The sequence below is a fragment of the Pleurodeles waltl genome, chromosome 2_2, assembly GCF_031143425.1.
Source record: "Pleurodeles waltl isolate 20211129_DDA chromosome 2_2, aPleWal1.hap1.20221129, whole genome shotgun sequence".
Taxonomy (NCBI): Eukaryota; Metazoa; Chordata; class Amphibia; order Caudata; family Salamandridae; genus Pleurodeles; species Pleurodeles waltl.
The window spans coordinates 30,330,021-31,483,453 of record NC_090439.1 but is presented as its reverse complement, the minus strand read 5'-3'; the positions used below and the strand labels follow the sequence as shown (position 1 = coordinate 31,483,453).

At 44.7% G+C, this 1,153,433-nt stretch overlaps 1 protein-coding gene across 2 annotated transcripts; it reads right to left on the bottom strand.

Moving 5' to 3' along the window:
- Positions 1–646,529: 646,529 nt before the first annotated feature.
- BCL2 (BCL2 apoptosis regulator) lies at positions 646,530–1,148,121 on the bottom strand. Of its 2 annotated transcripts, none has more exons than XM_069219442.1 (2): positions 1,146,196–1,148,121; positions 646,530–655,776 (listed from the first exon to the last, which is right to left on the bottom strand). In XM_069219442.1, the coding sequence occupies exons 1-2, from the start codon at positions 1,146,781–1,146,783 to the stop codon at positions 655,642–655,644; spliced, it is 723 nt and encodes a 240-aa protein (XP_069075543.1). In that variant the 5' UTR covers positions 1,146,784–1,148,121; the 3' UTR covers positions 646,530–655,641. The 2 variants fall into 2 exon arrangements, with proteins under 2 accessions (XP_069075543.1, XP_069075544.1); XM_069219443.1 differs by lacking the exon at positions 646,530–655,776 and adding an exon at positions 1,028,671–1,028,741.
- Positions 1,148,122–1,153,433: the final 5,312 nt, after the last annotated feature.

Here is a 1,153,433-nt window from a genome sequence, read left to right as displayed (position 1 = left end):
TTTTTAAACTTTTAAGAACTTTTTGAAAGTTTAGAGGTACTTTTCAGCACTTAGAAAAGAGTGAAAAGAGGAAATGCAAAACTTTTTGGCTATGTGTATATACACTGACCTTGTTTTGTATATTTTTCTCTTATGAAAAGTACAATGACAAGAGTGGTAAGTAGTCTCAAGCACTTATCCCACCACTGCACAACCAATGTAGGAGGCTGGACTGGCTTGTAGTGAGTACCAAGGGGTACTTGCACCTTGCACCAGGCCCAGTTATCCCTTATTAGTGTATAGGGTGTCTAGCAGCTTAGGCTGATAGATAATGGTAGCTTAGCAGAGCAGCTTAGGCTGAACTAGGAGACGTGTGAAGCTACTACAGTACCACCTAGTGTCATATGCACAATATCATAAGAAAACACAATACACAGTTATACTAAAAATAAAGGTACTTTATTTTTATGACAATATGCCAAAGTATCTTAGAGTGTACCCTCAGTGAGAGGATAGGAAATATACACAAGATATATATACACAATAGCAAAAATATGCAGTATAGTCTTAGAAAACAGTGCAAACAATGTATAGTTACAATAGGATGCAATGGGGAAACATAGGGATAGGGGCAACACAAACCATATACTCCAAAAGTGGAATGCGAACCACGAATGGACCCCAAACCTATGTGACCTTGTAGAGGGTCGCTGGGACTATTAGAAAATAGTGAGAGTTAGAAAAATAACCCTCCCCAAGACCCTGAAAAGTGAGTGCAAAGGGCACTAAAGTTCCCCTAAGGACAAAGAAGTCGTGTTAGAGGAATAATGTAGGAAAGACACAAACCAGCAATGCAACAACTGTGGATTTCCAATCTAGGGTACCTGTGGAACAAGGGGACCAAGTCCAAAAGTCACAAGCAAGTCGGAGATGGGCAGATGCCCAGGAAATGCCAGCTGCGGGTGCAAAGAAGCTTCGACTGGACAGAAGAAGCTGAGGTTTCTGCAGGAACTAAAAGGGCTAGAGACTTCCCCTTTGGTGGACGGATCCCTCTCGCCGTGGAGAGTCGTGCAGAAGTATTTTCCCGCCGAAAGGACGCTAACAAGCCTTGCTAGCTGCAAATCATGCGGTTAGCGTTTTTGGATAGTGCTGGGGCCCAAGAGGAACCAGGAGGTCGCAAATTGAAACTGAAGAGAGAGAGGACGTCGAGCAAGACAAAGAGCCCTCACTGAAGCAGGTAGCACCCAGGGAAGTGCCAGAAACAGGCACTACGAGGATGCGTGAAACGGTGCTTGCCGAAGTTGCACAAAGGAGTCCCATGTCGCCGGAGACCAACTTAGAAAGTCGTGCAATGCAGGTTAGAGTGCCGTGGACCCAGGCTTGGCTGTGCACAAAGGATTTCCGCCGGAAGTGCACAGGGGCCGGAGTAGCTGCAAAGTCGCGGTTCCCAGCAATGCAGCCCAGCGAGGTGAGGCAAGGACTTACCTCCACCAAACTTGGACTGAAGAGTCACTGGACTGTGGGGGTCACTTGGACAGAGTTGCTGGATTCGAGGGACCTCGCTCGTCGTGCTGAGAGGAGACCCAAGGGACTGGTAATGCAGCTTTTTGGTGCCTGCGGTTGCAGGGGGAAGATTCCGTCGACCCACGGGAGATTTCTTCGGAGCTTCTGGTGCAGAGAGGAGGCAGACTACCCCCACAGCATGCACAAGCAGGAAAACAGTCGAGAAGGCGGCAGGATCAGCGTTACAGAGTTGCAGTAGTCGTCTTTGCTACTATGTTGCAGGTTTGCAGGCTTCCAGCGCGGTCAGCAGTCGATTCCTTATCAGAAGGTGAAGAGAGAGATGCAGAGGAACTCGGATGAGCTCTTGCATTCGTTATCTAAAGTTTCCCCAGAGACAGAGACCCTAAATAGCCAGAAAAGAGGGTTTGGCTACTTAGGAGAGAGGATAGGCTACTAACACCTGAAGGAGCCTATCAGCAGGAGTCTCTGACGTCACCTGGTGGCACTGGCCACTCAGAGCAGTCCAGTGTGCCAGCAGCACCTCTGTTTCCAAGATGGCAGAGGTCTGGAGCACACTGGAGGAGCTCTGGACACCTCCCAGGGGAGGTGCAGGTCAGGGGAGTGGTCACTCCCCTTTCCTTTGTCCAGTTTCGCGCCAGAGCAGGGGCTAAGGGGTCCCTGAACCGGTGTAGACTGGCTTATGCAGAATTGGGCACATCTGTGCCCAAGAAAGCATTTCCAGAGGCTGGGGGAGGCTACTCCTCCCCTGCCTTCACACCATTTTCCAAAGGGAGAGGGTGTCACACCCTCTCTCAGAGGAAGTTCTTTGTTCTGCCATCCTGGGCCAGGCCTGGCTGGACCCCAGGAGGGCAGATGCCTGTCTGAGGGGTTGGCAGCAGCAGCAGCTGCAGTGAAACCCCAGGAAGGGCAGTTTGGCAGTACCAGGGTCTGTGCTACAGACCACTGGGATCATGGGATTGTGCCAACTATGCCAGGATGGCATAGAGGGGGCAATTCCATGATCATAGACATGTTACATGGCCATATTCGGAGTTACCATTGTGAAGCTACATATAGGTAGTGACCTATATGTAGTGCACGCGTGTAATGGTGTCCCCGCACTCACAAAGTTCAGGGAATTGGCTCTGAACAATGTGGGGGCACCTTGGCTAGTGCCAGGGTGCCCTCACACTAAGTAACTTTGCACCTAACCTTTACCAGGTAAAGGTTAGACATATAGGTGACTTATAAGTTACTTAAGTGCAGTGTAAAATGGCTGTGAAATAACGTGGATGTTATTTCACTCAGGCTGCAGTGGCAGGCCTGTGTAAGAATTGTCAGAGCTCCCTATGGGTGGCAAAAGAAATGCTGCAGCCCATAGGGATCTCCTGGAACCCCAATACCCTGGGTACCTCAGTACCATATACTAGGGAATTATAAGGGTGTTCCAGTAAGCCAATGTAAATTGGTAAAAATGGTCACTAGCCTGTTAGTGACAATTTGGACAGAAATGAGAGAGCATAACCACTGAGGTTCTGATTAGCAGAGCCTCAGTGAGACAGTTAGTCACTACACAGGTAACACATTCAGGCACACTTATGAGCACTGGGGCCCTGGGTTACCAGGGTCCCAGTGACACATACAACTAAAACAACATCTATACAGTGAAAAATGGGGGTAACATGCCAGGCAAGATGGTACTTTCCTACACCTACTCCCTGATGTCCCTCCACCAGATATGGGAAGAAGATATAGGAAGGCCCGTGCATGATTCTGAATGGCTGAGAGCACTGGAATCTTTCCACAGGGTATCGTGGAATGACCACTTCAAGAATATACAATGCACAATCCTTCAGGGCATACCTCACACCAGCCCATCTGACCCGTATATTCCCCACATTGATCCTAACATCCCCAAGATATCAATCCCCACCAGCAGATCTTCAACACATGCTATGAACCTGCCCAAACATAGCCAGTTTCTGGTGGGAAGAACATTCCACTTTAGTTACGATTACTGAGTTTGTGGCCCTCAATACTTGGAAAGCTACAGCACTTCACATCTTTCCACAACACAAAACTCAAAAGGTCAGGGCCCGGTTTGCCACCCTTGTGTCCCTGTTTGCCAAGCGCCTCTTACCTCACACTGGCGCTCCCACCAGCCCCCTGTTCTCTCCCATTGGCAGTCCATGCTTATCAGATGGTCACCGTAGAGAGCTTGGCGCTATATTGGAAGGAGGCGTGATAGATACAAAAACGGCCATTCCACTCAAACACAAGGGAAAGTGTCATGCATGCCTGACGTGAGAATAAACAGACTTACATGTGAATGTGAGAAACATGTGAACGTTAGTAGTGGCATTTTTTTTATCTTTATAAGAATCCAGAGAAAGTATGGATGAGCATACAGTGAAAAATCCTCCTACATGCGTGGTCAAAGACGAATGTGTGGAACTTAATCTAATGGCAGATGTGGGTTCTCCTTGGACCATAATAACGAGGGAGTATTTCTTGAAAAGGTAATTGCAGAGAGTTTTGATGGATCTATCATTGATATGGTTGGCTACATGTGTGTGTGAAGTTAGAATTCAAAAGGAGAAGTGCATTTATTAAACTCCATGTGGCTGTGAAAGGTGATGATGTGCTAGGTTGGAAGGATCAATGGAAGTGAGGAATAATGTTTAATGCCAGGTGTAAGGAACAGGTGTTGCTGTTTGATGATAGCGTCAGAGAACAGCTGCTGTGCACTGATGTAAGTAATAAGGAAAAAAGTTGGTCAAAGAGTGATTTCCAAAAGTATTTACAGAAAAATTGGGTAAATTAAAAGAAATTGTACATATGATCAAAATTATGAGCAGTGCTGTACCAGTTAAACAGAAATTGGGGGGGATGCCCATCAATGTGAGAGATAAATTGAAAGAAGTGTTGAACGAAGACAATATAATTGAAGAAATTGAATATGCAGAATGGGTTTCTCCCATAATTTTAGCCTGGAAGCCTGATAAAAAATTGAGACTATGGACCTCATTATGACATTGGGGGTCTTTTCCGAAGACCGCCGTGGTGACGGCCACCATCAGACCACCATGGAGGCAGTAATCTGCCCACCTGATTATGACACACAAACACAAAACCGACAGAAACCAGCCACAACCACCCATCCACCAGACTCAAAGAAGGCGAAAAACTGTCGGACCGACCACCCTCCCTGCTATGCAAGCAATACACCGCCCTCCAAATAATGACCCACGAATGACCACAGCAGACATTCAACGCAGTCAGCTATTTGTGGTGCACACCACCGTGGTGGAATATGCCACTTGAAGCCAACATTGGCCAGAAAAAATAAACCCACACCTGACACATATAAACACACCCTACACACCCACCAACAGCACTATAAAACCCCCCCCCCACATAACCCACAATTCTTTGCAAGCATGAAAAGACTGCCAGACCTTGCCAGGCCAAACCCTTAGAGAACTGCCCACACACACCACATCTATCTATAGATCTAGCATGCATCACATACCACACACCCAGCTCAACACCAAACACCCTCCGCACAACACACACCACACAATAGGCATGTCCCCACAAATGCACCCCTATTTCAATGATGAGGGTAATGCTGGAAGACATCATCAGGGTAAAGCCACACCTGTTTGGTGCACATGTCCAGCAGATCTCCATTGCCAGGAAGATTAAGCTATGGTGGAGGATCGTGGACAGGGTGAACTCCGTGGGAGAATATCCATGCACAAGGGACGACATTCGAAAGAGGTGGAATGACCTAAGGGGGAAGGTGCGTTCCATTGCATCAAGGCTTCAGGTCACCATCATGAGGACTGAGGGTGGAGCCCTACCTCCTCCCCCACTGTTCACAGCATGGGAGGAGCAAGACTTGGCAATCCTGCATCCTGAGGGCCTCACTGGAGTCAACGGAGGGCTAGACACTGGAAAGCCACCCTTGCTAACCTACCTCCACTAATACCTGCATGGAATGTCACCCCCTCACCCAGACTCCCTACACCCTACTCCATCCCAATCAGTGCACCATCCCAATAACCACCCTCAATTGTGTACGTCTGCATGCCCTACCCACTGCAAGCACACCCCTTCCAGCTCTGCATGCACACACAACAGCAATGCATGGCCAGCATGTAGAATTACCAATCAAACAATCCATCACCATACACTACCAAAGGTGGGAGGACAACTTTAAAGCCATGGTGAAAGCCAGAAATGCAGAATATGTGACAGACAATTAACTTAACTATTCACTTACATCTCCACAGGTACCCTAGCCAATGTCAGCGGCGAGCAGGTGCCACAGCAACCTAGTCCACCACCATAAGATGCCCTCAGTGATGACAGCAACTCTGGATTTTCCGAGCTGGGTGAACTTTCTGACTCATCTGGGACCACAAGTCAATCGGCTTCCACATCCCACAGTCAATCCACCACAGGCACGCCCCCACCAACTCCAACACCACAGTAGTCACCCAACATCCCCAGTCCCCTGTCCCCAGGACACTTTGATCACTAGTGTGCCCACCTGTATAGGGACCCGAGTGGACACCACACAGGCAAGATGGCAAAGGTTCTGGCGTACGTGGGAGTGGGCACACCGTTTAGGGGACACAGGGGGACAGGGAAAGTGGAAGGTCAGCTCTACGCCAGGGGGAGACCAGGCTGAGGGAACCGATTGCCCAGGAGGAACTCACACATGTCCTGGGGGCATATCAAAATCCCAGGACAGGATGGGCCAGGTGATCACCATCATGCAGGAGAACTAGTGACTGCAGGGGGTACACCACCAGGAGGTCATGCAGCAGTTACAGGGCCTGAATGCCAACATGGCATCCATTGTAGGGGTGCTGGGTTACATGGCCAACACGATGCAGGAGAACAGGGCACACCAATGGCCCACTTCTACTAGATACTCCACTCACCAGTCATAAGAATCTGCTGCAGCTAGTGGACAGTAGGACCTGCTACACCACCCACAGGCCAACCGTATCCCTCCCCCTGCAGAAGATGAACCACTCCGCAAACGTTCCCTGTGAACCAGACAGACACCAGAGACTGTTTCCAAGACCAAGACCACTGCCAGGAAATGGGCCCCTCTAGAATGTACCCCTTGTGCCCCACTGAGTCACCTTGTTCACTTTTGACTGCTATTGCTCCTTTTCCTATGGCCCCGGGGACACTGGACCTGTGCTACAAACCAACTGGGCCACTTCACTCAAGTTTCCGTCCACCATCACCCCACTCTATTGTACTATCCCTTCTTTTTTGTCACTTCAATAAACGCCCTTGAACACAACAGGAGTATCCGTGCTTTATCATACAGAAAATTGCAATGTATTGGACTGTATTATCCTGTAAGGTGTGAATCCATTCAACAAATGTGTTCAAGCAGTCTGTAGTCATCACATCAGTACACAGTTGTGACCAACACCTGCAAAAAGGGGAAGGCATAAGTGACAGTCAATAGAAAGGAAAAGCAAGTGATTGGCACAACACAGCTGGCACACGGCACTTAACTGAAATGGTGATATGAACAGAGTTACAGTCTTACATGAGTGTCATTGGAAGTACTACTGTATGATATATGTCCTGTTGTCCTTATCCTCCTCCTCCTCCTTATCACTGTCTTCAGTGTCCTCTGTTGCCACAGGTGCATTGTCTACCCCTTCTCCTGCACGTAGGGCACATGGCGTCTGAGGGCCAAATTGTGCAAAATGCAGCAAGCCACCACTATCTGGCAGACCATCTTAGGGGCGTAGCATAGGGATCCACCTGTGAAATGGCTTTCAGTTGACCAAATATGCTTTCTACAACCCTATTGGTTCAGTCATATCCTTCATTGTACCGATTTTCTGCCCCTGTTCTCGGATTCCTCACAGGGGTCAACAGCCAGGACAGGTTTGGGTATCCGGCGTCACCTGGAAGTAGTGAGGGACACACATTACTCATGTACAATGGCATGGAGTACAACTCCAGTTGGCATACACTGACATACAATGTGATAAGAACCAAGCTCACCTATGAGCCACACTCTGTGCCTCTGTAGTCTTGCCATCACCAGTGGGACGCTGCTATTCCACAATACATAGACATCATGCACAGATCCAGGAAACTTGGCAGTGACATGGGAGATGTATTGATCAGTAAGGCACAACATCTGAACATTTATAGAGTGGAAACTCTTCCTGTTCCTGTAGACCTGCTCATTTGCCCTGGGAGGGACCAATGCAATATGGGTCCCATCAATGTCCCCAATCACATGTAGTATGTGTTCCATTGCATAGAATCAAGCCTTCACAGTGGGCAAATCTTCACTCTGGGCAAATGAGATGTAGCTGCTCATGTGTTTGAGCAAGGCAGCCAAAACCCTTCCAAGCACAATCAACAACATTGGCTGTGACATTCCTGCAGCCAAGCCCATTGTCACCTGGAATGAACCACTTGCCAGGAAGTGGAGCACCAAGAGTACCTGTACTACAGGAAGAATTGCTGTAGTGCTACGGACAGCAGGAATCAGATCAGTCTCCAATTGTTCACAGCTCAGTAATTGTGGCCCTGTCCAGACGATAGATGAGTATGATGTGCTGGTCCTCCATTGTAGCCAAGTCCACAAGGGTCTGTAAACGGGTGCTTGCCTTCTCCTCCTCCTCTGCAGTTATTGGTATCTAAGTGAGTCAAACATGAGATATGTGTGACTACAGGGAGTATGGACACACAATTTCACAGTACACAGTGCATGTATGTATGTAGAAGACTGGAACTGTCTTGGTGTGTGCAATCAATACCTATGACGCACATAAATTTGTCCAACATGAGTACTAGCATAAGGAAATAACAACCGCATGTCCAGTATGCGGAGACAGGTGGAAGTGACTTCACTCTGCCGACATTTGGCGTCATGGCTGTAGGCGGTCTGCACCACCGTGCAACTCCTCATTGGCTAAGATGGGGATCCATGGAATAAAGGAACAAATGATGATCAACGCCGGCGGTGACGGTGTTCACCGCCGCGGTCGTGACTGCCATTTCTCTCTACCACTTCACTTGATTCCTGACTTTTCTCTGGTTCAACATCTCCACTGCATGTGCGGCTGTGTCCTGAGTCTGAAACCTGCGATGGCCCATGCTACAGGGGAAGGGGTCCCAGCCTTAATATCCCAGGAGTTGGAGAAGCTTGTGGATGGAGTTCTACCCCTGTATGGGCAGTTGGATCGGCTTCCAGACTAACAGGTGAGTACATAATGGGTACATTGGCTGCGTCATAGCTGCATGAAGATGTATGTGTTTGCTGGTAGTGAGTCATTGGGGGGTGGTTTGGTTACATGCAATGTGTATGCAGAGGTACAGGCCATGAATGTGCTTAAAGTGGGTCATATGCAGTATGTAAGCCATTTGTGTTACAGAATGGATTGTTGAGTTCATGGTGTCCTTCTGTCTGTGTCTCCTCTGCAGGTCAGTGCCCATCAAAAGAAAGGGTTGTGGCGTGCGGACCCTGGGAGTCCATAGCCGGCGGAGCACTCACTGCAGGAAATGGTGGGAGGACCTGGGTTTGAAGAGGATATCATGAGGAATGATAAAGAACATGTGGAAGGTTTTCTTGTGAACACTGGTGACATTGTACAAAATGGTCACCTTAATGGTGAAAACACAATTTCTGAGTCTTCTGAATCCGTGGCTTCTAAGATTTAAAAAACGGGCAGGATCAGATGACTACCTGGGAGATTTGCTGAATTTGTCAAATAGGTTTTAGAATTTCATTCATTTTGTTGTTTGCTTATTTATTGTTTTCTGTTAATTGTTGTGCTCCTTTAGTTTGTATTGTTTTCCTTTTCTCCTTGAAACCTTACAGCAGAAGTCATCCTCACATGCGGTATTAGGTTTGGTTCCAGGGCTCTTGGAACCAGCAATGGACCTATTCTTGACCCCGTCATCCATCAAGGCTGCGCACTCAAGGCTTCAGAAAAAATATTGACCTCCCAACCAAGATCGGGCCTTCCTATGTTCGGATCCAACTCTAGACTCAGTAGTGGTAGTAGCAGTGAGAAAGCAACATGCCACAACTCCCACTTCTATAGTGCCACCAGATAAAGAGAGCCATGAACTGGACTCAGTAGGGGGTGTAAAGTCTGCAATACTGAAGCAACAACAATGAAAGCAGCAAGCGCCAGAGCCTTGTTAGGCCATTATGACAGAGCACCAATGGGAGTCACTACGGCAATTTATTCAAACAGCTCTCTAGAGATAAAAGAGAGGACTTTAATGAGATTCTCAAAGAAGGCCTAATGGTATCAAATCAAATCATTAGCACAGCTGCAGCAGCAGCACATGAATACTGCCACAGAGTTTCCCTCCGATGACATTCATGGCTTCGCCTCACCTCTTTAATACCAGAGTCTCAACAGAAGGGGAAGCATTCAAAATTACCTGGCAGAGTGGCAAAATATCACCTAAGACACATGGGTTCTGAATATTGTACACAATGGATACTGTCTCAGATTTTCCGCTCCTTCACCATCCATTCCCCTGAAACCTTCTGATTTCCACATTCCACAAGCAGAAGTGGACATCTTATTGCAGAAGCAGGCAGTGGAGCCCTTTTCTTCTCATCAACGATGGACCGGTATTTAACCCAGGTATTTCTAGTCAAGAAAAAAGAGAAGAACAAATTTGTGAACATTTCTCATCCAAGTGTGGGAACGGTGTCCTCCCTCCTCAGCTCAATGGCATCCTGAATATTCCTCACACCAAATGCTCATCTCCATATGAGACCCTTACAGGAATGCCTCGAAGACCAATGGACGGATTGACAGGCAACTGGGACGATAGGATTCAACTGTTCCCAGATGCAAAACAGTCCCTGAAATGGTGCTGCTCTCCAACCACCATTCTACGAGGAACACCATTCCATCAGATGATTCCTCCTCAAACCATTGCCATGGATGCCTATCTTCTGGGAAGGGGAGCCCACATGGACCACCTTCAAATTCAGGGCAAGTGGTCCCAGAGAGTGTTTAGATATCACATCAACCTCCAAGAACTGCGTGCAATTCATCTGGTGTTGATAGCATTCCATCCATCATTCTGCTCCAACTCCCTGCTTGTTCAGATGGACAATACAACAACCATGTACTACCTCAAAAAGCAGAGAGGAACGATGTCCAGACCCTTGTCACACCAGGCTGAGACAATTTGGAGTTGGCTTCTGGCCAGGAATTTATTGATAACCGCTACTCGCCTTACAGCAGTTGCAAAACACTCAAGCCGATTGTCTCAAGCAGACTCCTTCAGGAAAATCACAAGAAGGTTATAAACGACAAAGTTGTTCAAGACCTATTCCAACGGTGGGGCACTCCAGACATCAACTTGTTCGCAACCATAGAAAATGCTAAATGCCTCTGCTTCGCATCAAGGTACTTCCAACCAGGTACTTGGGGGAATGCCCCATGATTCAACTGATCTGGCAGATTTCCCTACACTTTTACAGCAGTTCCCCTAATTCCGGCAGTCCTCATCAAGCTATCTCAATCGAGAGCTGTTAGAAATGGGGTTTTTGGTTGGCAGTCAGGTTGCCCTCTGTCCAAGCAAGAACCCTCACACAATCCAAAATCAGCCTGTGCTCACCCTCCGGTAGCTTGGCACGAGCAGTCAGGCTTAACTTAGAAGGCAACGTGTAAAGCATTTGTGCAATAAATCATACAACACCATAGCATAACACCACAAAACTACACCACACAGTGTTTAGAAAAATATATAATATTTATCTGGGTATCTTCAGGTCAAAACGATCAAAGTTGCAATATGAATTTGTAAAGATATCACTGAAAAGTGATATAAAGTGTCTTAAGTCATTAGAAAGTAAATAGAGTCTCTTTCAAACACAAAGTACCTGGTTTCTGGTGGAAAATCTCCTCAGAGGGCCACAAAGGAAGAGATGCGTGGAAAAAGGGTGTGTGCGTCGATTTCTCCCCAGCACACACGGACTTGCGTCGTTATTTTCCACGCGGGGAAGTCGAGCGTCGTTTTCCGGCGCGCGGACAGTCTCTTTCTGTGGGTCGCGGGGATTACCAGATGTCCCGAGTCTGTGCGTGGATTTTCCTGCTTGTTTTCCGGCTGCGCGTCGTTCTGCGGGGCTGTGCGTCGAAGTTTCGATCTCACAGCAGGCGTTGCGTCGATTTCTCCGGCGGAGTCGGGCGGCGTTATCCTTGCGAGGCCGTGCGTCAAAGTTTTGATCTCACGGCAGGCGTCGCGTCGATTTCTCCTGGAAAGTCGGGCGGCGTTGTCCTTGCGAGGCCGTGCGTCAAAGTTTCGATCTCACGGCAGGCGTCACATCGACTTCTCCTGCGGAGTCGGGCGGCGTTGTCCTTGCGAGGCCGTGCGTCAAAGTTTTGATCTCACGGCAGGCGTTGCGTCGATTTCTCCCGGGAAGTCGGGCGGCGTTGTCCTTGCGAGGCCGTGCGTCAAAGTTTCGGTCGTCCCGAAGACGTCGCGTTGATCAGCGCCGGTGTGCAGCGTTTTTCTTGCCGCGGAACAAGCTGTGCGTCGAAAAGTTCGGCGCACGGAGCGTCCAAGAGGAAGAGAGAAGTCTTTTTGGTCCTGAGACTTCAGGGAACAGGAGGCAAGCTCTATCCAAGCCCTTGGAGAGCACTTTTACAGCCAGACAAGAGTTCAGCAAGGCAGCAGGCCAACAGCAAGGCAGCAGTCCTTTGTAGAAAAGCAGACAGGTGAGTCCTTTGAGCAGCCAGGCAGTTCTTCTTGGCAGGATGTAGTTTCTGGTTCAGGTTTCTTCTCCAGCAAGTGTCTGATGAGGTAGGGCAGAGGCCCTGTTTTATACTAAGTTGTGCCTTTGAAGTGGGGGTGACTTCAAAGAGTCTCTAAGAAATGCACCAAGCCCCCTTTCAGTTCAATCCTGTCTGCCAGAGTCCCAGTAGGGGTTGTGGCAGTCCTTTGTGTGAGGGCAGGCCCTCCACCCTCCCAGCCCAGGAAGACCCATTCAAAATGCAGATGTATGCAAGTGAGGCTGAGTACCCTGTGTTTGGGGTGTGTCTGAGTGAATGCACAAGGAGCTGTCAACTAAACCTAGCCAGACGTGGATTGAAGGGCACAACAAGATTTTAGTGCAAAGAAATGCTCACTTTCTAAAAGTGGCATTTCTAGAATAGTAATATTAAATCCGACTTCACCAGTCAGCAGGATTTTGTATTACCATTCTGGCCATACTAAATATGACCTTCCTGCTCCTTTCAGATCAGCAGCTGCCACTTCAACAGTGTATGAGGGCAGTCCCAATATTAGCCTATGAAGGGAGCAGGCCTCACAGTAGTGTAAAAACGAATTTAGGAGTTTTACACTACTAGGACATATAACTACCCAGGTACATGTCCTCCCTTTTACCTACACAGCACCCTGCTCTAGGGGTTACCTAGGGCCCACATTAGGGGTGACTTACATGTAGTAAAAGGGGAGTTCTAGGCTTGGCAAGTACTTTTAAATGCCAAGTCGAAGTGGCAGTGAAACTGCACACACAGGCCTTGCAATGGCAGGCCTGAGACAGGGTTAAGGGGCTACTGAGGTGGGTGGCACAACCAGTGCTGCAGGCCCACTAGTAGCATTTAATCTACCTGCCCTAGGCACATGTAGTGCACTCTACCAGGGACTTACAAGTAAATTAAATAGTCAATCATGGATAAACCAATCAGTAGTACAATTTACCCAGAGAGCATATGCACTTTAGCACTGGTTAGCAGTGGTAAAGTGCCCAGAGGTCAAAAACCAACAACAACAGGTCAGAAAAAATAGGAGGAAGGAGGCAAAAAGTTTGGGGATGTCCCTGTCAAAAAGCCAGGTCCAACATGACCCCCTACCAGCCTAAAGCCAGGGGAGAACAATCACTATCCTGATGTACTTCCCTGTTTGAGGCGACAGAACAAGGACCCAGGCCCACAACAGCAGGGGCATGCTCCAGTTCTTCGCCTTCCTGACTCCAATTGGATTACTCTGTCCATACTCTCAGGGCCCACTAAGCCAACCCATGGGGAACCTTTCTCCTTACCTGCGGATCCCATCTGTGTAGCACCTAACCTTACTTTGCTCACAGATGTATCCCAGGAGCAGGATAGTACCACCATGACCAACACAGTGGTGTTGCCCACTCTACCCCCGGGGTGTGACACTTGTCCCCTCCCCAGGGATAACTCTGTCCACCCGGACAGCAAGCCACAGTGATTACTGACAGCTGCCAGGTATGAGAGCCAGGCCCCAGGCCTCTCAAAGCTCTCCAACCACTGTGGCTGTGGAGAGTGGGGGGCGGTAGCCCCAGGTGCTGGGCACCCTTTAACCACTCTCCCTTCCACCAGGTCAGGGATGACAGCCTGAACCTGGTCCTCCCCTCTTGGGCTCTGTACCCTCCCTCCTGGAGCGGTACCCCCAGAGTCCAACATGGTCAGGGTGCTTACAGAAGTCGCCCTTTACCATTCCTCCACCAGTGCAGGGCTGTTAACCTGCAACTGGCCCTCCAACCTGGGGCCTGTACCTTCAGGTTGGACTAGGGCCCAGGGTGAGGCTTCCCTCCCCCTGCCCTCCCTTCTGGGGTCCAGCACCCTCCAACTAGGAGTGGCCTCCTCAGAAGACAACATGGTAGGGGCACTGTTATCAGTAGCCCCTCCCTCCAGGTCCGGGGGGACACCCTGAACCTGGTCTTCCAGCCCAGGGTCTGTACCCCCAGACTGGATCACTGCCTGGCAAACCAGGACTTCCTGGGAGGCACACCTACCCCCCACCAGGTCAGAGTTTAACCTCTGCACCTAACCATTCAACTCAGAGTCACCACCCTGAAGTTGAACAATTGCCTGGCACGCCAGGACTTCCTGGAGGGCACACTGACCCTCCACCAGGTCAGAGTTTAACCTCTGAACTTGGCCATTCAACTCAGAGTCACCACCCTGAAGTTGAACAATTGCCTGGCACGCCAGGACTTCCTGGAGGGCACACTGACCCTCCACCAGGTCAGAGTTTAACCTCTGAACTTGGCCATTCAACTCAGAGTCACCACCCTGAAGTTGAACAATTGCCTGGCACGCCAGGACTTCCTGGAGGGCACACTGACCCTCCACCAGGTCAGAGTTTAACCTCTGAACTGGGCCATTCAACTCAGAGTCACCACCCTGAAGTTGAACAATTGCCTGGTGCACCAGGACTTTCTGGGAGGCACACCTACCTCCCACCAGGTCAGAGTTTAACCTCTGAGCCTGTTTCCCCAACCCAGGGTCACCACCCTGAGGTTGGGCAATTGCCTGGCACGCCAGGATTTTCTGGGGGGCACACCTACCCCCCACCAGGTCAGAGTTTAACCTCTGAACCTGGTCATCCAACCCAGAGTCAACACCCTGAGGTTGGACAATTGCCTGGCACAGCAGGACTTCTTGGGAGGCACACCTACCTCCCACCAGGTCAGAGTTTAACCTCTGAGCTTTGTTCCCCAACCCAGGGTCACCACCCTGAGGTTGGGCAATTGCCTGGCACGCCAGGATTTTCTGGGGGGCACACCTACCCCCCACCAGGTCAGAGTTTAACCTCTGAACCTGGTCATCCAACCCAGAGTCAACACCCTGAGGTTGGACAATTGCCTGGCACAGCAGGACTTCTTGGGAGGCACACCTACCTCCCACCAGGTCAGAGTTTAACCTCTGAGCTTTGTTCCCCAACCCAGGGTCACCACCCTGAGGTTGGGCAATTGCCTGGCACGCCAGGACTTTCTGGGGGGCACACCTACCCCCCACCAGGTCAGAGTTTAACCTCTGAACCTAGTCATCCAACCCAGAGTCAACACCCTGAGGGTGGACAATTGCCTGGCACAGCAGGACTTCTTGGGTGGCACATCTACCCCCCACCAGGTCAGAGTTTAACCTCTGAACCTGGGTATCCAACCCAGAGTCCCCACCCTGAGGTTGAATCTTTGCCTGGCATGCCAGGACTTCCTGGGGGGCACTCTCACCCCCCACAAGGGACACACCGTCCCCAAGGGCCACACAAGAGTCTGGTTGGCGCAGGTCTCCCGACCTCTGCCAATCCGGCAGAGTCTGGGTTTCCCCCAAACCAGAAACGGTTTCACCTGGGTCATTCCTGGGGGGCTCTGCTCTCAGAGCTGTCCCCTGACTCTCAAGGTCCTCCACTGGGGTCTGCAACCCCCTCTCAACCCTATGTCTGGACTTCTGCACCCCTTCACTAGGAGGGGTACTGCCAGACACCAGAACTGTTGGGATGCTGGCTACAGTCACACCCCAAGTTCTTCTGACACTGCGGGGCTTCTCTCCAAAGGTGGCCCTACGGTACAGGCTAGGCTTCCCTCCTGGTGTTCCCTCATGGAACCCTCTAGGACCTGGGACCTACCTGGGACACTACAATCCTTTCCCACCACACTCGGTTGGGAACCACCTAGACCACTCCCTTCAGGAGCACCCCCAAATGCCTCTTCAGACTCTCTGGTACTCACCCAGAAGTCTGCCTCCATTGTAAGTTCCCTGGGGTCAGAGAACTCACACTCCACCTGGTGTTGGCGTAGCTCTGGAAAATAAGGACCAGACATATGCTCTCCAGCAATTACATCACTCTGCCCTTCACATGTATTAACCACAGTACCCTTCACCCAACCACCCAGTAACTCAACCTTGGAAAAGCACTCTACTTCACCCTCCTGAGGCTGGTGAGACAGTATCTGTCTGTCCCTGACACTCAACCCATACTCTTCTGGGATGTCTCTACACTCTATATCCAGGACGTCCACCAGGGGGAACCCTTTTCTCTGTCACTCTCTGCTAGAGTCAGTAAAGTGTCCCTCCCCCCAGTAGGAATATGACTCCCTGTGCCAGTCCCCCAATCCTTCTCAGGGACCCTGTGCATAACGGGAATTACCTCATACCCTTGAACCGCCTGGGGTGTGTCAACTCCCTTCTTCAAGTTGGGCACCACATCTCTGGGCTTGTGCCCTCCTTCAGCAGTACTAGATGCAAGATTTTTGCTGCCACCATCTGAACTGGACTCAGCCCTTCCGGCCTCCAGTTTCAGCTCTTCACAGCTCAGCTCTTGAGCTGCAATCTTTTCTTCTTCCAGGGCTAAGAGTCTTTTTGCCTCAACCTCTGCAAGATACTCCTCTAATTGTTGCTTCTGTCGCCTTTGACCTCGGAGCCATTCATCTATTTCTGGGTCACTGTCCAACTCTGAGTAGTCTTCCTCCTCATGTGAGAAGTATTCCTCCTCATGTGCGTAGTCCTCCTCCTCATCTGAGGGGTACTTAGTCATTTGGTTTCTTGCTGCCTCTCTCTCTGCCCATCTTTCCTCCCCCCAGACTATGTAGTGATGGAGCATCTCCGCCTTAGTAGATCTCCTTGCTACAGGAAGTCCCCATTTTCTGCAAAGCTCCCTTAGGTCAGCCTTAGTGAGGTGGTCAGTACGAACAAAGAATGAGTAGGTAAGCAATCCCATTCTGATAAGATCTTATCAGCAAAAACCAAAATCCAAAGTCCAAAATATCAATAGTATATCCAGGAGGACATCAGAGAACCAAAAGCCAAAAAAGATGAAAAATCAAGTTGACCTTCAACTGTGGGTAGGTAGTGAAACACTTAGCTACTGTATGTCACTGCACAAACACAAGTCCCATCCTCACCGCTGATCACCAATGTTAGAAATGGGGTTTTTGGTTGGCAGTCAGGTTGCCCTCTGTCCAAGCAAGAACCCTCACTCTAGTCAGGGTAAGTCACACACAATCCAAAATCAGCCTGTGCTCACCCTCCGGTAGCTTGGCACGAGCAGTCAGGCTTAACTTAGAAGGCAATGTGTAAAGCATTTGTGCAATAAATCATACAACACCATAGCATAACACCACAAAACTACACCACACAGTGTTTAGAAAAATATATAATATTTATCTGGGTATCTTCAGGTCAAAACGATCAAAGTTGCAATATGAATTTGTAAAGATATCACTGAAAAGTGATATAAAGTGTCTTAAGTCATTAGAAAGTAAATAGAGTCTCTTTCAAACACAAAGTACCTGGTTTCTGGTGGAAAATCTCCTGAGAGGGCCACAAAGGAAGAGATGCGTGGAAAAAGGGTGTGTGCGTCGATTTCTCCCCAGCACACACGGACTTGCGTCGTTATTTTCCACACGGGGAAGTCGAGCGTCGTTTTCCGGCGTGCGGACAGTCTCTTTCTGTGGGTCGCGGGGATTACCAGATGTCCCGAGTCTGTGCGTGGATTTTCCTGCTTGTTTTCCGGCTGCGCGTCGTTCTGCGGGGCTGTGCGTCGAAGTTTCGATCTCACGGCAGGCGTCGCGTCGATTTCTCCGGCGGAGTCGGGCGGCGTTGTCCTTGCGAGGCCGTGCGTCAAAGTTTCGATCTCACGGCAGGCGTCGCGTCGACTTCTCCTGCGGAGTCGGGCGGCGTTGTCCTTGCGAGGCCGTGCGTCAAACTTTTGATCTCACGGCAGACGTTGCGTCGATTTCTCCCGGGAAGTCGGGCGGCGTTGTCCTTGCGAGGCCGTGCGTCAAAGTTTCGGTCGTCCCGAAGACGTCGCGTTGATCAGCGTCGGTGTGCGGCGTTTTTCTTGCCACGGAACAAGCTGTGTGTCGAAAAGTTTGGCGCACGGAGCGTCCAAGAGGAAGAGAGAAGTCTTTTTGGTCCTGAGACTTCAGGGAACAGGAGGCAAGCTCTATCCAAGCCCTTGGAGAGCACTTTTACAGCCAGACAAGAGTTCAGCAAGGCAGCAGGCCAACAGCAAGGCAGCAGTCCTTTGTAGAAAAGCAGACAGGTGAGTCATTTGAGCAGCCAGGCAGTTCTTCTTGGCTGGATGTAGTTTCTGGTTCAGGTTTCTTCTCCAGCAAGTGTCTGATGAGGTAGGGCAGAGGCCCTGTTTTATACTAAGTTGTGCCTTTGAAGTGGGGGTGACTTCAAAGAGTCTCTAAGAAATGCACCAAGCCCCCTTTCAGTTCAATCCTGTCTGCCAGAGTCCCAGTAGGGGGTGTGGCAGTCCTTTGTGTGAGGGCAGGCCCTCCACCCTCCCAGCCCAGGAAGACCCATTCAAAATGCAGATGTATGCAAGTGAGGCTGAGTACCCTGTGTTTGGGGTGTGTCTGAGTGAATGCACAAGGAGCTGTCAACTAAACCTAGCCAGACGTGGATTGAAGGGCACAACAAGATTTTAGTGCAAAGAAATGCTCACTTTCTAAAAGTGGCATTTCTAGAATAGTAATATTAAATCCGACTTCACCAGTCAGCAGGATTTTGTATTACCATTCTGGCCATACTAAATATGACCTTCCTGCTCCTTTCAGATCAGCAGCTGCCACTTCAACAGTGTATGAGGGCAGCCCCAATGTTAGCCTATGAAGGGAGCAGGCCTCACAGTAGTGTAAAAACGAATTTAGGAGTTTTACACTACTAGGACATATAACTACCCAGGTACATGTCCTGCCTTTTACCTAGACAGCACCCTGCTCTAGGGGTTACCTAGGGCCCACATTAGGGATGACTTACATGTAGTAAAAGGGGAGTTCTAGGCTTGGCAAGTACTTTTAAATGCCAAGTCGAAGTGGCAGTGAAACTGCACACACAGGCCTTGCAATGGCAGGCCTGAGACAGGGTTAAGGGGCTACTGAGGTGGGTGGCACAACCAGTGCTGCAGGCCCACTAGTAGCATTTAATCTACCTGCCCTAGGCACATGTAGTGCACTCTACCAGGGACTTACAAGCAAATTAAATAGTCAATCATGGATAAACCAATCAGTAGTACAATTTACCCAGAGAGCATATGCACTTTAGCACTGGTTAGCAGTGGTAAAGTGCCCAGAGGTCAAAAACCAACAACAACAGGTCAGAAAAAATAGGAGGAAGGAGGCAAAAAGTTTGGGGATGTCCCTGTCAAAAAGCCAGGTCCAACAAGAGCCAAGATAATATTCATAGCTCCGAAGCAGCCAAGTCAATGGTGGTTCATGGTCCTCCTTCACTGGTCCATGCATCCACATCTCAAGCTGCCATGGAGACTGGATCTATGGTCGAAATTCGGAGGCCAGGTGGAGCATCCCAATCTCTCCTCTTTGAGTGTGGCAGCATGGCTCCTGAGCCAGTCCAGTATCGACACCTGAATCCTTCACAAGACTGCATAGACATTCTTAAAGAAGCAAAGCGGCCTTCCACACGAGCTGCATATGCCTTCAAATGGAAGAGATTTAGCATATGATGTTGATATGAAGACAAAGACCTTACCACCTGCCAAGAAGATGTCATTCTTCCATACCTACTCCATTTGGCACAATTGGACTTGCAGTTCTCTTCCATAAGAGTCCACCTGGCAGCTCTTACTGCATACAGAAAATGCCCTTCATAAACCTCTGTTTTCTAAATCCTGGTCATCAAGTATTTTTTTAGAGTGTTTAAAAAAGGTTTTTACAACCATTAGGTGTCCTTCACCTACATGGGAACTAAATGTATTCCTCTCATGCCTTATGTAAGATCCCTTTGAACACATCCATAAGGCCTCTCTCTGACACTTATCTTCGAAAACTGCTTTCCTGGTGACCACTACATCTTCCCACAGAGTTAGTGAAATCCAGGCACTCTGCACACAAAAACCATACACCGTATTTCATTCTAACAAAGTAGTCATGAGAACTCACCCGAAATTCCTCCTGAAGGTAATTTCGGATTTCCATGTCAACCAAACCATATCCTTGCTCATATTTTTTCAGAACCCCTCCATTCCAGCAAAAAGATTGCTCCATTCCCTGGATGTAAAACAAGTTCTCAAATTCTACATTGACAAAACACGAAGCATTCGCAAATCAGACCATTTGTTTATCAACTATAGTCCTCTTCACACAGGCGTAGCCATCTATAAGCAGTCCATTTCGCAATGGATAATGTTGTATATTTTATTATGATATCAAAACCCTAACAAAACACTCCTTAATAGACCAAAGGCACACTCTACTAGAGGGAAAGCAACCTGGAAGCCAGTTCACACATTCACTAAACACTACTGCCTAGGGATAGGCTTATGACTTATCATGGAAATTCCCCCATGAGAGACCGGGAGTTACAGGTAAGAAACCGTTCCTTCTTTTCTCTGGGAAATTTGAGAGAATGGTTTGGCGTTTTGAACTGATAAGCATTAGTAATTTCGAATGTATTAGAATTCTGTGGGTATGTCATTATGTCAAAAGCATTACTATGCCATTTATGTGTAGTAAAGATTTGCCCTCTTATGTTCATTGTTCTAGTAAGTGTGGAAGAGTAACCATCAGAAACGTATTTAATGCAAGGTTCACCCGGAAACCTCAAAGCATAGATAGGTAAGGAGATAGGCAGAAACAGAGAAGAAAAGTCGGCAGGGTCTGCAGATTAGAGGGCGGAAAGGTTATTGGTCACGATTTGTACTCTGACATCTGGTTCACAGAGGTCTGGAGAAGGCAAGCTGAGAAGGGGTATTTCAGTGGGTGGTGCTATGTTGGTCAGTTGGTTAGTCGATCACGTGGGCCTGTTTGGGAAGCTCTAGGTTCATTTTTTCCTGAGTGTTGGTAGTGCATTAAAGTGGGTTCTTAGGGATACAGTTCTGTGAACTTGTGGTGTGCAGCATGGGTGCCTCTGTTTAACATTTGGGAAAAGTAATCTTCCTTTCTGTGTGTGCTTGATCTGATTACAAGTATCTGTGATGTGCATTTGTTCTGCTTAGTGTTCCAGCCAGCATCACCAATTGTGTGGTGATGATCGAATGGAGCCCACCTGTGGTAAAAGAGGGGTTCTTTGAACTGGGTCCTATGCGTTAACCTTTACATTTCTGCTAGATTTCTTACTTTTGTCCTGCATTGGCTCATTTGTGGCGGGCACGGAGATTGTGCCACGATGCAGTTGCTGACTTTGTTTACTATGGATGTAAGAAGGTCACTTTTTTTAAAGGTATCCTGGCATTCATGGTGCCAAATAAGAAAAGTAGTGGTTCCTCAAAATGTGCTACCTAAGATTGTGTCAGTGTCACTGTGGAGTTGAGTCCTGAAATATCGATTTTTGAGTAAGTCCTGAAAATGTGTCCACACCACCATAAGTGGTAGAAGTTTGTGCTGTGAGTTATGAGGAATGTCGTTTCTGGTCCTCTCCTTGAAGATCTTCTCAAGCCCTATCTGCCACTTGTTTCTAATGGTTTAGAGGGTGCATATATGCATGTTCAGTTGTAGTGTTGCATAGTACCGGGACACTGTGCCTAGTTACATTGCCCTTCTGATTTTAGGAGAGTGATTAGAGCATTCTTCTGATGAGGCTCTCATTCATATCTAAATGCAACAGGTTGCAAATAATACCTTCCTTGAAGTGATGGAAGTGAGACTGCGAGAAGTTATGTTTACCCTTAGGACTATCAAGTTCTTAAATCAGGTGTGCCTGAAGCAAAAGAAAAATTAGTTCACCACCTCTACTTCCACATGGACATGGGCATATGCTCAACCCCTGGAAGAAAATCTGCATTTCCAATGATGGCACATATTTTTGTGTAGCACTATGCAAGTAGTTTATGAATGGTGGCAAACCTTTCATCCATCAGTAGGTGGGTGGGGATTACTGTGTCATTGTATTTGCCTTGTGTGTCTGTTTCCCACACTGTAGGAATATTAAAAAGTAAAGGTGACTTTTTTTTCTCTTTTTTTTAGCCAAGGTGCACCCAGGCTCTGGAAGTATTTTGCTGGAACCACCTCCCCAAATAAAGCAAGCATTGGCAAAGCCATGCATTTTCATTGATAAGCCCGAGATATTGTTTTTGCCTGAGCCACTGGTCTTGCTAAATTTGTGATTTAGCAGTAGTCCAGGAGCAGGTAACGTGCCAAGAGTGCTGAATCTTAGCAGTGGCCACAAGGCTGATTGTGTTCTAGGGGCGCCAAAGTGTTGCTCTATTAAAAGGAACCATTAGCGGAAAGACCCTAGTAGTTCATGTTTTTCTGTAAAGTAAACAAATGTGGCCTGCAATGCAAAATAACCTCAGAAACGGACTGTTTACTGTATACACTGCATTTAATAACTAAAGAAAGGAATGGGCAAGAAATTGTGATGAGTGAATGCACTTATGAGTTTTAAAATAGCCCCTTGTGAAATACAATAGGCCCATTTCCTACGAAACGGAAAGATTCAACAAAAGCCAATAGCTCGATGTGAGAGATGTATACTCATCTCTGCAGATCCAAAATATATTTGATTCTGTCTCGGAGCAATTCCCGATGGGGGCTGACCAAGACATGCGTAGTGCTGAAGGGAGTTGTCCCCACAGCACCCTCTATATATAATATTTTCATTTGAGAACTTTTTATTTCGTTTTTCTCACATCTTATAGTTAATCATTAACATGCACAACAGTGTCAAATATTCATTGTGATGCACCCACATTTGAAAAGCTAGGCAATTATCTATGCAGTGTTCAACATCAAACACTGTACTTTTTCTCATAATCTTTGGGAGTGAGACTTTTCGGTCTGTTTTCCTGTATGCTTGGATGTCTTCCTGGTAACAGACAAGTTCTTTCCATTCTTGATTTAAGCTGTTCACATCTTGATTTCGTCTTGTGGATTAGTAAATTCTTTTTTATTGGTTCCCTATTACTAAAATGTTGACTCTTGGTCGGTGTGTACCAGCAGTTCTCATTCTATGTTCTTCTGCAGTTGACCACTCTAGTATGTCCTTCATCCACAATGTGGATTTTTGCACGCTTGTTTGAATTGAGTGGTTTTCTAGAAATGTTTACTTGAACTTGTTTTAAGGTATAAAAGACAGAGGGGGTCATTCCGACTTTGGCGGGTGGCGGAGGCCGCCTGCCAAAGTAACCCCGTCGGAAGACCGCTCTGCGGGCAAAAGACCGCGGGGTCATTACGACTTTCCCGCTGGGCCGGCGGGCGACCGGTAAAAGGGCGCCCGCCGGCCCAGCGGGAAAGACCCTGCAACAAGGAAGCCGGCTCCGAATGGAGCCGGCGGAGTTGCAGGGGTGCGATGGGTGCAGTGGCACCCGTCGCGATTTTCACTGTCTGCAAAGCAGACAGTGAAAATCTTTATGGGGCCCTGTTAGGGGGCCCCTGCACTGCCCATGCCAGTGGCATGGGCAGTGCAGGGGCCCCCAGGGGCCCCACGACACCCGTTCCCGCCATCCTGTTTCTGGCAGTGAAAACCGTCAGAAACAGGCTGGCGGGCAGGGGGTCGGAATCCCCATGGCGGCGCTGCTTGAGGATTCCCTGGGCCAGGGGAAAACCGGCTGGAAACCGACGGTTCCCCTTTTTTGACCGCGGCGTCAGAATGGCCCTGGAAGCACCGCCAGCCTGTTGGCGGTGCTTCCGTGGTCCCCGGCCCTGGCGGTCCATCGGAATGACCCCCAGAGAGACTTGGAGCTAAGACAAGAACTCATCTGTGGAGCAGAAGCGCTGCCCAGGATCTAATTTGTGATCCCAATTGGGTCTTCTGTATTGGCTGATCAAGGGTTCTCAAGTCTGGCTGGCGAAGATGATGATGAAAACCCCATTGGTGATGCATTTTAAATCTTAATTATTTCGCTTTTATATATATTCACTGTTGATGCATTGCACATTTCCTTCTGTGATTGCTTAAGTGCTGTGATTATTCATGTATATGTTCATGTTTTACTTCATTTGAGTTACATGCTTATTTTCATATGTTTGTGTTCCTTTCTTTTGATATCTGGGAAGTGCCTTAATAAATGTATTACTCAGATTAAGCGTGCTGCATTCTTTGGCAGTGTCTCCTCTTAGTTTGAGCAAAGCAATACAATGTCTTACTCTTAGTTCTTTTTGATACGAGTTTTCTTAAAATATTGTAATCATTGTTAAGGAGATGGAATGACATGAAGATAGCAGAGAGGGATTCTTTCCCACCTTCTGAATCACTGTCACTGTGGTTGCAAGCCATGTCTTGGGAAGGGTGATATCAGTTGTCGATATCTTGTTGAATGCACTTAGTATATCTGAAAGTATAAACACATTTTATAACATCCAGGGGTATAGCTGTCGGGAATTGAGGCTATGGAGGACAGGAGGTCTTGATGATGTCTATCAACTCTTGAAGAGTAAATGCCTTGTTTATACTGCCAGTTCAGTCCCTTTGTAGCACTCTAGATTGGGCCAACTTAAAGTATTCTGTAACCCCTGCATAGTTCTTTCATGTCTCATTTGTAAACGTTAGAGTAAAAAGTTGTAAATGCTTCTGCTATTAGCCAAAATTCTGATGTTGTATCACTCTGATTGCCTCTTTAATGGAAGTGGCAGTTGCTGTTGCTTGTGTTTGTCTAATTTTCATTGCCGGGCAACCTACTCTGTTACCATGTTCACAATACTGCTAGTGTGTGAAGAGCAGGTTTCTTTAGTTGGTCTTTGTCAAGCCCCTGAAGTGCCTCTCTGGCTTGTGTAAGGGTTTGACTCGCAGTACTCCAATGAGCTCCTTTTTGATACTTGTCCATGATTCACTCTCAGGATTGCTTTGTTCAGTTGTTTTGCTTGTGGTTTTTTGGTGGGAGGGATCGGCAGTAATGATGACGCAGAAACGAAGGTTTTACATTTATTAGCGCATAAACGTAGTGCTGCAATAATCAAGTGTGACTTTAACCGAACTAATAAAGATTGTACGGGGACAAATGTGCCCTCAGAGTAGTTCGCCAACATTTATAAGCGTGCTTTATATAACGTGATGTATTAGAATTGTACTAGTCTGACATAACCGTAAACGTGTGCTATGATTTGCTTGTTTGAAATGTTTTAACTTAGCATAACTTTAGTGGAAGCTTTGGCCTAGTTGCCTTGTCTCACGGTTTAGATGCTCGTGTTTTTCCAATGTGCTAATAAACGTGTATTCTTGCTTGAAGCTGTACTTTTCCAGTGAGATCGGTTCACATGCTTATCTTTAAGGTTTCGTGCCAGCCTGGCATCTTCTTCTTTGCTCCAAGGTCAATCTGCAGGTGCAGACAATGGAAGCTCTGAAAGTGAGTTAATTGGTAAAATATGTTGCAACTTACGTTCCCGACTCCAAGGATAATGTATGCCTAGGTAGAAGCTTGTGATCTGTTGTTTTTGATTGGACAATTTGAAGCCAACCTATGAACCCTCCAATGGAAGACCCTACTGGATTTGAACTGTTGTTTATTTAAACATGGTGCACAAGGAGAAAGCAGCCATTTTGCCATTGCCATTTTTGGCCATTACAGACATTACCCATCGGACATTATTGCCTATCGTCTACGAATGCCAATTGATGGTCGACGCCATTTGAATGAGACTTTGATGCTTTCTCTAATCGAGAGAAAGAGACTTTAAGTAATTCTCGCCCTAGAGACTTTAACTTCGATTCGTCCCTTTGCATGAAGTAGTAGTTTTGTCCTTTATCTTGCCGCTGTGAGGCAATTGCCCCGTCCACCCTGCCCCTTTGCCCCCATCCCATGCTGATCGAAACCGGTACCTGTGAGACGAAGACTTCCTTGAATGCTGATTGAATTTGGTAAATATGAAAGGAAATTGTACAATTGCATTGTGTTTCTTTTTAGGTAACCAACTGCTGATTTTTGATAAGAGCCCTAGTTAGGAGTTTTCCAAATCAATGTTGCTAAATTGTTTTTGCATGAAGTCCCACATGCAGATGCTAATTTGAGGATAGATGAGGATTCATTTGTTGCACAATGCAATTTGAGACCTTGTTATGCTGACTAATGTATGCAATTAGCCCATTACAGATTATAGTTTTAGTGGTTTGTGTAGCTATCATCGAAGGCATTGTTATTCAAATAAAATGCTGCATAGATTGCATCTTTTTCGCCGTTATGGACAGCTATTAATGTTCATTTACATATATCATTTGGTGCTGAGGCACATTTATATCGTGCTAGCTTTGTTAATATAGGGAAATAAATTCACTAACTTTGAATAAACTGGTGTGGTTATTCATGACCGAAAGGTCATGGTTCGCCGAAATGTTTTCTGGATTAATTGTGAAGTGTTATGTTGATCAGGGCATTGCTTATGTTCGTTATTGATTATTGACTTGATTAAATTGATTACTCTCGGGTGAAGAGAGCCCCACTTGGTCAAAAGATTAATCGACCTAAGAGCGTCCAGATACAGTTAATTTATTAGGACGGAACGCTCTATCAGTAGATGGTAGCAGAGGACGGTTTCGACTTTTGGCACCCCACTCGAGAGGTATATGGTGTTGAATTAGATTTTTCTTGGGTAAAACAGATTGTGAGAATGATGATGCCCTAAGTCCCCCGCGACTTTCCCGGGATCTCGGAGCTTGCGAATGGAGACAATGGAGGTGTGAAATCGGCGTTGGCGGTACTAGTGACGGTATGAGTGAAGTTAGGATTTTGCGCTTGCACAGCTTATTGCCGCAGATTGTTTGAAAAGGTTGTGAGGATTTTAGAGAATAGCGGAGGTGCGACTCCGAGTGTGAGAGTAGGGAAGTCGTCGAACTTCATGTGCATGTGGCGCTTTGTGCAGAAAAAGGTCCATGTGGTTGTTGTTGTTGAGACGGGCCCTGCAAGGTCAAGAGACTCCGGAGTATGTTGAAAAGTGTATGAGACACTTGTTTTATGTTGTTGTCTGGTCGGTTTAATAGGTTGACCGGGCGTGGTCAACGAGTCGGTACGTGTGTTAAGGGAGTGAAAGAAAACTTCGACTTCGGGCTTTGACAAATTCTAAGTGCACTAGAATAGATCACTGACAAGTTGAGAGCAGAGTCTGCGGGTCAGAATTTGCTTGCGAAAGTGGGGACCGAGAAAGATGGAATAACTGCCGAGGCTAGTGAAAAATCCCTAAGGTCCTGAAGCGATTGTGTTACCCTTCCTGTAGTAAACCGACAGATCTGTTTTATTATTATTTGGTTGCTCGCGATACATGCTAGAAGTTGTTACGAGAGGAGCTCAGTGAAGGAGGACAAGCCGCGAGGCTTTGTCAGCCGCAGTGTGTGTGAGTGTGACGTCACTAGGAGCCGCGCTGTGATAGGTTGGTTGCAGAGAAGGGTCGCGCACGGATTGGACGCAGTCCGTGGGGCTCGATTGGAAGGGGAAAGGCAAGCAAAGAGTATTCCGGGAATTAAAGTCACTTATTGATTACGAATTTTGTGAAATAAAAGACGAGAAAATGAAATTTTTTAAAGCATTAAAGAGTGCGATGAAGGGGGAGTCTTACATTAAAGCGAGCGTAGGAGAGGAGACGCCACCCGAAGGTACACCAGCTTACATTGTAATGGAGGAAAGGGGGGTAGCTCCGTGCCTTTGGCTAAAGCAATGGCACAAGCTGACAGAGAGACATGGGAGCGTAGCGTTCCCGATCCATGGGACATTCAATATAAGGATCCTAGAGAATTTGAGATTCGCGATGTACGACATGAAGGTACCTCCAAGGCCAGCACAGTTTGAGGCTCTAGCGGTTTGGGAACTAATGGCTAGACAGCAACAGCAAAAGAAGTTCGAGACCAGGATAAGAAAGGTAGAAAAGGCACTAGCGGACGCTAGGTGGGATAATGCACAGAAGGTGTGGAGGTCAGATATATTGCAGGGGATAAAATTGTTTCCCGCAATTGCTAAGGAAGAAGAGGCGACAGGCAAGAAAGCTACCTGTAAGACAAACAGGAGGTGTTCCAAAGATAGAGAAGATGAGTCAGAGGATGAGGAGTTCATCATGCAATTGCTGAACGACCGTCCACCACCTTATGCAGAGAGTGAACAAGGACCAAGTACCAGTTCTGCCCCTCCGGCACCGGTACAGAATAATGAAACTCCGAATTCAGAAACGCCATCGGGATCTAAGGACCCGAGTTTACTGTTCACCCCGCAGATACCGCAGGTTAGGAGAATATATCCAGGTGTGCCTATATTGAAAACAGCAGAAAATTATCAGCCGCAGGTCCCAAGGTACTACAGCAGTGACAACAGTACGGGAATGATTCTAGATCCAACCGTAATGGGAGTACAGAATGGTCGCAACCCAACATTGGCACAAGCTGAGTCAACCCAGCTTTTGATGCCTCAAAAGCAGATGCAGGGGGGAACCGCACATGCTCAGATGACGGGGAGTCAGACGGGCATGCCGGCAATGATGACCCATAGTGTGGGAATGAACATGCCTCAGAACCTGGGGAATGGACAGAACCCAGATGCGATATCCCTACCCATTACTGTAGGTCCACCGGTACCTTTGTACATTCAGCCTGACTCAGGTATGAGCGGTCAAGGATCAATGGTGCAGAATGGGACGGAAAGGAGGTGCATAGAAAACACTCCAGAGACAACTCCGATAGCGGCTCAGCCAACTGGATCTGGGTCCTTGATGGAGTTTAGTCCCATATGTGCTCAGTCAACTGTGGTGAGGTCGAGTCCCCCACTGATGATACCGCTATCATCGAACACTGAAAAGTTGCCGCAACCATCAATGGCAGTCGATGTGAATGCTACACTGATGGGGTTGAATGCGCAACAGCTGACACAGTGGTTCAACAGTCTGAATTCCACACAAAGCTCAGCCAGTGGGAAGGGAGAAGACTATCTGAATAGGGTAAGGTTGAACATGGAAGCAGAAGAATTGGTGGAAGGGACTATGGGTTTGAATAGGTTAGAGTCCTACTCGGAAGAAGAGCTGAGGTATCTATGTCCCAGGATTACGAGAGAAGTGAACAAGGTACATAGAAGGTTGCAAGAAATAGCTGACAAAAACGGGGTTGAGATAGACAAGACAAAACACTTGAGCAGGAGCTATAGATTGGATTTCGGGACCACAGACTTTGAACATATGAGGTCAGCAGGCATGAAAACGCACCTTAGAGAATTGCTGCAGAGTGCACAAGTGTGGAGGTGCTTAGACAAATGGGAAAGCAGATGGGCAAAGAAAAAGGAAAAGAGGAAAGACAGTGTCCCAGAGCACAAGGAGAAAAGACCACAGAGTAGTGATGCAATAACCATGTTACCAATGAGGGAGACAGCAGGGGGAAAATTAATACATGTACCGTGGCACAGAAGTGACATTCAGTCTTTTACGGATGATTTTCCCAAACTGAGAGAGAAACCGATTGAATGGTATCAACAGACTGATAGGTTTGTGAAGCTTGCAAAATGTCTTTGGGAAGACCTGAACACCCTCTTTGAGATTGTGGTTCCGGCAGATTTGTGGGAAGACTGTAAAAGGGCTGTAGGTTGGCCGACAAGTGAACCAGAGAGAGACAGGGATACGGGTGCACCATCACCTATGGTAATGAGCTTGTACTATAAGGTGATTGAGCATTTGAAGACGAAGGTTGCCGCGAAAAATGTGGATTGGCAGAAGATTGATCGAACTGCCCAAGAGGCTAAAGAGTCGATTCATGGTTACTATGAGAGGTTGTTGAAGGCGTTCAAGAACTACAGTGGCACGGAAACAATAGAGGCGAAGGACATGCTTCATTTTGTGTTTAGATTTGTGGAAGGGCTGAGACCAGAGATAAGTCAGATGATAAAGACGCATTTGATTTGTTGGCAGTCGAAACCTATTGATGAGGTGTTGAATTATGCGAAATACTGTAGCGACGAAATTGAAGTGAAACAGAAAAGGTTGAAAGAGAAAGTGATGATGATGCAACTTAAAGCAGCTCAGAAAGGTTTGCAAGGGTTGCAAGGGTTCCAACAGCAGATACCGCAGCCGCAGCCGCAGGGAAATATGGTGTTTCAGCCACAGGCGAGAGGCAGAGGTAGAGGAGGCTTTGGGAGTAATGGTCCGGATTTGAACACTGTTGCGATTCCGAATGGTGTGCAGGCAATGAAAAGGGTGATGCCGTGTCACGTGTGCGGAATCGTCGGACATTGGAAACGCGAGTGCCCGATGGTGGTGCAGGAAGGTGCAGGTGTTGGTCAGCAAAACAATGATGTCAATGCATTCCAGACAATGAGGGGACCGAAAATGAGAGGTCCAAACCCAAATTTTCAGACCATAAATCAGCTGCAGGGATTACAGTCCATGCAGCCGCAGCAGATGCAGATGCCCCGTATGCAGATGACGCAAATGCAGCCAATGCAACAGCAGTTTCCCATGGTACCTAATCAGCAAATGCAAATACCTTTGGCACCAGTGAGTCAGCAGCAAGTGATGGTTCCTCCACAGGTCTCGGGTCAGGTGACGAATACAAATGGCACAGTACAACAGTTCCCACTACACAGTGAGAATGGAATAAACAATGTATGGGAGAGTGAAAGTTCAGATGAGGAGGGAAATTGTGTGCTTGCAGCATCCTTGGAAGTTGATCAAAAGGGTCCGTATGTGGAGGGAAGAGTTATGGGTCATCGTGTTTCATTCTTGGTTGACACAGGAGCCACACGTTCAACTGTTAGGAGCATTGAAGTACCAAATTTGCCACTCTCAGGGAGAACAGTTCAAGTAGTGGGAGTAGCAAACAGGCACCTGACGAACCCAATCACAGATCCAGTACAAGTCAGAATTGGTAACTATCAAGGGTCACATAATTTTGTGGTATGTGACTCAAGCCCGATAGCACTGTTAGGGAGAGACCTATTGTGCAAATTGGGATGTTCGATTATGTGTTCGAACGATGGAATCAGAATTCAGACGAGCAGTGACGGGGAAGAAGAGGACAGTGTAGAAGGGGATGAGATGGAAACTGTCGATGAAGAATGCCCTCTGATTAACCTTTTTCCGATGATAACTGAAGAAGATATTCCAGCTGAATTACGGGAAACAGTCGGAAAGGAAGGGTGGGATATGACAGGAAAAGAGGTGGGATTGGTGAAAGGAGTGGAACCAGTGAAAGTGACCGTAAAACCCAATGTAACCTTTCCCCAGACCCCACAATACCACATGGCACAAGACACCCTCATGAAAGTCGCCCAACTCATTGACGAGTTTGTAAAACAGGGAGTACTGAAAGAAGTGTTAAGCAGTCCATGTAATTCACCAATCATGGGACTAATAAAGCCGAGTGGAAAGGTCCGAATTGTGCAGGACCTGAGGAAAATAAATGACATCATAATTAAATGCTGCCCTGTAGTACCGAATCCAGCTGTGATAATGTTTCAAGTCCCTTGCGATGCCGAGTGGTTCTCAGTCATCGACTTGTCACAAGCATTCTTTTCGGTGCCTCTTCATGAGGACAGCCAATTTCTCTTTTGTTTCAAATTCTTGGACAGAGTTTACAGTTGGTGTCGAATTCCTCAAGGGTTTTCTGAGTCACCGTCAATTTTCAATCAGATTCTAAAGAAAGACTTGGAAGCGTTAGAATTGCCATTCGAGTCAACCCTAGTACAGTACATTGATGACTTACTGATTGCATCTAAGACAGAAAGTGGCTGCACAGCCGACACCATTGCTCTACTGAACCATTTGGGAAGGAATGGACACAAGGTGTCTCCTTCAAAGTTGCAGTTCTGTCAGAAGAAAGTGAAATACTTGGGTCTTCAAATAGAGAAAGGGTCACGGAGAATAATGAAGGAAAGAATAACAAGTGTACTTCAAATGAGTCCACCAAAGACAAGGAGGGAGGTGAGGAAGTTTTTGGGGATGGTGAGCTACTGTCGCCAGTGGATTCCCAACTTCTCAACTCTAGCAAAGCCTTTACTGAAACTGACCCAGAAGGATGCCTTGGATGAAATTGAGCTGAAAGGAGATGAGATGGATGCTTTTATTGAATTGAAAGAATGCATGTGCAGGGCTCCAGCTTTAGGTATGCCTGATTACACAAAGCCTTTCACATTGTTTTGTCATGAACGTGATGCATGTTCTTTGTCTGTCTTGACCCAAGCCCATGGTGGCATAAACAGACCAGTAGCGTATTTTTCAGCTACTTTGGATCCGGTCGCAGCAGCACTGCCAGGGTGTTTGCGCGCTGTAGCAGCAGTTGGTATCAGCCTCACTCAGAGTGAAGGAATAGTGATGGGACACCCATTAACAGTCATGGTCCCTCACTCAGTTGAGATACTTTTGACCCGCTCCCGAACGCAACACATGACTGGAGCAAGACTCACAAGGTATGAAACAATAATTCTGGGCTCACCGAATGTGCAGCTGAAAAGGTGCACTACGTTGAATCCAGCAACCTTGCTTCCCGGTGAAAATGCTGAAATTGAGAACGCTGAAGACGTCGAGCACGACTGCCTTCAGGTGACTGAATTTTGCACAAAACCCCGACCTGACATTAAGGATACTAAGCTTGATGAAAATGACCAAATTGTTTTTGTTGATGGGTCATGTTTAAGAGATGCATTGGGAATATTGAAAGCAGGATATGCTGTATGTACTGTAACAGGTGTCTTGGAAGCGTCCTGGCTTCAAGGAGTCTATTCCGCACAAGTAGCAGAGCTTGTAGCCCTTACAAGAGCATGTCAACTGTCTACATTGATGAAGGTTACCATTTACACTGATAGTCAGTACGGGTTTGGAATTGTGCACGACTTTGGGCAATTATGGTCACAGAGAGGTTTCCTGACCTCTTCAGGGTCCCCAGTGAAAAACGGGGAGAGGATAAGGGAATTGTTACACGCCATTCAGAAGCCAGCTGAAATTGCAGTGGTAAAGTGTAGTGCTCATACAAAAGGACAGGACTATGTTTCCCTGGGAAATGCATATGCGGATCAAGTCGCAAGATTTTGTGCCCTGAACTGTACATTGCTCAGGGATGAATGGAATTTGATAAGTGAGCCAGAGCTCGAAAGAGCTGAAGCATTTGCCTTGAAGGTAGTGGATACCATGGATGAACTAAAGGCATTACAGAATAGCGTCAGGGAGGATGAAAAAGCTTCCTGGATTAAGTCGCAATGTACAAAGAGACCAGATGAGTTATGGGTTTCAAATGAAGGAAAATTTGTTTTACCAAATAGTCTCTTATCACAGCTAGCGCGGTTCTATCATGGGCAGGCTCACCTAGGGAGAGATGCCATGATAAGATTGTTCAAAACTGATTGGTTTAACCCCAGATTCCGTCAAGCTGCAGAAGCAGTTTGCCATCGTTGTGTCATTTGTCAGCAGATGAACCCAGGAAAGGGAACGGTTGTGAACACGAGCCACATTGGCAGGGCGAGTGGCCCGTTCAGCAGAATGCAGATGGACTTTATTGAGATGCCTGTGCATGGAGGTCTGAAGTATGTGTTGGTGATTGTGTGCATTTTTTGTCACTGGATTGAAGCATACCCCACACGTAGAAATGACAGCCTTACAGTTGCAAAACTATTGTTGAGGGAGTTGATACCACGTTTCGGATTCCCGATCTCTTTAGAATCAGATAGAGGAAGTCACTTCAATAACGAGGTGATAAAGTTACTCTGCGCAGCGCTGAACATTGAGCAAAAACTGCATTGTAGCTATCGCCCTGAAGCCTCAGGACTGGTGGAACAAATGAATGGTACACTGAAATCAAGAATGGCGAAAATATGTGCATCGACAAATTTGAAATGGCCTGACGCATTGCCTTTGGTGTTAATGTCAATGAGAAACACCCCTGACAGAAAGACTGGATTGTCCCCGCACAAAATTCTCATGGGCAGGGCCATGAGACTTCCTGCAGTTCCCGCAAACGCGCTTTTGAATATTACAGATGATATGGTGTTAGACTACTGCAAAGGTCTGGCTGACGTGGTTCGCTCTTTCTCTCACCAGGTGGAAGCAACCACCTTGCCACCGATCCAAGGTCCAGGACACACACTGAAAGCAGGTGACTGGGTCGTGATTAAGAAGCACGTGAGGAAGTCGTGTCTGGAACCCCGTTGGAAAGGCCCTTTCCAAGTGATCCTGACGACCACTACCGCTGTGAAGTGTGCGGGAGTTCCCAACTGGATTCACGCCAGTCATACAAAGAAAGTGTTGTGTCCCACAGATGAGGAAGTTGAAGCGCTGAAACTGCCAGTACCTGATAACAAAGTGCCGAGCGCTGAGACAGAGCAAAGCAGAACTAGAAGCGAACAGGCAGAAATAGAGGAGAGAGAAATATTCTCTGAGGACGAAACAACCGATTCACTTGGGAAAGACCAAGGAGAAACCTCAGACAGCGACGAAGCAGCTGAAGGTAACAAAGAGCCTGAAGCAGCTGAAAGTGACAAAGAGCCTGAAGAAAGTAACGGTGACAAAGGGCTCGAAAGAGGTGAAGAAGCAGGAGAGCCTGATCAGAGGAGGGCTTTCCCAGAAGCAGACGGTACAGAAAAAGAAAAGGAAAACCTGATTGACTCCCCAGAAGGAGGGGACAAAGCAGAACAGAACGAAACTGTTCAAACTTCTTCAGAAGAGATCGCAGGTCCATCAAGTGGACACAGTGCAAGGAGAAGACCAAGTATATCACCAGTAAAACTAAGAACTAGAGAAAAGTTGAATGACAGTGAAGGGCCAAGAGTGAAAGAGAAAAGAAAGAAAGTGTCTGTCGTGATACCAACATCGAGTGAAGGAAAAGACTTGGCAAAAGAGGAAAGTACCAGTGAGGCAGAATCAAAGAGAGATGCAAAATTGAAAAGGAAAAGGATACCAAACAGGAGATATTCCGGTCCAGAATGGGCATATGTAGTCAATGACGATTGGACCGACGAATTTGTATCTCTTAGCCTCGAGAACGAAGAAGAAGAGATACCAATAGAAAAGAAAAGTTTTATGGACACTATTGACTGAAAAGAAAAAAAAAAAAACTGATAAATGACATTGCTTGCTATAATCTAACGTGATACAACCAGCTGAGACATTGCTAAACCGGATGGGACATTTGCTAACTTGATAAGACTTTGATAACCTGATTGACTCTTAAAACCGATTTGAGACAACGTTGCTAACTGAAAAAAAAGACTGAGTTATTGCCGAATTGAGACAAATGCTGCTAACCGATAAGTGACTGGGCTCCTGAAGAAAACTGTGTGAACATTGCGCTCGTTCAGCTTTGTAACTAATTGCTAAATCGTTTCTTTTATAAGTGCTTCTAGCTCTCTGATTCTATACAGATCATGACTAAGTACGCTACACAAAACAGTAGAGTGAAATATTGTAAATATGCGTGTATAGGCTTGATAACTGCATGTGTAATAATAATAATGGCAATAGTGTTTGCAACGCTTGGAAAGGGTGAGAATGAGAAAATTGATGCTTCTACTTCTGCTCCTGTTACTTTCACTGAACTAACCGCATTGAAAAGACTAGAATTAGATGAGAGACACTTGCATGATAAGAAGGAACTTTCATATAATGTTTTCTATCGCCTACTAACAGAATATGTTGAGACTATGGATGCGAAAGATTGTTATGTGTGTACACAGATACCGACATCGGTAACGGAAGGGGTGACTTATCACCACATGCCTCTTACATATGGGATTACATGTAGTTTAGTAACTTCTAGATTTTATGGTCAAACTAACATACAGTATTTTTACTCAAATTATGATGTTACCTTTGCATATGTTCCTATAATAACGCAACTAAGCCAGATTGCTAAAGATTGGGATGCTAAAATAATGAGGGAATTTTTCGAGCCAATGCAACCTTTTGAAACAGCTCACGCTCATAGGGAAAACCTTACCTGCTCGCTCTCTACAGTAGAAATAAGCTTTTTAGTTCGTACAGATGATAGAAGGGCACAAATGAATGCGAAATTAGAAAAAGAGCTAAGTAAGAGGACTTCAGTAGATAATTATGCTTTTGCCGCAATAAAAACACAAGGGAGAATAGCTTTAGACGCTTGGCATGTAGGGAAATTTTGTATATATCAAGGTGAATCTTATTATGATAACATTTTCGTGGGAGCGAGTGAATGTAAACATACGTTTATCTTTAAGGCCAAATGGACATTCATGCTGAACGGACTTGACCCTGTCATACCTGGTGTATATTACATTTGTGGGCATAATGCCTATTATCGTCTTCCAAAGGGATGGTGGGGGAGATGTTATTTGGGTATAGTGTTCCCAAAGGTTTATCAACTGGATGACCTATCGGAGATTCCAAAGACGTCTGGATCTCATCGTATCCAGAAAAGAGAGACCGCAGCTGCTGTGGTAGGAGATATATTTGGAGCCATGATTCCTTCATTGGGAGTTGTGTTGAATTCCATCAAAATAAGAAAGTTGTCTACTATAGTGGATAACATGTTGACAAAGTTTTCGGGTGCTATAATCCTGATGGATGCTGAACTTGCAGCGGAAAGAGCTATGACTCTTCAAAACAGGCTTGCCCTAGACATTCTTTTAGCAAAGGATGGTGGCGTTTGTAAAATGCTTGGTGCGCGTCACTGTTGCACGTACATACCAGACAACAGTGTGAAAATTAAAACAATGCTTGCAAATCTAACAAAAGAGAGTGCAGACTTGAAGGAATTGAAAGAACCAGGAGTTTGGGAGAAGGTTGGAAAGGGAATTGCTTCAGTGGGAAATTGGCTTGGTGGCATTTGGAATGGAATATTACTAAAAATAATACAGGGAATACTAATAGTACTAATTTGCATTTTTGGGATTTGGGGAATAAAGAGGGGAATAATAATGATCATGGCAAGAATTAAGAGAAGGAAGGAAGAGAAAATGATGAAAAGAATGGCAGAAGAATACAAAGCAAGAACAAGGGGAACTAAAAGGCAAAGAGAACTGACAGAATTTTAATGGAATAAAATTTGTGGGAATAGTTTTGTGTGATGACAAGTAGTCATCAGAGGAGGGATTGATGACGCAGAAACGAAGGTTTTACATTTATTAGCGCATAAACGTACTGCTGCAATAATCAAGTGTGACTTTAACCGAACTAATAAAGATTGTACGGGGACAAATGTGCCCTCAGAGTAGTTCGCCAACATTTATAAGCGTGCTTTATATAACGTGATGTATTAGAATTGTACTAGTCTGACATAACCGTAAACGTGTGCTATGATTTGCTTGTTTGAAATGTTTTAACTTAGCATAACTTTAGTGGAGGCTTTGGCCTAGTTGCCTTGTCTCACGGTTTAGATGCTCGTGTTTTTCCAATGTGCTAATAAACGTGTATTTTTGCTTGAAGCTGTACTTTTCCAGTGAGATCGGTTCACATGCTTATCTTTAAGGTTTCGTGCCAGCCTGGCATCTTCTTCTTTGCTCCAAGGTCAATCTGCAGGTGCAGACAATGGAAGCTCTGAAAGTGAGTTAATTGGTAAAATATGTTGCAACTTACGTTCCCGACTCCAAGGATAATGTATGCCTAGGTAGAAGCTTGTGAACTGTTGTTTTTGATTGGACAATTTGAAGCCAACCTATGAACCCTCCAATGGAAGACCCTACTGGATTTGAACTGTTGTTTATTTAAACCTGGTGCACAAGGAGAAAGCAGCCATTTTGCCATTGCCATTTTTGGCCATTACAGACATTACCCATCGGACATTATTGCCTATCGTCTACGAATGCCAATTGATGGTCAACGCCATTTGAATGAGACTTTGATGCTTTCTCTAATCGAGAGAAAGAGACTTTAAGTAATTCTCGCCCTAGAGACTTTAACTTCGATTCGTCCCTTTGCATGAAGTAGTAGTTTTGTCCTTTATCTTGCCGCTGTGAGGCAATTGCCCCGTCCACCCTGCCCCTTTGCCCCCGTCCCATGCTGATCGAAACCGGTACCTGTGAGACGAAGACTTCCTTGAATGCTGATTGAATTTGGTAAATATGAAAGGAAATTGTACAATTGCATTGTGTTTCTTTTTAGGTAACCAACTGCTGATTTTTGATAAGAGCCCTAGTTAGGAGTTTTCCAAATCAATGTTGCTAAATTGTTTTTGCATGAAGTCCCACATGCAGATGCTAATTTGAGGATAGATGAGGATTCATTTGTTGCACGATGCAATTTGAGACCTTGTTATGCTGACTAATGTATGCAATTAGCCCATTACAGATTATAGTTTTAGTGGTTTGTGTAGCTATCATCGAAGGCATTGTTATTCAAATGCTGCATAGATTGCATCTTTTTCGCCGTTATGGACAGCTATTAATGTTCATTTACATATATCATTTGGTGCTGAGGCACATTTATATCGTGCTAGCTTTGTTAATATAGGGAAATAAATTCACTAACTTTGAATAAACTGGTGTGGTTATTCATGACCGAAAGGTCATGGTTCGCCGAAATGTTTTCTGGATTAATTGTGAAGTGTTATGTTGATCAGGGCATTGCTTATGTTCGTTATTGATTATTGACTTGATTAAATTGATTACTCTCGGGTGAAGAGAGCCCCACTTGGTCAAAAGATTCATCGACCTAAGAGCGTCCAGATACAGGTAATTTATTAGGACGGAACGCTCTATCAGTAACAATATCCCTCAGAAGTTCATTCAGTGTGTCCCATTAGAATTTTTCCCCACGTCACGCGTCATATGCTTGTCCACTGTGGCTGCCTTCATTATTGCTCTTAATATGTAATTGTTTATTACACTATTATTGAAGCACCAAGTGCTGCAGCCTGAGATCCACTGGGGTGTGATCTGACACAGATGATGGCTTATTGTGAGCCTCCCCAGAGAGATATACAAATGACTTCTACATCACAGTCCCTTTATCGTAAGGAATTTAGAAGTATGTATGGTCTCAGTCTTCTGTAGATGAATGCCGTCACGTGTCCACCAACCATTGTTATAGCACAATTAAGTTAAATGTGTGTAAAGACTGCCTGGATTGAAGCACCAAGCTTGCAAACTGTTTCAAACACCCTAAACTCAGTCATATAGCCAGTAGACCCAACTGTGCTTCTGTCTCCTACAGGAGTAGAAAAAGTACTCAAGTCAACCCTTGTACCTTGGACTTTAACTTTTGGCTTCTTGCTCAGTGGTTTGCTGTTTTCATAACAAATGGGACCTCTACTGCTAGGGGCATATTTAAAAGTGATCAGAAAGAGGCTGATTCACAAAAGCAGCACTGCAGGAGTACTCATTTACATACTGTTTGTGAACGGGCTCCGAAATGTCCAACTCACAATTAGTTAATGTGAGCAACGAACACAGTCCTTCCTATATGTACTATCAAATGTGAATATTTCCATGTTGTTCCCATTTTTTATGTTTGGGAGCCGATTCACAAGGGCTTGTAAGAGTACATAAAAGAGATCTACAGGAGTACTACTGTACTTACTCCATAATGCCTAAGTGAATAGGTCCCATGCAGTGGCGTAACAAAACGTAAAGAGGCCCCCCTGCAAAGTACCTGTAGGGTGCCCTCTTCACCCTGGACCCAATCAGGGGCCTGCCATTTGTGCGCAGTGTAACATGCTAAGGAGACCCCCTGGAGCTCGGGGGCCCCCTGAACCGCGGGGTCTGTGGGGTCCTTTGTTACACCCCTGGTCCCATGTATATTTGCTATGTGCGTAAGATAAATTAAATACATCTGCAGTTGTGAACTTTCTTGACGTTATCATCACCGTTATGGATTCGTATCAGTAGCCCTCCGGAGCTATCGCCATGTACATTTTCCCTGATCAGGGGTTAGTAGGGTTGGATGCAATAGGACACTAATGGGCATCGATATCTGGGCATCAATGTGGCCTCTGCATGTCTAACTGTAGTGTAGCTAGTTGAACTGGCAGCCAGGGTGTCTCTCGGACTGTAAGTAGGACCTACATTTCCTACTTGAGATGACAACTACTCCAGCCTTTACACTAAACATCTCTCACACAAACACTACTTACGGAAATGTAACTGACACACCATACAGAGAAAATGAACAAAAAAGGCTTGATTACAACTGGTCCGTTCATTTGCAAAACTGATATATGCTCCAGGGTGTGGAGTGTCAGCAACATGCCGCCTACACTCCTCCCCCCTTTTCCGCTGCCAGTACCTCATCCAGCACTTTCCTCTGTTAGGGTGAAGGACTCTCTTCACTCACTGCCAGAGGCTCCAAGGCGCCTCCTTCAGTAGAGTCCAGAATATTGCAGGTGGTTTCGGCAGTGGTCCTTGGTATTGAGACAGCATCAGCTACGGTAAAACATGATTTGGGTGAAGACACTCTTCTCTTAAGAGCTGGCAATGCTAGATACATGTGCATTGGTTTAGGCATGAATGGCCTTAACAAGTGAGGTTCTCTGAATATCTGCTAACCATCCTACAGAGCATAGACCTGCCCTCCCTCGTCAGCAGTGTTTGGTCTACCCCCAGTGAGCTGGCATAAGGCTTCTAGTATAGAAGTGGCTTTTGCTTCTGACCTTCTTCTGGGGTCCCTTGCACAGGTCCCTTGTCGGTGCAATCCCAGTAGCTGGCTCAGAACCATGAAGATGATAATAGTTTGATGTTGTTGGTCTGATTGCAGTGGATTCTAGTTCTCCTCCGCTTCTCCTTGCAGCTACTGGATGCCATGATATTGGGAGACTCTGTTCCAGTTTCTACCACTCACCACACGGCCTAGGGAGACTCCACTGTAAACCCATGAGGGTAATAGCTGCAGTGATGGGGAATAAGGAACCCAGGTAGATCCTAAAGAAAAACTCTGGTTGTCGTAGAATTCAGTGACAGTGAACAACTGGACCTCAGGCCATTTATGCTTCTCTTCCAATTCACCCATTTGTTTCAGGGACACTGTGTTCCAATGCACTGCTTCTCCTCTACGTACTGGGTGATACGAGTATATGAGCCTTGTGCCATAAATGAGGTTTTGAGCTACACAGTAAAATTATTAAACTTGATCCATAGATAAGTATACTTAGCTATGTTGTGCCAGTTGTGGTGCCAATGTCCTTGCATAATTCAAACATATCCATACTGCTGAGTGAGAAAGGCTTCCCATAAAGGCCAACTCTCAGTGAACTGTGCCGCGGCACTGTTCTAGTGCTTAAACTGGCGTAGATGAACTTCAATCAGTCAATCAATCAATCAGTAGATCTGTAGAGCACGGCTTGTCACCTGAAAGGGAACCCAGCCGCTGGCAGTAGTAACACAGGTTCAAAAAGGCCTGCAGTATCTGACTAACTCAAGGCTGACGACAAGTGGTTATATGGTCTGGAGCTTTCCTTCCATCAGATAGAACTTTTTGTGATAACGTTTAGACTGCGTATAATGTCTTATTTTATAAGGTAAAGGAAGAGGGGCAGGTGCAGTTACTGATTTATTTAGTTAATTGCTTGGGATTGCCTTATTCGATTTCATATTTCCACTGATGAAATGGGGAAATATTGAATTGTTACGTTCTTTTACATTTATTTAAATGCCTTTTGACGTTCGTATTTTTGGTATTCGGATGCTCGTGGAAATTTGCATGTTGGATAAACGTTTTTTTAAGAGGTGCTGTCTTATGGGCTTTCACTCCAGATAAACAATCAAAGATGATGAATTATACTTAACTCCTTTTTAAGCTAATTGGGTCACTTGGGTTCACTTTTAAAGAATTAATGGACCACTCCAGCCTCTCATACTAGCTACATATAAACTGTAATCAGTTTTGCTGTGGCTGCTAATTACCCTGTAGCTGCAGCACTTGCAATTTCAGTGTAGCCCTTTTATTACTTCGGGGATTTGGTAGGATTCCTGATTATAATTGCATCTTCTGTGTGAATGAATTTTGTTGCAGCTTTCCTACAGTGTTCTGGTCCTTTTCTACACTGTTATTAGTAACTGCCATTTTAGCACAGCACCTAAGACTGTTGGTACGCAGTTTAGTGCATGTCCTGTTTCCACCATTTTGATCTGTACCCTTTTTATTGTTTTCATGTGTTTTTGCGTTTTTAATTTCTCACCATGCAGAGGATGCCACATCCATGTGCTTTGCCTCATGTATATTGGCCCAGATTTAAGAGGGCCTAGCGCCACTTTAGTGCCACCTAGTGTAATTTTTTACGCTACAGCGGCGCTAAGGTGGCCTTTTCCCTGCACCAAATGTACAAAGCGGCACAATGCATGCATTGGGCCACTTTGTAACCCTTTCGCTACATTATGCATGCACCATGCATAATGTATGCAATGGAGGCATTCCCCCAATGGGGGGGGGGGCGAACAGAGTTAGAGCCAAAATGTTGGTGCTAACCCTGAACTGTACATTAATAGCATAAAAAATGTTGATGGTATTGCCCCCTACTCTGTGCCATGGTGCACCGTAACTTAGATACAGCGCACACATGGTGGCGGTGGCGGTAAGGGGCGCAAGGAAAGAGGCCCTGCACTGGGTGCAGCACCACTTTCCTTAAATCTGCCATTCCTTGTGTTTTGCATTTGTGTTCATTCACTGCAGATGTAACTATCTTGTCCTTTTTTATTTCCCTTTGTAAATGACATTGTTGTGACCATCTCTGCAACCTTCTAAGCAGTTCTAGCCCAGATCTATTAAGATTTTGTCCTGCCCTTGTGCCACACAAGGGGAGCAGGATGACGCAAAACCTAGATTGAGATTTCCCAAGCTACGCAAGGCCACCTTGCATGGCCCTGGGTGTCTTGGTAAATCTGGAGTGACGCAAGGCAGCACAAGTCGTTGCCTTGTGCTACTCTGCGTTGCGGGGATGTTACATGGGTGTAGTGTGGATGTTCCCGCGCATCCATCCATGTATTTTGAAGCATTCCCAGATTTACCAACACTGGAGACCTGGGAATGCGTCAGAACTGTACTTTATCCCACCAGAGGAGAAACAAGAAGAAATAACTTTATTTCTCCTTGTTATTTCCTCTTTCTAAGTGTGTGCTTCTAAAAATCGTTTTTTGAGTGAGAAGGTGTCCCCTACTGCCCAAAAACAATCTTACCCATAACACGGACACACTTGCGCTTTGGTGCAAAGGTGTCTATGTTGGTGCTAGGCAACTCACGTGGGGGTCATTACGAGTTTGGTGGTTCCAGACAGCCATGTTGGCGGTGACGTTCGTACTGCCAACAGGCTGGCATAGAAGACCTCCAAATTATGACCATGGCAGTATACCCAACAGAATGCAGCCAAAGCCGGCAGAGATCATGTTTCCACCAGACAGACTATGAAGTTGCCACCACCATGGTTTCTGCCGTGGTTGCACCACCATGGAAACCCTGGTGGAAACCAACAGTATAAATGGAGACACTCACCTTCAGGAAGCCATACCTGTCTGGAGCTGCCGTGGAATCTGAACTACATGTCTTCCCGCTACTCCTGCTCACCCAACAACTCCGGATTCAGCGACGACAAAAACAGCAGTTACTGTGAGTACACACATATACCTGTCACAGTCGCATAAAGCCACGGGCGTGACGCACACACAACATATACATCCGGTAGGGTGGCGATGGTGGCACATACACGTACTACTACACTGACACGCACATTGACACACAGCCAAATACACACACACACACACATACTCAGTACACACACCACGGCCAACACACACTACCAAAACATACACTGTTCTGCAGACACACAGCAACGGCACTGTCAAACACAACAACACACAACACCAGCTAAGTACACAACTACAGAACCACTGCAACACCTCATACATACGGTCAACACTCCACAACACACAACCCCACCTGACAATACATACAAAACACAACGTAACAACACCATTTTACCAATACACACTATCACACAGCCATACAACGAGGCATTCATCACACCACGCAACCACACCACACAGCGGTTCAGACATACCAATCACCACACACACACAGTACAACTACACAAGGGCTCACCACACTCCAATTAACAAATACCAACACAATCTATACACACAATATCAACATAAATGAATGTCCCAAACACATACATACCCAACACACCATACCCAGCCATCACTGCAGGCCAAATGCAAAGCACACACCCACCCAAGCAGCCCAGACATAAATGGTTGTACAATCACCACACACACAAAACACACACAAAGGAAAGCAGGAAACACCATAACAGCCATGGGGAATGAAAAGCAGGATAAATACGTAACATTTGAACCAACAACTTGTTGGGCCAGATGTATGAGATGAAATAAATACATAATATGAAGAATAAATAACTATGTACAATACATAAAATCCCTTAGGCCAGTCCAAATAACAAAGTGCAACATGCACCAATGGCATGTCTGTCTTCCCCAACTTGACTCCTGACTGCTAATTTACCTCCACTGGTAGGGACATAAAAGGGGCAGGTAGTCACCTTAGGGATTAGGGGGATGGGGAGGGGGTTTGGGCCCAGGTTTGGGAGTGGGGGTTCTTTGGGCTTGGGCTTGGGAGGAGGGGGGCTTTGCACGTGGCTTAGGGAAGGTCTGGGAACACTTTGGATGGGTCGACTTCTTGGCAGGGAGGGGCATGGGTAGTAGCAGGGGACAGGGGAAGACTTGGAGGTGGTAAGACTGGACTTGGGGAGGGAAACTGACCTTCTCGGGGTCACACGGGGTGGGAGCAGAGTAGGAAAAAGGGACAACTCTGAGAGGAAAAGCTTCTTAGGCACACTGGGCTGGTCATGCAAAAGGGTTGGAAGTGGAGGGAGAGGGAGTTCTTGTAGGAGGTGTCTTGGTGGATGTTCTGGGTGTATGTGTGTGCGAGGGATGCTTGTGTGTGCTGGGCGTCTGTTGGGTGGGTGAGTGTAGGTGTTTATGTGTCTTGGGAGAAGGGGGGATGGAGGAGCTGGAAGTTGTCATGCTGGATGGGTGAGTGTCTATTGGTGTGGTGACTGCAGGTATGGTGGATGTGCTGCATATGGGTGTGTCTGTGGTTGTGTTGTCTGCAGATGTGGTGACTGGGTGGATGTCTGTGGATCTACTATTGTGCTGATTGTGGGTAGGGTAGGAGTTGTGGCTGTATCGGTGAATGTGGGTGTGTTGTCTGCAAGTGTGTCCGGTGTAGTTTCTATGAAGGTGGGGTGGTGGGGGAGTCTGTGCAGGTAGTAGGTGTTAATGTGTCTGCAGGTGAGTGTTTATGTGCATGCCAGTGGTGGGTCTTGTGGTGCTTGTGGTTGTCTGTGTAACCCTTGGTTGTTGAGGTGGATGCATTCTTTTCTGTCTGTGGGCTCTGGCTAGGACGGGAAGGAGAGGTGTGGGATTGGGAAGAGGAAGATGGAGGGGGGATAGAAGACAAAGGGTGACTGGCTGCCGTCAGTGCAGGGGCCAAAGCCTGAAGGGATCTCTGTAGGCCAGCCAGTACATAGTGAATGCATTCCAGGAACGCATTGATTGCTCTGTTGGACTTCAGTTGCAAGTCCCTGGATGGCATTCACAATGGTTGACTGACTCACATAGATCGATCTCAGGAGGCCAATAGCCTCCAGACTGGGGCATCAGCAGATGTGCCTTTGGAGATAGAGTCGCCCACCATCCTGGGTGAGCAGGCGTAGCAATTGGGTGGGGAGCTACAGGGAGGGTGGTGGTAATAAGGGGGTGGCACACAAAGATGGTGCTGGGGTTCGAGATCTGCTGGCTTTGTGTCACGCCTATGCGAGTCTGGATGGCACTTACGCCGCCTACGCCGCTACCCTGAGCTGATCGCTAAGATGCTGGGATGCTGGCCGCTGCGACCACTGCTGACCACCGACCGCTGCCCCCCACCACTGGGCTGTGATCCGGGCCGCAGTTGGGATTGCTGGGGATGTTGGAGACTACTGGGCTGGGCAGTCTGATACGGCGGCCGACCAACTTTGCCGGCAAGCTCTACGTTGCCACGTTGCTGCTCATTACTCTCCTCCACTCCCCGCATCTCCTCTCTTTGGATACCAGAGAAGGGGCATCAGGCCATGTTCAGGAGCTAGGGAGGAGGATGGTACTTGGTATCCTGGTTGCCATTCCACTGGATGGCTGCTTCTGAGGCCCACAGAGGATAAGGACAAGCCCTCAGGCAGCTTAACAGGTGCAGAATCTTGAGGAGGAGAAGCCCACAGGTGCAGCAGACCCAGGTAGGAGCTGCAGCAGTGTGAAGCCCGAGGTGAGGGCAATCTACCCTGCAAGCTCAGTGATCTTAGACATCTGCCACTGAGTGCGCGCCCCTACCCCCTCATGGAAGCATCCCAGCTAGGCCTGGGTGCAACTTGTGGGGAGGCCAGCGAGAACCACTTGCCTCGTAGCCACGCCACGCTAAGCATCAGCAAGTACGACAAACACAACAAATGACGGTCAGAAACTTAAGTGCAACTGCATCCGACAACAGTCATCTGCAATTTTTACTAGAATTCCAAATATTCCAAGTATCAAAGAGTAAGAGCAAGGCTGTGAGGAGTCGATATTAAAGCTCCACATAGTACTATCCCTAGAGCAAACTACCTTAATAAAAACTATCAAAAGGTAAGGGATAGCGGACGAACAAATGAGGGGCAAGTGAGCCGCTTGAGGCAGTAGGAGACTGCCTTTTGGCCACTGTCCTTTTAATCTCTCCTGTGGTCCTATGTTCCATTAGAAGCAGAAGCATTGTGGAAGAGTATGGTCGTGCTGACTCCCCTCTGGGCATTGTGGGCCCTTTTTGGTCCCCGGATTCTCACTGGAGTTACTGAGACATTTTTAAAATCTAAAAATCCTCCGGCCACGTTGATTGCTTAGAATGAGATCAGGCAAAACAAAAGGCAAGGTTCCAACATCAAATAAGAGGAAAAGGAAGGAGGAGTCAGTACTAATAGAAACACAGCCGAAAAGGAGAGCTAATAGCGCAGCTCAAACTGCAGGACTACCAAGGGATGCCAGCACAAGCAGCTTGTTTAACTGAAGCCCACCAAGGCAAAACCTTGGGAACGAACTGGAAAAGACAAAAGTAATGGGTGTAGTAACAACCAACAGTTTCCAGATTGTGAGGGTGGCTTTCAGAGTGGGTAGGATAGACATACTAGCCAACCTCCAGCCCCAATTAAGTGCCACAAAATAACAGATTATTTTGGTGCTATGAGCAAGATAAGTGACAAGAGGATTCTGTCTGGCCCTGAACATCAAATTCTCCCTCCCCACACCTCAGCCCAGGCCTTTAGTCTCAGAGGGGCATCGGTGGGTGAAGGAGCCTCCCCGCCAGTTCCACTCTTCCCCATCATCAACATCCTGGAGAGTAGAGCCATACATGTCAGGCCTGTGGTGGGGGTGGGGGTGGAGGTCGCACTCCCCCAGGAATCTAGTGATCGTGGCCCTGGGGGGATAGAAAGAGGGTCAACCCCTATTCCAAATAGTCAGGGACCAGACATGCATCGGCCTGATGTGTTGAAAAACTGGTCTAATCAGCAATCCATCACTAGTTGGGCCAGTTCTTCTAAACCAACCAGTAAGGGGGATGGTTATCTCGATTATGAGGAAAAAGAGGAGCCCCAGACCCCCAGAAGAAGTCCCAAATCCAGGCTTTGTTACTTCCCGGTCTATAGACCAAGAAATATAGAGTTGGCAGGGGTGCACACAAGCATACCTGAGCAAGGCAGGGGACCATGGACTGCCCCCACCCCAGTCCAAGGAAGGTCCCCTGGAAACCCCAGGAGAAAACCAAAGGAGAGAGACCAGGGAGTCTGCAGTCACTTCAGTTCCTGCAACGGACATATGGGCTGCTATTTTGAACTCAATGCAGACTACAGTAACAGCACTACAGTTCCACTGCAACAAAATGGACACCCAAGTGGACCTGTTAAATACATTGACCGTATTTGTGGTGGGAATTGAGGGCAAGTTATGCAAATTAAATTAATTGATAACAAGGATACAAACAAAACAACTCATTGACTTTACCATTTGCTCCTGCAATGAGGTAGTAGATTGCCTGGTACAATTGCCAGCAACCCTTGAAGGAATCCTGAGGGAGATTCATAATCCGCACATCAAGGAGGGCACATAGACTACCCTGCCCAAGGGTCTGCACACTATTCCCCAAGTATCAGTGACTCCGGAGGTTAATCAGCACAGGCTGTCCGGAACTCCAGTTAGAAGAACAGGTATTAAAGAGGAAAACGCTAATAGACTAACACCTATAAATAGCCAAGAAAGAGCCATGGAACATGCAGATCATAAACCAGACCTTGGGGAATCAGAAGGGCTCCCCACCAGCATTTGACAAAGAGAGAGCGGAAATGTTCAAGGAAGGGCAGGAAGAATACCCAGGTGGCCCTCACAGATATCACAAAGGCAATAACCTGCACAACACAGGATGACGATGTGGGGACAAATACCTCAGGATCTTCACAAAAGGCAATAGGCCCTTGGAGGCCTTCTCCTCCTGCCCCAGCAAGTAAAAGGCCAGAACCAGGAGGCACCGCTAGGTCCATCCAGGATCAGCAAATAATCATCCCAATGTGGGCCTCAGAATCAAACCAGGAAGACATCAGTGGCCTTATGGGAAGGCAAGTTAGGATGGTACCCAGGAGTCCATGGTCGGGAGGGGAAGACACAACATTGTGGAACCCCCTCTCGAGGCCAAGCCGAGCAGGCACCTCTGTACAACAGTCATGTCTTGTAAATAATCCAAATCAGAGCAACCCGGCCCAAGGCCTTCAGTTGCTCTGGATTCCAGAATTTAAACCTAGAGGTCCTCAAGATGTGCTTCACTGCTCTACTGTCCTCACACTAGTAAATGCTCTCCTGGGCCTGGAGCTTGTGTCCTCAGATGACATTTCTGCCATAACATTTATACGAGCCTGAGGAGTCAACAAATGGACCACACTGTAGTGGTATTTGCATCATCGGACCTCCCCACGCAAATCATGGAAAGGAAAAACCTCCTAAAAGCCTGGGGAACTGAGGTCATCTTATACCAAGGAGAAATACCCTGTACTGCTGCTGCAGGATTGTATGCCGAAAAGGAATAAAGTAACTCCCTGGTCCATTTTACGAGGGGCAAACGGGAAGCCCAACACCAGAGAAACTGCTAAAGAAGAGGTAGGAGAAGGGATGGCAGTTCAATCAGATCTGAAGGATGAGGGCCAAAGAAGGATCCTGTCTAAACAATCACTGACAAAAAGTCACCCCCAGGATAAATGGACCTGGCTCCCGACAGTGCTATCCTCCAGAAAACCTTCAAAAAGTTGAACAGTAGTCCATCGGACAGCTCACTCACAATGATCCTTGAGTATCTGCTCTTGGAACATAGGGGGTCTCCAGGCAAAGCTGGAAGATCCAGCTCTTATACAATTCCTGGGCTCCTTTGATATTGTAATGCTGCAGGAAACATGGGCACTAATCGGATATGAGGAATTTAATAATCCAGCAGAGAAACACAATACGTTTGTAAGGGCAAAAAAGAGGTTTAGCAACTTAAATCAGCACTAGACTCAAGACTAAGACGTCAGGACTTCGGAGGGAAGTCATTCCTGCCATTCCTGTTGGTTCATTTGGATGTCTGGGCAAAAAATATACGTGATCCCCTGATTCTAATTAATGCTTATGTTAATCCAAAAAGAAAAGCAACGGAAGCCAATAAACTTTTAGAACATCTGCTCCACATAAAAATCGCATTCAGCCCAGCCCATTGGCTTGTCTCAGGCAATTTGTATCTTAATTTATTTAATTTGCCAAGCGAGGACCACGTGCAAATGGCAGTCCCGATGCCCATCCAAAACCTATTTTCACTGAATGGGCGGTTGCTGGCAGACACCCTACCTGTTTGAAGAAGAGCCTCAGAAAAGTTGGTTTCATATCTAGACTATACCCTGGTAAATGCTCCATTATTTAAGTTTGTGAGCGATTTTAGAATTCAAGACCATCCAGAAAGTGATACAACCCCCAAATACTTACAGTACAGAGTAAAGCATGTATCCAGGAAAAAACAAGACTTCGCAAGGAGGAGCTCCACTCTAAAAACTTAAAGCGACTGAATTGGTGCTCTCACTTGGTCAAAGCCCAAACAGAAGAAGCTGTCACAGTCCTGGAAAACATGGCCAATTAATTTACAAATACTTTTTTGGTATGGGAGTCGTTCTCAAAAAATCTTATCAATCAAGGTTCTGCGAATGAAAGGACTAAGGGAGCATACTTGGGGCACAGCAACAGCATACCTATGCCACCAGCAGTACGGACGAGGAAAACTGTGGTGAATAGGCTCTTGAGACAACTGCGGAAACATCCAGAAGATTAAATACTCCTAAAAACTCTTCGGAAGAAAAGGTAACATCTAGACATCTGGCTCTTTAAAAAATCAAAGCAAGAAATGATATGGGCTAAACTGCACCATGCAATGATATCTGCCAACTCAAGATGCTTTTGGAGATTGTCAACAACATTAAAAAGGGCCAAGGGCTGCCAACAGCGCAAATAACAATGAGGAATCATGGGTGGGAAACCTGAAATCCCAATTTAAGGAATAATCTCTGGCAGATGCTGTCCTGGCTCAATGGGAGAGGGGCACGTGGGCCCAAGGTCCAGGAGTCCATTATGTTTACTTAGCTTCAAATAACCCAGAAACTTGAAAAATCATGCCCAGATTGCGCACCTAGCCCTAATTGGTTACCCCAGGCCCTATTCAAACAACTAACGACAAGGTGGGCTGCCTTTTTTACTGTAATGTTCAATTACATCTTGGCAACAGGTATTGTTCGAGCAGCTGGAAGGGCTAAAAAATTCATCCTATTTACTAGGGAGGGAAGGCCTCCCTACCATCTAACTATCGACTAATTGCCCTTTTGGATGTGGATCTCAAATAATTTTCTATAGGAAATCTGCAGCACTTAGAATTGTGGGCCGTGGATAATGGCAGGCTCCCCATTAACCAGACCGGCTTTACCAAGAAGCAGGGCACTTTAACCAGTCTTATGGCACTGAGTTTGATAATTAATAGAGCAAAGGCCACAGGGACGCCTCTCTACATGTGTTTTGTAGATTTTAATGCTGCCTGTGACTGTGTACCTCGAGATAAACTGTGGGCAAAATTACAGCAATGGGGGTTGCCGTCAAACCTATTGAAGGCCATTATTATGCTCTACTCTAACACATGGATAAAAATTAAACTTGGGGATGGTTCTTATTTATCCAGGCCCGTTAAGACTACAACCGGTCTGAAGCCGGGTTGTGTGCTGGCTCCACTTCTTTTTATCGAATACAAACAAAGAAGGGCTAATATGTTGGGAGTGTTTAGAGAAAAGTTGGTCCTGTGTACGGTACTTGCATCATAATACCAAAAAAACAAAAGTACACAGTTCCAGCCAATAGACTAGTACAAATGTATACAGTAAGTCATGGAGTCTATGAGTCTGCTCTTATTAGAACAAGAGCCCTCACTCACCATATGGTGACATGCTTCATCATCGGGCTTTTGCTCCTCGTCAGGCCGGCACTGCATTGCCTGACGGGCCCCTCGTGGGGGCTCTTTGCCAGAGCTCTTTTGAGTGTAAAGAATGCTGGTAGCTGAGTGCTAGTATGTGGGATTGATATATGGGTATGTGAAAATACAAACGGCTAGAGGTCTGGAAATATCGTATTTAATTAACCCAGACTCCTGTAATGATTAAAAACAGAGTGTGGGTAAGGATTAGAAATAATGTCCAGTCCACCCTCAGAAACAAAAAAACTGTCAGTCCCTGAATTGGGGGAATGTGGAGTGTTAGAGTACAGAACTAACTATACTTCTATCATCGGGGTCAACATGTTTCTCGCACAAAATGTCTGTTAAGATCGGTGCGATTCGTCAGGACCAAAAAACTTACCTAATCCACATGTTATAACCCAATACGGGATTTCTTCGTACCACAAAAACCTACAAAGAGCAAAAAAACACAGACTCAAAATACAAAAATAACCATGTGCCCAGTGAGCTCATTCTGGTGAGAAACCCTAATGTGCAGTGTATCACACGGTGAAATATAAATCAAACAAACTCCTCTCAATTCAGAGGATGAATCCTTACCCTCCTTGTATTAAAGGATGGGCCCCATCGGGATAGCGATAAGCATTAGTGGTCCAGGCTTGTATAGTCAGCTAAGTATAGATATAGATGACATGTCATACATAACAAGTATAAATATCTCAAGGATTATAAATCCATTCAAACTATTCAGGACAAACTTAAATCATGGCTCCAACATGTCCAATAACAGAAAATCTAAGTATGAGGACGCAGGTAATCACCATAACTATGTGGAATATTATTAGTCAATTCAAATAGTCAAAATAATCTTAAATCACGAATCAAACATGTCCAAAAAATGTGTATAGTGTAGACAATTGCCAGTCCAATGATGTACACCAATAGTATTAATAATAAGGACACAGGGTCATAGTAGTGTCCAATGTTTAATGACAGCTCCCACCAAGGATCAAGAAGGGGCAAAGAAAGTGGTCTGCAATATAGATAGTTACTCTTCTGCTCCTTAAAGAAAGGTAACATAGGACTTACCCCGCTCGTGTGGCCACCGGGTGGATAACCTACCCCTGCTCCGCGTCCCAGGAAAAGTGAGACATAGCCGGAGAGGGGTTTATAAATGGTGGTGGGGCATCAAGCTAGAAAGAGGACTGGAGAAAAGCGGCGGCCATCTTGAAGGAATTCCCTAACAGTAAAAGAGTGGTGGCCATTTTGTAATAGGGTTAGGAATAGGAAATAGTGGTGGCCATATTGTAGAGATGTTTTTGTAACACAAAAATGGCAACCATATTGTAGTGCAATACCAATACAAAGGGGGACCTGTGGTCAAACAAGGGTGGCAACCAATAGCTGTACCCCCAAAATGGTAATCCCAAAGGACTGTCTGTAGAAAGATAATAGAAAGTAGAAAATATCCCAATCTTACTGAAATGAAAGTTGCCATCAAGGGGGCATATACAGTGTAGGAGGGTGCACTATGCAGCCATTGACGACAGAGGGAGTCATAATAGAATCAATTGTGGTAACAAAATCATAAAATGATGTCGAACCTCAGAAATAGTTGTATATTTGTAGATCCAAGCATAATGGAGGCTGCCATTAAAAAAACTACGTATTGATTGTGATATCTCCATAGTGAAAATATCGAACCCTGTGACTATTGATTAGTAAATTCCAACCAGGGTATATCATCATTTAATCCAGTCCGATGTGTTCCTAACCTAAACACCCAGCGTTGTTCTCTCTCGAAAAGTTTCTTGGTACAGTCTCTAGTGTTTGTAATGCGTTCCAATACAACCCATCTCAGGTCGTCAGGTGTATGTTGGAATTCAATTAAATCTTTAGTCAATTTTGTTGCAGCTCGTTGACATCGTATAGTGCTCCGATGCTCATTGATACGTGTTTTGACCATTGTAGTGGTCATCCCAGTGTATCGGAAATTGCATGGACAGGTGATCGGTAGATGCAGTTCTTTGTGCGGCAGTTAGTATGTGTCGCTAATTGCCATGGTGTCCTCTCACCCAAGTCCACATCCTGTGAATGCATCGAGAAGGGACATACATTGCAGTTACCACAAGGATAATGTCCTAAACCCCTAGCCATGATCTAGATTGTGTGTTGTCACGATTTCGTTGTGGTAGTGGTCTAGTGTGTAGTACTAAGTCTCGAATGTTTTGTGTGTGTTTGAATGCAAAAAGGGATTGCGCTAAAGCCTCACCTGAAATGTTCAGAATGGACCAGTGTTTTCTAATAATCTTCCTAACCTGGTTACTCAAAGGGGTGAAGGTGGTAACACAAGTCGGTCTTGATTGCCGTTCACGTGAATTTGTGTTAAGAAGGACATCTCTTGGGAAATTTCGAGCTCTTTTTCTGGCCTGACTTATAATCCGTAGTGGATATTTACGGTGTACTAGCTTGTGGCTCAGAATCTCAGCCTGGTTATTATAATCAGAAACCTCTGTGCAGTTATGTCTTAACCTCAGGAATTGACCGAAAGGTAAATTCTGTCGCAGAGATTTGGGGTGGTGGCTGTCAAATAGCAGTAAACTATTCCTATCTGTGGGTTTATGAAAAATGGAAGAGTGTAACAATCCATTAGTTGGGATGATACGTAAATCCAGAAAAGAAACTTCATCTGAGGAAAAATTAGCACTAAAACATAAATTGCTGCCAGGGTGTTAACCCTCTCAATAAATGCTTCTGTTTGGTCACAGTTACCCTCCCAGGCTATTAGTATGTCCTCTATGTATCGACGCCATAGTCGGATATTAGAGGAGAAAGGTTGAGTGGATGGTAGAATATATTTTGATTCAAAAGTCTACATATATAGACAGGCCAGACTCGGAGCAAATGTGCTGCCCATTGAGGTCCATGGAATTTGATGGTCTAGTTGACTTTCGAACTGAAAGAAATGTTCTTTTAGGGCTAGATTTGCACACTGTAAAATAAATGAAACTGGAGTTTTGTAGGGCCAGTCCATTTTGCCAAGGATGTCTTTGACTGCTTCCAGAGTGGCATCTTGCGGTATGTTGGTGTACAATACCTCTACATCATGGCACATTAACATATCCCACTCTTATTGATATCATCTAACAAGATCAAAGTGTCCTTAGTATCCTTCAGAAAAGTAGGTGTATCCTAAACAATTGGTTGTAGATAGAAATCACAGAATTTTGACAGATGTTTTAGTAGAGATCCCATGCCTGATACAATTGGACGTCCCGGTGGTGGGGTCCCTTTGTGTATTTTAGGAAGGCAATAGAAATAGGGGACCCTAGGTTCTTTAGTGTCCAGAAATTTGGCCTCTGCATGGGATATCCAATCTGAATCTTCAGCTTCAGTGATCAATCCTCAAATTGTCTTCTGTAAACGTGGAGTGGGGTGCGAGGATATAGGTTCATAGTATGTAGTGTCGCTTAATAGTCTCAGACATTCCTGTCTATATGAAGTTGTATTCTGGATCACTATCGCACCCCCTTTGTCCGCAGGTTTTGTAGTGATATCTGGATGATGGGACAATGTGCGGATAGCTTCTCTTTCTTTGTTGGACACATTCTGAAAGTGCAAGGTTGGATTCATTGACTCGATCTCTTGTTGCACTGCTTTTTCAAAAGTAAGTACTTTCACTGGTACTAAAGAAGATGGAGGCATGAAAGTGGAAGGGTTTCTCAAATTAGTATCACCTAGAGGAAGTGGCGCAGGTTGGTTCTTAAAAAATAACGTATTTTTAACCTGCATATCGCAGATCTATCTCCAGTATTAGATAATCAGCCAGCCCAGGCCCTAACCCTTGGTGGTCGCCAACTATCTAACCTACATTATGCAGACGATCTGTTGATGTTTAGCAACTCTAGAGTAGGTCTACAGAAACTCCTGAATAGCTTCGGAGGGTATGCGCAGGTCAATGACCGGGAAATAAATGAAAGTAAGACAAAAATAATTGCCTTTAATCACAAACCCACCTTACATTGTAAATGGCATTTGAACAGACAGTGTAACTTACACATACTGGGGGTCAGGATTGACTCAAAAGGTATGTTTGCAGACCATAGGGAGGTGATAAGGGAGAAGGCACAAGCTCTACATCATGCATTTGGAAACTTATCAAAGTCAATACTTGGACACCCTCTCAAGCGAATGGCCATGGTAATACGTTTTTGGCTACCCAGATTCACCTCTCTCACCCAAGTCAGACTAGAGTTTTCCTTGGTAAAGCAATCACTGGCCAGGCCTGCAGCATTTATCAGGGGATTTTATAAATTATGTCTTTCCACTAAAGGGACTCTAGCCAATTTAGTTTGCAGGAAGTCAATCATGAGAGGGGCAAAAGTAGCTTCAAAGAGTATCTGGGAAAAAGTATAGCACAACTGGAGCTGGGAGACCTATGGGGTGACACATTGCCTGACCTAGTCTTTAGGAAAGTACTAAACAAATTAGTTAAACTCCTAAGCTGGTTAGAAGAGATGGAAGAGTTATCTAAATGGTCTCATAGGTGATTGGTTTTAAATTCATATAAACTAGGTAAGGGATCACCCATCTTGTCCGCTTATGCCTCGTGGAAAACCAAGCAGAGCCTTCTAAGGCTAAGACTGGGAGACTTCCCAACCCTTGGTTTTCTACCTAAATGGAAAAAGGATGCTGTGACGGAGACCCAGGAATGCAGGCTATGCCATCAGACTATGGAGACGTTGACCCATATTGCCTGTATATGTCCAGTCCTGGCCAGCAGAGAAAGGAATTACTGAGAAGGGAATTCAATGCCCTAGGGGTTCGGTCTTGCAGATCAGCAGTCATCGCTGCACTTAACCCAAGCAACGAAATGCTAACCATCAGGCTAGTTCAGTATCTGAGAATCTTTGCATTCCTGGTCGCCCCATCTTGCTCCCACTAAGGAAGGAGAAGGGGTTGTTCAGACAGATAATTTTATCTCAGTTTTTAAGGTCAACGGAATAGGAGATGTTTTCAAGCCCGACTAACCATCTATATGTTAAAGGAAGCAAGGGTTGGATGCTTTTTAAGATAAAATTAGATAAAGTTTGGATAGTATCCTATCTAATATCTGTCCCTAGCCCATCAGGCACCATGAAGTAATAAAGTGATGGCTAGGATGCATTATACATAAAAGTATTGTTCCCAGGGCTGTGTTTTTATTATGATTGTGTTTTATTGTCTTAGTATATGGGCATTTGCTTGGCATTGTATTGCTCTTTACTAATGCTAGCACAATAGTCTTGCATGTCAACTGTGAGGATTTAAAGATGGTTATGGGTGGGCTAAGGGGCAAGAATTCTCATGGTATTGTTAAACAGGTCTGCCTCCTCTCGGAATGATGCAATGTGATCAGTTGTTTTTATGGTTTTGATTAACTAATAAAATAAATATTTCCTGGTGTTGGGGTGGTCCTAGATGGGTCCTCCGCCGCCAGGGAGTGTCCACTGGAGGAGGATTTCAAAGATGATGATTCCGGAAGATCCAGTCTACCCCGTGGCACTTCCCTCACCCTCTGGGCCACTGGGTCCCTCGCTGTCGCTGGTCGCAGCACTCTGGGTCCCCTGGCCAGCAGCATCCCCACTCACCTGTGACCTTTCTCCTTTGCCTGCTGATGCACACAAATAGGGAGAGAGAGGTAGGGACAGGAAGAGAGGGAGGGAGAGAAAGGGTTATCATATTCATTACATACAGACATGTAAGTATGCACAACAGTAGATAAACATCTCCAGGCGAGGCTATCTCTGTTGGCATTACACATATCCTACATCATGTCACAACATGTTACAAATACCCACCCATTAGTGTCATCCCTCAAACCCACATTAAATCCCAAGTACGTTAGCATGACTGGAGTAATCCAATTGATTATCTGTACAACCATGTCAGCATGCTACTCGTACACTGTCAGACATTGGTATATCAAGCATATTCCTGATCATGTCTCTCCATACTCCTATCACCAATTGGAAGAGCAGGTGATTGATCAAAACACATCATGCATGTCCTGAAACAACACCTGACCAGTCCATCTCAATTAGCAATGTCCCTTGAGATTGTAGACTGCCCTATTCACAGACCACACAGCAGCTGGCATATATATCACATGGCTGGCTGACCCCCTATTCATATATGGCAACATGGATACCTGAACTGATGAAGCCAGAACAAATGTGATTCCCATACAGGTGACAACTGATGTGTAGAATACTTGTGAGGAATATAGGCATTGCATGGCATTCACACATTCACAGAGAAATATCTGCAGACACAAAACACAGATACACCACATCAGTGCATAAATGCAAGTGCAGCTACAATGGCCTACATAGCACACATGATACATCAATTGGCAATCTCTGAGTGCAGTGTCACAACAACAACTATTCAGGCAGCCACAATTTACATCATAGGCCACCAAGCATTCCACCTGCCACAAAGCTACAGTACCAGGGCTTGACAACATGAGTAAACCTACATCACTCACACCATACCTGATGTGTGATTAACTGTACCTACCTCCAGACTACACAGAATGCAGACAGAAGTGACATGTTCACATGATGTACACATGGAACTACGTGACTGCCACTGCATATACAATTGTCATCACAACAAATACCAGCTTCTGAAATAGTAGAATAACACAACCATGACTTCATGATCACATTAGTGATGCTATACCTATTCCTCACCAGACTAAACACATCAGGTAGGCCAAGGGTAGCAAAGATTGTATCACTTCATCTGTTGTGCCCCCACGTAACCATTGAGACATGATGTAGGCAGCATATTACCAAGGTTGCAAAGGAACTGGTAGGACATTCACAGACATAGCAGTGAGATAACATTTGGGAAAATACTATTTCTGCCAAAAACACTTACCTCCTCTAGAACCAACCCATTGGGACAGAGATGAAATGCCCACATGTTAATCACATGGAAAATCACGATGAGTCTAAATGCACAAATCAGATACCCAAAGAAGAATGTCCTTTCATTGCAAGCTTCACATACCCCATGGAATGGAGATGAAGGGCCAATGGGGGTACAACAACAAACACAGATATGTATTGTCCCACACAGTCCATAACTGTGAGGTAAATTAGATGACAGCCTCACATGGAATCCATCCTGTACCATTACTAGTTATGTTTGGACCCTGTACCAATTACGTGAGTAACCCAGTTGACACAAAAGGTGAGCTGCACAGATGAGCGTGGTCAGACACCTTAGAGCCACTAACGCTCATATGCAGATGGATGGACCAGGTGTGAGCCAAAGGGTATAGTGATACTTCATCTCAAATCCATAGGAATGGCAGGATGGGGCAACACATGTGGCATTCGCATTTAAGCATTCCCACATGCAGTCAGAATGATATCTTGATACAGGATTCCAAAACGTACACATAGCTAACCATGATGCCATATCCACATCACATACACAGACAAGGTGGCACCAACTGATTCGCAATAGTTTACAAACACATCACCTACTACATCGTCACAGAAGCTACAGTGAGACAGCATACACCATACAACTAGAGCCAATTACCAGGAAACAGTCTCAACCTACCCCTTGTGGCTGCTGTGCTGTCCTCAAACACCCATTCACCTCAGGGTAGGCCACTACCAAAATGCGGGCCATTGGGAGGTCAGGGTCAGACGGGCACCTGTCCCTTGTTGTTAGGACACCCCGAGCTGGGCCTCTGTGGTCTTCCGGGCCGAGAATCTCAGGTCCTCCCAAGTCATTTACACATGCCCCATTTCAATAAGAGTTGACACTGGACAACTGTAACAGCAAACGAGCACACATACCCATCCTCTCAGCACACACACCTGTACGGTATGCCACATGCATGCATCTACTCCAAATACAGTTCACAACAATGAATCACCATCACACACAACACCAAGCACACGTGGCTGAGCTATTGGACTCACCTGTTCCTCCGGTGCCCCATACAGCTGACATACAGAGGCTGAAGGTTGGTTGGGCCTCCTCCACCAGCTTCTCCAGCTCTTCCTGTGTGAAGGCAGGGGACTTATCATCTGCAGTACTTAGCATGATGGCTCCCAGAGGTAGTACACAGCAGCTCACGTCTGGGAGGTCTTGCTAGCAATGGTGTTAGGAGTAAAGTGAACAAGACTACAGAAAATGGCAGTCACGACTGCCACATACAAACCGTCACTGCCGGCAGTCATTGCTATTGGCCCCAGTCTGTGGTTGGCAGCAATGTTAACCTATGACAAGTTGCACGGTGGTTGCGACTGCCTACCGCCATGACGACTTCCACCAGCAGACTTAGGCCCTCATTACGACCCTGGCGGTCGGTGATAAAATGGCAGTAGTACCACCAACATGCGGGCGGTAACTACTGCCAAATTATGACCATGGATGAAAGATCTCCGAAAGACAGCCAGTGTACCACACCGACCTCCAGGGCGTAAACAACAAGCACCACTGCGGTAGCACCCTACAGCCGGGCAGAAGTCAATGTACCGCAAAGCATATTATAAGAAAACAATCTACCGCCTTTTCTGGGGCGGTACCAATGACATCAAAAGCCTGACAGAAACTGAGCTCAGAAGTCAAAGGACTCACCATTGGAGGCACAGGGAAGAACCATGCCTCCGTGGAACCAGAACTGCATGTTTTTCCTATGATATTCTACGTTTTGCTCCACCACGAACACCAACACCGGCGAAGATGACGACGGTGAGTACAGCCTCCTAGCACAAAAAGGTGGGGGGAGGAAAAAGAGAGTGACACACACATATGCACAACACCAACCCCACACACACACACCATATACACAACCAGATGCATTACAAAAACAAGTTGACCCCGTAACTCAGCTGAATAATGCAAAGACAAAACGATTTCACAAAAGTATAATAAGATCAACACAGTAGAAATAATAAGTTAGGCAAGATAATAGATATATACATATTTACAGAAAAAGGGACACAGGCCATTCCTCAATTTTCGTGGGCCACATGGCGACAGGCCAAAGTCCAAGGCCACACATGTCACCTGCTTCAACACCTAGAAAACACTGCAGGGGCATCCGTTGGTAAATAGGCAGGCACCTCAGGGGGACGGGGGCAGGGGCGCACCTCAGCTGGGATATGTAACAATACTACTGGTTCTGGAGGGGGCAACGTGCCCTGTGCTTGATCCTGGGGAATGATGGGCCACAGTCTCACAGGTGGGTGTCATACCCACTGGTTCTGGAGGGACCAACCTGCCCTGTGCTTGATCCTGGGAAGTGATGGGCCATAGTCTCACAGGTGGGTGTCATACCCACTAGTTCTGAAGGGGGCAACTTGCCGTGTGCTTGATCCTGGGGAGTGCAAGGTCACAGTCTCTCAGGTGGGTGTCATATCCACTGGTTCTGGAGTGGACAGGCCGCACAGCAGCCCATGGAGGCAGGATTACATACCATCTGCTGGTGGTGACAGCTGCAAAGTGGTGGTGCCGCTGGTGGGGGAGGCTCCTGCCCATCCCCTGCAACCGTAGACGGCTGCACAGCCATGGTTGGTGGTGGGGGCTCCGTTCCAGTTCCTGGTGCAGGCTCCTCGCTCTTACTGCCTGCTGCAGGCTCCTTGCTCTTACTGCCTGCTGGTGCAGGCTCCTTGCTCTTCCTGCCTGCTGGGGCAGACTCCTTGGCCCATCAAATGTGTGGCTGAGGTGATTTCCTGCCTATACGTGCAGGATGAGGGGAGGGGTAGAGAAGAGGTCAATGGTGGATGGGGACATTGGGGCAGGAAAAGGGGGAAGGAATGGGAGTGGAGGATGAGGGAGTGGTTGTTGAAGGTGTCTGTCTGCTCGTTTTGGGTGCAGGTGCATGACCTGTGTGCTGTTGTGAGGTGGATGGCTGTTGGGTGTCTGAGTGCTTGCGTTTGAATACTTTCGGAGGGGGGACGGACACAGTGGGAGAGGACACAGGGGTGTATGCATGGCTGTTGTGGAGGTGTCTGCGTGAATTGTGTGTTCTGCTTGGTGTGGTGATGATGCTGGTAGTGGATGATGGTGTAGTGCATGCAGGTGTGAGTGTACACGTGGCTGTGAGGGATGTGGAGGCAGAGGAGGGGGAGACAGTGGAATATTGTTGTGGTGTCTGCAACTGGATGGTGTTTGTGTGAGGGCCTGTGGGATGAAGTTTGGTGCTTGTGTTTGCCTGTGACACTCTTGGGTGTTGTCTTGTGTGTATGCTCGTCTGTATGTGTGCTTGGGATAGGTTGGGGTTGTGGGGAATGGGACAGGACAGTGGAAGTTGGAGGGGGAACTGTAGAAACAGGGACAATGGCTGCCATCAAAGAGGAGGCCAGAGCCTAAATAGATCTCTGCTGGGCCACCAATCCAGTGTGAATGCCCTACAGGAATGCATTAGATTGTTGCATCTGGGTTGCCAGCCCCTGTATGGCATTCACAATGGTTGACTGCGCTACAGAGATGGATCTCAGGAGGTCAATAGCCTCCTCACTCAGGGCAGCAGGGCTTACTGGGGCAGGGCCTGAGGTGCCTGGGGCGAAGGAGATGCCCACCCTCCTGGGTGAGTGGGCACGGCAACTCGCAAAGGGGCTACTGGGAGGGCGGTGCTGGTACGGGGGTGGCACACAAGTGTCCGCCACCACGAGGGGGCTTCCATCAGAGGAGGTATCTGTGTCAGAAGTGTCCCCTCCAGTCTCCGCCATGGTGCTCCCCTCACCCTCCGTCTCACTGGTGCCCTCAGTGTCTGTGGACTCTGCCTCCTGGGTCCTGTGGGATGGAGCTTCCTCCATCGCCGGTGCCTCTGCTCCTCCGCCAGATGATGCTAATGCACATATGGACAGGATGACAAAACAAAAAGGGGGGGAGACACAAAGGATACACAGGGTCAATGGCTGCACCAACACCACTGTTGGCGTACACAGCACACTCACAAACAGGAAAAAGGCCAACGCACTATGCATTGCACTACCAGAGAAATAGTTAGACACCAAGGCGTGTGGAGGGGCACACACCGCCAAATGCAGAACACACTGCCCTGAATAGTAGTGAATGCCTACGAGCTGGGTAGCAAAGTTTCCCTTCTGAACCCTAGCCAGCAGGGGACCTGCGCTGCAATATCAGGCCTGGCCTAAGGCCACCCTTTGACACACATCCCCCACCGGATACCACCCTACCATGCGTAAGTTGTAATGATGGGCACTGTACTCACCCCCTTGTGGTTGTTGTGATGCCCTCAAGCACCCATCCAGCTCTGGACAGGCCACCACCAGTATGCAGGCCATCAGGGGGGTCAGGGTTCGACGGGTTCCCCTTCCTCGTTGGGAGGCCATCCCCAGCTGGGCCTCCACTGTCTTCCGTGTCTATCATCTCAGGTCCTCCCACCGTTTCTTACAGTGGGTGCTCCGCCTGCCATAGACCCCCAGGCTCCGCACATCATTAGTGAAGGCATGCCATATACCCTTCTTTTGATGGGTGCTGACTCGAAGAGGCAATACAGACAGGAAAATACCATTCGACAAACATGGCCCACCATACCCATTCCCATCACCCTTTACACACAAATGGCCCTGTACACAACCCGTACGCTGCCAAGAGGACATCCACACACCCCCATTACATGAGGCCTTCACACACACAACTCCATGCATTCATGCCACATGCATCATGCTCACAGTGTACTCACCTGTTGGTCTGGAGGACTATACAGCAGTCCGTACTGGGGTAGGACCCCATTCACCAGTCTCTCGAACTCCTCTGAAGTGAAGGCTGGAGCCCTTTCCCTGGTCACACAGGCCATGGTAGGTTCCAGACACAGGTCACAGCAGCACATGCAGTGTAGATCCTCTCCTATGGAAGGTCAGGTAACAAGTGAGGAATCAGATAGAAAATGGCAGTCACGTACGCCGCAGTGCATGCCGTCACTGCCGGCGTAGATCACCATTGGCCACTGTTGTTGTGTAGCCATTTTAGTTATAGCTCCATGCACATTGTTTTACCACACTAGGCCGCTGTGCACTTTAACCTAGATATATTTTATTCAGCTTTGTTTTATCATTAGTACAATAACCATTTTTACGGTCTTGTTTTATTTTCATCTATCTAACTGTTTTTGCCTAGGCCAGCACTCTGTTCTCAAACAAGACATTCTTGATCACTCTGTGCTTCCTTCAAGGCTACAGTTCGGTACATTGCCGGTGAATGTGGTAGAAGTTTAGTCTCCAACATTCATAGAAAATACACATCCTTTCGTAGGGACACTTTCTCAGATTATCAGCTGTGTTATTATAGAAACACGTCCTTGTCCCTTACAGTTAGAGAGAGATTCCAGCCAGGGAACCACGACTGTATGCTGATTGCTGAAAGCTTCGCTGCAGATGCTAAAGCAGACCGCAGGCCTTTGGTCAGGTATGGGGGTTGATGTCTTCCCAGGAGAACCAGGAAGGCAGAATTAGAGCTTAACATGCTGTTCTGAATTGTAACCTAGATAGGAAATAGTCCACTGATCATAGTGACAATATGATAGCGTTGTTTTTATGCTTCACTCTTCTCATCACAATTTTAATACTGTCATGTTGTGTCATCCTGGTTATTGCAGCTCACGCTTTGCTATCTAAGATGCAGTCATTTTATTAAATGAGAGAACCGGATGAGACCTGAGTGACCACGACTTCCCTGAGAAGCCTAATATGTCATGCGCTCGGCTGCCCAATCAGCACTATCCTTTGGTAGGGGTGAGGCACTGCTAGTTAGCCGGAGCGAAACCCGGAATGGAGCGACAGGTGTCACCCACAGTTGGTTGGACTTAGTCTCCCACACCGCGGGCAATTCTGCAGCTCAAAACCCAGTGGTCTCATTAGAATAATGAGAGCCTACACAACATGGCGTCGTCAACGTTTGCTCAGGCTCTGATTTTCGGGTCCGCCGAAGTATCTCTGTCTCATTACATATAATGTCGCCTCAATACCGTATACGGAGACGCCATGGTACTGAGGATTTTCACCCCAGCTGCATAGGCTATCCTATTTGCAGCTGGAGGTTGTTCAAGCTTGAACTTTAAAAAGAAAGCCCTATTTGGTGTACCTTCTCAGAATTTATATTTCTACTACAATGGCGAATCCACAGCAAGTACAAATAGCAGTTAATATAAGACAACCTCTAACTGCACATTTATTAGCAAATGCCCTAACAGTCCAGGAGGGTCCAGTCACATTTGTGGTGGATGCCCATGCAGCTTATAGAACAGAACTTTTTTATTCTTGGGTCACATTTCCAGCAGTTGATGGGAATACAAATACATTTCATCATTATACACTTGCAAATGCACCTGGATAATACATAGCATATGCATATTTAGAAATACCATTATCTTATCAAAATATAATAATTGGCCTGATGGCACCTTACCCCACACAATTTTACTAGTAAGGTTAGGTCCTCTAAGTAACGATGGTCCTACCTGGCTTTTATTGGCCACCTATGCACACATCCTGCAGTTGCAAATTTAGTGGTAGTTGAGGTTCATCGCTTATATACTGAATTAACAGCGATATATAGACGATTAGTACAATCTGTAATGCAAACATTAAATACAAACCCAGCACGTGCTGCTCCGGCACATCCACATGCAGCAACGCCAGGTATAAACCCTACAACTGTACATTCAATCATGGGTAAAGTACCCGCCAAACGAGAGGAAACTCCATTTTGGTTAGCACAAAAGATTAATGCGCTGGAGGCAGTATTAACCCATACTGGATCTCGGGATAAACATAGAATATTAACGATGTGCTTGCCTTTTGGGATGGTACCTACAGTAGATAACTGTAATACCTGGGACATGGTATTTGCCGCGCTCTATACAACCGCACAGGGTACACCGACACTTGCCAATTTACCGGAGGTGTTGAAACAAATTCAAGATAAGTATGGGGCTGCTCCGGCCCTAGATTTGGGGATGCAATTGATGGGCAATTTTGCCACAGTATCCTCAATCATTTTAAGTAACCTTAAAGGGGAAGCAGTCGCGCTTGCAGTGCGCATGCAGCTCCGTGCAGTCCTCAACAGGATCAGGAATGTGAGCTGTCTAAAATTATCGTGGAGACCTATTCTAGTATTGGTCGATATAGTTTAGGGGCCAGACCATCTAAACCCCAATTTCAAGGCAAATCGAGTAAAGATTTCGCCAAGCAAGCACCTGAGGGTAAAAAGAAACACTGAGATAAAAAGCAACAAACTCCTAAGAAAGAGAGGGGAGAATATCCACGTAGGGAGACCCCGCAGAATAGATATAATCTCAGAAATAGAGATAGTATAAAAACGCCTGATAGATATCAATATACTGATACACGCCAATCTCGTTCCTTTCAGGACTCATCAGAAAAAAGAAATGAGAGAAGTGGGTGATCAAAGCGAAGGACAGAGTACGTGAAACCGAGACAGGAATCACAACGCTCGTCGGATGTTTCTGTTAAAAAGGAAGAGAAACCTTCCCAACAAAAACCACAATTCAAAAAGAAAAAAATGGCAGCAGTCACAGTTCGACATGCCACTCAGGAAGAGGGTCCTCTTGATGAACAAGAAATGGGCTCTAGCACTGCTAGACAGTGAGGCAGAGGTCACAATAGTTCGCTGGAATCTTCTAGAGCATCTGGAGGTGAAAGCAACTGATGACTTTATACAAGTAGAGACTGCGGACATGCGTGTCTCCACGCCTGATAGGGTGTATAAAGTAACGCTACAGTTAGAAGGAGACATTGAACGCATAATAGACGCAATCTTTTGGGATCGCGTAGTAAACATATATGATGTTTTGTTGGCCGAACAAGATTGGCCACCTGAATTTGTCCGTACCTGCCCATATGGAGAAGACATTATTAAGCCTTCGTTCTCGCCCCTTGTTCTGGAGGAACTCGCTGAATCCTATTCCATTAAAAGGGCTTTGGCACAAGCACCTGCATTATATATGAAATCACGTAGGATGGGATAAAGATTCCCCTTACCATGTAATTCCAATTAAAAGTGATCCTCAACCCCAACCGCAGTATCCTAGAAAAACTGAAGCAAAAGCACCTCTGAGAGTACCAGGGCATAATTGAACCCTGTGTATCCCCAATGAATAATCCATTATTCCCCGTAGCTAAGCCAGACCATTCATATAGAATAGTCTTAGGCTACAGACACTTAAACATTCACACATGAACTTATGCTATACAAAATTCACATAGCACAGCACTAATGAACAATATAGTGCATAAAAAATACAAAACAACACTGGACATTTCCAAAGGTTTTTTCTGCCAGAATATAGTGCCTGAGAGCAGAGACCTAACAAGCTTCAGCACACTAGGCTCCCAGAAAAAAAAAATTGTTTACCTCAGGGGTATAAGAACAGTCCAGGACTGTTTGCAGCTCGTGTGACAGCAATTCTGCACAAGATTGACCCTGAAGCATTGTCCTATGTAGATGATATCTATCTTACGGATGATGAGCTACTACAACATCTGAGACATAGCCCACTTTGTTGTAGGTTTTGCTGAATTTGGCTACAAATTCAATTTAAAAAAAAAAAGAATTGCCTTCCTCAGCATCCTGTTTTTGGGATGTGAGCTGTCAAATAAGGGAAAGAGCCTAGCGCCACAATTTTTAGAAAAATGCGCACAGTTACAACCACCAAATACGATTAAGAAACTCCAATCTCTATTGGGTTTCCTAAATTTTGGCAGAAGGTACATCCCAGACTGACTTCTCAAGTAAATTCTGGACAATTGAACATACACGCATTCTTGGAGATTTGCAAACAGACATGCTTGCAGCAAAACACTTACACACATTTGGCCATCAGAGTAATAGCTGGTGCCATCGGTTTCACCTATGTGACATTTAATGAAGGTGAGACAGTCCCGATTGCATACAAATCACATTTATATTCAGCGGCAGAACAACGCTTTGCTCCCACTGAGAAAATTCTCACTGCTGTGCAGATGGCTGTCATTAAAGAAAGACCTCTTGCCCAAGGAAAATGCATTATTGTTGTTTCCCCGATGCCAGCCCTAGAGGCTGTCACAAAAGCCAGCATTCCAAACGCAAAAGCATTACATCCAAGTTGGACACAATGGGCCACGTCTTTGACAGTCACTGATGTAGATTACATTTTTGACCCAAAATTACAAACTCAAGAATTTTTACAATACGAAATAGAGTACATTGCCTATTGAACAATATCATAGTCATGTACACCGATGGCTCAGCACAACCTGCAATTGGCACAAAACACCAATATTCTACTGCTTGCGCAGTCGTAAGTGTCTACATGGAGGGCGATAAATTTTGTCCTCTACATACCTTTATGCAAACCCTAGGGGATTGCACAGCACAGTTGCAGAACTAAAGGCTCTGCTGATGGCACTGGAACACACGGATCCTGCACAGCCTACGCTGATTGTTTGTTATTCATATTATTGTGTCCAGTCCTTTAATGAATACCTGCATTATTGCCGCCAGAATGGGTTCAGAGATTCCAAAGGCAACACCATCAAACACAGACTTCTGTGGGGGAAAGTAGCAGATCTGAAGGAGACGCTACCAAATGTCCATGTTGTACATACACTTAGACACCAGCGCGTTGGGATACACGTTGCTGGAAATACATTGGCTGATGAAGCCGCAAAGTCAGCAGTGGCTGTGGCCGCTGTAGCTACAGTGATTCGTTTGAGTTCAAAACCGGACGCAGACATATGGGCTGCAGTGACAGCTATGGCTGATGGTACGCCCTATCCTAAAGGATTTCCTAACAAATATCACTACCGAATGGGAGTTATGCTGAACGCTGAGGTTACAATACCAGGCGTAGGTGTACGAGACATTCCAAATAGACATATAAGATCACAATTGATTAAAGCAGCGCATGAGAGGGTGGCATCTGTCCATGCTGGTGTGGCGGCTACAATTTCGATCTTACAGGCCCATTATTGGTGGCCAGGTCTTTACAAAGAGACCAAGCAGTATGTCCTTTGCTGTGACATCTGTCAACAAATTAGAGTTTCCACTGCCAAACGCCCGCCGCAGACACCCCTCTGGATTTCAAACAAACTGTTACAATGTGTGTACTTGGACCACTGTGGTCCCCTAACACCGGACAGTGCATACAAGTATATTTTAGTCGCTGTTGATTCATGCTCCAGATTTTTGTAGGTAAGGCCACAACGCTCGGCTGACTCTCGGACTGTTATTTGCGAGTCTTTATCAGTACATATGCCCTGCTTTTGCCTCAAGGGCATTCAGGGACGCCACGGCTTCGTTGGTGTCACGACTCACGTGCTGCTTGCGCCTGGAATTTGCAGATCTGGGGGCGTGGATCTTCAATGTTCGACTTTGGCCCAGAAAGGGGCGACTCTTTCTGGTAGCCACGGTGCTGTAGGCAATGGAGACGCCAAGAACAGACCGTGCCCTTCAGAAAATAGCGCCAGAGGAAAAAAAACCCTTAGAAAAAGGGGAAAAAACCTCCAAACAGGAAGATTCCTGGAAAAAACAAGAACAAACAAACAGGAATCCAAAAGGAGCAAAAGTCAGGAAACACAGAATGCTGAAATCCAGAACCAAAAGGCGAGGAAACCAGGAGCGAAGACACTAACTGAGCAGAAAGTGTTGCAGCGCAAAGAAAGAAGAAAACACAGCCCTTATATACTAAAAAACAGGAAGTGACCCACAGGAAGTAAAAGGACACCATCTTAGACAGGGAAACAACACATAGAACAGAATAGAACAGGAACCATAGAGAATAGGGAACAAGGAATGCTGGGAAAGAACAGGAATCTGGGAAGGGGGAAAAGACATAAAGAAAGGCACAACAAAAGACTGCAGGAAAGAAGAAAAAGAAAAAAGAAACGAAAAGACAGGTAAGAGGGGTCATAGACCCCAGCATAGTGGAGAGCAGAAAGTAGAACGAGGCCCCATGCTATGTCTGGGGCCTCGATAAGCGCAGGAGAGGCTGGGGGCGCGCCGCGTCTTCAAGACGCGGTGTGCGGCCCGGGCCGAACGCCCGGCTTGAGTTGAGCTCTCGGCTCGCGCCGCACCGCGCGGCGCGACAGTTGGGGGTACAACTCCAGTACTTGTCTCCATTTCATCCCGAGGGAAATAGTGTTGTGGAGTGATTAAACAGTGATTTAAAGCAATCCTTAACAGCCAGGGTCTTAGGTACGGGTCGTAGTTGGCTTAACCACCTATATGGAGTCCAGAGAGCACTAAAGAATCTGCTTAGAAGGTCCATGGGGGGCTCAAACTTCATATGAGTGCCTGTTCGGAACTCAAATGTATGTTCCGGATCTTGATGGTCCTGGTGTGGAGGCAGCAGAAACACTTTTTGACATAAATGAACTTGTCACTTTCTTACAGGAATTGTAACAGTTCCGTGATGATAATTCTTCTATCAGTGCCGCCTCCACAGGAATCAAGGATATGCCTGTTACACCTACCAGCTGGATTCCCAGAGTTGGGGATCTTGTATGTGAGAAAGTCACTGTAAAAAAGGAATTTGGCCCTTCTTATCAAGCACCAGTCCCAGTACTAGGGATGCACAGTACCAGAACTGTCATTCTACCACCGTTGGCAGATGCCAAAGAAAATCGTTTTGTCTCCATCGACAATGTCAAACTACACCATGTGGCCGATCCTGCGCAGCCAACCAAGAGGAACATCCAGTAGCTCCCAAATCCTTCTCACTACTGGCTAAGAAGTTCCTCTACAGGTCGTTTATACCAACACCGACACCTCTCCGGGTGTGGGAAGGGTAGAAGATGATCTTGCCTTGGTTCCACTAACATCAAACAATTTAGAAACATTTGACCGAGTTGACTCAACTCCAACAGAAATGGATGGTGCTATCTATGGTGTACCACAGCGGGAAACACCAACTCCACCACTGACCACGGCTCCACCATATGCACAAACTGCTACTGGATATTTTGCCGACTTCAATGATGACTTCTCAGACTCATACGCCTCCTCGACAGTTGATTTGTCAAGAGCACGTAAGCTAAGAAACTGGCTTAAAGAAATGTATTTTGTTCTTCCATGGAATTATATATGGCTCTCTTTGACTGTCCTAGCCTTTCTACTTTGGATTGGTTTTGTCATTACTTTTTTCCTATTAATACATGGTCACTTTTTTCCTGAAAAATCAACAGTTCAACTGGTGGAGGAGGTTTTAAAGACACATTTTTCATCACATAAGGTCCAAAGAGACTTGTCATTTGTGAACATTTCTGCAGTACCAATTCATGATGGGATTGTATGGGACAAAGTAATGTTTGATATATATGGTCCCACGGAAGTAATTCAAATACTGTATGTGTTCAAATTATCAATGAATGACATAGTAATACCAGGCATTGTTTCTGATGATTGAGATGTGAAAACAGTTGATTCTATGATGACTGAATTGCAGTGTTATACTGTTTTTGAAAACAAAGATGTTTATCAACTTAAAGAGAATTATGGTGATATGTTTTGCTATAATCATTATGGGCACCATTTCATACATAGAGCAAGCAGCCCCAAAACTGTTTTAATTATACACAATGGGAACATTGTCCGACACCACCATAGGGGAGTTCCAAAACATGTTCTGAAAAGTTTACATATTTTTCTGGGCACAATGAAAAAAATGCTGAGTCATATTATTTTAAGGTACCGCCTACTAAGGATATACATATATTAATGACAAATATGAAGTTTATATATTCGGAATCCTTTGTTTCCCGGTTGTCTATAGAAGGCTGTGAATATTGGCTGAAGTCGATTGATCTGAAAAGTATATGGGGAACAAAAAATTGGCAAATTAGGGGAAAGGAAGCCTTGTTTAGAGCATGCCTTATTCCTGTACAAATGTTTTTTTTAAATGAAACAGTACAACAAACAAGTTGTTTGGGCTTAGCTAAAATGAAGGAATTAAACATGCCCAGTATACCTGCTCCCGCAAAGTTTTATAAATGGCAAAAATATACAAATGCAACTGAAGATCAGCTCGAAGAATTGGTCCAGAATGGTACGTTTAATGCTTCACTGACACGTCCTGGCGGGTGGTTATTGTGGCCAATAGATACCAATGGGTGTCATCAATGTTTTATTAATTCCTCTGGTGGTTTTAGAACTAGTAGGCCAGACCCTCGCTATATATCATCCGAACATGCGGGTATAGTTACGACATATAGGGGGTCATTCTGACCCCGGCCGGCGGCGGAAGCTGCCGGCCTGGCTGGGACCGCCGGAATACCGCTGCGCGGTCAAAAGACCGCCGCGGGTATTCTGGGTTTCCTGCTGGGCTGGCGGGCGACCGCCAGAAGGCCGCCCGCCAGCCCAGCGGGAAACACCCTTCCATGAGGATGCCGGCTCCGAATGGAGCCGGCGGAGTGGAAGGGGTGCGACGGGTGCAGTTGCACCCATCGCGATTTTCAGTGTCTGCATGGCAGACACTGAAAATCTTTGTGGGGCCCTGTTACGGGGGCCCCTGCAGTGCCCATGCTATTGGCATGGGCACTGCAGGGGCCCCCAGGGGCCCCACGACACCCCATACCGCTATTCTGTTCCTGGCGGCCAAAACCGCCCGGAACAGGATGGCGGTATGGGGGTCGGAATCCCCATGGCGGCGCAGCAAGCTGCGCCGCCATGGAGGATTCCCCAGGGCAGCGGGAAACCGGCGGTACACCGCCGGTTTTCTGTTTCTGACCGCGGCTGTACCGCCACGGTCAGAATGCCCATGGGAGCACCGCCAGCCTGTTGGCGGTGCTCCCGCGGTCGTTGGCCCTGGCGGATTTTACCACCAGGGTCAGAATGACCCCCATAGTGTAGGTGAATTGTGCCAGCAATGGTTGAAATCCTCCTCACTAGACGCGGTTAGGGAACACCTCAGTCTCCTGTCTAATACCACTGATTTACAGGATTTCCTGTTAGGCCCCAGAAGACACTGTAGGAAGCATTTCTTATATGAAGAATATAATGAAATTTGGAAGCTTTCCCAACAGGAAAATAGATCAGGAAAATCTAAAAAAAAGCATTAGCTGTTGTGGATAATGGGATTAACACCTTGTCCGACCGGATATATACACTAAATAATATTGTCTCTTCTGCTATAGACATTATACAAACAGATATGTCTACATTACACCATGGGCAGAGTCAGCTAAGGTCCATTATGCAGTTGGGTTGGACGCTTCAAACTTTGAAGGCGGGTTGCATTCCCTGGCAGCATGTCAGTGCAAGGGAGATTTTTTCTCCCTTTAATTTAACGCAACAACAACAACTAATGGCTAAGAAAGAAGCAACTTATGTCATGCTTAACATTGAGAAATTAGAAAAGTTGCCCTTTACTGTGGCCGAAATACCATCTGCTATGTGACTAATACATGGGGTAATTAATCTACCTATTTCAACATTTCCATTCACCTCCTGTTTAAAACACATTCCGGTAGGCAGATATGAGAAGCTGGGAGATAGTTACATTCATGAGGTGTGGGAGCTTCCCTTCTCATACAAATGCTTCAGTGGCATGAAAGAAGTCTTTCTTAGCGGTAGTGAATGCAAGACTTCAGTCAGCCATTCAATGGTTTGTAAACAGCTGTCTTTGCATGGGGCGTGTAACACTTCTCTGCTGCGAACTTGGCTTGTTATCTGAAGGAAGTTCCAGTCCCCTTGATTAGACCTACGTTCCAGGTGCTTTCAAACGCCAGCTACGTCCTCCTCAATGGTGAAGACTGTTGTGGCATGCAGGCCGGAAAAGTTTACGTTGTTTTTGTCTCTAATGTCGGTATATGCTGCGGGAACTTACTTTTCCCCCCACTAAAATTAAGGAGGTAGCTGATATTTGGCCTCACATTGCTACTTCAAATGTGAATTCAGACTCAAGGTTCTACTGTTTCAAAAGCATGTGGCCCTTACATCTGCGTGCAAGACCTTCACACTTCAGGTGGCAAGGTCGTTGGCAGAGATACAGTTCCTATTAAATACAAACTTTCCGAGACACTTTGGTGTGCTCGTGGAACTAATATTTAATGCGTCCAGTACAACTGGAATCGCACATTTTTTCAAAGCTGTTGGTTCTGGTTTCATTCACACCTTCTCCTCCGTATTTGGTTTGATACCATCAGCAATCCACTCAATTTTCTCTAGTATTTTCGGGGGATTTCCAATAACTTTGGCCTTATTAGCTGGCATCATGCGGTTGCTGTTTTTTATGCGCAATGCCTGTCCCACCGCAACGAGGAGAAATTAATGCGCTCCCATCAGCGCAGCTGTGTCATGAAAGCATGATGCAGTATTTTGGAGCAACACTCCTGGAGCAATTGGAGTGTGGCTGGTCTTTATCATTTAGACCTGTTTTGCATTGTGTGCAGCCCGTGTTTCGGTGCCTCTGGTGCTCTTTCGAACATGCACTGGAAGTCTGCCTTTCGAAGCAGCGCTTGCCTACATTGGACGATGATCTGTTGATGTTCTCGCTGAGGGTTCATTACCGGACATGCGCATTAAGGTTGCATTTGCTACGTGAAGCTACTTATGATTTGCCCTTCCAGAAGGAAGTAGTTTCCGACTCATCACTGGGAACACCACGGAATGCCGCCTTGGCTGGGACCGAGGCTATGGAACACATCTGCTCCTTGATCCTTCTTGGCGAGGATTTCTCGATTTTAACATCCGCCGAAGTAGAAGATCTCCTATTTGTCCATGACGCAAGACTAGATGGGAACTTTTTCTAAATTGAATTGCCCTTTGAATTCAGTTTTATGCCACATGCTCATGTTTTAAATTGTCACGTTGGATGCTTATGTGTCTCTTCGACTTGTCATAGTTGACTTTGCTTTTTATGTATATTTTAGGCTGAGGTTTTAGCAATAACATTTTAGCTTTGGCTTTGAACCACTTTCAACCGACAAGAGGAGGGTGTTGTGTAGCCATTTTAGTTATAGCTCCATGCACGTTGTTTTAACACACTAGGCCGCTGTCCACTTTAACCTAGATATATTTTATCCAGCTTTGTTTTATTATTAGTACAATAACCATTTTTATGGTCTTGTTTTATTTTCATCTATATAACGGGTTTTGCCTAGGCCAGCACTCTGTTCTCAAACAAGACATTCTTGATCACTCTGTGCTTCCTTCAGGGCTACAGCTCAGTACATTGCCGGTGAACGTGGTAGAAGTTTAGTCTCCAAAATTCATAGAAAATACACATCCTTACGTAGGGACACTTTCTCAGAATGTCAGCTGTGTTATTATATAAACACTTCCTTGCCCCTCACAAGTTAGAGGGAGATTCCAGCCAGGGAACCACAACTGTCTGCTGATTGCTGAATGCTTCGCTACAGATGCTAAGGCAGACCGCAGGCCTTTGCTCAGGTATGGGGGTTGATGTCTTCCCAGGGGAACCTGAAAGGCAGAATTAGAGCTTAACGTGCTGTGCTCAATTATAACCTAGATAGGAAATAGTCCACTGATCATAGTGACAATATGATAGCGTTGTTTTTATGCTTCACTCTTCTCATCACAATTTTAATACTGTCATGTTGTGTCATCCTGGTTATTGCAGCTCACGCTTTGCTATCTAAGATGCAGTTGTTTTATTAAACTCATTATTGAAACATACTGCTTCTGTTTGTCATTTATATATGAGACTTGAGTGTAAATGAGAGAACTGGATGAGACCTGAGTGACCACAACTTCCTTGAGAAGCCTAATATGTCATGCACTCGTCCGCCCAATCATCACTATTCTTTGGTAGGGGTGAGGCACTGCTAGTTAGCTGGAGCAAAACCCGGATTGGAACGACAGGTGTCACATGCAGTGGGTTGGACTTAGTGTCCAACACCACAGGCGATTCTGCCGCTCAAAATCCAGTAGTCTCATTAGAATAATGAGAGCCTAGGTGACACTGTAACCCTTAGGGCCCAATGTTAACCAATGAGGAGTTGCACAGCGGTTCCCGACCGCCTCCCACAATGGCGCAAAACATCAGCGGAATTACCACACTTTCACCTGTCCCTCCACACAGGACAGGCGGACGTCATTTCAGGGTGGGGGTGGCAGGCCCTGGAATAATGCTGTGTCACAGAAAATATTAGCACATACTGGACAAATCACAATGACCCATTTCATGTTTACAGAATGCAAAGTTCTGTTCTAGTTCCATTGTTCAGTTTGTGACCGGCTTGTCACTCTTTTGTCTCTTAGATTCCTACTGCTGCGGATGAATAGGAGATGGAGACATACCCCTGTGTACAGACCCCTGGTGGACTTCGCTACACTGGCGGACAGGCACATTATCCTCACCTATGGACTTGACAGGGCCACAATCTCAGAGCTGCGTGCCCAATTGGAGCCTGACCTGATATCTGCTATCCGTCACCCCACTGGGACCCCCCTGTTATGCAAGTGCTATCAGTTCTATATTTGCTGGCAACTGGTTCTTTCCAAGTGGCAGTGGGCTTGGCAGCAGGAATGTCACAGCAAATGTTCTCAAGTAGTGCTGACAAGAGTGTTGTCGGCCCTGATAAAACACATGTTCAGCTACATTGTTTTCCCCCAGGTTGAGGATGTGGCCACAGTGAAGGCCAAGTTTATGCAATGGGGAATATTCCCAACATAATTGGGGCAATTGATGGAACACATATTGCATTTGTCCCCCCCACCAGAATGAACAGGTGTTCTGGAATCGTATGAGTTTCCACTCTATGAATGTGTAGATGGTGTGCTTGGCGGACCAGTACATTTCCCTCGTCAATGCTAAGTATTCTGGGTTGGTGCATGATGCCTTTGTCCTGAGGAATAGCAGCATCCCAAATGTGATGGCCCAACTACAGGTTGTGGCTAATAGGGGAGTCCTGGTTCCCACCCAGTATATGTTGGTGTATGGGTATTGTGTGGGCCATTTAGGATAGTGTGTGGCTAAATATTGTCCCTCTATATTTTCAGGTGACTCTGGTTATCCAAACCTATCATGGCTGCTGACCCCTGTGAGAAATGCCAGGACAAGGGCAGAAGAACGTTATAATGAGGCACAAGGGCGAACCAGAAGGATCATAGAAAGGACCTTTGGCCTCCTGAAGGCAAGGTTCCGGTGCCTCCATCTAACAGATGGATCCCTGTGCTAGTCACCAAAGAAGGTCTGCCAGATAGTGGTGGCATGATGCATGTTGCATAGCCTGTCCCTCAGACGCCATGTCCCATTCCTGCAGGAGGAGGAGGCTGGAGATGCCTGTGTGGCAGCAGTAGACCCTGTGGACAGTGAGGATGAGGAGGCAGAGGATGAGGACAACAGAACAAATGTGATCCAACAAATCTTCCAATGACGCCCAGGTAGGACAGTGTTACTTCACATTTCAATGGCATTTGTGTGGCAATGGCATGCTGATATTTTCAACTTCTAGGCCCACTTACTGTTCCCTCTGGCAATTCATTTTGCAGATGTTGGTGACCTGACATATACTCATGGTGTGATCACTACAGCCAGCTACAGGTCATTAATCTATACTCATGCTCTGTACAGTTGATTTGCAATGTTTGTACCTCTTATAATGAATACATATTGGATATACATGACATACTCTAAAACAATGTTTTTTAAAGGGTGTTTATTGAAGTGCTAATATATGTAGGGGCAAGTGCAATGGGATGGGGTGATAATGGAAGAAAGTCCAGGGTATTGTTCCAGTGTGTCTGTAGCACAGGTGCATTGTCCAAGGGGACTTAGGAAGGGGAGAAATGGCAGTTCAAGGTGGACAGGGTGACAGAGTGGGACACAAGGGTGACAATCAGGAGAGTCTAATTTCCTCGCGGGTATTCGGCAAGTGCCTCTGGCTTCTGTCTGGATCGCAGGGAACATTTGCCAGGTGGTTCAACTTCTGTAGGGGGAGTGGTGCTGGTGGCCTGTGAGTCCTGTCTCACAGCTATTTGGAGCACAGGTGCAGCACACCTCCATTGCAAGGAAGATGGAGCTATGGAGAAGAATAGTTGACAGGGTCAACGCAGTGGGACAACACCCAAGAAATCGGGACGACATCAGGAAGAGGTGGAATGACCTACGGGGGAAGGTGTGTTCCGTGGTCTCAAGACACAATCAGGCGGTTCAGCGGACTGGCGGCGGACCCCCACCTCCTCCCCCACAACTAACAACATGGGAGGAGCAGGTCTTGGCGATTCTGCTTCCTGAGGGCCTCGCAGGAGTCGGTGGAGGAATGGACTCTGGTAAGTCAAACCGTTACTAACATATCCCCCACCCTTCCTGCATGCCATCACAAACTCCTACCTCTACCCTCACCCTCAGCACTCCACCAACTCACATATACCCCACTATCACAAACCACCCATTCCAACACCAAGCCCTGCATGCAACCCCAACGCATTGACACCCATCACTAAAGCATGCCCACTGCACATACCCATACAACCCCCTAAACCATCATCACACAAGTCCCCACATAGGAATGCAAGCACTGGGGTACACCGGTCACCCACCCATTGCCCACCATGACACACACAGATACAATAATTAAGCTTTTACACCCCTGCAGGACCACTACCCAACGTCACCAGACAGGAGGGTCCAGACATGTCCACCCCACCCACAGAAGAGGCCCACAGTGATGACAGCAGCTCTGTCCAACTGGATCAAGATGACCAGCCCGGACCATCGCGGGCCTCGGGACAGTCGGTTCCCTCGCACAGGCACAGGCCACCACAGGTCTTCCACCCTCTGGTAACACCAGCACAGCACCCACCCAGCGGGCCCATACCTCCGTCCCCAGGACACGTCAATCAGCTGTGTGTCCACCACTTCAGGGAACCCAGGATAACCCACCACCCCAACAACAACAGGGACCTGGGGGCAGTGGCAGTGGGCACACGGTCCAGGGGACGGAGGCCCAGGAACACAGGGGAACTCGGAGGGCTGCTGTGCGACAGGGGGCGGACAGGCCAAGGGAACCTACTCTCCACGAGGCCCTCTCCTCCATCATGGGAGCATACCACCACTCCCAGGAAACGATGGCAACGGTCCTGGCCAAGTTTCAGGAGACCCAGCGCATGCAGGAGGAACAGTATCTGGGGTTCAGGGAGGAATTCAGAACCATCAGCTCCGCCCTGGGCACCATCGTAGGGGTGCTGAAGGAAATACTAAACACCAGGAGGGACACTGTGGCACTCCATTGGGCCCCTGACACTAGCATGGACGATGAACTGCCCACCACATCCGCCAGCGCTATTGGACAGGAGGCACCGCCACAGGACCACCACACCAGCACCCCACCCCCTGCAGATGAAGAACCACCCCGCAAGCGGTCCCTGAGATCCAGTCACAAGACAGAGCACGATGCCAAGACCCCCGCCAGAAATGAGACCACCCTGATTGTCAACCCACTGTCCCACTTTGTCACCCTGTCCATATTGGAACTGCCCCAGTTCCACTTCCTATGCCCATATGGGCAATGCACCTCTGAGACAAATAGACTGGACTCTGCCATGGACACTCCTCCGCCATCACCCCTCACCATTTAACTTCCCCCTCCAATATTTTGCTTTTAAATAAACACACCTAAAGCACCAAGATCTGGAGTCTGTCTGTGATTTTGAAATAGTGTATTTGCAATTACAGTGACAAAACTTCCAGGAAATAGTAATGTTAATATACCTATGTCACACAGCGCTAGTCCATGAGGAATCTAAGCAGATGACACACGTTCGGACCCATACCTGTGAAACCGTAAGGGAAAGTGACAACTCAGTGACAATACACTGGGTGAAATCGACAGACAGGATAGAGTTAGAAGTGTAAAAGTACTTGTAGTGGGCAGGAATGTATTCTCACCTGTGTTACACTGGAAATATTGCTGGATGACTGAGTCCCTGTTGTCAATGTCTTCTTCTTCTGCTTCCTCCTCATCACTGTCCACAGGCTCCACAGCTGCCACAACACCGCCATCTGGACCATCCTCCTGCAGAAAAGGCACCTGTCATCAAAAAGCCAAATTATGAAGCATACATCAGGCCACGATGATCTAACACACCTTCTTTGGTGAGTAGAATAGGGATCCCCCTGTCATATGGAGGCACCAAAACCTGGCCTTCATGAAGCCGAAGGTGCATACGATCACCCTCCTAGTCCGCCCGTGGGCCTCATTGTAGCGTTCCTCTGCCCTGGGATTCCTCACTGGGGTCAGTAGCCATGACAGGTTGGGGTAACCAGAGTCCCCTAATAGCCACACCCGGTGCCTCTGTAGTTGACCCATCACATTAGGGATGCTGCTATTCCGCAGGATGTAGGCGTCATGCACTGAGCCAGGGAACATGGCATTCACATGGGAGATGTACTGGTCTGCCAAACATACCATCTGTACATTCATGGAATGATAACTGTTCCGGTTCCTGTACACCTGTTTACTCCTGTGGGGGGGGACCAAAGCCACATGGGTCCCATCAATGGCACCTATGATGTTGGGGATATGTCCAAGGGCATAGAAGTCACCTTTCACTGTAGGTAAGTCTTCCACCTGAGGGAAAACGATGTAGCTCCGCATGTGTTTCAGCAGGGCAGACAACACTCTGGACAACACGTTGGAAAACATCGGCTGGGACATCCCTGATGCTATGGCCACAGTTGTTTGAAAGGACCCGCTTGCAAGGAAATGGAGCACTGATAGCACCTGCACTTGAGGGGGGATTCCTGTGGGATGGCGGATTGCTGACATCAGGTCTGGCTCCAACTGGCTACACAATTCCTGGATTGTGGCACGGTCAAACCTGTAGGTGAGGATCAAATATCTTTCCTCCATTGTCGACAGGTCAACCAGCGGTTGGTACACCGGAGGATTCCGCCATCTCCTCACATGACCCAGCGGACGGTGCCTATGAAGGAGAACAGCGAGCAAAGAGTCAAACAACTCAGAGGTATGTACCCACAGTATGCACAGAACACCAATCATACATGGCCTGTATGTGTGTTGAGAGTAGGCCTAGGTATGTGTGACACAGTTGGTAATTAGGCCATGTGGGCCCCTGAAATGGCGGCTACCTGACCTCTAAAGCGGGACAATAGGATGTGAGGTAACTGCGCTGGCGTTGTACACCGTCGCGGTAGGCGAGTGAAGACCGCAGCACAATGCTGCATTGGTTAACATTGGACCCTATAGGTCCCAGGAGCCAATGACGATGTACGTCGGCGGTGATGGTACGCACCGCGTGACCGCCATTTTCTAACTGTTTAATCACTCGATACCTGATCTTTGACAGGAGAGGACCTACACTGCAAGTGCTGCTGTGCCCCGGTCTGGAAGAGACAATGGCTTGTGCGTCTGGGGAAAGGGCCCCTGCCTTCACTGCAGAGGAGTTGGAGAAGCTCGTCGACGGGGTCCTCCCCCAGTACACGCTACTCTACGGTCCTCCAGACCAACAGGTAAGTACACAGGGAGCATGTTGTATGGGCTATGCCTGTGTGGAGAGGGCTGGTTGTAAGAAGGAAGGGGTCAGAGTTCTGAGTGCATGAAAGACGGTGAATGCATGTGCCGCATGGCAAGGGTAGGGATTTGGGCCACTCACTTTGACGGTGCAGTTGGTAATGACTTCTCTTCTTCCCCTGTACATTTCATGTAGGTCAGCGCCCACCAGAAGAAGGACATTTGGCGTGCCATCGCCAAGGACGTCCGGACCCTGGGGGTCCACCACAGACGGAGCACCCACTGCCGGAAGAGATGGGAGGACATTCGCTGCTGGAGCAAGAATACGGCGGAGGCTCAGCTGGGGATGGCCTCCCAATGTGGGAGGGGTGCCCGTCGAACCATGACCCCCCTGATGTTCAGGATCCTGGCGGTGGCCTACCCTGAGTTGGATGGGCGCTTGAGGGCATCACAGCAGACACAAGGGGGTGAGTACACTATCATTCAGCTGACTTTGCGCGCAGTGAAGGTGTCTGGGTGGGGGAGGAGGGCTGTGGGTTCCCCTAGGCAAGGCCGAGTTCCGTAGGCTAGGCCCATTAATAAGGCATGGCCCTGTGTCTCCCCACCCCACCTCTGTAGAGTGGCAAGTACAGCTATTCATGCCCCAGGGTCATCGATGTGTGCAGATGTCGTCCATAGCCTTGTAGGCCATTTCCCAGGAATTGCACTGTAGAGCCCAACAGCGTGACATAGTGCAGGGGGCTGCTGTGTCTGTATTGTTCGCCAATGGTAGCGGTAAGCCATGCACTCAACCTGTCTTTCTTCTGTTCCCCCCCCGTTTTTTTGCGGTCTCCCTGTTCTTGTGTGCATTAGCATCATCATGCGGAGGTACAGTGGCACCAGAGCACGAGGGAGCTGCATCCCACATGGGTATGGAGGCCCACACTACGGACCCAGAATACACCAGTGGGACGGAGGGCGAGGGGAGCACCACAGCGGTCACAGGGTCTGCAACCAGCGACACGGACTCGTCCTCCGATTGGAGCTCCCTTGTGGTGGCGGCAAAATCTGTGCCCTCAACTTCAACAGGTACAGCCGCCACCCCCCCTACCAGCACCGCCCTCCCAGCAGCCCCTCAGCGTGTGCCCTGTGCCCGCTCACCCAGGAGGGTGGGCATCACCTTTGCCCTAGGCACCTCAGCCCCTGCCCCTGTCACCTCAGCTGCCCTCAGTGAGGAGGCCATTGACCTCCTCAGGTCACTCACTGTTGGGCAGTCTACCATTTTGAATGCCATCCAGGGAGTAGAAAGGGAGTTGCAACACACAAATGCATTCCTGGAGGGCATTTATTCTGGTCAAGCTGCCCTTCATCAAACCCTTCAAACTCTGGCCTCAGCACTGATGGCAGCCATTGTCCCTGTGTCTAGCCTCCCCCCACCAACTTCCTCCACCCAGACCCAATCCCCTGTACTTCTGCCTATCCCAAGCACACCATCAGACCAGCCTGCACACACCTCACCACACAAGGGAAGCTCAGGCAAACATAAGCACCACACATCCCACAGGCACTCACGCAAGCATCACACACATGCAGACACACCAACATCCACTGCCTCCACTGTGTCCCCCTCCTCCTCGTCTCCCTCCTCCCTCCCAGTTTCGTCTACACTCACACCTGCATGCACTACCTCTACAGCCACTACGTCCCTCTCCAGCACACCCACCAGCACACCCTGCTCACGTGCAGTCTCACCCCCACTACCATTCACACGTCCCTTGAGTCCTCTCCCAGTGTGTCTGTGACGCCCCCTCTGAAGATACACAAACGCAGGCACGCACCCACCTAACAGCCATCCACCTCACGACAGCCTCCGGCGCATGCACCTGCACCCAAATCCACAAAAGTTACACCTCCGACAACCACCACCTCTTCCTCCACTCCCAAACCCCCTCCAGTTACCCGTCCCAGTGTGTCCAAACATTTTTTCCTGTACCACCTTAACCTATTTCCCACCACCCCACCGCTCCAACTCATAGGTCCCGTACTAGCACCTCAGCCAAAAATCTCCGGGACCAGTGGTGCCTGTTGTTACAGGTATGTGGAGTGCACCAGCCACCAGGCCAGCCAGTCTGTCACGGAGCCACAGCGCAGCCAGTCCCCCCCCTGTGAAGCACCAGAAGTTGGACAGTGCCTGGCGGGAGAGGGGGAAGACTCCAGCCAGCCAAGCCGCTCACAGGGGTCCCGGGGGGAGTGTGGACTCAGCAGTGACTCCTCCCAAGGTGGGCAAGGGGCAGAAGAAACCTACAAAGTCAGTGAGGAGCAGCACGGTGGAGAAGACCGCCATCATCCCCGGTGCCCAGGAGACCACCGCCAGCCCCATCGTCGCTGCCCAGCAGGCCACCACCAGCCCCATCGTCGCTGCCCAGGAGGCCACCGCCAGCCCCATCGTCGCTGCCCAGGAGGCCACCGCCAGCCTCATCGTCGTTGCCCAGGAGGGCCCCACAAGCCACAGCCCAGCTGCCCAGGAGGGCCCCACAAGCCACAGCCCAGCTGCCCAGGAGGGCCCCACAAGCCAGAGCCCAGCTGCCCAGGAGGGCCCCACAAGCCACAGCCCAGCTGACCCATGAAGGACCGCCAGCCACAGCCCAGCTGGGCAATGACGGACCGCCAGGGCAAGGCTCGCTGAACAGGGCAAAGACCGCCATGGCATGCACCGCTGAACAGGGCAAGCACCGCTGAACAGGGCAAAGACCGCTGAACAGGGCAAAGACCGCCATGGCAAGTACCGCTAGCCCATTAGTGGCAGGGGCAGTGACGCAACTGGGACCGTCACGGGGTGAGTGCTGCACTCTGGGCATCAGTCCCCCTCCAGAACCAGTGGAGACATGCATCCACTCATTCTGTCCTGCACAGGATGAAGCACTCTGGGCACCAGTCCCCCTCCAGAACCAGTGGAGACATGCATCCACTACCTCTGTCCTGCACAGGATGAAGCACTATGGGCACCAGTCCCCCTCCAGAACCAGTGGAGACATGTATCCACTCAGTCTGTCCTGCACAGGATGAAGCACTCTGGGCACCAGTCCCCCTCCAGAACCAGTGGAGACATGCTTCTACTACCTCTGTCCTGCACAGGATGAAGCACTCTGGGCACCAGTCCCCCTCCAGAACCAGTGGAGAAAGTTATCCACTTGAGAGACTGTGGCTTTGCACTCCCCAGGATATGTCAGTGGGCAAACCACCCACTGGAGAGACTTGAGAGACTGTGGATTTGCACTTCCCAGGATATGTCAGTGGGCAACCCACCCACTGGAGAGACTTGAGAGACTGTGGCTTTGCACTCCCCAGGATGTCAGTGGGCAACCCACTCACTGTAGAGACTTGAGAGACTGTGGCTTTGCACTCCCCAGGATATGTCAGTGGGCAACCCACCCACTGTAGAGACTTGAGAGACTGTGGCTTTGCACTCCCAAGGATATGTCAGTGGGCAACCCACCCACTGGAGAGACTTGAGAGACTGTGGCTTTGCACTCCCCAGGATTGATCAATGGGCATGGAGCCCCCTCATGGATCTGGCGTCGTGCACTCATCTGGCTGAGGTGCCCCCCCTCCCTTCCCCCTGAGGTGCCTGTTGTATTTCTATCTGATGCCCCTGCAGTGTTCTCTCCGTCATGTTCGGGTATCTTGTGTGGGCCTCGCCCATGCATTTTGGGCCCAGTGGTCCACGGACTATGAATGATGTAAAACCTGCTCTACTAATCGTGGTATACATTTTGTTTATAGTGTATATATATATGTATATTTTTGCTTACTGAATTTTTATATACTACAATAGTTACACTCATTTCCTTTTGTCTTTGCATTCTTCCGGGGGGTTTGGGGGGGTGTTACTGTAATGTATTGATAAGCATTGGTGTGTGTGTGTTGTAGTGGTTGAGGGTCGGGGTGGGGTTTGGGGTGTTGAGTGTGTGTGGCCCTGTTTTTTGCCTCCCCCCTCCCCTATGTCGTAGGTGCAGTACTCACCGTGGTCTTCGCCGCGGCGTTGGTGCTCCTCGTAGAAGAGCAGGAAGACTAGCGCTGGGAGAATATGAAGTTCCGGCTCCATGCTGTCCTCCTTCCTCGTGGAGTGTGTAGAGGTGAGCGTTTTTCATTCAAAATGCCTGTTACCGCCGTGTTTTTATCCGCGTTGTATCCGCCCCGGAAAAGGTGGCAGATTGGCCTATCATAATAGTGTGGGCGGGACATTGTCTCCTGCCTGTCTGTTGGCGGTGACCGCCAAGCTGTTTGTCTGTACCGCCGTGGCGGTCTGAGTGTTAAAGTGGCTGTCTTTGTTGCCGGTTTCCGGCACGGTCGTAATTGCAAAAATGTTATCGCTGGCCTGTTGGCGGTCTTACCGCCACTTTAACACCGTCCACCAGGGTTGTAATGACCCCCAAAGTGTCTTAAGTCTAATAAGAGCCATGAATGTCTCTTTCAAGCACAAAGTACCTTGTTTGCTTGCAAAATCTCTGCAAAGAACCGCAGAGGAGGAGATGCGTGGAAACAAAGGGGTATCCATCGATTTCTCGGGTCGCACATGGCGATGTGTCATTAAGTTTTCACGCAGGGACGGCTGTGCGTTGATTTCCGTCTCTCGGTCGTGGATCCTCTTCGGGTTGCAGGGTTTTCGGATGCCCCTGGGATGATGTGTGGATTTCCTGCACAGGAGCTGTGTCGATTCCTCTCTGGAAGTCGGGCTGCATCGTTCTGGCTCAGCTGTGCGTTGATCCAGTGGGCCGCGCGTCAAATTTCCAGTCGCTACGCTGGCTCTGAGTCGATCTTCTTGGTGGGAACTCAGGCTGCGTTGTTCCGGTTCGGCGTGCAGTGAATTTTTCACCGCAGTGCAGGCTGTGCGTCATTTCAGGCAGGCTGTGCATCAAATTTCGCCGCACAAGGATTCCTTCTTGTTGGTCCTGAGACTTCAGGGAACAGGAGGCAAGCTCTAGCCAAGCCCTTGGCGAGCACTTCTCACCACAGTCAGAGAGCAGCAAGGCAGCAGGGCAACAGCAAGGCAGCATTCCTTCACAGAAAGCAGACAGGTGATTCCTTTGGGCAGCCAGGCAGGTGTTCTTGGCAGGATGCAGGTTCTGGTTCAGGTTCTCTTCTCCAGGAAGTGTCTCTGAGGTAGAGTGTCTACCCCAAGAAGTGTCTGAGTTGGTAGGGGCAGAGGCCTTGTTTATATACCCAAATGTGCCTTTGAAGTGGGGGAGACTTCACAGAGTGGCTTAGAAGTGCATGAGGACCCCTTTCAGTTCAATCCTGTCTGTCAGGATCCAAGTACGGGGTCTGGCAGTCCTTTTGTGATGGCAGGCTACTGTCCTTTGACATGCAAGTGTCAGGCCCTCCACCCTCCTAGCCCAGGAAGACCTATTCAAAATGCAGGTGTATGCAAGTGAGGCTGAGTATCCTGTGTTTGGGGTGTGTCTGAGTGAATGAACAAGGGAGCTGTCAACTAAACCCAGCCAGATGTGGATTGTAAGACACAGAAGGATTGAAGTGCAGATAAATGCTCACTTTCAAAAAGTGGCATTTCAAAAATGGTAATATTAAATCCAACTTCACCAGTCAGCAGGATTTTGGGTTACCATTCTGGCCATATTAAATATGACCTTCCTATTCCTTTCAGATCAGCAGCTACCACTCAAACAATATATGAGGGCAGCCCCAATGTTAGCCAATGAAGGGAGCAGGCCTCACAGCAGTGTAATAACGAATTTAGGAGTTGTACAGTACCAGGACATGTAAACTACACAGGTACATGTCCTGCCTTTTGCCTACATAGCACCCTGCCCTATGGGTTACCTAGGGCATACCTTGGGGGTGCCCTGTATGTAGAAAAAGGGGAGTTTTAGGCTTGGCAAGTACTTTTAAATGCCAAGTCAAATTGGCAGTGAAACGGCACACACAGGCCTTGCAATGGCAGGCCTGAGACAAGGTTAAGGAGCTACTCAAGTGGGTGGCAGAATCAGTGATGCAGGCCCACTAGTAGCATTTAGGGCCTGATTACAACTTTGGAGGAGGTGTTAATCCGTCCCAAATGTGACAGATTAACCACCAGCCGTATTACGAGTTCCATAGGATATAATGGACTCGTAATACGGCTGGTGGTAAATCCGTCACTTTACCATCACTTTTGGGACGGATTAACACCTCCTCCAAAGTTGTAATCAGGCCCTAAATCCTCAGGTCCCGGGCACACATAATGCACTTTACTAGGGATTTATAAGTAAATTAAATAATCCAATTGGGTATGATCCAATGTTACCATGTTTAAAGGGAGAGAGCATATGCACTTTAGCACTGGTTAGCAGTGGTAAAGTGTGCAGAGTCTTAAAACTGGCAAAAACAGTATTTAAAAAGTGGAGGGAGGCAGGCAAAAAGTTAGGGGTGACCACCCTAAGGCTGTCAGGTCTAACAGATGTGTAGTGCCTGAGTGGTGTATAGGTGTGAATAGTGTGTGGCTCTAGTTGTGTCACTGGTCTTGGTGTCAATCTCCTGCCAGTAATTGTTATTTGTAAAGGGTTGTGGGAAATGTGGGTGTGTGTTTTATAGTGGTGGGGGTGGTGTGTGTATGGGGGTCAGGTGTGTGTTGTTTGAATTGTCCAATGTGGTGTTGTTTTGTATGTGTGTGTCCATTGTGAATGTGGCGGTATGTACCGCCAATGGTTTACCGCCATTGAATGTCCGCTGTGGTGATTTGTGAGTCATAATGTGGTGGGCTTAGTTCTGTTGGCGTAACAGTGTGGGTTTTGATACTGCCAGTTTATCACTGACCTTTGGTGTGCCGGATTTGTGTATGTGGCTGAATAATGACGGATTGGTGTGTGTGTGTCATAATATGGTGAACGGATATCCGCCACAGCAGCGGTAAGTTGGCCAGCTTGGCGGTAAGTGGGATTTACCACCAATGTCATAATGAGGGCCTTAGTTCTCTTCCAGCTGTCCAGAACAGTAGGTCAGGCACCTGCCATTTTAGGCACAGGTACTCGATTCATGTGCTTAAAGAAGTGTGTCAGTATCTATTCGTCCAGATATCTGTATCACACAGAGTTGTACCTTAATGGTTGTGCTACATGATGGGCCAATCATGAGAATATGACGTGTTGAGCCAGTATATATGTTGATAGTTCTGTGTAGCTACTCTGAGTTACAGAGACGTCGTATAACTATAGGTTGAATTAATTACATATGTTTGATCAGTGCAGGACTGCACATTCACCCACACAATTTCTTATGCATATGTGTCATATGTCCCATCTGACTTACATGTCTGCCAATGTGCTGCAATGACGGTGTATGATGTGCATTTCTATGGTCTATAATGTTTATGTCAACACTGCTACGCATCCCCTACACATGTTAGGTGTTAGCTAGAATACCATGTGCTGCTGATGTGTGCCGACTGCACGACTTATTGTACATTCTCTCATCTCAACATAGGTATTCTGCAATGAGGGAAATGAGACAACCACCAGTGTACCGTCCACTGGTCGACCTGGCAACCATGGAGGACTGGCATTTTTCCAGATCTATCGTCTGACTCGCCAGACCATCATGGATCTATGTAGACAGTTGGAGCCAGATCTGATGCCAGGCAATCGCAATCCATATTGCATTCCTTCCATCATTCAAGTATTGTCAGTTCTACACTTACTGGCCACAGGGTAATTCCAGAATACTGTTGACTTAACAGCAGGGATGTCTCAGCCCATGTTCAGTCTGGTGTTGAGGGATGTACTGTGTGCTTTCTTGAAACACCTGGACGGCCTATGTGAAGGCTGACTTTTATCAGATGGGAATGATTCCTCATGTGGTAGGGGCCATTGATGGCACCCATTTTCCATTGTCTCTCCCAGTGTCAATGAGCAGGTGTATAGGAACCGGAAGAACTACCACTCCATCAACTTGCAGGTGGTGTGTCTGGCAGACCAGTACATCTCCCAAGTGACAGCCAAGTTTCCTGGATCAGTGCATCAGTCCTACATTATGCAGAACAGCAATGTCCCACACATGATGGCACGACTACACACAGAGAGGGCGTGGCTGGTTGGTGAGTATACATTGTAATGTGTTTGTATGTAATGTGACCAGTCATCACAATCTGCCCACTTGCTGAACCTTCAATTTTAATACTTCACCCATTATGTTCACAGGTGACTCTAGCTATCCAAATCTTCCTTGGCTGTTGAGACCTGTGAGGTACCCAGCCACGCCAGTGAAACTCCATTTCAATGAGGCCCACAAGAGGACAAGGCATGAACTCAAACAAACTTTTGGCCTCCTATGGGCAAGATTCAGGTACATGGACCTATCTGGAGGTGCCCTCCTCTACTCGCCCCACAAGGTTTGCCAAATCATCGTTGCCTGCTGCATGCTTCATAATTTAGCCCTGAGGCATCGGATACCTTTGTTAGCTGATGATGGTGAGGCAACTGTACCTGTTGCTGCACAAGGTGATAAGGAAACTGATGAAGAGACATGGGAAGAAGGAGCAGCTGACTGTGGGGCTGAGCTCATCGGTCAGTACTTCCAGTGACATACAGGTATGTGAGGTGTACCTTTTCAAGTCTTGTCTGTGGGCAATCAGAAATGGATAGCTGACATTACACCCCGTGACCTTTAGCATATGTGATGGAGTAATGATGTCTAATGCCTATGTGTGAGTTGTGGAAGCAGGCAGATAGAATGTAAGGTATATAACATTAGTGGTTGACCTCAAATATATGGTGTAGTAACTGATTCCAACATTCACTTCTCTCATGGACTGACCAGTTTTAATCTCGATTTCCTGCATTATCCTATTGCCATCTCCTTCCACCTGCTGGATGTTGATTTCATGTGTGAGTCTGCTACCTAAAGCTTGAAGTATACATTGTCAGTAGTCAATGGTGATTGAGTACAGTTCTGAAAGGTGTACATGACATCCTGGTAAATGGATCTAGTGAAGGGCCTGAGCCTGGTGCTGTATAGGTCCAATCTGGGTGCCCAGGAATTGGAGTTATTCTACAGTAGCCATGAAGTTGATTACCTGTATATGTGCTTATTGTATCATCATGCCTTCCATCTTGATGTACTCTCTGTCTTGCTCTATTTACAGATGACTCTACAGACTATACCCTGGTGTTACTGTGGATTTCAACCTCACTCTCTGATATTTGTCCAGTGACATTACTGTTGTCATATGTGTCCTGCTGAGGGAGCCTCTGTCTGATGGCCATGACACTGCCAGTTCTAATCAGGGGGGCATTACCAGATCGCAGTTGGGTAGTAGGACAATTGTTGTATCATTTAACACACATATACAGTAACTGGGTCCATGACTGATTTTTTGTGCATTTAAGTTTTGTGACAAGTGAATTAAATGTGAACAACATAACAGGTGATGAGAGGAGTCACAGTAGATGGATTGATCAGAGTAGCTGCTGCAACATTTGGTGACACAGGTCCAGTGTCCTTGTACCATGGGAAAATGGAGTTCTGTCTCAGAGCCGTCACCAGGGCACATCAGTGGCACACAAGGGTGACAAATCAGGAGAGGTTCACTTCCAGGCAATGGGTTTCGTCTTGACTTCTGCTTGAGCTGGATGTCTGGATGGACATCCACGTTTGCAGGGGAGGTTCGTTAGCTACAGAGGGAGGGGTGTCTGAGGCTTGGGGCTCCCCTGGCAGTGCCTTCATTCCACTAGCTACCACAGATATAGAGGGGGCAGAGGTCACATTGCTACTGGAAGCTCCCTGACGGTGGGTTGCTAAAGAACGCAAGGTGCTGGTCATGTCCTTCAGCACCTCTGCTATGGAGGCCATGGTGGCATTGTGTGAGTGCCACTACTGCATGGCCTCCTAGCAGTATTCCCTCTGCAGTCTTTGATTTTCCTCCAACATGGTGATGTTCTGGTCCATTCTGTCCTGGGAAGTTAGGCATGCTCCCAGGACTTGGGAGATGGTTTCGGCAGGAAAGTACCCTCTTTCTTGCATGGTTATCCCCACCTTTTGCCTTTTGCCAATATGTTTTGTCTATCTTCAATGACCAGTGCTAACCAGGACCCCAATGACTATGTTCTCTCTCTGCAAACTTGGTTGCTTGAACCACACACACCCTACATTTGGTATACAGAGATCCCCCACGGCTGCAGTATGTATTGGGAGCCCATGCAAAGTGTATGTGCAGGCCTGCCATTGCAGCCTGCGTGAAAGGGTGCATGCACCCTTTTTACTACAGGTCCCTGCACCAGGTCTCTGTAAGTCACCCCTATGGTACGCCCTCTTAGCCCAGAGGGCAGAGTACAAGTACCTGTGTTTGTGGACAGCCCTGCATGAGCAGAGGTGCCCCCACAAACTCCAGCTCCATTATCATGGGCTTTGTGAGTGCAGGGATAACATTTTAGACGTGTACTGGACAAAGGTCACTACCTATATCCAGCTACTTAATTGTAACTCCGAACCTATGCATGTTTGATATCAAACATGTTGGAATCATACCCCAAGACTGTTGCCAGTATTAGAAGTATGATTCCATGCACTCTGGGGGCTCCTTAAAGGACCCCTAGATTTGCCCGTACCAGCTTTCTGGCATTTCCCTGGCAGCCCAACCTGCTGCCACCCCTCAGACAGGTTTCTGCCTTCCCGATACTTGTTCAGCTCAGCCCAGTAAGGCAGAACAGAGGATTTCCTCTGGGAGATGGAGGTAACACCCTATTCCTTGGGAAACAGGTGTTTCATGGGTTGGGAGGGGTAGCCTTCCAAAGCCACAGTTTGCTTTGAAGGGCACATTTGATGTCCTCCTTGCATAAACCAGTCTGGGGCTATTTAGGGGCTCCCTCTTGGGTGGGTCCTCAGATTCGACTTGCAAGATTCCAGCAGGACTCCTCTGCAACCTCTACTTCAACTTCTAGCCACTGGAACAACGACTGGACCCTCCAGGAACCGACAATGTGCATCCACGACGAAGACTCTGCTTGCAACTTTGTTTCCACAGCTCCTTCCAGCTTCTGCAACATTTCCCCGGCTGTGCATCCTCTGAGGCCGGTAAGACTTCAGTCTGCATGAAAAGGAAGAAGGAATCTCCCTTGGAGTGAAGGAGTCGCCCCCCTGCATCCGCAGGCACGAACAGCAATGACCACCCGCTGCTTGGATCTCCTTTCATCCTGAGCTGCATGGATGCTGCATCACAGGTGGTGGTCTGGAGTGGTCCCCTTGGCCCTCTCTACCAGCTATCCAACTTTGGTGGAGGTAAGCCTTATATTCCCACGCAGGACAGTACCCCTTGCAGCGCGTCTCTTGCATCTGCCAAGGCTAGTTGGCATCTCCTCCAATGAATATTCAGGCTCCATGTAGCCCCTGCCCCCAGCACTCTTCCCTGTTATGCTCAGCCCTCTACGTGCTTTTCCTGCAGCATTGGACCCTTCTTCAGTTGTGCTGCATGGGCTCTTCAGCAACTCTTGGGTCTTCTTCCAGTGGGTCTCCTGTGGGGGCAACCTTTTCTTCTGTGGACACTCTGCATTGCTGAGGATCCCCAGACCCCCCCACGCCCCCTGTGGGCTGAGTCCTCCTGGACCTTGCTGGTCCCCGGCAGCTTTACTTTTCTTCTACTGAGACGCTTGTCTTTGCCAACGCGTGTTGGGGGCTTTTCCACACCACAGACAGACTGCAATCTTCCATCTGGCATGGGACGTCGACTGCATCCTCCAGGAACTCTTCACTGACTCTATTGCTTTTTGTACTGTATTCTACTGCTTTTTATGCCTATTTCTGTTTACTAATGTGCATATCTAGTGTATTACTTACCTCCTATTGGAGGGTTGCCTCTCTAGTACTTTTTGGTAACTGTGTCACTAAAATAAAGTACCTTTAGTTTTGTACAACTGAGTGTTTTCTTTCATGTGTGTAAGTGCTGTGTGACAACAGTGGAAATGCATGAGCTTTGCAACCTTCTAGATAAGCCTTGGCTGCTCATCCACAGATTCCTCTATAGAGCCTGGCTTCTAGACACTGCCTACACTACACTAATAGGAGATACCTGGACCTGGTATAAGGTGTACGTACCTTAGGTACCCACCACACACCATGCCAGCATCCCACAGGTTCCTGGTCAGTGGAGTCCCTTGGGTGCCCCATCCTCTGTCCCACAGCATCCCTCCCATGCCCTCTGCCCCCAGGTGCCTGTGCCCCTGGCACGGTGTTTCCACTCCCAGTGTTAGCAGTACCATCATTATCTGGGGTGTGAAGGTTCGACTAAGGTCCCTGTACTGTAGGGCACACAATTGATTAAACAGTCACTGGGACACAGGTTTGGGGACAGTTGGTTGGCTGTGATGTCGGAGCATCAGGGTTGGGAGGATTGTTGTGGGCAGGGTGAGGCTAGGAGTTGTCAACTGACAAGGTGTCCTGGTTGGGCCAGATAGGTCATCACTGTCCAGTGTTGTCCTCAATGGGGCCTTCATCCTGATGTGGGCTGGCAGTGTTTGGTATCCTCTCCATGGTGGCAATGGCAGGGTTACCTGTGGATGGAGTGAGACACAGAGTACAGTTAAAAAAGTGTGATTGGTTCCCTCTTTGTGAGATGAAGACAGTGGCTTACCATGATTCCCTGCACTGACAATGACAGACGCTGCACAGCATAGCTTGGAAGTACATACAAGTCTGTGACAGGACTACTGTACTCCATGTTGGGTGCCATCATCACTGATTAGTGCATATGGCACTTCTGATGGGTTTTGTTACTATCTGCTACTTGACAACACTATTTGACTCTGCTACCTAGTGAGTGGTGAGGCATGGTAGTTGTCACATAATTTGGGTGCACATTGCACTATGATGTCCTATTGGGAACACAGTAAATAGGTATGCAAGGGTAGTATTCTTGTCTCCAGATGTTGTGCACGTGCATGGAGTTTAGCATCTGACTTTCCATACCCATGGTCAGTGCATTACAGGCTATGGGCTAGGGATCAGTATTTATTTGGATTTGTCACTGAGCTGTAGCTGTGTTTAGCCTTCCTTGCTATTGTGGTGTGCCATTGCATTGCTGTCATAGCCATGTACTGGTCCTCAGTTGTACATTCTAGTTGGTGTAGATGGTACAATAGTCATACATGCATGAAATGTGATGTGATGTGATGTGTAGTATTGATAGGTTAGTGCACTGTGGGAGTCATAGCGATAGTATTAGCCTGTGGTATCCGTGCCCTTGCCAAGGGATTTGTGTGCAGTAAGGCTGTGTAGGGGTGGTGGCATGCAGGAGAGGGGCATTGGGTGATTGGCCGGTAGGTGTACTGGGACTTTCAGTGAATTGGGGGGTATTTGGGTGGTGAGGAAGCATGCAGGACATGACTATTGTGTGACATTGATGTATTGGGTACTTCCCAGACTCCAGTCCCCTAGGTATTCCAGTCATGTCCTCAGGATGCAGTATATCCAAGACCTTCTCCTCCCTAGATGTGAACTGTGGGGGAAGAGGCGGGGCCCACCAACAGTCTTCTGCATGGCTATCTGGTGTCTCAATGCCATGGAACGCGCCTTCCCCCGTAGGTCGTTCCACCTCTTCCTGATGTCGTCCCTTGTGTGTGAATGGCTGCCCACTGAGTTGACCCTGTTGACTATTCTTTGCCATAATTCAATTTTCCTTGCAAGTGATGTTTGCTGGACCTGTGTTCCAAAGAGTTGTGGATCTACCCTGACAATTTCATCCACCATGACTCATCGTCAGTGAATCGTGGGTGCTTTCGTGGGGGCATGGATGTGATTGTGTTGATGGTGTGAGGGGTGTTGTGTATGAAAGGTTGCAGTGTTGGGTGATTGATGAGGTGTAGGTGGTGTGTTGTGAGGGTTGAACCATAGTCAGGGAATTTGTGTGCTGGTTATGTGTGTATTGTGTCCGTTTAGCTGGTGTGTGATGCGTGTGATGTGTGTGTGCCTATAGTGTTAGGGTGCTCTCTCTGTGTATGTGCTTGCTCTCTGTTTTTCAGTATTGCAGTTTTGTTGCAAAGGCTCGTGGGTTGTGTGGGGGGTGTTATATAGTTGTGTGTGTAGGTGTGTTGGTGTGTGGATATGTGTCATGTGTGGTCTTCAAAATGTCCAATGTGGTGTTCTGTTCTGTGAGTGGTAGTTTCTGACTGCAGTGGCTCACAGTCGCGGCTTGCAGGAGTTATGGGGGTGGGGCGGTGCGTGGGGGGAAGGGAGATTAATAAAATGAAAAACATAAATACATTTTTTTAAACTTACCTCCGCGCTGCGCCACAAATCCTCCGTCGTCTCTTCAGCAGGCAGGCACATGCTTCCAGCCTGCCCTGTGGCCAAACCTGATGCTGCTCAAAGCAGCATTAGGATTGGCTGGGAGCACCGAGCTAGGGCGCTCCCTGGCACACTGGGAGCCTGTGCCTGTTCTCTCCAGCCCGGCAACACAGTGAGGGTCCCCTCACTGCTCGTCACCCACAATTCTCCTCCCCTTTCACAACGAAAGGATAATAAACATAGTTGATAATCCTTTCGTTGTGAAAGGTTTGCAGCTTCTGCTGCTAGCAGGAGGGCGACGCTCCTCCGCCATAGCGGAGGAGTTGCCTCTGGCAGCTCGCACCACAAATGTTTTTCTGCCATGGAAGGACATATGTGGTGATTTGTGGATCGTAATCGGTGGATTTATGTTGGGCTGGGGGGTGCTGGTGATGGCACCGCCTCTTTCCTGCCCTCCAGTGTCCTGGTGTTTTCGGAATTTTGCCTGTTTTTGGCGGTCTTCACAGTGTGGGTCATAATACAGCAGTCGGATGACCGCCAATGTGGTGGTCTTTTGGTGGCCACCACCGCAGCGGTCTTGCCAAAATTACGCCAAAGTCGTGATGAGGCCCACAGTGTCTCAGAACAGTGAGAGAAGAAATGCTCCATATCTTTGTAAACATGGAGCATTTCTGCTCTTTCACACAACACAGCACATCAAGTTCCCTGCTGCGCCGCTCTGTGTGAAATAATATTAAATGTGCACCTTAAAGTTTAGTGTAGCAGCTCAGCCAGTTGAGCATTCGCTGTAGAGTTCTTTGTGCGAGATGTACTTCAGAGGTTGGATTATGAGCAAAACTGACTCAGCTGATCAACCTTCTGACATCAGCAAAATGAGTATCAAATTCGAACTTCGCTGGGGTCTCCATGCCCCAGAATCCCGCTTAGTGCAGAAGGGGTGAGGAGGTGGGCTCTCACACTACAATCACTACAATGCGCAATCAGCTGGCCTGCTGTGAGGGATGCACCTGGGCCAGTGCCGGCCCATCTTAACCAGTAATCGGCCAGAAGAGGCTGGGCTGTGCCACCCCTCTTCGTTGCACCGATTGACAAACCCTCTCCTGCCACCGGGTAAAGTTCATCCTTCCTTTTCTTCTTGATATAGTGCATTGGTTTGACTTCCTAAAGTTGACTGGTCTTTCTGTCAATAGACAGGAATTAATCTGCTCCCACAATTTATCTATTGGGTCGCTAAAACGTGCCAGTGTATCTTTACAAATCAGAAAAAGAAAAGCACCCAACAGCCCTCGTGATCCAGGGAAACCAAAAGAAAGGGCTGGACATGCTGCAGCCAATTGCACAAGCAAAGCCATAGATGATTTGATAGAAGAGGTGGAATCAGTTCTAAAGCCTGCCAAACAGGCAGTAACTTCTCAACTTGGCCTTAGGGTTCCAGCCATTTTTGAGAAACCTAGGCATATGGGCCAAAATCACATGGCCCTCATATGGAGGCACAGGAACAGGGAATGAAGGTGATATACCACACTTATCTAACTTTTCTAATTTGGCTTTGGGCAGTGCTCTGATGGTGGGAAAGCCTTTAGGTTCTCTGAAGGAAGCCCCAGCAGGTTCAGCTAAAGCATATCTCCCTATAGTAGAATGCTACAATAGATTGAACTTCTTGAGTAATTGGCGACCCCTACCAGTATTGTTTCCAGCATTAGGCCTGTTAAGGTGGGGAGACATTGTAAATTTGATCAGGGGGGAAATAACGCATTTAAGAGCCCTGGTACAAGATTTATCCTTGAAGGTGGACTCATTACAAATCAGTGGGTGGAGACAACTGACATGGTAATCTCAAATTGGCTGAGAAACCTAAATTATCACCTGTACCTATGGAGGAAACATCTGCTAGGAGGAATCCACGTGGAGAGGTGGAAACTGATCGGTATCTACAGAGTTACTGATGTGTCTGAAGTTGTGTATTGTCCCAACAGTGTAAATGTATTCCCGGTACAGTCTTCTGGCCGAGGGAATGGGAAAAGCAGTGGGAAGTATGCTCAAGGTAACTACCCACGAAGCGCCAAACAACCTGTGCCACCTGGTAACACTGTATCCCTGAATGCATTAGACAATCCCAGCAGACAGATATTGTATATGATAACTGTTCAAAAAATTCCCCCTAACCCAAAAGAAGATAAGGATTCATTGAGGAATAAGGTAATCCATTGGATCAGACACTTGCACCAATGTTTTTTGCAATAAGGTCAGATCTTAATTATGTTGCGCGTGTTTCTTTCAAGAATGGCCCATATAATTACATTCCTATTGTAAATGAGGGAAGTAAGATAGTGGAGGGGCTAATGAGCCTTGCCTTATGAACAAATCCAATCAATGGTTCTTTTATTTGCTTTAAATTGAGGGCCTCTTCTGCCTGGAAAGCTGAATAGAGGCGGAACGACACAACCAGAGTATCCCAGTCGGGGAGCAGGGATGCAGAATCTTTATTATGTGGTTGCCTTTCAGCTCAAAATTAGGAGATACAGATTGGCTTGTTAATTATCAACAGACATCTACAGGCCCCTCACTTCCCAATCCCCTTGAAGATGACTCCCCAGTTATCAGGTGGGTGAGCATGGAATCTGGGCGCTTTAGAGGTAGGATTTCGGCCTCCCAGAACACTAATCCTATTACTGTAAATCTGTCCCAGCAAACATTCAAGGCAATTAGGCCATTTTCCCATAGCATTAGTGAAATCCAAGTTAGGGGATCCAAGCTATGGTAACTTAGCTTCCTTTCACATATGCCTCTTCCAGGCAACATGGCTGGTTTTTCCACTCCATAGATCAGGTTATTTAAACTTCAGTGTGGGGCAGTACCATCTATTTTGGGTCACCGGTCCGGGGAAATAACTATCTAGATTAAGGTGTCACTTTCTATGCAAATCAAACTACTGGATAAAAGATCCTGGGAAATATTAGGGCTCCTTATTTCTTTTTATGGGTTGCTGATTGTGATGATCTTTACTGTATGTGACCACTGTACTAAGCGGATCAATGATTCCAAAATCATCAAGATCTTGGATGATTATTTGGATCAAGATTTTGCCAGCTATCCCTCGCTAATTGGGGGTGACTTTAATATGACCTTTAAACCACAAACAGCTATTTACGACGTAATGAAAGAAAAAGGTAGGATTTGAGACATCCCTAAGTTAACAACCCCTTTACTTAAAGAATACAGAATGAATTACATCCCAATTAGTATTGTTTGTCCATAGAAATGAGCTGAAGGCCTGTATTTGCCACCCTCCCTCTGACTACACTGCTAAACACACTTTCAAGATGGCTAAGACAACATGTAATATCGAATATACTTGTTGGAGTTACATCTTTGGGTAAACACAGGGTGACATGAAGGTTGTAGACAGTGTGTACAGTGATTGTAATACTCTTTCATTAACTCTAATAGACATGCCTTTTCAAGATAACTTGATGAATGCAACTTTATCCACACCAGTATTTCAGTCTAAAAACAGGATTATTAGGTATCATTGATTGCCTAAGAAAATATGCTACTATATAAAGAATTGTAGCTGAAATATTAGAACCCTACTCTAGCACCCCTGCTGACATGATCTCCATGTTGTCCATTTGTGGCATTATGGTATATTGCCTTAAGGATCATTTCTCCAAGCTTGTCTCTTCCAGAAAGTGTTTAGCCACAGAAGACCGATGTTACAACTCTTCGTGCTGGAAGGCAAAGTCAAAGCTATTCAGGGCGCTCAAGGGAGGTAATAAAGATCTAATGTCAGCTGCAAGGAAAGAATGCAAGTTGCACAAATCATTAGCAAGAGGGATTGGGAGGAGGCAAAATGGCAGGATTTAGCCATTACTTTGAAAAACAAAGAGAACAAAAAATGTTGCCATCTACTCGCCCAGGGTGATAGAAAGTCTATTAAGGTAGAGGAGACCCACATACAACCAGAAGTGTGGCTTAAGCACTTCAAGGATTTGTATATGCAAACTATTTCAGATATGGATCCCTTTGATATGGAATAGAGAGGAAACAAATCCAAAAACCTGGTTTTTACCCTTGAAGAAACCCCAGCGGCTATAGATTCCATGAAGATGGGAAAAGCGGTTGAGTAGGATAAAATCCTGGCAGATTCATACCGCTGTGAGCTATTCATCTAGGGACAATATGTTAATTTATTGTCAAATTCAATAGCTGCTAGCTTAGATATTTCACATTTGGAGAGGGGCTGAAATAATCCCAATATTCAAGAAAGGTACCAGTGATAATCTGGTCAATTACAGACGGATTAGTCTTATTGACACTCCTCAGAAGATCTTATGTAGACAGATTCTGGCCAGAGGACAGGTTTGGATGCAGGAAGCAACGGCTTTGTCCCACTTGAGATAGGGTTTAGGAAGAATACTAGCACGATTGACCAAGTCTTGTGTTCTTTTTTTTACTGGTTTGGAAGACTGGTTAAGGCGCAAGCATATGAATGTGGTTTTCATCGATCTGAGGGTTACTTTGACTTGATCTCTAGGCCAAAGCTGCAGTTTGCTCTTAACACAATGGGACTGACAGAACCATTGCTGTTACTAATTATAGGCGTATACAGCAATAATTATCTTTAGATAAGATGGGGCACAAGGGGTGAGCCAGCAGAAAGAATTCCTATCGAAAGAGGGGTTCGCCAATGCTGTGTTCCGGCCATACATTGTTTACTGTTCATACAGATGGGGTCATTGATCAATGTGGAATTGCAATAATGACTCCTTCAAATTAAGGAGCCAGAAAATGCTAGCTCTTCTATTCGAGGATGACATATTTCTATGAATAATACCACGAGGTCTGTTTCAGGTGGACTAGAAATCAAAGTGAAAGAAAATAAATTCCTGGTCTTTAACGTGCATAGGTCTTTCAGAGGCAAGATGTATAGACTGGGTATCCCTCTTGTGGAAATGAAGGGAGGTTGACTATCTAGGGGTTCGGCTGACAAACACGTTGTCATTGTCAGCACAGATTAAGAAAATCAAGGTACTTTTACAGCACAGAGTTGGGGCTGTATTGAGGGCTTTAAAAATTTATTTTTATCGCCAGCCTTGGAGATTTATTGAGCCAAAGCCGTTAATGCAGCACTTTATGGCTCTGAAGTTTGAGGCCTTAGTAATTCATCCCAACTGTTAAAAATAAAAAATAGATATATTTGATTTCTCTCTCAATTTTTCCATAAAATGCCCCTTTCATTCCATTACAATTAGATCTGCCACAAAAAGAAACAGTGTGCATAATGCGAACCTCAGCACTATCTTGTACTGAATACGTTTATGGTTCAAACAAAGAACTAGATCAGTAGAAGAAGGCCTTCTCTGAACTAAAAGACTTAGGCCCATATTTATACTTTTTTTGCGCCCCATTTGCTTCATTTTTTGATGCAGAAATGGCGCAAACTTGCAAAGTACAATTGGCCCATATTTATACTTTTTTAGCACCGCAGTTGCGTCATTTTTTGATGCAAAAGCAGCACAAACTTACAAAATGCAATTGTATTTTGTAAGTTTGCGTGATTTTGTATAAAAAAACGACGCAAATGCGGCGTTATAAAAGTATAAGTATGGGCCAATTGTATTTAGCAAGTTTGCGCCGTTTTTGCCTTAAAAAGCAGCGCAAATGCAGCGCTAAAAACGTATAAATATGGGCCTTAGATGCAGGCTGCAAATAACCCTGGTTCAAACATAGCATGGTCAATAATCTAGAACGGAGCAAGCTGTGGGACAATCCACTTTCAAGCAGCAAGGGGATGTTTGAGCAACTGAAGACCAGGTACTGGACATATATTAGCAACAAGTGTTATAGGGAGTCCCTTGAGGGTAGTTTGACAGAGAAAGTCCTCAATGTAAACTTCTCACTGCTTTTCGAACAGTTTCTAGAAAAGATTGAGCCCACTGAAGCAAAAGCCTTATATATGAAATTCCGATACGGCATTCTTCCTGTCAAAATTTTTTACAGTAGGTGGAGTTTCTTTCCACCAGAATCCTCATCCTGTCCAGTTTGCCATTTAATGTTATTTTGTCCCGCTTATGCCAGAATTTGGATAGCTTAGCTGGCACCTGTGGGTAGGAACCTGGGTGTGAGGAAGTATGAAGTAGCTCTTAGGGTTTTAAAAGCAGAGAGTAATGAACTGTATGTGTGTTCAGTGGTCAAATATTTGCACAAGGCTTGAAGGGTGAGGCATAAGTTATGTAGAGAGAATTGAGGCATAGAAGTAACCAGGCAGAGCAGTTTTTTGATGGTCTGGTAGTAAAGATATTTTAACAACAATCACATTAGGTATACCAAATCAATCATAGGGGTCTAGAAGGTGGATCTAATGTCACCAGTGGACATAGCGGACCCATTCTGGAGGTTTTTGTTTCACTGGTTAGAAGCCATTTGTCCACTTCTTGCTAATAATGCAAATTCATTCTGTATTACAAAACTGTGCCACAAACTTGTATTTTGCTCATCACACTCTGTGCTACTTTGGTATATATGTAATGGATTTGTATTTATCCATTATTTATGTATATTTCTGTGAGATTATATGTGGATACTACCTGAGCTCATTGATGGTAGAATTCAGTTGCATAGTTCATTGGATAACAACCATCATTGTTCCTTCCTCACGTAAACCCTTTGTTTTGTATTATAATATTTGAACTAGAATTGCTGCTTTACCACATTGTATATTGTATTTAATTGTATATTTGTAAACATTTTATCCATGTCTTTATGCAAACTGTAATGGTTGGAACTGGCCCAATAAAGGGACATATTTACAGCACCCTGCACCATCAGTGCATCATTTTTTGTGACGCACTAGTGGCGCATTGTAAGGGTCCATATCTACAAATCCATGCAAAGCCACTTTGTGTAGCTTTTCATGGCCTTACAGATACGGTGTAAGGCAACACAGCGAAAGCCGCTATGTTGCATTACTCTGAGTCAGGGAAGCGTTCCATGGGCATTGCAGTTGGTTTTCCCTCGCAACACCCATGGGTTTTGATACATTCCCAGATTTACAAGGATATGTAAACCTGGGAATGTGTCAAACTCTTATGCTTCCCCAGGGGAGGCACAACAAGGAGAAATATCCTTATTTTTTCTCTTTTTATCCTCTTTCTATGTATGCTGCAGAATGAAGCACACATAGAAAGAGGAATAAGCTTCCATGGATTCTTTTTTGTGCACTAAGGTGTCCCTTCCTGCACAGAAACTATCCTATCTGTGAGGCAGGCATCCTTGCACCTTGGTGCAACAGGGCCTGCGTCTGCACAAGGCAGCCCATTGTGTGCCAGCGCAGGGGGAGAGGACAGAAATGCGCCACATTTTGTTGATACAGTGCATTTCTGCCCTTTCCCTGTGGCACAGGGAAGCACAGCAGCTTAGGTCACTTGCTGCGCTGCCCTGCACCATGGGGCTTGTAATTAGGCTCCAAAGAGTTGTTCAAGAGTATCAAAGTCTTTGCAACAGATATGTGGTCTTATTGCACATATTGTGGGTATCATGTAAACCTCATGTTGGTCACCTTATCAAATGTCAGTTTTGTGCTGGTCATGTTTCTTTGCATGTGCCAGTTATCAAAAGAAATTACCATAAGGTCTTATTTACTATCAATAGTGGAATAATACATTAAGAGGAGATGGAATTTAGACATATTCAACATTGGCTGCTGAGGCTGCTGAGGCCTTTGCAGGCAAACTTGCACCATGGTGCAAGGGTGCCTGCATTGCATGCAGGATTGTTTATGTGCAGGGAGGGACACCTTTCTGCATGAAAACAACCCTGAGAGGCATTTTTCCCTTTGCACACTGCAGCACACATAGAAAGAGTTCACAACAAGGAGAAATGAAAATATTTATTCCTGTTATGCCTGCCCTGGCGAGGCATAAGATTTTGGCACTGCCCCAGGTTTATGTTATTAAGTAAATCTGGGGCAGAGTCAAAATCCATGGATGTTGCATGGGGAAATCCACTGCAATGCACATGGAATGTCTCCCTGGCTCCCTGGAACAAAGTAAGGCAACACAGCAACTTACTTCATAGCTATGAGGCCATGCAAACCCACGCAAAGTGGCTTTGTGTGGCTTCACAGTTATGGTTGAGAGGCTTGTTCTGCTGGAGCATCAAAAAAGTGATTATCTGGCATCCCAAGCCTCTCATAAATATGCCCCTCAGTGACTTGGTCATTCAATTGGAGTGCAATAATATCTAAGGCTCTGGCACACCAGTGGCAAATGACAAATCTGTCCCAATGCCTTAAGAAAAGGCCTCTCACAGACCATGAACCGTCAAGAGGAGAGTCAAAAGATTATTTATCCAACCTCTAACAATCAGCCAGAGTCTTCATCTAGTGTCCATTGACACCCATCAATTATCATTCTCAGAAGAACCCTGGAGGTCAATCTCTCCCCTGACAAAAATAGACAACAAATCCCTGTCAGAGGGATTTCAAATCCCTCACCCAAAGGAAAACAAAAAAGATGCTACATGTACTCTTAGTTGCTATAGGTCACACTGAGCCCATGATCTTTTACCACCATATCCCAACCGGAAAGTAAATAATGTTCCTGTTTGGCTGAAGTAGATGTGAGCATCAAATCTGAAACATGTTAACCAGAACATACTATCACTTTCTCAGGAAACATGAAAGACTGTGTAAAAAAGTTAAGGCTAGCTGGCTTTGGGGGTGGAGGCAGTGGAACTGTCTGTCAGACCCATGCTTAGGAAGTGCATGGGGAGATCCAAGCAATTAGGGGGATCATATGGCAGTGTCGGAGAGGGCAGTTTGTTTACGAGCAGCAGTATGTAATAAGACATACTCCTTACATAAAATGTTGAATGCCATTTGCTTGATCTGTAGACCCTTTTTGCTGCCTTAATAATTCTTTGTTTGCATGGATGATCTGCCAGTGACTCAGTAAAGTCACCTAAATGAGGATCTACTTAGACTGAGGGACCCAGCCACTTGAAACACAAGCAACAAATTGTGCTAAAAGATACCTCTCATCTCTGACGCCACCAATGCTGGGTGGTACACAATCTAACTGAATGAGCGCTGCCAAATAAAATCAATAGCCTAGAACTTTTGGTACACTAGGTGGTCTTCAAGCACCCCTCAACTACATCATGTTGGGCCATTACATCCTAAATTAATTGAGACTGTTTTTCTGTAGTGGTCCAATTACCACTGCATACATTCAGAGCTCTTATCTATACATTGAAGGAAAATGTTTCGTTTTATGCCAAGTATGCCTCTCCTACCCTTTGGTGTAAGCAACTGGGGAAGCAGGAACAGATGAACCAACACCTCTGCGTCTAGACTGCATCTTTGAAAAATAAGAAAAGGCTAGAAACAATGCTGGATGACAGCAAACAGAGGACTGTGGGAGGTAAGGCTTGCCTCAAGATGATTGCCAGCAATTGCTTCTTACATGAATATGTTGAGTATAGGATAGAATAGGAGAGGACAGAAGAGGATAGGTAAGGATAGAAATGGATAGGATATGGCTGGATAAGGTAGGATAGGACTGGATAAGATGGGATAGGATGTAGCAGATTTAGAAAAAGACACAGTAAAACCACAGAGTAAGAAGAACAAAAGTTTCAACCCAGAGTGGCCACGTAGGATGGAAAGGGAAAAAAACCTTTGATTCATGGAGAGCTGAAGAGACAATACATCTCAGTTCTGAAGGAGAAGCCTATTTGCTTATATTCAAATTATAATAATTTATTATTGTTATATATTTAGATATTGTTCTGACATGACATTGAGTTTTTCCATATAAAGTTCCTGTCTACTGCTGACCCTTGCTATCCTTGAAGAGCCACATCTACAAAAGCAGTAATTTGATTTTTCAATTAGACCGCAATATAATTTTTACTCTCTAAATCCCTCAGCCACAAAGATGAGATTTTTAACCTGTGAGATGTGACCTAGGATTGGCCCTCTCAGACGTTTCAAATGGAAAAAACATTCCCATGTGAACACTAAAGCCACTGTCCATGGATGCTGGGGAAAACTTTGACAACCCTCCCTGGAGCGTTGAAAGAAAACCACCAGACACAGCAGTTACCCAGGGGCAGATTAAATGTATTTGCAGGTGTCAAAGTCTGCTAGCTAGCAAGGGAGAAGGCATTGGGGACAACAATGCTCGCAGACCCCTTCCACCCAAATCGGCCAGAGTGTAGCCTTTTTATACTATAAAAATGCAGCAGCATCAGAAACCGGAAGAAGCCCGGTTCCAAAATTGGGCATACATAGAAATGTAGCTGAAGCAAAATGAGCAGAAGGCACAATGCCAAATATAACATATAGAAAATGTCATAGAAGCAAAACGTAAGAAACAGGTGTACAGAGTACCCAGCTAAAGGAAGCTAAGACCTTGCTTGCAGATTGTCCATTTAGAGACAGGAAGGCATGGGGTCTCGGAGTGGTTTGTATGCAAAACTGTTGGAGGTGTCAGAGAGGTCAGGGTGTGAGCTTAAGTTTAGAGCTGGAATAGATATGTGATGGAGGAGGACGCCTCTCAGAGAGCACAGCGGGAGAGCTGAATATGTCTGAGACAGTGTATGTGAGAATTGGAGCTAGTCATGTATTATATATATATATATATATATATATATATATATATATATATATATATATATATATATATATATATATTTTTTTTTTTTTTTTTTCTTCAAAAAACGATGAGAACATCTCATCGAACCAACTGCACCATAACGAAGTATATGATCAATCTGTATCTGCAATTGAAGAGACCAATTCTTTCTCATAGAATCCGCTGCTTTATTGTATGCATTTAAGAAGTGAAAACGCTATCTCCCATAAAAAACGTGTATATATATATATATATATATATATATATATATATATATATATATATATATATATATTCTCCCAACAATGGACTTAATCCATTCTGCTTCCATAAAGTTAGCACATGAACAGCCAAGCTTACATTTTAGTTTTCCTGTCTTTTGTACTCTTCTCTCTTCAAGCAAGAAAGGGAATCCTGTTGTTGTGACTACAGATGAAATGACACCAGCCATGAAGGGATTAGTTCAAGACAAAATAAACACAGCCATAACTAACATCCTCTATGTGGTAAAATGGGAACTTCATGAGGCCCTCATAAATAAGATCCTGGCACAGTGAAGATGAATGTGGTCCAGAGTTGTTCATCTTAAAGGTATGATAGCCCTCACAACTGCGAATTTGGGAACAATCATGAGAATGATCATTACATCAGTGGATATGGGAAGAGCTACTGCACAAAACTCTATGGTCTCACTAGACAGGAAAGGCATTTGGTGACAAAACCACAAACTGCAGATTAATTTGAACCCAAATGTGCACTACGATAAAGCCTATTTTTTATTAAAAAAAGGCAAATTCCAGGAGCTGTTGAATAGTGACCTTCAAGTAAGAAAGGATGGGGTATATATGTGTGTGTGTGGCGGTCATCACTAGGTAGTTATAGTTAGGACCCATTTTTTATTGAAAAAGCATTTTTTTACTTGCCTATATGTTTCACCCTGGTGGACAAATCTTCACAAAATTGTCCCCAAAAATACAATGCTTACGTCAGCTGTTGTCCGGAAAGTTTTGGGGTGATCCATCAGGTGGGAGCCGAGAAAATGGGGAGGTCCTACAATATTTTTCTCTATCTTAATTCCTTTATAGATTTTGAACAGTAATAGTGGGCGAACCACTGGACAGATTTATTCCAAATTTGTCAGAAAGCTAGCTCTTGGTACAGAAAGAGCCTTTAGTGTTATTTGGTGTAAATCCAGTCAGTAGTTTTTGAAATATTAAAGAAAAAACAAATGTGTATCTATAGTGACTTGAAGGCTCTGCGAACCCTCCCGATATTGTGCTGAGATCTGATTGGCTGCCAACACTTTAACAAGGAAGTGTTGTTAGCCATCTTGGGGCTCAGCTTTAGCCGAGTCCCAGAAAAAAAAGGTAAAAAATAAGAAATCAGGCCTGGGTAGGGACATCCTGACCCCTCAGCTCTGGCGCGGGGGTCCCAGAAGGAACACCCCTGGGCAAAAAGTACTTTTTAAATTTTCACTGAGAGTCACAGCAGATCTGGGGATCTAGCGAAAAGTTTTTTTTTTAAAACAAGCGTGGGCTCACATGCTTGTTTTTATTAGGGCTGGGCAGAGTTCACTGAGTTCTGCTACATGGAACTCCGCTAAATGCCAAAAAAACTCTGCCACGCTATACTGAGTTAGACGTGCGGCAGAGTTTGTGTAAGTTGCACTGTTTGTGCTAATTTTCAGCACCAGGAGTTTCTCCTGCACTGTAACAATGCTGAACACCACAAACAGAAGTACACGGAGTGCCAGAGAGGGCTAACTTATTTTTCCACTCGAGTAGATTGTCTACTCGAGCATCAGCTTCTTCAATGCGAGCAGCTACTTTCTCAATACGAGCGGTAGCGACCTTCATGCCTGCCTGCATTCAGAAATCTCGCTTGCCAGCTTAAAGATTTCTCTTGCTTACCAACTTAACATTAGTGAGCTGTGTGAGATAAAAAACTATGCTCTGCGTCACTTTACGGAGTTTTTTGGAACTCCGTATGGAGCACTGAGTGGGCAAAACTCTGCAAACTGCGCTGGTGGAGCAGAATTCTTCACCCACCCCAAGTTTTAATAAAGCTGCCAGGTCACAGGGTCATATCCAAAAGAAGGAGGGGCTTAGGTGAATAGTATGCGGGGGGCTGTGTGGGCCTCCATGCCCCGGGGACCACCACCTCCCCAGGGCAAAACAGGTTAATTATACCGGGGGGATGGGCAGGATCACCCTATCCCCAGGGACAGTGACCTCCCTGGGAATTAAATGAATAGTATGCGGGGGGCACAAAGTCCCCTGTGTCCTGGGACCACCACCTCACTAGGGCAAAATTAGTTAATACGCTTGGGGGGTCTGCAGCCTATGGGGACCGCCACTTCCACAGGGCTACAGTAACTTATATGCAGGGGTGTTTGCCCCCCAACCCACAGCCCCGGGGACTGCCCAGGGACTGCCACCTCCCCGGGGCTGAAAAAAAACATGATGAAGGGGAATCCATTGCAGACCTCTAACTCCAGGGACCGTAAACCCACAGTGCTAACTTTAACATTGTAGGAGGGGGCCACACAGACCCCTCGTGGAGCCAATAATGGCCCTGGGGACCGCCACGACCCAGGAATGGCTCCTGCTACCAACCCGGTACATAGTGGTTTGCTTTTGCTTGGTGAGATCTGACAGATCCTGCAGCTGAGCCACAGCAAACAGGTATGTCCTGGTGGTGGGCACCCTGGAACATAGCAGGAGCCGGCCCTGGGGGGGTGGTGGTCTCGAGGGCCATCAGTGGCTCCAAGAGGGGGGTGAGTGGCCCAGGGGGTGGTGGTCCCTGGGGCTAATGGGGATCCCCAAGGGACCCCTTTCTTATTTTAAATATTTGCCCTGGGGGTGGTGGTCCCCGGGGCAGCAGGGGGCCACATCGCCCCAACATATTATTAAGTGAACACCCGTGGGAGGAGATGGTGCCCAGGGCAGCAGGGCATGCGGCCCCCTCATATAACAAATAAGCTCTTGGGCATTTTGCCCCAGGAGGTGGTGGTTCCGGGGCACGGGTGGGCACAGCCCCCGATCATAATATTACGTGAATGTCCCGGGGAGGTGTTGTTCCCTGGGGCAGTGGGAGGGGGCTGGGTGTCCCTCCACATATTACAACAAAGCCGTGGGGATGTGGCGGTCCCCAGGCCAGCGAGGGGGGCATGCAGCCTCCCTGCATACAACTAATAAGCTCCAGGCAGGTGGTCCCCAGAGCAGCGGGAGGGGGACAGGAGGCCCCCCACTTTTTTTGCACAGAAGCCCCTGAGACTTAGCCCACCCGGGGGCATTATAGTAACAAAGCGTGGCAGACCGCGATTAAATTTTGTTGTATTTTACGGCGAATCCGCTGATCCACTGCGACTCCACTTGTAAAATACAAAAAAATTACTTTATGCCCCTTGGGGGCACTTTTTCTTTTTTTTGGGACTCAGCCCTTTCTGCTGTTGAAGTGTTACTAGCAATCAGATCTCAGCACGAGATCGGAAGGGGTTGCATCCCTATATATACAAATATGGATTTTCTTTAATTTCTTCAATTTCTCTAAATCTACTGAACAGAATTACACTACAGCCCGGACCCACCTTCCTGCAAAATTTAGTGTAATTCCCTCCAGTTGTTTTTGCGCTATCATTGTTGAAACTCCCTATGTAAAAATGACTGGGTAAAACATGTTTTGGGGCCCCCTCCCTTTTTTCTCTCCTCCCCCACCCCCTGGGCGGATAACCCTGACATTTTCCCAGCAGCAGCTGATGTGTCTGGCAATTGTTTTGGGTGCGTTTTGTGAAGATCCATCAAGCGGCGGCAAAGATATAGGCAAGTAAAGAAATACTTTTTGTTCAGAAACTAGGTCCTAACTATAACTACTTAGTGGTGATCCATTAGGTTATATACATATATATATATATATATATATATATATATATATATATATATATATATATATATATATTTCTCTAAAAACACAATATATAAAAATCAAAGTCTGGCACTCCTTACAAAAATATGATGGTCTTCATTTATTCAAAAAAAATTCATGAAGCAGAAACATAGGGCAACGCGTTTCAACCTTTGCGGTCTTCTTCCTTGGCCCTTCTTACAATACATGTCTAACAAAGTATAATAATGACAAATATCATACTAGAGTAAATAGACATCTGTCCACTTAGGACTATGAGAGAGAAAGAAATTCAATAGACAATAGATAAATCATGATATCTCTCTAGGTTATCAATAATTTAGGAATATGTCTCAGCTAGAAGTGTCTGTACGCTAGAGCAATATTATATTTGAATATTTATATATGAGAAAATTGTACAATCGTCATAAGGAAATTTGCGTCATTTATATATAGCTCTCCTGCGCAACACAATATAGCAAAAGAACAGCGGCACACATATGTAAGTAGGATATTATGTTATGAATTAGAAATTGTATGAAATAACACATTAGAGGAGAGAATATGCTATAAGCATTATGTTATATTATGAGGAAGGTTATTCTCCATCAGCATCAATGTATTATGTTTATGTGTATTTTTATATTATTCTTTTTGTATTTTAGTAAATCTATTCAAGATTAGGAAAAGTATACAAAAGCTTTTTTAATTTGAAAACTACACCTTCCAGAATGCATTGCAAATAAGGAAGCACTATGGGGTATAAATGGAAAAAGGGAAAAGGGACTCATTCACTGTGAACAAGACTCCTGGTGGAGTTGAAACGCGTAGGTGGTTGTTATATTGGCATGAATAAATAAGCACTATTGGAACTTCATGGAGTGCAGTGAATACTTTTGTTGAATTATATTCCTCGAGATTGGTCCTCTCCGTCACTGGCACCGGCAGTGGAGTGCACCACCCAGCAACCTTTAGACCATTTTTGTTTTGAATATATATATATATATATATATATATATATAAATATATATATATATATATATATATATATATATATATATATATAAAACCTAGTGGTGGTCGCCACTAGGTAGTTATAATCTGATGAAGACTTCTAGTTGCAGATTCCTTATCTTAGAATTTACCCCAGACGTCAAACTGGATCTTGAGATTTTTCTTCAAGCAGTACCCTTGCGTGCCATGATGATGTTGCGGTCATATATAGGTACCACCCTGGCGTGCTGACGTCATTTCTTTTCTTTCTGCGCTACGCGCAGATCCAGAGAAGAACAACAGGAGAGCCATAACAAGGATAAATATCTTTATTTCTCCTCTTTTTTTCATCTTTCTCTGTATGCTGGATTCTGCAGCCCACATAGAAATAGTAAAACACCTCTTAGATTGGTTTTATGCAGAACGTTGTCCCTTCCTGCACAAAAACAATCCTTCATGCAACGCCATGGTGCAAGGGTACCTGCACTGGCACTAGGCTGCGAAAAGGGCCACAGTGCAGGGGGAAAGGACATGAATGTGCCATAGTGGCTAAATATGGCACATTCCTGCCCTTCCCCCGTGCTGCAGTGCCGCAAGGTGACTCTGCGTTGCCCTGTGCAACAAAACCTATAAATATGGGCCCAAGTGTCTTTCAGTCAAGGAAAGGCACTGGCTGCATGCAGGTGTGCATGTGTTGGCAAATGTGTTGCTTGGCAAAGCACCAGCAGTGAACTATATATACTTCCCAGAGGCCCACAGACTCTTGCATGTCTAGCAAGATGGTGGCCATCTGAAATCTTCAGGTGTAGATTTCCTGATAGTGCTCAGCATTCTTGCTAAGTAATTGTGCCACAATGGTACTGCAATCAGACCTTGCTACATGGATGTTAAGATTGAAGCCTCGAGTCCTCCAGTTCCTAAAGAACTGGATTATGGATATTATGGTTTGCAGAGACATAACCTGAAGTTGTGTGTAATTTGAAAACAAACATATTCCTGGTGCTCTTGTTTTAACCCACAGGACAGGGCTTGTATTCTGCTAAGTGTTTCTGTGATGGAACAGGATTGACTCTAATAGGACACTTTACATGTATGCAAATATTTATGAATGTAGTATACAAGTATTACATTTTCTGTCTGTGTATACAATTGAGATGTGTAGGGTATCACAGGATGCTAATGATGTTCCCTTTTTTTTATTTCTACTGACATCAAGTAGAAAGTATACTCATCTTCCACAAAAGAGTGTGCATGGATGCAACTTGATATAGCTATTAGAAACCTAGGCAGATATGTAATTGTATACGTATTTACCAAGATGTTTTTTTCGTTAGCTTTCAGGAAATTCCAGTTACCTTTCAAAGTATAGAAACGTCCTTGACCTTGTTTTCTATCTTATCCCATTCCCTTTCCCAACTCCTACTTCTGACCCCCAAGTCCCATCTTTCTACTCTCCTCTGTTCTTTTTCTGATTCATTTATTACTTCTTCCCCTCTCCTTACTCATTTTGTCCACTATTTTTTCGCTTGGTCATCCCTGATAGATGTGCTCTCCTTCATATTTACACCCCTCCTCCTATTCTTTCCTTCTTTCAGTGCATTCCCTCTCTTCTTTTTACCTCCTTCTAGTCTGTTTGATCCTCCCGTCTTCTCCCCCTCTCCCCACAATCCCATAATGCTTCACATGGCTTGAGTGGCCATCCCATCATGGATATCAAGCGCCGATTCACACAGGCAGCTTAGTGGAAGCTTCTTCGCGTGTGTATCCAAGTTAGATGACAGTCTTTGAAATTCATATCTGAATCTCTGTGGGTACTTCAGGGACATCACACCAACGTCCCTACGCTTTATACAGGCAGCTTTTCCTGTCAGCCTTCCGACTGGTAGTTATCCTAGATGTTTGTCTGCGCTATGCCTATGGTGGGGGGTGATGAAGCAGAAAAAGAAAGACTAACAAACATTTATATATCATGCAACAAAATCGTATAAGACAATGTGATTTTAGCAAAGAAAAATAATGTATGTAGAAAATGTGCCCATGAAGGAGGTCGCCATTAGTATAAACAAGCTTAATTAATCATGAAAACCGACAAATATATGAATATGTCATAATTGAAGCTATATTCTATGATTTTCTCGTTAAAACTGTTATATGCTTAGCCTAAATTTTGCAGAGGCTTTGGCCTAGTTGCCTGGTCTCAATTTTAACTGTGTAGTGTTCACTTGTATTAACAAAGACGTGTTTTGAATCTTTAAAAGCTGTATTTTTCCAGTAGAATGACTAATACACTTATCTCAAAGTTTCTTGCTAAGCAACTTTCATCCCCTTTGAAGCTCAAGGTCAGTTTCTGCAGGTGCAGACAATGAAGACACTGATGCAGAATTAATTGGCAACTTTGTTGCTACTTGTGTTCCAAAACTCCAAGGACACCTTATGCGTAAATGAGTATTAAGAGAAAAGACACTATTCATTGGTCAAAGAGAAATCACCCCATGGACCCTCCAATGGAAGAACCTGAAGAATTTGGAACTTCTCTTACTTAATCCCATCGGACTAAGAGAAGCTAGCCATTTTCTTTGATGCCATTTTGAAGCCAGATTTTGAGAAGCCATTTTGATGACACTTTGATGCCTTTTCTCTATCCCAGAGAGAGAGACTTTAAAGAATTCTCACCCTAGAGACTTTAACTTTAACTTTACTTTGCCTTGCCCATACAATAACTTTGCCCCCCCCCCATTTTCCTTGCTGCTGCAAGGAAAACTTGACTTAAACTTTGCCCCTTTGAAGTCTGCCCCATGCTGATCGAACCGGTACCTGAAGGACGAAGACTTACCTTGAATGCTGATTGTATTTGGTAATTATGAAAGGATAATGTACTATTCATTGTGTTTTCCTTCTTATGTACCAACTGCTTATTTTGACAGAGCCCAAGCTAGAAGTTTTCTAAATTTATGTTGATTAAATTAATTTTGCATGAAGCCCCACATGCCAATGCTAATCAGAAGTTAGTTGAGGTATTAATTTGATGCACCGTGCTGAATTGAAATCTTGTTATGCTGACCGATGTATGCACTCAGTAAATTCAGTTACTTTTATTAGTGATTTGCATAGCTATATCTGAGTGTATAGTTATTCTATTTTTACGTAAGTTGCGCTTCTTCCGTTGCTATGGACAGCCAGTAATGTTCGTATATGTGTATCATTTGATTTTGAGACTTACTTACATTGTGCTAGCTTTGTTCATATAGGGAAATAAATTCATTAACTTTTAATAAACAGGTGTGGTTATTCATGATTGAAAAGTCATGATGTGTCAAATTATTGATTTCTGTTTAACTAATTTGTTGATTGATTACTAATTGAATATTGATTATTGATTATAAATGAATATTGATCACTGATTTGAGGGATCCGACGATTTCTTTGGATGAGGAGAACTCAACCCGGTCAAAAGGTTCACCGACCTCCGGTGTGTCCAAGTGTAAGTAATTTACAAGGACTGGACGCGCTATCAGGGGTGAGAAGCAACATACCAGCTGCATTTTCTAAGACTAGGGGTGTTGAAAACCAATACCCAGCAGGTTGAAAAGTCCAATGCCACAATTACTGTGACACATAGAGGTCGCACAGCTGGCAGTACCTCACTGCCCTGTGCAGTGCTTAATTTGAAAATGAAAATGTGCCGGTGCCCAAAGACCTCCTCTTAAACACACAGCTGCTGCAATTAAATGTGCGAGCACGGAATAACGAGGCAGCTTAATCCTGAAGCCATCTCGGGCCTCTTTAATCGATTTACAGCCATTCCCTGCCCTTCAGCTCACTCCTGCAGCTTTCTGCTTTCTCCCATTGTGACGCTTTTTCGTTTTTCTCTTCCTTCGTCTTTCCCATACATGTCTTTTGCTCGCAGTAAATGCTTGAGGTAGAACAATAAGTACCGGCCCTCAAAAATAAGTGCTGGTGATCCGCACTGGAACCAACAAGCACAATTAAGCAATGGGCCCCTGTGACTCCTATGAAGCAGATATGTGTGCCAAAGGTCTGGGGGTTATATTCAAGGTAAGGAGTAAACATATCCCTAAGATGTCTTATGCAAGCACTGGGAATTCCTTTTAACTCTTTGCCTCCACTTAAGGATCCTAGATTCCACAATCGAAATCAACAGACCAGCTCTCATGCGCAGTAGCCTGCATTGTGCTGGAAGAGACAGCCAGATAGGTGGAGTGAACATAAGACTGCTGGTACCAACAGGAGCAGGCACTGCAGCCGATTCCTGGGGCTGTGGCGTGGCTAATAACACCAGCATTTAGTGAGCAGGTGCAGGACTAAAGAAGCTCTCTCAAAAGTCTCGGAGGGAGACTGACCCATGAACAGAAAGGCCGTGTTCTTGCCCATCATTTATGTAATTCATGCATTTATTACTGGGTTGTGTAAATTGCTAAAACGCCACCTTTCTGTCAATTCGACCCGTGACACTAGGGTAGGTTGCTTCCCCGCCACCGCAGCTCCACCTGCCCAGGCCCCTGCCACTGGTCTGGTAAGTCCTAGGCTCCTCGTCTGCTCCGCTCCCGCCCGTCTCCTTGCCCGTGCTTTTGCCCTTCTCTGTGCTGTTCTTCGCTCCGTTTTCTTCTCCTGCTGTGCTCTTCTTTGCTACATTTACTTCTCCTATTGTGCTATCTTCGCTCTCCTTTCTCCTCTCCTGTTGTGCCCTCTTCACTCCGTTTTCTTCTCCTGTTGTGCCCTCTTTGCTCTCCTTTCTCCTCTCCTGTTGTGCCCTCTTCGCTCCGTTTTCTTCTCCTGTTGTTCCCTCTTCGCTCCATTCACCTCTCCTGTTGTGCTATCTTCGCTCTCCTTTTTCCTCTCCTGTTGTGCCCTCTTCGCTCCATTTACCTCTCCTGTTGTGCTTTCTTCGCTCCGTTTTCTTCTCCTGCTGTGCTTTTGCCACTCTCCCTTTTCCCTTTTCCCTCTCCTGTTGTACGCTATCTTTTTCTCCTGCTGCACCCTATCTCCTGTTGTGCCTTATCTCATGCTTATCTCCTGTTGTTCTTCAATCTCCTCTTGTCCTTTTTTCCTGTTGTGCTTTCCCCTGTTGTGATCTTACCTTTCCCGCCCGTTTCCGCTCTCCGGACGCTTCCCTGTCCCCCGCTCTCCCCCCCTCCCGCCTTCCCGCCGCTGCCTCCCGTGCGGCCCCGCCCCCCACTTCCATTTGCTACTCCCCCTCCCGCCTCCCAGCTGACCCCTCCTCCCTTTTATGGCGGCCGCGCCACTGGCCCATCCGCGCCTGGACCTCTTGGACTCAACCGCACCAGATGTCGCCTTCATCACTGAGACCTGGATGAACGCCTCTTCGGCCCCCGACATCGCCCTAGCCATCCCTGACAGCTTCAAGATCGCCAGGAAAGACCGCACCAACCAAATCAGAGGAGGAATCGCCATCATCTACAAGAGCTCCATCAATGTCACTACCTCCACCGAAGGCACCCTCCTCGCTGCCGAACACATGCACTTCCAGATCCACACCGACCCCAGGACCACCCTCAGAGGAACTCTTGTCTACAGGCCCCCCGGCCCACGCGCCCTATTCAGCGAATCCATCACAGACTTCATCTCCCTGCACGCCCTAGCCTCGCCAGACTACATCCTTCTAGGAGACCTGAACTTCCACCTGAAGATGAACAACGACACCAACACCACCGCCCTGCTCGACAACCTCACCAACCTCGGACTCAAGCAACTGGTGAACACCCCCACCCACACCGCTGGACACACGCTTGACCCCATCTTCTCCGCCAGCAACCACGTATCCTTCAGCAACTCCTCCGAGATACACTGGACCGACCACAGATGTGTCCACTTCACCTTCAGACGCAACACCCACCGCCTTCGCACACAACTTATCACCCGCAGACCCTGGAACAAAATCTCCACAGAACAGCTACTCTCCACTCTCAACCATAACCAACCTGCCATCACCTCCGACGCCAACAACGCAGTCCTCAGCCTCACACAGTGGATCACCAACTGCGCTGACAACCTCGCCCCCCTTAGAAGCCACCCAAGACAGACTAACATCAGGAAACCTCCTTGGTTCACAGACGCCCTCAAAGAATCCAAGAAAACCTGCTGCACCCTCGAAAAAACCTGGCGCAAAGAACACACCGCAGAAAATATGTCAGCCCTCAAAATCGCCACCCGCGAACACCACCAGCTGATCCGCTCCACCAAAAGAGCATCCTTCAAAGAGAGACTGGACAAGAACACCCACAACAGCAAAGAACTCTTCAACATCGTCAAAGAGCTCTCCAATCCCAACGCCAGCTCCAACTCCATCACGCCCTCACAAGAACTCTGCAACTCCCTCGCTATCTTCTTCCATCGAAAGATCACCGACCTACATGACAGCTTCGGACCACAGATCCCGCCGACCACCACGGAACTCACAGCCCCAACCATCACCCTCAACGCCTGGACACCCATCAGCTCCGAAGAGACTAGAACCACCATAAACACACTCCACTCCGGCGCCCCCTTGGACCCGTGCCCACATCACATCTTCAACAAAGCCAAAGCCATCATCGCCCCCTATCTCCAGAGCATCATCAACACCTCATTTGCATCTGCCACCTTCCCCGAGAGCTGGAAACACGCGGAAGTCAACACTCTCCTGAAAAAACCTACGGCGGACCCCAACGACCTGAAGAACTTCCGCCCCATCTCGCTCCTCTCCTTCCCGGCCAAGGTCATCAAGAAGGCTGTCAACAAGCAACTGACCAACTTCCTCGAAGACAACAACCTGCTCGACCCCTCCCAGTCCAGCTTTCGGGCCAACCACAGCACAGAAACCGCCCTCATCGCAGTCACCGACGACATCCGAACCCTGCTGGACAACGGAGAAACAACCACCCTCATCCTCCTTGACCTCTCGGCTGCCTTCGTCACCGTCTGCCACCGCACCCTAATAACCCGCCTCCGCTCCACCGGTATCCAAGGACAGGCCCTGGATTGGATCATCTCTTTCCTCTCGGACCGATCCCAAAGAGTCTACCTCCCGCCCTTCCGCTCAGAACCCACCGAGATCATCTGCGGCATCCCACAAGGCTCCTCGCTCAGCCCTACTCTCTTCAATGTCTACATGAGCCCCCTCGCCGACATCGCTCGCAAACACAACATCAACATCATCTACTACGCCAACGACACCCAGCTGATACTCTTCCTCACCAAAGACCCAGCCACGCCAAAGCCAACCTGCAGGATGGAATGAAAGACATCGCAGAATGGATGAAGCTCAGCAGTCTGAAGCTGAACTCAAACAAGACGGAAGTCCTCATCCTCGGAAACTCCCCGTCTGCATGGGACGACTCTTGGTGGCCCACGGCCCTGGGCACCACACCGACCCCTTCAGACCACGCACGCAACCTCGGATTCATCCTGGACCCCCTTCTCACCATGATCAAGCAAGTCAACAAGGTCTCGTCCTCTTGTTTCCACACACTTTGCATGCTCTGAAAGATCTTCCGCTGGATCCCCGCCGACACCAGAAAAACTGTGACCCACACCCTCGTCACAAGTCACCTGGACTACGGAAACACCCTATACACAGGAACCACCGCAAAACTTCAGAAACGTCTTCAGCACATACAAAACGCCTCCGCACGCCTCATCCTCGATGTACCCCGCCACAGCCACATCTCCGCCCACCTGAAACACCTGCACTGGCTACCCATCAACAAAAGGATCACCTTCAGGCTCCTCACCCACGCACACAAAGCCCTCCACAACAAAGGCCCCGAATGCCTCAACAGTCACCTCACCTTCTACACGCCCACCCATCAACTTCGCTCTATCAGCCACGCTCTCGCCGCCGTCCCTCGCATCCGCCGAACCAACGCTGGAGGGAAATCCTTCTCCTACCTGGCAGCCAAGACGTGGAATTCCCTCCCTGCCCACCTCAGGACTACCTAGGACCACCTTGCCTTCAGGAAGCACCTTCAGACCTGGCTCTTCGAGCAGCAGTGACCCCCCCCTAGCGCCTTGAGACCCTCACAGGTGAGTAGCGCGCTCTATAAATATCATGATTGATTGATTGATTGATTGATTGAATTCGGATCACTGGAAGAGTATAATTATCTAACAGACTACAACCATAAGGAGTATGATGGTCACGGTAGGTAACTATCCAATATTCTTGTCTATTAATAACATATTTTAAACCACATTGTATGGGCATTAGGTATACGCTTGATGTAGACATTTTAGGGACATTGGTACATAGCGTCCATTCAAGCATTTGCTCAGTTGGTTGATCGCCATTTAACAGAGTAATCCACAAGTGTGATCGAGGTGACACACATTTGCAAACAGCTTATATCACCCACCCTTTATGCACTAGTAAATGGTGCAAGTGAGTCCCATAGTTTCAGGGGTAAGTAGCCATAGGAAAGAATAAACAAAAAAAATAACCAGCAAACTGCAAACTCAACTTGTTGAACCGAAGGGCGCTGTTGCCTGTTAATAAAGTTGTTGGTCCATATTCACCTTTAGCTCTTGGCTTTCTCACAACATTTTTCTGATACCTAAAATCATGTGTTTCTAATGGATACAACTACCTGTGGATTCCTCACCTTATGAATTCTCCCATGCGCCAGCATCCGATGGAAAATCTTCTTCTCAGCTCTCCACGTCGACGAGGACATCACAATTGCACGGCTCCATGCGACTCCGTCTGATGTCACTGTGCCAAGAAGAGGTCCTCGTCGGCGTGCTGACGTCAGCTCCATTTTTTCCATGCCTTCGACGCTAACGGTTTTCTCCTAGCTATCGCTACTGTTAGAGGTGTCCCATCTTGTTACTAGTTACAATTCGGTTTCTAGTTACAATGTCTCCTCCTAGGAAGTAGGGATTTAAGCCATGTCGAGAGTGCGGGGTCGCATGTCGGTTACTGACCCTTATGACGATTGCCTTTGGTGTCTGAGCTCCGAGCATGATGTCAAGGAGTGTGTTTCCTGCCAGAGCATGAATCCTCAGGCTCTGAAAGAGAGGGAGGCCAAACTCTTTTTGGCCAAGGCAAAGAAGGGGCATAAGAGTCATCACAGGTCCTCTTCCCATACTTCGTCGAAGAGACACAAGAAACAACATCATCATGACTCTCTGCGTCATTTGGCTCGGAGCCATTCAAGATCAAGGTCTCCATCTCGGCGGGGAGGTTAGTCCAACTGGGACTCCACAACCTCAGAGCCCTCAGGCTTCTCTGGCGCGATCGGTCTTTGAGGTAGTGGCACCTCCGGAGAGTCCTCGATTTTCACCTGCTGCACTTGATTCGGATGTTCAGCAAGCACAGGTGCAACATGGAGACCAGCGGTATCCTGCCTTCCCGGCTCAGGGAGCGGATCTGGTGGCATTTTTAAATGCCATGTTCTTGATGTTTAATGCTATGGCCCCTGCTGGTACACCGGCTGGTCCAACAGGTCCATTAGCATTTGCGTTGGGCTCCCCGGCTCCTTACAAGGCAGGGCCATTTATGCCCTTCGATCCGGCTGAGGTTGCCGATTCGGCGCCGATGACGTCACCTTGAGTTCCTGTGGTTCCAATGACGTCACCTTCCAGGCCTATGGCGCTGATCTCAACGCCCCGTCAGTCGACGCCAATGATGGAGCCTCAAGTGTCCACTGCACCGCTTGGATCCACTCCGGCACCGGATCCGAATAATGGATTAGACCGAAGCCAACCTTCCTCTCCTGTTCTGCGTCTTGCAGTTTTGAAGCCAGTGTCATTGACGTCAGCCAATTCTTTGTCGACGCCGAGGTTAGAGGCCAGAATGATGTCATGTAGAAAGGCCATGAGGCTTTTGGAAGAGGAAGAGTACCAACAGCAGTTGTTAGAAGAAGGGGAGATTGTGGAGCCCTTGGGGGAATATCAAGGGCTGGATTCAGCCAGTGGGCTTGACACTTCCCCGGAATGGGACCTTTCTTTGCCAGGGGAGTTTACGGAGGAGGCGGCATCCTTCCATGCGGTGATTAGGAAGGCGGCAAATTTTTGGGATCTTACGTTGCCTGCTGCAGAGATCAAAACAAACATTTTGACAGAGGTCCTACACCCTTCTTCAACTTCGGCGGATCCATTGCTTCCGTTTAATGATGCTCTTACGGAGCCCATCTTAGAGCTATGGAGGAAGCCTGTGTCACACCTGCTGTCAATAGGTCTGTAGCAAGGATGTACAGAGTGGCGCTTGGAGATCCGGGGTTCTCATCAAAACATCCTACCCCGGAGAGTCTGGTTGTTCAGGCCTCTTTTCCACACGGTCTGCACCAGGCTCCTTCCCTGTGATTCCATCGGACAGGGAATCCAAAAGGATGGAGCAAACGGCAAAGAAAACTTTTTCTTCTTGCAGTATAGCTCTCAAGGCGAATGCTACCTGTGTTCTTGGTAGATATGTCCACGCCCTGATGGACTCAGTTAGGGCTATGGTTCCTGACCAGCCGCAGGAGCTGCAGGGTCAATTTGGTGAACTCCTATCTGATGCTCAGGCTGCAGCAAAATAGAGAATCCAGTCTGGCCTGGATTCCACAGACTCGGTGGCCAGGGCAATGGGTACCTCTATTGCTACCAGGAGGCACGCTTGGTTGAGGTCCTTTGTTTTTTCTTCTGATGGGCAGACTGCTTTATTGGATTTGCCCTTTGATGGAGAAAATCTTTTTGGTGATAAAGCTGACTCTGCCCTAGAGTGCTTTAAAGATAGTAGGGCCACAGTGAAGACTTTGGGTCTGCAAGCCTCCTTTTCTCATTGCTATCACCTCGGCTAGACGGGTTGGTGAGCTTCAAGCTCTTTCTGTTAAACCCCCCTTTCCCTTGTCCTTTCCAGATAAAGTGGTGCTGAAAACCAGGGCGGCTTTCCTACCAGAAACTGTCACTCCTTTTCATTTAGGGCAGACCATTACCCTTCCCTCTTTCTACCCTCCTCCTCACCCTTCGAAGGAGAAGGAGAGGCTTCACCGTTTGGACCCTAAAAGGGCTCTTAGTTTTTATATTGAGAGGATGAAAGACTTTTGCCTGGAGGACCAGATGTTCGTGGGGTATATTGGAGAGAGGAACGGCAGAGCAGTCCATAAAAGAACAATCTCCAGGTGGATCATTCTTTGTATCAAGATTTGCTACTCGTTGGCAAAGAAAGTTCCCCTTGAGAGTATCAGAGCCCACTCCACCAGGGCTAAGTCTGCTACTTCGGCCCTGGCAAGGGGGGTTCCGGTGGTGGATATTTGCAAGGCAGCAACTTGGGCGTCCCTCCGCACCTTGGCAAAGCATTATTGCTTGGACTCGGAGGTTAGGAAGGACGGCTATTTTGCATGATCTGTATTGCAGGATTTCTTGGTGTAATCAGTCAGGCACCCACCTCCGAGTGTGGTACTGCTTTGGGGCTCTACTCATAAGGTGAGGAATCCACAGGTAGTTGTATCCATCAGAAGAACAAGTTACTTACCTTCGGTAATGATTTTTCTGGTGGATACAACAGCTACCTGTGGATTCCTCACAGTCCCACCCGCCTCCCCGTTGCCTGTCTGGTCACACTAAGATGTGTGGTTTTATAGGTGTATATACATTTTGATGTTTTTCTGTATATATGAATGATGGTTTTGATTATATTGCATCATGGTGGTTTTATGTATATATGTATTTATTGGAGCTATTGTGAGGTCGGTTTTCACCTGTTCGCCTCAAAGGCACGTAAAAAATGGGTGAAACTGACGTCAGCATGCCGGCGAGGACCTCTTATTGGCACGGTGTGTCAGACGGAGTCGCATGGAGCTGTGCAATTGTGGCGTTCTCATCGACATGGAGAGCTGATAAGAATATTTTCCATCGGATGCTGGCGCATGGGAGAATTCATAAGGCAAGGAATCCACAGGTAGCTATTGTATCCACCAGAAAAAGGGTTACCGAAGGTAATTAACTTGTTCTTCACTGAACACCACCATACGTTGATGCTAAAATCCTGTCTATCACCCACATATTTCCGTCACTGTCTAGTGCCTCATGCAGATTTCCCTCTCTGTGGCATGCCGAGACTCGACCAACACTGCATACTCCAGCTACACACTGATGTTATACTACTCAGGCACTGCTCCATTAACAACATCAAAGCTAACCTTCATCTGTCCCTACTCCAGCTTCATCTGCTGTGGCATATCTTCCCTACATCTGGTCAGCTGGAAATGTCCTAGAGGATTTGTCCCTCTTGCACTACACTTAAATTATTCTGCACAGACAAGGCCCAGATTAACATTTGACCAGCACAGCACTGGGCAAAGATCTTCAGCCCTGTGCAAACTGGGGGAAAATAGCGCGTCACCATATTCAGTAAGAGTTCTGCACCAATGACCTCATTGACTGAGCTCAAGTTAAAAAAGCCACCCTAGTGCGAAGCTAAGCGTTGTGCTAAGCTGAGACAACCATACCTTGCATGAGCTGTGTACTCAAGATATCCCCTCCAGTAAAATTTCAGTATGACAACAGTTAAAGAGTAGGTGGCTTAAAATGTGTAACTTTGAGAAAATATGAGTTATGTGTATTATTATCACATGATATTCCACGTGCCCTTTGTTGGCACTTGGTTTCCTTCGGTCGTAGGCTCTCTTACCATGCCAGACTGTTTTTTTAGTACATCTGCCTTCGCCTATAAACATACTGGCGTTTGCACAATTCCCACACCCATTTTTATAGATAATTGTAGCTCTCCAACTTAAAACGATTTTGGAGCAGACCTTTGGTCAACTTTCAGTGCAAAATATTTGAACCATGCAAAGGTTAACAAAGGAGCTGACAGTGGAGTCTCACATGAGAACATATCCCCTGCACAGGAATTAACATTTAGGGGGTTATTACAACTTTGGAGGAGGTGTTAATCTGTCCCAAAAGTGACGGTAAAGTGACGGATATACCACCAGCCGTATTACGAGTCCATTATATCCTATGGAACTCGTAATACGGCTGGTGGTATATCTGTCACTTTACCGTCACTTTTGGGACGGATTAACACCTCCTCCAAAGTTGTAATAACCCCCAAAATCTATGATGGAGTGGGACATCTTGCCTGCAGGAAACGCTCTCATTCTTGCTATCATCAGGAGTGCAGCCATCTGGTGGTGAGAGCTTGTGGCGCTGTTGTCACTGATGGTGTCTTATATGATGGCTTTCATCACCCGCTGAATCCCCGTAGGATGTGTGTTACACAGGTATTGCACAGCACGTTGAAATCCTATGAAATGATATCCTAAAAGTAGATGTATAAATGTTTGTCATTGTTGCTGAGTCTCAGAATCCCAAAAGCAGCGGAGATCATGAAGCAGGTGCCCCGCCTCGAGTGGCTAGACTTGCTGCAGGCTCATGAACTGCTGTGTGAGCACGCCAGTGGGCTTGGCAGTGGTGCATTTTAACTAGGCGTGCTCCACTGAATGGTCTTGTTTGCTTGAACCTGGCTTGTGGTCTGACGTTATTAGCCATGTTTACAACAGAGAGAGATAGCGATAAAGCGAGAGCACGTGCGTCCTTGTTGTGTGTGTGGTGTGTCACTTGTTAGCAATGTTCAACTGTTCCCTGGATTACTTTGATATTTGCTTTATTTGTGGGTCTCATCCTGTAGGAGGCTGGCCTGGCTTGTAGTGGGCACCAAGGGGTACTTACACTCTGTGCCAGGTCCAGTTATCCCTTATTAGTATAGAAGAGGTGTTTCTAGCAGCTTAGGCTGATAGAAGGTAGCTATAGCAGAGCAGCTTAGGCTGAACTAGGAGACATGCAAAGCTCCTACTATACCACTGGTGTCATATGCACAATATCATAAGAAAACACAATACACAGATATACAAAAAATAAAGGTACTTTATTTTTATGACAATATGCCAAAAGTATCTCAGTGAGTACCCTCAGTATGAGGATGCCAAATATACACAAGATATAGGTACACAATACCAAAAATATGCAGTAATAGCAAAAGGAAGTAATGCAAGCAGTGTATAGTTACAATAGATTGCAATAGGAGCACATAGGTATAGGGGCAACACAAACCATATACTCCAAAAGTGGAATGCGAATAACGTATTGACCCCAAACCTATGTGAGCTCGTAGAGGGTCGCTAGGACTGTAAGAAAACAGTGAGGGTTAGAAAAATAGCCCACCCCAAGACCCTGAAAAGTAGGTGTAAAGTGCACCTATATTCCCCAGAGAGCACAGAAGTCGTGAAAGGGGAATTCTGCAAGGAAAACCAACACCAGCAATGCAACCAAAGTAGATTTCCAGACGAGAGTACCTGTGGAACAAGGGAACCAAGTCCAAGAGTTGCGACAAAGTCGAGATTGGGCAGATGCCCAGGAAATGCCAGCTGAGGGTACAAAGGAGCTGCCACTGGATGGTAGAAGCTGTGGATTCTGCAAGAACAAAGAGGGCTAGAAACGTCCCCTTTGGAGGATGGATGTCCCACACCGTGAAGAAGCTTGCAGAGGTGTTCCCACGCAGAAAGAATGCAAACAAGCCTTGCTAGCTGCAAGGGTCATGGTTAGGGTTTTTGGATGCTGCTGTGGTCCAGGAGGGACCAGGATGTCGCCACTTGGATGAGGAGACAGAGGGGGCGCCCAGCAAGTCAGGGAGCCCTCACAGAAGCAGGCAGCACCTGCGGAAGTGCCAGAACAGGCACTACAAAGAGGAGTGAACCAGAGCTCACCCGAAGACACAAAAGGGAGTCCCACGACGCCGAAGGACAACTCAGGAAGTTGCGCACTGCAGGTTAGAGTGTCGGGGACCCAGGCTTGGCTGTGCATGAAGGAAATCCTGGAAGAGCGCACAGGAGCCGGAGCAGCTGCAAATCACGTGGTACCCAGCAATGCAGTCTAGCGTGGGGAGGCAAGGACTTACCTCCACCAAACTTGGACTGAAGAGTCACTGGACTGTGGGAGTCACTTGGACAGAGTTGCTGAGTTCCAGGGACCACGCTCGTCATGCTGAGAGGGGACCCAGAGGACCGGTGATGCAGTCTTTTGTTGCCTGCGGTTGCAGGGGGAAGATTCCGTCGACCCACGGGAGATTTCTTCAGAGCTCCTAGTGCAGAGAGGAGGCAGGCTACCCCCAAAGCATGCACCACCAGGAAACAGTCGAGAAGGCGTCAAGATCAGCGATACAAGTTTGCAGTAGTCGTCTTTGCTACTTTGTTGCGGTTTTGCAGGCGTCCTGAGCAGTCAGCGGTCGATCCTTTGGCAGAAGGTGAAGAGAGAGATGCAGAGGAACTCTGATGAGCTCTTGCATTTGTTATCTAAAGAATTCCCCAAAGCAGAGACCCTAAATAGCCAGAAAAGGAGGTTTGGCTACTTAGGAAGGAGGATAGGCTAGCAACACAGGTAAGAGCCTATCAGAAGGAGTCCCTGGCGTTACCTGCTGGCACTGACCACTCAGAGCAGTCCAGTGTGTCAGCAGCTCCTCTGTTTCCAAGATGACAGAGGTCTGGAGCACACTGGAGGAGCTCTGGGCACCTCCCCTGGGAGGTGCAGGTCAGGGGAGTGGTCACTCCCCTTTCCTTTGTCCAGTTTCACGCCAGAGCAGGGCTGGGGGATCCCTGAACCGGTGTAGACTGGCTTATGCAGAGATGGGCACCATCTGTGCCCATCAAAGCATTTCCAGAGGCTTGGGGAGGCTACTCCTCCCCAGCCCTGACACCTTTTTCCAAAGGGAGAGGGTGTAACACACTCTCTCTGAGGAAGTCCTTTGTTCTGCCTTCCTGGGCCAGGCCTGGCTGGACCCCAGGAGGGCAGAAACCTGTCTGAGGGGTTGACAGCAGCAGCAGCTGCAGTGAAACCCCGGGAAAGGTAGTTTGGCAGTACCCGGGTCTGTGCTAGAGACTCAGGGGATCATGGAATTGTCTGGCATTGGGGTGACAATTCCATGATCTTTGACATGTTACATGGCCATGTTCGGAGTTACCATTGTGACGCTGTACATAGGTAGTGACCTATGTACAGTGCATGCGTGTAATGGTGTCCCCGCACTCACAAAGTCCGGGGAATTCGCCCGGAACGATGTGGGGGCACCTTGGCTAGTGCCAGGGTGCCCACACACTAAGTAACTTAGCACCCAACCTTTACCAGGTAAAGGTTAGACATATAGGTGACTTATAAGTTACTTAAGTGCAGTGGTAAATGGCTGTGAAATAACGTGGACGTTATTTCACTCAGGCTGCAGTGGCAGGCCTGTGTAAGAATTGTCAGAGCTCCCTATGGGTGGCAAAAGAAATGCTGCTGCCCATAGGGATCTCCTGGAACCCCAATACCCTGGGTACCTCAGTACCATATGCTAGGGAATTATAAGGGTGTTCCAGTATGCCAATGTGAATTGGTGAAATTGGTCACTAGCCTGTTAGTGACAAACTAGAAAGCAGAGAGAGCATAACCACTGAGGTTCTGGTTAGCAGAGCCTCAGTGAGACAGTTAGTCATCACACAGGGAACACATACAGGGCACACTTATGAGCACTGGGGCCCTGGCTGGCAGGGTCCCAGTGACACATACACTAAAACAACATATATACAGTGAAATATGGGGGTAACATGCCAGGCAAGATGGTACTTTCCTACACAACCCCCCCCCAAAACGAAGGACAATAAGACTAGCCATGACCTGATGAGTTTTCATTGTCTAAGTGGAAATATCTGGAGAGTCCATCTGCATTGGAGTGGGTACTCCCAGGTCTATGTTCCACTGTATAGTCCATTCCCTGTAGAGACATGGACCACCTCAACAATTTAGGGTTTTCACCTTTCATTTGTTTTAGCCAAAGTAGAGGTTTGTGGTCTGTCTGAACAATGATGTGAGTGCCAAACAGGTATGGCCTCAACTTCTTCAGTGCCCAGACCACAGCAAAGGCCTCCCTCTCTATGGCAGACCAACACTTTTCTCCAGGGGTCAACCTCCTACTGATAAAAGCAACAGGTTGATCCTGGCCCTCAGAATTGAGTTGAGATAAGACTGCCCCTACCCCTAATTCAGATGCATCAGTTTGAACAATGAATTTCTTGGAGTAACATGGGCTTTTTAGGACAGGTGGAGTGCACATGGCCTTTTTCAGCTCTTCCAAAGCTTTCTGACAGCTAGCTGTCCACAATACCTTTTTAGGCATTTTCTTTGAAGTGAGGTCATTAAGAGGGGCTGCTATGGAGCCATAGTTCTTAATGAACCTCCTGTAATACCCAGTGAGGCCTAAGAAGTCTCTCACCCGGGTCTGAGTTGTAGGGGGAACCCAATCTATGATAGTTTGGATTTTCCCCTGAAGTAGTGCAATCTGTTCTCCATCTACCAGATGTCCCAGATAAGCCACTTTTCCCTGCCCTATCTGGCACTTTGAAGCCTTGATAGGGAGGCCTGCCTTTTGCAGGGCCTCCAAAACTTTCCATAGGTGGACCAGGTGATCATCCCAGGTGGAGCTAAAGACAGCTATATCATCTAGATATGCTGCACTAAAAGCCTCCAACCCTTGCAGGACTGTATTCACCAATCTCTGAAAAGTGGCAGGTGCCTTTTTCAAACCAAAGGGCATTACTGTGAATTGGTAGTGGCCTCCAATAGTCGAAAATGCAGTTTTTGCTTTAGCATCCTCTGATAACTTGATCTGCCAATACCCTGCAGTCAAATCAAAGGTGCTTAGATACTTGGCAGATGCCAGTGTATCTATGAGCTCATCTGCCCTGGGTATAGGGTGAGCATCAGTTTTAGTTACCTGGTTGAGACCTCTGTAATCTACACAAAACCTCATTTCTCTTTTCCGATCTTTAGAGTGAGGCTTTGGTACAAGCACCACAGGAGAGGCCCATGGGCTTTCAGAATGTTTAACCACTCCCAGTTCAAGCATTTTCTGAACCTCTTGTTTTATGCAGTCCCTGACGTGGTCAGGCTGCCTATAGATCTTACTTTTGACAGGCATGCTGTCTCCAGTATCTATAGTGTGCTCACACCAAGAAGTGGTGCCTGGCACTGTAGAAAAGAGTTCAGAAAACTGACCCAGGAGATTTATGCAGTGGTCTTTCTGCTCAGCAGTAAGACAGTCTGCCAAAACTACACCTTCCACTAGAGCATCTTGTTCTGTGGAAGAGAAGAGATCAGGGAGAGGGTCACTCTCTTCTTCCTGTCCTTCATCTGTTGCCATGAGCAGGGTGAGATCAGCCCTGTCATAGTAGGGTTTTAGGCGATTGACATTGAGCACCCTAAGGGGACTCCTGGCAGTGCCCAAGTCAACCAAGTAGGTGACTTCTCCCTTTTTTCAACAATGATGTGGGGTCCACTCCATCTGTCTTGGAGTGCTCTTGGGGCCACAGGCTCCAAGACCCACACCTTCTGTCCTGGTTGGTACTGAATCAGAACAGCCTTCTGGTCATTCCATTGCTTTTGGAGCTCTTGGCTGGCCTGAAGGTTTTTACCGGCCTTTTTCATGTACTCAGCCATTCTGGATCTTAGGCCGAGTACATAGACCACTATGTCTTGCTTACGAGCTTTTAAAGGTTGTTCCCAACCATCCTTTACAAGTGTTAGAGGACCTCTTACAGGGTGCCCAAATAGGAGTTCAAAGGGGCTGAAGCCTACTCCTTTCTGGGGTACCTCCCTGTAAGCAAAAAGGAGGCAAGGTAACAGGACATCCCATCTCCTCCTGAGTTTTTCAGGGAGTCCCATTATCATTCCTTTGAGAGTTTTATTAAACCTCTCTACCAGTCCATTTATTTGTGGATGATAAGGAGTGGTGAATTTGTATGTTACACCACATTCCTTCCACATGGCCTTCAAGTATGCAGACATAAAGTTGCTACTCCTGTCTGATACCACCTCTTTTGGGAAACCCACCCTGGAAAAGATTCCCAGGAGGGCCTTTGCCACTGCAGGTGCTGTAGTGGTCCTAAGAGGAATTGCTTCAGGATATCTTGTGGCATGGTCCACTACCACCAAGATAAACCTATTGCCTGAAGCAGTAGGAGGGTCAAGGGGGCCAACTATGTCAACCCCTACCCTTTCAAAGGAAACCCCAACCACAGGCAGCGGAATAAGGGGAGCCTTTGGTGTGCCACCAGTCTTGCCACTGGCTTGGCAGGTCACACAGGACTTACAAAAGTATTTTGTGTCCTCTGACATCCTAGGCCAATGAAACAGGGGGACAAGCCTTTCTCATGTTTTCATTTGACCCAAATGTCCAGCCAAGGGAATGTCGTGTGCCAGAGTTAGGAGGAACTCTCTGTATTGCAGGGGAATGACCAATCTCCTGGCTGCTCCAGGTTTTGGGTCCTTCGCCTCAGTATATAAGAGGTTGTCCTCCCAGTAAACTCTATGTGAGTCACTGACATCCCCATTTTGCTGTTTGACAGCTTGCTGCCTTAGATCCTCTAATGTGGGACAGGTTTGCTGTGCCACACTCAGCTCCTCCCTGGCAGGCCCCCCTCCACCCAAAATCTCAGCAGTGTCTGCTTCCAGCTCCTCTGGTGAAGGTTCTGCACAGGGGGGAAATTCTTCTTCCTCAGAAGTAGAATCATCTGTAGAGGGAGGGATAGTGGGTAGGGATTTACTCTTACTAGCCCTAGCTTTAGGGAGTACTTGGTCCATTGTTCCAGGATCCAAGTCACCCTGTCCTTTTTGCTTTTTGGCCTGAGCCCTTGTCAAAGCAAAAATATGCCCAGGAATGCCCAGCATTGCTGCATGAGCCTCCAACTCCACTTCTGCCCAAGCTGATGTCTCTAAATCATTTCCTAGTAGACAGTCTACAGGTAAATCGGAAGCAACCACAACTTTCTTTGGACCAGTAACCCCCCCACCCCCCCAGTTGAGATTCACAACAGCCATGGGGTAGCTAAAAGTGTTGTTATGAGCGTCTGTCACTTGGTACTGGTGACCAAGTAGGTGTTGTTCAGGGTGTACCAGTTTCTCTATTACCATGGTAGCACTGGCACCTGTGTCCCTGTAGGCCTGAACCTCAACACCATTTATTAGGGGAAGTTGCTTGTACTTATCCATATTAAGGGGACAAGCAACCAAGGTGGCCAAATCAATGGCACCTTCAGAGACTAGCACAGCCTCTGTGGTCTCCCTACCAAGACCAACCCCAACTAAATTACCAAAGGTTAGCCCAGCTACTCCCTTGGATTGGCTATTAGTAGGTTTGCTCCCACCGCCACTGCTATTACTAGGGGCACTAGGTGTAGCAGTAGGGGTTGTGGTAGTGGGAGGCTTGGTGCTTTTCTTTGGACAACTGGCATCAGTTGTCCAATGGCCTTTTACTTTACATAAATAGCACCATGGTTTCTTTACTTGATTAGAAGAGGATTTGGACCCCCCCCCCACACCAGAGTGTTTTTGTGGGCCTGATGAAGACTCATTTTTAGATTTGTCCCCACCCTTGTCTGAAGACTTACCATCCTTCTTCTTGCCATCCTTGTCACCCCCTGTATGAACTGTTCTGTTTACTCTTGTTCTGACCCATTTGTCTGCCTTCTTTCCCAATTCTTGGGGAGAGGTCAGATCTGAGTCTACTAGATATTGGTGTAACAAATCAGACACACAGTTATTCAGAATATGCTCTCTCAGGATCAGATTATACAGGCTTTCATAACCAGAAACTTTACTGCCATGTAACCACCCCTCCAAGGCCTTCACTGAATAGTCAACAAAGTCTACCCAGTCTTGTAAGGACTCTTTTCTGGTTTCTCTGAACTTAATCCTGTATTGTTCAGTGGTTAAGCCAAATCCATCCAAGAGTGCATTCTTCAAAACTGTAAAATTATTGGCATCACTTTCCTTCACAGTAAGGAGCCTATCCCTACCCTTTCTACTGAAAGATAGCCATAGGATAGCAGCCCACTGTCTTTGAGGGACCCCCTGTACAACAAAGGCCCTCTCAAGTGCAGCAAACCACTTGTTAATGTCATCCCCCTCCTTGTAAGGGGGAACTATCTTATGCAGATTCCTAGAATCATGCTCTTTCACAGGATTACTATCTGGAATACTGCTGCTGCCACCATGGGGTCCTAACCCCAACCTCTGTCTTTCTTTTTCTAAGTCTAAAGATTCCCTGTCTAGAGCCAGCTGTTGCTGTTTAAGCTTCAGCCTGGACTCTTCCACTCTCAATCTATTGAGCTCCCTTTCTAACAATCTGTCATCAGGGTGGGTGGGTTGGGCATGCTTTGACACAGAAGAATGATGTGAATGAACAGAGGGAGACCTTTCCCTAACAGTTGGCACCCTAACAACCTGGCCTGCAGGAATAACATCCCTACTGTGATGAGAGCTCACATTAGTACCAGCTATGCTAGGTGGTCTGCTAAGGGGCAGGTTGGGAAGGTCACCATCTAACACTCTTACTGGGGGTGCCCCAGAGTCAGAGTGTGAACCATCTCCTAACTTCTCAATGGATGTGCCAGCTAAGGCCTTATCATTCTCAATAAGCATGTTAGATAACAATTCTCTAGAGGGATTCTTCCCTACCCCTAAACCTCTATCAATGCAGAGGCTCCTTAAACCCTTCCAGTTAAGGTGGCCATAAGCTGAGCTGACCAGATCAAGAGAAGGACCTACATCAGACATGATAGAAAAAGGTTTAGGGACAGATAAAGACAAAGTTTCAGGACTTTTTAAGGAAACAGAAAAAAAACGTTTTCAACTTTTTAGAAACTTTTAGAAAGTTTAGAGGTACTTTTCAGCACCTAGCAAGTAGAGTAAGAGAAGAAAAGCAAAACTTTTTGGTTAGGTGTACATACACTGAACTTGTTTTGTATATTATTCTCTTATGAAAAGTACAAAATGACAAAGTGGTAAGTAGTTGCAATTACTTATCCCACTGCTGCACAACCAATGTAGGAGGCTGGCCTGGCTTGTAGTGGGTACCAAGGGGTACTTACACTCTGTGCCAGGTCCAGTTATCCCTTATTAGTGTAGAAGAGGTGTTTCTTGCAGCTTAGGCTGATAGAAGGTAGCTATAGCAGAGCAGCTTAGGCTGAACTAGGAGACATGCAATGCTGCTACTATACCACTGGTGTCATATGCACAATATCAGAAGAAAACACAATACACAGATATACTAAAAATAAAGGTACTTTATTTTTATGACAATATGCCAAAAGTATCTCAGTGAGTACCCTCAGTATGAGGATGCCAAATATACACAAGATATAGGTACACAATACCAAAAATATGCAGTAATAGCAAAAGGAAGTAATGCAAGCAGTGTATAGTTACAATAGATTGCAATAGGAGCACATAGGTATAGGGGCAACACAAACCATATACTCCAAAAGTGGAATGCGAATAACGTATGGACCCCAAACCTATGTGAGCTCGTAGAGGGTCTCTGGGACTGTAAGAAAACAGTGAGGGTTAGAAAAATAGCCCAACCCAAGACCCTGAACAGTAGGTGTAAAGTGCACCTATATTCCCCAGAGAGCACAGAAGTCGTGATAGGGGAATTCTGCAAGGAAGACCAACACCAGCAATGTAACCAAAGTGGATTTCCGGACGAGAGTACCTGTAGAACAAGGGGACCAAGTCCAAGAGTCGCGACAAAGTCGAGATTGGGCAGATGCCCAGGAAATGCCAGCTGAGGGTACAAAGGAGCTGCCACCGGATGGTAGAAGCTGTGGATTCTGCAAGAACGAAGAGGGATAGAATCTTCCCCTTTGGAGGATGGATGTCCCACGTTGTGAAGAAGCTTTCAGAGGTGTTCCCACACAGAAAGACCGCAAACAAGCCTTGCTAGTTGCAATGGTCACGGTTAGGGTTTTTGGATGCTGCTGTGGTCCAGGAGGGACCAGGATGTCGCCACTTGGATGAGGAGACAGAGGTGGCGCCCAGCAAGTCAGGGAGCCCTCACAGAAGCAGCCTGCACCCGCAGAAGTGCCAGAACAGGCACTACGAAGAGGAGTGAACCGGAGCTCACCCAAAGACACAAAAGGGAGTCCCACGACGTCGGAGAACAACTCAGGAAGTTGTGCACTGCAAGTTAGAGTGTCGGGGACTCCGGCTTGGCTGTGCACAAAGGAAATCCTGGAAGAGTGCACAGGAGCCGGAGCAGCTGCAAATCACGTGGTACCCAGCAATGCAGTCTAGCGTGGGGAGGCAAGGACTTACCTCCACCAAACTTGGACTGAAGAGTCACTGGACTGTGGGAGTCACTTGGACAGAGTTGCTGAGTTCCAGGGACCACGCTCGTCGTGCTGAGAGGGGACCCAGAGGACCGGTGATGCAATCTTTTGTTGCCTGCGGTTGCAGGGGGAAGATTCCGTCGACCCACAGGAGATTTCTTCAGAGCTCCTAGTGCGGAGAGGAGGCAGGCTACCCCCAGAGCATGCACCACCAGGAAACAGTCGAGAAGGTGGTAGGATCAGCGATACAAGGTTGCAGTAGTCGTCTTGCTACTTTGTTGCAGTTTTGCAGGCATCCTGAGCAGCCAGCGGTTGATCCTTTGGCAGAAGGTGAAGAGAGAGATGCAGAGGAACTCTGATGAGCTCTTGCATTCGTTATCTAAAGAATTCCCCAAAGCAGAGACCCTAAATAGCCAGAAAAGGAGGTTTGGCTACTTAGGAAGGAGGATAGGCTAGCAACACAGGTAAGAGCCTATCAGAAGGAGTCTCTGACGTCACCTGCTGGCACTGGCCACTCAGAGCAGTCCAGTGTGCCAGTAGCACCTCTCCCCTGGGAGGTGCAGGTCAGGGGAGTGGTCACTCCCCTTTCCTTTGTCCAGTTTCGCACCAGAGCAGGGCTGGGGGATCCCTGAACCGGTGCAGACTGGCTTATGCAGAGATGGGCACCATCTGTGCCCATCAAAGCTTTTTCAGATGCTGGGGGAGGCTAGTCCTCCCCAGCCCTGACACCTTTTTCCAAAGGGAGAGGGTGTAACACCCTCTCCCTGAGGAAGTCCTTTGTTCTGCCTTCCTGGGCCAGGCCTGGCTGGACCCCAGGAGGGCAGAAACCTGTCTGAGGGGTTGGCAACAGCAGCAGCTGCAGTGAAACCCCAAGAAAGGTAGTTTGGCTGTACCCGGGTCTGAGCTAGAGACTCGGGGGATCATGGAATTGTCTCCCCTGTGACAATTCCATGATCTTAAACATGTTACATGCCCATGATCGGAGTTACCATTGTGACGCTGTACATAGGTAGTGACCTATGTACAGTGTACGTGTGTAATGGTGTCCCCGCACTCACAAAGTCCGGGGAATTTGCCCTGAACGATGTGGGGGCACCTTGGCTAGTGCCAGGGTGCCCACACACTAAGTAACTTAGCACCCAACCTTTACCAGGTAAAGGTTAGACATATAGGTGACTTATGAGTTACTTAGGTGCAGTGGTAAATGGCTGTGAAATAACGTGGACGTTATTTCACTCAGGTTGCAGTGGCAGGCCTGTGTAAGAATTGTCAGAGCTCCCTATGGGTGGCAAAAGAAATGCTGCAGTCCATAGGGATCTCCTGGAACCCCAATACCCTGGGTACCTCAGTACCATATACTAGGGAATTATAAGGGTGTTCCAGTATGCCAATGTGAATTGGTGAAATTGGTCACTAGCCTGTTAGTGACAATTTAGAAAGCAGAGAGAGCATAACCACTGAGGTTCTGGTTAGCAGAGCCTCAGTGAGACAGTTAGTCATCACACAGGGAACACATACAGGGCACACTTATGAGCACTGGGGCCCTGGCTGGCAGGGTCCCAGTGACACATACACTAAAACAACATATGTACAGTGAAATATGGGGGTAACATGCCAGGCAAGATGCTACTTTCCTACACATCCCACAAATTAGTTCATATTCATTAGACTGAGCTTTCCACTGGCTTAGTGATGGCTGTCTAATTAGCACATTCTACCTTCTGTTTTTTTTCAGTACGATGAGCTTTTTCCTTCTGTGATTGCAGAGCATCTTCATACTGGGCCTGCAGAGGCACTTCCGTCTTGAAATTCTGTGGTTGCTACAATGGTTAATTTGTAAATAGAAACATGCCGGCGCCCAAAGCTCTCAAATGAAATAGGCGGCTACGGCAAGTAAATGTACGAGCACCGAATACCTAGGCAGTGCAATCCTAAAGCCGTTTCGGGCCTCTTTAATCCATTTACAGCCACTCCCTGCCCCTTCTGCTCACTCTTGTAGCTTTTTGCTTTCTCCCTTTGTGACGTTTTTCCGTCTTTCTGTTCCTTCGTATTTCCCGTTTTTGTATTTTGCTCGCAGAAATACCTGATGCAAAAAATAAGGGGCATATTTATACTCCGTTTGCGCCGAATTAGCGTCGTTTTTTTCGACGCAAATTCGGCGCAAAACTAACGCCATATTTATACTTTGGCGTTAGACGCGTCTAGCGCCAAAGTATGAGGAAAGAGCGTCATTTTTTTGCGTGAACGCCTTCCTTGCGTTAATGAGATGTAAGGTAGGCGTTCCCGTCTAAAAAAATGACTGCGCCGCAAATGCGTCGTATTTATACTCCTGGGCAAAAATGACGCGCGGGAGTGGGCGGGCCAAAAAACCCTGCATTTGCGCCGGATTTTAGCGCCTGGGTCAGGGCAGGCGTTAAGGGACCTGTGGGCTCAAAATGAGCCCACAGCTGCCCTCCCATGCCCCCAGGGACCCCCCCTGCCACCCTTGCCCACCCCAGGAGGACACCCAAGGATGGAGGGACCCACCCCAGGGACATTCAGGTAAGTTCAGGTAAGTATAATTTTTTTTTTTTTTATATATTTTTTGGGCATAGGGGGGCCTGATTTGTGCCCCCCTACATGCCTCAATGCCCAATGACCATGCCCAGGGGACATAAGTCCCCTGGGCATGGCCATTGGGCAAGGGGGCATGACTCCTGTCTTTACTAAGACAGGAGTCATGTAAATGGCGTCGGGGCGTCGTTAAAAATGGCGCAAATCGGGTGGAGGCGATTTTTTGCGTCAACCTGACTTGCACCATTTTTAAGACGCCCTAGCGCCATTTTTCCCAACGCCGGAGCTGCCTGGTGTACGTGGTTTTTTTCCACGCACACCAGGCAGCGCCGGTCTGCTTGCGCCGGCTAACGCCATTCAATAAATACGGCGCCCGCATGGTGCTTCAGAATGGCGTTAGCCGGCGCAAAATTTTTTGACGCTAAACTGCGTTAGCGCAGTTTAGCGTCAAAAAGTATAAATACGGGCCTAAGTGCCGGCCCACAGGTGCCCCCACCGGCTCAAATTAAGCACTGGGTGGCTACCGCTTTGTTCCAACAGACTTCCTGTGTATTTAGAATAACGAGATTCCTGGAACAGACAACAAGCCTTAGGGTGACTAAAACAATCCCAGAAAATAAAACGATTTAAATGTATCAGTGTGGTAACATATCTTTTCGAAACAACACATGGATGTCATTGTAAGAGACTGAGGCCTATGGGCTACATTTGATTACTGTTTTTAACCACCAAAGACGCTCAGTCCTAATGGGACACTCAGTTCACAATGCCCTCCAGCTGCTGAGTCTTTTGAAATCTCCACTTTAGTCTGGCGCACCCGTGGTAGAAACGTAATATCAACCCAAAGATAAACATCGTGCTCTATTTTTTGTTCCGTTGTTAAAAATAATACTTTGGCAAAGCTGGATTTGCTGCCCCCCTTCAGGATAATACATCAGTTCTGTTGAAAGGCAACACCAATTTCCTGCTGTATCAAGTACAATAACAATGTAGAGAAACATATCTTTACTGAGGGTGCAGCTTGCACAAACAGATAAAGTGGCGGGGACTGCCAAGTCAGGCAACCTTCCCCTGGGCTGACACATCTAGTTTGTTCAAAGGTTCATATGTTGATGAAAGGATAAATTATATAATGTGTGAAGTCGCTCTTAAGATGAACTATGTATGCAAACCTTCAGCCACTGCGCTTTCTGCATTTTTATGGATTGCCCACACTTGTCATGAAATCCACCATCTACTTCGCAATTTTCAGATTTCAAGCTAAAGAATATATCTAGCTCCGGGGTATTCAGACCTTTTTCTCTGAGCCCCCTAAACATAATGTTTTGAAATCAGGCCCCCTTCAAAAATTTAAGGCAGGGTTTGGGGAAGTGGAAGGGGCAGCGCTGAACAAGGGGGCCGGTCTTTTCAGGTCATTTTATGGGTACTTTTCCTGTTGCTCATAATCCACACTAAACATGAGACTTGTAAAAAAGCTAATGCATCACATAAAAACATAAACTGACCAAAAATCACTGCTCCCTATAATTGGGGTTTCATGATCGCCTCACATTCCTGGTCCCCAATGCAACTGCACTTGCGGCACTAATAGTATCTATGACCCCGAGAATCAAGCCGTCTCCTCTGCCTCTTTCGTTCCTTGCTCACTATGCCTGATCATCATTCCAATCCTGATACAGGCACTGTCCACACCGCTAAACTAATGCTTGCAAGGAAAATGAGCACACATGCCCCTTCTGCAAAGCAGAGCATTCAGAATTGTATTGTAGTGGGCTCCTCACACACATGGGCCCCAGTGCCAGTGCACCTGCTTAACTATTAGTAAGACACTGAAGTATTAGCTGAGGTGGGTGAGAACCCACCTAAAATATTAATCGAAAACCTTGTCAGTATGTGCCACTAAAGTCACTAAAATAAACCTGGGCCAAACTCTCTGGTAACTTGGTGTGAAGCATGAGGCATGAAGCATCAGGCAATATGTAAAGCATTTATGCAGTAGTAAACAGTAATAAAGTGAAAACACACAACAAGAAAAATCCCAAACACAATTTGAATAATAAAGTATGTTTTAATAGAGAAAATGTCATCAGAACAACAAACATCCAGTAACTACATCAGGAGTAATGATTTTTTTGAGTCTGAGTTAAAATAGCCCAAAACTAAAAATGCAACATCTCTGGATATCTGTTTGTGCTAGACTGGGTTAAAGTTAACAGCTAAACAGCTAAGGTCAACCGCAATGGATTGCTGGTTGGATGCAAGGACCAGGTATATCACAGTGGAAAGTTTACCTTCAGACTTAGAAATGTTTATGGAGAAAAAGTATCTAGAAAGAGTCATCGGTGGGGGCAAGCAGCAAGCTGGATCCAAAAAGGTATTCGAGGTGGCAGGTTGCTGAAGAGTTGGGTCCCATTGCAGTTGTCAACGAAGATGGGAAAGTTCTGAGTAGGTGAAGTCTGAAGCCTGTGCCAGGAAAACCTCGTCATCAGTGGGTTGCTGCTTGTGTTGGCCCCAATGAAGCACTCTACGTTCAGACTTTGAAACTTTTCTACATGTCAGATCTCCTTCTGCAGAGAAAACTATCAGAGGCTGACCAACAATGCAATGTCGATGTCTGCAGCTTTCACGGTGATCCTAGTCTCTGTCAGTTCTCCAGGCAGAAAGTAGCCAAAACGTTTCTAAGTCCCAGCTTTTGTAGTGTGGATAGGAGGTGTATGCTGTAACACCAGTCAACAGTGCAGGAACTGGGGTGCACCACTTGGTCATTAGGACTCCAATAGAGGCCAGTGGCTGGGTTCAGGGCAAGTCTATTTGAAATTGGTAAGATGGGCAGCTGCATGGAAAGAGGCCTTTAGAATTGTGTTGTGTCCCTGTAGCCTAATTAGGAGGTGAGCCAACTGACCCCTAGAGTTACTTTTGGGTTTCTGGGTTAAAAACAAATGCATTCAGTCTTTCTGTAGGTTCTTCAGACAGCAGGGCAGACAAAGTCTTATTCTCCACAGGTCTAGGAGTGCTCTGGTGAGAGTCCTGTGGGGTCACTTTTTATAACTATCCCAGCCTGTAGGTGGAGGGCAAGCCTTTGTCCACCCTCTAAGCCAGATCTGGGGTTTGTGTCAGTCTAACTAGAGAGACAAAGGAGAGGCAGGCCTAGGTGAGAACTTCAACAGCCAGTGACAATGAAGGCATCATTTGAAGCTCATGAGGGTCTGGGCACAGTCTCCCCAGACCATCCTGTGAGGTAAAGAGTCCCCATCTTCACTTCCAGGACCCTTTGTCCATTGTCCGGGATCAATACACATCTCACCACAGGGCAGCCATCAGGGGTCAGATGACAGCTGGACACTGGCAGGGAAGCCTTTTAGGAAGGGAAATGACAATCTTCTAAAAATATAATTTCCACAACATTAATATACAATCTGACTTGACCATTAAGTTTGCCCTTCAGTTACTATTAAAATGAATCCTTGAACCATTTTGCTAGCTGCTCCCAAACTGAATTTAGCACTTAAAAGTAACCGTGTAAATCAGCGTTAACCTCAGTGGGAGCCAGCCTTGTCACAGTGAAAAATGACCTTGTAGAGGTTTCACTGACAGGACATGTAAAACATAAATTATACATGTCCTAAATTTTAAATACCATACACCATGCACCTTGCCCTTTGGGATCTTTAGGGCCTGCCTTTGAGGTGTCTGTTAGTATTGAACATGAAGGTTTAGGCCTTGCAAAATGGTTGCTTTGCCAGGTCGAAATGAGAGTTTTACAACTACACACCTAGGCTGCAATCTCAGGCATGGAGTCATATTTATATTGCTACTTTAATGGGTGGCTAAATGAGTGCTTCAGCCCACTAGTAGCATTTAATTTACAGGCTCAGGGTAAATGTAGGATCATATTCAAGGGCATCTGTGGATGTGCATAAAGAAAAGTATGTTAACTCTGACCCTGAGTAAAATGGCGGTGAAGCTTGCAAGTGTGGGGTCAGAGGCATTGCTAAAAGAACTAAATATTCTGTAAATATGTTGTTAGCCTTTGACCAACATATAATTGCATATAAAATATAATGCACACACTCAAATAAAAAAAAACTCTTAATCTGTGGGAAATGCATTTTCCTGGTAGGGCAGTTGGGTTGGTTACTGTGATCACTTCAGATATCTGTGGGTGTACCCGGACAGTCACTGATTTGAATCCTGGCCTGTGTCCTGGGGAAATAGTGATATGTATTTATAGTGCTAAGAGGCCCAGACCTCTTGTGGTGATCGTGTGTGCTCTGCTGAGGGCATGGAATATTGTGACATCATGATAATGATGTCATGATATTCCATGTTCCACTGTGACGGTAAGGAGATCAGAGCTCTGTGCCCCTTTTTACTTATACGGACGCACTTTGTGAAACTCTGTATTGGAATAAACCGAAATACGAAAGTTATTTCGTTGTGGAAGAATCATTTCACCTCTGACAGAAAGCAAAGTGAATTAAGTACGTCATTAGTTTAAAACATGTATTACACACAGTATAAAATAGGCTGGACACAGGCTGTTGCACAAAATATTTTGTTAAATGTTTACAATGTTTTCAAAAGGTTATGATTTTAGTAATCCACTTATTGTTCTTAGTGAAAATGTTAGATTTCCTTTAAGAGAACGCATTTCATATTATATTAATCAATTAATACTGTACTAGGTCCCAAGCAGCCTTTAGATTTACCAATTAACCAACTGCACACATTTACATTTCTTTCAGGTAGCAAACACCATAGAGCGAAGGCTTGTTTCTGCTTTAGCTGTCTCTGCTTTCTCTTATTTCAAACTAAAGGGTTCTCTTCTCTCCTTTTAACCTGCGGCATCTCAACTGTTTGGGAACGATTGTGTCTTTTTTAAATAAAAATGTGGAAACTGTTTTGATCAAACTTCTAAACCTTGGAAACATCATTTCCCTGCCCACTTTGACCTCTCGACTAGGAACTTAAAAGTAAATTAGGGCCAGAGTTATCAAGATTTTGTGTCACCCATACACCATGCATAGAGGTGCAAGGACTACGCAAAATCTAAGTGAGATTTATCAAACTATGCAAGGCTACCTTGTGTGGTCCTGCTTGGCTTGATAAATCTAGAGTAATGCAAAGCAGCACAAATCACTGCCTTGCATTACTCTGGGACAGGGAGGCGTTCCATGGGTTCCAACCATAGATTTTGGCGCATTCCAAAAATTTACCTTTAGTGGTAGACCTGGGAATGCATCAAAATGCTATGCTTCCCCTGGAGTCCTGGAACCACTCCATCTACAGCATCTGTGATAGCTGCACAGCAGGCTGTGTCCTCTGCCCACTTCTCTGGGCAATCAGTCCTAGGTCTGAGGCGTATAGCAGTCTGCCTGTCCATCTAAGTAAATTAAAAAAGCCCCATCTCACCTCCCACATGCTTGGGCCCTGATGCCTGTGCAGCTAAGGTTGACCTGAATCCTAATGCTAGCAAGGAAAATGGGCTCCAACACCCATTTGTGGTAGTAAGGCACCCATATTTGGGATGCAGTGTGCCCTCACACCAATGGCTCAGTGCCATTGCACTTGCTGCACCACCAATAGTAGTGATAGCCCCCTTTTAAAAATAAATAAATAGAAAATGGGCCTCCGTCTGTTACCCCCTTCCCTGAGACATCTCTCTGAGGAAGCTGTCTTTGTTCAATTGTAAATAAAAAAAAAGCTTGCCTGCATATAGTACACCCCCATGCTATCTCTTTGGCACTACCCATGGTGCTTGCACCTTTGCTCTTTCTCTTGGCCTGTTACTTCGAGGACCCAGGGGTCCAGACAATCAGGGATCTCCATAGGAATGTAATCCTGCTGGACTCCTCCCTGGTTCCCCCTCTTCTCTCTGTCACTGCCTCTACTCACCTGAAAGGACATCTGCATGTAAACAGGGGCCAAAGTGTGCAGGAGTTTAGGAGAGCAGCTTGTCCATGTTATTTTTTAATTCTGCAAAAACAGTTCCCATAGATTTTTTTTAAACAATAACCATGCCTGACTGGGAAAATTGATCTTAAAGTGCTTCTGGCAAGTGAAAGGACATGGAGCTCCTGGCTGTGAAGGTGAAGGACGGGCTGAGAACTAAAGAAAGGACAGGCCTTCCCACCAAGGGTGCCAGAGTGGTACCTGAAAGAAATATGTGCAGTTGGTTACTCAGCAAATGCAAAGACTGTTTGGGAGCCAGTATAGTTTATAATTGATGGAGTCACTTGAAGCTTCATGGTGACAAAGAATTATTCTTTTTGAGAGGTATTGCAAATGTGCTACTAGATGAGTTCCAGAGTGTGTCCTTTCAATCGACACTCATAATAGATGTTGCACATTACTAAAATATATATTTTGAAGGGACTTGTTTTTATCTTAAACATCACATCATATATATGTTGAAAGTTTTATCTTAATCAATAAATCATTTTGCAGCAGCCTATCTTATACTGAGTTTAATAATATAATGGTAGGATAATGTCTTATATATTCACAGTGTTTTCTGGGAAAGGCTTGGCCATCATAGCCCTATAAATACACAAGACTGTATTCCTCACTGTGCCAACCAAGATTCTATTCTGTGACCCTATGGTCATATACACAGATCTCTACAGTGGTCAGCATTAACAAGCTGAGGTTTCATTAAAAAAAAAGAGTGAATTTCCCACAGATTAGTTTGACTTGTATTAATTTTTCATTCAAGGTGGATGCCTTAACAACAAAAGAGTTACAGAATATTTCAGTCTTTTTAGTCATGTCTTGATCCCATGACCGAATTCCCTGCTGTGCAAGTTCCCATGTCACTCTCAGGATCAGTTCCATTGCCTTTCTTTATGCATTTCAGCCCTGCATGTAAATGAAGACATCTTGGATGCGCACCAAATAGACAAGTTCACGCAAGACATTTGCTCCCCGTTGGGAATACAGCCATGGACCCCAAAGGGGTTTCCCACACAGCTTGAAGACCTCTGATCTATTTCAAGCTGCTCACAAGGTTAAAACTAGCATTGGCAAAGCCAATAGGTCTCGCCTTTGGATCTATTGGCTTCCCCAGTGGGTTTTAGACATGCTGCACAGCATCATTGCTCTGTTAAGAGATTTGATTGTGTCCAAAAACTCTTGGAGAATAATGTCAGCTTCTAAGTCATAAAATCCATGTGAAAGGGAGGGAGGTTTAGGAAGACCGTTAAAAAAGTGTTGTATATCAGGTTCGGAAGGGGTGGAATCCTTTTGATTGTAATGTTTTATAAAAAGGACTGGACGACGTTAGAGATATCAAAGTTGGAGATTGAAGTGGTCTCATCAGATTAATTGCGACCAGGGCCAATACTCTTACATTCTGTTTTTCTTTTTAAATAGGTACCTAACATTTTACCAGCTTTATTCTGGCCTACATGAAAGTTAGATTTAACTTTAAGCAAGATGTTACATGCATCAACAGTTGGAAGTTTGTCAAGATTAGATTTGGCGTTGATCATGTTGTGCAAAATCGATGAAGATTTGGAAGTGAAGTAAACCTGTTCAAACATCTTAGGCCCATATTTCCTGGATGCCAGCCGTGCACTATATTTATGGAATGGTGCTAGCAAGCACTAATGCGCTGTTAGCGTCTTTGAAAAGAACAAGAGCTTGTGCGCCAAATTATGACACTACACTGTTTAGAGGCAAAAAAATGCCTCTAAGCAGTGTAACGCCATTTCCTGGAGCACAATCCCCATGGGCATAGCTCCTGTCTTAGTAAAGACAGGAGCCATGCCCACCACCCCAATGGCCATGCACAGGGGACAAATCTCCCCTGGGCATAGCCATAGGGGCCAGCGCCATGCAGGGGGCCCTAAGTCAGGGCCCCTAGCAGGGGAAAAATACATATATATACTTACCAGGACTTACCTAGGATGGGTCCCCCATCCTGTGTTGTCCCTCTGGTGTGGGTGTGGGTGTCCCTGGGGCCAGGGAAGGGCACCTGTGGGCTCTTTTCATGGTCTCTGACCATGGAAAAAGGCCCAAAGGTCCCCTATCACCTGCCCATACGCAGGCGTTAAATAAGCAAGCTTACAGCCATTATTTAAGGCCACCATCCCCCCATGATAGATTTTAGCATGGAGGATAAACATGGCTTGAAGACCATATTGTCGTTTTCTGCACGGGAACACCTACCTTGCATCTCATTGACGCAAGGTAGGTTTCCACATGCAGAAAATGACGTAAACTCCATAACTTTGGCGCTAGACGTGTCTACCACCAAAGTAGAAATATGGTGTTAGGTTTGCACTGAATTAGCGCAAAAAATTACACTAATTCACCACGAACCGAGTATAAATATGGGCATTAATTTGTTGAGACAAAGTGAGATATTGATTATTCAAACTTTTTTTCCTTCTGGCAGAATAAGCTATGGTGAAAGCTCTAAATGAGGTCTTAAAAGCATCTCAATTATTAGAAATAGGTGTGTCAGTAGATTTTAATTTGAAAAAGGTCTTGAAGAAAAGCAGAGGCTTCAGTTTTAAAATGTGTATCAGATATTAGGGAGTTAATAAATCTCCGTCTGCCAGTTTTTGAGACAGTATGAGAGAAATCAAAGGAGGACAGTACTGGTGCACGATTGGAGATAAAAATAGAGTCTATTTCAGAGGACTGTATAGTAGGGATTTTTGTGACTCAAATATATTCAATTCTGAGCATCGTATGATGTACATTGGAAAAAAAGTAAAATCTAATTTATCGGGATTGCAAGTTTGCCCAACCGTCAAATAATAGTTGGGATGTGACGGTTGATTGGAATGCCTTGTGACATTTGTCTGAACTAAATTTATACTTAGACTTTCTGTCTGTAAAGGGATCCAATCATTGATTAAAGTAACCTGCTATAATGATATTGGGGTTACAAATATTGGACTGGGCCACAAACATTAAAAAGAGAAATATGTTTATTATGAAAAATGGCATTAACCAATATCCATCAACCATCCCTATCACAATCAGAAGATATAACATGTACTTTCAATGTTTTATGACAGAGAATTGCAACACCACCTTTGCGATCAATTGTTTGAGAAAACAAACCTGGCCAACCCATTGTTGCTTCAGTTTAGCCAACTCAGCAGCATTACAATGAATTTCTTGTGAAGAGGCGATTTGAGAATTAAGCTTAGATAAATGAGAAAGTACCTTTTGTCTTTTACCTGGGTGCTCAAGTCTTCAGGTGTTCCAAGAGACAACATTAAACATATTGGATACATGGGGATAAGGGTAGAAGAATATGAGTGACAAGCTGTTAAAAAGGAAAGAGAGACACAATGACACCAGTAGTTAAAAACAGCATAGACAATGAGTGGTGTCGCCCAACAATATTATAGACTTAAAGAAGTATCAATAGCAAAAATCCAGATCTGAAAAGAAATGTTTTGAAAAGTAGTGTTTGACATGTCAATGCCATAACAAGAACAACAATAGAGATGGTAAATGAAGTCATGAATAAAAAGTAATTGTTCAGGAAATAAGAAGGAATAAAGAAAACATGCACAAGAAAAAATTCTTAAGATTTCTGAATAGTAGTATCCATAGCATGAGATGTAATACTCTGAAGAAACAGTTTTAATTTAATAGGAACATCAAAGGATCTTGAAGTGCCCTCATACATAATCTTGCATAAGCAGGGGTGACGTATGCCATAGATATGTTCAGCTGTCTCATATGAGGATGCAAAGCAAGGAACTTCTTTAGTCTGGCCTTTGTTACATTGGAGATGTCTTGCGAAATGAACGTATTGTGGCCAGACCAAATAAGACGCTGTTTTGTCTTGGTGGGTTTTAGGACATGTAGAGGGAGGCCATAAAGTTCTGGAAGAAGTTTATTCATAAAGTAAAGCAAATTAGGACCCTAAAGAGCTTCCGGAAGACCACACAGGTGAAGATTATTATGACAATTCCTATTCTCCAATTCTTCTTCATGGGGTTTGAGTTTTAGGATCTCATATTCAAACAAAGGAATCCTAGTAGCCATATCCTGAAGAGAACTAACACATTGCTCCATTTCAACATTTTTATATGCCATAATGATGCATTAATCCTCAATTTGTTGAAGTTTCATATTCGTCGCACACATAAATGGTTGTAAGCCCCTCACCTCATCAAGGATAGTGTCTTAACTGGATTATGTGAAGACATGATAGGTTGGGGGTCTTTTTTTCACCCTCTTAGATTTTGTGCTAGAAGAAGTGGTGTTAGCGGTTGCAAGAAGTTCGTGGCCATTTTGTCGTGATATGCAGGATGATGAGGAATTTTTAAAAAGATTGTGTCCTGGACATGTAATGAGATAATGACTCAGGCCATGTTTGGGGGGGTAAAGAATGTATGTTGGCAGCCAGTTAGATTGAAAATCAGTAGTGAATTAGTAATGAGTATTGTATCTTGAATTTAGGAGATGTATGGGCTGTAGGCTCACACTTTCAAATGAAAGGAAGGCTCCTTAAACCATTGAAGAAAAATCTCCAGAGTAGTTGACTATGTATGAAAGGCAGTTTGTGAGGTGAAATAGAAGAAAAAAAGCAAAGGAGACTTACACTATGTTAAAGTTGCGGAAAAGTAACATCAGCATAAAACAATAGTCCTTAGAAGTCATTTGTGTACAGTCAGGGCATTTTATGAGGCAAATGAGTGAAGGAACTGAGGAAAAGAAGTGCAAGCGGCGTGCTGACAAAATGGTGGCTGCTTGTGTTGTGCCAGTAATCATCACCACGGCACCAGAATCGGAAGGATGCAGAAAAAAATTGGCAACCATATGATTGCCTTGTCAAGGAGGTCACACCATTCTCGACGGCATGCCCATGACAAGTAAACTCTGGCAAAAAGTGTTTGTGGATGGTAAAAACCTCCGTGATGAACCAGAGCTCAAAACTATGCTGCTATCTTGAACGGCACAGAAGCTACGACCCTCAGATTTTTGTTTTTAAAGCAACAAAACCTGCATAGTACGGCACATACTGTACACATTTTCACTGTTAAATTTCAGCAAGTTTGATGTGCTAAAATGTATCAAAGGTTGAGGTAGTTAATGCATCTGATAATTGTCAAATGCAGTTACTCCCAACTCTTAATTGTGACCGATGTGCAACAGAGTTTGCACACAGGTCGGACTACACAGACACATTTGTAATCAGGCCCTACATGTAGCAAGTGAAATATGGTAAGAATAGCAAGCTGTTTTAAGTTTAAGAAAAGCTTACACAGCTAGAATTGCCTTCATTTGCAAACTGGAGTGATAGTAAAGGGGAAAGAAAGGTCATATAACGGACAGCCGGGCTGTCTCTATGTAGTGCAGAGTGCCTGTTTTTTATGCGTTTTCACTGTTTTAGGTGCATATATGTACTGTACAGTTAGAATATCTCTGAGTTAGATCCTGATTTTAAGACAGCACAAGTTGGAAACAAAAAGAGTTAGCCTCTTTTCTCTGTTTCAAAGCTTTACTGTCTGCAGTGCGTGCATTAAACAATTAAACAGACACTCAGACCAGAGTCAGCACAACTATTCATTGTAGGGCAGATGCCCCAATGGCAGTGAGTTCCAGGTGAGCTAAACATGGCGACTTGATTTTCTGACACTCAGTCATTTCTCTCACAATACCTCATTTGTTCATTGACTATGGGCCTCATTATGAGTTTGGCGGTCAGACCGCCAGACCACCATAGTTGTGGCCGCCAAAAGACCGCCATGTTGGCGGTCTCATATACCGCTGCTTTACGAGTAACACATCCCGGACTGCCAAAACCCAGCCAAAAAACCGACCCACTGGAGGGTGGGAAATAGGCGGTCCAACCACCAGCACCGCCAGCCCGTCAACCAACTACCGAACCTATTACAGGTCAAAAATCGCAATGGTGGTCCTCCAATGGCGGTCCAAACTGCAGCAGTAACCACAGTAATACACTACACCACAAGGGATGCATTCGAAAACATACAGCTGACGCATATTCACACACCCAACACACCTGCAAGCCTCACTATAAAACACACCCCTTCACACACCACAGTCCTTTGCATTTCCCACAGCAAGACCCAACAAGACTGCAGAAAAAATAGATACTCCGAACCATATACTAGGCACCCCTCCAACTATAACAACCACATGTTCTACACACCCATGACATCCAGTCGCACTTCCCCACTCTAACCTCTTCCCGTCACCTGTTTAGCACCCAGTACCCACCCAATTGTTTTTCCATCACCACCATGTCACCCTGAAAAATCCCAGTTTTACAGATGACGAGTTAAGAGTCATGGTGGATGAAATCATTAGAGTACAGCTTTAATTATTTGGAGCCCAAGTCCACCAAACTACTATCACTAGGAAAATGGAAATGTGCCAAAGGATCATCGATAGAGTGAATTCCGTAGGAAGCTCCCCACGCACAAGGCACAACATCAGGAAGAGGTGGAATGACCTCAGGCGCAAGACCCATTCCATGGCGTCCAGGCACAGCTGAAGAACTGGTGGCGGCCCCCCACCCCCTCCCCTACAGCTCAGATCATGGGCAGAGAAGCCCTTGACTATCCTGCATCCTGAGGGCTTGACAGGACTACCTGGGAGTGTTGAGTCGGGTAAGTCACAATAATTAATCATATGTGAAGCACTTGAGTAATACATAAGAAGGTAATGGATGGCGGCAGATGTATCAGGTGTGTCATGCAGAGGATGACTAGCAACACAATGTCACAAGTGTATGGTCACACCAAATGTTTTATTGTACTGTATTGCACATAGGTTGTTAAAAGATTTCTGGACAGTCATAGCCAAGAATGTCTTAGCCATTTTAAGTCAGACCAGACATCTAAAATGTAACGTTCCCTATACCACACAAGAAAGGGATTTGTCAGACCTTTTTCAGTAGGTTAGGCTAACAGAGTGTGAGATTTTGTCACCAGTTTGACCCTTATCACCTACCAAACCAGGTCTGCCAACTTAACATACGCCATGGCACAGACAGAGGGCAGCACAACATGCCCTGAGACCGGGCCCTTACCATTACAATGAACAAGCATCTGTTGGAATGTCACAAACCTGTGGCAGTGGTGTGGCACTTGCACTTTAGCCTGCAATAAGGAAACACATTGTCAGCCACCAACATAGTATACAGGATCAATGTCAACACAATGTGAAGATAGAAGTCATGGATTGCACAAGGGTGAATTGGTCATGCACATGAGGCCGTTGGGCCAACACACAACAGCTAACAAGTCTATTGTGTATGTCAGATTCCTGCCCACCCACTGTCCAGGGAGCTTTGGCATAGGACTCATACACCCAAAATCTGTGACCAACATTACCTGGATCAATCCATGTCCACTTCACATGTCAGACCAGCAACAGCTACCTGCCAATGACATGACTCTGAAATGCCCACATGAGGATGGCATGGTAAAGGCAGTTGGAGTAAAGAATGATATACAAGGAGTTTAGGCAGGTAAGAGCATACATGAGAGGCAAATCTAATTTAAAACTTCTGTTGATCCATTGACAGTGCACTGACCCAAACAAAGATGATCAACAAGAGAGTCAAATTTTCAAGTCTGACTTAGCCAGCAAACCTTGGCAGTATGATGCATAGCATGACATGCCCTGTTTCCTGAAAACAGAGGTACCCTTCTCAATACATCCTGACCCCTACAGTTCCCCATACAGTCACAATAATCACATAACATCACATACTTACACTCAAGCGAAGTAGTGATTGATGAGCCCTGTCCACAGGTCTCCACCTTCATCCTCATCACTGTCATCCTCACTTGGCATTTAGGGAGGCTCACCTGGTGACACTGCTAGCTCCCCATCATCTGGAATAAATGTGATATATTTCACCTCAGGGCAATGTTGTGGAGCATGCAGCAGCCCACAATGATCTTACACACTTTTCAATGTGAGTAGAGGAAGGCTCAACCTGTCTTGTCAATGCTACAAAATATGGCTTTCAGGAGCCCAAAAGCCCGCTCCACGACATGCTATGTCCATCCATAAAATTTGTTCAAGCGGTTTTCCCCTGGCGTAGTTGGGTTCTTCACCGGTGTGAACAACCATGGAGTGTATGGGTATGCAGAGTCCACTGTAAGGGAATGCAACATATGTGCAATTCTTCAGTTCCAATCATCATCTCACTAGCAGCAGATATTGCACACAAACACACATGACATAATCAATCAATCAATCAAGAAATGTATAAAGCGCGCTATGTACCCATTAGGGTTTCAAGGTGCTGGGGGGTAGCTGCTATCGGTCGAAGAGCCATGTCTTGAGGAGTCTCCTGAAGGTGAGGAGATCCTAGGTCTGGCGAAGGGAGGTCGGAAGTGAGTTCCAGGTCTTGGCGGCGAGGTAAGAGAAGGATCTGCCGCCGGAGGTCTTGCGCTGGATTCGGGGGACGATGGCGAGGGAAAGGTTGGCAGAGCGGAGTTGGCGGGAGGGGACGTAGAAGTTGAGTCTGATGTTCAGGTAGGCGGGTCCGGCGTCGTGTAGTGCTTTGTGCGCGTGGGTGAGAAGTTTGAAGGTAATCCTCTTGTCCACGGGGAGCCAGTGGAGGTCCCTCAGGTGGTGGGAGATGTGGCATCGGCGGGGTATGTCGAGGATCAAGCGGGCAGATGCGTTCTGGATGCGTTGGAGTCGTTGGATGTCTTTTGTTGGGATGCCTGTGTAGAGTGAGTTGCCGTAGTCAAGTCTGCTACTGACGAGGGCTTGGGTCACCGTCTTTCTGGTTTCCGTAGGGATCCACTTGAAGATTCTGCGGAGCATGCAGAGGGTGTTGAAACAGGAGGAGGAGACTGCGTTGACCGGTTTGGACATGGTGAGAGCGGAGTCGAGGATGAAGCTGAGGTTGCATGCGTGGTTGGCTGGAGTGGGTAGGGGGCCCAGTGCGGTGGGCCACCAGGAGTCGTCCCAGGCTGAGGGGGAACGACCGAGGATGAGGATTTCTGTCTTGTCGGAGTTTAGTTTCAGGCGGCTGTTTCTCATCCATTCGGCGATGGATTTCAGTCTCTCGTGTAGGTTGGCTTTGGCGGTGTGTGGATCTTTAGTGAGGGAGAGGACGAGCTGGGTGTCGTCGGCGTAGGAGAGTATGCTGAGGTTGTGCTGACGGGCCAGTTGTGCGAGGGGTGCCATGTAGACGTTGAACAGCGTCGGGCTGAGCGAGGAGGCTTGGGGGACGCCGCAGATGAGGTTGGTGGCTTCGGAGCGGAAGGGTGAGAGTCAGACTCTCTGGGTTCTACCGGAGAGAAAAGAGGAGATCCAGTAGAGGGCACTGTCTTGAATTCCGGCTTCGTGGAGTCGGGTTAGTAGGGTGCGGTGGCAGACCGTATCGAAGGTGGCGGATATCTCTAGGAGGATCACGGTTGAGGTTTCGCCGTTGTCCATTTGTTGTCTGATGTCATCTATGGCAGCGAGGAGTGCAGTCTCGGTGCTGTGGTTGCGTCTGAATCCGGATTGGGAGGGGTATAGGATTGAGTTGTCTTCGAGGTAGTGGGAGAGCTGTGCGTTGACGATCTTCTCGATGACCTTTGCTGGGAAGGGGAGGAGGGAGATCGGTCGGAAGTTTTTGAGGTCGTTGAGGTCAGCCTTGGGTTTCTTGAGGAGGGGTTGGATGTCGGCATGCTTCCTGCTGTCCGGGAAGGTTGCGGTGTTGAAGGAAAGGTTGATGATCTTGCGGAGTTGGGGGGCGATGGTGGCATTGGCTTTGTTGAAGACGTGATGTGGGCAGGGGTCAGAGGGAGATCCTGAGTGGATGGAGTTCATGGTCTTTAGGGTTTCGGCGTCATCTACGTGGGTCCAGGTGGTGAGGCGGGCGGCGTGGGAGGGGTTGTTGGGGGAGAGGTCTGGCGGAGGTGTGGTGTTGAAGCTGTCGTGGATGGTGGCGATTTTCTGGTAGAAAAAGGTGGAGAGTGCGTCGCAGAGTTTCTGGGATGGTGGGACGTCGTTGACATTGGCGCTGGGGTTGGAGAGCTCCTTCACGATGCAGAAGAGTTCCTTGCTGTCGTGTGCGTTGTTGTTTAGGCGTTCTGTGAAGTGGGAGCGTTTGGCGAGTCGGATCAGTTGGTGGTGTTTGCGGTTGGCTTCCTTGTGGGTTGCTAGGCTATCGGGTGTGCGCTTGAGGATCCATTTTTTCTTGAGTTTCTGGCAGTTGCGTTTGGAGGTGATCAGTTCGTCTGTGAACCAGGCTGCTTTTTTCTTTTCTTGGTTGACGGTGGGTCTCTTGAGTGGTGCTAGGATGTTGGCGCAGTTGAGGATCCACTGTTGGAGGTTCATGGCGGCAGAGTCTGGGTCGGTGGGGTCAGACGGTGGGTTTTTGGCGAGGGTGCTAGTCAGTTGGTCTTCTGTGACTTTTCCCCAGCGGCGGTGAGGCGGTAGTGGGGTGCGGTGGTGTTCGGTGTTTTTCTTGAAAGTGAAATGGACGCAGTGGTGGTCGGTCCAGTGGAGTTCGGAGGTGTGGCTGAATGAGATGTGGTTGCTTGCAGTGAAGAGTGGGTCAAGGGTGTGACTGGCGATGTGGGTGGGTGTGTTGACCAGTTGTCTGAGTCCGAGGTTGGAGAGGTTGGTGGTCAGAGATGCGGTGTTGGCGTCGTTGTTGTTCTCCAGGTTGGAAGTTGAGGTCTCCCAGGAGGATGTAGTCCGTAGAGGCGAGGGCGTGGGTGCTTGCAAGGTCGGAGATGGTGTCAGTGAAGGGGGCTCTTGGTCCTGGAGGTCGGTATATGAGGGTTCCTCTGAGGGTAGTGTTGGGGTCTGTGTGGATCTGGAAGTGGAGGTGTTCGGCTGTCTTGAGGGTGTCGTCCGTGTGGGTGTGGATCTTGAGGGTGGATTTGTGGGCGATGGCTATCCCTCCACCGATTCCGTTGGTGCGGTCTCTTCTGGTGATCTTGTAACCGTCAGGGATGGCGATGGCGATGTCTGGGGCCAAGGAGTCGTTCCACCAGGTTTCGGTTAGGAAGGCTACGTCTGGGGCGGTGGTGTCGAGCAGGTCCCAGAGCTGGATGGCGTGCTTTCGTGCAGAGCGTGTGTTGAGGAGGATGCCGTGCAGGTGGTTGGTGTTGGTTGTTGTAGGCTTTGTTGTTCTGTTGCAGGTGAACTTGCAGGTGCGGCAGGAGAAGGGTCCTTTGGTGTGCTTCGGGGTGGCCTGGAAGCAGGCTGTGGAGGCGCCAGGGTTGAGGGCGAGGAGTTCGCTGGCCGAGTAGCGAAGGCTGGGGATGCGGGGGCGTGAGGACCAGGGGGGAGTGGCGCTGGGCGCGGTCCAGTCGCGGACGGGCACAGACGGGCTTGCCTCTGGCACGCCAGCGGCGCGCCCGCTGCACCCGGACGCGCAGCGCCAGCCATTAAGAAGGGAGGGGGAGGGGGGAGGGGGGAGGGAGGAGCAGCTGGGAGGCGGGAGGCGGGCGGGAGCGGCGAATGGGGGCGCAAGGGGGGCGGGGCCGCAGGGAGGCAGCGGCAAGGCTAGATCGGCAAGGGGGAGCGCCCAAGGGGCGAAAAAACCAGGGAAAAAGCAAGGCACAAACAGTAAGGAAAAGTTCAAAAACAGTCACAAAATACAAATATGGCACAAATTACAATCGGGGTACAGTAATCAGAAGGGGCACAACGGGGGCAGAAGCGCAAGGAGGCAAGGCGCTGAAAAATAGGAAAAACACTTACAGGACGGCGAAAAGCGGCACACGGGTCAAGTGAAGCTTAAACAGAGCCCACTAGACACCAGGGATGAGGCGCAGGAGGATGCCTGCGGGTGGAGGAGGGCCTCGAACACGCTAGCAGCAGCGTGGGCGGGGGTCAGGGGCACGAGTCAGCTGGGTGGTGCTGCGGACGTGGGGGGCGAGCTCTAGACCTAAAGCAGGTCAGAGGTCGCTCACTCGTGACGTGCAGCGCCAGCCATTAAGAAGGGAGGGGGGAGGGAGGAGCAGCTGGGAGGCGGGAGGCGGGAGGGAGCGGCGAATGGGGGCACGAGGGGGGCGGGGCCGCAGGGAGGCAGCGGCAAGGGTAGATCGGCAAGGGGGAGCGCCCAAGGGGCGAAAAAAACAGGGAAAAAGCAAGGCACAAACAGTAAGGAAAAGTTCAAAAACAGTCACAAAATACAAATATGGCACAAATTACAATCGGGGTACAGTAATCAGAAGGGGCACAACGGGGGCAGAAGCGCAAGGAGGCAAGGTGCTGAAAAATAGGAAAAACACTTACAAGACGGCGAAAAGCGGCACACGGGTCAAGTGAAGCTTAAACAGAGCCCACTAGACACCAGGGATGAGGCGCAGGAGGATGCCTGCGGGTGGAGGAGGGCTTCGAACACGCTAGCAGAAGCGTGGGTGGGGGTCAGGGGCACGAGACAGCTGGGTGGTGCTGCGGACGTGAGGGGCGAGCTCTAGACCTAAAGCAGTCTAGAGCTCACATATGTGACTTACCAACCAGCCAGGCCCTGTCTGGGTACAATCGTGTCATCAGCTGTTCTACATGATGAAGGCATCATGGAGTGAACCCGGATAACGGGCACAAACGTAGAAAATTAAGAGGTCCACTGAACAAAAAATTAGACATTGATGGAATGGTAGCTCTTCCTGATCTGATAGACTTGTTCAATGCCACGCAGTGGAACCAAGGCTACATGTGTACCATCAATGGCTCCCACCCCAAGTAGGATGTGTGCCAAACCATAGAAGTCAGCGTTCACATGGGCAAAATCATCTCGCTGAGGAAGCTGGATGTAGCTGTCCAGGTGTTTCAACATTGCTGAGAGTTCATCCTTAAACACCAGACTGAACGTAGCCTGGACATCCCAGCAGACAGGACCACTGTATTTTGGAAGGACCCTGTGGTCAGGAAATGCAACACTGCCATGACTTAAGTGATGGGTGGTCTGTTATTTGGATTAATGATGGTTGGTATCAGACCTGACTCCAACTGATGACAAAGATCCATGATTGTCTGCCTTTCCAGGCGATAGATCTGAATATGTCTGTCCTCCATGGCGATAGATCTGGATGATATGTCTGTCCTCCATGGCCTAAAGATCTACCAGTGGACGGTACACAGGAGGTTGTCCGATCCTTCTCATCCCAGGGTAATTATGTGGGAGAAATGTAGAGCATAGTTATAAGTGATACGTTTCCCCCTTGCTTTCCCACATATATGTACACATCATCTAGCTGGACAGCAACATTGTGTGCATGCAACTTGCAACTCGGACTGTGATTCAATGCCCCTAATCCTAAATTGCCCGTGGGGAAGGGGGTGGAGGCTGTGTCTCTCATTATGTTGTGGTATATGCTTATTGTTATACCAATATGATTACAAAATCAAATGCCCTACATGACAGGACAAGGCCAGCACTCATGAATCGCCTGAACAATTAGGAACTGTGACACATCAAAAATAGCTATTAATAGCATTGTAAGAATCTAAAATGGCAGGTGCCTGATCTACTCCACTGGACATTAGGAATTGCCCGTGAGTGCCGGCAGAAGTGGTCATGGTGGTACAGCGGCAGACACAGCCATAGGTCAACATTGTTGCCTGTGGCAGTGTGGGGCCAATGGCTGTGTCCGCCGGCAGTGACGGTCGCATACTGAATCCGTCACTTGGCCTCTACTACCTGAGCTGCTGTGTACCACCTCCGGGAGCTATCATGCCACGTCCAACAGGTGCTAGGCCCCTCGCTTGAGTTGGAGAAACATGTGCAGGAGGTCCTACCCCAGGATGAATGGCTCTATGGTGCACCAGAGTAGCAGGTAAGTGCCGCATGTGCACACTTTTCTTAGTACTTCAACATATCTTACCTTTAGATTGCCTAGAGTTTGGCCCAGTTTGTCAGACTGTGGAGTCAAAGCTCTGAAGGAGCTGTCAGTATGCATCAATGGGTGAGTTAATGGGCATGTTTCTGTATCAAGAGACAGGAAGTATGTCCAGAAACAATATGGTGAGTGTGTATTGAATGTTCCCTGACCCAACCTGTGTTGGATGTACATGATTAGGTAAGGTGTCATAACAGCCATCCCCAGGCAACTCTTGCTAGAAGATTTTGTCAACGAGTGGTCACATGTGATTGCATGACAGCAGGAGGGGTGAATGCATGTTGTATGTGTCGGTTGTTTGTAAGCTGAGCTCTATCTATGCTGCCATGGTATTCTCAGGCCAAATCTGGCCTTGTTGGACTGTTGTTTGGAAGCCAGGTAATGACTCACTATGCCCCTGAGCTCCGCACACAGACACCACATGGCAATGGGCTTTAGGGTACATGATGTACTGTTATGCATGGAAGTGCCAGATATGGTGTTTAATTTAGGTCTGTCTGCTCAGCCTGCAGAGACCGGGCCTGTCTACTGTTCTTACATTAGCAGTTGAAATCCAAGCAGTTATGATTCCTTTTTGTTATGTAAGTGTGACACTGTGCCCACGTTCCCTATCCCTTCACATCATGTTATGATGACAATTCATGCCTCAGTGCCAATATGCAGCTTCTAGAGCCTCTGTCCAATGATTAGAATGGAAATTATATTAGGGGCAGGCTGGTGATCTGTGGCTGATGCGCTCTTATGATCTTTGACAATGTGTGGTACACAGCCTTGACAGCTCCCTTGATCCCACAGCCCTGTTCTCTCTTTCATGCAGCTCAAATGTGTCCTGTACAGGATCCTTGCATTTTGGTCATTGCATTAATGAACACAGTGTGTTGTTCACTGATGAACCTTGATATCTGACCCTGTTGTTTGGGCATTGAGTGGGACATGGACATGGACAATCCATGCCATGTTTTTCAGAAGGTACTCTAGGTTTAGGGGACACGTGTTTGGAAGTATGTATTGTGATGTGGATGAGACACACAGACTCCCACCCCCTGAAGTGGTATATGTCTGCATCTATCTCTGCACATGTTCGCACATGGCCAGGCCTGACTCTTTGTCTGCCCAACATGTCACCCCTTCATTGTGTGCCAAGTGTAATGGAGCAGTTTGTAGGCTGGCTGTGGCCTGTAGGGACTGTATGCAGTGAGTGATATTCAGAGTAGTGGAGGTTTGTGTACATTCTTGGCTGAGGGGTTTACCTGTCAGTTGCCACTTTGTGTGATGTGTTCAATAGGGTTTCTGTTCAATGTCAGGTTGCTAACTCATGTCCTACAAAAGTCACAGTTGGCCTACCTAGTCACTGCAGGGTCAGAGCTGGGTGGTGTGTAGGACAGCTATATGGGAGTTTATGCTGTCATGTCCCTCTGCCCAATTACTGCTATGTGCCACAGGTGGGCAGGATGGTCAAGACAGGATGTTCTTAGCTTGGCACACTGACATGTATGTGCCTCAGCCAGGTTGTAAGGGACATGTGGACATAATTTCCTGTCTTGTCCATGCAGGTCAACACCCATCAGAAGGGGATATCGAGAGCCTTCGTCAAGAAGGTGCAGACCCTGGGGGTCCACAGCCAATGAAGCGACCACTGTCGGAAGAGGTGGGAGGACCTGAAACACTGGGCCTGGAAGATCGCGAAGGCCCAGTTGGGGCTATCCTCCCAGGATGGGTGCCTGTCTGACAATGACCGCCCCCCCAATGGCCTGCATTTGGGCAATAGCCAACCCGGACTTGGATGAGTGTTTGAGGGCAGTACAGAAGTCACAAGAGGGTGAATACAAGGCAAATTCCTGCTTGACCCTTTGCTAGTTGATTGAGTGAGGGAATGACCGCTCCCCCTGATAACAAGGAATGTGTCATGTATCACAGATCATTTGGGAGCTAATTTGAGTAAATGGGCCATGTGTTTCCAACTGGTGTGCTCTGCCTTTTATACCTGGGACCTAAAACAAAACTGTGGGGAATCCTCAGTCCATTTGCTCAGCAGGGAGAACATATGGCTGTGTTTACTGCACAGATGTTCTGTGTTACCTCCTCTGGTGGGTGTTAGTTTTCACCAACAGATAATTCCTCCTAACTGTTACAGTCCAAAGGTAAGTAGGATGTTGGTCACTGTACTCTGCCATGTGTCTGGGGATATGTGTAGGTTGATATCTGCCACCCAGGAGCAAGTTTTTTCATGTTTATGATGAGTGCTAGTGCCTCACTACAGTCTGTGATGCCTAGTTGTCCATCATACATGTGACATGACTTACATGGCTAATTGTTGGAAGCTGTAGCAAAGTACTTTCCCTTGGTAAGTGGGGAATGTGCATTGTCACAAGTGATGTGTCATCACTGTAGCTATCATTCCCTGGGCATACATGTCTGCATGTGTTCCATTCCTCTTAGGATACATATCTGTGCACTAGTTTTAGGCATGTGCTAGCCATGTGGATGGGGTTATGCATGGAGTCTCTCACATATAGGTGAATGGGGTTCTGTTGTTGTAATAGTACATCTAAAATGGTTGTCCATTTCTTGTGGTGCCACAGACAGGAGAGTGTCAGTATCATATGTTATCTGACAGGTACTTTCATGCCTCATAGTATGTCATTAGTCATGCAGAACTGCAGTAGCTATGAGGGACATGACAGGTAGGGCCAGAGTGTGGATCCACTTCATGTTCATATGTGCCCTTAATGTGAAATCATGTTTGGAGGTGCACTGCACATTCATTGTGCTCTGACTGTTGGGATACATCATGGATTGTCTTGCAGTGATGTTTGCATCATGTGCTTGGAGCCAGGGATTCATCTATAGACAGATGCCATGCTTGTCATGTTGGAGATGTGGGTAGTGATGTTGCTTCTTTTTGGACAACAAGTTTAGTTCCTTCTGTTCTTTTTTCCAGGGTCTGTGTCTCTCCTTTCTGCATGGTACAGTTATCTACTACTAACACACTCAGATTATGTCATTTTGATGGGAGTCAGACATTGGTGGTGGCTATCCTGGGCCTTACAGATTAATTGTTGTGTGCAGTCTGGAGACATCTCTGTGAGATATAGGACCTTACTTCATTGTTTTTATTTGCAACGCCACATGTGGAACACGTCAGAGTGACCTTGCTACTACCTCATTGACTCATTTTGGGCAGGTGTCACTTGTAGAGCTGTAAATTGTTTTAATGTGTCCATAGTGACATGGATATTTCCATGTGAGCTACGCCTGGTACAGCACATTTGTACCAGGGTTGTCTGAATTTCCTTAGCAACATCTGTTAATGTCAGTACATTTTATCAGTGCAAATTAGATGTGTGCATAGGCTTGTGTTTATGTAATTAGTAGGATACCTTATAATGGGATCCAATTGATGGCTACAGGTTTTTCTGGGGTCTGCTGCACCTGGCACCGGTTTGAGGGCGGAGTGGCCACCTAGTTGTGGTATGGTTAGTGTGTTTGCTAGACTTCATCCATGTTATTGAAGTTGTCTGAGAGCCTGAATTTCTCATTTGTTACTTTTGTAATTCCGTGTGGCATGCATGGTTTCGTATTGGCACATGATTGTGCCACTTAGCTGGCACTTCTTGAGGGGGGCTACTTGGCATAATAGTATGATTTATCTCTCAGAGTTGTGACTGAAGTGTTTTCATGTCCATGTTGTTCCTCTTTGTTTTGGCAGCATCAGCACAGGCAGGTGAAGAAGACTGGGCCGAGCCGAGTAGGGAAGCATCTGGCCACGGGACCTCAGGTCAAGACACCACTGCTACAGAGGGACCTAGTGGCCCCTGAGGACAAAAGGAGTGCCACTGGGAGACCGGACCTGCATCAACATCCTGAGATTCCTCCTCTAGTGGTCACCCCTAGTGGTGACCGACACATCAGGGACCCTTTCAGCACCATCCTGGTCCGCCACCACTTGTTATAACACCGCCCTCACTGTTGTTCCCCACCTAGTTGGCTGTGCCCGCTCACCCAAAAGGGTGGATGTCTCCTTTGCCGCAGGTATCTCTGCCCCAGCACCTGTTACCCCTCCTGCCCTCAGTGAGGAGGCTATTGACCTCCTGAGGTCAATCTCTGTGGGTCAGTCTGCCATAGTGAATGCCATTTAGGGACCGGCATCCCAAGTCGAGCAGACCAACGGTTCCTGGAGGGCATTCACAGTGCAATGTCTGCCCTACAGATGTCTTTTCAGGCTCTGGCCTCCACAGTGATATCAGTCAGTTACCCCTTGTCTTCGGTCTCCTGTTCACTTTCCTCTCCCCAGTCCAAATCCCCCATTTTCTGACCTAGACAAAGCACAGAGACAGACTATCATGCATCCACCTCAACAGACAAAGGTGGCACACACAAACACAAGCACCACAAGACACAGTGGCATGCACACAAACAATATCCACCTGCAGACACAGCAACAATCACTACTTGCCCCAACACCACCCCTCCCCAGCATCACAAACACAGCATCTGGCATACCTACAGTCACCACATCAACAATCACTGATATAGACGCCACCCCAGCAGACCCTCAGACGTCCACCCCAGACACCACACCCACAGACACCACAACTACAGACACACCTACATACACCACATACACCATACTTGCAGTCACCACCCCAACAGCCACCCACCCACCATGGCATCCCCCAGCACCTCCACCACCCCTCAGCCAAGACACATGAATTCCCTCACTCACTCACCCAACAGACACCCACCACACACATGCATACCTTCCACAAGCACACACCCAAGACATCTCAACCTCCAAATCCCAACCCCCTTCTGATTTCCCTCCCGGTGTGTCAAAGAAACTTTTCCTCAGTGACCTTGGCCTTACCCCTGTTCGCCCCCCTATTTCACACCCAAAAGGACCACAACCCCCTCCAATGATATCCCTTCCACCTCAAGGCTTCCTCTGCTCCCCGGCAAACAACCTATGCCCCTCCCCCACCAAGAAGAAGCTTACCCCTCCAAAGAAGCATCCCCCCTCCCAAGCCCAAACCCAAAACTCTCCCTAAAACCCACTGGATAATCCCTGAGGTGCCTGTCTGCCCTTCCTGTGGAGGTTACATGGCAGTCAGGAGTCAAGTAGGGGCCAAACTCTGTGCCATTTGGGCACCAGAATGGACTCGCCTACAGCCTTGGACTTATGGACTGGTCATTTAATAAACCCAAACAGTTATTGGTCTTTTGGGTACACTTTTATCCTGCAATTCCTTTCCTAGCTTTGTGTTGTTCCTGAGTGACTTTGGTTGTGTGCCTGTAGTTGTGTGTTTGTGCCTGCTTGCTGCTCTATGTGGTGTTGTTTGCATTACGTGAGTTTGTGTGCAGTGCTATTATCCCCCAAGAGAAGGACATCTGTTGTGTGGTGGGTATGTGTGTGTAGAAGCAACGTTGGTGTCATGGCATTGTGTTGTGTTTGTCATGGTAAGTATTTATTTTTGTGTTTTGTCATGTGGCCATTGATGGTTTTGGGCTTGTCCCCCTGAAATGACTATTGTATACATGTTATGTGTATCATCTTGTTTTGTTATTGCAGACATGGAGTGTGTTCAGTTGGGCTGGGTTGCTCTACATTTGCATGTGCTTGTGTCCATTTAGGGGTGTGTCCCTTGGGGCTTGTTCATGTAGGGGTGTGTCCCATGGAGTGGAAGTTGTATGTGTGTTGTTGACTTGCCCTTCACCATTGTATAGCAGGGCATGACAACTGTTTTTGGTATTGCTTGTCCCAGAGTTCCATGGATGGCCATTTCCTGGGCGCATGTAGTTTGAGGGGCTATTCAACATGATATGTGTCCCAGTGCACCCTCCTTCCATGTATGGTCCTGATGCTCCCATCCCATCTGTGCAGGTTTTGTTGTTGTGGTGCGGTTTGTCTATTTTGTCCGTTTGTCTCTCTGTGTATTGTGAATGCACTGAGCTTCTTTTGTGGTGCGATGTGTGTGTCCATTTCAGGGTTGTTTCATGGTCGTGTTGTATGTGTTCCATGGTACGTCAATGGATATGTGTGTTATATGTGTGGACAGACCCTGGTTCGTGTTTGGTGTGAGTGTGTGTATGTTATTTGTATATGTGCAGTAGTTGCGTTGTTTTTGCTGTGAGCGAGAATGTTATGTGGCCTTCAGTGTCACTGTGCCACTGAGCTGTGCGGCTGCATGTAATTGTTTAGTGTTCCCGTGCAGTGTTTGTGTGTGCTGGTCGAGTATGCATATTGTGTGTTTATGTGTCCGTGTTGATGTATGTCAGTGAGTGTGTGTTGTTTGAAAAGTGCAGCCTAGGTTATGATTCCCAGCGCAGCGTGCTGTTTTCAAAGGGTTAATGTTGCAGGTAGGTGTGTCTACTTACAGTTGCTGTCGTCCACGGCAGCGTTGATTTCGTTGTCTTTCGGTGAGCAAGAGCAGTGGCATGCCGTTCTCGAAAGACTGCCTGGCAGCTCTGCACATGTGTAGCTGTCTGCAGGTGAGTGCCTCCCTTTATTGTGTCCATTCTCACCAGCTTCTACGTGGTCGTTGGACTCCCACGGTCACATTGGCAGTGTGCAATCTCGCAATGGGTCCGGTGGAGAAATGGGCTCCTCTGGCCTGTTTGTGCTTCTGGGTGTCTGTGGCGGTTTGTGCTGCCTGGCGGTGGCGGCGGACCAATGTAGGTCTTCTGTTTCTATAACTGTCAAACTCATATTACGGCGGTCTGCTCCACCAGGCATTTGGCAGTCAGACTGCCACCACCAACATGGTGGTTCTCAGACCGCCAAACTCGTAATCAGCTCCTATGTCTAGTGACGTGGACATCGTTCATCTGGAATTTCAACTCCAGGCTGTTTGCTTATTATTAAATCAGGTGACGAATGAAGATTTGTGACATTCTTTTCCTATTTTGGGGGCAGGGGTGGAATTTTGAAAATGTTCTACCTTTCTTTTAACTGTGCCCCTTGGGATTTCAGCAAACACTTCGGGCCAGATGTATCAAGCTCCCGGTTTGCATTTCCTAAATAGTGAATTTTAAGAAATCTCTATTTTAGAACTGCAAAATGGGATGTATCAAAATTGCGATTCAGAAATATCGATTTCTCAAAATTGGCTAATGCAATTTGCGAGTAGCAAATACAGAATCGCAAAAAACTAGCAAATTGGTATTTGAAAATCGCAAATTGCGAAAATGGCAAACTGGAACAGCCTGATGACATGACAACCAGGTAGTGAGTCCGCCCATGCTGTTTCCAGGAGCCACACCCATAGTGTTGTAGTTTAGCAGTGATTAGATTAAGCATTAGCAGAAGACATCTTGTATTTAGTAACTATTGTGAACATTTCGCGGAATCCATTTTGTATTCATGGCAGCCATTTTCTTTGCCACATGCTGCCATGTGCTCACCATGTGCTCTGCCCTACCTTTCTGTTAACTACTCTTGAAAATCTGCCTCGTGACAAGTTATATTTAGCATCTCCCACTTTCGCACATGCTCAGTAAGGTCTGCAGCTGTTAGTCCTTGAAAATTGTTAGTTCCTCCTACCTGTCGACTGTGCATTTCCACATGACCTTATATGTATAGAAGTCTTGCTTCTATAATTGTACCACCTCATTTTAGCCCCTGCGTGGGTATAAAAGGACCATGCTCTCTCAGTTCAGTGTGCTACTTCAAACATTACCGAAGGGTGCTGTTTGAACTGTAGTACCACCTCATGAGGTTAATAAACTTTTGTCTTTTATTTCAGTTTCTGTGCCAACTTCTTCCTACATGGTCTGAGGACTTTGTGCAGAGAAAGGTGAACACCTTGCACTAGTAGGCCTTGCTGAGGCTTACTTCAACAAATTGGCGCCTGAACAGGGACTCATCGGCGACTCGGATGCCCAACGGATTGGTCGCGACGAAGGATTGGGATCTCGCTGCGGACGATCAATGCCTGAGGAGACCCGAGTCTTGGCAACCACAGCGTTTTTCCCTTCCTTCTGACTTGACCATCCAGGTGGCGCCGGTCCTCGACTGAGATCCTTTTTGTTCATTCGTCATGCAGTGACCATTTGGTCGATTTTAGAACTTGGCAGTTGGAACCTGGACACCCTGTGATTGGTAAGAGCCGTTTTACGGCACTTGCTGTGGGTTTTTATGCCTTTGTTTGATAATGTAGTTTAGCACTACTTACTGTGGCTCTCGTGTTCTGGTTGACTAGTCAATTTGTGTCCTTTGAATTGATATATAAATTGAAATTTATATAGGCAGGTAATGAGGAGAATTTTCTCCAATTTAATTTTGATTTGAACGGCACCTTAAGTGCTACTTTGATTATAATATTGCATATTCTGCACTATTTTTGGCATGCCTGTTTTTAGCGCACTTCGTAGGATGTGTTGCTTTTGTAATGGTACCAATTTGAGACTGGAAGAATCGCAACCGGCACCCCCAGAGGGGATGCCTAATAGAGATATGTATGTTAAATATGGTCTTTCTTCTATAATGTACAGCACATTATGGAATAAATACACTCGTGTGGATCCTGAGTTACGTTGGCCTATGCATGGGTCATTTGATTTGTGAAAGATTGAGTATGTGGAACAATGTATGTGTAAGCGAAAGTCTAGGCAAGATATGTTTCACTGTGTACGAATGTGGGAGAAAGAAGTGCGTGGAAGAGTGAAGCGTGAGCAAGCCTTGCTTGAGAAAGAGCAGCGGAAGAATGTATATGTGAAAGCATTGGAAATGAGAAAGAAATAAATAAATGACTTAAAGGAGCTAGAAGAGAAAGAACGTAAATTACAGGTAACTGGCCAATACACCGTTAGGCAACCTCTCTATCCTATCCTTAATAAACCACATGATGATTTATTGTTATTAGATCGCCCTCCTCCTCCGCATGTCATTCCTTCTGCCCCTCATGAGTTAGCTAAGGTCTCCAGTTCGGAGCAACAGAAGATGCGGGACAGTCGCTCTATGTTGCCTGCTGACCGTGCGTCTGAGCTTAGATCTATTGCTCGTAAAACAATTCGTAGCGTTGTCTCTGCTTCTGAACTTTTAGATAACATGAAAGGGTGGACGAAAAAGGAGCAGCTATATTTTACTGAGGCATTTGGCACAAAAGTTATTGAACTATTTTGGAAATATTCTGATGAGTTAGAGCCCGATGATGTTGCAGCTGATCATTGGCAAATGCGTGATGGTCTTTTTGTCTTCTCCCAGGTGGCTGATGCAATCAGGCGTTTGTTGAAATTATGTGTTGCAGCAGACTGCTTGCGAGAGGAGAAAAGGGCCGTGGACGTAGTTGCACGGACATCTCAGACCGGCGGGGTGCAAGCTTCCATCTTTGGAACAGATAAGATTATGATAGTTCACGCGAATCCGATGCGGGAGGCTACGCCTTTGTATGTTCCTCCTAAGGGATCGGGTACAAGTGATGATAAAACTTCTGTTGATGCTAAGGGTTATTTTATTTATAATTGGGTGTATACTCCTTGGAATAGGGCAGATATAATGGCACTTAAAACAGCATTACCTGACCCGTGGAAAAATACAGCCGCCTTTTATGAGGAAGTTGAGGGAGCAATTAGTTCTTGTACTATGACTTTGGACAACTTGATTCTTTTGTTTAGCTTGAAGGTGTGGCTCTCATACAATATGTCGATGATATTTTGTTGGCAGCTGATACCCCTGAGCAATGTGAAAAGTGCACTTTGTCCTTACTTTCTTTTCTTGCTTCACACCATCATAAAGTGTCATGAAAGAAATTGCAATATTGTAGACCAAGGGTAACCTATTTAGGTCATCTTTTGTCTAAGGAGGGCTGTGCACTCACATCAGATCATATTCAAGCAATTTTAGAAACACCAGTACCCTCTACTCAGAAAGATGTTCATGCATTCGTTGGTCTTACTTCTTTTTGTAGGCAATGGATATTAGGGTTTTCACACATTGTCAAACCTTGCTAGCACTTTTGACTAAAGATACTCCAATGCCCCTCCCATGGACAGATGAATGTGAGACTGCGAGCTGAACTAATAGCTTTGACACGAGCATGTGAGCTTAGTACTGACTTATGTGTGAACATTTATACAGACAGCCACTATGCTTTTGGAGTGGCTCATGATTTTGGTTTGCTTTCGAAGGAGAGAGGCTTTCGCACATCCCACGGGATGCAGATAATGTACAGAGAATTAGTGCATAACCTCTTGACTGCATTGACATATCCAAAGAAAATAGCTATTGTGAAATGTAGTGCACATAAGAAAGTGACCGATAAAATAGGGCAAGGTAATGCCCTTGCGGGCCGCGTAGCACGTGAGACTGCGATGCAGCGAAGTGCTACTTCTATGTATGTAGTGAACTCACAAGCTGAACGTTGGCATAATGCTAGACAAGACGTATTAGATATACCGAAATCTGCTTCTGTGAAAGAACGTGAGCAATGGTCTGAAGAAGGAGAATTGGATAATGAGGGCTGTTGGCGGAATAAGCAGATGGATAAATGGAAATTGCCTATAGCTTTTGTACAACCTATGATTCAGATGGCACATGGGCTGGCACATGTTAGAGCTTCAACAATAACGAAGTTGCTTACGCAAGTTTGGGAGCATCCAGAAATTTCCAGTACAGCTAAGAGAGTAGTACAGTCTTGTTTGATCTGTTTACAATACAATCCTGGAAAAGGGACACGTACTCCTGCTGGAGGGTTTGCTACACCAACTGCACCTCTTGAAGTTCTACAAATGGATTATATTCAGCTTGAACACTGCAATAATTTAAAGTATGTCTTGGTGGTGGTATGTGCCTTCAGTAAATGGATAGAGGCGTACCCCACAAAGGATAATACTGCCATTACCACAGCGAAGGTACTTTTGCAAGAATTTTTCCCTAGGTTTGGTGTTTGCAGACTTTTATGGAATGATAACAGACCTCATTTTGTTGGGGAAGTTATTAAGTATGTCCTGAAAGGCTTAGGGATCAAACAGAAGTTCCATGCAGTTTTCCACCCACAATCAGCAGGGTTGGTGGAAAGGTATAATGCTACTTTGAAGCTGAAGTTAGCGAAGATACAGGCTTCCACATCCTTAACTTGGACGGATGCATTACTGTTGGCATTATTGTCTATTAGGTCAGTGCCATACTCTCGAATTGGCCTTACTCCCTAAGATATAGTGTTTGGGAGGCCAATGAACATTTGGGGAGTTCCTAAGCCAAATTCTGTATATGATGTACCTTGTGTCCTGATGAATGATTATTTGGCACAGTTAACCGACAATTTGGTTTCTATTCATCAACAGGTTCGAGAAGCACTTCCTGACAGATCTACAGGTGAAGGCCATGAACTCTGACCTGGTGACCAGGTGATGATTAGGTCCTTTGAAAGATCAAGCAGCTTGGAACCAAGGTGGCGAGGCCCAGAACAGGTGCTCCTTGCGACAAGGACAGCAGTTTGAGTGACGAACCGAAAGAATTGTGTACATAGTACTCACTGCAAGAGAGTGCTACCTACCTTGGTGGAACCTGCTGTGCTGACCGATCATCGAGAGATTATGACTACAGAGAAAGGCCGTGCTATATCACCTGACGAATCTGCAGAGGTCTTCCCGGACCATCCGACTTCTGGAGTGTCACGATATAATTTGAGACCGAGGAAAGAATCTGAAGATGTTTTGAAAAAAACTGGTTGAGCTACTGCCTGGGTTAGTGAAATGGAGAGCCAATGTGGCAAGGGGGGGATCAGCCATGCATTAGAGTAGTGACACCCGTCTTGGCCCGTGGTGAAGAAATCGGCGGCTGCCCAGGGATAAGAGCTCCAACGATTGTTTTTAATTCATTTCTGAAAGGGTCAATTATCACTGTTGCTAAAATGAATAACAAACTGATCATTAGTACTGTGGGGTTTGTTGTTGTTTTGGTGGTTATAGCAATAATCACCTGGTTTGTTGAAAAGAAGTCTCCTGCTTGTGAGTTTTTTGTTGCCACTACTCCAGTACCAGAGGATCACTATTACTTTACACTTCCCTATCAGGAGCAGAAGCACCGTCAATCGTACTTCAATAATACCTTCATTCAGATATTGCATCATACTCATAATGCTACAAATACTACTAACTGTTGGGTATATGGAATGATACCTGCGCATCAAAAGAAAGGAGGAACACCTTTCATTCCTCTTCCTTTTTCACACAATGGTTCTTGTCAAGCTTGGTACACGCTTTTGTTTGCATCTGGAAAACGTACAGAGGGCGAACTTCTTTTTCGCCTTAATAAAGTATGCTACCAAGACAAAGATGGGTATCCCTAAGCCAAAGGAACTAAATGGGAATGGGAAGAGTATCAACCGGACAATGTTTCAATACCATATGTCTTCACAAATATAAGAGACTTTGACAAGAAAGAACAATTTGTGATTTCTGTTACAAAAACTAAAGCAGATTTATGTATACATAGCATTGAGCGAATTCCAGTGGGGATAAGCGATTGTACCTTGATTTTAACTATTAAGGGTGTAAATAATAGTAGTTTTACAGCTTCACATAATACATATTTTGTTTGTGGTAACTATGGATATTACCAACTACCTTTTGGATGGTCAGGTGTGTGTAATGATTGCAATATTTTCCACATGCTGTATCTGTATTCAGTGTGGTCCAATGTTCTGCTCCATGTGTATTACTGCTTGTATGCCTACCAAAAGAAATATTACAGAAATTAAAGCACAACACATGTTAGATAAGGAAATAGCTGAAATGATGAGCTTAAATATACAAGATGAATATTTAGATTATCCCAGAAAGACTAATGTCTTCAACTAATGCTGAAAGGGTCGTCTGTTGTAGTTTAGCAGCGATTAGATTAAGCATTAGAAGAAGACATCTTGTATTTAGTAACTATTGTGAACATTTCGCAGAATCCATTTTGTATTCATGGCAGCCATTTTCTTTGCCACATGCTGCCATGTGCTCACCATGTGCTCTGTCCTACCTTTCTGTTAACTACTCTTGAAAATCTGCCTAGTGACAAGTTATATTTAGCATCTCCCACTTTCGCATATGCTCAGTAAGGTCTGCAGCTGTTAGTCCTTGAAAATTGTTAGCTCCTCCTACCTGTCGACTGTGCATTTCCACATGACCTTATATGTATAGAAGTCTTGCTTCTATAATTGTACCACCTCCTTTTAGCTCGTGCGTGGGTATAAAAGGACCATGCTCTCTCAGTTCAGTGTGCTACTTCAAACATTACCGAAGGGTGCTGTTTGAACTGTAGTACCACCTCATGAGGTTAATAAACGTTTGTCTTTTATTTCAGTTTCTGTGCCAACTTCTTCCTACATGGTCTGAGGACTTTTTGCAGAGAAAGGTGAACCCCTTGCACTAGTAGGCCTTGCTGAGGCTTACTTCAACAATAGGAGCAGGCAGAGAGAGAGTCCAGCACCAGGGACCCAGCTTTGTGAGCCAGCCAGGACCAAACTGCAACCTGGCCAATGATGGGAATGTGAAGGAGAAAGGAGACAGGAAGTGCAATCTCAAATTCAGTGAGCAGGAATTGGAGGTGCTCACTGAGGAGGTGGTCAGGAACCATGAAAAACTGTTTGGGAAAAACTCACTCCAGGTACCTGAAAGTGAGAAGAGGAAAATGTGGGCTGAAATCCAGACACAATATGGGCAGTGGGTGTTGCGCAGCTCTCTGTTGAGGAGATACGCAAGCGAGTGGCATGACTTGCGTTCCCGTGCCAAAGAAAGGGTAGCCAGTAGGCTAAAGGAGGCAAGGAGCACCGGAGGAGGACCACCCACCCAGGCACCGTCCACACAGTGGAAGACATGGTGGAGTCCACAATGCTTCCTGAAGCTGTCAGTGGTGTTACTGACATTGACACCTCAGGGACACCCAGCACCAGCAAAAGTAAGGCCAGCAATGATGTGTATCCCCATATGTGCATGTACAAATGTCCCTTAAAAGAAAGCTATTAGTTAGATGCATTGTGATAAGTAGTCCCTGCCACATCTTACATACAACCCAACTATGCCTTATGGGAGTGGTAGTCCACAACCCTAAAGTCAAAATACCACATAAATAGCAAGTTAGTGTGCAGCCAAATAGAGAAACAACACAACTGACTCATAGTAGTACGATGTCAGTGTACATTTTACACATCTTGTGATATAAATACATAAATGACATGCTGCACATTGTCATTGCAGATGTTCCAGGCCCTGCTGCAGCATAAGGTGAAAATGTGGGGGATGTCGAAACACAGCCACAGTCTGACTCCAACACAAGTGAGTCTTTCAGTATTGCACCGTCTAGACGCAGGGCAAGGGTGCTATCTCTCCCAGAGTATAACCAGGACTCAGATGAAATGCTGGATGAAGTACCCAACATAGCACATGTAGCCACAATTTTACAGGTCATCTCTGGGCTGTACTGTAGTGCACCTCCACTCTTATGGATGCACCGGAGGTGGCTCTTCAGCAGGTCGAAGGTCCCCTCCACCACACTGCGGGATGCCCTGTGTGCAGCATTGTACCTCCTCTCTGCTGGCATTGCAGGGCTCAGGTAGGGCACCAGTATATAGGTCCGCACGGCGTAGGCACTGTCTCCTGGAATTAACAGAGAGTGAAATGAGCTCTGTTGATATCTGATGTCACAATAACATCAATGCATAATTGTCAACTATTACATTACCCAGTAGATATCCTTCGCCAAACTCCCCAGCTAGCAGTCTTTTGTGAATCCCACTGTGGCGAAAGATGTATGAGTCATGTGTGCTACCTGGGTATCTGGCCACAAGATCGGTGATGATGTGGGAGGCATTGCTAATCACCTGTATGTTCATGGAATGTTGGTTCTTATTGTTGCGATATACATACTCGGTGGCCGATGGTGGACAGATTGCTACATGTATCCCATCGATGGCACCTATGACATATGTGAACTGTGCAATCTGGTAGAAATGTATTTTCGTCTGTTGTAATTCCTGTGGGATGTTGGGGAATCTCATGTGCTTTTGTATTTTGCTCAGCATGGCATTGAAAAATGCATTGAAGAAGCATGAGATAGCACTCTGTGAGACCGCTCCTACTGCTGCTATAACCCCTTGATAGCTCTATGAGGCTAATAGGTGCAGGGAGCATAATACCTGCACATGAGTGGGTATACTATTGGTCCTGTGTGTGGTGCCCTGCAGTATGGGTTGTAGAATTGCTATCAGGTCAAGTATCATGGCTGAGCTTAACCTATACTTCTCATAAATGCCCTCCCCTGTCTGGTAAAATAGGGTTATGTGCACTCTGAAAATGTGTTCCTGTCTCCTCCTCCCTCTCCTCAAACCTTCCAAGATCCTCATTCTCCTCACCATCACGCAGAGTGCAGCCATTGCGGAAAAGAGGCATTCTTGGCCCCTTTATATAGGTTGCACCTGATTTCAACTCATGGTAAATTGCATGTGTACAATCAGCGTATTGCAGTTTGCATCGGGATTTTGCAAATCGTTATCTGCGATTGCCAATTCTTTGTCGCAGTTTGCATCAAGCAAATAGCAATTCGGTAAATCATGTCGCTATTTGCGATACGCTGTTTGCGACACTCAAAACCATGTCAAATTTGCAAAAATTAGCAATTTTAGCAATTCCTTATTTTCACACTGTGAATGCCTTTCATACATCGTGGAAGGCATTTTTGCATTCTCAAACAACCGATTTTTGCAATTCTCACTGTTTGCAAATGCAAAAAAGTTTGATGCATCTGGCCCTTCATTCTTTGAAATTGGTTCTGCACTTTTTGGAGCTCTTGGGCAATGCACAGAGAGTAGCTTTTAAAATTGTCTTCACGTTATAGGTTAAAAATTAAAGGGCATATTTAAAAAAAGTCCACTCAGTGCAGCAATTCACCTGAGCTGTGTGAGAGGGAAAGGACAGGAATGCACAGTATTTCAAATAATACTGCAGATTCCTGCAGAAGGGGTACCTTTCTGCACAAAAACAATTCTCTGAGACATTTTCCTAATTTTTTCTGCAGCACACATAAAAAGAGGAAAAACAAGGAAAAACTAACTTATTTCTACTTGTTGTGCCTTGCCTCGGGAGGCATAGCACTTTTGGCGCATTCCCAAGTCTACCACTTTTGGTAAGTCTAGGAATGCATCAAAATCTATGGGTGTTACATGAGAACACTCATGCAACACCTATGGAACACCTCCCTTGAGCAGAGTAACGCAATGCAACCATTTACGCTGCATTGTATTACTTTGAATTTATCAAGCCTCTCAAGGCCATGCAAAGTGGCCTTGCGTGGTGTGATAAATCTCAATTTGAAGTTGCATCACTTATGCACCACACTGTGTGCTGCAAGAGAGACGCAACTTCCTTATAAATATGGCCCTCAGCATTTCAAACCAATTTCTGTAAACCACGTGTTACAGATTGATAAATGACACCTCATTTACGGAAATCATCCATTAATAGACGTTTGTTGGGAAATCTACTACTACATTTGGAGTAGGAAACTGGCAATGCGCACTAGAGTAAATAATCGCCCTTTGGTGTCCTCAGAGCACTTCGGAGTGAGGGTACACCTAAAGATTAGAGGGTGCCAGGTAAATAAATTACAGGCCTACTCGACCAACAGGCAAGGGTGGGACATGTCCAGAATGCACCATCATCAAATATGTCCCCAAAATGACAAAGCTGTAAAGACATCGGTGTTCTGATAGCCAAGGATGAAAAATCCATATCTCTTTCTAGGCTTTTAACTGCAGGCAGAGGTGTGAGTTGGATGAGTGTAATGCACTTTACGGAGATCCAGAGGTTATTATTTTTGTTTTGGGCATTTAACCTCAAATCATTCCTGGTTATCCAATCATGGTTAGGATCAAAACAGGATGTGACCCCTGTACAATCAACAATCAATTGTTGGTTTCCTTTTCTACATTGTCTTTATATCATTGGCCTAAATGGAACATGTCGAAACAAAAACTTCAGCAGCCTAAGGTAGATATTAAAAAAGGGATTGGAACAATGAGTATTCTAGTACCCAAGAATTCAGCGAATATGAAGTGGAAGAGAAAGGGTCAATATTATTTGGAGGAAATTCGAGAGGAAAGAAGACTGCCAATCCAATCACATTTTATAAACTCCTGTGTTGGAGACGTAAGAGGAGGGTAAGGTGAAGAATAGTTTTGAAAACACCTGGAATTTCACAGAGTGTAGTTTTTATTACTATATTTTGATTCGGTTAGGTCTCACAACATAAATAAAAACTGACCTGAGGCTAGCTACAATGGCTTGGACACAGGCCTGCAAAGACCCTGTTGCTGCTGTTGATTCCGAAACATAGAGCTGAGTGCTGCCTGTTTCCTCCTGTTAGGAGGACATCTGAAGGTCTGTGGTGAATCTCTTTTGGTGCTATTAACTGCTGACCTTCCCTTCGTGGAAGCCTCTAACAGATTTTGGGGGTACGGACTCTGATGCCCTCTCTAACCATCTCCTGAGATTGGAGGTCTGCCCCAAAAACCATTGCTACAAATGCAGGAAAGCTGAGTGAAAGCACTTCCTCCCTTCAGCATCCTTTGTTATTTTCTTCGTCATAGACCCCACTGCTTTGGCTGGTTTCCAGGACCTGGTTAGCTTTCCAACTAATCAGATCTAGAGCAAACTGCATCTAGAGCAAGTTATGTGTGAGTGTTGGCTTCTATCAATTGTTGCAGACTGCAGCCTGCCCTCCTTATTAAATATATTGCACCCCTTGTAGTGAGGAGGTACTCTCTTAAAAGCTCTAAACCCACCCCACCCCTGTATATCACAAGTATCCTCATGTTAATAGAGAAACATTAGCTAACTCTAGACCAGATAATACCCTTATCTCGTGCCAACAGAAACATTTCCTCTCACACTTGAGACACTGTTCCTTTGCCCCACATGTTGCATTTACACTGTAATGTCATTTGGCATTTTACTTGTTTTCAGTGTTAGCCAATAATGGATTTATCAATAGCATAGTTTTGTGAACTTTTACAAAGCATCTCAACTTTGGTGAGTGGGTTGTCAGCCTCCATTTGACAGTGATAGTTAGAGGATGCTATATTTGAAATATTAGAATGTTTCAGTAACGACATTTCTATGCTATATGTTTTAATTTCAGGTTTGTCTTGATGTTCAAAATCATTTAGTAATCCAGAACATTATGTGATGGGTTCCCCTTAGTACCTAGGTTGAACACCCTTATTTTAGCTCTAGGCCCGTAGCTTGTGCCCTTTCATATACACACATGTTTTAGTCAATTTATTCATTTCAGATGCTTTTTGTGCAGCCAGCTTTTAGCTTGTTGTTTTTACATTTTAATTAGCTACATTTCTTAGAAGCATAGCTGCTCATGTTGTACATTTTATCAGCCCTTTGGCACACATTTCATTCTGTGCCCTGCTCAAGGCTGCTATGTCCCATACACAATATTCTAACTAGCATTGTTGCTCCAGGAGTTATGGAGACAACCCTCAGTTCTAGACATATTATCACTTCAGGCTTGTTCCTGGAACATTGCATGATGTGTTATATATACACCACATAGGCCTAAGAAGGATAGAGGGCATTTCACCCATGGCCGTCCTGTGGCATACACCATTTCACTGACAGCTTCTCTGATCCTGGTACTTTTCAGCCAACCTGCAGGATTGCAAGCAGAGGGCGGGCATACCTTTGCCCGTCTTTCAGGTATGGGGTCGGGCCCTCCCATATACCGGGATAGGCAAAGGGCTAACAGCACGTATTTTTCATTTGGGTATAGGTAGGAATCACTAGGGGTTATGATCACACCAGGATGGTGGGATTGTTTATTTTCTTCACTTTAATGGTAACATTAATCACTGTATTGTGTTCCATCTGCCTAATCATCGCAGCTCATGCTTTTTCCAATCAGATGCAATTGATTCAATAATTCTATTGAAGTTTAACTTGTATCTCCTTGTTTGCCTTGACATTTGTAAAACTTTGTGTAACAGAGAGAAAGGGGTGTGATCTGTTCACCACAACTTCCCTGAGAAGTCAGTGTCATGTTTTAGGCTGCGTCAAATCACTATTACTTTATAGGTTTGGGTGAGGTGCTGCTAGCTAGCAGAAGTCAGGCCAACAGCTTCCAAATGGTGTGAGACTGACTCAGTCACCCACACTTGGTGAAATTAAGAGTCCTACAACACCACTGTACTGTGCGGCATAACTGTTTTCATTGTGTATTGTATTTTGTGTAGTCTTTATTAAATTGACTCCTATCAGACTATACATTTACTAACATATTTCAAGATATTATTAAAGGGCTGTGGGCTCATAAGTCTGGCTCTATATTCACATCTTCAAAGCAATTGTGCTGCACTGTACCTCAACTTACCCTACACCAGCACACTCAAACTAGGACTTCACTCCTCATCCACATTTTTGAAGAGGATAAAAAGGCTTAAGAGGCTAACTTTCCAATAAAGTTTGAGAACAAAGCTTCCAGTAAGGAAATGCCTCTTTTTTGCATGATCACCTCCAAAGTCTTGGACTCATTCTACTCTATTTTCGACTCATGCTCTTACCCCCCTAAAGGTATATGTTTGATTGGCTTATACATAATTAATATAACTTTGCCTACTTATATGTTTCTAGTATATGGTACCAAAGGTACCCAGGGCCTCTAAGTTAAAGTGTCTCACCAGAGCTGTAGCACTTATTGTGTCACTCTGGATATGACAATGTGAAAACATCTCTCCCAGCCTTTCACTGCAGACTGGCTGAAAAGTTTTAAACTGCTATAACTCGATTTTGCATCTAAACTAATGGCAAAGCCCAATCCTCCCTTTTTAATATGTACAAGTCAACCCCTACAGCAGGCCTATTGAGATGTTCGGTGGGGTGCTATATATTAAAAAGTAAAATATGTGTCTTTGTATGTCCTAACAATACAAACCCCAAATTGTCTTTTTTTACTGTGGAAAGGGTAGAGGCCCTATTGGCGAGTACAGGGTTACATGCTGACAACTCAGGTGTGTTAACTTCTGAATAGGACTCCTAAAGGTGGCAGTCAAGGTATCAAAATAATCATCACATTATCCCCAATTTAATGCCTAAGTCAATTTAGTGTTACTTTAGAGTAAATGCAACTTTTAGAAAGTTGACACTCTGTTGCCCAAGTGTTTCAGTGGCCATTCACAGATGGTGGGCACAAGGCAGCTTTTTGCCCTAGTGGGGAGAGGTGTGAATGACTTCCAGAAAAGAGAACAATAGAGCCTGCCAGTAGAAGTGGTGTTACTTCTCTGTGCAGGAAGCCACACTGAGTGTGAGCCCAAAAGGCAAGCTTCAATGGAGAAGCCACTTTTGAAGGGCAAATAGTGGATACACACACATGAAGGGCTGCTCTTTCATTCAGTTTAATGGGTTGGCATCAGTCAGGGACAGAAAGAAGAGATCAGTTGCCAAAGAGTTTTTTTTCCTTCGGCATGTAGCGCTCAGCTAGCCACTCCTCTAGGGTGGGCTACCAAGCTCAACATACCAAGAGAGGGGTACTGCGATCTTCGGAGTGGGCAGGATAATGCACTCTTTAATAGCTAGATGAAACACATTGCAGGAATTCATCATCAGATGAGAAAGGTCCTAGTAGCCAATTGGCTAGTAACTGTTGCATCCCCGTGGGGCACTTTCTGGGCATAAATATGGCACCACTGGCACCGAGGGCCAAGATTACATTTGGACTAGAGAGAGAACCAAAAAAGGCTGCCCTGCTGGGCCACGGACCTGGCAAAAGAGGTTGCAAAAAAACACTGGACTGCACCGGGTGATCCTTAGGGTACCAAAGAGAGGACTGTGCATGTGGTGTCTGGCTCAGGGAAAAGTCACTCCTGAGCCCCAGACAGAAGAGGTGAACTCCAAGACTCAGTTGGCTGACTTCCTGTTACAGCACCAGGGTCCCAAAAGCTGATGAAGCCCATCCTGGCTATTCAGTAGACACAATTGCCTGATCAACACTGACTGCCAACATGCAGGCAGAGAGACCTAGTTCCAATGCTCAAAGGTTGCACCTGAGCCTGCCGGACATGGAATAGTCATCAGAGTTTAGTTTGGTTGCCCTAGATGGTCACTAGGGAACCGTTTGTGGTGGGAGACCAGTAGTCCAGTGGCAACCTGACTTTTGCTGGACTAGGTAGGACTTCATGGGACACCGACTCCAGTGGACTGAGGAGTACCTCCGGGAAACCCTATATTGCCAGCACCGCATCCTCTGTATCTTCAGCATCCTATATCCCTTCCATCAGGACCAATCTTTTAAAGTCGATGGCTGTTCACCCAGAGATGCCTGGAACTATACTGGAGACAGCTTTGGTGACAAGGTAACTGGCCTACAACAACTTATTGCCCCCCTCGACCTCCTGCCTGTTGGAATAGCCAAACACAACTTTATAAACGTTTTTGAAAGTTTCCCAACTTTCTGCATACCAATGCTTGTTGGAATTTTGCATGAAAAGCAACAATTTATGATTCGCTTAAAAATCTATACCTCTAGAACACTCCAGTTGATTTTGTTCCTTTTGGTGTCTAAAAATCATAAAAATAAGATCTATTTTTACAAATTGGTGTCAGATTTCTTTGGTGTTGCGTTTCTTTGTTGTTTTGTTGTTTTGGTGCTTATAGTGCTTATAAATGTGTTACACTTATTCCTTTATTTAAGCCGGACTGCTCGAAGCCTCAGCTACCAAGGGTTGAGATAACGTTGAACAAAAGAACCTGACTGGCCCAAAGTAGCTAGCTTGAGTGCATTACATGGTGAGATTCCATGGCTACACTAGAATATACACCACTTTCCTTAAACTTGCTAATTGGAAGAGTGCAACAGCACTCTCACCTTTGAAGGTTTTTGCTAGTAACCTCATGGGCGGGAGTAAAAACCCTAACTTCGATTGATGATGCCCTCTAGTATTGTAAAGAATGTGTACCTAAAGCTAAAAATGAGAAGCAATTCAGCTAGGGAGTTAGCTTTAAACATTTTTCATAGATGTTCATGGTTGGGTTTATTTCTGTTTCTAAATGTATTAATATACAGACTTTTATTATTGACCATCTCCAGGTTCCGTTCCAATATTGCTAAAGTATAAAATAATACCAGCACTGAATGGTCAAGCGATCATAACAATGCCAGTATAAACGTAGATCCTAAGTCTGGGACTGACACATTAGTCAAATAGCATGAGTAGTGGCCGTTATAGCCCCAGGCAGAATGAACATAGGACTATTAGAATATTCCACCCATGAGGTGTAGGATGTTTAAAGTTAAAAAAGGGAGAAACAGAAAAACAAACTTTGAAATGTTGGAGCTGAAGGGTTGTACCAGCTACTGTGAGCCTTGAGTCACTCCATTGTCTTCAGTGACACTGAGGTACATATTACTCTATTTCAGAGAGAGCTTTCCCAGGAACTGTGAGTGTATTCTGTCTACTGTTTTGAAATAAATCTCCTTAAATCCTGAATCCCTCAACCAGTCTGCAGCCCTCATGGTTTCCTATAACTTAGCCCCTAATGCAGAGGCTTTTGTAGCCATCACACCCTGTTGCTCTCTTTGCTCCATTTGCCTCAGGTTTTTACTGTTGCATGCTGCATCATACCCTTAACCCATCTAATCAGAGTGTGGGAGTCACACCCTGACAGGGCATTTCATGGCAACTAGCAAGCAGTGCATTCCTTTTACTTTCAGGTCTTTTATTCTGTTCTTGTACTCCAATAGACACCTCATGAAACAACGTTTAGGTTTATCAGAAGGAACAGATATGAAGTCATTCTATTCACCTTGGTCATCTCTACATGACAACACTTACCCCTTATGGGGAGAAAGAAATGTACCATACATCCAGGTACCTAACAATGGAAATACTTTTACAAAAGTAGTATTGTCAACTTCTCAGAAAGTTCCCTTGTGGGCAACTGGTGTTTTTCATGATAGATCAGTAATAGTCTGAATACCCGATTTCCATCCCACAAATATAACGGGGGAAAGAGGAACCTTCTGCCTTATCCCTTTTCAGAGACTGAAAACAAGGAATGCTACCTCATCAGGGCCCTTTTACGTAGTTGTGTCTTGCTGAAATAGTCTGAAAGAATTCTCTTGAGCAAACGCTGACAAAATGTTAAGCACATGAACGATAGCTGCTTAAGAGGAATGCGGATTCTTGCTTAATCACAAGCTGGATCATCCAGGCTATGCAGACTGCTAACTGTTATGGGTCTCCGGAGCCCAGCTAGATGAGGGCTTCTGCCAACTGCTCAGGGCCTTTGTTGCCCGATCTTTCCCAGGCATACCGTACCGAAACAGTGTCAGAGATGTCACCAGTGCAAGTTTATCTCCACTAGATCCTTGAACTGTTCCGCTTCTTCGGGTGAAACATATTACAGAAGCAGGTGATTTGGAAACCAGGCTTGTGCCGGCTACCTACACCATATCAGGATCAACGCAGCATTTTGGCTCCTCAAAACATGAATTATTATCCTTAAAGAGGGAAAGGCATAATTCGAATCATCCCACCAGCTCTGCAGCAGGGAATTCATGCTATCACTCTGGGTGCGGTGTCTGGCTAAAGGGCTTTTCCATGTAGTAGTTCAGACAGGAGTCAAGCAGATCCATGCAACACTAACCACACACCCATTGTACTTTGTTCACTGCCTTGGGATCCAGTCTCCAGTCACTGAAAAGTACTAGATAGCAAGAATAACAATCTACCTCCTTATTCTTCAGGGTTGAAAGATACTCATTTAATGCACAGAGTTGTTGAAAATATCCTGGTTCTTCCTAAATGACTTATGTATTGTACTGCCAAAACTTTGTCCATCTTCAGAAGCACACTGCATTGATAAGTGATGCTATATAGGGGAAAGGATCAGACAATTGACACTATTCCCAAATGCTTGTCAGTACTGCGTAGCTAATGTCATTATCTGTTTGCCACACACTCACTGTGCAAATGTCATCCTGCTGGGGAACCAAATCCTGGGGTATTCGCAAATGGCAACCCCATTTCAGGCATCCATGTTTCCTAACCTTCACTTCAAATGGGTATGAGTCTGCATACTAAGGAATATGTGCAAGTATGACAGAAAATGTTGAAGATCCCCTCACCATTGACCATTGTAGCTTTCTTTTGATGGCTTGGACCTTACTAGTCTATAATTGTGGAATTATCTGAACTAATTTCATCGTGAAACACTGGAATTCCATATTCTGAACACGTTCTAATGCTGGTTTTCCCGTTTGAAACCTGAGGGATCTCTACTGTCAAAAAAACCTGTTGTGACAGGACCAGTGCTTAATTTGTGCTTGTTGTTTCCGGTGCTGGGCACCAGCACTTATTTATGAGGGTCGGCGCTTAGTCTTCTGCTCACGCATTTACTGCGAGCAAAAGACACTTATGGGAGAGATGGAGGAAGAGAAAAACGAAAAAGCGTCAAAAAGGTAGAAAGCAGAAAGCAGCAAGAGTGAGCCGAAGGGGTAGGAAGTGGCTTCAAATGGATTGAAGAGGCCCGAGATGGCTTCAGGATTACGCTGCTTCTGTATTCCGTGCTTGGACATTTAAATGCAGCAGCCGTGTGTTTATGGGCAGGACTTTGGGCACCGGCATGTTTTTATTTAAAATTAAGCACTGGACATGACGTATTTTTCCTTTGTCAGGAAAATCATACGAACTCTTAAAAAGGACCCCACTGGCTTCACATGCTACATGAAGCATCACGTGGCTGTGGAGAGCTACAATGACAGGCTGAAAGATTCAGTGGTTCGATTGGTCAATGTGAGCCAGAGAAAATTGCTATGCAGCTACAAACTGTAACCAAAAGATTGGTGTCTTTTATATCCAAAGGCATAAAACTGTTTTTTTCCCTTTCAGCACTTCCCTGGAGAGATTTATTCCCTTTATCTTGTACAAACTCCAGCAGTTCAACTGTCATACTTTTATTACTGGTCTCATTGTGTGATCCCTTCTTTTTGTCCAGGAAAATAGCACTCACAAATCAGCTGGGTTGTATGCAGTCACACATCGTCCTTTTTAACCTCATTGTCAACCCACTAAAAGTTAATCCGAAATCTGGAGAACTGTTGCCTCATAGGGCCACAGAATCCAGCATGTAACCCATTACTGTCTACAGTACCTAGGCATATTTTAAAACCCTTAACTAATCTTCTGTAAGAAGGCCCAAACTGCCTTTCACCGAAGGAGTCATTTGCACTTTTGTTGTCACATGCTATGCTTTTGTGTTTCTCTCCAAGTTCTACTCTGACTCGTGAGGGTTCTTGTTGGGTTGTGGGAGTGGAAGTGGTTATACTCCTTTATGTCCTGAAATTTTTGGTACTATCTCCTGTCCCAGAACCTTTTTGTACCTACGGCTCGACCACCAGAAATGTTCTACTCTAGTTTGGCCTAGGCAAAAACCTTAAGAAAAAAAAAACAATCTTTAATGAAGACTGTCTCTAGTGTTGAACATGTGCCCAAAACAGGATCATGCCTACACCCTGGTTCTTGCTTTTGTGGAAGCTAGCTCTACCATGTCCAAGTCTGTCTTCAAGAGAAAAATGTCCTGTTGTTCGGCTACAACGGTATAATTTGTTGAGTAGCATGCAGACCACTCTATTTGCCAGTTTAGCCAACACTACCAGATCAACCAAGTCTTTGGCATCCTTGACTTTTTTTGCAATAATGAATGTCTTCATCAGGGTTATCTTTACAGCCAAGACTATCCTGCCACCCTAGATAGGCTTCCGATACAGTAAACTTTGACATGAATATGAGTAGCTTGAGGGGCAACACTGGTGTTACCGCCACTTTGCCTGGTGTGTCAGGTATTGAGCACTCCACTCTCAATCTATCATACATGTCTCTCTCCAATGGCTTCTGTGGTCTTTTTCTGAGCTAATTAGCAACCATCTTTGATGAGGCTCATTTGGGAGATCAGGGGTATGAAATGTCTTCTGACATCTTCCTTATTTTCTATTAATAGGTCCTCTAATGTCTAGTGTTCTTATTTGAACTTGCTGGTCTCTTCTGCAGTTCAACCCTTTTTTGGACTGATGGAGATGTCCTATTATCTCTCAGCATTAATGGTTAATTTCGGGCCGGTCGAGGCACCATTGACATTTGTGTTAGTGCCATTGATATTACACTTAGTTGTTTCATTTGCAAGACACCAGCATCCAGGCTTATGATTCTTCTGACCCGAGGACCTTGCAAAAGAAGTATTTAGCTGTGGCAAACCTTCTGCCAGCATCATTTTGCTAATCAAATGGGACCAAGAGCTTTTAGTTTGCAAACTTTGACCACCAGCCCCAAATCTGTCCCCTAAGCAATGACAGACTCTTGAAATTAGTTATGGATCATGCTCTCTTGTGCAGAGTATTGCTCTTTATATCTCAACACAGATTTTTTCTTGACAGCAGAATGACCCCGGCACACAGAACAGTGCAGTCACAGTTCAAGTACAGGACAAGTGTCCCTGGTGTTCAGTTTGTAGACGTGGATAATAAATCTGAAGAGTCCTCAGTTGGTGATGTAAGTGTCTTTATTTGTAGGCCCAATTCGCCACAATTTGACGTAGTCATCCAAGAACAGCCAACACGTGTTTTGTCACACAAGTGACTTTTTCAAGGCTGGGCCAGTTTGGCCAGGAAGGTAAGTAGTGGGTGGGACCGATGTAAGGAGTTGGATGGTTGGTAATAGGTGAAAGCTGATCCAGTAAATGACGGGAAGCAAGAGAGGCCTTGATAAGCCTCAATTGGAGACCCTAGTAGAATAGTGGGCCGGTCGTGGTCTGGTGAGGAAGCGCGTCTTGGTATTACCAACCATCCAACTCCTTACATCGGTCCCACCCACTACTTACATTCCTGGCCAAACTGGCCCAGCCTTGAAAAAGTCACTTGTGTGACGAAACACGTGTTGGCTGTTCTTGGATGACTACGTCAAATTGTGGCGAATTGGGCCTACAAATAAAGACACTTACATCACCAACTGAGGACTCTTCAGATTTATTATCCACGTCTACAAACTGAACACCAGGGACACTTGTCCTGTACTTGAACTGTGACTGCACTGTTCTGTGTGCCGGGGTCATTCTGCTGTCATTACTATTGTGTACTTGTTACGCATATCTGTGCCTATTAGGGTAGTTAGGCACCCGACCCACCGAGCACCAATGTTTAATTTTCACTGATTCTCTTATTTACCTGTGTTGTTACTCAACGGAAGTGCGGCTGCTCTCACCCTAACTACCCTTGTATTGTTTGCCTTTGGTTGCTTACTGACAGATTTTTTCTTAATTTGCTCTTTCAGGCAGTGTTATAGGGCAAAACAATTGCTAGCGCGCCTGGACCTTAGTAAGTAAACTTACAAGGAGACGCATCTAGGCCGATGAACCTTTTCGATCGCATGAGGTATCCTAGCTATGTAGTAATCGATGAACATCAATTATCAATGTAATCATTCAACAATCACTAAGAGAATCATTAAGCAAGAGACAATATATCAACATTTCATGAATAACCACAACTCAATTATACGTTTTATAAATTTTATTTCCCTATTAGATACAATACTAAGGCTCTCATTAGGAACACGGCGGTTAACACCGTTGATCGCCATGGCGACGGCAAACAGAAGACCGCCATTGGCGGTGAACAGAAACCTGCCATACAATGATGAAAAAATCAGAAACCGACAAATATCTCCCTGCCACCAGTCACCGCCAGGACCTTGTCGGCGGAAATGCTGGACCTCCCACCCGCCACAGTCGAGCACACAAAAACCCCGCCCTCCAAATAATGAAGCACAAATCACTGCGGTGGTCAGTGGAAGCCGAACGACCATTGGCGGTACAGACCGCCACGGGAGGGAAGTGAACCCAACAGCAAGAAATGCATACATTGGCAAGTTTGAAACCTACACACCTGACACACATCCACAACACTATAAAAAACTCACAGACACACCCCACAATCCTTTGCAACGAAATTAGGCCAACTAATACAGAGAACCCCAGAAGCAGACACCGAACGCCACAATACACAATACATACACCCAACCACACAAGAGCACCCTCACCTAGATCCACACAAGACACCATTCACAACACTCACCATGGCACCCCCCAAACACCCACGCTTCACAGAAAGGGAGCTAAGGACCATGGTGGATGAGATCCTGAAGGTGGAGCCACAATTATTCGGAGCACAGGTCCAGCACACACCCATCACCAGGAAGATGGAGCTATGGCAGACAATAGTCAACAAGGTCAATGCAGTGGGACACCATCCACGCTCCAGGGACAACATCAGCAAGAGATGGAACGACCTGCGTGGGTAGGTCAGGTCCATGGCATCCAGGCACCACATTGCAGTCCAGAAGACTGGGGGAGGACCTCCAGTAACACCACCGACTACACTGACTGGGAGGAAAAGGTACTGGTTATCCTGTACTTTGAGGGACTCACTGGACTCACTGGAAGAATGGACTCGGTTAAGTCATCTACAATTACCCCATATCCATCACACCTGGAATGCATGCACCACATCACCCCTCCAACTACCACCAGGACCACAACCCCACCCAGGCCACAATCACTACATCCAGTCCCCCTGCTCGCCCACAAACCCACTAACAGGCCCACATCCATCCCCCTGTGCACATCCACCCACCCCTGCAAGGAATCACAATGGTGTACAGCACCCACAATGCACCTCCACATCCTAAGCAAAAAGCAATGCTAAGCTCATGAAAGCATCTTGCATGGCCCCAAAGTGTGAAAATCTGCACAAAACTGCCCAGTCCTGTGCACCCCATCCGATCATGCAATTGTAACAGACATGTCCATTCCCCCCAACAGGCACCACCACCCATGCCACCCTGACGGACAGGACAAGGAGTGGCAGTGCCCCACAGGGAGACAGAGGCACTTCCCAGGACACTGGGGATGGAACCCTGGACATTGACGATTACTCTGGCCCCTCACACAGTCCTGAACTTTCACCATCCAGCAGCCCTACCCGGGATACCACTGACACCCCTACCACCCAGCCAACAACATCAGTCCAGGACAACCGTCCTCACACCTGTGTATCCAGGCCACAGACTGGTGGAACACATGGACAGAGACCACAGTCACCCCCTACCAACAGGCAGGAAGATGATGGCCCCAGTACAAGTGGTACCACCAGACCTGTGCAGGGGACACAGGCACAGGGGGCTAGTCCCAGTGGAGGGCATCAGTGGCCCGGGGAGAGGCCACAGGGTGGATGCTGCAGCCCAGGACGTGATCTCTGAGGTCCTGGGAGCATATCACCATACCCAGGACAGACTGGCCCAGATAGTATGCACCCTGGAGCATAGTTAAAGGATGCAGCTAGCACAACACCAAGAGGCCGTGGAGCAGTGGAAATTGCACAATGCCACAATGGCCAGCATAGCAGGTGCGCTGCTGCACCTTGTCCCAACACAGCCTGAGGCCCACACAGACCAGGAATCCCCTACTACAGACCAGGCTACTGACCAGACAACAATAGCATCTGCAGCAACTGCACATGTTCCGCCCTTTCAGGACACATAGGGGACATCCATCGCAACCCATACAGACCAACACCAGGCACCTAAACGGACCCTCAGGCCCAGATATGGCACTGGAACACCCGCCAAGACCAAGGCCCTCTCAAAGAAGTGACTCTAGCAAGAACTGTCCTCCAAGTGTCCCACTGAATCAATGACCAAACCATGTGAAAACTACAACAAACTCCCGTAAACATAGATGGACCTACCACTACTACCAACAAATGCTGCGCCATGTTGCCATATTGTATGACCACCAGTAGCCCACTCCCATCACTTTAATCTGAACGATTTAACCCCTGCACCAAATAAAACATCAGTTCACCTGTTACAATGTCCCCTGTCATTATGTAGAAACAAGGTGAAGTATGGATGCAACTGTATGATAACTCATTTATTATTATTTGAGTAGCAGGAAATGCACCACAAGCATTACAAGTTGTTGTGTCTACAGATGTGTTGAACTATTATACTATAATGTAACCTGTCATATGCAGACCTGGTAACAGTGGCAATGAGTATTGACCCAACACCCTCCTAGATGACAAGGCACACTGACAGTATGCTGCACAGACAGCAATCTCATCCAATTGTCCCACAGAGTTACTGGAAGTAGAGTTGCATCAGTTGGGTCCTAGAATTTACATCTCCCCCCTCCTCATCATCACCTTCACTCTCATCCCTTCTCTGAGGAAGCTAGTCTGGATATACAACACCATTCTCCTCCAAGAGGGGGATAGAATTTCTTCCAGCCACGTTGTGCAGCATGCAGCAGGCCACCACTATTCTACACACCTTTTCAGGCCCATAGACCAGGGAACCGCCAGAGATATGTAGGCAATGAAATCTAGCCTTGAGGAGACCTATTTTGCGCTCTATCACCCTCCTAGTACGTCCATGGGCCTCATTGTAATTCCTCTCTGCATCTGTTCCAGGATTCCTCACTGGTGTCAGGAGGCAACGCAAGTTAGGATAGCCAGAATCACCTAGAAAATGGTGCAAAACGGGACTGTCTTTGACAGCCCTCAGAGGCAGACAGTCTGGCTGTCTGCTACGTGGCAATAAGTGTCAGAAGCACCAACCTATGATCCACCCTCTGTCCTCTTGTAGTTGTTCCATCTTGTGTGGCACACTACTGTTCCTCAGCACAAAGGAGCCATGGATTGAACCAGGGAACATAGCATTCACATGTGAGATGTACTGGTCTGCAGTACACACCTATTGAATGTTCATGGAATGAAAGTTCTTCCTGTTTCTGTACACCTGTTCACGGACTCTTGTGGGGGTGATAGCTATGTGGGTGCCATCGATGGAACCTATCACATGGGGTATGTTGGCAAAGGCATAGAAGTCCGACTTGATGGCAGGGAGGTCAGCACTTTGGGGAAACCTCACATAGGACTGTAGGTGATGTACAAATGCATTCAGGAATCTGGGCAGTATAATGCTAAACATTGGCTGCGAAAAACCTGCACCCATGGCCACTGTCACTTGAAATGAGCCTGTGGCCAGGAAATGGAGTGCAGAGAGCACCTGCACTTCAGTAGGGATGGCATGCTGATTACGATTTGCCGGTCTCAGTGCTGGATCCAGTAATGCACAAAGTTCATGAATAGTTGCATGAGTGAGTCTGTAATTGATAATGATGTGACGCTCCACCATGGTCCGCAAATAAACAAGTGGTCTGTACCCCCATGGGGCTCTTCCTCGCCACAAGGGTCTGTACCTAGGAGGAGTTGAAAACAAGTGTGAGGAACACACATACATCTGCACACATTGTTTTTCATTCAGCACTGCTGGCATGATTGTCCACGACACAAATTCTTAGTGTGTGTGACATTACAGCAACATGACCACAATGATATATCAGGACTGGTCAGGTGAGGTAATTTTTATTGTAACATGGCTATGGGTGTTTAGGGGACAATAGGGCCTGCATTGTGCTGATGAGGGTTTTACAACTGCGTAGTTAAGGCCAAAATGTCTGCCCCCTGTAATCCAGAATTGTTGTGGTGGAAGTGACCTCATACCTCTAGCGGCTGACGTAATAGCGTAAGGCGGTGTTTACCGCTGTGTGCAAATTCATTGGTTAACATGGTTGTCAATGGGCATTCTTAGCGTATCATGATCGCCGCCGGTGGTGACGGTGCACACCGCCACGGTGCGTACGCGAACTCGTCACCCCAACTTCACTTGACTCCCTGATCTCGTGCATGCAGGTACTCCACTGAGTGTACTGCTGTGTTCTGCCTTTGGTCATGGAACTGGCACGTGTTGCAGGGGAAAGGGCCCCCTCCTTGACCAATGAGGAATTGGAGAAGCTCGAGGACGGGGTCCTGCCCCTGTACACCAAGCTCTACGGTCGGCCAGAGGTACAGGTGAGTAGGAGGATTGGGGGGCATGGATGTGTGTAGTGGTGGGTGTTGGCTGCATACATGTGTGCACTTGTGACACTGTATGGTCCAGGGTTACTGACATGCTGCGTGTATGAGTGCTGTTAGGCTGTTTGAAATGTCCGTCCCATAGTGGACGTATAGCCAGCTGTATTTGATGGCCAGTGTCTGACCTCAGTGTTACATTTCTGTGTGTCCCTTATAGGTAAGAGCCCCCCAGAAGAGGGAACTTTGGCATGCCATCGCCAAGGAAGTGCGGACCCTGGGGGTCTACAATCGGCGGCGCACCCACTGCAGGAAGAGGTGGGAGTACCTGCGGCGCTGGGCAAGGAAAATCTGTGAGGCCTAGCTGAGGAAGCCCTCCCAACGAGGAAGGGATGCCCATCGAGCACTGACCCCCCTTATGCAATGCATTCTGGTGGTGGCGTACCAGGACCTGGATGGGCGCTTGAAGGCTGCACAGCAGTCACAAGGGGGTGAGTACATATACCATATTTTGGCCCCTTGATGGATGTGTGTGTGTGCATTCGTATTCATGCTGTCTAGTGGCAGGGACTATAACTGATGTCCATCTACATAATGGGCCCGTGGGGAGTAGGGGTGTTTGGGTCAAGTCTGCAGTATGTCAAGTCCTTAAGTTAGTTGAGGAATGGCTGTAGAGCAGGATTCTGGCCACTAGTCAGGGCCATAGCCATGTGTATAGCGGTAGGTGCTGCCTGGTGGAAGGTTTTCTGGGTGGGTGTATGTGTGAACCACTAATGTAGCTCCATTCAGCTATTTACAAGTGTCTCTCCTGTTTTGTCTCCCCATCCCTGTTCTCTTGTGTTGTCTGTGTACATCAGCATCATCTGGCAAGGGAGCTGAGGCACCAGCGAGTGGGGAGGCAGCAGCCCACGGATCCTCAGAGCAGAGTCGTCCGACGCCAAGGAGACCAGTGGGTTGGAGGGAGAGGGGAGTACACCGGGGGAGGCAACTACCACTGGAGGCAGTGACTCCGATACCTCCTCTGATAGGAGCTCCCTGGCGGACCCTAGTGGGCCCACCCCTACTGTGTCATCTTCCGCCACACCCCATACCATCACCGCCCTCCCAGTTGCTCCCCACTGAGTTGCCCATGCCCTCTCACCCAGAAGGGTGGGCGTTTTCTTTGCCCCAGGCACCTCCTCCCCCACCCCAGTCATCCCTGCTGCCCTCACGGAGAAGGCTACTGATCTCCTGAGAACTATCTCTGTAGGGCAGACAACCATCATCAATGCCATCCAGGGACTAGCATCAGAGGTGCAGCAGACCAATGCCTATCTGGATGGCATTCATGGTGCTGTGTCTGGCCTACAGAGATCTTTTCAGGCTCTGGCCTCCTCTTGGGCGGCAGCAGGTGTCCCTGGTCATTCCGTCCCCCTCCAACCACCTCTACCCCTCCTAGCACCCCACTCCCTTCACCTGTCCAAAGCACACATTCTGACACGCAGGCACACACCTCAACACACAAGAAGCACACTTCAAAACACAAGCACCACACCTCCCACCACAAGCATACACAAAGCCAACATACACATGCACACATACCAACATACACTTCCCTCAGTGTGTCCCGCAGACCTCCCTGTCTGTCCCCTGTACATGCACACCCACAGGCACTGCACCCTCATTCAATGTTGCTGACCCTATTCCTGCAGTCACCACAATAGCACCCATCCATTCATGCACCCCAAACACCACACCTGCACTCACCACAATGACTTTAGTTGAGACATGCAGCACACTCACCAGAATTGCAGACACCCAGGCAACATACATTTACACTGGCAGCATGTCTTGTCCCACTGTGTCCACCCCCTCCTCCCAAGACACTCAAACACACCAAAACACACACACATCACACATCCACCACACCTCAGCATACTGTCCAGTCACCTGCAGCCACATCTCGCACACCTACAACTGTCACGACCACTCCCCCTACCTCCACTCCCACGCCTTCCTCTAGATCTACCCCAATTGCACCTAAGAAACTTTTCCTATCCCGTGTTGACCTAGTTGAACCAACTGGCCCACCCCATCTCATCCCTAAACGTGCTCACCTCCTTGCCCTGTCCACTCCTCCCACATCACAGACCTCCCCTGTTCGCCCTTCCCATTCCGGTGCTACCTCCCCTGTGAGGAAGAGATCCTGTGCTGGCCCAGGAACATCTGCCGCACCCCAGGCCAAGTCTGCTCCACCAGCTGCTGTGACAAAACCTAAGCCCCCTCCATCTTCCAAACGTAAATCTAAGCCCCCCTCCCAGTCATAAATTCCCACCCCCACAACCCGCTCCCCCTCTTCCCTGAGGTGCCTGGATGTCCCATTGTTGCCCCTCTGAGGTGAAGTACCATTTCACTTGTGGGAGTCAAGTTGGGGCCATTGTGGCAAATTGGACTTATTTGACTATGGACTGGCCATTGGCCTTCTATGCACTTCTGTTGCTCAGTGAGCACAATAAAGGTTAATGTGTGGCCTGTGTTGTTTGAGGCACACTCTGGATCCGTGGTCTCTCGTTTAGGGGTGTTGGGCACATGTATGTAATTTGGGCAGGTTGGATTTGCCCTGTGTCGGGTAAGTACCTCTTGCTGTGGGGTGTATGGCTTGTGCTGCTGTGGAGGGTTGTGGGAGCGTTGCAGGGTGGGTGGAGTGGGTGGGTATGTAACTGTGCCCTTTCTTCCCTTATTTAGTAGGTTGTGGTACTTACTTTTGTCATCTTCATCGGTGGTCTCGGTCATGGAGGTATATGGCAAGGAGCAGGGCTGCCATGATCTGCAACTCTCTCTCCATTTGTGCTTCGGCGTGTTGTGTGAGCCTCCGGTGAGTGTTTCCTTATATTTGGTTCATTTCCGCCTGGCTTTGCGTGGCAGTGGTTCCCTCCCCGGAACTGATGGTGGTCTAGTGCTTCATTATTTGATGGGCGGGTAGGGCCTTTCCATCGGCCTGTGGGCGGGCTCTTCCATCGTTGTCGGCACTCCTCTGCTGGCGGTTAGTGGTTTTCAGGATGCCTGTGTTTCAGTTGGTTCATTATTTGGCAGTTCGGACCGCACGTCTGTTGGCCGTTGTTACCGCCACCGCCGGCGGTGCGGTGTTTACCACCGTGTTCATAATGAGGGCCTAAGACATAAGGTTAATTCGAACTTTATTCAATCAGCTCAGAATTAGTTCATTAATGACCACCAATAACATAATCTAATCAGAACTTGAGAAAACATATGCTCGAATGCTTGAGCATAAGCCAACAAAGATGAAAATAACAGCATTAATTGCAGAGTTCAGCAATCAGTCCGTCAATTATTTGTCACTGTCAGAGTCACTCAAAGAATCCTTACCTAACCCAGATTAGCATTTAGCATGTGGGACTTCATGCAAAAACAATTTAGAACATGAATTTGGAAAACATCTAGCTAAAAGGAAAACTATTGAACAGCGCAGTTGGTACCTAGAAAGAAAGGCACAAAAGTTAGTCACATTGTCATAGCTACCTATCAGTGGAATGGATCAGTCTTCATCCTCAAGTCATCAATCGATCAGCAACGCATCAGGCTCTCAAGAGCATGAGCCCAATGACATAGTCGCAAATCGCGTCTTCTGGCATCATCAATTCTTCCCTCGCATATGCCTCAATTCTCCCGCATCTAAAATTTTAGTCACTTGTCATGACTTTTTATTAGATTTTTTCAGTCCATCCCTCAATTCCTAATTGGTCAGTTAATCAGCAGTTATGACTCTAACCTATAATATTAATTTTACAAATCAATGAATTCTAATATTTCACCATCCCCAATTCGTTGATTGGTTCGCTGTAATATGTCCTCATCATCTTGTTCATCAGGTATCGAAAATGTTGCATCTTCCTCTCCAGTCAGTGCTTCTATTGTACGAGTCCTGGGAAAGTACATCGAGTCTGTCTTGCGCCAAACTTGTTGCATTTCCTAGTCCCTCATCTCCTGTTTATCGGTACATTGCAGAAAATTCTAGCTAAGCAGATTTTATTAACGTATGCAGTTCAGGGACAGTTCAATGCACCAGCTTCTCTGCAGTGTGCTAGAAATTCAGCTTCTATATGAGGCCTGGCAACTAGGCCACAACTTCAGCTAAGTTAACTCTATAAAATAATGCAAAACATAGGTTATACATATTAATATGACCTATTACTAAATTATTATTATACATTTTTATGACTTCACATTTTCTTTTGTCCTTTTAGTACAATTTCGTATAAGTGGCTGACATACCCCGTGGGCACATTTTCAAACATGCACATTAATTTTCTCTACAATTAATTTCTCTATGAACTTTTAAAAATCATAACATATAAGCATTTATTAATAATTTCTAATTAGCATATCTGCGTCAACAGTCCCTCCTCTGATGACTAAATATGTCATCACACCATTCTTTACCAACATTTTACTCCTTCTCAGATCTTCCCTATAAATTCTTTCCCTGTTCCGTTCTTCCGTCCTCTGATTATTTTTAGATCTTTTCAATTTTACCTTTTGACATAATTTACATGAACTCCATAATCCTAATATGCAAGCAATCACAATTAATATTCCCTTTATGATTTTTAATAACACCCCATTCCAAATTTGACTAGGCCAATTTCCCATTGTAGCAAATCCTTTTCCAACTTTTTCCCAAACACCTGGTTCTTTCAATTCTTTTAAATTTTTACTTGAGTTAGTCAGATTATCTGGAATATAGGAGCAACAATGCCTAGCATAAATCATTTTACAGACTCCGCCGTCTTTCGCTAAAGAATATCTAAATGAAGCCTATTTTGAAGCGTAATTGCTCTATCTGCAGCTAATTCAGAATCTATCAGAAGTATTGCCCCTGTAAAATTTGTCAGCATGTTATCCACAATAGTAGACAACTTTCGTATCTTGATTGAATTCAGAATGACTCCTACTGAAGGAATCACTGCACCAAAGATTTCTCCCACAATTGTAGAAGAGGTTTCCCTCCTCTGTCGCTTATGATGTAATTCAGTCAATTTCAGAAACTTCTTTAAGGCATCTATCTGGTAAATTTTAGGGAAAACTATCCCCAAATAACATGTCCCATACCATCCTCTTGGAAGACGGTAATACGCATTTAATCCACATAAATAATAGATCTCAGGAATCGCAGGGTCCTGACCATTCAGCATAAAAGTCCACTTACTCTAAAACAAAAACAAATGCCTACATTCACTTGTTTCCATAAATAAATTGTCAGTGTGTGATTTTGGCCTATATATACAAAACTTCCCTACATGTAGTGCATCTAAGGCTAATTTCCCTTGCGTGTTAATAGCAGTGTAAGCATAATCATTTTTATAAGTCCTTTTCTCTAAACCTTTCTCTAACTTTTCTTTTAGTGCTTTTCTCCTATCATCAGTATGCCCTATAAAGCTCTATTCTAAAGGTGTAAGCAAGCATGTGAGATTATTTTGATGAGCGTAGGCTGTCCCAAATGTTAATGTAGGCTAAAATAATTCTCTAACTAGTACTATATCATGCTCTTTAGCTACTCTACTCAGATATCTAATAATAGGAACAAACGAAAACAGCATGTCATAGTTAGAGTAAAAATACTGTATATAATCTTGATTATAGAACCTTGTTAGTTGCAAATTACAGCGTATTCCATATGTTAGTGGAAGACTATGGTACGCAACTCCTTCCTCTACTGATGAAGGAATTTGCTTACACACAAGACAATTCTTCGCATCTTTCGTTTCAACATATTCACTCAACAAGCGATAGAAAATATTAGAAGAAAGCTCTCCTTGTGCATTAGTATAGTCATGCAAATATTTCTCAACCAGCATAAACCTCTCTAAAGCTGTTAGTGTAGGAGTTTCAGGATCAGAAGTAATAGTAGCTCTTTTCATATCATGAACAGACATTCCCACAATCATCACTATAAACATCATTCCACACATAACTGCCAATCCAACACTCAAGTATCTACAACGCCCAGCAATTTTCTCTTGATTATTTAGCTCAGCCATGATCTGTAAAGAATCGGAAAGCAGAAGTAACTCTCATATGGCGTGCAGTAAAATAAAAAATAAAGAAAGATTTTTCTCTCACAGTTCAGTTTCACATCCAGGAAACCTTTTCCTTTGTCAAAATTGATTAGCAACTTGTCACATCCGGGTTTCAATGTCAAATCAGGTTATCAATGTCTCTTTCAATTTTCTTTTCAGCAGTCTCTTTTAGTTTTTTCGGATTAGCTCAACAATTCAGCTTCCTTGATCACCTTCAGGTTACATCAAAGTACTGACTTGGAATTTCTTTGTCAAAACAAAAACACATAAACTTGTGTTGCCATTCATTAGTAGTTACATATGCCCATTCAGGACCTGTGTAGCGCCAACTTGCTACTCTCTTTTGTTTCAACCTTCGATCACCACTTTGTTTTCCTTCACTCAATTCTTCTTTTCTCGTAGTATCCACTTCTTCCTCTATTGTTTAATTTATGACAAGATCCGTTTTCTTCCCTATCTGCGATTCAGGCCACTTATCTCCTTTTCTTGTTCCTTCTGTTAATATTCTTCTTAGGATTGAACTCTTCTCCTTCTCTTTCTCTATGGTGTTTTCTCTTGATGGACCTGCAACGGACTCAGGAGGAGTCGGATCACTTTGACTTTGATCCATCTAAACTCTTTCCCCCTCTTGGTCTGGCACTTGCTCTGTCTGCTTTTCAGCACAGTGTGCTTCTGGGAGAACCTCTGCTGAACTAGGCTATCCTGCTGTATCCGTCGATATTGGTTCTTCTGCACCCTCCTTTAATTCTTCACTTTCGTCTCTTACAGGGGTAATAGAACCATCTTCCACGAGCTCTGGTTCAACTTCAGGCTCTATTGGCTCCTTTTCTGACTAAGGTGCAACGACCTGTTTGGCTGTTGTTGGTGCTTTCACCAACGCTTCTTCATGATCTGGTGGACATACCACTCTCTTTGTAGGGCTCGCGTGTATCCAGTTTGGAAGTCCTACACACTTCACAGCTGTCATAGTTGTTAACACCACCTGATAAGGACCCCTCCAATGTGGTTCCAAACAGGTCTTGCGAACATGCTTTCAGACAACGACCCAGTCACAGGCTCTCAGATTGTGCTCTGGATCGTGGATGGGTGACAGGGTGGTGGCCTGTACCTGCTGAGAGAAAGAGTGAACCACATCAGCCAGACCCTTGCAGTAGTCCAACACCATATAATCTGTAATATTATAAAAGTGCATTGGCTGGAACTGCTGGTAATATTATTGCTCTGCCCATGAGGATCTCATGGGGCGACAGCCCTGTATTCCTGTCAGGTGTATTTCTCATCTGCATCAACACCAAAGGCAATGCATCTGGCCATTTCAGATTTGTAGCTGCACACATCTTTGTAATTCTTGATTTCAAGGTACCATTAATCTGTTCCACCAGTCCTGATGCTTCAGGGTGGTAACTACAAAGCAACTTTTGCTCGATATTTAATGCTGCACATAAGAGTTGGCTCACCTCATCATTGAAGTGAGTTCCCCTATCTGATTCTAAAGAGATTGGAAACCCGAAACGTGGTATCAACTCTCTAAGTAACAACTTTGCTACTGTGTGACTGTCATTCCTTCTTGTAGGGTATGCTTCAATCCAGTGACTAAAGACACACACTATCACCAACACGTACTTCAACACTCCACATACAGGCATCTCTATAAAATCCAATTGCATTCAGCTAAATGGACCTCCTGCTCTTCCAATGTGGCTCAAAGTCACCACTGTCCCCTTTCACACGTTTAGTTGCTGACAAATTATATAACGATGACATACTGCCTCTGCTGCCTGCCTAAACTTAGGGTTAAACCAGTCGGTCTTGAACAATCTAACAATGGCATCCCTCCCAATATGTGCCTGGCCATGATAATATCTGGCCATTTGTGACAATAAACTATTTGGCAGGACCATCTGACCCTCCTCAGAAACCCAAATCTCATCAGGTCATTGGACACATTTCAATTTGGCCCAAAGACGTTTCTTTTCCTTGTCAGCATTACCTTGCAAAGTTTTCAACTCTTCTAGAGTATCGATCACTTTCAATGCAAAACTTGTACATGTGTTGTCTTCTTCTGACATCAACTCCCATTTGTCTTTGAACGATATACCGTTCAATGCGCAAAACCTTGCAACTTGATCCGTGTATCCATTTCCCAGTGAGATGTAATCCTGTGCCTTTTGATGTGCACTGCATTTCACCACGGCAATTTCTTAAGGTAATTGTATCGCATACAACAACTCTTTTATCTTGTCGCCATTTCTTACTGGTGTACTAGTAGAGGTCAGGAAACCTCTTTGCAACCATAATTGACCAAAATCATGAGAAATTCCAAATCCATATCAAATGTACCTGTGATTGTGCATACAGCATATCCTGCTCTCAATGTTCCTGTGCCATCTCTAAGACATGACCCATCAAGAAAGACAATTTGGTCATTTTTTTCCAATTGAGTATCTCTGATATCAGGCCTTTGTTTTGTACACAGTTCAGTTACCTCAACACAATCATGCTCAATGTCTTCCTCTATTTCAATTTCAACAGTATTGCTTGGAAGTAATGTTGCGGGGTTCAACACTGTACATCTTTTCAATGTTACGTTTGGAGCACCTAGTATTCTCGTCTCATACCTTGTCAGTCTGGCACCAGTCAAATACTGTGTTTTCGTCCTTGTCAGTAAAATCTCAACTGAGTGAGGAACCATTACCGTCAAAGGGTATCCCATCACTACTACCTCACATTGTGAAAGGCTTTAACCAATTGCGGCAACAGCATGCAGACAACCTGGTAAAGCTGCTGTGACTGGGTCCAAGGTAGCTGAAAAATAGGCTACTGGGCGATAAGCACCTCCATGGACCTGTATCAAGACAGACAAAGAGCAAGCATCACGTTCCTGGCAAAACAATGTGAATGGCTTTGTGTAATCAGACATTCCCAGCGCTGGAGCTCTGAACAAACTCTCTCTCAACTCAGTGAACACTTTCATCTGATCTTCGTCTAAAGTTATGGGATCTGTAACATCTTTGTGTGTCAGCTGCTGCAATGGTTTGGCAATCTCAGCAAAATTTGGAATCCACTGTTGACAATAACCTACCATTCCCAGAAACATTCTAACATCTCTCTGTGAAGTCGGAGGACTTCTCTGCAATATCACTATAATTCTCTCTCTGGAGATTCTCCTCAACCCTTTCTCAGTCTGGTGTCCCAAGTATTTCACTGACTTCTGACAGTACTGCAATTTCAAAGGTGACACTTTGGGGCATATTTATACTCTGTTTGCACCGAATTAGTGTCATTTTTTTAAAACTCTAATTCGGTGCAAAACTAACTCCATATTTATACTTTGGTGCTAGACTTGTCTAGTGCCAAATTTATGGAGTTAAAGTAATTTTTTGGAAGTGGAGACCTACCTTGCCTTCATGAGATGCAAGGTAAGCATTCCTGTGCAAACAAGTGACTCTATGGCCTTAACGCCATATTTAGGAGCATGTTTATACTCTGGGGCATATTTATACTCTGTTGCAACGAATTAGCGTCATTTTTTTTACTCTAATTCGGTGCAAAACTAACTCCATATTTATACTTTGGTGCTAGACACGTCTAGCACCAAGACCCTGATTTATACTTTTTTTGTGCCGCATTAATGTCATTTTTTGATGCAAAAGTTGCACACACTTACAAAATATTGGCCCTTATTTATACTTTTTGATGCACAACTGCATTAACTCAGTTTTGCACCGAACAATTTAGCACCCGCTTACACTATTTCTGTGCACCAGCCGGGTACCATATTTATGGAATGGTGCAGGCCGGTGCAAAGGGTAGGCTAGAGTTTTAAAAAAATGACTTTAGTCAGGTGGCGCTTGCGGTATAGAAGAAGAGGGTTTAGCACCAAAAAATGACTTTAGGCAGGTTAGAGTAAAAAAAATGACTCTATCCAGATTAGCGTCATTTTATGGTGTTAAACCTACCATACCACATGACTCCTGCCTTAGGAAAGGCAGGAGTCATGCCCACAACCCCAATGGCCAGCACAAAGGACAAGGGTCCCCTGAGCATGGCCATTGCACCCTGTGCTATGTATGGGGGCCCATTTCAGGGCCCCCTATAGCACTTTCAAAAATAAAATGGAATCTTACCTGTACTTACCTGGGATGGGGTCCCTCATCCTCCGCAGTCCCTCTGGTGTGGGTGGGGGTGCCCCTGGGGCCTGGGGAGGGCACCTGTGGGCTTATTCCATGGTGTTCCACCATGGAAATAGGCCCACAGGTCCCCTAACGCCTGCCCTGACCCAGGCTTTAAAAATGGGCCAAAGCAAGCTTTGCCCCATTTTTTGACCCCTCCTCCCTCCCTTGCACCATTTTTGCATTGGAGTATAAATATGGCGTTAAGGCCATAGAGTCATCTTTTGCACAGGAACGCCTCCCTTGCATCTCATTAAGGCAAGGTAGATTTCAACTTCCAAAAAATGACTTTAACTCTATAAATTTGGTGCTAGAAGTATAAATATGGAGTTAGTTTTGCACTGAATTAGAGTAAAAAAAAAAGACGCTAATTCAGTGCAAACAGAGTATAAATATGCCCCTTAGCGTCAAAAAATAACACTAATCTGGTTAGAGTCATTTATTTTGACTCTAACCTGCCTGACGTCATTTTTTTTTAATGCTAGCCTACCCTTTGCACTGGCTTGCACCATTCCATAAATATGGTGCCCAGCTGGTGCTAAAAAATGGTGCAAGCCAGTGCAAAACATTTTGGTGCAAAGCTGCGTTAGTGCAGAATTGTACCTTTAGGTCCAAATTTTCCCAAGTGATTTAACAGGGCAATCGAGTTGTACTTACACTCGTCCCTTGTCTTGGATGCAATCAACAAATCATCAATATACTGCTCTAGAGTCAATTGGTACAGTAGTTCCAATAACTCCAAGTTCTTTTTCAAGATCTGGTTGAACAGAGACGGTGACTCCGTATACCCTTGTGGAAGTCTGCACCAGCTGCAGACTCTGTCTAGGAATTTGAAACTAAAAAGAAACTGACTAGCCTCATGAAGAGGCACAGAAAAGAAAGCTTGTGACAAGTCAACCACTGTGAACCACTGAGCATCGCAAGGAATCAGAAACAGTATCACTGTTGGGTTCAGCACTACAGGGCAACCCTTGACTACCATGTCATTAACTTTTTTCAAATCCTGCACAATGCCTACTTTCCCACACGGCTTCTTCAAGCCCATTATCGGTGATTTACATGGACTGCTCAACACTTCATTCAAAACCCCTAGCTTTAGAAAATCTCCAATTATCTGCGCCACTTTCATCAGAACATCCTGTGCCATGTTATGCTGTGAAAGCTGCTGAAACACTACATTCGGCTTCAAAGTAATCTTAATCGGTTCCACTCCTTTGATCAAACCCGCTTCTTTACCTGTCAGGTCCCACACGTTCTCCTGTACTGTTCCCTGCAAGTTTGCATGCAATTCTTTTACAGTAAACATTGGGAAAAACCCAATCAATGGATATTCTTCGTTAACATTTTCATTCTCAGTTTCAGATGCCTTTTCTTTCTCATCATCACTACTCCTCTGAACCTCTATTCCTGCAGTCAAACAACTAATTGAACATCTGGTCTTGCACAGTAAGTCCCTTTCCAGTAGAGATATTGGACTTGAATCACAAACGTATGCTGTCCCTGGAAGTTGCCAATCTCAACCTGTACTGGATCTGTGATTGGAATTGTCAACTGCCTGTTTGCTACTGCCACAACCTGAACTGTTCTGCCTGAAAGAGGTAAGTTCGGAACTTCTGTACTTCTCACTGTAGAGCGTGTAGCTCCTGTGTCCACTAAGAATGAAACCCTGTGACCCATAACTTTTCTCTTTACAAAAGGTCCTCTCTGATCTACCTCTAAGGACGCTGCAAGCATACATGGCTCTTCATCCGAACTAATACTCATCCAGTCATTGTTTATTTCATTCTCACTATGTAATGGGAATTGGTGCACTGTGTCATTACTTCTATCTTGTCTCTGACCTGTGACCTGCGAAGTGAGCATCATCTGTTGCTGTTCCATTGGGGCTTGAGGTATCTGCATTTGCTGTTTAGGTACCATAGGAGCCTGCTGCTGCATCGCTTGCATCTGTGTCACTTGTGCACAAAGCACTTGCACCTGCTGCATGGGTTGAAAATTCTGCACTTGGTTTTGCAAATTCAGATTAAGTCCTCGCATTCTAGGGACTTTCACAGTTTGTAATGTATTGACATCACCACTTTGCTGGACAACACCATCCTGCACCATCAGCGGACACTCCCGCTTCCAGTGTCCCACGTTTCCGCACAGATGACACGGTAACATCTTTTTCATCCTTTGCACATCATTCTGAACCACTACAGTACCCAAATCCGGACAACAATTCATATTGGCTCCACAACCCCTACCTCTCATCTGAGGTTGGAACATGATAGTTCCCTGCTGCTGCAGTATCTGTTGCACTAAAACTCCCTGCACTCCTGTTTGAGCTGCCTTAATTTGCATCACCATTGCTTTCTCTTTCAACTTTTTCTGCTTCAACTCAGTCTCATCACTGCAGTAGTTCGCATACTGCAATACCTCATCAATCGGTTTCGCCTGCCAGCAAATCAAATGGCTCTTAATCATCTGCCCTATTTCAGGTCTCAATCCTTCGACGAACCTGAACACAAAGGCCCATATTTATACTTTTTGACGCAAAACTGCGCTAACGCAGTTTTGCGTCAAAAAAATTAGCGCCGGCTAACGCCATTCTGAAGCGCCATGCGGGCGCCGTATTTATTGAATGACGTTAGCTGGCGTTAGCCGCCGGCGCCGTCTGGTGTGCGTTAAAAAAAACGACGTACACCAGGCAGCGTCGGCGTAGGGGGATATGGGGCTTGGGCGTCAAGAAATGGGGCAAGTCAGGTTGAGGCAATTTTTTCGCCTCAACCCGATTTGCGACATTTTTACGACTCCCAACCCCCATAGAAATGACTCCTGTCTTAGCAAAGACAGGAGTCATGCCCCCTTGCCCAATGGCCATGCCCAGGGGACTTCTGTCCCCTGGGCATGGTCATTGGGCATAGTGGCATGTAGGGGGGCACAAATCAGCCCCCCCTATGCCACAAATAAATATAAAAAAAATACTTACCTGAACTTACCTTAATGTCCCTGGGATGGGTCCCTCCAGCCTTGGGTGTCCTCCTGGGGTGGGCAAGGGTGACAGGGGGTGTCCCTGGGGGCATGGGAGGGCACCTCCGGGCTCCTTCAGAGCCCACAGGTCCCTTAACGCCTGCCTTTTGCAGGCGCTAAAAAACGGCGCAAAAGCGGGCGTACGTCATTTTTTTTGACCCGCCCACCCCCGGGCGTGATTTTTGCCCGGGAGTATAAATCCGACGCACATGCCTCGGAGTCGATTTTTTAGACGGGAATGCCTACCTTGCATATAATTAACGCAAAGTAGGTGTCCACACTAAAAAATGACGCTAACTCCATAGACTTTGGTGCTAGACGCGTCTAACGCCAAAGTATAAATATGGAGTTAGTTTTGCGTCGAAATTGCGTAAAAAAAAACGACACAATTCCGGCGCAAACGGAGTATAAATATGCCCCAAAGTGCGACATGTCTTTCGTCTCAATTGCTTCTTTACCACTGTACTCTTTGAACGCTTTCAGCAATCTCTCATAGTAGGCATGTATTGACTCTTTTGCCTCCTGCACTGTCCTGTCAATCCTCTGCCAGTCAATATTTTTAGGCAAAATACTCGTCTTCAGTAACTCAGTCACCTTATAATAATGTTTCATCACTTCAGGTGAGGGTGCACCTGTAACTCTATCCCTTTCCGGTTCACTTGTCGGCCAATCCACTCAACCCACAAGTCGGCTGGAACCACTATTTCCAACAAGGTATTCAAGTCTTCCCACAAACATTTAGAAAGTGTCACAAATTTATCTGTCTGCTGGTACCACTCAAACGGTTTCTCTCTCAGTTTTGGATAATTATTTGTGAATGGCAGAATATCACTCCTGTGCCATGGAACATGAACAAACTGCCCTCCTGGAATTTCCCTCATCGAGAATTTTTTTACTGGATCCTTTTCTTTCTGAGCACTTTCAGACCCTTCTTGTGAATCTAGTTTCCGTTTATCCTTCTTCTTTGCCAATCTTCCTTCCCACTTTTCTAATGCTCTCCAAATCTGAGCACTCTGCAATAACTCCTTAAGATGCGCTTTCATCCCTGCTGACCTCATGTGTCCGAAATCGTTTGCCTCGAAATCTAACCTGTAGCTTCATTTCAAATGCTTTGCTTTCTCAATTTCTATGTCATGTTAGTCTGCTAGATCTGCCAATTTCTGATGTATCTTGCCCACTTCTCTCGTGATCCTCGGACACAAATACCTCAGCTCTTCTTCTGTATAGGATTCTAATCTATTCACTCCCATCGTTCCCTTGACTAGCTCGGTTATCTCGGTAGCCAGCCTTACACGGTTTATGTGCTCTTCATCCTTGGAAGTGTTTTGAGGAGTATTCAAACTATCCAACCACTCATTCAATTGCTGTGCTATCAATCCCTGTAACTGGATGTTACTTACGTTTAGCAATGGCACCTGTTGTACCACTGCACCTGGAGTTTGCGGTGTCAAAAGCTTCAAAGTCTGACTTGCACTCTGGCCGTTTACCGCATCTGGAAGCGCAACAAGTGGACTCAGATGTATTAACGGTCTAGATCCATCAAAGGTCTGACCCATAGACAATATCACCTGCACATGATCAGTCACTCCCCTCCTGTGGCATTTCACCGTGTTCTTCTGCAATAATTTTGTTTTTGCACAAATAATGGAACCGCTGGACCAACAGTAATCGGCAGCGATATTGCATCTGGTGCTGCTCTGACACTTGTATTTTGTAGAAGAGCTACTCCCCTACTCTGATTCATCACCGGTGTCACATCTGACTATGTCTCTGTCCTTGGCGTGAACTTCGGCAAACCCTGTGGCTGTGTCTGAGGCAGCAACATTGCAGTTGGCTCAGTCTGAACTAGCATTGGCCTCAGAACCACTTGCTCCATCGGCACCACTGAGATCGAAGTTGTCTCAAGAACTGGTACATCTGGATAAATCCTCTGTATCAATGGGGGGTGCATCTGCGCTTGGACCACTAAAGTAGTCAATGCATTAGGAGTACTCTGCACTACCCCTTGTATCTGTCCATTATCTGTCTGCAATGGTCCCACTGTTTCCGTCACTTGTGCTGTAGCTGTTGGAACAGAACTAGTACTTGGATCCCCTTAATGCGCCGCATAAGGCAGAGGTCGATCCCTCAATATCTGTGTAATAAGATCCTCAACATCTGAATCTTCTTCGTCTACATAAGTCTTTTTCTTCTTCTTATCTCTTGAACCCTTATCACTCTTGTCATCATCCTCTTTTTCATCTGATTCATCTTCCTCTGCAGTAGCAGGAAACAGCCTCACACCCTGTAGCGTTGTCATTCTCCACTTCTTCTGTTCCCAATCCCACCTTGCTTCTGCTAGGGACTTTTCTACCTTCCTTATTCTCCTTTGGAACTTCATCTCTTGCTGCTGTCTGGCTACAAGCTCTCAAACCGCTAAAGCCTTGAATTGTGCTGGTCTTGGAAGTAGCTTCGTCTCATATAATGTCATTCGCAACTGATCCAAAATTCTCAAATTGAACGTTCCATGCTCTGGAAACGCTAAAGCCCTCTGTTTCTCTGTCAATTTGTACCACTGCTTTAACCAAAGACATGGTGCAACACCTCACTCCTCCATCACAATATATGCTGGAGAATTTTCCAGTGGGGTCGGCTCCCCCACTGTCGCCTTAATGTAAGAATCAACCTTCATGGCACTTCTGAACGCTTTGAAAAACTTCATCTTGCTACCTTTTGCGTATTCGGTTCAATAAGAAAATGGCTTTTACTCCCAAGATTCCTATCACCCTCTTACTCAACCAATTGCCTCTTACGGACGGCTGCCAATCCGCTCGTGACTCTTCTCACTACCCAACCTATCCCAGCGCGGCTCACTCGGACGTCACACTCACACACTGCGGCTGACAAGGTCTTGCGGCTTGTCCTCCTAAACTCCAATTCACACAAACTAATGAAAAATTATTGTGGGCATTAACCAAAAACCCATAATCAAAAACAAACCTGCTGGTTTAATACAGGAAGGTACACAATCGCTTCAGAGACCTTACAGATTTTCACTAATGGCACTTTCGCTAATCTAGCTATTCCTCTTTCTCAGTCTCCCACATTCGCAAGCAAAATTCGCCTTGCGAATTTCACTCTCAACTGATCAATGGATCTGTCCTGGTGCACATAGGACTCACCAAATCTCAGTCGAAAAATTTCTCTTACTCTCTTACACACCGACTCGTTGACCACACCCAATCAACCTACTAAACCAGACAGATTACAACATATAACCAATTGTCTCCTACACTTGTCAATATACTCCGGAGTCTTAGACCACACAGGGTCCGTACATCACCAATAACCACGTGGACAATTTTTTAGCACAAAGCGCCAGACACATATGAAGTGTGACAACTTCCCTACTCTCATATTGTGGAGTATGCACACTCCTACCAAACCTCAACTGGAGTACGCAGACCCCTACTTCCCTCACATACATCACAATTCACCTGCAATTTGCATAAGCCTTTGCAAGCGCAATCCTACCACTTTCACACTATCACAAATACGCCGAGAACATACCTTTACTAGCGGGATCCAGGATCTGGGAAAGTCATTTCTGGGCTTAAGGGGACATCATCTTTGCTACAATTGCCATTTCAGAAAAACAAAATTCAAACCTCATAAAAATGAACAACTAACCCTAACTTAAACTACCACCTTAACCACCAATCACCACATAACTAGTTCTCCAAGGAAACTAACCATCAAACTGCTACCGAAAACTGCTAGCGCGCCTGGTCCTTAGTAAGTACACTTACAAGGAGACGCGTATAGGCTGATTAACCATTTGGATTGCATGGAGTATCCTAGCTATGTAGTAATCGATGAACATCAATTATCAATGTAATCAATCACCAATCACTAAGAGAATCTTTAAGCATGAGACAATATATCAACATTCCATGAATAACCATAACTCAATTATATGTTTTAGCAATTTTATTTCCCTATTAGATACAATACTAAGTCATAAGGTTAATTCAAACTTTATTCAGTCAGCTCAGAATTAGTTCATTAATGGCCACCAATAACATAATCTAATCAGAACTTGAGAAAACATGTGCTTGAATGCTTCAGCGTAAGCCAACAAAGATGAATATAACAGCATTAATAGCAGAGTTCAGCAATCAGTCCATCAATCATTTGTCACTGTCAGAGTCACTCAAAGAATCCTTACCTAACCCAGATTAGCATTTAGCATGTGGGACTTCATGCGAAAACAATTTAGAACATGAATTTGGAAAACATCTAGCTAAGAGGAAAACTATTAAACAGCGCAGGTGGTATCTAGAAAGAAAGGCACAAAAGTTAATCAGTCACATTGTCATAGTTACCTATCCACGGAATGGATCAGCAACAAAGTCAGTCTTCGTCCTCAGGTCATCAATCGATCAGCAACGCATCAGGCTCTCAAGGGCATGATTCCAATGACATAATCTTGAATCGCGTCTTCTGGCAACATTAATTCTCCCCTTGCATCTGCCTCAATTCTCCCGCATCAAAAATTTTAGCCCCTTGTCAGAACTTTTTATTCGATTTTTTCAGTCCAACCCCCTAATCCCTAATTGGTCAGTCAATCAGCAGTTATGACTCTAACCTATAATATTAATTTTACAAATCTATGAATGGCAATATTTCACCATCCCCAATTCATTGAGTGGTTCGCTGTACGATGTCCTCATCATCCGGTTCATCAAGTATCGAAAATGCTGCATCTTCCTCTCCAGTCAGTGCTTCTATTGTTCGAGTCATGGGAAAGTACATCGAGTCCCTCATCTCCTGTTCATCGGTACATTGCAGAAAATTCTAGCTAAGCAGATTTTATTAACGTATGCAGTTCAGAGACAGTTCAATGCACCAGCTTCTCTGCAGTGCACTAGAAATTCAGCTTCTGTATGAGGCCTGGGAACTAGGCCACAACTTCGGCTAAGTTAACTCTATAATATAATGCAAAACATAGGTTATACATCTTAATATGACATATTACTACATTATTATTATACATTTTCATGATTTTACATATTTTTTTGTCCATTTAGTACAATTTCATATAAGCGGCTGACATACCCAGTGGGCAAATTTTCAAACATGCACATTAATTTTCTCTACTATTAATTTCTCTATGAACTTTTATAAATCATAACATATAAGCATTTATTAATAATTTCTAATTAGTATATACGCGTCATCTGCTTGAAGCTACAGACGAAAGGGGAAGGGTGAGTAATATTCTTCAAAATTCAGCTCCTCTTCTAAAGGGTTAGAATCCAGAGAGAATGTGGGAGGAAGTAGTAGGAAAGAAAAAACTCAATTGTTTAGTCACAGAGGACAAGAAGGTCCACAGCGTCAGTCAGATACTTGGCTCAAATGGTCAGGTTCTCCTCTGAAAAGCAGGGGTATATATGTCATTTTAAGCAAGGAACTCGATCAACGGGTGTAGGAAAGTACCATCTTGCCTGGCATGTTACCCCCATATTTCACTGTATATATGTTGTTTTAGTTGTATGTGTCACTGGGACCCTGCCAGCCAGGACCCCAGTGCTCATAAGTGTGCCCTGTATGTGTTACCTGTGTTATGACTAACTGTCTCACTGAGGCTCTGCTATCCAGAACCTCAGTGGTTATGCTCTCTCATTTCTTTCCAAATTGTCACTAAAAGGCTAGTGACCAATTTCACCAATTTACATTGGCATACTGGAACACCCTTTGAATTCCCTAGTATATGGTACTAAGGTACCCAGGGTATTGGGGTTCCAGGAGATCCCTATGGGCTGCAGTTTTTCTTGTGCCACCCATGTCAGAGACTGCATAAAACAAGAGGTGCAGAAAATGCTTGAACTGGGAGTGGTTGAGCACTCTGAAAGTCCATGGGCCTCTCCTGTGGTACTTGTACCAAAACCTCATTCCAAAGATGGCAAAAGGGAAATTAGATTTTGTGTTGACTACAGAGGTCTCAACCAGGTAACCAAAACTGATGCTCACCCTATACCCAGGGCAGATGAGCTAATAGATACACTGGCATCTGCCAAGTATCTAAGCACCTTTGATTTGACTGCAGGGTATTGGCAGATCAAGTTATCAGAGGATGCAAAAGCAAAAACTGCATTTTCAACCATTGGAGGGCACTACCAATTCACAGTAATGCCTTTTGGATTGACAAATGCACCTGCCACTTTTCAAAGGTTGGTGAACACAGTCCTGCAAGGGCTGGAAGCTTTTAGTGCAGCATATCTCGATGATATAGCTGTCTTTAGCTCCAGCTGGGATGATCACCTGGTCCACCTATGGAAAGTTTTAGAGGCCCTGCAAAAAGCAGGCCTCACTATCAAGGCTTCAAAGTGCCAGATAGGGCAGGGAAAAGTGGTTTATCTGGGACACCTGGTAGGTGGAGAACAGATTGCACCACTTCAGGGGAAAATCCAAACTATTATAGATTGGGTTCCCCCTACAACTCAGACTCAGGTGAGAGCCGTTTTAGGCCTCACTGGTTACTACAGGAGGTTCATAAAGAACTATGGCTCCATTGCAGCCCCTCTTAATGACCTCACATCTAAGAAAATGCCTAAGAAGGTATTATGGACAGCAACCTGTTGCTTTTATCAGCAGGAGGTTGACCCCTAGAGAAAAGTGTTGGTCTGCCATAGAGAGGGAGGCCTTTGCTGTGCTGTGGGCACTGAAGAAGTTGAGGCCATACCTGTTTGGCACTCACTTCATTGTTCAGACAGACCACAAACCTCTACTTTGGCAAAAACAAATGAAAGGTGAAAACCCTAAATTGTTGAGGTGGTCCATATCCCTACAGGGAATGGACTATACAGTGGAACATAGACCTGGGAGTACCCACTCCAATGCAGATGGACTCTCCAGATATTTCCACTTAGACAATGAAGACTCATCAGGTCATGGCTAGTCTTATTGTCCTTCGTTTGGGGGGGGGGGTTGTGTAGGAAAGTACCATCTTGCCTGGCATGTTACCCCCATATTTCACTGTATATATGTTGTTTTAGTTGTATGTGTCACTGGGACCCTGCCAGCCAGGGCCCCAGTGCTCATAAGTGTGCCCTGTATGTGTTACCTGTGTTATGACTAACTGTCTCACTGAGGCTCTGCTATCCAGAACCTCAGTGGTTATGCTCTCTCATTTCTTTCCAAATTGTCACTAACAGGCAAGTGACCAATTTCACCAATTTACATTGGCATACTGGAACACCCTTATAATTCCCTAGTATATGGTACTAAAGTACCCAGGGTATTGGGGTTCCAGGAGATCCCTATGGGCTGCAGCATTTCTTGTGCCACCCATAGGGAGATCTGACAATTCTTACACAGGCCTGCCAGTGCAGCCTGAGTGAAATAACGTCCACGTTATTTCACAGCCAGTTACCACTGCACTTAAGTAACTTATAAGTCACCTATATGTCTAACCTTTACCTGGTAAAGGTTGGATGCTAAGTTACTTAGTGTGTGGGCACAATGGCACTAGCCAAGGTGCTCCCACATTGTTCAGGGCAAATTCCCCGGACTTTGTGAGTGCGGGGACACCATTACACACGTGCACTATACATATGTCACGACATATGTATAGCGTCACAATGGTAACTCCGAACATGGCCATGTAACATGTCTAAGATCATGGAATTGTCACCCCAATGCCATTCTGGCATTGGAGAGACAATTCCATGATCCCCCGAGTCTCTAGCTCAGACCCGGGTACTGCCAAACTACCTTTCCCGGGTTTTCACTGCAGCTGCTGCCAACCCCTCAGACAGGTTTCTGCCCTCCTGGCGTCCAGCCAGGCCTGGCCCAGGAAGGCAGAACAAAGACTTCCTCAGAGAGAGGGTGTTACACCCTCTCCCTTTGGAAAAAGGTGTCAGGGCTGGGGAGGAGTAGCCTCCCCAAGCCTCTGGAAATGCTTTGATGGGCACAGATGGCGCCCATCTCTGCATAAGCCAGTCTGCACCGGTTCAGGGATCCCTCAGCCCTGCTCTGGCGCGAAACTGGACAAAGGAAAGGGGAGTGACCACTCCCCTGACCTGCACCTCCCCTGGGTGGTGCCCAGAGCTCCTCCAGTGTGCTCTAGACCTCTGCCATCTTGGAAACAGAGGTGCTGCTGGCACACTGGACAGCTCTGAGTGGCCAGTGCCAGCAGGTGACGTCAGAGACTCCTTCTGATAGGCTCCTCCAGGTGTTGCCAGCCTATCCTCTCTCCTAAGTAGCCAAACCTCCTTTTCTGGCTATTTAGGGTCTCTGCTTTGGGGAATTCTTTAGATAACGAATGCAAGAGCTCATCAGAGTTCCTCTGCATCTCTCTCTTCACCTTCTGCCAAGGAATCGACTGCTGACCGCGCTGGAAGCCTGCAAAACTGCAACAAAGTAGCAAAGACGACTACTGCGACCCTGTAACTCTGATCCTGCCGCCTTCTCAACTGTTTTCCTGGTGGTGCATGCTGTGGGGGTAGTCTGCCTCCTCTCTGCACTAGAAGCTCCGAAGAAATCTCCCGTGGATCGACGGAATCTTCCCCCTGCAATCGCAGGCACCAAAGAACTGCATCACCGGTCCTCTGGGTCTCTTCTCAGCACGACGAGCGAGGTCCCTTGAACTCAGCAACTCTGTCCAAGTGACTCCCACAGTCCAGTGACTCTTCAGTCCAAGTTTGGTGGAGGTAAGTCCTTGCCTCCCCACGCTAGACTGCATTGCTGGGAACCGCATGTTTTGCAGCTACTCCGGGTCCTGTGCACTCTTCCAGGATTTCCTTTGTGCACAGCAAGCCTGGGTCCCCGGCACTCTAACCTGCAGTGCACGACCTCCGGAGTTGTCCTCCGGCGTTGTGGGACCCTCTTTTGTGACTTTGGGTGAGCTCCGGTTCACTCCACTTTGTAGTGCCTGTTCCGGCACTTCTGCGAGTGCTGCTTGTTTCTGAGAGGGCTCCTTGTCTTGCTGGACGCCCCCTCTGTCTCCTCACGCAATTGGCAACATCCTGGTCCCTCCTGGGCTACAGCAGCATCCAAAAACCCTAACAGGGACCCTTGCAGCTAGCAAGGCTTGTTTGCGGTCTTTCTGCACGACTCTTCACGACGTGGGACATCCATCCTCCAAAGGGGAAGTTTCTAGCCCTTGTCGTTCTTGCAGAATCCACAGCTTCTACCAGCTGGCATTTCCTGGGCATCTGCCCACTCCCGGCTTGATCGTGACTCTTGGACTTGGTCCCCTTGTTCCACAGGTACTCTCGTCAGGAAATCCATTGTTGTTGCATTGCTGGTGTTGGTCTTCCTTGCAGAATTCCCCTATCACGACTTCTGTGCTCTTTGGGGAACTTAGGTGCACTTTGCACCCACTTTTCAGGGTCTTGGGGTGGGCTATTTTTCTAACCCTAACTGTTTTCTTACAGTCCCAGCGACTCTCTACAAGGTCACATAGGTTTGGGGTCCATTCGTGGTTCGCATTCCACTTCTAGAGTATTATGGTTTGTGTTGCCCCTATACCTATGTGCTCCCATTGCATTATATTGTGACTATACATTGTTTGCACTGTTTTCTATTGCTATTACTGCATATTTTGGTATTGTGTACATATATCTTGTGTGTATTTGCTATCCTCATACTGAGGGTACTCACTGAGATACTTTGGCATATTGTCATAAAAATAAAGTACCTTTATTTTTAGTATATCTGTGTATTGTGTTTTCTTATGATATTGTGCATATGACACTAGTGGTACTGTAGGAGCTTCACTCGTCTCCTAGTTCAGCCTAAGCTGCTCTGCTAAGCTACCTTTTCTATCAGACTAAGCTGCTAGACACCCCTCTACACTAATAAGGGATACCTGGGCCTGGTGCAAGGTGTCAGTACCCCTTGGTACCCACTACAAGCCAGTCCAGCCTCCTACATTGGTTGTGCAGCGGTGGGATAAGTACTTTGCAACTACTTACCACTTTGTCATATTGTACTTTTCATAAGAGAAAAATATACAAAACAAGTTCAGTGTATGTACACCTAACCAAAACGTTTTGCTTTTCTTCTCTCACTTCTTTGCTAAGTGCTGAAAAGTACCTCTAAACTTTCAAAAAGTTCTTAAAAAGTTGTAAAAGTTTTTTTCTGTCCTATAAAAAGTTCTGAAAACTTTTTTCTCACTTTTTCTGTCCCTTAAACACTTTCTATAATGTCTGGCACAGGTCAAACTGTTGATCTGACCAAACTTGCTTATGATCACCTAAGCTGGAAAGGAGCAAGGAGTCTCTGCATTGAAAGAGGTTTAGGGGTAGGGAAGAATCCCTCTAGAGAACTGTTGGTTAATATGCTCATTGAACAAGATAAGACCTTAGTTGGCACTTCTGTTGAGAAATTAGCTGATGGTTCCCAATCTGACCCTGGGGCACTCCTAGCAAAGGATTTAGAAAGGAACCTTCCCAACCTGCCCATTAGCAGGCCACCTAGCATTGCTGGTACCAATGTGAGTTCTCATCACAGTAGGAGTGTTACTTCTGTTAGCCAGGTTGTTAGAGTGCCATCTGTTAGGGACAGGTCTCCCTCTGTTCATTCTCACCATACTTCTGTGTCAAGGCATGCCCCACCCACCCACCCTGATGACAGAGTGTTGGAAAGGGAGCTCAATAGATTGAGAGTGGAAGAATCCAGGCTGAAGCTCAAGAAGCAACAGCTGGATTTAGATAGGCAAGCCTTTGATTTAGAAAGAGAAAGACAGAGGTTGGGTTTAGGACCCCATGGTGGCAGCAGCAGTATTCCAAATAGTCATCCTGCAAAAGAGCATGATTCTAGGAATCTGCATAAGATAGTTCCCCCTTACAAGGAGGGGGATGACATTAACAAGTGGTTTGCTGCACTTGAGAGGGCCTGTGTTGTACAGGAGGTCCCTCAAAGGCAGTGGGCTGCTATCCTATGGCTATCTTTCAGTGGAAAGGGTAGGGATAGGCTCCTTACTGTTAAGGAAAGTGATGCCAATAATTTTACAGTTCTTAAGAATGCACTCCTTGATGGTTATGGCTTAACCACTGAACAGTACAGGATGAAGTTCAGAGAAACCAAAAAGGAGTCTTCACAAGACTGGGTAGACTTTGTTGACCATTCAGTGAAGGCCTTGGAGGGGTGGTTACATGGCAGTAAAGTTTCTGACTATGAAAGCCTGTATAACTTAATCCTGAGAGAGCACATTCTTAATAATTGTTTGTCTGATTTGTTACACCAGTACCTGGTAGACTCTGATCTGACCTCTCCCCAAGAATTGGGAAAGAAGGAAGTCAAATGGGTCAGGACAAGGGTGAACAGAAAAGTTCATACAGGGGGTGACAAGGATGGCAAGAAGAAGGATGGTAAGTCTTCTGACAAGGGTGGGGACAAATCTATAAATGAGTCTTCATCAGGCCCACAAAAACACTCTAATGGGGGTGGTGGGCCCAAATCCTCTTCAAATCCAAACAAAGAAAAGAAACCATGGTGCTATTTATGTAAAATAAAAGGGCATTGGACAACAGATCCCAGTTGTCCAAAGAAAAGCACCAAGCCTCCTACCACTACAACCCCTGCTGCTACACCTAGTGCCCCTAGTAATAGCTGTGGTGGTGGGAGCAAACCTACTAATAGCCAATCCAAGGGAGTAGCTGGGCTCACTTTTGGTAATTTAGTTGGGGTTGGTCTTGTTAGGGAGACCACAGAGGCTGTGTTAGTCTCTGAGGGGGCCATTGATTTGGCCACCTTGGTTGCTTGTCCCCTTAATATGGATAAGTACAAGCAACTTCCCCTAATAAATGGTGTTGAGGTTCAGGCCTACAGGGACACAGGTGCCAGTGTTACAATGGTAATAGAGAAACTGGTCCACCCTGAACAACACCTACTTGGTCACCAGTACCAAGTGACTGATGCTCATAACAACACTCTTAGCCACCCCACAGCTGTTGTGAATCTCAACTGGGGGGGGGGGGGTTTACTGGCCCAAAGAAAGTTGTGGTTGCCTCAGATTTACCTGTAGACTGTCTACTAGGGAACAATTTAGAGACATCAGCTTGAGCAGAAGTGGAGTTGGAGGCTCATGCAGCAAGGCTGGGCATTCCAGGGCATATTTTTGCCTTAACCAGGGCTCAGGCCAAAAAGCAAAAAGGACAGGGTGACTTGGATCCTGGAAGAATGGAGCAAGTGCTCCCTAAAGCTAGGGTTAGTAAAGGTAAAACACTACCTACTATCCCTCCCTCTACAGTGGATTCAACTTTTGAGGAAGAAGAATTTCCACCCTGTGCCGAACCTACACCAGAGGAGCTGGAAGCAGACACTGCTGAGCTTTTGGGTGAAGGGGGGCCTGCCAGGGAGGAGCTGAGTGTGGCACAGCATACCTGTCCCACACTAGAGGGTCTAAGGCAGCAAGCTGTCAAACAAGCAAATGGGGATGTCAGTGACTCTCACAGAGTTTACTGGGAGGACAACCTTTTGTATACTGAAGCAAGGGATCCAAAACCTGGAGCTGCCAGGAGATTGGTGATTCCTCAGGAATACAGAAAGTTCCTACTAACTCTAGCCCACGACATTCCCTTAGCTGTACATTTTGGGCAAATGAAAACTTGGGACAGGCTTGTCCCCTTGTTTCATTGGCCTAGAATGTCAGAGGACACAAAGGAATTTTGTAAGTCCTGTGAAACCTGTCAAGCCAGTGGCAAGACAGGTGGCACCCCAAAGGCACCCCTTATTCCACTGCCTGTGGTTGGGGTTCCCTTTGAAAGGGTAGGGGTTGACATAGTTGGCCCCCTTCACCCTCCTACTGCTTCAGGCAATAGGTTTATCTTGGTGGTAGTGGACCATGCCACCAGATATCCTGAAGCAATTCCTCTAAGGACCACTACAGCTCATGCAGTGGCAAAGGCCCTCCTGGGAATCTTTTCCAGGGTGGGCCTCCCAAAAGAGGTGGTATCAGACAGAGGAAGCAATTTCACGTCTGCCTACTTAAAGACCATGTGGAAGGAATGTGGTGTTACATACAAGTTCACCACACCCTATCACCCACAAACAAATGGACTGGTTGAGAGGTTTAATAAAACTCTCAAAGGAATGATAATGGGGCTCCCTGAAAAACTCTGCAGGAGAAGGGATATGCTGTTACCTTGCCTCCTTTTTGCTTACAGGGAGGTACCCCAAAAAGGAGTGGACTTCAGCCCCTTTGAACTCCTATTTGGACACCCTGTAAGAGGTCCCCTAACACTTGTAAAGGAGGGTTGGGAACAACCTTTAAAAGCTCCTAAGCAAGACATAGTGGACTATGTACTTGGCCTAAGATCTAGGATGGCTGAGTACATGAAAAAAGCCAGTAAAAACCTTCAGACCAGCCAAGAGCTCCAAAAGCAATGGCATGACCAGAAGGCTGTTTTGGTTCAGTACCAACCAGGGCAGAAAGTGTGGGTCTTGGAGCCTGTGGCCCCAAGAGCACTCCAAGACAAATGGAGTGGACCCCACATTATTGTTGAAAAGAAGGGTGAAGTCACCTACTTAGTTGACTTAGGCACTGCCAGGAGTCCCCTAAGGGTGCTCCATGTCAATCGCCTGAAACCCTACTATGACAGGGCTGATCTCACCCTGCTCATGGCAACAGATGAGGGACAGGAAGAAGAGAGTGACCCTCTCCCTGATCTCTTCTCTTCCACAGAACAAGATGCTCTAGTGGAAGGTGTAGTTTTGGCAGATTGTCTTACTGCTGAGCAGAAAGACCACTGCATAAATCTTCTAGGTCAGTTTTCTGAACTCTTCTCTACTGTGCCAGGCACCACTTCTTGGTGTGAGCACACTATAGATACTGGAGACAGCTTTCCTGTCAAAAGTAAGATCTATAGGCAGCCTGACCATGTCAGAGACTGCATAAAACAAGAGGTGCAGCAAATGCTTGAACTGGGAGTGGTTGAGCACTCTGAAAGTCCATGGGCCTCTCCTGTGGTACTTGTACCAAAACCTCATTCCAAAGATGGTAAAAGGGAAATGAGATTTTGTGTTGACTACAGAGGTCTCAACCAGGTAACCAAAACTGATGCTCACCCTATACCCAGGGCAGATGAGCTAATAGATACACTGGCATCTTCCAAGTATTTAAGCACCTTTGATTTGACTGCAGGGTATTGGCAGATCAAGTTATCAGAGGATGCAAAAGCAAAAACTGCACTTTCAACCATTGGAGGGCACTACCAATTCACAGTAATGCCTTTTGGATTGACAAATGCACCTGCCACTTTTCAAAGGTTGGTGAACACAGTCCTGCAAGGGCTGGAAGCTTTTAGTGCAGCATATCTAGATGATATAGCTGTCTTTAGCTCCAGCTGGGATGATCACCTGGTCCACCTATGGAAAGTTTTAGAGGCCCTGCAAAAAGCAGGCCTCACTATCAAGGCTTCAAAGTGCCAGATAGGGCAGGGAAAAGTGGTTTATCTGGGACACCTGGTAGGTGGAGAACAGATTGCACCACTTCAGGGGAAAATCCAAACTATTATAGATTGGGTTCCCCCTACAACTCAGACTCAGGTGAGAGCCTTTTTAGGCCTCACTGGTTACTACAGGAGGTTCATAAAGAACTATGGCTCCATTGCAGCCCCTCTTAATGACCTCACATCTAAGAAAATGCCTAAGAAGGTATTATGGACAGCAAACTGTCAGAAAGCTTTTGAGGAGCTGAAGCAGGCCATGTGCTCTGCACCTGTCCTGAAAAGCCCCTGTTACTCCAAACAATTCATTGTCCAAACTGATGCATCTGAATTAGGGGTAGGGGCAGTCTTATCACAACTTAATTCTGAGGGCCAGGATCAACCTGTTGCTTTTATCAGCAGGAGGTTGACCTCTAGAGAAAAGTGTTGGTCTGCCATAAAGAGGGAGGCCTTTGCTGTGGTCTGGGCACTGAAGAAGTTGAGGCCATACCTGTTTGGCACTCACTTCATTGTTCAGACAGACCACAAACCTCTACTTTGGCTAAAACAAATGAAAGGTGAAAACCCTAAATTGTTGAGGTGGTCCATATCCCTACAGGGAATGGACTATACAGTGGAACATAGACCTGGGAGTACCCACTCCAATGCAGATGGACTCTCCAGAAATTTCCACTTAGACAATGAAGACTCATCAGGTCATGGCTAGTCTTATTGTCCTTCGTTTGGGGGGGGGGGGTTGTGTAGGAAAGTACCATCTTGCCTGGCATGTTACCCCCATATTTCACTGTACATATGCTGTTTTAGTTGTATGTGTCACTGGGACCCTGCCAGCCAGGGCCCCAGTGCTCATAAGTGTGCCCTGTATGTGTTACCTGTGTTATGACTAACTGTCTCACTGAGGCTCTGCTATCCAGAACCTCAGTGGTTATGCTCTCTCATTTCTTTCCAAATTGTCACTAACAGGCAAGTGACCAATGTCACCAATTTACATTGGCATACTGGAACACCCTTATAATTCCCTAGTATATGGTACTAAGGTACCCAGGGTATTGGGGTTCCAGGAGATCCCTATGGGCTGCAGCATTTCTTGTGCCACCCATAGGGAGATCTGACAATTCTTACACAGGCCTGCCAGTGCAGCCTGAGTGAAATAACGTCCACGTTATTTCACAGCCAGTTACCACTGCACTTAAGTAACTTATAAGTCACCTATATGTCTAACCTTTACCTGGTAAAGGTTGGGTGCTAAGTTACTTAGTGTGTGGGCACCCTGGCACTAGCCAAGGAGCTCCCACATTGTTCAGGGCAAATTCCCCGGACTTTGTGAGTGCGGGGACACCATTACACGCGTGCACTATACATATGTCACGACATATGTATAGCGTCACAATGGTAACTCCGAACATGGCCATGTAACATGTCTAAGATCATGGAATTGTCACCCCAATGCCATTCTGGCATTGGAGAGACAATTCCATGATCCCCCGAGTCTCTAACTCAGACCCGGGTACTGCCAAACTACCTTTCCCGGGGTTTCACTTCAGCTGCTGCTGCTGCCAACCGCTCAGACAGGTTTCTGCCCTCCTGGGGTCCAGCCAGGCCTGGCCCAGGAAGGCAGAACAAAGGACTTCCTCAGAGAGAGGGTGTTACACCCTCTCCCTTTGGAAAAAGGTGTCAGGGCTGGGGAGGAGTAGCCTCCCCCAGCCTCTGGAAATGCTTTGATGGGCACAGATGGTGCCCATCTCTGCATAAGCCAGTCGACACCGGTTCAGGGATCCCTCAGCCCTGCTCTGGCGCGAAACTGGACAAAGGAAAGGGGAGTGACCACTCCCCTGACCTGCACCTCCCCTGGGAGGTGCCCAGAGCTCCTCCAGTGTGCTCCAGACCTCTGCCATCTTGGAAACAGAGGTGCTGCTGGCACACTGGACTGATCTGAGTGGCCAGTGCCAGCAGGTGACGTCAGAGACTCCTTCTGATAGGCTCCTCCTGGTGTTGCTAGCCTATCCTCTCTCCTAAGTAGCCAAACCTCCTTTTCTGGCTATTTAGGGCCTCTGCTTTGGGGAATTCTTTAGATAACGAATGCAAGAGCTCATCAGAGTTCCTCTGCATCTCTCTCTTCACCTTCTGCCAAGGAATCGACTGCTGACCGTGCTGGAAGCCTGCAAAACTGCAACAAAGTAGCAAAGACGACTACTGCGACCTTGTAACGCTGATCCTGCCGCCTTCTCGACTGTTTTCCTGGTGGTGCATGCTGTGGGGGTAGTCTGCCTCCTCTCTGCACTAGAAGCTCAGAAGAAATCTCCCGTGAATCGACCGAATCTTCCCCCTGCAATCGCAGGCACCAAAGAACTGCATCACCAGTCCTCTGGGTCTCCTCTCAGCACGACGAGCGAGGTCCCTTGAACTCAGCAACTCTGTCCAAGTGACTCCCACAGTCCAGTGACTCTTCAGTCCAAGTTTGGTGGAGGTAAGTCCTTGCCTCCCCACGCTAGACTACATTGCTGGGAACCGCGTGTTTTGCAGCTACTCCGGGTCCTGTGCACTCTTCCAGGATTTCCTTTGTGCACAGCCAAGCCTGCGTCCCCGGCACTCTAACCTGCAGTGCACGACCTCCTGAGTTGTCCTCCGGCGTCGTGGGACCCTCTTTTGTGACTTTGGGTGAGCTCCGGTTTACTCCACTTTGTAGTGCCTGTTCCAGCACTTCTGCGGGTGCTGCTTGTTTCTGAGAGGGCTCCTTGTCTTGCTGGACGCCCCCTCTGTCTCCTCACGCAATTGGCGACATCCTGGTCCCTCCTGGGTCACAGCACCATCCAAAAACCCTAACAGCAACCCTTGCAGCTAGCAAGGCTTGTTTGCGATCTTTCTGCACGGAAACACGTCTGCACGACTCTTCACGACGTGGGACATCCGTCCTCTAAAGGGGAAGTTTCTAGCCCTTGTCGTTCTTGCAGAATCCACAGCTTCCACCATCCTGTGGCAGCTTCCTTGCACCCACAGCTGGCATTTCCTGGGCATCTGCCCACTCCTGACTTGATCGTGACTCTTGGACTTGGTCCCCTTGTTCCACAGGTACTCTCATCAGGAAATCCATCATTGTTGCATTGCTGGTGTTGGTCTTCCTTGCAGAATTCCCCTATCACGACTTCTGTGCTCTTTGGGGAACTTAGGTACACTTTGCACCCACTTTTCAGGGTCTTGGGGTGGGCTATTTTTCTAACCCTTGTGTATATTTGCTATCCTCATACTGAGGGTACTCACTGAGATACTTTGGCATATTGTCATAAAGATGAAGTACCTTTATTTTTAGTGTATCTGTGTTTTGTATTTTCTTATGATATTGTGCATATGACACTAGTGGTACTGTAGGAGCTTCACTCGTCTCCTAGTTCAGCCTAAGCTGCTCTGCTACGCTACCTTTTCTATCAGACTAAGCTGCTAGACACCCCTCTACACTAATAAGGGATACCTGGGCCTGGTGCAAGGTGTAAGTACCCCTTGGTACCCACTACAAGCCAGTCCAGCCTCCTACAACGGGGCCCTGAACTCTTTGGCTGGTGTATACCCACATTGGTCACCTCTAGTTACTCTAGTATCTTTCCTGATGTTGGGGTACTCTGGACAGACTACTGCCCAAAATAAAGAATATGAGTTCTCTCCTTGCCACTTTCAAAGGCTTTCCAGTCAAGGGCCTGCATGTGCAAATTCCTGCCACCAATGCTTTACACAGGGCAGGCCCCGGCACCACAGGCGGAGTCTTACTGGGCCAAACCTATGCCCAAGCAAACCAACATTCTGCAATGTGATCCCTGCACCTCTGCACTCTCTTAAGGCCCTTGCATCACAGGTGAAAATAAAGAAAAGAGTGTACAAAGCGTCTAACAGTGTGCTATGATTGCTACTCAGACCTAACCAGATGCATCAGCCTGGTTGATGGTACCTGTCACAGAGAGGGCCAAAGCCACCTCACCTGGCTGATGCTAAGAGCTCATTCCATGGCCCAGCACTTGTTTGAACTGGTGTAAACGGCCTGCATATTGGCCCTCCTGGGCCGTTGGGGCAACAGACTGTAGAGGCAGGCAGGGATGCTTGAGGAAGAGCCGTTAGAACCATGCACCGGCAGGTCAGCAAGGGACCCAGTGACTAAAAACCATTAACTAAGGCCCAACCACCACAGTTCACTCACAAACTTTAAAAAGGAAAACACATTTAAGGAATGTAATTATCAGACACCCTTAAGGCTTGCACTTGTTATGGGTATCTGCAAAGTGCACTATCACCCGCGAAAACGGCGAGAAAGCAGTAAAGAACAAGCATTTGCAATGCAACGGGTCTCGCGTTTGCTCATGTTAGAGCTGATCGCGTTGTAAACTCCTAACCCGACTTTTCACCTATCGGGCAAAAGTGCATTTATGTACATTACCCAAAAAAGTGAAATTAATTATGTAAAGCGCTCGTCTTCTGCCAAGCGAGATCGCGCTCGGAAATTAGAGAAAAAGAAGTCCTCGAGCCCGTTGGAAAACAGCGAGCCTCGCATGTTTTCTGTACTTGGTCGCTGCGCTGGAGGAGGGCTAGCCACCGGAAAAGGCATGACGTATGCGTGCCTTAGACTAATGAAAGCAAGCAGATTTTATTAGGCAAGCCCATGAACCAATAAAAAACACTGACGTGACGTTGACAGGGCTCCGACCCCTTTTCTAAACACTAAAGCGTCTCGCTGCGATACACATGCGCGAGCGCATGCAACGCAGGCTCGACCCTAAAAAGGAGAGGAGTTATCGAAATAATAAGTTGTTGCAAGTAGTAATATGATGGGATGGGATGACATTTGACAATTGTGAAGTTCTTTTTGTTATGTATAGTAATTTTGCTATTAAGTTCGCCTTTTATTTGTGAAAAATAAGAGAGACCTCTTTATCTTTTTGTCGAATTCTATTTTATTGGGCAAAGACAGTTAAGAGCTAGAAATTCTCTGCTATATCAGACTTTCCAGGCAACAGGTACTTGATAAAGTTGTCACAGCAATATTTTTATCGTCTTTATCTGTGTTTCTTCTTTTTCTTTACAGTGCCTATGTAGTGCCTATGTATCTTACCCTTTCAAACCCCACTTCCTGAGTTTAGGACAACCAAGTTGGTTCTAATGCGAGGGTCTAATTTGTGTTAGAGATGTAAGAGCAATATTAGCTTTTGGTTAATGTGTGTGATCTGTAGCTATCTCCACAAACAATTACAAATATCAGAGCATTTGGAACGTGAACGACCACCTGGAGGGCCCTGTATGCATCCGGGCTCGGCCCTTTACAGATGTTCATTAGTAGGAATGTGAATACCTGCACTGCGATGGGCAGAAACAGCAAGGGAGTGTCCGCTAAAGCTCTGAATTCATCCCTGCCTATCTGGTTTTAATGACCGGTCTGTCCCTGCATATGCTTGTTAGCCTTACCCAGATCCTCAGAAACAAGTGGCTAGCTAGAATGGTGTGACCATTCACCACCACTCACCACTGAACAACACCCAATCTGTCTCTAAAGGTGAAAAGTCATAAAATCTATATCCACCTCTTGGTGCTGACTGGAGTTTGTTGTTTTGTTAGGAGATACATGCTAAACCTTCACTTGTTTTTTTACAGCCTTTAGAGCCATGTAGTGATACTTCTATGAGATAAAAGGTATTGGTTTGACCCTTGAATGTGTGTATGAATGCAAGTTTGCAGCAATAGTTTGGTTGTAGGTTTTTTGTACAAGTTTGTCCTTCATAGCTCCGCTTCCACTGCCCATGTATAATTTTGATCAACCCAGAGTGGAGCAAACTCCCAATGCACTAGTGCTGACACTATTTTCAGTGGCTTAGCAAGGTTGCCCTGGACACTAAAGCAAGCTAGGAAATGAACCCTGTGGTGCCCGATGCCCCCAAACCAACAAATCCAGCCACTCATCACATGACCCTAGTAATAAATGAACTTGCTGGGGTGCTTCCACTGCAGATGAGTCCAGTGCAAGTAAAGTGACTATGTTGAACATTTTGTATATACACTCAATATGGTGCCCTTAATTCAGAAGGATGACGGGGTGGTGACCCTATATAATCCCAGTACAATGCAAAGCTAAACCACTTTTTTCATAGGGACTCTCTTCATGGATTGATTGTGGCATGCTTCGCCACTGAGTCCCTCGGGCAGAAATGATGGTACCGCTGGTTGTGCTCGACCTACATGAGGGAGCTCTTAGTATTGCTAGGGATTAGGTGAGAAAACTAAAAGTAACTTGGGTATTTCCCATCAAATGTTTTAATCAGGTGTTACCCTGGTAAGATTTATAATTGGTACCGTTTTGTACCTGGGGGACGCTGGAAGGTGATTAGTGCTGCGGCGTCACTGGACTGCATGTTACAGCCGTCAATAGCTTTGAAGGTCAGTTGGCCTTTGCCATGACCAAGGGGATCCTTATTAATGCTTTCTGAATCTAGTAGTGATTCAATATTTGTAAGAAGTGCAACCAACATGCATATACTCATGCACATGGTGATAAACATTTCACATACATTTAATACCTTTTTACTGGACCACTCAAAAATCACCACAAGTTATGTCACAACCTAATCAGATCACCCTCTTTCCTAGGTGATTGTTTTAAATAGTGCATTCGAAGCACAATAATAAGGTTTATAGTTTGATAAGTTTTAAAGACCTCTTCGGAGAGCTGTGGGGAGTAGAAGTTTCCCTAAAGGAACTCTGGATCCAGAAACTGTCAAAAGATGTAATTTAAAGCATATTGGGTCAAGAGCTCAAAATAACATGACATGATTTACAGACACCTTCAGGTGGGAGTGTAATGTGAGTTTTTCCATGGGGAGGTTCAGAAAGAAGTGGCAAATTACAGGCTTTAATACTGATGATATTTTCCAGAACAGTTATGTCAAATAGTGAATTTTAAGGCAGGGTGCGCCGTGAGATTAATGAAACTGGAAGGATTCGCAAATTATTTGAAAGGGGAACTTGAGGGAAGGGAGGTGGTCTGAGCCAAGGAAATATTAAAAACGTTTGCAAACCCTGCCTTTAAAGCACACAGGGCCAAAGTCATCGGTTAAATCTGAAAAAAGAGATTTTCTTTCAGTAGGCTTGGTGATTTTCCCCAAAGTAGTCCTTAGGGAACTTGAGAGATGGTGGATTTTAGGAACACATGGGACAGCGACGTGGTCAAAACTGGAAATGACCTAATGCATCAGCACCCTTCAGTGACAATCAGTATCCCGTAACACATATAATGTACCTATGTCTTCAATTATGTTCAAGCAAATACGATTCCTGTTATTACCAATATTTAGTCTCATTCCATCAGCTCAATATAATGTGCCTACATATCATCAAGTAATTTTCTGCGTCCCAGAAAAGCATAATTTATACTGTCCCTATTACAAATTTACAATATAAAGCCCATCGTGATGTATCTGCATAATGCTCCAGTAATGTACATCACTGCCACATTTCCAAAATGCCACAGAACAATACATATTTCCAATTTTAACCAATGCTGCAATAAACCACGTACTGGCCCGATTCCCATAGCGCTGTAGTCAGTCACACTGTAGCATGGATGATATCACTATGTGGACCAGCCATACTAGACCTTCGATATGGCCTGTGTCACTATTGTTACCAACCACATACTGCAACAGCCCAACATCTCTTTACTCGGGACCTGGAAACTGTGACGTAGTCTGTATCTATCAGTACATGGGTACTCGCAAACATTTTCCCAGGGACCAAAAAGTTTGATCTGCGATGTGCCTGGGGGTGCATTTATGCCAGGGATGTGGCAGTCTGGTGGGGTGGCTAGGGTAATTGATGGCAAGGTGTGTGTAGGAGAAGCCAAAGATATACGTTTAGTGGCTGAAATGAACAATGGGAAACCAGAAACCTGGAATTAATTCCAGCTTCCCCACTTCTCCAAATTGTGTAATTCTAGGCGATTGTTTAATTTCACTTTCTCTCCTTTTTCTTCATTATCATATAGAAGAGGACCGCGAAATAAATGATTCATGGTGTGTGCTGCACAAAACCTGCTTCTATGTTTGATTTAATAGACTATAATGTTGTTCATGTATGATAGGAACCCAAGCAATCCATTAAGTGCACATAACAAGTGACTTGCCTCCTTAAACTACTATTGGTGGGTATTCTCAGGGTAAGAGGAAGAACTAATGTTTCCAAATTTATGTTTGAAAACTATCCCTTTCAAATGAATACATCTCAATGCACTGATATAATAAATTGTACTAAGGTGAAAAGGTTCTGCATGTTAACTAAATACACTTTTTCAGTTTTGAAGAGACTGTCATAGTTTTACACTTTATGCTGCAAGATATCTTTTAAAATGAAGGGGTTTCTAAAGTTAATCTCAGGAGTCCCTAGTTACTTCCTTTCTTTAACAACAATTAAGTTTGAAAGAAATGATTGTGTGTCTACTTAATATTTTTATTGTTAGTGCTGAGTCGAGCAAACAGCTACCCAGGGCTCCTGTTGACCCAGGGGCCGCATCTAACAGTCAGAGGGGCCGTACTTTGAGTATCCATGTATTAGTACATTAGAGATACTGTTTTTTCAAGGTTCCCATCACCCTGGGAAATTAGAATCAAGATATCCTGTTATCTTAGGAGAACTCTAAAAATGAATGTGCACAGGATGCTGGATATTTAAAATTCTGCAACTATCACCAAACTTTGCAAATTGCTTACCAAATAAGTGAGTAAAGGGATCTCAAGTGAGCCCATGCCTGATATCAGTGTTTTACCAAATTCTGTTTATTTTCTTTGCATCAAGGGTTAGTATAATGCATTTTAGTCCATCCCTGCACTACCACACAAAAATGTTGCATGCATTTAAACATACTGGGACTCATTTACAAGAATCAGACTCATCGCCATCGATGCGTCAGATTTCTTGCGCTTCCCTAAGATCTCCTATCAAAGCCATAGTTGCACTGTATTTACAATACAGAGCTCCATGGAGCACATTTTCACAGATGCATCAGACATTCTGATGCATCTGTTGGCACTAAACTCATGCATTGCTAGAGTTGTGTCATAAAAATGATGCTACTGCAGCAATGCGAGGAGGCTGTGTAGGAGGCTGGCCTGATTTGTAGTGATTACCTTGGGTACTTACATCTTACACCAGGTCCAGTTATCCCTTGTTAGTGAAATGTAGTCGTGTTCTAGCAGCTTTGGCTGATAGAGGTAGCTATAGCAGAGCAGCTTAGACTGAACTAGGAGACATGCAAAGCTCCTGCAATAGCACTTACAGTTACACAGTACATATACACAAGTAAAGACAATGCTGTTTTACCAAAAATAAAGGTAGTTTAATTGGGTGACACAAGGCCAAAAATATCTTAGAGGCAATACTCCTTCTGGAGTTAAGTATTATACACAATACATACATTAGACACCAAAATAAGAAAAGTAATTAAACATAGGATAGTGCAAACAATAGGAAATGCTATAGAATGCAATGGGAGAAAATATGTCTAGGGGCAACACAAACCATATACTAAGAAAGTGGAATGAGAATCATGAATTTCTGAGAATCGCTGGGAGAGAAAGAATACAGCAAAGGTAAGTACAGTACCCCACCCCAGAAACCATAAAAGCAGGAGTAAAGTACTGCAAGTTTCCTTAGGGCACACTACAAATTGTGATTAGAGTTATTGCCAGAACCAAGCAAGACTGCAAACAACAAATGGTGGATTCCTGGACCTGAAGACCTACAAAGGAAGGAGACCAAGTCCAGAAGTCGAAAGAAGTTCCAGGAAGGACAGGAGCCCCTGCCAACCCAGAAGAGGGTGCAAAAAAAGAGTCCTCTGTAGGATGAAGACTGCAGAAATGCACCCAAGGAAGATGTCAGCGGGTTCCTGCATAATGCACTGGATCTCCCATGGAGAGAAGTTGGATGCAGGCGAGTTTTGGCACTGGATTCCTCAAAAAAGCCTTGGTTCCGTCAAAGTCGCATTTTGCGTCAAGTTGGTGCTATCTGGACCCAGGAGGGACTTGGAGGCCTCAACTCTGTGTGAGGAGGAAGAGGGGGCTCTCAGCACTTTAGAGAGCTCTCAGAACACCAGATAGCACTCCCGGGAGTCCCAGAACAGGGGGACAAAGGAGGTGCAAAATGTGGTAATACAGCACTACAAAGGAAGCTCCCACGCCGCCGAAGATCAACTCAGTGAGTTGTGCGTCACAGGACAGAGTGCTGGGGACCTGGACCAAGCTGTGCACAAAGGAATTTTGCAAATAGGGCACAGAGGCCTCAGGAGGTTAAGAATACACAGTGCATAGGGGTATCATCATTCTCGGGGAAGGCAAGGTCTTACTGCCTCCAAATTGGGACAGCAGGACCTCAGAAAAATCTGTGTCGATGAGGCCCACCCTCTATGTTCCAAGGAGCACGCTCGTTGCCAGGAGAGGAGTCCAAGAGAACCGGTTGTTGACTTAGAAGGTGCCTGTCTTAGCAGGGGAGTGACTCTGTCACTCCACTGGAGATTTCTTCGGTCCTTCTGGTGCAGGGTGAAGACAGGGAGTCCCCAAAGCATGCACACCATGGAAACTGTTGCAGTTGCTGGCTGGAGCTGAAGTTGCAGAAGAAAAGTAGCCCTTCTGGATACTTTGTTGCTGTTACAGTGGTTCCTGGAGCAGTCTGCGGTCGATCCGAGGTCAGAGGATGAAGTAATAGTTGCAGAGGCTTTCTGCTGGAAACTTGCAAGTAGAATCTGAAGAGAACCGACAGGCGAGACCCTAAATAGCCCTGAGAGGGAGATTGGCTACCTTATCAGGTATGGACCTATCAGGAGGGGTCTCTGACGTCACCTGCTGGCACTGGCCACAAAGAGGTCTCCAGAGGGTCCCCTCACCTTGCAAAGCAAGATGGCTGAAGTCTGGGGCACACTGGAGGAGCTCTGGGCACCACCCCTGGGGTGTTGATGGACAGGGGAGTGGTCACTCCCCTTTCCTTTGTCCAGTTTCATGCCAGAGCCGGGACAAGGGGTCCCTGAACCGGTGTAGACTTGCTTAGGCAAGGAGGGCACAATCTGTGCCCTTCAAAACATTTCCAGAGGCTTGGGGAGGCTACCCCTCCCCAGCCTGGAACACCTATTTCCAAAGGGAGAGGGTGTAACACCTTGCTCCCAAAGGAAATGTTTTGTTCTGCCTTCCTGGGACTGAGCTGCTCAGATCCCAGGAGGGCAGAACCCTCTCTGTGAGGTGGCAGTAGCTGTAGCTGCATTGCACGCCCCAGAGAGCTGGTTTGGCAGTACTGAGAGTCCATGGTGAAGCCCATAGGATGAATGGAATTGGCTCCCCAATACCATATTTGGAATGGGAGGACAATTCCATGATCTTAGACACCTTACATGGCCATATTTGGGGTTACCATTGTGAAGCCACATTTAGGTATTTACCTATTTGTAGTGCCCATGTGTAATGGAGTCCCCGCACTCACAAAGTTCCAGGAATTTTCCCTGAACTATGTGGGGGCACCTTTGCTAGTGCAAGGGTGCCTTCACACTTAGTAACTTTGGACCTAGCGTTCATTAAATGAAGGTTAGACATATAGGTGACTTATAAGTTACTTAAGTGCAATGAAAATGGCTGTGAAATAATGTGTGCGCTATTTCACGCAGGCTGCAGTGGCAGTCCTGTGCAAGGGTTTGTCTGAGCTCCTTTTGGGTGGCAAAAGAAATGCTGAAGCCCAGAAGGATCTCCTGGAACCCCAATGCCCTGAGTACCTAGGTACCATATACTAGGGAATTATAAGGGGGGTCCAGTGTGCCAATTGAAATTTGTAAATGAAGTCACTAGCCTATAGAGACAAATTTAAAAGCAGAGAGAGCATAAGCATTTAGATTCTGATTAGCAGAGCCTGAGTGACACAGTTAAGCACTATACACACACACGCATTAGTCCATAAACTATGAGCACTGGGGTCCTGACCAGCAGGATCCCAGTGAGACAGGCAAAAACATACTGACATACAGGTAAAAATGGGGGTAACATGCCAAGAAAGATGGTACTTTCCTAGAGGCTACCATTGGAAAAAGCCCTGCGGCAATTTTACCCCTGCTCTGAGCAGGTGGTAAAATTCTGATGCAGTGAAGTCGTCAGAATGACACAGTGAAATGTAAATTTCACTGTGTCAGTTCTGCATGGCTTTTTGCCTGGGAATGCCTACCCTGAATATAGTATACCTGAGGCATTGGGCCCAATGCGTCAGTTTGTAAATCTGAAGCTACTAGCACCACCGCTGCGTCAAAGAAATTATGTTGTGGTGGCGCATAGGGCTTGTTATTGAGGCTCCCTGTGCGAACTACTCAAGGCACTTCTGCTAGGGTTGCTACCTGCCCAATGTTATGCCGACATGACTGTATTTTAATGTCTTTGCCAGTAGGAAAATTAGAAAAATCACCTAAAGCCAGTAGTTTTTCTCTTTATCAGTGCAACTTTCAAACAGTAAATGTTAGAGGAAAACACTTTAAAATGTGGGCTTGGAGGACACCTGACCTACGGGGTAGTTGGGCTAGTGGGTAGCATAGTCTGGACGACTGGGCTACCCTGGGGCTACATCCATTAAAGGATGTAGCCCAATATGATATATTTGGAGGCTGCCACCCACCATTCTGTAGTAGGTATACCTGCTGGCAGCCCACTCACAAAGTGTAGTTAGCAGCAGTTTTCCCCACCGTCCCATCCCACTGTACAGGGTTATCCCTTCTTGGGATTTTGATGTGGTGCTATTGGCTACGTTATTGCAGACAGGTGCACAGGGTTTAATTTTGTAATTGGTTGTTGCTTGAAAGTGAGGCGGGTGGACCACACATTTGCAGGGCTTCATAGAAGGTTATTGTGATTGACATAGGTGAACCAGGCTGGAAGGGAGGGTCTAAATAAGTTCACACCAGAAAATGGCAGAGCTTACGGTTACATCACTGGAAGGTCATGTTTAGGCATGTACAAAAGTGCACTGTTAAAAGGGGGGGATTCAAGTGTTACGAGTGTTGAAATGCAGTAGGTCATGATGTATAGATTTGTTGGAATGTTTAAAGGGGAGGGTGGGTCTTTAGGGGCGGGGGATAGATGATAGGGGACTTTGAACGTATAGTGATGTTTTAGTTTTGTAAGGCTATAAATCCAGATTGTTTTCTGTGATGCACACCTGGTTTAATAAAGTGGCCTTTTTTCACACACAATTAGTCTCAGTGGTCTGTCTATCCCATTTTTCCCAATGTGTTCTACGGCTTGCTAATGGCCTCTGACTGATAATTAAAGTAAACACAGACAGAAAAGCCACGTTAAAAATTAAAACAGACATTTCATGTAAATGTCTACTTAAGAAGCTTGTCTGGGAATGTGCAGAACCTTACAGCATGAACAGATGACTTATTTTTCACTAGGAGAAGTGGACACCCTAACTGCCTCTCAATGTCGTGCTTCTGTTACCTGCTTCTGTTACCGCTTGCTATTCTCTGCTGTTCATGGTGCTCTAATCAGTTGCTTGAGTCTGAGCGGGGCTCAGGTCAAGAAGAGGTGACTAGTTACCATGGATACCTACAATCTCAGCTTGGGCCTAGCTTTATGGGCATCATTTATCTTCCTGCCACCCAGAGACTAGAGGCACCCTGAGGCCTTGCATCAATGAGTGCAGATCCCATCATAGCTGCTAATCGATTTCTTAACAAGTACTATAAACCTGTAAGGTGCTCCATGTCAGTGACGCAGGCCTGGTTTACATTTCATGTTTTATATCATCTTGCATTCCAGAAGAGTATTTGCTTTTTCCAGATGTTGGGTTTCTGTATTTTATTTCTTTGCAACATATGGCTTTTGTATACTGCATACAGTGAATAGTCGTCTTTAGATGTCTGAGGGAGTTCAATAGGTAGATGGGTGTGATGAAGGGGCAAGATTGACAGCTCTGCAATTGAAACTGAGGGCAATGTGTTTGTCAGTTCCTGTTGGTGTCATAATGGGGTACAGACTACATGCTCATCCAATTCTTGGCCTCTCTGCAGTCACACAGCATGATGTTCAAACGTGCTAACTGTAATTACAATATACATGAAAGCGTGTGAGGGGTACATACACAACAGTTGAAATATTGACAGCCCCAAAGGAATAGACAATGTTGTGTTTACAAGTTGGGAGATAGAGTGGATGGGTAGTACACTAGTGTGTGAAATACAATGTTCAAGGGAGATGACACACATACATGCAAAAGGAAAGGAAGAAAAGACATTACTGAAGAGGAAGAAGATCACGTTTGAGATATGCAGATGGAAAGTGTCAGAAAGATGTGAGAGAAATAGGTTGTAAGTACCTAACAGTGGGAGAAACTAGGGAGGAAACTGGTGTGAAGAGAAGAATGGGAGTGATTCTGGCACTCCGAAACCACCAGCCTGCCACATGCCTTAGTAATGTTTAGCTCACGGCCTAATACTTTCAGAATTGAAACAATTGCAATTCGAATTACTCACAAAAATAATTGTTAATACTAATTTCTCAGATAATGTTAACAAACATTGGCAACATCATAGTTTTGGGGATATGTTCATTGTTGTGCTATAGTCCTACATACAGTAACAGAACACTCAAAGAGAGGCAATGAAGGACTGGTCAATGTAATAATTTACTCATTAGAAAGTGTCATACACTTGGCAGTAGAATGTTACACTGAAATTATAGAAATGTCACAGATAAACAACGTGAAAAAATGGCTGGGCAACTACTATTCTGGCTTGGACCTATACTAGGAAAAGCAAAGATATGAAAATTGGCATAATGCAAATAGAAAAAAACAAGACTAATTGAGCTACTCAAAACTGACACCTTGAAGAGTAAATTCATAAAACATACTTTATTGCCAGTCAATCTATAAGTGCAGTTGCCAAACTGGAGAAGGAGGAAGGCAAGGTGGTGATACAATCAGACTGCAGTCTAGAGATTCCAGATTACAAAGCAATCTTTCCCTACATACTGCACCTGGTTCCTCAGGGTGCCCAGGGCAAGGCTTGCAGTATTTTCATGAAAAGCTAAACAGAGATATGCAGAGAACTCAAGCGGTACCATCTGAGGTTGAGTATCTCATCTGGATCAGCTTACTTCTTTGCATTCTGGGAATTGTAGTCTTCCATTTACACCAGAAATATCAAAATCATAAATGTGATAATCCTGAGATTATGGGCAGGAAAGGATAAATTGCTGACCCCAAACACGGAAAAATATGAGCACTGTCGCTATGAAATGGTGCTGAGCTTGCCCTCATGGGTCAATCAAAGTATTGGTCTAAGGTTTTATGAATAACGCCCATTTATTTTCTCTCCTCCAAATACAAACCCTTCCATCTGGGGCAACAGCTAAAAGAGGGAGGGCTATCAGCCAGCGGTGTAACGCAAAATGATGGGGCCCTCCTGAAAAAAGTGTTGCGGCCCCAGAGTCTCCCAAATCTCACAGATATTCATTGGACTTGAGGCAAATAGGGCCCCTCTTGAATAGTTGGGGGCTGCCTGGAGGGTAGGGGCCCGTGCACCTAATGGCTGCAGAGACCTGCGTTATGCCCCTCTAATCAGCAGCAGCCCACGTCCTGAAGGTCAAGGGGTCTTTCACCAACACTCACTGTGAATGCCTCTTGTAGGAGAATGTGTGCTTAATCTTGGCGGGCTTGAATGTCTGATACAGGCATTTTCTACTGCAAGGAAATACAAGAATACATAAATAAATGGTTCAAGCGTCGTGCATCTACACCCCTCTGAGGACCCCGAAGAAGAGCTCTAACAGCCGGAAAGCCCTGGAAGCGGGCATTTTCCAAACCTCCAAAAAGAATTTACCTCAGGATTAACTCCATAACCTGGTGCTGGGCTAAAAATGCTCACGTACAAGCTCAGAAGTGGTAAGACCTTTATTAAACAGCAAAACTCAGAAATCATCTCTTATGCCATTATTTATAACAGGATACACTGGAATGAATGGACTGTGGCTATATTTTGCTTAAGATCATTATTTCATGCTCTGTCTCATACCAATAGTGCATAGTTTGGTCTAGCTTTTATCGAAGCAAGGCTTTTGAACCATGCTTTGACCTCATCCATTAATGGAATTTAGATAATACAGACTGTTAAGTTGTTCTGTTTGAATTGTGAAATGGCTAAATCCACTTCAAAATTCAAAATCAAGCATACATTTTTGGGAGCGCGCGGACCAGGGGGATCAGGATGAAATTGCACCTGTTTTGTAATGTCCAGCCTAAATGTTTTCACGTAAAATCTAGTCAAAAGCACACATTCCACCAGACACAATTCAGACGGAAGACTTTCAATTTTTTGAGTAAAAAATTGCTTACTTTTAACTGTCTTCCTCCTGAAATTCCCTCTGCTTTAACAGACATCAGTTGAGGGGAGGGGAAAAAAGGGGATTCTCTGGATTTTTTTTTTAAGTCTTCCACTTTTTTCTTCTAACCTGTTGAAATGCATGCAAAATCCACTGTGGCCCTTACTCATGGTGCCTGTTGTACAGCATCCATGTTAGGACATCCTCATTCCTCACTCCTCATCCCTACTTCTCATCCCTGCTTCTCATCCATCATCCCTAATTCTCATCCATCATCCCTACTTCTCATCCATTATCCCTACTTCTCATCCATCATCCCTACTTCTCATCCCTGCATCTCATCCATGCTTCTTATCCATCATCCCTACTTCTCATACATCATCCCTACTTCTCATCCATCATCCCTATTTCTCTTCCATCATCCCTAGTTCTCATCCATCATCCCTACTTCTCTTCCATCATATATCATCCCTACTTCTCATCCATCAACCCTACTTCTCATCCATCATACATCATCCCTACTTCTCATCCATCACCCCTACTTCTCATCCCACATCTCTTCTTCTCATCCATCATACATCATCCCTACTTCTCACTTCTCATCCATCATCCCTGCTTCTCATCCATCATACATCATCCCTACTTCTCATCCATCATCCCTACTTCTCATCCATCATCCCTGCTTCTCTTCCATCATCCCAACTCCTCATCCCTGCTTCTCATCCGTACTTCTCTTCCATCATCCCTACTTCTCATCCCCCATCCCTGCTTCTCATCCCTACTTCTCATCCATCATTCCTACTTCTCATGCCTCAGCCATCATCCCTACTCCTCATTCATCATCCCTACTCCTCATTCCTCATCCCTCAGTCATACCGACACATTTTCAGTTTTGTGAAACACACCTTCACACTGATAGGTTAGGAACAGCCAATCAGAGTTATGAGAGAGATCTGCATTCTTACAGCTCTACTGGTTTGGGAAATACAAAGAGCCCACAGCTAGGGCCATAAATCAGCTCTTGGAGAAAGGGTTACACAGTTCATCGAAAATCTTTCTGTTTTCAGAAAAGAAAAAAACAGCTCTCAGAGAGAAAAGCAGCCTCAGATGTGAACATGTTATTTGTTACAAATAAAAAGCAGGCTCAGATTTAAACATGTTATTTGTTACAAATAAAAATGAAACCAGAAAAGGTTTGGATGAATTGGATTGCACTGTCACCAGAGTTGATTTTAAACATTTTGTTTTTACAGTATGGCCACAGCCGGATTTCCGCCATTCTTGTGGCGGGAACCCGGCTGTGGTCATATTATGGCAGATGGCTGGTAGCCGCGGCAATGGTCTTTTGGCGGCCATCGCCATGGCGTTAGGCAGTTTTTACTGCCGTTCTTAAAATGAGGGCCAATGTGTCTTCTTCAAGAGAGCTGTAATGCCTGACCTGGAATCTGGTAAGATTTTGCATTATTTATAAGTAACTCATGCTCTTCTGTGATCACAACTACAGTCTCAACACCCGCTGATCCATGAAAAAAAGAGGTGAGGCAATAAGCCAGTCATCAAGGTAAGGAAACACTGATAGCCTCAGACAATCTATTCTACCCAGTACCAGAGCGAAGAGTTTTGTATAAACTATTGGGGCAGATGCCAGAACAAATGGCAGAATTTAAAACTGATAATGAACTCCTTGGACACAGAGACAAAGGAACTGCTGTGAGTTTTTCTGTATATGTGGAGGTAGACATCCTAGATGTCTATGGACACTAAGAAATCCCCTTATTTCACATGTGGCAAAATATTTATGAGAGCTATTATTTTGAACCTTTGATAAGGGATGAACGAGTTTTCTCTTTTTTCTTTTTTTCGGTCTAACACAGGCCTGAAGTCTCCTAATGAATTCTGTGCCAGGAAAACTATTGTGTAGCAGACATTCTGTAGTGAATCCTAGTTTGTTTTAATGGGAAACAGGAGTTAGCTTAACCTTTGGTTTACAGAGTTGTGCCCCCGTCACGTAGTGACTTTTACCCTACTTAGCTTGCTCTGTTTTAGTACACTTATTTAATTACATTTTTTTGGATGGCTGCCATGTTTTAGTTTTATGTTATCAGTGCCACCACGCTAAGGCGTCAATATCAAGCAACAAGGATAAACAACTGTAGGTGTTCACATTAGGTACTTTCCCTTATCATGACTTAGAGGGAATTATTTATATAAATTACTGCCCCAAGCATGTCTTGTTATCTATTGTTTGGGAACAGACCTATGTCAGGAGTCAAGGCAGATCTCTTTAAATACTTCTCACTTAAACAGATAGCCAGAGGGATTCCGACCAGATGCCATTTCTGCTATCGATGCTGCAGGTTGCCCTGACGCAGACCCAGTCTTCGTGTCCCTACGGAGTCTGAGCTCGAGACCTCATTCTAAGGTAACTAGGGTTTGGGGGGCTCTTCTCATGGACATGGCATTGGCAGGTTAGGTTTAACACACCTAGCTCTCTCCTAGATTAGAGATTAGGTTCACATTATCAGGGTATTAGGACATATTTCATATCTAATGTCACTTCATGTCATTGCAAGATGGTGTGGGTCTTTGTACTCATGACTCTTGTCTTTACGATTCTGTTTCTTGCATTTTTCATTATCCTATTCATTGCAGCCCATGCAACTTATCGTAAATTGCAGTTTTGTTAAATAAAACCTATTGAAACTTTACTGCATCTCCTTCATTGCCTGTGTTTGATTGAGACATGTTGTTCATGTGAGAAAGGGGTAATCTCCATTTAACCACAACACTCCCTGAGATGTCACACTCTTGAGTCCATGCGTAAAGGCTGCCACAAATCACCTTTTACTGTTTGGGTTTCTAGTGAGGTGCTGCTTCTGAGCCGGGAGGGTTGGGACGACAGTTGCAACTTGTTGTAGGACAGGCATAGTCGCCTACAAACATAAGTACTGTCTTCCTTTAACCAGCAGTCTTGCCTAGAGTCAGACTACGACATTTCCATGTCTCTCTCTGGCGCTAGGATAACTGCCACCACCAAGACTCTGTTGCATCCTATAATGCTTTTTCACCAAAGTGAACCCTATGGAAATAGTGTCTGACAAAAACAAATCTTCAGCCTCTTTTAAAAAATGGCTGAGATACCGTCAGAACATTTTCTATTGACTACTGGTCTGAAATGATCTCTTACCAGATGTAAAAACAAACTGTAACCGAACCCCAATAGGAATATCTATCTGAGTCTGGATATAGATATGCTTTTGGGGGAGCAGGTAAATTGGCTGCTTGAGCTGAGTGGGACCAGGCTTTGTCAGAAGGAGCGCCCTCCCAGCCACAACCTAAGCCTTGAAAGGGTAGTCATTCCTTTATCACCAGGGTTCAAACCAAAAGCTCTAGTATAAGAAATTCCTCTGCCTCTAAAGCTTGAATGAACAAAAGCCAAAAGCTTCCTGTCTTAAGTGACTTCTTGACAAGTTCTTCTAGCTGTGGCTTTAAGAGTCTGGATCTAGAGAAGGGAAGATGCACTAGTAGGGTCTTCTGAGAGGCTTCAGCTGTCAATGAGGGCATTCAGCTGTACCTTGTTTTACCCCTGAAGATACTGCTGCTGCACTCAACTGATCAAATTGACACATTAGGGAGGAGATCAAACCTGGTGTTCCCTCACCACTAAGGTTGATATGAAGTGCTCTTCTTGCTTCATCTAGTCTAATAATTAGAAGTCCTTGATGTGCAAATGAATGATGTGATTCAAACAGATACTTGCCTGGAAAGCCCAGTTTAAAGTAGAATATGACTTCTTCACTACAGAGTCCACCTTCTTGTCCACAACACCTGGAAGTACTGCTCCCTCAGAAATAATTACACCTTGTGAGAAAACCCCGCCATTAGGGAATTCACCTTGACTAGACTATGAAAAATTGTATAATGGATAGCTTTGTGTGAGGAATTCACAAAAGGACTGGTGGTCCACCTCATTCCATTCGTTCATTAGACAGCACCTTTCAAAAGGCAGCATGAAGAGGAAGACTCTCAGGTTCTCTCTGGTGATACAGGCTAAATAATTTTCTCCATCCACGTTAAATGAAGACTCAGGCAGGGCAGGATTGTTTTTCAAATGTTGCAATAGATCAATCAGCTCCTGCCCTTGCACGAAGCAACATCTAATGTCTGCCTCCTCTAAGCAGCCTGTCCCATCATCATCTGGCCACACCAATATCTTAGGGATCTTAAAGGAATGCCCCTCTCTGGCCACAAATGCTCTTTCTACTGATTGCTGAATCATCTTCTGGATGGAAAAGTAATTTAGTCTTCAAGCTGAGGAGTAGTCTCTTGTACTTCTCATCAGGGGAAGCAGATTCTATTCAGCAACGCTTTCTGTCAGCCTTTGCCTTCCTCCATAATAGAATAGAGACCAATATCAATTAAAAATGCCTCCAAAATGATGGGCTAATGGACCAGCATGCTCTCCAATCCACACTCCTCGTTCCCAGCAACACACTTTCAGTATTTTAGCATTTGCTGGGCAACAATCTCAAACAGACTTTTCTGTCTCTTATGAGACAATCCGCTTTAATGTCGGTGTCTTGGGCACGTGCTCTTAATGGTGGATGGATGCAGCTACAAGGGATCGATCTGATCGATCCAAGTACAATAAGTCCCCACTGAGGCAGACCGCTACAGCCAGTCTTAACGGACCTGTGCCTCACCAGTGTGCCTGCTGATCAACACTGCCGGGGAAACAGTTTGTTTCAATTAACCCTACAGGCCTGAATAGCAAAGCCTAACCTACCTCAGTGTCAACATTTCCTCAGCAGGCAATGTGGGATAGTTGAAGCATGGAACCAAAATAGAAAATAGGAAGTGCACCAGGAGCAGCCCTCTTTTATATCTATAATCAGGAACTGGAGGGTAGTCATTATGGTAATTTTTAGGTTGAGTACGCAAGCGCATTGACATGTTGTGAGCATTGTGGGCTACCCCCATCACTTTCATTCGTTCCTGTGCTTCCTTTTCCAAAATCACTTGATGTCATTGGTAAATGCTTTACGTTTGTCCCACCTTGAAGCTGTTTTTGTCACGCCTTGCAGACTGTATCTGTCACATGGATTATTGCACGATTGCTGATGTACTTCAGGGTGGGCAAACTATTTATTTTCTTTGTACTACAAGGTGGCCCTGGTGCTCACAGCGTGAACAAGTACAACAGCGTGAACTCGGTTGGCGGTATTGGAGCACCGGTCACATTGTTCACAGTTACCTAATCAGAGTCATTTCTTGTTGTTCTCCCCTTAAAACACTTGAAATTGGTCAAAGCTTTACCTAAAAAAGGAAATACTCAAAGCAAAAGCATCTCTCCTGGTACAGCAGGAAAGCCGATACTACAATATTCACTCCAACCTGGAAACTCACCACACAATGCTTTGCAGTGCATTGCTTTTACAAAACATTTTTGCTCATAACTCAGCTTGTGGTGGTCTTAGGGTGATTGGACCACCACCAACACGTTACAACAACGTGCTCTTTCTGTCTACATCATCTCTAGGTCCCTACCTAGGATAGTGGGGACCCCAAAATAATAACTCCTCCTACCATTCACTGTTTTTTTAAGCTTACTCATGGCTGGAACATTTGTTTTATAGATGGGAATAGCCTGTCTTTTAAGGGCTTGTTTCTAATATCATTGCTATAGGTCTGCTGTCCCTGTAAATGTGTAATGCACTATGCCTTCCAGGGGCTAAATAGATAACTACATTACATAATTTTTTACTATTTTTCTGTGTGGGTTTGTCTTCTACGGGCTAACTGTATAGTTACATGACCTTGTTTCTTACAAATACAATTTTTATTGTGGTGTTCTCCAGGGGCTGTTCTAAGCATTACAGTCATATCAACATACTAAAATATTAGTTGCATGGAAACTTGTCCCATACTGCTTTGCAGGGCATTACTTTTACAAAACATTTTTGCTCATAACTCAGCCTGTGGTGGTCCTAGGACAATGGGACCACCTTCAAAACACTGACCATAATGGGTTCTTTCTGTCTACATCATCTCTGGATCCCACACTAGGTCAGTGGAGACCTCACAATAATAACCCCTCCCACCAGTCACTGTCTTACTAAGTATTGTCATGGTTAGAATGTTTGTTTAGCAGTAGGGAATAGCTTCTGTTTTAAGGACCTTGTTTGTAATATCATTGTTATAGGATTGATATCTTTGCAAATGTGTAATGCACTATGCTCTCTACTAGCTAAATGCATTGTTATATTACATTATTTATTGCCATTTTCTTTTTATGTGGTTATGTCCCCTAGGGGCTAACTATATAATTACATAACCATGGGCCAGATGTACCAAAGGATTTTACCCATTCTGTGTCTATAGGAAAAAATCTTTCGAACATATGGCCCCATGTTTCTTGCAAATGCTATTTTCATTGTGGTGTTCTCAAGGGCCTGTTCTAAGCATTACAGTCATATTAACATACCAACTTATTCGTGGCATGAAAACTGGCCCCATAATGCTTTGCAGGGCATTGATTTTACAAAAAATCTTTGCTCATAACTCAGCCTGTTGTGGCCCTAGGACAATGCGACCACCTTCAAAACGTTGACCACAATGGGCTCTTTGTGTCTATCGGTCACCACAATATGTTAGTGGGGACTCTAAAATAATAACCCCTACCACTATTCATTTTTTTTTTTTTTTTTTTTTTGCATGTCTGCATATAAGCATATAATATTATTCAGGAATGTGTTTCCAGCTACACAATAAAATGCAGGTTGTTGGGAGAGGCCAATTTACAGTGCCTTACATGGTTCACATTATACCCTATTTATCTTTTTAAGGTACTTGCTATTACCAAATGGTAAAATTGCTCCAGAATAAATCAATAAAAACATCTTGCAGTTTTACTGCAGAGAAATTCCACAAATATTTGCGATCATTTGAACCAACCTGCCCCCCCCCCCAACAACAAGTTCTCTATTTATTATCTAAAGGAATTTATGTACTGAAAATTTCTGGGGATGAAGTAATTTTTTACAACTCAGAATCAGAAAGTAGGTGCAAACACCATTTCACCCAGCTTCTGATTTTTCACAGGCCTCAAGATGAAAACCAACATTCATGTAAATGCACTGATAATGATAAAAGGTACAAACTAAATAAAAATCACCCACAGTACATCTCATAGATCGAACAGATAGGGAAGTGCAGAAAGACCACGGCCCAGATTTATACGTTTGTGAAGTTTTGTGTCAAAAAGTATAGCTCCGGCTTGTGCCATTCCAGGAAGCCAGCCGGGCGCCAAATGTATGGAATGGTGCAAGCCGGCGCAAAGGGTGGGCAAACATCATGGAAAATTACATTAGCCAGGTGGGGTGGCGGTATGGGAGGATAGTGTTTTGCACCAAAAAATGACATTAGGCTGGTTGGAGTAAAAAAAGATGACTCTAACCAGCCTAGCATTATTTCTTGATGCAAAACCATCCATACCACATGACCTCCGTCTTATAAAAGACAGGAGTCATGCCCACCACCCCAATAGCCAGCACAGGGGACAAGGGTCCCCTGGGCATGGACATTGCACCCAGTGCCATGTAGGGGAGCCCATTTCAGCGCCCCCAAGGGCACTTTAAAAAATATTTAAAAATACTTACCAGTTCTTACTTTGTCTTACCTGGGATGGGGTCCCCCATCCTGGGACTTTGGAAAGGCACCTGTGGGCTCTTTCCATGGTGTTAGACAATGGAAATGGGTCCACAGGTCCCCTAACGCATGTCCTGACCCAGGCGTTAAATAATGGCACTAAGCAGGCTTAGTGCCATTATTTAGGCCTGCCTCCCCGTGAATCTCATTGACGCAAGGCTCACGCATCCAAAAAATGACTTTAACTCCAATATTTTGGCACTAGACTAGTCTAGTGTCAAAATATAACTATGGAGTTAACTTTGCACAGAATTAGGGTTATAAAAATTACACTAATTCAGCGCAAACAGAGTATAAATCTGGGCCCAAACACTTTGAAACAGAGAATGAAAACTCACAGCCAATTATCAGGTGAAAGTCCTTATTTCAAATTATATCAGACTTCAATTACTTATATGTCCCCAATAAAAAGTTAGGGACATATTTATACTCTGTTTGCACCAAATTAGCATATTTTTTTTTACTCTAATTCAGTGCAAAACTAACTCCATATTTGTACTTTGGCGCTAGACCTGTCTTAATAACATTTTTAAAATACACCTTTTTTGCACAGGAGGATAAGTAAGGCTCTAGGGGCTTTGAGCCATTTTTTGGACAGGATCGCCTACCTTGCATCTCATTGAAGCACGGTGGTTTCACGCATCCAAAAAGTGACTTTAGCTCCAATATTTTGAAGCTAGACGGGTATAGTGTCAAAATATAAATATGGAGTTAAGTTTGCACTGAATGTGCGTAAAAAAAGATGCACATTCAGCACAAGAATAGTATAAATATGCCCCAAAGTGCCTTAGCATGTAAATCTCTGGGCCTGGATTCATCAAAAGGTGCCTTCCATCCCTGGCATCTCTGTCAAATCGTTTGTGAAGTGTTTTGGGATTAGGTAAATTGTGGGGTCTGGTAACTCTTCGTGGCTCCAACTACAATTCTGGGTAGGCTCTTGATGGAGGGGACTGACCAACCACTACTACAGCCCATGTGACTTTTTAGACACTCTGACACCGATCCACAACTTAGCTACGCTGGTTAGTTGCATGACATCAGTGAATTTGATGTACGAAGAGCTGGTGCAAGCCCATTAAAAGAGTAAATCAGGGTGTGAGCTGTAGAAATCAGATTGTACAGTCCTTTCAATTCCTATAGGTCACAATCCTTTTCCAGTCACACACCTACTCCAGTGCAATGCCCACCCACGTTTCGTGCGCCTTGCATGATTGCTTATCTCTGTTTCTAAATTTCATACAGTACTTCTCAAGATAAATCAATTAAGTTTCAAAAGAGTCTCGTCAAAGTGTCTTCTGAGTGTGCTTTTTATTGGGCTCTAGTTCAAGAATTATATCAGGACACTCTGCGTACAATATTCGTTTATGCAGCCCTAATATTCTTTTTCAGTCTGGTCCATGGCACACATTAGCTCAAAAGCATTCAACCAAACGATATCACCAACAATGGCACAGCTAGTCAATCTCTATTTAGGAATATATTTTCTGCGTTTGGTTATGCTTGAAGCTCCTCTCACCATGGTGTAGCTGTAACTGTTTTCAGAGGAATAGGTTACAGAGGTTCTCTGGGCCTCCAACTCGAGCTATTTGCGAAAGTCAGCTGTCTATGCTTTTTTGGGTCTGGCTTGACATTGCAGATGTCACCAGAGGTAATGAGATCAACCTAAAAAGGAACCTTCATGAGTCTTCGCCTCCACCTACATGTTGGTAGGCAGGAGTACATTTTAATTGGGAAGAAATTGTGCGGTTCTACAGAAAAAAATACTTCCCTGCCACACAACTGTGATTACTTTGTTTATCCAGCTGCTAATCCAGCAGCAGTATGGCTGTCTGAGCCTGAAATTTCAGGAACAGGCATATGACATTGTTATGGCATGTAATTAATGGTGTTTGTTTTTCTGTGGCAGCAGCACTGATGGGAGGAGGGCAGTTATAAGGAAGGTGCACTCGCAGCACCCTCCATTCCATCTTTAACATTAGACTTCTGCATGCAGTTCTCTGCTTGAGATTAATATGGGATGCCCAAGGCTACACTAATCAACTTCTTTTCTTTGGTCTGGCTTGACAGTCTGGGTGTCGACTGATCTTATACGATCAACTAAAAGAGCTTTGATAGTACTCCTGAGACAATGATTTATGCTTCACACACGTTGGTTTCCTTGAATTTAGGATTTGATTGGGCTGAATTTGCGTGCTTCCAACAGAAATACTGCTTGTATTGCACTTTTTGTCTTTTTTCAAAACATATACTTGACACAGCAGGACTGAAGTGATTATCGTAGCAAGCCAATGATTTTGGATATAGGCTTGATCAGTTTATTATAAAATGTTATGATAAAGGCACTAGGCCTGACATATTTATTGTGAAAAGCATATGCTAAAGTCAAGAGGTATTTAAGTGTAGATTGTTACTACTCTATATTAAAGTCCACAGATAGGTATTTTGTTTCATGGAATCTCACATATTACTCAAGTAGGCAAGGGTTTTGGGGGTGCTTTCTCCAACTGGCAAATCATGGATATAGAAGGTTTGCTCTGTGAGAATCATGTTACCCTCTCTTAGGAGAGATAGTATTTTGCTTAGACACCCTGTAATTGTGTGTACCTTTCTAATTTTATGACTTTTTTAACATCTAATGCCAGAAGTCTGGATTTAGTTAACTTTAACAAAGTATATTTATGCCATAGCAGGTCAAAACATAGAAGAAAAGTTTTCAAACACATTTAACAGTCAAAAAACACTTAGGGGGTCATTCCAACTTTGGCGGGCGGCAGAGGCCGCCCGCCAAAGTTCCCCCGCCAGTAGACCGCACCGCGGTCAAAAGACCGCGGCGGTCATTCTGACTTTCCCGCTGGGCTGGCGGGCGACCGCCAAAAGGCCACCCGCCCGCCCAGCGGGAAAGCACCAGCAACGAGGATGCCGGCCCCGAATGGAGCCGGCGGAGTTGCTGGTGTGCGACGGGTGCAGTTGCACCCTTCGCGATTTTCAGTGTCTGCCAAGCAGACACTGAAAATCAATGTGGGGACCTGTTAGGGGGCCCCAGCAGTGCCCATGCCAGTGGCATGGGCACTGCAGGGCCCCCCAGGGGCCCCACGACACCCGTTCCCGCCAGCCAGGTTCTGGCGGTGAAAACCGCCAGAACCAGGCTGGCGGGAAGGGGGTCGGAAACCCCATGGCGGCGCTGCTTGCAGCGCCGCCGTGGAGTATTCCCTGGGGCAGCGGGAAGCCTTTTCTGACCGCGGCGGTACCCCTGAAGCACCGCCAGCCTGTTGGCGGTGCTTCCTCCGTCCCCTACCCTGGCGGTCTCGGACCGCCAGGGAAGGAATGACCCCCTTAATCATTATTGGAATCCAGGGACCCTCATTGAATCATCATTGGAATCCAGAGTCCTTTGTTAACTCATTATTGGAATCTGGGGAACCAGACCTGAGCAACTTTGATGATTTAAACCACAAACAAAATCCCAAAATACAGGAACAAGCATTCAGCAAACAAATACGTTATGAAATATTTAATTTCATTGATAAATATAAAAATATCAAAACTTTAATTTTAATGGGAAGGTTAGAGGTTTTCTAAGATCAATTGAAGCCACCCTCTATCCATACTATATTCAGTTTAATGCACTTGCACTTTTCCCACAAATCAGTCTGAGTATGCTAACTTAATTTATGACCTCCAATTTCAAATTTACACGTTTTAATTTACTTTATTGTACATTTTGCTACTCTGTACACTCTATTGATCTGCTAATATTTAATTTTCTTATGAGCTGTGGACCTCCTGACTAGGTGTTGCAGACCCTCGGGGGTACCTGAACCACAGAATTAGAACCACTGTTGAGTATGTCACCTCTCATTTAATAAAGTGCTTAATGTGTAAAGAAATAACTACAGGGGCTTAAAGTTTTGTAGGACCTAGCCGTTGCTGATGAAAAGGATGTCTGGTTGTGATACTGCCACATGCCTCTTTCTTCCACCAAGCAATACCTCCTCTCGTCTCCATCTTGCAGTTTCATTTTCATAGCTACTTTCTCCATTTGAAACATTTCTCCCTCTCACTCTGAGTCAAATTCTGATGAGATAAAATAAGCCCTTAGCCACAAAAATGTGTGCCAGTATCGATGGTGTTCATCATCTCTAACCACTGGCACAAATGAAGCACCATAAATTGAAATAATTAGAGTCTGTTTACTCAGTAATAGGCGGGTGGGTGTTTACATACATACATTTAAGTTGGAATTTGGATTGGTTTGCTTTTCTTTTACTTGCTGGTGTAACTCAGTCTTAAGCCTAGGTTTAGAAATACTTTGTGTCGGGTTTGCTTACTTTTTTAATGCAAACTCAATGCAACGTGCAGTGGTGGTATTGTAACCAAAAGAAACTCAAAGCTGAGCAATATGCTGCTTTGCATTACTTTGTGTCAAGGGGGCATTCCATGGGTAGTGCATGGATGTTCGCATGCAAACTCCCATGGATTTTGACATAAATCCCTACCTACAAAGAACAGAAGAGAGAGATTTGCCCTAAAGTCCTTCTCCTCCTTGGCAACCTGCATAACAAGGAGATTCTTTTTCATTTCTCACCATTTTTTAGGTCGAGTCTATGCAGCATGCATACGCTGTCTGTCAACATGTTGTAACCTGCTTCTGTGGGCTTTCACCATGCCCATCACATGGCCATCACTTTCATTCATTCCTTGGCCTGCCTTTAAAAATTCCTTTGGTTTGTTAGGTAAATGCATTACATTTGTCCCACCTTGAGGCTGTTTTGTTCCCGCCTTGGAGACTGAAGCTATTACATGGATTATTGCATGATTGGCCATATACCTTTGTGGGCGCACTACTTGTTGTGCCTCTGGCTTCGCACTCCGTGGTGGTATGTTGTGTCTTTCTCTGGCATCTTGCTGTTTCTTTGAGGTGTGTGTAACTGACAAAGGCTGCAAACTGGAGGAGGATTCTTTTTTATTTATTCATATAACACAAACATGACCTGAAGATTGGAGGCTTTACAGGAGCATTGGTTAAATTTGCATCCACATTCCTAAATTCTTCCCAAATTTAGCGGTTGAAAAATATACACACTTGTGTCTTTTAAACACAAAAAACACAAGGGAAACACTCAGCTGCTCTCTGTCGCACAGCAGGAGAGCCGATACCATAATATTCACTGCACTCAGAATACTCTCCCCATAATATTTTGCAGGGCATTCCTTTTACAACATATGTTTGCCCATAACTCAGCCTGTGGTGGTCCTAGGAGAATGGGACTGTAATGGGACACAAGGATCCGAGCCGGACTGGAAGTACCCCGGGGTTACTTCTCAACGTGCCGGCGTAGAGGTCAAACCTCTACGTCACGCCGACACTACAGAGCAGGGGCAGGGTCACACCAAACAGGAAGACGCCGGCAGGTAGAAGAAGGAGGGTGGCAGGAAAACTGATTCATTGAGGAAATGGTCGGAGACGCGAGACAGCAGACAATTGGAGATACGGAGGAGGAAGAGGACAGGAACGGGAAGGAGGAGAACGAAGATAGTGGATGAAAGGCAACAACAACTGAGGACATTGGGGCCGGACGTCAGGGAACACCAAATTGGACCTTGCATCCTGAAACCTGAGGGAGAGAGCACATGAAGGAGTCGGCCACGTTCCAGGAGAAACGTGACCTCGCTATGTTCGGGGCACGAACTGGGGAAGGGGAGGGAAGGACAACAAAAAGGGCACAAAAGAGGGGAGCACTATTGATTTTCTTTGTATTTTCTAAAAGACTCTTGGGGGGAAAAACCACTGGAAAGACAAAACTTAGGGAAGGCACTGGGTGCAAGATAACATGGTACTAATTTAAGAGAAAAACATGATTATACAAAAATAAGTTTTTTTTTTTAAGGTCAGAAAGATACAGAGATAGGGCATCAGACAAAGAAAATAGTGGAGAAACATATAGACACTAACAGAATCACAGAAGAAGGGGCACAGAAAAAACAAGAAAGAAGACAGAAAAGGGAAAGAAAAGCCAGACAGGAAAGAACAATACCTACCATAGAGACAAACTGACTTCTTCTTCTTTTCTCCCTCTCCCGGTGAACGTTCTTCTGGGTCCCTGAGGCACTAACCTGCAGGAAAAGAAAATAAGGAACTGGAAAAACCAAAAGGGAGAATACAGTCTACAAGACAAATAGAAATAGAAAAATAATACAAAGAAAGAGACATTTATTGGAAAAGACAAATAAAGAGTGAAAGCCGTAAACCCATTTTTGCGTATTTTTCTATCCATTTCTACTTACCTGTCACATGTGGTGTCAGAAGTGGGATTAGATCTTTCTATAAGACATGATAAGTAAAATGGAGGAGAAGCCCACCTTGGCAGACATGATCGCCCAGTTAGCAGAGGACCAAAGACATTTACAACTTGTGTGGGAGGAACAGATCACAGAAGCTAAGGAAGAGCGTGAGGCTTTACAAACTGCGTTGAAAAGTCAAGCAACGATTATTTCCAATAATCAACTAGTACACGAGACCGCAATAGGCTGGATGCTCACAGAGACAATAGCTACAACCAGAGTACACCCGAACGTCCCTAGCACCGTATTACAGAAATAGCAGGAAAATGATGACCCCAATGCTTTTTTCACCAACTTTGAAAGGGTAGCAAGTTCGGCCAACTGGCCTCCAGAGAGATGGGGTCAATATATTGCTCCTTTACTGACAGGGCCTCTACAGGCTGCCTATCGAGCAGTGAACCCAGGTGGCATAACCCCATATATGGAAATCAAAAAGGCTATCCTGGAACGTGTGGGATGAGACCAGGAAAGTTATTGAATACCTTTTTGACGGACTAAATGTATAAGTCCTGAGAATACTCGTACTCTGTATTATAGGGTGCACCATGAAGCTAGCAAATGGTTGACACCTGAAGACACTACCAAAGAAGAAATGTTTCAAGTCATAGTATTAGAACAACACTTAAAAGCACTACCTACGTCCACATGGAACTGAATCCGACAACATCCTGGCTTGGACAACTTCTCTGCGTTTGAACTAGCTTGAGCTTATCATAGGGCTCCAGACTTTAGGGGTGCAAGTGCTAAAACAAACTCTCCTTTCCCAAAACCCTGTACCCAATTTTTCCCTATAAAACCGTTAACCGGGACAAATCTGGAAAAGCCTTGTACATATCGAGCTCCCTCAAAAGAACCCATGACGACCCCACAGTGTTTTAACTGTGCAGAATGGGGCCACATTGCAGCATATTGTCCTCAAAAACTGAGTCAGGGGGGACCAACGGAGATAGGGATGGTCAGAGGAAGGGTATTGTGGTTAGGCAATACCACTACTCGATATTCTACATCCCTTCTTGTGAATCAAGGACTAAGGAAAACGCTAGTAGACTCCGGTTGTAGTCAATGTGTCATCAATCACAAATACGCATGCCCAGAGCAGCGGGTAAAGGGAGAACAGGTACTAATCGCTTGTATACACGGAGATAGTAAAACATATCCAGTAGCTATCATACAGGTGAAATGGTGAGGAAAAGAATAATCCATTATTGTAGGAGTCATCCCAGACTTGGTGGAAGAACTCATTATAGGAACTGATCATATAGCATTTCCCGAACTCCTGGATAGCCTAAAACATACTAATCAGACAGCATCCTGGTGGGCTGAAGCCCCTTTTTCCTCAACAGAAATAGAAAACACTATACCCAGGGAAAAACTAACTACAACACAAAAACAAGAGCAAAAGAAAGCCTACTACAGGGAGGATAATGATACGAATGAACCTAATTCCAAGAAGGCAATATTTTCCATCGCAGGACAATTTAGACAGTCTCAATGAGACAATCCTACTCTAAAGGAAGCCTGCCATGCTGCTCTGCCCAAAAAGAATCCCACAATAGGTCCTTCTTTCCACATTAGAAATTATTTACTGTATCGAGTTATCACTTCCACAGGGAACAGGAAGCCCCAATTGCTAGTTCCAAAAGACTACCGCGACCAGGTACTTCACTTAGCACATGGGGACACAGGGGAAGGACATCTAGGAAGAGAGAAGACGGAAGAATACATACCAAGGAGGTTTTATTGGCCGGGGGTAGATGGCAATATAAGAAAACATTGCCAACAATGTCCCAAATGTCGATTAATTAATCCCTCTATGGACCCCAAGTCTCCCCTCCTTCCGTTACCAGTTATAGAGACCCCATTCATGCGGGTGGGTATGGACCTGATGGGTCCATTGATACCATCATCTAAAGGTCACCAATACATCCTGGTTCTCTTAGATTACACAACTAGATATCCGGAGGCCATGCCCTTGCAAAGTATAAGTATGACAACAAAAAGCGTGGCTCAAGCCATGATAGAACTCTTTTCCCAAGTCGGATTCCCTAAAGAACTATTAACCGACCAGGGAACCCCTTTCATGTCCCTTTTAATGTCCGAAATATGTCAGACTATGGGTGTCCAACAAATATGGACATCAGTTTACCATCCGCAAACAGATGGCCTTGTGGAATGTTATAATAAAACCATCAAGAATCTCCTACAGAAAACCATAAGTGATTCAGGTAGGAACTGGGATAAAAAAAATACCCTTTCTATTGTTTGCCATCCGTACACATGTGCATTCTTCCACTGGACATAATCCGTTTGAACTCCTGTTCTGAAGACAACCTCTGACAATATTAGAAATGATGGCTGAACAGTGGGAGGAAACAGAGGAGGAGATCAAAGACATACTCACCTATACTAGCGAGTTAAAAGAAAGCTTACATAGAGTATGAGAGGACATACATACCCAACTAAAAGAGACCCAGACGAGACAGAAGGTTCAGTATGACAATAAAAGTAAGACTCGAGAACTGACTATAGGGCAAAAAGTGTTAATACTCCTGCCTACGACTGAGAATAAATTGTTAGCCCGTTGGCAGGGACCGTATACCGTCCTTGAAAAAGTAACCCTGATAACATATTGGATTTAAATACACGTAGGATCAGAAAAAAGTCAAATATATTACACTAACTTGTTGAAGTCATGGTATGAGAAAGAAGACTATAATGTAGATCTGTATATTACTACCTCTCCAGAGTCAGAGATAGCAGTGTTCTCTACCCATCCTGAGTCCAAACAAGCCCCACTTTGGTACGAATCTCACTCCTTCCCCACGCCAACAACTAGAAGAGATAGTTCATAATCATAATAGAGTATTTTCAACCAAACCTGGTAGGACCCATGTCATAAAGCATCGCATACGTACCCTAGAAGGAAGAGTCTCCTGACAAAGACCTTACTGCATACCAGATGCTAGGAAGCAAGTGGTAGAAAAAGAAGTTTTCGAAATGATAAAAGCTGGTGTTATTGAACCATCTTCCAGCCCCTGATGTTCCCCTATAGTATTGGATCCCAAACCCAATTGGTCTATTCGGTTCAGCATAGACTTCCGACAGCTGATCACACTTCGATACCTATCCCATGCCACCCATAAATGACCTTATAGAAAGATTAGGACATGCAAAATACCTAACTACCTTGGATTTAACGAAAGGCTTTTGGCAGATTCCCCTAGAAGCATCAGATAAGGACAAAACAGCCTTTACATTCCCTCTGGGTTATATCAGTTCACAGTATTACCTTTTGGGTTGCATGGGGATCCAGCAACCTTTCATAGATTAATCAATATTGTGCTGCAGCCTTATCAAGACTCTGCAGCAGCATATCTAGATGATATTGTAATATACAGTAAAACCTAGGAGGAACATTTAAATCACTTGTCAGATATACTAAAAGCCCTCCAGCAGGCCGGATTAACTGCTAACCCGAACAAATGCAAATTAGGTCAGAATACAATCAAATCTTTGGGTTATGTAATAGAAAATGGAACAATCAAACCCTAGATAGAGAAAGTAGAAGCCATCACGCAAATACCAGTCCCAAAGAGCAAGAAAGATATTAGGGCCTTCCTGGGTATGGCTGGTTATTATAGGCAATTCATTCCACACTTTTCTGACATGGCTGCTCCTCTTACGGCTCTATTGGAGAAGAGACGACCACATCAAACAAACCATTTGACCAAACTAGAAAAACAACGGTTCCTCCATCTAAAGTCCTTACTAACCACTGAGCCGATCTTACATTGTCTGGATTTTCACAAACTGTTTCAATTACAAACCGATGCTCTGACCAGGGATTAGGAGCAGTCCTATCCCAGGAAGGAGAAGACAGCCAATACCATCCAATTGTATATACCAGTAGAAAACGTCTACCTAGAGAAAAACATTAGCCCACAGTGGAGAAAGAATGTCTTGCGATAAAATGGGCAAACAAATCACTTTGATACTACTTCTTAGGGAGGTTTTCTACCCTCCTTACAGACCACGCCCCAATAACTTAGCTATCTAAAAACAAGGATACTAATTCCCAGGTACTCTGATGGTTCTTATCATTGCAACCTTTTTCGTTTCAGGTAAAACATTCCCCGGGATCACTTCTATCCAATGCTGACTTTCTGTCTCAGTATCCTACCAACGGGTGGCTCCAAAAGCCACTCGCAAGGGGGAGTGAATGTAATGGGCCTCAAGGATCTTGGCCAGACTGGAAGTACCCTGGAGTTACGTCTCAATGTGCCGGTGTAGAGGTCAAACCTCTCCGTCACGCCGACACTACGGAGCAGGGGGCGTGGTCACAACAAACAGGAAGACGCCAGGAGGTAGAAGAAGGAGGGTGGCAGGAAAACTGATTCATGGAGGAAGAGGTTGGAGACGTGAGACAGGAGACGATTGGAGATATGGAGGAGGACATTGGGGCCGGACGGCAGGGAACACCAAATTGGACCTCGCATCCAGAATACTGAGGGAGAGAGCATGTGAAGGAGCCGGCCACGTTCCAGGAGGAATGTGGCCTCACCAGGTATGGGGCATGAACTGGGGAAGGGGAGGGAAGGACACAAAAGGGCACAAAAGAGGGGAGCACTGTTGTTTTTCTTTGTATTTTCTAAAAGACTCTTGGGGGGAAAAAACCACTGGAAAGACAAAACTAAGGAAAGGCACTGGGTGCAAGGAAACACTGTACTAATTTAAGAGAAAAATAAGGTTATACAAAAAGAAGGTATTGGTTTTTTTTAAGGTCAGAAAGATAGAGAGATAGGGTGTCAGACAAAGGAAATAGTGGAGAGTCATGTAGACACTAACAGAATCACGGAAGAAAGGGCACAGAAAAAACAAGAAAGAAGACAGAAAAGGGAAAGAAAAGCCAGACAGGAAAGAGCAATACCTACCATAGAGACAAATGTACCTTTTAAAATGGGCTTCTTGTTTTTTTCTCCCTCTCCCGGTGGATGTTCTTCTCTGAGGCGCCAACCCGCAAGAAAAGAAAATAAGGAACTGGAAAAACCAAAAGGAAGAATACAGTCTACAAGACAAGTAGAAGTAGAAAAATAATACAAAGAAAGAGACATTTATTGGAAAAGACAAATAAAGAGTGAAATACGTAAACCCATTTTTATGTATTTTCCTATCCATTTCTACTTACCTGTCACAGGGACCATCACCAAAACGTTCTGTCCATGTCTGCTTCTGGGTCCTCACACTTAGGGGGGCAAAAGCATATCCTCTCCTACGTTCGGTGTCTTTTTAAGTTCTCTCATGGCTGGAACTTTTGTTTCACAGCTGGGAGTAGTTTATGTTTTAAGCGTCTTTTTTGTAGAAATATGTTAGCAGGCCTGTTAGGCCTGAAAATGTGTAATGCACTATGCTCTTTAGGGGCTACATTTTATATGGTGACATTGCACTGCTCTCTGCCATTTTGTTTTCTAGTGGTTAGGCTCTCTAGGAGCTGATTATATGGTTACATGACCATGTTTCTTCCAAATGCTGTTTTCATTGTGGTGCCCTGTAAGGGCTATTCTGACCATTACATTCTAATGCCAAGTGTTTGAAGGAATGCACAAACACAAACTTTATTGGGTTTACATGATGATTGTATATGTTTTATTCACCTCTCCTTATTGCAATTATGACCATGGTTCTTGCCAACGTAATACCCTTATTATACTATGACTGTTTGAACACTCTTGTTGCATTTGGATTACCCTTCTAGGGGTCACCAGTGGTTGCATAATGTCAGCTATGGTACGTTCCATCTGCCAATGTATATTTGTAAATTATTGCGTAGTATTTGGTAGTGTTTGTGTAATAAATGTACTTCTACTTCTCTAAAGAAAAAGTAATGACTGGACAGTCATTTATTGAGTGGCATTATTGCATACCAGTGATTGGTGATTGCTAGCCCACACCACCTCCCTTCAGTAGGCCTTAGACTGCTCCGCCTTGCTACCCTGTAAGAGTTAAGCCCTACAATGGGGTGTTTGGTTCCCACTGAGGACAACTGAGGAACTATTACTTGTGCTGGCCACACAACTAATAGCCCAATTTCCAACATTATAAATACTACCTGCTGTTGGTACAATAACCTGGAAATTCGAGCCAAATGAAATAGATGGTGTGTGCAAATCCAGTTTTTAAACCTTATGCTAGGACAGTCATGCTACCCAACTACCTTAATTTGCACACTACTAATATTTCTTAAAACATTTCTTTAAATGAGTACTTCTCAATAAAGTGCTATAATATGCCTATTAGTGTCAAAGTTTCCATGTTGAAGAACAGTAGATGTTGTAGCACCCAGGATAATGTGCCACATGGCTAAATACTGATAAAGTCCCAAAGGCCAGTTCTATTGGCTATGCCAATGCTTGTCCCTCTTTCGTGTGTGCTGCATTTTGCAGCACACATGCAATTCAGGAAACTCCCTTTCTATTCTTCCCCTCCCTGCTAAAAAAAACTATGCTTACCATATGCAGCACCCTTTCACTATGGTGCAAGGGTGTCTACGTTGAAGCATGACTGCCAGAAGTGAACCAGAGAAGGGAGAGTAAAACAGCACCACATCTAAGTAGATATAGCCCTCTCCGCGTTCCTACCATTTGTACACCTCAGCGCAGCAACTTTCTGTGCTGCGTTGCATTAGTTCTCTGTAAATCTGACCCCTAGTATTAGTCCCTCTCCTAAGCCCTTGCCCACCCGATTCCTTTGTCTCCAACTGTTTGTACATTTTTCATAGCTTGTGCAAGACTTGGAGTATAAGTATATCCCTCACTACACTCTTTGTTCCACTTTGGGTCCCCTCTCTCTGGGCTGCCCTCTACTCTTTTCAGGGCGGTTGTTTATATTTTTTGCTACTGCAGGTTTGTGCTGTTAACTCCCATTGACACATTCAAATCAAATGATGGTTGAAAAAACACAAAATGTAAGCTTTAGAACGATGACTTTCCAATAAACTATTATGATACTATATAGACATTTCATATCCCACGACCACATGAAGGTTGTTCTGTCTCTTCAAGGACGGCACTGTGGTATTACAGCACTTTTGAATGTTTTATGATGTTGCTGTACTAGTGATTTTGTTTCCCTACTGGCAATTTATAATTTTGGGGATTTAGTTGTGTACTATGACATACGCGTATGCTACTAATGGTTTAACTCTTTTCATGCTTTTACATTTAAAGCATGTTACCCAGCCTATTTTTCTGCTATTTAGCTGTTTCGATGCCAATTACACATGGACGTTTTACAGCAGTAGTATGTAGTATTTATCCGCTGCTTCTCGCATTGCTCTGGTAAATAACCTCTTTAGTTTTCCAATGAGTGTTAATGTTAACCCTGTGAGATGCTTACATTTGTATCTGAATGGCTATCTCTGCCTTCTTCCCAGCTGGGCTGTTACCCTGTTTATGCCTACAAGAATAAAAAGTAAAAAAAATCAGGAACTACCTTTTTTTTGCTTTCCACAATCCTGCGCGTTAACATCTTGAAATAGGATACAATTGTCTATTTGTTTTCTGCCAATATTATGTTGCACTGTGGGACTTGTAGTTTTGTTTTTTACAATTTCATCACAGGTTCAAAGCCACAGCATTACACATTGAACTGGCTGGAGGTGTTATAAATGACATGGAGCCACCACTCAGCTGTGCTTTAAACTTTTACAAAGTCATCATTTAAAATGTTTACAAAGTTCACAAACTGCTAGCTCCATGGTCAAAACCTAAGGGTTCCCTCTCTTAATCACACTATGCATTAAAACAAGCATTGGCAATGTGACTCTTTGTTATTACATGTAGTGGAAAGTTTTAAACCTAGCTTCACAACACCATAAGGTTATAACTTGGATACCAGCAGTGCAAACTTCCCTTACAGAAATAATGTGCTACAGGCAGGTGGCAGTAGCAGGAGGAACATCACTAATTTCTCTCACACATACAGGACAGGGGCCAGATCCAGGAAGTAAGCCAGAATTCTGAATCACTTCCTGAATGCTGACATAAGCCTCTCTAAGTGGTTCACATTTGAAAGAGCTCACCGAGATTGATGCTGCCCTACCCCCCATGCCCTCTCCCTCCCTCTCCCAGGGCCCCCGAGACCTCTCATTCCTCAACTACAGAACTATAGAGACTGATAAATGATCCTTCGGGCAGTGAGAGAAAAGGGAAATCTCCACTAATTTAACTAATACACCAAAGAGTGACAGACAGGCATTAAAGGACTGTTGTAAGATTTGCATAAAGTGCCACACACATGCACAAAAAGTACAAAACTACTTGGTGCAACAGCCATACCCCTTATTGAATTACCATACATTCATGTATTCACATAGGATGAGGAACATTCACCTGCATGTTTTGGTAGGCAATACTAATGGGCTCCATACCTAGCAATGGGAAGCATTCAAGAGTACTACTGTTCACTTGTTGTCCAATCTGCTAGTTATGGGTTTCCTTGTTTGGGTGTGGTAACGTAACTTATGTTGATATTTATGTTCATCCTGTGTCATGGGGATATTAAAATGATATGTGAGTGAGGTAAAATATGTTTTACTGGTGTCTCCCTACCACAATTTTAGAAACAGGTGGGCTGAGCAATGGACCCTACTTCTCTTTTTAGATCAACATACACTGGTGCTAAAATATTGCCTCTTTGGGGTCGGGCATCTTCCCCAGAAACATAGGTATCTCATAAATATAGAGAACAGTCTCTGCTTCAAATGTCATGTTCGTCAGCCTCAGCGGAGGGGCTGTTAGGTGGATGGAGGAGAGGCAAATTTCCTCAGGGTCCACTTCTTGCACAATCTTTCACAGGTTGATGCGCTGCAATTGTCGCCTGTGCTATCAAACAGGCTATGCCCAAGCTGCAAAACCACATTTACAGCTGACTGTGTGTAGGAAGCAAGAGTTGATAGACCTTGAGACTTCACACAATTTTCCAAACACCAAAGCTCCACATTCCAGGGGCAGGGTCAAGAGAACCCTGATAGGGGTTGCACACTGAAACTGCTCTGCAACATCCTCCGACATCCAGCTTAACCCTTTAGCCCAGCCACACCTCTTAGCACCCATTCCCCTCTCACCAGGTTAACCTGTGAATGGTGCTTGTGACCCCCAGAGACCCTGGACAGCCACCATCGAGAGTCAGGCTATGGTGTAGGGGAATCATCACGGGGCTCCAGCATTGCCAAGCTGAAGCATAAACCACCATTCCCCACAAAGAAGGCTCCCCAGGTGGACTCTATGACCCCAACCGGAGCAAAGATGAAACAGAGTGGTGTGACCTGTCCTGTGCAACCACCTTAGGGTGTGGGCTGTGCCTCTGTCTGGCTCCTCAGAGCCACTCTATATTTTTCACCATGACAAGGTGTGGTGTGGTAGAATAACAAAGACACTATGCCTACACAACCCCATTCCCCATGGGACCTGCAACCCCTGATGGAGAAGAGACCTCTCTCCCCAACAGGGCCACCAGGGCCATGCCGTATATAGCAACTGCGGGTGGCTGCTTGGGCTGCCCATATACTCGCAACACAGGGTAAGCAGGCTGGTGGTTGCTTAACAGATGTGGCATGGCTGCCTGGGGTGTCCACACTTCCGAAAGGACCACAATCAAGCCAGCAGGAGCATAATGGGCATGCTATACCTACCCCACTTCCAGTCCCTGTGAGAACTGTGACCCTTGACGGAATGTGGTCCCCTAATTTTTTCACCATGGCCACTCAGAACAGCAACCACCACCACCTGCTTGTGCTTCCCCCATACTTGTATTGGGGGTAAGTGGGTTGGCAGTTGTTAGACGTGACAGCCTTAAGGTGTTCACCCCTTCCTTTTTGCCTGCCTCCTTCCACTTTTTAGACACTGTTTTTGCTGGCTTTAGGACTCTGCGCACTTTACCGCTGCTAACCAGTGCTAAAGTGCATACGCTCTCTGCCTTAAAACATGGTGGCATTGACTCATACTCATAATTGGCTTATTTAATTTACTTATAAGTCCCTAGTAAAGTGCACTACATGTGCCTACGGTCTGTAGATTAAATGCTACTAGTGGGCCTGAAGCACTGGTTGTGCCACCCACATAAGTAGCCACTTAACCATGTCTCAGGCCTGCCATTGCAAATCCTGTGTGTGCATTTTCACTGCCAATTCTACTAGGCATTTAAAAGTACATGCCAAGCCCTAAACTCTCCTTTTTCTACATATAAGTCATCCCGAAGATATAAGTAGGCCCTAGTTAACCCCTAAGGCAGGGTGCTATGTAGGGAAAAGGCAGGACATGTACCTGTGTAGTTTATATGTCCTGGTAGTGTAAAACTCCTAAATTCGTTTTACAGTGCTGTGAGGCCTGCTCCTTTCATAGGCTACCCTCCTATACTGTTTGAGTTGTAGATCCTGATCCTAAAGGAGTAACAAGGTCATAATGGCAATACAGGTCAGAATGGCAATACAAAATCCTGCTGACTGGTGAAGTTGGATTTAATGTTACTATTTTAGAAATGCCACTTTTAGAAAGTGAGCCTTTCTCTGCACTTAAATCCTTCTGTGCCTTACAATCCACGTCTGGCTGGGTAAGTTGACAGCTCCCTTGTGCATTTCAGTCAGACAACCCCAAACACAGGATGCTCAGTCACACCTGCACACCTCTGCATACTGAATAGGTCTTCCTGGGCTGGGAGGGCGGAGTGACTGACACTTACATGTTAAAGCACAGTGGCTTGCCCTCACACAATGGACTGTCAAACCCCCTACTGTGACCCTGGCAGACAGGTTGGAACTGAAAGGGGACTTGTGCTCTTCTAGGCCACTTTGTGAAGTCTCCCCCACTTCAAAGGCACATTTAGGTTTTTAAACAGGGCCTCTGACCTTACCAATTCTGACACTTCTGAACAAGATACCACTGGTGAAGAACCTCTGAACCAGAACCTGCAATCTGCCAAGAGAAGCTGCCTGGCTGCCCAAAGGACTCATCTGACTACTTTGCTGAAAAGGACTGCTGGCTTGCTGTTGCCCTGCTGCCTTGCTGCCCTCTGGCTCTGCCCAGACGGGCTCTCCAAGGGCTTGGATTGGGCTTGCCTCCTTTTCTGAAGTCTTAGGACCAAAAAGGCTTCATCTCTGCAAAGAACTCCTTGTGAGGTGAAATTTCGGCGCACAGCGTGCATTGCGGTGAGAAAATCACCGCACACCGAACCGGAATGATGCAGCCCATCTCCCTGAGAGATCGACACAGCGATAGCGTTGCAACCAGAACTTTGATGCACGGCCCACTGGATCGACACAGCTCCAGTGAGTTTGTCCTGCACGTCCAGGATTTCTCTGCATAGTCCCCAGGGTATCCAAATACTCTGCAACCCAAAGAGAATTCAAGTCTGCACACCGGAAATCGTCGCAAGGCCACGGCTGCATGAAAAATATCAATGCATTGTCTGGTGCGCCTGATAAAACAGACGCACACCTCCCCATTTTCCACGCATTGCCTCCTCTGCGGCCCCTTGCGGGTATTTTATACAGAAACCAGATACTTTGTATTTGCAAGAGACATTTATTGCTTTTTAAGAACTAAAGACTCGTTTTATAATTTTCTAAAGTGATATTTCAACATGTACTTATCAAATCTTGATCGTTTTGACCTGCACTTAATCAGATAAATATTCTATATTTTTCTAAACCTGTGTCGTGAATTTGTATGGTGTTTATACTCTGTTATTGCATGATTTATTGTACAAATACTTTACACATTGCCTTCTAAGTTAAGCCTGACTGCTCAGTGCCAAGCCATCAGAGGGTGGGCACAGGATAGTTTGGATTGTGTGTGACTTACCCTGACTAGAGTGAGGGTCCTTGCTTGGATAGGGGGAAACCTGACTGCCAACCAAAGACCCCATTTCTAACAGCAGGGGCTTGAGAGATGGTGGCATGGTTGCCTGAGGGGCCCATACTGACAAAAACTAGCACAATCACAAAGGCACCGAGAGAAGAATCACAGCATGCCCGACCTCAACCTCCCCAAACATGGTTCTTAAGGCACACCTGACTACACAGAACTGCTGTGTGCCCAGTCCTGCATCTGGAGGAACAATACAATGTCACTGCAGTCACGTGGGGGAATCATCTGAGTGAACCAAAGCCCGGTAGTTCATTTTTTTTTCGTGACCCATCACACCAGCAACAGGCATTTAAAGATTGTACATTGACCTCACACCAGACCCTCTGCCTGCATTTCTAGGATGGGAGACAGGGAGATCCAGCATCATAGGGAAGGATAAGGACCAAAGCAAAAATCCAAAATGGACAAATACCCAATTCCCCCGTACCAAGGCTACAGGGCCCCTAAAGATGCCCCACCCTCACAACATATGCCAGACCCCAGGGACCTGCAACCACCATACAGGCCATCTAGTCTTCCCAAGAAGAAGTGGAAACAAAAATAAGAAAAGTGAAGGTGGTTGTATCTCTCCTGCACCAAGATCTCTGAAATGTGGCTTTTAGGGTGACAGAAATAGAAAATAGGGTCTCAACTGTCAAAAATGAGATGGCCACCTGTAGAACAACAGTATCCAAGCTCATGTCTACCACAACCGCCCTTGAAGACGAAGCAGAGAATGCCGGAACAAGGTCTTGCCACAATGACCTGCGTTTTGTGGGCTTCCCCGAGGAAGCGGAGCCCAATGGCCCTGAATTATTCCTGGAATCCTGTCTCACTTCTTGTATGCTGATGGACACCTTCTCCAAGTGGTTCACCTTTGAAAGAGCTTACCACAAACTGATGCAGTGCCCCCCGCCCAGGGGCCCCCGAGACCTCTGTTCACTTGAATACTGAACTATAGAGACTGAGAAACGATCCTTCAGGCAGTGAGAAAAAAGGGAGATCTCCACTACAAATCCTCATGAGTCATGATTTTCCCAGGCTATACCCAGGCAGTCTAGAGAAAATGTAAATCCTTTGAAGAGGTAAAACAAAGACTACGAGCTATGAACCTCCGCAATATCAGATTTTGCCAGCATGCCTTAAGGTCTTTTACCAGGAGCAGTCCTACTATATCAACATCCTTGAGACAGCAAGGGAATGGGTCATGAAAAATACCTGAACTGCGGGGCTTTTGTTTACTCAGATGATCTCCACGCAATTGCAGTGACACCGTATTGTTCCTCCAGATGCAGGACTGGGACCCGCCACGGGGGAAAGCAGCACACGCTCTCCTGCCAATGCCTAAACCCCAATTCTCTAGAAATGAGACAGCCAACCGAAGCATATGGCCATCACCAAAAGTTATTGCCCCCACAAGGGACCCAAAACCAGACCTGAGAGTGAGGCTTGGGTATGCAGCCCACAGGATCAACCCTGTTTACTAAGTGGTAAAGCTGAATGCACATATTGTGGTTGAACTGGTCTTCAGATCCTACGATTGGTAGGAGCCCAGTCTAAAGCCTGTTTTGTTTGATTTTGTCAGGAAAACTCTTGCCGGCGTTGTTCAGTTCTTCCCTCAGCAAAACCGATTCCCTTTTTCCTTGTACCCACGTTGGTTGCAGCGGCGTCCTCACTCCCAGTGACTCTTGCGGAGGCTTTTCTTAGAACTAGCTTCTTCCAGTTCAACTGCCACTCAAGATGGTGGCCGCAAATCATTGTGAGGTCAGCGCTCTAGTGTTTCTACCTGAGTCTTATGCTGAAGCTTCCCTCCAGCTGTGTCTCTCTGAGAGCCCTGCACTTCAACTGTCCTCCTGAGGAGAATGAGCAGTGTCCCTGAGGCACTTTGTTTCATAGAGAATTCTTCCAGTTTTGAGTAATTAATTATTTTTCCTATTACGGTGTACACATCAGCTACTTTTTCCTTTTTGAAGAAGCTGAATTTTTTCCTTCTTCCAACAACTGGCTATCGGCTTTCTGAGGAGAATTTGTTTTGGCTTAACAGAACTTCAAGTAACTGCAGTAAGGAATCCTTTTGTATCATTTCCAGACTTGCCAATATACATATGTACATATATATTCAAGAACTCTTTGTTTTGCTAAATTGTCAGTCTTAGAGACAAACCTCAGTGTTCAGACTAATTCCTAGAGACTGTGATTGAGTATACTGAACCTTGAGAAGGAGTTTTCATTTCCTGTAAAAGACATTAGTAGTTTGTATATTTGTGAACTTTTGAATTGTTCTCCAGAGAACCTTGGAATCATCTGACTCATGGAGAAAAGAAGATGTTAAGTTAACATTGTTCTCTTAGAGAGAGGCTAGTTCCTCAAAAGATCCAGGTTAGGAGAATGAAAGAATTGAGTGAATGTGAACAGCTGAACAGTTGAATGGGCAGTAGGAATGTACTTATCTATGTCCTAATCACCCGGCTGAAGGTCCTTCCTTTAAAGAAATCCCAAGATGAAGAAAGGTGCAGGTTTTCAGAGACACACACTGAATATCCTATCTTCAAGTGGGAAACACAGGCTGGAACTGGATCTGGAGGCATTCTCTCTTTTTCTATTCCCATTCCCCTTTCCCTCTAGCAGATGCAGGGTTCAGATATTCTGTTAAAGTCTGAGCACGCATCTGTTGGAGGGAGTTGGGTAAGAGGCATCTGCTCCTGTGGAAGTTTGATTTAATGGGTAATCTTCTGACAGATTGAAGTGCCTAAAAATACTTATTTCCACCCGAGGAGAATGGCTGAAAGTTTAGATTTTTAATGCCTTGGTGGCACTTATGGACAAAATACAAAAATAGTTAACCCTTACCCTAGATGAAAACAAAAACTTGGGAGAGGAAATAAAGAGATCCGATGTTGAGACTCAACAGCTCAGGGACAAATGTAATAACTTCACTTCTGGGAACACCGCAGGGATTAGTTGGGTTCCAGGTGAAACCTTCCCTACCTCGACCTCAGAAATATCCACACAAGTCATTCATTCTATCTCCTCTATCGTTCCGCTGGCCTCTCCTGAACGTTTTAGTGGAGATCCTTACAAGGCACAGATATTTTTAACCCAGTGCTCCTTACACTTCCTTTGTAGTCCTGATGTTTTTACAGAGGACCAGTCAAAAACAGCATTCATTTTGTCTTATTTGAGTGGAGATGCGGCTTTATGGTTCATGCCTTTGGTGTCACGAAATGACCCTATGTTATATGATTTTGAAGTCTTTAAACCCGAATTCCTTTGAATCTTTGACCGCAGAACAATTTCCCAACCCACAGATATTGAATTACTACACTTCAAACAAGGCAATAGGGATTTGATCTCTTGTCTGGCCCAATTAAACAAATTAATTGTGGAGACTGGTTGGCCCAAGAGCAAAAGAGCTGCGTTTTTTTTTACAGAGGTTTACGAGAAGTACTAAAAGATGCACTAGCCCAAATTCCAAATTTATTGATCTGGTTTTACAGATTGATCAGCGTCTGTTTGAAAGAAAAGCTGGACGCAAGAGAAAAATTCATTCTATCCCACCACGTTTTGATAGGAGTAAAGTGGAAAGTATCAAGACCTCCGAGACACACTCTTTGGAAGAGCCAATGAAAATCGGCAGTGTTAGAGATCCCCTGTCTAAAAAGGAAAAGAACAAGCGAAGATCTAAGAATCTATGTCTCTATTGTGGATTGTTTGGGCGTTTTCTAAGAGAATGCGCAAAGAAGTCTAAACAAGATCATTCAGGGAAAGAGAAAACTCATTCTACCAAGAGAGTAGCCCTGGTTGCCTTACAACACCAACCAGCCCCTGAATACCAATTAGCGGCAAACATCTTACAGTCTGCTTCCCCTCATCTTACCATCTCTTTTGACGTCATCTTCAGAAAAAATAAGTTGCAGGAGGTTTCAGTGATGATTGACTCAGGAGCTAATGGAAATTTCTGTGACATCCAGTATGCCACAAAAATCGGAATACATTTTGTAAAAAAGAGAATAGCAGAGCCTGTTTGTGCGGTGGATGGAACAAACTTGTCTTCAGGTCCTATCACAGATGAATCTGAACCTATAGTTCTGAAAGATCATCTAGGACACCAAGAAAAGATATCTTTCAATCTCATAGATGCTCCTCAATTGCAACTGATTTTAGGCTTACTGTGGCTTACGGAAAACAGTCCTGAAATTCATTGGGACAAGAGGACTATCCAATTAAATTCAAGTTACTGTCTGAAGCATAGTTATTGTCCTCAAGAGATAAGTAGTGCACCATCTCCCGCTCAAGTTTTAGCTACTAAATCCAATATGGTTTGTGCTCTTGAAAAGGTTGTCTCTTCCCATTTTTTTCATCCAAATAAGAAGAATGAAGAGTCAAGAACATGTATTGACTATAGCGCGTTAGTTAAATCAAGTTACAGAGAAGAATCAATATCCCCTGCCCTTGACTTCAGTCATTTGCTCCTTCCTATGGGCCAAAAAAAAACCTGGTATAGCCATGACTAAATATCAACTCCAAAACCTACGATGAGGGGATGTGAATTGCTGTCTATCTCCTGGTGATCAATAAATGGATGTTCAGGTGCTGGAGCAATCCGGCATACCATATTGAACCTTCTGTGTTGGGTCTAAATATAGTGATGGAAATAGTTGGAGAGCAGCACTGCGTTCCTTGGGATGGGTGGGTAAACTGACTTGCCAGATACCCCTGTGGCACGGACGCCTTCTCTACCATACCACCTGTCAGGAAAACTATTGCCAGCATTGTAAGGTTCTTCCCTCAGCAAAAGCAATTCCCCTTTTCTCTGTACCCACGTTGGTTGCAGTCACGTCCTCACTCCCGGTGGCTCTTGGGGAGGCTGTTCCTAGAATTCGCCTCCTCAGGTTTAATTGCCACTCAAGATGGTGGCCACAGATGTCTGAGAGGTCAGTGCTCTAGTGTTTCTACTTTAGTATCATGCTGTAGCTTCCCTCCAACTGTTCCTTGCAGGGAGCCGTGCACTTCAACTGTTATCTTGCAGAGAATGAGCAGTGTTCATCTGGCGCTTGGCTTCATTGAGAATTCTTTCAATACTGAGTAGTTAATCCTTTTTTCTTGGTACGGTGTGCACACCAGAGATTTTCTTTCCCTGTTGGAAAAGCTGCATTTTTTTCCTTCTTCCAGCAACTGACTATTGGCTTTCCGAGGAGAATTTGTTCTGGCTCAACTGAACTTCAAGCAAATGCAGTAAGGAATCCTTCTGTATAATTTCCAGACTTGTATATTCATATACATAGTTACATTCATGTATATATGTGAATATATATATATATATTATATATATATATATATATATATATATGTATATATATATATATATATATATATAAAAACTCTTCGCCTTGCAGACTCATCAATCTTAAGAGACAAACCTCAGTACTAAGACTGATGCCTTAGAGACTGATAGAGAAATCCGAACTTTGAGAAGGATGTTTCTATTTCTGCAAAAGACAATAGTAAATTGTACATTTGGGAACTTTTGGACTGTTCTTCATAGAACCTTGGATTTATCCTCTGACTTTGAGAGAAAAGAAGGTTCTGAGATAACATTGTACTTTTAGAGAGAGAGGCTAGCCTCTCAAAAGATTCAGGTTAGGAGACCAATTGCATTGGGTGAATGAGAATGACTGAACAGTTGAATGCACAGTAGGAGTGTACTCATTTATGCTCTTATCACCCCACTGCAGATCCTTCCCTTAAAGAAATCCCCAAAAGAAGAAAGGTGTTAGTTTACAGAAGCACACACAGAGAATCCTATCTTCAAGTAGGAAACACAGCAGGAACTGGATATGGAGGTGGTCTCTCTTTTTCTATCCCCATTCCATTTTCCCCCTAGTGGATGTAGGGTTCAGATAATCAGTTAAGGACTGAGCACGCATCTGTTGGAAGGAGTTGGGTAAAAGGCATCTGCACCTGTGGAAGTTTGATTCAGTTGGTAATCTTCGGACATCGCCCATCAAGAGTGGTTCGCAAAATAGGACAGGAGAAGGATCTCCACTCAAGGTGACATGTGGTTTAATGGGGGACTGGGCTCCTATCAGGAGTGACAGAAACGGTTCTACCTTTCCCAAACCCAATTTCAAAAATACCTGCAGCTCAGAAACGCCCTCGCCAAATACAAACCAAACCTCCTGGACTTATCTGAATACAATCCTCTAGAAGCCAAGCTCCTTACAGAGACTATTCGATAGGGAGTTTTCCAACTCTATTGAACACTCATACTTGATGCTTTTGACCCTCTCAGCCCTCTTCAAAAGAGTAAGGAGGGATGGGTGGGTCCCCTTTAGGATATGGATTGGCGGGAAGCCTGCATGAACTCACCTAAGTTAGCGGTACTACCCCGTCGCTGATTGATAAAGCTTAAATTAATTCACACCACATACCTTACATCCACTGCCTCTGTTGGGTGGGTCGAGTAGTTACCCTCACATGCCCACGATGCAATAATACCTAAGCTGACTTCTACCGCATGATATGCCAGTACTCCTTTGTTACCAGCTCTGAAAGGCGATCGACAACATGCTAGTCAGTATACTAGAACACTAAATCACCCTGACACCGAAGAATGCCCTACTGGGCATTCTGGATGACACTGGCGACACCAGGCATGGTACTAGGGGTATGGTTGGCATGGCCACCCTGGTGGCAAAGAGGAATGTAGACCAAGTATGGAACTGCCTGCATCCATCCACACTAGCAATCTGATGCTAAGGAGTGGACTGGTGTGCAAAACAGGAAGCACCTATACACTTGGTGAGGAGCTGTCCACGGAAACATTCCCAAATCTGCTGCACATGAGGTGAATACTACGGGCTGGACCTGGACACATTATATGCTCTTTGATGCTTAGTATTATGATATCTATAACGAAATGTTGATATGTTTTAAATCACCTAGGACAGCTTGCACCTTTGGTTGCTGTTAATTTTACTGGTTAAAACAGTACAAAAACCAGATGGGGTGTGGCTAGGCACGGAAGTTCATTAATGCTCTTTACTGTCAAAGATATTTGTTTGTGAAATATAAATTGCTGGAGGTCACTGACACTGCTCACCTTTTTGATGTAGGTCAATATTTTAAAAGCCACATAGCAGTTCTATTTGCAAGGAACATTTCCTGGCACAGCAGAGGCACCATCTTATCACCTAAATCAAAACTCAAAAATACAGCAATAGCTCCCAGTTGGAATTTAAGTAAATCATTGTAGATAGGTTTCCTCCACACAATATTTATGGCTATGCTGACACTTTTTGACCTTCAAGTATTTACTAAAGATTTTTTTTTTAAAAGTATTCTGTTTAAGTATTCTGTTGAAATACATCAACAGCCACTGCTCTGAATTTGATTAATCTAATGTCAGGAGTTTCTTCTGAACAATATTTATGACTATGCTGTCACATTTTGACCTTTACTTATTTTCTGAAGAACATTGTTTCCTGGAAGCATTGACATTTTACACATGGGTTTTTTCTTCTTTTCACAGGTCTTTGCTTTGAAAATATTTTTTCCTCAATGGTTATTGCTCATTTGTTCCAAGAAATTGTTTATTTGAACTGGCTTGTGCTTGGGTGCTTCTTTTCTGTACTTCATCTGCAGCAGAACTGCCGTCTGAGAAGAAACATTTTTCAAAAGATTTGTTTTACATTCCTGTGTATTTTTCACATGCTAGATAAGAATATAATATTTAATTTAAACTGGCAGTAGTGTTATTTCTATTTTTTGTATGTTGCTACTATCAAAAATTCCTATTCAAATTGAATCAGATAGACATGGTCTTCACTGAATCAAACAACCCTGCTCAGTGTTTTTCACAGTTCTAATTGTTGTTTTTTGCATTTGTCTTTCATGTGTGCAAAACCAGAAAACTAAAATGTACTTACTTCTCTATGTCTATTCGCTCTTCTCCTCAGGATTGTACAACCATACAATCTGTATCTGCTTTCAGTACCATGGATCACCCTTCAACTCTTAAATATGGCTCTGCAATCTCATGTAATTCCTAGGCCATCCTTGTCTACTAAAATTGTTATGTCTACAAATGTTACTACAACAAAAAGTCCTAAGAAACATCCTCCTTCTCTCATTAACTCTTCTCACTTTGGTTTCTTGGATCTATTTCTTGAGGAAATTTGAGCTTTTTAACCATATATGAAGGAGACTAGTAGCAGCCTTCAATTGTTGGATGATAAATAGTCTGATATGGAGAAGAGAGTATTCGAGGTAGAACAACGTGTAAGTGATCTACAGGAATGTACTTAAAAAGTTGATCTTTACAGCAAGAAATTCACTTCTTCAAAACAAACAGAAGACTTGGAAAATAAAAACAGAAAATATAATCTCAGGATTTATGGTCTGTCAAAGAATATTGGTGGGAAATTACCCCATTGAATTGTTCCAAACATTCATTCCAAAGGTCTTGGAGATGCCTCAACCAACTACATTGAATCTATTAAGGGGGCATAGACTATGCCCAAACCCTTGTTCCACATCATTACTTGTCAAACCCAGAGGTGTCATACTTGTATTCTTGGAACACATAAGAAGACCATCGCATGGTCCAGTAACAACTTGTTCTTTTCACAAGATTTTGCTAAATGTACTGCTGAGCTTCAAAAATAATTTGTGGGCATATGACCTGCCCTCAGATCTCTCAACACAGGATTTGGCTTCTTTCATCCATGCCTATTTAAGATTACGTACAACAATAGAACTACGACCTACGGTGATCCTTCAAAACTGAAAGAATTCATTGACAGTTGTAAAGGAGAAGCTATGGAAAGTTCATGCTCCTTATATACTTACTTTCTTTATCTTATATAGTTCCCTAACATTTATTTCATTGTACTGGGAACTGTTACAAATTCATTTAATCATTTATCACCATGATTATAATTGTTTATTTCTTCTCCCTTTAGGTGTAAACCCTACCATATTGTTCTTGTTGCTTCTGGGTGTTTTTATGCCATCCTCTCCCAGATCCAACCCCTAAAGTAAAGATGCACCATCTCTGTATTGTGGGTCCTCCAAACTTAAGAGTTTGTGTTCCTATAGGTATGTTGTTTCTCCCTTGTTAGACTCCCTTGGGTGTCTAGTTTTCAGAAATGTCTGGGTTTGGTAGGTTTCCCTAGATGGCTGCTGAGCCCAGGACCACAAACGCAGGTGTCCCCCCCCCAAAAAAACAGGTAGTTTTGTATTTGATAATGTTGATGTGTCCAGATAGTGTTCTAGGGCATTTCCTTTCGCGGGCAGTAGGACTACCCACAAAAGTGAGGTACCATTTTTATCGGGAGACTTGAGGGAACACTGGGTGGAAGGAAATTTGTGTCTCCTCTCTGATTTCAGAACTTTCTGTCACCGAAATGAGAGAAAAAAGTGTTTTTTTGGCCACACTTTGAGGTTTGCAAAGGATTCTGGGTAACAGAACCTGATCAGAGCCCCACACGTCATCCCATCTTGGATTCCCATACGTGTCTACTTTTCAAAACTGCGCAGGTTTGCTAAGTTTCCCTAGGTGCCAGCTAAGCTAGAGGCCAAAATCCACTGTGAGGCATTTTGCAAAAACACAGCTGTTTTCTTTGTGAAAATGTGATGTGTCCATGTTGTGTTTTGGGGGAGTTCCTGTCGCGGGCGCTAGGCCTACACATACAAGTGCGGTGCCATTTTTATTGGGAGACTTGGGGGAACGCTAGGTGGAAGGAAATTTGTGGCTACTCTCAGATTCAAGAACATTCTGTCACCGAAATGAGAGGAAAAATTGATTTTTGGCCACATTTTGAGGTTTGCAAATGATTCTGGGTAACAGAACCTGGTGAGAGCCCCACAAGTCACCCCATCCTGGATTCCCCTAGGTATCTAGTTTTCAAAACTGCGCAGGTTTGCAAGGTTTCCCTGGGTGCCAGCTGAGCTAGAGGCCAAAATCCACAGCTAGGCACTTTGCAAAAAACAGCTCTGTTTTCTTTGTGAAAATGTGATGTGTCCACGTTGTGTTTTGGGGCAGTTCCTGTCACGGGCACTGGGCCTACCCCCACAAGTGAGGTACCATTTTTATTGGGAGACTTGGGGGAATGCTGGGTGGAAGGAACGTTGTGGCTCCTCTCAGATTCCAGAACTTTCTGTCACTGAAATGAGAGGAAAAAGTGTTTTTTTGGCCAAATTTTGAGGTTTGCAAAGGATACTGGGTAACAGAACCTGGTCAGAGCCCCACAAGTCACCCCATCTTGGATTCCCCTAGGTGTCTAGTTTTTCAAAACTGTGCATGTTTGCTAGGTTTCCCTTGGTGCCGGCCAAAATCCACAGCAAAGAACAGCAAAAAACGGCAAAAAACAGCTCTGTTTTCTTTTTGAAAATGTGATGTGTCCACGTTGTGTTTTGGGGCATCTCCTGTCGCGGGCGCTAGGCCTACCCACGCAAGTGAGGTACCATTTTTATCGAGAGACTTGGGGGAACACAGAATAGCAAAACAAGTGTTATTGCCCCTTGTCTTTCTATACATTTTTTCCTTCCAAATGTAAGACAGTGTGTAAAAAAGACGTCTATTTGAGAAATGCCCTTTAATTCACATGCTAGTATTGGCACCCCGGAATTCAGAGATGTGCAAATAACCACTGCTTCTCAACACCTTATCTTGTGGCCATTTCGGAAATACAAAGGTTTTCTTGACACCTATTTTTTACTTTTTATATTTCAGCAAATTAATTTCTGTATACCTGGTATAGAATGAAAATCCATTGCAAAGTGCAGCTCATTTATTGGCTCTGGGTACCTAGGGTTCTTGATGAACCTACAAGCCCTATATATCCCCGCAACCAGAAGAGTCCAGCAGACGTAACAGTACATTGCTTTAAAATATTTGACATCGCAGGAAAAAGTTACAGAGTAAAACATGGAGAAAAAGGGCTGTTTTCTTTTACCTCAATTTCAATATTCTTTTATTTCAGCTGTTATTTTCTGTAGGAAACACTTGTAGGATCTACACAAATGACCCCTTGATGAATTCAGAATTGTGTCTGCTTTTCAGAAGTGTTTAGCTTTCTGGGATCCAGCACTGGTTCCTCACTCATTTCTGTCACTAACTGGAAGGAGGCTGAAAGCACAGAAATTAGTAAAATGGGGCATGTCCCAGTAAAATGTCACAATTGTCTTGAAAAATTGGGTTTTCTAATTCAAGTCTGCCTGTTCCTGAAAGCTTGGAAGAGGGTGATTTTACCACTACAAACCCTTTGTTGATGCCATTTTCAGGGAAAAAACCACAAGCCTTCTTCTGCAGCCCTTTTTCCCATTTGTTTGAAAAAAACAAAATTTTCAATGTATTTTGACTAATTTCTTGGTCTCCTTCAGAGGAACCCACAAAGTCTGTGTACCTCTGGAATTCCTAGGATGCTGGAAAAAAGGAAGCAAATTTGGCATGGGTAGCTTATGTGGAGAAAAAGTTATGGGGGCCTAAGCATGAACTGCCCCAAATAGCCAAAAAAAGGCTTGGCACAGGAGGGGAAAAGGCCTGGCAGCAAAGGGGTTAATAATGTTCAAGCACTTGACCCAGGTGGTTTTACAATTTAAATTTATGAACACTTTTCTAATGTTTTATGACCTAAAGGTTTGGACATTTTTACCTACTTTCCTAATTCCAAATTTCTAAAGGCACTTTCCAAGTTGCTATTATTTCTTTAATTCCTGAAGATGGTCAGAATCCAAGACATTGTAAAAATTATCAACCTATTTCCTTAGTGAACACTCATTTTAAGGTAAAAGGTTTTCACAAAAATCGCTCTTCAATTAGAACCCTTCCTATTGAAGCTAGTTGGTTGAGAGACATTTGGTTCTGTCAAAGAACGTTTATCTTCAGATAACACCAGATTATTCTTTCATGGATTGAGCAAACCTTCTCTTTTAAGTTCCCTTTAGCTGTCACTTGATGCTGGAAAAGCATTTGATAGAAAGAATTGGAACTTTATGTTTGCTTCTCTTGAACAGTTTGGCTTTGATCCTAAAATTCTACAATAAATTTAATTATTATACTCAGCTCACAAAGCATCTCCTTTTATTAATGGTTCTTCACTGGCTTCCTTTCACAGGGGTGTTAGAAAAGGCCTCCTTTATTTATTCTAACCCTTGAACCTTCTTTGACACAAATACATCAAAATATAGAAATACTAGTATCTCCTTAGGGAGATAAACAGATAAACCATTGTCCCAAATACAACATCATCAGGAAAACTTGGCTAATTCCAATCTGTCAGATTTTATGTATAAAATGCAGGAGGGACAATACCGGGATGCTTAGAAGTGACACATCAGAATGGCTTATTTGTGCCCCATCAAAATATTTGCTACATGCTTGTCGGCTAAGGTGTAAGACACTTTTAATCTCTAGGTAGAGAATGTATTTGAGATGCTCTGATACCATCACTCCGTGCTACCTTTGAGCTAAATTCTTGCTACATGAGAAGCAGTGTAAAATGGTATATTGTGTTCTACTTGGTGGATATACCAATGCTGCTACTTTAAGAAATTTATTGCACAATAAGTAATTTAGTGTTGTCTATGATGTATTTTTTGGATATTTTTAAATAAATTTTATGCATCCGTTTTAAATTCTCCCTCCAAGTTTGGTTCCTCTTGCATGATAAGCACTTTAGTATTGCTTAGGATGCACTGTTGTCTTACAGCTTTTAAATAACTTCACAAACCGTCTCTTGGATATCCTTTTTAGTGTTGGGTAAGTATTCACAAAAGTCTTCAGGTGATGACCTGGCTCTGGGAGAATTGGAAACAGGGGTAAATTAGTATATTGACTTTAATTATCATGTTTTAAGGGTCCTGTGCATTTATATGGCTATGCTGATTATATTGCATTTATATATATCTGTGCTTTTATGTTTTTTGTTTTTAAAACTGAATAAGGTATTACTATTACTAGTACTACACAGATGAAATTGTCAGTTTGCACAGATTATATTCTGTTTATTCCAAACCCTGAATCTTCACTTTCCCCTTTTATTCATTGAAGTTAACTCATTTGCTACTGTTTTAGATTATAAACGTAAGTCAGATAAATCTGAAGTATTGCCATTAAATACATTTTGGCCCATATTTATACTTTTTGACGCAAACCAGCGACGGCGCTGGTTTGCGTCCAAAATGTTACTACCGGCTAACGCCATTCCTACGCACCATGCGGGCGCCTTATTTAAGGAATTACGTTAGCCGGCGCTGCAGACTAGTCAGAGTAAAAAAAATTACTAAAACCAGGCAGCACCAGCGTAGGGGAAAATGAGGATTGTGCGTCAAAAAATGGTGCAAGTCAGGTTTGAGGCAAAAATCTTGCCTCAAGCTGGACTTGCGCCATTTTTTGACGCACAACCCACCATTGAAATGACTCCTGCCTAATTCTCCGGCAAACCCACTACATGGATATTGTTGCATTGATTGCAGCTCTTTGAGTCTTCTGTCCTGCGCTCCAGGAGGGCGACTCGATGAGTCAGGTCTCCTATTTGTTTCTACTTGTTTCTCCATGGTGCTTTATTTAGTCTGCCAGCTTGCAATGGTCTTCTTAGAGAATACCAAAATCTATTACCACCTTATTGATCTTGGTCTCTAGGGCTTCTCTGGAAGCGGCAATTGCCTCCAGAATTTTATTAGTTTGTGCTGAAGGTCCGTCTGTTCTATGTTCAGGGGTTCAAGGGGTTCCAGGTGTCGCTATTTTTACAATGTCCAGTTGTCAAGGGTCTATGAGCCTATGGGCTGTTTGCGCACCATTCTGCTTCTGCCCATTCACATTGATTATTACACCGTTCTTTCAGTTCAATTTATTTGTGCAGGGCTGCCTTCTTGCAAGTCTTTTACTCTTATAGTCTTTTTGAGGTTTGTATTGTAGAACGGGTATTCAAAATCAGGGCACTGTCCTAAACAGGATTGTGGTGGCAGCTGCCTTGTTAGAGCTGTCAGGATACCCAGGTTTAAATGTTCATAGTTCTCAGCTGGGGCTCCCAGGTGGCCTACTGTGATTGTCTTCACTCCAAGATGTCCCAATAAACCTTGACTAAACTGAAACTGAACTTCATATTCACAGCTCAAAGATTTTGTAAAGTATTTGGTGAATTCTAATTAGACCATATTTTGACAAATTATGTTTCAAAGCTTTGATGAGGTGTCATGCATATGGCATTTTACTCTATATTCAAGATGTGGTACTCCAATTACTCTGCACCCTAAGAGTTTTTGGAATTTGTTGTGCAGAGTCTGGGCTCCAAAGCAACTATGATAAATCCTGTCTGTTTCCATTGAAAGCCCCCAAAAGTGGAGATACTGATAGTGATGGAGCACTGGCCCATCCTCGCACATAATTTTCCAAGTTCCCGTTATCCAATGGACCTTTTTGGTCAAGTCGAGTGGTGAGGGGGAGTTAGCATTAATCACAATTTTTAATTAACAGTGTAACTCATTTGACTACATAAAGAGGACCAGGAATCAAAAATAAAGTTAGGTAGTTTAATCACAAGTTGACAGTCAGGTTAATGTAAATTAGTGTTAAAAACATGCTATAAAGATACAAAATCACAATAGGATAGCCAAATCTCCTAAAGAAGCTTAGATGCATAAGCAAAAGGCATATAAGAAGTTCAGTTACAGCAATACAGAATATTAGCAATAATATTTGGTGTTCAGAGAACAATCTTCGATTCTTCTAAATATGAATAATGTCTGAGGTCATGTAGTTTAAGACTTAAATTAACCTATGTTTCTAAGTCTAGGGAAAAAACTCAAAAATTTACAAAAACACTCGGAAAAGGAAAATTCTGCTCATGCATATTTGGAAGGTGTCAGCAATTTAAAAGCTCAATCAAGAGTCTTCTTAGAATCAGAAATTAAGTGTTAGCCAAAGCCACACTTAGAAAAAAGAGACATAATGAAAGTTACAAATAGAGGTCTATACCTCTCAAAGTCCAAAGAAGATCTCCCTAACAAGCTAAGTGAGTGCTAATTAATAACAGACAAATCTTTCTAAGCAACACCCCTTGTTCATGCCATCAGGGGCTCCAATATCTTCTTCCATTCACATGTTGTAAACTGCAACATCCACAGTTTCTCCCAGAGCAGTAGTCATCAAGGTCTTTTTCTCAAGAACTCTATAGCTAAGACAGTGTAACATCTATTCCCAAGCTAACATTTTGTGGGAACATTCCTACAACAAAAGACATGCAAGCAAAAATGGAAACAGCATTTCATGTCAAGAGAAATTCAGGCCTAGTCAGGTCAACTAAACATATAGGGGGTCATTCTGACCTCCGCGGGCGGCGGAAGCCGCCCGCCTGGCGGGAACCGCCAGAAGACCGTACCGCGGTCGAAAGACTGCGGCGGTCATTCTGAGTTTCCCGCTGGGCTGGCGGGCGACCGCCAGAAGGCCGCCCGCCAGCCCAGTGGGAAACCCCCTTCCATGAGGATGCCGGCTCTGAATGGAGCCGGCGGAGTGGAAGGGGTGCGACAGGTGCAGTTGCACCCGTCGCGATTTTCAGTGTCTGCTTGGCAGACACTGAAAATCTTGGTGGGGCCCTGTTAGGGGGCCCCTGCAGTGCCCATGCCATTGGCATGGGCACTGCAGGGGCCCCCAGGGGCCGCACGACACCCGTTACCGCCAGCCAGGTTCTGGCGGTTAAAACCGCCAGAGCCAGGCTGGCGGTAAGGGGGTCGGAATCCCCATGTCCATGGAGGATTCCCTTGGGCAGCGGGAAACCGGCGGGACACCGCCGGTTTCCCGTTTCTGACCGCGGCTGTACCGCCGCGGTCAGAATGCCCATGGGAGCACCGCCAGCCTGTTGGCGGTGCTCCCGCGGTCGTTGGCCCTGGCGGTCCATGACCGCCAGGGTCAGAATGACCCCCATAATGTAATAGAGCACATGTAAAATGTATACCAACTGGGTACATATAACTACAAATAAATGAGAATGTTAGTACATAAGTTAAAATCACAGTTGAGATAAAAATAATGCACACTTTGAATACACAGGTGTAAATGCAACTGCAACTGCAACCTACATTTAAATAATATGAAGCATTAGTGCATACATTTACGTGAATTCTTCTAGTTTCTAATGTTAATACAATTCGATATTATGATGATGGTTTTATTCAATCTCTTAAGAATACATTTAATGTAATAAGGGTAAGGTACAAAGTATTTATAAATCCCTAATTCTTCAGTGAATACACTTCAGTATTGTTCAAGTGCAACACTTTACATTAATAATGTTAGATCACACTGAGTATATAGTGCTAAATGTATATAGATATTACGTATTTGTGACATGTAGGGGTGTAGTCAAATTTACACTCCTCCAATAGTTTACGGTGATTGTCACTGAAGTGAGAGTGTACATCCTTTAAATATTTGGGAGGTAGGATCTATCAATGGCACCTAGATTTAATACACCCCAATTGTATTAAATCTATCTCAAATACTCACACTTCTGTGTCTTTCTAGTGGAAATTGCCACTTTTAATAATGGGAAGGGTTTCCACTGCAAAAACTAGTCATTTTGATATGGTCCCTCTATCTGTTTACAATAGTCCCAATAATCTACCCAGCATATCTTTTTACAGAGCCTGCATATGTTTTGCTCACACAGCAAAATACAGTTATTTTGGGAACACAGTGAGGCCACAATCAGGTGAGTCACAAATAAGCAAGTAGAATACTCCCCTGAGGTGTTTCTGTTGGGACTAATGAAGTGTAAATATGAAACCAGGTTTATTGACCTGTCACCTATACAGTATAAGGCAAAAGACTCATAGCTCAGAGATGGAAAGCGGCAGAACCACCTGAACTGGTGCAATGGAATAGAGAGCTGATTAAATGGACAGAAGTGGACAATGTGCAATAGCTATCCAACACAGAGTACATCATGGTTACTACCAAATAATACAATGGGACACACCAATGTTAAATTTGCCAAAAAAGGATGATTGCTTTACGTGCCTTCAATCACAATTTCTCTCTTCTGTTTCCTCTCCTGCTTTCTGCCCCTCCATTATCTTTAGTCCCCTTTTACTTCCCTTTTTGTACTTGTGTGGTTGTTTTTGCTGTGGGATGTTAACACAGTGTTTTCCAAGAAGGAAGGAACACTTTCTACCCCTTAAAGATTAAATAGATTGTACCCCTTGGGGAATCTACTGCAACCTGGTTGTTACAATCCCGTTCTTGTAACTTGCTATTGTTTTAAAACAATAAAAACATTCTTAAAACAAAAAGTCTGATGGATGTTACCTCAAAGATTTTTGCAATGATTCTCCTGTCTCCATTAGCGGAATGGATTAGTGTCAACAGTTTATTGTCTATTAAACATGGTTTCCATGTAGGGCTTTCCACAGTAGTCAAATGTTTCACTCTTTGTGCACTTGTTCAGAAATCATTTGAGTTATATCAACGATTATGTTGTTCTTTGTGGATTTTGAAATAGAGTAGTAACCTTGCAGTGTGCGATCTCATGGGCATGTGCTGAGGTCACTGGGTTTGGATCCAACTCCACCCTACATTAACTGGACCTAAACACATTTAGGTAACTTGGGAATCAGTCAACCCGCCGAGGGGAAAGAGGAATTGGATTTTGAGAGAAGAAAAAAAGCTTCCTGTTGTGCGGGTCGAAACAAAGATTTTTAGCGGAGCACACCAATTTTTCTTAAAGTACCAATTATAATAAGCCAATAGTGGCTGTGTAACTAATAAGCAGTCCAAGATGTATTTATACCCCTATATTGTCGTTAACCTCAGTAATGTAGGTTCTCTTGATATTGTACAATGATAATATTTATTTCAAAATTATTGACAATAGTATGTGACATACAATACTAAACAATACAATGAAAATCCAAAATAGTAAAAATCAAAACAGAATACAAATTAATACAATGAGAATCCACTGTCGAGTGGCTAACACAAAAGTAAACTTTGAATCAGTGGGACCGAATGGTGTTTGTTGAATCCACATTTAACATCAGCCGATACTTGTTTCGTCCATAAACTGGACTTCTTCAAGGCTTAATATCTCTAGTCCTTAAGTCTTCAAATGATATCCAAACCTCTTAGTAATATCCGCTCATAACTCATTCATTGTACACAATACCGAAACCAACTTCCATTTCTATTGGTAATATTACTTCAGTTCGTCAACTTTTAACTAATCCTGAAACATCGCAGCGTCTCAAATGTTGTCAATCCACGTCGCATACTACCTCATTGTAATAACACCTGTTGTGCGGGTCGGCCTGAATCAGGAGAGGTCCCTGGTCACAGAGTGATGAAGTATCTGACAAACTGTAGGGAATTAAATAACAATTTTAGTGGGTGCATGTGATTCCATTCCTGCTACTATTTTGAACCGTCTGATTAAGAGCAATGATTGGACTTATCATTCCAATCCCTCTTTCCTGCTAGCTGGTATAATGAATGTTGGTGATACAGTGGGAAACCCTGAGTATGAGACAGAAAATATGATGTTGTGATGATTTGGATTTACCTACCTCAGGTTAACTTCCACACAGCTTTTCCTTTTTAAATACATGGGGTTTGCACTGTAAATTCAGAGAGCTGAGGTTCTGAAGTCAGGAATTCTGGACATTCCTTGAAACCTCAAAAACCTTGCCAGACCCTTGGTTATGGGTCTGCTTAAATTAAGGGTAACCTCTCTATTCTGATCGCAAAATGGTATAGTCACTGTAAGCACTGTAACTGCACAATGGGTTGCAAGCCACATGATATCTCTAATTTCTTTTATGTCCTTCCTTCTCTGAACTTAGTACTCTGTAGGGTCCAACTCAAGTGTTCAAACACTGCTCTTCAATTGAGAAAACTCTATAGAATGTGACAAGTGAGAGGGTAAGTGTGGCCTGCTGCACTGTGCACTCACATGTTACCATTTCATCTGTGAAACAGTTTTCATTTGTTTGTCTTTGTTTTTTAGGAACTATAGATTCAGGAGAAGAAGATATCCAAAATTTAGAGAGTTCATCGTTGTGGAACGCAGGAGCTGGCGGCTTTGGGTGATACGGGTATCAAATGAGAGAGCTGAAAGTCCCTGCTAGGTTTCAGCCGCACATGGAGATAAGTTCTATGTAATAGGCAATCTGTCAGGCTGGCATGGTCTTTTATTAGTGGCAGCGGGCAACGTGGCTCTTGATCTTACGGGATTAGTAACTCATGCAAGAGTAGTCTTTTCTTTTGAAATTAGCGAAGTGTGCAAGTGTAAAGAAGTTCTGTTGTCTCATGCTCTGTCACCCTGTGTGCGCAGGTGATTGAAGGCCATTGAGTTCTTGCACTCACTTAATGATCTGATGTACTTTGTATTATTAAACTCCAAAACCGCCTGCAACGCATCCAAAACGCCTCGGCCCGCCTCATCCTCGACGTACCCCGCAACAGCCACATCTCCGCACACCTGAGACACCTGCATTGGCTCCCAGTCAGCAAAAGGATCACCTTCCGTCTTCTCACCCACGCACACAAAGCCCTCCACAACAAGGGACCGGAATACCTCAACAGACGCCTCAGCTTCTACGTCCCACCCGCCCCCTCCGCTCCGCTGGCCTCGCACTTGCTGCCGTCCCTCGCACCCGCCGCTCCACGGCGGGTGGGAGATCTTTCTCCTTCCTGGCGGCCAAGACCTGGAACTCCCTCCCCACCAGCCTCAGGACCACCCAGGACCACTCCGCTTTCCGGAGACTCCTAAAGACTTGGCTGTTCGAGCAGCGATAACCCCCCCTTTCCCCCCTAGCGCCTTGAGACCCGCACGGGTGAGTAGCGCGCTTTATAAATGTTAATGATTTGATTTGATTTGATTTGATTATTGCCTCCTCCTTGCTCCATCTGATATGCTTTTGGGTTCTTGCCGTCCCCATGCTTTTACTAAGGACATATGGGGCTCCAAAGACCATTGCCTGCCCTTAATGCTCTTGTGTACCTCAATGATCTTGTGTACCTCTGGTGTCCCCGGGCAGTCTGAAAGGGTGAACAGAGGCCTTCTTTGGAAGAAATTATCTTTGTGCCGGACACAAAGTAGCTTACGTTCACTAATTCAACTTTTACATTCTTCAAATTGGGCCCAAGCCAAACTTGACAATATAAAGAATCTTGCAAATAGAATTCAAATACTAAATGACTTGTGTCAAGGATGTGTTCTTGCACCATACATTGTTGGGCTGTACTTGCCAGATCTGCCAACCGCCCTTAAGGGAACTAATTCATCTGCATTAAAAATGGGAGGCATCCACCTCCCATTTATAGGAATAGACAAGGTAAATTCCAATTAATATATAGGTTGAATTTGCACTAGAAAATTAAATTAGGATGATAATCTTAAATCATTAAAGATCAGAGTTTCACTATCAGCAAGTGTGTTAATTAAATTTAATATAGCATGTGGAAGTTATTCCTTAACTCCCCTTCTTACAACATATAGGGGGTCATTCTGACCCCGGCGGTCCGAGACCGCCGGGGCCAGGGACGGCGGGAGCACCGCCGACAGACCGGCGGTGCCCCGCAGGACATTCTGACCGCGGCGGTTCAGGCGCGGTCAGATGCGGGAAACCGGCGGTCTCCCGCCGGTTTCCCGCCGGTTTCCCGCTGCCCTGCAGAATCGCTCCGCCGCCATGGGGATTCTGACACCCCCTACCGCCATCCTGTTCCTGGCGGGTCTCCCGCCAGGAACAGGATGGCGGTAGGAGGTGCCGCGGGGCCCCTGGGGGCCCCACAAAGTATTTCAGTGTCTGCTATGCAGACACTGAAATACGCGACGGGTGCCACTGCACCCGTCGCACCTTCCCACTACGCCGGCTCAATTCTGAGCCGGCGTCCTCGTGGGAAGGTTGATTTGCCCTGGGCTGGCGGGCGGCCTTTTGGCGGCCGCCCGCCAGCCCAGGGCAAATCCCAAAATACCCTCAGCGGTCTTTCGACCGCGGAGCGGTATTTTGGTGGGGGAACTTCGGCGGGCGGCCTCCGCCGCCCGCCGAAGTTAGAATCACCCCCATAGTGTTGCTTTATGGTTCAGAAATATTACTGGACTCAAAACCTGCTTGGGAGCAGAAAGTGTGTTCCTACTCTGAAACTGATTCTACACCTGATAAGAGGGTCAATGATTTAAACAATTAATTGCGAATGTAATCTAATTTCTTGGGCTATGTAATTTGAATGCTACAATTCTTCAACAAATTAACATCAAACATAAACTTAAAGACAAATTGATCGATAAGGCAATTTATGAGAACTGCAAGATATCTATTTATCGTGATTACACAAGCAAAGTGCAAAGTTCTCGAAAAGGATTTATGGAGGTCAAGGCAAAACTCCGAGCCATGAACATTCATTATATGCTCCTGTATCCGGCATGTCTCAAGGTGATCTCAGGTGGGAGGAGGTGTGGCGCTGGCTGGAGATGTGGGATAAAGCGGTCCCGGTGAGGACAGAGGGTGCTGGAGGCGTTGCTTCACCGGCCTCAGGAGCAGAAAGCCTGGTTTGGAGGTCACGGATGGCAGGTTCGCTGGAAGATACTGGGACTGGCAGGTCAGCTGTGGACTCTATTCCTAGAGTGGAGATACAGCAGGACAGAACAATGGTGATGGTGTCTGCTGGACTGGCCGGAGATCTGGATGTGGATCAGGGGTGGGCAGCTAGGGCCGGCCCTGACTATAACCTTCTTGATTCGGGGTGCCACTGCAGGGTGGGGGTCGCACTGGAAGTTACATTTGGGGGGAGAGCTGAGGCCTCACTGGCTCCGCTGCCCATTGGGGGGGCCTCTTCTACTGCTTCACAAACCAAGATTGGGGGGTACTGGAGTCCTCGATGGACTGATGCCGGGGAGGGGGGAAATCACTCCACATGTGAGGTAGGACTTAAGATATGGTAAATTGGGGATTAGGCTGTTTTCCTGGCAGCATTCTCAGAGGGGTGGGTAACAGGGGGAGGTATTTATTCGGGAGAGAGGGCAATGAAGTATCACTATGGGCAGTCAAATTAATATTTTGACCTGAACTGTCAGGAGATTGAAAAGTTACACCATGCGCTATAGAGTACATTCATTTTTCAAGAGGCATAAAGTACATATTGCCTGTCTTCAGGAAACACACATGATTGAAGAGGAGGCACCCAAATTGTCTAAGAAGTGGCAGGGTCAAATGTTCTCATACTCCTTCTCCTCCTACGCGTGAGGTGTGTCAGTGTGGGTGACTCCGCGGGTCCCGTTTACCCACATGTATAGTGAAGTGGATGTAGAGGGCCGATATGTTTTGGTGAAGTGTATGTTGAATGGCCTGCACATAGTTATCCTGAATACGTATGCACCTAATACTGATGATCAATCCTTCTACACCAGAATACCAGAGATTTTGGAGGATAATGTGGATGAGCCTTTGGTCTGGGCAGGGGATTACAATTGTGTCATGCACAGTGATTTGGACCACCTTCCGCCGAAGCTGGGAACTAAGCCCTTGATGGTTAAGTCTCTCAGGGAAGTGATGGCACAACTGGGACTATGGGATTGCTGGAGAGAATTGCACCCAGAGGGCAGGAAATACACTTGTCATTCCAGAACACATAATACGCATAACCGTCTGGACAGGTTTCTTTTGGCTGGTCTTAGTAGCTCACAAGTACTGGATGTCACGCATATGGGCAGAATCTTATCCGATCATGCACAGGTGCGTTGCAGTTGCAGTGGGGCACGGCAGCCTCATTTCTGGCGCATAGATGGCGTATGCCAGCGGACCTTCTTACTGGGTGAACGGGTGGGTGAGGCCATTAAACAGTATATGGATTTGAACTGGAATACAACACAGACTAAGGGGCTGGAGTGGGAAGCTATGAAGACAGCCATAAGGGGGGGCGTGTATAGGCATGGTGTGCGAGGTATGCAGGCAATTGGAGTGTAATCTTACAATGCTGGAAGTGAAGTTGGGGGATCTACAACAGCAGCCACAGGATGCGAGTTGGGCTGATCGGGAAAAACTCAGGTTATACAAGGACGTAAACAGTTGTTGGGACACTTTAAGTCGGATCTCCCTTAAGGGGTATAGGCAGTGGCTGCACAGGGAGGGAGACAAATCTGGCAAACCTTTGGCTTGGATTCTGAAGCGGGAGGGGGAGGCCCCTCCTATATTGCACATCTGGAACATGGACCGCGTAATGCTCACAAAGCACACAGATGTACTGCGAAAGCTGGTGGCACATCTCCAGAGGGTGTCGAGGGCGGGTGCTATGCCACTTGAGGTGGGCGTGGATGGGGGGTTTGAAGCAGATGATGCTCCCCCAATTGGGCCTGGAGAGTAGAGGTGCCCTTGAGACTGCGATCACCGCAGAGGAGGTGAGTGAGGCAGTGGCTGCAATGACTAAGTCCAAATCCCCTGGCAGTGATGGTTTTCTTATCGAATTGTATCAAACGTTCTCCTTATCTTTATGGGAGTAACTATTGGAGGTCTTTGAGGAGGCTCATGTACGTGGTATGTTGCCGGTCCTCATGCATCAGGGCATTGTATGTATGATGCTTAAGCCGGGGGGAGACCCTGGTGATCCTGCCTCATATTGCCCGCTTACCATGTTAAACAGTGATGTTAAAATACTTTGTAAGATCTTGGGCACTCGTCTAGGTGGGGTGATTACGGGTCTTGTGCACGAGGATCAATGTAGGTTTATTCCTGGTCGTAGTACGTCCTATAATTTGCGCCACCTGACGCATATCCTGCACAAGACCGAAGATATCGAAAGGGAGTTGGCATTTGTATCTTACTTGGAAAAAGCCTTTGATACGGTTGAGTGGGGGTATCTTTTAAAGGTCTTGCAGGGCATGGGGTTTGGCCCCGGTTTCTGCACTTGGGTGGGTTTGTTGTATACTGCTCCTACTGCACAGGTGCAGGTCGGGGGGAGCGCTTGAATGTCTGGGAGATCGGTAGGGGCACAAGACAGGGATGCCAGCCCTCGCCTTTATTGTTTACTCAGGCGGTGGAGCCGCTGGCGATATGGCTTCGCGAGGAGAGGGAGCCGTGGGGGATCTGGGTGGGACGGTCTACTCATGTAATCTCTCTGTATGTGGATGATGCATTGGTTTACGTACGGAATCCCTGTGTCTCGGTACCAGGGCTGCTGCAGAGGTTGAAGGTTTTTGGGGCTGTTTCTGGTCTCAAAGTTAACAGAAAGAAGTCACTCCCGTACCCCTTGGGGTCCCTTCGCAGAGTTCCTTCTGCTGATCTCCCTAGAGCAGGCCTTCGGTGAAAGGTTGAGAGTTTCCAGTACTAGGGTATTTGGGTCACTCACTCCAAGACTGCACATGATAAACATAATGTGGAGCGAGTAGTGGCTGGCCTGGAACGCTCGGTCTCCTTTTGTAAAAAGGTTGCCTCTCTCTGTGATGGGCAGGGCAGCAGTGGCTAAAATGGTGTTCTTACCCCGGTGTCTATACTTGGTTCAGAACCCTTTGTTTCCGCTGGCTGCCCGGAGCTTTCGTCGTTTGGATAGTCTGTTGATCTCTCTGGTGTGGGCCAGTGGGCGCAGTAGGGTGGCATTGCCAGTGCTGCAGAATGACCTTGAAGGGGGAGGGTTAGCAATACCTAATATCAGACACTACTATTAAGCAGCACATTTGCAATATGCTGCCAAGTGGATGACAGATACTGATAACTGGGAGAAGAGGCTGTATGCAGGATTGTGCGACGGGTGGTCATTGGTACACATAGGGGTAGGTCTGACCCTGTTACGCCCTACTTGATCAGGACTACCGCCGGGTTTGGGAGTAGGTATTTAAGCATGTACTCAGATGAGCCCCTTTTGACAGGGAATTGAAGATGTGGGACTTGGCCCCATTTCGGGACATGGAGAAGCTAATGTTGGTCGAGGTGTGGAGGCGAGGAGGTTGTGAGGTGGCGGGGGACCTCTACCCTAATGGAGAGTTCCTCTCTTTTACTGATGCTCAAGATGCGTTTGATCTGGGTCCTGGACAATTTCTACAATACGCAAATTAAGAATGTAGCATGTGAGATTTGGAGTGTTTTTCCACTCGCCCCGGAAGCCTCATCGGTGATGAACGGTCTGATTAACTGGGGCGAGGGGACTCATTTGATTGCCTGGTTCTACAAAGCACTGCGGGTGGACCGACCAGGCGTGGGGCGTAAGGCTTTGGAGTCGGACCTGGGGGAGCCCATAGCAGATGCTGATTGGGAGTTGGCTCTTTTTTTGGTGCGTACGATGTCCTGCAACCACAGGTTTAAGCTGCTACATTTTAATTTTGTGCATAGAACGTATTTCACGCCCCATAGGCTAAACAGGATTGACCAGACCCATAGAGCTTGCTGTCCTAGGTGTGGTGAGTTTGGTGCTTCCTTCCTTCATTTGGCTTGGAACTTTGGGGTAGTGTATGACTTTTAACAGGAAGTGGTAGCAACAATTGAGGAGGCCATGGGTTTGGAGTTAAGGGCAGTGCCGTTGACCTGTGTTTTTGGAGTAGTATGGAGGCTGCACGGTCCCATACAAATTAGCACAACTTGTGCTGGTGCTTGCCAAGCGCAAGAGCAGCAATTGGCTGGATGAGCTCCCGGACTCCGGTGGTCTCCAGCTGGCTAAGGGATCTGCTGGAATGGGGCACAGCTGAAGAGCAGCATATACCCTTGACAAGAAGAGATAAGAACCCACTTGTAGCTGTAGCAGTTTGGGGGACTTTGTTTGAACGGTTCACAGGTGGAGAGGATATGGGATCTGTGAGTAGTGTGAGGGACAAAAGGGGTGGGAACACTAGCTGGATCCTCTGCACTGGGGGCGGCCACCTATGGGTCGACACGTTCCTATATGCATAAACTATTTAATGATTGGTCTCACAATGTTTTAGGTAGGAATGGAGGGACTGTGCTATGTATGTACAGTGATTGTGCCTCATACATACCTTGATTCCGGTGATACATGGCCCTCTGATGTTATTCTGTAGAAGTTATGTACTGTCTTGCAATTATCTGCACTGTATGTATGTTCTTGTTGGTTTATTTACTATAACTCAATAAAAACAGTTTAAAAAAAAGACAAATTGATATCTATGCTCAAAAGAAGTGCACAACAGTGAAAGACAATGGGCAATATGATTAATACGATTTATATCAATTATCAAAAATTCCCTATTTGAAAATATTTAATCATGGGAACCTTACCACGACTGTGCTACAAATAGTGGCATTATTATGTCCCTAAATTGGATAATGAATATTTGGTAAAGAAACCTGCTATCTCATTGATTTGAGAATGTTAGGAGATGTTAAAGTAAAATTAGTTTTTCAGATTTTAAATGTCTGTTGGCTCCGAGACTTCGTACAAAAGTTCTATAGCTACGACTGGATTATAATCCACTGCCTCAATTTCATTCACCGGCACATGGAAGAGATGGGATTTATCTTGGTGCATTTTATGCCAAATGTTAAATTCTGCATGAATGAATTGACTGGGCTTTATTTTTAGATATTCACAAGGTTTTAAAACCTATTTTATAAAGCATTTTGTGTAACTAGACATCTGCAATTCTTCTTTTAGCCAATATGCTTTTTTTATGTAATGTGTTGAATGACAGCCCCTTACAGAAGATAGAAGTCACTGTGCAAATCCCTCAGTAACATGGAGATTGGAGTAAGCTCTCAAAGGACAATTGTCTATGGGATGTATTGAGTGAGAAGCAACACCTACCCGAATACACAGATCAAAGCCCTCGCTAACATAGTGCTGAAGTAAGCTGTTCTTCATGGTTGGTATTCTTTTATTGTTCCTCATCATTTCAACTTGCTTTCGTGCCTTGTTTTCCCTTCCTTCTCATGTCCCTTCCTAGTTTACATTTGTATTGTGCTTATGCCGTTCATCAGTGACATTTCATTTTGTTACCAGGTTTGCCATTTGCTTTGTGGAACCTGCAGAAAGACACCATGGGGCATATTTAAGAGCCCCTAGCGCCACGGGTGCTTCACTTTTAGTGACACTCCAGTGGCACTATGCACTGCACCATATTTGCAAGGGGGTGATAAACCACTTTTTATGGCTTAATGCCACCTTGTAAATATGGCCCCTTCACACGCAGCACTTTGAATGGAAGGGGCGTGCAATGGGTGTTGCTGTGGGCGTGCCACAGCAACACCCATTGCATTTTGATGCTGCCTCAGATTTAGTTTTCGTAAGCCTAAGACAGTGCCAAAATCCAACGCCACCTCAGGGGTTTAATTTCTCCTAGTTTTTTGCTCTTTTTATGTGTGCTGCATTTTGCAGTACACAAAGAAAGAGCTAATTGCCATTTAAGATTGTTTTTGAGCAGGAAAGTGTTCCTTCCCGCACAAAAACAATCCCCCCTCAATGCAGTCATTCTAGCACTATGGTGCAACGGCGGCTGCATTGGCACACAGCAGCAAATTTAGCGCCAGCGCAGGAGAAAACACAGGTGTGTGCCATATTCTATTAAATGTGGCGCATCCATGCGTTGCAAAAATAACAGTGCACCATGCTGCCAAATCTGGCACAGCGCCGTGAACAGTCATTTTCCATTAAAACTGGCCCTATGTCTTTGCAGAGGCTCAATGAGTCCCAAAAATATTTTGTTTCATTCTTATGGTCTTCCTGTCACTATTTTGGTGACAAGTTTTTAGTGGCCTTGCCATGCTGCTGCATCATGTTTCAACTCCTTTTCACTTAAAATAATTCCATTTCCATGCCTGCATTGTTGGCATTTTGCTCTTCAAGTGGAAATCCAGTTTTGAGTTCTCCTTTATTTGGTGGAAGGTGGAAGTTTGTCTTTTAGTCATCGCTCCTGACCCTATCCTCATCATCAGCAATGCTGGTACCCTTAGGCTTGCTGTGAGCCACCCGGCACCAACAAGTAGTGTGTGACACCATCTTGTTTTATGTTTTTAGGGAATTCAGGTGTGCTATCCTACAGAGAGTGTAGTGAGGCCACTCGTTTTAAATTGCACTGTTGACATTTAATTGCTCTTTTTAAGGGTTCAAATTTTGTAAATTTAACTGCATGTAGCTAAAGGGCTTGATAACCTATTCTATTATTTACCAAGTTGGGACTGTTTTTACCAATGTTTATATCAGGGACACCAATATACCTCATTTTACTTCTGCCCTCTCAGTAACTAGTTACACTTATATTAGCTTTGTTCTGCATTTTAACCAGATATTCTTCACACTGGCCAGTGTCTGATAACTTGCTTCCACTACACTTCTGCGTGCAGTAATGTGACAACCTTCCAACTCTCCTATTGGAAAATCCTGGTGCCCTGAGTATGAAAAGTAGCAGTTGGTTTGGTCTTTATTCCATTTTTGTGATTTCCACTGATGGGGACTTAACGTCTACAACCACAACATTTTGAGGCATTAGAGAGTTGAAAACATTATTATACAGAAGAACCACATGTGGATCGTATCAATTTTCATTAAAGGGACCAACTATATACTGAACCTATAGAAAGCTGTGTTGCCACATTACGTATATTTGAAGCATGATTTCGGTGCTATTTCTGACCAGAATATTAGAGACCAAATCGTTATTCAATGCTCTAGTAAAAAGATTCAGGAGTGTTGAAGTCTGCAATCAATATAGCAGTGATGTTCAAAGGGATCTATTGAACACCTGTGCCTGGAGATTAGATGCCAAAGCTTCTGAGATCCCGTAACACCATTTTAGACAGGTTTTTATGTTTTTCCATACATCTTACAAAAATGTGGTCGTTACATTATTTTATTATCATCTAATCACTTATCAATTCTTAACATTTGATTAAATAGGGATATGTTTTCATGCAACTTTAAACAAGCAAAGCAGCAGTTTGTCACATAAACACATGACATCTAGTGGCGGCAGGTGAACTTAGAAAGTGGTAGACCGTAATTACCTTCATCAATTCTGAAATAGTGCAGTTAGTCATGATTGGTAGTTATGTTCTGTTTTCTGTACAGCCATAAAATAGAGCAATTTAAAAAAGCTGTCTGTAGCCCACGTCTGAAAATCATGTCAACTAGTTTCCGATAAAAGAACTATGGGCCAGATGTAGCAAAGGATTGCGAGTCGCAAACGGCTCGCAGCGCTATTTGCGACCCCGCAAAATGCAAAATGGGATGTACAAATCCCATTTCGGATCACCAAATAGCGATGCAACCCATTACCAACTCACAAAATTTGCGACCTGATTTTGCGACCCGCAAATAGGAAGTCGCAAATTGTGAGTTGCAAACCGTATGCAAAAGCCAGTTGCAAATTGCGACTAGTCGTAAAAAGCCTGTTTTGCACACCCAGATTACCACTGATTCAGAGCAGGTGGTAACCAGAACCAAAGTATAAAAGGAGACCCAGAAGGCATCTGGGTTACTCAAAATGGCTGCACTATATGTGATTGCATGGAGGAGGAGAGCCCAGGGTGCCCAGCAGAGGAGGAGGAGGCAGAGACAGGAGAGGATGTACCGAACCAGGCAGACACTATTTCAACAAACTGAGGAGGAGATATATGATAAATACAGCCTGAGCAGTGCTGTTATCTTAGAGATAATTGAACTGCTGAAACCTCAGCTTGAACGACAGACAATGTGCGGCTGCGCCTTCCCCTCACATGTGCAAGTGCTATGCTCACTGCACCTCTTGGCCTCGGGTAGCTATCGGGGGTAATTGCTGTGGCAGGTGGGGTATCCCAAAGTGCACTCTCACGATTCTTCAGATGTTTCCTAGATGCCATACTCGCACACATGTCCAGATATTTATACCTTCCCAGAAATAAGGCAGAAATGAACAGCACCAAGTTGGACTTCTACAGAATTGCCAACTTTCCCCATGTAATAGGGTGTGTGGACGGGACACATATACCAATTTGTCCACCAGCAAATCTGGAATATGTGTTCCGCAATAGGAAATGTACCCACTCACTAAACATCCAGGTGGTATGTGACTCCCATAATGTCATTACTGACATTGTGGCTAAATATCCAGGGAGTACACATGATGCATACATATTCAGGCACAGTGGGATACACCAACGCCTAGAACAAGGGGAGTTTGGAGAAGGATATTTATTAGGTATTGGCGAATACACTCTGAAGCCTTACATACAGGTCACTGTGTAACCCTGTGATGCTCTGCTAACTTTTCCTCTTTTGTCAAACAGGTGACATTGCATATGCCCTGAGACCATGGATACTCACCTCATACCTAACACCTTGCAATCAGAACGAGAGGCGATACAACAATGCACATCAGCGGACCAGAACTGTAGTCGAGAGGACGTTTGGTTTGTTGAAGTCAAGATTCCGATGCCTCCACAAAAGTGGAGGAGCACTCCAGTATGCCCCAGAAACAGCATGCAAGATAGTTGCCACCTGTGCCATCCTACACAACATTGCCACCAGACGTGGGCTGTATCTCACCCCTGAAGATACAGATACGGAGGATGAGGAGCAAGAGCTACCACACCGACAGCCATGGATAGAAGCATCGCAATGGAGGGCAGATACAGAGACGGAACCACATTGCAACCCACTACTTTAGCAGGTATGTGGCAACCGTGACAACACTCACTAATGTAAGACACACATAGCCCAGTTGTGTAGTCAAACAAACTAAACCTATTTATTGCAGAACTATAATGTTGAAATCATTGTGAACTATACTACAGTATGGTAATAAAACAGTCACATCGGACACATTATGTTCATGTGCCTCTGTACCAGTACGTGTCAGTGGCTCACAGCCTCCTACATCTGCGGCCACCATGGCTCACTCCAGGTTGGTCCCCTGAGCCCTGCCGTGCACTGCTACTCTGCAACACACGTGCATCAGTGGCAGACACACTACTCACAGTTGAGCCCTCCTCACTGTCCTCCGGGGTATCCCCTATGCCCCTTGCAACCTGTCTGGTCTCCAGCAGATCCACCACATGGCTGATGTGGCCAAGTCCACGTGCCACATCTCCTGCAAAATGCCACAGTTCTACTTGCAGGCTGACAGTGCGTCTTGACAGGCAGGTTGTGTTTGTTGCCAGGCACCCTATGGATGCACCAAGCATGTCTAAATGGGCAGCAGTGTTGCGCTCCCTGTACCGTGCCTGTGCCCTGTCAGCCACCAGTTCCCTGACCAAATTGTCAATGGAGGTCATCAGGATACCCAGATGTGTGTTCATTGTTGTGAACTGGTTGTCCACATTTGCCAGCCCACGTGTGATAGAGGTCTGCAGTCTTGAGAGGTTCCGGTTCATTAACCTCGTCTGTCTATTTTGCAGGTGCTGACTCTGCAATAAGGATGCCTCAAGTCCCACAAAATCTGCATCTGACACATCCTCACTGCACACAGACTGCAATGTGCGTCGTCTACGCACTGCGCCTGATGATGCATGTGTTTGCCTTTCCATAGGCATTGGCCCTGGTGTTTCAACAGCTGCCTGCATACCCTGCGCAGGACCGTCCATGGTCTCCTGTGCCAATTCCACGGGTGGTGTTGTCCTGCACTCCCCTGCGGTGCCTGTGACAGCCACCTCCTGTGGGTCTGTGCCATGTTCCTCTCCCTGCACAGTGGCACTGATGGAGGGGCCTTGTGGGAGACCTGTGGGAGATAGGGGATACACTGTCAGTCTCGCAGATATGTTTGATGCCTCAAAATAAACATTTTGCCTATATTTGGACTACTGTACTACATTGTCCATAATGCACTATCCTATGGGTTGCTAAACTGTGAATCAAGCTATTCTGGAGGTGCCTGCTGATGTGTACTGGGATTGGGTGCATGGTGTACATGCGGGTGTGAATGCATATATTTTGGTACTTACTTTTTGATGATCCTGGTGCCGAACTGTCTACATCTCCAATGCCCAGTACAGCCTCCGGCTCCAGAGTTGTCTCCACCATGCTTTCTAGTGCTGTAAGGGGGTGGAACAGTAGATGGCCATCCTCCAGTGCCATGCATCTCCCTCATGCGCTCCGCCACTCTCTCCTTGGTCCTGGAGCGAAGGTCATACCACCTTTTGCGTATTTCATCCAGGGTGCGGTGGCATACACCAATGGCATTGATCTTGTTCTGGATGTCCTGACAGATCTTCATTTTTTGGGTGTCAGGGACACTCATTGCTGCCTTGCCAAATAATTGTTCATGGTGCAGGCAGCACTCCTCAGTCAGCACCTCCAACTCTTTGTCAGAAAATTAGATTTCGCGTTTTCTGCCTCGACTGGGTGTCTCCTTCTCCTGTGTAGCCATTGTTGCTGCTGCTCCTCTCACCTGGGTGTGGCTGTGCAGTTTGGGCTGGGTGGGCTCCTCCCTCCTCCCTGTTCCATGTGGTTACTTCCTGGTTCTGATGTCATCACACAGAACCAGGAAGTGGGTATTTCAAATGGTTTTATTCCACATGCAGGCAATTTGCGAGTCAGTCGCAATTTGCGACACCGGACCACACCATTCGTGCAATTTGTGACCTCGCTTTTTGTGAGGTCGCAAAATACGGTGCGACTCCGCTGCAACTCGCTACTTGGAATGGCGATTTTTACTGGAATATCGTTTTGCGAGTCACAAATAGCGATTCCCATGGAGTCGCAATTTCCGACTCGCAAATTTTTTCGTACCTACATCTGGCCCTATGTCACATACATTTCTCCCAATCATTTCAATCTCTCAAAAGCTCTCTTTATTGAGAGCAGTCGCATAGTGTACAGAAAAAAACACTTCCTTTCTGGCTCCGTACATCTCTGAGGACGTTCTTCCACCTGAGTCCTGCTCTGTGGTCTTATTTTAGTACCGAGGTATGCTACTATTATTTATTTAAATTCAGTAGTATTTTCCAGCATTAAGCAGTCCAGTCAACAAAATAACAACATCTATAATAAAACCAAACCATTCAAAAGTCCGGTGTAACAGAAAAAAGGGCAGTCTGGAATACAGCAGAAAGTTGGAAATAGTATTGCTCTTTATTTCATGGAGTTGTATTGACTGCCAACAGAGGAGGTAATAATACTATATAACACTTACAATTTGAGGGATAAATAACAGCTTATTCTTCCAAGCTGAGCTTTCCTGAAATTGAAAATAACAATTATACATCAGGTAAGGATGTTACATTACACAAGGACACATTCATTTTTGGGCAGGGGGTGATTAATTGCTTTGCCCAGAATCACAGAATGTAGGGTTAATGCAGAGCTGTATCACCCCTGACTGCCTTGTGATATGTCTGAAAACACTCTGTAGAGTGCATATATGCAGCAATTACCAGCTGGGACTGTGAGCCGCATGATGTTAGAAAAATTGAGATGCCAATCCAAAAGAATGTTTAAGTTAACAAGAAAGGCTAAAAGACGTCCTGTTAAATGCATGGAAAATCAGGCCTGTGATTGGGAACCAAATGCAAGAGAGGGTGATTTTCCAGCTCCTGGCCTGGTCTTTGATTTCAAGCGTTTGAATACCTCGTCGCACCAGGGCTTCTAACAAACGCTGTAAAATAAATGGATGCACTAGTGCAATCCTGGATGTACCTTAGGTTTGTAGACCATGGGAGGGAAGGTGGCATTTAGGCTCGGTTTATCAGTATGTGTGCCGGCAAAGTATTGCAATGTATCGTGGCATGTTACGAATCTCTAGGACGGGAGCACTCACCTCAAGGGAGGGACTCTCCAAGTGTACTGACGTGTGGCACTCTGCCAAGCAGGGATACTATTGATTTGCTCTTCTGAAGAGATCCTTCTCACTTCTGATTTGATGTCAGGAAGGGCTAAGGAGGGGTCAGCGAGTCCATCTGCTCGATGAATTCCTCCTCACCCCCTCACAAACCCCAACTAACAGTGAGCAGAAAGAAACGAAGGGAAGAGCCTATGAGGTTCTTTCAAGCCTGCACCACCCACTAACATGTTGACTGTGCTTAAATAACCTGCCCCCTACCACTGAAACCTATGGCACTGAGTTGGCCCTATTAAGAGCTACAAGTAAATCACTCCAGGGCTGATCATTCCACTATCACTGAGAAGAGAACACACTCCATCCATTATGTAAGCATTCTCACTCATGCCTCAGGGGCGAGTGAGAACCTCACTTGCCACACACAGTTACATGCCTTGCAGAGAAAGAACACACCTCTTAGTCCTTGTACTGAGCTGCTCCTGTATCCCATTCTTCTTCTCTTCACACCAAGCTATCATTGTCCAGCTTCTAATAAGGTTTGTTTTAAATGTGAAAAATTTGAACTTTTTTCTTAATTTTGTAAATCCCAACACACAGTCAACATAAAGGTGGAAAAGAATAACTTTGTTTAAGTGGTTGAAGGGCTGACGTCCTTGTCAAGCTAGAAGTTAATAACATGGATTACATATTTCAGTTGATACCTTTAACAATATAGATGTTGTTAACAAGGATTATGGATGTCATTTGGTGGTTGACAGGGGTCACAGCTGTGACCCCTGGTACGCCTCTTGCAACCCTTGGCACTGCCTTTGGGACCCCCAGCCTCCAAGTGGCAAAATCAGTGCCTGGAACACAGGGGTAACTTATCCTAATAAACGTCGGTTGGGGATTCACTTTCCTGGTTTTCTGTAAAAAAAGAATTACACAAATACTGAATAATATTATTCAATATTTGAGTAATAAAAATGGATTATAATTTGCTGGAATATGACCTTATCTGGCAGCTAAGGTAAGTAAAAAATGCTTTAAATCTATGGTATTCTAGTTTGCAGGTGAGATTGTGTGAGTGTGTGAATGTGCGTGTATGTAAAAGCAAATAAACGTGAGACACAGTAAAGGTCAAATGGCATGTAATGTCACTTCCGCAACCCCTGGCATGTTGGTAAACTGATGCTCATGACAAGGATGCCAAACCATGTGAAGAACCCAGTTTACGGTATTTTCACCATGCTACTTATTAATTCTGGTTCACCATTCTAGACAGAGACCTGGAAAAAGATGATGCTCTGCTTTTCAATATGGGATTAATGCAATTACATTTTTGTGGCATCCATCACATTTGAGTAAAGAAACATTTTGGGAAAAAATTATGTTGCAAATGGCGGTCAGCATGTTCTTGGTGGAAACATTGACAGAATTTGTGAATGGTACTTGATCCAGCTGCCGATCTTCCCATATAGTGCACAACTGTTGTTAGAGGTTTCCAGGAAGTTATTTCAAAGTATAAAACCATTTTTTGTGAAGATTAAGGAAAAGTACAGTGGTTCTCTCACAGAATTAAAATAATAGACAATGCTGTCCCTATTAAAAACAAATTGAGGGATATACTACCAACAAGAATTAAATTGATCTACCTGCTCTAGAAATTACAGTTTTAGACAGTAATTGAGCCTGTGGATTCAAGTGAATGGGTTGCTCCTCTAGTTGTGGCTCGTCGAAAATTTGGGGTCTTTAAGAATCTGTGCTGATTTAAGACCTCTTAGTAGGCAAATCCATATTAATGGTCACCTGCAACCAAGGATTCAGGAATTTTTGACTGTGTTGGAGGGGGCAAACATTTTACCTCTCTAGATCTTAAATCAGCATACCACAAAGTAGAGCTGGAGGAGTCCTGTCATCATTTAACACTTTTATTACATCTGATGGTGCATTCCAATACAGTTGCATGCCATTTGGCGCTTTCATTTTTCAAAAACTTATTTTCATTTTATTTTGAAACTTGGAAGGGGTAACAGCCTTCCAGGATGACATTTTCGTCCTTGCAGACACCAATGAAATGCACAATCTCAGGTTACTTAAGGTTCTCAGCATTCTTCAAGTAAGAGGTATAACACTTCAGATAGGAAAATGAAGATTCTTGACTCAGGAAGTCAAATACCGAGGTTATATTATTGATAAAAGTGGTATTTGTCAAAAAGATAACCTTCCCAGAGCAATTGAGACCATGAAAGTCCCATCTAACAAAGATCAGTTATGATCTTATCCTGGCTAGTGTTACTTTTATTCTACATTTGTTGTGAATTTCACCTCTTAAACATCATCCCTTGGCAGCTTACTTAAAAAAGTTATCACGTTTCATGGGACATTGAAGAAAACCTGAAACTTAACAATTTAAAATTATCCATTGTTGATGCACCTCATTTATTGCTGTAGTCCCCTAGTGTACATTGTGTGGTTTCAGCAGATAGCAGCTGGGAAAGAATTCCTTGCATTGAGATGCTTGCCTGCTGTGGACAGGCATTATTGTACTATAGAAAGAGAGAGGTTTGCCCCAATGTTAAGTATTTTAATACATACTTGTGGGGTAGGAAATGTACAATCAAGGCCAATCACAAACCTTTGCTAGCATTGCTAAATAGCATTGGTGCTGGGAAAGCATTTACAGGTTAGTTGGAATTTTGTACAAACTTTATGAGTACAATTTTGAGGTTAAAAACATACCATGAGCATGCAATGTTACTGCAGATTGTTAATCCAGATTTACAGAAAACGGTTATTGTCAAGGTCATTGTAAATGGGTTCGTTATCTGACGTATGTAAGATATTGGAAAAATACGACAGGCACTGCTATTTGAGGGAATAATAACTGTTTTATTTATCTCTTGGCCAGTCCTCTCTTGTTCCTCTTCACAAGATCAGCCCTAATTTCTATTTCCTCAAAGCCCCTTTTCTTTTCCCTTTTCAGGCTCTGGTGGTGTCTTGGCTCCGTCTTGAGGCGGTCTGGTTTTCCCGTCCTCCGGTCGCCCGTATTCCCCAAAAGAAAGGAAAAATAAAAATAATCAGGTAAGTGAAAATGAAGTAGGGCTAAGGTAAGGAATCAGATAGGGGTTAGTAGGGGTTGTGAAATAGGTAGGGGCGGCGGTGCTGGTTGTGGTGGGTTTCTCTATTTATTTATTGTGCCTTCTCTCCCCCTTTTGTCCCAGACAACACCTTCTCTTCTTTCTAGGGTTTCTCGGGGGGGTGTCCCAGTCCGTGGGTTAAGTAAACGGGTTTCCCCTCTCTTTGCAGGTTTCTGCCCTTCTTTTAAAAAGACCTCCCCGTCCTCCCTTTTCTCCCCCCACCTCCCTCTTTTCCCGGTGAGCCAACCTGACAGAGTCTGCCAGGCAGGGTATAGTCGTACATGGGAGGGCCACGTCCCTCCAGGGGCGCGGCCGGCACGTAGGCGGTCCCCCGATTTCTCTTCGGTCGGGTTGGGGGTCGCCCACTGGTTCTTCTTGTCCTCGGGGCGTCCCGACTTCCGGGTCTCTCCCTCCGCCTCGATCACTTTGCTGGCGGTGTCTTCCTCTCCCTTCAGCTCCTGGTTGATGGCGGGTTCTCCTTTCGTGCTCTGCTCTCCTGCCACGGTGTTTTCTCGCTCTTCCTCCGGCTCCTGGGTGATGGTGGTTTCCTCTCCTCGGCTTCTCCGCGTTCTCGGCTCCTCCTTTTCCTCCGACCTCTCCTCACGTCCGTCTTCTCTTTTCCTCTTTATGACGCCCTCCGCGTCATACGTCATTATAGGGGAATCCTCTTCCGTGCCCCGGGGGTATCGGTTTTCTTCCCCGACGGGAGCTTCGGACCCGGGATCGGCACCTCGCCCGTTACACATCCCCTCCCTTGGATGGGGCTGTTCGAGCCCCCCAGGTCCCGGAAATCGAGACAGATAGTCCGCTTGCCCCATAAGGTCCCCAGGGAGATGACAAACCTGGAAGGAGAAAGGTTGAAGCTCCATAAACCATCTTAAAATGCGAACATTGGTATCTTTATACCTCGAGAGCCAGGTAAGAGGTGCGTGGTCGGTGTATAAAAGGAAGGACCTCCCTAGGAGATAATACTGAAGACTTTCCACAGCCCATTTAATGGCCAGGCACTCACGCTCTATTATGGGATAGTTCTGTTCCCGTGGAAATAGCTTGCGACTAATGAAGACCACTGGATGGCTTATCTCATTTTCATCTTTTTGGAAAAGTACTGCACCCAGGCCTACGTCCAATGTGTCTGTTTGGAGGTGGAAGGGACGGCTGAACTCAGGACATTTTAATACCGGTTGCGTGGTTAGACATCGTTGTAAGGTACGATAGCTATGGGACTGTAGAACAGTTAAACTTGTGATGATCTTAGGTTGACCTTTCCTCAACAGGTCCGTGAGAGGGGCGGCCACTGTAGAGTAGTGGGGCATGAATCTACGATAATATCCCACTAGTCCGAGGAAGGAACGGATCTCCTTTTTTGTACTGGGTGCGCTTATGCGTAATATGGCTTCAATTTTACTCATTTGTGGTCTAATATTCCCGTTTCCAATATGATACCCCAGATAGGGAATCTCATTGAAAGCCAGCCGGCTCTTGGAAGGATTGGCGGTCAATCCGGCCGCCGCCAGTGCTTTAATGATCAGTTCTAAATGGGATAAATGGTCTTCCCAGGTTTCGCTATGAATAACGATGTCATCCAGATAGGCGGCTGCGTATCTGGTATGTGGTCGCAATATAGTATCGATAAGTCTCTGAAAAGTGGCGGGGGCCCCATGTAGTCCAAAGGGAAGTACGTTAAAGTGATATAGACCGGAAGAGGTGGAGAACGCCGTTTTTTCTTTATCTGCTTTAGCTAAAGGAATCTGCCAGTACCCCTTGGTTAGGTCCTGGGTAGACATGTATTTAGCTTTACCCAACCGTTCTAGAAGTTCGTCTACCCTGGGAAGAGGATACGTGTCAAATTGGGACACGGCATTGACTTGTCTAAAGTCGATACAGAAACGTATAGATCCGTCCGGTTTTGGCACTAATACCACCGGGGAGCTCCAGGGGCTTTGGGACGGCTCTATAATACCCATGTCTAACATCCTTTTTACCTCCTCTTCAACTATGACCTTCCTTGCTTCGGGAATGCGATAGGGACGTAACCGGATTATTTTTCCCGGTTGGGTTATAATCTGGTGGTGGATTAGATCTGTTTTACCTGGAATCGGGGAAAATATGTGGGGCTGCTTATTAAGGAGTTGGTTTAGTTGTTGGTTCTGTTGCACTGTTAAGTCCGCATTTCGGAGGGGTACCTCGCCCCTTGAGGGGGGGTCCGTGGGGCACCACCCTATTTCTAGCTCTTTTACTGTATTAATTAAACAGTTTATATTTTGGTCCACCTGTGATTCCTCCCATCTTTTTAGTAAGTTAACATGAAAGATCTGAAATCGGTTGGGATTAGTTGTTAATTGTAGCTTATAGGTAACAGGAGTTACTGCTGCTATTACTTTATAGGGTCCTTGCCATTTTGCCAAGAGTTTATTGTCTGAACTGGGTAACAGCACTAATACTCGGTCTCCCTCTACAAAAGATCGCACTTGCGTGTTCCTATCATAGTATCGCTTCTGTTTCTCCTGGGCTTTTTCCATATGCCCTCTCACATCTTCCCATATTGTTTGTAGTCGAGACTTTAACTCGCTAGTGTACTCTAGGAGAGGCTTTTCCCCGTTTTCGTCTTCCTCCCATAGTTCAGCTGCCATGTCCAATAGGGTTCTAGGCTGTCGCCCAAACAGCAGTTCGAATGGACTATGCCCTGTAGAGGCTTGTTCATGGGTCCTGACCGCATATAACACTAGGGGAAGTTTCTTGTCCCAATCTTTACCTGACTCTGAAATCGTCTTTCTCAGGAGGGTCTTCAGGGTGCGATTATACCTCTCTACTAATCCGTCCGTCTGGGGATGATAAACCGCTGTCCTTAGCTGTCGTATCCCTAATATTTGACAGATCTGAGACATTAGGTTGGACATAAACTGGGTCCCTTGGTCCGTCAATATTTCTCGGGGAAACCCTATTCGTGAGAAGAAACTTATCATGGCGTTGGCGACACTTTTGGTGCTAATACTGCTTAGGGGGATAGCTTCCGGATATCTAGAGGCGTAGTCGACCAATACTAGGATATATCGGTATCCCTTGGAAGACGGTAGAAGTGGCCCGACTAAATCCATTCCTATTCTAGAGAAAGGTACGTCAATAATGGGCAGAGGATGTAGGGGGGCTTTTTTCTTGGGTCCGGGATCGATCAACTGACATCTAGGGCATTGTTGGCAGAACTTTCTGATATGAGAAAAAACCCCAGGCCAATAGAACTTCCTTAATAGGTAGTCCTCGGTTTTCTCTCTCCCATAATGACCACCCCCCGGCTGATTATGGGCTAGATGCAACACCTGCTGCCTATAGGGTTCGGGAACCAATAATTGTTTCTTTTCCCCTCTCTCGTTACTGGTGATCCGATATAGCAGATTTCTATTTATTATAAAGGAGGGACCCTTGTCATCTATGGTTCGAGGTTTGGTGCTTTTCCAGGCATGGATCAGACTGGGATCGTCTCTTTGACTACATCGGAAGGGCGGAAGACCAACGAGGGCGAGTACCTGTGCATTAAGACTATCGTGGTTCATATCTCCTCTTCCATAGGACTTCCTGGCTTCTCGTTTCTCTCTTTTAGTGGGTTTATAGCGGATCACCGGGGTTGGTATGGTTAATTCAGAAAAAGGGGCGCTTCCCAACCAGGCATCCAGGTCATTCTTACTCTGTGTGCTGTCTAAGAGGATCGGAAAGTCTTTAAAGTCTGTTCCTATGATGGCTTCTTCTACCAAACCTTCAACTACCCCCAGCCGTATGGGGGTCTCCTTTCCTTCCCAAAAAAGGGTAGTCCATATTAGGGGATATTCCCTTGTTTCCCCATGAATGCAGCATATGGATACCGTGAAATCCGGGTCAAGGTTATGCTCAGTAATTAGGTCCGCTCTAATTACGGACTGGCTACATCCGGAGTCGATGAGTGCTAACGTATCCCTTCCATTAATGGACACTATCTTTTTGTATTGGGTTTCTTTCCCCCCGGTGTAGAATACCCGGCCTCTCGTAACCCCTATTTCCATGGGGTCGGGTTTTTCGGCCTTCAAAGGACAAAAGCGGGCAATGTGTCCCCATTCCCCACAACTAAAACATTGGGGCTGCTGCCCATAGGGCTTTTCCATCCCTCGTATTCTTCCCGGTTCCTCTATTGGCCTTTTCCCCGTGGCTGCAGATTGTCCCGGGTTTTGCCTAACGGGTTGAGGTAACAACCGCGGGAGTGGTGTTTTGAATTCGAGGGAGCGGTGGAAAGCGCAGGCCAGCTCAATAGTAGTATTCGTGTCGGGGTTTGGGTGTTGCTTGATCCAATGGCGAGTATTGGTGGGTAGGGCATCTAAATATTGTTCTAGGAGGACGGCCTCGATAACGTCTTCCCTATTCGTCCCTATGGGTCCAAGCCATTTGAGACCTAGGTCTTTGACCCGAAAATATAAGGCTCGAGGGTTCTCAGCGGGGCCCCACTTGGCCTTCCTGAAGCGAACCCGATAATGTTCTGTATCAAAGCCGACCCTTTCTAGGATACTCTTCTTGATGTCCGGATAGGGCGTTGTTCCTCCCGGGTTAACCGCTTGATATGCTGCTTGAAGTGTCCCGGTAAACAAGGGAGCGATATATTGACCCCATCTGTCCTGCGGCCAGGTGGCTGAAAGGGCAACGCGTTCAAAGTTAGTAAAGAAGGCGTCGGGATCTTCGCCTTCCTGATATCTCTGCAAAACGGAACTCGGTACATTTGGATGTACCCTAGTTGCGGCAATGGTATCAGTCAAAGTTTTTATTGCGTTGTCATGTACCAACTGATTGTTGGCCATGATAGTGGCCTGACTTTTAAGTGCATTTTGCAGAGCCTCCCTTTCCACCTTGGCAGCCTTCTGTTGTTCCTCCCATACAATTTGCAGATGGCGTTGGCCCTCAGCCAGTTGCTGCATCATATCGGCCATTGTGGGTGCACCCTCCATTTTCTAGAATTCTCCTGTCGCTTGTTCCAATATCCCACTTCTGACACCACTGTAAATGGGTTCGTTATCTGACGTATGTAAGATATTGGAAGAATACGACAGGCACTGCTATTTGAGGGAATAATAACTGTTTTATTTATCTCTTGGCCAGTCCTCTCTTGTTCCTCTTCACAAGATCAGCCCTAATTTCTATTTCCTCAAAGCCCCTTTTCTTTTCCCTTTTCAGGCTCTGGTGGTGTCTTGGCTCCGTCTTGAGGCGGTCTGGTTTTCCCGTCCTCCGGTCGCCCGTATTCCCCAAAAGAAAGGAAAAATAAAAATAATCAGGTAAGTGAAAATGAAGTAGGGCTAAGGTAAGGAATCAGATAGGGGTTAGTAGGGGTTGTGAAATAGGTAGGGGCGGCGGTGCTGGTTGTGGTGGGTTTCTCTATTTATTTATTGTGCCTTCTCTCCCCCTTTTGTCCCAGACAACACCTTCTCTTCTTTCTAGGGTTTCTCGGGGGGGTGTCCCAGTCCGTGGGTTAAGTAAACGGGTTTCCCCTCTCTTTGCAGGTTTCTGCCCTTCTTTTAAAAAGACCTCCCCGTCCTCCCTTTTCTCCCCCCACCTCCCTCTTTTCCCGGTGAGCCAACCTGACAGAGTCTGCCAGGCAGGGTATAGTCGTACCTGGGAGGGCCACGTCCCTCCAGGGGCGCGGCCGGCACGTAGGCGGTCCCCCGATTTCTCTTCGGTCGGGTTGGGGGTCGCCCACTGGTTCTTCTTGTCCTCGGGGCGTCCCGACTTCCGGGTCTCTCCCTCCGCCTCGATCACTTTGCTGGCGGTGTCTTCCTCTCCCTTCAGCTCCTGGTTGATGGCGGGTTCTCCTTTCGTGCTCTGCTCTCCTGCCACGGTGTTTTCTCGCTCTTCCTCCGGCTCCTGGGTGATGGTGGTTTCCTCTCCTCGGCTTCTCCGCGTTCTCGGCTCCTCCTTTTCCTCCGACCTCTCCTCACGTCCGTCTTCTCTTTTCCTCTTTATGACGCCCTCCGCGTCATACGTCATTATAGGGGAATCCTCTTCCGTGCCCCGGGGGTATCGGTTTTCTTCCCCGACGGGAGCTTCGGACCCGGGATCGGCACCTCGCCCGTTACAGTCATTCACAGACATTTGAAGAATGCATTGTTGTTTTAGTTACTGTTGTCACAAATATTTGTAGGAAGAAATCATCAGAGATGGGAAAAGGCTGTTGTTGGGGTCGAACATCTTCAAAAGGTGATCATGTTTTGCATTGAATGCTTACCTTGAGAAAAATCTTTATGATCAGATCTACAAATCTTCTGGAATTCAAGGATTCCCTTCAGTTAATCGAGATATGCCTTTTAAAGAATAGTATGTAGTACCCCCTGCACAAGGGACATTCAGGTGAGATCCTGACAAAGAAAAAGAGTACAGGAAAAGTTTTGATGGCCATTTATGGATCATCAAAATGTGTATTTTGTAAAAAGATGCTCAGATTGTTTCAGTTCTGAAAACTCTCTTAAAAATAGCGGGCAAGATGGATGTAAACAAATTTGTTTCAGATAAGATTTAGGCTTATCATTGTACTCAGCATAACATCACAGGGCTTAGCCCTTTCCAAAGTTAAGAGGAAGAACATGCAGAACAGAATTAACCCCTTATTGGGTCAACATAACTTTACCTGTTAGATCTTAAAGCCATGTTTCAGGAAGTTAAAGCCAAGCAGAACAATTCCATCTCTAAAACTCTTGATAAATTTACAGATAGATCAAAAATGTGTTTAACCATAGGAGATTGTATCAAAATCAGATTGATTTCATTTAAAAAATGTAATGTCAAGTATTCTAGGTGTTAAAAGATTGTCATAGATGAAAAGCATCAACCATCCTTAATAACAGCTCATAATAGAGTTTTCACAGACTAGTTAAGGTTTGGAGTTATGCAACATTCACCTAGAACCTGATTTTAGTATCTCAGGAGCTATTAATTCTCTACAGGAAGATTTCTTTCCTCCTAACATATATGCTTTGACAGGAGATTTTATTCTAGCAGACATCTGCACATCCATCATTCCTATGATAAGCTCAAAATAAGTTGTCAGTCAAGAAAGTAGCCAAGTTTCAGTTGTGGGTGAGAAGAGCACCAAAGTGCTTTCAGATTCTAATGATTTTGTTTGCTGTGAGTACCATAATCAAGAATCTCCCAATCTCAATGATGCACTGTTATGAGCACTTCCGAAGAGAACATCAGGAAGTCTGGAGGCATTAATAAGTTTCCCAAGAGGTTTGAGGATTTCGTAGTTTAAATATCACCTCTTTGTCTTTATTTACATTAGGTGTATACATTTACCTTGTGTTTTTTCTGTTATTGAAGGAGGAAGATGTATTGTGCATAGCGGTTATTGTTTTACTGTTCCTCATCATTTCATTTTGCTGCCTTACCTTGTTTACCTTTCCTTCTTACATCCCCTTCCTTGTTTGCCTTTCCAATGTGCTTATGCCATTCAGCTGTGACATTCCATTCTATTATCGGTTTCGCCAGTTGCATTGCATAGCATGCAGGAAGACACTATGGCCATCATTACAACCCTGACAGTTGGTGATAAAGCGGCGGTAATACCGCCAACAGGCCGGCGGAAATAAATATGAAATTATGACCACGGCGGAAAATGCTCAGACAGACAGCCACTTTAACACACCGACCCTCAGGGCGAAATCAACAGGCACCACAGCGGTAACCGCCAACAGTTAGGTGGAAGACAATGTACTGCCCACTGTATTATGACCAGCCTATCCGACACCTTTTCCGGGGCGGTACCAACGACATCAAAAGCCTGGCGGAAACAGAACTCAAAGTACTCACCTGTGGAGACTCAGGGAACAACCACGACGCCATGGAGCCCGGGCTGCAAATTGTTCCCATGCTTATCTACCTTCTGCTACATTATGAACACCAATGCCAAAGAAGACGACCACAGTGAGTACTTCTGCCTAGCACACAAGGGAGGGGGGAGGAAAAAGAGAGTGAAACACCCACGCAACACCCCCACCCCCAACACCATACACACAACCAGAAGCAGCAACATAACATATCTACCCTGTACCCCTCAGGAATAATGCAAGGACAAAATGATTTGAAGAAAGTCAATGTAATACAATAAAATACTATGAATAAGTGCATCAAAATCCAAAAGTATATAAATATGTACAAATGTAGGGACAATGCCCAGTCCTCAATGTCCGTGGGCTACAGGTCCACAACACACAGGCCAAGGCCCCACCTCACTCCTGCAACAACACAGAGATAACATTGCAGGGGCATCAGGTCAAAAATACACAGGCACCTCAGGGGGACGGGGAATGGGAGGCACCTCAGCCAGAAGATGGTACAACACCAGCGGTCCTGGAGGGGGCAACATGCCCTGTGTGCTGCCCTGGGGAGTTCAAAGACAATGTTTCACCAGTGGGTGGTTTGCCCACTGTTTGGTCCTGGGGAGTGCAAGGCCACAGTCTCACAAGGGGGTGATTTGCCCACTGCATGGTCCTAGGGAGTGCAAGGCCACAGTCTCTCAAGTGGGTGGTATGCCCACTGCTTGGTCCTGGGGAGTGCAAGGCCACAGTCTCTCTAGTGGATGGCTTCTTCCACTGGTTCTGGAGGGGGCATTGTAGCCAGTGAGCTTCTTCCTGTGGAGGATGGGGTGAGTGGATGGCTTCTTCCACTAGTACTAGAGGGGGCATTGTGCCCAATGTGCTTCTTCCTGTGGAGGATGGGGTGAGTGGATGGCTTCTTCCACTGGTTCTGGAGGGGGCATTGTGCCCAGTGTGCTTCTTCCTGTGGAGGATGGGGTGAGTGGATGGTTTCTTCCACTGGCTCAGGATGGGGCATTGTGCCCTGTGGTGCAGTTATTTGGGAGTGCAAGGTCACAGTTTTTCACCTGGGTGTCAGACCCATAGGATTTGCAGGGGCCAGGCTGCACAACCGTTCCTGGATGCAGGACTACACACTGTCCGCCGGCGGTGACAGCTGCTCAGTGGTGGCAGTGGTGCTAGTGGCGGTGCTGGCAGTGGTGGGGGGAGGCTCTATCCCTTCCCCTGCAGCCTCGGATGGCTGCCCACTGGGGCTGCTGCTGCTGGTGGCGGTGCTGGTGGCGGTGCTGGCAGTGGTGGGGGGAGGCTCCAGCCCTTCCCCTGCAGCCTCGGACGGCTGCCCACTCGGGCTGCTGCTGCTGGCAGTGGTGCTGGTGGAGGTGCTACCAGTGGTGGGGGGGAGGCTCCAGCCCTTCCCCTGCAGCCGCTGATGGCTCCCCACTTGGGCTGCTGCTGCTGGCAGTGGTGCTGGTAGTGGTGCTGCCAGTGGAGGGGGGAGGCTCCAGCCCTTCCCCAGTAGCCTCAGACATCTGAACCACCATGGTTGGTGGTGGGGGCTCTGAATGAGTCTCAGCACCAGGCCTCCTATCCATCCTGCCTGTGGTTCAGGCCCTTTGCCCTTCCTGTCAGCAGCTGGGGATTGCTCCTTGCCCTTCCCTGTAGCAGCTGGGGGTGCTCCTTGCCCTTCCTTGAAGCACCTGAGGGTGCCTCCTTGCCCTTCCTTGACGCAGCTGGGGGTGCCTCCTTGCCCTTCCTTGAGGCAGCTGGGGGTGCCTCATTAGCCTTCCTTGCAGCACTTGGTGCAGGCATCCTTTCAACTCGGAGGGAGATGGACGACATGGAGGAGAGGGACACAGTGGAGGCAGTGGATGTTGGTATGTCTGATTCTGGATGGTGTTTGTGTGAATGCCTGTGGGATGATGTGTGGTGCTTGTGTTTGCCTGAACCACTCCTGTGTGCTGTCTTGTGTGCATTCTGGTCTGCCTGTGTTCTTGGGATAGGTTTGGGTTGAGGGGAATGGGATTGGGTAGAGGAAGCTGGAGGGGGAAGGCTAGAAACAGGGACAATGGCTGCCATCAGCGAGGAGGCCAGAGCCTGGATGGCTCTCTGTTGGGCCGCCATGCCAGTGTGAATGCCCTCCAGGAATGCACTGGTCTGTTGCATTTGGGCTGCCAGCCCCTGGATGGCATTCACAATAGTTGACTGCCCAACAGAGATGGATCACAGGAGGTCAATAACCTCCTCACTCAGGGCAGCAGGGCTAACTGGGGCAGGACCTGAGGTGCCTGGGGCGAAGGAGATGCCCACCCTCCTGGGTAAGCGGGCACGGGAAACTCGCTGAGGGGCTGCTGGGAGGGCGGTGCTGGTACGGGGTGGCAGCTGTACCTGTAGTTGGGGTGGGCACAGAGGTGTCCTCCACCACCACCAGGGAGTTTCCATCGGAGGAGGTATAACTGTCCGAACAGTCCACTCCAGTCTCCGCAGTGGTTCTCCCCTCACCCTCCGTCCCACTGGTGCCCTCACCGTAGGTGGATTCGGCCTCCTGGGCCTTGTGGGATGCAGCTCCCTCCGTCGCTGGTGCCTCTGCTCCTCCGCCAGATGATGCTACTGCACATAAAGACAGGGTGACAAAACAAAAAGGGGGGGAGAGACAAAGGGTACACTTGGTCAGTGGCGCCAACAACACCACTGTTGGCGTACACGACACACACACACAGGGAACAGTCCTACGCACTAGGCAATGCACTACCAGTCACAATGCTAGTCACCAGCCCATGGACATGAACAGCTAATGCTAATTGCAGCATACCTGAGCTTGATTGGAGGAAGTATACATCAGACCCTGCCCATGGGACCTACCCTGCAATGTCCGGCCTGGCCTAGGTGCACCCACAGGCCCACATCCCCCACCCGGATACCATCCCACCACGCGCAAGTAGTATATTGTGGCACTGTACTCACCCCATTGTGGCTGCTGTGATGCCCCCAAGTGCCCATCCAGCTCTGGGTAGGACACCTCCAGTATGTGGGCCATCAGGGGGGGTCACGGTTCAACGGGCACCCCTTCCTCGTTGGGAGGCCATCCCCAGCTGGGCCTCCGTTGTCTTCCATGCCCTGTGTCTCAGGTCCTCCCACTGTTTGCAACAGTGGGTGCTCTGCCTGCCGTAGACCCCCAGGGTCCGCATGTCCTTGGTGATGGCACGCCATATACCCTTTTTCTGATGGGCGCTGACCTGCAGGGAAATGGACACAGGGAAAGATATTAGTCCTACCGTCCTGCCTGTTACTCTCATGGCCCATCATAGCCCTTTTCATCCCCTTACGCACAGACGTGGCCACACATACATGCAGCACGCTGCTCAGGGCCCTTCCACCAACCCCCCCCTACATGAGGCCTTTACATACAGCACTCCATGCATTCATGCCCCATGAATCGTGCTCACAGTACACTCACCTGTTGGTCTGGAGGCCCATACAGCCTTTGGTACTGGGTAGGACCCCATCCACCAGTCTTTCCAACTCCGCCACGGTGAAGGCAGGGGCCCTTGCCCAAGTGACACAAGCCATGGTCGATTCCAGACACAGGTCACAGCAGCACATGCAGTGTAGGTCCTTTCCTGTTGAAGGTCAGGTAGCAAGTGAGTGAACAGATTGAAAATGGCGGTCACGTCCGCACCGGTGCGTACCCTCACTGCCGGCGTACATCACCATTGGCTACTGTAACCCATAGGGCTCAATGAAAACCAATGAGGAGTTGCACAGCGGTTCTCGACTGCCTCCTGCAATGGCGCACAACGTCAGCGGAATTACCTAATTTCCACCTGTCCCTCCATCCCGCACAGGCGGAAGCCATTTCACTGGGGCAGGCCATGGCACCTAACTGCGTCACAGTACACATAAGCACTATTTGGACATATTTAACAATATGCCCTTACAATCACAACATGCAATGAAGTGTAGCGTTTGGAAATATGAGATACTGACCAGCTGCTCACCGTTTTGCCCCATAGATTGCAACCGCTGCAGATAAATAGGAGATGGAGACATCCCCCCGTGTACAGACCCCTGCTGGACTTGGCAACAATGGAGGACAGGCACATTATCCTCATCTATGGACTGGACAGGGCCACAATCACAGAGCTGTGTGCCCAATTGGAGCTTGACCTGATATCTGATATCCGTCACCCCACTGGGATCCCCCCTCTTGTGCAAGTCCTATCTGTGCTCCATTTCCTGGCAACTGGCTCCTTCCAAGTGACAGTGGGCTTGGCAGCAGGAATGTCACAGCCAGTGTTCTCAATAGTGCTGACCTGAGTGTTGTCTGTCCTGATTAAACACATGCCCTAAGGGTTGGTGTGTGGCTAACAGTTGTCCCAAGGGCAGAGGAATGTTACAGTGAGGCACATCGGCGAACAAGAAGAATTATAAGGAGGACATTCAGCCTCCTGAAGGCTAGGTTTTGTTGCCTCCACCTCACAGGTGGTTCCCTGTGCTACTCACCCAAGAAGGTCTGCCAGATCAGCGTGGCATGCTGTATGTTGCACAACCTTATCTTACGTCACCAGGTGCCTTTTCTGCAGGAGGACGAGGCTGGAAATGACCGTGTGGCAGCAGTGGACCCTGTGGACAGTGAGGATGAATAGGCAGAGGATTAGGACGAGGACAACAGAAGTGCAATAATTTGACAATCCTTCCAATGACACACAGGTAAGACAGTGTAACTTCACTTATAATTGACAGTTTTGTGTTTTACATTGTCACTGGCAGGCTGTTTTTCCCACTTTTATGCCCTCTCACTGTACCCTTTGGCATCTCTAGTTGCAGATATTTGTGCCCCCCTATCGCTCCTGGTGAGTTGACTGCAGCCAACTACAGGTCATTCCTATGTAACATTACTGTACAGTTGTATTACTGTGTTTATACCTTGTTAAACAAATACATGGTTAAATCATTTGACATACTCCATACTTGTATTATTTTCAAAGAGTGTTTATTTAAGTGCAAATAAGTAGAGGGGGATGTGCAATGGGCTGGGTTGATGGGGGAGGAAAGTCCAGGATAGAGTCCAGTCTATATGGATGACAGGTGTATTATCCAATGGGACATAGGAAGGGGAGCAATGGCAGTTCAAGGTGGACAGTGTGACAGGGTGGGACACAAGGGTGACATTCAGGAGAGTCTTATTTCCTCCCGGGGGTCTCTGGCTTCTGCCTGGATCGCAGGGAATGTTTGCGGAATGGTTCTCCTTCTGCAGAGGGAAGGGTGCTAGTGGCCTTTTGGTCCTGTGGCGGGGCATCCTGTGCACTAGCGGCAGCAGAGGTGGAGGGCTGTTAATCGGTTTGGCTAGTGGTAGGGGCCCGGTAGTGTGCCACTGCCTCCCTCATAGTGTTGGCCATGTCTGCCAGCACCCCTGCAATGGTGGTGTTTATGTCCTTCAAGTCCTCCCTGATCCCTAGGTACTGTCCCTCCTGCAGCCGCTGGTTCTCCTTCATTCTGTCCAGTATCTGGCCCATCGTCTACTGGAAATGGTGGTACGCTCCCAGGATCTTGGTGAGTGCCTCTTGGAGTGTTGATTCCCTGGGCCTGTCCTCCCCCTTGTCACACAGCAGTCCTTCCAGCTTCACTGTTGTCCTGTGCCTCTGTCCCCTGAACCGTGTGCCCACTGCCACTGACCCCAGGCCCCTGATCGTTCTGTATGTGGGGTGGCCTGGGGTCCCTGTAGTGGTGGACACACTGCTGATTAACGTTTCGCTGCTGTCATCACTGTGGACCTCTTCTGGGGGGGGGCTGGATGTTGCTGGCACCTCCTCTCCGGTGACGTTGAGTGGGGGACCTGTGGGGATGTAAATGCAGTGTTATTGTTTCTCCGTTTGACATCTTGTGCATTGGTGTGTTGCCCTCCAAGGTTGTTTTTGCCCTGGCAGCTTTGTCTTGTGTGAGTTGTTATTTGGTGGGCTAGCTGTTTCCCTCTGGTGTGCATGCTTTAGTGATAGGTGTCCATGCAGTTCTGTGATGGGTGTCCATGCATTGGTGTTACATGCAGGGCTTGGTATTGGGATGGGTGGGTTGTGATGGTGGGGTGTGTGGGAGGTGGTGGAGTGATGGGAGTGAAGGTAAGGGTAGGGGTATGTGATGGCATGCAGGTGGGGAGGTGATAGTAATAGAGATTTGACTTACCAGAGTGCAGTCCTCCTCCTACTCCTGCCAGGCCCTCAGGATGCATGATTACCAAGACTTGCTCCTCCCATGTTGTTAGTTGTGGGGGAGGAGGAGGGGGTCCGCCGCCAGTCCTCTGTACAGCTAGTTGGTGTCTTGCTGCTGTGGAACGCACCTTCCCCCGTGGGTCGTTCCACCTCTTCCTTATGTCATCCCTTGTTCTGGGGTACTGTCCCATGGCGTTGACCCTGTCCACGAATCTCCGCCATAGCTCCATCTTCCTTGCAATGGATGTCTTCTGCATCTGTGATCCGAATAGCTGTGGCTCTACCCGGATGACTTCCTCCACTATGACCCTTAGCTCCTCCTCTGAGAACCTGGGGTGTTGTTGTGGTGCCATGGGTGTAGTGTGAGTGGTGTGGGTGTTGGTGTGTAGGGTGATGTGTTGGCGTGTGTGATGTAAGGTGCGTGGATGGTGTATAGGTGATGGTGGCTGTGGTTTTGTTATCTCTCGTGTGGCGCTTGTTTGTAATGGTAAAGGGTTGCGGGTAATGTGGGTGGGTGTTTTATAGTGGTGTGGTTGTGTGGGTGTGGCGTGTGAATGGGTATCAGGTGTGTGTAGTTTGAATTGTCCAATGTGGTGTTATTTTGTATGTGTGTGAGTGTATTTTGAGCGCGGTGGTATTCACCGCAAATGGTTTACTGCCATTGAATGTCCGCTGTGGTGATTCGTGGGTCATAACGTTGTGGGCGTAGTTCTGTTGGCGTAATGGTGTGGGTTTATCACCGACCTTTGGGCTGGCAGACTTGTGTGTGTGGCTGTATAGTGATGGATTGCCCTGTGTGTGTCATAATATGGGTAGCGGTGACCGGCCGTGGCGGCGGTATGTTGATGGCAGTCAGCATGGCAGTAAGCAGTACTTTCTGCCAATGGCAGAATGAGGGCCTATGTCCTTGCAGCTGGGGCTCAACACTTCAACAAATCTTTTGTTTAATCCAAATGGTTTCCTTGTCACAACTTCATATGCCTTTAGATACAGAGATCCCACAAGACATCAATGGTCAAGGCATGTATTGATTGAGGCACAAGTCCTACTGGAAGGCAGATGTCTCTGATCAAAGTCTTCACTTACATGGTGCCTGGAAGAAGCTCTTGAAGGAAGACCACCCACATTACACCAATGGCAGAAGCATTTATTGAGAGAGACACATACTGGAATGCAGAAGTTAGTGATCATATTCGTCACTCATATGGTGCCTGGGAGAGGCTCTTGAAGAAAGATTGTCTGCATGCTGACAATGGCCAAGGCTTTTAATGAGAGAGAGACAACTCATACCAGAAGAAAGAAGTTACTTGTCAAAGCTCTCATTAAGAGAGTTCCTGGAAGAAGCTCTCAAACTATGTGCGAGGAATATTTTATGATTCAGATCAAGAGGACAAAATGGAAGAATCATAGGCTATGCACCACCATCCAGTTATTGAGTCTCTCTGTCACAGATTTGTTGCTTTCCTTCTCAGAAATCTGATGTTGCCAAGAAGGAATGATGATGGCTCATCTTAGTTTTTCTATTACAGGCCCCATGCTATTGGCAAGTGGTCTACCATATGAAGACATATAACATCATGAGCAGCCAATCATTAAGTTGCTGCTGAAAGGGCTCGCAGAGCCAACCTGACCACTTACCTCACTGGCCATTTCCCAGGGTAGCTGGAACGATTGGTGGCTGACTTTTAAGGCCCCTGGTGCCTTTGTCACATCATTCTTTACAGCCCTCCAGGCTTTAATGGAGCAGGCACAGGATGGGGCATAAGCCGACAGAGAGAGAAATATAGATGAGGGAATGGATGTAGAAGGAAAGGGGGGACGGAGAAAGATCAGAGTGAGAAAGGGAGAAAAGACAGTGAGCACAGAAATAGAGAGTCAGAGAATGAATTGATGGAAGAAAAGAGGGGAAGATAGGATAGTGGCTGGTTTGACAATTTTTGCTGTGGTGGCTTTTGGTCCATGGGTCTGGGGACTAGGGGGCATATTTACACGTTTTTGGTGCAGGGCAGCACCCCAAGCCTTCTTGCTGCACTGTCCTGCATCAAAATAAAAGGGCAGGAATGTGCTGCATCTACAAGATAAGGAGCATTCCTGTCATTTTCCCCAGTGCTGGTGCACCATGGGCTGCCAGGTGCTAACGCAGGCACCCATGGTGCAAGGGTGTCTGTGCTGCGGGGATGATTGTTTTTGTGCAGGAAGGCACACCTTCCTGCTCAAAAACAATCACAAGAGGTGTTTTCCTCTTTCTACGTGTGCGGCACAATGTAAGGTCATGGAACTCTGAGGTGATTTGCAATATCTTTCTAATGTGCTGGTAGATTCCTTTTAAAACATGGAGTACCAGAATTTATCCACACAAATATTTACTACACTACATTTCACCACAAATTATGTACACTGATGAACTGTACCACACATTTTAGTATAACCCTATGTAAAATACATTAACTATGCAACATTTTATCACACATGTATCGAAATTATCCAATTAACTATTTAAAATCCCCAACCAAGATGGTGTCCTTTCTGGTCAATGACGTCAACATTTTGTTCCAAAAACAATTTTAAAAATATGAACATGGTTTCACTCAGAATTACATTTAAAATTACATTTTCTTTCCAAACCATATTTTAGTTTTTTAAAATAGACATAAAGGAAAATACATAAAAGGCGACAGTATTCCATTTTGTTGCAACTCCTATGGTGACAGCTCAGTTGACAGGACAGACTTCTGCACACTGCTAGACCAAAAAGAGAGTCAGAGACTAATCAAACTATGTAAGCACACATGTAATCACACTATACATGATTTCTTTCAAAAACAGTAAATAGTAAACAAAAGAAGAGTAATGTTTTTTTAAAACAAATTGTTCAAAAAGAACCCTTTATGCATTGTGATATTCGTTGATGAAAAATAAAAACTTCACATCATCTTGGTCCCCTACTTGATTATGTTAACTAATGTTGCAGCGAATGGAGAGGAGATCCCAGAGTTGTGGTGTGGTGCTATAATTTTTCAATCGACCAAAAAAGGGCTGAGGACGTTCCTGCTAACTACAGGCCAATTAGCCTGATCGATAACGCTCAAAAGATTTGTTGTCGACAAGTTATAATCTATTTGCAGGAATGGATGGATGACCAAAATGCCTTGTACCACCTCCAGGCGTGCCTCTGTGAGAAGATCGGGACGATAGGTCAGATATTCCACTTCATGATTATCTGTTGGAACTAAATTAACATCAAACAGGACCATCTGTATGTAGCATTTATGGATATGAAGGCTGCTTTCGATTTTGTTCCTAGACACATTCTCTGGGAGGTACTGGAGCAGATGGGGTTGCCCCAGGGCTTCCTCTACTTGTTAATCAGACTACATACAGCTACGTATGTCCAGGTGAGGTGGAACGATCTAGGTGGTTTATCTCCCCAGATCCTGAATGAGCGGGTATGCAGCAGGGATGTGTTCTTGCTACTACGCTCTTTTCTTTATTCATGAATGGAGTGGTAGATGTGATAAATAGCTGCCAGCACAACGCCCCTAAAATAGCTGAGGCGCTTGTCCCTGTCTTGCCCTTTGCAGATGATACCCTGTTACTATCCCGAACTCCAGTGGGCCTGCAACAACTGCTCAACCACTTTGTGAAATATAGTGAACGTGAAGGGCTAGAGATAAATGCAAGTAAATCAAATTAACGACCATAAATCCACACTACTCATTTAGAAATAAGCTGTTTGTGCATGGCCCTGTTACAGATCGAGTAATAGCCTTTGATTATCTGGGAGTCCGGCCGGCTTACAGAGAGGTTAGTTTGGGATTTACAAAAAAGCAATTGTCTCTTATCCCACAGGTCTGCGACAGTCTTAAGGAAGCACAAAGCAACGACTTATAGAGCAGTTTCCCAGCATTGAGGTATATAGATTGGTGCCCCTGGGAGGAGCATTATATGGAGCAGAAATCTGGGGCTCTGGGGACACTTTAGAGCTTAATTTTACTGAAAACAAATTTTTAAGGTCATTCTTGAATGTTCCAGTTAGACCCCTTTTAATTCCGCTAATGTGGGACTTGAACTAAAACAAGATAGATCACATAGCCTGCCTCAAAATTTTGACCTATTGGGCCAGAATCTGGACAATCCAGGAGCTGGCCCCCTATAAAGCTGCACTTCAGAAGCTTATTAGCGTTGATAAGTCCTGCATTACACCACGGCTGAGAGCAGTGAAGTTTTTGTGCAATCAGATTAGTTTAATGGACATGTGCGAAGACCCTAGCAAGATGGACAGAAACTCCGCCATCAGGAGAAACGAGATCGGAGGGATTGGTGAACAAATTCCTGAACCATAAATGTTCCCCACAATTCAAACCCTTTCTCAACAGAATTATTCCTACTGAGGTTAAGTCATCATACATCCGATTCCTGATTGGCACTTTGCTACTCAGGTGCTTAACATCGAAGTGAGGTCTAGATGATGCAGAATCACAGGGATGTCTACTCTGCCCCAACACACCTGAAACTGGGATACACTTTTTATTGCTATGTCGAAAATGTATACTCCCGAGATCAAGGTGGGCTTCCTGCTTTGTCATAATTTAGGCCTCAGGCATTGTGTGGTAGCTCTGCATCTATTAAAAAATGATACATCTGAATTAACTATATTTGCTCTTTCATGATACCTAAAGTGGGTTTGGTCCCTTCAAGCACCTGCATTGAAGACCCGGGCCTTGAACCAGGCATTTGATTTTAACCTCTCTCTTGAGTTATGGTCCCTCATTTGATTTGGTGCCCACTGAAAAAAAACTTACTCTGTCTAGTCAAACAGGTGTTTAAGCCGATTAAGGCAAGTCAAGGTACGTTATACTATCTGGTAAGGGAGAGTTCAATTTTATTTGGGGAAAGTGTACAATTGCAACTGCAAAATTATTGAAGAAACGTACTTTGTTTTTATTCGTCTTTGTCCAGAACAACATTAACCAGGCCTTAGTGTCTGGCCCAATTTGACATGTAATTGGGAGCATGATTTGCACCATGATAGCTACCTTTGTCTGAAGATGGGAGTTATGGCATGAGTAATTCTTGCCACTAGCATAACAACCTATGAAATGGGGGCCATATAGTACTATAATGTTTAAATTATTCCCCAGGCGACATTTGTTTTATAACATCATTATGTGAGTGGCCAAACCTTAAAATCATACCCTGGCATTCAGAATGTATTGTTATTTTATCATTAGCACAGATTTTAATTCTACAGCTCTAGTTCTTTTTTGTATCTTTGGACATCTTCCAAGTGATACTGAAGTGATATCGCATTGTTTTATTACTGACTTTTAAAACGAAAATAGTTTGTTTTTATACTCTTATGGTCTTAATGATTGAAATAAAGTAATTTGATTGACTTTTTAAAATATTTATAAATAATGAATTGATTAATTTTCAAGGCAGGAACGAATTAAAAATCGAATCATCTTATTCCTTTCTATATTAAACAGATTTAAACAGTGCCTATTGATTCCTAGGGTGTGGGGTAGATTGTAAATCTGAGACAGCATCAAAATGCAATGGGTGTTGCTGTAGCACGCCCAGAGCAACACCCCTTGCACGCCCTCTTACGCAGATAACTGCATCCAAGAGGCCCATATTTACAAGGAGGTGTAACACCACAAAAAGTGGCGTTACACCTCCTTGTAAATATGATGCAGAGGTTAGCACCACTGGAGTGTCACATAAAGTGATGCTCCTGGTGCGCTAGGGGCTTCTAAATATGCCCATAATACCCTCTATTGCTTCAAATCCCAAATCCAGAACAAGCCAACAACCCTCAAAGTGAAAATCTTTGTAAAAAGAAGGTAATAAATAAACATTAGCATTAAAAAAAGAAACAAAATTAAAATTAAAAAAATTGCTGTAATTCTAAAACATATTCTTATCTCTGATTTAAAAAAACAAAATCTATGTAATGTTAATCTGGGTGCAGTATTGGATGTACCATTTAACATAAGCACTCTGCTTCCACAGCCAAAATTAAAGTTATGGGAAAGGTACAAGAAATAAAGATGCCTTGCTTCCACATCCAGTGAGCCCTGTAGTTCAATTCTAAGGGAAGTGCCCAAAAATATCCCTGTACTTACTTGTTGCAGCAGAAATGCCTCCTTTCCAAAATATAAAAGAATTAATTCCTCATACAAGACAGGCAAGTAAAGCTGTTCCCACTCAACTCATAATATTTTCTGACATAGACATTCCAGTTGAATTAATCAAAGTCAATAATCAAGGTTTTTATTTTCTACAATAACAAACATACTGCTCAAAGAATACAACTGTGTGCTACTCTTCATAATCTTTAAAAAAAATGAATGATGGATGGCACATTCAAGTTAACGTCCTATTCATTTAACCAAATATACACTATGCACCCTAACATAGGTGACAATACTGTGCCTTTAATGTATGTTTTACTACAGTACAAGCAAGCAGTCACTTGTAACAAAGTATTAATTGCAAATAAAGAAAAGACTAAACACATAAACCCTGAGAAAATAATTTGAAGTGGCCATAATTTCACTGATTAAAGAAATGTACCCAAACATCAAAATACAAGCATCTTTTTTCATTTTTCTCAGGCTGTTCGTAAAAAAAAATCCCTTGCTGCTGATTACATGCCCAGTAGCAAGCCACAATTCGATATTTAAAAGCAAACATTTTTAGTTTTTGCCCCTCCTGCTCAAGTAGATAATCACTACACAGCCATAATTCAAACTTAACTCTTTGGACAAAATGAAGAACAATAGGCACTGCTTCAAAATTACTTTGAGAAAATATGGATTAGACATCTAAACAGGTCTGGTTGTGGACCAGCTGCAAAATTTCACATTGATTGGTGGAACTGCTACCATACCAGTTCAGAGAGAGGGGCAAGAACTCAAGAACTAACAATGCTGTTGAGGGTTGGCATAGCTCTTTCAACAGCTCAATAGAAAAAACCCACCTGACTCCTGACATTTTTGGGAAATTTAAAAAAAAGGAGCAAAGTTTCCAAGAAATAAAAGAATGGCAATATTTAGCAAATATTCCTCAACAACAAATAACTAAAAATAATAATGTTTATCATTTTAAAAATAAATAAATACTAGAGTATTAAATAAGAAAAAAGTGCTAAAATATGAATTTAATGCTTTCCCTTAATTTCAAATTACTACCCAACAATTTATTATGGGCGGGGTCTTTTCAAAACCCTCTTTCGAATTTTACCCTCAAATACTTATCCATACTTAAAAGTCTACAATTGTAAATTCATGTGTGGTAAAGCCTCGCATTGTAAATGTCATTGACTGGTAAATGCCAGGCCTGGTAAACGATGCATGGGAAATATACCATGTGGTATTTACAGCACTGTAAATGTAGCATACCAAATCATGGTCACACCATCACTTTTACCATTAGCTGCTAAAATCCTTGGTATTTTGTGTTGCTCTATCACATGAAGAGATATGATGTTTGCAGACTTGAAGAATAAAAGTAAACTATGCAGTTCAAAATTAACCAAACCAAAAACATATTTGTTGCAATAAGATATTAGAATCAGTTTAATGCAGTTTTTGTAAAAACAAAATGCACTTCAGAATGTGTAGGAAACATACAGAGAGATTCTATCTTTCCAAAAGCTATCTAAAAATCTCCTTTCTGACGATTACTGTTCAACCAGAAAAACAGAGCAGAAGAATTAAAAGCTGGTCTTTAATGCTGGTATAGCCCAGCTGTGGAGGGCTATATTGTTATTAGAACATTCTGCCACTAGAGAACAGAATGTACTAATAAATAAAACAAAGCCCTCACGGAGTCCAAAGGGAGTGATATCCCCTTAGGCTTCGTGAAGCCTTTGCTCACAGCAACATATGTGCACAAAAACATTGGAATGTTGAAGGTCTGGGCTTTTACTGGCCAGTAGAAGCCCAGAGAACTCCATTGTTTTCAATGGAGCACCCAACATTCTAATGTTCTAATAACTTTGAGCAGCTACAGCATTTCTTTATTACAGGTGACTAAAGACAGGAAATTAGAGATGGGTTTTTATACACAAATCACAGGATCAAATGTGTTATAGCATCTTAGGCTCTCTGCACTTCTCAGACCTAACTAATAACAAACGTTCGCTATGGGGACCTGTGCCCACATGCATGTTCTGTTAACATTCTTTACTCCCCCAGTGCAGCTTCATTGATGCCCTAGGTTCCTAAAAACAACCCCCAACATTACAGCAAAATGTAAAAAGCCACTAAGTCAAGCGTGCATCTTCACTGCAGTTTTAATTCCAGTATTTTCCTTATTACAGTTACTCACTGAATGCTGTGCCTCATGGTTTAGGATGCAATTGATTGTGTGATTTCTTTGCGCATTGGAGAAACCTGGCCTAGAAAGATCATGCTACATGAGAGTCATCCTATATTACTCAAACACAACACTAACAGTGCCTGATACATATCAAATTACATAACTGCCTGTATTATGTATGTAACTATGCATGTGGTGGCACATGTTCTGCTGGCTGCTCTGTATCAATCGGTAGAATGGCTGATTAGTAGCACGGGGACTAGGATGAAGGTCACAAGGTTTTTGTGGGGCAGGTGATCAAAGGGCCTGATTTAGCACGTGGCAGAGGGGATACTCAGTCAGAAACGTAATGGATATCCTATCCACCGTTTTACGAACCCTTTATATACAATGGGTATCGTATATAGCAGACAGGATATCCGTCACGTTTGTGAAGGAGTATCGCCTCCACCAAATTCTAAATCAGGCCCAGAATTTGCATACGACTATGAATCGTAGTCTACAGATATTATACAGAGAAATCAACATTTTCACAATTCCTAGTTCCGTCACAAGAATATTTTGACACATACTGACATTTACATGCATATATCTATCTTTATATATTTTCTGAAAAATGCACACTACATCCATTTTTGCCACCTACAATGATGTACAAGGTTGCAGAATATACATCTTCCTGTAAATTATTATTCCAGCGCAAACACAAAGCTTTATGCCATGGTCAGTGGAATGCTTAGAAATGCGCACCTTGTGCTGTGAATATGGATACATAGATCTTGTCCTGAAATCACTCCATTAGTAGAAAATAAGAGCATCTCTGCCTTTACACCTGACTTTAAGATTTCTTAAAGCATTTCTGCAGTTTTGTGGACAGAAAAAGGAGGTAGTATGGACGTGTTTTGCCTGATGTAGAATGTACTGTTTTGGGTTGTAAGAGAGGAATGATGTTGCTTTCCTTCAGTCAGTGTAAAACATTCTCAAGATTCTGATCCAATTGGATTAGTTTGAAGAATGTTGATGTGTAGTGATTTTTCTAATGCCCACTGTTTGTATACATTTCTAAAGATTTGCTAATTTAAGGGTGAAACCAACCGAACATCGGGGAACATGATTCTTATGCTTGAGCAATACAAAATAACAGATACAAATATGAAAAAGCGTGACAGTGCAGATGAATGTATAATTACTGAAATAATTGTTTTGAACAACCGTAAAGTACTATAGATTCAGGAAATATAAATACACATTGCTTCTGTAATTAGTGCAGTTTCATTTTTCAATGTAATAAATAAATAATGTCAAAACCATTAGGGAGTTATTTACTAATATTGTCTGTGGGCCTTCCTATGGTGTAAGGCGCACCGTTAATTTACTTACCATTAAGAAGGCCAGCGGGTGAAGTGCAACAGTGCACAGTACCGCACTAGTGTCTGCGCAACTAGAATTAAATCTACACCTTAGTCAATTAATACCATGTAAAAATTGCTACTGTGTCCACATCATTTAAAAGAGAAGCGTTAGCAAAGCAGTAGGTTTGGTCCTGGCAAGCTGTTGTAATGGTTAATTATTTAAATATATATGTGTGTGTGTATGCAGCTACTCAGTAGTTATATTTAGGATTCCTAGGAATAGGAATTCCTCAGACGTTAGGTCTTTAATAACTTTGCCCTCAGATGTTGAGCCACCACAAAACATTCCAGACCTATTGCTTTTTCTACGTTGGCAGATGATGGAAAGTTTCGGAGTGACTGGTTAAGAGGGGGGCAAAGATAAAAACGGGGTCCCAAAACACGTTTTTCCACCAATACCTTTTTCACCAACTTTTGTATATGGTATAGTGCAAAAACTGCTGAACAGATTTCATGCAACTTAGCAGGATTACACATTACTGTACACAGATGATCCATTTAGTAGTACAGGTACGTAGGGTGAATATGTTTCAAGTTATAAGGCATTTAAACTTAGTGATATCTATTGTCATGGTAGTTTCTTAAAGTTTTGTGGTATTTCACAAACGTACTGCTGTATGTAGCAATGAGAAGTTGTTATGTGATTGGTAGATGACTGCCTTTGCAAAAGTTAAAGGCAGTCTTGTTTGGCTGTGTTCTGTGTTTCACTCTTAGATATAGGTAAGTATTAGGTGTTGATATTTCCCCCTTCCTATTGCTAATTTAATAAAGTGGCAATATCTAGGGGAATACATGTATAAGATCCTAAATAGTTTTTTAAAAATGTACAGAGTACCACAGTAATGTCTTGGTAATATCTCAGTACCAAAACTAAATTTTTTTAAAAATGTTACAAAATTTAAAATACACTGTATTACCCTATACTTTAAAAATAAAGGGTACTGCAGTATATTTTTTACGTTTCCCGTATTTAAATTTTCACAAAAAAGTCTAGGCAGTACCAAAGTAATAACTGCAAATTACAGAAGAAAATAAAAGGAGATAATGAGGCTAGAGAACACTGAGAGGAAGGATGAGGGGGAAGTAAAAAAACAGAAGAGGGGAGAAAAGGAGGGGATGTAGTGGAAGAAAGGAGAAAAAGAAAAGTACAGAAAGACATAAAACAAGAACGACAGAGAAAAAAGAGGACAGCACAGATAAAGAAACCAAGACTTAAGAAAAGGACAGGAAGAAGGAAAGTATAAAAAGATGCCCTGAAAGAAATAGGGAGAAGGAAGGAGAAAAAGTCAGAAAGATGTGAGAAAGGAAAGAGAAATGGACAAAGAGGAAGAGATACAGGGGATGGCATAAGAAAGAAAAGAGAAAGAAACGAAGAATTGGAGGTAAGTAAAAAAGAGAGAATGAGAGAAATAGGAAGAGAAAGAATGAAAAGAAATAAAGACAGAAGAGAGGAAATCGAGATAGAAAACAAAGAAGAAAGAGAGAAGAAGTAAATAGGATAAAAGAAGAAAAAGAAACAAGTAACAAACAAAAGATAAAGATTTTTCTGAAGCGGGTAGGCTGCCTCTTCTCCACCATCGGCTTCCAAGGCATTACCAAAATAGGTACCGTCTTTTAGAGCGCTGCCTTACCTGGTAGCCAGCTGAGTACTCCCATACCCGCTGACAGGCAGTGATCATATGCGAGCCATCAAAGGCAGTATGTGAGATATTTCTAGCTCCCGATCAACCTGCTGAAGATACCTGGTTTAAATAGACAAGCATGATTTTAAGAAAAGGATGGAGAACAAGAATGAAACAAATATTTTAAAAAGTACAGTATTGGGAGCCAGCTCTGGCACTGAAATGCCCTTCTTTTAATGTGAATATGCACCTGTGAACAGGAAAAATTGCATCACTGACAGCAGAAGAGAGCCAATGGTTAAAGTGGTCTAACCAGTTGCCCCATGCTCTCTGCTGTATTGGGTGGGACAAAATGTGAAATTAAAGTTGAACAGACTGCTGGATGCAAAAGGCTGATGTAAAACCCTTGTTATTATCTACATATGCATGTATTTTATAATATTACATGAGACTATCGACACTGCCAAAGCTGCTGTTACGCCTGACCTAAATAGGATTGTCTTTTGCTTACCAACCAAGACATTCTCCTTTGTGGTTATGCAAGGAATGGAAGAGTAGATTATATTATAAATCTTTATTGTTATTGTTATTGTTTTTGTCAACACCAGAGCAGTATGCACTCTATTGGCGACAAAAATGCAAAAACCCAGCACTCTCAAAACAACGTAATTTATGCATTGTACTGATATGTTGTGGTTTAACCTTTTGCATTGCAGAGTTCAATCCTGAAAACTTATTTTTAATATGCTTACAAATACTGTTCCTTTGCAATGTATTGCTGCAGGTTTTCAGAGTGTGTTAGGGTGTGGCCCCTTTCCAGGGCCTTCCAGAGACTTTCCCTGCAACATACCTGGGCGTGGTTCTGGGCTGGGCCAAGACTCTATAAAAGAGAGCCAGCCCAACTCCCAGTGCTCACTATTCAGAGGTCCCGGTGCAGAGCAGCAGCTTCTTTCTGAGCTCCTGTCCCGGCGGCCTATTTGGATCTTCCAGTCTTCTGTCCTTCATTGGTGATCATTGTTCCAGGCGGTAGGACGGTGGTTAGACTGTTCCGACACCGTTATTGAGAATTTTCATATTCTTGGTTTAATTCTTAAATGAGTAACAGATTACTTGCGCGCTACCATTTATTGACATTTATAAGGTATTTTACAAATAGGCAAGACGCGCGATTTGTTTCATAAAGGTTTGACTTTGTTATTCATTGCGTGCTACCATTTCTTGACATTGGCATGGTGGCTTAAGAATCGGCAAGACGCGCAATTCGTTTTATGGTGTTTAAATATTGTTGTCCATTGCGCGTTACTATTTCTTGACATTTACATGATGTTTTACGAATTGGCAAGCTGCGCAACTCGTTTCATGAGGATTTAACTTTGTTGTTCATTGCATGCTACCATTTCTTGACATTTACATGGTGGCTTAAGAATCGGCAAAAGAAGCGCAATTCGTTTCATTGTACTTTGATCTTGTTATTTATTGTGAGCTGTTATTTCTTGACATTTACATCGTGTTTTACGAATCGGCAAGACACGCGATTCGATTAATGATGATTTGACTTTGATATTCATTGCGTGCTACCATTCTACATTTTACATGGTGACACTAGAATCGGCAAGACGCACGATTCTCTCCTCGAGTTTATTTCATGTTGTTTATTGTATGCCACTATTCTAAGATATTTATTATGTAACATTCGAGTTGACAAGTTATGTGATTTGTTTCCTGAATCCATATTGTGTTATTCATGGTGCACAATCCTTTTATGGTGTTTACTATATATATATATATATATATATCTGCAATATGCGCAATTTGTGTTGAAACATTTTAAGAGTACACAGAAGGCCAGAGTTTCTAGATGAAATATTGTATGGGCCTAGTATACATTCTCAAAACAGGATTTATATGACTGGTTTAAAATTTAGTCAGATTGTTTTTTCTGATTCTCATGTAAAGGAAAGTACTTGAATAAGAAAGTTTTCATTGAATTCATCTTGATTCCCTTACAGGTATCCGGCCATCTTGAAACTTAGTCATTTTAAACTTAACTCTTAGATTGTTCATGTTTTCAGAGTGACTAGGCTTAGAATCATAGTCTAGTATTGATTTCAGGAGATATAATTTTCATATCGTGTGTTCTAACCTTTTTCTTACTACAGGTCTCCTTCCCAGCTGTTCCCTTCCTAATCCCCTCCACCCTCTTGAACTCTCTCAGTCTCTGTGATTTATCTATCAGAGTCTTGGAGCTGTTCCGTGGTGGACGTGTTGGGAACGTGCACAGACCCTGAGGATCTGGTGAATCTGACAGTTTTATTGCTATTTTAGTTTCCTCTGAACAGACACCTCCCTGGATAATAATGACCCTGGGCACTTAGCGTTTGATTCGCAACCGTAAAGTTACACTTTTGTGCAAGTTTGGTCTTGTTTTGGTATTCACAAAGTATTATTTAATAGTGAGTTCAGGCAGAGAACTCTGCATATAAAAAACAGGACAGGCACCTATTCTCTAAAGCTTGAAAACAGCTGGGCCACAATTCCTCTTTCATATAACAAGTAACAAGTACAGTATTTTTGCTCCAGTTTTAGTAATAAGAGTAGGCAACGGCTACTCCTGAACTAAATAAACAATAGACAGGAAATATCACTCATTACTCACTCATTTAATTCAATGTGCAACAGACGAATATTGACCGACTTATATTGAGGCCATGAATTGTTCTACCAAGAACAAGTGCCCAGGCTGCAGAGTGAGAATCTCACCCTTCTACATACTGCTCTGCACCCTCCTTAACAGGGGCGGCTCCTCCATTAGGGTGGAGGAGTGTTGCCCCCACACCAGCAGCGGCAGCTGATAAACCTTTCAAAGAAAACTATAATAAAATATGTTTATTATAGTTTTCTTTGAAAGGGACGGGGCCACAGGGTAAAGTGCACTAAGGGGGAGTGCACAGCACTCCCCCTCACTGTGCATGTATGTTTGACTGGCTGTCTTGGGCCGGGCAAACACACATGCAAACTGGGCTTCCTCCCTGCACAGGCTCCCAGTCTGCCTGGGAGCACCATGACTGGGCACTCCCAACAAATCCGGATCCTGCTCTGAGCAGTGTCAGGATTGGCCGCAGTGCAGGCTGGGAGCCTGTGCCTGTTCCAAGAAGATGGAGGAGCAGAGCAGCACAATGGCGAGGATGTAGGTGTTTTTTTTCTTATTTAATTAAATTTTCACTCTCCCCTCAGCGCGCCGACCCAGGAAGGTAAAATTGTGCAATTTTGGGGTTCACACATTGTGAAATCCAATTCCAAATGTGAGCGGTGACATGAGTGAGGCCACATTTTGAAGTCTCAACAACCAAGCTGTTACAAAACTTTGAGAGGTCTGAATACAGGAGTAATCAAATCTTAGTGAGAGAAATTAAAAGGGACAGTTACCCTTGGTAAGGGACTTTCATCAATATACCTTTTCTGACCATCCTGTGGTGCAGACTTGCTTAACCTTGTTTTAACACTTCTAAGGCCATTTAAGCGTGCCTATTTATGAAACCATTTGGGGCTTCATAATTTTGACTTTGATTAGGTCTTGCTAGTGTCAGCTCTTGTGCAGCCGCTTGTGATGATCTATAGCTTCTAAAACAAACAAAAACGCTAAAAAGGGGCTTTTAGCCTGTCGTTGGCTTCATTGTCAATCTTATTTCCTTTCTTTTCATGGGTGAGCACAAGTCAGCACCTGTTGACTTCACTTCCTCTGTGTGTGTTTGTTTTCTTCCCTGGAGCACGGACCAAGTACTGGTTGATTTCTTGATTAGTGTTCTTTCGCACCCCTTGCACTTGGATTGTGGTCGTTTTGGGGGATTTTTGTTTGCTTTTGCAAAACAAAATATTGAAGGGACAGAATATTATTATAACAAGAACGAGTGGAAAAGTATGGAAACATAAGAGCTCAGAGAGATATAAGTATTTACTATTATTAACTCCAAATCTACAAAACTTGAAAATATTTATAGCACCATGATACATTTATGAAGAGTTGGGTATAGAAAATGTAACCAAACTTACCTTTTGATATTTTGTCCCTCAATATTGTTGTAACATTATTCTGTCTGTTCCAGGTCCTGGGGGCGTTGGCTGTGGATGCTTGTTTTCTTGTGTCCTCCTTCCTGCAATGTCTAGTCTCTATTCTGGTGATGTAAGGGCTCTTCACCCGGTGCTGACTTCCACTGTCTCTACACCTTCACTGAAACACAATCCTAAGGTAAGGCCACTTCTACTTAAACAAATTATGCTTTGTCAACCAATATCACAGAAGGCTCTAATTACTTTTTTTTGCCTCAGCAACAGATTTCTATTGTAAGGGGTTGTGGTAAGGCTCTTTAGGAAGGTATCCCTGCTTCAGCAACATGAGTCTGTCACCTCAAAATCACTATGGTTGTCAAATGATTGTTGCAAGCAGCAGCCAACAGGAGTTTTTTCTTTCAACTAATATATCTTGCAGGCTTCTTCCCACTTTCCTACATCATAACTATGGGCCTGATTACGAGTTTGGCAGTCTGGGGACTGCCATGGCAGCAACAGCAGTCTGACTACTGCTGTGTTGGCAGTCCGACTGTCGTATTATGATGCATGCGGTGACATAGATAAGAGAGCACAGCGGTACCGGCCACACGCCAGCAAAAAAAGACCGCAGAGTTTGTGAGAGAAGCCAATGCATCTGTCAGAGGTTGGACCGCCAGTGGAATAGCCGGTCCAATCACGAAGTTGCTGTCAGCTGACATGACTGTGGTGGTCCAACCACCACAACTGAGCTGGCGGAAGGGGCAATATATAAGACCAAAACTCACCTGTACTGAGCTTCATACTTTTGGTGCTGCCATGGAGCCAATCCTACACATCCTGCCGCTGCATGTGCTGCTCGATGGTGCACAAAATTGTCGCCGTCATGGACATAACTGAAAGTGAGCCAAACACATACCTGTTTCCTAGGAATCCACAGCAAATCAAAGGGCTGCTACCGACCTGATATATGGGGTGTGGGCGGTTCAGAGTCGTACACAACATAAGTCACAATCACAGCCCCAGAGCACCCCATTTGGCCAGGTCACTGACACTGCACCGCCACACACACAAAACTTTAAATGTGAGCACATCCCAGTCACATGGATAGTGATGTGTTCATAACATTGTGTCAAACAACAGTGGATCCTCATCAATCTCACACCTACAAATTGAAGTGACACCCTCACATTCTTCACATGCCATGGCCTGTTGTGACTTAACAGATACATCTGTATGAATGTGTCATTGAACCCAAACACACCTCCTCTGCAACATCCTTGTAATGGACTTACACATTTCACCCACATTGCAAGAGAATATAAGGTAAATGAGATGCAGAATAATTTGTGTAACAACATTCAAAGTACACAATAGGTAGGGCAGCATCAGGAGGACCCCAGATAGACTTTGGCACTGGGACACATTCTACTTTACACATGCTTCTAAACCGATATTTGCATAGGAACAGTGGCCTTATGAACACCAGGGACAACCATAGCATTACCAAGTGGCATGCCTATGTGGCAAATGTGTAAGTGCAAGTCTAGACAGCAAATACAACAGTAACAGCATGGGTCACACAGTTAGATAAAGTAGGTGTTAGGTACACACATCAAAATGGTCACATGCCCATTCAATTGTATAGGAAAGTGGCACAATTGAATGCTCTCCATGTGTGGACAAACAAACCTCTAGCCTTCACACATGATACAAATGTCCACTCTACATCAGGGGGAGGAATGATACCCAATAGATGTTGACAATGGCCACGCCGAGATGAATTACCATATGAAACAACACCCAATATAATGCCATCCCATTTGGATTACATCCCACACTTCCATCCATCCAATATCACCCCATGCCCTGGATGACTCCAGCACTGGTTCCAAAGTCAGATCTTCACCACTGCATCAAATTGATCATCAATCAGGATTAAACAACACAACTGTAGCCATACATCACAAATTATACATGAACATCAAAAAGTTAGAAAAGTAATGGCAGGATCAATGTTTAGCACAACAACCAAATTTACTTTATTGACAAAACTCCAAAAATGGAGTAAAGGTCAATGGCCAGTCAATGAAAATATGCACATAGCACACTGCTGTGCTCCAAAACTTGCCTCACTAATCACTACCACAGGAACCTCGACAGGAAAGGGCATCTAGTGGGCAGTTTAGGCACCTCAAAGATCACCCGTGGGTGGGTTGGGGTCGAGTTTAAGATGGGTGGGTTTGGTTTTCAGAGAAATGAGCTTTAGTTTGGGAAGGATGCGTTTCTTCTTGGGTGTGGGTGGGGTTGTGAGTGGGGAAAGTGACTGTTGAGTACTTGCGTGCTTATGTGTTTTGTTTATGTGTGCTGCTTGTGGCTGCTGAGGTATGTGCATGAGTATGTGTGAGTGTGCTTTGGAACAGGACCAGCTTTGATCACAAAAAAGTAACAAAATGTACAGTAGCCCCCATCCACAAGATCCTCCAAAATGCCTCCAACATTTGCTACGCCTCATGCATGCATGCTATATGGGCTGTAAACATTTGCACACAGGAAAATATGATTCACATACAATGTAAATTGCATGAGTGAAGCTGGCTAATCACAATACCCATGGATCAAGTAGGATACCTTATCACCTTGAATGGTTTGTCTCTTGTAGCACCCCTCACTAACCTGTTGGCATCAATTATTATGGCAATGCCAACTCCATTCTCACAGATTCAACACAAGGTCTTGCAATCAGCATATGCATATATACTGTACACAATACCATGTCAAGAGGAATTGTTGGACAAATAATCCGCGCATGTTGCAGTAGGAAGTAAAGTGGCAGGAAGAAGGTGACATTGACACACCCATGTCACACTGTAAAAACTCACCATTGGTTACTTCACAATATGTACATTGGCTGAATAGTCTCATGGAAATTGTACTAATGTTGCTATGCTAGATGATACATCTTGCACTGAAGTGAACAATGAGGACAAGCTGGTCAAAATGTCTAGGAGATTTGTCCAGAATTATCCACAGCACAATGTAATAGCTACGCCTGGGCAAATCACCTATCTCACGTGGTACTGCTGAGAACACCCTTCTAACATTTCATAACTAAAAGCCAGTAGTCCATTAAATGTTGTTGTAGCTCAGGGAATCTCCATCATCTGAAGAGGGCCTTTAATATGATTCTCAACAAGAAGGCACATCACTGTACCTTTTTGTCATTCAGACACAGATTCCATTGGATTACTGAGTGCACACACTCACATATGATTCCAACATTTCTGCATGTCACTCCCTGATGCATGTCAACAGTAAGGTAATTAACTTACAACACTTGACATGTGTCAAGCACATAGCCAAATGGTTCAACATTAACGGCATGGAAATGCACATTGTGGGTAAGTACTATAGGCATGCCTGTCATGTCTATCATTGCACCTGCAATCGTTCATCAGAAATGACAAGAAGTAATGGCTTAGGGTATGTGTGATGCAACAAACAATGTCAACACACTCTTGTCTGTGGTATCACATGAACTGTATACCCATCATACACAAATATTTCCCGAGATTTTGGCATGCACACATATGTGATGTAATCAGACATCATCCCATGAAGACAGATAGAACATTTATGAAAAAGTAATGGAAATGATTCTACAAATATGCAAGGTACACATGCTAACATGTCAGCAGAAATTATGTTGCAAACAGTGATGTCAGCCAATTCATGTAACTTACATTCACTGCTTACCAAGGGAAAGTATTGCTCACTGACTGCACACAAAGGACAATGTATGCCATGTCACATGTATGATGGCCACCATCACATGAGAGACAGCGAGGCACCAGGACTCTTGACACACTGAAAACAAGTGGCCTGTTGGGTACAGGTGCCAATATGCTCACTTGAGCAGGCACAGGGCTGAGTACAATGATCTATTACCTCATGTTGTTTTATGTTGGGGCTGACACACTGAAGGCAAGGGGACTCTTGGGTACAAATGACACCCACAACATGAAACAAGATGAGATGATTGACCACTGTACTCAGCCATTTGTCTGCTATAGAGAGTATATTCATAGTGGACTATACTCTGTTGTGTCCCTGGTCTCTAGGACAATAGGGGAGGCACATCAGCATGCACCAACCATCATACCTACACAAACAAGAACTCATCTTGTGTATCGCACATGGGCCAAATTCATGGGGAGATTGCGGCCTCTAATACATAAACCTGACAATGTAACAGGCAGGAGTCTGCCCAGGACTCACCCCTTGTAGCTGCTGTGCTTCCCTCAAACACCCATCAAGCTCGGGTGGGTGACGGTCAGTATGAAGGCCAGTAAGGGAGCCAGGGTCCGACGTGTGCCACGCCTACTTTGGGAGGACAGCCACAGCGGACCTCCACGATCTTCCAGGTCCAGCATTGTAGGTCCTCCTACCTTTTCCAACAGTGGACACTCCTCCGGCAATGGACCCACAGGGTCCACACCTTCCGGGCAGTGGCTCTCTAAATCCCTTGCTTCTGATGGGCTATGACATGAATGATGCTACAGAGAAATGAAGAGGTCACTATTTAATTGTTTTAATGGTTGACTGGTTGTTTAATACACATCTTGGAAACACTTAGCACAAGCATTTTGTAACTGGCAATACACTACATGTGTAAACCACACATGGTGAAATGTACAGGGATACAAATACACACTTTTGGAGTCATCTGCTGACTATCCACAAGCTTGGTCATGGACTACACTGACTAAGCAAACCCACTGAAATCATGTAGCCCAGGCCCATGCAACCTGTACTGTGATGTGAGCTACAATGACACATAGCACACCATTCTGACCTGCTGAAGGATAAACTACTTGTGCATGATTGGACAGACACTTTAACATCCAGGCACAATGACTCACTGCATACTGTTCATACATGTTACTACCATGCAACCGACTACACCCTAATACTTAGATGACAATTAAAGGGTTGGCATGGGTGTCACTGAAAGATTCTTCTCTGTGGATGTGTTGACATGTTGTCTACCTAATAGAATCTCATACCACTTCAGAGTGGGTTTGTGTGGTAAGTGCTAGTACCAAATGTGGCACTCCGACAGAGATGACATCCAACATAGTAAGGCATGTTTGGTGGGATTGGTTGCATGTTACAAAGCTAGCTATTCACATGTCAGGATTTCTCCTAATCAACCATCTGCACTGTGTGTTTTTCACTGGTGCACTAGGTTTGCACTGTACAAACATGACTTATGGAAAGGTGTCAACAGACTGGTGGGAGTAAGGGGCCTATCATAAGTCATTTTCACACATTGACCATGAGGGTCAATGGAAATGTATACGAGGTCAGGTGGTTACCTCAATCCCCATTCCTAATGTAGTCCATGTAAAAACATTTAGGCAATTTTTGGCTATGAAGACTCATTTTGGCCACATCCAAGGATCTGAAGGTCTACAGGGAGTGGGCCTGGTACCTCATTTGTATAGCCACAGTTACTGTACACACGCCTGGGCTATGTACCAAGTACATACTATGAAAAGTCTTTGACAGTGCTTGCCCTCTGCAGGCTGAGCATACATAACCTACATGACCATCATATTTCTATCACTTCCATGCATGACAGTACATCCAGTGGCAATCCTATATGAGAGTTCAGGGTTGTGTTGCACTCTGAAGGGCTCCATAGGATTTACTTTCTTGTCATACCACAGTTTGCCAATGCCAGATCTCAGCTGAATGATCAATGGGACTTTAGACAGTGCTACCAACATCCTCAAATGGCTCAAACAGTATACATACACAGCTCATGCTGTAATGCCAATACATTTACTGCCATTTACAATAATCAAATCCTCATGTGTATCATTGTTTTCCTATAATGTTCACTTGCCTAGACATATGAAGGCAAAACAAAGAAGATATAGGGCTTATCAAACATCACACAACAAAGTACACAGAGTACAGGGCTCTACACTCCTCAACCTATACATCCTATGTATGGACCACAGATTGTGACAACAGGTTCCCAAATAACTCACTGGGACGCAGATGCACATTGTAGCCTGTGAGGAAGGAAAGGGTGGTGTTGAACAGAATCAAATATGCCAATGAGGGAGTTACCTGCTCCTCTGGTGAGCCATAGAGCTAGCCATACAGGGGAAGATCCTCGTCCACTAGCCTCTCCAGCTCCTCTGGAGAGAAGATGGGGGCCCTTTCACCTGCTTGGCCTGGTATGATTGCTCCCAGAGGTGGAACACAGCAGCTGATGTGGTGATGGTGTTGATGGCAGCGGTGTCAGGAGGAAGGTGACTAGTTTTCCAAAACGTGGCATACTTGTACGCCAAGTACGCAGTCATCACCATCGACGGCCACAGTCATTTGCCCGCAACCGTCGCAGTCAACATCGTTAGCCTATGGTTGTGACCGCTGAGGTTGAAACTGCCCACTGCACAGTCGACTTCCACCTGTTGAGGGAGGTTCCTAAAATCCAATGAACGAGGTCAGGCATCAGCCGTTTTGGCATTTGAAATTACAGTTTTGCAGACTGTAAAATGAGCCGTAACATGTATAAATGTGCACTAACATCTCAAAATATGTCAACATACCTTAATATGTATATTCTCCTACACAATCATCAGTATAGTGTAGTGCTGGTCACAGATGCCATATTACCGTGGTGCTCTGCAACCTCCCGGTGACGTTATTTCTGGCAGTTGGAACATACTTTACAATTTCAAGGGGCACAAGAGAAGCAGATAGGTGTTTTTTGTGCACACATATGTTGTAGACTCATGTCTAGACAACCAATGGGAGCATAGCTGGACCTCGAGTAGCAGACTGTTTTGATGCGCAATGGGTGTAATGTATTTTCTGTCAGTAACGTTGGGTGACATGATTTTAGTGTTATGCATCGGATATGTTGGTCTGAACACAGGGAATACTGCTCCAACTTATTTCATTCCACAAATAGGTGCCCTGGGAGAGGGAAGATGTGACAACCACGAGTCTACTGTCCATTTCCAAACCTCCAGACCATGGATGAATGTGATGTAAGAAAGCAGTTCGGTCTGAATAGGCAAACAATACAAGATCTATTTTGTCAGTTGGAGCCAGATCTCATGCCTCAAAACACTTATTCAACATGTATACCACCCATTGGGAGACTTATGGTGGTATTACACTTCCTTGCCACAGAGTAATTTCAATATATAGTGGCTATATCTGGTGGTATGTCACAACCTATGTTCAGTGGTGTTTTAAAAGACTTTCTATCAGCAATGACAAAACACATTGACAGCTATATCAGGTTACTCAGATGTGAGAGATTAGCCACAGAAGGTTGACTTCTATGGATCTGGTGCCTCCCACGTGTGGTGGGACCCATTGATGGCACCCATATTGCAATGGTGTCACCGCATGCCAGTCTATAGCAACAGGAAGCACTTCCATTCGATCAACGTGCAAGTTGTCTGTTGGTCAGGTCTCTACATTTCAAACATCTATGCCAGGTTCAGCTCATGATTCTTTTGTTATGCGGAACACTACAGTACCCCTGCTGATGTCACAGCTGCAATTGGGGAGGGCCTGGCTTACTGGTAAGTTACATCTGTTGTGATCTTGTGTGTGCAATATCAGGTGCTACACTCAGGAAGTGTGTGGCTCATTGTGGCAGTTATGTCTCATTACAAGGCAGGAGACTTAGCATATCCCAACCGTCCTTGGTTGCTAACACTGCAGAGGAGTTCAACTACGTCAAGGGAAGTCTGCTTCAATGACGTCATGGAAGAACAAGGCAGCAAGGTGAGCAGGCTTTTGGGTTCCTGAAGGCCAGATTTCACTGTCTGGACCAGACTTGGGGAGCCCTCCTCTATTCATCCAGGAAGGTGTATCAGATTACGGTGGCATGCTGCATGCTTCATAACATCGCCCTGCAAAGGAACATACCTTACATCCCAGAGGAGGGGGAGCCCGCGGTGCCACCGGGTGAGAATCCGGAAATGCCAAATGAAGCTGATAGTGGTGAGGTGGAAGGAGCTGACTTGTGACAAGATCTCAACAGCTTCTTCTCAAGAGTGTATGTCATGAGATGTCATGACTTTGACTGTACAATTAACTCTTGTTGTGATGATGTGAGGAGTAGATTTGTTGGACAACTTTGCCAGTATTTGCCAGGGCTACAGCTTCCAAAGTGTGTTTGCTGAAGAAGCTTTTGACACAATCACATTTTGGAGAAACTGCTTTGTTGAGTGGTGGCCCTGATGCATCATGTGTGTCAACATATGGTCAGAAAAGATGTGGTACTACCCCAAATTCATAATATTTTAACTTCACATTCGCTAAACACTCTTTTTGTATAAACTATATGTAGCCGTTGGTGTCACGTTGTAGATGCTCCTCAGACTCGGCGCGATGCAAATAAGGGTCCGCCTCCTGACTCCACCAAGTCACCTATATAAACCACGGTGCATTGGAGTAATCGGGTGAGGGAAGGAAGGGGAAGGAACAGCAGGGACGGGATATCTGTAAAGAGAGAAATACACAGTGTTAATATCACATTGCCTGTCTACTCTCGCAATGTCTCGCTAAAGTACCAACGACCGTACCTGCCCATAACTCATGAGGGCAGAACTAATCCAACACCTATCTGTGCTCCATCTGAATCATAGATGGACGCCCCAAGCCAACAATTAATACCGATGATCTCTAATGGGTTGCTCAACACCCACATTTATACAAGATAGTCACGAAATAATGAGGAGACAGAAACAAAGAGAAAGGGAATAAAATTAACGATGATAAGAGTCCTTTCTATGACTCAGTTAATCCACTAAGCCCCAGGTCATAGTCACGCAATTTGTAGGAATAACCCGGTGTTATTTCATCACGTATTGAAAAGAAAAAATCGTCCCGGCAGTTCAATTCCCGCAAAAATAAACATTAACCCCTTGTCGTAGCCAAACATATAATGTTCTCTGGCCCCAAGGATAATCGTGCTTTATTGGTAACTCAAACAAAAGACCGCCGTGCTTCAGAAGTTACCAGTGTCCTTGTCGAACTGAAAAAGAAAGGCGAGGGATTCCGGCACCAAATCGTCTCACCGCTACCACCTCTCCTTCGTGGCAGGTTCCTCTGGGAAAATAAACTCGACACTCCCCCTGATATTGGGAAGGTCCCAGGCTCCACGGAAAACCGAAGGAGGAATTAAACCTCCTAAGCAAACAACTCAACCTCGGAAACGCCGTCAGCAAGAGCCCTCGTTGTCCATCCGACTGGTTTCTAGGAAACGAATAACGCACATTACTTCCTGTATGTGCTTGCTTTTTAAGCGACCTCTTCCCCTCTAGGCGTCATGGGATATGTAGTCCAAAAGGACTATATTATCCCGATCGGCAATGTAGGCGCCGTGGCTAACACCTGACAGTACGCCCGCCTCCAAAGCGCCTCCTAGGACCAGGTTTAGAGGGATGACGGGCATGAAACAGCCGTACTGCCCTAGGGGCATGGACATTGCTTTCCGGCTCCCATGAATCGTCCTCATCATTGTACCCCTTCCATGAAACCAAGTACCACAGCTTACCCCCCCGTCGTTTGGAATCCAACACTCTGCGCACCTCGTACTCCAGCTGCCCATCTCTGACCACCGGAGGCACCGCCTGCCGGGTCGCTGAAAGAGCCGGTTTCAAAAGGCTGCAATGAAATACCGGATGGATCCTTAAGGAAGCAGGTAAGTTGAGACGGTAAGCCACAGGGTTTATCTGGCGTAACACCTCATAGGGACCAATGTAACGAGGATGAAAGACGCTACGCATCTTGAAGCGTATATACTTGGTGGAAAGCCACACTCTATCGCCTGGCTGATATGCCGGCCCCTCACGCCGATGTTCATCACCCCACTTTTTATACTGTTCTTTGGCCTTCTCCAGATTGAGTCGTATCTTCTTTTGCACGGATTGGAGATTCTTAATCATGGCATGAACCGTAGGTTGATCCGTGACTTCCCTAGGTATGTTTATGGGCAACATTTCCGCGTGGAACCCCGTGTTAGCACGAAAAGGAGATTCTCGTATCGAGCTATGCCAAGCATTGTTGTATGATAGTTCTGCCAGCCATAGCAACGAAACCCAGGATTCGTGAGCGTCCTTTGCATAGCACCTCAAATATTTTTTCAGGGTTTGATTGAGGCGCTCCGTCTGGCCATCGGTTTGTGGGTGGAAACTGGTGGACAGTGCGGATTCAATGCGCAGCACCTTGCACCACATACGCCAAAACCTAGCAATAAACTGGGGGCCTCTGTCCGAAATAATGGTTCTCGGTAGACCATGTAACCGCACCACTTGAGACAAAATTAGATGGGCGGTTTGACTGGCTGTAGGCAGATTTCTACAAGGGAGAAAATGACCCCTCTTGGTAAGGCTATCGATTACCACCATGATAGCGTTGTACCCCTGATCCATTGGTAATCCTACCACAAAATCCACGCTAATGGTTTGCCATGGTTTATCCGGAGTGGGCAAAGGTATCAGTCTGCCCTGGCTCTTCGCGTTTTCTCCCTTGGCCCGTGCACATATCTCACACCGAGCCACCCAGGCTGCAACGTCTTTAGCCCAACCTTCCCACCTGAAATGTCGTCGAACTATTTGCGCCGTTTTGGTGTAACCAGGATGACCAGCCGTTACCGCATCATGACACCAATTAAAGGCTTGCACTCGGAGATCACGTGTTGGCAAATACAAACGATTACCTTGCAACGGTATTCCATGCTTAAGGGTACGGTCCTGACTTAACTCCGCCCATTTCTTCCACTGAGCAGCAGACTTATGCTTAGAAACCTTTTCTAAGAAATGGGAGATATGAAGGGCACAAAGCACTCTTTCAGGTTTGATGATTGCTTCCTCAGGTCTTGAAGCGATGGTTCTCACGTCCTCTTGTCGAGACAGTGAATCTGCCTTGCGATTGTCAACCCCAGGACGGAAGGTCACCACAAACTCGTATTCTGAAAAAAACAGCATCCACCTCATTTGCCGCTGGGTAAGTTGTCTTGCCTCCTTCATATACTGCAGATTTCGGTGATCAGTATATACCGTGACCGGGTGTTGAGCTCCCCATAGGTAGTGTCGCCATTCTTGGAATGCCTTTTTGATGGCTAACAATTCCTTTTCTGCCACCGTATAGTTAAGTTCCGCAGCCGATAGTTTCCTAGATAAAAACGCAACAGGATGAAGCTGTCCGGTGGTTTTGTTTCTTTGTGATAACACGGCCCCTATCGCTATATCCGAGGCATCCGCTTCGACGATAAAAGGGGCATCCGGCTGGGGATGTTTAAGTATAGGTGCGGAGCAGAAGGCCTGTTTCAAAAAGCAAAAGGCCTCCTCTGCTTCCTCTGACCAAACAAAAGACACCCCCTTTCTTAGTAACCTTGTTATAGGTGACACAATGTGAGAAAAATGAAAGATGAATCTTCTATAGTAATTGGAAAACCCAAGGAAGCATTGCACGTCTCTCACACTAGTGGGTACTGGCCACTCCTGAACAGCCTGTATTTTTCTTGTCGACATGCAAAACCCTTCAGGGCTTAAATCCACCCCCAAGAACTCAACCTTCCGGACATGGAACTCGCATTTGCTCAGTTTGCAAAAAAGACTATGCTGTCGCAATGCTAGGAGTACTAAGGAAACATGGTCAGAGTGGCGCTCCAGGGATGTGGAATACACCAGAATGTCATCTATATAAACGATCACGAAACGGTCTACGTATTCCTTGAGAACATCGTTCAGAAAATACTGGAATGCCGCCGGGGCGTTACACAACCCGAACGGCATTACCAAGTACTCAAACAGACCATAACGGGTTTTGAACGCCGTTTTCCACTCGTCCCCTTCGCGGATTCTGACCAGATGGTAAGCTCCCTTCAGGTCCAACCTTGTATAGATTACCGCCTCTTTCACCTGTTCCAATAACACCGGAATGAGAGGAAGAGGGTATCTATTCCTCACTGTATTCTTGTTCAGCATTCGATAATCGATGCAGGTTCTCAACTCTTTATTAGCTTTAGCTATGAAAAAGAGTGGAGAGGCTGCCGGAGAACAAGATGGTCTAATGAACCCGATCTCCAGGAAGTGATCCAAGTATTTTCTCAAATGCTTGGTTTCTGGGTCTGATAGAGCATATACCCTACAGGAAGGAAGGAGAGCTCCAGGAATCAGATCTATCTTGCAATCATATACACGATGGGGTGGCAATGTCTCAGCCTGACCTTCGTCGAACACATCCTTGAACTCGGCATAAACAGAGGGCAATATCACTGTTTTCTCCATCACTGTGGCCAACTGTAACCCTTGAGCCAATGCTAACATGGGGGATTCGTCATACAAGAAGCAGTTATTCTCACACCTCGAGGACTGAAAACTAACCGTCTTGGTTTGCCAATCTATAACAGGATTGTGTTTTCTTAACCAGGGCATTCCTAAAATAATTTCATACTGAGGAGCCTCTATTATATCCAGTCTAATTCTTTCTTTATGTTCCGGAGATACCCCATTGAAGATCAACCCAAGGTCCTCAGTATGTTCTGTAAGGGGCCCAGATTTCAGCGGTGTACCATCAACCGCCAACACTATTTCGGGGTCCTTTCTCGGAATGCTAGGAAGTCCCAATCTCCTAACCACCCCTGCATCTATGAAATTTCCCGTGGCTCCGGAGTCTATCATCGCCCATACTGGAAAATTTCGTTCTTTGGACACCAGCTCCACTGCTAACAAAAGGTGGGACGCCTTTTGCTCCTTTGGAAAAAGGGCTAAGGAAGTTAACCGTAACACCGGTTGGGGTTCTATAACGGGCAATTCCTCTTTCTCCGATGTTTTTCCTGCCGTAACCGCTGCCTTTTGGGTGGGGGAGTAGGAGAATCTCTTACGTGGTTTCTGGGGACACTCTCTTACATAATGACCCTTCCTGCCGCAATACATGCACAACCCCTGTACCCTCCTACTCTCCTTCTCGGACTTCGACAAGGGTGCCCTAACGGCTCCCACGTCCATAGGCTCCCCACCTATATCATTGGGAGTAGAAACAGATCGCACTTCCCTTTCTGGAATGCCTGGTCGCCTATCCCCCGCTCTACGCTCTCCCCTTCTTTCTGCTAATCTGTGATTCAGTCGCAGGGTAAGATTCACAAGATCTGTACAAGTGGAAGGCTGCGGGTCTATTTGAGCGAGCATATCCTTCATGTCGTCTCGTAAACCTTGATAATAGAGAGACATTCTCTTCTCTTCTGGCCACCCTGATTCTGCCACCAATCTATTAAAGGTCGTGAGATAAGAGACCAGATCAGACCTCCCCTGTCTCAACTCCAGTAATTCCCTGTCAGCACTAAAAGTGGTTGTTCTATGATCAAACACCCTCTCGAAAGCCGTCCGAAAGGCATTCCAGTCCGATAACAAGGGGTCATCGTTCCTGACTAATGGTACGGCCCAATTGGCTGCGTCTCCCGAGAGATAAGAAATAGCGAACATTACCCTGGAAAGGTTAGAGGGAAAAGACGCGGGTCTACAAGAGAATTGTAGAGACAACTGAGTTAGAAAGGCCTGAACTTTCCTGGGGTCCCCTGAATACCGTTCCGGGCTGGCCAAAGGGATAGGAGGGGAGACATTCACGGTTACCTGTGGTGTGGATGCTGAAGCATCGAAGGGATTCCTAGTAAGCCTTTCTACCTTTTCCTTTAACGCTGCTGTCTCCACCCTAGAATTAGCCAACTCTTGTTGCACTACTACTAACGCCTGTAGTACATCATCCATAGACGCCATCTTTGTATCACACCGAGCGGGAGGAGCGTTATTCGTGGGTGCGTTATTCTGTCACGTTGTAGATGCTCCTCAGACTCGGCGCGATGCAAATAAGGGTCCGCCTCCTGACTCCACCAAGTCACCTATATAAACCACGGTGCATTGGAGTAATCGGGTGAGGGAAGGAAGGGGAAGGAACAGCAGGGACGGGATATCTGTAAAGAGAGAAATACACAGTGTTAATATCACATTGCCTGTCTACTCTCGCAATGTCTCGCTAAAGTACCAACGACCGTACCTGCCCATAACTCATGAGGGCAGAACTAATCCAACACCTATCTGTGCTCCATCTGAATCATAGATGGACGCCCCAAGCCAACAATTAATACCGATGATCTCTAATGGGTTGCTCAACACCCACATTTATACAAGATAGTCACGAAATAATGAGGAGACAGAAACAAAGAGAAAGGGAATAAAATTAACGATGATAAGAGTCCTTTCTATGACTCAGTTAATCCACTAAGCCCCAGGTCATAGTCACGCAATTTGTAGGAATAACCCGGTGTTATTTCATCACGTATTGAAAAGAAAAAATCGTCCCGGCAGTTCAATTCCCGCAAAAATAAACATTAACCCCTTGTCGTAGCCAAACATATAATGTTCTCTGGCCCCAAGGATAATCGTGCTTTATTGGTAACTCAAACAAAAGACCGCCGTGCTTCAGAAGTTACCAGTGTCCTTGTCGAACTGAAAAAGAAAGGCGAGGGATTCCGGCACCAAATCGTCTCACCGCTACCACCTCTCCTTCGTGGCAGGTTCCTCTGGGAAAATAAACTCGACACTCCCCCTGATATTGGGAAGGTCCCAGGCTCCACGGAAAACCGAAGGAGGAATTAAACCTCCTAAGCAAACAACTCAACCTCGGAAACGCCGTCAGCAAGAGCCCTCGTTGTCCATCCGACTGGTTTCTAGGAAACGAATAACGCACATTACTTCCTGTATGTGCTTGCTTTTTAAGCGACCTCTTCCCCTCTAGGCGTCATGGGATATGTAGTCCAAAAGGACTATGTTATCCCGATCGGCAATGTAGGCGCCGTGGCTAACACCTGACAGTTGGTGTGTTTCATGATTTCAGGCCAAAGTGCCTGTGACACATCACAGACATTTGTTTGTGTCATACCACCAGATGCAGAAGCACTGGATTTTAATGACCCTGTGATGAGAAATTGTTGTACTGCCATCTGTCTGAGTCTTGCATTATATGATGTTGGATTCCTTTTGTTAGGCAGATGATATGGCTCCAGCTGATGACATCAACAAATGTAATGTTTGCCTAATTATTCTACAGGACAATGTTTGATATATCCCTTCCTTCCATGGTCTGTACCTGTAAATTTGATAATTTAACCAGCATGATTTCATCATGTATGATTTGCTATGATTCAGAAATATTGGCAGCCTGTGAGCTGAACAATGTAATAATATTACTTCTTTGACAAGACACGTGTATGTATGTGTTTGTGTAGAATGGTTGTAATCCTGAGCTGAACACTGTACATTCAACATATCCCTGCTTCCACAAGTAGTTATTTTTTATTGTATGGCTCACATGTTCTTACATATCTACATTGCTAAGTGTGAAATTTAAGACAGTGGACAATAAGTTTGTGACTGGTGAATTTATTACAGTGCTATGGGTGAAAGCAAACTTGTGGCAATTTTTTTTAACATAAATGAAAAGTGAAGGGGTCAGTAATGGTGAGTGAATCATAGGAGTAGATGCCACACCATAGGAAGCCCAAAGTCCAGAGTACTCCCATCAGAAATTGAATGGGCTTCAGGGTCATTCCATAGAGGGTATGTGTGACACACAAAGGATGACTTTAAGGATGAGGTTTCTTGCTGGCAGTGGTGGGTGTCTTACCATCCACACCTCCTAGATTCTTACATGGATATCCGCACTTGCGAGGGTGGGGGCTTAGCCGCTACAGAGGCAGGGATGTCTGAGGGTGGTTGGTCCTCTGGTAGGGCCTCCCTTTCTGTATCTGCCGCAAATGTACTTGGGCTTGGTGTAGTTGGCCAACAGAAAGGGGTAGATAATGGGGGAAAGCCATGCTCAGGGTTGTATGGATGTTCCTCAGCACCCCTGTTAGGGTGCCCATGGTTGTATTATGGGCCTCCATATATTGGTTCATGTCCCTTTGCAGCTGCTTGATTTCCCGGAGTTCGGTTAGCATCTGGCCCATCACACCTTGAGAATCATGATAGGCCCCCAAGACTTTTCTGAGGCTATCCTTGTCATGAGTTGCCCCAGTGGCCTCACTCTGCTGCCCCATGGCATCCCTCCCATGGACTCTACTCCCATGACCTTGTACTCTTGGCTCAGAGTGCCCTCTCCAACTGGGTCCTTCCACCTCAGGATCCAGGACTGGAGTTACAAGATGGTAGCCACTGTGTTAGGTACACAGGTTGGGGGGCATGTTGTCTGTGATATTAGAGCAACTGGGGTGGAGGTTTTGTTGTGGGCACAGTGAGACTCGCTGGTGCCATCTGACCAGGCTGCCCAGATGGGCCAGGACCATCATCCACATGTCCAGGAGTATCTTCATCACTTAGGGCTTCATCCAGTGGTAAGTTGGGGGTCTGATTGGTGAACAATGCCTGACCTGGTGTTGTGCCAGCTTGACCTGTTGAGAAATAGAGTATGCTGTGTTTGTTTGAAGTATGAAATCGACAGCCAAAGGTTTTGTTTCCGCGTACGTAGAGACCTTGGACACTGTTAAATGGTAGGCTTGCTGACTGTGCTATGTTACTATGGTATTGAAGTGGTTGACATGGTGTGTGAAGCTTGCAGTAACTATTTGACTCAAGCAGCTCATTAGATATGGTGATCAGTTTCACTTTAGAGGAGAGAATGAACATGACATCTTAGTAACAATTAAGTCAACACAGTGGAAAGGAGACATGCATAATTGACCATTCCAAGCCTAGTTGTCTGCGATTTACATGAACACACAACTTTGTTGGATATGTAGCTGTAGCCATCATATGAGCACCGCTGAGTCAATGTTGAACTGCCACTATCAACCTTATGTAGCAGCTTAATACCTTAGGAACACTTGATGTACACAATTGTTAAGGTGGCATTCCTGTCCTCAATTGTTTAATGTTGTGATACCAGGACAAGAGTCAGCTAGGTCGACAGACATGTCTCTGAGTTGAGCATGATATGTAGATTGCTCACTCCCAGGGGAGGGTTCATCATTTGAGAGATGACACACAGGTGTATTTGGACAAGTAAGGGAAGGCCTGTAGGTTTGTGTTCCAGAAAGAGGGACTCCTGGTAGTTGTAGTCATTCACTTGCTGACTTCCCACACTGCAAAAATGCTAAAGTCCCAGGGGAGGGTACATTATTTGAGAGATGACACACAGGTGTATTTGGCCAGTGCAGGAAGGCCTGTTGCTTTGTGTTACAGAAAGAGGGTCTCCTGGTAGTTATAGTCACGTCACCCGGTGACTCCCCAAACTACACAAATGCTACTCTCCCAGGGGTGGGTACATCATTGACAGATGACACACAGGTATATTTGGACAAATGCAGGGAGGCCTGTTGGTTTGAGGTACAGAAAGAAAGAGGGCCTCCTGGCAGTTGTAGTCATGCACTCTATGTGCTTCCCAACACATTGAAAAACTTTATATTTGTTCCCACACTGCAGTCAGTTTGATCCATACATTTTCATGCAGACCTGGGATCATCTTTTGATATTGAAACACGCACAGACCCCATTCCAATATATGGCATGTGATGGGGATTGATACATGTGATGTTCTGTACAAAAATGCACATCGTCAAGCTTACATCTCTGCAAATCTGGATATTGCATGTTGAGTAAGTAGATGAACAACACAGTGGCAAAGTGTGAGATGTGATCATGCAGGCCACTGAAGATTTGTGACAGTTTTTGTCTTATAACTTACCAGACTCCACTCCCCACCCCTCCTATTCCTGTCATGCCCTCAGGATACAGGATGGCCAAGACCATCTCCTCTCTGGTAAAGAGTAATGGGGCACTGGGAAGACCACGATCAGTCTTCTGGGCCTCCATGTGTTGCCTGGAGGCCAGGGAATGCACCTAACCCCTCACGTCATTCCACCTCTTCCTAATGTCCTCCTTGGTGTGCAGGGTGGTGCCTACAGCTTTCACTCTGTCAGCTATCCTTTACCACATTTCCATTTTCCTACTGAGGGAGGTGACCTGTGCTTCAAACAATTGTGGCTCTACTCTTATGATTTCATCCACCATGACTCTCAACTCATCTTCAGAAAAACAGGGATTTTAGGGACATGACATAGCTGTAAATTAAAGTTGGTGACATGGAGATACTTTAAAAAAAAGTGTTATAGGGAATAAATGGACAGAAGTGGGTGAAAGATGTTGAATGGGATGGTGAAAAAAGGGGTGTCTTATCTATCACTGATGAGTAAAATGGTAGGCTCTAGTCTCTTTCTTGCAGTGGAGAGGCAAAGGATCATGGTCTGGGAAGGGGTGAGTTTTACAGTGTGATTTGCAGGTGTGTCCACTGAGCCAATGTATGTCAGGTGTGAATCCATCCTATGGGCACTTGTCTGTTTTTTGCTGAATTCATACTGCGGCGGTTGACCACTGTCAGCTGACTACCATGTAGACTGTGTTATTGTAATGGGTTTGGCGGTTCCATGCAGCCATGAAGTCAAGACTGCAGGCTGCCGCCCAGCTGGCAAACAGCCATTTGGTTTGGGAGACGGTGGCTCAGCCTGCATACATTGTAATATGGCGTTCTGGAGACTGCCGGTGCAGCAGCCTCTTTGGGACTGCCGCATTGGCAGTCTGGCTGTCTGACATTCAAACTCATTATCAGGCCCGAGGAGCCTAATTTCAAGTTCGGTGGATGGGTTACTCCAGCACAAATGTGGATACCCCATCTGCTATATTGCAAGTGCATCTTATTGAATGGCACTTGTAATACTGCAGAGGGGATATTTGTCAGGTTTGTGACAGAGTAGCCTGTCCGCCAAACTCTAAATCAGGCTCTTTGCCTTGTTACATCACGGCTAGATTTCTGTAAAAGTATAAGCCCATATTTGCCAAAAAATATATATTGTCTAGCTAGAAAGGATACAAAATGTAGCTGCAGGCACATTGTTAAAGGTAACGTAATTTAGCAATGCCTGCACAGCGCTGAATGCCTTTCACTAGTTGTTTACCTTGTATAAATATGCAGTCATTAGGTAGGTCTGCAGTTGAGTAGGAGCACAAAAATATAATATGATTTTTACGGTGAAACTTCAATACCTGAATATTCTTAGCGCTATGGTGCGCTTGGTAAATAAGCGCTCTATGAAATCGTAGCATAAAATAACAATTCATCTCTTCTCCAAACAGTCTGCCAAAAATATATACAAACTTTGAGAGGCTTGCATTTCGAGTTAATAGTTTGGTAGATAATGTGAAATCAAAAATCATAAAATGAACTTCTCTAGTGTAGTTTGTGGTCTTTGGTAATGGGACAAAAGTAACCAAGCTACAGATTTACTATGCTTCAATTGCACAAGCGCATAAGCGCATTTAACAAGAATACAGAAATGAGCCTTAAGAAAAATACAATGGAAAATACTAAACTATAAATTGCTAAATACATTTATTCTGCAGAGTAGTTAATGGCACGATTGCATCAATAAACTGCATATACAGGTGCCAACTGTACCTGTAGAAATGAATCCCGCATTAGCATGAAACATGTATGGTTAGGAGAACTGTACACTTCAGTGTGGTGTCCTCCAAGTTTTAGGGAGTTGGAGGACTTCCCTTCACTCAGCACATGGCAGGCTTCCCACCCTATTTTTAGCTGACAGCCACTGCTTTCTGTTGATGACAAAATTGTTCCTGCTGACATAACAGGAGCACTTTCTACAGAAAGAAATGCAGGGTGGATACCATTTGCTATTAGGCCCACTGGGTATTCCCTTTTTTGCTTTTCGAAAAACAAATTCCCGAAGCCAAGCTTTGGATAAAGCCCTTTCTCTCTATTTGTTGGATTTCAGCAAGGCACAGAACAGTGTGACATGTCTATTTGCTATGTTGCTGGCGTTTATTGTGGGGACTGAGTTGCCTCCCATACCCTAACCCCTTTATCCTTTTCTGTTCATTATAAAAGCCTGGCACTGAGGCATGTTCACATCTACCATTACTGCAAACATTCTACCAACAAGGATCTGAAGTCAGTTTGCATTTTCTATTCCCAACCACTTGCGCCATCACTGTGGCCAGCATACATTTAGTGTGATAACCAGAGATTTGTGTTTGGTATACACTTGCCTCTCCTAGCACTCACATTCTTTAACTGTGTAGTTGCCATACGTTGACTCCTTCATCCAAGACTGATCAATGCCTATACATCAAAAGACAGATTTGGGGGCACCTGGGCATTTTCCACATTCCTTCTATATATATTGAACTCCTCTTTGTGACATACCCATGCAACATGAGTCAAACTGTACCCCAACCGTACAAGCGTTTTACATCAGTCTTCTCAATCCATTAGTCTGTTCAACTTTAATTTCACAGTTTGTTTCCCCCACCACAGCAGACAGCATTGGGCAACTGGTTAACCCACTTTGACCATTAGCTCCAAAATTTACCTCAGTTGGTTCTCTTACAATTTACTGGATCAGAGACAGTATTTAACCTCAATTTCATGAGGTCTGTCCCCGCGTTAAGGCATCTACAAGAACATTAAATTAGCAGAGTAAAACACCTCACTGAGAAATGGGATACATTCAATAACTGTATAGATCAATGACAAGTCCAGTTCTCAGATGCAAAGAAAAATCACAGTATTTAATCCCTGCCAACAAACACCAATGTGTTTCAACTCCGAAGAGTCTTGTTCACGGCTGGTGAGTCTTTTTTCATTATCATTAAATACTATTACTACTACTGTGAGCCCATAATGAGGCATTTTGCAAAATGTAGTGTGACAATGTTAAAATACAACCAATGGAGAATCAAGAAAGTTAAACTTAAATGCCATAATAAATCAAACCAAATAGGTGAAACTAAATATCATTCCATTGATACAATCTTTTGCATTATACAATCTAAATGACAAAATTGCAATGTTTCTTCGGATCAAAGAAAAGAGGTTTACATTATCTATCAAACCATAAATTAGCCATTTATGTCTCTTGTTTAGAAATATAGTTCACATTGTGTATACATATCCTTCTATATGACCATAAGCGTAAGCAGTAATTAATAATGGCTTAGTGCCATCTTACCTTATTCATTCCATTGATCCCCTTGCCCATTTATTATTATTGTATATGTATATAGACTTGTACAGTCACCTACCATTAGTCCATGGTATCAATTATAGAGCTATTACAGATGAACAGATAGAAAATGCTTTCCATGTGGAGAAAAAGAGAAAAATCCGAAAATGCACTTTTGTATGTGGATAGCACAATTAAGTCTGCTCCCTCTGATACAGTAAAATCAGATCTACACCAAGATGCAGCACATGATTGAGGTCAATTTACCACCAATCAGGAAGTCGATAGTGCTCTTGAGTAAATCTGTAGTAAAGGCTACAATGGGATTCCAGCTTTTGCTTTCAAGCAAGCACAATCCATATGGGCCTCCATGTTGTCTCTGCTTTACAAAAATTGTTTTTGGGCGAATTCTATTCCAGGTAGCTAGAGGGGATCTCTGCTGGTACCAATTTTGAAATAAGGATCTAAAAAAATCCCCAGAGAACTTTTAGCTACAGGGCCGTTTTTTGGGCGGTTCAAGCGGTGGAACCGCACCAAGTGCTGACCTCAGGAGGGTACTGTGTTTAGCAATAACTTCAAAAACTTGCGATTTTAAAGCACCTGCTGAAAAGTTCCTTATGTGTTTAGCCTTCAAGAAACAATTAAAATGTCAAGATACCTCTTGTGATTAATGTTCCTGCTAGAGAGAGAGATGTGAGTTTTGCCTAGTGGCAGCGTTGACTCAACATAAAGAAGCATAGAGGGTTAATATGCCTGCTACAAAAAACAGAACTATGGGACATATTTAAGAAAGGTGCACTCAGTGCAGCACCACTTTTCTTGCACCCCTTAGCACCCCCCCCAACATGTGCGTCATATTTAAAATACGGCTCACCATGGCCGTAGTTAGGGGACTAGCATCAGAATTTTTTAGGCTAGACCATTGCTTTGCAGGATTAACATAAAAAATGTTGACGCTAATCCTGCAAAGCACCCAGAGGCACATTACAACCAATGGCAGCCTCCTTTTAATGTCTGCTGTGAGCGTATTTAATAAAGAGCGGAACCGCTAAATAAGCAGTTCCGGAGTAACGGAGACCAGTGTTGAGTCCCTCTGTGCCTCCGTGAACACTTACACCTGGGATATTGACCCGGCAAAGATAATAAGAGTCGATGTGGTTTGAGGAACGTGGCCGGTTTGGTGCCCAAGTAAGCGCTCTGAAAAGTGTAGCGCAATCACTAAGTATGGCATTCACCTGATTATTGAAGAACCTTTAAGGACTGGATGTCACCAGGAAATGAAAATCTATAAAATGTAAATTAACTCCTGCCTTAATGATAGTGAATTTTCAGCTGGTGCTTTACTCTCTATTCATGTGTTCTTGCTCAAAGCTAATGGAGGCCCCTTCCAATTTTATTTAAATAAATTACAATTGATGACCATAACAACCGGTAATTCTTCATGAAAATCTTATCTCGCAGTGGGTTCGGTAATTAAAAGCTGAAAGGATTTCGGCAACGGAGCTGCTGTGCAGTATAGAATCCAAATTGCTAAACATATAGGCAACATTGTATTTTGGCAGGCAGAATTTGGGAGAGTTGAACAAAAGTATCCGATGCGAGTTTGAACATACCCCTATGTAATCCGCCCACCATACAACAATATCTAACACAAACAATCGCGCTTGAGAAAAGGCAACTGATGAGATTCAGAGTGGGCCTGATTGCCTCAGAGCTAATTGGTTCGGAAGATTTGGAGTAATGCCGACCGAGCGCGCAGGCTATGTATGCACTGCCCCTGCAGAGACCCTGCTACACGTTGTCTGCATTTGCCACAAACTGATCCTACTGTGAAAATGAAGGCTTAAATCACTTTTCACGACACTGAATATCTGCTCCTGAAAGGCGGTTTACGAGAGGGGATTGCAGCCAACTAACGTCTCGTTTTTTAAAATTCATGAAGCAGGCAAACCATGAGCATGGGGGTCCCGAGAGGCTTTTAACTGAGGCCCAGCCGCACGTTCTGTCTGAGGTACAAGACCAGGCACGCGCATGGGTCTTCACAGAAAGGCAGATTTTTCCTAATCATGTCTTGAATGGCTAATTGCACTTTAGGCCCGATCTGACTAGGCCACAGTCAGAGGCATATTTATCCTCAGGGACGAGAGGCAGAAAGTTGACCGTCTACCTGCAGGCGGGGATTGGCCCGACTTCAACGATGGACATTTGGCATTTTATTGGCAGCTCCAAGTAAGATGGAATCCTTTGGTCTGTTAATAATGTTAGTTTTTATGCCGAGCAATGTTTTAGCATAAGTATCTTTTAGCCCGCTTCATTGATAGTGGCCCGCTATGTCTTAAAAAGCCTTCATTAACTGGTCTTTTGAATTTGAACTAGGCCACAGTTAAAGTGATGGGAGTTACAGGTGGGGCTTGACCCGACCCTGTCGGCAGACACTTTTCCCTTTTTTTGGCACTTCCAAGAAAGACTATATCCAGTGGCACTTTAGTAGTGTTCTTTTTTTGCGCCCACCCAAGGTTTTACAGCATGTATTCGTTGTAGTCCATTGTATTGGCAATTGCCTGATCTCTTTTAAACACCTTTTATTATTTGCTTATACGAGTTTGAATTGTAATCCATTTTGAGTTTATAACAATTGTAATTATTTAAATTGATCATGCAATAAAAAATATCTCTTCGCAAATGACCATTTCCAACACACTTACTTCTGCATTTAATTCACAGGACTAAGGCCCTCATTACAACCCTGGCGGTCGGTGATAAAGCAGCGGTAAGACTGCCAACAGGCCGACGGTTAAAAAAATGGAATTACGACCATGGCGGAAACCGCCAACCCAGACAGCCACCTTAACACTCCGACCGCCACGGCGGTAGAAACAAACACCACGGCGGTAACCGCCAACAGACAGGCGGATGACAATGTACTGCCTGTAGAGAGCCACCCGGACTATCCTATTCTTTGTATCTAGTTCGGCTTGTCCGGATGGAACGCGGAACCAAGTTTATGTAATAAAGCTGGGGCTGCTCTGACGCAGTTCCCCTTTAGACCAGCAACCAAGTGTACGTACATTTATTTCCCCCGGGCCAGAGGTGGCCCACACGGCACGCTACAGTGACGACTAGCGAGCTATCGCTTACCCCGCATCGCACCCAGGTCCCTAACGGTCGATGGATATCCCCGGGAGCGGCAATAAAAAAAAGACTGGGGCAGCGGCTTTGTGCCCCACTGAGAGAGGTTTCGCAGATGTGTGCGGCCAGGCGGGCCCTCAGTCGAACACACAAGCAGCGTGCCATGTTCGGGTCTGCGAGGCGTGCCTCGCCTCCTTTGTGAGAGGAACATCCCGACGGTGTCCCGGGGTCCCGGGGTCCCAGAGCCCCGTAAAGGCTTGCCGCGGCCTGGAAGGTGCACGCGGCTAAAGAGAAAAAAAATTGCAAGCGTCCTCACCTTCGGCACGCTCGTACCCAGATACCCTGAAGCACCACATGGGGGCTGTGCACGACTCAGCACACGCACACCCCACCTCCAGGCAGTGCGTCGCTCAGGCTGTGCTCCCCAGGGAGGGGAACGCAGCACAGGAGCCAGAGGGGCAGGAGCCCCAGTCAAGTAAGAAGGGAGGGCAGAAAGCCCTGAAAAAAAAGAGAGAGAAGGAAAATATATATATATAAAACTAATAAAAGGCAACAACTAAAGAGAAAAAAAGGAAAAATAAAGAGAACATTAATAGTTAAGTGCAGCCCGGTGAAAACAAAATAAATATATATATATGTATTGACATAAGGACAGAGGAGGTGGTACAACACATCAAAGACACAGAACACTCCTGAGAGGAAAGAGTACTTGGAAAAAAAGGAGGTACCACTATATTGAGAACAGAAACATCATGAGCGCCCCACTGCAGGAAAACCCCCAGTTGCCCGTGCAAGCAGGCGCCCGTGCTCACTCCTCATTAACGGCACTGCCCCCATTTAGCCAACTGATTGACCCGGCCACAGCCTCGCCAAGATGGCGCCTATGGTTGAACCGATTAGAAAATTACTTCTGCGCCACAAGAGAGACAGATGGAGCCGTGCGTAGATCTCTCATGCTGCTAATGGGAGGAGATGAGCTGCAAGAATTGTTTGATGCACTCCCAAACACTGGTGATAAGTCAGTCTTCAATGCGGCAGTGGAGGCCTTAAACAAGCATTTTGACCCACAACTAAATTCAGACTTTGAGCGTTTCAAACTCTGGCAGGCTCAGCAAACTGATGTTGAGTCAATGGACATGTTCTACGCACAACTAAGGAAACTAGCAAGCTCGTGTGTAGGCCTTAATCAACAAGAGGAGATCAGAGCACAGATTATTCAAGGATGCCGATCAAACGCACTAAGGAAGCTCATCCTATGCCAGCAATGACATCTTGGTGTTGGCGCGTTCACACGAGCTATAAGCGGTGAGGGCGGATGCCATGGCGGCAGTAAGGGGGCAATCACTGGCAGCTGCGTCAACCGCACATCCAGTCCAGGTGAAAGAAGAGCAGGTAGATGCCATCCAAACTCGTCAACCCTCAGGACGAAAGACGAACTTTGTCAGACAGAGCGCACGCACCTGCAGAAGCTGCTGGTATTATCACAAACCACCAATGGTGTGCCCAGCGAAAGGAAAAACATGTGACAAGTGCGGCAAAGATAACCACTTTGCGAGAGTGTGCAGGTCAGGAAAAGGCTGGCAAGGAAACCAGAAAGGAAGGGACACCAAGGTTAGAAGCGTGACCAAAGAGACTGATGAGTCCGGGGAGACCATGGCTCAAAGAACTCCAGTCTTCGAAGAGGACGAAGACAAAGATATTTTTGTAATCTCGTTCACCGGTGGGAGGCAACAGAAAAAGCGACCTCCACCCATGAGCAACGTCCAGATCAACAGCAAGTCGGCGACGGTGCTCATAGACACAGGAGCATCCGTGAATGTGATGGATGAGACTCTGTTCAGGCAGTTGACTCAAGCACCATCGCTTGCCCCAACTACCACTAGAATTTACAACTATGGAGGCAGGGAGCTGCTTCTTCTAAACGGCACAGTGGAGGTGGCAGTGTCCAGCGGGCAGGTGTCAACACTGGCAAGGTTGTACGTGGTGGCTGGGGACCGAGGCACTCTGTTGGGGTGCCACACCGCGGAAGAGCTAGAATTCTTATTTTTTGCACGAAAAGTGTATGACTCCCACGATGAACGCTTGGTTAACAAATTTCCGCAGCTCTTTGAAGGACTGGTGTGACTCAAAGGTAAAAGTGTCAAGTTACACATAGATCACAGATTTACGCCCGTTGCCCTCCGACACCGTCACGTTCCGTTTCATCTGCGACCAGCCGTGGAAAAGGAACTACAGCTGCTTGAAGACCAAGGAGTGATCGAGAAGGTAGAAGGGCCCACACCATGGGTGTCGCCGTTGGTAATAGCGCCAAAACCCAAGCAACCTGGCACCATCCGTCTATGTGTTGATATGCGCCTTCCCAATAAGGCCATCAAAAGAGAGCGGCACAAAACGCATACGATGGATGATATCATAGCGGATCTGAATGGTGCACAGTGGTTCTCAAAATTGGACCTCAATGCCGGGTATCCTCAGCTGGAGCTGGAACCTGACAGTAGGAATATCACTACTTTTTCAACGCATGTGGGACTTCGGCGTTACAAGAGACTGAGCTTTGGGGTATCTTCGGCCGCCAAAGTGTTCCAAAATGTGATTAGGGAGACGCTTTCAGGACTGCAAGGGGTGATCAACTTGAGTGATGACATCCTCATCTACTCCAAAACATGAGAAGAACATCATCAATACCTCAGGGCTACACTGCAGACGTTATCAGAGGCAGGGTTAACACTCCACAAGAAAAAGTGTGCGTTCTATCAGACGTCAGTGGAGTTTTTTGGCTATATTTTTTCAAAAGATGGGCTGCAAGGGGACCCTCGTAAAGCGGATGCCATCCGTCAAGCGCCCAAATTCTGAAAAATTCCACAGAAGTTAGAAGATTCTTGGGAATGGCAACCTATTGTGGAAGGTTTATTCCACAACTTGCGACCATGGCGGAACCCCTCAGACAGCTCACAAAAACTGGGCATCGGTGGGAATGGAGCCCAATGGCGGACAAGGCGTTTGCTGACATCAAGATAACGCTGCTAGACAAGTCAACGATGGCTTACTTTAACCCTCACTGACGTACTGAGGTGGTAGTGGATGCAAGTCCAGTAGGGCTGGGTGCTGTTCTTCTACAGGAGCAAAACCCACAGGAGTGGGTTCCGGTTGCATACGCCAGCCGAGCATTGTCTTCGGTTGAAACACGATATGCCCAGATAGAATGAGAGGCTTTGGCGATTCGGTGGGCGTGCAAACATTTTCACCTGTATCTGTATGGCCAAGAATTCCAGGTGGTGACTGATCACAAGCCTCTAGTTGTGCTGTTTGCCGGATGCCCTTGTTTGGCACCCCCGCGTATAAAACGGTGGACTGTTCTCTTGCAACCTTACCGGTTTACTGTCATCTATCGACCGGGAGTGAACAACCCAGCGGATTACATGTCTCGCCACCCATCACCGATCACGACCGATAACCATCAGGAGAAAGATGAGGAGAGTACTGAGGTATTTGTCAATATGGTGGTGCAATCGGCATGTCCCAATGCGCTGAGTGTAAGAGACATTGTGGACGCCACCAAGGTGGATACAGCACTCAACCAGGTCAAAGAAGCACTGGATCACAGGAAATGGAAGCTTGTCCTGGAAAAGATTAAAGTGGCCAATCACGAATGTAAAGCAGCAATGCAAGGGATGTGGAGGGTGCGAGATGAGTTGTCCACAGATGGGCAAGGGCTGGTCCTGCGAGGAAGGAGAATTGTGCTGCCTCAGAGTTTGTGGACCAAAGTAGTGGAGCTAGCACATCAAGGTCATCAAGGCGCTGCAAAGACCAAGGCAAGATTGAGGGCCAAGGTGTGGTTCCCTGGCATGGGCCGTCAGGTGGACCAATTGGTGGGAAAATGCCATTCCTGTGTAATCACATCAGGGGAACCACCCTGTTGTCCAGTGGTCACTGAACAGGCTAGTTTGAAGCCATGGACAAAAGTGAGTATGGACTTTGGGAGCTTCCCAGACGGGCGGCTGACCGTCGTTCTCATTGACTCAAAGTTCCCCGTTGTTGATGTTGTGTCGTCCACGGCGTTCAAGAATGTGAGGCCGGTACCTCAAAAGGCGTTTGCCATGTTTGGCCTCCCTGACGAAGTCAGAACAGACAATGGCCCACCGTTCCATGGACAGGAGTTTCGGTCTTACCTCGAAGGGTTAGCTATACATCATCGCAAGGTTTTGCCCTATTGGCCGCAGGCTAATGGGGATGTCGAAAGGTTTATGCAAACTCTAAACCGAGCCCTCAGAATAGGTGTTGAACAAAGAGAAGACAGTGAGAAATGTCTACAAGAATTTCTGAGTGCTTATCGCCAGACCCCTCACAGTACTACAGGGTGTGCCCCAGCTGCACTGATGTTTAAAGTTCCGCCTCGGGATTGCATCCCATCGGGTCCTCAATGGACATCACCAGAGCTGGATGTTGAAGCCACTCAGCAGTGCAGAGAACGTATTAATCGTAAAGCCACTGAGCGACGACGAGGTCGATACAGGGGCTTTCAGGAAGGAGACAAGGTGGTAGTGAAGAATCGCCGGCCAGGAGGGAAATTCCAAACTCCATTTGAGCCCGAACCCTAGCAGGCCATCAGTGTGAGGGGTGCTATGGTGACAGCCACACGTGGCAGTCAGAGAGTCACCAGGAACGCTTCACACTTCAAGAGCGCAGGAGTTCCAGTCATGTCTGGGGAGGACGGAGATGTCAACGACTCGATGATTGAGCCCACTACTGAAGAGGTATGGAGAGGGGATGCTCCGGTAGCGACACCAAGTGTCTGACACCCTCTGGATGGAAACGCCAGCCAAGGAGAATCCCATCATAGGGGTGGACGTTATCATCTACGCCCCAACCCGGTGCCGAACAGTCAGCTCAGACACTTTGGGCCTTATTTATACTTTTTGGTGCAAAACTGCACTAAGGCAGTTTTGCCCCAAAAAGTTTTGCACCGGCTTGCACCATTTTTTAGCACCAGCTGGGCACCATATTTATGGAATGGTGCAAGCTGGTGCAAAGGGTAGGCTAGCTTTCAAAAAAATGACGTTAGACAGTTTTGAGTCAAAATAAATGATTCTGACCAGATTAGCATCATTTTTTGACGCTAAGGGGCATATTTATACTCTGTTTGCACTGAATTAGCGTCATTTATTTTTTACTCTAATTCAGTGCAAAACTAACTCCATATTTATACTTTGGTGCTAGACCCGTCTAGCACCAAATTTATGGAGTTAAAGTCATTTTTTGGAAGTGGAAACCTACTGTGCCTTAATGAGATGCAAGGTAGGCGTTCCTGTGCAAACAAATGACTCTATGGCCTTAACACCATATTTATACTCCCATGTAAAAATGGTGCAAGGGAGGGAGGAGGGGTCAAAAAATGGGGCAAAGCTTGGTTTGCCCCATTTTTTAAGACCTTGGGTCAGGGCAGGCGTTAGGGGACTTGTGGCCCTATTTCCATGGTGGAACACCATGGAATAAGCCCAGAGGTGCCCTCCCTAGGCCCTAGGGGCACCCCAACCCACACTAGAGGGACTGCGAGGATGGGGGACCCCATTCCACGTAAGTACAGGTAAGTGTATTTTATTTTTGAAAGTGTCATAGGGGACCCTGAAATGGGCCCCCATACATGGCACAGGGTGCAATGGCCATGCCCAGGGGACCCCTGTCCTATGTGCTGGCCACTGGGGTGGTGGGCATGACTCCTGCCTTTTCTAAGGCAGGAGTCATGTGGCATGGTAGGTTTAGCACCATAAAATGATGCTAATCTGGTTAGAGTCTTTTTTTTTTTTTACTCCAACCTGCCTAAAGCCATTTTTTGGTGCTAAACCCTCTTCTTCTATACTGCCAGCCCCACCCGACTAAAGTCATTTTTTAAAACTCTAGCCTACCCTTTGCACCAGCTTGCACCATTCCATAAATATGGTGCCCGGCTGGTGCACAGAAATGGTGCAAGCCGGTGCTAAACTTTTTGGTGCAAAACTGAGTTAGTGCAGTTTTGCAGCAAAAAGTATAAATAAGGGCCAATATTTTGTAAGTTTGCGCCACTTTTGTGTCATAAAATGACGTTAATGCGGTGCAAAAAAAGTTTAAATCAGGGCCTTGGTGCTAGATGGGTCTAGCACCAAAGTATAAATATGGAGTTAGTTTTGCCCCGAATTAGAGTAAAAAAAAATGACACTAATTCGGTGCAAACAGAGTATAAATATGCCGCAGAGTATAAATATGCCCCTAAATATGGTGTTAAGGCCATAGAGTCATTTTTTGCACGGGAACGCCTACCTTGCATCTCATTAAGGCAAAGTAGGTCTCCACTTTCAAAAAATGACTTTAACTCCATAAATTTGGTGCTAGAGGGGTCTAGCACCAAAGTATAAATATGGAGTTAGTTTTGCACCGAATTAGAGTTAAAAAAAATGACACTAATTCGGTGCAAACAGAGTATAAATATGCCCCTTTGTCTGTACCTTGGGTCCCTAAGAAGCAACATTGGATCATCGTTGTTTGCTCACCAGCGGGGTTTCATCCCTGGGACTTTGTATCCTTTATTCTATTTTTTATATTTTGTGTGCGTATATCTTATCTTTGCGTTCTTTGTTTGCAGGTCTGTTTCTCTTCTCTTCTGTGTGAAGTAAAACATGGGAGGGATGTAGAGAGCCACCCGTACTCTCCTTTTCTTTGTATCTAGTTCCGCGTGTCCGGATGGAACGCGGAACCAAGTTTATGTAATAAAGCTGGGGCTGCGCTGACGCAGTTCCCCTTGAGACTAGCAACCAAGTGTACGTACATTTATTTCCCCCAGGCCAGAGGTGGCCCACACGGCACGCTACACTGCCCACACTATTACAAGGCACCAATCCCCTAGCTTTTCCAGGGCAGTACCAATGCCATCAAAAGCACGGTGGAAACAGGAATCGGAAGGGAAACCACTCCCCTTCCGACACCCAACGAGGAACCAGGATGCCATGGAGCCCGAGTTACAGGTGCTACCAATGTTGGTTTACCTCCTCTTCTACCAGGAACATCAAAGACGGTGGCGACGACCACAGTGAGTACTGCACCTAGCACACAGGGGAGGGGAGAAGGAAAAAGAGAGTGACACACACACGCCACACCCCCACCCCCACCCACAACAACACACACATAAACACATGCAGCAACATGACATTTACTCCCATAACCCTCTGGAAGAACGCAAGGACCGAATGAAATGATTGTAACAAGTGTAATCATTGAAAATCCAGATAGGCCCTCATAACTTTAAAAAATCTGTATATACAAATATTTACAGCAAGTACACAAGTATGTATACTGTTCCATTCAATATCCGTGGACCAATGGTCCCAAAAAGCATGGGTGAAGCCTACACATGACACCTGCCTCCAAACGGAGAGAACACTGCTGGGGCATTAGGTCGGAAAAAAACAGGCACCTCAGGGGGAAGGGGAGGGGAGGCACCTCAGCCGGATGATGGGACGAAGCCACTGCTCCACGAGGGGGCTCCATGCCCACTGCTTGGTCCTGGGGAGTGCAAAGCCACAGTCTCTCAAGTGGGTGGTTTGCCCACTGCTTGGTCCTGGGAAGTGCAAAGCCACAGTCTCTCAAGTGGGTGGTTTGCCCACTGCTTGGTCCTGGGGAGTGCAAAGCCACAGTCTCTAGAGTGGATGCAGTTCTCCACAGGTTCTGGAGGGGCTTTGTGCCCGGAGTGCTTCATCCTGCCAAGGACTCGGATAGTGGATATGTTCTCCACTGGTTCTGGAGGGGGCTTGGTGGCCAGAGTGCTTCATCCTGCCAAGGACTGGGGTAGTGGATCCTGTTCTCCACTGTTTCTGGAGGGGGCTTGGTGCCCAGAGTGTTGCACCTTGGGTGTAGCAGTTCCCGTTCCCTCACCTGGGTGTCTGAGGCAAGAGATTTTCTGGGAACAGGTAGCATGATACTCTATGGAGGCAGAGACACACTAGACCCTGCGGCGACTTAGCCTGCCAACTGCTGGTACTGCCAGTGCTGGTTGTGGTGCCTCATGTAGTGTGTGCAGGGTCCAGGACATCTCCTGCAGCCTCGAATGGCTGCCCACTGGGGATGATGCTGATGTCTGCTGTGGTGGCACTGGCTGGGCACGTCGCAGGGCAGGTGGTGGTGGCTGCGGCGGTGGCTGCGGCTGCGGCGGAGATACTTGTGGTGGCGCAGGTGTCAGTACCTGTGGAGGAAGACACCAGGACGTCTCCTGAAGTCTTGGATGGCTGCCCACTAAGGATGATGCTGGGGACTGTAGCAGAGGCAGCAGGCGTGCAGGTGGCGGTGCAGGTGGCGGAGGTGTAGGGTAGAGGTCACTGCTAGCTAGGAAAAGTTTTTTAGACACACTGGGACAGGAAGATGGAGGGGGTTTGTGAGAGGAGGAAGAGGTAGTGGTTGTAGAAGGTGTTCGTCTGCTGAGTTTGGGTGAAGGTGCATGGGCTGGAGGCTGTTGTGATTTGGATGGCTGTTGAGTGGGTGTGTGCCTGCGTTTGTGTACTTTGGGAGGAGGGCTCACAGGCACACTGGGAGAGGACACAGAGGATGTGTGCATGGTAGTGGGGGTGGTGAGTGCACGTGAGCCGTGTGTGGTGATGGGCATGCTGGTGATGGAGGTAGTGGCTGAGGATGTAGTGCATGCAGGTGTGAGTGGAGACGAGACTGGGAGGGAGGCGGAGGATGTGGAGGAGGGGGACACAGTGGAGGCAGTGGATCTTGGTGTGTCTGCATGGGTATGGTGCTTGTGTGAGTGCCTGTGGGATGTGTGGTGCTTATGTTTGCCAGAGCCACTTTTGTACGTTGATGAGTGTACATGCTGGTCTGATGGTGTGGTTGGGATAGGCTGAGGTAGAGGGGATTGGGTCTCGTTAGTGGAAGTTGGAGGGGGGAGGCTGGACAATGGCTGCCATCAGTGCTGAGGCCAGAGCCTGAATTGCTCTCTGTTGGGCCGCCGCACCAGAATGAATGCCCTCCAGGTATGCATTTGTTTGTTGCAAATGCCTCTTGACACCCTGGATGGCATTCAGAATGGTTGACTGCCCAACAGTGAGGGATCTCAGGAGGTCAATAGCCTCCTCACTGAGGGCAGCAGGGCTGATTGGGCAGGGCCTGAGGTGCCTGGAGCGAAGGAGATGCCCACCCTCCTGGGTGAGCGGGCACGGGAAACACGCTGAGGGGCTGCTGGGAGGGCGGTGCTGGTAGGGGGGGTGGCGGCTGTACCTGTTGTTGCAGTGGGCACAGAGGTGCCCGCCACCACAAGGGAGCAACCCATCAGAGGAGGAGTCTCTGTTGCTGGTGTTCCCTCCTGTCCCCGTCGTGAAGCTCCCCTCGCCCTCCATCCCACTGGTCCCTTCAGACTCCGTACATTCACCCTCCTGGGCCATGTGGGTTGCAGCTCCCTCCTGCTCCGGTGCCTCAGCTTCTCCGCCAGATGATGCTAATGCACACAAGGACAGTGTGACAAAACAAAAAGGGGGGAAAGACAGAGGAGACACATGGTCAATGTCAGCAACTACACCACTGTTGGCGGACACAACACACAAGGAGCAGCCATATGCACTAGGCCATGCAATAACTGTTCTTGGGGAAATCACCTGCCCATGGGTGATTGTGCCTAAGCCCATTTGATGCACACCCGGAACCCACAGGAGCCTGACTAGGTGTAGATGGCCACTAACAGTTATGGGGCTGGAGTGCCACATAGCCTTCCTAACAATGGACCTTCCCAGCAAGTTTGCCCTGACCTAGGGGAACCCACAGCCCACTTCCCCCACCCAGAAACCTCATACAGCGCGCAGAGTGAGCTGAATGAGACTATACTCACCCCCCCTGTGGCTGCTGTGATGCCCTCAAGCACCCATCCAACTCAAGATATGCCACCGCCAGGATCCTGTACATCAGGGGGTCATGGTGCGACGGGCACCCCTTCCACGTTGGGAGGCCATCCCCAGCTGGGCCTCCACCATCTTCTTGCTCCAGCGGTGCAGGTCCTCCCATCTTTTGCGGCAGTGGCTGCTCCGTCTGTGATAGACCCTCAGGGTCCGTACTTCCTTGGCGATGGCATGCCAAATACCCTGCTTCTGGTGGGCGTTGACCGAGAGAAAAAGTGAAGTAAGAATGGATTTTACTTCCCCATCCGGTTCTTCTTACTCATTGGCCACAACTTCCCACCATGGCCCAGAAACACATACACTGACCATCCTCCCATGCTGGCCACAGCCCCCCCACATGCATCTTCCATCCACCCCACTCCATACATTCATGTCCCATCCATCATGCTCACAGTGTACCCACCTGTTTGTCTGGAGGACCGTAGAGTAGCGTGTACTGGGGGAGGAACCCAGCCACCAGGTTGTCCAACTCCTCCGCCGTGAAGGCAGGGGCCCTTTCCCCAGACACTGTATTCATTGTCGCTTCCAGACTCCGGTCACAGCAGCACTAGCAGTGTAGGTCCTCTCCTGCTGAAGGTCAAGTATCAAGTGAGTGAACAGATTGAAAATGGCTGTTACGTCTGCGGCGGTGCGTACCGTCACCACCGGTGTACATCGTCATTGGCTCCTAGAACCCATAGGGCCCAATGATAACCAATGCTGAATTGCACCGCGGTCCTTATCCGCCTACTGTGACGCTGCACAATACCAGCGCAGTTGCCTCATTTTCCCTTGTCCCTCCTTACAGGTCAGGCAGCTGCCATTTCAGGGGGCCACATGGCAGGCCACCAAACTGCATCACAGCACTTTTGGGCAGGAATACGGACAGACAGTGCCACACACTGGTTACATCACAATAGTTCAAAACACCCTTGTGCAAGCTAAGTGGTGTCTGACCCTCTGCTCACCCTTCTCCTCCATAGGGCACATCCACTGGGGCAGATGATGAGATGGCGTCATCCTCCGGTATACAGACCCCTGGTGGACCTGTCGACAATTGAAGACAGACACATCATTATCACCTACAGACTTGATCGTGCCACAATCCATGAACTGTGTGCCCAATTGGAGCCAGACCTGATGTCAGCTATCCGCCATCCCACAGGAATCCCCCCTTTAGTGCAGGTCTTCTCAGTACTCCATTTCCTGGCCAGTGGGTCCTTTCAAACAACAGTGGCCATGGCATCAGGGATGTCACAGCCAATGTTCTCTAACGAGTTGTCCAGAGTGCTGCCTGCCCTGCTCAAACAAATGCGCAGCTACATCGTTTTCCCTAAGGTGGAGGATTTGCCAACAGTGAAAGGTGAGTTCTATGCCCTGGGACACATCCCCAACATCATTGGTGCCATTGATGGTACACATGTGGCATTTGTTCCACCCAGCAGGAATGAACAGGTGTACAGAAACCGCAAAAGCTACCATTCCATGAATGTGCAGATGGTGTGTTTGGCAGACCAGTACCCCCATGTGAATGCCAAATATCCTGGCTCAGTGCATGACGCTTACATTTTGAGGAATAGCAACATCCCTTATGTGATGGGCCAACTCCAGAGGCACCGTGTGTGGCTAATTGGTGAGCCCAAGGACCCCACACAGTTTGGATAGGTGTGTGGGTATGGGAGAGTCCCTAAGGGTTGGTGTGTGTCTAACAGTCGTCCCTCGATATTTGCAGGTGACTCTGGTTACCCCAACCTGTCATGGCTACTGACCCCAGTGAGGAATCCCAGGATAAGGGCAGAGGAACGCTACAATGAGGCACATGGGTGAACCAGGAGGATAATAGAGCAGACTTTCAGCCTCCTGAAGGCCTGGTTCCGGTGCCTCCATCTGACAGGTGGCTCCCTATACTACTCACCGAAGAAGGTGTGCCAGATAATCGTGGCATGCTGTATGTTGCACAACCTGGCTTTGCGACGCCAGGTGCCTTTTCTGCAGGAGGATGGGCCTGATGTTGGTCTTGTGGTAGCTGTGGAGCTTGTGGACAGTGAAGAGGAGGAGGCAGAAGAAGAAGATATAGACAACCGAAACAACATCATCATGCAATACTTCCAGTGAGACACAGGTAAGAGAAACTAGCACGGCTCCTCTCATATCATACTACTGTTGGACATTGCATGATTCTGCCTTTTTACCTCTGTGTATGGACCCTCACAGTTCACTTTGGCTTCCCATTTCGCAGATCTGGGTACCACCTGCTATGTTTACTGCTGCCCAACAACTGTCGAACATTGGTATGTGAAAATGAACATAGACATTGCTATTTATCAGAGAGGTTGTAATAACACACTTGTGAAAGTACAGACTGACTCCAGATCATTTTGTGATTCAAGGGTGTTTATTTAAGTGCTATTCAGTGGAGGGGTATGTGCAATGGGCTGGGATGATGGTGGAGGAATGTCCATGGTGGAGTCCAGTCTATTTGTATCACAGGTGCATTGTCCAAGGGGGCATAGGAGGTGGAGTAATGGCATTTCAAGGTTGTCAGGGTGACATAGTGGGACAGAAGGGTGACAATCAGGAGGGTCTTATTTCCTGGCGGGGGTCTTGGCAGTGTTCTCTGTCTTGTGCCTGGATCTCAGGGACCATTTGTGGGGTGGTTCTCCTTCTGTAGGGGCAGGGGTGCTGGTGGCCTGTTGTTCCTGTGGCGGGAGCTCCTGTCCATTAGCTCCGGCAGGCGTGGAGGGCTGTTCATCGTTCAGGCTAGTGTCAGGGGCCCGTTGATGTGCCACTGTCTCCCTCATGACGTTGGCCATGTCTGCCAGCACCCCTGCAGTGGTGACCAGGGTGGTGTTAATGGACTTCAAGTCCTCCCTGATCCCAATGTACTGTTCCTTCTGCAGACGCTAGGTCTCCTGAAACTTGGCCAGTACCGTGCCCATGGTCTCCTGGGAATGGTGGTATGCTCCAATGATTTTGGAGATTGACTCGTGGAGAGTGGGTTCCCTGGGCCTGTCCTCCCCCTGTCGCACAGCAGTCCTCCCAGTTTCCCTGTTGTCCTATGCCTCTGTCCCCTGAACCGTGTGCCCACTGCCACAGACCCCAGCTCCCTGATTGTCTTGGGTTAGTGGTGTTGCCTGGGGGTCCCTGTAGTGGTTGACACACTGCTGATTGACGTGTCCTGGGGAAGGAGGGATGGGCCAGCTGGGTGGGTGCTGTGGTGGTGTTTCCTGAGGGGGCAGTTGTTTGGGACTGTGGCAGGGGAACCGACTGTCCAGAGGTCCCTGATGGGCCGGGCTGGTCATCTTGATCCAGGTGTGCAGAGCTGCTGTTGTCACTGTGGGCCTCTTCTGTGGGGGGACTGGATATGGCTGGCACCTCCTGTCAGGTGACGTTGGGTAGGGGTCCTGTTGGGGTGTAAAAGCATAGTTATTGTATCTGTGTGCGCCATCTTGTGCAATGGGTGAGTTACCCTCTACTCCTGTGCTTGCATTAGTGCCTTGGCCCTTGTGTGATTGGTGATTTTGGGGCCTGGGTGAGACTCTCTACTGGACATGCTTTGGTGATGGGTGTCCATGCATTGGTGTTACATGCAGGGCTTGGTTTTGGTATGTGTGGGTTGTGGTAGTGGGGTATCTGTGGGGTGTTGGGGTGATGGGTGTGAGGGTAGGGGTAGGAGCTTGTGATGGCATGCAGGTACGGTGGGGGATATAGTAGTAAAGATTTGCCTTAACAGAGTCCAGTCCTCCTGCTACTCCTGCGAGGCCCTCAGGATGCATGATCGCCAAGACTTGCTCTTCGCATGTTGTTAGTTGTGGTGAAGGAGGTGGAGGTCCACTGCCATTCCTCTGTACGGCTACCTAGTGTCTTGATACCACAGAGCGCACCTTCCCCCATAGGTCGTTCCACCTCTTCCTGATGTCATCCCGTGTTCTTGGATGCTGTCCCACTGCATTGACCCTGTCGACAATTCTCCGCCATAGCTCCATCTTCCTTGCAAAGGATGTCTGCTGCACCTGTGATCCGAATAGCTGTGGCTCTACCCGGATGATTTCCTCCACCATGACCCTGAGCTCCTTCTCAGAAAACTTGGGGTGTCTTTGAGGTGCCATTATGTGCTGTGGGTGATGTTTGAGGTGATGTTTGTTGTGCTGTGTGATGTGTTGTGTTGGTGTGTGTTGATTGAGGTACATGGATGTTGTATGACTGATGGTGTTGTGTGCCTGTGGATGCTGGTATTGTGTTTGCTATTCTCTCTCTCTCTCTGCTTCTTCCAAAACTGTGGTTGTAAGGGGTTGTGGGTAATGTGGGTGTGTGTTTTATAGTGGTGTGAGTGTGTGGGTGTGGTGTGTGTATGTGTAGCAGGTGTGTGTATTTTGAATTGTCCAATGTGGTTGTGTTTTGTAAGTGTGTGTGTATTTTGAGCGTGGCGGTGTGTACCGCCAATGGATTACCGCAGTTATATGACCGCCGCGTTGATTCATGGGTCATGATAGTGTGGGCGTATTCTTGTTGGCTTGACAGTGTAGGTTTTGCTATCGCCAGTTTATCACTGACCTTTGGTGTGGCGGACTTGTGTGGGTGTCTGTATTGTGGCGGATTACGAGCTGTGGGTCGTAATACCTTTAGCGGAATTCTGCCATGGCCACGGTATCTTGACGGCCGTCTACACTGCAGTAAGCAGGATTTACCACCAGGGTTGTAATGAGGGCCTAAGTGTGAAGGAGTGTAAAACTACAGCTAGGAATCTACAACTAACTCTGATTTCAGAGCAGTACTCCTCAGGATGTGATGATTCTCACAAATGAGCAATTCATAGTCAGATTTATAAGTGGAGCAAGGAGGAAAAATAAATTCACTTTAGCATATCATCATTCTCATCTCTTGCATTCGAAAGTAGAACCTGATGGAATCTATTTTAAATAGAACTCACCTTCCAAAGCCTCAACATCCATGAAATTCCCTCTCAAATTGTACTGTATTGTATTATATGGCAGCTTACTACCTCTATGTGGGGCGTTGAAGCGCTTGTCTATATGAGTAGCATGTTCACAGGAGCAGCTTGCAGGGCGCAGAAGGGATGGGGCAGCGTGGGGGGTGGGTAAACATTCAATTTATTAAATAAATAAATAAAAACACTTACTTTCTCTGCCGCCATGCCGCTCCTCTTGCTCCCGTAGCTGCAGGCAGGCACAGGCTCCCAGCCTGCCCTCCAGGCCAATTCAGATTGGCTGCTCAGAGCAACATCAGGATTGGCTGGGAGCGCCCCAAGATGGTCAGGCAAACATACATGCGCAGTGAGAGGGAGTGCTGTGCACCCCGTCACCGCTTGTCACCCCTGTGGCCCCGCCCCTTTAAAAGAAAACGATAATAAACAAAGTTTATTACTGTTTTCTTTTAAAGGTTTTGCTGCAGCCACTGATGGTGAAGCAACACTCCTCCGCCCTAATGGAGGAGCTGCCCCTGATGCTACACCATATGAGTGTTTTGTTGGGAAGATGTTGTTTTTGTTATGATCCTATGTACATGTATCTTATAGGGGAGAGGATGTGGCATGATGTCCTCAGCTGCCGACCTTGAAGCTAGGGAACCAGGTTTGAGTCTTGGTGTCAGCTCACCTTTTCTTGTGATTCTGGGCAAATTACGTAATCTTCCTGTGCCTAACAAATATGAATGTGTCCCTTCTTCAATGTAACTGGTGCTCATGTAAAGTGCTCCAATACCTTTGGGCCGAGTTCATGCTATGCAAAACCACAAAAATACAAAAATATATGCTGTGTTTTCATGATGTGGGTGATGGTACTCCAAAGTACAGTTTCATGTTGTCGGACATTACGTGTAGTAGTGTGTTAGATTATGAAATTTAATAGACAGATGCACAGTTTAATGGCTTTCAGTATGCTGTTAGTTTTGAACAGCTGTACCAGTCCCTTTATGGTATTTCATATGATATAGTCTGCTTAGTTGGTTATTGCACTGGGTTGTCCAGTCTGAGAATTTGTGTATAGTTGTGGCCATGAGCTGGCAAGGTTTGGCGGTATTGAGAAGTGCAGAGATCTGTAGAGATGGGCATTTTTATAATCACCCCATGTCTGATTGTATAGATATTCGAGCACGGCAGTGAATGGACTATGTTAAAATCCTCCAAAATTGTTCAGTAATGTGTGACAGATCTCTTCAGTTATTCCATGCCTGTTCGTTTGATGCAGTTAGGTATTTAAGACTGCACAGTGCTGGTGATGGACAACGCTCAGAGCAGATATGTGTTATGTGAATTTAATAGGTATTAGTCACAATTTGTTGCTGACCACTGTATATTATGGTCTTAATGTGGGCCACAACTGTTATATGTGGAAGTACAAATTATATAATGCCACAGAGAACAATAGGTCAGCTGTTTTTAGCATAGCTGTATAATGAAAGCAGTTTGCTGGTTGAGTTGTTTGCAGTACGTGAATGGTAGTCTGAGGATTGCACTTGAGGGTGTGATTGTTTTCTGGGCTCTGTTACCTGGATGCAGATGTTGCAGGTATCTAGGGAAAAGCTATGTTTTCAACTTTCTACAGAAGTGTATATGCTCCTGGGAGCTTCTAATGCTGTCTGGTAGTCAGTTCCAGATATGGCAGCTTGTACTAAGAAAGCAGTGCCTACTACACATTTCTTAAGGAAAGGTGGTATGATGATAAGTGGTGAAAGCCTGGAGCATAGAGTTCTGTTCTTGGACACACAAATCTCACTATAGTTCGGTGCACCATTCTCAATCCTGCCACTCTTCTCCCCACTGCGGAGGATGGTAAGCCCAAATTGAGGTCATTAATACTACTCCATCTCCAGACCTTGTTGGTACACCATTACTTAATGCGGACTCTATCCTTTACACAGATGTTTCTGCTTTGGAAGATGATTTTGGTGCTTTGTGTATTAGCTACAATGTTGTGGTCATTATGACAATGGTGGTGACAGTTAAAGTGGCATTAACACCGGCAACAGGCTAGTGGTAATTACTGCTAAATTATGACCATGGCAGTGATAACTCCCATAGACAGCCAATGTACCACACCAACCGCCAGGGTGTAAACACCACTGACCACAGCTGTAGCCAACAACAGCCAGGCGGGAGACAAGGTACCACCTACCATATTATGACATAGCAAACCGCCACGATTTCTGGGGTTGTACCAACGCCATCAAAAGCATGGTGGAAACAGATTACAGAAAATGAATTACTCACCATCAGAGACACAAAGAAAATCAACGCTGCCATGGAACCGGAACTTCAAGTCTTCCCGATGCTCATCTACGCTATGCTCCACCTGGAACTCCAACGCCAACGAAGACAACGATGGTGAGTACAGCCACCTAACACACAAGGGAGGGAGAAAGGAAAAGGAGAGTGACACACACACACAACACACACCATACACACACACACCATACACACAACCAGCTGCAGAGGAAAATCAATCTCACAGGACACACGTCATAATAATGCGAGGACAACATTTAGCAAGTCACAGTCTCTGAGGTGTGGGCTCCTTGTACAACAGTCCCTGGAGGGTGGCCTACATTCCCTCTGCTGGAGGTGAGGGCTGTTGCGTCCCAGCTGGAGGTGAGGGCTGATGTGTCCCAGCTGTAGGTGAGGGCTCCTTGCCCACTGCTTTTGGAGGGGAAACCCTGCCAGACTCTGCTTAAGGCGAGGGCTCCTTGTCCACTGCTGTTGGAGGGGAAACCCTGCCAGCCTCTGCTGGAGGTGAGGGCTCCTTGCCACTGCTGTTGGAGGGGAAACCTTGCCAGCCTCTGTTGGAGGTGAGGGCTCCTTGCCCACTGCTGGTGGAGGGGAAATCCTGCCAGCCTCTGCTGGAGGTGAGGGCTCCTTGCCCACTGCTGTTGGAGGGAGGCTCTTGCCTCTCTTAGTTCGTGGAGTGGGAACCTTCCCTTTCTTGGGTGATGGAGTGGGATCATCCCCTCTCTTGGGTGGTGGAATGCGATCCTTCCCTCTCTAGGGTGGTGGAGTGGGATCATTCCCCCTCTTGGGTGGTGGAGTGGGATCCTTCCCTCTCTTGGCTGGTGGAGTGAGATCTTTCCCTTTCTTGCCTCCACGACTGGGAGTTGCCTCCACTTTCCCTGTGGACTGTTTAGCTGAGGTGCTGGGCTGGGTCGTTGTGACCCTGCTCTTACGGGCAGGACGAGGGAGAGGAGGGGGAGGGAAGAGGTCAAGTTGGGCAAGGAAAAGCTTCTTAGGGAGGGTGGGGCGGGATGAGGGAGGAGTGATGGGAGTGGAGGTTGAGGGAGTGGTTGTTGGAGATATATGTCTGTTGGACTTGGGTGCAGGTGCATGGGCAGTGTGCTGATGTGAGGTGGATGGCTGTTGGGAGCCTGAGTGCGTTCATTTGTGTCTCTTAGGATGGGGTGCAGACAAGTTGGGAGAGCACACAGGGGACGCATGGATGGATGTTGTGGAGGTGTCTGCAAGTGAGGTGTGTGTGCTGCTTGGTGTGGTGATGGTGGTGGTGGCTGTTGATGCAGTGCATGCAGGTGTGAGTGCGGATGTGACAGTGAGGGAGGAGGAGGAGAGGGAGACAGTAAAGGCAGTGGATGTTGTTGTGTGTGCATTTGTCTGTTGTTTGTGAGAGTGCTTGTGGCCTGAAGTGTGCTGCCTGTGTTTGTCTGTGCCACTCTTGTGTGATGTTTTGTGTGCATGCTTGTCTGTATGTGTGCATGGGATGGGTTGGGGTTGAGGAGACTGGGAAGTGGTAGTTTGAAAGGAGACAGTAGGAACAGGGACAATGGCTTCCATCAGAGAGGAGGCCAGAGCCTGGAACGATGTCTGTTGGGCAGCCAGTCCACCGTGAATGCCCTCCAGGAATGCATTGCATTGCTGCATCTGGGATGCCAGCCCCTGGATGGCATTTACAATGGTTGACTGACCTACAGAGATGGATCTCAGGAGGTCAATAGCCTCCTCACTGAGGGCAGCAAGGCTTACTGGGGTGGGAGCTGAGGTGCCTGGGGCAAAGGAGATGCCCACCCTCCTGGGTGAGCGGGCACAGGCAACTCGATAACGGGCTACTGGGAGGGCGGTGCTGGTACAGAGGTGTTGGCTGTACCTGTAGCCGGGGTTGTCCCAGAGGTGTCCGCCACCACCAGGGAGCTACCATCAAAGGAGGAATCAGAGTCAGTGTTATCACCTCCTGTCTTCCCCGTGGTGCTCCCCTCACCCTCCGTCCCACTGGTTCCCTCGGCAACGGTGGACTCTGCCTCCTGGGTCCTGTGGGATGCATCTCCCTCTGTCGCCGGTGCCCCTGCTCCTCCGCCAGATGATGCTAATGCACACATGGACAGGATGACAGGAGAAAAAAGGAGGGGAGAGAGAATGGGAGCACTGGCTCAATTACAGCCCCAACACTACAGATGGCATACACATTACCGTCACACACAGGGATCAGAATTGAGCACCGTGCATCGCACTGGCATTCCATTGGCTAAGTACCACAACAATATGTGAGCCAACCCCCACCAACTGCACCCCTCCTGGAAGTCACTAAGCGCTGTCTGAAATGGAATGCAACCTAGCTAGTTTACCAGATTTTGCAATACAACCATTACCCTTGAGCTGGATCACGCTGCAATGTCTGACCGGGCATTAAGGGGCACCCACTAACTGACACCCACCACCAGGATCCCATGCCACCTACCAAATATAGTTGTAACACCCCCTGTACTCACCCCCTTGTGGCTGCTGTAATGCCCTCAAGCACCTTCCCAGCTCTGGGTTGTCCACCGCCAGTATGCGGGCCATCAGTGGGGTCAGGTTCCTACAGGCACCTCGTCCTCGTTGGGATGTCATCCCCAGCTGGGCCTCCACGGTCTTCCTGGCTCAGCATCTCAGGTCCTCCCACCTTTTCCTACAGTGGGTGCTCCGTCTGCTGTAGACCCACAGGGTCCGCACATCCTTGGCGATGCCTTGCCACAATCCCTTCTTATGATGGGCGCTGACCTGCAGAGGAAACACAGAAAGGCGGACACCATTACACATACAATCCAGCCTGTCACACATATGGCCCACAAATATCATTTCCAGCTCCATTGGCACACACATCACCCAGCACCCACTATGTACAGTACCATCAGACATACCACCCCCCCAAATGACATGATGCTTGCACACAACATTGTCACATGCATCGTGCCCAAGGTGTACTCACCTGTTGGTCTGGAGGCCCAAACAGCTGTCCATACTGGGGTAGGAGCCCCTCCACCAATCGCTCCAACTCCTCCAAAGTGGAGGCAGGGGCCCTTTTCCCGGTCACACGGGCCATGGCAGGGTCCTTACCCAGGTCACAGCAGCACACGCAGTGTAGGTGTTGTCCTGTGGAAAGTCAAAAATCAAGTGAGGATTTAGATAGAAAATGGCAGTCACGTCCGCAGCGGTGTACACCGTCACCACCGCTGCTGAGCCCTATTGGCCACTGTACTCCATAGAGCCCCATATCAGCCAATGAGGAATTGCACGGCAGTACAAGACCGCCTTCCGCCATGACGCCCAACGTCAGCGGAGTTACCTCACTTCCACCTGTCCCTAGATACAGGACAGGTGGCTGCCATTTCATGGTGGTAGATTGCATTCAGATAATCCATAACTGCATCACTGCTACAATTTGCACATACATTGACATTCCCATTGTCCCATTACATCAATGCTCAATGTACACTGAGGAGGTGGTTTCATTGTTCAAATTGTGACAGCCTACTCACTCTTGTGTCCCTTAGATACCTACCACTGCGGATGAATAGGAGGAGGAGACAAGACCCCGTGTACAGATTCCTTGTGGACTTGGCTAAACTGGAGGACAGGCACATAATACTGACCTATAGAGTGGACAGGGCCACAATCACAGAGCTGTGTGCTCAATTGGAGCCTGATCTGATATCAGCTATCCATCATCCCACTGGGATCCCCCCTCTTGTGCAGGTTCTATCAGTGCTCTATTTCCTGGCAACTGGTTCTTTTTCAAGTGATAGTGGGCTTGGCAGCAAGAATGTGACGGCCAATGTTCTTAATCGTGCTGGCAAGGGTTTTGTTTGCCTTGGTCAAACAAATATGCAGCTACATTGCTTTACCCCAGGCGGTAGATTGTAAAGGCAGGATTCTATGCAATGGGACATATACCTAATATTATTGGGGCAATTGACTGCACAGATGTTGCTTTTGTCCACCCCCACCAGAATGAACAGGTGTTCAGAAATCAGAGGAGTTTCCACTCACTCAGTGTAGGAAGTTGGCTCTGTATGTGCTATTTCAAAGTAAGGAATAGCATGCACAGAGTCCAAGGGTTCCCCTTAGAGGTAAAATAGTGGTAAAAATAGATAATACTAATGCTCTATTTTGTGGTAGTGTGGTCGAGCAGTAGGCTTATCCAAGGAGTAGTGTTAAGCATTTGTTGTACATACACATAGACAATAAATGAGGTACACACACTCAGAGACAAATCCAGCCAATAGGTTTTGTTATAGAAAAATATCTTTTCTTAGTTTATTTTAAGAACCACAGGTTCAAATTTAACATGTAATATCTTGTTTGAAAGGTATTGCAGGTAAGTACATTAGGAACTTTGAATCATTTCAATTGCATGTATACTTTTCAAGTTATTCACAAATAGCTGTTTTAAAAGTGGACACTGCAATTTTCACAGTTCCTAGGGGAGGTAAGTATTTGTTAGGTTAACCAGGTAAGTAGGACACTTACAGGGCTTAGTTCTTGGTCCAAAGTAGCCCACCGTTGGGGGTTCAGAGCAACCCCAAAGTCACCACACCAGCAGCTCAGGGCCGGTCAGGTGCAGAGTTCAAAGTGGTGCCCAAAACACATAGGCTTCAATGGAGAAGGGGGTGCCCCGGTTCCAGTCTGCCAGCAGGTAAGTACCCGCGTCTTCGGAGGGCAGGCCAGGGGGGTTTTGTAGGGCACCGGGGGGGACACAAGCCCACACAGGAATTTCACCCTCAGCAGCGCGGGGGCGACCGGGTGCAGTGTAGAAACAAGCGTCGGGTTTGTAGTGTTAGTCTATGAGAGATCAACGGATCTCTTCAGCGCTGCAGGCAGGCAAGGGGGGGGTTCCTCGGGGAAACCTCCACTTGGGCAAGGGAGAGGGACTCCTGGGGGTCACTTCTCCAGCGAAAGTCCGGTCCTTCAGGTCCTGGGGGCTGCGGGTGCAGGGTCTCTCCCAGGCGTCGGGACTTAGGTTTCAGAGAGTCGCGGTCAGGGGAAGCCTCGGGATTCCCTCTGCAGGCGGCGCTGTGGGGGCTCAGGGGGGACAGGTTTTTGTACTCACAGTATCAGAGTAGTCCTGGGGTCCCTCCGGAGGTGTTGGATCTCCACCAGCCGAGTCGGGGTCGCCGGGTGCAGTGTTGCAAGTCTCACGCTTCTTGCGGGGAGCTTGCAGGGTTCTTTCAAGGCTGCTGGAAACAAAGTTGCAGCCTTTCTTGGAGCAGGTCCGCTGTCCTCGGGAGTTTCTTGTCTTTTCGAAGCAGGGGCAGTCCTCAGAGGATGTCGAGGTCGCTGGTCCCTTTGGAAGGCGTCGCTGGAGCAGGATCTTTGGAAGGCAGGAGACAGGCCGGTGAGTTTCTGGAGCCAAGGCAGTTGTCGTCTTCTGGTCTTCCTCTGCAGGGGTTTTCAGCTGGGCAGTCCTTCTTCTTGTAGTTTGCAGGAATCTAATTTTCTAGGGTTCAGGGTAGCCCTTAAATACTAAATTTAAGGGCGTGTTTAGGTCTGGGGGGTTAGTAGCCAATGGCTACTAGCCCTGAGGGTGGGTACACCCTCTTTGTGCCTCCTCCCAAGGGGAGGGGGTCACAATCCTAACCCTATTGGGGGAATCCTCCATCTGCAAGATGGAGGATTTCTAAAAGTTAGAGTCACCTCAGCTCAGGACACCTTAGGGGCTGCCCTGACTGGCCAGTGACTCCTCCTTGTTATTCTCATTATTTTCTCCGGCCTTGCCGCCAAAAGTGGGGGCCGGGCCGGAGGGGGCGGGCAACTCCACTAGCTGGAGTGTCCTGCGGTGCTGTGACAAAGGGGTGAGCCTTTGAGGCTCACCGCCAGGTGTTACAGCTCCTGCCTGGGGGAGGTGTTAGCATCTCCACCCAGTGCAGGCTTTGTTACTGGCCTCAGAGTGACAAAGGCACTCTCCCCATGGGGCCAGCAACATGTCTCTAGTGTGGCAGGCGGCTGGAACTAGTCAGCCTACACAGATAGTCGGTTAAGTTTCAGGGGGCACCTCTAAGGTGCCCTCTGGGGTGTATTTTGCAATAAAATGTACACTGGCATCAGTGTGCATTTATTGTGCTGAGAAGTTTGATACCAAACTTCCCAGTTTTCAGTGTAGCCATTATGGTGCTGTGGAGTTCGTGTTTGACAAACTCCCAGACCATATACTCTTATGGCTACCCTGCACTTACAATGTCTAAGGTTTTGTTTAGACACTGTAGGGGTACCATGCTCATGCACTGGTACCCTCACCTATGGTATAGTGCACCCTGCCTTAGGGCTGTAAGGCCTGCTAGAGGGGTGTCTTACCTATACTGCATAGGCAGTGAGAGGCTGGCATGGCACCCTGAGGGGAGTGCCATGTCGACTTACTCGTTTTGTCCTCACTAGCACACACAAGCTGGCAAGCAGTGTGTCTGTGCTGAGTGAGAGGTCTCCAGGGTGGCATAAGACATGCTGCAGCCCTTAGAGACCTTCCTTGGCATCAGGGCCCTTGGTACTAGAAGTACCAGTTACAAGGGACTTATCTGGATGCCAGGGTCTGCCAATTGTGGATACAAAAGTACAGGTTAGGGAAAGAACACTGGTGCTGGGGCCTGGTTAGCAGGCCTCAGCACACTTTCAATTGTAAACATAGCATCAGCAAAGGCAAAAAGTCAGGGGGCAACCATGCCAAGGAGGCATTTCCTTACACAACCCCCCCCCCCAAACGAAAGAGGATGAGACTAACCTTTCCCAAGAGAGTCTTCATTTTCTAAGTGGAAGAACCTGGAAAGGCCATCTGCATTGGCATGGGCAGTCCCAGGTCTGTGTTCCACTATAAAGTCCATTCCCTGTAGGGAGATGGACCACCTCAACAGTTTAGGGTTTTCACCTTTCATTTGCATCAGCCATTTGAGAGGTCTGTGGTCAGTTTGAACTAGGAAGTGAGTCCCAAAGAGGTATGGTCTCAGCTTCTTCAGGGACCAAACCACAGCAAAGGCCTCCCTCTCAATGGCACTCCAACGCTGCTCCCTGGGGAGTAACCTCCTGCTAATGAAAGCAACAGGCTGGTCAAGGCCATCATCATTTGTTTGGGACAAAACTGCCCCTATCCCATGTTCAGAGGCATCAGTCTGCACAATGAACTGCTTAGAATAATCTGGAGCTTTTAGAACTGGTGCTGAGCACATTGCCTGTTTCAGGGTGTCAAAGGCCTGTTGGCATTCCACAGTCCAGTTCACTTTCTTGGGCATTTTCTTGGAGGTGAGTTCAGTGAGGGCTGTCACAATGGATCCATATCCCTTCACAAACCTCCTGTAATACCCAGTCAAGCCAAGGAATGCCCTGACTTGAGTCTGGGTTTTTGGAGCTACCCAGTCCAGAATAGTCTGGATCTTGGGTTGGAGTGGCTGAACTTGGCCTCCACCTACAAGGTGTCCCAAGTAAACCACAGTTCCCTGCCCTATCTGGCATTTGGATGCCTTGATAGAGAGGCCTGCAGATTGCAGAGCCTTCAAAACCTTCTTCAGGTGGACCAGGTGATCCTGCCAGGTGGAGCTAAAGACAGCAATATCATCAAGATAAGCTGTGCTAAAGGACTCCAAGCCAGCAAGGACTTGATTCACCAACCTTTGGAAGGTGGCAGGGGCATTCTTTAAACCAAAGGGCATAACAGTAAACTGATAATGCCCATCAGGTGTGGAGAATGTTGTTTTCTCTTTTGCTCCAGGTGCCATTTTTATTTGCCAGTACCCTGCTGTCAAGTCAAAGGTACTTAAGAATTGGGCAGCACCTAATTTATCTATGAGCTCATCAGCTCTAGGAATTGGATGAGCATCTGTCTTGGTGACAGAATTGAGCCCTCTGTAATCCACACAAAACCTCATCTCTTTCTTTCCATCTTTGGTGTGAGGTTTGGGGACTAAGACCACTGGGCTAGCCCAGGGGCTGTCAGAGCGCTCAATTACTCCCAATTCCAGCATCTTGTGGACTTCCACCTTGATGCTTTCCTTAACATGGTCAGACTGTCTAAAGATTTTGTTTTTGACAGGCATGCTGTCTCCTGTGTCCACATCATGGGTACACAGGGGTGTCTGACCAGGGGTTAAGGAGAAGAGTTCAGGAAACTGTTGTAGGACTCTCCTACAATCAGCTTGCTGTTGGCTAGAGAGGGTGTCTGAGTAGGTCACTCCATCTACTGAGCCATCTTTTGGGTCTGATGACAGAAGATCAGGGAGAGGTTCACTCTCTGCCTCCTGATCCTCATCTGTTACCATCAACAGATTTACATCAGCCCTGTCATGGAAGAGCTTAAGGCGGTTCACATGGATCACCCTCTTGGGGCTCCTGCTTGTGCCCAGGTCCACCAGGTAGGTGACCTGACTCTTCCTTTCTAGCACTGGGTAAGGGCCACTCCATTTGTCCTGGAGTGCCCTGGGAGCCACAGGCTCCAGAACCCAGACTTTCTGTCCTGGTTGGAACTCAACCAGTGCAGCCTTTTGGTCATACCAAAACTTCTGGAGCTGTTGGCTGGCCTCAAGGTTTTTGGTTGCCTTTTCCATGTACTCTGCCATTCTAGAGCGAAGGCCAAGTACATAGTCCACTATGTCTTGTTTAGGCTCATGAAGAGGTCTCTCCCAGCCTTCTTTAACAAGAGCAAGTGGTCCCCTTACAGGATGACCAAACAGAAGTTCAAAGGGTGAGAATCCTACTCCCTTCTGTGGCACCTCTCTGTAAGCGAAAAGCAGACATGGCAAGAGGACATCCCATCTCCTTTTGAGCTTTTCTGGGAGCCCCATGATCATGCCTTTTAATGTCTTGTTGAATCTCTCAACTAAGCCATTAGTTTGTGGATGGTATGGTGTAGTGAATTTGTAAGTCACTCCACACTCATTCCATATGTGTTTTAGGTATGCTGACATGAAGTTGGTACCTCTGTCAGACACCACCTCCTTAGGGAAACCCACTCTGGTAAAGATACCAATGAGGGCCTTGGCTACTGCAGGGGCAGTAGTCGACCTAAGGGGAATAGCTTCAGGATACCTGGTAGCATGATCCACTACTACCAGGATATACATATTTCCTGAGGCTGTGGGAGGTTCTAGTGGACCAACTATGTCCACACCCACTCTTTCAAAGGGAACCCCCACCACTGGAAGTGGAATGAGGGGGGCCTTTGGATGTCCACCTGTCTTACCACTGGCTTGACAGGTGGGGCAGGAGAGGCAAAACTCCTTAACCATGTTGGACATATTGGGCCAGTAGAAGTGGTTGACTAGCCTCTCCCACGTCTTGGTTTGTCCCAAATGTCCAGCAAGGGGAATGTCATGGGCCAATGTTAGGATGAACTCTCTGAACAGCTGAGGCACTACCACTCTCCTAGTGGCACCAGGTTTGGGGTCTCTGGCCTCAGTGTACAGGAGTCCATCTTCCCAATAGACCCTATGTGTTCCATTTTTCTTGCCCTTGGACTCTTCAGCAGCTTGCTGCCTAAGGCCTTCAAGAGAGGGACAGGTTTCTTGTCCCTTACACAGCTCCTCCCTTGAGGGTCCCCCTGGGCCTAAGAGCTCAACCTGATAAGGTTCAAGCTCCAAAGGCTCAGTTCCCTCAGAGGGCAGAACTTCTTCCTGAGAAGAGAGGTTCCCTTTCTTTTGCTGTGTTGCAGTTGGTTTCCCAACTGACTTTCCTTTCCTCTTGGTAGGCTGGGCCATTCTTCCAGACTCCAGCTCTACTTGTTCACCCTGTGCCTTGCACTGTGCTCTTGTTTTCACACACACCAGTTCAGGGATACCCAGCATTGCTGCATGGGTTTTTAGTTCTACCTCAGCCCATGCTGAGGACTCCAGGTCATTTCCAAGCAGACAGTCCACTGGGATATTTGAGGAGACCACCACCTGTTTCAGGCCATTGACCCCTCCCCATTCTAAAGTAACCATTGCCATGGGATGTACTTTTCTCTGATTGTCAGCGTTGGTGACTGTGTAAGTTTTTCCAGTCAGGTATTGGCCAGGGGAAACCAGTTTCTCTGTCACCATGGTGACACTGGCACCTGTATCCCTCAGGCCCTCTATTCTAGTCCCATTAATTAAGAGTTGCTGTCTGTATTTTTGCATGTTAGGCGGCCAGACAGCTAGTGTGGCTAAATCCACCCCACCCTCAGAAACTAGAGTAGCTTCAGTGTGGACCCTGATTTGCTCTGGGCACACTGTTGATCCCACTTGGAGACTAGCCATACCAGTGTTACCTGGATGGGAGTTTGGAGTGGAACCTTTCTTGGGACAGGCCTTGTCTCCAGTTTGGTGTCCATGCTGTTTACAGCTATGACACCAGGCCTTTTTGGGATCAAAGTTTTTACCCTTGTACCCATTGTTTTGTGAAGAGGCTCTGGGCCCACCCTCCTGTGCAGGTTTTTGGGGGCCTGTAGAAGACTCTTTACTATTTTTAGTTTTGGTTGTCTCATCACCCTTCCCCTGGGGAGTCTTTGTGACCCCTTTCTTTTGGTCACCCCCTGTTGAAGTCTTGGACACCCTTGTCTTGACCCAATGGTCCGCCTTCTTTCCCAATTCTTGGGGAGAAATTGGTCCTAGGTCTACCAGATGCTGATGCAGTTTATCATTGAAACAATTACTCAATAGGTGTTCTTTCACAAATAAATTGTACAGCCCATCATAATTACTTACACCACTGCCTTGAATCCAACCATCTAGTGTTTTCACTGAGTAGTCTACAAAGTCAACCCAGGTCTGGCTCGAGGATTTTTGAGCCCCCCTGAATCTAATCCTATACTCCTCAGTGGAGAATCCAAAGCCCTCAATCAGGGTACCCTTCATGAGGTCATAAGATTCTGCATCTTGTCCAGAGAGTGTGAGGAGTCTATCCCTACACTTTCCTGTGAACATTTCCCAAAGGAGAGCACCCCAGTGAGATTTGTTCACTTTTCTGGTTACACAAGCCCTCTCAAAAGCTGTGAACCATTTGGTGATGTCATCACCATCTTCATATTTAGTTACAATCCCTTTAGGGATTTTCAACATGTCAGGAGAATCTCTGACCCTATTTATGTTGCTGCCACCATTGATGGGTCCTAGGCCCATCTCTTGTCTTTCCCTCTCTATGGCTAGGATCTGTCTTTCCAAAGCCAATCTTTTGGCCATCCTGGCTAACTGGATGTCCTCTTCACTGGGGTTATCCTCAGTGATTTCAGAGGTGTTGGTCTCTCCTGTGAGGGAACCAGCATCTCTGACTATTATTTTTGGAGTCAGGGTTTGAGGGACCCTGTTCTCCCTAGATAGGACTGGTAGGGGGGAATTTTCCTCCAAGTCACTATCCTCTTCCTCTGAGTTGCCACCCTCAGAGGGGTTGGCCTTTTCAAACTCTGCCAAAAGCTCCTGGAGCTGTATTTTGGTAGGTTTGGGGCCCATTGTTATTTTCTTTATTTTACAGAGTGACCTTAGCTCCCTCATCTTAAGATGGAGGTAAGGTGTGGTGTCGAGTTCCACCACAGTCACATCTGTGCTAGACATTTTGCTTCTAAAAGTTGGAATACTTTTTAAGAATCTACAACTGGTTCTAGAATCTAATTCAAACTTTTACAAACTTTTAAACTCTAAAAGAAATGCTAAACAGGATCTAACACAAGGCCCTAGCAGGTCTTTTAAGAATTTAGAAAACTTTTCAAATTGCAAAAATCAATTTCTAATGACAATTTTGGAATTTGTCGTGTGATCAGGTATTGGCTGAGTAGTCCAGCAAATGCAAAGTCTTGTACCCCACCGCTGATCCACCAATGTAGGAAGTTGGCTCTGTATGTGCTATTTCAAAGTAAGGAATAGCATGCACAGAGTCCAAGGGTTCCCCTTAGAGGTAAAATAGTGGTAAAAATAGATAATACTAATGCTCTATTTTGTGGTAGTGTGGTCGAGCAGTAGGCTTATCCAAGGAGTAGTGTTAAGCATTTGTTGTACATACACATAGACAATAAATGAGGTACACACACTCAGAGACAAATCCAGCCAATAGGTTTTGTTATAGAAAAATATATTTTCTTAGTTTATTTTAAGAACCACAGGTTCAAATTTAACATGTAATATCTTGTTTGAAAGGTATTGCAGGTAAGTACATTAGGAACTTTGAATCATTTCAATTGCATGTATACTTTTCAAGTTATTCACAAATAGCTGTTTTAAAAGTGGACACAGTGCAATTTTCACAGTTCCTAGGGGAGGTAAGTATTTGTTAGGTTAACCAGGTAAGTAGGACACTTACAGGGCTTAGTTCTTGGTCCAAAGTAGCCCACCGTTGGGGGTTCAGAGCAACCCCAAAGTCACCACACCAGCAGCTCAGGGCCGGTCAGGTGCAGAGTTCAAAGTGGTGCCCAAAACACATAGGCTTCAATGGAGAAGGGGGTGCCCCGGTTCCAGTCTGCCAGCAGGTAAGTACCCGCGTCTTCGGAGGGCAGGCCAGGGGGGTTTTGTAGGGCACCGGGGGGGACACAAGCCCACACAGGAATTTCACCCTCAGCAGCGCGGGGGCGGCCGGGTGCAGTGTAGAAACAAGCGTCGGGTTTGTAGTGTTAGTCTATGAGAGATCAACGGATCTCTTCAGCGCTGCAGGCAGGCAAGGGGGGGGTTCCTCGGGGAAACCTCCACTTGGGCAAGGGAGAGGGACTCCTGGGGGTCACTTCTCCAGCGAAAGTCCGGTCCTTCAGGTCCTGGGGGCTGCGGGTGCAGGGTCTCTCCCAGGCGTCGGGACTTAGGTTTCAGAGAGTCGCGGTCAGGGGAAGCCTCGGGATTCCCTCTGCAGGCGGCGCTGTGGGGGCTCAGGGGGGACAGGTTTTTGTACTCACAGTATCAGAGTAGTCCTGGGGTCCCTCCGGAGGTGTTGGATCTCCACCAGCCGAGTCGGGGTCGCCGGGTGCAGTGTTGCAAGTCTCACGCTTCTTGCGGGGAGCTTGCAGGGTTCTTTCAAGGCTGCTGGAAACAAAGTTGCAGCCTTTCTTGGAGCAGGTCCGCTGTCCTCGGGAGTTTCTTGTCTTTTCGAAGCAGGGGCAGTCCTCAGAGGATGTCGAGGTCGCTGGTCCCTTTGGAAGGCGTCGCTGGAGCAGGATCTTTGGAAGGCAGGAGACAGGCCGGTGAGTTTCTGGAGCCAAGGCAGTTGTCGTCTTCTGGTCTTCCTCTGCAGGGGTTTTCAGCTGGGCAGTCCTTCTTCTTGTAGTTTGCAGGAATCTAATTTTCTAGGGTTCAGGGTAGCCCTTAAATACTAAATTTAAGGGCGTGTTTAGGTCTGGGGGGTTAGTAGCCAATGGCTACTAGCCCTGAGGGTGGGTACACCCTCTTTGTGCCTCCTCCCAAGGGGAGGGGGTCACAATCCTAACCCTATTGGGGGAATCCTCCATCTGCAAGATGGAGGATTTCTAAAAGTTAGAGTCACCTCAGCTCAGGACACCTTAGGGGCTGCCCTGACTGGCCAGTGACTCCTCCTTGTTATTCTCATTATTTTCTCCGGCCTTGCCGCCAAAAGTGGGGGCCGGGCCGGAGGGGGCGGGCAACTCCACTAGCTGGAGTGTCCTGCGGTGCTGTGACAAAGGGGTGAGCCTTTGAGGCTCACCGCCAGGTGTTACAGCTCCTGCCTGGGGGAGGTGTTAGCATCTCCACCCAGTGCAGGCTTTGTTACTGGCCTCAGAGTGACAAAGGCACTCTCCCCATGGGGCCAGCAACATGTCTCTAGTGTGGCAGGCGGCTGGAACTAGTCAGCCTACACAGATAGTCGGTTAAGTTTCAGGGGGCACCTCTAAGGTGCCCTCTGGGGTGTATTTTGCAATAAAATGTACACTGGCATCAGTGTGCATTTATTGTGCTGAGAAGTTTGATACCAAACTTCCCAGTTTTCAGTGTAGCCATTATGGTGCTGTGGAGTTCGTGTTTGACAAACTCCCAGACCATATACTCTTATGGCTACCCTGCACTTACAATGTCTAAGGTTTTGTTTAGACACTGTAGGGGTACCATGCTCATGCACTGGTACCCTCACCTATGGTATAGTGCACCCTGCCTTAGGGCTGTAAGGCCTGCTAGAGGGGTGTCTTACCTATACTGCATAGGCAGTGAGAGGCTGGCATGGCACCCTGAGGGGAGTGCCATGTCGACTTACTCGTTTTGTCCTCACTAGCACACACAAGCTGGCAAGCAGTGTGTCTGTGCTGAGTGAGAGGTCTCCAGGGTGGCATAAGACATGCTGCAGCCCTTAGAGACCTTCCTTGGCATCAGGGCCCTTGGTACTAGAAGTACCAGTTACAAGGGACTTATCTGGATGCCAGGGTCTGCCAATTGTGGATACAAAAGTACAGGTTAGGGAAAGAACACTGGTGCTGGGGCCTGGTTAGCAGGCCTCAGCACACTTTCAATTGTAAACATAGCATCAGCAAAGGCAAAAAGTCAGGGGGCAACCATGCCAAGGAGGCATTTCCTTACACAACCCCCCCCCCAAACGAAAGAGGATGAGACTAACCTTTCCCAAGAGAGTCTTCATTTTCTAAGTGGAAGAACCTGGAAAGGCCATCTGCATTGGCATGGGCAGTCCCAGGTCTGTGTTCCACTATAAAGTCCATTCCCTGTAGGGAGATGGACCACCTCAACAGTTTAGGGTTTTCACCTTTCATTTGCATCAGCCATTTGAGAGGTCTGTGGTCAGTTTGAACTAGGAAGTGAGTCCCAAAGAGGTATGGTCTCAGCTTCTTCAGGGACCAAACCACAGCAAAGGCCTCCCTCTCAATGGCACTCCAACGCCAACGCTGCTCCCTGGGGAGTAACCTCCTGCTAATGAAAGCAACAGGCTGGTCAAGGCCATCATCATTTGTTTGGGACAAAACTGCCCCTATCCCATGTTCAGAGGCATCAGTCTGCACAATGAACTGCTTAGAATAATCTGGAGCTTTTAGAACTGGTGCTGAGCACATTGCCTGTTTCAGGGTGTCAAAGGCCTGTTGGCATTCCACAGTCCAGTTCACTTTCTTGGGCATTTTCTTGGAGGTGAGTTCAGTGAGGGCTGTCACAATGGATCCATATCCCTTCACAAACCTCCTGTAATACCCAGTCAAGCCAAGGAATGCCCTGACTTGAGTCTGGGTTTTTGGAGCTACCCAGTCCAGAATAGTCTGGATCTTGGGTTGGAGTGGCTGAACTTGGCCTCCACCTACAAGGTGTCCCAAGTAAACCACAGTTCCCTGCCCTATCTGGCATTTGGATGCCTTGATAGAGAGGCCTGCAGATTGCAGAGCCTTCAAAACCTTCTTCAGGTGGACCAGGTGATCCTGCCAGGTGGAGCTAAAGACAGCAATATCATCAAGATAAGCTGTGCTAAAGGACTCCAAGCCAGCAAGGACTTGATTCACCAACCTTTGGAAGGTGGCAGGGGCATTCTTTAAACCAAAGGGCATAACAGTAAACTGATAATGCCCATCAGGTGTGGAGAATGTTGTTTTCTCTTTTGCTCCAGGTGCCATTTTTATTTGCCAGTACCCTGCTGTCAAGTCAAAGGTACTTAAGAATTGGGCAGCACCTAATTTATCTATGAGCTCATCAGCTCTAGGAATTGGATGAGCATCTGTCTTGGTGACAGAATTGAGCCCTCTGTAATCCACACAAAACCTCATCTCTTTCTTTCCATCTTTGGTGTGAGGTTTGGGGACTAAGACCACTGGGCTAGCCCAGGGGCTGTCAGAGCGCTCAATTACTCCCAATTCCAGCATCTTGTGGACTTCCACCTTGATGCTTTCCTTAACATGGTCAGACTGTCTAAAGATTTTGTTTTTGACAGGCATGCTGTCTCCTGTGTCCACATCATGGGTACACAGGGGTGTCTGACCAGGGGTTAAGGAGAAGAGTTCAGGAAACTGTTGTAGGACTCTCCTACAATCAGCTTGCTGTTGGCTAGAGAGGGTGTCTGAGTAGGTCACTCCATCTACTGAGCCATCTTTTGGGTCTGATGACAGAAGATCAGGGAGAGGTTCACTCTCTGCCTCCTGATCCTCATCTGTTACCATCAACAGATTTACATCAGCCCTGTCATGGAAGAGCTTAAGGCGGTTCACATGGATCACCCTCTTGGGGCTCCTGCTTGTGCCCAGGTCCACCAGGTAGGTGACCTGACTCTTCCTTTCTAGCACTGGGTAAGGGCCACTCCATTTGTCCTGGAGTGCCCTGGGAGCCACAGGCTCCAGAACCCAGACTTTCTGTCCTGGTTGGAACTCAACCAGTGCAGCCTTTTGGTCATACCAAAACTTCTGGAGCTGTTGGCTGGCCTCAAGGTTTTTGGTTGCCTTTTCCATGTACTCTGCCATTCTAGAGCGAAGGCCAAGTACATAGTCCACTATGTCTTGTTTAGGCTCATGAAGAGGTCTCTCCCAGCCTTCTTTAACAAGAGCAAGTGGTCCCCTTACAGGATGACCAAACAGAAGTTCAAAGGGTGAGAATCCTACTCCCTTCTGTGGCACCTCTCTGTAAGCGAAAAGCAGACATGGCAAGAGGACATCCCATCTCCTTTTGAGCTTTTCTGGGAGCCCCATGATCATGCCTTTTAATGTCTTGTTGAATCTCTCAACTAAGCCATTAGTTTGTGGATGGTATGGTGTAGTGAATTTGTAAGTCACTCCACACTCATTCCATATGTGTTTTAGGTATGCTGACATGAAGTTGGTACCTCTGTCAGACACCACCTCCTTAGGGAAACCCACTCTGGTAAAGATACCAATGAGGGCCTTGGCTACTGCAGGGGCAGTAGTCGACCTAAGGGGAATAGCTTCAGGATACCTGGTAGCATGATCCACTACTACCAGGATATACATATTTCCTGAGGCTGTGGGAGGTTCTAGTGGACCAACTATGTCCACACCCACTCTTTCAAAGGGAACCCCCACCACTGGAAGTGGAATGAGGGGGGCCTTTGGATGTCCACCTGTCTTACCACTGGCTTGACAGGTGGGGCAGGAGAGGCAAAACTCCTTAACCATGTTGGACATATTGGGCCAGTAGAAGTGGTTGACTAGCCTCTCCCACGTCTTGGTTTGTCCCAAATGTCCAGCAAGGGGAATGTCATGGGCCAATGTTAGGATGAACTCTCTGAACAGCTGAGGCACTACCACTCTCCTAGTGGCACCAGGTTTGGGGTCTCTGGCCTCAGTGTACAGGAGTCCATCTTCCCAATAGACCCTATGTGTTCCATTTTTCTTGCCCTTGGACTCTTCAGCAGCTTGCTGCCTAAGGCCTTCAAGAGAGGGACAGGTTTCTTGTCCCTTACACAGCTCCTCCCTTGAGGGTCCCCCTGGGCCTAAGAGCTCAACCTGATAAGGTTCAAGCTCCAAAGGCTCAGTTCCCTCAGAGGGCAGAACTTCTTCCTGAGAAGAGAGGTTCCCTTTCTTTTGCTGTGTTGCAGTTGGTTTCCCAACTGACTTTCCTTTCCTCTTGGTAGGCTGGGCCATTCTTCCAGACTCCAGCTCTACTTGTTCACCCTGTGCCTTGCACTGTGCTCTTGTTTTCACACACACCAGTTCAGGGATACCCAGCATTGCTGCATGGGTTTTTAGTTCTACCTCAGCCCATGCTGAGGACTCCAGGTCATTTCCAAGCAGACAGTCCACTGGGATATTTGAGGAGACCACCACCTGTTTCAGGCCATTGACCCCTCCCCATTCTAAAGTAACCATTGCCATGGGATGTACTTTTCTCTGATTGTCAGCGTTGGTGACTGTGTAAGTTTTTCCAGTCAGGTATTGGCCAGGGGAAACCAGTTTCTCTGTCACCATGGTGACACTGGCACCTGTATCCCTCAGGCCCTCTATTCTAGTCCCATTAATTAAGAGTTGCTGTCTGTATTTTTGCATGTTAGGCGGCCAGACAGCTAGTGTGGCTAAATCCACCCCACCCTCAGAAACTAGAGTAGCTTCAGTGTGGACCCTGATTTGCTCTGGGCACACTGTTGATCCCACTTGGAGACTAGCCATACCAGTGTTACCTGGATGGGAGTTTGGAGTGGAACCTTTCTTGGGACAGGCCTTGTCTCCAGTTTGGTGTCCATGCTGTTTACAGCTATGACACCAGGCCTTTTTGGGATCAAAGTTTTTACCCTTGTACCCATTGTTTTGTGAAGAGGCTCTGGGCCCACCCTCCTGTGCAGGTTTTTGGGGGCCTGTAGAAGACTCTTTACTATTTTTAGTTTTGGTTGTCTCATCACCCTTCCCCTGGGGAGTCTTTGTGACCCCTTTCTTTTGGTCACCCCCTGTTGAAGTCTTGGACACCCTTGTCTTGACCCAATGGTCCGCCTTCTTTCCCAATTCTTGGGGAGAAATTGGTCCTAGGTCTACCAGATGCTGATGCAGTTTATCATTGAAACAATTACTCAATAGGTGTTCTTTCACAAATAAATTGTACAGCCCATCATAATTACTTACACCACTGCCTTGAATCCAACCATCTAGTGTTTTCACTGAGTAGTCTACAAAGTCAACCCAGGTCTGGCTCGAGGATTTTTGAGCCCCCCTGAATCTAATCCTATACTCCTCAGTGGAGAATCCAAAGCCCTCAATCAGGGTACCCTTCATGAGGTCATAAGATTCTGCATCTTGTCCAGAGAGTGTGAGGAGTCTATCCCTACACTTTCCTGTGAACATTTCCCAAAGGAGAGCACCCCAGTGAGATTTGTTCACTTTTCTGGTTACACAAGCCCTCTCAAAAGCTGTGAACCATTTGGTGATGTCATCACCATCTTCATATTTAGTTACAATCCCTTTAGGGATTTTCAACATGTCAGGAGAATCTCTGACCCTATTTATGTTGCTGCCACCATTGATGGGTCCTAGGCCCATCTCTTGTCTTTCCCTCTCTATGGCTAGGATCTGTCTTTCCAAAGCCAATCTTTTGGCCATCCTGGCTAACTGGATGTCCTCTTCACTGGGGTTATCCTCAGTGATTTCAGAGGTGTTGGTCTCTCCTGTGAGGGAACCAGCATCTCTGACTATTATTTTTGGAGTCAGGGTTTGAGGGACCCTGTTCTCCCTAGATAGGACTGGTAGGGGGGAATTTTCCTCCAAGTCACTATCCTCTTCCTCTGAGTTGCCACCCTCAGAGGGGTTGGCCTTTTCAAACTCTGCCAAAAGCTCCTGGAGCTGTATTTTGGTAGGTTTGGGGCCCATTGTTATTTTCTTTATTTTACAGAGTGACCTTAGCTCCCTCATCTTAAGATGGAGGTAAGGTGTGGTGTCGAGTTCCACCACAGTCACATCTGTGCTAGACATTTTGCTTCTAAAAGTTGGAATACTTTTTAAGAATCTACAACTGGTTCTAGAATCTAATTCAAACTTTTACAAACTTTTAAACTCTAAAAGAAATGCTAAACAGGATCTAACACAAGGCCCTAGCAGGTCTTTTAAGAATTTAGAAAACTTTTCAAATTGCAAAAATCAATTTCTAATGACAATTTTGGAATTTGTCGTGTGATCAGGTATTGGCTGAGTAGTCCAGCAAATGCAAAGTCTTGTACCCCACCGCTGATCCACCAATGTAGGAAGTTGGCTCTGTATGTGCTATTTCAAAGTAAGGAATAGCATGCACAGAGTCCAAGGGTTCCCCTTAGAGGTAAAATAGTGGTAAAAATAGATAATACTAATGCTCTATTTTGTGGTAGTGTGGTCGAGCAGTAGGCTTATCCAAGGAGTAGTGTTAAGCATTTGTTGTACATACACATAGACAATAAATGAGGTACACACACTCAGAGACAAATCCAGCCAATAGGTTTTGTTATAGAAAAATATATTTTCTTAGTTTATTTTAAGAACCACAGGTTCAAATTTAACATGTAATATCTTGTTTGAAAGGTATTGCAGGTAAGTACATTAGGAACTTTGAATCATTTCAATTGCATGTATACTTTTCAAGTTATTCACAAATAGCTGTTTTAAAAGTGGACACAGTGCAATTTTCACAGTTCCTAGGGGAGGTAAGTATTTGTTAGGTTAACCAGGTAAGTAGGACACTTACAGGGCTTAGTTCTTGGTCCAAAGTAGCCCACCGTTGGGGGTTCAGAGCAACCCCAAAGTCACCACACCAGCAGCTCAGGGCCGGTCAGGTGCAGAGTTCAAAGTGGTGCCCAAAACACATAGGCTTCAATGGAGAAGGGGGTGCCCCGGTTCCAGTCTGCCAGCAGGTAAGTACCCGCGTCTTCGGAGGGCAGGCCAGGGGGGTTTTGTAGGGCACCGGGGGGGACACAAGCCCACACAGGAATTTCACCCTCAGCAGCGCGGGGGCGGCCGGGTGCAGTGTAGAAACAAGCGTCGGGTTTGTAGTGTTAGTCTATGAGAGATCAACGGATCTCTTCAGCGCTGCAGGCAGGCAAGGGGGGGGTTCCTCGGGGAAACCTCCACTTGGGCAAGGGAGAGGGACTCCTGGGGGTCACTTCTCCAGCGAAAGTCCGGTCCTTCAGGTCCTGGGGGCTGCGGGTGCAGGGTCTCTCCCAGGCGTCGGGACTTAGGTTTCAGAGAGTCGCGGTCAGGGGAAGCCTCGGGATTCCCTCTGCAGGCGGCGCTGTGGGGGCTCAGGGGGGACAGGTTTTTGTACTCACAGTATCAGAGTAGTCCTGGGGTCCCTCCGGAGGTGTTGGATCTCCACCAGCCGAGTCGGGGTCGCCGGGTGCAGTGTTGCAAGTCTCACGCTTCTTGCGGGGAGCTTGCAGGGTTCTTTCAAGGCTGCTGGAAACAAAGTTGCAGCCTTTCTTGGAGCAGGTCCGCTGTCCTCGGGAGTTTCTTGTCTTTTCGAAGCAGGGGCAGTCCTCAGAGGATGTCGAGGTCGCTGGTCCCTTTGGAAGGCGTCGCTGGAGCAGGATCTTTGGAAGGCAGGAGACAGGCCGGTGAGTTTCTGGAGCCAAGGCAGTTGTCGTCTTCTGGTCTTCCTCTGCAGGGGTTTTCAGCTGGGCAGTCCTTCTTCTTGTAGTTTGCAGGAATCTAATTTTCTAGGGTTCAGGGTAGCCCTTAAATACTAAATTTAAGGGCGTGTTTAGGTCTGGGGGGTTAGTAGCCAATGGCTACTAGCACTGAGGGTGGGTACACCCTCTTTGTGCCTCCTCCCAAGGGGAGGGGGTCACAATCCTAACCCTATTGGGGGAATCCTCCATCTGCAAGATGGAGGATTTCTAAAAGTTAGAGTCACCTCAGCTCAGGACACCTTAGGGGCTGTCCTGACTGGCCAGTGACTCCTCCTTGTTATTCTCATTATTTTCTCCGGCCTTGCCGCCAAAAGTGGGGGCCGGGCCGGAGGGGGCGGGCAACTCCACTAGCTGGAGTGTCCTGCGGTGCTGTGACAAAGGGGTGAGCCTTTGAGGCTCACCGCCAGGTGTTACAGCTCCTGCCTGGGGGAGGTGTTAGCATCTCCACCCAGTGCAGGCTTTGTTACTGGCCTCAGAGTGACAAAGGCACTCTCCCCATGGGGCCAGCAACATGTCTCTAGTGTGGCAGGCTGCTGGAACTAGTCAGCCTACACAGATAGTCGGTTAAGTTTCAGGGGGCACCTCTAAGGTGCCCTCTGGGGTGTATTTTGCAATAAAATGTACACTGGCATCAGTGTGCATTTATTGTGCTGAGAAGTTTGATACCAAACTTCCCAGTTTTCAGTGTAGCCATTATGGTGCTGTGGAGTTCGTGTTTGACAAACTCCCAGACCATATACTCTTATGGCTACCCTGCACTTACAATGTCTAAGGTTTTGTTTAGACACTGTAGGGGTACCATGCTCATGCACTGGTACCCTCACCTATGGTATAGTGCACCCTGCCTTAGGGCTGTAAGGCCTGCTAGAGGGGTGTCTTACCTATACTGCATAGGCAGTGAGAGGCTGGCATGGCACCCTGAGGGGAGTGCCATGTCGACTTACTCGTTTTGTCCTCACTAGCACACACAAGCTGGCAAGCAGTGTGTCTGTGCTGAGTGAGAGGTCTCCAGGGTGGCATAAGACATGCTGCAGCCCTTAGAGACCTTCCTTGGCATCAGGGCCCTTGGTACTAGAAGTACCAGTTACAAGGGACTTATCTGGATGCCAGGGTCTGCCAATTGTGGATACAAAAGTACAGGTTAGGGAAAGAACACTGGTGCTGGGGCCTGGTTAGCAGGCCTCAGCACACTTTCAATTGTAAACATAGCATCAGCAAAGGCAAAAAGTCAGGGGGCAACCATGCCAAGGAGGCATTTCCTTACACTCAGTGTGCAAATGGAGTGCTGGCAAGCCAATACATCTCCAATGTCACTGCCAAGTATTCAGGGTCGGTGTATGACGCCTTTGTCCTGAGGAATAGCAGCATCCCAAATGTGATGGCACAACTACAGAGGCACAGGGTGTGGCTAATTGGTGAGCCTGACTCCCCACACAAGGTATGTCAGTGTATGCCTTCTAGTGTTAACCCCATACCATTTTGTAAGGCTAATGTTTGTCCCTCACTACTTGCAGGTGACTCTGGCTACCCAAACCTATTGTGGCTCCTGAACCCTGTGAGGAATTCTAGGACAGGGGCTGAGAATCGTTATAATGATGCACATGGGCGAACTAGGAGAATTATTGAAAGGACCCTTTGCCTCCTGAAGGGAAGGTTCAGATGCCTCCATCAATCAATCAATCAATGACTTGTAAAGCTCGCTGCTCACCTGTTAGAGTCTCAAGGCGCTGGGGGGGGGGTGCTACTGCTCAAATAACCAGGTCTTGAGGCATTTCACGAATGTTAGGAGGTCCTGGGTCTGTTGTAGGTGGACAGGAGGGCGTTCCAGGTTTTGGCAGTGAGGTGTGAAAAGGATCTGCCGCCGGTTGTGGTTCGATGGATGCGGGGAACGGCGGCGAGGATGAGGTTGGCAGAGCGGAGTTGGCAGATGGCCACATGGAAGGTGAGTCGCTCATTGAGGTAGGCAGGGCCAGTGTTGTGCAGAGCTTTGTGGGCGTGGATGAGGAGTTTGACGGTGATTCTCTTGTTGACAGGCAGCCAGTGTAGGTTTCTGTGGTGGGCTGAGATGTGGTCATGGCGTGGGATGTTGAGGATGAGGCGTACGGAGGCGTTCTGAATACGTTGCAGTTTCCTCTGGAGTTTGGCCGTTGTTCCAGCGTAGAGCATGTTGCCGTAGTCCAGTCTGCTGCTGACAAGGGCGTGGGTGACCATCCTTCTGATTTCGATGGGGATCCATCTGAATGTCTTGCGAAGCATGCGGAGGGTGTGGAAGAAGGAAGATGAGACGGCGTTGACTTGCTGGGTCATGGTGAGCGATGAGTCTAGGATGAAACCTAGGTTGCGTGCGTGGGTGGTGGGAGTTGGTGCGGTTCCTAGGGTGGCTGGCCACCAGGAGTCATCCCATGTGGAGCAGTTGGAGCCGAGGATGAGGATCTCAGTCTTGTCCGAGTTCAGTTTGAGGCGGCTCATCTCCATTCAGTTGGCGATTGCATGCAGTCCGTCGTGGAGATTGGTCTTTGCGGTGGCGGGTCCTTGGTGAGAGAGAGGACCAGCTGGGTGTCGTCTTCATAGGAGACTATGTTGAGGCCGTGAGATCGGACGATGTTGGTGAGCGGAGCCATGTAGATTTTAAAGAGCGTTGGGCTGAGAGGCTGCAGATCGTCTTGGTGGCTTCGGAAAGGAGGGAGGCGGAGTCTTTGAGTTCTACCGGAGAGGAAGGATGTGATCCAGTCCAGGGCCTTGTGGCAGATCCCAGCGTTGTGAAGGCATGAGCGGAGGGTGTGGTGACAGACGGTGTCGAAGGCTGCTGAGAGATCTAGGAGGATGAGGGCAGAGGTTTCACCTTTGTTGAGCATGGTCCTGATGTCATCGGTTGGAGCGATGAGTGCGGTCTCGGTGCTGTGGTTCTTACGGAATCCGGATTGGGAGATGTCTAGTGTGCTGTTGTCCTCCAGGAAGCGAGTCAGTTGCCTGTTGACGATCTTCTTGATGACCTTCGCTGGGAAGGGAAGGAGGGAGATGGGCCGGTAGTTCTTGAGTTCTCCGGGGTCTGCCTTGGGCTTTTTTAGCAGGGCGTTGATTTTGGCGTGTTTCCAACTCTCCAGGAAGGTGGCAGTCTCGAAGGAGGAATTGATGATCATACGGAGTTGGGGGGCGATGATGTGGCTTGCTTTGTTGAAGACATGGTGGGGGCAGGGGTCGGAGGTTAATCCAGAGTGGATGGTGCTCATGGTCTTGGTGGTGTCCTCATCGTTGGTGTGGGTCCAGGTGATCAAGAGGTTGGTGTGGCTGGGTGCGTTGGGGTTAGTGGTGGCCGCAGTGGTCGTGGGGGTCGAGGAGTTGAAGCTGCCATGGATGTCCATGATCTTGCGGTGACAGGATTCCTGTGCTACTCACCTGAGAAGGTCTGCCACATAGTGTGGCATGCTGCATGTTGCACAACCTGGCCCTCAGACAACATGTGCTTTATCTACAGTAGGAGGAGACTGGAAATGCCCTTGTGGCAGCAGTGGACCCTGAGGACAGTGAGGATGAGGAGGCAGAGAATGAGGATGTGGACAACAGAACAGCAGTTATACGTCAGTACTTCCAATGACACACAGGTGAGACAGTGGAACTGACCATTCCTCTGATTATTGATGTTTTCTGTGTGGCTGTAGCAGGATGGCATTCACTTCCTTTGCATTTCTACTTACTTTCACCTATGGCTTCTCATTTTTCAGTTGTTGGTGATATACCAACTGTGTTCTGATGTGATGACTATTAACAGCTACACGTCATTAATTGCATCCTATCACAGTGTTCAGATCATTTGCACCTGATGTGACTGTTTCCATAAGTGCATATTTTCATCATATAAAACACTATCACTCAAGTTGTGTTCAAGGGTGTTTATTGTAGTGCAAATAATTGACGGAAAAGTGCAATGGAATGGGGTGAAGGCTGAGGAAAGTCCACGGTACTGTTCCAGTCTGTTTGTAGCACAGGTCCAGTGTCCAAAGGGCCATAGGAAGGGAGCAAAGGCAGTTCAAATTGGACAAGGTGATAGGGTGGAACACAAGGGGTACATTCAGGAGGGTCTCATTTCCTGGCAGTGGTCTTGGTCTTGGCAAGTGTCTCTGGCTTCTGTCTGGGACACAGGGAACGTTTGTTGGGTGGTTGACCTTCTGCAGGGGGAGGGTTGCTGGTGGCCTGTGGGTCCTGTAGCAGGGCCTCCTGCCCACTAGCTGCAGCGGAAATGGTGGACTGGTCAGTAGACTGGCTAGTGGTAGTGGCCAGCTGGTGTGCTGTCCAGTCCCTCATGATGTTGGCCATATCTGCCAGCACCACTGCTATGGAGACCATGATGGTGTTGAGGGCCTGCAAATCCTCCCTGATCTCCTGATGGTGTTTCTCTTACAGCCGCTTGTTCTCCTGCATGTTGGTAAGAATCTGGCCCATCTTGTCCTGGGATTGTTGGTAAGCCTCCAGGACATTAGTAAGTGCCTCCTGGAGAGTTGGTTCCCTGGGGCTGTCCTCCCCCTGGCACACAGCAGTCCTCCCAGCATCCCTGTTCCCCTGTGCCTGTGTCCCCTGAACGGTGTGCCGACTGCCACTGACTCCAGGCCCCTGATTGTCTTGGGTGTGCGGCGTGGACTGGTGTCCCTGTACAGATGGGCACACTGCTGATTGACGTGTCCTGGGGAAAGAGGTGTGGGGACATTGGGTGGATGCTGTAGTGTTGGATACTGATGGGAGGGAGAGGCTCTGTGGTGAACTGTGAGTGGGCTAAGGTAGCCGACTGACCAGTGGTCCCTGATGGGCCAGGTAGTTCATCCAGATCCAGAAGTCCAGAGTTACTGTCATCACCGGGGGTATCTTCTGTTGGGAGACTGGATAGTCGTGGCACCTCCTCACCACTGAGATTGGCTGGGGCACCTGTGGGGATGTAAGTGATGTATTATGCTTCAGTTCGGTGACATATTGCACATCCCTAGATTCCCCTCTACTTTTGCTGTTGCCCTGCCACCTTTGTTTGTGTATGGTGATGTATTGTGGGATTGTTAGTTCTCCATGCAGTGCATGCCCTGGTGATGGGTGTACATGCAGGGCTGGGAGGACTGTCCATGCATTGGTATAGCATGCAGGGCTTGGCATTGCAGTTAGTCAGATGCGTAGGTGCAGTGTGTGGGATGGTGTGTAGTGATGGGATTGAGGGTGAGGGGGTGTGATGGCATGCAGGTATGGGTGGTGAGGGGTAGTAAATATTGAATCACCAATGTCCAGTCCTTCGGCTACTCCAGTGAGTCCCTCAGGTTGCAGGATTGCCAAGACTTGCCCCTCCCATGCTGTGAGCTGTGGGGGAGGAGGTGGGGGTCCACCACCAGTCCTCTGGATGGTGAGCTGGTGCCTTGCTGCCATGGAACGTACCTTCCCCTGTAGGTCATTCCACCTCTTCCTGATGTCCTCACTTGTTCCTGGATGCTGTCCCATGGCATTCACCCTATCCACGATTCTCCGCCATAGCTCCATCTTCCTGGCAATGGAGATCTGCTGTACCTGTGTTCCAAACAGCTGTGGCTCTACCCTGACTGTTTCCTCCACCATGACCCTCAACTCCTCATCAGTGAAACAGGGTGCCTTAGTGGGGACATAGGTGTTGTGTGGTGTGTGTTGTACAGAGGGTGTTGAGTGATGTTGTGGGTGCATGACGGATGGATGAGTGTTTGTGGTGGGTGTGTGTAGTTGTCTCAGTGGGCTTCGTGTTAGTCTTGTGATGATTATTGGTGTTCGTAAAGGGCTGTGTGTATTGTGGGTGTGTGTTTTATAGTGCTATGGGTGGGTGGGTGTGGTGTGTGTATCAGTGTCAGGTGTGTGATTTTCGTTTAGGCCAATGATATGTTGTTTTGTATTGGGGTGGCCAAAATGAGCGCGCTAGTATTTACCACCAATGGTTTACCTCCATTGGATGTCCGCCGTGGTGATTCGTGGGTCATAATGCGGTGGGCATTGTTTTGTTGGCGTAACAGTATGGGTGTTCGTAGCAACACTTTGCCCGTGGCAGTATTCTGTTGGTTTTGTGTGTGTGTGTGTCAGAATATGGCGAACGATATTCGCCACCGCAGCGGTGTGTTGGGGGCTGTCACCGCGGCGGTAAGAGTCATTTACCACCAATGTCGTAATTAGGGCCTGTGTGTTTGCAATTCGCTATGTCAGAAGCTGCAGCCCCCCCAAAAGCCTGTAGCGCCCAGGTTGTAGAGTTGATTGCTCACACTAGGGCATGCGAGTTGTCTGCTGCAACTCATGTCACTATTTATACCGACTCTCGTTATGCCTTTAATATTTGTCATGCTTGTGGTCAGCAATTGGATGATGAGGTTTCTCAAGTCTTCCGGTTCTACAATTTCTCATGCTGTATTGATTGAGACTCTGCTTGTTGCTATCCACCTTCCTTAGAAATTGCAGTTGTTCTTTGTCGTGCCCACACTAGAAAACAGTCATATATGGCCTGTGGTGATGCCCGTGCAGATGCTGTAGCATGTGGTGCCACGCTGTAAGGGGCCCCTGCCACAATGCAGAAACCCTTATCTCATTTTTTTCTGATATTCTGGCCGCTCCAGACCTTATCTCGAATTGGACTTCACAAAGCTGTACACTATACACTGCTTCACAATTTATGTTTCCTGTGAAGGTAGACCAGTCATTACTCCTATGTTCCAGTGACAGCTTACAGATGCATTCCATTGATGTCACACAAGGGGGAAACTGCTAAGGAAATACTGAAAGATTGGTATGCCGCCAACATACACCAGATAGGCAAGAAAGTGACCCATAACTGTACCACATGTGGGAAAAATAATCCAGAAGAGGCACTGAGGGAACAAGGGGAAGGATCAAAGCAATGGACAGAATGGCCAGTGCCGAATCTACAAACTGATTTCAAGGGCTTACCCCTTCACAAGGCTACAAACGTGCTTCAATCAATCAATCAATCATAAAATTGATAAAGTGCACTACATACCCGTGAGGGTTTCAAGGCGCTGGGGGAAACGGGGGGAGGGGTGCTGTTTACTGATCAAAGAGCCAGGTTTTGAGGAGTCTTCTGAATGCGAGGAGGTCTTAGGTCTGGCGTAGGTTGGTCGGCAGGGAGTTCCAGGTTTTGGCTGCGAGGTAGGAGAAGGATCTGCCGCCGGAAGTCTTTCAATGGATGCAGGGAACGGCGGCCAGGGCGAGGTTCGTGGAGCGGAGCTGGTGGGCGGGAGTGTAGAAGTTGAGTCTGCTGTTAAGGTAGGCAGGTCCGGTGTTGTGGAGGGCCTTGTGTGTGTGGATGAGTAGTTTAAAAGTGATCCTCTTGTCCACAGGGAGCCAGTGGAGGTCTCTTAGATGGTGGGAGATGTGGTTGTGGCGAGGTACGTTGAGGATCTGTCGGGCAGAGGCATTTTGGATGCGCTGGAGGCGTTGTAGGTGTTTGGCAGGGATGCCTGTGTAGAGTGCGTTGCCGTAGTCTAGCTTGCTGCTGACGAGGGCTTGTGTCACATTCTTGTTTCAGTCGGGATCCACTTGTAGATCCTGGGGAGCATGCGGAGGGTGTTGTAGCAGGAGGAGGAGACTGCGTTGACCTGTTTGGCCATGGAGACAGAGGAGTCGAGGATGAATCCTAGATTTCGTGCATGGTTGGTGGGAGTTGGAGGGGTTCCCAGTGTGGTCGGCAACCATGAGTTGTCCCAGGCTGAGGGGGTGGTTCCAAGGATGAGGACCTCCGTCTTGTCCGAGTTCAGCTTCAGCCGGCTGTTCCACATCCATTCGGCGATGGCCTTCATGCCCTCATGAAGGTTGGTTTTGGCGGTGTGCGGGTCTTTGGTGAGGGAGAGGATGAGCTGTGTGTCATCAGCGTAGGAGATGATGTTGAGGTCGTATTGATGGGCCGTTTGTGCGAGGGGAGCCATGTAGATATTGAACAGTGTAGGGCTGAGGGAGGAACCTTGGGGTACGCCGCAGATGATGTCGGTGGCTGTGGATGGGAAAGGTGGGAGGCATACACTTTGGGTTCAATTGTGGTAGAAGGAAGCGATCCAGTCGAGGGCTTTGTCTTTTATTCCGTCTTGAAAGAGGTGGGTTATCAGGGTGCGGTGGCAGACTGTGTTGAATGTGGCAGAGAGGTCCAGGAGGCTGAGGGCTGATGTTTCTCCGTTGTCCAGTTGGCGTCTGATGTCGTCTGTGGTGGCTAGAAGGGCAGTCTCGGTGCTGTGGTTCCGTCTGAACCCTGATTGGGACGGGTCCAGGATGTTGTTGTCTTCGAGGTGGTGAGTCAGTTGCGTGTTGGCGATTTTTTCGATGACCTTTGCCGGGAAGAGAAGCAGGGAGATGGGATGGAAATTCTTGAGATCGAGGGTGTCAGCTTTGGGCTTCTTCAGGAGGGCGTGTATTTCGGCATGCTTCCAACTTTCCGGAAAGATTGCTGATTCGAAGGAGATATTGATGACCTTCCGTAGTTGGGGAGCGATGGTTGCGTCAGCTTTGTTGTACACGTGGTGTGGGCTTGGGTCCGACGGTGATCCTGAGCGGATGGAGTTCATGATCTTGAGTGTCTCTGTGTCGTTGACGTTTGCCCAGGAGGTTGGTGTGGGTAGGGCTTGCGGGGATAGGGTCTGACGCGATAGAGGTAGAAAAGCTGTTGTGGATGTCGGTGATTTTCTGGAGGAAGTAGGTGGATAGGGAGTCACAGAGTTCTTGGGATGGTGGGATGTCGTTGATGTTGGTGCTGGGATTGGAGAGTTCTTTCACGATGTTGAAGAGCTCTTTGCTGTTGTGTGCGTTGTTATCCAGGCGATATTTGAAGGAGGATCTCTTTGATGTTCTGATGAGTTGGTGGTGTCTGCGGGAGGCGTCCTTGAGGCCTGTGTGGTTGTCGGGGGTGCGCTTGTGGAGCCATTTCTTTTTTAATTTCCGGCAGTCGCGTTTGGAGGCTTGGAGCTCATCAGTGAACCAGGTGGTTTTTTTGCTGGCTTGGTTGTTGGGTGGGTTCTTGAGAGGTGCTAGGGAGTTGGCGCAGTTGGTGATCCACTGTTTGAGGTTGAGGGCGGCGGTGTCTGGGTCGGTGGGGTCGGTGGGTTCTGGTTGAGGGTGTGGGTTAGTTGTTCTTTGGTGATTTTGCTCCAGCAGCGGCGAGGTGGTTGTTGGGGGCGGTGGTGCTTGGTTTGTTTCTTGAAGGTGAAGTGGATGCAGTGGTGGTCGGTCCAGTAGAGTTCGGTGGTGTGGTTGAAAGTGACGTGGGCGCTTGTGGTGAAGATGGGGTAAAGTGTGTGTCCTGCGATGTGGGTGGGTGTGGTGCCGAGTTGTCAGAGTCCGAGGTTGGCGGGGTTGTCTATCAGCATGTTGGAGTTGAGGTCGTTGTTGTTCTCTAGGTGGTAGTTGAGGTCTCTGAGGAGGATGTAGTCCGTGGAGGGGAGCGCGTGGGTGCTGGTGATTTCGGCGATGGTGTCGTTGAAGGGTCGTGATGGTTAACAAAATGTCAGGGTGGCTGACGGTTTTCTCGTGCAGGAAAGTAGATGCAAAAACTGCAGCAATAAACTTGTATATTGTTATTCCACATTTTGGCATCCGAGAGTGTCTGGACAATGTGCCCTATTTCATAGTTCAAGCGTTTAAATACATTCTTAGGTGTTTTGGGATTTCTCAGAGTCTGCACACTCCTTATCAGACCCAGTCTTCTGAAACCATGAAATAAATTAATGGACAGATCGAGAACACACTGGCTGTGGTTTTAAGGAATATTAGACTCAGCCCCTTCAAGAAGCATGAGAAAATTCCCTATGAAATAATTTTTGGGGAGACCATTTTCAGACCCTGAGCATTTGTAAACTGCTATATGTTTCTCTCATGGGTGGGGAGAAGGATTTGGTGCAGTATTGCTGAAAGATGCAAAGGGCTTTGACCAAATATTATGATCTTTCTAAAAGTGCTGCACCTCTGCCTCTTGCAGTCCCTGCGCATAGTCTGCTGCTGGGTGATCGGTTCTGTGTGAAATAATTCAGGCAGAAAGACTGTCTTGAGCCACACCCTGCCAGGTTCTACTAACTTCCCACTCTGTGGCTACGGTACTTGTAGGCCCAAATTGAACACACCTGACTCATCTTAAAAGGAGTCCAGTGACACCTGATGCTGTTGAGTGAAGTATAGACAGGGCCACTGGACTTATGTGATTGTGCAGCCGCGACGATTTTCGCATAATTACAGATTTGCCACATTTGCCACATAATCCAAAATCTGATGCATAATTTGCGAATTTTAACAACAAAATTGTTTCTAGCTCAAACAGTTCAACAGTTGCTACACATGCAGTGCATGTGTTACCACCCAGTAGAAGGCCCTTTGCAAAGTTGCATTTTTGTTGCTATATTGTGAAAATTGGGTGTTAAGCTGATACTAATGAGTTCCAACAATGCCCAGACAATGTTACACGTTTGAAAATGACAAAATAATTAAGTAATACTATCACAAATGTGCTGCATTATGCTTCATAATTTGCCTTTTTTTGCTGCATAATTTGACACTCCCCTAACACATAATCCCTGTGGCCCTGAGTATAGATAGTGAAATCTCAAAGAAGGGTGTTGGTGTACACCTGATGAAAACTAGACTAACAGCCTTGGAACCCACCTCAGAAACAGACACCAGTAGAACAACACAAGAATCAGACTATGGCAGATCAGGGCGAGAAGCAGATTGCAGTAAATTAAATGTGAAACTTCTCCACTGATACTAAGTGCAGTGTAGACACCACAGAGTATATAAAATACTTTTTTCAGACTGATAACTGAAAAGGACCATTTGTCTACTTTCTTATTTTTTTAACTTATTTGTCCTTTTCACATACCCTATCTGCATATCAGCAGATTTAAATTGCCCCTTAGGTTAATGTAATCACAACAAAGTTCAGGGCATGATGCTACTGATTCAGCATGGTGGACAGTGGCCTTGCCTTCCCAGGCTAATCTTATTTTAGCCTCTAGAGGTCTCAAGTGAGTTTTCAAACCATTGCCTGCACATTGTAAATCATGTGACCACTCTGTTGGTTTCATAGTCCACTAAAGCTACATTTTCATTCTCAGCTAGTTCTTTGTTCTCATTGCCTGAAATTCATCCATGTTGTCTCAGTGAACCTCCTCATGGCATGCAGTGGGCACAAAAAAGAAGATTTGTGGTCATTGTGGATTAATGCTTAGAAAGCACTCACATTTTCTAAAATAAAAATGTGTTTGGTGTATGTATAGGGGTAGTCTCCCCATTCCTAGTGGTTACTTTGAATGGCTTCACCCATCACAACACTGCCACCAGAGAGAAAGATGAAGGTCCCAATGAATATGGCAACATGCGTCCGAAATATCACTGGAAGCCTGAAACAGTATGGAACATCTGGGACTGTACTTGGGTGCCTTCCTTAGACAGAAGGGGAGGAGAAGGAAGTGGAGCCAATGATGGGGAATGACGACCAAAAAACATAAATAGGAAGAAGGAAGCCTGGGGCCTCCATCACTGGAGGATACTGACACGAGGGAGAACAGAAGACCACTCCTTACCCTACAATAAAACATCACTGCTATCCAAGAGGACACAGCCACTGGACAGACTAAGAACTGAGTCTCCGAACTCCACAACCTAGGTTCCTAACATGGCATACAATGCAAGTACAGAGAACTTTGTTGTGCTGGGCAGGAGTAAGACTGGACGAGCGAGAAGGTGGGGGAGATACATTGAGGAGCAGACACTAGAGGGAGCCAAAGAGTGAAGAACTTAGGGAAGAACTGATTTATAAGTGCACTCAGTCGACTTTTCCTTCTTTGTGCATTACGCACCTTCACAAGGTACACTGCCTTCGTCACTCACGGGTCTCCATCAAACCTAACATCCATTACTTGAAATCCTATAATGTCCAATCTTGCCTTACTTTGTTTCAAGGGAAGAATAACCAGTCTATTATTTTGTTCTGTGAATGGCCATAAAAGGTAAAAGAGATACCTTTGGAATGAAGATCATGTGGGAATACATGGGACTTTTTTAGCTTTATGTGTGAATTATTATGGTTATAGATTATGCCATAGAATAAAAACCCTTAATAATATCCTAATAATATCAACAGTATTGTATCCCATGTCTTCGTATTTACTTAAATGTCCTGACTAGTTTACAAGTAAAAAGGGATCCTCAAGAAACATGCTTGGACTGGTTAGGGCCTTACCACCAGGAGGGCGACTGATATTTCTTTCTGTTGAGAAGACAATCTGTTGATGAGAACGGTTACCGTCAAGTGTAGCTTTCTCCTTCCTCTTTGTGAGTTGCGTAATGTCCCATTGTTAAAATTCAAGAGCAGGTTGTCAAACATGGCTGCACTAGTGGATGAAAGGGTTATAAGTATTATTAACCTGCTCTCCTTTCACATTCAGGCAGCAGTTCACAATAAGCAGACACCCCGATCTTAGTGGGTCCTCACCATTGAGTTCTGTGGGCATTTCTACCTCTAGAATGATGTAGGCCAAAATTGTTTTGAGCGCCTCCAGGAAAGTTGCAGGTAAAGTGATCTGTGCTGCAGCAGTACTACTGAAAACCACTAAAGAACAATAATCCCTTCCTCACCAAACCTACGGGCCAAGTGCAGCTAAAGGCACTGAAGCAAGCTATGACACAATAACCAGAATTGTTCACCAGGGTCAATGTCAGTAATATGAAAACATGGCCTATCCCTCAACCACCCATTTTGTCTACCTCCAGCAGCTACCACTGTATTCACTCCAAGCGCTTAAACACAACTGTGTTATGCATTAGATTTTAGAAATGGATAATGCTAAGTTATGAACTGCCTTCTCAGAAATCTCATTCACTCCCTTGCTAAACAATGAATTTCCTACTGTTGCAGAGTGGTGTCACAGTAGGATCCTAGTTGGAGTTACTCACCATCAGGACTCATGGAAGAAGGGACAAAGCTTATTAATGTCATAGACTGGGCATTTAACATCTGATTCCATTGCAGACTTTGAAAATCCACCTAGCCCTCTGCACACATTCCAGCATATTGCCTTGGAGGTGGCAGCACACTTTTTATGTAGTTTACGAATTTCCCATGATTTTGAAGTTCAAGCACATATTGTAAAGCAAGGTGTGACCAGGTATCTTCCAGTTCCACACTCTAAGGACAGGGAAACCATTACAATTCCTGTTACCTTCAAAGCATCTGACCAATGGTTTATTCTCTTGAGTGAAACATTTGCCCTATTCCCATGCTTTTGAGAATAAATATCCTTCACTCTGTCCTCAATAGAGTATACATGGTATGTGTCTATTAGTTTAGAAAGCTTCTACTAACTCACTTTGGCCTCAGTGATTCTTTACTCCATTCAGAATTTCTAGGTAGGATAGTAGATTACCTTAATGTTTTGTTGAGAGGGTTTCTGATCACTTTCAGAGAATGAACTAATCACATAATAAGAAGTCAATGAGAGCTTTGCCAATTAATGGGGTTATAGCAAAGCATATAGCCCCTCAGCATCCCCAAGGGGCCAAGATAAAAAAACAACAGGAAGTGCAAAGCTGAAAAAGATGGTTGTCACAACTTGACCCCATGGGTTGTAAGGCCTGTTCTGTGGCAACTGAAGTAAAGCAGACCCAAATGCTCCTTAAATTACCCTTAAGAAAACAAATCTAACATATTTACCAAGTAGGTCGCGTATACATAGCCAACAAATGTCTCCTCTGAAAATGGCTAATGCTGAAGTGATTGAGGTTAATTAGAAGTGCAGTATGTGGTCTTCCATGTAAGTGTTTTTCTAGGAACCTACCTTTTGATGTCAAGGAGTGACTTGCAGGGGTATGGAGCCAAAAAAGGGCTGAGAGATGTCACATTATTCTCTAACACAATTTTTGAGCTTGTTGATGCCGCTTATGGGATCATCACTCAGCTACTCTGAGCAGGTATTTCTAGTTGAAGATGCCCAGCTCACATCATGAGATCAAAATTAAGCTGTTTGGCCTGAATGTTACAAAATCTTATCAGCAATAAAAATCTTCAGATGAACCTTACATAAAGGTGAAGGCCAAGCAGGATGCAGTGAAGGCCTTGTTACCCCCATTCTGAGATGTTCTTGTAAATGAAGAGGAATAACAGTTTACCTGCACAAGACATTCTGACCATAACCTTCCTCAGAGGTCAAGATATCCTTACAGATCCAGACCTTCAAATAGTTCTAAGAAACCAGCACAACAGTGGATAAGCAGTCCTCAGCAAATTGTCCTCTTAAGTGTCTTTTGCATTCGTATGTCTGTCTTAATTTGTTCAGTAGTCAATTTTAAACCTTTAAGCTAACAAAATAGGAGCAAGAAAAGTCTATACAATTTGCTGGAAGCTCTTTTTTATTGCTAACCATGGCTTCAATAAGAAAAAATACCTCCTATTTCAGAGCTCTATAACAAATTTTGAACATTATTCTAGATTCAGGACCTATATAAGTGTTTCATCAAGATTAGGGAGCAAGGGAGGATATTCCTACTGTGTTCTGCTTTCAAGGAGAACAAGAAAATCAGATTTATATTGGATATTTGTAGGGAAATGACTCTTTTTGCATGTTCAGGCCCACATTTATGGACTGATGCTGCAGGTTTTTCAACTCTGGGAAAGTACTGAGGCCTGCTAACGATACCTTAGGGCCAGTGTTCCTGGCCCTTACAAATTATATGTCAAATTGGCTACACCCAATTGGCAAGTGCTGATTTACTTATAAAACCCTAGTATATGGTATCCAGATTACCCAGGGCATGTAAGACAAGACTGTCCACCCAGATCTGCAGCACTGTTTTTGCCACTCTGAATGTGACAAAGGGTAAAATGGCTCCCAGCCTGCCACTGCAGGCTGGAGAGAGTATTTTCACTGCTACTTCGACTTTGCCATTTAAACTAAGTGCAAAGCCACCACTTCCCTTAAGTTTTTATGTAAGTTTCCCCCCAGGAAGGCCTATAGAGCCCTATGGCAGGGAGCTGTATATTGTTAAGTAAGACATATTTTTTACTTTTTTAAACTTATCTTTATTGCATATTCATACATCATAGCACATACTTTATTTTGATTAGCGTACAGTGGATGCACTGTGCAAGCACATTAGGATTCAGAGCAGATCAACCTAATTGTCCCAGGCGGTGCGCAGCATAACAGTCAGGTATTGTGTGCACATGGACCTTTGTGGCGCTAACTTGGATAGTTTAAGCTATACATGCCCCTCTGGTAGCTAATCAATGGGCGCTCAAGTCATTGTCCCTCATCTGGAGCATACTTAGCTTTCGATCCACCTTATCATTCTAATGGATCCGGACTTTGCAAGCATTTATGAAGTTAACAACAAATGACAATAACATGAAATGAAAAAACAAAGTGTAGCAGCGGTCGGTCAGTGAGTGTGTCTATTGTCAGCTTATTAAAGAGGGGTGTGTAGGGTCGGGGAAGATAGGCCTCTGTCTGTGTCAACAGCTTCCTGCCCTCATGGGGAAAGCTCAGTAAGGAGAATTGTGATCACCTATTGAGTTAATGTCTACCCTACTTCCTCAGGTCTCTTCCTCCCCACTTTGGATCTCCTCCATGGTTGTGTCCTTCATTTGTCCAGTTTCTGTGATCAGTTGAATCTCATTACGTCCTCTAACACTTAGGGCCTGATTACAACCTTGGCGGAGGGGATTCCTCTGTCCTAAATGTGACAGATATCCCGTCGGTCATATTACAAGTTCCATAGGATATATTGGAACTTGTAATACGGCAGGCGGGATATCTGTCACATTTGGGATGATATCCCGTCAGCCGTATTACAAGTTCCATAGTATATATTGGAACTTGTAATACAGCAGGCAGGATATCCGTCACATTTGGGATGGAGTAATCCCCTCTACCAAGGTAGTAATCTGCCCTCAGTCCCATTTCTGGGTGTAGGGAGTGCATCTAGCAGGCAGTGTTTGACTGAAGGTTTGAGTTGAATCCCTGTGATCTCATTCATATCATCCACCATGGTGGCCCAATAACCCTGTAGCCTGGGATAGTTCAAGGTCATGTGGAGGAACAACACTGGCTCAAACCTGCAGTGTGGACACCCAGATGAGCGCATCGAGTAAACTTTTTGTAGTTGCTGGTAAGTTAGATAGCTACGATGCAAGTAGTGGAACTGTGTGAGCTTGAACCGGGCATTGCTGGCCACCTGTGCAAATGGCAGTCACCACTCTGCGTCCATGAGGGGGACCGGCAGGTCTCCAGACCATCTGTCCTGATTCACAGACACATTCACTCTGCAATCCCATATTCAAGTTTATTTCAGATGCGTAATTAATAAAAATCAATACATCGATACATCACATCATTCTATAAAAATAATAAATATACAATACAAAATATCAGTTTTACATTCTACAATATAGATGATAAAAAGCATACCAAAACTTATTGTTATCTAAAAAGGGTTTCCACACTCCTGTGCAAAGGTTTTTTATATTAATTGTCCTCTAACATTAGAAGTTTTCGTGATACCAAGCATAGAAACTTCGAAAATTTTGCATTTAAAACAATGTCCTGGGGTTTGAGGCAGGCAATCACTGCTTGCCGGCAAGACTGTATACCCCTCTGATTAAATAATGACTTCAATAAAAGTTTGCGTACGGTTCTTAAAATGTTACAAATACAAACTAAATGAATTATATATACATGTCCGTTACCACATAGCCTACACTGTTGGATTTTTGGAGAGCGTTCCCATGGGACTAGGTCGGCATTGCCCTGAATAATCCCAAATCTATATTTAATAAAAAGATCTTTATCTGTCTTGGTTTACCCTGCCTCCAGGTAGTGCTGAAGCTTTAAGAGTTTGTAATCATTAATGATCATCAACGAGTGTGATCTAGTAGCTAGTAAATCCTTGTCCATGATTAATGGTCTTTTTTTTGCAATCCGCTAAAAGACATTTTTTAAAGAAATCTAAGAGATATTTGAGTCCCATAACTCCACTGCCCCAGGTCAATAAATGCCTGGTCTAAGTACCGGCGCCCAGTGGCTGCGGTGTTCGAGCTGATCTCTTTCCAAAGGGCATGACAGAGCAGATTTTCCTTTGACAGCTATAACTGTTTTCAGTCTTTGATGTAGCTGGCTTTTCTGTCTATGCTTTGGTTTACATAGCCAAACTCCAGCCTAATTTGTGCTAATGAGGTGTGTCCCAGTAGCTGAAATAGGGACCTAAAGACTTTTTCAATGATTCTATTTAGGATAGTAGCGTCTTGCCCACACAGAGCTTCGCTTCCATATCCTAGAGTTGGAATTAGTTTGGTTGCGATGACTTTAAGCAGGGGCCGATAGCTAGGGCTGGTTAGGAATTTTTTTAAAGTTTGGAAAGCGAATAATAGCACGTGGCCTTTTCTATATAACTCCTGTATCTGAGGAAAAAAGGAGCTGCGTTCGTCAAAAAGTACACCAAGGTATCTGTACTGATATACGTGTTCCAGAGGGCCCCTTTGTGAGTTCCATTTGATTTTTAAGGATTTTTTACTGATTCTCATTACTTTAGTTTTATCCTGGTTAACTTCCATTCCACTCTGCTCTGCGTATTCAAATATCTTAACAATGAGTCGCTGTAGTCCTACTTTAGTTTGGCTCAAGAGAACTACATCATGGGCGTATAGCAGATTTGAAATAATCATATCGCCGAGCTTTGGAGAATGCCCGTTTACCCTGTTGAATTCCATAGATAAATCAGATAAGAAGAGATTGAAAAGGTATGAGGCCAGCACACAGCCCTGTTTCAATCCCTGCTTTGTCCTAATTTTCCTTGAGAGGAAGGAGCCATCCCCTACCTTGACTCTTACCCACGTCTCTGCATGTAGCTGTTGTATGGCTTTTAATAAAGTCTCCGGTATTCCCCAGGAAGCTAGTTTCTCCCATAAGAGAGGTCGCCGGACCAGATCAAAAGCTGATTTAAAGTCCACAAAACACAGATACAGGGGCTGTTTTTTGTGTTTGCATTTGTCAATAATCATTGATAAGGTTAATATGTTTGAAGCTGTGCCTAGGCCCTTTACAAAACCTGTCTGATTAGGAGGGATAATACTATTTTCCGTTGCCCAGCTACGGAGGTGTTCCAGTAAGAGACCTGCGTAGTATTTGGCTTCTACGTCTATTAGAGTTATTAGTCGGTAGTTCTCAGGTTTTGTTTTGTTACCTCCTTTAAATATTGGGGGAATCATCGATTCTTTCCAGGATTTTGGAACACTTCTTGACAGTATACAATAATTGAAAGTAGGGGCAAAATTTTCACCCCAGTAAGTCGAATCTAGTTTAAACAGATCATTCTGGATCCCATTGGGGCTGGGAGCACCCCTTTTCTACTTTTTTTTATTAAGCTGCTAACTTCTGTTGCTGAGAAAGTTATTTCCTTATTTTCCTTTTGGACAAAAAGGGATTGTTATATCATTTTCCCTGGACTTAATTTTTCTTTAGCCACTTCTAAGACTTTATCAACTAGCTTGGATTCATCAAAGTGTTGATTTAAATAGTCAACCCAGACAGGTTCCGGGATATTTGAGCTAAACAAAGTGCTCGGGGCCTTTTTCAAATCATTGACCATTTTCCAAGAACCCTGAGTATTTTGTTTTTTACTTAGAAATAGGGTTTTTGCCCAGAGGTCTTGATGTTTCTGGTGTTTATGTTCCCGTAGTTGTTTCCGATATGCATTATTTAGATTTTTAAAGTCATCCTTAATACAGCCATTTGTCGGGTCCCTATTGTATAATTTTAATACTTTATTTCTTTCTTTCCTTAATTTAATAATATGCACTGAATAATTTATATTTATGTTTGTATTTGCACCCCGCGCCTTGTTTCGATATCTCTTTTGTGGTTGATCTACAAGAAGACTAACCACAAAATTCTTTAGGAAGAACGACCAAGTTTCTATTGGGTCCCTGGTTATGTCCATGTTGCATTGTGCAAAAATTGCCCTTGATCGGACTCCTATAAATTCCTTTAATTTTTCAGACCATCTGAGTTTTTTATAGTTTATTGTAGTGACATCTCCTGGAATGGTTTGTGGAGAGTTATGAGTAGGAGGATCATATCCTATTTCCAGGCATTGCTGGCCATGATCACTCATATCTGATTTTATGATTAAAAAACTTTGTAATTAATGTAAGCAGGAATAGTGAGACCACAGTATAGTCAATTATTGTGTGGGTTTGGTTAGCATAGCAGGTAGGTGCTGGCGGAGTGTCCTGAGGGTATCTCCCATTTAGAATTCTAAGCCCAAGAGCCTCAAAGTCTTTTACTTAAGTGAGTGCTGGCGTACCAGCTTTTCCTCTCTCGGTTTCCCCCAAAGATTGTTGTGGTACAGCCCATAGGTGATCTTGCAAAATGGTTTGTGTATCCCTTTCAAAGGGATTTAATAATTTTTGATTGAAATCCCCAGTTATCAGAAGCTCCATGGGGCCTAGATCTTGATGGGCAGTTATGATTATATCTATCAATTTCGATGAGATGTATTTTTTGGATTGGGCTTCTGGGTGGATGTAAACATTGATTAGGAGGATGGGGTTTGAATGATTCCTATGCCACCCGTTTAGCTTCACTACCAGGAAATCTTTGTTTTTGACATATATTCGAGTACACAATAATTTTAGACCTGCTGAAATGAACGTAGCAAGGCCCCCCTTTGAATGGCCGTACTTTTTCTCCTTTATTGCTGGGGAGAAAAACCCAATATATCCATTGATTTTAAAAGGGTTTGTAGCCCAAGCCTCCTGAAGGAGGATGATATGGAAATTCTTCAGTAGGGTTGATAGATCTTTTTGGTTTGTGTTCGGTCTGAGCCCGTTTATATTCCATGAGAAGACCTGAAAGGGGGTATTATATTGGTTTGTTAGCATGTTATGTGCCCTGCTACTTACTAGTCAGTGACGTTTTTCTAAATAAGTTAGATCTGATATCTGGCCTAATTCAGAGTGTACTAAAGGATATATATTAAAAGGAGTGCCCCCTAGAGGGTAACCCTCGGTTTTTCCAATTGCCGACCTAAGAACTGAAAAGGGTTTACCCGACTCTTTTAATATTTGTTGATTTGATGGGTTTTTGTGTTCCTCTAATGGATCGGGATAACCAATTTGCTTGGGGGTGCTGAGCTTAATTCCCCATTTCAGAAAGGCACATTTTTCATCAGCCACTCTTTTTCCCAGAAATTGTGTCCTCCAGGTTACCAAAGTTGCTTCGTTAGGGGCTCCTTTATTTGTCTTTTCCATTGAGACGAACTCTATAGAGACGATATCAGTGGATTTGATATCTTTTAGTGTTAGAGTAACTTGTAGTAGCTTCAATATGTTTGCCCTGTTCAAAATATCAAATCGCCCCCTAGACTGGTATTGAGGTTCCAGTATTAGTTGTAAACAGTCATTTGACATACCGGGGTCAGGGCTGCTTATTTCGTCCTCCTGTTCACCAAGTTGGGCGAGACTTAGATCTTCTACTACTCTGTCAGGCCGTTTTGACTTTATAGTCATTTGCTTTGTTATTAATCTGTTTGAGTAATCATCCTCCCGAGGTGGTTTTGACATTTCTCCTTTTTTTTTCCGATATTGGGCTGGTTGGGTTCCAATTTGAGCCCCTTGGGGATAAGCATATCTCGAGTTGGTGATCCTGATTATTGTGCCCTCTTCTTCAAATGACCTCCTGCTTATTTTAGGGGTCGGGCTTTTTTTGTCTTTGTTCTCCTGCTGGTATAGGTTTGTAACCTGAGAAGCCATTTCTGATCGGCCTAATTCAGATAATATTAGTGTAGTTTGCTGGTCGTTAATTATCATATCCCCCACAGTAGAAGCTTGTGCGTTTTCATTTTTTCCTTTTAAATTTTGGGTCATACGTGTGGTTTGGCCCACTATGATATTAAATATTGGTAAAGGTTTATTTGTTGTTAATATTCCCTTTGTAGTTATCGAGGAGTCATTTGACCTGGACATATCGTCTTCTATGTCCAGGCTTAGGATGTGACGCAAATGTTTTACCATTGGGCCCGGTGGAATGACTGCTTTTTTGTTTCTCGCTTTTCTACGTTGTTTCTTTTGTATTTTTGTAAGAGACTTCAGTGTCTGAGACAGAGTCCCTACTGATCCGGGGAGAATAGAGGGGCCTGTATTTACCTTATGGTCTCCAACCTCATCACATTTAAGTTCCTCCTGGGCTTGCGCCACTTTGTCAGTTTGTTTTTTACTCAGGCACCCAAATGCTCCATCTCCCAAATTTCTGGAATCCCTTATCTCCCTCTGATCCAGGGGTGGTACTTCGGTTGTGGTTTGTTCATCAGGTCTCATGTTTAAATTGTCTTTGAGGTTCGTAATCAACGAGTTTAGGGATTCTGGAAGGGAAGCCAACTTGTTGATTACTGGCTCACAGGTGCAGTCATTTATTGTCATTTCAGAAACATTTTGAGGTCTCTTAATCAGATTATTTAAATTTGCCAGTTTCTGATCAATGCCTGCTATGGATTTGGCCATAGTATTCAGTATGTTCAACTGGACATCCATTTTTGAAGCCTGGTAAGCTAAAGCATCCAGCGTTAGCTGTGAGGTTTTGAAGAAAATGTCCCATACCGCATTTTGATCCGGTCAGTCCTGGGTGTTTGGTGGTGGAGGGGTATTTTCATTGTCGTCCTCCTCATCTTCCCTTATTATCCTTTTTAATATAAGAGATGCATTTGGGGATCTGGCTCTAGAAAGAGAAGTATTTGTTTTAATTTCTGAGGTTCCAATTGTATGTAATTGCAGAAACCCCCCCATATCGTAATTGAAAGACTTATTACAATTGAGCATGGTAGAGCTCAGATCCCGATCTTGACATTGGTGTTTCTCCAGGTTATATTCGGATTCTGAGTGAAGATTCATTGCATTTGTTTTGCTATGGCCTTGTAACCCTAGGGAAGATTCACTTTGAAAGAAATCAGCTTCTCCTTTAATAATAACGTTTACTTCCAACGGGGTTTTGGTACCTAGATCGGGGAAAACGGTTTGGTTTTCCAGTAGAGGTAAATTGGAGGTATCAGGGGAAGGTGAGGATGACCGGAGGGTCAATAACTCCAGGTCGTTTAATGAGCCCCAGTCATTTTCTTTGATGTAATCTTCCATTTGGTTAGTTTTTTCTCCTGATGTAGTCTTCTCCGTCCCCCCTTTACCTTGAGTCTGCTTTTGTCACCCTGCTCATGTAGCAGACTACATTTGCTTTTTATGGGGGAAATTGGGTGGGGTAGTGTCACAGCAACATTGGGTAGGGAGAAAATTACATACAAGGGGTCTTTCAGGAAATCGGCTTTGTTGAAAACGTTTCCTGATCTTTGTTTCCTAACAAAAAAAGGGGCTATGGGGGAGATCAAGTATTGGTGTGTTGTCTTTGACTTCCCTTCCCCTTTTGGAGTTGTAGGTGAGGACGAGAGTTTATTTGATTTCTTGTTTTTCCTAAGTTGAGGCTGAAGAGCCCTTTCTTTCCCGGACCTCATCCTCCTGTTATGTAGATTTTTTTCTTTTTTTTTGTTATACCTCCTTGCTTTTACAAAGTGGAAGATGCCTCTGCATCTTTCAAATGAGGGGGCTAGAAGGCTTTTCTTTTCTTTTTCCTGGCCAAATAGACACGCCGCCACACCTCGAGTTTGTGGGGCATGAGCACGTGTGGCCCTCCTTTAACATTTCCTCAGTCAAATTATTGGGCCAAGGGGCCTATTTTGGAGCCAGTGTTTACAGGTGATTAAGCTCAGGTCTCTAATCTCCATCGCATAAATGGGCTCCCTAGGCCGTCCCCCCCCTCCTTCCTAGTCCTCCAAAAGGGCCTCAGACCCTCAGACCTGGCCCAGTCCACTGCCCTTGCTACCGCGCGGTTTTTGGCGTGTGCTTACTTCCCTCAAGCCTTGGGCCTCGAGCGCCGTCCCGGCCCCCTACCTGGTGGTCAAGTTCACTCGGGCTGTTCGAGCTAGTCAGGGTGACTCAAGGCGACTCAAGGCGATTCCAGGCCAAGCAAAATCGGGCCGTCACCAGGGGTCACCAGGCAATACAGGTCCCCGGAGCCAGGCAGGCAGGCCCGGGAATCCTGAGGGAAATCCAGAGGGTTCAGGGGGGTCCAGGGGTCAGCGGGGGACAGCTCGGGGAAGAGCGCGCACAGATTCCGCCACCAGCCGCGCTCGTTCGGGCGGCGATTCGAGCACAGGCCCGCCTCCTTGCGCCTCCTCGCACACTCACGTCGCGTCGGGAACTGGAATCAGACTATTGTGACATCTAGACGGACCCTCCGTAAAATCCACTTTCAGTGCTTTGTATATGCAAGAAATTATGCCTCTAGTACTGCCTGGGTCGAAGGGGAGCAGCAATGTGTGGGACTCCTCCGGTTCCGCCGTTAAGGAAGACCACATCAGTCGAACCGTGCAAGAGATCTTGGCATACTGTAAGAATTGCCCAGAAGGTAGCTTGTAGCACTCCTGGGCCTCATCTACTGTCAGAAATACCTCATTTTGATATTATTTGATACGAGTCTCCTGCAGTTTCACAGCCTCCATCATACCATTGTGTCAAGTCCATCACTGCCTGTACTGGCCTAAAGCACCGCATTCATTTCAGTGGCAGTAGCCGCACCTATGGGGCCCTGCGGAGTACAACTGAGAATGTCCGCTCCCACACCTCAGCCACCAGATGCACTATGAATGGGACCTGATGTCTCTTCATTAGGCATCCTGGGAGATCTGACACTCCCTCCCAACCAGCCAGAAGAGCCATGTTACCCGTCGGGCCCTCCGCACATCATTGCACAGCATGCTGCAGGATTCCCGCAAAGTAATACATCTGCAGGTCTGGGATCCCCAGGCCCCCAAGCTCCCTGTTGAGCTTCAGCACGTCCAGTTTTATGCTGCTATGTCCCCCCACCCATATTAAGGATATTAAGATACTATTAAGTTTAGTGAATGTGGCCTGAGGGATGAGGCACATAGAGTTCTGTAGAACATAGAGGCAACAGGGGAGCAGGACCATTCTGCTTAACGCCGCCCTCCCCATAATGGAGACTGTGAGATGATTGAAGATTCAGATGGAGTCCTCCAGGCGGGTGTTTTTTGCCCCATATTTAAATCATAATTGGCTACATCCAAGTGGGCCACCTGCATGCCCAGGTAACGAAAATGGCTGCACCCCCAGTCAATCACTGTCTGGGGCAATTCCGTGGCATCTAATCCATCCAGACTCACCAATCGAAAGAGAATCAATTTATGTTGGTTGATGCGCAAACCAGAGACTTTCTCAAAAGCTGTCATGATTTCCAATAATGCAGGCACAGAAGCTCTGCTTGAATAATAGCCCATCATCCACATCGAGGGAGATGAAATGAGTGAGATCTCCTACCTCCTTACCCCATCTGGCCATAACTGCCTCAGTCACTGCGCAAAAGTCTCCATCGACAGAGCAAAGACAGCGGACAAACGTGCTGAGTCCCCCTTGTTATGGGTAAACTTTCAGAAAGTACAGCACCATTGCAGACCTGTGCCATTGGGTGGGTATACAGGAGACAGACCCACAAGGGGAACCCAGGTCCCAAACCCATCACCTCTAGCACAATTCATAAGTATTCCCACCCTAGAGTGTCAAAAGCCTTGGTGCCCGCCGTCGAGTGGAGTACGTGGGAGAGTCACCATAAGTTCATATGAGTCCCACTGCCTGGCATGAGGCCACACTAGTCCTCCTGAACAAGGTGGGTCACAACGCACCCCAGATGCGCAGCCAGTATGTTGTTGTCTACACATAGCATGGAGAGGGGTCTGTACGAGCTGGGATCCTCTGAGTCTCTTCCTGGTTTTGGGAGCATAACAATCTGGATCTCTCACATGGATCAGGGCAAGGAACCCAGTAGCCTGGGCTCCTGGAAGGTCTCCAGCAGGCAAGGCATCAAGAGGTCTGCGTACGACTGATAATACTCCACTTGCAAACTGTCTGGGCCAGGGACCTTATTTTGCACCATGGCTCTGTCTGCCTCCTTGATCTCCTCCAACTTGAGGTCCTCTTCGAGACCTTTTCTCTGCACCTCCATGAGGCGTGGGAGGTCAAGGTCCTTCAGGTAATCCTGAAACTCCATCAGGACGTGCGTGGGTTCCCACTATAGGCAGCCATCAGGGGGTCTTGCAGCAACGCATTAATGCCATCTTGAGTCATCGTTCTTGATCCTTTCGGCAGGCAAGGATAGGATCGCAGCAGCAGGTGTAGCAACTGCCAGTATTCGTGTCCAATCAGGCAATCCAGCTTGTCCCACACTTCAGCAATACAGCGCTGTGCCTGTAATATAGTTTCACAGCACTACACTATGTCAGGATGTGAGTGCTGATGGTCCTCTAAGGACCCCTCAGTTTCGGGAATTCTTTTTTTAATTGTTGTTGCATGCCACCAATTCTGGAGAGGCATCCCCCACGAGTTACCACCTTCAATGTATCCCACTCAAGCTCTCACTCTCTTATGGACAGACAGTTAGTATTGAAGAACCCAGCTGCCATGTCACGTAGTTCCTCTCTGAACAACGCATCCATCTTTCAGTGTCTCAGGGTGCAGTCACCATAAGGGTACCCGAGAATGCCTCCCACCTACCCCCACTCCATCAACACTAGAGCATAGTCAGAGAGGAAACGGCCCATGGTCTAGATGCAGGGCACTGCCAGTTTTATTTCGTATGGTATGAGGGTCCTATCAAGCCAGCTGTAGGCCTCCCAGGCAGTAGTGTAGCAGGTGTTTTCTCACAGCCCAAGGTGAGTTGCCCTCCATACGTATATACTCTGCAGTCGGTTCATCACCTCACTGAGGGCATCAGCCACACGAGGTTCAGTACATGACCGTGGGGTTGTATGTCAAGCCCACCATCTAGTACACAGCTAAAGTCCCCAGCCCACAGCAGGGGTATTCCTATGTAGGGAATCAATTCTCTCTTGAACCTGAGAAAAAAGTCGACATCATCCACGTTTGGGGCACAGATATTAAACAGGCACAGCTGTGTGCCATCCAAGAGTCTGTGTGCCAGTAGGCTCTGGCCATTTATATCTTCCTGGAATCCCTGATCCTGGAATGGGACCTGCGGGACAACCCAGATAATGACCCCTCTGGCATATGTAGAATATGTGGCAGAATACAATTGGCCCCTCCATTTTCTATGTAGTTTGTGTACCTCATCATCTAACACATGTGTCTCCTGGAGAAGAGTCACATGGATTCAGTGTCGGCAGTGGCAGGTCTGTACACAGTATCATTTCACATAGGAATCCATCCCCTGGATATTCCATGTTATGGATCTAAAGGTAGTACCCATGTCACGTCGTCACTCCTACCCTGCCTTGTACCTATCAAAAGGTATCACTGCTACAGGCGTTAGCACATATGTAATCAGACTACTAATGAAACCAACCCCCACGCACTAGGTAGACACAAAATACCAATATGTCTATCCCCAAAGTGTATCCAGTCCTGTATCTCCCTCCCCACAATAAACAGCCAATATCAACCCACTACTTAAACCTGTAGTGAAAAAACACAAGAGTGCCTGTAATATTCTTCGACAACCAATACCCGTTCTCACACAGTAATAGTCGTTGTCTCATGGCGCATAACCTGTGCATCTCAGATTCCCCCTGCAGGGGTTCATCCACTGGGGGAGGCTCTCTGGATCTCAGAGGGCCAGATCCCATCTGTGAGACGGGTGCCACTGTCATCTGAGCTGGAGGCTGTCACCTCCTCCACCAGCACTCTCAGATCCGCTCTCTCTAATCTCTGTTGCTCCAGGTCCATGACATGCCTTCATGCCTCCTCTTGTCTCAGCCCCGATTCCTTTAGAGATAGGGTACCATTCTGTTGGACCAGTGCACTTTGGGAGGAATGGGATCTCCGGCTCACCCTTTGTCTCTTCCCCCACAATATTCAGGAGTGGAGGTCCCAGAGAGGACGGATCTGGGTGACTGTAGCACAGGGATCCAGCCATCCCCATGAATCTCAAGCCAGTCCTCCGAGGTGGTGAAGCAGTTGGCATGAAGGACCTTCAGCGTGGCTGGATAAAGCCATACACTGGAGACCCATGGCCATGAGTTTTTGCTTCACACCCCCCAAAGATGTCCAAAGTTGATGCACTAAGCGGGTGTAAACTGAGAAAATGCAGATCATGTGGTTGCACAGCTTGAAGAATAGAGTCCTGATCTCTGTAGTTCGGAATTTCTGCTACGAGGGTGTGTGTAGGATTCAGGAAGCAATTCTGGTGTCTGGCCCTCGACGTCCTCTGGGAAGCCAGCAAAGTAGCGGTTACATCTCCTGGATTGACCCTCCGCATCTTCAGCTCTGCTCTCCAGGATTTCCATTTTAGTTGTTAAGGCAGTGAGGGTCATCTTGAGTGAGGTCACTTCACCCTGTAGAACATTTACACGTTGCTTCGTAGCCAGGGATCTCTCCACCACTGTCCTGAGATCCACTCTCAACAGCCCGACATCCAGGGAGATGGCCTCAATCTTGGCCTGCACAGCGGCACTGGATGTTCCAAAGGTTTTAGAAGGGTTGTTCGGGTTTACAGCTTCCTCGCCATGGGCGGGGCTCCCTTCTGCCAGTGTTCTGGGTTCTTTGTATTGGTCTATTTTATTCATCAGAACTCCCCATTGAGGTCTATCTGTCCCCATGATATGGGGCAGCAGGTGTTGACAACGATGACTGGTGGAGCAGAGTCAAAAAGAAAGAAATCCAAACCTGTCCCATATGTTCAGCAGCCCCACCTCCACCATCACGTTGTCTGGGGTAAAAACCCAGAGTTTCAAGGGTAATGTGGGGCTGCCGTGCACTAAAGGACCCCGGTCGTATTGAAGTGAATCGCCCTGAAACTGTTCCAGGCATACCACAGCTCTCAGCTTGGCCCCAGAGTCAGCAGTTTGCCGTGGAATACAATGGTCTGTGTAATAAGGCCTCTGGGACCACAATTATTAGTGTAGCTGCTATGGAACTGCTTGCAGGGTCAGAAGCTCATACAAGACAGGTTGCCGCATAGCCCTGGGCCTGCAGGCTTCGCTCTTTTCCACATCTCTCTACAGCATCACAGGTTTATCACCCTGGTTTTCCCTACTTCCATCTAGGTGTTGAGTCCATGCCAGATCAGCTGCCTGTTCCCCATTCTCAAGGGACCAATGTTGCATGCCTCCTCTACTGATCTTGGCGAGTCCCTGGGCACTCCGCCAGCATCATCTGTCAGGCAGGGCAGCTAGGTGCTGGGCTGCCATTGAATCAGAGGGAGATAGTAGTGTACAGTCCCCCCTCCTGCCCTGTGTGGGCAATTGCTCTGTGTGGGCCTAGGATGTCACTCCCTCTCCATGACAGTCAGCAGGCACTGACTTTTGTCTCTCCAGTGACTAAGTGGGGTAGCCAGATGTATGGGGCTTCCTCGTCTGTGATGCAACCCGAGGGGCACCATCCCCACCCAGCCACATGATCAGCTATACGGCCCAGGTAATCTTTCTCAATCTCAGGGCACTAGGGCAGAGTTCAATGGTGTAGTCCTCCTCTGAGCAGGGCAACTCTGGGTATCAGCCACATGCCCGCTTCACTGGCAAGGGCTACCTTTGCAGCACCATCGCTCACCAGCCCTCACAGGCATGTGTCGGCAGATCCTCTTCACAGCAGTATAATCCCTGATGAGCACACCCCAGGGCCGCAGCCCCCAGGGTGCCCCTCACCTCCTCAGGGGCATTTCATGCAGTTGTCGAGTTCCAAGCACCTCTGCCTACCGCAGGTCGCACTGGACTTGCAGCTGGTCCACAGGTCCCAGGTGCGGCCTCGAGCCTCCTCCTGTCTGTGCGGCGCTCTCTCTCAACCAGATCAGGGAAGCTCACTCCTGAGCATTGCAGACCTGGCACTCAGGTCACAGTGTCTACAGGTAAGGCTGCGGGGCCCAGAGTGCTGCAGACTGCATCCCGATTCACCATACCTGCAAGACAGCTCTCTGACAGCAGGGTATCTCCTCTCATTGGCGTTCTATTGGACCAGGCCACTGTGTTGTTGCTGTAACAGCTGCTGCGTCTTCTGCCACCTGCACTCTGTGCAGCATACTATCCTAGGGGGTTTGCCACCTCGGGCCTCCTCACTGTGTCTCATGGCGTTGCCGCAAGCTGCAGTCAACAGTCTCGTGGCAGCCTCCGTTCTGCTGCCATTTAGGCCCTCTGCTCCTTCGGAGGGCTCCCAAATGGTCACTTGTGTTTAGCTTGACATGTTGGGGGCTTCTGGTCGGGCAGGTAGAGTCAGATGTATAGGATGTTTAAGGATTACTGGTGGCCCATCGTAGAGTTCACAAAAAGAAAACCGATGCGGCTGCCATCCGGTCCATGTTCTTCAGCATATTTTTTCATATGTCTTAACAGCAACATTTCAAAATTGTCGTTTTGTTGGGGAAAAGTTAGTAGTCTCATTGGGCAACACAGGGTTACCAACTGACACCCCAGTCTGGCTAACACCTGAATGTGACAACTTAATCAGGTATTGTAAGGTATCAAATAAATCATGACATTAAACCAGACCTGATGCCCAGGTCACATATAATGTCACAATTGAAGTGCTGCAACTTTTAGAAAGTTGCCACTCTGTGCCCCAGCTTGTCCATTGGCCTCACAAAGGCCCCGGCACACAGACAGCTTTCTGCTCACCAGGTAATACATGAATGACTCCCAGGCTTAAGAACAAAGACAGTTGCTCCAGAGTGAGGTGCGATCTCCTCTTCCAGGATGGGCACTCGGGTGTTAGCCCAAAAGATGAGTTTTAAAGGGGAAGCAGTCTTTGTTGGGCAAATAGTGATAACACTCCTGGGCAGGCTGACTTTTGTTCATGTACACATGAAGACAGGGACATAGAGGCAAACCCAGTACCCAAACTGGTTTTCCTATGGGCGTGTAACCCTCAGGTAGCCACATTTCTAGGGTGGGCTACCAAGCTCCTGACAACCGAAGAGGGGTCCAACATCTTGAGAGTGGTTAGAATAGTGCATTCTGAGATAGCCAGATGCCACACATTGCAGGAACCACATCACCTGAAGGGGTGGGACCTAGTAGCTCATTGGTCCATGTGGTCCCCTCAGTGCACTTTACAGGGATAATTTATGGCAACCCTGGCACCTTGCCTCTCAGATCACAATGGATTTGGAGAAAGAACAGACAAAGGACTGTCAAGCTGCCATTGAACCCGCATAAAGAAAGGCTGCACCACTGGAAGTACTGCACCTCCTGCACTTTGGGCAAGTGAAGTTTGGACTGTGTCTGTGTCTCTGGAAATATTTGATTTCCAGTCCAACTTCGAAGCACTGACTCCAAAGATCAGTTGGCTGATCCCCTGGAAATAGCTTCAGGGACAAAAGCGCAGAATAAGCCCAAACGGACAAGTAAGTAGCCACTGCAGAAGTTTTGCCACTACCAGTCGCGGGGCGCTCAGAGAAGTATATAGCCAAATGTTGGACCAGAGCCTGCCAAACTCAGGAGTGCTATCAGAGACTGGATTCATTACCCACAAGGGACGCAACCCGTCACCTAAGGTTTTTGCCCAACCAAGGTGCAAGGAGACCAGTTACCCAACATCAGCTGTCCAGCTACTGCAACGAAGAGGACTTCAAGAGACCCCGGCCTCTGTGGCCAAAGTTATCCCACTTCACCTGTGGACCAAGGAGTAACCCTGTTGACCACACCTCAACTGGAGCATCATTAAGCATCTTTTAGCCTGTATTCCCAGCATCAGGACCACTCCATTGAAGTCTATGGCGATCGGCTGGTAAAGTTTGAAACTTGCCTTAAGAATGCTCTGGTGGCTAAGTAACTGTCCAAAGTATCCTTTCTGGCCCACTTGACCTCCATCCTAGCGGATTTAGTTGCCCGAGTCAGGCCAGAGTAGCTGAACTAACTGTTTTAAACTTTTCAAACGTTTACAAACATTTTGTTGACCAATGCTTGTTAGCTGTTGCATTTACCAGTAAGAATATCATCTAAAATCTGTATCTCCAGAGCTCTCAAATGGATTTTGCTCATTAAGGTCTCTAAAAATTGATAACAATATACTCTATTTTTACTTGACTTGACTTCCTTATTTAGTTGTTTTGTACTGTTAAATGCTTTATGTTATGTTCCTTTGTTAAGCCTTGTTACTCAAGACCACAGGTACCCAGGGTTGAGCTAAAGGTAACACAAATGAGCCTGACTGGACCAAAAACAGTTTTTGTGAGTGTATTCCTCAAAAAGTCCCCACAGTTATATCATATAATAATACAACCCAAATCCCCACAAAATGTATGTTTTACAAAAATTGTTTCAAGGAAAGTGCTTCCACGGAATCACCTCAACTTGTATACTCAAAACCTTACAGGATGTGATCTGGCAGTGGGCTAACAATCTCAGGCACATCTACTGTCCTTTAACTTTCATGGACACCCTCCTGACAGAAAACATCTGAAGTTTGAGGTGGAAAACAGCAATCTCCCATTTATAGATTCACCTTTTATGTAAATTCACCAGTTCAGTTGAATCTCATTTGTCAGACACCTGTACTGATATGGTTTACCTCTTTCCTTTTCAATCAACATCAGTTGGTAACCTCACCTCTGGAACAGCATTGTTGCATCATATTTAAAACTTGATTCCTACGCATTACAGACTCTGCTGGAATGTATTTTAAATATAGAAAACCCATCATTACAGCCTGTGTGCTTCCAATGAAGCCTGCTCCTCACATACAAGCAAAAAGGAAGTACAATGCTAGACTGTTGCCCCCATACTTTTCAAACTGCATCACAAACCATTAAGGTCCCGGTTGGTGGTGGAAGAAGGCTCTAGCCATCATTATGTGAATATAGCACAGTTTTCCATTAATTTATTTATTGATATACATGTAGTAACATTTCCAACATTGATGTCTAGCAATTTTGGGTTTTGTCACTACATCGCTGGTCACTATATTGGGAGGCTCATGACCTCACTCTTAATGTGGTAGATACAATTACAAATGTAAATAATCTTACAGATGAGATCAATGACAGACTGAATACAGAACACATTACCCTTGACACTGTGAAAGAGCTGACTATGAATACTATTATTATTGGTTTCAGTATGTGTTGTTATTTAATTACATTGTTGTTGCAGGTGTTATTTTTATAAATAACGTGAGGTCAAAAGAACTGCATGTGGTGTGCTAGTTGTGGTCGCATGGCTATTGTGTGAGTTATGTATTTGCAGGCCTAACCATACCTTGTGAATTTCAGTGGATTTTCGGTTTCAATTTGTACCCATAACTGCACTTTAGTTATGGTTATCCTTTGTTTTTTCAGTGCATTTGCAATCATATACCACATCATACAGTTTTCCAACCCATTGTAGGTGCCATCTCCTGATGCACTTGGTCTTCAGCCAAACTCTGTGGGGTTCAAATGGGGCTAAATGCTGTGCACAGCTGGACTTTACTGCAGAACCTGTCTGAACCTGCAGCAGACTGACTACCCCCACTGTGCATAGCCTTTGGGGCTTCTGGACCCAACTTTGGTATCTTGAACGCAAAATGAATGACAAGAGCAAAATGGGAGAGGGACTCTACTTAGATCTGTGGACACTATGCAAACCTCGCTTTATCAGATATGTTAACCTCTTCAAGCCCACCAAAACAGTTTTGTAATGTCACTCTATAGAAAAGTACTGAACAAATTTACACCAAACCAAGCAAATGTGTTTTTTCTGTATTGGGAAGCAAAAAATCCTTTTGGAGTTAAAAAGGAAAATGTCACTTTTTGTCCCTTCTTTTTTGGCCCACTGCTTGACGGATCTGCATGAAATCTGTTGTGCCTAAACCAAATTGGATGACATTTTTTTGTAACATTTTGTGTATATGTGTCGAATGGTGCCAAAGTTATACAAAAAATCTATTTTCCATGGTTGCTCTAATCTAATAAAAATAGAGTGCTTGTAATTGATATATATCAGTTCTTGTGATTGATATATATATATTTATATATCAGTTCTTGTGGTATATATTTATGTATACACCATTAGTCCACAATCTAATATATAGCACCCACTCAGGCAAGGATACAATACTTTACTTAAGGAAAGATTTAATTTTCCTTCATGGCGCGTTTCGGCCATTCGACGGCCTTGCTCACACAATCACTTTGCCATGCACATCTCGTGAAATACACATCTAATACATAAACAGTGATGACGGACTAACAAATCAAGCTACACTTTACTTTTGTATGGGCGCCATCTTGATATATACCTCGTTCTATCATAACATACAACTAAGAGCGCTAGGGTTAACGGTCTACCTCCACTCTTTTCATGTATATCGATCGTCTACATAGATATTTTTAACAGGCATTATTCTGTTTGCAAAAGAAAGCATAAAAATGTAAACGTGCATGATGAAACCATTTACATTTCACAGTTCATACCTGAATAAAAATCAATATCAGGATCATTGGCAATACATGCTCCATACTTTTGTATTGGGGCCATCTTGCTATATATACCTTGTTCTATTGTAACATACACCCAAGAGTACTAGGGCTCGCGGTCTACGTCCACCCTTTTTCCCATTTGTATCGCTCTTCTACATAAATACTTTTAACAAACATTATTTTATTTGCAACATAAATTCAAGCATAAAAATGTAAACATGCATAATGAAATCATCTACAGCTCTCAGCTCATATCTCAATAAAATTCAATATCGGGATCAGTGGCAATACATGCTCTGTAGGTCTCAATATATATTCTTACACTCTACTGATTAATTATCTATATCAAAAAATATATATGACTTTGTACCATCCATTTACACACCGGTTGAATGTATATGCATCCCATACACTATCAAGAATTGCTCAACAAGATACCTCATACCTTAGATGTGACTGTACATCCACCCCAATACTCCTCACATTCTCCATCAATATATTTCATCCCATTTATCTAACTCTCTACCCTCCTCAGAAAACTTAAACTATAGTGTCCGACATCCATCATAATAAAAAACGAGTGCCATTCAATTACACCACACCCAACGTGATAAGAAGGTTAAAAAAATATACATAAAAGTTCCAAACTACCTTATCGCAAGAAAAGCATCAAAAAACCTCCGATCAAATAATTCATTCAAAACAATACCTGACTGAAACATGATTTTAAGTGGATATCTTGATATTGTTAATCTACTAATGTAGATGTGCACTCAAACCTTCATCAAGATTAAGTCCACTTGGCTTAAGAGGCTGTAAATCTATGATGTATTCTGACTCACCTTTACGTAACTGTGCAACCTTATTAGCCCCCTTCAGGTTGAACGGAATCCCTTCAATACCGTAGAACAACAGTTTGGTGCAATCTTTGAAATTATATTCTTCATAATGTCTTGCTACAGGATACTTTTGATCTCCATGTTCTATAGCATGCATGTGCTCGAGAGCTTGTTTTTTCACTGTATATGTTGTCCTACCCACGTACCTCAAAGAACATTCCATCACATAGATCACATACTGTGTACTACACGTTATAATTTGTTTGATGCACCGTGTATGTGTACCAAAGGTTCTATACTCCTTTTTTATCTGACTCGCTTTACATGCTTTACACTTTCCACATGGAAAGAAACCTTGTAACCCAAATCTTGTATCCACTTGTCTTAGAGTGATATCACTATGTACCAAAACATCAAGTAGTGAGCTAGCTTTGCGGAACGTAATTTGGGAGCCACAATGTTATCGTTCTTAACAATATCCCAGTATTTGGACACGCTTCTCTTGACTGCTTGCATTATGGTTGTATGTTAAAATAAATCTAACCATTGGATTTTCATTCTTTTTAGATACCTTCTCATTAGAGAACAAAATGTTATCTCTAGATATACAGTCCACCTTTTTGCTAGCTTCACGTAGTACCCAACTGGGGTATCCCCTGTCTTTAAATCTCTCTATCATGGTCTGTGTTTCAACTCTATAATCTTTATCTATGCTACAGTTTCTCCTAGCTCTTAAGAGTTCATCATACGGTATACTCCATTTAAGATTGTTGGGATGTCCACTCATGGCGTGCAGCAGGCCATTGCCTGCTGCTGATTTTCTAAACAGGCGAGTTTCTATTCTACCATCCTCAATTTCAACAACTACATCTAGAAACTCAATACTTGTCCTGCTGATAGTCGAGAAAAAAATAAGATTGTTGTTATTGTTGTTTAAGCTACATACAAAATCCTTCACTTCCTTCATGGAACCTTTGTATATCATAAAAACATCATCAATATACCGTAGCCATAAAACAACTTGATCACATAATGTTTGCATCTCCTCTTTGCTGAACATTTTTTCTTCCCCCAACCTAGAAATAGATTTGCAAAGCTAGGAGCATAACAGGTGTCCATAACTGTCCTGAGAATTTGTGGATACAGAGGACCATTGAAAAGAAAAATCTTATTCTCGAGGCACAGCCTCATCTTTTTTAGGATCATGTTAGTGTGCTCCACATCCTAACTGGTCTAGCTCTCAGAAAATGGTAGCATGCTTCAATCCCTTGTTCATGGTCAGTAACCGTATATAAGGACTTTACATCTAGAGTTACTAGGAGATAATCATCTTCCCAATTGACCCCTGTAATCTTCCCTAAAAAATATTTAGTGTCTTTCACATAAGAAGGGAGAGTAACCACATGATCTTGTAGAATGAAATCCACATATCTAGATAAATTCTGAAATGCACTGTCCCTTGGAGATACAGTTGTTCTACCTGGGGGATTACGTCTATTTTTAATAACTTTCAGCAGGAAATATAAAACAGGTATCCTGGGATATTCTTTTTTCAGATAACTGTACTCCTCCCATTCAAGGACACCTTTGTTTCTCCAAACCAAAAGTTTGTCCCACAAGGAAATTACACTCTGCGTATATATTTCTATGCTGGACAATTTATAAGCCTTTTTATCCTGTAGTTGTCGATTTGCTTCCAATATATACTGTTCACAGCTTTGAATCACAATATTTCCACCCTTATCAGAAGGGCGTATAATAATGGTTGTATCTCCTGCGAGTGTCTCAAGGGCTAGTGATGTTATGATCCATCCTCTTCTTTTTGGTTGTTCTAAGTTTCATCAAATCTTTAGTAACTTATTCTTGAAAAGTACCTATGTCATCATGAGGCATGCATGGTAAAAAAGTAGAGGGGGGTTTACACACACTGGGATAGGAGTTGTCGTATACCAGTCCAAGTGCATCAAGTACACCCCAGGGATTATCAGAGTCTGTTTCAAAGCCCTGTAATTTGTGTAAAATTGATAACGTTTCTACATCTTTAATCTGAATCTGATTTGATAAGTCACTTTGTTCATGTTTATTGGTATTCGTATCTTCAGGACAGCCCTTAATAGAATGCTATTTCATCAACTTGAGTTTCCTGACAAACTTAAACAAATCAACTTGTGTCCCTACATAATCAAAGTTCTTTTGAGGACAAAATGATAATCCAAAACACAATAATTCCTTCTCGGACTCACTCAGTATCCTGTCAGATAAATTAATGATGGTCTTCTCAATTGTCTCTTTATCGATTATGCTTCCGCATGTTGAGTCCCTCTCATTCCCATCCATCCTATAGATTCTTCTTGTTATTTCTGTGTCATAGCCTTACTTTCCTCTGTTTGCAGCGCCCCTTCTTCTTCCTCTGTTCCGGGACCAGGAGCTTTTGCCCTGATTCGTTGTATTTGATGTTTCTGAGGTGTTTTGACGGCTTCTCCTGAGAAGCCGGTATTGTTTTAAAAAATATGCTGACCTCAGATTTTGCTCATTTCCAGAACAGCTGCTGTCAGGGAAGGAAGAATTATCCATGTCAGACTCTGACACTGCATCTTTATCAGACAGATCTCCACTTTTTGATGTCATTATAGTGGACTTCACAAAACTGTTGTCGAAATCAGTATCATATTTTCAGTTGAAAGTTAAAGTTCTGCCACTCTCATAATCCTCAATGTCTCTTAACCACTTTGTTTTTTTCTGTGTTTTAATATCAGCTTCATGTTTCTTTAAACATGCATTTAGATCTGTTGTAGATTGTGTAACATAGTCTTTCTCCCTATGTATCTTCAACTCTGTCTCTATACTCTCTATTCATTTAAGAAGATTCTCTCTGACAAGCCAAGCATATTTGATTAATATTTCCAACATTCGTCTTGAGCTGGTAGCTGCATTTTCTGCCCATTCAACTAGCCGCTGTGGATTTGCTGATTCAAAGGCTGGTATAATATATATTCTACATCCACGGGGTACCATACCTTATTCAACATAATTTTGTATAGATGTATCCTCCCACCAAATTTCTGATCTTCGTAATTTCTCTAAATTCCTTAATTTTTGTTTTAGTGACTCATTTCTTTCCCCACTCTCAGATGATTTCCCTTCTTTAGTAGAGTCTTTCACAAATAAGACTAATGCAGCTGTTTTCCATTGCTCCATAGTTTGCTCCATTCTGGTAATGATGCTTCCCACAATAACTGCATCAAACAAAATTATTGATTCCTGCCCAGGTCACAAATGTGTCCGTTCCCCTTGCCGTTCCTGATTATCAATTAAATATAACTTCAAGGCATATTACAAAAAAGTGCTGGATAAACTTTCACACACCAGAATAAATAACAATCCTTCTAAAACGTTATCTCCTGGAACGTGTTGTTCGGGTGAACGCTCCGGCCACAAACCGGTTCTGAGTCTACTGTGCGTGCTCCTACCCACCTTGACTTTAACCAGAAAAAGGGCTAGAGTGCTCACCCCATTTGTGCACGCTCGTTGTCACAGCTGTTCACATTGTCTTTTCATCCAGGAAACGCATCTCATTCTACAGAAGAAAACAATCCAAAGCACTTTGTTTCGCCAATATAATTTTACAAAAGTATATGCACATATAACAATCATTAATACTTGGATAATGGGACTATTGACCGGCGCGACACACTCATTACACTGGCCTCAACCAATGTAGTCAATTAATAATGTAAAATTCACAATATTGAGTTAACACCAAAAACACGAAAATTCTAGTTTCTTTAATGCATCTTCATTTATTTCTCTGTATCATTGATTGAAAATGTCTGTATTTTAAACGGCCCGATGTGAGAACGAAACACATGTTGGCTATATGTGCTGTATAAAGAGATGCAATCAACAATACAGAGAAAGAGAAATAAATGAAGAAGCATTAAAGAAACCAGAATTTCCGTGTTAACTCAGCATTGTGTATTTTACAAAATATATGTGCGTGTGTGTGTGTATATATATATATAATATATATATATATATATATATATATCAACACATGCATATAATATATATCTACAGATATATGTGTGTGTATAATTATTAAAAAATGTTGTGTTCTCCAATCCCATTCTATTTTCTCCTTTATCATTTTCCTATTGGTTTACTTACTACCTAGGCCTTTTTAACCACCTAAGTGCTAAAGGGGAGTTGGTCTCGTCTTCAGCACAGCAGCCCCAGTGGTGATGAGGATGAGACCACCTCATTCTTAGCACTCATCACTTAATACTTTTAAAAATATTGTTTAGGCTGAACAGAACTGAGGTGGATGATTTCAGTTGGTCGCTCTATCATCCTGCCGGGCTGAGCAAAGGCTCATCCATGTGGTCACCAGGATATTTTACCCACTGTGAGATAACAGCTACCCAGCATTGAGCTGTCATTGTGAATATGATATTGCACTTCAAGATCCTTTGCAAAAGTACAAACACTTGAATCACTAACAGTAATGTTACTTTCAAGCCTCTTCATACTATGGCCTTTAAATTAATGGAGGCAGAAGATGCATCCTGGGGCGTTAGAATGAAATCCTGTCAAAAGGTCGAATGTGTTAGCTAATCACTTAATGAGTCTTTCTCTGAGTGCAGACTTAAAAGCATGTAATAGGTCTATATCTGACGAAGCTGGTGTCCATACCTTTAAAAGGCTTAAACAATTGAGTTGTATTGATTATATATTTTTACCTCTCCAAATGTGGCTTCCTTGGTAGATATGGTGGTCATTGATCGATATGAAAATGATCATAATGCACTTAATTTACCCCTAAGAGGACATGTGGGCCAGCAAGCCCTGCAATTGAAGTCAAAGCTTCAGGGCGCCTAATGCCTTTAAAACAACAAACGGGCATTAAAATGGGCATTTGTGTCTAGCAACCAGAATTCACTGGCAAATGTCTATAATGCGATTGCAGACCCATTAGTAGATATGAAAGGCGCTGGTGCCAATGGCTTTACCCCATGCAGACACTTACTCCACATGACTGGTTGCTTAGCGGGCTTCAGGAATTTCTAATTAGGACTTGTAGTAATACAGTTCCAAGTAAACCCCCCTTTATAATAATAATAGATGCAGACTTGCTAAAACAGACCTAACTAGATCAATTAGATCTGGAAATCAACCTGAGATTTCCCTGGTTAGGAAACATTATAAACATATCCTGACCAGGGCTGAATATAACTGGGAAAATAATATGTGGAATGGTCTGGTGGAAGCTGCCAGGAGGGCTGATAATAAATCATTTTGGGACATAGTTGCTCATGGAAGCCGACAAGGTGTAACACGTGTCAATTTACATCCACAACCGGAGGTGCAGGTGCAGCATTTTAAGAGCCTTAGACCCACTTTCGACCCGATTACCAGGACACAGCTGTGGGAAGTGTTGAGGCAGATGGGGCCCCCAGATAATCTCCTTATGATTATAATAAGATTGCATGCATCCTATTTTGCGAGATTTTAAGATTGAGACAGAGGTGTGCCAGGGATGTGCCCTGGCACTGACCTTATTTACGTTGTATATTAATGGTCTTTTAAAGTTTCTGGACTTCCCTGGTAACAATTCCCTGAAATTGTGTTCTTATAAAGTTCCTTCTGTCTTTTTTTTCTGATGGCACACCTTTAATATCAAAAATCCCTGCAGGCTACTGTTGATAATTTTTTTAATGTTTTATTCTGAGTGGGGGTTTGAACTAAATATTAACAAGACTAAGTTCATGGTTTTTAATCCCTATAAGTCTGCGAGGACAGATATCATGGTCCAGGGGTACCCTTTGAGCAGGTCCAGGATTGTGTATATCTGGGTGTCAGTTTGTCGAAAAAGTTAAATTATTCCCTGCAAATCAGTAAGAGCACTTTAAAATTACAGCAGCAGTCAGGAGCTGTGACGAAACTGCTGAGTATAAATCAGGTTAGAAAACTTGCCCCTGCACTTGAAATACACAATGTGAAAGCAAAAGTATTTTCTTTGTATGGGTCAGAGTTGTGGGGTCACGGGAGGAGGGTGGGGAGATGAACTTCTGAGGGTTGAAAACAGGTTAATTAGGGTGTTACTTAACCTCTCGCAGAGTGCACAGTGACTTCCTCAAATTTTGGATGTAGGAATCAATCTGATATTTGATGTTGAGACCATTATTCCATTGGCAAAGGCTTTGGTCTACCGATGAGTTGGAGACATATAGGAAATTATTAGGGAAACTCGTGAGGTCTAATAGCCAAGTGAGAATTCACTGGCTAGCCTACATTAAAACAATGTTTTATAATATTGTTCTGCCCGCCTTATGGGAATTCCCTGATGAAGCAAGCTTAATCTCAAAAGCATCAATCAAAGACCAATTTAAGGTATATTTTTAGGAGGTTGAATTCTAGAAAGTTAAGCTGGATAGTTTGACTGGCACTTTTTTAAATTTTAAAGCAGCTCCTGTATATGAAACATTTCTTGACATAGTTCTTGCTCGCCTAGCCAAGCAGCTTTATCTTGAATTTAGTTATGGTATCTTACCTCTACCCAGTTTCTGGGTTAAGTGGGGTGAGAAAAGTGGTATCTACAGCAGGTGCCCAGCATGCAAACTTGAGGACAAAACCCTGAATTGCTTTGTGTGTTTTTTTGTGAAGCTTATAAGCACTCCCGTGGGGAATGGATTAAACCAGTCTATAAGCCTTTGTGCTTCTGGCAATATGTTATTGCATTAAGAATGTTGCGTTCTGACACAAGTAAAGTAGTTGTTATTGCTGTTGCTGAGCTTCTCTATGCAGCTTGGCTTATTGGTAAGGGCTATTACTGATTGTAAAGAGAGTTTTGCCGTTGAATCTTGATCTTGCTTGGTTTAGTTACTATTATTAATTATTCTTTTTAATTATAATACTTTGAAGTATCTCAGTGCTATCTAGATGTTTTACCCTTAGCCAAGGGAGGAGTTGTTTAGAGACTGTATGATGGCCGTCTTCCTTTATTGGTTTCCGCATACTAATAATCCTGCATAGGTACTTCATGGAAAGCAGAGCGACGTTCTCTATCTCTTGAGTTACATTGCACATACGCACTTTACTGTCTTTCAGCTCTGACATTCATCTAATGTGATTTTTCCTTTTTATTTGAAATTCCTGTATGATATTCTAGCTGACAGATGGTTAGAGTATAATGTGCTGTTTTTATTATTGTTTTATGGAGCTAGTAACCGAAATAAGCTGATTTGATTGATCGAAACACTTACATTGGGTTGCCCTTCAAGACAGCCATGCATCCAGCGCATATACTAGCAGTGATGCTATCATTGGGCCCTTGTGAAAAACAATTAAGAAATGTAAAACGTAAACTCCTAAACGGTCCCTCATGACCCACCACTCATTGCTGGTTCATAAAGCATCATAGATATGCCCAGGAGGAAAGAATCCCTTGTTTGACAGGCAGGACTGATTTTCACAGTCTAGCTAGGAGGGGAGTTTACTGTGGAAAAATCTCTGCTCCGAAGTTGTCAAGCAATTGCTCTGACACGGTAAATGTAACCACTCTTCACTACATGTCACTTGCATTAAAATTCCAGGGAAATCTTGCACCAACACAAGACAGAGTACTCTTCAGTCTGACAGAGTATCATTGCTTTCCATAGACATAGGTTGCCAGTGCTAGTTTCCATGTTACAAGTCTTCAGTTCATAACAATTAATACTTCTAATTAAAGTCACCGTTTACACAGATAACCTCTACTACAATTCACACTAACTTATTGAGTATGTAGATGCGCACTGGTGAGAGACAACAAAAAAAGCCACTTGAGCAATAGCTGCCTCAGCAGTGAAAATAAACATTCACTAACAACTAATTACAAACAGACCTCCAAAGACCACTTGTTAACTCAAATACAGCAAGCAAAAAATAATTGCTGGCACAGTGATTATTTCGATTTGGATGTACTCCTATTTAATTGTATCCATTTACCAGGGTGAAACTGAAGTTAGTAAAAAAATCTGTTTGTTATGTTGAGAGGTGTATGAGAGGTTAACATTGGAACGCTGCTTCTTCATTCAACGGGTAAGATGGAATTTAATATGGAATTCAGAAGTTCAAAGGATTTATTTCAGGGTTCGGTTTGTGTTCCCTTTGTTTATCACATATTCAGACAGAATGAGGGCACTCTATACTAAAGCAGTTCATGGATATTCAGTGCAACTCCACATGTGCTGTTTGTAGGGATTCAAGGGAGAGATGTGTGAGATACAGGAAGAGGGGCGACAATAGTGAGATCACAAAGGGGTCCTAAGGTCCACTCCTTTGTGCTGAAAAATCACTGAGAGTCTTTTAGACCTCTTGATTAATGTGTGGAAAACGATTCTAGCAGTGGAATGGCTTGCTCACTTTGAAGACTTTCCTGTAAGTGGCTTATGGCCTCTAAAGAAGTCCAAGGTCTATCTCAATACCAGGGTCTCCTTTGGTAAATTGCCTTGTCCTCTAGGCCGTACTTGCTCAGGTTCAGGGAATGCATACTCTGATCCCAACATATTACAGCCCTGCCATGTTCTACAAAATCAAACACAGAAGAATAGGCCCTGACTCTTGTGCATAGACCTAGGCCTTAGAACATCTAATCGTCCCAAGGATCACAACAGTCAAGGTCATTATCTATGAGAATTACTCAAGTCACTCACTGGTATTTCATGAATGGGAGATCCATTATTGGGTCTTTGGAAATACATTTGACTGCTGTGTGTTTCCAGAAGTAGATCCCATTGCCTCTTAGGAACAACACCAGGTTCTTCCTCTACCACTCAAGGAAGGCAAGGAGCAAAAGCCCTTCGGACAAGATCTATTGTTATCTTTTTCCAAAGACAGTATGTGTTGTGTGCCTTCATGCCTGCTCCACTGATGTCATTGGTTGTCAGGAAGACCAAGGACAGACAGTCTGATATCATTTAAACATCTCGCCTTAATCTAGTCTGGCCCTCAGATACTGGGTTTAGAAATATTTGGCGGCGATCAGAGACCAGAAGATCCTCTCCCAGACAGGTTTATGGATGTACTGTGATAGAGCGAACCGTATTAATAATTTTACCTGTTTACTTGTGTCCGGACGCTCTTTAGGCCGATGAATCTTTTGACTAAGTGGGAACTCTCTGTACTCTTATATCGATCGGTCGCATCAAATCAATAATCAATAACGAACATAGGCAATACCTTGATCAACATAACACTTAACAATTAATCCAGAATACATTTCGACGAACCCTGACCTTTCAGTCAGGAATAACCACACCAGTTTATTGCAAAGTTAGTGAATTTTATTTCCCTATATTAACAAAGCTAGCACGATATAGATGTGTCTCAACACCAAATGATAAACATATATGAACATTAATAGCTGTCCATAGCGTCGAAACAAGTGTAATCTATGAAGCATTTGAATCATAAGGCATTCGATAATAGCAATGCAAATCACTAATGCGATAATCTGTAATGAGCTAATTGCATACATTTAGTCAGCATAACAAGATCTCAAATTGCATCGTGCGACATATGGAACCCTCGTCTAACCTCAAATTAGCATCGGCATGTGGGACTTCATGCAAAAACAATTTAGCAACATTAATTTAGAAAAACTCTTAACTAGGGATCTTACCAAAAATCAGCAGTTGGTTACCTAAAAAGAAACACAATGCAATTTTACAATTTCTTTTCATATTTACCAATTACGATCAGCATACAAGGAAGTCTTCGTCTCACAGGTACCGTTCTTCGGTCAGCATGGGTACCGTTTCTCGATCAGCATGGGACGGGGCATAAGGGGCAGGGGTGGAAGGGGCAATTGCCTCACGGCGGCAAGGTAAAACTACTACTTCATGCAAAGGGACAAATCAAAGTTAAAGTCTCTAGGGCAAGAATCATCAAAGTCTCTTTCTCTCGATTAGAGAAAGCATCAAAGTCTCTCAAAATGGCGTCGCAGCAAAGTGGGCCATAATAGCTACGAAGTCAAAATGGCGGGTATCGAGCTGGTAATGGCTGCAGAAAAAGCCTATCTTCTCCTCGTGCACCTGGTTTTTATAGACAACAGTTCGAATCCAGTAGGGTCTCCATTGGAGGGTTCATAGGTTAGCTTTAAATTGTCCAATCAAAAACGACAGTTCTCAAGCTTTTACTTAAGCATACATTATCCTTGGAGATGGGTACGCAAGTTGCAACATTGTCTACCAATTAGCTCACTTTCAGAGCCTCCATTGTCCGCACCTGCAAGTCGACCTTGAATTAAAGAGAAAATATGCCAGGCTGGCAAGAAACTTTAAGATAAGCATGTGAATAGTTTCTGTGGAAAAGTACAGCTTCAAGCAAAAATACACGTTTATTAGCACAGTGGAAAAATACGAGCATCTAAACCGTGAGACCAGGCAACTAGGCCAAAACCTCCGCTAAAGTAATGTTAAGCTAAAGCATTTCAAACAAGCAAATCGTAGCACACGTTTATGATTATGTCGGATTAGTGCAATTCTAATACACCACGTTATATAAAGCACGCGTATAAATGATGGCAAACTACTCTGAGGGCACATTTTGTCCCCGTACAATCTTTATTAGTTCGGTTAATATCACACATGATTATTTCAGCACTACGTTTAAGCGTTAATAAATCAAAACCTTCATTTTCTGCTTCATCAATCCCTCCTCTGATGACTACTTGTCATCACAAAATTTTAGCCCACAAATTTTATTCCATTAAAATTCTGTCAGTTCCCTTTTCCTTTTAGTTCCCCTAGTTTGCGCTTTGTATTCTTCTGCCATTCTTTTCATAATTTTCTCTTCTTTTCTTCTTTTAATTCTTTCCATAATCATTATTATTCCCCTTTTTATTCCCCAAATTCCAAATACACAAATTATTACTATTAATATTCCTTCTATTATTTTCAATAATATTCCATTCCAAATTCCCCCAATCCAATGTCCCACTGAAGCAAGTCCCTTTCCAACCTTCTCCCACACTCCTGGTTCTTTCAATTCCTTCAAATCTGCACTTTCTTTTGTTAGATTAGCAAGCATAGTTTTAATTTTCACACTATTATCGGGTATATAGGTACAACAATGTCGTGCACCAATCATTTTGCAAACGCCTCCATCCTTTGCTAAAAGAATGTCTAAAGCAAGCCTATTTTGAAGAGTCATGGCTCTTTCCGCTGCAAGTTCTGCATCTATCAGGATTATAGCACCTGAAAACTTTGTCAACATGTTATCCACTATAGTAGACAACTTTCTTATTTTGATGGAATTCAACACAACTCCCAATGAAGGAATCATGGCTCCAAATATATCACCTACCACAGCAGCTGCGGTCTCTCTTTTCTGGATACGATGGGATCCAGATGTCTTTTGAATCATCGATACGTCATCCAGCTGATAAACCTTTGGGAACACTATACCCAAATAACATCTCCCCCACCATCCCTTTGGAAGACGATAATAGGCATTATGCCCACAAATGTAATATACACCTGGAATAACAGGGTCAAGTCCGTTCATCATGAATGTCCATTTGGCCTTAAAAATAAACGTATGTTTACACTCACTCGCTCCTACGAAAATGTTATCATAATAAGATTCTCCTCAATATATACAAAATTTCCCTACATGCCAAGCATCTAAAGCTATTTTCCCTTGTGTCTTTATAGCAGCAAAATCATAATTATCTACTGAAGTCCTCTTATGTAGCTCTTTTTCTAATTTCGCCTTCATTTGTGCCCTTCTATCATCTGTGCGATCTAAAAAGCTTATTTCTACAGCAGAGACTGAGCAAGTAAGGTTCTCCCTATGAGCATGAGCCGTTTCAAAAGGTTGCATTGGCTCGAAAAATTCCCTCATTATTTTAGCATCCCAATCCTTAGCAATCTGGCTTAGCTGCGCTATTATAGGAACATATGCAAAGGTAACATCATAATTCGAATAAAAATACTGTATGTTAGTTTGACCATAAAACCTAGACATTACTATACTACATGTAATCCCATATGTAAGAGGCATGTGGTGATAAGTTACCCCTTCCTTTACTGATGTCGGTATCTGTGTACACACATAACAATCTTTCGCATCCATAGTCTCAACATACTCTGTTAGCAAGCAATAGAAAATGTTATACGAAAGCTCTTTCTTATCGTGCAAGAGCCTCTCATCCAATGCTAGTCTTTTCAATGGTGTTAGTTCAGTGACAGTAACAGGAGCAATAGTAGAAGCCTCAATATTCTCACTTTCACCCTTTCCATGCATTCCAAACACAATTGCCATTATTATTATTACACATGTAATTACCAAGCCTATACACACATATTTACAATATTTCTTTCTATTATTTTGCGTAGCGTAACTAGTCATGATCTGTATAGAATCAGAGAGCTAGAAGCACCTATAAATGAAACTACTTAACAATTCAGTTACAAAGCTGAACGAGCGCAATGTTCACACCGTCTTCTTCAAAAGGCCAGTCACTTATCGGTTAGCAGCATTTGTCTCAATTCGGCAATAACTCAGTCTTTATCAGTTTAGCAAGTCTCGTCCGGTTTAGCAATGTCTCAGCTGGTTGTTTCTTTCACGTTAGATTGTAGCAAGCAATATCATTTACTATTCTTTCAATCGACAGAGTCTATGAAACTTTTCTTTTCTATTGGTATCTCTTCTTCTTCTTCGTTCTCGATGCTTAGAGATACAAACTCGTCAGTCCAATCATCATTGACTGCATATGCCCATTCAGGACCAGAATATCTCCTGTTTGGTATCCTTTTCCTTTTCAATTTTGCTTCTCTTTTCGACTCTGCTTCGCTGGCACTTTCCTCTTTTGTCAAGTCCTTTTCCTCACTTGACGATTGTTCCACGACAGTCACTTCCTTTCTTTTCTCTTTCACTTTTGGCCTTCCTCCGTCGCCCAAACTTTCTTTACCCTTTTCTTTTATTGGTGAGATACTTAGGCCCTCATTCTGACCCTGGCGGTCGGTGATAACGCGGCGGCCAAGCCGCCAACAGGCCGGCGGTCTAAAATATGCAATTCTGACCCTGGCGGGAACCGCCAACACAGCCCGCCGTATTAACACTCCGCCCGCCACGGCGGTACAAACAAACAGCGCGGCGGTCCCCGCCAACAGCCAGGCGGCAGACAATGTACCGCCCACCCTATCACGACCCACCAATCCGCCACCTTTTCCGGGGCGGGAGCACCGCCGATAAGAACACGGCGGAAACAGACTACGAACGGGAAAACGCTCACCTCTACGCACTCCACGCGAGATTCCGGCAGTATGGAACCAGAGTTGCAGGTCATCCCCGCACTCCTATACCTGCTCATATACCAGGAGCACGCCCGGCGGCGCGGAAGACATCGGTGAGTACTGCACCTACGACACAGGGGAGGGAAAAGATTACCGGCACACACCCACCCACCCACACCCACTACAACACACACATCAATGCATTCCCACAGATCACTGTCACAACCCACAAACCACCCCCCTCCGAAATAATGCAAAGACCAAAATAAGAGATCATAAACGGGCAGATATATTGAAATATGTACACCAGTAATCCAAATAAATAAATAAACTATGTACAAAATATACACAGCTACTAAATGTAGTCCAACCACTGTCCGTGGATCACAGGGGTCCTGTGCAAAGGGGCAAGGCCCAGTCCCACGACAAGAACTCCACGGAGAGAACACTGCAGGGGCATCAGAAAGAAAATAGGACAGGCACCTCAGGGGGAAGGGAAGGGGGGGCACCTCAGCCACTTGAGTACACGACGCCAGATCCACGAGGGGACTCCATGACCACTGGCCCATCCTGGGGAGTGCTAAGCCACAGTCCATACAGTCAATACAGTGGGTGGCCTGCCCACTGGGCCATCCTGGGGAGAGCAAAGCCACAGTCCAAACAGTCCATACAGTGGGTGGCCTGCCCACTGGGCCATCCTGGGGAGAGCAAAGCCACAGTCCAAACAGTCCATACAGTGGGTGGCCTGCCCACTGGGCCATCCTGGGGAGAGCAAAGCCACAGTCCAAACAGTCCATACAGTGGGTGGCCTGCCCACTGGGCCATCCTGGGGAGTGCAAAGCCACAGTCCAAACAGTCCATACAGTGGGTGGCCTGCCCACTGGGCCATCCTGGGGAGAGCAAAGCCACAGTCCAAACAGTCCATACAGTGGGTGGCCTGCCCACTGGGCCATCCTGGGGAGTGCAAAGCCACAGTCCATACAGTCCATACAGTGGGTGGCCTGCCCACTGGGCCATTCTGGGGAGTGCAAAGCCACAGTCCATACAGTCCATACAGTGGGTGGCCTGCCCACTGGGCCATTCTGGGGAGTGCAAAGCCACAGTCCATACAGTCCATACAGTGGGTGGCCTGCCCACTGGGCCATCCTGGGGAGAGCAAAGCCACAGTCCAAACAGTCCATACAGTGGGTGGCCTGCCCACTGGGCCATCCTGGGGAGTGCAAAGCCACGGTCCATACAGTCCATAACAGACCCCACTGCCACTGGAGGAGGCAAGTTGGCCAGAGGACATCCTGCAGCCCTGCCCGAGATAGATCCTGCCCTGCCACGTCTGCCAAAGGGCCAGCGCTCCTTGCCTTGAAGGGCCCAGTTCAGCGGTTCTTGAGACGGCGGGGCCCAGCGTAGCGGTTCATGAGACGGCGGGGCCCAGTTCAGCGGTTCTTGAGACGGCGGGGCCCAGTTCAGCGGTTCTTGAGACGGCGGGGCCCAGTTCAGCGCTCCTTGCCTTGAAGGGCCCAGTTCAGCGGTTCTTGAGACGGCGGGGCCCAGCGGAGCGGTTCTTGAGACGGCGGGGCCCAGTTCAGCGGTTCTTGAGACGGCGGGGCCCAGTTCAGCGGTTCTTGAGACGGCGGGGCCCAGTTCAGCGGTTCTTGAGACGGCGGGGCCCAGTTCAGCGCTCCTTGCCTTGAAGGGCCCAGTTCAGCGGTTCTTGAGACGGCGGGGCCCAGCGGAGCGGTTCTTGAGACGGCGGGGCCCAGTTCAGCGGTTCTTGAGACGGCGGGGCCCAGTTCAGCGCTCCTTGCCTTGAAGGGCCTAGTTCAGCGGTTCTTGAGACGGCGGGGCCCAGCGGAGCGGTTCTTGAGACGGCGGGGCCCAGTTCAGCGGTTCTTGAGACGGCGGGGCCCAGTTCAGCGGTTCTTTAGACGGCGGGGCCCAGTTCAGCGCTCCTTGCCTTGAAGGGCCCAGTTCAGCGGTTCTTGAGACGGCGGGGCCCAGCGGAGCGTTTCTTGAGACGGCGGGGCTCAGTTCAGCGGTTCTTGAGACGGCGGGGCCCAGTTCAGCGGTTCTTGAGACGGCGGGGCCCAGTTCAGCGGTTCTTGAGACGGCGGGGCCCAGTTCAGCGCTCCTTGCCTTGAAGGGCCCAGTTCAGCGGTTCTTGAGACGGCGGGGCCCAGCGGAGCGGTTCTTGAGACGGCGGGGCCCAGTTCAGCGGTTCTGGAGACGGCGGCCGGTCTATGGCCAACTGCTCAATGCCTGGTGGTGCCCTCCTGGGCAGCGGGGATGGTGCTCCTTCAATGCCCACCTGGGCTGTGGGTGGTGGGGCCCTCCTGGCCAGCTGGGCTGGGTCCTCCCTGGGCAGCGGCTATGGGGGTGGTGGGCTCTCCCGGGGCAGCTGTGCCGGTTCCTCCCGGGGCAGCGGCTATGGGGGTTGTGGGCTCCTCCTGGGCAGCAGGCCTGCTGCCTGACCTCTCCGACTTGCTGCCCTTGCCCTCCTTAGTCGTGGGCCTGTGGCCCTTTCCTCCCTTTGGAGCTGTGGCTGGTGACTGTCTCTGGGTGGTGTCCGGGGGGGATGTAGAAGGCGGGCTCCTGCGGCGCCCCTTCCGCCTTCTGCTTCTCTTCCCAGGGGGTGGACTGGCTGTCCCCTTGCTGCTGGGCGAAGATCCAGACATGCGGGCTGGCGGGCTCCAATACCCCTGCACCCTTGTCAAGGGGGCTGCAGGGCTGGTGGTGGCTGAGGTGCTCTTCTTACCCCGACGAGAAGGAGGGGGGGGCTCAGGGTCAGGAAAGAAGTTAGTAGTGGCGAGGAAGAGTTTCTTGGGACAATGGAGAGTGGTAGGTACAGTGGGAATGGGAGTGGAGGGAGAGGATGTGGTTGTAGGTGAGTCACGTTTGCTGTCTTTGGGTGCAGGTGCAGGAGGGATAGGCTGTCGTGAGGTGGATGGCTGTTGGGTGGGTGGGTGGCTGCGTTTGTGTGGTGTGGAAGAGGGGGTGACAGACACAGTGGGAGAGGACACAGGGGACGTGTAAATGGCAGTGGGGGTGGTGACTGCACGTGTGCGGACTGGACTGGAGGGTGTGCTGGTGATGGAAACACTGGCTGATGGTGAGGTGAATGGAGGTGTGAGTGTAGACGTCACAGGGAGGGAGGAGGGAGACGAGGAGGTGGGGGTCACAGAGGTGGTAGTGACTGTTGGCATGTCTGCATCGGAATGTTGCGTGTGTGAATGTCTGCGTGATCTGTGGTGCTTATGTTTGGATGAGCTTCTCTTGGGTGTTGAGGTGTGTGCAGGCTGGTCTGATGGTGTGGGTGGGACAGGCAGAGGAACAGGAGACTGGGAGGAGGGAGTTAGTAGAGGGAGGCAGGAGACAGGGACAATGGCTGCCGTCAGTGCTGAGGCCAGAGCCTGGAACGATCGCTGATGGGCAGCCTGACCCGAATGAATGCCCTCCAGGTACGCATTGCTGCGATGAACCTCCCTCTCCACCCCCTGGATGGCATTCAAAAGGGTAGTCTGCCCAACAATGAGCGTTCGGAGGAGGTCAATGACCTCCTCACTGAGGGCAGCGGGGGTAACAGGGGCAGGGCCTGAGGTGCCTGGGGCGAAGGAGATGCCCGGCTTCCTGGCAGAGCGGGCACGGGGCGAACGCTGAGGGGCTGCTGGGAGGGCGGAGATGGTGCGCTGGGTGGCGGCTGTACCTGTAATGGCGGGGGGCACGGATGGTGCCACCCCCGCAAGGGAGCCCCCTTCCGAGGACGTGTCCGTGTCGCTGCAGGGTCCAGTCGTCCCCGTCGTGGAGCTCCCCTCGCCCTCCGTCTCACTGGTCCAGTCTGACTCTGTGGCATGGCCCTCCTGGGCCATGTGAGATGCAGCTCCCTCCTGCCCCGATGCCACTTCTCCTCCGCCTGATGATGCTGATGCACACAAGCACAGAAAGACAAACAAAAAGGGGGGGGGAGAGAGAAATAAAGGGATATTGAGTACATGGATCTCCGGTACAGTTAGCGGACATGACAGACACAGATGCCCCCTGCACTAAGTTGCGCACTTGGGGTCCGCTACGCATTCCGTGGAACATGCCCTACACGCCTAGAGTTGACAACTGCACCCATGGATGACACGGCCCAGGGATGGCTGTACTGACAAACTACTGAGGGTGGTGGCTGGGGACACAGGGGCTTACAGGGGTGCCCAGCCTACAGATATCGCCCTGGCCTAGGGGGACCCACAGCCCTCCTCCCCCACCCAGACACCTCCACTGCGCGACAACAGAGTAGATAATGCTTGTACTCACCCCCTTGTGTCTGCTGTGCTGCCCTCACGCGCCCATCCAAATCAGGGTAGGCCACCGCCAGGATCCGGAACATCAGGGGGCTCAGTTGACGGCAGGCACCCCGCCTACGTTGGGAGGCCATCCCCAGCAGAGACTCGGCGGTCTTCTTGGTCCCGCGGCGGATGTCCTCCCACCTCTTGCGGCAGTGGGTGCCCCGTCGATGGTGGACCCCCAGGGTCCGGACTTCCTTGGCGATGGCACGCCAAATCCCGATCTTCTCATGGGCGCGGACCTATGTGACACGTACAGGGAGGGAGAAATACCACGTTCAAGTTTGTCAGCATTTTCCTTGCCAGTGGCCCAACGCCCCCCATCCCCGCCAGGCCCCCCGCCATGCCCAACATGCCCCCCATCCCCGCCAGGCCCCCCGCCATGCCTCCCGCCAGGCCCAACATGCCCCCCATCCCCGCCAGGCCCCCCGCCATGCCCCCCGCCAGGCCCAACATGCCCCCCATCCCCGCCAGGCCCCCCGCCATGCCCAACATGCCCCCCATCCCCTCCAGGCCCCCCGCCATGCCCCCCGCCAGGCCCAACATGCCCCCCATCCCCGCCAGGCCCCCCGCCATGCCCAACATGCCCCCCATCCCCGCCAGGCCCCCCGCCATGCCCCCCGCCAGGCCCAACATGCCCCCCATCCCCGCCAGGCCCCCCGCCATGCCCCCCGCCAGGCCCAACATGCCCCCCATCCCCGCCAGGCCCCCCGCCATGCCCCCCGCCAGGCCCAACATGCCCCCCATCCCCGCCAGGCCCCCCGCCATGCCCCCCGCCAGGCCCAACATGCCCCCCATCCCCGCCAGGCCCCCCGCCATGCCCAACATGCCCCCCATCCCCACCAGGCCCCCCGCCATGCCCCCGTCAGGCCCAACATGCCCCCCATCCCCGCCAGGCCCCCCGCCATGCCCCCCGCCAGGCCCAACATGCCCCCCATCCCCGCCAGGCCCCCCGCCAGGCCCCCAAGCCAGCCAGTGGCCCCAAATCCAGATTGAATTAAACTCACTTGTTGGTCTGGAGGACCATAGAGTAGCGCATACTGGGGGAGGACCCCATCCACAAGTTTCTCCAACTCCTCTCCAGTGAAGGCAGGGGCCCTTTCCCCAGGCGCAGCAGCCATTGTCCCTTCCAGACCGAGGTCACAGCAACACTTGCAGTATAGGTCCTCTCCTGTGAAAGTTCAAGTCGCAAGTGGATAAGTAGATAGAAAATGGCGGTCACGTCCGCGGCGGTGCGTACCGCGGCGGTGCGTCCCGCCACCGCCGGCGCCCTTCGCCATTGGCTCCTGAAACCCATAGGCTTCAATGTTAACCAATGCGGCTTCGCGCCGCGGTCTTCGCCCGCCGCCCGCCGCGGTGTGCCACGCCAGAGCATTGACCTCACATCCCATTGTCACACTTCACAGGTCAGGCAGCCGCCATTTCCAGGGCCCACATGGCTCCATTTCAACTGCGTCACACAGGCCTAGGCCTTGCATAGCCACTCAGACACGCCATTCACTGCATAGAGAATCGTTTACTGTGCTAGCTGTGAGTACGTACCTGTGGGTTGCTTGACTGTGTGCTCCATGTTGTCCTTCCTAGGCACCGTCCGCTGGGTTGGGCGAGGAGACGGATGAATCCTCCCGTGTACCGACCGCTGGTGGACCTGTCGACAATGGAAGAACGCCACATTATCCTGACCTACCGTCTTAACCGTGCCACTATCCATGAACTGTGTGCCCAGCTGGAGCCCGACCTGATGTCCCCCATCCGCCAACCCACAGGGATTCCCCCTCTGGTGCAGGTCATGTCAGTACTCCATTTCTTGGCAAGTGGGTTATTTCAGACAACAGTGGGAATTGCTTCTGGGATGTCTCAGCCCATGTTTTCGAAGGTGTTATCCAGAGTGTTGTCTGCCCTGATGAAATCCGTGAGGAGCTACATCATTTTCCCTGAGGTGGGCGAATTGGCTACAGTGAAGGGTGATTTCTACGCCCTTGGACATATTCCCAACGTAATTGGTGCCATTGATGGGACCCATGTGGCTTTGGTTCCCCCAAGAGACAGGGAGCAGGTGTACAGGAACAGAAAAAATTACCATTCAATGAACATCCAGGTGGTGTGTTTGGCTGACCAGTACATCTCGCATGTAAATGCCAAATTCCCAGGGTCAGTGCATGACGCCTACATCCTCAGGAATAGCAGCATCCCTTACGTGATGGAACAGCTACAGAGACACCGTGTATGGCTAGTGGGGGACTCTGGGTACCCCAACCTGTCGTGGCTACTGACCCCAGTAAGGAATCCCCGGACCAGGGCAGAGGAACGGTACAATGAGGCACATGGGCGTACTAGGAGGGTGATCGAACGCACCTTTGGCCTCCTAAAGGCCAGGTTTAGGTGCCTGCATATGACAGGTGGATCCCTAATGTACTCACCTAAGAAGGTGTGTCACATCATCGTGGCCTGCTGCATGCTTCACAACCTGGCTTTGCGCCGCCAGGTGCCTTTCCTGCAGGAGGATGGTCGAGATGGTGGTGTTGTGGCAGCGGTGGAACCTGAGGAGAGTGACGAGGAGGAAGACGACGGGGCTGAAACAGACAACAGGGACAGAATCATTGAACAGTACTTCCAATAGGACACAGGTAACATTTCTAAGATAATTTAGTAAATGTTAACTACTCTCCTGCATCTCTGCTGCCTGTCTATTTGCCCCAGTGTATGATGACTGAGTTTTGGCTTTTCCCTCCCTATTTCAGTTCTGGGGTCCCCACTACGAGTCCTGTGCTTCGTTTCCCCATGGACTACAGCTTTGTGGCAGCTGTTTGTTGACTTCACCATGTACAAGGACATATTTGCACTGTCATTTCAATTACAATATTTTGAAATCACAGCCAGACTCCAGATAGTTTTGTGCAAAATAGGTGTTTATTTAAGTGCTCAAAATGGGATGGGTGGTTTCAAGTGGGTGGGGGCTATGGTGAAGGAATGCCCATGGCAGAGTCCAGAGTAACAGTCACACAGGTGCATTGTCCAGAGGCCTGTGGAGAGATGGAGCATGGGCAGTTCAAGGATGGACAGGGTAACAATGTGGGACAGTGGGATGACATCAGGTGGTATCCATTGCTGGCGGGGGTCTTGACATCCTACTCTGTCTTCTTGCGAGATCTCAGGGCCCTCTTGCGGGGTGGTTCTTCTCCTGCAGGAGGTGGGGGTCTGGTGGGCTGCTGCTGTGCGGGGGCCTCCTGTCCACTAGCGCCGGCGGAGGTGGTTGGCTGTTCTTGGTCCAGGCTAGTGGCAGGGGCCCTTGGGTGTTGTTGAGTGTCCGCCCTGCTGTTGACGAGGTCCTGCAGCAGCCCTACCATGGTAACCAGGGTGGTGTTGATGGCTCTGATGTCCTCCCTGTACCCCCGATAGTGTTCCTCCTGCAGTACCTGGATCTCCTGGAACCGGGCCAGTACCGTCGCCATCGTCTCCTGGGAGCGGTTGTATGCTCCCATGATGGTGGTGAGGACCTCGTGGAGAGTGGGTTCCCTGGGCCCGTCCCCCCCCTGTCGCACAGCTGCCCTCCGAGTTGCACTGTTTCCCTGGGCCTCTGCCCCCTGGCCGGTGTGCCCACTACCACTGCCCCCAGGTCCCTGTTGTTGTTGGGGTGGTGGGTTATCCTGGGTGCCCTGTAGTGGTAGACACACCGCAGATTGACGCGCCCTGGAGACAGAGGCATGGGCCCGCTGGGTGGGAGCTGTGCTGGTGTTCCCAGAGGGGTTTGGGTCTGTAGTGGCCTGGGCCTGTGTGAGGGGAACCGACTGTCCAGAGGTCCCCGATGGTCCGGGCTGGTCATCGGTGTCCAGGTCGACAGAGCTGCTGTCATCGCTGACGGCCTCTTGGGTGGGGGGTGTGGAGAATTCTGGCCCCTCCGCCGCGGTGTGTTGACGGTCGGGTCCTGCAGGGGTATAGAGGTATGGTTATAGTTTCAATGTGTGGCATATGGGTGTATCTATGGGTTCTCGTGTCCCCAAGTGCTGGCATTCGTGTGTGGGGGCTTTGGTGAGGGTGGCTTGTGGGGGGGATGTGTATATGCATTGGGCATGCTTTGGTGATGGGTGTCCATGCTTAGTGGACGCATGCAGGCCTAGGTTTTGGGATGTGTGGGTTGTGATGGTGAGACATTGGCGGGGAATAGGTGTGCTGGGGGTGGGGGTGAGGATGGTGGTGGGGGTGAGGATGGTGGTGGGGGTGAGGGTGGGGGTGAGGATGGGGGTGGGGGTGAGGGTGGGGTTCGAGGATGGGGGTGAGAGTTGGGGTATGATTTGGCATGCAGGTGGGGGGGAAGCAGTATTGAAGCTTCAACTTACCAGTATCCATTCCTCCGCCGACTCCTGCGAGGCCGTCAGGATGCAGGATGTTCAAGACTTCCTCCTCCCATGATGTGAATTGTGGGGGTTGAGGTGGGGGTCCTCCGCCAGTCTTCTGCACGGCGATGTTGTGCCTGGATACCATGGAACGCACCTTCCCCCGTAGGTCGTTCCATCGCTTCCTGATGTCTTCCCGATTTCTGGGGTGCTGTCCCACTGCGTTGACCCTGTCGACAATCCTCTGCCATAGCTCCGTCCTCCGGGCAATGCTGGTGTATTGTATCTGTGTGCCGAACAGCTGGGGCTCTACCCGAACTATTTCCTCCACCATGACCCTGAGTTCTTCGTCTGTGAAGCGGGGTTGTCTTTGGGGTGCCATGGGGTGGTGTGTATGATGTGTGGGGTGGAGTATGTGTAGTTAAGTGTGTTGAGTGTGGTGGTGTGTGTTGTTTTGTGTGTGGATAGTGTGTGGGTGATGGTGTTGAGTGGCTGTGGCTGTTAGTTTGTGGATGCTGGTGTCTCGCTCTGGCCTTCTTTCAGAATTTTTTTGCGTAGGGGTTTGTGGGTGATGTGGGTGGGTGTTTTATATTGTATTGTGTGTGTGGGAGTGGTGTGTGTATGTGTATCAGGTGTGTGGGATTCAAATCGGCCAATGTGGCTGAGTTTTGTTCGTTTGTGTGTATTCTGACCGCGGCGGTGTGTCCCGCCAATGGAATACCGCGTTTGAATGACCGCCGCGTGGATTCGTGGGTCGTAATGGCATGGGCGTATTTCTGTTGGCGTGGCGGTGGAGGTTTGGTCACCTCCACCTTTCCGCCGACCGCTGGTCTGGCGGTCGGTTGTGGCTGTCGGATTTTCGGAGGTTTGCCTTCTGCGGGTCAGAATGACCGTGGCGGGTTTCCGCGGCCGCGGCGGTGTTATGGCGGTCTTCTGACCGGCGGTAAGTGCATTTTACCGCCGAGGTCAGAATGACCACCTTAGTCTTCTCTTTGCACCATGTCCATTTGATGGACCTGCGATCTTTTCTGTGGAAGCTTGAACCTTTTCGTTCCGTTCTGCCTCGTTCCCTCCTTCTGGGGAATCAATCACGTTCTCCTTTTCTTTTTCTGTATCGTCTGCTTCTGGGAAAGCCCTCCTCTGATCAGGCTCTCCTGCTTTTTCACCTTTTTCGAGCCCTTCGTCACCGTTACTTTCTTCAGGCTCTTTATCACTCCCAGCTGCTTCAGGCTCCTTGTCACCTTCAGCTTCTTCAGGCTTTTTGCTACCCTCAGCGGCTTCAGGTTCTTTGTCACCTTCAGCTGCTTCGTCGCTGTCTGAACATTCTCCTTGGTCTCCCCCAAGCGAGTTGGTGTCTTCGTCGTCAGAGAATATCTCCTTCTCTCCCGTTTCTGCCTGTTCGCCTTCAGTTCGGTTTTGTTCTGTCTCAGCACTCAGCACTGTTTTGTCAGGCACTGGTAGTTTCAGCGCTTCAACTTCCTCATCTGTGGGACACAACACCTTCTTTGTGTGACTGGCGTGAATCCAGTTGGGAACCCCCGCACACTTCACAGCGGTAGTTGTCGTCAGCATCACTTGGAAAGGGCCTTTCCAACGGGGTTCCAGACATGATTTTCTCACGTGCTTCTTTACCACGACCCAGTCACCTGCTTTCAGTGCGTGTCCTGGACCTTGGATCGGTGGCAAGGTGGTCGCTTCCACCTGGTGAGAGAAAGAGCGAACCACGTCAGCCAGTCCTTTGCAGTAGTCTAACACCATATCATCTGTAATATTCAAAAGCATGTTTGCGGGAACTGCAGGAAGTCTCATAGCCCTGCCCATGAGAATTTCATGCGGAGACAATCCAGTCTTTCTATCAGGAGTGTTTCTCATTGACATTAGCACTAAGGGCAATGCGTCAGGCCATTTCAAATTTGTCGATGCACATATTTTTGCCATTCTCGATTTCAGCGTACCATTCATCTGCTCCACCAGTCCTGAGGCTTCAGGGCGATAGCTACAGTGCAGCTTTTGCTCAATGTTCAGCGCTTCGCAAAGTAACTTTATCACCTTGTTATTGAAGTGACTTCCCCTATCTGATTCTAAAGAGATCGGGAATCCGAAACGTGGTATCAACTCTCTCAACAATAGCTTGGCAACTGTAAGGCTGTCATTTCTACGTGTGGGGTATGCCTCAATCCAGTGACTAAAAATGCACACAATCACCAACACATATTTCAGACCCCCATGCACAGGCATCTCAATGAAGTCCATCTGCATTCGACTAAAAGGCCCGCTTGCCCTACCAATGTGGCTCGCGTTCACAACTGTTCCCTTTCCTGGGTTCATCTGCTGGCAAGTGACACATCGATGGCAAACTGCTTCTGCAGCTTGACGAAATCTGGGGTTAAACCAGTCAGTTTTGAACAATCTTATCATGGCATCTCTCCCTAGGTGAGCTTGCCCATGATAGAACCGCGCAAGCTGTGATAAGAGACTATTTGGCAAAACAAATTTTCCCTCATGTGAAACCCATAACTCGTCTTGTCTCTTTATACATTGTGATTTAATCCAGGAATCTCTTTCATCCTCCCTGACATTATTTTGTAATGCTTTTAGTTCATCTATCGTATCTACAACCTTCAAGGCAAATGCTTCAGCCGGTTCGAGTTCTGGCTCATTTATCGTATTCCAATCATCCCTTAGTAATATACAGTTCAAGGCACAAAATCTTGCGACTTGATCCGCATATGCATTTCCTAGAGACACATAGTCCTGTCCTTTCGTGTGAGCACTACACTTTACCACTGCAACTTCAGCTGGTACTTGAATGGCATGTAACAATTCCCTTATCCTCTCCCCGTTCTTCACTGGTGATCCTGAAGAAGTCAGGAACCCTCTCTGTGACCATAGTTGTCCAAAGTCATGCACAATCCCAAACCCGTATTGACTATCTGTGTAAATGGTGACTTTCATCAATGCAGACAGTTGACATGCTCTGGTAAGAGCTACAAGTTCTGCTACTTGTGCAGAATAGAGTCCTTGAAGCCATCCCGCTTCCAAGACCCCTGTTACAGTACAGACAGCATATCCTGCTTTCAAAATCCCCATCCCATCTCTTAGACATGAACCATCAACAAAAAGAATTTGGTCATTTTCATCAAGCTTAGTATACTTGATGTCCGGTCGAGGTTTTGTGCAAAATTCAGTCACCTGAAGGCAGTCATGCTCGACGTCTTCAGCATTCTCAATTTCGGCATTTTCTCCAGGAAGCAATGTTGCTGGATTCAACGTAGTGCACCTTTTCAGCTGCACATTCGGTGAGCCCAGATTTATCGTTTCATACCTTGTGAGTCTTGCTCCTGTCATGTGCTGTGTTCGGGAGCGGGTCAAAAGTATCTCAACTGAGTGAGGGACCATGACAGTTACTGGGTGTCCCATCACTATTCCTTCACTCTGAGTGAGGCTGATACCAACTGCTGCTACGGCGCGCAAACACCCTGGGAGTGCTGCTGCGACCGGATCCAAAGTAGCTGAAAAATATGCTACTGGTCTGTTTACGCCACCATGGGCTTGAGTCAAGACAGACAAAGAACATGCATCACGTTCATGACAAAACAATGTGAAAGGCTTCGTGTAATCAGGCATACCTAAAGCTGGAGCCCTGCACATGCATTCTTTCAATTCAACGAAAGCATCCATCTCATCTCCTTTCAGCTCAATTTCATCCAAAGCATCCTTCTGGGTCAATTTCAGTAGGGGCTTTGCTAGGGTCGAGAAGTTGGGAATCCACTGGCGACAATAACCCACCATTCCCAAAAACTTCCTCACCTCCTTCCTTGTCTTTGGTGGACTCATTTGAAGTACGCTTCTTATTCTTTCCTTCATTATTCTCCGTGACCCTTTCTCTATTTGGTGACCCAAGTATTTCACTTTCTTCTGACAGAACTGCAACTTGGAAGGAGACACCTTATGTCCATTCCTTCCCAAATGATTCAACAGAGCAATGGTATCGGCTGTGCAGCCACTTTCTGTCTTTGATGCAACCAGTAAGTCATCAATGTACTGTACTAGGGTTGACTCGAATGGCAATTCTAATGCTTCCAGGTCTTTCTTTAGAATCTGATTGAATATCGACGGTGACTCAGAAAACCCTTGAGGAATTCGACACCAACTGTATACTCTGTCTAGGAATTTGAAACAAAAGAGGAATTGGCTGTCCTCATGAAGAGGCACAGAAAAGAATGCTTGTGACAAATCGATGACTGAGAACCATTCGGCATCGCAAGGAATTTGAAACATTATCACAGCTGGATTCGGTACGACAGGGCAGCACTTGACTATGATGTCATTTATTTTCCTCAAATCCTGCACGAGTCGGACCTTTCCACTCGGCTTTATTAGTCCCATTATTGGTGAATTACATGGACTGCTTAACACTTCTTTCAGTACCCCCTGCTTTACAAATTCGTCAATAAGTTGAGCAACTTTCATGAGGGTATCTTGTGGCATGTGGTATTGTGGGGTCTGGGGAAAGATTGCATTGGGCTTTACAGCCACTTTCACTGGTTCTACTCCTTTCATCAATCCCACCTCTTTCCCTGTCATATCCCACACTTCCCTTCCGACTGTTTCCCGTAATTCAGCTGGGATATCTTCTTCAGTTATCATCGGGAAAAGACAAATCAGAGGATACTCTTCATCGACAGTTTCCACCTCATCCCCCTCTACACTGTCCTCTTCTTCCCCATCACTGCTCGTCTGTATTGTTATCCCTTCGTTTGAACACATGATCGAACAACCCAATTTGCACAACAGGTCTCTCCCTAACAGTGCTATCGGGCTTGAGTCACATACCACAAACTGATGTACCCCTTGATAGTTACCGATGCTAACTGGTACCGGATCTGTTATTGGGTTCGTCAGATGTCTGTTTACTACCCCCACCACTTGAACTGTCCTCCCTGAGAGTGGCAAATTTGGTACTTCACTGCTCTTAACTGTTGAACGTGTGGCTCCTGTGTCCACCAAGAATGAGACACGATGACCCATTACTCTTCCCTCTACGTACGGACCCCTTTGATCAACCTCCAAGGATGCCGCAAGCACACAATCTCCTTCTTCTCCTGAACTTTCACTCTCCCACACATTGTTTATTCCACTCTCACTGTGTAATGGAAACTGTTGTACGGTGCCATTTGTGCTCATTACCTGACCCGAGACCTGTGGAGGAACCATCACTTGCTGCTGACTCATTGGTGCCAATGGTATTTGCATTTGCTGATTAGGTACCATAGGTAACTGCTGTTGCATCGGCTGCATTTGCGTCATCTGCATACGAGGCATCTGCATCTGCTGCGGCTGCATAGGTTGCAATCCCTGCAATTGATTTACAGTCTGAAAATTTGGGCTTGGACCTCTCAGTTTCGGTCCCCTCATTGTCTGAAATGCATTGACATCATTGTTTTGCTGACCAACACCTGCACCTGCACCTGCACCCGCACCTTCCTGCACCACCATCGGGCACTCGCGTTTCCAATGACCTACAATTCCGCACACGTGACACGGCATCACCTTCTTCATTGCCTGCACACCCGTCACAACAGTGTTCAAATCCGGACCATTATTCACAAAACCTCCTCTGCCTCTGCCTCTCGCCTGTGGCTGAAACGCCATGTTTCCTTGCAACTGCGGCTGCGGTTGCGGTACCTGCTGTTGGAACCCTTGCATCCCTTGCAAACCTTGCAGACCTTGCAAACCTGTCTGAGCTGCCTTAAGCTGCATCATCATCACCTTCTCTTTCAGCCTTTTCTGTTTCACTTCAATTTCGTCGCTACAGTATTTCGCATAAGTCAAGACTTCGTCAATCGGTTTAGACTGCCAACAAATCAAATGTGACTTTATCATTTGACTTATTTCTGGTCTCAGCCCTTCCACAAATCTGAACACAAAATGGAGCATGTCCTTCGCCTCAATTGTTTCCGTGCCACTGTAATTCTTGAACGCCTTCAACAACCTTTCATAGTAACTATGAATCGATTCTTTAGCCTCTTGGGCAGTTCGATCAATCTTCTGCCAATCCACGTTTTTCGCTGGTACCTTAGTCTTCAAATGTTCAATCACCTTATAGTACAAGCTCATCACCATAGGTGATGGTGCACCCGTCTCCCTGTCTCTCTCTGGTTCACTTGTCGGCCAACCTACCGCTCTTTTGCAATCCTCCCACAAATCTGCCGGAACCACAATCTCAAAGAGAGTGTTCAGGTCTTCCCAGAGACATTTTGCAAGCTTCACAAACCTATCAGTCTGTTGGTACCATTCAATTGGTTTCTCTCTCAGTTTGGGAAAATCGTCCGTAAAAGACTGAATGTCGCTTCTGTGCCATGGTACATGTACTAATTTTCCCCCTGCTGTCTCCCTCATTGGTAACATTGTTACTGTATCACTACTCTGCGGTCTTTTCTCATTGTGCTCTGTAGCACTGTCCCTCCTCTTTTCCTTCCTCTTTACCCACCTGCTTTCCCATTTGTCTAAGCACCTCCACACTTGTGCACTCTGCAGCAATTCTCTAAGGTGTGTCTTCATGCCTGCTGACCTCATATGTTCAAAATCTGTGGTCCCAAAATCTAACCTGTAGCTTCTGCTTAAGTGTTTCATCTTGTCTATGTCAACCCCGTTTCTGTCAGCTGCTTCTTGCAAACTCTTATGTACCTTGTTCACTTCCTTCGTAATCCTGGGACATAGATACCTCAGCTCTTCTTCAGTGTAGGACTCTAACCTGTTCACACCCATAGTCCCTTCCACCAATTCTTGTGCTTCCATGTTCAACCTGACCCTATTCATATAGTCTTCTCCTTTCCCACTAGCTGAATTTTGTGTGGAATTCAGACTGTTGAACCACTGTGTCAGCTGTTGCGCATTCACCCCCATCAGCGTGGCGTTCACATCGACTGCCATCGATGGTTGCGGCAACTTTTCAGTGTTCGATGTTAGGGGTATTATCAGTGGGGGACTCAACCTCACCAGCGTTGACTGAGCACATACGGGACTAAACTCCATCAAGGACCCAGACCCAGTTGGCTGAGCCGCTATCGGAGTTATCCTTGGGGTGTTTTCTATGCACCTCCTTTCTGTCCCATTCTGCAGCATTGGTCCTTGACCACTCATACCTAAGTTAGGCTGACTGTACAAAGGTACCGGTGGACCTACAGTAATGGGTAGTGATATCGCGTCTGGGTTCTGTCCATTTCCCATGTTCTGAGGCATGTTCATTCCCACACCATGGGTCATCATTGCCGGCATGCCCATTTGACTCCCCGTCATCTGAGCATGTGCGTTTCCTCCCTGCATCTGCTTTTGAGGCATCAAAAACTGAGTTGATTCAGCTTGTGCCATTGTTGGGTTGTAACCATTCTGTCCTCCCATTGCGGCTGGGTCTAAAATCATTCCCGTACTATTGTCGCTGCTGTAATACCTTGGGACCTGCGGCTGATAATTTTCTGCTGGTTTCAACACGGGCACATCTGGATCTATTCTCCTAACCTGCGGTATCTGCGGGGTGAACAGCAGACTCGGGTCCTTGGATCCCGATGATGCTCCTGAACTCTGGGTTTCACTGTTCTGTACCGGTGCCGGAGGGGCAGAACTGGTACTTGGACCTTGTCCATTCTCTGCATAAGGCGGTGGACGGTCGTTCAGCAATTGCATTATCAACTCCTCATCCTCTAGCTCCTCTTCTCTTCTCAACTTCTCTTCGTCCTCTCTATCCTTGGAACACTTTCTGTCTGTCTTACAGGTGGCTTTCTTACCTGTCTCCTCTCCTTCCTTAGTAATTGCGGGGAACAATTTTATCCCCTGCAATACATCTGACCTCCACACCTTCTGTGCATTATCCCACCTAGCATCCGCTAGTGTCTTTTCTACCTTCCTCATTCTGGTCTCGAACTTCTTTTGCTGTTGCTGTCTGGCCATTAGTTCCCAAATTGCTAGAGCCTCAAACTGTGCTGGCCTTGGAGGCACCTTCATGTCGTACATCGTGAATCTCAAATTCTCTAAAATCCTTATATTGAATGTCCCATGTATCGGGAACGCTACGCTCCCATGTTTCTCTGTCAACTTGTGCCATTGCTTTAGCCAAAGGCACGGAGCTACCCCCTTCTCTTCCATTACAATGTAAGCTGGTGTACCCTCGGGTGGCGTCTCTTCTCCTACGCTCGCTTTAATGTAAGACTCCCCCTTCATCGCACTCCTGAATGCTTTAAAGAATTTCATTTTCTCGTCTTTTATTTCACAGAGTTTGTAATCAATAGGTGACTTTAATTCCACAAAATTTGTAATCAATAGGTGACTTTAATTCCCGGAATACTCTTCACCTGCCTTTCCCCTTCCAATCGAGTCCCACGGACTGTGTCCAATCCGTGCGCGACCCTTCTCTGCAACCAACCTATCCCAGCGCGGCTCCTAGTGACGTCACACTCACACACACTGCGGCTGACGAAGCCTCGCGGCTAGTCTTCCTTCACTCAGCTCCTCTCGTAACAACTTCTTGCATATATTGCGAGCTACCAAAAAATAAAACAGATCTGTCGATTTACTACAGGAAGGGTACCACAATCGCTTCAGGACCTTAGGGACCTTTCACTAGCCTCGGGACCTTTCACTAGCCTCGGCCGCTATTCCGTCTTTCTCAGTCCCCACATTCGCAAGCAAATCTGACCCGCAGACCTACTCTCAACTTGTCAATGATCTGTTCTAGTGCACTTAGAATCTTGTCAAAGCCCGAAGTCGAAGTTTCTTTCGCTCCCTAACACACGTACCGACTTGTTGACCACGCCCGATCAACCTACTAAACCGCCCAGACCACAACATGGATCAACATACTCCGGAGTCTCTTGACTTCGCAGGGCCCGTCTCAACAACAACAACCACGTGGACCTTTTTATGCACAAAGCGCCACACGCACATGAAGTTCGACGACTTCCCTACTCTCACACTCGGAGTCGCACCTCCGCTATCTCTATGAAGTTCGACGACTTCACTACTTCTACACTCGGAGTCGCACCTCCGCTATCCTCGAAAAAAGAAAATCCTCGCAACCTTTTCACACACCCTGCGGCAATAAGCTGTGCAAGCGCAAAACCCTAGCTTCACTCATACCATCACTAGTACCGCCAACGCTGATTCCACACCTCCGTTCTCTCCATTCGCAAGCTCCGAGATCCCGGGAAAGTCGCGGTGGACCTAGCCCATCATCATTCTGTCAATCTGTTTTACCCAAGAAAAATCTAATTCAACTTCTCGAATGGGGTCTCAAAATGCGTACTCGTTACTTCAACACCATGTACTTTAAGAGTACAGGGTCCCAAAAGACGTAACCGTCCTCTGCTACCATCTACTGATAGAGCGAACCGTATTAATAATTTGACCTGTTTACTTGTGTCCGGACGCTCTTTAGGCCGATGAATCTTTTGACTAAGTGGGAACTCTCTGTACTCTTATATCGATCGGTCGCATCAAATCAATAATCAATAACGAACATAGGCAATACCTTGATCAACATAACACTTAACAATTAATCCAGAATACATTTCGACGAACCCTGACCTTTCAGTCAGGAATAACCACACCAGTTTATTGCAAAGTTAGTGAATTTTATTTCCCTATATTAACAAAGCTAGCACGATATAGATGTGTCTCAACACCAAATGATAAACATATATGAACATTAATAGCTGTCCATAGCGTCGAAACAAGTGTAATCTATGAAGCATTTGAATCACAAGGCATTCGATAATAGCAATGCAAATCACTAATGCGATAATCTGTAATGAGCTAATTGCATACATTTAGTCAGCATAACAAGATCTCAAATTGCATCGTGCGACATATGGAACCCTCGTCTAACCTCAAATTAGCATCGGCATGTGGGACTTCATGCAAAAACAATTTAGCAACATTAATTTAGAAAAACTCTTAACTAGGGATCTTACCAAAAATCAGCAGTTGGTTACCTAAAAAGAAACACAATGCAATTTTACAATTTCTTTTCATATTTACCAATTACGATCAGCATACAAGGAAGTCTTCGTCTCACAGGTACCGTTCTTCGGTCAGCATGGGTACCGTTTCTCGATCAGCATGGGACGGGGCATAAGGGGCAGGGGTGGAAGGGGCAATTGCCTCACGGCGGCAAGGTAAAACTACTACTTCATGCAAAGGGACAAATCAAAGTTAAAGTCTCTAGGGCAAGAATCATCAAAGTCTCTTTCTCTCGATTAGAGAAAGCATCAAAGTCTCTCAAAATGGCGTCGCAGCAAAGTGGGCCATAATAGCTACGAAGTCAAAATGGCGGGTATCGAGCTGGTAATGGCTGCAGAAAAAGCCTGTCTTCTCCTCGTGCACCTGGTTTTTATAGACAACAGTTCGAATCCAGTAGGGTCTCCATTGGAGGGTTCATAGGTTAGCTTCAAATTGTCCAATCAAAAACGACAGTTCTCAAGCTTTTACTTAAGCATACATTATTCTTGGAGACGGGTACGCAAGTTGCAACATTGTCTACCAATTAGCTCACTTTCAGAGCCTCCATTGTTCGCACCTGCAAGTCGACCTTGAATTAAAGAGAAAATATGCCAGGCTGGCACGAAACTTTAAGATAAGCATGTGAATAGTTTCTGTGGAAAAGTACAGCTTCAAGCAAAAATACACGTTTATTAGCACAGTGGAAAAATACGAGCATCTAAACCGTGAGACCAGGCAACTAGGCCAAAACCTCCGCTAAAGTAATGTTAAGCTAAAGCATTTCAAACAAGCAAATCGTAGCACACGTTTATGATTATGTCGGATTAGTGCAATTCTAATACACCACGTTATATAAAGCACGCGTATAAATGATGGCAAACTACTCTGAGGGCACATTTTGTCCCCGTACAATCTTTATTAGTTCGGTTAATATCACACATGATTATTTCAGCACTACGTTTAAGCGTTAATAAATCAAAACCTTCATTTTCTGCTTCATCAACTGTAAAGGAAATTTAACTATTTGTGGTTTGGCATATATATAATTGTTTAGCTCCATGGCACTATGTCATGTTGCTTATTATGAAACAGTACGTTTAATGTCCAGTTATGTTTACCTACAGAGAGGGATTTGCGGTGGATTCTCTGAGGAAATGCTGGCCCAGTAATTAGTTCCTAGCATTGCTGGCAGACAAGTGGAGGTGGCAGTATAAGTATTTTACCTCTGGTGGTCCTGTCGTCTCATACGAGTGTGTATCCTGCTGAGATTTGGGCAGTGCCGTTGCCGTGTTGCTAAGTCTGGCATTAACAATGCAGCGGTGCTGCCCTCAACATCACTGGCTTTATTGGTCCCGTTTTGCTCAGTACCACGAATTTCCATCTTTGCCAGTCTTTTCCCTGTGTGTGACATTTACGGTGTGGGTGCTCGCGGGCAGATGTGTGTCCACAAGTGTACTTTATGTGTGTGTATTTACATGTATGTTTGCACGGGGGTGTGCATGCGTATGCACGTGTATGTGCATGTATACGTGTGTACGTGGTGTGTGAGCATAGCTCATTCAATTAGCACATCGGCTCTCCTAACTCTAAGACGCACGCGTTCCTGTAGCATAGTCCAACCATCAAGTGAACATAATAACTATGCACATAATTCTTAGAATGTCTGCAGCATTATTCATACATATCCACCAACAACAGACTGTGATTGCAAAGAATACAAAATAATGAAGCCTTAAAGGATCAAATTGAAAAAGAATAAATAATAAAGTTAAACATCTAGTGCACCAGCCTCATTATCCAGTGGTACACGACAGTTGAGACCATACTTTGTGAAGGGGTGGTTTAACATTACCTTGAACTATCACAATAAGTTAGTGTGTTCCCAGGGATATTTGATTTGTTTGTTTATTGTGTGTGACTTTAATTTCGGAACCTGCAGATGATGTGCTCTGAGTTAGGTCAAGTAAAACTCTTTCTAGATTAGACGAGACATACTGATCATTGCCAGAGGGTGCAGAAATATCAATTATTAAGGACACGAAGTAGTCTCAGCCTTCCAAGAGTTAAGTGCACATCCAGAAACCTTCACTGCTTTCATGGTGTGATTTTCGGGATAAATTACTTCGTTTTTAACCAAACATGCAGAGGCTCAAACTATTAGGAGCCTGGCGCCACCGATCCTGAATACTGGGATTTTCAAATAACAAGGCTACCTAATACTGCGTGTGTCTCTTTCTTCCACCACCCTACATGTCCTGTTTTTCATGGCATTGTTGCAGGTTCCTTGTTATCCCTGCTTTCCCATTTTGTCACTGTTTACTTTCTTACACTTCCTCCTTTTTGCTCCTTTCATTGTCTTTCTCTACTCTGGGTTAAAGTCTGATGGTGAAAAATAAGTTCTGTTCCCCAATAATGGGTGCTAGTTAGGGGCGACTCCTTCGCAATAGGGAAGGAGAGTCGCCCCTCTGGCTAAACCAGAAGCCGAAAGGTAAAAGGATATTCATTAATGTTTAATTTTTCAGCTCTTGGCTTAGCCATCAGCAGATGCAGGGAGGGTGGGGCTGGGCGAAGGGGTGGGGAGAAGGGGGGCGGGAGTGGAATCAGTGTACTAAGTGCACATGTGTTTTTGGCCAGCCGTCTCAGGCTGGCCAAACACACATGTGCACTTAGGTTTCTCCAACCCGGCTGTGCTACACAGCCGGGCTGGAGAAACTCCTCAGACTCCCACGTAGTGTCTGAGCGGCAAAACAAACCACTCAGACCAATCCTGGTGCTGGTTTCGTGATAGATTTAGCCTGTGTAGGTGTCCTAGTGTAGGTGTCCCAGTGAATGGTGGGACACCAGAAGAAGAGCAGAAGGGGAAACGTCCAGAACAATGACTCCGGAACAACGAGTACGTTGTTAATGTAAGCAGAACCACGCTTGCGTTAACAGCGACACCCTTTAACTCTGCCTTAACCACGCATGCGCTGAACAACGCACATGCGTGGTTAAGGCAGCGAAAAAGGGAGATCGCCTCTGGAGAGGACGTGGTCAGGTAAGTGGGGCTGGGACATAGTTGGGGGTAGTTTTTAGGGGTGGGGGAAGATTAAGGGCTGGGGTGGGGGGTCGGGGTAGTTTGGTTTTTTAGGAGTGGTGGTGGGACGATCGGGTAGTTCTGTTTTTTAGGGGCGGGGATCAGGGCAGTCATGTTTTTAGGAGTGGGGTGGGAGTTGGGGTAGTTTTGTTTTGGGGTGGGAGGGGATCGGGGTACTTTGTTTTTAGGGGGTGAGCAGTTTGGCTTTTAGGGGTGGGGTGAGGGATCGGGGTAGTTTGTTTTTTGGGAGTGGGAGGATCGGGGTAGTTAGGTTTTTGGGGGCAGGGGTGGGGGGGTCACAGTAGTTTGGTTTTGAGGATGGGGGTTGGGGTAGTTTGGTTTTGGGGGGTGGGCGATCAGGGTAGTTTGGTTTTTGCAGGTGGGGGATCGGGGTAGTTAAGTTTTGGGGCGGAAGATCAGGGTAGTTGTGTTTTTAGGGACAGGGTAGTTTTGTATTTTGGGGTGGGGAATTGGGGTAGTTTTGTTTTTGGGGCATGGGGTAGTTTGGTTTTTGGGGGTGGGGATCGGGGTAGTTTGGTTTTTGGTGGTGGGGTGGAGGGATCGGGTAGTTTTGTTTTTGGGTCGGGTGGGGGGTAGTTTTGTTTTTGGGGTGGGGGATCATGGTAGTTTGGTTTTTGGGGGTGGGGTGGGGGTATCGGGGTAGTTAGGTTATTAGGGGCAGGGGTGGGGGGTCGGGGTAGTTAGGTTTTTGGGGTGGGGGTTGGAGTAGTTTGGTTTTTGGGGGTGGGGGATCGGGGTAGTTAAGTTTTTGGAGGGTTGGGGGATCCGGGTAGTTAGGTTTTTAGGGGCGGGGTGGGAGGATCGGGGTACTTTTGTTTTTAGGGGCAGGGTGGGGGCATCGGGTAGTTTGGTTTTTGGGGTGGGGAATCAAGTAGTTTGGTTTTTGGGGGTGCGGGGATCAGGTAGTTTTGTTTTTAGGGGCGAGCTAGGAGGTCAGTTATTTTTAGGGCTGGTGGAGGAGTTTGGGGAAGGGTTTAGGGCTCAGGCTGGGTGAGAGGATCCAGGGTAGTTTTGTTTTAGGGGTGGTGGGTCGGGTAGTGTTAGTATTAGGGCTGGAGTACCTCTGGGCTTTAGGGCAGGTGGGGGGTCGCATGCTAGAACCGCGCATGGCATTCGCACACATGCCTTCACTAGGCATGCTTTTACAATGAAAATTTTTTGTAAAGGTATGCGTGGGAAAGGCATTTGTGGTAACAACGCGGTCGTTTTTCAGGCATGAGTGGTTCCAGCATTCGTTGTTCCATCATAGATTTGAGTAGAGGAGCAACACGGCCGGGGGCGAAGGGAACAGGTACTTTTTTTAATATTATTTTTTTATCCTCCCCCGTCAACGTCCCTCTCCCTGCCCACACCTCCCCGTGAGATTTGGGGCCACTGCTGGTGCTAGTGCTCCCCTATAGTGACCAACGTCACATATCAACTTCTAAATCTGCTCTCTTGCTTATAAGGATTAAGGTTCCTGTCTTCTTGAAGGGCATTGCTGAACCCTCTGCTTCCTCTGCCCGCTAAAGCTTGATTATTTGACTATTATATGCAAATAAGTGCGATTCCTGTATAAGAGCAAAATCAGAATGTAAAGTTTCCAAACTGAAAATTACTGCTTTTCTTTCACTGATGAGAGACATTCAGAGTATAACTTCTTCCCTGTCAAAGACATTAAATATCCTATCAAGTAGTTAGATTTTTAAAGAATTTGATGAGTACGCATGTCTATGTAACCTCTTCCACCCAACATGACCAAAGAACTTTCAGTGAAATCAAGCAATTCTAATCAGCTCACAATGCCATGGGGACGTGATGGTACGATTGATATGTCTTACATTTCTCAAAGACAGAAAATGTAAAGACAAGCATTTGCAAAGCAATAGGGTCTCGTATTTCTCCGAGTTACAGCTATTAGTAGTTGTAAACTCCCAACCGGACTTTTCTTGCCACATTAAATGCAAAAAAACAGTGCGATTGCGCTTCGACAGTTCACTCCTACGGACAGCTGAAGACGGCATGCAGGTAGAAAAAAAAAAGGCAAAAAAAGAGCGCGATCGCGCTGCTACAGTTCACTCGTAGTGAAGCCTACCGGCAAAAGTGCAATTATGTACGTAACCGGCAAAAGTTAACTATGTAACAGGGTCGATGTCATGCAAAGCGCTGGACTTCTGCCAAGCGAGATCGTGCTGCGAAAAAAAAGATAAACAGTAGTCCACAAACCTGACGGGAAACAGAGAGCCTTGCATGTTTTCAGTTCTTGGTCGCTGCGATCGAGAAGGGCTAACCACCAGAAAAGGAATGACGTATGCGTACCTTCCACTAATGAAAGCAAGCAGATTTTGAAAGGCAAGCCCACGAACCGATGAAAGACACTGACGTAACATGGACTGGGCTCTGATCCCTTTTGTATCTACTAAAGCGTCTCGCAAGCGAAACGCATGCAAAAGCGCATGCGATGCAGGCTCTACCCTAAAAAGAACTTGGGTTTAAAAAAGGAAGTGGGCAAACTGGACAGGGATGGGATGGGGCATGCTATTACTAGGTATGGCTAGACCGCTTTGGCTGTCTGGTAAGGTCTATTGCTGTTACTTTTTTGAATAGAGTATTACCTTTTCACTGGATCCTACTGGCTATTTTGTTATCATGCTACTGATGAAGCAGAAAATGAAGGTTTTACATTTATTAGCGCTTAAACGTAGTATAGCAATAATCATGTGTGACTTTAACCGAACTAATAAAGATTGTACGGGGACAAAATGTGCCCTGAGAGTAGTTTGCCAACATTTATAAGCGTGCTTTATATAACGTGATGTATTAGAATTGCACTAATCCGACATAATCATAAACGTGTGCTATGATTTGCTTGTTTGAAATGTTTTAGCTTAGCATTACTTTAGTGGAGGCTTTGGCCTAGTTGCCTGGTCTCACGATTTAGATGCTCGTATTTTTCCAATGTGCTAATAAACGTGTATTTTTGCTTGAAGCTGTACTTTTCCACTGAGATCGTTCACATGCTTATCTTAAAGTTTCGTGCCAGCTTGGCATTTTTCTCTTTGCTCCAAGGTCGATCTGCAGGTGCGGACAATGGAAGCTCTGAAAGTGAGCTAATTGGTATAAAATGTTGCAACTTGCGTACCCATCTCCAAGGATAATGTATGCTTAAGTAAAAGCTTGAGAACTGTTGTTTTTGATTGGACAATTTGAAGCTAACCTATGAACCCTCCAATGGAAGACCCTACTGGATTTGAACTGTTGTCTATTTAAACCAGGTGCACGAGAAGAAAGTAGCCATTACAGCCATTTGCCAGCCATTACAGCCATTACCAGCTCGATACCCGCCATTTTGCAGACTTCGTAGCTACTATGGCCCACCTTGCTGCGACGCCATTTTGAGAGACTTTGATGCTTTCTCTAATCGAGAGAAAGAGACTTTAAATGATTCTTGCCCTAGAGACTTTAACTTTGATCCCTTTGCATGAAGTAGTAGTTCTATTTTGCCGCCGTGAGGCAATTGCCCCGTCCACCTTGCCCCTTTGCCCCGTCCCATGCTGATCGAGAAACGGTACCTGTGAGACGAAGACTTCCTTGTATGCTGATCGTAATTGGTAAATATGAAAGGAAATTGTACAATTGCATTGTGTTTTTCTTAGGTAACCAACTGCTGATTTTTGACAAGATCCCTAGCTAGGAGTTTTTCCAAATTAATGTTGCTAAATTGTTTTTGCATGAAGTCCCACATGCCGATGCTAATTTGAGGTTAGATGAGGATTCCTTTTGTTGCACGATGCAATTTGAGATCTTGTTATGCTGACTAAATGTATGCAATTAGTTCATTACAGATTATAGTATTAATGATTTGCATTGCTATTATCGAATGCCTTGTTATTCAAATGCTACATAGATTGCACTTGTTTCGCCGTTATGGACAGCTATTAATGTTCATTTATGTTTATCATTTGGTGTTGAGACACATCTATATTGTGCTAGCTTTGTTAATATAGGGAAATAAATTCACTAACTTTGAATAAACTGGTGTGGTTATTCCTGACTGAAAGGTCAGGGTTCGCTGAAATGTATTCTGGATTAATTGTTAAGTGTTATGTTGATCAGGGTATTGCGTATGTTCGTTATTGATTATTGAATTGATTAAATTGACTGATTAAGAGTGCGGAGAGTCCCACTTAGTCAAAAGATTCATCGGCCTAAAGAGCGTTCAATCACAGGTAAATTATTAGTACGGAACGCTCGATCAGTAGATGGTAGCAGAGGACGGTTTCGTCTTTTGGGACCCCGTACTCTTAAAATACATGGTGTTGAATTAACGGTTACGCCCTTTGAGACCCCATTCGAGAAGTTGAATTCGATTTTTCTTGGGTAAAATAGATTGACAGAATGATGATGGGCTAGGTCCACCGCAACTTTCCCGGGATCTTGGAGCTTGCGAATGGAGAGAATGGAGGTGTGGAATCAGCGTTGGCGGAAATAGTGATGGTATGAGTGAAGTTAGGGCTTTGCGCTTGCACAGCTTATTGCCGCAGATTGTGTGAAAAGGTTGCGAGGAATTTTTTTTTCTTTTTAGAGGATAGCGGAGGTGCGACTCCGAGTGTAGAAGTAGGGAAGTCGTCGAACTTCATAGAAATAGCGGAGGTGCGACTCCGAGTGTGAGAGTAGGGAAGTCGTCGAACTTCATGTGCGTGTGGCGCTTTGTGCATAAAAAGGTCCACGTGGTTGTTGTTGTTGAGACGGGCCCTGCGAGGTCAAGAGACTCCGGAGTATGTTGTTTTATGTTGTGGTCTGGGCGGTTTAGTAGGTTGATCGGGCGTGGTCAACGAGTCGGTACGTGTGTTAAGGGAGTGAAAGAAACTTCGACTTCGGGCTTTGACAAAATTCTAAGTGCACTAGAATAGATCACTGACAAGTTGAGAGCAGTCTGCGGGTCAGATTTGCTTGCGAACGTGGGGACCGAGAAAGATGGAATAACTGCCGAGGCTAGTGAAAAATCCCTAAGGTCCTGAAGCGATTGTGTTACCCTTCCTGTAGTAAACCGACAGATCTGTTTTATTTTTGGTAGCTCGCGATACATGCAAGAAGTTGTTTCGAGAGGAGCTGAGTGAAGGAAGACTAGCCGCGAGGCTTTGTCAGCCGCAGTGTGTGTGAGTGTGACGTCACTAGGAGCCGCGCTGGGATAGGTTGGTTGCAGAGAAGGGTCGCGCACGGATTGGACGCAGTCCGTGGGGCTCGATTGGAAGGGGAAAGGCAAGCGAAGAGTATTCCTGGAATTAAAGTCACCTATTGATTACAAACTTTGTGAAATAAAAGACGAGAAAATGAAATTCTTTAAAGCATTAAGGAGTGCGATGAAGGGGGAGTCTTACATTAAAGCGAGCGTAGGAGAGGAGACGCCACCCGAAGGTACACCAGCTTACATTGTAATGGAGGAAAAGGGGGTAGCTCAGTGCCTTTGGTTAAAGCAGTGGCACAAGCTGACAGAGAAACATGGGAGCGTAGCATTCCCGATCCATGGGACATTCAATATAAGGATACTAGAGAATTTGAGGTTCACGATGTACGACATGAAGGTACCTCCAAGGCCAGCACAGTTTGAGGCTCTAGCAATTTGGGAACTGATGGCTAGACAGCAACAGCAACATAAGTTCGAGAGCAGGATAAGAAAGGTAGAAAAGACACTAGCGGACGCCAGGTGGGATAATGCACACAAGGTGTGGAGGTCAGATGTACTGCAGGGGTTAAAATTGTTCCCCGCAATTACTAAGGAAGAAGAGGAGACAGGTAAGAAAGCTACCTGTAAGACAAACAGGAAGTGTTCCAAGGATAGAGAGGATGAGGAAAAGTTGAGAAGAGAAGAGGAGTTAGAGGATGAAGAATTAATAATGCAATTGCTGAACGACCGTCCACCACCTTATGCAGAGAGTGGACAAGGTCCAAGTACCAGTTCTGCCCCTCCGGCATCGGTACAGAACAGTGAAAGTCAGACTTCGGGAGCATCATCGGGGTCTAAGGACCCGAGTTTACTGTTCACCCCGCAGATACCGCAGTTTAGGAGAATATATCCAGATGTGCCCATGTTGAAACCAGCAGAAAATTTTCAGCCGCAGATCCCAAGGTACTACAGCAGTGACAACGGTACGGGAATGATCCTAGATCCAGCCACAATGGGAGGACAGAATGGTCACAACCCAACAATGGCACAAGCTGAATCAACCCAGTTTTTGATGCCTCAAAAGCAGATGCAAGGGGGAAATGCACATGCTCAGATGACGGGGAGCCAGATGGGCATGCCGGCAATGATGACCCATAGTGTGGGAATGAACATGCCTCAGAACATGGGAAATGGACAGAACCCAGATGCGATATCACTACCCATTACTGTAGGTCCACCAGTACCTTTGTACAGTCAGCCTAACTTAGGTATGAGTGGTCAGGGATCAATGCTGCAGAATGGGACAGAAAGGAGGTGCATAGAGAACACTCCAGGGATAACTCCGATAGCGGCTCAGCCAAATGGATCTGGATCCTTAATGGAGTTTAGTCCCATATGTGCTCAGTCAACACTGGTGAGGTCAAGCCCCCCACTGATGATACCGCTGTCATCGAATACTGAAAAGTTGCCGCAACCATCCATGGCAGTCGATGTGAACGCTACACTGATGGGGTTGAATGCGCAACAGTTGTCACAGTGGTTCAACAGTCTGAATTCCACACAAAGCCCAGCCAGTGGGAAGGGAGAAGACTATCTGAATAGGGTCAGGTTGAACATGGAAGCACAAGAATTGGTGGAAGGGACTATGGGTGTGAATAGGTTAGAGTCCTACTCGGAAGAAGAGCTGAGATATCTATGTCCCAGGATTACGAGAGAAGTGAACAAGGTACACAAAAGCTTGCAAGAAATAGCTGACAAAAACGGGGTTGATATAGACAAGACAAAACACTTGAGCAGGAGCTATAGGTTGGATTTCGGGACCACAGATTTTGAACACATGAGGTCAGCAGGCATGAAGGCGCACCTTAGAGAATTGCTGCAGAGTGCACAAGTGTGGAGGTGCTTAGACAAATGGGAAAGCAGATGGGTAAAGAGAAAGGAAAAGAGGAGGGACAATGCTACAGAGCTCAACGAGAAAAGACCACAGAGTAGCGAGGCAGTAACCATGTTACCAATGAGGGAGACAGCAGGGGGAAAATTAATACATGTCCATGGCACAGAAGCGACATTCAGTCATTTACGGATGATTTTCCTAAACTGAGAGAGAAGCCGATCGAATGGTATCAACAGACTGATAGGTTTGTGAAGCTTGCAAAATGTCTCTGGGAAGACCTGAACACCCTCTTTGAGATTGTGGTTCCAGCAGATTTGTGGGAGGATTGCAAAAGAGCTGTAGGTTGGCCGACAAGTGAACCAGAGAGAGACAGGGATACGGGTGCACCATCACCTATGGTGATGAGCTTGTACTACAAGGTGATTGAGCATTTGAAGACGAAAGTTGCTGCGAAAAATGTGGATTGGCAGAAGATCGATCGAACGGCCCAAGAGGCTAAAGAGTCGATTCATAGTTACTATGAGAGGTTATTGAAGGCGTTCAAAAACTACAGCGGCACGGAAACAATAGAGGCGAAGGATATGCTTCATTTTGTGTTCAGATTTGTGGAAGGGCTGAGACCAGAGATAAGTCAGATGATAAAGTCGCATTTGATTTGTTGGCAGTCGAAACCTATTGATGAGGTGTTGAATTATGCGAAATACTGTAGCGACGAAATTGAAGTGAAACAGAAAAGGTTGAAAGAGAAGGTGATGATGATGCAGCTTAAAGCAGCTCAGACAGGTCTGCAAGGTTTGCAAGGGATGCAAGGGTTCCAACAGCAGGTACCGCAATCGCAGCCGCAGTTGCAGGGAAATATGGCGTTTCAGCCACAGGCCAGAGGCAGAGGCAGAGGAGGTTTTGTGAATAATTGTCCGGATTTGAACACTGTTGTGACGGGTGTGCAGGCAATGAAGAAGGTGATGCCGTGTCACGTGTGCGGAATAGTCGGACATTGGAAACGCGAGTGCCCGATGGTGGTGCAGGAAGGTGCAGGTGCAGGTGTTGGTCAGCAAAACAATGATGTCAATGCATTTCAGACAATGAGGGGACCGAAAATGAGAGGTCCAAACCCAAATTTCCAAACAGTAAATCAGTTGCAGGGATTACAACCTATGCAGCCACAGCAGATGCAGATGCCCCGTATGCAGATGACGCAAATGCAGCCAATGCAACAGCAGTTACCCATGGTACCTAATCAGCAAATGCAAATACCTTTGGCACCAATGAGTCAGCAGCAAGTGATGGTTCCTCCACAGGTCTCGGGTCAGGTAATGAGTACAAATGCCACAGTACAACAGTTCCCACTACACAGTGAGAGTGGAATAAACAATGTATGGGAGAGTGAAAGTTCAGAAGAGGAAGGAGATTGCGTGCTTGCAGCATCCTTGGAAGTTGATCAAAAGGGTCCGTACGTAGAGGGAAGAGTAATGGGTCATCGTGTTTCATTCTTGGTTGACACAGGAGCCACACGTTCAACTGTTAAGAGCAGTGAAGTACCAAATTTGCCACTCTCAGGGAGGACAGTTCAAGTGGTGGGAGTAGCAAATAGGCACCTGACGAACCCAATAACAGATCCGGTACCAGTCAGCATCGGTAACTATCAAGGGGTGCATCAGTTTGTGGTATGTGACTCAAGCCCGATAGCACTGTTAGGGAGAGACTTGTTGTGCAAATTGGGTTGTTCGATTATGTGCTCAAACGAGGGAATAACAATTCAAATGAGCAGTGATGGGGAAGAAGAGGACAGTGTAGAGGGGGATGAGATGGAAACTGTCGATGAAGAGTATCCTCTGATTTGTCTCTTCCCGATGATAACTGAAGAAGATATTCCAGCTGAATTACGGGAAACAGTCGGAAAGGAAGTGTGGGATATGACAGGGAAAGAGGTGGGATTGATGAAAGGAGTGGAACCAGTGAAAGTGACTGTAAAGCCCAATGCAATCTTTCCCCAGACCCCACAATACCACATGGCACAAGACACCCTCATGAAAGTTGCCCAACTTATTGACGAATTTGTAAAACAGGGGGTACTGAAAGAAGTGTTAAGCAGTCCATGTAATTCACCAATAATGGGACTAATAAAGCCAAGTGGAAAGGTCCGACTAGTGCAGGACTTGAGGAAAATAAATGACATCATAGTCAAGTGTTGCCCATTTCGTACCAAATCCAGCTGTGATAATGTTTCAAGTCCCTTGCGATGCCGAATGGTTCTCAGTCATCGACTTGTCACAAGCATTCTTTTCTGTGCCTCTTCATGAGGACAGCCAATTCCTCTTTTGTTTCAAATTCCTAGACAGAGTGTACAGTTGGTGTCGAATTCCTCAAGGGTTCTCTGAGTCACCGTCAATCTTCAATCAGATTCTAAAGAAAGATTTGGAAGCATTGGAATTGCCATTCGAGTCAACCCTAGTACAGTACATTGATGACTTACTGGTTGCATCAAAGACAGAAAGTGGCTGCACAGCCGATACCATTGCTCTGTCGAACCATTTGGGAAGGAATGGACACAAGGTGTCTCCTTCCAAATTGCAGTTCTGTCAGAAGAAAGTGAAATACTTGGGTCACCAAATTGAGAAAGGGTCACGGAGAATAATGAAGGAAAGAATTACAAGTGTACTTCAAATGAGTCCACCCAAGACAAGGAGGGAGGTGAGGAAGTTTTTGGGAATGGTGGGCTACTGTCGCCAGTGGATTCCCAACTTCTCAACTCTAGCAAAGCCTTTACTGAAACTGAACCAGAAGGATGCGTTGGATCAAATTGAGCTGAAAGGAGATGAGATGGATGCTTTTATTGAATTAAAGGAATGCATGTGTAGGGCTCCAGCTTTAGTTATGCCTGATTACACAAAGCCTTTCACACTGTTTTGTCATGAACGTGATGCATGTTCTTTGTCTGTCTTGACTCAAGCCCATGGTGGCGTAAACAGACCAGTAGCGTATTTTTCAGCTACTTTGGATCCGGTCGCAGAAGCACTTCCAGGGTGTTTGCGCGCCGTAGCAGCAGTTGGTATCAGCCTCACTCAGAGTGAAGGAATAGTGATGGGACACCCAGTAACAGTCATGGTCCCTCACTCAGTCAAGATACTTTTGACCCGCTCCCGAACGCAACACATGACCGGAGCAAGACTCACAAGGTATGAAACGATAATTCTGGGCTCACCGAACGTGCAGCTGAAAAGGTGCACTACGTTGAATCCAGCAACCTTGCTTCCTGGTGAAAATGCTGAAATTGAGAACGCTGAAGACGTCGAGCATGACTGCCTTCAGGTGACTGAATTTTGCACAAAACCTCGACCTGACATTAAGGATACTAAGCTCGATGAAAATGACCAAATTGTTTTTGTTGATGGTTCATGTCTAAGAGATGGGATGGGAATTTTGAAAGCAGGATATGCTGTATGTACTGTAACAGGTGTCTTGGAAGCGGGCTGGCTTCAAGGAGTCTATTCTGCACAAGTAGCAGAACTTGTAGCCCTTACAAGAGCATGTCAACTGTCTGCATTGATGAAAGTCACCATTTACACTGATAGTCAGTACGGGTTTGGAATTGAGCACGACTTTGGACAACTATGGTCACAGAGAGGTTTCCTGACTTCTTCAGGATCCCCAGTGAAAAACGGGGAAAGAATAAGGGAATTGTTACACGCCATTCAAATGCCAGCCGAAGTTGCAGTGGTAAAGTGTAGTGCTCATACAAAAGGACAGGACTATGTTTCTCTGGGAAATGCATATGCGGATCAAGTCGCAAGATTTTGTGCCTTGAACTGTATATTACTCAGGGATGAATGGAATTCGATAAGTGAGCCAGAACTCGAACCAGCTGAAGCATTTGCCTTAAAGGTCGTAGATACAATAGATGAATTAAAAGCATTACAGAATAACGTCAGGGAGGACGAAAGAGATTCCTGGATTAAATCACAATGTATAAAGAGACCAGATGAGTTATGGGTTTCAAATGAGGGAAAATTTGTTTTGCCAAACAGTCTCTTATCACAGCTTGCGCGGTTCTATCATGGGCAAGCTCACCTAGGGAGAGATGCCATGATAAGATTGTTCAAAATTGATTGGTTTAACCCCAGATTTCGTCAAGCTGCAGAAGCAGTTTGCCATCGATGTGTCACTTGCCAGCAGATGAACCCAGGAAAGGGAACGGTTGTGAACGCGAGCCACATTGGCAGAGCCAGTGGCCCGTTTAGTCGAATGCAAATGGACTTCATTGAGATGCCTGTGCATGGAGGTCTGAAGTATGTGTTGGTGATTGTGTGCATTTTTAGTCACTGGATTGAAGCATACCCCACACGTAGAAATGACAGCCTTACAGTTGCAAAGCTATTGTTGAGAGAGTTGATACCACGTTTCGGATTCCCGATCTCTTTAGAATCAGATAGGGGAAGTCACTTCAATAACGAGGTGATAAAGTTACTCTGCGAAGCGCTGAACATTGAGCAAAAATTGCACTGTAGCTATCGCCCTGAAGCATCAGGACTGGTGGAGCAGATGAATGGTACACTGAAATCAGGAATGGCGAAAATATGTGCATCGACAAATTTGAAATGGCCTGACGCATTGCCCTTGGTGTTAATGTCAATGAGAAACACCCCTGATAGAAAGACTGGATTGTCTCCGCACGAAATTCTCATGGGCAGGGCTATGAGACTTCCTGCAGTTCCCCCAAACGCGCTTTTGAATATTACAGATGATATGGTGTTAGACTACTGCAAAGGTCTGGCTGACGTGGTTCGCTCTTTCTCTCACCAGGTGGAAGCAACCACCTTGCCACCGATACAAGGTCCAGGACACGCACTGAAAGCAGGTGACTGGGTCGTGGTAAAGAAGCACGTGAGGAAGTCGTGTCTGGAACCCCGTTGGAAAGGCCCTTTCCAAGTGATCCTGACGACAACTACCGCTGTGAAGTGTGCGGGGGTTCCCAACTGGATTCACGCCAGTCACACAAAGAAAGTGCTGTGTCCCACAGATGAGGAAGTCGAAGCGCTGAAACTGCCAGTGCCTGATAAAACAGTGCTGAGTGCTGAGACAGAGCAAAACCGAACTGAAAGTGAACAAGCAGGAACGGAAGAGAGAGAGATATTCCTGGAGGACGAAGAGACCCACTCACTTGGGGAAGACCAAGGAGAAAGTTCAGACAGCGACGAAGAAGCTGAAGGTGACAAAGAGCCTGAAGCAGCTGAGGGTAGCAAAGAGCCTGAAGCAGCTGAAGGTGACAAAGAACCTGAAGCAGCTGAAAGTGATACAGAGCCTGACGAAAGTAACGGTGACGAAGGGCTCGAAAAAGGTGAAAAAGCAGGAGAGCCTGATCAGAGGAGGGCTTTCCCAGAAGCAGACGATACAGAAAAAGAAAAAGAGAACGTGATTGATTCCCCAGAAGGAGGGGACAAGGCAGAACAGAACGAAAAAGTTCAAGCTTCCACAGAAAGGGTCGCAGGTCCAACAAATGGACATGGTGCAAAGAGGAGACTAAGTATATCACCAGTAAAACAAAGGACTGAAGAAGGTTTGAATGACGGAGAAAGGCCAAAAGTGAAAGAGAAAAGAAAAGAAGTAACTGTCGTGGTACCATCCCCGAGTGAAGAAAAAGACTTGACAAAAGTGGAAAGTACCAGCGAAGCAGAATCGAAGAGAGAAGCAAAATTAAAAAGGAAAAGGATACCGAATAGGAGATATTCCGTTCCGGAATGGGCCTATGCAGTCTATGACGATTGGACTGAAGAGTTTGTATCTCTAAGCCTCGAGAACGAAGAAGAAGAGATACCAATAGAAAAGAAAAGTTTTATGGACACTGTTGATTGAAAGGGTGATAAATGACATTGCTTGCTACAATCTAACGTGATACAACCAGCTGAGACATGGCTAAACCGGATGAGACATTTGCTAACTTGATAAGACTTTGAAAACCTGATTGACTCTTAAACCCGATTTGAGACAACTTTGAGAAGAAAAAAAAAAGGGAGAGACTGAGTTCTGAGTTATTGCCGAACTGAGTTATTGCCGAATTAAGACAAATGCTGCTAACCGATAAGTGACTGGCCTCTTGAAGAAAACTGTGTGAACATTGCGCTCGTTCAGCTTTGTAACTGAATTGCTAAATAGTTTTATAGGTGCTTCTAGCTCTCTGATTCTATACAGATCATGACGCAAAACGGTAGAAAGAAATATTGTAAATATGTGTGTATAGGCTTGATAATTGCATGTGTACTAATAATAATGGCAATAGTGCTTGCAATGCATGGAAAGGGTGAGAATGAGAAAATTGCTACTTCTACTTTTGCTCCTGTTACTGTCACTGAACTAACCGCATTGAAAAGACTAGAAATAGATGAGAGACTCTTGCATGATAAGAAAGAGCTTTCGTATAACGTTTTCTATCGCTTGCTAACAGAATATGTTGAGACTATGGATGCGAAAGATTGTTATGTGTGTACACAGATACCGACATCAGTAAAGGAAGGGGTGACTTATCACCACATGCCTCTTACATACGGGATTACGTGTAGTATAGTAATGTCTAGGTTTTATGGTCAAACTAACATACAGTATTTTTACTCGAATTATGATGTTACCTTTGCATATGTTCCTATAATAGCGCAGCTAAGCCAGATTGCTAAAGATTGGGATGCTAAAATAATGAGGGAATTTTTCGAGCCAATGCTACCTTTTGAAATGGCTCACGCTCATAGGGAAAACCTTACCTGCTCGCTCTCTGCAGTAGAAATAAGCTTTTTAGATCGCACAGATGATAGAAGGGCACAAATGAATGCGAAATTAGAAAAGGAGCTACATAAGAGGACTTCAGTAGATAATTATGATTTTGCTGCAATAAAGACACAAGGGAGAATAGCTTTAGATGCTTGGCACGTAGGGAAATTTTGTATATATCGAGGTGAATCTTATTATGACAACATTTTTGTAGGAGCGAGTGAGTGTAAACATACGTTTATCTTTAAGGCCAAATGGACATTCATGATGAACGGACTTGACCCTGTCATTCCAGGTGTATATTACATTTGTGGGTATAATGCCTATTATCGTCTTCCAAAGGGATGGTGGGGGAGATGTTATTTGGGTATAGTGTTCCCAAAGGTTTATCAACTGGATGACCTATCGATGATTCAAAAGACATCTGGATCCCATCGTATCCAGAAAAGAGAGACCGCAGCTGCTGTGGTAGGAGATATATTTGGAGCCATGATTCCTTCATTGGGAGTTGTGCTGAATTCCATTAAAATAAGAAAGTTGTCTACTATAGTGGATAACATGTTGACAAAGTTTTCAGGCGCTATAATCCTGATAGATGCTGAACTTGCAGCGGAAAGAGCTATGACTCTTCAAAATAGGCTTGCTTTAGACATTCTTTTAGCAAAGGATGGCGGCGTTTGCAAAATGCTTGGTGCACGACACTGTTGTACGTATATTCCAGAAAATAGTGTGAAGATTAAAACTATGCTTGCTAATCTAACAAAAGAGAGTGCAGATTTGAAGGAATTGAAAGAACCAGGAGTGTGGGAGAAGGTTGGAAAAGGACTTGCTTCAGTGGGACATTGGCTTGGTGGCATTTGGAATGGAATATTACTAAAAATAATACAGGGAATTCTAATAGTTCTAATTTGCATTTTTGGAATTTGGGGAATAAAAAGGGGAATAATAATGATTATGGAAAGAATTAAAAGAAGGAAGGAAGAGAAAATAATGAAAAGAATGGCAGAAGAATACAAAGCGAAAACAAGGGGAATTAAAAGGAAAAGAGAACTGACAGAATTTTAATGGAATAAAATTTGTGGGCATGGTTTGGTGTGATGACAAGTAGTCATCAGAGGAGGGATTGATGAAGCAGAAAATGAAGGTTTTACATTTATTAGCGCTTAAACGTAGTATAGCAATAATCATGTGTGACTTTAACCGAACTAATAAAGATTGTACGGGGACAAAATGTGCCCTGAGAGTAGTTTGCCAACATTTATAAGCTTGCTTTATATAACGTGATGTATTAGAATTGCACTAATCCGACATAATCATAAACGTGTGCTATGATTTGCTTGTTTGAAATGTTTTAGCTTAGCATTACTTTAGTGGAGGCTTTGGCCTAGTTGCCTGGTCTCACGATTTAGATGCTCGTATTTTTCCAATGTGCTAATAAACGTGTATTTTTGCTTGAAGCTGTACTTTTCCACTAAGATCGTTCACATGCTTATCTTAAAGTTTCGTGCCAGCTTGGCATTTTTCTCTTTGCTCCAAGGTCGATCTGCAGGTGCGGACAATGGAAGCTCTGAAAGTGAGCTAATTGGTATAAAATGTTGCAACTTGCGTACCCATCTCCAAGGATAATGTATGCTTAAGTAAAAGCTTGAGAACTGTTGTTTTTTATTGGACAATTTGAAGCTAACCTATGAACCCTCCAATGGAAGACCCTACTGGATTTGAACTGTTCTCTATTTAAACCAGGTGCACGAGAAGAAAGTAGCCATTACAGCCATTTGCCAGCCATTACAGCCATTACCAGCTCGATACCCGCCATTTTGCAGACTTCGTAGCTACTATGGCCCACCTTGCTGCAACGCCATTTTGAGAGACTTTGATGCTTTCTCTAATCGAGAGAAAGAGACTTTAAATGATTCTTGCCCTAGAGACTTTAACTTTGATCCCTTTGCATGAAGTAGTAGTTCTATTTTGCCGCCGTGAGGCAATTGCCCCGTCCACCTTGCCCCTTTGCCCCGTCCCATGCTGATCGAGAAACGGTACCTGTGAGACGAAGACTTCCTTGTATGCTGATCGTAATTGGTAAATATGAAAGGAAATTGTACAATTGCATTGTGTTTTTCTTAGGTAACCAACTGCTGATTTTTGACAAGATCCCTAGCTAGGAGTTTTTCCAAATTAATGTTGCTAAATTGTTTTTGCATGAAGTCCCACAGGCCGATGCTAATTTGAGGTTAGATGAGGATTCCTTTTGTTGCACGATGCAATTTGAGATCTTGGTATGCTGACTAAATGTATGCAATTAGTTCATTACAGATTATAGTATTAGTGATTTGCATTGCTATTATCGAATGCCTTGTTATTCAAATGCTGCATAGATTGCACTTGTTTCGCCGTTATGGACAGCTATTAATGTTCATTTATGTTTATCATTTGGTGTTGAGACACATCTATATTGTGCTAGCTTTGTTAATATAGGGAAATAAATTCACTAACTTTGAATAAACTGGTGTGGTTATTCCTGACTGAAAGGTCAGGGTTCGCCGAAATGTATTCTGGATTAATTGTTAAGTGTTATGTTGATCAGGGTATTGCGTATGTTCGTTATTGATTATTGAATTGATTAAATTGACTGATTAAGAGTGCGGAGAGTCCCACTTAGTCAAAAGATTAATCGGCCTAAAGAGCGTTCAATCACAGGTAAATTATTAGTACGGAACGCTCTATCACTACCTACCCGGAAGTGCCTCCACTGCAATGTATGCGGCACTATTTATATTTTAAAACTACAGTCATCACAGCTGTTGTCACATTCAATTATTTCTCTCATACATCCATTCAAAACAGAAGCAGAATCATCAATGTTACTGTAAAAGGCATATTTCAATTAATTTGTCATGACTAAAGTGCACGTTTAGCCTTACCATGGTAGACTTATTTTGTGTTTCTCTTTCACACAGGGACAGCCTGATCCTTGACGCGTGAAATCATGAAGATGGTTATAGAATTTAGGATAAAATATACTTTAGCCACGCTTCCAAACGTGTAGTTAAGTTATTGTGAAATTAGAAACGTCTAAGAATAGAAACATTTACAGTGTGTATATTGAAAAAATGATTATTTCTTGGTGAAGCAGGTAGTCATCCCTGATGTAGGGGCAAGGTCACTAAATTGCATCTGATATATGGCATGGCAATAATACCATGTGTGATACATCAACCTACCACAACATTATTAGGTAAGTGTACAATGGCTATTCTTAAGTCCATGTATGTTTACCTTCCAATTATACTTACCTCTCAAAGGAAATATAAGTGTGGTTAAGAATACTAAGACACCTTGCAATGTAGTATCATGCCCCTATACTACATGTGATATTATCATAAGTCAATATTGTCAGTCTCAATACAGTGACGTGCAAGACGTCGACGACAGCTAGTGCTTAAACACTCCATAGTATGCTTCTAAAACCTGAATGAAGTTTCCTCAGCCCATCTGCCAGCAAATGACCATTAAACGGGATACTTACTGAAAACATTTGGGGCTAAAAGCAACTTTTCAAATATATGACTCCAAGCACACTCCATATGAGAAAAATCCCAAATTCAAAATAGAAGGGATAACTATCTCTCCACCCAAAGTAAATGTTGACTTTGAGCCTAATGGCGTAATGCTGAATGATGGGGCCCCTACATAATGTAACTAGGGGCCCTTGAGTCTCCCATGTCTCAGAGAGATTCATTGGCATTGAGCTGAATGGGGCCCCCTTAAAGGATTGACTGCCCCCTGGAGGGTTGGGGGCCGACCTGCGCCACAGGGACTGAAAGGCCTGCGTTACTCCATTGCTTGAACCACCGTGGAACAAATGTTGTCCATTTAAAGGCACCGCCAGTGCCATGACTCATCCATGCAGCACATGGCAGCTGGGTGATCGAGCCTCAACAACGAAAGGTAAAGGGAAGTTTATTTTCAATGAAAATATTTTACGGTGACATAAATGTGTCTTGGCTACTTATAAGGCACGGTAACTATGACACAAAGGATAAATATAACATAAACTGGCACAAACCCACGTCTTGTTTACGTGGAGATGGGAGTACCACACAATAGGCACATTGTTCTATCTATAGATCTAAACTCTGGAAATATGTTGGCCTATTGAGTAATAGTTTAGTTAGGATACAAATCAACGGATGTCAACACAAACACACATGCAATACGCAAGAATAGTAATGCTTACCACACCACATTCATGCTAGAACCTGCAGGTGCTCTTGAGACGGTACATCACCTATGATGTACTGCACCACAAGTATTCGTGGGTGCGAGGGTGTTTCCATGGACTGGAGGACTCCTGCGACCTTACCAAACACCATTAATCAGCGAGCTAGTTCAAGCAAACAGGGCGCCTCAATAATGCCATGAAAGAGAGATCTTTAACACTGCCTTGAAGCTGGAGAAGAAGGTTTGAGGCCGAAGCTGGTGGAGTAAAAATTGTGGCGAGTGCAGCTGTCTAGGGAAGATGGTTTCCGGCCACCTTGTGATGTCATCACTGACTCCTCCAAACAAGGGCTTCAAGAATGACGACGAGAGGTTGCCCACTAGCAATCACTATTAGCATGTATTGGCATTCGTTGTTGCGTTCGGCGGATGTCGGCCTTACTGAATCATTGAAACCACCTCTCACCGTAGACTCTAGAAGCATAGAGACCCCTAGTCACTCCATAACCACTGGGCCAGCAACATGCGCAGTTTGCTGTGCTGCAAACACTGCGTAGAGCCACATGTACGAAAACTGCGCCGCTGCTGTCCTCCTCTGTTCTGGCACTCTAACAATGCTGACTTGGATGATGCATGCACATGCACCAGGTGGGACTGGGCTGTCTACCGTAGGATTTCTATTAGAAACAGGGCACAAGTCCTAAAAAAGAAGTGGGGGGACTAACCAAATTAGACAGTATACAAGTGTCATTATGGCATCTGATATCACAGCATGTGACATTATGGTGTGTGTCATCATACGAAGTGACATCACAGAGAGTGGCATTACAACCTGTAATCTCACAGGAAGTGACATCTGACCTTAAGCCCTCACACATAGGTTTAGCAGGTCTATAAGGAGTACATTTAACTGAATTACCAGATTTAACAAATTAGATTTTGTATTGGGATTGTGCCAAAAAAGTGACACAACCCTGAACCAAAATCTGGGCCTCAATTTCAACATCTATTTTTTAAAATCTCTGCTTCAAAAGATTTTGACACAAGTAGAAACTTGGTAATAAATCTGTTCAGCTTCATTATTTGCAAAGACTGCATTTTAAAAAATCTTATGGGATTAAGGCACCTACTGCAAAGAGCTTTGGATGCCTTGTAAATCTCAGGGAATAATAATAATAATGGTAAGATAACTCTGGTGGTAAACACATTGGCTGGAAATATGTGTGTCGTGTCTAGTCCCAGTTCTGAATCACAGTAGCATAAAGGGTTAATGTGTCTTCTGCAAAGTAGCATAGAGAGTTAACATGTCTCCTAACTAAATAAGATCCCAGTGAGCGACGAAGGAAATGTGACTCCTACGCCTTGTAACCCTCACTATCCTATGTAACACATCCTGTACATAGATTTACACTTTTACATTTTATTGTAATGTATAATGTGTACATATGACATCAAGCGCTCTGACACCCTGCACTGGGATAAGTAGCACTATAAAAGAAATAAAACAAAATAGTGATATTTAAATTGCTATTTGTAATACAGGAACAGAACAGTATATCTGACATTCTTATTGTGCATGCATATCCCTTATATCCAGGGACTGACCAACGTTAAAATCATGCCTCTCTTAAGTACCTGTGAAGTCACAACAAGTTGTGTGCCTTTGTTTCCCCTCCATTACATTTGCAGGTAGGTGTGAAGCTCCAGATAGCTCCAGTGGGAGCAAAAGGAGACCTGATGCCCACTTAATTTTGGCCTTTGTTGTGACTGCAATTCAAATCTAAAATGAAAAAAGCCCCCTCCTTTCTGCCTGCACGTTGCTGCTCAGAAGGAGGGTAGACAATGTGCAGGCACTGCTGAATGCATCGCGGTGTTTAAATATTACACCGGGACAAGTTCAGCATATTACAATGCAGCACAATTCTTGGCAGGGTGGACGTCATCCATGTTGTGAAAATAGTGGGTGGACACCGTGTACCCGTGTGTACCTCTGACTTGTGCCCTGATTAAGAAGGATACCTTTCCTGTACAAAATTCCTATACCTAGACAAACTCAGAAGGATCCCAAGCACTGGATGTGGACAGAGGCGTTACTTTTGTATGCGGAGCCCGCTTGGCTATGTTAATAGATAAAGCTTTGTGTCAAAATATATGGGTGTTCGCGTCAATGTGCCCAAGGGACAAAGTGCCACAAAGAGACTCAAAGCAGCGCAAAAAGTTTTTTGTTCTGAGGAAAGGGCACTGTTGGACCTGGCCCTTTTACAGGGTCATTCCCCAGACTATTTGCTTTTGCCTCCTTATTTTTCTGACCTTTGTTGGCTGACGTTTTGACTCTGAGCACTTTTTCACTGCTAACCAGTGCTAAAGTGCATGTGCTCTCTCTTACAAACTTGGTATAATTGGATTATACCTGATTGGCATATTTAATTTACCTATAAGTCCCTTGTAAAGTGGTATCCCTATACCCAGGGCCTGTAAATTAAATGCTACTAGTGGGCCTGCAGCGCGGCTTGCGCCACCCACTGAAGTAGCCTGTCAAACCTATCTAAGGCCTGCTAGCGCAGAGTCTTTGTGCGCAGTTTCCTGCCACAGGGACCTGGCATCTAAATTTACTTGCCAGGCCCAGAACTCCCCTTTTACTACATGTAAGTCACCCCTAAGGTACGCCCTAGCTAGCCCTTTGGGCAGGTTGCCATGTATGTAGAAGGCAGGACATGTGCCATGTTGCGTGGCCTGTCCTGGCAGTGACAAACAGCCTAACTTGGTGTCTCACTGCTGTCAGTGCTGCCCTCTCATAGGATTGCATTGGAAATGCCCTGCCTTATGTGTAAGGGGCATTGTCTGATTTATGAGGGGTAGCGTAGGCATGTTTGGTATGGTTGGGACAGTGGTAAGAAATGATGCTTACTAGTGTAGGTGTATTTTTTATTACTATCACAGAAATGCCACTTCTAGAAAGTGCACATTTATCTGTGCTTATAACTTTGGTGTTTTGCAGCTTGTCTCCAATCAACGTCTGGGCAGACTGACAGTTGGGTCTTTGTGCATACTTCTCATACAGCCTGAACACAGGGAGGGTGGAGGTGACACAGAGGTGCATCTACATATTGTAAAGCCTTCCTGGGCTGAGAGAAGGGAGAGGCGGGGCACACCTGCATTTGTAAAGACTGTGCCCTGACCTCACACAATAGGGCCGTTAACCCCCCACTGATGTTTGGAGCCTGTACTGAAAGGAAAGAAGGGGCACTCCCAGAACCAGTTGTAACTGGCTGGAACCTCCTCTCCCTACCATTGAAAAACACTGTAAGAACTGACTATAAGTGTAGGGGAATTTTCCCCACAATTTGAACATTCTTGGAACTTGAAACTGGCCACAGAACACTGATGAATGGACTCACCAGGAAACCACCTTGGACTGTTGCTGTTGTGCTGACCTGTGACCTGCCTGGTCACTAGGAGGAACTGCCACCATCTGCACCTCTTGTGCTGGCCTGTAGCTGGGCCCACCAGCCATGTGCCTCTTCTTGTTTTGGTTGCTCCCAGGGGCAGGGTGTTGTGGCCCCTCACCCCTGCCAACCCTTCTACCACTTTGCCCACAGCGCTTTCTAAAGGGCGCTCTTTTGTTTCTAAGGAAAAATCACCGCCGCAGCCCAGGCTGCAGACTTGACCTGAGTGCTAGGAAAAGCGCTTTATTGGAAACATTAAAAATCACCGCCGCAGCCCGGGCTTATCGGAGTGCCCCTCGCACTCTGCATGGTGCCTCTCCCCTGCCGGGAGTCACCACCGCAACCCGGCTCCTGATATAAGATCCAGCACGCCGGAGCTGCGCTGTCTTCAGTGCCCGCAGGGCACTTGTAACTGGAGGAATAGGAGCAAGCACGCTCCTGTCGTACCCCCGGGGCGAGCTCACTCTCCGGAGTGCCCCTGGGGCACTAGCAGGCACCTGCTTCGGGTGCCTGCCCGCTGCAGTGTGCCGGAAAGGCTCATTGCACAGCTTCTCCGTCGGGCGAGGGGACAAAAGCCTCCTCCAAGGCTCCCCCCGCCCCACCAGGCCCACAGTATCGTGTGGGGCCCTGTCGCCCCCCCCCCCCCTCCCGAGGAAGGGCCGGACGTGGCCCAGGGGGAAGCTCCACCAGAGGACGCGGCCCCCAGAAGGGCCAACATCGAACCGGAAGAGCGCTGCCAACGATCGACCCTGTGGGCATTTTTGTGGCCCCCTCCTTGGCTAGAGGGGCCCGTTTTGAACCTCAAAGAGGGTGCTGGCTACCCCTCTCCTCTACAGGACAGCGTGTGGCCCCCGTTGAGCGCATAGGAGCGCCGGGGGTCCCCACTACGACCTTCCAGGCACTGGGGTGCCTTACACTGGGAATTAAGGTACTCTTGGGGTCACTGGGAGGGTGGGATGTTCTAGGGTGATCTACTGAGAGAAACATATTTTTATTTATGTCTTGCCATATGTTCACTACTGTTCCTTCTAGGGGTACTTAGGAATTATTCATGACAAGTACATATACCTCTTATTGTAATTCCTGACTACTGCTTATGTTGCAGAATCCTGAGTTCTTACGTGTTCTAATGTGACAACTGCATATTCTTGCAGAGTATTAGTAACTTGTGTAACCCTCTGACAACTGCTAAGGTAGCAGGGTATTACTTACGTGTAATGTTGGTCTAATTATGTTTTGTGCAGTACAGATTATTTTTACATAGCTCAGTGTTGTGTTTACTTTGTGTTGTACATTTTGCGTCACGTGTGTTGTGTGTTGTGCAAACGCTTTACACATTGCCTCCAGGTTAAGCCTGACTGCTCGTGCCAAGCTACCAAGGGAGTGAGCAGGGGTTATCTTGGACGTGTAACTCCCAAGCCCTGACTAGAGTGGGTAGGTTCTGCCTGGCTGAGGTGCATACCCTAGCCAACCAGAAACCCCATTTCTAACAGGTACCTTTACAGAATAAAACATTTTTGATTTCAAACGTACATATCATGCTCCACCTTCGTTTGTGTCGCTTTGCACCAGTGCACGCCATTGTAAATGTGGGCTGCAGGACACAGCTTAAGATGGTGGACAGATGCATGGCAGCCCCAGATCAAATGGGTAGTTCTTTCATGAGGAGTACCTTCGCAACACAAAAATGTAGGCACCCTGCCCCCACAACTCTTAGAAAGAGGAATGAGACACTCTCAGGACTTCTACACACATAGGCCCATATTTATACTCAGTTTGCGCTGAATTAGTGCAATTTTTTTTACGCAAATTAAGCGCAACCTAACTCCACATTTATACTTTGGCGCTAGACACGTCTAGCGCCAAAGTTATGGAGTTAACGTCGTTTTCTGGACGTGAAACCGACCTTGCGTCAATGAGATGCAAGGTAGGCGTTCCGGTCCAGAAAAGGACGATATGGTCTTTGCACCATATTTATCCCTCCGTGCTAAAATCCAGCACGGGGGATGGTGGATTTGTCCCTGGGCATGGCCATTGGGGTGGTGGGCATAGGTCCTATCTTTATTAAGACAGGAGCCATGTCCATGGAGTTGTGCACCAGAAAATGGCGTTACACTGCTTGGAGGCAATTTTTCTGCCTCGAAACAGTGTAGCTCCATCATTCGGTGCACAAGCCCCTGTTTCCTCTATGCCTCCCCCACCCTGTTATCGTCCTTTGAAAGGACGCTAACAGGGCATTAGTGCCGGCTTGCGCCATTCAATAAATATGGCACCCGTCCGGCGTCTTGGAAAGGCACTAGCCGGCGCTATACTTTTTCATGCAAAACTGCACTAACGCAGTTTTGTGTGAAAAAGTATAAATCTGACCCAGAGTGCTATACTTTTTCATGCAAAACTGCACTAACGCAGTTTTGTGTGAAAAAGTATAAATCTGACCCAGATGCTCAAGACTCTTATAAAACAGGGGGCCGAAACTTCCATAAGCATGACCTCCCTCTTTAACCTTGACTTTCCCAAAAGTGCACTCTGCTTCAGCATACAGCTCAACCACATCATATGGCTGCTAATGAAGGTGTGTGTGTGTGTGGAAGGAGGGGGGGTCATAGTTTTTTAACTGAACAGAATATATCCAGTATCGTACTTTTTGTGTGGGAAAATTAGGAAAATTCCTGACTGGAGTCAGAGATGTAAGGAGTAGACAATCCGGATGTTTTGTGTACGACATGTTATGGTTTATAGACCACCTGACAAAAGCAATGTTCTTTTGTGTGGTAGTGCAATTTAAAAGTGTTTCCCTATCATGCTCAAAGTTTATTTAGCACCTTAATAAAGCACATACCAACAATGCTACAATATGTAATTTGTTTTCGATATGGATTCCCTGTAATATGATAAAATACAATTACATTTCAGGTGACATGCGGGCCCTTCTAGCTCAAAAACTGAAAACTCAAAACACAAATATTGTTGTGAAAAATATAGAATTCTACTTAAAACTTAAATGGAAAACACAAAAATCGGAAACAAAAATATTGGCATCTTTAAATAAGCATGTAATATCTAAAAAATATTGATTCAGAGAATATTGACAAATATTATCGCCAAAATATATACAATTTCATTAAAATATTAAATAAAACAGTTTTTACTTAAAGGAATTATTTAAAATAAACATGAAACAATTGATACACGTCTAAATTAAAAATAGACATATTACATAACCAAAAATTTACAATTCATCCCAAAAATAAATGTAGCTAAATTATAACAGTATAACAAATAATAGCCGTTCACTACAGACATCTATACACCAACTTAAATATGAATATATATATATATATATATATATATATATATATAATTATATTCAAAACCTTCAAACTATATATCAAAATGTATAAATAAAACCTAAATTATAATTCACCATAAAAGGAAATAGCTAAAAATAAAATTCAAACTAAAACTAAAATAACCAATAAAATCAAACTACAAACAACCTTAACCAATAAAATCAGACAACAAATAAATCAACAATATGAAAGGCACACTAATTTAATCAACAAAATACTTCTAAAACAACAACACTACAAGACGAGGAAACTCTGGCAGAGTCTGTAACCAGACACTCACAAAAGAAATAGATACACCTTAACAACTATCTAACTGAGTAAGCAAACCTTATATTTAAACTAAAATGTATTTGCAAATTAACTTAAAATTGTAAATTAGCAATTAAATAACAAAACACTCTCTGACTTCTATCTCTCTAAATGTACTACCTAAAAGAAAAAACAATGTCCTCAAAAAGTGATAAGCTTCCAGAAAAAAATAACTATCACAAACCAGCAAAAAGATATAAAAAAGCATACATATATTGATAGACTCACCCAAAATGCCAGTAAATGAAACCTATTAACCTCAACCACACCAAACTACCAACAATTAAACATTTAAAATTAAACTGATGCTTTTTTCTTCCAACAAAAAAGGAATGACCTGCTCCACATTACAACTCTCCCAATGGAAAAGGTGCAGACTAGTGTGAAACATCTAAAAAGAACAAATATGTAAGTATAAAAATATAAATTGTTGCATAAATTTATACGTAAATAACACATACATTTGTATTAATTGTATTTATTTATTCTGTTGCACTACTTTCAGATATGTTGGCCAATAAATGAAAGCAATTACTTATTCACATAGGTTACACCTACAACAAGAAAGTGCATTGTCAAAAAATGTAAATTGGAAATATGCTAAATATTATTTTAATGCATGCTACGTGAGAACCACTGCAAAAGATGATATTGTAATTCATGTAAGAGAACACAACCACCCTCAGATGTTTTATATTTATACTATTACACTACTTTCTGATACAATGACAGAAGCAGCACATAGTACATAACTTCGCGGACAGGAAAACAGTCACTAAATCACATGGGCTACACCTACAGCAAGAAAGGGCATCAAGAGAAAATATATATTGAATATGTAGCAGATATTATTCTAATGAATGCTGTTGGAAGTCAACTACAAAAGATGATGTAGTTCATGTAAGAGAGCACAACCACTCCCCAAATATGACAGAAATAGAAGTAAGGGTGATACTGCAGAATATAAGACAGGCTAGCACTGGCTCCCAGGAACACACAACCAAAATCTGTAAAGATATAGGCCCTCATTCTGACCCTGGCGGTCGGCGGAGAGACGGCGGTCGGACCGCGAACAGACCGGCGGTATTAAAAATGGCATTCTGACCGCGGCGGTCCCCGCCGCGACCGACCGCTACTTCTCCACTCCGACCGCCGCGGCGGTCATGACCGCGGGGCTGGAGTTTGCGCACTCCGGCCCGGCGGTCGTCCCAAGACCGCCAAGGGTATTATGACCCTGCCTACCGCCGCGGTTTCTTGCGGGCGGGAACCGCCGTGCGAACCATGGCGGTAAGCACTATCGGGGCCAGGGAATTCCTTCCCTGGCACTGATAGGGGTCTCCCCCACCCCCCACTACCCACCCGAGTCCTCCCCCCACACCCTCCACCCCCCTGCCACCCCCCAGAGGTGGTACGAACCCCCTCCCCACCCCCACCCCGACATGTACATACATGTACCCCGACATGCACACACCCCCAACATGCACATATACACACCCCCTACACACACATACACAACGGGGACACATACCCGCACACATACATGCCGACATGCGCACCTGCCGAACAGCACACATTACCCATAGACACAGCAGCACCCCTCTACACACTCACACGCACACCCCCATGCACGCCCACATCACACAACACCCCCCCACCCCCTCCCCTCACGGACGATCAACTTACCTTGTGCGTTGGTCCTCCGGGAGGCGACGGGAGCCATAGGGACGTGACCGCCAACAGAAGACCGCCAACAGAAGACCGCCACACAGAAATGTGGGTCGTAATTCTGTGGGCGGTGTTCTGCTGGCGTGGCGGTGGAGGTTGACCAGTCTCCACTTTCCCGCCGACCGCCAGTGTGGCTGCTGGCGGTTTTCCGGCGGAACGCTCCCAGCGGTCAGAATGCGCACAGCGGCACACCGCCGCGGTCGGCGGTCTTCACCGCGGCGGTAACTCAGCGGTCTTGCGAAAAGACCGCCAAGGTCAGAATGAGGGCCATAGTGCCTCATTACAAGTTTGGCTGTATTTTGGTAGTCGCAACCGCCAAAAAGACCACCATGTTAGTGGTAATCGGACCAATGTATTACGACTCACACTGTGAAGACCGCCAAAAAACAGCCAAAAATCCGAAACCCCCAGGACACTGGAGGACGGAAAAGAGGCGGTCCCACCACAAGCACTGCCAGCTCAATAAAAATCCACTCATCAAATTACAAGCCACAAATCTCCACAGCGGTTCTTCCATGGCAGAAAACCATTGGTGGTGTGAACTGCGGCGGTCACAACTCACTTCAATCAGGACACCACACAACATTGGATAGTTTGAATACCCCACACCTGACACACCCCCACACACCACATCCAACACGCCTACTCACTGCACTATAATACACACCTCTACACAACCCACAAGCCTTTGCATCCAGAACGCCATTCAGATACTCAGAGAAGCCAGAAATATAGATTTTACACTAGGCACACATACACATCTCATTCAGCACACACACCACATCAGCACAACTATCCCAATACAAACATCACTAGCACCCAAATCTGCAACTACCGTCTCCCAACTCACATTGCAGCACCCACACCTCACCAATTACCTAAACCCTGCACCCTTATACTCACAACACCCCCACACACCATCTACACAATCACTACCATGTCCCCACAAAAACACACATGTTTCACCGATGACAAGTTGAGGGTGGATGAAATTGTCAGAGTAGAGCCACACCTGTTCGGAGCACAGGTCCAACAAACATCTATTGCCAGGAAAATTGAGCTGTGGCAAAGGATAGTCAATAGGGTCAATTCTGTAGGACGTTATTTGCACACAAGGGATGACATCAGTAAGAGGTGGAACGACATCAGGGGGAAGGTCTGTTCCTTTACATGAAGGCATGAGATAGCCATGCAGAAGACTGGAAGTGGGCCCCCACCTCCTCCCCCTCACTTTATATCTTAGGATGAGACAGTCTTGGACATACTGCATCCTGAGGGCCTGACAGGAATACCTGGGGGACTGGAGTTTGGTAACTACAACATTAATGTCACACATTTGACTAGTCCTGCATGCTTCCTCACTACCCACATCCTCCCTATTGAACTATTTTAGCTACTACACCTCTCACCTCTCACCTAATCACCTAAAGCCTCCCTCTGGTATGCCACCTCAATTTAGCCCAACTGTCCTCACTGCCCTTGGAAATGGTACGTTAACTACAGGCTAATCAGACCACTATGACTCCCAGAATGCACTAACCCATCATTGTGAAAACCTGGATTGTGCACATCACATCACATGTTATGCATGTATAACTAAGGTACTAGCTACACCATCTGGATTGTTCTAGTGAGGACCAGTACATGGCAATGACAACAAAGTATCAGCATACTCACAATAGCAACCAAAGCAAAACACAGCTACAGTTGAGTGACCATACCCAATGGTCACAAATCATAGATCCCAAACCAGAAAATGAGAAACCTGGGTTGGAAAGTAAGATGGCAGAGTTGATGCACATGCACAACATCTAGTTACAGGACAATTTCCCCTGCATACTCACCTACTGTGTTCCCACAAGGACACCATGGTGCATTGTGCAGCTTTAATGTGTGGCATCTAGCAAGCCTGACTACTCACTCGGCAACAAAGCTGAACAGTCATGTCATACATCAGACATAATCATATTTCATCTGCACTAAAATCTGTACCCAATTAGTATGGCAGCTCTCTACATGGAGTAAGGAAAACAAGTCAATATCATTGCAGGGAATCATGTTAAGCCACTGTCTGAATCGCACAAAAAAGCAACCAAACACACATTCTAACCTGAACTCTGTGTCTCACTCCCTCCACAGGTAACCTTGCCAATGCCACAATGGAGAGGATACCTGAGACTGTCAGTCCCCCTCAGGATGAAGGTCCCAGTGAGGACAAAACGTTTGGATGTCTCGACACTGACGAACAACCTGGCCCACCTGGTCAATCAATGACTCTCAGCCTCACCCTGCCCACATCAATTCCTCCCAACACTGTTGCATCCACATCACAGGCAAGCATTTGCCTCCAAACCTGTGTCCCAAGAACTGTTCAGTCTATTGTGTGCCCCACAGTACAGGGACCTGAGTATAACCCTAACGCCCCTGACAATGATGGACCTGCAACCACTGGGAGTGGGCACACTGTGTCAGGGGCATAGGCACGAGGGGGTAAGGTGTGTGGGAGAGATGCTGTGGGCCAGAGGATGGGGCTTCAAAGGGGCACAACTGACCAGGAAACAATCTCCCAAGTCTTGGGAGCCTACCAAAGTTCCCAAGACAGGATGGGCCAAATCATCACCATGTTGGGAGAAAATAAAAGGCTGCAGAGGGTACACCACCGGAAGTCATGCAGCAGTGGCAGGCACAAAATGCCCACATGCCTACCATTGCAGGGGTGCTGAGGGACATCAGTACCACCCTGCTTTGTTTCTCCACACAACATCAGGCCCCTTCCACTAGCAATGTTACATCTGCCCCTTCTACATCTGTGGCAGCTAGTGGAATGGAGGCTCTGCCATGTGAAGGACATGCCTCAGACACCCCTCCCTCTGTAGCTGAAGAACCCCTCGCAGCATGGCCACCCATCCAGACATCCAGCTGGAGCAGATGCCAAGACCAAACCCACTGCCTGGAAGTGAACCTCTCCTGCTTTGTCAGCCTTGTGTGCCACATATACACCCTATTGACGTTTCTAAAACCTAACTCCATTTTCCATGGTACAAGGACACTGGGCTTATGTAACTAACTGGTGTAGCAGCTACCCTGATGAATACATCAATCATGACTTCACTCATCACTTTTATTTTCATTTAAAACTTTAATTGTAACTGATAGTATTTTGATATGCACAATATATCACATTTAAACACAGCTACTGTGTATGTGTCTTTTATAATACATGTACAATAGTCATGCTTGCCAACTGTGATGTAGTCATGCCCCTTGTATCGAACAGCCAAAGTAATCAGATGGAGACTCCCTCAGATAGAGACACATTACAACAGAAATGTCACAGGACAGATGTCAGAGAGGTTGAAATCCAGGTCAACACAATTGCCTAGTTAGTATTCCAATCTGCAAATAGAGCATGACAGAGAGTACCACGAGGAAGAATCCATGGGGTCATGCAATGCACATTCTCAGGTCATAGAAGTCAGGCTCATGGTAATCTCCCTACAATGCAGGGGCGCACAGATAGGTCCTCTATAATCCAAGGTATGGGCCCTTTACATACCCAAACACTAGCTACAACATCATATCTTCCATCGAACATACAAAGAACATGACAGAGTAACCCAGTACTGAAAATATATACTAACATTGGTCCATATCTGTAGGATTGTCACGTCACTCACCTGTCAGTATACAGTTACATGTACCTTGGACATCAAAGTTAGAACACAAACACATCTAGGTCTCATTGCCATCACAAAGTACTCTTCCCATTGTGAAGTGAGAGGCCATGATCCAACCTTCACACATGTGCCAGAAACTTCACCTGACAAGTTATACACTATTTTACATCCTCCTCAACCCCACAGGTAAAAGAAAAGGACTAAGTATTTACCACCCCACTGCAATGATGAATAAACTATGAAGGTACTACCCCACACAGAACTAATCTTATTTTACCAGGTATCTGTCAGGTACACCTCTAATGTCTGTCAGCAATTACCATTGGCTACTGACAGAATACCTCAAGCCTAGGCTGCATAGCTTATCAGGATCTAGCTAAAGCCGAGAGTGGTAGGAAAAGGGGATAGGAGATTGTATGAAACATACCTCAAATCTGAGAAGTCTTTACCAGAGGTTATGTTAGCGTTTGCTGTAACAATACATGAAAAAGCAGAACATTCTGTCCTTTACACATTACAATCTATCAGTCTGCATCCATACCTCACACAGAGGCATTGGAGCTCATTACACCCCCACTGATGGAGCAAGAAAGGAGTTGTAATGGCAGACATCGACTTCATGTTAGGCATATTCATCACAACAAAAGGTCCACTTCACATACCTGTATGTCAGTTGAAGTACTGATTGATAATATCTGCCCTAAAGTCACCTGCTCCTTCTTCCTGTGGCTCTTCATTACTTGCCATATCATCATTTCCATCCACTGGTCCAGATGCCTCCCCCTCATCTGCTATCAGTGGTATCTGACGTCTCAGGGCTAGATTGAGGAGCATGCAGCAGGCAACGATTATTTGGCATGTCTGGTAGGGGAGAGTAGAGGAGGGCTCCTACACATAGGTCCATGCACCTAAATCTTGCCTTCAGGAGCCGAAATGTTTGTTCTGTTACACACCTTGTCCTCCCATGGGCCTCATTGTGACTGAGTTCCCCTGGCATGGTTTGGTACCTCACTGGTGTCAACAGCCAAGGATGGTTTGGATAGGCTGAGTCACCCTTGAACACAATGGTTGAACAACACAAAAATGTAGGTGGGACCTGCTAGATTGTGATGACAGGAGACATAACTCACAACACATACTACAAAGGAAACTTACCAACCAGCCAGGCCCTCTTCGTGTGGAGTTGTGCCATAGCTGTGGGACATTGCTGTTCTGTCTGATGTAGGAATCATACACAGATCCTGGATACTTGGCTGTGACTTGTGAGATGTAGTGTCTGCCAGACACACCACCTGAACGTTGGTTGAGTAGTAGTTCTTCCTGTTCCTATACACCTGTACACTGGCACTTGGAGAGGCCAAGTCTACATGGTGCCATCAATGGCTCCTACCACATGAGGAATATGTCCAGTCTCATAAAAGTCTGCCTTCACATAGGCCAAATCCGCTCAGTGGGGAAACCTGATGTAGCTGTCCAGGTGTCTCAACAATGCACACAATGCATCCTTCAAAACCAGAATGAACATGGGCTGAGACATCCCCTCTGTCAAAGCCACTGTATTCTGAAAGGAGCCTGTGGCCAGGAACTGACAAGACTTAAATGAAGAGAGGTATGCCATAGGAATTGCGAATAACAAGCGTCAGATCTAGCTCCAACTGAGTACAAAGATCCATGATGGTATGACGATTAAGATGATATGACTGGATGACATGCCTTTCTTCAATGGTTTCCAGGTCTACTAGTGGACGGTACACTGGTGTTGTCTCATGCTCCTCGTGGCAGGATAAATATGTGAAAACAAGTGAGAATACTATGAGTTATGCAGTATGCACACATCATGTACACTTTTTGTATTTCCTCACATCTAAGATCTGTAGAGGACGCCTAGCACACCTGACGTATACAGTACAGCCCATTGATATGCACCGATTTTACCCTCCTTGTTGCACATTGGCAACTATGACAATGGGATTGTGCATATGATACTACTGTTAGAGTATATATATGTGTGTGTAAGACTTAGCTGTCCTGCACTAATCACACATATGTTTTGAAACTGATCTATATATTTCTGTGGACTAAGAACCTCTGAGCAGCTGTAGATAGATATCACCATATTTACTCACTCTACACAGTTTTTACTTCACATTTGCACAACATGTTACCAAACATGATGGCACTACACACAGATATACAGCACTTTAGGGGAGTAAGTGAATGACAAGATTAGTAAATACTTAAAACATCTATAAAATGTGCCCACAATGGCAGGCGCCTGACCTACTGTGCTGGATAGGTGGCAGTGATCTAAGTCCATCAGCGGAAGTCATCATGGCGGTAGGCGATCGCAACCGATGTGTAACTTGCCTTTGGAAAACATTGCTGCCTTTGGTGTATTTGGACAATGTCCGCCGGCGGTGACGGTCATATATACGTGGCCGCCGTGACCACCATGTTCAGCACTATTGTTCACTTGAGTCCTGACACTGTTGCCAGCAAGACTTGCTGTGTACTGCTTCTGGGAGCCACCATGCCACGTCCTGCAGATGATAGGGCCCCTGCCTTCACCAAAGAAGAGCTTGAGAGGCCAGTGGAGGAGGTCCTATCCCTGTACGGACAGCTATATGGGGCGCCAGAGATGTGATAAGTGTTCTGTGTGACGTTGCAGCGGGCATGTGAACTTGTGAGGGTGTAGATGCATGCAGATGGCATAATGTGAAGCCGTATGTGCAGTGCCTACCTACTGTGACTGATGCGTACTTAACAGTCCTATTGGTATGGTGCATGTGTACATGACTTTCTCCTTTTGTCTGTGTCATCCATGCAGGTCAACGCCCATCAAAATAAGGGATTTGGCGTGCCATCGATAAGCAAGTGTGGACACTGGAGGTCCACAGCCGGCGGAGCACCCATTGCAGAAAATGGTGGGAGGACCTGAGGCCCTGGGCCAGGAAGACCGCTGAGGTCCAGCTGGGGATGTCCTTCCAATGAGGGAGGTTCGCCCGTTGGACCCTGACCCCCCCCCCAATGGCTATATTTTGGCGTAGGCCTACCCTGAGGTGGATGGGCATTTAAGGGCAGAACAGCAGCCACAGGTGGGTAAGTAATGACTGACTCCATGTACTTTCCTCTGGTAGTTAGGTGTCACACTTTAGCAGCTGTGACACTGCAGTAAGTGTTACATGTATGTTGAATAATGGGGAATACATATTACTCAAGTTGCCTGAGTAAAAGAACAATACCATTATGTTATACATCTCCTCATATGGATCAGAATCTCAATTTAGCTAACGCATTGATCACTAAACATTCAAGAGTCACAGTACACATCAATAGCAACAATAACTGCACAATAGAAATAACATACATCGAGGTTCAGCAACTGAGCAACATCAATTGTTATTAACAATTTGTTAAAATTCTCTGGGTCTCCCTTACTAACCTTCTGTTTAGAATAGCATGTTTGAACTTCATGCAAAACAATGTAGTCAAAGTCAAATTGGAAAACATCTAAATATGGCTCTATCAAAATAGCGGTTGGTTCCTAGAAACAAAAGACAAACATACAACAAGAACAATACCATTATGTTATACATCTCCTCATATGGATCAGCAAGCTGCGATTATCTCCGTCAGTTGGACATTGGTTCGGTCAGCATCAGCAATGGGCAGTGAAAGGGAATGGTTCAGAAACAGGGATTATAAACTATCTGAACCACTTAAGAAGCAATGTCTAAGGATCAGCACCAGAAATTTAAGCAATAAATTTAAAGAGAGAAATAAATCATCAGGAACTATTCAGCTCCTTAACCAAAAAAGAATGAGAGCACCTCTCCTCTGTGCAGTCGGGCTAAGTTAGAATCACCTAACTAACTTCCCACATTGTCATTGGTCAGAGAATCATAAGTTTACAAATAGTCCAATAAGGATTGAACCTCAAATCTAAGATATAACCAAACTGTCTTTCCATGTTGATGATTCGCTCCTCTCCCCCTGTTCCCATCATCAGGCTCGTCAGGTAACATTTTTGTATCCATCCATACTCCAGTCAGTGCATTCATTGTTAGCACCTGGGAACATCGCTGTCTCATGCATCAAACTATACAGTGTAACAATTATAAATACAACATTTTCTAACAAGCAGTTCTCATTAAAAAGTTTAAGACATCTGCTAACGTTTGGTTACCACGGTGTGAATAATTTATTTTTCTGGGCATATATTCCCACTGTTTTATTAAACAATGCAGCTTAATACGAGGCTGTGCAAAACTAGGCCCAAACCTCGCTAACTTAAGACACCCTACATGCAGCACATCCACCATACCTGCAGTCACCACCCCAACAGACAGTCACCAATACACCACAGTATCTCCCAGCACCTCCACGTTACATGGCTTTCAGGAGTCAAGTTAGGGGCACATACAAGTGCATTATGTGCAAGTTGCACAGGTCCAATTTGGACTTGTCTATGGCCTTCATCTTTGTGTGTGTGTGTGTGTATATATATATATATATATATATATATATATATATATATATATATATATATACATATATTACTATTATTATATATCAGGGCCAACCTGTTGTCCGTTCAAAGGTTACATCTTTGTCCTGCTTTTATTTTCTTAGGACAATTTTGGTCTTGGCTGATTTTGTTTGTGTGTAAGTAAGTTTTGTGTGAGTGGTGGCTGTGCTACCAGTTGTGTCTGGATGACATGTGTGGGTGTGTGCAGTTGATTTCTCCCCCAGTGATGGGTGTGTATTGTGTAATGGGCATGTTTATGTTGGGGACATGTTGTGTTAGTATTGTTTGGTGTTTGTGTTGACATGTGTCATTTGCAGTGTTGTTTGCCTTGGTGTGGTTGTATTGTGTTCGTATGTGTTGAGATTGGTATGTCAGAGCCGTTGTGAGGTGTGTTTGAGGGGTATGACGTATGCTGCGTTGTTTGGATGTGTGATTGTGTGTGTTCTTTCTCTGGTGTTTCTACGTTGTTTGGTATGTGTGATTTGTCAAGTGGTGGTGTGTATTGTGGGTGCTTGATGATGCTTTGGTGGTGTGGCAGTTATGGTGTAGGTGTGTATTTTGGTGGTGTTGTGTGTGACTCTGCCAGTGCTGTGTATCTGGGGCTTGGTGTGTGTTTCAGCCGTGTGTGTGTTGGCCGTATTGTGTGTACTATGTATGTATGAGTGGATATATGGCTGTGTGTGATTGTGCATGTTGGTGTGGTGTTACGTCTGTGTGTCGCCCTCACCACCCATTTCCGATTGGTATGTTGTGTGTGCATATGTAGCTTGACATTTTACAACAGTGACAGGTAAGTGTGTGTACTCACGGTTGCTGTTGTTGCCGCTGGTTCCGAAGTCATTTGGTGAGCAGGAGCAGCGGGAAGATGTATAGTTCTGGTTCCATAGCGGCTCTGGATGGGGATGGCTTCCTGAAGGTATGTCTCCTTTATACTGTTGGTTTCTGCCAGAGTTTCTGTGGTGCTGTGACCGCAAGTAGCACCTATAACCACTTTAAAAACATTAAATTATGTGAACTAAAAAAGCCACCAGTGATACTACTCTTGCCTGTTGAAGATACCAAGACACCCAAATACCTGAACATTTAACAATGATACATAGGGCCTGATTATGACTACGGTGGAGGGTGTTAATCCATCCCAAATGTGACCGATATCCCGCCCGCCGTATTACAAGTTCCATAGGATATAATGGACTCGTAATTCAGCGGGCAGGGTATCCGTCACATTTGGGACGGATTAACACCCTCTGCCGAAGTCGTAATCAGCCCCATAATGAAGAACCTTTCCTTTTGGGTGACAACCTAAGTAATAAGAAACTAATCCTACTATTCTCTACAGCAAATATATTACTAAAACTTAGCCAGTGTCACATGTGGATGATGGATGGGACCTTCAAAATGCATCCCACTCACTCAGACATACACCATACATGGTGAATATCAAAATAAAAATATCACTTTTATATATGCCCTACTGCCAAATAAATAAAGCAACAATTACTATGGTGTTTAAAACCACATTAAATATGAAACAAATAACTACTATCAACAAAAAATAACATTAGACTTTGAAGAAGCCATGACTAAAACCATTTTAAAAGTTCACCCTCACAAATCCATACAAAGCTATTAATATCCAAGTAACAAACACACAATATTTACACAAACAATAAAAAATACCATTCTCTACCCAAAGACAATAAAATAAATATAACTTACTGTTCAGCAGCTGCAGATTTTCTTCTGGATCCACGTAGTCAAAAATAATAATCCACTAAAAACTACGCAAATATTTTCCAAAAAAGCCCCAAAAAATGCAACAATAAAACTAGAAACCCTCAAAGCAATCCAAAGTATGAACAAACCGTAAAAGCCAGGAAAAGTGTGTAAAAACAGAAACACTCCTGGAAACCCGAGAAAGGAAATATTGGTTTATAATGAACCAAAAGTAATTTCCTTAAAAAATCGGTAACCCTCAATGCCCATAGGACATACTCATTGACAAATATCTGTAAAGTAAACAAGAAAACTCACGCACAAAACACATAACATTCCCAAAAAATACATATGCATTATATGTAAATATCATAAAATAAGGAAGATAACATTATATAACATAACATAATTAAACATTACTAAAACAGTGTACAAACACCCCACAATACACACTAGTAAAATACACTTCTATTAATATATCCAAATGTATTAAAAACCTGCAAACAATACTATGTTTCACCTCTGGACCAACCCCCCTGCTGCATCCCCACCCTCAAAAGCCTTAAAAAACCTTTAAAGAGGGCTTACCTTTTCCAGTGTACAGCAGCACCTTACTGTGACCTGGATACCAGAAATCAGACTAAACTGACACAAATAGACTACAAAATTGATGGTAGCAGTAAAACAAATGGCTGCTAAATGAAACTTAAAAAAGGCTATCTCCTACAGAAATGAGTGGGAAAATGTAAAACTGTTGACCAAATGTATTAAAAATACAATAAAAGTGTTTATAAAATGTAAATAAAATGAAAGGTATAAAATGAATAGTAGTTTAACACATATATTTAATATATAAAAGATGTATGTTCAAATGAGGTTGAAAATATGTATATAAAACACTTTAGGAACATTTAAAAACATGTCACACAATTAATAAGTGGGATATGTAGGATGTGTAATACAATTTAAAAATGATCTACAATTTTTATGAAATAACAATGTATAGAAATTTCTTATGAAATAAATGTTTAAAGTTGCAAAAATATAAGTAAAATAAACTTTGAAAATATAAATATACCTACAATTTTAACATCTTTATTATAGGAAATATGTAATTGATAATATTAAGCCCTTCAAACATATAACTATTTTTATGCTAAACAACCCACAATACTAATTAAATAACATAAACTATTCTGCTACTACATAGAAATATGATTAAAGCAAAGGAGTGCACACTAAAATTATAAAATTAAATAATCACACTCCCACATAAACCATTTTTAACAAAATGTTGGACATTAAAGAGGTTGACATTTACTATTTACTCTAATCTATACCAGTTTGAAGAAAGTGTTGGATACTAAAGGGACACTAATGGGGTAACATCTATTATTTTCACTCCAATCTAAGCATATTTGGGGAACGTGTTGTTCACAATAACATTATTATTTTCAACATATGAAGTCTGAAAATATTTTAATGATATTATTTTGTTTTAAAATAATATTTAGATTTTTATGTAAAACATTGAATATCATTTACTGTACTGAATTTATTTTTTATATATTTTACAAAATATTGTATTCAAATATTTATTTTATTAAGTATAATGAAGTAAATACTTTTAAAATGTATTATAATTAATACTGATTAAAATTAATTACAAATTAACATTTATAGAAATGATTATTGAAACAAAATTCATGTATCCATTTCATAGTATTCATTTGCATGTCATTTACATAATTGGCATTAAATTAAATTTATTATACCCACTTTTTAAATAGTGGTAATAGTAAATGTTACACTTTTATTGTACAACACATTCCCCATATTGGTGTAGATTGCAGTATGACTAGTATATGTCAACCCTTTAATACAGCTAAAAACACAGTTTTCAACAATTTCATTATCAATAATACAATTATTAATCATATGGAATAAAACACTCTACAATAAATTACATACAAAATTACAGTTCCAGCCAATATTGCATACAGCAATATTTACTAAATCAAAAAATGTTGCAACAATATTAAAAACAACACTTAAAATAAAAATTTTACCAACGCTATTCCTGTCGACAATATATTTGACATCCTGATATTCTTGACACAATATTTTTGTATGATCTTATTTTTTTCCAATATTTTGTCCAAACGCTTTGGAACCATCTCATACATATTTGGACATAATCTTTATCACACAAACTGAATTTTCTCTAAAAATAGCCTGGAGGTAGTGATTGTTGGAAATGGCCCTTTTTGCAGGGTTATCCCCAGCCTTTTTGCCTTCTTCCTCCTATTTTTTTCTAATCCGTTTTTGCGGGTTTATTGTCTCTGTGCACTTTACCACTGCTGATCAGTACTAAGGTGCAAGTGTTTCCTGTGTAAATTGTATTGGTGATTGGTTTATCTATGATTGGCATAGGTTTAATAGTAAGTCCCTAGTAAAGTGTACTAGAGGTGCCCAGGTGCTGTAAATCAAATGCTACTAGTGGGCCTGCAGCACTGGTTGTGACACCCACATGTGCAGTCCTGTCAACATGTCTCAAACCTGCCACTGCAGTGTCTGTGTGTGCAGTTTTAAACTGCCAATTTGACCTGGCAAGTGTACCAACTTGCCAGGCCCAATCCTTCCCTTTTACTACATTTAAGGCACCACTAAGGTAGGCCCTACGTAGCCCAAGGGGCAGGGTGCAGTGTGTGTTAAAGGTGGGACATGTAATGGTGTGTTTTACATGTCCTAACAGTGAAATACTGCCAAATTTGTTTTTCACTGTTTCAAGGCCTATCTCTCTCATAGGTTAACATGGGTACTGCCTTTAAATACACTTGAAGGGCAGTTTCCCTTTGAGAGCAGATAGAGGTGTGGAGTTTGGGGTCTCTGAACTCACAATTTAAACTTACATATTTTGGTAAAGTTAGTTTTTAAATTGTTTGTTTGAAAATGCCACTTTTAGAAAGTGGGCTTTTTCATGCTTAAACCATTATGTGCCACTGCCTGCTAGTGTATCCCATATCTGGGTCAGACTGACAGTTGGGCTGTTGTGAAATCCCTCTAGACAGTGACACAAAGGGAGCTGGGGTGTAGCCTGCATATCCTGATGGACCACCTGGGCTAGAGTAGAGGGAGGAGTGGTCACTTACACCTGAAAGGGCTGTGCCTGCCCTCACAGAATGCAGTCTCCATACCCCCTGGAGTGTGTCTGGGGCCAGGCTTGGGCATGGTAGGATCTTGTGAACAACAGAGACTTTCCTTTGAAGTATGCCTACTTCAAAGGCAGAAAGGGTTATGAGTAGTGGACCCAAAACCCCTGACTTTTAGAGTCTTTCTGGATCAAGAGGAACCTCTGCCAAGGAGAAGAGCTGAAGAGCTGGTGGAGGAGTACTGCCCCTTTGCTGTGTTGCTTTGCTGGGTTGGCCTGCAGTTGCTGCTTCTGCTTTAAAAGAGAGCAAAGGGTGAAATTTGCTGTTTATCCTCCTTGAGAGAGTTCTCCAAGGGCTTGGAGTAGAGCTTGCCTCCTGCTGGAATTTTCAGGGACTCCAAAGACTTCAGTTTCACCTGCCTACAGCAATGGGAACTGTGGGGGTCATTCCGACCCCGGCGGGCGGCGGCCACCGCCCACCGGGCGGAAACCGCCCAAACACCGCACCACGGTCAAATGACCGCGGCGGTGATTCCAACTTTCCCGCTGGGCCGGCGGGCGATCTCAAGAAGATCGCCCGCCGGCCCAGCGGGAAAGCCCCTGCAAAGAGGAAGCCGGCTCCTAATGGAGCCGGCGGATTTGCAGGGGTGCGACAGGTGCAGTGGCACCCGTCGCGATTTTCAGTGTCTGCAAAGCAGACACTGAAAATCATTATGGGGCCCTGTTAGGGGGTCCCTGCACTGCCCATGCCAGTGGCATGGGCAGTGCAGGGGCCCCCAGGGGCCCCATGACACCCATTCCCGCCATCCTGTTCCTGGCGGTAAAAACCGCCAGGAACAGGATGGCGGGAAGGCGGTCGGAATCCCCATGGCGGCGCTGCAAGCAGCGCCGCCATGGAGGATTCCCTGGGCCAGGGGTAAACCGGCGGGAAACCGCCGGTTCCCCTTTTCTGACCGCGGCTTTACCACCGTGGTCAGAATGGCCCAGGAAGCACCGCCAGCCTGTTGGCGGTGCTTCCGTGGTCATTGACCCTGGCGGTCGGTGACCGCCAGGGTCAGAATGACCCCCTGTGTGTTTTGTACTGTTCAGGAAGAAAAACCACTGCGACGCCGCCAACGGCACCGCTGGTCTGCACTGTGACCTGTCGACACCACACAGAGCTGCACTACCCCACTTCGCACCGCAACCCTGGTCTCACCAACGGCGCCATCTAACGCCGCCACCAAGCCACTGCTTGCACTGTGACCTGTGGGCCCCGCATTCCGGCATCACCTTGCTCACACCGCAGCCTGGACATCCCCGACGATGGCGCTCCTGCTGACACCGGCGCTGCTGCCTGCACCATGGCCTGTGGACACCGTTCATGAGGTACATGAAGCACTGTCCCGCGCCGCACCGCAGTCCCGGTCAACCGACGCAAGCACCATCAACTCAGGTGTCGCCACCAGGCGTCCCTGTCTGCACAGCGACCCGCGGATGCTGCACGGAGCCCGTCCTGCGCCACCCCGGCGACTTGACCCAACTGATGACAGTGCTTCAGCAATGACGCCGCCACTGTCAGCACCGTGACCTGGTGACACTTGGCGTCGTACCGCCCTGCTTCACACCGCAGCCCTGGTCTCACCAACGCCGCTGGATGCCATCACCGGGCCGATGCCTGCACCGTGACCTGTGAGCACTGCATGTTGCATCATTCCGCTTCACACCGCAGCCCCAACGCCATTCACACCAGCGCTCCTGACTTCATCAGGCTGGAGTTCGATCTGCAACATGCGTGACTTTGTGGGCCCGATGACCGCCGCACCAACCTCCGGGAAACCGACACCGTGACACCAGCGACGCCACTCTCTGGATCTCATCGCGAGGATCACAACACTCTGCAATTCCAAAGGTACTGTTTGCGGGTCTTCCCAACACCATAGCTGGCCCGTGGCGCCACAGTCGGCCGGCCTGAACTGTTGATTTTGTTGATCGCAACACTGTGATAGCCCCAGGTGGAGCTATCAACTTCAAGGAACTGTCTTTTTAAGTAATTTTTGAAAAATGTGTATTTTATTTATTGTATGGTTCCATTTTTTTATATTTGGTCTTGTTTTATATAGATAAATATTGGCTAGGTTTCTAAAACCGGTGTGGTGTCCTTTTGTAGTGTTTTCACTTATTACAGTGTGTTATCTGCAAATTCTTTACACATTGCTTCTGAGATAAGCCTGACTACTCGTGCCAAGCTACCAAGTGCGTGAGGAGGGGTTATCTGAGCTGAGTATCTCCCTTATCGTGACTAGAGTGAGGGTCCCTACTTAGACAGGGTGCAAACCGACTGCCAACTAGAGAGCCCATTTCTATCAGTGGTTTCTTACAGACCTTAGGTCAACAAATGCAATCAGAATATATGCAACACTTTCTCCATCAATCTGCCAAGTCGACACCCAATATCCAATCCAGCAACCGGTTATATCTAAAAAAAACGAAAGGTAAGAAGCTGAGTCATCTTTTTGTTCCGGAACATACCAAGTTTATTATCATTGAGGTTATAGGTGTCTCACATTTGCATTATGCCAATGCCCTCTTCTAAGGTTCAGCCAGATCCCCTACCCATTTGTTGCAACAGGTACAAAACACAACCGTACGGTTATTACTCAGGGACTCATTATGAGTTTGGCGGTCGGATAGCCAGACTGCCATGTTGGCGGTCTTTCACCCCACCCTATTACAAGTTATACAGGCAGTACCACCAACCACCAAGCAAAAAAGGCAGACCACCAGCGGAGCAGCGGCCTGAATATAGGCAGTCTGACCTCCAGCACCTTCAGCACTGTGACTAACTACTGAACTTATTACAAGCACACAGTCGCTGTGGCTGTCAGCCAATGGCAGTAAGAACCACAGCGGTTCGCGGCCAGCAAAGTAACAGACAACTGCACATTAGATGAATTGGAAAACAACACAGCTGACACACATTGCCACAGTGGGCACACCTGCAAAGGAGGCTATAAAACACACCCCTTAATAGACCACAATCCTTCCCATATACACAGCAAGACACAGAAGCCAGAGCACACTTTTTTTCACAAACACTCCATAGAATAGGCACCCCTTTTTTTCACCATTCCATTGAACACCATGCACACACTTTTGTCCATCAACACCCTTTTACAATTCCTCTGTTTAGTGAGCTACAGTCATCTGTAGTTTTTCCCATCATGCCATGTTTAAACGATCCCTGTTTTCAGAAGATGAGTTAAGAGTCATGGTGGATGAAATCGTAAAAGTAGAGCCACAATTGTTTGTAACACAAGTGCAGGACAATCCTCTCAGTATGGAAATGGAAATGTGAGACAGGATATTTGAATGAGTCAATGCTGTGGGCACCATCCTGTGCACAAAGGAGGACATCAGGAAGAGGTGGAATGACCTGAAGGGCAAGGTATGTTCCCTGGACTCCAGGCACCAGCTGCAGGCCAAAAAGACTGGTGGTATGCCTCCTAGTGCCCCATTACACCTCTTTCCCTGGGAGAAGAAGGTCCTGGCCATAATGCATCCCGAGGACTTGCCAGGAATACCTGAGGGAGTAGAGTCTGGTAAGTGACCACACAAAAAATGTCACCAAAATGCAATTTCATGCTTGTTCACAGCTCACCTTTACCCAGTCTTGTTCATGTACCCCACCAACATTCAATACCCAGAGTATTTGAGTTTAAACATTCTCAATGTGTATCATTTGATCACAGTTACCAAGGCCCATCACATGCCATATAGTCCAAATGAGGCCTGGGAATCTAAAAAAAACAAAAACACATTCCTGGATCCATAATGTATCCCAAAATGTATATGTATGCTCAGACCTAAATGTAGTCTTCATACAGATATGTAATACACAACATTTGTATAGTGTGTGTGTAATACAGAGAGCTACCTGACTGAAACTCCCAGGAGGCACTGTTTCTCTAACTCCAAACACCAGACCAGTGTTCGCTTGCCCAAATACCCCTGTTCCTAAACTCTCAAATGACGTGTACACAGCTCGGAGGGCACCATTTGTTAAGTGTGGGTAGTAGAGGGAGGGACATGACTGCAACTCCCAGGAGGCACTGTATCTCTAACTCCATACACCAGACCAGTGTTCACTTGTCCAAAGACCCCTGTTTGGAACACACAATTGACGTATACTCAACTGGGAGGATACCATTTGTATAGTGTGTGTAGTAGAAAGAGTTTTTGACTGTAACTCCCAGGAGGCACGGCTTCTCTAACTCCAACCACCAGACCAATGTTCACTTGTCCAAAGACCCCTGTTTGGTAACTCATAAAGGAAGTGTACTCACCTGGGGAGATAACATTTTTACAGTGTGTGTAGTACAGGGAATGACATAACTGCATCTCTGAGCCGGCCCTGTTTACTGTACCTCCAAACACCAGCACAGTGGTCACATGCCCCAATACATCTGTTTGGCAACTCTCAATTGCAGTGGACTCACCTGGAAGGATAACATTTGTATAGTGAATATAGTAAAGGGAGTGACCTGACTGCAACTCCCATGAGGCTCTGTTACTTAAACTCCAGACACCAGACCATTGTGTTCTTGTCCAAATACCCTTTGTGTAAGCTCTCAATTGAATAGTACTCACCTGGTGGGATAACATTTGTATAGTCTGTGTAGTACAGGGAGTGACATGACTGCTAAGGCCAAGAGGCTCTGTTACTGATATTCCACTCACCAGTCCTGTGTTCTTTTCTCCAAATACCATTGTTTGGTAACCCACAAACAAAGCGTACTCGTCAGGCAGGATAACATTTGTATAGTGTGTGTAGTATATGGACTGACATGACTGCTAAGGCCAGGAGGCTTTGTGTCTGTAATTCCAAACACAAGCCCAGGGTTCACTTGTCCAAATACCCCTGTTTGGCAACTCCCAATTGAAGTGTACTCACCTGGGGAGATAACATTTGTATGGTATGTATAGTACAGGGACTGACATGACTATCACTCCCAGGAGGCACTGTTTCTATAACCCCAAACACCACACCAGTGTTCTCTTCCATAAATACTCTTGTTTGTTATCTCTCAATTGAAGTGTACTCACCTGGAACGATACCATGTGTATAGTGTGTGTAGTATAGGTATTGACCTGACTGCAATTCCCAGGAGGCACATATCCTGTAACTCAAAACACCAACACAGTGGTCACTTGTCCACATACACCTGTCTGGTAACACTCAAATGAAGTGGACTCACCTGGGGAGATAACATTTGTATACTGTGTGTAGTACAGGGGGTGACATGACTGCTAAGACCAGGAGGCTCTGTTACTGTTACTCCACTCACCAGCCCTGTGCTCTTTTCTCCAAATACCATTGTTTGGTAACTCACAACTGAATCTGGGGGGATAACATTTGTATAGTGTGTGTAGTACAGGGACTGACATAACTGCTAAGGCAAGGAGGCCTTGTGTCTGTAGCTCCAAATACCAGACCAGGGTTCACTAGTTCAAATCTATCTGTTAGTGACCTCTCAAATGAAGTTTACCCATATGGGAGGATACCATTTGTATAGTGGTGGGAAGTAGAGGGAGTGACCTGAATGCAAAGCCCAATAGGCCCTGTTTCTTTACCTCCAAACACCAGCACAGTGTTCACTTGCCCAGATACATCCGTTAGTGTGTTAGTGAACTCTCAAATGACGCTTACTCATCTGGGAGGATACTATTTGTCAAGTGGGGCAAAATAGAGGGAGTGTCCTGACTGCACAGCCCAACAGGCCCTGTTTCCCTAACTCCAACCACCAGCCCAGTGTCCACATGTCCAAATACATCTATATGTCAACTCTCAAATTAGGTTTACTCAGCTGGAAATATGCCATTTGTCAAGTGTTGGGAAGTAGAGGGAGTGGCCTGACTGCAACTCCCAGGAGGCCCTGTTTCTGTAACTCCAACCACTAGCGCAGTGGTCACTTTCATAAACACACCTGTTTGGTAATTTTCAAATGAAGTTGACTCACCTGGGAGGATAACATATGTCAAGTGTAAGCAGTATAGAGAGTGACATGACTGCAACTCCCAGGAGGCACTGTTTCTCCAACTCAAAACACCAGACCAGCGGTCACATGCTACAAAGCATCTGTTTGTCAACTCTCAAATTAAGTATACTCACCTGGGAGTGATCAAGCACAGATTATGCCCAAATCACAGACGTACCTGTCAACATAAATCCATCTTAACTTGCTAACCCAAAATGAAATTTTTGAGGAGAGAAATGACACCTTACCCAGTGTGCAGAACAATGATCCCTAAGGCCTCAAGATGCATAACCAGAATGGTATCAGAAGCAGACACATTCACACTGTACTGACCACATGATGGCTCCAGTCACATAAACAACAAACTCTGGGTCTGCCTGCATCACGATCAACTAGACCTCAACATGTTCAAAGCCATATCTTGCCTAGCCACTGTTTTGCCTGCACTGGTGGCAAGATGGCATTCTCAAGAGCTGACGATCTGCACATTCCAGCAGCTTCTTGACTTAAATGGTATTGTCATGCTTCACAAATGTCTTGTCAATACAACCAATACTATGGGTACTTGCCACATTAGGATTAACTGCAACTTAAGTTTGTACACGATCTCTGCTTACTGTAACACTAAGCTGTTGGAGTTATATGTCACAATATAACCAGTAACACTGCACGTTTTACATCAACATGTTGAGCTGCCACTGGGCACACAGAAGCCACAGAAGGGACTGTCACTAGCCGCTGGATGAAGCCCTCAGTGAAGAAGACACTCCTGGATATCTGAACATGGAGGACGGTTCTGGCCCATCTGGGCAACCTGGTTAGACACAAACAGTGGGTCTCACTTTGGCCACATCAACATCTCCCATCTTTTGCCCAGTCTTGGATTCTAAGTTGCAACGCAACACTTCTGACAATGAGGGTCCAGGAAGAAGTTGGAGAGGGCACTCTTTGGCACTCTTTGGCAAGGGCACAGGCCCATGGGGGTTTGATGCGTGGATGGAATACTGTGGGCCAGCGGGGTGAGGCCACTGGGGCTGCTGTTGGCTAGGACACCATCAGCCACGTCTTGGGGTTCTATCCGGAGTCCCAAGGCGTGATGGGCCAGGTCTTGACCGAATTCCTGGAATTCATGCAGTTACAGAGGGACATGCAGAGAGACACGCGAGAACAGATAGAGGCCCACAATACCAACATGGCCTCCCTAACAGGGGTGCTGAGGGACATTCACACCACCCACAGCATGGCTTTTCAAAATCGGTCTACCTCTTCCTTTGGCTCATCAACTCCAGGCACATCAATATCGGTGCCAGCCACTGGAAGCGAGGCCCTGCCAGAGGACAAACCAGCTCCAGACACCCATGCCTCTGTAGAAGCAGATCCCCCCACCATGCAAGTGAAGACGTCCAGCAAAGAATCCAAGAGGTGCAGATGGCGAGACATCCATCACTGCCAGTACTAACCCTCTTTTTAAAGGACCTCCTTTGTGTGCCACTCATTCACTCTGTTGACAGATCCTCAACCACCTACCAGTTCCAATAGGAGGAGTACTCTGGAATTTCAATTCCCAATGGTGTGGCATCTATTCCAATGATTTCACTTTACTTTTGTTTCTTCTTGTCCCAAAATTATTTTGTGTATTAGCAGTGTGATAAATGCACCCATCACAGACTCATTGACTGCTTGCTTAATTTTAATCTTTTTGCAGGGTTGAGATGTGAAACCATGTGAACCATATGATGAAGACACAAGCTACTTGGGCGAGGAGGGATATGTTACAAGTACACAGTGTCCAGCTCAGGATTACAACCATGACACACAAATACATTAGTAAAAGTGTCTGGTCAAACCAAAAATTTAATTCAGCACATAGGCCATCAATATTTCAGGACTTTTAGAAACAAGAATGTGTGACTCGTACTGAGTCAAAGTACATATTTCAAGGTACAGACTTCCAGACCATGGAAGGATGGATTTGTCAGACATTGTCCTGTAGAATAGGCAAACATTAAAGTGGTTGATGTCACCATCTGGAGACTTGTCACCACTCCAAAGTAATCCAACATCACATTATGCAAGATACAGACAGATAGCAGTATAGCAGTCCCTGATCACAGGCCCCTCATAATCCAATGAGCATTCATCTGGTGGTATGACATAAACATGTCAGTGTTGTGGCACAGACACTGGGGCCTACAATAACGAAACATATCTACAGCTATATACAGGTAGGTGAAAAATACAAATGATGCATCAGGACCACCACAAGACACAAAACAAGTCCAATATGCACTTCTGTACCTCCGCCAAAACACTGTGCAAACACTCAATACGGGTCTCATACATCCAAACTTTGCAACCTACTTTACCTTGAATAATCCATGTCTACTTTGTATGTCAGACCAGCATCAGATACCTGCCAATGTCACAGCTCTGAAATGCCCACATGAAGATGCCATAGTGATGGTACCTGTACAAAGAACAAATTAAGGAGTATAGGCTTAAAGCCATACCTATAACACACGTCAAATAGCAAGCAACTGGAATAACAGTACATTGCAAGGATACTGACACAAACAAACCAACATCATCAAGGTGGGGATGAGCCAAAAGCTATTTTATCAAGCGCCTTTGGCTGAATATTGCACAGTATCAGCTCCCTAGCTCTTTCCAAAACACTCAAGTCCACACATTCTCACAATTACAGTTCATTATACAGTCACAGTCAAGACATCACTTGACATACTTACACTCATGAAAAGTAGCTGTGGATGAGATCTTCCCACAAGTCAGCTCCTTCCTCCTTACCAATGTCATCCTCACTTGGCATTTCAGAAGTCTCACTCAGTGACGCAGCAGGCTTCCCCTCCTTTGGGATGTACAGGATATTCCTCTGCAGGGCATTGTGTGGAGCATGCAACATTCCACAGTGATCTGGCACACTTTCATGGGTGAGTAGAGGAGGGTCAAGACAGCAAAATCTGGCCATCAGGAGCCCAAAAGCCCTCTGCACTGGCCTCCGTGTTCTTCCAGGTGCCTCAATGAAGCAGACTTTCCCTGGCATAGTTGGATTGCTCAGCTGCATCAATGACCAAGGATGGTTTGGATATGCTGAGTCTCCTGTCAAGGAATGGAACACGGGTGCAACAATGAGTCACTCACTTCATGATTGTAGCACCTGACATTCATCACACACATTCAGGACAGATGTGACTTACCAACCAGCCAGGCCTTCTGCAGTTGTGATATCAGCTGGTGTATGGTGCTCTTTCACATAATGAAGGAATCATGGGATGAACCCGGATAACAGGAACAGACATGTGAGATGTAGTGATCCACCAAACAGACAACTTGCACATTGATGGAATGGAAGTTCTTTCTGTTGCGATAGACTTGGTCAGTGGCCTGCGGTGCCACCAATCCAACATGTATACCATCAGTGGTCTCCACACATATGAGAGGTAGCCAAAACCATAGATATCAGCCTTCACATTGGCTAAATCCTCACGTCGGGGAACCTGATATAGCTGTCAATGTGTTTCAACATTGCTGATAGGAAATCCTTCAACACCAGACTGAACATAGATTGGGACATGCCTGCAGATAGGGCCACTGTATGTTGGAAGTACTCTGTGGCTAGAAAGTGCAATACTGACAAGACTTGTACAATTGGTAGAATGCTTGTTGGATAACTAATAGCTGGCAAAGGATCTGGCTCCAACTGACGGCATAAGTCCACAATTGTGTGCCTATACAGGTGGTAGTGCACAATGAGACAGTGTTCTACAATAGTCTGAAGGTCTGGCAGTGGACGGTAGACGGGAGGTTGTCACATCCTCCCTCTCCAGGGTACTTATGTGTGACAAGACATGAGTTGTGATATTAGTCAGTGTGTCCACAGCAACATACGTGGTGCATGGCACTGATATCATGTGACAAAGCATTTCTGACTGGATAGACATGATACCCAGGACACATCACAGCTGCAAAATACACACAGATCACATGTGACCCCTGGGGTTTTCAACACATGTAAAATATATGGATTTTAACAAAACTCACAGATGTCAAACACAATTCCCCCTCGAAATGTGACTGTATATTCCAACTGACAAAATGACTGTCACCGGTGGTGGAATGAGCACCGCTGTAAAATATCTTCTGTGCCCTGCAACATACTACAAGGGTAGTTGAGTAGAAAGACCTGCATGACAAGACATAATAAGGATGTCTGTGATGCAACAAAACAGGTATTGTAGGTGTGGCGCAGTTTAAAAAGTCCAACACAGCATTTCAGGCTGCCAAAATGGTGGATAACTAACCTACTCCACTGGACATTAGGAACTGCTTGCGACCACCTGCGGAAGTTGTCATGGCAGTAGGCAGTTGCAACCACGGCAGACACAGCCATACGCTATTGTTGTTGCCAGTGGCAGTCGTGGCCCAATGGCTGTTTCCGCCGGCGGTGACGACCATGGACGTGACCTCCATGTTGTGCACATTTACTGACTTCACTCCTGACACTGCTGCCAGCAACACCTCCATGACGTGATCTGCTGTGTGTCACCTCTGGGAACAATCATGCCACATCCAACAGGTGATAGAGCCCCTGCTTTTTCTCCAGGGGAGCTGGAGAGACTTGTCAATGCAGTCCTACTCCTGTATGGACAGCTCTATGGCTCACCAGATGAGCAGGTAAGTACCTCATGTGCACAGTTTTCTCTGTGCTTCGCAACCTTTCCCTCCTCACAGGCTACAATGTGCCCCTGTGTGCCAGTTAGGATTCTTCTGTGCCTTTGTTGCAGTCTGTGTGGCATCAATGGGATGTACAATGTGAAGGTATTGGTGGCCAGGACTATATGTTAAGTTCAGTCACATTGTGTTGTGTGAGGTTTTTGGGGTCCTAGATCCACCTTCTGTTGGATGCACATAACTAGGTAAGGAGACTTTACTGCCATCCAGTGACATTTCTTCCTTTATGATTGTTGTAAATGTTGGACAGCATATATGTTCATGACAGCATGAGCTGTATATGCATCTGGTATGAGTCATTTGAGAATCTAGTGAGCAATGTGTATAGTACTACAGGTCTTTCACCCCACATCTGGCCTTGCCAAACTGTTGTCTGGAATCCATATTCTGACTCACTCTGCCCTTCAGCTTGCCACATACACACATGCCAAATTGCTGATGGCCACATGATGTACTGTGATGCAAGTAATGGAAATGGAGTGTAATGTAGGTTCTGTACGCTCAGCCTGCAGAGACCAGGGCCTGTCAAATGTATCACCAGTATGGAACCTAGTCTAGGCTGTGGAACATTCACTGTGGCTATGCAACTGTTTCACTGTGCCCACTCCCTGTACACCAGCAGATTCTGGCATTTAGCATCACTGACAATGTATGTCTTTGACTCATACCAGGTCCCTTACTCCCACAGCTCTGTTGTCACCATCTCGCAGGTCATATGTGCCCTGTGCTGGCTTAATACTCAAATGACAGTCCCACAGTGCAGACACTGTGTTGATTCCTGGGAGGCCATAACAGGTGAGTCAGTAGCTTTGTCACATAGCAGTAAATGTACAACGCATGCCTTTGTATGTTGGAGGCCATCTCTGTAGGATGGACACATATGTTAAAAGGAATGTTCTGTGGTGCAGGCACATACCATAGAACCCACCCCCTGCAGTGACATGAGTCTGCATTTATTAGGCCACATGTTCACACATGGACAAATAAGAAACTTTCTGTACCCACCCCTCAAGTGAAATGGTGAAGTCTGTACTTCGGAAGTTGTCTGTGGCACTCTATGCAGTGAGTCAGTCTCGCAGAGTGGAAATGTGTTGGTTCATTCAGGCCTAAGGAGTTTCCCTTTCAGAAGTCACATATGTGTGTAGCGTTTCATTGTGGCTCACATCACTGTACATGTTGCTGGAGCATGGGCTACCTGATGTCAGTAACCCTGCTTAGTCATTGTAGGCCATGATCAGGGTAGTGGGTTAGTTTGCAAATGGAAATATATATGTCTGTTATCATGTCCCTGTACTTATTGGCTTGCATGTTTCACACTTGTGGAGTGTCAACAAATTGAAAAGTTCTAGTTTGGCATTTCTGACATGCATGTGACTCAACCATTTGGGTAAAAAGCTTGTGATAGTAATCCCTTGATTTGTCTTTTCCATCCATGGAGGTTATCGCCCATCAGAAGAAGGAGCTATGGAGAGCCATCGCCTGAAAGGTTCGGACCCTGGGGGCTCCCAGCCAGGAGAGCATCCACTGTCGGAGGACCTGAGACGTCTGGCACAGAAGATCACAGAGGGCCAGCTGGGGCTGTCCTCTGAACGTTGGACCAGGACCCCCCTCCCCAAAGGCCTGCATTTTGGCAGTGGCCTACCCAGGTCTTGATGGGCATTTGAAGACATCACAGAAGCAACAAGGGGGTGAGTACAAGGCATATTCCTGCCTGTCACATTGCCAAGTGAATGTGTTAGGTTCTGACAGCTCCCGCTGACGATTAGGAATGAGCCATGTGTAACAAAATAGAGTGATTGTTTGTGTAGACATGTCATGTGGTGCATACTGATGTGTCTTGCCTATTGGCCCAGTAACCTAGGACACAACTGTGTACAATCCACAAACACTGAGCTCTCCAGTCTACCTGTGTTAATGGGATAGTTTCTGTATACCCTCACATATATGTGCAGGTCAACCTGTGTGTGGAATAGGACATTTATGGGGCTAAATTTCATGTGGTGCCACATACAGGAGTGTGTCACCATTGATTATTGGCTGACACATAACCTCACCCGTTATAGCATGTCATTTGGCGTGTACAACTGCGGTAGCAATGATGGACAAGATGAGTATGACTAGATATTGTAGCCCCAATGTGCATTTCCATACCACTGATGTGGCATCATGTAGCAAAGTGCACTGCTCATGTGTAATGGGAAGGTTTGTAACCTGTCTGTTGGCATGCATCATGGAGTGACTAGCAATTATGTTTAAATCACATGTGGTTGGGTACAGCCATTTATTCACAGACATCTGGGTTTGCATGATCAAAATGAAGAAAAAGTGATGGATCTTCCCATTGGGCAACATGTTGAAGGCCTTCTACAAGTACTTGCAAATCTCTGGGCCTCTCCAACATTCAACAGACTAATGGTGTCTACTGATGCAATCTGGGTATGTCATTGTACGGGGTGCCAGACATTAGCGGTGATTTCCCTGGGACTTGCTGATTCAATGTGTTGTGGATTTTAGGGACATATCTCACTGACATTTTGCACATGTTGTCTACATTGTACATTTCCATGCCAAATGTGTGGCATATTTGAGCGACATTGGTACTACCTCCATTACTCCACTGGGACAAAGTTCACATGGTGAAGTATGCATTGTTGATATGCTTCCAATGTGACATGAGTATTTCCATGTCACCTTCTCTAGGCTATTGTACTGTTGTCAGCAACAAGGCATGTTCTGGGATCATCATTTCACATTGTTGTGTTATTGTGTATGTGACAAGTGTATACCTGCATGACTTTGTGTGGGATCTGTGGGAATGCAGTTGGCATTGGCCTACTATTGTATGACAACAGGTAACTGAGGTATGCTCCATGAGGCAAAGCATTGATGGTGATGTGGTCTTCTACTTGTTCAATAGTTACTGTGATTGCACAACTTCAGCCGTGCAATTGTAGCTGTCTGAGATCCTGCTTTTCCTTAGGGCAATTGTAGACAATTCAGATGGCATACATTCATATTGGATAGTACATGTATGGGCCACTTAGGTGGAGTTTGTTGCTGGGACTTACTTGACATCATGGCAATGTTTGTTAATCACAGCTGTTGCTCATGTGTGATCATGGACATGTGATGACCCAATTTCTCTTTGTTTTTGCAGCATCAGCCCAGGGAAGCAAAGGAGACAGGACACAGCCGAGTGGGGAAGCATCTGGCCATGGGACCTTGGGCCAAGACAACACCAACACAGAGGGACCCAGTGGCCTGGAGGGTGAGGGGAGTGCCACAGAGGAGACAGGATCTGCATCCTCATCATCAGATTCTTCCTCCAGTGGCCACTCCCTGGTGGTGGCGGACCCATAGGGACATACTTCATTACCATTCTTTTATGCTGCCCCCAGTTGTATCGTCACCCTCCCAGTTGCTCCCCACCCAAATGGCCATGCCCCGCACACAAGAGGGTGGGTGTCTCCTTTCATGCAGGTACCTCTCCCCCGGCCTCTGTTACTCCTGCTTCCCTGAGTGAGGAGGTTATTCACCTCCTAAGGAGTATCTCTGTGGGGCAGACTGCCATTGTGAATGCTATCCAGGGGCTGGCCTGCCAACTTCAGCAGACCAATGCTTTCCTAGAAAGCATTCATTGTGCCATGTCTGGCCTACAGATATCTTTTCAGTCTCTGGCCTCCTCACTGATGGCAGCCAGTCGCCCCCCATCTTCCACCCCCTAACCCTCCCTTTTCACAACCCAAATCCCCCACTCCCCTACATATCCCAAGCACACAGACAGAACTGCATGCACCCATCTCAACACACAAAAGCAGCACACATAAACACAAACACCACAAAACCCACTGGCACGGAAGCACTCAACAGACACACACATACATACATCAGCCACCACTTCCCCAGACATCCCCACCACCCCCACTGGCACCACCAAAACAGGCAGTGACACACCCACCACACCTGTAGACACCACCCCAACAGACACACATACATCCACCACACCCACCATAGCTGCAAACATCACCCCAACAGACACACCTCCATTCACCACACCCACCATACCTGCAGACACCACCCCAACAGACACACACACATCCACCACTACAAGCATACCCACAGATACCACTCCAACAGACACACAAACATCCACCACTCCCACATCACCCAGCACCTCCACCTCAATGCCCCAACACATGCAAATGCCCACATGCACAAATGCAGCAGACACCACCCAAGCACAAGCATACCTCACACGCATCACACGCGCACACCCAAGACATCCAAAAGACACACCAGACAATTACTCCTTCAAACTTCAAATCCCCACCCCCTTCTGTTGTCCGTCTCCGTATTCCTGAGAAAAGTTTTTTGTTTGACCTTCCCCTTTCCCCTGTTCCCTCCATCCCCGTCCCAAACCCAAGAGGCCATGTCCCACCTTCCAACCAATCCCTTCTACCTCCAAGGCCTCCCGTGTCACACATGCCCCCACTTCAAGCACCCATACCCCTTCCCCAAGAAGAAGTCCACCCCTCTTTAGAAAGAGTCCACCCCTCCCAAACCCACACATCCCAAATCAACCCCCCCAGGATGATGCCTGAGGTTCCTACAAGCCCACTTGATGCCCCTTCCTGTGGAGGTTCCCTGGCAGTAATAGGAGTCAAGTGTTGGCACAGTAGGGTGCACTTTATAGACAGATGGACTGGCCAATGGCCTTGGACAGTTCCAATTTGCTATAAAATAAACCCAAACAGTTGTTTTGTTGGGTACACACTTATCCTGCTATTACCTTTCTACCTTTATGTTATTCCTGAGAAACGTGCTTTGTCTACCTATAGTTGTGTGTGTTTCAGCCTGCTTGCTTATCCATTTGCTGTTGTTTGCACTATCTGACCTTTTGGGCAGTGCTGGTGTCACTGTAGATGATGACTGTATGGATATGTTTTTGTTAATGCAATTGTGGTGTCACTGCATTGTGTTCGTTTGGTATGGTAAATGTTTCATCTTTTGCTGTCCAATGTGAGCATGGTTTTAGACTTGTCCCCCTGATATGGATTGTACATTCGTCTCATGTGTGGGAGCTCGAGTTTTGTTTGTGCAGACATGAAGGGCGTTCAATTGGGCTAGCTCCCTTAGCATTTGACTCTTCATGTGTCCATTTTGCTGTGTGTACCTTGCAGTTACATCATCTAGCTGTCTGACCCATGCAGTTGCAGTAGTATGTGCTTTCTTGACTAGCACTTCCATATTGTGCAGATAGGCATGTCAATTGGCTCTACTATTGTTTGTCCCAGAGATACCTGAAGGGCCAGTTCCTGTACAAATGTTTTCTTAAGGGCACGTGCAAAGTATAGTGTGTCCCAGTGCAACAACCTTCTCTGAGTGCTCCTGGTGCCCCATTCCTATAGTGCAGGTATTGTTTGCATAGTGATCTTTGTATATGTGTCTCTCTGTCCATTGTGAATCCCATTGTTCTTCCATTGTAATGCAATGTGTGTGATGTGTGTGTCCATTGCCGGACTGTTTCATGGGAGGGGTGTTTGTGTTCTATGACACATACATACATATGTGTGTTCAATCTGACGACAGTCCATGGCATGTGTGCAATGTGTGGGTGTCAGTTGTATTTGTAGATATAAAGTTGCTGTGTTGTTGGTGTTGTGTGACACAATGTTGTGTACACTTCACTGTCCCTGAAATGGTCAGATGTGTGTTATTGAGTAGTGTTGTGGTGCAGTGTGAGTGACCTACTCAAAGGGGGGGTTTTGTGGCTGTGAATGTATCCTTTGTGAATGACTCGGGCTCTATACACACTGTCATGCATACTTGGTGCCTGTAGAGTGACCCCCATATAATGTGGCTGATGGCGTGACGATTCGTTGTTGAGCATAATTGCACAGGTAGGTGTGTGTACTTATCGTCGGTTGCATCCATTGTGGCGTGGATTTTGGGCTAGTTCGATGATCAGCAGCAGTGGCAGGATGTGTGTGATGGACTCTATAGCAGCACAGGGCATGTAACGATGCCTGCAGGTGAATTGCTCCATTTATACTCACTGTTTTTGCACTGTTCTGAAATGTGGTGGTTGGATCACCACGGTCACATTGGCGCTCTGCAACCTCATAATGAGTCCGGCGGAAACACAGGCTCTGCCGGCCTGTTTGTGCTGCCTTGTGACCACAGTGGTCTGGGCTGACTGGCAGTGCTGGCAGAACTGCAGCAGTCTTTGCCCCATAGGCCCACATGACTCGTAATACAGAGGCCCGACCGCCAAGACGATGGTGGTCGGACTTCTGCCGTGGCCATGTCAGTGCATGGACCACCAAATGTGTAATGAGGCCCTTAATCTTCCCCAAACCATCCCAATTGAAATCACTTAGAAAGCTCCATTGGCTTCCAATCCACAAATGAGTCATGTGTAAAAGTCCTTGTATCTCCTTAAAAATACTCCCCTGTGACAGCCCTTTCTTTCTAAAACAACTATATACTTGCTTTACCTCTCCTCTCAAACCTCATCCCCAGTCCTTTGCTCATGCTTCATTCATTTCTGTGTTTAAGATTAAGAAATCTTGCCAAGGTGACTGCTCCTTTTCCTTCAATGTGGCGTCTCCTTTGAACTCCTTAACCACTGATATGTGTGTCATGACTAGCTACATGTAGTTTAGGGTAGTTCAGAAAGACTTCAAAAACTGAGGATTGTAGTTCTAATGAGGTCCTTTCCCTATTTTTCAGTAAAAGTAGTGTAAGGACAACTCTGGGCATTAGTGCACTATATAAAAATCAAAAGTAAAAAATATATATACATTTCATAAATTCATACCAAATGTAAAGCTGCTGAACCCATAGTGCTTTAGGTGACAATATTCAGAGACTGGACCAGGAGTGTGGGCTGGTGTATGACAGCTGAGCAGGTGGTCTAACACTACCAAGAATACCCCAACAAGTTTGACAATGGTTTACATATCTGGGCCCTTTGGCAATGATTTCACTGAATATTGCTGTTCTGACAAGTGGCAATAATTCTGTTTTTGAAAGGTATACTGCAATTTCTCTCTCATCAAATTCTAGCTGAAATCTTGACAATGCATGAGTTCTCCAATGTAGCGTAATATAAAGTTGTTGTATGACATCATACACTGATTTTCTGGGTTATTATTCAAGAATAGACGCTAAAATGGTTCAGTAAAAAGAGTTCAGGCTGATGTTACAACCAACGTCTCTCCTAGAGCCCCTTGAACCAAGGAGGACCACTTCGCGAAGAACTATCATCCCGTCTTCTAGTTACATTGCACCTTGAACCGACTTTTCACATATTTTGTTCATTGAATTCACAGAACATTTAACTCATTTTCCTAGCTTATTCACTTCCATTGCTCTAATTCATTGGACCTTTTTCACACTCCTGAATACTCTTCCCATCTTTTAGTTACATTGTACAGTGAATCCACTTTTCACATATAAAGATATTTTGTTTGATTAATTGACAGGACATGTAAATAATTTTCTCTGCCTCTTTACTGCCAATTGCACTTATTCTTAGGACTCTTCACACTCCTTTATCTAGTTTCAAATTAATAGAGTTAGCACCATACATAGGAGTAGTAGCGGCAAACAAGTTTAATCCTAGTTGGCACGTAACCCACCAATTTCCTAACACACCTGACGTTGAGATGTGAACTGTATGAGTCATGTACAATTATGTATACATGAACAACAGCACATTTAGCTGGGTTTCTCTATTTCTTCATGTTTATAGGGGTGCTTTTTCCTTATGCTGATCTCTCAGCTACAATGCCCATGTCGTAGCATAGTTGCAAACCAATGGCAAATGGTCCCTTTCAAATCTGTGAACACCCAAAAGTTCAGCAAGTGAGGTCAATTTTATCCCTGAATTAATATATTTCATAAACATTAATGGTGCCAGATGGTCAGTTAGTGTGTATTATGGAATTTAATCTAACCTTGTCAATCAAATATAAAGAGAACGATTCATTGGGTATGTTTGTGCTTCTTGCATGAAACTGTTGCTCAGAAAGTCCATAAAATGATCATATAGTGCAAGGAAATGTATTTATATATAATGTATGTCCCCACACAATTACAATAATCACAGTAGGAATTCATCCACAGAGCCTCAAACAATTCTTTCCTATACCTTGGTAGTGTGAAGCAAGTCAAAGGGAGGGAGAGACATAAACTCTGTTTCCTTCCTGCTCCCTGACGCCTGCACAGAGTTTTCTTGACAGGCGAAGGAGGCCACAAATCAACTGCTCCCAAGGGTATTTGTCTTCTGTTCATAATGTTGATATGCAATGCACTGTAAATATTTGGGGTCCACTTGGTTTGACCTTGTGCTGGTAGTCCACCTTTTGCCACTGCCACCTCCTAAGCTCTTATCCCTGCCATTGAGACGAGAGACTTTGATAAAGGACAGAGACGTAAATGGTCAATCCATGTTTGGACCTATTAGGGCTCAGAAAGAGTCTTGAGTCACAACAATTACAGTGACCACTGTCCTTTATTCTCCATTTTAATTCCTTTTTTGCTTAACCTAAGCCGTTCATTCTACAGTTGTCCTTAGCCTAACTAGAGAGGTGATTTGCTTACAACTGAAGGAATCAAGAGTTGTCTGTTTTCATTTCCCCTGTTTTCTGTAGCTGATATTGGATGAACCTTAGGCTTGAGCAATCTGTTGCAAAGACCATCTACTGCCTAGGCTGTACTTTGTTTCTCTGTTGTATCCATCTTATTACTGCTGTGTTGCCACCTGAAAGTTGACACCACAGACCGTTTCTGGTCCAATCCAAACTGTGAAAATTTAAATGTTTCTATCATGAATGCCTTAGAATCTACTATGCCTATAAAGCCCATTGCTTCTCATAGGTGCATCCCCTTTCATCTGTGGTCAACTGAGAACATGAGGGACGCTAATTACGCCTGTAAGAAGGTGGAACATTTTCGGTGCAAGGAGCATGATCAGCTTGCAAGGTGTGACTATATATTGGACTTCATATTCTACAAAAAGATGGTATGGTCCCTGATTATCGACTCCAGAATATTGTTTGACAATAATATTGAGATCAAAATACCTGGAGTTCAAAAATGTTGAGATTCTAAATGGTTTTTGCTATAAATTAGTATAGGAATATATGTTAAATTGTTGCTTTTTATATTACTGTTTTTGTATGTTATATTTTTCGAATTGTGGGGTCTGGGAGGATAGTTTTTTTTAAACGGATTGATATTTGTTTTTGAATTTATACTAATTATTTTTGTTTATTTGTAATACACTTATTTTTCCATTTGTTATAATTTGACTTTAATGGTTAATGGGTTTTATTGGGGGATTAGGTTGGAAATGTGTTTTTAAAGGTATGCCATTTAATAAAAAAAAAGTAATTTCTGAATATATTTTTGATTTACATTCTTATTATTCAATTTAATTAACTAGAATTATTTGAAATAAAAAAAATAAAAATGAGGTTTGTTTATGTTTTTCTTTTTAATTGTTTTTTATAACAAACGTTATTGAGTTTGGTAGATAGCAGAATATTCATGACATTCTTGTGAACATCACAATGAAAAGCCTAAAAGGGCTAGACACAAAGTTGTCCCAGGATGTACATTATCAACATTGTTTTCAAGATTTCTGAAGCACTTACGTCAACAAAGCCAGTTATTATCGTAGTATCTATACAGCATGTATCATATTTGTACAATTAAAGTAACAGATTGAACACAGCAGTTACAAACAATGCCACCCCAACTGCTCTTCTGCTTCTAGAATCTCCTACTTAGGAATAGCCACATGTGGGCCACAGTGGGGGGTAAGAGGAGGTTAACATAGACAAGGTCGCCTCAGGTTGTATTTGAACAAATTGGGACATAGGACCTGATTAGGAGTTGGGATGTTGAACCTCCACAACTCCAATACAACATTGGTGAGGCGGCCGTCAAGCCGGCGGCCTCACCATCATCGTATTATGATGTTTCCACTGGTCAGCTGGAAACAGTGTGGTAACATTGGCCTCGGCTGCCTTAAGGAGCCGAGGTACACAGCATCTTTGGAATGGGCACTGTCTACAATAGCAGACAGTGCGCATTCCAAGGGTGCTGGTGGCGGAGGACCCCACCACTGCCTTTCCGCCAGCCTTTAGTGGTGGGGAACCTGCCATAAAAAGGCTTGCGGAAGCAAAGACATGATCAGCATGGCAGTGCCAAACTTGGCACTGCTGTGGCTGACCACGACTTTGACCGCTGCCATCCCGTCGGGATCCCTGATCCTGGTGGAGGCAATGGTCTCTTCTTGGTGGTCTGACTGCCTGGATCGTACCATCAGGATTGCTGCAGTCCAACCAACTGCAAGTTTGGCGGTCCATGGGCCACCAACCTCGTAATTAGTAACATAATTACCCTGATTCATAAATTTGGTTCATGAAGGGGAGGGGTTCTGGGGGAGGGAGAACTGTATCCACTGAATTAACATTCCTGAACATTCAGTACCCATTAATCACTGTTCGCATAAGACTGAAATGCTTCTAGGAAGCCATCTCAAAAAGAAGCAATGGGTTGTTCATGGAGTCCTTGATACTCCTCCCTAAGCAAAGCATAACCTTCCTCAGTACCCCAGCGTAAAACCACCTTGTGCCAGCTGGCAGCATGGGGGACTTTGGGAAACTGGGGAGCATCAGGTCTACAAAACGTGACAACATTTTGGAGGTTTTAAGGCGTGGATATGGACCCAGCAAACAGTGTTTTGCAGTATTCCAGTGAGGAATTCCAGCCAAATCCACCAGGTTTGCATGACCAGCTGCCCAATAAGGTTACAGGGAGGGGTACTCCCAAAGAATATGCACTAAGGGTTGCAGGGGTCTGCATGACGTCTAGGGCAGTGCGAAGGAACCACTGGAAACAGCTTATCTAATTTCTCAGTGGTGAGGTAAGCTCCATGAAGCAGTGAGAACTGGATTAATTTGAATCAGGGTTTGCGTGGGATTAAGCTGAGGTATTCTAGAAGAAAATGCCATTGCTATCATGCAACATGCAGCTGAGATCCTTCTCCCACCAAGCATGTAGGGGCACCAGTGAAGCTTGCAAGTGTGTGCGTAACCCTTGTATAACCATTTTATTAGGTGTCCGCTCGTACCCATCTCATACACCACTTGAATGAGTGCGTGTGTATTAGGCTCCAATCCCGTTAGTACTCAATGTGTTTGGTTATAGCGGGAGATGTAATAATGGGTCAAAAAGAAAGGGTCAGAGAGCTCGTACAACGTTATGAAGTCTTGGTGTAACATGAGTGCCCCATGTGAAAACATATCTCCCAATGAATGTTCCCCAGCTGATTCCCAAGGTTCAAAGAGGCGAGCTGTGAGAGGGCCCAACGGAGTAGGTATGTTGGTGGCATAACATGTATTAGTGGATGTGTATTTGAGGTCATGTTTCCAATATATAAGCGCATTAGCCAGTAATAATGGTGAATTAGAGGAGTGGTGTGGTCCCGGCAGTAGTAAGGTGTGTAGTTTGCCCAATCATAGCATATGTGGTGTATAATCAGTCTCTATAAAATGAAATCCAACTAGCCAATGATATGACCATTGCATTGACTTGCATAACAGTAGGCTGGGAAGTTCGAGTGGGGCTCATCCCACCCTCAGACGGTGGGAGCTGCAGTTTGAGGAGGCCAACTCCGTGTCTTCCTGCCCCCCACACCAAAGTTGTAACTAAGAAGTTAAGCTATTTAAAGTATGTAGCAGGGACCACCACTGGTAAGTTGGCAAATAAATATAGAAGACGGGTAGCATTACCATTTTCAAAAGTGCCACATTCAGAGGGACAGTTTGGTCCAAAAATTAATTTGTGAGTGAAGTGATATAATGGCCTTATTTAAGTTTCCATCTAATAGATTAGTTGCAGTCCTATAAACTTGTTTACAGATTTAACAGAAGGTGTGGGGGGGGCTATGTGCATAGCACATGTATCCATTTGTAGTGTGTCTCCCTGAGCACAGAGAGTTCACGAATATTATCAAGCAGGGAGGCCAGCTGTATAAGATCACTGGTCAAATCATGCAATATAAGGAGACAGCACAGGGCTGGGGATGTTGTGATATGCACCAGCCATTTGCTGCTTGCCTGCTGCACTGTGCTAGTGGGTGAATCGCGAGCACAAAAAGGAGCAGGGATAAAGGGAATTTCTGTATAGTGCCTCAGTGTATTGCATAAGGAGTGAATATATTTGTGCCCGTCCGTGCCCTCACAGTAGGATCTGTGTAAAGGAGTCACACCCTGTTAATGTAGACCTGGGGGGATCCTGACTGTGACAGAAAAGCGAACATGTAATCCCATCCTAGAAACACCTGTGACAATCTTACCTAAGCTTGTTAAACCTGCATGAACTCTCAGACGTGTATGCTGTTTTAGATAAATCAGTAGCAGCGGGGGCATGATCAAGATGGCAACTGTGTGAATCGCATTACATGTAGCTCCATGGCCCTTGATCATATAAAGATATCCTGTTTCACAAAGGGTGCTAGTTGTGGGGGCTCTCCCTCCCCGTGGTGGCCTGAACGTCATTGGGAGACAGCCGCACATATTGGCCCTCAGTGCGACCTCGTCATAGAAGACACCGCAGCTCGGACAGTGTTGGTGCAGCTGAAGATGTCCCTACTTGCCCAGGAGGGCAAGAATCGTTGAGCCAGGAAGCACCAAGGACTACATCGCCACACCTGGCTGTGCAGGCTGCATGGGTGAGGCATGGCCTTACAGCAGTGGCACCACATGCAGTGGCAGGCAAGGTCGCACACTGTACATTCTCCCTAGACGCATGAAATACTTTGCCTGCAGCTGCAGTTGCTGCATATTCCCCCCCTCTGCCGCACATGTGATGCTCCAGCTCACCTACTACAATGAACTGAGCCTAGGTCCTCACTTATTCTTCCCCTGTGAGCTTTTATCAGCAACACAGTGCGGTCGGGTCCCGCCTTCCTGATGATCCAAGTACTTAACCTCTAGCACTGGCCCTCTAACCTCCCTGAATCGTGCAATGGCTTGGTGGTCTGAAACATTGCGGCAAACTCACGCAAAGAGGCTGCAGCTATTTTCCACAACCTCCTGTGGGTATGGCACTTTCCTGTGCCTATCCCTTTGTCCTCTTCACGTTACCAGGCATTTTGCCCCACCCTCGCCCTGGAGACCTTGTGACATTACCTTCCATCACTCCTAAAGCAGCAAAGAACTGCCCACATGGTTCGTTCAAAACAGGATAGGACCCCAACAGGGGCACCTGGTGCCCTGGGAGGCATGCCAGAGGAGGATCCGCATTGCCCTGCAGGAGGCACACTCTGGCTTCCCACTCCCACAAGTTTGATGAAATCCTGGCAGTGGAGCTGGATGTTAAAACCACCTTGGAGCCGAAGATCGATGCTCTAAGAAGAGGCATGGGTCTCTTGATGAAACACCACAAGAAAGGAGCCCGTCAAGAATACAGAATCCACTCTTGCCTCCATCAGGCCCATGGTCACTGACACCAGTGCTCATATCAAAGCCCTGCAGGACGAGGTGGACTACCTTAAACAATGTACTGATGATCAAGAAGGTAGATCTCGGTGCAATAATGTTCCCTTCCTAATAGCGAGTCGCAGGGGGGTGTAAGAATGTTTGTGACCAGGATGTGGTCACAAAATATTTGCAGTTACCACCAGCTTCAATTTGCCGGTAAGCCATTTGCAAAAACTTCGCGAATGGGGGTGCAAAAGTTTTTTAAGAGAAGGCAGTAGTCCCACAGATCACTGCCTACTCTTAAACTTTTCCGTTTTCTTATTGCAATAAAAAAAATTGCTTTATTTAAAAGTAGTCACAGACATGGTGGTTTGCTGACCCCAGAAGGCCACCATCCCTCTAATTGTAGCCATTCACAATGAGTCACAAATTGAGACCTACCTCATGAATATGGATGAGACAGGTCCATTTGGGACTCACTGCGAATCGCTATGATTGTCAAACACACTGTCATACATCGCAGTTTGCAATTTCCCATAGCGAATTGCTATGATTATATATTAGGAAATCACAAACATTATACTACATAATCTGGCCCCTAGTCTCTTGGGTCTAGGAGCGCCAGACCAGGTGAAGCAGAATCAGGTGAAGTAGACAAGCAGGATCAGGACATGGAGAGTAAGGGAAAGCAAACAAAGGGTACAGGATAAGGAGGTTTAGTGCCCAGGGTACCAGGGAAAGGTGGCAGGATCAGGATCAGGACGACGAACATAATCAAAAGTATCAGGGGGATCAGGAGGACCAGAATCTGGCGGACCGGGACCCAAAGGCCCATAGCCAGAATACCTGAAAAAGATTAACAATAGGACAAGGAAAGCTAGGGCCAGAAGGAGAAGGCTCTAGAGCAACATGATAAAGATCTGCCAGGAGGAACGTAGGGGGCCTGAACCAGCTTATTTGATCAGAGCTAGTGGAACCAGAAGATCCAGGAGCACAAGAAGCTAAATTGATCAGGGAGACTAGCAGGACGAGGATACACAATCCAAGACAGCCAGAGGGGCCAAGGGAGTATAATAGTCACGGAGAGCAGGACAAAAAGAACCAGGAACAGATAAATCAGGGGGACATGGCCAGGAGAATGAGGGCAGGGAGTATTTATGCCAGGATCACCAGAACTGGGGGAAACAGGGTTAGGAGTTTCAGAAGAACCAGGGCCATGGGAAACAGTCCAGGTAGCATTGGACTGGCCAATGTGGGACCAGATGAACTCCGGCTAGGGAGATATGAACTACGAGAACCATTGGCATCAGGACATGGAAGACCATGGTCAGAAACACCTGTGCTAGGATGAACATAAGGACCCGGGTCGCCAGGGCTGTAAGGACCAAGGATAAAATGACCTGGAGACCCTGGACCAGAGGGATGAGGAAGACAGGGAGACCCAGAAGTAGCAGGGCTAGTGGTACCCAAAACCAGATGGTCCAGGCCCAGGAGAACCAGACATTAGAGAGACCAGGACGAAATAAACCAGTGGAAACAGAGAACTAGGGCCAAGAGAAGATGGACCCGAAAGACCAGGCCCAAAAGGACCAACACCAGGGGATCAAGGGTCAGGGAATCCAGGTCAAGATAGACAGGACAAAGAACAGGTAAATAAGGAGGGAGTAGGACCAAGATGATTAGTGTCCACAGCACCAATGGAGAGGATTAAGACAAGGAGGGGGAAAAGAATGGGGAGAACCGGGAAAGACACCAGGAAAGAAACTACTAAAGAGGAAAACAAACCCAGTACTACCAAGAAGACTAGGACAGGGCCACCAGACTGATCAGTATGAACAGAACCACGAAGACCGGGACAAGGAGGATCCAGTTGAACACCAGTCTTAAGAGATGAAAAACAGATTTACAGGGAGCTCAAAGGATAGATATGGCGACAAGCTATCCAAGGGTGATTTATTTGTCAGGGTAAGAAAGTGTCTGTTTTGGCAAAATAACCCCTATTTTGGCTGGTCTTTTGCTGCTAGTTTTTGGCTCTGTGTGCAAGGACACTGCTAGTCAGGCCTCGGTCCATGTGCTCGGACCCCTAAAATCTGACATTATTGGCTAACTTCTGATTGGCATATTTAACTTTTCTATAAGGCCATAGTATATAGTGCATAAACATGCCAACGACATGGAAAGTTAAATATCACCCGTGGACTGGAGCAATTGAGTGCCACCACTGGTATGACAAAGAAAAACATGGAATCAGGCCTACCATTGTAGCCTGACTACTACAGTTTAAACCTACATCAGCAACCTGCCAAAATACCCAATTCATAATTTCCAAATCCGTGCTATTTATGCAGCAGTCTGGTAAACAGTGAAGTTTCCCATACAATTTGCAAGTGCAACCAATAGGCCAAACCAATCAATCAATCAATCAATCATTTCATTTATATAGCGCACTATGTACCCGTCAGGGTTTCGAGGCGCTGGGGAGGGGGGGCTATGTGAGCTGTTAGCGGTCGAAAAGCCAGGTCTTGAGGAGTCTCCTGAAGGTGAGGAGGTCCTGGGTCTGGCGTAGTGAGGTGGGGAGAGAGTTCCAGGTTTTGGCGGCGAGGAAGGAGAAGGATCTGCCGCCGGAGGTCTTGCGCTGGATCCTGGGGACGATGGCGAGGGCGAGATTGGCAGAGCGGAGTTGACGATTGGGGGCGTAAAAGTTGAGTCTGGAGTTGAGGTAGGTAGGTCCGGTGTTGGGTAGAGCCTTGTGAGCGTGGGTGAGGAGTTTAAAGGTGATCCTCTTGTCCACGGGGAGCCAGTGGAGGTCCTTCAGGTGAGGGGAGATGTGACATCGGCGGGGTATGTTGAGGATCAGGCGGGCGGATGCATTTTGGATACGCTGGAGTCGTTTGATGTCTTTTGTTGGGATGCCTGTGTAGAGTGCGTTGCCGTAGTCAAGTCTGCTACTGACGAGGGCTTGGGTCACCGTCTTTACGGTTCCTGTTGGGATCCACTTGAAAATTCTGCGGAGCATTCGAAGGGTGTTGAAGCAGGAAGAGGAGACGGCGCTGACCTGTTTGGACAAGGTGAGGGCGGAGTCCAGGATGAAGCCGAGGTTTCTTGCATGGCTGGCTGGGGTGGGTGGGGGTCCGAAGTCAGTGGGCCACCAGGAGTCGTTCCATGCCGAAGGGGTGCGCCCGAGGATGAGGACTTCCGTCTTGTCGGAGTTGAGCTTCAGGCGGCTGTCGTTCATCCACTCGGCGATGGCTTTTAGTCCCTCGTGGAGGTTGGTTTTGGCGGTGAGTGGGTCTTTGGTCAGGGAGAGGACGAGCTGGGTGTCGTCGGCGTAGGAGATGATGCTGAGGTGATGTTGGCGGGCCAGTTTGGCGAGGGGGGCCATGTAGACGTTGAACAACGTAGGGCTGAGGGAGGAGCCTTGGGGGACGCCGCAGATGAGGTTGGTGGCTTTGGAGCGGAAAGGGGAGAGTCGGACTCTCTGGGTTCTGTCGGAGAGGAAGGATGAGATCCAGTTGAGGGCTTTATCTTGGATGCCGGCTTCAAGGAGGCGGGTCAGTAGGGTGCGGTGGCAGACTGTGTCAAAAGCGGCTGATAGGTCGAGGAGGATGAGGGCCGAGGTTTCGGCGTTGTCCATTTGAGTTCTGATGTCATCTGTGGCGGCGAGGAGTGCAGTCTCGGTGCTGTGGTTTCGTCTGAATCCGGATTGAGAGGGGTCTAGGATGGAGTTGTCTTCGAGGAAGTGGGCGAGCTCTGTGTTGACGATCTTCTCGATGACTTTTGCTGGGAAAGGGAGGAGAGAGATCGGTCGGAAGTTTTTGAGATCGTTGGGGTCAGCCTTGGGTTTCTTGAGGAGGGGTTGGATTTCGGCGTGTTTCCAGCTGTCTGGGAAGGTGGCGGAGTCGAAGGAGAGGTTGATGATCTTGCGGAGTTTGGGGGCGATGGTGGCGTTGGCTTTGTTGAACACGTGATGTGGGCATGGGTCCGTGGGGGAGCCTGAGTGGAAGGTGTTCATGGTTGTTATTGTTTCGGTGTCGTCTACGTGGGTCCAGGCGGTGAGGTGGCAGGCGTCTGTGGAGATGTCAGGGGTGGGGTCTGGCGGCGGAGTGGCGTTGAAGCTGTCGTGGATGGTTGTGATTTTCTGGTGGAAGAAGGTGGAGAGGTCGTCGCAGAGTTTCTGGGAGGGCGGGATGTCGTTGGAGTTGGCGTTGGGGTTTGAGAGTTCCTTCACGATGCCGAAGAGTTCTTTGCAGTCGTGGGCGTTGTTGTTGATGTGTTCAGTGAAGTGGGCGCGCTTGGCGACTCGGATCCGTTGGTGGTGTTCACGGTTGGCGTCTTTGAGGGAGGCGAGGTTGTCGGGTGTGCGCTCTAAGATCCAATTCTTCTTGAGCTTCTGGCAGAGGCTTTTGGAGGCGGTCAGTTCGTCTGTGAACAAGGCTGGTTTTTTCTTTCCTTGGTTGGCGGTGGGTTTCTTGAGTGGGGCTAAGGTGTTGGCGCAGTCGAGGATCCATTGATGGAGGTTGATGGCAGCAGCGCTCGGGTCGGTTGAGTCGGGTGGTGGGTTTTTGACGAGGGTGCTGGTTAGTTGGACTTGGGTGATTTTTCCCCAGCGGCGGTGAGGAGGTAGAGGGATGCGGTGGTGTTCGGTGATTTTCTTATAGGAAAAGTGGACGCAGTGATGGTCGGTCCAGTGGAGTTCGGAGGTGTGGCTGAAAGAGATGTGGTTGCTTGAGGTGAAGAGGGGGTCAAGAGTGTGTCCGGCGATGTGGGTGGGAGTGTTGACCAGTTGACGGAGTCCGAGGTTGAGGAGGTTGGAGGTCAGTGATGCGGTGTTGACGTTGTTGTTATTTTCCAGATGGTAGTTTAGATCTCCCAGGAGGATGTAGTCTGGGGAAGCGAGGGCATGGGTGCTCGTGAGGTCGGCGACGGTGTCGCTGAAGGGGGCTCTTGGTCCTCAAGGGCGGTATATGAGGGTTCCTCTGAGGGTCGTGTTGGGGTCCGTGTGGATCTGGAAGTGGAGGTGTTCGGCTGTCTTGAGGGTGTCGTCCGCGTGGGTGTGGATTTTGAGGGTAGATTTGTGGGCGATGGCTATTCCGCCGCCGATTCCGTTGGTTCGATCTCTTCTGGTGATTTTGTATCCGTCCGGTATGGCGATTGCGATGTCCGGGGCCGAAGAGTCGTTCCACCAGGTTTCGGTCAGGAAGGCCACGTCAGGGGCGGTGGTGTCGAGTAAGTCCCAGAGTTCGATGGCGTGTTTCCGTGCGGAGCGTGTGTTGATGAGGATGCAGTTCAGGTGGTTGGTGTTGGAAGTTCTTGTTGTTGGCTTTGCCGTTCTGTCGCAGGAGAAGTTGCAGGTGCGGCAGGAGAAAGGTCCTTTTGTGTGCTTCGGGGTTGCAAGGAAGCACTCTGCGGAGGGGCCGGGGTTGAGTGCGCGGAGTTCGTTGGTTGAGTAACGGACGCAGGGGATGCGGGGGCGCGAGGACCAGGGGGGGTGGCGCTGGGCGCGGTCCAGGCGTGGACGGGCGCAGACGGGTTTGCCTCTGGCGCGCCTCCGGCGCGCCAGGGGCGCGGACGCGCAGCGCCAGCCATTAAGAAGGGAGGGGGGAGGGAGAAGCAGCTGGGAGGCGGGAGGCGGGAGGCGGGAGGGAGCGGCGAATGGGGGCGCGAGGGGGGCGGGGCCGCAGGGAGGCAGCGGCGGAGAGCAAGGGGGAGCGCACAAGGGGCGAAAAACACGAAGGCACAAAAAATCGAGCAAAATTAAAGGCAGTCACAATATGAAAAACACACAATATGAAATACACTAATGGCACAGTAAACAATCGGGGAAACAGCAATCAGAGGGGCACAACGGGGGCAGAAGCGCCGGAGGCGAGGCGCTTGAAAACAGTAACACGCACTATAGGGCGGCGAAAAAGTGGCACAATCAGAAGGGGCACGGCGGGGGCAGAAGCGCAAGGAGGCAAGGCGCAGAAAAATGAGAAAACAACTTACACGACGGCGGAAAGCGGCACACGGGTCAAGTGAAGCTTGTCAGAGCCCACTAGACACCAGGGATGAGGCGCAGGAGGATGCCTGCGGGTGGAGGAGGGCCTCGAACACGCAAACAGCAGCGTGGTCGGGGGACAGAGGCAGGAGGCAGCAGGTTGGTGCTGCGGTCGTGGGGGGCGAGCTCAGGACCTGAAACAGGTCAGAGGTCGCTCACTCGCGACGCGCAGCGCCAGCCATTAAGAAGGGAGGGGGGAGGGAGGAGCAGCTGGGAGGCGGGAGGCGGGAGGGAGCGGCGAATGGGGGCACGAGGGGGGCGGGGCCGCAGGGAGGCAGCGGCAGGGAGCGGAGAGCAAGGGGGAGCGCACAAGGGGCGAAAAACATGAAGGCACAAAAAATCGAGCAAAATTAAAGGCAGTCACAATATGAAAAACACACAATATGAAATACACTAATGGCACAGTAAACAATCAGGGAAACAGCAATCAGAGGGGCACAACGGGGGCAGAAGCGCCGGAGGCGAGGCGCTTGAAAACAGTAACACGCACTATAGGGCGGCGAAAAAGTGGCACAATCAGAAGGGGCACGGCGGGGGCAGAAGCGCAAGGAGGCAAGGCGCAGAAAAATGAGAAAACAACTTACACGACGGCGGAAAGCGGCACACGGGTCAAGTGAAGCTTGTCAGAGCCCACTAGACACCAGGGATGAGGCGCAGGAGGATGCCTGCGGGTGGAGGAGGGCCTCGAACACGCAAACAGCAGCGTGGTTGGGGGACAGAGGCAGGAGGCAGCAGGTTGGTGCTGCGGTCGTGGGGGGCGAGCTCAGGACCTGAAACAGGTCAGAGGTCGCCCACTCGCGACGCGCAGCGCCAGCCATTAAGAAGGGAGGGGGGAGCAGCTGGGAGGCGGGAGGGAACGGCGAATGGGGGCGTGAGGGGGGCGGGGCCGCAGGGAGGCAGCGGCAGGGAGCGGAGAGCAAGGGGGAGCGCACAAGGGGCGAAAAACACGAAGGCACAAAAAATCGAGCAAAATTAAAGGCAGTCACAATATGAAAAACACACAATATGAAATACACTAATGGCACAGTAAACAATCGGGGAAACAGCAATCAGAGGGGCACAACGGGGGCAGAAGTGCCAGAGGCGAGGCGCTTGAAAACAGTAACACGCACTATAGGGCGGCGAAAAAGTGGCACAATCAGAAGGGGCACGGCGGGGGCAGAAGCGCAAGGAGGCAAGGCGCAGAAAAATGAGAAAACAACTTACACGACGGCGGAAAGCAGCACACGGGTCAAGTGAAGCTTGTCAGAGCCCACTAGACACCAGGGATGAGGCGCAGGAGGATGCCTGCGGGTGGAGGAGGGCCTCGAACACGCAAACAGCAGCGTGGTCGGGGGACAGAGGCAGGAGGCAGCAGGTTGGTGCTGCGGTCGTGGGGGGCGAGCTCAGGACCTGAAACAGGTCAGAGGTCGCTCACTCGCGACGCGCAGCGCCAGCCATTAAGAAGGGAGGCGGGAGGGAGGAGCAGCTGGGAGGCGGGAGGTGGGAGGGAGCGGCGAATGGGGGCGCGAGGGGGGCGGGGCCGCAGGGAGGCAGCAGCAGGGAGCGGAGAGCAAGGGGGAGCGCACAAGGGGCGAAAAACGCGAAGGCACAAAAAATCGAGCAAAATTAAAGGCAGTCACAATATGAAAAACACACAATATGAAATACACTAATGGCACAGTAAACAATCGGGGAAACAGCAATCAGAGGGGCACAACGGGGGCAGAAGCGCCGGAGGCGAGGCGCTTGAAAACAGTAACACGCACTATAGGGAGGCGAAAAAATTGCACAATCAGAAGGGGCACGGCGGGGGCAGAAGCGCAAGGAGGCAAGGCGCAGAAAAATGAGAAAACAACTTACACGACGGCGGAAAGCGGCACACGGGTCAAGTGAAGCTTGTCAGAGCCCACTAGACACCAGGGATGAGGCGCAGGAGGATGCCTGCGGGTGGAGGAGGGCCTCGAACACGCAAACAGCAGCGTGGTCGGGGGACAGAGGCAGGAGGCAGCAGGTTGGTGCTGCGGTCGTGGGGGGCGAGCTCAGGACCTGAAACAGTACATCATTTGTGGTATTTAGACACAATCTGGGTAAATAGTGAGGTTTCTTTTTTATTTCCTTGGCTGCCAGCTAAATAGTTCATAACCTCTGCTATTTGGTCGGCTGTCGGATAAAAAGCAGAGGAAATTCACTATTGTTCCAACAGCCAGCTAAATAGCTGCTACTATAAGTTACACTACTGCAGAAGGACGCGTTGCACATTTTGAGACCAGGCTTTGGGGGTCATTCTGACCTTGGCGGTCCATGACCGCCATGGCGGAGGGCGGCGGAAGCACCGCCAACAGGCTGGCGGTGCTTCCTTGGCGATTCTGACCGTGGCGGTAAAGCAGCGGTCAGAAAAGGGGAGCCGGCGGTTTCCCGCCGGTTTCCCGCTGGCCCAGGGAATCCGCCATGGCGGCGCTGCTTGCAGCACCGCCATGGGGATTCCGACCGCCTTCTCGCCAGCCTGTTTCTGGCGCTGTCCACAGCCAGAACCAGGATGGTGGGAACGGGTGCCGTGGGGCCCCTGGGGGCCCCTGCACTGCCCATGCCACTGGCATGGGCAGTGCAGGGGCCCCCTAACAGGGCCCCACAAAATTTTCACTGTCTGCTTAGCAGACAGTGAAAATCGCGACGGGTGCCACTGCACCTGTCGCACCCCTTCAACTCCGCCGGCTCCATTCCGAGCCGGCTTCATTGTTGAAGGGGCTGTCCCGCTGGGGCGGCCGGCGGTCTTCTGGCGGTCGCCCGCTGGCCCAGCGGGAAAGCCGGAATGGCCGCCGCGGTCTTTCGGCGGGAACCGCTTGGCGGGCGGCGACTGCCGACCGCCGCGGTCAGAATGACCGCCTTTATTTCTTGTCCATTTCCACGCCAGGCTGAAAACCGACCATTTTAAGCAACGCTACATCTAATTGTAGCCACCTGGCTCCCATTTCTGCCCCATTCCATTGCACCCACTCATCTCTCACTCCTAACTGTGCAATTCACATCATTGCTCAGACTTCCCCTGTAAACCTTGCTCAGACGCATTTCCCCTCTGCACTGTAACTTCCTATCATTAATGCATTGATTGTGTTTCCTCCCTTTTTCCCCTTTCCTTTCCACTACTCACTGAAAACCACCCATTACGTACAGCCCAAGGTTGCTTTGTAGCTATCTTGCGCTATACAAGCCTTATATTGTTGGCCCAAATTTGCTATGTGTTTGTGTGGCACTCGTTCAAAGAAAAGCCACATCATACAAAAAGGTGCAGAAGGTATTGTTGATCAACTTTCTGAAAACTGATACATCACAATGCCAAATGACTTTGCACAGAAATCCCAAAGTCAAATGAAACTATCAACAGATTTTCGGCAAGCAAAATATCTCATGATATTTCCATGAATATTGTGAATTGTCTTCAAAATTGCACATTATATGCAGCAAACCCTTAGGCAATTGTCATCGGATAGCAATTTGCACTGGAGGGTGTACCTCAAGTATCAATGCCATGCAACGCTGCGTGTCTCACCCTTGTGGTACTGCTTAGCATTGTGCTAAAACTGCATTTTTTGCCTCAATGCAACCAACGACATCCTTGTGCGATACAGCAATGTAGAATTTAATGTAGCATTATGCTGTCCAACTTTTAGTAAATGTGGGTCCATATTTGGATGCCACTCCTTAGAATTTTATTGCAGATTCACAAAAAACAATACCCATCGATGTGCAGCAAGTGAAGTTCCTGTGCTATGTTGCATAAAGGGGAGAGAGCAAAATAGTGGCATATGGTTAGACCTGTCATTCCTGGCGTGGTTTCACCCCAGTCTTTCTGCCTCTGCCTGCTGTATTTTTGGCTGTGTGCTGAATATCGTTTTTGATGGCTTTGGTACTCTGGGCACTTTTCCACTGCTGATCAGTGCTAAAGTGCAATTTCTCCCTCTATAAATTGGGATTATGATTTGTTATCCGTTATTGGCATATTTGATTCACTAGTAAGTCCATAGTATAGTGCACACTGTCTGCTCAGGGCCTGTAAATCAAATGCTACTAGTAGGCTTGCAGCACTGATTATGCCACCCACCTGAGTAGCCCTGTATACATTTCTCAGTCCTGCCTTCACAGTGTCTGTGTGTGCAGTTTTAAAGTGCCATGTTGACCTGGCAAGTGCACCCACTTGCCTGACACAAACATTCCCTTTTAGCACATACAATGCACCCCTCAGGTAGGACCTGGTAGGCTAATGGGCAGGGTGCAGTGTATTTAAAAGATAGGACAGGTACTGGTGTGTTTTACATGTCCTGATAGTGAAATAGTGCCATATTTGGTTTTCACTATTTAGGTTAACATTTGGATTACCTTGAAATATATTTTAAGTGAAATTTCCCATTGGGTGCAGCTAAAGTTATGGAGTTTAGGGTCTCTGAACTCCTAATTTAAAAATACATCTTTTAGTGAAAGTGGCTTTTAAATTGCGTGTTTGAAAATGCCACTTTTAGAAAGTGAGAATTTCCTTGCTTAACTATTCTGTGCCTCTGCCTGGTTGTGGAATACACATCTTAGTCAGGATGACAGTTGGGCTAGTTGTGAATTCACTCTAGACAGTCACACAAAGGGAGCTGAAGTGTGCCCTGCATATCCTGATGGGTCTTCCTGGGCTAGAGTGGTGGGAGGAGCTGACACATGCACCTGAATAGAGCTCTGCCTGTCCTTACACAATGCAGTCTCCAACCCCCTAGAGTGTTTCTGGGACCAGAGCAGGAAAGTCAGGGGCGTGTGCACTACAAAGACTTTCCTTTGAAATTTACCCACTTCAAAGGCAGAAATGAGTACAAGTATTGGACCCAAAACCCCAGACTTTTAGAACACTTCTGAATCAAGATGAGACTCTGCCAAGGGGAAGAGCTGTGAGGACAAGTACTGCCCCTTTGCTGTGTGTGCTTTGTTGGGTTGTCCTGCAGTTGCTGCTTCTGCTTCAGAGAAGACAAAGACTTGACTTTGCTGTGTATCTTGCTTGTAAAGTTTCTTCAAGGGCTTGGACTGAGCTTGCCTCCTGTTAAGAAGTCTCAGGGACATCAAAGACTTCACTTGCCAAGCCCTGGGTTCTCTTGTTGAGGACCGTGACTTGTCAAGGCGTGCCCACTCAAGTTCCCAGGCCCTTGGGAGTGAAATCTAGCAGAAAAACAAGAAGAACCAGGCACACTGACTCCGCATAACTCTAGAATCGGTGCCGCTGCCCGACTCCGCGCCGCTGCCTTCACCCGAAGCCGTGGTCCCCACTGAAGTGTGATGACCGGGACCTATGGCGCAGGCCCGATTCCGCCACAGCGCCTCTGAAGTCCCGTAACATCATGAGTCCCGAGTGCTGTGTCATTGACTTCCATAACACCCAACTCTGCAGCAGCACCTGTGGCCCTGTAAAGTGACCATGACACTGCAAAGTCACCTCACTGCGTCTTGACCCGCTGAACTCATCAACCCTGCCGATTGTAAGGAACTGACGCCTCACCGCCAATGCCGTCTCACCTCTGCTGCCTCCATAAGGAACCGATGCCTCACCTCCCCTGCATGTCAGTAAGGATCTGACACTTTGCCTCCTGCGCAGCAGTGGGGAATTGATACCGCACTGGCTCAGGTGACGTCTCACCCCCCTGACTCCGTGCCATGTCTTCGACTCTGCCTCATTTCTAAGGTAATGTACCTGGGGTCTGTGCAACTCTATGACCAGCACCGCACTCCCTTGTGAGTGTTGTCAAACTGTTGGGAACAAATCCGTCACAATGCTGTGATGGCACCAGTTGGAGCTATTGTGTTTCTAAGTGCTTTTATTGGGATTTAGGGGGTCATTCTGACCCTGGCGGTAAAAGGCAGTTACCGCCAGTCAGAAGACCGCCATAACACCGCCGCAGCAACCCACCAGGGTCATTCTGACCCACAACTGCCAAACCGCCAAAAACCCGACCTCCACTGAAGGCCGCCACATCAGCGGTCAGCGATAAACTGGAGATGACCAAACCTCCACCGTCACGCCAACAGAAATACACCCATGCCATTACGACCCACCAATCCATGCGGCGGTCTTTCAACCGCGGTATCCCATTGGCGGTACACACCGCCGCGGTCAAAATATACACACCTTTACAAAACACAGCCACATTGGATAATTCAAAATACACACACCTGATACACATACAAACACCACTCCCACACAATCAATACGATATAAAACACACACCCACATCACCCACAAACCCCCACAAATCGAAATTCAGAGACAAGGCGCAATACACAGAGAGAGAGCACAGGGAACGCAAACAACAACACACACAGGAACCCAACATCATCCCCCACACTACATCTACGCACAAAACACCACACACCACTACACTCATCACCACAAACACCACCCCACACCTCATTCACACCACCCCATGGCACCCCAAAGACACCCCAGGTTCTCGGACCAAGAACTCAGGGTCATGGTGGAGGAAATAATTAGGGTAGAGCCCCAGCTCTTCGGCACACAGGTGCAGCACACCACAATAGCCAGGAAGGCGGAGCTATGGCAAAGGATCGTCGACAGGGTCAACGCTGTGGGACAGCATCCCAGAAATCGGGAAGACATCCGAAAGCGCTGGAACGACCTACGGGGGAAGGTGCGGGCGATGGTGTCAAGACACAACATCGCTGTGCAGAAGACTGGCGGCGGACCCCCACCCACTCCACCCGAATTCACAGCATGGGAGCAAGAGGTCTTGAACATCCTGCATCCTGAGGGCCTCGCTGGAGTAGGCGGAGGAATGGACTCTGGTAAGTCTAATCTCAACTACTTCCCCCCCAAACACCAGCATGCCAACCCCCACCCCCACCCTCACCCCCAACCCCCCAGCACATATCCTCCCTGCTAATGTCTCACCAGCACAACCCACCCAAACCAACACCAACCCCTGAATGCCAACACAAACCATGGACACCCATCACCTAAGCATGACCACTGCACATACCCATCCCCCCCCAAACCACCCTCACAACTCCTCCCACAAGGGAATGCCAGCACTGGGGGACAAGGGCACCCACAATTCGCACGCCATGGCACACACAGAAGCAATAACCATACTCTTTTACCCCTGCAGGGCCCGAACGCCAAGGCACCGACCCGGAGGGTCCAGAAATGTCCATCCCACCCCCAGAACAGGCCCCCAGTGATGACAGCAGCTCTGTCGACCTAGAACCTGATGACCAGCCCGGACCATCGGGGACCTCTAGACAGTCGGTTCCCCTCAGGCAGCCACAGCAGACCTACCCCCCTCTGGAAACCCCAGCACAGCACCCACCCAGCGGGCCCATGCCTCTGTCTCCAGGACAGGTCAAGCAGCGGTGTGTCTACCACTACAGGGCACCCAGGGCAACCCACCACCCCAACAACAACAGGGACCTGGGGGCAGTGGTAGTGGGCACACCGTCCAGGGGACAGAGGCCCAGGAACAAAGGGGAACTGGGAGGGCTGCTGTGCGACAGAGGGAGGACAGGCCTAGGGAACCCACTGTCCAAGAGGCCCTCACCACCATCATGGGAGCGTATCACCACTCCCAAGAGACGATGGTGACGGTCCTGGCCAGGTTCCAGGAGATCCAGGCCATGCAGGAGGGCCAGTACATGGGGTTCCCGGAAGAACTGCGCAGCATCAGTTCCGCAATGGGTACAATCGTGGTGGCACTCAACCAGATTGTCACCACATTGCGGGACCATGTGGCCCCCCAAAGGGCCCCTGCCACTAGCATGGAGGAAGAACAGCCCACCACCTCCGCCGGCGCTATTGGTCAGGAGGCCCCGACACAACAGCAACGGCCCACCCGGACCCCACCCCCTGCAGAACATGAACAACCCCGCAAGAAAGGCCTGAGATCGAGGAAGAAGACAGAGTAGGATGTCAAGACCCCCGCCATGCACGGATCCCCCCGGATGTCATCCCACTGTCCCACTTGTTCACCCTGTCCAACCTTGAACTGCCCCTGCTCCACCTTCCACAGGCATATGGACAATGCACCTGTGCGAACGTGAGTCTGGACTCTGCCATGGACATGCCTCCACCATCACCCATCACTCTTTTTGAACTGTACACCAATTTTTGCACTTCAATAAACAGAATTATTGCACAAAAACCATCAGGAGTCTGCTGTTTATTTTTCTAAACCAAATGTATTCGATATAACCAACCAAAAATGTCCAAATACATTGTGATGACAACATACCAGTGTCACACAGCGGTAGTCCATGGGGAAATAAACCAGAGGGCACTCCGTGGGGACCACATCACTGAAATAGGAAGACAAATTCACAACTAAGTTACCATACATTGGGGTGAAAGGTCAGACAGTAGAGAGCCAGTACTGTTACAGATATAATAAAATGCAGGAGTAGATTCTTACCTGTGTGTTACTGGAAATACTGCAGTATCACTCTGTCCCTGTTGTCTGTGTCGTCCTCTTCGTCTTCCTCCTCTTCACTCTCCGCAGGCTCCACAGCAGCCACAACACCACCATCTGGACCATCCTCCTGCAGGAAAGGCACCTGGCGTCGCAAAGCCAGGTTGTGAAGCATGCAGCAGGCCACGATGATATGACACACCTTCTTTGGTGAGTACATTAGGGATCCACTTGTCATATGCAGGCACCTAAACCTGGCCTTCAGGAGGCCGAAGGTCCGCTCGATCACCCTCCTAGTACGCCCATGGGCCTCATTGTACCGTTCCTCTGCCCTTGTCCTGGGATTCCTCACTGGGGTCAATAGCCAAGGCAGGTTGGGGTAACCAGAGTAACCAATTAGCCACACACGCTGTCTCTGTAGCTGTTCCATCACATAAGGGATGCTGCTATTTCGCATGACGTACGCGTCATGCACTGACCCTGGGAACTTGGCATTTACATGGGAGATGTACTGGTCAGCCAAACAGACCACCTGGACATTCATCGAATGATAATTTTTTCGGTTCCTGTACACCTGTTCATTGTCTTTTGGGGGGACCAAAGCCACATGGGTACCATCAATGGCACCAATGATATTGGGAATGTGTCCAAGGGCATAGAAATCACCCTTCACTGTAGGCAAGTCACCCACCTCAGGGAAAATGATGTAGCTCCGCATGTATTTCATCAGGGCAGACAACACTCTGGACAACACCCTTGAAAACATAGGCTGAGACATCCCAGATGAAATGGCCACTGTAGTTTGAAATGATCCACTAGCCAAAAAATTGAGTACTGACAGCACCTGCACTAGAGGCGGAATCCCTGTGGGTTGGCGGATGGGTGACATCAGGTCTGGCTCCAGCTGGGCACACAGTTCCTGTATAGTGGCACTGTTGAGTCTGTAGGTGAGTATGACATGTCATTCTTCCATTGTCGACAGGTCCACCAGCGGTCTGTACACGGGAACATTCCTCCGTCTCCTCGCAAGTCCCAGCGGATGGTGCCTAGGAAGGACAACATGGAGCACAGAGTCAATCAACCCACAGGTAAGTTCCCACAGCCTGCACAGTACACGAATCTCTCTGGATTGAATAGCTTGTATGAGTGTCGATGCAAGGCCTAGCCATGTGTGACGCAGTAGGAATTAAGCCATGTGGGCCCTTGAAATGGCGGCTGCCTGACCTGTGAAGTGTGACAATGTGAAGTGAGGTCATTGCGCTGGCGTGGCACGCCGTGGCGGCAGGTGGTCGATGACCGCGGCGCAAAGCAGCATTGGTTAACATTGAACCCTATCGGTTTCAGGAGTCAATGACGATGTGCGCTAGCGGTCGCGGTACGCACCGCCGCGGTACGCACCGCCGCGGGCGTGACTGCCATTTTCTCTCTGCTTAATCACACGAGACCTGACCATCCACAGGAGAGGACCTATACTGCAAGTGCTGCTGTGACCTCGGTCTGGAAGTGACAATGGCTGCTGCGACTGGGGAAAGGGCCCCCGCCTTCAGTTCCGAAGAGTTGGAGAATCTCGTGGACGGGGTCCTCCCCCAGTATGCGCTACTCTACGGTCCTCCAGACCAACAGGTGAGTACACGGGGGCCAATGCATAGTGGGCAATGCCTGTGATGAGTGGGGTGGATGTACGATGGAGGGGAGGGGAGCGAATTACGAATGCATGGCACGACAGATGAGAGCATGTGCCACCTGGCAAGTTTGGGGAGGGGGGCCACTCACATCGAGCATGCAGAAAAGTGATGATGTTTCTTTTCCCCCCCTGTACATGTCACATAGGTCAGCGCCCATCAAAAGATCGATATTTGGCGTGCCATCGCCAAGGACGTCCGGGCCCTGGGGGTCCACAACAGATGGGGCACCCACTGCCGCAAGAGGTGGGAGGACATCCGCCGCAGGAGCAGGAAGACCGCCGAGGCTCTGCTGGGAATGGCCTCCCAAACTAGGAGGGGTGCCAGTCGTACCTTGACCCCCCTGATGTCCCGGATCCTGGCGGTGGCCTACCCCGATTTAGATGGGCGCTTGAGGACATCACAGCAGACACAAGGGGGTGAGTACCAGCACATTCAGCTAAATTTGCGCGCAGTGGAGGTGCCTGGGTGGGGGAGGAGGGCTGTGGGTATCCCTAGGCCAGGGCGATTTCTGTAGGCTAGGCCCCTCCGTGAGGTATGGTCCTGTGCCCCCGCCCCCCACCTCTGTAGGGTGCCTAGTAACGCTATTCATGGACCTGTGTATTCTGTGTGGGCAGTTGTCGCCCATAGGCTTGTAGGGCATGTCCCAGGGAATGAGTAGTGTACCCCAAGTGCGCAGCGTAGTGCAGGGGGCTTCTGTGTCTGTCCTCTCCGCCAACGGTGTCCCCAATGCATGCACTCAAATTGTCTTTATTTCTCCATCCCCCCCCCATTTTCTTTGTTTTTCGTGAATGTGTGCATTAGCATCATCAGGCGGAGGAGAGGTGGCATCGGCGCAAGAGGGAGCTGCATCTCACATGGCCCCAGAGGGCCATGCAACGGACTCCGACATGACCAGTGAGACGGAGGGCGAGGGGGGCTCCACCACGGGGACCCGTGCAGACGTCAGTGACACCGACACGTCCTCGGATGGGGGCTCCCTTGCGGTGGCGGCAACATCCGTGCCCACCGATACTACAGGTACAGCCGCCACCCAGCGCACCAGCTCCGCCCTCCCAGCAGCCCCTCGGCCTTCGCCCGTGCCCGCACGGCCAGGAAGGCGGCCATCTCCTTCGCCCCAGGCACCTCAGGCCCTGCCCCAGTCACCCCTGCTGCCCTCAGTGAGGAGGTCATTGACCTCCTGAGGACCATCATTGTTGGGCAGTCTACCCTTTTGAATGCCATCCAGGGTGTGGAGAGGGAGGTGCATCAAAGCAATGCATACCTGGAGGTCCTTCATTCGGGTCAGGCTGCCCATCAGCGATCGTTCAACGCACTGGCCTCAGCACTGACGGCAGCGATTGTCCCTGTCTCCAGCCTCCCTCTTCTAACTCCCTCCACCCAGTCCCACTCCCCTGTTCCTCTGCCTATCCCATCCACACCTACAGACCAGCCTGCACACACCTCAACACCCAAGGGAAGCTCATCCAGACATAAGCACCACAGAACACACAAGCATTCACACAAGCAACATACATATGCAGACATGCCAACAGCCACTACCTCCTCTGTGTCCCCCACCTCCTCGTCTCCCTCCTCCCTCCCTGTGACGTCTACACTCACACCTGCATGCACACCACCATCAGCCAGTACACCCATCACCAGCACACCCTCCACACCAGTCCGCACACGTGCAGTCACCACCCCCACTACAATGTACACGTCCCCTATGTCCTCTCCCAGTGTGTCTGTCACCCCCGCTTCCAAACCACACAAACGCAGGCAGGCACCCAACCAACAGCCATCCACCTCACGTCAGCCTCCAGCCCAAGCACCTGCACCCAAAGACACCAGACTTGACTCTCCTACAACCACATCCTCTTCCTCCACTCCCATACCCACTCCAGCTACCCTTCCCATGGCTCCTAAAAAACTAATCCTCTATAAACTGGACCTCTTTTCCTCACCTGACCCACCCCCTCCATCTCGTAAGAGTTCCAAAAACACCTCAGCCACCACCAGCCCAGCAACTCCCAAGAACGTCGTGGCTGGTTTTTGGAGTCCGCCCTTTCCTTGTGCAGGGACATCGGCCAGCAGCAAAGGCACAGCCAGCCTCCCCCCTGGGAAGAGGAGCAAAAAACTGAAGGGCAGGCGCGACAGGCCTGATACGCCTGCCCCCAAGGAGGGTAGCCTTGCACCGTCACCTGCCACATCGGGTAAGGGAGCCAAGGGCCACGGAGAGTCTGCCAAGGAGGGCAAGGGCAGCAAAGCGCAAAAGGCAGGGAGCAGCCGACCTGGCCATGAGGGCCCCACCAGCCCCACTCCAGGGGTATCGGAGGAGACCGAGGGCCCCAGGACTCCATCACAGGAGGGCCCCGCAACGGAAAGGTCCGATGCTGACTGAGCAGGAAGTATTGGCCAGGTGTGGTTCACTCGAAACACAAGACAGGCACCGCTGAACAGGGCCCCGCCAAGACAGGCACCGCTGAACAGGGCCCCGCCGTGAGAAGCACCGCTGAACAGGGCCCCGCCGTGAGGAGCACCGCTGAACAGGGCCCCGCCGTGAGAAGCACCGCTGAACAGGGCCCCGCCGTGAGAAGCACTGCTGAACAGGGCCCCGCCGTGAAGGGCACCGCTGAACAGGGCCCCGCCGTGAGAAGCACCGCTGAACAGGGCCCCGCCGTGAGGAGCACCGCTGAACAGGGCCCCGCCGTGAGGAGCACCGCTGAACAGGGCCCCGCCGTGAGGAGCACCGCTGAACAGGGCCCCGCCGTGAGAAGCACCGCTGAACAGGGCCCGCCAAGACAGGCACCGCTGAACAGGGCCCTCCTGTCAAGCACAGCTCCGCTGGGCCCTCCTGTCAAGCACCGCTCCGCTGGGCCCTCATCTCAAGCACCGCTCCGCTGGGCCCTCCTGTCAAGCACCGCTCCGCTGGGCCCTCCTGTCAAGCACCGCTCCGCTGGGCCCTCATCTCAAGCACCGCTCCGCTGGGCCCTCCTGTCAAGCACCGCTCCGCTGGGCCCTCCTGTCAAGCACCGCTGGCCCATTGGCAGGCCCGGTTCTGTGTCGGGCAGGGCTTCAGAAGGCACTCTGCCCACCATGCCTCCTCCATGACCAGTGGACTCTGTAATCCACCTGATGGACTGTGGCTTTGCACCCCCCAGGATGGCACAGTGGGCAATCCACCCACTGTAGAGACTTGAGAGACTGTGGCTTTGCACTCCCCAGGATGGCACAGTGGGCATGGAGGCCCTTCGTGGATCTGGCGTCGTGGACTCATGTGGCTGAGGTGCCCCCCCTTCCCTTCCCCCTGAGGTGCCAGTATTTTATTTTTGTGATGCCCCAGCAGTGTTCTCTCCAATGGACTCGATCACGTGTGTGGGCTTTGCCCATGTGTTGCTGCACATTGGCCCACGGACATTTGGACTTTGCAAAACTGTGCCGGACTTTTGCTACTTGTATATATATAGTTCTAGATGTGTATTAATTCTTTATATATTGGTAAGTTCGCTATACTTAATTATTGATATAATATAGTTCTATTTTTACAATCATTGCCTTTTGTCTTTGCATTTTTGTTTTGGGGGTTTGGGGGTGTCACTCTGACTTTTCAATCTGCATTGGTGTGTAGGTATTTCGGTGGGGGTGAGGGTGGGGGTGGGTGTGTGGCGTATGTGTGTGCCCGTAAACTTTCCTCCTCCCACCTCCCCTGTGTCGTAGGTGCAGTACTCACCGTTGTCGTCTGCGGCGACGTTCGTGATCCTGGAAGAAGAGCAGGAAGGCAATGGCTGGGAGGATGTGGAGTTCCGGTTCCATGCTGTCCCGATTCCGCGTGGAGTGTGTCGAGGTGAGCGTTTTCCATTGGAAATGTCTGTTTCCGCCGTGTTTTTATCGGCGGGGCTCCCGCCCCGGAAAAGGTGGCGGATTGGTGAGTTGTGATAGGGTGGGCGGTACATTGTCTGCCGCCTGGCTGTTGGCGGTGACCGCCGCGCTGTTTGTTTGTGCCGCCGTGGCGGTCGGAGTGTTAAAGCGGCGGCCTGTGTTGGCGGTTCCCGCCAGGGTCAGAATTCCATTTTTTGGACCGCCAGCCTGTTGGCGGGTTGGCCGCCGCTTTAACACTGACCGCCAGGGTCAGAATGACCCCCTTAATCTTTTAAAAAATCATATCTTTGCTTGTGTATGTTGGATTTTTGTTGTTTTGGTCTTGTTTGTTGGTAAATATTGGCTATCTTTTTTAAACTGGTGGGGTGTCCATTTGTAGTGTTTTCACTGTGTTACTGTGTGTGGGTACAAATACTTAACACATTGCCTCTGAGATAAGACTGGCTGCTCGTGCTAGCTACCAAGGGGGTAAGCAGGGGTTATCTTAGGAATGTGACCCCCTACCCTGATAAAAGTGAGGGTCCCTACTTGAACAGGGTGTAAACTGACAGCCAACTAGAGACCCCATTTCTAACATATATCTACTAAATTCTGGGGCTGCTCCGCTCCCTTCCAGTGCTGGCAAAGTTTTGGCTACAATACAGCAACGCAGACACCCTTACATCATAATGCAAGAGTGTCTGTGTTGTGGTAAGCATAGATTTTCCTGTACAAAAATTATACATTAAGGCTTTCCCCACTTTGTATGTGTGCTGTAGAATGTAGTACACATGCATTCAGCGATTGCTCCTGCAGGAAAAGTATAACATGTACAATGTAAGTGATAAAACACAAATAGCATAAAATGCCCAATTTTCAGTTCTGTACTTGTTTACAAATATAGCAGTAAAATAAAGCAAAACAGACTTCTCTGCTATTTTGAAGTAGGGATTGCACTGTTTTTATGACACTGATAGTTTCATGTCTGGGCTGCAGAAGTATGTCTGGATTCTAAAAATATATAAATCAGAACTTGACTACAGCTCCACATTTCTTGCTCTATTTAGGGAGCAGTGAGTCACACCTTGTATGTCACCTCTCAGAGAGCCAAGATTTGGACATGTTCTGTGAAGGTAAACACACTCACTCTCTGTAGACAGTTGGCTGTTGTACCACAGTGCTCATTATACACCTCCGCGTAGGAAGGATTTTTTATGACCTCCTGTTGATGTTTTCATGCTACCCACAAGGAGCTGAAAAAGCTGAACGTTTGGATGTGCAGAGAGAGTGGATTTGCGGTTTACAGAGAGAGAACCCTAGTCCCGCCTCCCATTCTCTTTTCACACAACCACTTCTGTCTAAGGCCCTCATTACGAGTGGTCCGGTGTTGTGCTGTAGTGTTGTAGCTAGAATTACCAATGCCTGGGGTGTCTCTCATATGGGTTCTGGTAGTACCTGGGCGTCACAAGTTGATCCAGTTTAATCCCCTAAATAATGGGGAATGGCATCCGGAATCAGTGTTTCCACACCGATTGCTGTAAGTGAATCCAGTCATTACACTGAGGACAAAGACCTCCAGGTATGACCTGGAGGATTTGTTGCCAGTAAACATTGGAGTACTACCGAACCCGGGAATTCATGGTGTAGTACCCTAGCATAGCCTGATTTCCAGGTCACCAGTAACTAGAGCCCAAACGACACAGGTCTTAATTCTGTGTTACTGGTACTACACATGAGTATGGTTTGTTGCTGGCCCTTTTATGTTTTTAACTGTAATTTTACCCCGGGTATAAGCAAATAATAAAGTCCCAGTGTACCTTCTTTGAAAGTTTGTGCAGCATGTCTCTTATACATGTTTGATTATTTTTTATCGAAAAATAAGATGAATAACTAAGCCAGAGAAAGCTGAGTGAGTTAAACACTTGCTGCTGTCCTTTGCTGTGACCTGCAGGACCCAAGTTTGAATCTTATGAGGCCATCTAACTCTTCCCTCCTTCCACCCGCCTTAAGTACAGTGGTTAGATACGGCAAAGCTGAGCTAAGAGGCGCTACATGAGAAATAAAGTACTATTATTAAGGTACTGTGGATTTGCTGACCCAAACCTGTCAGTTATGTTGATTGTTCACAATTTTATTTCAAGTGAACCTCAAAAAGAGAACGTGACCCTGATTTTACCCTCATTTTTACTCACAGTGGCCAGTTGTCTGCTGTGGCACTCCAAAGTATTCACCAGCTCCAATGCAATTCAAAGGAAACGTGTAGTATGCAAAGCATTTAACGTCAAATGACCCTCATTACAACGTTTATAGGTTGAAAGATTTGTTTCTTAGTATCTTCAACAATTTATAAGAATTATTCTGTAAGTCTGTATGTAATGTGGTCTACTCTGTGGCTAGCGAAGTAATGTTTTATAATGTAAATCTAATACTCTGTTTTAAGAAGTCTATTTAGAAAAGTGCCCAAACTCAGTATGGCATTATTCCGGTCTTACTGAAAGACCCAGGAACCTGTTTAAACAGAACAGAACTATTTCATCAGTTCCTAGTGATCAGTCACAGTTTTAACTGTTTCTGTAGATTGAGCAGAGTAGGTTATTCGTATCCCAGACTGAAACTTGCACCATAATAGCCTTGACTGCCAGGTCTCTTTTAATTCCAATAGGGGATAGTAGCAACTACTAGCTCCATTTGAATTACAAGGCCTTAACAGCTTTAGTCCAGAATCTGCCCCCACTCTGGCAAGAGAAAATGTTCTTGAATACAGCTCTTAGGGTGCTAGCTATACCCCAGGATTTGATCATCATGGCCATGGGTGGAGATGAACAGTGGTGAATGGCTGCTTATATCGTCGCAGTCTGATGTGGAATGATGTGATGTCATCGTATGCATGACATCACAGATCCACACACTCCAGATCTGTAAAGGGGATCCACGCCCACAGCTCAATTTTTGGGTAGAGTGGCACAAAGTGACTTATCAGCCCAGATTGACAGAGGAGGATGTGGCGGAGATTGGTGCAGAAAAAAGACAGATTCTCTAGACTTGCAAACACCTGAAGCAGACAGGCGTAGGTTAAATAGAATGCTTTTGCATTGCTGTCTACCTATGTCTACCTATGGCTCTCTTGGCACTAGGTAGTGCTCCTAATGGCCCTGTGGAGACCATCTTGAGCCCCGTTTACTGAGCAACTCTTTTTGAGATATTGTACACTGCAATACCCTTTTTTACTTTAGACCTGGTTTTCACCCTACCATTATGATGCAATCTGGTGCTTGCGGGCCTTTCCTTCCTCCAACCTCGAAGAGATTGCATCCTGGAGATGGAGCCCTTTTTGTCCTGTTGTTTCTTGATTCCCTACAGAGTCACAGAAACCTACTTACATACTTTTCTGACTTTCCTCTGTTTCTGCTTCGATGTGCTTATTGTTCCTGGTGGTTCCCAATTTCCCTGAGAGAGCGTAGTTTAAATATTATATATATATAGACGTGAAATGCTTATATTTAACAATGCTGCATTAATAATATTATTCATTGAAACGTATTTTAAACGTGGAGAATTATTATGATTAATTGAATATGTTAACATCTACGAAGACTGCATTTATTAGAATCCATAAGCCTTAAGTTAGCGTGAGTCGAAGAATTAGCTGTGTAGCTCTCATACTAAAGCATATTATTCTGTTTCTTCAGTGTGCTGACTTGCAAAAGGCCATGATCCAGCAATTGTTCTTTTCTCCGTTTTATGTAACATTGCTAGTTTTTCTCATCCGCATGTTAGCTGCTTTAGTATAAAATCATATGCTTTGCAACAAAATATGGACACTTTCAAGGACATTGAACCACGGAAAAGAGAACTCTTGACCCGAAGAGTGTGCCAGAAAATGAAGTAACCCCAGATGTGCCACCTACGAAAAGCGTCAATTATGAAGACCAATAAGAATGTTATAATTGATCGTAAAATGACAAATGCATTACTTAATGTATAATTTGATAGGTTATAGATAGTGGGGTGTAGTGACTATCCAATAGAATTTTGGGGGAATGTATTATGAAAAAGGGATAAAAACCCATGACACAGGAGACTTGGGAGCATTAGGTAGGGAATGATATCGATTGCATCCAGAAACTCTGTCACTCTATTTGGTGACTTGAGACTTAGACAAAACCATCCTCACCCATAGACTGCCCCATTACACTTTCTTTCTTATGGGGGAAGTGTCCCCTGCCTTTAGACTAGATAGACTGACGGTGATCTAACTGATGTCCTGAAGACAAAGACTGATCCTGTATGCTGACCTATTCCGAGGAGGGTAATTATGCTACTGCTATTGAAATTCATCTATTTGCCTTTTCTTTCTAAGTACCAACTGCTGTGTATTTTTGATTAGAGACCTTAGTTAGACGTTTTCCAAATTGATGTTCTAAATTGTTTTGCATGAAGCCCAACATGCCGATGCTAATTAGTGGTTAGATGAGGCATTCACCTTGACTGACGTAACTGACGTGACTGACGTGGTGCTATGCTGAACTAAGACATATATGAGGTTCTATGCATTTTGATTTGTTTACCTACATATTTTTATCTTATGTTTGTGATCATTGCATTGTCGAAACCTTATCATAGATGTTGCATTGTGACTATGCTCTTTTGCTTCTTGGTTTTGAGATTAATATATCGGTTATTAGATTGTAATCAATAGGAAATAAAAATTCACAAAACTTCAATAAGGTGTGGTTATTCATGACTGAAAGGTAATGGTTGCGCTGTTAGTTTTAACCAATGTCTAAACTGAAATATATTGTGGTGATATATGTTGATGACATTATCGATATATTGATTGACATATTGATCAGTTACCTCGTCTTACGATGTCTCACCACTGGGTCCAAAGATTCATCGGCCTAAAACGAGTCCTTAAATGTATAAATTAACATAGAAGGATGCGTTAACAGTTCTGGTAGCAGAGCGACGGTTTGGCCCTTGCGGGCCCTAGGACGGAGTTTCATTGTTTAATTTGTTTTTCGGTAATAATGCAATTTGGAGATATGATGGGTTGCTAAGTTCTCCATGGCTTTCCCGGGATCTTGGTGCCTGCCTAAATGAGTTGGGATTGTTCTCGGCGCCATAGTATGAATGTTTAGGGTCTTTGCGCTTGCTTAAGCTTATGCATCTTGCAGGTGGTTGTGAAAATTTGTGTGTATTTAGGCCAAATTAAGTGTTGTTTAGCAGGAGTGGGCGTACTCCACAGTATGAGAGTAGGGAAGTTGGCGTACTTCATGTGTATGTAGCGCTTATAGCTCAAAATTATCCACGTGGTTGGTTGTCGTGTACGGACCTGTCGAGGTCTAAGACTCGGGAGTATGATGACAAATGTGGTTCACGTTGTAATCTGTGCGGTTTAATAGGTCAATCAGGCGTGGTTGACAAGTCGAGTTTGAGTTATAATGCATGTATGAAACCTTCGATGGAGATTTGACAAATTCTAAAGTGCACTAGAAGGAGTCATTGACAAGTCGAGAGTAGAATTTGCGGTTCGAATTCTGCTTGTGTATGCGGGAACTGAGAAGGAGTGAGTAGCGGCCGAGGCTTCAAGTGAAATCTCTGTAATGTTCTGAAGCGAATGTGTTACCCTTCCTGTAGTAAACCGACAGATTTGTGTTGTCATTTTAAGGTGCTCGCAATAATTTGCATTAGTTTGTGTGAGTTGTAAGGGTCAGTGAGGAGCGGACAAGCCGCAAGACTTTGTCAGCTGCAGTGTGTGTGAGTGTGACGTCAGTGGTGCCGCGCTGAGATAGGTCAGATGTCGAGAGGGGTCGCGCACGGATTGGCTGCCGTCCGTGAGAGGCAATAGGTTGAGAAAGGGCGGGTGAAGAGTGTCCTGGGAACTAAGCCATTTCTGATCAAATATAAAATAAGAGAATCGCAAAAATGAATTTTGTCAAAGCATTCAAAAGCGCTCTAAAGGGAGATGTGTATATTGTTGCAACCGATGGAGAACCCACACCACCTGAGGGTACTCCGGCTTACATGGTTATGGAAGAGAAAGGTGTCGCACCTTGTTTATGGATGAAACAGTGGCGCAAATTAACAGAAAAAGAAGGGTGTTTAGCGTTTCCAGAGAATGGGACGTTTAATCCAAAGGTACTAGAAAATCTGAGGTGGATGTTAAGTACACAAAAGCCACCTCCGAGACTGGCACAATACGAGGCTTTGGCGATTTGGGACTTGATGGCCCTTAAACATAGACAAGAAAGGTTTCAGAGAAGGCTGAGAAGGGCAGAAAAATCATATGCAGAGGCTAGGTGGTACAATGAAAGTAAAATGTGGAGACGGGGAATCGTAGATGGGTTGAAGTTATTCCCAGCAATAACCCAGGGAGAAGAGACACAGGGAAAGAAAGCCTCCTGTAAAACCGACAAAGATTCAGGCAAAACTAAAGAAAATAAAAGGTCCTGGGAAGAGGAAGATGATTCAGATGATGAGGAATTTATGGATAGATTGTTACATGATCGTCCGCCACCATATGCGGGGAGCGACAGCGCTCCAAGCACTAGTTTGGATCCTGGGAACCAGACGCAGGAAAAGGGAGTTACTGATACAGTACAGACTAGCGATACAGCTTCGATACAGAATGGTGTCAGTGTACCCACTGCACCAGACTTGCCGATACAGTTGCAGCCTCCACCGCAGATAAAGAGAATCTATCCTGATGTTCCAGTGCTTGAGACTACTACAAACTTGATAGTGCCGTCAGACCCGATATACACAAAGCCAAAGTTAATACAGATTGAATCGACTCTGAAGCTAATGTCTCAACCACCGCAGTTGATACCAGGGTATAACCCTGTAGCGGGACCACCGTTAGTACCTGTACCGGGTACACTGGAGCAGACCTATGGTGTTGAGGCCCCAAGAAGTCTGGGTCCGGGTCAGACACCTACCGCTATATCGTTACCCATTACCGTTGGTCCCCCCGTACCATTGTATGCACAATGTAAATCAGGGATGTGCGATCAGGGAGTGATGACTCAGGAAGCGATAAGAGGAGGGCCTATGAGAACACCCCAGATAATGGCCCCTGGAGATCAAGTAAATGAGCCACCAAGACCCTTAATGGATCTTAGTCCAGTAGGGGCACCTCTCGAAGCTATGCGTCAAGCAGGGTTAGGAGTTTTAACTCCCCAAACTATGAGTACAAATACCTCACATACCCCAATGATACATGCAGGGAATATTTCACTGCAGGGTTTTACAGTACAGCAGTTAAATGAGTGGTTAGAGAAAACGTGTACCTCACAAAAGACTACAATGACCACAGTTGAACCTGAGAAAGAAAAACAAGATGAATACTTGAATTTTGTACGACTAGGGGCAGAAGCTGCCGAGTTAGTGGAAGGAACAATGGGAGTAAATAGGTTAGAATCATACACTGAGGCAGAACTGAGGTACTTATGCCCCAAGATTACCAAAGAGGTAGGCAAAGTTTAGCGTCAAAAAATTTAGCGCCGTCTAACGCCATTCTGAAGCGCCATGTGGGCGCCGTATTTATGGAATGGCGTTAGCCGGCGCTAGCAGACCGGCGCTGCCTGGTGTGCGTGGAAAAAAACCACGTAGACCAGGCAGCGCCGGCGTAGGGGGAAAATGGCGTTAGGGCGTCTTAAAATGGGGCAAGTCAGGTTGAGGCAAAAAAATCGCCTCAACCCGATTTGCGCCATTTCTTTCGACGCCCAGACGCCATTTAAATGACTCCTGTCTTAGTAAAGACAGGAGTCATGCCCCCTTGCCCAATGGCCATGCCCAGGGGACTTATGTCCCCTGGGCATGGTCATTGGGCATAGTGGCATGTAGGGGGGCACAAATAAGGCTCCCCTATGCCACCAAAAAATATTAAAAATATAAAAAATTATACTTACCTGAACTTACCTGAATGTCCCTGGGGTGGGTCCCTCCATCCTTGGGTGTCCTCCTGGGGTAGGCAGGGGTGGCAGGGGGGGTCCCTGGGGGCAGGGGAGGGCACCTGTGGGCTCATTTTGAGCCCACAGGCCCCTTAACGCCTACCCTGACCCAGGCGTTAAATAGTGGCGCAAATGCGGGGTTTTTTGACCCGCCAACTCCCGGGCGTGATTTTTGCCCGGGAGTATAAATACGACGCATTTGCGTCGCCGTCATTTTTTTAGACGGGAACGCCTTCCTTGCATCTCATTAACGCAAGGAAGGTGTTCACGCAAAAAAATGACGCTATTTGCCCATACTTTGGCGCTAGACGCGTCTAACGCCAAAGTATAAATATGGCGTTAGTTTTGCGCCGAATTTGCGTCGAAAAAAACGACGCTAATTAGGCGCAAACGGAGTATAAATACGGGCCTAAGCATTTGAAAAGAAGTTACAGATTAGATTTTGACTCCAAAGATTTTGAACACATGAGATCTGCAGGCATGAAGACACATCTGAGAGAACTGCTGCAAAGTGCACAAATTTGGGGTGCATTGGAGAAATGGGAAGGCCGATGGGCAAAGAAAAGAGATAAGGGAAAGGGAGATAGTCCAGGGTCCAATGAAGTTAGGACGTCACCTGACCTGGGATCGGTAAAAAGTTTACCTATGAGAGAGACAGCTGGTGGTGTTTTAGTACATGTGCTGTGGTCTAGAGGAGATATTTTATCTTTTACAAACGATTATCCTAGATTAAGAGAGAAGCCGATTGAGTGGTATCAACAAACGGACAGGTTTGTGAAACTTGCAAAGTGTCTCTGGGAAGACTTGAATACTTTATTTGAGATCATTGTTCCGCCTGATTTGTGGCTCGAGTGCAAGAGAGGGGTAGATTGGCCAACGAAGGAGCCGGCAAGAGATAAGGTGACTGGAGCACCTTCAGAAGAGGTGATGAAATATTATCATAAAGTAATTGAGTTCTTGAAACAAAAGGTGTCGCCGAAGGTGACCGATTGGCAGAAAATCGACCGGACCTCTCAAGAGGTTAAGGAGTCAATACATGCTTATTACGAGAGATTATTAAAAGCGTTAAAACATTACAGTGGTACTGAGACTATCGAACCGAAGGACATGAATCACCTTGTGTTTAGATTCGTTGAAGGGTTGAGACCAGAAGTTAGCCAAATGACTAAGAATCATTTGATTTGTTGGCAAGCTAAACCGATTGATGAGGTGTTGCAGTATGTGAAATACTGTAGTGATGAGATCGAGTTGAAGCAGAAAAAGTTGAAAGAGAAAGTGATGGTGATGCAGATAAGGGTTGCACAGGCAGGAATACAGGGGAATGGAGTTCAGCAAATGATACAACAACAACCGCAAATGAATGGTGTGTTTCAGGCACAGCCGAGAGGCCGAGGTCGAGGGTTTGTGAACCACGGTTCGGACATGAATAATGTTGTTATTCAAAATGACGGTCAAGGAGTGAAAAAGATGTCACCATGTCACGCGTGCGGGGGCGTGGGGCATTGGAAACGGGAGTGTCCGAATATGGTGCAGGATGGTGCAGTTCAGCAGAGCATTAATGTTGGTACATTACAAAATTCACGAGGTCCAAAAGTGAGACATCAAAACCCAAATTTTCAGAATAATTTGGTACAAATGCAAGGGGTACAGCCCATGCAGCAGATGCAAATGCTGCGTTTTCAGTCAGTACAAATGCAACCAGTACAGCAGCAGATTCCTATGGTGCCTAGACAGCAAATGCAATTACCAATGGCTCCGATGGGACAGCAACAGGTGATGCTTCCTCAGCAGGTCACAGGCCAGGTAACCAATCAAAATAATACTGTACAACAATTCCCATTACGAGGTGAAAATGGCATGAATGAGGATTGGTCAGATGACAGCTCAGACAGTGAAGAGTGCAGGCTTGCAGCATCTCTAGAGGTGGATCAGAGAGGCCCATACGTAGAGGGAAAAGTAATGGGCTATAAGGTTTCATTTCTGGTCGACACAGGAGCTACACGCTCTACAGTTCGAAGTGCAGTACTATACGAGTGGTTGGTGTGGCAAATCAGTACCTGACTAATCCAATTACTGATCCAGTGCAGGTTGAAATTAGCAACTTTCAAGGGCTGCATAGATTTGTTGTATGCGATTCAAGTCCAGTATCCTTATTAGGAAGGGACTTACTGTGTAAGACAAAATGTTCAATTACCTGTTCCAACGATGGAATAGAAGTGCAGACAAATAGTGACGATGAGGGAGATGAGAGTCAATTCATAGAGGAAGGAGGAGAGACAAATGAAGACTACCCTTTGATTACCTTATTCCCAATACATAATTTGATCGACCTGCCTGTCGAACTACAAGGGACTGTGACAGAGAAAGTGTGGGATTTGACTGGGAAAGAAGTGGGATTGATAAAAGGCGTAGAACCAGTCAAGGTTCAGATAAAGCCGAATTCAGTGTTCCCACAAGTGTCACAATACCACATGACCCAAGGCGTCCTCATTGAGGTGTCACAAATAATTGCAGATTTTCTCAGACAGGGAGTCCTGAAAGAAGTCTTAAGCAGTCCGTGTAACTCTCCCATAATGGGTTTAAAGAAGCCCCGTGGAAAGGTTCGAATTGTGCAGGATTTGAGGAAAATAAATGAAATTTTGATAAAATGCTGCCTGTGGTACCTAACCCAGCGGTAATAATGTTCCAGGTTCCTTGTGATGCTGAATGGTTTACTGTGGTAGACCTATAGCAAGCATTCTTTTCGATACCTCGTCATAAGGACAGCCAATCTTTGTTCAGTTTCAAATTTTTGGACAAGGTGTACAGTTGGTGCAGAATTCCTCAAGGGTTCTCAGAGTCACCATCCATCTTCAATCAAATATTGAAGAAGGACTTGGAACCTCTTGTGCTGCCTTTTAATTCGACTCTTGTGCAGTACATTGATGATTTGCTAATTGCATCCAAAACCAGAGACAGTTGTAAATATGATACCATTGCATTATTGAATCATTTGGGAAAGAATGGACACAAGGTGTCACCCAGAAAGTTACAATACTGTCAAAAGGAAGTGAAATACTTGGGACATTTGATTGAGAAAGGGTCTCGAAGAATATCAAAGGAAAGAATAACAGCTGTTTTGCAGATGAATCCCCCAACAACAAAAAGAGACGTCAGGATGTTTTTGGGAATGGTGGGCTACTGTCGTCAGTGGATACCCAACTTCTCAATCATCTCAAAGCCTTTAATAAAATTGACAGGAAAAGAAGTCAAGGATGAGCCCTACACAATAACTTTGACAAAAGAGGAGCTTGAATCATTTGTAGAATTAAAAGAATGCATGTGCAAGGCACCAGCTTTGGGAATGCCTGACTATGAGAAATCTTTTCTGTTGTTTTGTCATGAACGTGATGCTTGTTCTTTGTCTGTTTTAACACAGGTCCACGGAGATGCAAATCGCCCTGTAGCATATTTTTCAGCTACCTTGGACCCTGTCGCAGCAGCCTTACCGGGTTGTTTGCGGGCAGTTGTAGCAGTTAGTCAAAGCCTTTCACAATGTGAAGGCATAGTCATGGGATACCCTCTGACAGTAATGGTTCCACATTCAGTTGAAATTCTGTTGACACGAACTAAGACACAACACATGACAAATGCACGTCTCACTAGATATGAGACGATTATACTGGGGTCACCAAATGTCACACAAAAGAGATGCACTGTGCTGAACCCGGCAACCTTACTTCCCAATGAAAATACTGAACTCAAAGATGGGGAAGAATTTGAACATGATTGTCTTGAAGTGACTGAACTCTGTACCAAACCTCGCCCAGACATACAGGATACCCAGTTAAAAGAAAACGATTGCATTATGTTTGTTGATGGGTCCTGTCTAAGAGATTCAGCAGGAACATTGAGAGCCGGTTACGCAGTATGTACCATAACTGGCATTGTCGAAGCCTCCTGGCTCGAGAAAGTGTTTTCTGCACAAGTGGCAGAATTAATAGCTCTTACTAAGGCATGCCACGCAGTTATAAATTTGAAAGTCACTATCTATACTGACAGCAGATATGGATTTGGAATTGTGCATGATTTTGGTCAACTCTGGTCACAGAGGGGTTTCATGACCTCCTCTGGTTCTCCTGTGAAAAACGGTGAACAAATAAGAGATTTGTTACATGCGATTCAGTTACCTCTCGAAGTTGCCGTGGTGAAGTGCAGTGCTCACACCAGATCACAAGATTTTGTGTCTATGGGAAACAGCTATGCAGATCAAGACACCAGATTTTGTGCATTAAACTGTATATCGTTTAAAGAGCAGTGGGAATTGTTACCACAAACTGAAAACTACACAAGTTTAAGTTTAGCATTACGAGTGGTTGATACCTTAGACGAACTGAAAACATTACAAAGTTGTGCTAGCAAAGAGGAAAAACGTTCCTGGCAGAGAATGCAATGTATACAAAGAGCAGATGATCTATGGGTTTCAGAAGAGGGAAAATTGGTTCTGCCAAATAGTCTTTTATCACAGTTTGCCCGGCTCTATCATGGCCAGGCACATCTGGGAAGAGATGCCATGATCAGGTCCTCTAAGATTGATTGGTTCAATCCAAAATTCAGACATGCCGCAGAAATCACTTGCCACAGGTGCGTCATCTGTCAACAGATGAATGCTGGAAAAGGAACTGTGGTAACTTTGAGCCACATTGGGAGAGCTGGAGGTCCATTCAACAAAATGCAAATGGATTTTATCAAAATGCCTGTTTGTGGAGGATTGAAGTACATGTTGGTGATTGTGTGTGTTTTCAGTCATTGGATTGAGGCATATCCCACACGTAGGAATGACAGTCTTACAGTTGCAAAACTACTACTCAGGGAGCTGATACCAAGATTTGGGTTTCCGGTTTCTATAGAATCAGATAGGGGGAGACATTTCGACAATGAGGTGATTAAACTTCTGTGTGCCGCACTCAACATTGAACAAAAGCTGCATTGTAGCTATCGCCCTGAAGCATCAGGACTAGTCGAACAGATGAATGGTACTTTAAAATCAAGAATAGCAAAAATGTGTGCAGCTACAAACATGAAATGGCCAGATGCCTTACCTCTAGTACTGATGTCTATGAGAAATACCCCAGATAAGAAAACGGGACTGTCCCCCCATGAAATCCTCATGGGCAGAGCCATGAGATTACCAGCGGTACCTGCAAATGCACTAGTGAATATTACAGATGATATGGTGTTGGATTACTGCAAAGGTTTGACTGACGTGATTCGCTTTTTTTCTCACCAGGTGGAAGCTAACACGTTGCCACCAATTGGCGAACCAGGTCACTCTCTGCAAGCTGGAGATTGGGTGGTTGTCAAGAAGCACGTGAGAAAATTGTGTCTTGAGCCACGTTGGGAGAGGCCATATCAAGTAATATTGACGACTACCACTGCTGTGAAGTGTGCCGGGGTTCCCAACTGGATACATGCCAGTCACACGAAAAAGGTAACGTGCCCTGTTGAAGAGGAACTTGAAGTTTCCGGTACTGCAACTTCAGGTAGGGAAGTCTCATAGTCAGAGATCAGTCAAGAAGGAACTGAGACTACTGGAGAGCCCACTGAGAACAGCCTTGTTCCTCAAACTGTCAATGAGTTCGAGAGAGGTGACAGAGTGCCTATCTCAGTCGAGGCAGCAGGAGAACTAAGCCAAGGAGAAGTTCTCCCAGAAGTAGACGAGTACAGGTTAGAGACGGAACCCAACATAGAACCAGAAGACGAAAGAGAAGGAGAATCTGTACATACAAACCGAAACGTGTCAGAGTCTCCCGAACCAGTTGCAGGTCCGTCAAGAGGAAACACCATATCACAAGAGGAGGGTGCTGTCCAACGTCCTGAAGGAAAACATTGAACCAAGACACATAGAGGCGATAATTGTCCAGACAAGTCACATCTTGAAATAAGAGAGGTATTGAATGACACAATAATAGAAGAAAGTGATACTTCACAAGCTGATGATCTGAGTGAAGGAGAACAACAAGGTGAACGAAGGTTAAAAAGAAAAAGAATAGCGAACAGAAGATATACAGGTCCTGAATGGGCATATGCTACAACCTCTGAATGGCAACAAGAATTCCTAGCATTCTGTTTTGATCGAGAAGTACCAGGCCAATACTACGGTACCTGAAGATATTCAAAGGGAAACTCGGCTAAAATTGAATTCGTGAAAGCTGAAAAGAGAAAGAGACTCTGGAAAACTACTGGAAGTGACACTAAAACCGGACTTGACTTTAAAGAAACCTGATTACGACAAGCTGCTAACCTGAATTGACGAAAAGGGTCCTGGAGTGAGTGAAGACGCTGTAATATACGCAAAGAGTTTTTCCTCAAGTTGATTGTTGATCTGCTATTCTCATTCTATACAAACATGGCTTACAATAGATATAGTAGCAAGGGAAGTAAGGTGTGTGGTTGGTTAGGTCTTATAATAGGTGTTGTATGTGCAGTAATGATTGTGGGAGTGATTGTGGGAATGCCATGGAGAGAGAAAGAAACTATTAATGCAACTTCAAAACCTGAGACTATCACTAAACTAACACCCTGGGAGAAATTTGAGCAGGATGCAAGACACATGCATGAGGGAACTAATGCAAAAGGGGAACTTTCTACTAATGTCTTCTATCGCTTACTAAACGAATATGTGGAAACTATGGATGCGAAAGATTGTTATGTATGTACTAAAATTCCTTCAACTGTGCAGGAGGGAGTTACTTATCATAGCCTCCCTCTTACTTATGGAATTAGTTGCAGCTTGCTATTAACAAGATTCTATAATCAAGAGCATGTGCAATACTTTTATTCAAACTTGGATGTTGTGTTTTCTTTTGTGCCTGTGATTGAATTTCTAAATAAATTAGCTAAAGAGCATGATATAAAAATAGTTAGAGGATTCTTTGAGCCAACACTTCCATTTGGAACTGCTTATGCACATCGCAACAATTTGACTCGCAACAATTTGACTTGTCTTCTGTAGAGAAAAGCTTTTTAGATCACACAGATGATAGACGCTAAGCACTGAAAGAAAGATTAGAAAAAGGATTAGAGAAGCGTACTTATGCAAATAATTATGCTTACACTGCAATCAAAACACAAGGCAAACTAGCTATAGACGCATTACATGTAGGAAGGCTCTGTATATATAGACCAAAATCTGATCAAGATAGTTTGTTTGTGGGTACGAGTGAATGCAGACATGTGTTTCTGTTCCAGAGTAAATGGACCTTTATGTTAAATGGACAAGACCCAGCGATTCCTGGAATCTATTATATCTGTGGACTGAATGCATATTACCGTCTCCCTAAGGGATGGTATAGGACATGTTATTTGGGAATAGTATTCCCAAAGATATACCAGATTGATGACTTAAAACAAATACCTAAAACGTCTGAATTGCAACATTCTAGACAAAAACGATAATCAGTGGCGGCTGTCATTGGTGATATATTTGGAGCTATAATCCCATCAGTAGGGGTTATCTTGAATTCTATGAAAATTCAAAAGTTGTCTACTATAGTGGATAACATGCTGACAAACTTTACAGGAGCCATACTCCTGATGGATACTGAACTTGCTGCAGAAAGAGCTATGACTCTTCAAAATCGGCTTGCTTTAGACATTCTTTGAGCAAAGAGTGGAGGTGTCTGCAAAATGCTTAATGAGCGTCATTGTTGCTCATTTATACCAGATAACAGTAAGAAAATTAGAAGCATGCTTACTAATCTTACTAAAGATAGTACAGACTTGAAGGATCTAAAAGAACCTGGTGTTTGGGAGAAATTTGGGAAAGGAATTGCCCGAGTGGGAAGCTGGTTTACCAACATTTGGAATGGGGTACTTGCAAAAATTATGATGGGTCTATTAATTGTTTTGGTTTGTCTATTAGGATTATGGGGGGCATGTAAAATCAATGACAAAGTAAAAAGAAATTGGACTAAAAGAGCCAGACGAAATGAAGAAAGTGAAAGAGAGAAAATGTTCAATGAAATATGGGAAAGCTCACATAAAGGGCAAGATGTTGAAATGCGTATTATGCGCAAGGTGAAAAATTAGACCAAAGAGAAAGATTGTGTGATGACAAGCGTCATCAGAGGAGGGACTGAGAGAGCGTAGTTTAAATATTATATATATCTAGACGTGAAATGCTTATATTTAACAATGCTGCATTAATAATATTATTCATTGAAACGTATTTTAAACGTGGAGAATTATTATGATTAATTGAATATGTTAACATCTACGAAGATTGCATTTATTAGAATCCATAAGCCTTAAGTTAGCGTGAGTCGAAGAATTAGCTGTGTAGCTCTCATATTAAAGCATATTTTTCTGTTTCTTCAGTGTGCTGACTTGCAAAAGGCCATGACCCAGCAATTGTTCTTTTCTCCGTTTTATGTAACATTGCTAGTTTTTCTCAAAGTCATGTTAGCTGCTTTAGTATAAAATCATACTCTTTGCAACAAAATATGGACACTTTCAAGGACATTGAACCACGGAAAAGAGAACTCTTGACCCGAAGAGTGTGCCAGAAAATGAAGTAACCCCGGATGTGCCACCTACGAAAAGCGTCAATTACGAAGACCAATCAGAATGTTATAATTTATCGTAAAATGACAAAAGCATTACTTAATGTATAATTTGATAGGTTACAGATAGTGGGGTGTAGTGACTATCCAATAGAATTTTGGGGGAATGTATTATGAAAAAGGGATAAAAACCCATGACACAGGAGACTTGGGAGCATTAGGTAGGGAATGATATCGATTGCATCCAGAAACTCTGTCACTCTATTTGGTGACTTGAGACTTAGACAAAACCATCCTCACCCATAGACTGCCCCATTACACTTTCGTTCTTATGAGGGAAGTGTCCCCTGCCCTTAGACTAGATAGACTGACGGTGATCTAACTGATGTCCTGAAGACGAAGACTGATCCTGTATGCTGACCTATTCCGAGGAGGGTAATTATGCTACTGCTATTGAAATTCATCTATTTGCCTTTTCTTTCTAGGTACCAACTGCTGTGTATTTTTGATTAGAGACCTTAGTTAGACGTTTTCCAAATTGATGTTCTAAATTGTTTTGCATGAAGCCCAACATGCCGATGCTAATTAGTGGTTAGATGCGGCATTCACCTTGACTGACGTAACTGACGTGACTGACGTGGTGCTATGCTGAACTAAGACATATATGAGGTTCTATGCATTTTGATTTGTTTACCTATATATTTCTATCTTATGTTTGTGATCATTGCATTGTCAAAACCTTATCATAGATGTCGCATTGTGACTATGCTCTTTTGCTTCTTGGTTTTGAGATTAATATATCGGTTATTAGATTGAAATCAATAGGGAACAAAATTCACAAAACTTCAATAAGGTGTGGTTATTCATGACTGAAAGGTCATGGTTGCGCCGTTAGTTTTAACCAATGTCTAAACTGAAATATATTGTGGTGATATATGTTGATGACATCATCGATATATTGATTGACATATTGATCAGTTACCTCGTCTTACGGTGTCTCACCACTGGGTCCAAAGATTCATCAGCCTAAAACGAGTTCTTAAATGTATAAATTAACATAGAAGGATGCGTTAACATCCCTTTTATGCCTTTTGTACCCTTTTCCTCTCCCAGACCTTGCACGGCCTTGAGTCATGAGCCAAAGCTGTACTATCCAACACTTGGCTAAATTGCTGACTCCTGGCTCTCTGCACTGACCACTCCTCCCCTGGGCTGCCTGATTTTAATCCCTGTGAAGTTCAGTGCTCCTTATTCTTGCAGCCTTCTTAGCTACTGACATTCTGCCCAAATCCAGCCTTGTTTGCTACTTTACTGCTTTAAGCTAAATCCTTGATGCTGTGTAGTTTCTGAATCTTTGATTTTCAGATGGTGTTCTGGTGGTATAATTACTTCTGTTTCTGAATCCTGTTCTCGGGCTAAAGCATATTCTCTTCCTGATTGCTCTTTCGGTGCTGTTGCTAACTTCTTTTTCTGACTTCCTGTGCCGATTTCTAGTTCATGGTTCTTTGCTTCTCTCCTTATTTGTATGCAAATCTTTTGCAGTATTCCAGAGTTACCTGGTATTCCTGCACAGTTCAAGTTCCTGTTACATTTAGTTATAAGACTTTGATACTATCATTGGTCTAACTTTCCCAGCAACATAGATAGATTGCTTGTCTGGTCTCTCTGTATTCACTTTCTCCTCTGTGAGCTTTTTTTAAAATTCTACTCTTGCTTTTCACCAAGATCTGGTTCTGTATTCTATTACTCTTGCTCAGTTACATGTTTCCTGGGGTCTAATCCTGTTTCCCCTCAAACCTTCACTATATATTATGTTACATGTGCTCAGTTCCCTGACTCTGAGAATTCAGTCCTGCTTTCTCTCAGCCATGTCTCTGTGTTTTATTAATCCTGCTCCATGTTCTGTTTCTTTAGAATCCAGTCATGTTCTTCCCTGAGCCTCTCTGCTGATTAATGTGCTTTACAAATCAGGTAACATAACATACAATCTTCTCTGGCCCCTTAGAGATATAGTATGTTTGAATTTAAAACCTTGTTAACTATATAAGTGGGTCGCAGTGAGTGCAAAGCTTAGTACCTCATACCGTAAGACCCACTTTAGAGTTCTACTCATGTAACAGTTTTCCGAAGATAAATAAGTTCTCTATTGTGAACTCATTTAGATACAGACATACACCATTTTAACAAAGCTTACAATCTATCATGTATGGTAGTCACTCTACACTTATCCAGCATTGTACTTTCCTATTGGCTATATTAATTTTCATTTGTTTTTGTACTGTATATGTTTCTTTTCTGCAGTTTTATCACTGTAGGCATTACCCATTTTCTGTTCATCCTTCAAATCCTAGTCTATACTGGCCTCCAGCCTTGTCCTATTAGCTCTGAGCAGTGACTTCCTTGAGAACACACATTTGACCCACCTCTTCTTCACCTGAATCACCTTTACCACACATGCACTCTAGAGCAGCCTAAATACAACCTTTTATATTATATTATGCATGGAGGTCAAGTCAATTTAAAGATGTGATGTAATGTATGAGCATGCCATTCTGATTAAGGAAGCTGGAAAGCCTGGTAGAGCAAGCAGATAACAAACATTAGTAACACCAAAAGGACTGGTTAGAATTTTGAGCCCTGGCTAAAATTGCTGTTGTTGAAAACAAAACAAAAAAACTTGATTTGCTATGAGATAGAAAAAAATAATGTGTGTCAGTTCAGTGTGCTTTTGAGATGAAAAATAGCCCCTCTTGCACTGCAATGCCATCAGTCCATAGGTGCTGGAATGAGACACTAAAAATTCAACCGCATGAGGTGAGAGAGAAATACTCCTCCGGGAGGAGCTAAAACACACTCTATGTATATTTTAATGACTTGGGGGCATAGTTATACTTTTTGATGCAAAACTGCACTAACACAGTTTTGCATCAAACAATTTAGCACCGGCTGTCGCCATTCCTGAGCACCAGCCGGTCACTATATTTATGGAATGGTGCAAGTTGAGGCAAAGGGTGAGCTAGCGTAAAAAGAAATGACATTAGCCGGGTGGGGGCAGCGGTATGGGAGAAGGGGGTTTTGTACCAAAAAAATTGTTTTGCTGGTTAGAGGCAAACAAAATGCCTCTAACCAGCCTAGGGTAATTTTCTGATGCATAACCATCCATACCACATGACCCCTGTCTTAGAAAAGACCGGAGTCATGCCCACCACCCCAATGGCCAGCATAGGGCCCCCAAGTTGGGCCCTATATGGCACTTTCATTTAAAAAAAAACACTTACCTGGGATGGGGTCCCCATCCTCCGGTGTCCCTCTGGGGTGGGTGGAAGTGTTCCTGGGGCTTGAAGAGGGCACCTGTGGACTCATTCTGTGGTGTTTACTCATGGAAATGGGTCCACAGGTCCCCTACCGTCTGGTCTGAACAGGCGTTAAATAATGTTTGCTTTGCACCATTATTTAGCTCCTTCTCACACCCTTGCGTCATTTTAGCACAGGGGATAAATATGGGGCTATGGGGTTAGCACCATTTTTCAGATGGGAACACCTACCTTGCATCTCATTGACGCAAGGTAGGTTCACGTATCTAAAAAATGGTGCAAACTCCAATATTTTGACATTAGACGTGTCTAACGTCAAAATATAAATATGGAGTTAGTTTTGCACGAATCTGCGTAAAAAAAATACGCAAATTTGGCACAAATGGATTATAAATATGCCCCTTGGTAACAACAGGATATAGAGACACCTGCATTGTGAAGCCACTTCTAAAACCTAGGTAGCAGGACGCAGCATCTTAGCTCAGGTATACTTTTTTAATTAAGTAATTCTCCTGTCTCTAGCTTGTAAGAACTACCCCCCTACTATCTCTGTTATTTGCAATAGTCAATGTTACAGTACAGCAGGCATACTTTAGTTGTTTCCTACAGGTCACATGGATGTTAGAGAAGCATTCAGGAAGCATAGATTCTTCACGGAGTAGAAGAGCAAAAATGTCATCTTGTGAGTGCTGCAGAACACATTAAGCCTATTAAGTCAATTGCAAGTCTTACTTGACCTCACAATTGTGGGAGTGTAAGCAAAGAATAAATATTACATCTTTTTTGGTGCTGCCAATGTTTCCATTTTGCCCAAATGGAACCCATCAACAAACTCTGCCTCAGGTGACATCTCGGAGGTCCTCTAGGTAGTTCCTCCTATACCTTTAGCTTTAGGTCGATAACATTTTGGATGTTAAAGTAATGTACTGAACTAAACTCTGTAAATCTACACTGTTCAAAAAAACAATGGATCGAATTTTGTTTTACTATTCATCAATTTTCATCTGACACCTCTGATTTACCATTGCCCTAAATATTTCGGGTAAAGAAAATACTTTTAGATGAAACAGAATGTATAGATTAACAAGAAAAATTGTGTCAGATATTTGAAGGAAGACATCACGCTGAGGAAATTGTTAAAATGGAAGAAAACAAGCTCCAGGAGCAAGTGCAGCACCCATTGAGCAAAGCTATAAAGGTCAAAGTTTCTTGGACTGCACAAAAGTCTGATGGCAAGGTTCTTCAGTCGCTGTAGCTTTGCTACATAATAGAAAGGAATGGCCAAGTAGACAGCACTGCAGTAGTCAAGAATTGAGAAGACACAAGAAACCATCATGGATACATGAAAATGTTTGGGCTTAAAAGGCAGAACTTTGCAAGCACTCTGAGATTTAAGGCTCCATCCCACACATCACACCTTTTGCTCATGTGGGTCAATGGATAGCCCTTGGTTGAACAGAATCCTGAGGTTCATCACTTAAGGAGCAGGCGCTACTAATGGTCTGCAGGAGGCCTGCAACTAAGCTCTCATATGCAGTGGCTTGCAAATCAACAGTGGCAGCAACCATGACTGACTCTAGGCTATACCTGTAACAGAGGCCACCCTGAGAGCAAAGAAGGAAATCAAGGGAGTCAAAGTGTCAAGAGAGCCAACTGAGCAGGTGATTCTCTCTGAGTTTGGAGATGGCAGAAAGAATGATAATGGATGGGCAACTCTTGTGCTTTTTTCAGTCAAGTCAAGTCTTAATATGTGTAGCAATGACTCCCTTCTTGAACAGGGATAGAACTCCATAATGGCGTACTCATACCGTCCAAGCGGCTGCAAGCTGATTGTGAATTGCCAGCAGGCCATTTTCTGGCTTATGGCTGACTGTTGGTTGGCATGAACTGACACTGGCAGATAGCTGACACAGAGATGGGGCAGCACCCATTGGTTCATACACTTCCCACAATAGCAGGAGGACACCGGCTGATCACCTGGTTCACAAGAAACCTGGCATATACATCACAGGACCCCCTGCTACTGGCCAGGAGGAGCTGGGAAGAAGACATAGGCCGAGAATTGACACAAAAAGAATGGGATAGGATACTGATATATCCGCACAAATGTTCCAGTAATGCCAAGTTCCAATACATTTGACATAACATTTTACAGAGGGCCTATCTCACTCAAGCAAGATTGCACAGGGTCTTTGGTGCTGACTCACGTTGCCCTCAGTGTCAGGCACCCAAACCTGGCATGATTCACATGTTTTGGGAATGTCCAGTGGCAGCAACAGTAGGGAGGGAGTATGCAGGTCCATTGCTATGCATCGGGAAGCTAACGCATTACAGGGGTTAAAACACTGGTGTGCAGCGACACTTAAGTGGGGTAAAGCTGAATATGTGGCCCTTCAGCTGGAGGAGACTCGGGGGCTGCACAGGATCCCAATAGCTACAGGCATGGACACTCTGCTCCATGAGTTGCATGAGTTTAGAGAGGATCACCCAGATTGAGGGGAAACAGATTCTGGTTACTAGTTGCTACTAAATTATACATGCCTGGTGTTTCCCCCTGTTTCCTTCTCCTGAATCTGTGCCCTAAACAAATGATGGTAATACAGCATATGGAGATGCTAGCCAGCTGACACATAGCACTATCCCTATGTGCAGGAGTGTGAACACATTGGAGGGTCACTCAGTGGGAAGGCATATGTATTGCTTTTGAATAAATCTGCCTAGAAATGTACCTGCTATGACCTAAGGTTACTTGTGTTTACTAGTTCATACTTTGGACCGATTACTCCAGTCAAACTCAATGTATTATCATATATGTGCAGATACCATGGTCGGATTCATGCACCTGGATATGAAACACAGATCAGTTTGGTTGTAACCCGCTTATGAGATGTTGAGATGAAAATCCAAAATTGGTTAAAAAAAATTGAACAGATGTAGAACTATGTGAGAAATTGTGGTGTATTATATGGTGTGGGTGTGCAACCTCATCATGGAATACACTCATGAAAACAACTTGGGTCCAGGTAGGCTCATTTTCAAAATCTTAGCTTAACCCTGGGTAACTGTGGCTTCGAGCAGTCAGACTTACACAAAGGAACAAGTGTAACGTACTTCGAAGTACCAAAACAACAAAAAAAGAAAATCATGCAACACAAGAGAAATCCAACACTCGGTCATCCGGGCTACACGGCGGTGGTCAACAGCGGTAAAGCAATTGTGTCTACTGACTGGCCAGAAAGGGCTACTTCAGCTTTTGCAGCCCTTGTGCTGTAGCAGGAAGCCAGTAGACTGACTCTTGGAGTTCACCTTTTATGTCTGGAGCTCTGGAGCGACCTTTCCACCAGGCAAGCACAACAGGCACAGTCCTCTCTTAGCTAGCCCAAGGATTAGCAGGTGCAGTCCAGCAGTTAGTGATGTCTCTCTTGCAAGGTCCAGGGAACAACAGGGCAGTCCTCCTTCCTCGGTCCTTGCCAGTCCAGCTGTGACCTGAGGTCAGGGGTGCCATAATTATGCCCAGAAAGTGCTCTCAGGGGATATGGCTGTTAATAGCCAATGAGCTACTAGGTGGTTTCCTGCCTAATAATGACTTCCTGCAGTGTGGCATCCAGCTAACCCAGAGTGCCCTATTCTGCCAACTCCCAACATGGTAGAACCTTCTCTCAGTGTATGGAGCTTGGTAGCCCACCCTTGAAGTGTAGCTACCTGAGGGGTACATGCCCATGGAAAACAGGTATGGCAACTGGTCTCCTCTTTCTGTTTCTGACCCCAAACTATCTACCTCAACAAAAGAGCAGCTCCTCTTGTGTGTGTCCACCATTTGCCCTTGAAATGTGGCTTCTTCTTTGAAGCCTCCCTTCTGGGCTCACACCTAGTGTGACTTTCTACCAGGGAGAGGTGACACCTCTTTCAATGGCAGACCTCTATTGTTCTTGCTCCTAGGAGTTGGTCACACTTCTCCCCAGGAAGGCAGAAGGCTACTGTGGCCAGCATCTGCGAATAGCCTTTGGAAAACATGGGCAACAGGGTGGAAAGTTTCTAAAAGTTGCATTTCCATAAAAGTTATATTACATTACATTCAACTTGAGCATAAATTCGTGTTTAATGTGATGGTTAATTTGATACCTTAAAGTACCAACTTTAGTATTATCATTCCAGTGTTAGCACAGCTGAGTTGTCAGTGTGTAACCCTGTACACGCCAATGAGGCTACCAGGCTTTCCACAGTAAAAATGACAAATTGAGGTTTTTACTGTTAGTACATTTATAAGCATATGTATATATATATATATATATTTATATATATATATATATAACTACATATATGAATACATCTCCTGCTTTTTAATATACTGTACTCTGCCTTACTACTTGATAGGTCTGCTGTAGCAGTGACATGCATATTACAAAGCAAGGTTTGGGCTTGGCCATTAGCCTAAATGGCAAATTTGAGAAAGCAGTTTAAAACTGCTCTGCCACTCTGCAGTGGCATGTTGTCACATCCAGGATGGCACGATCAGTGCTGAAGCCCTTGCCGTGCACTTACAGGCCCTGAGCACCTATAGTGCAATAAATTAGGGACCTATCTGTAAGTAAGCCTATGCCAAATGGGTATAAGCCAATCTAAAATTACACTTTTAATGGGCTAAAGCACTGACAATGAGGTCTGGTTAACAGGTATCAGTGCACTCTGAGTCTTAAAACCAGCAGCATCAGTCCAAAACTTTGGAGCTGACCATACAAAAAGAGATCTTTATATACAAACAATTTCTGGGATGAATAAAAGGTTGATAAACTCACAGAAATGCCCCCTTAATGACTGAGCCAATGTGTGGAGTATAGGAACTGTTCAAGGTTCACCAAGGGAGCCAGATCTCAGGCAAAGAAATGCCTGTAAAACCTCGGCTTCTGAGTTGGAAGGGATCAGAAACAGTTGCCTGGATTCTGAGTACAAGGTGTGAAGCAGTGCTAGAGGTGTCAGGAGATTGGCCTTTTGATGTTGTTGGAACGTCGGACCTTAATAAGTAAACTTACAGGGGGACGCAAATAGGTCAATGAACCTTTTGACTCATTTAAGATGTTCTTGCCATAGCTCCAATACATAAACAATAATCAATAATCAATACGCAATAATCAATAATCATTAGTCAAAATCAATAATCAATAGAGTCAGTAATTGTCACCCACCATGACTTTTCAGCCATGAATAACCACACCTTTTATAAATTTTAGTATGTTTATTTCCCTTATTTTAACAATGCTAAAGTCATGTAGATTAATCTCAAAATCAAATGGAACACATATAAGAACAATACTGGTTGACCAAAGCGACAGAAGAAATGCAATCTAATCAAAGCCTGAATCACAAAACAGTCTAAGGCAACGGTGCAAATCAAAAGCAGAGTCAGCTGCAGTAAAGAACACAAATTTAGAAAAACATCTAGCTAGGGAAACTATCAAGACAGCGAGTTGGTACCTAGAAAGAAAAGGCATAAAAATGCAATTCAGTCACATTGTCATATCTACCTATCTATGGTATGGGTCAGCGAGCAGAATCAGTCTTCGTCCTCAGGTCATCAATCAGCAAAGCATCATGCTCTTAGTCAGAGAGTATGATCCCAATGACAGAATCTCGAGTCTCTTCTTCTCCCAAAGTCACTCTAGATCTCTGGTCTCATTGTCTGAATAATTCTCCTCTGTCGCGTTGTTATATACAAGTCACCTAATCTATCCACTAATTCTCTATTGGTCAATTAATCATATGTTTATACACTACCCAATAATATTTCTACACTAAATCTATGAATTTTAATATTTCGCTCTTCACACGAAGTTGATTGGTCCACTTTAGGATGTTCTCATCATCCGGCTTGTCGAGTAACAAATTTGCTGCATCTTCATCTCCAGTCAGTGTCTTCATTGTTTGCGTCCTGGGAAAGTACATCTCACACACACAACACACATTTTGTTAAATTACTAGGAACATCGTCTCCTGTCCATTGGTTCTCACAGAAAGCTCTGATTCAACACTTTTAACAAGACAAGGAACATTTCACAGTTTAGTTCACTCTGTCAGCATTTTTATTAACCGCTAAGAAATACAGCTTTTGTATGAGGCATGGCAACCTAGGCCAAGACACTCACTAAATTAAGGCCTATAATTAATAAAAACTAGAGCATACTTCACAACCCCAAATATGACATATTGCTACATTAATCTAATACATTTTCAATATTAATCATCACTTAGTACATTTCTCGAACACAGGTGGCCATTCTTCGAGGTTACATTTTCAAATGTGTGCATTATTTCTCTACATCATTTATTTTCTACATAATTCATTACTCAAAACACATAAACACTCATTACTTATTTCTAGATAAGACACCTGCTTCAGCAATGTCCTCATCAATGTTTGCGAAGTAAAAAGAAATAAACACAGCAAGTCGATCCCACAGCTTGATAATGATCTACACGAGAATCAGAAATGGTACTTGAATAGTGTTTGACTCCTCTGAGTATCCACACCATTAAAAGCTTACAGCCTGTTTCATGTTATACTTAAGATTCTCCAGCTCAGGAATAAACAATTTATTAAGGTTGTAGCCAGCTGACAAGGCAGTGGGACTAGTGGTCCTGGGAGGGTGGTGGTCAACTACTGTGTATAAAATTACATTTCATCCACCACATCATCAAGGCGTTGACCAAGTGGATAAATAGCAGAAATTCATCACGAGAAGTACTATTTCTGAAGACATCCTTCCTGGGAATAGACGTTGAGGCTTAAATAACAAATGGTCTTAAGAATCAACACTAGACAGTAATTAGCTCATTCCAGTGGGACTAGGGCAACACCTTAAATCCAATCAGTATTTGTATAAAACAGATCCAAATTCTGCCCACCAATATGTGCAACACCCTTAAAATGTTGCTTAGGAATCATTGCTTCCAAGTCTCCTGACAAGGGGCAAAAACTAGGAACAAGGGGGTCATGACCCTGGAACCTGACATAACTTACCACCATAAAAATAGCAACAGCCAAGGCAATGGCATCACAAAAGTCTTAGAAAAAGGATCTGGAACAACCTTCCTATAGCCATCAGGGATGTCCTAACTCTGCTCTACTTCAGCAGAGTTGAATATGCACCTCTTTGAAGAACACTACACCATGATATTGTAACAGTCCACATCTGTCACCTCTGAAGTAATTTGTTAAATGTGCCCTTACCTTCGACCTTGTGTAGCCCTTCACTGCCTTTGGCTAGGCTCACTCTTTACAAATACATCCATACCTGCACACATACAAGTATATTAGCACATCAAGGACGATGGTGTCAGCCTTGGGGGGAGAGTGGGGCAGTATGAAAGAGTGATCATATAGGGGGACAAAGGAGATAGTCAGCAACGACATACAAAAGTTTCAGGGAGAGGACATTCCATTTTGGACACAATGCAGATGTGCTGTGAATTATGTCAACACAGCTTTCATCTTTCAAGGAGCGGTCATCACATAAAATACTATAACCAATGGGATATCGCTCTATGTCTGGATTGGAGGATTCCAAAACCTAGGACACAGTAATAAACAAAGCATTGATTCCCTTCTAATTGAGTCGAGCGCACAAGCGCTTTGACCTGTTGTAAGAATTATGGGCTTTTAACCATACCCACCTCACGCCCACCACTGTCACTCATTCCTGGGCTTGCCTTTCAAAAATCCTTTGTAATTATTGGTAAAATTATTTCACTTTGTCCCTCCTTTGGGGCGGTTTTGTTACTGCCTAGCAGACTACCCCTCTTACATGGATAATTGCACGATTACCCATACGTTTAACTGTGCACGAACTTCTTTTTAGGTCGAGCGCAAGCACTCTGACGTGTTGTAATCTATCTGTGGGCTAATAGCCACGCCCATCACTATCACTTGTTCATGGGCCTGCCTTCCAAAAACCCTTTGTTATCATTGGTAAATGCTTTACATTTGCCCCTCCCTGAGGCGGTTTTGTTGCTGCCTTGCAGACTGCCCCTCTAACATGGACAATTGCAGGTTTGACAATACATTTGACAGCAAGTGAACTTCTTTTTCCTTTTGTGTCTCTCCTTTGCGTTTATGCTCATGGCGGCTGTGACGCTTTGAATCGGCTCGCTAATGTCAACTAATGTTTTACACTTCATTTTCAATTTATGTGCCAAGAAAAGTCCAGTTACGAATTTACAACGCCAATAGCTCTAACTGGAGCAAATGTGAGACCCATTGCAATGCAAATGCTTGTTGGCTGTATGGTCAATTAATCTGAGAACTAGATCCGCGTTTCGTAAGAATGTGATATATCTTGTACAAGTTGGTTGCCTCCTCGTGACAATGAAATCCGTGTGCTGTGGGTAGCTGTAAAATTCAAATATCGTATGAAATATCAGAACACTGTGCTGGCATTTGTTTACAACTACAACACTAAAAATAAAGCAAAACGCAGCTTTTTCCTGTTTCTGCCTTTTTAAAGTGGCGCCCCTCTGTGTTTTCCGGGAGTCTGAAATGTTATTGCTTTTAGTAGACGTGTCTCTGAATCCCAATAATAAATTACCTTGGGCTTGCCTATAACTTATCATTTCGTAGCCTATTTAGAAAGCAGAGGGTCACGCCTTGTATGGTCACCTCTCAGGCAGCTGAGGTTTGGGTAAAACCTATAAAAGAGGAAGCTTTCTCCAGACAGCAATCTGTTTCTTGTCGAACTGGTAGGCGCATTATACACCTCTGAGTATGAAAGGATTATGGCGTCTTGTCTTTCAAGGCCTTGATATTAGTATTTAACAACGGAATGTTGCCATTTTTCAAAGTGGAGTGAATTTCTGAGTTGCAAGGAAAGAGCTTTCCACTGCAGGATGCCACCCTAGCGTGTACATCTCAGCTCTTGACTGTTTACTAATATTTAATGTGCAGTTCCAAAAGGCATTGGCAAAATCAATAGGTCTGGCATTAGTTGCCAACCGTTTGACTTTGTCAATGCTTGTGTTGTCTTGTCATGGCTTTTTTTTTACAGAGTGCAGTTCTCTGGGAGGCTGCTGGTCCTCCTCAGTCTAAAAACACTGGCTAAAACACACACATTGTCGTAGCAGTCCCTGGCACTGAAAGGAAATATTTTGTGTATATCTGCTCCATGTGAAAGAGCAGAATGCTTTCACTAGTAAGGTTAGCCCAGGGCTGCAGTAGGCTGACCCACTGCCCCTTGCGGTGTAATAAAAATGGGAATGACACAACAACAGACCAAGGGATGAAGAAGGATAGCTGAAAGCCACTACAGGTATATTATTCATATAATTTTAGTCAAATCAAAAGGTCCTGGATAATGCTAGACCTAAAAATGACCCTAAATCTTTGCAGCGGTCAAAGTTTCTTTGCTTGCTCATATCCTAATAATCAAATAGTGGACTAGCCATTTAGAAAAAAAGTGAGTCGATACAGAAACTTGAACAGTCTTCTTGTGTATTACAGAATTCCAGTCCATAAATGATATCCAACCATAACTAAAGTGACAATGTATAAACAAGCAGTTGCAACGTAATGGGTCTTGAGTTTGCTCGAGTTAGAGCTACTAGCATTGTAAATTGGTAAATGGACTTTTCGTGCCACTTAAATTGAAAATGAAAAGGAAAACAGTTGACATAAAGGAGCCAATTCAAAGCGTTATGGCTACCATGAGCGTGAAGGAGGGATACAAAAAGAAAAAGAAGTTTGCTCACAGTCAAACGTATCGGGAATTGTGCAATTATCCATGTAACTGGGGCAGTCTGCAAGGCAGGAACAAAACCACCCCAAGAAGGGACAAACGTAAAGCATTGACCAATGATAACAAAGGATTTTCGAAAGGTAAGCTCATGAACGAGTGAAAGTGAAGGGCGTGCAGTGGGCATGGTTAAAAGCCCACAATTCTTACAACAGATCAAAGCACTTGACCGAAAAATGTGCTTTATTTCGTTTTTACAAAGGTCCAGGTTTACAGATGACTGGGTCCAGAGAAGAGGTATCCCAGATTGATGTATTGTATCCTGTAGTTTATCATGTCATGTGAACTTAGGCAATCCTAAAGTTACTGGGGTAATTACGCATAGATACTTATGTGTTGGCTAGATTTCATGTATTGAGTGGAAATCTGAAATAAAAGAAGTCTAAGTTTCAGTATAGAAACACTTTGAGGGTGCACGCATGAGTTCCGCGCCTCAGCAAAGTTTTACAGTGAGGTCAGCAGACAGACTGGCTTTAGGGATGGGGCCAGCCTCCTCTGTTTTGCAGGAATTTAGTGAGGTTACAAAATCACGTGATTCTAAGGTCCAATATCGAGAAAGCATCCAGTCAACCTCATCTGTTCATGCAAAGCTCCGGGTGAGGATTAGGAGCTCCTCTGTCCTCAATGAAACCAAGGCCTGTCCTAGAACTCCAGTTAATCCAAATAGCTTTCACTCAGAGGTGTTTTCTGGTCATTTTGATCGGGGCAACCAACATACTAGAGTACATAGATTCTTCTTCAGTATATTAGCAATCGCATCAGCCTAAAGGGGAAAAAAAAACAAGGCCGCTTGCCTGCCTGAGTCTAAGAGGTATCATGAAAGTATGAACCTAATGACGAGAAGCAGTACGTACAGGACATTGGTAAAATGGTGTCCTCTTGAGCTGTATGGTCCCCTGGTAAAGGGGCAGTTTACACCAGGGAAATCTAAGCTAGAACCAGTGACTTTCCCCCATTATTAAATTGTGAAATTTGATGAATTATTGACATTAGTACGCTAGATTTAAAAATAATCTGAGGCCTTTTATAAGCAAAACAATTGCAATTAAGGTCTACCAGCAGTCCTTTCAAGGCATACAGAGGAAACAGTTTCCTACGAGCATTTATGTGGCTGATATTTGGTCTTCTCTGCAGTTAATTCCCTGCTGCTCAGTGCTTAATTTGTAAATACAACATACCAGTGCCCAAAGCTCTCCTCTGAAACAGGTGGCTCCTGCAGTCAAATATGTGAACACGGAATAATGATGCAGCAGAATCCTGAAGCAATCCTGGGCCTCCTTAATCGATTTACAGTCACTCCCTGTCCCTTCAGCTCACTCTTGCAGCTTTTTGTTTTCTCCCTTTATGACGCTTTTTCGTTTTTCTCTTCCTCCATCTTTCCCAAATGTGTCTTTTGCACACAGTAAATGCTTGAAGCAGAAAAATAAGTGCTGGCCCTCAAAAATAAGTGCCAGTGCCCCCACCGGCAACCACCAGCTAAAATTAAGCACTGATGCTGCTACAAAAACATGCTTATTGAAATCACTGTGAGGGTAAATGAAACAATGGAGATAGAGCTATTGAGGAAGTGAACAGAAGACAAAAGACTGGCCATGTATCATTGTTTGGTACCTTTTGTTTTGATTAGAAATATAGAAGTTATTTTGCAGTGGAATTTGTTATCACACCACAAGGAGGAACATTCTGACACATCACCTTGGGTTTGGTTTTCTGTGGAAGGCAATAGCCTTTTTTAAGATGACCCCTATTATTCACAAAGTCATACACTTTGATGTTTCGAAATACCAGGTATCAAAATCAGGATTTGAGGTGAAAGTCGCTCACTTAAGAGCTGTGATTATCTTCTTGAGGGAATACTTGCCTTAAGGACAGTAAAGGACCTACTGGATCGTTCTTAGGGAGTCTCTCTAAAATCTACTCCATCCCCGCTACTTTGTGATCTATACAAATCCCTTCTTTGAGACATTAAAAAATAAATCTTGAAATACCTACTGTTTTAATGGCATTATCAATTGTATTGTTATCACTTTGAGACGGAATGTACACATGAAAACTGAATACCTTTTATGGAATGTCATCCCTTGTATATTTGTATAGCAGCTTTATGACTATTTCTGTATTGAACATATATGATTGGTATTGCTACTTTTATCAGATGTATATATTCAATGTTTTCTGAACTGTATGGAAACTGTTCTAAAAGTGCAAAAGCTCTCCTTTCGTCGACCTCATCAGATGGAGAAATTACCCGCAGGGATCGTTGCTGAGGCCCACACTTTTTTAATGTGTATTTAAAACCGCTCGCCGAGTTGATCTGCCAGTATGGGATTAACCTGATGTATTATGCTGATGACTCTAAGTTAGTCATTTCATGGGATCAATCTTCCCCCGCCTTTTTTGGGCCTTTCAACCCATCATGAATGCAATAGCCGTCTGGGAAAGATCATACAATACCCAGGGGACCCTCATCCTCGACCTCAGGCAATAATTTAGGATTTTATTTTCATGTGGATCTTACCCTCTCGAGTTAGGCGACAAATCTGCCATCCACTTGCTTCTCTCTTCTGAAGCTACTAAGGGAGATCCTCCTATTAGTTCCGAGTCATTCGCTCCCTCTGGTTGTCCAGGCAACTATGTAGACCAAGCTGGACCTTGGTTATGAGCTCTTTTTGGGTGTTCCAGACTACTCAGTCAAAAGGTTATTCCGTATTCCATCAGCCGCAGCAGGCCTCTGATTCTAAAGCTCTTCATTCCCTGCACTGGTTTCCGGTGTCTAAAAGAATTTCTTTTAAATCACTGTGCCCAGTTCATAATGCTATTCATGGCACTGGCCCTCTAAATCTCCAAAATAAATCCCAGAGGTATACACCCAGTCGCCTACTGCACTTGGCATCATCTAATGTAGTTTGTCAACCTAAATTAAGAAGAGTGTGAGGTGGTGGCCAAGCTCTTTCCGTTCAGGCAGCTTACCTGTGGAACAGCCTCCCCAGCATCTCCCCTCCATCAAGGATCTATTGCAGTGGTTCCCAACCTGTGGTCCAGGGACCCCTGGGGGTCCACGAAGCCTTCTCAGGGGGTCCGCGACTGCTTAGAAAATTTAAAAAATATTAACAAATAATGACAAATTAGGTCCCAAGCTTCCAGTAATGACTCAGGCAAGGGTCCTCGTATTCCAATGATGATTCAGTGGGGGGTCCCTGGGTTCCATGAATGTTAAAATGGGGGTCCTCATAAATCAAAAGGTTGGGAACCACTGATCTATTGCACTTCAGGGAGGCTTTAAAACTAGGCTTTACACCTCCTAACACAGATACGTGTCCAGCTTTTCTTCTGTTCCTGCAGCTAACTCAGCACTGGGACAGATTTACAGGCAGTTGTTGCGCTCTACAAATCCTTTTTTGATGACATTATTATTATTCATATTATTATTGTTATTATTATTAGTAGTAGTAGTATTGGTGCTAGTATTATTGTTTTTTTTTTGTTTTTGTTTTTTGGTCCTCATTCACCCTAGGCAGTGTATAGAACTCCCTTTGCTTATCAGCCAGCACATGGGAAGTTATTTTCGGCCAGGGGTTACCCTCTCTTCTCGACCAATCCTTAGACTGTCTTATCTCCCTAAGGATTTCAGAGCAGGGTGTGTAATCATTGGACCAATGACACAAAACCATATCAATTTCAACAAACAATAAAATAAAGTTACATCCATCAGTGATCTATTTTCCAATCCAACAATGGTGTCCAAAAATCCCCTCGCACCTTATCCTTTCCCCCTACAGCTTGATCCAAATCTGCTGTGGTTAATACATCTCTAAGCCATTCTGAATACCCTGGCGGAGCCTTCGAGATCCATTTCCTACAGATTTCTCGTCTCCCCAGCACTATTGCGTAAAATACTAACTTTTTATCTCTCGCCGTAACAGACCGCCCCAACCAGTCCTGGGCTGGACCAAAAATTATCAACTTTAAGGAGGCCTCTATTCTCTGTTTCAGAATACTCGAAATTGTTCCACATACTTCTTCCCAAAAGTGTCAAACATCCAAGCATTCCCAAAACATATGAATATCCGTAGCTTGAGCCAAACCACATTTTGAACAATTCACCCCCTGGCCTCCTTTCATTTTGGATAATTTATCTGGTGAAATGTAAGCTCTATGTAGCGTATAATAATGTTTTTTCTTTAGCGCAGCCGGTTTCACCGTACCATAAAGCAGTGCTAATGACTCCTTCCACCACCTCTCAACCGGCTCTTCCGGAAAACGGTCTCCCCACAGTTTTGCGGGAAGATCGAACTCGCCATCTACACCTTCCAGGATCCCCCAATACCAAGCTGACATTTTGTGGGGGCCTACTAAAAGGCTCGGGATAATTATATCCAAAGGGTTATCCTTTCCCACACCTTCCTTAATCCCTTTAGCCCATTCTCTAACTTGCAAGAATTTCCACCTAGACATGGCGCCTCTCGTTAGTAACACCAGTTCTTCCCACGGGAGAAGGTCCCCTTCAAAAAACAACTCTCCCCAATGCTCTACTCCAGCCTGTTTTATCGGTAGCGCAAGTATGTCTTGGAAACATTCTGGATTACCCGGGGAATCCCATATAGGTACATTGGAGTTATAATAGGTAAATTTTGCTAATCGTCTAATCTGATACCAACATTCTGCTAGTCCCTGCATAATTTTCAGCCTTATCTTCTTGTAGAATTTCGGGTCCCCGAATTTAAAAATAAAATTTGTTGACGCACCCTTAATATTAGAAACCATTGTTTTAAACATTAGACCAACTGTTGTGGAGTCCGATGTGGAAAAAACTCTAAAAATGTTCATAAGAAAAGCCCAAGCATAATATTGCAATTCAGGTAATGCCAAACCACCCTTTTGCTTACACCGCCTCAACTTTCTCCTAGAGATTCTAACCCCCTTAGAGTTCCAAATAAAATCGCTTATTAGGCACTGCATTTTTTCTATATATTTTTTCTGCATAGGGAGTGAAGAAGTAGAAAACAAAAAATTCCATTTTGGGAGAATAGACCTTTTTACCAAATTAACCCTGCCAATAATTGATAGAGGGAGATGGGTCCAGCCTTTTAATAAGCCCTTACATTCCAAAAGTAATTTTACCTGATTCCTCTCTGCTAATTGATCAATGTTTTGAGGTATCAAAATTCCCAAATATCTAATTTCCTTCTTGCGATAAACTGATCTATAATCCATATTCCAAGCCATTATCTCTGTTTTTTCTACATTCACCTGATACCCTGAAACCTTGCCAAATTCTTCCGCCAGCCTAATAGCCTCAGGGAATGCCGTTAATAGATTGTCTGTAAAAAGGAGAAGATTGTCTGCGTACAAAGCTAGTTTTTTCTCCCAACCCTGACAACGGAAGGGAGAAATCACCCTGTTCAGCCGAATCTTCCTTGCAAAAGGTTCCATGTACAAATTAAACAGTACAGGAGATAACGGGCAGCCCTGTCTAGTACCCCTTGAAATGACAATTGGGCCGGTAAGATTCCCATTCACTAATATTCTGGCAGGGGGGCCTTATAGATTTGATTTATTACCCCACACACATTAGTTCCCAAATTAGCCTTCCTTAACAAAAACTTTAAATAATCCCAATTTACTTGATCGAAGGCTTTAGCTGCATCGATTGTAATAATCCCCAAGGGGGAATCAAGTGATACCGCAAGGTCTATTGCCCCAATCAATTCATATGTCAACTCGTGGAGGTATCTGCCTTTTGAAAAGCCCTTCTGATCTGGGTGTATTAAGTTATTTGCAAGTCTATTTAATCTGTCCGCTATAATTTTAGAAAATAGCTTGTAATCACTATTCAAAAGTGAGATAGGTCTGTAAGATGCACGATTAGTCGGGTTTTTACCCGGCTTCAAAATCAACGTAATAACTGCCTCATTCCAAGAAAAAGGCATATCTATCTCATTAGAAAAAATTCTACCAAATAATTCCAACAAAATCGGGCTTATTAGATCCCCTAAAGCTTTATACACCTCCACCGGGATACCATCGGGGCCCGGAGCTTTCCCGTCTTTGCCACCCACTAGGGCCACCCTTACCTCATCAGCCGTAATAGGGCCATTCAATCATTCCCGAGCTTGTTGCGAAATCTCTGGCAAGATATCTTGGGCTAGCCAGTTTACTACTCGCTTTTCTTGCCCATCCCCATGTTCTGTATACAGAGATTAATAAAAATCTTGAAACCCGCGTTCAATATCCTCCCTATATATCAGTTTTTCACCTGTGTCCTCGATCGTTATTTCCCTAATCTGGCTCCTAACCTGGTCTGATTTGACTTTCCAGGCTAGCAGCTTCCCTGAATTTTCCCCATATTCAAAGTGTTTTAATTTGCTCACCTCCCATCTTTTCGCAATACGTGCCTGCAGAATATCAGTCAGTTGCATTCTTAACTCGGCCAATTCCACTCTTCTTGTCTCCTCCTCCTGAGACCCAGCCCCTTTACCAACCAACACTTCGGTTTTTAACAACATCTCCTGTTCTAAAGCTCTTATTTTGTCTCTAAACACTTTACGTTTGTAGCATGCTATACTTTTGAGCACCCCTCGTATTACCGCCTTAAAAGAGTCCCAAACCACTGATAATGGTGCCGACCCTATATTAGTATTGAAAAAGGCCTCGGATTCCCTACGTAGTTGCAGCAAGACATCTTCATCTAATAAAAGTGCACGCTCCAATGTCCACCTCCTAACCAACCTTCTCTGTGGAGCAGTCAAGTGCAGTATTACTGCCGCATGGTCAGATAAATGTGAAGGCAAATATTCGACTCCTTCAACATTTTCCAACAACCTTTCATCCACTAGGAAATAATCGATACGTGACGCGTGACTATATTTCTTATTGAAAACGGAGAAGGCTCTAGCCTCCCTTTTCTTCTTACGCCAAATATCACACAAACCAAGATCCTTCATCATTCTCTTTAAAAAACATTGGGGCATATTTATACTCTGTTTGCGCCGGAATTGCGTCGTTTTTTTTTACGCAATTCCGACGCAAAACTAACTCCATATTTATACTTTGGCGTTAGACGCGTCTAGCGCCAAAGTCCATGGAGTTTGCGTAATTTTTTAGCGTGGACACCTACTTTGCGTTAATGATATGCAAGGTAGGCGTTCCCGTCTAAAAAAGTGACTCCGAGGCATGTGCGCCGTATTTACACTCCCGGGAAAAGTTCACGCCCGGGAGTGGGCGGGTCAAAAAAAATGATGTCCAGCCGCTTTTGTGCTGTTTTTTAGCGCCTGGACAAGGCAGGCGTTAAGGGACCTGTGGGCTCGGAAGGAGCCCAGAGGTGCCCTCCCATGCCTCCAGGGACACCCCCTGCCACCCTTGCCCACCCCAGGAGGACACCCAAGGATGGAGGGACCCATCCCAGGGAACTTAAGGTAAGTTCAGGTAAGTATTTTTTTTAATTTTTTTTTGTGGCATAGGGGGGCCTGATTTGTGCCCCCCTACATGCCACTATGCCCAATGACCATGCCCAGGGGACATAAGTCCCCTGGGCATGGCCATTGGGCAAGGGGGCATGACTCCTGTCTTTGCTAAGACAGGAGTCATTTCAATGGGGGTTGGGAGTCGAAAAAAATGGCGCAAATCGGGTTGAGGCGAAAAATTTGCCTCAGCCTGACTTGCCCCATTTTTTGGCGCCCAAGCTCCATATTCCCCTACGCCGGCGCTGCCTGGTGTACGTCATTTTTTTTCACGCACACCAGGCAGCGCCGGCGCTTCAGAATGGCGTTAGCCGGCGCGAATTTTTTTGACGCAAAACTGCGTTAGCGCAGTTTTGCGTCAAAAAGTATAAATATGGCCCATTGCGCTTTGGGTGTACCCACAGATCTACAGGAGTCAGATCTATCCAATCTATTGTCCAGAACCACATTAAAGTCACCCGCCATAATGACTAAATCTGAGAATTCAATAAGCTGAGAAAATACTTTCTTCAAAGGTTCACAATCGTCACAGTTTGGACCGTAATAACCAGCCAAAACTAAGGATATTTCATTAACCTGTAATTTTACTATAATCCACCGACCAGCTTGGTCTGTCTTTATTTCGAAAATTTCTGGTCTGGCTTGAAATCCTTGTTTAATTAAAATGGCTACCCCCCTTGTATGAAAATTATGGGAGGTGCAAAAACACATTTGCACCCACTTTTGAGTGTTAAATAACTCCTTACACTCGTCTACAGCCAAATGGGTCTCCTGCAAAATTAAAATTTGCGCCGGAGAATCCTTTAAATATTGAAGAATTCTGTTTCGTCTCGACTTAGTCCTCAACCCATTAATATTCCACGAGAGAAGTTTTATCATAGACTTGGCCTCCCCCTGGCCCCTACCGATTTTAGTCATTTAAAGCTAAACCACCACCCCACCGCTTAGGTGAATGAGAAACCATTTCTGACCTTATCCCCAGGAACCCACCCCCTTGTACCCCTCCCTCCCTGACCCCTCCCATGGAGAACCCCCCCACTATGTCAGCCACCATGGGCCTGATTTTAGAGGGCCCTGCCTACCTGGGGGGCACAAAATTCAAAAACATGTTGCAATATTACACATGATCAGCCTGTTCTTTCCTTATAGCATCTAACAATTCATCTGCCTTATCTATATCTCTTATATTATACATTTTGTTATTATACATTATTCGTAAAAAAGCTGGGAATTTCAATTGAGCCGTGGCTCCGAGTTTTTTGAATTCATCTAGCCTTTTTCCCAGCTCCCACTGCCTTTCCATTGTGATTTTAGATAGGTCAGATCTGATCTCAAAAGTCACATTATCCATCTTTAATGCTTTCTGTTTTAACGCCTTGGTCAAAATTTTCTCTTTTAGATGATAAGTTAAGAAATTAACCAGAATTTTCCTTGGTCTTGTACTATTAGGCCGCCTCGTGAAGGGATCCCGGTGGACTCTCTGAATGTCTCTTTCAATCTCTTCATTACTTTCCTCCAGCTCACAGACAGATTTGATTAGTGAGACAACGTATAACTTAAGATTTGCTCCTTCTACTCCTTCCGGAACTTTTAACAATTTTAAATTATTCCTACGTGAGTAGTTTTCCAGATGTTCAATCCTGACTTGTAAGCCTTGTTCTTTTTCATTCAGGCCACGAATTTCCTCTTTGTGGAGTTTCAACTCCTCCTTCATCCCCCCCACTGTCTCCTCTAAGGTCTGGATCCTCTCCATCAAGTTATCAAATTTTTTTTCCAATACCTCGCAGGCTTCTCGAATTTCGCCTTGGTTACATTCCGAACTTGCAAACCCTTTCTTTATATCCTCCGAGATGGAGAGGATTACTTCCTCCAAGAGAGGGTATGCCTCAGATCAGAGGCCCCAGTATGATCTGGGGGGGACTAACGACTTGTGCTACTTGGCGCAATTCCTCCTGTTGTGGAGTGGGCAACATGTCACCTTGACATATCATATCAACACCAGTACCAGCTTGAATATTTTCGTGCAAGGGTAAATTCGCAACTAAGGAGGAGAAACCTTCTTCAGTCCCCTTGCCAGCATCTGTGCCACTTCCAATGTCCTTAAACACAAAGGTATCCATTTTCCCTTGCCCCGGCACTTGCACAATATCATCTGGCCTAGCCTTGAAATAGGATCTTAAAGAGGGTGTCAGTCTATGTTTTATTTTTGTTCTCCCTTCGATCCCTTCTCTTTTTTTTTTTTTATAATTTGCCTGATCCGAGGTTTTTCCCTTCAGTCTCCCTAGGCTATTGCTAGCCACCAGATCCCTTCTATCCCCCCTTTCCCCCAACCCCTGCCCCCCTACCTGCCATAAGCTGATGGAGGGCTGGGGTGGGGCGGGGCTCTTCTCCTCCTCTCGAGTCCTGCTTGTAACCCCAGCACCAGATGCTATCTCGCTAGCTCTTCTTGGATTTTCTAAGGAAGCGCGTGTAACCCCGCTACCAGGCTCCCGGGGTACCTTCCCGGGTGCCTTGACGGTGCTGGCGTTTCCCGGATTCCCCCGAAGGGGAATCCTAGCCGATCCTCTACGCGCCTGGCAGAGCTCCAGTGCGGCACGTCCCCAGTGCCGGAGTCTCCCGCCGGGCGCCTCGTCCACTTTAAAACGTGGGCGGCTCTTTCGGGAATGGCGCGTCCTTCCAACACATTCGGCCGATCTTCTCCAAGCAAGAGCCACGCCCCCCTGGTGCGGCAGACGTCACATCTAGCGAGCTGCGGCCGTAACGGCCCTAACGCAGCCCGCCATGTCCTCCCCCTAACTATAATCTGGAGTGAGCGCTAGTATTATTGTTATTATTATTGCTGATGATGGTAATAATAATACTACTAATAATAAGCCAATATTAATACCAATAATAATAAAAATACTACTACTACTGATAATAATAATAATAATAATAATAATAATAATAATAATAATAATAATAACAATAATAATACATAACACCAGGTCTAGAAAGGTGCCTGCTAACAGCCTCAATACACTATTTCATGGACTGCTTGTGTTTCATTCATGGGTACAGTTGCCTCACCCAACCTTGCTCTTAGGTTGAACCAGAATCGTGCAATTAGCTTGACTCCTTTGTTGACAGGAACAAGGCGGAGCAAGACTTAAGGCCTTATTTAGAGTTTGGCGGACGGGATACGTCAGTCAAATGTGACAGATATCCCATCCACCATATTATAAATGTCATAAGCTATAATGTCACGTTTGTGACAGAGTATCCCATCCACCAAACTCTTAGTAAGGCTCTAAGGCTAAACAGCAGTTCTGATTCTTTGTGCCTTAGTAGAGAGTAGTGTCTGTGGTGGAGCCAGTAGTGGTTCTGTAGAGTGAGTCTTGGTTGGTATTACATGAATAGGAGTGAGACCACAGGTGTTTCTGAAAGGATGGCAAGCTGCATGGTCCTGTAATGCATTTTTTCTATTACACTAATGGAAGAACTTACATTAAAGGATGATCGAGAAGGTGTGGGGATCAAAACAGGCCAGAGGTTTCTGAAGAAGTAAGGTATAGCTCCTAAACAGCACACCCCATGAGTTATGAATGCTCTGAACTTTGTACACTGATATCTGAAACACAACTTTGTATCAAAAACAAAATAGTGGGGGGAAAAGGTCAAGCCTCTGAGGGTGCTTCCTTTTGTGGATAGGCTTGGCAACGTGTTGATATTTTTTCTATGCCAGGAAACTTAAGATGGCTCTTTCACTGTTTTTTCAGTCCAAAAGTTTCCAAACTTTTAAAACTGGTTCCTCATAGACGTGTCCATGGGTTCAAGCTTTTGTCAACCCCCATGACCACTTTGATAAGGTCCTTTATTAAGAGGATAGAAGTCCTCTGAAGCGCTCATTATGAAATGGCCCAGTTATTTTGCAATAATTATCGTATGGATAAATTCTGGCACTGAGGTGTCTAGAATTTATTGAATGTAATAATTATTGACTATTACGAGTTCTGTTTTTCATTCAGATTTTGGTGCTAACTGCACCAAAATCCAAATGTCCTGGTAAATACCAGGCATTTGACGGGAGATGCTATTTTTGTTATCCCACCACATATCGTAATATAATGCTGCACACATATGGTAATATAATTCCGATAGGTGCAGTGACAAGAGTTAAGACAGATATCAGTAACTATTGACCCATTCACAATGAGGGCCTTAGCCTTTAAGTATCACAGAATGGGAGCCAGAATCCATTTCTTTGGCTCCAGGGGCCTCTACTGACACAAAAGCAAGTGACTCTATCTCACTCTCCTCACTCATCTCAGCAGCATATCAAAGGACACTTTATGGATACCACAACCACGAGAAGCACAATTGCAGGCCCCCGGTAAGCAGGAAGCTCTGGACCTGATACTGAAATGACGTGTGGAAAGTGGTTGAAGTGGGATAAGTGGAGGTGGAGTAACTGATAGAAACACCGAGGCCAGAGAGATGCTGGTGATACAAGCTTGCAGGAGATGAGGAGGGGCACACCTAGGCGACCAGCTGCAAACTAACTGAGAGCTCTTTAAAGAATGTGGCCATGATGAATTTTTCTGTAACAGTTTGCAAAAGGCAGAGCAAATTAGCCTCAGACTGATGTGGAAAAGGAGTCATGAAAAAAACATGAGTCAAGCTTTCACACTTTAGCATAGCGCTGCTACCCCTAGCCCCCTAGGGTGTGCGCACTGGAGTTCACAACAATACAATGCATGTGACATAATAAGAAACCAGGGACATCAATTGTGGATATAATATAACACAAGTTTATTGATTACACAGGTTGGGTTAGCTTACGGGCGATCCCGGTGTCGGAGATGACTTTGTTAAAGCTGGCCGACACCCATCCTGAGAAAGCTAGAGCTGTTCCGTCTGGTGTTCTTTGCACCAGTATACTTAGATTCTTACAGCTCTTTCCTTTATCGTGGTTTACCACTCTCCTCCTTTATTTATTTGTCATGCTCCTGACAAGTCAGAGCGAGACCCAGGCCAGTCTCCACAGTTGCTCAGGATTCCAACTGTCCCTTGCGGGATTAAGGAGCGCCGTCGCGTCATCCCAGGCCCCGCCGTAAAGGCTCCCAGTGGGCTGAGGAATTGCTTTTGGCTCCAGGAATAACCATCTGGAGGTTTTTTTAATCATTTAAACGCTTTAGGATAGCCCTGTAACTCCGCTTTGCGACGCCTTGATTCATCTGCAAAGAAAGTCATGTTAACAAGTCTCTCTTCAAACATGCTTATTGGCTTCTTCCTAATGCATCCAGCTCTGGTTTGCAACTGTTGTGGGGTGGGTGGGAGGGAATCGGTGTTCGTCTAAAGAGGCCCCAGCCCTGAGAGGTCACCCCTTTTGAGACCTCCTGGTCTCACTCCTCCCTCCTGACACCTCGGGGCCCATAAACCAAGGGGGTGGACCACCCTCTCAAGGTATGGTGGCCCCTTCTGTCCATCTGCCTTCCTAGCAGGGGAGCAACGCTAAGGAGCTGTCCCCCCTATTGTCGCCCTTTGTGCAACATCGCCAGCTGCATAGCACTGCTACCCCTAGCCCCCTAGGGTGTGCGCACTGGAGTTCACAACAATACAATGCATGCAACATAATAAGACACCGGGACACCAATTGTGAGTATAATATGTTGCAAGTTTATTGATTACACAGGTTGGGTTAGCTTACGGGCGATCCCGGTGTCGGAGATGAGTTCGTTAAGGCTGGCCGACACCCATCCTGAGAAAGCTAGAGCTGTTCCATCTGGTGTTCTTTGCACCAGCGTACTTAGATTCTTACAGCTCTTTCCTTTATTGTGGTTTACCACTCTCCTCCTTTATTTATGTGTCATGCTCCTGACAAGTAAGAGCGAGACCCAGGCCAGTCTCCACAGCTGCTCAGGATTCCAACTGTCCCTTGCGGGATTAAGGAGCGCCGTCGCGTCATCCTAGGCCCCGCCGTAAAGGCTCCCATTGGGCTGAGGAATTGCTTTTGGCTCCAGGAATAACCATCTGAAGTTTTTTTAAATCATTTTAACACTTTAGGATCGCCCTGTAACTCCGCCAAGCCTCGGGAATGGCATCTCGCGATAACCGAGCCCCCCCCCACCTGTGCTCGTCCCTTACCCTATGTACATCCTGCTCTTTCTAGAGCATCCCTAACATTTAGTAGGAAAATATCGGTGCCTGAGTCAGACAAGTGTACCCCGTCTGGCGCAAAATTACTGCTCAGGTGTCTACTCAGCAGGGTATGCCTGATGAAGTCAAAACCCTGTTGCTTCGCAATTTTTTACAGGGACCTGTTGATTCTTCGCCTGGACATTTCAATGGCAGCCGCTGACCTGGCTCCCTGCCACACCCCGCGGGATAATCTCAGACCAAATTATCTCGCCGTCTTCCATCAGGGTGGCGAGCCTGGCGATACCCTGCCTCATGGCCTGTAACAGTGGGCCCCTTTTAAAAGTAGTTAGACCGTTACCACCCAAGTGGATCAAAAGAATGTCGGGCTTAAACCTTCTCTCCCTCACCAGCTGGCCAACTCTAGGTTCCAGCATGGCCCATCTCATTCCCGGGCATCCCATCCAGGAGAGTTCGACGTTACTGAAATCGTGGTTCCAGACTCTTTCCTTGGCCCGTTGTTCTGCTCTGGCCACTAGGGAGTGGCCCATCACCCATACCGTCTTAGCCCCTAGATGAACGAGAAGGTAACTATTACCACACACTTTATTGACATTTGTGACTGTCATATATACACTAATGGAAAAACATTGTTACAATACAGTCATTGAATTTAGCCCCAAAGCAACGCCCTCTTCCCATCTCGGACCATTGGCAGCCTCCTGCCCCCATTGCACTAAACGCACTGCCCTTGTGGGGTGTCCCGATGAAAACCCTTCCCCGTCTCAGGACCGAATGTAAAGTTTGTATCTGTCCGACTGCCACCTCCCAATCCGCTTAATTGCCCCGGCATGCAGCCCCTCCTCAAAGGCCGTAGAGGCCGCACCGATTCTAAAGGAATGGGTTGACCATTTGCGCCCCTGGTACCCTGCCTCTGCGATTGCCCACTTCAAGACCCTTCTGTATTGAAACTGTGTGAGTGGTTGGCCGTCTTGGTGAAACAATAAGTATCCCGGTTGTGTGGGGAGGCATGCTGTGTACCTCCTGAGCAGTTCCACAGGGCAACACTTGGGGTCCCCTAAACCTCTCAAACGCACCACCACACCTTTCCCTTTCTGGTCGGTTTTGGAGCGCCGCACTCTTAGTTCAACCATGCCCTGCCCCATATTGAGGTCGCCCCACCTAAGTGCCCTATAGGATGTGTCGCCCTTCGCTTTCGCCACTAAATCTGAAGACCTGAATGCCCCAAAAAAGGCTAGGGAAAAGGTGACAGCGACTAACAGCTCCTCATACTGTGTGTTACATATAACTGTGAGTGTCCCCACCAGCCCCTTTAGCATGTCTAGATTGATGGGCGCCCTCTGGTTGGGTGATTTTTCTTCTTCCCTAGCCCAACCTTTCAATGCTGCCCTCAATGGGAAGCCCGCAGTTGGGTCTCCCTCCCCCTTTAATTTAGCAAAATGGTCGATTGCCGCCAGGTGCCTTGAAACCCACGCGTGTGACTTGCCATTGTCTTTTGCCCACAGTACAAAGCTGTGCACTCTTGTGGCCGGTGGATGGTCCTCCCCGCCCACCAGGCATTTGTTAGTGACGTAAACCTGTTGAAACAGGCCCTGTATCTGGCTCGGGTATCTAGGGCCAGGGATAACTCTCCCAGTGCCACTATCCTTTGCTCCACTGAACTAATCGCCACCATTCCACCTTGAACGGCGTCATCTCCTCCATTGCCTGGGGGCAAGCAGTCCGGAATTTCGTCCACTGAAAACAAGAAAGAGCATCAGCGGCCACATTCTTCACCCCTTGAACATGCCACGCACAAAACTCCACGTTTCTTAACAGACAAACCCTCACCAGATCCTTCAGCAGCCCTACCAACACCGGGCAGTTGATGGCCTGTACCACGGCCATGTTGTCCGACCAGAGCATAATCCTCTTGTCGGCTAGCACCTGTGGCCACAGATGGAGAGATAGGACAATTGGGAACATCTCTAATACCGTGATGTTTTTTGTGAGCCCATGCCTCCTCCATGCATTGGGCCATTTCCCCGCACACCACTGACGGTCCAGTATGGCCCCAAAGCCCTCTCTCCCTGAAGCATCGATGAAGAGCTGGAGCTGCTGACTGGTGCACCATGGAGTGCGCCACAACAGTGTACCATTGAACTCCTCCAGAAATGACCGCCACATGCGCAGGTCCTTCTTCAGGCCCGCACTGAGGCGCACCAAGTGGTGGGATTTGTAAACCTTCGCTGTTGCCCTTGCTAGCTGCCTGGCAAAGATTCTGCCCGCTGGTATAATTCTCGCTGCAAAGTTTAGCCTGCCCAGTAGACTCTGAATTGTGGCTAGGGTCGCTTTGTTCTTACTCAGCACCTGCCGAATATCAGCCTGCAGAGCCATGACCTTGTCTCCCGGCAATCGGCACATCCCGTTCGTTGAGTCAATCTCAATGCCCAGGAATGTCAAACACTCCGTAGGTCCCTGTGTCTTTTCCGGGGCCAGGGGCACCCCCAGCAACTGACTCAGGTGTTCAAAAGCATTAAGGGTAGCCCGACACTCGCCAGAACCTGCCTTTCCTATGAAGAGGAAGTCATCTAGGTAGTGGAGTGAACTCCCCGGGGGGTTGTTTTCTTTCAGTGCCCATTCCAGGAAGCATGCAAAAGTTTCAAATAAGGAACATGACACCGCACAACCCATAGGCATGCATTTGTCGTAAAAGTATTGACCAGCCCACTGCATCCCCAGGAGGTGGAAGCTACTCGGGTGGACTGGGAGAAGGCAGAACGCGGACTCAATGTCTGCCTTTGTCATGAGCGCCCTTTGCCTGCTGCGCGAACCAGGTCAATCGCCTCATCAAATGAAGCGTAACCAATGGAGCACGTTCCCTCCTCCAGGTAGTCATTCACCGATGACCCTTTGGGGTAAGAGAGATGGTGGATCATCCTATATTTTCCCTGTTCTTTCTTCGGTACGATCCCCAGAGGTGACACAAAGAAGTTTGGAAGGGGTGGCTGGGAAAAGGGGCCAGCCACCCTCCCCAATTGAAGATCCTTCTCCAGCTTCTCCTGTACCACTCCTGGGGCTTCCCTGGCTGATCGTAAGTTGTTGGCTCCCCTAGTGACTGCCGGGCCGGAGTATGGGATCCTAAAACCTTCACTAAAACCTCTAAACAACAGCTCCCGTTCAACTGGTCTAGGGTAGTCTTTGAGAATGTGGGCCAAGGTGCTAAAGGTTATGGGAGAAGGTGCTATTGTATTGTGTTGCAACTCCGGACAATTAGGGCTGTTTGGAAGCAGCATTGGTACCCGTTGGCTTGTCTGTCCTGTTCCCTTTGTTGCAGTTGGCTGCTGGGTGCCAGCCGGAGCACTTGGAGCAGTTGTGGGCGAATTTGCAAACGAAACGGCGCCCCATGAGCATGCCCCATTGTTGTACAGCCTGCATGAATTATTGTTGAACCTATACTGCGAAGCCCCTCTCCCCCTCTGCGGGGGCTTCCTTCGAAAGGGGTGCCTAAGCTGCTGCTTAAAATAGTATGGCCTTGCCTGTTTGTGCCTTGCGAAACCGGTGTCACTGTTTGCTGGCTTGCTGCCATTGCCCATGTACTGCACCCAGAGTTCAATTTCGCGACAGTCCCATGCTATCTCTGGTGCCTGTTCCATCTTTTGCCTGAACTCTCGGTCGTAGTTCAGCCACCCTGTGCCCCCATTGCGGGTATATTCCTCATATATGACCCGGTTGTACTTAAAGAGAGCTGGTCCCTGTTCCAGGAACTTCTCCATGATCACTGTGGACAGCATCGCGAATGCCTCTAACCAGTTGTCTATTGACTCCTCTGGCTTAACCTTCCTCTTCCATTTATGCTTCTCTACCTCCTTGATGGGTACTGTTATGCCTGCGCCCTCCTTGGCAAATGTGAGCAGCGAGAAAATGTCAATGAATTTCCTCTTCTATATTCTCTCCCTAGCTTCTAAAGGGACCACGCCAGGGATGACCTCCCTGACAGCAAGGGGGGGGGGGTGAGTCCTAACAACAGTCTCTTTGTTGCTCCCGCCTGCTGGAGTATCTGGTGCGACCCTGTCTGATACCTCAGCTCCAAGCCTGGAAGCCTCGCCCTGCTCAGTCGGCGGCGAGTTGGTGTCCCACCCCCCCACCTGCCCTGCGCCTGCTCGCCTGCTGCTAGCGCCCTGCTCGTCCATGCCCAAACCAGCTAGCGCCTTTGCTGAGGCCATGAAGCTGTGCATTGCCTCCATCATCTTATCCAGTCCCACCTGCAGCCCCTGCCCTGATGCTCCTAGGGTGGGGCTGCAGGCCACACTCCTTGCGGGTTGGCTGATCTGCTCCTGAGCAATTGCCGTGCTTGCCCCTGGGGCCAACCCCCCAGCAGCGAGGGGAACCCCACCTTTCCCGGCTGCCTCTTGTTCCTCATTGTCTTTCCTTGCTCTCCTTGGCCCACTGTCCATCTGGGAAGTTGAGGGGCCTTCCGGTAAATTGCTGTCCGCCATGTCGTTCTTGGCTCTTTTGAGTTTGCTCCCAGCTGCGGCCCTTGCCGGCCTCTTCCTTTTGGCAGGTGCTGCTACACTCTCATCGCTTAGGAGACAGAGGCCTGAGTCCGAAGGCTGCACCTCGTCCATGTTCGTCGGGGTGGGAGTTTCTAACGGCTGCTGCACTCCTTGTGCCGCCACCATAATCTTCACCCATTCCCGGCCTTTCGCCTGACCCATAGCCTTGAACCTCTTCCATATATCAGCCTCCTCTTGGTTCTCCTCGGGGGAAAAGAGTGTAGGCGAACCGTGGTCCTCCATCGTCCCCTTAGTGCGTGCTGGTGAGTGATCTCAGGTCTCCGTTTCCTGCTCCACTCCGTGTCCCCCTCCGCCAGGCATCTGCTGCCCTCCGGCTCTCCGGCAATCGGTGTTCATCTAAAGAGGCCCCAACCCTGAGAGGTCACCCCTTTTGAGACCTCCTGGCCTCACTCCTCCCTCCTGACACCTCGGGCCCATAAACCAAGGGGGTGGACCACCCTCTCAAGGTATGGTGGCCCCTTCTGTCCATCTGCCTTCCTAGCATCTGAGCGACGCTAAGGAGCTGTCCCCCCCTATTGTCGCCCTTTGTGTGACGTGGCCAGCTGCAGATGTTGAGTCCAAGGTAAATAGTACTACTCTGCCCTCATAGCTCAACTCTTTAAGTGGCCCCCGGGTCAGGCCACTGTAAAGAGGGGGCATAAGGTCAAGGGGGCAGTGAGAATTCCCAAAAAGACCTGGACATGCCTTATTCCCTGCCAATGTCACGCTTAAAGTTTTCACTGACAGGCAGGAAGGAAAATCAGTAGATATTAGACACTACTCCACCGGTCAGCCTCCTGCCATAGAGCGTAGCATAGACCTGCTGGCCTCACATTAGAGAACAAAATTTTCAAAGGATAAGTGGGATAATATAACGAATACTGAGTGACCAGTAAAGCACTGACCACTGGAGCATTGAGAGAAGCAAGGAGGACAGTGTTTTGGAACTTGGCACATTTTCCACCTGATTATGACTAAAACTGTGGCATTGTATTCTTCTCTGCACAAGCAGATAAGGCCCTTACATAGAGGAATGGGGTGCAAGGGTTTCAGTCTCCCATTAACCTGATCATGCAGTGCCCATGTGAAGACGAGGACGATGTCTCTAAGAAGACCTCAGACAGTAATATGTAAAAGAGTTTAGCAAACCTTCAGAGACACCTCCAGTGGACAGCTCCATCTGGTGGAAAACCAATATTCTGGTTCTTTAGAACATGTTCCAGTGTAATTCATACTGAACTATATCTTGAATCAAGCTTCAAATTAAGGTCAGGTTCTACATATAAGGTAACAGACCCTGCTGTAAAGCCAACAAAGGGACATTTCATGAAAATCCCCAGTGTTTGGAGACCCAGGCAGAAGAGTTTTCCCTATAGCGCAGCTGGCACACACTGCAGACTGTGACGTCAGTCTTACCGAATGTATTCTTCTCTGTGTGAACAACCCAGAACGCCTGCTGTGGTGCATACAAGAAAACAAGCTTGGTTCATCAGGCAATTCTTGAACGCCAGCACTGGTTGACAATCACATCCTGATCCCTCAAATCACAACATGTGTGACCCACAGTGTTATGTCAGTGGCAAGATGTTGCCTAAAGCCCCTAACCTGTGATATTTAAGTAGTTCATCTGACATGCGTAATCCGAAAAGGGGATTGAAATGCCCCCTACCAAACGTGTCATGCAAAACGAATCAATCATTTTAAACAAAACCTCAGCAGGAATGTAAAAAGCATTAAACCAAGGGACTTACAATAACCACTTATTCACTACAGGATGAGGGGCTTGCCTGCAACAAGGGTGCTGCCGATAGTGCATTATAAAGCGCCTGCATCTTCCCTGCTGCACAGGACTTACCTGTCAGACATTCCTGGATGGAAGGGACTCACAGTCCCTTAACCACTTATTCGCCACAGGACGAGGGGCTTGCCTGCAATGAGGGCTCCATAGGTGGCGCTATAAAGCGCCTCCATCATCCCTGTAGTATCCATTAGCACCAGAAGGAGCCAGGTCAAGGCCACCCCCTTAGCTTTTGGAAATAACATTATGGGAAATACTTTTTTGCTGGGATCTGGTACTTGCTACCAGTTACGTGGTTGTCCTTCAACGCTGTGCCAGCATATGTACTTTCTTGGCGATTTGTTTAATTGATTCAGATCTCTACCCTGGAAAGTTGGGAGATCCCTTTGGATTCTCCTGTGCATCTCCCTGTGTTTGATGGTGTGCCCACACTGAAGCAAAGAGTGTGTCCTTTTCAGATGAGGAACAGAAAGGCGGGCCCTTCTGTTTCTAAGTCCCCCGAAGCCGGCCCTGTGGGCAGTGACCATTGAGGGGTTCCTCTCTCGGGCAGGGTGTGTGGTATCCAAAGAGATAGCTCTAGCAGAGAGAAGGCAGTCTATGTCCAGGGAAATTTCTCCACTGATTGCCCCGGCCGAAGATAGCCCTATGGCGATTCTAGCTAGCTCTCCAGCCATGGGTACCAATGCAGTGGTCTCTACAGGCAGGGGAAGGGGCAACCTCGCATGGATTTTAGTTTACCCCCTAGAGATGTCACTAGTGATGGGGGCGTACAGGGGGCTTGTAGTGTCTCTAGTCCCCCCCCCCACGAGTCTGAGGTGCAAGCGCAGAAGGTGGTCGGTCACTCCTTACCTGAGAGCCATTTGTGTATTGGTGGGGGTGCAGACGGAGCTTCCTCTGTGTCTTTCACCCCTGGGGCAGGCGGGTAGGTGGCAGGAGACAACTGCTCGGGCAGTCAGTGGCACTGGGAACACAGTGCTGGACGCAATTTCCTCTAGGTTTGAATCCATTGAGGCAAGTATTGCCCAGTTGGGGACTCAATTAAAAGCCCTAAACTGAAATGCTCAGTGGAACTGGGCCATGGAGCCAGCGGTGCATTAAAGCTGAGGCCTTAATACACCACTGTTTACGTACCTAATCAGGAGGAGGTGGTTGTTTCTTCTTTGAGTCCAACTGGGCTATTGTCAGTTGTCCCACGTACAAATGCTAGTTCTAGCACTCTCTCGTCGGGCCTTTTCCCCCATAAATCATTTATACACCAGCTTGACGCCTGGGGGTGGTGATCAACTTACCTCTAGAAGCATCCCCTTCTGTGGCGGTCTTTTGGAATATCCCCTATTACAATGGTTGCAGCACAGAAACTTTTGAGGAACTCAAGGATAAGGTTGCGCACTGGTTTAAGGTGCATGTCAATTTAGGTATGGGAATTATTGTGTTGACCATCATGGTTAGGAGGGTGAGTTGGACAGGACCAGATGATAACAAATGGGCATTGGATTGTGTGGTGGTAAATTCTCACAGCTCACACTTCCCAGCTTGTATCCTAACTGTGATCGGTCTTAAAAAGTCCCCTATTACGACTGATATTCTCGTGTTGCCTTTGGTTTTTTTTTATAAGCTGGATTTTGCATGCAACACTCCTTCTATACAAATAAACGGTGGTGCCGAGTGTCACAGCCCTCCCTTATTGTCCTCAGCAGCCTCCTCTCCCCTATTTATGGGTCACAGATTCGACCCCCTGAGTCATCTGGATTCTTGTGATTGACTACCCACGCAAATGGATTCTATAGGCGTGGCAGCTTCCTTGACTCCTGAATAGTATATCCACTCTTGTACTAGTAGTGACCTGTAGTTGCTCTCCTGGCACATGGCAGGTCTGTCCGCCAAAGCTCAATGATAAAAAATGGGGGCAGTTTGTTAAGCAGTATGAAGGGATTTGTTTCCAGGAAACCTGGGAGATAGATAGCTCCTCCTTCCTTGAAGGCTTTAAACCCTAATTTGTCCCAGCCGTGGCATCTGCTTTAGGGAGGGCAATTTATGTATCTTGGGTTTGTGTGGTTACATTAAAGACCTCATGTGGGATTCACATTTGTTTCAGGTCCTTAAACTGCACATACCAGGTTCTACCCCATTAGTTTTGATTAATTTTTATAATGCAAAAATCCACATCTCCTGGGACAACTAATTTTCATAGTTTATGCTCGGCTATTAAAACCTTGGAGGTGCAGGGTCTGGGACGGGAGAAGCTTGTCTTGGTGGGCAACTTCATCTGTCACTTGTGTCTTAGCTTTTTAGACTCTGGACATGTAATCGCAAGTTGCATTATTGAGGCGGGACTGCATATGGCACATACACCTGAAGGAAGTGCACCTAATGTCCTTCTACACACCCATAATTAGTTTTTTGCGTTGAAGAAGTTGATAACTGTAACTTAGAACCATATTACCCCAACATTCAAAGGGAGGGGCTGAGCATTGATTTTAGATTTTATTTTTGTTTCTGCTTCTTTGTTTCTGTTTATATCAAGTTTTAATATAACACACAATCCCTTTAGTGATCATACCCCCCTGAGGCAGTCTATTGAGGATTAGAGTGGGATTAAGCCTGAGCCAGCGATACAGGGTGAACTTATTCCCTCCATCAAGGGAGACGGTTGAGATGGTCGCTTGTGGATCCTGAGGCATTCAACTGGTCACTCTTCTCGGAGTGCTGACAGGAGATTGCTTTGTGCTTGAATATGGGTGACTCAGATGCAGTGATTCTCCCTCAATTTGAAGGGATCTCACAGAAGGTTTTGGCATTACATACAGTCCCAGTGATTAGGTTCAAAGTAGACCACCTTAAATGGTTCGATCAAGAGTGTTTCAAAAGTCTGTGACTTTTGAAAGCTGCTTTTAAACAGTCTCACAGAAATAAGGAGCTCCTGGCAAAATGACGGAAAGGCTACCAGAGGATCATTAAGAAATCAAAACACATTCAGCTTAGGCTAGGGAGGATCTACCCTAAGCTGTAAATTGAAAAATAGTGCTCTCTTTTGGCGTGTGATTAATAAGCTTTGTCTTAATGGACAAGAGGGCCGGCACTGTGCCACCACATTTCGGAGCAGCAGTGGGTGGACCATTTCAAGTGTATCTATAATGAGGAGTCTATGGAGGGTGGGGGGTGTTAGCCTGCCCTGGTGCTGGGCGGAGCCAAAGTGTTTTTTACATTCAAAACGTTTGCCAGGGTATTCAGGTCCTCTCATGGAATAAAGCCCCAGGCCGAGATGGTATACCTCCTGACCTATTCAGAGATAATATTGATGTATTGTGGCCAGTTCTTATTCAGGTTTTAAATGCTACGGTTAGGGAAGGCACCCCACCCTTGTGGTTCTCAGCTATTATTGTGCCAATTTTTAACCCTTTGGGTGCTGAGGGCGAGCTGGTCTCACCCTCGGCAATGGTTGCCTGGTGCCGAGGACGAAACCAGCTAGTCCTGCTATGGGCCCTCGGGGGGAGAGCCAAGCACCCCACTCCCCTGTGCAGGGATAGAAGGGGAATTGCTTCCCCCTTCAACCGCCACCCCCATGTCCCCCATGGTGTTTGATGACGTCAGCGCGTGATCACGCGCTGACCTCATCAGAGGCCTACCCCAGCTTCCAGTGTGGATCGGAGGAGAAATGCAAAAGCATTTCTCCTCCGACCACCTGGAGGGGCCGAGAGAGGCATCAAAGGAAAGGAAAGGCCTTTCCTTTCCTTTCTTTTGATGTCTTTCTCAGCATTTCTGCTGCCCTAGGGGGAGTGGCCCCTTGGGCAAGGGCCACTCCCCAGAGGGGCAATTTATTTTTAGGCCATTACTGCCCCCTCTGGGGGCAGATCAGTCTATTAGCATTAGGCCGATCTGCCCCGGGGGAGGGGGTGCAGAAACATCTAGACACCAGGGATAATTTATTTTTTGTTTATTTTATTTTTTTTATATGTGGGGAGCGACCGCTTCCTTAGGCAAGGTTCACTCCCTTGGGGGCAAAATTACTTTTAGGCCATTTCTGCCCCCCTTGAGGGCAGATCCACCTATTTGTATTAGGCCAATCTGCCCCCAAGCGGGTCTGAAACCACTAGACACTAGGGATTTTTATTTATTTGCGTCAATTTCACGCAAGGGGAGTGACCCCTTAGGTAAGGGTCGTTCCCCTGGGGGACATATTTATTTTAGGCCATTTCTGCCCCCCTCTTGGGGCAGATCCGCCTATTTGTATTAGGCCGATCTGCCCCCAAGTGGGGCAGAAACCACTAGACACCATGGATTTTTTTTAATTATATTTATACATAAGGGGAGCAGCCCCTTGGGCAAGGGGGGGCAAAATATTTGTAGGCCTTTTCTGCCAGATCAGCCTATTATAATTAGACCGATCTGTACCCGGGGGGGCAGAAACCCCTAAACACAAGGGATATTTATTTTTTTGTTTACTTTAATTTTTTATATAAGGGGAGTGACCTCTTAGGCAAGGATCGCTCCCCGGTGGGGGGGGGGGGGAATTGTATTTAGGCCATTTCTTCCCCCCCCTCAGGGGCAGATCAGCCTATTTTTATTAGGCCAATCTGACCCCAACGGGTGCAGAAACCACTAGACACCAGGGATTTTAATTTAAAAAAATTGCCTCAATTTCACACAAGGGGAGTGACCCCTAGGCAAGGGTCGTTCCCCTGGGGGGCAAATTTATTTTTGGCCATTTCTGCTCCCCTTGGGGGCAGATCTGCCTCTTTCTATTAGGCTGATCTGCCCCCGGGGGGGCAGAAACCACTTAGGAACCAGTGATTGGTGTGTGTGTATGTGTGTGTTTTGTTTGGGGGGGCAGCCCATTAGTCAAGGGTCGCTCCCCTTGGGGGCACATTACTGTTGGCCATATCTGCCCTCCTTGGGGGCAGATCGGCCTGTTTTTGGAATGCCCAAGCCCACCAGAGACTAGGGAAGATTTTTTTTTCTCAAAATAAGAGGTTGGGATCATGGCCATACCCCCACCCCAAATAAATGGGCCCAAAGATGTTCTGCCCACCAGTGGGCAGATGGGGCAATTACCCCCGATCCACACCCCAGGGGCCAGAAAGTCTACTAGATTCCAAGGATTAAAAAAACAAAATAGTGTGGTGGTGGCTAGCAACCAGTATGGGCATAGTTGTGCCCCCACCCCAACTGAAGAGGGTAACAGTCTTTCAGCTCTCCCACTGCACACTAAAACATCTTATCCCATGGCAAGCAAGAGGACATTTGATTATTTTGGGTTTTGGTTTTACATCTGGGCCATGAGAGCTTGGCTAACTCTCAAAATCGTCCCACTTGCAATGGTGAGGGCTGCACTTTTTGGACTTTGGGACGCTGCCATGTAGAAAAATCCACAAGACCTAGACACATCTGAAAACTAAACATCTGGGTGAATCCAGGGTGGTGTGCTTCACATGCATCCTGCACCATTTTCTTACCCACAATGCCCTGCAAACCTCCAACTTTGCTGGAAATCACAAATTTTTTCCACATTTTTGTGATGGAACCTTCCGGAATCTGCAGGAATCCAAAAAATTCCTACCACCCCGCATTGTCTCATCTATACCGATAAAAATTCTGCCCCACTTGTCAGCCTAAAATTTTTTATTTTCAAATTGCCCTTTTGGACCCGCTTTGGTTCCCCTTCAATTTCGACATGTTTTTGGCTCTTCCCTGTCACAGGCGCTTGGCCCACCTACACAAGTGAGGTATCATTTTTTTAACAGGAGACTGAAGGGAACATTGGGTGGCAGGAAATTTGACCCGGTGCTGTGATCAAACACAGACATGTGTGGAAAATGTGATTTTTTTGCTAAATTTGAGTTTTGCTGAGGATTCTGGGTAAGAAAAAACTGGGGGATCCACGCCAGTCACACATCCCTGGACTCCCTCAGGTGTCTAGTTTTCAGAAATGTCTGGGTTTGTTAGGTTTCCCTAGATGACTGCTGAGCCCAGGACCAAAAACGCGGGTGCGTCCCCCTCTCGCAAAAATAGGTAGTTTTGTATTTGATCATTTTGATGTGTCCAGATAGTGTTTTGGGGCATTTCCTTTGGCGGGCACTAGGCCTACCCACACAAGTGAGGTACCATTTTTTATCGGGAGACTTGGTTAAACGCCTGTGGCTCCTCTCAGATTTCAGAACTTTCTGTCACTGAAATGTGAGGAAAAGGTGTTTTTTGGCCACATTTTGAGGTTTGCACAGGATTTTGGGTAACAGAACCTGGTGAGAGCCCCACAAGTCACCCCATTCTGGATTCCCCTAGGTGTCTAGTTTTCAGAAATGCACAGGTTTGGCAGGTTTCCTTACCTGCCGGCTGCGCTAGAGGCCAAAATCCACAGCTAGGCACTTTCTAAAAAACAGCTCTGTTTTGTTTGGGAAAATGTGATATGTCCACGTTGTGTTTTGGGGCATTTACTGTCGCGGGTGTTAGGCCTACCCGCACAAGGGAGGTACAATTTTTATTGGGAACTTGGGGGAACGCAGGGTTGAATGAAATTTGTGGGTCCTCCCAGATTCCAGAACTTTCTGTCACCAAAATGTGAGGGAAAAGTGTTTCTGTTGGCCAAATTTTGAGGGTTGCAAAGGATTCTGGGTAACAGAACCTGGTGATGGCCCCACAAGTCACCCAATCCTGGATTTCCCTAGATGTCTTATTTTAAAATATGTACAGGTTTGCTAGGTTTCCCTAGGTGCCAGCTGAGCTAGAGGCCAAAATCTACAGCTTGGCACTTTGCAAAAAACACGTCAGATTTCAATGTAAATATGTGATGTGTCCATGTTGCATTTCCTGTTGCGAGCATTAGGCCTACCCACTCAAGTGAGGTACCATTTATATCGAGAGGCTTGGGGGAACACAGAATAGCAAAACAAGTGTTATTGCCCCTTGTCTGTCTCTACAGTTTTTCCTTCCAAATGTAAGACAGTGTGTAAAAGAGACATCTATTTGAGAAATGCCCTGTAATTCCCGTTAGTATGTGCACCCCGGAATTCATAGATGTGCAAATAACCATTGCTTCTCAACATCTTTTCTTGTGCCCATTTTGGAAATAAAAAGGTTTTCTTGATACCTATTTTTCACTCTTGAGCAAAAGAATTGCTGTATACCCAGTATAGAATGAAAACCCATTGCACGGTGCAGCTCATTTATTGAATCTGGGTACAGAGGGTTCTTGATGAACCTACAAGCCCTATATATCCCCGCAACCAGAAGAGTCCAGCAGACGTAACGGTATATTGCTTTCAAAATCTGATATTGCAGGAAAAAGTTACATAGTAAAATGTGGAGAATAATTGCTGTTTTTTTACTGCAATTTCAATATTTTTTTATTTCAGCTGTTATTTTCTGTAAGAAAACCTTGTAGGATCTACACAAATTACCCCTTGCTGAATTCAGAATGTTGTCTTCTTTTCAGAGATGTTTAGACGTCTGGGATCTAGCATTGGTTTCACACCCATTTTTGTCACTAACTGGAAGGAGGCTGAAAGCACAAAAAATAGTAAAAATGGGGTATGTCCCAGTAGAATGCCACCATTGTGTTGAAAAATTGGGTTTTCTGATTCCTGAAAGCTGGGAAGATGGTGATGTTAGCACCACAAACCCTTTTTTGATGCCATTTTCAGGGAAACACCACAAGCCTTCTTCTACAGCCCTTTTTCCCACTGCTTTGAAGAAAACAAATTTTTCGCTATATTTTGGCTCATTTCTTGATCTCCTTCAGGGGATCCCACAAACTCTGGGTACCTCTAGAATCCCTAGGATGTTGGAAAAAAAGGATGCAAATTAGGCATGGGTAGCTTATGTGGACAAAAAGTTATGAGGGCCTAAGTGCAAACTGCCCCAAATAGCCAAAAAAAGGCCTGCAACCTGAGGGGGGAAAAGGCCTGGCAGCGAAGGGGTTAAGAAGGGGTACAGGAACAACCCACAATGCTGTTGTTCAATATTGCTTTTAGATGCTGTGGTCAAAGTTGTAGGGAGGTTATTGTTAAACAGGCTTGTGCTGTGGGCAGCTGAAAAAAACATACTCTCTGAGGTCCAGTATAGCTTTTGGACAGGCAGTTCGACTGTTGATCAGAGTCTTAATTTATATTTAATTATAAATAAATACGATGTCCCACAGCACTGTTCCCTTCATCTAGCATTCATGGACCGCACGTCTACATTTGATAGAGTAAACCGCACAAGTTTTGGGAATTGCTCCTTCTGATGGGGGCGGACCCGCAAATCATTCTTCTACTTTCGAACCTCTATGCTAGTACTTCGGTTGCAGTGAGGTATTCCCTGGGGGTGTCACTTACAGATGGCTTTGGCACTAGCAGGTGTGTGCATCAGGTTGCATATTAGCTCCTCTAATTTTCACGCTTTATATATCAATGGTTTGGAATGTGCTCTTATATCAGCAAAGGCAGATTGAACCAGGGTAGGTTTGAGATCACTGCAGGACTTACTGGCGGTGGGACTGCAGTCTTTGCTGGACCTATTTGCCTCCTATATGGACAGTTTGGGCTTGACAGTCAACTCTTCTAAATCATCTATATTGGTAGTGGGCCCTCCATCAGCATGCTTAAAGACATTTTGGGTGGGGGATCATATTCTGGCTAAGGTTCTAGCCTTCCCTTATCTAGGGGTATTATTTGATGCCAACGTGAGCTGGGATTTCTTAGTGGAGGGCAAAACTAATGATTTGGTGAAGAAGACAGGGACAGTAGCCAGTTTTGCACAGAGGTTGGGTTTATGGTAACCAGCCACTTTAATTAAGCTCTTCCAGTCAAAATGCACTTCTACAGTGATATATGGAGGTGAAGTATGGGGCTACAGGTGGGGGGATAAGAGCCAAACGTCAGAAAATATGTTTTTAAGGGGAATTCTCAGGTTTCCACATAGCGCCCCAGCGTTTTCAGTACATAAGGAGTTAGGTCTCAGATATATTAGTGAACTGATTGCTCTCAGCCCTTTGCTCTGTTGGATCAAGGGGATAATCTTCAGCTTAACAGGCTGATTTTGTCGTCTTGTCTATCTCTTGATCATATGCACAAAATCCTTTGGATAGCGTATGTGAAGGCAACCTTGACTACCCTAGGGAGGGTAGATATGTTATATAACTATCATTCATTGTGCCCACCTGAGAAGAGAAGGGAAACAGAATTGTTTCTTGAATATTCCGCTATGCAACCTGACCAGGCAGAACTAGGGAAACCCATAGTGATTGGTTATTTTATGTTAAGAACCATTCAGAGAATAGAGCTTCACCTATCGTTGATATCAAATGCTAGGGATAGGTTTGTGTTGGCTCGTTTTAGATGTAATATGCTGCATTATCTTTTGGCCTCTCCTAGTGGCTGGTCTACCCTAGGCTCTTGAAGGCCCTGTGGCTGCAACAACATGCCTGCACAGGATACCCGTCATTTTGTATTACTGTGCAAATATTTTAGTGTTCCCAAGAGGCGTTTTCTTTTACCTATTATAAAAGTTCTGGGTTTTGTGCCTGCTCAACCTCATGTTTGTTGTTGGCCCAGCATTTTATATAATACATGATATCTGATGTCTGTTTTTATGTTGTTGTTTTTTAAATAATGTGATATGAGTATGCATTTTATTACTTTTTGTGTGTTTATGATTGTATTCGCAATCCAATAAAGATTTGATGATGATGATGCATTACACCCCATTTTATGGAGAAGAGGACTGAGAACATAGTTGTGTTTGTAGCTTGAGTGTGAACAGTCAGACCACTGTGAAAAGTACTGTATGTCTGGAATGTCATTGACGAGAATACAAACTGTGGTACAAAAATAAGACCGGATGTTCCAGTAAGTTCAATTTGCAGATGACACATGTCTCTGATATCACAGTTGGAGCTGTGGAATATCAAGTCTGCATAGACAGGGTGATTCCTCAACTGTCATAAATGACTTAAGACAGTGAATGCAGCAGAATACATCTACACATTCTTCGAAAAAGAGGCTAGTATCAATAATTTAAAGACCACGTGTATGAGGATATTTCCCACCATTCACTTCCTGATCCAATAGTTGTAGATGTACCTTGATGAATGCCTTATTTGTTGGAGTGGAAGAAACAGGAGCCACTGTCATTCTTGGAATTCAGCAGAAAGGCTTAAAGCTGAGTGTTTTATTAAACATTCTTACATATGTTTTCCTGATAACACTGCAAACCCTTTTACTAGGAAAGGGTGAGGGTCCCTGAGTGGGTTAGTTCAAGGACCATAGCAATAGTGATCAAAGATACAGGGGTGGAAACAGGACTACATGTTACTCTTGAGAGGTGTAGGTCCTGAAGCATGTATAGCACCACATGCAGTACAACACAGATTAAAACTCTTAGCCCAGAGAAGGAATCATGGGAAATGGTTGCCGAAACATTGGTTATGATTTGCACTAGGAATGTGCACATACATAGCACAGCTTCAAGCATGCAGCATTAAATTAATTAAATTAAAAATTAATTTGAGTTTTTATGGTGATCTCTATATATAATCAATATTTTAGTCAGCTGGTGACTGCTTGTCACTCAGAGTCAACGTTTCAATTTGATCCACCACAATCTATGAAAGAATTTCATTTATTTATTTTAAATACATTTGACTTGTGCATTAGAATTTACCCTTGAGTATATTTATTAAGTCTATCCTCAGCTTCCTCAAGCTCAACACAGTCTCTTAGACAGAAGTATTAATATTTTGCAAAGACACCTTGCTCTGGGACTCCACTTGGTGGCCTGCCAAACTCAGACCCAGGGCCCTTCAGGCAACCCAAGCAAAATACCTCAGAATCGGCAGCCAACTCACATGACCCACCGAGTGAATGCAGTCTCAGTCTTCACATTCCACACTCTCGAAATGCTCACGAAGATCTTTAGATGGACCCCGCCAACACTTACAGAATTATCAGCCAAGCCCTCATCACCAGCAAGCTGGACTAAGGCAACACACTCTTTACTGGGAGCAAAGCTCCACTGACCAGAAGATTTCAGGACATACAAACACTCTGTGGCCATACTCAACCTCCCTCCCCACACTCATATGACCCCACACTTTAAAGAGCCCTATTGGCTCCCAATCCATAAACGAGTACTCTTTAAACTCCTCAATCATACATAAAAAGCCTTATGTAGCATTTGCCTAAGCATAAACTTTCATAAACCTACCAGACACCTACACTCAGCAAGACTCCTACTCGCACCCCCACACACATATGCAGCACCAGATCCAGTGGTTGTGCCTTCTCTTCCTTAACTTTTAAAGGCTGGAACAACCTGCCCCTGCACATCAGAGCCTTCTCCTCAGTTCTAGAATTTTGTAACCAACTGAAGGCCTGGTTCTTCATCTAGCCCCAACTCTCGGCCCATAGAGCTCCTGCCTCAGCACCAAGGTAACCTCACAGGTAAGTTGTGAGCTTCATGACGCTCTAAGCCCCAAAACCAGCAAAGCAAGGTATTTGAGGAAGTTTTCTTACTCTAAAAGAATCATTCTGACAGTGGGGGACAGTTGACTAATCTTCACATTTATTTCTACCTACATTCAAGGTTTTACTATTGGGGAGAATTAAAGATTTCTAGTTCTGGAGTACAATACTTTTCAGTGAGTATGGAGAATAGTGAACAATGTCACTCCAGAACTCAATGCAAAATGTCTAATTGACTGAACTTTCAAGGTCTCTGTGCCTTTTTCTGGTCCTACCAGCGAAGGTTGAATCTATTTCCGTGAAACCCTTGAATGTCCATCTCTCGTTTTTTATGGAAAGGCTCTAGGACTATTACCCTGACGAAACTCCTACAACTTAGTAAGATGCAGGGGGGGGGGGCTGGAGTTATCAGATTTCATCCATGTACTACCAGGCTTCATGGTTAAGAGTAATAATTGAATGGCTAAAGCCAGATACAATGTGGCTGCATATCAAAAATGCAGTGATACAGAGGTCCCTCCGGGATACTGAATGGCTCAGGACAGCACAGATGCCATCTAGCACCCGTCTTAGCATGTTGGTACATATGACCCTCACAACCTGAGATATGGTAGCAACCCAAGAAAGGCTTACTTTGTTTCTGTCTCCATTTACTTCAGTCCACCTCAACCTGGATTATTATCCAGCACTCAATTGGATCCACTTGATAGGGGAATGAAGCAATTGCACACTCATTTTGGATATCATTAAAAAGGGTGCGAATAAATGTTTCATGCAGTGCACTTTCGAGTACAGGTTGGATGAATCTGAGTGCCTATTCAGTGCCCAAGTGCATCATTGGGTGATGCATCCCACAATAAAGAAAGCAGTCGCAACAGCGAAGACCATCTTTGAAAGCATCTTCTCATCACTCCTATCTACTGAGATCTCTTCTGTACCATACAAAGTCATAATGGAATCTAATCCTTCTTTCCAGAGGTAGGTTAAACATAATAAATGGGAGTAAAACTTGAACAGGGATATCATTAACAAAAAACGGAGAACCCTCTGGAAAGATATGCAAACACAATGAGCTCTATCTGGGTAGAAAACAGCGAGTTTCAATAACAACTAATGTATACTTGGTACATTATAGGCTTCACCACATGCTTCTAGAAGCTAGTCCTAACTGCTGGTGGGGTTACAATCACAGAAGTGACACTCACACATACTACATCTATACATATCACTTTCAGAAACAAGATACTGGGCACGATCAAGGCAATTGTGAATTATTGTATAACAAAAGACCCAGGGATAGTAATACTGTGATTTAGAGTGCCTGTATATACAAGTATTAGGCAGTCAGAACTAACTTTAATTCGACAATGTCTGGGGGTAGTGAAACTCACTATTGCAGTGGAAGAACAAGGAATCTACATGACTCACCCAGGGGGATGCAATACATAGGAATATGCCAGCTATAGAACAACTCACTGTTAACGTAATGGGCGAATATATCAAATTTGATGCAGTCTGGAAACCGATGTTGGACTATATGTCAATAGGTCATTCGGCCCTGGCTTTTAAACACCCCACCTGTGATACATGCTCATTATGAGCACCCCAGCCTTGGATGCGATCAATATTGTATCTGTTAAAATCCGATACCTTGAGGATCCAAGTTTATCAGCTGCAATAATTATCGCCTATTCGAAGTTCACCCTGGCAATGTGGGGCATAGCATGTGGATGCTTGTGATTAATGCACCAAAATGTGCATGTTCATGTATTTATAAGGCATTTTACCACTACAGATTTGGGCAGGATTGACTTACCGAAATTTGCGTGAAAAATTCAGCGTTTGCCTCAAAACTTGGAATTCCTGTATGTTCAATAACAGCAGTTACAGCACATACCCAAATTTCGCATACCACTTGTCAGTAGGACCCTATTTTTATCATCCCTCTGTGACCTCCCTAACTGATCATAGAGAAGACAGATGACTGACAATCTCATGGGCACAAATTTACCTGAATGTCGAACTTGATGCTGTAAGTAGATGTCTGCAAGGAGGCTCACAGCTTCGTGACGGGGAGGGATTTTTTTGTGAGGGTCCCAGTTGAGTGGTATTATTCTTTCTAAGGGTATCCTACAATGAGATTCTGAATCACTTACATGCAATCAGCGTTAGAATGGCAAACCCTAAGTTGTATTGAATTGCTTTAAAAATCAGTGAAAATAAAGTATTTCAAAAATGGCTGACAGAACTGTAAATAGTGCAGACAGAAGTTGTGTTAAATGGACTTCACATATGACAAATGTGGATAGCTAAAGTATATGTATGCAACATCTGGCCTTGTGATTGTGGAGAATAAAGTCAGATTTAAGAATGCTCTCAATGGTGGATAAATATTTGACCATAAAACACAACCAACGTTTTACGCACATTTTATGTAAAACGCTATCTGTCAGAAGACGCTGAGTACGGCTCTAGGCGGCCTAATGGAATAAATCAGTGCGTTTCAAAGATGAAACAAAATACAGTCCTCAAGTGTTGGCTAGTCATGGAGCTGTGTAGTATATTGATCAGTATATTATGTGTTTATTAGAAATCTACAGTAACAGAGAAAATGAGTGCAAATTGAGACTGCTGATTCATCTGATAGGTCCCAAATGTACCTGTCATCTTCCCCAGGAACTATGAATTTGTGTAAAATCTGCGAAATATTTTTTAGACAGTTCTAAAATACTTCTAGAAATATTTCTGTACATATTTGCTTTTAAAAGGAAAAAATAGCAGATTTACGTGATTTTTCCCATTTTTTACAGACCTTCACAGGAAAATAATGATTGCACCTGTAAAATACTGGCCGGGTAGCAACCCTATTAAAAAGTCTACTTCACGCACAGTCTTTTCTACGCTTCTGAACTTTCTGATCTTCTGTGGATAAAAAAATAATCCACTCCACTTTTATCCCTTCTTAGGTGTGAATGGCTCCCTCATCTCCATTTCTTTCCTTTCCTTCACCAACTACAATTTCAGATTCTGAATACTCAAGGATTGCAGTTCTAAGTCTTCAAGACTGCCCTTACCAAAAAGAACAATGAAGTGACTGTCTCCTGCTCTAGGAATACCTCTCCAATCCCTTCATAACTGTATGTTTGCTGTTGATCCTATACATCACTCTACCCCCAGAATATTCCAAGAAAGGGCACCTTTAAAATGGGACAGACAGGCCTTTTACTCCACTGGGCAATTCCCCGGTGGGCTGGAGCCCGTGGTTGTTGGTTTTAAAAGCCCAGTGCCACGCCTGCTGCCTTTGTCGTTTTGCCCCTCTTCCTGAGGTGCACTGCAGCAGGTACAGGAGTCTTTAATTGAGAGAGAAAGACAGGGAAAGAGGAGGAAGCTATAAGAGAGGAAGAAGACACAGAGGAAAGAAGGAGAGAGACAGAATGAATGCATGGAAAGAGAGAGTGTGGGTGAGGAGACAAAGGGAGCAAGGCTGGTATAGGCATTTTTGCCACGGCTGCTTCTGTTCCAGAATCTGGACATTCAAAAGGAAATTTATCTCAGCCCTTTCATAGTGATACAGTTATGTTCTTCATCCCCAGCATATACCACACGCTTCCATAATCCTGCTTGTGCTGGATAATGTTTGTGTCACAAAGGAGTAGCATAGATTTTGCTGCCCCCCATGGCGTCACAATCATGACTTATTTATATTCATAAACCTGATATACTCTTTACATCTGACTAATGTAAACTGGTGCACTCTACATCAATATTGAAGTGCATTCACTGTAGGGTTCGGAAAATGTATTCAGTGTGCCTTAACTTTATTAAATTAAGTATATTCATTGAGGGTAATTTTATACCCATCCTCGTGTTATTTGAATGAATTTGTGATAACAATGTATGTAATGTGTGCAGTAATGTTTCATATTTTAATGCTGAAATGTACTTCTCTATCATATCTAGACTCATGCATTAACGTTTGCTGCATTTATTTTAACTGTGACATGAAATCCTGATTGAGAGAATGTAATTAACATTTATATAACTGTAGACATTAGCATGTGCACAGTATAACGTGAAATTAAATGTGCATTGCTGAATAGCGTTTAAAGTTGACTTAACTAGGCCTGAATTTCTTCAACGTTAGAAAACTGTTCATCATTTTTCTGCTAAGGTGTCATTTCATTGTAGGTGCATTCACAAGAAATGTTAGTTTGGAAATAGATGTGCTATTGTTTTACTAATAAAGAGTCTGAGAGAAACACCTTGAAGGAGTACACAAAGACACAAAATGAGATGACTGTCTCATATTCATACATGTTACAAATAATGTCCAGAGGGCCAAAGACAGCAACGTTCTCAGAACTGGAATGAGAAAAGGACTTGATATTGTAAGTTACACCATGTGACAGGAGAATACAATGGCGTTTGTGTGATCGGGAGGGTGTTACATGATTGAATTTTGTGGTCTTAACTAGGGATTCCACTGATTGATTGTAGGACACTTTTCCCTTAGTATTAACAAGGGCTTCCACTGATTGATTGTGGGACACTTTTTCCCTTGGACTTTAAGAGGTAAAGACTTCTGATTTTCCCATTTGTCCTTCATGCTTTGCTGAGTGTGGCTTTGGCTTATACTTTACTCCCCAAGAAGAATCCCTACCAGGCTTTGGAAATGCTGACACCTTCCTCTCTATTTTTCTATTCATTTTGCCTTATTTCTGCTCCTCACTTTTGTCCTCATATTTTGCTAGATATATTTTTCTTTTAAATAGTTTAGACTACTTGGAGATTGCTCCTAATTGTCAATAGATCAACTTAGTTAGATGAGTTTATTTGCACTAATGTGTAATAAAACTGAGCAGCAACTGTTTTTCGAGCATTAGATACTGATTTTGATTTTCTATATTGTAGTGACAGAATTCCTGGTTTGTCTTATGCTAATTCGTCTAAATTTCTTTAGAAGATTTGCTCACCCAATTGCTACCCTGTATCTTTACAGTATTTTCTTTAGATTTGTTTACATTAACCTTAGTGTTAATTTGTAATAATACCCTTTAACTTTATTTCAGATTTGGGATTTCATTGTGTGGCCAAATCGGTTACACTGTAAATAGATGTTGCCATATTGTTACCTAACTTCTTTATTAATCCTCTTGCAGGGAAACAAATTGTGGACCTTGTGAAAAGAGCATACGAATGCTCCATCAACATCTAGCTATTATTGCCTACTTAGCACATAATAGGAGAACATGATTACATATGGGAGCATAGTGCTTTGCTTGTATCCACTTTTTTGCTGGCATCCAGCCCAGTAAGCGTCCTTGGGACATCCTCGATATTTTAATTTTAACATTAGTCTTAATAATTTCTCAGAATGTTTCTTCGCAATAACAATGTAGTGAGGGGCAGTCCTATGAGATGTGTGCCAGTTTTCGCACTATCCCACACCCCCTTCAGCACTGATAGATCCTATTAAGGTAAATGGGAAATGGTGTGCAAAAATATCAGTGTCCAGTGCTATCTGAGCAGTAGCTCACTTGTGGTTTCTTGTCCCTGGTGGTGTGTAATGCTTCAGTATGAATTATATGTTATGGTTTCCCACTGCTTGTCGGTGAAGTTATACCACAGTTCTGTTTTCCCATTTGTTTAGGTGGGACCCTTTCTTCTTGGGCTTTGGCATTTGGGGTATTTTATGTACTCTACAGAAAGGTTTCACTCATCATTATCACCATGGACAGTCTCTCAAACTTACCTTTATGCCTTAAGAGGTGGCCCGTGTTTCATATCTGTGTATGTGAATCTCTCATTCTCATAAAGTCCAACATTTTCCTTAAGGTGCTCTAATGTTAACAACTTCCCCTTATCAAAGATACAGTGGATTTTAACCCATCTGCACTGTGCACCAACAACAGAAGTCTCCTCTTTCGAGTCCTTTAGAGACCTCTAAGTTGCCAAATATGGGTGTGAAGGGAGAAGGAAAGAATGTCTATTCTTACCATGTATTTGCTTGGTCCCATGTAGATAAAGTTACCATGTAAAGGTGGACATTGTCATAGTGACAAGTCTGTCTTTCAGAGCTAGCCAGGGAACCTTCCACAGAGGCCTGTTTGCCAATGTATGGCCAAGAAAGCACCAATGTTTGTTTCTATGTCTCTGCTTTGGCCTAGTCTAAGAAGTAGTTAAGATGTGCTGCTCTGTGACAGTGTGAAATATTTGGAATTCCACTTTCACCAAAATCCATGATCTCTTTCCTCTTTCTGTGCAGTTGGAGCAGCCCTGTTGAATCTGTATTAAAAAGCTGTGCCTGATTTGTTGTGGTATAGTCAGAAAAAACAGGAGTTAGGGCAATGTGTTTTTTTATGGTAGCGATATGCCCTAGCCAAGAAGTGGAGTGATTGTGCCTGATCAGGATATCTTTACAAATTTCCTGCATAGGAGGCATGAGATTGGCCCACAGTTGATACAAGATGTTAGCCATTAAGTGGACTCTTGAGTATCTAATGGGCACAGAACTTAATTTAAATAACTAGTGCTGTTAAAGGAATATTCTGTCTGGCACTGGGATATTAACATGTAGTAACTCCGATTATATGTTCAGTTTAAACGCCGCAACTGTGCAGAAGTAGGATAGCTTGTCTTGCAAGAGTTGCAAGGCTTTTGCCACGTCTGACAGGGTCACCAGCACATCAACCCCTATACTCAGTTTTATCCCTGATATTACCCTGTTCATGATGGTCTTCTGTGCTAGGCGCAGGGGCGATTTCTCTTTTATCTTTTAGGGCCGAGGGGCTACGCTCCTATGAAATTCCTACATATTCACATAAAAAATATTAAATAGATCATATCTCTAAACAAATTGATGGATTTAAGTCTGGGCTGTCTGTCCCAGGCTGCCTGCCCTGCCTCACTTTAAAGCATGAGACGGAAACCAGGCAATAAATAAACTTTTTATACTGTGACGCATGACGCAGGGCTGACTGCACTAAAGCCCTTCATTTCCATTGTGGCCTATTGCAGTATCCTCTATAGGCCAGTGATGCTTTCAGCGTCATGATTTTGGGCATTAAAGTCTTCATCCCTGCCTGAGAGCAGCCATCTGTCACAAACAGGCATAGATCCCACCCTTTCCCCATTCGTCACGCAGTAGGAGTGGATGCAAGCATGTGTTATTTAGTGCCTTGTCTTCAGTAATGGTAAGTGTTATAAAGCTAATCTTGTGGTGTTTTTATTGTACTGAGACCCCTTTTCACGCTAACATCCCCAATGTAACACCCCAGGCCCTTGCTGCAGACCGCTGCCTCCTTTAGAAGTGGAGCTGCTGTTTTTGTTCCTCATGAAACTGTTTCAAACGACGAGCATGGTACTTGCTCCCTTGCGAATTGGATCCAAATATCCCAATCAAGCGCAAGGGGAGAAATACATGCTTACGGTAAAGGGAGTTATCTGCTGTATGGTGTTAAAGCTGCCCCTATCTTCATGCCCTTAACATTAATGCCACAAACATGGATTGATATGCGTACAAAGAATGTAAAAATGTGTGTCTGCCATTTTGGTCCTCTTATTTCATGTTTTACTTAATGTTGCATTCCTCAAGAAAGCGGTTTCATCATGCTGTGTTTCTGTGCATTGTATTACTCTTGCATAGTGCATAGTTTGACTCATAACAGGTGTTTATGAGGGGCTTTGATTGAGAGCGCTGGTGCTGAGGCTGAGGGCAAATCAAAGTGCCTGACAGTGGGTTGGTCTCTCCAGAGCACACAGAACAATGGTCATGTATTCCAGTTACAAATTAAATTCAATGTAAATTTGTGTGAAGTGGTGAATAGAGGTCAACATTTTTAAAAGGCAAAAGCAAAATTAAATAAAGTGCTTACATGCGAATGAGTGCAGTGTATAATAAAATGAGGGTGATGTGACGGGGTGCATTCAGGGGAGAGGGAAAAGAGGATGACGAAAAGGAAAGAGAGGAGGTTGAAAATGTGCAGATGGATGAGATTTGAAGAGAAAAAAGGCATAGATATTTAAAGTAAAGCACACATAACTGAAGACCCTTCTCCTTCGATAGGACTCAACAATATTTAATTCACAGTCTCACAATTTCAGAATTGAAACATTTCCAATGTTAATTATTTATAACTAATCATTGTTACTCATTTACCTTAAACAACAAACAACCATTGACAAAGCCTATAGTATAGGTGCATGTTAGTTGTTATGTTGTATTTCTGGATGCAATAACATCTCACAGAGTAACTAAAATACAGGCCGGGTGTTACTATGGGAATCACAGAAATTTATTTGACATGTTCCCTTTTAGAAAACCCCTACTTTTTCATCCCACTTAAAGATCTGTCTGCACATATTTCTGTATGATTGATTGCAGCCAGCAGTTGTGGGTGCTTCCTGATGCCTGGTTAGAGCATTTTCTACCAAAGGTGGTGCTGCATGCAGTGCAAGACACTGGGCAAGCACACACTTTCAAGGGCCTGAAGTTGTCGCACTGTACAATTTGACATTACAGTAACTGTTGAACGTATTAATGCAGTAAGATATGGCGCCATTTTTAATGTGTTTAGTATTTCAAGATTCAATGTTCCCACTGCCTTATAAACCTTGCTTTCGCACTAAATTCGTTGGCTTTCAAATGCACCATTTGTCAATCTTTTTTCAATTTTTTCTTAGAAAGAGAATTAACCTTGGACCCCATGTTTGTCCATTTAGCTTGCTTGCTTCACATGCTACCTAAAAGTCATACCCAACTTTTGTGCCCCACCACTTTCAACTGTCACCAGCCACCACTGGCTATGAGATCTAGGAACAGGGCGAATAAGAGTGGAGACAGAGGACAACCTTTTTGAAACCCTCTTTATATTGACATCCAGGAGGAGTCCCTCCCATTGCCTCAGATACAGCTGAAAGTGCTACGTATCCTGCTAGAGTCAGAACCGTGTACTGCCGTCCCAAACCCCTGGAGTGTAAGGCAAGTTTAGGGTACACCCCTACCCTATCGACCCCATTCTGGTCCACCCTTTTCAGCACCTAAACCTAGCAGAATTAATCCCCTATCCTGTTTGTTTGCTATGTTGATAAAGTGGTTATATCTTTAATCCAAATTGATTCCTTTGTTTAGATGGATGAGTTTTGATTTGCACGGTATCCTGGAGGCCTGTCATTTTCGTGGGGTGCCTACTGTGACAAATAGGGTCTTTGGTAATGTCAGGTGGGAACTATATACTAGTCTCAGATCGTCCCTTAATAACCTATTTTTAGCTTTGTCAAGGGCTGTAAGGATGTGCACCATTACCAATTGCGAAGGGGCAGGACACCAGCCGGATCCTGGGGCTCCACTTTTACTGGGGGCCTGGAGTTGGGCTCATAATACTGCACCTTAACATGGTGCTGAATTTTCTACAGACACACTAGTGAGACAGGCGTATATGAGTCAATAATATGTGCATTGTAAAATGCCTACTGGCACTCTAATTCTATGTTCCAATGCTCAGTTGGCAGCCTGGTAACTGAGGGGTTAGCCACAGACACCCCCCGAAGGGTGTACATAACATGCAGGAGGAATAAGTCACTCTTACCAGCCTGTGCCCATCATGTGACGTACGATCTACACGCAGACATGGAAATGCAGAGCACCGATACAATGGCAGGACTATTTAGTCCATGCCGGTTAGAGGGTGAGTAACATCCGGATCTACAGCGGTAGGAAAAAGAAACTGGGACGGGTGGTTTGACTTGATGAAGTAAGTTGTGGGGGGGACGAGGGCCCCTGAGATGACCCATGTCATCATGAATGAGTGCAATTAAAGTAGGCAAAAAATTGAGACACCTACATTTAATTCTGCACAATTACTTTTATTTTCCACTAAAAGCTTTGCTACGCGATGCATGAGCGTTTAAAAAAGCACAACGTTTGAAGCACGGTATGCTTCCTGCGGCAGGATGATAGTATGTATTTACCATATGTGTGTTTACTTGGTGCGGAGAAGTGTGCTCAAGCATTATGGGCACATTTGCACAGCATGAGCGTGCTGCGCTGGCTTTGCACAATTTCTTCCACGCTATGTGCTACCATGGTTGTCTGAATAATGCTTTTCTGTTATATTCACTGTAGAAATTACAAGAAGCTTGGTGAAAATCATAAGTTACAAACCACTTAGCGCACATGTGTCCACTGACTAGGGCTTTCCTAGCAACCTGGGCTTGAGGAAAGCCATTGTGACTCAATAGGCATGCATATTTGCTGAAACATGTCAATCTAATACTAGGATGTGAGAGACCATTATTATCTCACTTTATGTCCACCATCACCATTTTTAATCCTACCCAGGGGATCCACGATTAAAACATTTTTAGGGCTAGGATCACCTTCAGGTAGTTTTAATTCACCCACAAATTCATGAGTTTGCAAAAAAAACAGCTCTGTTGTAGTCAGGCATAGCAGCACACCCGAGAGGCACTAGGAGTCTTGGGTGGGAGCCCGATAATGAAGCATGCCATCAACTAGGTGGGTGGGCGAGGGTTCTTTTTAAAAAATCTAATGGTTTTTCTCTTGTCACATGAGTGAAAGGCATTTGTGACACAATATTTGAATGGTAGCTAGCTCGTTTTCATTTGATTGTTCTATTGTTTAGGGGGAGAGAAAAGAGATTACCTCATCTCTTTTCTTTGCCTAGCTTATCATGAATATACCACTAGGATACATGTGGTGATTAAGCAAGAAGATGGCTCCCCCACTTAATTAAAGGACTCAGATAGGCAACCGATAACAACAGTAAAGGAGATGGTCGATTAAATTAAGTATGCCTAGAATGGTACCACTATATTTGCAGAACTATATACTACTGTATCTAAAAATCCTTTTTATCAGATGTGCATCTACCAATTTGACCTCTGTAGATAAGGAAAATTCAAATTCCCCAATAAAAACTGCAGATATTAAGGGACCAATTAGATCACTGCATAAAGGTATGGCACGGGGGCCGACAACCTGCAGGCTAAATTCTGTTTGACTTACGAGGCTCTGCTTGTGCCTCAAATACTGGAACTTGACATTGAATTATACACCATGTGTGCATTGACACCGAGCACCAAGGATACCAGGGAGTACCGATTGTGGTACTGCCAAAATCAGATAGGGAAGTGCTGTATAGGATATCTTACCATCCATTGTCATTATAAAACAGAGGTTATAAAATACTGAGCAAAGTCCTATCAACAAGAGTATTGGTGATCCTCTAAGGGATACAAAACAGCTCAGTTCTGGCTAAGAATACATTTTCTAACTTGAGAAACTAGTATTGTATCATATAATTTGACTAGCTTCTAGAGAACGCACTGGTGCCCTTAGTGGCATCACTGGATGTTCAGAAGATGTTTGATGTGCCGGTCTGGAATTATCTTTATGAAACTGTTAGACTTGGCATCCTTGGCGTGGTCTACTTTAAATTTTTGCCTCTGTTTCCCAGGTTGTTGATGTATGCTGGACTCTGTTTTTGATACTCTGGGCATCTTACCACTGTTAACCAGTGCTAAGGTGCAGGTACTCCTGTGTAAAATGTATGTGTAATTGGCTATCCATGATTGGCATATTTGATTTACTAATAAGCCCCTAGTAGAGTGCACTAGAGGTGCCCAGGGCCTGTAAATCAAATACTACTAGTGGAACTGCAGCACTGATTGTGCCACCCACATTACTAGTCCTGTAAGAATGGCTCAGACCTGCCACTGCAGTCTGTAGCTGCAGTTGTACACTGCCAGTTTGACTTGGCAAGTGTACCCACTTGCCAGGCCTACACCTTCCCTTTTTATACATGTAAGACACCCCTAAGGTAGGCCCTAGGTAGCCCCAGGGGCAGGGTGCAGTGTATGTTAAAGATGGGACATGTACTTGTGTGGTTTTACATGTCCTAACAGTGAAATACTGCTAAATTCAGTATTCACTGTTGCAAGGCCTATCTCTCTCATAGGTTTACATGGGGGCTGCCTTTAAGTATCTTTTAAGTGCAGATTCCCTTTGAAAGCAGACAGAAATGTAGAGTTTGGGGTCTGTGAACTCCCAATTTAAAAATACAGCTGTTAGTGAAGTTGTTTTTTAGATTGTTTGTTTGAAAATGCCACTTTTAGAAAGTAGGCATTTCCATGCTTTAACCATTCTGTGACTCTGGCTGTTTGTGGATTCCCTGTCTCGGCCAGACTGACAGTTTGGCTGTTTGTGAACCCCCTCTAGCCAGTGACACAAAGAGAGATGGGGTGTAGCCTCCATATCCTGATTAGCCATCTGAGCTAGAATGGAGGAAGGAGTGGTCACTTACACCTGAATGGGCTGTGCCTGCCCTCTCAGAATGCAGTCTCCAACCCCGTGGTGTGTGTCTGGGGCCAGGCCTGGGCAAGACAGGATCTTGTGAACAACAGAGACTTTCCTTTGAAGTTTGCCTAATTCAAAGGCAGAAAGGGGCATAAGTACTGGACCCAATACCCCAGACTTTTAGATCACTTCTGGAATCAAGAGGAACCTCTGCCAAGGAGAAGAGCTGCAGAGCTGAGGAGAAATGCTGCCACGGCCTGTGACTATGCCTTGTTGGGCTATCATGCAGTTGCTGCTTCTGCTTGTTAAAGAGGACAAGGACTGGATTTTTTGTGCATTCCTGCTTGAGAAGAATCTCCAAGCGCTTGAAATGAGCTTGCCTCCTGTTTTAAGTTTCAGGGCCATCAAAGACTTCTTCTGCCAGCACCTGGACTCTCTGCTGAGACTTCTGCTCTGCCAAGTGGTGCCCTATCCAGTCCCTGGGCCCTTGGAAGGTGAGGTTGGTAGAACAAGAATTGAAATCCATGCACAGAACATCGAACGGGGAATTGTTTGGTGCACCATCTGCAACATGGCTGATAAAAGAAGCGCTGCCGGCTTCGCGGCTAAAATCGATGTTCCACCTGTATCGCGGCTGGGAGATCGATGCATATCGGCTGGAGAAACGACACGCAACACCAGCTTGTGGCTGCTGATAATGCTCAGTTTTCTAACACAGTGCGACCGGATTTCTCACGCATCGTCCCTGGGCGTCAAAGTCATCCCGACCCTGCGCGGATCCGAAGTGCCCTGTCTGGAAATCGACGCATCGATCTCTTGCGAGGAGAGAGACGACGCATTGCCGACCCGAACAGAGAAGAAGCGACGAACGGCCCCACTTCGAAGTAACGAATCAACACATCACTGACCTTTCTGACACACGCTCACCTGTGCGGCTTTATTTTTTACACTAAGCAGGTGCTTTGTGTAAAACCAACGTTTCTATTGTTTCTATGGAGTAAGACTCTTATTCTTTTGAAAATTCATAAATTGAATTGTGTATGTTGGATTTTTGTTGTTTTGGTCTTGTGTGATTCAGATAAATATTGCCTGTTTTTCTAAGCTGGTGTGGTGTCCATTTTGTAGTGTTTTCACTGTATTACTGTGTGTGTTGGTACAAATACTTTACACATTGCTTCTGAGTGAAGCCTGCCTGCTCGTTCCAAGCTACCAAGGGGGTAAGCAGGGGTTAACCAGGTGTGTTTCTCCTTTGCCCTGACTAGCGTGAGGGTCCTTGTTTGGAGAGGGGGTAACCTGACTGCCAACCAAAGACCCCATTTCTAACATTGGTGATCAGAGGTGAGGATTGGACTTGTATTTTTACTTGACATACAGTGATTAAGTGTACACTACTGTTTTCAGTGCAGACCATTATGTGACCACATACTACTTGTTGTTACTTTTGCTCTCTTTGGACTTTTTTCCTGTTTCCATATTTTTGGTGATCTTTTTATTGATTATTGAACTTCTCATTGGGAACTCTTTTTCTGCCTTGGAACTTTGCACTTTTGATTTGCCATCATGTCTCACTCTGGAGGTGTACCAGCTGGAGCTGTTTCTGTGTTAGGGAAACTAGATAGTTACAGAGTTGCTCAATTGAAACAGTTCTGTAAGGAACTTGCCTTCCACCGGGAAGGAGGAGCTGCAAAAGGTACTGAGGGCCTGGGTGACAGCCAAGGAGTCTGGGGGACACACAGAGGAGGAGGATAAGGATGAGGAAGTGCAGAGTATACACAATGGTGTAGTGGATGTACCTGTTATGCCTGGGGGATGGTCTCTAGGGCATGCACCAGTGTGCCATCCAAGGGTCTGATTCCTGAGGAGTTACAGGACAGACAGGCAGAAAGGAGACACAAGATGGAATTTGAGAGGCTCAAAATGGAGATGGAAGGGAGGAAACTGGCCACTGAAGAGGAAAAGTTACTGCTGGCTCATGAGCTCGGCTTGAGGGAGCTGGATCAGTGGAGCTAGTCCAATAGGGATGGTGGCAGTAGTATCTCAGTGCAGCCTGAGAGAAGGGTACGCATTCCTAAAGACTTAGTGAAGGAGTATAAAGCGAGGATGACATATACTTGTGGTTCAAGGGGTATGAGTCTGCTCTCCATATGAACCTGGTCCCTGAGCTACAGTGGGGTCTGGTCTGTGGAAGCACTTTGAGGCAGAGGTGAGGGTCACCCTGACATCCTTAGGAGATCCTCAGGGACTCACCTACACCATAATGAAGGATGCCCTAATCACAAGATATGGTCTGACCCCTGAGCAGTATAAGGACAAGTTTAGGTCCTACAAAAAGAAAGAGTGCCAAACTTGGTTGGAGTGTGTAGATTCCTTCTGCAGGTCACTGGATAGTTGGGTGAAGGGCACTAAGGTAACAACATATGAGGGGCTTTACAATTTAATTGCTTTGGAGCACTTGTACAGTTTTTGTTTTCCAGAGCTGTGCCAGCACCTGACTGACAGCAAGTTGACTGACCCCAGGAAGCTTGCGCAGGAAGCGGACCACTGGGAGAGCACCAGGGTCCAGAAGATGGATGGGGGAGACCTCACCAAGGGTTAGCAGGACCCTTCTCAGAAGAAAGGGGGGGCAAGAGTAATCAGGGGAAGTTCTCTAAAGGGCCCCAACCTAGTTCCCAGGGTAAGGATTCCCAGCCCGCCTGTGAGAAGAAGCCATGGTTCTCCAAACTGAAACCTGCGGAGTGTGGTCCCCCCACAAGTGTTATGCACGTGACCAGGTGGGTCATGTGAGATGGAATCCCAAATGTCCCAAGGGGACACCGGCAACCACTGGTGCTCAGTCACAGGGTTTGGACAGTGTAGTGCTTGGGGAGGAGTTGGTTTCAGGAGGGTGGGAGCCAGCCAAAATGACCCTTGTCTCACTAGGGGACAGTGAGATGATCCAGAGAACCCTTGTGCCTGAAAACACTAAGAAGTACAGGCAGTGGGTGACCATCAATGGACAGAGGGTGGAGGCTCTGAGAGACACAGGAGCCAGTGTGACTACAGTGAGGAGTCACCTGGTGCCTGATGAGTAGATAGATCCCCGTGTACTTCACGAAGTAGTTGCACTGAACAACTCCAAGCACCAATGGTGCAGGTTCCCTTTGAATGGGGGGGATCTAAGGTTCATTGAAAGCAGCTGTGAGTCCAACCATGCCTGGAGATTGTTTGCTTGGCAATAGCTGGAGGATTCCCCTTGGAAGGAGGTGGAACACAGGTCACACTTGGAGATGTTGGTTCTGCCTGGGTGGGTGGGTGTGTCCACCCGGTAAATGGCAGCTCGCTTTGGTGTCAGAAGCCCAGGAGCCTGAAACAATGGCCCAGGGGTCCGCCAGTAGAAGGAAGGGCAAGGGGAGCGGGAAACCAGCCTTAGAAGTTCCCACGGTCCGGAAGGAGGCTGAACCTGAGGGTGACGCCCTGGAGCCCAAGGGGGAACATGTGGCTGAAATGGGGGAGGTCCCCGAGCTGTCACAGTGGCAGAAGGAAGGGGGGTCATCAGGGAGGCATTCTGTGAGGCACAGAAAGTATGCCCTACTCTGGAGGGTTTGCAGCAGCAAGCTGCAGACCAGGAGGCTGGCAAGGTGCCAGGATCACACCTGATCTAGGGGGAGGAAGGCCTCCTGTATAGTGAGCCTAAGGATACTGAGCCTGGATCAGCCCATGTGCTGGTGGTCCCCAGTGCTTCAGAGCCTTCCTACTGGGTCTGGCTCATGATGTGCCTTTAGCTGGATATTTGGGGCAAGGGAAGTCTTTTGACAGGCTTGTCACACACTTCCACTGGCTCCAAATGAGTAGGCACTCAGGTGCACACTGTAGGTCTTGTCAAGCTTGTCAGGCACGTGGCAAGAGTGGCGGGAAATGCAAGGCTCCCTTCCAGCATTTTCCTGTGGTTAGTACCCCCTTTGAAAGGGCTGGTATTGACATTGTAGGGTCTCTAAAAAAACATTTTTATACCATGTCATATTGGACGTACATTTAATTATAGTCTATCTAATTATATTGAAATTAACAGATTATGAAACAGACTATGGTGGATGAATTACCGATTGAAGATCATTAAGAATTTACATATTGTTACTTGTTATTGTTCAATATTTGTGCATTTTATTGGTTTTATTAGGAGAGTGGTAGTGTATGTGTATGTGTGGTTTGTTTGATTGAGACACTGTTGTTAGCTTTTAGGTATTTTGTTTGTAATCCTTGGGAGGGTATTAGAAAAAAAAATGTTTGGGGTCTTTTCATTGGCTTGTTTATCATGCTTGTTTATCATGTCTTTGTTTGGTTTATCTAATTATCTGAAAGTACAAAGTAATGATTGAATATTACTTGATTTATAATAAAGTAAATATTTGATTTTTGTATAAAGGTCTTCATAGATATGCATAATTGTATTTATATCATATCATACTATTCATATCCTATGTAGCATGTTGTTCTTAGGGTGGCCTATATTGTGTTTATATTTGTCTCTAAATCCCAAGATAGCCATTGGCAACAGGTTTATCCTGGTCTTGGTGGACCATCCCATCCGGTACCCAGAAGCCTTCCTCTGAGGTCAATCACCTCCCCTGTGGTGGGACGTGCTTTGATGGGGGTTTTTACCCGCATGGGGTTCCCCAAGAAAGTGGCGTCTGATAGAGATACCAACTTCATATCTACTTATATGAAGTCTCTGTGGAAGGAGTGTTGGGTAACATATAAGTTCACCACTTTTTACCACCCCCAAAGCAATGGTCTGGCTGAAAAGTTCAACCGCACCTTGAAAGGCATGATCATGGGCCTATCAGAGTCCTTAAGGCATAAGTGGGATATCCTCTTGCCATGCTCTGTTCGCCTACAGGGAGATGCCTGAAAAAGGGCTTGGATTTAGTCCTTTTGAGTTTCTGTATGCCCACCCTGTCAGGGGACCTTTGAGTCTGGTAAAGGAGGGCTTGGAGAAAGCCCCCAATAAACCCCTCTCCCCCACCCCCCCACAGGATGTATTCAGTTACATAACACAAAAAGATAGTGGAGCACACTACAATTTCCTTGTAAACCATATGATTATAAGAAACAAGAGACACCATCAAATCATATAAATATTTAAGGAAATCAATCGCATGAGTGTCTGGGTGTTGGTTCATATTAATTGGCTGAGGTCTTACACAAGTTAGAACATCTTTGATATAAAAAATGTCTTCTATGGAATGAAATACAATATTTTTTGTGTACTAGTTTTGTATAATGTTTGTGTTTGTGTTTTTTTATCTGTACCGGATTGTATATTTATAAGTATGTGTATTTATAAATAAATTATGATTTATATATTATGTTTGTGGCTATTAACTGGCTAGGGTAACCAATGCCACACTGGTCGAGTTTCTGCCTGGCCACAAAGTGTGGGTGATGGCGCCAGTAGAGCCTAGGGTGCTCCATGATAAGTGGACTGGGCCATTTGAGGTAGTGCAAGAGCAAAGTCACCTACCTGGTGAACTTGCAGACTCCCTTGCACCCCTTGAGGGTCCTGCATGTGCTAGCGCAGGTGTTTTAATAAAAAAAATGTATTAACAAGTGTTTATGTATTTTGAATAATAAAGTTTATGTAGAAAATAAAATGATGTAGGAAAAAATAATGCACGCATTTGGAAATGCGATCACGAAGAATGGCCACCAATGTTTACGAAGTGTAATAATCAATGATTAATACTAATGAAAAGATGAATATATGTAAGACTAATGCAGTAATATGTCATATTAAAGGTTATGAATTTAGTTTTAGCTTTATTAATTGTAGGCCTTAATTTAGCGAGTGGCTTGGCCTATTTGCCAGGCCTCATTTAAAAGCTGTATTTCTTAGCGTTTAATAAAAACGCTTACCAAGTGAATTAAACTGTTAAATGTCTATTGTATTGATTACATTTGCTCATAATGCAACATTTTATGTGTAATGTGTGTGAGACTGACTTTCCCAGGACAAGAACAATGAAGATACTGACTAAAGCAGAACCTGCAACAATATTCTTACATGACAAGCCGGATGATGAGGACATCGCAAGACAAACCAATCAACAATATGAGAATGGAGAAATATTAGAATTCATAGATTTGGGATATTAGTTTTATTGGACAGAGTGTGAACATTCGATTAACTGACCAATAGGGAATTAGGGGATAGTTTAGGTAGCTTTAATATAATGACGCTGCAGAGAGAGAAGACAGTCATTCTACCCACATTTTCCAGCCCAAAAGGTTATTGCTTTCTTATGCGTCTTTACTAGAGACATGCTTACATTTTAGTGCTTAATGATTTTGCCCTTTTATCATTTTTGATGCTGAAGCCTGATGTTTTGCTGATCGACTGATGTCGAAGACTGAGTCTGCTTTGCTTATCCACCCTGAGGATAGGTATATTCTGAACTGTGATTACCATGCATATTTGCTTTTTCTTTCTAGGTACCAACTGTGCTATTTTTATAGAACCATAGTGGGATGTTATTCCAAATTTGTGTTACTAAATTGTTTTGCATGAAGCCCATCATGCTGATGCTAATTTGATGTTGGTTAAGGATTCTCACTAATGACTTATGATAACAGGGACTAATGCTTGATGAATTTCTCTGCTAAACTTCATGTACTTAATTTCGTTGGCGCAGTTGACTTTGCTGTTGATTTGCACCATAACTTTAGAATGTGTTGTAGTTCAAGCTTTGATTATATTGCGTTTCTTCTGCCGCTTTGGACAACCAGTGTTGTTTCTGTATGTGTTTGTTGGAAATGGCCTTTCTGCAGGGTCACCTCCAAACTTTTTGCCTTCCTCCTCCTCTTTTTCTGACCTCATTTTTGCTGCCTTTAGGACTCTGCACACTTTACAACTGCTGATCAGTGCTAAAGTGCATATTCTCTCTCCTCAAAACATGGTAACATTGGCTCATACCCTATTGGCTTATTTAATTTACTTGCAAGTGCACTACATGTGCCTAGGGCCTGTAAATTGAATGCTACTAGTGGGCTGCAGCACAGGTTGTGCCACCCACATAAGTAGCCCCCTAACAATGTCTCAGGCCTGTCATTGCAGGACCAGTGTGTGCAGTTTCACTGCCACTTCGACTTGGCATTTAAAAGTAATTGCCAAGCCTTAAACTCCCCTTTTTCTACATATCAGTCATCCCTAAGGTAGGCCCTAGGTAGGCCATAGAGCAGGGTGCTATGTAGCTAAAAGGCAGGACATGAACATGTGTGTTCTATATGTCCTGTTATTGCAAAACTCCTAAATTTGTTTTACACTGTTGTGAGGCCTGCTCCTTTCATAGGATAGCATTAGGGCTACCCTCATACACTGGTAGATTCTGATCTGAAAGGAGTAGCCAAGTCATATTTAGTATGGCCAGAATGGTGATAGAAAATCCTCCTTATTGGTGAAGTTGGATTTAATATTGCTAGTCTAGAAATGCCACTTTTAGAAAGGGAGCATTTCTCTACACTTAAATCCTTCTGTGCCTTACAATCCACGTCTGGCTAGGTTAGTTGACAGCTCCCTTGTGCATTCACTCAGACAACCCCAAAAACAGGCTTCTCAGTCACACTTGCACACATCTGCATATTGAATGGGTCTTCCTGGGCTGGGAGGGTGGAGGGCCTGAAACTTACACGTCAAAGGATAATAGCCTGCCCTCACACAAAGGACTGCCACACCCCCTACTGGGGCCGTGGCAGACAGGATGGAACTGAAAGGGGACCTTGTGCACTTCTAAGCCACTCTCTGAAGTCTCCCCCACTTCAAAGACACATTTGGGTATTTAAGCAGGGTCTCTGACCCTACCAACTCAGACACTTCTGGACAAGATACCACTGGAGAAGAAACCCTGAACCGGAACTTGCAAGCTGCCAAGAAGAACTGCCTGGCTGCCCAACGGACTCACCTGACTGCTTTTCTGCAAAGGACTGCTGCCCAGCTGTTGCCCTGCTGCCTTCCTGTCCTCTGACTCTGCTGAGAAGTGCTATCCAAGGGCTTGGATAGAGCTTGCCTCCTGTTCCTTGAAGTCTCAGGACCAAAAGGCTTCATCTCTGCAAAAGAACTCCTTGTGCGGCGAAAATCGGCGCACAGCCTGCAAGAAACAACGCACAGCCTGCATCGCAGTGAGAAAATCAGCGCATGCCGAACTGGAATGATGCAGTCTGACTCCACGAAGAGAAGATCGACGCAGCGCCAGCGTTGTGACTGCAAATTTGACGCACAGCCCACTGGATCGACGCTAAGCCGAACCGGAATGGTCCAGCCTGACTTCCTGCAAGAAGAATCACTGCAGTGCCTGCTGTGTGGCAGAAATTTCCACGCATCACCCACCGGATCGACACAGCCCCTGTGACTTCATCCTGCACACCCAGGATTTCAACACACCGCCCCGTGGTGTCCATAAACAACGCAACCCAAAGAGGATCCCAGTCTACGCGCCGGAAAACGACACAAAGCCTGCCCTGCGTGAAAACTCACTGGCACAATGTCTGTGACACAGACTATGCACCGGAAAAATTGACTAACACCTCCCTGTTTTCCATGCATCTCCTCCTCTGCGGTCCCTTGCGGAGTATTTGAACGCAAACCAGGTACTTTGTGCTTGCAAGAGATATTTGTTGCTTTTTAAAGACTAAAAACTTATTTTATCATTTCCTGAGTGATATCTAAACGTGTATTTAATTGAATACATATTATATATTTTTCTAAAACACTGTGTGGTGTATTGTTGTGGTGCTATACTGTGTTATTGCATGATTTATTGCACAAATAATTTACACATTGCCTTCTAATTAAAGCCTGACTTCTCAGTGCCAAGCTACCAGAGGGTGGGCACAGGATAATTTGGATTGTGTGTGACTTACCCTGACTAGAGAGAGGGTCCTTGCTTGGGCAGGGGGTAACCGGACTGCCAACCAAAGACCCCATTGCTAACAGTGTTCCATTTGATTTTGAGATTAATCTACATGACCTTAGCATTGTTAATATAGAGAAATAAACATTCTCAACTTTCACTAAAGGTGTGGTTATTCATGACTGAAAGGTCATGGTGCGTGATAATTACTAACTCCGTTGATTATTGATTTATTGATTACTAATGATTGTTGATTATTGTGTATTTGATTATTGGTTATGTACTGGATCTATGGTAAGAATATCTTAATTGCGAGTTAAAAGGTTCATCGACCTATTCAGGTCCCCTTGTATGATCACTTATTAAGGTCAGACGCACTAACAGAGATGGTAGCAGACTGATGGTTAGTCTCCTTAGAAACTTACCATAGACATGCAGTACACAGTAACAGGTGTTCCCAGAGATGGTAGCATTTTGATGAGTTGGTCCTTTTGAGAATCGTTATTATTGAGATTTGGATTTTGTTTTTCAATTATGATAATTGGAGAGAAAATAAGTGTTCCCTTAAGCCCAGAAATGACTTTCCCAGGTCCTGGATCCTGCTAATGGGTGTTTGAAGATTTTCCCAGTGTTCTAGTGATAGTGTGAGTGAAATAGGTTGCGCTTGCACAGCTTATGCAAATCGCAGGTGAATTGTGAGGTTTGCGAGGATTTAGGGAGTTTGGGTACTCCAAATGAAGTTGTAGTAAGACTGTGCATACTCCGCAGTGTGAGAGTAGGGAAGTCGTCGAAATTCATAGGTGTGTGGCACTCTGTGCTCAAAAATTGTCCATGTGGTTGTTGAGGTACGGACCCTGCGTGGTCTAAGACTCCGGAGTATAATGAAAAGTGTATGAGACACTTGGTTATATGTTGTAATTTGTCTGGTTTAGTAGGTTGAACGAGTGTGGTCAGCAAGTCAGTGTGTGATTAAAGTGAATGAAAGAAAATGTAAACTGAGATTTGGCGAGTCCTATGTGCTCCAGGACAGACCCATTGATCAGTTGAGAGTAAAATTTGTGGGTCAAATTTTGCTTGTGAAGCTGGGAGACAGAGAAAGAAGGAGTAGCTCTAAGTGCTGAACGAGTCATCAGTGAAAAATCTGTAAGGTTTCTGAAGCGATTGTGTTACCTTTCCTGTAGTAAACCAGCAGATTTGTTTTTTTGGTTTTTGGTTTTGATTAGTGCTCGCAATATTTATACTAGCTTTGTGTGAACTGGAGAGAAAGAGGTCAAGCCGCAAGACTTTGTCAGCCGCAGTACGTGTGGAGCAGCCCTGGGATAGGTTGGTTAGTGAAAAGGATTGCACACGGATTGGCAGCCAATTGGTTGAGAACGTAGGTGAAAGCAATTTTCAGATTAAAAGTCACTTCCTGATTTGATTTTGAATAACAAAAAAATGGTCGAAAAGATGACATTTTTCAAAGCATTGAAAAGTGCCCTAAGGGGAGATACGTATATTACAACAAGTGTAGGCGAGGCTACACCCCCAGAAGGTACACAAGCTTACATTGTAATGGAAGAGAAGGGTGTCGCGCCATGTCTTTGGTTAAAGCAATGGTGCAAATTGACAGAGAAAGATGGGAACTTAGCGTTTCCTACAAATGGGACGTTCAATTTGAGAGTTTTGGAGCATTTACAGATGTTGCTATATGAATCGAAGCCCCTTCTGAGACCAGCACAGTTTGAGGCATTAGCGATTTGGGAGTTGGTAGCCAGAACAGACAGCAACAGCAATTGAAATTCGAGAGAAGGATGAGAAAAGCAAGAAAAACTCTAGTGGAGGCTAGATGGGATTGTGTTCAGAAGGCATGGAGAATGGAGACTTTGCAGGGGGTTAAGTTGTTTCCGGCAATAACGCAGGAGAATGAGAAGGAAGGAAAGAAAGCTACTAGGAAAACTAATAAGAGTCCGTCCAAGAGTAAGGAGGCTAGAAAGTCTTCAACAGTAGAGGAGGAATCGGACGATGACGAATTTATTAAAGTTATTGAGAGACCGACCACCACCATATACAGTACATGAGAGTGGTCCAAGTACCAGTGTTGACCCAACAACCCCGACACAGGTTAATGGGACAATGAGTCAGTTGAAGGTTAATGTTAACCTGACACAGAACGCGGTGCAAAGTGGTCCTAATGTGCCTACTACTCCTGTAGTGCAGACCCAGATGCAACCGCCACAGGTGCAGAGAATTTATCCTGATGTGCCCATTATGGAAACAACTTTGAATTTAGTGGTGCCCATGGAGCAGGTCTTCCCAAGACCGATATTGGTTCAGACTGAGCTGACTCTGATTTTATTGCCCAAAGTGCAGCCGCAGGTAATGCCAAGATTTACTCCAGTGACAGGGACACAGTCAGATATGACTCCGATGATGAATCAGATTATGGGAGTTACTCTCCCACAGAGCGTAGGTGCCAAAGCAGCCCCCGATTCTATATCGCTACCTATTACTGTTGGTCCAGCGGTACCATTATTTGCACAAAAGAAACCGACTGTAAGTGAACAGGGATCAATGTCTCAGTCTATTGAGGGGAGGAGATAGTGAACATGTTCAGGTAGTCTCTCCTGTGGGTCAGACGTTTGACGGATCCAGATCATTGCTAGACCTTAGTCCATATGTTGCACTTCCGGATAGGTGACAGGGCCAAATGTTAGCCAGAACTTAAAATTATTGACACCGCAGACTCCAAATGCAGTTTTACAGCAGGTGCCACCGATCCAAGCAAGTAATTTAATTACAAGGACTGACAGCTCAACAATTAACTGAATGGTTAAACAAGCTGAATACTGCACAGAGTGCCCCCAAAGGAAAGGAGTATTTGAATTGTGCTAGGCTAAGCATGGAAGCGGGTGAACTCATTGAGGGAATGATAGGGGTCAATAGGTTAGAATCCTACACAGAGGCAGAATTGCGATATCTGTGTCCAAAGATTACGAGAGAAGTGAGTAAGGTGCATCAGAGATAGCAGACTTGGCAGAGAAATACGGCATAGAAATAGAGAAAACAAAGCATTCGAAGAGGAGTTATAGATTAGATTTCGAGGCGAAAGATTTTGAACACATGAGACCCGCCGGAAAGAAGGCACACCTTAAGGAATTGCTTCAATATGCTCGGACCTGGGGAGCATTAGACAAATGGGAAGGCAGATGGGTAAAGAAAAGAGACAAGAGAAAAAGGGATTCTTTGGAGCTGACTGAAAATGTGCAGCAGGATAAAGATCTAGTAAAGATTTTACCAATGAGAGAGATTCCAGGGGCACATTTTGTTCATGTCCCTTGGAGCAGAAGTGACATTCTGTCATTTACAAATGATTATCCAAAATTGAAAGAAAAGCCAGTAGAGTGGTATCAGCAGAGAGACAGATTAGTGAAACTTGTGAAGTGTTTGTGGGAAGACTTGATCACATTATTAGAGATAGTGGTTCCAGTTGATCTGCAGATAGATTGTAAGAGGAGTGTGGACTGGCCAACAAGTGAACCAGAGAGAGACAAGAATACAGGTGCACCATCTCCTGAGGTAATGAAATATTACCATAAGGTGATTGAGTTTCTGAAATCCAGAATTTCACCCAAGAATATTTATTGGCAGAGGATTGACAGGACAGCTCAGGAAGCAAAAGAGTCGATACATGCGTATTATGAGAGGCTGTTGCAGGCATTCAAGCATTACAGTGCACCAGAAAGAATTGAGGCGAAAGACATGCTTTATTTTGTGTTCAGATTTGTGGAAGGATTGAGACCTGAAATTAGCCCGATGATTAGGAGTCATTTGATTTGCTGGCAAGCAAAGCCAATTGATGAGGTGTTGCAGTATGCGAAATACTGTAGTGATGAGATTGAGTTGAAGCAGAAAAAGTTGAAAGAGAAGGCGATGGTGATGCAGATTAGACCAACGAAAACAGGAGTGCAATGGAATTTTTCACAGCCGTTACCACAGCAGCAGCAGCAGGGAAATATGATGTTTCAGCCTCAGATGAGAGGTAGAGGTCGTAGAGGTAATATGAATCGTGGTCCAGACTTGAATACTGTAGAGGCTCAGAATGATGTGCAGGGAATGAAGAAGCTATTGCTATGTCACATTTGCGGAGCTGATGGACATTTCAAACTGGAGTGTCCGATGGTGGTGCAAGAAGGTGTTTCTCAGCAGAGTAATGACATCAATCCAATCCAGAATGTGAGAGGACAGAGAGTAAGAGGTCCTAATCCAAATATTCAGAATAATGTGAATGAAATACAACATTTTCAGCACATGCAGCAGATGCAAATGCCCCATGCAGAAGTGTCACAATTGGAGCCGATGCAACAGCAGGTTCCCATGGTACCTAGACAGCAAATTTCAATACCTCAAGCCCCAATGGAGCAGCAATAGATGATGCTTTCTCAGCAGGTCACAGGTCAAAGGCAAAACAGAAATAGTAACACAATGCACCAATTCCCGTTACACAGTGAGAATGGAAAGGACCCTATGTGAAGGAAAAGGTTGTGGGTCACAGAGTTACAGTCTTGGTTGACATGGGAGCTACACGATCTACAGTGAGAAGTTCCAAATGTATCCCTTTCAGGAAGAACAGTTCAGGTTGTGGGGGTAGCAAACCAGTATTTGACAAACCTGATTACAGATCCAATTCAAGTTGAGATTGGAAATTTTCATGGATTGCATAAATTTGTAGTCTGCAATTTAAGTCCAGTATCCCTACTGGAAAGAGACTTGTTGTGTAAAACAAGGTGTTTGATTACTTGTTCAAATTATGGAAATGAGATTCTGACGAATAGTGATGATGAAGAAGAACAAGCCCCAGATATATAGGCCCTCGTTATGCCAAGATCTGACCGCTGGGCGGCCGCCAATGCAGCCGCACTCCCACCGCGGCCACCAGGAGATCCCAGCTGGGCCGGCGGGTGGAAACCTGGTTTCCACCTGCCGGCCCAGCGGGGATCTCGGCTGCAACACAGGAGCGGCTCCAAATGGAGCCGGCGGTGTAGTGGCCGTGCGACGGGTGCAGTTGCACCCGTCGCGCTTTTCACTGTCTGCATAGCAGACAGTGAAAAGCTGCACCAGGCCCTGTCAGGGGGGCCGCGACTCCCCGTACCGCCAGCCTTTTCCTGGCGGTTCAATCCGCCAGGAAAAGGCTGGCGGTAGGGGGACTCGTAAAGCACTGCCCTGGCAGATTACAACCGCCAGGGCCATTGTGGCGGGAAACCGCCGGGCCCGCCGGTGCGACCGCGGCGCTACCGCCGCGGTGGTAATCACCTGGGATGCACCGCCAGCCTGTTGGTGGTGCTTCCGTCATTACAGCACCGCCAGGGTTGTAATGACCCCCATAGTGTGAAACTACAAATTAGGAGTACCATTTGATTGAATTTTTTCCGATGTTCACAGTGAAAGAGCTTCATCCTGATTTGCAGGGAATGGTAAAGGGGAAGGTGTGGGATCTGACAGGAAAAGAAGTAGGTTTGATAAAGGGAGTGGAGCCAGTCAAAGTTACTATAATAACAAAAGCAGTTTTCCCTCAACTTCAGCAATACCACATGCCGCAAGATGTCTTTAAAAAAGTAGATCAGATAATTGCAGACTTTGTAAAACACGGGGCTCTGAAAGAAGTGTTGAGCAGTCCATGTAATTCACCAATAATGGGTTTGAAGAAGCCCTGTGGGAAGGTTCGAATTGTTTGAGGATTTGAGAGAAATAAATGAGATTGTGGTCAAATGTTGTCCCGTGGTGTCAAATCCAGCTGTGATAATGTTCCAGATTCCATGTGATGCTGAGTGGTTCACTGTCATCGATTTGTCACAAGCATTCTTTTCCGTGCCTCTTCATGAGGATAATCAATTTCTCTTTTGTTTGAAATTCCTGGATCGAGTCTATTGCTGGAGCAGAATTCCTCAAGGGTATTCAGAGTCACCTTCCATATTCAATCAGATCTTGAAAAATAATTTTGAGTCGTTGGAATTGCCTTTCCAATCGACCTTGGTGCAGTACACTGATAACTTAGTTTAGTTTAGTTTAGGTAATGTGTAAAGCGCATGGCTACCCGAAGGCCTCCCAGCGCTGAAAAGTAAGTGACAGCTCAGAACAGAAAACCCAAGAGAAGAACTATGATGAAAATAAGGTGGTCTTCAATTTTTTACCAAAAAGTAGTTACAAAGGTTCTTTTCGGAGTTCTAGGGGGAGGGAATTCCAAAGATGAGCAACTTTAACTAAAAAAAGAGTTACCTCCCCATGAGGATCTCTTGAATCGAGAGATATGAACTAACAGGGCAGTAGAAGATCTCAAAGTCCTTGTAGGAATGTAAAATGAGGTGTTTTGGCTAAAAGATTTAGAGCCTTTATTATGAAGGGATTTGTGTGTCATGCATAGGGCCTTAAAGTTAATCCGATGTCTAATGGGTAGCCAGTGAAGGGAGACTAAAGCAGGTTTAGCTGCCAGATGTCTAGGTATGTTCATGAGTAATCTCGCAGCCACATTTTGCACAACCTGCAGTCTCCTTATCACATAGCCAGGGGTGCTGAGAAAGAGGGAATTGCCATAGTTGTGATAATATCAAGGCCTGGATGAGAATTCTCCTGGCAAGAGGAGGCAGGAGATTAAGAATTTTTCATAAGGTTCTTAAGAGGCAAAAACATGACGAGGCAATCTTTTTAGATTGCTGCTCCATCGTAGGGTGACGGTCTAGCAAGAAGCCTAGACTCTTTATATGATCCTTGGGGGGTGGAAGGTTATTAAATCCTCTGGAAGTAGTGCAGGGAAGTTAGAGGGGGCACAATTACCCACAACATTTACCCACAATCATTACTTCTGATTTTCCATCATTAAGTTTAAGTTTGGACTCAGTCATCCATTCTGCCAAACAGGGTGAAATGTTCCTATGAGAAGGACTCTCGACGTTAGAAAGTGACACTACTAACTGTGTGTCATCAGCATATGAGACCACAGAAAGGCCCTGGGGTTCCACGACTTTGGCTAAAGAAGAGAGATGGATATTAAAATTGTAGGGCTCAGTGCGGAGCCCTGAGGGACACTGCATGTAAGGGGGAGTGTTTTAGAATGAAATGAGCGGTCAAGGACTTGAAAGGTTCTACCTTTCAGGAATGAAGTAAACCAGCTCAATACTGTGCCTTCTATTCCAATGGCAGAAAGTCTTTGAAGGAGGATGTTGTAGTCTACAGTTTCAAATGTGGCACTGAGATCTAACAGGATGATGGATGCGTGTCCACCGCGATCTAACAGTTGGCGGGTGCTTTCCGTGACTGCTAGCAGAACTGATTCTGTGCTGTGCTGGGGCCTGAATCCCATTTGAGAAGGGTCCGGAAGTTAATGGTCTTCGAGAAAACTTGTCAACTGATTATTGACATGCTTTTCTATAATCTTAGCCAGAATCAGAAGAAGAGCAACAGGCCTGTAATTGCTTAGCAATGTGGGGTCGAGCTTAGGTTTTTTCAGAAGGGGTTTTACCACGCATGTTTAAGGGATTGGGGTATAAATCCCGAGGTTAAGAAATGTTTATGAGTATTTGACAGAGGAGGAGATATTATGTTGGAGGCCTGCGCTAGAATAGAGGGAGGACCAGGGTCAAGGGGAGATCCGGATTTTATATTGTGGAGATAGTTAGAAACAAGCGCCTCTGTCAGAGGCTTAAAGACTGCAAGCGGAACCAGTGAGGGCTGGATGCTAAAATGCGGGTCACCGTCTATTTCGTGGCCAGAAATTACCGGATAGGAGGAGTAGATATCAGTGATCTTTTTCTGAAATAAATTTGCCAGATTGTTACTATGATCAATGAAGGCTTCTATAGAAGGATCATCAGGGGAAATATGAGTAAGTTCTTAGAAAATATGGAAAATCTCTTTCTGAGAATTAGCAGATTATTCTATTCTGGTACCGTAAAATGTAGATTGAGCTGATTTGATTGCCTCATGATAGATTCTAATAGCTGCCCTATAGAATTTTTTTGAGGAGATGCTGTAGTCTTTCCTCCATCTTCTTTCTAACTTCTTACACTCTTTTTTTAGTTCCAGCAGTTGAGGTGTAAACCAGTGTTTGGCCTTATGCTTGGGCCTTTTAGCAATCGTCTTAACCGGAAGAAGAGTATCTAGAGAAGGAGAGATCCAGTTGTTAAAGTTTTCTACATGGTCAGTATTAGGTTCATTGTGGTTAAAGGATGAAAGACAGAGAGTGTCCTGCCAACCTCTAGGATCTAATTTTGACCACTGGTGAGAAGTTGTCTTTACAGGAGGTTGGTGGAAGGAAGGAGCTCCACATAGTGGTGTAAATGAAAGTAAGTAATGGTCTGTCCATATAAGAGGCATAGGAGTATAGAAAAGAAAATCAGAGAAGTTACCGATGACTAAGTCGATAGTATGGCCTTTACTATCAGTGGGTCCTGTGATGTGCTGAGTCAGGTCTAGTGCCGCAAGGTTCGAAAGGAGCGTTTTGGCAGAAGAACAGTGCATATTGCCAACATGAATATTGAAGTCTCCAAGTATGGTAAAATTGGGGGTTTTGCAAGAAATGCCCGCTACAAAGTCTGGCAGGGCCTGTAGAAAGCTCCCATTGGGACTGGGAGGATGATAGACGAGTATTCCTGTGAAGGTGAATGTTGCATTGAGATTTAGAGAAAAAAACAGGCTTTCACATCCAGGGATATCTAGGGGAGTAGTGCAGCATTTTATGGCCTTTTTATGGATAATGGCAATACCTCTACCCCTGGCTTGAGGTCTATCTAAATGAATAATTGAGTAGTCCTGTGGTAGGGCCCTTAATATTTCGGGGGAGGAGTCTTCATTGAGCCATGTTTCCATCAGAAATAAAGTGTCTGGAAGATAATCCTATAGTACTGAAAAAATATGTAGGCTGTGGGCAGACAAAGAATGACAGTTGACCAAAAAGAGTCTGCCCAGGAGTTTAGTAACGTTAGTAGTGGGGGGTGGCAAGTTGTGCAGAGGGGTCCAGAGGCAGTTGTGGCATGCCCAATTTACAGAATCAAGAGTGTAAACAGAGTGGAATATGTCCAAAGGGACATTGTTATAGGCTAACAGCTGTTGGCGTGAGTAAACTAACCTTTTAAAGGTCTCTCCAATAGCATAACTGGCCTCTGGGCACTCTCAGGTGCGGATGGGCGCTGACGGGCTTGCCTTAGGCGCGCCAGCGGCGTGTCCGCTGCGCGGCTGGCGGGTAGAGGTGTTCAAATAGTGCATCCAAAAAATGGATGCCCAACAACTAGACCGCCGACCAAGATGGCAGGCAGAAAATGGAGCAGCAAAGTAAATAAAATGGTGGTCGCGTCGATACTAAAAAAACAAATGGGAAGGGAGGAGAGGATTGTATAGGAGATTTAGGGGGTCAGAAGTCAGTGCAGTCGAAGGAAATACTGCAGAGTGCTTCTGAACACGGGCACCAGCAGTAGAAAAGAGCGTAAAAGATGAAGTAAAGCTATTTAAAGTTAAAAGGTAAACAATAAAAAGTCGCTACTTTGTTAATATATTAAAATTGAAAAAATGTTTGCTAAAGCAAGAGTGGTCACGTACCTTAAACAGCTGACGCGTAGAGCTGTTTAAATAGTGCATCCAAAAAACGGATGCCCAACAACTAGACCGCCGACCAAGATGGTGGGCGGAAAATGGAGCAGCAAAGTAAATAAAATGGCAGCTGCGTCAATACTAAAAAGCAAATGGGCAGGGAGGAGAGGATTGTATAGGAGATCTAGGGGTCAGAAGTCAGTTTGCGTCCAAAACAAGGGACAAGTGCAAGTATGATACGATTGCCCTGTTGAACTATTTGGGACAGAATGGTCATAAAGTGTGTCTGCTGAAATTGCATACTGTCAGAAAGTAGTGAAATACTTAGGTTACCAGATTGAAAAGGCATCAAGAAAGATATTCAGAGAAAGGGTTACAACCATATTGCAGATAAATCCTCAGACTACACAGAGAGATGTCAGGATGTTTTTGGGAATGGTAGTTTATTGTTGCCAATGGATTCCACATTTTTCAGTCATTTCAAGACCATTGCAGAAGCGGACTCATAAGGAAGTCACTAATCCCATAGTGTTAGATGAGGATGAAATGAAAGCATTCACTGAATTGAGAGAGAGTTTGGGCAAGGCTCCAGTGTTGGGTATTCCTAATTACACGAACCCTTTCACATTGTTTTATCATGAACGTGATGCATGTTCTTTCTGTCTTGACACAGGTCCATGGAGGTGTAAACCGGCCAGTAGAATATTTTTCAGCTACTTTGGACCCAGTTGCAGCAGCCTTACCGGGTTGTTTGTGTGCAGTTGCCGCAGTTGGTCAAAGCCTTACACAGTGTGAGGGCATTGTGATGGGACATCCACTGACTGTAATGGTCCCTCCCTCTATTGAGATTCTACTAACAAGGACGAAAACTCAATACTTGACTGGTGCGAGGTTGACTAGATACGAAACAAGTATATTGAGGTCACCAAATGTGTCATTGAAAAGATGTACAGTGCTGAACCCGGAAACCTTACTTCCGAGTGAAAATGCTCAAATTGAAAAAGAGAAAGATGCTGAACATGATTGTCTTGAAGTAACTGACTTGTGCACAAAACGGAGACCTGACATAGGAGATACACGATTGGAAGAAAATGACCAAATTATTATTGTTGATGGTTCTTGTCTGCGAAACAATACAGGGACACTGAGTGCAGGATATGCTGTGTGAACAATTACAGGTGCCTTGAAAGCTTCTTGGCTTCGAGGAGTGTATTCTGCTCAAGTAGCGGAACTGGTAGCCCTTACTAGAGCGTGCCATGTTTCTGCTCAGCTAAAACTTACAACCTATATGGATAGCCAGTACGGATTTGGAATAGTCCATGATTTTGGTCAGTTGTGGTCACACAGAGAAATGGTGAGAGGATTAAAGAGTTGTTACATGCTATTCAAATGCCTGAAATGATTGCTGTGGTAAAATGCAGGGCACATCTGAAGTCGCAGGACTATGTGTCATTGGGAAATGGATATGCAGATCACATCGTAAGGTTTTGCGCATTGAACTGTATATCGTTTAAAGACAAGTAAGAACTGTTACCTGAAGAAGACAAAACTTGTACAAGCTAAGCAAGGAAAATAACTGCCACTTTAAAAGAATTGAAAACGTTGCAAAATAATGTTGACAGGGAAGAGAAACGTTCATGGATCAAAATTAAATGTGTGCAAAGACAAGATGAATTGTGGGTTTCTGGGAGGGTCAATTGGTTTTGCCAAATAGCCTGTTGTCTCAAATGGCAAGGTACTATCATGGTCAAGCACCTATTGGGAGGGATGCAATGGTTCGTTTATTCAAACATGATTGGTTTAATCCAAAGTTTAGACAAGATACTGAAGCAGTTAGCCATCGTTGTGCCATTTTTTCCAACAACTAAATGCAGGGAAAGGGACAGTGGTTAATTTGAGCCACATTGGAAAAGTGGGAGGTCCATTCAGCAGAATGCACATGGATTTTATTGAGGTGTCTGTGTGTGGAGGTTTGAGATATGTGTTGGTGATTGTATGCATCTTTAGTCACTGGACTGAAGCGTACTCTACACGAAAAAATTATAGTCTCACAGTAGTGAAACTACTGCTCAGGGAACTGATACCGTGTTTCGGGTTCACGTTCTCTTTAGAATCACATAGGGGAAGTCACTTCAACAATGAAGTAATAAAATTATTGTGTGCAGCATTGAACAATGAACAGAAGTTGCATTGTAGTTGCCACCCTGAAGCATCAGGACTAGTGGAACAGATGAATGGTACCTTGAAGTCAAGAGTTGAAAAGATGTGTGCGGCTATGAATTTTAAATGGCCTGACGAATTGCCTTTGCCCCCATGTCAATGAGAAACACACCTGAGAGGAAGACAGGACTTTCGCCACATGAGATCCTCATGGGCAGAGCAATAAGGTTACCAGCGGTGCCTGCAAATTCACTTGTCAACATTACAGATGATATGGTGTTGGATTACTGCAAAGGTCTGGCTGATGTGGTCCGCTCTTTTTCTCAGCAGGTGGAGGCCACCACTCTGCCAGTGATTCATGACCCAGGGTACAACCTGGGGACTGGGTTGTGATCCGAAAGCACGTGAGAAAGATATGTTTGGAGCCTTGCTGGAAGGGACTATACCAAGTGGTCTTGACAACTACCACAGCTGTGAAGTGGGCTGGAATTCCGAACTGGATTCACGCAAGTCATACGAAGAAAGTGGCACGTCCACTGGATCATGAAGAAGCATTGTTGAGAATACCAACAACAGGAAAACAAGTCTCAGGGCCTGAAGGAGAACAAAGGGGAGATGAGACCGGATCTGAGCTCGTTGAGGACGGTTCAGCAACTTCTGTGAGAGACAAGGGAGAAGACACTCAGGAGGTTGACAGAGAGCCTATCTCAACTGAAGCAGCAGGACCACCTAGTCAGAGGAGGGCTTTCCCAGAAGCAGACTATCTTGAGAGACAAACAGAGCAATTACTGGACCCAGAAGGGAAAGGAGTTGAGGTGGATCAAAGTCAATGTGATCTGACTACTCCTGAACCAGTTGCAGGTCCGTCAAGAGAAAACTCTACCGAACAAGGAAAAGGTTCAAGTTCGATTCTGAAGAGAATACTGACAAAGGGTCCACTGAAAGGAGATAAGTGGCTGGAATCACAAGTGGAGAAAAGAAAAGAGGTAGTTGTCGAACCAACAATTGAGGAAGTAGATACCACAAGGAAAGAAGATCTCAGTGAAGGAGAACTGAATGGTGATCGAAATTGAAAAGAAAGGGAATAGCAAGTCGAAGATATCCAGGTCCTGAATGGGTGTATGCAACTACTAATGAATGGCAGCAAGAGTTCTTGTCTTTTTATTTTGATAGAGAAGTTCCCGGTCAGTATTTTGGCATGTGAAGGAGATTAATAAACTGAACTGTTGAAACAATCCGAGAGAAATTTTTGAGAAAATAAACTGTTGAAGTAACCGGAAGAGACATTGATAACCTAATTTGACTTTAGAAACCTGATTTTGATAAAGCTGCTAACCGAGTTTGACAAAAGGGATACTGGAAGTGAAATTGAACTGCTGAAAGAAGAGTTGTCTATTTTGATTTTTGCTGCAAGTTTTTTCAGATTTCTTCTGCTTTCTGATTCTTTACAGATCATGAGTAACGTTGGTCCACAAGGTAGGGATGCTAAGTGCTGTAAATATATGAGCATTGGTTTGGCAATTGGTTTTCTAACAGCATTAGAAAAGTTTAAATTAGATGAGAGATATTTGCATGAGGATACTAATGTGCAGGGAGAACTTTCTTCTAACGTTTTCTATCGCTTATTGAGTGAGTATGTTGAGACAATGGATGCAAGGAATTGTTTTGTGTGTACGCAGATTCCTTCATCAGTTGAGGAAGGAGTCACCTATCATAGTCTGCATTTAACCTACAGGACAAGTTGTAGTCTGTTACTAACAAGATTTTTTAACCAGTAGTACATTCAGTACTTCTATTCTAACTATGATGTTGTGTTTTTGTTTGTTCCTATAATTAGATATTGGAGTAGAGTAGCTAAAGATAATGACATAGTAATAGTTAGAGGCTTCTTTGAACCTACATTGACGTTTGGCACAGCTTATGTGCATAGAAATAATTTGACATTCCTACTTACACCTTTAGAGAAAAGCTTCTTAGATCACACAGATGACAGGAGAAAGCATTAAAAGAGAAATCAGAAAAAGGCCTAGAGAAAAGGACTTACAAAAATGAGTAGGCTTAGAGTGCAATTAAAACGCAAGGGAAATTAGCTCAAGATGCACAACACATAGGGAAACTTTGTATATATAGGCCTAAATCGCACACTGACACTTCATTTGCGGGAACGAGTGAATGTAGGCATGTGATTTTGTTTCAGAGTAAATGGACGCTTATGTTAAATGGACAGGACCCTGCAATTACAGGAATTTACTACATCTGTGGACTTAATGCTTATTACCGTCTTCCAAGAGGATGGTATGGGACATGTTATTTGGGGATAGTTTTCGCAAAGATTTATCAAATGGAGGATCTGAAAAAGTTCCTGAAAGTGACTGAATTACATCATAAGAGACAGAGGAGGGAGTCCTCTTCTGCTATTGTGGGAGATAAATTTCTAGCGGTGATTCCTTCAGTGGGAGTCATTCTGAATTTGATAAAAATTTGAAAGTTGTTTACTATTGTGGATAACATACTGACAAATGTTTCAGGAGCCATACTCCTAATAGATACTGAATTAGCTGCTGATAGAGCTATGACTCTTCAAAATTGTCTTCCTTTAGCCATTCTTTTAGCAAAGAGTGGTGGAGTCTGTAGAATTATTAATTCTAGGCATTGTTGTTCGTATATTCCAGATAATGGTAAAGAGATAAGAGACTTATTTACTAATCTGACTAATGCAAGTGCTGATTTGAAAGAATTGAAAGAACCAGGTGTTTGGGAAAAGGTAGGCAAAGGGTTTGCTTTAGTGGGAAATTGGCTCAGCAACATTTGAAACGGGATATTATTGAAAATATTACAGGGGATATCAATTGTTGTGGGTTTGTTTATTGGGGATATGGGGATTGTGCAAAATATGCAACAGAATTAAAATGAAAAGGTCAGAGAATAATCAGAGGAGGGAATAAAAGAAAAGGGAAAACTTTTACAGGGAAAATTCAAGGGGGAAACAAAATTATGAAGAGATTGAATTGTTAAACTTTTAGCTAGTGCAAAATAATTTGTGGGTAATAGTTAGTGTGATGACATATTTAGTAATCAGAGGAGGGATTGCTAGTGCAGGTGTTTTAATAAAAAAATTATTAATGAGTATTTATGTATTTTGAATAATAAAGTTTATGTAGAAAATAAAATAATGTGGGAAAAAATAATGCACACATTTCAAAATGTGATCATGGAGAATGGCCACCAATGATAACAAAGTGTAATAATCAATGATTAAGACTTATGAAATATTGAATATATGTTAGACTAATGAGGTAATATGTCATACTAAGGGTTATGAATTTGGCTTTCGCTTTATTAATTGTAGGCCTTAATTTAGCAAGTGTCTTGGCCTATTTGCCAGGCCTCATGTAAAAGCTATATTTCTTAGCGTGTAATAAAAATGCTTACCAAGTCAATAAAATGTTTATTGTATTGTTTAAATGTGCTCATAATGGAAGCTTTTCGTGTGAGCCAACTGCTAGGAGATGATGTTCTTGCTAATGTAACATTTTATGTGTAATGTGTGTCAGACTAACTTTCCCAGGACAAGAACAATGAAGATACTGACTAAAGTAGAAGCTGCAACAATATTGTTACCTGACAAGGTACCAACTGCGCTATTTTGATAGAACCATAGTTAGATGTTTTTCCAAGTTTGTGTTACTAAATTGTTTTGCATGAAGTCCAACATGCTGATGCTAATTTGATGTTACTTAAGGATTCTTACTAATGACTTATGACAACAGGGACTAATCATGCTTGATGAATTTCTCTGCTAAACTTCATGTACTTAATTTCGTTGACACAGTTGACTTCGCTATTATTTGCACCATAACTTTACAACGTGTTGTAGTTCAAGCTTTGATTAGATTGTGTTTCTTCCGCCGCTTTGGACAACCAGTGTTGTTTCTGTATGCGTTTCATTTGATTTTGAGATTAATTTACATGACCTTAGCATTGTCAATATAGGGAAATAAACATTCTAAACCTTTACTAAAGGTGTAGTTATTCATGACTGAAAGGTCATGGTGCATGATAATTACTGACTCCATTGATTATTGATTGCTAATGATTATTGATTATTGTGTATTTGATTACTTGGTATGTACTGGATCTATGGTAAGAACATCTTAATTGCGAGTCAAAAGGTTCATCAACCTATTTGCGTCCCCTTGTAAGTTTATTTATTAAGGTCAAACACGCTAACACATGTGAACCGCCTCAAGCCGCACTTTGAACGAACTGAATTGATAATGCTCCTAGCAACATTTGACGGGGTGGAGGAAGAGAGTGAGCCTCTTCCTGACCTCCTGTCTGCTAGAGAGAAGGATGGGTCTGTGGAGGATGTGAACCTCTCCCCCTCCCTTACCTCAGATCAACATAGGGTCTGTCGCCAGGTGTTGGGTCAGTTTGCCTCCCTGTTCTCCTTAATCCCAGGGGTCACACACTTGTGTACACATGATGTGGACAATGGGGACAGTCCACACGTTAAACAGAAGGTTTACAGGGTGAGTGACAAAGGTCAAGTCTAGCATCAAAGATGAGGTATCAAAGAAGTTAACCCTAGGGGTAATTGAGTTTTCCAGTAGTCCTTGGGCCAGCCCAGTGGTCTTAGTCCCTAATGCTGCTGCTCCTGGTGCCACGCTAGAACTCTGGTTCTGTGTGGATTACCAGGCTCTCAATGCGTTCACTAAGACTGATGCGCACCACATCTTCCGAGCTGATGACCTCATTGATCGGTTGGGAGCTGCCAAATACCTTAGCACCTTTGACTTGACATCTGGATATTGGCAGATTTCCTTAACTGAAGAGGCCAAGGAAAGGTCGGCTTGTTCTACCCCAGATGGGCTCTATCAGTTTAAGGTGATGCCCTTTGGGGTGAAATATGCCCTTGCCACCTTTCAGTGGCTGGTTAACTAGGTGGTGGCTTGGCTGGATGATTTCAATGCAGCCTACCTGGATGACATTGTTGTGTTCAGCTCCACTTGGGAAGAACACCTACAACACCTCTGTAAAGTTCTGGAGGCCCTGAAACAGGCAAGTCTCACTATTAAGACAAGTATGTGCCAAATGTGGCAGGGTTCTGTGGTGTACTTGGGACACCAGGTGGGGAGTGTCCAGGTGGCACCCCTACAGCCAAAAATTGACACCATTCTGGCTTGGGAGCCTCCCAAGACCCAGACGGAGGTGAGGGCCTTGTTGGGTCTCACTGGCTATTATAGGAGGTTTGTCAAGAGGTAAGGCACCATTGTTGCTCCCTTGAATGAGTTGACGTCCAAGAAGCAACCAAAGAAGGTGATCTGGACTGCCTTGCCAAACAGCTTTTGATTCTCTGAAGGCTGCCATGTGCATAGCACCTGTGCTGAGGGCACCTGATTTCTCCAAGGAGTTTGTTGTGCAAACTGATGCTTCAGAGCATGGTATAGGAGCAGTGTTATCACAGCTAAATGAAGAGGGCCTAGATCAACCTGTAGCCTTCATTAGCAGGAGGTTACTTCCCAGGGAACGAAGGTGGACTGCAATTGATTGTGAAGCTTTTGCTGTGGTCTGGGTGCTGAAGAAGCTAAGACCCTACTTGTTTAGAACTCACTTCCGGGTTCAGATAGACCACAGGCCCCTCAGATGTTTAATGCAGATGAAGGGTGAGAATTCAAAACTATTGAGGTGGTCCATTTCCCTACAGGGGATGGACTTTACTGTGGAAACCGCCCTGGCACAGAACACGCCAATGCTGATAGTCTGTCCATATTCTTCCACCTTAGTGATGAGAACTCCCATGAGGTTGGGTAATTTTTCCTCACTTTCAGCTGGGGGGACACGTGTTAGACGTGGCATCCTTGGTGTGGACTCCCCTAGCTTTTTTCCTCTCCTTCCCAGAATGTTGATGTGTGCTGAACTCTGTTTTTGCTGTTTTGAGACTCTGGGCACCTTACCACTGCTAACCAGTGCTAAAGTGCAGGTGCTCCTGTGTAAAATGTATGTGTAATTGGCTATCCATGATTGACATATTTGATTTACTAGTAAGCCCATAGTAGAGTGTACCAGAGGTGCCCAGGGCCTGTAAATCAAATACTACTAGTGGGCCTGCAGCACTGGTTGCACCACCCACATTAGTAGTCCAGTAAACGTGGCTCCGACCTGCCACTGCAGTGTCTGTAGGTGGAGTTTTAAACTGCTGATTCGACTTGGCAAGTGTACTCACTTGCAGGCCTAAACCTTCCCTTTTTATACATGTAAGACACCCCTAAGGTCGTCCCTAGGTAGCCCCATGGGAAGGGTGCAGTGTATGTTAAAGGTGGGACATGTACTTGTGTGGTTTTACATGTCCTAACAGAGAAATACTGCTAAATTTGGTTTTCCCTGTTGCAAGGCTTATCTCTCTCATAGGTTAACATGGGGGCTGTCTTTAAATATCTTTTAAGTGTAGATTCCCTTTGAAAGCAGATGGAAATATGGAGTTTGGGGTCTGCGAAATCACAATCTAAAAATACAGCTGTTAGTTTGAAAATACCACTTTTAGAAAGTAGGCATTTTCTTGCCTTCACCATTCTGTGACTCTGCCAGTTTGTAGATTCCCTGTTTGGGTCAGGCTGACAGTTGGGCTGTTTGTGAATCTCCTCTAGACAGTGACACAAAGGGAGCTGGGATGTAGCCTGCACATCCTGTTGAGCCCTCTGAGCTAGAGTGGAGGGAGAAGTGGCCACTTATACCTGAGCGGGCTGTACCTGCCCTCTCACAATGCAGTCTCTAACCTCCTGGTATGTGTCTGGGGCAAGGCCTGGGCAAGGCAGGATCTCATGAACAACAGAGACTTTCATTTGAAGTTTGTAATGGATGTTGGGATTGCTCAAACAAGCCTAATGAATGTGTGGTGTACCTACAATCTTGTGGGTGCACTTGGTAACTGCTGTGGTTTCATTCTCTCGAACTGCCATTTGCTTGATAGTGTCAGATTGCTCAATCAACACTCCCTTGTAACTCACGCTTCCTGCCAAGAAAGCTGTAGTACTTCACTCCTCAACACTGTAAATGGTCACTTTTCCATTCAGCGGGTGTGGCTGAAAGGACTTTGAAAGCCCAGGCCCATTGCAGGTGCATCTCACTTTCTCAGCTCCCCAAGGATAGTTGTAGGCACAGTGGAACTTCAAGAGACAAGAAGGGTAGTGGAGAGAAAGAGATCAGGGAAGGGATCAGAAATTAGAGCGAACGGATGAATGGAAAGAGGTAGAGTGAGGAAAGTAAAGAAGCAGGACTAGTTTGAGCAATTGGTGAGGATTGAATTTGGTTTCCCAGTCTGGCCTTCTTGAAAATATGAGCTCATGTTATTTTATTTTGCTATTCTACTTCTTTTAAGTACATATATTCTTAGTTATCTTAAATGACTAACAAATGTAGTTAGAGGCAGCGGAGTAGCAGAAAATTAAAGGAAGTGGCAGCTAAATTGCATGACACGTTTCTGCAGAAGCTTCTGCCCCCATCTAAACAAAAACATACTTATATTTATTTTTATATGTAATTCTATTCACAATTATATACCAACATGGCTTTAAGAAAGTATTTTCCTCAGTGTTCTTTATTTTCGGAACATGAGGCACTTTAATACCAGATGGAAACCTGGGGGCTGCTTCGTCTCCTCAAAAAAAACACTGGGCAGCCAAACCAAGGCGAGTGAGTGGTTGCAGTACAAAAGCGAGTACAGACTATGTTTACCATCTTGCAAACATCAACTAAATAAGCAAATACGCAGCACACACAACAAACAGTTTTAACATGGCACTATAAAAAAGATTTTGCAATGGGTATTAGATTTATTCCATTTATTCTGATGGTTCTATTTCTCTCAGATTGCTATAAAATGCACCATTTTCTACTCTTTTTTTTCCAAATTTTCTCTTGGGGCGGGAGGGGAGACTCCTGACTCCCCATCCCAACTTACGTCAGTCATGCTCACTCACACCATGCTTATTCCCAACTTTTACGCCCCACCACTTTGAAATGTCACCAGTCACCAATGGAGCATTCTACAGATGATTGTCTCATCACAATATTCTCACCACCGCCAAACCCATTTACATGCTTGGGGTTTGCCAACATTATTGATCCTTCTCAATGCAAACCTGGGTATGAACAATGAGTAAAATCATGGTGCTATCAGCAAAGTCCTGCAGTTCTCCAAAGCATGGTTGCATTCAGTTGTGTGGTTTTCGTGCACTTCTGCCCCTGTCTACATTCTGAGACTGAAAGTTAATCAATAGACTTTATTTCAACCTTTTGTGTTACCATTGTTTTTCTTTCAGGAGTGTAAGACTACATGATCTCATACTTCCATTGTCAAATTTTCCTAACATGCTCCTTTTGTATACTGGCCCTGTATTTCTGTAAGAAACTAGGGGCCATATGTACGAAAGCTGTTTCCCATAGACACAGAATGGGTAAAATCCTTTCGTACATCTGGCCCTAGGTGTAGCCAGTAATTGGATTTTGGTGGTGCCTTGGCTCCACATTCCCTCCCAGTGGCTTTGCTGTCTACAGAATTTCCTGACCTTTGGTGGTAATTCTTCTTGACTGACACTACTAGTCACTTACATGTTCACTATGTTTTTCTGCTGCTTCTAATACATAGTAGTGCTTGGAATTTCCCTTCAGGGTTCTGGCGTTGCCATATGGCACTCTATTCAAGTCACGGGTACCACAAAGTGGTACTTTGCATCCATCTGCCATTTTGCCCTAGTCTGAAGAACTGTATTTTATTACAGGGAGTGCAGAATTATTAGGCAAGTTGTATTTTTGAGGATTAATTTTATTATTGAACAACAACCATGTTCTCAATGAACCCAAAAAACTCATTAATATCAAAACTGAATATTTTTGGAAGTAGTTTTTAGTTTGTTTTTAGTTTTAGCTATGTTAGGGGGATATCTGTGTGTGCAGGTGACTATCACTGTGCATAATTATTAGGCAACTTAACAAAAAAAGATATATACCCATTTCAATTATTTATCATTACCAGTGAAACCAATATAACATCTCAACATTCACAAATATACATTTCTGACATTCAAAAACAAAACAAAAACAAATCAGTGACCAATATAGCCACCTTTCTTTGCAAGGACACTCAAAAGCCTGCCATCCATGGATTCTGTCAGTGTTTTGATCTGTTCACCATCAACATTGCGTGCAGCAGCAACCACAGCCTCCCAGACACTGTTCAGAGAGGTGTACTGTTTTCCCTCCTTGTAAATCTCACATTTGATGATGGACCACAGGTTCTCAATGGGGTTCAGATCAGGTGAACAAGGAGGCCATGTCATTAGATTTCCTTCTTTTATACCCTTTCTTGCCAGCCACGCTGTGGAGTACTTGGACGCGTGTGATGGAGCATTGTCCTGCATGAAAATCATGTTTTTCTTGAAGGATGCAGACTTCTTCCTGTACCACTGCTTGAAGAAGGTGTCTTCCAGGAACTGGCAGTAGGACTGGGAGTTGAGCTTGACTCCATCCTCAACCCGAAAAGGCCCCACAAGCTCATCTTTGATGATACCAGCCCAAACCAGTACTCCACCTCCACCTTGCTGGCGTCTGAGTCGGACTGGAGCTCTCTGCCCTTTACCAATCCAGCCACGGGCCCATCCATCTGGCCCATCAAGACTCACTCTCATTTCATCAGTCCATAAAACCTTAGAAAAATCAGTCTTGAGATATTTCTTGGCCCAGTCTTGACGTTTCAGCTTGTGTGTCTTGTTCAGTGGTGGTCGTCTTTCAGCCTTTCTTACCTTGGCCATGTCTCTGAGTATTGCACACCTTGTGCTTTTGGGCACTCCAGTGATGTTGCAGCTCTGAAATATGGCCAAACTGGTGGCAAGTGGCATCATGGCAGCTGCACGCTTGACTTTTCTCAGTTCATGGGCAGTTATTTTGCACCTTGGTTTTTCCACACGCTTCTTGCGACCCTGTTGACTATTTTGAATGAAACGCTTGATTGTTCGATGATCACGCTTCAGAAGCTTTGCAATTTTAAGAGTGCTGCATCCCTCTGCAAGATATCTCACTATTTTTGACTTTTCTGAGCCTGTCAAGTCCTTCTTTTGACCCATTTTGCCAAAGGAAAGGAAGTTGCCTAATAATTATGCACACCTGATATAGGGTGTTGATGTCATTAGACCACACCCCTTCTCATTACAGAGATGCACATCACCTAATATGCTTAATTGGTAGTAGGCTTTCGAGCCTATACAGCTTGGAGTAAGACAACATGCATAAAGAGGATGATGTGGTCAAAATACTCATTTGCCTAATAATTCTGCACTCCCTGTATAATGTGCCATGTCTACCACATCCTTTGGGCTACTGGTACTTTTATATTCTCGAAAATGTGGCTTGTTCTCTTTCGTATAGTGTAATTGACTCACACCTTGATACCAGTGGTTTGTGTGGATATGCCTTATACAGTAAGATCTTTCTTCTTGGCCATTTGGACTTGGTTCCAACAACTTCGTCCTGAATGTTGAATGAGTATCATTCCTTGCACTAATTCTTTGTGAGGTGAAAGCCAAGTTGTCAGTGTTCTGTCCATGCATTCCAGGGAGTCTTGAAGTGGTTGGGCTCAGTGCATTAGCACCTGGAAGCCAAACACCATGAACTTTGTGCAACAGGTTAAAGGCACCGAATGCTCTTAACAGAGACTGCTTAATCCTGGGCAGCTGAGGAGGGAGGTGGATGTTGTGCTGCCTACAAAATGCATAATCACAGTCTAGTGTTCCACAACTGACTAACGTTTTTGGTTAGCTGGACCTCTAACTTCTTCACTCCATACTGAGGGCGGCTTCCCAGGTGTTATGAGAGGGCCCATTTCTTTGAGGCTATAAAAATTACACTTGATAAGGCAGTTTTGGATGGAGGCTGCCAGGAGGTTCATATCTTCCTAGGTTTGGGTATGGTTTCTCTTGGCATCCTACAAGATTGTATTTGAAGGATACAGTCAAAATTCTATGAGACTGTTTAGTACAATTCAGGTGGAACTCTTTTTAGAGACTGCTGGAGTTTCCTCAAGACTGTTCCTGGTGAACGTGCACAGACTCCCTGCAGATGATATGTAGGCTGACTGGATCACCAGGCAAGACATATCCCTAGGTGGTAAATTAGACGATGGCAAGGAAGCATGGGGTGATGTGTCCATGAGCCAGTAAACCGAGATTCAGCTAGCGGATCCCTGTTATGTGAGCCCCGGGGTTCCGCCCTCCCCCCTTTATTTTTGTCCCCCATATGATGTACAAGACTCTTCTGTATAAATCCCCTGGAGTGAGCCTTCTCCTCTCCCTGCACCTCGACTGTTCCGAGAATAAACACTTATCATTTAGTGCCGGTTTAAAAAAACACTGTGGATGGGAAAAAAAGAGCTGCTGTAACGATACTGCAAATTGTTCTGTTTTTCATGTTTGAAAAAGTTAATAAAAACATATTTAAAAAAAATATTTTCTGGATTATTTTTTGCTTGTTTTTTATCACACTTCTCTTGTGAAATTGTTCTTCCATTGTTTCCTAGGTTCGGTTACACTTGTATTTCTAGGTAACATATCTGTCTTCTTGTTATTGAAGGCAAAACTACTCAGTCAGTCAGAAACTAGCCTATTCCCTTTCATCTCTTTAGACATTCTACCGCATTCACCTGAGTGGCACACGAATCGCGGGCAACTGTCGAGAGGTGCTGGTCGAAAACGCGGCACTGCTTGAGATAGCTTCATAAAGTAAGGAAGGTGATGATGAAGAACGATGAATTGTCAATACTCTGATACTGGTAACGCCTATTTATTTGAGTCACGATTCTAACTGAGTTGTAGAAGATTTAGATCCACAATGTACCAGCACTCCACACAGTGGTAACACTGGTAACAGCCCCTACGTTCATTACACCATCCGAAGGACCAACTTATGAGTCAGGATAAATGAAAGCGCTATGGTCCCTCCTCATTCTGTTACTGGGCCAAACGTCTCTCTGAGCCCCTCTTCCTTGTGTGTTAACGCACATATGCTGAACTTTGTACATATGCGTGAAAGCGAGTCTATCTGGCTTAATAAATTCACGTATGCGCTGTGAATCATTAGTCCACTGGGCTGATGCAAATTCAAATTTATGCTAACAAAAAATGTTTTTTGTTATTAACCCATATCTCGTTTTTCTGGGACCCACCAAATTCTCATAAAGAAGAAATAAATCACACTTCAGACACAGCAGCATTTTTAATTTAGTAAAGCATGACCAAAAATATTCTACATTGTAAAATGGACTACAGTATACAAATAAAAAGATGACGAGAACGCACTTGCATATACATGCATAGCAACCCACACAAACAAAACAGCCGACAAATGGAGACTGCATATCAGCATTGAGCAACGCGTTTAGCTTATACAAGAATTCTTCCCACCTTTTTCATTCTCCTTCAGTTTCAGTAGGTTTAAACACATGACATTGGTTCAGTAAAACGAGTTGGAAACCTGTGATGTAATGCAAGGTGCTATTTCTTCTAATACTTGGATTGTTGAGTGGTATATCAGTTTGGTGGTTTGAGTAGATGTCAAAATCAATTAAGAACTTAAATCAATGTTTTCAAGGTAAGGCTTGTCCTCACATTGTTCTGAATGGGGGTTCAGGGAAGGGGATGGAATTGAGGTCAATTCGTCGAAAATTAGCTTCAAAAGAAGCAAGCAGGAAGTTGGTAGAGTTCCAGCACTTAAGCTCTCATTTGCAGTTGTTCATTAAATCAGGGGGTAACACTGCAATGAGATAGTAATGTTACTGCATATCCGGTATTACCTTAGGATCTAGAGGTCAAGCATAAAAAGTGGAGCTGGGTGTGCAGTACAATGGATGGTTCATTATTTGTACTGGTCAATCAAGTGTGTCAAAAAAATATGCTGGAAAATGAGTCTTTGTGTTTTTCCTTTTGCAGTTCACGATATGCAACTCCATCATGTCTGTACAGCATGGTTCAGACCCTGGCAGTATTCTGCCACACTTCCATTGTACGGGGGCTCGCTTGTACTCCTAGATGCTGTATCTTGGCATTGATGCATCTAGCAATGATACTACTTCAACTTATTTCAGCCAAAAATGTTGTTTGTGCGTATGTAAAATGGCCACAAGTATAAAAGGAGTTAGCTTGCCAATGGTAACTTTGTAATCATCTATCATTCGTTGACACAATATTTCAATACTGATTTTGTTTCTGGGTCACAGTCTTCGTTGAGTTTATGTACAGGTTGGGTCCTGTGAGCAACTTCCTAGTTGTACAGTTTCTACAAACTCTTTGTTTTGATAGGTACGGAGTTCGTGACCATCTGTCACTCAGTAATCCCTAGACACTGCAACTGACACTCCTAAGTGTATGGTAGCTCCACCTTCTTGTGCTTATGTTATAAATCTACTGCATCACAAACATTATAAATACATAGAACAGGTGCCAATGGCCTGATATCTGCAAAAAGTCTCTTAATGAGGCTTACACACAGGAGACCCTCTAGGAAACCTCCATGATCAGACTGGCTGTTCACCAGGTTTTCTGCAATTTAATTACACTAGGAGAACATAGTAAGGGGTGGGTGGTGATTTCCCTGGTCCCTGGACCTAGTTCCTTTCAGCAGATCGAGGATCACTGAATGGTCAAATGTTAGCTCAACTGGTGCACCTTCTGAGGACTACCCGAACAACCTAGCCTTAACACTGTGACACCATTGCATTAATAACTTTAACAACTGCTTAGTAAAATTATTTCAGATGACACGTGGACATAGCAGACTGCATGTTTTATGAATTAAAATAATGTTAACAGGTGATTTGTTCATAACCAACACTATCTCTTTGATCCCGTTTTGCCACTCTGTTTTCCACTTAGGCCATTGCTATAAACTGCCATCTTGAGTTGGTTAGAGTGCCTTTTTGCTTAATGGTACATCGGCCATTGTTCCTGTTTTGTGACTTCTGAGTGGTCTTTGTATGTGAGAGCAGGTCTCTTCTCAATGACTAGTCTTCCTATTCTAGCTCACCATGCATCTTTGACAGCATTATCCTGTGCTATTATTTTGGTCCTGTTTCCATAGAGCTCTTTCTGGAACAACTGTATGTTTAGGAGTTATGTCAATCCCCATGTTTGAACAATGGGACCCTAACATGCAGCAGGGAAATCAAATTGTACATGGTGAGTCCTGCTTCCAGCATGTTTCACTATACCCATACTAAGCTTCTTTGTGGAAGCCTTCCTTTGAAAGGTGAACTGCTGGCACCATCAGAACATAGAACTGACTTCCACTATGGGTTACTTTAATGGGCTCATGCTTTTTTTTCATGAGGTTGTTGTGCCCCAAGCGAATAATAAACACAGTGGTCTATTTAGCCCTTATGAACTGCTGCCTGATTACATACTGAAGAACTGACTACCCCATGTGCGGCTTGCCAATCTTTCTCACCCTGATCCGACTAAGGTAAACCTACACATTTAGTTGCCTACATGCACACTTCACTCAGTTCTTGCATGGAGTAAATCACCATGTAACATTGGTGAGACAGAAAAAAATAAATTAGCAAGTTATTGTGTTTGCATCCAGATTCCTTCTTTCATTTGTTTAACATATCTGATGGTCAACTACTGTTTACATGACCTGCATTTGATTAACATTTTCACATGGTCAGGCACCTAAACCCCAATGAAAGCTGTAGCTGGGGCCCCACTTGAAAATTAGGGTTGAAAAAAGATGTCACTAAGCAGCTCTCTCTCTCTAAATCTGCCACCATCATATCCTCATAAAATTGCATTTCCCTAGAGGGTACCTATGCAGATAAAAGAACAGATATGTCCTCCTCAACACGTGAAAGGGCTGACCCAAGAGCTCCATTGGAAAGCATCTCATGCCACTGTGTTTGTTCATGATTATCAATTTACATAATCAGGTTTGGAGAACTTAATTTACAGTCTTGCCTATTGCCCCTCTAGTTCTACTCCATCAAGTTCAATATTTTTCTGCATCTACTTTACAATGGGGTACCAGGCCGCTTATGTGCAGTGCTATTAAGATGGCTATTATACTTTTTTTTTTAAATAAGCCCCACACACAACATAAGCTACCCAATCTGTTTCTCTTGTTCACTAATGCATTAAAGATCTTGAAATCAACAGATGTTGGGCATGGCCTTCTGGACATGCCCATGATTTTATAGTTGCCCTAAGGGGTCAACTTTACTCAAAAACTGATCCCTGTCAAGCTTTGCACAGCATTTGATCCCAGTAAAGTTTAATTACTAAAACGTAGGCCTTTGAGTTTCTTCCAGACCACCACTGAAAATGATCAATCATTGCCCATGGCACTGGCAATGGAATGCGGGAAAGTGAGACACAACCACAAGTCGCCCTGAGTTGAAAAGTCTTGGAGCCAGGATAACGTGTACCAAGAAACTCAAATTGCAAATTAATTCTCAGAGAGTGTTGAGTAGAGATATTAATTGGTTTAGCAAGGCTTTTGTCAGCACAGGCTTTAGCTATTCCTTTGGAAGCCTGGAACCTCCTTACACAAAATCAGGCAAAAAGACCAAACATGTCAAAACTGGTGACAAGCTTTGACTTCTTTTAAGGGCTAAACGGTCACCAGTGTGGCCAAAAGGGTAAACAAGTCTCCTCTGCCAACCAAACATGGCTAGTTTTAGCTGAGGAGCAAGAAATCATAACGACCCCCAACAACCGCCAGCTGTGGCATATGCAGGTTCCATTCCAAAAAGAGGTAAAAGTCTCAAATTGGAAACAGGAGACTGAAAACTAATTTGGAGCACATCTTTACACAGATCTGGAAACCTATTACGGTACAAGTCGTAATATACACCGAAAGCAATCTTTATGCACATTTAGCAGCACTACCCCAATGTTCCTAATGCTTTATCAAATTCTGTGCTGATCAAACAACATAGCTCCAGTGCGAAGGATTTATACTTGGAGTGCCTACAACATGTATGACAACAGTTACTGCATGCTTCTTCTGGACCTTCGACAGGGCTGATGTCACAAAACTCTCCATGAGTAGAGTGGCAAAGGAGCCCGCAACAATGGCAATACCTTGAGTACTTTTTAACTCTTTCAAGCATGATCTCTATGAGCTTCATGGCACACTGGATGTTTTGCCACCAAATATCGATGGAACTACTTATTTTTTTGTTGTCACTTGTGTTTTCCTTGTTCAATGGCCTTGCTTAACTGAAGATAGGGCCTTGTGCCACTACTAAAGTTTAAGGTGGGTTTTCATGACAGTGTTCCATTTCTTAAGTACTTACATTTAATGAACTGCTACTCAAAATTGAGGCCTGGTCCACACATTGAGCACTATGCTTTCAGCTGGTTGGCTGGCCAGTACATGCACATACCTTCTTTTGACCTTCCAACATCAAGTTTTACTGCCTTAGTGGGCAAAGATGCTCCCCCGCCTTTCTCCGATAACACTAACCTTCCTCTCTGCAAAATAAAATACCCTGTCACTCTATAAATCTATCTTATCCCTGTTCCCAAGAACTGGACTCTAAGTATCCTACATTTTTGTCACCCTTAAGCTAGGAACCCAAAGTGTTTAAACACCAGCTGTTTATCCATTTGCTTCTCTGTATGTCTTTTTCCTAATGAATTCTCTTAGTAGCAAGCAGTCAGTTTAATTAAGATTACATTCTTACAGCCTTTTATGGGTAGGTTTGCCAATATCCATTTACATTCTCGTCTGGGCATCTGGCTAAAAAAAACAATGTATGCTGCCCTAAACTACCTTCCTATGTGGCTAGCGCATTGCACTTTAGGTCAGTGCACCTCCCTGCAGAACATACTGTTACCACTACTCTAAAAAATATATAGACTGCGTTTTACCTCCGCCCCAAAAAAAAATTACTCTCTCACTTCATGCTATTGGTTATTTGGGTGTATCCTTCCCCCTTCACTGAAGCCAAGGAGAGACTATTTTTCATCTAAAAAGCATATTCAGACACTTCACATTCAATTCTTTGCCATGTATGCATTGTACACCTAAACCAATTCCTTTTCCACTACGTCATAATTTTTATTGACATAGTTATCTCTGTGTATTGGGGGTGAGCACACATCACAATAAAGCCAAACCTACCGGCTTTGCCAATACTTGCTTTGTGCCTGAATATATCTGCAGATTGAACTTTACCGCTCCCACCTGCCATCAAGAACAACTACCCCACTAAATAGGAGTACTGAGACTGCTCTCTGAGGCAGTAGGAGCAGAGCAGCAGATAAAATTAACTCAAAGTTTTCTAATCAAGCATACTACACTATTACATTGAATTTTTCATCACTAGATTCCCTCTATTACTGTCAGTTTGTGATGGCGCACTGAGCCATATTGTTATGCATAGTAGTCAAAGTCTGTGGAAAATGCCAGAGGATTTGTACAGTTTTTTTTATCTTTGTACTTAAATAAGCTTGCACTTCCAAGGTTAGAGATTAATGCATCTCATGTTATACTGTGACCTCCCAACATGCCAACATTGTAGCGATATGAGTAAGCTTCCTCAGTAAACAAAACAATAGTTAACCCCTCAAGCAGCCATTTTGTTTTGCCTGTTATTGGATATCGTACTGAAGCAGCTCACGGTTCTCTTTTCACCAGACTTGATGCTCAGGGAGCTCATCCACGACACGGGTCGTACAGTAACTGAAATCCCTTGTAAAGTTATGGTCTCTTTTTTCCTTGAAGTACTCAATTTTGCAGCTGCTGTGAACTGGATGATTCCAGTTACTGAATTTCATCTTCCAAGTGCTGCTGGCTAAATAAAAATTGGAAAGCATTACCAAAGTTAATCAAACTCTGCTTTAATCAAAACAGACTGCGGAAGCTGCAGAGGAAGGAAGATGTCAGGAACCGGGGACACGGGAGAGAGTTTTCCTTGGTTGTATAGACAGTGACTGCAGGAGATTGCAGACGTTTTTCCTGCTCTGCTCGATATTGGAACCTCATGGAGTTACAAAAGACAAGAGCACAAAAAGCAGGAATTAGGAGATATGATGGTGCAATGGTCTGGCTGATAAAAGATCTATCACAGGACACACACCAGCCTATGCGGGAGAACCATTTACATTCATTGCATTAACAAATAGCGATAACAAGTACCCATAGTTAGTCCCCATAACATTAATTTCAACAGAACAATGACCTCACCCTGTGTTGTCTGGAAAATGTTGTCAGTATGCTTGATTGGTTGCATGTACACTATGCCCACAATGCTCAATGGACCAATCTGTGTCATCTAAATGGATATTTTGCAAATTGTTTAAAAGCTGTATCCAATGGCTCGGATCTTGTGATTTGCAGATAATGACTTAAGTGCATACTAACCATTGTACAAGTGACAGGAAAATACACAAAGTGCATTCATCCACTTTTGACCATGGGAAATGTATCCGTTTATGCCTCAACATAAAAATAAAGAGACTTCAAAATCTCCTGTCCTGGAATACCTCCTTGTAATCTCTGTTGGTTCATTAACCTCAACATACTATTCTGTTGTTGTCGCTTGAGTTTGCGCCAACCATTGGTTACTTTTTGACCCTCCTTTGGCGCAAGGGGTTGCCTAAAGCATATATTACACTATCAACAAAGCACATCATTTGAACATATGAGTAGCACAGCTTAATATGCATGCAGTCACATCAAGAACTTGCTTACATTCAACATTTCTAATAAGTCATAAAAAAATCAACGTTGACAATGAATCGGCAACAATACTGCATGCTGACATTCCTTCCAGAAGCATGGGAATAGAGGACTGTTACCTACATGAAAGCTTAATTTAAAAAAAATACGCAAATTAAGGATACATCATTCTGACAAATGTTAAAGAGGGCGAAGGGATGGGGAACAATAGAGGAAGGAATCATCCTGCGGTAACTGAAAGGCAACCATATCACAGGCCATTAAGACTACACTTCGTGTCATCCGTAAAGCAGCTTTTTGTTACTCACTGTGAGGAGCAACCTACAAAAATAAACTCCTTTGAATCTATCCTGATAGTGTAGCAGCAGAGGAATTTATATTGCATTGTTAAGAGTTTTCTGTTATGTAAACCTACCACAAAATAATTTTACATATTGGAATAGCACAAGTTAGAGACAAGTCTTAAGTTACTTTCAACAGATGCCAATGTGCTATGAACTGCAGAGATGCCAGTCTTTGCAGCGTGTCGTAGTATGTGGTGAGATGTCAACTTGGTGACAGTCCTACAACTCTATGACTACGCTAAAATAAATAAAAAAAGAAGTGCCATCAAAGAGGAAGCCACCATCGTTTACCCTGCTTCCCACATATTATTTTTTCATTTAGCAACTATTACAGTTAAAGACTGACTATGAATTAGTAGAGCACTCAATGTAGCCTTGATAAATATCTTCAACACAAAAATATTTTCTGTTAAAACTGTGACAATCATGCTTACTCGGAATAGGTTATGTGTCCCAGTTAAACAGCACAACATATATGCACAGTTCTAAACTAATGAGCAGCTTTAAGAAGATAAAGTCACTTATTTTGTGGATGACTGTGGTTCTCAACCAGTGTGGCCACGTGACAAAAGAGGATCCTGTCAATGTTTCTGAGTGGGTCCTGGGACAGGTTGTGAAAGAAGAAGGGGGGCTTGAAAAAAATATGCAAAATAGAAGCAAACTCACTGTGACACCAAAGAAACAAAACATAACAAAACAAAATCATAAGCAAAATATGCATGTATATTTGCATAAATTATGTACCCTCCCCAGGCAACAACTCTTTCATTATTGGCGTATGTCCATGAAAATGTGACAACCGCATTACACATTATGTTCCCAGGATTTTCTGAAGACATTGCTGAGAGTGACTAAGTTGTCGTTTGCCATCTTGGATCTATATTTGTAGACAAGCTTCACTTCTACAATACTGAATTTTGCTTGTTCCATTCAACCAAAGCTAGACAGTGTTTTTAGTCACTTCACAACTTCAGGCGTTGCATAGCCACAGTATGATACATGGCCTCAAACATAATAACTGGATCCAAGAAGGAGGTAAAATTATACAATGGAAGGTGGGCTGCACATTGGATGTGGAATACCGACTTGTTAGACTCTATCTGAACACATTTTCAGACAGTATCAATATGATCACAAAGTTTGACGATCGTCTCACTTCTTAGATGAAGCTATGTCAGAATTGGCTTTTTCATAAAATCTGGTTTGTTTGCAGTTATGGGGGTGGTCTCTTTATGGGACATCTACAAGAATAACTGGACTGCAGACAATACCCCCATTGGTCTCCTCTGCTGAGGAAACACGATGCAAAAGATGAGAGAAGGTATTTGGTTCGATGCATTTGTTCTCAGTGCCCAGGAGATACTGAACTTATTTTACAGATGATGTACTAAAAATACTTCGCTTTGATGAATTGTGTTAGACTTGAATGTCTATAGCAGTTGTAGAAGGAACCCGACTGTAACATTGAGAATATGTGACCTTGAGAAGGCGCATATACAGAGCAACAAGTAAAAGTGATCAGTTCCTGGCTGTCAGTGTGGCTTTTCAGCCGCCAGGACTCTAGGTTGCATTTGATTACAAACAGTAGAAGTTTTTGGATTTCATCCTGGCAGGAAATGTCCTCCTCATTAACTCTGTGACATTGTAGCAGCTTCTAATCCTTGGAATCTAGTTGTTGTGCTTGTGTACTCTAGATCTGAGCTCAAGTGGAAATTGAGATGACATGATGGGCTTTGATGGTGTTGTTTGCAAACAGGTGGTGTCTTTATCTGAATACTGGTATAGATAGATGGCTTGAAAGCAGTATCGGCTGAGAGCCAAAGACATGAACCAGCCTTCATCATTTGCTACTTGAAGTCCGTGCCATGACAAAAGACAGAAGAATTCTGTCGCTTCTTACTTTGGTAGCTACAGCCTTCTGCAGGTACAAAACCAAATTACCAGAGAATGTGTGCCATGTGAATATCGTCTGCAAGCTTCTGGAATCAAAAATAATCGCTTTTCTAGATATGCACATGAAATATTTTATGACACAGCACTCTAAAAGGAACACAATTAGAAGTTTGGGACAGAATATTTCTATGCTGCATTTCGGTGAAGACCCAATGGATGTGGATGTGAAGCAAGAAAATACTTAATAAATAAATAAATGAAATGTAAAACAAAACATATAAAAATACATCTTTGGCAGTAATAGCTGGTATCTAGCGCTGACTGTTGGTCACTGCAAGAATGAGTTATTTTCTGCTGAACTTGCAAGGATCTTTCCTCTAGTGTGCTGGCTTCACTTATGCCCTAGGTAGGCGCCAATGGTGATGCAAGCCCCAAGGACAGCCAGGCTGAGGAACATCTTCACTGAGATCCACGAGGAACTGAATCCAGGCCTCGAACTATTTCCGTACAATTCCACAAAGGCCTCCTGTAATGAGAAAAAATATAATATTCAGATACAACTAGGATATGCCTTATTTTTTAAAGAAGATATGATGGCTCTAAAGCATTGTGAACAACTTTTCATTCCTGCGACCCTATATTCCTATAAAATGACACGTTTTACAGTGCTGCAACTCCACTATATTACTTTCCATAAGTGCTAAGTTGGTTATGACTAATCAGTGATAGACGAGGCCCTAAAATTTAACGGCATACTAGCCATGTATCGATCAAACAGTGACTCCCTACCCTAAAGGCTGAAAAACCCAGGAGAATCTCGATGGCATCGATTCGCAAAACACTTTGGTTACATAATGTCATCTTAGGTGTGCACACTGTTCATTTTGCACATGTAATATCATATCCACATTCACAGATTAACAATTGACTGAATGTCACAATTACAAAGTACACATGTGATTGATGAAATTCTGTGACTATGGTGTAATTTTCACACTTCTCAATTTAGTGATGGAGGATTTTGTGGACATTTGTGAGTGGGCCTGCCAGCAAAAGTAGGTGATCATATTCAAACCTGTATGTTTGTCGGTGAGTAAATACCTTTTATGGGTAGCTTCCCTGTCTTGAAATGTTTGCAAACCCACTCCTCCGGTGCTTAATTTGTAAATAAAAACACACTGGAGCACAAAACCCTCCTCTTAAACACGCGGCTGCTGCAGTTAAATGTGCGAGCACGAAATACTGAGGCATTGTAACCCTGAAGCCATCTATTTAAAGCCACTCCCTGCCCCTTCAGCTCACTCCTACAGCTTTCTCCCTTTGTGACGCTTTTTCGCTTTTCTCTTCCTCCGTCTTTCCCATATGTGTCTTTTGCTCGCAGTAAATGCTTGATGCAGTGCCGACTCTCAAAAATAAGTGCTGGTGCACCGCAACGGAAACAACAGGCACAAATTAAGCACTGCACTCCTCACAAGGGCAAGAGAAAGAGTATTTCCATGGTGGCTTGTGGAAATGGAGAACTAGAGAACAAGGTTTTTTCACAGCACAATAAATATATATTTACATTTAGTAAAACACAAATATTGAGTAAGTCAAAGCACAATTGAGTCACATTTACACACAGCTGTTTAACCTGCATATCCTGCATGCAATGCAGACTTTTTGACCCAAACTTAAAAATGCATGCCAATAATAAGCGACAGATGTTGAAAAAAAAAAATGTAATTATCTAAAATTCATACGTAACTTGGAAAATCTCTGAGTTAATGCATTAACTGCAGACGGCAAAAGCATGAGAGAGCGACAGTCTGCTTAGTTTCCATCTTATTCAGTGTGCATTCCTTGCATTCATTTTGAAAAATTCCAATTTATATATATGAACTTTAGATATCACAAGAGCAAAAAAATTCCAGCACACCGCTCTGCTGGTGCAACTCTTCATGATTCTGCCCCTATGTTAAAAAATCTCACTTTTTGCACCAGATGGCCAGTGCAAACGTTGATACTCATTTGTTGTTATAAATACTGATTTTGCTCCGGTTGATCGGTCTGGTGCCTGATACTGACTTAACAGTATGTCAGTTTACTTCTAAAGACAGTAATTAAACAATAATTTTAATAAAAGCATTTGCTCCAGGTGTTTATACAATTTGGGTGCACCCTTATACAAACAAACCCCACGGATGTCATACTGCAAACGACAATATCACACCTGCAAAGGACTCGAGCACTCCATGTAATCCAATTAATGTACAGAAAGCAGGAAACAAAGAGTTAAGTGTCTACAGGGCACATCCAGCAAGTTAAACGTTTTTTTATGAACTGAAAAGTGGAAAAAGCTGTTCATATTAATACAGCCTATGGGTGTGCGATGAACAGAGCATGCACAAAGAAGTAATAACTTCAGGTCTTTGCCTGGGTGAAACAGCTGCCGAGGGGTGAGACTTCCCTTGTTAAAACCGTTAAGCAGGAAATCCTCCTCAGCCTCTTTTGATGAATGAAACACCACGTGCCAAACCTGTATTGAACGGTTTGCTGTAGCACTACAATGCCCAAAACGCATTTGCGCGCTTTCAGGTAACAACAGCGGCTATGCTGTGAATTTGCAGATGTAAGCAGAAATGGGCCCGGGGGGAGGGAAGCTGAGAGCATGAGGTCTCCCCCCCCCCCCCGGGAATATTGTGGCAGGTGGTGTAGCCCACTAGTGACTTTCTGGGCGTCGTTTGGGCGGTTTTTGGTATGCGGGGTGAGGTATTTAAAAAGGGGCCATTTTGTGTCGCTCACCATTTTAGGTGGTGACACGGTGGCTGGTGCAGCGGCCAAGATCTTTTTGCCCTCTATTGTCTTGTGGGTAGTGAGGAGGGTGTACGTTTTTGCGCTGTTATAAAGCGCTTCCTGCTCATAGCGTGTATTGGCTGTGGGTTTTCTTTGTGGTGCGTTGTTATAAGCGTTACTTACGCTACACGCTTACCTTCTCTGGTTGCCATGGACGCCCGGGTATCGGAGGCACTCCGGCTTCTGCGCAGAGCGGCGAGAGGTGTGACAGCGGCCGTGGCTGCCTGCTCGCCCCCGCGTGGGATGCACAAGTAGGCGCGACAGGTGAGTTTGGGCATGCGGGTCGGGGGAAGCATATGGGTGTGCCTGGGGCTTCCCAGGGGAGGGGTTCTAATGCGCCGGAGCAGCTAGCCTGTTCCGCGGTACGGTCACATGTGCAGAGCGTGGGGGGGTGGGTGAGGGGAGGAGCAGGGCCGGGCCGGGTGCTCAGGCGGGGAACTCGAGGCAGCCACTGACAAGGGGAGGTGGAGGTGGGCCTGGGGGAGCAAAAGGGGATTGAGTAAGGTGGGTGTGGAGTGGGGAGGGCAAAAAGGGATGAGGGTTTTGGTGGGGTGAAGGCAGCAGTTAAGAGAAGTAAGGGTCTTCAGGCTCCAGAAGGTGTGGCAAATCAGGATACATCTTTCGGGAAGGCAGTTAGTGGGGAGATCTTGGGCAATGAGACAGGAGCCCCCACCTTGGGGGAGGGAGTGAGGCCAGACTGTGAAGATAGAATGCTGAAACAGCGAGGAGGGGTCAGAGGCTAGCCCCCCGTTAGAATGGAGCGAGGACGATGGAGATGGAGGAGGATGGTATAACGTTGAGGGTCCTCCCCCGCGCCGCCCCTATGGTAAGGGGATGTGCACAGATGGTATAAGGGGCTCTCGTTGGGAGGATGAGATGGGGGAGGATTCTAGTGAGGAGATTGAGGGTGAGTCGCAGGCAGCGCCGTGAGGGTGGTCATGTTTTCGGGTCCCCACTCATCAGCACGCTGGGCAATTTTTGGCAGGATCAACATTTCTTGGAGGAAGGTGACTCAGGAGGGCTTGCGGCGGCCCGAGAACACTGGGAGGAAGTGAAGGCGGGGCCCAGCACGGCCGGCTGGATAACTCCAATGGGAATTCACAAGCAGGAGATGGGTTTGGCCAAGGTTTGTAGAAAAGGGCAGAATACCGGACAGGGTTTTGAACCCTCCGGTGGTGGACAATCTGCCAGACGGCGGCCTGGCCAGAAGGAGTGGCTGGGAGGGTCACGTACAGCCTCCAGACGTCCGTTGCCTCAGCCAGCGGGGCTGCTATTGGATATAAAAAAATCAAAGGTGTTGACTGGTGACGCGCTCAGTGAATGTGATGTGAGTGTTGGTAATGATGTACTGGATTTTGATGAGGACAGCGTGGAGGAAGGGGAATTACAGGAGGAGGAAGAGGACTGGTGGAGCAGAAGGGGGAGTGTCTAATGCTGTCCGTCAGTCTTTTCAGGTGGCGGACAACTTATCAGGACCTGGTGGAGCGGCAATACGGAAGGTGCAGGAGCGGCTCCTATCATTGCAAAAAGGTAAAGGTGTGGAGACATTGCATCCAAACATGGTGTTGGTGGCAATCGAGGTGAAGGCAGGTGGTTTGGGGGAGCGCCTACAGAAAGGGGTTTATGTTCAGGACACTGAGGTAGGTACAGACACAAAGGCGTCAAGTGAGGTAGGAGAGAAACCAGGTAAGTCAGACGCAGAAGTAGGTTAGGAGAAGGGAATAGGAAAACCAAAGTGCCTACCCTATATAGGTACGGCAAAGCCATTGGGGGTGCATCTGATGATGGCTACTAAAGAAAAGATATGGAAAGGGGAGAATGTTGAAATGTTAACACTGCTGCATCAGGAAGTTCGGTCAAAAGAGGGTTCGAAAGAATAATAATATGAACTGGCAAAATGCCCCAAGGTGCCAGTAACCATTGAAAACTGGACCGCTGCATTTTTGATTTTTGCAAGCGTTTATTGTGAGCGCTTTCTGGAACGGTCAGTAGCACATGGATGTTACCTGGAAGGCGTACCTTAATTATGAAGGTTACGCTTGGGCGCAATACGATGAAGAGTTTCAAGCATGAATGGCAGCGGACACGAAGGTACAATGGGGGGAAATTGATGCGGACTTATGGCAGCACATGATGGGACTGTCTAAATTTGTTAAGACTATTTGTAGAGCGAGTGGCTTTTCTATCACGTATCGGCCCTTTTGGGAGCGCCCCACCCAGAGTGGGGCAAATACAGGGGCGAAGGGAGGGACAGGAGTGTTGGGTTGCGGGATGTCAAAGTCTGGAGCCTGTTGGGATTTCAACAAGGGACTTTGCACTCGTGAATATTATAAATTCAAGCACGAGTGTTCAAAATGCACGGGTAGCCATGCCCTCATTAACTGCCCTGGGACAGGTGGTGCAGGGACCCCAGCTTCAGGACAGGGTGGCAGCGCACAAGGGGGTACGGGTCAGGCCCGATCTAGAGTGGGTCAGGGTACCTTGGCAAAAAGTTACTACTCCAGTTAAGACTGATAGGTTGCAATTCTGGTTACAGCATTTTGTTGACAGGCAGGCAAAGCAGTTATTACGTCAAGGATTTCTTTATGGTTTTGAGTTGGGTTATACAGGGCCTAGACAGCGGCACTGGGTCGAAAATCTGCGCTCCGTCAAGGGGAAGGAGGAGCTGGTGCAGCTGAAATTGGAGAAGGAGGTGGCGGTAGGGCGCATGGAAGGTCCTTTTTTAGATTGGCCTCTCCAAAACCTTATCGTTTCTCCTATTGGTGTTGTCCCAATGAAAGAACCGGGGCAATATCGACTTATACATCATTTATCCTGGCCAGAGGGTTCCTCCATTAACGATTTCATTCCGGAGGAGTTGACGAAGGTGTTGCATGTGTCGGTTGATGTGGCTATGGCACTGGTGGAGTCGTTGGGCCCCGATGCCTTGATGGCAAGAACTGACATTAAATCTGCGTTCAGGTTACTGCCGGTCCACCTCGGGACTTTGAATTATTGGGAATTCAATTCCAGGGTCAGTGGTATGTGGACAAGGCTCTTCCCATGAGATGCTCGATTTCTTCTTCACTTTTTGAGTGCTTTACCCCATTTTTGCAGTGGATATTTGAAACGGTGACTGGGCACAAGACAGTAACCCATTATTTGGATTATTTCGTCTTTGCGGGGCCCCCGGGCTCTCTTTACTGCGCAATGGTACTTGGTCAATTTTAGGGGCTCAAGGTAACTGGGGTGTACCCCTGGCTCCTGAGAAAACAGTCGGGCCCTGCACAGCTTTGGCCTTCTTAGGTATTGAGTTGGATTCAGTGGCCATGGTGGCCCGGTTACCCGCAGACAAACAAGCAACCATGATTGAGACGGTCCAATCAATGATCAATAAGAAGAAGGTGACGGTCAGGGAAATCCAAGTGCTTTTAGGGCACCTTAATTTTGCCTGCAGAGTAGTTAGAGCCGGGCGGACTTTCTGCAGGAGACTCGGACTGGGCTTATCAGGGCACAGCTTGCCGCATCATCACGTGTGACTTGGCGCGGGAAGACTTGAGGATGTGGTGTGTGTTCCTGGAGTCTTTTAATGGGATTCCAATATAAGCGTGGCCGCTGTGCAAATGGGATGTTCAAATTTTTTCAGATGCATCCGGGGCATCGGGTTTTGGACAGTATTGACAAGGGAGGTTTTGTGCGGAGGACTGGTCAGCGGTGTGGTGATCTGGCTGGTGCAGCATTGCATTTCTGGAGTTATTTCCTTTAGTGGTGGCGGTCTGTGTCTGGGGTCACCTTTTGATGCACAAGGGAGTGCTGTTTAGAGTGGATAACTTGGTGGTTGTCCAGGTGGTGAATCGGCAGTCTGCCAGGGAGGTACAAGTCTTACAGCTGCTGTGCGTATTTGTGTTGGAGTGCTTGCGCCGTGACATCTATTTTCAGGCGTGACATGTGCCGGGGGTCACAAATGATATTGCGGATGCGTTATCTCATTCGCAGTGGGAGAAGTTCCACAGGTTGGTTGCGGACGAGGCCCTGTGCAGGACGACGATGCCGGAGGCGTTGTGGACAATAGGAGACGGAGGATGCTGCGGTTGGTGGTGAATTTCTTGGCACCATCTACTCGTCAAGTGTATGTCAAGGCGTGGCGCAAATTTTTGCGGTCTGGGGCTCAGAGGCAACACTTGGACAGAGTGGACAATGTGGTAAACTTTATTATGGACTTAGTGGGAAGACGTTTGTCCAGGGTATCCATCGCAGGGAAAATGGCTGTCATTGCATTTATGGGTAAGCTATGGTGAGGGTACGCTCCGTCGGCAGGGGAATCAGGACAGAGAATACTGGAGGGATGAGCTAAGGACGACAACACAGAGGGGAGGGTGAGACAGCCTATTACATTGAGTCTTTTGAAAGGGGTTCTGCAGGCATTGAGGGTGGTGTGCTTTGATGAGGCAGAAGGCGTGTTGTTCTGTACCCTTATGTCTTGAATTTTTTTGGGGCGTTTCGGGGTCCAAAGTGGCACCAGGGATTCAGTGGGCCGAAGGTGAACATTAGGCTGGAAGGAGTAGTGCTTCACTTAAGGAGATCCAAGATGGATCAGAGGGGTAGGGGAAGGCATGTGTTTTTGGTGGCTTACCCAGTTTTGGAGCTTTGTCCGGTTCAGCTATGCATGGGGCTAGGAGCCATTACACAGGTTCGGGGCAGCGGCGTGTTTTGTCATTTGAATGGTAAGCCAGTCACTGCTTATCAGCTGCTAGCGATTTTGAGGGCATGATGCTGCGCAATTTGGAAATAATTCTTTTAGGATAGGTATGGCAACGGAGGCAGGGCTTCGGGGATGGAAGAAGGAGGAATTGCTGGCATTGGGAAGATGGAAGTCGAATGCATATAAGAAATATGTGAGACAAGGAGTCAATGCATTCTGATGGTAACTGTTTTTTTTTCCTGCTGCAGGTTCGGTGCCCAGACTATCAGTACGGTGTATTTACATCTGGGTCATGGGACATTCATTTGTCAAGTGGGCATGGAGACAAGCGCGAAGGACAGCGATTGGGGACAACTTGGGTTTGGACAGGGACAGGTACCATGTACGTTGGGAAGGTAAAGGGTGGATGGGCCGGCCAGAATTGTTGGAGACATTACAAGGGGTGCGGGGACAAGGCTTTTGCCCTTTTGTGTTGCTCCTACACTTGGGCGCAAATGATTTGGTAAAGAGGACGGGTTTAGATATCATGAGGCACATGAAAAGGGACTTATATGAGATCCAGCAGCAATGGTATGGTTGTAATATTATATGGACAGCTTTTGTTCCCCGTCAGGTGTGGAAAGGGGCGAGGAAACCTGGGGCAATTGAGAAGGCTCGTAGGAAGATTAATAGAGAGATGCATTTGTACTGCAACGAAAAAGGTATGACGTATTTGGAGCATAAGGACCTCCGGTATGAGGATAAAGAGTTTTTCAGGGGCGATGGTGTACACCTGTCCTTCATGGGCATGGAGTTGTACCTGCTCCAGCTTAAAGAAGTGTTGAGAGAATTGTTTCAGGAACATTAGTTGGTATCAGCATATGGAGAAGCAGCGTTTTGGCTGTGGAGGTCGCCCACAGGGTGCAGGACGGACGAATGGGGGGGCAGAAAAAGGGGTTGGGGGAGGGGCCCCTCATCCACCCACTTTTTCTGGTGGCGGAGACAGAGACTGTTTATGTGACAACGATAACGGATGGACAAGAAATATGCCAAGACACTTTCAGATTGGAACTGGGTGGACAGCAGCAAGAAAACAAAGATAACAAATTGGGCGATAGGGGTTGGAGACTTGCAGTTTCTATAAGTAGATAGCACCAGCTGCCTATCACGGTAATAGACGTTAAAAAGGATGACTGGATTAACAAACTGCAAGTTTAAGGGGAAGGAAGGGGGGATGGCAGGGGAGAGGGGAGCGGTTTTGGTTAGGTGAACCTATGTATAGTGAGGTACTTAGTTTTGTGAGGCTAGACGCCAGGGTATTGTTTTGTGAGTGCACCTGTTTCCAATAAAGCGGCCTTTTACACACACAAAGGTGGTAGTGGTGCTGTTTCCTCTCGTCCACAAATGGGCCACGGGGGGAGCTGAGAGCACGAGGTCTCCCCCCCCCCTGGAATATTGTGGAAAGTGGTGTAGCCCACGAGCGCCATTTTGGGCGGCTTTTTGGTATGGGGGGCGAGGTATTTGAAAAGGGGCCATTTTGTGTCGCTCACCATTTTAGGTGGCGACACAGTGGCTGGTGCAGCTGTTTTTTTCCAGCGGGCCTCCCACCTACGGTTGAGGGTTTTTTGCAGGGGGCAATTTTGGGGGGGGGTCGGTAAGTTGGACAGGCTTTTCTTTTTGGACATGGGTGCACGGGGTAAAGAGTTTGTACTTGTCTCAGGGAACAGGTGCAGGCGGAGACAGAGACTGTTCACGTGACAAGGATAACGGATGGACAAGAAATATGCCAAGACACTTTCAGATTGGAACGGCTTGGACAGCAGCAAGAAAACAAAGATAACAAATTGGGCGATAGGGGTTAGAGTCTTGCAGTTTCTATAGGTAGACAGCAGCAACTAACTATCACGGTAATAGACGTTAAAAACAATGACTGGATTAACGAACTGCAAGTTTAAGGGGAAGGGAGGAGGGAGAGTAGTGTAAGGTAGGGGGGAGAGTAGTGTAGGGGAGGGGGGAGCGTTTTTGGTTAGGTGAACCTATGTGTAGTGAGGTACTTAGTTTTGTGAGGCTAGACACCAGGGTATTGTTTTGTGAGTGCACCTGTTTCCAATAAAGTGGCCTTTTTTTGACACAAAGGTGGTAGTGGTGCTGTTTCCTCTCTTCCACAATAAAGAATTACAGAAGGCCATTTCAGAAACTGTGAAAAATAACATAATTGGAGAACAGAAACTATGTGAATTGCGCTGCTGGTTCTGAGTTTAGATGGAGGTGGCAGAGATGCATGTTCAGCACTTTCTTGACGGGTGAGAAGTTCACTTGTCATCAAACGGAGTGAGGAATGCGCTAGTAAATTATTATTAATATAAACTTTTTTAAGCAGGCGCACTCATAGAAAATGAGTCAGAGGCATACACCTACGATTTTCGTGAGCTGCTCATTTTTTAGGGAATGACAAAATGATGTTTCATTGTACGTAATTCGCATGTATTCGTGGATAAGACTAACTAAACAGGAGAATTTTGAATTGACAGAAAATGTGTTCTTTTTGGGTTAAAAACACCTTAGGTTTTTATTTTGTTTTTCTCCTCATGCAAAGTATTTTGCTACAAGAGCAAAACCCTTCTCTTAAAACCACTTAGCACTCTGACAAAAGCATTCCTTACCAGAAAAGTCAAAGTCAAGTGGGTGTAAAAAGCCTTTATGATTGTTTGTGAATTCTCCATTTCCCAAGCTCAACATCTGTCTTTCCCAGAAGCAACCATTTTACACCTTAAACATCTATACTCTGACGTCGGAAAATCTGCAAAACATGTATTCTTTATATTTTTACAGCATCAATAAAAATGAAGGTGGATAATGTATTCAAGTCTTGATTCAGAGAATCAGCATTTTTACATCGCAGTCCTAAATCCAAATTTTGCAGTACTGCAATTTACAACTACAAAACGTTTTGTGAGTCAGTCCAAATAACTGCAGTCACTAAAGAAATGTGAAATAATAGCAACATGACGAAGCTATTCAGAAATCACCTGGACAGTGTGCATGTTATCAATAATATTGACTCTTCCTCACAGAAGTGATGCAGTGTGGAGCTGCTCTGGGTCCCTATTAACCCAGCACATCCAGACTCCACCTGCTTTAAAATTAGCACAGTCAACATCCACCCCAAAAATACCCACAACTCTTGCTCCCAGGAAAAAGGGCTATAGCCTATACCTGACCATTTGACAGCAAAATCTATGCATTGGACAACAACATTTGTTTGAAGCACCTGGTGGTGGGGATTCTATTATACAGTACTGGTGGGTTGAACACGGGGTTAAAAGGTTGAGAAGGGGACTGGAAGGATTAGCTAAATGAAAGATGAAAGCATGTTTGGAAGGAAGCTGGGGAGGAGAATGGTGAAGACTGCAGGAGGTGAGGCAAGAGTTGGAAAGGATTAGGGAAACAACAGAAGGCTCAACAGACGAAATGTGTGTGGAAAAAACAAAAACATAATTCTCATGGACCAGGTAGATTCTATTAACAGGACAACTGGAATTTACTGCCCACTCATAATGAGGGCCCTACTGTGCATTAGATCAGTAGCCAGACTCCTGCCTTACCACTATGTCTGCAGCTTACTTCCACGGACAAACATAACGCTAATCCTCCAACAAAGCAGATTGTTAGATTCAGTGTATCTTGTGAATGCGAAAGCTTACTCAAACATTATGTAGTTGCTCAGAACACTGACATTTATTGTTGATTTGTCTTTGATGAATTTAAATGCCTGCAAGGATGAAGACTAGCTTACAATGCAAGATCAGACATTTCACCATTCACACAATGGTAAAACTGGATATGCTGGCTCAAGCGTGAATTTTACTTATACAATGCCCCATTAGTGCACCTGGACCCTACATCTTGATATGGAGGACTCAGGCCTCTCCCACCACCAAAACAAGAGACAAACAGCCAAAACACATAGCATATGGCTCCAACTCTCTTTCTAGTGGAAACAGGAACTTCCAAAGGGCAGCTGAACAGCACCAGTCGATCTGCGTATGTCTTGTCTGTACTCTCAAGAGCACCCCTTGCTTATCCCGGACTGAACTGATCAGTAATCAGGTTATAGGGTCATCAGACTGATGAACCTAACTGGAATGGGCGATCAACAATCACCAACCATTTGACCTGGTTCAGGTTTGAGTGACTTTTCCAGGGAGGCTAATTAATCTCTGTGCCATGTGAAACTGAGCAGGGCCGGGTTTAGCGCGGTGCGACCGGTGTGGTAGCACTGGGCGCTGTCCTGGAGCGGGGTACTGGCAGAAAAATGGGCGCTTTGTTTAGTAATAAGTTACCAATTTAAAGCAACAGATGCAGAGTTCCCTGTCTGTACAGATTTCAACAATAACAAGCATTTGCAATGCAGTGGGTCTCACGTTTGCTCGAGCTAGAGCAATTAGCATTGTAAACTCCTAACCGGACTTTTCTTGCCACATAAATTGAAAATGAAGAGTAAAACAGTTTCACATAACTAACTAGACTTTTCTTGCCATTTAAACTGAAAAGTAAAAGTTTCACATAAATGAGCTGAAGGCCGCCATCAGCGCAAAGCTGACACACAAAGGGAAATAAAAGTTCACTCGCAGTGAAACCTACCAGCAAAAGTGCAATTATCCATGTAACCGGAAAAAGTGCAATTATCTACATAACCAGCAAAATTGCAAAAACCTATGTACTAGGATCAATGTCATGTAAAGCGCTTGAATTCTGCCCAGCGAAATCGTGCTGCAAAAAAAGAGAAAAAGTAGTCCAGAAACCAGACGGAAAACATGGAGCCTTGTATGTTTTCAGTACTTGGACGCTGCGCTGGTGGACGGCTAAACACTGGAAAAGGTATAACGTATGCATGCCTTTCACTAACGAAAGCAAGCAGATTTTAAAAGGCAAGCCCACAAAACCAATGAAAGAGATTGACATGACATGGGCATGGTTTGAAGCCCAAAGAGAGATTACAACACAGGACGGAGCGCTTTGCGCTCGCCCCTAAAAATGTCAAGATCACTCTTGTCAAGACTGTTCCTGGTAGAGAGAGAGATTGGAGTTTTGTCTAGTGGCAATTTTGACTTGTCATAAAGTAGCGCAGAGGGCTAATATGTGTGCTGCAAAGAACTCTATTTTATGTGAATAACTGTGTGGATTAGTAAAGCTAGCCTTTAGCAGCAGTTTAAAACAATAAATATGTGCGAGAGAGAGGCTATGGAGAAATACAGGGCACTTTTGCCCGCTGGTAGAGAAGGAATGCAAGGAGGAGGTCATGGTGGGAGGGACATCCAAAAAGACTGTTGCACTGGGCGCCACCAGCACTAAAGCCAGGCCTGAAAATGAGTGCTGTACCATGTGCAGCAGTCTGTCCATGGTGCCCCCTCACGGAGTAGACATCTCTTGTTCAGAACATTCTTGCTCTGTATTGTTCACTTAGAGAGGAGAGATGGAGCAAGCATGAGAAACTCGGGAGGGTCTCAAATCTCCCTCTAATTCAGCTACACTTTTTGTAAGTAATAAGCCTGGGGCCGTCAGACGTAAGGAGAGGGACAGCCTCATACTGAGAGCTCCTGGCAGGCATAATGTTCAGACAACAGCACTTTAAATGAGGTCATCAGCCTCTGGCTTCCTATCTGCAACTGTACACGTCTTGTGCCCTCTCATGTTTGGGGGACTGGTGCCTCGTTTCAATTTGCAATTGCCCATAACTTGCCTTGTGCCTTCTCATGTTTGAACGACTGTTGCTCCGTTACAATCTGTAACTACCCAACACCTGCCTTGTGCCCTCTCATGTTTGAGCGACTGGTGCAACCCTCCAATCTGCAACTGCCCAAAACTTGCCTTGAGCCATCTCATGTTTGAGCGACTTTTGCCCCGTTCCAATCTGCAACTGCCCATAAATTGCCTTGTGCCTTCTCATGTTCGAGCAACTGGTGCAACATTCCAATCTGCAACTGCCCAAAATTTGCTTTGTGCCCCCTAATGTTTGAGCGACTGATGCCCCATTCCAATCTGCAACTGCCCAAAACTTGCCTTGTGCCCTCTCATGTTTGAGCGACTGGTCCCGTAGTCCTCTGTAATTGAGGCCTGCACCCAGTGTTTACTGATACCTGTAGGACTAGTACTATGCACCCTGTAACTTAAGCCTGCACCCTGTTCCCAGCGATAACTGAGTTTTGTTCCTTGTACCACTGTAGATGAAACATGTACTATGTAACCTCTGAAAGTTATGTAATTGGTGTCCTGCACCCCTGTGGACTGAAATCAGTAATCTGTACCCTTTCCATAACTTATTGGCGACTTTGAACTGTAGCCTGTGCCCTGTAGCAAGTGTATATTGAGCGACTGGGAAAGAACACTGAATCAATTGAATTTTGGCTGACTGGTGATACAACTTTGAACTGGATGCTGGTACCTGGTACCCTCTGATATCTGCAAACTGAAGCTTTCACCCCCAGTTATTTCAGTAACTGGTACCATGTGCCCGAGTAACTGAAGCATGTACTTTGTCCCCACTGATGTGGACTCTGCCCTAATGACTGATGTCTGTACCAAGTGCACAATTCACCAGTCAGAATATGCTTCCTCCCTCTACTTCATTGTTCCTGCTCAAGATGCCAATCGTCCTGGGCCACTTCTACTTCCACTTCCTCACATCTGAAAAAGCCTCCACTAGTGCCATTTATCAGCCACTTCTCGCATAATACTCCACCAACACCCAGAAACAAATTACTAACAAACACCTGCCTTAACACTACACAAACAAGGGACATGTACAAATGCTGTGAAAACACTAACACCATGTAGTCTGCCAAATTGGTCTGCAAAAACATCCTTTATAAACTCTTCATTTTAAATCTCACAGACTAACTTTATTCTGTCCCCATCATTTAAACATGGCTCAACCGCATGCACTCTGCAACGCCTGCAGTCCTTCACACTGACCATGTCCCCTTCTCCACTCATGAGGCTCTTCTTGGACTTCTACTGAAGAAGACGGAGTTAACGTCCCCCCAAAATGCTTAATGACACCATAATGCCACCAGGTTCTTGTGTACTTATTTTTTTATTTATTTATGCATTCTTACACAGCGCACCCAATCCTTTGGTATCAGCATCAGGTACATAGAACAAGGGCAGACATGGTTCAACTTACATCAAACTAAAATACCTAATATTCACTCATACCTATACTTCCCATACACACATTATCATTAATTACTATCAGCCAGGGCCCATTGAGTCCTTCTACAAGACCCCGGTTAAATCCTTTACCAGCTATGCATCTCTACCACTAATTATCTTTGGACACCTGAAACTAAACCTCAATGACCACACTCTTCCTTCAGATTCTTACTAATCACTTCTGCACTCACACAATTCCTATTCAGTTACATGGCAAACTACTAAACCTCATTTTGGTCTCCAACCGCCAGTCACTCAAATCCTAATATCAACCCTTCCCCTCTCAACATGATCTCATCCGCATGACTCTTTCATTACTTCCAGCAGTACCAGTTTACTTTATCTTCTGTCATAAAAATACACTGACTCCATCACAGCAAACTCTTAATGTGTCCAAGTACCGCCTCGCTCCATCTCACCCCAACTCACTTGACTATGTCAACAATATATTGCAATATGTCTTACATGATCACTTCTCATTTCAATCCTACAGCAATCGGTTATACAACCTTAGCTATTCTGTGATACTCGAGCCCTTAAACTATTATGTGGTGTGATTCCCAACTACACAAGTAACTAAGTTACATACCCCTGAGCATATGGAAGCTTACAAACACTCACTACTCCCTTTGCTCTTGACAAAGTTAAGGCCCGCTACTACCCGAACTTCATCGGTTCTCTTCAGCCACACCTTCCACTCCTGCAGCAAAACTTGCAATCACTATTATCCCAATCTCCGACCACTGTTTTCTCATCGAGTCTACGAAACAATGATTTTGCTAATTATTTACATTCAAAAACTCTTAGCAACAGGAGCTCATGTACCACCGCCCATGCTTGACTCCTCTAAAACTGAAATCATCGAACTTTCAGCCTTCATTAACCTCCATCTCCCAACACCGCTCATCGCCTTCCTATGGAGATTTTCATGCCTACCTCCACAGCAAGCAACCTTTGGGTACTACATGATTCCCAAACAAGACAATGATCATTTTTATACAGGACAACCATTCCTAGAAAGAAAATCTGCCTCCATCGTTCATGCCACAATCAAAAAACACCATGAATACACTGGTCATGATAATTCTGTACTACTGCAACAGTTTGATCATTGGTCCCCCCAAATGAGCTGTCTCGCTCACTGACAAAGTCATCTACTTTGCTAGTTGAGTGCTTGTCACTTTTCACTCCACAAGGTCAGCTTTGATATGCTGTCTGGAGGAGGAATTCAATCATGAGGAAAGATTTTTGCTGTGCTTACCTGGGACTCCAGGAGTCTGGAAACGTGGTAAGGGGGTGGGGAGAATCAAAGTGGCCTTAGTTCCAGCGCGAAGTATGCGCTGAGAACTGTAATCATCCCTGACCCCTGGGAATTGGGAGGCCCTGGAAAAAACTGTGAAGGAGTTTTAACAAACCCCTCTAATATTGCAAAACTGGCCTCGGCTAAGAGGGTACACAGTGGGGGAAAGTGGTGGGAAGCAAGGGATCCAAGATAAAAAATTGAAGGTCACCCCCTCACTACATACTTTTTCCAAAAGTTGTGCCCTCAACAACTTCTCTAAGCAAAAGAGAAGCCCTGGGTGTAGAGGCCTCTCGGGGTGAACTGCAGGAGTGCATTTGGGGCTCCATCAAGAATTTTTCAAAGGTCGGTATGGCTCCTGGAGGGCCCTTGGATTGGGATACCTCCAATCGATATCAGATTTCAGTGGAAGAAGAGGAAGTGACAGGAGAAAAGTGTGTTCAACAGTTGCAACTGAACCAGCCCCAACCACTTCAACAACTTGAACTGGCGACAACTATGAAATCTTCTAGAGGGGAGATTGCTCTGGGGGGAGCCCTCAGCCCAGCATTTCAGCAGTGCTGCATCAGTCTCTTAAGGAGGTTCAGGAAGCCCAACGCAATCACAGAGAGATCAGTCAGTAGAAGTACTGCTCTAGGCCACTACAGTAGAGATCAGGAGTAGGTTTGAAACATCCAAATTTAATCAAAGGTATATTCGAGTTGTATGTGACAATTAGGAGAAACAGACTGACGACCTAACTAGTAGAACAGCAATCTTGGAGGAAGAAGTAAAAGAGGTGAAAAGCCTAGCAGTGGCCATAAAAAGAGTATACACTGTCTGGAAACAATAGAGGAGGATTATCAGAGGAAGTTAGAGTCACTGGAGAATACTCAAAGACATCTCAATTTACGAATTTTAAATGTTCCAGAGAGGGCAGAGAGAGATAAACTAAAAGCATTTGTGGTGAAACTGATAAATATGGGAAAACAGATACCTGACACTGAACAGAAAATCTATAATGATATCCAAAGGGTACATAGCGATCCCTTTAAGATGAATCCTAAACGGATGAAACTGAAGAAGATGGTGATGTTTAATAATAAGATGCAAAACTTTAAATGCCAATAGAGGTGGATGACTATATTGCCTCCAATTCTCAAAACAATAGAGTTGTGAGGAAATTGATTATCATCCTCCTTGAGATGGTGGTTAATTTTTTGGTTTTCGGTGTCCTTTCTCGTCTTATTTTTTTCCTCTCGTCTCTCCCCTCTTTGAGGAATTAGTCTCGAAGTGGAGGGGCTTCCCTAAGGATACAGGCCGTGAGGAAGTTAGGGGGGTTCTCCTGGGATGGGGAGTTGGGTAGGTATAGGGTCATGAGGTGGGGAGCATTTTGGGAAAAAAGAAAAAAATACATACCTCAGACCTCTCAGATATACTAATAGTTTATCGGTCAGCCCTGTGGTTATTACAAAGCACACTCAGGCTCAGGTTAAAATTCTATCCTGGAATATAAATGGGTTCTGTAGGAAAGGCCAGAGGGAGAGCCTCTGTAATATATGAAAGATTCTGCAGTGCACATTTTTATTTTGCAGGAGACCCAATTGACAGGGAGACGATGCACTGAATTATGCACTGAATTATGTTAACGGAGGAGATGGGTCCTACAGTTAGTATGCACAAGTCATAATTTATGATAGCTCTTTAGAAAGATCAAGTAAGAACAGATCAGCGATTAATTTGAAAATGCTGTCGCAAACAAAACTGATTATGTCTCAGCTGGGGCTGTGTGATATCTGGAGGGAGAGAGTGGGATCCAAAAAAGGCTTCACATTCAGTAACAGAAAATATGATCAGCAATCTTGTATTTCTTAATTTTTGATACATCATAGTATCAGGACCCAGACCTCTGGGATAAAAGATCTAGGAGCCCACGTTTCACTCCATTCAGCTGTGCTGTCAGAGTTAGCTTTGATAGGCAGTGCGGGGATTAAGAGGTGGACACTGGACCGTACCCTCATAGCGGATAGGGAGGTGATAGGAGCTCTCTGTGCTGAGACAGACAATTTATTTTGAATAAACGGGGGCTCAGCGCCACAAGGAGTTGTATGGAATGCCTTCAAGGCTCTCATAAGGTGGAAATTGATTAATATAGCTGAATTCAAAAGGAAGGCATATACTACTGGGCCTTGGAATCTCAAATACAGGCGTTAGAGGCAAAGCTAGGTCAAACGATGTTGGGGCAGACAGAGAAATCACTTTTATTGGTCTCACTACAAAGGCTTAAAAGCAGTTATTGATGAGAGAGTGAGGAAGAGGCGCGAAGTGAGTCGGCTTGCCTTTTTTGAACATGGGGAAAACTGTGGCAAATTGCTGTCTCAGAAAATTTAAGTAAACCAAGCTAGAAAATCTGATTAAAGAAATGAAATGTGGAAAAACTGGAAAACTTCTGATGGAGAGTGAGGACATCGGGACAGCTTTCTCAAATTTTTTGAGACTCTGTATAGGTAAGCATTAGTGACATCAGAGGAGGAGGCAAAATCTTGGTTAGGACAAGGGGTTCAGCAGATATGAACAGGCTAAATGAGGAGAATAACATTAGGAAGTCAGGAAGGCTGTCCAAATGGGTAAATTAGGTAAAGCAGCAGGGCTGGACGGTCTTCCTCATGAGTTGTATAAAGTTCTGATTGCTTGCTGTCGGCATTGACGGGCTTATTCAATGAGAAATTCGAGAAATTATCTTGTATCCCTCCATCATGCAATGAGGCCACTTTGAAGCCAGGAACGTGCCCTAGAATGTGTGAGTCATATAGGCAAATCTCCTTATTAAACAATGATTATAAGATTTTTACAAAAATTCTGGCAGAGAGACTAAATGGGGTAATCGTCTCTCTCTTACATGTAGATCAGAAAGGGTTTCTTAAGGGTAGGTCTCTCCATGAGCTAACTTATAGTCTAATAGGATCTACTGAACAGGCTACGGAACATGAGGCCCCCCTTGGCTGTTTTTACACTAGATGCAATTAAAGCATCTGATCGTGTTAATTATGCTTATCTATTGTCTATAGAAACATTTTACAACTTAGGGGACAAATTTTGTAGGGCCCTGCCGTCAATATATCAACAACCCTGCGCTAAAGTTCCTGTAAATGAAAGTTTGACCCCCCTCTTTTAATACAGCTAGGGGGATCAGACAGGGCTTTCCTTCATCCCCACTCCTTTTTAATCTCTATATTGAACCGTTAGCTCAGAAATTTAGAAATATGCTGAATATACCTCCTTTCACCTGCAATGGCTGGATAAAAAACAATTGCTCTCTATGCTAATGACCTTATGAGCTTTACCTCCGATCTTCAGATGGCTTTGTTGGCAATTGTGTGCTTGACTTCAGATTTTGGCACGGTAGCGGGCTACACAGCTAACAACTCTAAGATCGAAGTAATGGCTTGGAATATGCCGGAAGTAGACACCCGAGTTCAAAACGAAATGAGGTACTTAGGGGTAAAAATTATGCATGACATAAAGTTACTATCAGAAGCGAATTTTCAAAAAGTCAAGATGAAAGTATGCGTCTGTCCAGCTGGATGCACCTACCCCTCTCTTCATATGGAAGAACGAATCTAGTTAAGATGTTTATTGTCCCCAAACTCACTTTATTTAATGAGGTCCAATTTCCTTTTAAGAAGGAAGGGTTAAAGAGGCTGCGTGGTATGATCTCAAGCTTTATTTGGGCCTCCAAAGTGGCATGCATAGCACGGAGGAAACTGCAGCGGAAAAGGGATAAGGGTGGGTTGTCCCTGCCAGATTTAAAACTTTATGTCTGGGTCTGTATGTTGAAAAATGGCGAAATGTTACTCCAAACCCCAGATAACTCTGAGCTAGGGCTCATGTTTAAAGAGATGTTAAAGGATATTGAGGGTGGTGACAGAGATTTTATGTATAAGTTTGCTGACCCCAAGTTTTTTTAAAAGGTCAGACTCAAAATGTTATGGGGTATGGCATAAATTAAGTATTGCATTAGGCAGACGGTTTATTTAACGTACTACAGCAAGTTGCACCACTTTGGGATTAACCAGGGACCCTGACTGGCTCAAGGATCGATTGGCAACCCCCCTGAAAGGTGGGTATTTTAAAGTGGGGTCAACTGTTCGATGAGGGAAGGCTTGTATCGTTTTTGTGAACTTACGGATAACTTGGTTTCTAAATTCAGATATCTCCAAGTTAACTGCTGGTATCAAGCCTGGGCACTGGGAATAGGTGGATCAAATGACTTGAAGGAGGCGGTAATAGTTGGGGTTCCCAAGGAAAAGGAAATCTCAAGTGGTACTGGCTCCTGTTGAACATGGCAGATGGAAATTTTAAGTTACGAAGGAGTTGTGGAAAGATCGCTTGTTGGAGTTCCAGCTAGATCATTTACGGCAAGTATCTTTTAACCTTCTTTGACTGCTAAACCTGCCACTTTAAGGCGGAACCATCTTTTTTCCCTCCAAAGAGCTTATTGGACTCCTTTAAGGACGGCAACGATGGGGAAATGTGTAACCCTGAGATCCATGAAGTGTGGTTTAGAACAAGCAGATGACATCCATATGTTCGTAGAATGTCCAGTAATAAACACATTGTGGGAGGATGAATGTAAGGTCTTAACAGGCATCTTTGATGTTACCATCCAGGTAAGCCTCTCTCTTGTCATCTTCGGTATTGTGAAGTAAGGATGATCAGAAATTAATTTTCTACATGATCCTTTTCGCTCAGAGAGAGATATGCATGTCTGAAACAGGCTGCTCATAATTAGTGCCTTAATCTGTATACAAGATTACTTTACAGTAACTATTATCTCTCTACATCTTTATGCAACGTCCCTAAAGGGAAGCCCGCCAGTTGCACTGCAAGCCATCTGTCTTCAGCAGGTCTCTCATTCATGACACATAACTGTGACCTATCAATACATGCAGTTGTCATTCATACTCCATGCACTGCTCAAAGACATCCCTTCGCTCATGTAATGGAGTAGATCTTACTCAACTTCTACTTCACAAAAAAACTATTCAGTTCTGCCTATGGCACATTCTTGCTTGGTTCTACACTCTTAAATGAGATGTTGTGTAGTGGGATAAACAAGTATAATTTAACCAATCGCCCTCACGATGTACCATATGCCATCTACTTGTTTTACCAGAAACCATACTGCCAATAGTGTTTTATATGTCTCTCCAAGAGTATTCACATATTACATTAAAAACACTGGAATACAAGTTCCCCATTCACCCTTATGAGTGAATGCACAAATGTGAATATTAGTTTCCAAGAGATGAACCTGGTGAAAGTAAACATGTATATGTTGGCCGCTTTGTATCATGTTGTAACTGAACAGATCAAGAGAACATTGGACCTTCGGTTCCTGCCCTACGATGAGACTTAGTGCCTGAACAAGATCTGATGGATCCTTTTCCCCTTATTACATGTGCATTATGTGTGAGAAAGTAGCCTCTTTCTAGCCTTGTTACCCCCACTTTGGGCCTGTTTGTGAGTGTATGTCAGGGTGTTTTCACTGTCTCACTGGTATCCTGCTTGCCAGGGCCCAGTGCTCATAGTGAAAAACCTATGTTTTCAGTATGTTTGTTATGTGTCACTGGGACCCTGCTAGTCAGGACCCCAGTGCTCATAAGTTTGTGACCTATAGGTATGTGTTCCCTGTGTGATGCCTAACTGTCTCACTGAGGCTCTGCTAACCAGAACCTCAGTGGTTATGCTCTCTCTTTACAAATTGTCACTAACAGGCTAGTGACCAATTTTACCAATTCATATTGGCTTACTGGAACACCCTTATAATTCCCTAGTATATGGTACTGAGGTACCCAGGGTATTGGGGTTCCAGGAGATCCCTATGAGCTGCAGCATTTCTTTTGCCACCCATAGGGAGCTCTGACAATTCTTACACAGGCCTGCCACTGCAGCCTGAGTGAAATAACGTCCATGTTATTTCACAGCCATTTTACACTGCACTTAAGTAACTTATAAGTCACCTATATGTCTAACCTTTACCTGGTAAAGGTTAGGTGCAAAGTTACTTAGTGTGTGGGCACCCTGGCACTAGCCAAGGTGCCCCCACATTGTTCAGGGCAAATTCCCCGACTTTGTGAGTGCGGGGACACCATTACACGCGTGCACTACATATAGGTCACTACCTATATGTAGCTTCACAATGGTAACTCCGAATATGGCCATGTAACATGTCTATGATCATGGAATTGCCCCCTCTATACCATCCTGGCATAGTTGGCACAATCCCATGATCCCAGTGGTCTGTAGCACAGACCCTGGTACTGCCAAACTGCCCTTCCTGGGGTTTCACTGCAGCTGCTGCTGCTGCCAACCCCTCAGACAGGCATCTGCTCTCCTGGGGTCCAGCCAGGCCTGGCCCAGGATGGCAGAACAAAGGACTTGCTCTGAGAGAGGGTGTTACACCCTCTCCCTTTGGAAAATGGTGTGAAGGCAGGGGAGGAGTAGCCTCCCCCAGCCTCTGGAAATGCTTTCTTGGGCACAGATGTGCCCAATTCTGCATAAGCCAGTCTACACCGGTTCAGGGGACCCCTTAGCCCTGCTCTGGCGCGAAACTGGACAAAGGAAAGGGGAGTGACCACTCCCCTGTACCTCCCCTGGGAGGTGCCCAGAGCTCCGAGTTCCTCTGCATCTCTCTCTTCACTTTCTGCCAAGGAATCGACTGCTGACCGTGCTGGAAGCCTGCAAAACTGCAACATAGTAGCTATGACGACTACTGCAACTCTGTAACGCTGATCCTGCCGCCTTCTCGACTGTTTTCCTGGTGGTGCATGCTGTGGGGGTAGTCTGCCTCCTCTCTGCACTAGAAGCTCCGAAGAAATCTCCTGTGGGTCGACGGAATCTTCCCCCTGCAACCGCAGGCACCAAAAAGCTGCATTACCGGTCCCTTGGGTCTCCTCTCAGCACGACGAGCGAGGTCCCTCGAATCCAGCAACTCTGTCCAAGTGACTCCCACAGTCCAGTGACTCTTCAGTCCAAGTTTGGTGGAGGTAAGTCCTTGCCTCACCTCGCTAGACTACATTGCTGGGAACCGCGACTTTTGCAGCTACTCCGGCCCCTGTGCACTTCCGGCGGAAATCCTTTGTGCACAGCCAAGCCTGGGTCCACGGCACTCTAACCTGCATTGCACGACTTTCTAAGTTGGTCTCCGGCGACGTGGAACTCCTTTGTGTAACTTCGGGTGAGCACCGTTTCTTGCATCCTCGTAGTGCCTGTTTCTGGCACTTCTCCGGGTGCTGCCTGCTGCTAAGAAGGCTCCTTGTCTTGCTCGACGTCCCCTCTACCTCCTGGTCCAATTTGCGACCTCCTGGTCCCTCCTGGGCCACAGCAGCGTCCAAAAACGCTAACCGCACGATTTGCAGCTAGCAAGGCTTGTTGGCGTTCTTTCGGCGGGTAAACACTTCTGCACGACTCTCCACGGCGAGAGGGATCCGTCCACCAAAGGGGAAGTCTCTAGCCCTTTTCGTTCCTGCAGAAACCTCAGCTTCTTCTGTCCAGTAGAAGCTTCTTTGCACCCACAGCTGGCATTTCCTGGGCATATGCCCATCTCCGACTTGCTTGTGACTTTTCAACTTGGTCCCCTTGTTCCACAGGTACCCTAGATTGGAAATCCATTGTTGTTGCATTGTTGGTTTGTGTCTTTCCTGCATTATTCCTCTAACACGACTTCTTTGTCCTTAGGGGAACTCTAGTGCACTTTGCACTCACTTTTCAGGGTCTTGGGGAGGGTTATTTTTCTAACTCTCACTATTTTCTAATAGTCCCAGCGACCCTCTACAAGGTCACATAGGTTTGGGGTCCATTCGTGGTTCGCATTCCACTTTTGGAGTATATGGTTTGTGTTGCCCCTATCCCTATGTGTCCCCATTGCATTCTATTGTAACTATACATTGTTTGCACTGTTTTCTAAGACTATACTGCATATTTTTGGTATTGTGTACATATATCTTGTGTATATTTCCTATCCTCTCACTGAGGGTACACTCTAAGATACTTTGGCATATTGTCATAAAAATAAAATACCTTTATTTTTAGTATAACTGTGTATTGTGTTTTCTTATGATATTGTGCATATGACACTAGGTGGTACTGTAGTAGCTTCACACGTCTCCTAGTTCAGCCTAAGCTGCTCTGCTAAGCTACCATTATCTATCAGCCTATGCTGCTAGACACCCTATACACTAATAAGGGATAACTGGGCCTGGTGCAACGTGCAAGTACCCCTTGGTACTCACTACAAGCCAGTCCAGCCTCCTACATTGGTTGTGCAGCGGTGGGATAAGTGCTTTGAGACTACTTACCACTCTTGTCATTGTACTTTTCATAAGAGAAAAATATACAAACAAGTTCAGTGTGTGTACACATAGCTAAAAAGTTTTGCATTTCCTCTTTTCACTCTTTTCTAAAGTGCTGAAAAGTACTTCTAAACTTTCAAAAAGTTCTTAAAAGTTTAAAAAGTTTTTTTTTCTGTCTTTCTAAAAAGTTCTGAAAACTTTTTTCTCTTTTTCTATCACTTTAACTCTCTCTAAAAATGTCTGGCACAGGCCAAAATGTTGATCTGTCCAAACTTGCATATGATCACCTTAGCTGGAAAGGAGCAAGGAGTCTCTGCATAGAGAGAGGTTTGAGTGTAGGGAAGAATCCTTCCTTGGAACTGTTACTTAACATGCTTAGAGAACAAGATAAGGCTAAAAGTGCCCCATCTGTTGAAAAAGTAGCTAATGGTTCCCAATCTGATCCAGGGACTCCCCTAGGAAAAGATTCAGGAAAGAAACTCCCTAGCCTGCCCATTACTAGACAGTCTAGCATAGTTGGTAATGATGGAGAGCCACACCATACAAATAGTGTTGTCTCACATCATAGCAAAAGCATTTATTCACACCACAGTGGTACTGATGTTTCTGTTAGCCAAGCTGTTAGGGTGCCCTCTGTAAGGGACAGGTCTCCTTCTGTCCATTCTCACCATACTTCTGTTTCAAGGCATGTCCCTCCCACCCACCCTGATGACAGATTGTTAGAAAGGGAGCTCAATAGATTGAGAGTGGAACAAACCAGACTGAAGCTCAAGAAGCAACAGCTGGATTTGGATAGACAGACTTTAGAAGTAGAGAAGGAGAGACAGAAACTGGGTTTAGAAACCCATGGTGGCAGCAGCAGTATTCCCCATAGTCATCCTGCAAAAGAGCATGATTCCAGGAATCTGCACAAGATAGTAGGAGGGGGATGACATTAACAAGTGGTTTGCTGCACTTGAGAGGGCCTGTGCTGTACAGGATGTCCCTCAAAGACAGTGGGCTGCTATCCTATGGCTATCATTTAGTGGAAAAGGTAGGGATAGGCTCCTTACTGTGAAAGAAAATGAAGCTAATGATTACAATGTTCTTAAGAATGCACTCCTGGATAGTTATGGCTTAACCACTGAACAATACAGGATAAAGTTCAGAGAGACCAAAAAGGAGTCTTCACAAGACTGGGTTGATTTCATTGACCATTCAGTGAAGGCCTTGGAGGGGTGGTTACATGGCAGTAAAGTTACTGATTATGACAGCCTGTATAACTTGATCCTGAGAGAGCATATTCTTAATAATTGTGTGTCTGATTTGTTGCACCAGTACCTGGTAGACTCTGATCTGACCTCTCCCCAAGAATTGGGAAAGAAGGCAGACAAATGGGTCAGAATAAGGGTGAACAGAAAAGTTCATACAGGGGGTGACAAAGATGGCAATAAGAAGAAAGATGGTGAAAAATCTCAAGATAAGCATGGGGATAAGGGTAAAACCAAAGATCCCACTTCAAATCTTAAACACTCTTCAGAGGGTGGGGATAAAACAAATTCTTCCTCTTCTTCTCAACCCACACACATTAAAAAGCCTTGGTGCTTTGTGTGTAAAAATAGAGGCCATAGGCCAGGGGATAAGTCCTGTCCAGGTAAACCCCCTGAGCCTACCACCACTAATTCATCAAGCTCTAGTGGCACAATCCCATGATCCCAGTGGTCTGTAGCACAGACCCTGGTACTGCCAAACTGCCATTCCTGGGGTTTCACTGCAGCTGCTGCTGCTGCCAACCCCTCAGACAGGCATCTGCTCTCCTGGGGTCCAGCCAGGCCTGGCCCAGGATGGCAGAACAAAGGACTTGCTCTGAGAGAGGGTGTTACACCCTCTCCCTTTGGAAAATGGTGTGAAGGCAGGGGAGGAGTAGACTCCCCCAGCCTCTGGAAATGCTTTCTTGGGCACAGATGTGCCCAATTCTGCATAAGCCAGTCTACACCGGTTCAGGGGACCCCTTAGCCCTGCTCTGGCACGAAACTGGACAAAGGAAAGGGGAGTGACCACTCCCCTGACCTGTACCTCCCCTGGGAGGTGCCCAGAGCTCCTCCAGTGTGCTCCAGACCTCTGCCATCTTGGAAACAGAGGTGCTGCTGGCACACTGGACTGCTCTGAGTGGCCAGTGCCACCAGGTGACGTCAGAGACTCCTTCTGATAGGCTCCTTCAGGTGTTAGTAGCCTATCCTCTCTCCTAGGTAGCCAAACCCTCTTTTCTGGCTATTTAGGGTCTCTGTCTCTGAGGAAACTTTAGATAACGAATGCAAGAGCTCATCTGAGTTCCTCTACATCTCTCTCTTCACCTTCTGCCAAGGAATTGACTGCTGACCGCGCTGGAAGCCTGCAAAACTGCAACATAGTAGCTAAGACGACTACTGCAACTCTGTAACGCTGATCCTGCCGCCTTCTCGACTGTTTTCCTGGTGGTGCATGCTTTGGGGGTAGTCTGCCTCCTCTCTGCACTAGAAGCTCCGAAGAAATCTCCCGTGGGTCGACGGAATCTTCCCCCTGCAACCGCAGGCACCAAAAAGCTGCATTACCAGTCCCTTGGGTCTCCTCTCAGCACGACGAGCGAGGTCCCTCGAATCCAGCAACTCTGTCCAAGTGACTCCCACAGTCCAGTGACTCTTCAGTCCAAGTTTGGTGGAGGTAAGTCCTTGCCTCACCTCGCTAGACTGCATTGCTGGGAACCGCGACTTTTGCAGCTACTCCAGCCCCTGTGCACTTCCGGCGGAAATCCTTTGTGCACAGCCAAGCCTGGGTCCACGGCACTCTAACCTGCATTGCACGACTTTCTAAGTTGGTCTCCGGCGACGTGGGACTCCTTTGTGTAACTTCGGGTGAGCACCGTTTCACGCATCCTCGTAGTGCCTGTTTCTGGCACTTCTCCGGGTGCTACCTGCTGCTAAGAGGGCTCCTTGTTTTGCTCGACGTCCCCTCTACCTCCTGGTCCAATTTACGACCTCCTGGTCCCTCCTGGGCCACAGCACCGTCCAAAAACGCTAACCGCACGATTTGCAGCTAGCAAGGCTTGTTGGCGTTCTTTCGGCGGGAAAACACTTCTGCACGACTCTCCACGGCGAGAGGGATCCGTCCACCAAAGGGGAAGTCTCTAGCCCTTTTCGTTCCTGCAGAAACCTCCGCTTCTTCTGTCCAGTAGAAGCTTCTTTGCACCCACAGCTGGCATTTCCTGGGCATATGCCCATCTCCGACTTGCTTGTGACTTTTCAACTTGGTCCCCTTGTTCCACAGGTACCCTAGATTGGAAATCCATCGTCGTTGCATTGTTGGTTTGTGTCTTTCCTGCATTATTCCTCTAACACGACTTCTTTGTCCTTAGGGGAACTCTAGTGCACTTTGCACTCACTTTTCAGGGTCTTGGGGAGGGTTATTTTTCTAACGCTCACTATTTTCTAATAGTCCCAGCGACCCTCTACAAGGTCACATAGGTTTGGGGTCCATTCGTGGTTCGCATTCCACTTTTGGAGTATATGGTTTGTGTTGCCCCTATCCCTATGTGTCCCCATTGCATTCTATTGTAACTATACATTGTTTGCACTGTTTTCTAAGACTATACTGCATATTTTTGGTATTGTGTACATATATCTTGTGTATATTTCCTATCCTCTCACTGAGGGTACACTCTAAGATACTTTGGCATATTGTCATAAAAATAAAATACCTTTATTTTTAGTATAACTGTGTATTGTGTTTTCTTATGATATCGTGCATATGACACTAGGTGGTACTGTAGTAGCTTCACACGTCTCCTAGTTCAGCCTAAGCTGCTCTGCTAAGCTACCATTATCTATCAGCCTATGCTGCTAGACACCCTATACACTAATAAGGGATAACTGGGCCTGGTGCAACGTGCAAGTACCCCTTGGTATTCACTACAAGCCAGTCCAGCCTCCTACATTATGTCCTATGGCATTTGTAATAAGGCAGACTGGAAATCTGTCACATTTGTGGCAGAGTACCCATCCGCCGAACTCTAAATCAGACCAGGCTGCAGCCTAGCCTGAATTTACCAGAAAGCACGTCAAATAGTTTTATGTTAAAAATACCATAACAATTGTGAAAATCTGAAAAAGTATGGAGTTTATCTTGTTTTAAATAAATGCCCAACCATGGGAATACAATTGGCAAAACCTACAAGAGTACTGTACAGGTTTAAAACTACTTTTAAATCTGTTCTAAGCCTGATCTAGAAGGAAGGTGTTAATGAGGAATCTGCAATGAAACACACAGATTCACCATCTGCAGATACTGGGCATTTCTCTTGCAATTACAATAAGGGGGATGTCAGACAACTCACTAGCAGAAAAGCCTCCAGTTGTGCTGTCTATCCTTCCATTATGCAGATGCAGCACCGCCAGAAATAGTGGCATATGCACAGCCTGATCTACAGTCTCCTCTGTAACAGATCTCTAACCAGTGGGTGAAAAACCTTCAAAGTGCTCCTTACATCCTGAGAAATACCTCTTCAGAGTGTATATGTGGGTACTGATAATGTCATGACGACATGTGTGCACCTACAATGTGCCTTCACTTTGGTGGCACAGTTAAAGTGCTTAAATGAGGATATATACTCCCTCAACAAGTTGCAATCGATTCAAAGCGGAGCAGCATGTTTGATTCTCGGGCTCCCGAAAAGCTACGCAGTGTAGGGACGCTTGAGGTCCCTTAACTGGCTCCCAATTAGGAAATGGATTAGCTTCAAAGCAGTATGCCTGGTGCAGTAAGGAACATAAAGAAAGTTACCCCCAGATTTAGGAAGCAAGATGGGATGGGAGATTCTTCTCAGTGGCAGCAGCCAGGCTTTAAATGCTACCACAGGACGTCAGAAGGATTGATTTATATCTGGAATTTCGCAGAGCAGTCAAAAGCTGGCTATTTAGGACAGATTAGAAGGGTCTGGGGAAGACTGCTTAATTGAGCTGAGGGCTTATTCACACACCAAGCACTTAGATAGCTGTTAGGTTGCATGTCCTTCACAAATGCAAATAAATAAATAAATGTGCTGGCATAAAATTCATCCTGCAGAGATAGGCACAGTTACATTTTCCATCAGAGTGATTTGCCCTCAAAAGGTTAGTCCAGCAAGAGAGTCAGCTAATTTGTGAGACAAAACTTTCCAACTTGACAAAAAGTCTAAATATGGCAGATGTTCCTCCACCAGCTTGGTAGGGGGCGGTCAGTCTGCAGGAACTGTGGATGGATATTCTGCTTGCCAGACTCTGAAGAAAATCCAGAAAGTACATGCGGAAATGAGTACATAGAAAACGGCACCACTTTTAATCAATAACCGGCATTTGGCCTCTTTAAGAAGTTCAAAATGTAGACAAATGGTTGGCATTTTCTATGAAAAAGGGTGACAACCGTAAAGGAATGTCTGATGCTAGCCATTTTCTAATGCCCAGAGTAAAGTGTTAATGGAAGAGGATTTATGCTAAAGGTGTTAAAAATGTATGCTGTTGTTGGGTCACACCAGAAAAGGGGGCAGACAGTCACAAGAAGACTTTAGAACTCAATATTAGTCTAAATTCTTAGTCAGAGGGCAGCAGTGATCTTGCTAACGCAGGTGTTTTAATAAAGATTATTAATGAGTGTTCATGTATTCTGAATAAGGGGTTTTGTGTAGAAAATATATTAACGTAGAAAAATAATGCACACATTTGAAAATGTGATTACGAAGAGTGGCCGCCAATGTTCACAGAGTACTTACTAGTGATTTAATATTATGAAAGGTTGAATATATGTTTGACTAATGTAGTAATATGTCATATTAAGGTTTGTGCATTATGCTTTAGCTTTATTAATTGTAGGCCTTAACTTAGCGAATGTCTTGGCATAGTTTGCCAGGCCTCATGTTCAAGCTGCATTTCTTAACGTTTAATCAAATGGCTGTCCTAGAGAGTTAAAATGTGATTTCCATTTTGCATTATGTGCTCGCAGCTGAGAATTGTTTCCCATGAGAATCAACTGCTAGAAGATGCTGTTCTTACTAATGTAACATTTTGTGTGTAATGTGTGTGATACTGACTTTCTCAGGAGGAGAACAATGGAGATACTGACTAGAGTGGAAGCTGCAACAATATTGTTACCTAACAAGCCGAATAATGAGGACATTGCAAGACAAACCAATCAACAACATGTGAACGGAGTAATAATAGAATTCATAGATTTGGAGTATTAGTTTTATTGGACAAAGTGTGAACATGCGACTAACTGACCAATAGAGATTTGGGAAGTAGTTTTAGTAGTTTTGACTTAACAGGACTGCACTGAGAGAAGACACCATAATTGCCCATTTTCTTGCTGGTCGAAAGACTTATTCTTGCCCATTGTGCGTTTTGACAAGAGACATGATCAACTTTATTGCTTAGAGACTTTGCGTTTTCTGAACTTTGATGCTGAATCCTGATGCCTTGCTGATGTCCTGAGGACGAAGACTGACTCTGCTTGCTGATCCACACTGAGGATCGGTATAATAAGCTAGACTGTTGATTATTATGTCTATTTGCTTTTTCTTTCTAGGTACCAACTGCACTGTTTTGATAGAGCCATTGTTAGATGTTTTTCCAAATTTGTGTTTTACATGAAGCCCAACATGCTGATGCTAATCTAGCATTAGTTAAGGATCCTCACTAATGAAAATATAATAGGGATTAATGCTTGGTGAATTTCTCTGCTAAACTTAATGTATGTGATTACTTTGGCGCAGTTGACTTTGTTATTAATTTGCATCATAACTTTCGAATATGTTGTAGTTCAAGCTTTGATTAGATTAGGTTTCTTCCGGCGCTTTGGACAGCCAGTATTGTTTCTGTATGTGTTTCATTTGATTTTGAGATTAATCTATATGACCTTAGCATTGTTAATATAGGGAAATAAATATTCTACCTTTTACTAAAAGGTGTGCGTATTCATGACTGAAATGTCATGGTGCGTGACAATTACTGACTCTAATGATTATTGATGTTTTTGATTGCTAATGATTATGGACTATTGTGTACTGGTTATTGATTATATACTGGAGCTATGGTAGGAACAGCTTAATTGCAAGTCAAAGGGTTCATCAAAATTCGCGTCCCCTTGTAAGTTTACTTATTAAGGTCAGACGCGCTAACAATCTCTTTCTAAATTCCCAGATATATGACACATTTTGCATCTTTGTTAAGCACTGTACTTACCAAAAAAAGGCTAGCTTTGGCCAAACGACAAGAGGTGTCCAAGTTTATAAGAGATCACAGCCTGGCCTGGATCCTTGGGCTAAACACTGTAGTCATTTTTTTTAGACTAAAACATCCGTGAACAGCCTAAATTAAAGTCAATTTTTTAAAACAGTTCTTGTGTGTTCCTTTTCCCCTTTTCTTTATTTTAACAAAAATAGTGCTGCACCTGGCATGAGCTGCAACCAATTTATGCTTCAAAATGAACCCTACTAATCATAAATGTAGAAGGAGAGAATAAAAGATATGTTGTCTTCGACAGCTTCACTAGATATCTTCATATAGCAGGATCTGGTGTAAAATATGTGTATGTAATTTCAGAAATTTAAAAACTCTGATGTGTAGACCAGTAATACCAGCGTTTTGCCCTTCAACATAGGGCTTCTTCGGGGCCCAAACGGGCCCGGACGTATACCGCCCGTCTCAGTATGTGGTACTGCCACCACATACTGAGACAGGCAGTAAACGGCCGGGCCCGTTCTCTTTGGGATTATTCTTTGGACTAAAGTTCTGGCCTTGGAAATTTATGCGCATCACATCGCCAATACTCTTTGGCTCATTACACTTATCTGTGTAACTGAACATTACAAATTTTTGACCAACTGGATACCATTTGGCCCCGAAGGAGCCCTATGTTGAAGGGCGAAACGCGTTGGCTGTCTTTCTTATGTACTTCATGCCGCAACAAGTCTTCTGTGCCAATAAAAGTCTCTAGATTTGGAAATAAATCAATGGAAGTCTTGTGTCATTACTAGCATAGGAGTATTGGACTCTTTTTGTATATTTTGTCTTGATAAGTACTTTTGGAGTGGTGCACCCGCTGTATATTTTGAACCTTTGGGATTCTCTTTTGTCCTTCAGGCTCCTTTCTGCAGCAGGGGCCCCGGTGGAGCTGCACACTACAGATATCAGAATTAATTATTCTTTCCTCTTTCTATTGTGGATAACAGGGCACTCATAGGGATTGGTGCGTTGCTTCTGAGCCTGCTGCATCTTTTCCGTTCATTTTATGTACAAGAAATTAGTTTGTAAACGTTCATGAGGGTAGGCAGAGGCTTGATGGGTGAAGTGTGCTTTTTAATTGGTTGTGAAGAAATAAATGAGGCTGATCCGCTCTCTTTGCCTCTAGCTATGGCGAATGGCGTTCGCTGTCGGTGGCTTGCAGTACTTGGAAGACAGCACTTCAAGATCCCCCGTGATGGTAGTGATTTTATTTGTTGCTAAGGTCTTGTGTGCTGGAGGCAGCCACTACGGGAAAGAACCAACTCTCCTGCTTTGATCTCAAATCTGCAATGAAATCTTCAGATCTTAAACAGATTACTTGAGAAGATGTGTTATGCACCTCTAAAACACCTTTCAGCTCCCACACAGGCTACATTGCAAGAAAAAAAATGCTCTTGGTGTTTTCAATATTCAGCTGATGAGCAGGGAATTGTGCAATATGTTTGTCATAGAAATATTTTACAGTCCAGATTAAAAAACTGTAAATTTTCCGAGATAAAAAAAAATTATGTACTTAATGCAGTTTGACAAAGAATTAAACAAGGCAGCGAAACCACACGAAATTAAAGAGAAAACGCAGGTAAAAACATATAATTACCACTTGACCTCCTCCATAAGCACACATCAAACCCCCACGGATACATGTCCATCCAAAATAACTTTTGGACTATTGTCTCAGTTGATTTGATTTTGTATAGCGCCCGAATGCCCAAAGGCGTCCTGGAGCTGGAAAGGGTGGGCGCTTCTTACTCCAAACCATATTATTGAAATGTGCAGTGGGTACTCCACGTCTACCAGTATTCCAGGGGTGGACAAAACTAAGATAGGCCTAAAATGCCAATAATAATCTTATCAATGCCAGGGTCAGCATTACAATAACGGGTGGGGCAAAGCACACCATATAAGCAAGCAATGCATTTCCACTTTAATGCTACGATCAACGTTACCCCATTTATGGCCAGCCACAGCACATTAATGCCCTCACACATGAACACATACACGTGCAAGTGTGTGAACACAAACACCTGCATGTCCACCCAAAAACAGGCACATGCAGAACCACACACATACACACAGCAGCAGGCAAGATATATTTTTTTTAACTTACCTTGAGATGCCTGACTTTGACACACCACAATCCAGTTGCTCCTGTGTCCAGGATTCGGTACATAGCAGGTCCTGCATCACATTAACAATGGGACTGACAGCACAGGGCCTTATTACAGCCAATATAAGGCCCACCTGTATGTGTTTCATTTGATTTTGAGATTAATCTATATGACTTTAGCATTGTTAATATAGGGAAATAAATATTCTACCTTTTACTAAAAGGTGTGCGTATTCATGACTGAAATGTCATGGTGCGTGACAATTACTGACTCAAATGATTATTGATGTTTTTGATTGCTAATGATTATGGACTATTGTGTACTGGTTATTGATTATATACTGGAGCTATGGTAGGAACAGCTTAATTGCGAGTCAAAAGGTTCATCAAAATTCGCGTCCCCTTGTAAGTTTACTTATTAAGGTCAGACGCGCTAACAAACTCTTTCTAAATTCCCAGATATATGACACATTTTGCATCTTTGTTAAGCACTGTACTTACCAAAAAAAGGCTAGCTTTGGCCAAACGACAAGAGGTGTCCAAGTTTATAAGAGATCACAGCCTGGCCTGGATCCTTGGGCTAAACACTGTAGTCATTTTTTTTAGACTAAAACATCCGTGAACAGCCTAAATTAAAGTCAATTTTTTAAAACAGTTCTTGTGTGTTCCTTTTCCCCTTTTCTTTATTTTAACAAAAATAGTGCTGCACCTGGCATGAGCTGCAACCAATTTATGCTTCAAAATGAACCCTACTAATCATAAATGTAGAAGGAGAGAATAAAAGATATGGTCAATATTAATTATTTACTGCACGGTGCAGCATATATGTGAAAAAGGTATTTGTATACTCTGTTCTGTCGCGCAGAGAGCTGCAGGATAAAACGTTTGATTTTGAATGGGCGCATTAACCCACCAAGGCAGAGTTCTAATATTTATGGACAAACAAGAAATGGCCGGTTACTTTTTAGACAGGGCTAGAGCATCCCAGTACCGAATTTGACAACCTCAGTGAATGAATCTATTTACAGCTGCACTTAACATCCGAGAGCGGTAGAGGGCGTTAAGCACACAAAAGTATGCAAAGTAGTCATCATGAAGGAAAATTTTAGAAACAGGCATCAACTGTGGCTTAGCGAAGAAAGCTGTGAGAGGTAGATTACTTTTGTACAACCAAAAACCTGCTGTGCTTCTTATCAAAATACTGCCAGGGTGTTGTCAACGTCCACTAAACGCAGAAAAGCTGTAAATCAAAAGGCACGTATTCACTTCCTTTCGTGCGAAAAGGGATTTTGCATCTCATGAACTTAATTTGGGGAATGTATCATAGCACTGACCGCATGACAATCCCCTTCAGTGACATATAATGATTAAATGTGTTCACTTTTCATCAGTTCTGGATTTTAGAAAGTTTGGGAAATGCCCAGGAAGATAATCTTACAGAATTCTTACATTTTTACATTTTATAATTTATTTACGCCAGTTATCCTGGTTGCACGTTTCAGTAAGACGCCGGGAACATTAGTTTCATATTGTTTAGCCTTCACCTGTGGCGGAAATCATACACAGCATCGTATCTAGTGCGGGCTTCCCAGCCCACTCCAGGTCTCTTAGAACCCCCTCTGCTAAGCCGGGGAATACGCGACACCACCTGCTTCGCAACAGTCATAGTTCACTCGTCCAAGGATGTTTGCCCCAGGGGCTGCGTTTGTCAGGTCACCTTCATGCTTGGACAGATCACCACCCTCCTCCTCAAGGTCGCACCACACTGTGCTGAAACTTCTGGAAATGAGAAATGTTTCTGGTGACCTCTTCATCTCCCTTACAAGCTATCACCTTACCACCATGCCTTTGAGTAATCTCACAAGGATGTCATTCAAACCGAAGTCTAAACTTGCTCCCTGGGAACCGATCCTTGACAAATACATGGTCACCCACCTGTAGATCAGACTCCTTCACCTACCAACATCGGCTGGCGTGGCTTTTCTTCTTACATTTTAACAGGAACACTTGACGATTGTTAATTGGGGTTCACTCTAGGTGATGCAGGATAGAGTCTTGTAGCACTCTCCCCATGATGAAGTGCCATAGGTCTTGCCCAATGGTTGTGTGAGGAGTCTGGAGGTATTCTCAAAGGAATTCATACATAGCCCACTCAAGCTGCTGCTGGTTGGCATGAGCTATTCAAATGCCTTTGTTTAGTGTCCTCATGAGTTGGTTTCCCTCCCCATTTGCCGGAGGCCAGCGAGGAGACTCTCCTATATTAATGTTCAGCGACTGCAGATATATTGATATTTCCTGTCCTTGAAAGGGTGGACCATTGTTGGTCCGAAGTTCCTTGAGCAGACCATTAGTAGCCATCATTTTCTTCAATTTGAGGAGCACTTCATGAGCTTCTTGCGTGTTAAGGATGCTACCTCTGAGTATTTGGATTCGTCATCAATCAGGACCAGTGTGTGTTTCCTGTTGGGAAGACTCCCAAAGTCAAGATTTCCAAACACCCATGGCCGCTGAGGCCCTCATTCATTGGCAATAGGAGCTGGTGGAGCCGGTGACCCGGATGCTTGACACCAGGGACAAGATCGTACTGTCATTTCAACCAACTTATCCATGAGGGGAAACCATACTTTGGTATGAAGCCTACTCTTTGTCTTGACCATCCCCTAATGGCAGTTATTTTGCCAACTCTACCACCTGGTTAGTTAAACCTGTGGGAATGACAAGCTGGTGGACCCAGAGGAGACACTGGGTGGATCAGCCACCAACTCATGGTGTGCATGGTACAGAGTCTCTAAGACTTGTTGTGCCTTTGGCATACGTTGAGCCTAGTGACCTTTCGGCTAAGGCCAATGTCCAGTTCTAATGGCCTTAAGAGCTTGCTGCAGACAGTCATCTGTTGACGTCACCTGGCAAACAGTGTCCACTGAAATGGGTAGGGGCCGAGGTCAATCAGCCACTTCTATCTCATTGGCTTCCTCTTCCTCCTCGGGGGGTTGCTCTGGGATGCCGCAACCAATAGCTGTGTTTTTGGTTCCAGGGTGATATTCTACTTGGCAATATTTCTGCAGTTGTAGCATCTATTTTGTGATACTTGGAGGGTGTGTGGCTTCTATGCAGTCCCTCAAAACAATGTAATCAGAGGTTTATAGTCTGTAGTGACCAGAAAGGGATGGCTGTATACGTTTAAGTGGAAATGGCGACATCTCCAGAGTATCATGATGGCTTTTTTTCTATCTGGGAGTACTGCTGTTCCACTGGAGTCAACGATCGGTTCGCATATGCCACATGTGCCCATTTCCTATTCTCTAGCCTCTGCATTATCACCACTTGTAACCCCATTGGGCTAGTGTCCACAGCTATGATGGTCTCTTGTCTGGGGTCTAAGTATATGGGTGTGTTGTCTGCCAAAAGGGTAGCCTTGGAAGTTTGGGATAACCATTTTTGTTCTTCGCCCCGCCTCCAGGTAGCAGAGGACTTGGTCAGGTCTCAGAGTGGCTGGGTTTAGATGGTGAGGTCTTGAATGAATCTGACACAGTAATTCACCCTCTAGGAAACTCCGTACCTCAGAGATGTTAGTTGGCAGGGATGCTTCCTTGATGTCTCAAACCTTCTCCAGATCAGGGGTCACCCCTGCTTTAGAAAAAGTGCATCCAAAGAAGTTGATTCGCTGCTATAGAAACTCACGCTTGCCAGATTTAACCAGAGTCCCAACTCCTTTGACCTCTGAAGGACTCCTTTGAGTCTTTTGTTGTGTTTCTGCATGGACCTGGCAAATACAAAGATTTTGTCACAGATGTTGACAACACCTGGGTAGCCCCACCTGAGTGGTGTTTTGGAACACCTCTGTGGTGCTCAATATTCCAAATTTGGAACTTTTAATATAACTGCAGACCGACATGGGTGGAAAAAGTTGTGATGTGGCACAACTCTTCAGCTAGGCTCAGCTGATGTCACCCAGACCGCAAGTCCACTCTGGAGAACCAGGATGCTCCACTTAGTTCTTCAACAAGGTTGTCAATGGTGAGATAGTGGTCTTTCTCTCTTGACAGCCACTTTAGGGAGTCTCAAATCTACACAGATGGGGACTTCTCTTGGTTGCTTTGGCTTTCTTGTGACAACAATGGGTGACACCCAGGGGATGGGCCCAGACACCTTTTCAATGATCCCAGCTACGGCCAACTTCTCTAATTCTTTCTCCACTTGCGGTCGTAGATGAAATGCATTGTGACGATGATGGAGTACCATCGATTGGACTGAGCGGTCAATGTGCAGCTGAACAACTTTACCTCTCAAGCACCCCATGCCTTTGAACACTTCACAGGAAGCGTGTTAGAAAGTGTGAGAGCTCTTCATGGCAAACACTGAATGCGAAAGTGGCCACTCCAAGAGCTTCAGCAGTGTGTTCAAACTGGTGTAATACTTGTATATCAACTCTTCAGGGTGATGATGAACCTGGCGAAATATAAAACATTTGTAGTCTATGTTGTGCATGGGCTCAAATATGCATTAAGAGCCACAATAAGGGAAGCATGTATGTTTGGGATAGCCTCTCTAAGCTTTTTTACAATCTTACGGATGGTCTTCCCTCCCAGATGAAGGAGGAGAGTCCTTTTCCTGTCTAAGTACAATTCCAGTGGCTCAACCTAATCTCTGCATCTGGATGCTTGAGGAGATGGGGCACACTCCACGACAAACGGTTCTATTGCCGGAATCTGCACCATGCTGGGGATCTAGAAGGAAGCCCTGAGTACCAGCTGCTAGGTTGGCCTGCCACTGGCACTGGTGATTTAACTGCCGACAGCAAGGGTGGCCCACTTACTCAAATTTAGGACCTCCAGCCTTAGTTTCGCTACTGAGCGTCTGGGACCTTTATCCCTGCAGAGTGGTGCACAGGGTCACCCCGCTTCTACACATCACTCCCACTAGGATTACTGGTGCCCACAGGCTTGGGGACATACCGGCTGGGTTTTGGAGTGGATCTAGGTCGGTTTCTGAGAAGGGCCTGCACTATTGCAGGTTGAGGGCGGCACTGTGTGCTTCGATGAATGAAGGCATATACCCCCTCTCTCTCTTTAACAAGGCCGTGGGGCACCCCGACCTCCCCATCCCATTCACTTAGTTGTGAATGCTTCTAGGCAGTAGCAGTACCACGCTGCACCAAAACATCTGAGGCGAGAGGGGTGCACATGTGACACTAACACTGCTCTCAGTGCTGAGAGTGCTCTGCGCCCACCATTCAGGTCACTGCTGGAAGTATGAGGAGCCACAGGGAGGGATACCCGTGTGAAATGGCACCACTTTCTGCTCAAAGGGTCTCCGTGGCCACCATGTGTACCCATCAAAACAACTGGATGCGCCAATCCTGCTCTCCACTTGTTGTGCTGTGTAGAACTGCGCTGTACCACGCTATGCTGCTGCATTCGCTTTCTGCCCTAGGCCCAACACAAAGAAGACGCGGACTGTATTGGTGTAAGCATGGCAGTGGTGCAGGTTCTCTCCTAGAATCCACCTGGTCCCTACTGCCTTTTATTGTTTGCGGCCCACGTGATCCTGGGACTGCACCAAGCATACCCTTTCTGCGGGTAAACAAGTATAAACACTCCTCCGCCCCTTGGAGGAATCGCAATGCCTACCAGTTGCGTCACTGGTAAACATTACAAAACCCAATCAGACAATAACATGTTGGGGCAACGAAGAACAAAGTACAACAAACAGCTCAATATCATACACAACACAGATCACCACCGTCCACATTTACAGCACACAGCAATGATACTCGAGTTAAAAGGACTTCCAGTATCCTTAACTCTGGAAGTGCAGAATTAACACCACTGCATTGGGGTCACTCATAATGAGGATCTAAAGGGAAAATGATCTCAGCGTTGGTAATGGCAAAGGATAAATTAATGAAAAGTTAACTCTTTGATGATATCAGCTGATGTACCGTCCCATTCAAACAGGGTTTCTCAAACTCATGGTTCGGGATCTCAGGACAATTAAAGGAAGATCATGAGGGGAGTAACCTTGTGTGCCTATGTCATTCATAAATCACAGCCACCTTACCAAAGTTAGAGATAGCTGCGGCAGCGTTACAAAACCTTAAACTTTGCAAAAAGACTATACAGGAACTTCAACAACAATCTTCAGAATCCCTGCAATAAGAGAAAGGAATGCTTCTTTTATGTAGATCTCTTTTTAATTCTTCCCAATATTGAAAAGGTTTTTAAAAGCCATCGCTAATGTGCCCTACTTAATCTATTTTAACTTCTTTATAAAGAACAACTTCAAAAAGGTTTAAGCATGGTAATTGTTGAAGGTGTTTGATAGATGGACACATTTTGCTTGAAAACATTAACAATAAAAAGAAAGTGTGCATTTCTGAATAGAAATAGGGATCCACACAGAGCTGGCTAGCGCCTTGGTTTGAGGGTGCCATTTCACATGGGACATCTCTAACCCCACCTCCCCTTCCACTACTGCATTAAAGCAGCAGTGAAACACAGCTGAAAAGTCTCAGAGTATAATTTCACCATCAACCATGGTGCCTCACAGGCTCAGGATCTGTACAAATGCCTTTTCTTTCTGAAGAAGCTGCCAAAAGCTTTTCTTGAATCGAAATCCTCACAATTCCACGTGTGCAGTGCCAACTGTATGAAAGGGGCCCTGGCACAGGGTGCTCAGTAGCTCATTGGTGTCAGATACTGGTTTAAGACAGCTGCTGCTGGAGAAAGGAGGCTTGGAAGGTCAAAGTCATTCTGACACCATAGCTGGTCTAGTTTAAGCAAGCACGGGTAGAAGTATTTCTTAATCAGTGTTAAAAGGTGAATGCCATAAGACGCATGACTGGAGCCCGCGTGCTGCTCAGCTGACAGAGTAACCTCTGCCAACTGGATCTGTTTTTTTTTCTTTTCACATTGTTATTTTGAGGTGCAATCACTATTTCCCCCACCAATGGCCAACTGTGCCTCCTTTTGGTGACGCAATGTGATTTCTGCCTGTTGCTCTGAATGACCATGAGTGCAATATGCGTACATTACAGTTAGTGAACTATCCATATTCCTGATGGGCTGCTTATATATTTTTCAGTCAGCACTGGGTCAATGAAAGAAGGTAAGTCCACTTCCACCACACTCTCTGTGTCGTACATGTGATCATGAAGGGGCCTAAAAAATGCAGATGAGCTACTCTACTGACAGCACCAGGACTTCACTTGTGCCACAAACTTTGTTAATACAGACTTAGCAGACTTTATGTGTGGTCTCAAACAGGACGTCAATGCATTAACCGTATTGCTGCTATGTGCACCAGATATGTTACTTCATCCTTTATACAGCACATTTTTTATATACGTACGGTTCTGCCATAAAAAGGTCGAATTCATCCTACATACTAAATATCCCATGACTATGTCAACCTCCAGGAATAGAGCTAAATACAAATTTAGTTAACGATTTCCTGGCTAGGTAACCCGAACCCACAAGCTATTTATCATTCTACAGGGCTACGATCAGTGATGGGCCCTGCACTCCTGTTTGACGACCACAGGCTTATTTTTATTTTATTTTTTACCATCAGACCCAGAGCAAGAGCAACAAAAAAAAAACAGAAAATGGAGAAAAGAGAAGGAAGAGAGAGGTGTAAAACATCCCTTTGTTACTCATGTGACAGCACCGGGACACTCAATTTGAGTAGCTGTGCACGGTTTTCAAATACCATCATTCATTCATCCAATCATGCTGGCTTCTGGGGGAGTGTTTGAGGAAGGTTGTACAATGCTATTTTTTTCGAGCACACATCAAAATGTAAATGTCTATGCAGATAATTCAGAATATATCAGAACCAGAAAAGCACAAATGAAGCACATTTTTGATATTTCTGAAATGTGAAGGAAACAAATATTTTAATATCATCTAAACAAATCAATACACGAGGTGATGACATTTCCACACATTGTTTGTCCGCTGTATAATTTTATCAGTAAAACTGTATGTCTGTGCAAATGCAGTGGTCATTTAATTTGAAGATGCGTTGTCTGTAATGGCAGTGTCATAACACACCATGCATATCCCACTCTATGCAACTCCACTCTGCACCACTCCACACTATGCCATTCCACTTCACACTGCATCACTGCACTCTACTCTGAACCCCTCCACTCTACTCCACTTCACACTATGCCCCTCTAATCTGCACCACTCTACTCTATATCCCAATGCACTCTACCCTGCACCAGTCTTCTATGCACCACTGCAGTCTACACCACTCCACTCTATGCCATTTTACTCTGCAATAGTGCACTCTACACCAGTACAATCTACTCTATACTACTCCACTCTGCGCCAGCGCACTCTAAGCCAATCCACTCTACACCACTTAATCTCCTCTGCGCTCTACAGCACTCTTTGCTACTGCACTCTACAGTGCACCTCTCCAGTCTACCCTGAAACAATCTATTCTATGCCACTGCACTCAGGGCCACTGCCCGCAGTACCTCTCCACTCAGTGCCATTCCACTCTGTGCACTCCACTCTACTCTACTCTGCACCACTCCACTTTATGCCACTGCACTTCTCTATTCATCACTGCACTTCGCATCAATGCACTATCCACTACTTTACACAAAACCAATGCACTCTGTGCCAATCTACTCTGTACCACTGCACTCTACACCATGATATTCTACTCTGCAACAATTTACGCCACTGCAATCTATGCTATTTTACTGTACATCACTGCATTCTATGTAACTTTATTCTACTCTTGTTCTCTATGCCACTGCTCTCTACAAGACTCTACTCTGCACTCCACACCAATGCACTCTACATCACTCTACAATACACTACTGCACCTTTCAACAGTCTACTCTGCAACACTGCACTGTCACTGAACTCTATGCCACTACACTCTATGTTGCACCACTCTGCACCTCTTTACTCTACTGTGCACCACTCCAATCTGTGCCACTGCCATCTATGCCACTTTACTCTAAACTAATGCACACTACGCCAATGCACTAAACACCACTTCACTCAAATTCAATGCACTGTAACCAACTACTCTGCAACTCTGCACTCTACGCCATTGATCTCTACTCTGCAACACCCTATGGCACTGCACTCTATGCCACTGCACGCTAAGCCTCTCTATTTTACACTGCACCATTGTACTCTACGTCTACGACACTGTTCTCTGCGCCACTCTACTATGTGCCAGTCTACTCTACGCCACTCTACTCTATGCCACTGCACTCTCAGCCACTGAACCCAATGGCACTCTACTCTGCACCACTGCATGTTAAGCCACTGCGTGCTACGCCATTCTATACCATTGTGCTGTACATCACTGCACTCTACGCCACTGTATTCTACTCAGCACCACTGCACTGTAAGCCACAGCTCTGTGCACCACTCTGCTCTACACCACTCTAGTCTATGCCACTGCGCTCTACTCTGCACCACTCAACTCTATGCCAATGCACTCTGCACAACTACACTCTGTATCTCCCTATGCCACTCTAATCTATTCTGCGCCACTGTACTCTACACCTCTGCACTCTACCCTGAACCACTCCACTCTAAGCCGCTTCATTCTACGTTCAATCTACTCAATGCCACTGCACTCTATGCCACTGCAACCTGCTCTGCACCACTCTACTCTAAGACACTTCTCTGTGCATCACTCTGCTCTGCACCAGTCTACTCTATGCCACTGCACTTTACTCTGCACCACTTAACTGTATGCCACTCCACTGCACTAAAGGCCAATGCACTCTACATCACTGCACTCTGCATCTCCCCATGCCATTCTAATTTATTCTGCACAACTGCACTTTACACCACTCTAATCTGTATCTCTGCACTCTACCCTGCACCACTCCACTCTACCCTGAATCACTCCACTCTACACCACTTCGTTCTACCTTGAAACAATCTACTCTACGCTACTGCACTCTATGCCACTGCAATCTGCTCTGCACCGCTCTACTCTATGCCTTTGCACTCTATGCCCCCTATGTCACTGCACTCTGTACCACTTTACTTAAAACCAATTAAGCCAATGCACTGTATGCTACTGCTCTCTATGACAAACTACTCTGCACCACTGTACTTTATGCCACTTCACTCTAGGCCACTCTACTTCACTCTATTACACTATACTCTATGATACCCAAATCTATGATGCTCTACTCCATTAAAATCTACTCTACAACACTACTCCACTCTACGATGCTCTACACAACTCCCTCTATGCCACTGTACTCCACTGTATTCTACAACACACTACTCCACTCCATGCCACTCCACACCCTCCTCTCCATGACACTCTGTGCCACTCGACTCTACAACATTCTACTCCATTCTATGCAATTCCATTCTCCTCACTACTCCACTATATGCCACTCCCCTCTATGACAATCTACTGTGCTTTAGTCCACTCTACAGCAGCACTCTATGCAGCACCCTTTGTGACACTCCACTTTGCTCTAAATCCCTCCACAAGCCTCCATGCCACTCCAATCTACGATACTCTACTTCACTCATCTCTAGGACTTTCCACCCTCTCTCCATAACACTCCAGTCTACTCCACTTTATGAAACTCCACGCCACTCTCTTTTACCACACTAACTTTCAACAATGCTGAACAGCAGCCACGCTGGTGTACAACCTGGTTAAAACATAGCTCTTGCATAGGTGGCATCAAATGGCAAAGACACTGCTTGTTTACCTCTGACGCTCTTCTCCTAGACCCCTACATTCACACCTGCGTCTCTTGCCCATCTCACTTTTACACCTGCTCCCACCCTCTCACCTCCATTTTTCCCCTCCTCTTCCTCGACCTCCGCGGTGTTTTACTTACCTCCTCATCTACCTCCTCTAACACTGACTCATAGATCTCCTTCTACTGCCCAGGACTGGAGTGAGGATTTTTGCTAAAATCTGTGAGGGCCATTTTCATAGACCATTCCCCCCTTCCAGCTTGTAGGGGCAAAATGACCCTTCCCCCTGTTGGAGGCACCCTATGCATCCACATAGTATTCTCTTACTCAAGAAGCAACCAAGCCCTCAACTCTTCCTCACACATCATCCTGTTTCTCACACATTCTTTCTCTTGAATCCATCTTAATCTTTCACTCCTCACCTTCTGACACACATGGCCCCCACGCTTCCTTTTTTCACCATATTAACTCAGTTCCCCTCACAGAACCTTCTCTCTCAAACTCCTCTTACATTCTCATCTTTTGTCATCTCTTTCTCTCTCTCCTTCCTTATTATTTTCCCTTAGATTACTTCTCTTCTCATCAACCGGACTCTCCTCTCACCATCCTTGCTGCCACTGTTCTCTATCACAACTTTAAACAACATTGGCATTGCAACTTCATTTCAGACATATTGTGGTGACACTATTTACTGACTCACTAGCGCCCTTCTTACTCTGCTCCCCCTCTCTCATTCTCTCTCACACGGCACCACAAGCCTCTCCTGCTAAGCCACCTAATGTCTCATCTGTTTTTATCCCCAATATCCTCCCCTTCCTCGCTCTTCTCGCTCAAGTCCCTTCCTTTCCCTCCGCTCTCACACACCCTGATCTACCTCTCACCCTCCTTTCACTATTTTACCACTACTCTCCATTTCTCCCTTTCATGCGCACACATACACTTACGCTTTTCCGTTCGGGTGCAAAGGATGCCCCCGCAGAATGTGATGAATAGTCCCGAGTGTCCCATATATCAGACATTCATTGGCCATTTGCAGAATGGGGGCCATTTGAAGGGCTGGGGATGACTGCGCTATGTCCTTACCCCATTACTTCCTTAATGCTGTTCTTTGAGCATTAGCATCAACCTCATGGCAGCAGCTGCACAAGCCCCCCACCAACCCTCTGAGAAAAGTTATTTTATTTGAGGACCTCTGGCCTAATTTTACACGGTGCATGCCTCGCAATTCTAAAAGTAAACTCTGTGATTGGGTCGACTGGGCCCAGTGCTTATGTGGTGTCTATGCTGGATGGTCTGCATGTTTTCCGCACAACTTTTAGGGCCTGAGCTGCTGCTGCAAGGTGGAGCCCTGTGAGGATGCAGGAGGGCATATTGTACACGTAAAGAGGGAGATGAAGGTATGTGCTTGTCGCATGCCATGTCATACCAGTCTTGGTGTTGTACATGTTCCAATTGTTGTAAGACACCATTGTACCTTACAGTATTACCCAGGCGCCCCCCCCCAAGTGACAAAAAACATGCATGTTGGCAGTACAACAAAAAGGAGTGCAGTAGGGGACCCACCGCAAATACAAGCACATTTGTTCCTTCTGTGGGTCCCAGGGCACCCTGGAAGCAAGTGCTTCAAGAAGCATGGAAGACCGAAGGAGTCACAGCCCCCCAAAAGCAAGTAGTAACACACATTCCAGTAGCTTCCTATGCCCATCCGTCTCCACGTGCTGTCACACCTTCTTGGAAGGTACAAGAATTCAAAAGACGCCGATACCCTGTATCAGGGTTTTAAAGACAGATTCTGCATACCTTTGGAAGCCCTCTCTACTCCGGTCCCCCCTAAGAATTAATTGTCAGTCCTGCAACACCCGAAGACAGCACATGAACAAATTCATGAAGGAAGTGCAGGAAGAAGAGTGGCGGGTCCTTTTCCTCGCCCCCACTGTGAGGATCTGGTCTGTTCACCCCTGGGTCTGGTCCCTAAGAAAGATCCTGGGAAATTTAGCCTAATACACAATTTTTCCTTCCCTCAAGGCTCATCAATCAATGAAGGTTTAGCCCAAGATCTCTGCTCGGTACAGTACACCACCTTTGATGAAGCACTGGGCATGTTGCAGAAGTTAGGCAAGGGGGCCCTGATGGCCAAAGCCCATATTGAATCAGCTTTTCATCTCCTGTCAGTTCACCCGGAAGACACTCGCCTTCTGGAGTTCACATTTGAAGGACAGTATTTTCTGGATCTTTCCATGCCCATGGGATGCTCCATCGCATGCCCGGTCTTTGAGTCATTCAGCAGGTTTCTGGAATGGGCTGTTAAAGACATGGCGGACACAGATGGGGTACTACACTACCTGGATGATTTTTTGTTCATGGGACCCGCAGGCTCTACAGCTTGTGGGAAGGCTCTGCTGGGATTCCAACAGTTGGCCAGGGCACTAGGGCCATTAGCTGCTGACAAGACTGAGGGCCCTTCTACATGGGTAACATTTCTGGGCTTTGAAATTGATTCACAGGCAGGCATGTGCAGACTCCCAGCAGATTAAGGTCATGGCTTTCAAAGTCTCCATTGATTGTGTTCTAGCAGGAAGGAAGGTCACCTTGTGCCAGTTGCAAGTGTTAGTTGGGCAGTTTAATTTTGCATTACGAGTTATTCCTATGAGGCGAGCCTTTTCAAAAAATATCGCTAGGGCTATGGCAAGTCTTCGGTCCAAGCACCTCCACACCAGACTGCCATCTGAGGTAAGGGAGGACCTGGATCTGGGGAGGCATTTTAGACAACAGTAGGATAGTGTTTTGGTGAGACAGCATGTCTGCAGTCATGGCTATAAATCACCAGAGGGCAAAGTGTCCATTCATGCTATGCTTGCTTAAGGCCCTCGTTTAGGGCTGCTTGTCCCATAATGTGTTTTTCTCAGCAAAGCATGTCCCGGGTGTTAATAATGCGGTGGCTGACAACTTGTCTCATTCAAAGCTGGCAGAATTGAGAGCACTGTGGCCGCAAGCGGATAAGACGATGTCAGTCTTCCCACCGGAACTATGGAAGCTTGATGCCCTGTCTCCACTGACCTGATCACAGCATGTGGGGCTTCCCACATACTTTAAGCAGCCTGGTATCTTTTGTTGAAGGAGGAGGGGCGAGTTGCCCGTTGTGCACGCACTACAGGGTCTGAGGGGATGGGGAGGAGAAGAGGAGACAGGAACATCCGTTTTTTATGCTAGTATGCACTTGCTGTCCATTTAGATGACCCTGGAAAAACTCACAGTGCAGTCAAATATCTCCCCCGAGATTTGGAAGTCATTCAGCACTTTCAAAAGCAACAAGAAGTGTTAATTTTTTTTCAGATTTTAATAACACTGGTACACTATGTCACCATGCACAAATATACATTGAGTGCAACAAATTAAGTCGGTATGTGAACTGATCCTCAACAGAGGTCTGGTGAATATAGTTCATGGGAGCATCTCAGTCCACAGAGAAGCTATTTTAAAACAGATTGTGGCTTTTGCATGTCTTAGTGACACATGGTATAACCATCAAAGCTGTTACAGACTTTGCATAGTCACTTGTTCTGAGTCTTGCTGGTCTGGCATAACAAACCTAACAGTCAATAACTAGTGCGATGATGACCATTTCCTTTGGTGAGAAAGATCACATGATTAATTATGAAAGATCATTTATGAATCCCCCAAAGCACTGAAGCAATTACATAGTAAGGAATGGCTGAAAATGCTTGTCCACCACCGAAGGGTCAATGCAGATTTCTCACAAGAAAGATCCTTCAGTTCTGACATGTCCAATGAATCTGGAGTCCCATCGTTCCTAGGATTCTTGGATCTTAGGGTAGGTGATCACAAGCGACAGTGCCACAGACAAGGAGGCACGAGTAAAACAGTGGGAAGCACTTTTCTAGGGAAAACCTGTTGCTTCATTGCATAGGAGCGCTTTCACAGCTGATCCTGGTCAGAGCTCCAGATCCATCCTCCGAGGACTACATGGGACACACATAATACAGGTGAGCCAGCGAGGGACCAGACAAGGGCTGTTGTCCCTGTTTGTAGAGCACAAGGGAGGGTTGTTATGTTGGCTGTGTCACAAGAGGAGGGTGTAGGAGGCTGGCCTGGTTTGTACCTAAGGTACTTACACTTTATACCAGGTCCAGTTATACCTTATTAGTCAAATGTAGACAGTGTTCTAGCAGCTTAGGCTGTCCAGAGGTAGTTGTAGCAGAAAAGCTTAGGCTGAACTAGGAGACATGCAAAGCTCCTGCAATACCACTATAGTTACACAGTACTTATACACAAGAAAAGACAATACCCAGTGTTACCAAAAATAAAGGTACTTTGTTTTAGTGACACAAGGCCAAAAATATCTTAGAGACAATACTCCTTCTGGAGATACGTATTATACACAATATTTACACTAGAGACCAAAATCAGGTAATTAAATAGATACAGAATAGTGCAAACAGTTGAAAATACAATAGAATGCAATATGCCTAGGGGCAACACAAACCATATATTGAAAAAGTGGAATGCGAATCACGAATTTCCCCCTAGGCAAGTGTAGTGTGTAGAGGGGCGCTGGGAGTGCAAGAAAACACCAAAGGTAAGTAAAACACCCCACCCCAGAGCCCAGGAAAGCAGGAGTAAAGTACTGCAAGTTTCCTCAGGACACACTACATGTTGTGATAAGAGATATTGCAAGAACCAAGCAAGACTACAATCAACCAATAGTGGATTCCCAGACCTGGAGAACTGTGAAGAGAGGAGACCAAGTCCAGAAGTCACAGAAGAATTCAGGAAGGACAGGAGCACCTGCCAACCTAGAAGATGGTACAAAAGTGGATTCTCCAGTTCGAAGAAGTTTGCAGAAGAGCACCAAAGAAGATTGCTGTGGGTTCCTGCGTGGCGCAGGAGATGTCCCACGTCGAGATGTTGGATGCAGGCTGTTTGTGTCAAGGGATTCGTCCAACAAGCCTTGGTTCAAGCTAGGTCACAATTTGTGTCAAAATGGCGCTGCCTAGACCCAGGAGGGACCTGGGGGCCTCAACTCAGACTGAAGAGGCAGAGGGGGCTCCCAACACTGGAGAGAGCCTACAAAAGGCCAGGTAGCACCCACGGGAGTCCAAGGACACAGGGACAAAGAAGGTGCAAATTGCAGTTGGTGCAGCACAACAAAGGAAGGTCCCATGCCGCAGAAGAACAACTCCGCGAGTTGTGCTTCGCAGGATGGAGTGCTGGGGACCTGGGTTACACTGTGCACAGAGGATTCTTGGAAGAAGTGCACAGGAGCTGGAGATGACGCAGAGCACAGTGGTACTGTGGCAAACCGGGAAGGCAAGCTCTTACCTCCTCCAAATTTGTCAGCTGGTCCTTAGGACAGTCTGGGTTGTGTTGGTCCACCACCTTTGTTCCAGGGAGCAAGCTCATCATTAGGAGAGGAGTCCCAGAGAACCGGTCGTCGTCGCAGAAGGTGCCTGCAGGAGCAGGGAAGTGACTCCATCACTCCATAGCAGATACCTCTGGTTCTTCTGGTGCAGGGTGAAGACAGGGAGTCCTCAGAGCGTGCACACATTGGAAACTGTTACAAATGCTGGCTGAAGCTGCAGAGTCGTCCTGGACACTTTGTTGCAGTTACAGCGGTTCCTGGAGCAGTCTGCGGTTGATCCGACGGTCAGAAGCTGAAGCAGAGGATGCAGAGGATTTGGAGGAGTCTTGCAAGCTGAATCTGAGGAAACACCCAGAGGAGAGACCCTAAATAGCCCTGAGAGGGGGATTGGCTACCTACTCACGTATGCACCTATCAGGAGGGATCTCTGACGTCACCGGCTGGCACTGGCCACTCAGAGGTCTCCAAAGTGTCCCCACACCTTGGGATCTAAGATGGCTAACACAAGGGACACACTGGAGGAGCTCTGGGCATCACTCCTGGGGTGGTAATGGACAGGGGAGTGGACACTCCTCTTTCCTTTGTCCAGTTTTGCACCAGAGCAGGGACTGGGGGTCCCTGAACTGGTGTAGACTGGCTTATGCAAGGAGGGCACCATTTGTGCCCTTCAATGCATTTCCAGAGGCTCTGAGAGGCTACCCCTACCAAGCCTGTAACACCTATTCCCAAAGGGAAAGGGTGTAACACCATCCTACCAAAGGAAATGCATTGTTCTGAGCTGCTCAGAGCCCCGGAGGGCAGAAACCCATCTGTGAGGTGGCAGTAGCTGGGGCTGCAGTGGAAACCTCAGAGAGCTGGTTTGGCAGTACTGGGGCTCCATGGTGGAGCCCCCCGGATGCATGGGATTGGCCCCCCCGATACCAGATTTGGAATGGGTGGACAATTCCATGATCTTGGACATCTCACATGGCCATATTCGGAGTTACCATTGTGAAGCTACATATTGGTATTGACCTATATGTAGTGCACACGTGTAATGGTATCCCCGCACTCACGAAGTCCGGGGAATTGGCCCTGGACAGCGTTGGGGCAACTTTGCTAGAGCAAGGGTGCCCTCACACTTAGTAACTCTGCACCTAGCCTTCATTAAATGAAGGTTAGACATATACGTGACTTATAAGTTACGTAAGTGGAGTGAAAATGGCTGTGAAATAGTGTGGGCACTATTTCACTCAGGTTGCAGTGGCAGTCCTGAAGAAAGGTTTGTCTGAGCTCCTTATGGGTGGCAAAAGAAATGCTGCAGCCCGTAAGGATCTCCTGGAACCCCAATACCCTGGGTACATAGGTACCACATACTAAGGACTTATAAGGGGGGTCCAGTGTGCCAATTGGAATTGGAATATGAAGTCACTAAACTATAGTGACTAATTTGGTGAGTAGGGAGAGCATAAGCAATGTAGTTCTGGTTGGCAGACCTTCAGTGACACAGTTAAGCAGACTGACAACACACACATAGGCCGCAAACTATGAGCACTGGGGTTCTGGCTAGCAGGGTCCCAGTGATATAGGCAAAACACACTGACAAATAGAGTTTAAACTATAAGCACTAGGGTCCTGGCTAGCAGGATCCCAGTGAGACAGTGAAAACGCAGTGACACACACTCACAAACAGGCCAAAAGTTGGGGTAACCATGCTAGAAAGAGGCTACTTTCTCACAGAGGGCTACAAAGCCAGGCCAAGCATCTACGCTTCCACATTCACAGCATGCATGCGGACTAACGAAACTTTGGACTTTGAGGCATACCGCTTGGTCCTTAAGGAGTGTCACAACCAATCTTGCTGCTCTCAGAAGCTGGTCCTGACCCACCATCACCCACACCCAGTACGCCCTTTCAATGTTTTCCGTGATACAGAATTGTGCATCAGTAGGGCTGACATCTCATAAAAGGTTAAACGTACATTTATTATTTAATTTTATGATCATTTGCAAGCAAATCCTGCTCCTGCATGTTCAGCGTTCATTGTGACTGTCCACCAGCTATCACTTCCTGCACGGACCCCACCCTCAGCAATAGCACAAGGTATACCAATGGCTGACCTGGCTACTACTTACAAAGAGTAATTACATCAGAGACAGGAGATGTTTAACCATGCACCACCTGTAAACTCCCGGTCAAGGAGATTTCCAGTTCCGCAAATCACCAGTCAAACTCTTATACTTTAAATGGTTGCACATGGCATAAGTGGCAAATTAGGACTATCAAATACCCTGTGCATCATCCCTTTATGTGCCAATTACCGAAAACAGTTTATCGCAAACAAAGAATTCTAATGGTTTTAATCTAGTCTAGACTAGCACTTCAACGCCTTGTCAGGGGTAAAAAGAGCTATATAAATGCAATTGGTGTAAAAAGAGCTATCTAAATGCAGGTTCATATTGTTAGAACTGCAGTTTCACAAAAAAAATTGCTTTTTGAATCACTGCACTTGAGGTGTTGCGTATCTGAATCCATATCTAGGCCTCAAACTCCTACTGTACGTCTGAGAAAAAGAATAGACAGGTCTAAAATATCTTTAATGTAGAGGAATGGCTCGATGTTTCTATCGCTTTTGGAATTGCAACGCCAAATTTCTTGGACTTGGTTAAAAATTACCCGTATGCCACCTCCAAGCTGCCTCCAAATCAAATAGTAACAGCTTAACCACACACACACAAGATGGCTTGGCTGTAGAGCAATAAAAATACCCGATAGTTAACTAAGGCGACGTAATATGTTTTTTTTAAAACGGACACAAGTAGGAAATCTTGGGAACAAAATTAAAACAGACACATGTTTCTGATCTGAAAACACCATACAGCCAGAACTGACTATTAAAAAGTTTTCAATCCCTACTTCTATGGAGAAGAATTGGAAAGAGGCTTGCATCGCATACAGGAAGCTTAGCCATTTGGGCCAGGACAGCAGAAGGGTAGATGGGGCGGCACCAGGGAAATTACTACACTGGAAATGAAACGCTTCTAAAAGCAGTTTTTCCTCCTGCAAATAAATGATTGTAGGTCTCACTAACTGGACATAGAAGACAGGTCATAAAGCAAAAATCTTGGATTAATGAAAGCCATGTGTTTCTTACGTCTTATTTTGAGACAGCTAGGCTCTTTCATTAGACTATTGATCTTCCCAAAACTTCACACATGGGGGGGACTCTTGGTCAGAGCTCTTCATTCACTGGTCTGTTGAACAGTCATTCACATTTTGCTTCCACCTACCAAAGCATACTATATGGGGTAATTGGTCAGCCCACTTCATCGATTTGCTCACTTAACGGTGAATGACTACACTTAGCTTCGTGTTCCTTTCTCTGCAGTATTTAGTGCTATGTTGCAATGCTATTGTTAATGTCGCTCTTATTGAATTAATGTCATTTTACATAATATAATTGAATATCATCTAACCAGAATACAATCTCAAGACCAGACCTATCAGCTTTACCAATACTTGTTGACTCCTGGGATGGTTAAGTTTTGGCTGATCTTAGTAGTGTTCCTACAGAGAATGACACCCACCTTAGATGGGGAGGAGCAAAATACCCGAACCACATAGTTAAAAAGGCATTTGAAAAAAAGGTCAATTGGCAACAAATTCTTTATTGTTAGCTGAATTAAACCCAAATTAACATTTTCAACACTACTTTTATCTTTCCTGAAACAAAACACAACTAATGGGCATGGGGAAGCACAGCATTCACAGAGCCATTTAGAGCATTAGATTTGTTAGAAATCGTAACCAATTCATAGTTAATAATGTTGTACGAGGCTGATGCGAATGTATACTTAATGTGGTAATGAGGTAGTCGGAGAACGTGAGAGAGCGCCGGTAAAATAAGGTGACTAGATTTTATAACTCGAAAATAAGGACAGTTCACAAACAGAGAAGTTGGACTGCAATTTTGCATCGAGCGAGGGAGACAGAATGATTTAACTGACAACACTCAACAACATTCTGTGCAGTACTAAGGAATTAAACGCAACTTTTAAAAACAACATCATCTGTACAAACTAAATTGTTTTCTGCTATAGGCTAATTTTCCTGCACTGCAACACATGAAAACTTATCTACCTCTGTTTTCAGTCGAACCTGTATAAAAGCAGAACATGTGTTATATGTAGTGAATTTTGCAGGGTCAGGCGATGAAAAACCCAGGACTGGCTCCGGATATCTGAAAGCCTGATCGTCCTAAGGGAGTGCGAGTCAGAAAGGGAAGTGAGAGAGATCTGTGTCATTGCTTATGTGTGTTTACTTTTTTACCTCTCATGAGTCAAGGAGCATTGGCAGTGAATAGATTTAAACTATATGTGGGAGAGGCTTGCAAGTAGCCTGAATGTGCTGAGAGTGGTGGCATGGTGTGTGAGGGACAGAAACTGGCTGGCATTTGAGAGCAGTTAGTGCATTTCAGAGTGGTAGAGAGGTGATCGTGGAAGCAGTGGAGTAGCAATGGTGCCATGGGCCGTAAATTAATGCATATAATTTGGGTCCCCATCACCTGGTTTAGCAGGGAAAAGAATAGGGTCAAGTTGACCCCTCACTCACCTGAACCTCGATGTCACTGCACCTGCTGCACTATTGATTGCTAAACTCCTGTATTGAAGAGAGCAGGATGGAAGGGCAGTTCACAAATAAGTAATGCCATCATCACTGATCAGAATGTTCTCTTGTACGTCTCACGCATGTGGTGTGGGCAGAATAGCAGAACACAGTCTCCAGTTGGAACTGGAAAACAAAACACTGAGAGGCTCAATCTGAGTTACAAAAACTGGCGCTCTCCTCTTCCCGGAGACTTGACACAGGCTCCTGCAGCCTGTGTGATGCAGAGGGACTCCCCAAGTCAGCCTAGGGATACCTGCAAGTTACACGTGTCCCGGGGCACTCACCCAGGGCTGACAAGTTTACAGCATGCTTATGTGTGGCATTTCTGTGTTTGTAGTGTGCTAATGTGTGACATTTTCCTCTCTCAGGGGTGACACTTTGCATAACACTGTAATGCAAACGAAGGCAATGACCCAAGCAGTGACATTTCATCCACCAGTAGCATGCAGGGATTTCCCCTCCTGGCATTTTCCCCGATGGCACTGCCCCTTAGTAGAGGAACTGAATGAATAGAAGCAAGAATAATCCCAATGCCACAATCTGGCTTCAGTGTGGTCTCTGCGAAACTCAAATGAAGCCAACATTTCCCTGAATGCCATCTGCCGCCATCACCCGCCTAGAAAAAACATGTGCAGAATCTTTCCTCAAACGCCAGTAGATCCTGCATTGATTTGGTGTCACTGCAACTGTTGTATTCAAAATTTGAAAAGTAACTTGCAATTCATGACATTCTGCAGTAGCTAAAGAGTGTCCTGTTGCTGTAGCTAATCAATTTGCTGTTAGTCGCTCTTATGATGTTAATAAATCAGAATGTATTTTGAACTAGCAAAGTTTAGATGGCAAGTGGCCATTTATTATGGATGACAAATATTGCCAGTTCTGACTTTACAATACACATAACATTGCATTCTGGGACTTGTAGTTTAACCATTGCAATTAGGAATTTGAGTTTAAATACCGAAAGCACAAGGTGATGTCAGCTGAAAAAACAGGAATGGTTGTACAACCAGTCATATATGTAGTGTATGTATCAGACATAACACAACCCCACGGCAGCTATGATAACTGAAATGACTTTATAGAGATATCACCTGAGTTCCTCATCCTGCACTAGTAGTATTGGGTGCAAATGCCCTTACCACCCAAAACCCATATCCACCCTAAAACCAAAAAATGACTTTACCACCCCAAAACCCATACCCAACTTAAACCCTAAAAATACCCTTACCACCCTAAATCGAATACCCACCCTAAAATCTAAAATGCCCTCACCACCCCAAAACCCATAACCAACCTAAAACCTAAAAATACTCTTACAACCCCAAATCCCATACCCACCCTGAAGCCTAAAAATGCCCTTAACACCCCAAAACCCATACCCAACCTAAAACCTTAAAATGCCACTACCACCCCAAAACCCATAACCACCCTAAAACCTAAAAACCCTATATATATATATATATATATATATATATATATATGCACTTAAACCACTTAATAATTACCTGCAAAACCTTTACAATGCTTACACCTTTACCATTCATACCTTTACAAAATAAATAAAAATAATAATACTTACCTTTAAAACCTTTACCAAGCATATACCTTTACCATTCATGTCTTTAGAACGAAATTATTTGTAAAGGCATGAGCGGTAAAGGTATATTCGTAGTAAAGGCACACGTGGTAAAGGTATATTCTTGGTAAAGGCATGTGTGGTAAAGATATATTCGTAGTAAAGGCATGCCCTGTAAAGGCATAGTCGTGGTGAGAGCATCGTTGTAAATGCATTTCGTAGTAAATGCACCCTTGTAAACAATGTTTCCCACGTGGCACTTGGCAGGGCTGCCTCATCACATTCTGCAGGAGAGGCCCCATCATTTTGTGCCAAGCCACTCACTCAGGCCTCACAATGTCAGAGGCTGAAAGATTTTATTGAGAGCTTTATGGCGCACTAACGTCTTTCTATCAAAGGGAGGAGAAAGAGGCGAAGCCCCGCTAACGGTTATGGTCGAAGTGTTATGAACAAACGCACATCCTTATTATTCCTTTCTGAGAACTCTGGTGTAAGGGTCATGAGGCACAACTGGCAAAAGAAGCAAAACGATTCAATTAAAATTTGATAAAACTACAAACCTGCTAAGAATGTTAATGTTTTCTGGCTGGTATCCTTCATTTGGAAAAGTTCAACCTGCCATTATCTCACCTTCTCAAAAATACACACATTATCTGATTCTGTTACTAACAAGTGGAAATGCAGCATTGTTTTGTCATGGATTTTAGTTCTTTCTGAAAACGAAAGCCACTGAGGCTACTATATTGTTGCTTTTTCCAAGCACACTAAATATATGGCATTTTCGGTTATGAAATTGGTGCTCAAGTATGTCCTCCAAAACATAACCAGAACTTCCTATTCAGAAAATGCGTGGCTGATGCCATGACGATATTTTAGGCTGGTTGAGTCCATTCAGGCAATGATTTAGCTTGAATACAGACAGAACCCAGTGATGAAGCATGTCACAGCCATTGGAATTTGGTTAATTGTCCAAAACTTTGCTAACTTTTATCAGGCAGCTTGTCACCTTGTAGTTTTCTTCTTCTTGTTCACAATACCTTTTTCTGTTTAATGTATTTTTTTTAAGGGAGAATGTTCTAGCGGACCCATAATCGTCTTTCTCGCTTTCTGATTCTGACTTCCTCCACATCAGCCTTGGTCAGATGCTCAAAGTTACTATTTGGCAACTGTCCTCTGGACTGTGTGAACTTATTTCATGGTAGCCTTTGTGGGTGCCTCCCTTATCTTCTAACTCATCTCAAAACACCTCAGCATTTGAATCACCAAGTGAAACATGATCATTGCTCTAACTGAAGGCACGGAATTAATATGCACAGGGTCTAAATTAAATCCTCTATTAGTAATCTTAGACATGAAATTCACGTGTAAGCAACTTTATTTATATGATCGTTTTATAAACCCTTAGGTCACTTCAGAACACTAGATGCAACATATCCCACAACAGCCTTCAGGATTTTATTCAGCATATGCACGGCAGGTGGTTTTAAAAAGGTCCGGTGTTTGTTAATTACATAAGTAATGTCACTTATATCACAACATTCGACATACAGAGTCCAATTTAACTTTACCATACTTATTCAGCTTATTTTTCAATGATACATCTTAGTACATTCCTTAACTATGAAAAGGTGGTACATTCCATGCACCCCAATCCATGCTGTGGTAATCTACTGTACTCTACGAGCTACTAGTTTGAAACCTAGATATACCTCTGCCGTACTGTGTTTTATACTTTAACGAATTGGTAGAATTTACTTCAAAGCAGAAGATGTACTAAAGTGTTATACTATATTGTAGAGGATACAGTGCCCTAAATTACAGCTGCATTCCACTGTACAGCATTTAATGCTGAGAAGCGTGTATCCTCTACTGCAGTGGTTCTTAACCTTTTGACTTTCAAAGACCTCCATTGAATCACTTTTGGAAGTCAGGGACCCCTGCCTAGGCAATTTCTATGAAATAAGCCTTAAAAAAGATATACAAAGCTTAAAAAACAAGCATACAACCACCCGCAGGTCAGCCCCCTCTCCCGCCAGCCCAGTGCCCACACAATTACATCCTGCTCAGGGGTCAGTCCAGCGATGAGTCCATATTTGGGGTATTCCCTGCTATTTTGCTGCCATGGGTGCCCCGCCAAATGAGGGATAGGTGAGTGGGAGATGATTGACAACGGCGCAAGATGACAGGAGCACCAGGAAAGGGGGGCAAAGAGGGCAGGATAGGGTGGAGCGCAGGCTTAGATGCTCTTTCGATGCTCCCCTGCGCCTCCTGATGACGCAGTTCCAGCCAAGCGTTGCCCTCACGCCACTCTTTCTACCTACGTTGGTCTTCTCAATGAGAGGGAAGACCCTCCACCTGCACCCGGCACAAGTTAGGCAATGGTTATATTTAGATGGGACAAGAACAGTGATGATAACCAAGAAATCGTTGCAGAGGGTCACAATATGAACCAGATTCACTCGACCTGACGTAAGTAAACTGCAAGCACATAATTGCTTTGCATGGGGTCCAGATGACCTAGGGTGTGTCAGCAGGATTAAATGGGTTCAAAATGACTCCCCATGGATCTAATTAAGTATGATCATGAATCAACTTTTAAAAAAATTATGCCGGATAGGCGTTTGCCAGAAGAATTCTGTCTGGCACGAAGAGCTTGTAATTAAGAAAGTGGCACTGATGTTTTGCTGCTGTTTTTAAATACCACATATCCATTGCAAAATTATGCAAATATATCCCATTCCTACATTTAGTTCAAGGACGCATTGAAGGGCCATTTTATGGTTTCTCTGAAAGCAACTTCATAAATTTGTGCCAGTCAGCAAAATTGTGCACGGTCAGGTTTGAGATCAATAAGGGACAGTTCTCTCATTTGTAAGGATGCACAGGTGTTTCCATGAAGGTGACCATGTGTGGAGGGGATCACTGACAGAATATCGAGGGCAAAAATATTGTGTGGACAAAATTTTGTCTCAAAAATATCGAGGATCAAAATTTCTAAAAGGTAAGGACAAATAGTTAAGTATAGATTTTCTATTCTTACCTCCACATCTACATACCTTGAAGAGATTTATATCAACAAGGTACATTTATGTAGAGTTAAGTACAGCAAAATTTTGGTTTCCCATAGAAACTTACCTTCATGATATTCTTTTCCTCGATATGCTTGACACAATATTTTGTTCACACAATATTTTGGACTCAATATTGTGTCCAAATACCGTGTGGAGGCCAGCAAGTATATTTATCCATTTTCCCAATCACTGGAGATAAAAATGAAAAAATAGGTTACTAATCTCTCTGATTATTTGTCTCTCAACACACATACAATGTACACTTTCAGTGCTTTTTCTTCAGTACCTACCACACCAGTTGTTTGTGTACATTTCTTAAGCACAAAATGGTTTAGGATGATGCACTTATGCTAAAATATACCACTTTTCATTGGTTTTGCATTTTGCAGAATTTTACAGAATTACTTAACCACAAATTGCACTCACCCTGTTGAAACTGAAAAGTCCTCTGCATGGTAATTGACGCTCACACCTGCCCTGAGTACCCAACTGTACTGTTGTCTGGATCTCTAATGCTAATTTTTGTTGTCATAGGCAAACATGGATCATGGATGTGTACCATGACATAGGTGTGCCTGTCTGACGGATTGCAGTCTTGCTGGACTGGGAGGGGCATCCAAAGCTCTACCCTCATAGGGGCGAGAGGCTACTGCCTTCAGCAGGAGTTAAGCAGCGCAAAGGCGGTGGTGGCAGCATACCGTGTAGTGATCAGTAGGCGTGAACACGTCCTTTTTAACCTGTATCACTGCAGGGAGGCCTACAGGCTCACTCAACTCTAAAGTTATGCTGCTGTGTGCTTAACCCACCCTTGGTCTACTTCAGTCTGTTGTGAAGTGCTGCACAGTGCAGGTATGGTGTATCTGCCTTGGATATTTGTTTGCTGGAAAGGGTACAATACAATGATAATGCAGTACTGAGTAGCGTGTGCAAGGCAAAATGAGTCCATGTGTTTGGTGTATTTGTGCCTAGGAGTCCTACGGTACATGGTAGGTATAATGTTGTGCAGTGCATGCATGTTAAATGTATTTGATGCACATATGTACGCCTATGAGGGGTACAGTATACATAAAGGATACAGTGCTGTACAGAATGTTAGCCTGTATACATGTGCTGGATGTGTGTGTGCCTGTGGATAGTTCAATATTTGGAGGGCCCTGGGTTCCATTTTGAGAGACCCAAGCCTGCATGTTAAGGCATGGAGAGGAGGTAGCTAAATCTCCCCAGATAGATTTATTACTGCATTCCTGTAAGCTGGGTGGGACGCACAATGGAGAGGGGAAGCCAAGCTTCCCCTGTACACTTCAAAGGGTGCTCTTAGATTCAGTGAGAGGCTGCAAGGAAGGGGCCTGAGCAGAGAAGTGGGCACTTCAAAAGAAGCACACCCCCCAACATAAACTTCAAAGACTGAGGCTTTAAATTACATTTGGTAACTGGAAACAGACTATAACAAGCATTTGCAATGCACTAGGATCTTGTATTTCTCAGAGTTACAGCTATTAGCAGTTGTAATCTCCCAACCGGATTTTTCTTTCCACATTGAAAGAAAAAAACAGCGCAATCGCGCTGCTACAGTTCACTCGTAATGAAACCTATCAGCAAAAGTGCAATTATCTACGTAACCTGCGATAGTGTAATTAACTATGTAACAGGGTCGATGTTATGCAAAGTGCTCGACTTCTGCCAAGTGAGATCGTGCTGCAAACAAAAGATAAAAAGTAGTCCACAAACCTGACGGGAAACAGCGAGCCTCGCATGTTTTTAGTGCTTGGTCACTGCGCTCGAGGAGGGCTAACCACCGGAAAAGGCATGACGTATGCGTGCCTTCCACTAATGAAAGCAAGCAGATTTTAACAGGCAAGACCATGAACCAATGCAAAACAACTGACGTGACGTGAACAGGGCTACGAGCCCTTTTCTGACTCCTAAAGCGTCGCGCAAGCGCATGCGACGCAGGCTCGACCATAAAAGGGGAGTTTGAGACCTCAAAACTTGGCATCTGCCAAGCAGCCTAATGGGCTGTAATAGGAGGGGAAACTCTACAAGACTACTGCCTGCTGGGTAAGGTGACATCACCCAGGGAATACAAGACCACCTGCCTTGGAGCTTGGAGCACCACTGCCTGCCTGCTTGCCAATACAAGTGTGTCCTGTGGGAAAGAGGAGAGCGTTGGATGGAGCGAGTTCCAGTGGGGAGCCCTGTCGAGTAGACTCCCTTTGCAAGGTGTGAGGAGATGGCTGCTGCACCAATTGGGCCACTGTCCATGTGCAGACCAAAAATGGCAACCCTCATATGTTAGAGGAGGGCCGCAGGGAATTGAGTCGGAGCCCATGCGTAGTGGGAGAGCTGCAACTTTGTGTACCAGGAGGGACAGCCAAAAGAACACTGCCATGCAGTAAGGGCTGTAGCCTGTGAGCCGTAGTGGGCCACAACCCCGTAAGCCAGTAAGGGCAGCTGATGAGGACTTCCCTGTGCCAATCGGGTGGAGCCTGTATACTGTTAGGGTACAGTGACGCCGTATGCCAGAGGGATCACCGGGACCCGCAAGTGTGTGACCTGGTTGGTGATGTTGCTGAGAGGAGTGAGGCGACTGTGGAGCCTGCGAACCTGCCCACAATTATGGATTTGAATTAGAAGCTACATATCAACCCTTTGCATGAGGAACCAGAGAATTACCCTGTGCAGAGGAGCCATTGAGAACTTCCCATCGCTGTGGAAGCGCAAACACGGGTGAAGACTTTCCGACTGCCGAGTGCAACTCGCTTGGGCCGTGTATAGCAAGCTAACCTGCATCAACAGCTGCCGCTCCAGCACCTGTCGAAGGGTCATGCTCAGGAACTCTGGTCGTCCGATCCTGTGAGGTGAAGACTGATTTCGGCTCAGTCACACTTCATATGAAAGACAAACCTGCTACTGCCTATTTCCCACGTTATTTCATGCACTGTTGTCTCTTCTCTAAGACTTTGCCACCTTTTATCAGCATGCATTGATAGTACATTTTATTTAGATTGTAACAATAAGATCGGTTTATTAGCTACAATTGCTGATTGATGCGGTATCATTGAATCTAACTCAATCCATCCTCCTTCATCTATGCATCTGACCAAAAAGTGTCATAAGACTACCTCTAGCTGGTTTGCAGTGCTTCAAAGAAAACAAATCAATAAAAATGAACAAGCATTGGTAAAGCCAATAGCTACTGTACATGAAACCTATTGGTTTGTGACGACTTTTTTTAACTTGTAGCGGACCGAAACAAATGTGTATGCATCTGCAGCAGCCATCTTTGAATGTATATTTTTACATTTCAGATCACTCTTATTGGTTTTCAGGTTATTGACAACATAAGGATCAACAACAAAAAAAAAAAAACATGAAACTAAGTACTACCAATAAAGTCTGCAAGACCTCCCTCCCCTACTGACCTTATGTATCAGTATGGCCTGTGTGCAATTAATGTATTTTCTTATGCTTTGGGAACATTAAACAATGATAGTCACAAAGCAAGCGTATTCACAGCGGCCATCAGCAAGCGGTTCAAGTTACCCTGTTAACATTTAGAGTGGTGAGTATGATCTGCTTTAGCCACTGTTAGTCTTTTAATGAAAAGCTAAATCAACCTTTTGTAAATAGAACCTATTTAAACAGAGAAAAAACCTCTGCAACATTTAAAAAAAAATAAGTTTGCAACATTTACAAAAATATTAAAAATCATGGAACCCAAAAAATGCTGTCAGAAACAGAATTCAGATCCAGGTCTACAGATTACATTGCAAACTGAATACACCTTAGGGCACTCGGATATTGTGATTTGGGAAAACAATGGCACCGTTTCCTTTGTTAACATTACATGTCATGAGTACAATCTGCAGTACAAAGGAAGTATCTAAAAGTAGCCTGACCATAATATGGTGGTATCGGCACAATCCCAAATGCGCTCTTAGAGAATGCGGTATAATTATAGCTGTGTTCTCTGTTCTCGAGCCATAATAAGTCTTATAATAGAGAGCGAAAATGAGCCATTGCAAATGGCAACTTTTTATAAACACAACTTAAGGCGTTGAATGCAGAATCAACGAACCGAAGCCTCTGCACACTTCAAATTATATTTGAAAAATACAAAACCAAAACATGTTATCTGATGTAGGATAAACCCACCTCCACTGAGTGCCTGGCGACTTGAGTACAAAGGCTCAGCTGCTTGGCTACCTTGACTAGGAAACAGAAGGACACAGTGTCTCGTGTTAAATGTTATGCCAAAATGGTCACTGAAGAAAGAATGGAGCACCAGGGGCAGCTATAAAGGGCCATCTGTGAGGTGCACTGGCTACAGAAATCTCTGGGACACCACACCTCCCCCTCCGCTCACACGACTACGGGAACATTGGGTGGTCCTTAAAGGTGCACCATACACAGATAAACAATGGTCTCAAATACTGGAGAGCCCATTGAAAGTACTGCGCTAGATTCCACCTCATCCAATATTATGTTATCCACCGGGCTTACCTGACACCCAGCAAATTAATTGCTTCTTTCAGAGAACTGTTGGGAGCTGTCCCCAATGTCACTTGTTAGATGCTGACATTTTACACATGGTATGGTCCTGCCCCACCCTGCAGGATTATTGGGAGGCAGTGGTGGACCGACTGCGACACTGTACGGGCCGCTCAATTACTGACGCATGGGAAACATGTATATTGGGCCTTTTCCACAGAACTAACTATAACCGTGCCACTTCCAGGTTCTTAGACCTAGGACTTATACAAGCCAAACGATTAATTGCCCGAAGGTGGAAGAAATCTGAGGCGCCATGTTATGAGGCCTGGTCCCAATGCGTGACAGCATGGGTGCAAGTGGGGAGCGTAGCCCTCCGCAGGGAGGATGCACTGGGTCTCCGCAAACACCCCATAGCAATCCAGTGGGACACAATACTAGCAGATTTGCAAACGCCTCTTATAGACAATACAATGGGAGGACCAGTCACCTCAATAAACCGAATATCAGGGCTGAGAGAGCTTTCACCTATGCTTGCATAGCCAGACATAAAACATCAACGTAAGTGAGATCAGATAGTATATGATGACACTGCCCCAACCTGCACACCAGACAGCATACTAAGTCAAGAGATTGGGATTCCTAGGACCTCCTTTTACTCACACCATGTTGTATTGGAAAATCTGCTATCTAACAGTAAATGCAGTCGTACACCCTCATACCTAGTAGATATTAGACTATTTCAGAGCTGGCTTGTTTCTCCTTTTTTTCTTTTTTTCTTTGTTACTATGTTTAAATATAAATGAGTGCTCTGTTAACTGAAGTCACACACAGTTGGTAGACGCTAAATAGAGCGACATGATATGTAACTGCCCATGTAAAACATTAACCCTTCCAAAGGTGATATAGTAGATTGTACTCATAGCAGTGCGCACAATTTCGACTATTCCAAAACATGTATCAAGATGTAAATGCAATTAACCAGAATGTATTTTTATGTATACTCTTTTACTGTATCTTCAACCACTAAATTCAAAATCAATAAAACAGATTCAAACAAAAAACGGGCCATCTCTGAGAAAGAGAAACCAGGTGAAAGAAAGAGGCACAGAGGAGGAGGTAGTGGCAGTACCAGCAGTCTGATGGCCTGTCAGCCATCGGGCCACCCACCAGAGCTCGGAGGCCAAATAATATTGCTCCAAATTTGGGACCACAAGTTCACCCTCAGCCGTAGGTGTGTAAAGCTAATGCAGTGCCAGCCTGCAAAGTGTGTTTTGCCAGATAAACTTCTGTGCCAATGGCTCAAGGGATCGAAAAAAGGGTCTCGTAATATAAAGGGGGAGATTGGCAAAATAATATGAGAGACCGGGCAGCATGACTATGCAACCCCCCCACAGAGAGCGGCAGTGACTTTCAAAATCTCACCTGTGCATGCAATGAGGACACACCACGAAGTTACCGTCAAAATGGTCTGCTGATGTATGATATACACCTATACACAAGTAGCGAAACATGGTAGACTGCCAAGTCAACCAAACTTAGTGAGGCAAAAGGAAGGGTCCAGGATCACAGTGGCAAACGGAAAAAGGCCCTGAGCGTATGTCCCTTAGATGGAGGAGTAAATCATCCACATATAATGAGATCGAGTGGAGTCTATCACCAATTAGAACATTGGAATGCTGGAGGCTCCATTGAAAACAATGGAGTGCTGCAGGCTTTTACTGGCCGGTAAAAGCCCGCAGCGCCAACATTCCAATGTAAGCCTCACGGAGCCCGAGGGGATTTAAGTCCCCTCGGGCTCCGTGAACATTTTTTTTTTTAATAGAACATTCGCTCTGTGTGGCAGAATGTTCGAATAGCCTTAGAACCCGCCGTAGCGGGCTCTACCGGCTATTAAAGTCCCTCTCCCTTGTTAAATGCCCTCGCCTTCGGCTCGGGCATTTAACGCGGGGACGGGCCTTTAATAGCCGGTAGAGCCCGCTACGGTGGGTTCTAAGGCTATAGTGGTATCACCCAACCCCAGCCATTTGCTCGAAGAGCAAGCGTCAGTGGTTTTAATGCCAGGAAATAAAGCAGAGATAGTGGGCAAGTCTATGCAGATATGAAGATTAGGAGGATAAGAGTAGAAAGAATATACCCCCATGTTAGCATTACACAGGCTCCATATGTCTGACAATTGCCAATTGCGAAGCCAGTCAGTCAAGGTCTGGGCATTAGATGTGGCAGTCGTGCATGGGAGTGGAGGGAAGGAGCAAACCAAATCTATCCGTAATACACTACTGAAGTCCCCTCCTATGAGCCAGAGGATTCCACTCCAGCGGGAGAACATCCCGGCCACTTTGTATAGGAACGATGCTTGATCTGAGTTGGGGCATATATGCCACCTGTAAGGATATGGTGGTCATCCAACTGGCCTTTCATAAACACATAACGACCCTCCGGGTCAACAACGGTAGTGTCTGCTATGAAGGGGACACCAGTTTTGATCCAAACTAAAACGGTGTATGCTTAAATGGAATAATTGGTGGAATAAACCTGTCCTCGCCAGCATTTCTGTACTTTCACAGTCTCTGAGCATATTAAATCAGATTTCTATGAGCAAGACTATTCATGTAGAACGACAGCAGAAGTAGGAGTAAACAGCATATCTGAAAGAGGAGGTGGGCATGCCTCACAAGTTCCAAGTAAGAATGTTAGTGCGTGTCATGGTGTTGCTTGATGAGTGTGTGGTCATCGCTCACTGCTAGGGTGGCAACAGGCCAGCCATCGAGCAGGACTTGCTTTGGTGTGAGTGTGGGTAACAGGGTTCTTGCCTATAAAAGTAAACAAAAAAAATAACAACAAAGCTGAAAATACCATCAGGGCAGAGAGAGAACATGTATCAGCCCAAACCGTTCAACATTGTATGCCTAATGGGGCAAACTAACCAAGGGGGTAGAGTTATGTGCGAGAACCAAACATGCAGAAACCCCAGTATGTGAAAAAAAATAATCACCTTGTAAGTATAGCCACGGTACCCACCATGTGACTATAGCACAATTAAAGCATGAGTCCCACCATCACAGAACAAGTAAAATGCGATTCAGAGTAGTTCCTCAGAAGTTTGAGGAGTCACTTCAGGTGGCACTACAGGATCCAATCTAGAAAGTCACATTTTGGAGAAGCCATTGCTGCACAAAAACCTGGTAGATTCCTTCTTCCTGTTTCAGAGTGGAATGGGATCACACGTCTTGGCAGCCATCTGCAGTGCTTGCCGTCGCTTTTGTATGACCTGTTCCATATTAGGTGTAGCCTTGGGTCGAGGGGAACCTTCCTTGCCACTGACCCCTTACCAATGGAGGACCCACCGCCGCTCAGGATTGGGAGGGGTGAGTAGAGGTAAGCCCAGATGTCTCAATCCAGTCCCAGGCATCTTGGGGTCAGTGAAAAAGTATGTTTTCCCATTAACAATAATAAGAAGTTGTGCAGGGAACAGGAGGAAGTACCTCACATCCAGGTCATGCAGCTTATGTTCGACCACTAGAAAAGAATTCCATTCCCACTGCACTGGGGAAACACATGATGCGTGTGTTATCCACTACTACATTGGTGAGTTTACGAACCTTTTTAAAGATGGAGTCACAATCCCGGCAATGCAATAGGTGGAACACCGGTGTCTGGTACTGGCTCCAGGAAAGAGTTTCCTCACCAGGACACGATGTGCACTCAACCAAGAAAAACAGTGATGGAGGAGCATGGGGAGGGTGTCACACATCCATTGTTCTATGTACACAACCGCATCCTGCCCCTCCACACCTTAAGGAAGGCCCACCACACAAATGTTATTTCTCCTGGAGCGACCCTCCGCATCTTCTGTTCTGTTTGGACCTGGTCAGTGAGCACACATAGGCACATCTCCACCACCTGAACTTGAGTCTGAAGCAAGGCAAGTGTCTGCTCTGTGGTGTAGACTTTATCTCTCAACTTACAGTGATGCGTGTGTAATAGATTGAGGTCTGCCGCTACAGTATCTATTTTGATTTCCTGGGAGACCTGGGATTTTTCTATAGCTGCCAGGACAATATCTCACTTGCCTTCAAAGAATGGGGGGTCTCCAGAATGGCATGAAGGATCCATCAGGTTGTCCGGTGGACCAGTCACAGCAGACGGACGTGAAGGTGCGCCTTGAGTTTTGGAGTGCAGGGAGCCCTTGTTGATTTAACAGTCCGGATACAAAGGGAGAGGGATCAAATCTCTAGGGCAGGAGGGCCCACTTGCAGGTTCCATTGACTATGGCATGACACCATAGCACAAGCAGGCTAGATCCTACAGCAGAAGGAGTAATCTTTAATATCCTACATATAGGGCACTTGGCAGATGAGTAGTGAGGATGGTGAGGGAGTAGCATCAAAGGACCCCGGAGGCCGCTGGCACAGGAAAGGACAACAGTTAAGCAACGGTGCACAGGGCCTGCCTGCAGCAGCAACAGTCAATTAATGAACTGTGCATCACGTGCAGCCCAAGATGGCATTTCCAAGCGATCCAGTGAGTATCATGGGTACTTGCCCTCCGCTGTTAAGGTCCTTCTCCAGATTCACTGATAGTAGGGTGCCAAATTAAAACTCACTCACTAAGCAATCTTCTGAGAGGTAGGTTCCGGGATATCAGGACCACTTGAGCAGCAAGGCACGCAGCAGTTCACCTTCTCATAAGAGGGTACCGGGAGTGCTATCTACCAAAAAGGGACTCTTGAGCAGGAGTTTGAGGTGCCCGGTTGTGCTTCTCTCCTCCTAATCCCTCTGATTGCTACAGTGATCCTCATCGGCATCTGACTGCTATAGTTGGGTACGGGTCTTGCACAGTGCTGTTGGTGCCTACTATGAGGGGACTGTGAGTGCAGCGGGCCAAAGTAAGGGTTGCACCTTGAGTAGTAGCCTTGCTTTACCCTACGCCTTCAACGGAAGAGGTTCGACCACCAAACACCCCACCCCAGGGGCTGCAAAAATACAGCAAACTTGATCCGGACCGCTGCTACTGCTACGGCCAGTGCATTGGTAATCACGAGGAGGCAACGCCATGGCCCATAACTGGCATCATCGGCATGCTGGCCTGGTAAGCTGATGGCAGGCAAATAACAGAATGTCTGTTGGATAACTGGGGTTTCTGCACGGAGCTCTGTTAAAGAGCATCCGCCGTCTTGGCTGCACAAGCAACACCCCCATGGGCCGGCTCTGATGACAGTAAGATGAAGAAGCAGCATGTCAGGCCCACCGAGCTCTCATGTGTGATATGGGTGGCCCCATAGAAAGAAGGTGGAGCCGCAGAGCACCACATAGGTTCCACTGTGCACTCGTCTGTGGGAAACAAAGTCCAGGGAAAAGCTGGGGAAGCATGTCAGCATCCTAGTGGAAAAAAGGGGTGCCATATCAGTTACTCACATGGTGTTCAAGGATGAAAAGAGTGATATGTTGGAATTAAAAAATAAAACACCTCAGGCTACATACAAAACAGACAAATGCAAATAAATGGAATTTAACCCTAGAAATGCTGCGCAACAGCCACTTGATAAGGAGGAATGCCCCAAACCCCCTTTTTGTAGGTTTTATGTTCTACAAGATATTGAGCAGTATGTGTTGTGTGTACTGCTTAGTGTGCTTTGTGGCAATATGAGATCTTGCCACCCAGCTAAAGCTGTGTGTGGCAAGAACTAAAAATGATTATTGACAATATACAAGATGAATTGCTGTATGGGAACCATTGCATATTACCATCATCAAATACTTTATTCAGTTATCAAAACCATCAAAGTAACATGGTACATAGATCACATCCTTAAAACAATGTTTAACACTTTTTACCAAACATTTAGGTGACAACCTTCTGTCATTTAAACAATGGATAACACTTTATGTGCAAGGTTGTGTAATAAATACTGCAGGAATACATGACACACATGAATAAATCACATCCTTGGATCAGTAAATAAGATATCATAATGAAAGATTGTCTGGGGGAGGTTACACCAGTTGTCTTAACAACAGAGACAAAATATGAAACCCATAAAAAATAGACTGTCAACATAAAATCAAAATAAACAAGCTTTTCGATCAGATCCAGGGGATACCAGGGTATATGGTATTCCAATCAGTCCCATTTATCAGGGGCATTTGGTGGCAGAAACTTTTGACGTTTAAACCAACCGTTTGTCAGAAAACGGCTAATGGCCTACAAGAAAGGGGGTGAAGTATTGCTCTTTAGGATCCTGAGGGCTGTAGATGAGCCTTTGCTCCATTTGTTTGTAAAAGATCTCAATGGAAGACAACCAAACCGGAAACGTACATGAAAACTCTTAGAGATAGGAGGATCTATACCGTCCAGAAAGGTCTCAAAACAAGGGCCAGGCTTCATCTGAGAAACAAGCTGGTTAAAGGCCCATCAGGAATACTAACAAAGTACTGCTTATAAACATATACCCAGTAAACCACCAATTTCAGCTTTAGAAAGAGATGCACAATCGTCCCAAAGTCTTAACAGCCCCAATCTTTTGAGCCATTGAAAAACAAATTTTAAACAAGGGACTGATTTAGCATTATTCTTCCTCATTATTTCACCAAGCGAGTCTCTATAGACTTTTAACTCTGGAGTAGACCAAAGACGGACCCAGTAGACTAGAGGTTTCAAAGAAGCAGAATCAGAGATCCTACTCAGCCCCCATTAAAAAAAAGATTGGAATTAGAAGGATGCTAGCCCGGACTCAAACTAGTTGTAGCAAAAACGTTCTCTGCAATGGCAAGCTGGCGGATATCAGTACACCCCATACTTATGCACCGAGCAGGGCAGCACTCTGTGCCTTCGCAGGATAAACATCCATAGCAGGAGTAACTGAATGAGACTGCGTACTCCTATACCTGGGTAGGATGGTGTCTGACCAATGCTGAACTCAGAGCATACTTTCAGTGAGCTGGGGTCCCCATTTAAATTTATCGGAGATCCTTGCCCCCAGGTAATTAAAACTGCCAACTCTTTTCCAGCAATTCGTTCCCAATTTTGACTATACAGTTCTTCGCTGGGCTAGTCCTGAGAACCATATACTGTTTTCTTAGCATTTAATTATAGCCCTCGAGAGCTACAAAACCCAACACATCTATTGATCATGATCTGGTGCTGCATATCTTGTTCTAATCAAACTGTCAGTTAACTCCAGTCTTTACAGAACCTCACAAAATGACAGTTTAGTTAAAGAGATATTCAGGGTACTGTTCATGTAAATAAAGTGGTAACTGTTGTTCAATGTAGTTCGCTGGAATACAAAGCATGCTGTGATGTTGGTGTGGTACAAAGTCCTTTGCCTGCCTCTCTGTTACTTGCTTGTTAGGGTAGAGCCTGTGAGTGCATTCACCAGCGCATGCATCTCACTTGCAAAACTCGTTTTGTGCAGTAAAAGGCTTGGAGCCCGCCTGTCGCTCACCATCTGTTGGTTTGCATGGCACTCTTCTTAACGGCCTCTTAATTCATCAAGGCAAGCCTTGCATCATTTCCATTCCTCTGTGTGAAGCAGGGACCAAACACTGATTGTTTCAACTTTATTAGTGCCCGTCCGATGCTCTTGACGTGATCAAGGAACTATTTTGTTCTTTTTAACTCTTAGTGCCCTGCAAACAGAAGGCTTGTGACTAGCAAAAAAAAAAAAAAAAGCCCAGCAGGACAAACAACATCGCAAAGTTTTATTTTTAAAAGCTAACTTTCCTTTATTTTGCCAAGGTGTCTTTTCTCACTTTCCACTCGTGTTTTCCTTTGTTTTTGCTTGTGGACACTCTCTAAAAAGATGACGATTAACTTCTTCGAAATATTGCAAAGCAACATTGTTTCTTTATTATGTGTATTTTCTGAAATAATCTTTAACACATAATCATGCAGTATATTACAATCCACCCCAATCCATCCTACCTTACCCCACACCTATCGACCCCACTCCAATCCAAACCACTCACCACAATCCAATAACTCCAAACCACCCCACTCCAATCCTCCCAACTCACCCCAATCTAATCTGCCCCACTCCAAATTGTCCCACGCTAATCAAAAACAAAACTACAGCACTTCAAAACAGTCTGCCCCACTCCAATCCAAAACAATCTGTCCCACCCAAATCTGGCACACTCCAATCCAAAACAATATGCTCCACTCCAATCCAAAACAATCTACCCCACTCCAATCCAATACAACCTGCCCCAAACCAAAACAATCTGCCCCACTGCAATCTGCTGTACTTAAATCCAAAAAAAAGTGCCCCACTGCAATCTAAAACAATCTGTCCCACTCCAATTCAAAACAATCTGTCCCACTCCAGTCTACCTCAATCCAATCTGCCCCACTTCAGTCTACCTTGCTCCAGTCTGTCCCACTCAAATTCACCACACTCCAATCCAGAACAATCTATGCCACTCCAACCCAAAACAGTCTGTCCCACTCCATTCCTCCCCACTCCAATCTGCCCCACTTCAATCCAAAATAAAACATGCCACTCCAATCCAATCCACCCCACTCCATCACAATCCACCCTACTCCCACCTAATCCACCCCACACCAATGCACCCTACTCCAATCCACCCCACTCAAAAATCCACCCTAATGCAATCTGCCCCACTCCACTCTTCCACACCCCAATCTAAAACAATCTGCCCGACTCCAATCCAAACAATCTGTCCCACTCCAATCTGCCCCACTCCAATCCAAAACAATCTGGTCCAATTCAATCTGCCCCACTTCAATCCAAAACAACCTGCCCCATTACAATCCCAAACAACCCAATACAATCTAAAACAATCCACCTCACTCCAATCCATTCCACCTCAACTCACATCAATCCAATCCACCAAACTTCATCTCAATTCACCCCCACTCCAATGCACCATAGTCCACCCCCACCAATCCAATCCAATCCACCCCAACCCATTCCAATCTACCCCACTCAAATCAAATACACCTCACCCCAATCCAATCCACTCCAATCCACCCCACTCCAGTCCAATCCACTGCACTTCAATCCAACCCACCCCGCTCCAATCCACCCTACTCCAAAACACTCCACCCTACTCCAATCCAACCCACCCCACTCCAATCCAATACACTCCAATCAAGTTCACTGCTACCCAATCCACCTCACTCTGATCCAATCCACCCCACTCCAATACAACCCACTTTAATCCAACCCACTACAGTCCAATCAAGTCCACATTGATCCACCCTACTCCAGTCCAATTCACCCCAGTCCAGACCATCTTAATCTACCACACTTCCATCCAGTATACCCCCTCTCCAACCAATCCACCTGCTGGAAATGACCCTCTCTACAGGCTCACACCCCCAAACCTTTTGCCTTCCACCTCCTACTTTTTGCTGAATTTTTGCTTGTTGGCTTTAGGACTCTGTGCACTTTACCACTGCTAACCTTAAAACTTGTGCCAAGCCTGCCATTGCAGACTGAAGGCAGTGTCCCACTGCCACGTTGACTTGGCATTTAAACACCTTGCCAAGCCTTAAACTCCTTAAACTCCCCTTTTGATACATATAAGGCACCCCTAAGGTAGGCCCTAGGTAGTCCATAGGGCAGGGTGCTGTGAAATTAAAAGGTAGGACATGTTCTTTTCAATTTTACATGTCCAAGTAGTGAAAAACTCCCAAATTATTTTTCTTACTACTGAAAGGTTTACCCCTGCCATAGGATAACAGTGAGGATTCCTACCTAAAATTAATACAATGTAATTCCTAAACCTGAGGTGGTAGACATGGCATGCCTGGTATCTATGAACTTGTAATGATAAACCCTCTTTAATGGTAAAATTGAAATTATCATTACAAGTTTGAAAATGCCACTTTTAAAAAGTTGGCATTTTCCTGCCCTCTGTGCCTGTAACCCACCTTAGGTCACATGACTGGGTTTAACTGACAGTTTGGACTTTGTGAATTCACCCCAGAAAGTTACACAATAGAAGAATGAGCAGAGCCTGAATGGTCCATTAGCTAATTTTATGGGGGGGGTGGGGGGGCAGCTAAGCAAAGCCCCACTTGCAACTGAAAAGGATGGGCTCTTAACAACCCTGTATTGTCAGTGCAATCAGCTAGGAAACAGGTCAGAGGAGGCAGGAAATTCCTGAAACCTCAGAGAACCTTCCAGGAAACTTCACCCAAATTCTATGAGCAGGGCACCAGGGTATAAAAATACCTGCTTCTCAGTTCACTACTGGACCTGCTGAAGGACTCTCAGAGGACTGCCTGCTGCTGTTACCTGCTGTGCCTGTAAGGATTGTTTTGCTGCCTGCAGCGTGCTTGGAACTTTCAGAGACTAGCCCTGCTGTAGAGCCCTGCATCACCACCTGCACTTAGGACTCCAGAAGTGACTTCAAGGGCTAGTTTTGCTGGTCTCCTGTCTGAGCCATAAGGACATAACAGGCTCCCACCATCTTAAACCTGCACCTGGACCCAGTCTGAGTGAGTCTTGCACAACCAAGAGGTCTCTGCCCACTCATGGACCCTTGGTTTGGTGCTAAAGGTATCCAGGTGTCCATTTTTCAAAAAATTGAGGACTTGCTATTTTGAACCTTATCCTTTGAAATAAATCATAATTCCGGTTCTACTAATTGGATTTTGTTTTTGTGTCAAATAATTTATTAAAATATTCTCTATTGTTCTAAATTGGTTTGGGATTTTTTATTGTGTTGTTCTTTTGCTGTTTGTGTACTGCATAAATACTTAACACATTGCCTCTATGTTTAGCCTGACTGCTTTTTGTGCCAACCTACCCAGGGGTAAGCACAGGTTAAATTAGTGACTTTTTGTGGTTCACCCTGCAAGGGATTGTGGCTGTTGCTTGACCAGTGTTCACACCTCTGTCAAGAAACAACCCAATTTCTCAAGCCACCCCACATAATCCAATTAAAACCACTCTAATCCAATCTAACCCACTCTAATCCAATCCACCCCACTCCAATCAAATCCACACCACACCACTCCAGTCCAATCCACCACAATCCAGTGCACTCTAATCCATCCCACCCATGAAACCCATACCAATTCACCCCAATCCACCACACTCAAACCAATCCACCCCAACACACCCTAATCCACCCTACTCAATCCAATTCACCACACTAAATCCAAATGCACCTCACTCCAATCCAGTCCAATCCATCCCAATCTGATCCACTGCAATCCGATCCACCACATTCCGGTCCACCACACTGCAGTCCACTCTACTGCAGTCCATCCAGCTACAGTCAAATTCACTCCACATCACACCAATCCAATTCACCTCACCTCCATGCAATCCACACCAGCCCAATCCACTCCACTCCACCCCAATCCAATTCACCTCACTCCACCCCATTTCAATCCAATCCAGTCCACCCCACTCCATCCCAGATCAGTCCACTGTACTCGATCCAATCCATTCAGCCTACCCCCCAAATCCATCCCACTCCAATCCACTCCACGTCCGCCCAATCCAACCTACCAACCCACCATCCCCGTTCAGTCCGCTCCACCCCACTCCAATCCTTCCACTCCACTCCAATACAATCCACCCTACTCCAGTCCAATCTAATCCACCCATACCATCCCACACCACTCCAATCCAATAAATCTTGTATAGGCTAAATTATTTTTTTTTGCTTGATATTGCCTTAACCTTCTTGGCACAGCAATGAGAAACAATTGTGTCATACACCTGGGGCGGATCACAAACAGTTTTGTGTTCATGGTATATGGATCCGTCAAACTTACTCCGTATCGCACATTAACAGATTTGTGTTGCAGGTAATTACCTTTTTAGGGCCGAGCCTGCGACTGCTTGTGCATGCGCAAGCGAGACGCTGTGGTGTTTAGTAAAGAGCTTGGAGTCTGCATGTCGCTCACCATTTGTTGGTTTGCCTGGCATTCTTCTTTACAGCCTAGTAATTTGTCAAGGAATGCGTGGCATCATTTCCGTTCCTCTGTGTGGAGCAGGGATCAAGCACTAAGTGATTTTGACTTAATTAGTGCCCGTCCGCTACTCCCGATGTAATCAAGGTACTGTTTTGTTCTAACTTCCAGTGCCCCGCAAACAGAAGGCTTTTGACTGGCAAAAACGTGGCCAGAAGGACAAACAAAACTGCAAAGTTAGATTTTTTAAAGCTAACTTTATTTTACTAAGTCGTCTTTTCTCAGTTTTCGTTCATGTTTTTTTTGTTTTTGCTCGTGGACACTGTTGTCAAAAGCTGAAAATTCACTTGATCGAAATATGCAAGACCTATTGCAAATGCTTGTTCTGAATTTAAATCAATCTGTGAATTTGATTTTGTTACTGGTCGCTTGCCCGGTACATGATGATGCAACATATTGCATTGTACAATGCGTTTTTTTATTATTAAGGTCGGTAATTCAAGAAACATAATTTTGCACAACGACTTTAAATGCACTCAATGCTAACAAATCCAAATGTATTGAAAACAAATTACGTTATTCTACAAACACCACCAACAATCTCAGAGACCGCCTACTCAAAACTATTTGTGTGATCTGATCCCAGCCTGAGGAACAAGGCAGGAGAGAATAAGCACACCATGCATTCAGAGCCCACTTGTGACCCACATGTCTTTGAGTTACACTCTATCCTGAAATATATGTTAGGCGAGCAAAATCTTACATAATTCCAAATTGCTGAGTCTGGCATATTTCACACAATGTTTGATTCTATGTCAGGACCGGAGGCTCTGATTATGCTTCTCAATCTTTACTACTCAAAAAACAGCAGCCAGTAAAAAATCAATAAACACAGAAAACACATTAATAGAGACTGTGAACCACACCTCTTCATAAACCACTGATAGTAGTCCAAAACAGTCTATAAACTAGAGAGGCACAATTGGACTTCCTTTTTCTTTGCTGCTCCGCAGTCAGATAAGTGCCTCTCCATCTCATTGATTTGTTTAACATAACGTGTTATATACTGGTGCCTACTCAGAATTTATTGTATTTCTTACTGTTCCGTAACACAAGCTCCTTTTCTTTTTCGCTGTGGTGCATGTTGCGCCCCTCATAATCCCTTAAATTTGTTCCCTCTCGGGGACTGCCTCACGTGATCACCGACAGGAAGCCAGGGCTCTCCGCTAGTGGAGTGGCTTTCGCCTCCTCGGAGGCATCAACAATGTTTATTTATTTCCTTACAAGGCCAGCAGGTCAGTTAGCTTTTGCCTGACTTCCGGTTCGCTGCAGATGAAGTGTACCGCGAGATGCGCGGTATATCCCAATTGGGCTACTCACACGTGCACAGCCTATGTGAGGGGCAGTGACATTGTGTCAACTTGACTCCTCATACGCTGAGCTACGCTGGTCCCAGGCTGAAATAACAGGGGAGTTTGCCGAGTTAAATGAACGATCCTTATCTGTCGGATCGCTCTGTTTTCAAGACATTTCTTTGTGTCTAAAAGGCTGGTGCAGCTTCATTCTGATTCTGACGCCCCTGACCAATGTAGGCTGGGCTGCAATAATTAGTATTTGTTTTGCAATTCTTGCACTGGGACATTTGGCCTCCTCTTTGGGACCTGGATTGTGGCATTTATCATGTCAGAATACGAATCTTACGACCAAGGCCTGGAGGTATATGGCCCTGATGAGGATGAGGCTTATTACTTTGATCCCTGTTTTGAATAGGTTATTGACTCCTCAGTGCAGAAATCTTTAGATAAAGTTATTTCTTCTGCCTTTCAACCTTTGTCCAAAAGGCTAGATGAGTTAGCAGGACCTACAGCGCTTTGTCTTCCTTCTGGAGACACCTCTTCTCTGTTTATCCCCCCAGCTGAACAGCTTTGGCCTCATGCAAACAAGTTGGCCAATATTTTTCTACCTTCTACTTCTGAGCATGCTTACTCTAATGCATCTAACCCTCCTCCTGCTCCTTCAATTTCTCCCCCTGTGGATTCTGATTCTGACTCTTCTTCCTCTCATGAATCCCTTAAAATCAATAAGCGCGCTAAGAGCGCAAGCATTCCTCCTCTGCTATTCCTTCTCCTTTCACTTTTGAACCCTCTGATATGATTCATTCCAGATCATATGACTAGGCCCCAGCTACAACGGTGGCAGATTACATGGAGTTACACATTAGAAAAGGGTTTGAAAAAGAAGTCTGATCCAGACTGAGGTTCGAATGCCCTCGCCCTGATCTTCCCCATTAAACTGCTGTCACCCCTGAAATTGATACCATTATGGTCACTTTCCTCAAGAAGTATAATAAAGATCCGAAAAAAGGGATAGATAGAGCTCAGAGGGCTTGTCAGGACAAGCTCCTAGATATTTCAGGACCTCTTGCTAAAATTCTAGAATTAGCCTTTCAGGCTCAAGAAACAGGGGCTGCTATCCACCCAGAGGTTCTGGCCGGGTGGACTCAACAAGCCATTTGTTTTTTGGGGAATGTGAACTGTGCTCTGGCATCCGAAAGAAGGAAATCAGTCTTACTACGCATTGATCAGCAATTGGTGGATCTAGCTTCTGCTGAAGCGGGTCACCTGGTTGAAGCTCAATTATTTTGGGACAGATTCATGAAAAATATTGCAAAATTTGTGAACACTTTCACATCACTGGCTAAGTCTCAGTCCTCCCTCAAACGAATGTTCAATCCCCTTTTTGGACGGGCGGTTGATTTTAAGGACGTTCGACTAGCCAAGGATACCAACAAGGTCCTTCAAGGGGAAATTTCTCAAAACGCAGGAGTTATATCCAAGATCCTTCACAAGCGGTTTTCTACCCCTCCAGATATAGAGGCCCACGCAACTGCAATACCTGATGCTCCGGCAGAGGTTTTAGAGCCGTCGACAACACCCCCGAAGGTAATAAACCTTCCTTTCCCTTCTATTCCTTTAGGAGTCAGACTCAAGCATTTTGTTGAAAATTGGGCCTCCATTTCTTCAGATGTATGGGCTCTGAATACAGTACAAGGGTACACCATAGAGCTAACTTCTACTCCTCTTCAACCTTTGCTTCCACCTCCTATCCTTTTTTCCCAACTAGGAACATTCTTTATAGATTGCAAAATTTGAGATCTACTTGCAAAGAAAGCTATCACATTAACTTCCCAATATATGAGGGGTTTTTGCAGAAAAGTCCTCCTGATTCAAAAGAAAGGGGGCAGTCAGAGGTTAGTCCACAACCTCAGAAATTTCAATCCGTTTGTAGTATACCGCCATTCCAAGATGGAGCACATCTATCTTTTGCAAGATCTATTTCAGAACGGAGGGTGGATGGTCCGACTGGATCTCAAGGATGCCTATATATTGGTTCCCACTCCCCCTTTTCAAAGAAGGTTTCTTCGTTTTTGTTGGAGGGACAATTGGTATAAATATCTGACACTTCCCTTTGGCCTGTCTTCAGCCCCGTGGGTAGTCACCAAACTGTTAAACCTGTGGTGGAACACCTTCATGGGAGGGGTATCCCCATGATTATCTATCTAGACAACATGATTCTTCTGGCACAGGATCAGTCTCTGCTGCTAACTCACTTGTATTGGGTGGGTTCTGTTCTTCAGGACCTGGGATTTGTAATGAATCACAAAAAGTCTTCCATGATCTCATCTCAGCAATGGAATTCTTGAGATTTCAGATGGATTCAGTCAAACCTCAATTGTTACTTCCTTCCCGGAAAGTGAAATCAATCAAGAGAGAATTGAGAGTGGCATTATCGAATCAGACAGTATCTTTGAGATCCCTAGCCCGGATTGTGGGTCTTCTTTCTTCGTTGATTCAAGCAGTTTTCCCAGGGCCTCTGCATTCCAAAGCCTTACAGAGACTGAAGATGCGCTACCTTCAACAGGGCCTTTCATACGATCATCTGGTTCCGCTCCCTCTCGAAGCCTGAGAGGAACTCCAGTGGTGGCTTTCTCATATGGAGGCCTGGAATGGCAGAGCCATATTTGGAGTGTCAACAGAGATTGTGATAGAGTCCAATGCCAGTCGTTGGGGTTGAGGTGCAAGAGCCGGACCGTTTTCGATAAGAGGTCGATGGTGATCAGATGATCTTCGGCTCCACAACAGTTGTATGGAACTCATAGCGGGTTCATTCGCCATCAGATCCCTCTCCCGCTCAAGAGAAATTGTTGCATTCTCTTGAGGATGGTACAATGTGTTCGTGGTAAGATACATCAATCACTTGGGAGGGACAAGGTCACGCCTATTGGCGAATATTGCCAGAGAGTTTTGGCATCTATGTCTAGCTCAGAAGATCATGGTGATAGAGGAATGTCTTCCAGCAAAGGTAATCTAGTGGCAGATTGGAACTCCCGGTTCCTGAAGGATTCCAGCGATTGGAAGCTTCACCCTTCTGTGTATCAGAAGGTCATGTTTTTGATGGGTCTGTGTCATGTGGACCTGTTTGCATCTCATCTCAATTTTCAGATTCCAAAGATTTTCAGCTGGAGACTGGATCCGTTGGCAATGGCAATGGATGCATTTTTACAGGATTGGTGAACGCAAATGAATTATGCCTTTCCTCCATTTGCCATGATCCCAAGGATAGCGGCGTTCACGCAACGCCAAGCAGCGTCTGCGATTCTCCTCACTCCGGTGTGGAAGAGTCAGCCGTGGTTTCCATCTCTTCTGGAGCTCTCTATTGCTCTACCTCTGCAGCTACCCTTCTTTCCACAGCTCCTTCTGGATCCTGCGGGATCTCCTCATCCCCTTCCGCTACCAGGGCAACTGACTCTTATGGCCTGGAAGATATTGGGAGACATTCACAAGTGCAATGCCTTTCGTCTTCAGCTACCTCTTTTATACGACAAGCTTGGGCTCCATCCACCCATAGAAGATATTTTCTGGTATGGGAAAAGTGGGTGGGTTGGTGTCTTCGAAGGGAGGTGGATCCTGTGGGATCCGAGATCAAAGACGTTATAAACTTCTTGTCAGAATTTGCTGAATCAGGCTTGTGTTACAGGTCAGTAAATAACTTTAGATCAGTTATGTCTGCAAGGCATACATGGATAAATAATAAACCAGTAGGTCAACATTTCTTAGTATGTAAATTGCTTAAAGGGCGATCAGTCTGGTGATTTCAAGCAATCCAGGAGGATCATTTCTGGATCTGGTGTGAGAGTGGTATTGGACTTTTGAAAAGAAAGAAGTCAGATTGTGCCTCTCTAGTTTATAGACTGTGTTGGACTACTATTTGTGGTTTATGAGAGAGCCGTGGTTCGTGTGTTTTCTGTTTTTTTATTGGCTGCAGTTTTTTTAGTTGTAAAGATTGAGAAGCATAATCCTCGCCTCAGTGTCCTTAATTGAATCTAAAATTCTTGACACCACGCTAGAAACTTTTGTATTCCCCTCTCAGTTCGGCTTTTTGTGTAGTTTTCACCAACGAAGGACTGGGCTGAGGAGAAATGTCTTGTAGGGACTGTGAAGCTGACCAGTGCTGTGGCCCATAGACTTTGTCTATTTGAGCCAGCCTCTCGTCAACATCTTGCATGATATTTATGCATGGGTTATGTATGCCCTAGTACACGTTTTACGGAGGTGACCATCCTAGTGTACTTTGAATGACATGTTTAGATTTCATAGAACTGCTCGCACTAGCCCGGTATTGCAGGGTAATTGTGTCTTTATTAAGGCAGTCTGTGATTCCCTGAATTCCTTTGTAACGATTCCCAGGAACAACCACAGCCAAGTCCAGTGCATAAAAAACATTCTCACATAACTTTCACACAAATCTTTTCTTTTCATCTCCTCACAAAGCTAAGAATCAAAATTCAGCACACGGTGGACAACATAAAGCACATTTTCATTCATTACAGTGTGCGGATTACAATTTACAGTAATAATTCAGTCAGACTGAATAAAAATATGTTTCTACATACACATACCTTTCATGTGCCTTAAACCAGGAATACGAGTGACCACTTTTTTGCAATTTCATACAGCGCAAACTCAACCCAAAGGAATTGGAGTGCTTTACTTAAGTACCAGTTACATTACACAAACAACATTCATTTTTTGGGCACATAGAAATTAGGTGACTTAGCCAGACCCACAGGATGCTGAGTCCAAGCCACAATCAAACCTGGTAACCCTGTTCCAAAGTCAGCAGCTGTGACCCCTACGCCACATCCTCTCCCAAATGAGACAGAAAGTTGTCCTGAGGATAAATCAGTGCAGTGATGTCTGTGTGTGCACAAGAGAAGACTCAACTCATGTGCATGTTATGTTAGGGCCCCAATAAGGTTACGGCTTGTGCCGCTTCACAATAATGGCCCCAACTTAGGGTGCACGTGGTTGGGTCTATAAAAGAGCACATGGAGGCTGTCATGGGTCCTACTGCAGTTGGCCACACATTTATTAGCTTTGCCCCACGTGACACAGGGACTACACTACTTGCACTCATACCTTTATTTTGAAACAAACTCACACACAACTATATAAACTTTAGTACAGTCTCAGGGTGTTAGCCTCAGTCACACCCATCAGACAATCCGGCAACAGTTCATTAAAGGACAAGCAGCGGATCATCGGCCCGCTGGCTCAGAGCCAGCATCTGAAAAATAAAACTATATTTTATTATTGTTTTATTTTCCAGCTGCTGGCTGCGCCGGCGTGTCCACAGAGGGGTGGGGCTGGGCCATGAGAGGGGGAGGAGAAGTGGAGTCACTGGAGTGCACCTAAAAGTGCACATGTCCTTTCAGCTTGCTGTGTTAGGCCGGCCAAACAGACGGGCACACTTAGGTTTCTCCAACCTAGCTGTGTTGCACAGCCAGGTTGGAGAAACAGCACAGACCCCCCTGCACCATTGGAGCAGCAGTACAAGCCGCTCAGACTAGTTCTGGCACTGCCAGGATTGTGTGGGGGAACCTGTGCTGGTGTCCCAGGGACTGCTGAAGAAGAAGAGAAACGAGGTGTCCGGCAGTGTAGGCGGCAGGTCAGGTAAGTTTAAAAAAATATATATTTCCCTACTCTCCCCTTTCCTTTCACCCCCTGCCCCGCCTTGAGATTTGCAGCAGCTACCACTGAGAACAAGTAAAGAAAATTTAAGGATACCTGGAGCTTTCAGGCAGGTTCTTACACCACATAATGTTGCAACTGAGAGGATGGCACAGGATTATTCCTCAAACCATACCATGTACGAGTGTCACGACTCACCACCACAGCAGGAGGCCCATGGCTCGCTTCCTCTTTATAGACAGCACTCCAGGTGTTCTCATCTTGACCCTCACTTACAGACTGGGGAGAGCTTGCAGACCTCTTCAAGGTCACCCACACTGGCATCATCCTCTTCAGCAAGGGGAGGGGGTGGAGATGATGAGTGAAATCGTTTGAACTGGGGAATGTTCCGGGCCACTTCTTCCTCACGTCAGCAGTAACTTTGGTGCCATGAATAGGAATGGTGGTCCACGGGTGGCGTTCAAAAGGCAGCCTGAATTTACTGGCTGGAAATCGATCTTTCACCAAGACTAAATCCCCTACTTTGAGTGGAGACCTCTTTGCTTTGTGGCTGTTGGGGTCAGGGCAGGATCTTACCAGAGTCTCCACTTGCTCATCCATGAGTCGGTACTACACTTTTGTGCGCAGCCAACTCTTAGTTTTTTACCATTTAGTGGTGGCCAGGTTGGGTGAGTTGCACAACCTGATTATTGAAACTAGTGGGAATAACAAGGCGCTGTCCATGCATGAGACAGCCATCAGGGTCTGTGACTAGTTCATGACGTACATGGTAGAGGCTTTCCATGATGCGTTGGGCCTCTGAGGTGCACTGGGCCCAGTGCTCTTTAAACCAAAGCTACTGGCTACATAGAACAGCCCCCAACGCTCTGTGCAAACATTAGTCTTGGGCACTATCTTGGCATATCAGCAATGTACCACACATATTCTTCAGTCTCGTTTGACTATTCCTTTTCATCCAGAGTAGCAGCTTGGAATGCCTCATAAGGTAGTCCGCAGGATTGGTTGTGCCAAGGAGATATTCTACCTGGCAATTATAGTCCTGGGGTTGAAGTATTCACTTTTCAATTCGAAGGGGCAGTTTTGAAGCTGTCCCCTGGAATTGGGGAATGAGGGGTTTGTGATCCATGGTGACTACATACGGTTGACCGGAGACATACAGAGGGAAGTGCCAACACCCCCAGTGTATGACAACTGCTTCTTTATTAATTTACGAGTACCGTTGTTTAGTCTTCATAAGAGATCGAATTGAAAATGCTACTGGCATCCACTCTGCACCCTCAGGCCACTGCATCTGCACTGCTTTTAGTCTTTTCGGACCAGTGCCTGCCATAATGGTGGTTTCCTTACTTGGATCAAAGCAGATGAGTGCGCTATCGGTCGAAAAAGCATATTTTATGGCCTGGAAGGCCCATTCATGTTCCTCCCCCCAGGGCCATGGGGTTGCCGACTTGGTGAACTCATAGAGACAGGTTGTACCAAGGTGGTCAAAGCCTTTATAAACTGACTACAGTAATTGACTATGCACAGAAAGCTGAAATTATCAGACATGGTGGACAGCAGGGCTGCTTCTTTGATGTCACATACTTTTTCAGGGTCAGGTGCTACACCACCCGCTTAGGTTTATTCGAAAAAGTTTAGCTGCTGCTTGAGGAACTCACACTTAGTTATAAGGAGAGTGAGTCCTGACTCATATTCGTTGCAGGGTGTTCCGCAACCGGGTACTCTGTTCTGGTATGGCCTTTGCGTACACCAAAATGTCATCACTGACATTCACTACTCCGGGAAGGCCTTCCAGGAATTCTCATATAGTGTTCTGAAACACTTTGGGGTGCCCTTGGAATACCAAAATTCAGTCTTCAGTAGCTCTGCAGACCCACATGGGTGGAAAAGGTTGTGATGTACCATGACTCCTCCGCCAAGGTGAGCTGATGGTAGCCAGATCGGAGGTCTACCTTTAAAAACCAGCATGCTCTATTCAACTACTCTATCAGATCTTCGATGGTGGGGGTGAGGTTGCACATGTCTACGCATACACATAGCTCAATGGGTTGCTTCTGCTTTCTGGCCCCAATGATGGGGGATACCAATAGGGTGGGTTGGATACTTTCTCCATTATCCCTGCTGCTTTTAGCTTTCCTAGCTCTTTCTCCACCTGAGGTCGCAAGTGGAAGGCCATTCTCCCATGTTGCAGGGCTACCGACAGTACTGATCGGTCAATATGTAGCTTTATCTCTTTTTCTTTCAAATACCTTATGCCTTCAAACACTTCAGGGAATTCTGCCAAGATGTGTGAGACTCCTTCCCGGTGGACTCCAAATGTGAACGTGACTATGCCAATTGCTTCTGCGGTGCGGCACCCGTGGCATTCCTCAGTGACATAGACAAGTGAGTTCAGGGATTGAGGCTCATGAGTGATGGGCGTTCTGAACTTTCCTTTGATGATTAGAGGCTTGCCTTGTCAATACGCAAACACTTTGTTCATAGTTTTCTGGAGCGGCGGAGGGGGTTGTAGCATATAGTAGGCTTCTGCAGATAGTAGATTGATGTGATGGAAGCTCCAGTGTCCACTATGGCTAGTATGGGGTGTACTCCCACCAGTATCTTGCAATGTCTTAAGTGGTGCTGAGATTTGCAAAGCACTCCTTAGCATGAAAACAGAGTGAACTGTGTGTCCAGCTCATCCATGTTGCTACCTTGTTTGTGTGATTTGGACAAAGCACTGATAGCGATGCAGGTGCCTTCCCTTTTCTTGATTGACACACTTTTGTGAAATGATTATATTTTCTGTACCCAAAGCACTTTTTACCTTTTGCGGGACAGTCAGCTAGGCAATGCATGGGACCGCCGCAGTACACACAGTGTTGCGGTGATGACCCTCCCGCCTTGGGTTTCCTCGAGGCCAGGGTAGGCGTTATGGCATTGACCGGTTAAGACTTCATGGTCTTTTGCAGGGCAGCTTCCATTTGGGAAGCGTGGGCTTTGAATAGTTCCTTGGTCCTACCCATGGTTAGAATGTCCACCAGTGATTTGCATGATTCTTGTAGGAATACTTTGCAGAGGTTTGCTGATGCACATCCTTGGATTATCTGACCATGTATCTCTTCCCCTTCATTGGTGAATCCACATGTGCTTGCTAATTCCTTGCGTCTGGTGTAAAACATGTCGATAGACTCCTCTGCTTGTTGTCTGACCTGATGCAAGATAAAGCTTTCATAGTCCTGGTTGGCCATTAGTTCGAAATTTCCATAAAGTGCCATTATGAGGGTCTGTGTGTTTTTGGCGTCACTGCAGTGACTGTGATTTAGAGATTCTGTGCCTGTTAGAGGTGGTATCACGACTCTCTTGCTTTCATCCTCTACCTCAGTGGCTTCAAAATATAATTACACTTTCTCCAACCAATCTCTCCAACTAGACACTTGCGCAGATAGGGCTCGTACTATAATGAATGGCTCAATGAGAGGGATGTTTGTCATAATAATGTTTGAGAATGTGTGCTGTCCTGGGGGGATGTGACTGGCCCCGGGGCAGATTGGGTCTCTCTTTGTTCCTCAGGGTATGACAATGACTGTGAGGACTTTGGTAGCTGAGAGCCTTATGGCTGAGGGTCTGCTATGTCACTGACAGCCTTGGTTGCTGGAACCCATATGGTTGAATAGTTTGTGTGAGGCTCGTGGGGTATTGAATGTCCACTCCTGAAGGCATGTTCACTGACAGGCTTGAAAACACACTTATGTTTCTCAGGCTAGCAGGAGCTTACAATGGTCACATACCTCCCATGCGCAGAGGAGCAAAAGCATGGCAGTTCCTCCATTTGCTGTGTCTTTCACGGGGCCCCACATGTCCTGGTGCCAAAACAGAAAGCACTGCGTCACTGCAGGGCTCTGATCGCAATCCTTGAATGGCACACAGCATCGCACGTCCACCCTGATACTGGGCAGGCTCAGCTGAAAGCAGATCGGGAGTGGGCATGTGTTTAGCTGGCCTGTGCAGCACGAGCACCTTGCATCCCCTAGGGAACGAGCAGCCTCCGCACACAGGCCTGCACTGCCAACGGCAGACCAGGACGGAGGGCACAACCACCTTTGTCGCCAAATGTTATGTAGGCGCCCCAACAAGGTGACAGTGTGTGCTGCTTCACAATAATGGCCCCAATTTATAGGGTCACGTGGTTGGGCCTATAACAAAGCACATGGAGGCTATGGTATGGTTGTCATGAGTCCTGGCGCAGGTGGTTTCTGAAAGCCCACCTGCCTGGCCTCACATTTATTAGCTATGACCCACGTGAGACAGGGACTAGACCACTTGCACCCGCGTAGTGGGGAACAGAGAATACCGCTGTGGTTACACTTTGCAGGCTGCCGAATTACACATCTGTTACATCACTGATACAATGTTATATTGCACTTCCCAAATGCTGCTGGGTTACCATAAGTGCAAAAGCCAGGAGATGTGAAGAACAAAACCTAAGTGGGGCACAAAAGGCAGTTGAGACTCTGGCACATAAATTTGCATTTTTACCCAGTCTGCATAATTTACCTGAGAATCACAGAATAGGAAACATGAGAAGTAGGTTTAAAATTTAAGGTCATGTAAAAATGGGCCTTGCACATGGATGCAGTAGAGGAAGTTATAAAGCTGAAGTGTAAACTTTTTTCAAGTTGACCTGTCCAGCAGCGTTTTTTATCCTTCTTTAGAGAAGTCTTCCTGTATGCATGTTTACGTGTCATTCTGTGACCCAGCTCAAATGCATCAATAATTACACCAAAGGAGGTTGTTTACTTTGCAAAAAAGATGGTCCTTCACTGCCACATTTTAAAACTGACCTTTAAACCTTACCTTTATGAAAATGTCGGCTGATACTAAATAGTAACTATAAAAAGGAAAATATAACTTCTCTCCCTAATTTACTCTTTTTTCAGTTATCTCTGTTCCACTTCTGACTCTTGCAATACTTCTGCCATCTTGCTGCTGAACCGGACAATGCGTCTCTCTCCACCGTGCCTCTGACTCTATCCCTTCTACATCTCATGTGCACCTCAGTGCCAGGCTGTATCAGACTGAGAGCTGCATTGTTTGTTTACTAAAAAAAAGATAATTTTGTTCTTTAGACTGGGGCCATGGTAGCAAGCGAAACCATTAGCCACCTCTGAAACATATGAAGTAGCCCATATATAGGCAAAGCATGCAGCAACCTCTGGGGACAGAGTTAAGAAGGATCTATCAACTCACCTCCCTGCTTATGGAGCCAATGATAGTAGTCTCAATCACCTCCTGCTCTTCCTGGCTACAAGGGAAAGACTCCTACTCTATGAAACGGAACTGCCAGACTGTCACTGGCAGTCTCACCTACAGGAAAAAGCTGTACTCTTTCAGAGGAAGGCTTCTTTCTTGGCAGGACTAGTCGCCATACTCTGTGCCGGTGCTAAGCTGAACATAAACTGTCTCATACTTGTCTCTCTGGCTGACAGGACAAAGGCTCTGGAAAAGCAAATGTACACTGGCTTCCTTAGTATGATGAAGAAATTGAACAGAGATCTTAGTTCAACTTGACCTCCATGGTTTAACTAAGGGATATATATCAAGGGAACGCTAGATACCAGAAGGTCTTAGGTAGACGTCCATGCGGCTGTGATAGTGGAAACTACTGGGAGCTAACATTCTGAAAATGTCTCAACTCAGGACACCTAGATGGCTAGGGTAGAGAGTGATGCCAGACACACCCCTTCATACTGGATAGCCAAAAACATTATGTGGTATACAACTCTTGAACTCCCTCACAGTTATGCCTCTGCTTTTTAGAATTCTGACTCCAAGAGTTGAATGAACTGTGACTCTCCACTCGAAAATAAAAGATCCTTAAAGAAATCTCCTGTCTGTTCCAGGAATAAAATTGTAGTAGCTTTTAAATGTCATAGAGCACCACATACACTTATCCAAAAGACATCATCACCCAGGCATCTGGGTCATGGCAGGCCTCTTCTCAAAAACACACTGACCACCAATATCAGAGGCAAAACACAATTTTGAGTAGGAAGGCAGTTCTAGGACCCTGTTTCAAAATGATAAACGTGTGGCAAAAGATGAGACATACCAAAGTTGTGAGACTGGTAAAAATTATGTACTTCCAGGAGGAGGTTGGTGTTATCAATACACTGGCCACTGCAAGAAAGATTTTCGATTTGGGCTGAGTGTTCAAACATTTTTTGATCACTAGACAAGGCAGATCAAGAGGAGAGATGTAGGGAATGTAGTGTTGTGCATGTCTATTAGACAGGCGACCACCCCAAGGTGTTCCAATGTTGATTTTGTCCATGATACAAGTGTGCTGTTAAATGAGACCTCTCCACATGTGCTAAGAAACTGGTGTTCAGAGACTAGTCGAACATCAAGTCTTTCCATAAAGATCCCTTCGTGCTGAGATACATGCTCATTTCTGGAACACAACCGCAAGCTGAGCAGACAATCAAAGCAAAATGGCTTAGGGTACCTGAATATCATTGGTGGGATGGAAATGCCCTCTGCATGGGGTATGGTTGTGTTCCTCTGCACTGAGTGCCCGACTGCATTCATCTGGTGTATTGCTTTTTGATTTTTGGCCCTGGCCTCCTAATCTTCTTTGTGAGCAGAAGTCCAGGTCTCTTCCTTACTATGAGTTAAGTCCTTTGATCTAGAGGGGCTTACCAAGTGTGACTTCGTTATACAAACAGAGGACTACTGCCCTGGTCATGGGTTTAGTACATAGAGCAGTGATAGACGCATATCATCTTTTGTGTATCCACAGTGGTCAGATCATTTTATTTATGGCGATGGAGTGGTAGCCATCTGGTCCACTCGTGAAAAGTTCTGCTTCTGTTCACTTACCTAAATCCTAGTGCTAACATCCCCAGTATATGCTGTGAGTGTTTTTGTATGTGTTAGAGTGGTACATGCATAGTGCCTATGGGTGAACCAGAGTAATGGAGTCCTGTGGGATCCAATGTGAATGGCCCTGGCCTGGCTTCAGGAGAGGTTGTTTTCCCAGACAGTGGAAGCGTATGGCTGGCATTCCTAAGGCTGGAGGGAGAAGACCTAGACAATTAAGTAGGGAGAGGGGAGACAAGGTCCCTTTAGAAACTCAATTAGTTTATTTGCAGAGAGTAGGCACTGATTAGCCTTCCTGCATCACTGCCATTTCTTACTTTCGCTGAGGTGAAGGGTGGGACTGCATCCACTGTTGTTCATATGAAAAAGACCCCTTAAGTGAGCCCAGCCTTTGTCATTCCCCTGATCAGTCTGCAGTGTGACTGATAACAGTCGGGTGTAGAAGGCTCACAACTCCTTTAGCATCGTTTCTGGGTACTACAGGCTAAAGACTACCCTGCGATGAGGTCCATCACTGTACACAAGGGCTGTGTCTGGAGAGTCGCTGAGCAGCACACAAGAAAGGAGAACCACAAAAAAACACTTCTCAAATTGCAGTGAGCGGATCCAAGATTCCAGTCTGCTTTGACTGTATAGACGTCTGACCCACCGACTAACTAACTAGGTGATCCAGTTCCAAATTGTGCTTCACTAAGGATGGGAGTGCTCCAGAGCTTACTCCGAGGACTGCTGTGCAACCAGAGCTAGTATGTGCCTGACAACCAGCTTCCCAGAGGTGAGGGCTTCACCTAAAGTCTACCCCTAGCTGCAAGAGCTGATCTCCTGCCCTGAGTGCCTAGAAGCCGGCATCATTGCTCAGAGAGGCAAGGAGCATTCCAACAGCAAGAGAGACAGTCCAGGAGGAGTGAGGTACAAAATGACCCTGGTGTGGTGGGCCTGCAGAAGGACAGGACTACAAAGAGCAGCCGGAGTGCCCAGGTGTCGGTGAGAATAGTGGCCAAACTATTGGTCAGCTTACTAAAGATGTGGCATGGCCTAGCTGCAATGCCTGAAGCAGTTGGTGGTAATGTGACTGGAACCTCTGTGCCAGGTGACTTACTGTGGCGTGACCTGAACAACTTTGCTAAATGAATGAGTGTTGGGTGACCTCATCTGTTGTACCAAATACTTGCATCAAAAGATTGAAAGTGGAATGACCGACACCACTGTACCAAGAAGTACCCCATCACATCGTAACCTGAGTCGTGGACACCTTGCACATCCAGTGAGGCTCACCTGTCATGGAACCTGCTGCAAAAACACAGCTGACCAACAGGTGCAACCTTTGAGACCTGCACAGCCAGGTGGGGCTGCAACGCACACAGCCAAGACCACAGAGACCCAACACCATCTGGAGAAGCTTTCAACCAATTGAGCAGCTGCAGTTGCAAAAGCAAGGAAGGCCTGACTAGGACAACTGCCTGGAGCTCTGCCAAAGAACAGGGGGAACACTGATGTCAGTAGGAAGCAGGATGGGCACCAGGACTCAGCTGAACCAGCAGCGTCACTGAGGAACTGGAAAAAGATTGTCCATTATTAACAGTGCGGTAGGGGGCCCACCTAAGCCACCAGGACTACCCAAGGCCACAGGGCAAAGAGGCACCAATGGACTCTAGCAATAGGACGCTGCCTTGGACTATTGGATATACATCTGTGTGTGGTATTTAATCCTAGTGTGGAATAAACACACACTTCGTTTTGACAGTCAAGTACTGGGTTGGACAACCCTTTATACAGGATATGTCTATGTTGAGTGCTAAATTTGAGCACATCCTGGTATACAACCTACACAGGCTCATCCTTTGTAAAAATCTGCTTCTAGCCAAAACAGGGAGTGCTTGAAATGGGGCAGGTTCTGTCAAGGTGTAGGCATGTGCATGTTTTTTTTGTTTTTGCAGAGCACCAACAGTCAAAAACGGTCCAAAGTTTTTGAGTTCTCCCCGGAAATGTAATTTTGCCATTAACAAACAAAATTCTTACTTGGAATGCTTCTTTCTCATAGGCTGAACAAGGTTTGGTTTTGGGCCCTTCGTAGTATTTCGGCGTCAACACTTCGTTTGCTCAATACCTACTGTCTTTCCTTGCCTTAAAGAGACATCACCCTGGCACTTCACAGGCGCATAATCTTCTGCCCAGAAGGAAGCCAAGAACACTCATTCGGGATACATTAATACTGCGCATGCCCAGAGTGCGACAAACAGAATACGTAATTAAGTGAAAAACAGACACATGCTCATACACGATATTCCAAAACAAGTGAAGATCTTTGGCCCGTTTTACAGACTGGATCTACTGCCAGGGTAATTTATTCTTCCGAAGCTTTCATGTTTAAATATTATTGGGCGGCTGTCTTCTGCAAACGTACTTTACTTCACTAAACATGTCAACGTTAATTAAAATAAAGCATGGCAGAGGGGAATTGCTGGAACCTCTGCTGAACAAACTGTCTCTGACTTGCTGTATTTTACGGTGATGCAGGCGCTGGCCTCCCGCCTACTAAAACGATATCAAAAACAAAATCATGGGGGGCCCAGAAATACCGATCCTATTATTTAATTGTTTTCTCAGTTTATACTGGGCCCTGTTCTAGCAACGAATACTGACGACAGCCAATTTCTAAGGTAAGGTAAAGTAGAGCGGCTATTGGTGGGTGCCTGATCACCTATGTCAGCAAGTATGGCTTCATTGGCAGGAAAAGGGTGGAAATTGTCACAGCTTTTGGAGGGAAAGGTCTTTGGCCTGGTTGACCCCAATGTGCTGTTAATGGACCGACATCATGCATGGGATAAAATAACCTGTGTCATACATTATAAGATATTGCAAGTCATCTATGTGACCATATAGAGAAACAAGGCTGAGGATGTTTGTAAACCTGAAGAATAAAGTTAGAGTCTCTTCCCCCATATTAACCATACCAATAGGCATTTGGACATTTGTTCCAAAACAATATTACACTCAGTTTAATGCAAGTCAGATCTCAAAGAAATTCTATAGCTCAGAATATGTAGAAAAATACAAGGAGATTCTATCTTTCCTATAACCCTTAAAGCTGAAAAAATAAACATGTTGCCATAAATAGCTCCTTACTGCTTATCACTGTTCATCTAGAAAAACAGAGGAGGAGGAAAAGCAGCATTTTCATTTTTTAAACTGCAGCTTTATTATGTTCCCTGAACAGCCTGGCTTCTGGATCTAGCAGCAGGTATTGTGATGTCAGAACTCAACTGTAATAAGTTATTATTGTTGAGCCGCTATGTCATTTCTTTGTTACAGGCAACTAGCGACTAAAAAGTCACCTGTATTAGGTAAATTGCACATGGGTTTTTGTACAAGGATTGAAGGCTCCCAAACACTTGCTTCACTTTAACACTAACTACACCAATGCAGGCTGAAAGTAAATGTGCGGAAATAACTACTATGGTAAACTCTTTGCTACTTGGAGTTTGAAGCTGCTGTTGTGCATATTTACCAGACAACATGGCCCAACACTACCTCACCCACTGGGTCCCAGTCACAAAATATTTTCAGCGCGTAAACCAGGATTAGGCTTGGTGGTTTTGGTACACAGATTTTAATCCTATTTCATCAAAGCTGGAGGAGGGTACCTTTACATTCAGAGGCGTAATTTATGAGTTCGGAAGGTCTGCCAAGAATGTCTCTTTTCTGACACACAGTTGTTTTTCTACGGTGGGCGTCATGGTCATTGGAAAGTTTCAATGAAATAAGGAGAACACCTAGAAAGTTTTAACTTTGTGGACATTCACACAGGTCTGGGATGGCTTTCTCTTATTTGCACTTCTAGATGTTTACTTAAATGAGCCACGTTTCTGGTGTTACAGCCAGATTTGTTGACTTTAGTGCAGGGGAACCAGGTTCTAGTCCTGGTGTCGGCTCAACATAAAATAAAAAAAAATGAATCTGACCTTCTGTAATTTACCTGCCCCTGTGTAAAGAGCCCGTGCTCCAAGTTTATGATATATTAAACTGAAAAAACCCAGAAGTAAAGCAGAAAGTACCAAGTTCATGACATGTAAAACTGCAACAACAAAAAACTTCAAAATAATGAAAGAATTGTGGGATGTACATGAAATTCCCCATTTTCACACTGGACTTGAAGGAAGGCAAAACATATGTCGAAACATATTCTGTAGGTGAAGAAAAAAGGTTTGTGTGACGTGTCACTAAATTACTAACTGACAAAGTCTGCCCGATATTCTTGTCACTCGTGTATACAGTGTGGGATTGCGAGGGGTCGGGCTTGCCCGATCTCCCCTCAGGCTAGGCGGGCGTGGTGGTGCATTCCACAACAGTCTGGGTTTACATTTGTGCGGTTCTCCTTGTGGGTGAGACATAGCTGAGGCCTTTTTAAGGGCATATTGGGTGTGGGCGACCTCTTTGTCCGCTGTCACACCCAGGAGTGGTTCCATTCTGTCATTGAATTTACTGGTAGGCCAGAGATTTTATTTGTGCTTTGGTGGAGTGTTGTTCACATGTAGCTAGACTGTTCAAGATTATGGTGACTGCTAATAGGGTAGTTCAAGTCCTTAAGGTGCTGCAAGATAAAGGGAGGGAGGATCTTTTGCAGGAGGCGATACTGGAGCAGGCGTGGGTGGGTTTAAAACACCAAAAATGAGTATCTGCAGAGGGAGTGGCTGCAGCAATATTGGCATGTGCTTCACCGGTTACAAATAAGTTTAAACAAGAGTGGTTACGGGAGGTGGGCATGTTTGTTACCTACTCAGGAGTCTGTCAGGGAGGTATTACCTTTGCCTGTAATTCAGCCAGAGCTTAGGAGCGTAGCGGCAGTGATGAGCGGGGACCCTGGTCTGGCGCGTAGGTCCAGGGCTTCCATGAGGGAGCGGGTCAGGGGTTGGGGGAGAGGTGTGCCAGGCGGAGTGCGGTGATGCAGATTCAGCATGAGTGCGATGATGCAGATTCACCGCCTGGAGGTCTCTGCTCCTTGGGTGCTCGCATCCGCTCTAAGTGCGTGTGAGAGTGAGGTTACAGTTGCCCTCGGTTTGGGCTGTGACGTGTTTGCAGTGGATTGGGCACTGCTAGGCACCGTAAAAGAAAGGCCCTGTGGAGCACCTTTCAAGATGGCGGCACTCAGGGTTCAACGAACCGACTTATATCATCTATTTGGATGAGGAAGGTGATAGTGCACGCATGCCACAGTTTATATAAGGCGAGTATTTCGGACCAATATCAACATTTATGGGAGAAGGAGGGAAACAATTGGCACAGCAAATTGTTCCTAGCTGGGTTAGCCCAACACTTAACAAGGGGTAGAGTTTAGGAGTAGATAACGGTTCATTTCAGGAAGAGGTGCAGCATTTCAATACAAGGGGGCAGGGCTTAATGTTGATAGGAGCTTAGGCATTTTGGGATCTGATTATAAGTACTTCCTTTACTTAGTAGTGGCAGCCACAGCAAGGACGAGGCTATCAGTTTATTACAACAGCCCAGTGTGATTGTTCGTATGCCTGTGTGTGACACCTCTTCTGGACCGGGTGGTTTAGAAGACAAGTGCTTGCAGTAGCATAAAATTGGTACCAACAGTGTAAGGATGGCGGTGAGGGTTGGAGCACCCTCTGGGCACCGATCTGAAGTGAAACAGGTCCCGGAGCAGTTTGTTCTACATCAGGGGACATGGTTGAGGCTGCAGTGGAACTGGATGGTTGCATACAGGACAGTGAGCAGCCGAGCACAAGCTGGGGTGCTGCCAGCATTGTGGGTGTTCAAGGCTTGGAGGAGAAAGTATTGGATTTTGATGAGGAATGTGATTTGGAAGAGGGTGAATTGGTGGATGAGGAGGATAATGCTCCAGTGTTAAAATCTAAGATATCTGGGGCTTAGGGGGTCTGCTAATGTTAGTAAGAGTTTAAGTGTCTTTCAGAGGGTGGTATAGAAGACACCATCACTCTGTTTCTAGAGTGAAGCAGGGAATGGTGGGTGGAAAGTCCAAAGAGGGGGACAAGCCATAGGTGGTCCGGTGGTCTCAGTTGCAGTGGGGAACAGTCCAACAAATAAATCAGCATCAAGGTATACATGCACTTCAGAAGGTAAGGATGTGGCTAGTCAAGCAGGTATGGTAGAACATAAGGCTGACAAACCGAATATGGCAAAATAAGACAGTAACACAGTCTGTATTTCGGTGGGTCAAAAAGGTGAGGGATCAGTGCCTATCTCAGTAGTGGACAAGACAGGTAAGTGTGAGGGTGACATTACGGGAGTGTAAAAAATAAGTAAGTTATATGGGGGTGTTGATGCAGTTGGGAGTGCACCTCACCCAACAGATGAAAGACAAGAATTGTAAATTAGATTTTGTTGACGTTTTTAAATTATTGCGCAGGCAGGTACTAAACAAAATTAGACTTCAGCTTTTCTCAACTTCGCCAGTGTGTATTGTGAGCGGCATTCGGAGTGATGCGTTCAAATATGTGGATGTGGTGCGCAGGGCTCAGTTTGATTATGGAGGTTTTGGTTGGTTCAGGTATGATGAGGAATTTTGTGTCAGGCTAGCAATTAATCCTTAGAAGGCATGAGGAGAGAAAGACAATGAACTTTGGATGTAATGGCTATGCACTGCTAAGAATATCCCTGTAGTTCACACCGCAGGTCCTTTCAGGGGCACCCCGCCTAATTTGGGGTGGGGAGTTTCGGGAGAGGCAAATTTCCCCAGAATGGGTCTTGCTGGTCCTTCAGTAGAGGGGGATGTAAATTTAGGCATGATTGCTCCAACTGCGGAGGAAAGCATCACTTGGTCCAATGTTTTGGTGGTGTTCAGTGGGGAGGGCAAGGTAATGCTGGTTGGGGGAGATAGAGGAAGGGGTCAGATGCAACAGGTGGTAGGAAAAGGGCCCTACTCTTATTAAGATTTTAGATTTTGCGTTATTGGCTATAGTTCTATCCAAAGCAGGAAGAAGCAAAATGTTTATATTGGTGTTTTCTGGAAGGTTTTCGTTTATGTTACGAAGGGCCCAGAGTTTGGAAATTGGCAAAGAATTTGAGGTCCACACTGGAGAATCCAGAGGTTGTTAGAGCCAAGTTCAATAAGGAACTTGCTCAAGAGAGGATTGTAGGGTCATTTACTTCATGGCTACTGCCTGATTTAACTATTTTACTGTTGGGTGTGGTCCCTCAAAACAGGAGGGGGAGCATCACCTGTCTTGGCCCATGGGAGAGCAGGAAGACTCTATGGTACATGATGCTTCAGTGGAAGAAGGTACTGCATTGGTTAAGCGTTGCAGAGTGGGAGCTGAGATGGCCAAATCTGATATTCAATCTGCCTTTCAAATTTTGCCAGTGCAGCCAGATGGCTTTCCCTAGTGGACCTACAGTTTGATGGTTCTATTTTTATTTGATAGTATGTTGTCTATGGGCTGCTCAGTGACGCATCCTTTGTTTGAAACATTTAGTTATTTTTCACAAAGGTTTTTCTAGTGTCTAAGTGGGGTGTGCCATGTCACACACGACCTTGATGATTTTCCTTTTGTGGGAAAAGGGGGTTAAGGTGAGTATCAGAGTGCTTTCCAGAGCTTTAAGGCATACATGGCTGAGTTGAGCATTCCTCTAGCCCTGGAAAAGTAGGAGAGTCCTACTACATGTATAATGTTTTTGGGAATTTAGTTAGATTCACTGAGAATGGAGGTGTGTTTACCTGAGGATAAAGTGAACAGTTAATTTCTGTCGGGAGAAGCAGTATCTAAAACCAATCTGAAGTTGAGACAGGTCCAGTGCATTTTGGGACATTTGAATTTTGCTTGTCGGGTTGTAAGAGTGGGTCACACTTTTATCAGGCGACTTGGTTTCTCTGTGATAGTTGCTGTCTTGCTGCATCATCAAGACAAGATTACGCGCCACCACTTGGGCGGACCTTAGAATGTGGCTTGCTTTTCTTAAGGAATTCAATGGTGTGATTATATGGAGTGAGGATGAAGATTGGTTGTCACAGGAGCACTACGCAGCAGAGGAGTGGCCGGTGGAGTGGAAAATCAGCTAGACTTTGCACGGCCTTTTTGGCGTTCTTCCCATTAGTGGTGGCTCTAATTCTGTGGGGTGAGAAGTTGGCTAACAGGTGAGTGGTTTTCCATGTTGATAACCGAACTGTGGGGAATTTGGTCAATTCTCAGAAAGCGCATGATGAGAAAGTTTTAAAATTGCTGAGGATTTTTTTATTGGATTGTTTAAAGTTCAACATCTTGTTTAAGGCTGGTTACGTACCGGGTGTCAATAATAATATTACTGATGTGCTATCTCATTCACAGTGGCAAAGATTCTGTGAGCTTGCACTGGGAGCGAATGTGCAGAAGACAGCGATACCACAGAAACTTTGGGCACTGGGAGACTGAGGATTTTGATCTTGATTCGGCAATCAACAACAGCGCCTAACCGTCAAAGTTATGCTCAGGCTTGGTCTGAATTCAGTCGGGTGCTTCTAAGAGGGTGGTTTGCCATTTACTGTACAGACAGGAGGATGCAGGAGGATGCAGTATGTTTCATAATGACAAATTTCTGCAGGGTTTTCAACGGGTAAGATGTCAGGTATCTTTTTTCGGTAAGTATTTCTAAGGATACAATATAATGGAAGGTGAGGTCTGCAGGAGAATTGTGGTGGGTTGGCCTAGGGAGGGAGGGGCTAGAAGTGACAGGAAAAGGCCCATTTCTGTTAAGTTGTTGGGTGACCTGTTGTCTGTGTTGAGCATATTTATTTCTCTCCATGGAAGATTGCGCTGTTTTCTCTTTGCATGTCTTGGCTGTTTCACAGTGCTTTCCGCATATCAGAATTGTTGGGTCAAAAGGGCAAGGGAGATTTATTGTTTTCTAATGTCAAGGTTGGTGTCAATGGGATCCAAATATGGTTGGTTACCTCCAAGATGGATCAATTGGGTATAGGCAGGGAAGGACTGATTCAACCGGCAACTCTTCCAACACGTCCAGTGTTTTGCTGTTTTTCTTTTGCACCACTTTGGCCTGCTGATGCAAATTATATTTTTGTGAATGAAGATGGGTCCCAATTGCATTTTTTCAGGTATTATTGGTGATGAGGCGAGCACTTGGTAAGTTGTGTACTTCACCTAGAAACTATGGAACTCATTCTTTTTGTATTGGAGCAGCTACTGATGCTAAGAGATCGGGGTATTTCTGATGGTGTTATCATGAACATGGGATGTTAACTGTTGCAGTGTTTTAAACATTATATTCAAACAAACCTGTGTGAAACAAGTCAAATGATACTATTTCATTGCTTTCGCTTGGGTTTAGTTTTCATTTCAGGTTGTGTGGCAGGCCCTGACAGCGCACTTTCCACAGTCTGGATAGTTGGACATTCCTTCCTTCGTTGGGCAGCAAAACATGTGGAATCAAGGCATTTTGGTCATCAACTGGGTTTGGATGGAGCTCGGGTGTTTATGTGGTGGGGAGAGAAGAGTGGCATGCAATGAGGCAAATTGTTGGGTGTTGTTTCTAAGAGATTAGCCAAAGGTTTTTGTCCAGACTTACTAGTGGTCCGTCTATGTGAGAACGACTTGGTGTCCTCATCAGGGATCAATTTGCTGAAGGCAATAAAGATTGATTTGTTAAGAATCAGAGAAAGATGGGCAGGTACATATATTTTAAGGACTGAACGTGTGCGTCGGTGGTATTCGTGGGAAATGAGGAATCTTAAAGCCATTGAGAACCAAAGAAGAAGGTTAATAGGGAGTTGAGAGGATCTTGTAGAGCAGTGGTTCCCAACCTGTGGTCTGGGGACCCCTGGTGGTCCGTGAAGCCTCCTCAGGGGGACTGCTTAGAAAATTAAATAATATTAACAGACTAGGTCCCCAGGTTTCAATACTGACTCATTGGGGGGTCCCTGGATCCCAATAATGATTCAGTGGGGTCCCTGGGAGCCAGTAACGATAAAGTGGGGGTCCACAGAAGTCTAAAGGGTGGGAACCATTGTTGTAGAGCACAGGATCCACAGGACTGGGTGCCCTTGCCACTTTTAGGCAACAAGTTTATTTATTGTAATTAAGGATGAAGATTGCTGATCTTTTTGGGTGGAAGACAGTGGGCCTAGTGGTTGGTTTTGGGAGGCAGGCAAACTTCTGTTGGGGGGGCAGGAAAACACAAAAATGCAAGTCTCTGCAATGTATACTGTGAGTCACCACATCCAGTCATTTCTGATTTTTTGTCAAACTCACTGGTAGGGATAGCAGCGAGACTGCCCTTTTTCTTTTCACCAAATTACATATTTCATATCAGGTGGGTGCTTCCTTTTTAGGGTGACTGTTGGACACATTGGTTAGTTACCCTTTATTGTAGGTGTCTGCTACAAATATTTGTTTTTAATCCGGAGGATATGACATAAGTTACACTAACCAGCAGACTCAACTGACACAAGTGGCACCAAAGTGATGGGTGTTTAAAGTTCATGCCCAGAAGGGCTTGGTAGAGCCGCAAACCTTCAAATGCTGATATGAAGCAGGTTTCCAGTGATATCTCTGCTATGGTACTGGTCAGCAGGATGGGACCAAGCGTCCCAGAATTGATAAACCTATCTCAAGACAATGTGAACACCCCTTCAGTAGCAGGACAGGCTTTAATTTTCACCATAAAAAGTCTCTGGAGTTGTCATGGACAGAGTTCCTGGATCAGAGGTCAAAGGGGGTGAAATTAGAGGGGTACGACGTGTTCATACTTCTTTTGGATTTAAGGAAACCGTTCCTCCGTTTTTTTGGTTTTTTTTTAAAGACAACCGTCCCTCTTAAATGCGTCAACTGAAGTGTCATTCACCGAGTCTCCTGTGCTGTGAAACTGATACCAGGCAGACAGTCAAACAAGCCCTCCTGCTAGGGTGCCTGCTTGCCTTAAAGAAAATGCAAATGTGAACAAAGAATTAAAATGCTAATGTAAAGGGTAATCTGCTAATACTAAGAATGCTTGGGAGCCGGTACTGGCTTTAATTGATAGAATTACTCAAAGCTTTGTGATGACAAAGATTTATTCTTTTTTTGTGGTAGTGGAAAGTTAACAAATGAGCTGTGAAGTGCTGATTTTAAATGTAATTGTATTCATACAGAGCTTACTACCCTTGAGGAGGTGTTAAAGGGATAGTTATGTAAATAATAATTGCATTACATACATTCTGGGTATTGCTAAAATGCATATTTTGGTAGCACTATTTAATCTTAAACCATTTTCCGCATTATGTAGCAGTCTATTTTATACTGCGTGTAATGCAAAAACAATGACTTATATATTCACAGTGCTTTCTGCCACAGGCTGTGACCTGGTAGCACTAAAAATACACTTCACTATTCTCCACTGCACCAACCAAGATTTAATTCTGTAGCTCTCTGGTTAAACACAGTCCTCTGCAGTGCATTAAGCAATAATGGTTTCTGAATGTACTATTGTGCTTTTCCCACTAACAGCTTTTTTTATTTACTTATTTTTATTATGTTTTGTTCAAACTGTGTGTTGTTTTATATCTAGCTACCTGACAGTGAAAGACCAAAAAAAATACAGAATATTTTGTTTTTAGCCACACCCTTGACCCCGTCTCCACGCTCACGGACCCTGCCCCCATTGTATGCTGCATCACAGATCCCATGCTTTTTTTTAACGTACTTCGATCACTGTCCCACATGAACAAGGTGTGCTAAAGACTCCTTTCTTCTTGGGCAAGCACAAGTTGCTTTGCCAAGCAGACACAATGAGCTAGAGAGACCAGCTTAATAAATCCAAAAACCAGAACATTTCATAAAATTAGAGTAAGGCTATAACTTTACACCAACCAAGGGGGTCAGAATGACCTAGAATACAGTGCCCACCAATGTAGAAAACACGGACACCAAGGCAGTATGGAGAATAAATTAAAGACAACTTTTACACAGGCTACTGCAAGTGCTATTTAACTTGATTTCTGAAAAGTGCTGGTACTTAATCGTTCACTGGAACACATAAAAACGTGTTGACCCAATCCTCTCGGAAAACAGGAATAATTGATTAATTTAGTGAAATCTTCCTGGAAGGAGGTCAAAAACCAGGACTGCCCAGGCACACCTGGTCAACCAACATAATTTGTTGGCAGGAGCAGGCATTTAGGAAGGCCAATTCAGCATTTGCCCGGAACAGGAAATGATGCTGAAAGGCAGCAGCTTTACACTACTGGTGTATTACAAACCAAACCTAAAGCCTTTCAGCAGAGGAGAGAGCTACCATGATTGGGAGAGGGTAGCTTGAAAAGCTGGCAAGAAAGGAATGAATGCAAACTTGGGCAGATGCATAAAAAAGCTGTTTCTTGCAAAACTCACATACCACAGAACAGCTGGGTTAAGACTGAACAAGCACCGGCAATGCAGATAGGACTGGCTTTAAAGGAATGTTGTGTGATGATGTGAAACATCACAAGAAAATAGTATGGGAATAGATAAATATTTGTGTGAAAGCAAAGAACTGTAGAATAATATCAGTCTAAGTTTAAAGTTCAGGGCCAGTTGCACTGTCCAGCCGGGCCCAAAAATTCATGTAGGTTAAATGCTGCCCTCATCTCATCTGTGCTTGTGCCATAGAAAAATAACAAACACTATCTAGTCATGTAATACACTTTAACAGCATTCTAATGTCATGTGTGTGCCACTTTAAGGTCAAGCTTAGGTAGCTGGATAAACAAACAAAAAGATAAGAGCTGCACGGGGGGCAAGAACTTTTTTGGGGAAGCACACAACTTCCATCCAATCAAAATATGTACTCCTGGCCCTCAACAAGTGGGCATAGCCAAAGCCCGTTTCTAGTGATGCTCACCGAATTGTCTGATGAGAGCTGCACTGTCACACCAGACCATAACAAGCACTAGCATTGCCAATAGGTTTCACCTATGGGATCTTATAAGTACTTAGCCATGCAGCATTTTAAACCTTTATCAGAAATACACTGTGTTTGTGTATTCCTTCATACACTTACCATTAGACTGTAATGGTCAGAACATCCCTCATAGGGCACCACAATAAATAGCACTTGGTAGAAACATGGTCATTTAACTATATAGTGAGCCCACAGAGGGCATACCACATGAAATGAGAAGAGCAGACAGCATGGCAGTGCAGCCATGTATTTAGCCCCTAGCGGGCATAGTGCATTACACATTTTCAGACCTAGAAGGCCTGCTAGAATATTATTACAAAAAAGGCCTTTAGATCACTAATTCCTCCCAACTTTAAAGCTAAAGCTCCAGCCATGAAAGAGCTTAAAAAAACATTGAATGGTGAGAGTTTATGATTGTGGGTCCCCCCAACCTAGTGTGGACATCCAGAAGATGAGCTGGACAGAAATAGAATGTCGGACTGAAAGTTTTGGTGGTGGCCCCATTGCCCTAGGACCACCACAGGCTTAGTTATGGTCACAAATGTGTTGTGAAAAGAAAGCATTATGGGGGGGGGGGTTCCCGAGTGCAGTGAATATTGTAGTATTGGCTCTCCCGCTGTGCTGGGGAGAGCCACATCAATGGTTTCCCTTGTCTTTTTTCTATTTAAGAGCCACCAGTTTGTATATTTTTCAACTGATACACATGAGAAGAATTTAGAAATGGAGCTCAGAAACCAGTGCTCATGTAAAGAGGTCGAGTTTGCTCTATATAAATAAATAAAAAAGATTCCCCCTTCAGCCTGCAGCCTTTGCCGGGTGAGGCAAGGGAAGAAATATTGAGAAGCCAGAGGAAGAAACAACATACCACCACAAGTGATTACACAAAAAATAATCCCATCCTTAGGTGATCTGTGCCTAAGTTTCCTCAAATTAAGATGTGTGAAAATAGCAGCAGACAGCTCTCTTACTTGAACAAAATCGCTGACTGCAGTTAGACATTATCTTTCTGCCCTAAGCTCCACTGAGTGGACTCAAGCAGACACTTCCGCCCGGACAGGATGGGAGATGTGGATTCCATGTCCAAGGCGGTCTGCTGCTGGTCATGACATTTAGCAGGCCTGCTCACTTTAACTTCTAAGTTGTTTTAAAAAAAAAAATGTTTTAATTGTTTTGCTGCCAGCCAACGTGATCCATGGGGACCAACTCTGAAATGTAAAGTGTGAGGGGCCCCCTTTCACCGTGGCAGGAGACGTTGCAGGCCTTCCCCCAATGCTTCCAATTTAAATATACTCAGCGCTTCTATTATACATCAGCGGTGTTGAGTGTTAGTAGGCTGGTGGCACCCCGGTACTCAGACAGGGGTCTTATTCATCTTGGACATGCCTGAGGCTGGTAGCATTTGGGGGAATAAGGGTATACTGAATTACACTTGATGACACAACATAAGACCGAACCATCCCTCTGAATGTGCTGCTGGGGCATGTTAAGGCCATCCCACCCTCCATTTGACGGTACACAGCTTTGGCACTTTTGTTAGCCAAGCACAGGGTGGCTGTGCACTGGGGTGGGAGCCCACTTCCAACGTCCTAGCCTGGACGAAGGGACTGATCTTCTGTAATGAATCACTTTTGCATCTCTACTTTCCACCTCGTCACATCCAAGAGATATATGGGCTCCTCTGATGAAACTATCTGAAACAAAGAAAATCTCATAAGTTCTAACCAGCTACTTGGTGGAAGTTTTATCTCTTACACAAATTGGGTATGTGTTGCATGCCATCCTAAATATGTTTGTGAGGGCCTGGAATCATATGCGAACCACTGCTGGTAACAGAGTATGCCCTCGGTTTACTGGACTGCTGTGCTACATGTCTTTAAGAAGAGTGGCAACGATACTGATAATGTATATCATAAAAACTGCCTGTGCTGTGTTTACTTGATCGATTGACTTTTTTTTATTATAAGGCAACAGTGGTGTTACTTGCCTGATCCATACATGCAGAGGTGTGAAGAAGGAAAACTCCAGCTGGATGAAACAGAGAGCAAACATTATTTTCTGCCACCTCTGTCACTTGATGCCCCATCCATGCAGTGCTGATTCCCTTTATCCTTACATAGCTCATTTTACTGGACATGACATAGTATATTTTTTCTGAGCTTGTTCCAGTAGTTACTAGCTCCTTGCTCCAGGCAGTCCCAACACTCACCTATATCCCGAATGGTGCAAACTGACTGCCTTTCTCCCCTTCATCAAATCACTGCTTCAGAATTACAAGTATACTTACAAGGGGACGCAAATAGGTCGATGAACCCTTTTGACTCGCAATTAAGAAGTTCTTACCGTAGCTCCAGTATATAATCAATACAAAATAATCAGCAATCATTAGTAATCAATAAAATCAATAATCAAGGGAGTCAGTAAATGTCACACACAATGACCTTTCGGCCATGAATAACCACACCTTTAGTAGGAGTTTAGTAAGTTTATTTCCCTATATTAACAATGCTAACTTCATGTAGATTAATCTCAAAATCAAATGGAACACATGTAATAACAGCACTGGTTGTCCAAAGTGGCGGAAGAAACGCAATCTAATCAAAACTTGAACCACAACACATTCTAGAGCTACAGTGCAAATCAATAGCAGAGTCAGCTGCGACAAAGATATAACATACATGGAATTCAGCAAGGTAATTCATCAATCATTAGTCCCTGTAATCGTCAGTCATTTGTGAGGGCCCTTAACTAACATCAGATTAGCATCAGCATCACCATGTTGGGCTACATGCAAAACAATCTAGTAACACAAATTTGGAAAACATCTAGCTATGGATGTATCAAAACAGCGCAGTTGGTACCTAGAAAGGAAAAGCAAAAATGAATAATAATCACATTTCAAAGTATACCTATCCTCTGTATGGGTCAGCAAAGCAGAATCAATTTTGGTCCTCAGGTCTTCCGTCAATCAGCAAGGCATCAGGCTCTCAGTCAGGGAATATGAGCCCAATGTCAGTATGAATCTCAAATCTCTCCTAAAGTCTCTTCTACTCTCAAAATCTGAATAAGTCTGAAGTCTCTTCCCTCTGCAGCATTGTTATATCAAAATCACCTAAACTATCCCCTAATTCCCTATTTGGTCAGTCAATCGTATGTTCATATTTTACCCAATAATATTTCTATACTAAATCTATGAATTCTAATATTTCACTATTCACATACAGTTGATTGGTCCACTTTACGATGTTTGCATCATCCGGCTTGTCAGGTAACAATATTGTTGCAGCTTCATCTCCAGTTAGTATCTTCGTTGTTATTGTCCTGGGAAAGTCAGTCTCACACACATTACACATAAAATATTACATTAGCAAGAACATCACCTCCTAACAGTCGGTTCTCACGAAAAGCTTCAGTTAAGCACATTTAACAAGACAATGGACATTTCACAGTTTAATTCACTCTGTCAGCATCTTTTATTAAACGCTAAGAAATACAGCTTCTGCATGAGTCCTGGCAAAATAGGCTAAGACACTTGCTAAGTTAAGGCCTACAATTAATAAAGCTAAAGCATACTTCATAACCCTTGATATGACATATTACCGCATTAATCTAGTACAGTTTCAACATTTCATATGTATTAATCATTATTTAGTACATTACCTGAACATTGGTGGCCATTCTTCGAGGTCACATTTTCAAATGCGTGCATTATTTTTCTACGTTAATTCATTTTCTATATAAACCCGTTATTCAAAATACATAAAAACTCATTAATAATCTCTCATTAAAACACCTGCGCTAGCACTAGCTACTTTCCAACAGTCAAGTCTGCTTTGTCTTGATCAAACATCGATGGTACTTCAGCACAGCTGTTTCAATCAAAATTGTAATTCCGTTTCTTTAAAACAAGATTCTTGAAATACACCCTGATCACAACAACACGGCTGCTCCTTTTAAAAGGGGACTTTCCAGCAGACCCACTCAGCTTGCTCATTCCCGTCTATCTAGTTTCATGATTAACTGATTAAAAATAGGCTTGTTAGTAAAAAAAAAAAATCCCTATGTGAACCGTTTGCAAATCTTAGCAACCAGGGGAATTCCCAAATATAGCCTGGACACAAAAATGCAATTAACCTTCAACGCGCACCTCTTCATTTAAGTTCCAGTTTACTTGCCTCGACAACGTGAAGTCACACCCTACTGTGCATGTGTTGGGAATCCCCTGTGCACCCAAACAAGCCAACTCCAACCCCTAAATACTCGTAACCGCTCAAGCGTCCAGTCCCACTCCCACACACTTCATCAAAACAACAACGTGTGGTAGAGAAATAAAGTACCTGAAACTAGTGTGCTCGCATGGGGTGGTTTAAGGTTTCGACTGGTGGATAATCTTATGATATTTTGACGCCGAGGCACTGTTGTCATTGAAGTCTGGGAGGAAGTAGGTGCTTTTGTTGACACCCCGCCCCTGACGCACCCATTATTTACAGTTTTTTTACTGCAGTAGGAATCGCTGCTTGTTCGCTTGGACAGGGTTTGTGAGCTTTTTTGTCTGTTATTTGCGAAGTGTAATATTTACAGCAAACATAAGATTTCGTATGAAAACAGACATCCTCTCCAGCTGCTGCAAGCATCTGAAATCTTATCCCTTTACTATTGAAGGGGGGCGGGGGGGTTGGAACCCTGACAGCCGTTATACCTCAGATAAACGTTTGGACCTCAGTCATCAAAGTGCAAACAAATGTTGGCCAAACTGCCTCTGTGATTTCTAACCAAGTGCACTCTATTATCTTTCAGGATCTCCATGCTTTCCTGCTTTTCTCATTAGAACAAGAAGCTCTCCTAGCCAGAGAGTGGAGCCACTGTGTATCCCTCACCCATAGTCGAAGGTAGCTTATGTTCCTGAAGCATAGTTCATGGCAGCTCATTCTGAAGACAGTCTGAGGTGCGCATAAGGCTTTCCAGTATTCCCTGGTAAAATCCTGTAAGTCCGTCAAAGGAGCCCTTGCCCCCTGCTTGTTTGGTCCACGCGCTAAAGGTGTTTGTGGTGTGGGGTATGTGATCTGCTGGCTGGCTGGAAACCATGCGCTTTGGGCAGTGGATCTCTGTTTGGATGTCTTTGCTTACAAATATGATAAATTGCATGATGCTGTTATTGAGGTCTGTTCCTTGGAGACCCTTTAGATGTCTGTGTTTGTAAGATGCAAGAGCTTTGCCTAAAAACATCACCAGAGCAACAATCCCCTACTGTGCTGTAGAGGGCATCATCTATCAATAAAGAGACATGGGCTGGAGTGACTGGTTGGCCTCTTTGTGAAATCTACAAACCTTTACAAGTTGATTCCTGCCCCACTTCCTTCACTGAAAAAAATGAGAGATGAAATCCAAAGATGCACTCTGCCCAACTTGATAGGCAGTTTGAATTTCACAGAATGTGTGACTTTTGGTTGGACCTGGCTCCCTACCAAAGCCCGCAGCATGGTAAAAATCTTTTTATCTGTTGATTCTATCACAGTATTTGGCCTGGGTTTCAAAATTAGGCTGTTGTGCATCAGCACAGAGGGATATTTGTCCCGAACAGGTCTGCGTGTTGATGTTTCCCTTATGCCAAGGGCAAACGTGACTCTGGAATTAAAAAGAGAAGCTGTACAGCTCAGTGTCTGGACTGGAGTTGGCCAGCGCTAGGAGGACCTTGCAGTTAAGTAAGTTAGAGCCACATCAAAGGCATCTGCATTGTAAGAGGATCAATAGTCTGGAAGAGATATTACAGGACTGCATGTGTGTTAAACCTGCACTGTCTCGCTGCCTGACTGTGGCAGCCCTGATCACGCCTATTGCAACCTAAGATGGGCACAGAAATGTGTCATATTCACTGTAGAGTATGATTCATATTAGCGAGCTCCTGCATTGCACCAAAGGCATCAGATGTTTAGATCGTTGGTTAAGATAATTGGTAACCTATTGTATTGTATCATAATTGCATTTATATAGCACTTACTAGCTCCGACCAGGCTTTGAAGTGCTATATGGCATTTCAGTGGCGACCCGGGCAACTTCTATACCACACAATGCCACTCAAAACCACACACTGCCACTCCACTCCATCTCACTTTACACTATTCCACTCTATGCCACTGCATTCTATGCCAGACCACACCACAATATGCCACATCATCACTCAACTCTATTGCTATTCCACACTACTCTACAGCAGTCCACTGTACTCTAGGCCCCTCCACTCCACTTCACGCTATGCCACGGCACTCTACGCCATTCTATTCTACACCACTCCATGCCACTCTACTCTAACCCACTACACGCCACTCTGCATAACTCCACTATAAGCCACTCCACTTCACTCTACACCATTCCACTCTGTTCTACTTCACTCCACTCTACGCCACTGCACTCTACACTATGCCACTGCACACTCCATTTTTAGCCACTCTACTGTATGCCACTCCATTCCACTCTATGATACTCCACACCACTCTGTCACTCTACAATCCACTCTATGCACCTCAATGCCACATTTCTCTATGCCACTCCACTCTATGCCACTCCACTCTACACCACTCTACCCGTCAATCTACTCCACGCCCTTATACTCTACACCACTCCACTCCAATCTGTTATAACCACTCTAATCTACTCCACTCTGAGCCATTATACTTTACACCACTTCATTCCAGTCAAAACCACTCCATTCTATGCCATGCCACTCCACTCCGCTCCATGCCACTCCCCCTCACTCTATTGTACTCTGTTTTATGTCGCTTTACTCTACATCACTCCACACTCCATGTCACTCTGCTCTGTGCCACTCTGCTCCACGCCACTCAATTACATTCTACGCCACTCTGTTCTATGCCACTCCATTCCACTCTATGCCACTCTACCAAACACAATTCAACTCTATGCCACTCCGTGCAACTCCACTCTACTTTACGTGGCTCCACACTCTATTCTAACCAAATTCACTCTACACCACTCCATTCTATGCCACTCTGCTCTCCACCACTCCATGACACTCTACACCACTCCACTCCATGCCATTCTACACTAAGCCAAACCATTGCACTCTACATCACTCTACACCACTCCATGCCACTCAACTCCTCTCAACACCACTCCACTCTATGCCATACCACTCCACTCTACACCATTCTACTGGACAAAAAACTCTACCCTACAGCAGTACACTCTGCCACTATACTCCACTCTACACTACTCCACGCCACTCCATGCCACGGTACTCTATGTCACTCCGCTCAACATCACTCTGCTCTATGCTACGCCATGCCACACCACACCACGACACCCAATTCTATGCCACTCTACTTCTCTGTCCTCTTCGCCACTCCACTAACTTTTAGCCATGTTAAACAGCAACCATACTGCTGTACAACATGGCTAAAAGACTCTGCCAATGGTTGTTTCTTTTTCTATATCTGCACGTTTTCTTCCTCTGTCCCTCGTGTGATGCTTCACTTTACTTTCCTTCCGACTGGATGACTTGTATTATTCCATTGTTCGCATTGTGGGAACTACGTTTTACTTTTTGTACTTCAAAGAAGTGCAAACTTTCTTTCTGTATCCCTTATTTGAAGTTTTACTCTGCAAACAGCACACACCTTCCGTGTTGCTTCTGCCTCCCCTTCTCCCACTCCTCCCATCCAGGCCTAATTTTTTGCACTTTATTTTTTTATTTCAGCCTCAAGTCCCCTCGTGCACTCCCACTCCCTCCACCTGCTCCTCCATTGCTTCTCTGCCCATCCCATTGACTTTTTAAAAACATTTTTGCTTTGCACGCTTTAACTTCTCCCTCACCCATTCCTGCATTGCTCTCTTGCCATGCCATCACTGTATTTAGAAAAGACTACTTCTTTAGTTTACATTCTTTGCTGCTGCCAAGTCGCTCCTTTTACAAACCATGCTTTCGCACACATTATTTTTTTTTGTACTTAAAACTTCACGATTGTCACTCACCATCTTGAAACAGTAAATAAGCTGCAGCAGCTCCTCCGCTATGGCGCCAGCAGCAGCCACTGCAAATCCTTTAACAACGAAAGGATAATCAACAAAGTTTATTATCCTTTCGGTTTTGGAGGGGCGGGGCATTGGGGATGATGGGGACGAGGGGAGTGCACTGTGCACTCCCCTCAGCGCTCATGTGTGTTTGGCCAGCCGCCTCGAGCCGGCCAAATGCACATGCGCAGTGTGCTCTCTAGCACTGTGTTGCCGGGATAGAGAGAGCAGGCACAGGCTCTCAATCTGCCTGGGAGTGCCCTGGCTGGGTGCTCCCAGCTACTCCTAACGCTGCTTTGAGCAGTGTCAGGATTGGCTGCAGGGCAGTCTGAGAGCCTGTGCTGCCTGCTGAGGAGACAGAGGAGTGGCGGCGCAGCATGCAGGTAAGTTTTTTTCTTTATAGTTTTATATTTTAATATTTCCCCATGCGCTGCCACGCCCCTTCTAACTCCCACAAGCTTCAACTGTAAATAAGTGCTTGCATACATTTTCACATTAGTGCCACGATGCATATCCATACATTTACGCACATTCCCTCTGGACGCCTGCAGATCTGTCACGCAAGCCTTTGTCATCACAAGACTAGACTAAGGCAACACCCTCTATGTAGGCATCACAGCCCAATTTACCAATAGACTCTAAATAGTACAGAAAACAGCTGTTAGACTCACACTCACCCTACCCCACCACACTCAAATGTTTAAACTGCAGCCACCACTGGCTCCCAACCCACCAGCGTTCTTTTTCCAGACTCATCCCAAACTCCTACAAAGATCTACATAACAAAGGTGTAGCCTACCGCAACAACTCTTACCCTTTTTCACACCCCATCCAGACAGCTCTGTTCAGCTAGCCTATTCTTCGCCCACAAACCCCGCATATAGCGAGCCAACGCCTGGGGTCACATTTTCTCCTACAACACTTCTAAAGCCTGAACAAGCTCCCCTACTACATCAGAGCCACCAGATCCATTCTCGAATTTCGCAAGAAACTAAGAACCTGGCTCTTTCAAAAGCCCACCTCGGATAGGTCAGATCATCTCCTCCTCAGGCACCATGATACCCTACTCGGTGATATGTGCGCACTACAAATCTGTATAACAGAACATAACATACCTATGCATTTATGTACTCATGCATGATGCATGTAAAGTCATTGCACTTTTTTTTATTAATGCAGCATAGCATCAGCAAAAGTTATTTTTTTTATTGTTGTCAATGCTGAATAATAATGTCAAAACCAAGAGGTTTGAATTTAAGGGGAGACCTACTAATTTTGCCAATGCTCATTTTGATTTTTCTTGTTCCAGTGCTATGAAACAGGGGTCTTGTTCACTTGAGTTGTCAAATGTGTGCAGGTACAGTTTATAAGCCCCTCATGCTGACCCAGTGCCTCGACATAAAATTTGATAGGCCCACCCAAACAGAAGCAACACTGGGTTGAAGAAAACACACATCCTTTCAAGTTGAGGTGCAGGGTTGAAGCCGGAATACTGGTGGCAAATTCAGCTAGGAACCAAAAGAATATGGAGCTCGTGATCAAACAAATCATGGGTAACACACAATGTGAGTTTACAAAATTTTTTAAATAATGATTCTTCATCGGTGTAAAATTGTAAAAGACACACTGGACCAGTGCTTAATTTGTGTTTGTGGTTTCCAGTGTGGGTATCGGCACTTATTTTTGAGGGCTGGCACTTATTTTTCTGCCTCAAGCATTTACTACGAGCAAAAGACACATATGGGAAAGACGGAGGAAGACAAAAACGAAAAAGGGTCACAATGGGAGAAAACAGAAAGTTGCAAGAGTGAGCTGAAGGGTAACGGAGTGGCTGCAAATGGATTGAAGAGGCCAGAGATGGCTCAGAATTACGCTGCCTCATTATTCCGTTTTCGAACATTTAATTGCAGCAGTTGCATGATTAAGAGGAGGGTTTGGGCACCAGCACTTTTTTTATTTACAAATTAAGCACTGCAATGGGTGCAGGAATGCTACTGAACAAGGGAATTAGCCGGCCAAGGTGCAAAAAGTAGTCCTGCAATACAGTCATGTGGCATCAACATACTGGTGAATTATACCATGTTCACTATTAGACCCCTTTGATATCCCATAGTCTGAAGGAACCATCTGGTCACCCTGTCAATTCTTCAAATTGACAACTCACCTGTTTGAGTTTGGCAGGCTGTAATTTTCCAAAATGTTTATTTGTTACAATGATGCAGCCCCAAATTCATCAACTACTGATGTTTTATTGTCACAGGAGCAAGTTATACATCTGCTTCCACAAATGAGGACAATGCCCTCTGTTAATAGATCAAAGATTTAGGCACTGAAGGTTTGCTAGGATTAAAACAAACCAACCGCTCTTAGCAGGAGCTGATCTTTTGCAATGTGGAAGCAAACCTTCTTGGACCATTCCTTATAATGGAGAGCCTTGCTGACCCAGGGTTTCGATTCAGAAACAGAAAACCCTGGATTCCATGGTGCACAGAACCACCCACACCTTTAACACACCCACCTGCCTGTAAACATAGTAGCATCATAATGGATCAAGAACATGCTGCATTTAGATAGAACCTCAGTTTAACGCTGGAGGGCTATAACTCAGCATATAGTGGCCAACCCGAACCACTCTTTGACCAGAGAATAGGATACTATCCACACAACTTTTGTATATCAAAAGTTGTACAAAAACATATCTGATGCGCTGGCATAGCATGTACATAACTATAATATTAATGTGTACAGCATAAACTGAGCTATGAAATGGAGAACCGAGGAAAGGAGAAGATGGTGATAGAGGGGGCAAGACAAGGGCAACAACAAAGGTGCTGGGGTTATGGTTTTTAGGAGAAACAACTGAATGGGGAAGGTGGGTGAACGGGGTTGTTCTTCAGCTGTTACAATCTAATTTCTAGTGCCTGTATTATTAACTAGTGCTAAGGTATTTTTTGAAGGGTAGGGTATCGGGTTTTATTATGAATTCCGCAAGTACTGTATATGTAGACCTGCATCAATTAACCCGACCAGAAAAATAAATATATATGTATAGGTCTCTCCTTCCAAAGCCAATGGAGCCAAGTTCTGCTCAGTCTTCTAGCAGTAGAAGAAAACACCTCTCCTTCGAGCAGAGGGTGCACACTCTACCCACAGATATAATTCCACTCTCGGTATTACGAGCCAGTGGCATAAGGAGGTCATTTGATGTAAAGCCCTGAAGTTGAGTATTAGCCAGCTTATCAATAAATCCCTGCATTTAAATGGGCAATGTGTCACTTCATTGTTTGCTGCATGCTTCGTCCCACATTATATTCCAGAAGACTCCTCGCTAGTATTTTCAGCTACTGCGAACCTTCAAAGACCAGCTGAGGATGAACACAATGTGGTTTAACCACTCCCTCCATTTCACAGAAAACAGAGAGGATATTTTGGGTCATCCAGGTTGTTCATTTGCATTGGGTGAAATCCCTGTTTTGGACCACATCTAGTACACAAACATCCCCTCAATCTCATGATGAGGTCAGCCCGCTAAATGCTGCTGTGAGGACTTTCTAGAGTCCAATTAAGGCTCACTGTAGTAAACACTGAACTTATTATCCTCATGCTTCTAAACTCATCAACAAAAGTCCACCACTTTATGTGTGGGAGGGACGGGGTTCATACTGGTAATTTCCTGTCTCTTAAACGGGAAAGCTGAGAACACACTGTGCAAAAAAATGCAGTTTGGCAAAGGATGACTATTCCCTGCTGGTTGATTTAACTGTGCCAGTCTGTTTAGTAAAACGTGTGCTTACGATCACAAGGCAACAATGACAATGCTACCAATTAAAAAATAAATGACTTGACGAGTCGAATATTTATTGGCTAACCATTGTTGCTTGTAGTACTTATAGGAATTACTTTAAAAGAATTCACAAAAATCCCCAGGTTTGCACATCTCATTCACTGAAATTCACAGATTTTTCAGCAAGTGCCTACTATTATACTCTCCCCTGAATATTTTTTCCACAGGTAAATATCTTTTGAGGTGAAGAAATACTCTCTCTACCTCGCAAACAAATTTCCTCAATTGCACCAGTTCTCTTTGTATAAAATAATGAACTTTAAACAGCCAAGGGCACACAAAGTGAAAGGATGCAGAAAACCCAGGGGCAAATGCTTAGAGCAAAGGAAGGCAACTATTAAAATGAGTGGGAGGACAAAAGTGTCAACAGACCAAACTCAGGATCTCAACCGAAGATCCTAGTGATCGTTATCATTCTAGGGCTGCCACAGTGATCAGCATTGGCCAATGTGGCAACTTGGCAACAGCCTGCGTCCCTGCATGTCCTCAGTGGGTTACCCATAGAGTGCTGGTGCTACAATTACAGGTGCATCTTGCTCATCCCCGTGTGCCATCCATGTCCGCACAATCTAAATATCCGGAATATGTTAATATGCCTTGTTGCTCATTGCAAAAAAGTGCACCTTTACCAAGAAAATACCTTGTCCTCAACTAGAACAAAAGACGGACTTTGGTGATTTCTTTAGGATTTACCGACAGTTAGTGATAAGATGATGTGAGCTACAATAAACCTATGCTCACAAATGTCAATCACTCTGATTGTCTTCTGGTATTCTTCATTTATTGTACGCTGGGTACTAAATCCACTAGAGGTACAGGACTGTCTATACCGTGAGGTCAGCTAAACAGTCCAGAGAAAATTAGAAAACAAGTGACTTAGGTATAGAGCCAAAGCCTTAGAAGCTTTAGAAGTCTAGTGCCCCCATTCTGAAAGCTCCAGGAGAGTCTATCACAAAAAAAGCCTTGTTAGAATACCGCTTGCCCACAGTATCATGTAGGTTTTTGCTTATGAGTCTAATTTCTATACTGGGCAATGGGAAACAACACGAGGAAATAGTATTTATGACTGTTTTTGAGCGTGGTGTTTCTTTTTCCCATCCTTGTTTGCTAGCAGAATTTCCTACACGTCGCACCTGCAGGAAATGGATGTTCAAAAACATAGGATTTATCATAATTTACATAGACCCTGAATTAGGTGCTGTCTAAAAGCAGACCAAATAAACATATTGCCTGATTTGACATCTACTGTGACATTCGAAATGAGCCAGATAGAAATGTTATCACTGTGGAAGATGGGATCAAACAGTATGGTCTTTTACAGCACGATTTCACAGCCTCTGGAAAGCAATCTGTGTGGGATGTTAAGAATAAGTTCTTACATTTTCATCCGGGAGGTAAATGAGCACCACGATATGACTGCATTTCTCAATTATACCCAACCATTTCAATTTCATTCTTACTTCTGCAAGCTACAAATATACGACTGTCTAAATATCATGAAACAACATTTTCAGGAATCATAAACACTTGGGAGACTGCAAAGATTAGTGGTGTTCTAAAGAACAAGTAAACCAAATACCTAAGATTTTCATATGAGTTGCGAGGATGTAGCAGAGTGGGGCGTAGTAGAGGAGGCACAACTGAAAAGAATTTGATTAGATTGAGGGAGTGGAGGAGGAGATATCTGAGAGATTGGAAGACATGATAAGAGATGTCCTTGACTGGCAAGAGGGGGATGTGAGGTGTGTGTTGCTGGGTGATGTACCTCGGAGATTCGATGAGCCAAAACCGGGTATATTGGGTGCCGGTCCCAGGGTATGCATAGTTGTTTCGTGGTAAGGGACCACAGACCGCTAATAACACAGTGGTAAGGAGATGAACTGGAGAATGCTGTAAGCACAGGGAGAGGTGGCTTAGGCGTAACATGTGGTCAAGCTTTCCATGTATATGCTAATGCATGCGGTGTTGAGTCAGTGTCGATGGTGCTGAAAAGACTGTATAAACGTGACCATGTTATTGTTGTTGATTATGTTGCCATTATATTGGATGGTTGAGAATCTAAAACCTAAATAAAGATATAAAATAAGATGTTCACATGAGTTTAAAAGTATTTATAGGGCACAACACACATGAAACAGTCTCTCTTGTTTCACCAAATAGTCATGAACTAAATTTTGTATAGAAGTATTCAGGATGCAACACGCCAATTATAATCCAAGGCTCAATGCTAGCCATTCAGGTGCCTAAGGTAGCCAAGTTACATGTAACATCAATGCGCTCATATATATATATATATATATTGGTGTAATCAACATAAAGGTCAGTGATGATGAGGGACAAAAGTCTGCCTAAAAATGACAGCAAGAGATTGAACAGAAAGTTAGTCCATAAATACATTGTCTGTCACTGATAGCAGGTCAGTATACATTTCACAAGAAATAAGCAGCAGACTTTAGTTGAACAGATTGTACTTGCTAATTGCTTACATTGCACAAACGCCCTGGAGTGACTGGTGCCTGCGAAAACCAGGCAGGCGTAGGCTGGTGTATGGAGTGTTACTGATAACACTTCACACTAAGGAACAATCAGAACAGCAAAATGTGCACCCTACTGGGGACGGGAGAAATTAGCTATCACCGTTCTTGTCCCACAAGACACATCTGATTGTAAGACAATGCGGGCTGATCATTTCACTCTAAATGAGCCACGCTCGATGTCAGAAAAAACAAGATAAATTAATGAATAAGTGATAAAGACTTTGCAAAGTGGTTTATTAAAATGCGACAAAATGATCTTGTTGTGTCTTAATTATATACACATATTTAAAATAAGGATAACTAAACATATATAACCATACGAAGTGAATGTCATTTTTGTTTTTTGCTTATTAATGTAACTGTTACCATAGGCTGTCCTGTGACGTCCTAAATTATATGGTCGATAATACAGATACCTGTGGACACTTCAAAATATAAAATTAATCTTTTGTTTGTCAGTCATAACATGCAGTCTGTGTGAACGCACGTTAATGGTTTACAAATGTATATGAGCCACCTTAACTGCCACGCGCTGCAGTGTTGTCCTACTTGCAAGAAAAGTTAAAAAAAAACACAAATCCGTTTGGAAATGTAAGAATGTTGTGCGATGGTATCACCTTTTGTCCCAACAGACAAGAAAGGTAGATGAAGTGTGGACTACCACCCTATTCCCTGATTGCTAATTTTTTTGACGGCAGGTGATACTCTGCACCTGAGTTCTTGCTTGCCAATTAACTACTCCGATTACTAATGGATGTGTAGCCTGTGCGTTGGCTGGGATACACACGCCCAGCGCCTGTACTCGGCACCACTTGGGGCCAGCCTAACTCTTTACAGACCAAGCAAAGCCAATAGGTCTTGCCTATACAAGAGCTATTGGCTGTGCCAATGTTGTACATCAGCGTGGCTGCTGTTCAGCATTGCTAAAATTTAGTGGTGTAGAGGAGAGTGGCTTGGAATGTCCTAGTGTGGAACAACGAAGACTGTAGTAAAGTGTCACATAGTGTAGTGGCATAGAGTATCATGTATTAGGTGGTATAGAGTGGAGTCCCTGCAGTGACGTAGAGTGAACTGGCATAGAGTGGACTGGTGTAGAGTGCATAGGCGTAGAGTGTTGCAGAGAATAGTGGCGTAGAGTGCAGTGGTGTAGAGTGCAGCAGCATACAGTTCTGCAGTGTACAATGCAGCATTGTAGAATGCAGTGGCTTAGATTACAGTTGCATAGTAGAGTGTGGTAGGGTAGAGTGGAGTCAAGGAGCAGTGGCACAGAGTGTAGTGGTGCAGAGTACAGTGGTGTAAAGTTCAGTGGTGCAGAGTAGAGTGGTACAAACTACAGTCATGTAGAGTGGTGTAGAGTAGAGTGGCGTGGAGTGGTGCAGTGTAAAGTGACATAGAGTGGTGCAGAGTAGAGTACAGTACTGTAGAGTGCAGTGGCACAGTGAAGTGGCATCGAGTGGAGTGCTGCAGAGTGCAGTGGCGCAGAGTTGAGAGATGCAGAGTAGAGTGGTGTAAAGGGCAGTGGCATAGAGTGCATTGGCACAGAATGCATTAGCCGAAAGTCGCGTGGTGTAGAGTTCAGTTGTGTAAAGTGGAGTGTTGTAGAGTACAGTAGACTTGCATAGAGTGCGAGAGTGCAGTGGTGCAGAGTAGACGGGTGTTGATTGCACTAGTGTTGAGACTACAGTAGTGCAGTAATATAGAGTGCAGTGGCATAGAGAGCAGTGGCGTAGACAACAGCAGTGTAGAGCAGAGTGCAGTGGCATAGTGTGCAGGGACGTAGAGTGCAGTTGCTTAGAGTACTCTGGCATGCAGTGCAGTGGCATGGAGTAGAGTGGCATAGAGTGCAGTAGCACTGAGTGGTGTGTCATAGAGTAGAGTGGCATACAGAGTGGTGGCGTAGCGTAGACTACAGTCGTGCAGAGTAAAGTGCCTTCAGAGTGTGGTTGCATAGAGAGCAGTGGTTTAGAGTACATTTCAATTAAAATGATAATTACATTCGTACAGATATACAGTTTTACTGATAAAACTAAAGTGTGCACAGTTGATAATGTGTGGAAACAGCATCATATAGTGTAGTAGTTTGTTTTGGTCATATTAAACTATTTGTTTCCAGCACACTTCAGAATTAACATGAATGTGCTTCATTTATGCTTTTCTAGTTCTGATATATTCTGAAATGCTTGCATAGTCCATTTGTAAATTGTGTGCTAGAAGGAAACCTTTCCCCTACCCCCAATATCCAGCAAGATCATCACATAAATCCTCTAACTTTGAATTCAGAGAAAGGAAATTAAACACCAAGCTCTCTCAGAAGACAAAGACTGACATTTGAACTCTGTCTTTGAATGCACAGCAAATGTGACAAGGTAAGAACAAGATTTATAGATCTGTTTTAAAAAAGGAGTACTTCTACATAGAAGGAGAGGTAGTGTGAAACTGCTTTGCTCCTTGGGAGGTGGGGAGGAGGGGAGCACAGTGAACCTAGACAGCATAAAACCAAGCCAGCAAATAGAAATTAAACAAATGTGTCACAAACCATAAAGCTAACAGTAAGCAACAGGCGGAATGCATTCCCAGGGAAGCTTTCTGAATGTCCCAAAGATGCAATTAGCAAACCAGAAAACTGTGCTGCTCTTACGTTTTGAGCTAAAAAAGTAGTAAAAGCCCCAGAAAGCCCCTAGAAGCCCCTTAGCCTATTGAAAATTGCCACAGAATGGTCGAAGGAGCTTCAAGTTGGTACACACTTGCACTAATCTATAGCGAAAGTAGCTACAAAAGTTTGGGCTGGACTGTTCCCATGGGGAGAAGGGTCAAGACTGATTTGTATATGGCTGGGTTGAAACTGGAATGGCATGATGGGCAATAAAATGATGGATTAAACCCAGATCTGTGACTGGGGGGTGAAAGATTGATTTGTTCTGCATTCCGTCCATCTGTTCTTTCTGCATTTGTCACCATATGTGGAAAGGGCATGCCCAGATGTGGGACCCGTGCTGGCTATGCCACCAGATTCAAGCTAGCCTAGCCGATGAGGGCTGATACCCCAAAACTGGTCCCAGGATGCTTGTTTCTGGTCCAGGGAGGACCTGACCTGAAGTTTGGGCTGTACTGTACCCATGGGGATCAGGGTCAAGAGTGATTTGCATTTGGCTGGGTTCAAACTAGAATGGCATGGCGAGCAAAAAAACTGATGGTGTAAACCCAGATCTGTGACTGGGGTGAATGCTTGATTTGGTCTGCATTCCATCCACCATCTGTTCTTTTTTCATTGATTGCCTTAGGTGGGAAGGGTATACCCAGATGTGTGTCCAATGCTTGCTATGGCACCAAATTCAAGCTAGCCTGGCTAATGAGGGGTGATACTCCAAAACCAGCCCAGGATGCTTGTTTCTGGTCCAGGGAGGACCTGACCTGGCAACTCAGGCTGGACTGTTCCCATGGGGAGCAGGGTCAAGACTGATTTGCATATGGCGGGATCCAAACTGGAATGTCATGTGCAGCAAATAACTTGATGGATTAAACACAGATCTGTGACTGGGGGTGAATTTTGTATTTGTTCCACATTCCGTCCACCTTCTGTTCTTTTTGCACAAATGTATATATATCACAAAAAGGCACTTAACTGTGACACAGACTCTTTACCAGGAATTCCAATTTGTGGATAGTTGGATCTCCCCATGTAATCCTCCCATACCAATCTTGACAGGATATTCAAAGGACAGGTATGATTTCTAGGTCCATGTTTGTTATTGCCACCTGGTGAGTTGGATGTGACATGTAGATCCAACTGCATTCACTAAGCAGTTTATTGACTAAGATTATGCATCATTTTTGCATTATGCCTCACAAAAGTAACATAGATCAACGGAAAATATTTTTTTCCAGTTTACTTGCCAGCACAAAACGTGCTTTGTGCTGGAAATTCACTTGAAAGTAGCACAAAGCAGCACCTAGACTGCTTTGCATTACTTAGCACCGAGAGGGTGTCCCAAGTATAGTGCATGGGAGTTCCAATGCAATCACACATGGCTTTTGATGCAAAATCCTATCTACTAAAAAAGTAGATGGGTTCTGTATCAAATAATAACACCCTTTCGAAATAGGCTGTACGAAGGAGAAATGCTTTAATTCTCTCTTTTCCGACTTTCATATGTGCTGTGCTGTACAGCACACATACAAGTATAGAAAGTTTTAAAATTAGTCTAAGTATAGTTTTTGTATTTAAAGGGTACTCTTCCACTGCAAAACCTATACTAGACTCACACAGATGTATATGTGGCACTTGGCAGCTTGATTGTGCGCCGGCGCTAGGGAGAGAGGTTGAGAGTGCCCTATCTCTGTAGATATGGTGTTCTCCTGCTCACGCAACACAGTACAGCATTTTTAACTGCTGTGCTGCACTGCGTGAGAGTTTAGTATATAAATCCCTAAGTTTATCTATTTAGCAGTTTTTTTTAGTGCCAATATATATCACCTGGGGACTAAAATATTACAGTGATTTCAAAGTTTCATGTGTTTCTCGTGTTCTCTTGATTTGTTTTTACTTTTGGTCTATAGAACTCTGAGCAGAGAAAGGCAGGACCTTGTGAATTGCAGGCAGCAGCAATTGCTCCTGAATGCCATAATAACCAGGCTTCTGAGGGTCATGTCTTGACAGTTGCTGTGTGTTTTGGTCCAGTCCCTGAGAGGGGACGTGTAATGGCTCCATTCTGACTAGGATACCACAGACTTTCCTTGAAGGGTAGATTTCAAGTCTTTCCTGGAATTGTGATAGCATGGTTAACATATCAGAGTTGGGTTTAGTTCAAGTCACAGACTAGTTCCAAATAATAACAGGGGTTTTCCAATATGTTTATTTTGTGCTGTTATGAGTTCATTCATGCCTGCTGTATTCAAATAATCTACACAAGTGTTAGAATCAGAATGCCAGGGACTCCTAAGTGACTGTTTCCTTGGCATTGGCATTCCAGATTGTTAATCACAGGTTGTGATAGTTATACGATGATCATTTTCACAAGTTGATTATCATTCTCTTTAGTTTAATGAAGGTCAAAACAGCAAATGGTATTCCAAAATGGTAAGTCTTGAGATAAGCGTCAGTTTGACTAAACACACTAAAATTGACTTATTGATCAGTTCTGCTTCTCCGCCTGCAAACTTGATTGTCAGAATAATTAATGCCACATGGAGTGACTACTGCTGAATAAGGACCTTTTGAAAAATGTCTGACACATAATGAGTTTATAATAACTGATCCACGCTATTTTGTTGAACTAAACGGATGTAAGGAAAGAGAAAGTTTATGGAATGAACTATAGATCACAAAGAAAAAGGAGAAATGAGCAGTGTTTCAACAATGCTATAAAATTTGATTGAACAGTACTGCTACTTTTTGGAGAGTTCATTTTTGAGAAGCAGATAGGAGATCAGGAGCTTTTTTTTTATTCTTCTGTTATTTGATTCTGACTTGCCTCACGGAGTCTTTACGAGTCGGTCACTAGCTGTGTTTTTGGTATGAAACTCTGCAGCCGATAAACCCTATCTAGGACAGATGGTGTGGATCCTTGTTCTTGGGCATGGATTGGCAAATGTTTTTCTTCTGCCATTGAAATGTAGCTCTGTCTATTTCTTTTGTACATAACAGTAGAACATCAAAGCAATTTACCACACTAAATTCAGTGAAAGGTGACACATTTACTACAGTGTAAAACCATGTATGCAGTGGAAATGAAAAACAGATAGAAAAATCAATTTACAGACGCATGAGAAGGGTACAAAATAACCTAGTTACAACAAGTGCTACTCCTTCATATCACCCCAATTTTACTGTATTGCAGTTTCATTGCAAAGACTGGTAAGATGAAGTAGTTATATATAACTGTATTCAACCATCTAAGGAAATGGGATACTCAAAGAGATTTTGAATTTTTATCTGGAAGGAAAAATATAGGCAGTCAAAATGTTGCTTCCTCTTTGTGTGATCAGTCATGAGGAATGACCGTACCAGTAAAATCTTAAGGGGCTGTTATTGTCTCTATATGCAAGGAGGGTTAAGATCAAATTGTGGTCATCATTAACTGTACTACGGGTTGGGTGTAACCTAACTTTACTGTGTGTTTGGAGGGAACTGAAAATCCTCCAATATCTGGAGGAAACTCTAAATATAGTGGAGATTTCACTAGGTCAGTGTCCTTCACCACAGGGATTCTACTGGGGAGATAATTCATTCAGTGGCTTATACTCAGTATTTAAAGTGCCCTCCAGAAACTGGAGGTTTCTCAGTTCTCTTTAAACTCTAAATGAGGCCAAAGGTCTTCTGCAAAACAGGAAGTGCTGTAGGAATACTATGGGCCCAACAAACGTACTTACCCCACATTGGGCCATCCTTACCTTCCTAGACCTTGAAATGATGCAATAAACGTAGACAATCACAATGGCTAAAATAATGTGAACTTTTAGCCAATGTGATGAGCTGCCACTGTTAATGTTTTTTATAAATTTGCAATTTTGGGTAAATAATTTATGCATACAAAAGATTTTTATGATGAACTTAAAACGATTTACTGTTAATGTTTGGATATGTGATTATTAATGTAGTTTAGTTATGCCACATTTGGTCAATATACCATTTTATTAGGATGGATGCTATGTCTAGTGTTTTGCTCATCCTCCTCCCACTCGTTACCCCACCCAATCAATGCCCCCCTGCAAGTCTTTTCACCTCATAATTGTCATAGAGCACAACACACTGTGAGGCAATTGGTTATTTCTCTTAGAGAGCTTTGTGAATTCAATAAATCAAGTTGTATTTGTATAGTGCAGATAATCACCTGTGAGGATATCTAGGTGGTTGCTGCAGGTCTTATTGGAAGTACCAGGTCTTGAACCCCTTTCTGAAGTCAGTCAGCGAGGCTGAGGTGCAGAGATGTAAGGGGAAGGCGCTTCAGACTTTGGTGGCGAGATGGGAGAAGGAACGTCCTCTGGTGCAGCTGTGCGAGGGCCAGGTGAGCTGAGTGTAAGTTCCTGGATGGGTGGTGCAACTGTAGCTGGCGGTTCAAGTAGGCAGGCCCAAGGTCGTGGTGGGCTTTGTAGGCATAGGTCAGAAGCTTGAACTAGCATCTCCTCTGTACTGGGAGCCAGGGGAGGTCTTTTAGGTGCTGTGTGATTAGGGCTGTCTTGGGTAGGTTGAGGATAAGTATTAGGCACTGTGTACCATAAGATGATTCTGAGCTAATATTATGAGGATAGGAGCGCCTTTCACTCATTAATCACACCCCCCCCCATGTAGGTAGGTTGAGGATAAGTCTGGTGGCCGCATTCTGGATCGACTGGAGTCTTCGCATGAGTTTGTTGGAAGTTCCTGCATAGAGTGTGTTTCCATAGTCCAGTCGGCTGGTAAAGAGAGCATGTGTCACCGTTTTTCAGGTGTCGGCGGGGAGCTACTTGAAGATTTTGCAAGACATGCGTAGTGTGAGGAAGAAGGGTGAGAAAACGGCATTGGGCTGTTGTTTCATCAAGAGCGTGCGGTCTAGGATGATTCCTAGGTTGCGGACGCGGTCTTTCGGTGTGGGGATGGGACTTAGAGTCGTTCCAGAGGGTCATGTATTTTCCAAACATGAGGACTTCCGTCTTGTCGGTGTTTAGTTTTAGGCAGCTGCTCTTCATCCATGTTGAAACATCATTCATGCAGTTGTGGAATATGATCTTTGTTGCAGTGGGGTCGGCGGAGAGTGATAGGACTAGCTAGGTGTCATCGGCGTAGGAGATGCTGATGTTGTGGGCTCTATCGATGTCTGCTAACAGCGTCATGTAGATGTTGAAGAGTGGAGGGTTGATGGAGGAGCCTTGGGGGATGCTGCAGAGGAGGTGCTTGGCTTGCGATATAAAGGGGGGGAGGTGGACTTTCTGGGTGCGTCCTGTGAGAAAGGATGCCAGCTATCTGAGCACGACGTCTGTTATTCCGATCTGGTGTAGGCGGTTGATGAGTGTGGTGGGAGACAGTGTCAAAAACGGCAGAGAGGTCGAGCAGGATCAGGGCGGCTGATTCTCCTCTGTTGAGTACAATGCGGATGTCATCAGTAGCAGCAATCAGAGCCATCTCTGTGATGTGATTGGTTCCTAAATCCTGATTGGGAGGAGTCTAGCAGGTTGTTTGTCTCCGGGTGGTCACTGAGTTGTCATTTGATGGCCTTTTCCAGTACCTTGGCAGGGAAAGGGAGAAGAGACGGTAGTTTTGGAGTTTGCTGGGGTCGGCTGAGGGTTTTTTAACAAGGGGTCTTATCTCCACGTGTTTACAGTCCACAGGGAAGGTTGCGGTGGGTAGAGATGTGTTGATGATGGTGGTCAGAAGAGGGCTGATCTCGTCTTTCGCTAGGTTAAAGAGTCGGTGATGGCATGGGTCGGTAGGTGCTCCTGAGAGGATGGAGTTCATGAGGGTGGCTGTGCCTTGAGCGCTGAGCTGTTTCCATGTGTTGAGTGTGGAGTTGGTCGCGATGGTTGGTCAGAGGATGTGTGCAGGGGGGTGGTTGGGCATCAAAGTTTTTGTAGATTGTTGCTATCTTGTTGTGGAAGTGGTCGGCGAGGGCGTTGCAGAGTTCTTGCACTGGGGGGGTCGAGTTTTGCTTGGCTGCCGGGCAGGTGAACTCTCTTATGATTGTGAAGAGTTTCTTTGGTATGGTTTGGTGCTGGATTTGATGCAATTAGTCAGTGCCTTTCTCATAGTTGCTTTTATCTGACAATGGTATTCGTTGAGGGCTGCTATGAAGGCGGCTCTGTCTGTGAATTGTTTCTGGTTTGCCATCTTCTCTCGAGCTGTTTGCAGTTGCGTTTACATGTGCTCAGTTGCAGGGTGTACCAGTTGGCTTGTTTGGTGGGTCTGTGAGTTGTGGCTGGCTTGATGGGGATGACTTGGTCACCGGCACTGGGGGTCCAGTCACTGAAATGCTGCATTGCGAGGTTGGTGGTTGCTATGGGCTGTGTGCTATGGTGCGTCCATTGTTGCTGTGTTACTTTGGCCCAGCTGTGGCGTGTGGTTATGAGTTGTCTGAGGGTGGTGCGGTCCGGTGCGGTGATGGTGAAGTGTCTGATGGAGTGGTCTGAACAGGTGAGTTTCGAGATAAAGATGGGGTCCAGTGTATGTCCTGCTTTGTGCGTGGGGTCAGTGACTAGTTGCTTGAACTTGTGGGGGCGGACAGTCCGATGTTGTTCAATCTCTCCAGGAGGTTGGTGGAGTTGGTGTTGGTGGGGTCGTCTAGGTGAAACTTGAGGTTCCCCGGGAAAATGTAATGTTCAGTTTAGTTAGCAAGCAGGGTATTGAAATCAAAGATGGCATTGCTTTTTCCGCTGCTGGGTTCTGGCAGTCTGTAGGTGAGGGTGCCTTTGATGATAGTGCTGTTGTCTGTTCAGAACACAGTGTCAGAAATAATTTTGAATGCCAATGCCAACAGCTCCTGTGATGCAGCAGAATACGAGGAACGAGATGCCCTAAAGTGTAGGGTCCCGGCAGAATCCACTGATTCTGAGTGATGAGTTGGCAGGGAGTAGTTCAGTGACAGTGCCTGAGGTGGGGAGGAAGATTGTATGCTTAGAGCAGTCTTTCAGGTAGACCAAAGTGGGGTATGTGTTGATGCAGACTTCAACAGCCTTCTAATGTTATATTTTATCGATACAAGTGGTACCCATTCTACAGTTTTGGAAGTCCCAAACATATCCCTCTTGGGAAAAGAAGTCCAAGGTATAGGGATCAGTAATAATCAAATTGCTAATCAAGTTACAGCAGATGTTGCTGTTAAATTTGGCAAGATGGAGAATAAGCACCCATTGATTTTGTGTGACTCTAGTCTTGTGAAATTATTAGGAAATGACTTGTTATATAAAATAAATTGCATGATATATTGTACACCAGATAGTGCTGCAATAGAGACCCAGAGATGAGGAATTTCAGTTCAAAATTAGTTGCTCAGAATTAAGAGTTGAGATGTTTCTGGTTTTAATCAAAGAAGACTTGTCTTTGGACTTAAGACATACTGTCAAAGGCGAGGTATAGGATTTTTCTGGTAAGGAGATTTGATTGATTGAAAGAGCAAATGCAGTCAAAATTGGATAGGCCTGATTTAATATTCCCCGGCGGTCAGCAGTAATATGGAGGAAAGTACTGCCAACAGGCTGGTGGTACTTTCCTCCATATTATAACATTGGCGGTTTGGCTGAAGCCAAAACGCCAATGTACCACACCGACCGCCACAGCGGTAATGGCCGCAGGGCTAGAGACATCAATCTCCAGCCCAGCAGCCATCACTTGTCCGCTTATGGGATTAAGACCCCAACTACCTCCATGGTTTTCGTGGCTTCCTTACTGCCACGAAAACCATGGCAGTAGGCACTATCAGTGACAGGGAATCTCTTCCCTGTCACTGATAGGGGTCTTCTCCTGCCCCCTCCCCCTCAGGAGGTTCCCCCACCATCCCCCCAGACCACCCCTTTCATACACGCCCCTCCCTTCACACACACACACACACACACATTCCAACATTCATCCATGCATGCATACATCCATTTACACACACATCCACACACATACATACATGGAAGCAGACATGCATTCACACAACTCAACATACACGCACTCACCCCCCCAAACATGCACACACATACAACATGCAACACACACCTGCATACGCGCAAAGACATACACCCCCCCCCCACACACACACAACACCCCCTTTGCCATCCTCTGTCGAAGCACCCACTTACCTGTATCCAGGGAGTCCTCCGGCAGGAGACGGGACGGGGCGCTGCTGCTAGCAGCAGGGTTCGCTAGAACACCGCCAAGCGATGCGATGGCCTGTTTCAAGGTCTCACATTCAAAGGGGAACAATAAAGTACCATCATTAGACATATGTAGTAATGATTTGGGCCCGGGGGATGCTGGCTGCTCAACTATGGTGATAAACCAAGGCAAATGAACGTTGGAACTCATGTCTTGGAACATTGCTGGCTTGGCAAAGAAATTAGATGATAGCGAATGGGCCCTTTTAATTAAAGATATAGATATTTGTCTGTTTTAGGAAACTTGGGTAGAGGATGCTATCAACATAGATGGATTTCTCTCATTTAGTGTTCCTGCTACACTTTCAGAGAAGGGGTCGGGCCGGGCGAAAGGTGGGTTGTTACCACTTGTAAACAAGAACCTGCAGTGTGACTACAAGCTTCTGGAAATTGATTCTGTAGATATAAAATCTATGTGCATTACGTTCAAAAGAAGCTTATCAATTGTTATTGTTAATGTTTATATACGATCAGTCTCATGCAGCTCTAAATCTCACACCTTGGCCATTTTGTCCGAATTTGTAGAAAACCTTCACCCATCGACTATTTTAATTGTAGCTGGAGATTTTAATTGCACCTTCGAACCTTCCACCCTTATTAGTGGCCTAACCAACGAAGAGGATTAGCTGTGGGGGATCCCACAATTAACTATTACTCGGCCCTGTAAAAAATCTCGGGTGGCCATACAATTAGCTACATTATGTTTAAAACATGGCCTTAGGGCTTGCAAGGGCAGAACATCATCTGATATGAACATTGCACCAACGTTTAAAAGGGGCAAGTCCACAAGCACCATTGATTATTTTTTACTTGATGTGAGGTTGTGGCCCCACTTGGAAGACATGGAAGTAGTAGTGAGAAGCAATAGCGATCACTTTCCCTTGATTCTTACCTTCTCCGGAGAAATGTTCAGAAGAACACTTAACAATCATGCTACAACAATCCCGCCACCATTCTGGAACAATAAATTCACTAAGATTACCGGGCCAAAAGTGATGTCCAACCCATATCATATTAGAGCAATATACCAAATTTTTCTGAATAGTTTGGCTGAGTATGAAGACAAGGCTGTGGGGAATATTCTGATTCTTAAAATACACGATAGCATGGCCATTCAGCTATGGGGGTTCTTTTACAAAGCAAGGCGGTTAAAGCCATGTGAAGGAAAGGGGGCACGTAAGGGATGGTTCGATGAAAGGTGCTCAAAGGCTAAGTCTGGGCTAAAAGCCGTAGTAATGTCTGGTTCCCAGGGGGAGATTAAACAAGCTAGGTCCCTATATAAACGAACCCTGTCCAATGCAAAAAAGCGGTGGGAGGATTCATTGTGGCAGGAATTATTAAATGCCTCTAGAGAGAAGAATAACAAGCGTTTTTGGGAACTTCTGTCTAAAAGAGAAAATGGAGGTAGGAGTTGCCCCAGCAACCACATACAACCAGAAAGCTGGGTAGAGCATTTTTCCATTCTTTATGCCCTACCAGAGGGCTCAATGGACACTAATGTAGTCTACTCCTCACCAATGCTATTGGATTTGAACCCCAGTACGCCCCTGGGGGCCCAGTATATCCCCAAGGGTCACCTCATTTTCAAAGTAGAAGAAACCCTTGAGGCTATAAACAGTCTGAAACTTGGCAAAGCACGGATAAACTTCCTGGAGATCTTTATAGATCGGAACCAAATATCTGGTCCTGGTATATTAATGCCATATCAAATAGTATAGCTGCAGGGGGACAAATCCCAGGTACATGGAAGGGGGCAGAAATTATACCCATTTATAAAAAAGGAAATGCTAACCTTCCAGCCAATTACAGGCCAATTAGCCTTATAGACAACTTAGAAAAGATTTTTGCTAAGCAAATTCTACAGAGGCTAACTAGCTGGGTCGAGGAGCACCAAATTCTTTCCCATTTACAGGCAGGGTTCCATGCTAAAACCAGCATGGTAGACCAGGTCTTTCGACTGGCCATATTGTACTGGAAATATGTTCTTATCGCCAAGCAATGCCTATATTTAGTATTCATAGACTTGCGATCTGCTTTTTTTTGACCTGGTCCCAAGAGCTAAACTGTGGGAAGAGCTGGGCAGATTGGAAGTTCCAGAGGACTTATTACTCCTCCTAAAACGATGACATGAAAATACATATGCCCAAGTGAGGTGGGGTGAACAAGGCGAACTGACAGAACAGATTCCAATTAGAAGGGGAGTTCGCCAAGGTTGTGTGCTAGCCCCCTTACTATTTACTTTATTTATTAATGAAGTAGTGAAGGCTGTGTCCACATGCCAGAATGATGCTCCCTTCTTGAATACACAAAAAATCCCTATCCTGCTTTTTGCGGACGATTCGCTCCTTATTTCCAAGACACCGATGGGGTTGCAAATTCTTGTTGACCGGCTCAATCTATTCTGTAGCGATCACGGGTTGGAGGTTAACATTAATAAAACAAAACTGATGGTGTTATCCAAAGGGCCCAGCAAAAGATGTTTCATCCACCTTGATGGAGTCCACTTGAAGGAAGTTAGCTCTATAGACTATCTGGGAGTCAGGCTAACTAGTAAACTATCATGGGAAGAGCAGATCATAAAAAGCGCAGGGTTGTTACAACACAGAGCTTCATCTATACTGCGCTTTTATCAAAGTTCCTTTACAAAAGCTGTTTCCCCAGCAATAAAAATCTATATAGGTAAGGCACAAGCCCTGTATGGAGCGGAAGTATGGGGTTCCTCCAACTGTAATAAGATCTCAGTGGGGGAAAACAACTTTGCAAGGGCTTTGATAGCGTGTCCACGCTCTACACCACTGCTTCCACTATTTTTGGATCTGGGGTTAAGTCGAGTAGCAGATCTAGTTATTTTAAGACCCCTCCTTTATTGGATCAGGCTATGGACTACCCCTGAATTAGATATGTATAAGACCTCATTACATGACCTATTAAAATGTCCAAATGCCAATACTCTCCCTTGGATTTGTCATGTGTCCCATTGGCTTCGTTTGCTGGGTTTGGGCGACCATTGGGAAAATCCCCACAAACTAGAGAGACGGCATAAAAATGTTTTAAAGTTAACTTATTGGTCTTATGTTAGGGATAACAATATAACCTGTAAATCTCACGGTTGTTTAACTAATTCTTTTATTGATCTTAAATGGTCTCCAAAGTTTGAATCTTATCTGGACATCATACCGGATCTGCAGGGTAAGAGTCTATATGCAAGGTTTCGTTTTGGCTCTTTGCTCCTGATGTCATTGATTCATAGGTGGGGGCCGATCAGTCTCCCTGATATATGCCCTGCTTGTGGTAGTACCTTTGAAACCATCGAACATTTTATGTTCTTCTGTCCAGCCTATACGATTCCGCGATCAAAATGGATTCGCAATACTTGTAGGGCTATGGGATTTAAGAACTGTTCCTTGGCTCTAGGGGTGTTAAAAAGTCACAACTCAGTTGATGTAATTCTTCCAGTGAGCAAGTATCTAGTGACAGCATGGCGCACACGCTGCCATCTCCAAAAAGCAACCTAAGGTTTTATTTATTTTTTTAGAGTTTTATGTGTAATTCGAGCTTCTATTGTTTTAATGATCTTAAACTAATTTATAGATGGGTAGATGCTGTATTTGAACAAAAATGATTATTTATTCATGTACTATTTACTAGTTTTTGTTTTTCTATGTTGCTTTTATGGTTAATTGATTGAATAAAGCTGATGATAAACCACCGCCAAGCCGTATTAATTCTCATAATACAACCGGCAGCGGTCTACTGGCGTGGACTGGGATTTTTTTTATTTGATAATTGTTTAATAAAAAGAGAATAAAAGAATGAAACATTGTTTTTAAAAAAATCAAATGTTGAATTTGTTATATTTACCTTAATAAGAAACGTGTGTATGAAAAAAGATGGAATACAGCAGTGTGTAGAATTGAGAACATTATTAGCAATATTGATAGTTTTAGTGGGACTGCTGTTGTGACTACTGACTCCTGCAGGATATGCATCAGATTATGTTAATAATGTTATTAGTACTAAGAGAAGTTAATTGAAACATGATGTACTAGTACACAGAGAACAGTTAATGGCTTTTGAAGATAGTGCGTATACTAAAATGATTAGAGAATATGTAGGTATAATAAAGGTTAGTGGGTGCTATGTGTGCGTCTGCCTTCCTACATCTGCTGGACAGGGATACATTTACCTGCAGTTACCCATTTCATATTCTTTGTCATGTAGTGTTTATCCTTAGTTGACTAATATTAGGGTGTTGTTCAAGAATGTGTAAATTAGTGAAGATAATAGAGAAATTAAATATGGTGAGTTTTTTAGAGTGATTGCACAAAACAGGTATGATACTAACACAGCTAAAAGTCATGTGTGTCTTTTGAGTAGAAATGAGCATGACTTCATTTAAATATATAACGAAAGAGGAGTATAAGTGGTGAGAAACTGGAAAGAGCGCAAAACTGCATTGGAAAAAGTAAAGGAAGAGGAGGAATTTGGATTGCCAGGTTTGCATCCCAGAATGAGATTGGAGAGGTGAGTTGTGTATGATAAGGCGCAGCTCCTAAAAAAGAAGTAAGGTAGACTTTGTATTGGAGAGTGTGTGACAGAACTTATAAAGTAAACAGAAGCTATCTGCTTGGTGCCTATTTGGAGGGATTTTATGATGTTTGTGGGGGGGGGTTTGCTTATTTCAATTTGCAGAGAAATTGGGCTAGCTTGTGTTATTGTGTCTTAGAGTTTAATATTTGGATGAATTGAATGATGAACATGAGAGTGAGACGTAGATTTGAATGATGAACATGAGAATGAGAAGTAGATTTAGACATGTAGTTTTAGATATACAGGGAGTGCAGAATTATTAGGCAAGTTGTATTTTTGAGGATTAATTTTATTATTGAACAACAACCATGTTCTCAATGAACCCAAAAAACTCATTAATATCAAAGCTGAATATTTTTGGAAGTAGTTTTTAGTTTGTTTTTAGTTTTAGCTATGTTAGGGGGATATCTGTGTGTGCAGGTGACTATTACTGTGCATAATTATTAGGCAACTTAACAAAAAAAAATATATACCCATTTCAATTATTTATTATTACCAGTGAAACCAATATAACATCTCAACATTCACAATTATACATTTCTGACATTCAAAAACAAAACAAAAACAAATCAGTGACCAATATAGCCACCTTTCTTTGCAAGGACACTCAAAAGCCTGCCATCCATGGATTCTGTAAGTGTTTTGATCTGTTCACCATCAACATTGCGTGCAGCAGCAACCACAGCCTCCCAGACACTGTTCAGAGAGGTGTACTGTTTTCCCTCCTTGTAAATCTCACATTTGATGATGGACCACAGGTTCTCAATGGGGTTCAGATCAGGTGAACAAGGAGGCCATGTCATTAGATTTCCTTCTTTTATACCCTTTCTTGCCAGCCACGCTGTGGAGTACTTGGACACGTGTGATGGAGCATTGTCCTGCATGAAAATCATGTTTTTCTTGAAGGATGCAGACTTCTTCCTGTACCACTGCTTGAAGAAGGTGTCTTCCAGGAACTGGCAGTAGGACTGGGAGTTGAGCTTGACTCCATCCTCAACCCGAAAAGGCCCCACAAGCTCATCTTTGATGATACCAGCCCAAACCAGTACTCCACCTCCACCTTGCTGGCGTCTGAGTCGGACTGGAGCTCTCTGCCCTTTACCAATCCAGCCACGGGCCCATCCATCTGGCCCATCAAGACTCACTCTCATTTCATCAGTCCATAAAACCTTAGAAAAATCAGTCTTGAGATGTTTCTTGGCCCAGTCTTGACGTTTCAGCTTGTGTGTCTTGTTCAGTGGTGGTCGTCTTTCAGCCTTTCTTACCTTGGCCATGTCTCTGAGTATTGCACACCTTGTGCTTTTGGGCACTCCAGTGATGTTGCAGCTCTGAAATATGGCCAAACTGGTGGCAAGTGGCATCGTGGCAGCTGCACGCTTGACTTTTCTCAGTTCATGGGCAGTTATTTTGCGCCTTGGTTTTTCCACACGCTTCTTGCGACCCTGTTGACTATTTTGAATGAAACGCTTGATTGTTCGATGATCACGCTTCAGAAGCTTTGCAATTTTAAGAGTGCTGCATCCCTCTGCAAGATATCTCACTATTTTTGACTTTTCTGAGCCTGTCAAGTCCTTCTTTTGACCCATTTTGCCAAAGGAAAGGAAGTTGCCTAATAATTATGCACACCTGATATAGGGTGTTGATGTCATTAGACCACACCCCTTCTCATTACAGAGATGCACATCACCTAATATGCTTAATTGGTAGTAGGCTTTCGAGCCTATACAGCTTGGAGTAAGACAACATGCATAAAGAGGATGATGTGGTCAAAATACTCATTTGCCTAATAATTCTGCACTCCCTGGATTATGTGCTATTATTGCTTCTATGGGAGTGGCATTGAATGATGTGAAAATAAAGTGTTGTCAACAATGGTAGATAGACTTTCTGTAGATACTGCTGGATCTTTTAAGGTATTAAATGTAGGAACGGTAGCAATTAAGCTATGGTTATCAAAACTGCCTGGCTGTAGATATTCGTTTGTCAAAAGAGGATGGAGTCTGCAAAGTAATAAAGGCAAAGATATGTTTTACGTATCTCCCTAATAAGAGTAAAGGTATTTATTATTTTATACTAAAATGACTAACTTAACTCATGAGATTAAGGGGCTCATTATGAGTTTGGCAGGCGGTTTTCACCATCCGCCGACCTTCCGGCTGAGAGGTTCGGCCACACAGGCTACCTCCCTGCCAGCCCCATTTAGAGCTTTGTGCTAGATCTGCGGGTAGAAACCTGGGTTTCCACCTGATGGCCTAGCGGGAAACAGCCTACAGCATTATCTCCAGCTCATAATTGCTCCAGCGGCAATGCTGTAGCAAACAGGGTACACCAGCACCCTTGCAATGCAGACAGTGAACACTGTGATGGTGCTGGCCAGGGGGCCCCTGTACTGCCCATGCCAAGTGCATAGGCAGTGCAGGAGCCCCCCACACCCACTCTCCGCCAGCCTTTTCATGGCAGTGGTACCGCCTTGAAAACGCTGGCAGCAGGGGGTTGTAATCGACCTGGCAGCACTGCTTCGAACCTGGCAGAGCTGGAGGTTCCCTGGCAGCCCAACCGCCAGAGTTGTCATGAGGCACTGGGACGGCCACAGTGGCAGCAGTCCTACCGCCATCTGCGAGTCTGGCGGTCTAAAGGCCGCAAGACTCGAAATGAGGCCCTAAGTCTTTTAAGGTGCTGTTGGAGAGTGGCTAGGTAACATAGGTGGGGGTGTTTTTCGAACCATATTAACTTCTGTAATAATTATGATGATTTGTGCAGTTGTTCTCTTCCTTTTGTTAAAATTGTTAGAGTGTATGATTAGGAGATAAAAAAAGTTAAAGGTGAAAGTAGATTGAGAAAAAGGAATACGGCAATGGCAATGGAAATGGAAGTGGAGGATTTTAGAAATCATGTCTACAACCAGTTGGAGATATCCAACAACCAAAGAAGATGATCTACTAATAATTGCTGATTAATAAAGTTCATTAATGTGTTTTAAGTAATTATTTAAAAAAATGTTGTTGTTAAAGTTTTTATTAAATGTGCAATTTTGGGTGATAAATAATTTGTGCATAATAATGATTTTTATGATGAATGTAGTCAAAACCAATGAATGAATGAAGTTGCACTTAAAACAATTTGATTATGATGCTTGGATGTGTGATTATTAATGCAGTTCAGTTATGCCACATTTGGTGAACATACCATTTTATTAAGATGGATGCAGTTTCTAGTGTTTTGCTCATCCTACTCCTGCTAATTCCCCCTCCCAATCAATAACCCCCCTGCAAGTCACTTCTCCTCACATGTTTTGCGGAGCACAGCACACTGTGATGCAGTTTTCTTAGAGATTATGTATTGGGAATTAAACGTTCCGTTGTGTTCCTGATGTATCATTCTGAAGGACACTTCTGCTGAAAGTTCCAATGCAGGCTTGCGAGCACATTAGTTAGTGTATTAGTCTTTGTTTGAGAATGTTTCATATTGTATTTTACATTCCCAGACTGCTCTTGCTGTTGTAAGTAATGGATGATTCCTGACTACCCTAGAAATGGGTTAGTGTATAAAACTTTTAATTACAATCTCACTTCTGATTTACCCACTATGTGCTATGCCTAGTCATGCTATGCAGAATTTGCAGTTTTGCCAATTGTTTATGTGTAAAATGTATATAAATGCCAATAATCTGGGGGGAGAGTGAGACATGACATTCCCTTTTCTACTTTTTTTAAATCATTTTTACTAAAACTTTCGAAGACAAAAAGGTCCCAATGGGTTACGTGTGATCAGTGAAAAATATTATAGTCAACAGGGGTAGAACAGAGACTTTCCTACAGTCTGTAGTGAGTAGATTGCGAAGTCCATAAGCTTCAATAGTCAGTGAATTTGCGCAAGGTGTCGGGTACGGTTTTCTGATAGTGTTGTAAGGCCGTGCAGGATCATAGCATATACATCAGGACTGTATCCAACACCTTACGTGGCTTCCCTTTTCTACTATGGATGATGTTGCTTTCTTTATGATTCTGACAGTTAAATTAAAGTGCCTTTCCCTTGTTCTTTTAGGGACGCTGGCTGTTCAATTTATGATTTGTGCTGTTTATTAGGACTTGATTTAATTTCTGATTTCTGACTATGTACTCTTTATCTGAGCTTTCATTGCCTTTGCTGCATGGCTCTGTATTGCCTATTTTGAGATTTTATAATAAAACCCTTTCACTTTGTTTTGATCTAGAACTCAGTTATTGTGTTGTCTCAGTCACTATTTGATTTACTTTTCTGAATTTGTTGGGCCTGATGTTGTGAAGGTGGGGCCTCTTCTCGCTAAATCAGGGGCACTGAAGCTGAAGAAAGCACCAGAGGTATATTTTGGGGTGAGTGAAATATCGGGGTTCAGTGAAATACTGAGGTGTGGGCTCCCCCACCTATACACAATTAAGAATAGCGCTAGGGTTTAGGCCAAATGGATTGGCAACTAGGCAGCCAATCAGAGCGGCTGGGTGAGAAATTATACGCAGGCAGGATCTCAGTTACTTTATTCTTCATAGTGAGCTGAGAAACCAATTCAGTGGTATATTTCCTACCATTTTTTAGCTTCTCAAAACTACTCACCTCACAGGAGAATCTTCCTCCCTACCCAGACGTTGAACTGTGTTTGGAGCAAGGCACGCCCACTCAGTACCTGTGTAACAGTAATTGCAATGCGCACCCCTGCAGAGCACATGGACGCCAGTGTGTACAGATTGCATAATCTGTATCCTGAGCTGTATTTCGCAATTTCTGCAGAATTTGCTGTCATAATGTTGGTATCGCAAACGCAGGAGGCGGGATACTGGTCATGACTGAGGAGCAAAGAGAGAGCATTGAGTCAGTCATGATACCAGACCAGCGGGTGGTCAGTCGGATCTCCTTATCAGGAATGGGGTAATGGAGAGAGCTGTAGTGAATTCTGGTACAACAACAGCAGAGATGTGACATTCGTCTAGAGGTACATACTGTGGTGATCTGAAGACAGACATCAGAGAGGCCTTGTAGCCTCATTGTTGTTTAGAAATGTCTGTGGTATCCGGGTGCTTTGTATCGCAGTTCGCTGGAATGCTGTTTGGGAGATATGGATAAAAGTTTTGGTGAAATATTAGGAGAAGCAAGTAGTTAAATCTAGCCTTGTAAATAGGTCCAATTGTGATGGTTACATAAAAAAGAGAGAGCAGCTAGCCTGGCCACTGATGATCTCCCTGCCCAGGTATGTTCATGCCACTGCCACAGGGGGAGCACCAGCATTTGCAGATTGATTGGTATATCTGGGTGGAGTGTGGGATTCTTTGGTCCAGGAGGTGTTCCCTTTCTTGAGATATCTTTTGAATGGTAGTATAGAGTCTGTCATTTCTCTCACTGCTCTCGTGAATATCAATCCATGTGATAGTGCTGTAAGATGGACCCAGCTCTACATGTTGCTGCTTCACTTTGGAGTACTTTTCAATGAGTAGTGCCATTTAGCATGCCCAGTGTCAGGATGTTTATGCGGTTTCCACTCCGCAAGTTTGTTCTAGACCAAGTTATGTCTGCGGCAGTCGCTAATCTATTGCCCATCTCAGTGTGACATTCATACCTTTAAATTGAGGCATCCTCCGCCGTGGATGAGGTGTGGGAAAAGTCTGCAGTGCCCAGTGGAACAGGCATTTCCTGAACCTCTAATTAGCAACAATTATGACAACCACAACAAAGCTCTTCCTACCCACTGCTCACGATGTTTCCTCAAAACTGTCACTGGCACACAACCATCGGCAGATTTCTGTCCCTGCAACTGCAGCTTGGAACACCTCACTATATCCAGGTACCTCGCAGCATGCTTTGTATTTGATATCTGTTAGGAAATAGCTCTAGGATGAATCACCCGAATGCACAATTGTTCAAGTGTATTAATGTATTCATCATAAAATGATTACAATAAATGTACATTCAATTAAAAAAATAAGCCACGATAAAAAGATAATTTTGGTCGTGGCAATATAATCAATCGTCAGTGCACAAATTGCCTATAGAAAGTAATACATTGATTTATTAAATCGGTCAAAAGCTGTAAGCTAAAGCTAAATAACTCTCGATAATGCATTAATAAAAGAAGAAGTTTAATTGGTAAAACAGAATTCAATTGCTTCTTTAATAGATTTAATATTTGACTCGAAATATTTCCACAATTATAGCTTCTGCAGGTTTAACAATTTAGGACAGATACAAATGATATGTTATTTTGTTTCAAGTTTTTAGCCACGTTGGTTAGATGAGGATTCCAGTTTTTTTTATAATTGAGCTAATGGAATATTGAGTAGTCTAAACCTCAAGTAGTTCCTTCTCCGTGAGGCCTCTAAATTAGAGCCAAAATAGGTCTGTTTGTAATGTAAATCGGGAATGTAAGCTGTATCGGTGTGTTTATAGTTGAATACTGATTCAAAATCTTTGTCACTGTAATTCAGATTCAAAGATCTTTTTAGCACTTGTTTCCGTTCAGAACAAGGCAGAGATAAAATGGATCCAGGTGCAGAAAATGGTGTTGTCTAATAACTTCACTGATGTTATCCAAATTAGAGGCACATTTTCGATAGATGCTCTGCTTCAGGTCCTGAAATATTAAGGGTAGGTCGTCCCCCTGCCGCTGCAGCTCCACCAGCCCAGGCTCCTGAAACCTCCATGCAAGTCCTGCGAAACCACAGTAAGTACTCCCCCCGCCCAGCCCCTCGCCCTGCCCCGCGCTACTCACCTCTTCTCCTGCTTCTTTCTTCATCTTTGATCTTCCTCTGTGCTCTCCATCTGTATTCTTCATCTGTGTTCTTCTTTCTTCCCTGCACCCTGTCCTGCGTGTTCTTTCTTCTGTCTTCATCTGTGTTCTTCATCTGTGCTCTTCTTTCTTCCCTGCACCCCGTCCTGCGTGTTCTTTCTTCTGTCTTCATCTGTGTTATTCATCTGTGCTCTTCTTTCTTCCCTGCACCCCGACCTGCGTGTTCTCTCTTATTCTTTGTCCTTCTTCTGTGTTCTTCATCTGTATTCTTCATCTGTGTTCTTCTTCTGTGCTCTTCTTCTGTGTATTTCATCTGTGTTTCTTCCCTCTCTTCTGCACCGCGACCTGCGTGTGCTTTCTTCTGTCTTCATCTGTATTCTTCTTCTTTGTACTTCATCTGTGTTCTTCTTCTGTGTACTTCGTATCCTCTGCTTCTCAGGGCTCTCCTCTTCTGCCGGACTCCTCTTCCTTGACTCTTCTCTCCTCCTCTTCTTTACCCTTCCTCTTGGCTCTTCTCTCCCCTGTTCTTCTGTTCTGGACTCCTCTCTCCTCTTCTTCTTTACCTTCTCCTTGGCTCTTCTCTCTTCTGCTCCTCGCTCCTCTTCTTCTTTACCTTCTTCTGTGCTCTTCTCTCTTCTGTTCTTCTGCTCCTCTTCTTCTTTACCTTCTTCTGGGCTCTTCTCTCTTCTGTTCTTCTGCTCTTCTTCTTTACCTTCTTCTTGACTCTTCTCTCTTCTGTTCTTCTGCTCCTCTTCTTCTTTACCTTCTTCTGGGCTCTTCTCTCTTCTGTTCTTCTGCTCCTCTTCTTCTTTACCTTCTTCTTGGCTCTACTCTCCTCTCTCTTCTGCTCTTCTGCCCCTGACTCCTCTCTCTGACCTTCCTCACTCCCCTCCACCTCTGTAACCCCCCCCTCCCCTATCTTCCTATCTTTTCTTCCTAACTCCCGCCACCTTTAACCCCCCCTCCCCTATCTTTTCTCCCCTCTACCTGACCCCCCACCCTCCGCTTTCCCGCCGCCACCACCTGCTCGCCCCTGCCCCCCCTGCTCCCATTCGTCGCCCCACTCCCGCCCCCAGCTGACCCCTCCTCCCCCCCCTCTTCCCTCTTATGGCGGCCGCTGCGCGACAGAGTTAGCGACCCTTGACCCAAGGGTAGGTCGCTCCCCCTGCCGCTGCAGCTCCACCAGCCCAGGCTCCTGAAACCTCCGAGCAAGTCCTGCAAAACCACAGTAAGTACTCCCCCCGCCCAGCCCCTCGCCCTGCCCCGCGCTACTCACCTCTTCTCCTGCTTCTCTCTTCATCTTTGATCTTCCTCTGTGCTCTCCATCTGTATTCTTCATCTGTGTTCTTCTTTCTTCCCTGCACCCCGTCCTGCGTGTTCTTTCTTCTGTCTTCATCTGTGCTCTTCTTTCTTCCCTGCACCCCGTCCTGCGTGTTCTTTCTTCTGTCTTCATCTGTGTTCTTCATCTGTGCTCTTCTTTCTTCCCTGCACCCCGTCCTGCGTGTTCTTTCTTCTGTCTTCATCTGTGCTCTTCTTTCTTCCCTGCACCCCGTCCTGCGTGTTCTCTCTTCTTCTTTGTCCTTATTCTGTGTTCTTCATCTGTGTTCTTCTTCTGTGTATTTCATCTGTGTTTCTTCCCTCTCTTCTGCACCGCGACCTGCGTGTGCTTTCTTCTGTCTTCAACTGTATTCTTCTTCTTTGTACTTCATCTGTGTTCTTCTTCTGTTTACTTCGTATCTTCTGCTTCTCAGGGCTCTCCTCTTCTGCCGGACTCCTCTTCCTTGACTCTTCTCTCCTCCTTTTCTTTACCCTTCCTCTTGGCTCTTCTCTCCCCTGTTCTTCTGTTCTGGACTCCTCGCTCCTCTTCTTCTTTACCTTCTCCTTGGCTCTTCTCTCTTCTGCTCCTCGCTCCTCTTCTTCTTTACCTTCTTCTGGGCTCTTCTCTATTCTGTTCTGTTCTTCTGCTCCTCTTCTTCTTTACCTTCTTCTTGGCTCTTCTCTCTTCTGTTCTTCTGCTCCTCTTCTTCTTTACCTTCTTCTGGGCTCTTCTCTCTTCTGGTCTTCTGCTCCTCTTCTTCTTTACCTTCTTCTTGGCTCTTCTCTCCTCTCTCTTCTGCACTTCTGCCCCTGACTCCTCTCTCTGACCTTCCTCACTCCCCTCCACCTCTGTAACCCCCCCTCCCCTATCTTCCTATCTTTTCTTCCTAACTCCCGGCCACCTTTAACCCCCCTCCCCTATCTTTTCTCCCCTCTACCTGACCCCCCCACCCTCCGCTTTCTCGCCGCCACCACCTGCTCGCCCCCGCCCCCCCTGCTCCCATTCGTCGCCCCACTCCCGCCCCCCCGCCCCCAGCTGACCCCTCCTCCCCCCCTCCTTCCTCCCTCCTCTCTCCTATGGCGGCTGCTGCGCGGCCGCACAGTGGACACGCGCAGCAGGCGCGCCAAAGACAAGCCCGTCTGTGCCCGTCCGTGCCTGGACCGCGCCCAGCGCCAAGACCCCAGGCCACCAGCACTCCCAAACCCCGCAGCACCGCTACGACCCCGTCACCCTCCACGCCCTCAACCCGGGGCGCTCCAGCACCTGCTTCCAAGCCAACCCGAAACGCACCCACGGACCTTTCGTATGTCACACCTGCAAACTCACCTTCCACCGCGAAAACACCACGCCCGCCAGCCCACGCACCAACAACCACCTCAAATGCATCCTGATCAACGCACGCTCCGTCCACAAGCACGCCGTTGAACTATGGGACCTCCTGGACTCCACCGCACCGGACGTCGCCTTCATCACTGAGACCTGGATGAATGCCTCCTCTGCCCCCGTCATCGCCATAGCCATCCCAGACGGCTACAAGATTCAAGGAGAGACCGCACCAACCAAGTAGGTGGAGGAATCGCCATCGTCTTCAAGGACTCCATCAACTTCACCACCTCCACCGAAGACACCCCTCTCGCCGCCGAACACCTGCACTTCCAGATCCACACCGACCCCAGGACCACACTCAGAGGAACTCTCATCTACCAACCCCCTGGACCACGCACCCTCTTCAGCGACTCCATCACTGACTTCATCTCCCCGCACGCCCTTGCCTCGCCGGACTACATCCTCCTCGGTGACCTCAACTTCCACCTGGAACAGAACAACGACCCCAACACCACCGCCCTGCTCGCCAACCTCGGCCTCAAGCAACTGGTGAACACCCGAACCCACATTGCCAGACACACGCTAGACCCCATCTTCTCCACCAGCAACCACGTACCTTTCAGCCTTTCTTCAGCGTTGCACTGGACCGACCACAGATGTGTCCACTTCACCTTCCGACGTGAGACTCGCCACCTCCGCACACAACCCATCCCACGTCGACAGTGGAACAAAATCCCAGAGGAACAGCTTCTCTCCACTCTCAACGACAACCAACCCACCTTCTCCTCTGACCCCAACGACGCAGCCCTCAGCCTCACGAATTGGATCACCAACTGCGCAGACAACCTCGCTCCCCTCAGACGCCTCCCAAGACAGACCAACACCAAAAAACCTCTCTGGTTCACCGACACCCTTAAGGAATCAAAGAAAACCTGACGCACCCTTGAGAAAGCCTGGCGCAAGGACCACACCACAGATAACTGCCCTCAAGAACACTACCCGCGAACACCACCAACTGATCCGCGCCGCCAAAAGAAATGTCTTCACAGACAGACTGGACAAAAACAGCCACAACAGCAGAGAACTCTTCAACATCGTCAAAGAGCTCTCCAACCCTAACGCCAATGCCATCACGCCCTCACAAGACCTCTGCAACTCCTTTGCCACCTTCTTCCATCGTAAGATCACCGACCTACACAACAGCTTCGGACACCAGACCCAGCCAACCACCACAGAACCTACAACCCCAGCCATCACCCTCAACGCCTGGACTCACATCAACACGGAAGAGACCAAAGCCACCATGAACTCCATCCACTCCGGTGCCCCCTCGGACCCCTGCCCACACTTCATCTTCAACAAAGCCGTCGACATCATCGCCCCGCACCTCCAGACCATCATCAACAGCTCGTTTTCGTCTGCTACCTTCCCCCAGAGCTGGAAACACGCTGAAGTCAACGCCCTACTGAAAAAACCTACGGCGGACCCAAGCGACCTGAAGAACTTCCGCCCCATCTCGCTCCTCCCATTCCCTGCCAAAGTCATAGAGAAGACCGTCAACAAGCAACTTACCAACTTCCTTGAAGACAACAGCCTACTCGACCCCTCTCAGTCCTGATTCCGAGCCAATCACAGCACAGAAACCACCCTCATCTCAGTCACAGACGACATCAGAACCCTGATGGACAACGGAGAAACAGTCGCCCTCATCCTCCTCGACCTCTCGGCTGCCTTCGACACCGTCTGTCACTGCACCCTAATAACCCACCTCCGCTCCACCGGAATCCAAGGACAGGCCCTGGACTGGATCACCTCCTTCCTCTCCAACCGCTCCCAAAGAGTCTACCTCCCACCTTTTCGCTCAGACCCCACCGAGATCATCTGCGGCGTCCCACAAGGCTCCTTGCTCAGCCCGACACTCTTCAATGTCTACATGAGCCCCCTCGCCGACATCGTACGCAAACACAGCATCATCATCACCTCCTACGCCGACGACACTCAACTGATACTTTCCCTCACCAAGGACCCCACCAGCGCCAAGACCAACCTGCAAGATGGAATGAAAGACGTCGCAGATTGGATGAACCTCAGCCGTCTGAAACTGAACTCAGACAAAACGGAAGTCCTCATCCTCGGAAACACCCCGACCGCCTGGGACGACTCCTGGTGGCCCTTGGCACCGCACCGACCCCCTCAGACCACGCACGCAACCTCGGTTTCATCTTGGACCCACTTCTCACCATGACCAAACAAGTCAACGGCGTATCATCCTCCTGGTTCCTCACCCTCCGCATGCTCCGAAAGATCTTCCGTTGGATCCCCGCCAACACCAGAAAGACCGTGACCCACGCCCTCGTCACAAACCGCCTGGACTACGGCAACACCCTATACGCAGGAACCACGCTAAACTCTAGAAACGTCTGCAACGAATTCAAAACTCCTCCGCCCACGTCATCCTCAACATACCCCGCAACAATCACATCTCCGCCCACCTGAGACACCTGCACTGGCTTCCCGTCAACAAAAGGATCACCTTCCGACTCCTCACCCACAAAGCCCTCCACAACAAGGGACCCGAATACCTCAACCGCCGCCTCAGCTTCTACACACCCACCCATCCTCTTCGCTCCACCAACCTCGCTCTTGCCGCCGTCCCTCGCATCCGCCGCACCACGGTGGGAGGGAGGTCCTTCTCCTACCTGCCGGCCAAGACATGGAACCCTCTCCCCACCATCCTCAGGACCACCCAGGACCACTCCGATTTCCGGAGACTACTCAAGACCTGGCTCTTCGAGCAGCAGAAACCCCTTCCGCCTAGCGCCTTGAGACCCGCACGGGTGAGTAGCGCGCTTTATAAATATTTATGATTTGATTTGATTTGATTAATGCTTTTATCGAGAGACTACTGGCAAAGACACAGTCACACATATTGTCTGTTTTTGGGATAGTATGTAGAGATTTCAAGGATTTTATATTTAATTCCAACCTTTTACAGGGAGTGCAGAATTATTAGGCAAATGAGTATTTTGACCACATCATCCTCTTTATGCATGTTGTCTTACTCCAAGCTGTATAGGCTCGAAAGCCTACTACCAATTAAGCATATTAGGTGATGTGCATCTCTGTAATGAGAAGGGGTGTGGTCTAATGACATCAACACCCTATATCAGGTGTGCATAATTATTAGGCAACTTCCTTTCCTTTGGCAAAATGGGTCAAAAGAAGGACTTGACAGGCTCAGAAAAGTCAAAAATAGTGAGATATCTTGCAGAGGGATGCAGCACTCTTAAAATTGCAAAGCTTCTGAAGCGTGATCATCGAACAATCAAGCGTTTCATTCAAAATAGTCAACAGGGTCGCAAGAAGCGTGTGGAAAAAACAAGGCGCAAAATAACTGCCCATGAACTGAGAAAAGTCAAGCGTGCAGCTGCCACGATGCCACTTGCCACCAGTTTGGCCATATTTCAGAGCTGCAACATCACTGGAGTGCCCAAAAGCACAAGGTGTGCAATACTCAGAGACATGGCCAAGGTAAGAAAGGCTGAAAGACGACCACCACTGAACAAGACACACAAGCTGAAACGTCAAGACTGGGCCAAGAAATATCTCAAGACTGATTTTCTAAGGTTTTATGGACTGATGAAATGAGAGTGAGTCTTGATGGGCCAGATGGATGGGCCCGTGGCTGGATTGGTAAAGGGCAGAGAGCTCCAGTCCGACTCAGATGCCAGCAAGGTGGAGGTGGAGTACTGGTTTGGGCTGGTATCATCAAAGATGAGCTTGTAGGGCCTTTTCGGGTTGAGGATGGAGTCAAGCTCATCTCCCAGTCCTACTGCCAGTTCCTGGTAGACACCTTCTTCAAGCAGTGGTACAGGAAGAAGTCTTCATCCTTCAAGAAAAACATGATTTTCATGCAGGACAATGCTCCATCACACGCGTCCAAGTACTCCACAGCGTGGCTGGCAAGAAAGGGTATAAAAGAAGGAAATCTAATGACATGGCCTCCTTGTTCACCTGGTCTGAACCCCATTGAGAACCTGTGGTCCATCATCAAATGTGAGATTTACAAGGAGGGAAAACAGTACACCTCTCTGAACAGTGTTTGGGAGGCTGTGGTTGCTGCTGCACGCAATGTTGATGGTGAACAGATCAAAACACTTACAGAATCCATGGATGGCAGGCTTTTGAGTGTCCTTGCAAAGAAAGGTGGCTATATTGGTCACTGATTTGTTTTTGTTTTGTTTTTGAATGTCAGAAATGTATATTTGTGAATGTTGAGATGTTATATTGGTTTCACTGGTAATAATAAATAATTGAAATGGGTATATATTTGTTTTTTGTTAAGTTGCCTAATAATTATGCACAGTAATAGTCACCTGCACACACAGATATCCCCCTAACATAGCTAAAACTAAAAACAAACTAAAAACTACTTCCAAAAATATTCAGCTTTGATATTAATGAGTTTTTTGGGTTCATTGAGAACATTGTTGTTGTTCAATAATAAAATGAATCCTCAAAAATACAACTTGCCTAATAATTCTGCACTCCCTGTATTTTGTACTTATAAACCACAGAGGGTAACCCAATGCCCCCACCGGGCTGGGTAGAAGATAACCATTACATACAACAATGCCCTAACGGGGAGAAACTGACAAATCATTTATACATCATAAAACAACATAGGTGAAAGCAAAAAAGCTATTTATTCATATAAATATATATAAATATCAATTTAATATATTAATCCTAAATGGACAGCCCATCTGATAAAACAACACAGCCAGGGACAGATAGTGTGAGAAAAAGTGCTCGTGATGGATAAAAAGGAGAATAATGCATATTCCAATGAATCAAAAACCTATACAAAAAACATTAAAAACAGTTGGTTGGTTCTTTTTTGTTTGCTGCATTACCTCCATTCCAAATCCTCAGAGAGTCTAAATCAATGCCTTCAATACTCCAAAGATCTTATGCAGAAACCAGTCCAGACTATGATATACCCGTTGACGTTACGACCCCTCTATATCTTGGGCCAAATCCCAGCTCCACAGTGGGTCTTCTTCAGGACTAATACGATGGGAGTTCCATACATATATTCTCTGACTGTGGTTAGGACTGATACCCAGGCCACTAACGTGTAAATGCTGGTGTTGGGGATAACTACCAAGAAAACCTAACAATTCCAAGGGCAAAGGAAGCAGAAGGAGGTGCAGATGAACTTGGTGACAGATACATAAACATATGATGACTGTCACGACGAGATTAGTTTAATGTGACAAATACTGCGGTGTCTGGCAGTCGAACAAACACAACACAGTGGCTTACTGTTTAATGTGGAAATGTCCAGGATGAAAATGGGCTGATGCGTTAATCTATTTGGAGATTAGTGACAAGAGTGGCAGCTTTTTGGCAGAAACTACAATCTTAAAATTTGGGCAGAAAGCTTCAGCATTGGAGAAAGCCAGGATCAAGGAAGGAGTACATAACCTCCACTGTAACGCATATGAGCAAAAAGTCAAAGGTTATAATGAGAAACAACAGTGAAATCCCATTCTCAATCAAAGATGACTACACTGTAGGATCCTTTGGCGCAACCAATACTCTTTCCTTACACTTGGCGAGCCAGGAGTTTGAGGTGTGTGGGAGCACATAGAATTTGTGATAAAGCTCAGGCTCTTTACACTTGAGGTAAAATCTTTGGGGAAATCCTTGATCAGAAACTCACCTCTTGTCACCAAATCAATGAGGTTACTAGTGCTTGATTTCTGCTTTATGGCTGGATAAGGAAACAGCTGCCTTCCCCTCCTCAGAATATCATGCAAAAACTATTATTTCTTGCATTATGCCGAGACTAAACTTTGGCAACTGTCTTTCTGCATACCAATGCAAAGTTACAAAAAGAACATAAATTTGCTACTCAGATCATCTTTCAGATGAATACATTTGATACGCTACTGACACCAGGAAAATAGTCTACTTTAAGGCCCTCTGTCCAGTCCATAAATCATTTGTTTAATGGATTGGATCACTCAGACTTTGCAGGACATATTCAGCTGTAGCTTCCTCAAAGGTAATTAAAGTCAGGAAATCTTCTTTTGTAGCGGCCAAAAGGAAAGCGCTTGCCGCGGGATACTTATTTCGGCCACTTATTTCATGAGCAAAGCTTATCACAGCCCTTGCTGTCACTTTGATCTTGTGCTGTGCTCGGCTTGCCCCATTTTGGGTACTTTGAAACCATGCTTTAAGAGGCACACTCTGGCTTCCATTGTTACGTGGGACTAGTCCACTGTTACCATTGCCACAGGCATAACATCTCTTTGGGGGCTCCCAGTGACAACTGGTGATTTTTCCTTTGACCACCGGATATTGGGGTTGCAATGTATAGAGTTTTCTTGACTGCCTTTATAGGAGATACACTGGATACTTAATTGGAGTGACTTAGACCTCCGGGTTTCATGCAAAGATATTTTTGAACTAAGCAGCACACGGACATTCGACTTAACAGCATTTTACAGTCTTGAAAAAGTCTTGTAGACAAAACACATGTCGGATGCTGTTTCGTAGATATGTTGCATATGGTACAAAGATTTGAAGTAAAAATGTGAAGAACAAAGAAAATGATTTGTTTACTTCCACGGCTGATACATCTTTGGACTGTGATTCAACAATTGTTGGGACGTTTTTGTGTGATTCAACAATTGTTGTAACATATTTGTGTGCTTTCCTTACTCGTTGTGGGATATGTTCTTTTCAGTTCTTAGGGCATGAGCTCTGCAAGAATCTTCCAGTAGGGATACGTTTGTTTTATGTTTGATGTGTAATGGCACTTGCACCCATTAAAGTGAACATATTCTATGCATTCTCTAAGTTGCTTTCATTCAGCCTCCTTCAGCCATTAGCTTATTTAGGAAACTTCAGTCACTGGTTTGAGACTGAGGGTGGGAGGACCTTGAGGAGTTTCACTTTGTTCTGCAGAGTTACCTAAAAAAATCAGTGAGATTCCGTGGAGTTCCACAAGTGGCAGAATTAGGTACTTTGCGGTGCTCATGCTGATTTTTAGCACCGTGAGCTTGTCCTCCACAATGCAGCACACCAGAGGGGTGTACTTCTTTCTACCGCTCGAGTAGATTCTCTACTCGAGCTGCAGCTTTCTCAATGCGAGCAGCAGCTTTTTCAACGCAAGCAGTAACGACCTGCTGTGACGGGCCACGCTGAGAAAACTCACCAGGAAGAGGTCTAGCTCTCGTTTTTTCTTGCTCGCCGACTTACAGCTGGTGAGCAATGCACAAGGAAAAACTCTGCCACATGGTGGTTGGTGGAGATTTCATGGAACTCCGTGCTCCAAGCAGAGCGCAGAGTGGGAGAACTTTGCCGGAGGAGTGGAGTTTAAGGCCCACCCCTGCTTGAGACACAGTTAGTCACATCTTGGATCAGCCCAAAGGAATATTTTAGTCACCCCTTTTTCCAATTGGCCATCTCGTAGTATCCTTTCACCACTACTGCAAAATTTGAGGGCTTGTTTTACAACAACAAAAATACACTCTTTCAGCAATAATTTATTTGCATCATCCATGGATCATATACACAAAGCAATCCTTTTATTCGTTGTTTTGCAGCAGACATTTTTTATAGATTTTTTCAACGCTAGCATCAAACTTAGGTCCTGATTTATACTTTTTGACGCAAATCTGCATTAGCGCAGGTTTGCGTCAAAAAGTTTACCGCTGGCTAGCGCCATTCCTGGACGTCAGCCGGGCTTCATATTTAAGGAATTACGCTAGCCGGCGGTAAGGCCTGATTAGCGTCAAAATAAATGACGCTAACCGGGTGGGGGAGACGTAGGGGAAACAGGAGGTTGTGTGTCAAAGGATGGCACTACTCAGGTTAGAGTCAGAAAAATGACTAACCTCACTAGCATCATTTTTTGAAGCCCAACCCCCATGGACATGACTCCTGTCTTAGTAAAGACAGAAGTGATGCCCCCCTGCCCAATGGCCATGCCCAAGGGACCTATGTCCTGGGCATGGCCAGTGGGCACAGTGCCATTTAGGGGGGCCCTAGTTAGGCCCCCCATGGCACTTTTAAAAAGAATACCAAACACTTACCTGGATTTACCTGGGATGGGTCCCTCCCATCCTTAGGTGTCCTCCAGGTGTGCGTGGGGGTGTCCCTGGGTGCAGGGAAGGGTACCTGTGGGCTGTTTCCATGGCCTCTGACCATGTAAAATGGCCCACAGGTCCCCTAAAGCCTGCCCTGACCCAGGCATTAAATAATGGCGCTAAACAGGCTTAGCGCCATTATTTAAGGCCCTCCTCCTCCCATGCGTGATTTTTACACGGGAGGATAAATAAGGTGCAAAGGCCTTAGAGTAATTGTTTTTGCCCGGGAACGCCTACCTTGCATCTCACTGACACAATGTAGTTTTCTGCAGGCAAAAAATGACGCTAACTCCAATATTTTTGCGTTAAGTTTGCGCCGGATTTGCGCAAAACAAATGATGCAAATCCGGCGCAAAGTATAAATATGCCCCTTAATGACTTTGTCAATGCACTGGAGCTTATTGTTGTCTTTTCCCTGCCTCTTCCAGCTGTCTTTAGCGCCCAGAAATCACTAGGTGGCATAATGCGCTCTTTATAAATAAACAAATCAAACCAGTCAACTCAGTGTATGAAACAAGTTTTTTGTGATCAGGGATTAACAGATTTCAATAGGACAATATTCTTTAAATGTATTCAAGTTCTTTCCCAAGCGCAGGTCCTGAGCTGCCGCTCTGAGGCCTTTGGCAGCTGGAGTCCAAGTGGCAGTTGATGCCCTGGAGTCCATCAACCGTGGACCTCAGGTGGCTCGGTACCCAGCTGCCACTGGGCAATAAAAACAGATTGTTAGCTCCTGAGGGCAGAAGCAGTGCATGCAGCTGTTGTATGAGCCGCCCTCCCTGAGCATGAATTTGAGACGGCTTGGCTAACACTTAAATCATTAAACAAGGGCTAATCTCACAAACCGTTGTAAAGTAAACGTTTATACTCATCATGCCTCTTTGCTTGTGTGCATCCTTAACAGAATTTTTTTTTAAAAACGTATATTTGGCACAAATGGCTTTTTTTTAGCTAACGACGGAAAGGAAATCACAATCTGTCAAGGTTGCCCGAGCTCGTAAATTAGGCATGGAAGCAGCCTCGAGTTTCTATTTTGGCACTGTCTTCTCGCGGGTTGAATTAAACAAACGAATAACTGTGCAAACAGATAAGAGAGGAAATGTCGGAGAAAGAGGAACTAACATGCCTCACGCTGGCGCGCGCGAAGGACGAAGCAGGTGTGACGACACAGCACAGCGAACCACCTCTCCCAAACAAGGCAGGAAGGCTCTCAAGAAAATGTACACTTGCCAGGCTTCCGGGGGATAATTTAGGACATGGCCTGAGGCATGTGAACTAGAATCCCCTGCTGGATCCAGAGTCAATATTTCAGTTGCCTGTCGGTGACTGTATCCATCCAAATCATACAAAAACGCACATACTTAAAACAAGCCAGACCTTGGACTTCCCAATGTTTGTTACTGGAGATTTCTATTCAACAACGGATAAATGAGTAACAACAATGATATTGCTGCAAATAATTAGAATAAAACATCTTCTATGTTGAAAATAGGAGATTCTCAGAAATTCTGAAATCACGGGATTGGGAGTTAAAAGTTACAAAGGTCTATAAAAGGGGAAACATCTTTAGTGACAAAAAAACACGCATTCACTTCCCAATCAGTAAACACTGCATTTTCTTTTCCTTTGGCACTGTCAAAATTTTGACAGCTGCAAACCTCCTTCACACACTTTACCATAAAATCATAATTTCAATTGGCACATATGTGATCACAACTCTGTACGCTCTGCAGAGAGGCCAAGGATTGGATGAACATGTAATGTAAACACCATGCGACAGGCACTGCGACAAACTCCCTCAACCCTCAGCTTCAACTCTAGGGCTCTCAAACATGCCCATCATGAAAGCCCTTTCACACCATCAACTCACCCAGACACCGAAAGACGACTCAGTTTCCATAATGTCGCATGGACAAAAACTACAGAAACACATCAGGGAAAAAGAAACACTTTTAGGCAATAGAGATCATGCAAAGTGAGATACACATGAACTGCACTGCTGACTTTGATCCCTTACAGGGTTCTTACAGTCCTTATTGAGAAAGAGATCAGAATATTTTGCTTTTAAAGTTAATGACATGAATATAGGGCCCGGTTGTGTCTTGTTCTAGTGTCAGTTTGTATTGCTGACAGACGTTTTCCTCATACAAATAGGTCTCATGTCCTTTTAAGCAGTGTTTGCTGCACCTATTTTAGTGAGCCTGGTGGAGGGTCTCTGACACCAGGGCCCAGATTAATGAAATTGCTTCTGGATTGTTCACTTTTATGAGCTCTCAAGCGATTCGATATTACATGGGGCAACAGAGATCTGCATGCCCCCTCCTATAATACCTCTTTTGCACAGAGGCGTGCTCCAAGGCACATGAGGCGATGCTGTTCCCCACATTGCTCCGATGCTAGAGTATAGACAATAAACACTGGCAAAGCCAATTGTTTTGCCTGGGCATGCCAGCAATGTTTTTTTCTTAGTTATTTTTTTGGGGATAGTTATGCAATAGGCACTGCAAATTTAGACATGACGCCCTAGGTGTTGAGACCATCTAGAAGCCTACAGATTGCTTGTGGAGGACAGGACCTTTCAGCGAGGCTGCTCCTGGTGCACTTCACTTCGACTGGGCAATGCAGAGGCTGATGGGTACCCCACTCAGCAGGTGCTGCTATGCTTTCTACACTTCAAACCTAGCGTGCATCTCAATGCAGCTCTCCACAGACTTCATGCACGATTTTGATTTCTTTGTTCAGTGTGACCCACGACAGGCTCAGAGGGAATATATTTTAGCCTTTCCAAAGGAGGACAAGCCTCCTGCCTTATAAGGGATCATTAAGCGCCAGCAAGTGATGCACTACTGGAGTTACTCAGAGCATTCTATATGGTGTCACTGTGTTCCTACCCTCCTTTCAGCAAGGATTTAACTTGAGGTTTTCTCACAACATTTTAGTGGGTCATTGATGCCCATTCTTCCATCTTTGCCCCACCCACGTTTTCGAGTCTGCCATCTCACGGACGAGGCTGCTGCATCATCAGGGGACTCCAGAGCTGCTGCTCTTCATCTACTCCTTTCCCCAAAGCAGGCCTTCAAGACCTAGTACGTAGCAGCACTAATCTCTGCCTCTCAAGGTACCACCACCCTCTCCATGGAGCCAAATTCCACCCCAGCAGGCCTAGACATTAGGTTAGAATGTGTTTGATAGGCATAATAATATGTCGTTTGTCTGCAAGCCCTTCTTTCACTACATGTACGAAGTGTTTGTTCATATCCCATAGTTTAAAAGATAAGTATAGAAAAAGCAAATGTATATTGTCTTGACTGGGTTCATTTTTCCGAAGAGATGTCCAGTCACCTCCACATGCATCTACTATAAATGTTGGGAACCCTGATCGAAACTCCACGAGGTGCAATTATTGTCATCCTTTCCTACTTCAGATTTGGGCCCCCTGTGCCTCACTCGACCAATACCCCACTTGTTTTGAACAAAGTGCCAAGTTCCAACTACACGCAGTACAGCAAGTTTGCCCTTCAGATATCAGCCATGTCCCTGGTGTTTAACTGAAGTTTTACTGGGGATACCTTTATGCCAAAGTTACAAATTTGATCAAATCTAGCAATTAAGAGAATTATGTACGCACATTAATTTAATGTATTTAAGTACCTTCCAAGTTCCCAAGAATACTGTGATGTATATCTTTTTTCTTTTTTGTATTGTTCTTTATTGGATTTCATGCAATAAAGATCTCACATATGTCCATTCGTAGTTATAACCAATACAATCATTGATAGATGATGCATATGTACATACTGCTTTCTCGTAACCTGACGGAACCTACATGTCACGAGAACAGTAATATATTAAGCATACATACAACAAACCCCGAAAACACCCTCCAGCTGAACCTCAGTCTGCCTACATGTACATCATTCCTATTGCTCCGGAACTATGTCTAACCCTTTTGCATCTTTAATCTATATGTGTGCTTCGCTTCGATGCATGACCCATTTGACCATGTATAATAGTGTGTTATGCATCTGCTGGGCAGTGAGGGTGTGTTACACATGGGGGACCCATCTACTGAGAGGATTTGTGATTAGTATTTGCAAATCACTGTGGCCTGTCTACTGACTTTGCTTGTAAGGCCAGGAGGAATGTGTCTCATTCAGTGGTAGCAGATCCCTTAATCATCTGCAGGGGTGTACGAGTCAGCATATTTATCTCCACCGTGCACCATTTAATGAGTTCCCCCAGCCAGGATGCCCTGGACGGGGCCTCTGATGTCTTCCAGTGCATTGCTACCACCTGTTTCCCTAGGAGCAATGCCAAATCTATGAATCTGGAGGTGTGCTTGGCCGTCTTCGGGCTCTGGAATCGCCCCAATAGGCACGCCTCGGGCATGTGAGGTAACGGTCTTCCTGCAAAGTCAGACAGGACTGCTAGGATTTTAACCCAGTAAAGGGCAATATGTGGGCAGTCCCAAACCATATGAAAAATGTCAGCCGATGCTGACCAGCAGCAAGGGCAATCTGGCGAAAGTCTTGGGTAGATGTTAGCCAGGCATGCCAGGAAGAGGTAAGTACAGCGTAGATAGTTGAGTTGAATGTACTTGAATCATGGGCTTCTAATTAAGTGCGATATATCTCTTTTTAATTACGATTTGAACTGAAAGTGTCAATGAATTGCTATCTAACTTAGCTTATTTGTACTGGTTATGATAAAGGTGAATGTATTTTTTTATTTAACCTCTATGGGTTAAAGGAAAATCACAGCATAAAGAACTTGGGAGCAGTTTTCCTCCCATTAACTTTACGGATTCACAATTTGAAAACTATTTTGCATTGGCTCTGTCTCAATGATCGAAATACAGAAGTCCTGGTTCTTGGTCTAGTGGATTCTTCACTCTTTCGCTTAGCTTGACTTAACCAAAGTACAGAAGACATGCAACTGTTGAATATGTATGACAGCGACCTTTCATCTCCCTGCAAGTCAAGTTAGTCACTAAAAATGTGCTCAATCACTTGTGGCTAGTCTAAGGTATACACTCACTTCTGCTACTACAGTGGTTACCTTCCAACTAACTGCTAAACCGCAGTGGCTTCCTATAGAATTCCAAAGTGCCCAAAACCAGCCATTCCACCTCTTTCATCTCATCTTTGCCACCATCTGGAATAGCATATTTATCCTGGGGCAGAGGAGCTGTTGCTTACTCAAAAGAACTCCTCCTGCACCAGCTATCTTCTCTCTGTACCTCCCAGTACCACAGTAAGACTGCAGGTGTGAGTATGTGTGTTTCAATTAAATAAATTCATACACTTGGGAATCTGATCTCACTGATAATTTAGATTGTTTCCATTGCCTATTTGTCACTTTAACAAATGTAGGTTTCCATATGTTTCCCCTTTAATTTATACAATTTGCAATACAATGGGTCTCACATTTGCTTGAGTTAGAGCTATTAGCGTTGTCAACTCCTAATCCAACTTTTCTTGCCACATAAATTGAAAATAGGCCGCCATGAGCATCAACGTGAAGAGACACACAAAAGGAAAAAGAAGTTTGCTTGCATTCAAACATATCGGCAAAAGTGCAATTAGCCATGTAACAGGGGCGATGGCCAAGGCGGTAACAAAACCTCCCCAAGAACGGACAAAGGTAAACCATTTACCAATATCATCAAAGGATTTTTGAAGGGCAGTCCCACGAATGAGTGGTAGTGATGGGCGTGAGGTGGGCAACGGTTAAAAGCCCAGATACATACCAACACGTCGGAAAAGCAGCGTGCTATGCTCAACCTAAAAATGAGTCTTCTTGTACCCGTTTCACAATAAAGAACACAGTCTGTCTGAGTTATTCCCTTTATATTGTAAAGTTAAATACGACTATGTGAATTTAAAAAAATGATCTATAGAGATAGTTATTTTTGCACTCCACCCATCAATGGTCCATGCAGTGTAACCAAAGAAGCCATCCCTTGTCCGCTGTGTAATAATGGTTATGGAGTCCCAAGGGGAAACGACCATTCACGTAAAAAAACAGTCACTATTGCACAGACTCATGTAAAGGGTTTTTGAAATGCAATAATTTGTGCAGCCAACATCATGTAAAGGACCTTTAGAAATGGCTTAGTTGAAAAAATGTTGAAGAATATTCAAGCAAAAACACCTCACCTGCAGTGTAGAGTATATTTAGCACCGGCACACCGAGGGAAAACTTTTTCGATATGAACTGTGAATCGTATTATCAGTTCCGACATATCTCTGGAAGGCAGAGGAACATTCTTCTATCTGCTGGCAAAGGATATACTAAAAACAGAGATCTCAGCCTGGCATCCCGCATCCGTAGAGTGTTCACAAATTGAAAAGGTGCCAATGATTCTTCATACGACACAAAAAAAACAAACTGGGACACGCTCACTCTTAACACATTTGCAGGAAATAAAATATTCTTACACGCCTTCTACAGAAAAAATAGGGCGTTTTGTGAAGCCATTAGCACATTTAAAAAAATACAAAAAAGTGTTTACCTATACTTGGAGGGATAGCTTAAAATAAGGCATCTGACTGTCAGAGAGCGCCTGAAATTGGTTCAAAAGGTTTGGAAAACTGGCCCATCAGCTCTACTCATGGCACAATGTTTCCCATATTTTCCCTTCGGTTGCCACAATTACTAATTTCAATTACAGGCTCCTCAGCACAGGACAGAGTAGTGAGTGCAAAACCTTGCCAAGAATTACGGAAATTACACTGCAGAGACATAGTAGCTGCATTCAGTTGAGTGACATGAGAATTACACCTCTGCCATCTGTATGGAGTAGTGATCTACCAATTTATGGGTCAGCTCTTTCACAAAGTGATGGCTGTCCACCATATACCGTCATTCTATGGATCATTCCTTCCCAAATTCACAAACCTCCGAACAACTGCCACCTAGATAATCTACATCGGGTTGGACAGTTGTCGGCATCACTATGTACTCAACCGTCAGAAATGTAACATTACTTTTTCTCAAATTGTCTGTAAGGCCAAGACTTACTTAACAGATTTAAGGGCTTATTTAGAGTTTGGTGAATATTGTACTATGCCACAAAAGTGGTGAAGTACTCTGTCCGACAAACTCCGAAGTTGCCTGCTCTATTTAGAGATGGGCGGACTGTCATGTTTCTGCCAACAAACTCTGTTGGTGGAACTCTTTCAGTGACAGCCCAAAAGACTTTGGGCAGTCAGTCAAAGTACTTCAGACTGTGCACATTCTTTAGGACCGATATTCCAATGTACTTTTTAAAATATTTGTCACCAGGTTATGATTGGCAGCCCGAATATGAAAAGATATCAATGACCTACCCCCACACGCCGTGAGAAAACCCTGTGTGTCAGGGACATTTATTTTTTGTTTTTCAAAAAGTAAACTCAACATTTGAGAGTCTGTATTCGAAAAACAAAAATCTTTGATGTGCATATACATTTAGCCAGGAGCAACTCATGGGGTGTGGCAGGAGGCGCAGGGACTGGGGGGGGCGGAGTCGGAGGGCGCGGGAGAAAATTAATAGTTTTTTTTAAAATCACTTACCTGCTTTGCTCCTGCACCGCTCCTCTCCTGTCGCTGCTGCAGGGACAGGCTCCCACCCTCTGCTCGTCTCCCCAATGCCCCTCCCCTTTCACATGGAAAGGATAATAAACATAGTTTACGGGGGGCAACGAACCTCCGCCCAAACAGAGGAGCAGCGCCTGCATTTAGCCCACACAGAAAAGCTTCAGTGCCTTCAGAGGAGCAGTCATAGCAGCGGCTCCGCTGAAAGCACAGAGATCTTCGCTAGGCAAGCAGAGATCTCTAAATATGGTGGGCTGTGAGTATATCTCCTAGCTGTCTTAATGGATCACAGTCCAGCCAACCAAGTGCAAAATATACTTGTTGGTGTCTTTTGACGTAATAATACTTAACTGTGTGGTGAGGATGATGATGCAACTGGTAATGTATTTTAAGATCAAAATTTAATCATTTGCATACTTCTAAATAATACAAATCGAAACACTGACAAAAGTTATCATGAGAATATTAATTTTGCTTTCTACTGCAACCCCAAGTTTTTGTGAAGGCCATGGCAGAAGGAGGCTGCATGTCTCTTTCCACATGATGATTCCCTAGGAGAAAATATTACTTTTCTATCAAGCTTGATTAGAACATTTTAAATAATTGTTCCTGTAAATCCACCTTAAACATATTCAGCCGAGCATAAACATTGCTAAAGGCAAAGAGTCTGTAGTGGGGTGGGAAGGGAGCATGGGCTCTGAAGAAGTCCTTCAGCTTTTTCTGACGCTGAATGGTTTGTGAATGTCTAGCGGAGTAGCTGGAAGACACTTCCGAAGTGTAGGAGCAAGGTGTGTGCAGCTTTCTTCATCCCTTATTTTCCAGTAAAATATTCGAACTTCCTTGTGGGTCTGGACAGTTTGTGCTTGTTGATCCGCAGCGCAGACAGGAAGAGGCCATGACATGAAGAGCTTTGTCAATGATGCAGGGATCTTTGAACTTAAGGCCTGCTTGCTCCAGCAGTCAATGCAGTTCTTTTTGCACCTCACTCTTCAGGTCATATGGATTCACATACAGGATTGCTCTTCAGTTTATCTTAATTTCATTTTTTTGAGACTTAAACACGAGCGTGTTTCAATACTTCAATTCCAATGATACAAATCTTTATCAGCAGCAATGCCAGGTAAAACATATTGTCTGGTTTTTGTTTTTTCTCTCCAAAAAACAAACATTACAACGGCACAGTATTTTATTTTGCATCTGACTCTTTGGCAAATGCAGGACATAAAGATAAGATTAACACCTCCTCCCACTTTCTACCCCTTATATCCAGAGCTCTCATAGCTGAGGAAAATAAATCTTCGCCTCTGTTGATAACTCATATTTCACCCTACGGGGCTGTGCAGACAGTGTGAGACAGGCTCTAATTTAAGACACAATTCTCACTGCAGTCGATGCCATGCACAGTGCTTCGGAATTTTTACTGAACAGTAACATCTTGTCAGAAGGGGTTAAAATGTCAATGCACAAATGTGCCTGTACATGTGCTAAAATAAGTCCTTGTGTGTTAGATGGTCTTAAAATTTAATATATTTCACTGTAGATCCCTCAAGTTCTTTCCACAGCAAACCCTGACATTTTCAGTATATTCATACCTTGGCCGGGCACCACCAGTCTTCCGACAGTGTCATCGACAACCGAATACTTTTCACGATGGTTCAAATCTTGCAACTTGATACAACTTGAGCTTATATGGCAAGAATTGACAGCACTGTCACCACGAGGACTCGATCACTTCTAAATGCCCTGTGCCTGCAGGACGACTCAGTGAGTTAAGAGTAAGTCGCTGAGATCGGAGGTGAACTGAACAGAGTCGATCCTGACTGATATCCAAACCCCTTCAAGCTAACAAGATGGCTCTGCAAAGTTTGCAGTCCGCATTTCAGAAACTGTTCAAACTTCTGGTTCAGGTTTGAATCCTAACAGGGGTAGACTCACGTCTACCTGAGTGCATATTAGTGAAGTATCAGGAGGAGAACAGGAAAATCCATTTTCTGGTCACTAAGTCCTTAATGAGTTAACACCCTACGAAACATTAGTTATTATTGTTAGCAAGCTGCATAGAGTGCTGATATCAGGCAGACTATTGTAATGCCTCGAATGTTAGCATTACTTATTCCTATTTTCCTTCATTCTAAGTGCACTGAGAACATGAAGCAGGAGCAGAAAGCAGACTGTGGCAAAGGGCATGTCTGTTTGCCTTTGGGGGTGAGTCTGAAAGACGATTGTGAATAGCCCAATAGCTCATATGCTGCTGGATGGAATATTCTGTTAACTGCCTACTCACCTCATTATGCATCCCAACCCAGGCTTGGATCGTAACTGCAGTGTGGACGCCTGCCATTTACAATGGATCCAGCATCAGCACCCTCCCCATTTCATAGCCAGTTTTTACACTCCAAATTCCGATATCCACTCTAACATTTGCTTTTCAAGTGCCATGGCCTCTACCAATCCCTGGGAGGGATTTTCCCTCCAACTTTAATGTCTCTACCTTTCCACAAACCCCAAGCTCCTAAAGAAATAAGGAACTGTACAATTGGCAATCCTCTAACTCACTCTCTCATCTGCTCTTACGCCATCATTTGGTTCCATAGGTGATCGTATGCTTTAGACATTAGCATAGGTAAGGCCTGTTAATGGTGGCTTCTCTGTCACAATACTGGGAGCACAGTAACACTGAAATAAGGTTTACACTGCATGAGGACAGGCAAGGCCAGAGACTCCGGCAGTGAAACACATAGTTGGCAAGTGTGAAACCAGTGGCAAAACAATAGAGGGAACAAGATGCACAGAGGAAAGAACTGTCCCAGTGGCGAGGAGGCAGGGAATAATAGCTTAATATGGCACCAATTTTCAGAACCAAGTTCAGCAACTGACTTAGAAGAGTTTTGAACACCACCATGCAAAGACTCTGGCATGCACCCACATTGGTTGTTGGCATATCACAAAACTATTCTCTCTAATAATGGTTGGCCAGGACTCCTCAAATACAGAAACCCACTGCCATATCTGACATGGGTTGGTGAAGGGTCCCAAGAGCCAGCCCCGAGGAAACAGTTGACATTCACATGGCTAAGGATGGAGGGGCACAAGAACAAGGCGTCTGAAAATAAATGTCCTTTGACAACCCTCCTCATCACGGAGGCCCTCTGTCAGATAAACCCTATACCCACAGACTGCTGCCTGCTCACGGACCAAAAACCCTAAAAAGGCCAAGGGATTGGACAATGTTTTCCTACGAGTAACAGATCAGAACGTATATGGTACAATATAGAGGAATAAAGTTAGAACTTTGTTTCTTCAAAAGTACAATGAACATATATACCCTGACACGAGTAGCAAAAACACGTTAATTATTTCAAAAAAAGTTTTCATCATAAAACCTGTGAACAAATTCCCTGAAAAGGCAACTGTAAAACTCTAGACCACGGAAAGCATGTGTGTCGTGAACAGGCAGGAAATAATGACGAGATGAGAATAGTGGTGGTTAAATTTAATAATTTTAGAAAGTGTCTAGGTAAAGAGACACATGCCCAGTTCAACACAAAGTCAGGGAGAGTACCGTGATGGAACCTAACAACAAACATACCAACCCATTAACAGAGCCTTTGGAACAATGCCACTTCTCCACATACTAGATAGTGAAAAGCTGCAAGATTAGGTCCCTCTTGGACATTTTCATAATAACAATCCACAACTACAAGTTAGCAGTCAGGGCGCCACCAGGAAGCACACTAGAGATATAAAACACATGACCACTAAGGAACACTCAACAATAGGTGTAAGAAATACAAACTTAAGCAGTAATAACTTCCACACCCATGATTAGTCAGCAGTTAACTAGGGGCAAAGACAGACAAAGGTTGAAGCCGTAGATTGCTTGAGCACAATCCCTTTTGCGCCAACCCATCACCAGGTTACTGGTATAAAGAAACAGCATGTACAGTGAATTTCCAAACAAATGTAAAATGCAGACCCAAGTAACGTAGTCATAGAGGCAAGAAAGATGTCATACTTCTACTTGCATTTGAAAAGGACATCACATGACTATGCATTGAAAATGGAAGAGAGACATGGGGTGGGGGTAAAGCCCCTTTGTGTGAGCCCACCATTGCTCACCGACTGATAACACTATGGACAACTCAGGGCTACCATGGGTGCTCATTATCCATGGATGTTTAGCTCTCCACTTGTTTGGCACACTAACACTCAACTCTCCTCTCCCCAGGTTGGCTGACTGATGCTGGCCAACTTGGTGCATAAATCTGTTATCCATCCCTTGTATGAGATGGTTACGATGTAGGTCGCATACTCAAAAGAACCTTATAGAGCGTCATAGACCAGCAATGACATGACTACTGTTGAGTGTATAAACCTGGAAGGCCTCCTCTAACCTTGGTTGCAACAGAAAAGATCTAGTGCAGCTGACTCGTACATTGTACTAGGGGAGGGAGGTGTGCTGTTGTTTGTACTTTTCTCGAGCCAGAATGTCTGGTGGCACATGTTGTCTCCATAAATCGCAAGGTGGCGTAAACATATAGAAGGATTCTACGCATCAATGAGTCCACACCGGGGACTGAGCACATTAGCTTAGCTCAGCACAGGTCCCGTGTTCCTCTTCTCCTATCACAGCACAAAAATATGCCAAGCTAGTTGTTCACAAGCAAGGGCGTTTTTGAAGATTTGCCCAAATATTCATGACACATCTTCAATTCTACAATTACTGCTTTGCAATTTTCACAAAAAGAATGTTAACTTATTAAAAGTTAACTGAGTTGAGAGCCCAGGTCAAAAACGTTATACAAGGCATCTGGAGCTACGTACTAGTGCACCCGCCACCATGCTGCCTCATCTTGATTGAACAGCCTTACCTATTTTTTAAGGTCTCGCTTGCAGACAGCCTTTAGCTGTCTGTTGTCAAAGACCTGTTGTGTACAATACCAAAACTTAGAATGGTGTTTGAGTCAGCATATTGCAGATCACTGTTCGCATCCTAATATTAACTGCTTTCTTATTATTCAATGGCCTTCCTCTTTAAGTGTTTGTCCCTCCCTTGAAGCAATGGTTCTTTACCATGCTTTTGATTGGATACCTTGTATCCTTCCACAGCTCACATCAGGAAACAACTTTTTTTTCCTTTGAGCACTTCATGGAAGTTCATTTATCGTCTTACTCTGTCCGCCTGTACTGATTCCCCTCTCAGATCCCATCCCCGTGCGCTCTCCATGCTGATCAGGTATATTTTTGCAAGCTTTGACTAAGCAGTATATAGGGTTGTTTTTCTTTCATCACCTGCCTTCCACATGATGCACAAAAGCTCAGGCTTTGGTGTCAAGGCAACATTTATAGCACTGTGAGAGTGGCACGATGCTGCACTAAGCCTCCATTTGAGGAAGAAGAGTTTAACTGGGAAGAGGTCTTTTGTCCCTGAGGCCAATAAATCTGCTCCCCAGACTGCTGTAAAGCACCAAATGGCTGAAGAAGGTGTTCCAGTTCATAGTCATGCAGAAAGTAAATGGCAAGCATTTGCCTTTAAATGCGGACAATTTTGCAGACCGCTGTTATGTTCTTTTATTTACCTTCTTCTAGTTCTCTCTTATTTTTAAGCTGGGTCATGTGCAGTCGGCTTTTAAAAATTATGTTCAGAGATTCCAGTGTGAAACTGGAAATGTAAAGCATGCTGCTTAAAAAGATTTCAAATATTGAATTCATTGTTACGTTTTGTGATACCATAAGATATGCTTATTTTCCCTTCAGTATTTTGAACATTTCTTTCTTTTTTCTTCTTTTAAACACATTTTTTTGTATAAACAAGCCTTGGTAAAGCCAATACCTTACCAATCACATTATCAGGGATGGTTCCTTTGCTATGGCGAAGGAGTGTCGCCCCCCTCGGCCAAGAGTCAGGTGATGAAAAATAAAACGATATTTGCACTATCGTTTTATTTTTAATCTGCTGGCTCAGCCAGCAGTACAAGGAGGGTGGAGAGGGGAGGAGAGGTGAGTGCACCTAGGTGTGCATGTGTGTTTGGTCAGCCGTCTAAGGCACTTGGGGTTCTCCAGCCTGCCTGAGTAGCAGTCACTGCCACTCAGACCAATCCTGGCGCTGCTTTCACGCAAGGTTTTTCATGAAAGCAGCACCAGGATTGCTGGGACAGCACATGAAGGGAAGAGGAGAGTGAGGCGGCGGTACGGTAAGTCTATTTTATTTTATTTTTCCCCCCTCCTTCTCCGTCCCCTCCCCTTGAGATTTACAGAAGCCGACGCTGCAAATTATAATGGTGAGCCCTATTGGCTTTGCCAATACTTGTTTAATTTATAAATACATTTAGAACCAAGAGCCCAAGTCCCTGAAAACTGTTAGAAACAGGTAAAAGAGTTCCAGCTGCCACCTTCAGCCTGTGTTGCCTCTGTTGGATGCCTCATACCTATAAAGAAGTGCTAGCACGTCTTAAAAGCGTTGTACTGCTCCCTAAAGCATCTTTCAATACGACCTCAAGTGCATCTCTGCTGCTAGAAAACCAAACAACCGCAACATCTGTGAAAGAAGTAAATGCAGGTCTAGAAAAATAGCTGCTTCGACCAGGAATCCCTCGCTGGCATTCTGTGGATGCTGCATGGAGAGTCAGTGGGAAACCATACCATTAAACATATACTGAATCCAGAAAAAGCAAAATGGAAAATGGTAACATATTTGCCAAGCTGCTGTGCTACCTTATTAAAAGGAAATTACACTCGGGAGGGTTGTGTTTTCGTACAGATATCCGGTAACACGCTGTCAATCTGTTTACCACGAGTAGGTCCAATCTGGCCAGCAGTGAGCGACCTTGAACCAGCTCAGCGTTCAGGTGAAGGTGAACCTTTCTGCTGCTTTCTGCTAATTTACAGGCGGATTTCACTTTATAGACCGCTATCTCTAACATGGGGCAAGTACAGAAATGTTCTGGAGAATTAACCTATTTAAAAAGATAAGAGGAAAGCGTGTGTGCGGTCCCTGATGATGGCAGGATCTCGCAGCAGCTGCACTTGTCCTCCCACGTCTGCAACAGTAATGCTGTCTGCGCAGACACCCCAATTACTTGCGATTCCCGATAAGGCCGGTAACCGGGGGCATAAAGCAGACCCCTGCGGCCTCTGCGTAGCAAGAGGGGTGGAGTAATCCTCAGAGGGACCCATTCCGCCTAAGAATGTCTGTGAGGTATGGGAGGCTCGGGGGACCCTCCATATTCTGCATATGAGCCCATCATTTTACGTTATGGCAATGCAAGTCATTCTTCTTACTGTCCCTTTAGCGTTCATACCGGGAATTCCGAGCCACTTTTAAGTAGGTGTGTGTAGGGGGGGGGGAGGTGGGTAAGTGATCTGATTGATTTGAATGGTTCTTGCTCGTCATATTTATAGTTTTTCTATTGGAATGTTTGTTAACGTACTCGAATATCAGTGGTGTGGATCTTGAGATGTGTCATTCGACAGTTTTACAAAAAATCTCATACATTTCCAGGCACCACAGGAGTTGCTTATTTTGATGTGTTATGTTTAAATTTGTTGGGGTGGTTGGTTTTGTGGTTCTATGTCATATGCCTGGCTATGTGGTTCAAATTCGTATAGTGCGCGCCGTGGAACATCTATGGCTTTTTTTTAATGACGCTTTGCGGAATCAAGCAGGCTGAGGCTTGAGTTGGTGAACAGAAGCTTGTGCTTTGCTATTGTATATTTTGATGGTGGTGTTCGCTGTATGTGTTAGCCCCAACGCAGGTGTATTCTTGATTAGCTTACTCTTTTCTGTAGGCCAGTGCTCAAAATGTAAAAAATATAAGTGCCAGGGTCCTCGTCAGGAGATCACTGCAGCTTGCACCACCGATGGGCTGCCAGCGCCGCCAATGACAGTACCAACACAACTACTACCCATCACCCCCTACAACTGTAACAGTCAGACTATCCCAGGCCCCCAAGCTCATAGGAATGGGTTGGGCAGCAGGGATTAGTCTTTTTAATGTATTTTGTAATTAATAAACAACGTTTTCTGTTCATCTCTAATTTAGACCAACGGCTACTGGGTCAAATTAATCACTGCTGTAGGCCCTTAGGCCTCTCTGTCCACAATTAAACATTCACCCTAATGTGTTCCCTAGAATTATGAAAGACACTAGAAAGAATGTATGTAGCGCTGCTAGAAGAATAATGCGACACACAAATGGGAAAATATGCAGCACACACTTGGTACGTGTCGCAAGGTGATGCTTTAGGCCTTTGTTTTAAATCTTATGAATGCCCTTTACATATAACTTCATGAATCCATTAGATTTCTTTAATTAGTGCTCCTCACCTTCACACAACAATGATGTATGCTCCATTTTGGTGGGGACTCAGTATATTAAACATGTTAACACATCATCATTGCATCAGGACCACTCCACCGACATAGACTTCGGTGGAGTGGTCCTGATGCAAGGGATACAGGGTGCTGTGCTGTCGAGGAGGATCTTCCTGGAGCTACTCCTCACTTCATGGTCCAAGTGGGGCAGTTTTGGCCACAAAGGTCGATGCCCCTGAAAGTCCTCTTTGATCCTGGAAAAGTCCAGTTACCACTGGACTTGTGGGATCCAGTCACAGCGAAACCAGTGGTTCCCTTTTGAGAAGGCTAGTGTCTATCTTGGGTAATCAAACTGAACTCTAATGACTCTCCCCGGTCCGCAGGCTCGGGTGCAACTTTTGAGGTTTGTGACTTGGTCGCACAGGCTGCACGTCAGTGGACAGTGACGATCAGGCAATTGTGGATTTTGGCTGGCCAGAACATGCGTCTTCAGCTTTTGTGATCCTGCTGCTGTAACAGGAAATCAGCCACCTAACTCTTGGGAGTTCCCCCTCTCCTTTCTGGGGCTTGGGAGCAACTTTTTCATGAGCTAGGTACCACAGAAACAGTCCTCTCTTTGCTAACCTAAGGATCAGTGGGTGCAGTCTTCCATGCAGCTTCTCCGTGCCAAGTTCAGAGGTCAGTAGGGCAGTCTTTATTCGGTCCTCTCTCCAGTTCAGATGTGATCTTAGATATAGGAGCCAGGGGTGCCATATTTACACCCAGAAAGGGCCCCCAAGGGAAGTAGTAGTTACTAGCTAACGGGCTTCTAGGACCCTCCCCAGTGATAATCTCCTGCGATGTGTGGTATCCAGCTATCCCAGAGCATACTAATTTGCCCACTCCCAGGATGGTATGACCCCTCTCTCTATGTGTGGAGCTTTGTAGCCCACCATAGAGGTGTGGCTACCTAAGGGCTACACGCCCATGGAAAAACTGGTTAGACAACTGGTCCCTTCCCTCTGTCCCCAACTCTAACCCATCTAACTCAACAAAAAAGCAGCCCATCTCGTTTATGTTAACCATTTGCCTTTCAAAGGCAGCTTCCTCTTTCAAGCTTGCATTTTGGGCTTTCTGCCTGGGAAAACTGACACCTCTCCCAATGGCAGGCCTCTTGTCTGCAAGTGGCCACAGGGCGACTTGCCAACAGAGGGACACCTTTCTAAAAGTTGCATTTCTTAAAAAGTTACATTAAATTTGACTTGGGCATCAAGTTGGGTTTAATACAACTATAATTTTGATATCTTACAGTATCAGCTTTAGTTGTCCCGTTCAGAAGTTAGCACAGATGAGCTGTCAGCGTGTAGCCTTGTACTTGCCAATGTGGGCTACTAACATTTCCGCAGTAAAATTGACAATTTAGGGTCTTTACTGTTGGGCCATATAAAAATACATGTCCTACTCTAATATATTACACCCTGCCTTAGAACTTGATAGGCCTGCTGTAGGTGTGATATATTTATTAAAGAAGGATGTTTGGGCCAGATTGTTCTTTTAGGACATTCACGTCTTCCTGGGGGACCTGTGCTGACTCATGTCGAAACAGACGGATGGACGTGGCCAAGCTCCAGCTTCCCTTCGAACATGGGGGCTTGGAAGCACCTAACTTTGAATATTATTACCTGGCAGCCAAGCTGCAGTGGCTCTCCAACCAGCTGGCAGGCCAGTTTTTGGAGTAAACGGGGGCAGCTGCCCACTTCCTTTCAGACAGAGGCTTTCTTTGCCTCGTACATTTTGGTGCCTGTCCTCCCCAGGGCATGCCCCTTTTTTTTTCTTTTTTTTCCTAAGGGTGGCTCTTTCATATTTAATGCAGGCACTTCATCTTAACCGACATCTTCACCCTTACGTCCCTGCAATTCTGTTACTCAACTTTTTTGACCCAAAGAGGTCACCTACTAGCGGTCAGCTACAGCTATGGGTAAAGGTCAGTCTTACTTGCTCGGATCACTTTTATACAGATGGGCACCTAAATGTGTTTGAAAGCCTGACTAATCAATATGCTCTCCTGAGGGTCAATTTATTTTCTTTGTGTCCCTAGGGAAGGCAATGGTGGATGAATGGGCCACACAGGGCTCAGAGCCAGTCACACATCAGCTTATCAAAACATGGCAGACATTCATAGACTAATCACATGGCTCACAAAGGCTCTGATTACACATTAACAGATGTCTTTACAACCCCTGTGAGACATTTGGCAGACTGACTTTGGAAGACCACTTCACAACAGGGAATGGGAGAGGGCATTGGCATATCCCCAAAGAATTTTCCATAACACCCGCATAAAATTCATTCATACCTATCCCAGAATCAGTTGGTCTACATCTTCCCAGGTGAGTCGACACATGCCAGGTGCAATGCCCCTGTGGCTGACATGAAGCACATTCTGTGGGTCTACCCACAGTTAAGGCAGTATTGCACTGCTGTCCATTCCCTGTTGGAGCAATTCATAGGAATTCCAAACATACCTAACATCTCTGGCTGGTTGGCAGAAGCTTTGTGCTAATATACCAGACCACAGAGAAACCAAATTGCAAGTCGCTTTTTAGACCTAGCCCTTATACTGGCTAAGAAAACAATTACCACCCACTGTAAATTGCCCACTCCTCCTAATCCCAAACAATGGTGGGCCCTATTCACCTGCTGGGCAAAAACTAAGGCATTGATGTTGCACAGCGACAAAGCCAGAGGAAGCCACTGTCCAATAGCTCACTGCTGGGAGGCATCACTCTCTAAACTAATCGATCCATCCCTTGAATCATCACCAGAATCTACTACCACAAGTTCTTGAATTTTACGATGCACCATGGGGTCCCACTCCCCTTTTACTTAGCTGCACTCCCTGTCATTACTGCTCCCATGCCCCCAGCAACAGAGACCAGTTTTTTCATCTCTGCCCCAGCCTTAACACCACCACTTTGTCCCCATGTCTTTTCCACCCTTCCACCCAGGAGGATCACAGATTTACTCACTCTAAATCCTCTCTGGGCAACTGACCTTTGTGATTATTTTTATTAATATGCAAACACATTATAAGCACATGGATGTACCTGGTGTTTGTTGTATGTTTGGTCAAAAACCCAATAAACAAATGTGTTATAAAAGAGGGTGGATTGGGTTTTGACATTAGTTTAAATGGCAAGGTATATATCTCAATTCCAAGCTGCTCTGCCAGTCTGCAGTGGCATGTTTTCACATTGTTGTCTCCAGGGTGACAAAAGAGGCACCGCAGCCTTCGTGGGACACTTTACCTTACAGGCCCTGAGTATCACTGGTACCATGTACTAAGGACCTATAATTTAGTAAAGTTATACCAATTGGGTGTTAACCATTCAATCATGTATTGTAGGGACAGAATAATGGCACTGAGGTCTGGTTAGCAGGCCTCGGTGCATTCTCAGAGTCAAAAACCAGCAGCATTAGTCCAAGACTTTGGGGGTGAGCAAGCAAAAAACAGACATTTCGGTGCATAGCTAACATGTCTTATTTTCACAACAGAGGATCAGTGTTCATTTTGGCTGACAAAGGGAAAGACAAACCTAAAAACATGAACTGGACCTATGTAAATGCCCATAATAATTCTATTACGCTATCTATCTATGACACTTTTAGTTATTTGTTACCGATAATTTAAATGTTTCCTACAATTAGTAGAATGCAAGACATATATCTGACAATGTAGCAAACTTCCTATGTATATGGCAAATGCGCGGTCAGTGCATCTTATAATTACACTGGTCCTATGACTCAGCATGGAGATAATAGTCAACTAACAGTAAATTTAAATTGAAAGTCTGGGTATTTTTTGTAACGTGTAAATTAGTACGTTGTTGCTAGGGCCTATAAAACATAACAAAGCCACAGTTTTTCCGTCACTTTAACGAGGAGTGTGTTAGAAAGTACCGTGTGACAATACTGAGACCTGAAAACACAGCAGTGAAACCACAAATCAACAGAGGAGGCACCAACAGTGTAAGGTTTCCCACGCTGTATCTACCGTTAGCTTGTAGCTATCTTTAGAGAGACCTGCTCCCGCATCACTACCCACCAATACTTTGTCGGGGTACTTCTCTTAAGTACAATGTGACATTCTGAACTCCTGTAGGCAAATGGGTTTCCCGGGTAGCTAGAAAAGGAATGCCATAACCCTCGTAGAAAAGGCTCCATGCACCTCTGGGCTGCTGGTGCCGCTGCTCCTGCCAGCTACTCCCCTTTTGAGATGAATATTCTATAGCACACCCTGAATCCGTGCCTGTAAAATGCCAGCCGGCCTTTACCCTACAATTTATCAGCATTCACCCCAAGGACCGGGCGCGGTCTGAAGGCACACATAAACCACTCTGCGGTCGCTCGTGGCCACACCCCCAATCCCGATTACCAGTGCATACGTGTCCTGCTTACAGCACAGCAACCCCAGGCCCAGCAGCATGTTCACATGGAAGTGAACACCACACTGGTGATGAGGACGGTCGTGGCCCAGGCGTGCCTCTGCCGCTGTCCTACCTGTGTAAGAGTGCGGCTGCGATTCACCTCTGCACATCGTGACGCATTGCACAGAGGCACAGCCCGCTCATTCCAGACCCCTGCTGCAGCCCAGCGGCCTGTTCTGAGGAGCACTGGAAGGAGCTCACCACTTCCCTCCGGTGCCTGCACATAGCCGATTGGCCCGCCTGCCGTGATAACACTTGCAATTATGAGGGGAGAGACAGAGATTGTGAGGCTCCTCATTTGAGTCCTGAGCAGCAGCAGCAAGGGAAAAGAAGAAAATAAGAGGAAAATAACGTTTTTGAAGAGGGGGTGAAGAAACAAAAGACTTGTTGCGCTGCTCCATCCCCCCAGCCAACATGAGAAGTGCCGGGTGGTCAAGACAGACACCCTGAAAGCAAAGAGGAAAAGAGAGTCACAAGAAATAGAATGTTCTACATTGAGAAAGGGAGAGAGCACTCGGTAGCACCACCTACAGGTCGACAGGCACATCAAACCCTTGTCACCCCACATCCAGGCCAATGCACGACCGACTGTAAGAAGCATGACTGCGCCAGGGGCCGCAGATGTGGCCAGATACATCCATTCAGGTAACAGGGCCTCCGAAAAGGAATGCAGAACCCAGAAGACCTCAGGCGGTAAGACAACAGCCAACAGGCACAGTATCACTTTTCAAGGGTTGTGACCCCCGTCCCATGGCCAGATGAAAAGAGTGGGTGTTTGCTATCAAGTGAAAGGCAACTGTCTCAGTGACAGACCAGTAACAGACCCAGCTTTCACTGCCACCTACCCCATGCCCACTCATCAGTCACAGCATTGCCACCTTTCAGTGAGCTGATGGGCCCAGCCACGGCGGCACCAAGGTGACACTCCTGGATAGGACGGCTCCAACACTATTTTAGTGCCACCCGTGAGACAGATAGGGTTGTGAAGAGGTCGTTATTGCCTTTCTTTGGTGTTGCAGAACTGTATGACTTGTTTGAGAACCCACCCAATAAGGATAGAGACATAGAATTTCATGCTGCGATAGTGGCACTAAACTGGCATTTTGATATGCAGCTCAACTCCGACTATGAGCGGTTCAAACTGCAGCAGGCACAACAAACAGAGGATGAGTTGGTGGATGTGTTCTACACATGACTCAGGAAGCTAGCAGGACGTGCGTCAACATCAATCACCCTCAAGAGATACAAGCTCAGCTAATAGAGGGCTGCAGATCGGCAGTACTGAGGTGTCTCTTCCAATGCCAGACAGGGATATCCCTGGATGGCATCCTGTTTCTCGCATGTTCACACAAGATGGCGAACAGCTGGGCTGATGACATGTGGTGGCCCTGGCAAGAGGTGCGACCCCGGCTGGGGTAACACGCATCATGAAGGTGAAAGAAGAATATGTCAACACCATTCATGGGAGGCCAGCTTGCCCCATGCTCCCAGCACACCAAGACAGCAGGATGATAAATGTGGAAACTGCGGCCTAGACTACCAAACGTTTGCCATGCAGTGTGTTTGCACGGAGGCGAATGCCACAGTACTCTTGCATCAAATCGATGGCTGTTTAAGAACTAGGCTTTCACAGTGAGAAAACCTTACAATGAAATGAATGGCACCATGTTTGCCTTTATGACATCACCATGACTCAAGCAGACAAATTACTGGGAATGGCAATAGAGCAAATCTGCCAGTCCACGTCCATGGCAGGTTATGCTAATGGCCATTTGAAAGCAAAGGCTTTATTGCTGCTTGAAAATTGTCAGTGACATATATCCAATTGAATGTATGCAAAATTGTATTTTGGGACCGTAATGTCCCCTGCATGGCATTAGAGGCGTACATCCCTACCCAGAACAATCCCAGCTACAGTTTGCCTGGTATTCTGATATTTTTGCCTCAGCACACTCATGCATGTACACTAATTCTTTTCATCATGGTTTTCAGGCCCAGAGTTTAGTTATTCTGTGGTTTAGGCGGATGTGCTCTGTAGTAAACATGGAACTAACATCCATGTCCTGGGTTACATACATTATGCAGTGGTGGCAGGTTACTGTTTTTCCATTTGATAGTACTGACCAGGCCTTTTTTATGATCAGGGATAAGTGTGATGCTTATTGCTCTCATACATGTAAAGGCCTAACTCATGAAAAGTTTCACTTGAATGCAATGCCAAGACCCTGCATTGACGTGTGTGTCATTTGCGTGTTGTATGATTAGTGGCTGGTAACAGACTCCATATTGTTTGAGAGTGTGTGGCTGAAGAGACTAGTGGGCTCCATTTTGGATTCTCCTGGTAAAACATAACATAAGATGGAGACTGAGGTACAGCCTTGTGTGCATTATTATTTGATCACAAATTAATTCCTCATGTAACCCCCAAAATCTACACGTTTTTGGCAACTGTTTAAGTGCAGCTACCTACCCCTCCACAGTCTCTGTTTTCCCTTGCTTCCATTGGAAAAATGTATTTCCATCCACAGCAACACATACTACTGGGGAAAAATGCGCATCCAAATCTTCCAATGCTTGGGTAAAAATATCTCCTTCTCCATCCAGTCTAGTTTTTTTTATCCATGTCATTGTAAATTTTCAATCCCCCTTGACCAATACAATGTAAAAAAAATTTTTTTTCTTTTCTGCTGAAAACTCTTCTTCTTCAAATGTCTCAATATAATTTAAAAAATACTCTTTCCGTTCTTGTCATCTCATTGAGGGTTCACCTTTCGCCAGTAGAAATGGCTGTGTTGCGGTTAAATTTAAAGTACTTGTGTTCTTATATTTTCTTTTTTTTTATAGTCTAAATACTATGTACTTTCTGGATAGACAATCCAAAACGGCACCCGTTTTCCCTGTTTATTACTCCTGCAGTTGCGTTTAATCTTAAATAAATAAAAAAAAACAAATGACGCCCGTCGTCTTGGAACCAACTCAAAATGGCGCCCGTTGTTTTACTACACGTCAAATCATGCTCATCGTCTTGAATACAATCCAAAATGGCGCTCGTTCTTCTCCTAGACGTCACGCGTTGCTCCTGTCAGCGCGCGTCAAATTGCGCCATCTCTTGTGCTCGCGCACGTCTTCTCTTGTGCTCGTGCTCCACTCATGTCAGCACGCGGTGATTTGATGGGTCTCCACTAGCGCCTTCTGCTCGCACCCTACACTGCGCTCGGTCGGTTGATTACAGATCCAATTTCCAATTGATCCTCCAACACTCCACACAAACTGTAAGATGCCGTTTTTCTTTTTTTAAAAGTACATTCATCCACGCCGTTCAGTACCTCAATCCAGTCGTATGCTTCCGTCCATAAATACTTTGTATTCTCGTATTGCCAGTAGGATAGTGTAGGGGCTTTTCTCTTTCTCCTACATCACTTGTCACCAATTCAGTAGTGACACTCCACGCAGATATTTGAAGTAGTACGTTTATTTATATAGCCCCTCACACCAAACCTCCTCTTCACTTCTCAGGATATCTTCAACTGCCAGTCCCCAGAATCTACAACATCCCACTGTTCCACATTAACATTCCAATAAAACATTCTATCAATTCTTAAAAGGTCTAACATCACCATTACCACAATAGTGCTGTATTAAAAATCTTAGTAATTCAATTGCGACCTATTAGCAAGAGTTTGATAATTATTCCTTTCTGAGCACTGGAATATGGGTTGATAAATGGGGAAGGAAAGGGTGGTCAGACAATTCTGTTGTTAGGGTGAGGGAATATTTTTGTTTCCCTTTTCTGAATGGTACTCCAGAAGGCTGATATCAGCAATGTGCAGAGCCTTCACACTTCATGGTACTCTCGTTTTGGGTGCTTCAGTTGGAGCCAGCATTGTTACTATCGACAGTAAGAGCCATCAGGATTCACAAAGTCTGTGTCTGTTCTGCAGAAGGAGAATGAACCATGAAAAGGAAACACTCCAAAATGATTCCTGGATGGTGACAGTAGGATCAACATCCTTTTCTATTAAATGTATAGACTCAAAATTGGAAACCAAACATACTACTTGGTTCCACTTCCAAGTTCTTCCCTGACCAAGGGAGGGAGTACTCTACAGAGTACTTGAAGGACTGCTAAGATCCAGGTTTGATATCTTTGACAGTCAGTCTCCCACAGGTGAGGGAACATCACCTGACATCTGTGTATCTTGCTGGAGAACAGCGTGTCTGCCTGTTGCCTGGATTGCTAAAAAAAAGGACAAGGAGGATCTGATCCTGCAGAAAGTAACTGCCTGAAGGGGAAAAACCTAAATCATATGCCCACAGTATAGGGCAGTCCTAACAAAAAAAAAAAAGCACACTGAACTGGGTGCTGATCTAGAACTGGAGAGCATCTCCTGGCCTCCTTATGAGTTTTCATCACAAGTCAAAGAGCTGAATCATTCTACAACCCCAGTATATGACAGCTATTCTGACCACAATGTGCTTGTCATCTGCCTTAGGCTGGAGAACTGGTGCCAGCTCAACAGAGACTGCAAGCCCTGCAAATGAGCACCTAAGATCATCCAGTGGGAAGATTACTGGAGGTGAGGGACCTTGGAGTGCTTCTGAATCTAAGCTACTTCCACCTGAAGCTACCTAACTAGAGCTGAGAGTTGGAGGAGGTAGGGCTGCAAGTCTGCAATACTGGGAGATGTGAGTTGGACCACTTGCTGATGTTTTGATTACCAGAAGCTCTGGGGTGTTTGAGTGTTCCAAGGATCCTACCCATCAAGTAACATGAGCCTCGTGAACATGATCAATACCTGTTTTCCCACTGCAAAAACTTCAGCAGGTTATTTAACCAAATGGGATTGAATTGCTGTAAAAAACATAAGTAGTGAGTGATATCTGGGTCAGTCTATGGATCACAGGGCCAAGTACAGCGGCTTGCACCATACTGCAGTGAGCTCACACCTGTGCCACATTTACGTCTGAATAGTCCTAGGTGTTTAGAACTGTGTAAATGATTAACATTTCCTATGTATAGAATTACATTTTGGTGTGTGATTAAATACTTCTGATTTTTACAAAGACAAGCAGCTGGACGGAAAGCACTTTTGGAGTCTGTTGGTTGATTGTTTGTGTCCTGAGTCTCCACCTCCATACTACCTACATGAGAAGCTTTTGATTGTTCACTCTTGGTATTCTGAGAGCCAAGTGGGGAAATGGTTCACTTTGTGCCCTGCTTGCCGTAGCAGGTCAGGCCCTGTGACATCTGTAATATAAGGTTCCATTCCCTACGGTTGCAGCCTAGTAATCCTTGCATACACCATGGCCCCAACACATCACATTCTGTAGTCAATGTTAATTTAAAGCATCTTCCAGCGCTTACAGCATATAGGGCCATATTTATACTTTTTGACGCAAAACTGCACCGCCGCAGTTTTGTGTCAAAAATTTTACCGCCGGCTAACGGCATTTCGTTGCGCCGTGCGGGTGTCAAATTTATACTTTGACGCACGGCGGCGCAATCAACAGGTGGGAGTCATTTTTTTTTTTACGCACTTCGCTGCGTCAAGTCGTAAAGGAAAACGACGTTAATGCAGCGTAAATGACTGTGGGTCGATTTACGACACCGCAACCCGGATATGCGCCGTTTTTTTTGACGCAATAGCGTCAAAAATACCCGCGAACACTGCCCTTTCAGCAGAGGAGAGCCAAAATGGATCCCAGATGCCACTACAGACCCCAGGAAGATGACAGCAGACCAGGAACCAGCCAGGATGATCCATACAAGAACCAGGACATATATAGAAAAAAAAGAAAGTGTTGCTTCAGTGCAGAGGAGCAGGAAATTCTGGTTAAAGAGGTGACGGAACACCAGCACCAACTGTTCATCACCTCTAAGTTGCCAATCAGTAGGAGAGAGGCCATATGGCAACAAATTGTTGACAAGATCAACAGTGTGGCTGAAGTACGCAGAACAGTCACCGAGTGTAAGAAACGCTGGCATGACTGCAAACGTAGGACAAAGGAAAAAATGGCCAGGAACAGGAAGGCAGCACTGCAGACTGGAGGTGGGAGTCCAGCACACCAGGAGGCCCTGGACCACATGGAGGAGATGGTCGCAGCCGTCATCCCCGAGGAGATCGTCACAGGGATTCAAGGACAGGACAGTGCAGACTACCACAAGACAACGCACATGCAGGGTAAGTCGCATGGGGATTTAAAATACAATAATGTTGACTGTAAGCAGGGGGGGAAATACCTACTACACATTGCATGTAAGTCAGCATATACATGGAGTGGCATGGGTAAAGGGGTATGGCATGGGGGCATGGCCTGCACATACAGAAGCTGGGGCACAACATAACACTATACCAACAACAGTCCCATGGGGGCATCCTGTCATGCCAACAATGGAGCAAAGGGAAAGCCTCGACAGGAGGGAAGGCCACTACGTCAAACTTACATCCTGTCACTCGTCAGCCAAAATATCTCCTACATTAACTAGGGCCCTATCAGCAATCCTGTAGCCAAAACAACAACTGCAATGTAACTGCAACAACAGTTGACACTACCACCTCTGATCTCTGTGCAGCTATAGTAGCCAATGGCAGTAACCTCCCCATGGAACATACATAGCTAAATTAGGGGGTGAGGATGACATCTGCAACAATCTCCTGAAACAAGACAAAGGCCCCAGTACACGCAGATGTCAATGCCCATAGTTGTCACATACATCAGCCAAAGTAAACAGCAATAGGAGCGACACAGCACTAAGGACACACCCATGCTGCATATGTCAGGGTCCTTCCCGTGCCTGGCTAGCAAGGCTACATCACAAATGTCATACTGCTCAGACAACAGCATTGAGGAGGGACACATGGAACTGGTCACTGAAATACATTGCACAGTCAGAGGACCAAATAGGACATTGATACGATAATCAGGGCAATCCAATGTAACACACATTACCCAACATCAGCAGGACACATTAACAATGTCTACATCCATATCACATTATAACATTGCCATGCATAGGATATGCCACATGTCAATTACATTTAAGTCAATGTGAACGATCAGGGATTGGGGCAGGTCCTGAGAGGCAATTGTGCTGCCAGGACCATCAGAACACCCACAGCCAGTGAAAGGTCTCACCATAAGAATGGATATACACGGAGGTTTGAGTAGGACAAAAAGCTGGATAGTCCCTATTTGGTACAAAGCAACACCTAGAGGCGATTAGGCAGACAAGTCTGATAACTCAATATCATACATGTGACCCACAGGTGGGCCATAGGCCTATAACAATGCCCATATGAAGGACAGCAGATACCAATACCAAACAAGATCACAAAGTGAATTCATCAAAAGGCTGGCATGTTACGTAAAAATTGTCACAACACAGACACACTAATTGTACCCTGTTTCATTGCAGAGGAACATGGATCTCCTGCCGATATGCCTGTCCCTGATTTCCCTGATGACATGGATGACGAGCCCATAAACATTTCCCAGGAGACCATTCAAAAGGTCCTTGAAACCCTCCAGACCCCACCTTCAGTCACAAGGAGGAGCACAGAACAAGCAGCCATCACAGAAGAACCACCCACCACCCCAATTGCAAGACCTGCCAGCTCCTATACAGCTGAGGACTCTGACAACACTGGCACCAGCTTTGAAAGAACTGTAGTAGGAGTACAGCGGGAGCTGGCCAAGGAGGTGCGGGTGGGGATGCAAACTATGGCAGCCAGCCTTGAGGGGGTGCGTTCGTGCATGATGTCATCTGCTGATCAGGCAGCAGCTATGCAAGCCCTAACATCCATACTGCAAGGACTACAAGAAACTGTAAAGGAATTCACCACTGCAGTAAGGGAGTTGCCACAACACCTCGCACCCCAAACTTTCCAATGCATGCACGAATGCAATCATGACTCCCTCAGGGCTGACCTGGCTGCCTACCATCGTGATGTAGCTGCTATTCTCAAAAACCAGCAGGCCCTCCTTGCTGCAGTACTGCCCTTAAGACCTTCACAGGGAGCACTCACCGGGATGTCTGACTCCACGTCTTCTAACACTGAGGTGTGTGTTGCCCCTTCACAACCAACAACAACAAGGACAAAGCAGGCAACACACACATCAAAAGAAGAAGACATGGAACAGATCACATTCACACAGAAGAGTACCCGGAAGCACTAGTCCCTGCACCATGGCCTACTTTGACCAAGGTCCTACGTTTTGTCAATTGCCAGTCTCACTACAACTATACTCAATGACTGTTCTGCTAACCACTGTATAAGTTGTCAGCATTGCCAGTGAATGTCTCTCTCCTACTAATTGGCAAATCCTGTCCCTCTGCACTGTCGGTAACATCACCCCAGCATGTCCGGAGCATCATCCACACCCCTTCTGTAGGATCACCATGTAAGATTGCACTAGAACGGACTCAGCAAACCTGGACAATGTACATATTGCACTACAGCACCTATCAATAAATAGCACTTGCACACCTAATATGTCTCTGTGTAATTTGACACATCAACTGTGCAGTAGAGAACTCAAAAGTGCCTGTGTGACAACCATGTAGCTTCTCAATACAACTGTCCTGACATCATCTAGTCTGATACATCTGTGCAGTGGCCAGGATTCCATCATAGCCTGCCCATCCTGAGGAGAATAACTGATGAAGGGAGAAACCACACACAATCATGCTGTGTTGGACAGAATAATGCTCCATCAATAGAAATTAAAGTCAACTAATGGTGGCTGATAAATGTGGTCACCATGCAATACTAATACATTGAATTATGCAGTCCAATCTAAGCAAACACAACTAAACACAGCATCAATCAACCTTTCTGAGTAAACTTCCAAGAAGGGAAGTCATGCTGAATTTTTGCACACATGATCTATGTCAGTAATGAAGACAAGAGTGTTAACAACACCTCATCTACAAAGATGTCCCTGAACATCACACTGCAGTCCGACCTAAAAAATTCCCCACAATACCAAGTCTGGAAGCACACTTTGTGATGTTGAAAACATACTCATCAACACAAATCTTTTGTGATCCATGTAAACTCCAAATGGTGGTTCTATCAAATGGTGGATACTTACCAAGTTAGCACAGGGGTAGCCGCCATTTTAAACCTCTTATTTCTTTGGTTTGTAGCATAGGACACAAATGTCATAGAACAACAATCACTACACTGATGGCAAGGCCATGATCAAGTAGCAGTTAACACATAATTCAAAGTGTTAACTATATATTTATTCATAAGTATTCACACCAGAGGCAACTAAGGGAAAAGTCATACCTACACTAATCTAACCTGACTACTCCTAACCCACAACTGTCCCTAACTAACCTAAGCTAAACTTAGTCTACACATATAACGAATCGATCTAAACATCAACCCCCCGCCCACCATTATGAGACAGGACACATGCAGGACAACACATACTAACCTACACAAATACTATACTATCCTAAACAATCATATATTTTTTTGTATTTTTTTCATAATTTATTTATTTTTATTTTCTAAACAGACAGGAACCCCAACATTGACCCCCACCCACCCACCCACACCCTCAATAATGAAAAGTAGAAAGAATAAGGACCCCCCCACCCTCCTACCTAACACTAACTAAGCTAACAACCTATGCTAACCTAACACTAATCCCCCAAACCCACTTATCATGATAAAAAGGAAAGAGGAGGGAGGGGAGGGATAAATTAAAATAGACCATATCAGTCCTAGAGGTTGGCCCTCCGCCTGATGGACCTGACCCGCTTCTTTATGTAGGCCACATCCTGGCTCAGCTTGACCACCTTCCTAATGAACTTGTCCATTTTGCGGTCTTAAGCCTGGAATGCCGCAGGGTCAATTGGAGGTGCTGCTGCTGTCTGTGTGCCGGCAGAGGTGCTCTGTGTGGGAGTTGATTGTAGCCCACTGGACTGTCCTGCAGCTCTTATATTGCTGGGTCCTGGTCGTGCTGCAGAGGCAGGGACAACTGTCCCCGCCGTTGCTGGGGCCACTTGGGGAGAACTGGTGGTTGTGGTGGCTGTAGTGGGCAACATTGGGCCACCCTGTGGTGAGGCCCACCATGCTCCGGAGGCCCGATCCTCCTGGTATTTTCGGGCCATCCGTCGGAACCCCGACTGCACCTGCAGGATGTGTCGGTACCTCATGGCCCGCCTCTCAAATTCATGCCTCTGTGCGGCACTCATGTTTGCAGCTGTGAAGAGAAAGGGCAACTATTTACCATAGGAAATGCATTGTGTGGAATAGCACAATGGGTCAATTGGAAATTACTTTTACTGTAGTTGTAACAGCTCATATCACCATATAGATCATTGAAACTCTCAGAGGAAGTACATGGGAAGCCTGCATACAAAGGTCATCTCACACATAGCATATACAATTATCTACATGATGGGTGACATCAGCCTAAACTTCTCATCATAAAAATTACTAATGCAGCCTACATTATGGCTGCACCTCCTCCGCCTATTGCCTGGACTCCCTATGTCAGTGTATGTGATAACAATCACAACCCTCAATATGTGCAATTTGTAATTGGATTTGCTAGTATAGAACTCATGTGCCATAACCGAGTGTGTACACTAGGTTCAAAACAAAGTTTCAAATGGTCACAAGTATGTGTAACATACTGGTTGCTACAGTCCTAGGTACTCTATTCCCAAACACATGGCTGACTTTGAGGGGGGGTGGGAAGAACATCCAACAATCCCATAATCAATGCACACCCAGGAGTGTATAGAAAGCTCAACATGTTTTTGCCTCCACACAGACACCACCAGTGAAGGGCTAGCAACAAATCGGAGTCAGCTAAACCTTGTCCTATCCAAGGTCCACACATGTCAAAATGTACTGACTTAGGCCAACATCACATACTACCAGTGAGGCATATTTTTCTACAGACACAGAGGAGCAAGAACACCCATGATCATGAATAGCATGTACACCTAGGTCGTTGCACTGTAGTCCCACACACTTCTAGTACAACTTGTGGAAGTACATGCCCCACAGAAGATCCAACCTACAGTGTACTCAGTACATCGTTTACTAGGGAAGCAGCAGATTTCAGACAAGCCATTTGCAGAAGCTATCTGGGAGAATGTCAGTCTGAAATGCAGACTCAGTCCGAGACAAGTCCCAGAGCAACTCTTACATTAACTAGTGTATTCCACATGACTCACCCCATTCCCCATAGCGGGCCCTACAGGAATGGCCTACAGACCCAAAATCAGACAAATGGATAAACATAGGTCAACTCTAAATGAAGTGATAACTGAAATCCCAATAATGGAACAATACTAATGAATGGGCAGCGCATCAAACCTTGCAATCTGTTGAACACACAGTAGTCCATCATGCATCACCAGCAAACATAAAATAATACCACACATGCAACACTCACTGTAGGTGTCGGGGTCCTCAAAATGAGCCACCTCTCCCACTGTGTACGGTGCAGGTCCATCTGTAAAGAATGGAAGGAAGAATGTATTCAGAATCCGTGCACTGACGAACAATTGCAAATACAAAGACAATGTAAGAATATGACATGAGTAATGAAACCCTTTCACACATGCTCATACTGCATGGAATTATTAATGCGCAACATTTACATCGGATGAGTCCCCTGCTACAGTTACACACCCTACTACACACATGCAGTGGGCCGGACAGTCATGTGATGGCAAAGATGCACCTCCATTAGTATGCAGCAACAATATAGGTGTGCATTCATCTCATCATGTGCATCCAAGAGAGACATTCAAAAGCTGGTTACTTGAGGACTGCCTGACCTCTCAAACTCAAACAGCCTATGTGGTCATGACACATATGTGACTGATAGGTACATGGTACAGAGGGCCAGGTACTTTGGCAATACCTCATGTTGTTACAGTTTCATACATTGATGTGTCCAAACAATAGTGATTGGCACCAAACATAGATGTTTGTACCCTAGTCCATACCTTTGGACTGCAATCCCTATTCTGATTTGGGCACAAGTGACAATAAATACCAGTCTAAAATGTTACCTGAGGGCACCTGAGTCCTTAACAAATATGGTTCATGCTCAGATCAGGCATGTAACAATTAGATGTGAAGGAGCACATTTATCACGACAAGGCACGGCACTTCCAAGAACATTTTCCCTACACACCAACCAGACACACATGTGACATATGTGTGGACAACATTGCTAACTTCAATTGACGTGAAGGCAGCACTCATTTTCAGCATCATGTAGGGTTTACAAATGTCAGTCTAGCTATGGCGTCTACATAAGTAGGTATGATGTTTCAACGTCCATTTTTCACTGGCTATTGTGACATGTAGAGTCCTAATTGCGTCATTAATGTGTCGCTTGTCTGACACAAAGGCGGCACTACATTACATTCTGCTACAGGCAACCGATATGTGTAGAAAACATGAGCTACCTGACTGCTAGCATTTGTCATCCTTCACATTGTGCATCAATTACCCAGTAGGTTTCCCTAGCCTTACACACAGTCAGCTACTTATCTGGCAGATTGGGTAACAATCATCACATGTCACCACACAGCTTTAAATTGTGCACATGTAATTGATCTGTACTCACCAACATGGCCACCAATCCTGATTCCCAGGTGGTCCAGCAGATCTTGCTCCCTGGATATCAGATCAGCCCAGTGGTGCTTCAATTGATGGTCATTCCTTTGGCTACCATATAGACGCACCAAGTGATGGCGCACCTTCCCCCACCGGACTTTACGGGCCTCCGTGTGATACCCCTGTAGCACCCTACCCCCAGCCTCCAGCATGAGTGGGAGGAAATGGCAAACAAGCCATATAAACCCCCCAATTCCTCCTCACCCATCCTGGAAAGCCGTGGCCTACCAGACATGTCAGCACTGACAAAGGGGAAAAAGTTGTAGAAAAAGGAAAAGGGGGAAATGGGGAAAGGTAGAGTGGGGAAATACAAAGAAAACTTAAGAAGAAGAGCCCAACTATCCCCTATATTACAGTACCCACAACAGACTCCCACAGACAATAAATAAAACACTGGACTTGACAAATTAATACAACACAGACTCAGACAGTATGCTACAACAAGACAATGATGACAAAAGCACAATTGAGATGGTACACTGGACACAAAAGCACTAATACACAGGACAACACTTTGCACACAGCCACACAGTCTAGAATAATCTGAAACTGCAAAGTGAAAGTGAAAGTACACCCACTGTACAGATTCTGTAAACAGGATATCCTATTACATCACATCCTGCATAAAATGGCCGCTGTTTTTTCCCCGCTATGCGTCATATTTTCACGCATACAGCTTGTGCGTCATATTTTTTGACGCATAGGAGTGCAAATGATGCAGAGTCAAAAAAAAATTCATCATTGGTAGATTATATTTGTTTGAGGCATATTTTACAGTTCTAGAGTTGAAAATTAAGCCGCTGCAAAATATGATATCTAATTATGAAAAATATTTTTGACTCTGCATTATATGCACTCCTGTGCGTCAAAAAATATGACGCATGAGCTATATGCGTGGAAATATGACGCATAAAGTAAAAAAATGGAGGGCATGTTATGCAGGATATTATGATATCTATTTATGAAATTAATTTTTGACTGCATTATCTGCACTCCTGTGCGTCAAAAATTATGACGCACAAGCTGTATGCGTGGAAATATGATGCATTATGACAAATATGTCTTTCATTTGTCAAACTGAGAAATTTATTTTGTCATGACCAAACGGTGCTAAGTGATACACATTTGGGGTTAGCTATAGAAAATGTCCCTTATAGGATGTATAGAAGGTAGTCACAGTGCAATGGTAATGATTGGCCAGAATGGATATTACTCATAATTGTACACATATGTAGGTAATTGCTGATTGCTAATTTCAAAATATGAATGGGATACCAGGATGTATTCTTTAGCAAAAATGTGTCCACATTTATCAAGCTAATCAAAATTAAATAAAGGCCAATTAGGTAGTGCAATTGTCGCCTAAACTTTTTTTGGGGGTAACCATGTCCTATTTACGAGTTAATGTATCTAAAATGTGTTTCACTTTTGACATGTAGGGCACACATGCGCCTTATGCATGTGCGTGCTTCACATGTGCATAAAAAATGTATATTTGGTGGGCAGCAGAGGTGGACTTAGGCCCCCAGCACCCTAGGGTTTGCACTTCCAGACTTGCAAATTTATCCAAGGGTTTCCCAAATTCAGTAATGCTAAACCTTCAGCAGCAGGCCCATGGAAGCAAATAGGGTATGATTCACTGTTTGCTATTCTGTAATCCCATTTGCACATTTGACGTTTGCCCTATTGATTCTTTGGAGAATTCTGACATGCCATTTTGCATTGATTTTTTTGGCTAAATCTCTACGTTCCTTATGTCATGATAGCAAATAGGTTGATGATGTATGTGGCCCTTTATGCATTACCTGGTTTAGAGGCATGTTTCATTCTTCCTGCTAGGTTACAACTGGGACACTACTGTGATCGGCTGCTTGCAACCCTTTTGTTGATTGGATGGTACATGTACATGTGTGTGGTCCAATATTGATCCAGTATCAACTGTCAAGGTGTATGTTGTCACTGTAACGTCCAGGTCTCCTCATGAGTTGTGGCAGCTAATCGTGTATCTAATGGGTATCGTTTGTAGCAAAATTTCAGAAAAGCCATTGAGGACATGGTCACCTACACGTGGATGGTCCCACCCTGTCACTGAAGACGTGTAATGAGACTTTCAACTGGGCAACCTTGGTGTGCTGAGTGAGAGAATGTCTCACGTGTCTGGATCCGGCATGTGTCATTGCAACATTTGTACTCCAGTTGGCCTCTGTGGATGGTAATGTATCAGGAAACATCATAGCCTCTGTGCAGAAGTAAATGGCTGGTATTCAGCACACACAACTCATCTTTATTATTTGAACAATGTTACTCAGCGTGTGAACAGTCAGGGTCCTCATTTGTGTTGACTTTTCATGGACATTATCTGAGGTTGCTGGTTTGGATGGAGGCCACTTACACCATCAAACACTATGGTCCAGGTCCACTGTCACACTTTGTAGTTTAAGCATTAATGAGGGCCAGACAACGGAAGGGCCATGATTTAGCTATTCAAGGGCACTGTCACAAATCTGATACAAATAACAGTCAGATGATGCAATACTATGTATTTGAGTATACATTGATGAGGCTAATGACAAATTAGTCTCTGAGGTACAAGAGGTTTTGGACAGCACGTGTGGTCCATAGGTGGACCCCAGGTATCTTTAGGGTGGCCCACGGACAGGTGCCAGTCAGGCTGACAGGATGCTGGGTCAATCAGGAGCAAGTTCTTTCAGTAATTACATGATCAGTGTTCTGACTAGGACTGGTCAGAGGGAGCAGTAGACAGTTGACATGTCACACTGTGAATGTCCTGTGTTGTTTTGAAGGTGACACATGAACCCTGATAAAGTGTTACACAGCAACATTAGTAGCAATGCTTAATGATGTAATTGCTCAAATTCCAACATCTATGCTATAGGAGGCATCAGCAGGGACGGGGCATGTGGGCGGTGTGCATGGAGGGGATCACTGGTGTGGCCTCCATCAGTGTCTCACTAGTCCTGTCAGATGAGATTTGCTGAAAATTAGCCTACAGTACCTTTCACAAGAGAATCAATCTACAGGTGATTCCAGGCCTTAAAAACTCCAAGCCACTGTATTATATGAGCTGAGTTCCATGCAGTCAGATGGTACTATGACAATGGTAGGCATAGGAAAGGGTGTGGCACACTGGATGACTCTTGTGAGTGTGTGTGTGTAGATGAGGGAATCTCAGTGTACACAAATCAGCATTCCAGGGACCTCTTCAGACAGGTGGGGTGTGACCAGCCGCAGGTGTGTGTAATGTTTTTAGAAAAGGGCTGACATGTAGATGGGATGTAATGTGCTGGATGCTTGTCATAGGTGTAGCACTTGTGCTGTGTTTGTTCTGCTTATGTGTAACTCTAGTGACAGATAGTCATTGCAAAGATAGTAAGTAGTTTGAATTACTGTTGCCAAGAGTCTAGTACTACATTCCTGTTCCTGAAGCATTAGCATGTGAACTGCCTGATGTATGAGGCCTGTTTTCCCCTAGTTGAGTGATGGTGTTTTAGTTGTGTGCCATCTGCTGCGATGATCCATGTTTACTACATGTATGTGTGTCATATGTGTGGTCCTCAGCTATTTCCCTTCAAAGGTGAACTGTACAGGATGTCTGTCATTTACATTGTGTGTGTATGTGACCATTCTATGGTGGCCATTACATTTGTAGTGTATTTTTTTGTGTCTTGATTGTTATATTATTATTGCTCAATGAGACGACATTCTTCTTCAGATATTTCAAGCTAAAGGTGGGCAGAAATGAACAGGACAAACCATAATGTGGTGTTTGTTATCAGTGTTTATTTACAATAGTGCATTAAGTGGTGATGGTGATAATTATGAAAATAAATTATTTACAATCTGTTGGCGCCTACGCACTCCAGCAGCAGTGTTTGGTTGTTCCCCCTCCTGTTGCAGGCCAGCATCCTCCTCTTCTTCGTCTTCAGGCATGTATGGGTGTGGTTCGAGGAGGGGAATGTTCCTTTTTACACAAATCTTGTGCAATATTGCACATGTGAGTATGATCCTACAGACCATCTCGGGGGAATATAGTAGGCTACCACCAGTGATGTCGAGGCAGCGGAACCTTGACTTGAGGATCCCAAAGGTCCGCTCGACAATGCTGCATGTCCTCTTATGGGCGTCGTTGTATGCCCGCTCTGCAGCAGTACTCGGGTTCCCAAATGGTGTCATTAGCCATGGCTGGATGCCATACCCCTGATCAGCTGAAAGAAAAACACAGAATGGGATCATGTTGATGTAGCTTGCATTATTGAAAAGACCTTTAATGACAGTAGTTGTCTTGTGTTGTCTGTGACTCTTTTGTGTACTGATGTGACATCCTACACTTGTAGGCTATACCATCTGCATTGTGTTTTTACCTTGGCTGAGCACGTGTTTGTCTGCTAACCGTTTGTCATCAGTATATTTTGTGATTTTCAGTGCAGTGTGCCCTCCCTAACATTGTGACTTGTGATACAGGTGTCCGTGTGTCTTCACTGGGGGTGAGATGATAGTTCCATGCACAGTTAATATTGAAAGTGTTGTTAACACGTTCATATGGAAGTACCCTGGACATCCCATACCTTTAGACTTATGCAATGTATTAATGTAAAGGTCATTGTGAGACTTACAATTTGCAAGGTGACATTTAGGCAACCACACTCATTGACATCTTCACATTAGGCTGTACAGTAATTTCAGATGTGTGACAGGTTCAATGGTGACTTGAGAAACATGGCTAGCGATGTCACAACTTCAGTGTGTTCCTGTCCGCATGTTGCTGTTGTGGTGTATGTGTTGTGTGTCCTAGAGGGTTGCTGTGCAGTGTATATATAAGTAGGTTTTTGTACTTACCAACAAGTAGTCCATTGCCATACCGTCCATCCTGGAAGTGTTGGTTGATGGTAGAGTGACGGAAGATGAATGAGTCATGGACACTCCCAGGATATTTAGCCACTATGTTGGTGATCAATCCCTGGTGATCGACTATGGCCTGCACGTTGATGGAATGTGTGTGCTTCCTGTTGCGGTAGAGGTGTTCAGTTGCAGCAGGTGGCACAAGGCGTACGTGTGTGCAGTCGATTGCACCAAGGACGTGTGGGAAGTAACTGATTGCGTAGAACCCCTGTTTTGTTTCCTGCTGCTTCTGCAGTGTGTTAGGGAAACAGATGTGGCGGGGTGTCAGTTGAATGATGGCATCCAGTACTTTAGGCAGAAATGCGGAGAATGATGGTTGTGATATTCCGCCAACCAGGGCACCAGTTGTTTGAAAAAGAGCCACTTGCCAGCATATGAAGTACGGCAAGCAGCTTTGTTTCTGTTGGTATGGTGCGGGGTGTGACCAAAGTGGGGGCCAACTGCTGTTCAATGTTTCGCAGCAGCTGCTGGATGGCCTGCCAGTTCAACCGGTACCTCTGTATGATGTCATGTTCCCTGAGACCCTGAAGGGTTGTTCTTGGGCGGAATATTCTCTCCTGCCTTCTGCGCTGCCTTTGGGGTCCCTGTTGGTGTTGTTGTAGCTGCTGTTGTTGCTGCTGGGCTCTGCGTCTGCGTGCACGCTGGATAAGAATCACCTCCATGTCTCCCTGTTGCTGCTCTGCTGCTCTGCTGTTTGTTCTGTGTGTTCTGATTAAATACAGGTGTGTTTGCCCCATTTTAACGCCTGCCCTGACCCAGGCGTTAAATTTTGACGCACATCGGGCTGTGCGTCATTTTTTGGCTCCGCCTCCCGGCCGAGCGTCATTTTTGCCCAGAAGCATAAATACGACGCACGGCCGTTTGCGTCGTTTTTTGGACGGGAACGCCTACCCTGCATATCATTAACGCAGGGCGGGTTGCCGCATCCAAGAAATGACGCACACGGCGGAATTTTGTCGTCCGCAGGCTCGGGCGTCAGAGTTTAAATATGGGGCAACGTTTGCGCTGATTGTGCGTCAATTCTTTTTACGCACAATTGGCGCAAACGGAGTATAAATATGCCCCATAGTGCTTATACGTGTCCAGTGACCAACAGCACACTACAGCCAACAGCACTTAGGGCCCTACTATGATCTTCCCAATATTCTCTGGCATTTATATTAACACTAGAGGTATCAGTACAACTAGGTGGCATTAGTAGGGGATCCTTTATAAGTCACAATGTAACGGGTTACAACTTACCAAAATCAGTGGTACCGAACTGATTACTACATGTGAACACATAATTCCTAGCACTTTACTTAGGACAAAGGCCTCCAGGAATGACCTAGCTGATTTGTTCGCTCTAAAATTGAATGATTACCACATACAGGAATGCCAGGAGTAGCAAAACGGTATAGCCTGTAATCACAGTTAGGTTTAAAACTCCAGTTTGACAGAACTGGGACAGTCCAAATGAGTGCATTAGTAGATATCAGTAGCAAATGGGCAATCCGTTCATTCACCTATTCACCCACTCATCTGTGCTGTCACTTATTCTTTGTCCCACCCATGCGCACAGGTAAGGTATCCTTTGTATGTGTCTTCTTACAAGTGTCCTGAGGACTTAAGATTGGCAGCTTGGTCCTAGTGACATCTGTTATCACCAGAAATTCAGGCTTGAGGTACACACAGTTCTGCACCCTGCATCCTCTACTGAGCTCCACATGTGACCCAAGGCTAGTGTAGCAGCTGTACAGGTAAGTGTATTACGTAGAGAGAGGGCGGAGCAAAGGATACACCACCAGTGTATTCTTTCGACAGAGAGTTCTGTTCACATATCTATGCAGGGTCAGGCAGAAGACCGACAAAAGTGTTGTGTTCATGTTGCCTTTGAAACCAACAAAGACACAGGTCAACACATGATAACTTGGATGCTGTAATACATATGCCTGGACAGATTAACACATAGGCATTTGGACAGTTTCAGTAACCACAATAACTAGTCATTGATTGTAGGGATCTAGGTACTGCCATGTTTAGAACACAACCACAGACACCCTTTTGATATAACTCAGTCTCCATCTAACACACACCCTCATTCTGTGCTGAAACAAGGAGTGGGGATACAATAAGATCAAAACAAGCAATGGCATAGCCAAAAGGTCTCTTCATGTAAGTGAAGGTTTACTGTTTTGTTTTCTTGTTGTTATTTTTGTGCATTAATAGGAAAAAGTAAAGTTTAACGAAATGCTTGCATGCATATGTAAATATAAGCTTAGTTGTGGGTAGTGTAGTGCGTATTGTTTAAGAATAAACATACGTAAATAAAGAAGACATTTTTTCTGTTGAATGTTTTTATTTTTCCTTGTATTTTTATGTTTTGTAATCTAAATTTTTGTTAGCAGTAAACCATTTTATTTATATTTAAATACACAGGGAAGATTGTTTTGGATTGGAGTGGGGCAGATTTTTTGGCTTGAGTGGGGCAGATTGTTCGGATTGCACTGGAGCAGATTGTAGTGGGGCAATTTGTTTTGGATTGGGGCAGATTGTTTTGGATGGGAGTGGTATAACATAGGCCACCCCATTTCCTCTTCTTGTGAACTCACTGTAGTGCTTGAAATAAATTCTCTGAGGGCACACGGGCAGGCAAATAGGCATGCACATTGCACACAGCACAACCTAGGGGTGTGGAATTCCTATAGCCGGACATCCAGGACATATTGTCTGGGGTCAAAGATAACAGGTTTCCATGTTTATTTTGTCCTTGGGACAATCTCTTTGGCTGCCAGTTTACAGTACCACATTATGGAGCAGGGAAAGGAACTGTCTGCAGTTGAGGTAATATTTATAACCATATGTTAATGCTGTTGGAACTTGTATTTATGGTTCATTAAGGCAAAGCCTTCATTGTTATGACGAGTGTTCTAATTAAATGTAGGCTTGGATTGCACTACTGACAGTGGTTCCAGTAAAAAAAAAATGTGCACACATGTTTACAAGTTAAAAAATATGAGGCTACTTATAATGCTCTTAGAATGCTCTCTCTCTTTAGATATCTGCAGAAGCTTGACAGCAATGGTGATGATTTTTTGTTTTCAAAATAAAATGTTCACAAAAAATGCAACTAGAAACAAAATGTTTTCCTAAACAAACGCCTGGGAAATTTTAGATACCATTTCTAATCAAGTGTGTTGATGCATGCTAGTATTTCCAAGCATATTCATAATGAAAAATCAGTGTAACGAGTTTCACAAGGATTATGGGAAACATGAAAATAATCATTCATTGTTAATGCCATTAAGTCTAATATTGGTGGTCACATTTTTGGTTTTACCAGTCAGTGTCTTGTTTCGACATAGTTTTGGTAAACCTTTACAGTCGTAGCAGCTTTTGAGCCCTCACCATTATAACAAACATTGGCAAGAGCAAAAATATTTTTTGGTCTCAAAAAGCACACATTGCCACAGATGTCCATGGCACAGGACAAAAATACTTTGTGTGCTGATATGATCCTTGTGAAAGAGCAGAATGATGCCACTCGCAGTAAAGGCAGCCAGCAGAAAGACAGGGACAGACTTTTATAAAAACAAAAGGGCCTTGCTTCACCCCAGATCTAATTAGGAACCCAATTATTAAAGAAAGTCACAAAAGTAAACTGATGGTATATGTCCATGCTTAAGTGCAGGATTACAGCTTTAATGAATTCTCAAGAATTTACAGAAGTAGGCCAGGAAATCCTACTCCTAGAAAATATTTGTGAACTGCATTTTAGCACAAGCAAATATGTATGTGTAGATTTGCTCATGTGACAATCTTTTGAGTGTTTACTTTCCCTCCAACCACTTTCCCCCACCCAACTCTGGAAGAAGTTTTACCTCTGCCCTTTTCAGGAGTAAACATTTCAAACCTTTATTGGCATGGGAAAAATTAGAGAAGAACTGAGTAAAAAGTTAGTGGGTTTGAACGGACTCAAAAGGGCATTCCAACCCTGGAGATATTGCTTACCGCTACTTCCAGCCCCAGTAAGCAAATCTGCAGAAAGGTAGCAAAATAAGGGGCTTCTTTATGAAAGATTTGTGTTGCCATTGTGCCATGCTACGGGGCATAACAGCAAGATAACAGTTAAGTTACATTTATCAATCCAGACAAGGCCACCTTTTGTGGCCTTGCCTGGCTTGATAAATCTAGATTAACACAATGCAGCACAAACCGCTGCATTACTCTGCCCTGGAAGGCATTCCATGGGTGGCGCTTGGATGTTCCCATGCATCCACCCTTGGCTTTTGGCGCATCCCAGATTTACCATTACTGGTAGACCTGGGAATGTGTCAACACCCTGCGCCTTTCCACGTGAAGCATAACAAGGAGAAGTATCTTAATTTCTCCTCTCTACCTACTCTTTTACGTGTGCTGCATTAGGCAACACACATAGAAAGAGAAAAATGCCTCTCATGATTGTTTTTGTGCAAGACGGTGCTCCTTCCTGCATTACAAGCCCTGGCATTATCAGAGAAGTTATTATCAGAGCTCTTACATAATGAGATTGCTGGCATAATTTGTCATTGCACTACGTGGCTCCAAAGGGACAAGTGGATTTTTTAACATGACACGCTGATTTGTAAAGCAACCTGTCCCACGGACAAGTAGATATTTTATTGAATTCCACACCCCAGACAAACACACTCAGTAATATTCACAGTCTCAAACACACAGATACATAGACTCAAAAGCACTTCACACACGCAAGCTCACTCTGATACCACCACACTCATGCACACAACACACACATACATACACAAATATGAGATATGCACAAAATCTCATACACACAAATATACAGACCCACATCTACATATGGACCCATGCACACGGTGCTAAAACCACACCCTTCCACACAGCACAGAACCAAACACACTCACAGTGATACACCCACACAAGCGCACACAAAACAGAACCCAACATACTGATATATACACACACTCATATACTGATAGATACACTGACCCAAAAGCTCACATCCACACTCACAGCAGTACACCAACAAATACACACACACACACAACTATAGACTCACTTCCATACACTTACTCGTGCAAATCCCACAGATACACATATAATTATATATACACAGGCGCAGATAGGAGCACACACACACACCCACAGTCATTACCGGCACAAATGTATGCAACAGAAACACGCAGACACACAAAGTGATACACACTTTCATACACATAGGTACACAGGCCCACAGGGACACACACATGGTGTCCTCCAGTTTGTTGTGTTCTGCTGTGGGTGGTAAAGGGATTAAATGTTTCTTTCTGAGGCGTTTGATTTCAAGGTTCCCTTGTACCAGGATCTGCGGTGCTGCATTGTTTATTACATGTTCATGTTGTACAGGATGAGGTGTTGTAATCCTGTATTGTTTTACTTACTGAATTTGATTTCATCGTTGTTCATACTAGAATATTTGTATCCAAATGTATATAGTGCTGCTATGCCAAGAGATCAGGTTTGAAATACATGCATAGAGCAAGCAGCAATAAACGCAAAGTAGACAATGGTAAAGCAAAGGAGGACAACAGAATATAACCACACGTTAAGGTGTGTAACTTCCCTGTCTTATTCGTATTGTTGTGTTTTTGTCTCCTTAATTTGTCATATGGTAAGTAGCTATTGCCATAGATATTGTTCTCAGTAAAGCGCTCTCACCCACCCCCGGGGCATTCTAGGAGCTATTAAAAAACTTAAAAATAAACATAGATGCACAGACAGACCTACACAAACGTGCAAAAACACATACATAGAAACACACATACACAGACCCAAAGGCACACACAGACTCAGACATGCATACATTTGGAAACACAGCCAACTACAACTGCATACATAGATACATGCAAACACACATTCATAAAGTACACACACACGCATGCAGGCAAGAGTACATAAATACCAACAAAGACAAACATGCACACATAGACATGCACATAAGCAAGCATGCACATACATATACAGCATTACCAAGGGGAGGTGCATCTACACATCCACACACATGGTTGCACATGTATATATATATATATATATATATATATATATACACACACATGCAGGCACTCTTACATACTTACACACATATGCACACACATGCATGCAGGCATACATATGCTCACACATGCTCACACACACACACAATCATAGTGTCATCAGGTTTGTTGGGACATGATGTGACATCTGACCAACTGATGAGTCTGTATTTTCAGCAGAGGTCTGCGACTAGCTTTCATTTCTAAACCAAAACACAGATCAGTTTCAGGGTGCATATGGCCTTTCCTTCTATAGTTCCAGGTCTGCGGAAGATCAGTCAACAATACTAATTGAAGACAGCAGCCTTTCAGCCCTGTTGCTGTTAGCAGGCCTGGATTCTCCTGGCTCAGGCTTTGCCATCTTGATGCTAAATAAGTCTTGTCTAGTAATCTGGCAATGCCACCTGTGAAGAGTTAAAATTTATGACAATCACTAATTACTGGCTTAATTGAGGGTTGGGAGGGCTGACCTATAGAGGTCTCGAAAACTGGAGATGGTGGACACTGAGGGATGGGCATGGTGTGGGCGGAGTTCTACTTCCCACAATACAAAGAGGGGCAGCACAATCGGTGTGCATGTCCAGCTTGTGGTGCCTCCTCCCAACACTTTCTGTATTGCAAAGACAACAAAGAACCAAAAGAATACCTACCACAAACACAGACAGAAACAGAAAAAAAGCAGTGCGCACAATGAAACTTAAATGCACACAAGTGAAAGGAGACAAGTAATACTGGTGTGCTCCATGGGCAGCAAAAACAAGCAAAAAGGAGGGACATGAAAGCTGCAACAACCACATACAAGCAAGCATTTGCAAACAACAGCAATAGTTACCAATTATAAGAGATGGGTGCTAAAAGCTCACAAAGTGAATACAGCAGGTCTCGAAGAGACAGGGCATGTGCTGCCTAGGCTCAACCTAAAAAAAGCTCAACAGGTCAAAGGTGCATTACAGCACTAACTACATAACTCCAGTGGGAACAAAGGAGGACTATTGATCCAAATAATTAAATGGTAGATTTCAGGAAAAGACTGTCTTATACAGTACCACTAATGAACTACCTGACACACATACTATTCCATCCATAAAGCAATTGGGAAACGTGCATCCCTCATCTCCACTCACTCATAAGCGTTTGCAAGACCAGACTCCACATAGAGAAGTTCCAAGTGATAGCACACAAACAGAAATAAATAAATAAAGGGTACAGTGAGAACATAAAAATGAGAGGGAAAACATGTAACCACCACAAAGGCTAAAACAGTAGAAGCAAATAATACACACACTAATATAGATAACTGCTCTTCAGAGCTAACAGCAAACTTAAAATTTGGGGTTAATTCTTCAGGGTGTGTGAACGTATCAGCAAATGACCAGGGTGGCTGAACATGGTGGACATTTCTTTGTATAAAGACAACATAAAGTAACCAACAGCTTCTGGAGGCCAACTTATCGGATGGAAAGCAGTTTTCAGTGGTCCTGAATATTCAACAACAATTGAAATTAATGACAATAAGTATTTAGTGACCATTAATATCTAAGATGTTCTGTATTAGGGGCCTTAGCCACAATTGTCTGAGTTTGTATAGATTTCTCCACCTGTAATGTGACTTACTCCTGAATATCTGTGAGTAAGTTGCAGTCACTGTTGGAAAAAAGCTTTGTGAATCAGGCCCATTCTAGCACCATTATTCAGTAGCTATCAGGTCTCAAGCCAATTGCTTCACAACGTATACTTAAAAGTTTCTTCAATTAGGCCGTTCATATGTATCCTGATTGCAAACAGGCTCAGGGTCATAAGAGTCGCGAAGGAGGCAATAATGGAGACACCTAGAGACTCAAGTTTGGACTGGGTATCTCCTGAAGGATATAGACTTTCCAACATTCCTTCTGCAGGAGTGGGGATTGTAAACAATTTTTATTGACGTAATTTTGTGAAGCATGAAGTAGCCTCATGGGTGTAAAAGCATTAAACAGCAGTGACAGTAGAGCTTACAGAGTAGGATATTGATTTAGGTGGTGCCACTAGGGGGCAAGACTAGAGCAGACAAGCTCAACTCAATTTACCATCATGAGTGCAGCACAGTAATATAGGTCCAACATATGTAAAGATTCTATGGAATACAGTGTGGATTTATGTACCGCCACAAGAGATCAATACTTAATTAATCGAGCAAAAGTGCAGTTTAAGCAACCGGCCACAAATTTGGTTGTAGTGCAGGGCAATAGATAAGCATGAGGTGGAATCAAGACTAGATAGCCTTGAATTTGCAACCCATGCATTAAGCAGTGTCAATGGTGGGCTTCTGCACTTGTTTGTCTTACATGTATACCACTGCCAGGAATAAGCACAACAAGAAGTAATGTAACAGAACACACACAGCTCTTTGATTCTAATGGAATAATTTATTTTTTGCTTTTACTTATAGTAAACCAAACTGACACATCTGGAATTATTTATTTTCTCAACTTCATAAAATGTTAACAAAACATGTCTCCTTGACTGGAAAGTTTCCTAAATTTTTATCTCTATAACTCCAACATTTTATTTAGGTAGTCAAATAGATCATTATCCTACTCAATACCTTTTTTAATCTTGAAGGTATTATGATTTTTTTTTTATCCCTTTAAGGGCTCCAGTGCGAGCTGACCGGTAACATGGGATAGTAATACCGGACGTGGACTAGTGTTACCAGGAGGCATTACCACCCCATTCACCAGAGATTTCAAGGTCAAGATCCCGGAATCGGGAATGACATCCAGGGCTCTTTAGCACCGGTTTTGTCCGAAGTTTGTGCCCTTGTTTGCTCTCAAATTATATCTGCTTTGAGGAGGTGGAAGTAGTGACTGGAAAGCATGTGTTGGTAGAGTATTACCAAGTGCAGTATGACCACTCAGTAATGCCGTACTGGGTGAAGACGTATTACAACTGAAAACTATGTGGTGAAACACCTTTGAACAACTTGTAGTGAAGGCATTAGGCAGGTGAGCCAAAGAAAACAGACAGATCAGCTAGTAGAAATAACCCTTAGCCAGGGCCACTTGATTTATGCATTGAGGAGCACCAAATTATGCAGCGGGTGACTAAATTATGTGACAAGAAAAGACAAATTAATCAGTATAATGCACACATTTTCAGATAGTTTTATTTAATTATTTTGCATTTTTACACATGGTAATACAATCCGGTCAAACTGTTCACGTCAGTCGTACCACTTTCACAACCAAATGCAGAAATAAGCAAATAAAGATAACTAATTATTATTTGCGATGGGCCTTCCACTGCGCATGAACAGATGTGGCAATGTTTTAGTAACTTTTGATCCGTTCAAGCAAGAAACATTTTTTTTTGTTAAAATCTATGGATTATGCATAATTTGAACGATTATCTGGCAAACATGGCAAATCCATAATTATGAATCTGCTGAAAAATCTTATGATTCCAGTGACCCTTCCTATAGCCATCAACAAAGCAATGTGTACATTTATCTTCCTTTAAATCCAAGCCTATAATTTGACCTGGGTAGAGGCGCTGCTTCTAATGAGGCCTTATCTTCACTATCATTCTACCATAGCCACAGGCAGTAATTGCCCTCGATTACCAAGGTGGCTGGGCAATGATTGAATAATGATAGGGATGTGGCTGGCATCAGCATGGCCTTCTAAGCACTGCCACCTTAATATTCCTGTTCAGTCCCTTAACTTGACTTTAGAAAACACATGTTGCAATCTCACAGGCTCCTCAATCATAATCTGCCTACACCTCAAATGAAAATCATTAGGTGGGACGGAGCAGCAGTCCCCCTATGTCATAGTGGTTCATTGTATTTTTGTTTATGCTTAGCTCAACACACACCAACTACCATTTGAGTAAGTCCCGCATTCAGTACCAGAATCTACAAATTAAAGCCTATAAGGGCTTCCACAACTAACCTTGGAGTTTATTCAATATTTGAAGATGAGTATCTCATCCGCAGTGCCTTAGAAAAATACCCCAATCACAGTCTCCTTAAATAGGGATGACCCTCCTCTTTAAAGGAAATTATACGGAGTTGAAAACCTTCCTTGTAGCAAGACTCCAAACAGGCATTGAGCGTTGCCCATCACAAAGAGACACAGCCACGTATGTTCCTTAAAAAATTCTCATTCATACTGTACCAACATTTCCTTACGTTCCAAAATGTTTTCTTTCAAGTGGCTTATGTAAATGTTTACACTGCAAATTCCCACGACACATTGCCAAAGAAAGCTTTCCCAACTTTCTATTAAGCAGGCAGCCTGCTCAGACTTAAAGGGTTAGGTAAGAGAGCGTATGCCATGTGGTTTGGCATCTTTCCTCACAAGGGGAACTTTTAGAGTAAAGAAGTCTTAAAGATACCCAAGAGGCCAGCAGTCATTCCACATACATTTTGATGAGTTCATCGATCGATTTACTGCCCTTGAAAAGTATTCCATTGTCTGCTAGCGAATGTTGCATATCAATATGATACTACCACGAGTGTTGAACTTATTATATTTTTAAAAATCTGCATACTTTTCCATTCTTGAAGATCATATACGAATCCTGGGCAGCATACACTTAATTTCTGGATGTAGCATCTAGCGTGAATCTTTGGGAACCACTGTCCTATGTTACTTAAATTTACGGTATTATTTCTATGCCATTCCTCCAATTTTCAGGAGAAGCATCGAAATGAAATCAATTCCTGAATGCACCGTCTTAAGGATGGACATCACTGGTTAGAACCTTTGTATCCTAATTCTTTGAAGAGTGTAAGTGAAGCAGATTTAGATATTATTATTTATTTATGTTGAGGAACCCAGGTTATATGCAGGGAATATTTTCTTCTTATTTATCTGTTTCACTTCGAGATTGCAAAAGTTCGCAATGCTTCAAACTATTTTGAACAGGAACTGGCTTTCAGTTAGTTTAGGGAAGGATCCCATCACATTTCCGTGAACTCCTCAGGAACGGGTGTTCATGTAGATCTTGTGATTTTCTGCCTCTATTTCGCTGGAGCCTACATTTATTCCTGCTGCTAGTGCACTATTAGATTTTTATCTTTTTTTTCAGAATTATTGAATCGGTCCTGTAATATCTGAAATATTTTGGTCTTTTAATTTGTATAGTATGGTACACTAACGCACTACGATGTAGGGTTCACATTCAAGCAAATAAATATATAGACTATGTAGTTAATGTCTAGCTAATAATTGTTGTCACCAGCCATGCACTAAAAATACATATGATAATGGAATAACATGGACTAGTTAGTGGGTCATTAAGTCTCCTATAGTGGTATGTATTTATTATTTGATGGTATTATGGTATGTTAGTTATTAGTTCTTTTCTGTTACTTTTTAATTGTATAGGACACATCTGCTATCTCTATGGCCTTGTAGCACTGTTTGCGTTCCACTATATATTTCTGCTTGGATTTGGGGTTCCTAGAGACCAAACCTGTTCCAGACATGCTACATCCCTGTTTCAGTGTCCATGTCTACACATCTCACTGTCTCTGTGGGATATATCACGCTTTTCAAGGTCAATAATATGTCATTTGGTACACCAACTACTACAACAGTCATGATAAATATTATTTTAAATGTATCTTGTCTACCAAATCCTGTTAACCTTTGCATAAACCTATTGTATGTACCTACAGTTACCTTGCAAATTCATGATTAGGTAGTTAATTTAATATTACTGTCATGCAGTATAATTCATGCAATATGGCGGGGGCATACGTCCCTGGGTATAGCATTGTTTATGCCTCCTGTGGTGAAGGGAGTGACTTCCTGAGAGCGAAAAAGAGCTAAGAACAAAATACCCCCATTAACATGTGGCTCCATTAATGAGCCAAGACAGCTATAAGGTTAGTTCCTCTTGAAGAGCAAGTCTCTCTGAGTGAAAGGTGTTCAGAATTATCAACCAAAACTTTTAGTCGACGTTTCAACCACAATATAGTGACACTCCACATCAGAAACAGCAGTCTGGAATTCACTCCCTTACATTACAATTAATAATGGGAATGTGTGGGGAAGAGAGAGGCTCCATCTAAAAAAATAATGGCATTCCTGCATTATAATCAGAGCTTCATACCAGTGGAAGAAAATATTTCTTTGCATCTCTTATGGGGTGCATGAGCAATATCCCAACCAAATGCACAATTAGGTACCCAGTTTCAACGCGGTCGGTGCCTGGTGGGGTCAGACTTGCAGGTCATTTGCTATGTGGTGGAGCCCCTTGGGGTTGGTATCACCATGCAAAGCTATACAGCCAGTTCACCACATGCCTACCTGAAAAAACGGTTCCTTACCCTCTACTTTACTCCTATTCTAGAAAATGTACTGACAGTGAAGTATACAACGGACCTAAGAATCTATCCTTCTGGCATTGCTTGAGAAGCCTTGCATTGGTTCCAAGAGATAGATGACAACGCTCTAATTTTTCCATTTTCCTTCTAGCAGTAGCTTTCTAAAGGTTAGAGCATGGAAAGAATTCCTAACTGGAAAATATCCATGGCTTTTGCAGCGCCGTGAGATCACCACTCAATTCACAGTGTATTCGCTTTTTCCAGAGCGGATCAGATAAGGATTAATGCACGTGCATTACTGCAAACGCAACGTCTTTCTTACTCTTAGTTGCACAAGACGAGGAATTTAATTCTTGATCTTAAAAAGAAATTTCAATGTAGTTACTGAAAAAGCTATCAAGAGGGGACTGTTTAAAACTCCAGAGACTATTCGAAAGAACTACAAGAAAAGCAATAAAATAGCTTGAAACATTACCCTGCAATGACGACAATTTAAACTATTGTTTATGATTAAATTTGAGAAACTCAAATCTTAGATTTGATAGAGTTAAGGATTAACTCACTATCAGGAGCAATATAAGAGTAGTGAACATGACAAAGACCTGGTGGACTGAAGAATCTTGAAGTATCAAGAGGGTTCCTGCAATGTGCACCAATGACTAAACTATTATACGACTGGAAAGATGTTGCAACAATGTAAGGTATAAGGAAGAAGCACCGGCAAAGCCAGAAGGTCTGGCTTTAATGTAGTAACCAGACAATCACAGATCTCTTTTCTTTGCCTGTGGATGCTCAGCTTCCAATCTCAGAAGTACATGGAGAAGATTAAAGAACGGTTACACAGGGTGACAATCTCCCTAAAGAGTGAAATCAAGCATTTCTTCTCAAATATTTTTCCTTTTTATACTGCTCAAAATACAAAAACATGCATCATATCAACATAGGACTCAGCTACTGAGTACCACCATGTTAGGTGAAATGCCTGGGGAACTTTTGCACAAAGTGATTAGGAACATATGAGACAGACAGTGACTCCAGTGATTACATTGGGCTTTTGGTAAATACAAGTAGAGAAGCAGCATGGCAAATATTTAAAAAACATACATCAATTAAAACAATTACAAACCAGACTGTTTTTCTGTGTATACATATTTTAAATAAATAACTGAATGTGGTTAAAAGTGGGACAACTAAGTGCACTTTTCACATGTAAAATAGTCCCTTCATGTACTGCATTGTATCCACTTCATTTACGGCTGAATGCTGCAACAAACATTCAACAGCATGAGGCGTGAGATGTGTACCCATCAGGACTGAAACAAGATGTGATAGACAAATGGCCGGTTTTAATTCCTGGTGGACAGAGTATTCTCCCTTGGCCTGATGGAAGACTAATTCTGCCAGGCCGAGACTTCTACGCCTCCCAGATATATAAGTGACCGCCTGGCTGGCAGTCATTTATAAAGGCATTGGCAGAAATGGGAGACTCGGTAAGATAGCGGCTGGAGTGGTCACATAGCACAGAGCTCCGAATTCAGACCCTCTAAACCTATCTTAGAAACCTACTTAAGCCCCTCTCATTGTGGGAGACAGGTGAAGTGGAACGGAGGCCGAGAACCAAGCACTGGACCAGTTGGAACCAATAGCAACATCCTGAGGCTCAGCAACCTGGGGCTGGGTGGCCAATGCGAGGTGAGCAGGACACTGTAGGTGGCGGTGGCCTAAAGCTGAAGCGGGGCTGTGAGTGGCATCTGCTGCTTTACACTCTTCAGGGGTGGAGTGAATGGATCAGGTTCCAGGAGCCTCTACAATGACCTAAAGGAGACCCGACTCTGGGGAACCCATCTGGGCTGAGTGCCTTCAGCCTTGGGTGTGGCCCATTTTTTCCCTGACGGACCCACGTGACTGTCACGTGGCTCTGCTGCCTTTAGTCCAGGAGGCGGTCAGCCTGAGGGGCCTGTGGGAGCAAAGAAGAAGGTACATCATTGGCACCCATGGTCAGACTATCTAAGGCTGCAGGCCCATCTCCTTTGGTGCAGGCATCTGTGACCAGCCGGGGGAGCAGGCTTGTGGCTGTTGTTGGGAGCTTCCCCTGGGGCCTATATGCCATGGCTGGCAGCCACGAGGAACTGGAGTGGCGGTAAGGGAGACCGTCCTCTTTAGCCCTCCCATAACTTCTTCTCCAGCAGACTGAATTGGAGCTGATGAGGGGGTTAGAATAAAGGAGAACTGGTTGCCCTTTTGGCCTTTCAATTTGGGGGGGCCATGATCAGTGTCTGTTGGGCTCAGACTTGCAGCTCATTTGCTATGTGGTTGAGCCCCTTGGGGGTGGACTTCAGCCTTTTTTCTGGGGGCAGTCGCCTACTGGCTGTGGCTGCAGTTTGCCTGGCTGGTTCTTCCTACAGCAGAAATCGATGCAGAGTGCCCCTCGTATTGATGTGGGATCACCCTGGCTGTGAGATAAAGAGAGCTACAATGGAGTGTTATCATGGTGAAACCAAAACCAGTTAAAGTGTGTTATGGGTCCCTTTAACACACTAACACCATATCTGAGCCTTCCACGGGCCCCTTGGCTTCCATGGTTGAGAGAAAGCTACAGGATCATACAGAGAAATTCTCTCAGCTGTTGCAAGCAGTCCTGGATATTAAATCCTCCTTGGCTCCAAAGATCGATACAGTGGTTGTGAATATGGCATTCTTAAAAAGGATCATAAGAAGCTAATGGGATCATGTCAGCGTTGTGGAATCCATCTTGGCCGCAGTGCGCCCATCACTGACCGAGGCTCATGCCCAGATCGCTAAAATGCAGGAAGAAGTCAGATAAGGGCAAATGACACAGAGGCCTCATACATTGCAATAATGTTAGTGTGGTGGGTCTCCCTGAGCAAACTGGAGGCAAAAGTGTGTAACTGTTCATTGAAAACTGGCTGGCCAACACAGTACTTGGGGGCAAGACATCCACATTTTTTTCAGGGGAGTGGGCGCATAGGGTCACCGGTCACAGACCGCCACCGGATGTTCTTCCCCACCCACTGGTGGTGCAACTGTTCCGTTGCTCTGAAAGGGACAATATACTGCAACTTGCTCAGACAAAGCCCCCTGGCAGGTGGACAACTCACAAGTGACAATTTTTCCCGACTACACCGAAAAGTGGAAAGGAAGTGAAAGGCATTCATGAGACCAAGTAGCAGTGTCACGAAGGTTGAATATTAATTATGCTCTGGTGTTCCCAGCATGGCTTTGTATCCAAGATGGGGGTAAAACTATTTTCCTCCAGACACTGAGGGAGGCATGGGACTGGTTTGAGGCTAGGGGGATGGTGCCCCCTCTGATTTGGACAACAGACAAAGAAGCCTAGCCGCCAGCGAGGGGCACTGGGTAGGCAGCCAGGAGAGTCCGCCACAAATCCTCCAAGGAGCAGGCAGCAAGGGAAAGAGCGCAAGTGGTGGCAGACATGAAGCAGAGAAACTCAACTGAGGTGGGTGACATGGACTTATGGTCGGAGTCTACCAGATGTCCTGAGCAAGACTCCATTGCTGTAGAGGTGAATGCCCTGTGTGCACCATCACCCTAATGAAAGCTGACTTTGGGGTGTAACTTGTTCGGTTCAGTATGTGATTCTTCTTTTAGGCCCGGGGTCCTTCAATGTCGGTTCCATGGTTTTCTCATTGGTGGATCTCCTGGAGTTAGGTGCAAGGCATGGTTGTCGCCTCAAATGAGTAGGGTGGTACATTAGTAGTGGGGATCACTTAAGAGGACACATAAAACCTTATTTCCTTGTAGGTTGTTTCCCTAATGAAGGCTTATAACATGGCACCCAATAACCCAAGCAGAACAGTTCACATGCACATATTTAAGATGCAGATTGTTTGGCTGCGTACGTTTTCAAACTTAGCTTGGGGATGGGTGTTTGAGGGAACAGTTTTTCAGGACATGGCATGCGCAAAACACAGGTTTGTTGTTAAGCAACAGAGAGGTGAATCTGGTATCAACATGCCCCAAGAAACACTAGACATCCAACACTTCTATGACACATAACACTTATAACCTATTGACCTGAAATGTATGGGGCATGGCCACTCACACAGAAAAACACCAAATATGCTCCTGCTTGTCCGCAGGAGACTCATTTAGCGGCTGGAGGGAGGCTGCAAAGCCTAGCTAAGCGATGGAGAGGATAAAACGTAAAGTACCACACACTCAGGATTTGCAAGGGGGAATTAAAACATAATATGGATAGCACCAGGAATGCCATTTGCCACACAACACACTAAAGCAGACCCAGCGTAGGGTATGTGGTGTAAGAGGGTGACTTAAATGGGGCCCTGTTCACCTTAGTGGCAATGTAAGAAAATGCATCTTTTTGCATGTTCACCCTACATTTTTCGACTGATGCTACAGATTTTTCGACTCTGAGAGTACACTGAGGCCAGCTAACCGGACCTCAGTGCCAAAATGCATGTCGAACTGGATACACCCAATTGGCAAGGCCTGGCTTACCTATACCTAGTACTTATAAGCCCCTAGTATGTACCCTGGGGATGTAAGACAGAGTGTTTCTTTCTGGGCTGCTGCACTGTTTGTGGCATCCTTTGTGTGAAAAGTTATACAATGGCTCCCAGCTTCCCATTGCAGACTTGAAGGGCAGTGTTTTCACTGCCAGTTCGACTTTGCCATTAAACCAATGGCAATCCCACCCAACATTATATGTAAGACTCCCCTAAGAAAGGCCAGAGTCCTATGGCAGGGAGCATTTTTTGTTAAGTAAGACACATGTTTCATGATTTGCCTTAGCTGCAACACTTCCAAAGTGTTGATTTGCTGCGGTTAAATTGGTAGCCCCATGCAACGAGAGATTCTTCTTCTATGCTTGCTGTTTGCCTACCGGGAGGTTCCTCAGAAGGGAGTAGGTTTTAGTGCTTTTGAACTTCTCGTTGGACACTCTGTCGGGTGTCCCTTAGTTTGGTGAGGTAAGGTTGTGCGACACCTCTCAAGGAGCCCAACTAGGACATCCTAGATTATGTACTTGGCCTTCACTCCAGAATGGCAGAATACATGAAAAAGGCAAACATGAATTTAGAAGCCAGCAAGGAGCTTGTCAAGCACTGGTATGACCAAAAGGCTTTTATGGTTGAGTGCCAACCAGGGCAATTGATTTGGGTGTTGAAACCTATAGCACCCGGGCACTCCAAGAAAAATGGACAGTGTTTTTTTGTGATGCTTTTTGCATGGGTGACATGATTTATTTTAGCATTTTTTCAGTATGTAGCTGTTGGAGGTTTTTGAACTGGTAGGGTGATTTGTTTAGAATGTTTTTACTACAGTTGTGTAGGTCTTAGTTGGTACTGGTAAGGTGATTTTCCCTACTTTTTCGCATCGTGTAGCTCTTATAATGTTGTCTACTGCTAATCTATTTTGATTTTCTAATTTTCCCTTCATCTAGCAGAAAGAGTTTCTTTGTACTGGAAAGGGGATTTGATTTATTTTTTAATGCCCCCAGTGTGTGCCGTTTGTTGTTTCCAAATTAGTACCAATTGAAGTTGTTGGTTTTATCCTTGTAGGGTGTGTTGATTTTATTTTCTTATTTATTCATTCTGTAGTGCATTTTCCCTTCTCATTCACAAGATACACATTTGGGTCTCATGCACTGTTAAAGGGAAGGAACCGTTCAGCTCAGTCTCAGCCATTTTGGAGAGCTCTGGGCCGCCATACTTAACAGTTCACATTTACAGAGAAAAAGCCTTTCTTCCACTGTTATAACCAGACAAACCCAACGACTGTCCTGAATGCCCACAATGCCCTGAAAATGCAGGTATAATAAATACAGCAAAAATCCACAATGTTTCTAGATGAAAATCATGCTCCTATTTCCCAAATGGCCCAGTTCATTTAAACAATTAGGCAGTAAAGGTATGAGTAAAGTCTCACCCAATAATCAATAACAACACTTTCCGCTTAACCTATATACATTATCAAAGAACTTGAATCCCATGTGGAAAGAACCAACAAAAAAAACTTTTGTTTTCATTTTATCAAAAATATATACAATACTTAATACATGCCACATCTTAAGTTGCATGAATCCATTCTACCAAAGGTCCAAGTCGAAATTTTTGCCTTCAAGATATTAATCACTCACAGCCCTGGGAATGCCTCCTCTGCTCGTGTGCTTAACACTAGGTAACCCCATTTGTCGATCTGGGTGAATTATGAAACTCAAAAAGTGCTAGGTCCTGAAGAAGGTGGTCAAAAGTATCTGAGGTTCACCAAAACGTACGTTGACCACGTTGTTGCAAACCCAGTTAATGACACACCAACAGAAGGCTGAAGAAGAATGTTCTCTTTGTGCTAGTGCTCAAGATTTGTTGTTCTGACGTTTTGAAGGATGAGTGAATATATAGTGCATTGGGGAGTGTGTATGAGTGCTACATACTGCTTGATGAGTGGGGTGATCTATTTTTAGATTGTTGTGTATCGTGTAATTAATATTTTGTATTTATTGCAATAGTGTTTGTGAATTTATGTACACGTTTTAAGTACTGTATATATTTTTGATAAAATGAAAACAAATGGGTTTTTCATAATAAGAAAAATTGTCATAAAATGAATCATCCTAAATGAAATGAACATGTAAACTTTTTTGGGGTCTTTCCACGTGGGATTAAAATCCATTCATAAATGTATATAGGTTAAGCAGGGAGTGGTATTATTGATTATTGTTGTCTTTCCCTCTTTTCCTGAACCTAAAGTTATTGTCTTGGGGTATCCTTTTGTTCCGTAATGTCTCACCCAAACAAGCAAAGGATTCCTTTAGTCGAGGAAGCTAATTCATATATATACATAAGATCAAAGTCAAGGAATTTGGCAAACTCTGACTGCTAACCAAGTAAACGGCAATCCAGGGTTTTTTACCCTACATGATTCAAGTCAAATTCTGTGCCCTAGTTTGACACTTCGTTTTTAACTAATTTAGCTCAATTGGTTCATAGAACTCTTGCAAGACATCCTATCTAACCTAAAGGTGAAAGTTCGAATCCAGTTGTTGAATACTTAAGCACAGGTTATTATAGTTTTCCCAGAAAGCGCACCAAAATGGACTTGCAGATTTACTACCAACTATGCTAAATTAATTATTCATTGAGTGACTGACATAGAGGTTAGACAGCATAAGCTGTACATGCACAGGCATTGTCAACGTAAAATACAATTAAAGGATCTCGGCCACCATTATTGGATAGTTCCATTGATTTGGATCACCAATTGTCACGTGGTCCACAAACAATAGTGCTTTGACAATACATCTGTTACATATTTTCATGCTTGATACACTTATGCTATCAATTAACCCTTTCCTTTTCAGAAGTAAAGCCAGTATATCACAGTCTTGCCAGTATACAAGCTGTGTCACAACAGCATATTTGCGTTCCGGATGTCTTTTTATTTTTTTAAAGTCACAGACATTTTCAGTTTGTTTTTGCTTTGCAGGAAGTATCAAAGATTTGATAGCATGATATATTTGTAAACAAACCCAATGTCCTGACTTCTCAGAATGAAAGTATATACCACAACCGGTATTCTTAGAGTTTTAAGGCAACCGTCTCGCCGACCAAATATAGTAAACCACAAAGTTGATATCCGACGTTTCTTCTTTTGTTTGCACACTTTGTTTAAGAGTGAAGCTAGAGCATTGAATGGTGTTCTCAATAGCAAAGGTACGAAACGAGGACCAGAGTAATGAATCATTTATTTTGCATGTGCGAGCTTAATTTACACAATCAAAAGGCTTTATTTACGATGAGTACAAATAGACATCTTTTGTTCACAAAACATTAGTGTGTATGTCTATATTTTCCTACACCTAATGTTACCATGGTATTGTGTAATAGTATGTACAGCTCATTTTTTCCCCCATGAATGGTGAATGTTTTTTCAAGGCTACTACTACCCTGTAAATTTGGTGCTCACTCACAACTCATGAGTGTGGGAATTCACACACTTTTTCTCAACTCAACTCCACTCACGAAATATCTGGAGATTCACACCTATGAATGGCAGGCTTATGTCTGTTCCCAGCTTTTCAAACAAAAGGAAGCAGAAGCTAAGTCAACTCTGGGGAAAAAACACTGCGAATTTGGAAAAAAAGAAAGTAAGTGCAAATGCACCCAGGGCTTAACACTGGCCCTCCAGCATAGGTGGGCCCCAACTTTTCAAAGAGGCCACTGACCCCTCAAGGAGGACCCCTATACAGCCAAAGGCCAATGAATATGCCCAAGAATTTGTTGGAGCTTCCAAGGAGTACTTCTGGAATTCCTTGCGAATTCCAGAAAAGTGAAGATCTAACCCCAAACTTACATATAAACTATAAAATACAGATATGTTCAAATGTTTTGGGCACTAAGCACCTAGTTTTAAAGTTGTGAGTCTAGTTACTTTAAGTGAGCCAAAGGGCCAGCACACGGCATGCCAGTCGGGTGTTACGACTTGCAGCCAAACTCCTGACTGCCCCCACACTGCCTTACTCACTAGACCATAAGATACCCTTGTGACTCAAGTACTTGTACAAATCGTGTTTCGCTTCCTCCGTTCTACCACTGTTTCAAAGAAGATGCTCACAGTTTTTTCCTCCTTCTATTTGAAGACAACTAGATTTCTTACCAAATGTCTTTTAAACGAAATCAATAATACATTTCTATGTTTTGTATACTAACTGGCACCTCTCTGCCTTTAGCGTCTGAAAAAAAAAAACACTTCAAGAAATTAATCCACTTCACAAATCAGCCAAGATCTGACCGAGAGGGAAATGCTCACTGTAGTGAACAAGCCAAGATTTAAAATAAAGCAAGAATCACAACCAAAAAGAAACATACAACAACACGATATTAGAAAGCATGGATATCGGCGGCAAACATATTAGCATAGAAACATGCATAGTTTAAGGTTGGCATACCATTGCAACATTGCCAGATGAATTTATGCTGCTGACTTCCGGCAGTGAAACCTGCACCCAATTATCAAAATGATATAAATGTAACGGAGATAGATCATTGCTTGATTTGTACTAGTGCTTGGGGATGGCGACCACCGACACTCATTTTTGGAGACAGGAACTTATTTTTCATCATCAGGTCATCACCCAGTGCAAGTGAGAGAACGGTGCATAAAGGAGGAAACGAAAGTCAGGAAAACTGAGGCAAAGAGAGAAAGTAGGGAGGAGAAAGAACCTGCAAGAGCGAGTTGAAGAGACAATTAGTGTAGGGTGGTGGAAGAACGAGGCATGAGAGGTGGAACGTAGGTGGCATTATGAATAGGCAGTCTAAGCATTTGTCAACCATGTTATTCCGCAGCGGATTCCGAATAAAGACTGAGTTCTTGCACTAACTGATTTATTCATTTTATAAATTAAAGTACTGAAAATTACCCATAAAATAACCATAAATGTCACTCAAATTGAATACATGTGACAAAAAAGTGGCATGCTACAATAGTGAATAATGAATATTATAGGCCAGGGTCATTCAGTTGCCCCAGTGCCATTGTGACATTTCAGCTGGAGGTTTGAACGGGACTGGTCCAGCAGGGCTCGATCAGTGGCAGATATTCGGGATTTCCACATAAGATACATTTTCGTTCAATTAATGTAAGTGGAGCTCATATACAAAATGAGGGCTTATCCTGAAAATCTGACATGGATCCGATCCGGTACTCCTGGACGTGTGTCGGACACCTTGCATTATGAAGGGTTGCCACATGCCTAGTATTTCACTCGCCAGGCAGGGATTTTGTTTTGTTTTTGTAAATGTATTTTTATTTTATATGTAACTGTAGGAGGCTGGCCTGGCTTAAAGTGGGTACCAATGGTACTTACACCTTGTGCCAGGTCCAGTTATCCCTTATTAGTAGTGTTCTAGCAGCTTAGACTGATAGAGGTAGCTATAGCAGAGCAGCTTAGGCTGAACTAGGAGACATGCAAAGCTCCTACTATACCACTTATATCATATAGGTACTAAATCATAAGAAAGACAATACTCAGAGTTACTAAAAAATAAAGGTACTTTATTTTAGTGACAATGTGCCAAAAATATCTCAGAAGATATACTCCCTTAGGAGGTAAGTAAAATACACAAACCAAAATCAGGTAAGTAAAACAGTCAGAAAGTACTGCAAACACTGTAGAATACAATAGGATGCAATAGGCCTAGGGGCAACACAAACCATTTACTAAGAAAGTGGAATGCGAACCATGAATGGACCCCTAGGCTAGTGCAGTGTGTAGAGGGTCGCTGGGAGTGTAAGAAAACACTAAGTTTGTCCAAGATACCCCACCCCAAGACCCTGGAAAGTAGGAGTAAAGTACTACTATTTCCCCAGAAACACACTAAAGTCTTGATAGAGGATTTTGCAAAGACCACAACAGACTGCAAAGCACTGCAGACGGATTCCTGGACCTGAGGACCTGCAAAGGAAGGGGACCAAGTCCAAGAGTCGTGAAAGTGTCCAGGGGGGCAGGAGCCCACTAAACCCCCGGATGAAGGTGCAAAATGGCTGCCTCCGGATGGAAGAAGCTGAAGATTCTGCAACAACGAAAGATGCTAGGAACTTCTCCTTCGTGAAGATGATGTCCCACGGAGTGCTGGAGGATGCAGAGTTGTTTCCTTGGCAAAATGCCGCAAACAAGCCTTGCTAGCTGCAAGAGTCACGGTTGAAGAAAAAGGGTGCTGTCCGGGCCCAGGAAGGACCAGGATGTCACCACTTGGGAGAGGAGACAGAGGGGGCCCTCAGCAACGTAGACAGCCCACGCACAATAAGGTAGCGCCCGAAGACATACTTGAACACGGGTTCAAGAAGCCTGAACACAGCGGTCGTCTCAACGATGCAAAAGAGGGTCCCACGACTCCAGAGTTCAACTCAGGGCGCTGAGCATCGCAAGACAGAGTGCGGGGGATCTAGGCTTGGCTGTGCATGAAGGATTTCGTGGAAATGTGCACAGAAGCCATTGTAGCTGCAGTTCACGCTGTGCACAGGATTACTGTCTGGAGAGGGGAGGCAAGGACTTACCTCCTCCAAATATGGACAGTTGTACCACTGGACAGTCTGGGTCACTAGGGTCTACCACCTGTGTTCCAGGGGCCACGCTCGTCAGGATGAGAGGGGTCCCACAGTACCGGTGACAAGGAAGTTTGGTGCCTGCTGAAGCAGGGGGAAGATTCCGTCGACCCACGGGAGATTTCTTAGTGGCTTCCAGTGCAGTATGAAGGCAGGCAGCCCCCAAAGCATGCACCACCAGGAAACAGTCGAGAAAGCCAGCAGGATTAGGTGCTGCAATGTCGCTGGTAGTCTTCTTGCTACTTTGTTGCAGTTTTACAGGCTTCCTGGAGCAGTCAGTGGTCGATCTTTGGCAGAAGTCGAAGAGAGAGGTGCAGAGGAACTCTGGTGAATTCTTGCAAGTCGTTATCTGAGGAAAAGACCACTGGAGAGACCCTAAATAGCCCTCAGAGGAGGATTGGCCACCTAGTCAGGTAAGCACCTATCAGGAGGGGTCTCTGACATCACCTGTTGGCACTGGCCACTCAGAGGCCTCCAGAGTGCCTTCACACCTCTGGATTCAAGATGGCAGAGGTCTGAGACACACTGGAGGAGCTCTTGGCACCACCCCTGGGGTGGTGATGGACAGGGGAGTGGTCACTCCCCTCTCCTTTGTCCAGTTATGCGCCAGAGCAGGGACTGGGGGTTCCCTAAACCAGTGTAGACTGGCTTATGCAAGGAGGGCACCATCTGTGCCTTTCAAAGCATTTCCAGAGGCTGGGAGAGGCTACCCCTCCCCAGCCTTTAACACCTATTTCCAAAGGGAGAGGGTGTAACACCCTCTCTCAGAGGAAATTCTTTGTTCTGCCTTCCTGGGACTGGGCTGCCCAGACCCCAGGAGGGCAAAACCCTGTCTGTGGGGTGGCAGCAGCAGTAGCTGCAGAGGAAACCCCAGAGAGCTGGTTTGGCAGTACCCGGGGTCCTTAGTGGAGCCCGGAGGATGCATGGAATTGGCTCCCCAATACCAGATTTGGCATAGGGGGACAATTCCATGATCTTAGACATGTTACATGGCCATATTCAGAGTTACCATTGTGAAGCTACAAATAGGTATTGACCTATATGTAGTGCACGCGTGTAATGGTGTCCCCGCACTCACAAAGTCCGGGGAAATGGCCCTGAACTATGTGGGAGCAGCTTTGATAGTGCACGGATGCCCTCACACTTGGTAACTTTGCACCTAACCTTCAGCAAGTGAAGGTTAGACATATAGGTGACTTATAAGTTACTTAAGTGCAGTGAAAATGGCTGTGAAATAACGTGTGTGTTATTTCACTCAGGCTACAGTGGCAGACCTGTGTATAGGTTTGTCTGAGCTCCCTATGGGTGGCAAAAGAAATGCTGCAGCCCATAGGGATCTCCTGGAACCCCAATACCCTGGGTACCTAAGTACCATATACTAGGGAATTATAAGGGTGTTCCAGTATACCAATTGAAATTGGTAAAAGTGGTCACTAGCCTATAGTGACAAATTTAAAGGCAGAGAGAGCATGAGCACTGAGGTTCTGATTAGCAGAGCCTCAGGGAAACAGTTAGGCACTACACAGGAATACACATTTAGGCCACAAACTATGAGCACTGGGGTCCTGGCTAACAGGATCCCAGTGAGACAGGCAAAACACACTGACAAATAGGGTTTTCACTATGAGCACTGGGGTCCTGGCTAGCAGGATCCCAGTGAGACAGTAAAAACACACTCACATATACTCACAAACATGCCAAAAGTTGGGTAACAATGCTAGAAAGAGGCTACCTTCTCACAGTAACCATAAACCAAAAGGAGATGTAACTTGATTGCATCCCATGGGTGCATCAGCGCAGCCTCCCATCCTACCTCTTCAAAGTCAACCCCATCCGGTAGCCATCTCTCTCTAAGTGGGCCAAGTGTATCCAGCAAGTTGTTAATTGTTCTTTATGTATGGGACACCGCACTGCTACCCATTTCTTTCAGTAATATGCGCCCCTCGAGAGGAGTGTACTTCAGGATCTCCGTCCCCTCCAACCTCTCAGTCCGCCACGCATGGCTTAGTTGCTAGTATTTTAACAATTGAGTTGCATGTAATTTGTATCCTTGCTGTGCCAAGGAGAAAGACGTGGTCCCCATGATCGAGGAAATACCCTCAATTTTGCTATCTCACCCAGCCACGTCACTTTCCAGAGGAGTGTGACCCTTGTGATCGATCCCATTGTCTTTCTAGCCTTGTTCCAGGCCGCCAAGGTGACTTGGGTTGCCGGCGGCAGGCTCTGGGACACCTTTCCTCCTTAATTTGTAGGTAGAATGTCCGTTCTAACAGTGCCCGCTCTAGCCTGAATGCCAAGTGATCCCCAGGCGCATAGATCCAGTTATTAATGTTTATCAGGTGGGCCGCCCAGTACTATCCTTCAATATCCGGAAGCGCCAGTGCCGCCATTACACTGGTTGAACAGCAGCATTCAAAAAGATATGGTAGAATGTCCCCTGTCCCATAACAGAGTCCTCAGTTCCACATTATTCTCAGGAAATACAGTCTGAGAGATTGGATACTATGTGTTTTGGAATACATACAATCGTTTGGGGAATGTGATCATCTTGAAAAATGCTGCCTTTCCCATCAATTAAAAGGGAGACCCCTCCATCGTCCAACATCAGCTTGGAAGTTTGTCAATGCCCTACCAATATTATGACTGGCACAGAGTTCCCTGTGTGATGTTACAAAGATCCCCAGAAATGTAATGCCCTCTCTAGCCACCCTGAGCCCCTGTGGTAATGATGACAGGTCTCGCAACCCCTGTGGTGCATAAAGCATGGACTTGTCCCAATTGATCCTATAGCCGGAATGGATGCCATAATCATCACCCAGTACCCCAAAAAGTACTGGGATAGTAGTCTATGGGTTGGTGACGTAAAGGAGGATATCGTCAGCATAAAATATATTTTCCTCCATGTTATCTGGCACTGAGACACAGTACCACCCCCCCGCCCCATATCAGGGTGTAACCTCACCTTGCACGCCAGCTATTCTACCGTGAGGGCTAATGCCTGGCAGGGATTGTATGCTAAAATAGGGGGAAAAAATCAGGAAAATAGTTCGAATCTAGTATGTTTTTCCTTTAGAAATATAAACTTCAAGCAAAAAAATACAAGCCAAAACAAGTTAAACGGATTTTGATGCCGTCTAGATTATTCCTAAATCATATTTAAAGTAAACAGAGGCATAAATGCTGAGTTGAAAACAAATAATGTGAATTTTATACTGTTATTCGAGTACTAGCTCATGCCTCTCCCAAAACCCTGAAACATGCACATATGACCAGTATTCGCCTCTGAAAGCAGTGACAACCCTATCTCTAGGGCATCGGTTCTTAACTTATTGACTTCTGTGGACCCCCACTTAATCACTGCTTGAAGCAAGGGACTCCAGCTTAAGCAATGTCTGTGATCAGAACCTCAAACAATGCACACAAATATAGAAACAAGAACCCATGAATTATGCAAATTATGAAATGTTTAATTCACAAAAAGAATTATGCACAAATCGAAAATTTATTTTTATGGGAAGATTGAGGCTTTTCAAAATGTATTTTTATTTCTAAAAGCCAGAGCGTCATACTAGATTCCAGCTGTTCCCACGGATCAACTAAGGGTACTAACAATTTTTTCCCACCAATTTCTAATTCCTTGATATTTACAAAGCATGCTAACATTTTCGAATTTAAATTTTGCTTTTTTATGTATCTATACCTTACTAATCTGCTAATATTATTTAATGTTCTAAACAGATCTCTAGAGAAGGCTTTGTGGACCCCCAAGAGCCCACGGACATCAGGTTAAGGACCTCTGAACAGGGAATTGCAGTACTGGGAGACTGTGAGGGGTTTCATTAACTCTCTTTCTGTGGAGGCCTCTTGTCGTACATGGCACAATCATGTACCTGCATTATAGGCACTCTTAAATATATGCATGAACACAGGTGACGTGACTGAATCTCTAACCTGTAGCACTGCACTAGATTCCAGTGCCATTAAAGTGCGTTCATTCTTCACCCAGAAAGCTCCCACTTCTCTTTTTCCACGGATAGGACTTTAAAGGTGCAATGACTCTCAAATCTTTATTTCTGGAACAATAAAACCAGGTGTTTCAGATGTGCTGCAATCCCACAGCAATGGCCCACTGTACACCACAGAAGTGAACAATAACAATATGTGAGGTGATCTCCTCATGATAATGGAAGACTATAACAAACCCATTATTATCAGCTTAGCCAGATATCCAAATCCCACATCCAACAAATGAAAAAAGAGTGACAAATTAAGTACAATTGTTGGCTTATGTAATTAAGTAATTAATATGCTGATTTATCATCCTTCTGATAATCACGTTATACTCACACTCCACAGCCTTCATCTTTCTGAGGTTAATAAATTAAGTACCAATACATTGAGTAATAATAGCACTTGCTATTTACAGTGCTTAGAAATGGCAGACGTGCAGCATGAGGCACTACATAAAAAGCAAGTTATTATTTTTATTTTATTAAAAAATAACGCTTTTCTGCAAATCAGTAATCTAAAACCAAATACCGTGTAGGGCATTATGGAAAAGATTGTTAAATTAAATTATGCTTCACTCTTTTATACTTTACGATACGTACAGGCAACAACCCAAAAATATTTTTGAACAGGATACATATATTATAAAGGAAGAAGACTGATAGATGTGATCCTCAAGTGATCAGCAGATCCTGGGAATTAATATGGATTTCACATAAGATCTTATAATTTATGGAAGCCTTATAGTCTGTTAGTGGACATTGAAACACTTTTGTGCAAACAGAAAAAAAGGAGACAAAAACACCAGTAAAGTTGACCACACATACTTATTAGAAGTACGTCTCTGGCACTCGATTAAAGCGAGTTCCATGCCAATGTCTTACTGTGAAAGCCAGAGACACTGATTCAAAGATATCGAGATGTATTACGCATGCCACCTCTGGAAAGAACAAGACAACGTAATTTTCTCTACTACCATTTCTATCTGAGAAGACGAAGACAATACCATTTTCTCCACTGCTGTTAATAGAGAAGTCCAACTTTTTCAATCAATCCCATGTAAGAAGAGGACAAGCTATACTTGAACTTGGACCCTTTCCTTTCCGCAATGAGCCTCACCTGACAACATTCTTTCCTCACTAAAGCCCCGTGGGCTAATTCCAACATAATTTTGTCTGAAATGTCAAAAACTCCAACCCCTTTTGCAGGAATCAGTCATCACCATGAATATTTCATTCTTAAGCGCGGATAGAACCAAATGGCAATGTGCAATGTACCCCCAGCAGAGGTTGTAAAGTGAAAAGTAATGTTGAGGAAAACAGGTGATGAACCCCAATATACTTGGGGGTGTCAATCCCTGCAAAGGGTTCCAAAAATGCCACTACTTCTGCCACACCCCAGGGCATATGCTCAACCCATGCCTAATCCTTGACCAAGGTTTCTGCTGGAATCCATCTAATCCAGCCCACGAATACATGGAATAAATGTCAAAACTGGTACTTGTAAAGACAGTATACTATAATGTACTGGGCATGCATTACACAGAAGGCACATTGACCCTGTTTGCGGTCTGGTACACCTTCAAATGTGTGTGCCAGGCACAGAATGGAACTAAGTGCCATATTACAGTTAATGCGCTTTCCCTAGCCCTGTCACACACTCATGCTTATTCTAAGGCCAGTGCCTTAGTGAAAATCGGAAGACACCGGCCTGCCTTTCACTGTTCATTTTAAAGAGAGGCAAGGATCCTCCTTAAGGTGGGCGCATGTACCTGACTGAAGGGAGATGTCTGAGGGTCCATGAGACCCACAGCATCCCTCATGGAGTACACTTGGGGTGGGCAATAACTGTTGCCACCTGAATGTGGCACAGAGTCAGTTCATCCCCAAACAGCTCCAATGCCTCTGCCCATGTATCTGCAATACAGCTTGGGCACAAAGGCAAGGTGTCCTCATGCAAATGAGGAAATACCCTCTTGAAATCGCACTTGAGCAGAAAGAGTTGTACACGCGCCTGTGGCCCCTTTGTAATAGAAAAGTACTCTGGGGACACAGAAAGAAGGCAGACACACGTGTCGCGCCCGAGGCAGTTTATGTAATACAGTGCTATGTGTTAGCAGAAAATGGCAAGGAACCTACCCCAGCTCCACTAAAAACTGTTGGACAATAGTCCAAGGCCTCTGGATATTAAAAAACAAAAATACATCAAAGTTTGTACCTCTGAACTTCTTCTGTACCTCAATTTTCCTTAATAATACAGGCCTTTGTTGGCAATCCAAATTTGTGAAGGATTTGGACATCTGGTTTGAAAAGGACGTATTAGAATTGGTCAAAGGCAATGAGCAGGTCACTTTAGACAAAATGTCAGTTCTGTTATAAGGATAGCCACCCAATTTACTTTCTAGCAGCATAGAATCAAGACAATCAAGATGATGAATACTCTAGTAGTAAATTACCTGATTGGTATGGTCTCATTAGTCTGTTGTTAAACTTCAATAATAAACTAGACACATTAGTTAAAATATTCCTCTGGGAAAATAAGAAATCAGGAATCTCCTTTCTCCATTAAAATACTCTGTCTTAATAAGTGATTGGGGGAGTTAATTTTATCAACTGTCCAGTGTATCAGTCTGCCTTTCTGATCACACACAGAGTGCACGATGGTCCTGAACGGTGAGTCTCTTACATCCACTGTGGCTAAAAATAAAACAGGATCAAATTGGTGACCTCCTGCTGCCCTCCCTTATTGACAGCACATTAAGTATATGTCCCTGTGAGAAAGTGCTTTGGGGAGGTTCTAGGAACTTCATTAAATTGAAAGGAACTAAGGTGAAGGCGGCTCATTCGTAGTTTAGTGTAAGGGGTGACCTCAAGAAGTCTTTGTTCTTTAGGCCCAGGATAGCCAATTAGACATCAACCCAGTGGGAGGGAAATCTGGTCCTGGAGCCAGTATTGTGTAGCTTAGGAGGAGAGGACTGCTTGTTTCCCTAAATACACCCCTGCCTGGCACACAAGCACAGTGAAAGAGCAGAAGGCCTGTGTCAACTTGGATTTCCCCTAGACTTGAGCACTAGGGAATAGTTTGCAGTAAGGTGAACAAGATGTGCTGTAAAAGTGGATAGAGGTTGCCCACAGGGACGTTTTTCTCAGTGTGTTAGGGAGTCTCAAGGAGTCACCCCCAGCCAATGGTTGGTGAAACCTACAGAGCTAGTACCTTGTCTACAGCTCATCAGGAAACATTCTGTACCTATGGATGAACAGAAGAAGGATGTTGCCTCCTGTTTAAGACCTGTGGAGAGACAAAGGGCTGGGCCCCATCCCACTTCTACCCATGCCAAAGTAGTGGACTCCATGAGTCAGTTGGATGTCCTCCTGAGTGGCTACAAGAATGCAATATGCTGCAAGGGCCATGTTTCCTGATGTGTCCACCTGACAAGTTGCAACTGGACCTGGTGGCATCTGCTGCAGTGAGGTCTAACCCCTATGTGCTGTCTCTAAGGGCCGGGAAACATTAGTAATGTCCAGGAGGAGCTATTCTGAACTCTATGAACGATTTAGACTTAGACAAAGTTTGGACTTTCAGACCTCTGTAAGACTGGGACTAGTCACTCAAGTCAAGTCAATCCGCCTAAGGCATGTCCTTGCTAGGTAAGAATACCAAGTTGGTCCTGCTCAAAGCCGTTTGCCATTCAAAAATATTTTCAGCAGACTCGCACAGCAAGCCTATTTGACTATCTGTCTTTGATGTGACCATTCTGGATGCAGTCTGCAGCCTTGCCCCGCTAAAGGAATCTGTGCTCCAAAAAAAGACTAAATCCAAACAAAGAAATTTTGATCGGGTGAAGACGCAAAAGTATCCAACAGACCAGACTTCCCTGGGAATAAAATCCAACTTTATCAATTCAGAGGTCTTTCTGCCCAAACCAGCAGGTTCATTGGAACTTTGTCTTATGGCTATCTGACTTCTAGAGAACTTCCTCGGATACAGTCTGCAACCTTGCCCCGCTAAAGGATTTCGACTTCCATTTCAGAGTCTGAGTTCCTAAGGTAGAAACTTTGACCAGGACAGGCGCCTTACTGCTTCTTGCTGCTTTGTCTCTTAAACATTTGTAGGAAAGTACCACCTTGCCTGGCATGTTACCCCCATATTTCACTGTATATATGTTGTTTTAGTTGTATGTGTCACTGGGACCCTGCCAGCCAGGGCCCCAGTGCTCATAAGTGTGCCCTGTATGTGTTCCTTGTGTGATGACTAACTGTCTCACTGACACTGAGGCTCTGCTAACCAGAACCTCAGTGGTCATGCTCTCTCATTACTTTCCAAATTGTCACTAACAGGCTAGTGACCAATTTCACCAATTCACATTGGCATACTGGAACAAACTTATAATTCCCCAGTATATGGTACTGAGGTACCCAGGGTATTGGGGTTCCAGGAGATCCCTATGGGCTGCAGCATTTCTTTTGCCACCCATAGGGAGCTCTGACAATTCTTATACAGGCCTGCCACTGCAGCCTGAGTGAAATAACGTCCACGTTATTTCACAGCCATTTACCACTGCACTTAAGTAACTTATAAGTCACCTATATGTCTAACCTTTACCTGGTAAAGGTTGGGTGCTAAGTTACTTAGTGTGTGGGCACCCTGGCACTAGCCAAGATGCCCCCACATTGTTCAGGGCAAATTCCTCAGACTTTGTGAGTGCGGGGACACGATTACACGCGTGCCCTGTACATAGGTCACTAGCTATGTACAGCGTCACAATGGTAACTCCGAACATGGCCATGTAACATGTCTAAGATCATGGAATTGTCACCCCAATACCATTCTGGCATTGGGGAGACAATTCCATGATCCCCTGAGTCTCTAGCACAGACCAGGGTACTGCCAAACTACCTTTCCTGGGGTTTCACTGCAGCTGCTGCTGCTGCCAACCCCTCAGACAGGTTTCTGCCCTCCTGGGGTCCAGCCAGGCTTGGCCCAGGAAGGCAGAACAAAGGACTTCCTCAGAGAGAGGGTGTTACACCCTCTCCCTTTGGAAAAAGGTGTCAGGGCTGGGGAGGAGTAGCCTCCCCCAGCCTCTGGAAATGCTTTGATGGGCACAGATGGTGCCCATCTCTGCATAAGCCAGTCTACACCGGTTCAGGGATCCCCCAGCCCTGCTCTGGCGCGAAACTGGACAAAGGAAAGGGGAGTGACCACTCCCCTGACCTGCACCTCTCCCTGGGAGGTGCCCAGAGCTCCTCCAGTGTGCTCCAGACCTCTGCCATCTTGGAAACAGAGGTGCTGCTGGCACACTGGACTGCTCTGAGTGGCCAGTGCCAGCAGTTGACGTCAGAGACTCCTCCTGATAGACTGTTACCTGTGTTGCTAGCCTATCCTCCTTCCTAAGTAGCCAAACCTCCTATTCTGGCTATTTAGGGTCTCTGCTTTGGGGAATTCTTTAGATAACGAATGCAAGAGCTCATCAGAGTTCCTCTGCATCTCTCTCTTCACCTTCTGCCAAGGAATCGACCGCTGACTGCTCTGGACTCCTGCAAAACCGCAACAAAGTAGCAAAGATGACTACTGCAACCTTGTATCGCTGATCCGGCCGCCTTCTCGACTGTTTTTCTGGTGGTGCATGCTGTGGGGGTAGTCTGCCTCCTCTCTGCACTAGAAGCTCCAAAGAAATCTCCCGTGGGTCGACGGAATCTTCCCCCTGCAACCGCAGGCAACAAAAGACTGCATCACTGGTCCTCTGGGTCCCCTCTCAGCACGACGAGCGTGGTCCCTGGAACTCAGCAACTCTGTCCAAGTGACTCCCACATTCCAGTGACTCTTCAGTCCAAGTTTGGTGGAGGTAAGTCCTTGCCTCACCACGCTAGACTGCATTGCTGAGTACCTCGTGATTTGCAGCTGCTCCGGCTCCTGTGCACTCTTCCAGGATTTCCTTTGTGCACAGCCAAGCCTGGGTTCCCGACACTCTAACCTGCAGTGCACAACCTCCTGAGTTGTCCTCCGGCGTCGTGGGATCTTCTTTTGTGACTTCGGGTGAGCTCCGGTTCACTCCTCTTCGTAGTGCCTGTTACGGCACTTCTGCGGGTGCTGCCTGCTTCTGTGAGGGCTCCCTATCTTGCTGGGCGTCACCTCTGTCTCCTCATGCAAGTGGCAACATCCTGGTCCCTCCTGGGCCACAGCAGCATCCAAAAACCCTAACCGCGACCCTTGCAGCTAGCAAGGCTTGTTTGCGGTCTTTCTGCGTGGGAACACCTCAGCAAGCTTCTTCACGACGTGGGACATCCATCCTCCAAAGGGGAAGTTCCTAGTCCTCTTCGTTCTTGCAGAATCCACAGCTTCTACCATCCGGTGGCAGCTTCTTTGCACCCTCAGCTGGCATTTCCTGGGCATCTGCCCAATCTGGACTTTGTCGCGACTCTTGGACTTGGTCCCCTTGTTCCACAGGTACTCTCGTCTGGAAATCCACCTTTGTTCCATTGCTGGTGTTGGTCTTCCTTGCAGAATTCCCCTATCACGACTTCTGTGCTCTCTGTGGAATATAGGTGCACTTTACACCTACTTTTTAGGGTCTTAGGGTGGGCTATTTTTCTAACCCTCACTGTTTTCTTACAGTCCCAGCGACCCTCTACAAGGTCACATAGGTTTGGGGTCCATTCGTGGTTCGCATTCCACTTTTGGAGTATATGGTTTGTGTTGCCCCTATACCTATGTGCTCTCATTGCAACCTATTGTGACTGTACATTGCTTGCATTGCTTTCTATTGCTATTACTGCATATTTTTGGTATTGTGTACATATATCTTGTGTATATTTGCTATCCTCCTACTGAGGGTACTCACTGAGATACTTTTGGCATATTGTCATAAAAATAAAGTACCTTTATTTTTAGTATATCTGTGTATTGTGTTTTCTTATGATATTGTGCATATGACACCAGTGGTATAGTGGGAGCTTTGCATGTCTCCTAGTTCAGCCTAAGCTGCTCTGCTAAGCTACCCTTTTCTATCAGCCTAAGCTGCTAGACACCTCTTCTACACTAATAAGGGATACCTCGACCTGGTGCAGAGTGTAAGTACCCCTTGGTACCCACTACAAACCAGGGCAGCCTCCTACAACATTTTAAAAATCATATCTCCTGTACCTCTTATTGGATTTTTGCCATTTTGAGGTAATTTTGTTTAAACATTGTACTCTACTTTTCAAAATTGGAGTTGTCTTTTGTTGTGTTGTTCTTTTGACTTTTAACTGTTTTTGTACCTTTAAATGCTTTATACTCCCTAAGTTAAGTCTGTTTGCTTTGTGTCATGGATACCAGGGGTTGAGTTCAGGTTTAAATCATTCAAATCTTTGCTTGGGCACAACAGGTTAGTGAGTTTATTACTTGTGGTGGGCTACCACCACCACTATTAATAATTAATTATCTTAAAGCGTACTTCATTTGAAGGTGATCTTGGATGATAAAGCAGAGCTCCGCTACAACTAGACTTGAAAGTAGAAAAAAAAATGATTATTTTGGGGTTTAATAAAATAATTGAAATCAGTGCCTCTTTGATCGCTGAGGGAAATAGTAAATGTGAGGCATTAAGTGGATAAAGGTAATAGGGTATAACTCAAACTTGCTTTCACTCCTAATATGCTATCTAAATTCACTTCAAATAGAGCAAAGATTTAATTGGTTTCTGAATCATTCATTGAAAGTTACTGACAATTTTAACTTCCCAAAGCACATGCTGTATAAAAAAAATTAGACATCATATCAACACAAAATACATTTGAAACGACATCGAAGGAGCAGTTGATTACTCCTTTTCCAAAAGAAAGGCAGCCATCTCTCTGGAAACTACTTGTCACTTTGAAACTCTCCCCAGTTTAGCACAGACTGAACTCATTGTACAACACAGGGCATATTGGTACCCTAGCAAACTATATAAATTGTATTTGTCTCGTCTGAGTTGTCTTAAAAAGGCAGTGTGATGTGAGGGACCTTTTACACATGCTGCCCTCTAGGAGGGAATTTTGGGATTTTGCAATTACTGCTGTGATAGCCCACAAGTAAAGTTGTCTCTCAATGCACTATTGTTTCTGGAATTCCCTGTTATAAGTGAGCAGAAACCCTTTCCCCTTAAAGTATGCACGTATTAGAATGTATGATTACTTTTGTCATAAACACAATACTCTGCAACTGTAAGTCTTGCTCTAATTTTCAAAACATTCCTGGTGGGTATGTTTTTAGTTTATCATAAAAGCAGATGTTATCGCTCTTTTACAATCCAAGCTGCTACCTAAAACAATATGGATCTATGAGAAATTAGACCCTTTCCTTCAGAAGATAGATCCACCTTAGGTTATTTCAAAGATGCTCTGCCACTGGCTTATGTCTAGAGGATGCACTCCTCGGCGGGTCTGTGAAGGACAGGTCATTTGATACCCACCTCAAGCATTTTTTTCGCTTCCTTTTTTTTCCTTCCATAACAGAACGTAGCTAACATCACTAGAATTATTCACTTAACTTGTTCAGTATTTGAGCCAGGTGTGATGCTAACTATTTGAAATAACTTTTATGAAGCTTAGGACATGCCTAAGGTCTTTCTCTGTATTTTATTTTGTCGAATCCTGTAACCTTTCTTGAGTTGTGTTTAATGCTCTGTGATAATCAATAAAATGTTTTGTACTAAAAACATCATTTCTCAATTTCCATCAGTCCTAGGCTTCCACGACACAGAGGCTCTCAGTACTGTTTTTGCCTTGGCAGACAGAAAACTGAATACAAAGCTGATGGTTACTCCTTCAAGGACCGTCCAATAATGTTTATTACAGAGTGGAAGGTTCAACTGAAATCTTTTTCTGAACGTTAGAGTTCCTTGATATAACTCATCTCCATATTCAGGAAGCATTCATACCTCTGGAATATTTGGGGAATATTTTCTAGGAAGGGTCATCAGTGATCACTATATTATATATTACTCCTCTAGGTACCTGGCCTCACTTTTAGCTCCTAAAATGACTTTGAGACAATTTGGTCAATTGTTTCAGTGCAGCTTGCTCGGTGGAACACAAAGGCTCCTCCTCAGTCATGAACAAAGAGCTTGCTTTACAACCTTAACTTTTAAATGACCAATCTGCTCCTCCCTACACATTACACTGACAAGTTCTGGAAGCCCTGTCAGCACCCGACTTTGTAGAGATATGTGCCACCTGCAAAAATATATGCTCCGTATAATGGCACAACCTTCTACATGACTTACTCCTACTCATATACATCAACGGATTGTAAAGTGGCGTTTGAACTGTGTCCTCAATAGAAACATATTATTTAGTAATGAACAATAGTTAGCTTTTTGTGTGCTATAAATGATCCATCCAAGAGCGCTTATGTTTTTCAGGGCCATGTCTGAGTAGCTCCGTAAGTCCTTGCATTTTGGGACTGGCAGTCCTTTAAATTAAAAACAAAATAATAATGGAATTAGGACTGCAAATCCCAAAACAGAGTGAAAAACATGGAGTTGTTGAGCTATATAATAGTGAACTTGTGGGACTTCAGAGCACTATCATCCCTTCATGAACTTTCACATTAACATATACTAAAAGATTCTCGAGATCACAAACGTGTTGTAGAGACACTGAATTGCTTAAAATGTATGATTCATGCTAATCCTGTTTGCTTAGAGACCCCTGAATGTCCATCCTGTGGGCCATCATAGAATGGCAGAAAACAGCTTACCCACACATGCAAAGCTACTTCCCACACTGTTTACAATGACCACAGACCTTTACATGCCCTGGACCTCATACTTAAGTCCAGTATCTGGCTTGCTCAACATTAATTGTGCTTATCTGTGAACATGTAGGACTTTATTCTTCCTAAATGTTACCTATTGTCCATTTCTTAGTGTTAGATAACTTCCCTAACACTAGTTTCTTAAAGGTTTCTGTGTAACTCACACTTTTAACAAGTCAGTTGCCAGCTGTTACTGTAAAGACCGGAGCACTGTGGGATTGCACTATTCCCATATATTCCCCCTTAGCACTTAGGGAATAGCGATAAATGGTTGTATATGTCTTGCACCCCTACCAGCCCTTTTCCCCTCTGGGCTTTTTAGTTCTCATTTAGAGTTTGATGAGTGGCTTTCTAGTCTACTGGGTCAGTAGAAGCCCTGGCCTCCACCTCCCTGACTAGCAGACCAGCTGACATATCTAGACGCCGACTGCCAGGAAGGGATCTCCCAGCCTTCAATGCACTGGCCAGACTGGTGGATGCACTCAAGGGCTAGCAGAATGCATAGAGGAAAGCCAAGCTTTTATCATTTTTTTTCGGCCCAGCTCGACATTATATTTCTGAAACAGTCTCCATGTGGGTGCATTTGTTTCAGAAAAAAATAACAAAAAACAGTGGCAGCGATGCATTGGGTGGGGGGTCTATTTACATAAGGGCTAATCTTTTCTTTCCCTACCTCGTAGTCCTGTGGACGAAAATTCATTGACAATCGTCCCACCCTGAATAGGGTGAGTCTACCGTCAGGTTGACCTGGCAGTCCTGTTCTGGACATCGCGCGGAATAAAGGGTTGCCACTTGCTGAGGTTCCACCAAAAGAAACCCAGCAGTTCTCCAGTTCTAAATGGGGTAGGAAGGCCTCTAGGTTAGCATATGTGGCAACTGCTTCGCATCTGTCAAACTCTAAATGACCCCCCACCTGCCCTAAAAGTAATTGACAATTTGGCAGGGCATTCATCTGTATAGAAATGAGGCACACATTTCTACAAACTGCATTAATGGATGTTCTTGATTACTGGGCCTTTTCCTATACCTCCGAGAAGAAGCTTTGAGTATTCAACCAAGGTGTTTTGCCCAAATCTCCAACCACAAAGCTGCATTGGTTGAATCGAGGTGCATTGTTAAAAGTATGCCTAGAACTAGCACAAGCAGAGAAAAAAAGGAAAACCTGCGCAAAGCAAACCCCCTGAGAAATCCTACCACCGACTGCCTTCCTGACAGTAAGGATATATGGCCCGTAATCCCGAAACATCAAAAAATATGGAACACATTTTCCACTCAAATGTGTTGAAAATCCTCTCTCTGTGCTATGACAAGCCCAAGGCAGAGTGGGAGAAAGATTAAATAATGGGTGTGATATTTCAGATCAACCTTGTGCTTTCGGCAGAAAAGTGCCCCCTTGAAGGCACCATCTGTGTAAGGTGAAATACAGTGTTAATGACCATGGCCATCTGTTGGAAAAATGGTTGCCACCTATCTTGCTTTCAAATCTAATAAACTAATGGCACCTGTGCATTTGGAGAAAAAGGGGAACGCACCCTGTTGTGGTTAGTAAAACGACATGAGCCTTTTTTCTTCTCTTTTGATCAAATGTTATTAAAATTATTCACAAAACAAATGATAAAATAAACTCCTAAATGTATAAATAACGTTTTTCTTCTAAAACACACAGCCCATAAGTAGACTACATATCGATCATGACAACGTCAAGGGTAGTAAGCGCTATATAAATACTATTCCAATACAATACAATACAATACTCAAATTCGGATCATACAGTACGATTACTATTTGGAAAGTATTCAATTATGCTAGTATCACGATAAAAAATATGGAAACATTTTAATAGACAGTGTTGTGAATTTCGCCACAACATACTTTGCAATAAATTTCCAAGGATGACCAATTTGTTTAAGCTTGAATAATGCATCTCTTACATTAACTCAACCCTCCGCAAAGATGACTATTAGCTCATGTTCTCTATCCATTTGGCAAGTCCTAATACACGTGGAATGGATTCTCAAAAAGCATGCATAACGTGATAAAGATATTTCCCCATACGACTGAAAAAAATATCAGTCAGAACATGTGCTTCATGAAACCGTTATCTTTCCTTTACTTTCAACAAGTTGCATTGTCCGATGCCTGTGATGTTTAACATACTTTAATTTTCTGAAGCATCTGGAGAGAAAAAGCAGGGGGCGCTGTCAGCTAGCCATCGCTAGTCATGGTGTCAAGGGCACTCTTGTGTCAGCAAAGATTTAAACAGGGTTGCTTATCTCAAGAGTCATCCTACATGGTATCCACCCACACATATTTAGTGCATTCCACATCGGTGTGGGGTTCACTAAATAACTTCTTACCTAACATAATTAAAGATTGCTAGCTTCTAACGTGCTTGAGGATAAGATGCGCTTGCCACACTTAAAGGTGCTGGTTGGTGCCTTTTCTTAGGATCCTTTTGCCTTCCTGTTCAACCAAAAGGGTAGTGTGGGTCACACTGTTCTTCTTTGGTGCTTGCATTGGGGTCTGAGGTGGGGGTGAGATCATGGTTGTTTCAAAAAGCAATAGGTGAAAAGCAAAAGCTGGTATGCAGTAAGTAAACCTACTTCACATTCTTATCCTCAATATATTGTCAGATCGGATGACAAAAGAAGAATGATATTCACGTTGGGTAACTGGTTGCAAGTACAATCCAACATGACAGCCACAAAGCATGGTTGAGCATACACGATACAGATACAAGGTCCTAAGTTACTTTTAAGTTTGGCAGTACATCTCACAACCATCACATCTCCTCCACTACATTGTGGGGAATAGGGGCTAGGCGACACCTTCAGCCCCTTTCCTTTTCTAAAAAGTATTCAAGTGAGTAACTCTTGCCCTATATTTAATTTAAACAATTATTACCCTTATCTATGTTATTGTTGCTGACCTTTGATTATATGAAGCCCAACATTAGTAGAGGGGTCAGGCAACACATTGGAAGTGATGTAGTGTGGGTATAACATTCTTGATCTGTTTATTTTTTTTGCTTTCACCTATGTATTTGTTTTTCTCCCGTATATTTAGTGGGTATTATACATTTTACTATTCTTAGCATGAGCCACACTTTGGGGCCTATGAACAAAGGTAAATTTACAAATGAGTAAATGAACCCGTACATTTACTCTTACACTTTTGAATACGTTTGCTGATTTTATTTACTCACTGTTTATGAGTGTACAATTACTCAAAAATGTTGGTGTACATGTCTCCATGCTCCTAATTTAGGGGTGGAGCCTCATTTGTGAGTGTAAACTTACTACTTGTAACTTTCACACATACATAGAGTTCTTCTGCATGGAGTAGGAGATCTTCCTATAGTAAAATATAGAAGCAAGCTTAAAAGCTTGTTAAACACAGAAATAAATGATCAAAGATATTTTAATGTTGCATAGTAATGTCAATTCATTTAAAATACTTACTTTACATATAGAACAAAGAAAAAGGTGCTACAGCATCAATAAAATATTAAAAGTAATTATTTCATCATATTTAATATATTAAATAAAATTATTTTATAGATTTGAATAATTATAAAACCCCAAAGTCTAACATTTCTATTTATACAATAAACACATTTAAAGTTTTCTAGAGAATGTATTTAAAATAACTTAATTATTTTTTTAATTTAAAAAGGTTCATTAATGTTTACATTTAAAAAAGGTTATAAGCATATTTTATAGTAGACTAATATATACATTTTTATTTATGTATACTTTTTAACATTACATGTATTTATATTTTAAAAGCAAAAATAAGTTAATTTAATTTAACTTTAGTTTCTATGGGCTTTTATTTTAAATCCCTGCTTCCATTATTTTCTACTTAAAGGTGCTGCAGTACCAGTGGTTGGCCATGTGTGGTGCTGACTTTATTTCAGCTCTGATCTGGAGTACATTTTTGACTGCTTTGGACCTGTTCTAGTCGTAGTAACAATAAAGATGCAGTTTGTCAATATTACTTTATGAGTAGGCGCATATCCTTCCCCAAACCCTTCCCTAGCCCTCCATTAAGGCACCTCACTAATCCCCAAGCCCCTCACATTTATTCATAATTATTCTTTAGTCTCCCATATCTCTCCCACTTTTGCCACTAAAAGATATTCCTACAAGTGCCAAGATCTCTGCAGTCAGGATGGAGATCTATGCACATAACTGGAAGAAGAGGCGGACGCATACACCTCTGCAGATAGACTAGAGAATAGCACTTTGTAATCCATTAATAGTTCTACTGTAGAAGTAATAAATACACTATGAAAGCAGTTTGTGAATAGGTCCCTTTGTTTCTTTGATGCCGAATGCCGTCACCAATAGCAAGAGATAAACTCTAAAAAACCTAAATACTGAGGTTGTTAAAAGAAGAACACCACTTTCTGCCAGCACTTTCTGGCAATCTAAATGTGTTTGCAACATCACTAAGTATACAGACTGCATTTCCTTAGCAGAGTCTAGACTTTACAAAAAAAAATACTGGTATGTGAAATTGCAGAGCAGCAAAAACATAACCTTTTTCAGTCAAAACAAGAGCAGAGTTATTTGTCACCATTTCAGTAGGAGCAAGGGGCTTTTTAAGCGTCACCCTGAACTTCAGTCATTTGAAGCTCTAATGCCTCGGTATTTACAGGTTCCTTATCCTCATAATGCGTCTGCGCGTTTTCACTCTGATGCAGTATGGACTACATGTGTTTGTTTACGCAGGTCAGAATCTAGTTCACATACATTAATTTCCTCCATTTTAAGAACTATTGTTTATCTATAGTTTTTTTTTTGTTTATAGCTCGTTCCTAATTACTTGGTGTATTCATAACAAGCGACGGACATGCATGTAGCTGTATGAGCATCGAGATAAAAGGAATGGCTGCACATGCATTTTTATAGAGATGTATTACACGTATATACTTAAGTAATTGTAAATTGTGTTAATATAGCGCTACCTACCCCTGAAGAGGCACTGAAGCGCTTTGCTCAAGATTAATTGAAGAAGATTTGTAAAGGCAAGATGTGCACTAGGTTCAATGTTAAGCAAACAATTGGTTCTCATTGAAAGGCTTAAATACTGTGCATAATGCATAATAAAAATACACTGTTCGTTCATTGTTAAAAATGAAATAAGGATAACTCTAAGGGAAACATGTGCATGCTGTGTATCAAATGGTATTGGAAGCAGTATCTACTTAATATCATCCATGGATACTAGTGCTACAGTGATAATATTACAAATACAGCATTTTACTCAGAAAGGTCCTAATGTTTCAATATTTTGACTCTAAATACTGGAACTATCCTTCGTTATGTTACCATAACAACAGAAGTCTCTGGCAGTCCCTGCACAATTATAAGTAAGACGCCTGTCTTCATAATCTTATTTATTCGTATCCTCTGGTGATGACTGCATCCTTTACATCACCAATTTTACAGACATTATAAAGGGTAAATGATTTAATACTACCTCCTGACGGATATCTCATCTTCAAACTCCACAGAGACAGTAAGACAGCCATTGGAGGCACCCTTGCATACTGACCCAAGGGCCCTCATGCCAGCTTCTGCAATACCATCGCAGATTTTGTGGCGTCCCTAACCCTGGACGTAAAGGACTACATCTTCCTCTGGAACCTCAATTTCCACATCAACAACCCCAGTGACAACATTGCCCACCTCCTAGATAGTACGAGCAGACTTAGACTAACCCACATCATCCACGACCCCACGCACACCGCAGGACACACAATGGACCTCATCTTCACCCACAGCAACTGTGTTGAATACAGCCATGTCACAGAACTCACATGGATCGATCACTGCATTGTCCACTTCAGCATCTCCAGTCCCTCCACTGCCACCCCCAAGACAGCCCGCGCTTCCATTGCATCTGGAACAAAATTTCAGAGACCAGATGGACGGATGCCATCAGCACCTCCAACCCAGTTGTCGCCACCAACCAAGAGGGATTTAGTAACTTCAACGCCTGGATTACCAATTGCGCCAACAGAATCGTCCTCCAAAATGGCCAACTGGTACACTCAAGAACTCAGAACAGAGAAGCGATATAGCAAACAGCTGGAGAAGAGAAGGCACACCAGCAAGAACACCTCTGATAAAGCAGCCTTAAAGACCTCCCTCCACCTCTACCACCACCTGCTACGTGAAAGAAAGAAGACCGCCCTAGCAACATGCATTGAAACCAGCACCAACAACAGCAAGAAACGTTTCAACATCATCAGGGAGTTCTCCAATCCGGTCGCCAGTGAAAACATCATCCTACCCTCACAAGAGCTGTGCGACAACCTCACCAACTTCTTCCATGACAAGACCGCAACCACATACAGAAACTTTGAACCCAAACCTTCACCCACAGACTTCCACAACAGAATCACCTTCCCCGCAACTGACACGTACCACAGACTGACCACGTGGAACCTCCTATCCACGCAGGAAAACACCTCCATCACGAAATCCATCCACTTTGGAGTTCCCATTGATCCATGCCTGTACAACATATTCAACCTCTGAAATCAAGGGATCGGCAGGAACTCACTACCCTGCTCAACATCTCAATCACTACCGCAACATTTACCGATACCTTGGAACACGCTGACAGACCACTACTCACAAAACCCTCCTCCTACCCTAGCAAACTCAAAAACTACCATGTGTAAACATTTCAGGGGCCACCTGCCCCATTCTGCTGGGCTATCATATATTTTCATTTAATTTCCAAATTAAACAAAATATCAGATAAAAACAAGCCCAACAAATGCATCCATTTTCGCACCCTTTCTCCCCAGTGTATACTACATCCATCGGATTAAAGCAGATTCTTCTCCATAATATAAATTTCCATGAACTGGATACCATGTTCTATACCCTTCTTGATTCCTCACTTTCGTCTGTGCCCTTTGCCAACCCCCTTTGATCTATTGTTGTTTCCATGTCTCTGTGTTTCTTTACGTTTCTGTGCACCATCTTCTCCATATTTTATCTCATATTTACGGGAGCATCCCCTTCATTCATATACCATCTTCTCCCTTGTCCTTCTTATTTGCAGTCCCAATATCCAGCCTTACAGCTTGGGGCCTGCTTTTGTGCCTGATCTCTGGATGATTTCTTTTTTCCCCACTATGCATCCTTGAATAATCAGTAATCTGTTATAAGATGTTGCATTGGACTCATTACATATTCCCGGTATAGTCAGGGGATGTTTGCCCCAAAAGATACTTCTGTGGCTTTTCTAATTTAGATATCACTCCCTCCTAAAAGGGCTGGAGTTTGGGACAGTTCCACAGTGCATGGGGGAATGTGCCGCTCTGGCTACATTGTTGGAGACATAGGATGTCTTTGGCTCTGTGTATTTTGTGTAGTAATATTCAGGTGTAATATAGTCTATGTAGGATTTTCAACTGGATTAGGCGGAAGCTCACCTTTATGGCTACTTTTCTGGGGAATTCTAGTACATCCCTCCATTTGTCATCCTCCAGTTCCCCCATGCCTTTCTGTCAGTATGCCCTTAGCTGCTCAAGGTCTCCCTGTTTGTTCCTTATCAGTGTAGCATATGTGAGGGAGATCACTGTTTTCGGTCATGTGCCCATCCAGTAGTCTCTTTTCCAGGTGGGAATTCTCCTTTGTTTTCTTCTCTTGAGGGATCCTAATTTACAGTATGTGGCTTAGCTGCAAGTATTAGAATATTTGCATTGTATTCATTTCATATTCTGCCCGGAAGTGGGTAAATGGAACCATGACATTTGTGTCCCTTATATAGTCTAGTTCAGAGACCAATGGTGTCCCATTGTTTAAAGCCTAGTTATTCTGTCACTGGGCTGAGTTTCATGCACAGTCGTAGAGGAGTCTTTGGTGTTAGTCTCTTCTCCCATCCCATTTCTCTATTTAGTTTGTGGCATATAGTTGCAATCATTAGAGTTGTCGGTGGAGCGTTCCTTGCCAGCCTTCCTCCATTTACTAAATGAAGGTAGCCCCTCTTTCCTAGTTTCTCCAGGTCCATGCTAAATGCTGGATCATGTACCGGAGCATGTGCACATTTGTTAACTATGCTAACATTGTCCGTCCCATAATATTTACAGATGTCCAGTAGTGCTATGCCACCTTCATACACTGATCTGTCGAGGGTGGATAGGGCATTATGTGGAGCACCGTCCCCCCATAGCAGTGATCGTATTAACCTACTTTTCGCCTGGAAGAACATGCTGAGGATGGCATATGACCCCTTCTGCAATATGAAGCTGAAGCAGAGTAGTGCGATCCCTTTGAACTTCACCACCCTGCCCATGACAAAAATGTGGTAAGATCCCCAATGTTTTATATCATTTTGCAGCCTGCTTGGCAGAGGGGCTAATTTATCTTCATAGTGTGTGCATTCAGCCATGGAGACCCATAATCTCAAATATTTGAAAGGCTGTGTGGCCACCTTCAATGGTAGTGGTATGGCTCCCTTAGTTTCCTAATTGCTCAAGAGGAACATCAGGGATTACTCCTACTTCAGTCCCAGGCAAACGTATTACCCTTAGTCTGCAAAGATCTCTTTAGGTCATGTAAGGGAGTTCTCTAATTTCGCTATATATAGACGGACATCATCAGCTTATAATGATATACGTTCTTCCTAGTTGTCTCCCCAGTCCCAACCTCACACCTGGCCATCCACCTGGATCCATTCTGCCAGGGCCTCTATTGCTAATGTGAATAGCATCAGCGAAAGGGGGCATCTTTGACTTGTGTCCCTCTAAAGTGGAAACTCGCTAGAGAGTATACCATTTACCTTAAAAATGGCTCTAGGGTTTATGTAGAGAAGCCTGACCAATTTCAGGAATTTGGGTCCAATTCCCATTTTCTCCATGATGGTTAACATGAAGGGCCATTCTACTGATTCAAATGTCTTAAGAGCAATCAACAACACCACTGTCAATGATGTCCTGAGCCTCTCTGCCACTGTGATATTATTATAAAGGTGTCACAGGTTTAGCTTAGTCGGTCTTTGGGTTATGATTCTGTTCTGGTCTGGATGGACCAGCTCTGGAATCATGCCCTGAAGCCTGTTTGCTCATGCTTTAGCCACTATTTTAGTGCCCACAATTAGAAGAGATATTGCCCGTTACAAATTCCACCTGTCTTTAGGTTTACCCACTTTGGGAATAAGGATGAGTGTTGCAGTACTGGGAGCTTCCTCCCTTTGTTATGCCCCCCATGGTACATTTCATGCAGTGGAGCCACAACCCTGCTTGCCAGCCTTTTGAAAAATTCTTCTGCGAGCCCATTCAAGCCTGGAGTTCTCCCAGAGTGGATCTGCGTAAGGGGTATGAGTATTTCTTTCTAGCAGGCCCTCTTCTAACTCTAGGGCTTTGTCCCTGTCCAAATGCCTATGGGGCAGTCACAGAGAAAGGCCTGCAATTCCTGCCTCTGTTGTGTTGATTGTTCGACATAGAATCTCTTTATGTGGTCACCCATTACAGCCACTATTTCTAAGCAGCCCATAATTTTTCAGCCATCCGGGGCTCTGATGTCCATGATATGGCTCCTGTGTGACTCTTTTCTGCTGAGCCACGCCAAGACATTCACCGCCTTCTCTCCCGCTGCCTAGAGTCGTTTCTGCCTAGCTATGTATGTTGTTTCAACTTCATCCGTGGCCACTGAATGCTACACCTCTCTTATGAAGTGAACACAAGTCTACATTATGTCTAATGGATGCCGGTTATAGGCATTCTCAAGGATAATTATTTTATTTTCTAATGCTAGGCATCGTTGGGTTCTCTGTTGTGTTGTGTGTTTCCTATTCTGTCTGATATAATCACTCTCCATATTGTAGTTTTTTAGGCCTCCCATAGTTTTGTCTGTTTCTGTGGTGGTACTCTCTTACACATAGCATTCTGTGGCCTTGTTAAGGTGCTCAACTATGTCCCTGTTCGTTAGTCTCCAGGCTGCCATTCTCCATTTCGCTCCCCCCTTCTCTATATGGTAGTTAGGGTGGCATTTGGTTGTGAGTAGTCTTAAATTTCCCTTTCTCTATATTTAGCCTCTGTGAAAGTTTTGCTAGGGGTGTAAAGAAGTAATCTATCCTGGAGGAGGTGTTATGAGCTCAAGAGTAGTAGGAGTAGTCTTTGTGTGTCCCATACATTGTTCTCCAGATGTCACCCATTCCCAGTGTGTGTGTGTGTGTGTGTGTGTGTGTGTGTGTGTCTCGGTCAGTGGACTGCGTGTTTGTGATATGTTAGATCTGTCCAAGTGTGGGTGCACTGTCATGCTGAAGTCTCCACCTAGCATAGATGTAGCTTGTGGAAGATCCAGGAGTAAGCGTCCAAAGTACTGCAAGGTATCAGCCTGTAGTCCCGGTCGAGCTTACTAATAATAGTGTTTCCCCCCTCCCAGCTGCCCAGAACTGCTATATATCATCCTAGGTCTTCTGATCTGACCAGTGTTATGTGGATTGTTACTGATTTCTTCACTAGGATCGCAACTACTCTGGAGCCTGTGGTGTAACCAGAATGGCTAACTACCGTATGTTTCCATCTTTCCAGGAATCCACAATTGGAGCCCTTTAGGTGTGTTTCTGGCAGAAACACCACATCTGCTGCATATGCTGTCAGGGTTTTAGTCACAAGACATTGCTTAATTTAGCTCCCCAGTCCACTGACACTCCATGGTAATAGTTTAAGAGTGTGTGTCCCTTTATTTGCCATGTCTGCTCCTGCTGTGTGAATTCTTCCCTCCCAGGTAGTGTGCCCCCCTTACCTGTTCCTTTTGTCCCTGTGCGTCTACTGCCTTCTTAAATCTATCCCAACTCTTTCTCCACCCCACCTTACCATGCAGCAGTTTTTGAAATGGCCCCTCACCCCAAATGCATGGTATGACCGTCGCCCAACCTTTTCAGATTTGTGAAATAACACTGGTAAATGTATATTAAAATCTATATTGATATTGTAGGTTGCTATCCCACAAATGGTGATTGAGGTAATTTACCTATCCCACTGGCTGTATTTGATGGCCCTAGTTCTTGGTGCAGTCCCTGTGGCAGGTATCAGACAATCTCCTCGGGTGTCACCGGGGAGACCACCAGGGAGTTATGTTGTTGACGTCATCATCCCATTCAGAGTCCCCCTCGCAGATTTCTACATCTCCTCTACAAATGCCTCCCACATGTTGGTGGCTTCCACGACTATTGCTAGATGTCCGCTAACACTTTTGCTCTTTCAGTTTCCCCCGGGTCCTTTGTCAGGGACAGTTATGGCTATTGTTTTGTCTCATGGCATGTCTTAAGTTTTTTCCATCCCTTTTTTTGTGTCACCTCCATATCATCAGGGATCGGATAACTGTATTTCTCCTCCCTGTCCCTCAACTCCTTCACTGTTACAAAAAAGTGTGCCTTACCTTAGGGTATTATGCAGAGTTTTGCAGGGAAGAAGAGGGTGCAGCAAAGATCCAGTGCCTGCACATGTTTAACAACAAAAAAGAATACCATTTGGTAATGTACTAAGGTAGTATAGCTGGGGTATATATTGAAAGTCACCCCTTCCATCTTCCAGGGCCCCTGGGTCCATGCCACTTGCAGAATAGCGTCTTTGTCTTGAAGGTTCAACAGCCTCGCCACAATAGCCTGTGGTGGATTGTCATGCAGTGGGGGGTGGTCTTCTTCAGAGCATCCTGTGGGCCTGTTCCACTTTAAACCCCCCAACACCACTGATAAAAGCCAGTTTTCCAGGACCAGCTCCATGCAGGGGCCTTCTGTTCTTTCTGGGATCTAAACCACTTAGATGTTATTTTGGCAGGATTGTCCTTCAGTGCAATTTATTTTCATTATGGTATCTTTCACCATTTTCCGATTCCTGTATCCCGGTGGCAACCTCGACCACCATGGGTCTGGCCTGTGCTAAGGTAGATTCCGCTTCTGATACTCTGTCCACTACCTTCCTGTGGTTGGTCCATGATAGGTTCACCACTGTGTCGATTTTGGATTCTAAGGCTGTCTTGGTTTCTTTTACAGCTGCCAATATGGCCTTCGTATGTGCCTCCAACCCTTGTTAGGCTGTCGCAGCCTTCTTACCCCTCCTGTTGCTCTCCATTTTGGTGTGACCCTCTAAAGGAGGTTTGGCACTCTTCAGGTGGACCAATAAATACTGTGTCTCTGTACTCCGTGACCTGTGTTCTCCCACACACGCCAGTTGAGGGTTTCACCGCTCAATGCAGACCTTTCTTGCCAGCCTCCCTTGTTGGTCCAGCGTGGTTCCACTGGCTGTTCGGGACCTCCACTGGCAGATGCCGCGTCCTGCCCGTGAGATGGCGTCCCTCCACACCCTTCTTAAGCCTGTTAGGGAAGGGTTTGTCATCAGGTATGCTTTGGGTTCTGGGCACATCAGCCCCCCCACACAAGCCATCCTACCCCAGCACCCAGGGCACCGCACGTCCACTTCCCCTTCGCACCTCCATGGACATCTCCAAACATGGTCCCCTGCAGTACTCTCTTGTGTTCTCAATGCTGCTAGTACGGTCTCTGGGCCCCTCCACAATCCTCAGGTCTCTCTGGCAGGGGTAAGATCTTCTTTGCTTCCCATTCCCCCTATGCCCCCTGCTGTGTAGGCCTTGTGTTTAGGGCCCCCACAGGGGCAGGGATGAACTGGACAGTCCTTGGGTCCCAAGTCAGTTGGGGGAAGGCCTCCACAGCCTGTCCGCAGCACAGGAGGGTGATAGGGTCACCGTTTTCTCCGCTTTGGTTCTGCCTCCATGCAGGTGCCCCTGTGGCCACAGATGCCATCATGTTTTGGGGGCTCCGGTAGCGCTGATCCAGGACTGATCATTCTCCTCCGTGGCACTAGCTCGGTTACCTCTGGGTGTGGACAGTCTGGCTAGTCAGCAAGGCCACACCCCTTTTTGTCCAAGGCCACGCTCCCTCTACATCTCCGGAGTCTCCTCTGTGTCCCAGCTGTTGCCAACAATTTCCCTTTGGGCCCCTGCAGGACAGTGCAGTTGTCAGGCAGTGCTCCCCGCCCTCATGAGCAGGCCGATCCAAACTGCTTGCAGCACGCAAAGATAGTGGAGGCCACAACATGTTTTGAGCCGCCACCTCCTTCATGGTTTTGTGGCCACCACAGGTTTCCAGGTTGTATCTGGCAAATTCCTGGGGCTCCTCGTAGCCCGTTTTTGCAGCCATATAGTGCTCTTTATGCCAGTGAGCAGACCAGCCAGAGTCTCTTGCAGCATGGCAAGATGGCAGAGGCAGTGCCACCTCCGGCCTGGGGTGTCACTCTCCGGAGGTCTGGTGTCTCCATGGGCACCAACGCTGCCTCGAGCATCCAATCGCATTCCTCGGCCCTGTACCACGATTCAAGCTGTTGGGGGGGGGGGAGGCCTCAGGGGTTTAGGATTATGGCACTGGTTGGCCTCGGTACCAGGGCTCGGTAATCATGGAGCAAACTCCAAGTGACCAAGGCCATGCCCATGCCCCCATCATTTTAAGTTACACTACTAAGTAGAACTCATGGTTGCACGATAGGCCAGCCACTAAATAAATGTGTGATCTAAGACTTCTAGATAGCTGTCCATGCTGTGTACTCAGAGTTTCTACAACACATTACGTACAATATACAACCGCCAGATGGCACCAATCTCAGATCAGACAGGTAAATCACCAAATGAAGACAGGTAGCCAATACTTCAGAGGATAATGTTACTTTCAAGTGAAATTGGTGATTTTATGGCTCTAAATGTAAACAAGAAAAACCGAACAGAACAAAATGCCACAAGGAGTCCTGCTGCAAATTACAAAAGTAATGTTCCTGAAATGATTTTTAAAAAGCAGAAACATTAATTGCTTAGGAATAAATATATAATAAGGCTAGAAGTGTCTCAAGGAGAGAACAATAGTTTGGTTGTGGGTGTTGTTAAACGTTCATAAAAGGCACAAAATGATTGCAGGAGTGAGGGGTTCATGTGAACACTAGGGAGTCCTAATTGTTAGGAGCAAGAGTCCTCACGCAGCCTGTTGGGTGTCATGCTTCATCATCGCACTTTCGGGAGCTCGACCAGGGGTAGGTTAGTGCACCCTCCTCCAGTATTTCACAAAGTGTTTGTAAGCCTGGCAAACGGCCTGCGTGATCCCATGAAGCCCTGTCCCAATTTGGGAGGGGTGACGAATAGGAACAGAAAGTCCGGGTCAGATTGGACTCGCGTAAGTGACTGGTGATACTTTTTTACTGTCAGTTATAGATTGCAAGAGTCAATTTAGTCTATAGTTGGAGAAGTTTAGAATACATTAGGTCCTGAAGAAGCGTCATAGGATCCTTGTGGACCACAGAGACGCAAAACATGTCGACCCTAGTCTGAGGTAGGTCTGGTAGTTCCTGACCTTCTCCTTGTTGTATATAGAGTTAGAGAGTGGTTGAGCATCATCTCTATCTCATTCTCCACTTATATTTGTAATCTTGGCCATCACCCCACACAGACAAATAAACATAGTACTCAGTGAGGGTCTTGAGCCAATTTTATTCCGTTTTTTTGATCTCTCCTCTTTTTTCTCCTTACTCACTTGTGGGGTATTGTGGCATCATCGAGAAAAGATCTCCGGCAAAGAGCCCCCCTATGGGGGGTGCCCGTCAGACAATGCAGCGCCGGTCTGACGGGGAGCTCGTCCGATGATGAAGCATGACACCCAACAGGGTGTGTGAGGACTCTTGCTCCTAACAATTAGGACTCCCTAGTGTTCACCCTGTCTTTCTTTCTCTTTTTGGAACAGTGTATTTTATTATAAAGTAACTTCCATTGGAGGGTATACACTGGACCATTAATCCTCCGAATCCCCCTTTCTTCTTGAAGTAGTGAGGGGTTCATGCACTGTCCTCAAATCCAGTCCGTTCCCTGCACCGAAAGGCATATCTGTGTCGCACTCCTGAAGAACAGTTAGACACAAAACTTAGGCTTCAAGACCAGATTTTTCCGAATCGGAGAGTAAATAAGATTCTGGTTGAATTTCTAAAGCGATCTGTGAGTCTCTACAGTGGCTGGAAATGTGAATAGTCTTTTACTTGACAATTTTAGAACCAAGGAATTCTGTTTGGTTATTTTATTCACCGTAGTTAGCACAGCATCAACGTGTCCAGATTAATGTTCCGGCAGCTAATCTTACGACAGGCGTGCTTTTAGCCCTTGTTCTGTCGTCAAGTTGTGTCCAGGTATAATGTGTGACACCAGGACACAAAGCACCAAGCACAGTAATAATGTCAAAGCAAATCCATTGTGTGCTTTGCCGTGCTAAGCCTGCAGGTGCCCTTGGGCTGGGGTGGGGGGAAGAGGTGGGGAAGAGAGAGCGAAAGGGTGAGGGTGAAGGAGCGGTGGATGTGGCTTCAAATCAAGGCAGGAAATACCTTTGTCAAGGTGTCTTAGCAACATAGATGCTTAGGAAGTCAAATGGAGTCCAGTAGGACTCCTAGACTCATAAGCTTATCAATGGAAAGAAATGTACAGTCTGCGTGGCATGTCACTTCACAATGTCCCCAAGTAATGAACAACTCTAAAAACAGGCAAAGAATTCCCGAAGAAAATGTGAAGCTTTTATTGCCATTTTATTTTTACATAACTCAGCGCACACTAGCCCAGAGACATGCTGGGCGTGTCCTCTGCTACCCATTGGCAGCAGAGGAAAGGAGAAGGGCTGACATGACACTCCAAAGTGCGGGTCACTTTGGCCGGCTCTTTTGTGCTGGTCAAAGTGACGTGCACTTTGAAACTCTCCACTCAGCAGTCTTAAGAAAACGTGGTGGAGACCCACCAAAACCTCTAGGGCCTGAAGGAGTGTCCAGCCAGGAAGCTCCATCCAATCCAGATGCTGCAGCGTCTGGATTGTTTAGGGCAACTCTTCTGGCATCGATGAAGAAAAAGAGCACCAAGGAGGACACACAGCCTGTGGGTAAGTGTTGTTTTTTATTTTAAATGTGTAGTGCATGTGTGTATAATACATGTATGTGTGTAATGCATGTAAGTGCAGTGTTGGTTTGCGCTTAGTGTTATGGTTTGAGCTTTTGGAGGGAGTCGTGGTTTACTTTGGGGTTTTGGCGAGAGGAGTGTTTTATTTATTTATTTATTTATTTAGGGAAGTGGTGGGGCCCTTCACTTGCCCCACCTTTTCAAAGGGTACCAGCTGCCGCTGTACTACACACAGGAAGATCTCCAGGCTCTTCGCAGGGCTCGGATCCAGTCTCGAAGGGATCAATAACAGCCCCATTCCTGAAACTTTCACAGCTGTTCTTATCAAAAACTGAGTGTGTGAACTATACGGGTAGCATAGGCGCAGCACGCTTCTGAAGATAGGGACACTGGCAAGAAACTCTGGCCAAAGAGTCATACCTTCTTTGGCAGTCGTGTTCCCAACCCACCACAGCTGTGGTCACATTTATACGGTTCAGCTCATCTTTCTACTTGAAGGTGGACGACAGGTAGAATGTAAGTGGCCAGAAATGACAGGGTGTGTATTTGGCATCCCGGGTAAGACATCTGCAAAGCAGTGTGTCTCCCACATAAGCTGTCAAGGGCTACTACATGAAGAGGGTCAAATGTGCAGGTACTGACCTTTGTGTACGTAAACGGGGTCTTCAAGGTAGAACTACCATGACCCACTCAGACACCTATACGCACACTATACACTCGGATGGGTGGAACAATCTCAGTTTTAAGCGATGAGATGGCCTTTACATAAGCATAAGGAAAGCCAAACCCAGTAAGCTGTAACATTTCACAAGATGTGTTGAATTTTGAAGAGCACCAGGTGGTGCCTACAGTATTTATGGAGAGCATTATGCTGCCTTCGCTGACAAAATTATTGCTTTCTGTTTTCCTTCATTGGGTTCTGGTCATTACCGAAAATAAACAAAAATATAAAAACTGTAATTACCAGCAAGTAGAGGGTGTCTGCGCTTCCCTTATGAGGTGGTTCTCAGTGGGGTACATTCCTCTTTTCACGATTTACAACATCTTTGTGCACTATTTATTTTGAGAATCAAACACACAAGATGACTTTAAGGGTAATACATTAAAATATTATTCAAATTACTTCAGTACTCCGTTGTTTCAAAGAATGGCAGTATATTCTCTTTTACTGATTAATCTATTTTTTATTATTTTGGGGTACAATAAATTAGTAGAGTCCTGCGTTGGATTTTAAAAAAAAACCCTTACGATTCATTAACCCTATCTCCGCCATGGACATAATGGTTATGTCCCTGGCTGCGGTGCTGAGGCGCCACAGACGTAACCATTACGTCCTGGGACCGGCCCTCAGGGGAAGCGCTAGCGCTCCCACCCAGGGCCGCCACCCCCCACCTGCCAAGTCAGGGTTGGAAGGGGAATCACTTCCCCTTCCACCCCACCTCCCCCAATGATGTCAGCGTGCAGTTGCACGCTGACGTCATCAGAGGGTGCCAGACGCGCTGGAAGTCATTTGCTTCCAGGGCGTCAAAGAAAAAGGAGGTAAGTTTTGCTGCCAGGCGGGGGGGATTGCAAAACAAGAGGCATCAGGAAAAGGATGCGATTGGGCAGCAGGAATGCCCACTAGACACCAGGGAATTTGTTTGTGTGTATGTGTAGACAGTGTGGGGGAGCGACCCCTTGGCCAAGGGTCGCTCCCCTGGGGGGACCAATATATTTATTGCTGTTTCTGCCCCACTTGGGGGCAGATCGGCCTTTTATTTTTAGGCCGATCTGCCCCAAAGGGGGGCAGAAGCCACTAGAAACCAGGGATTGTTTTTGTGGCTTTTTTTTCTGTTGGCGGGCGGCCCGTTGGGCAAGGGTCGCCCCAAAGGGGCAAAACGCACAATTGGGCAGGGGCAGATCAGCCTATTTTTTTAGGCCCGTCTGCCCCCAAGGGGACAGAATCCACTTAGCGCCAGAGATCATGTGTGTGTGTTGTGTGTTGTGTGTGTGTGTGTGCTTTGTGTGGGGGGTGGCCCCTTGGGCAAGGGTGAACCCCCTCAAAGGGGACAATATCATTTTGCCATTTATGCCCCCCTTGGGATAAGATTGGACTCTTTTTTTTTAAGCCCTTCTGCCCTCGGGGCAGAAACCATAAAGACGCCAGGGATTTTTTTTTCTTTCTTTTGTATTTTTTGTGTTGGCGGGCGCCCCCTTTGGCAATGGTCGCCCCCTTAAAGGGTACAAAGCACTGATGGGTAGTTCTGCCCCCCTTGGGGGCAGATCCGCCTATTTCTTTTTAGGCCCATTGGGCAGAATCCACTTATAGCCAGGGATCATGTATGTGTGTGTTTGTGCAGTTTGTGCGGGGGTGGCCCCTTGCCCAAAGGGGGCAATATATTTTAGGCCCATCTGCCCCCAAGCAGAGAACACTAGACACCAGAGAAAATGTATAAATGTTTTGTGGCGGGGTGCTTGTCAACTGCCAAAGTATTTGCATTTGTAATTATAACAGTTTATTTCTCCTTTGTGTTCTAGTTTAAAGCTTTTGCTTCCTTTGCTGTGGCTTGTTGCAGTTTTGGCAGTGGTTGTCCTGCGGTTTGCTTAGTTGCATGTTTTAGGTAAGTAAATAAATTTACTCCAAAGGAGTATTGTTGCTGTGCATGAATGACATGTTTGTAGGTTGTACTAAATGCAGGATTGTGTGTGAAATTGTCCTTAGATTTATGCACAAAGATATTTGTTTTGTCTTATGTCTAATTTGCTTTTCTTTTTTCTTTTTAGTGGGATACCATTGGTGATTACTGTCACTGTGCAGAGTAATTGCTGGTGAGTCAAGCTTTTTCAGGCAAGTGAGCGGTAAAGTTTTTGTGTTTAGAACTCTTAGTGATAAAGCTACACTTTGTTTATTACTTATCTTACACTGTGCTGGTTGTTGGTGGTGCATTTGTCCAGTTACTTTTTGTAGGAAGGATCATGGCTAGCCGTAGGATGACCGCTCAGCAGGTTGTCGGTGTGCTTTCTGAGTCATCTTCTGACCATGAGTATGAGATAGACTCTGCACCTGAGGCAGAGAAGGAAGTGCAAGATTCTGGAAGTGAATTTTCTGTCAGAGAGGAATCATCTGATGATGAAGCCACTCTCTGTGCTGATGAAGTGCCTGTTTTAGAGGAGGACACTGATGTGCCTATGGTGCAGCAGCCAGCGGCTGAAAGGCTTCCCATTGGAAGACCTGGCACCTGGGTTGCACTAAACATGGAGCAGCCACAGTTGCCTGCATTTACTGGTTTCCCAGGGTGCAGAGTAAATATGGAAAACTTTTTGCCTGTCAACCTTTTTGAGTTGTTTATGGAATATATATTTTTGGAAGAGATTGTTGAGCAGACTAATTTGTATGCAGAGCAGTATTTGAGTGACAACGCTGCCAGACTTAGGCCACACTCTAGAGCTAGCCGGTGGATTCCCACAAATCTGGAAGAGTTGAAAAAGTTCTTGGGTTTAACTTTTTTGCTGGGGCTGATAAGGAAGCCATCACTGCCTTCACATTGGTCTACTAGTCCCTTGAAGGCAACTGCTATATTTCCTGCAATTGTGAGCTGTAACCGGTATGAGCTTCTTCTTCGGATGTAGCATTTTGTAGATAAAGCTTTAGCCTGCCAACAAGATCACCCTGATTCTGACCGTCTTCTTAAGATTAGACCTGTCCTTGATCATTTGGTAGATCGGTTTTCAGAGATCTATGTTCCAGGCATAGAAATATCTGTAGATGAGTCTTTGGTTCTGTTCAAGGGTCGTTTGGTTTTTAGACAGTACATTACTAGCAAGAGGGCGCGGTATGGAATTAAATTGTATATGCTGTCTGAAAGTAGTACAGGATATGTTTATAATTTCTGGGTCTACACTGGTAGGGATTCCAGTATTGACCCCCCCCTGGTTGACCGCCCACTTTTGGAGTTAGTGAGAAAATTGTGTCGAAACTTGGTAGACGACTGTTTAACACAGGTCACCATTTATGTGTAGATAACTTCTACACTGGAGTTCAGTTATTCAAGGAATTGTTCAGAGTGGACACTGTTGCTTGTGGCACAATCCGCTCTAATCCGAAAGGCTATCCAAGAAAGCTTGTCTGTAAAAAACTTGAGAAGGGACAGTGCAGTGCCTTGCTGAATGATGAGATGCTAGCTCTGAAATTTGTAGACAGAAGGGATGTGTACATGCTAACTACCATCCATGATGAGAGTACTTCACCTGTGGCTGTTTGGAGTCAAGTTGCTGAAGTGTGCAAACCTGTGTGCATTTTAGACTACAATAAGCACATGGGTGGTGTTGATAGAGTAGATCAGAGGGTGGAACCTTACACTGATGCTCGTAAGGCTTATGTTTGGTATAAGAAATTAGCGGTTCACCTGTTCCACTTGGCAACTTTTAATGCTTTTGTTGTGTTAAAGGATAGTTCTCCAGAGTCAAGGATGACACTTGTGAAATTCAGGAGTCTATCATAGCGAGCCTTGTTGTACTGGAACAGGCAAGAGTTCCTAGAGAAGCAGTGGTGGAGGATGTGGCTAGATTGAAATATCGCCATTTTGCTGAGCACATTCCTCCCACGGATAAAAAAGACTTTCCGGCTAAGAGATGTAGAGTCTGTGCTCGAAGAGGTATCAGGAAGGAGACTAGGATGTACTTCCCAGATAGTCCTTCAAAGCCTGGGCTGTGTGTGGGTGGCTGTTTCAGGAGGTACCACACACAGAAGAATTACTGGGAAATACCGTGAGCGTAAACTGCTGTTATATTTTCATATGTTCAGTTTCACGGTTGGCATTACTGTCATGTATTCAGCTAGAGCTTTTGTGTTTGTAGTTTTGTACTGTTTTATAATTAGTGGTTTCTTTGTTGTTGTGGGGTGGCGCTTGTCTGGCAGTGTGCGAGGGGTGGTGGTGTGTTGTGGGGTGGCGCTTGGCTGGTAGTGTGTGTGGAGTGGCGCTTGTCTGGTAGTGTGCGTGGGGTGGCAATGTGTGTGGGGTGGCGCTTGGCTGGCGGTGTGTATGTGGTGGCGCTTGGCTGGCGGTGTAGGTGGGGTGGTGCTTGGCTGGCGGTGTGTGTGGAGTGGCACTTGGCTGGCGGTGTGTGTGGAGTGGCACTTGGCTGGCGGTGCCAGCCATACGCCAGTCCAAACACTCCCATCAGCTGGTGTGATTGCTGTATCAGGCATGTGGGCATATAAAAGTGATGGGCTGTCTGTTGATGCAAGTGTTGTAGTGTGCTAGTGGCGTGAATGGTCTTGTGCATGTCTTGTATGAAAGGTGTGTGAATGGACTGTAAAATGGTTGGTGCCTTGACGCGGCTTTACAGCTCACGAGCTGTGAGTCATTGGTTCAGTTCTTAACAGTGCATTTCACTTTTGTGAAATCACTTGTTAATAAAATTTGATCTACTGAACTATCACTCACCCTTGAGCCAAATCCAACCAGTATGTGTGGTAAAAATGATAAAACCTGCTCCGCTGTAATCAGGTGTCGCAGCACACCCGTGACACACTAGGTGTCTCGGGTGGGACCCCAGTGATGAACCATGCCACCAACTTGGTTGGTGGGTGAGGGATCTTTTTAACATAACCAAAGTGCATTTCTTTTCATAATTTTGGTGTTTGGAACATCACAGAAGTAAGTGGACACATCAAAATGATCTATTGCAAAACTACCAGTGTTTTTTTTTGGGGGGGGGGGCGGAACTATGTTTTTGGTCCCGGGTGAGGCCTTCATCTAGGGAAAACCACCAAACCCAGAATTTTTTTTAAAACTAGACACACCAGGGAGTCCAGGGAGGTGTGGCTTGGCTGGATCCCCCAACATTTTCTTACCCAGACTCCTCTGCAAAACTCAAAAGTTGCTTAAAAAAGCATATTTTCCTCACTTTTCTTTGTAGGATCACAGCTCTGGCACAAAGTTCCTACCACCCACCGTTCCCCATAGTCTCCCAGGTAAAATGATACCTCACTTGTGTGGGCCCCCAAAGCTGAGTCAACCTAAAGATGTATAAAAAAAAATATATGTCCTTGTCAAATCGCTGTGATATCCCCTCAATCTCTACAAGTTTTTGGCCTTTTTCTGTTGCAGGCACCTCGGCCACCCACACAAGTGAGGTATCATTTTTATCGGGAGACTTGGGGGAACGCTGTATGGAAGGAACTTTGTGGCTCCTCTCAGATTCCAGAACTTTCTGTCACCGAAATGAGAGGAATAAGTGTGTTTTTAGCCACATTTTGAGGTTTGCACAGGATTCTGGGTAACAGAACCTGGTGAGAGCCCTGCAAGTCACCCCATCTAGGATTAACCTAGGTATCTAATTTAAAAAAATGCACAGGTTTGGTGGGTTTCCCTAGGTGCCGGTTGAGCTAGAGACCGGAATCCACAGCTAGGCACTTTGCAAAAAACAGCTCTGTTTTCTCTGGGAAAATGTGATGTGTCCACGTTGTGTTTTGGGGTATTTCCTGCCGCGGGCACTAGACCTACCCACACAAGTGAGGTGCCATTTTTATCGGGAGACTTGGGGGAACGCTGAGTGAAAGGAAATTTGTGGCTCCTCTCAGATTCCAGAACTTTCTGTCACCGAAATGCGAGGAAAAAGGGTTTGTTTTGCCAAATTTTGAGGTTTGCAAAGTATTCTGGGTAACAGAACCTGGTGAGAGCCCTGCAAGTCACCCCATCTTTGATTCCCCTAGGTATCTAGTTTTCAAAAATGCACAGGTTTGGTAGCTTTCCCTAGGTGCTGGGTGAGCTAGGGGCCAAAATCGAACAGCTAGGCACTTTGCAAAAAACAGCTCTGTTTTCTTTGGGAAAATGTGATGCGTCCACGTTGTGTTATCGGGCATTTCCTGCTGCAGGCACTAGGCCTACCCACACAAGTGAGGTACCATTTTTATCAGGAGATTTGTGGCTCCTTTCAGATTCCAGAATTTCCTGTCACTGAAATGTGAGGAAAAAGAGTTGATTTTTTCCAAATTTTGAGGTTTGCAAAGGATTCTGGGTAAAAGAACCTGGTGATTCCCCTAGGTGTCTAGTTTAAAAAAATGCACAGGTTTGGTAGCTTTCCCTAGGTGTCGGCTGAGCTCGGGGCCAAAAATCCACAGCTAGGCACTTTGCAAAAACAGCTCTGTTTTCTTTGGGAAAATGTGAGGTGTCCAAGTTGTGTATTGGGGAATTTCCTGTCGCAGGCGCTAGGCCTATCCACACAAGTGAGGTACCATTTTTATCGGGAGAGTTGGGGGAACGGTGTTGGAAGGAAAGTTGTGGCTCCTTTCAGATTCCAGAACTTTCTGTCACCGGAATGTAAAAAAAAAGTGATTTTTTTTTTGCCAAATTTTGAGGTTTGCTCAGGATTCTGGGTAACAGAACCTGATGACAGCCCTGCAAGCCACCCTATCTTGGATTCCCCTAGGTATCTAGTTTTAGAAAAATACACAGGTTTGGTAGGTTTCCCTAGGTGCCAGCTGAACTAGAGGTCAAAATCTACAGCTAGGGACTTTGCAAAAAACACGTCAGATTTCAATATAAAAATGTGATGTGTCCATGTTGCATTTCCTGTCGCGAGCATTAGGCCTACCCACACAAGTGAGGTACCATTTTTATCGGAAGACTTGGGGGAACACAGAATAGGAAAACAAGTGTTATTGCCCCTTGTCTTTCTCTACATTTTTTCCTTCCAAATGTAAGACAATGTGTAAAAAAGACGTCTATTTGAGAAATGCGCTGTAATTCACATGCTAGTAGGAGCCCCCCGGAATTTATATTTCAGCAAATGCATGGCTGTATACCCGGTACAGAATGAAAACCCGTTGTAAGGTGCAGCTCATTTATTGGATCTGGAAACCTAGGGATCTTGATGAACCTACAAGCCCTATATATCCCCGCAACCAGAAGAGTCCCGCAGACGTAATGGTATATTGCTTTAAGAAATCTGACATTGAAGGAAAACGTTACAGAGTAAAATGTGGAGAAAAATTGCTTTTTTTCACCTCAATTTCAATATTTGTTTTATTTCAGCTGTTATGTTCTGTAGGAAAACCTCGTAGGATCTACACAAATTACCCCTTGCTGAATTCAGAATTTTGTCTAGGTTTCAAAAATGTTTAGCTTTCTGGGATCCAGCATTGGTTTCACACCCATTTCTGTCACCAACTGGAAGGAGGCAGAAAGCACAAAAAATAGTAAAAATGGTGTATGTCCCAGTAAAATGCTAAAATTGTGTTGAAAAATGTGGTTTTCTTATTCAAGTCTGCCTGTTCCTGAAAGCTGGGAAGATGGTGATTTTAGCACTGCAAACCCTTTGTTGGTGCCATTTTCAGGGAAAAAACCACAAGCCGCCTTCTGCAGCCCATTTTTTTGTGGGGGGGAGGGGGAAATAATATTTTTGTTGTATTTTGGCTAATTTCATGGGCTCCTTCAGGGGAACCCACAAAGTCTGAGTACCCCTAGAATCCCTAGGATGTTGAGGAAAAAAATACGTAAATTTGGCGTGGGTAGCTTATGTGGACAAAAAGTTATGAGGGCCTAAGCGCAAACTGCCCCAAATAGCCCAAAAAAGGCTTGGCACCTGAGGGGGTTAACAATTAGACAACAGGTAAGGAGAAAATATAATAAAAACCACAGTGTGTGTTACAGGAGAGATTATAGTGGCATGCTAATTATATCTGTACATTTTAATTTCATCCGGTGTTAAAACAGTTCTGAGAAACCAACTATTCACACTCAGGTGACAACACAAAAATGTAAATGTTTCGATCCATGATACAGGAAAGTAAACGTATCATCATCAGGGCCATTGTATTCAAATCTGATAAAGGTGGACTGGCAGTTCCTAACCTGGAACATTACTACCTGGCGGCTCAGCTACAATGGATATCCAAATGGCTGGCAGACACGGCATCGGAGGGGGGCCCCTGGTCGCTCCAGCAGATACAGCACCTATTCCACCCGCTTACTCGTGCGCACACCCCATGGCAGCTGTTTCTCAGGGTAGCCCACAGATGCTACTGCAGATCCCTCCGCCTCACGGAACCGGTGATCCCCTTCGCGCCGGCCCTGGCGCTGTCGGGCACGCCGAGAGGCCTCAGAGTCACATCAGACCTTGAGCTATGCAAATGGCACGAAACCGAGTTTCACACACTGGGCGACCTCTACGAGGAGGGCCAACTGCTCCCATTTGCCAGGCTCCAGGAGCTGGGCTTGCCACCCGGAGAGTTCCTACTGTACTGATCCTTGTTGAGGACTCTGGAGTCCGTGTGGGGCGACATCTCGGTGGCCCCTCCTACTCACTTGCTGGTTCAGTACCTCCAGGTGGTGGGTCGGGGTCATCACCTGATTAGCTGGTGACAGACGCTCTGAGAACACACACCACCCTCGAACGCGAAGCGTTACGCGTGGCATGGGAAGCGGACACAGGCGACTCGATTGCGACGGTGCGATGGGGGGTTGCTCTCTCGGGCCACCTCAATGTGCCCCGCAATTCTCGATTTTGCTTAATTCAGCACTATATAGTGCACAGAGATTACCTCACGCCAGCCCGAGTGAATAGATACTTCACCCGCAGAGACGCGGCCTGTCCCCGATGCCAGGAGATAGGAGCGGAATTGTTACACATGGTGTGGTCCTGTCCTAGTTTGGGCCTCTATTGGAGGGTGGTAATTGACAACCTATCTGACTGCATAACACAACGAATACCCTTCACATGGGAGGCATGTATATTAGGATTATTCCCCAGAAGCAAGCAGCGCAGAGCAGAGGTGCGCTTCACAGACTTAGGGCTCATAGTGGCAAAGCGACTGGTGACCCGTAGGTGAAAATCTCCAGATCCACCAGCGGTGCAGGCTAGGAGGCGCTCTCTCGAGGTGTGGGCGGGAGCGGAGGGCACGTCGCTGAGGCAAGAGGAGACCCTGGCACTGCGTCAGTTCCCGCTGTCTGCCTGCTGGGAAGAGCTGATGCTGCGACTGCGGAATATGAGTAGGAACCCAGTAGGAGAAGGTTTAGACTAAAACAAGCGAGTCTCTATTGTAGAACAAATGCACTGCATGGGGGGACTGAATGTGAGAACTGGTGAGATCAGCTACGACGCTGAGAGGCGAGAAGACAGCGCACATTAGACCGATACCCGACCCGCCCCTTCCAACAACAAACCGTACTGTTGCACCGTAATCTACAACCCGACCGGGGAACGATCATATGCGAAACAACTGTATAAATACCTGTAACCAGCAAATGTTATTGTTGGTTTTTTTTTCTCCTTATTTAAAAGTTAGTTTATATAAAGTTCATGATATCTGCTTGTTTGACAAAGACACCCCAATGATACACTTGTGATGGAAGCAATAATACACCAGCGAGCACTGCCAGGTGACATCTTAGCTGACTGATGTTAAGCAGGTTATTAACTTCTTAGTGTGCACCTGAAAAACAAGCCGACAATGGTAAAAAACACTAATTAAGGAAGCAATAATGGACAAAAACCGCAGACAACACAACAAACGAACTAAACAACATGCTACACTATTGTATCACCAGCTTAACAGTTGGCACTCAACACTGTAACCAATTACACACCACACTATGTTGTAAAAATGATAACGTCATAAAATGATGTATTGTAATTGAAAAAATTTTAATAAACAGATTTATGGGAAAAAATCAGGGCCATTGTATTCAAACAAAGTAAATGTTTCAGAAAAAAACATAACACTGAATCATTAATGTCACATGAACCTACAGTGCAGAAGGACAACCGCTGACAACCAAGATTTACCTTGGACTGAAAAAGAACGAGCACATTGGTCAAAAGAACGAGCACATTGGTGAAAGGATCGAGATGGCTACCAGAAAGGAAATGTTTGCTGGTGTTTCGGGAACAAGGTTTTCTGATGTTTCGGGAACAAGACGTTTTTCCGCAAACGGGTGGTATGAAGACAGATTTGTATTTTCTATATACAGAAAAAAAGTTAAGGGGCTACTGTGCGTATCACTGGGTAACAAAAACAATATATGGCATTGGCTTCCCATGCAAGGTATTGGCTTTGGCATTGTTTTTTTAACCATGTGTACAGCAGTGTGGCTGCTGTGCAGCATGGCTGAAAGTTAAAAACAAAAAGTGCTATGATGCAGCCAGTGCTGGCCACGTCAGCACTTTTTTATTGCTGGCAGGAGTGGGGAGACAACACAGAGGGCTGTGGGTGTGGTTAAAACAAGTGCTATGATGCGGCCATTGGCGTCTGCGTAATAGCACTTTTTTTGTTACGTCAGGTGGGGTGCCAATACATGGAAGGGGCCAGGGGAACAAGGACATGGAAAGCAGGGAGGGCAAGTGGGGGCGGCCAGCAGTGGGGAGACAACACAGAGGGCTGTCGGTGTGGTTAAAAATAAAGTGCTATGATGCGGCCACTGGTGTCTGCGTAATAGCACGTTTTTTGGTTATTTCGGGTTGGGTGCCAAAACATGGAAGGGGCCAGGGAAACAAGGACATGGAAAATAGGGAGGGCGAGTAGGGGCGGGCAAGCCAACCAGGGCAACGAACGAAGGAACGGTGGGGGAAAGCCAACACAGACATCAAAGAAAGGGAGTGAGAGAGAGTTTGGGAAAACCAACAAGGGACATGAAAGGAGGGGGGGGGCAAGCCAACATGGACAATGGAGGGAGGAAGGCTGAGGCAAACTAACATAGACAGCAAATGGAGTGAGGAAACGTGGGGCAAGCCAACACTGTTACAGAAGTGAGAGAGGCTCTGGAGAACTAACACAGAAAATGAACACAAGGAGGTAGGGAGGGGCAAGCAAACATAGACAGTGGAATGAGGGAGGGCACAAAAGAGGACAGGGAAGCAACACAGAGGGAGGAGAAGTACCCAAGGGAGCCAGCTGAAAAAGAAGCACTCTGTAAGAGTGCTTAAAGCCAAAGAAAAAAGCAGTGGCTTGAAAAGCTGAGCAGTGGAAGGACACAATTAATGGCATCCAAAGGGACAAACATCCAAGGAGGAAGGAAGCCTACGACAACTGACCTATAAGAAGTAAGCAAACAAGAGTGAGAAGCGAACCAATGGTAAGCAATGAGCAGTCTCTAAGCACACTGATAGAAAACAAAAGGTCTCAAACAGCAGCAAATGCAATATCTAGGCAAGCCCTAATAAAAATTAGAGAAACTTATGGATAGAAACTAAAAGTCACCTTGCAGGTAAAGAGTTTCTGTGATTCACCTTTTAAGGAGAGTTGAATATATTTACACACTATTTTGAGGTGCTATGAAAAAACAAAGCCTCCATGCATCTAGAATAAGTGATGATGGAAAGCATACGCTTAGTTTAGAACAAATACTGCTGAGTATTTGCTGATTCCTCCCACAAAATAATTAGATAATAGCTTGCCACTAATAAATTGGTGAGAAGCAATGAAATTCTCACAAAGTATTCAGAGGTGTCTGAGAGCCATTTTGCCTTGACCAGGCTCTTGAGAAACAAAAGAACATGAGGAGGAACTGGAAAAGTGGGAAAATGTTCCAATGGGGAACTCTAGAGGGTGTGTAAGCAGACAGCACCTTATGGAAATAATAGACATTCTGTCTGACAGTGCACATTGCCAGTTTTTGCAATTGGAATGGTAGTCTGTCTTAGATGTCTAACCAATTAGACACTGTTGCAGAAACCAATTGCCTGAGCCTCCTGGCATTTTCAAGGGTAATGGTATCAGTGCCTGGCCCAGAAGCCAGTAAAAAAGATGGTTAGGGTTCAGCGATGTAGTTAAGTCAGTAAGATTAAGATGTGGGGGTGTAAGCTTCAGATTTCCTAACGCTGGCTTATCTTGTTAAAATATGTTTTGAGAAGCAGGGCATAAGGTGGGTTTAAGAGGCAGTGGAAAGAGAAAGGAGTCCGGATTGGTAGCGGTACTTAAAACACAATAGTTTTCAAACAAACCAAGTTAAAAATCCAGGTAGAAATCCAACAGACACCCCACCATACCCGAATGAAAGCACCTATACCCAACTATTTGCTAAATAATACTTGTTTTAGGGGGTGTAATACCCCAAACACCCCCCTGAAGCTACACCCCTGTTAAGGTTAGTGGCACATGGAAAATTACTTACTTTTCCCTATCTCGGGCAGCACGTAAGCAATTGAGTTGGGGACTTCTTTCACAAAACCCTGCCACAACTGCACATCTGTGACAAGAAGACAAGTCTACCTACATACGCACAGTTGATAACCTAAGAAAGATGAAAATCGCTACTGCTGCTTCCACGCTCTGAAGAGCTCAAGAATGAATATCTTCTCTCTCTCTTCTTCCTCATTGGTTGGAGGGGCCACACACACACACTGAATGGTGAGCCACCATTGGTTGAAGGGTTTAAAAAACATTTTCTGGGCTTAATTTTACTATTTAATTATATAATGATTTGAAATAAATAAAAAATTCATTCACACAGTTAAATTTTTTCTAGATGAAACTATATAGCTTCCTTTTGATGCGGGTTATTATGCATATGTTTACTATCTATATTTATTTTATCTCCTGCATTTTGCATTTATATATTTTTGGATGTGTTTAGCTATGGTGGTTGGTTTAGAAACAGCTATACTGTCTCCGCAGCTTCATGTAGTAAAACAAATATTTATGACATGTATTTGAGATATATATGAGACTTTGAGCCAGCTCTCTTCATCAATTGGTCTGTCCAACTATCAGTCCTATTGTACTCCCACCCACCAAAGCATGGAGCAATGGGTGAACCCAATGGAGCCATTGTCTCACTTGTAAGGTGAGTGATGGTGTTTTTCCTCTACATATGTGCACTTCGTATGTCAGTGTCAGGGCTGAATGACTAATTCTTTACTAAGGATTTTTTAAATGTATTTTTTAGTCATCCTTGTGTGTTCACATTATATCTTCGTGTTGCAGTATTTCAAAGCTAATAGCTAATTTTCCGTGCACAATAGAATCATATTTTCTTGAGATGAGCATTGAAATAGTTTCTGTGCTTCTTCTAAAAATATATGCCTGCTAGAAAACTCCTGAACTGTTTTCCATGTTTGTATTGATTTATTACATAAAAATGACCAAAACTAGCATTACACTATGATGCAAAGACTAGACCCATTGGCTATGCTAATGCTTGTTTTTTTAAGTCAAAGGTGCAATCCTGTCTTCACTTAAATATTTCGGACGGCTGCTGACGAGTTACGTGTTACGTCGGAGGAAGGGGATGTGCCGCCGCCGCAAGGGCCGCCGAGGATCGTGGGGCAAGGTGAAGAGGGTAGAAAGCCAGGACGAAGAGGCGCTGGGAGCAACGATTGAGGTACTGCAGCATACCGCGGCATCCCATGCCCGCACCCTGCATTATTGACCATTACCGACCATTATCGCCTGTTACCGCCTGCTAGGGGTTTGACGTTGCCTCAACACAGCCGTGGAAGGTAGCAGCGGGGTGAAAAAAAGAAGAAGAAGAAGCTGGAAGCCGTGACACCTGTGAAAACCGCAAAACCTGCTCACATCTGCGCCATTTTGAATCAGTGTGGCACAGTAAAAGAAGTAAAAGGCAAACCAGAGTACCCCATGCCGGCCCGTGCTCCGCCCTCCCGCCTGTGCCTACCGCCCAGGTACCCAGTGCTATTCAGCGGCTTTCTCAGGTAGGGCAGGTAGTGGTTAGCATGGGGGGGACTAAAAGCAGCAACACAGCAAACACAGCAAAACACAGAGGGAACTGAGGAGTAACGACGGTTGTAGAAGTGGCAGAGGTAGCAGCAGTGGAGAGAGCCATGGCAGTGTAGCATGTGGGGAGAGGTGAGACGACCAGGCCCCGGTCCACTGCTGACTTGATCTGGCTGTGATTTGATTTGACAACAAAGGGACTAGAAGCCAGACGGGCCCACCTCCAGTGGTTTTGCCTGGCCCTCTATGCTCCCCTGGTATACTATAAGACCAGCCAACCTGGTTGTGGTGAGTGGCCAGTGGCTCCATTGACTTCGAGCCATGAGAATTTTATTTGGTCCCTGGAAGTACTATTACAAGCGCTATATTCAAGCTATATTCAAGCGCAAATTCAAGAACAAATTAAGCGCAGGATACAATAGTCCTGGGAATCCTGGGAGAGCTAAAGTAGGGCTAAAGCTGAGCCAGGGGAGGTAAACTCAGAGCTGCAGTTCCCAGTGGTGGTTTGGAAGCGGCTGGTATTAGGGCCTGTGCAGCTTGCTCCTCTCAAGGGTCTTCCCTCCCTGGCCTTTACTCAAGAACCCTTTATAGTTTGGAATTTGGAGCGTGGAGTACCCACTGTAAGGGGTAAACATATAGTATACAGTATGCCGGCGAACAAAGCTCGATCACATGGTATGTGTGGCATAAAGAAGGGACCAGAGACAGTTTCAAAAGCAAATGAATTTAGGAATGTGTGTCAGCCTTCAGAGTAACAGTCAGAAGCCAAGAAGGAGGAAAGAATATACTCCAATCGTTGGAAGAAGAGGATACCCAGAGAGATAATGGAGACAATGGAGAAAGATCTGCTGTAAACCCACTTGGGGCATCAATTAGAGAATTTGTGGGGAAATATTTAAAAAAGACTCATTACATGTCATATGTGTCAGAGGGAAATAATATTTTTGATTCTAACCACAGTGAAATTGAACGATCTATAAGGAATGACTTACAGACCTCAGACTCACTGCAGATAGAGGATTTATTCCTCGGGGGTTCAGAGGAGGTTATTGGGGGAAGGGTCTTGCTGGAACCTAGGCAAACCTCATCTCCATGCCTCCCAACCCAAGTAAGGGATTGCATTAGGCTAGAAGAGAGTCTTCCGTCTTGTTCTGTTTCAGACAGAAAGGAAGAGAAGGAGGGCTTTGTAGGGGAACTAGGAGGAGGTAGCAGAGGAGAAAGTAAAATGGATACACTCTTGCCGTCTTCCCCTTTGGGAAGACAGTCTGCACTAGCTTAAGACACCACTGCTGTACCTGCTGAATCATTACTAGATGTAATGTTCGTAATGCAAAAAACTCTGCAGGCAATTCTAGAGGTACTGACGGCAAATAATAGCTTGGGAAAAATACATAAAAATCAATTACAAGGGATAACGGAGGAGTTGAAACACCTCAATAGCAGCATGCCAGCGCTGGAACGACCTGTACCGGAAAAAAGGGATCAAGAAACAGGTACCCCAGAACAAAGTGGAGAAGGAGGGGTAGGAGATATAATAAAGACATCAAAGCTTCTGTCAGTATATGTTTCTAAACAACCAATGCTGGTGAAAAAAAGGAATCAAGGATGGGGGAGAAAAGGATATAGACCCTATAGATTCTATCATAACCCCCAAAGAAGTAAGTAAAGTAAGCAAAGAAACGTTAGGAGTAAAACTCCAGCAGAGAGAGGGCACCCAAAAATGGTAACGGAAGAAAGAAAGGAAAGTAGGGGATTAAATGGAGAGAACAACGTTAGGAGATTAGTAAAAAGAAGGGAAAGTGGAGAAGTAGATAACTCAGTTTGCCACGTGAAGAGCAGGGTTCTGTCTCAACCAAAGGGCCCTGGAAATGAGAGGAAGGTGGACAGCCCCGTGGAGAAAGCTAAAGCCCTGGAAACGCACATGCTTTCTAGAAGTTATGGCCCTGTGTCCAAGCCTATGTGAGAATGAGTTGGAAGACATAAAGCAAATAGGATTTCTCTTAAACTCGAAAGGGGCTGAGGTGTCAAAGGCACTCTTTTACCCTGAATGTGTCAGACAATTGGTATTGCAAGCAGAGATGGAGTTAATGAAGGAGGGCATAAGGTTGGTGCCATTAAGCGAGCTAGAGGTAGAGGAAAGAAATAGCAGAGCCCTTAAGTGTCATGCAGATCTGCTCCCTAATCAAGTGAGTGTAACTTGGTCACGTATTAAAAACCGAAGAACATGTGTGGATGGAAATAAGTGCAGATTAAGTGTAACTACAGTTACTGAGTATAATGATCCACAGTTGAGGAACCACTTTGAGCCCCTTGTAACTTTGGCCTCAACTAGAATAGCGAACAGACTTACAGAGGTAAAAACTAAATGTCGCTGGTTACTGGCAGGTCAGGTAGATCTTTACAATATAATTGGAGGGTCCGGACAGCTTATGGGAACCAGGGAATATGCATGATTATGACATCCAGCGGGGTTTGTTTGAGGAAGACCTGGAAGCAATATGTATAGGAAAGCAGGACACTTGATTTTAATGCTGGGATATTTTAACCATAGACTTGACTCCAATAGCAGTGATAAATTGCATAAGGAGCTGCTTACAGCTGCACAAATTCCATATAGCACTTTCCCAAATGTAGAATGTTCTGCCCGGGACTTGTCCCTAGCAAGAACTCTAGGATCCCTAGGTATGTTCTGCATAAATGGACGTATGAATACGGATTGCCCGGCAAAACAGACCTTTCATATAGGCAATCAGGCATGTCCTATCGTCTATGCTTTTATAACTACATGGAGAAGTATTGGACTTCGGAGTTGAGCATATAGAGGGCAGCGATCATTGGTCCCTACGGTTAACAATTGGGCCAGTAAATAAAGCCCAGAAAGAAAGAGGAAAAAGTGCTGATAGTGCAGGTAGAGTACCCTCGTACGATAACTACCCAAATTACAGAAAGTAGCTTAAAAGCGCTTAATGAATTGATAGTAAACTATACAAATATCAGAATGGAGGAAAATCCAAACAACAAGTTTAAGGGTTACAATAGGGGAATTGCGCTAATAGTTGAAGTTAAAAACAACACAAGAGGAAAAGATGAAGGGAAAAGCATGTAAGGCCAACAATAATATATGGTTAAACTAGGAGTGTAGGAGCCAGAAGCGCAAGGTGCGGAAATTAGAAAGGGAATACAAGCAAAGACCCTCAATTGATATAGAAGAGAGGCTTCACCAAGCAAAGCGAAATTATAAAACAATTATAAGACAGAGGAAATGGGCATATATGAATAGGAATTGGAAGACAATGACTGAGGTGATAAGAACACAGAATGTCAAGGGTTTTTGGCAGTTGATAAGGGAGGGTAAAACTACAAGAACTATGCGATGTTTGGTTGGATAAGAGGACTGGTATAAACAGCTGTGCAATGTATATAAATAAACTGATGCAGAGGAAGAATATGGAGTTACTGGGAAGATAAGTAGGGATGTGAGATCAGCTTTTGCCCTACAAAAGGTCAAATAAATTATTGTAGCACTTAAACTAACCAAAGCTGCAGGCCCGGACAATCTTCAAGCAATAATAATAAAAAACAATAACGATTGGTGGACTAAATTCTTTCATGCTACGTTTCATAAATGTTTTGATTATGGCCGTTTCCCTGAGAACTGGAAGGGTGCCATTATAAGATCAATTCATAAAACGGATGACCCAACACAACCCAAAAACTATTGGCTAATAACTTTATTAGACATAGGCGAAAAGGTTTTCACAAAGTTATTACTGGAGCTAATTAAATCATGAGCAGAGATAAATGATTTGATACCAGTAGAGCAAGGCGGTTTTAAAGAAGGCCATTTGACAATCGACCACTGTTTCAGCTTGTGGTCATTAACAAAAAATATCAATTGAAATGCGAAAGAAGTTTGTTCTGCTGTTTTGTTGATTTTCGTGCTGCATTTGATTTGGTAGATAGAAAATTAATATGGGACATGTTGAAACAGTTGGGGATTGATTCAGATCTATTATTTCTCCTTCAGGGTCTGCATTCACAAAACTGGGCCCAAGTCATTTAAGACACGAGTGGTTCACTTTCAAAGAAGATCCCCATAAGGATTGGCTTATGCCAAGGATGTGTTTTGGCTCCATTATTATTCACTATATTCCTGTCAGACTTACCAGGGATGTTGAAGGAGGCTAAAGGCCTATGCCCAAAAATTGATGGGGTCCATATTTCCTGCTTACTATATGCAGACAACCTAGTGATAATCGATGTGAAGGCACTAGGGCTACAAAGAAAATGGGATGTGTTTAATTCTTACTGTAAAAGGAAAATTTGTTTTGTAAATATGGATAAAACGAAAATAATGTCAATAGGGAAAAAGAAGAGTGCATTTACCTACTTTTGGGGGGAGAAAAAGTAGAGAAGGTAAAAAATATATAAATATTTAGGCATGTGGTTTGACTCTGAATTAAGATGGAAAGATCATATTGAAGCTCTAAAGAATAGAGCTCTAACATCGGTTTGGGGATTGAAACAGTTTAGCAGTAAATATGGGGGACCATCCCTTCAGCCTGTTATCTGCCTTTAACGCTATGGTGCGTCCTCAATTTCAATATGGGGTTGAAGTTTTAACATTCTCTGGGAAATTAAATTGGGAGACCGAAGAAAGCACATGAGTAAAGTGTATGCTATTGCTGTCTCCCTTAAGCATGATACAAGCTAAAAGAGTAGAATGTCAAATGATGGCATGGGCCTACCAGGGATTGCAGGCAGTGTTGAAATTCTGGTTGAGTATAAGAGATGAGGGAATCTCTAAGATCGCAAGAATGTGTAAAAAAGAAATAATAACAAGTGAGTTACACTGGGCATCACAAGTGAGAAGATGGTTAGAAAAGATTTGCGGCCTCTTAGGTTTATCCGGAAACCAGTGGTGCGGAGAACAAGTTCCGAAGCAGACTGTATGTATAATGGTACAAGAAAGGGCAAGAGAAGTAGATCTGAAGTACCTGGAGCATACAAGTTCCACCCAGTTTATGGTAGGTGGATGGAGGAATCCTGATAGTTTCACCTATATAGAGGTCCTACCCAACTGAAGACTAAGGGACGCAGTGCTACAGTTTAGAATTGGGTTAAACCTAGGCTATATGGACCTTAAAGCAAATGCTATTCTTAAGGATGTCCAAAAGTTTTTAAAACCAATTTTTAAGGAATATAATATTATAAATCGGGATCAAGTGCTTAAGCTACTAGTAGATATGAGATTTTTTTATGTAACGTGTGCTCTAGGTCGATTTTTAATCGAGTCTACAAATTGATTGTTTTAAAAATTATATTGATAGATTGTAAGATAGGACATTTGTCTTATTATAAGGAGGTTTAAAGCAAAATGGGTGTCACTTTATTTAGAATTTTTCCCTCATGGAAATTATAAGAACCCAAGGCTTACCAGATTTATAAGCGGGTTAAGTGAGTATGCACAATGCACTGTGTAAAATTAGCAGGAAAATGAAATTTGTATTTGAGGTTAGAATAATCTATTGAATTATGTAAGGAGGTCATGGTAAATTTGAACTGGAATGAATCAAGAATATTGTGTGGGAATGTATCATGTAATAGATAATTTTAATGAACTATTGTATAGTTTATTATGTTTTATACTTTTAAGGTTTTAAGCCAAATAGAGAATTTATACAACAAAAGAAAGTCAAGGGTGCTTTCGCTGAAATGAGGCAGTTTGCTAAAACAAGGCATGCACTGATATAATCTACTTCCACGCAGACAAGAAATCCTTCAGATAAATCTAAAAGTGCAGTACACCATTCACAGGAACAGAAAACAAGGAAGCTTTTTCTTTCCCATGATTCTGAAATGACTGGCTGCGTTCGTCTGATAGACATCCGTGCACACAGAATCAATGAATGGACTTTAAGCAGTCTCGTAGTTCATGTTTACTGATAGATGCGCTACAAATAAGCGCTGGTGTGCAGCAGGTTTAGTGAAGTAAAATTAAAGTGCAGTTGAACGTGTGTCAGGCCGGTGCTCGTATATGTGCAGTTGCTATCTGATGGAAACTCATGCCATAGTCTTCGATATTGATAAAGATATGCCCTGCAGAAGATGTGAGGGGATATCACACCTGGATTTCAATACTTCTGAGCCAGAACTGCAACCCGCAGCCCATCAATGGCCTTTGATTGCACACAACAGAAGAGATTTCAATAAAAATGTATAATCTGTAGCCATGTGTTCAGAAGGGCTAACCTCAAACTGATCCTCGATGTAGTCATAGGATGGGTGTCATGCCACTCAACGATGCACACAGGAAAACAGCTGCCCTAGTTTTCACTAATGCACTGAAAGCTGGAACAAATTCAGGGGCTGATTTATATATTGGCGGAAAAGGTAATCTCTGTCAGAGAGTACCATTTCCTCCAACATAATGGTCCAGCCGCCAGATTTAAATGAGGACAGACCTTTGGTGTAACGACCGGTGGGACTACTCCATCTCCACCGTGGTTACGCCCCCTTCTGACAGCCCGACAGAGTAAGAGCCATTGGAGGCTGACTGTATGTCCGCCCACCAAATTTAGATGGGTAGACATACAGGTCAGTTTTTTCTGCCAATCACCACCAGTAAAACCCTAGCTGTAAGGAACAGCGAAAACTGTAAAACACCTCACTCACCCTGAGAGTTAACTCCCATAGAGCAGGATTGTTCTTCTATTTTCAAAAGCAAAATCCTGTTTTGAGGTATTGTTTTGAAAAACACAAAGAAAGTGTAACTGTGCCGAACAGCTCCATCATGTTTGACTGAGCCTTATGGCAAAGTTACATTACATTGGCAGGAACTGTCTTGATGGTAGTTCTTGTACGGACATAATCAGGAATCAGTGGGCCTCTGGGCCCCAATGTCACTGCGGCTACTGCGCCACTGTCTCCTCCAACCATCTATTCAGTGGTACGGAGCTCTCCTAACCAAGGGAGAGGTTGCCCAATACATCATCTGCAACAGCAGGGATGGTAGACTATCTTTGTTGTTTCCCTTTTCTAGGATGCACCTCACCTTTCTCTAAGAGAACCATTTCCCAAGTGCTGGATGTCCGAGTCATAACTAACATTGCAAACTGTATTATTATTTACCATTTCCCTCAGTAACCATGTGCACACCATTGATTCACTCACTCAAAGATCTCACCAACCAGGTGGCAGTTTTTGGTCTGCTATAACGTCTCATCAGGACAGTTCAGTTACTTGGATCCTGGAAAATCAACTCAATTCATAAGATTGTAGGGTTCATCTCAGCACTTCACAGTCTTAAAGGGTGGCTCTGCTGCTTCAGGAATGATACCGGGAGCCTGGGACCTCCATAGCCCTATGAGTCATTCATGGTACTGCTCTAAGGCAAGGGACGCCTTGGACTCTTAGCTGAAAGCAGGGGCATAACAGAAGCCCCTGCAGTCCCTACTGTGCAGAGGACACCCTTCAGGGCATCCCAAACCTTCAGGGTGCCCTTATCGCATTCTGCGGGGGGCATCATTTTGCATTACACCACTGTCTGGAAGAAGACATCCTTGGGAGAAACTGACAAGACAGTACCTCCTGTGCATGTTTCTGCTCTCACTCTCACACCCGAAACTCCCCCAGCTTTCAGCCAACAAACTGACAAGACAGTACCTCCTGTGCATGTTTCTGCTCTCACTCTCACACCCGAAACTCCCCCAGCTTTCAGCCAAGAACATCTGTACACTACTGGACTTCTCAGGCACTGGCTTGGTAAGTGAAGTCACAGGAACACTAAGATTCTGGCATATTCATAGAGTCACACACAATGCCATCACCCAGAAACAAAAAACATCAGTTACAAACCAGCTGTCACCTAAATAACAATCCATAACTGCAATATAACCAGGGCCACTAGAATTATACAATTCTGTTGCAGCAGCATTTTCTGCATGATTGTGTATTTGTTGCTTCTGCCACATAATCCAACATCTGCTGCATAAACTTGCAGATTTTAACACAGAATGTGTTTCTACCTCAAATGGATCAAAAGATACTAAAAAATGAGCGTCATATTTTGTCACCCTGTAGACGGCCTTTCGCAAAGGTTGACTGGTCACCTTTCAGTAGCTTATTGCTGTACTTGGGTAATAAAGGGGTACTAATGATGACTAACCTTTGTTAAAGACAGTGTTAAAATGGGTTAAAATGACAAAATAATGAAGTAATACTATCACATAATGTGCCATATTATGCTGCACAATTTTCCTTTTCCTGCGACATAATTTAGTTAACCCTGCTGCATAATTTAGTCCTCTCCTTCCACATAATTCCAATGACCCTGAATATAATCCTGGGTTTTACTAGAAGTGCAACTGAAACCTTGACCATATTTTTTCATATTTCATCACACATCCCCTGCTTGACTAAGAACTGCTATTATTACAGTTACTATAATTTATGAGGCACATTTCAGAAGGGTGTTTACATTCCTGCCATTACCTGAAAATGGAATACAGATTTGGGATATTTGGTTCTTTTTTATGACATCTTAGATACATCGCTGAAAAAAGATATATGATTCCCCAAGTTCAATTTACTTGTAACTGCCATAGGTTATAAATTCTTATATTACTGTTTAATCTGTTGAAGCTTTGTGCAAGAGAAAGCAGAGGGGCTTTAGGTAAGGACTTTTAAACAGACCACGAAATCTGAGTTGATCTATACCACCTTATTGACGCAGATGATGGGACTAATTTACCCTTTTTATTACACACAAAGCTCAACCAGGATGTGGCATATGGCAAGACTTGCGACTGTGGAACTGGGGATTCAGGTTCGAGTCTCAGAGTTGGCTCAACATCCTGTGATTCTTTGCAAAATCACGTAATCTTCCTGTGCTGACCAAAAAAATGTATGTGTATTCTAACTGGTGTGTGTGTAAAGCCCTTCAATTCTTTGGGGTCGAGTGTGCACTATATCCTCCGCGAATTGCAGATTGGGAGAGGTTTGGTGGCAAAGGGCAGAACAAAAGATTTACAAACACAGAGGGTGTGTGACTATGAAAAAAATATGGTCAAAATGGGTGGTATATAGAGAAACAGTGGAATAACCAGGACGGAACCAGCTATCATTTTGGGCTCTCTGGAGGGGAGGGGGGGGCAGGAGTTACAGAGCGAGGCATAAGAGATAGTTTAGGTACAGTGGTCGTGTAATGCTGGCTGGTGGCCCGATAATATTGTGTACCTCGTATGAGCTGCTATTAATATGTAACTGATATCGGTTCCACTTGTATGCTGAGCTTTGTTTGCAATAAAAAGAGTTTAAAAAAAAAAATGAGTTTGCACTTCTAAATCTCAGGGACGGCTCCTCTGATAAGGCTGAGGAGCGTTGCACCACTGGATTGTGGGGAAAGTAAACATAAAATGTAATTATCATTTCAGTTTTCCAGGGACAAGGGGGGGGGGGGGTGCGGGGCTTGGCTGAAGGGGGCCGGAGGGGAGTTATGTGCACACAAAATGCGCATGTCTGTTTGGCCGGCCATGTAGGGCCGGCGAAAAAGACATGGGCACTTTTCATGTTCTCAAACCGGCTGAATTCTTTCTAATTATCTAACCTTATATTTGTATTGCAATAAATTGTCCCATTTCCCCTCAAATATCTCAGTTAATGCAATCATACCCCTTACTAACACATACTTCTCGACCTTTTGTAGCAGCTTGGTGGGTGAGAATCCCCATTTTAGCTGGGGACACCCGATTTTTTTTTAAGTATGAGATTATTGGACCTGTTAATCATATATTGTGATCTGTGTATTTAAAACACACTTGAGTGTGAACATTTTTAACAGCATATCACTGCTAGCAAAGTAGTGTTGTTTGTTAAACATGGTCTCTGCTGTGCTTCTCTAACCTCCCAGTGTTGGAAAAACAGCTCAGTAAGTTGAATTCACCCTCACTGACCAGTGATAAGCAGCAGGTCATGGTTCTGAACTGCGGCTCAGCCCATTCAGTCTTGCGTTCTCCCGCAGACGGTAAAATGTGTACCCTAGATTGGGAAATAGTAACATCTGGTATTTACAGTGTATGAAGTGCTGTATAAGAGGCAAGTTATGGGACCCAGCTGCACCCATCATCTACATTGGTGGAGAAGGGTGGAATGAGAAGTATGCTGATGACAGCCATCAAGACACAATGCCCTGTAATGATGCACCTACATAGGAACCCACCCAAGATCTCTCAGAAAGCCTACATTAACCTTTAATGGGGGTGTTTGTAATTCACTGATGTAGACAACCTTCAGTTTAAAATAAAAAATATATTGTCCCCGGGATGCAACTTCTGCTATTTTGGTCATTAAACGGTGATCAAAAAATGCCTTTGTTATTCTGTAGGTGACCGGTCAAATCATTATATGGTCCATTTAGAATTACTCAGGGGGTAGTAAAATGTTTTACTTAGGCCCATTTTCTGTTTTTTTTTCTCTCAAATATTTAATTCATTTAAGTAATTGCAGTGACCCAGCTTCCAGTTTATTTCAATGAGCTAACATCCGGTTTTCAAGACCGGGATGTGTTATGGACAAAAGCAGCGTGTGCCTCCTGCCTGAGGGCGCCAAGAAATGTGGCACTGGGCAGCATCAGGGCTAAAGCCGGTCCTGGTGGTAGCAGCCTTCAAACTAAGGGTACAGTCCAAGGGCATAAAATACAGGTTGCCAGATGGCTGCAGCGAAATGTATCTAAGCACCTACTGTTCCAAAATGTTGGCACTCTGTATACTTGTTTGGTTGCAATAAGCAATAGTCGGAGCATGAACACATCCAGAATCAGGAGCTTGCTCTGCGTGTGTGTGGGAGGGGGAAGTGAGCATATTACAGCTCTGTTTACAGCCACATTATTTCAGTTAATGTCGGAAGTTGTGGGAGGTGGGGGGGGCTTTCTGGGTTAATGCCAAAGTATCTGTTGGTGAGCATCTCCTCCAGCCTGATACAGGCAAGTGAGAGACACGTTCTCTTTTGAAACACAAAAGAAAGAGCTGTTTTCTCGGAATAAATAAGCCATTCTCAGTACTACAATGAACCTCAGACTGCAGAGAGGAGAGGGTTTCCTGGCCCATCCCAGTGCAGTTTGCAGCAATAACAGGGCTGCAGATCGGCATGGAATTCTAAGAAAGACCTCCCAATACAAATTCATTTTATTAATGTACTTAAGACACACCTTACTAACGATAGCAGTTGAGGAGTTATTATTGATTATATAAATTACTTATCAGTCTACATTTCTGGAAACAAAGGGCCATAACGTGGTCATTTGGAGACGATCAACACAGAGCAGAAAAGCTGTGTTTAGTGCTGGGTGCTCGCTGGGTTTTAGCTTGAAAAAACTCTTTGCACCTGTTAAACTCCAAAGCTGGTTGTAATAGTAAGTGCAGAATGCAACATGAATGTGCCAGCGCGCTTGGTCCTTAGTAAGTAAACTTACAAGAGGACGTGTATAGGCCGATGAACCTTTTGGAACGCATGGAAAATCCTAATTATGTAGTGACCAATGGCATCAATAATCAGCATAACCAATTGATAACATTATAATGAAAACAACTATAACCATCAATTCATGAATAACCACAACTCGGTAAAGCGTTTAACAATTTTTATTTCCCTATTAGTTACAATACTAAGTCAGCAAATTAGATCAAACTTTATTCAGTCAACTCAGAATTATTTCATTAATGAACACCAATAACATAATCAAATCAGAACTTGAGAAAACATATGCTCAAATGCTTCCACATAAGCCAACAAGGATGAATATAACGGCATTAATAGCAGAGTTCAGCAATCAGTACGCCAATCATTTGTCATTGTCAACGTCACCCAAAGGACCCTTACCTAACCCAGAATAGCATTTAGCATGTGGGACTTCATGCAAAAACAGTTTAGAAAAAATTAATTTGGAAAACATCTAGCTAAGAGAAAAAGGATCAAACGGCACAGTTGGTACCTAGAAGAAAAGGCATAAGTTAATCAGTCACATTGTAATAGCTACCTATCCACAGAATGGATCAGCAACAAAGTCAGTCTTCGTCTTCAGTTTATCAACAGATCAGCAACGCATCACACTCTCAACAGTATTAGCCCAATGACAGAATCTCAAACCACGTCTCCTGACGTCATCAACTCTCCCCTCGCATCTGAAATTTTTGCCCTTTGTCATTACTTTTTATTAGGGTCTTCCAGTCCATCCCCCTAATTCCCAATTGGTCAGTCAGTCAGCAGATATGACTCTAACCTATAATATTAATTTTTCAAATCTATGAATTGTAATATTAGTCCGTTCACAGCACACGGATTGGTCCGCTATACGATGCCCTCATCATTCGGCTCCTCAGGTATCGAAAATGTTGTATGTTCTTCTTCAGTCAGTGCTTCCATTGTTCAAGTCCTGGGAAAGTACATTTAGCCTACTCTACACATAATTGTATCAAACTGTCTTCAATATCTCCTGTCCGTCGGTACAATGCAGAAAATTCTAGCTATGTAACTTTATCATTGGGTGACTTCAAGGACAGGCATCAAATTCTCTGCAGTGCGTTAGTATTTCAGGTCCTCATGTGAGGCCTAGAAAGGACTAGTCCTTAACATCAGCTAAGTTAACTTCTACAAATTAATGCAAAACATAGGTTATACATTTTAATGTGACACATTACTACATTATTCTTTCGAATTTTCATTATTTCACACATCTTTAATTATTTTAGCATAACTTTGAATAAATGGCTGCCAATCCCCGTGGTCACAATTTCAAGCGTGCACTTTATTTTTCTGCAATTAATTTCTCTACAAACTTTACATTAATCAATACACATAAACATTTGTTAATAATTTCTAATTAGCATATTTGCGTCATCAAATGCGATTTGAGCTCAGCTATTGCATAATGAGATGCAAAGGCCAGTACGTAGTCAGTGTGTCATGGGCCCTCTTGCAAGGAAGTAAATTGGCCCCGGCTGCTGTTTGAATTGTAAAATACACCAATAATCAGCGCTCAGCGGGCTCCTCAGAGCTCTGGAGCCTGGTGCACAGCACCTGCTGCACCAGTGGAAACTACGCCCCTGGAAAAGACTGTGTCTAAGTTTCCGCTACATCACAAGTCTGGGTAACTCAGTAAGAATTGTCTGTATCTGGAGAAACATATAAAATGGATATCTAGTTGACTCAACCACAAATATGCAATACAGAATCTGGTTCACAAACATTAGGGAAGGGTTACATTCTATGAAAGAAAAAGAAGCATATATTATTGCATTTAATCCCTTTACTACTGCAGCAAACAATACATTAGCTTCACTGAAACAAAAACACTATTCAGGTACCATGCAAGACCATGAACACTCCTGTACCAATCATCAGACAATCCTTCAAACTTACGCCTGCCATACCTCTCCCCTTTCTTTGACACACCAGCAAGAATCCACTACAGTCAGACTTATATCTAGACAAATTCCACATGCTAAGGAGAATTATCCTTGACTTGACATTTAAAGTAGACCCACTATCAGAACTCTGCAATCAAACTGAAAACCAGTGCAACTACACGAGTGAGTAAAGGATGGGAGTACATGCACTTCTGTGTCTTTAAAGAGACCTAAACCTCCAGGCACATTAATAAGAGAAATTCTGCATTGTATTGCAAACCTGGAGATTGAAAGGACCTTATGAACATCAAGCAACATACCTCATTGGTTTATGATGCCAGTCTACTACCTAGAAGATGTACTCCAGTCTCTCAATGTAAAAAGGACACCCTGTACCACAATCCCCTCTTCGGTCTGTTGACCAAGGACCTACAAAAACGTCTAATATGACTGTGTGAAAGCCTCATATGTAAGGATCAATCATAAACTTTGCTGGCTGGTTCACAGTGAAAAGTGAAATACAATTCACATTGCTGAGGACGAGATTCAGCTTGCTTATTGGGGTAAGATGATTTAGCTGTGGTAGTTCAAGAGTTTATTGTTTCTTGAATAGGTAATTCGCGAAATCCTTCCCAAACCCAGGAACAGCGAGGGAAAGCATGACTTCTAAAGGAACTTCATTCTATGGAGGGTAGAAGAAGAGGGTATGTTCTCTCGCCTTTTCTTTACTGGAGATCGGGATTTCCATCCTAATGTGATGCAGTCTCTTTAGGTACTATGGCCATGAGCTTCTTGGTCATTACTGCCATGTGGGCATAAGGGATTTTCCAGTGCAGTGCATCGAGAGGGGGGTAATGTGATCAAACCAATGCAGTCTGTTTACGAGACAAGAGGCTGATTGAAATTTCAACTTTAAATGCAGCAAAAGAAGAGTTGAGTAGTCATTGAGTAGACTGCTTTTGGAGTAGCAAGGTTTTAATATACAGATTAGGAAAAGTTTGAACAAGGCTGTTTAGGAAATGTATGATGACTATCTTGAAAAATAAGTAGCTACTGATGTGAAAGTTCAAGATTTTGCACAGGGATCAGGGACGGGGAGAAACCTTTGAAATCCAAATTTGGGATCTTGGACTGGGTGTCTTGTTGTTTAGCATTATTGGTGAGGGTAACTGATTCTATCTTAGTTGGTCTGAATCACAGGTAAGTTCTGGTCCTCTAGGTTTGGATGAAGGGAGGCATGCATGAGTTGGAAAATGCCATTCGCTGGTCAGATAAATGTTGTGTATCCACACTGCATGAGTGGCTGCCGATGCCTTTGTTAGCTAGCAGATCGCTAAAAGTTTCGATGTAATGCTTCAAAGGTATGCGAAAGAGCACCTAAGACTTGGAGTAGGGAATTCATGATGTGAGACGTGTGAAGAAGCATGAAGTAATTTCCTTTGAAAGAGCTGAATCAACTTATGATTTTAAGATCAGAATCTATTCATATTAGACTGCAAACTTGTTGGTTGATGGTGTTGAATACCCCAGCAATATCTAAAAGACTAGGGGGCAAACAGTATCAGTGTTAAGAACGTGGAAGGCGTCATCCACCACATGCAAGGCAGCTGTATCTATGCCGCACAGGGAGGGGTTGCCTATTGTTACCTGTGATTGGAAGGTGACTACATTTTCAAATACTCTATTGAAAATGAAGGGGTTTTAACAGGTTGGTAGTTGCTGAGGCACTTGTGGCTGAAGCATAGTTAAGAGTCTGACTTCTTTATGGAGGATGTGGGGACCGCTGAGTAAAAGAACATTGATGATGGTGACGAAGGTAGTTGTGATGTTTTTGTTTGGCAATGACCTTGTGACTGAATATGAGTTCTTTAAGTCTAATCTGTATCTTACTGACTTTATTTAAAAAGAATTAACTTACGGTGACTGATTTTTCTTTCACATGTGCCATGGGTGGGTTTGGAAGAACGATGATGAGGTGGCCAGCTGCAATAAAGAAAGCTCTGCTTTCTTTACTGACTACTGCATCACTGTTTTATCAGTTGTTACTTTTGTTGCAGTCTTTTTCTGCTTGTAAAGAGAGAAGAGGTTCTTAAGCGTGGTGAACTCTACACTTGACGGAGACCTGTGCCACTGCTACTCTTGTTTCCATGTCGCTCTTGTTTTTTCACTGTCAAAATGTTGGGAGGCACAGCCTTAAGGAGGATAGCCAAATGGTGGCATTATTCTACCTTATGATACCTTCACACTGTTTAAATTGCAATGTTGACAGCATTTGGCATTATCAGTATTCTTCTTTAATGACTAGACAACCAACCTCAACCTATTACCCACCCTATCAATCTGATGCATACAGTGTGTGTAAAATGTATTGATTTCACTGATGACTCTGAGTCAGTACTCTTACCACGATTGCGATTAGCTGCTAGTGAAACAAGGAGTTAAGTTCAAAGTATACTGTAGAGTGCATGCAGCTGTCCCTAATAAAGTTCTGTGGTTCCTACAACAGGCGTTATTGACAGGCAGCTAGTAAAGCAGCTGTGATAGCTGACTAGTCCCTTGTTACCACTAGCACTGGCCCTATTACCCCCAGTTTCAGGAGGTATGGAGGCAATAGCTACCAGGATCATCCAGATGATATTGCAGGGGTGTTGAAGGGTTAGTAATATGCATGCCTTGCTTCATGGTGAACTGACATCTGTAGGTCCTATGCAAAAGAGATCTCTGTTATTAACTAATGAAGTGATTTATAGTGACAGTATCTCGGCTCGGGAGACCTGAAATGAAAAAGAGAGTCTATTTGAATCAGCTTTAAAGGTAAGTAATGATGCCACCTCCCTATTGGAGGTTAGATCAGTTAAGGGTTGTCTTCTATACAGTAAAGCTTTAAGGACTCCTTTTCCAATGCTAATTGTGAGTACAGCAGCATCAATCACATTCACCCGAAGTGCTTTTTGAACTCCAACACGGGCCTATTGGGTATATGTGGGGTCTCTATAGAGCACTTTAACATAATCTACACAACATATGTCCTCACGCCCTACTGCATGACTAGCTATGGCGCTAGCATAAACTAAATGCTGTGACGCACCATCACAAACATACTAATATGCAGTACAAAGAACTACATTTTTTTTTTTTTTTTACCAAAGTGGCATAAAACATTTAGTCAAGTGGGGAAACCAACATCCATTGTATTGAAAGGGCTACAATGATAAATATGTGCTACAGGTTAAAGACATAAAGACGGGGTGGACGTTATATTGGGAAAGGAATATTTCCTTCATGGTAAATGGGTGTTTACCCTGCCAAGAGTGCCTGACTCCTTGAGAAACTGGTATCCTGCCTTTTAATTTTAGCCTAGTGTCATGCTGACCTAGGCAGAGACCTAGGCCTGCCCCTACAAATGTGAAATCCAGAACCAGTTATGGGACCTGGAGGGGTGCTCCAAGCATTTCCTCATATTAGGCAGTGCCCTATTACCCCTGCCCTAGGCACATAATGTAAAGCGGTGGTGGCAGCGTAGTGTGACCACGTCTTTTTCTCTATGTTGGTGAGAGTGTGGTATACGAAACCCAGAATCTCTCATTAACATCCAGTGTGCTTGTTAAGTATGTGTATGGGTGTAAAGTGCATGTATGGCACATGGATGAAAGGAGGACTGTGTGTGTATAAGTCAGACTACTGAGGACAATGGAATCCATTTTGTATGCCGCTGACTTGGCAATGCACAACAAGGATTAGAGCATAGCTTTTCTAGACACTGGAATTGTGTTGCCTGCAACACTTTGGCTTGAGGGTGAAGACCCAGAAACTGAAATGAGGAGTTCCCTTTTGAAATGTCATGAGGTCCTTGTTAGAGAAGCACTGCTGATCAATTTTTCCTGAGCTATTCTATTTGAAAGTGGTAAGAAACGGGGGGGGGGTACAATTTCTGTAGTTCAAGGTGATTAAGTTTTTAGGCAGGGAACACCCTTTTATTGTACTAGATTACTACTTCAGAATGGCTTATGAAGGCCAGCTGAAGAAGCTCATCTTTCCTTGTGCCCGTGTTTTGAGTATTTCTGCTTGAAACCAGGGTCAGTGCACTTTACACAAAAGCTGTGTTTAGAGTGCAGGTTGGAAATTACATTTGAAAGAGAACCATCCCAAAGTGGTTCGGAAATCATAGCCAGTGGATCCACACCCCTGTCTGAAAAATGTTTATAAAAGTGGAATACAAACTCCCTTTCTTGGTTCCAGTACTAAGTTCAACCTGACAAGGAAGAGAGTGTTCTGGACAGTACTGGAAGAGCAGCTGTGTAACCAGAGCTGGTGTCTGCCTGACATCCAGTCTTCCAGGGGTGAGGCACATTGCCTGAAGTCTGCCCTAAAGCAGAGGTTCTACCTACAGAGCCCTGAAGCCAGCCTGCCTTTTCAGAGAGGGAGGTGTGTACCTGATCTTGCAAAACAGAAGACTGTCCCTGACGCCAGCATGTGTTGCACCCAGAGGAAGCTGATGGAGAAAGACAGCAAGTCAGGAGTGATTAATGCTGCAAATGGTCCCCCAGGTCTCTCTACACAGTTCTTGGAGGAATTGTATCACAAATGCACAATGAAGATTCCTGTCTCAACTGGAAATATTGGTACTGCCACTGCCAGCAGATGAAATAAAAGCTGCATTGCTGTCACAGGAGGGAGCCTGGGAGGTCGCAAATGCCCAGGCATATTTGTGGTGAAACTTGGTTGGGACTCCGCAACTGCTATATCAGATCACTTGTCTGCAGCAAGCTACGTGGATAGCTGCGGCCGAAGCCTGATCTGACCACAAAGACCTGACCAGCAAGTGCGCTCTGCAAACTCTGACTCCCACAAAGCTGCTGCTGCAGCCCCCCAAAACAACCCACACCTGTGCCTGTCATGCAGATTGTAATGCAACAAAAGCAGGTAGAATGTGTGGCTTAGCATAAATACAAGTACAGGGACTGATGCACACAGGAAAGACTGTATGTATCCTCCTAAGACTCTTTAGTTCTCTTTAGAAAAAGAATTTCAACAGGGTTGTTCGGCTATTGAGTGAGACTGTTTTCAGTGATCAGCAGCTTTTGCCTACTCCAAATAGCACTAGGATCTGGAGAGACAGAACTGGCCATAGCCGGAAAAAAGTAGGGTAGTAGAGGCGGGGGAAGTATAATGATTCACAGTAAAATGAAACGGATTACAGCCCTGAATTAAGCACATATTATATAGTGCAGGTGGTTTTTATTTTTGATGTGTGATAAAAGGTCTTTCTTTTTCAATAGAAAGTAAATACTGGGCTAGACACTAGGTTATAATGTCTATTGGTTGGCTAAGTTCTGAACTCTTGACCTCCCCACCAAATCCACCTCCCCCAATACTGCCTCCCTGAGAAATATGTGACTGCTTGCCCTCACTACCTTGACAGTCAAGTGTGCAAAGGGTTCTAAGGACAGGGTTTCCGGAGTCATAGTAGGGAGGACCCCACTGGCAAACGACCTCAACCACTATGGTGGGGACCCAGCAGCTTCTTTTAACCCCACACAGGGTCTGACAGGGTCCAATGTAGATCCGGCATGGTCAGATTCATGCCAGATTTTTGTGAAAAATGCAGAAATGTAATTTACATACAACATAACTCTCAACCATTGGCAGTAGCTTGCAGAAAGAGATTTAAGGGTAGTCTCTTGAATTTCAACCCTCAGTGTGTTTTTTTTTAGCAAACAAAATGACATTATGCCTTGAAACAGTCCCTCGGTCTGTTGCAATGCACTCTCATCCCCAGCCTGTGAAACTGTAAGGCAAACAGGTCAGAGCGCTATGGTTCAGGCCGTCTGTAGCACACCGCAAGTAAGGAGATGAGAGGATGTGGCGTTAGGGCCAAAGCTGCCGACTTTGGAGCTGGTGAACGTCTCGTGTAGGTTCAACCGACTGTGATTCTGGTCAAATCACCCCATGTCTATAAGAAAAAAATGAATGTGACCTTTTGTAATGTAACTTGTGCTCGCGTAATTCGCTCCAGTATCTTAGGGTCGAGTTACTCTGTATAAAACGGTTAAAAAAAAAAATAAGTGAAAAGACCCTTGGGCGATGACAGCTATGCATACAATTCAATCTAAAATTGAATTTACAATGTCATTGGTTATCCCGCAAATCTGGCATGCATTCTGGATCCGAGAACTCTTCTGATTATTTTCAGCGATCTTGCTTTGGTTAGCTGGGGCCGCTCTCTGTGCACTTGGAGATCGGTGCACGAGCTGACATTGAAACTGACTCCCCTGGCTCGCTCGCAGCCGAGTCTGAATAATCCGTGTGGGTGGTGCACATTCTGTGAGGCCCCGTTAAGGATGCAATCACTTTCCTAACCTGCGCAGAGCAGTAAATCATGCGAAACAGGCATGATTGCCGCCAGCCTTAGCCATCTGTAATGGCTGATCGCACGGTGCAGAAATCCCTTTCTGGGCTTTCTCAGGCGAGAAGAAAAATCATCCATTTGCCCTGCCCGTGAGTGTTTAATTAACGTAGCGAGTTCAGCGACTCCCTGGGCTCTTGTCAGATGATCCTGGGAAGGCCTGGGAGAAGTATGCCAGGAATGCAGTGATGTGGGAAGAAACGACGCGAGCTCAGACCACAAAAGGCTTTCGGTGCACAGTCACCGAGTGTGGCAGAAAGCGCCAGGAAAGACACAAGCTTGGGGATGTTGGGCAGAGACCGCCGCGCTACTCACTCAGAATGCGACCCGAGCTGAGCGAGTTTAGAGGAGAAGCGTTTCTTAGGAATTACAGCAGACATATAGGGACAGCGCATTCCATTCGCCTAATAGTGTCTGTTGTTGGTTGAAAGTCATTTTTTAATACTTTATCTTAGTTTCATTCTTATGCTGAATGCAGCTCATTTCAGAAGGTAAACTACTTAGCTAGTGACTCCGGAATAGCTACCAATGCATACTTTGTATTTCAAACTGTTCATTTCTCATAGCTGTTGCCAGTAGAATGTAAACAGTCAAGCAAGCAGCGCGCTTGGCAACATTATCCAGTACAGCTGGGAAAAACGAAAGCATTTAACCATTCATCAAAAAGTGAAAAAAAGGAAAACATTTTTCATTGCTCGACCAAACTGGAGATGAATTGCTCAGTATAAGATGGCGGAAAGACAGAATGCTCTGTGAGAAGCTACCTCGGGCTTAGCAATCAATATGGGCTTCTTCCACTGCATCTCACCATCTGCACGGCCAACTTCACCACTGGACAAATCTCCTTACCTTGGGCCCTTAGATTCGGCCGCCTGTATGGACAGCAAAGGCTCAGAGAAACACTGACAGGGGACCACAGGCTCTAACTGGCCTCTGTAATGGCTGCATCCTGAACCAGGAGCCACCAGTGTAACAAAGAGATCGAAGATGGTTTGAGAACCACACATATCAAGCCTGTGGGTTGATGCCGCATAAGCTGAGCCAGCCACACCTCACTTCTAGGCTACTTATGGTGCCTGGTACTAACCCGCGCCACCTTGGTTCTTCCCATCACCAAGACTCCAAAAGGCTGTGCGCATAATCCAGCAATCCCAGACATCTGCAACCACGTTTGCAGTGTTATGGTAATCTCACACTTGTCCCGCCATCCAACATGTGGTCAGCCAGGGTTACAATCACATCTCCCTTGATTAGCCACTCCTTGTCTAGACCCTGCCTCCTTAAGCTTGGAGGAGCCATATTCCATTACATCACCTGTCCTTGTTTGGGACCTTGCCCCCTTTATCTGTAGAGAGATACATACCCTAGGCTTTCCCCACCACACTGGAAAATAACTTTTAAAGTTAGGCAACAGCCAAAAATCCCTATCAGCCTGATTTTGGGCCAACACACACCTCCAAATTGCCCCATGGCTTCTTCACTAACCTCTATACAAGAGCCTGCAATCCAAACAAGTGCACCCACAGTAGCTCTCAGTCAACAGTTTTAGACCCCACCCCATTTTCCTGCCACCTCCCATTCTCATCTTCTACGCTTATACGCATAATAATGAGAGTACTGGCACAATGCCAGCACCAAATAATGCACAATTACTAACATGCACAATGACTATTAAGGCTGAATTGATCCTGCACTGGCCAAGCCTTCTGTTTCCATGTATTTGGCTTGTAATTGACATTTACAAGGATTCCGCATCCTGGACACCAAAAGTCGCCGATCCTAAGTATCTCTGGAAGCTTTAACCGTTTGGTCATAGGAATGGTGCAATGATTTGTTTTTTTCGGATACAATAAAAAATCGTACATCTTGTAGTAATTTGGTGTCAGCAATAAGAGGTGAACTAAGCTGCAGCCTTACTCCACCTTATGCATGGGTAGGCCCTTACAAGAAATGGGAAAGTAGTACAAAATAAAAAACACATTAAAAAACGAAATTCAATAAGAAAATAATTAGTTTGGTCTAGCCCAACCAAAAATACGCTAATACTATGTAGCTTTAGGGTTGTCACATGATCAATAGATATGTTGTCTAGTACCTACGTTTTTCACTTTGTAACTTTAACAATGAATATGTGATTCTTATGATTTTGGGCAATCACTTAATCTTTGCTTGCATAAGCAATAGCAAAGCCAATAGCTCCAGCATGAGCTGTCGGTCTTTTGGCTTTGTTAATGCCTGTTCTGTTTTGTCATGCTTTTTGTAAACCATTACATTTGATGAAGCTGCAGTGCCCTCTCCAATTACAAAAAAATGGCTAAAAGCAAAATTATTTTTGTAATCTTAAGTACTTTTTGGCACTGCAGGGAACTGTCTTGTGCATGGATGTGCTATTTGTGAAAGAGCATAATGCCATCACTGACAGTGAAGTTATACAGTGGCTGAAGTGGGATGACCAATTACCCCATCTGTACACAGTAGTGGGGGTTGTGAGAAAAATGTGAATGACACAATACCATACCACTTGAAGATTGCTGACTGAAAGCCCCTATGAGTAAGTTTTTTTTTAACCAACTGAGATATACATATAATTTAGCTAACACCACAGCTAAAATACATAAATATGTGAAAGTAGTATCATGGAAACGTCTAAATCTTCCATTTGATGTGCATGCTTGACTTGTTTCTCAAACCTGCCACCATGCACTGAGGTACCGTGTCTGGGCATCTCACATAGGGGATAACAATACCAGATACACACATGCATGGTGTCCCTCTACAATCAAGTTGGACAGCGCCAAAGGGTATCTTTCAGTCAGAGATTTAATCCAATCTGTTGTGACCATATAGAGGTCTTTAATTCTCTAAGGTATGGATGGGGCTTTCTCTTTCAATCTTTACAGTTCAATAGACAACTACATATGTTTTAGGAACCGTTGGGATCCACGGTCGGTCTATATGCCTTTGACAAGTACAGTTACACTGTAGAGTTTTATACATTAGAGGCACTGTTATGATCTCACACATAGGTATGTTCTCACTCTCAATGCCTCATACCATGACATGACCAATGAAATACACTTCTCCTCTAATAAGGACCAACTTTTTGAACTTCTGAATTTGTTAGTCTCAGACTAAGTACACAATTAGCAGTCAGGCGTTCAAAGCTGTGCCTAGTAAATACAGTTAGGCGATTAAGCATTTTTTTGTAGAAGTCGGCAATGTGCAGAAACTCTGATAATCATACGTAGAGACACAGCACATATGCCATCACACTGAACATAGGCCCCTTGCATTACTTCTATAATGTGAGCATTGTCATGTACATTGTAGATATTTGGGGCCAGATGTAGCAAAGGTTTTTACCCATTCTGTGTCTATGGGAAAAAGTGTTCGTATATATGGCCCTTGGATTCTACTATCCAATACCTCACATAGTCTGCAAGTTCATTTTCCAGATCCCTTTTCCAGAGCTATTGACTCTGTGTGGTACCCGGGTCATTGCCTTGCAATTTACTATTTGAGCATGAAACATTTCTACTGGCAGCGACGTGCAACATACTGATCAACACTTGATTATCCTTTACTTTTCTAGGAAACAATAGCACAATTGAGGCTAAAACATACCTTTACCTTTGCAACCTGCTGCTAGTTGATTGTATCCTTGCCTTTGGTTCCGAACAGCACTCTGCTGCCCTTTGGCTATACAAATAACACATAAATGCAAACACACACAGACTGTGCGTGCGTACCATTAATACCAACTGGGTAGGTCTTGCATGTCCAAAAGCAACACGTCTCAGAATACGCCAGTTATCTTCTCTAGCCCACAAGTGAAGCCTCACAACACATTTGCAGTTAAGTTGACATTGCTTAACAACAAAAACAAAAAAAAGGTTGCAAAGATTTCAGACAAATACCGTCATTTGCACAATTGCCTCTAATGGTGCAAGCAATTTAATAGATCCTATTTCTGTTTGGAACAATAGGAACAGCACTGCCTGTGGTTTCACCCCACCTGCCTCCATTGTTTAGATCAGTAAGATGTGCCTATGTTCTTTAAACCACCCAACAGGTGCTCAAGATACAGGGTCATATTAAGGACTGCAAGACCAGGCTTTTCATTTGCACAGCTCAGCAGAGAAACTGTCGGGTTTTCTAGCCCATATAAAACTACGTAATAACTCATCCAAGCCCTGATAGAAGATGTTGTATATGAGAAAAAATGTTTTGAATATGTAAAGGAATTTATACAGGCTCACCATTTTAACTACTGCTATTCAAATTATTGATGGCAATGATAGCCATGTCCAGCACTGTAGGAACAAGTATGTTTCACTTAAGATAGTTATGTGCCTGGGACAGCTCTTCACCAGTTGAGGAAATCACACCAAAATACCCAGCTTTGCAGTGTTGTTAGAAATGACCCTCTCATCAGGGTCACCACCAAACGTTATGCCTTCTTCCTCTTATTTTTGCTTCTGTAGGCCTTTAGGACTCTGTGCATTTTGCCACTGCTAATCAGTGTTAAAGTGTTTGTGCTCACTCCCCTAAACATTGCTTGATTGGCATATACCCGATTGGCGTATTTAATTTACTTGACAGTCCCTTGTAGAGTGGCATACCATATACCCAGGGATTATAAATTAAACGCTACCAGTGGGTTTGAAGCACTTATTGTGTCACCTACTTAAGTAACCCTCTAAAACCTGTCCTAGGCCTGCCACTGCAGCCTGAATGCAGTGTCACACTGCCATGTTGACTTGGCTTTTAAAACCCCTCGCCAAGCCTTAAACTCCCCTTTTATTACATATAAGTCACCCCTAAGGTAGGCCCTAGGTGGCCCATAGGGCAGGGTGCTGTGTAACTAGAAGGTAGGACATGCACATTTTAGTTTTACATGTCTTGGTAAATTCATTTTTCACTTCTGTGAGGCCTACCTCTTCCATAGGATAACATTGGTGATTCCTACTAGAAAATAACATTTTTAGAAAGTTGGCATTCTCCTGCCCTTAACCCTTTGTGCCTGATGCCGGTCTAGGGTTACACGACTGGGTGCAGCTGACAGGATTTTTTAAATTCCTCCTAGACAGTCACACAGTATTTGGAATAGCAGATCCTGAATGGCCCATTAGCTGGCTTGATGGGGGCGGAGCTGGGCACAGCCCCACTTGCACATGAATAGGCTCTGCCCTGTCTCCTCACAATAGGCTTAACAATTCTGTTTTGTCAGTGCAGTCAGTTTGGAGCCAGGGAAGGGGAGGCAGGAACCCCCCAGAACTTCAAAGAACCTTTCCAGAAACTTCTCCCAATCTCTAGGAGCAGGGCACCACAGTATAAAAATAAGGCTCCCAAGTCTACTCTTCAGTTCACTATTAGATCTGTGGAAGGAGTCTCAGAGGACTGCCTGCTGCTGTGACCTGCTGTGCAACCTACCAGTCTCCTGCTGTACCTAGAAGGACTTTTTTGCTGCCTGGAGCCTGCATTGATCCCACAGAGGCCAGCACTGCTGTTGAGCCCGGCATCTTCCACTGCACCCAGGACTTCCAGAAGTGACTCCAAGGGCTAGTTTTCTGGATTCCAGTACAGAGCCACATGGACATACCAGGCTTTCACCATCTTGAACCTGCACCTAAACCCAGCCTGGGTGAGTCCTGAACCCCCAACGAGTGACGTAGTCCCTTGGCTATGGTGCTAAAGGTGCCCAATTGTTATAACTGAGGACTTAGACAAAACTAGGACAAAAAGTGCTTTGAGAACCAGAAGGAAACGAGGACCAACATCCTCCCCTATCCATCTGAGATGTATCGCCAGTCAGACTGACTTTGCAGCTTCTCCCGCTAAGTTCTTCTCTGCAGCAGCAAATCCGTTTCAGCAGTCCTTCCCAAAGGGGTATCCCACCTCATGAAACTGTCTTCGGCTACAGCCTTTTGCTTTTTCTCGCTGGAGATTTTTTATTTCAATCTCACCGAATAAGTCCAAAAGTAAAAATCTTCACTGCAGCTTCACTCCATTGCTATGCGACGACGACACTCCCTCCTAGAACACTTCTGCAGCCTTGCCCCGCTGAATTTCTGCCTTCTCAGAGACTTTTTCTTCAAAACATTTTTAAGTCCGAAGATAAGCGCTGACCGGGCCCACTCCACAACCTGTATCCGAACCGTGCTACATCACAGTTGACCTTAACTTTTGACTTTGCCCTTGTCTAGCATGACCAGGTGTCTGCGGTTGGCGCTTTTTGCTTTTAAGTACTATTTTGAACCTTAAACTTAAAAAATTCATAACTCTGATTCTACTGAATGGATCTTTGTAATTTTGGTGTAAAATAATTTATTACAATATTTTCTTCACTTCACTAAATTGGTTTGGGATTTTTATACTGTTGTTTTTTCACCTTATTACTGTTTGTGTGCTGCATAAATACTTTACAGATTGCCTCTAAGTTACGCCTGACTACTTTTTATGCCAACCTACTCAGGGTTAAGTATAGGCTAATTTAGTGACTTTTTGTGGTTCATCCTGCAAAGGATTGTGGCTGTTGCTTGACCAGGGCTCACACCCCAGTTAACCAAATACCCAATTGTCAAAAGTTAAGTAGATATTACTACAGTTGCTTCCGCACTCACCACTAGTTAATTAAAACAGTTTAATCAGTTATATAGCAAACAACAACAAACTCAGCTAAGGAAGTAAAAAGCCTTCTCTGCACCATGTCAAAATTATTTTCTCAATTCAGTTCTCCTTCAATGACCCAGGATACACACTGCAACATTTGAAGGCTGTCTGGTGTTTCTGGGCAACACAAACCACGTTTCCATTGAGTGTTCAAACAGATTGACATTGTCCGATCTGCTAGATACTAATATCCCTGCAAATCTTTTGTATGGTCCGTAAGGTCTGTACTTCTAATGGCCTTTGTTTGATTTAGATAAGTTTGCGATCTTGCATTCTCCTTTTCTCTCAACAACTGACCAGGTTTTCCTCCTCATTGACTCACTCTCATTAAATTGTTGTAAAAATGGCCAGGGCAAAGTCCTGCTAGTGTGTGGATCAGGATTTGCGGGGGACTTTTAATTATGAGATGAGCTGTCAATTCTGATCTGCGAGCTGCATCATATGATTATGTGGTGTTTATAGTGCAAGGTTTCAGAAGATTCTATTTACCACCCTTGTCCAGTACACGTTGAGCGCTTCTGGCGTCTTTCCCAACTGCAGACGAGGACCAATGCCTACATGTATCAAAGATAAAATGAAAATCCCTGACCCACAGAACGAAGGAGCTCAACACGTGTTAACTTGCCATACAGTTGTTCTACACTCCAGGGACTTTAATCCGAGCAATGTCGAGCAGTACACGCCCTGCAGTAGTGTACATCCTTCATTAGCCAGCGGGCTGTGACTAATCAGGTGGTGTGGAGTAGGGTGGATTTAAATGGGTGAGGTGGACTGGATTGGAGAGGTTTGGATTAGATTAGATTGGGCAGTAGATTGAATTGGAGCCATAGGACTGTAGTGGGTTGGGTTGGATTTGTTCCCCATGAGCCCCAGATCTTTTCCCACTTTTTAGGGCACCCTCTACCTTTGTATATCACTTTTTCTGCATTTCAGCACCAGTCGATATCTGCCCACCACTCCGCAATCGTGGGCAGTTGTGTGCTCCCCCCAATAACCTAGCAATGTTTCGCTTATACCACTATGGCCCCAATTGCAAGCCAGAGTACTGTATATTTGGGCAACGTCGGTTCTCCCTTCATGTTGAGTACAAGCCACTTAACATCCAAAGTGATTGACAGTGTTGTTACCCTTGTCATCAATTATGTGACTCCTTTCCAGTAGGATTGGATCAGTGGACAGGGCCACAGATTATGTATAAATAAATGTGCCCCCCTAGCCCACACTCTTGCAGGCAGGTCCCAGAAGGGGACCCCACTATCTTGTGTAGTAGGTTCGAGGAGTAACATGCCTGGTGTACTACACATAACTGAATCAGGCTAAAGCCCTCTCAAATTGCTATTTCTCTGGGGCTTTGTACAGCTTCTTCCCATTACTCATCTTCCGTGTGTCCCACGTCAGCCTTTCACTTTGCCCGAAGGTGCCCTATCGCCTCTGGACCATCATTCCCTATTTTCTTAAAATATTAGCGAGATGGCCTTTTCCCTCATAGGGTCGAGTAAGAGTCTGTCCTCTGGGGCGAACAGTCAGTCTTCAATATGTGTTCCCCGAGGAAGATGAACTCCAATGGCATGTGTCTCTTGTCGATAGCGCAAGTGTTCTGAGTCTGTAAGCTGTCATTTTGCCTTCAAGTCCTCAAAAGTCCACGGCCCTTCCTCTTTTCAGATTCCCCCAGCTTCCCTATACCTATAAGGTCCCACTTTGAGAGCCCCTTCAGGCCCCTGAGTTCAAACAAGAGGTCAGACGCCAGAGCAGAGTCTGGTCGGTCAGTTTACCTGTCCATCCCAAAAAATGCATAGCAGTCCACCATATATCAACAACTGTCTGGCTATGGACTGGCAGTATTGCCTCTAGTTTTTGCTGGTACAACTCAGGAAGGTATTCTCTAGGTCCCATTGCCTCAGTGTCCACCCGGACTGCTGGTTCTTGTCAGTCTGTAAATACCTAGTCATTAATTACAACCAGTTGGGAGGCCCAATGGTATTTGAGAACATCAGGGATCACAAGCCTCCCCTTTGGAGTTTACTGAGAACAATGCTGGCCACCCTCTCCATCCCAGAGCAGCAATCAGACTTCCTGGTCTACCTTATGGAAGAATTCACAGGGAACAGGATATGGCATATTTTGCAAAGCATAAAGTAACCGGGGTAAAGCCATCATTTTATACAAGGTGGCTCGGCCCATCAGCGATGGTGGTAGTTTCCACCAGTGGCGTACATCTTGTCGGAGCCTATCTAGGATCTTGTATAGATTTTGTTGAAGGAATTCCCTGACATCTCTAGTTATGCATATCTCCAAGTAAAGTGAAAAAAAATTCTGAGTATAATAATATCCTATACCACCAAATACAGGGGACTTTGATGGGGAGTACATGTACCCCAAGTCTGTAATGCCTCTACCTTCATCAATTCGAGTGCAATAACATTTATAACAATGACAACCCATACAAAGGTAATATTGTCATGTGGTGCTCCTACATTGACAACATACTTATTATCTGGCGTGGTGACATGGAATCAGCTTCAGACTTCACTGCATGGGTAAATACTAGAGATCCGTTTTTGATGTTTACACACACTATCAGCAGGGAGACCATTACATTTTAAGATCTCAATATCCAGATCATTGACAACAAGTTGGTCACAATGGTCCATGAAAAGCCTACATATAAAAATAGTTTACTACATTTTGACAGCCACCATCCGAGATCATTAAGAGAGAACTTACCATCTGAGTAATTTTTATGTATCAGCCATAACTGCTCTAATATCAACACGTTCAAAGAGCAAGCTGGCAGACCTGAAGAGAAACTAAAGACACACAAATATCCCACCTGGATTATCAGATGAACAAAAAACGCCTAAAAACAACAATAGTTCAAATGAGCACCGTGAAAGAGTTACTTGCGTCACTACATTTACTGAGATATCAAACACAGTTAAGAAGATAATCAACAAACAATGGAATATTCTGAAGGAAACAGCGAATATTTGGCCGTTATCTCTTTTCCCCTTTAAGAGACGCACAAGTTTAAGAGATAAACTAGTGCACACAAGCAGTAGGAACAGCATGACCTCGCAAAAAGCCAGTGAAACACTGTGGGGAAGACCTCCTGTGACCAGCCATTACCCCAGTGGTACATGCGCAGCTTGCTCTGTCAAAAAGCACTATAAAGAACTGAAACAGGCACTGATCGCTCTTTGATTATTAAACACCATACCAATTGCAACTCTGAGAATGTCATTTATATGATCACCTGTCCTTGTCAGTTGCGATACGTGGCGATGACAACTCAGAAGATTCACCTAAGATCAGCGAGCACCGAAGTGCGATCCTGTGTTAGCAAAGTGCAACCCATATGACCAAACATTTCTTAGAAAAGCAACAAGTTGACAAAGATATATCCTGGGTTGTACTTGATAGATAAGGTCACATCCTACCTCTAATACAGCTTGGATACTCCTTGAAAGGGAGCAGCGCTGGGTTTATCGACACGTACCTAAGGTCTCAATGACGATATCCCCTGACTTCAACTTAAACACTAACACTCTGAATTGTAACTAACTAGTTGGCTCTTGGGTAGGCGCGAGTAACCTTACGCTCTCTGGTCTATGCTCTTCACTCTCTACTCACATGAGTCACACACATTGAGTGTTCCCTAGTCGTATCTTGCTCACTCCCCTTTTGAGCCTATGTACATCAATTGCTTGAACTCCCTGAGTAATACATATCATAGGGTGTATTACTGAAGGACTCAGCTATATGTCTTATAGCCAGACTTGAGTGCCTTTATTGTTATTGCCTCACTGATTTCCATCCTTTTCTCTGACCTCTTCCGAATTTCTAGAACATTATTTATACAATCTTGTTAAAGAAATTGCCAATATAAATGACCTAATTTATTAATATGCCCACTTTTTTACCCCCCTCTGAGCTGTCACTGGCTCACTATGAGCGCGCAACATGCTTGTACACGGAGAAGGCTACTTTTCGCAGCGTTCAGAGTTAGGGGCCGGGGAGGTGGAGCTTCTGTTCATTAGGGTAATTTCTTAAATCTTGGCCAATATAAATGCACTTTATTATTACTGTTTTGAGCCCCCTCCAGAGCCCCCATACTATGACCACCCTGTACGCTCCCACAATGAGAAAAATACTTTTTCCATTATTCACTAGTACAGCGTGCTTCGTATAAGCGGCATTGAACATGCTGCCATGCCCAGAGCCCGCATAACAAAGAATAGGCTTCTCGGCTTGACACAGTAGAATCAGAAGAAGCGTATACACCATGATTAGAGATATCTTAGGGTGGGACCTCTTAGGGCTTATTTTTGTTACCCCATAGTGTTCTGACACAACACATTCGCCTTATAATTATTTAATTTGTATCCTTCTCTTTGCATATCCCTGACCACGGGCAGTGTGTGACTTAAAGGCCAACCTCGTTTACTCCTCCAAGAGGTGCGGTTGTCACATAGTTAGGGTAAAGAGTAGCTTAGAAGCCAAGCATAGCTTCTATTACATGATTCACTATAGCATGAGTGTTTAATGCATGGTTTCTGTCTGTATGAGACACCACATGCACGTGTTGATTTGTTTGCATTGCTTGCACACACTTGCAGGTGCACACAAGAGTGGCACTGCACAAACTTAAAGACCCATGATTGTTTGATGGTTTGCTTGAAGCATGTCAAAGATTCTGTGGTTTTAATTCCATGTACATTACATCTGTTTACTATATATGTACTTTAATTTGGCTTTATGTATATGCTATATGCTTTATGTCATTCTAGAATCTTAAAATTAATCACAAGCAATAATTTTTCTACTACTAAGATTTAGGAACTGGTATTGTATGTATGTATGTGCACTGTACATGTGTGATGACAGACAGGGACGTAACAAAAGTAAAAATAGGATTCCGGTCCAGAGGAAAGCCCTGGACCCATTCTTGGGGCCTTTTCAAGGCTAAATCATGTCAATCCCTTTGGACATTAGCCACATAAAAAGGTCTTATGTGTCCTCCTATTTATTTTAATCATCCTCTCACCACCCTTTCGATAAAGTGTAAATTCAACCCCCGGTAGGTGACCGGGACTTTTATGTGGATCCCTTTCCCTTACCTTTGAATGACCCCTGCACTTTTCCTCAGTGTGATACAAGGGCCCACCCACCACTAGAGGATTCTCTGGCAAGCATGAAATGACAAATGATGAAGCATATCCTCTAGATCCTCCCTACAGGAACTGGGAATTTGAAACCGTCCTACACTGAGTAGTTGCCCCCATATCAGACGTGGGGATCTCAAATAAGAGAACCTCTAAGGGGCACATTTGCTTTCTTTGTATTGTATTTTTGCCATGTTGTACACCAATGTGGCTGGTGTTCAGCATGGCTAAAGATTAGTAGTGTGGAGTGTCGTAGAGTGGAGTGGGGGAGTAGAATGTCAGAGTGGATTTGTTGGAGTGGAGTGTCGTAAGGGGAGCAGTGTATTGTAGACTTGATTAGTGGGGAGTAGAGTTAGGTGGTTCAGTGCCAGAGTGTCTTGGAGTGGCGTAGAGTGAGGTGTAATGGGGAGGAATAGTGTTGGGTGGGTTGGAGTGGATTGAGGTAGTGGGGTGTATTGAATTAGAGTGGGGTGGTTAGATTGGGCTAGAGGGGACTGGATTGAGTGGAGTCGGGTGCAATGTGTGGACAGGATGTGTGGACTGGATTGGAGTAGGGTGGATTTAAATGGGGTGAGGTTGACTGGATTGGAGAGTGTTGGATTAGATTGGATTGGACTGGGTGGGAGGTTTGAATTGGAGCCATAGGACTGGAGTGGGTTGGGTTGGATTGGTGTGATTGCACTGAAGTCGGGTGGATTGGATTGGGGTGAGGTAAATTGGATTGAGTGAGGTGATTGGAGTGGTATGGATTGAACTGGAGTGGGGTGGACTGGAGTGGACTGGAGTGGGGTGGACTGGAGTAGGGTGGACTGGAGTGGGGTGGCTTGGATTGGAGTGGGATTGACTGGTTTGCAGTTGGGCAGATTGGATTGGAGTGAATTGTATTGTATTGACTGGGGTGTATTGGATTGTGTGGGGTGTATTAGTTTCGAGTGGGGTAGATTGGATAGGGATGGATTGGACTGGGGTGGATTGGAGTGGACTGGGGTGTGTGGGTGGATTGGACTGAGGTGGATTCATTAGGGTGAACTGGGTTCAGTTGGAATGGGGTGGATTTTTTGGAGTGGGGTGGACTGGATTTGAGTTGGGAGGATTGTGGTGAATTGTACTGATATGGGGTGGGGTGGATTGGACTGGACTGGGTTGCATTGCATTGGATTGGATTGAGACTGGATTTGGGTGGGCTGGACTGAAGTGGGGTGGGGTGGATTGTAATGATGTGAGGTGCATTGGAGTGTGGTGTATTAAGGGAGTTTGGAGTGGGTTGGATTAGATTGCAGTGGGTTGATTTGGATTGGTGTGGGGTCGATTGGACTGGAGTGGGGTCGATTGGACTGGAGTGGGGTGGATGATGAAGGTGGTTTGGAGTGGGGTAGATGGGACTGGAGAGGGATAGATTAAGGTGGGCTGGATTGGAGTGAGGTGGATTGGAATGCAGTCGGATAGATTTAGGTGGATTGGAGTGGGGTGGATTGGGTTGCGGTGGATTAGATTTGAGTCGGGAGGATTATATTGGAATGTGGTGGCATGGATTTGAGTGGGTGGATTTGACTGGAGTGGGGTGAATTGTATTGACTGGAATGTGATGGATTGGAGTGCGTTGGATTAGAATGGTGTAGGTTGGATTTGAAATTAGTGAGATGGTTTGGGGTGATTGGGATAGGGTGGATTAGATTGGGGTGGGATATTCTCGAGTGGGGTGGACTGTGGTGGATTAGAATGAGGTGGACTGTAACACAGTGGGTTCAGGAGGATTAGATTGGGGTGAGGTGAGTTAGATTGGATTGGAGTGGGGAAGATTGAATTGGGCTGGATTGGAGTGGGGTGGTCTGGGGAGTGGACTGGAGGATTGGATTGGTGTGTGGTGGACTGGATTGAAGTGTGGTGGATTGGTGTGGAGTGAACCTGGATGGAGTGGGGTGAGGTGAATGGGATTGGAGTGGGGTAGACTGGACTAGAGTGGAGTGGATTGGACTAGAGTAGGGTGGACTGGACTGGAGTGGGGCGTATTGGACTGGAGTGGGGCAGATTAGACTGGGATGGGTTAGGCTGGAAGGATTGTAGTGTGGTGGATTGGAGTGGATTGGATTGGGGTGAGCGGTTTGGATTGGAGTGGGGTTGATTTGACTGGTCTGGGATGGAGTGAATTGAGTGGGGTGGACTTGTGTGGAGTGAGGTGGGGTGGCCAGGCGTGGATTGAAGTGGGGTATATTGGATTGAAATGGGTGGATTGAGTTATACATCGCAATTATGTTTTAAAGCATCATTTCAGAAATTACAGATACAAAAGAAACAATGTCAATTTGCAATATATAGAACAAGATAATCATAATCTTTTGAGAACGGCGCCCACGAGCAAAAACAAAATATGAGTGCAAAGTGAGAAACAAAGTCTTGCCAAATAAAAGAAAGCTCACCATAGAAAATAAAACTTAGCATTTTTTGTTTGTCTTGCTGGGCACGTTTTTGCCAGTCACACTCCTTCTGTTTACAGGAAACTAGAAGGTAAAAAGAACAAAATAATACCTCAATCACGTTAGGAGCAGCAGACGGGCACTGATTAAACTGAATTAACCCGTACTTGGTTCCTGCGCCACAGAAAGAAATGAAAAGGATTCTAGGCCTGCAGTGACCAATTACAAAGCTGTAAAGAACAGTGCCACACAAGCCAACCAATTTTAAGCAACTGGCGGTGTCCAAGCCCTTTTTTGTTAAGTGTCTCACAAGCGAGACGCATGAGCTAATGCATGCAATCAAAGGCTTGACCCTAAAAACAGGCCCACAAATTGGCATTTCAGACCAACCCATTGGGTACTGCCTGATTGCCTTACAAGCCAGTCCAACCCTCATTGACAACTCAACCTCTTTTTATTGCATTGTATTGCAAATGTTCATTGTCTAGAGTTATTGTTTCCAGTGACTGATTATTGGTAAACTTTTAAATAAACTGTAATTGCATTAATATACAACTTTACACCCCTGGGCAAGGCATTAATGCACTCGGACAGACGGATAGCGCTGCAATCTGTAAGTCGTGCTTGGTTGGATACGTGCAGATTTGTAGTAGGGCCTGTGCAGGAAGTGTTTTCTGTCATGCACGATGACCAGACTTCTGGTCTTACCTTCTACATTTCAGAGTCGAGTAATCATTGTCTGCCACCCCAACTAACTCCATTTTCGGCATTGACTTAATCTGGTGACCAGGCCACAGTATTCTACTTGACTCATTCACTGGTTTGAAAAACCCTGAGAAAAATCAAGTCACCATCACTGATTTTATGGATTCATGACGGGAGACTTAGGCGTAACTTAAGGCAAATCTTCACAGAACTTATGTTAGCTGTGTGTGCCACCTTACAATGAGAGTGGTGGAGGCAGACTCAGTAACAGGCTTCAAAGAGGATTGGAGCTGACTTGTGAAAGAAACCATAGTGCAAGAGCAGGGACGGAGCTGGAGACTAAGCAGAGGCTATACAGAGGTATTACAAGAGACAGGAAAGCCAGAAGAGTACACAGGCACGTGGCTACTATCTATAGTGAAAATCCATGTTTATATTTCCCTGAAAATGCGCAGAAAATGCAATTCTCCCCACCCTCCGTAGATTTTTTAACTTTCACCCTGAATTACAAAATCAGTAAAAACCTAATGCATCTCCATCGAGGCTGTTCTTTGATCCATGTTTTGGTACTTCCTTTCGCGTCAACAAAGAATATATTGCTTTGTAAGGAAGGTGCTGAGACCAGCTTTCAAATTGTAGGATATTAACCATGCACTTTACACACACAGTTACTTCATGCTTTAAAATGGCCCTAGTTCCTCTAATGAGATTTAATATGTTGACATCATGGTTTTTCAATCTCCTCCCGATCAATGATTCAACGTTTGTGTCACTGCTGCATGACTCTCGCTTAAGACCGCACCAGGGATCCTAAATAGCAAGGCTAACGATTACAGGCGGAAAAGAAGCCCTATTAAGCTCAATAAAAAGGCAGTTATAAAGCAACAGAACAGGATGCGGATACTCCAAAAACATTTCTTCAGTCAATGTAAAAATATGAAATGCAGCTAACACAGCAGTTCACAATGGAAACAAAAGGTTACAGCAGATGAGAAGGTTATGTGGAGGTACGGTGGTTCCCTAAGGCCTTAGGGCTCCACCTAGCCCTAACAGTAAATGACTGCAAAAGGGCTGTAAAATCAATTGCCACAGTAGGCGAAATGCTATTTTGCCTGGAGGTCTCTAAAACCCCGCACTGTTTCTGGACCACTGATTATTTTTGGGGACAGTGGAAAGGTGGAGGCTGTAAAGCATTACATGCAACTATAGAGCCCTCTATTTGTACTACCCGTCTTCAAGGTAGTACTTACAGAAGATATTGGCTGGAGGATTGCAAGTTACTCACAGCGACACGAGGAAGGGTCGTACTTCAAAGACAGCTAGGGATAGATTAGTGAAGACACTTAGGGCCAGATGTAGCAACTTGGCAATTTGCGACTTGCAAATTGCGAGTCCCTGCGACTCGCAATTTGCAAGTCGCAAATTGCTATGCAGTACGGTGTCTCAGACACCGACTGCGACTCGCAATGGGGTCGCAATGACCCACCTCATCAATATTCATGAGGTGGGTCGCAAATTGCGGCCCCATTGCGAGTATAGGCACTCGCTAACATGGAGGCCTGCTGACGTCAGCAGACCTCCATGTCCGTGACTGCTTTTTAAATAAAGCAGTTTTTTTTTTTTTAAGTGTAGCCCGTTTTCTTTAAAGGAAAACGAGCTGCACTTAAAAAAATAAACGAAACCTTTAGTTTCGGTATTTTTTCAGGGCAGGGAGTGGTCCCTTGGACCACTCCCTGCCCTGAAAAAATATTTTTGGGTCCATTCACAAAGTGGAAGGGGTCCCATGGGGACCCCTTCCAATTTGCGAGTGGGTTACCATCCACTTGAAGTGGATGGTAACTGCAACTCCATTTGCGACCGCGTACGCGGTCGCAAATGGAATTGCATCCCACTGCGAGTCGCAAATAGGAAGGGAACACCCCTTCCTATTTGCGAGTCGGAAATGCATTTTGCGAGTCGGAGCCGACTCGCAAAATGCATTTCTGAATAGCAAAGTGGCTTTTGCGCCTCGCAAACGGCGATTTTCACCGTTTGCGAGGCGCAAACACTTTGCTACATCTGGCCCTTAAATACCAGACATATAGGGGGTCATTCTGACCCTGGCGGTCACCGACCGCCAGGGCCAACGACAGCGGAAGCACCTCCAACAGGCTGGCGGTGCTTCCTGGGCCATTCTGACCGCGGCGGTAAAGCCGCAGTCAGAAAAGGGTAACCGGCGGTTTCCCGCCGGTTTACCCCTGGCCCAGGGAATCCTCCATGGCGGCGCTGCTGACCCCCTTCCCGTCATCCTGTTCCTGGCGGTTTTTACCGCCAGGAACAGGATGGCGGGAACAGGTGTCGTGGGGCCCCTGGGGGCCCCTGCACAGCCCATGAAACTGGCATGGGCAGTGCAGGGGCCCCCTAACAGGGCCCCACAAAGATTTTCAGTGTCTGCTTTGCAGACACTAAAAATCGCGACGGGTGCCACTGCACTGCCCATGCCAGTTTCATTCGGAGCCGGCTTCCTCTTTGCAGGGGCTTTCCCGCTGGGCCGGCGGGCGATCTTTTGGAGATCGCCCGCCGGCCCAGTGGGAAAGTCAGAATGACTGCCGCGGTCATTTGACTGCAGTGCAGTCTTTGGCGGTCTCCGCCCGGCGGGCGGTGCCCGCCGCCCGCCGGGGTCGGAATGACCCCCATAGTCTTAAACACAACCCGTCCCTCAGAAAGACTAGTAGTTGGCCTTGAGAATTATGACCTTCCTGCTTAATTGCCTTTGTAAGTAGACCTGTACCAGTTGAAAATCAATCCGTGGATCAGTATAGTAGCAGTGCCTTCATAAAGAGAAATTTCTGCTTTTCCCAGAGCAGCTATTGACCATATTAGCAATCTGGGGTTTTAGGGGCCTTCTGGTGTCAATAGGGACCTTTAGATTCGTAATCTGGGGCCAGGAGCTTCCAAAAAAGGTGACAATCTTACACTATGAGATCAGAGACCATGCAGGAGCCCAGGCAAAGCAGAATAAGCTCCATCTTTGCAAAACGAGGTAGGAGCCAGCTGTATTCCATCCATATTTATACTAAGACATACAAATACAGAAAACATGACAACTATAATTTTCTAAAGTGACTACCTAAAACAAAAATATATGATGACTGAAAGGAATTTCTTATTTTAAAAACAAGCTACATAAACACCTTCAGTAAGTCATTCAAATCAACTGTGTATGTAGTTCAAGAAAATTTAGTAAAAAACTAGGTGACACATTTAAGTAGAACTCCATCCAAATAAAGATTAGGCTTCTGGGTACCATGGTATTGTTCAAGCAAATAATACAATTATGTTGACTAAGCCAGGCCTTTCAAGCTTTAATATATTTCAGACATCATAAACCCAACATGAATGCCGTATAATTATCAAAAAATAGTTCCACACTCTGATTGGTCAAATCTAACTAACACTACAGTTTTCTTTGTTACAAACCCAAGCAGTTAAGAAACGTGTTAAAAAAGCCTTATACAGTTCTTTGGAGCCACCTTCCTTTAACGTTATTCTTCTGGATACTATATTTTTCTCTGCCCCTTTCTCTAACATGTGAGCAAGGTAAAGTCTCATACTTTTGGATAGGTTGATACATTCTGGCAGACCAAGTCAATACATATTCCACTGTTATAGATGCTCATATATGCTTTAGGACATGGAGGACCCTTCCTCAGATAAAAATCATCTGAGTTAGCACAACTAATCTTTATTTTCTGGATACTTTTTATCTGTATTTAAGTTAAAGGTCTCTTGTCAAATCCTTTTGATTAAGTTTCTTCCTTGCATTGCCCATTCAAATACTGCAAATCTGCATTCTCTAATGAAGAAGCCTGTGTGGCTTCATAAACTAATGCACTATTCATCAAATCTTACTATGGAATTAACATATCTGTAAATCGAGTGGTGCTTTAATAGTGTTTAATATGTACACTCCCCTAGATATATTCTTAAATAATACATTTTAATGTCATTAATTGATTTGTGACATGCTCTGATCCGGCTTTACACTCTGCTAGTTTTATTAAAAACTAACTTAATAAAATGCAAAAATAAATAAATAATTGAGATATGGGCCGATAACATTTATTTCCAAGTTCATAAAGTATGCTATTGTAAACCCACTTTTCCAAGATTCTGTGATTTCCTAGGAGACAAGAGCACTTTTATCGTGATTGTCATTCATTACTTTACCCACCAGTATGTTACCTGGCATGATATCAACATTAATTGCTTTCTGCACTATAGCTTTCCTCTTCTTTTTCTCAAACTTTAATATGTGCAACAAATTCAGATTTAGCTGGATACTTCTTAATGTCTGCTCACTGTCTTTCTTCTAAAGATTGTCTTCTAAGAGAGGCTCAAATAGAGTTGTTTAGGTGGGATTTCATAAATCTTGCATAATACAACCTTAACACAGCTTTAGGTAATACTTCTCCAAAGGAATACCCGATCTTTAATAACCTCTATTTTTTACAAATCACTGTTGTATACAGCTTTCTACACAGAAATGTATTAGTTGTAACTTTCTGACACCTGTGTAGGAAGTTATATGGGCAAGTTAATACAGCAAGTAACAAAGTATTATGTCTTGCTTTGAATCAGCCACCACTGAAGCAGTTTTTAGAGACACATTCCTTCACCAAAAAAAATAGGAGAGAAAAGAATTGGGTTATGGGCATCTGTTTTCTATTTCTATTGCAACCCAAGAAGGAATAAATAAAAAGGCACAAAGTAGATTTAATCAAGGAGAAACCATGTAGGGAAAAGGGAGTAATCTTAGGGTTAACTAGTGGGTTAGCATGGGCAAAGATGAAGAAAAAAGAAATAATCACCAAATAAATTAAAAAACAAAAAATCCCTGAACTCTACATTAGTCTGATGGAACATCAGTTTGAAGGAATACCTCTATTACCACGCCACAAAACCTATCCTTTACAATAATGATTTATCACAAGCAGAGATTCAAAAATCATAAAATTAAATCCTCTGCAGTGCAAATAACCTAATAAAAATGCCACAAAAGATATATTTATTGGCCCAACCGGAGATTTCTTGGTAGTTCTGAGTAACTTATGAATTTGGTTTACATTCAGAAAAACCTCATATCTATTCTTGTTTCCTACATACAGCTAATCTGTCAAGAGGTTTTATGGCCAATTTTAAATTCTGACACCATATCGATGTTTACCTTTCAGACTGCTTTTCTGGAGTAGTATTTATTGATTGAGCACCAACGCCAGCTCATAGTCATACTAGTCATGCTTTCATTTTCAGAAAATAATCCCCCTTAATCAGGCCTTTATGCCCATTGAAAGAGACACCACGCTTATTAGTGTTTAAGATTTCTGTTTGAGTTTCTCATTCTTTTGCACCGTTTATTGATGTTTCTTGTTCTTTATTTGTTTTTGTGCAATTGGAACTGTGGATTCCCTAACGTTTTTGGTATTATTAAACATGTTAACATGTGCCTGTTCAATAGCCTTTTCTTTTAATCATTTATTGACATATACATGTTGCTGGTTAATAAAACAATTTCAAAACCAGCATGCTTTCAAGTAGTACCTTGAGTTCTTCTCACCTGCTGAGTGTGAGCCTTAACTTAGCTCATGTATGACTTTCATTATGGGTTGTTAGCACAGAGGACAAGTGGCATAACAAAGGCCCCTCCACCCCCCACGGTGTGGGGGGGAGGGGCAAGCTCCAGGAGGCCCCCTCAGCACAGTGCCCTTACTTGACAGCTCCTGAATGAGTTTGGATGGGGCCCCTCCATGAAATTTGCAGGTTGCCCCCCTCAAGTTTTGTTACATCACTGCAGAGGACCTGGCTTTTTGTGTTAAAATATTATATAACAGTTCTGAAATACTATTAGAGCGACTAGGGTCAAAACACCTAGATTTACAATTTAAATTTGCTACGAAATCTTTTACCTTTAATTTGAAATTTTGGAAATTCTTAACTCACAATTACCAGTGGATGTCAGTATATCTATCTCGCCAGTGTTTGATGCAATGTTACCATCATTTGCATTCATCTGCAGAGCTCCCTGTGCACATGCGTATCTCACTGCCAATCTTCATGTCTAGAGCTGGTTCATACCCAGCAAACGAGTATGGGTGTTTCCACTAACATGATGGTATTTGGGTGTCCTGGGCTTCAGCCATGTGGACTGGGACAGCAGCTGTAAAAGACAGATCTTTGCCTCAATCAGGTCTTCTGCCTCACATGGCCAGCAGCGCATGTCAAACTTTTTGTCTTCAAAGGGGACTTCAGTTATGTTATTATCGACAGCAGCTTGGTCATCTACACACTTCCGCATTCAATCACTAAAAATAAAAGAGCGGATTCTTTCCTACATCAACTTGCAGGTAGGGGGTTGCATGGCCCACCATTATCGGCCTAGCCCAAAGGGGAGAGCCCTGTTGTTAATTATTCTTGCCAAGCATCTTATGATTTAACGAGCATGACGCCTCATATAATTTTTCACTGTTATCAAGCTACAGTACCTGCTAAAGTTCATTTCTGTTTAGTGAACAATATATTATGCCATCTTCTCTGTTATATAAACATCTTTCTTTGCAGGTGCGCAGGCAGTTGAAAAGGCCTTGCCAAATTTGTGTTGTGCACAATAAGTCTCTAATATTCAACACAAAAGCAATCTTATCCTGGAAAGCTTAGTTTACTTGACTACTCGTAAGACCTAGTTTTGAAGAGGGGTTGTTCCTACCTCTTAATCACAAACCCCATCACACACAGCCATGTGCACCTGTCCCATTTGAAATCGAGGAGCCTGGTCTTAGTGTGTTTTTGCTATCCATGTAAATATGCCATATTGTTTCTGAAGACATGCTAACGGTATTCAAACTTGTAAAGTAGAAAAATAGCCCCAAACGGTATAAAGTAGGTGCAGTTTGTCAAAATAACATAATTTGAAATTCAGTTTCCCTCACCAATATGAGTATGGAGATAGTTTAAAAAAAAAAAATTACCTTTCAAGTTGTTTACTAAGTAATAAGAAAATACAAAAGCAATAAGCAAAGAAGTGTGCAGGGGTGCACCATATAGTACGCAGGTGCATACAATGTGGTAGACCTATTGCAAGGCCTGAGCACAATATATTAAAGTCCTGTAAAAAAAGAGACTCCCTTTTCAGTGGCATAACACAGGCCCCTGCAGGGCTCCAACTCTAACGGCTTAAGGGCTCCATCTATCCAGGGGCCCTCATTAGGCCCAACGCCAAAGAATATGTGTTAGATATGAGATAGTCATTGGCTTGTTCACATTCTGACGGGAGGGGGGGATGGAGTAACAATCACGTTGTAGTGGCAAAGCTCTAACCTGAGTGTTTTTCTTTTTTTTTTGTTTGCTGCAGCATAATGTAACTATCACACCACACAATGCAATGTGATCCGACCATATCCCTACATAAATATGTTACAAATCACTGCAGCAACCAGATAGAACAGGTATGTGGTAATTGTGTGAACGAGTAAGATTACCTAAATTCTGATCAGGTTAAAAAAATAAAATATTTTTTATTTAGGTCTGGCGTTACCCAAGTTTGTGTTTGCTTTTACTAAAAGTATATTTCTATTATACCCCTAGGAGCTTTTGACCAGCACTCGTCGTTCACTGGTCTGTTTTTGTGTCGTTCACATTTTACTTCCACTCCTATAATTTCTGAAAATTGTTCAACCTACCTACGAAAATTTTGGCTCACACAAATATAATTGTATAAAAACGGAATGGGTACCAAATTAAGATTGTATACATTTTGCCAACCGAACTATATTATGAAATACATCAAATGAGGCAGTGGGATATTGCACTTTATGTGTAATGGTGAGCTCTCACCTTTTTACGTGTTACAAGAAAATTTGGCTTTATATCTAATTTTTTGGGAAAATTATCAAATTTGATATAAATATATCAAGGAATACTCTCAGCATTCCCCTTCAGCATAATCCCTTAAAGCTCTGGAATGTTCGTTGTTTGACTCTTGGTTGCAACTGAATCAAGTTAAAATGTAACTGCTAACAGCAGGCTCTGTCAGATCTTACTTCCTGGCCCGACAGGTTTTTGGGAAGCAAGATGTCTGCCATAACGCTCTACTGACCTCTCTTTGGCAGGTGACACGTTCTCTGGTGGGGTCTCACATCCGCCAGCCAGCCTTTTGCACCTGCCTCCGACATCGATGACCAGGCTGTCTGCTATCAGATTGACAGCAGAGCGAAAAGTGCAGCAAAAGGAAGCCATGGATTAAAACAGTGTTGCTTTAAAAATAGTGCAACTCAAAAAAGAAGTTACCTAAAACTGTCTGTAAAAACAAGCACTGTCAAAGGCAATAGGTTTGGCTTCAGTGCTGAAATGTGCGCACGCATGCGAGTCCTGGTGTGGAAATGACATTGATGATAAAAACTGATATATTAAAAAACAAAGAAAAACATTGCTTTATGTCTACAATGCACTTATGACATAAAGAACTGAGTGTGCTGAGTGTCCTTGTTAGATGAAAAATAATCCATTATGCACTGCGATGGAAGAAGAAGGGTACGCCCAAAAAGCCAATAGCGTAACCCAAAAACGACCCTAAGTATACAGGGAGTGCAGAATTATTAGGCAAGTTGTATTTTTGAGGATTAATTTTATTATTGAACAACAACCATGTTCTCAATGAACCCAAAAAACTCATTAATATCAAAGCTGAATATTTTTGGAAGTAGTTTTTAGTTTGTTTTTAGTTTTAGCTATGTTAGGGGGATATCTGTGTGTGCAGGTGACTATTACTGTGCATAATTATTAGGCAACTTAACAAAAAAAAATATATACCCATTTCAATTATTTATTATTACCAGTGAAACCAATATAACATCTCAACATTCACAAATATACATTTCTGACATTCAAAAACAAAACAAAAACAAATCAGTGACCAATATAGCCACCTTTCTTTGCAAGGACACTCAAAAGCCTGCCATCCATGGATTCTGTCAGTGTTTTGATCTGTTCACCATCAACATTGCGTGCAGCAGCAACCACAACCTCCCAGACACTGTTCAGAGAGGTGTACTGTTTTCCCTCCTTGTAAATCTCACATTTGATGATGGACCACAGGTTCTCAATGGGGTTCAGATCAGGTGAACAAGGAGGCGATGTCATTAGATTTCCTTCTTTTATACCCTTTCTTGCCAGCCACGCTGTGGAGTACTTGGACGCGTGTGATGGAGCATTGTCCTGCATGAAAATCATGTTTTTCTTGAAGGATGCAGACTTCTTCCTGTACCACTGCTTGAAGAAGGTGTCTTCCAGGAACTGGCAGTAGGACTGGGAGTTGAGCTTGACTCCATCCTCAACCCGAAAAGGCCCCACAAGCTCATCTTTGATGATACCAGCCCAAACCAGTACTCCACCTCCACCTTGCTGGCGTCTGAGTCGGACTGGAGCTCTCTGCCCTTTACCAATCCAGCCACGGGCCCATCCATCTGGCCCATCAAGACTCACTCTCATTTCATCAGTCCATAAAACCTTAGAAAAATCAGTCTTGAGATATTTCTTGGCCCAGTCTTGACGTTTCAGCTTGTGTGTCTTGTTCAGTGGTGGTCGTCTTTCAGCCTTTCTTACCTTGGCCATGTCTCTGAGTATTGCACACCTTGTGCTTTTGGGCACTCCAGTGATGTTGCAGCTCTGAAATATGGCCAAACTGGTGGCAAGTGGCATCGTGGCAGCTGCACGCTTGACTTTTCTCAGTTCATGGGCAGTTATTTTGCGCCTTGGTTTTTCCACACGCTTCTTGCGACCCTGTTGACTATTTTGAATGAAACGCTTGATTGTTCGATGATCACGCTTCAGAAGCTTTGCAATTTTAAGAGTGCTGCATCCCTCTGCAAGATATCTCACTATTTTTGACTTTTCTGAGCCTGTCAAGTCCTTCTTTTGACCCATTTTGCCAAAGGAAAGGAAGTTGCCTAATAATTATGCACACCTGATATAGGGTGTTGATGTCATTAGACCACACCCCTTCTCATTACAGAGATGCACATCACCTAATATGCTTAATTGGTAGTAGGCTTTCGAGCCTATACAGCTTGGAGTAAGACAACATGCATAAAGAGGATGATGTGGTCAAAATACTCATTTGCCTAATAATTCTGCACTCCCTGTATGTTAAAGCATTGGTAACAATAGGGTGAGCAGAGAGCCACTCTGTCAAGCCCGGCTTCCGCAAGGCATAGTATAATTTAAACAAATGTGCTTTAAATATGCTCAGAAAGGTAAAATAATGTAATTTAGGGATTTCAATAATTGGGACTCTCCCCCACTAAAGCCAGATTTGACATTGTTAAGAGCAACAATTGACAGCTCACCAGCAAAGCTGCTGTAAATATTTGAGAGGTACGCTTCTGTTCAAAAGTTAATAAAAAACAGGGATGTCTAGCGGCAATAGTTGGTCCACACTACAGTTGTGCACAAATTATTCTTTTTTGGGTCTCATTCGGAGTCCAGTGCAAATCATGATTTAGGCGCAAATGAAAACTTGCACTTGAATTGAGAACACAGCTGTGTGGTAATAAATCAGCCCCCCTCCCTGCCAACAAACGTCATCAGGTAAAACCTGGAGGAACTTTTATAAGGAAAATACAGCCCGTTCTGGCATGTGCAATTCCAATTGGAGGAAAATATGCAATACTACTGAGTTTTCAATCAGAGATTGGGAATGTGGCTGTTGCAGTTACCACAGTGTGCGTCTGGCAACCTGAGAGGAGTTCTGGAATATGAAAATATTCTCCCAAATTTAACTGGAAATTTGGAAAATTCTTTGTGAATCAGCCAAAGAGTATTTAACTCATTACTTAAAGAAGACAGGAGTAAAATTATTAGCATTGGGAGTAAAACATTGTTTCATTTTCTAGATTTGAGTACTTAGGCAGAAAAATTGACATTAAAATATATTATTTTAATCAATGGATAGATAAATCGTGCTATAAGTATTGCGTTCTTTAGAACTGTGTACTTTACAAACTAAAATCTGTATTTTCACTATAAAGTCAGTCTTCACATCATGTATATGTGCAGTCCGAGTGGAAACTAAAGTGTAACTTACATGTTTCCTCCAAAGAGTATAGCATTTGGCTTACTCTTTTATGGATGGGTGACATCCCTCCCTAAGTCCTTCCCCGACCCTCTTTAAAACACTCTCCTACTCCTTCCTAATCCAATCACCTTTAGGTGTAAATATACCCCTATTCCTGTCCATTCCCTTGTGTCCCTCCCACATTTACTGCTAAATCCTATACTTACGTGTGCAATGGCTCTGCATTCACTGTGGAGAACTAAGCACACATAAGTATATGTAAAACATACATTTTGTAGTGATACAAAACATACTGCAAATTGCAGTTTGTTAATCAAGCCCAATGATCATCACCACCAAAAAGCTATTCTACCTTCTAGAAAATGTCACAATGATCAAAGGGTTACCTGGAGCCAAATTCAGTAAGGATGGAAAATCAAATAAATGCTTCAAAGAACAAATATCCAAGCACACGTCCACCACCTAACTCTGCAAATTTATGAATAATCTCCCACAGACCATTCGACATTTCCAGTCACTTCTCTAATTAAGAATAGCACTAAAAAACCTTTCCATCGCAGAAGCATCACCAACCCAACATCAGACATTACAACAACCTGAACTGTCATGCGTGAATCTTCCCTGCTCCCCCAGGTGTAACTGACATTGCTACATCCCACTCACACAATGCCAACTGTGATTCATAATGATTACACCTTTTACGCCAGAATTCCATCTCCTGGTCTGACATTCCCAAACTGGGCCTGTGCTTCGTTATAACTGCACCATTTTCCACGCACTAACTTTCTGGTTGGGTTGGTGACCTTCCTCTAAGAAAACATTTTCATTTACGTCCGGAGATACTGGTAGATGGAGATCAGAGACTCCTTTTTTGATTGGGTAACATTACACTGACACTTCTTTCAAGTCTCCAGAACTTGCCTTGATTTGATTAAGCCTTTTAATTAAATCTTCTAAAACTGTTAAGATTAACAAAGCAAGTCAACAAACATGGCACACCTTGGGTTTTTAGAAAACATATCCTTGTTTTCTGAAAATGTATATGGTGTTTGGTACGCCTCCAGGTTTCATGTCCTGTTCCCTAGCAACATTTCGAGAAACATGAAACACAGATAGAGAAAAAACATGATTCCAATGATGTATCCAGCAAAGTAATGCACATGGTGCATTGTGACAAACCCACATTTGAATACCAGTTTGTTCTGCTGTTACCACTCTGTTGAGAAAGGGTTTCATCTTAAGGCCAAGAACAGGGTCTTCCAGGAGGCACTGCTTCAAAGCTTCAAGAGGAAGATCTTATCCTCTTGCAAAATTAAAATGATACAAAGTTTCAAATAAGATTAAGGCTACTGAACATGTGCCTTCCAAAGAAAAACACTGCAGGCATTTAGTCGCTCATCTTTTAAGGCAAGGGCAGCACTAGACGGAAACAAACGTAAATTTGGAGGAGTCAGAAAATACTGTTATTCTCCTTTTAACAACGAATCGCTTAATCACAATGCATTTCGAGGAGGAGTGTGGGAAAGTAAAGGTTCTGAAGTTGTTGAAAACCCTAAATCTGCTTTTGAAGGCAAAAAGCATACAATAAGAGCTCTTCAAAAATGGCCGATGCTGTCTCTTTTCAAAGTTGTAGCGTGTCACTGTTGCTTTCTAGCTCTATGTGGATTCCTACTGATATGCCTTCACAATACAGAACACACAAACAGGAGAATATAGGGAGGTTGACTGGGTTGCAAACTCCTACAAATGTACTGTAATTGTAAAAGAGGTAATTATATAGCGCTCAATACCCCTGGCATGGTAGTGAAGCGGTTTGCGGCAAAGTACCATGCGACTTTGGAACCCAAGATTACAGGTATGTAGTTAGTAGATTACTAATCTGTGATTTGTTTCCTTGTGTTTTAGTTGTGGTAAATTTGTGCTCTCAAGTAAGTTTTTGGTAATGTTTTGAATAATGGAAGAGGGTTAGAAAAGGAAAGTTCTGAATTGTTATTGAGAACAGCGGTCACATGGGCATGTTATTTGGGTGAATTGGATAAAAAAATAGGGACAAGTTTGAAAAGAATGTTTAGGAGTTCATGGTAGTCAGAAAAGTTTGGAATTAGTCATAAAGGAAGGATGGGATAAGGTTGAACGAAATTGTTACTGTTTAACAACAAATTACGACTTTATTTGTTTGCTGTAAGCAGTGACAGAAGCAGAGAACTGGCCGAGCCCTGCTGTCTATTGAAACACATAATTTAAATACACTTTTGGATTGTAAAAGTTTTAGAATCACGGGAGAAAGTCTGCACTTCCTCTCTGTGAAATACAACATGGCGTTTGCTGAGGAGTAGCTGGTATATTGCATTATATATATATATATATATATATATATATATATATATATATATATACACATAGGAGTAGTGCTTACTACTCCTATGTAGGACACAGAAGCTCATGCCTACATGGGTAGTTTGCTACATGTAGTAGGGTGTGCAGTTGGAAGTGTACTATCTTTGATTTAATTTTGTATGGGAAGTGTTTCTCTGTAATGTGTGAGGGCCACTGAGGTACGGTTATCTTGTTATGAGATGCAGTGTGATGGGTGAAGAAGTGTGAAAGATAGGCATGATATTTATGGTTTTCAGTAAGCTTTGAACAGCTCTGCAGGTTCCTTTATGGTATTTCTAATGCTCATAATCCATTTAGCTGGGTACTGCACCGGGTTGTCTATTCTGAGATATTTTGTTTAAAGTTTATGGTCTGAGCAGGAATAGGTATGTGAAGTAGTTAAAGCAGTATATTCCATGACTGCTGAAACATCCAAGGCATAATCAATATACCCATCCAGCTACAGACCTTAGTTACGGGATTTTTCAATACATGGATGTCATAAAAAAGAAATCAATGTGTCAAAGGTCTGTAGACAACGGTAAGTCATAGCATAACAATAGTTGTAGATTTGAAACAACTGAGGTGTAGTCATTTTAAAATTTTTGAGCCTTGCAGAGCGCAATATACCTCATCCCAGTGGTTTCAGTTTTTGTTGTTTGCTCATTTCTGATGGGGTGGATTGGCAGCATCAGACATGCTCTCTATCCAGATGGTATCACTTAAGGTTGATTCAAAATCAGCAATTGAGGTTGACTGGCACTTAGGTTGATTGGTACAGGTGGTGTTTCAGATATGTCAAGAACAATGTAGTTGGTGACAAAGGCTGCTACTGGCGGGGGTGGAGGGATGGTTGGAGCTTAGGGAAGTCCTTTAATTGTATCACTAACTATATCCCTGGCTTTTCGATACTTATTTGAAAGGACAGATTTAAGTCTTTCTTGAACATGTGATGGTGCGATCATGACCTGATTGTGCTAGGTAGATTATTCCTGTTGGGCCCTCAGCAGAGTTAGGGCCTGATTCAGAACTCGGCAGACGGGTTACTCCATCACAATGGTCACCCTTGTGACCAGTAACCCGGCTTCTGAGTTCTAAATCAAGCCCTTAAGAGTTCTTGTTCACTCTGTATTTTTTTTTTTTCTTTCGAGCCAACTTTGTCTGCGATCATGTTTCAAATCTGGGAGTTTTAGAGTGCCTGCCAAGCATACTTCTGTTTTTCTATGTAACTGGTAAAGTGACAGCAGTCCATTCTACCATTCTACTGATTGATGGCTAGTGTTGCAAACAGCATCATGACATTGTTCTCCTCTCTAATGTTTAGATTGCTTTTAGTGGGTGCATGGTTGTGATTTAAATGTGTAATCATGCACCCCTTTAACATTGGAAAGCTGGTGCTACTTTAGCCCCCTAAATATATGTCTATAATAATGAAAGAATAGATTTGAATCAGGAAATCGGGTGCAATAGCCACACATGTTTTTGATCTGAGGGACTTGTTAGAAACCCAGCATCAAAATGTAAACAGTTGAAAAAGAGATCTAAAGGATACCTCATTGTTAGTCTTGCAGCCTCAATAGTGACCAACCAATTAAGTCGCATGAGAAGTCCTTGGTAAGGGAGTTTGTTTTACAGATTTCATCAGGGTGCAATAGCGGAAGATGTGCCCTGGAAATCCCAAGTGAGAGATCACTCAGATACAGAGAAAGCCTAAGTGTCATTACTTAAACTCAACCATTTTAAAAATGAAAGACTGGAGGAAGTTAGCAAGCGCCGTAACTCAAGGGGAAGTTAGTGGTTAGCCCATCCTCCTTGGCTGACCAACAGCAGGAACCCATTTTAACTAATTTTTGAAATTCCACACCACATATTTGGTGGGAAAACATTCATTATAAGAGGAGAGTTTAACTTCAACTTTGTAGTGAGTGTCCAAGGGAACAATTGGCATTATGAACAGAATCTCTGCTAGCAAATTTGTGACTTTTCTACAATACTCTGGAGCAAGGAGAAAATTGGGAAAATTTTGTGTGGTTGTGCATATACACTTGATCTGTGGGTTTTAAATTGTCACTTTATAGGCAAAGAATCAATGCCACACGTGCACACATCAGTGCACAAGGAGATGTTGTTATATTACACCTTCATTTGCCTACTTTTTTCATGAGGGAGAACACATTGCTCATCTTCCAAAAGATTAGAAAGTGATCAATTCCCCAGTCACATAGCATTAATTGAAACATAAACATCCATTTGAGCTAGCCACACAGGACACAAGCAAGGAAGCAGTCATAACATTGTCCTCAGCTGTAAGTCAACAATTGAAGGGTTGGAAGGCTGGTACATTCATCACAAAAGGAAGAACCTTATGAATTCACCAAGGTAGGCACTAGCTCTATATGGGGCATGGTGGTTGAAAACCTATTATCCACATTATCTCCTTTGTTAGACCTGCCAGCCTTAGGGTGGTCTTCCCCCAAACGTTTTGCCCGCTTGTCACATATTTTTGCTATTTTTTTTGTTGGCTTTGGAACTCTGAGCACTTTACCACTGCTGACAAGAGCTAAAGTGCATGTTCTTCTCCCCTAAACATGGTAATACTGGAATATACACAATTACTATATTTAATTTACTTCTAAGTACCTTGTAAAGTGGCATACCATATACCCAGGGCCTGTAAATTACTTGCTACTAGTTGGCCACCAGCACTGATTGTGCCACCCTCTTAAGTAGCCCTTTAAATATGTCTCAAGCCTGCCACTGCAGAGACTGTGTGTGCAGTTTTACTGCTGCATCCACTTGGCCTGTATAAACCCCTGGCAAGCTTAAATGTACCTTTTATTACACATACGACACCCCTAAGGTAGGCCATAGGTAGCCCATAGGGAAGGGTGCTGTGTAAGTAAAAGGTAGGGCATGTACTTTTGAAGTAATTTTTCAGTACTGTGAGACCTGCTCCTACTTTTGAGCTGTAGTTCCTGAATAGAAAGGAGTAGCAGTATCATGTTTCATATCTTTGGAATGGTAATGATAAATCCTCTTTACCAGTAAAGTCACATTTGACATTAGTATTTTAGAAATGCCACTTTTAGAAAGTGGACATTTCTCTCCTCTTACAGTTCTGTGTGCCTGTAGCCTGTCTCCAATACATGTCTGGGATAGGTAACAGCTTCAATTTGTGCATTCCTTCTATACACCCACAAACACAGGAAGGTTAGGTATGTCCTAGTGCTCCCCTGCATTTGGCTGCATTCTGATGGCTCTTCCTGGGCAGGAAGGGTGGGAGGGGATGACACTTACACCTGAAATGGCAGCACCTGTTCCCACACAAAAGGCTGATTAACCTCTACTGATAGTTTGGAGCCAGGGCTATGGAAGAAAGGATACTCATGCATTTCAAAAACCCTTCTTTGAAGTCACCTCCACTTCAAAGGCATATTTGGGTATGGGTCTCCTACCCCACCAAATCAGACACTTCTGGACCTACAACTGGAATCTGTGAGAAGAACTACTGTTTTGCATCAAGGACTGTCACTCTGCTGGACTACTGATCTGGAAGGATTGCTTTTCTGTTGTGCTGCTCTGCAGCTCTGCTGCTCTCTGACCTTGCTTAGGGAGAGCTGGACTCTGCCTTGCACCCCAAGTGATCTCCTCCCAGAGCTTGTTGGCTTACCTCCTGCTGCTTGATACTCTGGGATATCAAAGTCATTCCCCCTGCCTGGTATACTGGAAGTGGACCAAGATACTTTCTCCAGCAGGTATCGATGGATCACCTACTGTGAGAAGTAGACCAAACTCATTGTCGCTCTTGCAGGAGTACAACCGGCACATCACATTTGGAACAAGCACTTCGCCATTGCATTGTTGCTACTTCGGAACCATCCCAACACTGCCACTGCTGAAGGAAGATCAGCGTATCTCTTCACTGCGTGGAGAAGCCTGGTGCATCGGCTTCAGAACCAACGCATCAACACTGCATCAGAACCACTGCATTGCCACCACTCCTGAAGGAAGATCAACGCATCCCTTCACTACAAGGAGAAACCCAGCGCATTGGCTTTGGAACCGACGCTTTGCAATACGGGTGCTTTGCCTTCGGAACTGACGTTATTACCAGCACTGTGTGAGGAAAATCGAGGCATTTTGTGACTGCGATCAGGATTAAGACACTTTCCTCAGTGGGTTCTATAGCCGGTCTGCACCCCATCACAAGCGGCCTAAACTCTTCACTTTGTTCCGGTCTAGCGCAACCTCAAGTAACCCGTAAAGCACTATTTGCTTCTAAGCTCTACAACACTTTCTATTCTTTAAAAATGCATGACTTGACTTTAACGTATTGGATTTTTGTCATTTTGGTCTTAATTTATTTATAAAAATATTATCTATTTTTCTAAATCTGTGTGGGGTCTTTTTGTGGTGTTTTCATTGTGTTGATGTGTGTGCGTGTGTTGCACAAATACTTTACACATTGCTACTTTAGATAAGTGTTAGAAATGGGGTCTCTAGATGGCAGTTGGTTTGCAGCCTGTCCAAGTAGGGACCCTCACTCTAGTCGGTAGCTTGAAACGAGCAGTCAGGCTTATCTCAGAAGCAATGTGTAAAGCATTTGCACATAACACACAGTAATAAGTGAAAACACTACGAAAGGACACCACACCAGTTTTAGAAAAATAGCCAATATTTATCTATATAACAGAAGACCAAACACAATAAGAATCCAACATACAGTAAGAAAAATATGAATTATGCAAGATTTACTCAAAACTACAGTTCCTTGAAGTCGATAGCTCCACCTGGGGCTATCACGGGGTTGTGATCAACAAAACCAACAGTTCAGGCCGGCCGCAGCGCTGTGGGTCAGCTACGGTGTCGGGAAGACCCGCAAACAGTACCTTGGATTTGCAGGACGTCGTGATCCTGGCGGTGTCGGGTCCGGAGTCAGTGCAGGAGTCGTCGGGCCCTTGAGGTCACATGCGTTGCGCATCGAACTTCAGGCTGATGAAGTCAGGTGTGCCGGTGTGAATGGCGTCAGGGCTGCGGTGCAAAGAGGGACGATGCGACATGCGGTGCCCACAGGTCACGGTGCAGGCAGCGGCTCGGTGACAGCGTCCAGTGGCGTCGGTGAGACCAGGGCTGCGGTGTGAAGCGGGGCGGTGCGACATGCGGTGTCCACAGGTCACAGTGCAGGCAGCGTCGTCGTCGATGCTCAAGCGCTGTCGTTGGTAGGGCCAAGCCAGCGTTGCAGGATGGGATAGTGCTTTGTGACCCTCACCAGCGGTGCCCACAGGCCACAGTGCAGACAGGATGCCTGGTGACGACACAGGAGTCGATGGTGCTGGCGTCGGTTGAACCGGGGCTGCGGCGATGCTTCATGTACCTCACGAGCAGTGTCCACGGGCCCCGGTGCAGGCAGCGGCGCTGGTGTCAGCAGGAGCGGTAGCGTCGGCGATGCCCAGGCTGTGGTGTGAGCAGGCGATGCCGGAGTGCAGGGCCCACAGGTCACGGTGCGAGCAGCGGCTCAGTAAAGTCGTCCGATGACTGCTTCGGGAAGACCAGGGTCACGGAGCGAAGCGGGCAATGCAACTCCGTGTGGTGTGGCAGGTCACGTGCAGGCCAGCGGCGGCGCAGTGGTTTCTCCTCTTGAACAGCACAAAACACACAGTTCCCAGTGCTGCAGGTTGAGGAAACTGAAGTCTTTGGTGTCCCTAAGACTTCCAACAGGAGGCAAGCTCTGCTCCAAACCCTTGGAGAATTTTCTCAAGCAGGACACACAGCAAAGTTCACTCTTTGCACTCTTTTCAGGCAGAAGCAACAACTGCAGGCCAGTCCAGCAAAGCAACACAGCAAAGGGACAGTACTCCTCCTTCAGCTCTTCAGCTCTTCTCCTGGGCTGAGGTTCCCCTTGGTTCCAGAAAGATTCTAAAAGTCTGGGGTTTTGGGTCCTCTTCTTCTACCCAGTTCTGCCTTTGAAGTTGGCAAACTTCAAAGTAAAGTCTCTTTTGAATGTGAAATCCTGCCTTGCCCAGGCCAGGCCCCAGACACCAGGGGGTCGGAGACTGCATTGTGTGAGGGCAGGTACAGTCCTTTCAGGTGTGAGTGACCACTCCTCCCCTCCCCTCCAGCACAGATGGCTAATCAAGATATGCAGGCTACACCCCAGCCCCCTTTGTGTCACTGTCTAGAGGAGAGGTGTGAACAGCCCAAATGCCAAACTGACCCAGACGGGGAATCCACAAACAGGCAGAGTCACAGAATGGATTAAGCAAGAAAATGCCTACTTTCTAAAAGTGGTATTTTCAAACAGACAATTTAAAAGCCAACTTCACTAAAAGATGTATTTTTTAATTGTGAGTTCAGAGACCCTAAACTCCATATTTGTATCTACTTTCAAAGAGAATCTGTACTTTAAGGATATTTAAAGGCAGCCCCCATGTTAACCTATGAGAGAGGTAGGCCTTGCAGTGAAAACCGAATTTGGCAGTATTTCACTGTTAGGACATATAAAACACAATAGTATATATCCTACCTTAAACATACACTGCACCCTGCCCAGAGGGCAACCTAGGGCCTAACTTAGGGGTGCCTTACATGTAGTAAAAGGGAAGGTTGAGGCCTGGCAAGTGGGTACACTTGCCAAGTCGAATTGGCAGTTTAAAACTGCACACACAGACACTGCAATGGCAGGTCTGAGTCATGTTTACAGGGCTACTAATGTGGGAGGCACAACCAGTGCTGCAGGCCCACTAGTAGCATTTGATTTACAGGCCCTGGGCACCTCTAGTGCACTTTACTAGTAAATCAAATATGCCAATCATGGATAAACCAATCAACAGTACAATTTCTATAGGGAGCACTTGCACTTTAGCACTCATTAGCAGTGGTGACGTGCGCTGAGACAATAAACCAGCAAAACAGTCCTTAAAAAATAGGAGGAAGAAGGCAAAAAGTTTGGGGATAACCCTGCAAAAAGGGCCATTTCCAACAATAAGCTTTACTGCTCTGTGCCAAGCTACCAGAGGATGAGCACAGATTATCTTTTAGTGTGTATCTGACTTACCCAGACTGAAGTGGTGATCCCTTCTTGGACTAAGTGCATACCCCTGCCAACTAGAGACCCCATTTCTAACATCCATCTAATTGCAAATGCTGTTCCAGGGTCCACAAAAATAGAAACCCAAGGTTCACATACGAGTTGAAGATAAGTAATGTGAATTAAATGGACAAGTTGGAAACTTATGAAAGAACAGGCACAATTAAGAAAACGGTATAAGAAAGCAAAAATGGAAGTACATGGGCAAACAATAGTGTGTGCTTGTAGCAGTTTGTAGCCCAAAAGACTCACTGTTTCCAAATGTACTTGAACATTCTGGATGATCTTATGGGTGGAGAAAACGAAAATCACATAGCTGTAAATATATGGGAGTATCATCTTTTACAGTTCTATGTTTCAAATACAAGTTCTACTACACATCTGCCTGCAATACTTATTTAAATCTTTCTTTTGGTTTTGAGTACAGGCAGGTAGTTAATGTGAAAAGTCAATGTAGATCAAAGGATGCCACAGGACCAAATGAGGTCCAAGGTACAATCAACAAAGAGGACCCACATGATAGGGCAACTTGTATAACTCCAATATGTTATTACTGTCTCACCTCTTCAGTGATTCCACCTACCTGATAGGGCTCTACACTTCATCCAAATTTTAACACGCATTGGCAACACCAGTAGGTCTCACCTATACATGAGCTATTGGCTTGGCAATTTATTTTTGCCATGTTGTACACCAGTGTAGCTGCTGTTAGCATGGCTAAAAGTTAGTGGTGTGGAGTGTTATAGACTGGAGTGGGGGAGCATTGTTGTAGAGTGGATTTGTTGCAGTAGAGTGTGGTAGAGTGGAGCAGGGGGGTAGAGTGTCGTTGAGTTGAGTAAAGGGGAGTACAGTTCAGTGGCAGGGACTGTCAGAGTGCAGTGTTGTAGAGTAAAGTGGTGTAAAGTGGAGTGGGGTGGGGTGGAATAGAGTGGAGTGGGTTGGAGTGAATGAGGTATTCTGGTGGATTGGATTGGGGTAGAGTGGACTGGAGTACAGTGGATTGGATTGGGCTAGAGTGGGATGGATTGGGAGGAGTGGGTGGACTAGATGGGGTGGGATTGGAAACGGTTGGACTGAAATGAGGCGAGGTAGATTGGATTGGGGTGGATTGGAGTGGGGTAGATTAAATTGGAATGGGGTGGTTGGGCTGAATTGAAGCAATAGAACTGGGGTTGGATGGATTGGGGTGGATTGGAGTGGGATGAATCTGAGTGGGGTGGAGTGGGGTGGATTAGCTTGGATTAGAATGTGGTGGATTAGTCTGAACTGTAGTGCAATGGATTGGATAGGACTGGAGTGGGGGTGGATAGGACTGGAGTGGGGTGGATTGGATTCACTGGATTGGAGGGGTGGATAGGACTATAGTGGTGTGAGAGTGGGGTGGATAAGATTGGAGTGGGGTGGGTTGATTGGAAGGGATTGGAGTGGGGTGGGCTGAATTCGGGTAGGGTGGATTGGACTGGGGTAGAATGGGGTGGACTGGAGTAGATTAGAAATGAATGGGATGAATTAGAGTAGAGTCGGTGGATTGGAGTGGAGTGGGTGGTTTGGAGTGGGGTAAGCTGGAGGGGGTTGGGACGGACTGCAGTGGGGTGGATTGGAGTGGAGTGGACTGCTGTGGTGGAATGGATTGGATTGGAGTGTTGTGCACTGGAGTAGAGCAGGGTGTGGTGGGGTGGATTGGGGGTTAGATTGGGGTGGACTGGAATGGCATGGAGTGGGAGTGGGATGGACTGGAGTGGAGTGGGGAAGAATGATGAGGGGTGGAATGGGTGGGGTGGGGTGGACCAGAGTGTAGTGCATTTGATTTCAGTGGGGTGGATTGGACTGGAGTGAGGTGGATTGGTTTGAGTGGGGTTGATTGTATTGGGATGCATTTAATTGAAGTGGGATGGATTGGAGTGCAGTGTACTGGGGTGGGTGGAATGGAGGGGGTGGGGTGGATTGGACTAGGGTGAAGTGGACTCAATTTTAGTGGAGTGAATTATAGTGGATTTGACTAGAGTGGAATGGTGTGGATTGTAGTGGGGTGAATTGGAATGGTGTGGAGTGGATTGGATTGGAGTGGGTGGACCTTTTGGAGTAGGATGGATTTTTGGAGTGGGATGGATTAGAGTGGGGTGAATTGGATTGGAGTGGGGGGACTGGACTTGAGTAGGATGGATTAAGGTGGTTTGGAGTGGAGTGTGGTCGATTAAATTGGGGTGGATTAAGGTGGACTGGATTGGACTGATGTGGGCTGGATTAAGGTGAACTGGATTGGAGTGGGATGAATTAGCGTGAGATGGACTGGATGGATTGGAGTGGGAAGGATTTTAAAGGGGTGGATTGGATAGAAGTTGGGTGGAATTTATTTACGTAGATGGATTGGACTGGACTAGATTTGGAGTGGGTTGAATTGATGTGAGGTGTATTGGACTTCAGTTGAGTGGATTGGAGTGGGCTGTGGTGGGTTGGATTGGGGTGGGGTGGAGTGGATTGGATTGGGATGGAGAGGGGTGGATTGATTGGAGTTGGTTAGATTGGATTGGGCTGTATTGGATTGGAGTGGGTTAGATTGGATTGGGTTGTACTGGATTTGAGTGGGTTATATTGGACTGGGCTGTACTGGATTGGTGTGGGGTGGATTGGAGTGGGGCTGAAATGGGATGGAGTGGGCTGATTAGAGTGGAGTGAGGTGGATTAGATTAAGGTGGGGCAGATTGTTCTGGATTGAGTGGGCAGAATGGAGTGGGCATATTGTTTTGGATTGGAGTGGGGCAGACTGGAGTGGGGTGGGTTGCTTTAGATTGGGGCAGATTTTTGTTTGGACTTGAGTGGGATAGGTTGTTTTGAAATGGAGTGGAGCATATTACTTTGGATTTTAGTGGGGCAGAATGTTTTGGGTTTTAGTGGGGTGGATTGGATTAGAGTTAGGTGGATTGCATTGGATAGGGGTAGAATGGATTTGGGAGGATTGGACTGGGGCCCATGGCTGTGCGAATGGAGTGGGGTGGACTGTAGTGGGGCAGATTATAGTGGGGCCGAGTGTTTTGGATTTGAGTGGGTTGGATTGGAAGTAAGAGGATTGGAGTTGGGCAGATTGTTTTGGATTGGAGTGGGGGACTGGAGTGTGGCAGATTGGAGTCAGTCAGATTGGAGAGGGGCAGTTTGTCTTGGATTATAGTGGGGCAGGTTGGATTGGGGCAGATTTTCTGGACTGAAGTGAGGCAGACTGGATTGGGATAGATTGGAGTGGGGCAGATTGGAATGGGGCAGATTGTTTTAGATTGGAGTAGGACAGGTTGGAGTGGGACAGATTTGAATTGGGTAGACTGCTTTGAATTGGTGTTGGGCAGATTAAAGTGGGACAGGTTGTTTTGGACTGGAGTGGCGCAGATTGTTTTGGATTGGAGTGGAATAGATTGTTTTGGATTGGTTGTGCAGATTAGAGTTGGGCAGATTGTTTTGGATTGCAGTGGGGCAGATTGGATTGGGGCACATTATTTTGAATAGAAGTGGGCCAGATTGGAGTGGGGTAGACCAGAGTAGGGCAGATTGCTGTGGATTGGAGTGGGGCATATTGCTTTAGTCTGAGGTGGGGCAGATTGGGGTGAGACAGATAGTTTGGGATTGGAGTGTAGCAGATTGTTTTGGGTTGGAGTAGGGTAAATTAGAGTGGGCAGGTTATTTTGGATTGGAGTTGGGCACATTGTTTTGGATTGAGGTGGGTTTGCTTTTTTGGATTGGAGTGGGCAGATTGTTTCAGACTGGAGTGGGGCAGATTGTTTGGGACTGGAGTAGGGCAGATTGGAGTGGGGAAAATTAAATCTGTGTGGGGCAGATTGGAGTGGGGCAGATTGATTTGGATTGTAGTAAGGCAGACTGGAGTGGGGAAGATTATTTTGGATTGTAGTGTGGCAGATTGGAATGAGGCAGATTGTTTTGGATTGGGGTGTGGCAGATTGTTATAGATTGGAGTGTGGCAGATTGTTTTAGACTGTAGTGGGCCAGATTGACCCAGGCTTACAAAGCTCTCCATGACCAAGGACTCACCTACTTGAACCACCTTGCCCTTCACTTCCACCGACCTCTCAGGAATCTCAGTTCCCCACACCACGCTCTCATGCAGATCCCTCGCATATGGATATGCTGCTCGGGGGTAGCTCCTACTTCGCCGCCAAAGCCTGAAACACCTTCGACATCCGCACCACACCCTCGCTGTCCCACCTAAGGACAGGGCTCAAGACCTGGCTCTTTGACAGACACCTGCAGCAAGTGCCTGGCTACCCTTGTGGGTGACAAGCCACGTTCGACAAATATGACCTGATTGATTGATTGTTTTAGATTGAAGTGGGACAGATTGAATGGGGTCACATTATTTGGGATTAGAGTGGGCCAGAGTTTTTTGGATTGGAGTGGGGCAGTCTGTTATTTATTGGAGTGGGGCAGATTGTTTGGGATTGGAGTGTGGCAGATCGGAGTGGTCTGGGTTGACAGGATTGGAGTGGGTTAATTGGATTGGTGTGGGGTCAACTGGATTGAGAGGGGTGGACTGTTGTGGGGTGAGATGGATTGGAGTGTGGGACTGGATTGGAGCCGAGTGGATTGGAGCGCACTGCATGATTATGCGTTAAAGCATAATTTCGGAAATTACACATAAGAGAGAAACAATGTCACTTTGCAATATTTAGAACAAGATAATCGTCATCTTTTGAGAACAGCTCCACGACCAATAACAAAACAAAACATGAGTGAAAAGTGAGAAAAGAAGCCTTGGCAAAATAAAAGAGTTAACTATAGAAAATAAAACTTTGCAATTTTGTCTGTCCTGCTGGGCACGTTTTTGCCAGTCACATGCCTTCTGTTTGCAGAACTTCAAAAGAAGTACCTCAATCACGTCAGGAGCAGTGGACAGACACTGATTAAGTTGAATCAATCAGTGCTTGGTCCCTGGTACACAGACAAGAAAGGAAATGATACTTGGCCTGCAGTGACTAATTATGAGGCTTTCAAGAAGAGTGACATGCAAGCCCACAAATGGTAAAGAACGGGTGGTGTCCAAGCCCTTGTTAGATAACGACAGAGTCTTGCTAGCAAGACGCAAGCGCAAGTGCATGCTCTCTCAGGCTCAACCATAAAAATGCTGTCCTTATTAAGCATCCGGTTATCACTTTGATTGCCCTCCTAGACACCGGGGCAAAGAGTTATAAGAGGAATTGACAGTTTGAGTGTAAGAAAAAATACATTTGGCCATTAATTCAAGCCAGTTTCCAAACCACATAAGGCACCATTGATAATATGCTTGCTCAATCAATATTGGTGCATTGCTCTACTCTGTACTCTCTTCTAATGTCCTCCTCTATGCTCCCTTTATTGATTTCTTAGTTGCCTTTGATGGCGTGGTCAGGGACTTAATGAGGGTTACGATAACCAACTGGGAGTGCCTCTCCCGTTGTGGTGAGCCATCTATGCATTTTATACTAACATATGGGTTCAAACTAGATCAAAATGATACCCTGCCTCACACTATCCAAGGATAAAATAAAGGTTTGGGTTGGACTCCTGTTACTTAAACTATATGTGGCTGACCTGGGCAGTTCCCTTTACTCAATCAATGGGCACCTAACCAAGGAGTAACGTGGAAGGTTCAATGATATAGTCTACATAGGATAGTTCAGAATAACCCAGATTGGGTTTGAAAGACTGCTCCTGTCACAAGAGACCTTTTGCTAACATAATATATTGGAAGTAAACAATGACTAAACAAAAACAATGAGAATAGGCACAGGTTAAAAAACCCAAGTAATTGGTGTTTTTGCGGGACAAACTCTGAAGCGTATACCAACCTAAAAAGACTTGGGCACTTCGTTTCATGAAAAAGGAGGACATCGGGACCATTGTGCCATTATGAAAACCAGATGTTTGTCTCTGGTTTAGGCACGCTTAAATCTTGCGAAAACTCACTTGAAGCTTTGCTGACTCCAATATTGAAAGTTACTACAAGTAAGTGAATGCCAGCTTTATCTTATGACAATGAGAGGTTCACTGCAACCTGTCACATTGATAGTTTGCCAGAAACCCTTCATTGCATTGTCAGACTGTCAATGTAGTATGTATAGGAGAACTGAATTCCAACTTTTGAAACAGGCTTTCGTAAGGAAGGCAAACTTCTTAAAAATGTGGCACCCCATAAGGGCCACCTCAAAGGCAATATTGAAGATGTTATTAAGGTTAGAGCAGTGGTTCCCAACCTGTGGGCCGGGGACCCCTGGGGGTCCGCGAAGCCTCCTCAGGGGGTCCACGACCGCTTAAAAAATGTAATAATATTAACTCCCAGCTATCAGTAATGACTCAGTGGGGGTCCCTGTGTTCCAATAATGATTCAGTGGGGGTCCCCGGGCTCTAGTATTGATAAAATGGGGGTCCACAGAAGTCAAAAGGTTGGGAACCACTGGGTTAGAGCTCTAATCCTAATATGATCCAAAATAAAATCCATGTCATTGTTTTATAAGAACTAGTACTACTCAGGTGGCCTTTTTTCGAAGTAGACAGAAAATGTCACTATGTCTGAGGGCAGCAGCTCATGTAAGCTGAAGTACTAAAAATGTGTGTGGATTATTACAAGAGCTTTTTTGTAACCCTTTACCCCTCTTCTAAGGGGTCCCTTATGGAGATCCATTTCTACAAAGTGACCTTCTCAGTCTACTTTGATAAAAACCCTCCTAAATACCAGTTCTCTTATAAAAGGATGTCAAGATAGAGAAGCTTCTACATACACAGAGGAACATATAACGAAAGTAATCAGTTGACAGTAACTTCTACCGACACAGAAATCAGTGATTACTGACCCTCAACTCACTACAATACAGAAATTAGAAAAATGCAAAAATAAACAAGTTCAGATTGAGTTACATGTATGCTTGTTAACAGAATATCTGAAGACACTAATTAGCCCACTGGCCTTACAGGTCTGTAATGTTCCTGGATTCTTTAGAGAAGATAGAAAAATTCAGAGACAGATTTGGCCACATCGACATTCTTCTTGCTTATGGCACTAGAAGGTCTGCCTTGCTTGAGAAACTATTACTAGAAACTGATCCAATATCAGAGGCCAACAAAGCACACGAGAACCTGAACAAAACAACTGAGGAATTTAACACGTTTGAAATTAGGAACAAATTTGATAAGGTGCCCGAACACATAAAAAATGACAACAAAGAAAAGACAACTCCCTACTTAGTAGACAACATTTACACTCAGAACCAGACCTACAACAGATTCCAAACCTTGAGTAGATTTAAAAAATCAGAAAAATATGATATTTTCTTAATCACTGGATGGGTCTGACGAATCTGACCCACAGGAGGGGACAAACTCAGCAGCCAACCCTTAAGGCCAATAATTTAGGGCAGAGCACAGAGAGGCAGTGGGATGTCAGAGAACCAAAGTCTGGGTGACAGACAGACGTGCAAGAAATAATACAGATGGGCCCCATAAGAACCCTATATGACAGAATGAACAAAGTAATACCAATATTCAACCTGTCCAAACACAACTTATCCTCATGCTAATTAGGAATCTTAAATAAAGGACTGTCCTTCAACGTCACATAAAAAACAAATTTCTTCCAGCTGTAGACTAAAATTCAAATGTTTTTCAGCAAAACAGGAGTGAAATTCTTTTTTTCTACCAAGGAGATAGAAACTCAGCACGCAATCAAAAATTGTGGACCTCGTTTTACTTGTATCCCCAGAATAACAAGCCTCCAAAAGTCTTCATGTTTGAAAACTTAGTTCCAAAAACCTCTCACTTATGAAAAGGAACTCTTTCATCCCATGCAACATTTTCCTCAAAAAAAACGAAAGGCTCTTAACAGTGAAAACAAAAGAATTTGTAATCAAACCAGCTGGCAAGGGTGGTGAGATAGTCATCCAGGATATGGAAGTCTTTCATCCAGGATATGGAAGTCTTTAACAGTGAAATTCCTAAGTAAACTAACAATCAAGAACCATACAGGAAACTGACAAATAATACGAATCTAGAGATCAAGGAGGCCATTCTCAGAGTAACGACTCAAGCTAAAGAGGAAGGTGTCTAGAGTACACATTAATTCAATCATCTCAACAAACCGAACCTTACAACACCTGTTAATTATACATTGCCAAAGGTTAACAAAGATGCAGAAAACCTACCAGGCAGACTCCTACTCCCTGGGGTTCGGGTCAGTCTTAGGCCCTTAGAAAAGTACATTGTCACCTTTACTTAAGATTTTGTACCAGAAATTGTGCCATATGTACGAGATAGTATATATATGATTAACTTAATTGAGAACATGAAATTCAATCATGATGACAAGATCCTAAGAACACAACATTGATTTAATATATACAAATATACCCCAAGCAGAGCGCACAGAAGTAGACTGAAACATTCTAGACACCAGACCTTCACAAACACAGGTCCAAACAGAATTCCTGACACAACTATTAGAGATCGCCTTGTCTAAAAGTGACTTTATACATAAAGGAAAGCATTTCCAGCAATGTAAAAGGACTTTGATGCGGGCAATTTTTGCCCCAAATCTGGCAAATTTCTATGCTGGCCACTTTGAGCAGGACAATAATCCTTTCAGACCACATGTGAAATGTTGGAAAAGGTACGCTCATTATATTTTTATAGTATGGGAACATCCAGCCACTGCCTTGAGTAGTTAATGATACACAACAAGAGAATTTGAAATGTATCTACAAACAATGCACTGAGAGAATTCCCAAATGTGATCTGATAACTAGAGAAGAAGAAGCCAAGCTAATAGTTGTCTTACACAGGAAGCCCACTGAAAGGAACACCCTGTTGGAATATCGCAGCTTCCACCATAGAGCACTGTATATGGTTTACTTTTCTGACAATTCCTCCGAATAAGGAGTAACTACAGGGAGTGCAGAATTATTAGGCAAGTTGTATTTTTGAGGATTCATTTTATTATTGAACAACAACCATGTTCTCAATGAACCCAAAAAACTCATTAATATCAAAGCTGAATATTTTTGGAAGTAGTTTTTAGTTTGTTTTTAGTTTTAGCTATGTTAGGGGGATATCTGTGTGTGCAGGTGACTATTACTGTGCATAATTATTAGGCAACTTAACAAAAAACAAATATATACCCATTTCAATTATTTATTATTACCAGTGAAACCAATATAACATCTCAACATTCACAAATATACATTTCTGACATTCAAAAACAAAACAAAAACAAATCAGTGACCAATATAGCCACCTTTCTTTGCAAGGACACTCAAAAGCCTGCCATCCATGGATTCTGTCAGTGTTTTGATCTGTTCACCATCAACATTGCGTGCAGCAGCAACCACAGCCTCCCAGACACTGTTCAGAGAGGTGTACTGTTTTCCCTCCTTGTAAATCTCACATTTGATGATGGACCACAGGTTCTCAATGGGGTTCAGATCAGGTGAACAAGGAGGCCATGTCATTAGATTTCCTTCTTTTATACCCTTTCTTGCCAGCCACGCTGTGGAGTACTTGGACGCGTGTGATGGAGCATTGTCCTGCATGAAAATCATGTTTTTCTTGAAGGATGCAGACTTCTTCCTGTACCACTGCTTGAAGAAGGTGTCTACCAGGAACTGGCAGTAGGACTGGGAGTTGAGCTTGACTCCATACTCAACCCGAAAAGGCCCCACAAGCTCATCTTTGATGATACCAGCCCAAACCAGTACTCCACCTCCACCTTGCTGGCGTCTGAGTCGGACTGGAGCTCTCTGCCCTTTACCAATCCAGCCACGGGCCCATCCATCTGGCCCATCAAGACTCACTCTCATTTCATCAGTCCATAAAACCTTAGAAAATCAGTCTTGAGATATTTCTTGGCCCAGTCTTGACGTTTCAGCTTGTGTGTCTTGTTCAGTGGTGGTCGTCTTTCAGCCTTTCTTACCTTGGCCATGTCTCTGAGTATTGCACACCTTGTGCTTTTGGGCACTCCAGTGATGTTGCAGCTCTGAAATATGGCCAAACTGGTGGCAAGTGGCATCGTGGCAGCTGCACACTTGACTTTTCTCAGTTCATGGGCAGTTATTTTGCGCCTTGGTTTTTCCACACGCTTCTTGCGACCCTGTTGACTATTTTGAATGAAACGCTTGATTGTTCGATGATCACGCTTCAGAAGCTTTGCAATTTTAAGAGTGCTGCATCCCTCTGCAAGATATCTCACTATTTTTGACTTTTCTGAGCCTGTCAAGTCCTTCTTTTGACCCATTTTGCCAAAGGAAAGGAAGTTGCCTAATAATTATGCACACCTGATATAGGGTGTTGATGTCATTAGACCACACCCCTTCTCATTACAGAGATGCACATCACCTAATATGCTTAATTGGTAGTAGGCTTTCAAGCCTATACAGCTTGGAGTAAGACAACATGCATGAAGAGGATGATGTGGTCAAAATACTCATTTGCCTAATAATTCTGCACTCCCTGTATAGTAAAAAAAAATAGACTACTTTGATGAGGCCATATTCTGGTGTCCTAACTGATGGAAAGAGGCTATTCTTGAAAACTAGTAAAAGTGGCAACAAAGAGGGCCTGGTTCTGCTCAAGAGAAAAACTTCTAAAAGTGAAATCCAAAAAAGCCACGTGAAAATTGTTTGTGTAACCACATTCTCCACACACACCAACCAAATAGTCAAAACCATTTAAAAAATGCCAATTTTACAAACAAATTATATGTTTCTTGCATCCCATCTGTTCTCATACTAAAGAGGTAAAAACATAAACGATTGTGTGGTCCTCGTGGCCATGAGATTTACCCCACAAAGGAATACCCTAGAAGACAGCTGGGGACTGCCACCAGAAGTAGACCACTTTAAGAGCACAAACTGCATTGCCTGTCAATTCACGTTCAATAGAATCAAGTTCTCTTGTGTTAACATAAAACGGGAATTAAAATATCCAAATGTAACTGTGTCAATTTTGTGTAGTGCATCGGGTGTCCCTACTATCTTATTTACATCGGACAAACTACCCAACAAATGAAACTGTGCATAAAACAACACAGAAGTAGGATCAAGTACCTAAGTATCCTCTTGCATCACACTGCAAAGAATAAAAACAAGGTATCAAGGATAAAGAAAGCACGTCATCAAACAGCCTGTATCACAGACACTGCAGAGGAACAGTGCTATACCCACTTCTACGTGCAACAATGAGTGCGAGGGCAGGAAGTCCTTGTCTGGTACACCAACAAGCTAGCATGCGTGAGCCAAACTAGGAAAGACAATGAAACTCAACTACCACACTAGCTGCATTAACCAAACACAATGCCTAGGTAGCTTCTTCATGAAATTCTGCTAAAGGTAGCCCATTATTGCATGGAAATGACTTCTTGTAGATAAGTGTTTTCATGAAGTTCGCTGCCTCTTACGCAGCTGAATTCACTCAGCTATAATTACCCATCTGAAATGAGGCTAATAACCTTCATTTGGTTACATTTACTACTTAAAGCAAGGGTTTATTTTTGAAAAATTAACAACTAATGACCCCCACACCATGACAGTTTTTTCAGATGGGATGGGGTTATTTTTTAATTGTCCCTCACTTACTGGTAAACCTTATATAACAAACAGCAAACAAACGTGCATTTGATTGCACACTCTAAATTGGGTGGGCAGTCGGATGGCTAAACTCTGAAATCCCATACTCCGTAGGTCCAAAGGAGCATTTCGAGGACGGACACGAAGTAGGCTCTGTCGTTGACTTACTTAAGGCTACCCTCCATTATATCAGGAGTAAAGAGTACTCCATCATCCTCTCTGCCAAACTCGAATAAGCCTCTTAGAATTCTGCAACCACAGCATTTGGAAGCACAGCGATGAGGTCCTGAGAAAGCATTAGGGCCCTGTATTTTTTTCTCACAAAATAAGCAATGCTTACCATCAGAATTGCCTAGTTGCCTTTGAGTACAAGAAGCGCTGAAGAGCTAGCCTTACCGTGATGATCTTATGGACCAATTCACTTAAATAAAATGATGTTATACTTAAAAAAGGTTGGTTGTAGCTCCACTGTTCAATAAAGTGTTCGGTGTGCTGCAGACATCATAAAAATGCAAACGGCCTCATAGTTATTGTTCGTGGTTGTCCCGATGCGGTTGAAATAGTTTACTCCCAACTCGGTAATGGTAGCTAACTTCCTGTATAAAAATGAATCTGTTTAAAATGCAGTGGATTTCATACTGCACCAATCACACGAACGCATTCTAAATAATGTTAGAGTACACAGGTGCTATGTTAATGGCTTATTTGCAATAAGAACGTCCTTTAAAAAACGATAACGATGAAAGGACATATCAATGTGCACAGACCAAAGTGTTGACTTTTTTTTTTTACCGAGGGTACATAATCAGAAATTACCAAGGTTTGTGAGGAAGGGCACTGCATGCGTGTAAGGCCACGACGGTGAGGCGGGGCGCCGTCTTTGGCATTCAGAATGAAGAAAACGATTATTACCGCAACAATACATGTATTTTAAGACTGAATAAATGTGCACTGTTCACAGAGACCGGATGTGAAGGAAGACTTCTTTCCACACAATCTTCTTGGCTTCGAATTGCTAGCGTGTATGGGGGAAACAGCAGCTTTGTGAAGCCCAGGCTACAAAATGTACTGATGGGAAGTGTACGCACTTGCGGGAGAGGGAAAACACCGATCTGTAAACGCCCCTGCTTGCCAGTGTGCATGTTTTGAATACAATAACTTAAAGGTCACGGTACATACACTCCATTGTAATCGAATGAAAAGAGCGCCACTCCTGGCTGCACCCCTAGACCTAGCCTAGGTAACGTTATTTTATCACATTTTAATGTTCCGTCTTGAACACATCACTCTTCAGACTGATGAACACAAGTCTGTCCTTTAAGGTGCCCCAGCGCGGGTTAACAATTCAAGATAAATCACACTGCGCAGCAGACCGCAGGCTGCACACTCGGGTGTTCTTCTCGACTGGAGTTTGCACGTCATTGCTATCAGGTGCACAAAGTGCGTCACTTTTGCAGAGGGTAATTCAATTAAGGTCAATGGGGAATTAACACTTTTTGGAAGGTTCGTAAAGCGGGTGGCTCTATTAAAGTCCATGGAGACTGGCATTTTGTTAGTCAGCCGGATAAACAGAAGGAAATAGTGGATGACACTTGACAATACAGGTGAGCTGACCGGTATGTGTTGAAGTAAAAGCTAACAGGAAAGGGGAACAAACTTCAAGACTGTGGCACATATTCTGGAATACAGCGGCACTAGCAACAATGAGCACTGGGAAACGTGGTGCAGTGCAGTGTAGTGTTCGCAGCCCTGCCAACTGACGCTCTTCAGGTGGGACTAACACAAATTAGTTAATGTTACCACATTACTGCACTGAAATAAATTCTCACGTGCATTTCAGAGCTCCACCGCTTGCTCTTGAATTAAGCGCAAATAACAAGAATACGTTATTTCTCAGCGCTGACTGGGCACTGGACTTAACATTGTAGCATTTATCTGCTGCTGCCGCTCTCAGATCATGTCCGGGTCAAGGAGAGGTCATGTGGTTGCCAAGGTAATGGTGCAGGCATGTTGGCTGCAGCCTCCTCCTGGGATGCTTTCTGCCAAGTGGCCGCACACACAGTTGTTGGTAGTTCTCGCACAATGAGCGAATGAAGTCAAGGTTTGCTCTCTTGCTTTCAGCAGTCACTCGCACCAGCCAATCACCCCACTACCACTGGCTCTGACAACTGCGCCCCGCAGTGGAGAGAGGAATTTGAGATCCAGGAAGCTCCTAAGGGACCAACCGAGATCTGCATTGCAGTGTACCCAACCACATACAGTGAAGTCGGTTAGACTCAAAAGTAAAAAAATAATAATAATCAAGTATATGCAAGAGCTATTGACTTTGCTAATGTATTTTAGCCATGCTCTACACCAGTGTGGCCACTACTCAGCACGTCTAAAGGTTTGTGGTGTGGAGGAGAGTTGCATGGGGTGAGTGGTTTAGAGTAGTATATACTGGAGTGTCGTGGAGTGTTGCAGAGTGGCACTGAGTGTCGTAGAGTGAAATGTCATGGAGTAGAATAGAGTGGAGTGCTGTGGATTAAAGTGGAGTGTCCTGGATTGGAGTAGAGTGGTGTAGAGTGGAGTGATGTAGAGTGGAGGGGCACAGGATGGCGCAGAGTATTGTACAGTGTTGTGTAATAGAGTGGAGGGGTGGAGAATAGTGAAGCGCAAAGCAGACTAAAGTGTTGTAGAGTGGCGTAAAGTGTCACAGTGGAGTGGAGAGGAGTGGCATAGATTGGAGTGGCGTAAAGTGTCATTGTGTCTTGCAGGGTCCTGGAGTGTCGTGGAGTGGCGGCAAATGGAGTAGAGTGTGGTGGCGTAGAGTGGTATAGACTAAAGTGAGTGAAGGGTATAGAGTGGAGGGGCATAGAGTAAAGCGGACTGGAGTGGCGCAGAAGGGCATAGAATGAGTAGCATAGAGTAGTGTCAGAGTGGAGTGATGTAAAGTTGAGTAGTATACAAAACAGTAAAGTCTTGTAGAACAGAGTGCTAAAGAGTGGAGTGACGTAGAGTGGAGTGGCATAGCGTAGAGTGGAGTAAAGTTTCATAGAGTGGTTTGGCGTAGAATGGAGTAAAGTGACACAGAATGTCACAGATTGGAGTGGCGTAGAATGGCATAGAATGTTGCAGAGTGGAGTTTTATGGAGTGTTGTAAAGTAGACTGTGGTAGTGTGGAGCAGAGTGGAATGTTTTAGAGCGGTCTGTGGGAGCATGGAGTAGAGTGTCGTAGAGGGTCATAGAGAGGAAGGATAACAGTGGAATATCGAAAAGTGGTGTGTCGCAGAATGGAGTAGAGTGGCCTAGAGTGAAGTGGTGTACACTCGAGTAGAGTATTACAGAGTGGAGCAGGGGGGTTTGTAGAACAGTGTCACAGAGTGGAATATCATGGAGTGGCGTGTTGTAGAGTGTCGTAGAGTGTCATAGAGTGGAATGGAGTTTCAAAGACTAGAGTATCCTAGAGTGGATTGGCATAGAGGGGAATAACATAAAGAGGAGAGGATTAATGTAGAATGGACTTAAAGCGTTGTGGCATGGCGTGTAGTAGAGTGGGGTAGAGTGGAGTGAAGTCATGTAGCACAGAATGGAGTAAAGTGTTGCAGAGTGGGATGCTGTTGAGTGGAGTGGTCAAAGCGTAGGATGGACTAAAGTGTCAGAGTGGTTGCTGCAGCATGGAGTGGCGTAGAAAGGAGTAAAGTGGTGTGCAGTGTTGTAGTGTGGAATGGCATAGGGTGGCACACCATTTGATTGAGTGTCATAGATTGGATTGTCATAGAGTGGCATAGAATGGAGTGGCCTAGAGTGAAATGGCCTAGAGTGCCACAGTGTTGTAGAGTGGAGAGAAGAGTGTCATAGAGTAGTGTGGAATAGAGTAGACTGTCAGAGTGGAGTATCGTGGAGTGCCGTAGAGTGGAGTGTCACAGATTGGAGTGTCAGAGTTGAGTGTTGTAGAGTGGAGTAGTGGAATGAGCAGAGTAGAGTGGCAGAGAGTGTCACTGAGTGGAGTGGTGTAGAGTGTCAGAGTGGAGTAGAACAGAGTGGACTAGAGTGTCGTGGAGTGCAGAGCGACTGAGCAGCATGCCCACAAACAGCACCTTGAGACCCTACAGGTGATTAGCCACACTTTAGAAATTACTTTTTGATTGTTTGATTAATAGCGCAGAGTGGAGTAAAGTGTCAAAGTGGAGTGGCATGGTGTGGAGTGGCATAGAGTGTAGTAAAGTAGAGTAGAAAGTCATAGGATGGAGTAGCGTAGAGTGGCATAGAGTTTTGTGGAGTTCGCAGACTGGAGTGCCGTAGAGTGGACTGTCATGGAGTGGAGTAGAGTTTCGTGGAGGGTCATAGCTTGGCAGGTTGTGGAGTGTCATACAGCAGAGGGTCAGAGTGTTGGAAAGTGGGGTGGCGTAATGTGTCATAGAACGGAGTGGTGTAGAGTGTCTTAGAGAGGAATAAAGTAGAGTGTTATAGAGTAGAGTATCGTGGCGTAGAGTGTCGTACAGTGGAGTAGAGTGGCCTAGAGTGAAGTGGCATAGAGTGGCGTACAGTGTCCTAGAGTAACGCAGAGTGGAGTGGCTGGGAGTGGAGTTGAGTGTTGTAGAGTGTTGTGTCATAGAGTGGGTGGAGCAGCATAGTGTGGAGGGGCTTAGAGTGGCGTAGCGTGTCATGGAATGGAGTGATGTAGAGTGGAGGGGAGTGGAGTGCCATACCACAGAGTGGAATGGCACAGTATAAAACTGATACAGTGTCATAGAAAAGAATGGTGTAGCATGGAGTGCGTAGAGTGGAGTAAAGTGCCATAGAGTGCTGTGACAGAGTGTCAAAGTGGAGTGTCGTAAAGTGGAAAGTCATAAATTAGAGTGATGAAGCGTGTTGTGGAGTGTTGCGGAGTGAAGTGTCATAGAATGGAGTGAGCTGGAGTGGAGTGGCGTAGAGTGGAGTAGAGTGTCATGGAGTAGAGTGTCATGGAGGAGAGTGTCATGGAGTAGAGGGTCATAGAGTGCAGTATCCTCGAGTGGAGTGTCATAGAGTGGAGTGGCATAGAGTGAAGTGGCCTAGAGTGGCGTAGAACGCCGTAGAGTGACAGAGTGTCATAGGGTGGCGTAGATGGGAGTGGCATAGAGTGAACTGGAGTGGCATAGAGTGGAGTAGAATGGTGTAAAGTGGTGTAGAGTGGCGTAGAAGGGAGTATAGTGGCATAGAGGGGAGTAGAGTGGCATAGAGTGAAGTGGCGTGGACAGTCAGACTGGAGTAGAGTGTTGTAGTGTGTCATGGAGTAGAGTGTTGTAGAGTGGACTGGCGTAAAGTGGAGTGTCATAGAGAGGAGTTGTGTAGAGTGGAATATGCATGTGTGGTAGCGCACTGCTAATACAGAGAACACATTATGAATTAAAATGACCATTACATTTGCACATATAGTTTTACCAATCAAACTATACAGCACACAAAAATAATGTGTGGAAATGGCAACATCAAGTGTATTGATTTATTCTGACCATATCAATGCCACTCCCATTTGTTCCTTACAAACTACAGAATTACAAAATATGTGCTTCATTTGTGCTTTCCTAATTCTGATATATTCTGACATATTGGCATAGTCCATTTACAGACATTTACATTTTGTTGGGTGCTAGCAAAAAAAATATACAGTCTTTCCTCTCACATGGGTAGTGAGCAGAATTGTCACATAAACCCTCTCACGTTGAATTCAGAGAAAGAAAAGTAAAGGCCCCTTGAAGGCAGAACCTGACATTTTACCTCGGTCTTTGAATGCACAGAAAATGTGACAAGGTAAGAACATAATTTAAAAGCCTGTTTTCAGAAAGAGAGCTTTTGTGGAAGAGTACAAGGAGTGATGGTAAACAGGCTGTGCTCCATTGAAGCGAAGAACTCAAGCTGGACAGCCTAAAACAAAAAAAACAGCAAATAAAAAGCAAACAAATGTGAGTTACAGACCACAAAGCCAATGGTAAGCAATGAGTGGAATGCTTTACCAGGGAAGCTTTCAGAATGTTCCACAGCTGTGCTGTCTGGTAGGCCTCAAACTAAAAATGAGTTTTAAAAGAATCACTGTCAGGAAGTGGCAGGTAGAGGCCAGGTTCATGAACATCTCTCTGGCTTCAAGAAGATGGGACTTCTCTCTCATCCTTGCTTGGTTACATCATATAAAGTAAAAACCTTCTAAGTGTATTATGTTGGTGTCACAGTATGGCTTCTTAAATTGCTCTGTTGTGGTGGCAACTGACCACAGTCTTTTACAATATAACAACGTTGAAACGTAGACACTTCCTTTGTTTCTGAATATTTGTTATGTGGCCACCTGAAAAATGTAAAGAGGGTGTTTGCTGTAAAAGGACAGTAAATAGTATTTCGTTTGGAAACATCAACATGCTTACAGAGTGGCTCCGTTTCGTGTGACATTACCAGACAGTTCTGGCTCATAACAGCTATTTCTGTGCTACAACTGTTAGCTTCATGTTTTCTATTCTGTTTGCAGGCTTAATTCGCATAATACCTGACACTCCAGGTAAGTCAAGGATTTACTGAAATTGAGCATGAGAATATTAATTCTTATTTGTCCGTTAAGAAGGAGGTGGGGCGCCTAGAGAGAAAAAAGGAGGATGGAAAGATGCCTTGGGACGAAAGAAGGAAGCACACAAAGATGGGAAGACACATAAAAAGGGGGTGCGAAGAGGAAAGGAGAGACAATAGCAGGGGCAGAAGGGGAGAGATAGCAGAGGAAATTATTAAAGGTTAGGTAGTGAAGCAGGGAAATAAAGGGAGGAAGTAGAAGAGGCCAGAGAAAGGCCGTGCACAGAGGAAAGAGAGAAGACAGAGTGAAAGTTTGAGCAAGGGAGAGCTAGAAGGGAGTAAAGTGGGAAGCAAAATGGAGAAGAGGAAGGTCATAAAGGAGAGAGAGAAGAATGAATAGCAACGCAAAGGTTGGAGAAGGGAGACAGTGTCTCTGGATTGCTTGGCAAGGCATTGTGGATAGTGTGTTAGAGGCGCTTTCTCCTTTCCCTTGCGGTCTATCAGCCTAGTGGTCTGCTCAGAGGTGAGCGGTAATGGAGAATCCTCCAATTACTGGTGATGCTCTAAAACAGACCCTAGGGTATCACCACAACGAGAGGTAAAACACGGCATGTCACTTCCTTGGGTCACTTTTGGAAGTGGGTAGTGCTAAAAGAACAAGCCACTGAATATCGGTAGTGAATGGTTCATATTTTCAGATAGTCAACCCATTATATGACCATAGCTGTTTTAGTGTACTCAACAAAGCATATCACTCAATGTGTCACACATAAGGCACTGAAATGTCACACACGTACACGGAAAACATGAACATTCTAAATACATATCCAAAATGAAAACTTGGGGGGGGGGTAAGGATTGGCTGAGTGTGGATCAAATCATGATACAATCTAACCCCAGAGGACACACGCATACCATAACAAGGTGTCCTTGTGTAGGAGGTGGAGTGCATGGTAGAAAAGTGCAGAGAAGAAGTAGCAGAGCGGTCTTACGATAGGGTATGGAGCAATACAAATGTTGACTGAGAGGTAATGTTCTTTCAATTAAAGTGGCCATTGCTGTCTTGCACAAACCTCTGAAGTAGAAAGATGTTGAACTGAATATCTGATATAAAGTCATGTTTATATGGCATGTAATTATTGTGTAATACTCTTTAGAGGTCCCGCAGGCAAACAGAGCGGAAGCTTCCATAAGGTGAAGTACGACAGGAGCTTTAGGTCGCAACCTGTCAGTGAAGACCATTTACTACAGAGTCCAAAATTGCATTTTTCAATGTACAGCGAGAGCCCAACAGGCCCATTGCTACTTTGCCTAGAGTACAGAAATTTTTCACACCATTCCTGGGGGCATTTCAAGTATTGGTGGGTTAAAATCAGAGAGGTAGCCCTTTTTACAACACATATCATCAAATGTAACATCACACCAAACTCAACATGTTATTTTTTACATTGTTGGGTGGCACCAACAGGTAACTAGTGCAAGAGAATAATGACTGTGGAAAACTTAAAAAGTTTGTCTTGAGAGATGGTACCAAAAGAGGCGTGCAATTGAAACATATGCATCAGAAAAAAAAACACTGCGCAATATGAGAAGTATAGAGACCTTTCTATTATCCTTGAACAGGGGATGATGAAGGTGACTGAATACTATGAATTCAAGTCAGGCTAACCAGCATAACATAAATCTAGGGGGTTATTTGGAGGCTCTCTAAAAGAAACAAACACAATGAATGGCAAAGTAGTTCAAAATACCATAATCCTGCTGCTACCACCTATGTCTCAATCACATTCGATAGCATGAGTATTATATTAATAATATAGGTCGCCTAGAGTCTAGACACAGAAAGCCATTTGAATGGCCACTGATGTACCTTAAGTTAGCGTGCGGCCCAAAATCCCAGGCATAACACATGAAAACTACCAAATATGAGTGCGAGATGGATAGCACAATAAGGAAAACCGAACAACGGAAACCAGCGATGCAGCAAGTACGCACCGGATGACCCGCGCAGGAGCCGGAGCAGCGCCCGTGCACGGGCCTACCCGAATCCGGGAGAATCCTGACCGGCGGAGCCGAGTGAGATAGAGGTGAGGAGCGCGCGACTCCGCGAAGTACACAGGGACTCTGACCCGTGCCACTGCCCACGCTGCTACCCACGCCGAAACTCCTCGCGGAGCTAAGCCCGGGGCGGGCAGAACCACCTAGCGATGCGGAATCTGACTCGCTCGAACCTCGACAGGACCGGCGGTGTAGGGCGGAGCAGAGGGCCTGGAGAAATGTTAGATGCGAAGTCGGGCTCAGGCCGCTAACCGCGCCGAGACCCCTTGACGACACTGCCATCGGTAGTCGAGCGCAACAAGCACCGACGCTTAATTAAACCCGACAGATCGGACAAGGCCCGAGGCGCGGCGCCGCTCCACTACAGTTGAACATTTCCATAGATCCCTTACAACTTACACAGAGAAACTCACCAGTGTGAAAGACGTTGGAGGGCGCAAATTGGATGTCGCAGGAAGACACGGCTGAATGGGGAACCAAGCGACTCATAAAGTGACCACTGCAAATACACGCAAAACAACAGGATCTCGAACTCATTCAGTCCTATAACGCAACATATCACCAAAGACACGTGCAGATCCATCTACAAAAACAGGGCTTCAGGATGGAACAACACTGTTGCTCAACGGTTCCGTAGCGAGTTGCTACCGCAGTAGACAATCTGCATAAACTTATAATCTGATAGGCATGAATTTAAGGTTAATATAAAAATGGTGAAACCGAAAGCACAAAAAACACAAACTGAAACTAGACCCTCATCAGCCTCAGAAATGGACACAGAACACCACCCAAACGACCTACATAAAGTGACGGAGACCCTAGCTGCCCATTCCGTGTAAATGGAAAAGGTACTCCAAGCAATACTCGACACCAAAACATAATTAGAAGGAAAAATAGTCACTGTAGCGGCAGAAGTTAACACGCTCCGTATGGAACAACGGAAACTAGCAGAAAAGGTCGCAACAACTGAAATAACCCTTAACTCGGCGCAACCAGACATAGCAGATCTAAAACTCCAGCTTCAACAACAGGAAACTGAAATATTATGCCTAAACAAGCGGGCTGACGAGGCGGAAGGGCACTCTCGCTGCAATAATGTGAGATTCCTCGGTTTTCCGGAGAAGATCAAACTCCCAAACGCAGAACTATTCCTGGAGCGCTGGCTTAGAGAAAACATATTTACAAATGACCACCCACCGCTATTAACAGTGGAACGTGCACATCGAGTTCCAGGGGGTCCTCCCCGCCCAGGAGCCCCACCAAGACCGCTAATCGCGAGACTTCTTAACTACAGAGACAGGGATCTGGTACTAAGAAACTTCCGCACAACAGGCCCAATTGACATAGAAAATGCAAAAATCACAGCCTACCCAGATTATACAGCCGTAGTCCAATGCAAACATGCCACTTTCAACACAGCAAAACAAATATTGAGAGATAAAAACTATTCATACTCCTTGATGTACCCAGCTAAACTGTGGGTAGTGGACGGCGAAAGATCACACATATTCCCAACATCAGAAGACGCATAGACCGGGATACACGCAAAAGGCCTGATAGACCCTACAGCCGAGACCCGAACACAAAAAGAGTGGCTGACTCCACAACCACGCCGCAAGAAAAAATTAACACGCAAGACCGAATCGGGTCCAACGAAATCACAAATAAAGGCGGAGCAAATCCAAGTCTTAAAGCTGGCGAACAGGTTCTCATCCATACAGCCTCGATCCAACCAAGACACAAACAATTCAGACTCCGACTCAACGAACAGTCAACAAGGCCTAATCACGTTGGCACTCACCACAGGGCCAACGTTTACCCCACGCTCGGTGGATGACCTTTAATTCTAAAACAGCAGGACTTTCTTCATGCGAACTCACAAACTCAAGGAACAAAAGCAGAACAACAAACATATCATAGAAATTCTTCCCCAAAAATCAAGTAAACCTGGAACAAAAACAAAACAAAAAAAGGGGAAACAAGCAAGAAACATGCAGAAACCAAACCAGGCACTACACGTGAGCTACAACCACACTTGACACGAAATGGAACACAAGAAGGGATGCATGTACAAATACTCGGGCTGAAATTCGGAGACACTCCTGACAATACAACAACGCCCCCCCCCAACCCAATGGGTTACCGAATGGACCTTGCAGTAACTAATGTAAACAGTTGCACCAGTTGTGCCTCGCAGCCCCCAGTTAGATTAATCAATGTAAGTTTTATTTTCTCTTTTACTTTCATTCTCTCCCACAAGATGCTTAATATCCCACACAAAGGGGACTCGGGCGGGATGGGCAAAATGGCGTGGGACCCGGGACACGAGGGACACACTATACCAAGCAATCCACACAATATGACGTCATATAATATAGTAACCTGGAACCTTAGGGGACTGGCTAACATGACCAAAAGACGCAAGATACACTCATACCTTAAACGACACAAAAGACGCATAGCTATCCTGCAAGAGACGCATGCCACAGCACACAAATTGTGTGAAATAGACAAAAACTGGTCGGGAATAATACACGGAACCAAAACCTCGACATATGCGAAGGGAGTATTAATATGGATAGCCCCGGGTGTACCATACACAATCAAAAACGTACACACAGACAATAATGGATAATTCACTAGCCTGGATGGAGAATTAGACGGGAAGCAACTAACGATAATTGGACTATACGCACCCAACACAGGACAGGGAGAGTTCCTCCGAACCATTACCACAGAAATCCCATACGACCCGACCATACCCACTATATGGGGGGGAGACTTCAATAGCGTAATTGAGATGTCATTAGACAGATCACACCCCCCAACGAGAGACGCCCAATGCAAGACATTATCCTGTGCATTTAATAAATGGATACAAGAAAGAGAATTACAAGATATATGGCGGCGTTTACACCCCACAGATAGAGAATACTCTTTCTACTCACCAGTACACCAACTCCATACGAGAATAGACTTATTATTATGCACTAACGGGCTAGCACACATGATACACAATGCAACATACCTGGCCAAAACCTTATCAGATCACTGCCCGTTACTCGTAATATTAAAATGGGGCAGACAACCAACATGTATACCAACATGGCGCCTGCAACCCACCCTACTACGTGACCCCCCTTTCCGTGCTAAAATAGCAGAAGAAATAGAAACTTACTTTGCAATTAACACAAAGACAACAACATCACGTGCTGTAGAATGGGACGGACACAAGGTAGTTATAAGAGGCATGTGCATAGCAACGGCAGGCGGGGTCAGTCGAGTACTAATTGCAGAACTACACGAAATTGAAAGTAAAATTTGCAACACAGAATGCGAATTGGCCTTGGGGAGAGGCAACAATAACGAATTAACTAACCTCAAAAACCAATGGAATGCAACCGAGACTCGCTTACGTAAATTTGACCACAAACACTACATAGCACGTCTACACACCGAAGGCGACCGTTCTAGCAGGCTACTAGAGGAACGCAACAGGGTTGCCCATTATCACCACTATTATTTGCACTTGCAATAGAACCACTTGCGGCAAGACTACGCAAAGAAGCAGTAGAATGGGGTATTCCAGATGGTGAAGAATTCCGCATAATCTCACTATATGCAGATGATGCACTAATATACCTACGCAACCACACAGAATCCCTCCCACATATATTACAATTACTTAACACATTCGGAGACCTATCTGGCCTGCGTGTCAACTGGTCCAAATCATGCATATTTCCCATGTGTCCATCCCCAGCACCGCACGCCGAAGTGTCAATCGATGATGCCTTACAGTGGGAACATTCCACTTTTAAATACTTAGGAGTCCCTATTTACCATAGCGCCACAGATCTAAAGAAAGGCAATCTGGACAGAGCCATTAGATCAATTAAAAGCTCAATACCCTTTTGGTGCTCCCTACCCCTCTCACCTATGGGAAGAGTCGCTCTGGCCAAAATGATAGTGCTTCCTCGACTACTCTATTACTTTACAGCACTACCACTAATACTACCAAAAATACTATTTGCACAATTAACCAAACTATTGATTGAACTGATATGGGCGAATGGTCGCAGAAGGGTGGCTATTGATAAGCTTTACCTCCCAACAGAAAAGGGGGGAATGGGGGTACCTCACCTCGAGCATTATTATGCAGCAGCACAGTTGCATTGGATCATGACTTGGCTACAAGACCCCCCAAACCCAGAGGGACATAAAGTGAGAACACAACTAGGGAGAACAAAGATACTAGATTGGCTCATAGGAGGGAGACATACCTCACATCGTAAAAATGCACTAATGACAGTCGCCGAACGCACCTGGAACCGATATGTATCTCAGGGAACCCGCGCACCACTATACTCACCAAAGATCCCCCTACTAGCCATACCAGGGATAAATAAATTACACGATACACTGAGTCTAGCGACGTGGACAGCAAAAGACTTACAACAGATCGGCGACCTATATGTAGACGAGCAATACATAACATACACAAAACTGGCAGAGGCATATAACCTAGGACCAGGTGAATTCATCACATACGGGGCACTCAAAGGACTGATATGCAAAATATGGGGCCAAGGCAACTCAGAACCACCAACATCCCCCACTCTACATGAACTACTAGCAGATATTGACACGATACCAAGTATATCTCAAATATACCAATTACTACAAGCCTACCCCGCAAAAACACAAACACAAACACAAGCTAAATCACACTGGGATAAGGCCCTGCAAACACCCCTCACAGAGCAACAATGGACCATGGCCCTTACAACCATGCGGGAAATTTCCCGCAATGCCCGCTTCAGATACACCCAACTTAATTAGACATATTTAACCCCACTTCGCATAAAACGCATGTTTCCATAAGCAACGTCTGAATGTCCACGATGCGGAACCACGGAGGAAGATTTGTATCACATGACCTGGAACTGCCCACCACTACTTCGCACATGGCACACCATCACACAACAGACAAACAAGTGGACGGGTCTAATGCTGAATTCTGCACCCGAATCCTGCATACTGGGCATACGTCACAGACGCAACAAAGACAGACAAAAACATAGATGTGCAGACCTAGCGTTCATCATCTTTAAACGTTTCATTGCAACACAATGGAAATCCCCTGGCACCTCAGATATAAACAGATGGCATAAAGACCTAATACATTGGGCCAATGCAGAAAAACATGTATTGGACTCATTTAAAGATATAGGGATAGTGGTTAAAAATGCGGAGATATGGGACACCTTCCTAGAGCAGTTACTCGAAAAAGATGACACCCGCCCGCCTTAGATCATTGGCACCAGCTAACAACAATTGACTACAGCAACAAGACACTACAGCTGTAAACCCTTTACCGGCACCCACAGTTCTCCTCTAAAGGAAACACATAAGACTGCAATATAGAACCCCCCAAGCCCCACACAGGCCCGCCGCTCTAACAAATCCCCACAAAGAAACCATCAAATCCCCCACCAGTGCATATCCCCCGCCAGCATATTTACCACCCCCTCTTAACCCATTATATATTGCTTTGTTTTCTCAGTCCCACCCCTGTTTCTTTCCCTCTTGCTCTCCTCTTTTCAGTTTTTCCATTACTATTACAATGCTCCTTTAACCAAATGCAACAAAGATTTCAACTGTAAAACATGTAAAAATTAGATGTATAAATTGATTAGAAGCAAAATAGTGATAAAGGAATCTCATAACTGCATTATAAATAACATTGTTTATTAAAACAATGTAAGAGTTGTTCACTGGAAAATTCAATAAAGAGATTTAAAAAAAAAAAAAGTTAGCGTGCGGTCGTGTTCAAAGGGAGTGATAAGAAAGAATACTGGAGGAGTTCTATTGATAATTGAAATCATAGAAAATCACATAAAAGTTGGCAACCTTTTATTCCGCACTCAGACTTCCTGATGCTCTCATCGGAGGCTCTGCCAACCTTTCCCAATTTTTTCAAACTGGAATAGTTTCTAAATGTGATTATGTCGCTTATGATAAATGAGAGGAACATCTTGGTCTTCACCAAAACGTAGCAAATCATATGCTTGTAGAGCATTGCTGTGATAGCAGTTTATTACCTCACTGTTTACGTCTGTTATGAATAATCACTGTAAAGGTTCTGGAGCTAAGTGGGACAGACCGGTGACAGCAATTAGGCTTGATTTCAATACAAAAAGGGTTTCACTTGCCATTTGTACACATACTTGTTACAGGACAAAAATGCAGTTTATTAAACTGATCTGGCACTGTCTCCACCACTTTTAAAAGTAGTAGTGGTAGTAAAAGTGTACCCCTATTTGGGCAGAACCATCTCAGCAAATTTGGCAGATAAAGACCATATGGCTCATATCTCAAATAAGGCTTACGATCCTGGAAATGCACTAAACACTTTATGGGGCAACTGGTTATAGGCATTCTAAACATCTTTTAATGGTTTATAAAATGAAGGTTCCCTCCACTCTTCTTTATGCTGTTGAAACAATTAAAGTTAGTGGTTGTCATTTTATGCATAAGATGGAAGGTAAGTTTTTACATTTGTTGCACTTTAAGTTCCATGACCTCAGTGAAAGCTTTACGATTAGAATTAGAATTGGTGAGTAGAATATTAGAGGATTAGCAGCTATCTTGAGGTGGTATCATTGTATTTTACATGCTAATGTTAATACTTTAAGGAGCTTTATATCTTTGAAAATTCTTCTTGACTATGCCTGTTCTGGGCCGTTTTTATCTAATGCTCAATCTGCACTGGAGCACTTAACATTGTCAAAATTAGACATTCAGAATAGGAGCTATGTTCATCTTAAGTCATTTTTAAAATGTCATATGAAGACATCTTCCAGCTGTATGACATGAAGGTTTGTAACATCAACCCTTGTTTTGCTAATGTCACTCATTCATATCTTCCGGGTACTCCCCAGCCATTATAATGTGAAATTGGGAGCATAGGGTACCAAGGTATATGTTGCTCTTAGGATGAATTGTGTGCTGGTGTGCTTGGAGGGGCGTTCCTAGGAAATAAATAATTTGTAACTTGTGTTATTTAGATATTCAGACTATTGAGCATGTTATTTTTGTTTGCCCAGTTTTGAGGATACTACAACGAAGATTTTTAAAACAATTGTTTAAAAGGTAAGGAGTAAGGACTGTTAAGACTGCTATGGATTTGTTAAATTACTCGATAAATTAATTATTGTATGGAAAACTTTTTAAATTCTTTAATTCTTTTATGACTATGTACTAATTTGTTTTATACACTGTAAATCTCGCTATAAAATCTAAATCTTTAATAAAAAATGAAACCCAAACCACTCCCCCTCTGGAACTTCAATAACATAGAAAGGTTTGACTGTAATATTGCAACATCTTGCAGTTTTTAAGCATCAAAGCTGTTTTGGCACTACGTTATATGTATTTAAAATCAATCTAATAACGTAAATGTAAAAGATGACCAGGGAACATTAGGCAAGACAATATTAATAGATAATAAGTGGGAGCTCAAACACTGGTTATTAAAATACAAGCAAACTTACTGTCTAAGATAAGAGGGAGCAACCTGTTGACTGTAACAGTAATAAGAGATGACTGCTCATATTACGTCAGATTGTTAAATTGGGATTTCAATTGAAAATTAGACTCCAGTATATGAACCTGAAGGAGCACAGTAGCAGTTTCTTCTCTGAAAAAATAATATAAACTTGCTTTAGACCATGCATAAAGAGCAGGTATGTCTGATTTAAATCAGCCAATTTGTTAATTACATATGAAGTAATGTACCTCAACTCTCATAGGAGTAGAGCCAATCATGATGGAGTTCATTGACAAACAGGAGAAATCAAGAGACTGTTGGCAGCAAGAAAAGGGAAGGATATGTGTCAGAAAGGACATCCAGAAAGCCCCGCAGCACAAAAATAGTTAAGTGACTCTCCTTGCTCGAGTGCCCAAGAAACAAGTCACTAACACTCATGAAACAAAAACTCATAGGGCTGAATTAAGACTTTGCCACCCTCAATTTGAATGAATGGTATTGAAACAGAACAGTCGATTTTAAAGTCTTCAGTAGGATTGTTCACAACCAGGCAATAGGAGAGCAAGCCCTGTGAGTTCTCTGCTAGTGTGCCTTAAGCTTGCATTCAGGAGGGACGAAACATCAAAAACACTATCATTTAGCTGCAAAGTCTATTATGTGGATGACCACTCAGGCAACCCCACCTTTGATTGTGTGAATTCTTGCCAAACTGTGATGGTGGACTTTGGGTGTGATGACAGAACGTCCCCAATCAGGACCAAGAATTAATCCAACAATGTCACTTTGGCTGCCTCACAACGACCAGCCTGACATGAGCACTTTAAACTTCTCCAACACAAGCTGTCTTAGACAGCCAGGTGGAGAGAAAGCACAGGCAACCAGTGCCTGAAAGAGCACTGATTACGCCTGCTCCTACCAATCCTGGTGCTTCTCTCATGCTGATCAACAGCATGAAAGCCAAGTCTGGATTAGTTAGGGGCGTTTGTGCTAGGGCCCTCGAGAAGAACACCAGGCCGGGAGGACGTGAAGGCAGAAGGTGCGAAAATATTTTTTATTTCACTCATTTAAACACTAACTAAATTGCTGACTGTAATGCATGTTAGCGATTTAATGACTGTTTATAGCACATTAGCCTCTTTAACCCGCTAATAGGCACTGTGAGAAACATGCACTGCCTTCAGCCTCATCTCCAGAGATTGCAGATGTGGCTTTGTTATAAACATTGTTTATAACAAGCCACTGATTGAAAGCTTTGGCACTGAGCCTAACAGCACTGCTTGTGTCTCCCAGTGCCAGTTTGCTTGCCCCACCACTGAATATTGTCACCAGCCGCCACTAGTTGATGACCCCCAACAGAACAGTCACAAGAATCTAACAAAAACACAGCAATCATAACATGTGTGGTACTGTAGTTGGTGACAGGGACAGCTGAAAGCAACAAGGACTAGCTACTTTGAAACCTGAAGTGCAGAACTCTATCCTACCTTGTCCAAAGTTAAAATATAGGTTCATTCACTTCAAGTTAAATACAGCATTGACATAAAGTAAAACAATATATCAGGTATCTTGCGTCTATTTGCCAGAACAACCCATGATGAGGACTAGTCCGATATACTAACAAACATTGGCAATGACAATAGTCTGGCTTTAAACAAATGATGTTTAGTAATGTGAAGTATTACAAATAGGTAGTATTGGAATGGATATGTATTAGTGTTGAAGCAAAGAACTGTAGAATAATATTGGTGTAAATTAAAAGGTCAGTGACAACTGCACTGTCAAGCCAGACCTAAAAAATCCATGTAGGTTAATGACTGCCCTCCTCCCATCTGTGCTGCTGCCAGAGAAAAAAAACATAAGTTATGTAGCATGTGTTTGCCCTTGAAAGTTCAATCTCAGGCAGCTGGGCAAATAAACAAAATGATCACAGCTGTATGGAAGTCAAGCCCTTTTTTTGTGGAAGCACACCAATTCCACCCAATCAAAACATGTACTCCTGACTCCCAACTTCCAACATGTGAGCGGAGCCAAAGCCCCTCTCCTGATATTCTTGCATATTTGTCTCGTGAGATTTGTGTTTAGAAGTTTAGATCTCAAGTGTTTTAGTGTTAAACTGAACGAGGGTCCAGGATGGAGGTGTTCCAAATCTAACTGAAAGCTTTTTTAACATACATGGAGAAGGAAACACATTACAAACGGGGAATGATAACCAATATGGTAGGTTTGGAATGTTGGCTACAGCAAGAGAGTGTCTTGCCTTTATTCAGCAGCAGCAGCTGTAAAGGCAAGAAGACTGTGGCACTTAAAGTGATAAGGAAACAGGACAATTTGACCTGCAGTAGGAAGAGGGCTAAGGAAGAGTAAAGTAACACTTACTCAAGTGGTGGGTCGAAGGCTTTGAACACTAAATTTAGAAGCTTGTAGGATACAGCATGAAGCTGCATTATTAGCATTTAAAATAAAATCAATGGCAGCAGTGATCTGTAGAGCTAGGACCACGGGCATGTAAAATGTGCTGTCTTGATACCAGTAACAAGAGAACCAGGCTTTACACAGAACTGTATTTCAAACAAGAAGCCAGGGCTTAACTTCCACGTGGTTGCAGATGGTCCACACTGGTATTTTATTTTTTCTGAACCGAAAGTTATTTTTCATCATCATACTTTGAACCAGGGCAAAACAGAAAAAGGAAGAAAAGTAGAAGGAAGCAGGAAGTGCAAAATGCGAAAGCAGTGACACGGAAAAAGTAGAGTTGAAAAGGAACTTCCAAGAAGGAGGTAAAGAGACAAGAAGTGTACGCCTATGTAAGAACAAGGCATGAGGTGGAATCAAAACTAGGCAGCATTAGTATTTTGGAAGCATGAGGGCTTCAAAGAAAAGCTTTGAGCCCCAACACTTATTTTATTTAGGATTGATGATGTATTCTTTATTTCAGATATCTTTAGGACACATACCATCGCCTACATCCTTTTGGTGGCAAAGTTGGGAATGAATATCAAACAAATGCTTGTTCCCCCACTTCCCTCTCCGGGTCATGTCTTTGAAGCCATTTACATAATTGTGTGTAAGATGCATAATGGTCTAGATAGTTGGAGAAAGAGATGAGTATGGATCGTTATAATAATCCCTCATTACATGATACTGTTTGAATTTCATGCCCAGGTCGTTGTGACATCTCATGAGGAATTCTGTTCATAAAACTTTCCAATATCTGGGACAAAAGAGCTCCCTCTGTTCTTTTGTAAGGTACTCCAGGATTGGTGGCTAGTCTAAGTCAAGCACCTTGATTTTAACTTTTACAAACACTGTCATTCTTTCCATCGCTAACACTGTTCAAATATGTTACTCCATGTCGGTTTTCCCACCCTGTCCCATTTTGCTAGTATTGCCTGGACTGCCCGAACATGGTGACATGTATTAGTTTCCGCTTGCATGTTCAAATGGAGGTTGAATCAGGAAGCCCCGCTACTATCACTCCTGGATCTTAGGGGATGGTTACTTGATTACTGCAGTCAGTACTTCATCCCAGAATATACGCAGTCCCATAAAAGGTGAGTTAGCATGTCCACCTCACTGCAGTTCCTCTAGCACCTATCAGATCATTCCCATTCCATGTAACCAATTTCTCAGATGTAAGGTACCAATATAGGGTCAACTCACAAAAAACTCTCTGCTGCTAGCATTTCTTGCAGCTGTGGCAGCTACCACAAAAGATTATTCCCTTCCTTTGTCTCTAAAGTTCCACTTAGCTCTCTTTTACATCTGTGGTGACCTGGTACATCCTCTTTGATCTGTTAAACAAAAGGAATCTATAGATTATTGAGATGACTATCTGCTCAAGCTGTTCACCATTTCTCGAAAATCATTGGCTCTCTCGAAGCCACTGGCTTTGTTTATGGGTACAAGGTCCAGTTGCAAATTTGCATAAAATGGAAGCGTTCAGTCCCTAGGATAATGAATTCAGTCCCATTGTCTCCAAACTTATGTTTTTAAAGCACCATGGAGAGCAGACATGTCCCAAGCATCAGACGCATCTGAATGAGCCGTAAGTGACTGTAAAGAGACGTACCTATAGGCAGGGACACTGAAATTATGTGGCATGGGAGGACCAAATTAAGCAGCAAGGCTGACCAAATTATATGGTTAAAAAAAAGGCAAATAGTGCGGAGGACAGTGGCTCAATTTATGGTAGCATTACTTACTTATTTTCTCAGTGTATACAGGATTAGCACCGTCTCAGGAAAAGTTTCAACTCAGAACCAGTCTGGCAGCCCTTTCCAAAAGTTGCTTTCACTGCCATGCTACACCTGTCGCCATGCTTTTAGTAACTTTTGATCAGTTTGAGCTAGAAACAAAACTTGTTGTTAAAATCTGCTGATTTTCCAGCAGATGATGCAGCGAATTCCTTGCTTTCACAGTTTAAGAAAGGGTGGTGTTGACAATTATAGTTATTTATGAGCCTTTCCTGTCTGCAGCTCTGCAGACAAAAGCGATTAATAATTAAAAAGTGAAGGAAAACGATAAACAACAGAGATCTGAAGATAACCACAGCAGGGGTAAAATAAGATTTACAAGGGGTGAGTGAAAGAAATATCTGGAATGATGAAAGCCTGGATGAATGGGTAGATGGATGAATGGACGACTGGATGGAAGGGCAAAAGGATGAATTGGTGGATCGATAAAAGGAAAGTGAATTGGTGGACGGATGAAAAACGAATGGATGGATGGGTAAAAGTATGGAGGAATTGTAGGAAATGTAAGTATAAGGATGGATGCGAGACTGTAATGATGAAAGTGTATATGGAAAGAATGGTGAAAGGATGGATGTATCAATGACTTAAAGGATGGAGAAAAAGATGGACGGAAGGCTGGATGAATGTGTGGGAAAAAGTATGGAGGAATTGTCGTACATGTGAGTAGACGGATGGATGTAAGACTGTAATGAAAGTGTAGGTGGATGGAATGGTGAAAGGATGGATGCATGGGTGGGTGGAAACATGAAAATATGGAAAAATGAATGGATGCATAAACGGCCTAAAGGATGGAGAAAAAGATAAACATAAGACAGGATGAAGGGACCTCATCTACAGTGGGTAAAGTTTACTTGCTTCACTCAATGGCGTGCGAAGAATAGATCAAGGAGGGTGGTTTTTAATTTTCTGGCTACTTCCTTGAGATGATGTAGTATGTGGCAAATGCTGCAAATCCATAACTATGCACAAAAAAACAGCTGCAAAATGGCACAGTTTGGGCCCTGTAAACTGTAATCTGCAGTTCCAATAAGGACAGTTGTAAGGCTCTGGCATCTGTTATACTGCCATGCCCTTTGTGTAAAGCCTGAAGGCCCAAACGATAGCATCGCTATTATTCAAGTACAGAGTAAAGTACTGCAGCGAGAAGTTTAGTTTTCCTTGGCGCCAAACGACAAGGGAATGTGCTGTGCAGTGGCACATTTCGTAAGTGGGGCATGGTTAATTCGAGAAAAAATAAGAACTCCTTTCACATATAAAGATGTGTTAACAGAAAAAAAGCATCTCGGGGTATAGGAGTCCTTGATTTACTCCGGCAAGGACACGATTTAATTAAATGAATTATAATAAGCTTGCGGTTATCTACAGCTCCTCATTAAACAGAGGCACTTATCTATTATCTACGGTGTAGAATATAGAGGAATACAGTAAGGGGGCATTGAGCCCTGCGGTCTGTCCTCTGTGCCCAAGAATGGTAGATCCAAATTTACAAAACCAGGATCTGCAAATATCCAGGAATGCAGATTATACTTACAGTTGCACAAATTCACTTTATGGGCAGATTTTCTGCGTCAAGAAAGACAGAAAGAAAGAAAGAAAAACGAAGGGAGGGAGGGAGAGAGAGACTGTGACCCTCATCACGACTTCAGCGGTCTTGTCCAAAGACCGGCAAAGCCGCCGGCACTGACTGTCTTAAGACCAGCCTAATACGACTGATCTCTGAATTCCGCCCAAAATCAGGTGTAATTCCGAGACCAGTCGTGCTGGTGGCCAGCAGTGCAGAGGCGGTACTGCCACGCTAAAAAAGAGACCGCACACCGTATTACAACCCATAATACAGTGTGGCGGTGTCCAGATGGGGAGGTGCTGCCGGAGATGGAAGCGACAGGACCCGTCCCCTCCCGGACGACCTCCTTGATGGACGGGGTAAGTGGATCATCCGACAGGGAAGGGTGTGTGTGTGTGTGTGTATGGATGTCTGCGTGTGTGATTGCATGTGTGAATGTTGTGAATGTGGGGGGAGGGTGTTTGCACGTGCGTGTCTGCATGTGTGAGTGACTGTGGATGGGGTAAGTGAGTATTTGTGGGTGGGGTGAGTGAGTGTGGATGGGGGTGGGGGAGTGAGTGTTTGTGGATGGGGTGTTTGTGGGTGGGGTGTTTGTGAATGGGGTGAGTGCGTGAGTGTGTGCGTGTGAGCGATTGAGGGCATGAGTGCGATTGAGCGGATGGAAGGGGTGAGCGCATGTGTAAGTGGACGGGGAGGGAGGTGAGTGTTTGTGTCAGTGGACGGGGGTGCATGTTTGTGTGAGTGAACGGGGAGAGCGGGTGAATGCGTGTAGGCGGTGCAGGGGGTGTGAATGTATATATGCAGTGCAGGGGGAGTGGGGTGTAAATGTATGTGTGCAGTGCAGGGGTGTGTGAATGTATGTATGCAATGCAGGGGAAGGGGTGTGTCAAAGTATGTATGTATGCAGTGCAGGGGGTGTGAATGTATGTATGCGGTGCAGGGGGAGGGGTGTGTGAATGTATGTATGCGATGCAGGGGGGAGGGGGTGTGTATGTATGCAGTGCAGGGGGGATGCAGGTGTGAATGTATGTATGCGGTGCAGGAGGAGGGGTGTGTGAATGTATGTATGCAGTGCAGGGGAGGGGTGTGTCAATGTATGTATGCAGTGCAGGGGGAGGGGGTGTGAATGTATGTATGCGGTGCAGGGGGAGGGGTGTGTGAATGTATGAATGCGGTACAGGGGGAGAGGGGTGCGAATGTATGTATGCACTGAAGGGTGTGTGAATGTATGTATGCACTGGGGGAGGAGGGGGTGTTAATGTATGCATGCCCTGGGGGAGAGGGGAGTGAATGCGTGCATGAGTGCAGTGTTTGTGCATGTATGTTAGTGTGAATGAGGGTGTATGACGCAAGGGCGTGGGTGATTGGGGGTGTGTTTGTGGGTGGGAGTATGTGAGTGCATGTGTGCGGGTATGTGGATGTGTGCACGAGTGTATCCTTGCAACAGGAATGCTTATTCCTGTCGCCAGGGTCCAAGACCGCCAGCTTTTTCTGGAGGTGCGACCAGCAGAAAAATGCTGGCGGTCTCGCCTTGTGATACCACTAGTGGTATCATGCCTTCTGCCATGCTGGAGGTGCTCACCTCAAGCCCAACGGAACGTGGTAATGTGGCGGGGCGGGGGAAGGCTCGGCGTTTTGGCTTCAGCCAAACCTCCAAACCACTAATTTGGCAGTACAACCACAGCGGCCCTGGCAGTCTTCAGACTGCCAGGGTCGTAATGAGGACCTTTGTGTGTTCTTATGCGGGAGTCACACGACTGCTTATTTTATTTTATATAAGGTCCCCAGTCACAAAGTAGCCACTTTACCCACATTTGTGCTGCACTTCTCACCATATCTGCGACGTAGTTACACCAGAAAATGTGAGCATAAGTGGCGCAATAAGGGTAGGTAGGCAGGCAAGGGCATGAACAACACCATATTTTGTGGGGATGGAGGAGAAAGTTTTTCCACGTGTTAAAATGTTTCCCTCTGGAGAAAAAAAATGCACTGATGCTAACTGCGGGTCAGGGGATTTTCAGCAATGCAAGCCAACAGTCATCATAGCTTAGGGGTAAAAAGTGCATGTCTGCAAAACCATGAAAGTCATAGTATTCTCAAAGATGTCAGTGTTCTGAATTAAAAACAAGTAATGGTCTGCAAATCAAAGATGTAAGGCATCGATTTTGTGGTATTCCTCATTTTTTTGTGAATCTGGTCTTTTTTAACTAGGAAACCTTGAGCTTTCATTACTCCCCCATGTAGTCATTATCTGCTAAATAAGGTTAATGGGCATAATTCGTCTCCAAGAAGATATCTGCAATGAATTCCTGAAATGACTTTTAAAACAAGCATTCATAAATCAGACTCATTAGAAACCTTCTCTGACAGACACCTTAGTGTGGTGCATGGTGCTAAGGGAGGCAACTGGTTCTTCCTGTTTCTCATTATCCTCCCGCTACACTTCTTGTCTCCTTCCGTCTCTTCCATTATTAAGTGAAGCAACATAAAAGGGTCTGTGTGTCTGGTTTAAACATAAAAGCAAACCTTTGTACAATAAAACATACAACTGCCATAATCAAACAAAGCCAAAAAACATCAATTCATCAGCCACTATAATTGATCCCATCTAATGAACACGTTATATCTACATAAAAGAAAGCCAATAAATACATCAGTAAACGAAATGTCAATAATAAACCAGGGTGAACTGGCAGCCATTAAATTCAACAGCCTACAACAATCCAATAATTCAATAATAACAATAACATTTGATTAGTATGCTGAAATGCTATATTACTAGCACTCAGTTCCTACTTATTTTTTTTGTATTTTCCCGTTTACAGCAAATTAATCATGCATGCTAAAATTGTCTCGAAATAAAGAAACTTAATAAACACAAGGGTAAACGCATGGGTCTAATGTCACATGCCCAACGATGACCATTGGAACGACAATCCTGGAGTAGCAGCCATGAAAACAGCACCCCCGTGTTTTAGCGACCATTAGGACCGTTCAGTGTTAGTCACTGATGTAATTAATTGTTCAACGCCATATTTCTGAGAGCCCAGTGTGCATGCTGGGGTTTCTGCACCAGCCTAGGCATTTCTCACACACAGGTTCCTGCAGAGCTGATAAGGCTGTGTCCAAGCCTGAGGGCCTGTTGGAATCTTGACTTTGATCACTTGTCGATGAACCCCAGGTATATAATGGTGTCTTTTATCTGCCTCTGGACTTATTCCACAACCCTGCAGCAGAAAGCATGACAGTGCATGACACTGTGGCCACCATTACATGACTTCCCCTAACGTGTTGGCTTTCGAACATTGCAGAAAAAAATTACAAGCCCAGCACTAAGTTTCATCTACGTTCTCCGAGGCCTACAGTAAGTGGCAATTTAAATATTCTGTAGAGGTTAACTTGCAAAGTTCTTATTGCTCGCACCTTCAGATGTAGGGTCACGAAACTGATGAAGGCCTTGAGGTTGCCACAGTCAAAAGCGAATCATCAGTGGCTGCCTGGTAGCATCTTGCTGCCAAATAATAACCACCTATGCATTCTTACCATCTTGAACCCTAAAGCAAGGAGCTGCTTACGTGCAGTAACCTATCCTTATGATATTTAAATCGTTGAATCATCGATCAAGTTTTGCTCAAGTGCTTCCGTGCCCTATATTATTTCAGTGATTCTGAATTCATTTAGGAACACATGCAGCTCTTGTTCCATTTTAAGGGTCCGCTATCTGGGAGACCCCTAGTGGCAAGACCTCTGGTATTCTTTGAGACTTCCACATACCTGGAGTCTGGTTCAATCTTATTTTAGCTATTCTGCAGAGTTAGATTCTATGTTCCTTTTGTACACTTGCCGTTCACTTTCCTGAGATACTCCATTAATTTTTAGTTACATTTCTTTAGCTACTATATAGGTTTGTGGCCCTATGTTTTTATCAGGTACAACAGGAAATATTCAATATGTCTACAGTTCTAGGTTTGCTGAGATATTCCTTAAATCTGCACTTCATAGTTTCTCAAGGTATGACATTAATTAGCCGTCTTATGGTTCCCTAAATATTCCGTAAGTTTGCAGTTAGGCTTCCTGAGACGAGACTTAGGCATTGTGTCCTATGTGTGCGGGGATGCTCTTTTTGCATGTCGTTTGGTGTTTTACGAGATATTCCATTTACCTTAAATCCCTTTGCTTGAGATATTGTACAACTGTTGACTGCCAGAGTGTCTGAGGCTTGTGCTGTTCAGTATTCCATAGACCTGACTTCCTGTGTTCCCTGAGGTGTCCCATAGGTTTCCTGCTGCCTGTAATTTTTCAGTCCTGTTTTCTGAAATATTTCGCAGGCTTCTAGTCCTAGGATTGCTGAGATATTTAATAAATATGGAGTCCAGTTATTAAGAGAGCTTGCATTCCCACTTTTGCAGCAAGGTCCTATAGACATTCTGTCTGACGTTTCCTAAGATTTCCTATTTCTGAAGATATTGCATAGGGCAGTACTCCCATGGCTAAGACATTCTGAAGATGTGCATTCCCATGTTTCCAGACATAAGACATGGGTTTACAAGCCTATGCTCCTGACATAGCCTGCGGACTTGCAGTCCAATGCCTTCCCAAAATAATACACTGCCTAGTGTTCTTTCTTTTTAGGTCGAGCTTACCAGGCAGCATAGCTAACCAATAATTTACAGTGGGCTTAAAGCATTGCTTGCCACTGGTTGGCTTCATTGTCACTTTCCTTTTCCTGCTTCTTATTCAATGGTTTGCCTTGTTCATCTAGTTCTATCTTGTGTTTGTCCCTCCCCCAGATTACATCCTCTTTACCATCCTCTTTAATTGACTGACGTGTGTCCTTCCATTCCCGATTTTTAGAGCAGTCCTTTTTTTCTTTTTGATTAAGGACTCTATGAGAGTGCATGTGTTTTCCATCTTTCTCTCTCGTTTGCTCTCTCAAATGCCTCCATGCTTTGTGTTTCTCACTTATGTACTTGTCCTTCCACTGTCCATGTTGATTTTACCTTTTTTGGCTGCTCGCTTTCGAGTGCATCTCCCTAAAAAACCAAGCTATGTTTTTCTCCCTCTGTCCCCCACTCCATTGTGTGCTTCTTCCTCCTCTTTTCTCTCTCTTTCTCATCTCCCGCATTAATGTTACTATCGTGTCCTGCTATTCCCCTTCTCCCTCCACCATCCGCTCCTCCATTGCCCTCCTCACGGTCCTTATTTTAAATTTAGCGCTTTCAAGCAAAACAATCTTATTTTTTTTACTTACTGATCCAAGAGGCATCCATCATCTTCAATAAGTAAATAAACAACAAACAAAAGGGCACCCGTGTCACTCCACAGGTGCACGCATGCGTTATGATGCATGAATGGGTCAGCTGAATAACACGACTGGTTGCGTCCTCGCACTTTTTTAAAGAATCCTTTTTTTCACAGAATGGAGGGAAAGCATTTGACTTTTACAAGGCTGTGCAGCGTTGCAAATAGCGATTGTCAAAGCAGATTGGTCCTAGAGCCGACACACTTACAGGCTTTTACAAATGCTTGTTCTAATAGAAGCCGTAGACCCACAGTCATGTGTTCCCTGTGTTATTCCCTAGGCCTTTAGTCTATGGTTTACTGACACATTCTGTAGGCCTGAAGTGTGGTGTTTCGTGATGTACTGAGTAGGTTTGCAGTTCCAAGTTTCCTGATATATTCCACAGCCTGTTTTGTTTCTATAGATACTCCATATACTTGTGATTCAGTGCTTCCTGAGATACTCTGTAGAACATTAGATTGTTTGTCCTCTATTCTTTGACATCTCCAAGGACTTCAGTCTGGCTGTTCCAGAAATATTTCAAAGACCTGAAGTCCAATATTTTGTGAGGCAGGCCGCAGACTACCGGTTCTGTGTTTACCATTATCTGCCAGCATCTTGAAAATACTACAGATCATTTTGTTGCATCATTTACTTTTCAAGTAGAAATTGACATTTCTTGTAGCAATATCACAACTTTGAAGGAGATCTCCTGATGCTTCATCCTTACAAACTTGTATACAAGAACCTCAATTAATCATCTTCAAAAAGACTAACCCGCTTTCAACAAGCGATACAACTACGACCCAGGGCCGTCTAGTAGCAGTCAGCACCCAAGAACTCGCAATCTGACTTAAAGAAGAAAGTCAAAGGCAAACCTATTAATCTTCGGTTTACTCCTGAAATAATGAAGCAAAAAATACTTATGTAATCTTGAAGGAAATGACCTGGCAACATCAATGAAGCAAAGAAACCCTCCCTTAAAATTCCACTAAAAACTGTACAAAATAAATGTCTTAGCAGTTTAAAGGTCATTTCTGCAAACCCAATTAGACAAGTAAGGAAAGCTCTGTTGTTTCTGCTTAAACTGCTAACAGATCCTCTACTTCCAAATCCAGTGGTTTAATTTTGACCCTTGACCAATATTTCAAAATTTGAGAGAATGGTACCCTCCACAATTTCATTTCTGGAATTCCTTTTGTTAACACCACTTGCACCACCATCTCCTATGGGACACTGTCTAGACTACTTCATTGTATACTTGTGAAACTCTCCAAAGGTTAATGTCAAGAAACAACAGCTTGGGCCTTCAGCAATGAATGTCTGTCTCTGATGAATGACAGATGGCTTTCTATCCTTAACGCCCCCCTGTACAGGGAATTCGCGTATGTGCGCAGAGGGCAGCCTAGGAGCTACCAAGAGGATTAAAAAATCACTTGCCATTATTTTTCGGTTTTCAGAAAATTAGGTTTATGAGTGCATATGTCACAACTGGAGTTAATGTTTAAGAATGTTCGCTTGTCATATGCAATTTGTCATTTTGTTGTTTACAGGCACTTCATTTTCCGGTTTTGGGTGGGAATGGGGGAATAACTGAGCTGTACAAGCAAATGACAGGACTGCTGAACACATGATTTGGTCCTTTACCCATACAGCATCTGCCAGTGGGAGCCAGGCCACTGCTCTCACTAATAATGCTCTCAAATGACATAAATGCACGCGCAATTATAACACCCAGTTCTATACTTCTATCTGTCTCTTCCCCCCCTTACACTAGACATGTTAGTCCTCCCTTGAGGGAATGAATGGAGGCACATTCTATAGTAATGAAGGCAATAGAAAGCTGAGTCCCTGTAAGTCTCCTCTTAAGCTGCTTTTTTTCCTCAATCCCACCAATGCTCAATATTAATCAAAAATGGGGATCTTGTACTAGTAGTAAATAATTCACAGCTGTACTAACTAGTGAATCCTCAATCTCCATTCCTCTGATGCACAGGTTCATTCCATGGTACTGCTGAAGCAGGTGTATTAATAAAAATTATTAATGAGTATTCATGTATTCTGAGTTATAGATTTGTGTAGAAAATGTAATATAAAGAAAAATAATGCACGTATTTGAAAATGTGATCACAATGAGTGGCCGCCAAAGTTCACGAAGTATACTTATTAATGGTTTATTAAAATGAAATATGGAGCTTTTGTTTGATCTAGTAATACATATTATTAAGGGTTATGCATTATATATGAGCTTTAATAATTGTAGGCCTTAACTTAGCAGAGGTCCTGGCCTAGTTTCATAAAATGGCCGTTTAGAGAATTAAACTGTGATTTTCCACTGTACTGTCTAAATGTGCTCGTAGCTAAAAGTCTTTTCTCATGAGAACCGATTGCTAGAAGATGCTGTTTTTGCTAAATGTAACATTATAACTGTAATGTGTGTAAGACTGACTTTCTCAGGAGAAGAACAATGGAGACACTGACTGGAGAACAAGCAGCAACAATATTGTTACCTAACGAGCCAGGTGATGAGAGAAGCCAATCAGAGACATGAGAACCGAGTAGTGGTAGAAATCATAGATTTGCTGTTTTAGTGTTATTGGACAAAGTATGAACATGCAATCCCTTGACCAATAGGGACATGGGAAATAGTTTCAGGAAATCTAATGTAGCTGGACTGCACTGGGGGAAGAGAGTCCATTTTGTCCATTCTCTTTTTGCCGAAAGCTATTACTTTCTTGAGCGTCTTGACAAGAGACTTGCTTAACTTTACTGCTTAAAGGCTTTGCGTTTTCTGAACTTTGGTGCTGAATCCTGATGCCTTGCTGACCGAACTGATGTCCTGATGATGAAGACTATCTTAGCTTGCCGATCCACTTGAGGAGAGGTATATTATTACTGATGTGTTTCTTAAGACTGTTTGCTTTTTCTTTCTACGTAACAACCGCACTATTTTGATAGAGTCATAGTTAGATCTTTTCCAAATTTGTGTGTTTACAAAATTGTTTTGCACGAAGCCCAACAAGCAGAAGCTAATCTGGTGTTAGATAAGGATTCCTTACTAATGAAAGTCTGCTATAGGGATTAATGTTTGATGTCTTTCCTTTGCTGAATCTAAATGTATGTGATATCGTTGGCACAATTGTTCTTGTTAATAAAATTGCACTGTAACTTTAGAATGTGAAGTGGTTCAAGCTTTCATTAGATTACGTTTCTTTTGCTGTTTTGGACAGCCAGTGAGGCTTCTCTATGTGTATTATCTGATTTTGAGATTATCTTCATGACATTAGTGTTGTTAATATAGGGAAATAAATATTCTAACTTTTACTAAAGGTGTGGTTATTCATGACCTTTCAGTCATGGTGTGTGACAGTTACTGACTCCAATTGATTACTAATTCTATTGATTATCATTGAATGATGATGTTATTGATTAGTTATTGATTATTGATCTGCATGTACTGGAGTTATGTGGGAACATCTTAAATGCGAGTCAAAAGGTTCATAGACCTATTCGCATCTCCTTGTAAATTTACTTATTACGGTCAGACGCGCTAACAGTGCAACATAGGAAGGTAGTGGTGGAGGGGGAAGTAGCAACACTCGTAACTCATAAGAATTGTACTGGCTCTAGAGCTAACACCTAAACACACAAATGTGATTTGAAAGCTACTGATATTGCCTTGATCGTAAATGTACCTACATTCTTCCCTGTAGGCAAAAAAGTCCCTAAACAGAGCAGTAGTCAGAAATTATGCACTAAGTAGGAGGCAATGGTGGCCTTGAAAGCCCCTGTAAGAGTTTGGCATTTATAGCTGACTAAAGACCTGTCAAAGAAAACATTCTCTATTTCTCTTTGTTCTCTAGATAAACACGGGGAACTTTTCAAATGTCAAGATTGTGAATGGATTGGTGGAAATAAAAGAAAAGAAGGAGGATATCTTAATTGATACTATCGTCTGATCAAACTAATAGTGGACCACTGACATGAGTCTAAAGGGGGCAACTGGAACAACTTTTCTTCTTCTACAATACATACAGTTTGCTAACTCAACTACTAGACTTAACACCAGAACAAGGGTTGTCTTCCATGCCAAAGCTAGGTCACTAGAGGTATAGGTTCAAATGGTTGCATCATAAAAACAAATAACAATGTACAAAGACCAAAATGAATTGGGACTCAATCCTAGGCATGCAGTTATAGTACTCCATTAACATGTCTTTTCACTGCTTCATCACAAACAGAATAAACACATTTTTTGAGTTTCTTGAAAGACTGATCACAAACAGGTAAAGCCTAAATAATTTGATCAAAAAGTCAGACCCAGACAGGTGAGACTTTCCAGGCATTTAGGGGCCTTTTCTCAAACTGCATTTTGTAGTATGTAAAGCAGTACTACTCATGTATGGCAAAAAGCTATTTTCAAACCTATGTGTGGAGACCTCCACTTCTCCTATCTTTTCTGTACGGAGATCCCTGACAACATGGCAGAGATCTCCACACGTATATAAAAATTGTTTTTTAGTAAGTGTGGATGGGGCCGGGGGAATGGCTATAAAGTGGGAAATACTACTAAATGGGAGAGGTTTAGGCAAATTTAAGGAGGGATTTAGGGAGGATAAGGAGGGGTTTAGGGACTGGCATGCTAATACAAACATTCACGCCACATGTGAATCTGCAGCACAACATGCCACGAACAGATGTACACTGGGTAAGTGATATTTTCCATTCGATGGCATGTGTAGCTGCAGACACACATGCTGTGCATAGACTACAAAGCTGTAATCTCCCCAAAAGCAGTGGTTAGTCTGTAGGAGTTGAAGTTGTCTGAAATAATGTTCTTAGTACAGCCTGTCCTACTGTGGCTTGTTGTGCTGCTAACACATCTACACAGTAATGCTTAGTAAATGTATGAGGCGTAGACCAAGTGGCTGCCTTACAAATTTCTGTCATTGGTATATTACCAAGAATAGCCATTGTGGCGTCTTTCTTTCTAGTGGAGTGTGCCCTTGGAGTAATGGGTAATTCTCTTTTAGCTTTTAGGTAGCAGGTTTGTATGCATTTGACAATCCATCTGGCAATGCCTTGTTTGGATATGGGGTTACCTGCATGTGGTTTTTGGAATGCTACAAACAATTGTTTTGTTTTTCGAAATTGTTTTGGTCTGTCAATGTAATACATTAGCGCTCTTTTTATGTCTAACGTATATAATGCCCTTTCTGCTACTGAGTCTGGCTGTGGGAAGAAGACTGGGAGTTCTACCATTTGATTTATATGAAACGGTGATATGACTTTTGGTAAGAATTGTGGATTTGTACGGAGAACCGCCTTATGTTTATGTATTGTATAAAGGGTTCTTGAATAGTAAACGCCTGTATTTCACTAACTCTTCTAAGTGAAGTGATGGCTATTAGAAAGGCTACCTTCCCATGAGTCGTGTTAACACAATATTAAGATTCCACGAAGGTACTGGCGGTGTCCTTGGGGGTATGATTCTTTTTAGTCCTTCCATAAAGGCTTTAATAACTGGAATTCTAAAAAGCGATTTTGTATGTTTAATCTGCAGATAAGCAGATATTGCAGTGAGATGTATTTTAATGGAAGAGAAGGCTAGATTGGACTTTTGTAAGTGTAGTCAGTAACTTACAATGTTTTGTGTGGAGGCGTCTAGTGGCGTAATCTGATTAGCCTGGCAGTAACAAACAAATCTTTTCCATTTGTTAGCGTAACAATGTCTGGTTGTGGCTTTTCTTCCTTGTTTAATGACCTCCATACATTCTTTAGAAAAGGTTAGATATCCAAATTCTAAGATTTCAGGAGCCAGATTGCTAGGTTGAGCGATGCTGGATTTGGATGTCTGATCTATTGTTTGTGTTGTGTTAACAGATCTGGTCTGTTTGGTAGTTTGATGTGAGGTACCACAGATAGGTCCAACAGTGTGGTGTACCATGGTTGGCGAGCCCACGTTGGTGCTATAAGTATTAGTTTGAGTTTGTTTTGACTCCGTTTGTTGACCAGATAAGGAATGAGTGGGAGAGGGGGAAAAGCGTAAGCAAATATCCCTGACCAGCTGAACCATAGAGCATTGCCCTTGGACTGAGGGTGTGGGTACCTGGACGCAAAGTTACTTTTGTTGCAAATAGATTTATGTTTGGTGTCCCCCTGCAGTAGAAGTGATCTTGTAGAATCTGGGGATGTATTTCCCATTCGTGGGTTTGCTGTTGATCTCGACTGAGATTGTCGGCCAACTGATTTTGAATGCCTGGTATGTATTGTGCTATCAGGCAAATGTTGTTGTGAATTGCCCAATGCCAAATCTTTGTGCTAAAAGACACAGCTGTGACGAGTGTGTCCCCCCCTGTTTGTTTAGATAATACATTGTTGTCATGTTGTCTGTCTTGACAAGAATGTGTTTGTGGGCTAGAAGTGTTTGAAATGCTTTTAATGCTAGAAATACCGCTAGCAGTTCCAAGTGATTTATGTGAAGTCGTTTTTGTTGATTGTCCCATTGACCTTGTATGCTGTGATTGTTGAGGTGTGCTCCCCACCCAACCATGGAAGCGTCTGTTGTGATATTGGCGTGAGGCACTGGGTCTTGAAAAGGTTCCACCATTGAAGCAAAGAGTGTGTTTGGCGGTCTATTAACACTAGATCTTGTAGTTGACCCTGTGCCTGCGTCCATTGTTTTTCTAGGCACTGCTGTAAGGGCCGCATGTGTAGTCTTGCGTCTGGGACAATAGCTATGCATGAGGACATCATGCCTAGTAGTTTGATCACAAACCTTACGGTGTAGTGTTGGTTTGGTTGCATGCTTGATCTTACATTTTGGAACGACTGAACTCTTTGTGGACTTGGAGTGGCAATTGCTCTTTGTGTGTTGAGTGTTGCTCCCAAGTATTGTTGTATTTGGGATGGCTGTAGATGTGATTTTTGGTAATTTATAGAAAACCCTAGTTTGTGTAGAGTATCTATGACGTATTGCGTGTGTAATTGACATTGTTGCTGAGTGTTGGCTTTTATTAGCCAATCTTCCAAATATGGGAATACGTGCATGTGCTGTCTCCTTACATGAGCTGCTACTACGGCTAGGCATTTTGTAAATACTCGGTGCTGTTGTTATTCCGAACTGTAGCACTTTGAATTGATAATGTTTGCCTTGTATTACAAATCTGAGGTATTTTCTGTGAGATGGATGGATGGGTATGTGAAAATACGCATCCTTGAGGTCTAGTGTTGTCATGTATTCCCCTTTTTTTAATAAAGGAACTACGTTCTGAAGTGTTACCATGAGGAAATGGTCTGATTTGATTAAGAGATTCAGTGTTCTGAGATCTAAGATAGGCCTTAATGTTTTGTCCTTTTTTGGAATAAGGAAATAAAGGGAGTAAACACCTGTTCCTTTCTGTTGATAAGATACTAGCTCTATGGCTTGTTTTTGTAGCAGTGCTTGGACCTCTATTTGTAATAGTTCTAAGTGTTGTGGAGGAAATCTGTGCGGTTTTGGAGGAACATCTGGAGGGAATGTTGTGAATTCTATGCAATAACCATGTTGGATAATTGATAGGACCCACGTGTCTGTGGTAATGTGTGTCCAATTGTGGTAGTATTTGGTTAGCCTCCCCCCCACTGGTGACAAGTGTTGGGGTAATGTGACATTGAAGTCACTGTTTGCTAGGGCTTGGTTTGGCGGGCTGGAATTTCCCTCTTCCTCTTGGGAATTGTCCTCTATAGGAACCACGAAACCCCCCTCTTTAGTATAGTGTCTGGTAGGTGGGTTTTGTTTGGGAGGTGGATGGTTCAGATGTTTGTTGTCGAAACCCCCCCCCCTAAACTGTGGTTTCCTAAAAGTGCCTCTGTACTGTGGGGAGTAGAGCGCGCCCAAGGCTTTGTCCGTGTCTGTGTCTTTTTTCATCTCCTCGATCGCGGTATCCACTTCCGGCCCAAACAACTGATGTTGGTTAAACGGCATATTTAGTACCGCCTGTTGTATTCCTGGTTTGAATCCAGAACTTCGCAGCCAAGCATGCCTTCGAATTGTTACAGCAGTGTTGACAGTCCATGCTGCTGTATCTGCAGAGTCTAATGCAGACCGTATTTGATTGTTCGATATGGCCTGTCCCTCTTCAACTTCTTGTTGGGCACGTTTTTGGTGTTCCTTGGGCAAATGCTAGATGATGTCTTGCATTTCGTCCCAGTGTGCCCTGTCGTAGCGTGCAAGTAGGGCTTGCGAATTTGCAATTCGCCATTGATTGGCTGCTTGTGATGGCACTCTTTTGCCCGCTGCGTCGAACTTTCGACTCTCTTTATCAGGTGGTGGGGCATCCCCTGATGATTGTGAGTTTGCCCTTTTTCTTGCAGCCCCCACAGCGACTGAGTCCGGAGTGAGCTGTTGCGTTATAAACACTGGGTCTGACAGGGGTGGTTTATATTTCTTTTCGACCTTCGGCGTGATAGCTCTCCCCTTTACAGGCTCTTGGAAGACCTGTTGTGCGTGTTTGAGCATGCCCGGTAGCATTGGCAGGCTTTGACAGAATGCGTGAGTGGATGCCAGAGGTTTGAAAAGAAAGTCATCCCCCACTGGTTCAGAGTGCATTTTATGTTGTGGAACGTAGCTGCCCTGGCTACAACTTGCGTATATGCTGTACAGTCCTCTGGTGGTGAAGGCTTGGTTGGATAACACTCTGGGCTGTTGTCCGATATAGGTGGATTGTATAGATCCCAGGCATCTGCACCATCTTGGGTCATCCCAGTATGTGTGGGTGACTGCGTTATTGGTGTACCCACTGGTGACAAGTGTGGTGAATGCAGTGGGGATGGTTGTGGTGAGACCTGTGGTGGTGGTGACTTGTCTCTAACCACTTTGGCTTTCGGTTGCATTTCTGATTCTTGAAAGGCTAGTTTTCTTTTCGATTTGAGTGGAGGGATGGTCTGTATCTTCCCTGTATCCTTCTGGATTTCTAACCTTTGTTGCGTTTGGTCAGGTTCTTCTACATCCAGATCTTGCTCAAATCTGTGCCTTTCATTGAGCTGCATAGAAAACCCTTGCTCCTCAGTGTATGATGAGCGTTTCGGCTCCAAAGCCGTTTTTTTTTCAGCAAAATTCCTAGGGTAATTGTTTTTTTCGGTTCCGAGGAGCTTTTTCGAGGCTTGCTTGACTCGACAATTCGATGCCGAATTTTTTCGGTGCCGGAGTCTCGACCGGAGTCAGAAGTCTTCGCCAAATCTTTGCTCTTTTTCGGTGCCGATGTTATTTGGTCACCTTCCTTTTCGTGGGTTGAGCCATGGCCTGCTGGCAGTGGTGTCCCCGTGGCCTTGAATTTTTTGGTGTGACCCTGGGTTTGGGACGGGACAGGTTTACTCACAGTTTGTTGCACCGTCGAGGGTTGTTCACCATCGGATTCATCCGAGTCCGTTTCTTGGATGGAAATTCTCTCTTCCTCCTCGACGTCGAGATCTTGTTTCGGCTTCGACGCCATTTGTAGTCTTCTTGCGCGTCGATCTCTCAAGGTTTTCTTCGATCAAAACGCTCGGCAAGCTTCACAAGTATCCTCTCTGTGTTCGGGCGACAAACACAGGTTACAGACCCGGTGCTGGTCTGTATAAGGATACTTGGCGTGACACTTAGGACAGAAACAGAAGGGGGTCCGGTCCATTAGTCTTGGACGATGGGTGTGGTCGGGCCGACCAGGCCTTGATGAAGAGCGGAAGCCCCGAAGGGCCGCCGAAGCAGTCTTGATGTCGGTGCCGATACACTAAAAATAAACCGGTACCAAACGAGAACAATACCGTTGAATTTTCGATACTTAGCTAACTTTCCTGATTCGGAATACGGAGCGAAGAGGAACACGTCCGAACCCGATGGCGGAAAGAAAACAATCTAAGATGGAGTCGACGCCCATGCGTAATGGAGCCGAAAGGGAGAAGTCACTCGGTCCTGTGACTCAAAAAGACTTCTTTGAAGAAAAACAACTTGTAACACTCCAAGCCCAAAACTAGATGGCAGGAACAGTGCACAGCATGTGTATCTGCAGCTACACATGCCATCGAACATATATATATATATATATAATGAAAAAATAATGGTTAAAGTGCCATAGGTGAAAATGTAAGTTTAAACTTTCAAAAGGAATGTTTTAATCTAAAACAAACACTGAAATTGTCTAATTTTCATCAGTATGTCTGCCACACTGATCAGGGCTCAGTGGGGCAGAGCTATGCCCCAGAGCACCAATCAAAGTAAAAGCATTCAGCATCTAATAGCACTGACTGCTTTACACTTCAGTTGTGTCAAGTCAGTGCACTGTGCACATTGAAAGTCAACATTGCAAAAAAAGAAAAAACGGGGCAAAAGTCTGGGAGATTTAAACAGTCCACGGTATCAGTCTCCCCATATAGACCAAATCCATAAAACGAGATTGTTAGAAATGGGGTCTTTGGTTGGCAGTCAGGTTACCCGCTGTCCAACAACGACCCTCACTCTAGTCAGGGTAAAGGAAAATCACCCTCAGTTAACCCCCGCTCACCCCCTTGGTAGCTTGGCACAAGCAGGCAGGCTTAACTTCAGAGTAGAGGTGTAACATATTTGTACCAACACACACAGAAATTCAGTGAAAACACTACAAAATGACACAACACAGATTAGAAAAATAGGTAATATTTATCTAAACAAAACAAGACCAAAATGACAAAAATCCACCATACGCAAGTCAAGTTATGAATTAAAAAGCAAAAAGAATCTTAAATCCTTAGAAAACAGTGCGAACACTGTTAGCGTAAAAAAAACACCGCACAGGCGAGTCTGTGTCGGAAAAGGCCAGCGATGCGTCGATTTCTCACTCAAAAGCGAGACCGTGTGTCATTTCTCCTCCGGAAAGCGATGCGTCGATCCGGACGGGCACCTCTGGTCTGGGCAGGCTTTGCGTTGTTTTTCCACGCCCAGCGAGATTTGCTTAAAAAATCCGGTAGCATTGTATCAGAAAACCGCGCTATGTGGGGTTGCGGCATTAACAGCCTTCGTCAGTGGGTGTTGCACGTCGTTTCTCCAGCTGCGGGTGTCAATCTTCCAGCCGCGGTGCAGGTGGATCGTAGATTTCAGCCGCGAAGCCGGCGGCACATCGTTTCTCAGCCGTGTCTCGGAGGTGTGTTGAAAATTACTCCAGCGGTCTGTGTGTGGATTTTCAGTCTTGGTCTGCCAGCTTCACCCTTCAAGGCCCCAGGAACTGGATTGGGCACCACTTGGCAGGGCAGGAGTCTCAGCAGAGAGTCCAGGTGCTGGCAGGGGAAGTCTTAGATGGCCTTGAGACTTCAACAACAAGAGGCAAGCTCAGGTCAAGCCCTTGGAGATTTCTTCACAAGCAGGAATGCACAACAAAGTCCAGTCTTTGTCCCCTTTCACAGGCAGAAGCAGCAACTGCATGATAGCTCCACAAAGCACAGTCACAGGCAGGGCAGCACTTCTCCTCAGTTCTTCTCCTTGGCAGAGGCTCCTCTTGATTTCCAGATGTGATCTAATTTTCAGGGGTTTGGGTGTCCTTCTTATAAAGGAAAGTCTCTCTTGTTTCTGAGATCCCGTCTTGCCCAGGCCAGGCCCCAGACACACACCAGGGTGTGAGGGCAGGCATAGCCCTTTCAGGTGTAAGTGACCACTCCTCCCCTCCCTCCTAGCATAGATGGCTCATCAGGATATGCAGTCTACAACCCAGCTCCCTTTGTGTCACTGTCTAGAGAGAGGTGCAAACAGCCCAACTGTCAAACTGACCCGGACAGGGAATCCACAAATAGGCAGAGTCACAGAATGGTTTAAGCAAGAAAATGCCTACTTTCTAAAAGTGGCATTTTCAAACACACAATCTCAAAACCAACTTTACTAAAAGATGTATTTTTAAATTGTGAGTTCAGAGACCCCAAACTCCATATGTCCATCTGCTCTCAAAGGGAATCTAAACTTTAATCATGTTTAAAGGCAACCTCCATTTTAACCTAAAAGAGAGATAGGCCTTGCAACAGTGAAAACCACATTTGGCAGTATTTTACTGTCAAGGCACATAAAACACATTAGTATACGTCCTATCTTAACCATACACTGCATCCTGCCCATGAGGCTACCTAGGGCCTACCTTAGGGGTGTCTTACGTGTAAGAAAAGGGAAGGTTTAGGCCTGGCAAGTGGGTACACTGGCCAAGTCAAATGGGTAGTTTAAAACTGCGCACACAGACACTGCAGTGGCAGGTCTGAGCCATGTTTACAGGGCTACTAATGTGGGTGGCACAACCAGCGCTGCAGGCCATGGGCACCTCTAGTGCACTTTACTAGGGTCTTACTAGTAAATCAAGTATGCCAATCATGGATAAACCATTCAACAATACAATTTACACAAAGAGCATATGCACTTCAGCACTGGTTAGCAGTGGTAAAGTGCTCAGAGTCCTAAAGCCAACAACAACAGGTCAGAAAAATAAGAGGCAGGAAACAAAAAGATTGGAGATGACCCTGCAAAAGGAAAAAAGTCCAACAGAGATGCACTGTTCTGGGTCTAAGACTACACACTACCTATTGGGGTAAGGGTCTAACTGTGAGTGAGAGCTATTGTTCCCAGCAAACTAATAGTTGCAGGGACCACAAGACCCCCTACTCCAATATGTAGTGTGTTGTTTTAGAACCCGAAACACTGCATCTCGATTTATGGATTAGGTCCACATTACAAGTCATACAAACCAAAAAACAATAAACTTTGGACACGATGGAAGCTCTTCCCTCTCTTCCTGACTCTTTTTAAAAAAGAAAATGCTTCTGGTGCTTCCACCTGAAAATGTTTCTCCTACAGGGTGGTGTATAAACTATGCAAATCCACCACACTATAGAGGTAATACAGAGGACGGGAATGGTTCGTACATCTTGTTTAGGAGGTTAATACCATTAGTATTGCACCTAGGGGGCAAACAATATCACCCTCCCCAATAATAGAAGGAGGTTTATGTCCTCACAGAATAGCAGGCATGAAGACAGTTTCCTCCAAAAACTGGTAAAGACAATTCCGAACCACAAAGGTAATGGAGAGCAGACTTTCCCACCTGCGTTCCAAACAAATCTAAATCTCACCGTGGAGCCTCATGTGAAACACTACTTAACTAGACGAGGCCATTAGGCCAGGGGTCTCTAGAAAGCCACTGTGATGTGTGTTTCACTCAACTTCAAGTGATGTGCTGTTTATGTTTATCCATCAGAAGACAAGATCTGTCAAGCAAGGAGGAACACGTGTGGTTGAATGAAATGCTCAGGTTGTTTAGTATGGATGCTACCTGCTCATGATTGACTAAGCATCAAAGGCTCAATGGTGCATGAATCACCCACTCAAACACAAACCGGAGTGAGAAGCTATGCGTTTCTAGATACCATTATGAAAAAAGGCATTAGGTAATTGTATGGCACGTATTTAATTTCTCATCCACAGCAAACACAGACTGTGTACCATAGCTAGAATCATTATATTTTCTGTTGTTAGATGGAAATTCAGTAGATGCTGATTCCGTAAGGTATGACACCTCCCAGCTCACCTATCTGTGGAGAAGTACCTAGAGTAAAACCATAGCCTCAGCTCTGAGAATTAAGCTGGCTCTGTCACTTGCAGTGAAAATGGAAATCATTAAGTTCAAGGCCCCAAAGATTTTCTTAGGATCCCACCATCAGTGCTGCCTCATTAAGGATTGATGAATAGCTGAGCACCCTTGTCTTCATTGCACCTCATGCCTCTTCGTTCCAGATCCCCCCTTTCAATAAGAGTTGTTCCAATGGGATTGTCTTAAAGGGGATAATCTTTATTTTGCTGGGATTCACTTAATAGAATAATAAGCTTCAGAGTCAGTTTGATGACCTCTATGGATTTTTGACAGCAATGGGTTTGGGAGACCGGATTGTGATTTTGTGAAAACAGATTAGCATCGGCAAACCGCTTTTAGCTTAAATTAATGGTAATTTGTGTTTTTTGAGACTCTGGTGACTGAATGGTACATCATTATTGAAGATTGCAGCCATATTATGGGTTTTTCTACTGTAGACTTTAGAAGTGCCTAGTTTCTCTGCTCAAGGTAGAAGAAAGAGCGGCTGGACTGTCGAGGTTTAGGAGCAAAACTGTATGATTTCAGGCAGAGCCGATTATTCTGCATTCTAACATTAACCTAAACCGAGATCTCAGGCCGAGTCTAGGTTTTCATTTGTTTTTATCAACACTAAGCTTTGAACAGCAAAATGCTATTGTGTATGTTTGACTTGCTTTACCTGGCACATAATAGAAGCGACACTCAGACCATTTCTAAATTGAACTTTCACCCTTCTAGCAGCAAGATTTTGACAATATTTAATTGAAAGTGTAAATGATCTTTAAACGGTTTAACAAAAGGTTCCATAAGTGAAAAGTGTGTTGGATCAGCTTTGCCCATGCTGACATTTATGAGAAAGAGTTAAGTTCATCATAGCCATAACGCAGTTTTGTACTACCGAAAGTAGTTAATTTCTTGCGTCTTCTAGCTTAAACATTACATATCTTGAAACTATGAAGCAATGTATACAAACACAGTTTCCAACTTTAGCTAAAAATAAATATACAAGAACTTATTAAAAGGGAGAACAGTGATGAGAGTATACAAGAATAGAAGCAAATCACGGTCTTCAACAAAAGCAGACATAATAAGGAAGATACCTAATGTGGTCTTGAGTTGCAGACTGCCTGGTAAACTCAATGTATGTTCACCTTTAAACATTTAGAACGCATGAATATAAGTTATAAGGAAAAGGCGGCCCACCACAGATGCCAGATGATGCTTTGCAGCTGTGAGTGAAGAAGTTTTCACATTTGTTTTCACTACAATACCATCAAGTGGGCCTCTTTTAGCAATCTAACCCTTCACACAGTCCCCTACAGCAAGATTACTTCATAACTTAGTTTTGTTTTCCTCTCCTGCATCCTTACTGTGATAGGAAAAAATCGGAGACGTTTGGCACAGTATTCTAAAGCACAGATGTTGGCTAAATCCTACAAAATAACTGTCTTTTAGGGTCACCATAAACATGAAAATAGGACGGTCAAGGTGAGCTGACTTCACAGGTTTACTCAGTTTCCTATACACTGGGACTCTGTGTTATACCTCATTGTGTGACCACATTTGAGTCCAAGGGACTCATAATAAAGTTTTTTTTGTGGGAAGAAACCCAGTGACTCATGCTTGTGACAGCAAAACACATATTCACAATTTCCAAAACCTGTTTGAAAATCGCAAACGAGGGACGTGAAAGTGGCATTGCCCTCCTCTTTGTGAATCTCAAAGTAAGATATCTATGTTTGTGACCTCAAATGCGACTGCAAACCATGGAAAAGTTGAGGCGGTCCTGATTTACAAAGAGGAAGCCGCCCCAGGCATAGCTTCGCCTTTGGGTATTCTGTCAGATGGCCTCAAGGAGTGCAAGCAGTAGTCCTTGGGCCCACTGCCTGTTTGCCCTCCGTGTCTTTTATGCAGGAAATATTATTTTAAAACAGTACGTCTCTTTAATGTACATTGAAAAAGTAAATGCAGGGATGGTGGTCTACTCTCCCTTGCAGGCAACCATTAGAGCACTGCCATTCATACACAGGAGTTTGGAAAATGTGACATGCCTAAATAATACTCATTAGGAAGGTTGTTTGCTCCCTCGTGAAAATGAGCAATTTGCTATGTGACATATTGGTACATAGGTTGCATCACAAATTGTACCCTGATTCACAACCCAATCCGTGTGAAATTCGCAAATCCAATGTTTGCGACCAGGGACATCAGGCCCCAAAATTTTGCGAACAGGTACTTCAGGCCCTAGAATATTTATATTAAAATATGTTTTTCACAGAATTGACAGCTAGCTATAGCAGCAGTGGACAGACCCAGTACTCTCATTTGATAGGCTTAAATACTCATGGTACAGAATACTTCAAAAATGTATGTAGACTTAAATCCTTGTTCTCATCAAAAACACTTTGTAACAAGGCATCAATGTTATTTGTAGGCAAAAAGTAACTTCGTAACATTTTGTTTTGATAGCCAAATTTTATTTAATTTTCACGGCGAGAAAACACACAGTTGATACAATAAGGCATAATCTATGAGGACACCATACAGTCTGGAAAAGGTATATATCATTACAAGGCAGTGACTGCAGGAGCAAGGGTAGTACACACAAAAAATTAAGCAAACGGTCCACTCCAGATGACCAAAGCACTTTCCTCATTCCGCCTGTGCTTCAGAGGGCAGCCCCCTCACCTCAAATACAGGTTTTTCTTGTTGTGCACACCAGTCTACACCCTTAAGCCACAGCGCTATGCCTGGGTGAACTGGGTTTTTGCACTGTGCTGCTATGTTGAGCTTCGCCACCAAGGTGGCCGTACCGAAGAACGCTTCGTCTGCCCTAGAGCCTCATGCACCCCCCAGGACCTCAAGCAGTAAAATAAGGGAAGAGAAATCTACCTCACAGGCCAGTACCTCCGAAAGCTCCTCCGATATGGTAATCCAGTATTGCTGAATCACGTGGCATGACCATACCATATGATAAAATCTGCCGAGGTTGCAGAGCAGCGGGGGCAGGAGGATTCAGGAAGGAGACCTGCACGATGTAGTATGGCGTGGGTGAGATCGGCACAATGTAAGTAGTAAGTCTGAATCAGACTGGTCTAACAGAAACAGTTATAGTACGGAGGGCCATCAGGGCATCTCATCAATCGTCATCCTCAAGGGGGCCCAGCCAGCCCTTCCAGGGTGCCCGAAGTGTACTGGCGGCACTGGTGACCAGGGTGGGCTATACTTGTGATATGCCTCCCCTGCACAGCGTTCCCATAAGGAGTTTAGCTTCTAGAGGGTTGAATTCTGGGAAGGAGGGCTCCCAGGGCACATGGGCAGAAAGGGCATGTCTCAGTTGTAAGTACTTGTAAAACTGGGAAGAGGTGAGTGCATAGCTGTCCTGAAGCTCCAGGAAGGAGCACATGTGAGCTACAGACCATATATTGCCAATTTGTGATATACCAATGAGGTCCCATCGCCCGAAACCCTTCAATGCAACCACCTCCCGCAGTAATGTGACATGCCACAAGGGGGTAAGCTCGGTGTCCCAGTGGGTGTGTCGAAGGGCCGCCCTCCAGGCAAACATTTTTATATTTCACTTTATACTTTATTTTTGCCTTTGCTAAATGCTGTAAATACCAGGTGATACTTCTACCCAACTTATGGTTTCTCACTTTACTGATTTCAGAAAGAAGGAGGACTATCTTGACCTTGCCTGGATCTAAATCTGATTAATTATATTCAGATCAAAGCACACCCGCCCTGAACGATTAACTTACTGAGCCATCTTCCCTGCCGCAACGTTGCTAATCATGACCTGCACATTCTCTGTGCCTGTCTATGTTGCACATCAAGAATATGGCATTTGTTCATTTCTACATTTATATAATAGGATACAAAAATTTCTGTAAGGAAAATAAAGCTACAATATCAGCTCAATATTTAGATAGCACCCATGTCCTGTCTGATAATAACAATGTCAGAGGTTTATCAACTGTCTATTAATCATGTTTCCTTGCTCTGCATTACAAATGAGATAGATTTAAGCGATCCTTATGTCACTGATTCTGACAGGCTGTTGAAAAATGCACCTAAAAACGTAGCTGTCTTCATTCTCAGTGATTTAGCCTTTGTTTTCTTTATTCATCCCTCTTCTGGTTCGACCTCTAGTGAGCTGCTGCAGCATACCTCGAGACATCCCGATGATAGCACAACTGTTAACCTAGGGTTTTCCATCCTCAGTTTCCTTAGTTTTCACCATACCCCTGCATTGATTGCAAGAAATTTTAAAATGGAGGAGGTGACAGGGTTAACCACCCTTTAAGGCCCACCCCCGACAGCATATAGAGGAGGGAGAATACAAGCTCTTCCAGAACCAGAGGAAATGAGCTAGAGTAGACCTGATGCACAAGTCTGCCACTGGGGAACCTGCAACATTCTGGATTCTGTGTGGGGAAATGTAATAGTTTAGGGAACAGATTGTTGACTGTCTGTCTGAAGCATTGGGTACAACAACACTCCCTAACTCTATAAGTACCCTTCAGTCATGACAAAATGGACATGAAAAAAAGTGGCAGTCTTTTCACAGCACAAATTTTTATTTGATTTGAAGGGAAGAGCGCTGATACTAGTCATCTGTAAATTTGATAAGATTTCTTAATCAATACCAGCTGTGGAGGGGAAAATGAAAATTATGTGTATGAGGGACATATGAGGGAAAGTATAATTGGGAAAGGTAGCGTATGGAAAGAAGAGGTGAGACATTCTTAGATAACTGTCTTTCAATATAGGCTTATCTCAATAGTGAAAAAGGGACAGGGACAATCTATGAGGCTTCTAGTGACAAAGTATGCCACCTCTAATGAATACGAAGCATCTATGTCAGAACAATAAAACAATTAGTCTCCTCTCACGTGGGAGGAGGTCCTTGTGGGACAGATCATGTGATAAACACAAATAGACCGATGTACAGATTTTTCAGGATCTCATTCTTCAAAAGTCCCTACTTGGCATTCATCAGAAGTCCCTGCTTGGGTTGCAGACTGAACAACAGTGTGGGGTGAGCAAACAACGACAAAGAATAAGCGTACATATTTAAACAAGGGAAGCTGCACAGTGCTTTTTAGGCAGACTTGGTAATCAAAATTTGTGATTCAAAATCACTATGCTACAGTGTGACTGGCTTGTTTTTTGCTTACTATTTTAGATTTTTCTTAGCAATTATGTTAGAAATAATGTAGGCATCCTATGCTCCATTCAGTCCTACACGTTCCTCCCCACTACTCATTCCTGGACGTGTTCATATAAGTTGGGAATATTTGCATAGATGTCAACATTGCTCTCTCAATGACACATGCATTTCTGATAGATGAGCTTTCGAACTGATGGGCATGAACATTTTAATTTGTAGTGAAGCACTGAGGAAAGCAATCAAGCCTGACCTCTGCAAAGGAAACTTTGGACATATATTCCCTTAAAACCAAGCAAGTCTGACCCTCCCTGGTGTTGGGGGAGTCTTAATATAAATTTAGTCAACACATTTTACAGCACAGGTAGCACCGAATATTTGCTAAACTGCTTTACAACTGCTGTACATGCTTTATTTAGAAAAAATAACAGGAGGATACCATTTTATATCGTCTACCATTTCTAAAATATATATAACATTCTCCTTCACCTCTACATACCCCTTACTTTGATTTTCTCTTTCTGTCCTTTCCAAGGCGATCCTCAGTCATTAAAACATGTTATAAAAATCTGCTTGTCTCTGGCTTTAAATGTAGGAGATATCTATGCAGTTAGACAAATCAGATAGTCTCACACAGCAGAGCTATCACGCAGGTTGGAGAATTTTCCAGTTTTCTACAAAAAAATAATACAAATCTAATTTTCACGCCTCACATAAATGGTCCATAGCAGCGAGAGGAGCCCTTCAGTACAAAGATAATTGTAGCATAAAATTAGCAGTAGGTGTCCCCAAATTGTATACAATTATTAACTATAACTGAAAATATTTTAAAAATACACTAATTTTGTCACAAAGTATCAGCTTGTAATTTTTAGTATGTGCGCATATCTTTCATCCTCCAAAATCCCAACTTTTTTATAAGCCTACCTTTGTCCCCAAACTTCAGATTGATGTTTTAATTTAGAAAACACGGACACTATTATTCTCTTGTAGTAAATAAACACATCTTCTCCCCAAAACATCAACATGACATTTTCCAAAATTACACTTTTGCCCCCAACTGCCAGCTTTTCATTTATAGTTAAAAAAAAAAAACAGCTTGTCATTTTCTAAATTCAAATTGTTTTTACCCAACAATATTTATTAATTTATGTTGAAGTTATACATGGCAACACACTCTATTTAAGCTACTCACAGAGCTGGCAAAAGAACAAAAAAGAGCCCCACTGATGCGTAGGGTGGGGCTAGATCTGGCATTCTTTGGTCAAACAGTATCCATTTTAGGACATCCTCATTCCTCACTCTTAATCCATACTTCTCATCCCTACATCTCATCCCTATTTCTCATCCATCACCCTACTTCTCTTTTCTAGTTCTCTTTCATCATTCCTACTATCATCCCTACTTCTCATTCGTTAGCCCTTCTTCTCATTCCTGCCTTTTATCCATCATCTGTACTGCTCATCCCTACTTCTTATCCCTCACCCCTGCTTCTCATCCCTATTTCTCATTCATCAACCCTACTTCTCATCCACCATCCGTACTTCTCATCCATAATTCCTACTTCTCTTCAATCATCTTTGCTTCTCATTCCTACTTCTCATCTCTACTTCTCATCATCATCCCTACATTCCTGCATCTCATCCATCATCCCTGCTTCTCATCCCTTCTTCTCCTTCATCATGCCTATTTTTAATCCACCATTTCTACTTCTCATCCATGATCCCTACTTCTCTTCCATCATACCTATTTCTCATCCTTCGTCCCTACTTCTAATCCCTTCTTCTCCTTCATCATTCCTATTTTTAATCCACCATTTCTACTTCTCATCCATGATCCCTACTTCTCTTCCATCATACCTATTTCTCATCCTTCGTCCCTACTTTTCATCCCTGCTTCTCACCCCTATTTCTCATCTATCATTCTTACTTTTTGTCCCTACTTCTTATTCATACTCCTTACTTCTCACTCATCATTCCTACTTCTCATCCATCACCCCTACTTCTCATCCATCATTGCTACTTCTTATTCATCACCCTGACTTCTTAGCCCTCGTTGCTGCTTCTCAACTCTGCTTGTAATAGTACTTATAATTCATTAGCTCTGGGTCTCATCCATCACCCCTACTCATCAATACTTCTCATCGCTCATCCCTACTTCTTATCCATGATGCCTGCTTCTCATCCATGATCCATACTTCTCTTCTATCATCCCTGTTTCCCATACCTTCTTCTCATCTATCATCCCTACTTCTCATCCATCAGTCATACTTCTCATCCCTACTTCTCACTCATAATCCCTACTTCTCACCCATCATCCTTTATTCTCATCCCTACCTCTCATTCATTGCACCTACCTGTCATCCCTACCCCTCATCTGTCATTCATGTGTTTCATCCATCATCCCAACTCATCCCTACTTCTCATCCATCATCCCTACTTATTATCCATCATCCCACCTTCTCATCCATGATCCATACTTCTTGTCTATCATCCCTATTTCTCATCCTTACTTTTCATCCATCATCCCTACTTTTCATCTACCATTCATATTTCTTATCCTTACTTTTCGCCAATCACTCTTACTTCTCATCACTAATTTTCATCCATCACACCTACTCAGCCTCCCTCATTGTCATCCATCATCCCTACTTCTTAATCACCCCTACTTATGATCTCTACTTCTCAACCTTCTTCCCTGCTTCTCATCTCTACTTCTGATCCATTATCCCTACTTCCCATCAATTATTCCTTCTTCACATCCATACTTCTCCTATGTCTCATCCATAATCCCTACATATCACCCATTATCCTTACTTAGCATCCTGCATCTCATCCCTCACACCTACTTGTCATCTCTCATCCCTACTGCTTATCCATCACCCCTACATTCATCATCTTTCCTACTTCTCATACTTCTACCTTACTTCTCATGCATCATCCATTATTATACTTCTCATCCAACATTCATCATCCCTATTTCTGACCCATCATTCCTACTTCTCTTCTATCATCCCTACTTTCATCCTTGCTTCTCATTTCTACTTCTCATCCATCATCCCTACTTCTCATGCCTACATCTCTACCATAATCCCTACTTCTCATCCCTCATCCTTACTTCTCATTCCTACTTCTCATCCAGGACCCCTACTCCTTATCCTTTCTTCTCATCCATCATCCCTACTTCTTACCCATCGCCCCTGCTTCTCATCCCTACTTCTCATCCATAATCCATACTTGTCATCCATCATCCCAATTTCCCATCCTTCATACATAATCCCTACTTCTCATCCATCATTCCTACATCTAAACCTTAATTCTCATCCACCTTTATTACTTATAATGCATCATCTGGTATTCCTACTTCTGATCTACCATTCATCATCCCTATTTTTCATCCACCACCCATAATTCTCATTACTACTTCTCATCCACCTTCCTCACTTCTCATTCATAATCCATACTTCTCATCCCTACTTCTCATCTATCATACATCATCCCTATTTCTTATCCTTACTTCTCATGAATCATCCCTACGCCCCAACACTACCTCTTCTGCCTCCTCCATTATCCACAATTCCTACTTCTCGTTCCTTATCCCTCAGCCTTACCAGCACACTTTCAATGTTGTGAAACATACCTTCACACTGACTGGTTGGCAACAGCCAATCAGAGTTAAGAGAGACGGTTGCATTCTATTAATCTAGCCGCTGAAAACAGTCTTCTCTTTCCACACTGTACAGTGTGCTTCCAGTGAACCCAAGGCTGTAAAGCATTTAATCTGATTGAAGTGCTTTTCTGTGTACCCAGGCGTCTGCAGAAAGCTCAGATGGTTTGGGGAAGACAAAGGGCCTTCTGCTTGGGCCATACATCAACACTTGGAGACAAAGGTATACAGGTCTTCAGTAACCTTGTTTGGTTTCAATTTAATATGTAACAAAGAAAATGTTTAAAATAAGCTGTTGGAAACAGTGTAATGCAGTTCATCAGAAACCTTTTCTGGTTCTGATTTTATTTGTAACAAAAAAAAATGTTTTAGTCTGAGGCTGCCTTTAGCTCCGAGAGCTGCTTTTTTCTTTCCTTGCAGTTTGCAGATTACAGGAAATGGGCTTCAGTTGTTTAGGAAACCATGTTGAACAAGGCCTGGACAGAGTTGTAACATATGAAAATGAAACCATAACTTGTTTGGATGAACTGTAAAGCCCGGTGTTTTTTCAGTGGCCAGGCCAACAGAATTCAACCCTCTCTCTTAGACCTGGCTATTGCCGTCCAATCAGTGCGAAGGGATGTTTCACAACACTAAAACTGTGTTGGTATGACTGAGGGATGAGAAATGAAAAGTAGGGATGATGGATGGGAAGTAGGGATGATGAGTTTTAAGTATGGATGAGAATTAGGGATGATGGGTGAGAAGTAGGGATCATGGATGACAAGTACAGATAAAAAGTAAGGATTATGGGAGAGAAGTAGGGATGAGAAGTCAGAATGATGGCTGACTTGTAGGAATGATTGATAAGAAGGGATGATTGATGGGAAGTAGGGATGACAAACAGGGGTGATAATTAGGGATGATGGATAGAAGCTGGTATGAGAAGTAGGGATGATAGATGAGTGCTAGGGATGAGAAGAAGGAATTACAGATGAGAAGTAGGGATAAGTAGCAGGGATGAGGGATAAGAAGCAGGAATGATGGATGAGAAGTAGTGATGAGAAGGGATGATGGATGAGACGTAGGGATGATGAATGGGAACTAGAGACGGGAATGATGGAGAAGAAGTAGGGATGAGAAGCAGAGATAATGGATGAGAAGTGGGGATAGTGGATGAGAAATAGGGATTATGGATGAGATGTAGGGATAGGAAGCAGTTATGAGGGATATGAAATAGGGATGAGAAGTAGGGAAGATGGATAAGAAGCAAGGATGAGAAGTAGAGCTAGTGGATGATAAGTAAGAATGATGGAAGAGAACTAGGAATGAGAAGTAGGGACGAGGAGTAAGGAATGAGGATGTCCTAAAATGGATGTTGTACCTGCATTCTTTGGTTACTTTCTTGAAGTGAAGGTAAGTTGCTTCCTTTGGGGCAGAGGCATAAGACTGTTCTACAGAAAAAAACATTAGGGGTTAATTATCAGTGCATTCATTAAATTAGGCTGCAAATAACAGCATTTATTTTCCATTAAAAACTCCAATTTGCCGTTAACTAACTGCTTGTATTGTCATAAATACTCTTTTTTTTGTACCTTTTTTTTATGAAACACACCGAATACCAACATTTCATTTTTAGTAAATGCATTTATTTCATTCCCAAAAATCAGCTTGTCATTTTCATTAAATACATTTGTTTTTTTCACAACTACCAGCTTCACATTTTAGTAGCTAAGACCCAGATGTATTAACATCTGGTCACCAAACATTGGTCGTAAAATGCGATCAGTATTTTTGCGAAAAGTAAATATTCATAAGAGCTGAGATAGGTTCTAACAGATCAGTTTGTAAAAATCCAAATCTTAGTGGGTCCCAATACCACCCACCTCATGAATATAAATGAGGTAGGTAGCAAATCGTGACTCACTATGATTGGAGGCCATCACAGGGATGTTGGTCTGCTGGAGTAAGCAGACCACCATGTTTGTGATTGTTTTGTAATAAAGTAAACCTTTTCTTAATGCAGCCAGATTTCAGTAAAGGAAAGAGACTGTCTGAAAAGAAATGTTTACTCGTTTTTTTCTTTCTTAAAGAGTTGGCAAGTGTTAATCACATTAACAAATTCCGTTTTGTGACTGCATTACCACCTCCTTTGAGGTGTCAGTAAAATATTAATATTTTGCAACTGGTTTTCGTTCACAAAACATTGATACATTAGATACTGATTCCGTATTTGGAAGGGAAACCTACAACACACCCCTTCTAGATAGTAAATCTGTATTGATTTGGAGTCCTATTTGAGGAATAGGAAAAAAACTTTCTGACTCCAAAAATGGGATTAGCGGACTAAGAAAAATCAACTGTTGTAAATGCCGAACTGCAGCGTATTAAAATATGTAGCACATCTGCCTTCACATGTTTTTGTCATCATTAGCGATAACTGTACATAGTCCGAATAGGCATATGATTACTGTCACAGACTACAGACCACTCACCAGACTCACCCCATGACTCCTGCAGTTCGAAAAGAGCAATCTCTTCACACAATAATATTTCCTTGAGTATTGACATGCTCTCGCTCTCTTTCTCTCTCATTCCAGTAAGGTAAAAAGAAAGTACTTTAAAGCAAACACTGGCAAAGCCAATAGGTCTGGCATTGGCTTCCTGCCCTTTGGCTTTGTCAAACCTTGTTTTGTCATGGGCTTTGCAAACTTTAATGTTGGGGAATTTGATGGCCTACATTAATCTAAAAAACTGTGACTAAAAGTAAAAATATTCTTTGATCCCAAAAACAACCCTTCGCTATAGTGATCTGTAATACCTAAGGGAACTACTTTGTGTGTGAAATGTGAAAGAGTAGAATGCAATCACGCTCATTCAAACTGCCCATTCACGTTGGCTGAAGTGGGCTGATGCACTGACCCATGCTGTCTTTTGTAGTGGATGCAAGAAAAATGTGAATGACACAATACCAGATAATTGGATGAAGAGGGCTGGTGAATGCCACTGTGAGTAAATCTATCATGCTTATCATTTTAGTAAAATCAAAAGGTTTGGCTAATTCCAGAACTAAATAGAGATTGACTTTAATCTGCGATGACTGTTTTCAAACAGACTTCTATGTGTACATACACCTCAAAATCTCAATTAAAACGTAATAGATAACTTTATACGTACAATGGTAACTGTGTGTAACACTGTTTGCCCTGAAGAAGAAAAATATTAAAACCACATGTCTCACCCTGGACCAAAACAAACAGTGCAGCTGCTTTAATTATACTGCTGTGGTAGAATAATATTAGACAGCTGCCAAGAACTCACAACAACAATGGAACTGGGAAAATAATGAAGTTATTGCTCAATGAAGTCAACATCAAAGACACGAATTAACATTAGTGAACATAATGAAACAGGTTAAGAAGCAGCTCCCTAGTTAACGCCCTTGTTAGACGGCTATTAGCAACTATGTAAGCCCGATATCGGGACACAAATACAACAAAACAGTTCCATCGCTGATCTGAACTACAGAGGGAAGAAGGCTGAGGGAGGGAAGGAATGGGTAATGGTAAGCTTGCCCTGTATGCTACAGTAAGATGGAGTTAAAAGAACATGCAGTACAGAGGTCTTACCCACCATGTAACATCAACCAACATGATTTTAATCAAAACCCTTCTAGAGGTACTCTTTTCAGCCAGCTCCTCTTAAACAATTCAGGATTTCGAGGATTTAGGGCTTCCTCCACAAATTCAGAGGGTGTTCTATTACTACTCAACTCTAAATCAGGCCACTAAATATAGGTTGAAAACCATTGCTTCATTTATTATTTGAGGACTACTCAAATCCAAAATATGGCCTAATGGTTATGAGAAATAAATCAGACATCAGTTTTGCCTTGTCCCATTCAGATACCTGAATAGGACAAGGCAAACATGTACTTGCTTGAGATCTAGTGTCCCCTCAACACAAATCTGTGTTCACATTAAATAATTAAGCCCCTTCACATACGTTTCGTACATAAATGCTAGCCAAATGTTGACGGTAATACATGAAAAAGGACATGTATTTCTTAGTAATGTCGTGATTGTTTTAAGAGGCTAGCATGACAGATTTGAGTTCTTCATATTTTTTTTTTATCAGGCTGGCATATGATTGTGTTACATCTTATATTTTTCAAGGTAATAGGAGCTAAGACTTTGCTTAAGTTTTTGGATACTGTAGGTGACAAGCTTCTTTAGCTTAGAACACAGTTCGACCTCAACGGTTTTGTGTATTCTTGGCCTAGACAAGTAAAACACAAATTAAAGTAATTTGCACCCTTCACTATTGAAATGGAAGATAAAAAATAAATATAAAATATAAATATAAAATCGATCCACTCTTGATGGGGAAGATCCCGTAGACTAATTTTAAACATACCAGTTATAAACCCACACTTGTTTTCCATCCATATATGTATGTTTTTCTCATATTGTTCCTCATGACCATGGGCTAGGTGTATGAATATCTGGTCGCAAAATACTGGTCGCAGACTGCGAAAAATATTTTTGTGAGCAGTAAAGATTTTAAAGAACCTAACTCTGTACTATAAGGTCAGTTCTTAATAATCCAAATTGTATTGGGGTGGAATCATATCTACCTCATGAATATTAATGTAATATGTTGCAAATTGAGGCTCACTACAACTATTGACTATATTTTAGTAAAATGCCAAAGTCATAGATTCAGTATGTTGATCATGAGCCTAGGACTTACACTAACCGTTCGGAATTAGAGATATATGAGAAATTGGAGGCTACCACTCAGGTGACTTCAAGATGGACATCTAACAGATTGCTGCTAGCAGCAGATATATTGATTGGAAAGAGATATCTACTTGAAATGAAGGTATATCAAGTGCCTAAATAACATGGAACACTTAAGTACTGAATAAGAGTATATTTTGCTAACCACTCAATTGGAAAATCAAGAGCCCACAATCACACATTCAGAAAGCAATGAAAGACAAATGTCTTGATAAGGGTTTAGAAGAAAAACAAAAGTAAATAAACCCTCAGTTTTCCCAAGGTATCTGAAAATAAGTTAGCTACAATTTAGTGAAATACTTAAACATGGGAGATATTTCATAAAACAGCAGCATAATAGGTTTAGAGTATTTTATTTAATTGAAAGAATAGTGATAGAAATAGTTTAGGGGAAACCGAAGGTAAAGTTAGAAGTTAGGGGGTCAGAGTTTGGCAGAGCATGAGCCTCACCTTAAATTAACAGGCCTCTCACCAGCCAAACCTTTGGTTCTCCTGCCTCAGTTTGAGGAGGGGAATTGCTAGATATCTGATGGCAGAGCCTCAACGGGTTCGGTCGTCAAAACCATATGACACAGAAGCCCACCCACTATAGGACTGCCAAGTTAATGCATTTAAAGGCCAGTTCAACAAAAAGCAAGCCTTCTGATTCATATTTTTAATTCCTGGGATCACAATGCATGGAATGCTCATGCAAGAAACATCACAAATTGTCCCCGATATTAAGGGCTAAAAGTGTCTTCACATCAGGGTTATTAGTTGTTTTATATGTATCAGAAACAAACCTCTTGTATGTTTAACAAAAAAACACAAAAATACAAACCACCGGTGGCAGCTTGCTGGCCTTGCAGTGTTGACCAAAATGCTCCCAAATAGCTGGTAAGAGTACAAAAGGATCTCAGCCAACTCAATGGGGATATCTAAATTCAGCAGGCGGTCCTCCACTGGTAAAGCAGAAGAAAGGATCTCTGCCACACTGATAGCCTGGCAGACTGCCTGCAGAGGTCTAAATGATCTTCCACATTGGATAAATGATAGAGTAGTACAACAGAAAGGGAACACTATTGTAAATATGACAAGAATCAGTGCAGAGAAAATGTGCAAATGAAAATCTTTTAGGTTCTTTTTTTTTTTTTTTAAACAGTCACGCTTTCCATGTTGAGTACTGAAGAAAAATACATGTTGAGGAGAAACATACTAAACATATGATTGTACCTGTTTGCAAATCAAGAATCCTAAAAACCTTCTTGACTCAAGATTATTCGAATACAGTAGTAAACAAATGTTCAGAGCTCAATATCAAGAAAGCTCTTAATGGTAGTCAACAAACTACTGGCATCAGCTACAGCTCTCTGTACTGAAGTCGAGCTTCGCTTAAAATAATTTTAAAATCTGTTAATATCTTACTCAATTTGCCTCAAGTTGTTTAATCTCCCTCCTAAATAACATTTATAAAATTATAACCATGGCTTTAATATCCGGTATAATAACGTTACTGACTCGGTGGTTGATGAGCAAAAGAAATGTGTGCCTGCCAATTAATGACAGATCTTATTGAATCGCTAGTAGCTAAAGTGTTGAATCCTCAGCCCATAAGATCCCTTTATCTGATACAGCTCTACATGCTGAAAAGGACATTTGCAGGGTGGGCTGGGCAGTTGTATGGTCCTTATTTAAGGGCTACAGATTTGTTCAAATGTCACAACTGCCTCATTAGCAACGTTCGAGAGTGACACAGGCAAGGATGCACACTCCCATCCCTTTTGCTTGAGGTGTCTTCAGAGGTCTCAGTTATGATGATTAGACAGCATGATGGTATTGTTCCATTAATCTTGAAATACTTCTCAAACAAATTCCCTTGGTTGCAGACAATGCTGCTTTAACCACCTCTAATCTGTATGGAACAGTGTTCAGCGTCCTAACCATTATGCTAACGTTTCAGATTATAAAAAGAAAAGGTAAACGCTTGCGTTGATGGTCTGGGACAACAATTCAGTGTATTTAAATTTACAAACAGAATTAGATATTACTGAATATAGTTTAACATAAGGATAGAAAATGTATGTAAAGCAAACTCTGAAAGACTTGTAAAAGAGGCCAAAAATGGTCAGTGCCCCCTTTAGCCTTAGCAGGCCAGACGTACAGTAATACCGATTCTCCTGCCCACATATTCGTTGACACAATACACTGTCACTTTCCAAAACCGATGACTGCAGAGGCTCTATTAAGACTTTAAACAGAAATCCAAGTCACAAAATATTTTGGAAAATGCTTCATGAACTGAGTTAAGGCTCTTTCAGATCTACAAAGGAATGTATCGGAACTCAAGAAAATGAAATACATTCTGACAAAATACCTTCAATTTTATAAAAGGGCAGGGTTGATCATAAGCCTCTGAAGCCATTGCACAAAAATACTCACACCCAATGCCTTCAATGTAAAGACATTTGAAGATGGTGGAGGCATATGAAAGGAAACTCAGTGGTTTCATAACATGTATGAGATTGCCATGCAACATCAGGAAAAATATTTTGCACTTTTCTCCAGATAATCCTGCTTTTTTAAGTGATGCACGTATGGGACCTCTACTGAAAAGTGACATGATTCAAGTAAAATATATTTTACAGTGAACACAGTAGTGAAATACAATAATCTTCACCTGATGGGCTCAGTTTAGAGTTTAGTCTTATTCAGCTCCTTGGTTTGACACCCAACTGAAACAAATGAAACAGCCCAATCATAGAAAGAAGTGTCAGGTAGTTGACAAGGAGCCATACCACTTCATGATTATATAATGTAAATTGTGTAATAAAAAATAATAAAAAATACTATTGGGTCAAGTGTGTGGCAGCGGCTCTGTGTCAACCCAGAGGCTTTTTCAAACTTGTTAAAGCTGCTGCCTCTTGCCCATTTCTGTTTGAGGATCCAGCCAAAGCTCTAAATCAGTGAGGTTCTAAACTCTTTTTCAATTAAAAAAACTATTATGACAAGTGATGGCAGATACTGCTAAACACTCCCCCGCTGCCCAAGTACCCTTCTGACCTCTCTCCGGAATTTACATTAGAACACACTACTGCAGAGGAAATAAACTCAATTCTGATATCCACATTCACCTATCAACCCCACTAACACAGTTACTTAGATGGTTTCCACTAGAAATTGCTCCCATCATCTGCCACCTACACAATATCTCAGTTCAACAAAGGCCTATCTCAGAACAATTAGAAATGGGTCAAGTGCTCTCCGTATTATAAAAGACCGACCTGGGTCCTACTTCTTTGGTCAATTATAAGCCAACAACCAACATACTGGTCCTAGTCAAAGTGCTCCAAAACAGTTGTATCTCAGTTATATATGCTTTTAAAGGACTATAACTGTCTTTCCTTCCTGCAATCTGGTTCCAGACCAAGACATTTCCCAGAAAGTGCTTTGCTTGTATTTGAGGATGAAAGATTGATGTTCATGGATGAATATGTGGGCTGTCCATTGGTCGTGTACGATTTATCTACTGTCTTCAACCCAGTGGATCACTCTGTCATGTTGAAGAGACTATTATTGGAGACACACATTGGTTCCAGCCATTTCAACATAGTTGCTGTTAGCGAGTATGTCTAAGCTCATTCCTTTCTCAGAGAGCCACAGAGTTCCCTACTGTCTTCCACCTAATTTAATATATACCATGCCCACCTATTTACTATCATTGAGGACATTCAAACATATGCTGAAGTGACAAGTATATATCAAGTGGTCACATGACAACAAATCTGTGACATATCTCCAAATGCTCTTTTAGATGCATTACAATTTTTTGCAACTGTACAGAGAAATAGTTACAATCATCCCACACAACTAAGAGGTGAGGATAATGCATATTTAAAGAAAAGGATATCTTATTATAGGTTACAGCATATGCTGTCTCTGTCCTCTTCGTAGCAGGGCCTTCAAGATACACTAGTTTTGTGTGGCTTATGTGAGGACACAAGAAAAGAGATAGGCAGATAGTGGATTATAAAACATACTATAATTCATCCAACAACTGTAGGAATCATTAAGCAGGTTCAAGTGTATCCAAAATTTAAGCTTTCTTAATCAACTGGCCTACTCAAAGGAATCCGGTCTCGTCTAAGCCATTTTCTGCAGAAGGAAATTTCGATATGGCACAAAGATTGTATGACGTAACCAAGAATTGTAAGGAAACACTGATTTCTCTATCTTCATTTTGATGTTCACCTCTTGAAAATACTATTAGCTTGGTTGTGAAATCACTTTGTTTTGTGGATAAGCTGAAATTATGGCAAAAGTGGAAGGAATATCATTATTGTCCCTGTGTTAGACTATATAAAATTCCACATAAATTAATAAAATGTTATTGAACACAGCTATATTACGCAAAATGGCAACTCGCAGGACAGAGTAGTAGCCATTTCATGGTAAAGTGTCAAGAGATCACACAATACCAACACATTGCCTGTAAAGAGCTGCAAATAATATTCCAAAGGAAATTTGATGTGCGTCTCTCCTGCACACTGCTTCTGCACTAGGAGCATATTAGTATGCAGGGGTGGATGTAATGTTTGATACCAGTATCAAAATTTCATTTTGTTAGGAATTAAAGGATTGTCCTCTTTCTGGTCCCAAATTAGCGTAGTATTTGGAGCTAAAATACCCAGTTGAAAAAGGCATATTTATATTCGCCAACAGTAAAATATAACATACGATCCCAACTACCCACAGAACTTTTGTGGACGTTTCTGGTGAACCATGAGATCTGCAGTACAAGTGTGTACCTGCCAGACATTATACTTACAGTGACAAGTGGTCTCACAAGAGCACAAAAGGTAACAGTGTTAACTGAAAATCAGACTGACGTCACAGAGTAGCTGCTAACAGATACTAATCTTACAAATATTACTGGAAACATTTGTGCACTTTTACAAATGTACTGAATGTACAGACTGATCATGATTGTGTAGAAATTGGCATGAAAGTGCAACATATTTTGCAAACAATGGCAGGTGTCATGGTGAATGACAAGGTTCCTGTGCTAATCAAGTCCCCCACCCCCTTTCCATCATACTCGGCAAAGCCTTCACCTAACAAAGGTGCTTTGCAGGGCTATGCAGGGCCCCTCCACGACAGTGGAGGAGTGTCGCCCGCTAAGAAAACTGACCCAGGACAGAAAAATAAAATGGTAATAAACTTTGTTTATTACCATTTTATTTTTCAGTGCCTGGTCCTGAACCGAGCGTCAGGACAAGGCGGGGCAATTGCTGCCAAGTGCTCTGGTGAACACTGAGAAAGCCCACTCCCACCAATCCTGATGCTGCTTTCATGCTGGTTACCAACATGAAAGCAACGCCAGGATTGGCTCTTGCAGGTTCCTGTGACCCGTCTCACGTTTGACCTAGGAGAGGAGAGACGTCAAGAGGAGGACGTCCATCCGAAGGGAAGTGACTTTTTTTATTTTATTATTATTGCACACATACCTCCCCCCCCCACCCCCACCCCACCCCCACCCCCACCACTGTAAGTAAGCCAGCCACCGCTGGTTCTTGGCCAGACAAGCATACAAATACAGCCTCTCCACGGGAGTTCAACATGCGACATTCGAGAACGCCAAGAGCTTAATTTGTGGTAGTGGTTGCCGATGGTGTGTCCCCAAACACAGTTTTGAAAACCAGGACTTATTTTTATTCATCAGACATTGACCACGAGCAAGAGAGAGAAAGGCAGATAAAGGAGGAAGGAGAAAGGAATATGAAGAGAGAGATAAGAAAACAGTGAAAAAATTAGAACATAGGTATGAAAAAACTGTGATAAAGAGTAAGGGATTGTGTGTTGGGGTGTGGGGGGGGGGTAAGGAAGACACAAGCATGACCCAATGTGCAGAACTGCACTTTGAAAAGGACAAGCACACATGTGGAAGCACCACACAGGCTTATGAAGCACTCCTCGTGCCGTGTGGGGAGTAAGACAAGTTCCTCTGTGTTGTCAATTGTTCACAGATGCTCAGCAGGAAGGGTGGATTATACTGCAGGGACACGGGTGCTGATCTAGTGGTACTGGGCCACCCAGGAGAGATGTGACCAGAGATCAATTGCGTCTGCAAAATGCAATGAATTAAAAAAATATACTCCACCATGTAGTGCAGCTTTTTGGGGTTGAAAGACTGCCCTATTCCGTCGAAACAAGCAAGTGAAAAACACCGTACATTATTATGGATGGGTCTAAAAAAAAACGGCTCATATATGACCATCATTAAAGTGACTGAAACTTGAAGGTGTATCCTTGGGAGCTGAGGGTTCCAGATATATACTTACCCTGAATCCTAGCCAGAGACCAGAAACAAACAGCCCAGATTTCGGGATGGCAATCAATTTAGGAGGAGTGGCAGGGCAATAGTGACCTTCCACTCCAGCAGCTACAGCTTGAGTGTGGATGGGGAGATGGCACGGATCCCATGTACTGTTAGACTGGTGTCATTTAAATGTTTTTTTCTTTATGGACCTTTTCTGTCTGAAGGTCTGCAGAAAGCAGTTCATAATTATCCATAGAAGCAAATATCATGTCAGAAGTGAAGAGTGTGGGCCCATTGGTGCCAAATCAACTAACTACAGGGAAAAGGGGAAAAGTGAAATGGAGTAAGTGGGGGAAAAAGGCAGGGGGAGAGGCAGAGAAACAGTGTGAGCAAGAGATATAAAGGTATGGAGGGAAAATGGTCTGCGGCTGTCAGCAAATAAGGAGATACTGGAAAGACATAGTTTAATGATGGCTGGCCTGAGTGGGCCAGTTAGCGCAGACCTGTAATATTCCTCGTAGGTCAACTACCCAGATGAAAGGGAAATAAAATCACTTCTAAGTCTGCCATACTGGAATTTGTACAAACTAAGAGAAGGATTGCCATGCCCTCGAAATCATCTGGAGAACCTACGCCGCCAACCTGGTTTATCAAAGTGGACAAAATCTGAAAATAAAAACCTCTCATGATTGATTCGAAGAAATAGTAGACCTATATCGACCAACAAATAGCACAAAATTATGCTAACCTTAGCAAACAAATCCAGCACTATGCCACCGTGAACAGGATCAGCACCACACCACACCACGAAGTTCTAATACACAACTAACAAGAAAAATAAATACATAAATAAATCAATAAATTAATCAGTACAAGTTGAGTTCCAGCACGTCTGCACCAATAAACCCCACAATAAAGCTTAACAACGCATCAAGAGTACATAATGGCTAACACGCAATACGCCATATTAGATAATATTACAACAGATTCTTTGGGGAAGTTTTAGCTAGCATTGCAACATGCATCACCTAAAACACCATCTCCCTATCATCCCACTATAAAGATTTGCAGATCTAAACCATATGACACCGCAATAAGACCAATATATTAAGCAGAGTTAACTGTTCACTAAAGTTTGTTTTGCATGTTTGGTTATATAATCTACAGTTAAATAGTGCACGGATGTTATATGCAGTGGAGGTTAATTTAATCAAGTATAATGTCTAAAAGTGAACACTGCTCTGTGCTTCCAATAAAATAATAAAGATCCATTTAAATAAAAAGGTAAAAAAGGCAACGTTGGAAGGAGAGAAAAGAAAGATACAGCATGTTTGAGAGGGGGCAAGGAAAGATTGGAAGGAAGTCTGAAAAGAAGAAATTTCAATAAGAAGAAATGGTAAAGAGGACAACGTGAACGGTGGAAGAATGGAGGCATGTAAGGATGAAATGAGGCAGGCAGGAAAGTATGTAAGGATGAATGGGCGGGTGGCTCAAGAATAAAGAATAGGTGGATGAAAGGATGAAATATGAAAGGAAGGCTCAAAAGGAATGGTAAAAGAATGGAAGGGAGTAAGGGTGAAATTAGGCAAACACTGAAGGGTGTATGGTGGAAAGGCTGTGCATGGATCAAAGAGTGAAAGAAAAGGTGGGTAAAATGATGGATGGGTGGGAGAGTGAAAGATGGAAGAATGAAGGGGTAGCTGTACAGAAAATAGATGGATGGGAGGAAGAGTAGGTGTACAAAAACACAGATGGGTGGGTGGATGGGTTGATGTGAGGGTGAGTGGAAGGAAGGAAGGATGAAAGGATGAAGGGAACTTTTCTAGGGAGGTTTGAGTTCTCTAAATCCTATCCCTCTGAAGCGTTATACCTATGGTTCACAGTCCGGTATATTAATATTTTGATTACAGCTTTAATCTGCAGCACTGTGAGTGACTTATGAATTTCGAACTGAGGGGCTCACACCTCTTGTCTGGCACAGTGCTAACTTCCTACAAACTACGACTCCGTACGCTGAACTAGACTTTCAAGCACCCATCAATGGTAAGTAAAGGAAGGATCTACACAAAATCTCTACATAAATCAAGGAACAATCAAATAACTTCTGCTTCACACGCCAACATGAAAAATTTATTTTGATTAAAAGCCAAAGCAATATCCTACTTATTCCAGGCTCCTGGTCTTCTCATTGATATTAACCAAAGCAGTTCAGAAAATAACACTTCTAAGAGTATCATGCCTATGCAATAGGGCAAGCTCCAACTAATGCACCCATATCATATTGTCCTTAGCCTAGAGCTGCCTTTCAGCTACTGCCTTTCCCTGTATCGTATTCATAATTAATATACTTTCAATTGATATGAGGATGTGAACTTGAAATAATATTATTAAAACGAAGGGAATGGCAGAAAGGAGGAGGGTAAATGAAGTAGAATTTGTATTTAAGATATTAAAACAAGAATATAGTGGTGTATAAATATTTCATCATAAAAAGATGCGGCTGCGGGAAAATGAAAGGAAGACGTAAAGGGAAGTAAAATCCAATAGACATGGGATAAACAGAACATATTAGGAGGCCTTGCCTGCTGACAGTTATTATTAGCGGTAGTCAAAATCTTCAGAGAAATATGTGAAAACCTCCTGTAATATTTTTTTATTTCTGGTGTGGAGCGGGAAAAAAATTATATTTAGGAGGACAGTCTTGGAAATCAGTGGAAGCCACAATTAAAAATATATAAAAGGTTCTCTGTGCCCTTAAACATCTTGTTCCAGTCTCCTTTTTGCATGACTTGCCCCACAGAACACATCCGTGCTGGCCAGGATCACTCAAAAGGTGAGACAGAGGCCTCCATTCGGCAACAATGAATCGGACATGTCCGCTTCCCGCCAAAGATTCATTTTGCAGGTGCACAGGCCTCTCAGACCGACCTGTAACTAACCCGAGTTGCAAAGAACCATTACCTCATCAATGTTGCTAACTTTTGTAGACGGCCCCCCTTCATGGCCCGTCACCACTTCTTCTTTTCTAAACACTTTCCTACAAAACTGGGACAGCACACGTACCTTTTTCTGCACTATGTGGGTGGAATCCAACAGTTTATAGCCAAAAGAACAATTTCGACAAATAGTTTAGTAATGAACTAAAATAACACTGGTATATTCCCAATAATAGCATGTGTCACTAATGTAAGGTACTATACAAAATTCCACTGCTGACTCGTTTCCTCCACCCTGTCGAACTGTTTCAATGACTACAGGAAGGTCGTAGGTCATGAAGTTGATGACCCAACATATGTATTTGATGACCAACAGAGATGTGGTTCAGCTATGAGTTTGGGGCATCCAAAACTAAGATGTACACACGAGTCTTGAAGTAACCCCTAACACAGCGGAGCCGGAAAATGTAATATGCAGGCATCCCATACAGTGGTGCGTATTGTAAAGTCAGCCTTTAGACCGTCTTCATGTGAACTTTCTGACAATCTTGCATACTTTTTGCCTGCCTGGAAATTCAGAGAGAGACAGAAAATCTTCATGACATTTCCAAAATGCCAAAATCAGTGGAGCAATTGAAAACGTGTTTCCACGGAGGAACTGCCCTGCAGATTTAGATTCCGTATTAGCTATGGCTAACTAAAAGCAGAAAAGTCTTAATTGATCAACCAAACTCAGAAAAGCCAGAAACTGATGGGTAACATTATTGGCCGTTAAAGGAATTTATCTTCATTTATTTTTTAAAGTTAGACAAAGTGGGGGTGACATAAAAGTGTGTGGCCATTACACTGCCATAAGTTTACATTTTGGTTTAAGAAGTTTGATGCTTTCAAATGCAAAGGGTTTGACGTTCTTCATTTGCTTACTACTTAATTGATGGATTCAGCGCTCTTTGTAAATTTGCCCTGAGAGAGCTGAGAGACAGACATGTAAAGGACTTGCAGAATATTGGCAACTTTGGCTTCTGTGCACGGGGAAAACTGACAGAGAGGAGCCCGATGCTGGCAAGGAAACAAAGAAGTCAAGGTATAGCGGGCATGGGGCAGGGGACAGATATTTCTTTGGTGGGAACACATCAAGAGCTACTGTGAAGGAACTGGTTTGGATGCTGACTAGACACAGAGTGTCAGCCATCTGCAGATCCATACACTTTCTAATTATATGGCTGCAGACATTTAAGCCCATATGTGAGAATTTCCATGATTGAAATACTTGCACTGGGGAAAGGTAATGTATGGCCACTGCGGAAGGTGAAGGTGAAGGACATAAATATAATCATTATGAGTTGCCCAATGAACATGCATGTTAATTCCAGGTCTAGAATATCTAGTACTGGCTGCAAGTTCCCACTGTCATACACAGAGTTTTTCTGAGTATCATAATATAAAATTTACCAGCCCTGGAACGCACTCACAAACCCAAGGTGGCGCACTGGGTCCATAAACAGTACACCCATAAATGCCTCAGTGTTTACAGACCCAGATTCGCCAGGCATGTGCCTTAAAGATACAGGAAAAGTAAATGTATAATTTTAAAGTGACCAAAATACGCCCTGGACAAGCATTTCTTGTCGTCTCACACATTCTTCCAAGCTCTTGTGCCGACCAGCATCAAGAAAGCCATTCAAATCCTCCTGGCAGCCATATGTGCTACAGAAAGGACCGTTGAGCACCTGCAAGAGAATCCATAGCCATTTTGTCACGAACGTGAAGTCACACCAACGAGATGACATCTATCAGGCAGTGTAAAATACAATTTCCAGAACTGCAGCTCCTAGTCACCTCATTACTAGGACACGTTGAAAGGCAAAGACACTGAAAGGTGGTGTCACTGATCATTTAAATTAAGTCTCCATGATCCTACAAATGGTGGAAGACTGCAAGAAGTAATTTTGTGACCTACGGGTTCTTTTCAAGTACAGTTTTGAAAGGCTGGCAAATAGGGGAAGTCCAGCATCAGAATGGAAGCTGGAGCCTTGGGAGAAGAAGGTGAAGACAATAATGTACTCAACAAGCCTGCAGGAACTTTCTTATGGCATTGAGGATTAAGCAGACAGTGAAGGTAATAAGCAGATACCACCTTGCCTAGTGTGTTGCCTCATAGAATATTTGGCATTCCCATATGCATGCATGCATGGGCCCCATGTGTTTTTATGAAAGTATCCACTCGGAATTAGAACATCTATTTGTCGTAGTGGGAATATCTTCTTAGGAAATTACTCAAAAGAAATCTCATGCAGTGGTTTTCTTAAGGGTCCACACCACCATCCCTAAAACAAATTCTGGCATAGGCCAAAATTTTGCTAACGTAATGTCACATTACATGCACATGGACTCAACACACATTTTGATGATGGAGTGAGATGAATATACGAATATTACCTCATGCTGACCCAGTGCACTCTTTGGCTATGCCCTTCCCCAGTATGAAGATCCCAATCACGCACCTGTGAGACACTTATACCATCATTTAATTGACTGCATGGAGGTGTGCTATCCATCAAAGGCGTCTGTGAATGTCACTTTAACTAATATTCTGAGGTCATGTCCACACATGTTGTACATAATGGGCATGGCTATGATTTTACACAAAAATGTATCTGAAACATATGCCATCTTTTACTGAAAGTGATATTGCCTAGATGGGTGAGGGTGAGAAGGAGGCACACTTCCCCACCAGCCATGCCCTGCACCCACAAGACCATTCAAAAGGAGAGCTCCACCAACAAAGATAACATCCTCTACAGCAGCAACAAAATCAACCCGCAGTATCTCCTCTTCACAATGATTGTCACTCACAACCACTACTGCTGGCACCATTTCTATGACCACAACTGTGGCCCTTGCAAGTAAAGTTACCACCATCACAACTGCAGGCACACCAGGCACAGCTGGTGCAACCACCTATAATGCTACAGGTTCTTCTGCAACACATTTATCTACCACAACCACTACCACCACAATAACCACCACCTCCAGATCAATGTAATGTTCCTGTTCACGCCAACAGTAATATGAACCATACCAGAGGATGAATTTAGCCCACCAGTCACAGAAGGAAGAGGAGACAGCCAAGTGGCTGAGGAATTGTTACTGCAGTCCTCCGTGGAACAGGAGGCATGGCACCATGATTCTAGGGAATATCTCGACATTCATTCTGCAGAGCACTCTGTAAGAAGCATGGCCATAGAGTTGGAAACAGGACAGCAATGTCAGACTAGCAGCTCTGAAGCCTGTCACTGCATCAGCAGCACCCCAGACTATCCATTTTTGGAGCTGATGATGGTGTACTGCCAAGACTCTATGCCGGCGTTCCATCACAGCATACAAATGAGGTGTGGCCTATAGTAAAAAAAAAACACCGAAAAGTGTTTCGATGGAGGCTGACAGGGCAGTAGTGAGGGAGTCACCAAGGCAGATGAGTCATGTACATGTGGCATTCCTGAGCATGTTAGAAATGCTGGCATTGGGTCTGCTTGCCCTTACAACAGCAATCAAGTCACACACCTGTGTGCTGGACAGACCAGTGACCCATATCGCTGTCAGGGGCCTAGAACATGGCAGTACTACACATGAACCATCAGTCCCCATCCTTGCCTGCACAAACTTCACAGACTGTATCACCACCCCTGCCAAGAAGAAATTACGTTGTGTTCAGCACACAGGGACTGCAAAGCTCCTGTTAAGAAAGTCAAAGATTAAATACACCAGGTCTTTGGATTTTTGGAAAATGAGAATTAGGGTTTCAGCCAGCGATGATTTGGTTTAGTGCAGTTTATGTGTTAGGTTTCATTTCAAGGAAGTGGGGATATGGGCATTAGGATGGAATACTTTGGCTTTAGGGTCAGTTTATTCATTTATTACATACAAACAAAAAACAAGCAAATTAGGAATTTAAATTGAAAGTTAGCAACACTAAAGGAATGGAGGTAAAACAAAATATTATAACTAACATATTACACTTAAAAAAAAACTTCTAGCATTATCAATGTCAGACCTGCATAATAAGGAGGTCACTGCATTTACAGTCCCAAAGTGTTCCCAGCGCTCAGGGTGAAAACAATTCTCCGGCTGGGGTCTGACAGCCCCAGGCTTCAAACCTCCTTTTGTCCTTGGTTGAACCTCACATGCACAGGCAAGACTAGGAGAAGGCTGAGGCCGAAGTGTTACAGTGAACATGCAGCAGTTATTTCTACTTGCGCCTGCTCTCAATGCTCTCTCTCTCTCCCTCGCCGTGCCTATCCTCCATTAGCTCTCTGCATGTTTACTGGACCCTGTCTGCCTGGGTGCTGACGCTAGGGCCTCACTTGGGCTGAGGAGACAGGGAGCTTAAGGTTTCAGCTATCTCTTCCCTGAGCCCTCGGAAAGACTAACGTTTTGTCATGTGGTTTGGCTCTGTAGGGCCATAATGGCCCGTGCCAGGACCAGACGACATGCTGCAGGGAAGGGCATAATACAATATCGTCATGTGTTATGTAGTATAAATACATTTCATAAAGGTGATCTTTCTACATATATTATTGCTTACCCCGTCACATATTGGTGGCCATGGTTTGTATATTGGCCTCCCCGCGGCACAATGATTGTCTACTCTTAAAATAACAGTGGCCACCAGTGAACTAAGGATAGTCTTGGCCGCCATTTTTATGGCAGAGGATTGCACAATGGTACAGCAGCCATCCTGTACTCCCCACTTGGCATCCTGGTTGCCCTTCTTGGGGTAATTGTGGTCACCCCTGCCATAACGGTGTTGGAGCCAGCCCTGGCATAATGGCCATATTGTAATATGATGGCTCTAGTGACATAATATTGGTCACCACCGACATAAGTCGGCACTCCTTGGCTTCTTATGGTAATGCCTGGCATCTGGTGGCTACCACTGGTTTACAGTAGACATTCCAGGAAATTGTTCATGATACATGAGCATGAGAGACAGAGTATGTTGAAATGGCACTTGTCCATGAGTACACTTTAAAATTGACAAACTGACTGAGGGATACGTTTGGCCATTTACTAACATTCCTAACTGGTATTTGGGGACAAAGAGTTACTTTTAGAAAAAAGTATGTTTTTTGGAGATACTAAGTTTATTTCCACACAGTCAAGTGCTGGTATCCAGAAGCAAAATATGTGAATTTTCAGAAAATCTCAGGCAAGTGTTTGAGGAAGAATAGCAACAAATTGAAAAGCGTTGTGTAAGGCCAAAATGTGTGCATTTAAGAAAATGCCAAGCTTAAGTTTGGAGACTAACTGCATTGCCACAATACATTGAACATTACTATTTAACGCAATTCATGCAGATTTTGATGTTCTTACTGCTGATACTTTTCCCTTAGTTGCTATGACTGTTATTTCATGGCTCACATGTAAACATTTCATCATCTGTATCAACAAAGATTTTAAAATGTTTTATGGCAACATCATTACTACTGCAGTCTCTAGCCCGAGCAGACTTGGTGTACCCTCTGGGATATATCTGATGGCTAATTACGTAGGTTCTTTCCAATGTACGCGTTTGTCCCTGAGCTTCTAAGAACATTACAACCCGAAGGATATCTTTTCTTTTCACAACTTAGGACCTGTGCAACATTTCATCTTCCCTTCGTGCCACCTCCAGGTAGCTTTGTAGTCGCAATGAAGAACTGACAATCTGTTTTGAACAGCTGGAATGGAAAAATGGAAGGAAGTGAAAGGCAGGGGTGAAAACAATCTAAATACCTCTTTCAAGATAAAAGATCAAATTGTAAACCAAGGTTATTTTAACTGCGAGACAAAAGCATGACTCTTGGACATATTTTGTGTGAACTCTGCTGAAAGATGCTTTGTTAGGCCAACATGATTGCAAAAGTGAATGCTCTCCTAATGTCCTGTCGGGAGCTTGACCTTGCTTGCACCTCCATGAAAGCATTTAAATATTACATATGAAAAATACTGGTGCTCAGAAAGGACTGAAAAAGCTGTGTGTGTTGGCTGTCAATGTATTTTTCCTTTATACCGCAGATTGCCCTTTTCATCATAAGTATCCCTTTCATAACTGCCTGTAAAGTGTATGGCTTTTGAGACAGTTTATTTGAAAATTGTGATGTAAAATGCAATGTTTACCCTTTTTATCACAGTTTTCTTTGAGGAGAGCCCCACAAAACTTCCTTGGGCTTGCTCCATTTCTGCAATTTTGGAGCAGCTAATTGTGACTTACCACTTTGAAAGTTCGCCAGTAACCACTACATTTCAAATGAGGCGTTCGTCTTTGAATAGGTTTTAAGACTGTTCAGAGGATGGTCAAAGAACATTACAGTAGGATGTAGTACTCATCCTCCCAAAATTGTTTCATTTCTACCAAAGTTAACGGACTCACCAAAAACACGCAGTCTCATCTTCCATGGAGACTGAAAATTTTGAGAAATGTGCTATGTAGCAACCTGCCACTATAATACTAGGGTCTCTGACCTTTTCTGTAATAAAAGCTACTTATGTCCAATTAAAATCCTCCTAAACTACTAATAGTGGCCGCCATATGCAAAATTACAAGCAGTGATCACCTTAGTTCATCAGGCTTGGTTGCCAGCAGTAATGTAGAAAAGGCTTTGTCAATATAGAATGTCTAGGTGCGGTGTTCCTGGCCGCCACATTTTAACAATTTAAATGTCTCCATACAGCTCTTTGAGTTGTCGCTCAAATACCAGCTTTTAAAAATATGTTTAAACTTTACATATTTTTCTCCAAACATCAGCTTATGAATTCAGAAAATAAAACGAATTTACATTTTGAATATATGCTTTTTAATTTTGGTGCAAGTATATTAATTCAACCATGCAAAAGCAGCTTATCTATTTGTCTGGAATGAGCAGAGGAGGGCTATCTCTAGCAGTGGCGTAACAAAGACCCCCGCAGCACAGGTGAGGCCTGAGTTCCAAGGGGTCCCTCAGCACAGTACTCCACCCTGAGAGCTCCTGAGTGAGTCCGGGGTTCGGGTTGGGGGAGCCATGTACTGTGCAAGGGGGCCCTCTAGTGTTCCGTCACACCACGGGATCTCTAGGTGCCTGGAGAGCTATTCCCTCGAGAAGCCTGCTATAGATAAGACTACTTCCTTCATTACCTCCGACACCAATATCAAACTGTCATGGGTAATCCTGAGAGACCCTCTTTCTACGGGTGCTGGCCTGGACAAAAAGCTTTCAGCCTTAATCTGCTCTTCCATCCTTGTCAGAAGTGACGCAGACCATTGAAGTGCCTTCCATCCTACTAAAAACACTGGGCCAAGCTCAGTGAACACGACAGGCCGCATGTAGGAGTTTGACTTCTGACGAAGCATCATGCTACTTGTCGCCTGACTGGGGACACTTCCTCATTCTACTACACATGCAAATATTTCCAAGAGTTTAGACATATCTGCCGAAAGATCACGTATCCTCAGAAATTATCAGGAATTTGAACATTTGGAAATCGAAAGGACAAAAACAATGCGTTCGCAGCGTGATGTTTTCAACCAAAACGTGGTGCTAGAGTTTGTGTACAGTACATGCTGTACACAGCCTCCGGCCAATTCTTATTTTATGGAGTGTTCTGTCACGTAACTAACAGCCGATGGCAACTGCAATCACACTTGATCTTTAAATCACGTGTAAAGTGGGGAGATACAAACAATGTTTGGCAATGATGTTAATGTGGACCACCCACGGCCATTTCCAGGGGTCGCAGGGTGGGTGCTTGTGACTGAGCAGGCAGGGAAGTGATGCTGCACCAAAAGGAGCTGGTCCAAGTTTGCGGTACGAGTGGGCTGCGCAGATTCAGGATTCCTACAGTGGACCGCAGGTACTGGGCAATGCCACCAATTTTGGGGGGCAGTTTTTGTTTTTCATCATCAGAATTTAAGCCAGACCAAAAGAAAGGCAAAGAAAAGATGAAAGAAAGAGAAAGGAAAACAGCAGCCAACGGAGAAAGATAGCTTCTATTAGTGCAGCAGGTGCAGTGGCAGCAGGGCCAAGCGGGGCCCAATGAACCCAGATTATTGCTGTATTTCACGTTTTAAACAGTAGCCAGGGACCCTTTTTTTCCTTGCCCTGAGCCCATCAGACACTGACTACTCTACTAGAAGGAAGTGCAAGAATGAAATAAAGTGAGAAGTGTAGGATGCTAAGGTAAGTGTAAAGTCTGAAGGCTAGGCAGCCTTGGTATTCAGCAACCCTAAGATTCAGCAACACCATCCATCAAGTGAACATTTATTGATTGCAGAGAGAGGACAGTCAGTGCTTAATTTAAGCTAGTGGTTTCCGGTGCTCTGCACTGGCACTTTATTGTCAGCACTGGCCCTAAAGACAGTCCACCACATGGTGGCGCTGCATAATTTTGAAATAAGCATACCAACCGTGTTTATTAAGTCAAATCGCATTGAAAATTAATAATACCAGCTTCTTCTGCCATTATTATAGATTTGCATGGCCTGAAATAGTCTGAATTTTCAAACTTATAGGAGTGCGATGATAGGTGTTATGTTGATACTGTCATTGACAGCACAAGCAGGGTCAATGCGTGCTGCAGGCTGCAGTGGCCTTCCGAGAAGGGCCTAGCACTTCATTTTTTATAAATTAAGCGTAGAGGACAGTAATAGGGTGGAAGCCCTACTCGAGCAACAACCACAATCCTCGTCGGGATGAACCACAAAAATCGCTAAATTTACCTGTGCTTAACTCTCTGGTAGCTTGGCACAAAAGCAGTCAGGCAGAGTTCAAAACTTTAGGATCTTACAGGAGAAGCTTAACTTCTGCCAGCCAAGGTTCTAGGACCTGGGAGGGGGCATCTCTTGGGGAATCAGGAACTCATTCCAGCAGAAGTCAGAAGGGCTCAAGCAGGTCCAGGCAGGGCCAGTTACAGTTCCAAGCAGGGACAGTTGCAGCAGTTGAGCTGGCCAGTTGCAGGGAGGCCTCTGGAGCTTGTAGTATCCCTTTCACTCAGAACAGGTCAGCCAACTGACACTTGGAGTCACTCAGGTAGCCTAGAATGAAGGGAGCAGTTCCAGTCTTCCTTCTCAGAGAGCAGGGCAGGCCTCAAGTAATAGAGCAGTCCTCTGGAGAACAAGGAAGGCTTCAAGAAGCAAGGCAGTTCTCTCAAGAACAAGGCAGACCCCAAGAAGCAAGGCAATTCTTTGGGGAACAAGGTTGGCCTTGAGCAGCAGTGCAGACTTCTGGGGAACAAGGCAGTCCTCCTTCTGTAATGTCCACAGGTACAGGAGTATTCTGATGAGTGCCTGGGGAGGTTCCTCGGGAGGTAGGATATGTATCTATCTGGTGCCGCCATGTGAAGTGATGGAAACCTCTAGTCCACCCCCACAACTGGTTCTGGAAAGTTCTTTCCTCCCCCTTTCTTCCCCTGCCCAGGCTCCAAAAGGTCTCAAGTTGTTTAGGGTGACAAAAGGCTGCTGTCAAGTTTCTTTGTGAGTGTGCAGGAGGCATCCCTTTGAAGTGTAAAAGGGAACCGCTCTACTCTCCCATTTTGGCCAGAGGAACCCCTGCCAGCTACACTCATGGCCTGTGCTCACTCTGTCTGGGCCCAATAGGCATTCCTGACGGGGAAGCAATTAACAGGCTGCTGGAAATGCCTAGGAGGCCTCAGAAAGGTTACAGCAGGAAAATGGCAACATTCTAAAAGTGGCTTTTTGAAAATTATAATCTAAAATCCGACTTTACCATTAAAAAGGATTCTAAATTACAATTCATTTGAGTATAAGCATGATATTTCTACACATTCCCAGATAAAAATGGCACTTTTTGAATGTAATAAGGTAACCCAATGTTATCTTATGGGAGAGTACACTACTCACAGTAGTAAAAAATGAATTTGGGAGTTTTTCACTACCAGTACATGTAAAACTTAAAAACATAGGTCCTGCTTTTTAAATATAATGCACCCTGGCCTATGGGCTGTTTGGGGCCTATTATCTGTATTAAAAGGAAGGGATATGCCTAACAAAAGGCTTATTTTGCCAGGTCGAACTGGCAGTTTAAAACTGCACTACAGACTGCAATGGCAAGTCCTGGACATGTTTTAAAAGGCTACTTTTAGTGGATGGCAAATGAGTGCTGATTCCCACTAGCAGGATTTAGATTACAAGCTCTGGGTGTCTGTGGTACCATATTCGAGGGACTTGCAAGTAAATTAAATGTACCAATTGTGTGTTAGCCAGTTTTACCATGTTTAAGGGGTAGTACAAGCAATTTAGCACAGGTTAGCAGTCCTAAAAGCCAACAAAAAAAACAGTTCAGAAAATAGGAGGGGTGAAGGCAAAATGTCTGGGGGTGACCCTGCAGAGAGGGCCAAGACCAACAGTCATTGAGCTGATGTATTCTCTTGTTTTAGTTTGATTTGAGCAGAAGAGGATCTGCGTTACATCACTATTTTGTAATTACTTGCTGTCTTGTTTGCTAGAGACATCTTGGGGACATTCAGAAAGCTTTCTTGGGAATGCATTCCACCCAATGCTTACAATTGGCTTTGTGGTTTGTAACTCCCATTTGCTTGGTTTCTATTTACTGGCCTTGTTTGTTTTAGGCTGTCCAGCTTGAGTTACTTCCTCCTGTTGAGCAACTCTTGTTTACTGTATCCTTCCACCATCATTTGATTTCTGAGGTAACATGGTGTTTAACTTTTGTTCTCTGATTTAAAAGTGAGAGGATTTATATGACAAACATGCTTGCTACTTGGGGTGTGTTGGAGGAAGGCTGTAGGATGTTATTTGTTCCTAGGACTTAACAGGATTGAAATGTCTGTAAATGAACTGTGCAGATATTTAAGAATATATCAGAATTAGGAAGGCACTGATGAAGCACGTTGTTAGGTAATTCTTAAGTGTGGTGGAAACATATTTAATATGATCAAAACAAATCAGTACATTAGGTGATGGCATTTGCAAACATTATCATATGTGCGCTATATACTTTTAGCAGTAAAAATGAATATTTGTGCAAATGTAATGGTCATTTAAATTGAAGATGTGTTGTCTGGAATGGGAGTGGGCTATGACACCATGCATACTCCACTTTATGCCACTCTGCTCCACTCCGCTCTACTCTACACCACTGCACTCTATGCCACTCCACTCTAATCTACTCTACCCTGCACCACTTTTCTCTATGCTAATGCACACAATACTCTACTCTGCAGCACTGCATACTTCGCCACTGTAGTATAAACCACTTTAGTCTAGGCCACTCCACTCTACTCTGTACCACTCCATTCTATGCCACTCCACTCTGCAACACTGCACTCTACGCCAATGTACTCCACTCTGTACCACTCCACTCTACGCCAATGCACTCTACACCACTCTAATCTATTCTGCACCACTCCACTCTGAAACTGCACTACGCCACTGTACTCTGAGCCACTGCACTCTACCCTGCGCTTCTCCACACCAATTCACCCTACTCTGAAACAATCTACTGTACGCCACTGCAGTCTATGCCACTCTACTGCACTCCGTGCCACTCCACTTTGCACCATTCCACTCTGCACCACACCATTCCACTCTGCACCACTGCACTGCACCACTTTAATCTGTGATGCACCACTTTACTCAATGCCACTGCACTCTATGCCACTTTACTCATTACCAATGCACTTTATGCCACTGCACTGTACACCACTCTACTCTGCTGCACTGTCCACTACGCCAAGCCACTGCACTGTACACCACTCTATTCTACTGTGCCCTACTGTACTCCAAGCCACTGCTCTCTACATCACTTCTCTCTATGCCACTCTACTCTGCACCACTTTCAACCACTGCACTCTACACCACTCTACACCACTTATTCTATGCCACTCTTCTCTACAACACTGCACTCTCTCCCACTGAACTCTATGCCACTCTACTCTCCACCACTGCACTCTACTCTGCACCACTCAACTCTACACTGTTCCACTGTACTTTACACCAGTGCACTCTATGCCACTACACTCTACACCACTCTACTCTGCATCATTTTACTGTATGCCACTCTAATCATCTATTTACCACTGCACTCTACACCACTCTACCCTGCACCACTGCAACCCATGCCTCTGCACCACTGCACTCTGCATCACTACAATCTATGGTGACCCCTCCACTCTGCACCACTCTACTCTTTACCACTCTACACCACTGTACTCTACTCAAAACCACTGCACTTTACATCACTGAACTTTACATCAATGCATTCTATGCCAATCTACACTGCACCACTGTATTCTACACCACTTCACTCCGGGCAGCTCTACTCTACTTTAAAACATTACACTCCATGATACTCCACTCTGACACTCTACTGCACACTACTCCACTCTGCAGCGCTCTACACAACTCCTTATATGCCATTCCATAACAATTTACTCCACTCTATTATACAACACACTCCTCTACTCTACTTCACTACTCCACTCTACTCTTTGGCACTCCAAAGCAGTCTATGTTACTCCACTCTATGATACTCTACTCCACTCTACGTCACCCACTCTATGGCATTCCCCTCTCCTACACTACTCCACTCTATGCCATTCCACTCTACAACAATCTACTCCACTCTACGCCAATAGAGTCTATTCTACCCCACTCCCTCTATGCTACTCCACATTACTTTACTGTACGACACTCCAAACCATTCTGACACTCTATGCCACTCCACTCTTCTGCCTTCCACTCTATGACATTCTACTACCTTCACAACACTTCACTGTATCCCACACCTCTATACGACTCACCACCCTACCACACTCTACCGCATGCCACTCTATGACTACAACACTCTTCGCCACACCACACTCTTCTACACACTAACTTTTAGCCATGTTTAAATGGAGCCATTGTGGTGTACAACACTGATAAAACACATTAGCAAAGCCAATAGCTCTTACATAGGTGCAGCCTATTGGCTTTGCCAATGCTTGTTTCAAGATACAAACAATCTCTACACTGAAGTATGGCATTACTTATCTGTGTTCCCACCAGCCACAAACAGGACAATATCTCTACGGACAATCATACCAAGCATTCATAGATCTAACAGATCACTGAAATCTATTTCCTTCAGCGTGATCCTTAATAATCTATTATTCGTTATCAGAAGCACATACCATGGTGACTGACCTGCATATTACAATGTTCCAGCCGGTCAACCTGGTGGGAACATTGTAATACGCTTGGGGTGGGGGAACGTCCTCCCCGCGAGTTTGGCGGTCACACCGTGGGACAAACAAATTCATAATGAGATCCATAATCAGGTTGGCCACTTTAAAAGGGGGTAGTCAACCCTGGTTGGCAGGCCACAACATGAACAATATTTGTGTAGCATTCAATACAGACTCAGGGAAATGGTCCATGAATCCTGGAAATGAATGAAAAACCACCAAACCATGCTGTTATACAATACCTTCATACCATGGGCAATGGTTGAATATTATTCAGCTAGGTGGTTAAAGCCATTGGAAAGCATATTCTGGTCTCTCTCACTCATCTTCAAGACTTTTGGGAAACAGAATTTGAGCAGGCCTTTCCTGCAAAGAGTAGGATAGAGTGCTGGCCTACTGGGCCCCTTCTCCTTGGAGTACAAGGTTTAAACTCATTCAATTTTTTGTGCTGCATAGGACATATTTATCTCCTGCTATTTTAACAAACTTTTCACTGGGGCGAGCGCATGATGCCATCATTACCACCTCCCTGATGCCAACCTATGCCACATGCTATGGTCATGACTCTAAATATCCCAGTACTAGTCAGCAATTGCTGTGCAGCTTGCAAAGGCAACAGAGATGGCCATCAAAGAATGTTGGAAGTCTTGTGCCTTGGAATCGTACACACGTATGAAGAAAAACAATACAACAGTCCAATTTTGCACTGCGCCCTTCTCCTGGCCAAACGCCATAACACATTGCTGGAAAACTACTCTCCCTCCTGCAGTTACGGCATGACAGCAATCCTGAGACTAGAGAATGCAATAGGCCTCTGAAAGCCTCCTATATCTAGGCAATCAGACAATTTGTTACTTAACTTCTAAGTGGCAATCAAGGATAATTCCCTACCACCATGAATTGGTGGCTGCCCATTGTGAACCCTGAGTTTACTGCTCCTGGTATCATGACAAGTGGCATCACTTCAGCCGCATCGCAGCACGCCACCTAGTACCCTTATTCTTGCAGTTTCTTGCAGGGCTCTGTAGCTACCCCCGCATACGACTCCCCATCGCAAGCATCTGTTGAATATCTTTACCTTTTCCTTAATAATATATATGATGGCGTGGGTGTGTTTGTGGTATACCATTTACTTGTTGCTATAAACAACGCTGTGATGTTAGTGATGTTATCCCTAGGTCCTGCCTAATTTACTGGATGTAATCATCTAGAGCAGCCTGCGGATATAATTTCACTATAGGTTTTCCTGTTTCTTCTCTTCCTAACTGCTGTGCACACCCTGACTACCAGAGGCATGTGGGGGGTCCAAGAGGGCCACCCCCCTCATTGGCTGGTCACAATATCTCATGGCATTCATTATAGTACTCGTGGTCATGGTCCTCATTGAAATGTATAGTAGTGAATGTCAGGGTTTGAGGGTCACAAAAAGAGCATCTATAAAAGTTAATAACAGATTTTAGTCGCAATATAAATAATTTTTTAGTAGTGGTAAACTCATTTTAAGAATTCTGGTGAGCTCTCAAGATATCTGAACATGAAAAATGCTTATCCCCTGATGGGATTTAATGACCATGTTTGAGAGAAAATGTTTTTTTTCTCATGATTTTCTCATAGAGGTTACATAAGGTGCTCAGATACTCAAATGAGAGCACATTTTCTATAAATTCACACAATCTTCTCAGCAATGTGTGAATAAAGTCTGATATTCCAAGAGCAGTGGTAATGTAATAGGTCAGGTCACAAGCAGTGCATGATGGGGTGCAACTTGTAGTTAATTCACTGAACTAGAACTAGTGTATTTCAGTGTTTTTTACTTTTGTTTTTTTATGTTAGCTCATGTCGCCTTCAGAAATCGATAAAGACACTTTACCTGTTGTTTGTTTCAGTAAATATTTTAAAGTGTGAATGGGTAGGTCCACTGCCCGTTACTATGACTCTATAGTTGAGGCACCACACACATCTAACACCAATAATAAGCTGTCTGTTTGAATTCTATGAGTCTTTCTCAAAGTCAGAACACCCACGTTCTACTCAAAATATGAGCATTGAGCCCTATTCAGGGTGTATAGTCATCCCAATGAAACAAAAATACTTTTATTTTAAGATAGTCAACAAAGGTCTTCGAATTAACAAACTTGGGTCCTAATTTAGATCCTGGTGGAGGGGAATACTCCATCACAAACGTGACAAATATGCTGTCCGCCGTATTACGATCCTATTATATCCTATTGAGAACGCAATACGGTGGACAGGAGATCCGTCACAGTTGTGACGGAGTATTCCATCCGCTAAGATGTAAGCCAGGCCAATGGTGTTCTAGGGATGACACAATAGCCTTTACAAAGCTATGATATTAATAAGAAACATTTTATTAGGTTTTTAAAGGTTCAAATAACAAAAAGCATTAAATATTATACAAGAATAGATAGGTGTTTCTGTTGGGCCCACTAACAGAACTAATTAAACGAACATTTTCAGAACAAAGAAGAGAAAGGCACAGGGGAAGACGTCTGAGAGTTATGGTCACAGAGATCAAGCTTTGTTCAGCATCAACAGTTCATTTGAGTGATCTATCAATAGAAAAAAGTAGTTATTTATTGAAACTACTAATTTCAGGTAAGTTTAAATTCCCAACAGTACAATCACTTAGGGCTAGATGTATCAAGCAATTTTGCATTCGCAAACAGTGCGAATTGCAAAATTCGGCCATTTGCAAATATGCCTTTCAAGATGTATGAAAGGCATTTTCTGTGCAATTTTAAGGAATCACTAAAATAGCAATTCCTTAAAATTGCGACCCCATTTAGAGAATCGCAAATTGCGATTCTCTAAATAGGAAATCGCAAATAGTCAATTCCTATTTGCGATTTCCCAAGCACATGTATCTAGCATTTCCTAAATGCGAATTGGGCATTTAGGAAATGTAATTACCACCAAATCCAATTTGGTGGTAAGCATGTGCAATTTTAAAAAATGCATTATAAATGCATTTTTTTAAATGACATGTAGCGCACACATGTGCTTCAAATGTCCACAAATATTTTTTTGGGGTGCATCAGAGGGGGAGTTAGGCTCCCAGCACCCTGGGGTTTGCATTACCTAATTTGCAAATTCCTAATTGGAATTCGAAAATTGGGAAATGCAAAACCATTTGCACATATAGGGATGAATGGAGTCGCATTCTCTAATTGTGATTCGGTAATAGCGATTGCGAATTTTAAGAAATCACTATTACCGAATCACAAATTTTATACATCCCATTTTGCATTCCTTAAATAGCGATTTCTTAAAATTCTCTATTTAAGAAATGCAAAATGGATCTTTGATACATCTGGCCCTTAGTTTCTCCACTACTGAAACAACAAGTACATTTAATGTGAATTATTTTCAGGACGCAAGTAGCTTTTCCTTGGGTAACCTCAACTTAATCATGTGTATTATTAGTACCTTTGACGGTCTAGCAGATGGCTTCCAATTTTGCATAATATATTAATTTCCCACCTTCAGCGCTAGCCTGATTATAATTTTAGTGCACCCTCTGGCAGACCTGCCCTCTAAAAATCTCCCAACAGCTACAGTAATGTAGCTAATTGCAACTATCCCCGAATCTAGGAGTTAATTTAGCTTTTTCTATATTGACGACAGCTATTCCTTCAGAACTGCTCCTTTATCCTTGAACAGAAGTTTCTATGTTGAATCCTAAAGGAAGTCGTTTAGATACAACACTAATAAATAATGTCCTTATGTTCAGCAAAAGCTCTCCTTATTGATAATTTTCTAATAGGCCATTGTATCTTTTCGAGTTTTTAGCTCAGCAAAGGGATGTCTTTTTCAGGGCCTTGTCTGCAGTGCCATCTATAAAATATATCTAGGTAAGTGCTCTTTTAAATTTGAAATTATCAGCAGCTTCTGTCAATGGAATAAGGACATTTATTGGCAAAATCCTACATGACTACTGCAGAAATATCAATGCAGGTCAAACACGGTCTTCAATTTATACCTGTTAATAGGATAAAGCGGCCCCTCAGTAATAATGGGCACCTTCCCCTAAGAACAATATAGAACTTTATGTTGGGTCAGTTAACTATGTTTTTAGGGTCTATGTGTTCCTCTAATCCTCAATAATTTAAGGAGAGGAGAGATTAGGATATTGAAGATGTATCCATTTTAGAACTTGGTCTAGATTTGGTGTATTTGTTGATGAGCTTTGAGGGTCACCAAATACTTCTAATGTATTTATAATGCCTAATAATTTTCTGTGGGATAGATACAGATGCTGCAATAGAGCAGTCAAACAGGGTTATCCATGATGCACTTGAACTCAACACTATTTTGCCTCTATCTAGATTAAAGTACAGAATAAACATAGATTCTTCATTAACTGCTTCAATTATGTCATAAAGGTCCCAACATGCCATACTTTGTAAACACACGTGTTCCATGTGAGGTGTACAATATTTTTTAATCTTGATGTGAAAGTGCATTCTCTGAACCACAGCAAACATACCTGTATCAGACACAAACACAACCGCTTTTTGAGACCGAGTGAAACTACAGAAATTAAATAGTCATCATCCATTGTATATCAATTGATTTAAGAGTCCTTAGAGCACCTTATCAGTTCTGCATGCAGAAGGTCAGTTGTTAAGTTTTCTTATATTCTCCTTATTATTTAGCCATGCTAATAGATTTCTAGGTGTGTCTCCCCATGTCTTTTTGAATGTTTGTTTTTATTTTTCATCCACGCCTTTCGGTAGCTCCACATTATTCCCTTACAATTTTGACAATGTGCCACCATGACTGATAAACATAAAACCCTGAGACAAGCCTTGAATTTCAGACTCCAGGTCGTTCCATTTTCCTACCAATAATTTTTAAGTCCTGCTCACTCACTCTGTCGCTACAGATACCACTGCTATGATTTGAATGTATCCCAGGCTGACGAAATCTGCCTCAGGTTTTTTATAGTCACCCTTTTTCTTCTAAGCAAGCATGTTAGTAAAATAATAACCATTATCAACATTATCTCTGATCCCACGGAGACTGCTATGAGAGCGACTATATCAACCCACGGTCTTAAAACAGTTCTCCTGCATGATGTATAGGCAGTGGCGGCTACTGGCAACAGAAAATGGTGGAGCAGCGCGGGGGGAAACACTATTTTAAAAAAAAACACTTACCTGCTGCTGCTGCTGCTGCTCCCGGTCCTGCTGCAGGCCACCTCGGTGCTCCTCTGCTCCCGGCAGCAACACAGCACAGGCTCCCAGACTCCTCATCCAATCCAGACGCTCCTCTCATACTATTACCCAGCATGAGAGCAGCACCGGGACTGGTCTGAGCAGGCTACTGTAACGCTCATTCAGGGACTGGAAGCCTGTGCCTTTTCCCCACCTGGCTTTTGCTGCTGCAGCTCCCGCTGCAGGCCACCTCAGTGCTCCTCTGCACCTGGCGGCCACACAGCACAGGCTCCCAGACTCCTCACCCAATCCAGACACTCCTCTCATACTATTACTCAGCATGAGAACAGCGCCAAGATTGGTCTGAGCAGGCTACTATAACGCTCACTCAGGGACAGGAAGCCTGTGCGTTTTCTCCACGTGGCAGTACAACACAGATGGCTTGGAGAAATGTAAATGTGCATGATGGTAGGGCCGTCCTAAGACGGATGGCCAAACCGACGTTCAGGTACAGTCCCCAACACACCTTCTCTCTGCCATAGCCCAACCCCTCCGTTCCCTACACTCATGTGGCTCAGTCAGGGAATGAAAAATAAAATGATAATAAAAATTTGTTATCATTTTATTTTTCCATTTCCTGGCGCTGAGCAGTGGGGCGACACTCCTCCGCCATTACAAAGGAGCTGCTGCTGTGTACAGGTAAGAGATGTGCTTTCAAAAACCCATCATAAAATCAATAATGGAGGACAGTGACTTTCTGTCAAAGTTTGTCCTGGATTCATGGATCATGTTAGTCATCCTCTACACGCTTGCTTATCATTAAAAGCGGGTACCTATATTGTAGTTGGATCTTCATGAATAAAAGGTATATTCTTATTCTAAGGTTTAGTTTTCATCCAAACTTCAGTCATGAATTTTTGGTTTTGCAGCTAATTATAGCCTTTTGTGGACTGGACGGTGCCCATGCTTGTAGGCTGTACCTATTTAAAGTTACAATCGTCTTAAAGAACTGCAGGAAGAACAGTATTTTAAGAAAAGGCATTCTTCTAACGCTGTCTCCAATTTTACTACAATGTTGAGAACCCTGAAATTCTTCTGCTGCTGCAGGCACCTTCCCTTTCATGGTTCATCTTGTACCTAGGTCAGGGGAGGAGCGCATGCCCCTCCAGCATGGGGGGGGCTCGCCACGGGGCCCCAACCCGTCAAAGGAGTCCCCATTCAGTCCAAACCCAACGAATATCTGTGAAATATGGGAGACTTGGGGCCCCTCATCACTATCTGCAGGGGGGGCCATCATTTGGCATTACACAAATGGCCTAGGTGTGTGTATCATTCTGGATGTGCTATACCATCTCCATACTACAGTACTGCAGAACTGCTTTTATAGAAACCTGACTGTGGTCTGGATTAGGGTGTTCTGTTCTCTGTTTTACATTAGCACCCCCTTTCCAGCAAGTATCACAGCAGCGTATAAACACATCCAGAGCAAATTCAACACAAACGTGATCTCCCCAAATATAACACTGACTTTTAGCACATTTCGTCTCCCTGTGTTACTATCCTACTCGTGGCTTTAGTATGTGCCAAGAGGTAAGTAACAGAGTACTGGAGGCAGTTGTGCACGTTCTCTCCTTGGCCGGTAGCGTTCTGTGCAGGCGACTATTCATAAATTACTAAAAACCATCAATATTATATTTATAACCAGTTCTTTGTGGTTCAAATCTTTGTGAGTTTTAATCCAGACTTACGATAATAAAAGATGAAAACACCTAAATAGTAAATTGTTGTTTCTGAGCTATTCAGAGCGACCTTAATCTTTTGATGCTACAGGCAAAAATGCCAGGGTGCGCCCCAATCCACCTCCCCGTTCTTGGTACACAGGCATTGTGAGGGCACACTTGTGAGCACACACTTACGCAATTCAGCAAACTATCCACTTAACGTATAGACTACAGCCTTAATTTGAACCGTTATCAATAATACATTTTGTAAGGTACATGCTGCTTTCATAGCTCCTTGGGCTGCCCCTATTCCCAATGGTATACCTGTCAGGCTGTGATAAAAACACAAATTAATGACTAGTACCAAGACCTAAGAAGCCAGGCGCTCTTCTGGTTTCATTTGTACAATATTTCAAACTCATCAACAGGACGGCAGGTTGTAAAAGAAAACGTGTGACTCCCTAAATGAGATTTGTAAAAACAATGAAAGTTTTTATAAGCACTTTTATTAGTCACCTGAATGCCTGAGCACTACAGAATAGAAAAAAATATATGTAGCACACCTAAAAGCGGAAAGAAGCCTCTAATGTCTTGTTCCCGAGTGAAAATCACTTGCATATCTTTCACACTTGAGGCAATAATTGAGCTTAAAACTCACTGTGACACTGTAAACCGAATGGCTTTTTCCCTTGGTTGGATCTGGTCACGTGCCTTTGGTGGATAAGGAAAAGATGGAAATGTGTTAGTCTTCAAGTTCAGTTAATCTAGAATCTGAAATTTCCCAAGAATACCATCCAGCAGCCTTCTGTAAAAGTTGCCCCATACCGGATAACAATGCACAGATCATCTGAGCAAAGGAAAGGCCTGACTGAATTGACAGTTTTCTGATTGACATAAGTTTTTAGCTGGAGATTGCGCAAACTCGCTGCTATGTTGGTATGTTATGGTGAAGGCGTTTTACAAAGCACACATTGACCCCGAGGTCCCCCGGTGCGAGGGAAAATTAATATATCGTAAAAGCTGCTGAGATAAACAAAGGACGAATGCCCTTAAAAAGGTATCGCCATAGGAATAGTCAAAAAGTCAGGAAAGAGAATATTTCTCTTATGCACTGGTAACACTTTCCAATCGTAATGTGGTAAGTAAGAGAAAGAACGACCCCCCCAGGGTTGATTTACGGAAGTGGGGACCCTTCATCAAGAAAAAATAGTCAAGTGACACACTTTTGTACCACCAAGAGGCTGGATGGGCAGAGACGAGTGTAGCACCGACTTATATGCAGATATCCACTAGGAGTAGGGTTTTAAAAGCAATCCTTGATCCTACAGGATGCTAGTGAAGCTGGTAAACAATTGAAGATGCTCTAGAAAATCTTGGAGCAGAAGTGGCAAATCTGCCAAAGAAGTAAGAGTATAGTTAAGACGACTACCTAACCGTGAATTTTGCTGCAGAATGGTTGTTTATGCATCACAGGTGGATGAAAAGTAAAATTGTGAAAACGATACATTCTGCTGAGAGAGAGCCGAATCATTAATATCTATGTTTTGTTCAATTTAGGAAGAACAATACCTGAAAAATACAAGATTTAAAAAGCACGTTAGGGTGTTTTTTAAACCTTGTTTTTTCAGGTATTGTTCTTCCTTAAATTTTACAAAACACAGATACTAATTATTCATAGACATTTAGAAATTTTGACCAGTAAGCAAACTCAAGTATGGGGCTTATAATTAATATTTAGGGCATTCAAAATGAAAAGACTATGCTGTTATCTATCATTGGAGCCACATTCTGAAAAAGGTTTCATGTAGACCACGCAAATGCGGCTTAGTTTTATGCATTTTGTTTAAGAATTAAAAAAACCTTAATGTTCACTATAAGCGTTTCCAGATCAGTAATTGTGTATGAGTTATGAATTGTGTACGTCAGTCATTGTTTTTACTTTGTGCACCTGGTTGCAAGCAGTGGGCACAAGCAATCACTTTTGCGACCAGAAGTTATTTTTCATAATCAGACTTTAATTCAGAGCATAAGAGAGAAATGCAAAAAGGAAGCACACAAGAGGAAGCGAAATATATCTTAACAGTGACAAATGGAGAATCCAGGGTTGAGGTACAGTCTACAAAAGTGAATTGAATTCAAATTTATGTAAAAAGATGCTTTTATCATAGATAATGTGCCTATCGCACAAAGAACAATTTTAATGAAAACGAATATACGAATTTCAAAGTTAATTACGTGAAATCAAATTCGGAGTCAGTTAAGTGGTGATAGAGCGTTCCATACCTAATAATTTACCTGTATCTGGACGCTCTTGGGCCGATGAATCTTTTGACCAAGTGGGACACTCTTCACCCGAGAGTAATCGATCAAATCAACAATCAATAATCAATAACGAACATAAGCAATGCCCTGATCAACATAACACTTAACAATCAATCCAGAAAACATTTCGGCGAACCATGACCTTTCGGTCATGAATAACCACACCAGTTTATTCAAAGTTAATGCATTTATTTCCCTATATTAACAAAGCTAGCACAATGTAAATGTGTCTCAACACCAAATGATATATGTAAATGAACATTAATAGCTGTCCATAACGGCGAAACAGGTGCAATCTATGCAGCATTTGAATAATAATGCCTTCGATAATAGCAACACAAACCACTAAAACTATAATCTGTAATGAGCTAATTGCATACATTTAGTCAGCATAACAAGGTCGCAAATTGCATCGTGCATCGAATGAATCCTCATCTAACCTCAAATTAGCATCAGCATGTGGGTCTTCATGCAAAAACAATTTAGCAACATTAATTTAGGAAAAAAAAACTCCTAACTAGGGCTCTTATCAAAATCAGCAGTTGGTTACCTAAAAAGAAAACACAATGCAATTGTACAATTTCCTTTCATATTTACCAAATTCAATCAGCATTCAAGGAAGTCTTCGTCTCACAGGTACCGGATTCAATCAGCATGGGACGGGGCAAAGGGGCAGGGTGGACGGGGCAATTGCCTCACGGCGGCAAGATAAAACTACTACTTCATGCAAAGGAGCAAATCAAAGTTAAGGTCTCTAGGGCGAGAATTACTTAAAAGTCTCTAGAAGGCGGCAAAATAACGATGTCTGCAAGATGGGCCATAATGGCTGCAATGTCCTGCAAAATGGCGGGTATAGGCGATGTCTCTCAATAATGGCTCTCAAAATGGCGGGAAATGGCTGCAATGTCTACTTTCTTCTTGTGCACCTGGTTTAAATAGACAACAGTTCAAATCCAGTAGGGTCTTCCATTGGAGGGTTCATAGGTTGGCTTCAAATTGTCCAATCAAAAACAACAGTTCTCAAGCTTTTACCTAAGCATACATTATCCTTGGAGTCGGGAACGTAAGTTGCAACATATTTTACCAATTAACTCACTTTCAGAGCTTCCATTGTCCGCACCTGCAGATTGACCTTGGAGCAAAGAAGAAGATGCCAGGCTGGCACGAAACCTTAAGATAAGCATGTGAACCGATCTCACTGGAAAAGTACAGCTTCAAGCAAGAATACACGTTTATTAGCACATTGGAAAAATACGAGCATCTAAATCGTGAGACATGGCAACTAGGCCAAAGCCTCCACTAAAGTTATGCTAAGCTAAGACATTTCAAACAAGCAAATCATAGCACACGTTTACGATTATGTCGGATTAGTGCAATTCTAATACATCACGTTATATAAAGCACGCTTATAAATGTTGGCAAACTACTCTGAGGGCACATTTTGTCCCCGTACAATCTTTATTAGTTCGGTTAAAGTCACACATGATTATTTCAGCACTACGTTTATGCACTAATAAATGTAAAACCTTCATTTCTGTGTCATCAGTGGCAAAAAAAAACAATAGCCATTCATACTTCATTCCTAATCTACTGTGCATGCAATAAGGATTGTCTGTCTTTCATCCGTGTTTATTTTTTCTAAGATTTAGCGCAGATTTATGTAAAGGGAGTAGTTACTTCATTGTAGCTCTTATGTCCCAGCTCTTCATCAAATACCTTCCCAGGAGTTGTGTTACTTTCTCTGATATGTACCTTAACAGGAACAAAGTACATTCCTAATCGTCCTCTAATTGCTCTATTTCCAGAAGTGAATTTCAAGTTTCAGTGAGTCAGATTTAGGTTTATTCCATGGTGCCAAAGCTCTGCCCATACAGAATTCGAGTACGGACCATGGCCTGAACCACTTGATCTTTGAGTGGAGACGGTTTCCATGGTTGACGGTCCAATGTATGGTCGGCGCTCAGAGAGGTTTCCAACTCTTGTATGGCTGTGTTAATATGGACTTTCTACGAGAGTTTATTTGTGATGGTCAATCCAAGTTTTGGGAACGAGTTTACTTCTTCCAGCTTCACACTACCAATCAGGAACTCTTTTTTTTGTCTTTACAGGTTTCCCATTTGCCACAGTTCTTATCTTTGTTATACAATGATGTTTTCTTTACAGTAGTGTTTTCCAAACTTTGGGTTATGAGCTGATGGTGGGATACGAAAGCCCTGGTATATGCAGGTAATCAGATTTTTGATACTGATATTCAATAATAAATGTTTAAAAAAACGTATTAAAAATAAATACATTAAATAATCGCCCATCTCATGTCCGGTAAAACTAGCTGGGTTGCTAAAGTATGGAGTTCTGAAAATTGGGTTATGGCTTTAGAAAGTTTGCAAAGCACCGCTCAACAGTATTTGTCCATGGCAGTTAGTTGGGTTTGTGAAGCCTTCAGAGTGCGCACTCAAGATGGGATTGTCAGAGTAAAGTAGGATAGGAAAAACAAAAGACTATTATTACTATCTCTTATCATGATACGAACTAGAATTAATTAACTTAAACGTTTCACATTGTTCCAAGACTTCAGTAGTCACTGAAAAAAGAAGGTTTAGTCATGACAAGGTTTAACTCTACCATTTTGTCCTGTGAATCAGAATACAAAAAGGATGTTGGGTGTGCCTGCATATACACACTAGGCCATCACTTGTTCCAGCAACATTATGCATTAAATCATTCTTAGTATGAAGCTACAGAAGTTAAGAAGAGAAATTCGTGGGATGCTCCCCAATGGAGGAAAAAACTCCACATTTTTTCAATGGTGTCCCTGCTTTGCAGATTCTAGCAAAGCATGAGATAGAGAGAATTCATCTCACGTACCTTGATGTTGATTCTTTTCTTGGTCATGCACTTTTTTTGCTTTTCTTATCCAGGATTGAGGAATAAAGAAGTGCCAGAACCTTTCTTGTATCTGGTGCTGCTGTTACTACAACATAATGCAGTGGGTGATTTCCCACCAGGGCACAGGCTCATCAATTATGGTGCTGTATTTGCCATCCAGTGTTTTAGATAATGCCGGCTCACAGTGTGGACGTTGATGTTTGCTCTATACCCAACTGGTGCTTCAATAGTGTTGATAGAACAAATCTGAAAACAGCATGTCTGTTTGCAGAGCCTTCATCCAGGACATCCAGAAAGGAGCAAGATAACAAGGACTTTTGCCATGTTCGTTCCATGGAACACAGGGCCCGTATCAAGTGCCTTATTATTATTCATTGCATCACCTCCAGCAATCCCGACAAAGATGTTTGTGAGATTTGAGTTTTTGGGGTATGACGTGCAAGTTCGCTGATCCCAGATCTCTGTACTAGGACCCTGTAGGGAGTTACGCTCAATATCCAAATGAAGGGATTTAGTATGTAACATACTGATCGACATGTGGGTTTTGGACAGGGACCATGACATCCACTGACTCCTCCAAGCACATTAGGAAGAGTTTCAAGCTGCCAGCACCCCTTTGCTGTAGTAACTTTAATGTTTTCCTACAAACAGATTCTTGTAAATGGACAAGTGTGATTAACTGGGATAAGCAGGCTTTCTGAGGAGCATGTGGTGGGAATAGAAACACCCTATCTGCTTTGCTTCACTATCCCAGGAAAGTGTCCCGGAACGCTAAATTGCAACATATTCAGCACAATTTCCTCCAAAGGGCTCACCTCACCCCAGCGACACTTCATCGCATGTTTGAGTCCCCCCTCTGAATGCCCAGGGTGTCAACGGTTAGGCGCCGATATGAAGCACATGTTTTGGAGCTGCCTCGGCTGCCCCAACACTGGGAAGCTCTTTCCTCAGCACTAACAGAAGTAACTGATTGTACTGGGGTGTGTGCCCTGAAGGGCTCCTTGCTAGGACTCTTTCCCTGCCAGAAACCATCTAGAGCCACTAATAGATTTATCGATTTGACACCATTATTCACACACAGACTCAATATCATGTACTAGAAAGCCACATTACCCAGCGAGACTCAATGGTACAAGGCAGCACTTAAGTAGGGACAGGCAGAGGCAGTGGCTCTCAGGCGTGAGGAAGCATGTAAGTAACGGAAGTACCCTATAGCCCCAGACTAGGAAGTTCTCTTAACAAATTTACAAACCTACAGCAAGGGCCAGTCGGATTAATGCTACCATCTGCTTTAACAAAAACTGCATTCCCTAAGTGCCTGGGAGCCCATGGCAAACTGCTCACTAACGCACAACCGTTCATAAATCTGTGCTTGCATTATCTTATCACCTCTCCATGTTATAGCGCACTTTTTCTGGCTTCCCCTCATGAGCTGATATTTTTCTTTACCCTATGGGTAGGTGATATTGTAAAATAGTCTGCTACTATATGTTACCGTAGCAGATATGATAAACCCTGCCCAAACTGATGTAGATCTGGACTAGAAAAGACTCTGGCTACTGTTAATAATTATTCTGCACAGAAGTTTTGCTGCATGTTCTCACACGTTTGGTTGGCTATGTTAGTTTATGAAAAGTACCAAGTTTTCGAGTGTTATAGGATGTCACTGCACTCCTGTTTGCATGATGCGCAACCACATATAGTCCCATATACTATGTCCATGTATCACATTGAATTATATCACCGAGCAGATTTAACAAAAAATGGTTAAAAAAATCATATCTGCTTTGCTTGAGGCCAGTCTTCAACAACATGCGAGAAGATTTAGGAATTTTTAGACAATGAAAAACCAGAAGCCCGCTCTGACAAATGCTTCCTCCAGCAAGGGAAGACAGCAAACAGGAATGAATGTCCAAAAATGTAGAGCTTTAAGAGAAAAGCTTACTTGTACCCTGCTAGCAGGTGGAAATAAGAAACCCAGCTTGGACGGTTAAAGATGATCGGCAGAACCTACGTTTGACTAGCGAATGCTCAACCTGGGTCAGCCTGGGGAATATTTTACAGTGACAGAAGAATTTGGAGAAGCCTTTCTATGGTCCTCTCTGTGAAGTAAGTGCTACCAATCAGTTTGGAGGTTAGGACTAGAAGGCAAAAGATTACCGACATTTGAAATGTAATTTCTGTGGTTTCTACAGATAATACCAACGGTATTGAAACACTAATGGGCAGGAAGTCAAATATTAAACTCCTCAACAGCTATCTTTAGCATAGACTGTTTATTTGCCTCCCACTACCTAAACCAGTGTCTTCTGATAAGGTGTTGGCGCTGCTGCACATCCCACTACTGCTTTACAAATTAACTGTGTAGTGCTATGGAGGACAGCTACTACATGTTATACTGTGCTGGGAGGATGGGGGACACAGACAAAACCTCTGGTGTGCTGAAGTATTTTCAACAACTTTAAGGCCTAAAGGACTGAGGGATCCTCCCCATGACCACGCTGGCAGGGGCAGATACTGCATACAATATTCCTATAGACACATACACGATTTGCTCTTGCGAGAAATGATCTTGCTGGTTACAGTGCATATACTGAAGTATCTGAACATTAGCTATGTGATTTCCTTAAGAGCTGACATTTAAAACATTGGCCCCTATTGCCTGAGAACCAATCCATTTAATATATTTGGAGGGAGAAATTCTGTCGCTGAAAGAGTGGAAGTAACATTTGTAGGAAAGTACCATCTTGCCTGGCATGTTACCCCAATTTTCACACGTATGTAAGTTTGTTTTTGCCTGTCGCACTGGGATCCTGCTAACCAGGACCCCAGTGCTCATAGTTTGTGGCCTGAATGTGTATACCTGTGTAGTGACTAATTGTGTCACTGAGGCTCTGCTAATCAGAACCTCAGTGCTTATGCTCTCTCTGCCTTTAAATTTGTCACTACAGGCTAGTGACCACTTTTACCAATTTCAATTGGCACACTGGAACACCCTTATGAATCCCTAGTATATGGTACCTAGGTACCCAGGGTATTGGGGTTCCAGGAGATCCCTATGGGCTGCAGCATTTCTTTTGCCACCCATAGGGAGCTCAGACAAACCTTTACACAGGACTGCCACTGCAGCCTGAGTGAAATAACGCACACGTTATTTCACAGCCATTTTTCACTGCACTTAAGTAACTTATAAGTCACCTATATGTCTAACCTTCACTTGCTGAAGGTTAGGTGAAAAGTTACTAAGTGTGAGGGCACCCTTGCACTAGCAAAGGTGCCCCCACATCGTCCAGGGCCAATTCCCCGGAATCTGTGAGTGCGGGGACACCATTACACTGTGCACTACATGTAAGTCAATACCTATATGTAGCTTCACAATGGTAACTCCGAATATGGCCATGTAACATGTTTAAGATCATGGAATTGTCCCCCCATGCCAAATCTGGTATTGGGGAGCCAATTCCATGCAACCCCGGGGCTCGCTCCACTATGGGCCCCGGGTACTGCCAAACCAGCTGTCTGGGGTTTTCTCTGCAGCTACCACTGCTGCCACCCCACAGACAGGGTTCTGCCCTCCTGGGGTCTGGGCAGCCCAGTTCCAGGAAGGCAGACAATGCATTTCCTCTGAGAGCAGGGTGTTACACCCTCTCTCTTTGGAAATAGGTGTTAAAGGCTGGGGAGGGGTAGTCTCTCCCAGCCTCTGGAAATGCTCTGAAGGGCACAGATGGTGCCCTCCTTGCATAAGCCAGTCTACACTGGTTCAGGGAACCCCAAGTCCCTGCTCTGGTGTGAAACTTGACAAAGTAAAGGGGAGTGACCACTCCCCTGTCCATCACCACCCCAGGGCTGGTGCCCAGAGCTCCTCCAGTGTGTCCCTGTCCTCTGCCATCTTTTTTCCAGAGGTGTGAGGGCACTCTGGAGGCCTCTGAGTGGCCAGTGGCAGCAGGTGACGTCAGAGACCCCTCCTGATAGTTGCTTACCTGACTAGGTGGCCAGTCCTCCTCTGAGGGCTATTTAGGGTCTCTCCAGTGGGCTTTTCCTCAGATAACGACTTGCAAGAATTCACCAGAGTTCCTCTGTACCTCTTTCTTCGACTTCTGCCAAGGATCTCCTGCTGACTGCTCCAGGACGCCTGCAAAACTGCAACAAAGTAGCAAGAAGACTACCAGCGACATTGTAGCGCCTAATCCTGCCGGCTTTCTTGACTGTTTCCTGGTGGTGCATGCTTTGGGGGCTGCCTGCCTTCATCCTGCACTGGAAGCCACGAAGAAATCTCCCATGGGTCGATGGAATCTTCCCCCTGCTACAGCAGGCACCAAACTTTAGCCGCACCGGTACTCTGGGGCCCCTCTCATCCTGACGAGCATGGCCCCTGGAACACAGGTGGTGGACCCAAGTGACCCAGACTGTCTAGTGGTCCACCTGTCCAAATTTGGAGGAGGTAAGTCCTTGCCTCCCCTCTCCAGACAGTAATCCCGGGCACCGTGTGAACTGCAGCTACAAGTTCTTCTGTGCACATTTCCACGGAATCCTGCATGCACAGCCAAGCCTAGGTCCCCAGCACTCTGTCCTGAGATGCTCAGCTCCCTGAGTTGATCTCCGGTGTCGTGGGACCCTCTGCTGCAGTGTTGAGATGACCGCCGTGTTCAGACTTCTTGAACCCGTGTTCAAGGACTTCTGCAGGTGCTTCCTGCTTGTGCATGGGCTCTCTACGTTGCTGAGGGCCCCCTTTGTCTCCTCTCCCAAGCGGCGACATCCCGGTCCTTCCTGGGCCCAGGCAGCACCCTTTTCCTCTAACCGCGACTCTTGCAGCTAGCAAGGCTTGTTTGTGGTATTTTGCCAAGGAATCAACTCTGCATCCTCCAGCATGCCATGGGACATCTTCTGCACAAAGGAGAAGTTCCTTGCATCTTCAGCTTCTTCCATCCGGAGGCAGCCATTTTGCACCTTCGGTGTTTAGTGGGCTCTTGCACCCCCTGGATACTTTCGCGACTCTTGGACTTGGTCCCCTTCCTTTGCAGGTCCTCAGGTCCAGGAATCCGTCTTCAGTGCTTTGCAGTCTGTTGTGGTCTTTACAAAATCCCTTATCACGACTTTCGTGTGTTTCTGGGGAAATAGTAGTACTTTACTCCTACTTTCCAGGGTCTTGGGGTGGGGTATCTTGGACACCCTTAGTGTTTTCTTACACTCCCAGCGACCCTCTACACACTACACTAGCCTAGGGGTCCATTTGTGGTTCGCATTCCACTTTCTTAGTATATGGTTTGTGTTGCCCCTAGGCCTATTGCATCCTATTGTATTCTACAGTGTTTTAACTACTTTCTGACGGTTTTACTTACCTGATTTTGATTTGTGTGTATATTTTGTGTATTTTACTTACCCCCTAAGGGAGTATATCCTCTGAGATATTTTTGGCACATTGTGACTAAAATAAAGTACCTTTATTTTTAGTAACTCTGAGTATTGTCTTTCTTATGATATAGTACCTATATGATATAAGTGGTATAGTAGGAGCTTTGCATGTCTCCTAGTTCAGGCTAAGCTGCTCTGCTATAAATACCTCTATCAGCCTAAGCTGCTAGAACACTACTAATCTAATAATAAGGGATAACTGGACCTGGCAAAAGGTGTAAGTACCATTGGTACCCACTATAAGCCAGGCCAGCCTCCTACAACATTTAGATCCATTCTCAGCCGACCTTGGAGTAAACAGACTAAATACTGTCATCTGGTTTGTTTAAAGTTTAAAAGCTAGAGTCCAGACTCAGTGGGGTACCAATCTATTATTTCTTGAAATAAAACTTTATGACGATGTCCTAAAACGACTTACTTTTTAAAAGCAGTGTAACTTTTTCTCAAGTTACAAACATTTAACCCCTTCGCTGCCAGGCCTTTTCCTCTCTGGTGCTGAGCCTTTTTTTGGCTTTTTGGGGTGAGTTTGCGCTTAGGCCCTCATAATGTTTTGTCCACATAAGCTACCCATGCCAAATTTGCTTCCTTTTTTTCCAACATCCTAGGGACTCTAGTGGTCCCAAAGTTTATGGGTTCCCCTGGAGAAGACCAAGAAATTAGCCAAAATACAGCTAATTTTTAAAAAAATATAAAATGGGGAAAAAGGGCTACAGAAGAAAGCTTGTGTTTTTTTCCCTGAAAATGGCATTAACAAAGCGTTTGCGTTGCTAAAATCACCATCTTCCCAGCTTTTAGGAACAGGCAGACTTGAATCAGAAAACCACATTTTTCAACACAATTTTGGCATTTTACTAGGACATACCCCATTTTTACAATTTTTTCACAACATTCTGAATTCAGAAGGGGGTCATTGTCTAGATCCTTCAAGGTTTTCCTACAGAAAGTAACAGCCAAATTAAAAAATATTGAAATTGAGGTGAACAAAGAGCCATTTCTGTCCATGTTTTCTTCTATAACTTTTTCTAGCTATGGCAGATTTTTGAAAGCAATATACCGTTGCGTCTGCTGGACTCTTCTGGTTGCAGGGATATATACGGCTTGTAGGTTCATAAAGAACCCTAGGTACCCAGAGCCAATAAAGGAGCTACACTGTGCAATGGATTTTCATTGTATACCGGGTATACAGCAATTCATTTGGTGAAATATAAAGAGTGAAAAATAGGTATCAAGGAAACCTTTGTGTTGGACCTGGCTTTTTACCAGGGACATCCCCAAACGTTTTGCCTCCTTCCTCCTATTTTTTCTGACCTGTTGTTGTTGGCTTTTGACCTCTGGGCACTTTACCACTGCTAACCAGTGCTAAAGTGCATATGCTCTCTGTGTAAATTGTACTACTGATTGGTTTATCCATGATTGACTATTTAATTTACTTGTAAGTCCCTGGTAGAGTGCACTACATGTGCCTAGGGCAGGTAGATTAAATGCTACTAGTGGGCCTGCAGCACTGGTTGTGCCACCCACCTCAGTAGCCCCTTAACCTTGTCTCAGGCCTGCCATTGCAAGGCCTGTGTGTGCAGTTTCACTGCCACTTCGACTTGGCATTTAAAGGTACTTGCCAAGCCTAGAGCTCCCCTTTTTCTATACATAAGTCACCCCTAATGTGTGCCCTAGGTAACCCCTAGAGCAGGGTGCTGTGTGGGTAAAAGGCAGGACATGTACTTGTAAGGTTATATGTCCTGGTAGTGTAAAGCTCCTAAATTCGTTTTTACACTACTGTGAGGCCTGCTCCTTTCATAGGCTAACATTGGGGCTGCCCTCATACACTGTTGAAGTGGCAGCTGCTGATCTGAAAGGAGCAGGAAGGTCATATTTAGTATGGCCAGAATGGTAATACAAAATCCTGCTGACTGGTGAAGTCGGATTTAATATTACTATTCTAGAAATGCCACTTTTAGAAAGTGAGCATTTCTTTGCACTAAAATCTTGTTGTGCCCTTCAATCCACGTCTGGCTAGGTTTAGTTGACAGCTCCTTGTGCATTCACTCAGACACACCCCAAACACAGGGTACTCAGCCTCACTTGCATACATCTGCATTTTGAATGGGTCTTCCTGGGCTGGGAGGGTCGAGGGCCTGCCCTCACACAAAGAACTGCCACACCCCCTACTGGGACTCTGGCAGACAGGATTGAACTGAAAGGGGGCTTGGTGCATTTCTTAGAGACTCTTTGAAGTCACCCCCACTTCAAAGGCACAACTTAGTATAAAACAGGGCCTCTGCCCTACCTCATCAGACACTTGCTGGAGAAGAAACCTGAACCAGAAACTACATCCTGCCAAGAAGAACTGCCTGGCTGCTCAAAGGACTCACCTGTCTGCTTTTCTACAAAAGGACTGCTGCCTTGCTGTTGGCCTGCTGCCTTGCTGAACTCTTGTCTGGCTGTAAAAGTGCTCTCCAAGGGCTTGGATAGAGCTTGCCTCCTGTTCCCTGAAGTCTCAGGACCAAAAAGGCTTCTCTCTTCCTCTTGGACGCTCCGTGCGCCAAACTTTTCGACGCACAGCTTGTTCCGCGGCAAGAAAAACGCCGCACACCGATGCTGATCAACGCGACGTCTTCGGGACGACCGAAACTTTGACGCACGGCCTCGCAAGGATAACGCCGCCCGACTTCCCGGGAGAAATCTACGCGATGCCTGCCGTGAGATCAAAACTTTGACGCACGGCCTCGCAAGGACAACGCCGCCTGACTCCGCAGGAGAAATCGACGCGACGCCTGCCGTGAGATCGAAACTTTGGCGCACGGCCTCGCAAGGACAACGCTGCCTGACTTTCCAGGAGAAATCAACGCGACGCCTGCCGTGAGATCAAAACTTTGACGCACGGCCTCGCAAGGACAACGCCGCCCGACTCCACCGGAGAAATCGACGCGACGCCTGCCGTGAGATCGAAACTTCGACGCGCAGCCGGAAAACAAGCAGGAAAATCCACGCACAGACCCAGGACATCTGGTACTCCCCGCAAACCACAGTAAGAGACTGTCCGCGCGCCGGAAGACGCCGCCCGACTCCCCGCGGGGAAAATAACGACGCAAGTCCGTGTGTGCTGAAGAGAAATCGACGCACACACCAGTTTTCCGCGCACCTCTTCTCCTGTGGCCCTCTGAGGAGATTTTCCACCAGAAACCAGGTACTTTGTGTTTGAAAGAGACTTTGTTTACTTTCTAAAGACTTAAGACACTCTCTATCACTTTTCAGTGATATCTTTACAAATTCGTATTGCAACTTTGATCGTTTTGACCTGAAGATACCCAGATAAATATTATATATTTTTCTAAACACTGTGAGGTGTATTTTTGTGATGTTATGCTATGGTGTTGTATGATTTACTGCACAAATGCTTTACACATTGCCTTCTAAGTTAAGCCTGACTGCTCGTGCCAAGATACCAGAGGGTGGGCACAGGCTGATTTTGGATTGTGTGTGACTTACCCTGACTAGAGTGAGGGTTCTTGCTTGGACAGAGGGCAACCTGACTGCCAACCAAAAACTCCATTTCTAACACTTTGTATTTCCAAAAAGGGCACATGATAAGGTGTTGAGAAGTAGTGGTTATTTGCAAATCTCGACATTTTGGAGTCCCTGTACTAGCATGTGAATAACAGGGCAATTCTCAAATAGATGTCTTTTTTACACACTGTCTTACATTTGGAATTAAAAAATTTAGAGAAAGACAAGGGCAATAACACTTTCTCTTCTATTCTGTTTTCCCCCAAGTCTCTCGATAAAAATGGTACCTCACTTGTGTGGGTAAGCCTTATGCCTGCGACAGGAAACACAACATGGACACATCACATTTTTACATTGAAATCCGACGTGTTTTTTGGACAGTGTCTAGCTGTCGATTCTGGCCTCAAGCTCAGCAGGCACCTAGGGAAACCTACCAAACATGTGCATTTTTTTTAACTAGACACCTAGGGGAATCCAGGACAGGGTGACTTGTGGGGCTCTCACCAGTTTCTGTTACCCATAATCCTTTGCAAACATAAAAATGTTTTTAAAAAAAATAAAAAAACTTTTCCCCCCACATTTCTGTGATAGAAAGTTCTGTAATCTAAGAGGAGCCACATATTTCCTTCCACCCAGCATTCCCCCAAGTCTTCCAATAAAAATGATACCTCACTTGTGTGTGCAGGCCTAGTGCCCACGTCAGGAAATGCCCCAAAACACTACGTGGACACATCAAAATTATCAAATACAAAACTACCAGTTTTTGCAGGGGGTGGGGGGGGCACCTGTGTTTTTGGTCCAGGGCTCAGCAGCCATCTAGGGAAACCTACCAAACACAGACATTTCTGAAAACTAGACACCCGAAGGAGTCCATGGAGATGCGACTCGCGTGGATCCCCCAGTGTTTCCTTACCCAGAATCTTCAGCAAACCCCACATTTAGCTAAACAATGATACCTCACTTGTGTAGGTGGGCCAAGTGCCTGTGACAAGGAAGAGCCAAAAACATGTTGAATTTGAGGAGGAACCAAAGCGGGTCCAAAAGGGCAGTTTGAAAATAAAATGTTTTTAGGCTGACAAGTGGAGCAGAATTTTTAATGGTATAGATGTGACCATGCTTGGTGGTAGGAATTTTGTAGATTTCTGCAGATTCCGGAAGGTTCCATCACACAAATGTGGGGAAAATGTGTTATTTCAAGCAAAGTTGGAGGTTTGCAGGGGACTGTGGTTAAGAAAAACGTGCAGGGTGTATGTGAAGCACACCACCCTGAACTCACCCAGATGTTTAGTTTTTAGATGTGTCGAGGTCTCGTCGATTTTTCTACGTGGCAGCAACCCAAAGTCCAAAAAGTGCAGCCCTCACCATTCCAAGTGGGACGATTTTGAGAGTTAGACAAGCTCTCATGGCCCAAATGTAAAACCAAATTCCAAAATAATCACATATCCTCTTGCTTGCCGTTGGGATCAGATCTTTTAGTGTGCGGGGAGGGGAGCTGAAAAACACACTATTGTGTATTATTTTTTTAATTCCCTAGCATCTAGTAGGCTTCCTGCCCCCTTCTAGTAGATCAGGGGTAACTGCCCCATCTGCTGACCGGTGGGCAGAACAACTTTGTCCCCATTTATTTCGGGCAGGGGTATGGCCATACTCCCACCCCCTTTTTTTGAAAAATATTCTTCCCTGGTGTCTGGTGGGCTTTCTGGGGGGAAGATGGGCCTTACAAAAATAGGCCGATCTGCCCCCAAGGGGTGCCGAAATGGCCAACAGTAATGGGGCCCCCATGGGGAGCAACCCTTTCCCAAGGGGCTGCCCCTCCAAACAAAACACACACCAATCCCTGGTGCCTTAGTGGTTTCTGCCCCCCCCTCCCCCGTGGAGCAGATCGGCCTAATAGAAATAGGCAGAAATGGCCTAAAATAAATTTGTCCCCCTGGAGCGACCCTTGCCTAAGGGGTCGCTCCCCTTTTATGAAATTGTCATGAAAAAAAAAAAATTGCTGTCTAGTGGTTTCTCCCCTCTTGGGGGCAGGGAGGGACAATAAAAATAGGTTTATCTGCCCCAAGAGGGGCAGAAATGGCCTAAAAACTGTACTCTGAATTAAGTTGGTATAAAAATTCAACCTATATATCTTTGCGACCCACAATGTACCTCTTATGACTCATCACAAACTGTTTGAAAGCAAGGATGTGAAATACTCATTGCCCCAGGGGTATGCAGCATACGCCATTAATGATCCATGCATCAAGCCAATTTGATATTTGATTGTAGCCCATCACATTAAAGGCAGACATATCACTGTGGACCATTCTAGGTAGCCAGTGATCCCAGGCCCAGAGTGACCACATTTCAAATACCGGACCCAGTAATTGAGAGACTGCAAACTCTGGACCAGGTAATCCTGGGGTTGAAAACACCAGACTCAGGTTCACAGGGTGATTCCACACCTGGTGAAACCAGAAGAGAGGTGAAGGCCGGGACTGTAGGTACCAATACACCGCACCCTCTGTCCACCATCTGGGGCACTACTGGGATTCTGTCCATGCTCCCTTTCATACTTCTTTATTCAGAAGATACCATACTGACTCTTACCCCTCTGCAGGAACAGCCTCATGCACTGAAAGAACCGAAGACTGGTAGATGACTTCATTCCACACTCCTTGAGCAGGAACAGCCTCACGTCATACACAGAGGCCTAAGGGATACACACATTTACAGGCAGGGCGAGGAAAGTGAGTAACCAACATTCATCCCAGCTGAGCTCTACTTACCTTGCATCTCCATCATTCTCCCAAGAGCTGCTTCTAAGCAACCCCCATATTAATTTATCATAATTTAAATGTGGTGTTAAAGGATGAAATCAGAGAATCCGGAACCACCCCCGCCATACCTCAGTATACCCACGCCTAAATGAGGAGATCTCGTAATGAGGCCGCATTGAGTGTTATGTCCCATCGTATCTTGTGTATGAAGAAAGGGATCTTGCTTTTTAGGCACTGAAGAGACAAGATAATTTCATAATATTGGCTTGTTTGGTAACTGCGAGGACCGAACCCATTCAGGACTGAATGGGTTTGTTGTATCTTTTCTATATAGTTCAAGAATAGGACTATCTCAGGTCACAATGAACCGTTTGTAGTTATGTGTTTTGAGCTCCACTACGAGGCAAGGTGGATGCTGGAAGGAGAAGATGACCCCAGACATATCCATTATGCTGGACATGGTGTGGTGTCTGCTCTGTATAGTTGCTCTTGGGGCAGATAAAGAGGACAGCACCTTCCAACCAGACTTGAATGGGTGACAAACACGGCACTGAATATGCTAATGGTTACTGCAATGTTTCTATATTAGTTGCTTTGTTATATTTTTAAGTTGGTGGGGTGTCACATAACATTTTTTATACCATATATTTTTATGGTGCATATAATTTGCATAAACGAATAATTATTCTTTAGAGCACAGTATTATGGTGTAGTGGGTATATAAATTAGGCTCTTATTTGTCACACTGTTTTTCCTTTTTTACTGCGAGAAATATCTTTAAAACTGTTTCTTTCAACAGATATACATCGACAAATTGCAAGCAAAAATGCTTAACCTTATAACCCTTGAAATCCTGCAAGAACAATTGGCCTTCCATCACTTATGTTTTGTTTATTTTAATCGCCCTCTGCTTCTTTCTACCTTCTGTCTCTCTCTTCTATCTACAAGTCACTTTGAAAATCTCATGCATAACTGCCCTAAAGCACTTACCCAACCATAGAAATATCTATCAATTACAGCTAGGAATTGTGTCTCACCCATCACCCTCTAATGATCACATCTAGGTCGAGAATTACCACAAAGAAACTGGCGTGAATGCATGGAATGAGCATGCAAAACTAACCCCAATAACCAGTTGACTGACCGCAAATTTGGCTCCTGAGTAGCGTGCTAATGTCCACAACGTGCTTCAATGCCTTGTAAGGGGTAGTAAGCGGTATACAAATACAATTTATTATTATTGTAACACTTCCAGCGTGGAGTCTTCCTTGCCCATATACCAATCTTCTGTCCTCCCTGACTTAGAGATTTCCTTTCTATTAAATGCATGGCACAGATTCTCCTCAATTTCAGAGCTCTTAACCTGCCTGAATGTCCCCTTGCATGCATTTTTGTAGCATTGTGTTTTGTTTACTAACAGATCTCCCAAGACCAAGGGGGTCATTCTGACCCTGGCGGTCATGGACCGCCAGGGCCGGGGACGGAGGAAGCACCGCCAACAGGCTGGCGGTGCTTCAGGGGCATTCTGACCGCGGCGGTACAGCCGCGGTCAGAAACGGAAAACCGGCGGTGTCCCACCGGTTTCCCGCTGCCCTAGGGAATCCTCCATGGCGGCGCTGCAGGCAGCGCCGCCATGGGGATTCCGACCCCCTTACCGCCAGCCTGGTGCTGGCGGTTTTGACCGCCAGAACCTGGTTGGCGGTAACGGGTGTCGTGGGGCCCCTGGGGGCCCCTGCAGTGCCCATGCCAATGGCATGGGCACTGCAGGGGCCCCCTAACAGGGCCCCACCAAGATTTTCAGTGTCTGCCAAGCAGACACTGAAAATCGCGACGGGTGCAACTGCACCCGTCGCACCCCTTCCACTCCGCCGGCTCCATTCGGAGCCGGCATCCTCATGGAAGGGGGTTTCCCGCTGGGCTGGCGGGCGGCCTTCTGGCGGTCGCCCGCCAGCCCAGCGGGAAACTCAGAATTACCGCGGCGGTCTTTTGACCGCGCAGCGGTATTCTGATGGCGGGACTTTGGCGGGCGGCCTCCGCCGCCCGCCAAAGTAAGAATGACCCCCCAAGTGTCTTCTTAGCTCACGTCTCTGAAGTGCAAGCGCCACCCCAGGCCGAGTATGTTGCAAGTCTAGGAGTCACCATAGCCCAGGCACCACCCACTCCTGTAAGCTGTCCTATCAATCTGTCCTGCATGGAGTATGGTGTAATGAGGTATGGTGTGGTACAGAGTGATCTGTTCTTGCAGAGTGTGACAGACAGTGTCAGAGAGTGTTGAATATTAAGGAAGGATGAGCTTTGGGGAAGGTGTTATGTAGTGTAGCATGGACTGATGGCAGGGCTGAGTACTGACTGGTTAAGTTATGCAAAGTATTGTTTTTCTGCAAGGTCTGCTAAGGTAACAGAGCATGTTTCTTAGGATGGGGTATCGTGTTGAGTATCTGATGTATTGTGATGGTCTTCAATGTGGTGTTTAGGGAGAGAGGTGTTGAGTATTTCACGTATGGTGAGAAAAAACTATCATATCATTTTGGGATGCCCAAACTAAAACAGTTTATGCTAGGGTGGTTGGTCGGTGTCCACGTTAAAAGTTTTGAAAATCACTGTCGCCTGTAATTCCTGTTGTAAATGGAGGACCCCTTACTTTGGCCAGAAAGTTTGCATTCCTGTAAGGTGGCATAAATCGGTGAATTTTTCAGAACCCTAAACAAAAGATGCAGCGGTGGCCTGGTCGGACGTTTGGAGTTACACCCTTGAAAGGCGGTAGATATGGCTGAATGAGTAAAACAGCACCCGACAGAGGACTTGGCCTTCCGCACCACAGCGTACAGAAGCAATGAATAATGGTTGTGCAGCCATGTTTTCCCAACCTCTGATTTCATTAGGCACGGCAGGCAGCTTTCTTCACAGATGTGACTACGTTAAAGCATTCGGCTGTCACCACAAAGATGAATATGAACGAATGATCACCGAGAGGGAAATATGAACATGTATTCTGCTGCTTCACATTCCTGCCGTGTACAAAGACAGGACTGCTGAAGTCAGTCCTGCATATGACTCATTGCAGACGTCCTATCAAGACTGGGGGTCCCGAGGGATTCCGGGGAGCGCCGCACTCCAGCAATGTGCCACGACCTGCCTTTCGCATTACAGCACAGCGGGGAAGGCAGTGGGGAAAGGGGAATCATTCCGCTGACGCAAATAGCAAAAGGTGAAGTTTTCCAGCCAACTGCAAAACACCATTAGGAGTGATAAAATAGGATTATGCATGAGATGGAAAGCAGAAAATTAGCAATTGCACTATAGTCGATAAATTCGAAAGAGAAGACGTCGTCAAAAAATCCACTTCACAACAAAAACCTGTGCCTTGTTTATGATTATAATGAATACCATTTGAGCAGCCCTTGGGAGAGGGTCTCTATAGAGCGAAGAGGCCCGCCCCAGTGGTTTATTTACAAGGTTTTGTCCATGTGAGATTCCCATCTTGCCTTGGACGTAGGTATAATGTTCTCTACATAATTCGACGCAAATTGTTTTTTTGTTTGTATTTTAAAGTGAAGTTTTCCGTGCTTAAATTATTAGACATACAAACTGGTAACAAGAGATATTTACAGTCCTAAAATATTATCCACATTTGTTAAAACGACTACAACCAATGAACGATTGAATGTAAAGTCTATTATGATGCTAATCCGACTTCGTGGATTACGAGTATTATCCATAATACCATTAGAAAACAACCGAACGTCATATTTCACTCTAATGAGGTGCAAGGTTATCTATCTACCTATCTACCTATCTATCCATCTACCTTTCCCTTGCATAGACAGAACTTCCTATCTGAGACCAAAAGATGAAACCAGTCCCAGAAGAGACTGGTGATAAAATCTAATGACTAGTTTTTTCAACTTTAACAGGTGCGTCCAACCATAACATGCAAGGTAGAACCGTCATTTCAGTAGTTAAGATAGTTCAATAAGCGTTATTCATAAAAATAAAAACTAATGGTCATGGCAATGGCTGTGGCTTGCGTTTCCAGTTCTTATTAAAAATACTTTAAAACAAGCCTTTTCATTAAAAAAAAAAAAAACAACATTTATTTAGTCAATACAATGCAATTATGAGATAAAGAATTGTGTGATGACTCATTGCACTTCTGAGGTGAAAAACGGTCACTTGTGTGTTGTAACCCAACCACTCCAGAGGAGGTGGGGAAAGAGAAATACTCCTTAAAAAGTCCACTCTATTTATATTTTACAGAATTGGTAACAATAGGTCTTGAAGACAGTTGTGCTGCCGTCAGACCTAAAAAAAAATAGAAAAATCAGCTTCCTATGCCATATTATGTAATGTTCTTTTTACAGTTGCACCACAGACTTTCGCTGAAGTTGAAAAAGTGAAAATGGCTACACTGAGGTCAAGATGAATAATCCATGTCATAGAGAAGCCTACCTAATGTATGTTTTCCCCATTTGTAGTAGTTAGTAGCTCGGCCCATATTCAGTCCATTAAGACATTGAATGGACCTCATCTTGAGGTAAGGAACCAATATCTGTAACAAAGCAACAACCCGAGTAGATTTCAATTTCTTCTGTAACCTAATTGATTCCAAAGAAGTGGAATTCCTTAAACAGAATAACTTCCACAACACTTGACCTTTTAAGCAGTTTAAGGGGCAGCAACTGCACAAAACCAAGTCTAAGTAATGCAATTTAAGAGGGTTGTGGCTTTGGTATGGCAAACTGGGACGAGCAGGCACAAGGTAAAACTTAGGCCCTCATTATAACCCTGGCAGTCCATGGACCACCAGGGCCGCTGTGGCGGTCTCACCGCCGCAGGACCGGCGGTGCAGACAGCCATATTACGACCGTGGTGATTTGGCCACTGCCAAACCATCGCGTCCCCGGGCTGGAGGTATCCACCTGCAGCCCGGCAGGAGTCGGATAACCACTGAGGTTATTCCGACTCAGGATACTGCCAGCATTTTCCTGGTGGTCTCATCACCACAAAATGCTGGAGGTAAGATATCCTGAAGACAGGAACTTATGTATCTGTTGACGGATACCACCCCAAACACCTCTGCACACATGCAGGCATGCACACACACACATGCAATCACACACAGACACCTCCACTCACACACGCACTCACAAAATTCACCCCATAGACACGCATACATACCCATACACATCACACACGCACGCATACACTCACAATCCCCCAGCCCCTCCCTTCAATTACAAACACATACATGCATCTGCACGCACTTACTCACACCCCTATACCCCTTATTCATTCACCCATGCACACACCCTCACCCCCTGTCTACATGCATACAGACACGCATCACCATCACCACATTTACACACAGGCACACATGCAAGCACAGACCCACCCCTTCAAGACACGCATACACATACACACTTATTCATTCACACCCCCTCCCCACCTCCCCTTGCGGACAGCACTTACCTCATCCGACAGGGAGTGCTCCTCCGTTATGGGAAGGGACCGGAGCTCCCACTGCCGGAACCGCCACGCCACTAGAAGACCGCCTCACAGAATTACTGGTTGTAATTCTGTGGGAAGTCTTTTTCTGGCGTGGCGGTGCCGCCTGTGGAACCGCCTGAGTGCCGCCGACTGCCGTGATGAATGCCACTGGATATCCAACTGCCAGCAGTGCAGATATCTGGCTAAAGACCACTGCAGTCATAATGAGGGCCTTAATGTTTACTGCAATTGAAGATAAAAGTGAACAACAAGATAATTTATTAGTAAAATGGAAGCCTTAATATTTGTAGTCTTTATTTTTCAAAACCTGAGCACCCTATCACAATAAGGTACTTATCCCAAAACCTGCTGTTGATGAACGACATGGGCTTTGTTCACAAACGTATGGTCAGATGTACATATATATTTATAGCTGATAGTACCTCACTTATGCCTGTCAGGAATTCACAAAAATATATCTGGCAGGTACTAATGGATTTTCTACTACAATTTCTCCGCCTTGAGTGCAGGGATAATCTGCAGTAGTAAATCCCAGGCAAGGATTGGTAAGTGGACATTTCATGGTATAGTTTATCTTGTAGGGTTGAGAACTCCCAGAAATATGTACATTTGTGGGCATTCAAAAATTCTGATTTGAACCTTTCCTATGCTGGAAATGGTTGAAAAGTTACTCCAACTCTGGGCTGGAATAAATTCCCTTCTTGGATGGGAACGTGAACAGATGAGCCTCACATTTGGTGTGGGTGTAGGTGTAGGGGAAGGATTTTCTCAACAAAGACAAATACAAGTATCAGTAAAGTAAATAGGTCTCGCTCTTTGGAGCCTACTGGCTTTGCCAATGGTATTAAGCCATGCTGCATAGCATCGCCGATGCTGTGCAGCATGGCCTAAAAATGTTACATTTAGGTCGCATCATTTTTGTAGGTGTGCCCACCATGCTGCCGCATTTCTTTCATTTTGGTTTTTGATCTAAGCTGCCGTGAAAAATGTTAAATTTTTTTAAATAGGTGGGGGAAGCAACATGGATGGCAAAGCAACTCAATGTATGGGGCTAGCAGAAGTGACACAGGGAACTGCGGGGGCAGAAGCAACACCAGTAGAGGTGGTGGGGACAGCAGCAACTCAGAGGCATGAGTGGGGGCAGGAGCTACATGGGGCGTGTGAGGGAGAAAGGGGGAAATGATGTTGAGAGAAAAAAGTGGAGAGTTAGGAAGGGAGATCAAAATCACAAAAAAGAGCAGTATGGAGCTGGCTTGGAGAAGCACCTGGGTGAGACAGCAAGGCAGAATAGTTTAGAAGATGCAATCAGGAGAGGGAGAGGAACACCAGAATTCAGCGAGGGGAGAGAAGTGTATGAGGGAGACAGCTGGAAAACATATGCATTCTTGTGGATTGCTTAAAGAAAAATGTAGCAACTAAAACGTGAACAGTGGAGAAACACAAGTAACGCATCCATACTCCAGGGGAAGGACAAACACAAACAGAGGAAGGAATTCTCACACACACTAACAAATGAGAGACAAACAAATGTTAGCAACAATAAAGTAAACCAATGGAAAGCAATGGGCAGGCTCCAAACCCACTAACATTTTACAATATGCCTTGAAACAGACAGCACAAGCACTAAGTAGTAGAGACCTAAAAAAGAAAAAGATGCAATTGCTCAATAGGTTCCATGCTTCCTGTGCTGTAATCTACACTATGTAGCTCTCTATTATGGGGGGAACAGGAGCCTGCAGAAGATGTCACATGACATTCCCAGTTGTACTCCTGAAAACCTGGGCAGATTTCTACAGTATTTCTGAGTTTGTAAATTGAAAAAAAAGTGTAAGTAGTTTCAAACGGAGAACTAAACCTCGGCCCCTAATTTTACACATATCATAATGAAATTCCTGCACGTCCAGGTCCTTTACGGAGCTCCTTGTTCTGGTCTGGCTTGACAGCACAGCTGTCACCAGGCAGGAGAGGGACTTTGGTTCCTCCACATGCTGGGAGTCGGGAGTACATATTTTGAAAAGGCCCAATTTGTGTGTCCACAAACAAATGCTTGCCCTCCATGCAGCTATAATCATTTTGTTTATTTATCCAAGTGCCTAAGGTTGAACTTTCAGGGCACACACATTACATTGTAATACTATTAAATTGTCTTAGATGACTAGATAATTCATGGTGTTTTTCTCTGACAGTAGCACAGATGGGAGAAGGGCATTCATTAACCAACATGGATTTTTTTGATCTGGCTCGAGAGTGTATTCATAAGCCAGACCTGTCGGCATTGCCAATGTTTGTCTAGACGTGAAAGTCCTGCAGATGTGCACAATTTCCTAAGGTGTTTTGATAAGCAGATGCCCTTAAATTTTTCAGTTATATTACTCCACATCTGACCGTTTACCCACGATGCTCTAAATGAGCAGCAGAGCGTAATCTTTGCCAGGTGGTCTTTCCACTCTGTTCTTAAGCTTACCTCCTATTGGCAAAATGAATCTGCATGTAAGTCAAACAAGAATTCGAAATATGTAGCTTTTTTCAGTGCCTTAAATAAGACTTTTGGTTAAACGAAATCAATAAGGCCATATTCACTGAACTTCAGTTTCACAGCAAAGAACACTCAGTACTGGCAACCCACATGAGGGTGATGTCACAGCTTATTTTACACTGAGAGTGATTTTCAACATTTTTTCAAGCCGAAAATAGAAATTTGCAGTCCCTTGCCTCTAAATATACTGAAGTTAAGGGAAAGGAAAACTTCTTAGCAGTTCCCATTTTTAGAAACGCTCCACATTTATTAGGCCTGGAAGGAGTTCTTCGATGTCACTCTGTGATTGGCATTACATTGGAATGTGAACTGGAAACACTGATTTTGTAAGAACCATATTCAGAAATCCTGCAGAGTGCCTTCGGAAATTATGTGACATGCATTGAAACCCTTTAACATGTAAGGGATGTTAACAAACAAGAAAACATAAGAAAAACAAAACAAAAAAATATCAGGTAGGGAAAACCTGGGTATAAGGGTACCAAATATTCCACTGGGAAGGACCATTCCTCAGTGGGCCATGCTGGAGCACCTAGATTAGTCATGCATTGACAGAAGATGGATTTGTTCATATGTTGTGGTAAACACTTCTCACATCAAGATGTATCCTACTGTATAATATACTCGCAAACTTAGGCCCTGCCTTCACCAATGCACTGCTGTACTGAAAGCTGTTATGTTATTCCCCTTCCAGGGTCAGCTCCGCCATTAGGGCGCAGAGCGTTGCCCTCCGCCAGCAGCATCAGCTGCAAACCTTTTACCAAAAAAAATAATAAACTGTTTATTATTGTTTTTCTGTAAAAGGGGTGGGGCCACAGCACTCCCCCTCAGTGCACATTTTTGCTTGGCCAGTCATCTCAGGCCGGCCAAACACACATGTGCAGTAGGCTCTCTCTGGCCCAGCAACACAGCTGCCGGGCTGGAAAGAGCATGCACAGGCTCTCAGTCTGCCTGGGAGCGCCCTGGCTGGGCTGCCAGCCAATCCTGATGCTAGTCAAACTGAATCCCTTCTTCATCAGCATTCACTTTTGCAGGATCAGACTCTGTGTTTTCAAGTTGGCACAGAACTTTGCATGCTTGGCTTGCGTGTATCCAGTTCAGAAGATCAGCATAGTTCTCAGGTGCTGTTCTCACCAAGATGAATTGAAACGGACCTTTTCAACTTGGTTCCAAGCAAGTCTTCCTTACATGTTTCTTAACCAGTACCCATGCCCCAGCCTTCAGGCTGTGGCACTTTCTTGGGCTGGTTGAACTGTTGCTGCTTCAACCTGATGAGACAAAGTTGAACAATACACATTGTTCATTAATCAGTGACATAAATCACACACGTTTAAGATGGGGGCACATGAATATCACAGTAGTTAGTTCACACCATATTTAACCTTGAAGACATTGTTCTTTTTGGTCACATTAACTGATATCATTATATCCCTGGAAACACCTTCATTATGTCCTTTTAGGCAAATGCCATTTGAATGTCTACAAGGCCACCTTGGTATGGAGAGTTAGTATTCCGAGTGCCTACATCCGGTGTCAACATTAGCTCTCTAGATAACATATTCACTTGGAAATCCCCCATGTCCTTTTAGATTGAGTAAATCTATGAGATACAGGTCGATGCAGAAATTCCCTCAGTGAAAAATCCAGTCATAAAGCGAAGCACAATTCTTCTAGCTCCTAGCTTTGGTACAGAGAACTGCTGTATCTTTTCTATATTAGGGGAGGGACTAACACACTTTTTAAATTGGTCTGTATGGATTTTGTATTGATTAAATATATATTATGAATGTCAAAAAATGAATTCCTGCAAAATTGACCGAACTGAAAAACACAACCAAACGAAGGAATAATTCAATTATGTGAACAAAGCCTCAAATAAGCATTTTAGTCACATCTGCCAACAAATATAAGCAAATACTACCAAAATGTGTGATTGGCACGGGAGGATGGGATCAACACACTTGTCAATATTACAGGTACCTTCTCACAGGATTGTATTAGAAATGCCCTGCCTTATGTCTGGGGTGTATTGTCTGATTTATGAGGGTTATCGTACGCATTTTTGGTATGGTTGTAATGGTAGTGAGAAATGCTGATTACTGGTGTAGGTGGAATTTTATTTACCATTATAGAAATGCCACTTCTAGAAAGTGAGCATTTCTCTGTGCTTATGACTCTGGTGTTTTGTGGCTTGATTCCAATCCACGTCTGGGCAGAGTGACAGCTGAGCTCTTGTGCATACTTTTCAGACAACCCGTACACAGGGAAGGTGGAGATGTTACAGAGGTGCATCTGTGCTGAGAGAAGGGGAGGTGGGGCGCACCTGCATTTGTAAAGGCTATGCCCTGGCCTCACACAAAGGGCTCAGTACAAGGGGTTTTTCCCCATAAACATACAAGAAACATACTTGGAACTGGACACAGAATGCTGCTGCAGGGAATCACCAGGAACCGCCTTGGACTGCTGCTGCTGTGCTGACCTGTGACCTGCTGGGTCACTAGAAGGAACTGCCACTGACTGCATCCCCCTTGTGCTGGCATGCTTAGTGGAGCACCCTGTGCTCCACTTGCGTCCTCTAGGGGCTGGGTGCTGTGGCCCCTGCCTTTACTTTCTTTCAGCGTGAGGATGTCGCTGTGCTGTGAAGCTCCTGAGCTGGAGCCCAAATGCCTGAGGAGCACTTTTCTTTGCTTAAAAAGCATCTTGCCATTAATTGTTAAAGCGCCTGGTGAGCACTCCACTGGATTTGCCAGAGTGCCTTTTGCCGGATTTATTAGGTGCTTTGAGGCACTTCATTTATCCTGCTGAGTGTGTTGCTGCTGAAAGGTCACAGCCGCAACCCAGGCGTTTTTTAAAATTGGCGAGCATGTTAGAAGCACGCTCTTTAAAGTGCCCCCGAGGCACAAGTGAAGCGAAGGCTGCAGCGAGTGCGCTCCTAACGGTGATCCTGGGGCAAAGGACACTCCGAGGAGCACCCCTGGGGCACAAACAGGCCCCAACCCTGGCCTGATCACTGCTGCGACCCGGTAAGTAGAGGAGACACTCGCGCACCAGATGGAGTGCTGGTGAGTGGACGGCAGTGGCCCCTGGAGGGAGAGAGACCTCATCGGAGGTCTCCTCTGGATCTCACGGCCCCCCTGAGAGCAGGAGCGGGGGAGGTGAGGGTAAGCCCCTTCTTCCCCCGGTCACTGCCAGAGGGGGATACTCCGATTAAATTGGGCATTGTTCGGTTTTGGGTCCCCCCGCGAGAGCTGGTCGTGGCCAATTGATGCCCCGGATTGGGCGGTGGCCAGGAGGGGCCCCTACACAGAATGGAGGGGTGCGTGCCACCCCCTCCCCTGCACCACTCGTTAGGCGGCCCCCTGTTTGGTACGCAGGAGCGCTGGGGGCCCCTGCAGCTTCCCTTTTAGTCAATGACCAGAAAAAAGCATCCTAGGACCAGTTTCAGGGTATCACCCTTCATCAGCCAGGCTAGCTTGAATCTGGTGGCATAGCAAGCACGGGACCCACGTCTGGGCATAACCTTCCCACTTGACTACTGCTAATGTGGCAGAATAAATAGTAACCTATGTATTGTATGTGACTAAAGCTGTTTTTTGCAGAGTAATAGTACTGTGTAATGTTCAGACAACTGCTGGTGTAGCAGGGTATTACTGACATGTTGTGTTTGGTCTAATGATGTTGTGTACAATACAGTTTATTTTTATATAACTTTGTGTTGTGTTTCCTTTGTGGGGGGATAGTGCGTCACATGTGTTGTATGTGTGTTGTGCAATCGTTTTACACATTGCCTCCGGGTTAGGCCTGACTAATCGTGCCAAGCTACTAAGAGGTGAGCAGGGGTTATCTTGAGTGTGTTACTCCTTCGCCCTGACTAAAGTGGGTGAGTTCTGCCTGGCTTAGATGCATACCCTAGCCAACCAGAAACCCCATTTCTAGCAAGTACTATGAGTGCATTTGTACTTATTTGTCATTGACTATTATACTCAAAAACACTGAGCCAAAAATGCTGAATAAAGCTTTAAAAGGAAGTTTACAGGAAATATGAACGTAACTATGAATGACAAATATCACTTGAGAACTAAGGGTCCAATGTAGAGTTTAGTTGGCAGTTCGCTGTCAAACAGGGTAGCAAAGATCATTAACTCTGCTACTTGGCCAGGCTTCTGCCACCAGATTTGGAGATCTACGCAGGCCTGGCAGAGCTCTCTACGCTTTTAGAGGAGCCAACCTCGTGGGATAATGGAGAGAGGGCCACTGTCCCGAAGCAGTCTGTGGTGCACAGCTGACAGCTGAAAAGGGTGGTGGCTGAGTCAGGAAGGGCCTCCCACAGAGAAGGGGTCTGTGAAGCACTGGCCAGGGCTATAAGTGGAGTGTAGGCTGGGTCACAGCATGTGGCGGTTGGGGGGGAATGGGACTAAGTAAGTAGCCTTGCAACTTTCCATCTTTTCCTGTGGGTTTGGCCATAAACAATCTCAGAGTACCATTTTCTGTGTGACTCCAAGACGGCTCAAGTCTTCTTCCCCTGTGTGGAGCTCTGGGCACACCCCAAGGGAGAACCCAACATTAGTAGACACTCCTCCTGGAAACCAATCCTAAAAAGTGTTTCCCACCGTTGAGGCGACGCCAGCCTGTCTGCCTACACAATGGGGCAGGCAGGCTAAGTTTTGACCAGTATTTGCTTCACAGAGGTGGTAGCCTCTTTGAAGCTTGGCCATCTGTGCCCACCGCCCGGTAGCCATCATGCTGGATGAAGTAACACCTCCCCACACCAGCAATTCTCTTTCTTCCTGTTCCTGGGAGCAGTTCACTCTTCAGAAAATGGGGCAGTCTTTTGTCTCGGGTGACAACTGCTGTAGATAGTCAGCAAGGGCTACCAGAGGTTTATGCAATACATTGGGGACTTTCTAAAGATACTTTAAATCCAATCTCAGCACTGCATTGGGTTTCATGTAACTATTAATTTGATACCTTGGAGTAATATCTTTGGTGGGCCCAAACAGAAGTTAGCATTTAGCCTGGGGGCTAGTGTAACTCCATGTATGCCAATGGGGATCCCAGACTTATAAGTAAAAACTGCAATTTCGAGTTTCCACTGTCAGGGCATGTTAAAAACAAAAGCAGCATGTCCTTTTTATGGGCGAGCGCAAAGAGCTCTGTCCCATTCTGTAATCTCTCTTTGGGCTCCCAACCACGCCCATGTCACGTCAGTCACTTACATTGGTTCGTGGGCTTGCCTTTTAAAATCCGCTTACTTTCATTTGTGAAAGGCATGCATACGTCATGCATTTTCCGGAGTTTAGTCCACCTACACAGCACCGGTAAACTACTAAAAACATACGAGGCTTGATGTTTTCAGCATGGTGTCCGGACTACTTTATCTGTTTATTTTCCACGCAACACAATAGCCCTGCATTTGTTTTTCTTTACAACGCTAATAGCTCTAACTCGAGCAAATGCAAGACCCGTTGCATTGAAAATGCTTGTTAATATTTAGCGCCCTGTCTGTGGGCTACCAAGGCCTTCTCTTGGGGTGGCTTATTAATATTAAAAAGGAAGGTATTGACTTAGCTAAAGAGTTTTATTTTGCCATATCGAGTTGGCAGTTTAGGAGTGCCCAATAGACCGCAGTGGCAGGCCTAGATCATGTTGTCAATGCAGTAGCAGTCTACTGGTGACATTTTACGTACCAGCCCTGGGTAACTCTTGTGCCATCTACTAGAGACTTATAGGTAAGTTAAATACATCATTTAGGTATTAGCCAATTGAACACATACTTTGGGTTGTCAGAGCACATGTACCAGCTGTCTGAACAGCAAGTTCCGTGCACTTCAGAGTAAAAAAAACAGCAGCATCAGTCCAAAATGTGGGGAGTAATCATGCAAAAAGGTGTATTTTCCTACACCAGTCCTAAAGGGGGCAACAGGTTTGGAAGTTGACCCACGCACAAGGGCATCCTGGACCTACCTTTTGAGGCTCATGATGCCTGCAGCAGCTGACAGCAGCATGTTGGAACACTCCTACTGGGGTCCAAACTCTAAAGCAGCTGTCTCCAGTTTGGAACCCCAGAAGATCAGGCCCATTTATCTGCTGTACACAGTGAGTTGGATACGGCATGGGGCTTACCAGTTTTCCCCTTCTTAAGTGACTCATGGCCGTGGCAGCAACAGGCATACACATGTACCATTTAGTTTCCCTTAACGGGCCTAAGGGTTGAGCTCATGCAAGCAGGCTAACCTGTGCAACAGGGTCTTGCCCTGCCCTGACAAAGTTTCTCATTGATACCTGTTGTCTGAGTAAACGGTGCACATCCTGCAGAACCCTCTGGGACCTGGAGGTGGACAATGGTCCCTTCAGTCAGAGGTCTATCTGACTACCTGGCCCTGCCCTCCTGCTTCGCCATGGACAAGGACAAGGACCTTCTGCTTCACCACGAACCAAAATGGAAAGTATACTAAGTCGATCCGCAGTGTGAATACAATGCTCAGCGCATTGGATGGACACTGAAGATGTATCACCGTCTGCGAGTTCCCCAAATGAAACCATCCTGCAAGCTACCAAGGACTCTCAGACATCCCTTGAATGAAGAATCAATTAAATCTGACTCGACATGTTTCTCCTCCGCCAGGTTATTGATTAATTGTATTACCAAGGAGGAAAGGTCAAACAATGAGTTGTAGCAGCCTAAATGGCAAGTCCTTCTACTTCCTTTTTCTCAAGATGTCAGTGTGGACAAGCTACAAACTCTTCATGGAGCACTATGAGCTGGCATGGCAGCGGCACTGACGATCGTGAGGAGGGGAAGGAAGCTGTCAGTAAGAATGAGGTTGTCAAACAGAATGAGGCCTGATAATCTGTTGTAATCCCTCTGTTTTCTTTGGCTCTTGGATTCCTGCCTGTCTCAGACGGTCTGTCTGCTCTCCTCTCCAGTGTTCCTTCTCTGACCTCTGGGCCAGTGTTGTGGGCTTGCTGCTTACATTTTGTGACACATGGGAAATTGCCTATTTAACTTGTACTCTTTACAGAAACATGCTTACTTCATGATATGCTTTGTACATTCCAGTGAGGGCGCAAAGGCTGCGTGGTAGGGTAGGTCTAAGAGTGAGTTGGGGGGAACAGGATCATAAACATGTTTACATTCAGGTGTTGGCAGTGCTATCATGACTGACGACATGGTGCGAACAAGCAGAAAACAGAGCTAGCATAGACCAAGTAACAGACTTTCCATACAGGTTTTAGCTGGGTGCTCCAGTCAAGGCTATATTCCCCAGCTACACAGCATGATACCAATGGAGGGTGATGCTTAAAATGCAGCATAAAGAATTATCGCCTGTAATGCCAATACCCTTAAAGATAAAGTCAAGAAGGAGACTGAGCAATATGCCAATGACACTCGCCTGTTGCACTCCTGAAGCAGGAGACTGACCTTCTTATAAAAAAAAAAATTGTTTGGAAGTTAAGGGTTTACTTGTGTACCACATTGGGTTTACCAATGATTTCAGATAAGTAGCAATCCTGCTGCAGAGACTTTTCCCAATTACGGTCTCACAGGTACATACAGACAAGTTATCTTGTTACATCCCCATCTCCTGTCTCTTCGGAGGTCACTTGCAGACATGTATGAATGAATGTGACCCACCTCCGCTAATGAAAGAGACCGTACACACATTGAGGGATTCACCTGCAGACACACTCCTGGGGGTGAGGGTGATTTTTTTTTTGGGGGGGGAGGAGGGGGGTGCTTCAGTGCTGTTTTGGACAATGTCATAGACACCTGTCACTCCCACCATCCGAAGACAGCTAGAAGCTCTGCTCACTGACTGGGGCAAATCACAGGGGGTAAGCAATGCCTGGTGACGATGACACCCACATAACTTTTACTCAGTACCACACCAGTCTTTCTCTCGAACTGACTAATTTCTTCTCCAACAGAATTGTGCAAAATGATCGGACCTCACTCACGGGCTGGCCAGAGATATGCGTTTGGGGAGGTAACTTACTCCACATTATTTGGAGCTGCCATGTGAATCAGTGCTACTGGCAGGAGAATGGGAAAAACCCCACCTGGGTGTTTGGCAGTCTGTTGAGCTTTCCCCCGCAAAAAGAGTCTTTTAGGCATTATTGATGAGTGGAAAAGCAAACATTAGCCACAGAGTTTCTTAGGTATGAGTTATCTTCTCTCAGAGAGACATTGCTTTCAAGTGGCGATCTAAAACGGCCCTACTGTATGCAGAATGGTTAAAGGGGAAGGAATGTTGTACTTATTGTAATTGTATTTACATAGCGCTTACTACCCCTGATGAGGCACTGAAGCCCTTTACAGCAAGTAGCGCACTATTCTGGAACCCAAGATTAACAGTTAATCAAATAATTATTGCGATTAGTCATGTGCTTTCAAGAAAAAATGCATACATTTACTCTGGTTACTTTGTGATAAATTATATTAATACAGGTTAGGTAGGATCATCGGGGGGGCTATGTAGTTTCAGGTGAATGGTTGGTGAAATAGATAGTCTGCTGGAGATTATGGGCCTCATTATGAACACGGTGGGATTTCCTGCAGTTTTCAGGCTGGCGGTCTAAACACAGACCACCAGCCCGTTGAGGACCCCGCCAGCCGCATTATCAACATTCTGCTGTGTTTCCGCCAGCCGGCCAAGTGGAATGCTGGGCCTGGACATTGCCGACGGATCCACATGGAGCCGTCGTCAATGTAGCAGTGCAGGGGCAGTGACATGTGCGACGGGGCTGTGCACGGGGGTCCCGGGGCCCCCATTCTGCAAGCCTTTTCCTGGCAGGGGAAACCACCAGAGAAAGGCTGGTGGACACAGGTTCTTTATCCGGTATGCAGCGCTGCTTGCAGTGCTACCCTGTCGGACAATGAACTCCGCCATCGTCAGGCTGCCTGGCGGTGGCGGAGGTCTGTCTGCCGCAGTCCCAATATGACCATAATGTGGCATTCCGGACCGCCATGCCGGTGCGGTAATTACCCCCACCGTCAGCATGGCGACCCAGACCGCCTATGTTCATATTGACCGCTTAGTAATGTTAGGTTACAGGGATAGAGTTTTCAAGAAGAAAGGTTGTGATCAATGAAATGAGTTATTAGCCACTTCTGGAATTACAACAAGAGAGATTAAGGCAGACAGGCATGAGAATTAGAGAATACAATATTCTGAAATAAAAGGTATGCAGAGGATGAAAGGCAAGAAGAGGGTCATCCTCAAAAAAGAAAGGAGAGAAATCAAGCAGAAGTAAGTCAAGGTCAATTTTTCATGCATTATTGTAGAAGTATAGTGGAAGAACTCTTTCTGAGATAGCAACTAATCGGAAAATGGGAGCTGTAGAAAGAAGCATTATACATAGTACACCATATCCGTGTGTACATATCATTTAAACATTAAGAGCCCTTGCCTGTTGTATGCCAAACCTAGGACAGCCCTTTTAAATATAGTCTGGAGTATCCCATCCTTGGCACAAGCCTGTACACTGCACAAGGGGATCTGGCGCTGGAAACAGAAAAGGTATGCACCCTTTGCACAAGACAGCCCAGTATCCGAGAGAACAGTTAAGACAGCCCTTCTCACATACATTAAAAAAGTTACCATATGCAGCATTCCTATCTATAACTAAACAGTACTCGCTGTCTATTTCGGTTCTGTGCAAATACATTTTAATATACCTTATTGCAATAAGACAAGTTACAGACATCTTTGCACCCTCACGTTTATCATAGAAGCTGAAAAAGAACTGCCATTTAAAAAACAAAGCCCCTCTACCCAGATCGACATACACTGCATTTAGGGAAAGATAGTTTAAATATTTCATATACAGGGAGTGCAGAATTATTAGGCAAATGAGTATTTTGACCACATCATCCTCTTTATGCATGTTGTCTTACTCCAAGCTGTATAGGCTCGAAAGCCTACTACCAATTAAGCATATTAGGTGATGTGCATCTCTGTAATGAGAAGGGGTGTGGTCTAATGACATCAACACCCTATATCAGGTGTGCATAATTATTAGGCAACTTCCTTTCCTTTGGCAAAATGGGTCAAAAGAAGGACTTGACAGGCTCAGAAAAGTCAAAAATAGTGAGATATCTTGCAGAGGGATGCAGCACTCATAAAATTGCAAAGCTTCTGAAGCGTGATCATCGAACAATCAAGCGTTTCATTCAAAATAGTCAACAGGGTCGCAAGAAGCGTGTGGAAAAACCAAGGCGCAAAATAACTGCCCATGAACTGAGAAAAGTCAAGCGTGCAGGTGCCACGATGCCACTTGCCACCAGTTTGGCCATATTTCAGAGCTGCAACATCACTGGAGTGCCCAAAAGCACAAGGTGTGCAATACTCAGAGACATGGCCAAGGTAAGAAAGGCTGAAAGACGACCACCACTGAACAAGACACACAAGCTGAAACGTCAAGACTGGGCCAAGAAATATCTCAAGACTGATTTTTCTAAGGTTTTATGGACTGATGAAATGAGAGTGAGTCTTGATGGGCCAGATGGATGGGCCCGTGGCTGGATTGGTAAAGGGCAGAGAGCTCCAGTCCGACTCAGACGCCAGCAAGGTGGAGGTGGAGTACTGGTTTGGGCTGGTATCATCAAAGATGAGCTTGTGGGGCCTTTTCGGGTTGAGGATGGAGTCAAGCTCAACTCCCAGTCCTACTGCCAGTTCCTGGAAGACACCTTCTTCAAGCAGTGGTACAGGAAGAAGTCTGCATCCTTCAAGAAAAACATGATTTTCATGCAGGACAATGCTCCATCACACGCGTCCAAGTACTCCACAGCGTGGCTGGCAAGAAAGGGTATAAAAGAAGGAAATCTAATGACATGGCTTCCTTGTTCACCTGATCTGAACCCCATTGAGAACCTGTGGTCCATCATCAAATGTGAGATTTACAAGGAGGGAAAACAGTACACCTCTCTGAACAGTGTCTGGGAGGCTGTGGTTGCTGCTGCACGCAATGTTGATGGTGAACAGATCAAAACACTGACAGAATCCATGGATGGCAGGCTTTTGAGTGTCCTTGCAAAGAAAGGTGGCTATATTGGTCACTGATTTGTTTTTGTTTTGTTTTTGAATGTCAGAAATGTATATTTGTGAATGTTGAGATGTTATATTGGTTTCACTGGTAATAATAAATAATTGAAATGGGTATATATTTTTTTTTTGTTAAGTTGCCTAATAATTATGCACAGTAATAGTCACCTGCACACACAGATATCCCCCTAACATAGCTAAAACTAAAAACAAACTAAAAACTACTTCCAAAAATATTCAGCTTTGATATTAATGAGTTTTTTGGGTTCATTGAGAACATGGTTGTTGTTCAATAATAAAATTAATCCTCAAAAATACAACTTGCCTAATAATTCTGCACTCCCTGTATGTATATCTGGCTAACAAATGTTGTTCGGGCAAACAGCTCATTCCATTGTAAGGAAATAAACAATCAAGCCCACAGCTCACTAAAGATCCCTCTCAGGATCAGACGTCTCCTGCCCTTCCCACTAACCCCTACAAACCATCACTAAACAATGCCACAGACGGGTTACCTTAACCCCTTAGCTGCCCCCACACCCCAGTGCTGAGCACTTTTTGTCTATTTGGGGTAGTTCGAGCTTAGGCCTTCAGAACTTTTTTTCCAACATCCTAGGGATTCTAAAGGGACCCAGAGTTTGTGGGCTCCCATGGAGGAGACCAAGAAATTCACCAAAATACAGTTAAAATAGATTTTTTTTTTGAAAAATGGGAGAAAAGAGCTGTAGAAGAAAGCATGTGTTTTTTCCCCTGAAAATGGCATCAACAAAGGGTTTGCAGTGCTAAAATCACCATCTTCCCAACTTTCAGGAACAGCCAGACATGAATCAGAAAACACATTTTTCAACACAACCTTGGCATCTTAGTGGGACATACCCCATTTTAACTATTTTTTGTGCTTTTAGCCTCCTTCCAATTAGTGACAGAAATGGGAGTTAAACTAATGCTGAAAAAAACAGCCATTTTTCTCCACGTTTTACTCTAACTTTTTCCTGCGATGTCATATTTTCAAAAGTAATATAGCGTTACATCTCCTGGACTCTTCTGGTCCTGAAGATATATAGGGCTTGTAGGTTCATCAAGAACCCTAGGTACCCAGAGCCAATAAAGGAGCTGCACCTTGCAATTGGGTTTTCATCGCATCCAGGGAGTACAGCAATTCAATTGGTGAAATATAAAGAGTGAAAAATAGGTATCAAAGAAACCTTTGTACTTCCAAAATGGGCACAAAATAAGGTATTGAGAAGCAGTGGTTATTTGCACGTCTCTGAATTCTGGGATGCCCATAATAGCATGTGAATCACAGGGCCTTTCTCAAATAGACATCTTTTTTACACACTATCTTACATTTGGAAGGAAAAAAATTAGAGAATGACAATGGTCAATAACACTTGTTCTGCTATTCTGTGTTCCCCCAAGTCTCCTAATAAAAATGGTACCTCACTTGTGTGGGTAGGCCTAATGCCCACAACAGGAAATGCAAAATGGACACATCACACGTTGAAATCTGACATGTTTTTTGGAAAGTGCCTAGCTGTGGATTTTGGCCTCTAGCTCAGCCAGCACCTAGGAAAAAATGGAAAACCTATATATTTTTAGAAACTAGACACCTAGGGGAATTCAGAATGGGGTGACTTGTGGGGCTCTCACCAGGTTCTGGTACCAAGATTCCTTTGCAAACCTCAAAATTTGGCAGAGCTGCAAAGCTCTGGAATCTGAGAGGCACCACAAACTTCCTTCCACCCAGCATTTCCCCAAGTCTCCTGATAAAAACAGTACCTCACTTGTGTGGGTAGGCCTAGTGCCTGTGACAGAAAATGCCCCAAAACACAACATGGACACATCACATTTTCCCAAAGAAAACTAACCTGTTTTTTGCTAGGTACCTTGCTGTGGTCTTTGGCCTCTAGCTCAGCTGGCACCTAGGGAAACCTAGCTAACCTATGTATTCCTGAAAACTAGACATCTAGGGGAATTCAGAATGGGGTGACTTGTGGGGCTCTTACCAGGTTCTGTTACCCAGAATCCTTTGCAAACCTCAAAATCTGGCCAAAAAAAATCACTTTTTCCTCACATTTCGGTGATAGAAAGTTCTGGAATCTGAGAGGAGCCACAAATTTCCTTCCACCCAGCATTCCCCCAAGTCTCCCAATAGAAATGGTACCTCACTTGTGGGGGTAGGCCTAGTGCCCGTGTCAGGATTAGATCACACAACGGTCAAAGTTAGTCCTTACATGAGGGCAAATGTTGACCCTGGGGTGATCCATTCCTGATGCAGGCACTAGGTAAGGCACTTAAGTGGGGTAGCGTTTTTATCAGGACAGGTGAGGAAACACTAGGTGGTAATAATTTTGTGGATCCCAGCATATTCCTGTAGTTTGTGTGAGAGAAATGCAATAAAAAATTGAGTTTTTATTCAACATTTCACCTTACAAAACCAGGTTATTTTGTGATAGATAATTTTGATGTCTCCAAAATACGATTTGGGTGTTGGAATTTGGGGCTGAACTAAATTGGGGAGCTCTCAAGAGAGCACTCTCTCTGTGCTTGCCGTCGCATGCACCTGCTCTCTGGGTTGGGCTAACCCGCTACTGTCCCTTATCACCTCCATCATAATCACTGGAAGAGTTATCGAATTGGACTCCTCCGACTGAAAAATCACTCAGAGAGTCTGCGCCATTGTCCTATCCCTCAGATACTGTCTCAGTATCTGCTGTCTCAGTCTCTGATCCTACGTCAGACTGGTCCTCTATAGTGAGGGCTTGAGCAGCAGTCATCCAACAAGATATCATCTCTGCTACTGGCTAAACTGTTGCTCTACAACACTAGCCTAAGTAGCCAGTCACAAAATTCCTGGTGTGTGTGTGTGTGTGAGATACGTGCAACAGTAGAGGTCACCTTACCTTTGCTTCTTCACTCAATCAGCATGTTCTCTCAAGATACTCAAAAAAAAGATACACTATTGCATCACCTTGTCACATACCAATCGTCACAGTCTTTAGTGCCTCTAGCACCTAGTCCAACAATCATTATTGGTGCTCCCACTCCCATTACCTCCTCCTCAGATTCCCTCACTACCACCCAGCAAAAATGCCCTTCATCTCTCCATAGCCCCCTCACACATACATTTCATTTGTATTATAGCGGAGGTAATTGCTGGCCTTACTAATCTACTCAGCTATTTACATAAAATACAGATTTGATCTTTGCAGTAGGCACATAAACCTTCTGCGTTACTTTATGGCATCAAAACCTTTTTATTGCTGCCTAAAAGCTACTGTTGAAACGCATCAGTTGAAGTATGTGCATTGCTTTCAAGACACAAGTTGCATCTGCAAGAGAACTGGTGGCGAATATTATATAAAGATGATAAAGAGATCACTTTTATATGTGGTGTGGTTTTCCTGGGGGGTGTTTTCCGAGAGGGCTGACCCCCCAAGTGAAATCCTTGTTGTCTAGTGGGGTTTCCTGGCCTGTGATCGAGGGGCCATGAAACCAGTTCAAAAAAGGCTTTGTTTGAAAGGGGAGAATCTCCCGTTTCAAACGAGACCTTCCCGAACGTTTGGGCCCGTTTCCCCCACCAGAGCAGGAAGCAGCATTAAGGTAGTTTCCTGCTCCTGTGGGGAACAAACAGTGATGTCAGCGCACAACGCGGTGCACGGACGTCACAAAGGGGTGGGAGGTGTTTAACCCCCTCCCTGGTGTCAGCCACTGGTCATGACCTGCACTGTAGAGGTTGAAGAACCAGACAACAGGCCACCTTCACCAAAGAGAAACAGCGCCCATTACAAACAGCAGCAGCCTGCTATGAAAATGCTGATAACCTAACACAAAATTATGTTTAGGACACTGATCTGTTAAGTCAATATCTGCTTTGGCATGATATCCTGAAAGGTACAGATCAAACCTGATAGAGTAAACTAATGCTGCTTTGATCCCAGTAGTGTCCTCTTGGAGTAAGTATTCAAGTTGGCCCACTGTGCCCATACTCTGTATTGTGCTAGCATGCTGCCTTACAACACAGTACCAATACAGAGAAGCCAAAGCAAAGTGATGCTCACCCAGAGAGTAAACTGTGCATCTTGAAATTTTGGTGTTACATATGTATCTTTTCACAGAATTACTGGCTACATCAGGGGTGTACCACATTCTTATGCAGCCCCAGAGCTGCGTGGAGAGGAGGCTTCTAGCTCAAGGCTAATGAATATCTGTGAGAAATAGGAGACTCGGGGACCCCTCATCGCATTCTGTAGGCAACACATAAGGTTGTAGCACTTAAGGCTAATGGGTGAAAATTAGTATTGTATGAATACGCTCTTATTTTCGTATTACCCTTGGCGCAATATTTAGTATGGTGCTTGTTAATAAAAGCATACAATTCTAAAGAGGGTAGATTATGAGCCGAATTTTTATTTGTCCATATTTACTTTAATGTAATAGTTCGATGGGTAAAAATTCATCTTGGACCAAAAATCGTATTTTGTAAATGAATCTTGGAATAGTAAGCATAGCCAGCAAAACACTCTTCAAACAATTATTCCAGGCTACCTCAGATACATTTTATCCTCTTGCTTTATTGAAGGCGATTTTGATGAGGGGAGGTATAATCATACAAATTTGACAAAGATTTGTTTAACTTTGTAAAGAGTTCAAATATCACGATGTATGTATTTAGCAAAATCACACTACATTTGTCACACCCCAACCATGTCTCAATTTCTTTATCTGAAACATCTCACGTGTTAGATGATCAATTAACACCTTGCCACTCTCCCGCCATCCCTCTAGGGAAGAGGGGAGAAGCAGGAAGGGGGGTGAAAAAGGCTCTGACTAAAACTGAGTAGCTAATTATGGTTGTGACAAAAGGCTTACATGGACCCTACCTTTTTATAATCCTCCGCAACAAGGCACACAGAGAAGGAATCACAAAGACCCAGCGAGTCGCCTCTTCTGTAGCAGGTATCTTAAGTGCTAAGACTGCGTCTACGTGAAAGATGAGGTCCCCTTCCTCCAAGTATCACCTAAAACATGGAAACCTGGAGGTTTGTTAGATAGAGATGTTTGCCTTAGTGGTCATCTTTATTTTAGGTGTTGCCTATAACAGCTCATGTGCTGTCTTGTGTGAAACATTGTTTTACAACAGTGGGTTTAGAGGCTGGTAATGGCTTACCATTAATTGGCTGCATTGTTACTTTCTCATTTGCTTGCTTCTAATTAGTCAGCTGCTGTAGGCTTTTTTCGTGTTCCCATGGATGCATTACTTGCAGCATTCTACTGTTTGTTTTTTTAGCTACTACTTTTTTCTTTACATTTAAGCACTATTCAAGAATGTGCCTTTTTCAGCTGTTTTCCTCATATACTTCTCTGTTCTCCATATTCCGCCCACCTACCAACACTCATTTATCTGTCAGGTTGACGACCCCTCCCCCAACCTGACATCCATCCATTATGGGCCTAAATGGTCGGACCACCGCCAAAGTGGTGGTCCGACTGCGACATTGCGACAATGGCGAAAGCACCATAGATGGAGTGCTGGGACTGCCAGGTTGCCACTAGGCGACAGCCTGGCGGTCTCGGCAGTTGTAATCCACCAGGGCAGCGCTGCTTGCCCCGCCATGCAAAGGCTGGCAGAAAGGAGGTGCTGAGGGCCCATGGGGACCCTTGCACTTGGCATAGGTAGTGCAGGGGCCCCCATGGACAGCATTGTTGCGCTTTCCACTGCCCAAATTACAGACAGTGGAAAGTGCGACAGGTGCTGTTGCACCCGCCACATTGGTGCCGGCTCGATTACAAGCCGGCGTCAATGTTAAGGCACTGCGTTGAACTCCTAATAGGGCAGGCAGTGTTTAGGCCACACAGGAGGCCTGATGGCAGTATGAGTTTGGCAGGCAGCCTCCGCTGCCTGCCATACTAATACTGTAATGGGGGCCTATGTGTGCTGCCCCCACCCACCGTCCCTCTATTGTTCATGTTTCCTCCCATCAGCCATCACTCCACTACGAGTATTTCCCCTCCTCAATCTGCAATTACAATAACAAAGAGCTGACATGGCTAGCATTTGCTGTGTCACACCGCTTTTTTTCCCTCAGACCTTCCACTGGCGTTCTTGTGTTCCTCAAAGATTCCCAATGAAAGTATAGCACTGTGTTCAAGGAGATCTGAACTGGTAGTTGAGTGGGATTTGTGGGTCTGGGACTTGTGTGTGTAAATGTAAAATTGAGAGAATCATGTCAAGAACAAACCACAGGATACGTATGATATTTGTGAAAGTATATGAATGTGAGAGAAGAGTGAAGAATAGAGCACTCGGTATCAAAAGTCTGGTTGGATATAAAAAATGCTTGGATTTTCAGTGGCAACAAACACTTCTTAGTTTCCACATCAACAAGACACAAGATTGTATCTTCCTTACTCTAAAGTATTTCATCTACATCACACTGACGAGCCTTAAAATTCATATGTGGTCGGTGAGCATCATGAAACAGTGTCAGTCTTTGGGTGACAATGTAACATTTTAAAAAACCTCTTCCTTTACATCAGGACGCTACTCTGAGTTTTCACCTGGAACATCTAAAGGAAAACAGTTGCTCTTTCCCAGTGAGAAATCTACATGCCAAGAAGTTGTACCAGTGCCTTGGTAATTGATTAGGTGAAGAGTGGCAGGGAAGCTGTATGTATTTTCATGAAAAATCTTCTGGACATTATGATGGGTGATTTTACTATTTATTTACTTGCCACTTCAGTGAAGGTTAGGGTGTTAGGTTCACTAAAATGAACACATACATCCATCAAATTTATAAGGTATGATAAAAGAGTTGATTCTCTCTTTCATTGTCCCTTTCACTTGCCAACTTTAGCCCCAAACAGATATGCATTTACACATATACATACATATATTATCAATGCCCTGTTAGGGATATAACTGTACAAAGAATTAAGTATTTAATAATCCAATTTGGAATTATAATACAAAGGCAATAGGGAAGGATTGTTTATATAGTTCCAACCATAAATGTTATGACACATATTCTTCATGTTACAGTCATGTGGATAGGTTAGTGGTTTGTATCATAATTTGTTTTGAAGTACTCCTTTTATAATGGATCTATCTTGTCCTGTGACAGTTCAGGACCATGGATAGCTCCGGGGATATCAACAGGGCTAAAAGTTTGAATGTGGGAATCTATGGAGCTGTACCATTGGTACTGCAGTCCAATGCTTTGATGAAGCAGATCCTGCTGACACAATCAGAGTTTATTTTTTGGGGGTCTGTCCGGCAGTAGGAGTCTTTTCAGTCTTTCTTGAACTAAACCAAAGTTTTAAAAAAATGAGAAAAACATAGTATAAAAGTCTTGTCACCTCGGCGTCTAATGGTCTTGATCACATCATTTTAGTCCACAAGCTACATGGCTCTTTTGGTAATTCATTGGTCAGGCCAAGGGCCAATTGAGGCTACTTTGTCCAATATCTCATGAATGATCTACAATTAGCCAAAACAATTCAGTGCCACCCAGAGCACTGAAGTACAATTTTAGTATTGGAATAGGACTTAGGTGATCTAAAAACGTAAAATGCCTCTTTGGGCCTACCGTAGTAAAAGGACATTGCCTCACAGGTAGAAAATTGCGGAAAACTTAAGGAGTCCCTCTAGTGGTTGGATCACAAAATAATTTTCTGGCACCCAGGCTGGGAAATGGTGGATTAACCTGTACCAAATACCAGTTCAGTCAGACATCACCATAACCAGACCAAACAAAGAGCAGAAGGTTGACGATACCGAGGTTTGTATCGAAGCAGAGGAGTAGACTCTCCAGATAAGATTCAGAGCTTCAAAGGTTATACAAAATTGACCGCGGTGCAACTCCTTTTCTCTCCAATATCATTAAGGGCTCTGCGTCAGAAATACCAGGCTTTGTGCCATCATGGAAGCTTCAGTGCCAATCAGTCTGTGACAAAACTGTTTCAAGGGCTTTCGCAAGGAAACCTAGTTTTGTACTTGATGTATTCCACTGGGCTGCCCATGAGAAATCCAAATCCTTATGCTGAGCCCAATTATGCTCCTGCAATGGTAACTTTTTGGGCTTCTTGAAGAATATTGGCTGGTTGGAATGGTATGTGTATTCCATCAAATAGCGAGAAAGAAGGCAAGGGCTGCAGGACTCATGCTTATGCTGTATCTGACAGTCACGTCCATATTTCTGGTAGACACACATCTACCACTATGTGTGCCCAAACACGCACATCCTCCCCCCCACCCGAGGGCTAAGCCTGCTCAGCATTCATTTCTTCTTATGTCCAGATTTACTCAGTGATTGCCCATCACGGTCTGACTCATCTTTGATCATCTCAACTTCATTTTGGTTCAACAAACCCAGAGTGACTATATACTCTGAATTCTTGAAACTCTCAGCTCCCCCTATTCCTTTAGAATCTTTTGGGCAAATTCAGCTCTGCCCTAATCAATATACTTTAGGAAACTGGGGTTCAAGTGCCATTGCTGACATCTGTACTAACAAATTTTTTTTTTTATGTAATTGTGTACAACAGACCATTCAAGTACCCGTATCATTAAGCCCATATGGTTCTTGGATGAAATTTGCATATACTGAGATTAACACTTTTCGACCCACTCTTTTCTATAAAATTATACATGGTAATATATCCTTGCTAATTAATTGTACTGATTGACTCATCTGTATAGCCTTTGTTGCTGACTTTTCTGTTGAAATTCTTATTTCATTCTTAGACTGACTGTATTGTGAACTTATTACATGTGGAAGCACTGTAGTATTTTAAATTTGTACTGTCCCAGGTTCTTGGCGGTTAGTAAGCAGCCCTATTACTACGATTTTTCCACGCTACAACAGCTAGGTTTGTGTATTTATCTATTTAGGAGTACACTTAAGCTTGTGAAAGGTGAAGCAAATGTTTACGAATAGCCACACAGTTTTGGTGTCTTGAATGTTCACCTCACATGCTTGTCCCATTGCCCAACCCCCACTTCTGCTCCCGAGGACTTGACCTATGAAAAAGAAGCATAGTTAACAGAACATCTACACTTGTACGTTACACTTCTGCAGGCAAGTCCAAGTTCGTCCTCTCTTTGTGAATCAAGATAGACTCTTGCATGCCGTTTTCAACTTTTTTCTACAGATAAGTTTGATTTACGTAGAGGATAGATTTTGTGAATAGGGCCCATGAAGTTTAATCCATTTTCCTTCTGAGACGTAGAAACAGCAAATCATCGCCTACTGCCTCTATATGTGTTTGCTTGTGCTAGGATGGTTGCTTCACCAAGAGTCTTGTATCAAACATAAATGGAGATTGAACATCAGGTTAGAAAAACAGAAAATCTCTTTCACCTGGGAAGGACTTCTACACGAATCCTAAGTGAATTAAAAGAAACACAAATACTGTAAGTTCTCTAGCCCATTATTTCCATGCTATATAAATAATACATTGATTTTGCTATGGAGACTGCTACTGTGGTTGGCCACCTTGAAGTTATATATAAAGGGGTTTCTGTTACCCAGCTCTGTGGCTGGCCACCTTCATATAAGTCAAACGGCAAACCCCTACAAAACATGTTACTTAAGGTGGAGTTAGGTTCCACACAATGAACTCTGGTTCATGTTGCTGTGAACAGTCCTGGCCCCTTGATAAACCTCTGTAAAAAATTGTTGCCCAGAGATTTAAATTTTTGATTTGTGTTTTTGTATCATTAGAGAAGTAATGTAGCTTGGGTAAACATTTCTGATCTGGGTCGATTTTTTTTTTTCTGGATGACATTTTTAAAAATGGCGGATGTGTTGCAGTGATGATGTAATATTTCAGGAACCACGAGACCTTTATACTTCATTTTGGTGTCAAAACATAGGTGTTGATGATCAAGTAGTCTTCTAGAGACAGAAAATAACTCCTCACACAACCCTTCTGCCATTTTCCAAAATGGCAGCTCGATAATGATGTGTTAAGCCATCACATTGGTAATTTATGTTAATATTGTTTTTGTTTCAGGTTTTCCATTGATTCAAATTTGTAAACATGAGCTAAGCAGGTGGCAGCCGAGGATCTTTACCTCCGGACAGTGTTGCTAACTACAGAATCTGAGTCATATGGCACACTAATCCGAAAGAAAAGCTAACAACAACTGCGGATGAACAGAGGAGAGTGTGAGATGCAGGGGTGAGGAATTTAATAAAATATATACTTGTCCATGGGACAGGTTGCTTCTTAAATCTACTTGTCCTGTAAAAAAAAAAAAATCAACTCGTCCCTTTGTTGCCATGTAGCGAGGCGAAAAATTATGGCAGCAATCTCATGATGTAAGAACTCTGATAATAGCCTCTCTGATTATGCCAGAGCTACTACTATAGCAGAGTTTGAATATTCACAATTTCAATCCTACTATAGCAATTTGTTTATTTTGCCACCTTTTCGCAAATCTACATACTGGGCCCGGAGGAAGCAGTAAGCAATAGTTCCAGGGTTGGAGTGCCGTTAAGTCTGCAAACCTATTAACTTGCATGTTTTAAGGATTTTCACCAGTTCTTCTCTAATCTTTTCCCATAGTGAAAAAGGTTGGAAATTTACTACTGACAATAGCAGAAGTAGAAGTTCTTTCATGGTTGTTAAAAAACGTGATTGTAGAAAAAGTGAACTTGTAAATGCTCAATAGGTTTTCTCATGAGCAAATTTACACATGCATATTTGCTCGTGCTAAGATACAGTTCACAAATATTTTCTAGGAGTATGATTTCTTGGACTACTTCTGTAATTTCTTGTGAATTCATGAAAGTCACTTATTCAAAGACATATACTACTGGTGCGCTTTTGTGACTTTCTGTAAACTTCTCTTTCTCTATCGTTTGGCTGGCTTTACTGTGAGTGACTGCATTCTGCTAGATCACAAGGATTATATTGGCACACAAAGTAATTTTGTTCAGTGTCAGGAACTACTGTGGCAATCAGTGATGTAACAAAACTGGAGGAGGCCCCCCTACAAGGAACATGAAGGGCCCACCCCTTACAGACTCACTCATGGCAGGTGCTGTGCTGTAGGGGCCCCCTGGAGGAGGGCTGCAGGGCCTTTGTTACGCCACTGGTAGCAATGTGTGCTTTTTGAAACCAAAAACTTTTTTTTTTCTTTTTGACAGTGTTTTTTACACAACAATAAATTGATACAAAAGCCATGTCAAAACAAGACACGCATTGATGAAACCAAGAGACTCACAAAAATGTCAGATAGGTTGGCTTTGCCAGTGCTTGATTATTTTCATGCTTCCCATAATCTAGTTGAAAACGATTACACTGATTTTCCATTAGGAATATTTTAGGAAATACTAGCATGCATTAACACTTTTTACTAAATGACGCTTTAAAGAAACAACACCTAAAGTTTCATAGTTGCAAAATGTTTTTTTCCTACTTGCATTTTTTTCTGAACATTTTATTTTGAAAAAGCAAAGTACTGTTGCGTAGGCTCTCATTATCCTAATGAAACTACTGGATTGTGAGCAACAAGATCGTCCACGATATGGGTGACTGAGTCTAGCCCACGGTAGATGACGCTTGTCACTCCAAATCTGGGTTCTTGCTCCGGCTAACTAGCAGTGCCTCACCTCTCCCAAATGGTAGAGACAATTGGGCAGCTGAGTGCATGATATCTCAGTACTTCTCAGGGAAGTCGTGGTCACTCAGGTCACAACCGGTTCTCTCATACACAGTGCTGTCTCATATATAAAATGACAAAAGGCAGTATAAGTTTTAAAGATTGGTTTAATAAAACAACTGCATTTTAGATAGCAAAGCGTGAGCTGCAATAACCAGAACTACACAACACAGTAATATTAAAATAGTGACGATGAGAGTGAAGCACAAGAATAAAGATATCATAGTACCGCTAGGTTATTCTCTCTCTAGGTTATATTTTCAAGCACAGCATCTTAAGCTCTAATCCTGCCTTTCAGGTTCCCCCGGGAGGACACTGACCCTCATACCTGAGCAAAGGCCTGTAATCTGCATCAGCATCTGCAACGGGGCATTCAGCATACAGTTGTGGGTCCCTGGCTGGAATCTCCCTCTTTACGTGTACTAGGACTAGAAAGTGTTTTTATAACTAACACGCAAATGTTCTAAGAAAATGTCCCTACGTAAGGATGTGTATTTTCTACGAATGCTGGAGACTAAACTTCTACCACATTTACCGGCAATGTACCAGACTGTAGCCTTGACTGAAGCACAGAGCGATCAAGAATGCATTATTTGAGAACACAGTGCTGAACTAAGCTAAACAGTGTGATAGAAGAAATTAAAACAAGACCGTAAAAACTTTTTTTGTAAAATAACAGTGCAAACCTGAATAAAATATATCTAGGGCAAAGTGCACAGCGGCCAAGTATGTTAAACTAACGTGCATGAAGCTATACTTAAAATGGCTACACTACACCCTCCCCTTGTCGTTAGAAAGTGGTTTAAGCCAAAGCTAAAATGCCCTAACCTAAAATATATCTAAAACCCTACTTAATTTTGACAAGTTAAGAGCTCACAAAAGCATACTACTTGACAATTTATAAGTGAGCATGCGGCTTAGTGCCAAATTGTAAAAAAAAAAAAAGTGTAATTAAAACAGCTCCAAATTAATCATTTGAGATGGAACGGAGGAGATCATCCACTTCGGCAGATGACATAACAGGTAAGTCCACGCCGAAAATTACCATGGAGCACGTGTGTTCCATAGCCCCATGATCAACCAGGGCGGCATCCCGTGTAGTGCCCATTAACAAGTTGATGGCAACTTCTTCCAGGAAGGGCAGCTCGTAATCAGCTTCTCTTAACAAACGCAACTGCAGTGCGCATGTCTGGTAATGAACCCTCAATGAGGACATCAACAGATCAGCATCAATCACTGAGGGGCGTTGCTGTGAAAGACAAACTTCCAGTGCATGTTCAAAAGAGCACCAACGGCACCGAAACACGGGCTGCACACAATCCAAAACCGGTCTGAATGACAGAGACCAGTCACACCCCAAATGTTCCAGGAGTGTTACTCCAAACTGCTGCATCATGCGTTCACGACACAGCTGCGCTGATGGGAGCGCCTTCTTTGTCATTGTTGCGGCGGGACAGCCATTGCAGAAAAACAATAGCAACAGCAAAATGTCAGCTAATAAAGCCAAAGTTATTGGAAATCCCCCCAAAATGCTTCTTCCGAAAATTGAGTAAATAGCCAAAGGTATCAAACCGAATATAGAGGAAAAGGTGTGAACAAAACCAATACCAACAGCTTTGAAAAAATGTGCTAATCCAGCCGTGCTGGACGCATTAAATATACGTCCCACGAGTTCACCAAAGTGTCTTGGAAAGTTCGTATTTAACAGGGACTGTATTGCTGCCAACGACCTTGCCACCTGAAGTGCGTAGGTCTCGCGAGCAGATGTAAGGGCCACATGCTTCTGAAACAATAAGGCCTTCAGTCTACCTAACTTGTCAAAATTCACCTTGGAAGTAGCAATGTGAGGCCAGATTTCAGCTACCTCCCTAAATTTAGTGGTGGGAAACAACACGTTCCCGCAGTATGTAACGACCTTAGAGACGAAACAACGTAAACTATTCCGGCCCGCATGCCACAACAGTCTTCACTATTGAGGAGGATGTAGCTTCCGTTTGAAAGCACCTGGAACGTGTGTTTAATCAAGGGGACTGGAACTCCCTTCAGATAGCAAGCCAAGTTTGCAACCGAGGCATTACATGCCCCATGCAGGGACAGCTGCTTACAAATCATCAAATGGCTGACGGAAGTCTTGCATTCACTACCGCTAAGAAAGACCTCTTTCATGCCATTGAGGCATTTGTACGAGAAGAGAAGCTCCCATATCTCATGGATGTAACTATCTCCTAAATTTCATGTCTGCCTACCGGAACGTGTTTCAAACAAGAAGTGAATTGTAATGTAGAAATAGGCAGATTAATAACCCCGTGTATCAACCACTCTGCCAAAATCTCGGCCACAGTAAAAGGCAGTCTTGCTATCTTTTCAATGTTAAGCATGACATAAGTCGCTTCCTTTTTAGCTATTAGTTGTTATTGTCATGTCAAATTAAAGGAAAAAAATATTTCCCTGGCACTGATGTGCTGCCACGGAACGCGACCCACCTTCAATGTCTGAAGTGTCCAACCCAACTGCATAATGGACCTGGTCTGACTCTGTCCATGATATAAAGAAGACATATCAGATCGTATAATGTCTATAGCAGAAGAAACAATGTTGTTAATTGTATATATCCGGATCGGACAAGGTGTGAAACCCATTATCCACAACAGCTAATGCCTTTTTCAATTTTTCCTGATCTATCTGCCTTAACTGGGCTGCAGCCTCTTGTTGGGAAAGTTTTCATATTTCATTGTATACCTCACACAAGAAACGCTTCCTACGTGGTATCTTTGGGCCTGATAAGAAATCCTGTAAGTCAGTGTTGTTGGACAGGAGATTGAGGTGTGTCTTAACCGCATCTAGTGAGGATGATTTTAGCCACTGTTGGCACAATTTTCCTACACTATATGTTGTAATTATGTCAACATGTTCTGGTGATATATAGCGAGGGTCTGACCTACTCGTTCGGAAACCCCCGGAGGAGGTGACAAAATGTTGATGACAGCCGTTTGTGTCTATCGGACACAATAACCACCCGCCCCGACGTGTCAGTGAAGCATTAAACGTACCATTCTGGACCCACTCATTGAGCTCATTTATAGTTGCATTCGTGTACTTTTGCCAGTTATTAAATTTTGCAGGGGCAGGTATACTGGGCATGTTTAATTCTCTAATTGTTGCTAAGCCTAGAGAACTTGTTTATTTTACCGTTTCATTTAAAAAGATCATTTGAACAGGGGTGAGACATGCTCTAAACAATGTTTCTCTACCCTTGGTCTGCCAATTTTTTGTTCCCCAAACACTTTTCAAATCAACATATTTTGACCAATATTCATAACCCTCAATTGATAACCTGGAAACAAAGGAGTCCGAATATATAAATTTCGTGTTGGTCAATAACACATGTACATCCTTAGTAGGAGTTACCTTAAAATAATATGACTCAGCATTTTTTTTAAGATGCCCAGAAAAATACGCAAACTTTTCAGTATAAGTTTTTTAACTCCCTTGCGGGGGAGTTGGGCAATGTTCCCATTGTGTGTAACTAAATATCGTTTTTGGACTGCTCGCTCTATGTATGAAGTGGTGCCCATAATAATTATAGCAAAACATATCACCATAATTTTCTCTAAACTGGTAAACATCTTTGTTTTCATAGACAGTATAATATCGCAATTCTGTCATCATAGAATCAACTGTTTTCACATCCCAATCATCAGATACAATGCCTGGTATAACTATATAATTCATGGATAATTTTAACACATACAGTATTTGAATAATTTCAGTGGGACCATATATATCAAACATTACTTTGTCCCACACAATCCCATTAGGAATTGGCACTGCAGAAATGTTCACAAAAGACAAGTTTCTTCGAATCTTATGTGATTAAAAATGTGGTTTCAAAACCTCCTCCACCTGTTCAACCGCTGATCTTTCGGGAAGAAAATGACCATGTATTAACAAGAAAATGGTAATGACAAAACCAATCCAAAGCAGAAAGGCTAGGACAGTCAAGGAAAGCCACACATAGTTCCATGGAAAATGAAATATGTTTCTTTAAGCCAATGTATTAGCTTACGTGCATCTGACAGATCAGCTATCGAAGAGGCAAACAAGTCTGATAGACCGTCGTTGTAGTCGGCAAAGTAACCAGAGGCTGTTCGTGCAAATGGCGTAGCCGTGGCCAATGGTGGAGTTGGTGTTTCCTGTTGTGGTACACTATAAACAGCACCATCCGTCTGGCTAGTACTCGTAGGGACTTGATCAAATGTTTCTAAATTGCTTGTCGTCAGTGGAACTAATGCAAGATCATCATCCACCCTCCCCAAGCTCGGAGAGGTATCAGCGTTGGTATTAACAACTTGAAGCGGAACATCTTCTCCAGTAGTGAGAGGGATTTGGGAACTTCTGGACGTTCCTCTTGGTCGGCTGTGCAGAATTAGCCACACGTCGTAGTTTCACATTGTCAATGGAAACAAAGCGATTTTCTTTGGCACCTGGCAATGGTGGTAGAATAACAGTTCTGGTACTGTGTATCCCCCGCACAGGGACTGGTGCTCGATAAGAAGGGCCAAATTATTTTTTCACTGCGGCCTTTTCACGTACAAGATCCCCAACCCTGGGAATCCAGCCGGTAGGTGTTACTGGCACATCCTTAATTCCTGTGGAGGCAGCACTTTTAGAAGAGTTATCTTCACAGAACTGCTATAATTCCTGTAAAACAGTGACACCATTATTTATGTCAAAAGGTGTTTCCGCTGCCTCCACGCCCAGACCGTCAAGATCCGGAACAAACATTTGTGTTCCGAACAGGCACTCATGTGAAGTACAACCCCCCCCCCCCCGGACCTTCTAGGCAGGTTATTTAGTGTTCTCTGAACTCCATAGAGGTGGGTTAGCCAACTACAACCCGTACCTAAGACTCAGGCCGTTAAGGATTGCTTTAAATCGCAGTTTAATCATTCCATGACACTATTTCCCTCGGGATGAAATGGAGACGAGTACTAGAGTTGGACCCCCAACGAAGCCATGGTGTCCCTGAATGCCCTTGAGGCAAAAGCAGGGTCCTGGTCCGAATGGAATGCCGCAACTGTATATGTACCGACAAAGACCCGCAAATCTTTAATTTTAATAACATTCCGAGCGTCAGCCGAGCATTGTGGCCACATCCACACAAATCTGGAGCAGGAATCAAAAGCGACTAATATATATTTGTATGCACTATCAGGTGTTAATGGACCGCAATGGTCCAAGAACACACATTGTAACGGTCTACTGGAAATTAAGAGGGGTGTCTGCGGCGGGCTCTTGGACGTGGAAACTTTAATTTGTTGACAGATTTCACAACAAAGGACATACTGCTTAGTCTCTTTATAGAGACCGGGCCACCAATAACGGGCCTGTAAGAGTGAAATTGTAGCCGCCACACCAGCATGTGCAGATGCCACCCCCTCATGCGCTGCTTTAATCAATTGCGGTCTTACATCTTTATTGGGGATGTCACGTACGCCTACGCCTGGAATTTTAACCTCAGCGTTCAGCATACTTCCCAAGTATCAAGTATTGATATTTATTAGGAAATCCTTTAGGATATGGCGTGCCATCAACCGTAGCTTTTATGGCAGCCAAAATGTCTGTGTCTGGTTTGGAACTCGAACGAGTCACTGCAGCTACAGTGGCGACTGCCACTGCTAACTCTGCGGCTTCATCAGCCAAAGTATTTCCAGCAACGTGTATTCCAACGCGCTGGTGTCCAAGTGTATGCACAACATGGACTTTGGGTAGTGTCTCTTATAGGTCTGCTACCTTCCCCCACAGGAGTCTGTTTTATGGTGTTGCCTTTTGAATCTCTGAACCCATTCAAACGCCAGTAATGCAGGTATCCATTAAAAGACTGGACGCAATAATATGAATCACAAACAATCAGTGTGCACTGTGTCGGATCCGTATGTTCCAGTGCCATCCGTAGAGCTTTTAGCTCAGCCAATTGTGCTGTACAATCCCCTAAGGTCTATGTATAGGTATGGTGGGGACAGAATTTCTCCCCCTCCATATAGCCGCTCACGACTGCGCATGCAGCAGAATATTGATGTTTAGTTCCAATCGCTGGTTGCGCAGAGCCATCGGTGTACATGACTGCATGATATTGATCAATAGGCAAGGTGTCAGCGGGAACTGAATATTCTACTTCATTTTGTAGAAATTCTTCAGTTTGTAACTTTGGGTCGAAAATGTAGTCTACATCAGTGGCTGTTAAAGACGTTGTCCATTGTATCCATCGTGGATGAAGTGCTTTTGCATTCGGAATGCTAGCTTTTGTAACGGCCTCCAGGGCTGGAATAGGAGAAACAACAATAATGCGTTTTCCTTGGGCAAGAGGTCTTTCTTTAATAACAGCCATCTGCACAGCAGTGAGAATTTTCTCAGTGGGTGCAAAGCATTGTTCAGCAGCTGAATACAAATGTGATTTGTATGCAATAGGGACAGTCTCACCTTCATTAAATGTGACATAAGTAAAACTGATGGCCCCAGCTATTACCCTGATGACCAAATGTGTTTTATTGTCCTGTGTGTGTAAATGTTTTGCTGCTAGCATATCTGCCTGTAACTCTCGAAGAGTACGTGTATGTTCAACCGTCCAGAATTTGCTTGAAAAATAAGGACGTATTAACTCATATAAATATTTTATGCGTGTGGCATAATCAGGAATGTATGTTCTGCCAAAATTTAGAAAGCCCAACAACGATTGAAGTTTTTTTAATCGTATTTGGTGGTTGCAATTGTGCATATTTTTCAAAAAATTGTGGCGCTAGGCTCTTTCCTTCACTTGACAGCTCATATCCCAGGAACATGACGCAGAGCAAGGCAATTTTTGACTTTTTAAAGTTAAATTTGTAGCAGAGTTCGGCAAACCCTACAACAATGCGGGCTACACGTCTTAAATGTTGTAGTAACTCATCATCCGTGAGATATATATCATCCACATATGATAATACTTCAGGGTCTATCTCGTGTAAAATAGCAGTCACACGAGCCGCAAACAGTCCTGGGCTGTTCTTATACCCCTGGGGCAAACAACAGAATTTTTTCTGGGAGCCTAATGCGCTAAAGCTTGTTAAGTCCTTACTTTCAGGCGTTATTTTCTGGCAGAAGAACCCATTCGAGATATCTAAAGTTGTTTTGTATTTTTTCCGCACAATGTTGCTCAATAGTGCAGTGCTATGTGAGTTTTGTATAGCATATGTACGTGTATGTCCGTTTAAATGTCTGTAGTCTAAGACTACTCTGTATGAATGGTCCGGCTTAGCTACAGGGAATAAGGGGTTATTCATCGGTGAGACACAGGGTTCAATCACACCCTGGTATTCCAATTGCGTAAGTATCTCTCTCACTGGTGCCCTTGCTTCATGTTTTATGGGATACTGCGGTTGTGGCTAAGGTTCATTTTTAATGGTAATGACATAGTATGGAGAGTCCCTATCCCAACCTACGTGATTTCTGTATAACGCAGGTGCTTGTGCTAGAGCCCATTCTATAGAATAGGACTCAGCGAGTTCCTCTGGAACAAGGGGCGAGAAGGAAGGTTTAATAACCTCTTCTCCATATGGGCAGGTGCGGACAAAATCAGGCGACCAATCTTGTTCGGCCAACAAGATGTCATATATTTTAACTACACGGTCCCAGAAGATTGCGTGTATAGTGCGTTCAATGTCTCCTTCCAGTTGTAGTGTTACTTTATACACCCTATCGGGTTCGGAGACACGCATGTCTGCTGTTTCTACTTCTATAAAGTCATCAGTTGCTTTCACCTCCAGATGCTCTAGAAGATTCCGGCGAACTATTTGACCTCTGCCGCGCTGTCTAGCAGTGCTAGAGCCCAGTTCTTGTTCTTCATTCTTCCTGAATGGCATGTCGAACTGATACAGCTGCCACTTTTTTCTTTTTAAATTGTTGTTTTTGCTGTACGGGTTTCTCTTCCTTTTTAACAGAAACCTCAGAAGAGCGTTGTGATTCCTGTCTCGGTTTCACGTACTCTGTTCTCCGCTCTGATCGCCCACCTCTCTCATTTCTCTTTTCCGAGGAGTCCTGAAAGGAGCGAGATTGGCGTGTATCAGTATATTGATATCTATCAGGCGTTTTTATATTCTCTCTATTCCTGAGATTATATCTTTTTTGTGGGGTCTCCCCTCGTGGAGATTCTCCCCTTTCTTTTTTAGGTGTTTGTTGTTTTTTCTCCCAGCATTTCTTATTACCCTCAGGTTGTTATTTAGTATTATCTTTATTAATTTTACCCTGAAATTGAGGTTTTTGTGGTCTAGCCCTAACGATATCTCGACCGATACATGCATATGTTTCCGCTATGATTTTAGGCAGCTCTCGCTCCTGATCTTGTTGCGGAACGTCACGGAGCCGCATGCGCACGGCGAGTGCAACTACTTCCTCGATAAGGTTACTTAGAATGACTGAAGAAACTGTGGCAAAATTGCCCATCAGTTGCATACCCAAATCTAGGGCCAGAGCAGCCCCTTATTCATATTGAATTTGTTCAAGCTCTTCCGGTAGGTTGGCTAGTGTCAGTGTACCATGTGCCGTTGTATAGAGCGTGGCAAATACCGTACCCCATATGTTATGGTGTTCAACTGTAGGGACCATCTCAGAGGGCAAGCACATAGTTAACATTCTGTGTTTATCCTGAGGTCCCGTATGGGGAAATACTGCATCCAGCGTATTAATTTTTTGTGCTAGCCAAAACAGTCTCCTCTCGTTTGGTCGGGACCTTACCCATAATAGAATGTACAGTCACCGGATTTATACCTGGTGCTACTGCATGTAGTTGTGCTGGAGCAGCACACGCTGGGTTTGTATTTAAGGTTTGCATCACAAATTGTACTAGTCGTCTGTATATTGCTGTTAACTCAATGTATAAGCGTCAAACCTCAGCTACTGCCAAATTCCCAACCGCAGGATGTGGTGTATATGTGGCCAATAAAGGCCAGGTAGGACCGTCATTACTTAGTGGACCTAACCTTACCGGTAATATTGTATGGGGTAGGGTGCCATCAAGCCAATTATTATGTTCTTGATAAGATAGAGGTATCTCTAAGTATGCATACGCCCTGTATTGCCCAGGCAAGATCGAAACTATATATGTATGAAATGTATCACTCTCACTTACAAGCTTCTGCAAACATTTGCATCTAATCAGAGAGCATTCTGGGAGCATTATTCTTAGCCTCATATTGTTAAACTTTTCAGACATGTGTACACTTTTTTATTTTTACTGGAACCACTGTCAGTAGCACACTGTGACCTTAAAACATATATTTACTGTGCTCACCCTAATAATGAAGGCTTTTAATTAATTTAATAATCCATAAATACAAGTTTGAACGTCATTAATGTATGGGCACACTTATTACCTCACACCTGTAAACTGGCAGCCAAAGGGTTTGTACAGCAGGGAGTTGGGCCTACTTGTCCCAAGCACAAAATAAATATGGAAACTTGCTGCACTTGACCCCAAACAATGTGTCCAGGGCATCAGGCGATAGGAATTCCACATCCCTGAGATGCTACAGAAATATGGCAAGTTGAGGTTCACAAACGATTAAAACTGATGGGTGAAGGGGATCAATTATTTTATCATTGTAACAACAAGTGCTACAAGTGGTATACCATGGAAAAAGCCTGGGAAAAAATAGTAAAAAAATAGCAGAAACCAGTGAATCACAATAAGAATCCGAGTCTTCTCAGAAATTGACAACAACCAAACCCAGTGCCCATCCACTTAGAGATTGATGGCTACCCCTCGTCCACCTCCAACAAATGAACAGAAAGCGGAGGATCTTCAATGTGTTATCTGTGGTTTAGCCAGAACAAGGGCAGAGGGGAGTGATGAAAAACAAAGTTCAGAGTATGTGAGTCTCAAAAGACAATCATGATTTTATCTGAAGCTAGTTTCTTTCAAGATGAGGTTTTCAGATGAATAGCTCATGTAAACAGCAAGGTGAATGTATCTGCAGTGGATTTATATGCCCACCCGAACTGCATGCGTGCATACATTCAAAATATGAATGTACAATGAGCTCCCAGCATTAACATAACCGCCAGCCCTCTGTTACGTCTGTACTCTTTGAAAAAGCAAATTAAGTTTTAAAGCCACTCTTGAGTGCTGGCCACAGATTTTACACTCAGTGAGATCAGAGAAATAATGGTCAACATAGATGAAATTGTACTGATCCATAGTAATGAAATTATTTTTCTGGTGAGAATGTACAAGGAAAGAATTCATTTGTCAGACTAACAAAAAGAATGAGCCATTTATGGTGTTCTCAGCTGATCTGACTCCTTAAGTTCTTGCTGCCAAAATAAGATCACAGGATACAGTAACATCAGTTGGAACCAATTAAAGAAACGTCCTGAAAGATTTAGATTTTGGACTTAATGACAATTTTTGTCATACCTCAGAGCTCTGCAAACCATGGTAGTCAACAAGAATGTCTGATGTTATCTTACCATTTTTTACATCATTGTTTAATATCAGCAAAGCAAAACTGTTACAAACTAAAGTTCTTGAGTTTGGAACAGAAGCTGACAACATTGATGATGGCATTGAAGATATAAGCAAAGGAGTAGAAGACAATCCCATGAACCGACAGGCTTATGCTGTGCAAATGTACTGTCTTTTCTGAATCGTGTTTTATGAATTACATCATGGCAAAAAGAAAAATCCGCTACACATGATGACTGCCCACATAATCTATGACAAGTGCAAAAATAGACAGCTAATCACTTCAATGAACAAGACTGGTGTATCAACAAGTTATAATGACACAGTATGGAGCAGTAACTTGTTATCAGCTCGTGCTGTAAAATCTTGTGAATCCAACAGCCCACCACTTTACCAGGAAAGGATTTACAATTGCTGCTCTTGATCATTTTTATTTTGAAGACAGCTCTTCTTTGTCTGGAACCTCCATCACACATGATGCTGCCATAGTGCTTTTTCTAGTCTGTACCCATGAAATAGCTGCTGGAAAAAATGCTGTGTCAGTTGTAGGCATAAACAAATGAAGCTGCAAACGTATAGCCCAACTGCCTTGCCAACGTGTGCAAAATCACTAAGCCATCAACACGTCCCAGTCTACCAGAACGTTTGAAAGTGGCTGAGGACATGGATCTTCTGCTACCTGATGCTGTGGTTTGCACAGCTGATTTCACTGAATGTATCATATTGTTTATTTGGTGCGGACTGAAGGATGAAGAAAAGCCAGTGTGCTGTAATTCATGCTCTGATCTCCCAGAATACCGTCCCACTGAAGAAGGTTGTTTTTTTACCAGTAATACCATCTCCAGTCACAAGCTACGCAACAGTATACACAGCTCTAAAAAACTGTCCAACATGTGTGTGCCCAGCTTGAAAATCAGCCTATCCTGCCAAATGTCTGCAATGCAGATGCTTTCTGTATCGCAGCTGACATTTTGTATGAGCAATCCAGTGGAATCTGATAATCTTAAACCAATGATGTTCAAAATCAAAAAAACTAAAACGCAAGTTTGTAGAGTTTGTCAAAGAATATGAAGAAAAATCTGAACTTTACAAGTATTGGGGACATGTTTTACACAGGACAGCTCTGGTACAAAATGTAGTACAATGTGATCGGGAAGGCGATTGGGAGCTGCACATGAAGATTGTAGAGTCACTGATTACTGTGTTTCGCAAATTTGATTTCATAAACTACCCTAGATATGGGTCCTGCTATTTGGGAGAGTGAAGAAGCTGGAGGTGGAAAAAACATATCTCTACAGAAAGTTCATCCAAAGACATTTTGTAGTAAAAGACAGAGAGGGAAGGTTGAACGCTGTGGCTCCAGATATGGAACTGGAACAGATGATCCAGAGATCACAGAAAAGCTCCAAGGGAATTGTTGGTCAATGGCAGCTTCGTTACCATGAAATCCTTTGTATATGCAATGTTTTCAGAGAGATGACAAATTCTAAATTAATGGACCATTGTAAAACTGTTCCTCACCATGAACTTGTGGGAAAGAGAGGGGAATGATTTAATAGGTATATTGACAGACTTCTTCATTTAATGAAACAGCAAGGAAACCCCTTTGAAAGTACTGAACCTGTGCGACCACACAACTTTGTGACCAAACAATATGTAGATAACGATATAGAGACACGTCTACCAGATGTACTGGAACATGAATCAAAACTATATGCAGAACTGAAGCAGGAGAGATCTGTTTTGAAAATTAAAAAGCTGTTTGATATGATCAGTAAAGCTAAACTTCCATGCTTTGATTGCAATAGTGTTTCATCCAACTAGCCAAAACAAAACATGTTACAAAAAACAACTTTCGCAAGCACATAGAGGGATGGATGTAGCAAAAAAAGGAAAGAATTTATCATGTACATTCTGTTGCATGATCTTCCAACAAATACATAATTTGATGGAGATACTGCAACTAAACCAGTGAAGCACAAACTTGTACAAGAGCTCGGAAAAAAAAAACTTTCCCCTGAAGAATTTCAATTAAAAAAGGTGCCCTCATTGAAAACTGTTGTTGTTGTAGACTATTTGTCACAATTGCAAATGGTCAAGATTTCATCCATGGAAAACTTCATAGAGGGAGTTCAGACTGTTTTACAGATTTCAAAGTCAGTGTGCACCTTGCAAGAAATGTGCATTGTCTTTGGCAGTTATCTTGAACTATCTGTCAAAGAATGTGAGAAAATCAGATGAATGTCTCCAAGTGAAACAATTGACCTTGCTCCCATCAAAAATTCAATACCCGTACCACTGCAACTTAATATATTCTGGTCATCAACATCAAACAAGATGAACTTGGAGATGTTAACTCGCCAAAACATTGCTGATGCTTCAGTGAACCCTGAATTTCCAATTATTGCAAGTGGAATGATTGACAAAGAGTAGTTGGTGCCTGCAGGAATATATGGAAAAGGTACAGGCCATACTGTTTAACAAACTTAACAGCAAATTGGAGAAAGCTGACCTTTGTGTTATGCCACATGTTGAGTGGGATGTTCGAAATGGTTCCAATCGGGTCATTGTACTGGGTCCCGTGCTCACTGTGCCACTGGATTCAAGGTAGCCTGGCTGACAAAGGGTGATACCCTAAAATTGGTCCCAGGATGCTGGTTTCTGGTCCAGGGAGAACCTGGTGTGGCAGCTCAGATTGGACTGCTCCGATGGGGAACAGGGTCAAGACTGATTTGCAAATGCCTGGGTTCAAACTGGAGTGGCGTTGTGGGCAAAAAAAAAAGATGGATTTAACCCAGATCTTTGTGACTGGGGGTGAATGTTTGCATTGTTCAGCATTCCATCCATCATCTGTTCTTTTTCTGCCTTAAGTGGAAAGGGTATGCCCAGACGTGGGTCCCAAGCTCACTGTGCCACTGGATTCAAGCTAGCCTGGCTGATGAAGGGTGATACCCTGAAACCGGTCCCAGGATGCTTGTTTCTGGTCCAGGAAAGACCTGGCTTGGCAGTTCAGGCTGGACGTTTCCCATGGGGAACAGGGTCAAGACTGATTTGCATATGACTGGGTCCAAACTGAGATGGCCTAGTGGGCAAAGAAATGATGGATTAAACCCAGATCTTTGAGACTGGGGGTGTATGGTTGCATTGTTCAGCATTCCATCCATCATCTGTTCTTTTTGCAGTGTTCTTATCAAGGCACATATTTTTATGGGTGATGACACTGAGCAAAATTGGAACATGGCCTGGAGCTTTAACTGCTGAACCTGTGAAGTGTCTAATAGGATTTGCTCACACAGAAGAAGAGTGTGACTTTAAAGACCTAGAAAAATACCTTGTGCGTGTGTGGAAAACGAGTTCTGACTGTCACATACTTGACTATCTTCGGTACAGTGAGTTCAAGAGATCTAAATGACCTTCCACGGACGTCATAGTCTGTTGTGGACAGATCAAAAGAGCGTTCTTTCTACTTGAACAGAAGATGTGTTAATGTTGTGGATCATGCTTATGAAGAGAAAGATCCATGTGAATTTGGTTGGGAAGATATTGATGGGGTGTTAAAACCCATAATATTTCTAAAGTCTCTACTCACAGAACTTACACGTACATGTCTGTGTGACAAAAAGATGCCCCTGTCGATATGCTCTTCTCAAATGTTCAACATTCTACAAATCTACTATGAGTGATTGCCAAAACAAATACATAAAGTGAACTATGAAAATGTGTCTAAAACAGGAGTGATAAACACTGTTTTTTTTTATTTTCCGATCACAAACATTGTTTGGTGTATACATAAAAGGATTAAAAAACATTATTACAGTATTTGTTTCAGTTCTATATTCCTCTATTAGAGCCGCCATTTTGGACAATGGCAGAAGGGTTGCTCTGAGGAGTTATTTTCTGTCTCTGGAAGACTACTTGACCACCGAAACCAATGTTTTGACATCAAAATGACATGCATAGGTCTCATGGTTCCTGCAATATCACATCACTGCAACATATCCACCGTTTTTAAAATGTTGTCCAGAAAATTTCGGCCTGCATCAGCAATGTCTACCCAAGCTAAATTACTTCTCTAATGAACCAAAAATAGAAATCAAAAATGAAAATCTCTGGACAATTTGTTTTTACTGTGGTATAGCAGAGGGCCGGGGTTATAACATGTTTAAACAGACACTATGCTTAACAAACCATTCACACCTAAATCAAATCCTTATGGAAATTGAGACTTGGCATTTTAGGGCATAAGAGAAAAACAATGTTAGATTCCCAGATATATTCTTTTGACCGAAGAAACTGCGTCTCTTTTCCATGGTATTGTTGGAGCCACATAATGTCATATTTGCATGTCTCTTCTTTTCTCACGGGTCTGGATATGGAACAGACGACAAAATGCAAATAGGTTGTGTAAATAATTAAACTTCATAGCGTGATCTTAATAAACGTTTGAGTCTGAGCTCTAAGGTAGCAATTCACAAAGAATCTAGAACGTTCCAGGGGCACTGGCTGTAAACCTACGACGTGTAGAGTCTTCCAGCTTTTGAGCTTATTGACAGAAATCCAGTGGTATGACAGAGAAGCTCACGACTATGAGTGCTTCAGTGATGTATGCCTACATACTCTGGCCTTGCATGTGCCAAAAATCACATGAGTACAAAATCCGTGGAGTAAATATGTAATTTCACATTTTCGTCTTTCTTTTTTCACATGGGAAATACTTTTCTGTGATTCCCTTCCCTCACAAGTCTTTAATCAAGCACTGATAAAGTCAGTAGATCTGACCTTTGTAAACTGGATTGGTAGTTCCAACCTTATGTTTTTTATTGGAAGCCTCTACCACAAAATTACAAAGAAATAAAAAAATGCTGCTGCATAAAAGTAGCAGCTATATGATTGTATTGAAAATGTTACTTTAAAAAAATAACAACCAACCCATATAATTTTAATAGAACAGTACGCATTCTAAGAACAGGTAGAGAAGCACTTTGTAGTTTTAAGGCAACAGCAAATCATGATTCATAGTAATTCAAACCAAATATACTGTAGGCTTTGAATTACTATACCTTTAAGTCATAGTTTAAGCAGACAGGCTTGACTCAACATTTTGAAACAGGAAAGAGGGGGATAATGCAAAATAAAAATCAGGGAAATGAATGTTCCCCATTGACTAACACTGAAACAGGAAATTTTAGGTGTAAGACAGCTAAAATAAAGCAATTTTGCCTTTAAAAATAGCGAGTCTACCACCCGAATCAGGTCTGTTGGCATGTCCCATGACTAAAGCAAATAATAAGGATTACAGAATGGAAAGAAAGGAGCGCTGTCAAAGTAAAGTATTGATCCATTAGGCCTGCCACTGAAGTGTACTTCTTTGAAACTAGATGCGCATTTGTCATCAGGTAATAAATGCCATCGCTCACAAGGCTAGAGAGCCAGTGTTTGAAGTGGATTGGCACAATGCCCCATGCTCGATGCTATGGTGGGCAGAAACAAAAAATGAATGACAGCTAACCAGACCAACACATGAAGTGGACTGACTTTATGCCTCTCTATGTATGTGTATTAGTAGGTATTTTTTATTTATAATTTCTATTTTCTTACCTGAGGGCGGTGAGACAATAATTATGTCACTAGGCCTGACTTTAAAATAGGGGTGGAGTATGCTCCTTCCCCGAGTTTACTACCATTTATAGCTGGGTCTCCTGTGCATAAAATCAGACTACCATGCATACGTGAGAAAGGCAGAAAATGTATGTTAGACAGATTTACATCAATTACACCAAGCAGTATCTGTTACTACTCAGTGAAACCCACTCCCTGCTTTACCCCAGCTCCATTTAAGAAGGTGAAAAACTTAGAAATACGGCTCAGCTTTGGCAGCCGTCTAACGCAAAACTCCAACTGACCTTAACTTTGTGAATTGGGATCAGCATAGGCATGCCCAGTGTGTTATCTTACCACATTCAGGTCTGACATACATGTGTAAGCAATGTTTCTGGGCACAATCGTCCCCAGCGGTGAAACTGATCAGGCAAAAGTATTCAGATAACAAGCACTGGCATAGGCAATAGGTCTTGCCTTTTGTATCTTATAAAGTATTTAGCCATGCAGTACATTATCCTGGCAGGGCAGAGGTATTGTTCACCTGTTGTGGGGTAGACACATATGTGGAGGGTTGAGGCAGTAGCCCCAAAGTTGTGCCCTGGTAGGGAGCGCTCAGCCAGAACAAGGGGCTACATGGAGGAAACTTGAGTGAGAGAACAGAGGTAAAGTCAGTGGACAGTGGTCAAGTTTAGGAATAGTAGCAGAGTGTAGGAATGGTGGAAGTGTGCAGGGACAGTGGCAGGTATGCAACAGTAGTATATTTCTTTATCAGTGGTAGTTTGTACGGACAGGTTGTGGTATAATATAATGACCAACGTGAAGTGTGGAACAGTCATAGAGTGTGAGGAGGGGTAGAGGGTAGTGAAAGTGGTGCAGTGCAAGGCGAGTAAAGTGTGTGTAACAGGCACAGAGGACAGACAAAACACCGTTAAGAGACCAGACAAGTTTGAAGGATCAAAACACACTGCCTAGCGCATCTGTACCTAGAAGTGGTCCTGTGCCAGAGTCCTGCCAGCCTACAAGGACCACAGTGTGTGAGGGCGTGACCCAGAGCAGCCAGTGAGCTTGTTGTAGAGCTGGGAACTTCTGGCAGCGCCACAACAGTCTACCGCTTCGGAATTACATGTTATATGTACAGCACTGCAACTTGATAAAAACGAAGAATCTGGAAAGGCAAGAATGGAGGGCCAATCTGGGATCTGTTTCGATGTCAGATTTCTACTATAGTCCATGACGAATAATAGCAGAATCTGCCCAAATTAAAGCACTAGTGAAAGCAAAACGCTGTTGTCCCAAAGAAAGTTCATTTTTTGCTAGCAAAGCTTATAAAGCCACAACAAGCTACAGCATATTCTTTACTCTACGGGCGGCAGGGAGATTAAGTGAACTATGCACTAAAATGCCGCAACTTGGAGGGGCGGGGCTATCGTATCCTAGAGAGAAGCTATAGGATGAGTCCAACTCACAGGAAATGGGTTGGTGGGCGGTGAAATAATACAATAGGGATAGCAAAATTCTCCTGGTCCAAATAACGTTCATTTTTTGCTAGCACTGCTTCCAAAGCCACAACAAGCTGCAGCATATTCTTTACTTTCCTTTGCTAAGCATTTGTCTCTCTGTTTGAAGCGGCCCAACCTTTTTTAGGCAGAGGTGGTCGCAGAGGAACGAGAGGGGGAGGCAGCTCGAGGGGGCAATTTCAAGAACAGGGCCTCTTTCGCACCGGAAGGAGAGCATATAGGAGATGGAAAATATAGAAGAACTCATGCCAATTTATAATTTATCTTCTTATTCACTTCTTCAAACAGAGAGACAAATGCTTAGCAAAGGACTCTCGTTTGTGCCCATTAGGAATCAATATCCAATTGGCAGTAAAATAGAAGTGCTGCAATTTATACAAAAGGTTAGACTAAAAGCCTTCTTCAATCTAATGCCCCCACAAGAAGAGGTTGAGTGTAGTGGCTTAAGACCTAAATCTACCTTTTTGCCAGAAAGAAGTGACATGCCTTTAGAGGTAAAAGTCTTCGAAGATATATTATTAAAAGAATTGGACTTACTGAATAATAAAAAAATCTACTTTAAGGATACTTGCTCAAAGACAGAAAAAGAAGCCATAACCAATCTGGCAAAGAACAAAGATATCATAATTAAACCAGCTGACAAAGGAGGTGGGATAGTGATTTGGGACGTAGTCCAGTATAACGAAGAGGTCATGAGACAACTTAGTAAATGTTTACACTATAGGGAAATAGAAACTAGTACGCCCAAGCAAGTAAGATCTAAAATTGAAGTGATTACATCTGAAGCCAGAGAACAGAGATGGATCAGTAAAAAAGAGTTCAACTTTCTTAATCAGAATGATGGCAGAACACCATGTTTTTATATCTTGCGTAAAATCCATAAAAATTCATAGAAACCCCCAGGCCGACCAATTGTGTCGGCCTGTGGTTCTATTTTAGAACCCCTTGTGCAATTTGTTCATGTTTTCCTTAAACCTTTTGTGGCTAAGACTCGGTCCTATGTTCGAGACTCGATGGACATGATCAATAAGTTGGAAAAATTACCCTTTGATGAGGATAGGCAACTGTTGGTCACTTTTGAAATAGAATCTTATATATGAATATCTTGCAGGATGTGGCGATAGAGATTATCAGGAAAGTATTAGATACCTGTATTGAACCAAAAAATCCCCCCACTGAGTTTTTGACCTCCCTGGCCGCACAATTTCTTCAAATACAAAGAGAAATTATATTGGCAAGTGAAAGGAGTAGCAATGGGTTGCAGCTTTGCCCCAGAAATTGCAAACCTCGTCATGGATTGTTTCGAACAAAAGTGGATGTACTCATAGTCCAACCCTTTCAAAATACACATCACAAAATGGTTCAGGTATATAGATGATATTATAATGATTTGGGAAGGCAAAGCAGAAGAACTTAGTAGCTTTCACCATTGGCTGAACCAACGGACAGTTGACTTCAAATTCACCATGAATAAAGACAGAAGAAAAATTTACTTCCTTGACTTATGGATTTTAAGTTGAAATGGGGAGTTAGAAGTCAGCCTCTTTAAAAAGCCCACAGACCGCAATACATTGCTACATTTTTCAAGTGGCCACCCCAGAACACTTAAAGAGAATCTTCCATATGGTCAATTCCTGAGAATCGGGAGAAACTGTACAGCAAAGGAAGATTATTTCAATAATGCATGCGAGCTGACAAAAAAATTAGTGAACAGAGGTTACCCCAAAAAATTGGTCAAAACAGCGGCAAAAAGAGCCTGGTTTACACCAAGAGAGACACTTTTAATTCCACAGGTCAAAACAAAACAAACTCCTTTGACGTGTGTGATTACATATAGCCCAATGGCTAACAAAATACGTGCCAATATAGAAAAGAACTGGAAAATCATTAGAGATTTAAACATAGATAAACCATTGTTCACTTTTAAAAAAGTACGCAGTTTGAAAGACCAATGGGTTAAAGCAGCCAACACACAAACAGAAGAAAAAAACCTGAGATCAATGCTTCAATTACCAGCTATTCAGGGCCATTTTAGGTGTTTTAAGTGCTTTGCATGCCAGTATACATTTGATTCTAAAGAAATACTGTTAAATGGTAAAGTACATGTACAAAAAGATTTCTCAAACTGCAACACAAAGAATGTCATTTACTGTATAATGTGTCCTTGCGACAAAGTCTATATAGGACAAACATCACAGCTGGTGAAAACCTGCATTTTACAACATCAATCAAGAATTAAATACGTGGTAAAAGGTGTTCCCTTGGTCGAACATTTTCTGGAGTTCAAACACAAAGCAGAAGACATCCGATGGACAGTATTTGCTGTGGTCCAACAAAAATCAGATGGGGTACCAACAACGAACAAACTGTTGAAATTGGAAGCCAGGATGACAGAAAAATACCTATCAGCACGGAATGGTCTTAATGACAGTGATGAAATATGGACACTCATTGAGTGAACCTGCCTGGTACCCAAGTATTAAAAAGACAGTATAATATGGAGAAATGTCTGTAAACATAGGGCGTTTCTGAGACGGCCACCACACATGGCATACGAGTGGTTATGGAAATGTAATAATTTATGTATGTAAGCAGGGGCAACATGGATAAACGTTGGGTGGCTCACTGGGGGGAGGGCCTACATATGACTAGATTAAGTCTAACTTAAGCCCGCCAAGGTCCACGAGCATTTTATCAAGAAGGGTCGATAATCCTCGACTGACTTTATGGGCAGCTGCGAGATTACTAAAAATTTGAAGCTCCATATATGATTCGATTAAGCGGAACTTTAGGCTGGCAATAGATATATACTTACGATCTAACCACCATGCAATGTTATCACAATGCCGTAAATAATGCCTGTGATACTGGATGGACCAGGGAGGAGACATTAGACCTATGCAGGCAAACATTAGTAAAGGTTAGCTATATTCATCTCAAGTTCGCCTCTTTTCCCCACTTAAGATGGCCGCCATTTGAGTCAACATACTATTTGTGGACCGCAAGTCTAGTTCGCTGCCAGCTTCCCACAAACACCAACGACCGCGCACTACCGCTGTTAGATACGGAATGCGACTGGAGCGGACACACAGTAAAAATATTGAACGATTTTATAGTTACGCGTAGTCGCTCCGCTTGCGGTGGGCCCCACACCGGAAGGCAAGCCTGCAGCTAGTCAAGTAACCGCACTAAGTAAGTTTAAAATTATCTGCTAGTTCCTCGCGCAGCACTGTGCAGAATAAACAGCAATAGGCCATCCAGCAGACATACCTGTCTCGGTCTCCTTCACCACAAGCTGCACTACTGGAGGGGTTGCTGGGGGTGTACATCTGCTCTCCCAGTGAGCATGCATCTGTTTGTCTCTATAGCACTTATGCTAGCGAAGAGGTAATTGGCAATAGTATGGATGCAGAAGAAGACACACAAAGGGGCTCACTGGATTGAGGGCATGATCTGTTGCAGCGATGAGGCTGAAACATATGCTGAATAGGTACATCCCACAACCCATCCCAGGGACTTCGGAGGCCCACTCTGGTGCCATTTACTATGAATGACCCACCCCATATCTGTTAGAAAGATGCACGCATGTTTTCACCATCTGGTTATACTTCTTTACAGGTAGTGCTACTGTATATATAACTACATGTTATTCCACCTGGATTACACTGTTGCTGTGATTTTCAATAAAACAAAAATGTAAAAGAAACATACGTTCAGTGAGAAAACCCATCCCAAGTTTAACTGTCATGACAGAATATTTGTTGATTTCAGATAATGCCCTGAACATTGAGAGATGAGCAATAATACCATACAGGTACTACGAAGGCAAGAAAAAAAATCTGTTTATTCGGGGCTAAACCCCATAAACCATTCAAATTTTAAAACTCATTCATATATATATATATATATATCGTTAAAACAGGTTATAAATACATGCATCGATGTCTAAAACTAACAAGCATTTTCAATGCAACGGGTCTCACATTTGTTCGAGTTTGAACTATTAGCGTTGTAAAGCAAAAAAGAACGCAGTGCGGTTGCGCTATGTAAACTGCAGCCCGATCGCACTGTGTGGAAAATAAACAGACAAAGTAGTCCGAACTCCAGGCTGAAAACATCGAGCCTCGTATGTTTTTGGTACTTTACCGGTGCTGTGTAGGTGGGCTAAACACCGGAAAAGGCATGACATATGCATGCCTTTCACAAATGAAAGCAAGCGGATTTTAAAAGGTAAGCCCACGAACCAATGGAAGTGACTGACGTGGCATGGGCGTGGTTTCAAGCCCAAAGAGAGATTACAGAATGGACGGAGCACTTTGTGCTCGCCCATAAAAAGGCACTAGCATCCAATGACTGCAAATAAGATTTTTTTCTTAGTGGCCTTTTTTAAAAGCAACAAATAAAATCTAGTATTAGGCAAATAATCATGAATAACTAGGCTTGTGCAATATTTAATTGACAATACTTATGACCTTGACCATTTATGGTGTACATTTGATTAATTAAGTGAAGTAAACCGCTGTGCTCCTCTGATTATGTGTTAAAGAAACTTTGAGATGCATTCAAATACCTGGACTTTGTGGGGGTTTCATGGCCCTGCGTTTCAAACTAGAAAATCTATTTGCACAGACACAACTTACAAGTAAATTATGACCTCAGAGTATTAAAAACATGGGCACAAATAAACGGATTCTTGCATATTCACCGGTCGCTTGAATCTATGACCTGCAGTTAAAAATGTATGTCTTTGTTAATTGGTGTGTATTTCTTCATTTCGCTAATGTGGTACAATGCATATCCCAGCTTTATATATTGCATTCATTTGACCTTACTGCGGCATCTTTCTTTTTACTGAATGATATGCTTTATTCTCTGGCTGAACTGACTGGTTGCAAATGCTTACGTTTGCTAGCTTTTACCATGTATGTGTGTCTTATAGTTTTTTAATGCAATAAAAAGAATTTGAGAAAAAAAAATCGGATTCTTTTTTTCAATAAATTCGTAACATAAAAGCAAGCCCGTCCACCACTAACAATATGGGTATGTATGTAAGGCAACCAACATTTGAATTAAAGGACTACACGTAATAAATAGCATGCACTCTAGGAGCACATAAAGAAGCTGCTCAGAGATTAGCCTGTAGAGTTGTAAAGATGTCAATCACTTCCAGGCCAACTGCGAGAGCAAACGCCATCTTTATTTAATATGCGGCCATGAAGATGGGAAGAAGTGACTTGGACAAAATCCACTAGGTTTTGTCCTCCCATTTCTGTCCTTGGATGCATTGCTAGCTGGAAAAGCTCCCTGGAGTTGCATTCTGTGGGAACCTGGCAGCACTTCTGGCACTAGGCACCAATTCCAGTAGAAACCACTTCAGCTGTTCTTCGAAACAGAAGCGAGGGTGTACATCAGAATACTGCTAAAGGTATTTTGTGTTTCCTATAACCCTTTCACACAACAATCTTTAACGATTAGATAACTGGATCTTTTTTTTTAAAGTCACTGTCACTCAAATGCCATTTAACTACATTGCTCTCAAACTCTACAAACCCAAGTATGTAGTGTGAGGTTGTGGACAAGGCACAAGGACGAATAGCTGAACCTAGGAATGGTAGACGATATCACAGCACTAAAAGCTCAAGGAGGAGCAGAGTGGTCTATGGCTTTTTAAAATATATCACTCACCCCTTTCAACTGCTTTCACTTTGTTTTTCGACTATACACAGACTAGTTGATCTTTCGGGAGCCCACTAGTACATATGTGTTCACAATGGAGAGGCTAAGCTTTCCATGGCCACGTGACAATAACCATCGCCCTCTAGAGTCTCTGTGTGCATGCCCAAGGCGAGCCCATCCGTGTCTAAACTTGAAGCACTTCCCAATCTAGCTTGTTTCATGTTTCCTTTACTGATGGTGACTGGGAGTCTCTGATGTCTACCCCAGGAGTCTCCTGGCTACAGAACACCAATGCTAGACCACAAAGGATACATCTAAATTTGCTAACAATTACATACCCACTCCTAATATTAATGAGAACACTATACTCCGTTAAGCCCTTAATATTAGGTATGCTAATCAGCATTTCTCTCCAAGCATGATTCAGGCATCTATCATAATGAGACATGGCTGTCTGATGCTGATTACCACGTTATCAGAGGCTAGCCTTCCAGTGTACTGCATTCGTCACATAATTGCACTTTGGTAGGGGAGGGAGCATTGCAATATTTGTAGATTTCTTAATGTAGTGACTAAATATTTCATTATGAACAATCTTCCCTGGGAGTGTTACCATACAATGTCACACTTGACTAAACATAGGTATTCAAGCAATTTATTTGCAGACACATCGTAGTAGCTAGCTTACCCCAACTGCGATATTAGTCAATCAACATTTAGTGCGCTGTGAATTCGATACTTGGATTGAACATTTTGCCAAATGTTGCAGAGGAAGAGAGGATGTGTAAAACTATGCAGCATAGTTTTTCATCAATTTCCATAGACTGAGAAAATGAGAGCCTCCTTTAAATACTTTGTAGTGAGAATTACAGACTGTCAAGACTAAAAGTGTATAACAACAGATACATGTCTAAGTTTAGGTCCAGATATGAAGATACGCTGTTTCAGAACATGTGACTGTATAGACACAGATGAAGCTGCATAATACGAGACAGCATGTGGCAGTATTAGGCACCTAAACTCAGGGGATTTTACAAGAGGATTTAGGCACTCATTCTGCCTCATGCAAGGCCCCCTACGTTGTAATTTTGCATACCAGAAATAGTGATACTACGAGGATCGGTAATTCTAGACTGGAGAACTGCCACCTCATTCCAAGTGTCCCACCATGGAATGATTTTGAAGGTTTTGGGCAATGGATTCTGGCTAACTGTTTTGGGAGGAGGTTTGAAATGGGTCTTTATTTATGGGGTTTGTCATTTGTGCGGGCACAGTATTGGTGTAAGTGTATTTATCTCAGAATTATTAAGGGGATGTGTTTTAGGGTGGTAGGGTGTAAAGTTCTAGAGAGCACAATAGATTATTTGTCGATATTATTGTAAGGTGGCAAAGTCCTACTCCTCCTCTCAAAAATATCACTTACAAAAATACATTCATTCTTTGAAGTTGTTGCCAAATGTATAATTGTGCCCTTGCTTAAACATGACTATCCCCCCCAAAAAAAATATGAAGCATCCCTCCTCCAAACTTGAACTACAACAAATAAAAACAAACAGATACGTAGATCAGCGTAATGGATACAGTAGACACATTATCATATACCTATGATAAGAAGACATAAAAGCAAGCACAAAAATTCAAATAAACCTCACCATCAAGGATGAAATGATATGTCTTGTGAAACCAGAACTCCCATATCTTACAGCTTAGTTACCAGATCCTAGTTAATAGAAAGATTCTTATTAGTGTTAGAACAGAGAAAGAGACTATATAAAGCGAATGGTGAACACAGTGGCTCCATCTAATCCAAGTGCCTGAAATTTCCTCAATCTGGGGCTAAAACATTAGCCAGACTTTTTTTTTATTTTAGACATTTGACTGAAAAGGATATATACTTTTAGAGAACTGTTGAAGCATAACATTGGGTGATATCACTGGCTGCCACGTCTGTTTCATAAAATGCAGTACTCTAGTTGCAGTTTAGAAATGACCAGCGGAGTAGTTTCCCGATTCTTAGACACTGATTTTTTTTTTGTTGATATTGATGAAAATCAAAAAGAATATTTTTTTCAATAAATTCAAATGAAAGAAGCCCAAGCTGACAGTCAAGGGTGCATGCAGTGGCACAGAGTTGAGGAAGACTTCCAGGGTTTTCATCAGATGTTAGTGGGGGCACGAAAGGAGCGGGATTGCATTTGTTCCTACAGCTAATATGTCGATTTAGGATAGATTCTGTAAAAATAAATAAAAAATAAATAAAAATAATCCTTGCCTACACTTTTGAGAAGGGTCCATAAGCACTGAGCAACTTATAGACCCATTAGCAGGGTGCTGGTTAATGATTTAATCAGCTAGATAAGGTGATTTGCTCAGGGTCGCCAACAGTAGTAGAGCCCTGGGACCAGTAGAATGTCACAATGACTGACTGTTATTCTGAATATCGGCAGGCCAAAATTCGTAATTTTTTGGAGGAAATGTGGAATGTCTTCTACTACAGAATCAGGTTGAAATTATTGGGGTAGGTGATGAATGTTCTCTGTGTAGAAATAGTAGAACAGGTCAAATGTATTATCCAACAGTCGCATTAACTGGAACAAAAGAGATCATGGATCAGGACAGATTGTTGTGTAAGACTTTATTACTAGCTGAGCGACCCTCAAAGTTGTTATTCTTTTCAATCCTAATATCGAATTCACTCTAAACAGATTTGAATTTCCTAATGCCTAATGTGGCAGGGAAACACAGAACAAGGCTTTATTGCAGAGCTGAGCAGGATATCTGCATATCCACAAGACACGATTAATTTGGAATTCTCCCTCGGATTGTGTAAGCAAAACTAGAAAGGGATTTCTGCATAACCACACTCCACAGCTGTTACAAAAAGCTCATTTTGCTGGTCACTTTCAGTGCTATATGGGACTCAATGCCAGGATACCGATGGTTTTCACTCAGCGCAGATGATTGCGAAAGGAGTGCACATATTCCAGTCATGAATTGTGTTAACACTTTGCTATGTTCGAGTTAAACTGGATATTATTAGTAAGCACGCACAATCTCAGGTGGGAAAAAACTACCTTTTTCAAATTCACACAATGTGGAGAAATGGTAATGTAGTCCTATCATAATATTGATTACTGTATCAACCTCATCTTTCTGGTGTAATAGAAGATAGACAAGCTTCGCCTGTTGGGCTCCCTTTTGGGGCTTAGGTGCTATGGTTTAAAATACCTAAAGAAAAACCATCTACCCCCACCTTACCGATAGAATCGTGCTTTTTAGGTCTGGCTAAGGACACATTTTGTTTTCAAGCAATCCTCGTGTCATCGCTTCTACAAAATAGCACAATTGGTACAGAGAGTAAGTCTGCCTCACTCACCCCTTGATTTAGGTGTGTTTCCCATTGTTTTCCAGCGCTTCATTGCGCTGTTCATCAAGGCCATGACATTCTACGACTGGTAACATTGTCCTATTTGTGTTTAGTGATGAGGTATCAAATGTATTTTTTGTGAGGCTGCAGACGTAACATGGCAAGTAACTGATGATTGAGAGCAATTGCTGGTCTTTGATTTATTTACTTTGTTGAAACTACAATTTAATAGCTGAATTATGGCTTTTTTTGTTTAGGAAGTGTGTGCTGTTTTGATGCCTTCGCCTGTCAAAAAGACAAGGGGCGTTTCACCAATCAGTGCTTAACTCTGCCTTCTAACTTCACTATACAACAACAAAAATCTGGTCTTTTGTCAAAAGAAGCTACTATGCAATTTTACTCTGTATGCCTTTTAGGTCCACGACTTACATTGCAAAATGAATCTTGTGACTCCTTAATAGAGTGCTCTTCTTTGGCAGTATATCAGAACTCTGCTTTTGCAGTCTGTTAAGCACAATGCTCAAATACTGGTTTCCCTATTCTTCCAGCCAAAAGTGTTGCTTCTTTAAGTGAAGTTCTTTCTAGGAATCCTGGGGACAACACACACACACACGTATCCAACTATTACAATCCTCCACACCAACAAAAAGCCAATAGTACAGGCTTCGTCAACGCTTGTTTCTAATATGTTAGCTTTGGCAAATGGCTTAAAAATATATGAAATTTCAAAACTTACTAGGTAGCAAGCTGCATGTACAAACTCATCCAAACTCCCTGCTCACTACATTATTGTTGAAGTCTCAGTCCCTGATGTGTAATCATGATTGTGTAGAGTGAAACTCTTCACTGGCATCATCGTTGAACATTTAGACACTGAAGGATACGTGACTATTAACATATTTTGGATACAGTGTGCAAATTTGAAATGGTCAGCAAAAGTCATACAAGGGGGGTTTTACAGCACATGCAGCACTCAAAGCAAAATGAAGAATTAAACTCTTTTAGTGCTAAGGCTATATACCGAACAGTGCAATTCTTCAACCCTTAGCATTTAATTTATTTAATATCTATTTTGCATCCCGTTCATTAACTTTCACACAGACCCTGATAAAAAAATAATCAATAACTCTCCAGCAATTGCAGCCACTTTAAAAAATATGGAGCCAAAAGATTACCATCACTGGAAGACACTGATTTTTCTTGTGCTTCAGTAAATTAAAGGGCTGGGAAGTTATTTGCTTTTCCCAAAAAAAGACACCCACTCAGATCAGAAAAAGGGAACAACGGCTTTTTGAACTCATAAAAGGCGTTCTGTTTGTTGTACCACGTCAAGCAGTAAGCTTCCACTGCAACATAAACTGCAGATCAGGGATAGTCTAACACTGCAAGACAATAAAATGATTTAAAAAAAAAATTTCAGAAAGTAATACTAGAATAAAATACTTTATTACGGGAAATAAAGAAAAAATACTGCAAGTACACTAATAAACTGGCTTTATAACAACATGCTGATTAAAGATTGTTTAAATGATTAACGGCAGGGAAAGAGCTAAAGATGTCCACTTTCAAACAAATTTAAAAACATTTACCAAGAAAATTGTAGGATTCAACTACTCCAAACAACACCATCACAGGCAAGCAGCCTTGGCTTCCATTCACTGGAGTCTTCATTACTGGGAGTACTATGCAGTCATGGACTTCTCCGGCATCTCTGTAGTGTATTTTGGTCACCTACGTGATGGATAGTTCTTTCTCATACATGATTTCATGCAGACTAAGACTCTGCGGAAAGTTTTTGGTTAAAGGGGCAGTCTGACCTCTCAGATGAGAACCACACCTGGTGCACCAAAGCTGGATATGTAGCGGGAGCTCCCAACTCGAGAGTAGGTGTGTTTAAATTAAGTCACTGTGGCACACAGGTACGCAGACATCCAGGACAACCGCTGAATTGAGGCCACTTGGTGCACGCTCAAGTCAAATACACTGAAGTTGGTGAAACTGCAAACATCCGAGAATTTTCCACAAATATTTCATTAAACTTAAGAATTTGCAGAAATGACCACCAATGAAATATTCCCAAAAAATAATAGGTACCTGTTAACTACAAGGTTAATGGTTGCCTGTAATCTATTACCTCCGCAGCTATTTCCACAATATTTATCATCTGGTTCTTAAATAGATCCCTGGATCATCATTTACATACACAAAGAATGAAGAGGGTACCGGGATATTATATACTAAAACTGAAAGGTTTTAGCACTTTTGGGGTCAGAATAGGATCACAAACAGATTTATAGCTGTTGAAACCTATACCACGGGCCTAGAGATAATGTTTTCCTACTTGACAAAATGAAAGTCCTTGCTCTGTCGCTTCATTGATCTCCATTCTTTTACAGTGTTCTCAGTGAACAAAGGTTCCATAGAGAATGTGACAAATGCAACGCGTATGCTACTTACTACAGGTCTGTCCTTCATCCTAATTTCACAGCTGCCCTTGTTGCTTGAGCTCTGGTTGCTGGCAACAAGCAAGAAAATATGCCCAGCAGGAAAATATTTAGAATACTCAATGCACACTACACAGAAGTAATCTGGGATTCCCAGTGCAATGAAAATGGGGGTTACTGGGTGTCAAAAAGAAAATGGTAGCAAGTCAAAGTTCAAGTGTCTAGTTAGTGGGTGAACACTTGATTGCAGCATAAACTTTTGAAGGCCAGGTTTAGTGGCAATTTGCAGCACCCATTGGATCCAATGGTCATTATCTGGAACTAGAGAATTGACATACGAGATTAGGATCCAACTGCATACTAAACCGCTACATAACCTGACCTGTCAGGGTCTTTAGCGTATGAAGTATTAGGAATATTCGACTCACTTAAGGGACACCACCTTGAGAATTAAGGTAAAGGAAGAAATCCTTGTGTACCTCTAGGGCTAGAAAAGGGACAAATTAGACTCCCACTTACTCCAGGATTTTAGCAGGAGAGGAAGCTAATGTAGGCTTCCCACTCTCACAGTCCTGGAATATCTTCTGCACGGCGACGAGGCACACATTTTGAAGCCACACTCATCTCATGTTGCACGGTTTCTCTGGAAGTTCAGACAAGTACAAGAAAGTCCCGGATAACCAGTATAAAGTTCAAGGTGGTAGTGGGCGAAAACCAGGGTTATCAAAATGACTGGATTACTTACCTATTATATATATATATATATATATATATGTATATATATATATATATATATATATATATATATATATATATATATATACATACACACACACACACACACACACACACGCACACACACACATATACAACCAGAGTTGGGCTCATTTTCCTAAGCTTTGTCCACATTGAAGGAGTGTGGACACACTTGCAAGTTAGAGGAATGTATATTCCAATGCAGACTTGCTGATTTCCCCAGTAAGGTGTCTGAAATGTTCCAACATTTCAGAGGGCAGGACAAAGAGGGTATTCCACAGACAGCCAAGGGATGTGTATTGGGGAGAAACAGTCAGGTATCCTAATTATCAGAAATCTATATCTCAGGTGATATGAACAAAGAGCTACTCTACTGATTCTGCTAAAAGAGGTTCGGTTAAATCTTGGTATTCAAGAAAAGCCTTGCCATGGCGGGATGTGAATATGAATTCCTATGATCCTCCTAGATGCATCATCAGGTTCTGAAACATGAGGCTACATGGATATTGTCATATACACAAGGGCAACTGAAAGGAGAACCTTGATTCTGTGCTGCAATCATCTTGCCTTTCCCGAAGGCAACATTCCCTCAGCTCGTGGACTTCAATTCATGTAACACACAATACGTTTACAACACACCTATCATATTGCAGTACATAGACCACATATAGTGAAACAAAGGACCTAAGTTGTGAGTAACTGTATGAGTTTGCACACAGAGGGTCATTAGATTTGTTTTCCTGGGGTACCGGTAAAATGGAGTGAGTTTCTAACTAGGATCTCAGCTGCCACCAAACAATACCATCCCCACCTCACAGATGGTGAGGGGGCAGTCCAATCCTCATCTATCGACTATTCATTCAGGTGCACTTTTCATGTATTGCCTGGCCAGCAAAGCCCTATATCTACTCTGTTGGTGAAACACTTGAAATCAGGGAGCACACTTGCAAGGCTTACTGTATTTTGACAGGAATTAGGAACAAGCAGTAGGTCTCGCATTTACTTGAATTAGAGCTATTGGCATTGTAAATCCATAACTGGACTTTTCTTTCCACATAATTTGGTCAACCATGCCTCAAAATTTTGTCTTTTTCTGCCACATAATTCCAGCCGCAGCACGAAGGGGAAAGACAAAAGAAAAAAAAATAGTTTGCCCACGCTGAAGTATATCGGCAATCGTACAATAATCCATGTAACAGAAGCAGACTGCAAGGCGTGACAAAAACAGCCTCAAGGCGGGACAAACGTAAAGCATTTACCAATTACATCAAGTGAATTTTGAAAGGCAAGCCCAGGAACAAATGAAATTGATGGGCGTGATTAAAAGCCCACAATATTTATAACAGGTCAAAGCACTTGTGCGCCCGACCTAAAAATAAAAGGCAAGTCAGAAAACAATCGAACCAGACAGGATGGTCCAACCTTCCTTAACAACATGAAGAGGTACACCCTCACAGAGGTTGTCCCAGATGAGAAATGCGAAGAAAGGCAGTAAACCTTTAAGTGCAATGAGTAACAGAAGTGTTTAGAAAAGAAGGATGAGACCACAAAAGATAGAGACGTAGCTATTAAGCAACAAGCTTTCAATTAACAAAGGGGGTGGCTAATTCCTTATAAATCATACTAATTCCAAAAACATCGTTAAAATCTAGAAAATTATGTTTTAGAGTTTAGCAAAGCTGTAACCACTAAAGCAATTAACTACAGGATTTTCTCCCAACGGGACGTGGTTGCAAGCTTACCACCACCAGGAATTAAATAAAATGCCAGCACGCATTAAATATAAAGTTATGCGTGCAGTAAAACAGATCACAATAAAAACAGGCACTAAGGGCAATGTAGCTCTTGCTTATAAATTGCAAGAGTTCGGTTCTCTTGAAGAATCGAGCTCTAGAGGTACTTTTGGCCCTGCACACCAACTATCACAGATAAAAATATGTAAAGAAATGTTAAACCCCGAGTTACTCAAGCTGAACATCAAAATACACAGGTTGTGATACCTTTAACCGAACTGAAGATAAAAAGCAACAATAGTTCAAAGCACTAGTATTAAGGCCCGCAGACGCCTTCAGGTGGCAGTGGTGAATTGCAGCTATGCCCCAGTCGCTTCCATTGCACTTGTATTAGCTCTTTGTTTAGCCTTTTAAAGATGCACCTCCTTTATGAGTGTGCGTCTTGGAATTTATTTTTTTCAAAATTATGGAAAGCAATCTTAGTTGAAGTACAAGTGAATGTGTGATGTTTGCCTGCTTTTTGGTCTTGCATAGCTCAGATTGTAACATGCACAACCAGAACATTCATAATTTACTTAGCTTGTTGCCGGCTAAGCCTGTAGAGCCACTGAATGGTAACATCTACTCAAGCTTATAGAACCACTCACAAATAATCTCCACTCAAATTCATTGTATGTAAATTCTCCTCATACATATTTTCGGTGGATGACTTGAAAACCAGACTGTTATTTAATATTCATTGGGCAGATAAGGCCAGCCCTAGTTGCCACTACATATTAAAAACGTTGCTACACTAGCACAACAATTGCATAACATTACAATGACAGCTTTTACATGGTATTAAAAACATGATGTCAAAGGCTTTATTCTACAAATAATAATATGTCTTTGAAGTTGCTGTCATGTAGAATATTGTTTTGATGCAAGCTATCCAAAGACGATCGCCATTACTAGTTGAAGTTTTCCGATTTGCCCCGCTAGATACACCACATGATCATTAAGATGGTTGTCACTCCTGCATCATAACATGGTGACTGAAATAATTACCTTTGTGGCCCATTCCAGTTCAGCATGTCTCTGACTGAAAAGTGATGTATTACTGCACTTGTCAGAGAAAACTAATATATGACGATTCTGATTTAGAGATTGGAGTTAACTACATATCGTATGACTTCTGGAAGAAGAGATAAGTCAGGGGAAGAACCATCGACTGCAGTTTCTCCACCACACTAAGACCTAGGGTAGAGAAAATTCCAGTTGTGGGTCCTCCACTAAATTTGGAAATTGCTAAAGAAACCAAAAGGTTTGTCATTACCACACAGCTCTTTGAAAAAAAGACTTGAGATCTTGGTAATTTGTTTTTGAAAGACGACATTGCTATGGCGCTATTTTTCTAAGGAGACCTCCTGGGCGATTCTTTTAATTGGCAGAGGACAAAGACTGAACAGTACAGCAGTGTTCACTGCTGCTCGATGGGGTTTTGTCCATACCCGTGTTTCATTATATTCATATGACACTCAAGGGCATACAATGAATATAAATGAACATTATTTACATAATGGTTATCCTGAATAGCTGGCATGGATCTAGCACTCATGGCTAAACGTTGGATATCCCTGGAATACCCCAGCAGCTTTGAGCGGGGTGAACACCTCCTTTCTGGTCTCTGAAGATTATGTGTCCAGGCCTTTTGTGTGGTAGGCTACTTACTGTATTTGGGTGTATTAGTCATGCTCGCTTCAATCAAACTAATTAGACTAACACATCGGAAATCAATTATTTGGAGGTGGAAATTTCAGGACTGGAGATAGTGTCCATATTGACCTAGAGGGAGTCGGTCTTTCAAATTTCAGGCCACAAAAGTTCCTTTGTCAGAAACAGCAGTGACGACAAACCTCTTGTTTGGCTGTTCGGCGAACAAGGTAAAAATAACAAAGACTAGAAACAAGTGTACTTAAAACGTGGACTGGAGCAAAGCAGTCAACCACCAAAAACCTCCAACCACTCAAAGCTAAATTGCAATTATAAACATATATACATTTACCACTATAAAAGCTAAAGCAAAAGAAATTAAATTAGTAAATACCGAATTGCACTGAACATTGGGACGAGCATTTGTGAAAACAGTTAAATACAGTATTAAATTATCTGTCCATGCTCCGAAATAACAATAAACAAAGACCAGTGCAGCAACGATTCAGAGCACGAGATGCCCAGGATCGTAAAAACTGGAGCAAGCGGGGAGGTGCAGCAGGAAACTCTTTCCTGTACGCCGTTCATTTGAGCTCTGTATCGAGGGGCCTTTCTACCTCACGTAATGCACTCTGTGCCAGACTTGTGAAAACAATGCGAAGGAACATTTGAGCAGGCGTGGGAGGTTCTGCATGCCTGATCTTAAACACCACGTGAACGGGTTAGAAGCGAAATTAGACTGGAGGGGAGAGAGGGTAAAACCGTAAAACTAATTCTCTTTAAAAGTGAAACTCTCCTACAAATCCCAACTCCCTAACTTCGAAAGACTGTGATTCCAGCCTATTATCTTTCAAAACTGCTCACACTTCCATGTTGGCTGATCACCAGAATAGCGTGCTATATCAACAGAGCACTTTCGCATTCCCGTGACGTTCACTTGGCACGAGACACATGAGCACTGCGCAATCGTTGCCTGCAGAGGGCGCCCTGCTATCTCGGAAGCCTCCTCGACTGCCTACCTGTCTCCCAGAGGAGGAGGCGGGATCAGTAGCGCAATGCACGACTTAGAGGCCAGGCTCATCATGGATCACAACTCTGACATTTTGTGTCAAGGAGCATCTTGGTTTTTTTTTTTCATTTTTAAATCACTGGTGTTATGGTATGCCCCTCTTTCTGGGAGGGGTGTTCTGGGGAGCAGAGCCTTCATACAATACTCTAGAGCCACGTTGCTCAGCATTTCCACATCTGCATGGCAAGTGCATAATTTACAAAGGTTCAAGAACGGTATTTCCAACTGCTGAATTATTTTAATGTCGGAATACACTTTCCGTTTGACAGACTGGACGGAAACTGAGTCAAAAAGGAAACACGAGCAAGCAAAAACTCCCCCTTCACCTCTACAGTTTGCATTATTGCTTGTTTCGCACCCTGGTGTGACAAATGGTGATGACGAACTCACTAAAAAGTAAAGAAAGTATTTACTGCACGGGGCTCACACACGAGGCATCTGGCGGACCGGATGATTCAAAGATCAATTCTTACAGTTTTCCCCGGAACATGGAGCACTGAGAAAGGGAACTTGCAATAATCACGAGACAAGAATATGAGCAGGCAACATAAAGAAAGTACTTACAAAATAGAATTACTATAGCTTCCATGAAGGAGTAAAACACATTAATATACCTGCTTCGAACATGTGTACGATCCCAACATTGTTCCAGGTCAGTTAATGTTAGGCATCCATGAGCCTCCTCTTAAGAAACACATCTTCCCGCAAGTCTTACAATAAGTACAACCTTAATGTGTGCGGAATAAGTTACGTAAATAAAAAATATGTTTTTCCTCTCAGCTGAACGTTTTAAATCCATAATGATTTACTAATCTGAGATAACTGTTTTACCACCTGTGTATCTAAATTGGCATCATGCATGAGTAGCACAGTTACTGTACGGGTGTAGCACACAGTCTGCCTTTGGTATGGCATTGCAGCACCTGTAGGTGGTCTCGCATACGATTTACTAAAAGTTTCCAATGGAGACAGGAGTCTGGTTAGATTGTGAGGTGGGGGGCAAGTGTACCAGCTTTCCTGTTCTTACCGACGATTTAAAAAATAAAAATAAAATAAAATAAAAAAAAACTTGAACATAGAGCTTTACCGTGTCATGGTTTCACACTGGTGAAATTCCTCACCTTATCATGCAATGTGTATAAAGTGATATGTGAGGGGGCTGAAAACAGGCACATACACAACTCATTTTAGTCGCAAAATGAAGGTCTTCCCACTCGAAGAGAAACAGTTTGAGGCTACAAATAAACAAAAAATGCATTGCCTTCAATGTAGTGGATTGGTATCAACTCCAGACATCAACACTCATGCATGTATGGCTTGTTTGTAGCATTACGACAACACACTTTTAGAATTTCAAAATTCAATCCATAACTTTCAGAAGAAAAAAAACTGTTAAGAAAGTAAACATTGTTACAGTTAATGGACTTCAGGTTCAGCTCTCTCCTTCTAGCAAATCCATAGTGCTCAATAGAACCCTTCGCATCGTAATCAATACATTCCATCTCATCCATTTGCATCTATTTGCATATTGGCTTGGCAGGTTGTGAAACTCACTGTTGACCTAACGGAGAGATGTGCACTATATGAACAGCACAAATACATTGAATTTATCTTCAGTTGAAGGTCGGAGCATGCTGCTTTGGGCACCAGTCAATCAACACTGTCTTTTAAAGTCTAGGGAAGCAGTTAAATCGTCTGTTTCAAAGACAGATGATTCCATACAGCGGGAGACTGAAGAACATTGGGCATGGTTCCCCAACTATGACTGAACTCTAATTTCCCATCGTCCCACATAAAGCATACTTTTTGTCAATGTCATAGGCGCCCGAGTAACTAAAAGGTGACACACTATTGTTCCAAACGCCTAAACAATTCATTAAATATTCCTTGACTCAAGAGAAGACATGCTCAATTCCCTCGGTTATTGCATATTTGGTCGCTACTGTAGCAATGCATCGCTACAAGATGGAACGATCTCTCCCCAAATGAGGTGCATGTTGCATAGTCGAAATGTTTGGAATAATGTTGGTTTTTGACCCTGAGGCTTGAAAACATATAAATTTCGAACTAAAAAAACAGGCTGTTTTGGTACTACCTGTCACCCTTTCCAACTTGCAATCACGCAATACTTTAATTGACAGTGGATACAAGACTGAAATTCAAATCTCAGCTTCCTCGGTTGACCAAAATTGTGAAATCTTTGACTAAAAATGCCCTCTCTCGGTGCACGTGATTTCCCTCAAATGGGTAAAGTGGAGGTGTTTAGAAATATTCGGAATACTGGGTTATGTGCTAGATTAAAGGTATTTGGCTATTTACATTCATTTAGGCTTGCAGATAGCTAATTTCATGGTAACGGAAAACATATTCCAGTGAGATATTTTGAAAGACTGCGGACTGCGTTGATATGTAAAACAGTTTTCATTAAAGTGCTGTCAATGCACTGAAAGCTGCCTCTCTACAACCAGGGAAGATTCTTACCACATTTTTGGCACATCTAACCCTTTACATGGTATTCAAAATTGTTAACATCCCAGAAGCAAAATACTCCCCCCCACCCCCCGCCCATCGAAAAGAAACTGAAAATGCATTTCTTCTATCATGCTTTCACTTATTTAGCGAAGCAGAGCTTCGAAGTGATTACGTTCCCAGTGCTGCACTACACAGTCTCTTCATTTACTCATTATATTGTAATTTCTCCGGGGCATGGATGTCCACATTGAGAAACACAGATGCCATTAAGCGAGGGAGCTGTCCACCTACCCAACCGCCGTTGTCCAGGATCCAGCGCTGCAAGTGGTGGTCAAGGTACTCGGTCATCCATGAGGCAATACCATCGACCAGCTGGGGTGCCATCTCACGGTGGATACTCTCCAGGCTCAGGGCTCCACCAAACTCAAAGAAGGCCACAATGCGACCCCAGTTGACTCCGTCACGGAACAGCTCTTCAGCCACCGTGTTGAAGCGCGCCCGTGCTGTGCCAGGAGGTGTGGGGCAAAGCAGCTGCTCGGAAAGGTGGCCAAAGTCACGGCAGTACCGCCGGGAAAACTCATCAGTGGCCCACTGCAGAGTGCGGTGGATCTCGGCAGGCGGTTCCCGGGGTAGGTGGTCCACCGTGCTGACACCAGGTTGAGCAGCAGTGGGCACGACACTTTGACCAGTGGCTTCAGAAAGATTAGCAGTATTGCCAGGATTAGCAGCTTCATCTGGAAGTCCTGGAGGTGGCCCATTTCTTCCAGATTCCTCTTCGCGAGCACTCCACTCCTGGTACCTCCACTCATACCCCCTTTGCGCAAGTTTGTGGTGGAGATACTTTGCCACGATCTCCCGGTGATCGTACCTTCTTTCCATGGCGATGGAGAACCGTCTGTTTTCCAGAAATATGTGACCTTTTCAAGAAAATGATTCCCTAAATTCCATCTATTTTAAGAGGGGGAATTGCCATTGTGTTAGGTGCCGGATCCAAAGGTTGTGCCTTGCACTATGATTGACCATGCCCTACATCCTCAATTTCCAGTTCCGAAGAAATTTCAGTCCACAGACTCCAGTTCGAGCAGAACTTCTACAACTGTGGTTTCTCACTTTAAATTTTCAGCATAGCAATTTGCCTTTGCGCTACTGCATTATGGAAGTGTAGAGCAGCAAGACAAAGCTTTGCCTTCATAGCGAAACGGCTCAATGCACTTCTGTTTGCAACAGGGACGTGCATTAGAAAGACAGGCACTGTTCTCTGCTGGTCAGAACTGTAAAGTTCATGGCATACAGGCACACCGGGTAATAGCAGCAAGAATGAGGGCTGTGGGCATCCTACGCAGTGATGGCCAAGAAGGCATTCCACGGCCCCTCTGATCCCAGCCTCAGCACCAGTGTAGAGGAGGGCGCCATCTGCGGAGCTCTACGCCTCGAAACAAGTGAGACAGACACAGAGGTCTCAAAACCAGTGAGGGGGACTTCAGTATGAGTACCCCGATGTCAGGACCAGAGAAGAGGCGGGCTCCATGAGTTGGGTCTCAGGACCAGTGACGAGAAAGGAGGACGGCTTCATTCGCAGGGTCCCAGCCTCAGGACCAGAGAGAGGAGGGACCTAGCGACAGGTTCCACTCACAGCTACGAGGGGGAGGGCACTCTGCGCTGTCAGGGGTGGGGATACAGACCGTACCTCAGCCAGAGGCAAGCTTGTGTGTGTTTTGATTGCTTTGGTCCTCCCTATCTCCTACAATCTGCAGCGCCGCCTCTCCTGCACGGCGGCAGCCATTCATTGCCATCAAAGCCAAACTTTCCAGCAGTGAGGAGACCGTGCTGACGGCTGCTACTGAGAGCGGGAACACGGCTTCGGGGTGCTGTATGCGTCCGCCCCGCCTGCTGTCAGCCCTCGTCTGCCCGTGTTTATTTATTTTTGGCGGCCTGGCTGAGCGGAGCGCTAGGGGTGGCCGCTGCTGGCAGTCAGCAAGGGGAGTGGCCAGGAAGGGGCCGGGCCGGGAGCTTGGAGGGGGTGTGTGTGCTGCATGCACAGCGCAGCCTCGGCTTCCATGGTGGAGGAGGAGAGGGTCCTGCAAGTCAAGGAAAGGCATGAGGTTAAACAGTAACGGCAACCTTTTCAGGCACACCGTACGGTGACGAGCAAACAGACAGTGTTGCTTTTATTTTGTCCCTTGCACAGCATTCGTGCACCGCATGCCCAAGAGTACGTCACGGCGTACGTCAAAATGTTTTCGTCACGTGACATCCTACCTCAATTTTCCCTGAGCACATACATAGCTCGTTCTTTCCGCTGGCTCCTATCCTAACTCATAAGGCGGTTTTGCTGTGTCACGGACTCCTCTCTTTTTGTAGCCTTTTATAAAGTCTACTGTTTACTTCTTGTATCATGTCTAATTTTAATATGCAATAAAAAATGAGATAAAGACGTGGCTCACCTTGCTACCCCCATCTCCCCCAGGGGGAAAGGCAAAGTTACAATACTTTTTTTGTGAGCTAAGTCTTGTACTCTATTGGGAAAGAGTTTTAAAATTATATGCACGATGATATTAACACAGTAAATACATTATGTTGAGGGAACTGTGCTGATGCTAACATTGGCTAATGTAGGCCTTACATTTGGGGCTCTTTGCAGCCATCTTTTCTGCATGTTTGTTTCAACCTGCGCAGTAACAATTAATGTACTAATAACTTTGTACACACTGCTTTGAGATGCAATACCAATTTCCTAGGTACAAACTAGTTTCCTTCAGAGTTCTGTAGCACACTGTTTAATTGAGAGTGAATGTTTCCAATGCCTCGCATATTGGGACCACATTGTGAATTCTCATGAGAACTTGACCTTGTATATTAATTAGCGGCATTTGCACTAACTACTACAGGATGATCAGATTTCCAGAGCAAAAAACTTAAACAGCCAGTGACATGGAAATGGACTACATTTTGGCAAAGGTCAGTGCAGTGCTGGCATTTAGTCCTATTTGTATGTCAATTGCTGTCCTTTTTTCTACATAGGTGTGTGTTTGTGTATATATAGACCCACAAAAGGTATGGCAGCTAGATTCCTATTTTGCCTCAACCCACAGGGAATTCCAGTGCTGGTGACAAAAGGATCCAAAGATTATGGGCGGAAAGACCTCACCCACATTTTTGTGGCATGCTTCATCATTGGCAAGTCCGCCTCACCATGTTAGGACAGTGCCAACACGGTGGTCTCAAACTTAGTGCAAAGGAGGACAAGATAAATTGATTTTGGATAATCGAGTGGTCCTCTATTCCTTCATTTTGTGTGATATATATATATATATATATATATATATATGTTGTGACCAGTCAGTAGTGGGTCATCCAGCCAGTGAGTCGGGGCTCAGATAGGCTGCCACTATAAAATCTTGTACGCAATAATCCATCAAGTCAAATGGCGAACAACAAGCCAATCCAGGCTGGTAGTTCTTCAATATCCTATTTATTATCTGAGAACCAAACAAAAATAATGCATTTCGACCACTTCCTATTCATGGTCACATGACCTGAGGATTCAACATCACTTCCTTATCTACGCTGTCATGCCTCATAGAAATTAAAAACTATTTATGTATATTTCTTTACATGATAAGCAAATTATCAAATTAAATACTGCCATACATAAATCAAAAGTATTCATCAATACAACTGCAAAAAATAGGCAATCTTGAGTAATTTGACTTGTGGCTGTACATTGATTTATGTCACCCTGTGATATCACAAACATTCACTCTCACAATCAGTGGAGTTTATTCCTGCTCAATTAGCAGTTGTAAATGACCTCCTTCAAATTTCTTTTGATAAAAGGGCCCCCTTAAGAAAGAACATCTATAATAATATAATCATCATCCCATGTATTCATTGTAAGTAAGATGGAGTTTCCTGCAGTCTCTTTCCTGTGTAATTTGGTGATCAGTGTTCCCCCTCTAACCTTCAATTATATGTCTAAATAATCAATATTGGCATAACTGCAATGCATAGTGAACCGAAGGTTCAAATTACTCACATTCAAACATTCATCAAACTGTTTCAATTCATCCTCAGAGTCATTCCACATGTGAAAACATCATTGATGTATCACCAAGTTGCTAAGTTTTTCTGTCCATTGTTTCATTTAACTGCCCCAGATCAACTTCTCCTTCCACTGCCGACGACCAAGTTTGCGTTACTTGGGGAGAAACAGGTACCCATTGCGGTTCCAGGTACTTTTTATTAAAATAATTTACAAACATAAAAATATTCTCAGTCAGACACAATTCCACCATCTTCAGTAACATATGTATCTGTTGTAAGTAATTCATATATCAAGCTAGTAGAAAATATTTGGATGCTTCCAAGCCATCTTCGTATCTTATGTTTGTATAAAGACTTTCTACATTCATACATGCCATAAAAAAAAGGTTGCGCCCCAATGAAGATCCTGGACCCTACTGAGAAAATCTTTAGTGTCCCTAACATATTAATATAGATGCGTCACAAAAGGGGAGAGAAAGTTGTCCACATATAAGTGTTTAAAAAATGCTGTTCTTTGAGGGCACCCAGGTGGATTCACCAGGCTTTTATGAACATTAGGTAGAAAATATAGAGTGGGAACTGTAGTTGTATCATTCTTGGGATATAATTACTCATCCTAACTCAAGAACTGATCATTATACCATTCTTTCAGTCGATCACAATAGCTAATTCTCATGTTATCCCAATACATTCTATCCACCTTTTCATAAAATTGTCTGTCATTTAGTTGTCTCAATGCCTCAATCACGTACTGTTTTCTTGTAATCAAAACCACATTCCCCCCTTTGTCCGAGGGTTTTATAATCAAATTCTCATCCTGCTGTAACACCAACATTGCTTCCCATTGCTTTCTGCTAAAATTATGTTTCATTGGTCTTTCCCTACATATTTTCAACCAACCTTTAGCCACTAAATCACAAGAGGTGTCAATATGATCTCTAAGCATTTGAGGAACAAACTTAGATTGCTGTTTGAATTCAGTGTCCACACTCAGACCGATATGGATGCCAAATTCTATTGGTAAAGTGTCAACTGAATGTGGAGTGAAAGGATCAAATGTCTCGGTTGTAAGTCCTTTGGACTCTCCTATGCTCAGATGATATAAGGTGTGTAGGGTTTCTATGTCATCAGTCAGCAATTTCGATTTTTCATTTGTTGTCTGACACTTTGTATGTATGCGTTCCTCCTTGATCTTCAGAGTGTTGTATTTACATAATTTTAGCTGTGGACAAATTTAAACAAGCCCACCCTTACTTGTGCAGTTAGTTGAAGTGTCAGGGCAGAATGATAAACACAGTTGTATGACTTCCCTTTCACAATCTGTGGTTTCACTTTCAGAGACAATAATGTTACTAAGTTGATTATTAATTTTACCTGAGTCCATCATTGTTTTTACTGTCCCCAGTTTAGTGTGTTCCCATGCAGGTTTTGCCATCTTTTCCTGCCTTCCTGCAGTTGTCAGTTCTTCACTTTTTGCCACTGACTCTTCTGTAAGAACGTTTGTTGGTTTGTTTTAGCAGGTGGTATTCCTAGGGGAAAGACGTCATTTAACCCAGCACAGGGTGAAGGTCTTCTCCTCAGTCAAGGTCTGAACTCCCTTCCGTACTAAAGACACCTCCCTTTTCATTCAGTGTCTGTAATACATTCTCCTAGGACAGGTCAATTCGTGCTCTGTCAAATTTCTTGGCAAATGTCAAAGTGCTCTGTCAAATTTCTTGGCAAATGTCAAAATCCTTCCAGATTCATAATCCCTCTCATCGCGCTGGATCTTTCGTGTTTTCCTCAATGTGACTTCCTTCTCATAGATTTTAATCCTGTAATCAATTACCTTCAAAGTGTTGGATAGCTATTCTTGGGCCGGTTGTTTTTTTATTTCTGCCAGTAATTTGTTGATGTGCTCTGTCAAGTCTGTATGTTCAGCACAAGCATGTTTGATCAAAATTTGTAGCATGACCCATGGACATGCATTTGTGTTCTCAGACCATTCCCTTAGAAATTGTGGATTCAGGTTTGACAGGCTGGGTACAATAAAGAGGCATAGCCCTCTTGGGATGCAGATCTCCTCCAAATAGTTTTGCAGTGAGGTTGCTTCACACCTTTGACTCACTTCTTTGCTTTTCAATCTTTCCAAAGTGTCACATTTTTGCTTCATATCCAAATTAATGGGCACTTTTACCCCTTCATCATTGGACGTACCCTTAACCCGGAGTTTAAAAATGGATTCAGCCGAGGCCTCACGCCCCTTCAAATAGTCCTCTGCCATACTTCACAATTCAGAATCTCCAGTTCTGCGTCTGGGGAATAGGTTTCCCGACGGACTCTGATAGCTGTGTAAAGACTCAACTTCTGACCTCTCCGAGTAAATTTCCTTGTCCTTCCACGTGGGTCTTACCGGCACCTGCAGTGCGAGTGATGCAGTCAGCAAGTGTTCCTTTAGATATTGCTTGACCATTCAAAGGCGGTAGTAGGATGCCCGGCCAGCGAGTCAGGGCTCAAATGTGCCAATCATCGTAAAATAGTGTAGGTAATAATCCACCACGTCAAATTGTGAACAGCAAACCACTCCAGACCAGCAGTTCTGCAATATCCTCTTTAATCGCAGAGAACCAAACAACAATAACGTGTTTCAACCACTTCCTGGTCCTGGTCATATGATCGGAGGTTTCAAAATCATCTCCTTATCTATGCTGTCATGCCTCATAGAAACTGACAACAGACTGTACATATCTTTGCTCAATAAGAAAATATTCAAATATCATCCAATATATTCATGCTAAGTAACAATGTTAGAGAATTCATTCAACCTGTGTTATTGCAGACTATCACATACAGTTGAACTTAACAATACAATAATAGATACGTGGGGAGGCTATTACAGTTGATAACTGTATATGATAGTCTATAATGACACAAGATGAATTAGCATGAATACATCGGATGATGATTATATTATTCATGTTCTTGAAGAACCCCTTATAGAATTGTTTTGAAGGTGGTCATTTAGAACTGCTATTTGAGCAGCAATAAACACTACAGATTGTGAAAGTGAATATTCACGGTATCTCAAGGTGACATATATCAATGTACAGCTATAAGTCTAATTACTCAAGATTGGCTATTTTTGGTGATTGTATTGAATAATACTTTTGATTTACATATGACAATATGTAATTTGATTATTTGCTTATCATGTAAAGATACATACATAGGCCTACATTATGACATTGGCGGTAAGTACCGCCTACCGCCGCAGCGACGGCCACCAAAAGACCTTCGCTGCGGCTAACAGCCGTCTGCCAAATTATGACCACAGCCGGATTTCCACCACAAGAAGGGCAGAAATCCGGGTGTGGCGATGCTGGTGGATGGTATTGAGGTGGCGCTGCTCACAGCAGTGCCACGCCAGTAGACCGCCGCCAGCCGTATTATGAAAAATAATACGGCCTGGAGTTGTTCTGCTAGCGGGTGCTGCTGGCAGTAGGAGC

Excerpts from the sequence above, each read along its gene's own strand:
- BCL2 (XM_069219442.1), bottom strand. The coding sequence starts at position 1,146,783 with ATGGAAAGAAGGTACGATCACCGGGAGATCGTGGCAAAGTATCTCCAC. Across the intron at positions 655,777-1,146,195 it reads TCCTGGACAACGGCGGTTGG|GAGGCCTTTGTGGAATTGTA; the intron begins GTAGGTGGACAG and ends TTCTCATTACAG.